The sequence below is a fragment of the Doryrhamphus excisus genome, linkage group LG21 (genome assembly GCF_037039965.1).
Source record: "Doryrhamphus excisus strain RoL-2023G ecotype Guam linkage group LG21, RoL_Dexc_Guam_v1.1, whole genome shotgun sequence".
Taxonomy (NCBI): domain Eukaryota; kingdom Metazoa; phylum Chordata; class Actinopteri; order Syngnathiformes; family Syngnathidae; genus Doryrhamphus; species Doryrhamphus excisus.
In genome coordinates, this window is record NC_136377.1 from 457,475 (window position 1) to 1,305,487 (window position 848,013).

The 848,013-nt window shown below is 44.4% G+C and overlaps 56 protein-coding genes and 3 long non-coding RNA genes across 127 annotated transcripts; 31 read left to right on the forward strand and 28 right to left on the reverse strand.

Annotated features, from left to right (window-relative positions):
- Positions 1–21,744: 21,744 nt before the first annotated feature.
- irf1b (interferon regulatory factor 1b) lies at positions 21,745–25,491 on the reverse strand. Of its 6 annotated transcripts, none has more exons than XM_078787964.1 (10): positions 25,346–25,490; positions 24,875–24,968; positions 24,527–24,626; positions 24,273–24,440; positions 24,159–24,190; positions 23,824–23,953; positions 23,641–23,754; positions 23,514–23,536; positions 23,258–23,378; positions 21,747–22,336 (listed from the first exon to the last, which is right to left on the reverse strand). In XM_078787964.1, the coding sequence occupies exons 2-10, from the start codon at positions 24,959–24,961 to the stop codon at positions 22,194–22,196; spliced, it is 918 nt and encodes a 305-aa protein (XP_078644090.1). In that variant the 5' UTR covers positions 24,962–24,968; positions 25,346–25,490; the 3' UTR covers positions 21,747–22,193. The 6 variants fall into 6 exon arrangements, with proteins under 6 accessions (XP_078644091.1, XP_057943020.2, XP_057943018.2 ...); XM_058087038.2 differs by having other exon boundaries at positions 25,342–25,389; XM_078787965.1 differs by lacking the exon at positions 23,258–23,378 and having other exon boundaries at positions 21,745–22,336; positions 25,346–25,491.
- On the forward strand, positions 24,844–45,430 carry acsl6 (acyl-CoA synthetase long chain family member 6). The gene is made up of 23 exons (XM_058087033.2): positions 24,844–25,024; positions 27,737–27,794; positions 30,298–30,518; positions 34,952–35,172; positions 35,247–35,361; positions 36,704–36,768; positions 36,881–36,982; positions 38,215–38,314; positions 38,393–38,571; positions 38,788–38,820; positions 38,902–38,953; positions 39,551–39,624; positions 39,708–39,785; positions 40,534–40,668; positions 40,746–40,880; positions 40,981–41,076; positions 42,171–42,243; positions 43,484–43,572; positions 43,653–43,769; positions 43,834–43,977; positions 44,051–44,152; positions 44,258–44,329; positions 44,639–45,430. Exons 3-23 carry the CDS (start codon positions 30,473–30,475, stop codon positions 44,777–44,779), a joined length of 2,169 nt encoding a protein of 722 aa, XP_057943016.2. The 5' UTR covers positions 24,844–25,024; positions 27,737–27,794; positions 30,298–30,472; the 3' UTR covers positions 44,780–45,430.
- A 6,687-nt stretch (positions 45,431–52,117) lies between these two features.
- rapgef6 (Rap guanine nucleotide exchange factor (GEF) 6) lies at positions 52,118–96,256 on the reverse strand. Of its 13 annotated transcripts, none has more exons than XM_058086629.2 (33): positions 95,781–96,256; positions 89,468–89,538; positions 88,973–89,029; positions 88,559–88,642; positions 83,350–83,419; positions 81,915–82,055; positions 68,795–68,926; positions 67,864–68,044; positions 67,655–67,791; positions 67,237–67,395; positions 66,237–66,389; positions 64,707–64,871; positions 64,124–64,231; positions 63,478–63,681; positions 63,041–63,149; positions 62,710–62,953; positions 62,027–62,038; positions 61,202–61,359; positions 61,028–61,042; positions 60,475–60,715; positions 60,234–60,401; positions 59,929–60,144; positions 59,346–59,557; positions 59,104–59,227; positions 58,565–58,588; positions 56,989–57,209; positions 56,189–56,362; positions 55,953–56,099; positions 55,764–55,883; positions 55,381–55,624; positions 54,522–55,045; positions 53,958–54,272; positions 52,118–53,796 (listed from the first exon to the last, which is right to left on the reverse strand). In XM_058086629.2, exons 1-33 carry the CDS (start codon positions 95,853–95,855, stop codon positions 53,774–53,776), a joined length of 5,028 nt encoding a protein of 1,675 aa, XP_057942612.2. In that variant the 5' UTR covers positions 95,856–96,256; the 3' UTR covers positions 52,118–53,773. The 13 variants fall into 13 exon arrangements, with proteins under 13 accessions (XP_057942612.2, XP_057942611.2, XP_057942614.2 ...); XM_058086628.2 differs by having other exon boundaries at positions 68,795–68,929; XM_058086631.2 differs by lacking the exon at positions 62,027–62,038.
- A 1,518-nt stretch (positions 96,257–97,774) lies between these two features.
- Positions 97,775–103,246, reverse strand: cct8 (chaperonin containing TCP1, subunit 8 (theta)). 2 transcript variants are annotated; one of them, XM_058086659.2, is made up of 15 exons: positions 103,080–103,246; positions 101,922–102,012; positions 101,762–101,841; positions 101,530–101,679; positions 101,272–101,452; positions 101,129–101,190; positions 100,914–101,051; positions 100,207–100,385; positions 99,957–100,023; positions 99,616–99,703; positions 99,418–99,533; positions 99,273–99,344; positions 99,035–99,199; positions 98,825–98,944; positions 97,775–98,026 (listed from the first exon to the last, which is right to left on the reverse strand). In XM_058086659.2, exons 1-15 carry the CDS (start codon positions 103,137–103,139, stop codon positions 97,955–97,957), a joined length of 1,641 nt encoding a protein of 546 aa, XP_057942642.2. In that variant the 5' UTR covers positions 103,140–103,246; the 3' UTR covers positions 97,775–97,954. The 2 variants fall into 2 exon arrangements, with proteins under 2 accessions (XP_057942642.2, XP_057942641.2); XM_058086658.2 differs by lacking the exon at positions 97,775–98,026 and adding an exon at positions 98,304–98,681 and having other exon boundaries at positions 103,080–103,210.
- Positions 103,247–103,360: 114 nt separating this feature from the next.
- On the reverse strand, positions 103,361–107,455 carry pimreg (PICALM interacting mitotic regulator). The gene is made up of 5 exons (XM_058086696.2): positions 107,311–107,455; positions 106,483–106,808; positions 106,129–106,418; positions 105,950–106,045; positions 103,361–104,589 (listed from the first exon to the last, which is right to left on the reverse strand). The coding sequence occupies exons 2-5, from the start codon at positions 106,801–106,803 to the stop codon at positions 104,436–104,438; spliced, it is 861 nt and encodes a 286-aa protein (XP_057942679.2). The 5' UTR covers positions 106,804–106,808; positions 107,311–107,455; the 3' UTR covers positions 103,361–104,435.
- A 2,167-nt stretch (positions 107,456–109,622) lies between these two features.
- Positions 109,623–113,000, reverse strand: tmigd1 (transmembrane and immunoglobulin domain containing 1). 3 transcript variants are annotated; one of them, XM_078787578.1, is made up of 4 exons: positions 112,346–113,000; positions 111,221–111,523; positions 110,701–111,092; positions 109,623–110,007 (listed from the first exon to the last, which is right to left on the reverse strand). In XM_078787578.1, the coding sequence occupies exons 1-4, from the start codon at positions 112,395–112,397 to the stop codon at positions 109,996–109,998; spliced, it is 759 nt and encodes a 252-aa protein (XP_078643704.1). In that variant the 5' UTR covers positions 112,398–113,000; the 3' UTR covers positions 109,623–109,995. The 3 variants fall into 3 exon arrangements, with proteins under 3 accessions (XP_078643704.1, XP_078643703.1, XP_078643702.1); XM_078787577.1 differs by lacking the exon at positions 109,623–110,007 and having other exon boundaries at positions 110,544–111,092; positions 112,346–112,405; positions 112,504–113,000; XM_078787576.1 differs by lacking the exon at positions 109,623–110,007 and having other exon boundaries at positions 110,544–111,092.
- Positions 113,001–113,797: 797 nt separating this feature from the next.
- slc47a1 (solute carrier family 47 member 1) lies at positions 113,798–119,764 on the forward strand. Its single transcript, XM_078787580.1, has 17 exons — positions 113,798–114,099; positions 114,285–114,386; positions 114,564–114,632; positions 114,692–114,840; positions 115,713–115,755; positions 115,832–115,876; positions 115,954–116,051; positions 116,554–116,651; positions 116,714–116,827; positions 116,910–116,977; positions 117,040–117,148; positions 117,223–117,298; positions 117,359–117,428; positions 117,984–118,116; positions 118,377–118,471; positions 118,772–118,852; positions 118,927–119,764. The coding sequence occupies exons 1-17, from the start codon at positions 113,962–113,964 to the stop codon at positions 119,242–119,244; spliced, it is 1,806 nt and encodes a 601-aa protein (XP_078643706.1). The 5' UTR covers positions 113,798–113,961; the 3' UTR covers positions 119,245–119,764.
- Positions 119,765–120,352: 588 nt separating this feature from the next.
- Positions 120,353–126,078, reverse strand: LOC131138073 (multidrug and toxin extrusion protein 1-like). Its single transcript, XM_078787579.1, has 14 exons — positions 124,902–126,078; positions 124,767–124,835; positions 124,560–124,708; positions 123,619–123,661; positions 123,510–123,554; positions 123,328–123,425; positions 123,072–123,169; positions 122,321–122,502; positions 122,142–122,250; positions 121,938–122,013; positions 121,795–121,864; positions 121,590–121,722; positions 121,256–121,350; positions 120,353–120,745 (listed from the first exon to the last, which is right to left on the reverse strand). The coding sequence occupies exons 1-14, from the start codon at positions 125,052–125,054 to the stop codon at positions 120,425–120,427; spliced, it is 1,641 nt and encodes a 546-aa protein (XP_078643705.1). The 5' UTR covers positions 125,055–126,078; the 3' UTR covers positions 120,353–120,424.
- Positions 126,079–127,132: 1,054 nt separating this feature from the next.
- Positions 127,133–161,625, reverse strand: LOC144894542 (uncharacterized). 3 transcript variants are annotated; one of them, XR_013625147.1, is made up of 9 exons: positions 161,545–161,625; positions 160,862–160,935; positions 160,386–160,616; positions 160,213–160,323; positions 159,190–159,306; positions 148,840–149,043; positions 144,403–144,600; positions 132,242–132,334; positions 127,133–127,895 (listed from the first exon to the last, which is right to left on the reverse strand). It is a non-coding gene; the product is annotated as an uncharacterized LOC144894542 (long non-coding RNA). All 3 variants share the same exon structure in this region.
- Positions 146,538–149,138, forward strand: LOC144894543 (uncharacterized). Its single transcript, XR_013625150.1, has 3 exons — positions 146,538–146,641; positions 146,743–146,888; positions 148,997–149,138. It is a non-coding gene; the product is annotated as an uncharacterized LOC144894543 (long non-coding RNA).
- On the forward strand, positions 149,986–155,111 carry LOC131138065 (uncharacterized). Its single transcript, XM_058086645.2, has 2 exons — positions 149,986–150,211; positions 151,616–155,111. The coding sequence occupies exon 2, from the start codon at positions 151,647–151,649 to the stop codon at positions 153,549–153,551; it is 1,905 nt and encodes a 634-aa protein (XP_057942628.2). The 5' UTR covers positions 149,986–150,211; positions 151,616–151,646; the 3' UTR covers positions 153,552–155,111.
- A 1,034-nt stretch (positions 161,626–162,659) lies between the features above and the next one.
- Positions 162,660–166,906, forward strand: slc25a1a (solute carrier family 25 member 1a). The gene is made up of 9 exons (XM_058086693.2): positions 162,660–162,933; positions 163,201–163,308; positions 163,388–163,487; positions 164,662–164,800; positions 164,863–164,947; positions 165,012–165,116; positions 165,198–165,313; positions 165,380–165,453; positions 165,524–166,906. The coding sequence occupies exons 1-9, from the start codon at positions 162,774–162,776 to the stop codon at positions 165,645–165,647; spliced, it is 1,011 nt and encodes a 336-aa protein (XP_057942676.2). The 5' UTR covers positions 162,660–162,773; the 3' UTR covers positions 165,648–166,906.
- A 337-nt stretch (positions 166,907–167,243) lies between these two features.
- Positions 167,244–170,998, reverse strand: nle1 (notchless homolog 1 (Drosophila)). The gene is made up of 13 exons (XM_058086669.2): positions 170,862–170,998; positions 170,402–170,546; positions 170,085–170,305; positions 169,846–169,925; positions 169,683–169,759; positions 169,500–169,597; positions 169,184–169,376; positions 168,972–169,107; positions 168,637–168,683; positions 168,359–168,561; positions 168,094–168,253; positions 167,410–167,480; positions 167,244–167,319 (listed from the first exon to the last, which is right to left on the reverse strand). The coding sequence occupies exons 2-13, from the start codon at positions 170,534–170,536 to the stop codon at positions 167,307–167,309; spliced, it is 1,434 nt and encodes a 477-aa protein (XP_057942652.2). The 5' UTR covers positions 170,537–170,546; positions 170,862–170,998; the 3' UTR covers positions 167,244–167,306.
- A 366-nt stretch (positions 170,999–171,364) lies between these two features.
- Positions 171,365–181,007, reverse strand: inpp5kb (inositol polyphosphate-5-phosphatase Kb). Of its 3 annotated transcripts, XM_058086664.2 has the most exons (14): positions 180,533–181,007; positions 179,792–179,843; positions 176,962–177,066; positions 176,784–176,892; positions 176,490–176,606; positions 176,232–176,407; positions 175,871–175,982; positions 175,683–175,792; positions 175,571–175,597; positions 173,339–173,552; positions 173,139–173,276; positions 172,691–172,774; positions 172,481–172,585; positions 171,365–172,398 (listed from the first exon to the last, which is right to left on the reverse strand). In XM_058086664.2, the coding sequence occupies exons 2-14, from the start codon at positions 179,833–179,835 to the stop codon at positions 172,333–172,335; spliced, it is 1,407 nt and encodes a 468-aa protein (XP_057942647.2). In that variant the 5' UTR covers positions 179,836–179,843; positions 180,533–181,007; the 3' UTR covers positions 171,365–172,332. The 3 variants fall into 3 exon arrangements, with proteins under 3 accessions (XP_057942647.2, XP_057942645.2, XP_057942646.2); XM_058086662.2 differs by lacking the exons at positions 179,792–179,843; positions 180,533–181,007 and adding an exon at positions 177,910–178,480; XM_058086663.2 differs by lacking the exons at positions 175,571–175,597; positions 179,792–179,843; positions 180,533–181,007 and adding an exon at positions 177,910–178,474.
- Positions 181,008–183,935: 2,928 nt separating this feature from the next.
- On the reverse strand, positions 183,936–195,753 carry LOC131138091 (phosphatidylinositol transfer protein alpha isoform). The gene is made up of 12 exons (XM_078787683.1): positions 195,553–195,753; positions 192,649–192,679; positions 191,162–191,307; positions 190,377–190,468; positions 190,021–190,028; positions 189,043–189,117; positions 187,965–188,048; positions 187,821–187,898; positions 187,622–187,732; positions 187,427–187,549; positions 187,264–187,346; positions 183,936–185,977 (listed from the first exon to the last, which is right to left on the reverse strand). Exons 1-11 carry the CDS (start codon positions 195,567–195,569, stop codon positions 187,299–187,301), a joined length of 813 nt encoding a protein of 270 aa, XP_078643809.1. The 5' UTR covers positions 195,570–195,753; the 3' UTR covers positions 183,936–185,977; positions 187,264–187,298.
- A 7,128-nt stretch (positions 195,754–202,881) lies between these two features.
- On the forward strand, positions 202,882–230,185 carry pdlim4 (PDZ and LIM domain 4). Its single transcript, XM_058086677.2, has 7 exons — positions 202,882–203,057; positions 210,718–210,869; positions 216,586–216,667; positions 224,562–224,842; positions 225,374–225,531; positions 228,400–228,538; positions 229,546–230,185. The coding sequence occupies exons 1-7, from the start codon at positions 202,965–202,967 to the stop codon at positions 229,748–229,750; spliced, it is 1,110 nt and encodes a 369-aa protein (XP_057942660.2). The 5' UTR covers positions 202,882–202,964; the 3' UTR covers positions 229,751–230,185.
- Positions 229,649–238,738, reverse strand: LOC144894557 (uncharacterized). The gene is made up of 6 exons (XR_013625182.1): positions 238,705–238,738; positions 237,545–237,719; positions 236,105–236,234; positions 235,239–235,522; positions 233,753–234,042; positions 229,649–229,857 (listed from the first exon to the last, which is right to left on the reverse strand). It is a non-coding gene; the product is annotated as an uncharacterized LOC144894557 (long non-coding RNA).
- On the forward strand, positions 233,550–241,039 carry LOC131138070 (solute carrier family 22 member 4-like). The gene is made up of 11 exons (XM_058086660.2): positions 233,550–233,947; positions 235,261–235,443; positions 236,128–236,231; positions 236,560–236,714; positions 236,783–236,954; positions 237,030–237,156; positions 237,219–237,319; positions 237,478–237,692; positions 238,535–238,717; positions 238,927–239,062; positions 239,298–241,039. Exons 1-11 carry the CDS (start codon positions 233,741–233,743, stop codon positions 239,368–239,370), a joined length of 1,656 nt encoding a protein of 551 aa, XP_057942643.2. The 5' UTR covers positions 233,550–233,740; the 3' UTR covers positions 239,371–241,039.
- A 1,641-nt stretch (positions 241,040–242,680) lies between these two features.
- On the forward strand, positions 242,681–247,688 carry LOC131138327 (solute carrier family 22 member 4-like). The gene is made up of 9 exons (XM_078787932.1): positions 242,681–242,962; positions 244,706–244,832; positions 245,217–245,428; positions 245,606–245,709; positions 245,856–246,010; positions 246,512–246,683; positions 246,774–246,942; positions 247,228–247,328; positions 247,400–247,688. The coding sequence occupies exons 1-9, from the start codon at positions 242,756–242,758 to the stop codon at positions 247,686–247,688; spliced, it is 1,536 nt and encodes a 511-aa protein (XP_078644058.1). The 5' UTR covers positions 242,681–242,755.
- Positions 247,689–247,833: 145 nt separating this feature from the next.
- Positions 247,834–249,025, forward strand: LOC144894594 (organic cation/carnitine transporter 2-like). The gene is made up of 4 exons (XM_078787933.1): positions 247,834–247,843; positions 248,041–248,223; positions 248,303–248,438; positions 248,889–249,025. Exons 1-4 carry the CDS (start codon positions 247,834–247,836, stop codon positions 248,956–248,958), a joined length of 399 nt encoding a protein of 132 aa, XP_078644059.1. The 3' UTR covers positions 248,959–249,025.
- Positions 249,026–251,138: 2,113 nt separating this feature from the next.
- LOC131138089 (solute carrier family 22 member 4-like) lies at positions 251,139–258,623 on the forward strand. Its single transcript, XM_078787648.1, has 11 exons — positions 251,139–251,530; positions 252,639–252,821; positions 252,999–253,102; positions 253,459–253,613; positions 253,882–254,053; positions 254,144–254,276; positions 256,398–256,498; positions 256,577–256,791; positions 256,876–257,058; positions 257,131–257,266; positions 258,124–258,623. The coding sequence occupies exons 1-11, from the start codon at positions 251,324–251,326 to the stop codon at positions 258,179–258,181; spliced, it is 1,647 nt and encodes a 548-aa protein (XP_078643774.1). The 5' UTR covers positions 251,139–251,323; the 3' UTR covers positions 258,182–258,623.
- On the reverse strand, positions 257,937–264,508 carry LOC131138066 (organic cation/carnitine transporter 2-like). Of its 3 annotated transcripts, XM_078787645.1 has the most exons (11): positions 264,373–264,396; positions 263,442–263,891; positions 263,101–263,204; positions 261,908–262,062; positions 261,666–261,837; positions 261,427–261,583; positions 260,100–260,191; positions 259,755–259,969; positions 259,499–259,681; positions 258,934–259,069; positions 257,941–258,484 (listed from the first exon to the last, which is right to left on the reverse strand). In XM_078787645.1, exons 2-11 carry the CDS (start codon positions 263,889–263,891, stop codon positions 258,400–258,402), a joined length of 1,749 nt encoding a protein of 582 aa, XP_078643771.1. In that variant the 5' UTR covers positions 264,373–264,396; the 3' UTR covers positions 257,941–258,399. The 3 variants fall into 3 exon arrangements, with proteins under 3 accessions (XP_078643772.1, XP_078643771.1, XP_057942634.2); XM_078787646.1 differs by having other exon boundaries at positions 257,937–258,484; positions 259,499–259,652; positions 263,442–264,508; XM_058086651.2 differs by having other exon boundaries at positions 263,442–264,507.
- A 594-nt stretch (positions 264,509–265,102) lies between these two features.
- Positions 265,103–270,387, forward strand: slc22a5 (solute carrier family 22 member 5). 2 transcript variants are annotated; one of them, XM_078787647.1, is made up of 10 exons: positions 265,103–266,000; positions 266,460–266,563; positions 267,590–267,744; positions 267,822–267,993; positions 268,076–268,202; positions 268,280–268,374; positions 268,445–268,659; positions 269,616–269,796; positions 269,870–270,007; positions 270,161–270,387. In XM_078787647.1, the coding sequence occupies exons 1-10, from the start codon at positions 265,611–265,613 to the stop codon at positions 270,285–270,287; spliced, it is 1,704 nt and encodes a 567-aa protein (XP_078643773.1). In that variant the 5' UTR covers positions 265,103–265,610; the 3' UTR covers positions 270,288–270,387. The 2 variants fall into 2 exon arrangements, with proteins under 2 accessions (XP_078643773.1, XP_057942638.2); XM_058086655.2 differs by having other exon boundaries at positions 268,286–268,374.
- Positions 270,388–271,763: 1,376 nt separating this feature from the next.
- On the forward strand, positions 271,764–275,412 carry LOC131138330 (solute carrier family 22 member 4-like). Its single transcript, XM_058087158.2, has 9 exons — positions 271,764–272,187; positions 272,821–272,924; positions 273,011–273,165; positions 273,295–273,466; positions 273,852–273,978; positions 274,057–274,157; positions 274,601–274,815; positions 275,017–275,199; positions 275,273–275,412. Exons 1-9 carry the CDS (start codon positions 271,777–271,779, stop codon positions 275,410–275,412), a joined length of 1,608 nt encoding a protein of 535 aa, XP_057943141.2. The 5' UTR covers positions 271,764–271,776.
- Positions 275,413–277,282: 1,870 nt separating this feature from the next.
- LOC131138081 (uncharacterized) lies at positions 277,283–280,584 on the forward strand. Of its 10 annotated transcripts, none has more exons than XM_078787649.1 (8): positions 277,283–277,471; positions 277,569–277,657; positions 277,791–278,064; positions 278,609–278,746; positions 279,521–279,560; positions 279,629–279,691; positions 279,759–279,904; positions 279,971–280,584. In XM_078787649.1, the coding sequence occupies exons 1-8, from the start codon at positions 277,426–277,428 to the stop codon at positions 280,036–280,038; spliced, it is 864 nt and encodes a 287-aa protein (XP_078643775.1). In that variant the 5' UTR covers positions 277,283–277,425; the 3' UTR covers positions 280,039–280,584. The 10 variants fall into 10 exon arrangements, with proteins under 10 accessions (XP_078643775.1, XP_078643776.1, XP_078643777.1 ...); XM_078787651.1 differs by having other exon boundaries at positions 277,285–277,471; positions 277,818–278,064; XM_078787652.1 differs by having other exon boundaries at positions 277,285–277,471; positions 277,845–278,064.
- A 320-nt stretch (positions 280,585–280,904) lies between these two features.
- Positions 280,905–286,464, reverse strand: pigs (phosphatidylinositol glycan anchor biosynthesis, class S). The gene is made up of 12 exons (XM_058086656.2): positions 286,379–286,464; positions 286,010–286,149; positions 285,823–285,934; positions 285,047–285,136; positions 284,849–284,940; positions 283,793–284,033; positions 283,574–283,716; positions 283,012–283,126; positions 282,787–282,932; positions 282,165–282,265; positions 281,868–282,078; positions 280,905–281,796 (listed from the first exon to the last, which is right to left on the reverse strand). The coding sequence occupies exons 1-12, from the start codon at positions 286,395–286,397 to the stop codon at positions 281,518–281,520; spliced, it is 1,689 nt and encodes a 562-aa protein (XP_057942639.2). The 5' UTR covers positions 286,398–286,464; the 3' UTR covers positions 280,905–281,517.
- Positions 286,465–287,766: 1,302 nt separating this feature from the next.
- Positions 287,767–295,321, reverse strand: aldocb (aldolase C, fructose-bisphosphate, b). Its single transcript, XM_058086678.2, has 9 exons — positions 295,266–295,321; positions 291,166–291,282; positions 290,877–291,088; positions 290,077–290,131; positions 289,829–289,989; positions 289,667–289,750; positions 288,671–288,845; positions 288,393–288,592; positions 287,767–288,294 (listed from the first exon to the last, which is right to left on the reverse strand). Exons 2-9 carry the CDS (start codon positions 291,275–291,277, stop codon positions 288,202–288,204), a joined length of 1,092 nt encoding a protein of 363 aa, XP_057942661.2. The 5' UTR covers positions 291,278–291,282; positions 295,266–295,321; the 3' UTR covers positions 287,767–288,201.
- A 2,121-nt stretch (positions 295,322–297,442) lies between these two features.
- Positions 297,443–305,079, reverse strand: rskrb (ribosomal protein S6 kinase related b). Of its 3 annotated transcripts, XM_078787848.1 has the most exons (14): positions 304,645–305,079; positions 303,603–303,768; positions 302,831–303,121; positions 302,667–302,750; positions 302,248–302,316; positions 301,337–301,406; positions 300,025–300,132; positions 299,855–299,895; positions 298,982–299,009; positions 298,646–298,741; positions 298,487–298,575; positions 298,147–298,257; positions 297,970–298,083; positions 297,443–297,899 (listed from the first exon to the last, which is right to left on the reverse strand). In XM_078787848.1, exons 2-14 carry the CDS (start codon positions 303,624–303,626, stop codon positions 297,684–297,686), a joined length of 1,341 nt encoding a protein of 446 aa, XP_078643974.1. In that variant the 5' UTR covers positions 303,627–303,768; positions 304,645–305,079; the 3' UTR covers positions 297,443–297,683. The 3 variants fall into 3 exon arrangements, with proteins under 3 accessions (XP_078643974.1, XP_057942658.2, XP_057942659.2); XM_058086675.2 differs by lacking the exon at positions 304,645–305,079 and having other exon boundaries at positions 303,603–304,000; XM_058086676.2 differs by lacking the exon at positions 304,645–305,079 and having other exon boundaries at positions 298,652–298,741; positions 303,603–303,995.
- Positions 305,080–306,237: 1,158 nt separating this feature from the next.
- fnip1 (folliculin interacting protein 1) lies at positions 306,238–331,722 on the reverse strand. 3 transcript variants are annotated; one of them, XM_058086641.2, is made up of 17 exons: positions 331,494–331,722; positions 324,481–324,610; positions 321,458–321,696; positions 320,355–320,429; positions 320,188–320,279; positions 319,110–319,193; positions 317,531–317,602; positions 317,068–317,203; positions 315,868–316,069; positions 314,837–314,922; positions 313,473–313,619; positions 312,444–312,613; positions 310,004–311,471; positions 307,537–307,702; positions 307,270–307,470; positions 306,736–306,851; positions 306,238–306,650 (listed from the first exon to the last, which is right to left on the reverse strand). In XM_058086641.2, the coding sequence occupies exons 1-17, from the start codon at positions 331,583–331,585 to the stop codon at positions 306,572–306,574; spliced, it is 3,555 nt and encodes a 1,184-aa protein (XP_057942624.2). In that variant the 5' UTR covers positions 331,586–331,722; the 3' UTR covers positions 306,238–306,571. The 3 variants fall into 3 exon arrangements, with proteins under 3 accessions (XP_057942624.2, XP_057942626.2, XP_078643973.1); XM_058086643.2 differs by lacking the exon at positions 331,494–331,722 and adding an exon at positions 327,309–327,427; XM_078787847.1 differs by lacking the exons at positions 319,110–319,193; positions 331,494–331,722 and adding an exon at positions 327,309–327,427.
- A 752-nt stretch (positions 331,723–332,474) lies between these two features.
- p2rx5 (purinergic receptor P2X, ligand-gated ion channel, 5) lies at positions 332,475–344,691 on the reverse strand. 6 transcript variants are annotated; one of them, XM_058086671.2, is made up of 13 exons: positions 344,084–344,217; positions 340,107–340,317; positions 339,257–339,407; positions 339,015–339,086; positions 338,871–338,946; positions 337,404–337,488; positions 337,225–337,305; positions 335,503–335,644; positions 334,693–334,826; positions 334,530–334,623; positions 334,398–334,463; positions 334,242–334,330; positions 332,475–333,956 (listed from the first exon to the last, which is right to left on the reverse strand). In XM_058086671.2, exons 2-13 carry the CDS (start codon positions 340,235–340,237, stop codon positions 333,686–333,688), a joined length of 1,392 nt encoding a protein of 463 aa, XP_057942654.2. In that variant the 5' UTR covers positions 340,238–340,317; positions 344,084–344,217; the 3' UTR covers positions 332,475–333,685. The 6 variants fall into 6 exon arrangements, with proteins under 6 accessions (XP_057942654.2, XP_078644102.1, XP_078644101.1 ...); XM_078787976.1 differs by lacking the exon at positions 340,107–340,317 and having other exon boundaries at positions 344,084–344,686; XM_078787975.1 differs by having other exon boundaries at positions 334,398–334,623.
- A 267-nt stretch (positions 344,692–344,958) lies between these two features.
- Positions 344,959–347,971, reverse strand: LOC131138071 (polyubiquitin-C). The gene is made up of 2 exons (XM_058086661.2): positions 347,804–347,971; positions 344,959–347,361 (listed from the first exon to the last, which is right to left on the reverse strand). The coding sequence occupies exon 2, from the start codon at positions 347,352–347,354 to the stop codon at positions 345,069–345,071; it is 2,286 nt and encodes a 761-aa protein (XP_057942644.2). The 5' UTR covers positions 347,355–347,361; positions 347,804–347,971; the 3' UTR covers positions 344,959–345,068.
- A 28-nt stretch (positions 347,972–347,999) lies between these two features.
- On the forward strand, positions 348,000–351,625 carry cenpv (centromere protein V). 2 transcript variants are annotated; one of them, XM_078787979.1, is made up of 6 exons: positions 348,000–348,245; positions 349,543–349,664; positions 349,748–349,840; positions 349,928–349,997; positions 350,068–350,182; positions 351,002–351,625. In XM_078787979.1, the coding sequence occupies exons 2-6, from the start codon at positions 349,561–349,563 to the stop codon at positions 351,139–351,141; spliced, it is 522 nt and encodes a 173-aa protein (XP_078644105.1). In that variant the 5' UTR covers positions 348,000–348,245; positions 349,543–349,560; the 3' UTR covers positions 351,142–351,625. The 2 variants fall into 2 exon arrangements, with proteins under 2 accessions (XP_078644105.1, XP_057942689.2); XM_058086706.2 differs by having other exon boundaries at positions 348,000–349,664; positions 351,002–351,622.
- pigl (phosphatidylinositol glycan anchor biosynthesis, class L) lies at positions 350,820–360,228 on the reverse strand. 2 transcript variants are annotated; one of them, XM_058086698.2, is made up of 8 exons: positions 359,945–360,228; positions 359,259–359,358; positions 355,725–355,815; positions 354,357–354,424; positions 352,987–353,018; positions 351,542–351,675; positions 351,406–351,476; positions 350,820–350,889 (listed from the first exon to the last, which is right to left on the reverse strand). In XM_058086698.2, exons 1-8 carry the CDS (start codon positions 360,201–360,203, stop codon positions 350,835–350,837), a joined length of 810 nt encoding a protein of 269 aa, XP_057942681.2. In that variant the 5' UTR covers positions 360,204–360,228; the 3' UTR covers positions 350,820–350,834. The 2 variants fall into 2 exon arrangements, with proteins under 2 accessions (XP_057942681.2, XP_057942680.2); XM_058086697.2 differs by lacking the exon at positions 350,820–350,889 and having other exon boundaries at positions 351,135–351,476.
- Positions 360,229–360,762: 534 nt separating this feature from the next.
- On the forward strand, positions 360,763–399,420 carry ncor1 (nuclear receptor corepressor 1). Of its 6 annotated transcripts, none has more exons than XM_058086626.2 (46): positions 360,763–360,898; positions 364,228–364,412; positions 366,384–366,478; positions 367,225–367,432; positions 367,757–367,939; positions 369,703–369,816; positions 370,352–370,408; positions 370,502–370,554; positions 370,876–370,942; positions 371,608–371,780; positions 372,052–372,142; positions 372,334–372,512; positions 372,596–372,650; positions 373,659–373,760; positions 377,243–377,373; positions 378,719–379,011; positions 380,344–380,409; positions 381,739–381,875; positions 381,949–382,042; positions 383,520–383,958; positions 384,037–384,160; positions 384,721–384,898; positions 385,376–385,522; positions 386,770–386,936; positions 387,066–387,180; positions 387,243–387,328; positions 387,699–387,867; positions 387,957–388,079; positions 388,189–388,272; positions 388,346–388,596; positions 389,496–389,805; positions 389,903–390,118; positions 390,201–390,401; positions 390,760–390,909; positions 391,984–392,151; positions 392,482–392,617; positions 393,000–393,463; positions 393,550–393,663; positions 394,262–394,410; positions 394,501–394,718; positions 394,812–394,955; positions 395,145–395,290; positions 395,826–395,879; positions 396,401–396,586; positions 396,670–396,846; positions 397,721–399,420. In XM_058086626.2, exons 2-46 carry the CDS (start codon positions 364,302–364,304, stop codon positions 397,915–397,917), a joined length of 7,122 nt encoding a protein of 2,373 aa, XP_057942609.2. In that variant the 5' UTR covers positions 360,763–360,898; positions 364,228–364,301; the 3' UTR covers positions 397,918–399,420. The 6 variants fall into 6 exon arrangements, with proteins under 6 accessions (XP_057942609.2, XP_078644096.1, XP_078644097.1 ...); XM_078787970.1 differs by having other exon boundaries at positions 395,145–395,248; XM_078787971.1 differs by having other exon boundaries at positions 390,820–390,909.
- A 549-nt stretch (positions 399,421–399,969) lies between these two features.
- zswim7 (zinc finger, SWIM-type containing 7) lies at positions 399,970–416,585 on the forward strand. Its single transcript, XM_078787484.1, has 6 exons — positions 399,970–400,141; positions 400,619–400,640; positions 401,028–401,130; positions 405,243–405,347; positions 406,047–406,220; positions 416,137–416,585. The coding sequence occupies exons 1-5, from the start codon at positions 400,066–400,068 to the stop codon at positions 406,155–406,157; spliced, it is 417 nt and encodes a 138-aa protein (XP_078643610.1). The 5' UTR covers positions 399,970–400,065; the 3' UTR covers positions 406,158–406,220; positions 416,137–416,585.
- Positions 407,833–418,622, reverse strand: adora2b (adenosine A2b receptor). Its single transcript, XM_058086681.2, has 3 exons — positions 418,450–418,622; positions 417,920–418,364; positions 407,833–409,758 (listed from the first exon to the last, which is right to left on the reverse strand). The coding sequence occupies exons 2-3, from the start codon at positions 418,240–418,242 to the stop codon at positions 409,056–409,058; spliced, it is 1,026 nt and encodes a 341-aa protein (XP_057942664.2). The 5' UTR covers positions 418,243–418,364; positions 418,450–418,622; the 3' UTR covers positions 407,833–409,055.
- Positions 418,623–419,892: 1,270 nt separating this feature from the next.
- On the reverse strand, positions 419,893–463,586 carry specc1 (sperm antigen with calponin homology and coiled-coil domains 1). Its single transcript, XM_058086644.2, has 16 exons — positions 463,482–463,586; positions 453,294–453,472; positions 453,070–453,205; positions 442,426–443,726; positions 441,125–441,313; positions 440,786–440,993; positions 440,501–440,574; positions 439,395–439,570; positions 434,386–434,543; positions 433,808–433,911; positions 433,592–433,667; positions 432,851–432,995; positions 430,522–430,624; positions 423,357–423,473; positions 421,214–421,273; positions 419,893–420,296 (listed from the first exon to the last, which is right to left on the reverse strand). Exons 2-16 carry the CDS (start codon positions 453,447–453,449, stop codon positions 420,207–420,209), a joined length of 3,093 nt encoding a protein of 1,030 aa, XP_057942627.2. The 5' UTR covers positions 453,450–453,472; positions 463,482–463,586; the 3' UTR covers positions 419,893–420,206.
- Positions 463,587–464,007: 421 nt separating this feature from the next.
- timm22 (translocase of inner mitochondrial membrane 22 homolog (yeast)) lies at positions 464,008–468,260 on the forward strand. Its single transcript, XM_058087303.2, has 4 exons — positions 464,008–464,291; positions 464,600–464,796; positions 464,935–465,007; positions 465,085–468,260. The coding sequence occupies exons 1-4, from the start codon at positions 464,033–464,035 to the stop codon at positions 465,159–465,161; spliced, it is 606 nt and encodes a 201-aa protein (XP_057943286.2). The 5' UTR covers positions 464,008–464,032; the 3' UTR covers positions 465,162–468,260.
- Positions 465,739–469,006, reverse strand: bkgd (beta-keto-L-gulonate decarboxylase). Its single transcript, XM_058087301.2, has 8 exons — positions 468,840–469,006; positions 468,664–468,762; positions 467,871–467,944; positions 467,689–467,790; positions 466,588–466,764; positions 466,380–466,529; positions 466,095–466,211; positions 465,739–466,016 (listed from the first exon to the last, which is right to left on the reverse strand). The coding sequence occupies exons 1-8, from the start codon at positions 468,904–468,906 to the stop codon at positions 465,843–465,845; spliced, it is 960 nt and encodes a 319-aa protein (XP_057943284.2). The 5' UTR covers positions 468,907–469,006; the 3' UTR covers positions 465,739–465,842.
- An 880-nt stretch (positions 469,007–469,886) lies between these two features.
- Positions 469,887–474,090, forward strand: LOC131138409 (uncharacterized). 2 transcript variants are annotated; one of them, XM_058087298.2, is made up of 6 exons: positions 469,887–470,251; positions 470,348–470,601; positions 470,670–470,922; positions 471,009–471,124; positions 471,253–471,298; positions 471,834–474,090. In XM_058087298.2, the coding sequence occupies exons 2-6, from the start codon at positions 470,420–470,422 to the stop codon at positions 472,989–472,991; spliced, it is 1,755 nt and encodes a 584-aa protein (XP_057943281.2). In that variant the 5' UTR covers positions 469,887–470,251; positions 470,348–470,419; the 3' UTR covers positions 472,992–474,090. The 2 variants fall into 2 exon arrangements, with proteins under 2 accessions (XP_057943281.2, XP_057943283.2); XM_058087300.2 differs by having other exon boundaries at positions 469,887–470,244.
- A 1,433-nt stretch (positions 474,091–475,523) lies between these two features.
- aspa (aspartoacylase) lies at positions 475,524–482,924 on the forward strand. Its single transcript, XM_058087302.2, has 6 exons — positions 475,524–475,968; positions 478,135–478,330; positions 479,189–479,282; positions 479,361–479,468; positions 481,672–481,781; positions 481,879–482,924. Exons 1-6 carry the CDS (start codon positions 475,724–475,726, stop codon positions 482,068–482,070), a joined length of 945 nt encoding a protein of 314 aa, XP_057943285.2. The 5' UTR covers positions 475,524–475,723; the 3' UTR covers positions 482,071–482,924.
- A 1,119-nt stretch (positions 482,925–484,043) lies between these two features.
- abr (ABR activator of RhoGEF and GTPase) lies at positions 484,044–555,690 on the forward strand. Of its 5 annotated transcripts, none has more exons than XM_058086229.2 (24): positions 484,058–484,966; positions 508,855–509,036; positions 511,689–511,865; positions 514,707–514,805; positions 515,332–515,517; positions 516,282–516,389; positions 516,484–516,544; positions 518,321–518,373; positions 519,432–519,572; positions 519,692–519,813; positions 520,790–520,958; positions 522,200–522,319; positions 522,421–522,496; positions 522,559–522,663; positions 524,023–524,097; positions 527,790–527,887; positions 527,974–528,105; positions 551,301–551,360; positions 551,506–551,615; positions 551,762–551,901; positions 552,147–552,281; positions 552,365–552,470; positions 553,543–553,696; positions 554,421–555,690. In XM_058086229.2, exons 1-24 carry the CDS (start codon positions 484,264–484,266, stop codon positions 554,508–554,510), a joined length of 3,402 nt encoding a protein of 1,133 aa, XP_057942212.2. In that variant the 5' UTR covers positions 484,058–484,263; the 3' UTR covers positions 554,511–555,690. The 5 variants fall into 5 exon arrangements, with proteins under 5 accessions (XP_057942213.2, XP_057942212.2, XP_057942214.2 ...); XM_058086231.2 differs by lacking the exon at positions 484,058–484,966 and adding an exon at positions 496,668–497,025; XM_058086230.2 differs by lacking the exon at positions 511,689–511,865 and having other exon boundaries at positions 484,044–484,966.
- Positions 555,691–556,546: 856 nt separating this feature from the next.
- akap10 (A kinase (PRKA) anchor protein 10) lies at positions 556,547–564,851 on the forward strand. Of its 2 annotated transcripts, none has more exons than XM_058086916.2 (15): positions 556,547–556,801; positions 558,198–558,245; positions 558,746–558,931; positions 559,934–560,407; positions 560,507–560,605; positions 560,717–560,801; positions 561,058–561,181; positions 561,677–561,813; positions 562,357–562,501; positions 562,574–562,741; positions 562,934–563,043; positions 563,567–563,646; positions 563,765–563,817; positions 563,890–563,982; positions 564,043–564,851. In XM_058086916.2, the coding sequence occupies exons 1-15, from the start codon at positions 556,780–556,782 to the stop codon at positions 564,046–564,048; spliced, it is 1,830 nt and encodes a 609-aa protein (XP_057942899.2). In that variant the 5' UTR covers positions 556,547–556,779; the 3' UTR covers positions 564,049–564,851. The 2 variants fall into 2 exon arrangements, with proteins under 2 accessions (XP_057942899.2, XP_057942898.2); XM_058086915.2 differs by having other exon boundaries at positions 556,548–556,801; positions 563,564–563,646.
- Positions 564,852–565,656: 805 nt separating this feature from the next.
- lhfpl7 (LHFPL tetraspan subfamily member 7) lies at positions 565,657–630,564 on the forward strand. The gene is made up of 3 exons (XM_058086421.2): positions 565,657–566,299; positions 580,177–580,315; positions 628,752–630,564. The coding sequence occupies exons 1-3, from the start codon at positions 565,913–565,915 to the stop codon at positions 628,976–628,978; spliced, it is 753 nt and encodes a 250-aa protein (XP_057942404.2). The 5' UTR covers positions 565,657–565,912; the 3' UTR covers positions 628,979–630,564.
- A 452-nt stretch (positions 630,565–631,016) lies between these two features.
- Positions 631,017–632,780, reverse strand: spata22 (spermatogenesis associated 22). Its single transcript, XM_078787614.1, has 3 exons — positions 632,661–632,780; positions 632,486–632,583; positions 631,017–632,025 (listed from the first exon to the last, which is right to left on the reverse strand). The coding sequence occupies exons 1-3, from the start codon at positions 632,713–632,715 to the stop codon at positions 631,834–631,836; spliced, it is 345 nt and encodes a 114-aa protein (XP_078643740.1). The 5' UTR covers positions 632,716–632,780; the 3' UTR covers positions 631,017–631,833.
- Positions 632,781–633,845: 1,065 nt separating this feature from the next.
- On the forward strand, positions 633,846–642,167 carry stip1 (stress-induced phosphoprotein 1). Of its 2 annotated transcripts, none has more exons than XM_058086417.2 (14): positions 633,846–633,884; positions 636,535–636,744; positions 636,835–636,976; positions 637,548–637,689; positions 638,635–638,803; positions 638,875–639,001; positions 639,125–639,227; positions 640,301–640,421; positions 640,674–640,770; positions 640,853–640,977; positions 641,071–641,107; positions 641,223–641,326; positions 641,730–641,902; positions 641,990–642,167. In XM_058086417.2, exons 1-14 carry the CDS (start codon positions 633,861–633,863, stop codon positions 642,060–642,062), a joined length of 1,647 nt encoding a protein of 548 aa, XP_057942400.2. In that variant the 5' UTR covers positions 633,846–633,860; the 3' UTR covers positions 642,063–642,167. The 2 variants fall into 2 exon arrangements, with proteins under 2 accessions (XP_057942400.2, XP_057942401.2); XM_058086418.2 differs by lacking the exon at positions 633,846–633,884 and adding an exon at positions 634,713–634,858.
- Positions 642,168–643,396: 1,229 nt separating this feature from the next.
- rps6ka4 (ribosomal protein S6 kinase, polypeptide 4) lies at positions 643,397–651,401 on the forward strand. 2 transcript variants are annotated; one of them, XM_058086307.2, is made up of 18 exons: positions 643,397–644,264; positions 644,735–644,806; positions 645,027–645,094; positions 646,088–646,238; positions 646,373–646,488; positions 646,602–646,709; positions 646,802–646,879; positions 647,001–647,104; positions 647,302–647,452; positions 647,546–647,707; positions 648,165–648,290; positions 648,408–648,541; positions 648,688–648,781; positions 648,927–649,097; positions 649,207–649,395; positions 649,473–649,635; positions 649,709–649,872; positions 649,937–651,401. In XM_058086307.2, exons 1-18 carry the CDS (start codon positions 644,186–644,188, stop codon positions 650,150–650,152), a joined length of 2,346 nt encoding a protein of 781 aa, XP_057942290.1. In that variant the 5' UTR covers positions 643,397–644,185; the 3' UTR covers positions 650,153–651,401. The 2 variants fall into 2 exon arrangements, with proteins under 2 accessions (XP_057942290.1, XP_057942289.1); XM_058086306.2 differs by having other exon boundaries at positions 643,398–644,264; positions 646,799–646,879.
- A 1,168-nt stretch (positions 651,402–652,569) lies between these two features.
- flrt1a (fibronectin leucine rich transmembrane protein 1a) lies at positions 652,570–725,855 on the forward strand. 6 transcript variants are annotated; one of them, XM_078787913.1, is made up of 3 exons: positions 652,570–652,581; positions 706,097–706,299; positions 720,239–725,855. In XM_078787913.1, exon 3 carries the CDS (start codon positions 720,328–720,330, stop codon positions 722,371–722,373), a length of 2,046 nt encoding a protein of 681 aa, XP_078644039.1. In that variant the 5' UTR covers positions 652,570–652,581; positions 706,097–706,299; positions 720,239–720,327; the 3' UTR covers positions 722,374–725,855. The 6 variants fall into 6 exon arrangements, with proteins under 6 accessions (XP_078644039.1, XP_078644040.1, XP_078644042.1 ...); XM_078787914.1 differs by lacking the exons at positions 652,570–652,581; positions 706,097–706,299 and adding exons at positions 653,652–653,699; positions 669,729–669,844; XM_078787916.1 differs by lacking the exons at positions 652,570–652,581; positions 706,097–706,299 and adding exons at positions 669,316–669,427; positions 669,729–669,844.
- Positions 725,856–742,307: 16,452 nt separating this feature from the next.
- zfpl1 (zinc finger protein-like 1) lies at positions 742,308–747,570 on the forward strand. The gene is made up of 8 exons (XM_078787831.1): positions 742,308–742,496; positions 743,092–743,204; positions 743,887–743,998; positions 744,109–744,302; positions 746,038–746,117; positions 746,453–746,670; positions 746,737–746,854; positions 746,941–747,570. Exons 2-8 carry the CDS (start codon positions 743,103–743,105, stop codon positions 747,125–747,127), a joined length of 1,011 nt encoding a protein of 336 aa, XP_078643957.1. The 5' UTR covers positions 742,308–742,496; positions 743,092–743,102; the 3' UTR covers positions 747,128–747,570.
- Positions 747,571–747,698: 128 nt separating this feature from the next.
- On the forward strand, positions 747,699–754,657 carry LOC131138736 (uncharacterized). 2 transcript variants are annotated; one of them, XM_058087932.2, is made up of 8 exons: positions 747,699–748,660; positions 748,815–748,961; positions 749,040–751,239; positions 752,278–752,306; positions 752,378–752,536; positions 752,629–752,695; positions 752,881–752,985; positions 753,577–754,657. In XM_058087932.2, the coding sequence occupies exons 2-8, from the start codon at positions 748,840–748,842 to the stop codon at positions 754,363–754,365; spliced, it is 3,471 nt and encodes a 1,156-aa protein (XP_057943915.2). In that variant the 5' UTR covers positions 747,699–748,660; positions 748,815–748,839; the 3' UTR covers positions 754,366–754,657. The 2 variants fall into 2 exon arrangements, with proteins under 2 accessions (XP_057943915.2, XP_057943916.2); XM_058087933.2 differs by having other exon boundaries at positions 749,043–751,239.
- A 1,300-nt stretch (positions 754,658–755,957) lies between these two features.
- Positions 755,958–760,150, forward strand: rom1a (retinal outer segment membrane protein 1a). Its single transcript, XM_058087074.2, has 5 exons — positions 755,958–756,126; positions 756,230–756,461; positions 758,224–758,654; positions 758,727–758,973; positions 759,038–760,150. The coding sequence occupies exons 2-5, from the start codon at positions 756,312–756,314 to the stop codon at positions 759,245–759,247; spliced, it is 1,038 nt and encodes a 345-aa protein (XP_057943057.2). The 5' UTR covers positions 755,958–756,126; positions 756,230–756,311; the 3' UTR covers positions 759,248–760,150.
- A 369-nt stretch (positions 760,151–760,519) lies between these two features.
- Positions 760,520–766,357, forward strand: frmd8 (FERM domain containing 8). Its single transcript, XM_058086926.2, has 11 exons — positions 760,520–761,672; positions 762,666–762,763; positions 762,840–763,007; positions 763,358–763,459; positions 763,573–763,631; positions 763,757–763,923; positions 764,445–764,651; positions 764,708–764,831; positions 764,925–765,074; positions 765,226–765,454; positions 765,540–766,357. Exons 2-11 carry the CDS (start codon positions 762,673–762,675, stop codon positions 765,650–765,652), a joined length of 1,410 nt encoding a protein of 469 aa, XP_057942909.2. The 5' UTR covers positions 760,520–761,672; positions 762,666–762,672; the 3' UTR covers positions 765,653–766,357.
- A 2,145-nt stretch (positions 766,358–768,502) lies between these two features.
- On the reverse strand, positions 768,503–771,072 carry LOC131138202 (glucosaminyl-phosphatidylinositol-acyltransferase PIGW). Its single transcript, XM_058086925.2, has 2 exons — positions 770,907–771,072; positions 768,503–770,484 (listed from the first exon to the last, which is right to left on the reverse strand). Exons 1-2 carry the CDS (start codon positions 770,907–770,909, stop codon positions 769,021–769,023), a joined length of 1,467 nt encoding a protein of 488 aa, XP_057942908.2. The 5' UTR covers positions 770,910–771,072; the 3' UTR covers positions 768,503–769,020.
- Positions 771,073–772,169: 1,097 nt separating this feature from the next.
- On the forward strand, positions 772,170–786,591 carry myo19 (myosin XIX). Of its 2 annotated transcripts, XM_078787830.1 has the most exons (24): positions 772,170–772,529; positions 772,631–772,779; positions 772,846–772,959; positions 773,668–773,800; positions 773,874–773,943; positions 774,014–774,116; positions 774,965–775,061; positions 775,136–775,212; positions 776,210–776,300; positions 776,371–776,536; positions 776,671–776,744; positions 776,808–776,929; positions 778,116–778,229; positions 778,319–778,495; positions 778,916–779,053; positions 779,125–779,232; positions 779,301–779,371; positions 779,435–779,514; positions 780,881–781,029; positions 781,102–781,231; positions 782,146–782,231; positions 782,300–782,623; positions 782,708–782,824; positions 786,056–786,591. In XM_078787830.1, the coding sequence occupies exons 1-23, from the start codon at positions 772,445–772,447 to the stop codon at positions 782,819–782,821; spliced, it is 2,772 nt and encodes a 923-aa protein (XP_078643956.1). In that variant the 5' UTR covers positions 772,170–772,444; the 3' UTR covers positions 782,822–782,824; positions 786,056–786,591. The 2 variants fall into 2 exon arrangements, with proteins under 2 accessions (XP_078643956.1, XP_078643955.1); XM_078787829.1 differs by lacking the exon at positions 786,056–786,591 and having other exon boundaries at positions 772,171–772,529; positions 782,708–784,259.
- Positions 783,078–784,811, reverse strand: znhit3 (zinc finger, HIT-type containing 3). The gene is made up of 5 exons (XM_058086928.2): positions 784,666–784,811; positions 784,383–784,414; positions 784,110–784,175; positions 783,820–783,897; positions 783,078–783,727 (listed from the first exon to the last, which is right to left on the reverse strand). The coding sequence occupies exons 1-5, from the start codon at positions 784,731–784,733 to the stop codon at positions 783,525–783,527; spliced, it is 447 nt and encodes a 148-aa protein (XP_057942911.2). The 5' UTR covers positions 784,734–784,811; the 3' UTR covers positions 783,078–783,524.
- A 327-nt stretch (positions 786,592–786,918) lies between the features above and the next one.
- On the forward strand, positions 786,919–793,350 carry vkorc1l1 (vitamin K epoxide reductase complex, subunit 1L1). Its single transcript, XM_058087910.2, has 3 exons — positions 786,919–787,300; positions 791,028–791,137; positions 791,983–793,350. Exons 1-3 carry the CDS (start codon positions 787,110–787,112, stop codon positions 792,207–792,209), a joined length of 528 nt encoding a protein of 175 aa, XP_057943893.2. The 5' UTR covers positions 786,919–787,109; the 3' UTR covers positions 792,210–793,350.
- Positions 793,351–798,994: 5,644 nt separating this feature from the next.
- gusb (glucuronidase, beta) lies at positions 798,995–818,191 on the reverse strand. The gene is made up of 12 exons (XM_058088015.2): positions 817,731–818,191; positions 816,811–816,996; positions 816,555–816,736; positions 816,322–816,464; positions 815,498–815,685; positions 815,205–815,357; positions 814,101–814,279; positions 813,866–814,012; positions 812,296–812,380; positions 810,816–810,992; positions 810,578–810,713; positions 798,995–799,540 (listed from the first exon to the last, which is right to left on the reverse strand). The coding sequence occupies exons 1-12, from the start codon at positions 817,947–817,949 to the stop codon at positions 799,389–799,391; spliced, it is 1,947 nt and encodes a 648-aa protein (XP_057943998.2). The 5' UTR covers positions 817,950–818,191; the 3' UTR covers positions 798,995–799,388.
- Positions 818,192–818,696: 505 nt separating this feature from the next.
- LOC131138822 (enkurin-like) lies at positions 818,697–823,308 on the reverse strand. 2 transcript variants are annotated; one of them, XM_058088087.2, is made up of 5 exons: positions 822,960–823,308; positions 821,299–821,441; positions 821,109–821,224; positions 820,742–820,888; positions 818,697–819,529 (listed from the first exon to the last, which is right to left on the reverse strand). In XM_058088087.2, exons 1-5 carry the CDS (start codon positions 823,034–823,036, stop codon positions 819,359–819,361), a joined length of 654 nt encoding a protein of 217 aa, XP_057944070.2. In that variant the 5' UTR covers positions 823,037–823,308; the 3' UTR covers positions 818,697–819,358. The 2 variants fall into 2 exon arrangements, with proteins under 2 accessions (XP_057944070.2, XP_057944069.2); XM_058088086.2 differs by having other exon boundaries at positions 821,010–821,224.
- Positions 823,309–825,362: 2,054 nt separating this feature from the next.
- Positions 825,363–837,973, reverse strand: LOC131138823 (enkurin-like). Its single transcript, XM_078787768.1, has 7 exons — positions 837,808–837,973; positions 829,158–829,291; positions 828,914–829,073; positions 827,656–827,744; positions 827,362–827,582; positions 827,149–827,292; positions 825,363–825,890 (listed from the first exon to the last, which is right to left on the reverse strand). The coding sequence occupies exons 3-7, from the start codon at positions 828,988–828,990 to the stop codon at positions 825,729–825,731; spliced, it is 693 nt and encodes a 230-aa protein (XP_078643894.1). The 5' UTR covers positions 828,991–829,073; positions 829,158–829,291; positions 837,808–837,973; the 3' UTR covers positions 825,363–825,728.
- Positions 837,974–848,013: the final 10,040 nt, after the last annotated feature.

Sequence of the window (848,013 nt, forward strand, 5' to 3'; positions counted from 1 at the left end):
TATTGGGAGAAACTTATTTTCAAAAAAGTTCCATCCTTTCCTCACCCCCCCCCTCCCCCTCCGTGGTGCGTGAGGTCTTTCCACGGGGGGGTGAAAGACGTTACGCGGCGTTGCCTCATAATTTCCCCCACGCCGCTCCTCATATTTAAAAGAGCCGCCCTCCAATCCTAAAGCTAAATGAGTAATTGATCACAAAAACCATGAGAGGAATTTTTAACAAGGACACCTCCGTCTCGCCCGGCCCCCCCACGGCGCCCCCTCGGCGCACTTGCACCAGGAGGTGATGCAAGGCCTGGCTGGATGATGGGGGCCCATGGCGCCTTTGCCATCCGCCCCGGCGCCGAGCTCCGCTGGCAGGAAATGAGACCGTAATTTGACAGGAAGTGTGGACGCATTTGCCAGGACGCAAGTCGTGACCTTCTTCGGGAAAAGTGTCTTCACGGAATGGCGTTATTCTGCCAAAGACTGATGAGCATTCCCGTCAGCTTACGGCGGTCCTGATAACGTTAATCCCAGCTGTGGACGGGAGACGGATGCTTATGGAATTCTTCATCGGATATCTCCAGTCTTCCAGTTTGGACAAGGAGGGCAAAGGGGGCTGGAAATTGATGAGTCACGTTGGGCCAGTTAACTCCTAATTAATCACCGATGGATATGTTTCTATCTATAATTAGTAAGGGCTGGATAAGGATATCAATTTTGGAAACGTGGGCCATTCTTTTCTTCCAAAAATCATATACGGTTTAGAAATCACAGTTTCTGCACATTTCATGCAAGCGGCCATTTGTCCCACTTTGCGTGGCGTTCCTGGAGCATCTCCAGTCTTCCGGTTTCCACACTGGGGCGTCCACTCCAATAAGGAGTTGCCCGTTGGTCAGCGTGGGCGGGGGCCGGCAGTCCATTCAGACATTTGTTTGTCATTCATCACATTCCGGCCACAGTTAACTGCTAATTAATCAGAGCCAGAAATACGGAGAGCAGGTACCTCATCCTAATCCTAATCCACACATTCCCGTCTGTCTTCCTGGACAATCTCCCAGCCGAGGTGTCATGGCTTCGATCGCGGCATCGACACCACATTAATCACATCGGCTTTTGCTCACGCTCCGCATCTGGGTGCTCTAAATGCGCTGGTTGCAAACGAGCGCATCGGCCGAGGCCAATTAGTGGCTGGGAACTCCACCATGAGGCGTTCAAGGACAGGTCATCAGCTGCAGACTGTTGTGACTTATATATTTTAATGTGATATAAATGCTACGTTTCTACGTTTACACTTCATGGATGTGATCGCCATGACTTCCCTCATGGATGATCCGTACTGGGATCGGCAGCATCGGAACATCCAGTGGACAAACCTTGGGCCCCCCCAGCTTTGCTTTGACCCAACACCCCAACTGTGACCAACTTCCTGTTGTTGATCCTGTTGTTGCTTGGCCTTGGGGGGGGGGGGCTGGTCAGGTGATGAGGGTGGTCTTTAGTTATGAAAGGATATTATACAGGAGGTACACGGCGCGGTGCTTTATGTGCTTTATGTATAATTCATCTGATATGAGCTGATGAGTATGAATAGTCTCCGGGTGGCCGTTGGCTTATCCGTTAGGAACGTATTTGATAGACGCTCAGCGACCATGACATCATCATGAGCGCTGTAGCGAGATATTAGAAATCCATACACACTCCAAACGTGATGTATGGCCGGGCCGGCGTGGAATTGACCGGCGCTTTGGTGCCTTTTCTTCATGAGGAAAAAAAAAAAATCAAGAATAATTTGTGCATTCAGCACGGCGGAAAAGGTCAGACGGCAAAGACGGCTTAAGAATGAGGCGATTACTTTTGATGAGGACGGATGGCGGCGCCTGGCGGCGCCTGGCGGCGCCCGGCGCACGTGGCTCGTTAAGGGAGCTCAGGTGGCCGCCGAGCTAATCGGGCTCCGTTCTCGACACTTGTCACTGCGCTTTCACAGCCGGGAGGAATGTGGCGTCTAAATCATCCCGAGCAGCCGGAGGTTGGCCAGGTGTACCTAATGTTGTGGCCAGGTTCCTTCGCTCGCGCGTGAGCGCCATCATCCCGGTCCTGGTGTGCTCTGAGGGAGGGGCTTGCTAACGAAGCCATGAGGTCACTTGTGAACGCTGCACGGACCATCCAGAAAATGACAACCAGGAATCGGCCATTTTGGAAGATTTTGACATATTTTCCACGGAATAACCATTTTTCTTAAATGCAACATGAATTATTTACATTTTATTCCCTTCAACTGGTGAACTATTCCCATTTTACCGTGTCCACTCAACTTTGACCTTTGAACTCCACATCACTGTCCAGCCCATACAGGAGGCGCATATTCCCATCATTCCCATTTTCCCATCACTCCCATCATTCCCCTCCGGCCTGGAAGGCAAATGGCTCCTATTGGTCAGACGTAGAGGTGGCGTAGGTCGCGGTGTGTGAAAAGGTTAATGGTGGGGGGGGGATCCTTTTTGCTTCGTTAGCATGATGGATATTATTAGGGACTCAAACAAGGGGCTGAGGCGGCGGCGATGGCGACGGCGGTGTTGACAGCTAATAGATCAAAGATGGACCGTAGACAACGCGACGGAGGCGTCACTCTGCTGACGTTTCCTGTCTGGGGTCTTTCTGGGCCTCCCGTCACGGCGCCGTGTTTAATTGACATTAAAAGGCAGTGACCGCCGCGTGCCGTCTATTCCCGCCAGGCTGTCGTTGGCGTGTGCGGCGGCGGCGGCGGAGGCGGTGGCGGTGCCGCACGTGCGTCGCATCCATGCGGCAACCGTGACGGACGGACGTCTCCTTGCTGTCGGGACGGTAGCGTGTCAACGTCACATCTTTAAGGATGTTGGAGCGCTAAATGAAACCTAGCATATGTCGGGAAAACAAAAGTGAAAGAAAAAGCAGAAGAGTTGGAATGAAGACATGGAAAAGCAAAGGATGCTGGGGGGGCGGGGGGCGGGGGGGCTTATCATATCCACGATATAGCTCCAACATCAATACACTTTATTGACATTTGTGTTGGTTCTTGCTTTTCTTGATGTTTTTAAAAGGCAGCTCTTTGTGTCCTGGGACCGTCCCCCCAGGTCTGCACATCAGCAATCGGGGGGGGGGGGCATGGAGACCTCAAGAGACCACTTTGAATAGATAGATTCTTCACAGCGTGGCCCCCACTGGAAATATGTCTCGCTGGTCTACCCACACCCCTACTTTAGACCCGCTCTGCCCGCTTTTTGTTGATGTCAGCATTTCATTGAGTTTGTGTCACTTCTGGCCTCACACACACACACACACGCACACACACACGCACACACACACGCACACACACACACACACGCACACACACACACACACACGCACACACACACACACACACGGATGTGACGGCGGTGCCTCACCTGGAATGGTAATCATCTTTGACCTTGTCAGCTGCTGTTGGCTGGCTGGACGTTTGCCTCGTCAATCAAAGATAATCAAAAGTGCGAAGGTCACGTGTGGGCGGATCTTAACGGTTTCTCTTCCAAACAGGAAGTCCTGTTTATAGTCGCCATCTTCCCACGAGTCACATGCAAACATTCAAATAATGTTTTTTTCAATAAATTGTCTGTTTGGCCTTCAGGCGACTTCACGCCTACCCCCCCCCCCCCCCCCCCATCCCCCACCTACGCACACAACATTATTTTCCCATCATCCTCCCCTCCTGCCATCACGGCCGTGGACCTCCCACTCATCGGCGCCGTCAACACGTCGCCACAGGAGGATGGACTCCTTTTCACCTTTCCTCCTACCGCCTATCATCTGGTGACGGCTTTTATACCCCCCCCCCCCTTTGGGTACCGCTGTCCTTTTTTATTTTTATTTTATTTTTAAAAATTAAAATTATTAAATAGTTACATTAAATTATAATTACAATTATTTTATATTCTTTTATTTATCCTTTTACATTTATTTCATTATTTATAGATGTAATATAATGAATGAATGAATGTATTATTATTGCATTTGCAATTGTTGATTTGATAATGTATAATATTAGATTTATAAGTGACTATTATTTCTTATACATTTACTATGAATTATTATTGATCATAATATTCATATTTTTGAGTACAAATGAATTGATTTGTTGGTTCTTTTCTGTTTGCTTAAAGTAGTGGTCTACTGTGTTTGGGTGTGGTTGTCATGGTGATCCACCAACTGCAGTCCAATGATGTCCGATGAGTTGGTATCAGTATCGGAATTGGCGATACGGGTCCTGTGTGATACTGATAGTTAGCATTGGATAGCATTAGATAGCATTATGTAGCGTTAGCCTCGATGAAGGTTCTGTCCTTGTAGTCTTCCAAACCCTTCTGAGGAACCTGGAAAATGCTTGATGTCAAAAGTGGAAGTAAAAATGAAAAAGTGTCCCCTATGTTTTATTCTTTTAGACGTAAACGGACTCCAAGAACTGACTTGGTGGAGAAAAAGTCCTCCTGCAGGAACAACCCCTCCCCCAGCAGAAAGAGCGTCACCCTCCCACTTTTTCAAAGAAACATTTGATTTCCTGACTGAAGGTTTCATCTGGTATGGCCCCCCCACGGCCACCTTGCAGCTTAGCGGGGGGCGGGGGGCGGGGGGCGGGGGGCGCTCTCAATGCAAGGCTTTTCTAAACCTTCTACCTCCAGTCAGCACCGGCGGGGGGCCCAAGATGGAGGGAAGACAAGGCCCCGGCGGGGTGCCAGAGGAAACTGCTGGCTGTCCTCCTGCCACATCCTGCTTAAAGACCTCCGTCATTCCACGCCGCTTGTCCTTGCAAACGCCAATGTTCTGCTTACCTGAACTCATTCTCTTCAAATTGCCATTTCAGCGGCTAACCCCCCCCCCCCCCCAACCCCCGCCCACCAGGGTGCAGCTTGTGTTGGCACTTAAAAGGTGATGGAGCCACATTAAAAAATAAGCACCATTTCATAAATACCATCAGGAAAATGAAGGACACCACGCTGAAGATCAGGTGAAAGTGATATTGAGGAGACCGGGGAACGAGGGGGGGGGGGGGGCGGCTAGCAGGAACTCTATTAGCACCGATTAAAAAGCCATCATGCTAACAGCTTGAGAGCTCAAACAATCACAAGGTCCTCTTAGCGAATGACTCCCCCCGTTTGCTGATGGGACGGGAGTGCAGGTACTTGGCCACCCTGGTCCAGGAGGTCCGTAATGTCCATGACGAGAGCCAGATCAGGGCACATTCCAGGTCTACCTCAATGCCAGTCCCACCCAGCCTGAGGCCACCCCCGAATAGTAGACTCATTCCTCACAAAGTCCAGCATGTCCCGTTAGAGAGGACAGAGAGGCCAGAAGGAATCTGACAAGGAAAGACCAGCAATGTTGGCGCCCACTACGCCACCGGAGGAAGCCACCGGAGGAAGCCACCGGAGGAAGCCACCGGAGGAAGCCACCAGAGGAAGCCACCGGAGGAAGCCACCGGAGGAAGCCACCGGAGGAAGCCACCGGAGGAAGCCACCGGAGGAAGCCACCGGAGGAAGCCACCGGAGGAAGCCACCGGAGGAAGCCACCGGAGGAAGCCACAAAAAAAGTTATAATGATGAGGATAAATCCAAACCCTCATGGAGATAGTCACGCTCACAAGAAGGACTTTGACAGGAAGGAAGTAGAATTATTCAGAAGTGACTTTGTCCTGGTTCTCCCTATTTCCTGTTTTGTAGTCTTATTTTGCACGCACTTCCTGTCTTGTGTTGTTTTCAGTCGTCTTTCCATCTTTCTGAGATGCTGCCGGTCACAGCTGGTGGTTGGCTTCTTCAGGAGAGAGAGGGCTCGTCGTTTGCTGGCCTCCTGTGGTGGAGCATTCCACGGCTATGTCTATGTCTCTATGTCTATGTCTGTATCTATGTCTGTATGTCTATGTCTGTATGTCTATGTCTGTATCTATGTCTGTATGTCTATGTCTGTATGTCTATGTCTGTATGTCTATGTCTGTATCTATGTCTGTATGTCTATGTCTGTATGTCTATGTCTGTATGTCTATGTCTGTATGTCTATGTCTATGTCTGTATGTCTATGTCTGTATGTCTATGTCTGTATGTCTATGTCTGTATGTCTATGTCTCTATGTCTATGTCTGTATGTCTATGTCTGTATGTCTATGTCTGTATCTATGTCTGTATGTCTATGTCTGTATGTCTATGTCTGTATGTCTATGTCTGTATGTCTATGTCTGTATGTCTATGTCTGTATGTCTATGTCTGTATGTCTATGTCTGTATGTCTATGTCTGTATGTCTATGTCTGTATGTCTATGTCTGTATGTCTATGTCTGTATCTATGTCTGTATGTCTATATCTGTATGTCTATGTCTGTATGTCTATGTCTGTATGTCTATGTCTGTATGTCTATGTCTGTATGTCTATGTCTGTATGTCTATGTCTGTATGTCTATGTCTGTATCTATGTCTGTATGTCTATATCTGTATGTCTATGTCTGTATGTCTATGTCTGTATGTCTATGTCTGTATGTCTATGTCTGTATGTCTATGTCTGTATGCATACATACTACATGCATACATACATACTACATGCATGCATACATATATGCACGCATACATATATGTATACATATGTACATACATACATGCAAGCATACATATGTACATACATGCATTCATGCATGCATACATACATATGTACATACATACATACATACATACATACATACATACATGTATACATACAAATACTGTCTTTCAGTGCATTTTCTGAATTTCTTAGACAGTCGTCCCTCGCAATATCAACATTTTAATATCACCCCAGGCCATGTTGTGTTTTTTTCCCATGAATGAATGAATGAATGAATGAATGAATGAATGAATGAATGAATGAATGAATGAATGAATGAATGAATGAATGAATGAATGAATGACAGCTATTCGGTGGTAGACTATGGTATATTATATATTATTTTTTTGTTGAACGACCAGTCCAGGGTACCACGCCTCTAACCCAAAGTCAGCTGGGATAGGCTCCAGCCTGCCTGCGACCCTGTGTAGGAAATGGATGGATGGGGGTGTGTAGAACATTATTCCTCATCATATTAGTTCCAGATGTGGGATTAAAACGGCCCAGCCAATATCACTGCTGATTATCATTCTCATGTTGATTTAGGCCAAAATGAAAATGAGCTAGAATGAATCCCTCCCAAACAGCCACGAGTAATTCCTTGAAGTATTTAGAAGCCGTGATGGAGCGACGCCTCAGACGTTGAGGTTGGACGATAAAGCCTTTTTATTTCAAGCTCGCCATTTTTCACCGCCATTTAAGCGGCGAGGCCCGAGCGCCGACTCGATGTGATTGGCTTCTTCTCTCCAGGTTTTCAGTCAACGTAGTCGCCTCTCGATTGAGCCAATCTGGCGACGCAGACGTGGCGACGGAGGGAGCTTAATGTGGCGAGCGCCGACAAAAGCTAATGGACGTGCGGGAAGTTAGCGGAGCGGGGCCTCGACATCTTTCATGCTCCCCCAAGCACGGCGCAATTTGAATTTTTCTGATACGCTACTTATACTCGGCACCGTGGCGGGGGCCGAGTCCCAGACGCAGTGGAGGGGGGGGTGAAACGGGGGGGATTTGTCTTCCATGTTGAATTTGCAGGACAAGAGAAGTGAAAAACGATCACAGCCAATCACGGTCAGCCTGACTAATGAGTACTCTTCTCTGAATAAATGATGACGTCATAAAGTTGGTGCATGGAAGTGACACAGAGAAAAAGTGCTGGGGGGGGGGGGGCAGCCGCCCTTCAAGGTCACCAGCAAAGCAATTTCAGCCTGTCAATCAAACGGAAATCACCGAATAAAAGTCTTTCCTTCTCCAAACCGCAGCCATCACCTGGCTGGTGGGAGGCCAGGGTCGGGGGTCAGATGGCATGAGGAGGTAGGGCAGGCTTAGAGCAGGGGTGTCCAAAGTGCGGCCCCGGCGCCATTTGTGGAACACGGCTGTTTTTTTATTGGTCTGGGGCACATTTTGAAAATATAACAAATGAAGATATCGGTTGTGGTTTTACATCGTTATCCTTGGAATAGTCACATCCAAGCATCGGGATCATCGTTTGTTCCTTTGTGTGGGAGAGTCACATGACTGGGTTTGGAAGAAACACGGACAGAATGCACATTAGCAGATTGGCGGTATAGAAAACATCAAATTGGCAAAGTCGCCCTCGCTGGGACACCCATCGGACCCCCGTGCTTGACATGAAGTGGTTTGGGTTCAAGCAGGTTTGGGTTAGAATCCCCCTGGAAGGGACGCTTCCCATGGTACTAAAAACTTCTCTCAACGGAGCGTCCAACTGTTTGACCGAGACGTCCTCCAGCATCCTCTCCTATTCCCGCTTGGCATCGTACCTCGGTGTTGCCACGCCAACAGCAAGATGCCGTCTCTTTCGTATCCCCATCAGATCGCCTGCTCTCAATTTCTGCCTCTCTGAGCATCGATGGCGGCGGGTCGGCTCGTCCTTGACAACCAAGGAAGGACAGTAGAAGATGAGCAGGAGGAGGAGTGGTCTGTGCTTGTATTTGCCAAGCAACCAGCTGGGGGCGTCGTTCCCGACACGCACACACACACACGCACACACGCACACACACACACACACACAAAGTGCAAACACGGAGACAAACACCTTCTGGCCTGCTCATCTGCTCCCCCTTGGCTTTGAGAAAATAAAAGAGTTTGCTGACTTTGCTGTGACTCGTGGACAGTCCTCCAATTTTCCAATTACTGACCCTTCCCTCCTCCGTCTCACTTTCTGATATTTTCAACCCCCCGCCAGACCCCCGTTCATGCAATGGCGGCCATATGCCACCATGGCGGCGTGATGATGCCGTGCCTTTTAGATTACTTTCACCTCATCAGCCTGCATGCACTTGGCAGAAGCCGATGGGACTCGGTCTCCACGGGATAGACGTTTGCATTGCGGTGTGTGTGTGGGGGGGGGGACATGGAGGGGAAGGACATTGGGGTTGAGGTGAGCAGACGCCAGTAAATCATCGCAAAAAAAGCAGCAACACATTAAGTCCTCAGACCTTGGACAGGCTTGCATGCCGTCTCAAAGAAGACTGGCGGAGAGACTTGGAAGTTCCCAACGTTCCCAGTACCCACCTGGTACATTACTTTCAGAAAAGTAGCTTTCCTGATTTATAAGTGGAATATTTTGGTGGTTCAAGCAAGAAAAACTAATGAATGACATTTTAAATACATCATTAGAGCCCTCCAGACATGACATAACACCCCTATAGTCAATGTTTACACTCCTATTACCCAATATAGTAGACATCTTAGGCATAGAAAACATGTTAATGACCTTGTAAATACACGTTTTTAACATCATTAGAGCCCTACAGACATGACATAACACCCCTATAGTCACCTTTACACTTCTATTACCCAATATAGTAGACATCTTAGGCATAGAAAACATGTTAATGACCTTGTAAATACACGTTTTTAACATCATTAGAGCCCTACAGACATGACATAACACCCCTAGAGTCACCTTTACACTTCTATTACCCAATATAGAAGACATCTTAGGCATAGAAAACCTGTTAAAAACTTTCTAAGTACACCTTTTTAACATCATTAGAGCCCTCCAGACATGACCTAACACCCCTATAGTCAATGTTTACACTCCTATTACCCAATATAGTAGACATGTTAGGCATAGAAAACCTGTTAAAGACCTAAATCCACCTTTTTAACGTCATTAGATGTCATGTCCAACCTTACGTGGAGCGTTTCCTGAGGGCTTCTGTGACGGCGGTTCGAGCGCAGATGATTTGTGCCACCTTTTTTTAACAATCATGGACGGCAAAACAGGCTTCGCTGCACATCTTAAAATGAATCAGTAAGTGTTGGCATCTCCTTGTCAGAAGGAAGAAACGGACAGGAAGTGGGTAAGTGTGGGTAGGAAGTTTGCAGAGCAGATGGTGGAAGGTTCCTGGATGCTAAGATGCATTTGCAGATATGTCGCTTTCACTTTGCCCTTTTACACAAACTATTTCTTTTGGCTTCATCCCTGGGCTGATGTATTCATGGAAAACAATAAGCGTTCCTTTCCTCCCCACGTCACCGCAAGGCTTTGCAGTATCTGCACAAACCTAATCTGCGTCCGTATTAAAATTCATGAGGACAGATAAGAAGGGAACTTTCTTTATTATTAGCGGCGGAGTCGGCAACTTGCCGGGAGGTCAAAGGTGGACGGGGAGCTCAGTTTAGTATGTTGCTCTCTTTTTATTTATTGGCCAATAATAATAATAATAACAGAAAAACATTAGAAATTTAAGGTGATTACTGCCAGCGGGAAATATGTTTCATCCCAACTGTAAGATTTCAAAATAATACAAAAATGAAAAATTCAATATCATTTAATTAAGTAATAAAAAAATATTCATATTTAATTATTATCATTGGAATAATATTTGTATTTTTATGATTTATTTTTTATTCCATTTTAATAAAATACCAGAAATCTTTTAAATGAAATAACAATGAATAAATGTATGCTGTATAGAGTATATAATACTTTGCTTGTTTGGAGAGCAAATGTGCTGAGTCATGCTTGATGTGCTGTGAGTGCAAACAACGTTTTGGACGCGTCTTGCTGAGCTGAGCCAGCTTAGCATTCAAGCCCACAAATAAATCCTTGAGTGCGGAGCAACAGGGGCGGGATGGAAGGCCATGTTTGGCACTTTTATGGCACGGCCCTTTTTTCTTTTCTTTTCTTTTCTTTTCTTTATCTTTCACTGTCGCTGCGTGGAATGACGCTTGGCTGCCTCGCGTCTAACGCGTCTTTTTCATAAATGGCGGCTGATTAGCTTGGCTGTCAGGGTATCAGCAGTGGAGTCGTCAACTTGACTGAATCGGGACTTCCGGGTACTTCACCTTGACTCCTTCAGTTTCACTGGTACTTTAGAAATACTTGAGTTCATACAGGAAATACTCTCTCTTGTGAGTCGAGTACCCGATTCACTTCAGTTAGTGATTCATGAGACCCTGAGTTGGTCGAAGGAGTAAAAAAGAAACACTCAATCTCAAGAGTTATAACAAAACAAACAAACAAAGACCAGGATTGGACCCAAATTGTTCATCTTTTTCGGGTTGGATTAGATTTGTTTTCTTTGAATATTTTGTAAAATCGCTGCTGATTTCGGGGGGTTGTTGTTGGGGTTTTTTCCGTTTTTCTTGGTCAAATGTGCCGTGGGCCGCACATGGCCCCCGGGCCGCACTTTGGTCACCCCCACTGTCTTGTCTGGTGTTGGCCATCTGTGCTTCTGTTTTGCTGTTCAATCCTCACATCAGAAGAATAAATCAGCGGCAGGCCGAGGCCTGACTGGCAGCCTCTGCAATCATTTTATTTGACAGGAAAATGGATTTTTTTCTTCCTGCCCCCCCGAGCATCACCATGCAGCCTGTTATTAATAAGAAAAGTGCAAACACACATCGCCATCCTAATCCTAATCCTAATCCTGTTCTTCTCTGCTGCTGTGTCATTGTGCTGTAATGGAAGTGCCAAATGCCGTATGGACAGCATACCAGAGAGGTATTGGGGGGGGGGGGGGTTGTTAGGGTGAGCGTCCCCATGGAAACGACACAAAGAGCTTCCGAAAGCTTCCAAAAAAATCTACTTGCAAATATCCCAAACCATAAACTGTAACTGCTGCTTTTTGGTCAGGACCACGGCCGTCACTTTGCTGGAGGGAATGACCTCATCTTCCGTTAGATTATTGGAGATTATTATTATTATTATTATTCGGAAAAACATGTCAATCATCATGTATGCACGCGTCATGGATTTGGTCATGGCCAAACATTTGGGAAAGAAACGACAGAAATGGAAACACCAGGAAATATGACTTGACTTGACTTTAAGAGAATAAAGTCATAATAGCGTGAGGAAAAAAATATTTTTAGAAGCATAAAGTTGCAATATTCAAGAGAAAATGTTGTGATATTGTGAGAATAAAGTCCAAATATTACGGAATTAAATGTTAACATTACTAGAACATATTGAAATTTTAGGGAAAAACTAATAGCAGAAATGGAAAAAATGAGGAAAATAAGTGTCATTTTGAAAGAAAAAAGTCTTTACTTCAAGTATTATGTTGAAATGTATAAAAAACAATAAAAAAATGATATTTTCTGTAAAGTCAAAAGTCAACAAAAGAGAAAGACAAAGTGGGACAAAGTTAGGATATTACAAGCATTAAGTCCAAATATTACAGCAATAAAGTCATTACAAGAAAATATTTAAAAAACGTTGAAATATTTGGAAGAAAAAACATGTGTTGAAAAAGTGTAACCCAAGAAGAAAAGTTGATATGATCTGTTTTATCACCTACTGATTGTGACAAAGCTGAGACTTTTCTCTTGAAATATGTATATTTATATTTAGGATATGCGTATATGAATATGAATATACTCCTTAGCATGCTTTTCCAGATCCGCGTGTCACCCGTTCATCTGGGCCGTGTGAGTGACGGCCATGATGGTTGTGGATGAGAACGAGAGGCCGGACGAGCTGGAGATGAGATCCGGGATCATCAAGCATCCCGTCTGTCCATCAGACGGTTCCGCACCCCCGTCGCTCATCCCTAACGACCTGCCCGTGCCTCCACATTCCCAGCTCAAGGTCGTGGATTCATTTCCTTCCCCCCCCCCCCCCCCCCCCCGAGCGTTCAATCTTAAAAGGCTGCTTAGAAGGCGGCCAGCCAACCTGGAGACGTTTCTTGGGTCTGGATCAATGCTTATGTTTTGGAAACTCGCTCCAAATTATAGACTTGTTGCAAATGTCACTCACAAAAAGAAAGTATCGATTGTGTGGAAATGTCACAGAGGGGGGGTGGGGGGGGGCCTGCGCTGGTGGAGCAAAGTGGCCATAAGAAAAGCCGCCTTTAAGTCGCGGCCTTGGTTCCTCCCAAGCCAAACGGTGCTGAGATTTCAGCTCATCATCAGCAACCTGAAGACCAAGGGGGGGCAGGTCCCTAGACCTCAGGACCAGGAACCCTGCCTGGACCGTTGACGCTTGGTCCAAGGTTCCGGAGAAACCCGAGAGGCGTCCCTGGACTCCGGGACCACTGAGTCCAGAAACCACTGTCACCAAGAACCACAAGGTCTGGCTGAACGCTGGGCTGTCCAAGCTGCGTCCCGGGGCTGTTTGCTGCCTGCAGCTGTTTTTATTTACAGGAATATTGTTGAAATGCGAATAGACAAGGTTGTCATCTCACAAGAAAAAGTCATCCTGTTAGGAGAATAAGGAATATGATAAGGAAAAAACATTGAAACATTCAAGAAATTACTATTAGAATAAAGTCCAAATATTATGGGAATAAAGTCAGCCTACTGCCATCATGTTTTTGGAAGATGGCCAAGGGTGGAATTGAACCCAGGTCTCCCAGCTGTTAGGCCTGTGCGCTAACCACTCATCCGGTGAGTAGAAGTTGTCCAAAATAAACATCCTCATGAAGCAACCTCCTCTAAAGCATTTTAACCTACACAAGCTAACACCAAATGAACAAAAACACAAACAAGCACGTCTTTCCAGGCCATAATGTTTAGTTATCGGGCAGATTGTAATTCTCAGCTTCTACGTTGAGACCAAGCATCGCTTGGAGAACATTCCCACGCCAACCTGAGCCCTGCAAAGCGGAAGGAGGCATCCCAAGTGCGGCAGTGCCCTCCAGTGGTCATTAGTGCTACTACAGGAAATTAGTAGCACCAATAATTTCACTTTGACTCTTTCACTTGGATTATAATATCTTGTACGAAGTGACGAATGGAACATTGTCAAAAAAATCAATATCACTGCAAGCGTCCACACAATTTGATGTTGCCGGTGTGATGTTGGGCACTTCCTCTCCAACAAGTGGGGCCCGCCCCGGAAGTGAGTGCGCGGTGAACCTGCACACTCGTCAATACCTGTGGAGAAAAGGCTTTTTTCTATGGGTTTGTTTGTTTGTTTGTTTGTTTGTTAGGTGCATACAAATGTGCACTTTTTTCACATGTTAAAGGCCGAGTTGGGACTTTTAGGGATCAAACTTTGCAGAAAGAAAAAGTGAAAGTAAAATTGCAGTGCAGCGGTTCTTTCGTTTTGCTAGCTAGCATGGCTGCATTGTGGAATGTAGTCGTGTTTTTTCCTCTACTAGTGGACTACGGTGCAACATTTAAGGTGAGTTTTCTTCTTTCTTTCTTTCTTTTTTCGCATCTTTTGTGTTTGCATGTGTTTAGTTACAAAGTCACTGCCGGCGACTGAACCTTTAAAAATATGTACAAAGTGTACTTTTCCCCAATGTTCGGCACCGTAGTCAAAATGAAACGTTTTTAAGTCGAAACTACTTCAGTTTTTAGTTCTATTGTTACATTTGTTTGGTTTGGAACGCTTTGTTTACACACATGTTTGCAGGAAAAGTGCTATACAAATAAAGTTTGATTTGATTTGATTTGTTACCGTCGGCCGCTAGGTGTCGCCAAACTCAACATCAGACGAATGGACAATTTGCGAACAAACAGTATTTGGATGATACATCCATCCATCTTCTCATTCGGGTCGCCGGAGTATGCTGGAGCCTATCCCGGCTGGGTGAGAGGCGGGGTCCACCCTGGACTGGTGGCTTGCTAATCACAGGGCCCATATAGACAAACAGCCATTCCCACCCATATTTTGGAGTGGCCAATGAAGCTAACATGTTTTTGGAATGGGGGAGGGAAGCGGAGTACCCGGGGAAAACTCCACACGGAGATGCATGTTGGGATTATTCATCAACAGGTACAATTGCTCACATCCTTTTGGATGGATCCTCTCCAGTTGGAGTGACCTCTAGTGACCACTAGATGGCAGCAAAAGCAAAGCTAGCATTCTGCTTACTGTAAATGGAATGTGGGACAAAGGAAGTGTATCTGTTTCTGTTTCCATCCCCCCCCCCCTCCATGTCTAAACAACATTCCTGCAGTAACGCCTTATGTGCTTTCATCATCCTGTTACAGCCTGGTCTTCATGTACGATAAGCTCTTTGAGACATGAAGCTTTCCTTCTTCCTGTGGAAGTAAACGGCAGCGTGGTAGCTCCCGTAGAAATATGAGCATTCATTTTTGGCACCCCCCTACCCCCCACCAGATGTCTGACGGGGGTGCTGCAGAGTGGCCCGCATGTGTGTCACAATCCTGGCGTGCACACGCGTGGCCTGAGACGTCTTGTTGTTGTGGAGTGGAAAGTTACAAGATGGCATGAAAGGCTTCTCGCTCGAGGCGCTTTATTTTCCGCTTTTTGTTTGGCTGGGAAAAAAGAAACTTGGACCTGGCCGTCATTCCCAATCTTTATGTCAAACATGAACACATATTTCTTTCCCTTTCCTGTGCATAATAACGCCAGGAACCAAGTTACTATGCAGCTATTTAGATGCGCCTATTCCCTCTGTGAACAAAGCTCTACCAAGGTTTGATATCCATGCTGGGATCAGATCATGCATGAACATGACACTGATGATGACATGTCATACTTACACTATCTTCATAGTTCATAATTAACACGCTGCCCCGCCAAGCGCTGGTCTCAGATCAGGACACCTCACCGTGCTGGAAGACACGGACATCGGAAGTGTTGTTGCCACTGTCGTTGTTGACGGAGCTAGCATGAGTCCATGTATCAATGCGCCTAGGAATGATGTTTAGGTAGTCATCATCATCATCATCATCATCATGAGCAAAAGAGTCACAATTTTACCAGAATAAACTTGTGATAGCCTGAGGAAAATATTGACAATATATGTATATTTAAATTACTCTACTATATATATAATATTATAGCTAAAAGTGAAATATTCCATCAACATTCTTCTGCCTTTTGCAGAAGTATTCTTGCACGGTTTGTTTCTGGTTGAAGTTCAGTGCCAAGTGGTCATGGTTGTTGCTCCATAAGTACAAACCCGGGAATAAAGTATGGAGGCATCATTCCATAGGAATTTTAAAGGCTGGCTTTGCATCAGTTTTTTTTTTACAAATATTTGTGTACTTTTTTTATTGTGTGGGTGAAAGTCAAGGAAAGGCCGGTGTGATGGCGGTGGCCAACCAGCAGGGGGCAGATGGAGGCCGAGCAGCCAGGGGAGGGTTTCCAGGCTCAGAGACGGTTTCCTGGAAACCGCCTTCTGTTTGCCGGGAGGCGCCGCCTGCAGGAGAGGGTGGGGAATTGCAGGTCACATGATTTAGCAGAACTCTCAGGGAGACTCAGAAGAGCCTGGACTCTGTTTGTGTTGCGTCATCTCAGCATTGGCAGCGTTACACCATTCATATGACAATGCTTGTCATGTGACACTTCCCTGTTGGTGTGATGATGATGATTATTATTGTTATTTCATCACTGAATGATACAGTGCCCGACCAAAGTCTTGTCCCTTATCCAGGTCGTAGCAACAATAAATAATAACTCCACTTTTAGGTGCTCAGAAAAGATTGTAGCAAAATAAAGTCTCCGGTTATCCATTGACTTATCGTTTTATTGGATCAATAACATTTTGCATCCCAAATTCATGTTATAGTTATGTTTTCCTATGCAAACGAACGAGAGAAGCCAGAAAAAGAAGAGAACATAAAGTCGGGGGGCCTTGGGAAGAAGAAGGAATATTGTGTAGGATCTCAATGACCACCGATACTCCAAAGACCTGTTGGAACCCGCATGAAGCCAAGATGCGGCTAGAAGATGGACCATTCCGGATTTCATCACTTTGTTTTGGGGTCATTGCTGGGATGTGGGGGGGGGATCCTCCAGGCTCCTGGGTGTCCTACACGATATTCATTCTTCTTACCAAGGCACCCTGATGTTCTGATCTTTTCCAGGAGAACATGACTTCTTCCTTACATGAATTTGGTATGCGACCAGACTTTTGCCTGAGCACAATCTGCCCTTTCTGATAAAATATGAAATATCAATGAATACCCGGACCCGGATAAGCGAAGGAAAATGGATGGATGGATGGATGGATGGATATCAATGAATAGCGCAAGACTTTGGTTTGCCAGAAGAAGCGTCATGTAGGGGCTTTGACCTTTCCTAATGAAGACCTACAGTCAGGTCATCATCTCCGCTTCCAGAACCTCGGACAAGCGGCAAGACTTCTGGCACCAGTCAGCCACTGTTAGCATCTCTTTTGGTTCCTTGGGAACTGGTTCTGCAGGCTGCCATCTTTCCGCCTTTCCCGCGTGCCCATGGGCACACCCATGAACGTTTATATTTAGCAAAAAGTTAGCATTTTCTTTCGCCCCTCCGCCCCCCAACCCCCCGCTTCACGGTGAAGCTGCACACCTGGATCGGCCACCCGGGAATGACGTGAGACTGAAGTTCCTAAAAGCAGCAGCATGCTCTTGCTATATAGAGGATCTTTGCTGTCTTTGCATGGATTTCATAACTTGACTCCTTTTCCTGACAAATGGGTGGAATTATTGGGGCCTGGATGCTTTCCTCCACGTGTCCACAAGAATGCATGAATGTGAACGGTGGAAACGTGGCCATCATGTCCGTCATGTCCGTCATGTCCATCATGTCCGTCATGTCCATCATGTCCACGTTGTCTAAGGAAGCTACCAGTTTGGATTGTTGTGTGGTATGCAGGAGGACTGCGTTCCACTTGGTGCCGTTCTACTCATAAATATTACTGTGTGGGAGTGTGTGTGTGTGCGTGCGTGCGTGTGTGTGAACAGTCCACTTCCTGCGCTAACCGCACCGTCACCCAGCCGGCCTGAAGATGTCTGTGAAGGATTCCAGGGCTGCAGAGTCGTTTTCTTTTTTTCTCCTGGGGTCAAAGGTAGCAAGTTTGACTGAGGTGACCACATCCTGCAACGGAGTACTTGGTAGTACCTGTTAGTACCCATTAGTACCTGCTAGTATGCGGTAGTACTTGAGTGCTGTGCCACTGAAGGCATCACATAGCGCCTGTCTGTTGCATCACCGCCGTGATGTAAACGATAGCCGCGCTCCAGCGTACGTGGCAGCCAGCTAGCAGCTCCACGTGTCACACGGGACGCTTTTAGAGACCCGCATCCACGCCCTCTCAGGAAGGAAGACATTGGCGGATGCTGCGTTCGTGCAGCCATTGGTAAATCACACCAACAACACAAATTGTTCACCATTCCTCGAGCGACATCGGACTGGTGTGGGTACTGGTATTTTTTGTTTGTGTTGTTTTGTGTAATAAAACATCATTCATTTTGCTGGCTTCGTTTTTTGGAAGATACCATTAAAGCCAACAACATCCCAGTGAGGCCCGCCTGCTTGCTCTGGGAGCCTTGCCACCCCCGCCTTCCGTCTGTGGGTCCGTGGGTCCGTGTGTCCGTGGGTCTGTGTGTCCGTGTGTCCATTCCAGTGTGGCTTTCTTGATAAGGGCAAACAGAAGAGTGTGTGTGTGTGTGTGTGTGTGTGTGTGTGTGTGTGTGGTTATGTTTTGTGATCCCATGCAGCTCAGCTTTGGACCTTCCAATAAATCACCTGACTTTCTTATCCCTCCTCTGCTTCCTCTTTCTACCCCCCCCCCACACACACACACACTCAATGCTGTCAGGCTTGTACGGAAGACATTTTTGCAAGTGAGGCGCCACCTACCCGGCGGGGCGAAGCGGCGTTGGAGTATGATGTTATGATGTCAGGTGTTGAGAATGAAGTGCAAGGCAAACGCTGATTGTCCTGACACGACCGCCGCTTTGAAAAGCTGTTTTCTTTTTTTTTTTCTAGCAGACGGGTGCTACAAGTCCTGACTTTTGGCCTGAAATGACCACTTTTGTGTTGACGTGGTTGCTAAGGCTTCTCCGTAAAGTCCCCATCATTCATATTTTGTATATACGTATGTATGTATGTATGTATGTATAAAGTATGTATATACATATGTATGTCAATGAAGGCTCTACCTTCAAACTTTTACTTCATCACATCGATCATTGTCATAAATGAACACAGAGTAAGCAAGACTTAGGGTGAAGAAGAATTATGAATATGAGGGAATTACAGTGTGACGTTATACCCATAAATTAAAACACATAAAAAATAGCTCCAATAACGGATCATTGACAAAAATGCTCCAATGAGGCGAGATTGAGCCAATCAAGCGCTCCTTTGTAACGTCCACTGAGCTCACTTGTAAAAAACATTCACCTTCCAAGGAAGACCTTGCACGTGCTACTTGGACCAGGTGCTCCACCACGAGGGGAAGAACGCATCCAGCACAGGAAAAACCTCGTCAGCCATCTGAAACACCTCGCCACGGCATTTCAAGGTGCAAAAGGCCTGCCGGAGACCTCCGTAGCGGCACGCCGGTTGCTCGGAGCATGCGCCCGAGTGCAGTGCACCTTGCTGCGCCACAGCAGGCGGCTCCTCCCCCATACTCTTCTTCTGCTGCTAGTAGCTAGTAGATAGTAGCTAGTAGTAATGTCATGATATTTCATTTGGACAACAATCCTTCTTACCACCAGGTGTGCATACCAGGTCATCGGTACCATATCGGTCTTGTGAAGCATCCAGAGATATGGAGCATCTCTATGTAAGACCTTTACCTCCTGCCAAAAACACCCAAAACGTGAGTCAAAGATGGTTTATATGACAGAAGCACCGGCCTGTTTATTCCCAATCTACTAGCGAATGAAGAGCCAAAGATCCGAGTCGCATCCTTTCATTTTGACTGGGAAAGAAGAATGCGGTGTTTTTGTTTTGTTGGGGTTTGAGCAATAAAGGTTGTTGAAAAATCTTTGGCTTGAATGTCTTGAAGAGGCGAAGCGGCCATAGTTTTCCATCAGTTCAGCTTTGCCATTTCCTGTAAATCAGCTGACTGATCTCCCTGCCCACGCACGCACTCGCCCTCACCGGGACACGCCCACAGAGAGTTGCATGGGCGCCACGGCCTTCGTCCAATCCCATTGGATGCTATTTTGAAGGGTTGCTATGCAAATTGGAAGAACAGGTTGCCTGCAGGTATGCTTCTTTGTGATTGTGACATTTTTGGCGCGGCCCCGCCCTTGTAAATCAGATGGCGGTTGATGTCGTGACTACTGAAGCATCCTGGAAGTCATCCAGGACGCTTTCTCCCAGCGTTGTTGGGATTCTTGTGAGTTGTAGTAATTGAGCCGAATTCAATGAAGAGGAATCGATCTGGATCGACGCCACTTCATTCCGTCATCTCCAATTATGGACGCCCATTGACAAAATAAGGAAGACAAATAATCATCCTGAAATCATTGAGGTCCTGGAATGGTGTCATCAGGACTCAAACCGTCCGCCGTGGTTTTATCTCTGCATGCGCTGTGGCGTCATCAAGGTTATCGGGTTAATGTGCAACCAACACAAACTACCGCCATCGTGTCGGCGTCGTCCTTCCCAGCCAGGGGATTTGTTAGGATCCACGTCATTTGGGGGCTTAGGAGGTCAGATTGGGAAAAGAAAAATGGATGACTTTATTCTCTAATTGTTGTCATTTCAGAAGTTTCTTCCCTGAAATGTACAACTTTACTCCCCTAAAATGACAGCTTTTTTTCCTTGTAAATTTGTAACTTTATCCTGGGAAACGTGTGACTTTTTATCTTCTAGATTTCCTACTTTTTCTCCTAAAGTTCCATCATTATTCTCGTACATTTTCTACTTTTTTCTTCAAAATTTCCTACAATGTTTCCCTCTATGTCCGACTTGATTGTCATGACATCATAGTGATCTATTCTTGTCCTTTGGTAAAAATGCGGCCCTAGTACCGCATGGTGACAAGCCACTAATCCAGGAGATGAGAGTTGGTCTGGCGTGGGATTCCCGATCCCCTCGCTGCGACTTCCTTTTCCGTGAAGACGATGCTCCAGGTTTGTTGTCATCGAACCATTCGGGTGGCATTGGTCATCATTTTTCCCGCTGCGTGGCCTTCACCCACGCTACACGTTGCGAGTGGGACAGGAAGTGTTTATAGTGGATTAGTAGTTTTTCACTCGTCAATCATGATGTGGCAACCTGCAGCCCTTGAGCAACATGCGTATATTTGGCTTCCTGTGAAATTTCAGCCGTGACCGCATTGTTGCGAGAGATCAAGGGACAGAAGAAGCCCCTCCCCCCCCCCCCCGGGGAAGACCGGCGCGCTGACTTGTACTTCTCAAGGTCGTCTGGGGAGGAAGTCACCCGGCATGGCGCTGCCTGTTGCACCAAGGCCGTGGGTGTTTCCACCTCCCTGTGGAAAGCACCAGAGATGCTTCACCAGGTCCCTGAAGGCATCGCTCCCCCTGTGGAAATACCGCCTTCCACAGATACACAGTACTGCAGTACACAACCCACTACTGTTGTCTCAAGTGTAAATATCAACAATACATGTACAGTATTTGCCTAGTTAGTAGTACAGCACTGTATGTAGTACGTTATATGATATTGTATTACAGTACGTACTCCTATGGGGCATGTGTCATCTTCCATTGCTATTGTAGTAGTAATATCAGTAGTATTTCTTTGCACATTTTGCCTGGCTCTCACTGCCTCTGTGGCACCAGATAGCGAGCTAGCTTGAACGTAATAATATTAATAATATTATAGCATAGAGTATACTGCATGCGATACAGTATATGTATAGCAGTATCTATCAAAACATCCTGCTAGTGGTAGTAGTTAGGATTAGAAATATATCATCAAGCCAATCAATCATCAGCGTGGTTGACTTTGGCTTCTCATAACTTTATTGGTAATGCTAACTTAGTCAGGAAATGTAAAATGATGATAAAGTTGTACGTTTTTAGTTTTTATTAAGAAGACACAGATACACAACATCTGACTATATACATGTACATTTACAAACTTTACATGGAGCGTTGGGAAGTGGAGCAAACGTTCCGTGTTTGCTGCAGGGCTGAGCGTGTTGACTGGCTGAGATGTAGCTTGACGAATGGAAGAGAAGATGCTAACAATGGCAGACTTCAACTCGGAGATGAGTTGAAAGCACAAAAGTCCACGCGTGTCCTTTAAGATCCATTCCAGACGGCGAACGCAGCCCATCTGAGGAATTATGGGACCGCCAAGGAGCTTTTCCTGGTCCAAACAGGAATGTGGGCAAAGCTGGATGGACCCAACAGCAGAACCTTGTGGGACCTTCACCACGGCTGATGCTTGCTTTTCCTGAGCTGGTCAAGTCAACAGTCTTCAGAGCGGTCTCACCAGGTCTTCACATGGAGAGCCTCGTGTCCATGTAGTAGGTGGGGCAGAACCCGCCCAGGAGGCTGTCCCCCACGTTCGTGAAGTCCGGGCCCAGCGTGGTGTACTGCAAGTCGTCTACTTCGTCGACTGTTCGGACTGAGTGGGCGCAGTCTAAAGGATCCACAGAAGAAAAGGAAGAAAAGAATTCGTACGTCAAAAGAAATTCATTTGCCAACATTAGCTTGGCCTGACTGTGCGGCCAACATGCTAACCACTCGACCACCATGCAGCCCCTGACAACATGCATGTTAGCTTCATTGCCCCCCCCCCAAATTGTCCATAGGTATCAAAGTGAGTGTGAATGGTTGTTTGTCTATATGTGCCCTGGGATTGGCTGGCCACCAGTCCAGGGTGTACCCCGCCTCTCGCCCGAAGACAGCTGGGATAGGCTCCAGCACCCCCCGCGACCCTCGTGAGGAAAAAGCGGTAGAAAATGAACGAATGAATGAATTACAACTGTTTTTTACAACTACTTCAACTATTTGATATTTATATGATATTTTGACTTTATTTCTTTTTAGTTTTGCTTGATTCCCTTAATATTACAACTGTTAAAAAAATGAATGATTCTTTTTGTTATATTTCAACTTTACACTTCTAAAATGGCATTATGTTTCCTAGTAATATTACAGGTTTATTCTGGCAAAATGATGACCTATTTGTCTTATTTTGACACATTATTCTTGTAAAATTGCCCACGTTTCCCTGGGGTGCCCTAGTTTCTGTTTCCATGCCCTCTTGGAGTCACTTCCTGTGTTTGTTCCCGCCTTTACTTTCTTACGTACGCATACTACCTGCGTCTGTGTTTCTGTTGTGTATTTACTTTACGTTTGTAAAGTCAATTTACAAATTAGTTTAGTTTCCTTTTCGATGTTAACTTCTATTTTAAAATGTGTGTGCTGCACTACGGTCTCCCCCATTCTAGATCATTGGAAGCCCTTCTACGTGTTAGAACTGGCGTGGAGCAGTCATCGTGCACGGCCCCTCCCCAATCTGCTGACCCAGGGGGCGGGGGCGGCACCCTGCCGTTACCTGAGGAAGCGTCGCTCCAGTGGCTCCCCGGGCTGGTCGATGCTTCATTGCTCAGGAGCCCCTTGATGTCTAAACAGTTCCTGGCGAGGCTTTGCGCGTCTCTCTCCAGTTGCTTGCAAATCTGAAGAAGCCACACGGCAGTTTTTAGCGCGTCGTTTGTCTTTTGTCGATGCGACAGATCGTTTAGACCAACACGGGCGTTCCTGTCAATGAGAGACACGCCCGGTGCCAGCCGGAGCGGGGCGGCGATGCTCACCTCCACGATGTCGGGGTCGTACTCTGGAAGGACGCGGGTGGCCGGGAAGGAAAGACACAAAAAGGCAGAATGATTATTAGTTTCGCTCGCCGTTTAGCGTCCTGCCGGGTTTGTGTTGTCTCCTCACCGGGGCTTTGGTCGGGGGAAATTTGGAAATGGTTGAGGAAGTTGTCCTGCGGCCGTCCCGCCGCCGTCTCAGCAGGGAACAAGTCGGGAAAGTCGAAGGACGAGGTGGCGTAATCTGAAAAGATTGGCCAGGAGTTAGAAAGCGGCGACGCTGGTTTTGTCCTTGGTTTGCATCCGCCCTCACCTCGAAGCCCCACGTCCACCGTGCTGTCCACCACGTTCTCCTGAGCGGACGCGGCGTCCACCCGCAGCTGCGACACGGCGGGCGGCGACTGGGTGTCGCTGTAGTCTGTGTCCTCCTCCACCATCTTGACCTGAGGGACGCCACAAATCATGATCAGGCCCGCCCACCCAACATTTGGACTCCTCGTAAGCGTCCATTTCAATCCCAAGGAGCGATGGAGACGCTTTTGGGGGCTACGTGGGCCCTGAGTGGACGAGTTAGCATCAACGCCTCCCGGGCTCGTTTGGACTGAAATGGGACGTAAAGTTTGGCCATGAAAGAGAGAGAGCGTTCACCTGCTTCCTGGACTTGACTCTGCTGCGTTTTTCTACGGAATGACAAAGAATTCCAACATGTCAGACGTCTGCTAAAGACGCTTCGGAGCAACGTGGCGGCGAGCGGGAAATCACCTCTGGACTTTTGCACCACGGGCAGCATGCGGAAGACACGCATGGCCGACTGTCCCTTGTTGACGCTCTTGTCCTTCACCTCCTCGATGTCCGGCAGCGAGTTCATCGCACAGCGGAAGTTGGCTTTCCACGTTTTGGCGTCTCGGGATCCGCTCTCCCCGTATTTCCCTGCCGGGAAGATGAAGATGAGTGAGCCACTGAATGACTGATGCGAGTGAACGAGTGTGTGTGTGTGTGTGTGTGTGTGTGCTAACCCGTGTGAATGGCCCACTGCTTGAAGAGACAAGCGTCCTTGTCCATGTCCCAGCCGTGTCGAGCGGCGTGCTTCCACGGGATGGAGAACATGGTCTTCTCCTGGAACGCCATTTTGCCTTTAGTTTTGGTGCTTTGATGCATGGCCCGCCCCCTCCCTGTCCGTCATTTTGGTGACCAGATACAAGGACTCGCACCTCTGAAGCTCAGGTTATCCCCCCCCCCCCCCCCGCATGGCGGAACATGACATGAGTGAAGGAGATGGTGGCCCTAAAGGCCAAAAAGGTCAACACATTCTCTTTTATGTGCCAAAATCCTAACATCTTCCTCATCCTCTTCCTCAGCCTCACCTTGTCCATCCAGGCCAGACCCGGGATGGTGTTGGAGTTGATCATCCTCTCCAGCCACGGCCTCATCTTCATCCTGGTAACGGGCATGTTGTTCCTGAACAAGCAGAGGAGTGGCATACAGTACGTGAGGAAAACTACAGCCTGGAAAAGGTAAAGGCCCGCAGACTTCCTCCCCACTTGTGGATTTATTGCCGCCACTTGTCGGCGCGGGAGGGCAGAAGGAGGTCACGGCCATGGCGTGCGTGGGAGCGTGGGGGGAGTAACCCCGGAGGAGATAGTTTATTACTTAGCGGGGTCATGGGAGCTCATAAAACACTCATTGATACTTTGTATGGTCTTAAAAAACTCCTTAAAATAGTTATAAAGTTGAACATTTAAGAAGCATTTAATGCATTGTTACATTCAAATACGTGGAATAGTTGAAAGACTTGAACAATCTGCATGCAATAATACCAAGTCAATGCCACCCACTAGCTTGTGATCCTCTCCAGACGAAAGAAATCCAACTGTAGTCCGCAACAGAAGTTTGTCTCGGTGACAGTGCTCCTCAGACTTGTCGTTCTTGTGAGAGCTGCTGCGGTGCAAATCCAGCAAGAAGTGTGTCGGCGGCTGAGAGCTGGCTCCTTTAATAGGCGCCACTGGCTGGGGTTTCCCTGGCGGCCGCTGTAGGAAGTGTCCTTCCTTGTCTGCCGCGCCGCCGTACGAACCTCACGTCTGCCTTTTTTAAAAGCGATTTCACGTAGAAAATCTTGTCAACACCCTAATCCAGGCGTTGCAAGGAGCTTAAAGTGTGACAGGTCACCGTTGTGTAGCAAGTTATTATTCAGCCTGACAAAGAGGCGAGCTGGCGCCGAAAAAGTAGCTTGTTTATGTGTCTTTAGTTGTATTCATTTGCATATGAAACGTTTATAAGCGTATACTTTCCACGCACGTCCATAACAATCGAGTCCACAAGCACGCGGTGGTGTTTTATTTTGTTTTTCTCCTCTTTTGTTTCCTTTTTAGGTCGTTTAAACCCAAAAAGCAAAGGAGCGCGTTGGATATTTTTTACAGCTCGCGCATGCGTAGTGGGCTCTCCACGCAACCTGCAGCCTAGCTGTTTCTGCGAAGTCACGTGGTTTCGCTAGACAAGGAAGTTGCCTGGTGTTGGTATTTACCGAACCTTCTTATGCAGCACCACACGTCCACGTGCAATAAATGCTGGACTAATTACGAAAATTACCTTATTTGTATGCATTCAACGTTACAAAAAACGACTTAAAAGCTCAATTCAATGGGAGAAAAATTGCATATTTCATGTGGATTACATCACATCACAAAATCACATTACACGGTTGAAAAATAACATGATTTATGCACATTAAAGTGTAGAACAATCACATTAGATAGTACAAAAATGGTATTATCTATTTTTTAAACATTATTATTGTGCATGACAAAAATTGAATAAATCAGAATTAAAAATCACATTATGTCCGTTAAGTTGTATAAAAAATGACATTATTCACGTGCATTGAATGTTATAAAACGACGTTAAATAGTATAAACATAAAATATATTTGGTGTGCATTGAAGGAAATACACTTAACGGTATTCATGTGCATATTTGTGCTATAGTTATATAAGTAACATAACTGCATCTATGTAACTTACTGCACATTATACTGAAGTCATGAAATAATAACATGAAATAGTACTCTATTTATTTATAAGAAACCACGCCTACGCCTCCCATCACGCGCCAAAGTTCACCCACAGGATGGCGTCCTCCTCATCGTCATCTTCATCACGCTCTTCAGCGCAGGCCCGCGCCTTCGTGGAAACGCTGCAGTAATTAAAGCGGCCACAGGGGGCGGTGTGCTACCTCGTAAAGTGCAAGCCTCGTGCCGGTGACGTCACCGGCACAGTGTGGGAAAGGAGCTGTGGGTCTGGCACCGTTTATGACGTCACCTTTTACTTTGAGCAGTTTCATGCATGTCTCAGGAATCCACCAGGAAAGTCCAGCCTGGATGTGTGCACGCTCCCGGTCTCCGGGTCCTTCAGGGGCTTCCCGACAGTACGTGGGGGGTGCGGGGGTGTGGTGGGGGGTGCTGGGGTGTGGTGGGCGGTGCTGCAGTGGACTTTCAGAAGCAAGATGAGATTTCTCCTTGGCATGACTCCCATCTTTATCCACTTGTTGTCGGAGGTCCGAGTTGCAAACAGAAAAATAAGTACCGTAGTCGGTATTTTCACCCTTTTCTTTCCAAATGGGGGGCGGTTCCAGTGTGAGGGGACCCAGACCCAGCAGCCGGCTGCTGCAGGACCAGGAGGGAACAGATGTGGTAGCTGCAAGCTAATCGCTGAGTCATGCACTTTTTGGCCAGCATGGCCGTGGTTGACTTTGGATTCTCACAACTTTATTGGTAATGCTAACTTAGTCAGGAAATTAACACCAGAATACTCCATTCGTACTACAGTTATAGGTCACAACACCCCGAATCAATCCGGGGGGAAGACACCCTCTCCCAATTTAAAAGTCAACTCAAAAGTCACCCCCAGAGTGAGTTTTTCCTTGCCTCCGTGGCCAAGCGCTAGCTCAGTGGGCTTTCATTTGGTTCCCCGTGTTCATTTAGAACTGCTGCTGTACACATAAAGTTGAACTGAGTCGAGTTAAATAAAAAAATATGTACATTATTCTAGGGACGCAGTAATTAAAGCGGCCACAGGGGGCGGTGTGCTACCTGCTAATGTGACGTCACAAGAGTCGGTTGAAAAATAAAGCACCATTTATGACGTCACCTTTTACTTTGAGGGAAGTAAACAAGAAAAGAAAACAAGCTTCTACTGCTTTTGTGTTTCATGCACGTCTCAGGAATCCACTAGGAAAGTCCACTCTGGAGGTGTGCACGGTCCTGGTCTCAGTGGCTTCCCCACAGGATATGTGAGTGTGTGGGGGGGGGGGGCAAATGCAAATATTAGATAGTATATATTAGTAATAGTAATATTAAATAGTCATACCAGTCCATAAATACTCCCAAGTTGGACTTCATGGAGGGTGAGTCAGGAAAGAAGAGTAAAATGTGGTGGTGGTAGTGTGATTACCTAAGTCAGCCATCAAACCTATTTTTAACTTCAGAATCCATACATTGGAGGCTAACAAGTTAGCTTGGTAGATTGCTTGGTAAACCTAGCACAATGTAATGTAAACTAAGCTAGCAGTATTGTCAGCATGTACGTCCCGTTCGTCATCGTGAGGATGGATGATATCAATCTTTTTTTAATCCCATGTGATCAGACACATACAGTAGAGGTACTACCATGACTAGGAACCTTTCCAATGCAAAACGATGAGTTATTATCATGTTGACCGGTCCAGGGTGTACCCCGCCTCTCGCCTGAAGCATGCTGGGATATGCTCCAGCATAGAAAATGGATGCTTATGTCTCTATATGAAGTAATATATAGTTTACAGGTGACCATAGGGGTGCTATTTCATGTCTACAGGGTTAAAAACAAACTTTTTAGAAGGCCATACAAAGTTGTTTGATGCTCTAACTCCAAAAATATGGCATTTATTAATATTGACATTACAGCCGCACGGTGGACAAGTGCTTAGCATGCAGGCCACACAGTCAGGAGACGGGAAGACCTGGGTTAGATTCTCCACTTGGGCATCTCTGTGTGGAGTTTGCATGTTCTCCCCCCGTGCGTGGCTTTTCTCCAGGTACTCTGCTTTCCTCCCCCATTCCAAAAACATGCATGTTATCATTATTCTGGCCTTCCCTCCATTCTTGTCCTCCTCGGTCTTAGCACAGCGTCTGATAGCATTTCCACACTGTCCTCTTGGATCGCTTAGCCTCCATTGGGGTCTCTGGCACAGCCCTCCAGTGCTTTTATTCCCACTTGTCCCACCGTTCACATGTTATTCAAGGTCAAAATGCCAAATCCTCTTGCTCACCAATCATTCACGGTGTCCCTCAAGGGTCAGTCCTCGGTCCCCGACTTTTTATTAGTCACCTTCTTCCCGAGGAAACATTTTTTGTTGCCGACTACTTTTGGTCCCCGGGCTTTCAGCTGCTCAGTCCCGAGACTCTGGAACACTCCAGAGTCCACCACACATCCGTTTACTGGACTCGGGCCGCATTTTCCCATCCCAACTTAAGCCGTATAGAAAATGGATGGATGGAATGTTGAATCTACTTTACGGAAGTCTCTCAGGTGATGTAGGCCGTGCACGATGAGGTTTGTGGGTGGAGTTTATTCTTCCGCATTTGGAGGAATTTCACACCTGAGGGGCGTGTTACAGTGCTCCACTTCCGCCTTCCGAGCTCACATCCTGATCACTTAATCCCGACATAAACCTCCTTTCTGATCCTGTCGCGTGAGCGCCCTGCACGGCTAAAAGTGACGGGCTCCCGACTTCCTTCATTTTCTCTCAAGTCATAATCCATCCATCTTCTATGCCGCTTATCCTCACTAGGGTGGGGCGGGGGTATGCTGGAGCCTATCCCAGCTGTCTTGGGACAAGAGGCGACCTCTTCACGACCTTCTAAATATGTTTTTAAACATTATTAGAGTCCTGTAGACATGAAATAACAGCCCTATAGTCACCATTACACTCCTGTAACCTAATATAGTAGTAGACATAATCAGACATCAAAAACCTGTTTATAACCTTGTCATTTTTAGAGCACCTTAGACCTGAAATAGCACCCCTATGGTCAACTTTACACTCCTATTACCCAATATAGTAAACATAATAAGAGAAAATAAGACTCACGCTCATGTGACGCAGACAGGAAGTGACCTTTGGGTTCAGAGTTGAGTTTCAGCTTGGCCTGGGTAAGATGATATCTTTACTGACATCTAGTGGCCAATGTTGTTTGGACATAATAGCAACTTTTTTTCTTGGTAAAATTTTACTTTCATTTCCTATAAAATTACTGCTGTTTTGCCCATTTATTTATATTTTTACAATGTGCCATTAATAAAACAGCTGCAGGCCGCAAAGTGGCTCCAGACCCTGGAGCCACCTTTTGGGCAAAAATATCATATTTTCTTTAATATTCACATTTGTGGAGTAATGACATGGCTGTATTGACGTAGGAAACAGCATGATTGATGGATTCATATTTGAAGACACTGCATTATATGCATTCTTTATTATTGACTTTCCTTTTCAGCTCACTTCCTCTTCCTTCAGAGGGGTTACTTCAGTTCAGGGGGCGTGGCTTACACTGTACCGCGTGACCGTGACGCAATGTAGGCCCATGTCGGCAAGCGTGCATCTCAATGAGTATATTTTTATTAAAGCAAAATGTCATCCTTATCATCTTTGTATTATTATTATTATTATTATTATTATTATGTTGATCATTTGCAACAAATTTCAAGTCACCTTGCCTGACCGTTTTTTTTGTGTGGGGGGGGGGTTGTCCTACCAGAAGTCCCTTCTTCTTCTACTGTCAAAGCAAAGCATCCTCTCCTCCTCCCCCCACCGCCCCACCCCCCGTCCTCCGGCGTTAATCCAGATTGCCGGTGTCTTTGCTGCAGTCCACGCTGCGGTCCTGAGCCTGCACGGGTGTGGGGGGGGCATCGCCGCGTCCACATGAGACAGACATGCTCGCCTTCGTGCTGGTGTCCTGCTCGCTGTGGATCATTTTGGGTGAGTGGCGCATTCCACGCTCGGTCTTCTGCTTTGTTTGTCCCCCTTCCCTCTTTTTGGGCACCTTAACGGACGCACGTTCGCGTGCACGGTGACGCACCTGTCCCCCCCGGCGGCGTGCTAGGCCTCGTCTTGCCGACGTCATTCATTGCCGGCAGGCCGGGTTTCATCGCCTGAACCTGCCGTTGGGTGTCCGCCGTGTGTCGATCGGGGGCGTCGAGTGCACGGTGCGCGTGCGTGTGTGAATAAGGTGCGAAAGGACCGGTATACCGGCCACCGTGGAGCTCTCGGGGCGGGGGGGGGGGGCGCTAGGCTAAATAAGCGCAATTAAAGATGGAGGAAGTGACATTGGGTGCAGGGCACACGTGACTAAAAGGCACATAGCTAATTGTCACCCCCCCCCCAAAAAAAAAATTATGTCTACCTAAATGTCCATTTGGTTTATTAATGCATGGTAACGTATGCCGTTCTTGTCCTCCAACCTCCCCCCCACCGGCCATCCTATGCCGTACATGTCCGCCATGTAGGGGGGGTGGGGGGGTGGGACGAGGAGCGATGATGGAGGTATGACGCGCACGCCAAAGCGGCAGCTGATTGGACGGAGCTGTCCACGACAGAGTGGTGCTGAAATGAGAGCAGCATGGCACCCCGCCCCGGCCCACCCACCCGCAGTGGAGGGGGGGGGTCATTGACCTCAGTCATCTGGCAGGCCACAACATTAGGGACACATGCAGGGATGGATGGATGATGGATGAATGGATGGATGAATACATGAATGAATGAATGAATGTGCTTTCCTGGTTATGATTGCATTAGTCATCTATCAATGGCGTAGCATCATACTGTTCCTAATATATTGTGCAGAAACTACAATAAATTCATATTGTTGAAAAATTCCTTAAAAAAATAATACTAGCTTATTTTTAAGTGAATTTTAATTTATTTTATAACTCTATTTTATATATACAGTATACAGACAGTGTATTAATATGAACTTATTTTCTTATATTCAAATTTTTTAAAATTGAAATTTTGAAAATTGTATTTGCCCCCCCCTCCCCATAATATTCTGATTTATCTGTATTCTTTTTTTCTCTTGGCATTCTGATGTTGAAAAAAAAACGACCCACCATTTCAACTTTATGCTTCTGAAATATGTTTTTCTGCATAACATGAAGACTTTACTCTTGTAAAATAAGGACCTTTTTAAGGACCAAATATATATAATAAAAGTAAAACGTATTCAATTCAAATTAAATTAATACCAATATGAGATATTGTAAATATTCCAGGTATAAATAAATATTAATATTAAAACTATCCATTATTCTTTCAAACAAATACCATATAAGTCCATATAATACTGTAAGGAAAAGACAAAGTGAGCATCATAATATGACAAAAAGGATTTGGTATTGCAGGCGGTTCGAGGACACGTGTCACCTGTCACCTGGCGTGTGCCGTCAATAATTCACGGCGCCTCTCGGCTCCTTCATGTTTCATTGAGGCCGTCCCAGTTGGAGGGGCAGGTGTACCTAATGAAGTGGCTGGCGTGTGTGTTTCAATACGTTGGAGAATGAGCTGGAATCTTCCAGACTCTTAAGTGCTCCGTTGCTGTTTCAGCATCAAACATCTGCATCGCTTTGTTGGCGGAGTGTAATGGCTCCGCCAGAAATGCCGAGTCGGCATCGTGCTCCAGCGTGCTGAGTTCAAGCCCATCGGAAAAGCTTAGATTCATCAGCACCGAAGGCATGATTGCGACTTCCCAGGACAGAATACAACGCTACAAATAATCACAACAGACAGGATTTCTACCAAGGAGACACTAATGACAACACACATTGTTACCAAGTGGATCATGAATGCATCATCATTCTGCAAGGTGGGAACCTGAATGCAGCACAGCAGTGCATGACCAATATAGCCTCATAAATGCAATCACAAACAATATTTCCAAGTTGGTCAAAGATCCTGTATTTAAGGACCTCCTGCACATAATCAAAGATCCTCTATATAACATGAGTGCTCCCTGGTTTTTAAGGACCTCATGCAAAAATACTAGTCAAAGATCCTTTATATGAAAGGAAAGCTTCTGCTGTTAGGAACCAACTGCCCAAAAAGATTCAAAGATTGTCTATGACAGGAATGCTCTGGTGTTTTTAAGAATCAACTGGAAAAATAGCTAGTCAAAGATCCTCTAAATGACGGGTGCGCTCTGCTCTTTTTAAGGGCCTGCTTTGTGAGTCACAGATCCTCTATTTGATAGGAGCGCTCTGCTCGACCACTCTAGTCAAAGATCCTCTACATAGCAGGAAGTTGCTGCTGTTTTTAAGGACCCACTGCCAAAAACACACGTCAAAGATTGTCTCTATGACATGAGCGCTTTGGCATAGCTCGCCAAAGATCCTCGACCGTCTGCGCTATAATGCTAGTCAAAGATCCTCTAAATGGCAGGAGTGCTCCGCTGTTGTTAGGAATTTGTAGCAGTTGAATCCTGACTTCTGAATTTTCCGGCATTTGTTTGTGTGCACGTGTGCGACCTTGCGTGTGTGGGCGTGTGCGGGCGTGTGCGGGCGTGTGCGCGTCACTCAGCCGGGATGATGAGGATGCCACCGGCCACATCTCGCACGCCTCGAGGTCTTAATCTGGCTGTTAGCAAGCACATGCTAATCGCCGCAAAGCGTGGCCTACTTCCTGTTTAGCTATCAGGCTAAATGATACAACCGAGGGAAACGGCGCTTTGGTGTGCTTTTATTTTGAAGCAGGCCACAGGACGTCAGCGGAGACGCAACACGGTGGGGGGTTGATGATGTCACAGGGCGGCTCTAAAGCCAGCATGTGTGCACGGCGAGATAAGCGAGCGAGAGAAAGGGATCCAGGTTAGAGCTGTCCATCCGTCTCAGCGCTAATGAGCTTTGGCGTCTTCAAGCTGGCCCCTAATCACCGGAGACGGCCTCCTCCGTGGCCTGATGGGGCGGGGCTTATCCAGGACCGCCGCCCTTTTTGGTTTGTTGTTTTTTTAGGATCATTATCATTTGTGTTTCAATGGGAGTCCGAGGGACCCAATTGGCCCCGAGGGTAAACCTCCTATTCCTTTGCCTTTGCTACGGAAGGGCGGCGGGAATCAAACACTTCTGGTTCCATCATCAAGGTCCACCTCGAGGCCAGCTGATGGACTCCGAAGCGGTAAACTCAGAGACCCGAGTCGTGTTTTCAACGCTGACTGTGCGTCTCCCCTCCGTCCCGCCAGCTGCAGCAACAATCTTTGTAGGAGGCCACATTCAGGACCTCAAGACTCTTGGAGTCCCTGTGGAGTCCCCGTGGAGTCCCCATGGAGTCCCCATGGAGTCCCCATGGAGTCCCCGTCTGTTCTTCAGCGTTTAAGTTACTACAGGACAGGAACACACGAACACTACATGCACCTTCACACAATACTGCCTGTTGGACCCTGAACGCATCACAATACTACTGCCTTGGACAGTGAACACATCAGGCTCTGACCCGTCGTCTTTGAACGGCTTGCTTGGACATGAACACAACATGATGCTCCACGACAGACATTGAACGCAACACAATGTTGCTGCATGAGACACTGAACGCAACTTGATGCTCAACGACTACTTCCTCAGACACCGAACACAACGCCACTTCCTTAGACATTGAACACAACGCGATGCTCCACAAATGACCCTGAACGCAACACAACACGACTTCCTTAGAGACTGAATTCAATGCGATGCTCTTCGACAGACACCGAATGCAACACAATGCTCTCTCAGACACTGAATGCAACATGATGCTCCATGACAGGCACTGGATGAAACGTAACGTTGACATTGAAGGCAACCTGATGCTCCACAACATTGAATGCAACGTGATGCTTGGCAACAGACACTGAAAGCAACACAATGATACTTTTTTCGAACACTGGACACAGCAGATGCTGACTTTGTCTTTGAACGCAACACAATGCTACTTACTTAGATATTGAAAGCAATTTGATGCTCTACGATAGACACTAAACGCAACACCACTTTTTATAGACCCGGAATGCAATGCAGTGCGCCAAGACAGACATTGAATGCAACACAATGCTACTTCCTTTAGTACAGAATGCAACATGATGCTTCACGATAAGACACTGAACGCATCACGATGGATTTTGTACATAACGCAATGTTGCTTTCTTTAGACATCAAATGTGAACTGATACCGCATGATAGTCACTGAATGCAACACTGAACACAACAGACACTGACCTATAGTCTTTGAACACAACACAATTCTGCTTCCTTCGACGGTGAACACAGCGCGACGTCCCTCATACTGATCGCGATGCTCCAAGATAGACACTGAACGCAGCAGAAAAGCACTACTCGACAGTGAACGCCAAGACAGGAAGTTGATGTGTTTGCTCCCCTCCCCTCATGCAGAGCTGAGTTCCACGCTGGTGGAGAAGATGCAGGCCCAGGAGATGATGAGCGGCCTGAGGGTACCAGAGATGGAGGAGCTGGGCCAGTTCTTCCGCTCGCTGCCCACCTCCACGCTGGTGGGAATCGGCGCTCTGGCCGCCATGCTGGCCTACTGGCTGGCCACCAGGCCCCGCCCCATCAAGCCGCCATGCAGTCTCCTCCACCAGTCTGAGGAGGTGCCGGTAAGACTCTAAGCTTCTCGCGCTGTTAGCGAATGATTCAGTCAAAATGAGCCAGCCGTCTTCTGTGTCGTCAGCACGAAGACGGGGGTCGGCGGTCCATGATGGGCGACCCTTCCAAGCTGCTGACCCACTACCATGACGACGCCAGGACCATGTACGAGGTCTTCCAGCGAGGGCTCCACATATCAGGTGGGCCTAACGTCTGTCACACTGGCCACAACATTAGGTACACCTGCTACCTCCAGGGGCGGCCAGGGGCGGCTCATAATCAACAATGAATAGTTTGCCAAGGAACACATGGAGATATGCTGAGAAGTTAGACTCTAGATCACTGATTCCCAAAGTGTGGGCCGCGCCCCCCTGGTGGGCCGTGGTGGTACTGCAGGTGGGCCATGAGAGGTCATTAAAAATATTTATGATTGGAACGTAGCTCTTTGGTCATCATGCCAGTCTTGGATGCAGTTATGAAAAGTATGAGAATTAATTAGATTAAAAGTCCTGAATCTTAATAATAATCATAATAATAATAATAATAATATTAAGTGCTCTGAGAACACAGCATTTCATCAAGGTGGGCTGTGGACATTCTTTAGATTTTCAAGTGGGCCTGAGTTGGTCAAGTTTTGGAACCCCTGTCATAAGGGGTTAGTATGTCGGTTTTTTTTTGGGGGGGGGGGGGGGGGGGGGTTGCTTCTCATTCACTTTTCTGGTAAAAAAAAACGGAAAGCTCACACACACTCAACAGGGGCCCCAGAAGCACCCAAAAACGGCATAAAATGGCAGGTTTTGAGGGCGGTGATTTTTGACAAAAATCATAAGGGGTTAGTTAGGATGTCGATTTTTGGGGGTTTTTTTCAACTTGCTTCTAATGCACTTTTGTGGACCAAAAAAAAGGTGGAAACTGTCACGATCCTCAAGTTAGTTATTTTCCGCTTCTATGACTTAGTTCCTGTTTTATGCTCTTATTGTGGTAACGTTTCCTGTTTGCCCTGGGTTTTGTCTGCCTGCTTTGCGTTCCCCTTTTCACACGCACCTGCTGCTATTTGTGTTCCCCTTCTATTTAGTCCAGGTGCGTGCACCCTAGCTTGGTGTTGCATTGTTTGTTGTAGCTCCCCACGCTACTCCAACCGTCTTCGCTCGAGTCCTGCTGCTGGATATCAGCCATAATCAATCAAAGTAAACTTGTTATGTGCATACTGGGGTCTCCTACTCACAATGCCGAAGCCAAGATGTAACAGAAACCTCACACTCAAGAGGAGCCCCAGAAGCACCCAAAAACGGCATCAAATGGCTTTTGAGGGCAGTGATTTTTGACCAAAATCATAAGGTAGTATGTCGTTTTTTGTTTTGTTTTTCCAACTTGCTTCTAATGCACTTTTCGGGTCAAAAAAAAACCAAACAACAGGGAAACCTCACACACACTCAACATGTGGATTCTTCAGTAGGTATGGCCACAAATGGCCCCCACGCCACACTTCAGACACCCCCGATCTAGTGAGCTCTGCTAATATTCGTGTTTGTTCCTGTCAAGGTGACGGACCCTGCCTGGGCTCGCGACTCCCCAACCAGCCTTACAAGTGGATGTCCTACAAGGAGGTCAGTGTCGGGCACTCGCAGGAAGTGGCCTGCCTCGCGACCTAGCGACGCCACCGTCTGCTAACATGCAGTTACGTGCTGACTGACCACAGTTGTCCTTCCCGCCTCGCAGGTGACGTCCCGGGCCGAGCATCTGGGCTCGGGCCTCCTGCACCAGGGCTGCCAGCCCAACCCCGACCAGTTCATCGGAGTCTTTGCCCAGAACAGGCCAGAGGTGATTCATGCTCTTTTTTTTTTCATCGGCCGCCATCATTGTGGGCCGTGGAGTCACCTCGTTAAGGCAGCGAATGTAATGCTAGCATTGGATGGAAGTAAGCTAATGGATTGTTAGCATTGGATGGAAGTAAGCTAATGTAATGTTAGCATTGGATGGAAGTAAGCTAATGTAATGTTAGCATTGGATGGAAGTAAGCTAATGTAATGTTAGCATTGGATGGAAGTAAGCTAATGTAATGTTAGCATTGGATGGAAGTAAGCTAATGTAATGTTAGCATTGGATGGAAGTAAGCTAATGTAATGTAAGCATTGGATGGAAGTAAGCTAATGGACTGGATGGAAACAAGCTAAGATAATGTTAGCATTGTCCAGAAGTAAGCTAATGGATTGTTAGCATTGGATGGAAGTAAGCTAATGTATTGGATGGAAATAAGCTAAGATATTGTTAGCATTGTCCAGAAGTAAGCTAATGTATTATTAGCATTGGATGGAAGTAAGCTAATGTATTGGATGGAAATAAGCTAAGATGATGATAGCATTGTCCAGAAGTAAGCTAATGTATTATTAGCATTGGATGGAAGTAAGCTAAGATAATGTTAGCATTGTCCAGAAGTAAGCTAATGGATTGTTAGCATTGGATGGAAGTAAGCTAATGGATTGTTAGCATTGGATGGAAGTAAGCTAATGGGTTGGATGGAAATAAGCTAAGATATTGTTAGCATTGTCCAGAAGTAAGCTAATGTATTATTAGCATTGGATGGAAGTAAGCTAATGTAATGTTAGCATTGGATGGAAGTAAGCTAATGTAATGTTAGCATTGGATGGAAGTAAGCTAATGGATTGGATGGAAACAAGCTAAGATAATGTTAGCATTGTCCAGAAGTAAGCTAATGGATTGTTAGCATTGGATGGAAGTAAGCTAATGGATTGGATGGAAATAAGCTAAGATAATGTTAGCATTGTCCAGAAGTAAGCTAATGGATTGTTAGCATTGGATGGAAGTAAGCTAATGGATTGGATGGAAATAAGCTAAGATATTGTTAGCATTGTCCAGAAGTAAGTTAATGTATTATTAGCATTGGATGGAAGTAAGCTAATGTATTGGATGGAAATAAGCTAAGATGATGATAGCATTGTCCAGAAGTAAGCTAATGTATTATTAGCATTGGATGGAAGTAAGCTAAGATAATGTTAGCATTGTCCAGAAGTAAGCTAATGTCTTCATTGCAGTGGATCATCTCGGAGTTGGCGTGCTACACGTACTCCATGGTGGTGGTGCCGCTGTACGACACGCTGGGTCCTGACGCCATACGCTTCATCATTAACACAGGTAAGGCGTGCTAGCATCCACGCTGATGTCGCAAAGTGAGCATTCCTGCGTTGAAACGGCGTGCTGATGCCCTCGCAGCCGACATCTCCACCGTCATCTGCGACAAGACGGACAAGGCCCAGGTGCTGCTGGCTAACGTGGAGCGTGCCGAGACGCCGGGCCTGCGCCGCATCGTCCTCATGGACGCCTTGGACGCCGCCTTGGTGGAGCGAGGCCGCGACTGCGGCGTCCACGTGCAGGCCCTGCAGGAAGTGGAGGTATGATGTTGTTCTCAACGACGGCTTCCATCAGCAAACACGACAAACCGGTTTGTAGCTTTTTTATTAAGTCACGAAGGTGAAAGCGTTTATACGAGATGGCGTTGAAGCGAGGTCAAGCATTCCGACGGCTGAGTCATTACACGAAAGTGCGGCTCATGCAACACAAGTCTCACGTGTGCTGTTGTTTGTCATGTCTGCCTCTTTGATGGACAGGCGCTGGGCAGGGAGCACCACGCCAAACCCTCCGTAAGCACATGACCTCATTTGCATACCGCACATTTGCATACACAATCTCATCCTGTGCAACTATTTTGTTGTCCTGCTTAGCCGCCATCACCCGACGACCTCTCCATCGTCTGCTTCACCAGTGGAACCACAGGTAACACAATGACCTACAGTCCAGGACCTACAATCTAGGTCCTAGAGTCTACTTCCTGACGGGATTTAGTGATCCATCAGGTGTTTGATCTCGTATCACCTGAAGAAATTCTTAGTGCGTCTTCACCAGGACAACAGTGCTTTTATTTTGTAGTACTCCATTAGTCAGCAATGCAGGAGTTCATGTGAGGACATCTTAGCCATCTTAGCTGCTCCCCCCTGCTGGCTGGAAGCTGGCTTGACAAGACCATTAATACTTCACACACATGCAGAATTATAATACATACACAGTACACGCATATGCACAATTATAGTACATAATAAATACACATAATGCAGAATTATAATTCATACACATATTGTCATGAAGAAGACATATTTCATCTTTATGCAATTAAAATGACATACTACAATACTATATGATAATATGATGACGTTATTGTCATCTTCTCCTAAAACTATCTCTGCTACTACTATGCCACTTTTAATAATCAATAAGAATATTGATGTTTTTGTACCAGCTTCCTCTTTTGTGGGTCTTGGGCCTGAAGGCTGGTGCAGGTGTACCTAATGTTGTGTCTGTGGTGGGCGTCCACAGGAAACCCAAAGGGGGTCATGCTCACCCATGGGAACGTGGTGGCGGACTTCTCGGGCTTCCTCAAAGTGACAGACGTGAGCGACTCCTCCCTCCTGGTTCGCCTGCACTTGACCTTGACCTTGGCTTGATGCTGACTCCTCCCCTTCCTGCTTTGTAGAAAGTCATCTTCCCCAACCAGGACGACTGCCTCATCTCCTTCCTGCCGCTGGCTCACATGTTCGAGCGCCTCATCGAGGTAACGTCTGGGGGGGGGGGCAGGAAGCACGTGTGTGTGTGTGTGTGTGTGTGTGTGTGTGTTGCATGTCCATCTAGCAGTCAAAAGCTGCACCTGACATCATCTTTCATTATTAATTTCTATATAATGGGTGACCCCCCCACCCGCCCCCACCCCCATCCAGCCATGCGGTATGTGCCAGTCAGGTCCTGGCAGGTCCAACCAGCCTGGTTTGTTTGCCTGCAGGCGTCTGTCTGCCAGGTGTGTGTGTGTGTGTGTGTGTGTGACCTGGAAAAACACCTAATATCACGGTAAAGCTGCCCATCAGGTCTCTCACACACACACCGCTCATCATGTCACAACAATGCGAGGAGGCGGAGCCTCTGCCGGGTCGTGTCCTCACGCAACCTCGCAAACAGGAAGCGCTTTGCTTCTAATGCTTTTTTTTTCTTCTTTCCCCTACCAACCTCCACCCGGCAACAGCAGCTGTGATGGAAGTCCATATATGGGCGACGATGTCACATGTCAGCGTGGAAGTGTGTGTGTGATTCTTGGACTGTTGAGTCTTCCTGAGTGAAACATCTTGTCGGCATATCTAAATGTGCTGCTTGACGGAAAAAGTGGCAAATTTGCATCCTTTCATTTTTCATAATGTGCCAGTCAAAAACTTTCTATATGTAAAACATGGGGAGGTCGCCTACAGCCACAGCTGATGTTTTTTGAGTGATCGTGTCCTTCCTGGTTTCCAACTGTGTTGTTGCGCCTCCAGTCGGTGGTGTACTGTCACGGGGGGCGGATAGGCTTCTACCAGGGTGACATCCGCCTCCTCCCCGACGACATGAAGGTCCTGCGGCCCACCATCTTCCCCGTGGTGCCTCGCCTGCTCAACCGCATGTACGACAAGGTGCGTTCAACAGCCTTCAGCGTTTGACTAGGCTGGACGACGCCACGCTGAAGGTGTGGATTTTTTCTTTCCCTCAGATTTTCAGCCAGGCCAACACGCCGTTGAAGCGTTGGCTGCTCAACTTTGCCGCCAAGAGAAAAGGCGCCGAGGTCAGCAGCGGCATCATTCGCAGCGACAGCATCTGGGACAAGATCTTCTTCAGCAAAATCCAGGTGAGATTCCTCAGGGTCTGGGGGGCGTGTCAGAGTCCCAGCGCCTTTCCTGGAAATGAACGAGGCAATCACACCTTTGGTTTCTTCCGTGCCGCCACAGGCCAGCCTGGGCGGGAGACTGAGGATGATCATAACGGGAGCGGCTCCGACATCGCCGACCGTGCTCGGATTCCTCAGAGCAGCTCTAGGATGCCAGGTCGCGCACACACACACACACACACACACACACACGTCTTTCAGTACAGTGGGGGCCATTCCGTACCCCCAGGAGGTGACGTACTGGAGTCACAAATGTCAGCATAGAAAATCATTATTTGATTTTCACTGTCATTCTAATATTAAATTATAGTCATTTATTTCAATTCAAAAGGTACTTAATCTTTATTGATAAATGTATCAGTTCCATGCAACACCTTCACAAACTCCATTAAGGAAATGGTTTTATTGTTATTTTATGATAAAATGATGAAAATATTCTTAAATGTTGCCCATCATTCCCAATCCTGGTGTCAAACATGAACACATTTATTTCCTTTTTCTGTGCATTAGAACATGAAAATGAGTTAATATGATATATCTAACAATGGACGTCATGGGGAATACCAACCATTTATCCGTTTCCATAAGTGACGTGTATATTAACCAAGCTACAGCCATATTGTCATTGTAGCAGCTAACACGGAAAACTATATTTATATATTTATCCGGCAGACGATGGCCTCACCAGCCACTCATGGCAGTTTATGGCCAGACCCGACCGTCATCCAAGCAGGATGACTCTTGTTCCATCTCTAAAGAGATGGAACATTTGGGGACTTGGAGCATAGAAAACCTGTTTACTACCCAAATACGCCTTTTGGCAGTAGAGCCCTCTAGACCTGAAATAACACCCCTATAGTCACCTTAGTGACATCTGGTGACCAGTGTAGAATACTACATACTGTAGTATCTTATGAAGACATCTTCTGAATGCCTTATTTTGAATACTTCATTTCGGTAAAAAAGTAAACATTTGCTTGAATATGCATATCTATTTTTTTTCACTCGGACTGTATTCCACCCAAAACTAGAATTATTTATTACGATATTTTTAGAACCTTCAAGGTGCCACTGTCCTCATCATTTGGATGATTGCTGTTGATTTGATAATTGCAGTACGAGTTAGTAATTAGCGATGCTAATGTCTCCTTTAATGATGTGTTCGGGGATCAAACTCTGGTTTCATGTGTGAAGTAAGAATGGCAATCCTAGCCCGAGAGATCCAGTACTGAGCCACAGTGCCCCCTGCAGGTGTACGAGGCGTACGGGCAGACGGAGTGCACGGCGGGCTGCACCTACACCACACCTGGAGACTGGACGCCAGGTGAGATCCTTGTTACGCAACAGAGTCTTATCGCCGGCCGTCTCGGTTCAAAGGTCTGACAGCAGAACAAGAATAGCAAAAACCAAATGGGGACTGGAGGGGCGGGAATGAGGTCACCACAGCGCCCCCTCCAGCCAAGGCGGCACTACGGGATTCTTTGGGCTGGGTGGGCTTAGGGGGCATTATCTTAGCAGAGGATGTCTCACTTGGTGCTTTTTCATTTGTCTTCATCTTCATGTTGACAGCAAGCACTGGGATTGGCCTCCTCATGTTGTGGTTGCCATGTTAGGCCCCCGCGTATGACCTTTGAACTTTGTTGTGGGAGGAATAAACATAAGGAAGCTCCATGCACGCTGCAGTCCAGGATCGCCCCCAGCTGGTCGCTTCCGGGATTACACTTCACAAACCTCAACCTGTACAAACGCCACTCAAAGATCCTCTCTTTGACAGGAGTGTTTGCCGTTTAAGAACTTGTCAAATATCTTCCTTGTGACGGGCGCATTCTGCTGTCTTTAAGGACCTCGTGCTAGTCAAAGATCCTCTATACAACAGGAGTGTTGTAAGCGAGGTTCTGTGCTTTGCCGTTTTGAAAAAAACGAATGCAAGTCAAAGATCCTCTACGTGGCAGGAGCACTTGGCTGTTTGTAAGGACCTACTGTTGGTGAAACATCCTCTTTGCCATTTTTGGGAATTTACTGCCATTCAAAGATCCTCTATATGACAGGAGCACTCTGCTGGTTTTAAGGACCTACTGCAAAGAAACACGAGTCAAAGATCCTCTCTGTATGACATGAGTACTTTGCCATTGTTGTGGATTTACTGCTAGTCAAAGATCATCAATGACAGGAGCGCTTTTGTAGTTTGTGAGCACCTACTGCTACTCAAAGATCATCAATATGACAGGAGCATTGTGCTGTTTTAAGAACCTACCGTAAAGAAACGGTCGTCAAAGATTTTGCCCTGCAGTGTTCAGGAATTGTCGGCCCGTCTTTTGGGGTTCAGGGCTCTGGAAGTGGACTAGACTTGACTTGAAGCAAACGCAGAGGCTGTTTTAAAGACCCACTAGTCAAAGATCCTCTATTTGCCAGGATGTTTTGGGGCTGTTGGTCTCTGCCGAGGTTTAAGATTTGAGGTGGGCGTGGTTTGGCCCGCGTGCGTCCAGTTGAGGACCCCCTAAAGAAGGCGTGATCGTCCCATGATTGTTTTTTTCTCGTTGTGCTTTTCCCGATGACCACTGAAGGCCACGTGGGGGCGCCGCTGCCTTGCAACCTCATCAAGCTGGTGGACGTCCCCGACAAGAACTACTTTGCCTCCAAAGGGGAGGGGGAGGTGAGCGAGTCCACGTTCGTAGCGCCGCTTTCCCGCCGTGCGTCTCACGTAAGGTCCGCCCCCGCCCCCGCCCCCTGCAGGTGTGCGTGAAGGGACCCAACGTGTTCAAGGGCTACCTCAAAGACCCCGAGAGGACGGCGGAGACGCTGGACGGGGACGGCTGGCTCCACACGGGCGACATCGGCAAATGGCTTCCCGTACGTGTTCCCGGCGCCGCTTCCGTGTGCCGATTCCAACTTGATTGACTTCCTTTGTGGACAGAACGGCACGCTGAAGATCGTGGACAGGAAGAAGCACATCTTCAAGCTGGCGCAGGGCGAGTACATCTCCCCTGAGAAGATCGAGAACATCTACATCAGGAGTCAACCCGTGGCCCAGCTCTACGTGCACGGAGACAGCCTCCAGGTGGGGGTGCCCTCGACCTTTGACCTCTTTGACCTCTTTGACCTTGACCACTAAATCCGCTTCCTCTCTGCAGTCCTGCCTGGTGGGCATCGTGGTGCCCGACCCCGAGGCCATGCCCGAGTGGGCCAAGAAGAGGGGCATCCTGGGCACCTACAAGGACCTCTGTAAAAACACGGTAAGTTCAAGTAGGTCAGGAAACTCTAGGATTATATTACTAGTACTACTACTACTACAAGAGGTACTTGTAGGATATACAATGACAAAACTTTCTGTGTAACAGGAGCTTAAGAAGGCCATCCTGGAGGATTTGGTGCGTTTGGGCAAAGCCGGCTGTCTGCACTCCTTTGAGCAGGTAACGTGGACCAAGTCTTCTATGGTTATCATCATTAATTAGTATTATTACAATTATTATACGGAGCATTGTTAAATTGCCATTTAAATATATATACTATATTTCTACGGCGGTCGAGTGGTTAGCACACAGCCCTCACAGCAAGGTCACGCGGGTTCAATTCCACCCTCGGCCATCTCTGTGTGCAGTTTGCACTTTTTTGCACACGCTTCTTGGTTTTAATAATAATAATAATAATAATAATCAGAGATCCTGCATATGACAAAAGCGTACTACTAAGTCTATTCTTTTTTTCCCCCCAAACAAAAGGTGAAGAACATCTACATCCACAACGAGATGTTCTCCATCGAGAACGGCCTGCTGACGCCCACGCTGAAGGCCAAGCGCCCCGAGCTGAGGGAGTACTTCAAGGAGAAGATTGAGCACCTCTACAGCAGCATCTCCATGTGAACGCCACAACCACGTATCCCCCGTGGCATCTGGACACCAAAAACAAAAAACCAACAAAAAAGCCACTTCCTGCGGGGCTGCTGTAGCGGGCGGTCGCTGATCAGAGCCCGGCAGCAAAAAACAAAACAGTCACGCTCCATTCATGCACATAAACGCCCCCCATCTGCACTTCGTCCATGCTGGCCCCCGGAAGACCGCCCGCCTGATGAGGACGTGGCCCCTGCAGCTCATGCCGCTCTCTGCCATCCCTTTTGCCCCGAGCGTCAGGACCAGGCATGGACAGAAGAAAAGCGGGCGTGTGCTTTGCTAACCGTCAGTCAGCGTTCACCTTGCATCCTTTTCTTTTCACACCAGTCACGTAGAAGCTTCACAGGGCTGATTCCCCCAAAGCGTCACCAGAGGTGGGTGGACGGACGGGCGCCAGGACGGCGACACCTAGACGTTAGCGTGTTTATTACTCCTCAGCGCTCTCAATCACCGCCAGGATTTGGACTTGTACTTTTATCAAGAGTGTCTAGTGACACCGATTGTACTTTCTTGAACTTTTCTTTTTTTTTTTTTTTTTTTTGCAGTCCCAAAGAATCGGCACCATATCCTTGTAATAACCAGCGGGGGTGGGGAGGAGTTGGGGTCATGAAATAAAGACATTCTGGAATGACTTCAAGGTTTGTGCTGTTTTGTCTTCCGTCCATCCTTCCATCTTGTCCGGTTTCCTGTTTTTTTTTCACCAGAAAAGTGCATTGGCAGCAAGTTGAAAAAAATGAAAAAAACGCCATACTAACCCCTTACATTTTTTGTCAAAAATCACCAAATTCCAACACTGCATTTTGTCATTTTTGGGCGCTTCTCAGGCCCCCAATGCGTGTGTGTGAGGTTTCTTGTGTTTTTTCACCAGAAAAGTGCATTGGCAGCAAGTTGAAAAAAATGAAAAAAACGCCATACTAACCCCTTACGTTTTTTGTCAAAAATCACCAAATTCAAACACTGCATTTTATGCCATTTTTGGGTGCTTCTCAGGCCCCCAATGCGTGTGTGTGAGGTTTCTTGTGTTTTTTTCACCAGAAAAGTGCATTGGCAGCAAGTTGAAAAAAATGAAAAAAACGACATACTAACCCCTTACGTTTTTTGTCAAAAATCACCAAATTCAAACACTGCATTTTATGCCATTTTTGGGTGCTTCTCAGGCCCCCAATGCGTGTGTGTGAGGTTTCTTGTGTTTTTTTCACCAGAAAAGTGATTTAGCAGCAAGTTTAAAAAAATGAAAAAAAACGCCATACTAACCCCTTACGTTTTTTGTCAAAAATCACCAAATTCAAACACTGCATTTTATGCCATTTTTGGGTGCTTCTCAGGCCCCCAATGCGTGTGTGTGAGGTTTATTGTGTTTTTTTCACCAGAAAAGTGCATTGGCAGCAAGTTGAAAAAAATGAAAAAAAACGGCATACTAACCCCTTACGTTTTTTGTCAAAAATCACCAAATTCAAACACTGCATTTTATGCCATTTTTGGGTGCTTCTCAGGCCCCCAATGCGTGTGTGTGAGGTTTATTGTGTTTTTTTCACCAGAAAGGTGCATTGGCAGCAAGTTGAAAAAAATGAAAAAAACGCCATACTAACCCCTTACGTTTTTTGTCAAAAATCACCAAATTCAAACACTGCATTTTATGCCATTTTTGTGTGCTTCTCAGGCCCCCAATGCGTGTGTGTGAGGTTTATTGTGTTTTTTTCACCAGAAAAGTGCATTGGCAGCAAGTTGAAAAAAATGAAAAAAAACGGCATACTAACCCCTTACGTTTTTTGTCAAAAATCACCAAATTCAAACACTGCATTTTATGCCATTTTTGGGTGCTTCTCAGGCCCCCAATGCGTGTGTGTGAGGTTTATTGTGTTTTTTTCACCAGAAAAGTGCATTGGCAGCAAGTTGAAAAAAATGAAAAAAAACGCCATACTAACCCCTTACGTTTTTTGTCAAAAATCACCAAATTCAAACACTGCATTTTATGCCATTTTTGGGTGCTTCTCAGGCCCCCAATGCGTGTGTGTGAGGTTTCTTGTGTTTTTTTCACCAGAAAAGTGCATTGGCAGCAAGTTGAAAAAAATGAAAAAAACGACATACTAACCCCTTACGTTTTTTGTCAAAAATCACCAAATTCAAACACTGCATTTTATGCCATTTTTGGGTGCTTCTCAGGCCCCCAATGCGTGTGTGTGAGGTTTCTTGTGTTTTTTTCACCAGAAAAGTGCATTGGCAGCAAGTTGAAAAAAATGAAAAAAACGCCATACTAACCCCTTACGTTTTTTGTCAAAAATCACCAAATTCAAACACTGCATTTTATGCCATTTTTGGGTGCTTCTCAGGCCCCCAATGCGTGTGTGTGAGGTTTCTTGTGTTTTTTTCACCAGAAAAGTGCATTGGCAGCAAGTTGAAAAAAATGAAAAAAACGACATACTAACCCCTTACGTTTTTTGTCAAAAATCACCAAATTCAAACACTGCATTTTATGCCATTTTTGGGTGCTTCTCAGGCCCCCAATGCGTGTGTGTGAGGTTTCTTGTGTTTTTTTCACCAGAAAAGTGATTTAGCAGCAAGTTTAAAAAAATGAAAAAAAACGCCATACTAACCCCTTACGTTTTTTGTCAAAAATCACCAAATTCAAACACTGCATTTTATGCCATTTTTGGGTGCTTCTCAGGCCCCCAATGCGTGTGTGTGAGGTTTATTGTGTTTTTTTCACCAGAAAGGTGCATTGGCAGCAAGTTGAAAAAAATGAAAAAAACGCCATACTAACCCCTTACGTTTTTTGTCAAAAATCACCAAATTCAAACACTGCATTTTATGCCATTTTTGGGTGCTTCTCAGGCCCCCAATGCGTGTGTGTGAGGTTTATTGTGTTTTTTTCACCAGAAAAGTGCATTGGCAGCAAGTTGAAAAAAATGAAAAAAAACGGCATACTAACCCCTTACGTTTTTTGTCAAAAATCACCAAATTCAAACACTGCATTTTATGCCATTTTTGGGTGCTTCTCAGGCCCCCAATGCGTGTGTGTGAGGTTTATTGTGTTTTTTTCACCAGAAAAGTGCATTGGCAGCAAGTTGAAAAAAATGAAAAAAAACGCCATACTAACCCCTTACGTTTTTTGTCAAAAATCACCAAATTCAAACACTGCATTTTATGCCATTTTTGGGTGCTTCTCAGGCCCCCAATGCGTGTGTGTGAGGTTTCTTGTGTTTTTTTCACCAGAAAAGTGCATTGGCAGCAAGTTGAAAAAAATGAAAAAAACGACATACTAACCCCTTACGTTTTTTGTCAAAAATCACCAAATTCAAACACTGCATTTTATGCCATTTTTGGGTGCTTCTCAGGCCCCCAATGCGTGTGTGTGAGGTTTCTTGTGTTTTTTTCACCAGAAAAGTGCATTGGCAGCAAGTTGAAAAAAATGAAAAAAACGCCATACTAACCCCTTACGTTTTTTGTCAAAAATCACCAAATTCAAACACTGCATTTTATGCCATTTTTGGGTGCTTCTCAGGCCCCCAATGCGTGTGTGTGAGGTTTCTTGTGTTTTTTTCACCAGAAAAGTGATTTAGCAGCAAGTTTAAAAAAATGAAAAAAAACGCCATACTAACCCCTTACGTTTTTTGTCAAAAATCACCAAATTCAAACACTGCATTTTATGCCATTTTTGGGTGCTTCTCAGGCCCCCAATGCGTGTGTGTGAGGTTTCTTGTGTTTTTTTCACCAGAAAAGTGCATTGGCAGCAAGTTGAAAAAAATGAAAAAAAACGCCATACTAACCCCTTACGTTTTTTGTCAAAAATCACCAAATTCAAACACTGCATTTTATGCCATTTTTGGGTGCTTCTCAGGCCCCCAATGCGTGTGTGTGAGGTTTATTGTGTTTTTTTCACCAGAAAAGTGCATTGGCAGCAAGTTGAAAAAAATGAAAAAAACGCCATACTAACCCCTTACGTTTTTTGTCAAAAATCACCAAATTCAAACACTGCATTTTATGCCATTTTTGGGTGCTTCTCAGGCCCCCAATGCGTGTGTGTGAGGTTTCTTGTGTTTTTTTCACCAGAAAAGTGCATTGGCAGCAAGTTGAAAAAAATGAAAAAAACGCCATACTAACCCCTTACGTTTTTTGTCAAAAATCACCAAATTCAAACACTGCATTTTATGCCATTTTTGGGTGCTTCTCAGGCCCCCAATGCGTGTGTGTGAGGTTTATTGTGTTTTTTTCACCAGAAAAGTGCATTGGCAGCAAGTTGAAAAAAATGAAAAAAAACGGCATACTAACCCCTTACGTTTTTTGTCAAAAATCACCAAATTCAAACACTGCATTTTATGCCATTTTTGGGTGCTTCTCAGGCCCCCAATGCGTGTGTGTGAGGTTTATTGTGTTTTTTTCACCAGAAAAGTGCATTGGCAGCAAGTTGAAAAAAATGAAAAAAACGCCATACTAACCCCTTACGTTTTTTGTCAAAAATCACCAAATTCAAACACTGCATTTTATGCCATTTTTGGGTGCTTCTCAGGCCCCCAATGCGTGTGTGTGAGGTTTCTTGTGTTTTTTTCACCAGAAAAGTGATTTAGCAGCAAGTTGAAAAAAATGAAAAAAAACGCCATACTAACCCCTTACGTTTTTTGTCAAAAATCACCAAATTCAAACACTGCATTTTATGCCATTTTTGGGTGCTTCTCAGGCCCCCAATGCGTGTGTGTGAGGTTTATTGTGTTTTTTTCACCAGAAAAGTGCATTGGCAGCAAGTTGAAAAAAATGAAAAAAACGCCATACTAACCCCTTACGTTTTTTGTCAAAAATCACCAAATTCAAACACTGCATTTTATGCCATTTTTGGGTGCTTCTCAGGCCCCCAATGCGTGTGTGTGAGGTTTCTTGTGTTTTTTTCACCAGAAAAGTGCATTGGCAGCAAGTTGAAAAAAATGAAAAAAACGCCATACTAACCCCTTACGTTTTTTGTCAAAAATCACCAAATTCAAACACTGCATTTTATGCCATTTTTGGGTGCTTCTCAGGCCCCCAATGCGTGTGTGTGAGGTTTCTTGTGTTTTTTTCACCAGAAAAGTGCATTGGCAGCAAGTTGAAAAAAATGAAAAAAACGCCATACTAACCCCTTACGTTTTTTGTCAAAAATCACCAAATTCAAACACTGCATTTTATGCCATTTTTGGGTGCTTCTCAGGCCCCCAATGCGTGTGTGTGAGGTTTCTTGTGTTTTTTTCACCAGAAAAGTGCATTGGCAGCAAGTTGGAAAAAATGAAAAAAACGCCATACTAACCCCTTACGTTTTTTGTCAAAAATCACCAAATTCAAACACTGCATTTTATGCCATTTTTGGGTGCTTCTCAGGCCCCCAATGCGTGTGTGTGAGGTTTCTTGTGTTTTTTTCACCAGAAAAGTGCATTAGCAGCAAGTTGAAAAAAATGAAAAAAAACGCCATACTAACCCCTTACGTTTTTTGTCAAAAATCACCAAATTCAAACACTGCATTTTATGCCATTTTTGGGTGCTTCTCAGGCCCCCAATGCGTGTGTGTGAGGTTTCTTGTGTTTTTTTCACCAGAAAAGTGCATTGGCAGCAAGTTGAAAAAAATGAAAAAAACGCCATACTAACCCCTTACGTTTTTTGTCAAAAATCACCAAATTCAAACACTGCATTTTATGCCATTTTTGGGTGCTTCTCAGGCCCCCAATGCGTGTGTGTGAGGTTTCTTGTGTTTTTTTCACCAGAAAAGTGCATTGGCAGCAAGTTGAAAAAAATGAAAAAAAACGCCATACTAACCCCTTACGTTTTTTGTCAAAAATCACCAAATTCAAACACTGCATTTTATGCCATTTTTGGGTGCTTCTCAGGCCCCCAATGCGTGTGTGTGAGGTTTCTTGTGTTTTTTTCACCAGAAAAGTGCATTGGCAGCAAGTTGAAAAAAATGAAAAAAACGACATACTAACCCCTTACGTTTTTTGTCAAAAATCACCAAATTCAAACACTGCATTTTATGCCATTTTTGGGTGCTTCTCAGGCCCCCAATGCGTGTGTGTGAGGTTTCTTGTGTTTTTTTCACCAGAAAAGTGCATTGGCAGCAAGTTGAAAAAAATGAAAAAAACGCCATACTAACCCCTTACGTTTTTTGTCAAAAATCACCAAATTCAAACACTGCATTTTATGCCATTTTTGGGTGCTTCTCAGGCCCCCAATGCGTGTGTGTGAGGTTTATTGTGTTTTTTTCACCAGAAAAGTGCATTGGCAGCAAGTTGAAAAAAATGAAAAAAACGCCATACTAACCCCTTACGTTTTTTGTCAAAAATCACCAAATTCAAACACTGCATTTTATGCCATTTTTGGGTGCTTCTCAGGCCCCCAATGCGTGTGTGTGAGGTTTCTTGTGTTTTTTTCACCAGAAAAGTGCATTGGCAGCAAGTTGAAAAAAATGAAAAAAAACGCCATACTAACCCCTTACGTTTTTTGTCAAAAATCACCAAATTCAAACACTGCATTTTATGCCATTTTTGGGTGCTTCTCAGGCCCCCAATGCGTGTGTGTGAGGTTTCTTGTGTTTTTTTCACCAGAAAAGTGCATTGGCAGCAAGTTGAAAAAAATGAAAAAAACGACATACTAACCCCTTACGTTTTTTGTCAAAAATCACCAAATTCAAACACTGCATTTTATGCCATTTTTGGGTGCTTCTCAGGCCCCCAATGCGTGTGTGTGAGGTTTCTTGTGTTTTTTTCACCAGAAAAGTGCATTGGCAGCAAGTTGAAAAAAATGAAAAAAACGCCATACTAACCCCTTACGTTTTTTGTCAAAAATCACCAAATTCAAACACTGCATTTTATGCCATTTTTGGGTGCTTCTCAGGCCCCCAATGCGTGTGTGTGAGGTTTCTTGTGTTTTTTTCACCAGAAAAGTGCATTGGCAGCAAGTTGAAAAAAATGAAAAAAACGCCATACTAACCCCTTACGTTTTTTGTCAAAAATCACCAAATTCAAACACTGCATTTTATGCCATTTTTGGGTGCTTCTCAGGCCCCCAATGCGTGTGTGTGAGGTTTCTTGTGTTTTTTTCACCAGAAAAGTGCATTGGCAGCAAGTTGAAAAAAATGAAAAAAAACGCCATACTAACCCCTTACGTTTTTTGTCAAAAATCACCAAATTCAAACACTGCATTTTATGCCATTTTTGGGTGCTTCCACAAATAAAAAGGCTTTGATTTTGGCGCCCGTGACATGGTGAAGCTGTACCTAATGTTGTGGCCATCAACCAAGACAGGAAGTTGCCTTTAATCCGCCAATCAACAATGAGGAGACAAATAGAACACAGGAAGGGTTGAGGGGTTTTATTCATTCCTAATTCTAATTCATCAATCAGTAGACTTTTTCTCCTTTTTGCTTCCTTTTTTAAACAACGTGTTAAAAACAGCAACTATGTACAATCACTGGTAAAAAAACTAAATACATACAAAGCCTAATGGAGTTTGTCTTTGTAAAAGACATAAAAAAACAGCAACCAGGCGAGCGCCACTTTTAAGTCATGAGAACTTTTGTGGCGCCACATTAAAAATAAGAAAAAGCTTCTTGTGCATTTCTGCCGGCATTCACTCGTCTTATGAAACATCTGACGGGACAACGGAAGGGCAGAAAATGCTTTTTACAAGCTTTGTACAACACTTTCACACCTACACAAGACTCATACTGACATGTCCTTGACGGGGGGCCATAATAGGTGCCATGAGGACCCCTGACAGGCTCAGGACTCCCACTATAGGGGCCAAAAGGAACCACAAGGGGTCTTGGTGGCAGAATGATCTAGGAGACCATGGATGGTTCCAGGACACCCGTAATCAGGGCTCAACGTGGAAGTCCACGACAGGCCTCCGTGACTAAGGAGCTGTCCAGGGTGGCTGACCCACAAGGTCCAGGACACCAAAGACAAGTTGGGAAAAGTCTAAGAGGGAAGATCCACAAGTCTAGGGGTCTAGGGGTCTAGGAGCACCAGGGGGTTGGCGGGTCAATCAACTTTCCTGAAAAAAACAAACCTGTATGCCTTCCCTTTTTTGTTAGACACGCACGCACACACGCGCACACACACACGCGCACACACACACACACACACACACACACACAGCAGCAAGTTGACAGGTAGATGAGGCGCTAGCAAAAATCAAAAACATTTATCTGATTGTTTTATATTTAAAAATATTCATTTTCAGACACCTCCTGTCTGTCATCAATACATGATGATATCATACGCCCTGATATCATAGGCCCTGATATCATAGGCCCTGATATCATAGGCCCTGATATCATACGCCCTGATATCATAGGCCCTGATATCATACGCCCTGATATCATAGGCCCTGATATCATACGCCCTGATATCATACGCCCTGATATCATACGCCCTGATATCATACGCCCTGATATCATAGGCCCTGATATCATAGGCCCTGATATCATACGCCCTGATATCATACGCCCTGATATCATAGGCCCTGATATCATAGGCCCTGATATCATACGCTCTGATATCATAGGCCCTGATATCATACGCCCTGATATCATATTTAAATTAGTGCTTCAAGTCTTGTGAGTGACGCTAAGGAAGCAGACGGACCAACACGTCCGCATCATCCCAAATTGTCCTCTTGGGAATATACAAACATGGAATGACAAACAATGGGGTCAGCCAGGAATGGGCGGGGCTAGCGCTCTCGTCCAATCAACACTGTAAACACAACACCTTTTGGTCTTTTGGTCTAATCTGGGCCAAATAAACGCTTGTTCCAAAAGGTCCGGGAGGTAGGAGGCTAGCTAACGTAGCTAACGTAGCTAACGTAGCTAACGTAGCTAACGTAGCTAGCGTAGCTAGCATCGCATGACCGCCGTTTTGAGGAAAAAAGCAGGTCTTTATTCCTCGACGTGTTTCCTCGTCTTTAAGACGTCTCTCAGGCCGGGCAGGTCACATGATCGCAGGTCGTCTACACAGCCGATACGTGTTCATCTGGAAGATAAAAAAAACAAAGACCTTCAAAATAAAAGCCTTAGTCATGTCTGCAAAGTTCGTTTCGAGCAGGAAATGGTCGGGCCGCAGTCGGACTGTAGACACACAGACAGGATTTCCGATCTTATCAATCATCGCGGGGCGGCGAGCAGGCGACGTACCCTCCTCGCTGTCGGTGGTCTCCTGTGCCGGGAGGTGGTCGGCAGGCGAGCCGGCGCGGTCGCGACCCCCGGGGGTCCCGCCGAGCCTCCGGGCCCCGGCCAGGCCGCCGGCGGCCGAGGGGCTCTGCAGGAGTTTACTCCTCTGCATGGCCACGCTGTAGTCTGGCGGCCTCAGGTGGGGGGGCCTGGGATGTGGCGTGGCCCCCAGCACCACGCAGTCTTTGAGGTCCCCCAGAGCCAGACCCTGGTAGCCTGGAGGGGTGGGAGGAGGGGCTCGGTAACGCTCATCCTTGGCGGGGGACGTGATGCAGTAAACTGGATGGAGGGGGGCGGAGTTTCCCCAAAAAAAGAAAACAGGAGGGGGGGTGGAGGGGGGGACCAGAAGGAAATAATAAATGAAATGAAAAGTGAAAGAACACAAATGATGCTAAACATGAAAGGAACGAATGAATGATGGAGGCTCGATGCTAACACACTAGCTGAAGCTAACCAGGAGGAGGAGCTAACGTTTGGCTATCTAAGGGGAGGGGCCTACTTGCTATCACTCGCCGCCTGAGCCCTCACCTATCAGACCCTTGTCTGTGCTCGACGTCACCGTTTTGTAGGCGGGGTCTGTGCTCTGTCCTCCCTCGTCATTGGTTGCCGAGGACAACGAGGGCTGCTCCGCCGCCGCCCTCCTTTTGACCGTCCCGTAATTCCCCTCGTAGGCGTCCGACAGCGACCCGGACGAGGCCCAGCTCTGCCGCGACAGGCCGGCCAGCTCGTTTGAGCCGGAGTCCAAGTTGGCGCGGACGGTGGCGTCCGCTTCGATGGCGACGGCGGCCGGCTGCGTGGGTTTGAAGCCACCCAGGTGGGGGAGGAAGCCCAGCGGGTGTCCGTGGATGCCGTGGTCCCAGGGGCGGCAGGAAGACGGCAGCAGGCTCTGGAAGGAGTCGTGGGAGTTGGAGGAGCAGGACGTCCAGCTGCCGCGCCCGCTGTCGGCCACCGAGTCCAGGGAGGTGAGGTCGGGGGTCAGCTCCTCCGTGGAGAGAGACGGCGTGAAGGTGGACGCCCGCGTCGCGTAGCCTCGAGACGCCGCGGACGAAGCGCTACGGAGGACGGCACAAAAAATTGGGAAGTTAGGAAGTCAGGAAGTTCGGAAATGCGAGGTCCCAACTTCCTGTTCCTTGTGTATGAAAACGACAGTGTATCAATAAAGCAATAAAGCTGCGGCTGTAGGAAACGTCTGATGTATTTTTATGAGCGCCACCAGATGGCGCCGTGTGCATGTCCTGTGATGTGTTCATGGTAGTCGTGTCACAATCAACTCATCAGCGCTACTGATGGCGTTTGATACAACATCGGTTGCGCTGCTGCGGCGTTGTACGCCATCCTCAACCCAAACATGGTACGCTCGGACAGGAAGCTAGCCCGGTTTTCCTACCTCGTGCTGGGCTGGCTGTAGTCCACATTCAAGTGCATCGCCGCCACGCTCTCGGGGGTCGGGGTGCCGACAGACACGGTGGCGGCGGCGGCGCTCGTTCTGACGCCGAGGCTGTTGCTGCAGCGCTCGTCGTGGCCGGGAGCGGGCACCGAGTCGACGGAGCAGATGCTGGAGCGTGACGAGATCTCGCTGTGGCTGGAGTCGGACAAGTTGTCGGCTTTGCCGGGGGGCAGCACGGCGTAGCCTGCACAGACCAACCAAAATGGGGACTGCAGCATTTGGCGTATGACGCTTGGATACGCTGTCAGCGTCACGCGTGTTACGCTGGCTATTCCAACATTGGTTGTGTCGTAAAGCCGCCATCAAATGGCCGCCCCCCCCACCTATGCCGTAGCTCCGCAGGCTGACGGTGCTGGCCTTGGTGCTGGCCTCGCTGGTCAACGACGACGAGGAACCCGACAGGTTCATCTGGCCGGGGGGCTGTACTTTGGCCACGCCCCCCACTGGGAGGAGCAAAGAGGGAAGGCGTGTCAGTCACGGTCCAGGCGACGCCCGCCACAGATGCAACCGACCTTTGCGGGGCGAGCCCTGCGGTGACGCGGTCGGGCTGGAATGCAGGGAGGAGACGGTGGAGACGGTGTCGTCCGAAGGTCTCTTGGAGCTCCACTCGTCTGCCGAGCTCAGTGGGGGCTTCTTCCCACCCTGGGGGGAACTGGAGTCTGGAACGGGGAAACAACCGGCACCAACGTGGATTAGATTGGCTTTTTTTTTTCAAATAAATGCTGAACTCTTCAAATCCGGCACTCACTGGGGGGGCCCACGTCTTTGGCGGTGCTCTTCTTCCTCAGGGGGTTCAGCGGGACCTGCACCTGGAGGACTTGTGAAACCCTGTTCTGGGTCTTCCCCGAGGGCAGCGCCGACCGCAGGGACACGGGAGACATGTCCGACTTGGCAGACCGCCTGTCGCTCAGGTTCTTGGAAACTGTCAGGAGAAAGGAAGCCATGTTGGACTTCTTCACGCCAGCTTTTAGAAGGTACATGCAGGTAGGATGGTAGCAGGTAGCCATTGGACAAATCCCACGGGAATGTTTTCGTGAACGTGAAGAGTCCACCAAACTGTTGCTGAAGCGCAATATGGCTGCGCTCGGCAAACACGGACCTACAGTACGAGTCTCCAGCCAGTAGCTCAGGAGCTAGAATGCGGGGTTTGGCAGTAGTCTGGAAGTACTTGGGAGTGTGACCAATGACAGCCGAGTGGGCGTGGTCAGAGGAGACCATGTGTGGAAGAAATTAAAACAGTTCTGGAAATCCAAGGAAATCCAGCTGGGATAGGTGCAGATTCTGGAGGATCTAGAATGTTCTCTGTGCGGGTTATTGCGTGTAGCTGCTCTATAGGAGTCCACAACTCAATACTCAATGTCGTGAGCATAATGGCTCCCCTTTAATCTGCTAGCTAAAATTTGTGCGAGGATGCTAGTTACAGGCTAGTTACGTACTACACCGTCGAAAGGGGCCTTTTGGTTCTGGACCCAACTTCAGGACAGAAGAAGTCCATTTTTGGTAGGTACCCCTCCCCGCGGCGGTTGGACCCCAAGCAGGTCAACTCACTGGTGGTGTAGGTGGGCTCGCACTGCAGGGACATGATCTGGTGCTTGTCCTCGTCCGTCTCCACCGCCAGGTTGGACAGGTACTGCTTGACCTTGCGGGCCATCTGGGCGTCCTCGTAGAGCTTCTTGGCGTTAAGCAGCGAGCTGCGGCGGATGCGCTTCTTGTGGGCGCCGCCCTGCACGTCCAGCATGTTGGAGTTGGTGCTGCCTTGGCTCAGAGACCTGGGATGGGGGGGGGGGGGGGGGACAGATGAGGCGCAGAGACAGGTAGTGTCGGACAGGTGATGAGGGAGGAGACCAATGGAGGAGGATGCAGGGGAACAGGAAATGGGCGTACAAAGACAAACTAGTAAGAAATCAATAAACCTCGCACACATTTGGGCAGCCAATTAAAATGCACGAGGGGCGTGTCCTTTTCACAACAATGAAGCGCTGTCGATGCAAACTGAGCAGTATTATATTCCACGTCCATGCAGCTAGCCGCTCACGATGCTAACACACACAAAACAACTAAAACAGCTTAGTGGGACAAAGGATGCTGACGTTTGGGTCGGGGGAATATTATGGGATGTGGATGTGGAGCGACTGGAGTCCACATACCATCTATGAACACTTCTCGTTTTATCGTTATGTGACTATTTCACTCACATATTGTGTGAGCTATTAATAACCTCTCCTTTATGACGGTTCATGGGCTGCAGACACGAGCATCAAAGTACCATTCCTTAGTTAGAAATTGGAATATTTCATAGTTAGAGCGTAGAAACCCCGTTTACGACGCTTTGTAACATTAGAAGAGCCCTGTAGACCTTTTAGGGGTGTCACCAGAAGATGCGGTCCGCGAGATTGGGTCTACGAGAAAGTGCAGAGATTTTAATATACTTTTAAGAAAAGTACAAAGTACTCATTCGTCTCATCAACTACGTTATTTTCCACGGTTTGGCCCATCGTCCACACCAGCCTGTGGATATTTGGTATTAAAAACCAAGGTTTTCAAAACCTCCGGCCAAAGTGTGGATTTGGGGAAAGATCTGATTATGCGTTTGGGTATGGACGCCAATAACCGGAGTTTTACGTTTCGCAGCATTACTACCTGCGACAACGTAACTCCTATCAAGAGACAAGCTTGCAACCTTCTACACACCTTTCAAGGCTATTAGAGCCCTCTGGACATGAAATAACACCCCTATAGGAGACATGATAAGACATGGTATGTTTTCCTGTAGATGCCGTCTGGTGCAAGAGCAGCTGAGTGGAGGGGGGAGGGGGGGGGGTCAGGAAGTGGCGACGGGGGTTCAGAGTTGAGTTTTAGCCCGCGACAGTGGCCTGCGTTAGGGATGATCTGAGTCTAAGACTCACGGATGCACGTTAATGTCATGATGAATGATGAAGAATGATGATGATGATGATGACGGACTGTGTGGGTCAGGTGAATGTATGCAGGATTAATAATCACACACACACACAGGCATGGTGCAGAGGGAGTCTGGGGGGGCGGGGCATGCGGTTCGGGGGATGCACGGTGAGGTTTTTTTGCCACTGCGGCAAAACAAAATGGACACGGGGGACAAACTTACCCTAAACTCTTCCACCTCTTCTTCCTGCAAGCAAGAGGTGCGAAGATTGAAGACAACTTTTTTTTTTTTGGGGGTGGAGGAGGGTCGGGAAGGGGACAGGATGTTCATAATGGAGGACATGCCACCATGAAGAAAAATAATACATGACAGGACATGGGAGGACAGCACACATGGGACATGTCCCGACGTCGTCCTAGCAGGTGTGCATCACGTGACCGGGATTTGATGTCGTTATATTTTGTTGCACCCGCATGGGACACAAGTGTTGGGACACGCTGCTTACATCAACATGGCCGGGCACTGCATCTGTGGCGCCCCCCTCGGGCTGGATGCTGTGTCCCAACACTTCTGCCCACTCTTGTAGCACACAAGGAGGCTCAGCAGGGGGCAGCGGTGCATCACGCGCCCCCACGCCGCATCCCGCACTTCCCTGTTCAGTGCTGGCGTGCTGACGCCCCAGCACAGGAAGTGAACAGAGCAGGAACAGGAAGCATGTCCCGACACAACGACACTGATGGAAAGCAGGGAAAAAAACGTACCTCTGTCGGAACATGAGGGCGGGGTCCATGTTGGCCGACGTCATCCTCACCACGTGTCGGATCTCCTTGGCGATCATCCTCAGCTTCTCGAAGTTGACCAGGCCGTCCACGGTGGAGTCGTTGCCTGGTCGGCACAAACAAATTCAAGAATCTTTTATCATGTTCTTAATTATTATTCACGTATTATGAATGTATTAAATAGCACTTAATGACAAAACAGGAAGTGTTTGAAAGCCACGCACCTTCATGGAGAAAGGTGAGGTCCTTCTTGACCACGGGGAAGAGCGGGATGATGGGCGGCTGCATGCTCTGGCCGCTCAGGACGTTGCGGTACTTGGCCATGTTCCGAGACGGGTCAAAGACGTCCTGCAGGTCGCCAAACAGCTTGTCGTACTTGCTGGGCAGCTTCTCCCACGAGCTCCGCAGCCGCGCCACGGGGGCCAGGTTCAGGCCGCTGTGGACGCAAAGTCTCAGTCTCAGTCCCTTCACACTGGCAGGTGTGGGAAAGGGCAGTACGCGCGCCCCCATTTTACCCTCAGGGGGTCATGGATGGTTAGCTTAGTTTAATGCCGGATGCCCTCCTTGTCCTCCAAAGAAAATTCATCAGTTCATCATTTGTGGCAAACCTTTGGACACCCCCGACGCACTCACTCCCACAGTTGCCGCCAAGCCCCACCCCAATATTTACCTTGGTCTTCTTCCGCCTTGACCACTTTCCACCGCTACAGGCCTGATGTCAAAATGTCAAGTACTGAAGGAGCTAAGTTCTGCCGACTGTCTACATGGCCTTCTGGCGCCCCCTGCTGTCTGGGTGTGCGCACGCACCTGATGATGGCGAACATGGAGTTGAAGTTCTTGCACTCCCGGCAGTGCAGGGCGATCTTGATGAAATGCTTGATGGTCTTCATTCTCTTCAGGGCGTTGGGCTCCTTCAGGATCTCCGTGGCCACCCAGAAGGTCTCCTGGTTGATCACCTCCTCAAACTGCTTGAGATTGCCGCTCCCCGCCGACACGTCCAGCTTGAACAAGTCGTCTACGTACCTGACAGACAGAGAGAGGAGGATGGAGATGCCGGGTCAGGGACACGATGGCCGACGCCGTTAGATGGAATAAAAATGCTGTCTTCTCACTCGGTGGACTCGATGTTCCTGAAGAGCTCAAAGTCCCTCATGGAGAGCTGGGCGGCGACCTCCATGGTGCTGAGCTGCAGCAGAGAGATCTGACTCTCCCGCAGCAGGTCCTGAGCGTCCTCGTCCGAGCACAACGTCTCCGTCTCCATGTTGTTTTTCAGGTAGTACCTGCACGTCACACGTCAGACTTGATCTGCTGCTTTCAAGGTGCTTTGGTGGGCGGGGCGGCTGGTGGGCTCACCTGCCGTTGAGCTGGATGCGGTCGGCCAGTTTGGAGAGCTGGTCGGGAAGGCGGCGCTGCTTGATGACACCCTCAGGGCTGACGGACACCTCGCAAAGGGAGTAGGTGTCGGAGCCCGGCAGGAGGCCGAACTCGTGGACGGTGTGGGCCACCACGTCCTTGGCGGTGGTGTCCTTGCTGATGATGATGTAGCAGCTCTGCTGGTCGGCCTTGAACACGCGGATCACCTGGTCCGGGATGTCTGAGAGGGAAAGACATGGCACTAAGGCGGGGTCTCTGACGTCATTCTAGTCTTGGCATGCTGGCCACGCGGTCGGGAAGATCTGGGTTTGATTCTCTACTGGACTTGATTCCCCGTGCGTGCGTGCGTGCGTGGGCCCCCCCCCCCTCATCAAAAACATTACAATGGTTTTGCATATCCAATGAAAACAAATCCTTGACTTTTGCGTGTATGAGGCCCTCTAGGGAACAAGGAAGGGAAGATGTTTGGACACCCCTTACGGGACCAGTCAGCACAGTCAAGAGTGTCTGTGAGAAGCTTCCTTCTACTCACAGTAGAGTCCCAGCGCTGGAGCAGCAGAGAGAGAGAAGACAAGACAGGAAACCAACATGAGAGAAAAGAAGGAGCGCTGCAGGAAGACAGATGGGAGCTGGACGCTCTCCCTGAGTTGTTTGTGTGCTAACTGGACGTGTACCTAATGTTGTGGCCTGGGAGCGGACCTCCTACCTGCAGGGTTGGAGAAGTCCAGGATGCTGGAGGCCGGCTGGAGAAGGTCTGGGCTGCTGGATGACAGATTTCCAGGGATGGGCATGATGGCCACGCTGTGGCGACACTGCTTGGTACCCACGATGCTGTCGTCCTGGGACTGACCCAAGCCTCCGTCGCTGGGGGTGGGGGGACAGGAGGTTAGTGGTACCCTGCATGTACACCCCCCAACCACGTATTCCTCGTACTGATAGCAAGGTAACGAGAAACATTGTCTGTAATACTGATGAATGGAGACGCTCCCTTACATGCAAACGATGTGCAAATGTGTGAATATTCTTTACAAATATTCGTTTATGATTCCTGCAGGGAAGTATTTCGCTTTTCTTTTTTAATAATCTTCAGAAATTATTCCAGTAACATTATGGAATCTTTTCATAGAAATAACATTTTTACTGTAATATTTCAACTCTGCTACTAAAATGGCATTATTTTCTATCAGAATTTTTTCAGTAACTTTAATCCCAAAACTGTTTTTATTCTGGTAACAATGTAACTTTTTCTGCAACCTAACCTAAAAATACAAATAATAGAATCTCAAATATGAAAATGCATGAAAGTGAAAATGTAATATATAATGATGTACAACTGTAATAATAAGTATTACAGAATCTCAACTTTCAAAGTATATATGAGAGTAAAACTTACTTCCTGACTACGGCTCCATGTGGTATGTAACGTGTGCGTGTGCGTGTGCGTGTGCGTGTGGCTGACACATGCACGTGTGAGGATGGGATGTGATGTGGGTGAGAGCGGGTGAGAGACACACGGATGAGGAGATCTTACCCAAAGAGGCCCCTGAAGCAGCAGAGAGCATATTGCAAAGCGTGGAAATTAAAGAAAAAAAAAAAAGACAACATAAAAGAGAATCCGCTCAAGAGTTCAAAACCGAGCGGCAACGTGTCCCACCACCTCGCCCGTACGGCACACGGGCGTGGGATCCAGCTGGGAATGCCGCTGGCCGCTTTCTATCACATTTAGTTGCGTCGCCTGTTTTTAAATCGGATGCGTTTTACGTGAAGCGTTTGCTGCAACGTCACGGCGTCTACACCAGCGTCGCCCCACTGACTGCTGACGCCCATCGGGGTCTGCATCGTACCGCGGCCAGCAAATAAAAGCGTCCTTGTTCAGTTGGATGCTAACGGGCTAGCTTGAAGGAGTCCTGAATGGACAGGCTGGATGGTTATGATGACCAAGTTGAATCCCATCCTCTTGCTTCCGAGAGCTCAACACGATGACGCTAAATACAATTAGCTTCCACACGTTCCATACTCGTGCTGGACTAGGGCGCCATTCCTCCTCCATCTCCTGGCCTGCATACCGTTACTGTTCCCGGGCCTCTGGGAACGTGCTAAGGGCGGCCGGCCGATACAAGAAGTCTACGGTAAGACGAGTCACGTGTCGTTATCATCATACCTGGCCACAAGAGCCGGGTGGGGGGGGCATCAGACCCCGCCTGAGCGTCTTACCTGAAGGGTTTGGGCGGCAGGATACTGAAGCGCGTCTTCTCCAGCATCTTCCTGATCTTGTTGCGCCCCCCCGACACAGTGTTGGCCTTCATCTTCCTGGTGGCCTTGTGGTCGGTGGGGAACTCCATGTCGCCGGGCAGGTCCGGGATAGAGAAGCGGTTGCCCTTCTTCTCCTGGATTTTGGGAATGTGCGGGCCGCCGTTCTTCTTCTCGTGCACGATCCTGCTGAGGAGCTCCTTGAAGACTGCGCACGCAAAGAGACAGGGAACTCGTCACTTCAGATAAAAGATGGCAGGCCAGCATCCGTTCCCGATGGGGCAGGTGTACTCACCAAAGATGTTGGTCTTCACCGTGAGGGACAAGTGCGTGTTGTTCCTCATGATGTCCACGGCTTTGGAGAAGGAAATGTTCTCAAAGTTCTGCCCGTTGATCTCCATAATCTGAAAGAAGGCCACAATGTGGTCAGGTTTTCCCCGAGTAGGAATCACACCAAAGCTATGTTAGTCTCCACCCGGAGGGAGAGCGTGGAAATGTTTTTTATTTGCTATGAAAGGCAGAGAACGTGGAGATCAACCTTCAGTAGGCCTGAATGGAGAGACGCTCTTTACTCTTTCATCTTTCATGGCACGTGACACCAAAAAAGGAAGTGTGAGGCGCACTGCGCTTGCGGTTTAATGATGCAGCAGAAAAGTTGCACTTTGTGATCATTTTAGAGATGTGGCTGGTCGGGCACCGCCCCACTTGGGCCCTGAATCGAGGAGGTCTCACCTGGTCTCCCCGCTTGAGTCCCGCCTCGGCAGCCTTGCTCCCCTCCTCCACCGACGCCACGAAGATGCCGAAGCCCCGCTCGCTGCCGCCCTGCACGCTGAAGTAGAGCGGCGCGTCCCGGGACGCCTTCTGCAGCGTGATCTGCCGCCACTTGGCCTTGGCCGCGCACGCGATGTTCAGCAGCCTCAAATGGCCTTTCATTTTCTGCCAGGCACATGGCCAAAAGAAGAAAGTATTTTATGTATACACGTATAGTTAGTATATATAGTACACATGTGTAGTTTATACATTATATATATACACGCATATATTCTAATTACATTCCTAAACCTTAAGACTAACCCCAACCATTACCTTTAATCCAACACTAATCCTTAACCCTTAAAGTTGTATGACACCCCCTAAGCAGTGAACCCAGTCCCCACTGGGTGTCCTGAGCCCACTTCTGGTGGGATTTGAGTAAAGTAGTTGTAGCTGGTTTTTGGGGACAGTAAAGGAAAGTTGGCTTCTCACAACAACACGCCTTCAAAAGCATCATTCATGTTCCCCTTCAGGATTGGGAATGATGGCCTTGATAGCTCTTTAACATCGAACCCTAACTCAGAGACGAACCCTTAATAGTCACCCACGGCCGCCACCACCTTACCGTGCTTTCCAGCAGCTTCTCAAAGTCCTCCAGGAAGCGGGTCATGGCCGTGTCGCCCTCGAAGTCGTTGAAGTGGTTGTTGACCCACAGCAGCACGATGCGTGTCACCTGCCGACAGACCAAAGACGTCAACGTGTTGTCCACCGTGACTAGCAGCTGACTGGAGCAGGCTGGGCGGGAGGCGGGGTCCGCATCAGTCAGGGACCTCCGCTGGACACCCTGGTACTGCGCAGCACTTCTTACAGTGGAGCAGACTATTCCCATTTCTACAATTTGTAAGAAACGGATGACCCATCCAAACAAAAGTGTACTAGGTCACTAATGGTTGGGTACGGGATGACAGCAGCACGCAGTGAAGATGATTGACAGCAGCGTGGACCCATAGCAGCCCTAAAGCTTGATGGTCAAAAGGAAGACCGAGGACAGCCCATCCTGCTTAGCGATCCTGCAGCTATCACTACTTGAATTCCAGAAACGGGTGAAATTTAGCCTGGGAAGGGCTGACTGGAGCCAATACATCAGATTTTATTCATCTGATGACACACACACACACACACACACACACACACACACACACACTGACCGTGTCCCTCAGGACGTCCATCTGGAACCATTCCAGCAGCTTCCTGCCCACCTGCATGGGACTGGACAGGAAGGTGCGGTAGGTGAGCAGGAAGTCCTCGATGTAGGTGGGGTCCACCACCGATGGCTCCTCCACCAGGTGCATGATGAGACGCTCGGGGGTTCCCTGGGGTGACACACATGATGAGGTCATCTTCTGAAGCCAGCAGGAATAATAATAATAATAATAATAATAATAATAAGTCAAGTAGTCATAAAAAAGAAAAGAGGGATGTTCCCATCAGGGTTGGATGCTGCTGATGGCGTTCCTGGTAAAAAAGCCTTGTCCTAAAAGGCAGCTGTCATGTATTTATCAGGTAATAAATGTTTCTACTTCCTGTCCTGATATGGATGCAACGTGTTGACATGTCCGCTGGCCTGGGGTCGTTCATGTCATTCCTAAAAAAAGAAGCTTCTTGGAAGGAAACGATTCTTGGGCTTGAGGAAGTGAAAGCAAAAAGCATCCTCTTCTTGTCTGATGGCAAAAACAGCCAAAAGCAGCCTGGGAAATGCGCTGGGATGCACCGCTGCGTCTTCCAGAGGTCCATTAGAGGATCCATGCCGATGGATGAAGGGATCAGAGGTCCTTGGCGGACCAGAGGAGCTTCCAATAAATCACTGGCAAAGAACGCCGAGTGGCTGCATTAATGCTCCAGTGAGGAGCTGCTCCCGTCGATCCCTGACAAGATGCTAACTGCTAATTGCTCTCCTCTGCTCACTGCCGCCCGACCTTACCGGTCCTGGTCCAAGGTCAGGATTGGCGGCGCGGACTTAAACTTTCAACTAGGGATGCTCTGATTGATCGATATCGTCCGATTTCTGTGCATGTGATCGGCATATGCCGATAAATGCCTTTCAATGCCGATCACAAAAGTCGATCACCCGTGGCAAGCACTACTGCAGCCCGTAGCGACCAAGTGGCGTGTCCGCCCCAACCAACCAACCAACCAACCAACCAACCAACCAACGGCAGCGTCATCCGGCAGGCGTTCCAAAACAACAACAAACATGTCTGCCGTGTGGGACTTACCTGCCGACACATGAAAATATCTGGCTAGGCTAACACGTTAAGAAGCTGACATCGAACACGGCTTCATGGACCAAACAGCATCCAACACTCGCCTCTGCCTGTGTCACAGAAGGCCAACCTAACAGCCCCCCCACTTCCTTTAAGGCGCAATATTATGAGAATTGTTGTGTAATCAGGTTATGTGAAAATATAATCCTGTTCCAAGAGTAAATATTACGGAAAGGAAGTAGTAGTTAGAAGAACATTAGCAAGAAAAAAGTATGACTCACAATGAACGAGTAAGTACTAGAAGTACTCCGCTTCGGAGAGCAAAGTCATACCTTGGGGAAAATCGGGATGAGTTAAGCGAGGAAACCGATGGGGAAAAAGTGTGGTCGGGTTAAGCAAGGCCAACAAAGAACACCACAACAACGCCATCAGCATCAACACGAAACCAAGGGGGTTCCTGCCGAGGTCTGGCACCTTGATGACGATGTGTCCCTTCCTGGTGCCGCTGCGGTCCAGCTCGCGGTGCTCCTTCACCATCACGATCTCGCCCTCCTCCTCCACCTTGTGCGTGTTCTTCTCCACGTGGTTGAGGATGCGCCAGTAGTCCTCCTGGGCCACGCACACGAACTGCGAGGAAGTGAGGACATGGGCGGGTCAGCCGGGAGGACTTTCTAAAAGACGGACGGCGGCGGCTTCCCTTCGCTAAACCCTCGCCTTCTGCTTTCTCTCGAGCACGACCTCTCTGACTTTCTGGCGGTCAGGGGACAGGAAGTGACACGCAGGACAGAGGAAGTGAGACGTAGAGATGAGCCTTGCCTTAACATGAACACTACAGGACTTACTAAATGTCAGCCCCTTTCACACAAAACCCCTCCATGTGTTTTTTCTTATTAAAGCCACTGACATGGAAGGGAATGGGTTCAGGTTGTTCTTACGTAAGAATGAGGTCAGGTAAACCAAAACAACTCTACAGCCACTGTACCCCACTCCATAGATAGATTGCAGGCCTGAGGGAAAACCCAATAGAAAACTAATAATAGTAAATATTGGCTCGCTATGAGGGAATTATGACACATTAAAGTAGGCATTAAACATTCAAATAGCTCCAATATGGAGCCGCCATGAGGGGAAAGATCCCATCCAGCACACAAAAACCTCATCAGCCACCTGACACGGTGAAGCATTTTAAAAGTGTAAAAGGTTTGCCGGAGATCTCCGTGGAGTCACACCGGCTGCTCGGAGCGTGTGCCCGAATACAGTGCACCTGGCTGTTCTCTAGTTCGCCTGGTAGTAATGTCCTGATATTGGATTAAGACAAATCTACACTTCAAATCCTAACTTGTTCCAGTCCAAATAAAATTGGAACTGAAATGAAAAGACAACTAATCCAGATGTGCGTGATGATAAGGTGTTTATAGAAGGAGGTAGGACAGCAATGACTTGGGATTCCAACCAAAGGTCTTTGTCGGCGTACCTGGCAGTCGTCCCCTTTGGTGCGGACTTCTCCGTTCATGTGCTGCTTGTCCAGGGAGGGCGAGATGCCAAAGCTGTTGCCCATACAGAGAGTCTCCACTCTGCCTTCGAGGTGGCTGATCTCCACCGCCCCGTTCAAGATGACGTACCAGAGGTCCAGCTGTGGAAACCAACACGACTACTTACAGCTACTTGTTACGTCGTGTATCTGCCTACGACTTTGATAGAAACAAACTGGATGATGTTAACCAAAAAAAACAGATGTTAACTGAGGTACCACTGTGGGATCGAGTGAAGCCACGTAATACACAGCAAAAAAAATGTTCCCTGCTTCATGGAGCATTATGCTAATGACCCCCCCCCCCCCCCCCACCACCACAAGTAGATTAAAGCCCTGAGGGAAACGGCGAGCGTCTGACCTCCTGCTTGTCGTGGAGAATGATGGTGGCGGCCTGCTCCACCACCTCAAACACCATCACGCCGCACAGCTCGCGCCGCACCAACATGGTCATGTTGGCGAAGGCCGGCAGCTGGTGCATGAACTCCAGGAGTTGCTCTGAGGGGCAGAAGATACCAGTCAGGAGAAACGCACAACCTTGCCGATGAGCAGACGTCAAAGCAGACTGACCGATGTCGTCGTCGTTACGGTCGGCCGGGTCTTTCTCCAGGCACTCCCGGACCAGGTCCCGGCTGAGGAGCGCGTCTGAGGCTCTCTCCAGGTCCTCGTCCTCCTCTTCTTCCTCCTCGCTGTCCACGGGGGCCTCGGGAAGACCGGACAGGTCCACGTCACCCAGCTCGCTCTCTGTAGCCTGGAAGGAGAAGAACGTTGAAATAGTTCACCATTACAAAAAGAAAACCCCAGTCCTTACTGGGAATAAGAACAAAGCCAAAGTGTTCAGAGACAAAAGTACTTGAATAGTAGTAATTTTCCAAGAATAATGATGTAGTATCACGAGGACAAAGCATCATTTTAGTAGCACAAGGTTCAAACGTAATTAAACAAGTAAAAAAAAAAAAAAAGACCAACAAAAGTGGAAAAATCTGCAGTCATTTTTCTAATGATAAAATACTCAAGGGGAATCCAGCTCATTGTGACATCACAGGGAGCCGCTGGTAGAACCTCCCTGGAACTGAGCCTTCAGAGCCCTTGACATATATGCAATTATGATTATGATATTAGCGGCTCATTTGCTCCCAAATAATATTGACAATAATACAGTTTAGAGCCGAGTGCTGCCATCACCAGGGAGCTGCGGTTCATTCATTGAGGCGAAACACTCCGATTGTGAAGCGGACTGGTGTTGCACGCCGGACGTGCAACATGGCGTCCGCCCGTCGGCCTTGAAAGGTCAGGTTTATTTCCTGCGTGCGACCTTTACTCCGCCACAGGAAGTAGCGAGGGGGACGCGCCGCTGCGGCGTGATAATTGGCGGCTATTCCGAGCGTAGGCAACCTTGGCAGAGCTCCACACACGAGGAAAGCTTCAGGTGCTGGGAAGGACTCCCCTTGGCTCGCTTTGGTAAGGTAAGGTAAGATAAGATAAGGCTTCACTCCCCCACCTGGTAGATGTCCGACAGGCTGCTGCTCCCCGAGTCGCTGGCGATGCTGCAGCCCGACTGGCTGGGGGGCACGTGCATCACCTGCTGGTGGGCGTGGTCTGTCAGGTGCATCTTATTGAGGTCGGCAGGAAGCTGCTGAGACGAGACAGGAAACCAGCAGAGAGGAGGGGGTGAGAAGCGGCGTGCAGAAACGTAGCGGTCGGTGCTCCCTTTCACGACACAAACGACCTTCTTTTGCTTCGGCTGGCAGGGAATTTCATTTTGCTAAATATGGATATGGAACCTAAGTTAGATGTGCGAATGACCCGTGACCCTAAAGAATAAGAGCACAGACCCTTCCATTAGTGATTTACCTACCAATATCTATGTTTCTATATCTATATTCTACACGTTTGTTGGGATCCTCATGTTTGATCACCTTTGGTCTCCCATAGCGTGCATGAATGTGACGCCCTGACCTCCTTGCGCCCAAACCACAGCCACAGATAGATCGTAGCCCTGAAGGAAACAACAACTTGGACAGGCCATGAAGAAGGAGTCCACTCCTGAAAACACACCAAATCCCTTCCTATGTGCCAGCCCGGTGGCGGGAGGGGTCAGAGTCGCGCCTTACCGGTTTAGACTGCGGCGGCGCGAGGTTGAGGGATGACGTCCTCCTGCGACACGGCGACACCCCGCAACAAGCGTCCTCCATCACCGCACCTCCCACGGCCGCCGTCGCCGTCCGAGCGCACCCGTTCGCTAGCGAAAGCAAACATGAGGCAGCGATGCGAGGGCGCGGCGAGGGAACCTCCACGATGCCAGCATGCAATATTAAAGAAGTCTGGGTGAAGTGCCGCCCTCTCATAGGCCCGTTGTAGAGCGGGACCCCGGCAGTGGGACCTCGTGGGTAGCGAGGGGGTGGAGCTTAGGGAAGGTCAACAGCATGTCCTTAAGGAAGCGCTGCCAGTGTTCAGTGGAGATGCATGGTACCATGTGGGCTCTTTGGCTACCTTGGAAAGGGCGGCTTGGAATCTCATCCGTTATTATTATTTCTAAGGTTGTCCTAACTTCCTTTTGCTCAATTTTCTTCACGTAATTATGACTTTATTCTCATAACATTGCGACTCGAGTCATTGTTTTGAGTATTACTCTTCAATATTTCTACTTTATGCTACTAAAATGACATTGCTGCTCCACATAATATTAGCAGTTTATTCACCAAAAACTAACATTTTCCCATTACAATATCATTTTTCCTCTTAATATTTTGACGTTATTCTTGTAACATTATTGTATTTTCCATAACAGCACGTCTGTTGGAATACTACTTTTTCTCTCAATATTTAGAATGTATTCTAATTAACTAAGCTGTATTTTTCTATTTCTGTTGTTTTTTCCATCAATATTGAAACTTTCACGTAATTATGAGTTCATTCCTATAATAGTTTGACTTTACCCCCATAACATTAGAATTTGTGTACATCTTTCTGCAACTTTAGTCATTTTAAAGAATTCCATCTCTTCATTATTTCAACTTTCTGCTACTAAGATGATGTCATTTATCATGATAACATTCCGACATTCTTCTTGGAACGTTACAACTTTTGTGTCTTTAGATTTGGAATTGGTCAAAGGGGGCCAATCAGAAAGCAGCCGTGGGCTTCATATCTTTACCTTTATCAGCTGCCATCCTCATCCTTCCATCCTTCCGTCCTTCCATCCTTCCATCCTTCCATCCTTCCATCCTTCCATCCTTCCATCCTTCCATCCTTCCATCCTTCCATCCTTCCATCCATGAGGTCATCAACTATTCATGAGCAATAAATGATGCTCGGTGCAAGCTTCCGTCTACTGTCCCTGTTTGTCTTTCCTGTTCAGGTGCCGTCTACCTAGATTTGACACTTTGGTGAACAAACACGCCCCAGTCCTTCCCGTCGATGCCCCCCCCCCAGGGTTGTGAGGCCCCCATGCTTGCTGCAGAAAGAAGCAACAGCACTTTCAGCTGAAAACTGTCAGGAAGGCCCAGGGTGGTCTTCCCAGTCCAGTTCACACCTCGCACTTAATCCCACATTAATCCCCGCCCCCTTCCGAGCAAGAGCGGGTGAGGGGTCTCCGATTCTCCTCATGCATAAAGGATGAGGGCGAGGAGATGAAATATAAATGTGTCATCTTCCTTCAGCTGCACAATTCCATTAAGCCAACACGGAGCACGCTGGGATGCTCCTGGATGGGTCACGGCCTGGACCACCAAACGGACGAGGCTCTCGTAAGAAGTACAATCTGAAATGGCGCCAGTCAAGTACACTAGTCCCTGCTTTTTGCTTTTTTTCATTGGCTCCAGACCCGACGGGTCAATTCCTGCACAGACGGATTCCTGATTCATGAATAGAACTTGCTGATAGAGCATAGACGACCTGCTTACAACCTTTTAACAGAGCCCTCCAGACATGAAATAACACCCCTATAATCGCCTTTGTACTCCTATGACACAATATTGTAGACATAAGACAAACTAAGACATAAACGACCTGCTTACAACCTTCTAAATACGCCTTTTAACAACAGAGCCCTCCAGACATGAAATAACACCCCTATAATCGCCTTTGTACTCCTGACACAATATTGTAGACATAAGACAAACTAAGACATAACCTTCTAAATACGCCTTTTAACAACAGAGCCCTCCAGACATGAAATAACACCCCTATAATCGCCTTTGCACTCCTATTACAAAATATTGTAAACATAACAAGATCAAATAAGACATATTAGGCATGGAAAACCTGTTTGTGAGCGTCTAAATAAAGTTTTGAACATTATTAGCCTTCACCTACAGAGCTTCCTCAGTCTTCCAGCGCTCACTTTTCATTCCACTCTCTCTTGCTTGTGGTTTCCTGCCATTTCTGGCATTCTTTTCCCTTCCCTCCCCCAAAAGGCTTGCATTATGGATGCAGCCTGTCGGCCCCACACGTGCTGTTCCGCATGGAAGTCAGGAAGGTGGAATAAAAAAATCAAACATGAAGAAGCACAGCGAGCCCAGAAGCATCCCAACGTGCACACAAGCGAACGCATCTGGGGCGTCACGGTGGATGTGATGGGCATCAGAAGGATGCCGTAAGGGAGGGGTAGTCAAACTGTGGCCCCCGGCACATCCTAAACACTTGAAAAGAAACCTTAAAGAAATAAAAAATGCCAGAAAAAAACGGAAGCATCAGCAGTAATCTTCCCAGAGAAAAAGGGTGGACTAACTTTTGGAGTCATGAGCCACATTGGGTTCAAACATTGGCCCAGGTGCCGTCTGTATGTACGTACATAGGCGGTCATCATCCACAGCAGATGAAAGCATCACATACACCAAGTAGACGTACAAGTACTACCACCACCATGCGCCAAACAAACGAGTACATCCACCGTACGTTTTCAACAAGTCCAGCCAGCGCCATCATGGCTCCACTGCTGGGAACTTTCCAGAAGAGGAAGGATGCTGAATTAGCCGTACGCCCCCCAACTCCGCTGCGGTGAAGAAGGTAATCAGCCATCTTTGGAGGACGCGAGACGTTACCGTCGGGCTGGAGCGGGATGCCGGGCGGAGCGTTTGTGTGTGGCAGCCATGCGGCGGTTGCTCGGCCCCGTCAGACGGGAATATCCACAGACCCACCGCAGCCTACTCCACTCGGGCGAGGAAGCTTTATTTAGATGTGATGTGTCAGGAGGAGAAAGAGGAGGTCTACCGCTGCGGATCAAGCAACGTTTAGAGACTTGCCAGCCTGTTCCTGCACGTCTATTCACTTTTCTTTTCTACATTTTTGCCTTTTCAGCATTTCCTGCACCTTCCAATCTTCCCGCACCTTTTCCCATATCCTGCCTGGCATCTGACGCTTTTGCGAATGAGGACAAATGGAGCGTTGTGCTCTGGTGAAATGCCATTCGATCTTGAAGGGGAAGTGCACTTTTGTCCACCATTCCCAATCCCTATGTGAAACATGAACACATATTGCTTTCCCTTTTGTTTGCATTCGAACCTGAGAAAATGAGTTAATACGAGCTAGCTAAAATGCACGCCATTGGGTCATCTCAGGGTCACTCACAACGTTGGGTAGGTAGGTGGGTAGGTAGGTGGGTAGGTAGGTAGGTAGATACTTTACTCATCCCCATAGGTGACCATTGGCAGGGGAAGGGGTGAAAAAACCACGGACCGTTCTATTGGTCCGCACCCAAACCCGCCACAGCCGTCTGCTGTAATCAATGCGTCCCATCTCGTATTGATGAACGGCGCTGAAAATGACCCAGTAAGAATCTCTGCTTGGACCAGGATCGATAGCAAGGAGATAATGGGGCTGTGTGACTTGGGGGGGGGGGGGGGGGGGGCTTTTTGTGTAGAAGGTCAACATGTACAAAAGACAAGGGAAGTGTTTTGGTCTAACACGGGGGTGTCCGCAGGATGAAAAGATGCAACTTTGCCACTTGGATATTTTGTAAAGGTTAGTCTGCACTTCTTGGGGAATTTTGCTCATCATTCCCAATCCTCATGTGAAACATCAGCGCATATTTTTTTCCTTTTTCTGTGCATGAGAACAGGAGAAAACAAGTTAATATGAGCTAGCTAACAATGCTGTCATTGTTGGCTAGCTCGTATTAACTTGTATATATAAATAAATGTTCATAAGTGTTCATAAGTGTTGGTTCCCCTTTAAGAAGTTATCCGTTTGAAGAAAATAGTGCATCCCCACTTTGCCATTCCTGTGAAAAAGACTATTTTTCCACTTCGACTTCCTTTTTCGTTTATATTACGGAAAAAAAGACATAACATTACAAAAAGAAAATGTACAACAATTATTTGAGAAGAAAGCTGAAACCTTAGGAAAAAGAAAAAAGCAGCAGATAAATGGGGAAAAAGCAAAAGGTCGATATTAATAGTTTATCAGCTAGACCACAAATATCTTACATAAAAAATATGTACCCCGGCCTGGTGCGAGTGCGGTACTTCCTTCCTCGTTTTTCTAGAAAGCCGTCTAGGATGCGTACATTTCTGGCTGGCGGCAGGCGATGGGACACGCATGGCCCGGTGGTGTCACCTGACCCACATCGATCTTCCTCACCGCTACTTCCTGCGCGTGTGGGCTCCCCGACGTCCCGCCACATGCCTAACATCTCTCAGTGGAGGTGGCGTCGCTTTACTTCCATATTTGGACTTTTGCCCACAAGCTAATGTTCCAAAAAGGTTTGTTTATTATTTCATTAAAAACATATTAAAACATTGCGTCTTTTTAATATTTCAAGTGGATGCTGCTAAAAGAAACTTTTTTCTTCTAATATTATGACTGCCCTTTTGTGTTGATTACCAGTGAGCGCTGCCCAAGCCGCCGTTTGTGGTCTGTGCTCCTTCACGAGGAGTTTCCCGATGTTTTGTGTGGCTGATTGAGCCCGAATCCACTCTCGGCGCCGAGGAGACTCACTTGACTGCCGCGGCCTGACAGCAAGGACCATCACGGCCACGGAAGCCAGGAGGCACTCAAGCCAGACGGGCACAGGAAGCAGTCAGCCATCAAACTCTGGACTAAAACCACAAGAATCCTTCTGACCTCCTCCGTCCTGAATCCACTCAACATTTAGGGAGCGTCAAAAGTGTTGATCCATCACTCATTGCCCTCCCCGCCGCAGACAGAAGCACATGGTAGCTGATGGCGCAGGCGGGTGGACTTCATTAACCTTTCCAAACGGGGGGGCTCATTACTGGCGCCAAGCTGGAGGACACCTCCAGAAGACCAGGGCATGTTGAGGTCTATGTTGGTCTATGTTGGTCTATGTTGGGTTGGATTCCAGCTCTGTCAGCGTGTTGCATTCTACTGTGACTGCATGGAAGACGGGGGTGACCAATGCCCGGCCTGGGGGCCACGTGCAGGCTGCAGCATCCACTACTTGGTGGGTCGCCGATACAGTCGTCTCTTAGCGCTTTGACTTTCACGGCTTCACTCTATCACCATTTCCATATTCATCAATACGTCGTTGTGATTCTCAAATATACGCATATTTAAGCAGGTAAAATAAGTAAGTAAAATAAGTCAAAGACAAATATACAGCATTTAGAGAATGTGTGATGCAGATTTGCACACTGGTCACTAGGTGTCAGCAAAGCGACTGTGATGCTACATGAGACACACAAGCACCAGACTTGATCACCAGAAACGACAGGCTTTTATCACAGCGTTGAACCATCTCACTACGGCATAATCCCTTGAGTTGCAGTTTGGCGTGGATTTTGATGGCAACCGTAGCCCGTGTTAGGGATTACTGTGCCGGGTGTGAGATCATTCAAACCTGCAATAAAAGCCTGTTGTTCCGGCGATCAGGTCAAGTCTGGAGCTTGTGTGTCTCTTCCAGCTTTACTGACACCTAGTGACCAGTGTATGATACTACACAGCATCACATCACATCACACATCTTCTCAAAGTCTGGGAGCATCCCAGAAGGATACCTCCACATGATCCCCAACCATGCTCCATTCAGCAACATTCAGCAGGATGAGGAGAGCACACACACAGCAGTAAAAAGGGATTACGACATCGCTTACTTTGGAGGACCACGGCTGCAAGCAGTTGGCATAGCAACGGACCAGGAAAGCCATCGCTGACAGAAGGGAGGAGGGAAGTTTCCCCCTCGTTCACCAAAAGGTGGAAAAAAGGAAGGAGGAACACTCCCTGCTTAAAAAAGGAGCCAAAAGAGAAGAATCCTCAGCGCATGGACGATGACGCCAGCCAACGCTTGGCAGGTATTCCCACAGAGGAGACTTTTCCAATTTAAGGTCCAAGTTGCCCACTAGAGAGCATCTTCTGCTTTGCAGATGTTCTTCTCCTCACAGGATGAAGCAGCAGCATCTTCACGGTGCTTCCTCACCACCACCACCCCCAGCCAAGGAGCCCACCTCCTCCTCTTTGGCAACTCCTCTAGCGAGCTCCAGGCCAGCGTGCGGCAACCCGCCGGTGAGGCTCCATGGCCGGCGGCATGCGATCCCCGCCCTCCTCCCTTCCTCTCGCCCGCTACGCGAGGCTTGCTCCCGACATTCCTGCCCCCGCCACCTCCTCCTCCTCACACACTTTGGTTCGGATGAGAAAGAGAGGATGCTGCACCTCGGCGGACCGGGACGCTAATGAGGGATGGCGGCGCCGATGGCGAGGGAGGGAGGGGAATCCAGCTGGAAAAGAATGACATCACCTGTACAGCCTGCGAAGGGGGGAGTGGGGAGGATGGGGAGGGGGAGGCAACTGCATTAGATGGATTGGCTGGCGAGGGAGGAAGGGAGCAGGAAGTGAGGAAGGAAAGGAAGGGAGCATCTTTATTGATTTGCTGGTAACATAAAGCCTATTGAGGCAATCCCCCACTGCCCCCTGCCCCCCCAAGACCCCCCACCCCCTTTTGTGACCGGTGCCATAAACTGAAGAATATATCACAGTGACCCCCCCCTCCCCACCCACCCACCCACAGGACAGATGCAGCTGCACAAAGGCAGCTGACTGATGATGAGGACGATGAAGATGGGCTTCCCCCCCCCTCCAATAAACACGGAGCAACATCCTACTTGCGACAACTGCGGGCACCTTCGCCCATTTTTAATATCTAAAAGATCCTGTCATCCCAATATGTCATCATCTATAACATCATTAGAGCCCTCTGGCCATGAAATAACACCCCTACAGTCATCTTTACGCTCCTATTAGTAGTAAGGAATGTTTGGGAAAGTCAAGGAAAGACAGCTGCAAAAGGTGCAGATTCTAAAAAGGTTTCTGTGTGGGTTATTGTGTGTAGCTGCTCTACAGGATTCCAACTCAATACAGACAACCCAAAAGAGCATCACAGGTCCCCTTTCAAAATAAATCCATTTGGAATATTTCATGTTTTAGTGTCATCTTGGACCTGGTGTCTGGGACCCACCCCGCCAGTTTGGACCCACTGATCTAGAAGATCTTTAAAAAAGCAGAGCGCTCCTGCTGTATACAGGATCTTTGGATAGTGGTTTGCAATAGCTTGTTTCAAAAACACACACACGCAACAGAAAGTTCCTGTCATATAGAGGATCTTTGACTGTCACTTTTGCAGCAGATGGTCGCTCGTGTGACGGGCTGACTTTACGTGACGACGACCGGTGCAGCTTCTTTCTGGGCTAGCGTCAATTTATTCTACTAAAATGTTTGTTTTTCAAGAGAGGAGGAAATGCTTTTGCTTTTAGTGAGGTGGTCATCCTCTTCATGGAGGATGCTGGAGTCTCCATTCTCAGTGTGTGTGTGCGTGTGTGTGTGTGTGTGTGTGTGTGTGTGTGTGCGTGAAACAGCCCTCCCCTCCCCACGCAGATGCCAGAGGATGACATCATGGTTTTCGGGGGCAGCCAATGGGAAGCGAGCACATGGAGGCCTGCCTTCGGAGGAGCGTCTGTACACATGAGAGGCGGAGGAGGACGGAGGATGGAAATAGATGAAGGAAAAAAGACAGCAGATCAAAAATAGATTGGGGGTTAAAAAAAAGAGAGAATGAAAAGGGGGCGGGGCTACAGACTGATTTCAATGTTTAAACGAAACACTGGCAGGGTGAAAGGCGAGTGAAAGCCAATGTCAGCCATATTGTTTAGCCATGAAAAGCACGAGGATTCTTGCTCTTTCGTGACGGTACATCGGAACCAGAAACACGACAAAGCTCAGAGAAGGCAGACGTGAATTTCCACCCTTTGAAGTGGATATCAGACAAACTCAACAGCCCAGGAACAGCATCTCCACCTCAATCCAATCCCAATCTCAGCTACCTTCGGCACGTCAGTCAAAATCAACCGTCTGAATGAAATACACAACGAAAACAATGGAAAAAAGTCCAAATATTCCGGGAATTAAGTCATAATTATGAGAGGATCATTTTAGAGGAAAGGTAGTCTGAAAATAAATTTTAAAAACAGAAAAAATTTTACATTTTCTGAAAATAAAGTGAAAATGTGAAGAGAAAAATAATGTCATTTTAAATAAATAAAGTTACTATTTTAGGAAAATTAGATTGAGGGAAAACGTTGACATATTATGGGAATAAATTCTTAACATTCTGAGAAGAAAAATGACAAAAACTGTTTAAGAACAAACCCAAAAATGGGGAAAAAAAACTGTATATAGAACTTCTTTGCATTTGTGTCCTTTCTTTTTTCACCATGTGGCTCTCGCTGGAGAAGGTTGGGACTCCCCTGAATTAGCCTGACAGATGTGATTAGCTGAGTGGGGAGCGGGCGGTTGGCAGTGACAGCAAAAAGACAAAGTTTGTCTTTCAAAGCGCTGGCCCACAAAAACAACACGCAGGCGTGTGTGACAGGAAGTACTTCCTGTGCCGCGCGCATCCTGCTTGAGACGAGACGGCGCAACGTCGCCCTCGGAGGTGTGCAAACGAGTGCGCGTTCTTCCTCTTTCGTTTCCGTGAAAGCGCTGGGGGGTGAACACTTCTACACTCTTTCAAAGTAAAAGTTACCATCGATGTGGGGCTTCTCCAAGACCACTGAGACGCTGAAAAGACACTTCGGCCAATCAGAGAACAGCCGTGTCATGCCGTCTCACCGTCGTGTACCAGTGCCCTAGTGGGCAACGGCAGTGTTTTAGCATCCTTCGCAACATTTGGCAACCCAAACATTTCCCAACCAAACAGAAGGGGGGCGGGGCAATGGTGCAGCATTATTGATGCAAAAACCAGAACAGACCTGCGGGTGAACATAGCCTTACTTTCCGTTTGTTACTTTATTTAACCCATTTCAATCATCAAGTCTGGACCTTTGTGAACAGATTCACAATCGTCCACATCCAAAAATAGGACGTTTCTCGCACTGCATGGTGGGAAGACCAGGCAGGGTAAACAACGTCGGACAATCCAGGATGTGACGTCTCTTGCCGTTTCTCCAAATATTCCATCACTAAGCAGCACCGGGCCATGAAGGACACAAGATACGGAAAGCGTATTCCTTCAGCATCACCACGCCAACAAAGGCTGCATTGGTGTCCGTACACACGTCCAGCCCAGCGCAGGACAGGAATTCCTGCCATTTAAAGCAGCCCCTCCCTTCCTGGAGCCCGCAGAGAACCCCCCCCCCAGCATCCATGTTCCTGTACAGACACGAGGGCAGCTGACCACCGCCCGAACGGGAAGCTGAAGGTGGAACGAGGGAGGCAGGAGGCCTCTTGAGGATGAGAGACGTTGAGAGAAGATGGAAGGAGAGTTCACCGAGGTTGTCATCTCGCTCTCTTCCTCGCTGATGTCATCCCTAAAATTAGCAGCCCAGCGTCCCGTACTGTAACAGGCAGACGCTCAGAGGCGTGATGCCACGGACCTCAATACGTTCCTGATGAGGCTCTCAAACTGATACAATTATGCAATTATGGCTTACAGCCGTAAAACATATATATATTAAAATGACTTTGGCTACTTTGCGCATTTCACTGATTGTGGGCTATTGTGGGTGAAACCCTACCCCCCCCCCCCCAATAAAAGTCCTCATAGCATTTGTAGCAGCTAGCTCCATTCCAAACATTATCGTATCTTAGATCTTATTTAATCCTAACACTTCTCCATGATGGATGGTACCGAGTGATTAAATGGGAAAGCTAAGCTACACCATAGTACAGAACCACTGCAGGAAACTACTACTACTACTACTACTTTTGTTTTTTTTTAATAACCCCCCACTGAATGTTGGAACAAACGGCACCTTCAAACCCTGAAGGTTGACGTGTGATGCAGAGGTTGAGTCACAGGAATGATGCATCATGTCATCGCGTATCCAACCATGACATTTAACCTCAGTCCCGACGCCGCCTGATTGACTTTTAGCAAATGCGATAGCCCGCCTGAGTCAACGTGAGGTCAAGGTGATGCTAATGGGACAAAGATGGGGGGGGGGGTCATCTTAACAACCGTAGGCTCAACATGTGGTGTGTAATGGTGCAAGTGCAGCGGAACCTCTGTTAGCGTGTTTCTCAGTTTTGGTCAGAATTTGGACTTGGTTCCCGGTTAGTGTGCAACAGAAACGTTTTCATGAATCCGCTATGCTAGACCAACTCTGCTCTCAATGGGGATTATTAATGGGCACAACGGAAAGAATCTATTTGGGGTTCAACTTCTTATTCGCCGGCACACTCTGGTCAAGCTGTGGGTTTCTGCAGCCGGCCCAGGAGCTCAGGAGCCGGACTGGAGCTGGCACGGAGCTGCAACGGATTGAGTGTGAGCCCGGGGCCATTCCTACAGAACCGCACTTGCAGGGTCTGGCACTGGGGTTAGACGAGAGCAGTCTCGGAACTCATCCCAAAGGTGTTCAAGTGGCGGTCGGTCGAGTTGAAGCGTTCGACCCTTGGTTTAAGGGCGGGGCCTGGTTTAAGGTCAGACGCATGTAAAATAGGGATGTACATTTCTTTGCGGAAGCCAACTAGGTGGCCCTACAAGTTTGGACGGGCCTGAATTAACTTCCTGTGTGAAATTGTACCGCAGTGCAACAACACGTGGTGGCCTTGATCAATCAAATATCCATCAATATATTGAAAGGTTCGGGGCATCATAGCAGGGATGTTCTTGTGAGGAAACTAGCAAGCATGTAGTGTTGCTATGCCTGTTTTGGCTCATTAGTGGAGGATGCGCTGGCACTCCCCGTACAAAAAAAAATGGAAGGATCGGGTTTCAGAGTCGATGCGGATCGATCCCAAGCAGAGCCATGTGAGAAGATGAATAATGCTAACGAAGCAACACTGGAAAAAGAGCGCATCCTTCTTCCACGAGCCTTTTCATCCACACAGATCCACGCATACTTGGACTCTTAGACCCGGGTCCTTCTTCCTTGGACCGCAAGGTTGGAAAAGACACAGCCATTCACTCATCGAATCAAATCATCTGGCGCCTTCATTTCATTCACAGCACGGCCATGGAGAGACTGAGCCGACAGCGAGGATAATGGATCACTGACGTCGTTATGATGCCTCCTCCGTCAACAACATCCCCCAACGCTCCCCCTACCCAAAACACGGGACAAATCCGAGCTTCGAGGAAAGGCTCCCCAGACGTCTGTCAAATGCTTTGTGGTCCATATGACATGCATCTGTTTCTGCTAAAAATAGCCCCCTTCTTCCCTGCCACCCACGTGCTTTCCCAAAACAACAGGTGCCCCAATTGTCCCAGTTATGGATTGAAATTCAAGTGCTTCAAGTCCAATGGACGGCTTCAAATGCTACAAAGGTAAGCGGTGATGTGCCAGAGGGGAGTGTTATGGTGACAGGCCTAGCGGTAGGACGCTGGAGGTTTCCCTGACCTCCTCAGGCAGGAAAGTGATGTTTACTTTTTCTTTCTATTTGTGGTCACATGCCTCATGACTCATTGGCGGCAAAATGTCCTGTTTGTGACGCATCCCGCCTGTTTGCATGCGTACGTGACACTGCATGGACTTTGCCAACAGCAGCGGTACGGTGTGGGGGGGGGGGGGGGATAAGTAGAGGTGGTGAAGAATCATCCTGAAGAGGTGGCCAGGGACACTTTGAGCTTTATAATCCCCCGTGTAATTCCCCATCGAGTATGTGTGTACGCGTGTGTGTGGCAAGTGTCGATTAGAAAGCCCCCAACTGTCACATGATCCTATCAGGGGCAGGGACACCCTCTCACGGGCGTTTCAAAAAGGACACATTTGCGCAATTTCCTGACAAGAAAAGCTTTTGACGCAAACATACCTGCACCGCCTCATAGCGAGCCAAGGCGGGACAGGCCCGATTGGGTCCGGCTGTCATGGACTGCAGTTCCATTCCATCACCGTAATCCCTCACTTATCACTGTTCATCGTTTGCAGACCCAACGGTGACAAGTCAATGTCAAGCCAGTTCGGCCCCAGTCCAAGTGGACTTGACCTCCCACAGGTGGAAATAAATCCAAACGACAAAGGCTGTTCCCATGGATGCTTATTATAAGCAACTCAAGTCCTAATTGGACGAGAACAACGTTGTAAAAATAACCATTCTAGTACCATGACGTTGAATTATTAAAGAAAAAACTAAACAACCAAAACTGACAAAAACAAACAAAAGTGAAGTTGCCATTTTTGGAAACAAACATGCGGTCACGTGAACAATGAAGAAGCAAGCGTCTGTCCTACCTTGTACCCGGGCGGTTCCTGTCCGTCTGTGATGAGTTCCCGCTCCCCCCTGGGGTTGATCCTTCTGAAGCGGCGGCGGGAGCGCCGCTGCGAACCGTCTCTTAGCAGGGAGCCGTCGTCCCCCTCGCCGCTGTTGTCCACCTGCAACACACAGCGGCCAGCCTCCTCAGAACAGCAACGTCTGACGGACCCGCGTGACCCCGCCTCATCCCGACAGCCCTGCGAGCCAGCTCCACGCAGGAGTTCGGGCTTTTGGATCTCTGGAGCTGAACTCCGACCCGAAGGGTTGCCTTCTGGGCTCTTATGCTCCGCGCTTTGGTTGTTGGGGTTCTGCTCTTCCTCTTCCTGGGCCTCTGGTTCCGGTCTGAGAGCTTCCGAGGTCCGGCCCTGCTGGTCGGCCTCCTCCTGGTTGAATATCCAGCTCCTCCAGAGCACAGAAAGACGATTCCAGTGGAACACACTCATCCGGACTGCAGCACGGGATCACGGTGTGCGGGAAATACCACCAGAGAGGAAGAAAACTCGATCCCAATTTCAGGAAATCCTGCATTTACTGGCCATGCCGCCACAAGCCTTCGGCCTCTGAGTTGTCGACCGCCGTGGAGAGTTCCATCTGCTCAACACGTTGCAAAGCCTCAGAGTGGCTCACATGCTCGAGCACACGCTGACGCCGCCGCTTCCTCCAGGAAGCGACACAAACATCCTCACGAGGCTCGAGAACAAGAAGCAAAGAAAAAAACAAAAACACCAGACTGGGTCTAGACCAGACCACGCATTCCCAGGCTGCTGTTTGTCAGCAGGAATGTGTTTTGTTGCCGTGTGGGATGGTGCTGACTGACAACAGTCGTATTGTGTTCCCGCGGTGCGGCCTGGGAGGAGTCCTACGTACACTTCATGACGTTGCATCACTAGAATCATTCAAAAGCGTAAAACCTCCACTACATTAGGACACTTCCAGTGGGTGACCTCCAGCATCTCCTATGCTGCTTATCCTGGTAATGTACGATCACCATAATACAGTAATAATCTATAATGATTGTTTATAAACTAGTTTCATAATTAGACCTGTTTCTCAATTCATCTCATGCAACTTTCTTTGGCTCCATGGTGGGCTGTTGGCCAGTCTCACGGTTGGGGAGTCATGAACACGTAGGGTGCTCAGTTTGGGATCTGGATTCTGTAGAATGTTACAGTAACGCATGGATGGACCAGTTTGTAACGTGTTGGATGCTATGAAAGCCCAGATCCAATACTGCCGTACGTTTCTGACTGTAACGTCATCTCCAATGATCGCTAATAGATGTGCAACTACATCCTTTATGATAACCAACCATTGCATTTAACCTGAATACAACCGGACATGGGAGCTGACAGCTGATCTGGGACCAGCGGCTCCAGGAGCAGGAGTCTGGAAAGCGGCGACGGCGGCGCTTACCACGATCATTTCTGACGGCTCCAACGTGATGCATTCACAGCCTCGCCGGCCCCCCAGCTGCTTGCCGAAACTGAGGAGAGAGAAACACAAAGGAGTGGGGGTCAAACTTTGGCGATGAATAACATCGTGGGCGTAGTGGCGCAGGCTACACGTAGCTGGGCTGTCACTCTGTAGTGAGCAACAGTCCAGGAGTAGAAGCGTTACGTCGTAAGGAGTCCTGCCTTCTACATGCACACCTTTCCCGACAGCGTAGCGGGACAAAGCGGATCTCAGCTTTGTGATGATATCGTCCGTGATCAACATCAACGTCTTTTCTCCCCATTTTGCTGATGGTTTTTTCTTTCAATACAAACAAAAAATACAAAATAATCTTCTAAAATGCTATTGTGTTTTGGATGCTTTTATTTCATTGTTATTTCCAGCTTAAAGGTTCTGCTTATTTTAGGTCGAAAAATCTTTAACCTGGGATTTGGTTATTATTTCTAGATATAGAAATCTTCATTGTAGATTTCTTACCAAATCAAATCTACTTGCTGCACGGACATTTCACTAGTCTGGAGTGCTTTTTCCACCCAAATCTAGTCTTATTTGGCCAGCCCTTTTTTGCAGTGCAGTGGTATGCAACCACCACACATTAGCAGCAGTTTCACACACACACACACACACAATGCCAGGCTTTGTCTGCTTTGTCTGATAAGAGGGGGCACGGAGGGCGGGGGAGCAGCTGACGGCAAAGGACGAGACCATGCGGGTCCTTTCTGTAGGTCACATGGCCCTACTTGCCGGCCCACGCAGAGTGCACGTGAGGTGATGCGCGGTACACGGTGTTGCCGCGCGCTCAGCTTCCACGCATGCTAACAGAACCCACATGACCTTCCATACATACCACTCTGTACCCGCTAGCCCCCAACGGTGTATCCCACCTGGCATCTTGCCCTGGATGAGGGCGCCGTCTGCTGGGGAAGGTCGTCAGGTACAACTTCATCAGATCACAAGCAATGAAATGATGTCATGTGGGGACCATGAGAGAAATGATGGGTTAGCATTTAGCATGAATTATGTTACATGCTAACCCCAATGGGTTGTGTTGAAAATGCTCTGGAATGCTAGCATGCATGCTAGCATACAAATAATACACACCCCTCAAAGCTCAAAGTAATGCCTCTTTGGGAGCAAATGAGTTAAGTGGCATGAAGGTGAAATATGCAAGAAAATATGTCATTTTGGGGGACATTAGGTTGGAGAATATTATGGGAATAAAGTCAAAATATTATGAGTCATAATATTATAGAAAGAAAATTGGAATTTTACCTAAATAAAGTCAAAATATGGAAGAAAAAAAAGTTGAGAGAATAAGGGTGTAATTTTAAGAAAATTAGGTTGTGGAACACATCGGGAATAAAGTCAATGAGAATAGCTGTGTGAGAAATTGCAAGTCAATTTCTGCTCCTGCATGTGGTGTATTTGTCATCCAAATAACAGCACATGCGACGCAGCGGGGGAGGGGGGTGCACGCGTTGGCGCACTTTCACCCTCGTGTGTCCGACACTGCAGGAGTAGAGGCGTCACTCGGCGGTGTCCAACTCCCGACGCGGCGCCCAGACCGGCCAAGCTAATAATAAACACGGCCAAACGATGTGTGCAGGATTCCCTGCCAACAGATTGCCTTTCTCAGCGTGGCGACTCAGCATTGTTGGAGCAGCCTGGGTGGGGGGGTGGCGGGGGGGCAAGCTAAGCGGCTGCTTTTAATTATGGACGTGTGCTCTGGTGGCGTCTCTGTCCCGATTACAAGCTGACATTCTTCCCTCCTCCCGCCCACTGGATCGTCTCGTCTCTTAAAACGTTGGCCTTCGCCGCGTCACGGACGCCAACTCTAAAGCTGGAGGGACCGATGTTTAAACAAGGACAAGAAAGTCCAGTGCAGACCTGCTGCCAAGGGCCTGGCATCACACGCTACTTAGCACGCTGGTGATTAGCATGCTGATGTGAGGGAATTATGATGCTAGCCAGAAAACGTATGCAAGCTGAGCCAAAAAAATGTTAACGTTAGCCAAAAAAACCCAAACATGAGCGGTCCCGCTAATGCAAAAGTCAAATCCACGGCACGCTTGCTCACCCGCAAGTACATTCATTCACGCCAGCGCTCCTCTGCCAGTAAACGAGGACACCACCATCCTGGGGACGTTCATGGGGTCCCACCCCCGCACGAATCAAGTGGGAATTTTTGGTCATTTTAGTTTCAGGAACGTGAGCACACGGCCTTCAATGCTGCTGCCAGAAAATTGCCAGCTTTTGCAGGCCGACTCAGCAGAAGTTATCGTGGGATGTTGCGTGCCCAAGTAAATATCCGCTTCTTCTCCCCCTCATTGAAGGACGGGAGTTGACTTTATCTACTTTATTTACAGAGGCTCAAATCCGTTAAAGAGCAGAGACAAAACCGCACCATCGTGTTACAAGATCTTTTGGAGGCGCGTTCTCGTCAAATGTGGCGTTTGAGGAATGGCCCTGAAGGCATCATGCGTGAAGAAGAAGCTCCGACGGAATTGGACCTGCTGGGCTCCAAAAAGCCACCAGAATGAAATGAGAGCCAAGCTACGCGGACCACCCAGGAGCAGCGGGAAGTCTTCCCCGGCCACGCTTGCAGTCTGCTGGACTCGGGACTCGGACTTCTCCGCCAGCCCTTAGCCTGGGAGGTGAAGGCGACTGGTGACAGATGTTTCCACACTCCAGCGAGGCCAGACGCTGGGCCCGCTGTCAGCGCTGGCGGCTCGGCTCAGCGTGTGTGTGCGTGACAGATTGGAGTAGGGAGGAAAAAACACAACTTACACCACGGATAAAAAAGCAGGAGCTTAAGTGTTCTTTAAGCGCATCATATTTATCTTTATCATATTCATCATACTGTAACCTCGTGTCACAAAGAACCAACACCACAGCCAATCCGACACTTTGCTCCACGCATACTCTCTGAACCCTCAAGGTTCCATGCTGCCACTCGTCCCTCCACACGCGGTCTATGGGGGCCCAGGGACCCTTTGTGACCCATGGCGGCCCGTTTAGGCGACTAGTTGGATGAACAAGCATCCACTGTCCTAAAAACACCTTCTCCATGTTGGCCAAGAGACTACTGTGGTACTGGGACGGCGCTGCTCATGGCTAGGGGTCCTCACCTCCTGTGGGGGGGGGGCTGGGGGGGTCACTGACAGGTCCAATGACAGCTGCAGTGCCACGGGCAATAAACCGTGGCAGGCAGCATAGACACAAATGCCACACACACACACACACACACACGCCACGGATGCAAACGAGATGAGGACTACCAAAGGAGTCCAGCAGTCAATGAAGTTGGGATCATAACGACGACAAAAACTTATCCTCACATATAAACACCAATAAAATAGTATTTTTAGATAAAAACTTTTTTAGAAGACACCAGCACGCCGTCTGACTTCCTTGTATGTTTGTGGTGGAGCTAAATAGTTGTGGACATGGCGAGTCCGTCTGGTTCAGGGGTGAGGCTTCGCTACCCGTCCTAAAATGTAGCAACTCTCCCTCAGTCAGCCACAGATGTATGTTAGACCATGCTAAGCTAGCCCAGCTAGAACGTAGCTGTAATGTTAGCACGGTAGCGCACGCTTGTGCCCCCAATTGGCAGGGTTCTGCTGCGAGCGAAAAGGAGACCGTACATGGGGGTGGGTGGGGTGGGGTTGACGGGGGTCAGTTTGGCAACCTTGTTTCCGTGGTTACAATGACCAGGCAAAGCACAGCAACGGAAACAAAGACACACACACACAAACCCTTCCTTTTGGTTTCAGTGTTTGGCTGACTGATGCTGACCACACACACACACACACACACACAAACACACACACACACAAACACACACACACACACGTACGCTTTTTACGAGTCATTTTCAAAACAAGAGTGATGAGATGATTCCAAGCTCAGCTGCTGCAAGCCGTCAATGTGGCCGTTTTTTTTACATACCCTGAAATTGCCCCAGCAGTCTTGTTAATGTTTGAATGGGAAGCAGGAAGAACATTCCACCATTTACACCATCAGTGGACATAATAAGCTCAGCTCTGTGTGTGTGTGCGTGTGTGTGTGTTTTATGGCAAAAAGGGGGGAATTCCTGGCTATCCGGGAGTCAAGAATGTCCAGAAGGAGCGATGAGAGAGGGAGCTTTGAAAAATGAAGCACACGCACACACACACACACACACACACACACACACACACGACAAACGCTTAAGTTGTAAAAAAAAAAAAAAAAAAAAAGAGCGCCAAAGGAGGAGAAGTTTGAGGAGCACCAACCAGGAAGAGGATGAGAGGATGTTTAGAGCGGGTCCACTTGCTGGGAGTCCATGGACGTGACGTGAAATCCAGCATAGTGATCCACAATCAAGACAAGTCCAAATGATCTGAACGCTTGGCCAAAGTACTTTCAAAAGAGGGAGGAGTGTGTGTGTGTGTGAGTGTGTGTGAGTGTGTGTGTGTTGCTCATTTCCTGCCTGGGATGTGCTGGTGGGCTCCAGGCGGCCAGGCTGCACAGGAACACATGGCCAGCCGCTGTTCCGCCGGACCCTACACATTCCACACACACACAAATACACACTGACCTGTTTCAACACCCCCTGCTGTGGCCACGACCAACACACCCCTCCCCCACCAGTGTTATCCAGCAGTTAGACGCACGTGAACACACGCTAGCTAAGCTGCCCTGGGGTGATTGAGTTTTGTGGAGGCCAGGGGTGTCCAAACCTTTACGACTCATGAAAACATATTCTACTTTAATATGTCAACATGAAGCTGTTAGAAAGACCTTTTCCTGCTAATATCATCACTTTATTCTCTTAATATGAAGAGACGTTAGTTTTGGTGTGTCCAACTTCCAAAATTTTTTTTATTCCAAAAGTTTATTTCACCATACCATATATATATATATATATATATATATATCATATTATTTCCTCATAATATCACCACTTTTTTCCCCATAGTTGACTTCACACTTCAACTACTAACTACAATTTTGCCAACCTAATTTTCAAATACAGTGAATGTATTGTGAGTTTTGCTTGTGTATCATCTTTAACTTTACTTCAACTTTATGCTGCTGAAATTTCATTTTCTCCCCTCATAATACCATGACTTTATTCACTGACGCAGTTTTTTTTAATTCTGGTGTGTGTGTGCGTGTGGAGACCTACCAACACCTGGCCAGGTACATGTGCTCCTTGACGAAGACGGAGCCGGAGAGCAGGATGTACCAGCAGCTAGCGATGCTGTCCGGGCTGCAGAGGAGGAAGAAGAGAATGTTTCCAAAAATAATAATAATAATCAGGCTTCGCTACACGTCTTAACATGAAACCTGGAGCACTGGCTGGAAAATTGCGTTAGATGGTGTAGACCCAGAGCAGTGATAGCACTGTAGCATCACATCGCTATGCTAACGATGGAGATTTGAAGTTGTTGATTACTCATCTGAGCACTTTTAAAGCCCAAAACAGTAGAGGACGCGACATTGTTGTGTAAAATAACAACAGTGGTCTGTCATGGAGAGGATCTTTGGCCTAGATTGGTCATCGGAGTGCAAAACTGGGAGCGAGCAAGCGAGCACTTACTAGAAGAGGATGCGGTTGGCCTCGTGTCTCTCATACCTGGCCGAGGTGCACATGGACCTGGAGGAGAAACACCAACATATTCACACGCTGGCTCACTGGTGACCACAAGGGGGCGCTCCCCGTGCAAGACAATTGCCCCGCAGAGGAGTTCAGCGTCAAACAAAACATTTCAACGCAGGATGCAACACCAGACTCCCTACATGAGTGGCGCCCGTATATCTCTCAAAGTCACAACTCCGGAATGCTGCTGTGCAAAGCGGGTGAGATCCCAATCTCCTTGAAGAACGTCCGAGCCCTGGTTGGACTGAAATGTTGCCGCTGTGCGGAGCATTCCAGACATGCTGTGCATACTGGAGCAGTTGAAACCTGTTTGGGCGGGTGAGTCACCTTCACGTGAACGTGGGCCTTCCGGCAGGTAGTTAGCATGTTTGACTGGCCGCCCTCGCCACCGTGCTCTTATCTGTTCCGTGAGTGTTTGTGGCTGCTGGGACAAACCTGAGCTGGTGCTCCCTGAGGTGAGAGAGGACGTCCATGTGGTAGAGGTGGCAGTAGATGGTGTGAAGGTCCTGCAAAGACACAAAGCCATCCAATAGTTGATTTCATATGCTTTACAGGCCATCCAAGTCATACCCATCATCTCCATGACTGCACCTAATGCTCATTTTATGGTCAGCTTGTGTATCTGACGGAGCCGTTGCCCTAAAAAATGGCGGCGACCATGGGGTAGTCATCCACACGAGGTGGAAGTATGTTGGGAATGTTAGGAAAACCTAGCGCACGCGTCAACACGCCCGGCTAAACCGTAGTCTCTCGTCAAAAACGGCAGCGTCAACAAGCTGACAGGCGGGGGGGGGGTGAGGGGTGACAGCATCCTAAAATAGCCCTCAATGGGGACCAGCTGTCAAAACGCTAAGAGGTTGACAGAGCGAGGATGCGCCTCGCTGAGGAGGTGGGACGGGTGGAGAAGATGCTCTCGGATCACTGGCCGGCATCTCATAGCCGAGGAACGCCTCTTGGTGATGATGATGATGGAAAACCGGAGCAATATTCATCACCTTAACAAATAAAGGCCTGTAGGGAAACACTACAACAGTGTTGTTGTGCTGTCGTCTTCCGCACCAGGTCACGGGGGGGTCTGGTAGCGGACGCCTCATTGACGCCATCGTCCATCTAACGGGGTTAGTGAAAAATGTAGAAATACGTTCCTGGCCCGCCAAGCCAAAAAGGTTCCCACCCCTGGATTGGATGAAGCGTTCCTGCGTCGGGACCACCAATGAAAACACCACCAGCCTTCCCAATATTCCCAGTATTTTTCCCCACATTGCATCCCTCCAAGTGTCACACTAGCAGTGGATTCCTCGGCCAGTTCCACTCAAAGTCTCCATCCCACCCGCCGCGTTCCTGCCGCTGCGGCTCAAGAGACCCGCCTTCTGTTCCTACAGCATTTCAATTCTGAAAGACAAAGACAACTCTACTTTTGTCAGACCCGCCCACCGGGGGGCGACAGGCTGCTCCCACTGAGACTCATGTGGACACGAGAACAAGCAGAACAAACATCTGGGCCGCATGGCCGACCTCAACATTTACAGGACCCGCAGGTCAACATGGCACGGGGCTAAGGACTACAGGCTCGGCGCTGTCATGGGACGTCACATCATGGGACGTCACATCATGGGACGTCACATCATGGGACGTCACATCATGGGACGTCCATGAAGAAGGAGAGCCAATACACACGTTGTCACTTTCTTATGGGGGGCTGTCATCGGTTCACCTGACCTTTGTTTAGATTCAAGAAACCATAAGAGGGCGCCCTTGGCTCAGGACCAGGCTCTGGGTCCGGGTCTGTCCAAGCTCTATTTTTAGTAACAAAGCTGACACATAAAAAGGCGCTCCAAGCGTGGATGGTGGTGCGATCTAATTGAAGCCACATGGGGGCGATCAGCGGGCAAGTGGCTTGGAGCGGCAGGCTGGAAGGAAACACTGGCTTTTTACATAATAAGGACTAAAAACGTCTCAACCGTCACCTGGAAACTCTTTTTAGCTCTCGCTGGACGAGCGTGAGGCCCAGAAGGCGTCTGGGCCGGCCGCCACCCCCGCCGCCCACTTGCCAAAACCACGCTGCCACCCCATGGAAACTATGAGGCTGCGTGTAATTTCACCTACAGTGAAGGAAGTGGGGGGGGGGGGGGTTGTGAACATTCTGGGGGCCAGCGGAGCGACAGTGTGATCATTTCATCACATCCCAGCTTTGGCTTTTCCGTGTCAGACAATCTCCCCCAAAGCGCCTCTTCAACATGTCAACCTTTCGCCCCCAAAATGACTAATTAATTCATGATTATTATTTACAGAACTAAGGTTTGTGTAATCCTGCTGACTAATGGCTAATAGAAGACGCCAAGAACCCAGCCAAGCATCCCAGCTACAGCAGCAATGAACACCTGAACGCCTCTTGGCAGGTCAGCGAGCTGATTGGCTGAATGGACAAGCAGGAACAATCTGACTTTTGGCTGGAATGTGCTTTGCTTCTGAGGGCGTGGTCGGGCATCATCTATAAAAACGTGCGTGGAATTCTGAGCAGATGTCTGCGTACCACCGAAACCCAAAAGGCGGACAAACATATTCAGTTGTAAAAGGTCGCGTACGCACACACTGACGCAATTTCTGTCCCGTAGATTCCAATTGGAGTAGAAGCGTGCGTACACCACTCCCCCTCAGAGTACACCCTTGCCACCAATGTTGCGAGTCAATAGTCGTTGTCTTAACGTGTTTATTTCTAGCATCTCGCCTCGCTTCACCGCCTAGCATGGCCAGCTACAAAGATGGCGTCCGGCTGCACACATTCTCACGCCGGGCTGTGTTTGCATGGAAAACGGCCTTTGGTCTGGTGCATACGCAGCCTTTGTAGAGGCGGCACCAGAACACGCCAAGACGGTTTCACACCAAGTTCATTGCCGTCATCGTCTACCAACGCTCAAAGACTGGATTTCCACGTCGCGTTAAAGGATTCGGTCTCGTTAGGTCACACGTTCATTTGACTTGGAAATAAAAGTCAAACGAGATTGAAAAGGCGGGTTACCGTAATTGTACAGGATGTCTTCAGGGCAGCACGACAGGAGTGAAGGGCGTAGTGCATTATCTCTGGTCTATGGAGGAGGTTCATTGGCTCCAGACCCCACCCTGACACCCTGACAGTGCCCTTCAGCAAAGGGGGCGGGGGGATGTCCTGATTCATGCAAGGAATCTTTGGGTGGTTAGATGATAGAAAAGCTGTTTACAACCTTGTAACATTGTTAGAGCCCTCGCGGCATGGCATAGCACCCCTATAGTCACCTTTTCACTCCTATTACACAATATAGTACAACACCTGTCCACAGCATTCTAATTATGTTGAAGATTATTAGAGCCCTCTCGACATAGAATAGCACCCCTATAGTCACCTTTTCGCAGCATTCTAAATATGTTGAACATTATTAGAGCCCTCTAGACATGGTATAGCACCCCTATAGTAACCTTTTCACTCCTGCTACCCAATACACGTCAGACAGACTTCAGGCATTAGAGACAGGCTACCGAGCAGACTTCCGCATCCTGTTTCCATGTATTATTATTAATAATAATAAATAAATTAGCACGCTAATAGGATGCTAACAAGAAGGTTTTGTGGTAAAACTAAATACTCCATGTTGTACGCTGTCAGTGTTTCCCTTACATTCATCTATTTGTGGCGGTGCGCCCCCACACTGCAGTCCTGTGGGAAAACCCGTCATACCTGGACGCGCCACAAGGCCGCCATGTTGGGCAAACAAACGAGCGGCCATCTGTGAAAGCACTTAAGTCACATCTTTCACTTCCTGTTTTGTCACACCAGGAAAATGGAACAAAAAACAACTTCCAAAAGTCTTTCTTTTAAGAACCACCGCAGGACGGGAAGCGTACGTGTTTGTCTTCTTTGCGGGGAGTTCCAGGAATCCCGCTGTCACATTCCCAGCATTCCAGATGCGACGGCGGCACATTCCTAAACACAACCTGCTGTCAGAGCGTTTGATGACGGACAGAAGACAAAACCACCCAATGGACGATGACGCTGACATTACGGTTCTTTTGGACTGGCTGGACGTCCAAAACAAAAAGTACACCACCGCTCTCCAAAGTGTGGCGCAGGGGCCATTTGTGGCCCACAACAGTTGTTTTACTGTTCTTAAAACTATACGTTAACAAGGATATTTTTTTAAACTACATTACAAGGAAAAAGTCCAAATATTAAGAGCAAGAACAAATCGGGCGTCAAATTATGAGTAGCGGCATCAGGTTAAAACATGAAAGAAAAAAAGGTTTCGATTCAAAGTCAGAAAAACAAAAACAACAACTAAACTTGTCAGTTTTGGAAAATTAACTTGCGGAAAAATAAAATGCCTCAAAAATAAAGTCCAAATATGAAAGGAATATGGTATATATGCCGGCATTTGGTATTCCCTTAAACGCCCTCTGCCGCGACTACCGAAGGCATCACGTGGTGTCATCCATAGGCCGGCAATAAATGGCCGCAAGAGATACATACACAAACGTTGTTGTCACGGTAACCTGGGCCATGATTGCCTAACTCAATGTTGCAAAGGTGAGTCTACGTCAGCATCGAACACGGTCAGAGCTGACGCTGATGCGTTGTTGGTGCCTGCCGCCCTGCATGGAATGTACTGACACACACACACACACACACACACAGTGCGCACACTCATGTGCTTGCTAGGCTATGAGAGTCACGGCGCCTCCAGCTGGCTGCCCACAGGAAGTGGTTGTGTGTGTGTTTACGTTCAAACAATAGCCAGCAGGCACGGCATCAAGCTTCCTGCTGCAGCACTTGCAACACTTCCAAACAGGTTTTCTTCTTGCGAGGAGGGGAGACCACGGCAAAAAGAAAAGATCAACAAAGCCAAGTAAAAAAAAAAAAAAAGACAGCTTGGAAACTGTCAGCTGCGTAAAAACTATCATTATCAACTCCAAACAATACTAATTTCAGTGTGAAAAAAGTTGGAATTTTGCCAGACAAATCTGTAATCTTATTAGAAGAAAAATAGGGAAATATTGTCACTTCAGTGGCATCAAGTTAAAACCAAGTCATAATGTGCTGAAAACAAAAAAAACTAATTAAAGATGCCATTTTTGAAAAAGTAGGCTGAGGAAAGTTATAGTATTATCCCAATCATGTCAAAATATTACAGGAATAAAGTCAGAATATTACAAGAAGAACATTTACAATAACAAATAGTCAGAGTAAATAATAGCTTATCCACACTAAGGTGGGGCTATGCTGGAGCCTATCCCAGCTGTCTTCGGCAAGAGGCGGGGTCCAGCCAATCCCAGGGCACATATAGACCAACAAGCATGCTTTCCGTGTTTTGTCTCCTCGGGCGTCCATCCAAGTGACGTGACCCATGATGCTAATGTTAAGCAACAAGGTGGCCCCGCATCCCGTTGCCGGCCTCGCGGCCATGTAAACAACTTCCGCCCAGCCTCGTAACCTTGTCAACGGTCAGGCTACGGCGTGATGGTGGAAACGCCCCAATGCGCTCTTTGGGTTACTGGCGGCGCGGGTTCGTGGACGCGTCCACAAAGGGTCTCTGTGGAAGGTGTGAAAGAGGCTCTCTGACCGCCGTGCAGCCGCAAACCAACAAGGGATCAAGAGCCATGAAGTCAGGCCCTTTCAAAACACGATGATGAAAAGACGACAAGGACGCCATCAAAAATAAAACTACAGCAAAAAGCTGGCACGATTTTTGGGAGGAAAAAGCCAAAGGCACGATAACACGCCAACTGTGTTTCCATGGAGGATAAACGTGAAAGCAGCACTCATCCTAACTTATTATTATTATTAATCATTCATTCTCTACCGCTTATCCCCCCAAGGGTCAAGGGGGTGCTGGAGCCTATCCCAGCTGTCATCGAGCGAGAAGCGGGGTACACCCTGGACTGGTGGCCATGCCAATCACAGGGCACATTATTATTATTATTATTAGTAGTAGTAGTAGTAGTAGTAGTAGTAGTAGTAGTATACCCTCAAAACACTCAAAGTAACAACACTGACCCGCCACCTTCAGTCGTGCTAAAAGCCTCCTTTTAGTGCTTCTCAAATAGTGAAGTGGAAGGGGGGGGGGGGCTCTCAATATTGGTGTAAACCTACTGGTCAAAGATCTTCTATACGACAGGACAGCACTGCTGTTTTTAGAACCCCCTGCAAAAAATGACTAGGCAAAGATCCTCCATATGAGGGCCAGTGTGTTGTCTTCAATGATCTAATTCCAAACTGCCAGTCAAGGGGCCTTCATATGACTATGCCGTTTCTAAAGAGGACTGCTCAAAGATCCTCTATACGACAGGAGCGTCCTGTTGTTGATCTGCTCCCAGTCACAAAGCCACCATATGACAGGAGCATGGTGCCGTTTTAAGAAGCATCTGCCAAAACTGCTGAGTCAAAGATTCGCTATATGACAGGAGGTTTCATGTAAAGACTTCAAGTTGCTATATTTGCAGATGACGAGGCGGTATGTTAGACAAGTGTTAGAAACGCAAACACCCTACCTTTCAACTTCAATAAAAGCTAAATAAATGCTATTTGGCAATAGTAGAAGAGACAGTCAAAGTCAAATATAAATAGATGCAGTATTATGTATAATGCTGACTGTGTGGATTTATGTATATATGACAGTTTACTTTAAATTACATCACAGCGAATGTTGTGTTTGGAATGAAATGTTAGCTAACGTTGGAGTAAAGCGATGCTAATTACATGGGCGATGGTTTTACGTACCTCTGCGGTCCGCAGGGAGGGCGGCTTCCTCAGCGCCAGTTTGAAAGAAGTTTCCATCGCTCCGGTCATTTTCATAACGTCAAATTCCACCGGGAGGGATTTTTCCTTCCTCTTGAAACAAACTTTAAGCTTAAGACCACATCACACCCCCGCGGAGTGCCTTTTCCTAGCCCAGGCTTGCATGGATGGTGGAGTTTGGAGCTAACTCCCACAAACCGGGCAGCGCTTGTGGTGAGAACAACCCCCTCCAAAAAACTTCCTTTTTGGCTAAAGCGTGGCAGAAAAACAGCGACAATGTTTTCAAAGTGACACAAACTTGTATCCAAGCGATTGTTTGTCATGGACGCCGTACATCCTCGCTCAAAGAAGAGACGTCCATGTCGACAGCAAGTTGAGATTTTAGTTCCTCCTCCTCGGGACAAGCAGCGAATGTGAAGAGTTGACGACATCTGTTTGCCAGTACGGTGACGCCGTCTTCACGTGAACTGGGACAGGAAGTAAACGGGCAGTGACAAGGAGGGTTTGCCTTGGCACTCACATAATTTCCGCTTTATTTCACGTCTGCGGTAAACTAAAAGATGATAAACAGATCAAAAAAAACAAACCTTACTAGTTTCCATCGAAGTCTGACATAATGCTATTTCATTTCTCAGTGCTCTAATATGGATTGTCCAAAGTACGCACATTTTACGGAGTCTCTGAATGCCTCCCAGACCGTTGACACTTTCAGTAGCACATGAGCTTTTATTATTTTAGTGTTTACCACAAATAATTCTTTTTTTTTTACGTGGCACAGAGTTAGCAACCTACAAAAAGAGATTGTGTCAGGAAAAAATGTTTATGTAGTAAAAGCAGGGCACTCCTTATAATGCATTGCATAACTGGTGGCGACCTGCGCTCGTTTTGGTCTAAATGCTGTGCCGCCGGAGGGCGGCACTGAGGCGATGAACGATCCAGACAGACCGCCACCAATAATAGTAATGACATCAATATTAAATCAATCTTCATTTCATTTAAAATAGCATTTGTACCACTTACCAAAGCTACGTGCCTTTTCAAACCTACTTTACAAATAAAATGTAGTTAATTGATTGCATGCTTTAATACACATTATACATTTCCAAAATAGCTTCAAATATAACAACATTTAACACGACCCTAAAGTCAAAATGCTGAAAAAATGCTTGAAAAATGACAAAATGTACAATACTATGAATTAACGGAACATATTTAAAGTCCCAGTTCCTTCAAATGTGCGTTGGGGCACATGGACAATAATATTCCAATTTGAGTGCGAGCAGCTGCCTTGAGGAGGTTTTCCATTAAGACTTGGCTGCTGTGGTCTGCAGCTCGCTAGAGGAATTGATAACACTTTCTGATCAGGCAGCTCCAGATGAGACATGCTGCACCATCTGATATCATCCACCATGGAGGCAAGAATCAATCAGCTGGGCCGCGCACACACATTCTTGGCACCAAGTATTCGTCAAACATCCCATCTGGCTTGATGAACGGGAATTACAAGCGTCACCTAAAAATAGAATTAACCATAAAACTAAATATGGATAATCGGCAGTAATTTTATAATATAGGTCAGTTTGGTTTGCATTGCCGGAAGTAAATCGGACCCGTGTCGACGTCATTTAGCACAAATTCTATTCATTTCTTTTATGGACAGAATTTGGAGGTGCAACCGAGGCGTTGAGGGGTTTCGGTTTGGTGGCTGCAGGATTGGGTCTCAGATGATGTGGTCCTGCTGACTTCGAGTCACGACCTCCCACTTGATTGGTTAGCAGCCGAATCAGCACCTCCAAACCTCGAGTCCACAGTTCTCATCCTGGAAAGCGTGGAGTGCCATCCTCCTGTTGCTTTACAAAATAGGTTGTCAAAGCCTCACTACTTGGCCCTCACTGAAGAAGCTGTGGACATCCCTGCATAAACCTGCACCAACCTAGCCAAGGCTAACCGGGCTACAAGCCAATAAATAACACAGCTTAACAGCGCAAGTGGCGTTTATTTCAGAGGAAGATAAAAAGCCATCCATACACGTTGTTGTCATCACTGCTGTTGCTGGGAGGACCTTCTGCCAAATAAACCAACCTGCACAACATTAAATAAACATGTAGAAAAAAAACAAAGAAAACAAGAGTAGGGCGTGTGTAAATGCTGAGCGATCAGTCGTCTTCGTCAAAGTCTTTCTTGCCCTGCGGAGGTTTGGGTCCTCCTGCCGGTTTGGCCATGATGATCTGAAAGGAGAGCGAGTGGGGAGTGAGATGGAGTAACCATCCGTGGTCAACACCTCCTCAAACCGGACACTGTGCCATCAATGGGGAGTAAGAAAAAGCCAGAGGAGGTCTTTGAAGCGTCTCGGTGCTGCAAAGGCACACCATGCTGCACATCACCTGACCTTCCTAAAAACCTGCTGATTGCATGCGGTTCAATGAGTGCATGCGGCATGCAGTCACGCATATTATTCACACTTTGTCAAACCTTTTCCAGCAAGGGCAGCATACTAATATGCTAACAGGTTCTATATATTTATAAAGAATTGTCATATTGGTGGAAAAGTACCTAAACCAACTTCTGCAGTGGCAGCAGTATGGACCCCCCCCCCAATGTACTGTAATATTGACTTGTAGTGGTGTTAGTGGTGGCAATCAAGAAAATAAACTTTTCACACGTCAGGATACGGTGAGCGGAGAGTGAGTACACACTGTGTGTATTTTGGGTCCGCCCTCCCCCAGACAAACCACAGGCACATCCCAGGACCTACTGATGGCATGTGTGCGCCCTCTAGTGGTGAGTTTCAAACTTATCAGGCTCCTCGTCCCAATCGTCCTTGTCCCAGTGGCCCCTCTGCTTGGGAGCCTTGGGTCCCCCTGCGGCCTTAGCCATGATGATCTGGATCGCACACGTACACACGCTGACGTTAACTAGCCAAAATAAAACCCGTCGGGATGTTCCCGTCTGGACGCAACCGGCAAGTTTGACAGGACAGTCACATTTCTTGAGCGTACGCATGAAGCTTCGGCTTCGGCACCCACCTGGTCCACTCGTAGCACCGTGATGGCGGCGTTGGTGGCCAGTTTGATGCCCCAGTGCTTGACGAGGTACGGCTCCAGAATGCCGGCCTCGACTACATCCTTCACGGACGGGCCGTCTCCCTAAAAAACAAGTCGGCAGGCGCACTGGTGACGTAAAAGCGGCCATATTGTCTTTGATAATGTGCGGGTATCTGTCGGGGATGCACGCACCTCGATATCAAAGCCGATGTTCTTGTTCCCCTCGTGGTGCGCCGAGTACATTTTGGAGATGAGCTCGTTGGCCTTCACGCCAGAGTTCTCAGCCAGGGCGCGCGGCAACGCCTCAAACGCCTCGGCAAACTTTTTGATGGCGTACTGCTCCAGGCCAGGACAAGTCTGAGGAGATGGATTTACAGATGAGGCAGTGAAGAAGAATCATCTAGACTCGGTTCCAAATAAATGTGCCCACCTCTCCAAACGAGGTGATCTGCTTGGCCAGCTCCATCTCGGTGGCTCCTGCTCCAGGTACCAGACGCTTGTCCTGGGAATAGCCGAGAGGAGATCACATGACAGGCTCCTTCCTTCTTCACATGACAGCACATCGTCCTACTCACCCTGACGAGGACCTTGAAGGTGTTGACTCCATCGTCGATGGCTCGCTCAATGTCGTCCATCAGGTTGTCAGTGGAGCCTCGGATCACCACGGTGGAGATGGCGCCATCTTCCTTTTCTGATGGCACAGCAAATAAGACTTCAGCAGCAGGAACATCCATCCAACGTAGGACAAGGTGGCGGCAGAAGACAAGACGCACCGTGTTTGAAGACCACCACCTGAGTGTCTCCCACCTCTGTCAGGTAAACGCTGTCGCAGTGACCCATCTCCTCAGGGGTGGGGGCGGTCTGCGGTGTGCAATCAAGAGTGGATCAAAGATGCTTGGTATCAAAGAGACCAGGGGTGGCCAAAGTGTGGCTCGGGGTCCATTTCAATTTTGATTTCATGAAAATAAACTCAAACAATTATGAAGAAAACTGTCATTTTAGTAGCAACACGTTGAAATATTAAAGAAAACATGGGGCATATTATATTATATCTATATTATATAAACCTTTGGACACCCCTGAAAGACACAAAAAGCAAACGATGGACGCTCACCAATCTGGGCAGAGCTACAGCTCCCACCGTCTTGCATAACCTCCTCAGGTCCCACTTGGAGTTCAGTCTGAGGGGGCACAAAAGGGGTAAGCATTCAAAAAATGCCTCTACATATTGCCTGATTATCTACATTAATATTATCCATATATTTTTCTTCACATTTGAAAATGTTGACAAAACTACATGAGCTGCAAAACGCTTCTATGCATATTCATAGAAGATGGAGCCCACTAGAGGGCAGCGTTCCTACCTGACCACCATGAGCTTGTACTTGTTGGCGTAGTGCAGCGCCATGTCTGCCACTTTGCCCCCCGTCACCACCACGTTGGCGCCCGCCTCCTTGATGGCTTTCACTTGCGTCTCCATCATGTTCTCCTCTCCCTTGCTGAAGTCCATCAGCTCCTGTGCGTTGTTGATCAGCACCGTGCCCTACGTTGAAATATGAAGAAATATATATATTAAAATAGTGTAGTGACAGCCCTACCCTGGTACACATGACCTCTAGTTCCATCATTTCTGGCAGCTCATTTGCATATCCACTTCACTGTCAGCAGCCGTGTGCGTGGACCACACGTTCACCTTTAATGGGGTGTAACATTTAGTTGGAGTTTGGTCAAAGTATGCTTAGGATGCAGCTTGGTACACTGAGCCTTGAGAGGACCAGAGTTATGCATGCGTTTAATCTTCTATAGTTTGGTGTCACATGGTTCCATCTAGGTGTTCACAGCGCCACATGCAGGTGTGCCGTGTGTATATATTTCATCAAGCATTAAAATTGCGCAGTTTAACGGGCGGGCCTTGAACTCACCGCAGTTCAAGAGTCAAAACCAGGTAGCGCCAGGTCTATGTGTATTTGTGGAGTGTCGCTTCCAGAGAAGGGGAAGCAGGCAAACAACATTACGTGTGGACCCAGGCCCAGTACGCCCTTCCAGGGTCCACATCTCCAGCCTTGCTCACCTTGGTCTCTGTGACCATGCAGTCAAAGGGGCAGGAGAAAACTGCAATCTTGCTGTCTTTAACCGAGGTGATGTCTCCCTCGGCCTCCTTTTTGAACACCATACCATGCAGCACCGAGGATGCCGTCACGCCACAACCCTAAAAACAAAACAACAGTAAAAATGAATTCTGAAGGAGGCAAAACAGCACCGATCCAATCAGTTGAGGATACTCACCAGAATCTTGCACACTCGGACGTTATCAACATTAAAACTGCCAGACTCTGGGAAGATGGACACTAAAGCCCAAAAGGAAGAACATCAGAAGATTGTACAGTACGTCCAAATATCTGATGAGAACTAGGATATATTTCACTCACCACAAGCCTGCGCGATGAGGTTGGAGAGGAAGTCCTCGTTACCGTACTGCTTGCTCATGACGGCCGTGCGGATCAACGCCGTGGCTTCCTTCATGTCGTGAAGGTTCTTGGCCGAGGAACACACGCAGTCGGGAAGGATCTCCAGAGCCTTCTTGCAGGCCTTCTCGTAGCCTTCAATCACCTGTAGCCACACGGCTAGTCATTTCTTTGGAACGTGGAAGACGCTTGGCTTTGCCAGACATGTTTATCATCACGTACCTCTGACACGGAGAGCCCCATCCTGAGTAGCTCCTCCGCCACCTCCAGCAGAGCGCCGGCAAACACCAGCACAAAGTTGGTGCCGTCCCCCACCTCTTGCTCTTGCATGTGGGATGCCATGACGACCATCTTGGCCGCCGGATGCTGCACCTGATATAAGACATGCATGTCAATCAATCAGGAGCAGGTGGACATGAAAGGCAATCATTTATGACACCGCCATGCTGCTCACTTCCAGCTCTCTGAGGATGGTGGCGGCATCATTAGTGACGAACAGTTTCTCCAAGTGGTTGATGACCATTTTATTCATGCCTGAAAATATGACGAAATCACACAAAGTCAGATGGTGATCTTCCTGATATGAGCAAATACAGCATATTGATGAGGACTACCATTGGGACCGTAAGCTGTGCGTGTTGTCTGAGAAAGTTCCTTGCAAGCTCTGATGTTGCGAAAGACTGCCTCTTCAAGACCCGAGTAGTGCTGGAAGAGAAGATGTCAGCATGATTACAAAGGGACCCGTCAAGCTCTTTTTCGGTCCTTTGTATTGAGTTGTGGACTCCCATAGAGCAGCTACACATAACCAGAACAGAAAGGTTTCTCGAGCTTCCAGAATCTGCAACTATTCCAGTTGTATTTCCTTGAATTTCCAAAACGGCCTGTTTTAATTTATTCCACTCACAACCACCTCCAGACACACCCATTCCGCTGTGATTGGCCCCACTCAGCTTGTACAGCAACTGGCTTGTACCCAGGTACGCCCATATAAGGACGCCCGGTCACTGTGGCGTCACAGGGAGCCGGTGATAGAAAAAACTAGCAGAAATCAAGAGTTCAGAGCAATCTCCAACTTCCTTCAGAGCTCACTTCCAAATGCAACAACCTCATCTGAATCTTTGTATAAAACATTCTAACAACATTTATCCGTCGGAATAGTGCTGGAAGAGAATAACATATTATTAATAAACTACTACAGGAGGACAGATGTCCCAATTCCGGCCACAAACACTAGAAGTAGAATAATCTAAACTACTGTTCCAAAAAGGGAGTGTCTACTGAAACAAGTCAGGTGAAATGACAGCTAAACGTGCTAGCTAACAAGTCGTTAGCACGAAAGCTGAAACGTCACATTAGCCTCAGAGTCACAGCACGATTATTGACATCTGCCTTGCCGTTACACTAAGAAATATATTTTCCAAAATGGACAGACAAAGAATGGAGACCATCCCAAGCCGCCCCGGGTGAAGAGTAGTAGCTAGTAGTAGCTAGTAGTAGCTAGTAGTAGCTAGTAGTAGCTAGCAGTAGCTAGCAGTAGCTAGTAGTAGCTAGTAGTAGCTAGTAGTAGCTAGTAGTAGCTAGCAGTAGCTAGCAGTAGCTAGCAGTAGCTAGCAGTAGCTAGTAGTAGCTAGTAGCAGCCATGCTACCTTCCAGAACTCTCTGGCATGTGAATGGACGCGCTAACTCAGCGGCTAAAGCTAGCTAGCACGCTGCTTCACAATTAGTCACAGGCTGCGGAGGAAATACTACGTAACACCAGACTTTATCCTCACCTTGGCGCCATCCTTCAACATCTGGGCAAAGCCCGGGGCTTTGGGAACGTGGAGGGCCATTTTAGGGCGTTTGTCAGCCTCTGTTGTGTAGAGAAAGCCGCCTCGGCGTGGACAGTACAAAGCCGGAGAGACTCAGGAAAGGGCGGGGCCAAATCAATGAGGCCTTTTGACGGAAAGCGAGGAGGGACAAACTGCGAAAGTCGCTTTTCCCGCAACATCAAATAATATAGTAGTATAGTAATATTCTACTATAGTAGTGACGCATAAAGAACGAAAACGAATAGTTTACTGTCTGCTTTATTTCACATTTCCCCCTTTTTCGTAGAAGGGTGGTCGATGGATGTGTACAAATTAGGTGGTAGAAAATTGTATATTGTTAAAATAATAAAGTGAAAATATTATGGAAATAATATCCTAATTAGAAGCGAAAATGTACAAGAAAGTTGGGGGAAAATACAAAAATAAAAACCGTAATTTTACAAAGAAAAGTCAACACATTCACAGAAAATAGCATTTTAAGGAGTAAAAAAGACAAAACTTTGCAAGAATAAACATAAAAAATAACAATGTAATGTTTTTTTTTTTTAAAAAGTGAAAATATGAGAACCAAACTAAGCTACGTAAAAGTTGTAATTAGTATTAGTAAATCCTTTCCAATAATACAAGACTGCGCTGGTGCAGGGGTTGGGTTTGGGGTTGGCTCGCAGGCCGTCAGTCGAACAGCCCCATCACCATTAACCTCTTTGAAACACCAGTACACAATGAGCCATTAAATCCTTTTCACATTACTGAATGCTTTCTGTACATGACAAGACAAATCAAACAAAGGTCACATTGTAAGTGCCCACATTGATCTCAGGGAGATCCAGAATGTAGAAAAAATACATTAAAAAGTGTATAAAAAGGCACATGCATATGGAAGACAAACATAATAAAGTATAAAATAAGTGAATCAAATACTATTGCATCTGTACTACAAAGAGGGAAATACGGAACGTCCCTGTACGTGTTAGTGTTAGCCCTACATATTTCACATTAAAGTGGACCCCAGACACAAAAGTACAAATGAGCTGTAAGCTAAACGAGTGTTCCGAGAAATGTAACGTATGTTTGGTTGTAGCAGCGGTCACAAAGAAGTACACCTTTGGTATAGCTACACTGAGGAGAATTTAGCCAATTTATCGTAAACAAACAATAACGATGCTAAATATACACGAGAAAGGGAAAAGAAGCTGTTGCCGTGTAACAGTGTCCCCCAGCATCACTACTCAATGTTTTCTACGTCTAAACAAGGTGGCGCCTTCGTTTGGCTACAAAGAGGTCCTTTATGTTGCACACAGACGAGCTAAGTTGGGATCATTTGCGTAGGGTGCTCACAGCCACGTGGGCCCATCCGCCCAGGCGCTCCGACATCCGCGAGGCTCGGCGGCTCAGGTTAGAGCAGCTGAGTTTACCGCTGGGGTCCAACTTCCTCATCACCGAGCCGCCATAGTTCTCCTTTGTTTTGGACCTGCGGGGACAGCAGAGTTCATAGCTATGGGACCTTTAAGAGAAATCATAGAGACGGACATTCATTTATTTGGTAAAATACATTTGGATGGCCACCGATGGGTTTGGTGAGGCTGACTGTTAGAAAGCATGGCCTTTGTTAGCGTGTGTTGGCTAACTTGCTGCTAGCACTCTGTGAACCACTCACTGGTTGCCTCGCCTCCAAGTACTGGAGCAGAGAGGCTGAAAAACTAGAGCCAAGCAAAACAAAAACGCATGCATGGGCGCGTCAATTCATTGAGGCGGGCAAAATTATTCAATTTGTTAAAAAAAAAATCATTCCATTAAGCGATGATTGTGACAAGCCTAAACATACAGTAATTAACTGGTTAACTCGTTTTATACTACCTACCTCCAGGTCAAAAATGTGTACTTTGTGTAGTGACGTTTTCATGCGTTGTCAAGTCATGTGAATATAAAGTGCTGCAACAAGCCAAATGTGTCGTCAGGATGAGAAAAGAATGAGAATGTCACGTCAACCCTTACCTTCACAGTACGTAAAGGGTTTATGATGGTGACACTTTGACCCCGAGACAGATTGTTTCTATTTTTGTTGATTTTGGTGCCAAATTCCAAGCTAGTGTCCTGAAATAACATACAAGTACAAATGCGCTGTTTTCACATGCATCGCAATCGCATGCACAACCCGAGCGAGCATTCCGTTGTTTTTAAGCAGGATTCATTAGTTAGCATTTACCTTCTCCCCTACACCATTTGGGAATAGTCGAAGTGCCTGCGGCAGGAGGAAAGCAGAACTTAAGCACCGAGACAGCGAGAACATTCCATGTGACCAAAGTCACAAAGTGTGCCTTGTGTGCCTGACTCCACATTTTGAACGCCACAACAGGAAGTGACGCGAGAGCATGCCAGCAGCCCTCTCAAGGCACATTCTTGGAATCGCATCCGGCCCGGCCCCACCCACCCTTATCCCCCTCCTTCTCCATTCCTCCGCATGCCGTCTCCCCTTCATTGTCTTCATATGCGCATGTTTGAAAGTCTGGCGGGAAGAATGTGTGGGGGAGGGAAATCTGGGGATTGATTGGCTTTCCCAGCAAGGATGCAACTTTGCTGCTTTAATAAAATTATATTATTTTTCATCATAATACTTTATTCGTGTAATATTACAACATGTTTTGTGAATATACTGTATTTTTTAAATATTTTTACCATATTGTCATGAAATATCATCCTTTCATTTCCACAGTTTTTTTCAATTCTCCAACCACAACTTTCTCCTCGAGATTGTCTTCTCAACTTTTTCTGATCACAACTCTCCTGAGCGCCATTCAGTTTGAACTGACCAATAAATGAGAAGGCCTTACTTGTCGTCTCGTCCAATGAGCTCATCGAAGGCCTTGGAGAGGTGCTTGAGCCTCCTGAGTCCACTTGACACCGACTCCAGGTCTCGGTCGAACCTCCTGTCACAGCGAGAAAAGATAAAAGAGAAAATGTCAGACTAAAGCGAGCGTACTGAAGCGTGCGTGCATCCTGGCCGACTCACAGCCGCTGGTTCTGCATGTTGGGGGACGCAAAGGGGCTTCGCAACGCCGCCACACGAACCAGCTGCCTCCTGCCTCCTCCGTGTTTCACTCCACGCACGCCGGCGTCGGGAGTCCTCCTGCCTCTGGAGCCCGGGGTGCGGGCGGGTGTGGCTGCTGACCTGGGGGTGCGTCTCGGGGTCCGGCCAGGCACCTGTGAAGGTGATGAGGCGGGCTCCTCCCCTTCGCAGGAGCGACCTGGCGTAGCCACCAAACACTCCTCACGGGAGAACTGTCTGGTCCTCTGCAACTTCTGGGAGTGGACAGAACCATGTCAGCAAGAGGTGCACTTGTCGGGAATACCTGACTGAATCCACCTGGTACACTCCAGTGATGGAGTTCCGAGCACTTCGGCTCATCTTCCGGACCGTGCTGGCTTTGGGCTGCTCCTTCACAGGCCCGGCGTCTGGGTCGGTGTCTGGGTTCCCGGGAAGGGAGTTGGCCTGGACGGTGCGCAACGGGAGACGCTTCCGCAGGGACATGTGCATGGAATTGAGAGACGACAAGGAGCGGAGCTTGCGGAAACGTTCAGGGGCCTCGGGAGAACTCTCTGCGCCATCCGACTCATCCAGGGTGGTGTGCGCCCGCCAGACTCCAACCATGGCTCGACCCACTCCATCCATCACCGAAGAGGTCATTCAGACTGCATGAACGTTTGAGTGATATTTCATATTTATTTAAAATAAAGCAGCAACAAATGAAAGGAATATGACTACAAACACCGGTAATATGCTCTATGAAACAACCCAGATAAAGAAAGAACATAAAGAGACATTTTTCACGAGCTTGTATGAATGATATAAATGGTACGTTCACTAAAAAGGGACATCCTAAAATCCAGTTCGTGAAGTTATTGCTGCTAAAAATGCTAATGAATGTTACAATGTTGTTAAAAGCCAAAAATAACACGGTCAGTCATCGATCTATCGTTTTTGGGAAAGAGTGCAAACAATGACGGCTAACAATGGGTCGACGTAGTGGGCGAAACGAGTGATTTTCAGACAACAAATAAATCAGGCTAGCGCCCCTGAACGTACCGTTAGCTTAGGGAACCAGTAAGCTAGTAAGAGTTCTCTAAGCAGTGCCATGGAGACCGAATGTAAAAACCAAAACAAACAGCGTTTCCAAATGTGAATAAGCCTTACCTGAAAGAAAGAGTTGATGTGTGAGACGAGGCTGTTCTTCTCACCGGAGTCAGCAGTTTGAATTTGGCGGTGAAGCTCAACACTCCCTTCGAGCTCAGCCCGTTTGTGTGACGTCACAAAGAAGCCCCACCCCCTGTTATCAAACGCTGTCACTGTACTTCCGGTACTGGGGTGAGCTTCTTCCGCTATGCTGTCCAATTTGAATAAAATTCTTACTTCAAATCTAAAATATGAAATATTTGATTCGTTGTGCCGTGACTGTAATAATTAAAAGCATAAAGCATAAAAAAGCGTTTGAAAGCGTTTATAATGACATTCTAGTTTTACGTCATTTGACCGACAGATGTCAGTAGAGTCTGTGTTATGGCGTCCAACCCTTGGCAGCACTTTCCTGTTTTGCAAAGCAACAGATGTAGATATGCTAAGTTTCAAGAATAAAGTATTATTAAGATTCTTAAAGATTATTAGCATCAACTTTGAGCGTGGTCGTGGTTTTTCCCAAAATCTTCACCTTCCTCTTTGTAAATGATTTTTCAAATATTATGACTTTATTCCCCTAATTTTAGAACATTTTCCAAACTTAATTTTCCCCCCAAAAATAGTTTCTCATGATTTTACAAAAATGTACTATTTTTAATATATTTCAATATTTCTACTATATGCTAGAAAAATGACATTATCTGTCCTCATAATATTAAGAGTTTACGCAATTATGATTTTATTCCCATCATATTTTAACTTCATTCTCATCACATTGTATAACTGTTTTGGTAACCTAATTTCCAAAACATGACAACCTTATTCTTTGTTTAATCATGCTTTGTCATATTATTATGACGTGAAACGCCCTTTTTCTTTGATGCTTCAACTTTATGTGACTAAAACAATATTTTTTTTCCTCATAATATTACAACAATATTTTTGGTTTTTATTATTATATTATTATTATTATTATTATGCTGAGTATCCCGTGTTTTTTTCTTCTTAAATGACATTTATAGAATGTCTTGTGGGCCAATAAAAAAAAGAGTCCCAGCCTCCAAATGGCCCCCAGGCCGCACTTTGGACATCCATGGTGTAAAGCCATTGCAAATGGGATGATTATGGGGGTCTACAGTCCTCATCTGCTGTATTAGTCTTAACAAGCGTCATGTTGGAGCACAATGGCGTCAATTCAATGAAATGGTATATGTCGGCATATGTGGTGTATGTAGTATATGTGGTATATGTTGGCATATGTGGTGCATGTAGTATATGTGGTATATGTTGGCATATGTGGTGTATGTAGTATATGTGGTATATGTTGGCATATGTGGTGTATGTAGTATATGTGGTATATGTTGGCATATGTGGTGTATGTAGTATATGTGGTATATGTTGGCATATGTGGTGTATGTAGTATATGTGGTATATGTCGGCATATGTGGTGTATGTAGTATATGTTGGCATATGTGGTGTATGTAGTATATGTGGTATATGTTGGCATATGTGGTGTATGTAGTATATGTGGTATATGGTCATGATCCCACGGAAGAACATTTCAGTCCAGAACATATTGATATGACTACGGTACGTGCATCCACACATGCAAGCAACACAACCTGGACCTGCTGATCATTGAAATGTATCACCATGACAGGAACCTTTTCACCGGCTTCCAGGCGACGTATGATTAACCACCAGAGCATCCTCACAGTCAGGCTGACGCACGTGGCATGCCTGCTTTTTATGTGAAAGTCTGCCGTTATTTGCTTTTATTGGCCAGAAGGCCGAGACCTCGACCTTGAACGTTGACAGTCTTCTTTTGTCTCGTTAAAGGTAAATATATAACGCCATTTTAACGAGCGCCATGCGTATTGTTGAGTCAGGAGTTAAAGTTCAGCGGGAAAAGTGGAAACAATCCCACTCTGTTGTGTGGAGGTAAACTTACATTGGACATCATGTAGTTTTCCTTGCAGTGTAATACAAGGATAATACGAGGAAAATACAAGGATAATATGAGGATAATACAAGGATAATACGAGGAAAATACAAGGATAATATGAGGATAATACAAGGATAATACAGCGAGGGGCACATAGTGAAAAATTACATTTTTTTGTAAACAACACATGTAGAAATGCTGAGAACAGACCTGATCCAAATCTTAAGAGCAGTGTAAAAATAGCTAAAATTGAATTTGGACCTTAATGAGGTTTTCAATATGCAGAGCAAGAAGGGGGAGTGAGACAAAGAGCACTTTGAAAAGTCATTTATTGAAAAGAAGAACCACCTGAAGTTCTGGTGTTCCACTGAATGGAAAAGCACCCCGGATCATGATGGACCCCCCTCCACTGTGCCTGGTAGCAAACATCTCAGGTGGATCTCCTTGTCATGCCAGCGACGTTGGAAGCCATCTGGGCCGTCAAGGTTCCATTTTTTTCTCATCAGAGAATCCAACATGTCCCATGTTTGATGCTCCCTGGCAAAGTCTAAACGGGCAGTTTTGTGGCCCCACCAGCCCAGATGAAGGTGAGACGTATACCACATGTACGTCTGCTCCTGTAGAGCGCTGTTTTTATAAATAACCGACATAATAAATGAGAAAGTACGTAAATGGGGGAAAGAAAATCACAGTGGGTGTCTCCGGCAGGCGTCTTCATGACTCATCATTCCCGCCGCCGCCGCTGAGGACGTGACGTTTAGTCACTTGCAGCACTGTGGGGAGGAGTGGAGTCACGTATTAGGAGGTGCGCCGTGCCGCCGGAAGCGTTCCGTGACGCATGGACGAAAGTATCAGGACATGTCCCGTCTGTGTAAAAAGGCAGGATCTCTGCAGCTAAGACAGCTGGGAAGACTCCGATGTGGGGGGGTCACTGATGTCAGACCCAGTTCAACCAAGACCTCCAGCACCACTGTGGCCATTTTGGAAATCTTAGGAAATATAGCTGGTGCAGGTTCTGGAAGCTCTAGAAAGCCTTCATGCAGGTTATTGTGTGTAGCTGCTCTATAGGAGTCCACAACTCAATACAAAGGGCCAAAAATGAGCACAGTGCCCCCCAGCCCTTTAAAGTAAAGTTAGAAAGGTTAAGAAAGGTTACCCAAGTTAATGGTCCAAATTGTTTTTTATTGAGTTGTGGACTCTGATAGAGCAGGTCCACACAATTACCACCACAGAAGGCTTTCTAGATCTTCCAGAATCTGCACTTCGTCCAGCTGGATTTCCTTGGATTTCCAAAGACGATCTGTTTTACTTGACACCCACGGCACACCCACTCAGCTTGCCCAGCTGGTGTCCGGGTACGCCCATATAAGGAAGTCAAGGTGCCGGGAGCCCTTGAATTCTGGACCCCCCCGTGTGAAGATGAGCATTAAGATTCAGGGGAAGCGAGGAGATGTGTGGCGTGTTACCTTGGTGATGGTGCTCCAGCGTGAGATGATGGCGAAAATCCCCGTGAGGACCACCACCACGGCTCCGGCAATGATGGGCATCAGCGGGAACTTGGTGGTCTTATCTGTGACCGTGACCTGGAAGACCCTGGTCCTGGTTCCGTAGACGGGAGAGTCCGCCGTGCACCGGTACCGGCCTTGGTGCAGGCTTCTCTCCACGCTGCCGACGCTCAGCTGGCTGACGAAGCCGTCGTTGGTCAGCGTGAAGCCGCCTGCCGAGAGGTCCAGCGTGCTTCCGTTGAGGGTCCACAGCGGCGACGTGATGGGCGGGTTGGCGAAGACGTCACAGCGCAGGACGAGCGACGACGCCACCTCCACCGACACCTCCTCGGACCCTGACGCCGTGGGAGGATCTGAGGGGAGAATCATTGGAAAGATTCTATCTTCGTATAAATATTGCTAATAATAATAATAATACTAATATATCCAAACTATTGGAATTGATAAACTAATACTCAAATGTTGCATTTTTGTGACTCACATGTGACGTTCAAGGTGACGGAGGCCTGAATGGAGGCGTTCCTCCTCAGGTGGCAGGTGAAGGTGGCGCCGTTGTCCTGGTGGATGACGGGCGTGACGCACACGCCGCTGCTGCCTTTCTGGTTTCCCGCCGTCAGGCTGACCGCGGCGCCGTTCCTCAGCCACACCAGCTCCTCCTCCCCGCCCTCACTGGGCGGAAGGTCGGGGGCGGCGCTGTGGCGACACACCAGAGACACCGTCCTCTCCAGCTCAGTCTGGATGGTTCCGTGTGGGCCCACGTCCGGCACCGACTCGATGGTGACGCCTGGAGATGAGGCCTCAGTGGGTTAATACATCACGGCATATCATAGCCCCCCCCTGGAGAGCATGCCCAAATGCCCCAAGACTTAACTTCCTAACTCCCTACTTACCTTTATGTACTCCCATATAGTATCAGCACTGGGGGGCAAATATGAGGGGGAAGGAAAAGGCTAAAAATCCACTATAGTGTAGTTGAGATGGTGCATTCAAGGACCACGAAACAATGGGGGACAAGTCGGCGCTCATATTAAACATGCACAAACTGTGGGTTTTCTAGCGTTATATTGTTTATTGGATCATATGAAGATAAGCAATGGAATATATGAATATACAGATTTATTATTATTATTTATTATTTTCACATTTGGAACTGATCACGTATTAAAAGAAACTTTGCAATGAAAGATTGGAGTCTAACCTTTCTTTTTGGAGTATACCATGTCTATATTTGTTTTTTTTATTTGCTTCTCATAATATGATGCGTCATTTCCTCAACATGATGCTACTAAAATGTTATTTTTCCTCATAATATTATGACTTTATTCTTGTAAAAATACAACTTTTATTGGTGTAAAAGTTTTGCTGTCGTTATTTTTAGAACGCACCGCGGGCCAAAAACAGCCATGAACCTCAAACGGCTCCCAGGCCATACTTGAACACCCCTGGTATATTTGAAGGTCAAGTGCACTCGTGGAAACGGAGAAGAGTCAACAAATGCGTACGGATTAGCTGGCTGGTCTCAAGGAGATGAATAACTGAAAGCTAAACAAGCAACAAGATGGACGTATGAGTACACATTCTTACAGTATGTGTACTGCAAACTTACTCATAGTCTGCGCTCCGCTGACGAGCAGCACCAGCAAATACCAGGACTCCATTTGACTCCCTGAGGACGGAAGACCATAGTTGGATGATTGGATATGATTAGAATATGATTTCACTCACCACAAGTCAATCATTCAAAAAGCGTCTGAGCCGACTCACCTGAGGATCGGAGACGTGAGGATGTGGAAGGTAGAAGGTAGAGACTGATCACACCCGAGGATGGGGGGGGGGGGTGTAACGTCCTCCCGGCCACGGGTTCGTGTGTGTGTGCTTTTATTGTTGTGCGCTTTTATGGTTTTTATGGTAAGTCAAATAGTGGACATAAAAAAGGACGGCAGTAGACATTCAGCAACGAGTCATCACGCTCGATGGCAACCGGTACTAGAACTAGAACTAGAACTAGAACTAGAACTAGTTCAAGCAGAATAAGATCTAGAACAGATAGTCTTCTTGCTGTTAGTGACAACTCGTCAACTCTGCACCTTTCTTTGCATTTCATGATTTGAGTTTTTGGAGATATTTATTATTATTATTATTTGTTTACGTTTCTTACACATGAATAATGTTTTTATTTGTTTATGTTTCAACTTAAATTAATTGAATTAAACTGAACAAATGTACAGCACATGCTATTTTATTTATGGATATTTTCCATTTTGAAAATATTGTTGGTATAGTATTTAAAGTGAATAGTGTTTGGAAAAAGCTATAATATAATTGAAAAAAAAGCCAAAATATTATGGGAATAACGTCAGAATATTACGAGAAGAAAATGAAGTAAGATTAAACAATAAAAAAGTTGCTGTGCTGTAGCGTTTTTGTATCCTTGTTAAAACTTATTTCTGCAGTAATCCTGTTGCCGTCGTCCTCCTTCGAATGAAAGATTCATTTACAAGCTAGCAAACAAGCTAGCTAGCGATGACACGTGCAGGAGGCACAGCAGGGCAGCACGAAGGAGATTGATTGACAATGGTCTACAGCCAATCAGGATGAAGAAAACCTGAGATGTAGTTTATCTTGAAATACGGAATACTGCATAACGTCTGCATGTGTTGCTTTGTAAAACATCAAAGTGGCACAGTTGGATCTTCTCCTTGGAACTTCAGGCTGCTGGACCTAACAGTCGGGGGAGTTGGAGCCCCGGCGTGGGACCATCGCTCCGCTGGGACAGTCCAGACCTGATTTTGGACTGTGGGCTTCTCCGGCGTCATCCGTACGTCTACTCATTTAGTCTGGTCACCTGATGAGCTGGTCGATGACAATCTCATCCAGACCGTCAGTCTGGATCCAGCTCATGTTCCTCGGTGTCCTCCTGAGAAGCTGCTTCCAAGAACAAACTCCTGATCTCAACGAGTTAAATCCAATCAAAGCTTGTAGGACTTTCACCGGAATTCCTCATCAGATTACGGCTGAGCCTTTTAAGAGCACGCACACATCATTAAGACCCGAACAACAACCTTCTGATGCATGCGTGGAGCCCAGCTTTGACGTTCACGCAGCACCTCCTCTTCTGCTTAACTCAGTTATCCAATCAATGGACGCCAATTACGTGGTACGTTAAAAGACCAAGATGGACACATCGCTTCACTGACCCCACTCGCCTCTCCCGTGGAGAAGATGCCTCCCAGGCCGGACTCCTCCATGCAGATCCCGACGAGGAGCCTCCAGGAAGGGACCTGCTCAAAACTTTTTGGGTGCTTGCCGCTGGCCTACAGGGAGGAACTCTCCCACGTGTTACACCTCACGGGTCCGCTGGTGAGTAGAACAATGATGAAGGGTGAGAGACCTAATCATGAAAAATGAAATACGAATATTGTGACATACTGGGATCATGTTGGTCTCTCCGTGTGAACTGACCTTGGAACTGACCTTGGACTGACCTTGTGGTTGAGGAGAACTATGACCTTGAGAAGCTTTGGGTGTTTTTGTTGTTTCTTCAGCTGCTGTTTCGGATTCTGAACTTCCTGCTGCCTCTCGTGATCACCATCTTCTGTGGACACATCGGCAACGCGGAACTGGCGGGATACGCTCTGGCATCAGCGGTACTTCTTTCTATGTCAACCTGCATCATGAATATGGAATGTACATACATACATAAATACGTATATATATATATATATACTGCATTAGTCATCCGAGCATCATGAAGCTCTGACAGAATGAAGGTCTTCCAACGGGAAGTGAGAACGTCCAATCACGTGCGTATTGTTTCATCGCAGACCATCAACGTGAGCACCACGGCCACGGCGGAGGGCCTGACGCTGGCCTGCGACACGCTCATCTCTCAGGTGGGAGGACTTCCTACGCTTTTGGTGAGAAGCTCCACTGACCGCCTTGGCCTCCGCAGACGTTCGGCAGCAAGAACCTGAAGCGGGTGGGCGTGATTCTGCAGAGGAGCTTGTTCATCCTGCTGCTCTTCTGCTTGCCCTGCTGGGCCGTGCTCATCAACGCGCACAACATCCTGCTGGTCATGCGCCAGGACCACCACGTCGCCGGGTGACCGACTACCCAAATCCTGATCCTCTTTTTAAACTTAAAACGGATAAAAATGTTGTTTTGGTTGACACTAAATATTCACAAAGTAGAAAAAATGTGTACTTTTACAAGAAGAAAACTGTCATTTTATGATATATATATATGAATAATGTTGGAATATTAATAGCTGCTGAACCGCGAGTAGGCGTGGGTCACTATTTAGTTTTTTTATTTATTCTTCTAAACCAGGGGTCTCAAACTCAATTTACCTGGGGGCCACTGGAGCTAGGGTCTGGGGGAGGCTGGGCCGCATCAGGAAAAATAAAAATAAAAAAATAAAAAAATAATATATATATACATATATATATAAAAAAATAAATATCAATATCAATAAAAATATAATAAAAATATCAAGAAATTTAATTATATTAAATATTAATAAATATATATAATATAATAGTCTTCAATGCTTCTGCTATACCCTCCACTTTTTCAAATTATAATAAATTATTATAAATTAATTTTTATTTATTATGAAATTATTAAATAAATGTTTAATGTTAATTTTTATTTTTCAACACAAAATAAGATGGAAAAATAAACAAGCAAATCAAAAAACAAATGAAACAAATTAAACTTTCATATCAAGACGGGCCGTGAGTTTGAGACCATTGTTCTAAACCGTGTATTATTGTGATACTGCCACCTAGTGGCCTGGCATGCACATTGCAGCCATTTTACTTGGGTCTTGTTCAAATTTCTTAATCATATTTTCTGCTAAAATATCTTTAAAAAAGAAAAGAAAACATGTTTTTTGGCAAACTAACGTGGCCGTCACTGTAGTTATTCCTCAACTAGATACAGGAGATAAAGCTGATTCCACTTTGCTCCAGGATCGCCCACATCTACATGATGGCCTTTCTACCAGCTGTTCCAGTGGGTACACACACGCCGTGTACACCCCCCCCCCAACCCCCGGGTACTTGTTCATAGAACATGTTTGTGTCTCCAGGCCATGTTCCTGCATCAGCTGCTGGTGGCCTACCTGCAGAACCAGGTCATTGAACGTTTGTGGTTTGATTGAACCTTTCCACGGACATCTTGGTCCACGTCTCGCTGCCTTTTGTCCTCCAGGGTATCATCCTTCCTCAGATGTACACGGCGGCAGTGGCCAACGTCTTCAATCTGGGGCTCAACTACGTCCTCATCGTCAGCCTGGACCTGGGCGTCATGTGAGTGTGTGTGTGTGTTTGTGTGCGTGTGTGTGTTCTAGAGCTAGAACACCAGATCAACAATTATCTGGTGTTTATCGGGTTTCCATCTCCCGTGTAGGACTCTAATGTCTGCGTTCTTCATTCCAAACGTTTTCCGATGGCCACCTGGTGAAGCAACTTCCATATTATCAGTGGTAGACGCCGGTCGTTCATTCGTTTTTTCCAGCCCATGATAATTGTGTTTATTAGCTTTATTAGCTCCTGTGACCGGCTGTTGGGGGTGGGGGGGTGAGGGGTGGGGGGCAGTACCATCACTGCCACCTAGCGGCCAGTGTCCAGTACTGTGTACAACTTACTTAAAGAAGGACATTACTGCCTAAGAGCCGGACTTATTCCCATATTTCCAAACCAAGGAGACAGAGTGAGGTGTCTGTCAGATATAAAAGCTACGATGACGATGATGACGCCACCAGGAAGAGAAGCAAATACAAGATGGCCGTGTTGCTTGCTTTGTGTGCAGCGGCTCGGCGGCGGCGAACAGCCTGGCCCACGTGACCATCTGCCTGCTCCTCCTGGCCTACATCCGATGGAAGGACCTCCACCGGCCCACCTGGGGAGGTGAGGCCTTCCCGGCGGTGCCTTCACTGACTTGTGCCTTTGCTGAGCCTGTTTGTCAGCAGGCTGGTCCAGCGAGTGTCTGCAGGACTGGGGGTCCTACATGAAGCTGGCGGTCCCCAGCACCTTCATGGTGTGCTTCGAGTGGTGGATCTGGGAGATCGGGGGCTTCCTGGCGGGTGGGCGATGGTGGGCGTGGGTGGGTGGGTGACGATGGGTGGGTGACTCCCGCCCCTTTTTAAACACGTTTGCGTCACGCAGGCGTCCTGGGAGAGGTGGACCTCGCGGCCCAGCATGTGATGGTGGAGATATCGGCCATCACCTACATGGTACGATCCTCCATCGGCGACTCAAGGTCTGATTCATTCACCAAACCGCGGGGTCCTTGCAGTTTCCTTTGGGCGTCCAAGCGGCTGCCTGCGTGCGTGTGGGCAACGCTCTGGGAGCCGGAGACACCGCCGGCGCCGTCCTTAGCTGCAAGGTGGCCCTGATGCTAACAGGTGTGACCGCGACGCACGCACTTCCTGGACACTTCATTAGGTACACAAGTCCTTGTTTTGTCTCCCGGCTGCAGGACTGCTCGCCGTCTTCCAGGGTGTCGTCATCGTCAGCTCCAAGTCCGTCCTGGGATACGTCTTCACGTCGGACGGGTGAGTTGGCGTCCTTCACAAATTCCACACGTTTCTGACCGGCTTCTCGTCTTCCTGCAGAAACATCGCCGCCATCGTGTCCGACAACCTGAGCATCTACACTTTTCTACAATTCTTCGACTCCATTCTGGTACCTTTCACGGTCCGAGCGTCTTGACTCGGACCGTCGGTCCCAAATTGCTTTTTTTCAACATTTAACATCCAAACTGTATCTGGCAACGCAATAGCAGCGCTTTGGGGCACGACTTAGTCACCAGGCAACCTCACCAGATGTCTACATCAACATCTGCTTACTGCGGGGGGGGGGGGGGGTCGGTACACCATCTACTGTCTTCCCACATGGAAACGACACCAAGAGACTCAACCCTGGACTAAAACTGGGATGCACAAAAATGAGAAATATTTAGCTTAAGGGCCGAACATCCTCAACATCCTACTGGTAGCCCGGATCAAACCATTAAGACCAGTTGAAAAATTGCTACAATATGCATTTTGCACATTTGGACCTTTGAGCAGGTCTTTGTATACGTACGTATATCGCTTATTTACTGGCCGATACAAATATGAAAGATTTAGTATTTAAATATATATAACTCAAAATACCCCCCCCCCCATGCCCCCCAGTGGTTTGACCTGGTATGAACTCTCCTCTCGCTAAGACGTTTCCTCGTCTTCCGTCGCTCAGTGCGTCTGCTCCGGGATCCTGGTCGGCTGCGGCATGCAGAAGATGGCCGCCGTGTCCAACCTGGTGGGCTACTACTGCATCGGGCTGCCAGTGGGGGTCGCCCTCATGTTTGCGGCCCGCCTCAGAATATTCGGTAAGACCGTCCTCCGCTGTCTAGGCCTTCCTAGGAGACAGAGGGAACATGTGAGTGAAAAGGACCTGATGTTTGTAGTAGTACTAGAAGTACACGATTCCATGGAAGAGCTGCACGGTGTCCCAGTGTTGAGGATGTCGTGGCCACGCAGTCGGGATATTAGAAAGATGAATGAACGACCGTCTCCACATGTTTGGAACAGATGAAGTATGAATCATGGCGGATCATTTTGGTGAAATCCATGTTGCCGTGTTTTCCAGGTTTGTGGCTCGGACTTCTGACGTGCGTCTGCCTGGAGGCCGGATTTTTCCTCGTCCTCATCTTCAAACTCAACTGGAAAAAAGTCACACGAGAGGTAGGACTGCCCCGCCCCTGACCCCACCCATTCCTGGAACCCTTACGGGAACATTTGTTCAGGTGGAATGTCATGCAGCATTGGGAAAAAAATTAAAATGTCCATCATTCCCAATCCTTACTGAGACTTGAACGCAGGTCTTTGTCCTTTCTGGGCCTTCTAAAGGTATACAAACAGATACAAACAGATTATCTGGTTGGTGTGTTTAATAATATTGGACACCAGAGATCTGATATCATAAACATATGATAATGTTATTATTTTCATTATTATGATCTTTATTGTGTTTTTCCCTCTGAGGCTGAACTGCGAGCTGGGGCAAATATTCCGGACGCATCAAAGTGCGGCGTGCCGAACGAGGCCATGGTGCGTGACGACCCAGTGAGTGGATGTGCCTCCTGGACGGCGTGATTGACAGCTGCGTGATTGACAGCTGTGTGTTTGCAACATTTCAGGTGGAGGACAAAGAAGCTTCCAGAAGCGGCGAAGGCGGGACGCTGTCGTCGTCAGGCCGTGACGAAGCCCCGGCGCCGCTGTCCGTCACTCAGCTCCTGTTGAGGAGAGGACTCGCCGTCTCTGTCGCTGTGCTCATTTTAGCCGCCGGCGTCGTTATGCGTGTCACCTTTCCGGTTCCGGAAGTTGTAACATCGATGGGGGTTAACTTTACCCAAAGCTGGGCCAACGACTCCACCCCCACGCCAGCCGCTTGGACCCGGCAGACCGCCGACATCGGAACGCCGCTCAACCGCTCAGCGACTTCGTCCTTCAAGTAAACACCAACGTGTCTTTAGAAGTACCTTCAAGTATTTTCAGGAAGTATTCTACTAGGTCGGGGGGGCAAACCCTAACCCTAACCCAAAATATCAAAATAGAAAATCAAAACTAAATTGTAATTTGGGGGGAAATTTACAATTTCATAATTATTAAGAACATTTCCAAGAAGTTGAAAGAGTGTCAAACTATTTAGAGGACAAACTTGTCATCTGACAAGAAAAAGCTGGAATAATAATAATAATAATAATAATAATAATGTAATATTACGGGGGAAAATGACATCATTTTAGTAGCATGAAGTTAAAATATTAAAGAAAATATACATTGGAATATTATAAGAAAAATAAAAGAATGTAAAAAATCAGCTGTAATTTGACGAGAATAAGGACTAAATATTAAGAGAAAAAGTTATGAGGAAAAATAATGTCAGTTGAAATATTGTGCAATTTTTAAAGTAATATTTTGAGAAACAAAAGAAAATAAATGAGCTATTTTTGAGCTATCTTCTGTAGGTTGTTTGGAAATGCAGACAGCACCATCTGCTGGTGTGGGGGGGTGTGGGGGGGGGGGGTCACTAAGCGGCGCCAACATAACCCAAATAGTAATAAAAGATATAGATTTCTATTGAATAGATCAGATTGGAGGGGGGGGGCGGAGACAAATGGAGTATTTCTCAAGTTGCTGTACTCTCGGTCGTCACGCCAACGACTCCGCGATGACACTTAATGGCGGCACGGCGGGACGCTGATTGCGGCCTCCGCAGAGGAAGCTTTCCCGACATGACGGCCTCGGTGATGTCAACCCGTGATGAGCGACGGCGGCAGGCGGCTGATTTCATATGCAGGTTAACAATTAAACAAAAAAAATGGAAAATGTTTATTACCAACATGGCGCACGGGTCAAAGGTCAGCACTCCAACAATATGGATGAGGAGAAATATGATGGAATAGGAGAGATGATGCTCTATTGTACTTGGGATTGGCTGGCCACCAGTGTATTTCAGTAATAATGGTGGTGGCTGTGGTCAACCACAAAGCAGCGCTCATTTATTAAATATGTCCAAAATGACCCCCCCACCCCAACCACTGCTGATTCGCTCCTCGCTAGTTCCTCAAAGTGGAAGCACAGACAGACTAGCGAGCGTGGAAGCGTCCGTTTCGGTTCGCAGTCTCCTGACCGTTACTGGCCTAACTGGAGCTGGACGAGCAGCTCGCTGACGAAGACGCCGGCGAGGAGGAGGCCGATCATGGCGAGCACGGCGAGTCCACGCCGTAGCACCAGCTGCCTGACGGACAAGGCCGAGCCGTCCGACCGCGTCCGCTCTGAACCGGACTCCGCGGGACTGGATGGACTGCGGTCCTGGTCACATGCTGGTGGGCGGGGCGTAGACGTTTTAAACGGGGAGGTTGTTGCTAGGCAGATTTCAGTCAGGTTACCTTTGTTTTCTATGACAAAGACCCTGCTTGGTTCTTGGGGGGGGACACCAGCTCGTACCAGCGCCTGATCCGGGACACATCAGAGCAGAAGAACAGAAGAATGACAAGGTTCCTCCACGGCCGGAAGAGACTCATTGCAAGTTAGCACAGCGGCTTGATTGCAGTTGATTGGCTTCATTTTCACCCTTGATAATATTAATAAAATAATAAAAATAATATTTTGCTGTCTTGGAAATTTACATCCTGTTTGTTTTCACGTTAATAAAAGAAATTAAATTCTCATGTGACGTTAAGGCGGGCACACGGTGGGACTCGCTGTGACATCACAGTGAGCTGGATGTTGGAAAAAACTGAAATCCCAAACTTCTTTCAGGGCTCACTTCCAAATTCCTAGACCTCGTGATCTGAACCTTTGGAATGGTTTAACGGCAGAATACAACATTCCCACTACATTTATTGTGAAAAAGTGGATTTTGTGAGTCGCTGGGATAGGCTCCAGCCCCCCCCCCCCCCCCCGACCCTGGTGAGGATAAGCGGTAGAAAATGAACGAATGAATGATTTTGTGAGTCTAACCTCCACTGTGGCTTTCTTCCAGTTGAGGCGGGACAAGAAGACGGTGTAGAAGAAGGACTGGATCACGATGCAGATGAGGAATCCGGCCCACAGTCCTGCAGTGACAAGGATCCATCAGGACCTGAATCCATCGTAACGGTCCTATCTCGCTAAGTTAGAGAGTTTGAAATTCCTGGATCTAGACGCTAATCTGGATCAACGGAGGCAAAATTGAAAGTAGGGATGGGGGGTACGTGTGTGGGCATCATAGGGGTCTCGTGCAGCCCACCCACGTCCATTCCAGATGTACGCAGTATAAATTGGTAGAAGGTCTACCCCACCACCTCATCCTCACCCATGATGCCCAGGTGGGCGGCGAACATCAGCGACACTCCGATGGGGAAGCCCACCACGTAGTAGCCCACCAAGCTGCACACGGCCCCCACCATTTGCTTGCCGGCCCCCCGGACGATGCCCCCGGTCACGGCCTAAGGGGGGGGGGGCGCACACGGCATCTCAGTGGCGCTTGACCAGCAGCGCTGTCTCGTATCTTTGCTCACCGCGAAGGCGTCGGCCACGTGGATGAAGCCGTACAACTTCAGGATGTCGGCAACCCTCGCCACAATGTCCCTGCATGCCGACGGGAGCAAAGGATTGTGGGTAAGGGTGCTGGATGTCAGGCGTGCTGGCCATGGCTGCTTACCTGTCGGTGGTGAAAATGTAAGCGATGACGTTCCGAGACACGGCGAGGAGAGCCCCGACGAAGCAGGAGATGATGACTGAAAACGAGGTTTGGGAAAACGTTCCAAGATTATGGGAATAAAGTCATCATATTAGTAAAACAAAAAAAGAGCAAAGTAGATGTTCCATGTTGGCATGCAACATGTGACATTCTGGAATATCGTACGTGCGCACGTGAGGGCGACCTTGCCGGACAGCTTGGCCTGCTCCGTGTCTCCAGCGCCGAGAGCGTTTCCCACACGGACGCTGCCGGCAACCGAGAAGCCTAACGGAAACTGAGGGATAGAAGACAACAAGATCAGCGTGCTGATTGGCGGACAGAGCGGCACGTCAAGAACATCTCACCGTGTAGATCATGACGGCCAGCTGGTACACGATGGACTCGGCTCCCAGCTCCACCTCGCTGACCAAACCTGCCAGGAAGCCGGCCACCTCGTAGAGCCACCACTCCAAGCACGTCATCAGCATGCTGGGCAAGGCCAGGCGCAGGAAGGGACCCCATTCCTGAAAACTGTCTGACGACCAGCCTGGGGGAGGACAGGGAAGACCGTTCATCACGTGGATCTACTGTCTTCACCACTCAGAAGGTTCTATGTTATTTTAGGGCCGTCAAAGTGGATCCCGGGATGACGCGGGATTAACGTGTGCAGGTCCTGTTTGACCCTCGGTCTGCACCGTAGGTAGGTGGAGCCACAAGCGGGACCAAAACGTCAGCAGAAATGGAGAAAGGAGAGCGTCGTTTGAACGCTCTCTCCACGAGACCAAAGTTATTTGTGTCTCCTGTCAGTTGAGTCCTGGACAAGGCCCTGGACGCGGTCCTGGACAAGGTCCTGGACGCGGTCCTGGACAAGGCCCTGGACACGGTCCTGGACAAGGCCCTGGACACGGTCCTGGACGCCAGGTATCTTCTCATGGTACCTTGGCACACGAGTGTCAAAGTGCAAACCGCCTCTCTGATGATGTTTGGCTTTGAACTGCGAGGTAAAATGGCGGCTAGGAGCTACGTGACCATGGGTGGGCGGGGTTATATGTTATTGATCACATGACATGGGTCGCTATAAACGATGCGTGATGTTCCGTGCTCGGCGTTACTGACCGTCCCACGTGGCTTTGTGTAGGCCCCTGGCGCTCATGTAGACAAACAGAAACACCGCCAAGGCGTACTGCGAGATGGCGTTAGCCGCAGCCGAGCCACTTTTTGGGGGGAGACAACAATAACAGCAAGATCAATGCAGACGCTCACCATCAGGTTAGAAGGAAGGGAGGGGGCACATTTAAATATAAGGAAATATATTTATGGGCGGGATTTAAAATGGCGTCCCAAAACACGAAGAGGTGAAGTGCGTACTCACGCCACCCCCAGCTCCAACACCCCCAGGAAGATGTAGTTGATGATGGCATTGAAAGCGTTCCCGGCGGCTCCGGTTATCACCTGGGGCCACATGATGCCCTGAGAGCGATAAGCGGGCCTCATTGACGCTCACACAAAAGGCACCGCGCCGGCAGCAGTCAGTCACGGCGTCATTACACGCACCTGATTCTGCAGATAGCGCCCCTGCAGCTGGTACATGAAGGCCGCCTGCCATGACGAGAGTCAATTAGATCAATAATGCGGCACACAAAAAGGCCTTTGTGGAACTCACTGGCAGCGCCGGCATGAAGATCTTCACGTAGAGCTGAGAGAGCCTGAAAAGGACGAGGACAAAAAACGCCATCAGCTCAACCTCGCGGGACGTTTCTGGGAAATGAGCGAGAACGCCAAGAGATGAATGAAAAAAGCCAAAGAAGCAAATGGCTGGAGGATGACAATGCTGCTGGGTACATCACCGCATATCATAGCATCAGTCATAAATAGCCAAAGGAGAGGAACAGTCATGGGGAAATAATAATAATAATAATAATAAAAATACATTTCCAAAGCAGAAAAAAATAAAGAAATCAATAAAAAAATTAATACAAACTTTTCAAAGCAGAAAATAAATAATAAATAAATAAAAACAAAATAAGTCCAAACCATAAAAATCTATCAATCTATAAAAAATGTCAAATAAAAATAATATGAAATCAATTTTTTTTAAAAATTAAATACAGCAGTGTTCGAGTGGTTAGCGCGCATACCTCACAGCTAGGAGGCCAGGGTTCAATTCCACCCTCGGCCATCTCTGTGTGGAGTTTGCATGCGTGGGTTTTCTCCGGGTATTCCGGGTTTCCTCCCACATTCCAAAAACATGCTAGCTTGATTGGCCACTCCAAATTGTGAGTGTGAATGGTTGTTTGTCTATATGTGCCCTGTGATTGGCTGGCCACCAGTCCAGGGTGGACCCCGCCTCTCGCCCAAGGACAGCTGGGATAGGCTCCAGCACCCCCACGATAAGCGGTAGAAAATGAATGAATGAACATTTCCAAAGCAGAAGGAAGTGATAAATAAGTGATGCATAAATAAATAAAAGTATTTTAAAAAGTATAGAAGTACAAAATATGTAAGCAAATAAATGTATGAAAAGACGAACATGGTGGGGAATGACAGCGACGCGTCTCCGCACTTGCATGATACAATTCCTAAATATATTTCCAAAAAGCCCACCTGGCAACTTCTGCATTCTGCCCAACAACCAGCAGGAGGGGCTGAGTGTTGACCAGGACGGCCCAGCAGGGGAAGCAGGCCAGGAGCAGGATCAGAACCCCCCTCTGAAGAATCACGCCCACGCGCTTCAGGTTGCCGCTGCCGTACGTCTGAGAGGAAGTGGAAGCGGTCAACGCAGGAAGCGTGAGGTGCGGCGTCTCGGCCTACCTGAGATATGAGCGTATCGCACGCCGACGCCAGCCCACTGCCGATGGAGATGCCGCACACGTTGATCACCTGAGTGGAAACAAGGTAAGATTCCCGTCAAATCCGAGTTATTCAAAGCGTAAGAATGAGTCTCACCGCTATGGCTAGCGCTACGCCGGCTAGCTCGCTTTTCCCCAAATGACCGCAGAACACCAAACTCACGAAGCCGATCAGGAAGCTCATCAGCTGGGAAATGAACTGGAGACAAACGTGAAGGTCCATGAATGCCTCAAAGACGTCATCAGCCATTGGCTTGCGGTTTTTGGGTTGTTTGGACCAGAACCCTGCGTCTGGGCCGTCATTTGAGATCAGGAAAAATTGAACAATACTGACGGAACAATACGGAAACGGCTGAAACAAGATCAGTAGATCTTAGTAGGAGCAGTGGAAGATGGCGTGGTGACAACCAGAATAAACCTGTAATGGTGGGGACCCGTGTGACCTCTTCGGGGCCCTGTGGGTGTCGACCCGGCCACCTTCAGGCCTGTGACCCACCAAACTAAGTCCATTGTGTCTTATCACTACTGGGGTGGCATCACAACTTCCTTTTTGTATTTCAACCTTATTCTACTAAAACGACCAGTTTTCCATATTTTGACTTTATTCCTAAAGTTATTGATGATTTTTCAATGGCCCCCCGGCCACACTTGGAACACCCCACGGTGATGATTCCGAGTCGTCACAGAAACGCACACGGACACGAGACGGGATCTCACCACGGGTCCGGCCAGCTTCAGCAGGACAAGAACTTCCTTCTTGTGGCTTTCAGGGATCTTCAGCTTGAGGCTGCGGCCTCTGTTGGAGTCTCCACCGAGCCTTTGAGTCGCCGCTGGGTCCTCCATGGCGGAATGAACAGCGGCGCCAGCCCGTCATGTGTCATGGTCGCCAATCCATAACCTATTACCAGCCTGCTAATCAATAACGTGGCTTCCTTGCAGAGGATGCTTCCCTTAAAAGGAATCACGTTTTTCTGGAGCGCTGTAAGACCGCCACTGATTCACCGAGGGGGAGTACGCAAGCGTGACGACCATTAAAGTAAACACGTGTAACACGTGTCTCCCACACACCAGACAGGAAGTCTTGGAGAACTCAGATGACAAAACGTGTTTCTTTCTTTTTCGCTGAATGATTTGGAGAACTTTAGAACTTCAGAACTCAACTATTGTTTAAATACCGCCTGTGACTTATAAAGGAAACGGTAGATCTGTCTTTGGCACGAGCCAATCAGTGCGCTCACAACATGGGGGTCCGCCCGTTCTGACTCACGATGTCATCTGTCAAACAACACTTGACTATGAGCACTAAATTCAGCACACTGCAAGTTATATGCAAATATACAAACATCTCCCAATATGACTTCAAAATAAAGGCAAACACTTTTTCACGACACTATGGGTACGTATGTAGCATGAAGGGTACGTATGTAGCATGAAGGATAGTATGAAGGGTACGTATGTAGCATGAAAGGTACGTATGTAGCACAAAGGGTACGTAGTATGTAGCATGAAGGGTACGTATGTAGCATGAAGGATAGTATGAAGGGTACGTATGTAGCATGAAAGGTACATATGTAGCACAAAGAGTACGTAGTATGTAGCATGAAGGGTACGTATGTAGCATGAAGGGTACGTATGTAGCATGAAAGGTACATATGTAGCACAAAGGGTACGTAGTATGTAGCACAAAGGGTACGTAGTATGTAGCATGAAGGGTACGTATGTAGCATGAAAGGTACATATGTAGCACAAAGGGTACGTAGTATGTAGCACAAAGGGTATGTAGTATGTAGCATGATGGGTACGTATGTAGCATGAAGTGTACGTAGTATGTAGCATGAAGGGTACGTATGTAGCATGAAGGGTACGTATGCAGCATGAAGGATACGTATGTAGCATGAAGGATACGTATGCAGCATGAAGGATACGTATGCAGCATGAAGGATACGTATGCAGCATGAAGGATACGTATGCAGCATGAAGGATACGTATGTAGCATGAAGGATACGTATGCAGCATGAAGGATACGTATGTAGCATGAAGGGTACGTATGTAGCATGAAGGGTACGTATGTAGCATGAAGGTTACATATGTAGCACGAAGGGTACGTAGTATGTAGCACGAAGGCTACGTATGTAGCATGAAGGGTCATATGGGTTTTATCGTCATTTGGTGGAAGTAGACCCAAATGGCCACTTTTCATGCTAAAGTGCCCCCCCCAATCCAAACCTCGACGGGGCTTCCTGACCCGAATCCTAACCCTAATCTTTGGGTGTTTTTGCTAACCCCACCCCCACCCAAACCTGGTCCTGGTTTTAAAGAAGAAGAGCGTTGATGATTTCCTGATTGCTTTGTGAAAGCCAGGTCAAATGTCACGGCGGTCATACGGGATGACCCAGCAGGGCGGCGTTCTTCCAACATTTCACAGACTCCATCTTGGGCTGAGTGTTCTTCTTCTACTGCTTTATTAGCCGCGGCTAATGGGCGACAGGAAGCGAGTGTCACTCATCTCCTCGCTCCAGTGATGCAGCCCACCAGATCCGCCCCTTCGCCAAATTGTGCAGCTCATCCCCCCTCCCGCCTCCACACGATGCTCCACCAACCAGCGGCGCCGTCGTCCGCCATGACGTGTGGCCGCAGTGCTCCCCGCCTCCACCGGGTGGCAGCGGCAGGTCGATGCTGTCAGGGTTTGATTTGAGGTGTGCAGGGTGGGCGTCCTTTGCGCCGGATGGGTAGGTAGCTAGTGCTGGGGTAGCGGGGGTAAAGGAGGGGGTGGTTGATTGGTGGGGGCAGGTGGCGGCGGCGTAGCGGGGGTGGGCAGCCGTTAAAATGGCAGATTTGGTGGAGGGAGATAAGGGCGGATGACGGCGGCGGTGGCGGCGGCGGCGTGATTAGGATGATGATGGCGGTGTTTGGAATGGGCCTTTTTGGGAGGGGGCGGGTGGATGTGAGTGTAGGTGGTGATTTTACCCCCCCTGCCTCCAACGGTGAACCATAGCAGATAATGGCCGCCAGCGAGGGCACGGCGTGTCACGCACCAACGGGAACAAGAGGCGGAGACAAAAGGAGTGATGGAGAGGAGCCAAAATGGAGGCTGGTGGAAGAAAGATGGGGGGGGGGGCACGTTCAAAGATTTCTTCTCGGCTTCGTCGTGGTGGGGGTGGAGATGAGGGGTCGGGGGGGGGGGGGGTCTGTTCCAACTGATAATGACGCCAACGTTATCGTGACGCCAGAGCGTCGTGGCGTTCGGCGTGAAGGTGGTCAAATGCAGCAGGCGAGACACAAAGGGAGGTAGACGCGTGGGGTGGGGGGGCGAGGATGATGATGGTGAGGGAGGGGGGGGGCTGTCACCTGCAAACACTTGACATGAGCGTACATTTGCTGCCATTGGGGGCCACCAATTTTGTGTAATTTGCACGTTTATCAGTGCAGGCGGGGGGACAAAGAGCACGCTCACGAGGTGGGGCGGGGGCGGGGGTGTCGGGGCGATGCTCTTATTTTGGAGCACGTTTAAAAGACCAGGAGCATTAAAGATGAAAGGTAATCCGGCGAGTGAGTCACATGGTGCTGAGTGCCATGTTGGAGAAACACTCCTGATAAGCATCACAACAGCGGCCCATCGAGGCGGCGGCGGCGGCGGCGGCGGCGTAACGCGCTTAGATGTGATTGCGCCTTAATTAAGTCCTTGTCTGACAGCGGCATCATGGGAAAACTTCCTAATTCTGCTGCTCGACAAGCCCCCGCTGACGCCGCCGGCCCCGATTTGTCTGCCCGTGACTCATCCGCCCGACAACGCCGTGGCGTCACACACCGTCCTCCGCCCGGCACCCTCGGGTGGCGTCCGCTCGCCGCCGAGGGTGCCTCAGACGGGCTTTAGAGGACGTCCGGCCGAGTGGGCGGAGCTGAGCTTTGCTGGCTGAAGAGGCTTGTTGACTGCTTGACCTTGCGGAGAGGTCGGCCGTTTGGCTCACTTTCATTCCAGACTCTCCGGGGCCGGGAGGGAGGGGCTTTTGTTCCGGCTTTAGCCTCCCCTGACGCACGTCACTATTTGACCCGTCCTCGCGTGTTAGCCAACAGAAAGCAGGACTTGAACGTGGCACTTTGTTCTGGAAGGTTCGTGACGCAAGCTGAAGCGTTTGCGTCACGAACGAATCGTTCTCAACCGTTGACAAGTTTCATACTGAATCAGGACCCTCGGGGACCCAGTCTCTCATCTTCTTCACTTCCTCCCCCCGCTAGCGCTCGCTGACAAAAGACAGGAAGCCAGCCAACATGTCACGCCGTGATTGCATGCGGCACGAGTCGAGGACCCGATTCACCGATTCGGTGAGTGACTCATAAGATCTTGAGTCAGTAAAAGGAGTCGAGCTTCCCATTTCGACCTTGAAATGTAGAGAAAGAACGACGAGGGCTTGTTTGGCCTTGGGGGAGGTCTGCGCTCCACTGAATGACAACGCAACTTTTAGGGGCGTGTCTTTTCCTATATTCGCCTAAAATAAAAGTCCCAAGAGACAAGCGGTTATTTTTACATCCTGGCGTATATTTCCGTTAGCGGCCTTTGCGGAGGAACTGACGGCGGTGACGTGAACTTTAGAATCCCCGCCGGCCACGATGTAATCGCATCCACTCCGTCACCGTCTGGCAGCAGCCAACAGGTCTGTGTCTCGCCCGCTGCTTGGCTTTTACCCAACGGCTTGGGCGCTTCAGACGTCACGCAGGCCACAGCATTAGGAACACCCGACGAGGGCCATCCATCCAAACGTTCCGCCTCGACTAACAAACGCTTTTCACGACGCTCGGTTTGCGTTTGTTGACGGCCTACAAATGCTGACTTGTTAAGAATCGACATTCAAGAATAGACATCGTGTTCACACGGCGTGGAAACCCGATCCGGATTTGAATCAGAATGTGTCAGAAAATGTGACAGAACGGCTTGTGTTGGGCTCCATTTGGTGGCCCTTGATGGGGGGGCGAAGGGGGGGAGCGCAGTAGAGGATGGGCGGAGGGCGAAATTTGAATAAAAATCAATACATCCTTCATTGATGGTGTTGCTATGGCAACACGATGAGGGGGAGGAAAATAGCTAATAGCTACTTTCACACCTGCAGCCGCCTGAAACTTGCATAAACCTTTTAAATGGAACATCCCGGAGTAAAATGAGATGCTTGTACCCCCCTACCACCCCCCCAAAACCACAACGCAAAAGCATCATCCTCATGGATGCACACACACACGCACACACACACACACACACGCACACACACACGCACACACGCACACGCTAATGGTATGAGTGAGCTTCCAGTGCGAGGAGGAGATGGCTGATAAGACAGATTTTGGGCTTGGGGAGGCAGGGCGCCCGTTCAGGGACGCTGATTGTGCGCCACGGGCGACTGCAAACACAAATGGACTTGGCTTCATTTGATTCTGGTCCAGGGACATAAAAGTGGCGGGAGGCGGTGGGGGCGGGCCAGTTTAACGGCGAGAGAATTAGACCCAATGTTTGCCTCCTTTTTGTGTCTCACACACACACACGCGCACACACACACACACACACACACACACACACACACACAGACACACAACCTGGAATCTAGTATAATAAATACAGTGTAACAGGAAATGTACATTATTATTTCATTCACGATTTACTTAGCTAATGTTTAGCATTGTTATTGTAATACAGCACATACATTCTATTCAAATATGCATCTGTTTTTCTATCATTTTATTCATGCGGCGTTACAGTGCCCTGCTTTACATCCCATAATAATCACCTCTAAGTGCCTTGTCTTCCCCTTTGCACAACATCATCATCATCACATGCATATTTAGCCGTTAGCCGTTAGCTAGTACTTCGGTACGAGGTACATTATTTAAAAAAACAAACAAAAAAAACTTAAACTGTATTATGGAAATCAGGAAGTGAACAAATGTAACAGTTATTGATTGTAAAAGAATAAAAAAAATTAAGTTTAAAAAAAATTATATTAGAAAAGCAGGAAGTGAACAAATGTAACAGTTACTGATTGTAAAAGATTAAAAAAAAAATTTAAGTTTAAAAAAATTATATTAGGAAAGCAGGAAGTGAACAAATGTAAGAGTTAGTGATTGTAAAAGTACCAGATGGAGGGGTAGGATTTAATAAGCTTTGCTTCTTCCTACTCCTTTTGGACATGTGGAACTGGGAACTGATTATGGGATGCATTCAATTGGAATCTGATGCATGTTCAAATGAAATTAAACCATTAGCGTTATTATTATTATTATTATTATTATTTACATATTATTATGTGCAGTGTTGAAGTGTGGAAAAAGTGTTTAATGTCTAAAAGGCAATTTGGGGGTCATTTTTGCTATTTTTCGTTTTGTTTTTCTTCCAACTTACGCATGAGTGCTGCCATTTTTCCTCCCCTCGCCGTCACCATCGAGACACTTTATGATTTGATTTTGCTTTTATTGATGGTTATTATTTGTATCGCTTTTACAAGACGGCCATCACCGTCAATAGAGCTTCCTCTTATTGTCTGCTCTCATGAGTCGGCCATCTTTGTTCCTCCTTCCTATATCTGACCCGTCTCTGCACGTTGACAAGGCACCCCGTCGGGAGAAGGAACGCATCCGCCACGTCGCTAATGTTCCCTCTCATGTTGTTGCTGCGTGACGTCAGCAGCATTTCTCATTGTGCAGGTGTACCTAATGCAGTGGCCGAGGAGCGTGCGGCCTGAAGGCGTTCCGACATGGCATCATATGATTTTCATTGTCCTCTGTTGTCACGCTCGCCTGAGGCTGCCATTGGCTTGGTCCGTCACCCGTGGCAACCGCATCCGGCGCATTCCTCGACGATGCTTTGGCTGCCGTGCCGCCGATTGTGTGGACGACGTGACAAAGCGAAGCGTTTGGCGTTGTCGAGGGAGACAATGTGGCTTTGTTGGCGGATTACAAAGCTGCTAAGCCACCGGGGGGGCGGGGCTTGTCTCTGTGTGTGTGTGTGTTGCCTTCAGGTGACTCATCGTGCTGCCGATGACCACGATGTGCTGCTGCTGTTTGAGCATTCTAAGCTCTCATTTCTCACCCCCCCCTTCTGGCTCGCTTCTTTTTTCTCATCCTTTGGCACCGTGTCTCACACACACACACACACACACAAACACACACACACAGTGTGCAACTTTGCATCTGTGTGGTTGTTGTTCACCCAAGTGAGGTCACAATGAGCCGTAATGTCACGTTGGCACCAACAGTGGCGCAGTGTTACAGGAAGGGGGCGGGGCTAATGGAGGCAAAGAGGCGGGGGGGGGGGGTTAATGATGATGAGGGTCGGTGATGATGAGGCGTACAATGACACACACACACACGCACACACACGCAAAAGGAGGTGAGAATCTCCATTTGTGCATGCCCCCCCTCCCCCCCCCCCCCATCAATCATACATCCACTTACCCCATCACTCTTGCTATTACCGCCTCCTCTTCCTCCTCTTCATCGCCCTCCTCGTCCACGTCAGCGTCCTGTCTCGTCCTCTTTGACTTTGTCCTGTGAAAAGATGGCGGAAAACTTCACATGCTGCCAATGTTTGCTAAACGCTCCTTAGTTACGGCATCAGACGCTAAAGACGTGATTCATATTTACTTTCAAAACAAAAACAATATATTAAATATTCATTTATTTTAAATATGTAACTGAGATTCATCCGTGTGAAAAAGGTTATGAAGCTATTCATGAAGCTTTGGGACTCCAGCCAACCACAGTGAGAGCCATTATCCACAAATGGTGAAAACAGAGAACAGCGGTGAACCTTCCCAGGAGGGGCCAGCCACCCACAATGACTCACCCAAGAGGTCACAAAAGACCCCACAGCAACATCCAAAGAACTGCAGGCCGGAAAGGGGGGGGGCAATTTTGAATACTTTAGTTTTCAATATAGCTTATTTCCATGATTATATCAAAATACTGTGTTGTATTTATTTGTGAAATAATATGGCATACAATCAAATAATATCAATATTAAAATGTCCAATACTTTTCAATAGCTATATATATTATATTTATATTATCATATATAATATTTTTCATTTGTAAAATGATTGATGAATTCAATTATCACTGACTATTGAATGAAGTAATTATGAATACAACTTATATATATATAATGTGAATATAGAACAGTAAAAATATATCTAAAATGTAAATATAGTACAGAAAAAATATATTTATATATAAATATATTTATACATAAATATTTGTGGTTGTCTGTTTGAGGATGAAACGTGCTCGGAGGTAAAGGAAGGCCGCTACGTAAGCGTCAAGGTCACCTTTATTTTGATAGCAGTCAATAAATAATCCTGTTAGGAGGCCATTTCAACTGGAATGAATGAATGAAAGCTACTGAGCACAAATACATGAACCTAATCTCTCTCTCTCTCTCTCTCTCTCTCTCTCTCTCTCTCTCTCTATCTCTCTCACACACACACACACATTTCCATGGTAATCACCCCTGAGTCTCTCAGGGGCCCCGTGGGGCCTGAGGGTGAAGACGGTCTCAGAAGAGTCCCAGTTGTCCCATTGAGAAGATCATTAGCTTGCTTAGACTAATCCACAACAAGACCCCCGCCGTGTGTGTGTGTGCGTGTGTGTGTGTGTGTGTGTGCGTCACTCGTGCAGCATTGCGTTGAGCGGCTGTTCAATTGACTCGGGGGCCCCGTGTGACGTGGACATTAGCTTTATTGCTGGGATCTGAGGAGTTGTTTAGCGGCAGCTGGGATTTGGACCCGGGGGAGCGAGCCTGATGATTCATGATAGCCAACGTGAATGAAACAGGAAATCGGCGTTCAATTGGACGGCCTGAGGGCTGCGCTTAAGCAAAAAATGTCAATTCATTGAAAAAAACAAAAAAAAACCTGCGCTTGAGAAAGGAATTGGACATGTTTCATTTGGTATAAAGCAGGGGTGTGCAGAATGGGGCCTGGGGGCCATTTCTGGCCCACAGCTTGTTTTCTTTGGAGCCTTGACATATTAAAACATGACTTCCACTAAATAAAGACAGTTAGGAGACAAATCAATTGTCAATGACTGCTGGCCCTTCTGACTCTTCCACACCACCAAGTAACGTTGGGAAGGTGGAGGGCTTCAGTTTGGGGGCGGGTCCAGCGGCATAGCGGCCCATGTTCTCTAAACAAACCAGGAAGTCCAACCACACGTCTGACGGTGGCGTCTTTAGGAGTTGGAAACAAATATGGCGTTCCCGTACCAGGCATCGCTAGCAAGTAAACTGTGGAGTAGAGCTTGGGGGGGGGGTTTCTATATGAGGACCTCCACCCCTCTGTGACATCACAAAGGAACAGCTTTACCACGCCTTTTCAGACCGAGCGTTCCCAAGCCTTGTGATGTGAAAAATGGAAATTATAATTTTAATTTAATTAATTTAATTTTAATTTCCAACACATTTCTAACACATTTTAATAGAAAATAAAAAGTAAAATAAATTAAGAGAAAAAATTTAATGAGAAAAAGTTTACGTGAATCAGCTGTAAATATTATAAGGAAAAATGATACCATTTTAGTAGCATAAAGTTGAAATATGAATAAAAAAATGTTAATAATAGAAACAGATTTTTTTAAAACCTGATAAATTCAGAGAGAATGAAAAAAATCACATTCTCGTGAGAGAAAAATTCTAATTCCATAATTTAGTGGCCTAAAGTTGACATATTACTGACAAAATTGGTTTTGCAATGTGACACATGAGAAAAAACCACAACAAAATCAAATTGTTGTTTATGATGGAAATAAAGTCTAAAAATATGATGGCAATGAGGGGATAATATTTCAGAAAGAAAATATCCGATTATTGAAGAAGCAAACGTAACCATTTCATGTAGCAACTAACGACTAGCAACTAACGACTAGCAACTAACGACCAACAACACAACACAACCATTCAGCACAACAATCCTCTTTTGTGTATTTGCTACACAACAGCAATGATAAACCAGGCCAGAACCCACACAAGACATCTAACATAACAGTGGCTGCAAGCTAGCTGCTATAGCTTTGTTTGTATTTTGTGTGCGTGTGTGTTTGTGTGTGTGTTTGTGTGTGTTTGTGTGTGTGCGTGTGTGTGCGTGCGGCCTCTCTGAACCAGCGTGACCTCGTCAATCTCGCTCTTTGAAAAATAACACTCTGCCATTTTCCTGCCACTGTTTGGAAAAGGGAAAAAGTGAAAAGGGGAACGTGGGGGGGCAGGGGTTGTTTAAGGTGGAGAGGGGGGGGCTGGCAGATAAGATGAAGGAAGCGGAGGAAGAGGAGGAAGAGGAGGAGAGGAGGAGGCCGACTGATTGCTGCTATTGTTTCAAGTGAAGCTTGTGAGCTCCGAGGGCATAATTGGCACCGAGGGGGGGGGGGGGGGGGCATGGCAGAAAGTCTGCAGACGCACGCAAAGAACGCCTGAGCTTTGACTAAATAAACATCGTAGTAAAAGACATAAACATCTGTTAAATCTCATGGTCTCTTGCTAAGCTAAGCTAAGCTAAGCTAGTTCATATCGTACAGCACAGCATAGTACAGTAGCGCCCATTCAAGGACGCTAACACGACATCAGAGGTGTCCAGGCTGGTCCACCAAGAGCACAGAGAGTGGAGGATGGAGTGTCTCCATGGCAACCACCAGCCACGCTTGAGCGTAGCTTAAAAGTTTTTAATCCGAATTTCTGGTAGAACAAAATATGTTGCTCATATACACGGCAGATACAAATACAACTGATGCAGTATACTGTACTGTACAGTATACTGTACACTATACTGTAGAGTACTTTAGCGCACATGCTAGCATGCTAACACAAAATATGAGCATGCTAATGAGTTTTAAGCCACAATAACCACGTAGTGTCCCGTTTGGACAGTCCTTTCGGTGCGGACGCAAGCGGCGGGAGTTGGACGTGCCTTGCTAATGGGACCGTGGTGTTTCCATTTCCATCAGGAGATAAATCCCTTTTTATTTATTTCATTAATTTGCTCGCTGGGCTCACCGCTGGCTCAGTTTCATCTCTTTTCCTGGTCTGGTTTTATCGTGGACGCACTTAATGCCCCCCCTCCCATCAGCCCTGCCCCCCCCACCGGCCCTAAAGCGCCAACGACACGCCGTAAACAAGAAACGAGGCCTCGTCAATAAACGCTACAAGCTGGACAAACACGGATGACCTTTTATCCGCGCCGCACGTCACCACCGTCACGGGGCGTTCTGACCCCCCCCCCCCCCGTGTGTGTGTGTGTGTATTTGGTATTTGTGTGTTGAATTATTGAAGAATAAAGACATTATTTCACGTGGACTATGATGACAAACTAGCAAAACAAATAGTTATGATCTTCTACAAAAGGAGGTTGCATATGGATGGTCATGTTACGAGAATGAAGTCATAATTATGGTCATAAACCAAACAGAAAATTAATATCAAATAATTGGAATTTGAAAAAGAAGATTCTAAATGTAGAAAAGCAGCTTTATCCTCATTTTAGGAGGATACAGATATAGCCGAGAAACAAAGATGCTTTCTAAGGATCACTTTTATGAGAATAAATCATTTGAGTAGGAAGGAGTTGGAATATTACAAAAATATTGCCTTCAAAAGTCGTAATAGTAACAAAAGTTATCATCTTGTCAAATGAGGTTGTGTAAATATGACGTGAGATGATGTAAGAGCAAGTTGAAGCAGCAGTTTAAGCAGCCAAAAGCCAAAATCCAAAATCCAAGATCCAAGATGACACCAGCAGCTTTTCCAGCTCACAAAGCGGCCATAAAAGCAAACTAGCATCCTTTTTGTATCCTTTGGCTTTTCACTGCTAAAGGAAATAAACGGTGACCTTTTATTAGCGATGCACGTCACCACTGTTGCACTGTACATTCTGACCAATCACAGCTGGCCTCTGTGTGTGTGTGTGTGTGTGTGTGTGTGTGTGTACAGTATCTCCAAGGCGTTATTCCCAAACAGCATCCATGGCAGCCCAACAATCAGCACATGATGAGAAGGAAGGTTTGGGCCTCACAATGTAGGAAACATCTGGAAGAGCCACTCGTAAGACCGTCATTTGTGATATGATTGCGTGTGTGTGTGTGTGTGTGTGTGTGTGTGTGTGTACAGTGTGTCCAAATTGGAAGGCTGTAATTAAATGCGTAGACCTCTCCACTATCTCCTCCTCCAGCCAGCGCCAGTGACGCACAAACCGCAGCACTGCCATGAGTCATCAGGCCGCCAGCATCAGCACCACTCCCCCCCCCCCCCCACCTCTCCATCCCTCCACCGGCGTCTCAGCACACATTCCCATGTAGACCCCCTCCCGCCCCTCCCGGTACGCCACTTTATCTCCCCGCACATCTGCCGACACCTTTGGTGCCTTTATCCACCACTTTTAACACCCCCACTCCGGCCCCCACCCTCCACGGGCGGCTACGTTGGCCCCGGCGAGGAGGGGACACGAGTGGGAAGCGAGGAGGAGCAGCGGCGGCACAAAAGTGACTGGAATCTTGAGAGAGAAAGGCAGCGAGAGCCGGATTGGCCACCCGGCGGCCTGCATCATCATGTGACTCATGCAGACATCTTATCTGCACGCACGCGCACACACACGCACACACACGCACGCACACACACGCACGCGCACGAGCACACACGCCAGAAAAACAAGCAAAGTGGGAGTGAAAAGAGGAGTCAGCGCAAAGTGAAGGATGAGAGCGGAGGAACTTTTAAACATCTGCCATCATCATAGGAGCAGCCAGGGGGCGCACTCCGCCTGGATGACTCACTAGCACCGCCAACGCCCTGCAGAGAGACTCACACCCACTGCTGCATGGGGGGGAGGGACGGGGGTGGGGGGGGCAGCACGGTGGAGGAGCGCTTCTCCAGTTCGAGTGCCGCCTCGTGCCTTTCCGCGCCGATTTGGGACATCCGGATTGTCCAAAAACACAAAAACACAAAAACACGCCTTACGTGAATGACAGCAAGTACTCCCAGCATGCCTTGCAACACATGCTGGGTTGACCACATGAAACCTGCACAGTTTAGGACAATAGGTTATCTTAGATTGCCTATCGATTAAAATATTTAATCGTGATTAATCACACATCATCCATAGTTAATTGCAGCTTTGAAGACAATAAGTTGTCTTAGATTGCCAATCGATTAAAATATTTCATCGTGATTAATCACATGTTGTACACAGTTAATTGCAGCTTTGAAGACAATAAGTTGTCTTAGATTGCCAATCGATTAAAATATTTAATCGGGATTAATCACACGTTGTCCACAGTTAATTGCAGCTTTGAAGACAATAAGTTGTCTTAGATTGTCAATCGATTAAAATATTAAATCGTGATTAATCACATGTTGTCCACAGTTAATTGCAGATAGAAATAAGTTGTACCTATAATAAGGACGGATGGAAATCTCTTTGTAGTAAACTCTTTGATAAACTATTAGTCAACTATTTGATATAAAAACACGTATGTTGGATTAAGGACAAATAGGAATAGGCTCCGCCCCTCCCACACTGCATCAGCCGTGCAGGAAAAGGATGAAAGTCTATTGGATGATCCAATTAGTCACACTGAACGCCACGCAAGTGTTTCATCGCCGCCAGCCGCCTGATGAAATACGAGGTTTCGGGTGCAAGAGCGCTAATAGGTGGTATGGTAATGGCGAGCGGAAGGATGGACGGCGCCGTCCCGCGAGTCCTTCAAAGCCTTCCTGTTCCTGTCACAGACGTTGCGAGCGGAGCGTTGATTAGCCGCGACAAGGCCGGGCCGGCTAATGTGAATCGTGTTATCTGTTATCTTTTATCCCACACGCGCACATTCATCACGTGCGCATCCTGGACGCCCCTGATAAGGCCCGCCTCCTTTGGAGCGTGCAAATGTCTGTTTGCACGTGGCATTATGAGCTTTATGGGGACGACCTACTTTGCCGGAATAAACAGTCCGATAAATGACCCGCGTGCTGTCCTTTGTCCCAAGTCGGAATGTTGGATTGTTGATTGATCATTGCAATGAATTCTAAACGGCCGTTTTGGTCTTTCACCCGGAAAACATTCCTTATTTTTACTTTAGACCCAAGCTACCTCCCGCATCGAGGATCACATAAGTCCTTACTGGGGTCAGGGCTTTCCACAGTGGGGGGTGGGGGGGGCTTGGCGGTTTTGGCTGTTTTTTCATTGGCCCAGGCACATTCTAAAAATATCAACCAAAAGTGGGTGTGGTTAACCAGAAATGGGCGGGGCTTAAATCAATGAACAAAATGACACAAAAGAAACATTCTTCAGCTGGAACCACAATTTGGCTGCGACACACAAGCACCAGACAAGCTACTGTTCGGTCTTAATCCACTCCAACATAAAACTCAGCTCTGAACCTCTGACGTCACTTCCTGTCCCCCACGTCTGGAACACTTTTATGGTAACATCCATGAGCACCAGTCTTATTTACGTCTTAAATGTCTTGTGTATGTCTTATATTTGCCAGAGGACTGTGAGTGTATGTCTTATATCCGCCAGAGGAGTGTGAGTGTATGTCTTATATCCGCCAGAGGACTGTGAGTGTATGTCTTATATTTGCCAGAGGACTGTGAGTGTATGTCTTATATTTGCCAGAGGACTGTGAGTGTATGTCTTATATCCGCCAGAGGACTGTGAGTGTATGTCTTATATCCGCCAGAGGACTGTGAGTGTATGTCTTATATCCGCCAGAGGACTGTGAGTGTATGTCTTATATTTGCCAGAGGACTGTGAGTGTATGTCTTATATCCGCCAGAGGAGTGTGAGTGTATGTCTTATATTTGCCAGAGGACTGTGAGTGTATGTCTTATATTTGCCAGAGGAGTGTGAGTGTATGTCTTATATTTGCCAGAGGAGTCTAAATGTGACTACCTGGGTCTTATTTCATGTTGAAATGCATATTTACAAGTTTTGAATAACATAATTTTTGAATAACAAATCATACTTGGCGATAATTAAAGACGTATCGTTAGATGTGGACATCCAACATCGTTGAGAACCGGGACCGACATTCCAATTCTCCCAGGAACGTTCATTTTTCTACATTTCGATTCCTACTTTTGGTCAAATGGCCACATAACAGGAAGTGTTTCAGCCATGGACAGGACGTGAAGACATATCTAGAAAGGTGGTGTGCTCCCAAAATATTCCATATTCCCTCTCCTAATATGATGTGTGTCTATGTAGTATATTTCTATATATTTCCTCAGGCTACGTGGTGTTCTTCCTGGCAGACATGCTGAGATAAGAGCCACTAGAAATGGAATATACAGCGGCGTGATAGGCACGAGGAGGAGGAGGAGGATGGCGGGAGGTGATGGGGGGGGGTTGGAGGACTGAACCACAAATGGGAATGAATGCATGCAGCCATAATAGCGGCGGTGTCGCGTGGAAGTGATAGAAGAGACAAGAGGCGTGTTTAGGACGTGCACTTACATATAGGAAACAGCGCCTGGCGCTCCGGTGACTGATAAAGGAAATGAGAAAATTCCGTGCCGGTGCTATCTGTCTGAAAGGATGCTGACTGCTTAGAAGCTCCAATTGTTTCTTTTCTAACTGCCTGAGGACACCTCGGAGGTAGCCGCGTTATTGGCAAGCCGCGTGTCGGCCAATGAAATCACGGATCCATCCGCTCCGTGTCACCTGATCAGGAACAACCATGCGCTCATTTGGTGTTTACCGCAGGGCTGCAATCTATCTGTGGCTGCCATGGTCCGTTTTTGGTGTCCGGCTAGTTGCTTCTCCAAACAATATGCGTTCAAAAGAGCAATACGTTTGCATCACAAAACACAAAAAAGTCTGAAAAGTTTCCTCTGATGAGGTCTGATCAGAGGTTTTGGCGCCGTAGGTGTTGGCGATGAGTCACACGAGCAAATGACGGCGTATCAAATGACGTCCCTTGCAGTCGAGCTGCGGCGCTGATAACCGATAACGCTTTTCATTTTAACAAGGAGCTGAGGAGGACGGGTCCCTCCCTGGGCTGCCCCGCCTCAGGCCCTGGAAGCTATAGAAGATACCTGGACTGGTAAACATGTTCCTGCGAGGCTCTAACACCTTCACACCACGTGGACCCCAAACACCCAACCACGGCCCCGCAGAGTTAATGGAATAACCTGCAGGTAATATTTTTCATCTGAAAAAGCTGATTAGCGAGGATCACCACGGCTCTAATCACTTATCTTTAAATAGGAAAATCCTCCAGTGTTACAGCCCCACCGGAAAGGTGTCACAAAGCATTTTGAAGAATGAAGAAAACGATAACTCGGGGGCTAATCCAGTAGGCGGGACCTCGATAGAGCCTACAGAGGATGGATGCTGAGAGACAAACGTTGGCGTCGATGCTGCCATGGATCCAATCACCGTTCAAGTCATCATTCAATGCTCGATCGATTGATTACCTCTTCTGTACCTTTTTAAGATGTACAGAAACAACTTTCCATATTTGTGCAGATTGTTAAAACTGCTCAGTCGACTTCAGTGCGCCCCCCCTTCCCCTCCTCCCGACCTCCGGGTGAAAATAACAAGCTCTGTGTCACCAATTCATTAATTTAAAATAAACAACAGCATCAATAACAAGCAGAGAATGTTTGCCTCCAGACTTCTTTTTTTATATCTATCATATTATTATTATTATAATTATTATTCCACAGAGCAGGAAAAAAGATGTTGCCTGCCTGGTGCTAAAATAATCAGATGGGCTATGGTGTTATGTATTAATTTCATACAGCTATTCATTTAGTAATCAACAAATGCAAATGAGTTATGATACGTCCAATGCAACCCGTGGCCCTGGGGGGGGGGGGGGGGGGGGGGGGGGGGCAGATGGCAATGCAGGAAGTTACACGCAAACCAAAGCAGGAGGTTGCATGCAAACCAAAGCAGGAGGTAACATGCAAACCAAAGCAGGAAGTTACATGCAAACCAAAGCAGGAGGTTACATGCAAACCAAAGCAGGAGGTTACGTGCAAACCAAAGCAGGAAGTTGCGTGCAAACCAAAGCAGGAGGTTACATGCAAACAAACCAGCGAACAAGGAAGTTGCATTCATACAAAGCAGGAAGTAACATGGCAACAAACCAGAAAGATGCACATAAACAAGCAATGAATGGATCCCATTCGGGTCAGATGAGCGGGTCAGAAGGGGAGGGGGGGGCACACGGCAGCCTCAACATGGCAGCTCAGGCGGAGGGCAAGGTTTGACGTTTGACGGCAGGCTCACTGATGCGTGTGCGCGGTGCGAGGCCGAGAGATTGATGGCGGGCGCTGATGTCGCACGCTACCGATATGAGTCGCCTCATCAACCTCAAATTCGCTGGCTGCTCCGGGCCAATAACCCCCGCCCACCCCCCACCCCCCACCCCTTTCTGGAGGTTGGCGTGTGCCTTCTGCAGCAAGGTTTTTTTTTTTTTTTGGGGGGGGGGGGGGGTAAATAATTTGGACTAATTTGGAGGGCGAGGAGACAATGAGAGCAGCTCAGCGGCCAATCGATGGCTGCTCTCAGCTTTTTATCGCCTTACAGATTGCGATATTGCTCAGCTTATATTCATCACGTTGGTGCTCTTAAAGCGTGATGGATTCTTCATCAAGGGCTCCTCACGGCGGAGCGTTGCCATCTATCACTTGTTAAATTCTTCCCTTGGTTCTTCTGTGTGTCTGTGAAACACGGCACACCAACAGCACACGCTCCCTCTTTTTGTGCACCTTTAAACGCATCCTGGCCCGAGGGCATTAGCAAGCATTAAACCACAAAAGACCAGCACTCTCGTTCCCGGCAGCAGCCCAAATCTGTTGACAATGTCCATAAAGAGATGCGGTAAATGAAGAAAGTGCGGCATCGTGTGACGCAGGATCAGAACCACAAACATGAGAGAGGCCATCTTGACCTGAAGTATTTTTACACAACAACGAAATAATACAGAACCCATTAAGACAAGCTCCAAAAACTCAGTACAGGTACGGGGCGTCGTTTTAACAGGAAATGTAGTAGTCATTGGAGAAGTCCGATAAAGTCCAGACTTTATCACCACCTACACGACACAGCTAACGTCATTTATGCTATTTTACAGCAGTGCCGCTAATTTAGGGCTAAATTATAATCTCGTGGCATCTCTTTTGCTTCAGAACTACTACCCGTTTTAAACTTGTATTGGTACATGTTTGTATATTTTCTGCATAACTTTGAGTGTTAAGTTGCTGTGTGATGACTTTAGTGTTGTTTGTAAGATGACATTTAAGCAAATGCTACACATCTTTTGCATGAATGAATTCAAGCATTAAAATGGCTAAATAAAATACAATTATAAGGCTTAGAGATGATGATGTAATATTCTCCACTGGTCACTAGGGGTCAGTGATGTAACACGCGGACCAGACTCGATTGTGTGGGTTTTTATTGCAGGTACAGGGCCAATAATCCCAAATAAAACTCCTAATAATGCAGACTAAAAGCATGGGCTCCACGGCGGTGAGCCACACAAAGATGAAACTCAACTCTGAGCCTCCGACATCACTTCCTGTATGCCCCAAACTTCAATCCACGAGGGAACACGTTTATGGTAACACACACACAATCATTAGTCTTAAAAGGTGACTATAGGGGTGTTATTCTCTGTCTAGAGGGCTCTAATAATAGGTACTAATAGGTAATTCATTTCTAAATCAGGAATCCCACTTTACGGAATTTCAGCCACGACGGTTAACCGTGATAAACAAGGGATTACTGTAATTGCTCTTTTCCTGGATTTACATTTTCTGCTATTTTGCCTTTTCCAGAAATGACTTTCTCTGGGTTGCTGATTGGCAAACGGACTTAATGTTAAGAACGATATTGTACCTGTTGCCAAGTAACAAAGATCCCAGCACATTCGGCATTCAGCATTCACGGCCCCACAGATTTGAAAGTGAAAGTGATTTTTCTTCCTCTGAAAACCAGTCATTTTCCCCACACATGACACCCCTTCCCTTCAGCCCCGGTTGGGGGCTGAAGGGAATGTACGGTGCCAACGTGGCAGTCCACATGGTAACGATTCTTCTTTCTCCCTCAAGTGTTGGGATTTGAACTCAAACTGAGGTCGTGTGATATCAGTGAGCACAACGCCGGTTGCAAGCACGGCGCCGACCCTCCCGACCCTCCCCAGATGGTGCCCCCACTTGCGAGTACAACGGGTGGTTGGGACCAGGGCTTTATTGCCGCTGCCTGATGGATGATCCCACCCTGCCACCCTGATATCGGCCGACACCCATCAGTGGCCGATTGATCGGACGGACGACCCTCATTTTTTCGAATGGTGTAATATTATGTGAAAAAACTAAACAAATAAAATGAATTTACAAAGATTATTTAAGAAGAAAGTTAAATACTATTTGGTACTACAGCAAAAATTGGAAAGAAAGCAAAGTGGCTTTTTCACCAACGACAAATGTTTTTTTTTAAATATCCATAATTTCTAACTTGTAGAAGCGAAAAAGGCCAAGATGGCAGCAGATTAGAGCGTAGCCACCAAGGTCCCGCACGCATCATGGAGTCCCGGGTGTTCATTGTGTTGTGGGAACGTTACCATGCACTTACTTGTCCTTTTGGCAGAGGGCGGCGGCGTGGGTGGAAAAGCTTCTGCTAATGACCAGCTCCACTTTATCACTTGGAGGTGTTGTGTGCGGCGAAGGCAGCCGCATTAGTGGGAAAAAAAGGAACCATCCGGGGGTTCATCGCTCTCAAAGCATCTTCTCCTAGCGGAGCCCCCCCCGCCGCCCCACCTCCTTCCTCCTCCTGTGACCAGAAAGAAGAGGGAGTTAATTAAATAGAACAAAAGGCCGTTCACGTGTAGCCTCTTAGGGTGCCTTAACACAGCAGGCATCTCGTAAAAACCTCAAAGTTTTCCCTTTGAAAAGCTTCTCTTCTTAAGTTGGACCTTCTGGAAGGAACTGACCATGGTAGAACATAGCTGCACCCTTGCTAGTGGCAATATGACATGAATATAGGCACCAGAAAAGTATACAAAACCAAACTTGACTTTTGGAAGGGAACATAATTTCACTGCTGCAACCTCCAGAGAAGACTTAGGATGTTGAGGATGTGAGAGCACGTTCGAGCAGGACCTTCAGCTAAGTGAGTACCACCGTTGAGACAGGTCGCTCATCTCCTCCCATGAGGAGTAGTCAATAGTCAGGCACATACGGGCGAGTGTTGCCCAGCGTTAGCCGCCGTTTGACCAGTCATCACACGGATCATACGGAGCGTATTAGCAGGTCTGGATGGAATCACCGCCATCTTGGCACCCTTTGCCATGTTTCAACGTCTTGTGGGTGTTGGAAATATCGGTCCCAGAGGCCAATGGTGTCTTTTAGAAATGGGAGGCAGCATACCGTGTCTCCTTGAGTTGCAGCAAAAGGCTTCAACACAACAAGAGGGCATGAGATACAAAATACAGAATAGCAGAACCTGAGGATAACAACTGGCAACGCGGGGGGGATTTCTATGCATTTCACAATGTTTTATGCATGTGCAACTATAACTGTACATTTTGGGTTAAGATATTTGGCATACTGGAACGGATGAATTGGATTTTACATGATTTTTAACGAGAAAAATGGATTGGGTTAGAGCAGTGCTTCATGCATCATTGCTAATTATGCAAATCAGACGTCTTCAAAATCCCCACCCCCACAACCCACCGCCACAAATAGGCCCCAGTCCCGTGTAAAACACCACGGTATGCCAACCAATGGTGCTCAAGGTACTTTTTACTAGGGATGCTGCGATCAATCGGCCGTAATTTCCGATGGCGGACGGCCATCCTGACTCCCCCCCCCAACCAATAGCAGTCATCATAAATACATTGAAAACGTGTTATTAATCATGTTATCGGTATCGGGTACTTTTTACCCAAGATGGCATCGCCAAGTAGTGTTCTGGAATGCACATTCCAGATTCTTCTGTGGTTTGTGAAACATTTCGTAGGAGAAGCTCGCCCCGTTCTGACAAAGGCTGAGGTGTCCCAAGTCGAGGACAACAGAGTGAAGAATGAAAATGGTCATGTTGTGATTTTAGTGCTGGGTCAGGAAGCGTACAATCATCTGTAACGTAATTCCCAGAACATCCCCTAAGAGCTCCAAACGCCTCCCCCTCGACGTAATACCAGAGTGCTGAAGGGGCGGTGAAAGGAAATTAAACATCAAAACAAGCTAGAAAATAGAAAACATTTCCAGGAAAGCATTTTCCATGCAAGCTAACGTGAGGAGAAATGTTTGGACGGGCAGGAAGCGCTACCTCAACGGGATGCCCCGCCCCCAAAAATAGTTTTTTAGTAGCAAATACCTGTGGGCTGATGTGGGGCCAAATAGTGGCAAAATAACTACTTTGATCAGGTAACGTGTGGACAGGGCCTGTGGGCCTACGGGGTAGGTGGGCCTAAGGGGTAGGTGGGCCTAAGGGGTAGGTGGGCCTACGGGGTAGGTGGGCCTAAGGGGTAGGTGGGCCTACGGGGTAGGTGGGCCTAAGGGGTAGGTGGGCCTACGGGGTAGGTGGGCCTACGGGGTAGGTGGGCCTACGGGGTAGGTGGGCCTACGGGGTAGGTGGGCCTACGGGGTAGGTGGGCCTACGGGGTCGGTGGGCCTACGGGGTAGGTGGGCCTACGGGGTAGGTGGGCCTACGGGGTAGGTGGGCCTACGGGGTAGGTGTACCCCGCAGACCCCAAGAGGCGCCATGTGAGCTGCCTTTTGTTCCGTTGAATGAACTTCCTGTCCGTTTTTCCACAGAGGAGAGAATGATGAGCTGGTGATACTTGCCACGTTTACGAGGTCCTTGTGGAGTAAGTGCATCCTTAAACCGTGTGACCTGCTCGACTGTTTGCCTTTTCAGGCCGCAAATCACTTTGGTGGAAGATAAACCGCCATTTTTGTGCGTTCACAGCTAAAAACATGGTGGCAACAACCGCTTCGACGGCGCAGGCGAGCATATGTTTGTCATGTGACGTGACAAAGGAAGCCAACGGCACAGCTTCCTGCACAAAGACACACGCCCACGTGACAGGAGAACCGATGGACGGTGACGGCAAGGTGTGTGTGTGTGTGTGTGTGTTCGTGTGGTGCTTTGTGCTCCACACCGCAGCTCGGCGAGCGTCCGAGTGTGAGTCAGTGGCAGGTTGGGGGTTTGCCGAGAAGGACGGCTAATGCGGAGTGGCAGTTGATAATGCCAGGGCCGTGATATCAGCCTACATCTGCCCTGCGGCTCCGTGCGCACCTCCCTGAGCTTGTCGCTGCCACACACACACACACACACACACAATGATGCCCCCCCCGCATACAATCTAATCAAACAGAGGTTATGTGGCGCCTGCGGCCACGCTGGCAAATTGCGAGTTGGTTTCACGGCGTACACACGCACATTTAAAAACAAATACTCCAAAGATATTTGTGTGACGAGCGAATGCCGCAAGATACTCCCAGCAGTCATGGCGAGCGTGCCACAACATGCTTTAAGTGAGTCATCCCACACTTTGGTGTGTGTGTGTGTGTGTGTGTGTGTGTGTGTGTATGCACGCTATATTTCTGCAGAGGTTGGACGTGGGCTCAACAGCACACATCTGAGGAGTACGCATTGCAGACAAAAACACAACGTGTATTTCAACTGGGGATGTCTGATATCGATGTCGATATTGCGTCTTTAGTCCAGAAGGACGACATTGTGCCAGGAGCACTATGCAAGGATCAAGGTTCTAGAGGATGATATTAAGGTAGTATGGATGATAACGCTGCCTTGCGTGCCACTCATGCCACTCACATGACCAATATTGATGCAGGAATGAACCATGTGATCCTCACAGGACCCAGCCAGGCCAAAACCAGGCCAGTCCAAAATGGAGAACCAGATGAAATTTTCTACACCGCTTATCCTTATCCTTGGATAAGGATAACAGCTCTCACTGTGGTTTGCTGGAGTCCTAAGGCTTTGGAAATAGCTTTAAAACATTTTCCAGACTAGTAGATCTCAATTATTTTCAGTTATTTATGTTTCAACAAGGGAGGGGCAGTGTGATGGTGTGGGCTATTTTGCTGCTTCAGGACTGGGAGGACTAATTATGCTGTCCAGATTACCCCTGAACCCTAATAAGGATTTTGGAAAAACTATGATGATGTGAAGAATTTACACAATTTCTGTAGAACTTTTGTTCTTTAATTTTAATTTCTTGACCCAAACTACGTGAAGTTGTTTCTCCATTTTCCTGGTACACTACCATAAATAATATGCATAGATTTTTCATTGGTTTTGCTCTTGATGTTTTCTGTATGACCTTTTGCTAAGGCGTCACAGCCAATTATGCAAATGGGCTCATTATGTCAAACCAACCACTGCCACAAACAGATTACTAAGTTTCTCAGCAAAAGGGGCTCCGCTGGTTGGCGTCTAATGACCGGTCGATTAATGACTCACGCCAGCGTTTAGCTGATTACTGCACTCCAACAAACAAAGATGACCGACTGCCAATCAGCCTGAACAGGATGCACGTCCCGCAGAAAAAGCCTGCTCTTAAACAGAGCTGCAGCCATTTGTTTAAAAAGGACAAATAGGAAAAGAGCCAGGAGTGAAGTCGATGGGAGTAATATAAATAATATAATAATGATAGGATGCAGTTTTTCCAAAACTACATATAACTTCTTAGCATATCTACGTGTCTTTCTTTACAAAATATCCAAGTGGTATCATCGCTGGACGAACATCTGAGCATCGCAGCTTTACTACTTTACTTTACTTGACCCTCGTGGTGGCTACCAGAAGAAGATAAATGTCCGGGAATCAGACCAGCGAGCAGTAATATCCTGCAGGACTCACCTTTGGTCAGGTCACGGTGGGTGCGACCTGACTGTTGGACGCCGAAAGCATGACACCTATGGACAACTTGGAGTGGCCAATGAAGCTAAAATGTTTTTGGGATGGGGGAGGAACGGGAGTACCAGAAGGAGAGAACATGCAAACTCCAACGTTACTGGCATGACAAGGAGATCCCACCTGACATGTTTTCCACACAGCACCGTGGAGGAAAATGGAGCTTCAGATTGTGCAGGGGCGTCAAACGGAAGCCCGGCTTTGTGGAGATGTCGCGGGGGTCATCCCTCATGACCGAAGGCCCTGGTCTGTGTGGTAATGACTGGCTTTTCTTCACCAGGACAACGCCGCTCCTCACGAAGGACGTCTTCCAGACGAAGAAGACGACTGCAAGGGAAGATAATAAAGATGGACGTCAGTTCCAGACACTGGATGCCCTCTGTGCAGCCATCTTCACCACCTGGAGGAACATTCCCACTGGCATCAAGCATGCTCAAAGCCGTCTTTTAGTTAATTACCAGGAAAGGCATTTGTAGTTTTCTGAGCTAAGATGCTAATGAATGCTTGTTGGCAGTAAATTGATTTGTTTGTGTCTCACTCCCGTTTGTCCTTTTTGCGTCTTGAAGCTGGCCTTAAGATCCAACAGGATCAACATTCCTGCCATTTTCCCAACTGCTCTTTGTATTTGGAACCATAACTGGTATTTGACTCACATCACATAGTATGTCACAAAAGGTGTATTTTAGAAGCTTCGTGTGAAATCCAACAGCGTAAAAATAAGCGTCACATTCCCCCCCCGGCTGACGACATTTAGCCGAGAAGATTTCAGTGAGGTCACGTGACATGTGACGAAAGAGCTCTAAAGGTATATTTCAGGAGCTTGGCATGAAATCTAACACGGTAAAAATAGTCCAATAGAAAAATAAGCTACGTAGTCACAGCAGACATTTTGGCTTGCCCCCCTTTCTTTTCTGGAGCGGAGGAAGGAAGAAGCACAGAAAAAGAAGCAAAATGGCCGCTCCTCTCCACAATCTCTGCCTTCATTGAGGAAAAGTACTATTTCATTCATGCCATTTCCGTTCATTCATCAGCTGGAGCGGAGGGGACGGGGACGGGGGACGGGGGGCGGGGGGCAGGGGTGTGGGTGGCTGGGTGGGTTGGGGGGCAGCAAGGGGGTGTTGCAGCCTCGACTCACGGTACCATCTCCACACCAACCTTATCAATGGACGTGACGTCAGCACTGCCTGCAGCTGACGGGTGGGGTGGAGTGGGGGGAGCAGGGGGGGTTGCAGTCACGTGGTGCCACTGAGGGGTATATACAATAAAGTTGCGCTGGCCGTGGTGCTGAAAACATTCACTAAATGCCACATTAGGTGCCTACATGAAGAAAATTCCCCACTAGAAGTTTTTTTTTATATTCTTAAATGTCGAGCACAGGCTGAGAAGAAAAGGAAGCAGAAGAGAGTGAAATTCTCTCCAAGTCTTGATGAGATTAGAATCTTGGTTTTACTTTGACTTTTTCACCACTTTCCGCCCCCACTAGTGGAACCTCCAGGTAGGTGTTCATGTATTCATTCATTCATCAAGTGTGTGATGATTAAAGCCACTCTCGTTGTCAAGAAGCGCCCATGTGACCATTATTGTGCCGCCTTTGTCGTTCAATATCTTCCAAATATTCATTCAGTGAGTTGTGGAGCGGATTTATCCCCACGAAGGCAGCAATTTAATAATAATAATAATAATAATAATAACTGAGTTGAGAATATGTAATTATATTAATATTAACAATTGTACAACCAAATGTTTAGTCATTTTTCGTTTTGAAGACAGGTGCCAAAACTCGGAGTCCCTCGAACGCACCGATTTGATTGGAGAAAAATAAACCCGCACACGCAAAAATTCGTTTGTCGATAGCGGCAACATTTTTCAAAATGAGCGGTGACCATTTGGAACGGAAGCAAAATCGGCCTAAGATTGCGCATCGTGTGCAGCCTTTGGATGCGATTAGCGAGTCGCAAAGCGGATCCACGGTCCCGGCGTGGATTTGTTTCGTTGCACAAAATACTGGCGCACATTATCAACATGGAAATTGGTGAAAATTGTGCTGCTGTGCGGACAAATTTAGTCTGCATTCCACCGGAGCAGCCGAGCGGGCGGGGAAAAAACGTGGCCACGCAAAAAAAAAGAAGCAGTGTTTTTTTTTCACTGACAGCACCCTTTCTCCTCCGGCACGGGGGCGGGAAATAAGGGTGGAGTGGGGTGGGGGTCCAAATGGGCCATCCAGTTAATTTGCTTTATGGTTGGAGCCGCTCACTGACCGCAGCAGCAGGAGGATGAGGACGATGATTTTTTTTTTTTTGGGGGGGGGGGGGGGGTAACTCAAGCGTGGCTTGCAGCTTTCACGCATGACTTCCACGCGTGTGTGCGTGTTCTGCGTGTCGCTATCGCTTTGACTCACAGAGCACGGATTTCGTTTTTGTTTTTTTTGTGTATATTTTTCTTTGTGGGGAGACACATTTCACAAAACGCGGTACCAAAGACGCCATTTACTTTGCGATCGTCGACGAATTGAGCAGCTGAAAGAATCCGAGTGTTGTCGGCGAGCGAGCCGAGATAAGGAAAATCACGCACACGCAAATTGGCTCCTTTGCGCCAATACCTTGCGCAAAATAATTTCTCCTGCGATCGGGCACATAGAAATATTTGTCCAAAGACGCCAAAGCACTTAGGGGGAAATGAAAGTATGTGTCTCCGTGTGTCCCCGAAGTTCAATAATAAAAAAGATGAAATTAAACATGGCCTCCATTTAGACTTGGGTCACCTAAACAATTGAGAGAGAAACATGTCTTTATTTCTTAGCAATCATTCTGCTGTTGTGGACATGAAGAATGTGTTTTTTAAATATTGTCATAACGACATGGCGTCTAACTGTGCTGCTGCCCCCCCTCCCCTCCTGTAGGTGCTTCACCTCCCTCTTGCCAGTTGTGGTCATGACCCGTCATCACGCCCCTCCTTCAGCCCGACTCTTGCTATTGGTCCTGCTCAGCGTCACTCCGAGGCTGGTCGGCGCCGCCCCCGCATGGGCTGAAGGAGGGGTGGGCGGGGCGGAGGGGCTCACCCAAGCAGACGGCGAAGAGGACCGCCTCGCCCCCTTTCTCCTCGCCCCAGGCCATGCTGGCAACACGTCGCAGGACCGGCAGCGGTCGGGCCAAGAGGCAGACCCGGCGAGGGTGCTCTCCATCCTCCTGCGGGCTCTGGACCAACCGGAGAAGGCACAAGACAGGACAGGAGGCCCGGGGGAGGAGGACAGTCTGAGCCGGGAGGAGTCGCCCTCCAGCGAAGCCTTGAAGGGCGATGAGATAAGGAGCGGGCAGTCGGAGGCGGGGCCAGAAACCGATAACGCCATCAAAGAGCTGATCGCAGGCCGCTCGACAGCTGCTCAGGGTGCCGACTTTCAGGAGGACCGGGACGGAGGCCACCCTGGCGACGACGCTACAGAGGCGCGAGGGGAAGAGGAGGAAAAGGCGGAGGAAAACGAGGCGGAAAGCTTCCCCGACGTGGCCCCATCCGACTCCTCATCCCGGGGGGACGATGATCCTTCCCTGCAGCGCAAAATACGCGGCTACTTCCAGAACATTGACTTGGGCCTCCAAGACAACGAGATCCTGCCTCCCCTGAAGGGCTACAAAGCATACAACACCCAGCTGGCTCGGGCCGGCAAGAAGCTCCACTGGCAGGAGAACGACGCCACCAACAGGCCCGCCAAGGGGGGCAACTTCATGGACGACTTTGAGGACGAGGGCGGGGAGCTGGAGGAGGAAGTGGAGGAGGAGGACGAGAGCCTCACCCGCATGGAGGAGGAGGCCAGGGCACGAGCCGAGAAGCAGGAGGTGCTCCGGCAGCAGGAGGAAGCGGAGCGGGCCCGCGAGGAGGAGCAGCGTCTGGCCGACATCGCCTCCGACATGGTGCTGAGGTACATGGACCGCAAGCAGCAGGCCTTCATGAAGCCGCGGCAGAAGAGCAGCAACACGGCCGAGGACAAGCGATCGGAGGAGGTCCTCCCGGACGAGGACGACCTGGACCAGCAGATGATTGACAGGCTGATCGAGATCAGCAGCAAGCTGCACCTGCCGGCCGACGATGTCATCGAGATCATCAGCGACGTGGAGGAGAAGAAGAAGAAGAGGAAAGAACTGCAACAGCAGCATCCGCCCGTCGTCGCCCAGCCTGTGGTGCCGCGCTTCAGGCCTCTGGCTCCTCCCCCGATGCTGGCGCCGCCCATTTACCACTACACGGCCTCCAAAAACCCCAAGAAAGCCCCGTACAAGTACAGGTCCATGAAGAAGTGGCAGAAGGACAAAGTCAAGTCGCACAAGCAGGACTACTGGTACCAGCCTCGGAAGCAGATGGACTACTGGTACAAACCCCAGAAACAGTTTCTGGCCTTCCCTTCCTACCCGTACTACCAGAAGCCATACCGGGCCTACTACCCCGTTTACTTCCCCTACCCCAAATCGCAGTACTACGGCAAGCCGCCTTCTGCCAGGGACCAGCTCTTCAGCACCCAGGAGCTCGACCTCCAGGGCCCGAGGCGCCGGCACCGAGATGGGGGCAAGAACCGGGGTCAGGGTTGGAGGCAGCAGCAGGCCCCTCGTCCGCCCGTCGCCGCCCCTTACATCTCTAACTATATCCTCCCTCACCCACGGACCTACCAGCCCCTGCCGCCCCCGAAACCGCTGGCCCCGCCCCGGAGAGGCCGGCGGCCCCCGTACTACTACCCGCACGCCACGCCGGGAGACGACTACGAGGAAGACGGCCTGGTGCCTCAGATGGACAGCGAGGAGGAGCTGGAGAACTTTATCGAGAGAATCTACATGAAGCGCAGAATGTACTGAGGGACCCCTTTCTTTACGTGGGACGTTTCACGGACGGATGTGGGAGGGGCCGGCTAGCGAGTGGAGTGGGGGGGTGTGGAAACAAAGAGCCTGTTGGCGTTTAAGGCAAGTCGTGAAGGTCCAGACGTGAGATTGTGTTTGATTCACTCTGTGTTTTTGATTTTCTTGTTGATTAGGTTCGGTCAGGGGTCAGGTGACCCCGCCGCCGCCATGTTTACATTTGGAACCAGAACACACGGCGGCGTACGTCCGCATCCATTCAGGTCAAACTGATACGCACACACACACAATCATGTTTACAGCATCTCTCTGTCACATCGCAGACCTGATTTATGAAGATTATAAAAAATAACAATAAGCCTTTTGTTATATGGGATGTGTGCTGGTGCCTTCCTTATTTGGGATTGGAGGAAAGAGACAAGAAAAAGGAGCAAAAAAGGTGCCACAAACACACATCTTTTTTTTTTCCTGATTTTTCCTGAATTTTGCCTTACGCGCTACAGTCCTCCCTCGTTTATGGCCTGGCCTTCATCAGCGGACTTCTTCTGCTAAAACCTTCTAAATATGGTTTGTAACATCATTAGAGCTCTCTAGACATGAAATAACAACCCTATAGTTACCTTTGCGCTCCGATTAGCCAAAAACAAGCCATTCAAAAGCTAAATATGACACAATATGACTTTGCATTGGCAGAATCACACCAAGGCTTTTGTCTCATCCAGGTAACATTACCCACAGCACGTACATATTTCTATTTTGGTTGATTTAGCATTTCATGCTTGAGAATACTCGGTTTAGGCCAGAAATACCCGATAAAAAAATCAAATGTGTTTGAATATGCATACTTTCGACTAATAAAAGGCCGTAGTCAACCACAACCAGCAGAGACTTACGAGTCAAGCTGAAGTGGCGAGGGACGAGGGGCGACTGTATCCGCTCATCAGCCAACCCTGCGGACCCCCCAAAGCACAAACCTGAACAATAAACACTTCCGACCTGGTGGGCCGAGGGTTCGCGTCAGACCGGACGCATAGCTAGCTGCTCCATCCAAGAAAACAACCACACGACTTTATGTGTTCCCACATCATTTTGCTGTATTGTATTCATCATTTCTTTTGACTTAAAAAAATACTACTTGAAGTCTGCCGCCACTGCATTTTCTGTTCATTTCTTAAATTCATTGAAGAGTGTGCGGCCTGGGTGTCAGGGATTGTGTTTCAAAAAACAAACAAAAAAAAACAACCCACATTAAATGCACGTCTTTTTACTTGCATCTTAAAAAATGAACAAAAAAAAGAACCAAAAAAAGAGAAAAATAAAACCGTGTGGAGAATTCAAGATGGCTGTTTTCTCTGATTAAACCGTCAACATTAAAAAAAACCCATCAGAAGGAGACGACGCCATCTGTCTTTGTCACCAGGAGAGTGTTTGTGGTTGATGTCACCTTTAGATAGTAAGATGTACAGTGTGAAATAAACATGCCCGTGCAATGTGTAAATAACAGCATGATGATTACTAGTTTTGCTATACTATCAAAATAAAAGCTATTATTTTATTAAAGCGGTGCGATGTGCTCTGTACGGGAGGGCATCAGTCAGGACAGGAGGACAATGAAGGGGCGGGTTCACGGTCATGTGAATACACCACCGGCGAGGGAACGGCGTGGAAACACACACAACAAGACACCAGAGAAGGGGGGGGCAGACGGAGGGAAGCGGTAGCTGCAGTGATTGATGAGTCACATGATTGGTGCATGAGTCATCCATCTGTACATTTCGCTGCAGGACCACACACACACACACACACACACACACACACACACACACGACTTTGGAGGACGTTGCACCGGCTTGCGTTCATAACCTGCCCGCCACAAAGTCACCACGTTAAAGATAAACTATGTTCATGACACCGTGCACGTGTCCTCCTCACGTGCACTAGCGCTGCACAAGCCAGCCAAAGATGGAAGATGTCATTTCCTGCTCCTCTATCGACATTGCTGGCCTTTCAACACTGCACGGGGGTGTCCACCTTGCAGCCCGGGGGGCATTTATACAGGACATAAGTACAGGTATATAGAAATACAGGATTAGAATAGGAGGACGGGGTACGGGTCTACCAAATACACCGCAGGAGCAATGAGCAAGCCAAATTAATCAGACCCAAACTCTCCCCCAGTAACAGCCAGTCAAAGCGCTACGGTCCCACATCCTCCACATTTGGTCCATAGTTAACTTTTATTCATCATAATTAATCATTGATAGAAACAAGTTTGATCTACAATAAAGATCATTTGGAAACACCAACAACAAGAGACTATAAGAGAGTATGATGAGTATAAAGGAACAAACACAACATACTACAAGTAGCCTTCGGTAACATAAAGTCTCCATCACTCTATCATTCTAATAAATGACTAATAAATGGCTAAGAAATGGCGAAGAAATTACTAAGAAATGGCTAATAAATGGCTCATAAATAGCTAATAAATGGCTCATAAATAGATAATAAATGGCTAATAAATAACGGCCATCTCTCTGACTCTTTGTCCCTTCATACTAAGGTGACCTAAGCCCTCCAAATAGCCGTCCTGGGCTATGCCTGCCGGCAACTAGCAGCTCTTAAATCAAAGACTTGTTAGTCAGGACACTCGTATGCCAAGGTACCACTGTATACATGATGGATGTGTGCACGTTAATTGTGCGGTTGAATGAACCCTCACCATGTACTTTCTGTCATACGGTATCACCAATGATACCAAAAGTCATGGAACAGCCTATATAACCTCTTAGCATGTCGACAACGTTTCATCCGTTTCAGAGTTTTCAGTCCAAAGAGAGAGAAATGGCCGTGCTTCAATGAGTTCATGTATTTTTATCATAAAATATCCTTGTTAGCATGCTAGTCGCTGGCTAATACGTGGACACAGAAAGTGGAAGTCAGTTCTGTCGCAGAGGCAAAATAAGCTACCATGGGGCCAAAGATGCTTTGATAAAGAAGGTGAGAAACACGATTAGAAATAAGAAACGACTCGCCTTTGCCGTCTTTTGAAAGTTGAAGTTGAAAGAAGCTAAAGGTGCCATAAAAACGTCCTTTTGTCCCCTTCCTGTTTCATTGCATTCCAATTGTTTTCTGCATGTAAAACTAAAGTGTCTGGTTTGGAGTGTCTGGAGCAGATTAATTGGATTTCCAATGGAAAACTGGATTTGGTTAAGAGTTTCAGTTCCAGTCAGACCTTGTGAGGGATTAACCCAGCTAACCGAGGTTCCGCTGCATTTTTAAGTCAGCTTTGTGTTGGCCGGCCTTTGGGCGCACCCGCCGTAAGCTCTTGAGAATCTGCCACATATGGTCTCCGAGTGCGTGTGGTTTGTCCTAAACATCCGCATGGACATGGCGTGTGCATCGCGTGTGCGTGTGCTGCCCTTATTGGGGGGCCCACGACGACAATGACTCCCCCAGCCTTGCTTTTGGTCGGCCTGCATTTGGTCTCCCAAAACAGACCTAAAATCAATTGAACTTGAGACGTCAGCAAGGCGTCAAAAATGATATCTCAATTGTCATAACTCAGGGGTGTCCACAGCCTGGCACGGGGGCCACTGAGGGCAGCCGGCACATTTACAGTGGAACCTTGGTTAGTGTCATTCATTCTTAATCCATTTTCCGATTAAATCAGATAAAAAATCCGATTCTTGACACCATCTGGTGTTTTGAGGTGAGTTATTTCTTCCATTCAGTTGTTTCTCACGTGGAGTGTCTGCTTTTGTTTTGATGGCGGCTGCCAAATGGAGCCAAAGGAAGACAATTCAAGATATTGAATTCAAGATATAACTCACAGCAAAACTCACGGCAGACAGGAAGTAACATGGCTTGAGCTTGGCGTGGGTTACGGCAGCAGAACCGTGTTGTTCCGGCGATCAAGTCTGATGCTTGTGTGTCCCACCCGACACTAGAGTGATATTACTGACACCTGGTGGCAGAGAATACTATCATACTATACTACATTAATGTAGTATTAATCAAGATGTATTAATGCATGTATTTTGGAAAAAGCGTGACGTTGAAATGGGAAGCGTAAGTGGCGAGGGATTATCGTGCAGGTGACCCTAATATTGTGTCCAGCAAGGTGTTAGGCTGGTTCTTCCCAATAAGCTGCTCCACAAAGACATCAGACGGGAAGAAAATAGCCGACATCAAACAGCGGCGTCGTTTTGCCGCTGTGCTCTTTTAGCGCCATATTGCGTCTCATTGAAGCCAGCTCTCAGCAGCCATTACGACGAGGGCCTTTCCCGTCTTTGTTTCCCTGCCATCTTCTCCCTGGTCCCTCCTTTAATTATCCCACGGACTTCCTTAATGCTCCAGAACACCCAGTCCTGTCCCTCCTGCCTTTTCATCCTGTCTGCTTTTCTTGTGTTAGGCGTGAGATGCGGGAAGGCAAACGGGGGAAAAGCACTCTGCTGCACCGCTGTCACAATAGACGGGTGACTCACGGCCACTTATGCTCCTGTCGCCCTCCTCCCACCAAAAACACACACACACCAAAAGAGATGGGGGTGGGGGGAAATCAGTGTAATTACAACCTACCTGCCGTGCACTTAGACACACACACGCACGCACACACACACACATTCCACAGCTCAGCACAATGACCCTGAAAGCAGAAGCGTGGTCGCTGTGTAATTTAGTTGATTGTGCTTTGGAAATGGCTTTCACTGACGGTGGGCGTTGGGAATGGGGGGGGGGGTGTCACTAGGACGGATTTTGGTTTTGACCCTCATGTTGGGTAAAGACGACAAAGCTCTCCCTCCACCTGCTGGAGGAAGCAGAGAGTCGCAGCACAGCGTGAGACAAGATGGCCGCCCTGTCATCACCGCAAGCTGAAGATTGTAGACGGGGGGAGGGGCATAAACAAGCGATGAAATCCTGAATCTTCGTTTTTCTAAAATTCTAAAAAGACAATGCAACAGGAAATCTAAACACTAAAAAGAAATCAATAAAAACCCAGCAGCCATTTTACAAGAACCCCCTACTGACCCCCCGGGTGGCACTTAGGACGGCACTGACCTAGACAAACCTGTGGACCACAGCGTTCATTACAGTGACGTGCACATGCGTCATGGCACACATGATGTCATACGTCACCCTCATGCCCGCCACCACAAATAGATCACAGTCCTGTGACTGCATTATTTATTTTACGCTATTATTATGTTATTTTTTGAAATGTTTATTTGCAACAATGCTGCACTCAATATTTCTATGAAAGTTACTGTGTTGAATTATTGTATTTTTGATTTAAAATGACCTTTGTGTTGGATGGAAGTATTCCACATGCGCGCTCTAATAATGTGATTGTTTACGTCCACAGCAGGTTGTCATGTGATACTCGGTCCCGTCGGTCTTTACATTACGCTGCTTGTGATCCATTCAGACGCATCAAATATTCAAGGGCCACAGTTTCCGTTTCACACAATCAGGTGAAGGGAGGGGGCGGAGCTTGGAGGGCAGACAGCGAGACAGAGCAGCGAGGAGAAGGCATGCAGGGATGCAGGGAGGAAGAGGGGGGTGGCACCCAAAGGTAGCCTAGAACCTTCTAGTGGGACATTTGGAAAAGTAAACATTGTTAATGCGTCTCTCTCACCTCAGTGGGACCACTCCTGGCCGGATCTGTGGTGGAGACCAGGAAGCTGAAAGACGAGACCTGGACGTCACCACGGCCGGTGATGGAGCGACGAGAGCAGCGCAGGTCAGGCTGGGGCTGTCAAAAAAGTTGAAAGACACAATTCACATCTTTGTCGTGTCTAGGTCAGCGACCCAGAACCTTCACAGGAGGAGACCCTGGGAGGGATGGAGACGTGCAGTGATGACCCCCCACCAACACAGGCAGAGACAACCCCCCCTGTGCTGTCACTGCATCCCTCCAACACGCCTGGTAACACACGTGCACACACCGAATACTACAATACTACAATACCATAGACCAGACCTGGTTGTTCTTCTATTACATTCAAAAAATATGACAAGAAAACTAAAAACAAATATCAAAAGTAGTTTTTCACGAGGATAAAACTGTAATCTAACGAGGAAAATGAGTCTTTCACGAGAATACTGTCGCAATATTTATGAAGAAAAAGTGGCATCAAGTTGAAACATTCAAAATTCTGACATTTTTTTTGCAGTTTTTGGGAAAACTAGCAGTGGAACATAAATGTAAACAAGATGGCTACAAAGGGAGACAAGTAGAACACCAAGTGACATGTGACGGTCTTTGGCTCTTTAAGGTGTCATTTTGTACACACAGGGTACTGCCTTTTATTACTTCTTAAGAATGGTTGGGAATGTCCTGCTATTGATACTTTGTTGATCTCCAAGAGAAATTCCAAAATTTCCAGCAGCTCTGCAAAAACATCCTATACAATATTGTTCATATTTTTTAATAAAAACACTTTTTGATAAGGTTGGTAAGACTATTTCCCAAACAGCTCAGTGGGCCGGCTTTGGGTTGGGTTGGGGTTTAAGGGGTGTGGGGTGAGATGGACTAAGGGGTAGAATTGGGATTTGCCCTGATGAGATTTTGGATACTTTTGTGGGTTTAATTATCATTGTGTATCCAGACATGGAGCCTACTGATGCACTATGAGGAAGTCTTCAATAAATTTGGTACCTCATCTGTGGTGGGTGGTGTATGTGTTCTTGCAGATGGTCCATCAGAACCGTGCTGGTACTGCCTCAGATCTCTAGACCAAGACTATCTTCCCCAGGCTCAACAGGTTGTCTGAAAAACACGGATCATTCCAGTGAGACGTTAGTTCGTCAAAGCACAGCCGCTTTGTGCACCTTTGTTCTGCAGGACTCGGATCCTTTGTCGTCGCTGCCCCCTAGCGGTCAAAAGATGAACTACCAGACGGATCCTCGGCCCCACTTCGGCGTGGCCTGGTCCTCCCACTCCACGTGTCGCCCTCTGTGGGGCAGCGAGGGCCCCAGCTGGGGTCAGAGGAGCCCGGATGTAGACGACCAGACCCACACCTGCCCCCACTGCCACCTGGGACTGCCTTCCGACACACTGAGCTGGCATGAGGTGAAACTCAAACGCTTATTGGGTACACTTGCGCAACAAGTTCAGGCACAGTTGCAGTAGCTTCCTGCCACCCCCCCCCCCCCAAAAAAAAATACAATGTAGAATTGTACCAAACAATTGATAGTAAAGTAATAAAAAAAACAATAATTGTTTAATATAATTTTTACATTTTCTGAAAGATGAACTAAAATGAACTTAAATGACCTGAAATGGTGGGGAAAATAGCATGAATTACCTGCACCTGACTCCTTTACCATGAAACCCTTATGGTCCAAATCAGTGGTGCCCAAAGTACAGCCATGGCAAATCCTAAAAATAGAATTTAACAAGGAAACAAAAAAGAAAAACACTTGTAATATGAGGAGAATGACACAAACACAGGGGTCGCATGTATGCTGGAGCCTATCCCAGCTGTCTTCATTCCCACCCACATTCATACCTATGGACAATTTGGAGTGGCCAATGAAGCTAATATGTTTTTTGGAGGAGAACATGCAAACAGAGATGCCCAATTAGATTACAACCCATGTCCATGAATTGACAATCACGTTTCCATCAGACTACCACAGGGCAGCTGTGACTACAGATATAGTTTACCACTGCTAGTGTGTGACTAGTGAGTAGTGAAGGAATAATGAGTTAACGTCATTGTGAAGCACTTTGGGTGAAAAGCGCTATATAAAATCAAATCAATTACTATTATTAGGTGACATTTTTGGAAAGTAAAAAAACTATAAAAATGGTGGAAAAAAAATATAAATACCAAAGAGCAAAGTCCATAGTTATACATTTCTGTGCTAAAAACTCACTCCTGTTACATGAACAGTGATGTCAGTAACGCGTTACTCACAGCCTTTTTTCAGTAACGAGTAATCTTACGCGTTACTATTACAAAACAAGTAATCTGATTGAAGTTACTTATTCAGTCACTCTGCGTTTATCGTAGTCAGGATGGCTGTATTCAGTTGGCCGTTAATTTGGAAAAACAACATAAGGCCCTTGCTGTCCAGTCGGTAGACCTAGCTAACCCTGTAAACACAGTAGTACTTCCTTAGAACTCTTGTTCTACTCCCTTTGCTTCCAAACGCCCGCTCCAACTCGCAAGCTGAACTCTACTGCCCTCCAGTGTCCATACACGAAACAGCAGCTTGGAGCAACACAGCACTCCCAACGCTACACTGTTTTTCAGGAAATAGAAAGCCAATTTTCAACTTCAAGTCCAACTTTAAAAACTGGGAAATAACTAGTAATTTCAAAATAAAGCAACTTGTTTTACTTAATTCGGTAATTGGTAGTCTGTAATGGGATGACTTTCTTAGTAACTGTGACATCCCTGTACATGAATGAGCCATATGGGAAATACAGGAAGTGTCGACAAAATGAACTAAGCTTGCTTGAGAGTAACCAGTACACACATGGAATACTGCAGTTCAATAAGTTTATCTTGATGGAGCTACAATTGGGTGGAAAGGCCCACGTATTTAATGGAGTATTGGTGGCATCAAGCATGTACATTTTGTGTGATTGTGTTTCTCTCCCTGCAGACAAAGTGTCTTCTTTTTGATGGATTCCGAAGCTCAAGCAAATAAAAAGAGCCATGGTATGTAGTAGCAGAGTACCTGGCCGGTTGGGGATGTACTGCATGGTGCTAATAAAAGGTTTGTCGTGCTCCGTGTTCATGTTTGGCCTCTAGACCGGTGTGGACTACTGGAGGAAGAGTAGCAGCCAAAAAGAGGGCTGCACTTTACTGGCATTGTGTCGCTTTAATGCCATTTCTTATCATGTCATGGCACTATAGTGTTAAATACACGGAACGTACAGTAGCTATACATGCAGTTGTTTGTAATATACGGTAGGTATATTACTGTATTAAATACGCTGCATTACAGGAGAATAACAGCAATAAAGTATTCTTCCAGATCGTCATTAAATCAGCATCCTGCTCCTCATTGGTCCACACGGGCACGCCAGGTCACATGACCGAGCCATGCCACTCCAACCAATGGTGTGGTTTGATCAGCTGACCCAGTGCCTTGCTTATTATCCACGCCACCCCCACTCCACATTGTTGGCGCGCCCTCCCGGCCTGTGTTGTTGTTGTCGAGGAGAGACCGCCGCCGCTACCGCTACCGAGCCGCCTCTCCGAGATGTCCACGCCGCTCGACAAGCTCGATGTCCGGCGAGCGTGCCCGGGAGAGCCGCTGTGTCCTCCAGCCGCCTCGAGGCGGTCTTCCGCGGCCAGGAGTCTGGCTGCCGCGGCCATCGGGGGCAGGAAGATCACTCATCCCGGGAAGGCCATCCTAGCAGGTTCGGGCTTTTTTTGATTCTGATCGGATTGCATTTAGGCAGAGCTGCTTTGTGCAGCCCGGTCACAATCTGTTGCTAAGGAGATCCCTGCGGAAGTGGGTCACCCAGGCAGCCAGAAGTGATGCTCCTGGCATGTGGTGCACATGTGTGCTGCTAAGTGATGCTGTGCGTCTCTTATTGGATTTGAGGGCAGTCACTTGGAACTGCAGACATCTTGTTGGGGTTTATACTTCCAACATTCCCTCCTTGTCTTCATCATCACCTTAGGTGGCATAGCAGGCGGCATCGAGATTTGCATCACCTTCCCCACAGAGTACGTGAAGACGCAGCTGCAGCTTGACGAGCGAGCCAACCCTCCACGGTACCGGGGCATCGGTGGGTCACCGCGCACTCACCGAGGACTTCCTGTCTGGGAACGCTGCACGCCCTAATGTGCGTTTGTGCGTGTTGGCAGGTGACTGCGTGAAGCTGACCGTGCAGGACCACGGTCTCCGAGGCTTGTATCGAGGTCTGAGCTCGCTGCTGTATGGATCCATCCCCAAATCGGCAGTGAGGTGACAACACACTAAGATGGCGTCAACATTTCCTCAAAAGCCCAACAACCCTAATGTGGATCACACCTGAATTGTACATTTTTGGCGAGTATGAACGCGCTAAACCATCTCAGAGTCCTCAATGCCAACCAAACTGAGGCCACCTCAGAGGTAATCACAGGTTGGTTTGCGGTTCGATTCCAAGGGATTAGTAGAGCAAGGTGTGTCCTGGACTGCCAACATCCATTATGGACACCTCCCACCCCCTGCATGACACTGGGGGGGTCTCTAGGCAGCTCCTTCAGTGGCAGACTGTTAGACCCACAATGGAAGGAGCAGCGCTACCGCAGGTCTTTCGTCCTAACCGCCATCAGTCCAGAATGTGTTGTAGTTATTCTGTTTTTTTAGCATGCCTTTTATTGAGGTTGCAACCCCCTCACCATACACTCTATACACTTTTTAACATTTTCTCACATTTCTCTCTCGTTTAAAGACTCAAAGTTCCGTTAGAATTGGAATGATCAACCTACTGGGTTGGACACTAGAAATATTACTCCTCCGCATTGTCCTCCATGAACCAAAGATTCATCTACAGTATTCTGCAATACAACAGGAAACACAGCAGTGCTGCACAGTGACTGACAATGACCTACAACCAGTCAGAACGCAGAACACAATGGGCGGGTTCTCCCTTTGCCAATCAGGACTGTTGTGGCTCTATATTTAGCGGCTACACATGCTGAGATGAGGTGGAGGGATGACATCTTAACACCAGGTGGACAGTATAAAAGTCTCAAAACGACGCCCTCTACTGGTAGAAGTAGTAAATACAACACACAAGAGTACCGATAGATTGCTAATACAAGAAAGTAACCTCAGTTGTCCATTAGTGTAGTTCCTTATCACCTCTTATGTGGTTTGTTTGGGAAGGTTAGACACAGGAACCAAGTTGAGGAACCAGTGAGCAGAAAGTGAATGAACATGTGAAGAGGACCCAGTTCTTATTCAGGTTCAGAGTCAACGGTAGACCATGTCAACCTGGAGCACTTTGTGTGTGTACAGATTAAGTAACCCAAAGTGACAATCTTGTGGATTTGATTTGAATCAACTCCAAAACAAAATCAAAACAAGAGCAGCCATAAGCAAGCTTGAATACTCACACGTCCTCACGGCTCCTGGTCTCTCCCCCCTGCAGATTTGGCACCTTTGAGATCCTCAGCAACCCCATGCGGGACGCCACCGGCCGCCTGGACAACACGCAGAGCCTGGTGTGTGGTTTGGGAGCAGGCATCGCGGAAGCCATCATCATCGTGTGCCCCATGGAAACGCTCAAGGTTGGTGGAGTAACAGGTGAGGGTGCAATGCCGGGTCATGTGACCGTTGCGTTGTCCTGCAGGTGAAGATGATCCACGACCAGTGCTCGCTCAGGCCTCGCTACAGAGGCTTCTTTCACGGCGTCAGCCAGATCATCAGGGAACAAGGTAGGACTTGACGAAAGGCCTGGACGTGTTCGTCCATCAACACGGGTCTGGTTTCACGACACAGGTGTCCGGGGGACCTATCAAGGTCTGACGGCAACAGTGCTCAAGCAAGGAACCAATCAGGCCATCCGATTCTACGTGATGAACGTGCTACGCAACTGGTACAAAGGTAAGATGGAAACGCAAGATACTTTTACTTTATGTTGCTTGCTTGACTTTCTTTGTCACGTGTTTGATTTTCTCCTCAAAGGGGACGATCCCAGAAAGGAGATGCACCCTATGGTCACGGCCATGTTTGGAGCCACAGCTGGAGCCGCCAGCGTTTTTGGAAACACGCCACTGGACGTGGTGAAGACCAGGATGCAGGTCTGTGAGAAACTTGTTAGCTGCAAGGGTCATCCATGTGTCAGGATGGATGTTCTGTTTCTCCAGGGTCTGGACGCCCACCGCTACAGGAACACTCTGGACTGCGCCTTCCAGATCCTCAAGCAGGAAGGACCACAAGCGTGAGTGAGCTATGATTCTTCTCCTGGCGCCCCTTGCTGTGGTTCTAGCATCCTCCTGTCTCCACTCAAGGTTCTACAAGGGTACGGTTCCCCGGCTGGGCCGCGTGTGCTTGGACGTGGCCATCGTCTTCGTCATCTACGAGGAGGTCGTCAAACTGCTCAACAACGTGTGGCAGACTCATGAGGCGCACTAGAGGCTGAGGCGAGACCTCAAAAAGGGAAGCACAAAACCAGTGAAGCCTAGCGGAAGCACACACCTTCATATCGACCATTTCCACCTTTGGTGTGAAGAGACATTTCACGGACCTAACACAGTGAGGAGAAGGTGTGGAGGACACTTTTTGGAGTGGCTTTCTTTCATTTTTTTTTAGCAGTGAAGACAAGAGAGAAGACCAAACATTGTTAGAAGCTAGAATCATCAACCAAAGTTTTGAACGAGAGCTGCTGGGCAGAAACTTAACAGCGTTCAATTAGGGACGCACCATATACACCACATGGACCAAACCATTGGGACATGATGTGTCATCTTTACGGCCCTTGCTTAGTGCAGTGGGAGCAGGAAATGGCCTGCAGAGTGACTGGTCATCCCTCCTTTATGGCAGGTATTGGTTCCACAGCCCGCCTTGATAAGTGAATTTCTGCAAAGGATTCCTTATTTCTAAATAAAATACCAGGGTACACGGTCAGACCAGGAACCAATCACCTGTGATAAATGAGGGACTATTGTCATTTTTAAATGTGAGAGTAAAGCTACACATGTGAGAAGTGACAACTGTAAGTGACAAATATAACCAATGGAAGGATTTAGGGCTCTAGCTCACCACATCCCACTTTGGTCCATATAGTGTATGAGGGTTTTTTTTTTTTTTTTTAAATCACATGTAGCCAGCAGGTTAGCTTTAAGTGTTGCACACATTGTTGCTGTCTGGCCGAGACACGCCACTGAATCGTCAAGTTAGCCGACTCGTTAAAAATCGGTTGTGAGCGATGCAATGCTAATGCTAAGCTACTTTATTCGTGTAGTGTGTTCTTTTTGTGTTTTCACAAATCCTTAATGTCCTCGTAAGCTCTTTGTACACTCACGGACGATATGGTGACGCGCCGGTCTCATTCATGTCTGATTTCATGTTTACACGTGCTCATGGTGACGGGGGGAACCTGAGAGGCTCAATGACCAAACTAACATTTTGGAGGTTTGGATCCGAGTGGAAACCGCTCTGCCTTGCACACAAGCCTTCAAGTCCCCTTTTTGCCAAACTGCAAACCTGATCCCATTTTGCATCCTGAGCGACACCACATAGTTCAAACGGTTACTTGGCGTGTGTGCGTGTGCACGTCTGAGTGTGTCGGCGCAAGATGGACCTGTCTGATAGTTGTGACTGTTAAAATAAAAAACTAATATGGAGACGTCATGGTGTGGTATGTTGAAATAAAACATTGCCGGTGTCATGATTAAACCAATGTGTGGTGGAAATGTTTATTTATGAAAGATAGCCGCCGCCGATGACAACTGGCTTCTTCCAAGAAAAGAGAAAACCCAGCAGGCTCAGGCTTTGCTGAGTGAAGGAAGGAGGGATTAAAGTCTCATTGGCACCGCAGGGGAAGAGTGAAGCGAGCAGGGGGCCAGAATTAGCATCCCACCTGTCACCTTCACATTGTTGATAAACGCACATGCTAGCCAATTCCTCGCTTTCAAACCAGTCAAATACATCCACTGAGTAACTGGCTAAGATTTCAGTGTGCACATTGAACCTTTTGACAGACTATAAACCACCTCTACTCCAGATGTCAGCTGCGAGACGGTGGGAGGGGATGCAGACATCAGAAGTGAAGAACAGGGCCAGGGGGTGTGGCTATCTCCTCCATCTGAAAACAAACACCACATACAAGAGGATAATAGTTTTTTTTAAAAAAGGTTGGAAAAAGACAGAAAAGGTCTATTGGTAGTTCACGTACATCCTGAGACATTTATCTTTACCGCCGCTGGCCACACGTTGACCGTCGGGACTCCAGTCCACAGCAAACACCTGCACATTAGAAGAAGGCATGGTAAGTATATATAACATATATAACATGTATCATATGACGATATAACACAATCGTCATACTTTTATAGGAATAATGTGGTGATATGAGGAAAAATGAGGTCATTTTAATAGCATCAAGTTGAAACATTAAAGATAAAACATCAATTTCTGAAAGTTGTAAGATGAGGAATGAAGATGGTACAAACACTCTTTCTACGGGAGTACAAAGATGTTTAATTTTGAAAACTTATTTTGTTAAAATAACAAACCCAAAGCGGTCTTATACAGCAAAATGTATATGTGGTGCTGGAATTCAGTACAGCTGTTGGCATATTGATGTATAAATAAAGTTTAGATAGAGTGCATTCCTCTGTGGAGATGTACAAGACCTTACTTTCACAAGATCTCCTTCAAGTTCTTGTCTGCATTCACTTGGCACTCAAATGAGGCACGGAACAATGTTTTGCCCCGGTCACTACTGTAAATAAATAAATAAAACTACTGTCACCACTGTAAATACTACTGTCACTACCGTTTAGGAAGCCATCAAGACTACGACAGACCTCCAAACCCTGTAAAGTGTCTTTGACAGGGTGGTCTTTTGGCCCCTCACCTCATCCGCATGCCCAGGAAGGTCCATGCTCAACTTCCCGGTCTTGACATCCCAAACTTTGAGGGTGCTGTCGCTGCTGCCGCTCACCAGTAGGCGGCTGTCGGCCGACCACGCCACCTGATACACCGAGCCCACGTGGCCGCGGAGGGACATCAAGTACCTGGCCAGAGCACAAGGCGGTTTCACGGATAGCAGACAGATGCGAGTGTGAGAGCAGCACCGAGTGGGTGAGAGCGGTATTACACCATGGTGGCGCTGGTCTTACTTTCCCGTGCGGCCGTCCCAGATTTTGATGGACTTATCAAAGGAGGCGGAGGCCAGGAGTCTCGTATCCGGGGAGAAGAGGACTTCATTGACCAGGGCGCTGTGGCCCGTCATCCTGGCCAAGGGCTTCTTCTCCTCTGCTGGATTCCACAAGAACAAGGTGAAGTCGTCTGAGCCGGACACCAAGCGCTCGGGGGCGGAGCCCTGTGGAATCCCAACATGATGAAGTGTCGATAAAGAAAGTTTCCCCGAGGACACATACTAACTTAGAATACATACCCGGACTTTATGGTATCTCTGCAAGGCCTTGTCTTTCAGTTCCTCCACTAGAGGGATAGAAGGAGACACTTCCTTAGACTCCAAGAACACTCACATGGAAAAAGTGGAGATTGGCAGGAAAACAAACATGGACTTCCCTACTGAGACTGCTGCTTCTACAACCCGGACTCGGATAAGCGGAGGAAAATGGAATGGTATGCAACTAATTAGCACAGAAACTCATAAAAGTATTTTAGCTTCTCATGGAAAGTTTCCGGAATGATGCCGAAGTGTTCCTCCCATTTGTGATCCCGATGAGAGTGTACAACGTGTACTTCATCTGCAAGTGTTCTTACATGATCCCGTCAGGTCCTGGGGGTTGATGGTGGCAGTTGCCGGTTCAAATGCTCCGGTGCGCAGCACGTAGTCAGTGCTGAGAGCCAGCGTGTTCACCCAGTGGGCGTGGCCTTGCAGCGTCCTGCACTGGACACCCTGGAAAACACACCAACACGTACGGTACAGCACAAATGCAACTCATTTGATCTTCCACGGCTGGAGGCGGAATTACATCTTTGGCTCGCCACACTTTGACCGTCCTGTCCTGTGATGACGTGTAGAGAAGCCCGTCCCCGCCCCACTTGACGCAGGTGACGGACTGGGTGTGGCCCGTCAGGATCTTGTCACAGCGTCCCAACACCGTGTCCCAGATACGCACGGAGCCGTCTTTGGAGCTGCTGGCCAAGTGGCGACACTCTGCGTTGCTGAACACAGGGAAGGAAAGAAACAAAAGTATTGGGACAGTGGGTGGCATTTAGCACGTGATCCGAGCGACTGGCGACTTGATAAGGTGTGGCTAATTCATGTAAATAAGGTAACATGCGCACAGGTGGAGAGGCTCCCAGCAAAGCCAAGTGATCCACTTGGTGTGTCCCGTCAGGGTCTTCCCGACTTGTGTGCCCGTCACTGGATCCCATAGACATATCTAAAAAGAAATAACAATACTAAGACAACAAACGCTTGATATAAAAGCCAGCATTTGAGTTGGTGTGTGCGTGCTGAGGAGTCACCTGACTGTTCTTACATCCCGACGCTAGCTTCTGGCCATCAGGTGACCAGGCGATGCTCAGCACCCAATGTGTGTGCCCTGAAATCATCAAACACGCTTTATCTCCAAAGCTCATATTTGCACGTACCATATATATATATTGGGGGACACATCTCAAAGCGTACCTTTGGCGGTGTGATGCGGCGTCTCTGTCATCAAGTCCCAAAAACGCACCGTAGTGTCACCTGAACCACTGGCCAAATATCTAAAACAACAGCATTATATACAGAAAGACAATGTTATGGTTCTTTTTGTATGGGTTGGAGTTCCAGTTTCTGAAAAACGGGCAGTGAAATCAGCAGACACTTGACCCCACAAAATGTATGGAAAGATCATATAAGAATGATTTGCACGAGTTACTTACTTGCCCGTGGGACTGAAAGAGGTGGAAATGACCGCCTCGGTGTGTCCCTGTAAGGTGCTGGTGCAGCGGGACACGGCTCGGACCCGGAACACAGCTTGGGGCTGGTAGACCACCGGCAGAACCTGCTCCGTTTCCACCCCTAGCTCCTTCACACAGGAGCCCAGACTGGACACAATTTCTGCCTCTCCCCGAGCAAAGAACGCCAATGGCACTGGGTCCTCCTACACAGAATAAACGGGAAATTGAAGGTATAAACAAAATTCAAGCAAAACGGGGAAATGCTTGGGTTACTTTTTACACTTCCCGTCTTGTTTTACCTTCTGCAGCAGCGCATTGCAGACCAGCTGGAGTTTGTCAGGAGTGATGTCAAGGGGCACATCGAAAGGAGAGCCCAGAATCTCGCCATTCTCGTCCTGGAACTGAATCAATAGCCGCTCCACGTCCTCACTCATCTTCAGATGTCTGAGATACGAACATTACGGATCATTTGTTGTTAAATGTGAAAACTGCCGTACACAAACGACATTCAACAAACTCACAAGACCACTTTAAACAGAATCATATATGTCTACAGAACAAAACAAGCCTTCAAAACTAGCAACAGAAGTCATAGCTAGCATCACAAGCGAGCTAGCTTGTGTCCGCCTGTCAAGCTAACTCGTACTGAGGGCTGCTTTGTTTTGTTTAGAGACAATAACATGATCGCCCTTCACTCATACACGTCTGTCTTTCTACATTTACCATCAATTTATCGCTACAAAAATGTGGAAACATTACCTTAGACGGTGAAGCGATGCATTAACTGCCCCACGTGTGGAAGTGTACAAAGATGTTGTCAGGCAAAGATGCCCAACATCGCTGACGCCTCCAGCGCAAATGCATCATGGGGAAGTGGATTGCGGAAACGAGCTCCTTCTCTGTTACTCATCTCTTAAAGTATAGCATCTCTGTAATCTAATGAATTGGCTGTTTTTCCTCTTAGCCTATTAGCCCACACGAGGCCATTCTATAAAGTTGACATGACATTTAAACATACATTAAAACCGACCGCACATGAGAGCTGTGGGAAGTAACGTTATCCATTTGACCAGGCGACTTCCTACAGCTATTAGCATGTAGCATTTTCTTCGTCCACCCACAGAATTAAACCAACTGAAATGAGCACAATCGCCCCCTAGCGTATTGGAGGCACACTGCATTTTGGACATTATTCTTGATTTTCTGTTATGGCCTGCATATTTCTTCATATTGAGTTCAAATACACAACACATAAAGAATACTTTCACAGCCATTTGCCACTTTAATCATGCACCAAATATACATCTAGTTACAAGCTTTCCAGGCACTCACACAGCAGAATCACAAGATTGATTATCAGTCACACAATTTGACTGATGCATGCACACTCAAAGGCAAAATTAACATCATTAACGTTGAAATGACAGTAGGGATGCTAAGATAATTTATTTATGATTCTTTCCACTGTCACGAGGTGAACATTTCATGTCAAATCTCTTCGAAGTTGTCATTAGTCAGAGCTTATTCATTAAAGTCTTCAGACAGGGGTGTCCAAACCTTTTCCAGCCAGGGCCACATTGTGAAAAATGAAAGAAATTTGGCCACTTTCATATTTTGTAAAGCAACACATGTAGATATGCTGATAAGGTCTATATATATCAAGAAAGAAAAAAACTGCATCTCGGCTCTGCCATTTTAATGAAAAACTTTGCTTTGCAATTTTTTTCCCATTTTTACGTATTTTTAACATGTCCAAATGTACAGTATCAAGTATCTTCGTAAATATCTTCGTAAGTTTTCTTCTTGTAATATTGTGATTTTACCCCTTTAATATTACGGGATTATTCTCATAGTGGTGTTTATTTTTAGAGTACAACTTTTTTTCTTAATATTTTGACTTTATTGTCATCAAATTACTGCTGTTATTTTTATTTACCCACAATTTCAACTTTATTGTTGTAAATGTTCTTTCCGTAAGATTTTGACTTTATTCTCATGTCAATTTCCCTCATAATATTATGACTTTGCCTAATTTTTATTCTAATATTTTGAGTTTATTCTTATAAAATTACCACCGATTTTTATGTTTTGGCTGTTGTTTTGGCCCCCTGGCCGCACTTTGGACACCCCTGGTCCGGTCTAGTTTGGCCTTTTTATTTGACTTTTCACATTTTCTGGTCATATGCAAGTGTATCACTTCATGAAATAAGACCCTGGCTTGAGCAGACGCTTAGCTGAGTCCGTTGATGTTCTCTGGAACCAGGCCCTCCATGACGGCACGTTTTGACTCCAAGATCTGCAAAAATCCAGAAAGTAAAATGTTAAATGTGAGCAAAAGCAATGCCATAACAATAAACATGACACGGGGCGGCGTTGACCTGGAAGTTAGCGCTGAGGCCGATGATGCTCTGCATGTTTGTGCTGTAGTAGCCTAACACAAAGTGTCCCCCCAGGAGAGGAATGTGGTCTTTATCCAGCGATATCTGACGGTGGAACACACAGCCGTGCATCAAGCAACTCCTCATATTGTGATTGCATGCAGCTAGCTCAAGCACGTTAGCTTGTCAACATGCTTGCTATGTGCAAACCTGAATGACTTCGTTGGTCTCCGGCAGCTCGTCCTCGCGAACCCAAACAAAGGTCTCGTAGTCGCTTGCGCTCTTGAACCCCACCTGCAGCACAACACCATAGCAAGTTAACCTAGCATGTTTTTGGAATGGGGGAGGAAACCCAAACCTTCTATTTAGGGGCGTGTTGCCCCAGCACCTCGGCCCCCCTCAGCCCCATTGTCGAGCCCCCCTGGTTGGCATCATACTTTCACTGCCAGTTCCCATTCCGTGTGATGTAGTTGCTGGTTCAGATGCTTACATGACATGGAGGTTGCTGGTTGCATTGAAATGTGCCTGACCCTGTAAAAGCTGCCTGTGACGTTTTGGTGACCACACAGATGCAGTAGACGGCAGTGCATCCGGAGTTGAACCTCACATTTGGGAAGGTTTGAGGCTAGTTTTGGCAGTTGTTTCTCGTGGGATGCACCTTGTAGAGGCCGATCCAGTCCCACGTTGAGGACATGAAGTCCTCCTGAATCGTGTAGTTGAGAAGAGCATCATGGTCGGCGCTCCAGACGCCCTCAGGATCCACGTGGACCAGTGCGGTGTGGAAGTGTTTCCTCATCTGTGGAGAGAAGAAAGCATGAGCTCCGGAAGTGAAGACGAAGCTGAGGGGCTATGGCGGACCTCCAGACTGAAGCTGGCCATGACGGGCTTGTGGTCGCTGACGCCGTAGCTCATGTCGCTGGTGTACTTGTCCTGGCTGACCAGGAGGGGGTACTCGTCCAGGCCGGCGTCGGTGGACGCCTTGTCGTCGTCGTTGTCGTCCTCCGACGGCACGTTCTTGGGTTTGATGCGCCACAGGATGCGGTCTGTCCAGGCCGGCTTCCTCTTCTTACCGCTGGGTGGAGCCAAAGAAAGGATGATGGACATCTCCTACAACCTTGTCCCACAAAACACACCTGGACCACATTGGACCTGGTCCACCAAATCTGAAGAGGATCCCACCAGGCCTCAATGAAGCCATCCCTTTTCCATGCGGCCTTAGTCCTAGTAGTCCTACACGTCAAAACAAAAACTGCTGCTTCTGAATGAACGCATGGAACAATATTGGCTAATTAGCATTTCTTGGCTAGGTAAACAAACTCATCTGTTACTAATCCATCCATGTATTGGTGGATACGCTCTTGGTGCATACGGTATACACACTACCGTTTATGTGTTGGTACATACGGTATACACGCTACTGGTTATGTGTTGGTACATACGGTATACATGCTACTGGTTATCTGTTGGTACATACGGTATACACGCTACTGGTTATGTGTTGGTACATACGGGATACATGCTACCGGTTATCTGTCGGTACATACGGTATACACGCTACTGGTTATGTGTTGGTACATACGGTATACACGCTACTGGTTATGTGTTGGTACATACGGTATACATGCTACTGGTTATCTGTTGGTACATACGGTATACACGCTACTGGTTATGTGTTGGTACATACGGGATACATGCTACCGGTTATCTGTCGGTACATACGGTATACACGCTACTGGTTATGTGTTGGTACATACGGTATACACGCTACTGGTTATGTGTTGGTACATACGGTATACATGCTACCAGTTATCTGTTGGTACATACGGTATACACGCTACTGGTTATGTGTTGGTACATACGGTATACACGCTACTGGTTATGTGTTGGTACATACGGTATACATGCTACTGGTTATCTGTTGGTACATACGGTATACATGCTACTGGTTATGTGTTGGTACATACGGTATACACACTACTGGCAATCTGTTGGTACATACGGTATACGCGCTACCGGTTATGTGTTGGTACATACGGTATACACGCTACTGGTTATGTGTTTGTACATACGGTATACACGCTACTGGTTATGTGTTGGTACATACGGTATACACGCTACTGGTCATGTGTTGGTACATACGGTATACACGCTACTGGTTATGTGTTGGTACATACGGGATACATGCTACTGGTCATGTGTTGGTACATACGGGATACATGCTACTGGTTATGTGTTTGTACATATGGTATACACGTTACTGGTTATGTGTTGGTACATACGGTATACACGCTACTGGTTATGTGTTGGTACATACGGTATACACGCTACTGGTCATGTGTTGGTACATACGGGATACATGCTACTGGTTATCTGTTGGTACATACGGTATACACGCTACTGGTTATGTGGTGGTACATACAGTATATACCGTGCTGTATAGCAGGGCTGTCCAGTGAGAGCCACATCGTGAAAAATGAAAGGATGCTAATTGGCCACTCCTAATTGTCCATAGGTATGAATGTGGGGTGAGGTGGGGTGGTGGGGTGGGGGGGGTTGTTTGTCTATATGTGCCCTGTGATTGGCTGGCCACCAGTCCAGGATAAAAATAAAAAAATGTCAAAAATCCTTCCAGAGTAGAGTAAAATAGAAATACAAATAAAAGTAATGATCATCTTCAGTAAGCATTACATTACATATCAAATAATTGATTTTTAATGAGAGCCCCCCCAGGCCAGGTCTTGGACACCCCTGCTGTATCCGTATATGCAGTTTGGTATATGAGGGGCGTGGCTATGTAGACACCCACCTGGGCGGGTCAAGCTCCCTGTGCCAGCCCCCCAGCCAGACAGAGAGCAGCGCCCAGGTGAGGGAGGTGAGGAGGAAGAGGAGGGTGGTGCTGCAGCGCTGCAGGGGTCTGGGCCTATACATGGTTAGGGGCAGCGCCACAGCGCTCACTCTAATGGACACACACACACACACACACACACGCTGTGGGCTCACTACGTCAGGGTAGAGAGGTCATGTGACGGGTGTGAGAGTGGAGGGAATGGGATGTTGGCGTGCGACACCAGAAAACATGAAATGTCTTACTGAAAAGCCCACCATGACTTGGGAGCGCTGTGTGAGAGACAGATGCTGTCAATGAAGATCAGTGTGTGTGTGTGTGTGTGTGTGCGTGTGTGTGCACGTGTGCGTGCGTCACCTGGTGTCGTAGGCCTCAGAGTTACGACCAAACTTGTAGGTGGGCTTGAAGTTCAGCAGACCCTCCTCAAACTCCTGCAGGAACGCCTCCTTCTTCTTCATGCTGATGAGCTGCAGGAACACACACGTTATGCACACGTGTGCGTGCATGAGCGTGCATGAGTGTGCACGTGCGCATGTGTGTGTCACCTGGTCTTTGTCCCACAGCAGGTTGAGACGTCCGCCGTTGATGGACGAGCGCAGGAAGTGCAAGCCGTGATCTGCGATACGGAAGTTGAGGTCTCCAAACCAAAACACTAACCTGTCAGGGGAGGGAGGGGGGGGATCAATACACTGTGATCAATTATTATTAATCATATCTTCATTGCAAAAAGGTCATAGTGGTGAGTTTCCTTCCATGATATATTTGATGGAAGCCTTATTCCTGACCATCATAATCTTTCCCTGCTGATTGGCTGGGAGAAGTCACATGGTCTTCCTGCCTCAGCAGGCCATCCTTGTGGAGTCCCAGGAAATACTACACAAATATTTGTGACAAAATTCCACTAACTTGTGGTCCAGCACTCGTCGGGCGTCGTCGACGTCAAAGTCTTGCGTCTCCAGGATGTGCTCGAACTCGTCGACGCGCTGCAGGGCGTGGTTCATGTGCGCCGCCAGGTGGCAGTTGAGGAAGCACACCTTGTGGCCGTAGAAGGAGAAGCGCACCGACACCGCCCCTTTGTTACCCTGAAAGGGGCAGAAATTCCCGGCATGTGTTCCCTGTTTGGACCACGTGAAGCTCGGGTTCGGGTTCTTTTCCCGGTCCTACCCAGTAGCCGAAGATTCCGGTGCGGGTGTAGGTGGTCTGGAGGTCTCGGATGTAAGGAAGGTGGGCTTGTCTGGCAAACACCAAGAGCAGCAAACCCTGCATCCTCACGGACGCCACCTACACGGGCGCACGGGGGCACGGGGGCATGACCACAACAGTACGACGCATGCGGAGCTAGATCAGGCGGCATGGATGATGGCCGCTCAGCGGCTTATCTGCTTTGGTGGGCCACGCCCCCGGCGGCCGTCACGTGTCATGTACTACATAGCGAGCAAGGGAATCGAATGGAATCACCTTCACGAATCCTCGGGGGGCCAGGGTGTCCATGAAGACGTGGCTCCATGAGTCTTCCACGATCAGGTCTGAGATGAAGCGGACGGGCGTGGCGCACACTTCCTGCAGCCTGACACACACTCCATTCACATGTGTCTGTTTACACCGGGTTTCAAACCAGTTTGACATTACTTCTCACCCGATCACGTAGAGGTCGTTGGGGGGTTGGACGTCCAGTTGGAGCAAGGAGGTGATGTCGTCGGGGGGTTCCGCCGTGGCCACGTTCCAAGTCACCATGTGCAACCTAAGAAAACACGCCGTCACTTTCCGTTATTCCTGCTTTCCCTCGTTTATTGCTGGGGTAGCTTCCAAAAATAGCCTGCAATAAGTGAAGTAGCCAACTTAGTAGTCAACTTTGTTTGTTTCCAATTATGATATTTTTTAAGGTTGGATACACCCTCACCATACACTTTTCTCAGACAGGCATTAACCTTGGTGTAAACACTCCCAAAGTTAGTTTAGTTTGAATTCTGATCATCAACCTACCATGTTGGACACAAGAAATCGTTAAGTACAGTAACTCACGTGTATTTCACTCCTCTGACCATTCTGGCGCTCTCCAGCTGTAGTGTTTTTGTATCCTTGTTAAAATGGGTAATGGCGGGCTAAAGACGGTTAGCTTCTTCTTCTTCTTTTATTGTTTGTTTGTCATTTATGTCTTCATGCTTGGAGGAGACGGGTTGTAAGTTTGGTGTTGAGGGGCGTGGTCACGTGACGTGATCAAAATTCGCTTACGTACGAGCAATAAATGGCGCACTCGCCTGTGCAGGATGAAAAAGGAAAGGCTGGGAAGCCGCAATTTTTTCGATTCTTCTTCTCAAGGAGGCCATATTACTTGCACACTAAATGTTATAAAATATTTTTTTAAACTACAGATTTATTTTGTTTTGTTTGTTTTTCATAACATTATGAATAAAAAAGTTTTTTTTAATTTTACATTAATTTTACAACATCATAACAAATGTTATCTTCTAACATTTTGACTTTATTCTGGCAAAATGAATGATCATTTAAATTTAGTTTCCTGTTAGAATAAAAGAATATGTCCCGATCTTAATTTGTGAAGGATTGTCATCAGCATGTCCACCTGAAGGCGTCGGTGGGACTGAAGCGTCCGCAGAGCTGGAAGGCCTCATCCAGCGTGCGGGACACTTCCTCGCTGGCCTCGTCGTCCGAGCTCATGTCGTCGATGCGGCTCAGCAGCTGAGTCAGGCGCTGGCGGAGCAGCATTTTGGTGCGGGACCCCCGAGAGGACGTACTGCTGCTCACGCTGTCGGAGCGCACGCGGGGGCTGCCAATCAGGAAGTCCATCTCAAAGCGGTCTTCTCCTGGATGTCCTCCAAGATCAGCAAGTCTTTACTTGCTCTTCTGGGGCTTCTCCACGAGGGCCAGGACGTGTGTCCTCGTGTCCATGAGGCGTCCACTCTTAAACGCGGCGGTCCACTGGGAATCGGGGGCTTTGCTTTTGGGTAAGTACGAACGCGGAGGTGGTGACGAGGAGCGTTATTGCAACACCCAAGAAAGCCTTCAGAGCCCTAAGAGGTTTAACGGGGAGGGCTGCATTCCAGCGGAGCCCCCGTGATCGCGGGCTGGCCCGTAATGAGGGGACAATGGCATTAGCTTCTTTTGGACGGGGTCCATTTTCCCCCCATGTGGGTGAAAGGTCATCACGCATGCCAACATTTGGTGCAAACACAAAGTACAAAGCACACGGTACTTTGTTACACGGTTAGCTAGCAAGCACCAACGTTGTGCTTTAAAACACTTCAAGACCAAATAAAAGGTGCTAGCAGTGCCCCCACCTCCATGGATCCCCACCTCCATGGATCCCCACCTCCATGGATCCCCACCTCCATGGATCCCCACCTCCATGGATCCCAGTGTTTGCCCCCTTTCTGATTCACTCAACTTTGCAGGATTGTTGTCATTCAGTCACACTGGAGGCTTTTCCAGCATCAAGCCTTTTGAAGGTCATGCCACAGCATCTCCATAGGATCCAGGTCAGGACTTGGACTAGGCCGCTCCAAGGTCCAGGCTGGTACTGGTGGATGGTGGCTCTGTTTTCATGAAGTAATTTTAATTTGATGTTGTAAATAGGATAAAAACGTAAATAAGATCAGTTTGATGGCTATAATGTACGGATGTTTTACTGGTGTGTTGACGACTAGCTAGTGCGCTGCTAATGCTAGCTAATCTTCAGCCCTGGTCACATCGACAGAAGCCCTCAACTAGCTGTCCTCGGTTTCCAAAACTGCTGGAATTTATTCCACCCAGAGTCCGCCCCCGAGCACGCTGACGCCGCTGTCAATGGTCACATTCCCAAGTACTTCCAGACTACTGCCGAACCCCACTTCCTAATTTTGGGGGTGTAGGAGTTGATAATTTGGAGAGCTACTTGAAAGTGTTTAGGAGCTTGTGGTGGCTCCTGATGTTGAGGCTGGAGACCCCTGACTTACGGCGGATGAACCCAAAGGTTGGCTCTTATGGAGTGCAGACACGCCGTATTGAACATGAATGCAACGTTGGCTGCTTCTGGCTTCAGCAAGATACTTTGTGTCATGTCCGTGATGATGAAACCCTTCATGATTCCCTGCAATGGAACATCTGATTCGGCTAAAGTCAATCATGAAGCAAAGGACGCCAAAGAAGGCTGAAGGTGTGAAATGTGCGCTGCAAGGGGGTCACATGACCACGTACGTACGTGTTGCTAAGTGGATCAAACCCCCGCAAAGAATGCAAGTTTTATTGCGCAAGTAAAGCTCCTTATGTATGACGCTGTTGTTCTCTCATGAACACGAGAAGCAGAAGATCAAGAAGAAGATCGAGAGGATGAAAACCATCAAGAGGAAGATGAAGAAAATCCAGGAGAAGAACACAAAGAAGATCAAGAAAGGGATGGAGGAGAAAAAAGAGGAGAAGAGAAAGAGTAGAAAACGAGGAAGAGAAGGAGAAGAAAGAGAAGAACTCACCTGCACTTGTCTCGATCTTCACTCGGCAACCTTCCAGCGCTCATGTTGTCCCCTACACACACACACACACACACACACACACACATGTTGATGCCATGTTTAAGCTCCATGGAAACGTCAAAGCCGGATAGACTCCATCATCATCATCATCATCATCATCATCTGTGAAATGTATTTTTAATCATGAGGGCATCAAAGCCTGAAGGTCATGTGACGCACAACAAGAAGAATTGGATTTGAAAAGAAAAGAAGAATGATAAATAAAAAGCTAATTAGCATGTCTTCCTTTAATCGCTAATACTAGGATATATACGCTAACCAACACCTTAGGGTGTCCAATATATCATAATAATATCTCTTCCATCCATAATACTACATGGAGGGCCAATAAAAAGCAACCCACGGGCAAAAAATTGCCCCCGAGCTGCACTTTGGACACCCACGTCCGACTCCTTTTCACTCTTTTGAAGTTTTAGGGTGTTATGAAATAGTTAGCATTAGTTTAGTACGATATAAAATACTACATGATACTGTTTGTTTGCTAGCTTGTTTCTCCCAAAGGTCGTCCATCAAATCCTGCATTTAGTCTCCACATTGAAGTGAAACTTAAGGTAATACTGCTAACACATGTAGTACAGGCTACTCTGTACACGCTCACTGCTAGTATTTAGGGCTCTCTTCCACCTAGCTAGTCTCAACCTAGAACCAGGACCAGAAGAACCTAAACAGAACCAGCCGTACCTGGGTCTGTGGTCTCTACCGGGGTCCGGAAGAAGCTGCAGACTCCTTGAGCACAGATGATGAAGATCTCCAAAGGGGAGTCCGGAGTCTGGATCTGCTTTCCCGCTGCGAGCCCCGTCGTTTCCCTGGTTTGGTTTTCTTTTCTTTTCTTTTCTTTTCTTTTCTTTTCTTTTCTTTTGTTTACGTCCTCCTGCTGGTCCTGCACGCGGCAACCGGCGGCTGGCTGATCACGTGGGATGCGGCTCTTATGTTAAGTGCGGAGCGATGACGTCATCCAGGGATTCCGCGTGAGCGCGTGTCCACGTGACGCAAGCGGCCAAGTCCGCCATGGACCCACGGTAGGACTCCATCGCTGGGACTCTTTCAACCTGTTCCACCTCCAAAAACCAAACCAAGAACATCGTGGCAAGCTAGGACGCTAGACCACCATCAGCGCTCTTGTCAAATAGAGGATCTTTGACTAGCAAAATGAACCTGTCCCTTATCGAGGATCACGGTTCTTAAAAACAGTAGAGCGCTCCTGTCAATGTTGCAAGGATCTTTGAAAACAGCACAACACTCCCCTCTTAACAGGATCTTTGACTAGCTTTGTGCTATGATTAGAGGATCTTGGACTAGCTTCTTAGCAGTAGGTCCTTAAAAACAGCAGAGCAATCCTGTCATATGTAGAGGATCTTTGACAAGTGTTTTGGTGGTGTGGGGTTTAAACCATAACACAGCAGTCCTGTCATATATGGAGGATCTTTGACTTGTGTTTTTGCAGTAGATTCTTAAAAAGCAGCGGAGAAGTCCTCCATAATAGAGGATCTTTGACTAGTGTTCGGGCTTCGGCCCTTAGATGCTTTTTGATTAGTGTTTCTCTCGTAGATGCTTAAGAACAACAGATCACTACTATCAAATGTAGAGTTTCTGTCATATAGAGGATCTTTGACTTGTGTTTGTGTAGAAGGTGCACCTGTTACATATAGAGGATCTTTGACTTGTGTTTGTGTAGGAGGTGCACCTGTTACATATAGAGGATCTTTGACTTGTGTTTGTGTAGGAGGTGCACCTGTTACATATAGAGGATCTTTGACTTGTGTTTGTGTAGGAGGTACACCTGTTACATATAGAGGATCTTTGACTTGTGTTTGTGTAGAAGGCGCACCTGTTACATATAGAGGATCTTTGACTTGTGTTTATGTAGGAGGCACACCTGTTACATATAGAGGATCTTTGACTTGTGTTTGTGTAGGAGGTACACCTGTTACATATAGAGGATCTTTGACTTGTGTTTGTGTAGAAGGTGCACCTGTTACATATAGAGGATCTTTGACTTGTGTTTATGTAGGAGGTACACCTGTTACATATAGAGGATCTTTGACTTGTGTTTGTGTAGGAGGTACACCTGTTACATATAGAGGATCTTTGACTTGTGTTTGTGTAGAAGGTGTACCTGTTACATATAGAGGATCTTTGACTTGTGTTTATGTAGGAGGTACACCTGTTACATATAGAGGATCTTTGACTTGTGTTTATGTAGGAGGTACACCTGTTACATATAGAGGATCTTTGACTTGTGTTTGTGTAGAAGGTGCACCTGTTACATATAGAGGATCTTTGACTTGTGTTTTTGTAGAAGGTGCACCTGTTACATATAGAGGATCTTTGACTTGTGTTTGTGTAGAAGGTGCACCTGTTACATATAGAGGATCTTTGATTTGTGTTTGTGTAGGAGGTGCACCTGTTACATATAGAGGATCTTTGACCTGTGTTTGTGTAGAAGGTGCACCTGTTACATATAGAGGATCTTTGACTTGTGTTTGTGTAGAAGGTGCACCTGTTACATATAGAGGATCTTTGACCTGTGTTTGTGTAGAAGGTGCACCTGTTACATATAGAGGATCTTTGATTTGTGTTCGTGTAGGAGGTGCACCTGTTACATATAGAGGATCTTTGACCTGTGTTTGTGTAGAAGGTGCACCTGTTACATATAGAGGATCTTTGTCCAGCATGAAAACATTAAAAACCAACATTTTTAGCCTCTTTAATGTCCCACAGAATGTGTAACATCGGGCCTCGTAATCAGGATTTAAACGTAAGCTTTGCCAACCAAAGCTTGATTAATTCTGCCATTACTGCTCCACCGTGTGTGTGTGTGTGTGTGTGTGTGTGTGAGTGTGTGTGTGTGTGTGAGTGTGTGTGCTGAGTCATTCAAACAGCTTCAAATGATTTGCTCCAATTCCGAGGAATAAAATAGAAAATAGAATACATTTTCTTTGCTTAATTGTTTTTATTCATGTCTCCAATGTACAGTTTGTGTTATTGGAAGATTAAGATGACAAAAAAAAGGCACAAATCCACAATATAAGAACAAAAAGCAAGGGGGGCGGGGGGGCACGCTAATGAGAGTGAGAGAGGAAAAAGTCCAAGACGGAGCTAAAAAGCTTCCCGTATTTGCTCTGTTTGGTGTCATCGTGGCCTTGAACGTTTTGCTATCTTCCACTTGATCGATTAGACGTCCCCTGCCGAGTTCAGACGGACAACATCGCTAACACAACATTTACAACAAAAATACTGATTGCGTCAAAATGTGGTGTCCCGCCCTGGGCGCACCGCAGCGCCCCGTGTGGTGACAAGCGGAAAAACATCCCCAAGAGCAGAATCATCTTTTCGTGAGCGGCAGGACATTGACTTCTACGACGGAGTATAGGACCACTTGGAGAGAAAACGTTTTGAGAACAAAGTCGCCAATTTACGGGAAAAAACTTGTATTATTACGAGAATAAAGTCAGACATTGAAAAAGCATGAGAATCAAACTGTAAATTTACAAGAAAAAAGTCGGAATATTACGAGAATAAAGTCGCAAGTTTCCGAGAATACATTTGTAAATTTATGACCATAAAGTCCTAAATTAACGAGAAAAAAGACGTAAATTAACAGGAAAAAAAATTACGATTTTATTCCAGTGACATTATGATTTTATTCACCTGAACTTTATTCATTTATCAAATATATTTACGACTTTATTCTTCTAATATTACGAGATTTTTCTCATACATTTACAACTTTATTCACATGAATTTACAACTTTATTCTCATAAGATTACAAGTTATTTCAAATGAATTTACAACTTTATTCTTGTAATATTATTTCATTTATATTATATTTCCCCCCCAAAATGTACATTACTGTTGAAATATTACAAGATTTTTCTCATAAATTTCAGACATTCTCCTCAATTTACACATTTCTTCATGTAATATTAAAATTTCTTGTCTCATAAATTTACATTATTCTTGTAAAGATTACAAGATTTTTCTCATAAATTTCCAACTTTATTATCAATATTTCAGATAATATGACCATCTGTTGTGGTAGATTTCCATATCTGTGTGTCCATACACACACGTGTTTATATATATACATATATGTACATATATACGTATATATATATATATATATATATATGAATGTGTGTGTGTGGTCACCTACATGTCATGACGCATTGAATATATACATATATAATATCCAGTCAGCATTAAATGATCCATATGGATGAATCCTTGAAGTGACCTTTTTGGCTGTCATGTGAATGATTGACATCGACTGTGACAACGCAGGGAACAAAGGGAAAACGAAACAAACAATAATAAAACAAAAGAAACTAAAACCGAGGTTTCAAGATCATCATCCCTCCCCGGAAGTGGTCAACACGTCACGCCATGAAACGCCACGCATGCACGTAGCGTATACGCTCATGCACCACACCGACCACCACGGCAAACATGAGCAGCATCAAGACCAGCAACACGTGAGCTCTGGAAAGGATCATGGCAGTTATTGCTATCGCTGGATAAGAGCGTTTATCCACTGGAGAGATGCCGCGTTTCCACCCAGAGGTCCAGTCTGGAACACTGATACTGACATAGTATCCACGGATACACCGGGTGTCCAAAGTGCGGCCCCGGAGGGCATTTACGATTTGCTTTTCAGTGTAAAAGTACTACAGTACACAAATAAGCAACAGCAAACATTGAAAATATACCATTTAACATCATTAGAGCCCTCTAGACATGAAATAACAGCCCCATAGTCACCTTTACACTCCTATTAGCCAACGTAATAAACATGGTAAGAGAAAATAAGACATAAATAAGACTCGTGCTCGTGTGCTGCTGTATACGTGTTCCAACGCTAGGTGACAGGAAGTGACGTTGGGGTTGAGAGTTGAACTGTGGCTTGGCGTTGGCTACGGCTGCAAAAGTAGCCCGTGCTATGATATTGATTATGATGATTATGAGGTCATTGTGACTTTATTCACACAATATTGACTTTATTTTGGTATTATTATAACCTCCTCCAGTTGTTATTTATTATTTATTATACCCCCTTCCTCTAATATGGCAACTTTATGCCACTAAAATGACATTATATTTTGTCATCAGATCACCATTTTTCTCTTAATATCTTTATTCTTTAACTTTATTCCTGTTCAATGATTAAGATTTTTCCATTTTTGCTGTTGTTGTATATTTATTTGCTGTTCCTCCTTAAATTATAGTTTTACAATTTGTGGGCCGCAAATGGCTTCTGGGCCACACTTTGGACACCCCTGGCCCGACGCCAGCAGGGCAGCAAAAGCTGCTTTTTCCTGGTTCCTTCAACTCCTCAGTGAGTGGAAAGCAGGCTGGAGATGTGAAGTTTGTGGTGCCACCTTTTAATGACCGAGTGTGGACAGGCACGCCACAGCACGCCACAGCACGCCACAGCACGCCACAGCACGCCACAGCACGCCACAGCACGCCACAGCACGCCACAGCACGCCACAGCAGCAGAATAGGAGCCAATGCCTGCCCTCGGAAGTGACGCCAGGGGATGAAAACGAAGAGACGTGCGTTTGTACGACACAAAAGGAAGTAAAGCTACCACGTAATGAAATAAAAAAGGCGGGTTGTGTGTGGGGGGGAGGGGGGGGGATAAAAAGTCCACAGATAAACTCACTGACAAAATCATCTTAAAAACCCTGTTAATATACTATATATGTATATATATATTATATATATTTATATGTACAGTATATAAATACTGCATTATTCAATACAATGACTCCCCCCCCGCCTTACGGTGTTTCTGTATGTACAACATTGGAATATTTTTTAAATCCTACATTTCTGACAGATGAATAACACGGCTCTCTGTGGTGATGATTCCATGGATGGATGGATGATGGATGGATGAAAGAATGGATGATGGATGGATGGATCTACCGGACGCCTCAGTGCGGCCAAAGGAGGCGAGAGACTAGGAGTCTAGCGGGTCCACGTCCCTGAAAACCAGACAGTACCGAGGGATGGGGTGGGAAAGGGCTGGGAAAGGGTCGGCGTTGGGACCGGCTGGCCGGTTGTAGCGTCAGGTCGGAATGAGAGGAGGATGTGAATCCGCTGGTGTCTCCGTGTACCGTCTGAAAGACATCAGCGAGGGAAACATTACAGGGGCTGTAATTACTGACCTGCCCCTAGCATTGCTAGCATGGTAGGTGTCATGTTAGCACGTTAGCATCACGTAGCTATACTAGTGTGCCTAACGTTTGTGTCCTCCTGTCCCACTCGTGAATGTTACAACCTAGCATGGTAGGTGTCATGTTAGCACGTTAGCATCACATAGCTATACTAGTGTGGCTAACGTTTGTGTCCTCCTGTCCCACTCGTGAATGTTACAACCTAGCATGGTAGGTGTCATGTTAGCATGTTAGCATCACGTAGCTATACTAGTGTGGCTAACGTTTGTGTCCTCCTGTCCCACTCGTGAATGTTACAACCTAGCATGGTAGGTGTCATGTTAGCATGTTAGCATCACGTAGCTATGCTAGCCTTGCTAACGTTTGTGTCCTCCTGTCCCACTCCTGAATGTTACGATGGCAGGTGTCATGTTAGCATGTTAGCATCACATAGCTATGCTAGTGTTGCTAACATTTGTGTCCTCCTGTCCCACTCCTGAATGTTAGGACCTAGCATGGTGGGTGTCATGTTAGCACATTAGCATCACATAGCTATGCTAGCCTTGCTAAAGTTTGTGTCCTCCTGTCCCACACCTGAATGTTAGGACCTAGCATGGAAGGTGTCATGTTAGCACGTTAGCATCACGTAGCTATGCTAGTGTTGCTAACATTTGTGTCCTCCTGTCCCCCTCCTGAATGTTAGAACCTAGCATGGTGGGTGTCATGTTAGCATGTTAGCATCACATAGCTATGCTAGTGTTGCTAACGTTTGTGTCCTCCTGTCCCACTCCTGAATGTTATGACCTAGCATGGTGGGTGTCATGTTAGCACGTTAGCATCACGTAGCAATGCTAGTGTTGCTAACGTCTGTGTCCTTCTGTCCCACTTATGAATGTTAGGAGCTAGCATGGTGGGTGTCATGTTAGCACGCTAGCATCACGTAACTATGCTAGTGTTGCTAACGTGTGTGTCCTCCTGTCCCACTTATGAATGTGAGGACCTAGCATGGCGGGTGTCATGTTAGCATGTTAGCATCACGTAACTATGCTAGTGTTGCTAACATGTATGTCCTCCTGTCCCACTTATGAATGTGAGGACCTAGCATGCGATATATGGTCTCTATTAGTTGGACATGTGTGTTAGTACACGTGTACATGTGAAAAGTACACAAACACAGCTCGTTAGCATTAAAGCTACACACACATAAAGCATCACTTTGGGCCTGACCGCTGACCCGCCTGGGCCCTCACCTGATGAGCAGCAGCATTCACAGTCTGGACGGCCCTCAGTCCTCCAGCGCCACCATGCCCTTGACCGGGTCCTTCACTCTCATCTACGCCAAGGAGACACAAGACTCACAACGGTGCTGCAACGGGATGACAAGCTCCACCTTAAGAAGTCGCAATCTTTGACCTCGTCCAGCTCCTTGCGCGTCTCCTCCTCCATGCGGCGGATGTCCTCCATGTTCAAGTCGATCCACTTGTCGATCCAGCAGAAGAGCTGACGATGGAAGTTGGTGAACAAACGCTTCTCTTGCTGCCGGCACAAAAGAAAGTCACAGGATGCGTGACCGCATTCATCCACCGGGAGGCGCTGGAGTCCACAAACCTTTTGTATGAAGTTCTCCACTTTGTTCTGCAGGCCCCACCACTTGAACTTGACCGTGACCAGCTTGTAGGCACACATGTGTGGGCAGTCCTTCTTGTTGGGGAGCTCCTTCTGCAGGAACATGGACGTGCCAATGTATGGATATATGAGATATAATCCATAAAGAAACATGAGGCCGTGTCTTAGGGACGGTCCGTACCCTCCAGTCTGGTCCTAGAGGGCCTCGCCCTGTCTTCATGGACTTAAACCTGCAGGGATCCTCCTCGGACTTGTAGTCCTGCACGGAGACAAGAAGGTAGCATGATCCCGAGGCTCTGCGTGTGATGTTCTCTGTGCTCCTCACCTTGGGCTCCACTTGGCTTCTGTCCGCAATGTCGATGTAGACCACGTCCACCTTCTTCCAGGTTTCTGCATCCAAGCCGTGCACCTGGAACATCCGGAGAAGGGATGGTCTAGCGTAAATGTTTCATTCGGTTGATCACAGAGTCTCCAGTGGTCTACAAAGCCCAAATATCCGCTGGGGTCTGGCTCTGTATGCGCTTTAAAATGTTCCTCACCATCCGGCTCTGTATGCGCTTTAAAATCTTGCTCCTAATCCGGCTCTGTATACGCTTTAAAATGTTCCTCCCCATCTGGCTCTGTATGCGCTTTAAAATGTTGGTCCCCATCCAGCTCTGTATGCGCTTTAAAATGTTCCTCCTTATCTGGCTATGTATGCGCTATAAAATGTTGCTCCCCATCCGGCTCTGTATATGCTTTAAAATGTTCCTCCTTATCCGGCTCTGTATGCGCTATAAAATGTTGCTCCCCATCCGGCTGTGTATACGCTTTAAAATGTGCCTCCTTATCCGGCTCTGTATGCGCTTTAAAATGTTGCTTCCCATCCGGCTCTGTATGCGCTTTAAAATGTTCCTCCTTATCTGGCTATGTATGCGCTATAAAATGTTGCTCCCCATCCGGCTCTGTATATGCTTTAAAATGTTCCTCCTTATCCGGCTCTGTATGCGCTATAAAATGTTGCTCCCCATCCGGCTGTGTATACGCTTTAAAATGTGCCTCCTTATCCGGCTCTGTATGCGCTTTAAAATGTTGCTTCCCATCCGGCTCTGTATGCGCTTTGAAATCTTGCTCCACATCCAGCTCTGTATGCGCTATAAAATGTTGCTCCCCAGCTGCCGGTGTGAAAGTCCTGCATGTTAGCCTCCCTTGTCCTACTGTAGTTTACCAGAAACCCAACAGTGCTTTAAAAACAGTTAGCGCCTTGGTGCGAGTCCAACATCGGTTCTGTTGCTGCTGTGTTGTGCAATACACTCGGTGATCAACTTTTGAAAGTTTGAAGGAAACATATCAGGCAGCATAAAGAAACATGGTTTCTGCCAACGAGCAACGAGGAAGAGGCGGAATCTTTGACAGATTATTACGTTTTCCAGGTGTCCCATGTCGGGTTTGTGCCATGTCTCGATCTTGATCAGGAAGTTGTCCTTCATGTATTCATTCTGCACAGACAACAACACAAACCGTTAAGTTGACACACAAATACCCAAACACCCAAATACACTTCCTGGTACTGCTCTTGGGGGGTATGGGGGGAGGGGCACGGGGGTGCTCCAACACCTCCTGCAAGCTTGGAGTTGATGTTCTCCATTTTGGATCGACATTTTGAATAAAAGTGAAGATTAGATAAGATTGGTCTCTCTTCATTTGCCATTGTTCTCTCACCACATAATCGAGGTTTAAGGCCTAAATGGGAATACAATGAATTGGATTTCATTTCAGGATTCATCTGTTAAAATTACAGCAGTTTTTTGCCCATTTTTGCTGCTGCTGTTGTTTTTTTAGTTTTCAAATTATTTCCACTTTCTTCTTTGAAATTGATTCTCATAATGAAGATGATATTCCCATATTTGGACTTTATTCTCATAACATTCGAACTTTTGCAGCAACCTAATTTCCAAAGAATTGCAACTTTATTTGATGTTTTGTTTCTCACAACTTTAAAAAATAACATAACAAAATGTTTCCTCGTATTATTACGACGTTATTTGCAAAGTTGCAACTTTTTTCTCGAACTTTTTTTTTTTTTACTTTATTTTTGTAAAAATGTATTTCCATTTCTGCTGTTTTTTAAATCTTCTTTTGAAATCCTAGTTTTAGAATATGCAGCGGGCCAATACGGGCCGTATGCTAATTGGGGCGGGGCTAGCCAGTAAAGTGTGTTGATTGGTGGACAGACAAGCCTCTGTGGTGACCTGGAGCGTATACTTATATACTTGTATACTTGTATACTTATACTTATACATATACGGTGACGGTATCCGACTCCGGGAGTTCATATTTCCACCCCAGCGCCAGTCAGAGGCGTGTGGTGTGTACGTTGTTGAGGAGAGCGTTGTACTTACAGTGATGACTTTGTTTCCCGATGAAAGAACGCAGGGAGGCAGGCAGACGTGGAAAAACAAAGAAAAACACGAATGAGAAACATTTGGAGGGATCCAAGTGTGTGTATTTGTGTGTGTGTATTTGTGTGTGTGTGATCTCAGCTTGAGAGGGAGTATCAGGTGACGCCCCCCCACCCCGCATGAGTAAATAATTCATCCCTCCACGAAGGCGCCACAGAGAGCAAACAGACCCAAGAAGTTGTAGATGACGTGGCCATTAGTGTCGGCAGCCATCTTTGGGGTTCATACGCGTGTTTGCTACGTTTGCTGGTCAAAATCTCCCTGGGAAAAATGATGCTCGCTTGTGTGTGCGTTACCTGTGCGACAGTATGGGTATGCATTCCAGGCTTTCTCGTGGATGTTGAGGGCCGAGGCGGGGGCCAGCATTCTGACGAATGATGGAACTTTACTGCAGAACGAGAGCCACAAAAAACATTTGGAACTTGATAATAAATAATATAAAAGTGAAATAGGTTGTTTTTTACCTGGTCAAAAATGTAAGACCATAGACTATAAAAGCCAAAGTATGTAAAATTCTCATTTTCTGTCAGGCATTGACACGGTCAGCCCTCATGATGGCTAAAGCTAAGAAGTGTTCTGTCCCCATGCTAATTTTCTTTTAATGTAATTTTAATTTTTTATCTAATTTTACAAACTTTATTTTGTTTTGTTACTTTCTTTTTATATTATGACTTCAAAAATTATTTCCTTAATATTTAAACTTTATGCTACTAAAATGACATAATTTTTTCCACATCATATAACAATTTCATACAATATTTTCTGCAACCTAATTTTAATTTTTTAGAATATTTTCTTGAATATTTCAACTTTCTGCTCCTAAAGTGATATTTATGTTATAAATATTATTTATAATATTATATTAGAAATATTATATTGCAATATTAGAGTCCAACATTTTGACTTTGTATAAAAATAATAACGTTTTCCTTGCTCTACTACGGAGGGGAGGGCGGCTTATGAATAGCATCTGTGTTGGGGTCCCTGGGGTCCTCCCAGGTCAACCGGGGGTCCCTTCCGTACACGTGCGGTATGGGTTGGAGGGTGTGCGTAGGGCTCAGCCAATAGCGCGCGTTCTTACCTCTGCAGGTGGTAGATTTTGTGCGTGTACTGTCCCTTCTCGCCATCTTTCTCATAGGGCTCATTTTTTAGCACCTCCACGCCTTCGCCGCCGCCCGTCTCGTTCTTGCTGGCCTCGGCCACGGAATACAGCTGGCCCACTTGGTACTGGTTAGGAGGATTGCAACAAATGACAAAGACAATGTTTTATTCATGCGGCCAGCGAAGGCCACGTTGCAAAAAGGAAAGGATGCAACCCTACGCTCATATTTTCTATTATTTGTCATGTTGTGGAAAGCATATTGTTCATACTGACTTTTACTGTGTTTTTGACATATATTAATAATATTTATACTTCCTTCTGGTAAATTTTCTTCTTATAATATTAGAATTATCATTGCCATCATGTTAGAACTTCTTCACCGTGATCATTTTTTGTTTCTCTTATTAATATGAATGAAAAATGAACGTATTTTGTCTTCAGTATTTCAGCTCTACGCTGCTAAAATGACATTATTTTTTACCTGTGATTGTGATGTTTTTCTAACTATTTCGACTTTCTACCCTAAATTTTCTTCTGGTAATATTATCAGTTTATTCTCATAATATTTGGACTTTTACTTAATATTCCAACTTCTTCCCCAACCTCATCATAAAACATCTTTGTTCTATTTCAACTAAAATGTTGTTATTTTTCCTCATGTGGTAAAAGTCAATATTTAGACTTTATTCCCAAACATGAGTCCAGATGTGTTGCTGCTGTTCCTTCGACTGTGCGGCGGTCTTAGACGATCTTCATTCCTTCTCCATCTTTGTGATCCTTGAGTGCACGTGGAGCAACGCGAGCTGCTCTTAATCGCATCTAATCCACGTCTAACCTCTCCTGCAAAGCCGCCTGCACCCTTTGGCAACGCCCGGATGCTGATTTGCTCTTCCGCAAGGCGGCGAGGCAAGAGTGGAGGTGCGTTCACTGACACCTCCTGATGACACATCATGCATGTTGGTAGTGTGCACGAGTGGCGCTTTGACTGTCATAAAAACCGTCAATGCGGTCCACTTTGGGGGGTCGGGGGGGTGTTGATGCACTGCTTCACAGTTTCACACGCAGTGAACCACAGCTCCAAAGTGCCGGCAGCACTCGTGCACACTCCAACCCCCCCCCCAAATTGTGGCGAGAGATCCAGATGCCCGCGCATCCAAAGTCGTGGCCTCCGTAGTGGAAGTGATGCGTTTGGATGGGAAGAAGATTGAAGGTCAAAGGAGTAGATGCGGCTCAGACGCCTTCAGGCCGTGACCTCAAATGTGTCATCATCTGCGGCGGCGCGGTGCCTCGTCATTGAGAGGAACACTGTGAGACTTAGTCCTCTTGGAGGAATGATATGCTCATGGAACGTCGCTTCATGCCAAAAATGTAACACGGCTTTGTCCTTGAAATATCTTCTAGAAAATGCTAACGCTAATGCTAATAGAGACCTCCATAGAAAGCAAGCAAGTCAAAATAAAACTTACCTCTTCCACTGAGATCGGAAGAATCACGCGGCTGGAAGACAAAAAGTGTAGAAAAAAGACATGAATATGAAAATAATAAACAAAGCATCCCTCCATCCATTTTCTATGCTGCTTATCCTCAAGTTTATGATGGAAGTTTATGAAGTGCCCGAGTGGGACTTGAAACCAGGTCTTTCCCACCATGGCATGATGTGGTGCCCGACTGGGACTTGAAACCAGGTCTTTCCCACCATGGCATGATGTGGTGCCCGCTGGGCAAGCTAGCTAACGTGTAGCCATTATACACACATAGTATATAGTATAGTAGTATATAGTGGATACATATATACGTATATATATATATATATATATAGTATATATATATATATAGTGGATGCTAACGTGCTAACGTTACACTTTAGCATCATGCTAGGTTAGCGTCTTGGCTGCAAACCTTCCAGCTCCCACGTCTGAAGCTGATTGAAAGATTGGCAGCAAAGCTCCGGCCTTGATTTGAAGATGTGTAGCGAAGCCTACTTGGTATCGTTTTATACATTCTTCTTAAATAAGTCGCACAAAACGTTGACGTTCCAATCACGCTAAACTTCACCTAAGTAACAATGCTTCACTTCAGCGAGCTTCAAAGCTACCAAATGTTGCTAGCTCGTTAAAAAATATGCACTTGGAGATCAAACATCAAACTAACATCAAACACTACTGACATTTGGAATTCAGGCAAAATTTGTGGATATCTGCACCTTGAAGATGGATCCTAATTTCAAATCCCCAAATGTTAGCGACACCAGCTTAGTTACAGTATATGATGCTAAAGCGCTAATGGTATTTAACAGTAACATAACGCTAAGCTAGCACCTTCACTGAAGAAAACTAGAACGATCAAACGTACAAGTCTGATAGTTGGCAGGACAAAGCCTGCTTCAAAAAGTACATAGTGTACATAGTTACATACACAGTGTTAGCCAAGCTTTTAAGATATGTAGCGAAGCCTAATCGGAACCCAGAACCTCAAAAGCGAACACTGGACGGCTCTTCTCAAGAAGAGATGATGGATTTGGATTAGGCAGTAGGTCCACGTACTAGTACCATTACTACAGTCTTCGTACGTACGCGGCCCAACTAACTCCCTCCCTGTGGTGGTCCTACAAGTCCTACCAAAAAGAGGACCATCTCATTGAGAAGGTCCCAAACATGATGGCCGCCACGCTGCGAAATATGCAGCTTTGTTTTTTTTTGTACCGCGGTGCTCTATGCCCAGTTTCACATAATCCCACGTCCCGCTCGCCACACGCTCCCGTAATCTGTGTCCCAATCCCAAACAGACAATGGACGGACGGAAGGCCAGCTGCTGCTCGGAGGAGCGGCACAAACGTGGACACGTCCCGGTGGAGGACTGCCATATGCGGGAATGTATGTGCTGCAAACCGGGGGTGTCCAAAGAGATGCCTGCTCTTTTGTTGTCCGGTGGGACGTTCTAGTAATAGCATTACTTTAATAACATTTCACAAGAAAAATAACAAAAAGCAGCAAAAACGGAGAACTCAGACGTCATTTTACGAGATTGAAGTCAAAATATGAAGAGAAAAAAACATCGGAATATTGGGATGACAAATGGCCCCATTTTAATAGCTGTCTCAGCCAATGCCTGTATAATATTTTCATCCAATCCACTTTATTTATATAACACATTTTATAAACAGTTTCCAAAGTGCTGCACAAACTCGTAAAAAAAAAATTTAAAGTAAAAATAAAATACAATAAATAAAGGTACAAATTGAATTTAATCCAAAATTAAAAGATAATTGATAAAATAGATATTAAAATATTCATAAATATTATGGCTTTATTCTCGTAATATTATGTGTTTTTCCTCATAAATTTCTGACTTTATTGACATGATTCACATCTTTCAAAATCTCAGTTTATTTTAATATGGGATCGTAACGGGCATCGCCTGAGACAGCTATGAAACGGGGGCCTTGGGTAAAGCTAATATTAAATCTCAGATCTGCTTTTTCAATGTGACCCTCATACTTTGGCCAAGGTTATCATACCATCAGAATCTGATCCAGGTCCCGGCCTGGACCCTCTTGACTTGAGACCCCATGTCTTGACTTAAGACTCAAGACCTGCCCCCCACCTCCGGTACCCACTGGAAGCTGTTCTTCACCTCCATCCGGGCCAGCGTTTCATTCCTTCATTCATTCCTTCATTGATTCCTTCATTGATTCATTAGCAGGCCAGACGCTCCCTAATGGCTCCGGGCCATCCCGGCTGATCCGTGTCTGCCATTTATTGATGAATTCCCAAGCAGGCTGTTTATGGAAATATTTGTCCAGCTTCCAGACATTAAGAGCATTAAAGCCGGCTGACGTGCCGCATGATGAATTCCATGATGAATTCCATGATGAATTCTGTGATGAATTCCATGATGTGCCGGCCTTGCCCTTGCTGGGAGCACCAGCTGCTTGGCGCTAAGCGGGCCTGGCTCCATCCTCTCCTGCGGCAGGTGCTAAACCCCCCCCCCCCCATCTTAGCGGCACCCACCCACGGCCGAGAGGGGGGGGGGGCTTTAATAAGAGGCGCATTCCTCCGGAGTCGCCCTGTGTCAGCGCTTTCACCTTCACCATCAAGCATCAAGACCGCGGGGACGAGCATGGAGGGGGGTGTACGCGCGCACACGCACGGCCATCAGGCATCGGGCACCCATAGCGTACGACCGCATGCTAGCATACGTTGCGTCCGCTCACGATGCTAAAGATGAAGGGCACCGCCGGCTGCCGCGAGTGAGGAGGATGAGGGTGATGATGCAACAGCCCTCGTCTCCCGCGCTGCATGTGCAGGTGGGAATACGGCGGGAATTCGGCGGGAATTCGGCGGGAATCCATGGTCAATCAGCATACTTACAATTCCTTGATGAGCATCGTGGCCGCGCTGTGGGTGTCCAATGGCGGGGAAATTAATGAAGGTCCGGAAGCGCGTCGTCGATGCCTGCTCGCCCTCTTTCTTCTTCTTTTTCTTCTTCTTCTTCTTCTTCTTGCGTCCCTGCAGCTCACATCGCCCCCACCCACCCTCTATGTCATTCTAGAACCGCAAGCCGCCGACTGGCTGAACAGCACCCGGCCCAGAGGAAGAGGAGGAGGAGGAAGAGGAGGAGGAGGGGGGGGTTCCAATAAAAGAAGAGCAGACATCGATAGAACTCAAACAGTCATAATCATAACAGTGATAAAACACCTCATATATATGTACAATATATATATATATATACTGTATATTACTGTATATTTACATACATAAACGTCACGTGCTGCTTCCCGCTGCCCTTTGCGTCATCGCAGCCAACGCTGACGTCACACGCAGGCGCGCGCACACGGCGTGTCACCACGCAGCCCAGCCTATCCGGCTGCGGCACAGTGTGACGTCACGTCATGACGCGTCGAGTCTCCGTGAGAGAGACGAGGATGGTTTGGGGGGGGGGGGTAGGATTTGTGACTATGTAATTATTAGTATAGTATAGTAATATTTGTATATAGCAGTACATATTTGCTATGGCTGCTGTTTATACTGATATCGGGTATCGGAAATATCTAATTAGAACTTTTTCCAAAACTTTATTTTTCATGTTGGTTTTCCTTTCATAATTATGATGTTATTTAATATTAATAACATTTTATTAATATTTATTAGATATTCATATTTTGACTTTATTCTCCAAAACATTGGAACTTTTTCCATTTTCATAAAACAACAACCATTAATACTTCAATTACGACTAATATGATAGTCTTTCGTGTTATTAATAATAGTCTGCGAGTATACATATTATCATTGCCAAAGCAGAATGGCGTACTCTGTCTATGTGTACCTAATGTTGTGGCCAGAGAAGTGACCTCGATCATCTCAGAGACCTCCAGATGTCCCACATGGTCCCACATGGTCCCACATGGTCCCACATGGTCCCACCCGCCAGTCCAGGCTGGAGATGGTGACCAAGTGTCTCGGGCCCTTTAATAATCTACACCGACGTCCCAGAGTTCAGCGGATGTGTGTGTGTGTGTGTGTGTGTTATGTAACAGTGAGCTGCTGTATTTATAGCACATCTGCATCCGACTGCCAGCATCCGCTTGTCAGCATCAGCATCATCATCATCCTCATCATCACGCTTACGTTGCGTTAAAAGTCCCCAGTTATACAAAAGTGTCTTTTTAATGTCAATCAAAGTCATCTGACTGCAGTGTTCTCTACTTTTGAGAGAAAAAGGCACCCAAACGCATCATGAATGAAAAAGTCCTCAAGGACATGACGCCACGTCTGACCCCGCCCCCTGGAGACGCCCATCGCTCTGTAAAAAGGCAGGCTTCGCTACGCGTCTGAGGACTGGCTGGAGCTGTAAGTTAACATCGGCTAACCTAGCATGATGCTAAAGTATGACATCACTTAGCCATGCTAGTGTTGTGTCCTCAGTGTTACCTTGGTGTGTGTGTGTGTGTGTGTGTGTGTGTGTGTGATGTATGAATCCATCAATGACACAATAGGCCACACACGGCTTCTTCAAAAATAACTCATGCTGTCAAATGATCACACATTAATCAGATTAATCATCATTTGCCATTGTGTGTAAAATATGGCCATTTTTGTTGTTGATGTAATCAGAGAGAGAAATATGACTGACAGGACACATGACAAACGGTATATGAACATCACCAATGGAATAAAAAATATCCACTTACTGTTTTCCTTGTTGTGTTCCGAGTGTCAGTGAATGCATCTCGTGGTGGTCTGCTGACAAAGGCGCCAATTGTCTGCCTTGGCTAGCCGCGATGTGCCTGAATTAATGACGGTAAAATGTTGATGTCATTCATAAAATATTTGAAATCAGTACAGTACAGTACAGTCATTAGCAGTAAAGCTACACAAACACACTATCTAATACTATAAAAAGATAATATTATCAATCACACTACTGCATACAAGGGGAGCCAAGCTACCAGTGTGCTAGAAGAACATGCATGGTGGGCGTCGCACCAGCAGGTGTCGCTGTGTAACAACACTTCCATTCACTTAGCTGGCCGCTCAATGGAAGCCTTTAGCAAACCTGAAAAACACAAAAGTACACATTCGACACTTGAACGCAGCCGTGGACATTGATGAGCAGATAGGGCGTACGTACAAAAGTATCTGGACACTTCACAGCTTCCACTCCACTTGAGGGACGCTCAAGCGTGAAGTCAAAAGGCCCCCACGTTGGATCCAGGAGATGATGACAGCGTTCCGGGTCATCCAGAAGCTGTTCTTCCACACCAAGCGCACCCAAGCGTTCATCTATGAAGCCTGCTTCGGATGCTGGGAACAGAGAAGATTGTCCAAAACAGTCAATCATGGAAGAAGGCGTGACGGGACACCATAGGTTGAAGAAGAACGCTGTCAACACCGTGTTTGGTGGAGATGTGTGCTGCTGACCTCGACTCCAGATGGAGGCAACACTTTGACTTCTGATGAGGAAGCAGTCTGGAGACCCCAAGGTGGGACCCCACAGTGGGCTCTCCTGGATCTGGGGTTGAGGTTGGCAAGGTGCTCAAGAAGATGAGATCCTCAGAGTTCCTGGACAATGAAACGATATGGGGGGTGGTTCCTCTGGATTGGCGGACCGGGACGGTGGTCACTCTTTTTAAGAAGGGGGGAGGAGGGTGGGATGCTGGAAGGTGAGAAGCATCCTAACTTTTACAAAATATACAACTTGTTTAGTTTTTCTCGTAGTATTTTGGCATTTTTGTTGACTATTTATGCGACTAAGACGTGTTTTTCCTTTAGTATTCCGTTCTGCTTTCATTTATGACTTTTCCAATAAAGTCAACTTCCGTCATGGAATATTTGGACTTTCTTCTTGTAAAATGGCTGTGATTTTTGTGTCGTTTTTTTGGGAATGTGCCGTGGAACCCCCCCATGGTCTTCATGGTCTCCCAGAAGACGTCCATCCCAAAAGCAAAGGATTTCCAGATGTTTCCAGCCGGTTTGGGGCTGCGGGGTCCCGCTGGTACGCTGTAGCGGTCTGACCTTCTGCCGGCGTGATTGAGGGCGAACACACGCCTCGCCAGTTTTGGGTTCCGCTGAAGCGGAGGCCTGGACGGGGGCTCCAGCTTTCCGAGCCCGGTGGGCCTTTCAAACCAAAGCTCTATTTTTAGTTTGGCTTGGCGGTTAGGGTTCTTCTACGTTCCCGGGCAATTAAAATCGTTTGACGTGACCCCATAAAAGGTGGGCATGGAAGGAGACAGGCGTGGAAGAGTCTACTACTGCAGTTTGGGGCTGAAAGGGCATAAAGACCCTCACTGAGAGGCTGAGACTGACATGGATGCAGATGGTCCATCACGGAGATGTAGAAGCATGTTAACACCAAAGAATGAGGAAAAACCAACCAACTCCGATGGTGAAAACCCCAGAGTGACCAGAGTGCAGACTCATCTTCTTAGTCTTGGTAGCTAGCTAGCTAGCTAGCCACTCTTCCCTCTGGGAATGACGCCATTTTCTTTTTTAATCGTATTTCTAGAAATATTTCAGGAAAGATGAAAAGTGAAACCAAACCTGACCTGACCTGACAGGAGGCCCTGCAGAACCCACCATCGCAAGGACACGTGGGCCTGCCAGGTCCATGCAGGACATTTCACTTCCAAGAACATCTGATACTACTGATATGGAACCCCCGAAGGACACAACAGAAGAGGTGGAAGTTCATGGTGTCTCCACCACCAAGAGGAGGTGCAGGATCAGTGAAAAGTGGCCCTCCAACTACCCGTCATGGCTGCCAGCCAACACCTTCCCAGCTCCCAGGCGAGCCAAAATAGGAGCATCCTGTTTGTCTGTCAGAAGACCACTTCCTTGTCTCCAAGAGCACTGCGGTGGCTTTGATGGCCACAAGCGGAAGTGGAACCTCCCTGGGTTCTCACAGGAGTAAAAGTTGCAGACGAGAAAAGCAGATTTGAGGACGCCGGCGGCGGGCCAAGTACTTCACGCACTTTTTGGGCCTGGTCGCCACTGGAGGATGATTCCACTGGACTACAAGAACCAGGCTGGGATGGCTGGGCCATCAAAGCATGGGACAGTTGATTGCAAATGTGTCACTCCTGTCTCCGCCAGCAGGGGCCGCTGCTGCTCAGTAAAGTAAATCCTTAAAGAAAGTAAATCCTTTTAGAGCAAAATATCTAAATATTAGTTAACAAGAAAACAAAACAGAAAAAATGGAAAAGTTCACTGTAATTTTACAATAAAAATTTAACTGTGATTTTCTATGTAATTTTATGAGAATAAAGTAAAAATATTACAAACAGCCGTAATTTCACAAGTAAAAAGCCAGTTTTCCAAAAATAAACCTGTAATATTATGAGAAAAAGTGTCATAACTTTTACAAAAAAATACAACTTGCTTAGTTTTTCTCATAGTATTATTTTGTTGACTATTTATGCGACTAAAATGACGTGCTTTTTCCTTTAGTATTCCGTTTTGCTTTTATTTATGACTTTTCCCCTCAGACTTTCTTCTTGTAATGTAAAATAAAGTCAAAATATTACAAACAGACGTATAATTTCACAAGTAAAAAGCCAGTTTTACAAAAATAAACCTGTAATGTGAGAAAAAGTGTCATAACTTTTACAACAAATACAACTTGTTTAGTTTTTTTTGCATTTTCGCATTTTTGTTGACTAATTATGCGACTAAAATGACGTGCTTTTCCCTTTAGTATTCCGTTCTGCTTTTATTTATGACTTTTTCCCCATTTCTTCTCGTAATGTAAAATAAAGTCAAAATATTACAGATGTATAATTTCACAAGTAAAAAGCCAGTTTTCCAAAAATAAACCTGTAATATTATGAGAAAAAGTGTAACATAATATAATATAATATAAGTCAGAATTGTAAATTCCGAGCCCACCAAACACACCACAACATACTTCCTGATGAACGTCCACGGACGCCCAGAGCACTTAGCAGCAAAAGCGGCAGTGACGTGCTGATGTAATCAAGGACCCGAGGAGCATGGCGGCCTTTCAAGGGAGAGCTTATGATGGAGAAAGAGAAAGTGCAGACCCCCCCATCACAATAAAACGCGTCTTGATGGCTTCAGGCCCAAAATGTGGCTTCCTGGGAGAATTAGAGGAGCAGGGCCGTGCCAGTCAGAGATGCTTTGATGGATTCTACATGCCTTGGTTATAATTCATTTTAAAGAGATTGTTAAAAGTTAAACATTTCCAGACTAGACATGATGTCACAGTTTCAGGTAGCTACGACCCCCCCACCCCCTCGCCCCCTTGGTAAATATAATTGAATTGCTTTCAGGGTAGCAGGGATTGAATGACATGATGACTCCCCAGTGGAAACGTGGTGAACATGCAAGGCCACAAAGGTCTGATTGTCGTCTGACGTCTACGTGGACATTTTGGTTTCCATTTCTAACAGCGAGGACCCTGCTGATGAAACGAGCCGGGCAAAAAGGGGGCTTGACGGGAGTTGACCCAAATTTGAGAAAGCTCTGGTCCGCCGGGGACCGACGTCATGACGGCATGTTGTTACTCTTGGCAGGTGGGGGGGATCCGCCGCAAAACCCCAAACTCAGCTGACCCATTTTAGCTTCTGACCGCCACTGTCCAAAAGACGTACATTTGATTGAAAAACAAACAGCGGTGAGCATGAAACTCCACGTTTCCAATCCCAGGCTTCCCTGCTGCCTTTCAGCTTGGAAATCAGCGCTCGAACACGACAACAATCCCTCGGCTAGCATGGCTAATTGGTTCCAGACCCGACCGTGTTAAGAGAACGTCCTGATTTATGATCTAGAAATGGAATATTTTGGTACTTAGAGCAAATGTCTTTTTTAATACATTATTAGAGAAGAGCAGACATGAAATAACACCCCTATAGTTACCTTTGCGCTCCTATTATCCAATTTAGTAAACCTAATTAGAGAACCGTGTAGCATTCTCCTGCGTGCAAGGGGACATTGCAGGAAGTTGATATTCTTGGTGTATGGGACCTATAAAAACAGGACATGGGAACATGCGCACCGCTACCCACGTAGCCCATTAGCATTGACCATTTATGGCCATTAAAAAAGCCTTTATCAAATCATATTGTAATTATTTTTAGATCATATTCCATATTCCAGCTGCGATATGACAAGGACTTTAGAGGTGCGTGTTGGACTTCAAGAACAGTTTTTGACCGAAAAATGTCTTATTTTATGATTTTATGTTCCTAACACTCGACTTTCCACTTGGCACCGTGACTTCTGATTCCAATGTAAGTACACCGTGTCGATGAGTCATGGAAGTACTGGATAGAGTAAAACGTGTAATTGTATCCCGAGGTGCCGATACGACCATAAGTGCGATGTGGCCCGCAGGGAGAAGGAGTACGACGCCCCTGCGGTAGCGGCCCAGGTTGACTCAGACCTTGAGACGGTGTGAAACATGCGGCGGAATGTCTGAGCTCATCTCTGCAGCGACAACCTCGGTGACTCACGGACGAGCGGATGAGAACGTCCAAGTGGGCCAGCCAGGATGTCATGCAAGTGAAAGAGTCTGGTATTTGTAGCACATTTGCTCATTTTTGCTTTTGTTTTTATCTTTTTTTCATTTCCCAGCTATTTCAACTTTTTCACATTTGAATTCTGACTTTGTTCCCTTTGGGGTACGCGGACCGCTTGAGAGTGCTTTGGGGTGGGGCGGACCTCTCAGCAGAAAAGAAACTACAGAACAACAAGTGCTTTCACTTTTAAGTCCCAAATGCCAGACAGTTCCCCAGCAAAGCCAAAGAAAGGTAGATTTGTCGCTAGCTAGCTGCTTTTGAAAACATACGCCCTGTAAAGGGTTTGGAATGTCGGCTGGTTTCGTGCCAAAGTTGCCAAGCTGCCAACACGAGTTATTAAATGTGGGAGAGCTCTAATAATGTCAGATGGAAGGCAAGTCGTGGAAATTCACTCATCACTGGAAGTAATAAACCGCAGTAGGCGAGGGACTAGAGTTAGTCTTAGTTAGTCCACTAAACAAAAACATTAGGAACATTTACCAGGGAAGAAAAGTGAAAAGGAATGAATGGAGGAGGAGGAGCAGCATGAAGGCTACCGACGCCCCCTCCCACCCCTCCTCCCAGTGGGCCGGGGTGGGCGGGCCGGACTGCCCATCACGGAGCGTCACAGGCAGCTCTTATTTAAACTTGACTCACCGCCGGGGGAGAGTTTCATCAGGCGGGAGCGCTTTGCTCGGCAGCTCGGAACAGGACTTCCCTCCCCCCGGTCTCTCCGTGGATAGATTGCTTTTTCCAGGCGGCACAATGCCCTACAGCGTGACTCTCAAGGGACCCTCCCCGTGGGGGTTTCGCCTGGTGGGGGGACGGGACTTCAGCACGCCACTGACCATCTCCAGGGTAGGTTCCGAGCGGCTGCGTCTTTCCCACCTATGGTCGTTAGGATGGATGGGGTTTGATTCCGACTGGCCAACATTTCACTTTCATTAGTTGCAGTGTTAGCCAACAGCGCAGGTGGGATTGACATCTTGTCAAATGTCCATTATTATTATTATATTAGAAATATTGTTTCTTTATCCGCTCTGCCGCTTCAAGTAGGGGTGTCCAAGTTCATTTAAAAAATATTACAGGAATAAAGTCATAATTATGGAAAGGAAAAAAAAGTGAAAAAAGTCAAATTCTAACACAAAAAAGGCCCAATTTTACAATAATAATATTACAACATTATTATTATTATTGTTAGTATTATTGGGAAGCAAAGAGTTCAAAGTTGTAATTTTTGGAAAATGAATTGGGAAAAGTTATATGAGAAGAAAGTCATATTTTGACATTTTATATATATATTATTTATGAAGAAAGTGAAAATATTTGGAAAAAAAAATGAAGAAAGTGAAGTTGATGCTTTTTTCACCTACTGGATGCAGTTTTTTTTTTTACTTTATATAAAACTTTGCTTTAAAAAAAGCGGCTAAGTTGCATCCTGTCATTTTTCCCGACGTGGCCGTCGCTGGGAAAACCTTTGGATGCCCCCGCCTTAGCGCTTCCAAAGATACTTGCTTCAATTGCTCATACTTCATCCAAGACTTCATGTCAGATGGCCGCGTTGTTTGACTGAAGATCCGCTTTGCACATCAAGTTCAAATCCCATGTTGCCAGTCATACCAGTTCCACTAAACTAGAAACTAGAAACCAGAAACCAGAAACCAGAAGCCAGACCAGCTCACCTCTTCTTTCTTTTGTTTAAAGTTTGGGTGATGATGATGTTTATGTACGAGAAGGCGGAGCTACAGCCGGTGCGGAACCCCGGTGAACTTTCCCGACCCTCGGTATATGGGTCAGGCGTCGGAGCGCTGGCAGTAGCCACTCGCTCATGCCGGGCCAGAGTAAACACACGGCACTCCCACTGCAGGGCTTGTGGAAAGGCGGGGATGGGGGCGGGGGTGAGGGGGGGCCTGGCCGTGGTGGCCCCGAGGGGGAGGCGCCGACATTTGTTTTTCTTCAGTGCTTATTGGCGCTGCTGACGGATTCCAGGTGTTCCCCCCCCAAAAGTCCAAGCGATGAGATTGATGGCGTGCCCCCACAGCAGGGGGAGTAGATCCACGGCAGGACGCTAGGCGCCCAATTGGAGCCGGGATGAGAGGTTAGTTTAGTCTGGAGTCCTGACTTGGAGCTTCAGGCCGTGTCGATACTTGACTAGACTAGAGGTTCAACACGTCTGCTCTGGACTTTTAATCCGTGTGGATTCACGAGACGGGGAGATCAATAATTTCACCCTCGTCTCATTTTCTGGAAAAGCGGTCAGCAGATTTCCAGGTTTTCCATGAGAGAGGGTGACGCCGCCCGAGCCAGGGATTGGTGTGTCTGTGCTTTTTGCTATCTTGGAGAGGTCCAGGTGGCTGGTGCTGGTCCAAAGGTTGCACCGGAGTCCAATGGCGTCAACAAGACCAAAGTCCTCCATAAGGTTGCTGATGTTTCCTTTGGCTTTAAACACGGCCAGAGGCTTGAATGATTGACATCGACCGCCACTTCCTGTCTGGCTTTAAACGCCAATACTTGAAAACTATGATGAATGACGGCAGCTGGTTCTTATGTGAGCGCCCCCCCCCCCCCCCCCCCCCCACGGTTGGCATGGAGGCTTGCAGGCCATGGTGTCTGGGAAGTACACATTCTGTGGCTGATGTTACTGCGTAGACATTTGGAGAGGACGCGTTAAAAACGTCAGCCAGGTGATTGGCGGTCTGCTGCCGGGACGCGCTGGCTCAAACACAGCATCACAAAGCTCAACCAGACTCAACCAGACTCAACCAGACCCCCCCAGATCCCACACAAGACCACAATACCACTGTTGCCACACAATTGTTGTTATTGTCACCACAATACCACATACTACGACACATACTGCAATACATACTGCCACACATACAACACATACTGCAACACATACTGCAACACAACACTGCGACATATACTACGACACATACTGCAATACATACAGCGACACATACTGCAATACATACTGCGACACATACTACGACACATACTGCAACGCATAATACGACACATACTGCAATACATACTGCGACACATACTACAACACATACTGCAATACAACACTGCAACACATACTACGACATACTGCAATACAACACTGCAACACATACTACGACACATACTGCAATACATACTGCAACGCATACCACAACACATACTGCAATACATACTGCAACGCATACTACAACACATACTGCAATACATACTGCAACGCAAACTGCAATACATACTGTGACACAAACTGCAATACATACTGCATGAGACATCAATAAGAAGTACTTTTCCATAATAGGGAACCTTAAAGGGACCTTGAAGGGACCTTGAAGGGACCTTGAAGGGACCCCACGTCCAGGTCTGTCCGTCACATACCAGAGGAGGACCATGTGACCTAGAGCTGCTGGTGGTTGTTTTGCTGACGACGCCACTTAATCCTCGACCTCACGGCGCTCCGTGGCAGCGACTTTTTTCTTTTCAGGGTTCCGATCACAGATGGTCGTGACCCGTGTCAGGTCCACAAGCTAAGCAAAAGAACTTCCTGGAGCCGAGCGGTGGGAGAACAATGCGAGGACATTGGTGGATGTCTGCCACTTCCTGGTCATGGAGTACTACGTGATTCATTGGCCGCCCGAGGACGTGCCATCAAAGTGGATCCCAAAGTGGATCCCATGAAATGTTAGCGTCTTTAACGTCCAAGATCGATGCCAATATTTTGTCTTGGTTGGCGTACAATATCTTGTAACTTTATTAATATGCCGTGTGTACAGCCATGTTCTTACGTAATGTATTTTTTAAATGACAAAACGTCCTTGTTTGCACTCAATTAGCTTGCTAACAGTAGATTGATAGTAGATTGATCATGTCACCACATGCATCCAGATATACATGTACAATGTACTGCTATGTACTCATACTTATAAAGAGTAAATATATGTAGGAGGTAGATCTTTGGGACTTGGCCATGGTAGGCTGGAAAAGCGAGACATCTTGGATGTAAACACCCGAGGGCAGGAATGGGCGCCCAACACCTGGTTGGTTTAACGACTTGACTTGATCGTGTTATCATGACTCATCAGTGATATTCACCATTCCAGACATTAGCAAACGCACACTCATGTTCCCGATGACTCCCCTTTCTGTTTGTGGTTCTGGTGTCCCCCCCCCCCGCATCGAGTCATCACTTGCAGCCTGTTTGGTCAAAAAGAGCCACAAGTCTGGATTGCTGATGTGTCCACTGTAAACACCAGCGTACTTCACGCTTGGCCAAAGGGAAGATTTGCACCTGGCACACCACCTAGCACACCACCTAGCACACCAGCGCACCTAGCACATCACCTAGCACACCATCACACCTAGGACACCACCTAGCACACCATCACACCTAGCACACCACCTAGCACACCAGCGGACCTAGCACATCACCTAGCGCACCATCGCAACTAGCACATCACCTAGCGCACCATCGCAACTAGCACATCACCTAGCACACCATCACACCTAGCACATCACCTAGCACACCATCAGACCTAGCACATCACCTAGCACACCATCACAACTAGCACATCACCTAGCACACCACCTAGCACACCACCTAGCACACCAGCGGACCTAGCACATCACCTAGCACACCATCACACCTAGCACACCACCTAGCACACCATCACACCTAGCACACCAGCGGACCTAGCACATCACCTAGCGCACCATCGCAACTAGCACATCACCTAGCGCACCATCGCAACTAGCACATCACCTAGCACACCATCAGACCTAGCACACCACCTAGCATACCATCGCACCTAGCACACCACCTAGCACACCATCAGACCTAGCACACCACCTAGCATACCACCTAGCACACCATCGCACCTAGCACACCACCTAGCACACCATCGCAACTAGCACATCACCTAGCGCACCATCGCAACTAGCACATCACCTAGCACACCATCAGACCTAGCACACCACCTAGCATACCATCGCACCTAGCACACCACCTAGCACACCATCAGACCTAGCACACCATCAGTCAGCCCAAAAATGGCCTTCATGCATCCCGCAGTAACTGGACTGGAATAACGTCCCCTGAAGAAATCCACCTGAAGAAAGTCATAAAGATGGAGAGTAGATGTCTCATGAAGATATACGATATATTTTTAATAGCGACAATAAAGCGTCCTAGGGTCTAGTGCGTCAAATTAGAAGGCGATGGCGGCCACGGCGGAGACACCCGCTTATGCAAAGTTGGTTTGTGCACTTGCCAAAATGTCCTGCAGTTCACCCAAACGTGATGTCATCAAACACGAGCCGCATTGGACTTCAGTCTGGATGATCTGTAATTGGATCAAATACAAACACGTCTGGATGATGTCATGGCGGCCATGTAGCATTTTCACAAACTAGCATGTCTCTTTCGTTCCCAGCCAAAGCCTTCCTTCAGCATATGTATATGCATATGTAGTCATATTTCAGCATATGTATATGCATATGTAGTCATATTTCAGCATATGTATATGCATATGTAGTCATATTTCAGCATATGTATATGCATATGTAGTCATATTTCAGCATATGTATATGCATATGTAGTCATATTTCAGCATATGTATATGCATATGTAGTCATATTTCAGCATACGTATATGCATATGCAGTCATATTTCAGACGTTGCCGCTGTTAGCGATTAGTGGCGATTGAGGCTGTTGGCGCCCCCTATGGTTGCTCGTGGGGAAGTCATGATAATATCCAAAGTCCTTTAATTGATATATTGTGTTATATCATATCATATATGATATTTTTAACAATATTTGTATTATTGTAAGACAATAAGAAGAAAGTGGTGAGATTGGAAGAAAGTGGATCCAATTTTTATTATTGTAAGACTCGAACTGCAAGCTAACATTTGGGTATGAGCTGCTAGCGTTGATGCGCTCAGCATAGGGCCGTGTGTGTGTGTGTGTGTGTGTGTGTGTGTGTGATTCATTCTCCACTTTATCAGTGTCCTGACCCCGAGGTAATGTTTTGTGTAATGTTTTGTGTGTGCGTCTGCACTTTGGTCCACGGTGACACAACACGGGCCCAAGAATAAAAACACCCAAACACGGCGGGCGGAGGTGGGCGGAGGTGGTGCTAAATGGCGTGGGTAAAGCTTGACCTCCTGTCGCAGGTCGTCAGCTCATGCGAGACTGAGCCGGTTTTCCTCGGACTTGGGAAGTGTCATTCATGCTTTACTGCTTTGCGGGACTTGTGCGCGTACAATTATCGTTGAGGCAGGTTGGCTTCACACACACAGACACACACTTCTCACAATGACCTCTCAGTTTACTGGAAGTGAGTCATGGGCAAAAAGAGGGGTGCTCGGGGGACTGGGGGGGGCGGGGTGCGCAGCAGTCAGAGGCTGTAAATTCGGAATTCCACAAGTGAAGCACACGACTCAGCTATTAGCACTTGATGGAGCGTGAACTTCAGTTCCTTTGCTCTTAAAATGCTTGCTAGTTAACGGGCGTAGTGCAAGCGCCTCGTAAAGAGTCGCCGCGTGGAGCCAATTGGACCCAATCACGTTAATGCCGCCATTTTTGCCTTGGAACGCATTGCTAACATCACTCCACTGTGACACCATAATGCGCCCCCCCCCCGCGGTAGGACATTATCTGTACAGGCGGCCATCTTGCCGGGATGAAGATGACGGAGGCGTCGGCTTCAAAACACATGATGACAGGAGGAAGGCGACTGGCGCGGCGCTCCACAAGCAAGGCACTCATTAACTGCAACCTCGTCCCGACTAATCTGCTGCGGGTGCAATTCCGCAGGCAGGTGGTAATTTCAAGCTCCGCTAAACGTTAGATCCAGTCGGACGGCGTTGGGAATGGCTTCTAATTTGCTGGCTTGAGGATGCGGGGAAAAGTATCACAGTCAGGAAAAGAAAATGAAGCGCAGGTTCAGGCTGCGCCGTTTTTAAATGAGTTCATTAGTGAGAATTTTTTTAAAAACGTCCTGTCCTGAGATGGAAACGTGACCACATTTGTCATTCACAGGAAAAGCTCAATCAGACTGGGAGCTACGGCATGACAGGATAATACTTGTAGCGTGGACGCCGACATCCGTCAGGCAGGATTGGCACCACCAACACAGTGGTGTCCAACAGCTGGCACGGTGCTCATGTCCCAGCAGAAGCTGCAGTAATTCCACATTTAATCAACGTTAATAAGGACTAGTCATGTGGCATAAATAAGACTTTTATCTATTTCATCTATTTTGGAAATTCCCAGCTTCCTGGTTCATGGAGTGGGGCTTCCCACAATAGGGAATGCCAGAATAATTCAGGGAGTTTTTTCAAATGCGTACCTAACCTACTTCCAACGTAGCACGTGATTGCTTAAGGACTCTGATGTAATAGCGCTAATTAAGTTTACTAAGATGCTGTGACAGTCCGGAGCAGCCCAGAAAAATAGCGTCGGAGTAAGAAGAGGAAATGATTGTCACATGTTCTCTGTCCGTATGGATGGACGGAGACCACTAGGACACCCACCTCACTCCTCAGCCGCCCCAGAGGGGCTGGGATGTCGCCATGGAATGATGGATCGCAGGGCAGCAGCTCACCGAGGAAAACCGGTCCAAGTAGGATGCGGTCGATCCGTGGTTCCCAAACCTTTCAGTGGCATTCCCCTTCAGACATGCACCCCCTTCTCCTGCACGGTAACACAGTAGTTGGGATAGCAGTGACAATTGGGAAGTAGTAAAACTCAAGTGGGATTATTTCATTTGAGGTATTTTTTCTCTCACATACTTTTATTTTTCAATCTGACTGAAACAATACCATAACATTGATGTTTTTATATCCATGTTAGCCTGTGATGACTGGTTGGGGACTGTTTAGTTGGACTGGTTTCTTTCCTTCTTCTGTACTGGACTATGTAGGGTAGGATGATGATATTGAACTGGTTGCTCTTGGCACGTAGTTGGGTGCCTCAAGCTGGGTGGGGGTGCTTGGATGTGGGGTTTTTATTCTGGTAGACAAGGAATAATATATGTTTTGTTGGGATGAGGTTGGAATCTGGGTGGTTAGGAGGGTGGGACTAGATAACATGTGTACGTTTATATGTACATAGGTATTTTTATTTGTATTGATTTTGGTTGGTTGTGTTTTGGATGTTTTTCACGTTTGAAATAAAGAAGAAAAAAAAAATCATCAAAGGTACTTATTTGTTCATCTAACGCACACCCAACAATATACTTCTACTTTCTTCTGCCCTGTAGTACCTGTGTACTACTACTGTGTACTACCAGCTGTGGTTGTTGACACGAGGCGTTCCAGTGTTGGGCGCTAATGTGGTTAAGCCATTTTTTTTCACCTCCCCCTACGGAAACCCAGCGTTGGGAACCTTGGCGGTCAATGAAGGGATTACCCAGCATGAACCCCCCCAACCCCCGATAGATAGCAGCTAATGCTAACGGAACATTCCGTAGTGCTGACAATGCTTTCCATCCTCCTTACGTCATTTCTTCTCTCCAGGTAACAGAAGGCAGCAAGGCGGCCCAAGGCGACCTCTGCCCCGGCGACACCATCCTGGCCATTAACGGAGACGCGACCGAGCACATGACCCACATGGAGGCGCAGAACCGGATCAAGAACTGCACCCAGCAGCTCGCGCTCGTCATCAGCAGGTATTTCCCACCAGTAGATCCATGGGAAGCTTTCTCAAGTGCTGAGTTCATCTGGCCAGGCCAACGTCGCCAAAGTAGTCATCCTGACTTGAAGGACGCTGTGTGGTTTTGGGCTTCCTTTGCCAACTGGCGGACAGCGAGGACTGGAAGTTGGCTGTGGTCAATGAAAGTCAGACAAAGTCCCGAGTCAGGAACTTTTCTCTTTTGGACTTCTAAGTCGGTCCAGCGTGACTGGTCCACCGGTCCACAGGTCTGGTCCACAGGTCCACCGGAGGAGCTTCTGTGCAGCTGCAGCAGCAGAGTAGCGCCACGCCCACACTTCAGCAGCTATTTTTACAACCGCTAACCACTTTTATTTCTGCTTATGCGACAGGAAGTTGACGTACACATCACGCGGTGATGACGTGATTGGGTGTCATAAAACCAAACGGGCATCAGGGCTGACGAGCTTATTCCATTTGGTTGTGATCTTGGTCCAAAATATTACCGAGCCGCTGTCGATGTCGTTGTTCTTTCCTTGGATTTCTTGTGCCTTAGCGTCCATCCAGTTGGAGTTCTTCTCTGCCGTTGGAATAACTGTGGCACAAACGCAAGAAGTAATCTGAATCATGAAGTGACGTCTAGCGGTTTTCCGTCTATTAGGAGACAGTCAGTAGTATTTGGCTCGTCTTTTTTGGTGGTCTTCGGCCAAACGGCTTCTTCTCTGCCGTCACGTTCCGCCTCCTCTGTTCTCTGTTTCACTCACAGCATTAGTTCTCTTATTCTTCTACTTTCTGATGTTGCCAGTCGTAGAACCAATGGAGGCGGGGCCTTTCCTGGCTGGGCCTTCGGTGGGGACTTACCCATCAAATCCGCTTGGTAATACCACCACTTTACCACTAGACCGCTATTGTATCAACCATCAATAATGAACTTGTGATTTTTGTTTTGACGGTGGGTTGACAACCTGTTGCAGTGACTAGCTAGCGCTAGCACGCTACGACTATCAATCGCTGTGGCCTTGTTTTAGCCGTTTGCTTGTCACGCTATACGCTGCATGTTTCTCCAACTGGTCAATCTAAGGATTTACGGCAGATTCTTGTCGATCGAGAAGGGCTGCCTCCGACGCTATCGTATCTCTCACTTGTCAAAGTGGATATCTGGTTTATCGTTCCAAAAATTGAACACCCAAGGAAGGAAGTAGACTTCCTGGACGACATTCATCCAGTGCTCTCGTGTGCTTAGGCCAGCAGGGAAGGCATTGCTGGCCGTGAGCAAAGTGTTCCTGCCCTACGCTTTGGTCACCGAGGTTCCAAATTCCTCCTCCAAAGTAACTCCAAGTAAATAACGTTGATGAATCACCCTTCATCTTGCATCGGGGCTGACTAGAATCTAACAAGGTGTCATGGAGCGGCACCGCAGAGGCCGTTGGTATGCGACCTGGCGGGCCATATATTGGCTGGACGGAGGGAGGAGGGGCGAGGTGTGCACATCTGGGATACTTTTACAGAGAGCCGGGGAAGGGGGCGGGCTTTGGAGAAATACTGCCTGTGAATGGTTTGGTAGCGATAGCAAAGCATCAGATGCTAAATTCCTGCCACGGCGAGTACAAACCAAAAAAGATGCAGTAGTTGCATCACGTTGCTGGAAATAAAAAAAAAAAGCCGACAGAGATTCCACGTTCAATAGCCACAATAGGAATAAAAGTTGATTAGTAACTTTATTCGTATATTTGAAGAAAGTCTGCAACAGTCGGCTCCTCCTGAAGCCATTTTTATACTTAATGGAGGATATTAGCCAGCTGCCACATGAAATATTTCATATGTAATTGCAAGCATGGCTCCCAGTGCTGACTCACTAGAACTTAATCCCCACAGAGGACAACAGTTCTTGGCCTCCATGAAGGGACCGGGCCATAAACCACTCCACGCCGTCAAAGCAGAAAGCAGGAGAAACAGGAGACCTGTAATTTGGTTGCTGCTGCCCATGGACAAATATACGAGTCTGCACGTCTGCATGAGAAGCTAAATTACAGTGCACTCTGCATCTGAGGTCTGCTGTGATGCAGGAATGTTTCCTTGGATGATTCCACGTCCATTACTGTCGCAGACCACATTTTTCATCATTCCAATTACGGAGCGTTTGAAGGAAGGCCGGGATCACGGGAGAATGGGCTCAGAGGCTTGTTGACCGGACATTCAACCTTGACAGTGGTTAGGTAGTGCATGGGGGGGGTCACGTTCCACTGTACATATTCCGCCCTTTTCCTGCACCCATGTTGCCAGCCCCACCCTACGTAACACGTGGTGTTCTTATATCCAGACGTCACTCTCTCACCGTATTTCACACACGTATTCATGAATAAACGCCCACATTAGTCCAAAATATTGGAATAAAGGCCATATGTAATATTCTGGTCACTGATCATGGCGTCGCAGTGGTACAGTCATAACGTCTTCATCCGTGCATGGAAGGACTATGGAATACTCGGATTTTTTTCAAGATGCTAAAGTTTACTCTTTTGAACGCATATTGTTTTGAGTACCCAAATTCTTAAGCGGCCGCTCCAACTAACCAGAACTCCGTTCCTCATCGCCAAAGTCTGACCAGAAGTCTGAACCGTTAATGCTAAAATCCCAACTGTCAACTATGATGCAATGCATGACAAATGTTCCCTCTCACCAAGAAGACAGTACTTCACGTTACAGTGTCCGCCATATTCAGCATTTAACAGTCCATTTAACGTTTCAGTTCTGCAGTTTGGTTCCTGTCTGACTCATCTTTGTAGAACCAACTTCTGAAAAACTGAACAGAATATTTCTTTCAACCTCTAATCCTCGCCCAGTCACCAAACTCCACCCCCAACCCCCAAACCACTAATCCTTGCCCCGAAAACTCACTTTCTCAGGATTATCCACCCATCGGGTCAGAAGAACCCACAAGAAGGGCTCTCCACGTGAAGGAGAAGGTTCCCGATGTTACATCTGCTGATGTCCACACAAATGAAACCAATCCGTGAATGCATGGACCAGCTGTAGAGGAAAACCTTTTCTCCCTGGAGATGGACTATTTGGTCGGTTTGATGCCTTGCTTCCCTCCACTGCTCCACTGTACCTGGTGGCGCCTAAACCCCGAACCGTTCTTCTTCTTCTGTTACCATTCCATTCCGTCTCTGTGCCGCCTCCAGTTCCACTTCTGCGGGGGCTGGCTGGAGAAAGCCGTGCGGTTCCAGAGGCCTCCAGAGGCAGATGGCGGTTGGGAAGCGTGCCAGGCGGCCGGGAAGGAGTCCCGCTGATGGATGTGCTGAAAAGAGAGTCGTGAAGAGCCTGTCTGGCTTGTTCTTCATTAACAGGACATCCTCGCCATGCAGGCATCCATTTCACTTGCATTCCACAAGAAAAAGTGCGGGATTAAGTCCAGACTGGGTTGCAATCCGTGGACCTCTCCGGGACAACCAGAATGGAACCCGGAGAAAAAAAGATTTGGGAATGATTCTTTGAGAAATTGAAGGAAACAAAAGTGGCTGGCAGCCCAAACGGCCACAAAGCTTGGTGCAAATCCTTCAAGTAGTTTTTGCCTAATCCTGTGACGCGGACTGGTCAGCATGTTTTATACTGGCAGAGAAAAGACAGGACTCTAGAGTGGATTTGCCCCCATTGGATTTGCCCCCGCTGTGTGACCTGTGAGTCACTGCTGAGGAATTAATGCTGCACAGGACCGAAGGAACGCAGGACTCCAGCAGGTGGGGGTGGGGACCAAAACCCAAACCAACACCCCACCCTTCAGCATGCTGGAGTGAGGTGTCTTTTGTGGTTGGTAAAAAATGGCCGTGCGGCAGGAAGTGGAGCAGACCTCCATGCACCATTCCCTGACGTCAGGCACCTCCATGAGGAATGGTCCCCTCAGGTGAGACGCTGATAATCACCTCCACTTGCCCTCTAAAATCCAAACAAGGCTGGTGCCACCTCCAGACGAATGATCGTGTCTCCTGCAGGACAGGCAACAGGAAGATCTACATTCTAAATTTGGAGATGATTGGTTTTCATGTTCCTCGTTGGGCTGGCAGCCAAAGCAAAGTGCAGCAGCTCCATCTTCCCATCAGGAGATGACACCTAGCCAAGGGAAGGACCAAGTAGTGTAGGTCATTAGCCTTGATGGCTGCCCGTGTCCTTCCACTCCTCATGTTGGTGTGGGATTCAGCATGGAAGATAAAGTCTGGAAAACCAGGGTGCACCCCCCCCCTCCCTCCTACACAACAAATCTGCTGTGGCCATCAGAAGGAGCAAAAGGAGGTAGGAATAACAGGATGGTTTCTGGCAGCCGGCAGCTGGAAACTGATGCTAAAGATCTTGTTTCCATCAGCCTGGAAGATAGCGCTTACTGCTCCATAAATCAGCAAAAGAAGCTTTTTATTTCCTTGGAAGGGCTTCACTCCTGAGAGCGCTTTCATGGGGGGGGGGGTCAGACAGAGCCGGGTTGGGAAGATGAAGTGAGTGGGTGATGAATAGAAGCCGGTCAGAAGGACCTTGCACTTCATCTTCTGGACTTCTTCCATCTGCCAGGCAGTAAGTTGTGTTCAATCCCCTTAGAGATGCTTTCCACAGTTTCCACTCTGGAAGAAAGCCCAAGTTGGGAAGAAGACGCGGACGTAGTAACTCATCCATGACGGACATCAACAGGAATTCTTCAAGTGAATCCTGGGACTGGTCTGATTATCCAAAGCGCCCCCGCCTCCATCTTCACCTCACAACAAAATGTCAAGTCAAGTGGCAACAAAAGGCGCTTCTTTTCTTGAGGTTGTTTGTGCCGTCGCCATGGAAACCAAACGACGCAAACAAGACAGCAGACAGAGGCATCTTCCAAAGACCCTCACTGGAGCGTTCTCCATCCCGCCACCTCCGTGTGTCCCCATCTCCCAGCCCATGACCTCAACTTTCCCAACTGATAAATCCATCATGGTTGCCGGGCAACCATGACCGCCGTCCTCTCCTCGCGCCCTGTGGTGTATCCTTCCCTCTTAGCAACCAAACAGCATGGCGATGACATCGTAGCCAGGCCATGGCGCTAGAAATAGTTTGCGGCGTGACACGTGATGATGACACCAGAGAGAAATGAGTAAGGCCTGTCAGTGATGCACGTTGCCATGGCAGCCGGTCGGTGAGTCACGGTCTTTCTTGTTAAGTCGGCGCAACTGGAGTTAATTACAGGCAACATCCAGATATACTCGTTATCTTGCTATCAGACGTTAGCACGCTTCTGGAAAGTTCTGGCGTGTTGACGACTTTATCTGATACCGAGGTGAAAATGTGCAGAGCGACATGCGAGTGGGCCGTAAAGAGGGGGCATGCATCACTTTTATTGGACATGCGATGGGAGGGGGTTCTAAAGGGGGTTTCACTGAACGACCACACGGGATTTGGCTCCGGTTCACTGAGTCCACATTGGTCAGGGGTCTCCACATTTGGGGAAAATTAGGTTGGGGAAAAAATTGTGGTAGAAGACGGATGGATGGCTGGAAGGGCCCTCGCTGGGAAATTGGGGTCACCCCTGACATGGGGACCACCGGCTTACAACAATACTGAAGTGACTTTGGCATTCTCAGGTCTGACCTAACACAGGAAGAATGAATTTGCGACATTTTCTTTGGAGGGTTTCCTCTAAGAATTCAACCTGTGGAGCCGACGTCTCGCTCCGAGATTTGATCTCATAAGAAACTCTTGTGGATCTTGTCTTTCAGGTCGGAATCGGGAAAAAGAATGTGGTCGCCGACAGTTGGCGAGGATGGCAAGACGAGCCCCTACATGGACCCCGATTCACAGGTAGATACCCTTTTTCATGGTCTCCAACACTCGGTTGGCGCACATTTCACCCATCAGATGCCTCAGTCCATGAGGACCATGCGTAGGGAGGGCCGGGCGGGGCCGGGCGGCGTCCATACAGTATCTGTAAGGAAATCTGGGAATGACTGCCTCTCCAAGCACGTACAGCCAAACCTTGGTCTTTGCATGCCCCCCCCCGTGTGAATGATTTCATCTTTTTACAACCCGAACCCCCAGCAGACGGAGGCGCCATCGCTGCACAAATTCCAAGACGTCCTTGGCCATCTTGGTGGGACACTACGCTGACGGTGCTTATTCCGTCATCCCAATCCGCCAATGTTTAGCATTTGACTTTCACTGTAACCAGCTCCACTCCACGAGAGCAAACAGCGGGAATGGCTTCTTTGAGTTTTAGGAACTTTTTCGGCCGTCATGATGGCCCATCTGAGTAGTAGCGTTTTCCGTAAAACGTATCTCAATGATTAGTGGTAGTTGTGAAGTATTGGAGATGTAAAGGCATCAGAACATGCCCGCACCAAGCATCATGGGAAATGATGTAGAAGGTTCATCTGCAGACCTCACTGGTCCAAGGATCTGGTCTCTGCAGGATCTGGGAGCTTCAGACGGCAAAGTGACGACAAGTTGAATTTTCTGCAAAGCTTTTGTTGTTTTAAATCTGACGTTCTTTTGTTCGTTCATGTTCGGGGAAATATCTCTCCAACTGCTCCGCGAGTTCCCAGCACGCAGCTTTGATCTGGATTCTAAAGTCCATTAAAACTTGATCCGAGTCTTTTGAAATCGGCCTGTTCGGATGAAGATGGTTTGCTCCAGACCACAACTTGCCATCTGGGGCAGTAAATAAGCATGACACTTTCCTCTCGCTCTGTTTATCATAAACACAATCCATAGAAACAAGCCTCGCTCCAGGAATAGCGTGGCCCGGGATCACGTATTCAAAAGGAGAACGCATCCCAATGTGGTCCACAACTGTCTCCCAAGACTGTGGATTGTTCTCCGTTGGTCTATTCCAGGCACAATGAAGTCTTTTTGAAGTCTGGAAAGCTTGCAGGTTTGGGAGCTCTTGGCGAGGAATGGGAGGCGTGTGCGGAAGTGTACACGTGCGAGTATGGAGGCTTTGAAAGAGACAATGAAGATATTGTCATGTGTCTGGGACCTTAGTCTTGTGAGGCACAAGATGGACTTCTAAATGAACAAAACCAGGGTGGGGAAACCACACAAAGAACTGAGGTAGCATCTATCCATCACCACATCAATAGAAGCTTGACATCTTTCCAGAGGAGTATTGTTCGCAGCTTGGAGACACAATGAAAGCGGCGTTATTGTCTCAGTGTGTCATTCATCGGCCTTTCTGCTGGAGGGGGGTAGAAGGGTTTGGTCTTTAGCTTCAGGTTGGAAACTCCAGCTTCACTCTTTAAATCTTGACGGAAAGCACATCCAAAGCACGAAAAGGCCAAACCGAAATGACTCACTCCAAAAATAGACGACGTCTTGCATCAGAGCGGCCGTGTAGCAACTAGTCAGCAAGCTGATGGATCAGATGATGTCATCACTACCACAACCAGGCGACAAGGTGCTGACTGGTTAACGGTTTAATACTGTGTAACTTGCATAGATACACACGGTTCCTACTGTTCACACCGAGGGGGGTCCAAGTCGGGGTGTCCAAGTCGGGGTGTCCAAAGGGTGGCCTTGTATCGGTTTGTGGTACATTTGAAAATATCATTTAAGAAGAAAGAAAAATCAGCCGTGATTTTGCTGAATCTTTCAAGTCAAAATATTATGGTAATGAAGTCATAATTACAGGAAGAACATTTACAAGACTAAAGCTAAAGTAGTTGAACAATTAAACTGCTGTAATTTGTGTGGAATCAAGTCAAAATATTATGGGAATAAAGTCATAATTCCGGGAAGAACATTTACAAGACTAAAGCTAAAATAGTTGAACAATTAAACTGCTGTAATTTCTGTGGAATAAAGTCAAAATATTATGGGAATAAAGTCATAATTACAGGAAAAATATTTACAAGACTAAAGCTAAAATAGCTGAACAATTAAACTGCTGTAATTTGTGTGGAATAAAGTGACAATATTATGGGAATAAAGTCATAATTACAGGAAGAACATTTACAAGACTAAAGCTAAAATAGTTGAACAATTAAACTTCTGTAATTTCTGTGGAATAAAGTCAAAATATTATGGGAATAAAGTCATAATTACAGGAAGAACATTTCCAAGACTAACGCTAAAATAGTTGAACAATTAAACTGCTGTAATTTGTGTGGAATAAAGTGACAATATTATGGGAATAAAGTCATAATTCCAGGAAGAACATTTACAAGACTAAAGCAAAAATAGTTGAACAATTAAACTGCTGTAATTTGTGTGGAATAAAGTGACAATATTATGGGAATAAAGTCATAATTACAGGAAGAACATTTACAAGACTAAAGCTAAAATAGTTGAACAATTAAACTGCTGTAATTTGTGTGGAATAAAGTGACAATATTATGGGAATAAAGTCATAATTACAGGAAGAACATTTACAAGACTAAAGCTAAAATAGTTGAACAATTAAACTGCTGTAATTTGTGTGGAATAAAGTGACAATATTATGGGAATAAAGTCATAATTACAGGAAGAACATTTACAAGACTAAAGCTAAAATAGTTGAACAATTAAACTTCTGTAATTTCTGTGGAATAAAGTCAAAATATTATGGGAATAAAGTCATAATTACAGGAAGAACATTTCCAAGACTAACGCTAAAATAGTTGAACAATTAAACTGCTGTAATTTGTGTGGAATAAAGTGACAATATTATGGGAATAAAGTCATAATTACAGGAAGAACATTTACAAGACTAAAGCTAAAATAGTTGAACAATTAAACTGCTGTAATTTGTGTGGAATAAAGTGAAAATATTAAGAGAATAAAGTCGTTAGTCGCAGAATCAAGCTGTGATATTTTGAGAAAAGAATGTCATGATGCTGAAACAGTAAAGACCAGTAAGACCAGTAAAGACCAGTAACGTATCAGTGTCAAAAGCAGCGTTTGTAGCCAATATTCTATAGTTATGGTTTTATAGAAAAATAGTGTAGACAAGGACGTCGCTTCTACAAATAAAACTAACTTGCTGTGGATTCGGAAAGTATGACGGGTTCCCTGCCCCCCCCCCAACATGGATCACTTCCGGTCAGCAAGGCCGTTTTGATTTGCTGGAATTATGAAACGCTCTATTCCTCCAACCTTGCCAATGAGCGGCGTTTCCATGGCAATAAAATGACTTCATGGTTTGAGGTCATTGCATGGCTGATTGAAGGAACAATGGCCGTGCTGTTTTCCAGTGACAAAGCATTTTTAAAGGGAAAGTTCTCGGTCATCTTCAATGTTTTTCCCTCCATCTCCCGTCTGTAATTGACGGTTTTAATGCTGACGTGCTCTCAGAAAGATTTTCCAAGCAAAGCGTCATTTAAGTTCAACTTAACTCATTTAGGTTCAACTTCAGCTTAGGAAGCGCTTAAAGCCCTTGGTGCAGCCCAGGGGTGTCCTGACCTTTTCCACCCAGGAAAGTCAAAGGATGTGAGGACCACGTTGATATTTTGTATGCGGTTGGTGGGAAAATATTTCAACTTTCTTCTAGTACGTTTTCTTCTTGTAATGATGACTTTATTCCATCATATTAGGACTTTTTCCCCAACCTCATTTTCATTGTTCTTGTTCTTTGTTTGTTTCTCATAATATTATGACTTACTTTTTTTCTGTTTTGTTTCAACTTTTCAGACATGACTTTTACTCAAAACAATACTAATTAATTTTTCTGGTTAGCATATGACTTCATATTTTGACTTTATTGTCGTAAAATGGTTTTTCAATTTTCAATTTCTGCTGTTTTTTTCCACGAACTATTTGAATTTTCTTATTATGACTCTTAAAAAATATATTTTTTCTTCAGTATTTCAGCATTATGCTACTAAAAATATAGGATTGTTCCCCATAATATTTGACTTTTTCTGATTACATTTTTTCCTCTTAATATTTGGACTCTAAAATCACTGGAATTTTTGGGCACCCCTGGTGAATCCTGTTGGTCAGCGTTCAACAGATTCCCGCTGTTAAATGTGGGAATGCGGTCCAGAAGGGATGCGGAAGCTGGCGTGCGGCCGGGAGGCCCGAGAACCGGCAGCTGAGGACAAACCCTCTCCGTGGATTTAATAGGAGCTGGCAGATGAAGCCCTCGCAGGAATTTCCGACCTTCCCTAGCTTGGAAGTGTGGTCCATTTAAAATGAAGAAGGAAAAAAGGACAAAGCGCTTGTTTCATGGATGCAACCAAGCTGCTTCCTTCCAGGATTTGTGAAAGGTTGCAGCTTCCAGCAATATGGATCTCCTCGGTGTCATGTGTTGCCAAAATGTGTTTACAGGGAACTTTGCTTCTTCATCCCATGCCAGGGAATCCAATCAAGCGACGTCTGCATTCATAGCAGAGTTTCTTCTTGGGGTTCGATTCTTGATGGGGTCGCTCATGGAGCCACAAGATTCATATTAGCTTTTTGTTTTCAAGGATTAAAACCAGATTCTTGTTTTGGACCTCCACTTTGTGCTGGCTGGGTGCATGGTGGCTTAGGGTGAAGCGCAGCAGAACAACTAAGGTTTCTGTTGGGTTGCACCGATGCTCATGGAGACCGGTGGTTCCAAAACTTTTTACAGTGGTGTACCCTTCAGACATCTCACCTGGAGGGGCCACTTGAGGGGGCTCGGGCATCTCATCCGGGCGTGCCCAGACCTTGGTCAGGCTGGAGGGGTTACGTCTCACGAATGCGAATGCCTGGGTGTCCTCCTGGTGGAGCTGGAGGAGGTGGCCGGGGGCTGGGGGCCCGGAAGTCTAGGAAATCAAAAACAACAGGAAGAATGGGTCAATATATTCATCGTAGACTTTTTCACCTGAGATGCAGTTTTTACTCCAAAAAAGCCCCCCCGCTCAAGAACTGTAACAGGATCAAGGACCCCAGCATCAAATAAGAATTATAGTGAAGGGTGAATACCCCCCACCCCCACCCCCCTTTTTAGCTTTCTGGAAATGTGGCCCCCACACCAATGTAGCCCAAGAGATCCCGGTCTGAGTGAAGTAACATTCCAGACCTGCAAGCCCTCCATTAAAAAGATGGATCCAGCTTTTATCCAAGACTATAAATGTTTAATCCCGAGACATCTTATCAGCGCATTCCCGCCATGGTAACCTTATCTTGTTTAGCCGCTCTTAGCACAACATGTCCGCCTGCTGCCACATAATCCCCACTGGGTCATCTGGGATCTTGGGGAACAAGGAGAGTTTGGGAGCAGAAAGACATGTCAAACGTTCTCATAGTACCTGTACTATGGTTACTATAAACATACTCATAGTACCTGTACTATGGTTACTATAAACATACTCATAGTACCCGTGCTATGCTTACTATAAACGTTCTCATAGTACCTGTACTATGGTTACTATAAACATACTCATAGTACCCGTGCTATGCTTACTATAAACGTTCTCATAGTACCTGTACTATGGTTACTATAAACATACTCATAGTACCCGTGCTATGCTTACTATAAACGTTCTCATAGTACCTGTACTATGGTTACTATAAACATACTCATAGTACCCGTGCTATGCTTACTATAAACATACTCATAGTACCTGTGCTATGCTTAATATAAACTTACTCATAGTACCTGTGCTATGCGTACTATAAACGTTCTCATAGTACCTGTGCTATGCTTAATATAAACGTTCTCATAGTACCTGTGCTATGCTTAATATAAACTTACTCATAGTACCTGTGCTATGCTTACTATAAACGTTCTCATAGTAGCTGTCCTATGGTTACTATAAACGTTCTCATAGTACCTGTACTATGCTTACTATAAACATAATCATAGTACCTGTGCTATGCTTACTATAAACATAATCATAGTACCTGTGCTATGGTTACTATAAACGTTCTCATAGTACCTGTGCTATGGTTAATATAAACTTACTCATAGTACCTGTGCTATGCTTACTATAGACATAATCATAGTACCTGTGCTATGCTTACTATAGACATAATCATAGTACCTGTGCTATGCTTACTATAAACGTTCTCATAGTAGCTGTCCTATGGTTACTATAAACGTGTGTACGAGTGCTCCTGTCATATAGAGGATCTTTGTTTATCATGAATACGGTGCATCTGTTTCAACTTGTGATTTCCTACGTTAAAGATGTAAAGCATATAGATTGTATACTAAAGGAAATATGTGAGCGTTCATGGATTGTAACCCAGCCTGCAGCCCCGAGGGGTCAAAGAGATGAAGGGCGCAACATGAAGGGTAGGGGGGGAACCTTAATTGAACTCATACGTCTTTAAAAGAGACCGTACACACTTATGGCAAAACACACACATACACACACACACAAACACACATGAACACACACACCCCCCCGCCCCTCCTCTACCTCCTGCGAGGGGTTTAATCCCTCTGGACCTTGGAAATGAAGCTTTGCTCCACTAAGCAAACACAAACCAGCCCTTCATGGCTCCCTGGGTCGGACCCTGGGGAGCCTGGCTGGGATGAGAGACAGATGAGCTGGGGGGGGTGCATGGGGGCAGAAAGGGAAAACAAGATGGGATCTGGCCAACAACCAGCCCGACCTTGGTGGAGGTCAGAGGTCATAGGGTCTCCCATTCTGGCATATCTGGTGGGTGCTAATTTTGGTGGAACGGCCTCGGTGACGGCCCCCAGGGGGGAGACGTACAAAGACCCTTTCAGTGTAAAAGTCCAGCTCTCTCGTGTCATAAAAGAGTCGATGAAACGTGATGACGACATCCACTTGGGAGGAGAAATGCTGAGCTTCACTCTGACTTTTGTTTGTTTTTGGTGCAGGTACCCTTTAAGGGGTGGGTGGGTGGGGGCGTCTAACGTCCAAAGATATGAGGAAGAGCAGACCTAGTTAGTTTAGGTCTGGACCACACCAGGCGATAACACCAGGCAGAGAAGCTCCAAGATGTAAACTTACTGGCGTGGAGCAGAGGAGGCTTCCAGAAAAGGCCTGATTATGGAGGATCTTCTTCATCTGTCTGGCTGCACGTGTGTGTGTGTGTGTGTTGCTGTGTGTGTGTGTGTGTGTGTGTGTGTGTGTGTGTGCGTGTGTGTGGTCCCAGCTAGCCAGCGCTGTGGACAGGACGTGATAACATCCAGCATTTCCATCTGCTGAGATGCTCCAGCTGGAAACTGTGGAATTAAAGTCTACGGTCACCAGGGTGGGCATTGGGTCTGGAGCATGGATGGGAACCAGGACTAACATCACCAGTCCCCGTCGTTGAAATGTTTTATCATGCAACATTAGCAACACGTTGGTATCATGCAGAGGAGGAAGTCAAGCAACAAATGACGTCCGTCTGATGCTAACGTTTGGATGCTAGCGGAAGTTTGGTGTAAATAAAGGACAGGAGCGACGGCTACAGACCTCGATCAAATTTGATTTCAATCAAACTTTATTTTGAGCTAATAAGTCCGATCAGCGGATGCCCAAAGAGGTCAACGACCTCAGCCGAAAGACAGAAAGTGTGTGTGTGTGTGTGTGTGTGTGTGTGTGCATCTGTGCTGCATTAGTGCGCCACATTCCTCCAAAGAGCTCCCGCAGAGCGAGAATGTCTAAAGGTTTGTTCCAGCACTTGGCGGACGTCATCGCCGAACGTGCTGTGTGATATAAAGGTACTCCGGCGGCACAGAAAACCAACACGAGGTGTTGTTGGCGAAGGTCTGGACGGAACGAGACGCAATTCCGGTTTTAAAGGCAAGGATGAGAAACATCAAGGTTTCATGGCTTCCCGTCTCTCCTCACAGAACTTCAGGCCCATTACCAGCGGCTACGCGAACTACAACCGCAAGCCCTCATACACCCCCGAGCCTCAGACCCCGCCGCCCCCGCACGTGCACAACGGCTACTCCAAGACCGCCGCCGGCAACCACAACAACAACGGCCACGGCTATCCGTACGGCAACGGGACCGGGACGCACGCCGCCGCGTTCAACAGCCCGGCCGGACTCTACGCATCCAACGGGAGCAACGGGGACAGGTCCCTGCCGGGGAAACTGGGGGGCCTCAGCCTGAGCTCCTCTCACAGGTGAGGAGCTTCCACAATGTATCCCACCAGGCATCCTTAGGTTGTTTATGACGCCGCGTCTGCCAGCGTTTCTGCTCAAAATAAAGCGTTGGGACAACTCTTGGTTGCGTCTGGGCTTAACAGGACGAGGGGGAGACTGGCCGCCCCCGTGGGCCGATCCTTTGTTTTTATTTAGCGCTGAGCTTTAACCAACTGGAAATAATTTCAATACAAAGAGTTGAAAAAGTACGGGAAAAATGTTACCTTGTGAAAACAATTTAAGTTGTCTTTTTGGATAAATTAGATTTTGTTTGCGAATGCTAGGATGCATGGAGTGACACACACACACACACACACACAAGTACACACGCACACACACACACACTTTCTCTGGCAGGCTGGTTTGTCTTTCATGTTTTGGCTAATAGGTCGGCTGGCCCTTGATCTGCTTTCATCTTGTGGCCCCCCAAGCCAACACGTCCCAACTGTGAGACAACATGGAGGACTATTACTCAACAAAATCACTCACGTCATCTTTTCCGTCTCGTCAAGCCCCGAACCCCCCACGCACTCCCCTGCGGGCCGCAATGGCGTGGACATGCAGTCGCACGTCTACAAGATGCTGACCGACTACGAGGAACCCTCCTCGGAGCCCAAACAGTCCGGGTCGTTCAAATACCTTCAGGGAATCCTGGAAGCCGAGGATGGAGGTGAGTCAGTCATCACGTTGTTTGTTCCTAATGCTTTCCAAGATCCGGATTGCTTCCACAAGCTTTGGATTGGGAAGGTGAGCTGGGATTAGACCGTCGTGAGATAAGAGTTGGATTGGGAAGGTGAGCTGGGATTAGACCGTCGTGAGATAAGCGTTGGATTAGGAAGGTGAGCTGGGATTAGACCATTGTGAGATAAGCATTGGATTGGGAAGGTGAGCTGGGATTACACCGCTGTGAGATAAATGTTGGATTGGGAAGGTGAGCTGGGATTAGACCGTCCTAAATAAACGTTGGATAGGGAAGGTGAGCTGGGATTAGACCGCCATGAGATAAGCGTTGGATTGGGAAGGTGAGCTGGGATTAGACCGTTGTGAGATAAGCGTTGGATTGGGAAGGTGAGCTGGAATTACACCGCCGTGAGATAAATGTTGGATTGGCTAGGTGAGCTGGGATTAGACCGTCGTGAGATTAGAGTTGGATTGGGAAGGTGAGCTGGGATTAAACGGTTGTGAGATAAGCGTTGGATAGGGAAGGTGAGCTGGGATTAGACCGTCGTGAGATGCTGTGATGATGATGATGATGATGATGATGTGTCGCTGCTATTGTAATCTAACAAGCTAGCAAGTTATCAGTCTAGTTTCTGTTTTTTGACTCCAAATGTGACATTTTTTTCAAACAGGCAATGCGTTTAGTTTGGAGCTCCCTTTTGTCCCATGGGGAAATGGTTGCCCATTCCTGGGGTCGGTGTGGTCAGATGACATAACAGTCTTGGTAAACAGTCAACAGTGGTCACTAGTTGGATGTACGTGCTTTCATCCGATCCATTTCATCACAAAGCGTTAACGGTGACCGCTAGCGCCACTCCACCACCACGCACGCTTTTCCGAGTAACCCCCTCCCAATTCCGAGCCATCTTCCCACAGCAGGGCTTCGCCGGTGGTGCGAGCAGCTGCTGGTGATACGTAAGAAAAGGAAACGAGCACCTGGGAAACCCTTGGCGTGTCTTCCAGCGTTTGTCACGGAACGACATCAAGCATTCCTGCTCCCACTGACATAGCTTTCCTTTTATAGCCGGACACAGACGGGAGACTTAAAAGGCGGAGATGGGGGGGGGGCGCAGAGGCTTTTCACATAGCTGGTGAATGCATGAGGACTGGAAGTCACGTTTCGCTCGGGCGATTTACAGTCAACAACAAGTTCACAATGGGACAATAAAAGGAGAAAAATGGCTGTCCTGTCTGCCTTTTGACCTTTTGGAAGCGGAGTTGCTGGGAGTCATGCGCATGGAATGTTTACTCTCTTCTGGTAAAAGCTGTCTTCAAAGATGCAAAGCATTCATTAAAACTGCAACCGCAGTAATAAACGCGTTGTTGAGTGAAGACCTCAATGACAAGTCAGCATTATTGTCTTTGGAATTGTACAATCTTCCCGGATTCTGGCAGCACTCGTGCAGTCACAGATCATGACACCACCACCGCCATGCTTGACTGTAGCCAAAACACAACTATGTTGCTACTCACATCTCGGTGTCATCAACTGCAGAGTCCAAGAGCCAGCAGCACTCATACACATTGCCACATTGTCTCGCTACTCACTTGTGCTGGATTGTATTCCTCTCAGTCAACTGCACAATCCCAGTATGAGCAGCACTCGTGCACACTGGAGGCAAAACACAATTATTTTGCTACTCATTTGTGTTGAGTTGTATTTCCCTAAATGAACCACAGCATCCCTGTGCCGGCAGCATTCGTGCACACTGTCACCACCTTGGTACTCACAACTATGTGTTGAGTTGTATTTACCTAAATGAACCACAGCATCCCTGTACCGGCAGCATTCATGCACACTGTCACCACTTTGCTACTCACAACTATGTGTTGAGTTGTATTTACCTCAATGAACCACAGCATCCCTGTACCGGCAGCATTCATGCACACTGTCACCACTTTGCTACTCACAACTATGTGTTGAGTTGTATTTACCTCAATGAACCACAGCATCCCTCTATTGGCAGCATTCGTGCACACAGTCACCACCTTGTTACTCACGTTCACTGGCTGCTGTCGCCTAAGTAAGCCTCGGTGGGAACATCCCTGCATGTTTCCCAGACGGACAAACGGGATTTTCCATCAACGTGTCTCGTATCTCCCAGAAGCCTCCAGCTAGACAAAGTACTAACTGGATGCTGACAGCGGAGATACAGTATGGCTTCTGTTATCATCAGATATCACTCCTACAGAGCAGACATCAGCGAGTGGCGTTGCCAAGGAGCGTCGCGGCGGGAGACACGCTGCGTGTACTGTGGTTAGCATCTCCTGGCGAGCCGAGGTGAATGACTGATGGTCCGTTTCACATGGCGTGCCGTGTGGTTTGGATGTCATGGCGTCGCTGGCATCGTGCCACTACCGTTGCGTGGGAAGGCGTCAGGCTAAGGAAGGTGGAGGCTGGTGGCCAACATTTTTATACACAATATACATATTGATTTTTTTGATTTAAGTGGATTTTGTGTACACTGATATTTATGGTGCATCTTAGTTGAAATAATTACAAGAAGAACATTTGCAATAAGAAAGTTGAAATTGGGGGAAAATGGGGGGAAGGAAAGAGCGCCAGGGAACGTCTGGGAAGTTGACTACAAGTTTTGCTTTACAAAATGCTTTCATTTTTGGCGCCCTCAGTGGAACCAGTGAGCTTGTCAGGGGACCCTTTCATCATCAGGGTTGATTTGATCACAAAACACACATAGAACGATGAACGACTCAGTGTCTATCTCCTTCCTTCCTCCCGTTTCGCATTTGCTTTGTCAGCTCCAACACGGATGTAAACAATAACATGGCCTCACCGTGGATCCGTTTTCTCCTGTAGGCGTGTCCCCCACCGAGAGGATGAGAAACCTCAAGTCTCCGGTCCGATCGCCCATTCCAAAGCTGGGGAGCCCCATCCCCGGCTCCATGTCTGGGCTGCAGAAGCTGCCCCAGTGCACGCGCTGCTGTAACGGCATTGTGTAAGTATCATGTTATTGTTAGTAGTGTTAGTAGGACAAAGTTCAGCCAAGCGGTAAAGGTACAAGTTAACAGGAAGTACCACCACCTTCACCTTTAAAAGCCCAAAGTGTCCCCTATTCAGGCGTCAGGGAGTGAGGTTTACCGACGCACTTTACCCGCCCACACAGTGTGGGGCGGCCATTTGCCTCAAGCGGACAGTGTGAAAGTCAATCAGTTTGGAATTTGATCCTAAAAGCTCTCGAGCAAAAACATGCACGTCGACATGCACCGGCAGGCCGAGACGCCGGAGAGTTGAATGATGAAAGCGCACCGTCCAACACACACACACACACACACACACACACACACACAGCTGTGTCTTTTTAAAGCGGGCCCAGGTAAGCGCCGATGTCATTCATCACGAACAAGAAGCGTTGGAGGACACAAGGAGAGGCCAGCGCCTTCCTAAACCAATACCAACACAAAGCAGGCAGCACACCACGGAAAAGGAAAACGCGAGTCAAAGCCTCAGCAAGCACCGGCTGATTAGCCTGGACAATAAAGTATATTTATTGTATTCATCCGAGGTCTACTTCCTCCCGTTTGCAGTACTGTTTACTGTTTTTCTTACTCTTAAGAATACAAACGCAACTCCTGAACACAGGGAGTGGGTCACTCCACCCGCGGGAAGACCGAACCATTCATCCATCACATGGTCAAAAGTATGGAGACACCTTGCCATTCAATAACATGGGGAAGTGTCTGCATATTTATGACTGCTATATGTTTTTATCAATGTTCCACGGCTGGTCCGTATGTGAAGGAAACAGAAAGCTTGTTGCTATCCGACATCTCCTTGTTCATTAACGGTGGTGCTGTCGTTTTACAGTATATTTACACTCCTGACGCTTAGAGCCGAAAGACCATAAAACCGTTCCTTCCTGCTCGTGTAACATCCTAAAAAAACAGATAAGACTCCCTCATTTGTGGTCGCCCATCTTTCATCCCGTGTTTTTTATTTTGGCAGGGGCACCATCGTGAAGGCCCGGGACAAACTCTACCACCCCGAGTGCTTCGTGTGCGACGACTGCGGCACCAACCTCAAGCAGAGGGGGTACTTCTTCATCGAGGACAATCTGTACTGCGAGACCCACGCCAAGGCCCGCGTGCAGCCCCCGGAGGGCTACGACGTGGTGGCCGTCTACCCCAACTCCAAGGTGGAGATCGTCTGAGGTGGAAGGCAGGCAGAAGCATCTAAAGAAGGTTCTACTGAGCGTCGTCCTCGCTGGGCGCCGTCATGCAGGAATGCTCATCTTGGACCACTGGGATCTCTGTGGGACTGGGGGGTGAGGGGGTCCGTGATTAGCATTCCTGTAGTGAAGCGGCATCAGGCCATGACGCTCTTTCTGCTGCACGCTAACACTTCCTAGCTTCTTCTTGTCCTGTTGGTCGGCGCCGAAGCATCACTGGGAGCGGCGGTGGAATGTCAGCCCAGCTTGGCTGAACTTTAACCCGAGCTAAAGGGCTCCATATGCAACTATGCAACTATGCTAGCTCCACCTGGGCAAATGTAAACAAAACACTGCATTCCGCCGCATTTACCTTCTCTCTTTTTCCCTTCCATGTGAAAAGCTAGTCTGAATCATGCAGCTTAAAATCAGTCATTGAAGCGTACATAATATCCACACTTCCACTCCCACTGAAACACCCAGGCCCAACTTCCTCATCCGGTGGCCCGGAGAGCGGTTATTTTATTTACGAAGGCTTGCAACTTCGGAAGAAATGTTCTGTAATGATCAAATAACGTTATGTATTGTATTGAAATCACTATTAGAAGTATAAATACATTTTAGAACAATAAATATTCTACACTTTTTTAAATTAAAATAGAAAATATTTTTTTTTTAGAGATAACACTCAAATCTTTATTTGTCATATAAATTCTATAGCAATAAATTAGTTTTATATGAGTTACTTACAAATAAAATAAAATAATTATTATGAGGGAAATGCATAGAATCCGCAACATGAAATCATAGCAAATCTGTATTTTTAATCATTTTATTCATTAATTTATTTTTTATTTCACAAATAAAATGATTGTTATTGAGGAAATGCATCAAATGTGCAACAATTTTGGCCGGCTAATAAGTATTAATAATACCAGTAAATAATAAAAGCCTTATTTTCGGATAAATAAAAAAAAAACTGCAAGAGCGGTCCCTCCATAGGTGCTGCTGTTTTGGCTAGCAACAGATGTGCTTTTTGATGTGGGAGTTTATTTAGACACGGCATCTATTGGAGCGGAGGCCGCTATTTGAGGAAATACAGGACTGGCATTGTAAATAAGGAGATCTTCCATCTGGACCTTCACGTCCGGACTAGCGTCCATGCAAGCAAAAGGCCCAAGTGACATCATCACCGCTGCATGATGTCACCACCCTCGACAAAGGCTGATGACTTTCAACAACTTTATTTCTCCGTGTGTGCAATCGGTAATCTTGTAAATTGTAAATGTTGAACATATATATCGATATCGTCGCCACACCTGGCCGTCGCTGTTGTACAGAAACGTGTTGGCGAGGCGAATCGTGTGCGCCTTCTCTTTTTCCTCGTTCTTCCACATTAACTTATTGCTCTGCCAACGCTCTAGGCTTGGGTTGAGGATGTTGGGATTTGCTGACCCATAAAAGGAACAAGGTGCCTGACAGCGAGCGCACGGGCGGGTATTAAGTGCCGTGTGACCGCGGATTCTTCCCGGCGATGTTGTGCTCGTGTAAAGTGTTTGTGACAATCCTACACTCCATCAATCCAGCGTTTCCAGGTTTGGATAAGTTGTGATATCGTCTTTACAATGTGAATACTAACAATGCTTGGTGAACGCGGTGTCCCTCAGGGCTCCATCTTAGGTCCGCCTTTCATTTGCTGGTTGATGCGCTTACACTCTGAATGTTTTGAATTCTAGAAATGATTGTTTGCCAAATAAAATCAATATTTTCATTGAATGTGTGATTAATTTTTCAACTATTTTCATTATCCTATTTTAAATTTACCATATTTGAACATATGGTAAATATGCGGTGAGGGTACCTGCACTGGGATTTCAGTACGGGAAGGTAATCCCGTATTGAAAATCTGGAAGCTGGAACCTGGAATTCTTTTCGTGGGGTTAATCGAGGGCATCTCATCACACAGAAACACTTTTCCTTTTCCTTATGTTTGCAGCAGGCCCAGGTGTTTGGGGGGGTGGGGTGGGGGGGGGGCATGTTCATGGCACATGGCAACAATCGAAGCGTTCCTGTAACGAGAAGCAGGCGTCCGGAGGCGACCCGGCGCCTCATTAGGCCGTGTCGTGCGCTCAATGGCCGTTTGTTGCACAGCCCCGTTTGGGAAGGTTGCCAGATTTAAACGAGAGATTAAAAAACCCAAACAAGCTCCGACAAGTGGGAACGTGAGCTGATGATTTACTGGAAAAGTCACATGACTTGATGTGATCCTTTCATTTTGAAGACACTTGGGAGGAGACGGGTGGGCAAAGTGCAGGCCGTGGGCCACAGCTTGCTTTGCGGTCGCTCTGCTGCACGTTCTAAGAAATAATCAAATGAGCTAATTCTGCCATATTTATCGTGATGCTTTTGAGATTCCGTGATATTAGATCACGTCAGATTCATAGTAATATGCCTGAGCACATGGGTATCCAAAAGGTGGCTTGCAGCCCTTTACTGGCACATGGCACATTCTAAAAAGAGAAGTTCAGAAATAACAAAAGAGCAAAAATCATATTTCAAAAAAGAGAATAAAGTCAAAATACTAAGAGAAAAAGTTCTAACATGGTTATTTCTCAATAACCACATGATATTATTACTATTTTAATCACTTTGATTATACATATTTCAATGTAAATATACTTGCGACTATTTCCCACAATATTAATGACATTATGGGGACGCCCTGTCATGTGATACAATGAGAAAGTGTCTCCAAACTTTTTTGTGGTGCCGAACATGCAAACTGACTTTCAAATAACAGCTGGTGGAATAGAATGAACATTTAGTATTATGCATGTACAAATACTTGGTTGCCCGCTTAATCACCTGAGCTGATTGGTTAGACACAAGGAGAAGGGGCGGGGCTATTGGGGCCTATCCCACCTAAAGACGAAGTATTTGAATATGTTAAAGGTGTTCATATCCAGTAAATGTGAACGCAAACATCGACTCACGAGAACATGTGAAATTCACAAAATGCAGCTTTGGCACCACCGTGTGGTCAACAAGGGTCAGTGCAACATAGGGCGTCTCACCTTTTGTGGTAATTGCAGTTAAATAATCCAAAACCGCTCTTAAATCCTTCAATTTGCATTGTAAACAATCTCGTCTGCTTTCTGTGTTTTAACTCTTCTGGTGTGGTTTTTGTCATTAAGAACAACGATGTCGACACGTTCAAATATTAGGGGCTCAATTTAAAAATACCAGTTTTACAGTAAAACTAAAAAGAATATATGATTTCAGCCAAGAACACCGTACATAGTGAACAGTCCTCGTATCCATCCCTCTCATTGGACGTCCACTCGGACGCTATCGATCCATCGATCGTCCTCTCGTGGTGGACTGGACACGATGCCGGAAGCTGCCACTCAAACAACCTACACTTGCGAGTGTAAGCGAACGCCTCACAGTGTCCTATACATATATATATATATATCTGTGCCGCCCTCTAGTGGTGGCTTCCGCCGAGTGATCGTATAGGATGATGAAATGAGCGACCCTCCTGTGCGTACCTGAACGCCTCCCAGACGCGCCTGAGGCTGCTAGTGTGACGGACCTGAAGAACCAGCTCCCTTCCGACCTCCCCCCCCCCCCCCTTCCTCTTCTGCTCTCTATCGACCAGACCGACCGACTTGCGAGGACGGGCCGCCCCGCCGACTCTTTTGATGAGTCAGCACTTCCAACTGACAAAGGGAAACTCCCTCACACGCCAACTTGTTTTCTCGCTTCTACGTCCTCTCTCCCGGGGTCCTTGTCGCCCCCCCCCACCCTTACCCCCCACGGCTGACACGCACATGGACCTCAGGTGAACTCCGGCAGGTTTTGGGCCATGCTGGTGGGCAACAGGGCGTTTTTACGCACATTGACTTCCAAAGCCGTTTGCTTAAAGATGGTCTTTTGGGGAGGGGGGGCATGACAAGCTTTGTTTCTAGAGGAGGACGGTAAAGGACAAGCATGCAGACTTACCCGGAAAGCATCGCCTTTCTGGGGCAGTTTGGCCGCTTCCAGCAGATGGTCTTCTTCCTGCTGTGCATCAGCATCGTCCCCAACGGCTTCGGCGCCTTCACGCTGGTCTTCTTGGCGGACACGCCGAGTCACCGCTGCCGGGTTCCGGACGTCAACCTCACCGACGACTGGCTCGACGCCGTCATCCCGGTCCGGGTGAGTCGAGACGCAGCATTGAACCCGTAAAGCGACTTCCGGGAACTACATCCATCACCCCGACTGATGCGTCCCTTCCCCAAAAGTCCGGATGACTGTATAGACGCCAAAACACAGCCGAATTAAGTGAAACAGGGGACATTTACAAAACAACCACCCGATCGGCGTGTTTGAACACATTTGCATGGAAAGAGCGTAATGTTTGCGTTTTTAAACGGAATTTGGCAGAGAGTTAGCGCTCCGGGCCACTTTGTGAAACAAATAACAAGCAGGGGGATTCTTTGGAGCCTCGTTAGGCAGGGTAAGACATAAGGCCAAAACATGTTTGGATCTGCTTCACAAGTACATGACAGTGCCGGAATAGTGGCAGAACAGCGCCCCCTGGATGCACAAAAAAGAAACAAATCCAAAGAGGCATATGGAATTGATTTCCTGCCTGTTTTTGATTCAAGAACAAACCGAGATGACCTTCCCGGGCCGATGTGAGGAGAAGTTAAGAAGTTAAGAAGTTAAACTGTAATACAAAGTGAATAAAGCCATTTGGATTCATGCTTGGCGTTAGCAGCGCTTCACAGCATGGTGGTGCTGGGGGTCCAAACAAACGCTTCCAGGCCAGGCCCGCATGGTCAAATAGGATGCGACTTACACACCAGCTGAAACTATTATTATTCATATCAACTTCACAGTTTTAACTTTTTCATTTTTGATTAAATTCTAGTAGAATCATTTCAGATTTTGTCATTTTTGATACAAGTGTTTTTGTTTTTTTTCAAATGTGCTGCAGGCCAATAAAAAAAACGAAAAAAGACTCCACGTCATGTAGCTCAATAACAAGCGTTAGGCTCCATTTTAAGGCTGTAAAACCCATAACAATAGACTTTATATTATTTTCTCAGACAGGCAATAAGATTTTCTTTGATTTTAAACACTCAGAGTTCACATTTTGTTTGAATTTTAATGATCTGCTAGCTTGAAGTTAGAAGTTATGAAGCGACTCAAGGCGAGGTGGCGCTGCACGCGTCTTCAACATGACTATACAACACCCTCTACTGGTAGCAGTAGTAAATACAACAACAGAACACTGATGGATCTCTCAAATACACCACAAGGAGGCAGAACACAATGTACTCTATAATAAGCTGTTAAAAGTACATTCAAATTGCAGTCTAAAAGCCCTGAAACAGCCAATCCATGAAAGGTGAACCACAATGTAGCGAGGGAACACGATACATCGAAAGGTGAACCACAATGTAGCGAGGGAACACGATACATTGTTGCCATGCGTGCTAACCTTGTCTCCGTGTGGCATGGAGGTGGTCAACGGCAACCCGGTGCGCAGCAGCTGCACCAGGTACCGCCTGGATGTGGTCCGGAACCTGTCGGATCAGGGGTACAGTCCGGATCAGGATGTGAACCTCACCGCCCTGGAGGAGGAGACGTGCAAGGACGGCTGGATCTACAGCAAGGACATCTACCAGTCCACCATTGTCACCGAGGTAAGAATGGCTTCGCAACATAGAATTGGGTGGGTGTGTCCGTTGGGGCAGATGCAGACCAAAGTCTGGAGAACCCATTCTGTCAAACCAAAAGAGGTAATTGGGCGGTGTGTTGCCGTTTTAGGAATATTGCCTATTTGGAACGGGTCCCATGTTTCATTCCTTTGCTACCAAATCCAAATTGCACATACGAGACCAGGGGTGTCCAAAGCCTGCAGTTGTTGGTATTTTATTGGCCCACGGCAGCGATTATGGAAATGACAGTAGAGTAAAGTGGTCAAGTTGTAATAAAAAAAGGACTTTTTCGTTGGAATGTTATGACAAATCAAACCAAACAACAAGTAAAGCTGTAAAAGTTCTAGTCTTATGATAATAAAGTCAAAATATTATGGGATCATCTGTTTTTAAAAAGCAGCAGAACAAGAAAAAACAGCTGTCAATTTTTTTTTAGTTCAGAATGAACTTGCAATATCATGAGGAAAATAATGTTATTTTATTGGCATAAAGATGAAATACTAGCAATACTAGCAATACTAGCAATACTAGTCACCGTCACAGCCCCAGCGCCAGGCTTTGATGGATGAGTGTGATGAGTCGCCAGCAGTGTTACTTTCTTTTGTCGTTATTTTGAAGACACATCACAAACAGCAACGAGACTTACCCTGGTTTACGTCCGTCTTTCAGTTCGACCTGGTGTGCGGCGACAAGTGGAAGAAACCGTTCACCACCACCATCTTTTTCGTGGGGATTCTGGTCGGATCCTTCTTCGCTGGACAGCTCTCAGACAAGTACTGCAAAAATAAACAAATACATACCATAAACCATTATAATAATCAATAATGATATAGTGTCACTACTCTAGAATTACTTTGATAATGATATAGGTACTAGGGAGTACCTCAGGGCTCTATCCTGAGTCCAGTTCTATTGTTGTTCCTCCTGCTCCAGTTTATGCAAGGATGGTTTGGAGGATACGACATGGTTTTTCAGATGTCGTAGCGCAACAGAAAGTGGTTCTAAAGAGTTAAGTCAGGGAATATGCTTTCCATACTTCTATGTTTACACATTGACATATTTCTATGTAAGCTGTTAAGTACACAAGCATTTGTCCTACAGGTGCGGCAGGAAACCCATCCTCTTCGCCACACTGGCTCTCCAGACCATCTTCACCTTCATTCAGGTCTTCTCCGTGTCCTGGTCGATGTTCACCGTCCTCCTGGTCATCAACGGCCTGGGACAGATGTCCAACTACATGGCTGCTCTGGTGCTAGGTAGCCTGCCTCTGGCGTCCTACTCTGGCCGACGTTTCCCCACGCCTGCGCTTGATGTTTGTGTGCAGGAGCAGAGATCCTGACGGGCAACGTCCGCCTGCTGTATTCGTCCCTGGGTACTTGTTTTGGTTTTGCCGCAGGCTACATGCTGCTGCCTCTGTGTGCGTACTTTGTGAGGGACTGGAAGTCGCTCTTGCTGGTGTTGTCCGTGCCCTGCGTGGCCTTCTTGCCCTTCTGGTGGTGAGTGAATCTTTGATGAGTTTCTGGGCGATCCGAGGTCGGCCCGAGCTTCTGTTTCCCTCCGTGCGGATGCAGGTTCATCCCAGAGTCTCCCCGGTGGCTTCTCTGCCAGGACCGAGTGGAGGAGGCGGAGGACATCATGAGGAAGGCGGCCAAGATAAATAAAGTCCAGGCTCCTGGTGCCATCTTTCAGGGCTACAATGTAAGAGGACGCCCATCTATGCTGGAATGCAGGAAGTGGTCACACCCGCTTCCATTTTGCAGGGGGCAAGGGCCAAGACGGACCCTAAGGAACCCCACAGCATCTTGGACCTGGTGAGGAATGTCAACATCGCTGCCATGACTGTCGTTCTCTGCTACGTGGCGTGAGTACACAAACTTTAAAGTCATGTATTTGCAAGGGTATTTTGAGTGGTTGTTGATTTCTGGGAATGGTTGTTTGTCTATATGTGCCATGGGATTGGATAAGCGGCATAGAAAATGGATGACGTCACATGACTACGTTCCCACTTCCCTGTCCTAGTTTCACCATGTCGGCGGGATACTACGGCATCTCCTTCAACACGACGCAGCTCCACGACAACACCTACGTCAGCTGCTTCATCTCGGCCGTGGTGGAGCTGCCGGCGTACGTCTCCAGCTGGCTGGCGCTGCGTTACATCCCGCGGAGGCTGTCGGTCATCGGCACCTTGGTGTTCGCCGCCATTCCGCTGTACCTCATGCAGCTGGTGCCCGAAGGTAAAGCAAGAGTTGGGCGTTGGGAAACTGGGGGGAAATTTGGACAGATAAATAAATCACGTGGCCCGGCACAAAAGCATCATTTAAGGAGAAAAAGTTGTCATTTTAGGACCAAAATAAATGATTTTTGTATGAGGAAGTTGAAATATCCAAGAAAAAAGGCATGTTTGAGGTTTGCAATACTGTATTACAAGAAACAACAAATAAAGTTGACTTTTTTCAGGAAATTAGAAAAAGAATAAAAATCCAAAAGTACTTATTTGCCCCCCCCCACTGCTACCCCAATTGTGGTCAATTAGTAAATGTTCTAGCACCGTGGCGAGAGTGCTTGTTCAATTCCTCTTTTCAGCTCAAACCACCAATTTCATCTTTCATTTTACGTTTTCAAATCCAAATTAGATTTTCAAAGCGTTTTGTTTTTATTTATTTACTCATCTAATTATGAGAAGAAAGTGTACAAGCAAAAAGCTGAAATCGTTGATCATTGACTAGAGTCCCAAATATCAACTGGGATAAAGAAAAACTATTTTTTTTGTCAAGAAAAACTAATATTTGACTACATTTTTGGACAATTTTGTGGCAATATTCAAAATAACTACAGCTCTGGATGGAAGCCATTGTGTGGTCATAGATATGGTCATACCTTTTTAATAGTTAGCCTATTTTGATATATGTACACTCCATAGGAATATACTACATGTATGCTAATGTCAGCAGCTATGAAACGTTTACCGTGTAGCTTCCACAGAGAGCGCCCCCCCCCCAACTCCATGGTCATAAGCTACGGGGACGAGGACAGCGTTCATATTGCGACACATTGAGTCATCCTGTTCTTTTTGCAGGTTACTTCGGCCTCTCTCTCTTGTTGGAGATGGTGGGCAAATACGCCATCACCATGGGTTTCGGCCTGATGTTCGCCTACACCACCGAGCTCTACCCGACGGCGCTGCGGAACACGGCGGCCGGGATCTGCAACACTGTGGCACGGCTGGGAAGCTGCATCACACCTTACCTGCTGGAGCTGGGTTGAGTCCAGGGGCTTTTTTGCTTTCCAAGCAGAGGAAATAGAGAGAAAGAAATTAAAACATATTCAATATGAAGAGAAAAAAGTAACATTATGCAGAAAAAACAATGTCAATTTAGTTGCATCGAGTTGAACTATTCAAGAAAAGTTTACCCCCCCACCCCCCTACATAAAATGGTCTGTGTCAACTGTCACCTGTGGTCCACACAGGGTCCTACTCCAGGTTCCTGCCGTACATCATCTTGGGGAGTCTGGCCATTTTAGCTGCCTTTGCCACAATTTTCCTCCCAGAGAGTTTCGGGCGCCCTCTGCCCGACACCATGCAGGACATGCGCAGGAGAGAGCGGTGCGTCACCTTGAAAGGAGAAGTGCACTCTTTAAAAACATTCTCCCCATCGGCTATTAAAACGCTTCACATAGCAACACAGCACAGAAAAGAGAACGACATCCAGCACGTCTTCATGGCGTCAACATCCCACAAAGTGCACTTTTCCCTGAAGTCTTCTATATGTAAAAAGTCCTTTGCATTTATTTGCACATTGAAATCCATGATAATGATCACGACCGTGTCTTCCTTGCAGCATCAACTGTCCCTGCCTTCCAAAAGCCGAGACTCCTGTGACTGTGGTACTCATGGACAACCCCAAAGCATAACGTATACTGCATGGAACTACTCTACTCAGGGTGTCACTAATGGTGCCACGTAATCATGGTCCGGTACGTACATGTGCCTTGCTTTTAGGGTCAAGTGGGGTCCTTTTTGGGTATAGTAAGAGAACAAAACAGCAAAACATGAAACCATAGTTTACATTTGTAAACATGCTTCTATGAATGAAAGCCAACCCGGGAAAACATTACAGAACCGTTCAGTTCAATACTTGAGCCTTTTTAATAAAAAGGAATGAATGCGCTGCAGCCATACCTGCTGTGCATTCATACAACACTTTTTACAGCACTTTTGGAAGTGGCAATAAAGATAATTAATCATCATCATCAAATGTTCAACAGCATTTCGGTTTCACCACCACACGTGTTGTTGTGGTGAAGTTCATAGTTGTCATGTTCGCACGGGATGAATATGAACATGTCACCATTTCAATTTTCAACTTGTTCAAAGTTGAATGATAGAGAGAATGAAAGATTGACCTTGTTTTTAACCACAACTATGACATCCGTCACCACAATATTGCAAGTGGTTTTCTTTATTTATGCTTTTTAGCAGTGCATGTTTATTTCTTCACACCCTGCAAAGAACAAACAACAAATTATTATATTGCTATTTTAGCAAAAAACAAACCAATCCTAAGTAAGTGTAGAAAAACAGCCGCTACAAATGCACTGAGGACTTCTATCGTATGAATCACATTGTCCCATATTGGATGCACTTCGCTCTATCATAGCGTTTCAATACATATTACCTCATAAGTCCTTTGAAATTTGGATAATAATGTTTAAAACTAAAGTCGAGCCCCAACAATGAGAGCGATACCGCATGTCTATATACGTATATAGCCTGTAGATGTAGACTATACTATATAGACTATAGAATGACTTTTGGGTTAGAGTGTCTGTCCATTCATGGCCCTGTATGGAACGGTTCAGATGCGTCTATTGTTGCACCCCTAACCACATGACTATAGCCCTTGGGTCTCGCCCGCTTTCTCTCCACTGGGCGAACCCCAGCCAACGAACGAGTGAAAGGAAGGTTACAAGTAAACTATCGTTTTACGCCAATCCATCAGGAATGCACAACCACGCCACTACAGCATGCTGAAATAATCACGATTAGCCCGATTAGCCTATATAGTCGGGCTAAGGCTGGTCGCCCGGCTGGTGCCCGACCAGCAGCACTACACACCTCCCATGTTTACAAATGTTTTCCCGTCTTCTGACATTCCATGCAGGTAAAGCTGTATTATATGTACGTAGTATGTGCTGAAGGTCCTTTTTCAGGTGATTTATGGCTTCATGCGCACAAAGACAATGTTGATGAAATATTATGGATGCTCATCATAATGGTCATGGTTTGGTTCAATGGTTTTTTTTTGCAACTCTCAGTGTTTATGTGGGCTTTTCATACCAAGTGTACTATGTATGTATGTATGCAGTATATATTTTTTACAGGTTCAAAACGCAAGACAATCTCTCAACGGACAACGTCTTTACTACATTTTGTTCAGGTGCTGAAAGCCTTAAGCAATCAATCATCAGGGTAATAGAAAGTAAATATAGTATATAGCGTATACTGTGTGCATCAAAGATGCGTGTAAGCTTCCTCTTTCCCAATTACATTGGAAATGAAAATTAAAAAGAAACATTGTGTTCGCCATTGTGGCTTCTCTTTTATTATTTTACATTTTTGGTGGGACATAGGGAGGACCCAAGGATCAGGGCAGGACAATGTGTAATAAAGGTGGGACATACGTAGGACCCAAGGATCAGGGCAAGACGAGGGTGTAATAGTGGTGGGACATAGGTAGGACCCAAGGATCAGGGCAGGACAATGTGTAATAAAGGTGGGACATACGTAGGACCCAAGGATCAGGGCAAGACGAGGGTGTAATAGTGGTGGGACATAGGTAGGACCCAAGGATCAGGGCAGGACAATGTGTAATAGTGGTGGGACATAGGTAGGACCCAAGGATCAGGGCAGGACAATGTGTAATAGTGGTGGGACATAGGTAGGACCCAAGGATCAGGGCAGGACAATGTGTAATAGTGGTGGGACATAGGTAGGACCCAAGGATCAGGGCAGGACAATGTGTAATAGTGGTGGGACATAGGTAGGACCCAAGGATCAGGGCAAGACGAGGGTGTAGTAGTAGTGGGACATAGGTAGGCCCAAGGATCACAGCTGACACTAAAACCAAACCACATGGTGGGCGGAGGGGTGTTTTGAGGATTCACTGACCGGTTATAAAAAGGCTGCTTGTCTTCATTTGCCGGCAACAAAGAAGCCACATGAACTAGATGAGGTGTGCAGAGACAGAAAGGAGAAAAACAAACCTCCTGATAAGCTGAGCAGAGAGGAGGGTTGGACCGGGTTGCACCATGAGGGACTAGGATACCAGCGTGGCCTTCCTAGGACATGTCATGCAACGCAGGTGTAAGCAAGTCATTTTGCCACTACAGCCCTCACAATAAAACACCAAAAAAACGCCAACAGCGTTCCATTAACATACCTGACTTGTATATTCACCAATCTACAACCAGATTATTATTCTAGCAGCTAATACGGAAAACTATTTTTATCTGGCGGACTAACACGATGCGTCGCTGAGCATCACTAAGCGTAACATCGCTAAACGTCGTTAAGCGTAACGTCGCTAAGCGTCACTAAGTGTAACGTCGCTAAGTGTAACGTCGCTAAGCATCGCTAAGCATCGCTAAGTGTCGCTAAGCGTAACGTCGCTAAGCGTAACGTCGCTAAGCGTCGCTAAGCGTCCATAGCGCTCCATTTAGCTATCAAGACTCAACAAGATGCTGGTTCGCCATCAGCATTTTTTACCTGAGGACTGGAGCACGCACTCCGCTGCATTAAAAATGTTTCTGTTAATTTTTTTTTCTTTTTGCAAAATTGCTACTGATTTTTACATTTCTGCCTTTGTTGTTTGTTTTCTTCGTTTGGTTACATTATATTGCTGCCAGCCAAAGGAAAAACAGCCATGGGCCACAAATGGCCGTGGAGCCACACTTTGGACATCCTGTTTTATGTTGTGTTTATGGTGTGGTGTGTTTTTGGTAGTGCACGGAAAAAAAAACAAAAACATAGAAGAAGGAGCACATGCAAGGCGAAGATGAGGACAGACAAGGAAGCACCTGAAGAAAGCAGGAGTGGAAGGACAGATGTGAATTGCCAATCCGAAGACACATGGTGGGTGGAGGAAGGTTTTGATCACTGACTGGTTATAAAAAGGCGGAGCCAAGCACCGCCCATCTATACTTGCTGACAACTTAGAATCCACATGAACTAGATGAGGAGCGCAGAGACAGAGAGGAGAAAAGCTGAGCAGAGAAGAAGGTTGGCCCAGGTTGCAACATGAGCGACTACGATACCAGCGTGGCCTTCCTGGGACAGTGGGGGCGCTTCCAGCTGATGGTCTTCTTCATGCTCTGTTCCACCATCCTGCCCAACGGACTGAGCGCCTTCTCCCTGGTCTTTGTGGTGGACACGCCCAGACACCACTGCCTGGTCCCTGATGTCAACCTCAGCCAAGACTGGAGGGAAGCTGTGATCCCAATGGAGGTATTCCACTTGGTCTTCTACCAATACACAATGCAGAGTGTTCAACATTCTCACCGCTGCAGCAAAAACTGTTTGCAACCTTTGAACGCCACACTACACTAGATGTCTTTACTGGGTCAAATTGGATACTCCATGAGCTGCTCGCAAAACTACAAGTGAAAACTTGTGACACCCAAAACAAAAGTATTCGGCATGAAAAACAATAGAACGCAGTCGAGTCCAGCAACATCAGCAAGCAGTTGAGCGGTGGTCTCCATGCCTTGTTTGCCTTGAGTTCAATCTGATGAAGTGTTGCTTCAGAGCACGACCAGATAACAGCAGTAATGCATGATTGTAGAACTTGTCATAAAAAAGCACATGTTGGAATGACACAAACAGCCCTACCCATTGTCAAGATCCTCATGTGACAAGACCAGTTCTTCAGAAATAGCGGGGCGGGCCCAAATGGAGGTGCAGGTTTCCGAGGGTTTGTTCAGATATTCTTTGGTTATGTAAGCAATTGTCTCATTGTGGCCGAGGTCCTACACAATCATGGAGGTGAACCTGCCGGATGCCTCAAAAGATGCAACATCTGTGGAATTGTGCTGCGATAAAACTGCCCATTCAGAGTGGTCTCTTATCAACCTGTCATCCTGTTGAATCAGCACAACGCCAGAGGTGCTCTCCGACACACATTTAGACTGATTTTCCAGATACGTCTTTTGCGTGAATACTAGATGTTTGACAAATGGGAGCAAAAACAAGTGTTGCATTTCGATTTTTCTTGGCTTGTACAGATAAAACAGACCCGCCAACCTTGGAGACATTTTATGATACGCAGTATTCCCATAAAGATAAACTTTGTAGATGCACAGAATACTTTTATTAGTATAAAAGTGTATCGCTTTCATGTTTATATGTTATGTTAAAGCCCAATTAGCCAGGGGGTGCAAGACCAGTAACAATACTGAGGACGCTTTTATATCAAAGAAGGCTCAAGAGTGACAAGTGTCTTTATATTTTTAAAAGACAAGGATTTCATAGAAGATTACAAGAAATTATAAGCAGAAATAAGATCATAAAAAGGATAAAAATCATATACTAATTAGAGATGTCCAAATACAAATTTTTTGGCTTCCGATCCGATCCAATTTTTTTCATCGTCTTGCCAATCAACAATGACCAACAATATTTTGAGGTATTTGAACAAACCTTTGTGAGTCAGGTCCCTAATCCCTAATCCAATAAAAGGCCATCTAATAAAAGACAATGTGCGTGCAAAACACTTATTTGACGTGGTTGTAGATCAACTTGTGGTGTGATTTACAATATCCATCCATCCATCTTCTATGTCGCTTGCGTACAAGACTACAGTCCACGGCCAATAAGGGCAGATAAAGTGCAAAAACAGGGCCATACAAATACAAATCAGAAAAGGGAACGCACCACCAATACCACATATTTCCTGTAGAAACCCCCCGCCCCACATGATTCCCCAAGGGACACGGTGTGAAAGGTAATGGGATCTGGTCATTTCTTGTGACCACAACTTCTATTTCAAGGTCTTTTCACTAATAACAGGCCACAGTCAACCAGGAAACAGCCGCCATTATTTTAGTGTTTTCTGAAAAAACACAATCTAGCAAGGGTGTGATACTCCAACTGCAAGGGACGACGTGAGTTGGTGAATGGTGGTCGAGAATCTGTTCACAGTCGTCCAGAAGTCATTTTCTATGAGTCCTGTGAACTCCTCCCAAATCCAAGTTTTGGACAACCAAAGCTGTGCACGCCAACGGGTTCTGGAAGTACCGCCATGACAGACACAACCGCCTCATGGTCAGAGCTCCAATAGAGGTTGGTTGGTCGGCCTCCTCATTGGAGTGTCTAACACGTACGTTACGACTGCAGGTCTGAGGGGCCCAACCGCACACTGCGGCCCAGGGTGTCTTGGTACAAAGTGCACACCATCCTTCTTGAAGGTGGTGTTCTTTATAGGCAAGATGTGACAGGACCAAAGTCCAACAGACACACGCAGGCATATAATGTATATTGTTCTGTATATTGTTACCACTCAACCGTATGATATGAATACTTATCTCTCTGCGTGAACACAACATAAAACTTTGCATCATAGGCGTGAGGTGCACATGTTTTGATAATTACATCTCTGACACACACTTAGTGGCAACAGCCGAGTATGAATATTGATGTATTGATGTAACATGACATTAGTAAGGTATACACTGTTTGGAAAAACATGCAAATGCTAGCTAAGTTTGTGTACCTTGTGGTTTGCCTTTGGAGGAGGTCAACGGGGAGCTGGAGAGGAGCCAATGCCGAAGGTACAGGCTGGATGTGGTCCGCAACCTCTCCGACACGGGTGCTGTTCCCGGGCGGGACGTCAACCTGAGCAGCCTGGAGCAGGAGGACTGCGTGGACGGCTGGAGCTACAGCAACGAACGCTACCAGTCCACCATAGTCTCTGAGGTCACTGTGCCGCTCATCATGCTTCTGCACTCAGTCAAGTCGTCAGGCGTGTGATTCATGTTCAAATGCAAAGTGAAGTGATGCAGATTCGGACCAGATTGATGTTTGACTTTGCCCAAGTCTGTTTAGCCAGCCTAATGGTGCCAAACGCCGCCCTCGCTCTGCTTGCACTTCCAGTTTGACCTGGTTTGCAGCGACAGCTGGAAGAAGCCGTTCACCTCCACCATTTTCTTCCTGGGGGTTCTTGTGGGATCCTTCTTCTCGGGAGTGCTCTCAGACAGGTAGGATGCTGAAGAGAGAGGCATCGTCATCAGTCATGGCTAGCATGAAATGATAGCACATAAACCTGAAATATCAGTCAAAATGAAGTATTCTGTACAACAGAATAAATGCAAGGTGACGCTTTGTTGCTTCCATCCTTTTTCAGGTTTGGCCGGAAGCCGATTCTGTTTACAAACTTGGCGGTTCAGGCCGTGTTCAGCCTGGCGATGATCGCCTCGCCGTCCTGGGAGGTGCTGTGTGTTATTTTTTTCTGTAGCAGCTTGGGAGCCATCGCCAATTACCTCTCCTGCTTTGTGCTGGGTAAACACGCACACATGATGCTGAGCTCAAACACTAGACCGGTGGGTCACAAACTTTTCTGCAAGCCCTCCCCCTTTTTGGAGATTCAATTATTTTCACACACCTCCCCAGTATAAGAAGTTAAAAAGAAAAAACAAACAACCAATGATAAAACCTAATTTTCTGGGAAATCCCCGCTCACAGTGCCAGGAGAGAAGTGGTTGTCTACTTCCTGTCAAAATGTGATTGATGTCTGCGTCAAATTAGTCAGTCCCTGATGCAAGATGCTGCTCTTCTCTATATTCAACATTGTGATGATAATGGCCACCAGTCCAGAGTGTACCCCGCCTCTTGCGCATGACAGCTGGGATAGGCTCCAGCATACCCCCACCGTAGTTAAGGATAAGCAGCATAGAAAAATATAGAAAATGGGATGGGTCTCTCGGTGTAGTTACATTGTAGCCTTGGACTGTTTCCTGTGTGACAGGACTGACATCACTTGTTGTTTTCTCTACTGCGCAGGGACAGAAATCTTAACGGGCAACGCCCGGGTGGTGTTCGCATCCATGGGCATATGCATTGCCTGGGCCTTGGGCTACATGACGCTGCCCCTCATAGCTTACTTCCTCAGGAGCTGGAAGGACCTGACGGTGGCAATCACTGTGCCTGCCCTGTTCTACATCCCCCTCTGGTGGTGGGCTGTGTTCATTACTAGGAAAGACTCACCTGATGGTTCTTACCTGCTGGCCTTTTGAGCTTCCATATGGTTGTGTGTGTGTGACAGGTTCCTCCCAGAGTCTCCCATGTGGTTGTTGTCTCAGGGACGAGTGGCGGAGGCCGAGAGCATCCTGAGGAGAGCTGCAAAAATGAACAGAGTGGAAGCTCCGGAGAAAATCTTTGCTGATTACATGATATACGCAAGTCAACTTCATGTTCCTACAACTTCCTACACTTTTTAGGTACACCTGAAAAGATGTTACTGGAAAAAACAGGTGAAAATAAAACTGCAGGTCTCGAACATAAAGTATGCTACTTCAGAGGCCAACACGCTAGCTCACATACAAAACGGTACAAAACGTAGAGTAGCTCCAGTAAAAAGGATGCACAGATTTCTGTCTGTTGTTACATGAACACTTTCCGGCAGCGTCAGTCATGTGCATGTGTACCTAATGCTGTGGCCAGCGAGTGGAGAGCGACACACATGGTGACTGACAGCACTCACACTTGTTGCATCATAGGCAGACACATCAGAGACAACGTCTGTGCAGCGCTACACTTTCCTGGACCTGCTGAGGGGAGGAAACATCGCAGCAACAACAATCAGTCTGTCCTTTCTGTGGTGCGTAACACACACACACACACACACACACACTATGTCATCTGGAGTAAAACCATTGGCCGTCTTACCAGGTTCACTTTGAGTATGTGCTACTACGGCCTGTCCCTGAACACATCACAACTTCACTCGGACCCGTACATCAGCTGCTTCCTGTCGGCCGTGGTGGAGGTGCCGGCGTACAGCGGCGCTTTCTTGGCGTTGCGCTTCATCCCTCGACGCGTGGCCGTCATCCTGGTCTTCCTGGTCGTGGCCTTGTCGCTCTTCTTCATTCAGCTGGTGCCTCAAAGTGAGTGGGAGCAGCAGAGTGTCAGTAAAATGGCGACCAGTGCACGACTTTCAAAGCATATGGGTCATCGCTGACCCACCTACAATCTAAATAGGACAGGTGTGAACAGTCAAAGACCAGATCCAGAAGATGGTGACATAAGCTTGCAATACCACCACCTAACAACGAAGTGCAACCAACGTGATTTTCCAATCAAATAAGTCAGGCCCACATCCGAGGATGAGCCTTGGTGGACGTTTCTGAGCACGGATTCAGTGCGAGCCCAGGGTTAAGGAAATTCTTATCTTGTCGGTAGCACGCCTGTTTTATGATGTTTTAAGACAAAAACACATTTCTAGGGTCAGTCTACCCCAATTGAGTTGTGCATGATATGGAACTTTGGATGAACGGACGAAACACGTGTCATATTTGGTCCCTCCCCCTCAGATGTATTGGAGGTGGCCGTAGCTTTGGAGATGCTGGGTAAATTCACTGTGACCGTCGGCACGTCGCTGATTTACACCTTCACCGCCGAGCTCTACCCGACCGGTCTGAGAAACACGGCGTCGGGGACGTGCGTCATGGTTTCCAGGACGGGAAGCTGCATCGCACCGTTTCTGATACAACTGAGTGAGAGCAATTGGGGCACGGCCATTTTGTTGTCACTTACCACTTGCTTTATTTAAAAACACAATATTTCTTTGTACAGACGTCTACTTCAAGTATCTGTCGTACGTCACCTTCGGGTCTCTGGCCATGGCGTCCGCCTTTGTCACTCTCTTCCTACCAGAGAGCTTTAGGCGGCCTCTACCTGAGACCATTGAGCAAATGCACAAGAGACCAAGGTAGGATCTCATCTCCTGATCAGAACCACATCATGGGGGGGTGGTTTGCAGCTAAGTGTGAAGTTTCCTGGATGAGACTCAGCACCTCTTAATCTGAGGTCCTGGTTCTCAGCCGGACAAGGGTGGCTTGCAGCCTTTGGGTTAGCAGCTAAGTCTTGCCCCGAGCTTTGCGTTTGGTTTAGCTTTGTCTTCACCACGGCGGGTAATTTACTGCAGATGCTGCACCGATCTGCCCGTCAACTTCACACTGCAACCTTCCTTCACTGGTGAACAAGACCTGAGATACTTGATGGTTGCAAGTTCATGTATTATTATCCCTGCTAGCAAAGTGGCGCTACCCGTCCACAATGCATTGCATGACCTCCACCTCATTGGTGTGTTACTTTTGGGAGCCAACGCGATTATCGTGTAACTAATTCCCAATGTTCGTGTTCTTACTCTGCCTTACAGCATGACGTTTCCATGCATCACAAGAAGAAAAAACTCCAAATGCGTGACAGTCTTGGAGAGCCAACTGTGATCATTTCATATGCAACAGCCTGCAGGGCGCGCCATCATTTCAATCATTACCATTGTATTTGCCATCTAAATTATTCACAATCAATAAAGAATTGTAAAAGTGAGTCATTGGATTTTTTTGTATTTCTATCAATGATCCCCAACTGATGGGTCGTGACCCAAAAGCGAAGGAAGAACATTAGGCTCCATTGTACTTTGTCCCTCATTATGTGCACATTTCATTGATGAAATAGGTGCAAGAATACCTTCATCTTTGGGGGTCTATGGGGCGGTGCTTCTGCATGATGACGACATGATCTGTCTGAGGCAGAATCCATTTCTAACTGACAGTGAAAGGAGCCAATCAGCAAAGTATAAACCTCCACAGGAGCATTTCACATGTTTTTCATTCCGTTGTTCTGAACTGTTCGGAGACTTTGTTGAAAACGATTAGCACTCTGCGTTTTGAGAAGAAGTAACGAGAAGTACCCTGTACCACTGCCTTCCCTGATGAGGAAATTCTGCCTCTTTCAGGGATCAAGCAGAAAAAGAAGCCCATCCGTATAAACATACATGTAATCGGTTGAATGCCGCATCTTTTGTTATTGTGTTCACAGACACCCCCTCGATTTTTTGTTTTCTATTGAACTACTCTGTTCGTATGTTGAGGGTGTTACACTCTTTCGCCAGTAGGTGGCGATCTGGGTCCATTGTGGATCAATTGCAGACCATGCCCGTACGCTCAGGTCAGCAATAAAGGCGCCATTGGCACGAGAAGGATGCTAAGTGGTCCTCTCCGGTAATATTAGTTTGCTAGTTTTGTCCTCGTACTTAGTGATGGCGAGATGAAGCCCCGTGAGCCTTTCAACCATTTCAGTCAACTGTTTAGAGAATGGATGCAATTCTTGAAGCTTCATGAGCACACGAAACCACCACAATTACAGGCGGATGTATCTTCATGTGTGATGCATTGAATGCTGATCTGTTTTGGCTCTTGGGAATAATTATGTACTACAATTTTTTTTATAACCAAATGATTAATCTACAAAGTGTAAGATAAAATATACAGTATATATAAAATACTGAATGTTTTCTTGTCCATAAATGCCATGCACCATGTGACATGGCTAGCTTCATGGTTTTACGTCACCTAGCTGGAATGGGCTCAGGCAAAGTGCTTGTGTAACTAGGAAGATGTATGCTTGTGTAATTAGGACAGAACCTGGCAGATTTAATTGATGTTTATTCAATAATCATTTTTGGTTTGAGGCGATTCCTCTTTTGTGATACAACATCTCCACTATGCTTTAGGGTTGTGTATCTTTGACAACCATGTCACCAAGGGCCTCGTCTCTCTTGTTTTCTTGTGGCTGATTCATTTGCACAATGATCATAAGTTGTGTTGGTAATATCGTAATATATTAATATTATAATTTTTATAATATTAATATTATAATTATAATTAATTAATATTATAAAGTAGTATTAACCTTACCGTGGATGGGTGAAGGTCCAGTTTCATCTTTATGTTCGTGAAAGGCACGTTAATGCCTGAACATGGATGAGGTGTTATTATTGTATCCCAACTCTTTGAAACCCAATAAGCACTTCACCTCTGAGTATCAATGACAAACAGTGAAAATACAGGTTATGAAATGCAAACATAGCATCTCTTAATAGTGTTGATTTGGCTTACTGATCAAGTCAAAATGTTTCCACACAGGAGAAATGTTGGCTCTATCTTCTCTCTCTGAACTCCAAACTAACATCACCGTAGTAACCAAAGCCTCCAAACCATGGACAAACACTATCCACACGCTCAACCGACTGACTCTCACCACAAAAGCCCACATTTTAATGTTTAAGCCTGAGGGGTTTATATCGCTGAGTGTCAGGCAAACATCACAGCAAATTCTGAACCTTTTCCCGAATCCGTCACATGGTACAGCCGGGCAGCGAGACTTCGGATGTCATCAATTCCGGCCCCTCCCCCCAATGAGTACTGTATGAAATGTTAGTACAATGTTGAGTGTTTTTGTCATTGACTAATATTTTCATTTTTTGATGATAGGAAACATTTAAGTGTGCCAACAAATAAGAAATCAATAATATATATATACAAAGTTTCCCACTACTCCATGTCTCTCACATTAAGACTGCGGATAACAGGCAAAAATAATAACAGGCAGTTTTCTTTGAAATTGGCCACACCCATTGACTGGTTGTTAAAAAGTCTTCCCAGCTGTGATAGGCGGAGCCAAGTGCTGCTGGTTTCACTTTGTTGACAACTTAGGAGCCACATGAACTAGATGAGTGCGGCGACAGAAAGGAGAAAAACAAACCTCCTGATAAGCTGAGCAGAGAAGAAGGTTGGACCAAGTTGCAACATGAGGGACTACGATACCAACGTGGCCTTCCTGGGACAGTGGGGGCGTTTCCAGCTGATGGTCTTCTTCATGCTCTGTTCCACCATCCTGCCCAACGGGATGAACTCCTTCTCCCTGGTCTTTGTGGTGGACACGCCCAGACACCACTGCCTGGTCCCTGATGTCAACCTCAGCCAAGACTGGAGGGAAGCTGTGATCCCAATGGAGGTATTCCACTTGGTCTTCTACCAATACAGAATGCAGAGTGTTCAACATTCTCTGTTTGCAACCTTTGAACGCTACACTGTAAAGTCAGTGACTAGTCTGGAGCAGAATTGTGTGAGGAAAGATTAGACCGCAAAGTACGGCAGAAAGACATCCCTCTATGCTCATATGTCAGCATGCAACTGCACTGCAGGACGAAGGAGTGGTAGGGTACTGCAATGGGGGCGCTCGTCTTCGAGCATATATGTAGACCATATATACGTATACGTACTTTCCTTGAACAGGTGTACATGTGTAAGACAGACTGTAGAAACATACGTATGTCAAGGAATGTGTGTTCTACTGGAAAGCTAGCTGTACTTTTACTCAGATTTCAGTATGCAGAGAACGTTCTGTGTATAGCTTCCCTGGTACAGAGAGTCATATTATCAAAAATGGATTTAACTCCAAAAACACCATTTCCACTGCATTTCAGCCTTGCCGCAAAAGGACCAGCAGAAATCACGCTAATAGCTAGCCGGGTGGTGTGGAAAAATATCAACACGCTAGTAGCGTAGTTCAAGCGGCATAACAATGTTAATAATAACAATGTCACTGTAGCTGGGTTGATACGCACACCACTTTAGATGTAAATGGAGCTTTTTCAGAAGGCTTATGGGTGGAATAAATGTTTGGACTTGGTGAAATTTTCTCTCTTCATATTTTGACTTTATTCTCATCAAATTACAGCTGTTCAACATTTTCCACTACTTCCTCTTTCCTCTTGTACGCTTTCTTCTTGTAACATTATGACTACAGTGGTGTGAAAAAGTGTTGGGACGCTTCATTTATTTTTGTATGTTTGCCATGCAATAATGTTTCAGCTCATTAATCCAATGAACATTTTAGTCAGTGACAACCCAAGTGAATCCAAAATGCAGTTTTAAAATAAAAGCCCTAAAAAAACAGCCCAAGGCTGCATGGCGTACGTGTGGAAAAGCTTGATGACACCAGTTTGGTTTGAATTTTGCCAGGAGGGAAGGAGGGACTTCTAGGTGACATATTGTTTGACAAACGTGCAAATGCTAACAGTGAGCTAACAGCTTGTGTACCTTGTGGTTTGCCTTTGGAGGAGGTCAACGGGGAGCTGGAGAGGAGCCAATGCCGAAGGTACAGGCTGGATGTGGTCCGCAACCTCTCCGACACGGGTGCTGTTCCCGGGCGGGACGTCAACCTGAGCAGCCTGGAGCAGGAGGACTGCGTGGACGGCTGGAGCTACAGCAGCGAACGCTACCAGTCCACCATAGTCTCTGAGGTCACTGTGCCGCTCATCATGCTTCTGCACTCAGTCAAGTCGTCAGGCGTGTGATTCATGTTCAAATGCAAAGTGAAGTGATGCAGATTTGCACCAGATTGATGTTTGACTTTGCCCAAGTCTGTTTAGCCAGCCTAATGGTGCCAAACGCCGCCCTCGCTCTGCTTGCACTTCCAGTTTGACCTGGTTTGCAGTGACAGCTGGAAGCAGCCGCTCACCTCCACCATTTTCTTCCTGGGGGTTCTTGTGGGATCCTTCTTCTCGGGAGTGCTCTCAGACAGGTAGGATGCTGCAAGGAGAGGGGTGTCATCAGCCATTGCAATAGTCACATGATGACATATAAAGAGCTTTCAGAGGAACAAAGAAATCACTTTCAACCTGCAATGTCAATCAAAATGAGCCCGTGGGCAATGAAGGGCTTGCAGCAACACACAGAAGATAAAATCTGATTGGACGAAAAACGTAACGTACACGACTGACAGCAATGCAGCCAAGAACCACACTACTGAATGAACATGATAGAATACATTCATACTAAATGTACAAGGTTTCATGGAAGAAATACTACAATTTGAGTAGTAAATTCTTGATTGGCCTGTTGACAAGGTTACTCTTTGCTCTTTTCAACTCCTTTCAGGTTCGGCCGTAAGCCGGTTCTGTTTGCCACCATGGCGGTTCAGGCCGTGTTCAACCTGGCCCAGATCGCTTCGCCCTCCTGGGGGGTGCTGTGTGCGCTTTTCTTTTGCAGCGGCTTGGGAAACATCTCCAATTACATCTCCTGCTACGTGCTGGGTAAACACACATGAATATGAATTAAGTTCCATTAGATACTACACAAATAATGATTTTCAAAAACACAAAGTTAAGGTTGGGGAAGGTTTTAATCAGATTTTACATTTTCCAACTTACATCGGATTGATTTTGAAATTTCAATGTGGCCCCCCCCACATCCTTCCATATTTTAGGTATGCAGCCCTGGGTGGAGAAATGTTTAGAATAGGGTCTCCACCCAGGGCTAAAGTTTAGATCGGACTGATATCACTTCGTCTTTACTCCGCAGGGACAGAAATCTTAACGGGCAACGCTCGGGTGGTGTACGCATCCATGGGCGTGTGCTTTGGCTTCGCCTTGGGCTACATGACGCTGCCCCTCATAGCTTACTTCCTCAGGAGCTGGAAGGACCTGACGGTGGCAATCACTGTGCCTGCCCTGTTCTACATCCCCCTCTGGTGGTGGGCTGTGTTCATTACTAGGAAAGACTCACCTGATGGTTCTTACCTGCTGGCCTTTTGAGCTTCCATATGGTTGTGTGTCTGTGACAGGTTCCTCCCAGAGTCTCCCATGTGGTTGTTGTCTCAGGGACGAGTGGCGGAGGCCGAGAGCATCCTGAGGAGAGCTGCAAAGATGAACAGAGTGGACGCTCCGGAGAAAATCTTTGCTGATTACATGATATACGCAAGTCAACTTCACGTGTACACTGAAAACTACTTACAAATTCATATAAATATAGTGACTTTTCAGAATTGTTTAACTAGTTTTCCCTTACTTCATTTGGAGCAATTTATAAGTAATATTTACATGAGATTTAAGCTACCACATACACCACTTTTCTAATATGAATGTGTATTTATTTTAAGATGGCCGTTGAATTAAATGAAATTATTATTATTGAAATGGAATTATCTTAACACATCGACAAATATGAAATGAAAACATTCTTTCAAAAAAATTATTTTCAGTACAAAATCGAAAATCATCACAATAGTTTGATTGCGTGCACATTCGTCTAAACTACAAAGCTGCTTGACAGCATTCAAAATCAACTCAGTTTTCAATACAAATATTTATTCATCTGTGTCTTCAGACCTAACCTAAATGAAACTACACCTTTCAAAATAACTTATGGGTATTTTATTTCTATCTTTATTCTTTACTGTTTTCAGGCTAAAGAGATCTTGTTGAGGAAATAACACTGATGACAAAGTTCTCGTACAATATTTTTGACATTAAAATGACCACAGATGCGGTGACCTAACCTTGCTCCAAAATTTCTAATCCTTCCAGGCAGGTTTCAGTCATTATTGCTATATTTTCAGGGCCTGAATAAGCTCTGCTTGTTGCTGTAATTTGGCAATTCGGTTCCTATATTTCCACTTTTTGGTCAATGGCATACTTGTCACATACAAAAACTCCCGCTCCCCGACAGCATCCACAAGACTCAGGTCATAGCATACTTCAACAAATGTTTAAGCTACACGCGGTTCCCATGGCTTCTAGGGCACTGCTGCTGCGCGCCCGCCAAAATAAACAAATAACATATATGAAGAATGAATCCTTACAGGTTTAATAAACATAACCTTCTGTTGTGCAACCGAAAACACCTTCACAAAGTTCGCAGTTGCTAGCTAGCTAGCTAGCTAGCTAGCTGGCAGGCTAAAGGTAAACTTATGCTAACGTCTAGTGTTTTATATTATAACACTGACTTAAACAAATGAGGAAAGGTGGCAGGAAAAAAAGTCAGATAAGGATATGACCTACCCATATGGCTCCGCATCGATAAATTTCCTTGTTAAACGACTGTCCATGTCGTTTTCCTCGTCTTCCCGTGAAAACATGGCGCCCTCAAACTTTGCCTTCGGGGTCTGAGTGCAAACGACCCTCTGACGCATGCGCAAAATGGCCACAAGGTGGCCAGGTTCACTGCTATTACCCAAAGTACATTTTACTATCCTGGTATCAGGTTGTAAAATCAATACATTAGTTATGTAAATATTACTTGGTGTCAATGGTCAATTTTATATATAAATGTGATGATACAAAGTTACACACAATCATCAAGTAAGGCATTAAATAAAGAGTGAGATTTTAGAGTAAAAGAAGTTAAATAATAAATCCTCGTAATATTTAAATATTTGAAGTGATAATTACAGGGTAAAAAAATCATTTCAACATACATGTCTGACTTGCTTGACTTCAAAATGATAAAAGTGATAAGAATTGTGAAAATATGGGCCAATATCTCGTTCCAAAATAATATACAGTAACAGTAGCAATCCCACAGTTTTTGCATGTGTGTTGCGAGCAGCAACCCGGTCCCACTTTGTTGGACAGTCCTTGAACGCACCCTCTAACATTCTCCCACGCTGCACAGATAGACCACTTTACAGCGTTTGTACACTTTGGTTCTCGGTGCTGACATGCTGCGAGGCATTGGGATGCTGCGACTGATCTCACTTGTGAAACATCGTTTTATCATCCATAAGCCTAATTAATAATCAGCACAGTGAGCACATTTACACAAATAAGGCAGTAACATCTCATCTCGTTCTCGTGGGCCAAATTGTGTGCATAGTTTCGTGTCTTGGGTGTCTCCTGACACCCCTAAACAGTATGGTGGGGGTTCTACTGAGAGCTTGTGGAAGTTGTGACAGGCAAACAGAATATTTCTTAGTAGAGTGCAGAAAGCAAACATTGTGGCGGTGTCAACCACGTGCATGTGTACCTAATGTTGTGGCCAGAGAGTGTAGAACGACATGCATGGTGACTGACAGCACTCGCACTTGTTGCATCTTGTAGGCTGACCCGCAGGAGGCACAATCTGTCCAGCGCTACACCTTCCTTGACCTGCTGAGGGGAAGAAGCATCGCGGCAACAACAATCATTCTGTGCTTCGTGTGGTGGGGAACACACACACACACACACACACACACACACACTCTTGTCATCTGGAGTAAAACCACTGGGTGTCTTACCAGGTTCACATTGAGTAGCTGCTACTACGGCCTGTCCCTGAACACATCACGACTCCACTCGGACCCGTACATCAGCTGCTTCCTGTCGGCCGTGGTGGAGTTGCCGGCGTACAGCAGCACCTGCTTGGCCGTGCGCTTCGTCCCTCGACGCGTGGCCGTCATCCTGGTCTTCCTGGTCGTGGCCTTGTCGCTCTTCTTCATTCAGCTGGTGCCTCAAAGTGAGCGGGAGCAGCAGATTCTTCTTGGTGTTAAGGCGAGTTGGTTCCCAAACGGACTCAAAACATTTGCTCCCTCCCCCTCAGGTGTACTAGGGGTGGCCGTAGCCTTGGAGATGCTGGGTAAATTTGCAGCGACCGCCGGCACGTCGCTGCTCTTTGCCTTCACCGCTGAGCTCTACCCGACCGGCCTGAGGAACACGGCGTCGGGGACGTGCGCCATGGTGTCCAGAACGGGAAGCTGCATCGCACCGTTTCTGCTGCAGCTGAGTGAGAGCATTTGGGCATCTGGTTGAAAATTACTTTGTTGCTTCATTTCAAAACACGGCCTTGTTTGCACAGACGTCTACTTCAAGTACCTGTCCTACGTCACCTTGGGGTCTCTGGCCATGGCGTCCGCCTTTGTCACTCTCTTCCTTCCAGAGAGCTTTAGGAAGCCTCTACCGCAGACCATTCAGCAAATGCACAAGAGACCAAGGTAGGACGGCTTGGGGAAGTCAACACTAACCCCCCACCATCATACATGTTGTTCCATATCTCCAAAAAGCTGAAGCGAACAACCAACATCGATGGTCACTCAAGAGTTGTATATTACCCACAATGCATTGCTGTGGAGTAAGGTGTAGACTCTGTATTGGTACCGAGTTGTGGACTCCTACAGCTACCAGCAGAGAAAGCCTTCTAGATCTTCCAGAATCTGCACCAATTCCAGCTGTACTGGATTTCATGCTTCCCACAAAACGGTCTGTTTTAATCAATTCCACACTGGCCCGCCTCTAGGCACCCCCACTCCGCTGTGGTTGGTCACACTCCCTAGTGCTCAGGAGGACTAGCTGCCGAACGCAACTTTGTAGGAGTTGATAATAAACAGGCATTTATCTTTTTCAAAGGTCCACCTTTGACATCCAATGTGTTGGATCCCCAATCCCATCCCAGACGTCTCTCAATGCTAAGTAGCTTTAGCATTTTAGCATTAGCTTTCTACAACATCGGTAACATCGAATGTGTTTTTCGGGACCAGAGCCACTAATGGTGGTGGGAAAGGGCTATTAGCAACCCCGCTACCTCAATGCTATAATGCTACACAGACCAGCCTTTTGCTCCATGACTTCCACTAAATGAAGACAGTTGGACACTGGTAAACTGGTACTCAGCGCTGGCCCTTCTGACTCTTCCACACCACCAAGTCACGTTGGAAAGGCGTAGGGCTTCAGCAGCTTTGTAGCTTTATAGGTCAGAAAGGTGGAAAAAACATCATAGGTGCCATTTAATAGAACTTCCCAAGCCCATTGCATAACTGAGTCCTAATGTTGTTGCGCCTCCTCTGTCTTACAGCGGGACATGTCCGTGCATCACAAGGAGAAACCCCCCCAAATGCATGACAGTCTTGTAGCCGGCTGTGAAGGACTGAGGTGCTACAATCCGTCTGCAGGGCACGGCATGGTGAAAGGTTTTGTCTTCTACATTATTCATAGAAAGTAAAGAATTTTAAAAGAATAACATAGTAGACTACATCATGTCATTAGGCCTTCCTAGGACGATATTTACTAATAGTACTCATTTTAGTGATTGCTTATATAAATGCTCCCGTTTCTTCTGTCTGCTTCCCATTCACTGGATATCATGGCACTTCCTGTCAGCCGCATTGGCCTCTGCTCTGGTGTGCGTGACTTTGTAGACGTTCTTCTGACAGCATCTACAAGAAAAGAAAGAGTCATTTTGGCTACATTCACACTGCAGGGTGTGATGCCCAATTCTGATCATGAGCCTTTAACCGAGCCTTGGTGAGCACGCCCTCGGATGACGTTTAGGTCGCATGTATGCAAACTGACCGTTCAGACGGCAGTAGCACGAACGAGGGCCGAGTTGCGTTTGAAAGAAATATGAATAATGCTGTTCTCTCTGACATGAAAAATATCAGATTCAGGTCACATGCGTTCAGAAAATGTGAATTGACCTGCAGTGTGAATATCATGCGGGCCCGCCTTCAGATCAACGGCACACACCGACACGCATAAATGTGACATTTAAATCAATTGATGGAATCTACACAATCCACATTCCAGGCGCTGGAATATAAAACTTACAACGTAAAGCCCAAAGTGCACATGGTCACAGTACCCCGGTCTCCGAGCAACGACTCACCCAGGAAAGGGCTGCATGTTGGCGATGGTTTCTGGAAGAGGCATTCCGTAGCTCTCGGGCAGCAGGAGGCTCAGCAACGCCGCCGTGGTGGTCAAGCTTCCCATCAGGATGTAAGGCAGCGAGGCAGAGTAGCTTCCTGTTGTTGGGAATCAAGACAGTGAGAAACAATCCTGCGTAAAAAAAAACACACACACAACTAAATATGAGGAGTTAATTCATCTGCTTGTAGTTCGCAAGCGTTGGATGATATTGTTCAGTGGCACCACACGAGGGCGCCAAAAACAGTCCATCTTTTTCTGCACATCAACTACAACACACCTCATTCATCCTGGGGGATAAAGGGTTGGAAAGATGTGAATTCCCGGGACAAAGTACAGCACACACATATGTATCTTTATGCTTCACTGATCACGTTTTTCCTTTTTTGGTCTTTGAATGCACCGTAGTTGTGTGCGGAGTCGGAAAAACATTTTTGTTCTCTTTGTTCAGCAGTGGTTTTGGTCTCATGTACATCTGCACATCTACATGAACATCTGTACATGTGGCACACACATGCAAGCCTTACTCAAGTAGATGAAGTACGGAGCAATGATGCTGCCTATCCTGGAGGCCATGGAGCCAGCCCCCAAGGCCGTGTTCCTCACTACGGTCGGGTAGAGTTCCATGGAGTACGCATACACGAGTGCGAGCGCCAAAGTCACGGCAAACTTTCCCATCATCTCCAGCGCGATGGCGAGGGAGATCAGATCTGTGGTGAAGATTTAAGGGCTGAGATGGGAGAGGGAGGACGTTCATGTTTCAGAACATTGCAAGGTTTTTACCGTCTGGGATGAGCTGGATGACCAGAAGGAAGAGTCCCGCAGCAAAGAGACTGGCAGAGAGGCTCAGTCGCCTGGAGCAGCAGTGGAACATGAGCCACGATATCATGTAGGCGGGGACCTCCGCCATGGCGGACAGGAAACAGTTCAAGTAGGCGTCACCGTAAAGGTTGGACGTGTTGAGGGAGAGGGCCAAGTAGCTAATGGCCAACATGTTCCTGTGGGGAGGGGGGGCGTTTAGTGGCCATTTCTTTCCACAGAGTGTGATGTCATACAAGTCATGCTCATTCCAATGTACTTGGTAAGACAGGGACTGACGTGAGGCTTTTTGGGTGTGTGTACGCTCACCAGACCAGCCACAGCATGACCGAAATCCAGCGGATGTTCCGAGAACGAAGCATGTCACAGATGTTGTAGGCCTTGGTCTTCTTCGACTCTTGCTGTGGAACAATAAACACCCGCCGTCAGCGTGGAAGTCTTAACTAGAGGGCAGCTCGTGCGGACCATGTCACCCGGCCCCACTGGCCCCACTGACCCCAGCGTCCCCAATGGCCCCCAGCGGCCCCACTGGACCCCAGCGTCCCCAATGGCCCCCAGCGGCCCCACTGGCCACAGCGTCCCCAGCGGCCCCACTGGACCCCAGCGGCCCCAGCATCCCCACTGGACCCCAGCGGCCCCACTGGACCCAAGCGTCTCCACTGGCCCCACTGGCCATAAGAAACAGCTCTCAGCGTCCTTCCATTTTAGTTCAGGCTGGCTTCTGGATGCTGCTCTTGGACAATGTTGACACTGCAGGTCACATATGATCTCCTATGTGACCTGTGACCAGATATTTTCATATCCGTGTCAACAGTACGATTCACATTTTTTTAAAGAAATCAGGGAGGGGGCAAACACTTCTTCACACGGCTGTATAACAAAACAGACCATGTCGGGTTCTAAAGCTTCTAAAGAGTTTTTTATACCTTGTTCTCTTTTTGAGTAATATCACTTGATCAAGCATTTTATAATATTCCATGCTGCAAAATAAGTCATGGAAATATGCCTGATTCCTGCTGATGCCGGATGGATATCGGCGTCATATTGCAAGTATTGAGAATATTGAAAAAGCTGTGAGGAGACATCCCTAGTATTTACACATTCTTAGACATCCCAGGCAGACACTGAAATCAGCCTTCGGGGTCAGAGAGTCTAAAGGTCGCCAGACATTCCAGGTCCCGCGGAGTCCTATGCCCCCCCCCGCCGACTTCCACATTAGTGCTCACGCACGTGCACGACGGTCAATTATTGTCAGGAGTTTGAACATCGAGCGGTGACCCGAAGAGCTTTGTCGAAAAGGAGGGAAGAAAAGTGAGAAAACATCTACCGACACGCTGGATAATGTTTGACTGTTGCTGGCGTACTGCTCCACTGTTCCGACACTTCACAAGTGACTTATTGTATTCCTCAGTCTGAACAATGAATATGATATTCCTCCAATAAACAATCAGTAGAATAGTTAGTCGGGCTGTGCAGGAATTACAATTTTACATCACGAACAAACAGCGCTGTCAATGGCACGACGGCTGGCACTTCCTGTTTGCTCTGCTCGGGCCCCAGCAAGCAGGGATGTGAATACACCCCCTCACCCCCCAACCCCAACCATCGGTAAAGACCGCTGACAGGGTGCGACTACCTCTGAAAAATATGTCAAACTGCCGCTGACGTTCAGAGATGTGAAGATTTTTGCAGGCGGATCCTTTTTGTTCATCTTGGAGGCATTTTTCACGATGGCCTCCGCCTCCACGATCCTTCCCTGAGAGAGCAGCCAGCGCGTAGACTCCGGGATGAACCTGCATCGTCACATGACTTCAGTGGGTGAAGAGGCTGCATCAGCAAACACAGCACCAAAAAAAGCCGAACACACAAACACACCACCAGAGAGGCAGGAGGAGGAACCCGGGCGCAGTGAGGCCCAGCAGCAGCCGCCTCCAGTCCCGCAGGAAGTAGGCGTGGAGCGGCAGCATCATGTAGCCCACCGTGAAGAAGAGACACGAGCCCGCCGTGCAGAAGAATTCACGTACACGTGGACCTAAGATCTCCGTTCCTACGTGCAAGACACATTGAGAACGTCACGCAACGATACACGAAGGACTCGCCGTCAATGAGACATGTACCGAGCACGAATGCAGACAGGTAGTTGGATATGTGCGACATTCCGGTGAGGAAGAAAAGGATGCAGAACACCATCCAGGATGGAGAGAAGACCTGGATGAACGCCAACGTGGTCTGGCTGGCAAGTGTGAAAAACAGCACTCTCTTCCTCCCAAACCTTCAATAGAAAGGCATTTTCAAAAATCAATGAATCAGACAGCGGTCCGAAAGCAGCTAAAAGTACTGCAAGTACTGGATTACTGTGTACCGGCCGATACAATCGGCGATACAGGCAGCCAATTACTGACTCCGCCCTAGCACTTCTATCCAGCAACACCTGCAGGTGCAGACCACCGGGGACGTTTAATTGGACCATCCTCATCACCGGTCTCACTTTACAATCAAGTACACAAAAATACAGCAGTTACCGACGACCTAATAAACAACTCATGAGTAACTAATGGGTAGAGTAGTTACAGAGGAACACATGAAAGAATAAATAGGAACTACCGAGTAGAGCAGTTACTGAGGAACTAAGGCACATACATTTAGAGTAGTTACTGAGGAACTAAGGCACATGCATTTAGAGTAGTTACTGAGGAACTAAGGCACATACATTTAGAGTAGTTACTGAGGAACTAAGGCACATGCATTTAGAGTAGTTACTGAGGAACTAATCAACTGAACTGATCATGGAACTAATGAGTAGAGTAGTTACTGAGGAACTAAGGCACATGCATTTAGAGTAGTTACTGAGGAACTAATCAACTGAACTGATCATGGAACTAATGAGTAGAGCAGTTACTGGGGAACTAAGGCACATGCATTCAGAGTAGTCACTGAGGAACTAATCAACTGAACTGATCATGGAACCAATGAGTAGAGTAGTTACTGAAGAACTAAGGCACATACATTTAGAGTAGTTATTGAGGAACTAAGGCACATACATTTGGAGTAGTTACTGAGGAAGTAATAAAGAAGTGATCAGGAACTAATGAGTAGTTACCAAGGAACCAAGACAACAAGGAAATGAAATGCAACTCAACATTGAGAGAAAACAAACTTTACACCCGAGGTTCCCAAAGTGGGGCACGTACACCCCTAGGGGAACACCATTGTGTTTGCTTCCTGTAAAATTAATGAGGGGGGGGGGGGGGGGGGGGCAAAACAAAGGTTTCATGAATTGACATTGAGTTGGAAGTGTGTGTATGTTAACCTGTCAGAGAGCTGCCCTGATAGGAAGGAGCCGACAAGGACGCCACAGAAGAAGAGCGAGGAGGTCAGCGGATTCTTCCACTGGTCCTCACACACCAGATCCCACTGACACACACACACACACACACACACACACACACAAAGAATAGAGAATGAAAACATAGCCCCAAAAATAGTCAATGCAATTCAAAACATACAGGCAATGTGAGCATACTTTAAAAATGATCAATGTTTCTGATCAATAGAATGAGATGTTTTTGTTTTGGTTCTATAGCTACAAGAGTACCTCTACCGGCAGGTGTACCTAACGAAGCGACCGTATGACAAATGAATGAAACTGACGTCAGACACGATGGTGGAGGCGTAGACGCTGCGGTCGTACTCCCAGCCGTCCAGGCAGCCCTCTTGAGGCACGCTGCTCAGGTTGACCTCGGAGGGCAGCACGCCTTCCTCCGAGAAAGCCAGGAGAGCTGCCAGCCGGTATCTGGAGCACTTGGCCGGCTGCTGGTCCTCCTGGAGCGGGATGCTGACGTTCCTCCACGCCGCCGTCAAGTTGAGTCCGTGCTCGGGCACCCGGCAGCGGTGGGCCGGCGTGCCGGCCACGAAGATGATGGAAAGGCCGCAGTAGCCGTTGGGGATCATGGTGATGCAGAGCAGCAGCACCAGTCGCAGCTGGAAGCCCCCCCACTCCCCCAGGAACGCCGTGTCGGCGTCGTAGTCGTTCATCCTCACCGGTGCCGCTCTGGAGGATTGGCTGCTTGTGTCTGGGCTGATCCACTCAAGTGAAACCATCTCACCACACACACACACACACCAACACTACACACTTTGTGCACACTCACATGCGCAGCATGAAGCCAACAAGTGGATTGTGTACAAAACCAAAAGTTAGAAATAAGTGTCAGAGATAACCCAGAGTGCTGGAATGTAGACAGTTGAAGGGGCTTTAGCCCAACTGTGTAGCTTTAATGCTAACAAGACGTGTTTGGCCAGTTTGTGTGTCCCACAGTGATGGAAGTTAAAAATGACTAACAGCGTTAGTTATATATTTATAGTTATATTTTTCCAGAAAGTAGTCATAGAATTGGCTGTTTTACAATAGGAATATACCCAGAAGTCTGTTTTTAAAATCACACCTCCCTAAAAGATGCCTAAAGACACTTTTGAAGGGGGATCCGTTAATTATCAAATACATACACAAGCGTGACGATAATGTTGGCGCAAATCCAGGCACAGGTGAATATACATATGGCTCAAATGGAAGAATGCTCACCTCATGGAAGGGAAGACTTCATCTTGTCACAATTGGGGGACTTTGTGACTCCCCCTGATGCACATCATGGTTGATCAATGTCATTTAGACATGAGACTTTGGGTAACATGTTACATCAAGACCTAGGCCAGAGGAAACAGACAATACATCATTGTGTCTTCATGCTATTGCATTGTTTTCGTGCTACATCATTGTGTTTTCGTGCTACATCATTGTGTCTTCATGCTATTCCATTGTGTTTTCGTGCTACATCAGTGTTTTCGTGCTACATCATTGTGTCTTCATGCTATTGCATTGTTTTCGTGCTACATCATTGTGTTTTCGTGCTACATCATTGTGTCTTCATGCTATTCCATTGTGTTTTCGTGCTACATCATTGTTTTCGTGCTACATCATTGTGTTTTCGTGCTACATCATTGTGTTTTCGTGCTACATCATTGTATTTTCGTGCTACATCATTGTGTTTTCGTGCTACATCATTGTATTTTCGTGCTACATCATTGTGTTTTCGTGCTACATCATTGTGTTTTCGTGCTACATCATTGTGTTTTCATGCTATTATATTGTGTTTTCGTACTACTTCATTGTGTTTACATGCTACATCATTGTGTTTACATGCTACATCAGTGTTTTCATGCTACACCATTGTGTTTTCATGCTATACAGACCATTAGTGTCATGCACACCATTAGTGTTCTAGGGTCCTCAGACTTTTGCAACGAAGCACAAACTCTGCTGAACTTTGACATTAGGGCCAGCTGGGCGTGGCCTTCAAACACAGTCCTTTTGGGAACCTTAATGCTACTTAGCAACATTTAGAGTACAAGCACGTGCACTTCTTGGGGGTATTTAAACGTGTGGAATGTTGTTTGGAGCAAATAGTCGGCCACTGCTGTGCTGGCGGTGGTCATGGGGTGGGGGCAGGGCATATGAGAGGGACACTTTCAACGCTTTTGATCAGCAGTATATCACATCAAGCAGTCGAGGGGATGTGTCCGGATAAATCACTTCCTCATCTGGTCTCATGAGCTGGGACTGTGTTCTGGCTACCCCGGGATGAGAGCGCTTTCGCCAGGAAAGGGGGGTTTAATGCTCTGCTGGGGCTGCTGAGTTTTACTGGCCCACCGAGGGTGCCGCTCAGTTTCGGCCCACACAGAGCAAGAGTTCATCAGAGTTCAGTTTAGACCTCAAGACGGATGCCAGCCTCCCAAGATCCCCAGGAGAAGCACCACTGAAACATGGGAGACTATGATGAAGACACAGCCTTCCTGGGGCAGACTGGCCCTTACTTCTGGACCACATTCTGCCTCCTCAACACCATTTTTCTCTCGACCGGATTCAACGGGCTCTACATCCTCTTTGTCGGGGCGGCCCCCGAGCACCGCTGCCTCATCCCGGAGGTCAACCTCACGCCGGCGTGGCAGGAGGCCATCATCCCGGTCACACAGGTGAATGGCCAAGAGGCACGGAGCCGGTGCAGCCGCTACAAGCTGGAAGCGGTGAGGAACCTCTCGGACAAGGGTTTCGCTCCAGGGAGGGACGTCAACCTCACCGGGCTGGAGCAGGAGGGCTGCTTGGACGGATGGAGCTACAGCAAAGACATTTACCAGGCCACCATCGTCACTGAGGTCAGCGTGAGCGTCCGCGTTCCAGGCGTCGTGACTGATCGTTTGAAGGGTCCCTGACATGAGTCATCAACTTAGCTTGAATATATGATTTATTCTTTGTAATTATGCATTACATTTAATTACATTTACAGGTCATGGTCCCGGCCATCCGCTCAGGCATCTCTGTGAGGAGTTTGCATGTTCTCCCCTTTCCTCCCCCATTCCAAAAACATGTTTGGCATGACTACTATTTTGATGAAAAATACACTAAACCAAGCTCATGATCTACCTGATCTACCTTTAGCTGAGAGGTGTCACCCCGATGATGTCATAGCTCGTCATGGCTGGCGCCATCAACTGGAAGATGAAAAAATCTAAATACAAATGGAACAATCCAGAACACAATTACAAACAAGTTGATGAATCATACCAAGGACCCTGACCCAAAGTTGGTTTAAGTTTGTTCTTGTCCCTTTGCAGTGGGACCTGGTCTGTGACGACCAGTGGAAGGTTCCCTTTGCCTCCTCCACCATGTTCGTGGGATATCTCCTGGGCTCGCTCATCTCCGGCCAGCTCTCTGACAGGTCAATAATAACGCTTAATCAATGCTCTTGTTAGCAAGCATGAGAGAAAATGCTGTCAGGCATAAGAAACTAAATCCACATCTAGTGAGCGTTGAATGCCTGGACATGTTGCACCAACATGACACATTAGCTCCATCTACCGTCTGATGAGATCATTTCTTTCCGAAATGCTGGACGCGCTCTGCAAAAAGGGATGCCTGGAGTCGTTCGCGTTTGATCACAACCGACTCCTTTTCATCTGTAAAGCCCCCCAACAGTGCACACCCCCCAACATGTGAGGCAAAAGCAACAAGCCAGGATTGTGTCCAGCTGCAGGGTCACAATGTGGGGGCATGCAACCTTGCATCATGCAGCGTCCTAAATCCCATTCTTCATACAATCATGTGGGAATGACCTCCTCTACCCCCAAATTGCTGCACACAAAAGGGTGACCAGAAGTCCAAACATGCTCCCCATACTGTGTTGCCTGTGCTATTATTTTGATGAAAAAATGACCACATGGTGGCACCATTGATCTAAGATCAATCTTTTGGACACAAGAAATGAAGTGACTGGCTGTATTCACTCCTCTTATGTGCCTCGCCCGGTGCCGTTCGACTGTAGCGTTTTAATGTCCTTGTTAAACATGTTGCTCCTGTTGTAGTGTTTTACTTCTCCTCCTCGTCCTCTGTGAACCCAGGATTCATTACGGTATTCCATAATGTTGCTCTAGCGACCATACAAATATGATCGAGGAAACACGCAAGCATGATTGCCAACTTTTCAGTAGTTATGAGTCATAGTAGAAGTCGTCAGATGATGTCATCTAATTTGCATATCATTTCCATAGGGTATGAAATGCTCTAGACCAAGACCAACCGTCACATGACTATACATATACAATAACAACAACAGACCGATTAGGTCTCTCTCACGAACCACAAGGACGTAGAAAACATTGTACCTTCATACGCCGTTCTAAAAATAGCATGGGAACACTAGCGAGGGAACACCAACCTTATTTACCATTTTTTTCTCCACTTTCAGGTTCGGAAGGAAGAAGATTGTCTTCATCTCTCTTGCAGCTCAGTGCCTCTCAGTCCTTTTGCAGTCCTTCTCCCAGTCGTGGAGGATGTTCTGCATTATGTTCCTCTTTGTGGGAGCCTCACAGATCTCCATCTACGTTTCCGCATTCGTTTTAGGTGGGGATCTTCTGGTCCGGTCAGCTCTTCAGCGCTTCTCTGTTTCTTGTTTGTGTGTTCTTTCCCAACGTGTACAGGAACGGAGGTGTTCAGCAAGACGCTACGTGTGATATTCACAACTATGGGAGCGTTCCTCTTCTACTGCATCGGCTACATGATGCTGCCATGGATTGCGTACGGGATCAGAGAGTGGAGAACCTTTCTGGCTGTTCTGTCCGCCACTGGTGTGGTCTACTTCCCTCTCTGGTGGTAGGCCACGCTCATTTCTTGTTTCAGTTAAGGGTCCTCTCTTCTCCATCCGATCACTGAACTTTCAAATTGTTGTCTTCAGGTTCATCCCAGAGTCCCCTCGGTGGCTCATCACCCAGGGGCGAGTGGCGGAGGCCGAGGCCATCATAAGAGACGCCGCGCGGAAGAACAAAAATGAGGCGCCGCTTGTCATCTTCAGAGGGTCTGAGGTGGAGTCGCCATGTTGTAGCTCATGCTGAGTGAGTCAGTGTTGGTTGAAGTTGCACGGTCTCGTTTTCCCTCCCAGCTGCAGTCACTACCTCCAGGCAGAGTGTACACCATGCTGGACGTTCTGAGGTCCAAGAACCTACGATGCATCACACTTATGTGCCTGGTTTTGTGGTGAGTCGTATTAAAGCAGACGACAAAGGAAGGGGAATCAGGGTGAGCCGAGTCTCTCTTCTCCCACCAGGATGGCAATAAACGTTGGTTATTTCGGTTTATCGCTGAACACCTCCAACCTCAGTGGAAACCCCTTCGTAAACTGCTTTTTATCGGCGACTGCAGAGGTGCCCGCTTACATCGTCTCCACGTGGCTGCTGAGGAAATGTCCCAGGAGAGCCCTTCTATCCACCTTCCTGTTCATCGGAGGAGGAGTTCTGCTTCTTATCCAGTTCATTCCCACAAGTAGGTCCCCTCACAGCAAGTGTTATGACCCCATGCATGCCCTACACCAGGAGTCACCAACTCTGTGCCCCCGCGGACACCGGGTCACCCCTTCGGACCACACGAGTCGCCCGCCAGCCTGTTCTAAGAATAGCTCAAATAGCGCCCGTTACCAGTGAGCTGCATGAAAACACTTTTGGGTTCCTATTCTTGCTCTACAAACATCATCTTCCAGTCTCCCCACATCTTCTGCAGTGTTTCCTGGGGATTCCTGCCTCCCGCCCAATCGTTCTGTTTAATTTACCCCGCCCCTCCAGGCACGCCTCTCGCCGAGCCCACTTGGTCATGCTACCAAACGCTTCCGGACGTCCATTTTGCCGCTACAGGAGTCGATAGTAAACATCAGTTATCTTTTTAAAATGTCCGCTTTCAACATTGACCTTGGAAAGGTGTACACCTTTGGTGTATCGTCCAGCTGTGTGAGGCACCTTTGACGCTTGCTGGGCACACAAGGGAGTCTGGGTTGTGTTGACGTCAGTGGAACTGGGTGCTAAAAAAGGTCTGCAGAGCCATCCAAAACTGATTCAGGGCTCACACTGTAAGAACATTTATGGGTCGGGGAAGAGGAAAAGCATAATGGTCCCCTTTATAATGGGTCCCTCAGCAAATTGGCCGTTTCAGAAGTGTGCATCTAACGGGTGTCCCCTTGCATTAATCAGCACCCAAGAAGTAGCTCTTGGTTTCAATAAGGCTGGTGACCCCGCCCTACAATATACATTGTACTGATGTTGGCTTCCACTGTCATTATTTGGTCCAGTTTGGTTTCGTTGGTACTGTTGTGTTAACCGTACATCCGGTCTGTCTCCTCTGTTGGGGCCCTTGGGCCGAGTCGTAACAGCGAGCACATTACTGGTCAAAGAGTCCAAACCAAGAAGAACCACGGTCATGCTAATATTGCCCTCCCCCTGTCTCCCCAGCCCTGGAATATGTGGCCTTAGCTCTGGAAATGACTGGCAAGTTTGGCTTCACCATGGCCTTCAGCATCGTCTACATCTACACGGCGGAGCTCTACCCCACCGTGCTCAGGAACGTCGGCATGGGGATGTGTTCCTCGGCCGCACGCATTGGCAGCATCACCGCTCCCTATGTCATTTATTTAGGAAGGTGTCCTTTTTGTGCCTCGGCTTGCGGGCCGATCGTGGTCACCAACCGTTGCTTTTGTGTCCCTTACAGGCTCTTACAACAAGGCTCTTCCATACATTCTCATGGGAAGCCTCACGATCGCCTCCTCCGTGGTCAACTTCTTTCTTCCAGAGACCCACAACAGAGACCTTCCGGAAACTTTAGACCAGATGCAGGAATGTCAGGGGTATGTGGCCGCGGTTCGTCTCTTCAGAGCACAGCGGAGAAAATGTGTCCTTTTCTGTCCGTTAGCCTCCCTTGTATAAATAAAAAGCTTACAGCTAACATGAGCAAGGAAAAGGACGTTGTGATGGCCATCCTAACCACGCTTTGTCTCCAGGTTGTGCAGCAGACCCAAAAGGAAGACATTCATTGAAAACGGGGGACGTGGACACCCACCAAATCAACACGAAGCCAAATGTGATACTGTACAGACGCTGCAGTCTGATTTCCAAGGGCTAGCTTGATGCTACAATGATGCCTGATTGTTCCATTTGTGTTTGCGGTTGGAACACATGGATACCTCATTGGTCTTTGATTACCATAAATAAAACGGATAAAGCCTCACGATTGATATGCTAGCTCAATTTGTCACGATGGCAGCGAGTTCAACGTTACGTAGTTACGGTACGTCTTGGATTGACTTGTGTTTCTCACTTGAACAAACCAAAATCGCGCAACAGAAAGTTGGCAGCATTTTGGTTAGGGCAATGGTTACATTTTATTTTGAAAGGTCCATCCATGCTACAGTGGAATAGATCACATATTATATGTCCAAGGAGTAGAAAGAATAAAAAAACCTGGAGTGGTGGCCAGCCAATCCCAGGGCACATATAGACAAACAACCATTCCCACCCACATTCATGCCTATGGACAACTTGGGGGAGGGGGGGGCAATTAAGCTAATATTTAATTGAATGAACCTTTTTAAAACTTGTTTACCAATTCTGAAGTAAAAAACTACATTGAAATACCAAAACAAAATGGTAAGGTAGTTTAAGTGTTGTTCTGTATTGATTAATTATACTTGGATTGTATTATTTATTAGTCAACTCCTTGAGACTTTATTCTTTCACTATTTTTAATGAGCTGTGTAAAGTTGCTGACTGACACAAACAGGGAAATAACCCGTCAACCTGTTTTTTTCTCAAAAGCACCGCATAATGGCAAAACGCATTCACATTTTATTTGAATCAAGTGCAAACGATGCTTGGGTTTGAATTAACAATTAACAATGAATGAAAGACCAGGTTGACTAAAATCAAATCTGTGATCTGATTAAGGTCACGTAACCTTAATTTGCTATCTGATTCCCGCCTCTGCCCCAAGTATCCAGCCTCTTGGCCACCATAAAGTCGGTGTTCTATCACGACGCTGAGTCAGCTGTGTGCTGAATGAGCCGCTCAGCTGTTTAGGTCGTCCTATCTTCCAGGGAGATAAAAAAAGACATGGACCCGCAGTTTGATTGTTGAGTATCGCGTGTCCAGTATTACTGGAATAATTCCATGGTGTCCCAATTCTAAAACAACATTTCCCCCTCCTTAATTTTGAGGGGTTTATAGTCTAATCAGATGTGGCCTATGATGTGCATTATTAGCTCCCTCATGCTAACCTTTTCTCTCTTTAGAGCACAGAAAAGAGAAGGATGCGTGCTCAGGCTTCAAATAAGGACTGTGGATGATGCAATTTTTTTAAAGTACAGTCTCACTTTAAATTCTGCTAGGAGAAAGAAAATATTCCAGTTTTACAACATCTTGTCAAATATTAAGCTACTTTCTAAGGATTCTGCAAGGCCAATTCCCTGTGGAGCGTGTTTTCTTATTGCATAAGTGCGTGCAGGTTTGACTGTAACTGTGTAACCAGTCTGATGACGCGGGTTTATGGTCATCATCGCAGGTCCATAATCTTCCGTTGCTCTAACAGCACACAGGCAGTAACGCAGAAACAAAGTCAGGCATGATGGTCGACATGAAAATTCGAGACTATGACAGCATCACGTCTTTTCTGGGCTCCTGGGGGGCCTTTCAGCGTCGGGTGTTCCTGGCGCTGGCCATCAGCATCTATCCCAATGGCTTCAGTGGCATCTACATTGTGTTTGTCGCCGACACGCCGCCTCACCAGTGCTACATCCCCGAAAGCGCCAACCTCAGCGAGGCGTGGAGGAACGTTACCATCCCCATGGAGACGGTGGGCGGCGACGAGAGGCCCAGCTCCTGCTCGAGACTCAACCTGGAGAGGGTCAAGAACTACTCGGACAACGGCATCGTCCCAAACGTGGACGTCAACGTGGCAGAGATTCCTTTGGAGGCCTGCAGAGACGGGTGGACGTACAGCAAAAGTGTTTACGAGTCGACTATTGTCACCGAGGTAAGCCGGAGAGCTTGGGTCAATGTTTTTAAGATAATCTTAGATGAATCTCTGATGAAACTCTGACATCAATGGAAGGGGGGGGGGGACTGAGGCGTTCAAAGGCCAGGTGTGAGACATTAATTCCATTAGTCCTGGGAGCCCAATCCAGACTGTCGACCAGGCATGCCCAGAACACCTCACTAGGGGGGCATCCACCTCAGATGGGCTCCTCTCCAGGCAGCCCCTCCCAGATGACTGAGATCTCACCATCTCTTAGGGTCAGTCCAGCGACCCGGCTGCTTGCGTCCGCCATGTTGCTCTCTCCATCACAACCAGAAGCTCATGAGCGTAGAACAGAGATTGACGGGTAAATCGACAGCTTTGCCTTCTGCTCAGCTCTGTTGTCACCATTTTGACCGCATGATTGGTCTGCCTGGCAGCCTCGAACATGAAGTTTGTTTCAAAATTTTGTTAGTGAGCAGCAGGAAATCTTAGGAGAGCTACTTAGCTAGACCCCGAGACATTTTGGTGTATCTTTGGATGGCTGGTGCAACAGGACCAGGGTGGGGCGGTGCCCCAATGCGTACTACTGTGTGTTGTATTAACTCCAACTCCTTCATAGCAAATAATTGACATGCATACATTGTTTAGTGGAACCTGGTTTGTGAGGACTCGCACAAAATCCCGCTGACCTCCTCCATCCATTACTGTGGCGTGCTCATGGGAGCGTTCCTCTCGGGCCAGATGTCGGACAGGTGGTGCATCGGCGACGCTATCCAAAAGTCACCATGTTGCTGTTGGAGATGCGGTCAGACGGATTCCTTTGCCTTTCTAACAACAGATACGGGAGAAAGCCCGCCCTGTTTACCATGATGGTCCTTCAGACGGTGGCTGTGACGGCGCAGATATTCTCCCCCAGTTGGGAGATCTTTACGTTCACCTTCTTCCTCGCGGGTGCTGGGGGGTTCTCCAATTACATCATTGCGTTTGTGCTGGGTACGTTATCACCTTTTTGGAATTGATTAAAACCAGGCCTGTGGTGGCTAACGCTAACGCTAGCTATGAGAAGAGATGATTATATTAGGACCGCTATTGAAAAAGTGACGGTGAATGTTTTGCTCTTAGGAACAGAAATCCTCAACTCCAAAGCTCGGGTGGTCTTCTGCTCCCTCGGTGTTTTCATGAGCTCAGCCATAGGATACATGCTCATGCCGGCCGTGGCGTACGCCCTGCGCTCATGGAGGATGCTGCTGATCCCCATGGCTGCATCGGGACTGATATACATACCGCTGTGGTGGTGAGGCTGTGGAAACGTGACCATTTACAGACAGATAACACATTGGGAGGTCAGCTTTTACCGAGTCAAGAGGACGAGTATGTGAGCAGTGCGGACTCAGCGCTGTGTCGCCATCAAAAACCAGAGCGAAAATCTAAAATAAAATGGTCTTCTAAAAATGACAGCAATTGAATAAAAACAACTTTGGATAAGAATGACGGGTTAGAAGCAGGTCTAAAACCGATGGATCAAGACTACACTGGTTTAAGTGGTCACGCCAAAGTTTTATCCCTCCCACAACTTTAGTCCTCTCAGCGCCCATAAATGCATCACGGACAATTACGCAGACTAGACAATGTACAGTCATGCCCTACCAATCAAGCATCAGCACACTATTGTCTTGCAGGTTCATACCCGAGTCCCCTCGCTGGCTGCTCTCTCAGGGCCGCGTGGACGAGGCGGAGGCCATACTGAAAGACGCTGCCAGGAGAAATAAGGTTGCCACCCCAGAGGCCATTTTTACAGAAGCTGAGGTACGTCAGCTTGAGGGCATTTTAGGTTTGAAAGTTCAGGGAGTTACTGATACAAGTCTTTTTTTTTTGGTGCTCCAGATTGAAGATGCACTGACGATGAAGGACAGGAAATACAACATTCGAGACATCATTGGGAGCTGCAACGTATTCACCGTCAACGTGCTGTGTTCAATTCTATGGTACGTGCATTATTATTATGATTATTATTATTATTTCTCACAAGGGATCAACCGGTAAGAGCATTTATCTAATGATCGTCCAGCTCCATGCAGTGGAACAACCCACTCTACGCCTCCCCATCCAAGTCAGTAGACGCTCAGTGGAGGTACTTTGGAAGTACTTTTAGTTAACCCTACTGTGTGTGCAGCTGTAATGCTAATGAGATGATGCTAATGAGATGCGTTGGTCTCTAACAAAGGCTACAAACTGGAGCCACATTGATGACCTATACGCTGTAACTCTTCACTTCCAATGTACTATGTGCTATACATCACATACATAACAGACCTGGGTTTTAAGATGTGTAGAGAAGCCTGCTTTCTTACAAAGCTGTCCTCCATGGAGATGCTTGCGCCTATATTGTTCCATGCCAGCATTCTCACATGATGAATTTCCCCCACAGGTTTGTCATCACCATCAGTTACTACGCTTTGATCCTCAACACCTCCAACCTGCACGGCGACCCCTACTTCAACTGCTTCCTGTCTGCGGTGACGGAGGTGCCGGCTTACCTGATCGCTCTGCTGCTGCTGCACTTCTGCTACCGCCGCGTGTGCCAGTCGTCCACGCTGCTGATGGGCGGAGTCATGATCCTGTGCGTTCACCTCAGTCCCATAGGTAATGACACCCAACTTCCTGTCAAGGAGGAAGCAGCTGGTTTAGCGGTGAGCCAGGCGTCCAGCCTTACTGGCTTCCTGTTTATTTCCATTTCTTGACATCTTTTTCTTGACATCATTTAACTTGACAGGTTAAAATGAATGTATGAATGTAACTTGACCTCCTGATGCCACAAATGTGACCCTTTCATGCCCCACCCAGACCTACACTGGGTGGCCGTGCTGCTGGAGATGCTGGGCAAATTCGGCGTGACGTCGGCGTTCTGCGTGGTGTACACCGTGACGTCAGAGCTCTTCCCCACTGTTATCCGAAACACGGCCATGGGGTGCTGCTCCATGGCCGCTCGTGTCGGAACCATCATCTCCCCCTTCATCATCTACCTCGGTGAGTACGTTAAGACTTCCATGGCGTTCACTTTGAGGCCTTTTCAGGTGTGCTAACCGTACTTTCTTCCTAGGCCAATATAATAAAGCCCTTCCATACATCCTCATGGGATCATTGGCTGTGGTTGGAGCTCTCCTTTGTCTCCTTCTGCCAGAGACGTTTGGGAAGCCTCTACCAGAGACCATGACGCAAATGCAAACCATGTGCGGGTGAGTTTACATCCAAGGTACACCCCTGGACCAATTCTTTAGGTACACCTGCACAGTCTAACTTGAGAAAATATTTCAATATTTCCACAGGCAAAAAGCCAAAGAGGAAAAGGAGCATGGAGTGAGCGTGACGAGTTTTCAGAATAATGAATCCAAGTTTTAAATAACAGTACTTTACGCCTAAAAAGAATGTTTGCGGTTTTCTGTGTATGCATTTAACTTATTGTAAAGCGTCATTAAAAATTTACTTTAAGTATAGCCAATCAGGTCTTTTCTCTTTAATTGGCAATGACTGCTGGCACAAGAGCAAGAGTTAATCAAAGCAAACGTACATCGAAAGTTCTAGAATCTGGCTTATACTGCCATCTAGCGGTGGGACGGGTAAATAGCGGCATGACTTGTTTGTTTCTTTCGGCTTTTTCCTGATTTCGGAGTCGCCACTTGAACTCTTCTAAATAATCTTCTAACGGACGCCTAGCCGTCAAATAAATTGACGCTAATAATCATAGGTACTCCCAAATATAACATATACACGTCTACAGCCTATACCACATCCACCATTGAATTGGAAACACACTTCGTTGTACACGAACACGACAAATGGCGATGTACAATACCCTCTGTAAGAAGACACCCGGTCCAATTACTGGTACAATATATGATGGGGGTCCCATGTGTAATTACCCATACCTCCCCACCCGGACTCTGACTCACATTTTCGACGGACTCACACCATAAATCCGCCAACAATTTGGAGTTAGCGTCCACTTTTCTGGATAGCCACTGTGAACTGTGCTGTGAGGGGCGGAGCTTAACGTCAACCACTTCAGTTTTCTTTAAGTACTGGCCCTTTTTACGCCTTTTTACGACGACCCGAGTATACTTTCTTAAAGCAGGAGGACTGCAACGAGTACTAACACTCAGTCAAGGTGACAACAGTAATACTCCACCAAAGCAAGGAGGGCACCAGTACTAAATACTATTTAGTAAACGGAAGCCTGACTCTAATTAGCAGCAGGTGCGCGTGGAGAAGAAAGTAAAGTAGGCAAACACAGAACAGGGCAAAACAGGAAATACTACAAAATAAAGGCACAAAGCAGGAACTAAGGCATAAAAGTGAACAGAAACCAGTAAAATGTGCCATAAAGACCCGTGACAGGTCCAGGAGACCTACGATAGGGGCCAAAAAGACTTGTAAGAGGTCCAGGAGATCCACAAGGGGTCTGGTGACAAAATGAAGCACCTCTGCATGGGTGACCCACCAGGAGACCAGGAGACCATCAAGCAAGGTCGTTCATTGTTTGCATCTTCAGACCTGCTGGTAATATTCTCCAATATCATGGACTCTATTGGTTCTAAATAACATTCCAAACCATGTTGGACATTCTTACAATATCCGTATCACAGCATTTTGGGCAATTTCGTAATTCAACCAGGTGCCAGGCTGAGTGGGTAGAGTGCAGATAAAGATCCCACTCATCAATCAAATTGGCCCAATTTATTGTCTCTTCTTGTTGGTCATTGGCTGGGAAATTGCAAACATTTATGGATTAAGAATACAATGCATGGTCACAAATTCATCATTGCTCCTGATGGCCCCTATAAAGTCATGTTTGTACATCTTCACTGCAAATATGCAGACTCCCTCGAGATTGAAACCCAGTAACAACAACAAAACTAATAATAATAATAATAATTGGTATTTTTGTTGTTGCTGTTGATAACTAGTTGCTTTCCGTGTAATAATAAAAAAGTAGATGGGGTGTACCGGAAGTTGTCCCCTCCACACTTCCGCCATGGGCTTCAAAATAGAAGTTGGAGCGAGCGAGACCATTTCTTCAATTTTCTATAGCGCTGCTGCAGACAACCTCAATATTTATGTATTGACATTGAAGTGAAATGTGATCATACCTGGCAGCTGAGTCATGATTCGTTTCCTTAGCCTGAAGTTCAGTTTGGTTCAACGTTTGTGACGCTAATCACTTCGTTCATTAACGTGCACTTCCGGGTGTTAACAATGAGGGGTGACACCCCGGTCAAAGCCCCTCGAACTCGGCTACACGGTAAGAAACCCTGAGTCAATATCAATAATAGCAACGATCATACAGACGAGTGACGCCTGTCAATACAACGGAATTTACTCCAAGTTACTTTTCGCAGCTAGGAAGAGACGCCAAACAGGCCGAGTTTATGAAACACTTCCTGAAGAGGAGGACCCGGATGTGAGGAACACGAGAGTTGCTGGTCAAGTGAGTAAACAGACTCCATCAAGTGAATTTCTAGTCTTGCCGATCTGATGCTATCATGTACCCATTTTTTTCATAATAAGCTTTTGTTACAAACATCCATTTCTGGAATTGAATATAGTTATAGAGAATATAGACATTTTCTTTTCATGTGATCTCCGAGCCCTGGCCATGTCCTCCATCGCTGCAGTCGTCCAGCCAAAACATCAGAAAAGTTCAGCAAAATCTGTTCCTGGCAGCGACACCAGAGGGCGCCACAACTCAGAACATGGACTCAAGTTTCAGCTCAGATGACGATGACGATGACGACGATGATGATGATGATGAGGACGATGACGACGACGACGACTACTACTCCTCAACCTCCAGCAGTGTTCCCTCTCCAGAGATCTTCAGACAGGAACACTACGGTGGGTCCACCACTGACCGGGTGTCCGGTTAGACAAGCCATGATCCTTAGATGGATGGATGGTAGAGACAAGCACCAGGTTTTGGCCCTTTGTATTGAGCTACACACCATAACCCACACAGAAAGCTTTCTAGATCTTCCAGAATCTGCACCCATTCCAGCTGTATTTCCTTGGATTTCCAAAACGGTCCGTTTGTATTCATTACATCCCCTCTGGGCACACCCACTCCGCTGTGATTGGTCCCGCTCAGCTTGTACCCGGGCATGCCCATATAAGGAAGTCACCGCCTGTGATGTCACATTGAGCCAGTGTTAGAAAAAACACTCTGAAGCTGAGCATTCAGAGCCCAAACTTCTCTCAGGGCCCATATTTCCAAAATGGATGTCCATTTACATAATATTTGATGTAGTTATTTAGAAAAGTTGTGGGGGAAAGTTGCAAATTACAACCAGCCGGTTTGATAAGCGACTGGGAATCGTTTCGGTCTTAAAGGAGTCGTTCAAATGACTGGTTTGTTGACGTAATCCCCATCTCTCCACTGCAGCGGCAGGCGCCTTTCATTTCCCCATCGAGGACGATGTGGTGGATCTCTACGAGCAGGTGAAGAACTCCACCTTGCTGAGCGCCGCCCACGCCGCCAGCATCCACAGACACCGCCCCCCCAACCTGTCCACCATCCTGGGTAGGAAGAAAACACTGTCAGAGAAAGCACCGCCACGTCAGGTGGCGAGTGACATTTGTAGACATGTTCTTCCTGTGGATCCAAAACGGATGCTTCTTCGGGCGTGGTAACTCAGCACGCTGCTGTTTTTGAGGATCTATTACAACGCCATCCAAAGATCACCGAAACCTGCTGCAAAAATATTAGTCAAAGATCCTCTATTTGACAGGAGCTCTCAGCCCTTTTTAGACCCTGCTGCAAACCTACAGCTAAACTAAGCTAACCCCGCTAGCTTCGATTCCCCCTCTGAGGTTCTGCCAACCTTCCGTGTTTATCGCCATGTCAACCAGTTTAGTTTGGGAGGAGGCGGCTTAGTGTTTATGGTGAGAATTCCCCTGCGGCAACCGCATGGAGTAGAACCAGGTCCCTCCAGGATGAGGGCGTCTTGAGGGTGTCCCGGGTCTGGGTGAGGTGTGGTCCCTCCTCTTGTCTCCTGAATCACTCCTTGTCTTGCCCGTCACCGAGGACCTCTTTGCCTTGGGAGACTAAAACCTGGTAAAAATGCTAGTCAAAGATCCTGACAGCAGCACCCTGCAGTTTTTGAGAAACTATCGTAAGAACTAGACTTGGCAGGTTTGAAGGATGTACCGTAAAAACAATAGATCTTTATCTGGCAGGACTTGCATGTTTTGAGGTGACCTGGCGGGACGTTCTTATGTCATTGCTGGGTTAGATTTGGCTGGAAGGTTTGAGTATTGCCTTGCTCTCACCTGTTTTTGTTTTTTCTGTCTGCAGATGATTCCAAAGGGCTGTTTGACACAAACTGCCAGATCAGGTTTGGATGAATTCACTCCCACCCAACCAACGTATCCACCCATTTTCTATAGCACTTGTCCTCATTAGGGTCCCAGCTGACTTGGGACAGCAGCTGGGGTACGGACTCGACTGGTCGCCTTCCAATCACAGGTAGGACTGAACAAAATAACATTTGGCTTGTCACTTGTTTTACATTTTTGTCCTCTGATTCTTCCAGAGATGGTGGAGGGACTGTGGAGGCACCCTTGGGTAAATCCTACTTAGAGGGCTGGATTATTTTGAAATGGGAATCGAGATGGACTTTTGTGTCTTATTTCAGGCGTCCAATCTGCCGACAAGTCTTCGAAGAGGAAGTCACTCGATGTAAGCTACAAACATGGAATCGTGTCTCCATTAAAACGACACACTGATCAAGCGTTATCTCCTCAGTCGTCATCCATCAGGAGGAACATCAAGTGCAGGAAGGTGGTACGCTTCAAAAGCCCCATGGTGGCTGAGAGAAGCAGCCCGAGGCCGGCAGAGGAACATCCCGGGCCGGAGTCAGCCAGGTTCTTTGACTTGCCCAGCCATTCCGACATGGAGGAGTTCTTCCGCAGAGCCGAGGAGCGATGTGCTCAACTCGCAGGGGTGCCTTTGCTACCTCTCACGGTTGCACCCAAGCAGAAGTAGGCAAAGAAGTGACTGCATAATATCCTGTCGCACGCCTTGCATGGAAACAGGGTGTTTGGAAACAGCCATCAGTGCAACAGACCACAGGCCAGTGGTCCTGTCATGAAAAGGGGACACACACACTGATCAATGTTACAATACACTTCAGTCAAACAAACGCCTTACGTTGCATGGCTTGGAACGAAGGTGCGTGCTGCTGAATGACCACTAGATGTCAGACTTTTCCCATTTCTCGACCAGACTTCTTTTCAAACTGTATGTGTATATAGTTTAAGTTGCATTCAGTAGAACCGTAATGTAAAATGTCGTCTTTGTGTTATAAAAGTATCTTGTCTCTGCCAAAAATGTGTCAAATAAATGTTTTGTTATATGCATTGCTGACTGTCACAAGCCTCTGAGATATGTCGCAAGTAAAAGACACGCAGTTTTACGACAAAAACATCAACACAGGCTCCCCCCGCCCCCATTGACCACGTGATACAAGGCTAAAGCTACGAGCCAATCATATAATTCTTCACTGCACTCATGCCGTGTCAGCCAATGAGAAAAAAGGGTAGCCGGGTTACCAAGTGGCTCCCGTGACTAATGGCTGTCATATGACTATGACGCCGATGGAGACGGTGGCAAGGAGCGAGACTTGCTGGTGGATTTGAAGAAAAGAGAGCTTCTCCCCATGAATTTTTATTTGTATTTTTTTTTATTTTGATAGAAAATGCCTCTGACGCTCTTTCAGAAACTTCAGAAAAGGAATGAAAATGATGACAGAAGAAATATGATGGCAAAACAGGAAGGTGGTGTCCCAGTTGATGTGGCTGCCATGCTGCGTCTTTGGCAACCATCATGTCTTAGTAATCCAAGTTTCTCAGAATGTGACTTCTACCTGAATTGACTTTGCTGCATGCTTTGGAGAAATCGGGATACTTGGGGAACCTGAAGCGGTGTCCTCTACCTCACATTATTTTATGTGGACATAAAACGGGAGTCCCAAAGGGGTCATTTCTCCGAAAGCCTGCTTATGTCGACACGTGTGGTGGTGTTGTTAACTTCCTTATTGTGGTGAAGATGCATGAAACAACAGCAACGTAACGTCCGCCTTGTTACACAGCATTAAAAGCTTTTATTTGTCAATAAGTTAGAAGAGAAATTCCTATGTAAAAACCATCACTAACCATCCTCCAAAGGCTCCCGGTTCTTCTTCTCCAGCTTTTGTTTTTTTTCCCATTTCCAAACTCATTTCTGGTGTTTTTGGCTTCGGAGGTCCATGTTTTCATCGTCCACGAGCTTGTCTTCATGCGTTCATCAGTCGCTCAGTCCTTCTTGGCCTGCTTGTCCCTGCGCTTCCGCCTCATGTCGGACATGATTCCGAGCAGGGACATCAGGATGGGCAAACATATGGGCAGGAAGAGCGGGATGTAGATGGCAAACTTCTGGTCGTCCGGGAAGTAGAGGAGGTGGAGCAGCGACGGGTCAAAGAAGGCCCTCTCGGACGCCAAGATGGCCTCCTTGCTGTACTGCAGTGCGAAACCCAGGTTCCCGGCCTCCAGCTCGGCCAGGGCCAGCTGCAGCGACGAGACGGCGCTGGACACCTGCGGGGACCACCGGCATTCCCACATGAGTCCGTGTGCCTTTCGTTCTGCCACGCCTCCGTTGCACTGACCTGCCGGGCGATGTTGTCGTTGATCACGATGTTGCCGATCTGGTCCAGCAGCTGCGCCAGCGATGTGATGGTGGTGGTCGCCGTGGCGATGTTTTCCACGCTACGACTCCACATGAGGCGGTCCAGCTCCCAGTCGGCGAGCCCCGTGATGCCGGGAGGAGACACCAGGAAGCCTGGGGGGGGCGTGGACGGCTGCACGCCTAGCAACAGACTGGGGGGGGGGGGGTGCATGTTCAAAGATGCTGTCCCACACACACACGCAAGGCCAAAGAAGCGTGGCGGAAAGGAAGGTGTTACCGCAGCTGTGCCAGGAAGACGCCCATGACTTCGGCCATGTTTATGTCGATGTCAACGGGGAGCGGCGTCTCTTTCCCATAGAAGCCATCCACATTGTAAACCTACCAGGACAGACACATCACTGGAAAGTTCCTCGCATCAAGTGTGACCTCTGACCCCAGGGACCTTTGAAAAATACAACTGAGCAGGAAAACTAAAAAAAAAAGTCAAAATAAAGCAGCAGTAACTTAAAAATAAAGTCCAAATATTTACAGAACGATTTAGGTTTTGCGCTGCAGTCGCTACTCAAAAGCAAGACTAGCAACCCAAATATAGACCGCCCATATATGGGCACGTACTGCCAACATGGTCCTGGTCTGGTCCATGACCTTCAAACATCAGAAGGCGGCATGCTAACCAACATGGGGGACAGTGGGCGTGGTCAACCAGAATGATCCTACTATTGGATGACATCACAAAAACATCATCGCTTTTTCTCCTTTTTATAACCAAAATAATATATTAATATTATTAATTATATTCTATTAATTATATTATAATTATTATTATTATTATGAGAAACAAAGAAAAGAATGAAGTTATAAACTAAAACTCATCCAACTCGGAGCTCGGATTCCCTCACCATGATTCCTCCCCAGCGTGGAGAGTGGAATGCGTTCGATGCCACCGCTCTCTTCTTGCGGTCAAGGATGTGAAGCGGGGAGTGTTGGCTGTCGGGGACGTACAGCAGGAAGTTGAGCACAGGATCGGACGAGGCGGCGTTGGAGCCTGGAGACCAGCGGCCATGCCAGGAAAAACACGCTCAGGCAAATGTTAGCCGTATCCAAAACGCCAGTGGCAAGCTTACCCAGGCGAGCCTCCACGGGGTTGATGACGTGCGCCAGGCTGTCGGCGGCCAGCGTGTAGGCGCCGCGGTCGCTGTCGAAGCGAGCGTTGACACCCAGCATGCTGTAATGCAAGGTCTGTGAACAGAGTACAGAAATGATGGGGGGGGTCGGGGGCATGATGACCCCATCTCATTTGCATAATTGGCAACACCACGTGACCATGGGAGAGACAAAGTCACCAAAAACACAAAAAGCAAAGCAAATAGCCTTAGAAACCCTTTTTGAAGCAAGATGGGTGTGAGGTTGGGGGGGGGGCACAGTGATTATTCCCTCGCCACTTTGCTATTCCAAATTTGAATACATTTTTGTGGTGGAATACGGCCAATTAAGGTTAAGCTAAAGTCCCATATTTTCCCTAAGTGAAGCTTTTCCAAGCATCCAATATGGCTGCATGGAGTCACATACAAACGGAAGGCATTCAGACGATGCATTCAAAGGCATGTGATATGTAGTATTCTACACCGATCACCAGGTGTCAGTACGCATGCCGGTGCAAATGCATCCATAAACCAAATATGGCACCTGAGAGTCCACGCTGAAGTTGGCCACGGGCCCCAGTTTGGAGAGCAACGGTTGAATGTAGCTTTGCACAGCGCCCTCTATGTCCCAGTAGAGTTGGTGCGACTTGGGGTCGGGATTCAGCAGACTGAAGATTATCTCATAACCTAAGAAGATAAATAGATGATGCGTGAAGGACAAACAGAGACGTTAAAAGGTGAGCGAGCCGGCCGCTCCACCGACCCGGGCTGGACTTGAAGGCTCTCATGCTGTCAGCTTCGCTCTGTCGGCTTCCGGGGCCGAGATGCACTCTGTCACCGAGGGCGGCCATGATGTCGCCGTGGCTGAAGGACATGACCCGCAGCACCCGCTTGACCTGCGGCTCCAGGCCGGCCAACACCTCGGCCAGCGTCCTGACCCCACTCGTCTGGGCGGCGCCACGCAGCAAAGCCGTGCGTCGCTGGCCGACGTACACGTCCACGTCCTGATGGTGGCAGAAAACAGAGCCGACAACCCCATGGCACATTTGAAAAAATATCCTTGAAGGAGAAAACGGTAAAACCCTTTTAAAGCGGCTCATGAGGAAGGAACCTACCCAACCCTGACCTCTACTCACTAGTCCCTCAGCTACTACTGCTTTTAGTTTGGGCTCTTAGTCCAACATCACACAGAGGAAAATAACGCTTCTTTCTTTTTCTTTCTTTCTGCTTTTCCTGATTACGGAGTCGCCACAATTCATTCTAAATATGAAGAGAAAAAAGTGACTTTAATCACATAGAGTTAAAAATATTATGATTAAAGTCCCAAAACAAAAAAATTATTTTCCGATTTTAGAAAAGTGGGAAGATGGATAAGATAACTCACAAGACAAAAGTTGAAATAGTTGACAAATAAAAAAAAGGCATAAGAAAAAAAGCTGTAATTTTTCAAGAATCCATTTTCTAAAAATTACAGAAAATGTCACTCTTTTTACGAGAATAAATTGTAATACTATGAGTTGAAATATGACAGAAGAAATATGTCTTTATATAGGCGAAACAAAAAGTGCTGCACAAGAAGAATTTTAAAAGATATTCATAAAGAAAGTTGAAATATCTTTTTAAATATTCTTTTTAATACTGCAAAAAAAGTTTATAGTTTTTTTCAGCGACTGCCAAAGCTGAGGTTAAATCCAGTGTATACAACTTGTTAGCATATGTACACGTGTTGCTTCACTCAGGCTATTTTGTCCTGGCTGCAATAAAAGTCTGCACCATTTCAGTCTACATGTGCACTATTGGCCAAAGTGAGATTTTCAACCTGAGGCAGCAGCAAGGAGGACTCTGGGATCACGTAGACCACCAAAGAACCGCATGGACTCTCACTCAGCGTGTGCAGGGAAAGATCAGTCTCTGAAAGGACACACGGACACCAATGACCAAAAACAAAAACCAAAAACCAACCTTGTGTTGGTGGGAAGACAGCGCTATGCTAGCAAGTGAACGTCTAGAGACTGACCAGCAGCGTTGAGCGTGTTCAGAGCGTCCTCCTCCATGACGGTAGCTGTGCGGTAACGTGTCTCATACCGGTAAGTCAACGAGGTTTTCCCTTGGGAAGATAAAAGGCAAAACCTTCAATCAATGTGAGACGGCAGTGGGACTCCTGGCTGTCGTATTAAGAGGACAAATAACATTTGTGGGAACATAAAGTTGAAATATTAACGATCCACCCATATGCCGCTTATCCTTACTCAAAACCCACCTGTTTAAATCCGTTTTTAATGTCTAACTTTATATACCTGACTGCTGCGCCCCGCCCCCCTTTAGCCTTGTTTTCAGCTCTGAATGAATGTATGGATATTGTATTTTAATGCATCAGTTACTGTTTTTTACTCAACTCTATTTTTTATTTCTTTTTTTTCTCTACTGTAAAGTGCCTTTGAGTACTCTGAAAAGCACTATACAAATAAAATGTATTATTATTTATTGTTATTTGGGTCATGGGGTTAGGCTGGAGCCTATCCCAGCGACTTCAGGTGGTAAAAAAAAAGTTTCATATGAGAAAAAAAAGGTGTCATTTTAAGTGAAAAGTGGAGGAAATAAAGTCAAAATATGATGGGAATTAGGTGAAAACTACCACACGAAACAAGAAAGTTGAAAAGCAAAACAAAAATAAAAGCAGAAATTGGAAAAAAAAATTCAGAATTTACAAGAATAAAGTGAAAATATGATGCCATCCGCTACCTGTTTGTGTGGTTATGGTGTGTGTTTATACTGCGTGTGCCATGAACTCACCATCCACGGCGTGTTCCTCATCATGCGTCCGTGTCAGCGGGATCTTCTTCTGCTGCTCCGCCGTCAACGTTCCCCGTGCGAACACAACCTCCACCTCAGCGCTCAGAAGGAGCTGAGAGAAGTTGAAAGGAGAAGAACATAACAATAACAGGTTATTGTGAAAGAGAGGAGGACCACCATGGCGCACCTTCAGCTTAGCCAGCTCCTGAATCTGACTGACAGGTAACCAGGCGCGGTACGTTGTGGTTGTCCGCCACCACAGAGGGATCCCCAGGAAGATGACCACAGCGGCGAACGACAGGGCAGCGAGCTTGCTCCGCCGACGCTCTAAGAAAGGAAAAATATTCATAGAATATTTCATACAACCACATTTCTATGCTGTACAAGTGATGCTGCGGCTAGCTAGCTAATGTTAGCCTCCTCACAGCGTGATTCCACACTGTGTCAAACTCGCTAACAAAACTTCCTCATGAAAACGTTTTTATTAATCCATTAAACAAATGAGTGATAATGTTAACTGAACGAATAATATTTACAGAAACAAAGCGCGACTCACCCACTTCCGCTGTCGCCATTTTTTTGGCCGGGAGTGGAAACGTCACAGATCACGTGGTAATATTTGTGACGACAGCCTCAACGGAGTGACTGGCCGCCCATTTCCATTTACGGCAGAAAGATTTTAGAACATAACATAACATAAAAATATAGTAATTTGTGCATGTTATTCTCCCTTGTTGTCATAAAGAAAGTTACAATACTACAATAGCTAATACATACATGATTGAACCGATGCAGCTAGTTAAACGTTGTACGGATGGTTATTTACGACAGAAATTGTAGTTTACGTCAGTTGACGAATTTAAAACCAAAACATGACAAAATTCCTGGATAATCTTAAAAGAAAATAATGGCGTTTGCCCCCATTCCCGATTTATTTTTTTTTTGCAAGTTTGTCACACTTAAATGTTTCAGCTCATCAAACATATTTAAATATGAATCAATTGAACACAAAAATGGCCCCCTAAAGCTAAGTGGTTGGACCGCCTGTAGCAACAACTGCAATCAAGCATTTGTGATAACTTGCAATGAGTCTCTTTCAGCGCCGCGGAGGAATGTTGTCATTTAAGGCCATGCCACAGCATCTCCATAGGATCCAGGTCAAGACTTGGACTAGGCCACTCCAAGGTCTTCATTTGGTTTTTCTTCAGCCATTCAGAGGTGGACTTGCTGGTGTCTTTTGGATCATTGTCCTGCTGCAGAACCCAAGTTGCTTTCAGCTTGAGGTCACCAACAGATGGCCGGACATTATCCTTCAGGATTTTTGCGAGACAGCAGAATTCATGCTTCCATTCATCACAGCAAGGCTTCCGGGTCCCAGACCATCACACTACCACCACCATATTTTGCTGTTGCTGTGATGTTCTTTTTCTGAAATGTGGTTTTACTTTTACGCCAGATGTGATGAGACACATCTTCCAAAAAGTTCTGTCAAAGATTCAAAGGTCAGCACTTGTTTGGAGGAAATCAGGTGGTGAAGGAGATGAAGTATGTAAGACAGGACCCCAATCTGTGTTTATAGTTTAATATAGTTTATTTGTTTTCACTATTTGACAGAGTGCTTCAAGAACAATATTAACACCACAAACATCACATTTTTCCAATACAGCAGTTGGAGTGTTTCCTGACGACACGGCCCACACGCTGGTCCGGGAGCGTCACTTCACTCATCTTGGATTCGCTCTGACTGTGGTGGGCCGGCGCAAGGATGCGGGGGGGGGGGGGGATGACACACAACATCGACAGCTTCAGACAACCGCATACACTTAGCTGTGCGATGTAAAGCTAACGGTACACTCAAGATTGGACACACAAGTGGATTGCTTGGTGAGAGTAAGGAATGGTTGCGGGGGGGTTGAGTCCCTGGGTGTCTTGGGGTCCCTTCTGTCTGGACGTACAACTAGCACTCTCGTGTTTTTAGACGTACAACTTCAACTGGAAATGTCTTTTTGATGCCTTGTTGGTCCCACTGGGAGGATTGTAGCCTTTGAAAGCACAAACGGGTTGAGTAAAACACAAACAAACATGCTGGCCAAGATGAGAGCGAATGGAGATGCCTCAGGTGCTGACGCCGCTCCACATACACGATGCCGCTCCACATACACGGCAGTCAAACCAGTTTTGAAGTTGTTCGGTCAGATGAGGGAAAAATACAGCAGCTCCGTTTGAAATAGTTTGACAATTTGATATCTAACGCAGTCATTTTAATAATCATAATAACACTCTTAAGATCAGTAGACAGTGCAGAGCGGTGGTGGGGGGGGGTTAATAGCAGAGCAGATATACAGTAAGTCTAACTAGGCCGCGGTCACGTGTGCTGCTTTAATAGGCGTGGTTGGCCACGTAGAGGGATTGTCCCGCAGCGCCGCATGTGCCGGAGGACTCGTACTTGCCGAGGGCGGCCATGCCGTTTGCCTGGAGCAGAGCGGGGAGGGGGGGGGGAGAGACAGCGTTAACAAACACGATATTATTTGTACGCTACGTATGCGAGAGGACGCGTGCAGGGGTCTGACCTCTGCGCGCTTTATGAATTCCTCTGTGGCGGCCTTCTCGTTGCTGAGGTCTCCTCTCCACGCCTGCAGGGCGGAGGCCTGCAGGGCGCGGCCGTAGGAGAAGGTGAGCGCCCAGGGCTTGGCGAGCGGGCAGTTGTTGATGGCGTTGAGGTTGACGCTGGCCTCTTCTTCAGACTGGCCGCCTGACAGGAAGGTCACTCCTGGAAGGAAGGAAGGAAGGAGTCAGTGAGATGAAAATGCCGCATGAGAAGACATAAAAGCGACGGAGTGGGTCTCACCTGTGACCGCGGGAGGCACAGTGCGACGCAGGGCGGTGACTGTAGCCATGGCGATTTCCTCGCCACTGTACTTGTTGGGGCAGGAGTGTCCGGCGGTGACCATGTTGGGCTTCAGCAGCGTCCCCTCCAGGTAGACGTGGTGGTCTGACAGAGCCTTGTACACGGCAGCTAGAACCTAGCAGCAGCAGAGGTGTCTCTTAGTGACTCATATTTGAGGGTCTTCACAACTTTATTTTCTTTTCTTTCTCAAAACATTACAAAAAGTATATCTTTCATATTTCAGCTTTATGCGACTAGAAATGTTATTTTTCTTTTTTTTGCATTTTTCTCTTTTTTTCCATTTTTCTTAATTATTATTATTATTTACAGCATTTACTTTAATCATAATTTCTTCTTGATAATCTTCATAAATTTTCTTTTCTGCATATTGTAACCTTTTTCTCCAACCTTATTTTTTGTTTCTCATATTAAAACTTTTTCAAAATACATATATCGTATTTTTTCTTTAATATTTCAGCTGTATAAAACCAAAATGACAATTTTTCATTACAATATTACGAGTTTATTCTTTTTATTCCCTTTTTTCCCCTCGTAAGAACACGACTTGCTATTCCCCATTATTCTTGTCAACTTTCTTCTCATAGTTATATATCAACACCATTGTCTATTATTATATATTCATATAATATTATAAATACAAATTGTATTCCCATATTTTGACTTTACGCTTCTAACATAACTTTCCCTGCAACTTAATTTTCCAGAAAATACAATTGTATGTGTTGTTTAGTTTTTCATAACATTTTGGCATTTTTTCTGTAATATTTCATATTTTCTTTGTAATATATTATTTGTAATATAAATTTGTAATATGTTTTATGCAATTTGTAAAGGCTTTTCTTTCATCAAATTTCTCCTCAAAATTTTGACTTGTAAAAAAAAAAATAAAAAGTTTGAACACCCCAGCAGTAAAGTAGGCTCCGTTTGGGAAATCACCTTCTCGGTGACGTACTGGCAGCGTTTGAGGTCATGTTCTCCGTCGGGGAGGATCTCCGGCTCCACAATGGGTACGATGCCATTCTGGAAGATGAAAGAAATGCCTCACCTTGTCAGAAGTGAGGTCCAACTTTGGAATATCGGAATAACAACGCCACCAACCTGCTGGCAAATGCTAGCATAGCGTGCTAGGACGTTAGCATTCTCAAAGATGGCCAGCTCTGACGGAGTGGTGTCGCTGATCTTCAGCACGCAGCGCCACTTGGCGAAGTCGGCGCCGTCCTTCTTGTACTGGGCGCAGCGCTCGGACAGCCCGTCCAGACCTGCGCGGCGGCAAACACGGGAGCATTCGTGAGTCAGAACGACCTCGCCGTATACCATTTCCAGCGCTTGATGCTGCTCGCCAGTACCTTGAGTGGTGGTCTCCCCGTTGGTTCCGGCGAGGGGCACTACGCCTTTGTCCACCTGCAAGGACGGAAGTTGATTGTTACGGTCTGGACTGGACACGAGGGAACATGGCTGAACGCCCTCAATGCTCTTGAGGAGCGTTTGTGTTGACATCAACACGGTGGGAGGGTTTGTGTGTCCCTAAACATGGCGACTCGTGTGTTTGCCTTTTCATGACTGGTGACTGGAGCAGGCATGTACTCGACGCTCCAACATTCATGGCTCATTCCCACAACAAAAGGACACTTGGTCCCTCATTCCCACAACAAAAGGACACTTGGTCCCTCATTCCCACAGCATTCATGAAGGCGCTTTTTTTATTTACTACTTTTCACTTTCTTTCTTCTTTCAGTTTCACCACCATAAATATGTTATAACTAAAATGAAAGTCATTGTTATTGTTACTTTTCCCCCACTTGTACTACAGTACAGGTACTACACAGAATTACAGTACTACAGTACCGCTGTTAACAAAACTAAACTAAACTTCATGTGTCTGTACAATTTATACTTCAGTGCATTTAAATAATTTGTGAGGCATATTGAAAAGGGAAGAGGAGCATTTTAGCACTCAATGCTCTTATTGCAAATGTTGATCCAAAATCAGACAATGTCAATGTGGAGCCAGTAGGAGCGTTTGACCCCCTGGGAAGACAGAGACCCTCAGCTTTCTGTTGGCTTTTTCTAACCATCCCTGGTTTTGCCCTCATTGGGCGACACCCCATCCGGTGTTTTGCTACGTCCAGGCAGTGAACGTGCGTACCTTGATGCCGACGACGATGCCGCGGTCCTTGATGAGCTTGGAGAAGGGAGTGCCGTCGTCTGTGGTCTGGTAGAGCGTCTCGTGGAAGAAGATGACGCCGCCGATGCAGCTGTCGATGCGCGCGTCGGCCGTGAAGAGGAGCTGGCGGTAGCGGCGTCGGTTCTCCTCCGTGTTCTCCACGCCGATGGGCGTGAAGCGTTTGGCCATGCTGCCTGTAAAGGTCACACATGTAAGTCGCCTTGACCCATTTCACGTAACGTGGCGTTTAGCGTGGGAAACTGGAGCGTACCGGTGGACTCATCGGCGGCGAGGATGCCCTTCCCAGGGGCCACGATCCTCTCGGCGATGTCCTGCAACTCCTTCTTCTGCTCGGGACTCAGAGCGGGAAACTGGTGAGTCATGGCGGCTGGAAGCGAGCACACAGACACGTTCATCTGACGGGTGCGTCTACTGCAGCCAACATGGCCGCCCCCTTGCTGGAGATCTGCGCAACTGCCAGCAGGAGGCGTGCTTGTTGGATTCGGTGCTGGCCATCCTGACGCGTCACATCCTCACGACGTGCGAGTGAGCACGCTTGCCATCCCTTCGGCATCAAACCATCAAACCCCTCCCCTCCCGACGGCTTTCTTCACTCCGCTGTAAATAAGCAGTTACGCAACCTCTCTCTGCTCCACGGCAGACAGAGGTGGAGCCATTATGTAACGGGGTGCTGACGGGCTCGCCATGCTCTCCTCGGCAACGCTCCATACAGACTCCTTTTTCCATTCACCCCCCCCCTTTTTCCCGGCCATTAGCTTATTCTCTCACAGTGGAAATCTAAAATGTTGTTTTTTTCATCCTCGTGTCTCGCTCCCACGCATGCAGAACACGCCAGGGAACACGGCAGGGAACACGGCAGGGAACACGGCAGGGAACACGGCAGGGAACACGGCAGGGAACACGGCAGGGAACACGGCAGGGAAGACGCCAGGGAACACGCTGTGACTTTTCGCTCCCTCCACCGTCGCCAAGCCCCTCCCACTACACACCACCAACACGTTTCATGCATGGATGCAGAAATATTGTACTGTTTTTATTTAATTCTACCCATGGCCCGCCTCCAGGCCCGCCCACTCCGCTCTGTACGCCCACACTACAACGACCAAGTAACCATGGGAAGTCGCCTGGTTTCAGCAGGCTTGTGGGCTAGTCCAGCTGCACAGTGGCCCATGTCCACTAAACAGTCCAGTGGGAAAAGCCCTTGACAGATGAAAATCCATTTATTTTGCTGGTAGGGAATCAGGAACTCCAACCACTTGTGCCTGATGCTTTCCTTGTTAGAAACTGGAAAGAAATGTAGCTTTCCCTTCCACCCTTACACTCCTACTTCCCGGGAGGGCTCAGTTCCAAACACGCAAAACCTCATGATCTGCAACTGTGGCATAGTTTAACATGAGAATACCACATTTTAACGACATTTATAGGTCAAAAAAGTGGAAAAGCATAGTAGGTCCCCTTTAAGACATTTTTAGAGTACAGTGACGTGTACATTAACCGAGGTTAAGCGATGTTGTTATTGTAGCAGCTAACGTGGAGTACTATATTTGTATCCCAACGTCTCATCTCCTCCCTAGTAACGCCACCTAATGATGCTGGTATTGTGTTGTTAAGGCGAGGGTATACATCATGACAACAGGACAGATTGACGCAGTGGACACACCGGCTCTCAACTTAGACCAGACCACATCGCTATGCAGACTCGGCAAGAGGCTTGTTTGTACTGAGCGGTGTAAAGATTGAAGAAGAGCGGTATAAAGGTGACTATAGGGGTGTTATTTCCTGACTACAGGGCTCTGATGATGCTAAAAAAGTTATTTAGAAAGTCATAAACATGTTTGCAATGCTCGAATAACATATATAATATCAAAGTGGACCGTCCAGTCTTTGCTTTTTCAGGATGTGACCCTCCATGGAAACCAGTGCTCAGGTTCCAGACAGCGAGGCACATTCATGCAACAACAATGAGTCGTAGCACACAAAGGACGGCATCCGCCAATGAAGTGACAAAGTGAGGCCGGGTTTGGGAGGCTGTCCGGCAGGCCCGTGTGTGTCCTTTGTGCTAATCCTCAGCTTAGCGTGATGAGATAACAGTCTCTGCACGCTGCACGCTCTTAAGAACTATACCCACACAAAAAAAGTGCACAGTCACCACATCGCAAATGTCAGTGGCTCCATGCAGGTCAGCGGAGGTCGCACCTTGCAGAAAGGTGAGGGTGTATACAAAAATGTAGATGCTTTCACCAAAACTGCAGCCGACGCAAGTGACAACACAATCTAGCTAATATTACTAATACTAATGAGTATGTTTTGCTAGGCTAACAACACAATGCTAAGCTAGCTCTTGCTCCTGGTGAGAAATAACTTCCAGTAAACACGTCACCTTCAGATGCTGGAACGGCGTTAAAGAGCGGGTGGGGGCTAACACAGTGACAGAAGTGGGTTGGGGTGGGGGGGGGGGTGCTCGTTCCAGCCTGTTGCTCAGCGCCTGCACGCCATTTCTGCACTGCGGCATCAGCAGGCAACAGTCCCCTCCCCCTCTGTGACATCAGCGTTTTATTAACCAGCACGTCTCTCATGTCAATCATCGTCATGAAGCTCAAAAAGATGAATAAATGAAAGAATGCCACTTTCTATATAGTTCTATATATTTACATAAAAAACACTGCCTCTCAGCTCCTATGGGTGAAAAAGCCTATTGGTATCAACTCTCTTTTTAGCGCCCCAAAATAGTTCAACTAATTTTCATACATTTTTCTTTTCGTAATATTGCATTGTGTAATATTATGTTCCTAGGAAATTAGAATGTTTTCCCCAACAATGACAACTTTGAGTTTTTTTCTTGTTTCTCAGAATATTATGACTTACCTATGCTACAATACTATACATTGTTTCTCCTCATCAAATTGCCAGGTTTTTGTGACTTTTTTCTCATGAGAAGTATAGATCATCAAAATATTTGAATATACTATAACTATTACATCAGTGTACGTGTTAATGTACGATCAGAGCGTGTATATCAAACGGTGCAACATTGTTAGAGGTTTTTTTAGAGGGATTCATAGTGGATATAGGTGTATCCCAATGACAGCATTGTAAGCTAGCTGAAATTAACTTGTTTCCTTGTGTTAGAATACACAGCAAATAGTAAGAAATGTGTTCGTGTTTCACATAAGGATTGGGAATGATGGGCACCTTCTCTACTTTGGAAGCATGGTGGGCATTTAAGATGGGGGGGGGGCGCTAGTGTGGAGGAGGTGGCATTTAATGGCTCTCGTAGGGCAGCTCTAGTGCCAAAAGCCTCGCTGGCTGTGCTGCATCGTGTTAGCAGCTGGGCTGTGTGTCTTTGCATTGAGGTATATGACAAAACAAACATAATAAAAAACATAATCATTCGTTTCAGCCAGAGCTTGCCCCTAGAGGGCAGGGGTCCCTATTAATATTTTAAAATGCAGCAATAATAACATTAAAATGTATAGAATCTAAATATATTTAAATAAATAAATGCAATATTAAATCAATGAATAATAATACAAATAAAAAATGTAGTGATCATAATAAAAATTGTATACAAATATTTGTAATAATTTATATTAATTTAGTAAGCATTCAGTTGGTATGTTTTGGTGTGTTAACTTGCATTTCTTTGCTGTATACATGACAATCACGTGATTACCATGAGATCTGGGGTGTACTTGCACTCTCACCATATCCTGTATTACTATTATATTAAATATATATATTATTAAATATATCTCCTTTGGGTTGGGGACCTCTGCTTTAAAAGAAGTGAAAGTCATTTGAAGGAATCCAACTGGGATTTATACCGAATTAAATATATAGAGAAGGAAATCCAGGATCCAACACTGGCCCCGCCCCTTTCACGATGCTGTGTACGTGCTTCAGAACAGATACTCACCCGCACGCGCGCACTCGCCTTCACCATCGGTTATTGTCGTCACGCGCACACGCGCGTGCTTGTGCGTGTACACACACACACACACACAATGCTAGTTGCTTAAAAACAACGCAACAGGGCACCATCCATGAAGGTCATCTCATTTTTGTCCTTCCCGTTTTTTCTTTCCTCCGACGGTGCCTCGACTCCTCCCACACTCCGTCGACATCTTTAAACGTCAATTTAAACCACCCACCGTGCAATATTTTGTCAAAACGAAGGAGGACAAGGTAGCAGGTAGCTAATGATGCTAATGACACGCTATTGCGTTATCTATCCGTCAAATGCTAGCTAGTAGCTAATCGGGAGACGAAGGGAAGGCGTGGCCCCAGCATCACACCACATCAGCCAGAAAAAAGGGAGGAAAGTGTTGTCAAGCTGAAGTCATTTCTCACCTGTAAGACGACGTGAGAGCTTCAAGGGTAGAAGTGTGGAAGATGTCGAGCTGAGAGGAGAGACTGCTGCAGAGCAACGTGACGCTTTACTAAACCCTCGGTGGGAGAAGGGGCGGGGCTTAAGGCGCTGCGTCACGGTGAGACGATGTGTGCTGGTGCGCATGCGCGGGGTAGCATCAGTCAATCAATTGGGCGGCCGTCGCGTTTGTTTATAGGCTTTTCAAAATGTCTAAATATACCGTATTTGACCAGATGTGTTATTTATCTGATCATTCATACTCGACATATTTTGTCTTCACAAGCACACACAAGCATTACTCCTCATTGCATCATTTTTGCAAGTATGTTAAAAGCTAAACATATTTTTCTATCTGTGCTATTGCACTATGAGACATTTGCCAATATGAAATAGTAGAAAAAGCAGCCAATAGTGTTGTAAATAAAACACTTAAAGGGGCCATTTAATACAAGAATATTTCAACATGTCAACATTTACATTTGAAAATGATGTGATGTGCTTTTACCATTGAAGGCCGTGTCCACAATAATGCCAATATGCAAGGACTCCAACATCTGTATGAATAAACGCTGCACATAATGTAATCTTGTGTCCCACCTTCCAAGCGTTAAGCAACAACCCGCGTCCTGTTTACTCAGTCAACCAACATGTTGAAATGTTCCACAAAGTGGAGTCACGTAAGAAATCCCAAAAGCAGTACAGCAAGATTTCAGCTTTAATGTTCCATGGGTGCTACGGGAAGATACAAAAATACAACATGACATGTGACATCACACAGCATCCAAAACACTCATAGAAATTGTATAAAGAGGACTTTTGTCTTCAATAAAGCAGCATTCTGGTAACACAATAAAAGTCAGGATCACTGGTGAGGCATTCGGGCACATCGGGACATGTTCTCTGACGACCAGGTAAGTGCATTAGAAAAAGCCCTGTGTGTATATCTATGGTGTGTATGTCTATGGTGTGTATATCTATCTGCTGAATGGTCCCCTGAGTGATACAAGATGGACAAATAAAGCAGGATGTTGAAGATGTACACAACACGTAATTATTCATACACAGAAAGGGACGTAGTGGGTGCCTTTATAAATATTATATAAAATTACGATGTAAACCAGTCAGCAAAAAAGGGTTATTGCAAAAAATGAAGTACTGTATTGTCTTCGGCAAGAGTGACCTTTCTTTGTGTTTACAAGTTGATAATGTTGCCATTGTCATTGAAAAGACGAACAATAGCGTTATCATCTTTCTTCCTCTTGCACAAGCCGGCAAACACATGAGGTATGGAAAGGTGCTCTTTTGGGGTGAAAAGGCAAAAAAAAAGGTTGTGCTCAGTACAAAACGTGACAAAAATAGCTTTGTCATAAATAAAGTCGTCCCTTTTCCACAACACGTCCTGTCTTGGCTTCGACAAACATCTTACAAAGTACTTCAACCCTTCTCACCTTGAAATGTTCAGCAAAACCTGTGATGCTGAACAACAAACACAGCAAAAATGCAGCCAACAAATGTAACTTTTTGTCATGAGCGCTATGCGCCAGCAATGCTTAGTGGGCAGCCACATCCTGAGGTTATGGGGGCCGACTGGGGCGAACATGCAGCAAATGTTCCAAATACTAAAATCACATGCAACGAGGTAATGCTGCAAAATAAAAATGATGCAATCTGCTGGTGGCCGGGCTACCAGGAAGTTGGCCACACTACCAGGAAGATGGCCACACTACAAGGAAGTTGACCAGGCTATCAAATAATGGGTCAGGCTACCAAGGGAGCCCGACCTGAGGGACATCCATCTTTGAATACATCAGCTGGATGTCAAGATATAAGTTGTGGAATGAAAAGGAACATTTTTCTTAGATATTATTATTTGTAATAAACTATAGTCATTTTTAAATGATATCAATGTTTGTAGCTTTTGGACGTTGTCGGTACCGTACAAGATATCTTGTGCATATTTTAGTCCTAAAAAACACTTGAATGTGGCAGCACATAGCAGAAAGAAGGAACGTGGGATGTTAGCAATGCTAACATGTAGCCAGCAAGCACGGATCCATTTAACAAGGGTGGTGAGGCCAGGTCCTCCAGAAGGGGTTTGGACCCTGAACCGAGACAGAAGCCACAGACGCGGTACGGTTCTGTACGGTACGGTTCGGTACGGTTTGGAAGTCATCCTGATGCGTCTTGTGTGTTGAGGCCTGAAGTAGCGACACTGAGAGGCGCCAACAAAGAAAAGGAAGGCTACATGGTACGACAATGGCGGCCATGTTTGTTGTTGACATGTGGCTTTAGCCCCGCCCTACCATCATAGTTAGAGTAGCAATGGTAGCAGCGGTGGCGTTGTGGCCCCTATTCAATAAGAGTACCGTACCAAAGTGAGCTGATGGGTCCTGCTTCCGTCACACAAACACCTCCCTGCGTGGACCTTGTTGCCGAGCACAGTGCAGCGGTAACGCCGCTTGTATCTGCGTGTCCCGGTCCGGATGCGTGTCGGGCGTGCACGGCGGGCTGAGCAGCGAGTCGTAGTCGAAGCCTTTGAGCGGCTGCAGAGACAGAGTCAGGCCTCTGCGGGCTTTGGCCGCACGATCCGGTCGCTCCCTCAGCTCCAGGATCACCTGCACGGACGGAGAGGGAGCTTTGACGCGGGAAAATGATTGGCCAAAACACGTGCTCACGCTCAGTTACCTCCACAGGGTGGCGCTGCAGCAGGCTGTGGTCAAAACTCAGCCCGCGGAAGAAGGTTTGGCGTTGGAAGCGATCCAGGGTCCGAAGTCGGCGGGCGGGCGTTTTGCACAGCAGCTAGAAGCAGAAAGTCGTGCTATCAATGTGAGGCGCTATGACAACATGTTGTGTGTAAAGCACCTCGGTGATGAGCACGGCCAGGGGCGGGGTCAGGCTGAGGGGCATCTCGTAGGGGAAGGACCTCACCCTCCTCAGCATGCCACAGTGGTCTGGTTCTGGAGGCACGGGGAACTGAGGAGAGCATGGGTTCATCATCCAGACGTGAACATTAGCTTCCCGCGAGTAGAAATATTTGGGAAATGAAAAAAGCAACCATCACTTTTATGACAACTGTTGATGGGAAATCGAACTGGCAGCCGTGTGTTACTGTATTTGCACGGTAACTGAGGGTAACAGCGCTACATTATCACTCTTGGTTGTCGTGAGCCGGGACCTGCTGTCATATGCAACAGGGCGTCACCTTGCCGGTAGCCAATGAGAAGAGGAGGATTCCCAGGGACCACCAATCAGCCGCGTGGTTGTAAGGGCCGCCGCTCAGCACCTCGGGGGCTGCGGAGTGGACACAGCATTCTCAAGGCCACGTAATCATCTTACATCGGCATCAAGTCAACACTCATACCCTCACCCATGTATTGGATGGTGCCGCAAATGGTAAAAGCTCGTCCGCCTCGCTCTAGACGACGGGACAGACCGAAGTCAGCCAAGCGGAGGTGACCTGGAACGCACCAGGATACTATTATTATTATTATTATTATTATTATTGATTCACATAATCAGATTACATTCTCCTTCAAATCTGCATTATTTATGTGTTCTCTTCTCCATCGCCACCATTTGCACTCGTGAGTGCTGACTGGAATGATGTGCACTGTTGCCAGGAGGTCTTCTGGAAGGTTCTGGACCTTCTCAAAGCAGTGCTATGCTGCCCTCTGCTGGGAAAAATGAGTTGACTCACCATCATCTGTCAGCAGGATATTCTCCATCTGGAAGAAGGACCACAACGTCAGACTTGCTCACATGACAAATGGCCTTAAAGGGCACCTATGATGCTTTTTATGCCTTTCTGACCTACAACTGTAGTACCAATGTAGTATTCTGGTGTTAAACCATTCTGACCTGGTATATATGTAATTAGCATGTAGTATTCTGGTGTTAAACCATTCTGACCTCGAACTGTAGTACCAATGTAGTATTCTGGTGTTAAACCATTCTGACCTGGTATATATGTAATTAGCATGTAGTATTCTGGTGGTAAACCATTCTGACCTCGAACTGTAGTACCAATGTAGTATTCTGGTGTTAAACCATTCTGACCTAGAACTGTAGTACCAATGTAGTATTCTGGTGTTAAACCATTCTGACCTATAACTGTAGTACCAATGTAGTATTCTGGTGTGAAACCATTCTGACCTACAACTGTAGTACGAATGTAGTATTCTGGTGTTAAACCATTCTGACCTATACTTGTAGTACCAATGTAGTATTCTGGTGTTAAACCATTCTGACCTATACTTGTAGTACCAATGTAGTAATCTGGTGTTAAACCATTCTGACCTATACTTGTAGTACCAATGTAGTAATCTGGTGTTAAACCATTCTGACCTATAACTGTAGTTGGAATGTAGTATTTTGGTGTTAAACCATCCACACCTTTAAAATGATGCTGATTGTAGTATTTATCGTTTAATACTTGTGCTCAGGGTATTTACATGATAGTTATTTTTTGTGTTTATAGTCATTTCCCCACCATGTAATAGAGTATTTTACAAACGAATACCAATGGTATATAAACAATGCTGCACGAATCACGAGAATGTTGTCTTCCTACCTTCACATCTCTGTGGATGATTCCAAAGTCGTGAAGAAACCCTGAAAAAAACAAAACAAAAAACAAACAAACATAAGTCGGATCCACCGTGTCTCTGCCGCTGTGGGACCTCCCCCTTGCGCGTCATACAGCGGACCCCCAGAGGAGGCGCCGGCGAATGCGTTGCTCACCTAGCGCACAGCCCAGCTCGGCCGCAAACACTCGCACCGTGTCCTCTGCAAAGTGTCCGATCATCTGCCAGTAGGTGTACAGGTCCCCGGTGCCGCAGTAGTCGCACACTGAGGGGGAGACCAGAGGAAAAGGATGCTACTCTGCTGTGGGGACGCATGGTTCATGTCACGTGATTGCCTCAGTTCAGCACAACGGTGGAGGGAAAGAGGCGGGGGAGCGCTCGCTTTGTGACGTCCCACGGGGGCCAGTGTGCGGTGTTTCCATTGAGAGGAGGGGTGGGGGTGGGGGTGGGGGGCAAAACAAAGTAGGTCACACTTTGTGAGTCACCGGATGATTTGGGGTGAGGAAGAGGAGGAGTGTTGAAGCAGTGAAAAAAGGAACGTTTCGAGGTTTGGAAGCGGGAGCATGTACAGTTGTCCCTCGCCACTTCACGCATTTTGAAAAATATACTACGGTCAATTCCGTGTTGTAAACTGATACTTTTTTCTTCAACTTTGACCCCTGCTGCTTATACAGCGGTGTGCTTCATTTACGGCAAAATTCTAAACTCATGGCATCGTCTCTACTTCAGAACTTTACTAATTACTAATTGTGTTGCGAATCCGTGAGGAAACTTTCTTTGGCAGGAGCCAATCACTCATCACACAGCAACTTAACACTCAAAAAGTAACCACAGGGGCGCTGGCTCCTGTCAAAGAGCTGCCTGGTCCTCACACACTTGGGCGTCATTTATCTACGATATGTCATTTTTTGGATGTGGGTACGTCCGGCGTATTCAACAGTGCAGATTGGATGTGAACAAACCTGTTTTTTTACTCAAAATTTAGTGGGCGTGGCTTATACACCCAGATTTAGTGTAATCGATTCATTCAAAATGACCTATTATTGGTCAATGAATGCATACCTAAGCAATTCTAACGCATGTTTTGCCTAAATTAATCATTTTCAAGCATAAAAATGGTTTAATCAGGGGTGTCCAAAGTGCGGCCCACATTTTTTTTTTTAGGCAGCAAGTTCTAAAAATATCATTGAACAAGAAATCTATACAGACAAGTGTATGAGTCTCTATGTTATATTCTTTTCTCTCATCATGTCTACGACATCAGGTAATAGGAGTATAAAGGTGACTATAGGTGTGTCCAGAGGGCTCTAATAATGTTAAAAACCGTATTTAGAAGGTCTTAAACGGGTTTTCTATGCTCTAACTACCAAAATAGGACTCTGACTACGTTATTCGCCGCCATCAACGAGGGATTACTGTATAGCAGGGGGTGGGGCAGCGGGTGGGGTGGGGGTGTCCATCTGACTCACTAATGTAGAGGTGGCGTTGTGTCTGCCAACAGTCCTGGAGGTCATGGACAAATGGGTGATGAACCTGACGCTGCGGGCAAATTCAATTCATTCCATTAAAAAAAAAAAAAACAAGTCCAATCAACACCTCTGTTGGATTAACCGCTGAGCCTCCTATAGTCGCCGGGCGCAGATAAAAAAAAGCTGGCATTAACACCTGTGGCTGTAGGCAACCTGCTGATGTAGCTTCTAGATGGCAGCTGCTGCATTTGAAGTGTTACCAGTGGTCAGCATCCAGCAGCTTTAATTAATGCACTCTAATTAACTCTTTCAATCCCAGCCATTTTTCAAAACCCAACCCCATTTTCGATTTTTTCATGTCACACAGATTATGGTGTTCTACGGCTAATAAACATGGAACCTACCAAAAGAACCAGCAAAGAAAGTTTGTTTCTACATTCTTCCTTCTTTGGAAATGAATAGATCATAGGTAGGTTTCAGGAAAATATCAGTTCCCAACTAAAAGTGGGAAAAGCATCTTTTTGTGAAAAGATACAACACCATGAATTATTGACAATATTCACATTTGAACTACATTTCCCTACATTGCGTAACCTTCTGCACGCTACTTCTGCCACCTTGTGGCTGTTTTATTGCTTCAAAATGCTCCAAAAGGTGTGCTGTTGCGTCATTTCCTCTTTTAGCCTCTGGCGCAAAAATAAGTCTATGAAAAAAAGAAAAACGACAAAATGCATCTTTGGTATTGAAGGAGTTAATGACCAACTAAGAGAGCTGCGGTTTTCCTTTCTCATGCACTCCCAATCATGACTCATGTTAAATGCCGTACAGAGGTCACATTTAGGGAACATGGTCTACATCTGAATAGAGTACGCAGGTGTAGCTAATGCTAATGCTAGTGGAGGCCAACACACCTGAACTATGACCTCTTCTTTGGACTGCTCCAAGACGCCCAGCCTGAGGATCTCAGATTTGGGTATCACCTGTGAAGTGAAGAAAAGGTTCAAGGGGACCTGTTGTGTTTTTTTCCATGTTCTGACCCATAAATGTGGTTAGAATGTTCTATTCTCGTTTTAAATTATAACATTATAATAATAATTTATAATAATAACGTTTCAGATCATGAGGTTGGCGCATTCGGATGGGAGCCATGAAAATCTTTTGGGATGGCTCTGAATGCTTAGTTTCAGAGAGTTTTATTCTACAGTGAGCCAGACCTCCTTATATGGGCATGCCCAGGTACAGGCTGTAGGAACTTGCCCATGGGTGGAATCTATTTAAAGTTTATTCTTGTAAATGACGATGAAAATGAGAACAGTGGTATGAGACCCACCTTGACAGCATACATCTTGTGTTTGGTTTTGTCCTTCACCTTCAGGATGGGCCCAAAAGAACCTTTGGCGATGTAACCCAACACCTGGCAGAGTGAGGAAGCGTGAGGAAGCGTGAGGAGGAGGAACATCAGCCCAGAAGGTGAGGAGAGCGGTACCCGCATACCTGAAAGTGTTCCTGTCCAGGCACGGCCCTGTGGGGGAACTCGGGCAGGAACATGGCGATGAAGCCCGGCAGGCTCCATTCGGCCCGCAGTTTGTCCGGGCCGACCCCGGCCAACCTCAGCACGTGCTCGGGGATGTCGGGCACCTTGGCTTGAAGCATTCGCCGCCGACCCAGGCGCAGGGCCGGCGGGGCCAGGCGGCAGATGGTGGCGGGGAGCGACAGGCCCACGCTGGACAGGAAGCCACGCCATCCCGATGCCAAGTTCTCATCCTCCCGCGAGTCAACGGGCCTCTGGTGGAGATTCATTTTTAGTCATTTCATTCAGTGTGAGAGCTTCATCAAACCTCGTTTGGAATGAGGTATCACTCTGTTTAATATTGTTATTGTTAGCGGCTCACAGTATAGAGCACACTACTGTACCCAATAAGGGTCACTTCATATAAACAATATTATGTATTAATATTAATATTATATTACATGCCTGGAGGCCACACGGCAGATGTGCTGCAACAACATGTGTGTAACAGACCGTGGATGATGACGTCATTACCCCTACAGCCACATAGCACAAACTACGGCTAGTGAAGGCACTTCCTTGTATAAGAGGGGCAGATTCTGATTGGCTGATCGACGCCAGTACCGGAAACGTACCGTCAAAGTAGCAGGGAGTGCTTTGCTACCAAGATGGAGCAGGTTACCGGCTGCTTATGTTGATTAAAAACGTGATACACACCCGTGAAGACCCTTCCCGAGTGTCCCCTCCGTAAGTTACCTTCTTGCTGCCGTCGGCCCCCATCTCCGTGACAGGACAGGCGCCTCATCCGGACACCGCGTCGAGCTCTTCCAGAACCTTCTCCGGGCGACGTAAAGTTACGTAAGGATCGCCGAGGTCCAAACGTCACTTCATGGCGATAATCCACCCCCGACAACGCGATCGGCTACAATATAGGATGGATGAGGCGACATAAAAACAGGTTAATCCCGGGCGAGCGTGACGTCACTAAACATCCGCCCACATAGTCGCCAACCAATGGGAGTGCAGATGTTGGGGGGTCCTGTCTAGGCCCCGCCTTCCGCTGTTCCAAATTAGAGCAGCGGATGTGAACGCTTCACAGCTCAGGTGTCGATTTCTATTAACTCTGCAACGATTTCTAATCCTAAAGGGACCAGAAAGATGCAAATAATGCATGATTTCGGAAAGGAAGCCATGGCAGTGTTACGTCACGCTACGAAGGATTTCTCTGCGTCTAAAAATAAACCAATACATGAATAATTCCTGCTGCCTCGGTGGGAAGTGGACAGAAAAAGGCCGAAGACGCTAAACAAATGGCCGGGGGGGGGGGGGGGGGGGGCATTTGTTTTATTGGTCCGCTGCACGGTCTAAAAATAGAATTTAACCAGTCATTTTATAGGTCAGTTTGGTTTGCATTGCCGGAAGTAAATCGGACCCGTGTCCTGTGAGGATTGCACGACGTCATTTGCCACAAATTCTGTTCATTCTGATCTTTTATGGACAGAATTTGGAGGTGCAACCGAGGCGTTGAGGGGTTTCGGTTTGATGGCTGAAATGAACAAGTTCACCAACACACTACCTTCAATAAAAGCTAAATAAATGCTATTTGGCAATGGTAGAAGAGACAGTCAAAGTCAAATATAAATAGATGCAGTATTATGGCTAATGCTGACTGTGTGGATTTATATATTTATGACTGTTTACTTTAAAATACGATCCAGCGAATGTTGTGTTTGGAATGAAATGTTAGCTAACGTTGGAGTAAAGCGATGCTAATTACATGGGCGATGGTTTTATGTACCTCTGCGGTCCGCAGGGAGGGCGGCTTCCTCAGCGCCAGTTTGAAAGAAGTTTCCATCGCTCCAGTCATTTTCAGAACGTCAAATTCCACCGGGAGGGATTTTTCCTTCCTCTTGAAACAAACTTTAAGCTTAAGACCACATCACACCCCAGCGGAGTGCCTTTTCCTAGCCCAGGCTTGCATGGATGGTGGAGTTTGGAGATAACTCCCACAAACCGGGCAGCGCTTGTGAGAAGAACAAGCCCCTCCAAAAACTTCCTTTTTGGCTAAAGCGTGGCAAAAAAAACAGCGACAATGTTTTCAAAGTGACACAAACTTGTATCCAATCGATTGTTTGTCATGGACGCCGTACATCCTCGCTCAAAGAAGAGACGTCCATGTCGACAGCAAGTTGAGATTTTAGTTCCTCCTCCTCGGGACAAGCAGCGAATGTGAAGAGTTGACATCTGTTTGCTAGTACGGTGACGTCGTCTTCACGTGAACACGCTCGTTTTGGTCTAAAGGCTGTGCCGCCGGAGGGCGCCACTGAGGCGGTGAACGATCCAGACAAATCCTCAGCAATAATAGTAATGATATCAATATAAATAAATCAATCTACATTTCATTTAAAATAGCATTTGAGCATTTTTACCACTTACCAAAGCTACGTGCCTTTTCAAAACTACCTTACAAATAAAATGTAATTAATTGATTGCATGCTTTAATACTCATTTTACGTTTCCAAAATAGCTTCAAATATAACAAACATCTAACACGACCCTAAAGTCAAAATGCTATTAAAAAATGACAAAATGTACAATACTATGATTTAACAGAACATATGCTAAAAGAATACAAGCTATCAATAGAAAATAATGACTCCAATCTAAAGTCACAGTTCCTTCAAATTGTAAAGAAAATGTGCTTCAGTGTTTGAAAAGACAACGTGTGCAAATGTCTGATCTTTATTGCACAACATTCCCATAAAATTGGGAAAAACATCATTCCCAGGAGACATGTTCTTGAAAAGAGCTTGTGTATAAATACATGGAAAATAAAGCGTAGTGGATACGAGTCAAATACACAGACTGAGGGCGACTGAATGACGTATCCGTCTACAAAGGAGGGATGAGCTCGCCGGGACAAAAACGAGGCTTCTGAAAAGGAAAAAGATGTGGTAGAAAAGAGGGGGAGGTGCACTTGGACAATAATATTCCAATTTGAGTGCGAGCAGCTGCCTTGAGGAGGTTTTCCATTAAGACTTGGCTGCTGTGGTCTGCAGCTCGCTAGAGGAATTGATAACACTTTCTGATCAGGCAGCTCCAGATGAGACATGCTGCACCATCTGATATCATCCACCATGGAGGCAAGAATCAATCAGCTGGGCCGCGCACACACATTCTTGGCACCAAGTATTCGTCAAACATCCCATCGGGCTTGATGAACAGGAATTAAAAGTGTCACTTTGGCACCGCTGCAGCAAAATATACGCAATGATTTATCTGCTCTCCACAGTGGACTCTTCCCAGGCAAGAAAAAAAAGTAAATGTTAAATGAACAGTAGCCCTCCCTTGAAAACAGCATGCGTTGAGACAACTTACTCTTTTGTTTAAAAAAAAAAAAAAAAAGCCTTTTTGAGTGAGTTGATCTCAGGTTGTGTTCCACTACAAATTTCTGGGAAAAAAAATGGCCAACGTGTTCGTTGAGTAAGAAATGTGTTCAAATTCTAAATGAGCTTCTCTTTAAAACACTCTGACTGGGTTTGAGATTGTACAAAATACACACTCACACTCCAATCATCCAGAAAATACATCATCAAGTCCATGGAGTCTTTGGCTTGGTGTCCCGACACATTCAAACTGTGCTCACTGGCACCCTCCTGTGGCGCAACGTGAGCACTGCACCGGTTAGCAGCAGCATGGGAGGTCCTTGAAAACGCGGTGGGGGTTCACAGTAGGATCTGGGCCACGTAGGGAGAGTGCGTGCTGGCGACGGCGGCCAGCAGAGGGAGGTCACTGGATTCGATCCTGACGGCCAGAGAGCAGAATATTAGGAATATTCGGAATATTAGGAACAGAGCCAAATGCCACAGACCGTTGTGCGAGCCCTCACCCTAAGATCATGCCCAGTTCTTTGACGTGGACTCTCTTCTGGCCCTTCAAGTACTCGGCCAGCATCCTGCTCTTGAAGTAGATCTCCTGCAGGCGGTCCTCCAGGTGCATGATGCACTGGAGATGGCAAAAGTCAGAAGACAAGTTAGTTAGGATGCGGTGGAAAGCCGGTTCATCTGTTCCAGAGTCAAACTGTGGCCCTCGGTAATCGAGGTCAACTGTCATGCCACCGTAAAATACAGGAAAACACATCTGACATCCGACCGGTTGCGTTTCTGAAGCTGGTCTCCAAAAACAGCAGAGCACTCCTGTCTTCGACTAATATGATCACTCCCGTCATATAGAGGATCTTTGACTAGCGCGTTTGGAATAAGTCCTTAAAAACTGCATCCAGCTCCTGTCATAGAGAGGATCTTTGAGCAGTGTCGAGCTATTTGATTTGGCGGTGAAGGTCTGACAGTCTGGCACCGCCAAGCGATACGGTTTTTGAGCGATGGGTGGGGTGGAGGTGAGGCGGAGGCGGAGGCGGACGTACAAAGTTGGGCGACATGTTGAGTTTGAAGAGCTGCTGAGTGGACTGCAGTAAGCCGGACACCAGGCTGGACACCAGCACCTCCTTCCCCAGCTTCCCGGCTTCCGTGGATCTTCTCTGGCTGCTGGCCACCTGCACCGTCCACTTGTCCGTGTCGGCCACGATGCACACGGCCTCGGCGATGGGCTCGTCCAACACGGGATGCTGCGGGAGACCAGAGCGTGTCAGGAAGCCGTATCACGGAAGCGACCGACAGCGGCGCGTCCTCACCTGGACGGCGTGGCCGAGTTCCGCCGTGAGGCTCTGCCGGAGCTTGTCGTCGCTCGGCATGCCGTGGAGTACGAAGTCCGGCACGTAGGTGGGGCAGTAGCCCCCGAAGAGAGAGCGACCGAAGTTGGCCACGGTCGGCTTGGAGTAGTTCTCCACCAGCTTGGAACTGCCGGAGACAAAAAAAATTATGTTACCTTATGGAAACGTTTCATATGACCACGCATTAAAAATCATTATTTCAACAAGTATGTTCAAATAAATATTCATATACTCATCATTAGTGTTTAGGAATCATTATTTCAACAAGTATGTTCAAATAAATATTCATATACTCATCATTATTATTACATATATAAGAGTGTTTAGGAATCATTATTTCAACAAAGGAAAAAAAAACACACACATACATATATACATATATATATATGTACATATATATACACACACACATACATACGTATATACACATTATATATGTACATATATACACACACACACATACGTATATACACATTATATATGTACATATATACACACACACACACACACTATATATGTATATATATTATATATACACACACATTATATGTTTATATATTATAAACACACACACATTATATGTATATATATATTATAAACACACACACACACAATATATGTATATATGTATATATATTATATATACACACACACACATTATATATGTATATATATACGTATATATATATATACTATATATATATATATAATATACACACACACATATACAGTGAAGAAAATAAGTATTTGAACACCCTGCTATTTTGCTATTTCTCCCACTTAGAAATCATGGAGGGGTCTGAAATTTTCATCGTAGGTGCATGTCCACTGTGAGAGAGATAAACTAAAAAGAAAAATCCAGAAATCACAATGCATGATTTTTTAACAATTTATTTGTGTGATACAGCTGCAAATAAGTATTTGAACACCTGTGTATCATCTAGAATTCTGACCCTGAAAGACCTGTTAGTCTGCCCATTAGAAGTCCACCTGCACTCCATGTATCATCCTGAATCAGATGCACCTGTTTGAGGTCGTTAGCTGCATAAAGACACCTGTCCACCCCATACAATCAGTAAGACTTTAACTTGTAACATGGCGAAGACCAAAGAGCTGTCCAAAGACACCAGAGACAAAATTGTACACCTCCACAAGGCTGGAAAGGGCTACGGAGCAATTACCAAGCAGCTTGGTGAAAAAAGGTCCACTGTTGGAGCTATCATTAGAAAATGGAAGAAGCTAAACATGACGGTCAATCTCAATCGGAGTGGAGCCCCATGCAAGATATCACCTCGTGGGGTCTCAATGATTCTAAGAAAGGTGAGGAATCAGTCCAGAACTACACGACAGGACTTGGTCAATGACCTGAAAAGAGCTGGGACCACCGTTTCCAAGGTTACTGTAGGTAATACACTAAGACGTCATGATGTGAAATCATGCATGGCACGAAAGGTTCCCCTGCTTAAACCAGCACATGTCAAGGCCCGTCTTAAGTTTGCATATGACCATTTGGATGATACAGAGGAGTCATGGGAGAAAGTTTTATGGTCAGATGAGACCAAAATAGAACTTTTTGGTCATAATTCCAATAAGCGTGTTTGGAGGAAGAAGAATGAAGAGTACAATCCGAAGAACACCATCCCTACTGTGAAGCATGGGGGTGGTAGCATCATGCTTTGGGGGTGTTTTTCTGCACATGGGACAGGACGAGTGCACTGCATTAAAGAGAGGATGACTGGGGCCGTGTATTGTGAGATTTTGGGGAACAACCTCCTTCCCTCTGTCAGAGCATTGAAGATGGGTCGTGGCTGGGTCTTCCAACACGACAACGACCCGAAGCACACAGCCAGGAAAACCAAGGAGTGGCTCCGTAAGAAGCATATCAAGGTTCTAGCATGGCCCAGCCAGTCTCCAGACCTGAACCCAATCGAAAATCTTTGGAGGGAGCTCAAACTCCGTGTTTCTCAGCGACAGCCCAGAAACCTGACTGATCTAGAGAAGATCTGTGTGGAGGAGTGGGCCAAGATCCCTCCTGCAGTGTGTGCAAACCTGGTGAAAAACTACAGGAAACGTTTGACCTCTGTAATAGCAAACAAAGGCTACTGTACCAAATATTAACATTCATTTTCTCAGGTGTTCAAATACTTATTAGCAGCTGTATCACACAAATAAATTGTTAAAAAAATCATGCATTGTGATTTCTGGATTTTTCTTTTTAGTTTATCTCTCTCACAGTGGACATGCACCTACGATGAAAATTTCAGACCCCTCCATGATTTCTAAGTGGGAGAAATAGCAAAATAGCAGGGTGTTCAAATACTTATTTTCTTCACTGTATACAGTATATTATATATACACATATACATATATACACACTCATGATCATCGCCATCACCATCACCAAAAGACCTCCAAGACGTGTTCTCACCCCGGGAACGGCACCAGGACCTCCTCCTGCCAGTCCTCCGTCTCCTCGCTCTCGCTGTCCCCCAGAGCGCTGTCCGAGCTCTCGTTGCGCGGTATCTCCCAGTCGCCGAGCGGCACGTCCTTGCGCTTTTGGTCCTCTTTGCCGTCCCCCTCCCGCAGATGGGCGGGGACGGACAGGACGAGGCCCTGGTCCCGCTCAGCGGGACAGCCCCGACAGTCGCACGAGTCCGTGGAGGCGCACCTGCACCTCCTTTGGGCATCCGAGGCGTCGCATACTTTCCGGTTGGCCCCCGCCTCGCTGCCCATTCCGCGAGCCCCACCCTGAATGCGGCACCCCCCCGAGGGGTCCAGCAAGTCTATGTGCATATGTGCGGGCTGGGCCACGTGGTCTATTGTTCTGGTCTCCACCGGGTTCTCCGGGCTGAAGTACTCGTCAAAGTGACTAAAGTCCGTACAGTTCGTGTTCCACTGGGGCATCTTGCTGGACACCCGCTGAAGGACTGGAACCGCCTTGGTCTGGCTGCTTTGGTCCTCTGCCGTGCCACAACGGGGTGGACTTTGCTGTCCCGGCTGACGCAGCGGCAGCTTCCTGTGCTTCTTCATGTGCTCCTCCACCTTCCTCCTGCGGCTCTCCGTGTCCGACTCTGGACTCATGGAGTCCCCGATGAGGAAGGTGACTTTTGTTGCTGGCTCGTCCTCCTCGGTTAGGATGAGGGACATGGGTCCAGACATGGTGGTCCCGTTCTTATCTGGAGGCTTCTTCTCCAGAGGGAACACCTTGCCCGCCTGGTTCTTGATCCGAGCATCTCCAGCGGGGTTCTCCGTGGAGACGAGATGTCTGGACGGGACACAGAGTTTCAGGCAGTCCTCGTTCTCCGCATCCGGTCCGCAGACTTGCTCCCTTGGGGAACAGGAGCTGACCCGTAAGACCGTCTCCAGTCTGGGCTCTGTGGTCAGCGGGCTGCTGGATTCTCTGTGAGGCCCCTCGGGTTTGGAACCAGGATCCGGGCAGCGTCGCATCTGGAGAACCGAGCTCCTGGACACCTGGCTCTCACCGCTGTCGTCTCCCTCCTCGTCCTCCTCTCTGGGGGCGTCCTCGGTGGGGCGCTCCGTGTCGCCGTCCGTGTCGGCGGCGCTCTGCAAGCTGTGGTCCGAAGGGTAGCTGCCTGGGTTCTCCTCCTCTTGCTGCGCCCCCTGAGCCAGGTAGTCCCCGCTGGGTTTGTGAACGGTCACAAGGACGTAGTCCGACTCCTCCACCTCGCCTTTCCTCAGGGAGGTGGTGATGAGGGAGCCGGGCATGACGATGGCCTCGTCCTCGGCGCTGTCCAGCATGTGCGTCTCCAGCAGCTCCGAGCAGCGGATGAAGTAGGTGAGGACGTAGAGGAGTCTCTGGACCAGGTCCTGTCTGCGGCCCACCACCACCGTCCTCGACAGGCGCACTGGCGAGCCGATGGCGCCGTAGAGGTCGCCTACGAGCGGAGAAACCAAAACATCAGCGTCTTGATACGGATATCCAAAAGAATTAGTCCCACCCCCCCAAAAAGGTTCCCGGTGTTCCGGTCAAGTCCTGTAAATAAATAAATAAATAAATAAAACAAATCAAATAAAACAAATAAAATAAAAATAAATAAAACAAATAAAATAAAAATAAATAAAACAAATCAAATAAAAGTAAATAAAACAAATCAAATAAAAATAAATAAAACAAATAAAATAAAAATAAATAAAACAAATAAAATAAAAATAAATAAAACAAATAAAATAAAATAAAAATAAATAAAACAAATAAAATAAAAATAAATAAACGGCACCATTTCAATGCAAACAAATGCACTGGCGTCAATGAACAGCATTTCCTACTTTTGAACACTAGGTGTCCTCATTCCCCCACTTGGTGAAGGTGCACAACTTCCAAACTGTCATTTGTGTGGCAAATTTTAAACATAGCATATTATACCGGGGGTGTCCAAAGTAGGGCCCGAGGGCCATTTGCGGCCTGTGGCAGTTTTGTATTGGGACCTGGCACATTCTAAAAACAATTTCATACAAAAACAAACAATAAAACAGCAAAAACATCTGCCGTAACCTCAGCCTCACACCGAATCCGTCACAGCCGTGTGGCAAGAATCCGTTTGGGGTCCAAATTGTTTTTCAGAGTGAGCCCGGGTCATTTTACAAGAATGAAAGTTGAAATATTAAGAGGAAAAAAGCATAAATGTAACAAGGTAGAGTCTGAATTCGACTACAATGTTGGAATAATAGAAATAAAGTTGTCTTTTTTGGAACATTAGCTAGAGGGCTATGAAACTCCCCTCTCAATATGATGGGAATAAAGTCATAATTATAAAAAGAGCGATACAATGCTAATGTACCTATTGTTATGACCAATGAGTGTTCCTATGCATATATACGAGTGGAGCATTTGTGTCGGTGACCCTCACCAAGCTGCGCCCACAGGGGGTTGTAGGGGTGCGTCTTGGCCAGCATGTCCACGCTCTGTGACGAGTGCTTCTCCAGGAAGATCTTGATGGGGGGCTGGCCATTGGGCATGACGGTGGGCACCCAGGCCAGGTGATTGGTCAGGATGGCGGTCAGCAATGCCGGGAGGAACCTGGACCGACGGGGAGGAAGGAGGATCAGCGAGTGTGGGGGGGTTGGAGTGCGGGGCGCCCGCCGGGCTTTTATCAGGAGTTGAAAAGGTCAGATGCGCCAAGAGTAACAAGCGGGCGCACACGCACACACATTCTTGCGGCATGATTCGCTTGTCATTTCTAAATCCATGAGCGTCTAGTTCCCTTCCCGTCTCATGACCCCACCCCTCATGGTGGTCAGGTCCCAATCTGGCGGCCATAGTGGCCCAACAACAAACAGGAAGTATTATCTGTATGGCTGTATGAGGACTAAAAGGGCCCATAGGACACTAAACGCATCACAGGTGCTGATGCTGTCACTTAGACAAGTGTTAGCGTGTGTGTAGCTTTAATGCTAACGAGCATAACGAGCCGTGTTTGCTGTCGACAGAGCGCTTCTCCAAGCAGCGCTACATGCTTTTTGCACGCTGACGTTTACACTGTAACGCATGTCCACGAGGAAGGAGGTGTGACCTTCATGGCGTAGTCCTTCATGAAGAGACCAAACCGACAATTCTTAGGCTACCATCTTTCAAAAGTCGTGCCTTGGAGGAGGTAAACACACTGCAGCATGGCCTACGCTTGCGGTTCCATGCACTGCGCTGAATACGGGTGCTTGTGTTCAATACCAGGCCTTGCCACCAATTCATTCATGCATACAATCGGCAGCCATCTTTGTGACTGGCAGGGATGAGCGCGCTGGCAGCTCATTCAGCCTGAGACGCGGCGTGTCTTGGCCACAACTTGTGCGGAGGCGAGAGAGGAGGGGCTGGGGGGGGGGGGGGGGGGGGGTGTTAGACTGAGATCCAACCAGTCTAACCTGCAGGACAAACACTCAACTGGTTCTTGGAGGCCTGCTCCATCAGCAGAGAGAACTCCCGCATGAAGAGACTGCACAGGTGGTTCTTCTCCGACGCTCCCGACATCATGGTCAGCCAGACGGGCTCGGCCACCCGGGGCATGCTGTAGAGGTCGCAGATGGTCATCCTGTACGGGGGGAAGGGGGGCGGGTGGACAGAGAACAGACACGTTATTGTCCCAAAGGGTAAACAAGACGTTTTAGTTCACAGAGCCTCGCTGTGGAGACCCGCGCACAAACAACGTGCGAGGAGGGCCGAGGAGGCCTGGAGTTTCCACGGTGGGGAGGGGGTAGGGCGTGCACGACTCAGCCGGAGGCCAAGCGCCAACACGGGAGGGGGGGATCTCCGCAGGCTGAAACATGGCAGGCAGCGTTGGGAGTGACAATAACAGCGTTGCCGACTTCGCATGTGGCGCATTGATAACGCCTCTTATCTGCTCGCTCGTTGAGACGTAACCTTCGCCAACGAGCCAGGAATTCATTCTATCCGTTCGTAGCATCAGCTGAAGGCTTTTGGCTACCGGGTTTATCTCCCAGAATCACAGCGTGACCGAGCCGAGTGTTGCTCCGGAATAGCGTGCCCAAAGCTCCCATTCATTGACTTTATGTGCTGGGAATATCGAGGGAAAATAACCATGGCGCCTAAAAAAAAGTGAAGACAATTTTTTCAAGTAGAAAATAAAACCTTTCCAAACTTCAAATGATCACCGCCAAATAATTTCAGCGAACGGACATTTTATCGGGGTGGCCAAGGTGATACCATTACTCAGGTAGGGGTGCCTGAAATGTGGAGATGGCCACCGCTAACGGATTTGACACGCCACTAGACTGGTAGTCACATGCTCGCTGGCAGCGCACCCACCTGAGCGGCAACCCGACCCACTGGAGACCCCGCCGAGGGAACAAACCAAATACCTGCAAAATCTCACCTTCAGTCTAAATTTAAGCACATCGGCCTCTTTGCCTTTGACTTCATGGAACATTACAAAAGCAAGATGGCGCCTCACGCCCCGCCTTCCCTCGCACGCACACGCCGCTCTGGCGGGGGTTTGCTGGGATGGAGGGGGCACAGCATGCCCACGCATGCCGACTAAGATAAGCTACCGGCTTGGCCAAAGCACGCTCACAGAAAAGTCACTGGCGTCTATATCGGGATCCCAAAGCCATCTTACAGTACGTGCTTGGAAAACTGCACTCGCAAATACCGGATGTGTACTACATCTCATCATACTGATACTTATATCACGCCTATCATGAAAGAACCAGTTTCCACGTTCCTCCGAGGTGTATGCTTGGGTGGGAGAGAGGAGATGAGAAGAACAACCTGATGATCATCTGAGCCCACCTGAACTCGTTGAGGCCGTCCACCATGCGGCTGTAAGCCAAGGCCCTCTGGCTGGCGTCAGCTGATCTCCGGCTCAGCTTCATGGCCTGCAGGGTGACATAACAGGCTTTTAGGACGGCGAGGAGGAGTGAGGGGGAATGCGTTACGGAGAAGCCACATGGGACGGTGCTGAGTCGCTGCGGAAACACGACACCGGCAAGGACTCGAGTAAACAACATTTGCGAGTTACGGCCGAGCTTCAGTCAACGATGTCAATGACAGTCAACTTCATTCACTGAAATATGGCAGCTTACTATAATTATGATTTATTAAGAATATTTACAAAATGAAATCAATGATGAAAAAAACATATGCTGATTGCAAATGTTTTTGTGTTAGCACATTTAGCGGTTAAACTCGCTAACATTACATCAGATGGAGGACAGAACAAAACATGCGCCCCCACAAAAAAGAAAGGCGACGGTGCCAAACCTATTTTAGGGCCTAAGGAGAAGACTGTTTTTTTTTTTTAAATATCAATATATTGCCGGGCTGCACGGCGGTTGAGTGGTTAGCGCACAGACCTCACAACTAGGAGTCCTGAGTTCAATCCCTGTGCATGCATGGCTTTTCTCCGGGTACTCCGGTTTCCTCCCACATTCCAAAAACATGCTAGGTTAATCGGCCACTCCAAATTGTCCATAGGTATGAATGTGAGTGTGAATGGTTGTTTGTCTATATGTGCCCTGGGATTGGGTGCACCCCCCCTCTTGCCTGAAGACAGCTAGGATAGGCTCCAGCACCCCCCGCGACCCTCGTGAGGATAAGCGGTAGAAAATGAATGAATGAACGAACGATATATTGCCCAGACTTAGCAGTTACACACATAAAGCTTTCTAGACCTTCCAGATTCTGTACCTCTCCCCGCAGTATTTCAATTGACTTCCTGCTTCCGAATGTGAACTATCAACGTGAACTATTCCGGCATCAGAAGCGGCAGCATAAAACCCAGACGGGAGCGTCCCTCATGAGAATAGCTGAACGTCACTCGCCTGTTCGATGGCGCTCTTCAGTTTGTTTATGTGGCTCTCAAAGAGCGGGAAGTGGGAGAAGAAGAAGTCCTGGAAGCGGTTGTTCTCCTCGGGGTTGGGGGAGAGCATGAAGATGACCCCGATGGCGATCTTCTTCTTGCGCGCCACGCCCAGGCTCTGCCCCCCGCTCTCGTCAGACATGTTGAAGCTCTCCTCCACCGACCTGCTCGGACGGCAGACAGACACAGAGACATTGGGTCTGATGTCCTTTTGTCTTCCTCTCGTTCTAACCACAATCTTTTGTTTGCGGTTCCGCCTGTTAGGTACCCTGCCTCTGCACAAGGGTGCCACAAAAACACCACACACCACTTAAGTGGGCCGCTGGTGTATACCTGCCTGCTGCTGCTGTGTGTAAAAAACATTTATGATGATGGAAAATAATGTTCTTTTAATAGTGGAAGGTTAAAATATCTAAGAAAAAATATATGCTAAAAAGTCATACAAAAGAACAAAAAATTAGCGCAAAATTAGAGTGCAAACAAGCTATGATGTGACAAAAATAAAGTCAAAATATTGTGGAAATACAACAGTTAAAATTTTAAAAACAGCATGGATAAAAAAAAAAACACATTACTAGAAAATATTGAGTGTAAAGTTGAGTTATAGTGAAAATATTGAGGGGATCTACTGGTGAAAAAAGTCACAATTTAAGAAGAATTTCACTCGAATATTAAGAGCAAAAATGTCATTTTAGTAGCCCAGAGTTGAAATATTAAAGAAAACAAAAGTTGTAATTTTTCGAAAAATAGGTGAAGGAAAAAAAATCATAATATTATGGGACTGAGTTCAACATATTATAGCAATAAAAGTCACAATATAACAAAAAATATTAGAAAGTTGATTTAGTTGGACAATGTATGTTAAAGAAACAGTAAAAATGGAAAGTTATTAATAAAATATATGACCAAGCTGACATGCAGTTTTCTCTTAAATATATGTACTGTAACTTCTTAGTGTATCTACACTATAGAAAATATCAAAGTGGCATCCTTTCATATTTCAGTATGAAAACGTTTGTTCATCCGTGTGCTAACAAGGATCGGTAATTGTTGGCATGGAGGGGTTTCCCGCCATGTTGCAAACGCATGATGTACTTCAGCGCCGTTGTGTTAAGAATGTGCTGAAACCAACCGACCGACCACGACTGAGCGTGCGCCTCACCATCGGGGGAAGACGCCGTTCTCCAGGCTGGTGGTCTGGCTGCGCAGCCATCGGCGCTGGTAGCTGGATGCGCAGCTGCTGGTCAGCGAGGAGCCGGGTGACGGGAAAGGGGTGATCAGGAGGCTGCTGAGGGACGCTGACGGGACACATGATGCTCAGGTTAATCCTCAGCCCTTAACGCTGAGCGCCTTGTGCAGCTGCGTACTCTTGCCACATAAAGGATCTTTGACCAGTGTCAACCCGTTGCTTGTGTTTCAGTGTACGGCTACAGTATTATCCAGTAGTTTGAAGCATTGACATTACAGTTGATCCCTGATCAAGAGGGAGACGGAGGCAGACCAGCAGACGGGTGTAGCGCTAGCCTGACAACCAGGCTAAAGGCTACCCCGGCACTTTACGGTCTATATAGAATAAAAATCATCTGTCTCCACAACAATTTAGTTGTCCGTGTCAATGGACCTACCTGACCTGGCGATTCCGCTGTCCCTCTCGTCATACGGGCTTCGCCCCGGCATGTCCATTGGGTGACTGTGGCCTAGGAAAAAGGAAGGAACAAGGCTCAACATCGGAGCGTCGGCGCTTGTACTACGATGCATCGTGCAACACGTCACAAAATACATGCAAGAATAAATAAACATGATCGTCTGCTGTCTTGTCAACCTCGCAAGGACAACAAGCAGGCTCAGTCAATGATTGTGATATGACGCCAACATAACGCCCGGGCGTCCGCCCAATGGACGTGGAATCAGTGCAGCGCTCGTGTTTGCGGTTCGATGACAGTACCTGCTGCTCAGGTATCGCCATGCGCCGTGAAAGACTACTGTAACCATCCATCCATTTTGGGTACCAAGGCCAGTAAAGAACGCGTAGTATGTACATGTGTTAAACATGCCTAATAAATACTAATAGAAATGGTATTAATGATTCATCTCTTCCATGCCACGTTCCAACAAGTATCCCGTAGTGTTTATGTGCAGACAGAGGATGCAGAACACACTCAAAAGTGGAGGATTACAAAAAGTCATTCCTGGCCAATAGAGGTGTCACGAGATCGCGCAAGATTTTCATCTTTTTCCTGACAAAACATGATGGTATTTAGTCTTGAAATGTACACACAGTAGTACCAGCTTCCACTCGTGCTTAAAATGAAGCAAAACTGTAAGTACGACATGTTATCATGGATGTACCTGTTACGTTCTTGGAGCTTTTTAGAGCTGTTTTAATAATGGGCTAGGTGCGCCCCATTACATGCATGAACAAGCTCCCTCATTTTAGCTGTTTTTATATCTTTACAATGCACAGAAAATAGAAAGTGCTGAAATGAACGTCGTGAGCTGTCAGTCATTCAGTCTGTCTCATTGCGTGGAGGCAAGGCTGTTAGAGTGCAGAAGAGGGTCACGTGGTAGAAATGGGTAAATTGCAATATACAGTATATTGTCTTTTCGTTGGAGTGTTTTCCATTGTACATTTTCCAACGCTTATGTTAAAATCTGGTCTCGTTCTCGTAGACCCGACCTGGTGTATCTCCCCGTCTTGTGACACCCCTACTGGCCACAAATCACAAACATCGGGTTAGTCAAATTGTGTTAGTAAAGACTACTAAGACTAGTAAAGCCACTGGCCCCTGTCCAGCACCAACCACACAACGTACTGCTGCGGCTAGAAACGTGCAGGTCTGAATCACACAGAAGTAGCAGGGAGCACCCGATGGAAGACGAGTATTTAGCTCAGGGCGTGTGCTTCCCCTTGGTGAAAATGTGCCCCAACACTTTTGTCTGTGCGGTTCTGTTTTTGATCCATTACAAGATGAACGCTCTCACCTGTCCGATGTGGTCAAATGGAAAAAGGTGGCATAATGACAAAAAAGTGTGCTCTGTGCTGTCTGACTCGGGACACTGCACTGCTGAGACCCTTGCAACCAGAAGGAAAGGCATGCAGCGGTGCGATACTACACAGGTACACAATCATGCAAGTGGTATACAAAGTACACCGACTGTGCTGACAGACTGCTGGTGTTTTGTTTTTGCTCTAAAAGCGCCAACCTGAAAAGAAAGATGCGCTTTTGATGAGACGCAGAGGGCCTTGCTCTGAGAAGGCCCGTCGAGGGCTGCAGAGCTGAGAAAATCCTGCGCAGCACAAACACAAAGATGGGAGAGGAAAATGGAAAGAGAGGGATGGAGGGGGTGGGAGGACAGACGAGACAAAAAGACAAGAAAAATGAATGCTTGTTAGTGAATGACTAGGAAGGAAAGATGGCTGCCTCCTGTCATCATTGCAGACCTTAGTACACGACAAGAAGTTTTTTTGGGTTTGTTTTGTTTTAGTTTGACAAGGTGGGGAAAAAGAATCTGGAGGAAGGATGCCGTCTCACAGAACACTATTAATCCTATTTCCTCGTATAGCAGCTGCGAGAAGCAGGCACCGGCTACTCGCGTAGCGTATCTGACATTAAGAAAACTCCCGGTTCTCCCGGTCACCACACACTACCGCTCAAAAGTTTGGGATCACTTGTACATTTCTTTGTTTTCCAAAGAAAAACACATTTTCATGCATTTCACAAACTATTAAAATTAATCAGGTGATTTTCAAAAGAAGGATGTACATTTTTGCATAGAGGCCTACTATCAACAACTGTCAGTCCTCTGCATCAATCTCCTGGTATGGCTGCTAATCCAAGTTCATCATTTTATAAGGCTAATAGATGATTAGAAAAGCCATCTAAAAAATCTAAACTAAAATCTCTTACCATGCTGTTAATTACTCCCTTCAGACAGCAGCACAAACTGGGTCTAACAAGGACAGAAAAACGCTGCATATCTGAGAGTGTGTAGTTTAAGACAAAGACCTGGCAGCTTCACTAAATAGTAGCCCTCAAACACCAGTGTCAGTATCAACATTGAAGCGCCGACTTCAGGATGCTAGACTTCATGCCAAGAAAAAGCCCAAAACATTTCCAAGTGATCCCAAACTTTTCAGCTTTAGTGTAGGTGCCGAATTAGCATTTAGACACAGCTAGGTTAGCAGGAGACGGACAAACAAACGTTCAAACAACTTAACACAAATTCAAATGCTCGCCGTGGAGCTCTTCTCCACTCTCGGGTGCGGTGTTGCTATGGTTACCTATGTTCCCGAGGAGATTGTTGGTGCCGGTGTTCTGATCGGGCCTGAGGGTGTTGCTGTCCTGCCCAATGAACTCCAGACTGTCCTGTAACCTGCGTGACACGCACAAAAAAGATGAGCACTTCCTGACTCTCACACGCCACAGCGGAGAGACACACTGCGCTTACGTGTTGAGACTGCCGTACACGCTGCCTCCTGTCCTGGCGGTAAACACCTTACTCAGCATGAGCTGGGGGGGCGACCTGACATGGCGATAGAGGAGAGGACCGGGGTCAGCAGCGTAATGATAACGTTTCATGTTGGACGTCCTCCTCCCACGTTCCTTCACAGTATGCAGGCGTGCCAAAACAAAAACAACCACCCCCACTAATGCTACCAAAGATATATTTAGATGTTTTTCCAACCCGAACGCCCAATCCCAAAGACCTATTCATAAACGTTTTACATTTTTTTGTGCAAGAGGCAAAAAGAGGTGATGATGTAACTGCACAATAAAAGAGACCATGTTTAGTGCAGCTTTAAATGGCCATTAGGTGGCGGGAGTGATTTTATATCCACATGAATATACTTCCACACAGCAACCAAGAAGTTTAAAAGCATTGAGCACTGTCGCATGCACCAGCTTATGCATTGAAGAAAAAATGTATTGCGTGCAAACATGTGCAAATGCATGCAAACGCATCCAAACGTGTGCAAACACGTGCAAACGCATGCAAGCCCACAGTTCAGTTCCAAATGTGAAAATTGTAAATAGTTGGTGTCATATTTATAATTAAATTGTTATTTTTATGCAAAACAACCAATGTTTGTGTTTACAGTACTAGGTACTACTAGGACTAGTACTATGTGACAAGCTCAAAAGTACAACATTTCCTACTATCAACACAAACCTAATTTATTTTATGTAATAAGACGACACAGGGATGACTTGTTCAATAATATATTTAGTTCAAAATAACACCATTAACAAAATAATAAGTGAAATATTTTGGTTCTAGAAATCCATCCTGGGTTATGAGCTACTGTATATCCAACTTGCAGTACTACGAAATCACTATTAAATGTTCTTGCTCAAGCATCACAGCACTGGTTACCCGAACATGGAAATACCCGAGAGCAGTGAAGCACACACGTGTACAAAAAAAGTGCATACGTGTTCATTCATGTAACAGTATGTACTGTAATGTGGTAGTGGTATCCTATCACAAAAAACAACAGAGCCACACTAAAAGGGAACAATAAACCAAAAAGACCAAAAGTTTCTCCTGACCTGATCTGGTGGATTTTCAGGGTGGAGCCTTTGTAGCTCATGGCCACAGATCCAAACATCATCTCTCCCAGCATCACCACGTCGGACGAACACCTGGAACCTTGGAAGCGGAGGCCCGGCTCTTTGCTTTCCCGGGTTTCGGAGGCGCAGGATGAAGAGCTGTCCAAAGAGCTGCTGCTGCCCCCTGTTGGCCGGAGCTGGCAGCATTTGCCAAACATCTTCACGTGCGCCTCGGTGCCCTGTAAAGCGGAGGCGAGGACCACTTCAGATTGTGAATGACGGCCCTTTTGGCTCCGTCCTGAACTTGATGGCGTAGCGTTGTGTAAATAACACTATGCAGCCCAATGTGATGGTCGGGGAAACACGATATTGTTGACATCAACGATAGCTGAACTTTTTCCAGCAATGACATTTTATAAAGCATATGCTAAGAAGTGACCTCAACTTCAACAAAAAAGTGCATCTCAGCTTTGTCATATAGGAGAAAAAAGCTATTATTATCATTATTATCAGATAATGACGTTTGTGCAATTGGAAGCGAGCCTTGAAAGCAGTTTTGAATGACTTCCACAGACATCAACACAGCCCGGACCTCCTAATGTGGGCATGCCCGGATATGCTCAGGGCAACGTTCACTGGAAACTGGAAACCAGGCTCCTGCTCGACTGGCACGTAGTAGCGCGGCACCAATCCCGTAGTCCCGGAGCCCCCCCCACAGGACACGGTGGAATGCCTTATCCAAGAGGACAAAGCACATGCGGCCCGGTTGGGCAAACTCCCTCGTAGGCTCCAGTACATGGATTAGATGGCGGGGAAGAATAGCGGACAGACCAGGGAGACCCAAACGTGTAGTGAGGGCGTGCCCAGAATGCCTGGCAGAGTTTCGCCTGCATCCCCAGGGGGAGGATGAGGATATCGAGCCCAGATGGGCCGTATTCTGTGCCTCCATGGCAGCAATGTTTTGTGAACAAGAGGCAACACAAAGTCAGAAAAGTACGTAACTATTTATACTAAATTAGGAAGTGGGGTTCGGGAACTGTCCGGAAGTCCTGGGCTCTGCGGGAGGCATGCATGGAGGAGGGCTGGGGGTGGAGCTCAAGTTCAAAAATTGCACTCTATCATTTCTCTCTTGTTAAAACACTCGCAAAGTTCAAATGTAGACTGGCCTGGTTGAAACACAAGAACAATAAATCCAAAAGATGGATGCAGACCGCCCCGCTGAAAGCAGCCTGAGTCATGTGATTCTTGACTTGGCAGCTTGTTGGAGAGGAATGCATTTGGGTGTGTGTAGTGTGATTTGTGTACAGAGGCCAGCAGCATGTGACTGCCAGTCATATGACTCTTTCGGGAACTCGTGAGCGAGTAAAACCAAAATCATGGCCCACCCCGCTTGTCTGCCTGCATGCACGGGATTACTTATGATTATTTAGCTTTGACCCCAAACTGCTTGTGGGAAAATGTGCACCCATGAGGTCAAACGCTGCTGTTTGCGGTGTCAGGGTGACATTCGCCAGCATTCGATCCTGTGACTGCAGAAAGCGAGGGCAGGTGAAAGAGAGGGAAAGAGCGAGTGGGCAGGGCTTCAGCAGAAAGCAACCAGACCAACAACTTCATGTTTCAAAATTGAAACAAAGAGGAGGCAAACTACTCAGTCGCGGTCATGTGACGGCAAAGCAAGGCTACGTGCACGCCGCAGGCTGTCAGCTGACGTTATTATCGTTATTGGTGTTGTTAGAGCAGATAAGATAAGGGAGGCGGAACATGCGTACGAGCCAGGAGGCGTGTTTGGTTACACGGTGTTATCACGGTGCCCACACCGTCCTACTTCCTGCAACAAACTGTGCTAAGAGCGATAACACAGCCCTGCTTTTTCACACACATCTTTAACTTTGATGCTTAACTGTAAGGTGAACTGATTTCATCTTTTGTCTAAATTTCCCTCTGCCACTTTGTCCGCTTTCACACGGCCGATCACGCGGTATCAGTGAAAAAGCATGGTATCAATATCAGCCGATCCTCTCTGCCGATCAGCTCCACCTCCGCTGCAGCATCCACAACAAGCATGTCTGCCGTGTGTGGGACTTCCTGTCTTTGTGAGAGTGGTATAAGTTCTGCACCCTGCAAAATGTACTTTAGATTGGTGTGGCATTAGGGGGGAGCGCTTGGCGGGGTGTGCCCAGTTTCACAAATTGGGGATGATTACCCCCTCAGTGTGGATTTGGGAGCATGCAGACACTATGTTGTACTTGCAGTGCAGGAGGAACTTTTGTTGTGTGCGTGGCTGCGTTTGGTTACGGATGATACGCATACCCTCTGCACCCACGTCTGAATAATTGACTGATAAACCCGTTATTGAATTATCGTGAGTTGCAGCCCTAAAATACATAAATAAACGACAGGCATTGCCAGGACAAATTGCTGGACAACGCGGAGGCAAAATGCATGCAAACATAAACGCCGCTTTACTCCACACTCCACCAGTCGCCTCTCCCCACCGGGCCAAAGAGACTGAATGACTGATGAGAGGGTTCCCTCACTCTGTTCATTCTGCACTAGAACCAACATGCCCGGGTTTTGCGACACATGCAGTGTGAGCCCTCATGTCATCCAGCCATATATTGATATAGCAAGAGGATGAAAACAAACACACTTCAACAAGGACACAAAAACACTACAGCCGAACGGCAAAGAGTCACAGTCAGTGTCCAAACAAGCAGGTTGTTCATGAAAATTACAAAGAAATTTGAATTTTGAGAGTGTTTAAACAAGAGAGAAATGTGAGGACATGTTAATGCATGTTTTACATCCATAAAACACATGGAATCACAGTTGGCGACTTCGCAGGTTTCACTTATCAGGGCCCATTTTGGGACCCTATCCCACGCAATAAATGCGGGAAAACCATATAACCTTTATTGAATGTTATTTTTGCTCCTTTTTTCTGTCTTTGTTATGATAAACCTACCATAAACATTTGGACAATTCATACACACGAGACCGAGTGATGAAATACTGTAACTCACAGTGAGATGGGCGTCCTCGGCGCCTCTCTTTTTGGCATTGGAGTCGAAGAGGACGTTCCGGCCGCGCCTCTCGCAGTCCTGGTAGACAATCAGCCTGATGTGACCGGGCTCAAGCTGGGGGATGGGCCAGCTGCACGGAGGGAAAGCCAGCGGTTAGCAACACCAGAGCCCAGTGACGTCTCACGCATTCACGCATTCCCAAGAGTGTTGGCGTCATGAACGAGGCCCCGCTACCACCACGGTTATCTGATTTTGACTGACACGTCCCCATAAATGAAGAAAACCTTGCAATGCACTCCAACCTGGTAAAATGATACAAATACATAACTGATAATGAGTGATGTTCGCTTGTTTGTTCAGACAGTAAACATGGCTGATGTTGCTAGGTAACCAGTGGCTTTATTGGGCCGCCTGAGGTGACGGCACAGTGAAGGATGTTGCTGCATATTTGGGAGACAAACATTGCAATCATGTGGCTACTGGCCAGCCTTCACTCGGCTGGGATAATCCCTGAACGCTTTTGAGGAAACGGTGCTGTCCAGGTGCGATGTCCAGGTACTCTGGGGACTGGGGGAGTAGCATTAGGAGCGAGAGCTCCACCCGCATGACAACAATCTGCCCGTGTTTGTGAGAAGGGTCTACATTGGTCTGACACATTTTCAGCTCAGGTGAGTAGCTGGGATTTTGCAGGCAAGCATTCAGTGAGGAATACTGTCTGATCATTCCCATCCCATCCCATCAATGTGCTTCAAATGTCCTGGTTTCTCCTCCTGTGTTAATCCCCGAGTGCTAAGTTGGTGACATAATGCCTGCTTGGCCTCCATCGGCGGCTCAAATAACACATTGGTCGATATCCACCCCGTAGCTTTGTCTGGGTGTTTACGTCACGCAGTCATTTGAGTCAACTTTGTCACCAGACGCCATAGTGCGTCAATGTAAACGTACAAAGTGTTGACACTCTTCTTACATTCTCACATAAGGGACAGGCTTCAACAAATAATTGGAGTACCTCAATTCCCAAAAAATAATCATCTGCCTGAAGAGTGCAATATTTCCAACTAAACATGTCCAACGGCGGCTCTCTCACGGAGCGTGAATGGGAGCTAGTGGGGTTAGCCTAGTTTAGCAGAGCATGCTGGTGGTGTTGCGATGTGTGTGTTTACCGCTTCACTGTATTATAATACAATGCCCGCTAACGACATCTACAGTCACGATTCCCACAGTTACATTGCTAGTCAAAGATCCTCTATATCAGGGGTCTCAAACTCAATTTACTCGGGGGCCACTGGAACTAGGGTCTAGATGAGACTGGGCCGCATCAGGTTTTCAACAAAAAAAAACAACGCATTTATTAAAAACAGAAAAATGAATAAAATTTAATAATAATAAATAATAATATAAAATAAATAAAATAAATAAATAATAATAAAATCAAATAAAAATAAACAAATCAAGAATAAAGAAAATCAATCAATCAGTAATAAATAAATAAAATAATAATAATAATAATAATAATAATAATAATAAAATGGCAAATAATAAAAACTTAAGAAAGCACATATAGTTGGTGGGTAGACAAATGATTTTTTTCAGATTAAAATGAACAAAGCATTATTAGAGCCCTGTAGACATGACAAAACACGACTATAGTCACATTTATACTCTTTTTATTTACAACATATTGCGCAACTGCAGGGTCTTGAGACACATGCTAACTCGCAAACTAGAGAGCTAGCAACCTAAACGGTAGCCTTCAAGTTATTTCCTTTCAACTTAAATAGCCAAAAAACTTACCACTTCCACATGGATAGGGAGGATAACTATTAACACTTATTTAAGCTTTAACATGAACATGAATCAAACGTAATAATTTTTTCTGGGTACATGATACCATACAGCATCCATATCAAACTTGCGCAGGCCATTCATATCATTAAACAAAAAAAAATATCATGAGGCTGGGGCCTCAAACTAGTGTCCTGCGGGCCACATTTGGCCCACGGGCCGCGTGTTTGAGACCCCTGCTCTATATGACAGGAGCACTCTGCTGTTTCCAACGTCTACCAAGCCAGTCAAAGATGCATGTTTGGTATAACAAGAGATTCCGTATGAAGACATAAAGAAGCAGAACACGGTCCTATTCTATCAGGACTATATTTACTATATTTAGGCCTGGGTGAAATAACGGATTCATTATCATGGATAGGAACTCTTACTTTTCCTGAAAGCGTTTGAACTTTTTGGAAGATTCCCTACTAAATCCTGGCGGGTGCACTGCTTGTGTTCAGATACGGTCAATGGACAATGAGGAGACGGCGATATGACTGCTGCCTTTGTTTGCAAGATGACAAGAGAGAGACGACGGCCAAAGAAAGAGACAAAGGCATTCTGTAAGTGCCTGCAAAAAACACACAAACACACACACACACACAATGCGAGTTGCAGAAGCATGCAGCAAGAAGCTGAAGAGCTGATGGAGTAAGAACAGCAAAAGAAGTGGAAGCTGAAGAGTCGGGATCATGTGAAAGTGAGGAAGTGAGCTGGCACAGAGCTTGTGACAGTCAGTCATTGACAAAAGAAGCGCACCCCTTCATGAGCATCACGTTGTTGACCTGCCGCTGCGCCGCGTCATCACAAACGCCCGTAAACGTGATTTTCGTTCCGGTGCAAAGTGCGTAAGAAGTCCTGGGTTAAATAAACTCTGCTTCTTCCGACTCCCTTTCACATGTGTTGAAGTGTGCAAGTACACCAGACCAAACCCGTCCAACCCGGCGCCGCTGGTTTCCACAAGCACTCACCGTACAGAAACACACACTGCCAGCTCCTACCTGGGCATCCTCGCGACTGTGCCAGTCCTTCCCCAGCACTCACTCTCGCTCGCCGCTCGCCGCTCCCTCTCTTCACTTCCAGCCTCTAAGAATAGCGGCGGACTCAATTCACACAACATGAGGCTGTCAGGTGATTTGTGGCGCCACGTTTGTGTGCCGCACGGCGCAAGGCTGCACAGGCAGCACACTGATCGTAAAAAAAAAGGAAGCCTTTAGTCCTCTTTCCCATCAACACTTGTGGCGTCTGCCTGGAAATGGGCATTACCAAAACCTGGCCAAACGTGTACAGATGCTAACAAATAAACACATCCTGCGTGGATGTCCACATTTGCCTGTGAAAAATCATCTGAAAGTGAAACCTCAGTTAGCATCATGAATCCCTGGTTTTAACCAAAGTGTACTTAAATTGGATATAGTTTTCCCCATCAGGAACAATGCAAATCCAATTCATCCCCTTGCAGATATATTAACTACAACTACAATGACAGTGTTACACGTAGAAAACTATTTGAAATGTATATTAATGATGGAAAAGGGATAATTGAACATTTAACATCAATTTTAGCTTCACAGAAGACATGATTGTTGACAAAGACTTTGTGTTTAATAATAATAATACATTTAATTTGTTTAGCGCTTTTCAGAGTACTCAAAGACGCTTTACAGCAGGGGTCTCAAACACGTGGCCCGCAGGACACTAGTTTGAGGCCCCCGCCTTGATATGAAAGTTTAATGTTAGTGCGGCCCGCGCAAGTTTGATATGGATGCTGTATGGTATCATGTACCTCACAGAACCCTGCCCTGCCGCGTTTTGTGCGTGTGTGCGCACTCGTGTTTGTCGGCCGGTTACATAAATATCTCCTGCGTCCCGGCGCCGTGACATTCCTCCAAGACGAGCGTGACAGAGGTTCCAGTTGGCAGCCCTAAAAGACGTCTTCAAGTTAAAACCATCCGTGTATGACAGCGTGCACAGTTCATAAGGACGGGTGAAAAATTGGAAGATTGATTCAAAGGTGCTGAAATGCTGCTCTGAGATTGCAATGTGAATTTGCAGGGTGACCTGAAGTGGCCTTCGTGGGGGGGGGGGTGAACTCTGTCCTATTGGCCTGGGTGGCCCAACACCTACATACGTATCTCTCGTCACAGCAACGCTACACAGCACCTGACTACCTGCATGTCTGCTGGCTGGGCTGCTGTTGGGGATGATATTTTCCCATGAAGCACTTCTGCATTCCAGTAATCACATGAGCGAGCGAGTGAGTGAGTGGGTTAGTGAGTGAGTGAGTGACGTTGCTGCGACGCTTAAAGGTCACTGCACTCGCAGATGCGCTGCATTCACAGGCACGCCATGGCTGGAATGACTCTCTGCAGGCCGGCCATAAATAACATTAACAAGCGTCCAAAGTTCCAGCAAGTTATGAGTGTTTTGTGGATGGGCCGTTTGTCATGGTCCACTTTGCATAATTGCAAACAAATGTCAGTGTTTGTGTGATATGCTTTGATCATTTTTATTTTATCTTATTTATTTATAACAACAGATTTTATTGACTTTTAGCTGTTGGTGGCCTTTGGTTTTACAGATAATGTACACGTCGTTGTACAGCTAATATCTCCTGCTGGAGTGCCCAGCATGCCTTGTGGGCACTTTGTCAAGAACGGTTGAAGTTACTTGTTTGCCGTTAGCTGGACGGAGTTGGATAGACAAGTCACTCAGAAATATGGCTGCCCCAATTTTTGCTCTCAAAAATGAAGAAACCAAGCTGGTTGGTGGTTGAATATGGCCTGTTATTAGTAAAAAAAAATTATATTTACGCAAATGTTACATATTTTCTAGCATTTAAGCATACAAATTCTGCCTAAAGTAAAACACAAATATAAGGCATTGAAAAAAGACGATGATATAGTGACATGTAATATTGTACCATGGCCACTAGGTGTCAGTAATGTTACTGTAATGTCAGGTGAGACACACAAGCACCTGACTGGATTGCCAAAACAACAAGCTTTTTTTGCAGGCACAACAACCCTAAATAAAAGTCCCTCATAAAAACACAGACTACTGTTGCGGCTGTAACACACACCAAGCCCCTGACCTCACTTCCTGTCCGCTCCTCGAGGGAACATATTTATGGCAACACACAAGAGTTGTGTTTTGGTGTTAAACAGCTTATTACAGTATGTCTACTATATTGGGTAATATGAGCATAAATGTGACTATAGGGGTGTTATTTCATGTCTAGAGGGCTCTAATAATGTAAGCAACTGTATTTATAGTAAAGAGGTTTTCTATGCTCCAAGTATAAAACTGTTACATTTATAAATAAGAAATCCCACTTTGCAAAACTCCATTTATGCCCCAAATCATCCAAAAAATCTATTAAAAATGATCCAGAATTAAAATGAATCACTTGAAAAATGAGACCTTGCACGCTCATCCTGGTTGAAAATAGCGAAAATAGAATAAAAATGACTCTTTGACGTTTCATTGAAACCAAATGGGAACTTTAAAAAAAGAGGATTTTCCGCTAAAACTGCCATCTGAGTATGACTATGTGTGTGTCTCATGTGGTTGCTCGCATGTAAAAACTATATCTTTATCATGACCCTGCACTTCTGAGAAGCCACTTTAAATAGCCCTGACAGCAACGTGATGGCGGCCCTCAACTTCGCCTTGTGTGACGCACACACACGCGCTTTATAGTAAAAACTTAGACATATATTATGCACAATAAAGGACGAGTCTGGAGGGTGACCCACTCTGACCCCCCACACACAGCTTATTAAAGCTGCTGACTGAGAATGCAACCATGTGATGGCACACAAACACGACAGGCTGAGACCGATGAAAGCCTCACATGATGCACGGAGTTATGAAAGTATGTGCTGGAGGAAGGACGCTTCAGCACTCGGAAACCCGAGACGCCGCTTCTACCGCGAAAAAAAAACAGCTTGACTATCATTATATCATCAACTACTTTGATTACCTGTAAACCTTGACAATGTGAATGTCAATGGCCATCATTCATTTAAAATAGTATTCCATAGTTCTATAGTTAGATTTTACATAGCTTATATATTTTATAGAAAGAGATAGATCATTTTGACCTGCAACTTGGATGCTGAATCCTTTGGAGGCATCAGGTTCTTTGCATTCGATGGCCTCGGTTTCATGAGCAAGCATCACGCACGTGAAGCATCCTCATCACATTACACATTGCAACCACCACAGGAGATTGTGTGATTGTGTGTGTGTATCTAATAAACTCAATGCCCACAACATTTAGTACATGTGCACACTTCACAAAAATGGATGACAGAACATCAAAACAAGTCTTTTTCACAGAACCAGTAAACAGAGATCCTCTACATAATAGAGGTGCTCTACTGTTATTTTATTCAGAAACAATAGTCAAAGATCCTGTATACACAAGGACCATTCCATGCATTTGTGGCCCCTACTGGGGAAAAAGCACAAGCCAAAGATCCTCTAAGAGACAGGAGTGCTAAGCTACTGCAAAAACACCAATCAAAGATGTTTAATTTTGTTTGAACAGTTGATTTTTTTGATGCATGTAAACTTACTGACATGATTGTCATGAATCGTAGACCCCTCCCTCACCCACCGGACGCTGATGGTCTGTCTTACCCCCCCCCCCCCCCCCCCCCCCACGCCCGTTGGGACTTGATGAGATCACGTGTGCAGCAATATGGGCCACAGCATGGACTGCACGTCGACACTAACAGCTAGCAAGCTAGGCTAAGCTAAGCTAAGGCAGACACGGGAGGGAGATGCTGCACTTTGCGCCCAACTTATCGTCACTAATGGCAGCAGACAGGAGGCGAGTGCGTCCAGTCGGGCTAAACAAAGGTCACATCGTGTTGCGGTAAAGGCGGCAAGGCTGCCATAAAGGGTCAAAAACAGACGCCGGATGAATATACGTATGAAAATGTGTAAATAAACAACAACATGCGAGCTTGTGGCTGCCATGCGTGGCTAGTAGCTATAGCGTCTGACTGGCCATCGTTAGCATGCTAGCTAAACACGTCGCGCACCTGTTTCCACCGTCGTGTGCCAGACATGTCCATGAAACAGTCATGAAAGCAAGAGTGGGTGTGAAACGAGGAACAAGCAAGGCTTGGTTCGATTGCCAAAGTAAGTCATAACAACAGGCGTACACACGCTACCTGAAGGCTGGCTCCTCTTTGTTGCATCTCTGCGGCGGCGGCGAAAAGGCACTTCTCTTGTTGAAAAGTTTCTGAAAGAGCGTCGGAGGCATTTTCTATCAAAATAAAAAAAATACAAATAAAAATTCATGTGGAGAAGCTCTCTTTTCTTCAAATCCACCAGCAAGACTCGCTCCTTGCCACCGTCTCCATCGGCGTCATAGTCATATGACAGCCATTAGTCACGGGAGCCACTTGGTAACCCGGCTACCCTTTTTTCTCATTGGCTGACACGGCATGAGTGCAGTGAAGAATTATATGATTGGCTCCTATATTTAGCCTTGTATCACGTGGTCAATGGGGGCGGGGAGCGCCTGTGTTGATGTTTTTGTCGTAAAAATGCGTGTCTTTTACTGACGGAAACCCTACTTGCGACATATCTCAGATGCTTGTGACAAAGTCAGTTATGCATATAACAAAACATTTATTTGACACATTTTTGGCAGAGACAAGAGACTTGTATAACACAAAGACGACATTTTACATTACAGTTCTACTGAATGACTAATGTGCCAGGAGTACTGAATGCAACTTAAACTATATACACGTACAACACGCATGTGTGAAAGAAACAAAAGAACAGACAGTTTGAAAAGAAGTCTGGTCGAGAATTGGGAAATTGCAAGTCTGACATCTAGTGGTCATGAAGCATCACGCACCTTGGCCCTCGGAAGCCGAGAGAAGCCCAGAGTGCATTTCGGCCTCAGAAGCCGACAGAGCGAAGCTGACAGCAGAGGCTCCCTCACCTTTTAATGTCTTTGTTTGTCCTTCACGCATCATCTATTTATCTTCTTAGGTCATGAGATAACCTTCAGTCTGCTGAATCCTGACCCTGACCCCACCCCACCTTGGATACATTTGCACCGCTACACTACTGACACCTGGTGATCGGTGTAGAATACTACTTATCACATGTCTTTGAATGCATCATCTGAATGCCTCCATGCAGCCATATTGGATGCTTGGAAAAGCTTCACTTAGGGAAAATATGGGACATTAGCTTAACCAGCGCCGTCTCATCGCTGCAGCTGGCCCTGGCCGTGCTGGAGGCCGGGAACCTCGGCCATCTTGGCGTCCGAGAGGGCCTTCTTTGACCCGTCGCTGCTCCACCTCCTCTACTTCCCGGACGACCAGAGTTTTGCCATCTACATCCCGCTCTTCCTGCCCATATGTTTGCCCATCCTGATGTCCCTGCTCGGAATCATGTCCGACATGAGGCAGAAGCGCAGGGACAAGCAGGCCAAGAAGGACTGAGCGACTGATGGCTTTGGAACGCATGAAGAAAAGCTCGTGGACGATGAAAACATGGACCTCCGAAGCCAAAAACACCAGAAATGAGTTGGAAATGGAAAAAAACAAAAGCTGGAGAAGATGCTTTTTATTGGCCGGCGAAGAACCGGGAGCCTTTGGAGGATGGTTAGTGATGGTTTTTACATTGGAATTTCTCTTCTAACTTATTGACAAATAAAAGCTTTTAATGCTGTGTAACAAGGCGGACGTTACGTTGCTGTTGTTTCATGCATCTTCACCACAATAAGGAAGTTAACAACACCAACACACGTGTCGACATAAGCAGGCTTTCGGAGAAATGACCCCTTTGGGACTCCCGTTTTATGTCCACATAAAATAATGTGAGGTAGAGGACACCGCTTCAGGTTCCCCAAGTATCCCGATTTCTCCAAAGCATGCAGCAAAGTCAATTCAGGTAGAAGTCACATTCTGAGAAACTTGGATTACTAAGACATGATGGTTGCCAAAGACGCAGCATGGCAGCCACATCAACTGGGACACCACCTTCCTGTTTTGCCATCATTTTTCTTTTGTCATTTTCATTCTTTTTCCTTTGACATGCTTTGTTTTGCGTTGACGTTAACTGAAAAACACGCTGACCCACGCGTATGCCAACGCAGGTTCCACTGGAGTTAAAATAGCCTTTAATGGGACAGGTGGGTCCTAAGATGTGGGGGCCCCCCCCCCCGTTCTTGAGTCAGTCACAAAAGAAAGTTATGGCAGTTATGAACTTGGCGTCATTTCCTGCGTGCGAGTGCATCGCCGTCCTGCCCACGTGCATCTGTGCGGACCGACCGCTCTTCAGTCCGGGCAAATCCACTTTTGCAAGCCAACTGAGCGAGACCCCCGCTGTGGCTCGCTTGTCAGTTGTGTGAAGAGAATGTGATGTGATGCTTTGGTTCGACTCCCTGGGCCGAGAGGACGGACGTGTAGCGCTGGCCTGTGTTCCGTGGAATGGTGGGACCCCGCTTGTCCTCAGGGGATTTCTTCTCCACGTTGCCGGACGATCCCACGATGCCTTCAATATCCTCGGGCTTCTTGTTGGAGTTGGCGCCGCCTTCCTCTGCTGCTGATTTCCTGGACTTCCTCTCCCGGTGTCCCGGCTTCCCCACCTTGTCTTTGGTCCGTTCTTTCCTGTTGGGTGAAACAGAGACCCGGTAGTAGATGAAACGATGCAACCTCCAACTCCATCTTTAAATCCACATTCAATACGCCAAGTCGGCGATGACCCAACCTTTTCCAGCACGGGCCACATGGGGTGAAAAATGATGCAAGATATGCCGAAACCTTTTATAAATATTACCTTCTCTCCCGTCCTATCACTGTGTGACGCCTCTCAGAGCAATTATTTTCTTGACAAATAACAACGTAACTTTTTCCGTTACAGTTACAAGAAGAAGACAAGCGCTTGTGTCCTACTTGAAGTTGATGATTTCAAACTTCCTTTCCCGATAGAAGGAGCTGGTGTTCATCATGTACAGGAGTATCATATCGCAGACGAAGGCCCCCTGCAAGGACAAATAGCTTGATTTTCAAACATCAATTGTGGTGCAATGGGATACTTCAATGACTCACGATTCCCAGCAGAGCAACGCCAGAGCCGATGGCGATGATGGTGGGAACAATATTGAATTTCCCAGCCTGCAAAGCAAAGCGACTAAGACTGGAATCCTGTGCCCGACACGGTCCCCAAACGGGGGCTGTTACCTGGCCGTTGATCATGATGTCAAAGCGAATCCCGTACACTTTGTACAGAGTACGAAAGGTCTCCCCGTTTTCATCCTTGAAGTACCTGGCGTACCTGCGAGGCGGGAATGTGACACGGTTGATCGAGAACCAACACGGAAAAAGCCGTAGTGGGAGGACGCACCTGAAGTTGTACCCCGATGTAACAGAGTTGTTGAGGTTCATGTCCAGACGGGTGAAGCTGTACTCCGGGTTACACCTGGACGAGTCCTTATCCAAGTCACAGTACCACTCAATCAGAATGCCCACGGAGCCGCCCTGAAAGAAACCAGTCTCCAGTCACTCATCTCATGTCTCCAGCCAAGTCCGAAGTACAGAGGGGCAAGTCCGAGTCGTCATGTCCGAGTCATAGCTTGGACAATTTGGGGTCCTCATAAGTCACGTAGGGATGGAGTCGGTGTTCCGGTGCTCTGGAAGTCATTCGTCTCAAGTCAGGAGTCAGGAGTCCAAGTCAGGAGTCCAAGTCCAAGTCACGTCTCAAGACCGGTCGAGTCTTCACATGTTTGAGTCCTCACGAGTAAGTATGTCCAATTATTGGCCCGATATGAGTCTAAAATGTGATATCAGTGGATATCACAATTCAGATTTACATTGGTTACATGTCAGTATCAGTATCGGCTGATATCGGAGGTTTTAAGTTGGCGAGTATCATGAAAGAAGCCAATATCAGCCATCCCTACTTGCACGTAAAATACTCTAAAATACTCCGAAGTGTTCTTTTGTGTTCTGGTGTTTGCTCTTAAACCTGATTGGACGGGAAATGTGTTGTCCTGACACATTTTCATCCAGAATGACGGAAGCGCTCACGTATTTTCAAGGCATCAGACTGGACTTTCCAGCACTTGAACTGCCAATGTGGCTGGGTTGGAGAACATCTGATAGAACGTTGAAACAGACTGGTCATGACCTTGACAAAAGGCCAAAGAAGCTCTACCTTGGCAGCCATGTCCTGGAAGTCATGTCCGCTCCATCTGACCAGATCTCCCAGGCGGAAGATGGGACAGTAAGGATGGGTGACGGGATCGTAGGAGCATGTCTTCAAGTAACTGTCATCAGTGCTGTCAAGAACGTTGGACCTGGTGAGGTGAAGACAAGCAGAACCAAATATTATAGAACAAAACATAACGGCATAAAATATCACAACACGCCACAAATGTAACGTTACAGTATTGATCCATTTTCTATACCGCTTATCCTCACTAAGGTGGGAGGATGCTGGAGCCTATCCCAGCTGACTTGGGTCCACGCTGGACTGGTGGCCAGCCAATCACAGGCCACATATAGACCCACATTCATACCTATGGACAATTTGGAGTCGCCAATGAAGCTAACATGTTTTTGGAATGTGGGAGGGAAGGGAAGTACCCGGAGAAAAGCCACGCAGAATCCAACCCAGGTCTACCTGATCTCCTGACTGTGAGGCCTACGTGCTAACCACTTGTCCACCGTGCGGCCATGATACAACATAACATGACATAAAGAGATAACATATTATGTGATAATATAATAGCACAAGAGATGACATACTATAATATAACACAACATACTCCAAATGAAGACAGCTGGGATAGGCTCCAGCACCCCCGTGACCCTTGTGAGGATAAGCGGTTGAAAATGAATGAATGAATAACATAACATAAAATAAAATACTATAACATAACATACTATTATATAAGACAACGTACTATAACATAAAATACTATAATATAACATACTATTATATAAGACAACATACTATAACATGACATACTATAACATAACATAACATACTATAACACAACATACTATAACATAACATACAATAACAAAATACTGTAATATAACATACTATAATATAACATAACATAACTATAACAGGGTATACCCCGCCTCTTGCCCGAAGACAGCTGGGATAGGCTCCAGCACCCCCGTGACCCTTGTGAGGATAAGCGGTAGAAAATGAATGAATGAATGAATATACTATAACATAACATACTATAATATAACATAACATACTATAATATAACATAACATGATAACAGAGAAAGGCCTACAATAATAACACAACACATGCTAAAAGAGTTACTATTACTATGTAGTCTATACGTATGTACAGTTTGGACCTAAATGCTGTGTGGCTGGAAAAAGCTTTTTACGACACACACACACACACACACACACACACACACACACAGGCGTGTAAAGTCCAGGGTGTCATTGAGCTGCAGCCATTCCATTAGCGTCGCTGCTCTCGTTTTAAACACACGAGAAGAGTATTGAATTTCCAGCACCAATTAGATCCCTGACTTTAAAAACCAGAGCCCATGGAGGCAACGGACACAAGATGTCTGCTTCATGCAACAGACACAAGATGTCTGCCTGATTCCACCGCCACGATGCGGTCGATGCCGTCCGGTATCCGGACGGAGCCACCCATCTTTCAGCACTTGAAAGAGACCCGGGGATCCCGTCTCATGTGCCACCTGTCAGGCTGTCAAGGACATCTGAGACGACCTGTTTCATCTGTTTCTACGTCTCGCTGAGCCCAGTCCAACGCACACACGCAGGCCGTATTAATAGAAAGCTTTCTCCGGGCTACGGCTATTTCCAGGGTGTCCGTCTCAGCTCAGCGGCTCATCTGTGGAATGAAGGTCCGTCAGCACCCACTGATACTTACTTGGAGAATTCAAACTTTGGGAACCTGATGAAATTCTTGATGTAAATGGTGAAGTTTTCAGCTTCGCTGAGTAAAGGCTCTCTGGGGAGAAGAACAGAAGGTGACACCAGGCACATTCTTCCGGGACAAAAAAGCAGGGAAGCAGGGAATGGGAAGGCCCCCACGCTACTGGTACTCACGCGGGTCTCTTGCCGTACTCCACGGGACACCAGGCGTGAATCTGGCAGGTCCCAGTGCTGTTTACACACAAACCAGTTTGAATTCCTGACAACAGAGAAGACATGCTAAGTCATGGAGTACGAAGATGGAACTTTTGATTTTTAAAAATAAATATATGAAATATATACTAAGATGAAAATGGAGAACACCATGGAAGATGTTTCGTTAGCTATAGTTGGAGGGCCCTCGCTAACATAACGTATGGAAGAAAGCTAACATGACGTATAGCTAACATGACGTATGGAAGAAAGCTAACATGAAGTATGGACGAAAGCTAACATGATGTATAGCTAACATGACGTATGGAAGAAAGCTAACATGACGTATAGCTAACATGACGTATGGAAGAAAGCTAACATGAAGTATGGACGAAAGCTAACATGACGTATAGCTAACATGACGTATGGAAGAAAGCTAACATGAAGTATGGACGAAAGCTAACATGACGTATAGCTAACATGACGTATGGAAGAAAGCTAACATGAAGTATGGACGAAAGCTAACATGACGTATAGCTAACATGACGTATGGAAGAAAGCTAACATTAAGTATGGAAGAAAGCTAACATGACGTATAGCTAACATGACGTATGGAAGAAAGCTAACATGAAGTATGGACGAAAGCTAACATGACGTATAGCTAACATGACGTATGGAAGAAAGCTAACATTAAGTATGGAAGAAAGCTAACATGACGTATAGCTAACATGACGTATGGAAGAAAGCTAACATGAAGTATGGACGAAAGCTAACATGACGTATAGCTAACATGACGTATGGAAGAAAGCTAACATGAAGTAAAAACTAACATGAAGTATGGAAGAAAGCTAACATAAAGTAAAAGCTAAAATGAAGTAAAAGCTAACATGAAGTATGGAAGAAAGCTAACATAAAGTAAAAGCTAACATGAAGTAAAAGCTAACATAAATTATGGAAGAAAGTTAACATGAAGTAAAAGCTAACATGAAGTATGGAAGAAAGCTAACATGAAGTAAAACCTAACATGAAGTAAAAACTAACATGAAGTATGGAAGAAAGCTAAGAAAGTAAAAGCTAACATGAAGTAAAAGCTAACATAAATTATGGAAGAAAATTAACATGAAGTAAAAGCTAAAATGAAGTATGGAAGAAAGCTAACATGAAGTAAAAGCTAACATGAAGTATGGAAGAAAGCGAACATGAGGTAAAAGCTAACCGGAAGTATGGAAGAAAGCTAAGATGAAGTATGGAAGAAAGCTAACATGAAGTAAAAGCTAACCTAAAGTATGGAAGAAAGCTAAGATGAAGTATGGAAGAAAGCTAACATGACGTAAAAGCTAACATGAAGTAAAAGCTAACATGAAGTATGGAAGAAAGCTAACATGAAGTAAAAACTAACATGACGTAAAAACTAACATGAAGCATGGGAGAAAGCTAAACGCTAATCACCATGGCCGGCTGTAACAGTCTCCCCCTCCATGCAGTCATCATCGGCGAGACATCGGCCGTGCGGCACCTTGACACTCTACCAGAAACCAAGGGAAAAGTGAACTCATCTATTTTCCAAGATGGATACCACGTGACCTCACTCACCTCGGCACAGAAGCCCAGCCTCTGATGGGGGGTCTCAATGTAATTTGTGACCACGAAAAAAACCTGCTCGCCCTGCACAATAAAATTAGCATTTACAAGTAAAAGGTTAAATTAATGACACTGTGGAGACAATCGATACCAGCCAGGCCGCTGCTAATGACCTCCGCCAAGGCACAATAGCTCTTGACAGGGTCCAATGGGGGGGGGGGGGGGGGGTGATGCAAGGGAAGGCTTTGACGTACACTTGGCGGAATGACGTAGTCCTCCGCACTCCACAGGTGAACGCCACTCTCTGAGCTGTTGGTCAGCGTGACGCCTTTGAGCTTGGTGATGACGGATGACTGGATGGCCTCCTCTCTCTCCTGGTAGCCCTTCTTCATCACAAACACCCACCTGACACAAGACACGAGATGTCATCGGTACACATGGGGGCCTGACGCCACGTTACTCCGATGCTGCCCCAGCCGCTGAGCCATGAGGTGATGGACAAATTGTCCATGGATATTGTCATTTAGTGTGTGATTCATGAACGACCTGAGTATTTGGATTATTATCATGATCGACAAATTAATGGCAAAATCACAAATTAATTCAATTATTTCACTCTATTTATTGGATTGATATAAATTAAAATTTAATACATAGGGATGTCCCATAATGTCCAACTCTCAATTTTGCACATTAAAGGTGCTAAACCCACTCCAGCCAAGGTCCATATATATTCTAATCTAATAACAAATCTCATCAATAATGAATTGATTATATTTCTACAAAGCCCCGGGGGCCAACAAAAAACAAGCTGCGGCGGTCAAATGGCCCCGAGCCGCCCTTTGGACACCACTGCCTTAACGTGTGTCACCTGCTACAATTTCATCATGGCTCCGGTGTGACGTCACACAGCATGGGGTCTTACCGGTGTCGCTAGATATCTCCGTTTGAGAAGTTGACATAAAGTCACAAAGAAAGGACAAGAGGTTCTGTCGCTTTAACCGAGTAAAGCCACGGGAGCGGACCTCTATTTTTAACTTAATGAATCACTTTGGACAAGGTTACTTTCTGCAAAGTGCTACAACAACACGCACAGCTCCTCACCCGATGATGTAGCCCAGGACGGCCAGCTGGTAGATTCGAAACAATATTCCGATTCTCCGGTTCTCTGCGATCACATACTTCTCCGTCTTGTAGTTGAGGAGAGAAACGAAGAAGGTGCCCCAGCCGGCCATGTTGTCAGCGGAGTGTCCCCGTCCCCTCAGCTGGTCCACTCGTCAGGACCGCTCACACCCCGCATGCTCCTCCGACATGCCTGAAGGCGACGTCAACATCGATAACATCGATTCGTTTTCCTCTCCGCTCCTCCTCAGCCGGATTGGACTCAACTTTACCCTTCGCTTCAATACGGTCTTTAAAGGACCCTTCACTTCAATACTGTATTTAAAGGGCCCTTCACTTCAATACTGTATTTAAAGGGTCCTTCACTTCAATACTGTCTTTAAAGGGCCCTTCACTTCAATACTGTCTTTAAAGGGCCCTTCACTTCAATACTGTATTTAAAGGACCCTTCACTTCAATACCGTCTTTAAAGGAAGACACCAGCAGGGCCGTGTCTAAGGGGTGGCTACTCTGGCAGGGTAATTTGTTAAATAGCACAATGACATCATATTTATCGTGCATATCTATTTGTTAAATACATATATTAAGCGGTAAAAAATGAATGAATGAATGAACAAATACAGTGAAGAAAATAAGTATTTGAACACCCTGCTATTTTGCTATTTCTCCCACTTAGAAATCATGGAGGGGTCTGAAATTTTCATCGTAGGTGCATGTCCACTGTGAGAGAGATAAACTAAAAAGAAAAATCCAGAAATCACAATGCATGATTTTTTAACAATTTATTTGTGTGATACAGCTGCAAATAAGTATTTGAACACCTGAGAAAATGAATGTTAATATTTGGTACAGTAGCCTTTGTTTGCTATTACAGAGGTCAAACGTTTCCTGTAGTTTTTCACCAGGTTTGCACACACTGCAGGAGGGATCTTGGCCCACTCCTCCACACAGATCTTCTCTAGATCAGTCAGGTTTCTGGGCTGTCGCTGAGAAACACGGAGTTTGAGCTCCCTCCAAAGATTTTCGATTGGGTTCAGGTCTGGAGACTGGCTGGGCCATGCTAGAACCTTGATATGCTTCTTACGGAGCCACTCCTTGGTTTTCCTGGCTGTGTGCTTCGGGTCGTTGTCGTGTTGGAAGACCCAGCCACGACCCATCTTCAATGCTCTGACAGAGGGAAGGAGGTTGTTCCCCAAAATCTCACAATACACGGCCCCAGTCATCCTCTCTTTAATGCAGTGCACTCGTCCTGTCCCATGTGCAGAAAAACACCCCCAAAGCATGATGCTACCACCCCCATGCTTCACAGTAGGGATGGTGTTCTTCGGATTGTACTCTTCATTCTTCTTCCTCCAAACACGCTTATTGGAATTATGACCAAAAAGTTCTATTTTGGTCTCATCTGACCATAAAACTTTCTCCCATGACTCCTCTGTATCATCCAAATGGTCATATGCAAACTTAAGACGGGCCTTGACATGTGCTGGTTTAAGCAGGGGAACCTTTCGTGCCATGCATGATTTCACATCATGACGTCTTAGTGTATTACCTACAGTAACCTTGGAAACGGTGGTCCCAGCTCTTTTCAGGTCATTGACCAAGTCCTGTCGTGTAGTTCTGGGCTGATTCCTCACCTTTCTTAGAATCATTGAGACCCCACGAGGTGATATCTTGCATGGGGCTCCACTCCGATTGAGATTGACCGTCATGTTTAGCTTCTTCCATTTTCTAATGATAGCTCCAACAGTGGACCTTTTTTCACCAAGCTGCTTGGTAATTGCTCCGTAGCCCTTTCCAGCCTTGTGGAGGTGTACAATTTTGTCTCTGGTGTCTTTGGACAGCTCTTTGGTCTTCGCCATGTTACAAGTTAAAGTCTTACTGATTGTATGGGGTGGACAGGTGTCTTTATGCAGCTAACGACCTCAAACAGGTGCATCTGATTCAGGATGATACATGGAGTGCAGGTGGACTTCTAATGGGCAGACTAACAGGTCTTTCAGGGTCAGAATTCTAGATGATACACAGGTGTTCAAATACTTATTTGCAGCTGTATCACACAAATAAATTGTTAAAAAATCATGCATTGTGATTTCTGGATTTTTCTTTTTAGTTTATCTCTCTCACAGTGGACATGCACCTACGATGAAAATTTCAGACCCCTCCATGATTTCTAAGTGGGAGAAATAGCAAAATAGCAGGGTGTTCAAATACTTATTTTCTTCACTGTATATTTAAAAAGAATTGTGCTCCATGTATTACCAAAATACATTAAAAATACATTCATGGAATTTAAATACATTAACATAATATTAAATAAATACATTATATTTATGTGTAGTATTTGTGAAACGACACTATTTGTTAATTTTAGAAAGGGCTCTTTCAATGTTGACAATGACGTTTGGTGAAACTATGTATTTTCCTCCAATGTATTCTATATTTGGTGACATTGCCACAAATCTACAGTTTAATAATTCTAATTGAAATAATAATTTTAAGTCAAATCACCACATAAATAAAACATGACACAATAAAAAAATCATGATCATTAAAAAAACATTTTAAAAAAATCCTGTGACTGTGAACATATCATACATACATACAATCACCATCTAAGTCAATTTAGGATGCTGACATTTTTTTTTTTCATTCATGCAACTGCTGCCATAGCAACAAGGGGAAACATGTATGGGAATTGATCATATATGCAGTGCATACTTTATATACTCTATATACTTTATAGACAGAGTACATAGTCTATATCCTCTATATACGTAAAGTATATACAGACTATATTATATTATAGTCTGTATTTAAGATTAAGATTAAGATTAAGATATGCCTTTATTCGTCCCTCAGTGGGGAAATTTGTATTGCACAGCAGCAAGAGTACAGAGTCAGTTAAGCAGTACAAAATACACAATATAGAAAAATAAACAATATAAACAACCCAAGTATTAACAAAATCAACAGTTTTTCCCAGTTATATACCAATACAGTATGTAGATAATATGAAACAAGATGAGATATATGACCAGTCTATACACTGAGATCTTGTTAGAGAGTTAATATGAGGCATTATGGAAAATACTTCACATAGAACTTAGTATATTGCATTAGAGCCCATAATATTGCACATGGAGGTTTATCAGATATTGTACAGTGAATGGGGTCTGGAGTAACTATACTGACTAAAAGCAAGTATTACACAGATGTACATAGCAGTGTAGAAGTCTATTGTGAGCGGTGCTGGTTGTACAGCCTGACAGCTGCAGGAAGAAAAGACCTGCGATATCGCTCCTTCACACACTTGGGGTGAAGCAGTCTATCGCTGAAGGAGCTCTCAAGTGCTGTCAAAGTGTCCTGCAGGGGGTGGGAGTCGTTCTCCAACATGGATGATAGCTTAGCCAACATCCTCCTCTCTCCCACCACCTCCACTGGGTCAAGAGGGCAACCCAGTGCAGAGCTGGCCTTCCTGATGATCTTATCCAGTCTCTTCCTATCCGCAGCCGAAATGCTGCTGCCCCAGCAGACCACTCCCTGGAAAATGGCTGAAGCCACAACAGAGTCATAGAACGTCTTGAGGAGTGCCCCTTGCACTCCAAAAGACCTCAGTCTCCTGAGCAGATAGAGTCTGCTCATGCCCTTCCTGTAAAGTGCTTCCGTGTGATGAGTCCAGTCCAGTCTATTGTTGAGATGAACACCCAGGTACTTGTAAGATGTCACCATCTCAATGTCGATTCCCTGAATGTTCACTGGTGTTGGAGGAGAGTGGATGCGCCTGCGGAAATCCACCACCAGCTCTCTGGTTTTCCCCGTGTTGATCTGGAGGCAGTTCCGCTGGCACCAATCCACAAAGTCCCGTGTCAGTCCTCTGTACTCCAAGTCGTCCCCATTTAGACTATATAGTCTATATACACAGTACATACTCTATATCCATACAGTACATACTAACATACCTAATATAGCCTCTGCTGCCGTTGTGGATGCTGTAATCAGAGAGGGTCCAGCCATCTTCCAGCTGCTTCCCAGCAAAGATCAGCCTCTGCAGGTGGGCCTTCTTTGGATTTTGACCTTGAAGTTCCCCATGGCGTTTACATACGCAGGGCAAGATGGAGCACCGTGCACTACGCTTCATCATTGTCTCTAGGGGGCGGTCAGACACGTACCCCTGTGGAATTAAAGTTCAAAACTATTCTCCAGCAACTTTTACAAGTTTTACCTTTCCGCATCTTACATATGGGACGAGGAAGTATGTTTCATGCTAATACAAAAGCTCTCAGTATTGATGCTAACACGGAAGCTATGTTAAATGTGTTTTCAATCTATGCTAAAACACATTTCACTTTATAAAAGCGCGTGCACGAAATGAAAACACCAAGACCCTAGTTAAATTTTCTATAGTATAAAACAGAAGAGACTGTTTTGACTGCTTTTGTTTTGAGCTGAGCATGTCGCGGACTGATGGCGTCACCTGAAACAAAATAACTTTTGGCGAGTTGAACATGTCGACAACTAATGACGTCACCACAACTAAATCTTTCAAAATACGAAAGGCATCGTACCACTATCATTTCAATGGCCCAATTTCCAACACTATACTGTTAGACTCGATCCATATTTGACCACAACAGGCAGTTACTCAGAATGCAGCATTTACATTTGGAAAAAAAAATTCAATGCACTTACTAACATTGAGATGTGTGTTTGGTTGTAAATTAAGATACATGACGATAACAAGATGAAGCACTGAAAAATATCCTGTGTTTTTGTAGAAAAGACTGTTGTATTCATGTTAACACTGCAATAGTTTATAATGACAAGACACCAGATGTTTAGTTTAATCATTTATTCCAACAACGTGCACTAACTTTTGGTCATAATGGCAAATGCCTTTTCAAATAAATTGCACAATACTTTACTTATGGTTAAGAACATTATGGTTTACTGGCCACCCCTCAGACGCAGGACAAGATGGAGGGTGGACTCCTTCTGGATATTGTAGTCGGAGAGGGTGCGGCCATCTTCAAGCTGCTTTCCAGCAAAGATCAGCCTCTGCTGGTCTGGAGGAATGCCTTCCTTGTCCTGGATCTTGGCCTTGACGTTCTCAATGGTGTCGCTGGGCTCAACCTCGAGGGTGATGGTCTTGCCAGTGAGGGTCTTGACGAAGATCTGCATGCCACCCCTGAGACGGAGGACAAGATGGAGGGTGGACTCCTTCTGGATATTGTAGTCTGACAGGGTGCGGCCATCTTCCAGCTGCTTGCCAGCAAAGATCAGCCTCTGCTGGTCTGGGGGAATGCCTTCCTTGTCCTGGATCTTGGCCTTGACATTCTCGATTGTGTCACTGGGCTCAACCTCGAGGGTGATGGTCTTGCCAGTGAGGGTCTTGACGAAGATCTGCATGCCACCCCTCAGACGCAGGACAAGATGGAGGGTGGACTCCTTCTGGATATTGTAGTCGGAGAGGGTGCGGCCATCTTCCAGCTGCTTGCCAGCAAAGATCAGCCTCTGCTGGTCTGGGGGAATGCCTTCCTTGTCCTGGATCTTGGCCTTGACGTTCTCGATTGTGTCACTGGGCTCAACCTCGAGGGTGATGGTCTTGCCAGTGAGGGTCTTGACGAAGATCTGCATGCCACCCCTCAGACGCAGGACAAGATGGAGGGTGGACTCCTTCTGGATATTGTAGTCTGAAAGGGTGCGGCCATCTTCAAGCTGCTTGCCAGCAAAGATCAGCCTCTGCTGATCTGGGGGAATGCCTTCCTTGTCCTGGATCTTGGCCTTGACGTTCTCGATTGTGTCACTGGGCTCAACCTCGAGGGTGATGGTCTTGCCAGTGAGGGTCTTGACGAAGATCTGCATGCCACCCCTCAGACGCAGGACAAGATGGAGGGTGGACTCCTTCTGGATATTGTAGTCGGAGAGGGTGCGGCCATCTTCAAGCTGCTTGCCAGCAAAGATCAGCCTCTGCTGGTCTGGGGGAATGCCTTCCTTGTCCTGGATCTTGGCCTTGACGTTCTCGATTGTGTCACTGGGCTCAACCTCGAGGGTGATGGTCTTGCCAGTGAGGGTCTTGACGAAGATCTGCATGCCACCCCTCAGACGCAGGACAAGATGGAGGGTGGACTCCTTCTGGATGTTGTAGTCGGAGAGGGTGCGGCCATCTTCCAGCTGCTTGCCAGCAAAGATCAGCCTCTGCTGGTCTGGGGGAATGCCTTCCTTGTCCTGGATCTTGGCCTTGACATTCTCGATTGTGTCACTGGGCTCAACCTCGAGGGTGATGGTCTTGCCAGTGAGGGTCTTGACGAAGATCTGCATGCCACCCCTGAGACGGAGGACAAGATGGAGGGTGGACTCCTTCTGGATATTGTAGTCTGAAAGGGTGCGGCCATCTTCCAGCTGCTTGCCAGCAAAGATCAGCCTCTGCTGGTCTGGGGGAATGCCTTCCTTGTCCTGGATCTTGGCCTTGACATTCTCGATTGTGTCACTGGGCTCAACCTCGAGGGTGATGGTCTTGCCAGTGAGGGTCTTGACGAAGATCTGCATGCCACCCCTCAGACGGAGGACAAGATGGAGGGTGGACTCCTTCTGGATATTGTAGTCGGAGAGGGTGCGGCCATCTTCAAGCTGCTTGCCAGCAAAGATCAGCCTCTGCTGGTCTGGGGGAATGCCTTCCTTGTCCTGGATCTTGGCCTTGACGTTCTCGATTGTGTCACTGGGCTCAACCTCGAGGGTGATGGTCTTGCCAGTGAGGGTCTTGACGAAGATCTGCATGCCACCCCTGAGACGGAGGACAAGATGGAGGGTGGACTCCTTTTGGATATTGTAGTCTGACAGGGTGCGGCCATCTTCCAGCTGCTTGCCAGCAAAGATCAGCCTCTGCTGGTCTGGGGGAATGCCTTCCTTGTCCTGGATCTTGGCCTTGACGTTCTCGATTGTGTCACTGGGCTCAACCTCGAGGGTGATGGTCTTGCCAGTGAGGGTCTTGACGAAGATCTGCATGCCACCCCTCAGACGGAGGACAAGATGGAGGGTGGACTCCTTTTGGATATTGTAGTCTGACAGGGTGCGGCCATCTTCCAGCTGCTTTCCGGCAAAGATCAGCCTCTGCTGGTCTGGGGGAATGCCTTCCTTGTCCTGGATCTTAGCCTTGACATTCTCAATGGTGTCACTAGGCTCAACCTCAAGGGTGATGGTCTTGCCAGTGAGGGTCTTCACAAAAATCTGCATGTTCAGACTGAAGAAGAAAATAATTAAACAATGAAAATAATGTAATAAAATTAAAGCTAGTTTTAATCACAGCGTTGAATACAATGAAAATTATATAGTAAATGGTTGCGTTTTCAGTCATGTCAGCCTTTGAGAGGTTAAATTTCAGTCGACAGCGCCATTTTGAGATGGCTGTCGACTCCCTTTTGTTCAGCTGCCTTCCCCCCTAATGGAGGCTAAAAATGTCGAGTCATTGCCAACAGCTAACCACTACCCACATACGCTATGCCAACGACGACATAGCTAGCTATACCAGTCAAAGTTACTAAAAATACATTTATTCAAAATGCGCACTATTCAAACCAGACAGTCGCCAATGCTTACGTAGCCAGGGTACATTTACAACCTCAAACGATAAAGCTTATTTGAGTCAACGTATTAAATAACCTAAAGTAAATGATGTTACTTACGATTAGGAGTGGCGATATTGAAGAATTCAACCGCTATTGTCGTCTTCCTATATGACTTCTGCTGTCGTCGGCGGACGGTACTATGTTTTTTACCGCAACGGCTGCAGATCTTATATATACCAAAGGCTGCTACGTCATCTGACTTTATCCATCCGCACTCAAAATAGTCCCGACCTTTCCCGGACGCAGAATTTCAAGCTGTAATTTGTATTATAGCGACAGTCGTCGACTTACAATGCGTTCTCATTCGTGTATATTTGTATGTTTCGATAACAGAGTTATTAGAAAACTATATTTTACCACGAGTAGCCCTGCGGAAGAATATATCATTGCACAACGGCTCTTCTCTCCGGAATTTTCCAGAAGGATCTCAGCAACAACAATGTCCGCGATGTTTGATTGGATGGCAGGATTGTTCCGGTCTGCCATTGGTTGTTGAGCGGTAAGTAACCTACATGTTGACGACAAAATATGAAATAAAGCGTTACAAACACGAACCGGACCCATTTAAACATTGTATAGACAAGATTTTGTCTATGTGTCACTTTCAGTCTAATCTTGCTACTGGGTATTTTTATTGTACACAGGTATACAAGTATAAATACATTGAAATGGCGTCGGGGTGACATCCTTTGAAACAGAAGGAGATCTAGTCGAGCTCAATTAGACTTTGTCAACAGATGGAAAACGTGCTTGGCAAACACATGCTACCAGCTGTTTCCAGATTAGCTTACAGTACAAGGCAGGGGGTAAACCGACCGATGTTGGTCTCATTTATATATTTCGACATCATGTAATTATACCAATTACATATATAGTATATATAATATACTAATTACACTACAATACTGTAGAAAAGCTCAGTCATCTTACAGCAGGGGTGTCCAAAGTGCAGGTCAGGGGCCAATTGGGGTACAGATGTTGTTTTTTCTTGTCCTGGGGGCATACGTTAACCACGGTACCAGTGTATTGTTGTTATCACATTGTTGTATTGTAAGCGAAACAGGGAATACGTGCTCGGACAAAAGAGGGCTTTGGGGGCAAAAAGGCAGAGCATTTAAATGAATACTTTAAGTATGATATTGTAATTGTAGGTGTGTTTGTTTTGTGTAAATGTTTTATTCTGTTCATAATCATGATCAACAAATTGAAGGCAAAAATCACAAAATCATTCAAGGATGATGAAAAATGTACAGTAAAAGGTATCTGTGATAATGACATTTGCAGTATGGCCCAACTCTTAATAGGTACAGTACTCCAGAATGAGTCTAGTCCAGACTAGAGTAGACCGGAACAGACCTCTGCTTTGTGTCGAAAGACACAAGAAGTCCTCCACAAACATGTTTGTGCTGATATGGTACAGCTCATACTTGTGTATTTGGGTCAGGCTATTTCCTCCAGCAGCATGTCATAGGACACCCATCCACCCATCCACCCATCCACCCATCCACCCATCCACCCATCCCGTGATGTACCACGTCACCCAGAGCCGCGTGTGTCAGGGTGAACTAGTTCAGCCCTGCTGGAATGTGTTTGTGCAGGTCTGCTGTACTTTGCCCTGCCCTGTGCTTGGAAGTAATGAGTGTGCCTCCTAAGTGTTCCAGGAAAAGGCCTACCAGCTTTGTGCTGTTAAAAGTTGCCATATTTTCATGTGAAAAGAGGGAATTGCGTTTGACAAAAGATGGCGGGAGGCTTCACATTTGAATGAAACTGAGATCTCATCTGTTGCTGTGAATGAGGACGCCTTACTTATGTAAATGCTAACCGTGATGGACTTTGACTCGTTCCGGGCGGGGGTGTCTGACTCCACAAGAGGTTTCGCAACACACAGTCCAGACCGGTTTTGCTCGAACTTTCTGAGGTCAGGTAAATACAATCACATTTATCTTGTAACTGCTGGGCTTTACACGTGTGAAGTAACGACTTTGGTCTTTCGTCCCACAGAATGTCCCTTGTCCAGCATACTGGCGGCTGCCATTGCGGAGCTGTGAGGTTCCAAGTGTGGAGCTCGCCAGACCTCCACGTTTTCCATTGCAAGTATGAACATTCAGTTACATCGATATGTAGTAGTTAGTAGTTAGGAAAATCCTTTCCATACATTTTAAACGATGCTTCTTTTTCCAGCTGCAGTATTTGTACAAAGAAACAAAACCATCATTTCATTGTCCCCAAAAGCAACTTCACACTTTTGCAGGTAGTAACGCAGCTTCCATTTTAACAAGGACAATGTTTTCAAGTTACATTTTCTCCCCCCCCCCATCCAGGGAAGAGATGACCTGACCACATATACCTTTAACACTCACAACGCCAAGCACACCTTCTGTAAAAACTGCGGCGTTCAGAGTTTCTACACACCGCGCTCCAACCCTGATGGATATGGTACGAGCAAAAACCGCTGACACGCCACATCATGCTGTTTATGCACACTGATAAGAGGGGTCTCCAAAGTGTGGCCAAGGGGCCATTTTCTTCCTGTAGCTGCATATTCACATAATACAAAGGAATTTGTGTATCAATAAGATAAGACGATTCCATACGATTCGGTTTTTGTACACGCTCTCAGTTTTCGTACATAACTAGTCAATTTGCACATGTATCATTTCATGGAATTGAGCACCTAAACCAGGGGTGTCCAAACTTTTTCCAGCATGGGCTGCATAGTAACAAATGAAATGCTTTATGATGTAGCTTATTATTAGTTACTATTATTATTAAATAAGCTAATAATCTTGTAATATGCTTTTGTTCTCATAATATTTTGACTTTATTTCCATATAACTTTGTCTCAAAGCCAATTTTCCATTATTTAATTAATTTAGTTCCTTATGTTATCTTTAAATATTTCAACTCTATGCTATGTATTATTTTTCCTCATAATCAAGTCATCCGCTGATGACATCACGGAAGGGCGAGGGAGCTGACTTTTGCTTCCTGTTGCCATGTGTGAGCAAGCCAACAAGGATGTTATGTGATAAAAACATGTTAAGATAATGTTGGCGTACGTTTTAAACATAAAACGCTAACTGAGTTTTCAGTGTGTAAATGGTCTCAAAGTGGCCGCCCCGCGTCCTTGAGTTGGGACACGTCTGGTGCAGAGCGGAGACATAAGCATATCATTACGCTGGTTGTTGCAGAGTTGCTATTAAATATAGCAAGCCAGCAATATCGGTCATTTATTCGCTATTGTCTCCTTCCCAGGTATCGCTCCACACTGTCTTGATCCAGGTACCGTGCAAAGCGTCACGGTAGAAACCTTTTCAGGAGACAATTGGGAAGAAAGCATGCAAGCCCACAAGACCATCAGAGACATGTCCAAGCCAACGAAAGAAGCTAAATGATTCCACTGTCCTTTTTAATCAGTGCTGTGCAAAAGTAAAACAGTGCAACGTCTCAACAGGGGGTCAACCTTTCATTTCATCCAGCTTCAGGACTGAAAACAATACGGTTGTTGATGTGGGAAACCTGGCGGTCACAAGGTTGACCTAAAAACACCTTATCAGATTTATAACTAACAAACCCAAGTGTAAAAAAAACAGTGCATCCTCTAAAACGATTTGTGAGCTGTTGGTGCTTGTGGAATGACTTGGAATGTGTTGACGTACATGTATCTTGAGAAGGCGACATAGAGATAACGAAACCACACCAGTTGAGTGCGATGACACAGCATGGCAGCCTGTTTAAAGTAAAAAAAATCCGGTGAGTAGCGGTCAAACGTGAAGTGGGGTTGATTGGTCTTACTTTGCACTGGCTGTAGCCTTCCGAGCCGACGATACAGCAGAGGGACGAGGGAAGGAGCCAGCTGAGAGGGAGTTCCAAGAAGGAAGCGTACTTCCTGAGCAGGCCAACGGTCACCAGGGAGAGAAAACGGCAGTCTGGGGAACAGGAAGAGACCTCCTTGATTAGTAGGAAGAAGAGCTCATGCGATAATCAAATAAAATGGAAATGGGTATTTTAAAAATAGCAACAAAAAAAGCGCATAAATACCTAAAAACATAATTGTATAAATATGCGCTGTAAAAAATGAGGGCTGTCACAAATAGCATAGCACGTCAACAGCAGCAACTCATTTATTTCATAATAATAATATATTTTATTTGTATAGCGCTTTTCAGCATACTCAAAATGCTGAAAAAAAAAACAGTAGAAAAACACATTAAAAATTTTCTTGTGGACACAGTAAAAGGCCACTCCAAAATGTGAAGATTTACCGTTTTGTAAAAGGCCTGTGGAGACGGCTTATGGTAGAGAATTGAACATTCAATTATTTGCAGCAGCTCTGCATATATGGACTGGCCTTTTATTGTGGCCACCCTAAGGCAAACCTGTGCAAGAATCATGCAAGAATCTGTGAGGTGCTTCGCCTATCTCGGCAAAGGAGAAATGCTGCCTAAGATTTCGATATTTGAGAGTAATAAGCCTTTCGTGTACGTAGAAAATGGGAGCAAAAACCAAAGTGCTGCATTTCTATTTTCCCATTCATCCATTTTGTTCTTATCATCTAGAGGACTTCATGATTGGTTTATCAACACATTAAAACAGAAAAACAAACTGAAAAAAAGTAAAAAAAATCTTGAATAATTTTTGTAAACTGGATTTCAGATTGAATGTTAGTAGATTGAATGCTTAGTTTTGTGTTTGTGTGTACGGAAAACACCGGCTTGCTGCACGGCCAAGCAAAGAGGCTTAAGGGTCACATCAGGGCTAATTCGCCACCGCCGCCGCCCTTCCAGGCTCATGCCAGGTCCATGACACAGGTTATGTGTCGTTGCTGTGCAACCTTGGAGAGCACGATTGACGACTCAATGTTATGAATGATATCCTGTCACCTCTGCTAACGCACGTCACCAACTGGTCCTGCAGGCTTTCTTGGTTTCTGTGCAAACAATGGATGTCCTTGACCTTACGGGTTTGGATGTGCAGCTCTCAGCCTGTTGGCACGTCTCCTCGTTTGGCCTTCCACGTGCTCTTTGACATGTCACAAAGACACTTTGAGCAAGTACCAGCCACCGTGAGGAGAAACAAAGATTCCTCCAAGGATAGAAAGTGGCCGCATGCGTACACAAGAGGGCGCTATATATAACGGAAAAGACCAGCCAGTGCTTCTATCCCTTTAGAATGTTTAGGCCAGCATAACCAGTGTATTTTGGTGACTTTTGGCATGGTCAGCAAAAAAGAAAACATACCAGTGGGTGCTTGGTCAGTGGCGGCAAGGTGCCTGAGGGCGGAGAAAAAGAAAGCTTTGGTTAAAGTCCCCTAGGATGCAAACATGATGAAAACAATTGGATCTCTTAAGGGGGCCGTTCTTTTGGCTCCTCTCCTAAAACAGGCAACTCTTTGATCTCTATGTTTTTAATGATTATGTCATTTTATTTGAAACCCAAATATTATTGAAATATACAAATCAAATATAGCATTTCTTTGTGTGCTCAGCATGGAACAGACTGCTACAACAAAAGAGTTGTAGAACAAAGACAAAGATGAGACGATACACAAGAATGAGCCAAGATAGATCACGTTGAGGACAAATCACATGACAGGAAGGAGGACGTGAAAGCACGTGGAGGAGTGTAGCGTACAGAAGGTTGCACATTGTAGGCAGATAATTAACGCGCACACACAAGTATTCAGTTCCGTATGTGAAAATAGTAATTGTAGCATTAGAATTATACTAATATACTACTAATTATACCAATAGTTCATGGCGTTGTGTTTTTCAACCAATTGTTATTTTTGACTTGGTTATGTTGGTGTAGTTGTTTAGATGGTCACGAAGGCGACATCTATTTGTGTCCAAGTGAACGTTATGCTTGAAGTGTATATTTTTCTCCCGTTTCTAGTCGAGAACTGATATTTTCCTGAAACATACCTCCAGAACGTTCTACTGCCGATTACTAAAGACCGGAAAGGGGTAGAAACAGACGTTTATTTCGGATGAAAGCAGTTGTTTTGGTAGGTGCCTATATGGCCATAGAACACAATATTGTGTGGGGCCGCGACTGGAGTCTTTTGAAAAACGGGTGGGATTGAATGACTTAAAATGTGCAAAGATGAAAGAAAATTTCCAGTTGACCAACCATGTGTAGGTTTTAACACAAAAAAAACACCAGCACATGACCTAGCATGTTGGCAGCGTGGACGCCAACCGGCATCGTGTACTTGCCAGGATTGAGATGAGAGATTTGCTCGCTTTGATTACAACACAAATGCAATCGATGCCCTCCAAATAAGCTTGAGCAGTGCAGTTGCATTAAACATTGGAAGCCACCTATGGGCTTTCATGCGGAGATGTTATTTCAGAGGTCACATTCTATCAATACGACGTCCGCAGCCACATGAAGGTGAGGTTAGGAGAGCAAGAATGTCCTGGGACCAGTCTGGTTGGAAGACAACAAGGTCCTCTTTTCCAAGGGAGAAGCAGCATCAAGCCTCCCCAAACCGGAGCTGTCCTCCCACGTCACCCACTTTGGTGTCAGGATTTATCGCTGCTCTCCGGGTGCCCTTGAGCGACCTCTATGCCATGTATCAAAACACCAGCTATTCCAATGTAGCCTACCTCACAGCTTTATAGACGGATATGTGGTTGGCATGGCCGCTCACTCCGCTCCCATCGAAGGTCAGCACCTGAAACAACAAGACGCTGCGGGTGAAAGGCCAGAATCTGGGTGTACATAGACCGAGCTATTTTTCGGGTTCCTGTCTGAGCCTGTTCTTGGAGGTGGTAGTTGGCGGCCACCAACTGATATTTAAGACTTTTTTCCTCTGAGCGTGCTCGCACCCTGGAAGACGTACTTAAAAAAGCAGGTCTGAGGCAACAACATAAAATGTATTTTCTACGATGCCGCCAACGATGCCTTTGCATCTAAAGCCATAAGTCAATGTAAACTAGCCGTGTCCTGAATTAAAAATTAAAGGATGGAAGGAATTTCAACTTCCCTTTCTGCTGTTTTTTTTTTTGATGATGACAGAGGCTTGATAACGTACCGGTGTATGGACCGCTGACAGGCCATATATAACCATTACTAATACCAGCCACTAGGTGGCAGTGTCACTTTGCTTCACTTCACTCTCTACTGTCAATCAAGCAGCATTGCTTGATGTCACTTTGATGTGCATTCAGTGGTCGTTTACATTCATACGCTGATGTTTTGACAGTCCACCAACTTGGAAGTCAACCAGAGGTGATGGAATGCTTGTCTGGTTTGATGACAAAAAAGAGCAGAGTAAAAAAATAGCACCTCCTGTGAAGTCATTCATCATTCTGCTCTTTTCTACTGCTGTGCTCACTACCACATTCACTTCTTGTTGAAAAACATTGCTTGTTTTTATAAAGGCTAATTTAAATAAATAATAAAACCTACAAATAAAAAGTGCAAAATCAAATAAAAGCCAATCTTTTCAATTATAATTTCTTCACCACTTTGAAAACTATTTCTTACATTTTGTCTTTATTTTTCAAAGAAATAATAACAAATAAAGTAATAAATAATAATAAAACAGAAAAATAAATGGAATAAATTGTAATTTAAATAATAGAAAAAAAACTAAAAATAGAGTGCTAAATTAAAAACAACCAAAAACAAAAGACAAAAAAATGAAAAAAAACAACTAATTTTGCTCCTTCTTATCAGCTAATGGCACACAGTAAGTGCACCAGGGTTGATAGGAATCTCTCTGCAACACAGAGTCAAGTCTAAAAAGGCCCCCTCCAAAACTTGAGAGTCACGTCTGAGCAGAAATAACGGGCGGCCTGCAGGATTTTTATAGAAACCACGAGTGAAAGTGGGATGCTGGGCGAGGGCCACAGACTTGTCAAAACATAAGCTTAAGAAAAGAAGATGCAGATTCCATTGGCTGAACGCTAAGTGTAAGTTATCAGAGACGAGGGTCTGGTCGGGGAAGGCGAGAACACGGCGGTGCATACCACGTTAAAGGAGTGAGCTTCCAAGTGTTTGGCAATTACAGAGGCGGCCAAGGAAATGCTCCATTCTGCTTTGGGATCGTCTGGAAGTTTCCTGGAAGGCAAAGGCATGCACTCTGTTATCCGCTCGCTTGCAGCCATGTTACATCAGTGTTTGACTGGGGTACATCATGTCCGAGTGCACACTTCACGGTAGCGAGGGCAGATAAGGTCACGTGTACAAGTGACTTGTTTTAGGCATTAAAAGTTTGAGCGTCTATATATTGCTCTATTTGCCCGTGTGGCTTTTGAGGATAAGTTTCGATGTACTTGCATAAAAATGGGGGTAGCTGCAGGGCCGTGTCCTCTGTCGTACCCCCTTCCTTTTGTTGCCAACAATGACGCAGGACATTTGCGCCAGCAAAGGGAATTGATGGATTAGGTCACAAATCTATGAGCTGCCAGCGAAGGGTCAGGCCATGGTGGAAAAGGTGGTGTGCGGGGGTTGCAGTGTCAGGGGTGGAATCCAGGATTGTGCACTGCCGGGATTTCAAGGGGCCAACTAATATGTAACGCTAATGTGTTCAGGCTATTCAGCACAAAGACAAGCCTGGCTGCAATGATCAAGTTATTTGAAGTGGGGGTTTGTCTGCATGTCTTTGCCAAAGACAATGTCAAAGAAATGTGTTTGTGTGTTTTCCACTGTTAAACGAATCTGGCTCACCATTTTATAGTTTCTTTCCTGGACCAGGCTACACCTCTCCACCAAGTTCTGGGAAAACCGAACCCGACATTTTTGTTGTTTCTTCTTGTCTTTATGTTACATTGCAGCATGTTTTCACGCTTACATTTATTTATTTTTTTTGCTCCAGTGTGAGAAAAATACAAAAGTTTTCCCAAGCAGACAGTGTCAGCTTCACCATGGCAACACGGCCAAATGTCCTAAAATAACCCCCCCATCCACCACGTGTAGCCGTGCATGTGGATGCCTAATTGCTTGCAGGCTTTTGTGAGCGGTGGTTGAACTTTCGCCCACTAAGGGGATTCAGTGTGTGTATGTGTGTCACAGTGGGCTTGTTTAGTCTGCTCACATGGCCCGTGGGCCTGTGGAAGTGCCAGACTTCTGCACACACACGTTTACATTATAGTGTAGGTCAGGGGTGTCCGAAGGGCGGCTCATGGGCTGCTTGTGGTTGTTGTTTTTAAAATCGGCCCTCTACGTATATAGAAAACAAAGTAAAATAATTATTAAGGATATAATACCAGGTGGCTGCATGGTGGATGAGTGGTTAGCATGCAGGCCTCACAGCTAGGAGATGCAGGTGTGTCTTGAAATGTTTATTGTCCTCCAAACGATATATTTTACCAAATAAAGCACTGCTGTTAAATATTTTCCCTGTCTATAGTCCTGGAAGTGGCATTTGTGACATGTATTTTCTCACAGACAATTTGTACCGTCTGTCAGACGTTTGCAGCATTTCTTGAAATGCTGGCTTTTCAAGGATATTACAGAGCAGCATTTCTTTTGCTGTGACTTTGTCAACACACACCGTTTTGCGCTGTTGTCCGCCAAGCGTTGGGATTTTGCACTTTTTAAGCGGTCCTTCAAACGCACCATAAAATTGCTGGGAGTGAAGTGAAACTTATATAGTTATAAATAACTCTTTTATCGTGGTTAATCGATTCCAGATCCAATCATAAGTGAATTTCCGTGAAGTAGGATTCCTAACTTGGAAATGGAATAGTTTATAGTTAGAGCACGGAAAAGCTGATTTCAAACTTTTAGATTTGTATTTTTTACATTATTAGCATCACAATGGCCTTTGTGTTGTATTTTAGTTTATTTGGCCATGGAAAATACCTCAATTTAGGCCCCAAACACAACAAGTTTGCTTGAATATGCGTATTTGTGACTACTAATAGGCCGTAGTCCACCCCGACAAGACATGACACTCATACGGCACGGTTAGATTTGTACGGCGAACGGCTGTAGTCCATGACTGGGACCGGGCGGAGGTCAAGTCAGTGCAAGTGGAGAGGCAGCAGAGCGTGTTCCGATCGAGCTTGATGACAAAGGCCCCAAAATGCACCGGGGCCGAAGATTCTGTCCACACAGCTGTCCTATTCATCGGCAATAATGGGAAAATCCTATTTTGAAACGGGAGTCATCTGATATCCTGTCTTCTCAGAGCGCTTAGCTGCAGTACAACTGGAGGAGAGAGTTGCCACCATGAAATACACCCAACTCCCTCACCGGCGTCTATAACCAGGTTGCATGAATACGGGACATATTGAGAGTGACTTTTTTGCTTGTGCGCCCAGTTGAAAGTACACGTCCTGTACATGCCAATCACTGTCTTGTGTGTGTGAATATTTCTTTTTGCCTAAACCCCAACAATAACAGGTCTGCTTTCACGGATGACTAAGGAAATCCAAAATATATTCACATTTGAGAAACTGCCTCTAAACACCGCCGATAGATTGCAGTCCTGTGTGAAACATTGGATAAATAAATAATAAATAACCTTCATCAGAGAATGGTGCTATTTTTCTACCTTCATACAAATGTTTTTCTAGTTCAGTAAAAGGTGAGAGCATGTTATCTTTTATTTTGATTCTAGAAAAGTTCGACCTGGACAGAGTCGGCCAATAGCAGACTGCACACAATATTCATTCAAAGACGGTCTAAGAAGCAGAAAGACTCGCACACACAAAGGCAAACAATGTGGAATGACCTACATTAGCAGTGCTCGGAGCTTTGCCAAAATATAACCCACGGTACTCTGCGGTTGGCTGAAGAAGACAGTGGCCTGGAGGGGATGGGGACTGGGGCGGAGGGGTGTTGTGTGGGGGTTAGGAAAGCAGTGAGAGATTGGAGGGTGGTGTCAAGAGTGAGCAGGGTTGGCTTTCGCAAAGTGCTGATTAGATGTGTGTTCAAACACCAGAATACACAGAAGAGGAAACCGGGCTCCGCTCCAAGTGCAGACAGTTCTGGGGTCAAAGTTCATCCACAGTTGAGCAGACAAATCCATAGGGATTCATATTCAGGCAGCCTGGAGCTTCTTTGAAAACCATTTCCAAAAAAACATTTCCTCAATGTATATGGAAGCTACACCCCAAGAAATAACAAATCACCTTCTCGCAACATCAAGCATGTGCTCGTTGATGCCAATTCAATAATTAGTTCATTAATTTAGTGCGTCAATCTAATTTTTAATCCTTCCAATTTCCATATGCAAGTTGATTTATAAAAATCAAGTTTTACGCCTCGTGCTTACGGTGCTTGGTTGTTTTCGGGGTGGAAACCAATGGTCAATCACACCCTGAAGTGGCCACTGATTGGCTGTCATTGTGTGTGAGCTCCCATTGTAGCACTGTTGTTTACGTCAACGCTAACGATGACAAACTCTAATTTCAAGGCTGAAAACAAGACGGTGACGAGATAAACATGGCGAAAACGTGATGGGTGGAGAGTTTTCGTTGAGGAGACGAGACTGGACAATAACGTTAGATGGTGGTCTATCAGACGTTGAAAAAGTGAGTATGAGGGCCGCTTACCTGTGGTTTATTATACTGATCCTGGAGGATGGTATGCCCAGTTTGGCACAGCTGTCGAAAAGTTCTTGTTTACGCTGAGCACCTTGATGGTAGTAGTCTCCTGTAGACAAATTGGTGAACACATAAGGCTCCAGAAGCTTTGCAATAACAGTGAATGAAAGACATCAGTAACAATTTGAAATGATTTACAGCAGAGAAGTCCAAACCTTTTCCAGCCAGGGCCACATAGCCACAATAAAAACACCACATATTTTGTAAGATGTGCTAAAAAGTTATAAACGGTAATAATATATAGGTCAGATTTTATTTTATTTTTTTGTTTAACAAATTTCCAAGTATTGGAGAGTGACATTATTTTAAAAGTGCATCAAGAAAGCCAAATACTGTATTCCAAACCTTTTCCAACAACATTTAAACGATGCAATTAGATCTACTGTATCAACAACAGCGTGCTCATCAATGATTAGGCACAAAAATATCACAATTCAAACGTCAAAAAACGGAAATAAATTGCTAGACACTTTTGATAATTAATAATGATAATTTTAATTCCCAAAAAGTAAATAACAAGGGTCTCATTGTGACTGTAGTGGTTATTATTCGGTCTAATTCAGCGACCACAAAGTAAAACGTCGGCAAACGACCTTAGTGTGTTATTAAAAAACAGACATGTAAAGATACTGTACCTTCTGATAAGCACAACAAATGCACACTAACTTTAAACTCGACAAGTCGTATGATCGTTGGTCCAAAAAACATGCATTCATCGTCTGGGTGCGCAGTTACAATGAGAGCTTTAACTTCACCCCCATTTGTTTGCCGGGATGGTAGAGCATTCAGGACATATTCGAACGGCTTCCCTAAAGATCGACGATATCGATAATAAATGCATTTCAAACAAACCACATAGGCTACAATGGCGGCTAGGATCAGCCAACCGCTCATTATTTTAACCCGTAATCATAAACAAACCGTGTGAAACCAGGTACCGTACAAATGGTTCCGCATGTAAAACTAGAGTACAAGCGGAAATTACTTGTACAACAATAGTCAGATTAAACAAAACTTGCATTCCAAAAAGAATCATTGTCCTTTAATTATTTTATCTTTAGGGTTTCATCCTGTTTGTATTGAGAATTTACGTATTTGTGAACATTACAAGGAAAATGAAAGCGATTATTGTTTTTTTAATCATTTGAATGAGAAATGCGTTGTGTATAACGAATAAATAAATTACATTCTAGTTTTACATTCGCGTTAAGACAAATACCATTTATAAACATTACCGTGTTTAAGGGGAAGATTTAGCGAGCACACAAAACTATCCTGGCAGGTACATAAAAACCCACGTATAAATATTTTTTTATTTTCACACAAAAAGGTGACTAAATTCAATAGTTTATTACAAAATACAATAAACGAGGTGTATATTCAGGTACATATGTTAACTGACACCAAAACTGTGAATTTTACTAAACGGAGACCATTTACCTTTCAGGACATGGACCGACAAATGCGGCGCAGCCTTTTAGTCTGCCCAGTCGTCCACAGCCCTTTACCCGCGGATTTCCACCAAACAATTGCATACGATCTGCTTAGAGATACAATCCTCTCTCTTCCGTTGTCTCTCTAAATATGAGGTGGGTGCAAATTCAACAAGAATACATGCGTGGTGCTTTGCTATTCATGTGATCTGTTGTGCGCCGAGAATCTGCCTTGCAAGATGGCGACGTGGTTGCGAATTCAAAGGTGAAATACGGGCTGAGTTAGCTGGCTAGCGACAACAACAACATCTTCGATGTGGCCCCACACCGCAGTTATATAGATTAACGTTCTTTATTATTGTGCGTGTTTATATTGTATCATGTGTTGAGCTTCCCAAGCAATGCTTCTGTTGTAGCAAATAGGCGACTAAACATATTGCCCATTAATGACGAGTATTCTTGTACAACAACAACAACAACAAACAATTGCAGCAGATATAAAATATTTGTCCATTTGCTTTGGAATCGCTCATCAAAAACGTCAATGTGAAGCGATGACTAATCTATTATCATTAGAATGCTCCATTAATGCTGAAACGGAACTTTTGTTATATAAGTGATTGTTTGATCGTCGCCACCACTTCCACGAACACGACAGAACCGAAGTGGAAGTGGGAAACAGCTGATTGCATGTTCACATTTATGTTGTAGCTTTGTGCGTGGCCTCATGGAAGCCAGGCAGAGCAAATCATGTGCGTTGCATGAGGCCAAAATGTGGAGGAGTTGCAAGGATAGTTCTTAATCGAGCTGCATCACTGCAACAATTTGTTTCCTGTTTCCACGCACTCTATTACATACACAATTCCACAGAATTGGAAGGATTCCCACGACTCTATGTGATACAAATCTATCAATGCAAATGAACATAGACCAACCGTGGATGACAAAATAATTGCAAAATGCTTGAAAGAGCAAAAACACACTAAAGAGAAAATACATGTAAAAGTAAAGTGGCTTTATAGGAAGTAATACACAGTCACTACGTCCGTGTTTTGTTATGAGTCATTTCTTGAACTCAGTGGTGTCCCGCGCCTTCTTACAACTTTCTTTGGCTGCATTTTGGGTTATTTTGCAGCCGTGATTAAAAGAAAATTTGTGCCGTAACTGTCGTAGTTAGCCCAGTCCACCGCTGATGACATCAGAGATGGGCCATGGAGCTGACCTCTCAACGCGTTCTCCATTTGCTAACGTGGACTTTAGTGATATAAAATACATTCAGAACACAGTCGGACTCCGGCAATGTGTTTTTTGAGGACTAAATATTGATTATTGAACGCTTGACTTCAGTTGAATGCATGTGTTCTTGTGCTTTTTTCAATTCATGCCAATGCCATAGCAACTTTTGAAGGAATTACACGCACAGAATATAAAACTGCATCAGATTGAGCCGATAGTAATCTGTTGATAATCCTTGGCTTGCATACGTGACATTTCAAGATGCGGATTGACAGCCTTGATCGCTCCGCAGCGTTCTTTATGGTAGCACGCTGGAATTGTTTCTCTCAGCGATTCAATTTCTTCTATTAAAACTCGCAGCACAGACGCCTGCAGAATGAAGAGATCATACTACAACTTGCTTGCTGACCGCAGTAATGTCCCGTAGAGTCTTGAGATGGTGATTTAGTCACCACAGACCTCACATCAGCAGACTTGCGTGTGGAAGTGCCAGCTCTAGATAGTCTGCCACAAGCACCAGATCAGTGGTAAACAACAAGTCAAAGGAAGCTGGTGTGCATGGCGTCGCTGTTTGCCTGCGTTGGATTCAATACGCCAAGGTGGATGTGTCGTAGCGCTTGTGAATTAGCATTTTAGCCATGTAAAACAGGCTTGACGCCAGTGGTCCGATGGTGCTCTCAACAGGGTGGTCTGTGTTTGCATGGGGAGACATATCTTTTTTTATATACCGGTATAAATTCTTCCTATAATTCAAAAGTGATTTATACTGGTATAAATGACACATACAGATATGAATGATAAACAGAAACACTGTATGGACACATTGGCGCCTGTTATGTACATATGTAGGGCCCTATGATTTCTGTGTTTGTCAAAACCCATATATACTGCTGCTGCGCTCTTTCCTCGGTAATCTCAATCAGTGCCATGCTAATTTTGAATACATTTTAAACTTTTCTACGATTTTTGAAAATTGTGGTAATAAGGAAACTAGTGAGTAAATTGATTTTTTAAAGAGAACTGGAACTACTTGAGCTATTTTCATTGACTGGGGTAAATAAATGCATGTTATGTTTTGCGTCTCTGCACAGTCTGATGCTGCCAGTGTCCTAGTTTCTATTGTCTGACATTGAGTGACATGTCTGGCACTGACACGGAATGATGCGAGACGTCAGCGTGACACACAGGGCAATATCCTGATCGCAGTCAACAACACGGCAAAGGAAGAGGCACTGGTTGGTTGGGTTTCGGTTAGGGCTGTCAAAAGTAGCGTGTTAATGGAGTTGGCTTGTTAATTTCATTTTGTAAACAAGCCACACCTCCCTGTCATGACGGCAGACGGAAGCATAGTGTAGTCACCATAACAAATATTGCTTGTCCTACAAAGATATTATTTTGAGACCATTTTTTCATGACTGTAATGATAATGTGAGTACACCATATGGACAACTTAAATTGAAAGGGGACCTATTATGTTTATATTTGTATTGTGGGCTCCTATAGAGCAGCTACATAGGGAAACCCGATTTCTCGTTAATAAATATTTTGTGGGCACTTGGCCTGGGACGATAATAAATAAACAAATGAATGGGAATGAAGTGGATGATTTTGCCAGCCTTAATAGCCGTGTACATGCGTGTCTGTTGTCCTCTCTTGCATCCAAATAAACGGGGAGAGGGTTCACTCTGTGCATTGGTTTCAGCACTTTGCTTGATAAACAACATCCTGAAGGGATTGAGCCCCTTTTCTTTGTCTTGGTGGATGGAGGTGGGGCTGGTATCATACACACAGGGCGAGGCAGTGCTGGTAACTCAGTAGAAATGACTTTACGAGATTGCAGTATAGTCATATATTTTATCATTGTACTTTTTCTCAAAGGTCATTTTAAAGTCTTGTCTTGTTTTCGTAGACAGAACCTTGTGTATTGCCCCCCCCCCATAGCCTGTGATTACTTTCTATGTGCTGAGTAGCCGTAGCGCCATGACCACCATAATAAACCACAAGTGAGAGCTGCAGGAAGCCATGTTATTTATCTGACCAGCAGGCTTTTACCACTAACAGATGCATGTAGCATTCTCCTCCTCATCGACGAGAAACCCCACCCAGCCTAGCGAGGCGACATGGTCAGCGTTGGGCCAACAATCAGATTAGAGCGAGCGCATGTACATGCAGAACAAAGAATTTTAAGAATCAGACTATTTTAAAATAAAGGATCTTAAGTGTAAAGTCTGTCCAATGTCTTCCTACAGGTGGTTTGTGTCCTGAAACATGGTGGAGCTGAAGCGTCAGTGAAGCAGCCTCAGCCCTCTTGCACCGAGCCAGGATGTCCAGCAGCTCCGGCTACCCCCCCGGCCAGGGGAGCTTCAGCAGTGAGCAGAGCCGGTACCCATCCCATTCTGTACAGTACACGTTCAGCAGCACGCGGCACCACCAGGTGAGGTTTACTTCCATCGCTTTGCACTGTACCACCTTTGATGAATGGGACGTGAGCTACAGTCTAATGGGGTTCATCACTGCTGTGGAGTGTAGTACCACAGTGGAGCACCACAGGGTAGTACCACAGGGTAGTACCACAGTGGAGCACCACAGTGCTCATCCATGTAGACCAGGGTTATTATTGGAACATGGCACATTCCAAAAATATTATTTAACAAGAAACTAAAACAGAGTTGTAATCTAATGAGCAAAAATAACCTCATTTTAGTAGCATAAAGTTTAAATATTATAGAAAAACATGCTTTTTAAAGTTGAAATATGACAAACAAAAAGTTGTATTTATCCTAATAAGTCCATTGGAAAAAAAAAAAAAAACAGTAAAATTTTTGCACCCCGAAAGGGGGGCGGCTTGTTATCTCTTTGGACTATGCCGGGATGCTCGCCATCGTTTCCCTGAGGCCCCTGTGCCCTGCGTCCGGGGCGAGGGAAATCGAAAAAAGAACGTTTTCTGCCACTCGCTGGTTTGATCATGGAGGTTGTTGGCCCTTCTTGAAGCTTCCACAAAGTACGTGGTGGCCTGGAGGAACTTTAACAGCCGCTAGAGGAACTTTTTTACTTCACTGTTGTTTATTTATACAGCACCAAATGACAAAGCAGTCATCTCATTGCACTTTCAACTTGAAGGTCAAAACTGAAGAAGCATGAAAGCTGTTCCAATTAAAAGGGCATCAGTGTTCTCTTCTTTATTTCAGAAGCACTGCTTAGGTTTTATATGTTAGAGCCCAAACGATTATTTGAGATTTAAGATGCATTTTCTCAGTGAAAGGAGTGATTGCTATCTTAAATATTTGGAATCCAGCCCTCTGCAGTTGTTTTGGTTGAAATAGGGCGTGTTAGAGGCCACATTTCCTAGAAGCCTATTTACACAGAACCTTTCGCTGGTTTGTTTCTGGGCATTTGCATTGTTTGCTTAGATCTGGAACCAAACTGGAGTTAGGAAATATTTCCTGTAATTCCAGGTGCTTGGTCAGGGTTTTGTGCAGGCCATTGATAACATTTATATGCTTTTCAGTCTTTTTTTTTTTTTCATGGTGGAAATAGGTGGGTCCCAATGAGGTGCATTGCATTGCATGCATTGTTAGCTAGCTCATATTACCTTGTTTTTGCGTGTTTCAATGCACAGCAAAGGGAAAGAAATACGTGTTCATGTTTACATAACGATTGGGAATGATGGGCAAAATTCCCAAAAAGTGCTGTTCCCCTTTTAAGGCCGAGGTTGAATAGAAACCAATGATTGTTTCATCTTCCATGTTGTCTGAACTTTTTTCCTTGTAATACCAAGATATAGATCCTGTATCGCCATTCAGCCAAAAATCCTGACATTCGTGTCATATCGCCTCGCCCCATGTCATTCCATAATGTTGTCCAAGTGCAGAAGCCCGGAATGTATTTACACCCAAAGATGATTCACGATATATCAAAAATGCTTCCAACTCTTTTGGTGATGTGGTTTTTGAAGTGCTGCCCTGGCTGTACTCGTTTGATTTCCTCTTTTGTAATTGTCCTCACCACAAAATGATGGGACCGGTTTGCATTTGGTCCAGGTTTCTTCTGTGACCGCATCCCGTCTGGAGATTGTGCAGCCCGAGGAATAACCCCATCAGGTTGAAGACCCAGTTTAGTATCTCAGAAAGCAATAAGCTTGGCGTGATGTCCTAGGTGGGCATTGTTTAGCGATAATAAGAACCCAGTGATGAGGTGGTCGACATAAGCAGCAAGGACTTAGGCGCGTAGTCTCACGTGTCATTTAATCAACATTTGATGTCATAAAAGGAGGACGCCTTCGTCGGTAGTTCCAAAAAGTGGTCTTAGGTGTTAGGCCTAAGACCACTTTACAAGACCACAATACACGCTAATACATGTTCAGATTGGTTTAAAATGTGTTGTGATGTGCACATCTTTTGTTCAGGATTTCACCATCCAGGATTATCGGACTCACATGCAGGATCCGCAGGGGCGAAGACGACCGTCTTTACTGTCTGAATTCCACCCTGGGACTGAAAGGTATGGTGTTTCATCCAATAGCCAAACTCTTGGGTCATGGCGGAATTCATGCTTAAAAGGAAGCACATTAAATGTGCCTCCTTAGCCTCCTTAGGTACTGCAGGGGGCGCTAACCCTCTACTGTATGTTTTAGCCACTTCCTGATATGTTAATATGAATGTGATAATAACATATGCGATATGTTAATATGAACATAAAGTGACGTATATGTGCAAAAGCACGACATTGTTCATATTTCCGTGTGTTCACGGAAGTAAACATTGCCGCAGTTTGAGTGCTAGTGATGTGCGATATTTAATTTCCAAGCCGATACTGGGTAAAAGGTTAGGCTGGTATCGGCGATCCCGTCTGATTCGATATGCAAATTCACCTGATGTAGCATAAAGAATACATCATAAGACATCAGTCATTTATTGATGTAATTTAGACACATTAATATATTCAGGTGTGGTATTATGAATTTATAAGTATAAGAATAAAGTATAAAGTATTAGAATACAAGTTTTTTTGTGAATATGTTCCCTTTATTTTTTGCTGCTAATTAAAAAAAAATATATATTTTAACAATCCACCGCGGTCCACAAATGACCCCCGAACCGCACTTTGGACACCACCGCCCTCCTGTTTGCAGTGTGATGCTCCACGTCCAAACTGGTTCCAATCCACCAGTGGAAGTGTGAATACTCCCTTTTTGTCCTAACATTTTATTCTGCAGCGTATTTGTCGGGGTTATTTCTGTTCTTCAGGCCTCCAGAGAGACGCCATGGTTATGAGCAGCAGTTCAACTCCATCTCAACTCAGCCTGAACACGAGGCACTGGAGGCTAAGCGCCCACGCATGGAGTCCATCGCCGAGGCTCACATCACCCGCACCCCTCCTTCCTCCGGGGGTATTCTGCTGCCTTTGCACCACACCATACAGGACAGCCTCCGAGCCACCGTGGAGGTCAAGAAGGTAGGTTCTCTATCCCACGTGAGGAGCCGTGTCCCTGATGTTCATTTTATGGCTTTTTTTCTCTCTCCGCTGAATGCTTTTGCAGCTGCAAGGAGTTTTGCAACAGCATTCTTTATTTTGGTCGTTTTGAGGATGTTCAGTCACTGCGTATGAATTGCCAAAGCAGTTAAGCAAGGACACGTCCAATTGTCTTTCGCCCGTTTATGTCGGCACATAATTGAAATGAAAACCAAAACCAGCCATTTTTTGCACACACGCTTGCACAGGTGTGACTAGCAAAATCCACCCAACTCACCGATCTAATTTGCATGTGTGTGTTTTTAGGAGTCGCCATTCACTGTGAAAGTGGAATGTCCTTCGCCAGGAGGACCGACGCTACATATTGGGGAAGAGCACGACACCTCCCCTTCCAAGCTGTCCAAGGAGGAGCTGATTCAGAGTATGGACCGCGTGGACAGAGAGATTGCTAAAGTGGAGCAGCAGATTTCCAAGCTGAAGAAGAAGCAAGTTAGTCATCCAGTTGACTTCATTGTCACCTAGCATTGTCGCTAGCATGATGTCTGCACGGGTGGGGCCGCGGTTTACGAACATGGTCCTCGCTGTCATGTACGGGGAATTTTATTGTGGTACTTCATACTCAAGTACAGTACAATACAAATGTTGACTCCAAGATAGGGCTGGACGATATGGCGATATATATTCCGATATTTTTCCAAAAACTGAGTTTAGGCAAAAGTCAAAGCCAAATATGAACAATCTTAAAGGAAAAATAGAATCGTCATTCATTAATTCATTCATTCATTCATTTTCTACCGCTTATCCTCACGAGGGTCGCAGGGGTGCTGGAGCCTATCCCAACTGTCTTCGGGCAAGAGGCGGGGTACACCCTGGACTGGTGGCCAGCCATCCCAGGGCACATATAGACAAACAACCATTCACACTCACATTCATACCTATGGACAATTTGGAGTGGCCAATTAACCTAGCATGTTTTTTTTTGGAATGGGGGAGGAAACCGGAGTACCCGGAGAAAACCCACGCATGCACGGGGAGGCCGAGGATGGAATCGAACTAGAGTCTTAATAGAATATTCACTTTTGAAATAAATACAGAAAAAGTAAAATGGTGCTAGTCTCGGTTAGCACCGTTAGCTCTTCCATCTCACGTTCCCATGACGACAGACGGTAAACATGGTTGATACTGTGCTTTTATACCGCCGTCCTCACCGCTCACTCCCGCTGTGCAGCCTCTCCTCCGTATCTCTGCAGGGATCTCGGTGTCGCGAAGGGGTGCTCAAAGCTAACATCTGCTCCCGAGTGTAAACAAAGGAGCAAAGCGGTACGCTACGAACATAACAAGATGAACACCCATAGCTACACACTTGCTAAGGAGTCGGTATGGCACAGAAAGCAGTAAAGTACAAAATGAAGCGCTGTTGAATACTAAAAAGAGCACAAAAGATGCTGAGCCGCAATAACTTGCTTGGACTTAGGCGGCGCCATCTTGAAACACGAGACCTCGCCATCAAAGCCAGTCTATTTTGGTATTGACACGACATGACAATTATTGTCATGACGACGCAGGCGCAATTATTGAAAGTGAACGGTAAAGTAGCAAACACGGAATGTGGTGATCCGAGGACCGCCACAGGAGTCCTGGAAAAACCTGGGTTCAAATCTCCGCTTGGAGTTCTCCTTGTTGTTCTCCGGGTACTCCGCTCCCCCGAAGACTGACCCTGTTGATGATCAGTCAATCTTCCTCTTTGTTTTTAATTCCATTTGTCTGTTTTTAGTCCTGCTATCTGCTGTGGAATTCTGCCTCATTAGATTGGAATGTCAGCTCAGCTTTGCTGTGAGAGAATACTTTTGTATTTATTTTGTCCCCATATTTTCAGGGATTTATTTATTTGTTTGAGGCATTTCATGAACTGCTAATCTGATCTGTGTAACCTGGTAGTTGACATAACCTTGCGTTTGTCCACATTGGTGGAGCAAACATTCGGCGGTCCAGCTTGTCTGGAGTCATCAGCATGACCCCGGGGCCGCAGCTCCCCAGTTCGCTGCCGTTTTATACTGGAACCGGCGTGTCGACAATGATCTGATGATGCCATGTTTGCCATCAGAAGTGGAGATCAGATAACCACGAGGACGCATGGAAAACCAAATCGGATTAGGTGCTGAATAGACAAAAGGCGGTTGGCTTGTGTTAGTGACGCGTCTTATTCGGTGCACTTTCCTTAACTTGATTTTATTGTTGGGCTTGTCTCCTAGCAACAACTGGAGGAGGAAGCGGCAAAGCCAGTGGAGCCAGAAAAGCCAGTGACCCCTCCCCCGGTGGAGCACAAGCATCGCAGCATAGTCCAAATCATCTATGATGAGAACAGGGTGAGTCCGCTCTGAGTGCTTCATGTGTTGTATCTTCAGGCTCGGCGTGTTGGAAGCCCTGGCTAACCGAGTGCAGGATATCAACCCGGGGGCGAGGTTACTAGAGTTCATGTCTGGCAGATGATGACATGGAGGCACGCCTTCCTTCCCCTCAGGCTGCTCGCGTCTGTGCCCAGCATTCTGTTTGGCTTTATTCTTGGAACGTAACTTTTCCTCACTACATTTTCAGAATATTAGGACTTAAAAACAAAACATATTTTTGTTTACTATTTCCACCTTATGCTACTAAAATGGCTACTAAAACCTATAAAACGTTTTTCTTCCTATTATGTTATTCTCAAACCATGATGGCTTTTTCTTATTAAGATTACAACTTTTATTCTTGTAAATTCCTTTTTTTTCTTGTTTTTGTTTTACTTTTTTAGACTATCCTGTGGGCCAATTAAAAAAACAAAACGGGTCACAAACGGCTGTGCGATTATTTCCTTTGGCTTCTTCAGTCTTTTTAAATCAATTATTATATTTTTTTTTCCAGAAAAAAGCAGAAGAGGCCCATAAAATCCTAGAAGGTCTTGGTCCCAAGGTGGAGCTGGTATGTTCTTGAATGACTGTTGAAAATGAAGATATCAACCAATTACCACTGACGTTCTCTGACCCCCATCCCCCTTTTGTTTCCTTTTCTTAGCCACTCTACAATCAGCCATCAGACACCAAAGTTTACCATGACAACATTAAAACGTGAGTATTCAGATTTATTATAGTAATAGTAGCATATTGCAAAAGCGATGTAGAACCTGATAAACCCACCAAGAGAAGGAGCCATCTGATTCCGCCTTTTATCAGGACCCCGACCAGCTCTGCGCCCTTCCCAACAGCAGCCATCTTTAATGTGTACACAGAGTGTGTAGTCAGTAGTTTGTACTTGCCACTGCAAATAAACGGTGTCTGAACCTGAGAATTCCAGGGAGAATTTGTGTAAGCACGGTTGCTGAGGAAAGTTGACGTTTGACTAGAAATGCTGCTGTCAAACTTCACATTGACTCTTTGTTGTCCTCGTAGCAATCAAGTCATGAGGAAGAAGCTGATTCTGTTTTTTAAGAGGAGGAACCATGCCCGGAAACAAAGGGTAAGTCCGCCTGCTTTAGGACTGACATCTGAGGAAGAACCCGGGAAGCCTGGGAATAATGTGTGGCAATAACCATTTTGACATAACAATTCTCTTCTAAACCAGGGGTGTCCAAGATGCGGCCCAGTGACTGGATTTGTACTGGCACTTTCTAAAATTCTAATTGAATAAAACTTTAACTTTGATCTTGATGGTGCTGGGTCAGAACACTTAATGGGGTGATATCAAAGTGAAGACCAAACTGGATGCTCCGGAATGCCATCCATCCATCGATTTGCATAATAGTGTAACTTTTCCCCTCTAACAAATTTTCCACCAGCTTTGTTGTTTTGTGTTCCTCATTACATTGAAACATAAAGTCTATTTTCTTGAATATTACAACTTTATTCAACTTAAATGATGTAATTGATCCTCGTAATATCATGTTATTTTTGTAAAATGACAACTTTTTTCTCCTAATATTTTGACTCTTTGCAAGTTTTCTTGTTTCAGTTTGGAGACACCTGCCCTACAGCTTACTTGATCAATAAAACAATATGTCGCCTAATGGTGCATATTTAGAAGCCTTATCTTATTCACAACGTACAAAAAATGTGATTTGTGGAATTTGCCTCAGGAAATTGTTGTGACCCTCGGTGTGTTTTTTTTTCATGCCGTGCATTCAGGAACAGAAGATCTGCCAGCGCTACGACCAACTGATGGAAGCTTGGGAGAAGAAGGTGGAGCGCATGGAGAACAACCCCAGGCGCAAAGCCAAGGAGAGCAGAACACGGGAATACTATGAAAGGCAATTCCCTGAGATCCGAAAGCAGAGAGAACAGCAGGAGCGCTTTCAGAGGTGACAACCTTGACAGACGCTGTAACCTTTTGATCCGCGGCGCATTATTCCTGCGTGTGCTCATAGTTTATTGTTCTCAGACATGGTTGCATTTACACTATTCATCGTAATACAAAATAGTTGCTTGCAATATACTGTCATGTTTTTACATTGTACTAAATGAAATATTGAAGTGAGTTGTATTTATTAGGATTAGTGGGTTTTGCTTCTCGGGACCAGGATCTCAAGAACCACGCCTTTTTGTCACAGAGACGTGCCTCTCTTTTGACAGGGTCGGCCAGAGAGGAACAGGCCTCTCCGCCACAATTGCCAGAAGCGAGCACGAGATTTCTGAAATCATAGATGGCCTTTCCGAGCAGGAGGTGGGTGACGTCGGCGTTTCCTTCCTCAGTACATTTAGCATTGAACGACTGAAAATGGCCTCACAAATTTCACACGGCGTGACCGTGTGCAGGGAACAGCGGAATGACTTTGTCAACTAACGTGGCGCTTTAGCAAAGGAAGAGGTTTGCATTGACGCTACATGTCTGTGTGACGTTTCCCTGGTTGGTAGAACAATGAAAAGCAGATGAGACAGCTGTCTGTCATCCCCCCCATGATGTACGACTCGGAGCAGAGGCGAGTGAAGTTCATCAACATGAACGGCTTGATGGACGACCCCATGAAGGTGTACAAAGCACGGCAGTTCATGAACGTTTGGACGGAGCATGAGAAGGAGATCTTTAAAGAGAAGTTCGTTTTTTTTTTATCTTTCAAGAACGTAAACGTTGAGCTCATGTTCTGGACTGAATGTTCACAATGTTCCGTCTTGGCAGGTTTGTCCAGCACCCCAAGAACTTTGGCCTGATTGCCTCCTATCTAGAGAGGAAGGTGAACATCAGACTCTTTATTTCATGGGATACTTCAAGGAAAAGTGCACTTTTGTGGGGAATCCTTATCTTAAAACACCACCAAGGTTGTATAGGTTTCTCCTTGTATGCACATTCATTTTAATATGCAATACTTACTGTATTTTTCACTTATTTTGGTCATTTGAAGCATGAGAGGAACTTCCAGGGCGCATTGATTGGGTTAACGTTTCCAAACTCCAAAACAGCAGTGGCAGCAGCTCCAAAATGTAGCCTCACCTTTCGCTAGTGGCTTGAGGCGTTGTGAGCCGGGTGCCGACGCATGCTCGAATGTGTGGTGGAGCTAGCCGGCTAGTAGCTAGATGATGGTGTGGGTCAGGTGTCACTACACCAGTAAGTGACAATTCTTTGGCGTAATAATGTCAAATGGGACCTATGACGCTCATGTTGGGCCTTTGTATTGAGTTGTGGACTCCTGTAGAGCAGCTACACACCATAACCCGCACAGAAGGCTTTCTAGATCTTCCACAATCTGCACCTATTCCAGCTGGATTTCCTTGTATTTCCAAAACAGTCTGTTTCAATTTATCTTGCCCGCCTCCTCCGGGCACGCCCATTCTGCTGTGATTGGTCCTACTCGGCTTCTGCCCGGGCATGCCCATATAAGGAAGTCTTCTCACAAGGCTCACTGTGAAGTCATAGTGAGCCAATTTCTGAAACCGAGCGTTCAGATCCATCCCAAACTTCTTCCAGGACTTCCTTCCAAATGTGAAAACCTTATTATCTGAAACTTTTCAGAAGGCTTTATCTAATGCGTCCCATTAGATGCATTCTTCGCTGCCTCTTTTTAGCTGTTTATATATCTTTAGAACTCCGAGAAAAGAGACATATGTGTTCGCATTACTATGATAGGTAAAATTCCCCCCAAGTGCAGTTTTCCTTTTAAAGGGAGCACACGCCCTAGCTTGAGTAATCAAACCACCGGTCTCAGGATCATGTCTTCATGTGTACCGGCTGTCCTTTGTTTCAGTGTGTAGCCGACTGTGTACTGTACTACTACTTGACCAAGAAAAACCACAACTACAAGACGCTGGTGAGACGCAACTACGGTAGACGGAGGGGAAGGAACCAGGTAATTCCGATCACGTCATTCCCTGTGCTTGTGATTAAATGATGTGACGGTAAAGGCAAACGCTGTGGAATATAGGACGTGCGTGTGGACCGCAGGGGGTAAATGGAGTTGGTGCCGGCAACCGAAGCCACAAAGTTTTCCATTTCCACTTCCTCCTCTGTCGTTATTACGAGAGAGAGGAAGCCCTCCCCTACCACGCTATGTGAACCGGCTCACTTGGTACGTCCCAGCCACCTGACTGGTCCCAAACTCGCTGTACTGCTGTGAGTGCCAATCAAAGAGTGCGCGGCAGGGATTACCTCGAATGACCCTGCATGGATTAGTGCGTGCATGTGAGATGGACAATTCTTTGGGCGGCTTAAGCGGCCTGATGACACGCTTTCCCGGAATATGTGCGCCAGTGCCTTGGCCCGGCCGCCCTTCTAAGGAGCTCCGCTATGGCGCTGTCCTGCCCCTCTACCGCTGCCGTTACCACAGCTATGGGAGCACTGGAGGTTAGATGCACAGTAAGCTGTTGCTCACAGAAAGAGATTTTTAAGGTCCGCAAATGAGCTTGCAGGTATGTGTGCTAGCTTTGGAGCCACCTTAACACGTTCTCCATGTCCTGAGATATCTCGTTTTGTCTGATGCTGTTTTATTTAGCTGTGGCAATTTGTTTTATAGCCTACATATTATTTTTAGACATGTGGGGAGGCCAACCTTGCTATCTTAGGGCAGCTTTTCTAGGACATGTGCAGACAAGGTCCTTGATTTTCAATTAGAGTTATGCAAAATGTTGTTATGCGTACACATTCTATGCTCCTAGCTTGGAAAATCGACCTGGGACAGATAAACAAGTCAGCTTGCCCTCGTTTCACAATTATGTTTAAGATGTAGTCCTCTTGTACGTGACCTGGAAGTGCCAAATCACGGAATTGGTGTTTTTGTCCCCGCTTTCAGTTTTATGCCACGCCTAAATCTCAGCCTTGATTAGAATTTCACAGAAATTTGGCATGTCGCAACTTGGAAAGTCCATAGTCCAACCAGAAAGACGTTTTGGCCTGTAAGAATTGTGTATCTACACCTGAGAAGGCAGCAGTGGGAAGGTGTCCAAAGTGTGGCCCAGGGGCAATCTGTGCAACATGGATCATTGTGTGATATCACATAAACAGAAACGGCGGAAACGATTCTTTACATCTTGTAATGAATGAATGTTTGAAGACACCAAGACAATGGCATTAGCCAGTCAATGTTTATGCGTACATTGTAAACATCCTGTTGTGGTCATTTTGGTGGAGGCTGCAGATGCAAGAAGGAGGAATTCCTCTTCTCGTTAGGAAAGGGAAGACAGGCTTGACTTTTTTTTTGCAAGGAAAACGGAGCAGTGACTCAGCGAAACTGCAAATAATTCAGCGTAGCTCGGAAAGGTCGTCATTTAAAAATACTGCGCAACCACAGCGCCACAGAGTCTCATTGACTTTTGGAGAACATCTGTGTAGAAGCCCTTTACAGAGTTGGGGAGAAAGAGCAGGAAAGCCGCAGCGCCAATGGCCTCCAAAGCAAACACACATGAGCACCCCACGGGCCAACAAAGCCAAAACAGCGTCCCACCGAAGAACACGTATTGTGAGAAGCGCTCGGTCCGTACAGACGGCACCGGATTTCGGAATTGTCACGTGACCAAATGTACATGCTGCCGTTAACAGGAAGTGATTTATGAGGTCATTGTCACTTCATGGCATCAGTCATGACAAAACGAGCTCGCAGCTCAACCTCATTTTCGGAAGTGATATTATCGGGGTGGCACATCTCAGCTAAAGCAAAAAAAATTAAATCTGAAATTTCCCTTTGTTCTCTATTTCACGTCCAAATATTTCTTCCTCCTCAAACTACTGATACTACTGATCCTTTGTTTACCGTAGTGATGGTACTCCGGTGGTCTCACTTCCAGAAATGAGGCTGAACTGTGGGAGCTAACACTTAAACTAAGTTGATGAATGACATGGGAGACCCTGTAAGTCAATACACTAAGGCTGGAGCCATAATGGTGGTCTCGAGGACGGCGATTTCAACTGTATGAGCGTTTATCATATGGCGGTGCCGGCCTGTGAAAAACCATACTGCTTTAAAACCAGACCACGACAAACCACTTTACCCCCAAATTGCATCCTTGTTTATTGTTCTCGTTTAATGGTTCTGGTCCTGCACCATAACCATCTGGTATTGGCACAGGACGTCTGGCCGGGAATAACCAGATGTGTTCCAGCGCAGCTCTTTTGTGGAGCAGGCTTGAGGAAGTTTTTTTGTTTTTTTTTTTTTAATTCTGTGGTGTACCGTAGCAGATGTGATGCATGATTTTGTTAAGTTGGGTTGGCCTCATTCTAGTGGAGATGGTGGAGAAACTAAAGCTTGGCAAAACAGCAGAGAGCGAGAGTACAGGTGGTCGACCTTTATACAGCGTTCTCACTTCCGTCGTGATGAGACTCGCGAGGATGATGGAGCCGTCATCCCAACAGTATTTTTACATCTAATCTCATTTTTGTATCCACAAGTGAATTTAAATATTGAAAATCCTACATGTATATGAAGTTAGTCAGTGGCTGACACAGCAGCTATAATCTCCAAAGTAGACATAATTGGCGTCCTAATTAAACAATCCGCCCAGGTATCACATTACTTAGACACAAAATACTCATTGAACGATTGGGGCCACTAGGTGTCGCCAAAAACTAATCAAACTTAAAGGCATCACATGTTAAAATATCAATATATCTTTTCATGTATAAGTCCCAGGACCAGCCACAGTGCAATTTATAGTCCAGAAAATATGACATAGTTACAGCACGGTGCGCCACAGAAGAATCTACCAAGTATCATCACGTTCGTATTGTAATGACTTCCCTGACGTTGAAAGGATGACAAGTAGGTGGTTGATAAGAAGTCAAGTCAGGAAAATCCTTTTTCAATTAGTACTTGATGCTTAATCCTTGAGCATGCAGAAAGACTGGTCTAGAAACTAGACCTTCTCCCAAACGAGTTCTCTCCGTGTTGGCTTTGTTTTGTTTTTTTTTTATTTTTTGCTCTTTTGGATGAAAAATAAATAATATTCCTTCTGTCACTTGCTGCCATCACATCCACGGTTAACCACACTACTTTTGAAGCACAAGCCCATCAATTGTTAAAGGCGCAGCTTTGAAGGGAGTAGCCCTGTTGTGACGGAAACACAAATCCCTGCTGTGCCTGTCTGACGCACGGAGCTAAACAACTAAGCTACCAGTATGTCGCTATTGGAAAAACACTATTTTTTTAAATAATACAAGCAGTACAATACATATACAAGCAGCAGCAAACAGAGAGAATAACACATCTTAAACCTTTTTAGTAATGCATGACGCTTGCCATCGAGTGCATGCAGGCACGGATGGAACAAAAGTGCTGGTCAACGTCTGGCAATGCAATCAGCAAATGATCATTATCATATGAACATTGCTCTTGTTTTGCAGCAAATAACACGTCCCTCACAAGAAGACAAGTCAGACGACAAAAACGAAGACGACAAATCTGAGAAGTCTGAGAAGAAAGAGGAAGAGGAAAAGAAGGACGAGGAAGAGAAAGATGAAAAGGAGGAGTCAAGGTGAGTTGGTGCTGATTTAGACCTGCGGGTGATGGCACTGCAGCTACATTTCGCAGGAAATTTTTTTTCTCAAATCATAAAAAAGTAAAAATATATATATATAAAAGTGAAAAATACACATGGTTTCACTCATTAGGTCTACAGAGCACATGGCTTACTGCAGCGTTAGCTAGCACTTAATGGAGGCGGAATGTTGAGCTCAAATATCAACGGGTATACCCAGCGCTATCAATAACATGGCCTCCAATTGTTTCCTACTTTTTAACGGGGACCTATTATGCTCATCTTCCGCCCCTTGTTATTGAGTTGTGGACTCCTACAGAGCAGCTACACACAATAACCCGCACAAGAAACGTTTTAGATTTTGTAGAATCTGCACCTTTTCCAGATGTACTATATTCTTGGATTTGTGCTTTCTTGCAAAATGGTCTGTTTTAATTTCACTCACTTCCAAATGCGAAAACTTCTTTAATTTTTTTATTTATTTTACCTTTATTTACCCAGGCAAGCAATTTAAGAACAAATTCTTATTTACAATTCAGCCTGAACATAGAGCTAACCTCCTAATCTGAAACTTTGCCATAGTTTAACACGAGAATACAACATTCTAACTACAGAAAAGTGTAGAAGCAGAACAGGTCCCCTTTAATAAAAACAATAAGTGCAGAACAGAATTCTAAACAAACATACTTTCAAGCCAAATGCTTTTTTTTAAAAAAAAGTTGTTCCTTCGAAGAAGAACAGAACTCTCTGCACTTGCTTCATCCATTGTTATTTTAAACCTTCATCTTTTGTACGAGAAAACAGACTTAGCGTACCAATCGGATACTGTGAACATCCAGCAGCAACACGACACGTTGATGAAAAATACACTGAGCCAAATCCTCAGTCTGACTGGTGGTGGCACCCCCGATGACGTCACTTCTGGAAGTGAGACTGAATAGCGAGAGCTAGCTGGTCATGTCCGGCGCCATCAACTATAAATGCCATTGCGTGGAACAATGTAGAACATAATTCCAAACACCATAAATCATGAATGAAAGTTGAGGAATCAACAGGTTAAGTGTTCTGAACTCTATCTATAGTTCTATAGTAGAGTATAAATAACGGACTTGTGTTGACAGTAAATATTTCACACTCTGTCGATGGCTTTATTGTTATGTCAAAACATGACCGCCCTCCCCCGTTCCTCGTCGGAGTGATACTGCTACTTATGTTCCAGATAATTAAGCTCTAATATTTAGTGTTGTGGATTCGAGGGAGACAGTGCAAGGCCTGTATTTGCTGAGTCAACTTTCCTTCCAAGAAGCCTCTAAAGCTGTTTTTTCCTCCTTGAAAACCACAGGGACATTGGCAAGGACAAAGACAAGTGTGACGGCGGGGAGGACGAGGACGGAAAGGAGCAAAACACGCCGCGTGGCAGGAAGACGGCCAACAGCCAGGGCCGACGTAAGGGAAGGATCACCACACGCTCCATGGCCAGTGAGGCTGCCACTGTGGCGGCGGAGGAGGCCCCTCCCCCAGCTTCAGAGGCTGCCGCCGCAGATCCTCCACTCCTCCCTAAATCTGACACGGCTCAGAAGTCCATGAAAGAGCCAGCCAAACCGCCCACCCCGGTCACTTCGGTGGACGCTAAAGGTGAATGCGCTTATGTAAACTCTGTTGTGGTATGATGCTCCTGACGAAAAGGTGCTCTCTTATCCCGCCGCCATCGCACTATTTCACCCGTGCAAGCCAACGGTTAGGTTCTCAGGTATAATCTTGTTTTGGCGCTAATCTGTGTCATCGGCCCTCATCTCTGACACTGCCCCCCTCCAGCTCTGCCTGAAGTTATGCAAGGCCTGCCCTATAATAGGATTAATTACCCTACGAGAGTGCCCTGCCGCCCTCCCAACCCTGTGACCTCTGGCCCTGTTCCGTCTGCATCATGGTTTACATGAGACTGTATCAACCCAATGAGTCTTTGGTGTGCGGCTTGCTGCTATAAGCGTCCGCTGCTAAAGTTTAGCTACGGGCCACTTGAAACCGTGCCAGACAGGCTTAAGAAACAATTCAGCGGGGGCACACGGGTTCATATCTTTTTTTGAAGGCATAGCAGGGCACATGGGCCGTGGGCCGTCGGCTCTCGTCATGAGGCAAGATGATATGTTTTAGGCAGACACACAATCTGTTCTTATCGCTCCGACCCGCCGCCCCACCCGGCAAGGCTTGTCACGGGGCGAACATGTGAGGTTTGCCACATTTGATTAATGCGCTCAAGTGCACGGTTGGGGGACCTTTTGAAGGAGCCATCCAAGCACTGATAATTGATACGACTATCTCCAAGGCGGTGACGTGAAGTCAAATGCCAGGGTGCATCTGCTTCTATATTGGTCCCAATGTTGACACAGTCTCGGTCGCTGCTGCAGAGGAGACCGACTTCCTGACAGGTCACTTCTGTGAATTGTATGTGTGTTTTGGTTGTGTGTGCGTGGGGGGCATGGGGGGGGCGAGCGAGGCAGCCGTGTGTCAAGGCAAGGGGTAGTGTCTATCTGTGTGTGCGTGTGTTTGTTTGACATTCAAAAAGGGTTGGGACAGCATGGCTGTTCTGTCGTTTTGTCTCCATCCAAGGCTATTTCCCAAAGCCGGAGGCACGGCTCTCACCTCCTCAGCTGTCTGGCGCTAGATCAGCTGACTAAGGCCCTCCCCTTGTGGATTATAGAGGAGGAAAGCTCTTTTTCCCCTGTGCTGTGGGCCGAGGAGAGCGAGGAGCGAGAGAGTATGCGAGTGTGAGAGGAGGGGAGTGACCTAGAGCAAGAGTGGGAGTGAGGAGTAGTTCTCAGCCCCGCTCGTAAATGTAAACAGATTATTAGATTAGTGGCCATGAGAAGCCGGCTGGAAAGAGGGCAGCCTCTCCGTCTGTCTGCTTCTCTCTCTCTCCTTCTTGTCCATGATGATGATGAGACTGGCTTTCTTTGCTTTTTGATTTAGCGGCTGCCGGTGAAACTGGAGAAACTTCTCGCTGGACCGAGGAGGAGATGGAGGTTGCCAAAAAAGGTATTTTGATTCATTTGTCGTTTCTAAGACTCCACCAATAAAGTAGCCGACACTCATCCACACAAGAACGAATGTGCATGTGTTTCGACACAAATGGAGACTTGTAGAAGTGCTTCAGGGCTCCCAGGGATTCATTTATTTATGAATATCATTCAGCTGGTCTGCTCTGCTGGCTTCTCTGAAGTGGTCTATTCAGGCTATCGTTGGCGCAACCGAGCGTGACAGTTGCAGCTTTCTGGTCACTTTTCAATGTATTGGTGTTTGAAATGAGACCTTTTCCCTTCTTCTGTTTCTCCTATGCCTCCATTGTGCAGATCGGACCTCTACCCATCCAAAAGTGTTTCCCTTCCTCTTTTTTTTCTTTCCTCAATGGCGATGCGAGCCTCCTGGTTAAACAGGAGATGTTCCAGCTGTTATCTCTGCTATCCCGGCATGGAAAGTGGTGTCGGTTTTACTGAGACCTGCTAAGCTTTGCTGTTTGCGTGATTAAGACGTGGTCCTGCTGCGCTCGTCATGCTCTCGTTCCCCTCTGCAAGTCAAAGTGGTGACTACTGTGAAGTCGTGAATATTTTCCTGGGAGGAAATAAATGCTTCTTGGGTAATTGTAGCTATCAAATGAAGTGCTAATGTACATGCTAACATACATGTAATTGCTAACACGCAGACGAGTGAGCAATGATTCATATGTCTTTTATATTTGTGTCTGGAATATGTCACACAACATTTGAATCTCACTTTTACCTTGTTATATTAAGCAATGGGGGTTGCGTTCAAGGACACCACCTCATTTAATTTGAGTGTATTTTCTGGGATTTTCTAGCATTGATTATGAGCCCCAAAGTGAGTGTTTAGTATACTAGCTTGTTTAGGTATACCACAAATACACGGATAATAAGGATGCTGTTGTGATTTTTGGACTGTGAATGCACCTTGTGGTACAGACTGAGGAAGGGTTTTTTCTTCGGAGGTAACGTGTTGAGTTAACATGTGTTCATGTTAGCTCTAGTTTTCACGTGGACAGTCAGTCAGGACCTTGCAAAGAGGTCATTGTTGCAAGGTAGCAGAGCAAAAAAAACTTTTTCAGGTGAGTAAATAACGCAATATTTGCAAATGAATCATTCATCATTCTTCCCAGGAGCGGTAATCCGCCAGTCCAGTAATACTGGGTTGAAGGTAGGCCGCAGGCAGTATAACACAGAATAAGTTTAATGCTAAAAACCCACCTTTTGCTTTGCACGTGCAACTATCACTGAGCCTTCTTGCTAGGTACGAGTCATTATCGTGACCAAAGTCGGGCTAATTCCGAGTGCCTCTTTTGTCTTTCACCAGGCTTAGTTGAGCACGGGCGCAACTGGCCGGCCATCGCCAAAATGGTTGGCACCAAAAGTGAGGCACAGTGCAAGAACTTCTATTTCAACTACAAAAGACGCCACAATCTGGACAACCTTCTCCAGCAGCATAAGCAGGTAAGCCGCCGTGTCGACGGGCCGTCTCGGGTGCAACAAGCTACTTTGTGTCTGATGTGTTTCTGATGTGCAGGACACCCGGCGGGCTCGGGCTGACGGAGCTCAAGGTGAAGGTCTGACCACAGCCTCACCTGACGACGACGAGGACAATGCAGATGACAGTGAAGGTTCGAGCCACACGTGCTCCGTCTTTCCTACTCGTTATCTCAAGTTCAAGGGCTAACTGGGCGAAGGACACCGGTGCTGATTTGGTTTTTGTTATACTTGCTGATTGCTCAGGGTTGAATAGGGGGTCAGAATTTAGGAGACGTGAGAAGACCAGCTGGTCCTCACGAGTAAGAACAAGGACGCGTCCGATGGTAAGAGTGAGGGAAGTGAAAGAAACGCAATGATGCCGTTATGTAACAGCTCTTGGCCGGAAAGAATCACGAAAGCCTGCTACTTGAGCACAATGTGCCCATCCACATCTTGATCCAGCAGGTCTGGCCATCTTTCCTCCTCTTTGTCTTCCCGTCACGCTCATTACTCACTGACGACAGACATTGTGCACGCCGCTGTTCTCCCACAAATAATTATCATGCCGTTGATGTTGGTCTGTAAAAATGATTAGAAGGGGCAATTCTCCAGATAGCCGTGACGACATCAGGAGGTCAGGGTGGCTCCTCACATGCTGATTCCCTCTCGCATGGAATCCCAGACTGTCCTGGTGAACTTCATGTCATCTTGTCCATGTTGTATGAGTAGTCATAACCTTATTTCCTTGCTAAATATGTCAGTGAGCTCTCACTTTTTCTTCCTCGTTGTCAAATTAGAATGAGGATTAGGTAAGGAATTGGTGTGCGTCACATTTTTGGCTTTCTGCTAGGATTTATTTGGATTTACGCAATTAGTTGGGGCTAGAAAAGTGGATTCAGTTCAACTGTATCGGTTAGTCGGACCTTGTAGAACGGATTAATGACTCTAACTAAGGTTCCGCTGTATGGTCGAAATCGCGGCTCTTCTTCCTCATTGTCGGTAGCACAGAAAAAAACCAGGCCAAAACTATACCTCCACTCCAAATACTTCAAGGACAGTTTGTCATTTCCTTTGAGTAGGAATCTGTTGGTGTAGAATGAAAGGTCCCAGGTGGATGCATCCGTATTGCTATTATGTCTCTGGGGCCTTGAACCTAGCATTGGCAAATAGTGATGTGACCAACAAAAAAGAGATAAGATACTGTTGTAACATGTGGACTTCTAGGAAACAAATGTCGTTTATTTTATTTGGTGATTGCATTTCTCGTAATGGGACCTGGGATGTGAGAGTGTGTTGTCATATTTGATGAAATTAAATTATTATGTGTATTCAATGTAATGAAAGCTTTTAGCGTGTACCCCTGCAAGATAGTTTTGGTGCCATGTGTTGACAGTTAAGTTCCACACGGCAGACATGATTGTTTTTGTTTTGGCATGCCTGCCCTGTGAAGGAAAGTAGGAGGGAATACTGCCTGAGACCTGAGTGAGGGCAAGGGACTCTATGACTAGTACGAGTCACAGACCGGTGTTGAAATACTGATGGGTGGCTCATGGGTCCGAGCACCCCTCATCAATATATTACTGTGTGTTTATTCTGCATTCATGCTACTTTTTCTGTTCATTTCCTCAGGAGGTGACAATAGCTCTGATACAGAGAGCGCTCCCTCCCCCTCCCAAACCGACTCGACAAAGTCTGGAGACTCCAAGAAAGCAGACGGCACCGCAGGAGATGCTCAGAGCTCAGACGCTCAGGTCAGCAATGCCAAGTCTGACCCTTCCTCATACGGGAATCTCTGCGTCAAGGAGGAGAAAAGCCCAGAGGGCGAGGCTGGCTCTCAAGAGGAGAAGACCAGAGTGGCTTCCTACTCCGGTGTGGTCCATCCAAAAACGGAACCTCAAGATGTGGACTTGAAATCGGGAGAGATTCAGGTGAAAATGGAACCTGAGATCAAGGAGAAAGGAGACAAAGGAGATCACGGTGAAAGGCAGAGGGAGCTCCACTCCGATAATGACTCCAGCGCCACCTGCAGTGCGGATGAAGATGTCGAAGCGGAGCCTGAAAGGCAGCGGTAGGGTTTTTCCCCCAGAGTACGTCTTCTCAATGAACGCTCCCCTTTTTCATGTTATGGTGACTGTTGCTTCTACAGAATACTTTCTATGGAGAAGCCATCTTTGCTCAACCCTGCAGGTACAGTCCTGGTGTCTTCACCCAAGCAAGCTCCTCTCAACATCCAGCAGATGCACCAGCGGGCTGCTGCCATCCCACCAATGGTTAGTTCACGTTCAAATGGAAATCGCAATGTTACATCGCTAGTTACAGTAAATAAGCACTTGAATTCATACTCGGATAACTCACTTATTTTAGCTTCGGCTAGTAGTTAGTGTTAGTGCAGACCTGCCAACATGTACTAATGTATGTTACTCGACACCTTTGACTGGTGAATGTGCTTGGATGCTGCACAGCCCACATGGAAAAGAATTCATAACCCCTGATTTAAGCCCAGGTCACAACCTGATGTACGATTTGTGGCGTTACACGTGTGGTGCAACGTAAAAAAAAAATACATTTTGCCTAAACCTGACACCAGCAAACATGTTGACTGTATGGGGTTTGACATGTAGGGCTGGTCTACGGCTCATAAATCAGTACATCACGTTTCTGTCAGTTTTTGCATGTAAACATGGAGAGTTTACCTGCTGTGTATTTTGTATCCTATTTCAGCCCTTCCAGTGCAATCATACACAGTGCCTGTGTTATTGTACTTCCTCCATAAGGCCGCTGTTGCCAGACATTTTATCCCTCGCTATGCTGACTCCTCCTCCATGTCCAGGTACCTGGTCCATACGGCTCCAGTCCGGTGCCCATCAGCGGCTTTGCCATGTTGCAGCACCAAATCAAAGCCGTGCATGCGTCAGCACATCAGGATGAGAAGCAGAGGCAGGATCAGGGCGACGTGGAGCGTCGACCGCCCTTCAACACTCGCAGCCCAAGTGTACTGGACAGAGACGGTAAAAGAAGAAAAAGCACCCTCTTGTTCATCGCTTTTGTTTTCCGTGAACTATTTCTTGCGGCTGCACGAAACCTTGAAAGAAAGCTTAGGGTTGCTGTTGCTTGGTGCCATGCCGCTCCGCCTCAGCCCACACAAGACGTTAGCCTGTATTGTTGTTGCTGTACTTGAGACGTACTCACAAATATAGACAGCTGTCTGGGTTTTTTTTTGCCGTTGCATGACTTGAAAGGCCACCAGTAAGGCAAGCCGCCATGTTGCATGCTGCAAAGCTTTTAGCACCCTTTAGCGGGTGCCGTGCAAGCAGAGCAGCTGTCAGCAAACTGCTGGGCTGGAAGACCAACGCGTCCGTTTCAAAAGGCCGCGGTGTGCGTGTGTCCAAGTGGCCTCGTGCGGTCTGGCTCACGCTCGATGCTCAGCGGCATTGAGTTGGAAAAAGTGGTCATCTTGCCTTTGTCTTTATACCTGTGTACTGCAGGTAAGCCCCCTCCCTACATGCCTTATGAAATGATGTTGGCTCTGGACCAGGAGGCCCTCTCTGGTCGGTCAGGCTCCCCCCACAGACTGTCCTCACCCCAGCCTGACCCCAACATCCCCAATGCTTCCCGCTACAGTGTGCCGCCAGGTAAAAGCACACATCTTGGCTTCCCTCTCTTCCTACTCCTGTCTGCTCTGACCCAGACGCCTCCGTAGCGTTCTGCTTTCCCTGTTGGTACCGTGAAGCCTTTGTAGACTACAGACGCGGTGAACAAGCAAGTCAAGTCTTTATCCTCATTTCTGGGCTTGCGGCGCTTGCTAGTTGGAATATAAGGAGAAACTACCATTCAATACGATCATTGCCACATTGGGCTCATATCTAGTCGGGTGGCTGTGTGAAATGTGTGCTACTTGGACTCCAGACACCAACGTGAACTTATTTACTCGCTTCTTCTGAGTTGCCACTTTAGGTTGCCTTGGCTTGGGTATTGTTGGGCTGAGTGGGAGGTTTGTTTATTGCTTGGACAGCAGGCTAGGTTGTTGCATTGGCTGTCAAAAATAAACATGCAGTATTAACTAACAGAGCATACCTTGCCCAGTCGGGGCGCCGCAATACATGTCCATTCGATACCTGTCAATCAAATGACACTGGAAACCAAGCCACAATCGCCATCAGTCAGCTGACTGCGTTGATGGAAACATTCGATGGCTGCTACGCTGGCCGTGCAAAACATGGATGCCTGCATTTTTTATCTTTATTATCCAAATTTTGGATCAAATTAAGTCAGCGGTAAGATGCAATAAAGGTCCTCATTGCATTTGGAACAACCAGTTCCATGCAAGACCTTTTAAGAAGACATTTGCACCGTAGGAACCCTGAACTCCGTTGTGGAAATCTGTTTTTCTATGGTAACTTATTGTTGCCATTATTTTAGCATGAATTGACAACATCTTTTTATGTTAAGTTTGACCCTCGCTGTGATGTCATTTAATAATTGTTTTGATTTTATAATTGAAATGTTTAATAGCAAACTGGATGTGTACATGAACGGTGGAAATGTGTGATGCTGACGAAAGTACTCAATCTATGAAGAGAATTATTCATGTGTTATCATCTTTATTCCTTGTTTATTATTTTTATTATTTATTTCAAAGTGCTGTTTTTGTCTTTTATGATTCTAACTTATGCACAGCAGAAAATGAGGCGGTTTTGGCTGCACCAGATACGGCTAATTTAAAAACTGTACTCTTTTGGGATTGAAAAGATATGGAATCCAATGGACTCAAACCTTTTCCAGTGTTGCATGAGCTGGCCGTCGTAGATAATAAATGAAATAAGACACGTGTTTTTCCTGATGATTTACTGCCCTTATGTTTCTTTTTTCCCCTTCCCAGTGCTCCACCCAGCCCCCAACCAGCTGATCCAGAGTCTGCCAGATGGAGTCCGGATGACTTTCAGCAGGCCCAGTCGACCTCCCAACATTCCCTCTCCTCCTCCTCTCATTCCAACCACCAAACCGACAGACAAGCCGTCCTTCATTCACGGGGGCTCTATATCTCAGGTAGGCACATTGGGATTCACGCCATTACAATAAGGATTCCTTATTTTTTTAACTTTGAAGCCATTATTGCATCCGATACCATCTTTGATTTGAACTAATCCAGGCATGTGTTCTGTTTCCACCATCTAGGGAACCCCTGGCACCTACCTGCCCTCTCACTCCGTTTATGGGCCCGAGGGGAGTAAAAGCACTGTGGGCTCCATCTCTCTGGGCCTGCCTCGGCACCAGGACCCCAACAAGTCTGGTAGGTCATGACATTGACGCCTTGATGTGACCTTTTGATGTGAACTCTTCACTTGTTTCCAGGAGCAGCAGTTCCATCGATGCTTGACGGTCGAGGCAACCTGGCAAAAATGGGCGAGAGCCTGGCTTTCAGAGGCTCGATCACTCAGGTACGTCCGTGATGGCAAATATTTGGAGACAATGTGTGCGAATGCTTAAGCAGAATGAGAAACCATGAGATGAGCAGGAAAGGCGTGGGTGTGGAAATGCAGAATTAGGGCACAGAGGAAAAAAAACAACCCAAAAAAGTAGAGCACGCCATTCCAAAGCATTATTGAATAGCTTGGTAGCACTAAGTGTTCGCATATGTAAATACTTTACTCTTTTTGGGTGGCTTGGAAAATGAAGAGGCGTTCGATGACAAAGAAAACGGCGGAGTACGACCGATCAAAGCACCTGGTTAAAATGTCAAAGTGACACAATGAAAAGTAGAAAAGCTTTCATGCGTGTTGCGTCATGTCTTGGTTCTTTCCCCCTCAGGGCACTCCAGCCCTCCCCCAGGCCACGGTTGCTGCTGACCTGCTGAAGGGCACCATCACAAAACTGGCCACGGAGGACCTGAGCGGCTCTGACAAGTCCAGGGGAGACCAACTGACTAAAGGTCATGTGATCTATGAAGGCAAGAGTGGTCATATCCTCTCGTACGATGGTACGTACGCGCTTCGGCTAGTTTGTTTACACTCTTTTCTACAATCTTCTGTGTGTATTTCTACAAAATTTGACATCTGTGTTCAAAAGCTATCAAGAACCCAAGGGAGAACACCCGTAGCCCCAGGACTGGCCATGAGTTGAAACGCGCTTACGACATGGAGGCATCCATTGGCAGAGGCCATACTGGCAGAGAAGGGGCTCCATTTGAAGGTAGCGCTTTCATTAGCGGGCCGCAGATTGATCCTGATATTGATGGTATCGATGTATTAGCAGTTTTTCTTCAGTTTTCTTTTCAGTGTCTTTGTCTTGTTGTGCTCAGGTTTGATTAGCAGAGCCATGCCCAGAGAAGGTCTCCATGGAGATACCAAAGAAAGACCACTAATCACTGGATCCATCATGCAAGGTAACGACCTGTTAAGAAGTGTACTGCCTGTGTGATGCACTACAGTAAAGATAATATATGTTTATCTTTTCAGGGACACCGAGAACGTCTGCAGAGACATGCGAAGACACTCTGAAATATGGAAAACGGATTAAACGAGAGAGCCCACCCATCCGCTCTTTTGATGGGGGAATTGGCAAAGGAAAGCCCTATGAAGGAGTAAACACCATTAAAGAGACGGGGCGATCCATTCATGAAATCCCTCGACAAGACCAGCCTGGCCAGGACGTCAGAAAGACCCCTGACCTGTCAGACAGGAGGGTCATTGAGGGATCCATGCCTCAGGTGAGACCGGGAGATTAACGTGGGATTCAGATGTTCTGCTACTAGCGTTAGGCAAATCTTTTTTAGCTTCATTCAAATGTTCACTTCATTTGGAGCTGTTAATAAATAGCGGCATATGAGGATTAATCATGATTAGTTCATTTGAAAGGCGGAAAAACAAATTTTATTCGTTTTCCACTTTTCTGAGCTATAAAGTTAGAATGTAGTACTCTGGTGGTAAACCATGTCAAAGTTTCAGATGATGAGGTTTGCACATTTGGAACAGAAAAAAGACTTCCTTATATGGGCATGCCATGGTACGCCCGCCCTCCTCCCCCCCGCTCTGCTGCTGCATTCTTGTGGAAGATTTCACGGTATTAGCACCGTGTTTATTTAGTGTGAGTAAGTGTTGTCTGCGTAGTATTACAGTGTGCCTGCACGGAGCATCCATATTACTAGCTCACGGATGTCCGGAACACCCACATTGGTGTAGTCTCACAAAAAACAATGTTGTGCCAATGTTGTGCACTTTGTAAACGCACCGCGCTCGTGTCCGACTTCTTAGCTCCACGGCACCAGTGTTGCCTATGACAAAGTGTGTCCGACAATGAGTGCAGGGGAGGTGGATGCAGCACCCTTGCATCCGGTTTCTACTGAGTTAATTCATTTATTATCAACTCTCAGACCCACAAGACCCACATTAGAAAAAGGGTTTTGGCAGCAGTCCGGAGCGTTTGGGAGTGTAACCAGTAACAGCGGAGTGGGTGTTCTCAGAGCCGGGCAGTGGGTGGAATAAATTAAAACAGAAAATCCAAGACAGCTGCAATAGGGGCTTGATATAAAGGGCCGAAAATAATAATAGGGCCCCTTTTATAGCCCTAATATTCTTCAAAATATTGAGTGTCCTGTGTTTCTACCAGATTCACTCCCTGAACCAGCCTACCATCAAGCACAACGTCAAGTCCCTGATCACCAGCCCCAGCAAGCTTCCCCACAGCATACCCCAGCTGGAGGCCATGGAACGAGCCAAATACGAGGAGAGCAAGGCGGTGCGCCACACCTCTGTGGTGAACTCCACCACGTCTGTGCTGCGGTCCACGCACCAGGAAGCTGTCAAATCCCAGCTCAGCCCCGGCTTGTACGAGGATGCCAACGCTCGCAGGACCCCTGTGAGCTACAGCTCCAACTCCGTGAGCAGAGGTTCACCCATGCTGGGACGCTCATCAGACGGTATGGACCTTTGTCTCAGACCGACCTACATTCGATATAACATGAATAACAAATATCGTGTTTGTAATACCTGTGACACGTCCTTCCCATCACAAAGGATCCAAGTCTTCAGCACATGACAGAAAGAACGCCATGACACCCACGCAGAGGGAAAGCGTCCCAGCCAAGTCGCCGGTGTCTGGTGGTGACCCCGGATCTTCTCACAGCCCTTTCGACCCTCACCACAGGCCGGTCGTACCCGGGGAAGTGTACCGAGGCCACCTGCCCCCGCATCTCGACCCCAGTATTGCCTTCCACAGAGTGATTGATCCCGGTGTGTGCCTTGTCATAAGTTAGCTACACGATCAGAGCATACAAATGGCTGAACTTAATGTTTTTTCGTCCTCTTCCTGCAGCCTTCATGTTTCCTCGGCAGCCATCCCCAACCGGCTACCACAACACATACCAGCTATACACCATGGAGAACACCAGGCAGACCATCCTCAACGATTACATCACTTCCCAGCAGATGCAGGTCATCCCCCGGCCCGATATGGCTCGAGGGTTGTCACCGCGGGAACAGCCCGTTGCCATTCCTTACCCAGCTGGAGCCAGAGGTACGGCCCCCCCCCTTGCTGGCCCTCTCTTACCTGCTCGTAGGAGAGGCCCAGGGTCTGTGCGGTTGTGAAAGAGTAGCTACCTTTTGCAGATGCCCAGAAGCAAATGACCTACATACAATTTGCTGATTGTTTATGAAAGTGGCTGCGATTTATTTGGCTCCAGTTAACAATCGGAAGTCTCAATTCGCCGAGTGGTGGCCTCATCCGGGTTCACCACCGTTCCACTCTTTGCAGCCCGACTTTGACCAATTTGTATTTGGGAGCGCAGCAGATGAAGGAGAAGGGTGTATATGGTGTAAATCAATGAATCCGTTTTTATTGTTCACCATTGGCCCTTTGCTTCTGTCTGTAAAAGGGATTATTGATCTAGCCCAGATGCCTCCAACTATCCTGTTGCCTCATCCTGGGGGAACAGGTACTCCCACTTTGGAACGCATCGCCTACCTCCCTGGAGCTCAGCCCCCTTTCCCTACTAGGGCTTTCAACCCAACTTCCATATCGCCAGGTGAGGATTCCCTCTCCAATTCCCTTAACTTCCTCGCCACAATCTTGTCTGCCTTCACGCCTTAAGAGTGCAGACCTGTGCTGCACTGGCCGGGGGTGTCAGAGGTCAGCTGACGGTGTGAAGCGACGTCCTGAGTGGTCCGCTCACAAGTGGACGGCGTGTTAGCTAGACCTGGTCTAAACGAGCATCTCCGCCAACCACTTCCTGGCGTTTCAACACCAAGAGAAGAAAAGGAGGGAAACCTGCTGTTTATTCCAGGGGTGTCCAAACCTTTCCCACGGGGGGGGGGGTGTGTTGCATACTGAGAAATCAAAGGATGTGGGGGCTACTTTGACATTTTAAAGCAACTCATATAGATATGCAAATATGTTTTTATATTAAAAACACAATGCATTGATGCATGATATTAGTATGAAAGAAATGTGGCGCATTTTTTATTTTATTTTGGAAAAATAAAAAAACTTTCCTCTTACATTATTTTCACTCAATATTATGTCTTAATTCTCATAATATTTTGACTTTATTATTGTAATATTTTAACTACCCAACATAACTTTATTTTTATTTTTTTGTTTCTCATGGGATTAAAAATACCTTTTTAGTCTTTAATATTTCAACTTTGTGCTATTTTTTTACTCCTATTATGATTTTTTTTTTAAAATCCCCCTCATTTTTTGCCGTTTTTCTTGATTAATTGTACTTAGAGAATGCGCCAAGGGCCAATAAATAAATAAATAAGTAGTGCTGGCTGTAAATGGCGGCACTTTGGACACTCCTGGTTCAGTCCTTGCACGCATTTGCTAAATATATCTGCTTTAAAATGGATATAAGAGCTTTGCCTGTGTAGCATTTAGCCGACTGTGCATGGCCATGACCTCCTTTGTGTGTATATTGAAAGCAGGTGCATGGGATTGCAAGATATGAAACACGAGCAGCCTCCCGTATGCGTCAACATTAGAAATTGTCAATCTTGCTTTCTGCAGGAAGCTCCATGACGAGGCCTTCAGTAATATGCAATTAGCGTGCAAATGTGAGTGGTAATGATTAATGCTCGGCTGTCATTGTTGACCTCAGGCCATCCTGCCCACCTTGCTGCCGCGGCTAGTGTGGAGAGGGAACGCGAGCGCGACCGTGAACAGCAGGAGAAGGAGAGGGAAAAGGAACGGGAGCAAAGGGAGCGGGACAGAGAGATTCGAGAACGGGAGCGGGACAGAGAGCGGACGAGTGATTACATCCGTGCAAGTGAGTTATCGTGAATTATCCTGCTGACATGAACTTACTCATTTTGGTCCTGGTGGTGCCTGCCCTTTGCCTCACTTGTGTTATGGTCTGTGCTGGTCTCATCATAATCCAGAGGGAGAAATTATTAAGTATTATTACTATATTCTAACTACATTATTGGTTGGAAAAGCATCATAGGCCTGCTTTAATCTTTTTTCTGGAATTGTGCTGATCCATTATCTCTGTGTTAAAATGAACCTAATATACTAATCGGGAACTCTGCTCCGGGCACGGGATCAAATCATGATATCCCCACTATATCATATATGTCATATATTTATGTTTGCTCAGGCGGAGCAGAGCAGCCAGGCCGACCAGGAAGTCGAGGTTACCTCCACTCTCCATCGCCCTCACTCAGGACGCAGGAAGTGGTTGTTCAGCAGAGGCCGAGCATCTTTCAGGGCAAAAGTGTCATCACTTCTCTCATGTAAGTTGACGTAGCTCCATTGTTTGCACACGTGAAGGAACAACAACATGAAAAACATTTCTCCCAAAATGGTGACTTCTTCAAACTGCATTTGGAAATTCCAAGTCATACTTTGCGCATTATTCTTATGAAAAAATACTTTTTTTTTCATAAGAAGTTCCTAGACGTCTTCAGGCTCTGCTAAGCTCTGCATGGTTTGATTCCTTCATATAATAATAAACATAAAGGGTAGAACAGAGCCTTGCACCGACGAGGTCTCTGCTCAGGCCCTAACAATAACAAACGCAAGGACACGATAGGGCCCTGGCACCTGGGGGTCGTTGTGCTGGGGCCCAAATAAAAACATGATAAGTCTGATGCAGTAAAATTGTTTGTTTTTTAGGCCTCATTCAGCAGCAGCGACATCAGCGGCCCAGAGTAATTCTCGTTACAGCACCGCCGCTGATGCACTGGCCGCTCTGGTGGATATCGCCGCCTCCGCCCCGCCCGTGGACGTCGCCAAAGTCAAGGAGAGCAAACGGGATGACCGTGACGATGAAATATCTTCAACGTCTCGCCGCGCGGCGAGCTTCTCGGAACAGCAGCAAGAGTCAGAGCGGAGATCGGTAGCCTACGGGGCCATGACGCTGCCGGGGGGCAAGCCCCACCCGGCGTACCCGGAGGGTGCTGGAACTAAAGATAAGGGACCTCAAACCTCAAAGTCGCGTATCGAGGAAGAGCTTCGAACCCGTGGAAAAACCACAATTACGGCCGCCAACTTCATCGACGTCATCATTACGCGACAGATCGCCTCGGAGAAAGACTCGAGGGAGCGAGGCTCTCAGAGCTCCGACTCCTCTAGCAGCCGTGAGTACATTATTATATATTTCATAACAGCAAATCAGCTGATCTTATCAACTTTTTGTCCATTTTTTCTTTAAATGTATGCACAGTGTCATCAAGTCGATATGACAACCCGGCCGGGGGAGCCATTGAAGTAATAAGTCCTGCTAGTTCTCCAGCCCAATCCCAGCAGGACAAGCTTGACGAGGGCCAACAGACGGCAGGTAAAGACACAGCCGGTCCTTTTTTGCCCTCTACTAGGACCATGAAGGTGGCATTTGGTGACGTTAGCTTAAGTTGCTAGTCAAATAGAATGGAGATATCATGACATTAAGCTCTAAAATTGCCTTTTGAGTCAGACTCGTCATATTACTTGCAAGCGTCTAAACCAGGGGCCATCAAAAGCCCACCCAGGGGCCATTTTGTTGGCTCGCAGCATATTATTTTACAATGAAAAAAAAAATTACGCAGGACGGTTGGGGCCACACCTAAAATAAAGAATTTTAAAAAGTTGTTTGTTAAAAGAAAAAAGTGCCTCAATTGAATAAAATTGAATTAATTTTAGGAATTAATTTTTGTCATTTGTAGAGTAAACAATTTCAATGAGGTAATCTGTCCCCCCCCAAAAAAAAGCAAAATGTGAATTATTTATATGGAGTGGTGCCTACCAGAAGAAATGTTCCCATTGAAAATGAAGTCAATCCAATGAATCTGTTATTATTATTATTATTATTATTGATTTATTAAGAAAAGCAGTAGATCCTCTTTGTCTCCTCTCCCTGACTTTTCCCTCTAATTCTAATTCTTGGTTAACTTGATCAGCTGGTATGCGGTCCTACGATATGGGTCGATACCGACCTTCAGGGGAGCCCCCACAGGCCAGCTGCCAGCAGCCCCCCTCCTCCCAAGCTGACAGTTACTCCCAAATCCCCAAGACACATCGGGTCATGACCTTGGCAGACCACATCTCGGTAGGATGAACTTATTGACGAGTAAAGTAACCCCATAATGGATAATAATGGATGAACAATGGAAATGACGCCTTGCGTTCTGTCATGCAGCATATCATAACTCAAGACTTTGCCCGGAACCAAGACGCTCCCTCGGTTTCGTCTTCAGCCTCTGCTACATTCCAGAGCACGGTGCCACCCGTGTCGTCTTCAGGTCGGGCTAAGTTGCCCAGTCGCTACAGTCCTGAGACTCAAGTCCATGCCCCGCATCACCATCGGCCTCCCAGCAGGGTTTCGCCGGAAAACAGCACAGACAAGCCCAGATCCAGGTACAGGTGGATGCGCTACACATGACGCCATCAAGGATCATGGTCGGCAAGCCACCATCCATGATCCCAACACTCTAACCTCTCCCTGTCCAGACCTGGAAAGTCTCCGGAGAGAGGCGGGAGGCAGATGGACAACTATGAACCAATCTCACCGCCGCAGAGCTACCAAAGCATGGACAAGCAGGAGGCTGCTGGGCCTGCGGTCCAAAGGCGAGAGGCAGATAACTCTGAGATCAGGTACGCATGCGGACTCCATGCACACGTCTTACAGTAGGCCACGCCCCCTCCTTCCACTCTGGTTCCTTATGTTGTCCATCAAGCAGGATAGAACATGCCTCCTTATGCCTCAATGTATTTTTTACTAACGCTTACACAGCAGCTGGCTTCCCATTGACGTTTTTTCCCCTTGTCATCTGTTGGTTCCAGGAGCGACTCCCGATCTCCTGGCAGTGTCAGTTATCTGCCCTCCTTCTTCACCAAACTGGAGAACACCTCCCCTATGGTGAAATCCAAAAAGCAGGAGATCTTTCGTAAGTTGAACTCCACCTCTGGTGTCGGTGATTCTGATGTTGGTAAGTGGGGCTCCTGTCTTCCTCTTTGCTTCACCTAAAGCGCATGCCTCCAAAGACCATGCTGGATGTGCTGCCGCAGCTTCTCGTTTTTGTTCTCGCCAACGTGTAGTTATGGACGACCGGTTCCGCCGTTGAAAAAAACTAAATATATATCCCAGTGGTACATCTGAATTATGAGGTAGGGATAAAATGACCTAATGAGATAGGAAAGTCATATCTCGTAGGTTTGACTTTTTATCTCAGATTTTGGACTCTTCTTACCTCATAATTCAGACTTTTAGGACTTTTTGTCTTATAATTTCCATTTTCATCTCATAATTATGACTCTTGGTTTCATAATTTAATGACTTTTTATCTCCTAATTATGAATTTTGTCTTGTAATTTAGATTTCAATTTCCATTTTGTCATTTTGAGATTTACCGTTGGGATATCATTTATCTTTCCGTGGCGGAATAGGCTTCCATATGTCGTTCCGTACTGTACCTACCAGTCTGGCATTTGGTTTATCCAACATCTAATATCTCCGTCTTACAGGAAATGCCCAACCAGGCACGGAGATTTTCAACTTGCCTGCGGTCACCAGCTCCAGTGAGTTAGCAAAATCCTTTTGTGTTGGGAAATGGATCTTTTTGACTCTATGATCTCTGTAAAAAGGGTCTGGCTGAGGTGAAAGTTGCTCAGGGACATTTGACCAAGTATTAGTGGTGACGTATTGTGTGTGTGAATATTTGAACCTGAAACTCGAGCACCCAGTTCTTGTTTAAAAATCATTAAAGATGTGACACATGATGTTATCTTATGACGGGAACTTTATATTGTGTATGTCATCATGGTAGCGCATAATTTGCTAATAATTCGATTGACATGCTCCTGCTTTCACTGTAAGAGTTGCATCATATTTGGGTGGATTATGAAGTTTAAAGCAGCTGTAACGTGTTTATTGTTCAAATATTCCATTGTTAAAACATGGACAAAAGACCTTTTTTTTTTTTTTTTTCGCGGTTTTGGAAGAAATTCTGACAAACTGAAAATAGACCTAAGAAAAGGGCCTTAACGTGGTCCGGTCCTCCACTCTCTGATGGTGCGCTTCTTTGCTCCATCCTTCATAGGCAGCATCAACCCCAGGAACCACTCTTTCAGCGACCCTGCCAGTAACCTGGGCCTGGAGGACATCATCCGTAAAGCCTTGATGGGCAACCTGGAGGACAGGCAGGAGGAGCACCAGGGGGCGGTAGGTGCCATCAGCAGCATGAGCAGCGACGCCCGCCAGGAGGCCAATCCGTCACCCAGCATCGGTACGTGACCATCCCATACTTGGTCCACACGTCAAGTTTCCGGTGGAGAATAAGACACTGAATGTTTTTCCACGCCTTCGCAGGAAAACAGAAGCAGAGTAAAGCCAACAGTCGTAAATCCAAGTCTCCTAATCTGGGTCAGGCCTACTCGGGAGGGGATCGTCCCTCCTCGGTGTCCTCCGTCCACTCCGATGGAGACTACCACAGACAATCACAAGCCCAGTCCCAGTGGAGCTGGGACGACCGACCCTCGTCTGCGGGTAAGAGTTGAGCCCATTCCAAAAATGGTCCTAGAAATAAGACTACCTTAGTACCCCTATTTGCCAAGACCCTCGTTTATCGCGGTTCCAGACCTGACTGTGATAAGTGAATGTTCCTTTTAGTTAGAGCATAAAAAACCCTTTATGACCTTCTAAATATGTTTTTTTTTACATTGGTTCAATATAGTAGTTACGTTATAGTCACATTCCTATCATCCATCCATCCATTTTCTATCCCACTTATCCTCATCAGGGTCACGTGGGTATGCTGGAGCCCATCCCAGCTGACTTGGGGCGAGAGGCGGGGGGGCCTATGACCCAACATAGTAAATATAATGAGAGAAAATAACACATAATATGGACTCACACATGTTGACATGTTAAATATTAATATTTTTGAGGAATAGCATGCCACAGTCAACCACCAAACAGCACAATTTATTAATATTTTTTGAAAAACCATAATACAGTGAAGTGAAATTCAAAGCACGACGTGGGAGGGAGAACTGTGTATGGATCCAAAGACAAATATGATTTTTTAAATCGTGTTTTCAATATCGGTCAACTCATATTTCATCCATTGGAACCAACATTTCTTAGCTACTGGAGAGTTACGTTTGTTTGGTTATCTTTAAGTTAGCATCACAAGTCCTACCCGGTATTGGTGTGGCAGCCACTCAAGAGGTAGAGCAGGTCGTCCAGAAATGGGAAGGTTGGTGGTTTGATCCTCGCTCCCTCCACCCAGTCACTGCCGTTGTGTCCCTGGGCAAGACACTTACCTGTATGGATGTGAACGAATGCCTTGTGGATTGGCAGCCATGTTTTCTGTTTGGGTTCATGAACATGTTTAGTAACATTCTCTTTCCTGTTTCAGGGTCCATGCAGTTCCCCTACAACCCGCTGACCATGCGCATAATGAGCAGCACGCCACCCACCTCCATATCATCCCCTTCCATACAGAGCCAGCAGCAGCCGCAGCCCCCTCCCGCCGGCGCTCAGGGGGGCCAGCAGCGCGTGTGGCAGTCCCTGCTGTCAGAGCAATACGAGGCCCTGTCAGACAGCGACGACTGAGCTCGGTCCGCTCGCTCGCCCTGCAGCCAAGAAGGGAGGAAAAGCGGCCGAGCCGGGTTCCGAGTCCGTCTGCTCTCCCCACACCTCTTCAAGACAGCGGTGGAGTCAAGTCCACGGGGTGGTGTCCAATTTTTTTCTGGTGCTATGGCGCCCCCTGGCTGTTAGCTGAGTGTACAAGCGGCGGCTCGTGACGGACTGGGCTCTCCGGGACAGGACTCTTTTGCTTTGGGAGAGCTGGCCCGGTCTGTTGGGGGAATAAAACTCGACTGAGTGGATGACTTGAGATACAGTGAAGTAGATATGTAAATTTGACAATTTTCTTTGATTTCTGTAAAGCTATAAATCAACCTACCAGAAAATCGTATGTAAATAGGATAACCTTTTTTGCAGTGTGTTTCTTAACTTGATTATTTCTTATTTTAATGTCGCTTTGAAATGAATCCACTCTAAATGCTAAGTGAAGATGTGTAATCTTTAATGCCGTCACTTTAATATGTGATTTACCCCCCCCAACCCCCCCAACTTGGACAACAAGTTATGAAGGCTGGTGTTAGACAGAGGCGTGATGAATGAATGAATGAATGAATCCTGGACCCTGTCCAACAAGCCAGCCAATGTGTTTTACCCCTGATAAAGTTACATCTGCAGTTTCCAAGCTTGTCCAGAAGGGTGAGCTCCAAAATCTTTGGAATTTTCTGTATGCTTCCACCCCACTTCCCATTTTTGGATGTTTTGTCATGCCTTGTGACTTGAGAAAGAAGGCAGCTTTAACTCGTTTTCTCAGAGATATGTTTGTGTTGGATGATTGTCTTTGTTTATTTAGTACATTTAAAAAAAAAAAATCCTTACCTGAAACAAAAAATCTGTAGAATGTCTTTCCAATTCAAGACACGATTTTGCACTTTTGACTTATTGGTAGGAAAATCCATCCTACCTGCTGTTTGTGAGTAATTGATAATGTTCTTCTGGGTTTCCAAACCACTCACAGCTACAAGTGATTCCAATCCATGGCCTTTCTGTTTCTGGTATTTCAAATATAAACTAAACTACACAGGCACCATAGATGGCTGTAATGTGACTTGCAAATCTTTTCCAGTATATATGGAAAAATGCTCAAAATCTTTACTGTTAGCAGTCCCCTGTGCTTCAATGTCTCCTTTTTATATACACTTTCAATCTTTTGGCACAGCACATGTTCAGATGTTTTTCTGACAATTTCCACACGTTTGTTTTGTGTCCTGTTTATGGGATAGTAGTTGTTTACAAAGGCAATGACAAAAACGTTTACAAACTTGACTTGGAAAAGAAATATCGACTTGAAGCCGAAAAAGAATTACAACATCTTTTCAAGATAGAAAACCCGCAGTTGGCTGTTTTTTTTTTTTTTAATCCCGACTTGAAAACGCTTGTATCATTTGACGTTGAAATGCAATGAATCGTATGGCACAATGTCTTTTAGTTGGTAACTACAAAACTTCAGACCAATAAAGTGGATCAGTTCTGCGCCACTGTACGATGTTATTCCTTGTAGCTGCACTTTTTGACTAATGTGTATATTTTGATTTATGCCTACTAGTGCATACGAGAGCCAAATCACACATCACAAAGGTATGGTTTGGCTTAAAAGAATCAGACAGAGTAAACGAAACTAATTTATTTTCAAATTTTGTGAATTAACATTCTATTCACAGCTAAAAAAACAGCATTGTGTTTACTTTTGACTGCTTTCGTGTACTTCCGTTTTGGGCGCCCACGTCCAACAGTTCTTGTTCGTGATTGGTCAAATGCTGGAAGATTTGCTCCGCTGATTGGTCGCAACATGTTAAAGAGAACGATAGCGACAGCATTGCTAACTCTGCTACTGGAAGTTTAGCAGTACAAACACACGTGGTTGTAAAACAAGATTAATTAAATTCAAAGTGCTTTGTGGCGTATTCGTTTTCTTTTAGACAACATTGCCTCTTTGACCGGAAGTAATGTTATAGAAGACGTACTCAATGGACGCATGACGACTTCCGCTGTGAAGCCTTTATTTTGGAGGGGTGCGCCTCTCCAACCAGAAGTGATGTTGTTGAAGACGTACTCAAATGGCTAATGGACGCATGGCAACTTCCGTGAAAACAAAGTTGGAGAGTGAATAAATGCGAAATGCGCGCTGTGTTACCTGCTGCAGCGGAGCAGCTTTTACAAGATATCCATAAAACTTACCAGGAAACATCACAGAGTAAGACGAGATGGGTTGTTGTATTAATCATGCTTAATTATGTTTAAAGGATGTTAGCACAAGTGGCTAACCGCTTAGGTCTACTTAACGCCCGTTTAATGGGGAAGTTAACACCACACTGATAATACACCTGTTCTTCTTATATTTATCTATATATTGTCCTTAACGTCGTGGCCACTCTTTTACAACTAAATGTTGTTTGACATTGTGTCGCTAGGTGGTGCTGTTGTTTCGCATGGCGTCGAGAGCTCGGGTAGAATACATTTAAGTGCAACTATTTCTAATTACCTTTGTCAGAAAGGTGAACAATGTTCACCACCAACAGTAGGGCCGATTTAGAAGAAAAAATAAGCTAAACTACTTATTGTTATGTTTTATACATATCTTGCCCTCAGTTGGTCTAGTATCAAATTGCATGCTAAATAACTGGAAATAAGAATTGCTCATGAATGCATTGTTTTTATTCTTTTTTTGCAGTTCCAGATGACTTACTTATTGCGTAAGTAATATACTTTTGATTTCTTTTTGTATGCTAATGTTTCATTGGCAGTATATTGTGCAATACGTAGCTTCAGTTTATTTATAGTGTTATGTTCATCCACCCCTGTTGGAAAGTGATTTGCTTATTCCTCGTAGGCGTGACATGTAGAGACCACATTAAGGAAGACACATGAGACATGAGACATTTTCCAGCAGTTAGCCAGTTACCCAGTTTTGTCTGGGTAAGCAACCACATCCTGTCTTTGTCATTGTGGTGAATGACACAAACATCACGACTGTTTATGAAAATGTCTTGTCTAAAGAAAGATGTATGATGACAGATGGATGGATAGGTGTCCATGCATGTTGCCTGTCTCTCTTGAAAGAGCTTTTTAATGTATTTCAGGCTAAGGTTCGTTTTCGGGCCCTGTGCCGTACAAGCTTTGGATCTGGTGGAGCAGCACTCAATCACCTGTCTGTCATCTCCCAGCGGACGGAAGGCCTTCCAGGTCTGTCATGCACCCCCTCGCATCTCTCTGATGACGGTCCACAACGTGTGCTACTCATATTGACCCAACTTTTCTTCATGGTTCATAACCCCATTAACACATCAATGCGATGAACAATCATTTTCTTAGTTGATGAATTATGCGCCGCATGCAGTCATCCCTCGTTTATTGCGGTCCATTGGTCTCAGACCCGTGCCTTCTGTGTGACATCGTTTTCATCCGGTCATCCGGAAGAGTGTGGACGCAAACCTGTTGTAGCCCGTGATGGTTTTGAACCCCATTCCTCAACTCCCTGGTGTTGTTCTCCTCCAGCTTCTGCTCCACCTTTTTCCTGTAGGAGTCTTTGTCTTCCTTCGGACAGCGCTTCACCTCCCTCCTGCTGGGCTGTTATTTACTGCCTCTCCGTCCTGTTCCTAAAAGCCACCTATTTCCTGTTGGGGACGGCCTTGACTTCTCGTGTCCCCCAAGGTTTGTTCTTAGGGTAGAAGTTGAGGTCATTCATCAGGCAGTGTGACAACCATTGAAGCAGTCTCTGGGTGCATTTAAGATGATTATTATTAATATGCACTTTACTACACACTGCTAGTGCTCCCCCCAAAGAATTATAGAATATATAATATAACAATGCACAGTCAGCAGTGATGGTGACGAACAAAAGAGGCGATCTGCTGAGGTTGAGGTCATTGTCACCCAAAGTTCCTGTAAAGTCCTTCCGGTTTTGAAAATAACCAGCTAAATGGGAGGAACTGTAAAATACAATGCGGCTAAATAAAGAAGTCCACTTTGGTCTTTTTGGAGTCGTTCAATGGAGCTTTTTTTTTTTTTTTTTGCCTTGTCATGTTGGTTCTGTCGGACTGGGACACTCAGACGTTCCACCATGACGTAGCCATCCTACAGGCTTTTTCATGCTAACCGAGACGGTGAACACAAACCAAGGACATCATTTTAGCAAAAAAAAAAAATAAATCAGAGGAGCAGATGACGCTTGTCCTCGTAAGTGCCCCCCCCTCAACTTGAGACCTCTTCAGAAGTTTAAAAATATGTTGCTCTTACTGGAAGCATTTCTCACTTGGCAGGACGGCATGTTGAAATAGAAGTTGAGAACTTCCTCTTCATCCAGCTGTGGCAGCAAATACTTTTCAGGTTACGCTGATAATGCGGCTGCTCGTCTCCTTCGCAGGAGAAGGTCTGACATTCTCCTGCGGGGATTTTTCACCTCCTCTGTTGCAAAGTAACATTGGTTGACCTTTTCATCGGGACGGTTAAGCCGCAGCCTGGTTGGGGCGGCGGAGACACTGATCAATATATTGGAGAGTATTAAGGTTGTCGCCGTGGAAATGGGAACGGATCATCAGGTTTGCTGGATCCGTACTGGATCATTGGACAAACACAGACACTCCGGATTGACACGCATGAAGTTCGTTGACTTGCTGTTCAATTCCACCCTCGGCCATCTCTGTGTGGAGTTTGCATGTTCTCCCCGTGCATGTGTGGGTTTTCTCCGGGTACTCCGGTTTCCTCCCACATTCCAAAAACATGCTAGGTTAATTGGCCACTCCAAATTGTCCGTAGGTATGAATGTGAGTGTGAATGGTTGTTTGTCTATATGTGCCCTGTGATTGGCTGGCCACCAGTCCAGGGTGTACCCCGCCTCTCGCCCCAAGACAGCTGGGATAGGCTCCAGCACCCCCCGCGACCCTTGTGGTAGAAAATGAATGAATGAATGTCTACTATATTGTATAATAGGAGTGTAAAAGTGACTATAGGGGTGTTATTTCACACCTAGAGAGCTCCAATACTGTTAAGAAGCACATTTATGAGTTTGTAAATCGACAAAAATATTCCATTTATAAATCAGGAATCCTACTTAGTGAAAATTCACTTATCACGGTCATGTCTGGAACCAATTCACCTGGATAAACGAGGGATGACCGTATTCGTATGCTGTGCCGTTTCGTAGAACCGCCGCTATGGTCCAGTCCTCCCGTTTGCTGACTGAGAAAACGGCGAGTGCTTGTCTTGGTCGAAGCACGTTCACGTGATGCAAAAGGATGTTGACGCACACACAGGGCCTGTGTTTATCACCGTGACTCCCCAAGAGCTTTAAACTTCCTTCAAGGCCTGTTTGTGTTGTGTGGATCCTGCGTCCAGAGGTCCGACCTCCTGGCCCTTGGACTCACGGCGGCTTCACAGGAAGTATTCCCGTGAGAGCCGGATTTTCAGGCAAGAACAAAGCCGGGGGCTTCAGTGAGGCTCCGAGGCCCGGGTCCCTCTGCAGCAGCTGAATGGCAGCCCTTGCTGCGGCGTTCCCAAGGAGGCCTGGACTTGTGCCAAGCAGTGGACTTGCAGGAATTTGCTTTCGAGCTTTTCTGCGTGAGGGCTAGCTAGCAAAGCCACATGAAGAAGCACAACCCTGCATCTGAGGTGGCTTCCACTTTCAACCACCGCAGGTCTTTTTCTAGCACTTCCTGGCTTGGTTTCACACTTTTATTGCTGGTGGCTGCATCCTGCTCTCGTCATAGATAGCCAGGTCTCGTAAGTCCACGTCATTGTTTTATCTCTGCCTCACTGGGAATGCGGTGTCATGTTGGACAAACGAGGTGTTTATGCCTGTGTAGGTCACCAGGGAAGGTAATTCATGAAAGCCCTGGAGAATAATGGAGCCTGCTTCAGCTTCTCATTAGAGTGTCAAGCTAATCCACAGGCTTAATGTCCCCTTGGCCGCGTGAACAAGAGCGGGATTTCAATCACTGTCCGCAGCAGACATTTGGGAGAGTCCGCTGACAGGTGGCGCTTAGGCAAGTACCTGCAGGTACTCCATCTTTAATCATCTCCATCGTCCCTCATCTCCTCCTCATAACCAAAAAGGTGATGATAGTGCAATTTAAAGATAGAATTGAAGAAGAAAAGAGCAGTCAAAATAGAAGAATCAGTCGGAGTTAACAAGAATAAAGTCTCAATATTTGGAGGAAAAAGGCTTCATTTGACAAGAATAACATAATATGTAACATAAGGAGAAATAACATCATTTCAGTTGCATGAGGTTCAAATATTCAAGAATTTTTTTTTTGTAATGAAATAAGTAAAATAATTTGGTTGGAGGAAAAGTTATATTATTATGGGAATAAAAATAAAATATTATAATTTATAATATTCCAAAAAGAAAATGTATTTTTTCAGAAGACATTTGGAAAATTAAAAAAATAATAATTAAAATAATTAAATTATAATTTAATGTTTAATTTAATTTAATTATAATTAAATAATAATAAATGAAAAAAAAGTTGTAATATTATGAAAATTAGGTTGGGGGAAAAGTTGTATTATTATGGGAATAAAAATAAAATATTATAAATTATAATATTCCAAAAAGAAAATGTATTTTTTCAGAAAATAGAAAGAAAATAGTAAAAGTAGGGAGGAAAAATGGCAAAGACCCAAGTTGATACTAATAATAGGCTTTACTACTTTACTCTGCTGTAACTTCTATGACGTGAAGGGCAGATCTCGGTCTACTGCTAAGTCCTAAATCCTACATCTATGTACGTATTTACCATATGAGGTCATAGGAGTGTAGTAGCAGTAGTAGCAGTAGTAGCAGTAGTAGCAGTAGTAGCAGTAGTAGCAGTAGTAGCAGTAGTAGTAGCAGTAGTAGCAGTAGTAGCAGTGGCTTGCCGACGAAGCAACAAGTAATCCACAAGCTCAACATGAATAAATAAATACTATACTATACTATACTATACTATACTATACTATACTATACTATACTATACTATACTATACTATACTATTGATACACAATATAGTATGTAAAGAGTAACTCATGGATTATTGTTTTTACTGTGTTGAGTTCAGTGTAAGCCTGCAGGAACACGCTCTTCAAAAGCTTCAAGATCTTCCTGAGATCATGTTTAAGATCTCCATTCAGACATTCTTGGACATTCTCTGACTTTGGGGGGGGGCCACTGGGAAGCAATAAAATGTGTTTATCTTCCTGTGTTTCCACGCCGACCGTGTTTACTGATCCTCAACTCCTCTATGCGACACGGCCAACCACTCCAAGCATGTGTAGCGTAGCGTTTCATTCATTCTATTCTGTTTCATCGTTGCAGGTCAGCGGAGGCTCGGGACGCCGGTATACCTGCTTCACGTCCTGCCACTACTGCCCCTGCCCAGCCTTCGCCTACACGGTGCTGCGGAGGAACCAAGGCCTGCTGGTCAGTCTCGCAATCAAACACGACCACGTTCCATGTTGCACGTTTCAATATTGTGTGGCAGCTTCTAGACTCGCATCGCTGTCTTAAGGTACAAAAAAGGTACAAAAAAGGCAATATCATAACCGCAATATTAGCAATAACCCGCTGGTGTGGTGAAATGTCCCGGCTCAAAGAAGTGGAAATGACGCACATTGCATCATGACCTTGTCCGTGCGTCGCTGTTTGGATGGGGATGTCCCACTTGTTTACAATCACCACGTATACAGGAATATCCCTGTTTGCTCAGGCATGTAAACGGGTTCAGAAACCGGAATATTGGCCTTCACCGGAATACTGACTGCATGTAAATGTAGTATTCTGTATTCCTTATTCCTTAATTGTTCAATTAGCTGTGCAGTTTTTTTTGTCCAGGACTCTCCCACTGATACTTTGGTTCATTTGTCATTGCTGTTTTGTTTTGTAGTTAATTTATTAATATGTAATATTAATATTGCGGTGGGGTCTGGAACAAAGCGTGATAGGATGGATGACTGCGAGGGAAACGTACAGCGTCACGACTGTTTTGAGTGATACCAATTCTGTCGTTCGCACGGCGGAGGAGCTCTTCCGCAAGGTCAAAGCTGATCATTGTGATGATTGACATGAGCGGATTTTACTGGAGGTCCTGCGCCCTGACGGCTGCTGTGTCTTTGGTTGCAGTGCAAACACATTCTGGCTGTGTACCTGTCGGAGGCCATGGGTGTGACTCCCGTGCACGGTGTGTCTGACCAGCAGATGAGCACGCTGCTCGGCGGCACTTCATCACTGTGACGCTCACTTTGTCCCCCCCAGGGATGATGCAGACATTGGTGGATGATGGTGCTGATGCTGCAGGTCAGTGTTGAGGACACGGCTTCTTTACTTGATTCCTCTCTTGAAGACGCCAAATGTTGCTTTATTTTGTCTGTCAAAGACGTCTTAATGTGGGAAACATCTGTTCACCGAGGTGGCACCGCTTTATTTTTAGCTTCCTTGTTGGGAAGCTATATGGCAAGCTATATGGAAATGATAATTAGAGAATTCAGGCATCAAATGCGTCCTTTCACACCATGGCTTTTATTCACACACATACACATTGCACCTCTTTCTGAAGACTGAAATGTTGACACGAGTAAAATAAATAGCTGGTAACACGGTACTACAGTACTACAGTACTTCTATGTTATTTACAGTCAGTCAACTAAGACAACACAGGTTTACAGTGCATTTACAGTATAGATGTCTCCATTGGAATGTTAGCACACTCCTGTTTGTTAGCCCTTGATATCAACCAGGTAGGAGCGGGAGGGGGGTTAGGGGAAGGGGGTGGAGGGAGGGGGGCGTCACAATTCAAGACTTGAACCGCCACCAATGAGGCACAGGAAAGGCCATAAAACCACACGCCTGAAATGTGTTTCCTGTACTTTGCTTTAAACACCAGTGACGTTCCTGTCACGTAACCCACGTTGCCCCATCGTCAAAAGGCCCGACGCCAACAAACATGGCTGCTTGAACACACGCCACACGGGAGCGTTCATCTTTAGTCCAGTTACATTGATTGCGGAGAATAACAATTTGACACGTGTGGATATGCTTAGAGGTTATATATTCCAGATATTTATAATAATCATAAAACAAATCATACAGGTGAAAAGGTTTATTGTGACCTTTGACCCCCCCCGGCTCAAACTGAAGTCCTTGTACAGGATACACAAATACATTTTCCTTGCATGTGGTCAAAGGAAGCAGATCGCTGATACCTTCAGAGTCCGCTTTCAAGGCCCAACTATTAACTTCAATACAGTGCAACCCGTTTAAGTCGACAACCCGTCCACCGTGCGCCCGCTTAAGTTGACAACCCGTCCACCATACGCCCACTTAAGTCGACAACCTGTCCACTATGTGCCTGCTTAATTCGACAACCCGTCCACTATGCGCCCGCTTAGGTCAACAACCTGTCCACCTTGCGCCCGCTTAGGTTGACAACCCGTCCACTATGCGTCTGCTTAAGTCGACAACCTGTCCACTATGTGCCCGCTTAGGTCGACAACCCGTCCACTATGCGTCTGCTTAAGTCGACAACCTGTCCACTATGTGCCCGCTTAGGTCGACAACCCATCCACTATGCGTCTGCTTAAGTCGACAACCTGTCCACTATGTGCCCGCTTAGGTCGACAACCTGTCCACTATGCGCCCGCTTAGGTCGACAACCCGTCCACCATGTATGTGCCCGCTTAAGTCGACAACCCATCCACTATGTGCCCGCTTAAGTCGACAATCTGTCCACTATGTGCCCGCTGAGGTCGACAACCCGCCCACCATGCACCCGTTTAAGTCGACAACCCGTCCACCATGCACCCGCTTAAGTCAACAATCCGTTGACTATGTGCCCGCTTAGGTCGACAACCCGTCCACCATGCACCCGCTTAAGTCAACAATCCGTTGACTATGTGCCCGCTTAGTCCACCGCGCACCCGCTTAGGTCGACAACCCATCCACCGTGCGCCCGTTTAGGTCGGCAACCCGTCCACCGTGCGCCCGCTTAGGTCGACAACCCGTCCACCATGCACCCGCTTAGGTCGACAACCTGTCCGCCATGCGCCCACTTAAGTCGACAACCCGTCCACCATGCGCCCGCTTATGTCGACAACCCGTCCACCATGCGCCCGCTTAGGTCGACAACCCGTCCACCATGCGCCCGCTTAGGTCGCCAACCCGTCCACCATGCGCCCGCTTAGGTCGCCAACCCGTCCACCATGCGCCCGCTTAGGTCGACAACCTGTCCGCCATGCGCCCACTTAAGTCGCCAACCCGTCCACCATGCGCCCGCCTACGTCGACAAACATGGTCTGTCCACATAAAATGTGCGGACCAAAGAGGTAACTTCTATCAAAAAGGGTCCATCCACGCTAACATCGAGCTACACAGCATTACAACGCACAGTGACTTCCTGTTCAGTGCAAAGTAAGCTTCAATATAAAAGCATGGCAGTATTATCCTGGATTCTAGCACATGAGCTAACAAAATGCACCTTTTTTTGTTTTACATTGTTAGCCACCAGAAGAGAAACCTGCACATGTACAAAACTTGGATGTCATCGTAGTCGAGACGTGCTTAAGTAAAAGTATCAAATATCATATAAAAACAGAATGATCCAAACAAAAATAGACAGAAATGGAGGAAAAGCCATAAAAATACTTTCTATTCCATCCTCCAAGTAAATGTGCAAGCAAAGGCTAGTTTCACTTTTGGTTATGCCGACTTAAAACAGGTTCCACTGTCGTACACAAAAGGAAACACGGGGGCGGGCTGGGGTGGGGGGTGGGGGGTGGGGGGGGTGTGGGGCAGTCATCAAAACTAACCACACCAGCACTTGTGTACTTGTACTGCCACAAGTAGTACAGGTCCAAACTCCCCAAGACGTTTGATGTCGACATTCACAAAAGGTACATCGTTGTAATAAATAAGAGGAAGAAGCCACGCCCACTGGGCGGGGTTAAAAGGCGGAGTCTTGCAGTCGGAGCAGGGCTGATTGACATGGATGAATAGCGTTTTAGGACGTGGCAAAGGTTCACCGTCACATCCGGTTAGCGTTACGTAAGAGCGACGACAGGAGCGTAGTCCTCGGCAGCAGGAAAGCGACGCCGTCCCCCGCTGCTGTAAACACGACGAAGTGGAAAACACCGGACTCTACAGCAGGGGGTCCACGGTCATGTGGACCCGGTCTCTGTTGCGCCCGCTGCCGTTGGAGCTGAGGTACTGCTCCTCTCTGCGACACAGGATGTGCCGGGACAAGATCTTGCGGAAGGTGTTCCTGAAGTCCTGGATGCGGTAGGCGTAGATGATGGGGTTGACGGCCGAGTTGGCGTGGGACAGAATGATGGCCACGTACATGACCAGCTCGGGCTTGTGCAGCTCCCGGTAGAAGAGCGTCAGGCAGTTGAGGATGTGGACGGGCAGCCAGCAGACGGCGAAGAGCCCCACGATGATGGACAGCGACTTGGCGGCCCGGATCTCCCGCTGCAGCAGGCCGTGGTGGTGGCTGTCCCCGTTGGCCACGCACTTGAGCTCGATCTGCCGCAGCTGCATCCTGGCCACCGTGAAGATCTTCATGTAGATGCCCAGCATGATGAGGAGCGGCAGGAGCACGCACACGAAGAAGTTAAAGTAGACCATGTACTCCATGTCCACCACGCTCTCAAAGTAGCACCGCAGCTTGCAGCTCCGCGGCACGTCTCCGCCTGTTTGGTTGTCCGCTGTGGAGTTCCCGTTCCCGCAGCTCGAGTGCTTGAAGTTCCAACCGAAGAAAGGGACGAGTCCGATGACAAAGGACAGGATCCACAAGATGGCGATGATCTCTCTGGCCGTCTTTCCCGTCATCAGCTCTTTGTACCTGCAACACCGACCACAGTACGCCGCTTTAACGACAGCCATGCTTCCTGTTGGCTTCCTGTTTTCACCTGGACGCCACGACATCAACAACGATCTGACATCCGACCAAAATGTACACGCCGGTTCAGATCCTTACATGAAATATTGGCTGCGTTTTTTTACTGCATTGAAATGTGCCTAACTCCGACAAACCTGCCTGTGAGGTTTTGGTGACCTGTCAGCCTATTTATCTGCACTGGGTGCGCTTCGCCTGCGCCAACAATAGACCCGGTCGGAGTTGGCAAGCTTTCACCGCAACTTTTGTTTCCGAAATGATCACTACACCGAGCTGAAAATGTGGACGCCTCACCTGGTGCGCTGCCACGCCCCTCTTGGCGCAGTCCAGTCTACCAAATGTAGGTTTATTTTCTCCCTTAATAAGAAATCCTCCATTTGCCATAGCAGATCATTTCCCTAATATAATATGCACCAGCAGCACCTTGTGTGCACTCCAGCGTGTTGTGACTGCACTTAAGTTAAGCAAAGTCAAGCAAACGATCATTTGAATGATTCAATACGAGATGTCTTGGCCGGTTCTGCACCTCAGTGGGAACGCGAGCCTCTTATTCAAGTACGATGCTAACTTGCTAATGTTCATGTTAAAGGTTGAATATCTGTTAGAATAATATAATAATTAAATATATCATATAATAATTAAAAAATAATTATATAATATGTTCATTTGAATCTTAAAAAAATAATTTCTCTATTTTTCTTCTTTGCCGTTGTATTATTATTATTGTATTTATTTATTTCTGATTGATTTATTTTCTTTATTGTTGATTAGTTTATTTATTTTTTCATTTTATTTTGTGTAGAAAAATTTAAATTAAGATATTTGAGAACAGTGGAATGTTTTATCAGAGGGTATAGCAGAAGCATTAAAGACAGTTTTTTTTATTTATTTTTACTGTTTTTAATAAATGTGTTTTTTTTTTTAAACTGATGTGGCGCAGTCTCACCCAGACCCTAGCTCCGTGTATGTGAGCTGGTTAGCTCAACTGGTAGCACTGCAGTTTCATGGTGCAAGGGACCGAGGTTCAATACCTGATGCTGACTGTACTTGTTGCTCGTTTTAACATTTGTCCAGGTCCAGCGCCTATCGTAATCATCACCTCGTTTAAAGTTGCTTGTGAGCTGGTTAGCTCAACTGGTAGCACCACAGATTATGGTGCAGGAGCTCTTGGTTCAACTCCCGGCCGGGATCAAAGAAAAGAAAAAAATTTATTATAATTTTTTTAAAAAAAACGCCAGCTGCTAATCCATCCCTTTATCCGTCGGCCCCTTTTTTCACCGCCACCCCCTCCGCCATCACCCCTCCTAGTCCTACTACTTCTTTTATGTTGACCTTTTCCAGCGAGACAGATCTCTGAGGCACATTCTTTCCCTAGCACTGTTATTATGGGGGCGGAGTCTTTCGTCGTCGGCTCCTCCTCTTCGTCATCTTCGGCACCTCCTCGTGGCATAAATTGAAGTCGTCCAGGCATCCTCCAGGTCTAGCTCTTATGTCCTATTTTTAAGTGCCTCATTGATCTCCAACTGGGAAGGCAACGCCCTATTATTTGTGCGTAACCTTGACCGGGATTTGAACCCCGGTCGCCTGCACCACAAACCCTCGGTGCTACCAGTGGAGTTAGCCAGCTGGCAAACGCTTGTGATGTTATAGCGGAGGTGATGACTACGATGACTGCTGGAGAAATAGCAAAATGACCAACAATACTTTCCCACACCGGGTATTGAACCCCAATTCCCTGCACTGTGAATCTGTGGTGCTACCACTTGAGCTAACCCAAAGGCAACCATGCATGATGTTATAGCGGAGGTGATGACTACGATGACTGCTGGAGAAATAGCAAAATGACCAACAATACTTTCCCACACCGGGTATTGAACCCCAATTCCCTGCACCATGAATCTGTGGTGCTACCACTTGAGCTAACCCAAAGGCAACCATGCATGATGTTATAACGGAGGTGATGATTGTGATCCATGCTCGACCAGGAGTGTATGTATATGTGGACATATGTATGTATAGTAAGTCCATATTTTGGACATGATGTATAGTAAGTCCATCTTTTGGACATGATGTATAGTAAGTCCATCTTTTGGACATGATGCATAGTAAGTCCATCTTTTGGACATGATGTATAGTAAGTCCTTTTGGACATGATGTATAGTAAGTCCATCTTTTGGACATGATGTATAGTAATTCCTTTTGGACATGATGTATAGTAAGTCCTTCTTTTGGACATGATGTATAGTAAGTCCTTCTTTTGGACATGATGCATAGTAAGTCCTTTTGGACATGATGTATAGTAAGTCCTTCTTTTGGACATGATGTATAGTAAGTCCTTCTTTTGGACATGATGTATAGTAAGTCCTTTTGGACATGATGTATAGTAAGTCCTTTTCTCGGACATGATGTATACTAAGTCCTTTTCTCGGACATGATGTATACTAAGTCCTTTTGGACATGATGTATAGTAAGTCCCTTTAGACATGATGTATAGTAAGTCCCTTTAGACATGATGTATAGTAAGTCCTTTTAGACATGATGTATACTAAGTCCTTTTCTTGGACATGATGTATAGTAAGTCCTTTTGGACATGATGTATCATAAGTCCATCTTTTGGACATGATGTATAGTAAGTCCTTTTCTCGGACATGATGTATAGTAAGTCCATCTTTTGGACATGATGTATAGTAAGTCCTTTTCTCGGACATGATGTATAGTAAGTCCTTTTCTCGGACATGATGTATAGTAAGTCCTTTGCATTGAAAGCATTGAAGACACTTTTTTTTATTCTGTTTTTAATAATAAATGTGTGGGTTTTTTTTAAACCTGATGCGGCCCACCCTCACCCAGACCCTAGCTCCAGCGGCCCCCAGGGAAAATTGAGTTTGAGACCCCTGCTCTAAGTGAACTGGAGAAGGTTGAATCGTTATCGTTTATTGGTTCCAAAAGATTGGACCTTTGAAGCCCAACGACAGATAATCAATAACGTGGATGAATTGGCAAGCACCCGACGGTCTAATCGGGCGGCGCCATTGTCATCCTGATGCTAAAGATAGTCCCCGGGGGCGTATTTGCATGCCTCTGGGAATTCTATACAGTAGATCTGTGACCGGGACCGCCAGCCACTGGCGAATGAATGCAAGTAAATGAGACCACCATGTCAATAGTAATAGTAATAGTAATAGTACTACACTCGTTGCAGTTATTACTCTCACTTTTAGAGGATAAGACACCTGGCATTGATCTTTACTGATTTGTGACATGAGTCCTTCCTCCGTCTTTGGTGGACACTTAAGGCTCTCCAGTTGGACCTTGGAGGAGGTCTGGGTCCACTGGGTGGCATCCTATGGACCAGCTGAATGTTGGCTGAGACTTTAGCGCGGCGTGGCATAAGAACCTCAGACCAAGTAAAGGTGTGATCAGAGTGAGTGGAAGGAAATGGAAGTTTGACTTTTAGACAAGCTGTCAATCATTGACCCACTTTATCCCCACGTCAGCGTTGTGCTTTTTCTAAATGAGACCAGCGGGGACCTCTGGGGCCTGTGTGGCGTGTGAGCTTTGCCCTGTGGCCATCGGCCCCCCCGTCCTCCCCCCACCTCACCACCTCAGGGCCCATAAATTATCCAGCACATCAGCTTCACAAGCTTCCACGCTCATTTGGAGCCACACACCTGTTCTTCTTCTTCTTCCCCGGCTTTGCTAACTTGGTAAAGCTTCCATGCGTCAGCCCCCACCCGACATCACCCCCGCACACACGCCCCGGCTGTCCTCAGAGTCAGGGGGTGGCCGGCCAGTGGGGTCGGTGACCAGATTAGCTGTGGCATGACGACAGCACGCTGGCATCTGTCTTTGTTGTCCTTTTTCTACTAAAGATACAACACACATCTCCACCCTGAGGCCCCACAGACCCACTCAGTTTTTATTTGATTCCACTTTCTGCTGCTTAGCCTTCCAGTGGAGGAGAACAACGGATCAGCTGAATGCGGAGGGAAGGAAACGCGGAATAATCGGCATTCTTACTGCTTTACTTGACGTGACTCCCGTTCAGAGTCACACATCATCCTCCGATGACACGGAGCAATCAGTGACAGTGACAAATTTATCCCAAAGGGAAAAGCAAAGGGGGGGGGGGTGTTGGACAATTCCACGTGAACCACAAAATGAGTCAGAAAGTGGAAATAACTCCTGGCTTTGTCCCATAGAACTGGGACAGAACACCTCATCTTCTGTCTAGTTCCACATCAAGCTAGGACAGTCTGAGATAAAAAGTCCAGATGAAGAGCTAGGACAGTCCTAACTATGAGATGAAAAGTCCAGATGAAGAGCTAGGACAGTCCTAAGTATAAGATGAAATACCGGATGAAGAGCTAGGACAGTCCTAAGTATGAGATGAAATACCGGATGAAGAGCTAGGACAGTCCTAACTATGAGATGAAAAGTCCAGATGAAGAGCTAGGACAGTCCTAAGTATAAGATGAAATACCGGATGAAGAGCTAGGACAGTCCTAAGTATGAGATGAAATACCGGATGAAGAGCTAGGACAGTCCTAACTATGAGATGAAAAGTCCAGATGAAGAGCTAGGACAGTCCTAAGTATGAGATGAAATACCAGATGAAGAGCTAGGACAGTCCTAAGTATGAGATGAAATACCAGATGAAGAGCTAGGACAGTCCTAAGTATGAGATGAAATACCGGATGAAGATCTAGGACAGTCCTAAGTATGAGATGAAAAGTCCAGATGAAGATCTAGGACAGTCCTAAGTATGAGATGACAGTCCAGATGAAGAGCTAGGACAGTCCTAAGTATGAGATGAAAGTCCAGATGAAGAGCTAGGACAGTCCAAACTATGAGATGAAAAGTCCAGATGAAGAGCTAGGACAGTCCTAAGTATGAGATGACAGTCCAGATGAAGAGCTAGGACAGTCCTAAGTATGAGATGAAAGTCCAGATGAAGAGCTAGGACAGTCCTAAGTATGAGATGAAAAGTCCAGATGAAGAGCTAGGACAGTCCTAAGTATGAGATGAAAGTCCAGATGAAGAGCTAGGACAGTCCTAAGTATGAGATGAAAAGTCCAGATGAAGAGCTAGGACAGTCCTAAGTATGAGATGACAGTCCAGATGAAGAGCTAGGACAGTCCTAAGTATGAGATGACAGTCCAGATGAAGAGCTAGGACAGTCCTAAGTATGAGATGACAGTCCAGATGAAGAGCTAGGACAGTCCTAAGTATGAGATGAAAGTCCAGATGAAGAACTAGGACAGTCCTAAGTATGAGATGAAAAGTCCAGATGAAGAGCTAGGACAGTCCAAACTATGAGATTAAAGTCCAGATGAAGAGCTAGGACAGTCCTAACTATGATATGAAAAGTAGAAATGAGGAGATGAAAAGTCATTGGTTCGCTTTCTAAACTTTTCCAATAAATGACTTGACAACGAGGGCATCATCGTCAACTGGAGAAGTTGTCGCTTCAGCAGCTACGACGTCTGCCTCAGCAGCAGAGAAAGGACAGGGACAGTCGGTCACTCGGTACTGTATACTGTATATACATGTGTATGAAGTACTGTATACTGCATATACGTGTGTGTGAAGTACTGTATACTGCATATACATGTACGTAAGTAGCTATTTGGGGCCTGGATCCGCTGTTAGATAAAAGTGTTTTCACAGATGGTTTTAGTGGAAGTGAAAGACCAGAGCCAGATGTTTTAAACCCCCTGGGATGGCGACACACACACACACACACACATATACACACATACACACACATACTTCCCGTTTTGTCTCGGACTCCAAGCTGTTAAGTTAGTGGAGATGTTAGCCATAAATAATTGTCACAGTAATCCCAGTATGGGGCACGTGGGGGCAGTGCCCCACCACATCCAGCACAGGCGGCTAAACTAGCTTCTTACTTTGTGGAAAGGAGAAAAATAGATGTCTCATTGAGGCACTGAAGTCTTGTAAGCGTTTGTCGGTCACCCCCCCCCCCCCATCCTTTAGTTTTCAGCATGCGGCCCACGGGGGCCCACGTTTGGCCAGCCTGCCTTAGCTAGCTCCAATGGACAAATAAATCAAATATGCTCCAACGGTGGAAGAAAACATCCAATTTGACTGACATTGTTGTTGTTTTACATATTTTTAGTTTTATTGTGTTTACTTTGGCTTTTCCGACTTCTGTGCAATGCCTTGCCAAGCGGTCAGTGGTCATACGGCAAAAGGGAAACGGTCACGGCCGTGCGTCTATCTTTATGCGTGTCCCGCAGTTTGTCTTACGTCTGCTTTATTTTCAAACGTGCGTCCAAGATGTACATCCTATATTTACAGTTCTGCTCGGGAGTCGGAGTCGGAAGGACGGATTGATCCACACCACAATGATGCTTCACTTCCTGGAAGTCAACAAGACCGGGGGACGTCCGCCCACAGACCAAACCCCGGGATGAAGCCACGGCGCACCACGACCTCCACAATCAAAGCTGACCACCCCTCCCCGATCCCTGGTTACACACGTCCACCCCCCACCCCCCAACACAACCTGCCGCCCTCCAACTAGGACGAGAGACTTACTAATCCGTTTAAGACAAAAATAAGTCCTGTGTTCGTATGTGTTGCGATAAATGTCTTCCCCAGGGGGGCGGAATGGCAGGCGGACAGGAAGAGATGTCGGGGGTTCGGAGTTGAGTTTCATTTTGGCGTGAATTTCGGCCACAACAGTCACCCGTGTTAAGGATCTGCGTCTGTTGTGACATTCAGAGCTGCAATAAAAGCCTGTTGTTCCGGTGGTCGGGTCTGGTGCTTGTGTGTCTCACCCAAACATTCATGCATTCATTTTCTACCGCTTATCCTCACTCAGTTAGAGTGCGTACCAGTGAAGAAGGACAATAACCTTGCGTATTAGCTAGCTAACTTTTACACTTCATTATGTTTCCAGAGCAGCGGTGCGCCAAAGAAAAGGAAAGTCGTTGCCACACAATATTGGCTGCTTTTTTGGTTTCGTTTTGCACTTCCATGACCGCTATGCTCTAATGTATTGAAATGTTGTTCCACTGATGATGAACACGTGCTAAGACGTGTCGGACTCCACCCCCCAAGCGCCCCCCCACCCACCCTGAAGCGGATTGTGTGCAGTTGCTGCTCCATGACTTTCCTCCCGACAAGAGTCAAAACGTCCTTCCTGGCCAATGTCTGAGGCTAATGGGAATGACAGCACATCCCGGCTGAATGCGGCCCGCAGCGTGCAACAATTCACTGGCAACGAGGAGGAAGAGGAGGAAGAGGAACGGGGGCACGCTCCGACCAATGTGACCATCAGTGTGACCATCCCTTCCTGGGAACGTCAGCGGTGGACAAGTGGAGCATCATTCGGAGCAAATAGTGTCTGCTTAGTCGGTGCATGCAGATTTCTACCCGGAAAGTCAACAGTGAGCAGGTTCGACTCCTTGTGGTCAGCAAACAGAGAGAGAGAGAGAGATCTCATCTAAAAATGATCTGTGGAACTTGATATACTGGATGCGGGACAGCGTACTACACAAATCCTGCCTGTGGTTGATATTGCATACTGTGTGTATTCACCCTGACCACACCCATCTTGATTTGTCGCCTTCACTGAACCTCAGGTTCAACGACCCTTCCACGGAAACACAAGATGTCTCTGACAGGAGACGCTATTCATCTTGCATCCAGACTGGGAAAAACAAGTTACTCCACTAAGATACTTTATTAATCATTAGATGTATATATAACAAGTATTATTACATTTCATTAATTAATGTTATGTCCTTTTAAGATGATATATTTTACATTTACTAATGAATATTAGAGCTGTCACTTTAAAAAACTTACACTGAGAAAAGCGTCTGTTTGTTGAAACGGCACTGTTGCGTTTACGCTCCGGTGGGAATTTGGAGTGACTAGCTAAACTCTACACCTATTCTCGTAACATTACAACCCAAGTCCGATGGGTTCTTGCGGTTTTACTCCCCGACCCCCATTGACGGCCGGCTGTCAATTAGGAGAAGAACGAGGATGGAGCAAAGGTCAGCTTTGATTCAATTACGGAGACAATGCCTCTCCGGGCTGTTAAACGATCTCTGAGAGGATGACAACTCACCTCAGAGGGATTTTGACCGCCAGGTATCGGTCGATGGCGATGGCCAGGAGGCTGAAGATGGAGCTCTGGGTCAGGACCAGGACGAAGCAGGCCAGGAAGAGGCAGCCGTAGAAGTCCAGTCGGATCCCGATGCTCATGGTGATGGCGAAGGGGATGGCGAGACACCCCACCAGGATGTCAGCCACGGCCAAAGACACCAGGAAATAGTTGGTGGCGTTCTTCAGGGTGGTGTTGATGGCCACGGCCCAGCACACCAGCACGTTACCGGATATGGAGAGAAGAGCGATGATCACTTCTATGACGATGTAGAAGATCGTCTTCATCTCAGCGGGATGTGTGGCGCCACCGAACACGCGCGGAGCTCCTAAAAGTGCCGAAAGGAGGAGGAAGTCTTTTGGCTGAGGTCCAACAATATTCCACAAGTGGGAGCTTCCGAACGAGCCATCTGCAGGAAAGGGAGAACGGAAGGAAAACATCTCGTTAAAGCGTGGCGGTGTGGCGTTCACGCACGCACTCGGTGTCTTCCTTACCTTTGCAAAGCTGCGCATCGTCTGTGGAGGAGGGGAGGGAGGGAGGGGGGCACTGAAGACTTTCTGCGCAACTTTCCCGCCCTTGACTGCACTTTTCAAGTAGAGGAGGAACGCGAGAGAAAACTACACTTTCATAGAAACCACGCCCACACACACACACTCTCTCTCTCTTTCTCTCTCTCTCCCTCACTCCTCCCCACCCACAGGCACACACGCGCTGTGTCACGAAAAGAGGAATCCCAAGCGGGCGTCACCGTGCGTAATTACGCACAGCTCAAACCACATCCATATGCTAGCCTAACACGCACCGGCAAAGGGAAATGAGGAACACGACCGTTATACCTGAGCCAGGTAAAGACTGAGACATGCAGGTGCTTCTTCTCCTGAGGTGCAACCAAACGTGATGCTCTTATTTTGGTAGGATTCAGGATGTGGCGAGCCGGCCAGGAATAAAACATCCTGCATTTTATGTGAAGTGACGTGTTGGTTTGGGTCAGGAATGATGAAGAAAAAAAACATAAGAGTCCTTTATTCTTCCTCAACATCTGACATCATGAAATAAAAAAGTACTTCCACAACCTCAGGATGCATGGTAATAAATAAATACTCGTAGTACTGCCTGGAAGGAAGTTGCCATACGCAGTTTGAACGAATGGAGAAAGGTCGGCTTACAGCTTTTGGAGAACCAGTTTAAGGACGCTCCGGCGTCCAAAGTCCATGAAGGCACGTTGGATGACTTGGCTGGGACCAAAGTCCCAAATAGTCCCAAATAGTCCCAAATAGTCCCAAATGGTCCCAAATAGTCCCAAATAGTGGAGGCCGCAAAGGGAGGGGCTACTACATTTCCCTCCATTTTCACATCGATCATCACCCAGCACAACAAAATACTTGAACGACATACAACACATCTAGAACAAGGTAACGCTTCACATAACTACTACTACTACTACTATGGGGCTGATAAACAACTAAGTAACATAAAACTCTTACTTCCAAATGCCGCAAGGCATGCTGGGTAGTAATATATCACACCAATATGAACTACAAAGAGTATTTGATTTTCCCCTTGTTTACTTCTCTGATGACCTCCTCGACAAACACGGCTAAATATTCAATATCGAGATGAGAGTACAACAAGCTACCCAGCATGCCTTGCGGCGGTCTTTTTTTTTTGGCATGGGTATTGTGCGTCTTTACAGTCAACACAAGTGGATGCTACTTCAAGGGCGTACTCACAGCCACGTCACACCGACAGACAAGCGAGGAGGAGCGATATCGGCAGTCTGAAAAAGACGTCGCAGCCGAGTGCAAAACCCGTCATGCACACGTTTCCTGTGGTGTCACATGACCAGGGAAGCTTCAAACCAACGACCTCATTTGCCGTAGCATCGCTAAAAAAAAATAAAATGAGGATTTTCACTCTGGCAAAATAAAGGAACCCCGTCTCCCACGCCGTTTGAAATATTTGCAAGGTTGTGACAAACTCCCCCCGGATGGCAGAGAGAAGCCGTGGGTATGCCCTTATTTATTGTATTTTTTATGTATGCCCTTAAAGCCACACAGAATGCGGACACTTCATGCATGGACCAGACTTGGAGCTACGTTGGCTTTTGGTACAAAGACTCGGACGAGGACGCCGCCCTCAGCTGCCCAACGTCCCCGCGGAGGTGCTGGTGTCCGACACCGTGAAGGTGGATGGTCTGAAGGTTGTGAACGTAGTGCAGACGTATCAACGTCTTCTCCAAAGCAAACATTCCTCAGGTCTCAAAGTAGGTGTAGATCTGAGAGACGTACTGCATGACGTTCTGCCAGTCGGGCCTGTCCGTCTTCATCAGCTCCTCAATCTTCTGCTTCCAACAAAGACACAGGAGAACATGACACCAGATTAATGACGTTGCACCTACACTACATCTCCAAGCTCAGTTTTTTGTGGAAGTAGAAAAGATCCAAGATCCTGGGGGGTCCTGCTCGAGCGTCACGTGACTCCATGGCGGGCCGCCAAACAGCACGAGACCCCACAAGCCAAGCCAACATCTCGACTCCGTACGTGTGTGAGACCCCATGTGTGGGTTTAAGGTCTTAAAGGGGCCCCCTTTGTATGGACTTGGGGGCGCCTACAGAGCAGTAGTCAGGAGCAGGTAGCCCACTAGAGGTGTGAGGAACATGAAGCAGAACCTCCTGGAGGTCCTTCTGCCTCTTGTAGATAAACACAATGACGCATTGATGTATTTCAATGACTAGCATCACAGCTAACGACATTCCGTGGAAAAAAGCTGGAAAATCATCCATTGATGCCACCGTCCTTGGAAGTGGTTTTCCCCACTCCCAGGGGGAGGGGGGCAGATCTGGGTGGGATGACTCGTCCACTGTCAGATGACAGCAGATGAGCTCGTGTGTGACGAGAAGACTAATTTGTGGAGGAGACGTGATGCTAACCATCGACAATAACAACCTTGGATCTTTTCCTCGGTCATTTCAGGATAAACCGGATCAACTAGACTAGCACGGATAAGGTTGATGCTAAACCTGCAGAAGGGAACACACGTCAGAACCCGTGAGCAGACCAAGAACAGACCTGAGGCCATCCGGCACAAACAGAAGCGACTATGATGAAGACTCCAGGCCATCACAAGGTCTGCCGAGCATGTGCTCACATGGTGCTTCTTAAAGGTCTTCTTAAAGGCACGTTCTCCTGGCTGTCATTCGCCAAGCACAACGGGCTCCTCTGTGAGGTCACCTCGCGGGTTCACGTAGTTCTACTCACCAGGGAAGCCTTGATGCCAACACTCTCAGCCGCCTGAAAAGCCAGAGTCAGATTCCGGAACTGAAAGAAAAACAAATCATGATTGGAACTTCATTCCCTGCACGGTAGGAAGCTCGGAAGCCAATGAATATCCCTCACTGGCGATGAAGTCATTGAATTCATATGCTGTCGGCCAATAAAACGCGAGGTGCCGACCCAAAATGGCCGCACAAGGGGGACGTCGGTTTGCGACTAATGCGCTCCCATGAATTCATTAAAAACGGAATTTTGATCCATGAGACTTGTGGATGAATAAATAACCGTTTGTGCTTCATTATCTCTCCCATGCTTGGAGCTAGCGCTCATTTAGGATGAAGATGCTAACGGATGCTAGAGGGGTCATGGAGTCCGTGCGCTGCTACAAGAGGAGGTTATCCTTCCCGACTAGCCTGGGGCGATACAAAGGTAGGACAACCACAGCGGAAAGGAAGGAGGTTCCATATTACTGGATATTATACTTCTTTATTTGGGTCCGGGGTATCTAATGTGTGGGTCTGGGGCCATTTGTGGTCCACAGTTTATTTCTTATTGGCCCTTGGCACATTCTAAAAGTAAAAAAAGTGGCCATTGTTACTTTTATTTTTCACTATGTGGGCCCTGGTGGTAAAAGTATGCCCCCCCCTGCCCCCACCCCACGGATTGAAGTACAAGTTCCGACTTGCAGTAGAACTCCACTTACATGACAGTCTAGGAAAAGAAGGGGAACACCAAGGAAAACTGTCAGAGCTTCTTCACACGTGGAATAAGATCCGGTTGTTGAAACGTTGAAATGAATAAAATGGAAATAAAATGGACTCCGGTTCGAATCCCCCACAGGCCACGTTTCCCTTCAAAGTGGCCAGCCATTGTCAGATGATGAATTACTCCACCATCAATGCGGTTATTGAATCAGTTGAGATGCAGTCGGACCAGAAAAGAGCATGTTTGCCCCCTTTTCCTGCCTAAAAAGCCAGTCCATCAATTCCAGTCTCGGGTAAAAACATCTATGATAAAGGGCGAGGGGGCAGTAATGGGATTAGTGGGAGGACAGATTATACTGGGAAGAGCTGCTCGGCTGTTTGGGCCCCGGGGGTGAAGTCACTCAGCAAGAGTTATTAAAGCCAACTGCCGTCTCTTGAATTATTCAATGAGACGGGCAGCGCCGCGTCTCCGTCATCACCTCCGTGGGATTCGTACTCGTTTGTCACGTGGGATGAGGCCATGCAGGTATGAGGCGCTTGTCCATTCTTTTAATACGCCAGCGTGGAAAAGCAACACCGACTTATAGCTCAACTTCACGAAGGAGAAGGAGGTCTGTCCTGCGGTCCGCTAGGAGCACCGAAGCCTCAAAGACATCCTCTGAGTTTATTTGGAAATTTGGAATTCCTTCCAAAACATCCATAGATAAAGAGCTGCTGTTAGCTGCTGTTAGCTGCCGTTAGCTATGTGCAGCAAACGTTGTGCTATGGTTGGAGGCGCTCACGATAACCAATGACGAGCCACTGGAAATAGCCCAAGGTCATGACCCATATAATCTTACAAACGACACACAGCAACTTATACCTCAGAAATATACAAACATGTACAAATACAGCTTTAATGTTTTCCCATGATGCATTTAATTTGAGAAAACCATTTCATTGAAGGGGAGAGAGAGAAAGAATTGAAAATGGTGGAGCCTCTGTCCAGCAGAGGGACCCAGATCCCAAAACCCAGAGGGAGGCTGACGTCATTGCAGTGCCCCGATGAATGTGTTCCTTTGATGCAATGTTTAAAGTCACGTTGGTATATGTTTGTACATTTGTCAATGTCAATTTGTCACCTTTTAGGGTGTTAAGTTGATGTGTGATGAATATAGTAGAGCGTAACATGTTGGTTGAAAGACGATGTTATGTCAGTGTTTTACCGAATGACCTCCTGCCACTCCCGGCGGGTTGACAAGCTCGTTGTGAGTGCGCTGATAGCTCGTGATTGGCTTGTGCCAAAGAAAGAGCCGTCTGACTGCTGAGCGGGACAATATTTAAACAAGTAGTAGTAGTAGTAGTAGTAGTAGTAGTAGTTCTGAAGCAAAGGAGATGTCACCATGTGTGTGTGTGTGTGTGTGTGTCGGCCTGGAGTTGTGTACCTTATCTTGACTGATGAGTTCCTGGTAGGGGATGTGGGCGGGCAGATAAGTGTGCAGGAGGGCACAGAAAGCCAAGCCATCGCTCCAACTGCTACTGAAGTTGGTCACATCGATATTCTGTCATCAGACCAAAAGAATAGAAAATGGAAGTTAAACAAAGCCAAAAATAATATATTGTTTAAAACAATAAATTGATATATTTTCCTTCAAAATGGTGTTATTTTCCCTCCTAATACTACAACATAACAACATAAATATATACTGTATAGAATGATAAATGTACAAAGCTAGAGAACTCGGTGTGCATCTTTGTGTCAGCGCTACACACGTTACCCGAAGTGACAAATTAGACCCGCGTGCACGCGTTTGTTTACTGACACTTCAAGCCGTCCATCCCCAGTCTGTGCCCCCGGGGACCAGAGTCCAGCTGATTTTCATTCCAAATATCTAATCACACAATTGATCCCAAGCAGTGACTGCAGGCAAACGCAATTAAGCCGCCTGATTGGACAGAAATGTGAGCAACTCCCGAGGTCTTGAGGAAAAACCGAATGTGAGGAGAGCCCGGTGGTGGTGTGTTTGGGTCCAGGTTGTGTGTGGGGGGGGTAAGAGCTTGTGGAGATTAGGAGGAGAGGCATGCATGCTAAAACAGCAGCAGACAAGAGCAGCTGGCTGGGGGCCGACTCGCAAAGCAAACACGGCATCAAGCGACAGGAAGCGTCTCGCTTGGCACAAAAGGCAGCGCCGCAGCTCTTTAGCTCGTCTTTTTAGGCGCACAGAAAAAGAGAAGCAGGGGTTTGTTCACGGAGAGAGAGAAGCGGAACACATTGAGGTTGGGCCAATAAGGAATGTCGACAGAGTGAGGAAATATCACCTTGGGGGCGTGGAACTGGACTAATTGGGATAATGTCAAGCGTTCGTATATACGACATCACGACACTCAAATGCAACACGCCTCTCCCTGCCAACAATGTAAAAAAGAAAGCGAGCATCCAACCGGCGGCGGACAAAGATGCTTTGTGACACGGCTCTGCTTTGGATGCCGCGGCCCGAAGGCTTGAACACAGAAGACGAAAGCCTGAGAGGCCGATTTGACCGATGAGCTCAGCATATTTCACGTCGGAGAATCTCGTTATCTCACCGACGCTGGCAGGGCGAAGCAAGAATGACAAAAGGAGGACACCGAAAATCCAAAAATGACAGCATGAAGAAAGTCAAAGCTAGCATTAGCAATGAATCACGGGGGTTGGGGGGGGGGACAAGTGGCGCAACGGGGAAGGTCAGTTCGACAGTTTGACTCCCTGCTAGCACTTTAATATCACTTTCATATCCCACAAAAGGCGGCATGGAGCGTGTGGTCGTACTCCCGTATTGTATGTACGACCTCCAAGCTGACAAGGTCAATACAGCAAACTGACAGCGGATATGGAGGCCTTTAAGCGCGTCCTGCTCGGCCGCTCCATCCGTGCGGGGATCTACTCGGGGAGATCCTGGACCTCTCGTTACGAGACACCGAGCGTCTCATCAGGAAATATTTGAAATAACTCAATTTGTCCTGGAATTAGACAGCACAGCACTTCCTGCTATTGTTGTAATCGGGTTATTTGGCTGCGCCTGGAGTGATTTAAATAACGACTCAGCACATCCACACGCCAAGTGTCTCCAAGACCTGTACATGTAAACATGTTTGGACCGCTACGCACCACAAATTCTATTACAAATCAATGAATGCTACATTATTTTCCTCCCTCGTTCACTGCGGTTAATTGGTGCCAGACCCGACCGCAAAGTAGGATTCAATATGTTTATGTCCTTTTAAATACATTATTAGAGCCCTGCAGACATGATATAACACCCCTATAGTCACCTTTACACTTGCATTACACAATATAATAGCGATAATAGTAGAAAATAAACCATCCTGGAGTTTAACTCAGATGTTAGTATTGGTGGCGTACTTCCTGGTGGCTACTGTCTCGATACAGCTAATACTACAACTATTATGTTATTATGAGTATACGTGCTAATGTATGATCACATATGATCAACATTTCATAGTGGAAATCATGAGTGTAATGGGTGTATCCCAATGACGGCATTGTGAGCTAGCTGAAATTAACTTGTTTTCCCTTGTTAGAATGCACAGAAAAGGGAAGGGAATTGGATTGGGAATGATGGAAAAAGTTCCAAAAAAAGTGCAGTTCCCCTTTAAAGGTGCAAAGTCACAGATTACAGATTACACGATATTTGGATTTTCCTGCATTTTGCCATTTGATGCTTCAAAATGGCCAAATTATGGCAATAATATATATTTTATCATTATTAAACCATTTAACAACAACAAAACGATGGAGTGAGGGAGTGAGGGAGCGAGGGAGTGAGGGAGTGAGGGAGCGTAGTAGGGTTCATTCCAGCATTACAAGAATTTACACCCACGTTTGAAGTTTTTTCCTCCCACTCCTGGGGGGTCCATTCCTGCCTTTTCCGTGTGTGTGTGTGTGAGAGAGAGCCAGAGTTTCCCCAGACAAGGCCGGATGAGCGGCGGTCCGTCAGGCCCAGCCGAGTCTACGCTTCCAGCCTTGGCTCATTGTTCCCATGTCAAACAAATAGGACCTTTATTTTTGTTTAGCTTGGATGGTTCATGAAAATGTCTTAAAAGCCTCCACAGATGGCCCAAATTGGGACATCAAAGTGCCGGATAAATATACAGTAGGAGACTAGAGTGCTTTTCCAGTAAGCACCAGTAAGTACCAGTAAGCACCAGTAAGTACCAGTAAGTACCAGTAAGTACCAGTAAGCACCAGTAAGTACCAGTAAGTACCAGTAAGTACCCCCATACCCTGTACTACAGCCAAAGTGGATTTCCCTGGAGATTACTGACAATGAAGTCAGTTGAAACCCCAATCTTTACCCCTGGATGATGACAGGGTGACAGGGTGACAGGGTGACAGGGTGACCGGGTGACAGGGTGACAGGGTGACAGGGTGACAGGGTGACAGGGTGACAGGGTGACAGGGTGACAGGGTGACCGGGTGACAGGATGATAACGATGACCGGATGACAGGGTGACAGGATGACCAGGTGACAGGATGACAGGATGACAGGATGATAACGATGACAGGATGACTGGGTGACCGGGTGACAGGGTGACTGGATGACCGGGTGACAGGGTGACTGGATGACCGGGTGACAGGGTGACAGGGTGACAGGGTGACAGGATGACCAGGTGACAGGGTGACAGGGTGACAGGATGACAGGATGATAACGATGACAGGATGACTGGGTGACAGGATGACCAGGTGACAGGATGACAGGATGATAACGATGACAGGATGACTGGGTGACCGGGTGACAGGGTGACTGGATGACCGGGTGACAGGGTGACAGGATGACCAGGTGACAGGGTGACAGGATGATAACGATGACAGGATGACTGGGTGACAGGGTGACTGGATGACCGGGTGACAGGGTGACAGGGTGACAGGATGACCAGGTGACAGGATGACAGGATGACAGGGTGACAGGGGTGACAGGGTGACAGGGTGACATGAAATATGGACGCAAATAACCGGAGTTAAGGTTCCACGCCTGCGACAAAGTATGCTGTGACATCACACATGCGACCTGTGTTTCCATCAGAAACAACATGGACGCCCCCCAACTGTTTCTCTTATGAAGACCATCTGGAGGAAAGTATTTGGAGTTGTGACTTTCAAGTCTACTTAAGTTCTATTTCAGAGTTGAGGAGCAAATCTTCTCCTGTGATTGGAACCCGGTCAGGCTGCACGGTGGTCTAGTGGTTAGCGTTGTGGGTTTTCTCCGGGTACTCCGGTTTCCTCCCACATTAAAAAAAAAACATGCTAGGTTAATTAGCCACTCCAAATTGTCCATAGGTATGAATGTGAGTGTGAATGGTTGTTTGTCTATATGTGCCCTGTGATTGGCTGGCCACCAGTCCAGGGTGTACAAGACAGCTGGGATAGGCTCCAGCACCCCCCTGCGACCCTCGTGAGGATAAGCGGTAGAAAATGAATGACTGAATAGAACCTGGTCTACTGTAGGGCAGCGTTAATCAGAGCCAGATGAAGATCCTCACTCATCAATCACCCGCCCCCCCCCCCATGTGAGCCCACCTGGGGCTTCCACCAGCGCATGATTTAAGGCACGTAGGCCACCGTCCCTCCTTTCATCACAGCGTTCTCACCCTCAAAGCCTCCAGTAAATAAGCAGCGTGTTTGCACAGCATGGAGGCTGATAGGACACAATCAGTTCACACGCTCCACTGCTCCACTGCGCGCTCTGGTCCCCTCGAGACCATGACGGCCCCCCGCTCGTCTCTGGACTCCGACACTGATTAGGCGACGTGTGACATACGATGGCAATGATTGGCTATGTACATTTACCTGCACACAGCAGCTCACCTGTTGGACCTTCTCATTAGGATGGCGGGAATCAAACAGCAAGTCGCACAGAGGTGACATTCTCATTGCTCCCCCACCCCCACCCCCACCTCTGTCGTAGCGGCTTTGCTGACAGATGCACACGTCCCAATCCGGTTAGACTTCCCTTCTGATCAAAGTCCGCAGACAAGACGGGTCGTGTGGATCAACCGATAAGAACGCTGACCTTATCACGTCCAACCTGGCGGTGACAGACCGCCGCCGCCGCCATCATGATGATGATGATGATGATGATCCAAAGCCATACAGGCGCTATGAAGGATCCGTCACGCTCTTAAAGAGACGGTAATTGGTGTCCTCATGACGCGCTAACAACCTGACCTTTACACAGGCCTTCCAGGCCCGACATGGCGTCTGACAGCGACCTTTACCCCGTGTATGCCCGACATGGCACTCGGGTCGTCACCCGCCAAGCCGTCACGCGTGTCCAGGCGCCGCCCCTCCACCCGACTCCGTGCCACGCTAGTACGCATGCAACAATGGCTAAATGATACCAGACCCGACTAACCCGGGCTGGACCCAGACTTCCGGGTAAGTATTAGAATCCTTGTGTACACGAGGAAGCGGCGGATGCGTTCGTGTTTGTTTTGAGTACGTCGCCCGCCCGTACGGACGATTTAAACCGATTTGGCTTCTTCTTCTTCTTCTATCTCCAAATCTGATTCCATTTTCCACTTAGGAGCCGTCTCGGGTTTCATGGGATTGGATCACAGCCACCACATTAGCGCCGACCTCCGTCTGATGCTCTACCGTGGTGTTGCGACGCCATGCGTGTGTGCCGGCTGGCATCGTTATCTTGGATATTGCCGCCACAAAGGATTTGCATCGTGTTGACTCAACACGCATGCGACTATTAAACTTTATAATCACGACTTATTACCGACAGTTATGGTTATCAACTAAGTCATTCCCGATCCGGATTAAGTCATGTGCTTTGCAGTGACTTACCAGTGTCCAACACCAGAGGACCACAACGTTAGCAAGAGCTAGTTGGCACGCTGGCAAGATACCCAAGATTACACGGACGAATGACGTAATGGACTTCTTAACCGGGTGTCAGAGGGCAACTGGGCGCCATGGATACCAGGAACACAAAACAACAACAACAATCCTGATTGCGTCTCCCGGCGTGCCCTTGAGCAACCAGGTTTACCAAATCCCAGGCAACTTCAACTAAGCCGTACATGTAACAACAAAAGGTACTGGAGGTCCTAGAAACCACCCCGGCCGGGAATCCAACCTTGGATATGACTTTATTCCATATTATAACCTTTTTATTATTTTTGTTGGCTTCTCATATTCTGATTTATTAAAATAAAAATTTTAAAAATATTAATTAATTAATTAAAAAATATAGACTTATTTTTTATTTAATATTTCAACACTATGCTACCAACATGACAATATTTTTCCTGATAAAATGTATTATTTTTATTTATTTAATACATTTAAAGTTTATTCTGGTAAAACTGTGATTATTTTTCTTCTTAGAATGCAACCAACATGACAATATTTTTCCTTATAAAATTTTTAAATATTATTATATTATAAATTATTATAAAATATTATTATTAAAAATAAAACAAATATGATAAATATAAAATAAAATACAAGTTTATTCTGGTAAAACTGATTATTTTTCTTGTTAGAATACAACTATATTCTCCTGAAATTACAACAATTTTTTCCATTTCTGCCGTTCTTCCAACTACTTGTAAATTCTTTCACATTTATGACTTCATTTTGTCATAACAAAATTTTAATTTTACAAAATTACAACTTTGGTTTTTTTCATAATAATATTTTTAAATTCAACTTTATGCTACTAAAATGATCATCTTGCGTCATATTACAGTATTCTAATAAAATGGACATTTTCCCTTGTTAGATTGCAATTTTTTTCTTTTACTGTGTCACTTCATTCTACGAAAATGTTTTTCTTCATTTTGGTTACATCGATGGATAAATCCAGGGTGACTTCAACACGGCTTCAAACGGGAGTTTTATTAACATCTTAAATGGCTCGTTTACTCTAACGATGTCTACTATTACGAGTATAAAGCCATCATTGACAGTATTATGTTCTCTGATTGTGTATATATGTATATATAGAAATGTAATGGTGACTATAGGGATGTTATTTCATGTCTAGAGGGCTCTAATCATGTTAAAACTATATTTAGAAGGTAAACAGGCTTTGTATGTCATAACTACTAAGATATTCCATTTATTAATATTGAGGCCCACTTTGTGAAAATTCACTCATCATGGTTAAGACTGGAGCCAAAGAAGTGATAAGTGAGGGACCTTTCCCACTCCCGTCCAGAGCTACGGCCAATTAGAGTCTCCAAGTAGCCGAACAAGCACCCAAACGCATCACAACAGTCAGTTTTCCTCCTGAATGCTACGTTTGCTAACCGACGTCGTCGAGCCGTTGAAGCCTGCGGCGTTTGTTTTCCACTCCAACTGGGCAAATATCTGTTACACACTACTCGAGCCGCTCAACTTTTTCACACTCTTGTCAACTTGTGTCCACTAAGTTGTCTTTCGAGTGAATTAGTTTGGTAAGTCAGTAATTCTATTTCAGTTTTGTATTCCATTTTTTGAAAGGAACCGTGGAAGAACCGTGGAAGACAAGAATCCTGACGTGAAAACGTGAAGAACTTGCCGAGGACGTGAGCAAGGTCAGTGGCCTGGGATCCTACCGGATAGCCTTGTGTTTTCTTCTGGCACCACTTCAGTAACGCGTTCCTCTTGGATCCGCCGTACTCCTGCGCCAGGCCGGCCAAGGGGTCCTTTCCTTCCATGCTGTCACCATGGAAACAAGACACAGGCCACAGTGAGAGAGGGCCACACACTCATACCATGTTCTAGTACAGGGGTGTACTAAGCAGCAAAAATGGAGGGAAATATGAAGAAAAAAGATAAAGAAAATTGCATTTAGATGAGATAATAACGAATGTGAATATTTAGAAATATGGGATCCATTTTAAATAAACTTAAAAAAATGTTTTTCTTCCTTTTGTAAATAAGGAAGAACATTCTTTTGCTGTTTTATTTGTGTGTCTTTTCTGTTGTGATGATTGTTTTGAGTGGACCCCCCCCCCCCCCCCCCACGGGTGCTGTGGGGGTGGGAGTTGTGGCTGGGGCGGAGTTGGGGTTGTTTCTTTTTCATTTCCTTTGTTACTTAAACAAATTACTTAAAAAAAGTCCTAATATCCTGAGGAAAAAATGTGCAATTAGGCTGAGAATAATGTAACAAGATTACCATGAAATAAAGTCAAAATATTTTGGGATAAAGTCAGAATATTACAAGAAAAAATAAGAATAAGGCTGAATTATTTGTAGTTTTTTGTACAGTAATGTAAAGTTCTTAATAATAGGCTTTGTCACCCATAAAAGCTCCGATGGAGGCTCTTTTTTTCTTGCTGAGAACTCCAACATGTGTAAGTTTACAAAATGTAAAATACTAAAAGTGGCCCCCACATCCTCGGTGGCAAAGGTTCGGGCCCCCCTGCACTCGTAGTATTCTAGTAAAAGTGCAAATATTTCCATATTCTGTCACCTGTGTGTTGGTTCGGTACTGTGAGTGTCGGACAAAGGAATAAATATGCTTATGTATTTTTGGATTGTATTTCACTAAACTGTAAGTTGGGCCAAATACTTAAAGTATGGAGTACTGGGACATACCGTATATTCCGTTTTTTTTTTTCACTTTTTTTCATAGGTTGGCTGTTCCTGCAACTTTTATTGCAGCGCGACTTATAAATGAAAATATATATAATTTCACAGACCGCCACAAGAGGGCACTGTGGACTTTCATACCGATATCTCCTACTTTTAACAATTGAATATTTAAACAGTAGACGTTAGCTTACAAAGACAACTTAGAACGACAGAACACAAATGCCGAAGTCATCTTGCCTTCCAAAATGACATAATGTCTGTTTTGGTCAAGTAGTTAAAAATTACAATAATATAAAATAAAATAAAAAATTACCCACCAAAAATGCGACTTCTACTCCAGTGCCACTTATGTATGTTTTTTATACCTAATTATGCATTTTTGGCCTTGTGCGACTTATAGTCCAGAAAATACGGTAATTGTACAGTAGGTCATCCAGATCTTTCTATCAAAACCTTCCAGATGTAAAACCAAAACCATCCCTGAGCCGTTCAGTTATATAAACCTTCTACACGCAGGTTAGTACGTCGCTTTCTTACACCGTGGTTGACAAGGTCACCATGGTTGACAAGGTCATCATGGCTGACAAGGTCATCATGGCTGACAAGGTCATCATGGTGGTGTTTGTGTTGCAGCAGAGGCCATGGGAAGACCAAAAGGCCCGGTCGTTGCTCCCAACACGGCCCCTCTGCTGCTAAATTCATTACACTTCTCTCTTTGAGGCAACGCAAAGCAGAAAGCAGCGACATCCTGTCAGTTTTTGTGTCCCCCCTCCCTCCCTTCCTCCCTCCCTCCCCCTCTTTAAAGGGCCAATACAGAAAGATGCTCAGCTGACAATCACTGGCAAAAAAAGACGTAATGAACAATAAGCGTCACTGGTCGGACGGGTTTATCAATGTCAACAGCGTCAGGGTGTGTCGAGGGGGGGTGGGGTGTGGGGGGGTGGACGTCTTTGGTCGGCGTCACTCTTACAACACGGCGGCTTGTTTTCAAAAGTCAAACAGCGTGCAATGCAGACAGTATACGCATACACAAAGTCCTCACGGCGTCCTGTAGCATAGACGCTAGCAGGTGAGATTGTTAGGGCCGTCCTAAACACAGCGAGAGCCCAGATGGACGCGAATGTCATATATTTGGTATGATTTTTAATATAACATTCACAAAGAGTGAAGTTGATGCAGTGTAACTTAACGGTGGAAAAGCTTTATGCTAGGCTACTTTTGAAAACATACCCGACATATTAGATGTATTTGTGTGAAAGTATTGCTATCAAATCGGAATCGGCGATACCAGCCGGAATTTTGGGACCGACAATCTTGGAGCGACACTGGAATGCCGATTAGACCCACCCGAGGTTGTTGTTGTCCTGGTTGTAGCTAAAGGATGCCGTGCGGCTTCGTAGGGAGGCGGGGCTTTTGAATATGGACTCCAGTGACGGACTCTTCCTCATCAGGATGCTGGATTTCAGGTCTTCCCCGCAGCCGGAATAAACACCTGGGGATGGAAAAGGATGAGATCTGGCCTGAAGACACAAAGAAGGTCATCATTCGTATTATCTTATGTTTGTATACTTGGAAAATCATCTTTCAATTTCTGATGTTGTTGTTCTTTTTTAGTTTTTTTTTCAGTTCTATTTTTTGAAAGTGGCGATAGATGGGCCGATAAAAAAGCAAATGGCCCCCAACTGCACTTTGTTGCCCCACCCTGCTCCAACTGGTGCGTCCGATCCAGATGTAAACATCTGGAAAAAAAAGCTGACATCTCGGCTCATATTCGTCTTTTGATGTCAAACCCAAATGTTTTCGGTCCAAAGCCAAAATAAAAATGACCTCATCATGACCTTGCAACAGTTGTGGAGGTCACGGTATGTCCTCTTATATTTGACAGAAATTAAGGAAAAACATTACGTTACGTCGGAAGAAGCAGGAAGCTGCCCACGGAAGGATGGGACATCCTTTGACTTGGGCAGCGCTAATCTACCTCTGACCTTTCCGTCTCGCCAAAGGCACCGACTTGTGTTGCCAGGTTACCAAAATCACTCCTAAAGTGGGATACGGATGCTGTGAACGAGGAGCATCTGCGTTACGTACGCCGAGGATGAACAAAGTCTCCGTGACCGATTGGCGTTTCCAGCAACTTGGACAAGGGTTTGATGTACGTCTGCCGCTGGAAGAAATAAAAACACGGAAGATCTCATAACCGACGCCGAGGAAGCAGCCAATACAAATGATGGACGTTGTGTTGAGTGACAGAAAAGTACAAACGCCAGTCATCATCATTTTTCAGCAAAGCTGGTCGGTACTAACCTGGATGGGTGAGACGGCCGCCGCGGGCGCCGTACGCAAAGTCGGTATCCCGCTCAGCGGACTTCTAGGTGAGCTGTGGATTTGTCGGGCGTGGCCTGGTCCATCTGGAAAGCATAACCACATCTGTATATTACAATACAACACAATATCGAGATATTATCACATTTCATTTGTGGTTAAGTTAGTGTGGATTTTGACGCTGATGCACGATTCCAACATAATCATACTCACACATCCATCCCAATATCGCCAGTAGCGGCTGTACAATACTGGATCCGATACTACAATACTAAGATACTTTTCACTTCTCGTCTAGGTTTATTTTTACAAATACATATTTATGACACGGGCCGCACGGTGCAGAAGTGGTTATTCTTTTAACTTTACATTTTGGAGAGGATCCAGGAAGAGTAGAAAAACAGTATGCATGACCTTACATGACCTTCCATGTATGCGGCTGGGATAACGCCATCTGTTTCCTGACCGAGACCAGCTGAGACCACATGAAACGACACTTTGCAAAGAACCCACATTTTGGGAATTTTGGTACGTATGTACGTGTGTGTTGCAGCGCTCACTTTGCCCAACGGTATCAAACGACTGGATGAGGGACTGGACTGTCGCTCCAGGGTCCGTGTCGGCATCCCCACTGGCGTCCACGGGTGGGCTCGGCATCACACCGCACCAGGGACGGCGGCCGTCTCGTTCCGACAGCTTTGAGTCTTCGCCTGGAGACCTAAGAGACCAGGATATAGGATGATGTACAACCGGAACATTCTCTAAAACTGGTTCTAACTTTTAAATGATACACGGAATACTTCCTGGAAGCTGGGACGTCCAAACCTTTTCCACCGTGGGGCAACTATTTTCATAATATTATGATAACTTTTATTATTACACACAATCATACTTTCTTCATAATAATCTTTCTACATTTTTTTCCTGTAATATTTTGACTTTATTCCATATTATAACCTTTTTATTAGTTTTGTTAGCTTCTCATATTCTGACTTTAAAAAATATATACTTATTTTTTCTTTAATATTTTAACTCCATGCTACCAACATGACAATATTTTTCCTTATAAAATTTTAAAATATTATTATATTATAAATTATTATTATAAAATATTATTATTAAAAATAAAACAAATATAATAAATATAAAATAAAATACAAGTTTATTCTGGTAAAACTAATTATTTTTCTTGTTAGAATACAACTATATTCTCCTGAAATTACAAAAATCTTTTCCATTTCTGCTGTTTTTCCAACTACTTATAAATTATTTCATATTTATGACTTCATTTCCATAGTTTGTCGTAACAAAATTTTAATTTTACAAAATTACAACTTTGTTTTTTTTCATAATAATATTTTTAAATTCAACTTTATGCTACTAAAATGATCATCTTGCGTCATATTACAGTATTCTAATAAATTGACATTTTCCCTTGTTAGATTGCAAGTTTTTTCTTTTACCGTTTTCACTTCATTCTCCTAAAATGATTTTTGCCTTTAAAAAATATATATACTGCGGGCCAATAAAAAAGAGCAAATAGCCAGGGGCCAGACTTTGGACCCCCCCAGTCTTAAAGTGCCTCCCATGATAAACAGGGGATGGCGAAGGGCTTCAACTCACCTTCCAAAACGCAGGCTGACAGAGACACAACCCCCCCTCAAGTACTTCCTGGTGTCATTTCATTGATTTGACAAAACCAATTTAGCATTCTTACAGTCTGTTGTGGTTTTCCTTATTTATTATACTCTTATTTACTGTACATACAGACAAAGTCAGCACTACTGCTTTTACCTTTTTTTTTACTTTCTTTTGGTAAAATCCAGATGTTGACACTTTGAGCACCAAGTAGCACAGCATGGCTTGTTTGGGAAAAACACACAAAAGGACTCCAAGTACTACCTGAGATCCTGCAAGTATGTGCCCTTGGAAGTATTCAACACTTGGCTCATTGAAGAAAGGTCAAATAAGTCACATGACCAGCTGTGAGTGAGCATCATACACAGGTAAGTAGGTTGCAGCACAATGGTATGGTCTTGTGTTGGTATGGACCATCAGCACGGTAACTTTAAATACAATACAAGGGAAATAATGAAAATGCATATATTATAAAAGAAGAGCATATGCTGTATACACAGAGCAGAAGTGTCCCCAAAGATATGACCGGTTCACGTAATGGTGTTACAGTGACATCTATTGGCGGAATATAATACTGCACAAATACAATCTATACAATGAATGTCATATGAGCAATTCTCCTTCCTTGGAAATACAAATAGAAATACAAAGCGTGTGATAAGAAGTATTTCAAAAGAAAACTGCTCTTTTTTTTTGAATCCCCCCCCCCCCCATGTGAGACCATTTGAATGATGTGATCTATTCCATTGGAACCTGTACGTATGTTCAAAGTAAAGCAAACCAGACCATCACCATCACATCGTGACCATCACCATCATAGTCGATGGGCAACATTAAAAGGTGCAGGTTCCTCCAACTGGTAGGCCAGTAGGTTAGGGACCGAAATTTGGGCAGCAATTTGAAATATTACTTTTTAAAAACACGTTCCACCCCCCCACCCCACAATGCTTCATTGTTTTGTAACAGATGCCTTAATTTAGCTTTAAAAAGGCACAAATGACTTTGCACGGTAGAGGAACATATGAAGTATATTTGATCACATCACAAACACAAGGAATAATAATAACCAGACGATACAATCAATAGGTTATACAGGCGTAGAAAACAGAGTGTGATGTTTATGCAGGAAAAGAGAGTGGCTTAGAACGAGATCCACGTCTCCACGGCGGACATGACTAGTGACCTTCCACCGCTGTCTTGGTATCAAAGGATGCAGAGGGGCCCATTCTAAAAAAGGAAAGAAGAACTATATAAGCAAATGTAAACATTCTCAGCCATTGGGATAATTTTGCACTAAATATTTAGACCTTAGAGATCTAATGTCTATTTTTAAAGAAGACGCAACCAGAAGTCCACCCCATGCACGAGTCGAAAATGGTGTCCATTTTTAAAGAAGACGCAACCAGAAGTGGACCCATGCACCGATGAAGATGTTATGCATCTTCATCTGAGGCAGATGTCATGACCTTGGAGTCCAGTCATGCCGTGCACGCCTGCAGAGGGCCAGGGCGTCCCTACAAAGACCAGCAGGTGGCAGCACCTCCGGCTTGTGTCAAACCAGGCCAAGCAAAGCAGATGATGGGCTAGTCCTGCAGGGGCCTCCTGCCTAGCGAGGACATGGATGTGAACTCAGGCTGAAATGGCAACACCGGGTCAAAGACGGGAGGTGAGAGGAGAGCAGCAGCACAGAGGCCAGGAGAGGCCAGGAGAGACAGGCTAGCAGGCTAGCGGGCTAGCAGGGAACTCACCTGGGCTTCGTCTTTGGGAGGTGTCACAGGGAGGTGCTGAGGTGCTGGAGGTGGGGCTAAAGTCTTGGCTAAAGTCGGACCATCTATTGGTTATCCTTAAATCCAATTTTTTATGTGGTCGTCCACACCATCAAAAATGTGAGCGTCTGGGAAGGACGCCGCCGCCCACATGGTCATGTGGTCACGGAAGTAAAGGTTGCGTTTGTGGCAATTTCAAGGATTTAGTGAAGCGTGAGTGAATATTTTCTTGGGAAGCACATGAAGAAGAAGAGGGTGAGAATTCGGGCGGAGGCAGGTTGTTGCTACGTCGGTTCCAAGGAGCGTCGGTGCTGGGACACGGCCGGGATCCGCCACCCTGACACTTGGGAGATTCATTTTAGGATGACAGGAAGAGCTTTTGCCCACATCAGTGAGTGTGTTTATCCGAGTCTCCGTAAGCACGGCAAAACACGAGACCTGACCCTTCGGACAGTATGATGAGGAGGGGCCCCAGAAGCACCCAAAAACGGCAGAAAATGTCAATGTTTGAGGACGGTGATTTTTGACAAAAAACATAAGGGGTTAGTATGTTTTTTTTTTTTGTTTGTTTTTTTCAACTTGCTTCTAATGCACTTTTCTGGTCAAAAAACCAAGGGAGACCTCAGGCGCACTCAACAGGGGCCCCAGAAGCACCCCAAAACGGCAGAAAATGCCGGTGTTTGAGGGTGGTGATTTTTGACAAAAATCATAAGGGGATAGTATGTTGTTTATTTTTTTTTCAACTTGCTTCTAATGCACTTTTCTAGTTAAAAAAACAAGGGAGACCTCACACATGCTCAACAGGGGCCCCAGAAGCACCCAAAAACAGCAGAAAATTGAGGGTGGTGATTTTTGACAAAAATCATAAGGGGTTAGTATGTCGTTTATTTTTTTTTCCAACTTGCTGCTAATGCACTTTTCTAGTCAAAAAAACACTGGAAACCTCACACACACACTCAACAGGGGCCCCAGAGGCACCCAAAAGCGGCAGAAAATGCCAGAATTTGAGGGCAGTGATTTTTGACAAAAAAATGTAAGTTTTTTCAACTTGCTGCTATGCACTTTTCTGGTCAAAAAAACACAGGAAAACTCACAAACACGCATCAGGGACCTGAGAAGCACCCAAAAACGGCAGAAAATGCCAGTGTTTGAATTTGGTGATTTTTGACAAAAAAACAAATTTTTTTCAACTTGCTGCTATGCACTTTTCTGGTAAAAAAAAAAAAAAAACACGAGAAACCTCACACACACAGGGGCCTGAGAAGCACCCAAAAACGGCAGAAAATGCCAGAATTTGAGGGCGGTGATTTTTGACAAAAAAAACATAAGTTAGTATGTCGTTTTTTCCATTTTTTTTTCAACTTGCTTGTAATACACTTTTGTGGCCAGATGGTGGCGAGTGGAAAGGCTCTGTCCCATATTGCTTCCTAGATACTTCCATCAGTCTCCTATGGAGGCATATGACATTCTTTAGGGCCATGGACCAACCATCATTAACATTAACACTGATACTGAATTTTTGAATAGGAAGCCAGACCTTCCCAATCTCCTGACTGTGCCATCAGCGTACGGCCCTTCCTTGGATCCGACAGAAGAAATGTGGGAAATCGACTGGTTAAGCAGGCAGTGGGACAGAGCCTTAAAGGGGAAGCAGCTAAAAGTAGTAACACACAGCGTGAGCTAAGGAACTAAATCATGTCTGCACTAAAACAATGAAAAGAGAAGCTAAAATAGCAGCAATAGAAATATTTCTTACGTCATAAATAGATGATTAAGGACATTAATGGAGACGACTATTCATCTGGGAAAAGGTCAATGGTCTGGCCTTAAGACAAAAGAATGGCAGCCCAAAGCAGGGGTGTTCAAGGGGTGACCTGGGGGCCAGTTGCAACATTTGCGCACTACAGCACACTGTACAAATAAAATTCAACAAAAAAAAAACCTGCAAAGACTGTCAAAACGGAGGGAATGGTAAAATATAAAAAGGTTGATATTGAAAAGTTGACATTAATAACTAATAATAACAACAAAGATTTGTTTACCAGATAAAAAATGTACACATGAATATCAAAGTGCGTATGTGGCGCTCGGTGGAAGAAGGTTGGACCCCCTGGCTTACGGGACTTGGAGGAGGGGGCTCGGCGCAGGAAGCGCAGCCATCATACCTGACATCTTGTAGCGCCTCCAAGTCGGCGGAAATCTTGGCACTGCGAGCCTGCTCCTCCTGCAGCTGCCTCCTGAGCGTACGCAGCTCCTGTTGAGCCTCCACCTTGATGTCGTTGGCGACCACCACCGCCGTCTGGAGATCGGCCTGGAACCGACGCCACTCATCTTTTTCCTCCTGGTTTGGATGGAGAGAAATGTGTTGGTTTTAAGGCCGGTTATATTCCTTTCCTGTTACGAGGCATGGATCATGGAAGAAGTAAAAGTACACAGTACACATAGTCATGTTTTGAACATTTATGTATTAAAGGGGAGCTGCACGGTGGTTGAGTGGTTAGCATGTAGGCCTCACAGCTAGGAGACCCGAGTTCAATTCCACCCTCGGCCATCTATGTGTGGAGTTTGCATGTTGTCCCCGTGCATGAGTTCGTTTTCCCCGGGTACTCCGGTTTTCCAAAATTCCAAAAACATGCTAGGTTAATTGGCCACTCCAAATTGTCCATAGGTATGAATGTGAGTGAGTGTGAATGGTTGTTTGTCTATATGTGCCCTGTGATAAGCAGTAGAAAATGAATGAATGAATTAATTAATGTATTAAACGGTATCCATTATGCTAATTTTTCCACTCTTTGTATTGAGTTATCTCCTATAGAGCAGCTACACACAATAACCCGTCCAGAACACTATTTAGATCTTCCAGAATCTGCACCTAATCCATCTGGATTATCCTTTGATTTGTGCTTCCTGCCAAAATGTCGTTTTCATTTATTCCACCCACGGCCCGCCTGTGGGCATGCCCACTCCGCTGTGATTGGTCACACGTCCACACAGTCCGCCCCTCTGTGACATCACAAAGGAACAGCTTGACCACACCTTTTGAAACGGAGTGTTTTGAGCAATCCCAAACTTCTTCCAGGGCTCACTTCCAAATGATTATGTGAAATTGGGTATCATTTAACAGGAGAATACAACACTATACAAGTACTATAGGTCCCCTTGAATACTTTGAATACTGTGTCATACTTAATAAAGTATACATCCAATAAAAAGAACAGACCAAGTCACAAAGGGTTGGGTATCCCCTCCTTACTCCTTACGCCTCGCTTACCTCCATCTGTCGACTCAAAACTTTCAGTTTTCGGTCTGCGTCTGCTTTCTGCACCGTTAGCTTCTTGACAAGATCTGCAACGACATTGGAAAAGTCCTTTGACTCCAACCTACAGTGGACTAAATACTGACTGTAGTAGAGTCAACTAAACAAAGTACAATCTATTACAAAGAGTATGGAATGGAATAAGATCATTAACAAAGACTATGCAGTTTACACAAGACAGTATACAGTATACAGCCAAGACGTGATACATAAAATAATAATAAACATAAATCAACATACTCTCCAAGTCCAGGACCGTTTGATTGGTGTGAAGGTTGACGGCCCGCTGCTGCTCGACCTGGTCCTCCAGTTCGAAGATGGTCTCCTTCATCTCCTTCACTTGTTTGTCCGCCTGGAAGCCCGCCTCCTCCAAAGCACTCACTCGACTGCTGAGCTCCTGCTCCCTTAACTCGGCTCTCTCCTGGACCTGCTGGCCTTTGGCCTCCACCTGTGTGGGCATTCCCGAGGTTAGGATCGGGACATCAGTATCGGAATACAATACAACATTCCAACTCCAGTTAAAGGTCAGAAAAGTAGACAATCAGGGCATATAAAATAACAAAACGCCCCCAACCCTACCTTGGACACGCTGGCTTGGGCGTGCTCGGTCTCAGCTCGGGCTTGCAGCAGTTCCTGCTTCAGCTCCGTCACTTCCTGCTCCAGCCTGTCTCGCTCGCCTTGGGCCGTCTTCAGCAGGTTCTGCAGCTCCGCGCAATCACGGCCGCTCTGCAGGGGCTTGACTTCGCCCACCGCCAGGTTTTGACCTGTCTGGAAATATGCAGTTAAATGCTAAACATGACGCAAATCTTTCATCATCTTGATATTAATCAGATGAGAACGACGCAGCTGATTTCATACAATTAGTATAAAAATGGAAGCATGCAAACCGGAGTTTTAGTATTTGATGAATCGGGCAGTTTATAAAATGTCAAAATCACACTCTTTATTGCTCTCTGGTTCTACCATATCTTACTTATTGTGTGGAAATATGGGCTAAATGTACTGCAAAAAAGGTCAGTAAGGATAATTCATAATGCCGCCTACAGAGGACATACTAACTCCTTATTTATAAAATCACAAATACTCAAACTTGCTGATGTAGTTCATCTTCAAACAGCTAAAATAATAAATAAAAAATAATTTAAAAAAAGAAAAGAAATATAAAATAAATAAAATAAATAAAATAAATAAAAATAACCAATTAGCTAAAAATGTCATCCAATACTTCTCTACAAGAGAGGAGAAATATGATTTCAGGGAAGAAGTACATTTGAAACACTTCTATGCTAGGACTACGTTATGCTAGCCATAGCATTTCAGTATGTGGAATCAAACTATGGGATGGATTGAGTAAGGACCTCAAACAATGCACAACGATGAGCCAATTCAAGAAACAATACGAACAAATTATCTGCTATATATATCACTATATTGACACTTACTACGGTACCCATTATGGCATTTTTATAAAAATAAAAAAAAAATTTTAAAAATAAAATTAAAAAATTAAATTAAATTAAATTAAATTAAATTAAATTAAATTAAATTAAATTAAATTAAATTAAATATATTAGAGAGGCAGGAAGTGAACAAGTGTAACAGATGGAGGGGTAGGATTTAATAAGCTTTGCTTCTTCCTACTCCTTTTGGACATGTGGAACTGTGAACTGATTATGGGATGCATTCAATTGTAATCTGATGCATGTTCAAATGAAATTAAACCATTACCATTGCCAAAATCCTCTGATTTCAACCTTTCAAATGTGAATATTTTTCATTTCCTTTGTCAGCCACGACATAAAACTCACGAGAGCGGGTACTGGAGCTGATAAAGCATCCTGTCCAACATTCCCAGCGTTCCCAAGCTCATGGACACCCACCTTTTGCCTCTCGATGTCCAACTGGGCCTTCAGCCTGCTGTTGTCCAGCCGGAGACAATCTGCCGTGGCCCTGTGCTCCTCTGCCGACTGCGCCGCCTCACCTCTGGCCTCCAGCTCCCGGTTCAGCTGGGAGCGCAGCCTGTCCATCTCTTCTCGGAAGCAGCGCACCTGGCCCTGCGCCTCCTGGTTCTCCTCCTCAAGAGCCCGCAGTCCGCTCGTCAGCTGCTGCTGAATGTTCACCAGCTTCTCTCGTTCGAAGCGCGAGCTCTCGACCAGTTCGGCGTACCTTTGCTCCAGTTCGACAAGTCGCGGCCCTTCGCTCCTGAACTCATCCTCCCTCTGGGCCTGCTCTTGAAGTCGGCTCGCCAGCGCCTCGTTCTTCTGGGCCAGCAACTCCAAATGTTCTCTTTGCTGCTGGAGTGAAGTTTGCAGGACGCGCTTCTCGTCAGCCAGACGTTCGTTCTCGGCAGTCAGCTCCTGGACCACCTGCTGCTGGTCGGTCAGCTCGTGGAGGGTGGCCTGCAGCTCCTCGGCGGTGCTGTGGTGGCTTTCCTCCATCTTGTGGATCTTTTCTGTTAGACTTTGCACGGACACATCCCCGCTGAGGCTGCTGCTTATGGATTCCGAACGTGGGATCTTCTCAAACTCTGACAGATCAGGTGAAGGCGAGTCTTTCGCAGAGTTGGAGGAGACCGATACTTTAATAAGGCCGGGAGACGCCAGATCCAGTAGTGGACCAGAAGAGCTGGATTCTGAAGGCAGGCCGTTCTGCAGACGTTTAGGAGGACTAGACGAGGTCTCAAAACTCAGGAGCCTTCCCTTGAGGACTTGGTTCTCCTCCCTGAGGTTGGCCAGCTCTCTTTGAAACTTTGCGTTCTTTTCTCTCAGCTCTCCAACGAGTACCAGAGCTTCTGCAACCTCTTCAGCTTGATCTGCCGACTGTTCCTGAGGTGATACGGAGGCAGGCGAAGGTAATGGAGAAGTGGAGGCTTTACTTCTGCAGCGCTGCAACTCCATGCGGAGATTGCCGATCTCCAGGTCTTTAGCCTTGGCTTCAGCTAGCAGTTCTTTAACCTGGCAGTCCAGGAGGCCCTTCTCCTGGCCCTCGGCATCTCCACGACACTTTGCTAAACTACGTGTTTGTTTGGCCAAGGTAGATAGGCTGGAAGTGCTGGCACTGGAAACCATCCTCCTGGAGGTAGAGTTCCTCAACTGGTCCCTCGGGCAGATGCGGTCCCTTGACATGCAAGAAGGGACTTCTCGAGGGGTCGGGATACCGGACTTCTTGGCTGCTTGACAACCTGCGACACGCCGAAATAGAGATGCACGTGAATCTGATGGAGAAGACTTGTGGGCACCTCATTGGCGGCTTCCTAGTTCGCTCAAATTCTTTGACGTTACGATAATAACCGATAAAAGAAGCAATGAATTAGAAATAACGTCATCATCTGGTCGCACGGTGGTTAGCATGTTGACCCCACCTCCTTTTCTGGGGGCTTCCATGGACTGGAAAAGCTAAATAATCCCAAGAAACCAGCATGAGAGAACCAAGGACGTTTGTAGGACTCCTGGATGCTTCAAGCACCGCTTGATATTGTATTTTAATGCATCGTTTACTCTGTTTACTGTTTTTAAGTAATTAATTAATATCAATTAATTATTAAAATTAATTAAAATTAATTAAAATTAATTAAAATTAATTAAAATTAATTAAAATTAATTAAAATTAATTAAAATTAATTAAAATTAATTACAATTAATTAACTAATAATAATAATAATAATAATATAATAATAATTCGTTCATTCATTCATTTTCTACCGCTTTTTCCTCATGAGGGTCGCGGGGGGGTGCTGGAGCCTATCCCAGCTGTCTTCGGGGGCGAGAGGCGGGGTACACCCTGGACTGGTGGCCAGCCAATCACAGGGCACATATAGACAAACAACCATTCACACTCACATTCATACCTATGGACAATTTGGAGTCGCTAATTAACCTAGCATGTTTTTTTTTTGGAATGTGGGAGGAAACCGGAGTACCCGGAGAAAAACCCACGCATGCACGGGGAGAACATGCAAACTCCACACAGAGATAGCCGAGGGTAGAATAATAATAATAATAATACATTTTATTTATATTGAACTTTACATTGCAGAAATCTCAAAGTGCTACAAAGAAAGCATAACATTATTTACTTGTTGACATCGTGTATATGGCACGGATTGAGTTATTTGGAAGTTTGTGTAGCAGCGTACGATGCCCCATTCAGACGCCGTTTGCTGTTTTGACAAGAGCGTGTCCGCCTGGCAGCGTCTCGCTGTTCCTCTTTGTGTTTATTCATCATTCCAGCACAGCCAACCGCGGCCTTTCAATGGGCGTTAATGTAGATCACTGGAACAGACCGTTTCCAGACACTCAATTATGATGCCCGGCATGAACAGGGAGATGCTGGATACTGTATATGACGTTTGTACCTTTTTTTAAGAATGGGCTTTGTTCTTATGTAGCTGTACGTGCCGTAGCTCATTCCCGGCATTAGGACCGACCATGTGACCTAGTTCAGGGAGGGAATATTTACCTTGTTACATTTTGAAAGTGTTGACTACGCCAGCTGTAGCAGACGATGCCAACGCTGGCACACTTTCTGGTGTTCCAAAGTGTTTAACATTCCCTCTGCGTACTGCTGGGTTTGACAGCGAGAGAGAGAAGACACTTCTTTTGGGAGGCTCGAAAAGACATTACGGCTATGGCGACATAAAAATAGAACTGTTTGAACGTGTCAGAACAACAACATGCATGAGTAGTAAGTCACAAAAAAGTCACTGAATCCTAAGAAAACCATTTAGCAGCTGAACGGGTTATAGCGGAAATAAACAGCGTTGATGTTTCAGCACAATAAATCTGTGATCAAAAGTCTCCGTGACGGACAGAATGAGGACAAGTTGCATATCATACCGTGGATGAGTGGTTTGAATATGTAGTGTGCTTTTAGAAATGGCACGTGCCTCGTTTCAAATGTGGAAACAGATGCGTGATGGAGTCTGTTGCCGCTACACAACAATCATTCAAGCTACGGAAGACAGAACTGAATGCATCCATTTATGGTCTTCATAGACGCATTCAATACGACAGAAGCAGTGAAACGGGCAGTTAAAAGAGGAGATATCCCCTCCAGATGTGAATGAATACAAACAAGACCGAGTCTTGCAGAACTGCACTGAGGTTTAAACTGGCTGGGTTAACTTATTCACTGACCTGAGGTCAGTTTTGAATTACTGGGTTTTAAAAAGTCATAGCATCTGTTGCTTGGTCCGTGTAAGGCAGGGGTCGGCAACCTTTACTATCAAAAGAGACATTTTACCCAATCGCTCACAAAATAAAAACGACAGATCGGCCATCGATCAGTATCGGCTGATTTCTGTAAAGAAGTGAATAATCGCCATATGGCGATAAATCCCTTTCAACGACCGTCACACGTGGCTGCTACTAATATAGCATACAACCCGTAGCGAGCGTCGCCCACTCGCTTTCCTTTGCTTGGCACTACACAGGCGTGCCAAACCCAAAACAATCATGTCATATACATTCCCACCCTGCAAAACATGCTAGGAAATATATATCACCAGCTTTTATTTAATACGGCATCGAACAACAGAACAAACATTTGACCGAGTGAAGCTCATTGGTCAAACGGCAGCACATCATTGAAATCATGGGACTATATGACCAGCTGTGGAAGACACCAAGTGTTCTCTCATGTGGAGCCCCAGCTGCTAACGACCCCGGGGCCGTACTTTGGTCACCCATGACATAGATAATCATATTAGCAAAAATAAAACGGCCTATCATAATCAAAAGGGATCCATTCTTCAGCAAACATATGACAGTAATGCATCGTGTTCACTTCCTGCCAGCCAGCCAGCCAGCCAATCAGCCGAGAGGTGACAGGCTGGCCAAGATGTTCACAGTCAAGGTAATCCCCAGAAGTCAAGGCCCACGAGTGAAAAGTCACAAAAAAAAAAAGTCATGGCTGGATGGACTTGGGTACCAGTTGGTAGTTCATAGAAAGTCCAAGTGGAAGACCGCATCTCCATCGTCTCTCCCGCTTCGGTTTAAGGAAGTACAGTGGCCAGCTGACAAGACCATGAAGTGGGTCAACACCAGGACCCAGAGACAGGAAAGGACCGCCACACTGACTGATGACACATTAGTCAGAATTAGACTAATTACAACGGCCAAATGGGCAAAGCATGACAAATATATTTACCAACGTCTATGAAGTCTTTCACTACCAGAGGAGTATTCATCCGTTGGATGAGTCATGTTAATTGGACAATAACACGATTATTGAGACGTTATGCCGGGTGAAAGGTTGCTTTCACTAATTAGGCTGGAAGAATGATGACAAATACCAACCACAGCAAAGCAGCTTCACACAAACATTTTTAAAGTGTCTTGTGATGCAACTTCCTCAGTGTCCAAGCCCCCATCCCCCCCCCCCAGCACCCCACCCCACAATATGTTCTTCTGCAATTTTGGGATGTGGTTCTCTGTGGTAAGAAAATGGATTGTGTAACAAGTCATAAAGGCAAGACCTTCATGAGTGTTTTGTTTATTTTTATGTCTACTTCAAAGACAGTTAGCGTCAATGTCATCATTATTATGGTTAGCATAATATTTTCAGGATTACTAATAAGTTGAACTGTCTGAATACAGTATTATAACTGTGGCTGTTGATATTATTTTATTTCTATTATGGACCTCATGGCTGCCATAGACATTTATAATGTGCTAATGTAGTCCTGTTACTTCCTGTTGCGTCTCACAGTATTTTCCCCCATGAGATAGTCAAGTCAGAACAATCTCATTTACCTCACTAGAAAAAAATGTTGCAACTTTTCTTTTTTTTTTTGCGAAAATAGCAGTCCTGAAAATAGATGCACTGTTAATGGACTATAATTTAGTGTCAATCCATCAACAGCTGACAGCGTGCTGACCACAGTCTGCTAGGCTAGTGAGGTCACTGCAGCGTGGTCGTGATGATGACTTATCAGTGCAGCCCTCAGCTTATACAATCGCTATCCATCATACAGGATGGGAAAGGCTCTCTATGCGAGACATTCTATGCTGTATTTTCACTTAACGTTAAAACTTTGTTTTGGTTAGCGTACAATATGGCACGAGGCGTATTTGTTGTGTTGTTGTGCATCATCTTTTTGTTCTATCTGCAAAAACAAATGTTACAGCACCCATCACTGTGATCTGTGTGTGTGTGTGTGTGTGTGTGTGTGTGCGCGCCACTATCTTTACTTCTAGTGGAGTTTGTAGGCGTTTGCTGTTCTTTGCACGAGAGGAACAACAAGGCACATTCTGACTAAATTGGAGGAGCTGTGTACTCGGTTCAGGACAGAGCACATCGAATTTGGCGTAGATCATTTTAGCACAGTCGACATGAGTCCGGACACTGAAGGGCGACAGAATTTTGTTTTAAAAAATCCTTGTGATGAGCAGTAAGATGTAGTTGAGTTTTCACAAAAAATGTGTAGTGGTCGCTACGCCTGGGATAATAACACGTAGAAGAACTCATCACACCATAAATGCCTCCAAACAGGCAGGAACAGGGTTTCATAGAACAACGGCATGAACGGAGTGAGCCATTGTGTCAGTCATATAGTCACGGTGAGTGGAGGCGGGGCTGGCAGCATACACACAGAGTGCACAAGAGTGTACTATAGTAGAAATTATATTAATAGATTGCATATTTTATGAAATATTTCCTCATTGTACGTTTCTTAAAAAATTTTAAAACCCCGCCTCGTCTCGTGACTGGAGGATGCAAGACCGAGACTGATGACCATCTTCTGCTTATCTCCAGACAAATGTCCCTCGTACTGCTACCCAAAAACCTGTACTGCATAGAGATGTAGAAACGGGGTGATAATTGGGGTCACATAATTGGGGTCACAAGAAAAGACCTTCCAAACATTGATTGGTTTCCTTAACTCCAGGGCATTTCCACGGGTCGAGTCAGAACTTGCCCGACAGACACGTGCCGACACATGACATGTTCGTCAGCCGTCTCCAACCTAAGCAAACGACATCAACACACAAACGTACAAGCAGACCTGGCTCGGTTTCCTCCTGTCGCCCCGCTTGGTTCCCCATTTTGGTCCGATCCGTGACTCCCACAGAAGACTAATCCAACAATCCCTGGCTGCGGGGGAGTGATGTGTGTTTGGGGGGGGTGTCAGCGGGGCTGCATTTGTTCATCCACAATGACCGCCACTCAGTCACAGCGAGGGAGAAAGAGAAGGAATATCCAAGTCTTCCTATTCTTCTTTCCCACTACAGGTCTTCTTTTATGCAGTCCTTCCCGGGACTCGACCTCTACCTCTACCTCTACCTCTATCTCTACCTCTGTCTGTGTGTGTTGCTGACGCAGAGCGCGTGTCCCGTCGGTCGGTGGGTGGCTGCCAGAGTGTGCATGTCCTCCGCAAGGGTGACGGTACGGCATAACGACGGGCGGGTGAGCAGGCAGCATCATATGCACATCATTACGGCTGGGAATCTGGAGGCGTGGCTTCCCGGGCTGCATCGCATATGAGCATGACTCCTCCGCCAGTACGGGCGGAACAATGATGGCAACCCTCACATCTTGGAGGCTGACTGAAGAGCTAGAGCCGGAGCTCCAGCGAGCTTGTATAACCGGTTATTTTCTTACATAAGCCTCTCTTTTTGGAAAGAATTTTTTGTTTTATGAAAGCATGGCGGTTTCACACCACCGTGGTTTTTCAAAAATAGAGTATCTTAACTAATGAATCCATTAGTTTGATGGTTGAATATGGATGGACATTTAAACACTTAAATGTGTTTAAACACCAAAAATAAACATAAACAGGTCTTGAGAATGTAACATAAACTCTTTTATTTTGCTTTTGTTTATATGTACATGTATATGCTGTATAACATCTCTTTGCACAACAGCACGAAATGGAGGTTTTTGCATTATTTTGCTTGTTTTGCTATTATATTTTAGATATTTTTGCTCTTTAATGTATTTGCTATTTGGACCTTATTTTATTTTAAGCACGAGATGGAGGTTTTTGCATTATATTTTGCTTGTTTTGCTATTATATTGCTCTTTACTGTATTTGCTATTTGGACCTTATTTTATTTTATTATACTACCATTCCCTTATTTTCTTAAACCCTGCATGCCCCCATGTTTTCCCAAATCTGTAAGCTGATGGATCTGTCAATTTGTCTTGGAGATGAATAAAGTAAAATCTATCTATCTATCTATCTATCTATCTATCTATCTATCTATCTATCTATCTATCTTTTCCCTCCACTTGCATCTGCACATCCACCTTGGTAAACAAACATGTCCCTAATCCCGCTAAGAATGTTCTCCTCACCACAGGACCTCCATCTCTGTGGGCACAACAGGCCTCTTTCAAGATGTGTCAGTGCCCATCTTCCATGCATTTGTATGGACTGGATGGTCACGGGGGTGGGGGGCACTTTTGGGGGAATTTTGCCATCAACATCCACAATCTTTGTGTGAGACTCCAACACTCTTTCTTTCCTCTGCAGTCTAAAGATATACAAACAGCTAAAAGAGGCAGCTAAGAATGCACGTAATGGGAAGCAAATAAATAATGTGACCTGCATATGAACCCAGCTGCAGAAACATGCTTGTTATTATTCTTCTTTACTGGAGGTGTGACACCTCACCAAACCACACCACAACGGCGAGCTACTAGCTACACGGCGGGAAGCTACTTGCGGCCGCTGATGCTGTGTTTCTGTTTCAGAGTTTGGAAACGTTTTATGTTGCTGTCTGAAATCAATGCGCCCAGGAAGGAAGTTCCAGGAACGCTTAAAACGACCCAAGTACGGCAAAATACTATTACTACATGTAATACTACCAAAAAGTCATCTTCATGTGCAAGCACGTCTTGTCCCTGCTTGAGTCCAACGGAGGCGTCCCAGTGGACTGAGGCCAACGTGACTAATTCATCTGACATATGCGAGGTCCCAGGCCCCATACATTTCCCTCTTACAGCCTCGGAACACAGACGGATGGGGTCTGGGGGGGGGGGGGGGGTCTGGTACCTCATATGTGTTTCATAAAACCCAAATACACTCCTGGTCAGTTATCTGGTGCGGGAAATACATGATGGAAAATATACCAGATAGAGAAATAATGGCTAATAAAGTTTATAACATGGCGTGATGGCGTGATGCCACCAGCGAAAGCAACCGACCAGGATGTATTAAAGTGTCGGCCATTTGTACCCTCACCAGGCTTGTATTTATAGAGCGGGGCAGTCTATGTCCTTATACGTCTCCATCCCTCGCACGCCCCCACGGGGACTCCTCGTCCTATGAAAGCTCAGCTGAATTATGGATGAGGTATTTTAAATAAGTCATCAGGACGAGGCTGGGCTTGAACCCGTCGTCTGACAGCAGCAGAAGTGCTTCAGTGCCACGTCAGAAGCCATTAACACGGATAACAATGTTGACTGGCGAGTGCATCGCGCCCGTGAGCCAGCGGGTGTCCTTAGAAGCACACGGTGCCCCCCCTTTTGTTGAGCGAACCCCCTCTGCGGCAAAGCGATGCCAGTGTTTAAATGGACTGTGACCGGGGCAGAAGTGACGGTCAGTGAACGCACCGATTACTAATTTCACACAGTTTTAAGTAATAGTGAATTTGGTCAATTTAAAAGCTAATTTTTACTCACTGGAGACTTTTTTGTTGGAGAAGATGGAGATGATGCGTGGATCCCATATGCAAATATTGTTTATGTATATGACACAAATTCATATTAGGTGAGAATGTCCTAGTAGAATCTACTATGAAGATTCCAACAAATCATAATAGTGCAGTATGCAGCAATATGGCTATTTGACTTCCTGTTTTATACTCTATGCAACCAAATCCAGGAACTGCGTCTCAACACCTCGCCACTCAAGATAGACAATTTTAGAAATGATCCTGTATCCGTATTCAGATTCAGACACCCCCCCTGTGTAAATACCACAGTAGCCCGTCAAGCCGGTCCCTCGTTAGTGTTGAGTGAAGCAGGTTAAATGACGATTGCCACTGCCTGCACGGATGGATGCATCGCAGCTTTCACGTCAGCTTCCATTTTCCACTCGATGACTGACCACTTGGCTGACTTCTCAGGCTGGTGGACGTGTTGATGTGCACTGATGTGCATCAACGCAGCAGGCCTGATGAAGAGGTCATCCAGAACAAAAGATGACCTGATCTAACACCAGCCAAACGACAACGTAATTGGCCGTGGGAGTTTTTTTTGGGTTTGTAGCGATGCAAAGCCAGAAAATCAATTCTGGTCCTGATGCGGTCCGGCTTGCCGTATGGTGCCGCTCACACCCACGAGGGCAGATGTTCATACCTTGCATACAGGAAGTAAAACGCGAAACAAAGCCCGGGGTCCGAGTGATGATGCAACAACCGAAATATGAGCTCTGAATGCAACAGCAAAACAATCTGAAATGAACCTGCCATGTTATTTTTCTTCCACAGTAACAAAAAGCCATGTTAATAAGAAACAAGCACATCAAACAGATGAGCAGCTGCAATATTCCCTTATGTTACACATTTAAAGAGGCACTAGGAATTATTTATCAAGACTCCTTCCCTTGATGATGATTGGTTAGGAGAAAGTGGTTGCCAAAAGTAGGCCAACGCGAGCATCTAAGAAGGGAAGAATTCACCATGCGTGCACATCCCTTCCTGCTCGGCAGCCCAAAACAAGCTTTTGTTAATTACAGCCAATCTTGTGAGAGCCTGGCTCGGCCGTGGCTTCTCAGAATCGTTTCAAGTCTCAACCCAATTATCTCGACTTCCGCACAACAGCCCTTGGAGGGAGAAGTGCTGCTCGGCATACAAACACTGACGGGGTGAGCCCATCTCAGCACAAACACATTTGCTCGCTCTCAGAAATTTATGCTGTGGAGAAATAAAAGTAAAAATGGAAAAAGTATCATTTTCGACCACACATTAGCATCATATGTATAAAATGGAAAGTGGATTTAGGGGGAATGCTGTGGGGAACTTTAATGTAGCAACTGTGGATACAAGTGATACAAGTATAATTAAATATGTATATGTAGGGTGGGAGATATGGACCTTAGCATATATCACTATATTTTTTAAGGTGTATTAGGTGTATTATGACTAACCCTAACCCTAACCCAAAAAGTGTAGTTTTATTTTAATAAATAGAATATTTTCATAGTTAAATCTTAGAAAACCTGTTTATGGAGTCAATAGTCATATTTACACTCCTGTTATTCATTGTTTACACCGTTTTGGAACTCTAATGCTGGAACTCAAGAGCAGAAATAATGTGAAATAAGTCTCTTAGTCTCATCAGAAAATAAATAAATCATAAATCCCGTGAGAACCAAACCATTCTGGCACATTCTAACCCCAAAAGATAAAGTATTACTTTATTACTGTATTACTGAAGTGTTGTCGCCCTCTAGTGGCCTTTTGGGGTTACTGCCACTATTTACATTTAGCCTGACAAAAACATTCCATGAATTTTTCTTCCATCATACAGAAACAATTCAGAACTTATCAGATGAGATCTGAGATGCGGTCCCCTACCAGACAGACTACGGGGGCGGGCCTCAGCAAGATCTGAGATGGCTCCAGTGGTCACAGTCTTCTTCATGCGAGAGCCGGAGGCAGCGGCTCCCAGTGTAGGCTTGGTCAGAGCATCATCACTGTTGGCTCGTTTTAGCTAGAAACATAACTGCTGTTAGAACCAGGAAAGTCATGTTGGGGGGGGGGGGGGTAATGACATTTTAAGTCATGTTCGGGGGTCTCACCCTGCTGAGACGCTGATCTGAGGCCAGCGTGTTGGATGATCTGGACATCCTCATGTTTGTGGAGGAGGAGGAGCAAGTGAGCGAAGAGGCCTGCTTTGCCCGCTCCTGGAGCCCCGCCTTGGGCAGCCCCAACTTGGTGGCGCCCGTTTTCATCATAGCTGGGATACAGTTGAAGACACCTGTAAAAAAAAAAACAACATAAATCTCATTCATATTTTTCCAGCATTTCAGTTGGCATGCATTATGTTTTATGTAATTAACGTATGGGCACCACGTGAAGCCCCCCCCGATGCTCTTTCATAACTTTGCGACCTGAACCCACCAACAGCAGTGCAATATAGCATTTCTCCAACACCAAAGATGTATCTCCACCTCATAAGCACGTCTCCGGCCCTCCTCATAGTGACTTGACCTCGGCATGGTGCATTCAGAGACACTCCCAACATCCCAACAATTATTTAAGCTACATATAAGCGATAACTTTCATCTTGAGTATCCTGATTAAGGATGAACTAACTCGGCATTAAGATGTCTATATCTACAGCTGTAACCAAAGCCACCTGTTCACTGTAGAAAATCAGGGAATTGTTTGACGGCTTCGCTTCACGTCCTGAACTCCACAGTAGAAATGGCCGTTTTCTACACTTCTGCCTGTTAAACTGGTATTTTATGTTTTATTGAACATGTGGCCATGATTGGAACCTTTTATACGCTGCCTTGACTTCAGCCGTATCGTCTTTGGCGTGGTCATTCCCATCTCTTGTATGTCGGCAATGCTGGATAGCAAAATGCCAAGTGGACATAATCCATGAAGTGTCCATCTTATGAACATTATGTTGCTATTTTGACTGGCATACTACTGAGAAATTAATTGGAATCAAATTTATTGCCATATTGAATTGAATTGTGAATTATTGAATGACATCCACTACTTTGAATGTGAAATACTAATCATTAGTACTTAGGAAGATAGTAGTTTATGTTTTATAGTAAGAGATGGATCATGTCAACATGTAACTTGCAGGCTGAAAACATGTACTACAGAAATACTCTGCTTTATAAATATAGTAGGAGGTAGATCTTTGTAGCTTCCAGGCTGAAAAAGCGTCAGCAACCCTGATGAAGGTCTAACCGTACTAATGTATGAGTAATGGAAGGAACAAGCGAACAGTCGTTAGGTGCGGCCCTGTTGCGTATTGCAACTTTATTGCAACAATCATCACAGGATTCAGGGAGGGGACTCCCATGAATTAGTCACTTAAGGTTGCAACAATGTCAGAAAAGGCCTGGGCGGACGGTAGGGGGTCTCCGAGGAAACACCGAGCTGGGAAGAGCAGCTGTGGGAAATGGAAGGAAGTGGAGTGTGAGTGTGGATGATAGCCGTGGGCGTCCCTGAGGAATGGCTGAGTCATTGATCAAGGATACTACTAGCAGCTGATAAATACTGACCTTGAATTGGGGCTAAGCCTTCCGAGGAATAAGAACTAGTTACCGTGACAGCGGACCGCCACCATAAATAACCTATTTCTCTTCTCTATTTTAAGCCTCATATTTCATTCAGTGTAAATTGCACAACGGTTGAGGGTAAAGAGAAATGGAATCGGCAACCTTTCACCAACAGGGTATATTTACCACATTTGTGTGCTTGTGCTAGTACTTGGCTGATGTGATTAGTACACCGTTTACTGTCATGAGAGCCTTGTAAGCGCATCATATGACTCCAGGTTTTCTGCAGGCAGCATCCTGTGACTACCCCCTTCCCGGGTTTGGTATAGTCCAACACGGATCAGGCCACTAGTACTACAGCGCTCAGTGGCTCAAGGACAGTTTTTCTGCAGACATGTACGCTCTGTACCAGACAAACATGGAAAATCCTGGCAGAATAACTGCAAGCAGATGTCTGCAACGTGTTATGAAAAATGACTAAGCTATTCGTCGCTCAGATTTTCATGTCGGAATGTTGGAACGGTTGGCAATCCGGTGGTTCACCCCAAATAAACCTCATTATCCCTTTTCAGCTTTAAACCACAAGAAATGAATAATCAATCAATTGATTTCAATGTGCTGAAGGGATTAGTAATATGAATGTCAGCGACAGCTCGGTCACTTATTTAGCACTGAACGATGTCCAAAAGTTGTTGTTTGCATGGCGCGCCCTCAAAACTAAACACGGCGGAACCTCGGGCGCCGTAATCACTCTATGACCCAAAAATGGTAACGCAAAAAACACTTATGATTTCACGTGGAGCAGCACGGTGGGAAAAGTGGTTAGCGCGCAGACCTTACAGCTAGGAGACCAGGGTTCAATTCCACCCTCGGCCATCTCTGTGTGGAGTTTGCATGTTCTCCCCGTACATGCGTGGGTTTTCTCCGGGTACTCCGGTTTCCTCCCACATTCCAAAAACATGCTAGGTTAATTAGCCACTCCAAATTGTCCATAGGTATGAATGTGAGTGTGAATGGTTCTTTGTCTATATGTGCCCTGTGATTGGCTGGCCACCAGTCCAGGGCGTACAAGACAGCTGGGATAGGCTCCAGCACCCCCTGCGACCCTTGTGAGGATAAGCGGTTGAAAATGAATGAATGAATGATTTCACGTGGAGAAAACGTAAGATGACAAATGATGCTGACAAAGACGGCTGTGAGGCTGCAAGATCTACACAGACACCCCCACTTTACCACCTTTGTGGTTTTCAACGAAATACTTCTTGAATTCAAGTTTTGGGATTGAACTTCCTTTGGCGCCATTGAGGCTTATTTTGCAGCCACAATGCTGACGAGGCGTACGCTCATCGGGCCTCATTTAGAAAGTATGTCCCACGATACACTGGGATTTATAAAACCGGTTTAACATCCAAATCAATCTGTCAGATGTTTGAGGTGTTTACCATCGCCGACACATTTCCTTTGATATGAGGGTGGGTCACGTTGGAGGAGTCGGAATTTTATGTTCTTCTATTATGGTAATGGAGATCCCACATCCTACGGCATGCCAAGGCTGTAGCATGTGGGTAGCAAGAAGACGGCGCTCTGGCCTGGAATGAAACAGGCCTTAGATTGTGGCGAGAGGCTATATTTGTTCTGACCACACCCCTATTCCGCTACAAATCTCTTCTTTAAAACTGAGCTGCACAAAGTTGACAGGATGTGAGAAGTTGTTGACTTCAGTAAGTTTAAAAAAAAAAAAAAAGACTACGTCATTGACTGATTTTAGGATTGTTAAGAAACATCACAAGACCTCATCACCCTCGCCTGAATGAAGAACTTTATGTATTCCTTATTATGTATCAACTGGGACTACTACCATGCTAGCCTCCGTCTAGATAAGGGAGTCAAATAGAACCAGTTGATACGCTTTAGTGCAGGGGTCTCAAACTCAATTTACTTGGGGGCCACTGAAGCTCGGGTCTGTGTGAGACTGGGCCACATCAGGTTTTCCAAAAAAAAAACAAATTTATTAAAAACAAAAAAAAATTTTAAACTTTGCTTTGGTTCCAATTTTCTACAATAAAAGCTCTGATAAAACATTCCAGTGTTCTCAAATATCTTACTTTTTATTTTTCTACACAAAATAAGATGAAAAATAAATAAACAAATCAAGAATAAAGAAAATCAATCAATCAGTAATAAATAAATATAATAATAATAATAAAAAGTTAAGAAAGCACATATAGTTGGTGGGTAGACAAATGATTTTTTTCAGATTAAAATGAACAAAGCATTATTAGAGCCCTGTAGACATGACAAAACACGACTATAGTCACATTTATACTCTTTTTATTTACAACATATTGCGCAACTGCAGGGTCTCGAGACACATGACAACTTGCAAACTAGAGAGTTAGAAAGTTATTTCCTTTCAACTTAAATAGCCAAAAACTTACCACTTCCACACGGATAGGGAGGATAACTATTAACAGTTATTTAACCTTTAACATGAACATGAATCAAACGTAATAATTTTTTCTGGGTACATGATACCATACAGCATCCATATCAAACTTGCGCGGGCTGCACTGACATTAAACTTTCATATCAAGGTGGGGGCTTCAAACTAGTGTCCTGCGGGCCACATATGCGTGTTTGAGACCCCTGCTTTAGTGCAACAGGCTTGGCAAAACTCTTTGTTCAATATTGACCTTGTACTTATGCAGGAGTCCGATGCATACAGGAAGTGGACTACTGTCAAAAACAACATACAGCTCCTGTATAGAGGGCTCCAGGCAGTCATTAAATGTTAGACGTACGGATATCTTAAGTCTTGCAACCATGGAAAAACCCAAGAACCTCTGCGACTGGTCTACAACTCCAAAATCAGCACATCAAAGCCACACTCTCCGGGCCGTAGGAGCGAGTACGACCGGTCGTGACCTCGGTTTTAGCCCATCGATGCCAGCGTGTGTGATGGCTCACCTTTCAATCTCCGAAACAAGCACCACGGCAGTTTTACACGGCTGAGAAGCTCTTGGTTATTTTCCCAAGCCATCGCCCAGCCCTACCAAAGAACATTTACTCCAACTCTTACAAGTACACACCAGTACACACACCAGCCTGAATTTATTGGCAGAGCTATTAGCACGAGTACTGGGGGGAAAAACGCTACTGTCTGAGTTGCTCCCACATTTCTTCTCTCCAGGAAAAGACCTGAGTCAGACTCTCCTCTTGCACAGCTCGGCTCCATGGGTGTGAAAAGCAAAGTACAATGCAAGCACAACGATGCTGATTCAGCCCAGTGGGTGGTGTTACTTGACTTTTTCCATCATGGTTGTAACCACAAACTAACAAACACCATTCTAACACCGTATTTACTAAGTACAGAGTACATTACTACGTCAATTTGCTGCTGTGAAGCTAATATGTTGTCTTATTTGAATGGTGATACAATAACAGTACTAGTAATCAAAGCATGATATGTCATATACAGTATGTTTATGTATATTTTTACCATATTTATACATAGAGTATGCCTAACCAAGGTAGCATCTGCACAGCACTTGGGTCTCAGGAGGTGGTCTCCTCCATGAGCCTAGTGTGCTGCCAGACCAGTTTCAGCTCCGTTTACACGCTCTTTAATCTGGGGGGACAGGGGATGTGAAACTGATGTTTCACTTGACACAAAACTCCTTCCCAAAATCATAACCACGGAAGCTGCAGCGTTCAACCGTTTATGAGCGCTGCGTGCAGAAAATAGCATCCCAGCCGCTGCAGTGCAGCTTCGGTTGCTTTGCATGGAGAGACGTTACCGCAGCGCGTTCTATCTGACGTTTGCATGCTCTTCCTCCTGTCATGTGTGCTCTCGCTGGGTGTTCCACTTCCTCCCACGCACCCAAATGGTTCAGACGGTGGCCTGTCGCAGCCTGGGTGTCCCGTGACGAGTGGCAACCCGCTTCGTGCTCCCAGTAATCACCACATTTAAGCATAATTAAATTACAAATTTTATACAAAATACAAATTTCCCCTCTGAGGGACGAATAAAAGCATATCTTATCTTAATTAATAATAATAATAATAATAATAATAATAATAATTGGTACCCATTCACCCATTCCTGTATATACCAAAATGTTAGGATTAGTCGGATATATATTGATCGTGGATATCAAAACGATATTAGCAAAAAAGGAGTATTGGATTATTGCGGTTGAGTGCAAAACTTGTCACGCACGAGTTTCCCGTGTTGGTGCAGAACCGGGGAAGTTTAATACGACCAAACTGGTGGTGTATTTGAAGCAGCACATGCTTAGTTAGCATTAGCTGAACATACTTTAAAATGAAACTCAGTTGGCCGTGACATTAGCTCCGCCATGTTTTGGACTTTTCATCATAGTCATAGTCATAAGCATTCATGGGGTCCCCAATTCGTAATAGAATACACAATAGCAGCCAAGATGGAGGGAGCCCAGGTCATCAGTTTTGTGTTTCAAGTTTCCGAGGGCCAAACTCTTTTGCGGGGTGAAACTTCCTGTCTTCTCATCTGATCGACGGCTTGAGCCATGTTGCAGAACCTTCAGCTGTGTGCACGGAGAGTGAGGGGGCGGATTCCATAGAAACACTTGCAAGGCATCTCTGGGAAGCAGTGAACACAACTCAAAGATTTTCCATGGATGGAGCGCCATAACTTGCAGCTTTGGAGACCAAAACAGAACGTTTGTACTGAATGATCTCCTCAGTCGTTACTCATGTGATCAACTCTCGCCCGACTCGTGCTCACATTTTGTAAACTTGCTCGTCCTGTTCCCCGGGAAGAGACAACTCTTCAAGGCATTCTTCGTGTATTCAAGCAGGAGCTAGTGTGAAGAGAAATGTCAAGTGTGGTCCCGGTGACCGGTTTACATTTATGGAACAACCTTCCTCTCTGATATAAAGTATGGAGCACACGGAGCCTGGCAGGAAATCTGCTGTAGAATACGCACATCTTGGAAATAGTCTGTTTATTTAATCAAATGTCACCAAGACTCAATCCTCGGGCCATCTCAATGAAAGCTTCCTCCCAGTCAGAAAAGGACGTGCCAGCGTCCTGCGTAGCGCTACGCAGGCAAATGTGTGTAAAAACAACACCATTTTCCTTGTGAAGCCATTAGGGTTCTACACAAATGATCAACATCCAGCAGGACGGAACTACTGTTCTTTTCTGTATTTGCTTTAGCTGAAGGGCAACGCCTGAACAAGCCCATTTGTAATATGATTAATTACCGCATTGATGCTATCCCATTTCAGTAAGGCAAGTCCACCCTCGGTCGCACATCACAAGGTCACCAGAAATGCCTACATCTTAGATTAAGGACTCTAATTTCCCACTCGGTCCCTTAGCGTGCTGGTAATAGAAGAACCCAAGTAGAGGCGTTCTTACGGAGGCCTTGAATTCCCTTTAGAGGATTAAGACAACCAGAGCAGAGCAGATTACCGAGCTTCGGGCCCCTGCTTTATACCGCCTATGAGCAACCGAACACGGCTCCTCGCCAGACAACCCCTTAGCTATAAATAGCAGGAAATGGCAGGAACTGCCTGGGTAATGATTCAAACAGAGGACGACAGAAAACAAACACTCAGCTTCACTACTTTAGTTTCCATAAGAACCACTCGTGGAACGGTACGCCGTTTAAGGTCACAGCTACGTTCACTTTCGCTACAGTAAGCGTGACTCTATCGTTTCAAGTGGAATCTCGTGGAAATGGACCGATGAAATCGTGAGGACAAGGAACTTTTGTGTTGTCCTCAAACCCAAAGCAGCACCCTCCTGAACTAAACACTCGTACTTGTCACCGTACGGCAGTGGCCTGTTTATGATGGCTGGGTGAGCTAGTTTAGCAGAGCATGCTAGTGAGGAGGGGTGTATGAGGACAACATACATACGACGGCTGCACTCCGGTTTCCTCCCACATTCCAAAAACATGCTAGGTTAATTAGCCACTCCCAATTGTCCATAGGTATGAATGTGAGTGTGAATGGTTGTTTGTCTATATGTGCCCTGGGATTGGCTGGCCACCAGTCCAGGGCCTTACAAGACAGCTGGGATAGGCTCCAGCATACCCCCATGACCCTAATGAGGATAAGCAGCATAAATATTACAACTTTGTTCCCAAAATTACATTATTTTTGTGAAAATGCAAACTTTCTTTTAAACTTTTGACTTTATTCTTGTACATTTTTTTCCCATTTTTGCTGTTTTTTTTTTGGTTTAGTTTTCTTGTGAAATTATATATTTAGAATGTGGTCTCGGGCCACACTTTGGACACCCCTGTTCTAGTGTCCTACTCCCTTAATGGAAACAACAAACTTCAGATGAATCGACTAAAAAAATTATTGTTAGTTACACTCCGACTTGAACACATCTTTGGAAGAAGGCGCACCAAGATGGAGTTCCATTTCTATATTCAGTAACTATATCTAATCAGTAACTAATCTTCCTCATGACACCCATTATTGTCAAAAGAAATATTCCATTCATAACTAAGGTCTAACAATCCATACTATTACTTAAGATAAAGAAGAACACAAGCAGACTGACAACTTTTTTCTACTCTGGTATGGAGAAAAGAGGCTTAATTTAGCTCCAAACAGCATTTACATTGCCCACACTGCAATGCCCCCCCCCCCCCCAACATAAAGTGAAAGCTCTCATTTGTTGTTCGCTTTAAAGATGCCTGCAGTTTCCACTCCATGGCTAGCCTGACCATAAACAAGACTGCAGTGCAGATCGTACACAGATAGTTCCACTTCCTGTTAACTGGACTGTTCAGGATGTCCACTTGCGATCGATTCGGAGGAACGAGAATATTCACAGACAAATGTTGTCCACCATGACGGCGGTCTGGTCGTGGTTCATACAGCACTTAGCAACACCAGCGTGGTCACGTCCAGTTGCTTGTTGAGTGAAAGAAAATGGGCCTTTAAAGATGTAAACAGCAAGCTTTCACTGACAAAGCACAAACACAACACAGCCTTGTTGGCTGCTTCGCTAATGAGGAACAAATGGCTCGACAATCACGGGAAGACAAAGGGAATTCTAACATTGCAGAATACGTTCAAGAGTGGCGTTCAAGAGTGGCGTTCAAGGGTGGCGTTCAAGGGTGGCGTTCAAGGGTGGCGTTCACACTCTATTACAGACAAAAACATACTTGGTGGTCACGTTCGTGCGGTCAAAATGACACCCTCACTTAAATAAAGTTACACCTCCATTGGAGGACGTACGTGACGTTTACATTGCCAAAGAATGCCCAACATGATTTACGCTTTAACAAAATTGTGGACGGAATCGCAAAATTTGTGTGGGGAAGTATTTCGCCCGGCGGACCGCTCAATCGTGACAGAATCTCACACACACTAGCCCGGTTAGCTTGGCTATGTGTGCGCCACTTAGGCTGTATGAGTGTGTTTACACCATGTTGTTTTTTAACGCTTGTTAATGCAACTTCTGACGTTTGTCAAGTTGTGTTTGTTGAGGATTTCATCAGTTTCAGAAATTCTGGGCAAAATTGGCCAATGGTGTATTAAATGGTTAAAATAATGTAAGGATTTTTGCATTTAATCAACAGACATTTTATTTACTGTCACAAAAGTACACATGCTACTCTGGTGAAGTAAGTGTAAAAGTGTAAAAGGTATAAAAACTAAAATGGAAAAAAATGAATTTAGTAAAAACTTAAAGGGACCTCATAGGATCCTATATATTTAACTCTCCTATTGGTTGTTGCTATGCATCACATTTAGTGACATCATATCCAGTGTGTTGGTCTACTGGTGGGGTCTACTCATTCAAGACTAGACAGTCCACTCGGAGGTGGACCAAAACCCCCATCTGGAGGGGTCTCCCAGTTCTTTTTGTGCTGGACTCTAGTCTATTCTAGTGTCGTCGGTTTAAACCCGGCTAGGTGTACACACCCTAATGATGACTCATTAGCAAACACCAGGAGCCTGACAGTCCATTTTGGAGGGGTCGTAGGTGGAAAGCAGGGGTGTCAAACTCGAGACACTGCAGGTTTTCCTTCGAGTCGGCCACCAACGCAGGTGATTTTGATGATCCACACCTCCTTCAATTAAATCACCTGCTGGAGAAACTGGTTGGAAGAACCTCCAATGTCTCGGCCCTCCATCGACACGTGGGGGTGTAAAGTGTCAGTCAATACCAAGTCCGCTCTGGCTTACTCTATATTACTAAAAGTATATTATGTACATTACATTCATATTACTATCATTGCTTTTAAACAAAAATAGCAATAATACTAACATTTTACTGTTAAATTAATATAACTATAATACATTTCAACGACTATTTAAAGTGTGCGTCTGGCATAAATGCCAGAAACTACAGTCTGTAATTTACTCCCTCATTTACATGTCCATGCTGACAATCTGTCATAATTAGGCACAGACAGTCTGTTGCCTTTGCAACCAGAGATGGAGATATTGATTAGATACAACACAGCCAAGAAAATGAAGACTTGTGACGTTAAAGCCATATTTCCTGTCCTATGCCCCGTCTTATGACGTCCAAACATCATCACGGTCATTGGAACGCCTCCCGTGAGGAAGCCAGCTCTCATCCGAGCCAATGTAACGTTGCTTCTCAATTACCCGGATAGGAACACACGGAAGGCAAAGTTTTGTCAGCAGACAAGCCGTACGGGAAAACTCCCAGTCCAATGTCAGACACATTGGTGTAAATATGTATTTAATGCTTCTTCTCACCTGTTCAGTAATGCGGCGGTGCTGCTGTTGTTGATCCAGGATGCAAACGGCCACCTCTACCGCCTCCTGCGAGCGAGTGTGTCACAGCTGGCTGGTGCTCTCCACTGAAAAGGAGGAGCGGGTGGCGCAGTGCCCGACGTGCATTGTGGGAAATGTAGTGCGAGTGTTTCAAAGTGTCGTGACTAGTTTTCATGTCGTTGTCGAAAGTTTCAGTTATTGCATTTGTTAAAATGTATAGTGTACCCTAAATAAAAAAGGTTCATAGCACAACATTCGACACAGGCTGCTAAAATGTAATAGAATACTGTATTATTTAAGATACCCCTATCGTATTTGCGCGAATGTGCTGAGAGCAATTCGTTTTACAAACAATTAAATTATTTTGCCTCAAAAACATGAAATTATATTTTCATTAATGTTATATTGTAGTTCTGATTATGTTTATATGAATGAATTATTTTTTATTAGAACGCAACTCATTACAAATGTGACGAATCTGTCTCCGCTCTTCAAATGTCTAATTTACTTAAGAACATGTCACATTGGCAAATATGGCGGCGCCCACTGTTGCAGCAGAGGCTATTGCCTCCGACTCGAAAAGTTCTGCTTCAGCTGGTCCTAGCATGGAAAACACACCGATTCAGTACAGTGTGATTCTAGATCATCTTATTGGGGACAAGAGGACGGTGAAAGACATGAACCCCGGCATCATGGGGGGACTCCCGGTGCCTCCCAAAAGCGAGGAGCAGAAGAGGATAGAGAGAGCAATGGAGAGCTGCGCTTTCAAATCTCTTTTGGCCTGCGTAGGAGGTAAACAAATGAATTAACATTATTCATATGTAGGTTATTGTCACTATATGAGTGTCATACCGTAGTTGAAGTGGAAGGCAGGCAGACATTGGTTTGCTGTGCTGGTTTTACATAGCAGATGTGTCGAAAGTGCGGCCCGAGTGAGGACAATTTATTATATTGTAATAATATATTATAATATCTATTATTATAATATAAACAAATTTACATTAGTAACAATTAAAATTGTTACCTACAATACCAGTGTCTTCGTTACCGATTTTTCCATTATATACAGTCTGTGTTTACATCCTGTTTGTTTTGCACAGGGTTTGTCCTCGGTGGAGCGTTTGGTGTTTTCACAGCAGGCATCGACACCAATGTGGGTTTCGACCCCAAAGACCCGCTGAGAACGCCGACAGCACGGGAGGTCCTCAAAGACATGGGGCAGAGGGGCATGTCCTACGCTAAGAATTTTGCCATCGTGGGTGCCATGTTCTCCTGTACGGAGTGCATCATAGAATCGGTAACACCACAACTCTTCATTGCATGCATGTGTGCATCTCTCAAAACACTCACAGGCTCCATCTTGTTTGTGACATGAAGGAGCGACAGAAGGTTAATTTGTAGTTTACTCATTTTACGTAATGTTTTTTATTTGCAGCACAGAGGAAAATCAGACTGGAAGAATGCAGTGTACAGCGGCTGTATAACGGGTGGAGCAATTGGGTTCCGTGGTACGTAAGCTATAATATATAATAAGTGGTGTATCATATTATTTTTTCATGTCCACTCTTTTCCCCGGCGTCTGTAGCTGGTCTTAAGGCTGGCGTCCTAGGATGTGGAGGCTTTGCTGCTTTTTCTGCAGCCATTGAGTATTACCTGCGGTGAAACCCTGAAGCGACACCACGGACAAGAGTTTGTATGTATTACTGATATCATCCCACAGTCCAACGGGAAATACAGTACAATGTTACGTGAGGTGCTTTTATTTTCAAAATGTGGACAATGTGGACGCGGGGGGTATGCTGGAGCCTACCCCGAGTGACTTTGGGCAAGAGGCGGGGTCCACCCTGGACTGGTGGCCAGCCAATCCCGGGGCACATATAGACAAACAACCATTCCCACCCACATTCATACCTATGGACAATTTGGAGTGGCCAATGAAGCTAACATGTTTTTTTTTTGAGGGGGGGGGGGTAGCAGCATATGAAAAAAGGCCTCTAATCTTGTTGGCACAGACGGTAAGAAAGCAGTAAGTTTAGTCACCGGTAGGTGGCAGCAAAGCACCGACTACCTGGTAAAGGAGAGGTTGTATGCAAAGCTTTAAATACCGAATTGCCAATATCGATGCATTTTAATTGAAATGATTAACGATACGATTTTCATCAACCTGGAATAGGTTTAAGACCCATACAGAGACCGTTCAATAAATTAATTGTAAAACACACAAAGTCACAAGTTAATATTGTGGTAGACAATTTATTTGAATGTAATATCTGCTATTTGTGTGTTACTGTATTTCCTAACAAAATGATTGAACACTAAGTGGGAGCATGGTTTATATTTTCATCAATCTCTTCCCACCGAATGAGTCTCTTTGGGTCTGTCAATGCGGTAGATGAACTCTGCGGGCATGAAGTAGCCCAGGTACTCCACGCTGTCAGGTGTGGTGTCGATGTAGTAGTGGCCACCCTCTCCATGGTGGCTGAAGAAGTGAGTGTGCTCCACACGCAGGTCCAGTCCCTTCATATAAAACACACACAAATCTAAGACTCGGCATGGATAAAGTTAGAAGGAGCCGCCATGTTTGTATTTACTCACAGGATCTTTGGATACAAGCACAGACTGGCAGATGAGTGGGGCGTTCACCTCAAAGTGTTTCAGCCAGTTGTTGACGTCTTCGTCGGTGTCCAGCGGACAGACGGAGAACTCTCTCGGCTGACAGCATGCCATGATTACGTACGACAGCCATACATCTACAGTTGGAACTTATTGAGTCACATGGTTGCCAGGAAGTACAAAACAGGTACGCTCTGCATCGTTCCATTTGTGTGTTTTGTACTTCTCGGCCACCATAGAGTCATGCTCCCGACATCCAATGCTCACCATGATGTGGATTTTTGCTTTTCCCTTCTGCATGATAAAGCTGCCCCCCATTGCAAGGCTTTTATCGGGGTACTCGGCTTCCAGAGTCTTTCTCAAGGCCGTCACAATACTGTCCTGTCCTGTTCTCTTCTTGGCACGTACCTCAATAACCTGCCATGGAGGAAAATGGCCAAAAAGTGCGCTGGTAGTTTGAAATCAGTCTCATTACCTTTCCCGGCCTTCCCTCACACGCGTACAGATTCCCCAGCATCCCAAAGTTACAGTCGGAGAATTTCTGGCTGTATTTTTCTTGCAGACACTGGCCATCCACTGGGTTGATGGAGGCGAGGTAGCTGCTGTTCACCGCAGGCCTTCCCTCGGCTTCAGTTCGAACCAGCGGAATCAGCTGTGGAAATATTCCTTACGTCAGCACCTGCTGGATTTAACACCTACAGTACGCCATTGCCACCTCGCCCTGCGACTTTCCCGGCTTCGGTTTATTGTGGACTGTATTTTATGAACAGATAAAACGTATACCATTGCTTTCGGAAAAGGTCATTCGGAAAGAGAAAAACTCCTCAGGACATGAAATGCGGTGTAGAAATGCGCTGTTGAACAAGGACGCACGTTGATCAGTAAGAGCAAGTATTGCAGTTCAATTGCCGGAGGACACAACATTTTTCACATTAAAACACCACTCTAGATTGCCCGCCATTCGTTTACTGCTGGGATAGGCTCCGGTTTCCGTGGAAACAGGATAAAATACCTGTCCACATTTGCATTTGAAAAGTAGGCAAACACACAAAACATGTTTTGTACACACGCCCAGCGACTGCCAAACAAACGCAGTGTGGTTTGCAAATACAAAACATTATTCACAGATGAATTTAATGGTTTTGCAAATATTAAATGTACATATCCTGCTTCAGGAACAAATACAGCATGAACTTCATTTATACAAAAACTATTGTACAACTACGAAAAACCATGCACAAATGCAAACTGTTTAACAGGACAAGTGAAAACACGCCTTCAGTTGGTCACAATAAATACTTTGAGATACAAAACTTCCACTTGTGACCTTAAAGAGGAGGAGAGTGCATGAATTTGTGAATGATGTTTTGTATTTGCATACCACTCTGAATTTGTTCGTGAATGGAGTATAAAACATGTCTGGCGTGTTTGTGAGGTTTTGGCATGAAACCCGAACCTGGATAAAAATGTTGCTGCGGTTTTAACTTACCAAAACAATCAAAATGCCCCCAGAGCGGAATGATTGACGATGCAGGTTGTATAACCATTTGACGGGTGTTGTTTAACGTGCATATACCTCTGCGTTCATCCCCACAACCCGAGAGGAAACAGCTCCTGCACCGAGCATGAACGCTCCGGGAAGCTCCAGCTCCTTCGCTATGGCATTCATGTCATATTCCTTGGAAGAGGATAAGACAGAACGTCATGGTAATACGAAGGAGGAGCATCGGGTGTGGTATACTGCGTTGCAAAAAATACCTTGTGTTTTTGAACCACAGGTACCAGGTAAGGTACTCCTCCCACATCTGTGACTCGAGGACTTCCACACAAACCTAAAGAACACATGTGGAGGAATGCCTCTTTTGGTTTTCTAATTGCTCTCTTATACATTTGCACACTGCAATTGACAGGAAGTGTTACAGCACATTCATGATGGCCGACAGGGGCACCGTGCAGCACCCTTTGGAAGCCTGGCTTATCTCCGTTTCGGTCTGTGAACTTGTAGCATTTCTCTCATGCTTGTCTTTTGGGGGGTTGTGGGCATATTTTGCATTTGTTTTTGATCCAACAGCGCTTCTGTGATTGCAACATTTTGCCGTTGTTGTGTGTGTGTGTGTCATTAGGCCTGTTTTAGGGCATCTTAAGCCCCCCGAAATAATTTGATAATTTGATAATTTATCTTCTTCTGATTATTACTACTACTAGTAGTAGTAGTAATAATCAGAAGAAGAAGAATGATGATAGTAATAATAATAATAATAATAGGCTAATTAATAATGGACTTGTGTACATTTAATGGTGGCCTAAAACAAATGAGTATCTCTATTAAATCTGTCCAAAAGTGGGAAAATTATATCCCGGTTCTTGTTCCTTATTTGTTTTTTCATTTCCTGTGCATCTCCAGGGGGCTAAGCCCCCCCTCGTCCTCAGAACCTAGTGACGCCCCTGGTGTGTGTGTGTGTGTGTGTGTGTGTGTGTGCGTGTGTATGTGAGTTTGGTTTTGGGTCATTTCTTTGGACGTTGCCCCCGTCGGCTACCATTATTGTCTTACCTTTAACAGGAAAGTAGAACGGCTTCTCTGTGAGATCGGGACATTCCACAACACTCACCTGAACTTCAGCAAAGTTATCATCCAGCCCCTTTTTTAACACTGCAAACATTTGACGCTCCGGTCACATGACATGGTTATCACCTCTTTACTGTGTTCTTTACAGTTTAGCTTCTTACCAGCACGCAGTTCCTCCAAGTCTGGGACGTGGAGCTGGACCTTTTCGGTTTTTCTGATATCGGACATGATTGTGACGAGTGGCTGCGAGACGGGAAAGTGGGGATGTTGCTGTTAGTGCAATCAAAGTCCAAGTACAACCAAAGATTAAACCAGGTTCAGAGCGTTCCCCGTCTAGTCAATGTTTCGTCATCTGCGTAGGAAGGCTATGCTAACATTTTAATATATACGAATCTGAATATATATATGAATAAGATGTTGATCACAGTATAAAGTGTTCAATGGCGAGTGCATTAAAAATGTATAGGAGGAAAACGATTGCTAATATATAGATAGCAGTGGTCGAGCTTGATTTTTTTCTCTGTTTTGGTGATTGGTCATGTTATCACGTGAGTGAACTTTCGTCACTTCCGGGTTTATCCGGAACCACTCGTGTAGCCATAGCATTTGCAGGAACTGTCCAGAATATGAAGAAGAGATTAACAGATGATGTGCAACATGTATTGATGGACAATTTGTGCAATATAGGTAGGGGCTGGAATTTAAAGGGAATCTTAGGAAAGAGAGAAACATCGAATAATGTAGCCGTAGGCGCTAATGGGTTCACTTCAGGGAATAGGGTTAAAAGTTGTAAGGCACTTTATTTGTTTATTAACTTTTTTCCCCATTTCTCACAACTTGTTATGAATATACATATACAGACTTGGAAAAAAATTATTAGACCACTTTGTTTATTCAGTTTCTTGTTCATTTTAATGCCTGGTTCAACTAAAGGTGCAGTCGTTTGAACAAATAGAACGATGACAACAAAAATAGCTCATATAAGTGTTTTTTTGGACATATCATGTTATAATTATTCATGTTAGAATATAAGTGATGTAGGCAAAATCAAGAAAACCATAGAAATTCCTAGATATCATCTCTTCAATGAAACTAACTCAATGAGCTATGTATGTTAGCATACATAGCATGTATGTTAGCAATATCTAAACAAATGTACCTTTAGTTGTATCGGGCATTAAAGTAAACAAATAAAGTGAAGAAGCAAGGCTGGTGTATTTTTCCATGACTGTGTATGTTTGGGTCTGTGTGTGTATGTACAGTACATACAATGTGAAGGCTACCCACTCCGGAACAGTAGGTGGCGGTATGCACCTAAAACGTTGGTTGCGACCCGCCATAAACAGGAAGAAGGGGAGGAAAAAAATTGAGTTGCGTTTAAATGGAATAGTGGGCTTCACCAGCAACAAACACGTTTTGGATTATAACAAAGAAAGGAAAATAATCACGAAATACTTCGAAGAAAGTGGACTATGGTCGAGAATGTAGTGGTGTGGAAGCATCGCCGGGACTGGTAATGCATTACAAAGGCTGCTAACTGCCGTTAGAACACAAGACGCACCACATGTGAGTAGTAAGTTATATTTACATGTTTTGCAACTACACGTTCACTATTTTATTCACAGAAACTTAGTGTTTTGTGTTCTTAATTGTATGGCTTTTCTTTCAGCGGACCATCACGTTTGTATGTCCCACTTCATGTCCCAGGACCTGTGATTATCACCCAAATTGTACAAGCAGCATGTCCCAGGTACCAAATAATCTCAGTTGGATTCAACCGGACATCCTTGCTGACGCCATTTCAGCGGAGTCGTGCCACATTGTTCTGGAAAAGTCCCCTCCTGACTATGTGAAGAAAATATCAGACTATCTGGATTGCAGCCACAATCCAGTTTCTGATGATGGTCCTACTGAACGAGACAGGTATATTTATCAACCCAAACATTACAGTACATACAGCAGGCAATGATGGCGTGTTTGTGTGTTTGCAGTGATTCCGGAGACAGCCTGTTTTTAACGCAGAAGCCAGTGCCCAAGCCTGTGAGGACCGTCAGGCGCCCGAAATCATCACGGTCCGTATTTTGCACCGAGCTAGAAGACAGCGACTCTTCCTCCTCTCACGGTGATGATGCCCAAAAGACCAGCAAGAAGAAAAAGAAGTTCAAGTCAGAGCTGCCAAAATACAACTTTCCTTTTCTCCAAGAGAGAAAAAGGAAGTCCACCCTAAAGAATATCAAACTTAATGTAAGCCTTGTTCAATGTGCATCCTTGTCTGTTAACATGTTTACAAATTACAAATTTGTTGATGTGTTTTTTTTTCCCCTTTGCAGAATTATGTCACGGGGGGCTTCTTTAAATGTGTACAACTCTGGCAGGATGCAAGTAATTCCCACGCAGCTTTACCAACAGTTGACCAAGATGGAGAAGACATATTGCCACTCACAGAGTAAGTTTCTGTCACGTATTGTACTTTAAAACATTATTATTATTACTATTTGTAGAAGACTGGCCACAGTAAAAGGCTGTCCACCTCATAAATAAGCGTAATTAAGAAAATATGTGGTTCTCTTACAGGGATGAGGAAGATGAGAAATCTGGAGACGAGGACATCAAAGTGGTGGTAAGCAAGTAGGCACCAGAGAGGAATATTGCATCACACACTATGGGGAAATTACCTCCGGAGATGATAAAATTATAAGTTTTGGAGGAAATTATGCCTTAAAGGATGCACTTGCACATGTTTTTTCCACTTTGACTTGCTGTTATTTCAACATTCGATAATGTTTGATTTTGACTTTTTTATTTAGCGTTATTGGAATAACACCCCATATTCACTTTTACACTTGTAAACATCACTTCCTGTCCTTCCACATGTCTGAAATGGCTTAGTTTTGTTATTATGTTTACTATATTGGGTAATACGGGTCTAAATCGACTATAGGAGTCTTATTTCTTGTCAGGACGGCTCTATTGTTAAAGCTGCATTTAGAAGGAAGTAAATAGGTTTTCCATGCTCTAACTATGAAAATATTCCATTGAGAAATAAGGACTCCTACTTTGGTTACCCTGGAACCGATAAACCGCGTGATAAACGAGGGATTGCTGTATCGTAAAAAATGAACGTGATCGTGATTGTTTACGTTGTTGTGTTGCAGGAAAGGAAGTGTTTTCTGGTCAAATCCAAAACTAAGTGCCCGCTACTTTGGTACACACCAAGGCCGTGTACCCAGAAGGGGCAACATCAGCAAGAGAACGGAGCTGCTTTTAAACCAAGCCAGAGCAGTGAGGAAATGTCAGCCAGGCTGTCTTTGACTAAAGAGGAAACCAGCGCTGGGACTTCCTCTATCGGGAATAATGACCTCAAGCAAACCCAAACAGCCAAGGAAAGTGGATGTCTAAGCAGAATAAGTAAGAGGATTCTTTTCCCAGACAAATCCGAACTTTGTGATGCCACAAACTTTGCTGGAAATGAGCCAGTCCGTCAAGAGGAAAGCCAAGTGGACACTTTGTCTAATGAGCAAGCGTTACGGGAGAGACAACATCCCCTCAGTGAAATGAATGATGTAAACAACGCAGGGGATGAAGAAGAAGGAGCTGATTTACTGTCCAGACTAGGAGAGGGTGGGCATGTAAATACATCTGCACTGCCAGCCCGTCATAAAGCAGCGCTTCATGAAAACAACGAGATGGAGAAGCTGTCAGAAGATGCTGGTGACTTCACCTCAATAAAACAAAAGAGAAAGAAGAGAAGGAAGAAGATTGAGGAAGACCAGGACGAAAACTCGCATGACCTCAGCTTGAAAGACGCTTCGGTGTTTGCTGTCGAGGTGGAGAGCGGCGAACACAAAAGCAAGAAACGGAAAAAAAGCAAAAGAGAAGCGGAGGAGAAGGATGGCGTTGAAGACTTCTCCTCCTGCACGGCCAGCGAAACTCAGAGCAGCGAGAGGCCGAGAAAAAAGAAGAAAAAGCAATCGCATGAAACGTCAGCGGAGAGTTTAGACGTGACCGCAGCGTCTGCCAAGAGAAAAAAGAAAAAGCGCCGCCGTGATTCAACTCAAGAAGATGATACAAGTGAGAAACCCTGCAGCGATGACGCACCTTTCACTGGAGGTGTGAAGAAGAAGAAGAAGAAGAAGAAGGAAGTCTCTCCCTGTGCATCTGATGAGGCATGTCTCCTTAACTCTCCAGACCAGACTCAAAATGTTGCTGACAAAACACTCGAGATGACCCAACACAAAGATGCTGAACCGCTAACCAAGAAAAAGAAGAAGAAGAAAAAATCGAGTAGACATATCTCGGAAGACTGTGACTGAAGGTGATGACCCCTTCCCTCCTTCCTTCCTTCCCACCTTCCTTGTTGCTGATGCCAAGGAAACCACAGATTTCAAGGCAGACTCTCTCCATAGCATAACGGAGAAGAAAGGTCAGCTGACCACCAGGATGCAGATGGTGGTGATGTGCGATACCACTGATTTACGGGCTGGTATCCATGATACCGATACTTAATGTAGTTATTCATTTCATGTCATTAATTACTGTATTACATTAATGCAACTATTAATTACTTTCAATAATTCAAGTAAATTACTAAGTAATGGATTGATTTATTTTAAACCCTGAAGCATATTGAGGGCGCAGGGTAATTTTAAATATAGCCTAGCTAATACACAACAGAAAAAAACAGGACAAATGATATATTGTAAAATCTTAATTATTATTAAGAACCACTATAATAATTGACACATGGCTCTGTTGACAATCAGCCACCGTTGCAACAAACATGACCTCAGATGACTGGAGCATCGATATTTTCATATGAGAATCAATGCTAGCGCATTAAGGGCCGGCATCGGATGTATCTATTTCAGTATCGATCCGCACATCGCTAGTTGAGGGGAAGCATGGTGTCTTGAGTGCTTTGCCTGAAAGAGTTGCCGCTTGTTTGGAACGCTGGCAGCCTGACGAGGCCGTGCTGAGAATGAAAACGAAGACCAATCATGAACATCCACGAGGAAAGCCAAGCTGTTTGACAGCTCACATCATCCCGGAATGAAAATCCCAATGCTGAAAGCTCTCATGGTGGCCGCGCGTCTTATCGGGGAAAAACCAAGCGGGTCTGAAGAGCAGACGCAGCCGTTAAGTGATTGAACACTTGAGGACAAGCAAAGAAAAAAACAGTACGTGATGGACACCGCACTTAACGGTGAGATGAGGTCAGCTGAGGCTGATAAACACACATTTGTAACCTTTCAGTCAGGGCCAGCAAAGCCTTCTCTGCTGGCCTAAACACGATCAGAAGCACTGACGCACATTTACAACTCCAATTTTAGGAGTTCCATTATTTCAGCTTCTGCCATGTCAAATCTAATCCCAGGGCCTTCAGAGTGGGTATTGCTGGCCCATGTCACTTGAACAATACTGGCACAGTTGAGCTCGCTGGTTGGATTTGCACCCAGTAATGCCTGCGGATAGGCTCCAGCACCCCCCACAACCCTCGTGAGGATAAGCGGTAGAAAATGAATGATAAGAGGAGGAGTTGACTTGGTGTCAGGCGTTCTTAAAAATCCATTTTAAAGGCAGACTTTTCCAGACAAAAATCCTTAGTGAGAGGTCGGCCAACCCTGAAGCTAGCTGGCTAGCTGGTCTCAGCCCGCCAAAGAGTTTGATTGCCACTTTCAGAATCAGTGCCTTCGAGAAGACTCTCATGAATGTTGATGTTTTTGTCATGTGATGATGTGTTGTAGAGGTTTTTTGGGGGTTTTGGGACCCCCACAAGGGGAGTGGGGATTGCAGAATGAATGAACATGCTAATATGCATTTGTGTATTTCTTTTTTGTGCTTTAAATACAGGGGGAATGATTGTATCACAAGTCAGTTCACTCAGCATTTTCCAGCAGGAAGATAGTTTGACAAGACGTGATAACGGCACATTCTGTAAGTTTAATACTGTATACTACATGCCTGTCATTTCTTCTTGGTGAGTAAAACTCAATTTAAAATATGTTTAATAACTGTGAGAGGCATATTTTTTTAGGTTAAAGTTTTCCAAAAAATCGGCCTTTAAGGGTGTAATGGGTGCGTGACCCCCCAAATAGGGTTCTGCTGTACTATAGAAGACCTTATTCGGTCGATCGGTCTTATTTCAGTGTACAGTTCCATAGGACCCAAAGCTATTAACTTTTGTTCCTTTTTAATATTGTATTATCAATTAAGATAGCTGACTGAATTAATCATGAAGACATAGTTGTGGTTTCCTGCAATGGAAAAGCGAGGCCGCGCCATGCCGTGTGCAACCCGCGTACTTTCACGCAGAATAAAGCTGCCTGAAGCGAAGCAGAGCTTGAAACCCATTCCCACAGTTAATGGGTAACACTGTTGTCCTGCTTGAGGTCACAAAGTATGCACACTACTACAGCCTTAAAAACACACGCAAAGATTCCGAGTGCAGCAGTGATGGCTGGTCGGGATTGAGGTTGTCGGGGAAATTCATTGGTTCAGTAGTATTTTGCAGGGATGTCCAAACTTTCCCCAAACTGGGATGCATATGGTAAAATCAAAGGATAAGAGGGCACTGTTGATAGTTTACAAAGAAAAAGCAGCCAGCACCTCAGCATTTTTATTAATACTTTTAGTGGAAAAATACAATCTGAAGTTTTGTATTTTACTTATATATATTTTACTTTGCAATATTTATTGTCAGGTTAAGTATGGTACATAATAGTTGGGACGCCAATCACCGGAAGTAAGGTGGTAGTTTAATTTGAAAGGATCGCCGGAAGTGAACGCCGAGTATGATTGTTTAGTGTAGTACAGTATTCGTCTGACAGTGGGCGGTGCTAGGTTAACAGCAACAGTAGTGCAGGTAGACATGTGCTCTGTGACCGCTTCCACTGAGCCCGCGGCCACGCCACGCAAGCGCAGAAGCACGAGAGGAGGCGTTTAAAACCCGACACACCGCCGAGCTCCGGCCGGAAACTTTTTTAGTTTTCTTTTTGTCGTCTTGAGCGCTCGAAGCCCCGAACACCTCCGACTCGTCCCGCCCGCCATGTCTTCGTCCCACAGCCACAGCGCCCGCTTCAGCGAGGCCAGGAGGGTGGCTATCTTCGGGGGGACTCACGGCAACGAGATGTCCGGCGTGACGCTGGTCAACCTGTGGATGAAGAACGGCGCCGAGATCCAACGGAAGACGGTGGAGACCAAGCCTTTCATCACCAACCCGAGGGCTGTGGAGAAATGCACCAGATACGTGGACACCGACCTGAACCGGGCTTTCACCCCGGAGAACCTCAGGTAATGTCACGGAACGTCTCTCCATTGGCGAATATCGGCTTATTGGCGTGCCGTTAACGAGATCACGTGGCCAGAGTGTTTAGTGTTTACATGTTCCAGCAACAAGCCCCTCCCCCTGGTCGTCAGCTGACTGGCAGCCAGCACAGAAACGTGAGCCGAACGTGACCGAGCTGCAAATCCCGCTTCTGTGCGCTCCTTTTCGTGTGCGCTAAAGCGGAAATGAAGTCTTATGCAAAGCCCGGCTGTCTCACGCGGTCGGCGGCGCGTGCAATTGCGGCCTAATGCGATTCGATGGAGACGTCCAAACCGAGCCGAAAGCGTAGTGACGTCACAGCACCCGTGTTGTTGTTTTCATCAGAGCTGATGCTGTCGCACGTCCGACAATGGGGCACCAAGTCCTGACAGGAGGTCCTCGGAGTACCAAACTCCTTGAGTCCATTCTTGTCTGGTTGAGCATGTAACATGGAATTCCCTGCTAGTCCACCATAACTCATAACCCATAACTGTTTGATCAGTAGCTTGTTGGCTTCCTTCATGGCGAGCAAAGTCAGTTTTTTTTAGAAATATAACTTATATATAACTTACAAGCATGTCTATATTTGTTGCTTTATGGAGTGGACCTTGCATCCTGTCATTTTTCAGTGTGTGGACACCCTCGCCGTATGGTGACGATGTAACAACACAAACCCCAAAAAGCCATCTGGACCCGCCTCCCATGGAGTACAGTATGTTCCTGCTGTAGTGCACAAAGTAAAGAGCAGTGCACTTAACAGTAATGCTGCGTAGTAGCGTAGTATCGCGTCCAGGCCCAGATATCGTCAGGAAGTTATGCTGACGGTGTGATCTTTAAATATCTTCTCCGCCATCGCTCCAGCTTCCAAGCCTTTTTTCCTGAAGGCGACTTAAGAAGCTTCAAGGCCTGCTAAAAACAGCCCACGGTGCGCGTCTCTTCAACTTCAATAGACTGACAGCTCTTCTCCCGCTCATTGTTAGTCTTCACCAGTGGGCCCGTCATGTCCACGGGACATCACAGCTCATCAACACGCACCGTGCTGGCCACACAATGGCAGATATTCAGTGAAAATGGGGTCTAAAGTGCAGATGTGTGCACGGAGAGACAATATGGGCAGCAGAGGTGCCGCTGTACAGTCATTTGGAGAAGGTCCTGGATGTGGTGGGATTTTGAAATGCTAAAAGAGATCACGGACAAAAAGAGAAGCGCTTGTTTGGGCTGTAAAGGGCAGGACTGGCGAGGGGGGGGGGCAAAACGCACTTCTCAAGGATCATCTGAAGGGGTAGATGAATGCAATAGGCTACCGAGGGCACATACGTAATACATTGGATGGGTTGCAACATGAACACTAGCCCTTGTATTGTATCGTGTATTACCGCGATTGTCAGTTGTTGATGTTTTCCAAGGTCAACTTGAAAGGACGGCAGCATTCAATAACGCTCAAAAGTGATTTTATGCAGTCTTCAATCACTCTCTGGAAGTCGTGCAGCTCAAAGCGCATAGCTAGTGATGGTTATGAAGGGTTAAAGATTCCCTGGCCGGAGTCTGTCTATAATGTCCCAACTCGAAAAGAACCACTAACCATCCTTCACAGAGTGTGTAAATTGGTATAGTGTTTGCTGTTCTGGTTCTGGTTGGCTTCCATAATCTTAAGGGTTGTATTCCATTGTATTGTATCTCAGATTATTTTTGTTTAGATTTAGTTTTATTTAATTGTAATGACTGTTTGAAATGTAATTTTTTGGACCCCAAGAACAATGGTCTTCACTGCAGCGACGACTAATGGGGATCTGTAATAAACAATAATAAACAATAAACAGAGGCTGAATCGACAGCATGTAGATACTCTGCTGGGACGCTCGATTCCGCTGACAAGTTTGCTCGGTGCCCTGCTTGGCTGTACCAATATTAGGTATTTTTGTCAAAAGAAGAATCGTACAAAAACTGAGCCACACTGGTTCGATCCTCAGCCTTCCTCTAATTGTGTTGACGTACCCTTGGGCAAGCTAGTGAACCCATTTCCTCCTGCCGCTGTGTCCTCAGTAGGTACACGTGATAGCCATTTTCATGGACGCCACATCTAAAAGCATCTTCCTGCAGCGGCCAGTTAGCGTAGTGTCATGTTGTGTGTGTGTGTGTGTGTGTGTGCACAGTGCTGCGGGGGGCAAGGAGTTGCCCTACGAGGTGCAGAGAGCCCAGGAGATCAACAGAATATTCGGACCCAAAGGAAGCCCGGAGGCCTACGATGTCATCTTCGACCTCCACAACACCACGTCCAACATGGGCTCCACTCTCATTCTGGAGAACTCCAAAGACCACTTCAACCTGCAGATGATGAACTACATCAAGGTTGTTTTTTCCGTACGAGCGCCGATGAAAGAAACGCAACATCGTGTCTTTGGTGTCTCTGGAGAGGTTCAGGGGGCCGTTTTTGCACCCTGGTGACCCGTGACATTCATTTACCTGCGGCCAAATGTGGTTGAGTAGGTCTTTACTGATTACCAGCAGTTAAAGCAACCAGTTGGTTAGTCTGTCAATATAATGTGGGTAGTGGGATTATACACGCCAAATGCACTTCTGCCACCCTGTGACCGTTTTTTATGGTCGTTTTAACTGCAGTGACACCTTTTAGTGTGTCACCTCTTTTTGCCTCTAGTGCAAAAAGGGCGTTTGGGTTTATAAATTTTTTTTTTTTAACAATCAAATACGTATTCAATCCCACCATCGGCCATCTCTGTGTGGAGTTTGCATGTTCTCCCCGTGCATGCGTGGGTTTTCTCCGGGTACTCCGGTTTCCTCCCACATTCCAAAAACATGCTAGGTTAATTGGTAACTCCAAATTGTCCATAGGTATGAATGTGAGTGTGAATGGTTGTTTGTCTATATGTGCCCTGGGATTGGCTGGCCACCAGTCCAGGGTGTACCCCGCCTCTCACCTGAAGACAGCTGGGATAGGCTCCAGCACCCCCGCAACCCTCGTGAGGATAAGCGGTAGAAAATGAATGTTAAATAATTAACACATGATGTAAAGCCACACCTCCCTGCTGTGACGGCAGACGTAGGCACCGTCACAGAGTCTGACGCGTTCCTAAAATGAGTTAAAAGAAAGTACGCTCGTTTGGGACGTATTGTTTGTTGTGCTAAAATGCCCACGTGGTCATCTCCCCCAACTTGGTGGCCATGTTGTTTATCCACGCTGTGTTGCAGAAAGCCATGGCGCCCGCCAGTTGCCTTGTGCTGCTGAACGAGCATCCGCTTCTCAAGTACTCCACTTCCCGCTCCGTAGCCAAACATCCCGTGGGTGAGTCCCCTGAAAGCAAATCCTTGCAAGGCGGGTGGAACATCTGCATCTTTTTTCATTGTTGTTTTTTTTTTTTAGGCCTGGAGGTGGGTCCTCAGCCTCAAGGGGTTTTGAGGAGTAACATATTTGAAGCCATGAGGGTCATACTCAGACACGCCCTGGACTTCATCGCTCTGTTTAACCAAGGTAAGACACAAACGACCCCAGCAGAGGCTAAAGCGTACGGATGTACTTCCTGCGGAATTATCGATGAATTGATCAGTTGGTCGGAATGGAGTGCACCGCTTGGTTGCAACCAGCAGAGGTGCTGTTGTTTGGGTCAGAAGTGCTTTGGCGCATTAGCATGGGCGTTGGGCGTTGTACGTAGCAGCTGTCATCACTTCAGTTGGATTTCTTGAATTTCTCCCATCCATCCATCCCAAAAAAATATCACAAAAAAGTTTGTATGCCCCTCACATTTCTGCAATTTTTTTATTATATTTTCATTTAGATAGACTTCATTGACTTTATTGTCATAGCACAAAAACACAGAGGTGAAATTGCCAACGAATTGTCATTGCCTGGCTCCTGTATAATACCAGAGACAAAAGAAATAATAATAAAAGTAAATTGCACAAATAATTAAAATAAATTTAAATAAATCAATTATTAGTGGTTATTTTGTCGAGATACGTTTTCACAGAGATCTACTGTCTCTACTAAACGATACAAAGTTGAAGTCCGGGTCCCCTGGTCCTTAGCTTTCAGACAATGTGGCCCTCGTATCAATTTAGTTGAATAGCCCCCCGAGTACAGCTTGTACTGCATAACAGCAGGACATGCAGTCCAATGCCCGTCCCTCAAGTCCACTTGTTCTGGTTCAGCTTGCATTTTTGTGATATAATTCCTAAAGTGTTATGTAATAGAACGATGCACATGCCGGAGTCTAATTGGTCCCGCTCAGCCTAACAAGACGCAGAATGAGAGATGACAAGTCGCCCGCGAGCGCGCCACCAACTCACTCGCACGTACCTGCACTCAGAAACTCTGAATAGATTTAGTCCAGCCCCCCCCCACAGCATGGTGCAGCATGTCCAATGTTTACATGCACGAGGCGACCGTTTCCTTCCTTTTCATGCCCAGCATGACTTGCAGTCTGTTGCTTTGCACTAAACTGGGCAGTTGCTGAATAGTCCTGCTTGTTAGGATCTGGTCGGCTTCCATGTCTTTGGCGCCAGTGGTGCCGTAATCTTCTGTCTCCGGGCCACCCCGGCGGTGCCGATGAATGCCGCGACATGTGACATGATGATGAATCCGTGTTCCCGCTCTCGGAAGCCAACTTGCAAGAAGAAAAAAACGTAACAATAACAATCACGAACACTGGGAAGCATTGGGAAAGTATTAACTATTTCCATTTTTTTTCAGCCTTATTCCAAAATGGAATTAATTCATTTTTTCCCACAAAATTCCACATGCGACATCCCATAAAGGTGACATGAAAAATTATTTTTTTAAATGTATGCAAATTAAAAATAAAAATCAAATGTGCATAATTATTCAAAGCCTTTGCTTAAAACATTGTAAGGTTGTTTTAGGCCAGCTTTATTCCTACAGTAGATTCAGTTTGACCTTTTACCCTCATGCCAGGATGTTTACCATTTTGATGGAGGTCTTGGAGTGCACAGCAGGACCCGCTGCTCGTTGAGAAGAGCCATACATTCTTTCATGTTAGTCTCCAAATGTGTCGGGTAAAACCGGAAAGTTTTGTCGAAAAAATGACCTTGTGTGGACATAAAAGTGAATTTGCATAGCAGCTAACATGCTGTATTAGTGTTATTATAATGGCCGTGTTATTGTAAAGTCAATATTCTGTAATGGGTATTGAAATAGGTCAAACATTTCCTCAAGAACTCGGGGGTGAAGCTCTATTTTCACCGTCCACTTTTGTCCCCAGGAGGAGCATGTGTATTTATTTGTTGGTTGACTCCCTGCCGGCCCCCGTTCCCCCCTACCCCGGCGCAAGTCTTTGAGTTCTTATGTTGTAAAGTGTGCTTATTTGTGCCGAGGTGTTTTTTTTTTGCCAGTCCCATACTGTACTCCCCCACAGGACCAGTTTGGCTTTTTTTCTCCTGCTCTCTCCTTTTGTTCTCCCCCCCCCCCCCCCCCATGTACTGAATGGTATGTTGTTGTACAGACTGTGTATGTACACAATTTTGCTTGTACCTCAGTGACAAGTAAAGGCCATTCTTTCTCTCTCACTCATCCTTTCTCCACCATGGCGGGTGGCAGAGGGCAAGCGTGACGGCGGGCCATGTCTCTCTTCTTTCGCCGTCCGCCATCAACAGGACGCCATCTGGGTCCAGACTTTTGCAATGTTAGGAACGCGGTGTGTTTGCTGTGTGTCCTTCAGGCATGGAGTTCCCTTCGTGCACAGTGGAAGTTTTCCGCGTTTCAGAGCGGGTTGACTACCCCAGGGACGCCAACGGAAACATCATCGCCATGGTGCACCCCAATCTGCAGGTGAAAAAACAACGTGAAAACACTCGCACGGCGTAATATCACCACCGGCAACGCACTGGAGTCACCCTTGGGCCGGCTGTGGCTGTTTTTGTTTCAGGACTGCGACTGGGAGCCGCTGAACCCCGGTGACCCTATGTTCCAAACGTTTGACGGGAAGACCATCCCCTACCAAGGCTCCGGCACCGTGTATCCCACGTTTATTAACGAGGCAGCCTATTATGAAAAACAACAGGCGTTTGTCACCACCAGACGGGAAACCCTGGTGGCGAGCGCCATTAGAAAAGCGTAAAAAAAAAAAAGAGTGGCGAGAACACGCGAGCCACCAGAACCATTTGTATATACATATCTTTTTGCACTTTCCTTACATAACGATAGGCGCCATCTTCTGCTCGGTGATTTCTTTTGTGCATTTACTCACAGCAATTAACTATGCAAAGAGGCGGAATCTTTGCTGCATCGGAAGGCCGACGCAACATTGTGGTTATTTATGATACTGTTATTTAAAGATCTACTTTTATTAAATCAACCCCTTTTATGAGATTAAACCTCCAGCTTAATCCTTTACCACTTGAGTAGGTGCGTAAACTGTGGTGACTAGTCGCTGTGGACTTTCCTTTTCCACGCTCAGGAAGCCGTTCGAGGAGCATAACCCGCAACCTGTGACCCCCAAGCCGTAGTGGTTTGTCTTCCACTTGGAAAAATCTATATTTGTAACATCCTGGGAGGGTATTTGTGGCCTTTGACACTACCTGCCTGTGACTCCCGTGGTTGCATCTGTGGTGCTCTCCTATTGTTGCCTTAAAAGAGACTGAATTGCACTGCCAAATTCAAGTGTAGACGTGTTGGATAACAGCATATTTTAATAATAATAATAGCATTATGTTCCTTTCCTCGCTACACAAAAGAGTAATATATGTGTCTATTTTGATATTCTTGTATTGTACGTGGGACGTGTCGCTTTAGCTGTGTGTTTTGGGTGTTGTCATAAAGGATATCCCTGTGGTCTTAGTCATTCCTTGTCATAATGTTTAACGACTATGTGTGTTACTACCATTTATGTGATAAAACGAGGCTCATTGTCGTTTCAATCATGTGGAAATCATCCAACCAATAAATACAGGGAAAAAAAATGTATCGATGCTGCGATCTCCATGTCAAGTTGTTTACAGTTGTCTTGCGGTGCAGTTGGCACCAACGGCCACAAGAGGGCGCCAGACATCGACACATCCCCGGCTGGAGACGATCCAATCATATTGCAGTTATATCTTAGTATTTGTTATGTTTCTTATACACAACGTCAGCGAAGAAACGAGTCTAAATGATGAAATCATCAGTTTATAGAAGCATGTTAACAGTAAAAGTTTCAATCAGATATCATAGATGAGATATACTCTGCTGCGGAACTTACATACACACTTCCTGCTTCATAGCAACAGATTTGTGATTCATATCTGCAGGGTCATATCAGCCTTGGGGGGGGGGGGTGCTTGATGATTTCTAATGGCAGCTTTATTCTCCGATTATTCTTTGTTTACACCACATTGCACAACTCTTATTGATGTCCTCAAACCTCTAAGAAGCTGTTATGTATGTAATGTTATGTAAGATAACGTCTAAGTGGGTTGTGTCGTTACTGCTGCCGAGTTACCACAATACTACATATCACTTGTATTTCAGTTTTGACTAGTAATACACTGTAGTCTACTACAAAACAGCAATAATTTATGAATACATTTCTGGAAAAAAAACGATATTGTGAGGGAACAATAATCATTTTAAAAAAATCAAAAACGAAACATACGTCACTTCCTTTCAGCAATTTAGTGGCTGTTTGAAACAAAGGTGAAAAAAAGTCATGGAAGAATAAAGGCAGCAAAGTTGCCTTCAATGACAGCTGGGATTTTTGAAAACTAAACATAAATTATGACTCAATGCACAATTATTTTTTTAGTTTATGATTATTTTATGCATTATAATACAAAAGCACTACCCTTTATTTGCTCTTCCATTGGAAATATTTACGTCCAAAGTGTTTAAAAGGTTGAAGTTTACCCGATGACCTCTAAGTATGTTTTATTATTTTCACTTATATATTCCACAAAACACGAAGCACTACTTCAGGGAGGTACTTTGACATTTTAAAACGATAATACTGCTTGTAAACACCTGCTTATCGACGCCAATAATTCGCTTTGAACACGGCGACACTAGAATGCACGGGCACTCAAGGAGGTCGTGAAGGCAACACGGCTGATACAGGAAGTGTTGCAAGTTTGCGAGCGGTCTCGCCAAAAAGTTGGTTTCCGTCCACACACGGCGCACGCCTGCCCACGAAGACAGGAGATGTTCACCGAGTGCTCCGTTTAACGGCGACAGACCGGAACCGGTACCGAAAGAGGAGGACGTTGACGCCGCCAACGCTCGGCGAGGACACGGAGCAATTCCAAGGTTTGCGCCGGGAGTTGCCGCACTCAACGCCGCGATGTGGGAGCAGGAGGAATTCGCCAAACACTGGAGGAACGAATTCCCCGACGGCGAAGTCCCACACATGGACCTGAATTCGGTGGAGGACATCGAGTCGGAGCTGGAGGCGTCCAAAGCCAACCTGAAGCGGCTCCAGAAGGCTCTGGCGGAGGAGAAATTCAAGGTGATCTACCTGCAGACCACCATGGCGCGGCGGAGGACGGGCGAGCCGGAAAGTTCTCAAAGCAGAGACGTCAACTTCAACGCGGACGCCTTCGCGACGTTCAAGACGCCGAACGTGAGGATGTCACGTGACCTGCTCGACGCGGGACGATCGGCCTCGGGTTCGTCCGGCCGGGAGCGGAGCAGGTTCAGCGGCAAGGTGGGCAAGCCGGTGCCCATCCCGGTCCCGCCGCGGAAGCTCAGCAACCCCAGACCGGAGACGACGAGGATCCGAGACGATAACAGCGACCGGGAGTATGAGGATTTGGAGATGAATGAGAATTTTGTCAGGAATAACTTATTGGCACCCAAGGGGACGCCCGGCGTCCATCAGCCGCACCCCGGACGGCCTTTCCGCCACAGCAGAGACTTGGACTCCGGGGACGAGTGTCGGGTGTCCCCGCCCCTGCTGCAGATTGGGCGCCGTTCTGGCTGCAGCACCCCGGACAGGAGGAGCGATGGCTACCTCAGCTCTGAGCACGACGACTCCTCCTCTGCAGGTACTTCCGACACGGCGATGTCTTGTTATTATGACGTCATCAGGGGGCCAACTCTACTCAAAAAATCCAAACTTTTCATACAAAAATAGTGTCAATCAAAATGCCCCCACACCATAAAGTAATGAGACGCCCATTCAAATGGGCCTCCTCCTCCTCCTGACTTTGCCCTTCTCCTCCACAACATTTGCAATAAAATTGCAATAATTTGATTACATTCAGCTCCGTAACTCCATAATGTCTGAACTATCCCTTTAAGAAGGTGTGGGGAAGAAGGGACAAACACGCCCAAAACTTACCACTTCCACATGGAATGAGAGGAGAACATGTTTTATTCACCTGATCTCAGCCACGGCATGTCGACTGGGCTCTGCTGGCTCAGTGGATTTAATTTTTTGAATATTTATTTAAAAAAAAATTAATATTAATGTAATTTAGTATAAAAAAAGCATTCTTAAATTAAATTCAATGTTATTTATGGAGCAGGTGTATAACCACGCTCCCTATGCGTACATACAGTAGGAATAACCCCTAAGCCGGACTTCGGCTATGATTATTTATTATTAATTATGATGACATGAGGCACAATAATCTTGGTCCTCACAGTAATAGTCATGGTTGTGTGTGAGTGGGTGTAAATCTGTAGAGTACTGCAATACAGGCAAGTAGTCTAGTAGTGGCTGCTGAAATGTGAGGGTTCTACTCAATGATGTGAAGTACTGTACATACATGTACTGTACATGTAAATCAGTGCTATTATTCATTCCAACAAGCATCAGTCATGGTTTTAGCTTGTGAAATGTCAGCCAAGTACATACAGTGCTTGAAGATGAAGGATGATGTTGGACATGGGAATCAAACGGTTGCTTCAGCTCCAGCGTTTACTTCCCCAGATTGTCTTGCATGTCATCGGCAAAGTGCTGATGACGAGCATGAAAAGCATGAGAATAGATTTGAGGAAGGCGTTCAGGAGCAGACACAATCATTTTTTTTGTCACTCGTCCTCGTGCTTTTGTTGGTTCCTCTTTATAATTTAGGATCACACTTTGGGTCATAGTTTTGTCATCGAAAATATTTCTCCATTCCCCCATTTTAGCTTCACATCCACATGCAGCGTTGAAATAACATCATCTTGTTCGATACGATAAGATCTGCATGTAATGTGGAGCCCAGTCACAATCATAGTTCATACGTGTGGACTGTTCCGTATCATGGATCTCGAACATCATTTGGATTCACTTATCCCTGAAGCGGTGTGTTCAAATCTTCATTTAATGTCGTCTAGTGTTTATCTAGTTCATTGTTTAGCTCCTTGCTAATTACAGAGCCGTCTTCCTGTCATTCAAAGTCACCATCATGTCCCGTAGTCGACCTCGACCAGGTCCTTGGTGGTTTGGTCCTGGATGTTCAAAGTGGATGATTAACATTTTCACTGATTTGAGTGCATTCCAAATATTAGGACCATTCTTCTTCTTCTTCTTCAAAAAAAAAAAAACTTTTGAGGTGGAGTCAAAGTGGAAAAATATCACGACACGTCACCTTATTCACATGACTTCATACGCCAAAGGAAATAGTTGGAAATTAAATTAAAGTTCAATAATGGGAATAAATATAATTATATATTGACCAAAAATATTTAAGAAATAGTACTGTATTTTCTGGACTATAAGTTTTTTCTTATTTTTTTATATTCATTTATAAGTCACTCTGGAGTATAAGTCGCAGGAATAGCCAACCTAGGAAAAAAAGTGTGACTTATATTCCGGAAAATACGGTATTAGGAAAATAAAAAAAACTAAATTATTTATACATATTTAACATTTATTTTAACATTTATATGTCACATTTGTCCTTAGTTTTAACATTTATTTTGTTATTTTTTTATATTCATTTATAAGTCACTCTGGAGTACAAGTCGCAGGAACAGCCAACCTAGGAAAAAAAGTGCCACTTATAGTCCGGAAAATAAAACAAACTAAACCAGCAATTTAATTGCTCATTGATGAAGTGTTGCAGGTGTAGTTGAGAGAAATGGATCATTGTGAGACGGCGGTTGCCATGGCCACGCCCTGTGACTGCTTTGAATAATCAACAAAGGTCGCCTGAACAGAGTTGAAGTGGGTAAAAAGGCGCTGTCATGCCATTATTCCTTCTCGTATGAGTGATTCCGGCGGCTGTATTTACTCATCCCAGGGAAGTGTTGGCTGCTCCGTACTGTGGGAAGACTCATTTTATGGTGCGTCCGCTCGGCTGTGGTGGCAACAGTAGATGTCTGGCTCACGGTCACCGAGCAACAGCAGTGAGCTCATTGGTGCTGCCTTTGTGGGTAGCGTGGATGTACGGGGGGGTCATGGGGGCTCTAATCTATAAGTCTGTCCTTTCCGCAGCGTCCATGATTCACAGTGTAGCGTTGGTTTAAGGATAGAGTCATCATCCAGCGTCACTACAATCATTGTTGATTGGCTAGCTATGTAGCCGTGACTTCTTCTGTCTTTGGATTCCTTTGGGCGATGATGGTGGGGCCTGCCGAGTCATAAAAGCGTCCCATATTGATCATATCAAATGTAGACCGTTGAATCCAACATTGTGTCACATGGGATTTGAGTAGAGGATAATATACCCGAAGAGACCAAACCTGTTTTTTGTGTCTCCTGAGCCCGGAGCGCTCGCTGCTGCACGTGTCACACATACTTTTATTCCCTGGCTCGACTCTTCCGCTTCCTTCACTTCGGCAAAAACATGTTCAGGCTCGTCTTGGATTGCAAGTCCAACCGGGGAACGGAGAAATGCAACAGCTCGTGTTGACAGTGCAGATTATGTTGGCCGCTGGTGGGTCTTCATTTCATTTTGTGTTCCTTTGAATCTGGATGGTTCGGATCTGTTCAGGTCTTGCTGACAATGTGCACATTTTTGGAAATTTCATTTCTTTTTTTTTTTTTTTTTTTAAAAAAAGGACAATTTTTCTGCAGAAAATCACATCAGAATCAGAAATGGTTTTATTGCCAGGTACGATCAAACACATACTAGGAATTAGTTTTGGTGAAGTAGGTGCAGACACATCTATTAAAAAATGAAAATACAAAATATACAGAATACAGTATAGATATATGTACACAGTCTGGTTTTGTTTGTTATTCCGGAAGTGCAGTCTGATTGTTTTTGCTAAGAGACCTTAAGCTAGCAGCAACCTCCTAGTAGTAGTTTTAAGTTTGGGGATGGGTACCTTTGACCTTTAACCCTTCACTTTGCCAGAATTCTTTTCTGATGGTGTCTTGGAAAATATGGTAATATTTCTGGTGTCATAAGTGTGCATGTTTGGTGTAAAATCAGTTGTATTTTTGTAACGCTTCCGTCTGTCTAGCGTTTACTCCCAAAGGCCATTGAGGAGAAAGCGTCCATTGAACGTTGTGGCGTGTGTGACTTGTGCGCGGGTGATGAATGCTAATGTAGGCGGCGAGGCTGTGCAGGAAAGCAGACAGGAAGTAGGCGGTAAAGCAGAGACGAGGCTTTTGCAGCATCTTTGCTTGCCCATAAAATGGATGCCATCCCTGCTTGATTCTCTTCTTTCAACTCCTAATCGCATTATTGATATGATTGTCATACTGTATGTATCCAAGCCAAGTACTGCGTTGGCCTGTCAGAGGCCAGGCTGGAGTGACAGCCCGGCGCCGGCTGACGTCAGCAGCCATTGCGGGAACCGTGACAAGCTGTGAAAGTGGCTGACGTGCAGCGTGCATAAAATTAGGTACCACACGGCGTCTAAAAAGGAATTCATGCGGCCCTCAGATGAACTTAAGCTTTAATCCACCGCTATGTAACGTCATTTCCAAATGCTAACGCTAACCACCGATTGGCTTCTGCTGCAGATTATTGCTGGGAAGTCGAGGAACTGCAAAGTACTTTGGGCGAGGGAAGGGGCCGTGGGCGTCTTCCTGTTGCTTAACTGATTCACTCTTCCAAAGGACCCAACCCTTTTGGGTCACCGCATCATGACTATGACATAACACGAGGAAGGGACCTCCGCCCGAATACACAGGAAGTAAAGTTCACCCACCCCAAGGGTCTGGCCAACATTTTAACATGTTCTTGTCTCTGTATTGGCTGCTCAGTACAATATGGCTGAAGCGACATCAGTGGCGTGCATATTCCATTTCCTGTTACCACCGGGTGGCGCTGAGACAAATTCAGGAAATGACGTGCGTATAGCTTTAAGAGGTCTCAGAGGGCCTGTTTCACCTTCTGCAGATGTATTTCATTTCAACTAATAAGTTTGGGCACATTTTGCTCCTCTGCTGCCACCTGGTGGTCTGGAGAAAGAAAACACTTCACCAAACCAGCGAGAACTTGTTCTTTTTCCACAATTTACCTCCCCAAAGGTGATTTAACGATAAAGTACGCGTGTTGCAGTGTGCTTATTGGACCAAGTCAATGTCTGTGCAGCAGAAAGGAAAGACGTATCGACGAGTCGGGTGACAGGACCTCCCCCCACCCCAACCCCCTAGTGTGGGTATCAAGTGTCTGCAGGATCCCCTGGTGAAATATTAGCTACTCAGCATCGGTTGTGTTGGCTCCACTGTAAACAAGTGTTTATCTTGCACACCGATTGAGAGGATTGAACCCCAAGGTTTCTAGTCAAGTCAAGCATCGAACCATCGACCACGCAGGATGATCCAGGAGTTCCGGTGAAGGATTGCCAAAAAGCGATCTAGAATATGTAGGACCCTGTAATCATTAGATTGTGTTTGTGATGGTTCCTGTTAAGGGCTGCGCGGTGTCCTAGTGGTTTGCATGTTGGCTACACAGTCGGGAGAGCTGGAAGATGCTTGAAGACGCTCGTGCATGCTAGGCTAATTGGCGGCTCTGAATGTAGTGTGAATGCGTGTTTGTCTGTAGTGTATGCGCCCTGCCATTGGCTGGCCACCAGTTGAGGGGGACCCCGCCTTTTAGTCCAGGTCAGCAGGGATGGACGGAGTCGGGCTTCGTGAACCTGTGTTGGCAGGCGGTGGACACTAGGGTGCAGTAACACGCTGTGTTCTGCTTGTGGGCAAGGTCGGCTTCAGATTTGGACTCCACTGGCAGACCTCAGACACCCACTGGGTGTCACAAACAGGGGCGTCACTAGGGTCTGGGGACAGGGGGGGCTTAGCCCCCTGGAGATGCACAGGATATGAATGAATGTAGTAGACAATATAATAATAAAATAATCCAAAAAACAAATAAGGAACAAGAAGCGGGATATAAGTTTCCCACTTTTGGACAGACTTAGTAGAGATACTCAATAGTTTTAGTCCACCATTAAATGTACACAAGTACTACACACAATGTACACCTCAAAACCGCTGCTCAAGCTCTGCAACCATTCTGTCCAGTGGACAGTCATCAATTATATAATAATAATCATTATATTATTAATCAGCCTATTATTATTACTATCATCATTATTCTTCTTCTGATTATTAATACTACTACTACTAGTAGTAGTAGGCTAGTATTAGCCTGCTTTTGCCCTATTATATGAAATATGTCAGAGATTTTTTGTAAAAATTATATTATTAATCAGCCTATTATTATTACTATGATAATTCTTCTTTTTCTGATTATTACTACTATTACTACTAGTAGTAGTAGGCTAGTATTAGCCTGCTTTTGCCCTGTTATATGAGATATGTCCGATTTTTTTTGTAAAAATTACATTATTAATTAACCTATTATTATTACTATGATAATTCTTCTTCTTCTGATTATTACTACTATTACTACTAGTAGTAGTAGGCTAGTATTAGCCTCTTTTGAAGGCTATGAAGGCTATGAAATATGTCAGAGATTTTTTTGTAAAAAAAAAAATAAATTTTAAAAAATCAATAAAAAATATACAATTTTTTAGGTGGGCTTAAGAAAATTATAGAAAAAAAAATTATTATTAAAAAAATGACGCCACTGGTCATAAACATTCACAAACATCATATTTAGCACAGGTTGTCTCTGGGAAACATACCCAACACATCAGGTTTATGTTTGATTGGCGTCTGAGCGTCGATGAGCTTTCTGCTGCTCACCCAATCACAGCATGATTCAGATGATACCAAAATGGTTCTGCTGGCATGGCATGAATTATCACATAATCTCAAACTGCTTGACTCAGTCGGCACGATACAATAAACCATATAAGACGACACACGTGAAGTCCAAGTGCAGCATACGGTCAAATTGACATTTTGCTCAAACCTGACACCAGCAATGTACGAAAGACACAAGATGGCCGTACGACCGATGCATGCAGACATACGAAGTACGTAAATTCGTCGTAAGCCCCCTTAGAGTTTGTTTGACCTCTAGGGCCCGTCTGAGGTCAGTCTACGGTCTTTCTTGCGACCTAGACATCAGTGGTGGTGGTGATGGTGAAAACGGCACAGAAGGAAGACAAATGGCTTATTTGTGCAGTTAACTTCAAAATCCTCCCACGGGTCTTTTTGCAATATTCCACTTATGGAAAAAAAAAAAAAAGGCAGGGACCACAGAGTATATAAAAAAAATCGTCCAGATGATTGCAGGACGTCCCATTTAACAAGCCGACATTCATCAGTGGTGCACTCAGAGCTTTTTAATAATATATGGTCATGGCTGGTCCCTGCTGCCACGCCCACCCTTTGCACTACTAAATACTAAAACAAAGGGATGGGGGACAAAGCATACACACGCTGTAGTAGAAGTACTGGCTAGCCAATATTGTAGTAATCCAGTATTCTACTGGAAACGTTGTCGATGAATCGAGTCATTAGGAAAACATCATTTTGCTCGGTTCAAGAGCAATAAAAATAAAACACACATTTCACTCTTATGTACGTATAATAAGCTTCAAAATGTGCAATACGGGATTTATGTGTTATAGATTTATTTATTCAAGTGAAATTCACGTAATTCTTAATAAGGCAATTCTACATTTTGTTTACAGTATAGGTTATTGTTTTTGATGTGCATATATTTACATTTATTCTGAACAGCACCTGCCACTTTTTATATTTATAGCCTCTCCAAAGGCGTGTAGCCTCTCCCAAGGCAGTCTCCCCGAAGGCGTGTAGCCTCTCCCAAGGCAGTCTCCCCCAAGGCGTGTAGCCTCCCCCAAGGCGTGTAGCCTCTCCAAAGGCGTGTTAGCCTCTCCCAAGGCGTGTTAGCCTCTCCCAAGGCGTGTTAGCCTCTCCCAAGGCGTGTTAGCCTCTCCCAAGGCGTGTTAGCCTCTCCCAAGGCGTGTTAGCCTCTCCCAAGGCGTGTTAGCCTCTCCCAAGGCGTGTTAGCCTCTCCCAAGGCGTGTAGCCTCTCCCAAGGCGTGTAGCCTCTCCCAAGGCGTGTTAGCCTCTCCCAAGGCGTGTTAGCCTCTCCCAAGGCGTGTTAGCCTCTCCCAAGGCGTGTTAGCCTCTCCCAAGGCAGTCTCCCCTAAGGCGTGTAGCCTCTCCCAAGGCGTGTTAGCCTCTCCCAAGGCGTGTTAGCCTCTCCCAAGGCGTGTTAGCCTCTCCCAAGGCGTGTTAGCCTCTCCCAAGGCGTGTTAGCCTCTCCCAAGGCAGTCTCCCCTAAGGCGTGTATCCTCTCCCAAGGCGTGTTAGCCTCTCCCAAGGCGTGTTAGCCTCTCCCAAGGCGTGTTAGCCTCTCCCAAGGCAGTCTCCCCTAAGGCGTGTAGCCTCTCCCAAGGCGTGTTAGCCTCTCCCAAGGCGTGTTAGCCTCTCCCAAGGCGTGTTAGCCTCTCCCAAGGCGTGTTAGCCTCTCCCAAGGCAGTCTCCCCTAAGGCGTGTTAGCCTCTCCCAAGGCGTGTTAGCCTCTCCCAAGGCGTGTTAGCCTCTCCCAAGGCGTGTTAGCCTCTCCCAAGGCGTGTTAGCCTCTCCCAAGGCGTGTTAGCCTCTCCCAAGGCAGTCTCCCTTAAGGCGTGTATCCTCTCCCAAGGCGTGTTAGCCTCTCCCAAGGCGTGTTAGCCTCTCCCAAGGCGTGTTAGCCTCTCCCAAGGCGTGTTAGCCTCTCCTAAGGGATTATATTTGTACATCCCTAGTAGCTTTTATTCTCATTTCCTGGTCAGTATTCGTGTGAGAAGCTGAGGGGAGCAGGCGGGGGGGGGGGGGGGGGCAAATGTAGACACCCGCTCTCCCCCCCCAGGGGAAGACTGAATATATTGGGGAAGCATCGGCGGGGGTGGATGTGCAGCGGGGTGCGGGGTATCTGACGGCATCAGGGAATATGTAGGTGGGAGGATGGTGGATGGCGCTTTGATTGGCTGGTGAGTGCCTTTGTGTCCTAATTACTCACACACACACACACACTTATCCCCCCCCCCCCACATGACAGAAAGTGGTTATCTATTGAAATGTCATGTTAAACAAACAGCAGCAGTTTTAGTCTGCTTTAATGACACCCCATTGATAAAATGAATAGTGGTTGTTTTCCGGTATCCAAGCGCCATTGTTGTTTTGGTTATGGTTACTGTAAATGCTGGCATCGATCTGATTCCAAGTAAATATAGGCCATACGTACAATGTAGGACATTACATACAGTTGTATGTGCAAAATGATGTCAATAGTCACTATTGGCTTCCATGTTGGCCCAAAGCCCTCCTGTGTTTAAGACTTGGTTTGCAGACACTAAGAATATGTAAATACAATGGAACCTTGCTTAGTGTACGCCCTGGATAATGTACTTAAAGCTTACAGGATGCTGCAGGTTTTGTCGGTGCAACTCTGTCCTTAACTCACCTGCTCGCTCCCAAAGATGTATTCCGTGTCTTTTTACATATTTTTGCACGAGAAGCACAAAGAGGTGATGATGCAACTTGACAACAGATGAGAGAATATCCGGTGTGGTTTTAAGCGGGAAAAAAATCATTTGTAACAAAAATGGTATTTTCATGTGAACCAGGTTAATAGGTTTGTGTTAAATATCATATTGATATTTGGTTGTATAGTATATTCTATATTATTATTATGTATTAAATATACAGTATATTAAGGCATGGGTCACATTGTTTACGGTTGGGAATCAACATGTCACACGCGTGTTCTCCGTGTGTTTCTTAGGTTGTTTTTTTTTGCATGCAGACCGGCCGTAGGAGCCTATGGGACTATTGCATGTACCCTGGTGGGGGCGCGTGAAAGAGCCCGCTGCCCCAGATTAAAGACAAAGGGGGGGGGGGGGGGGTACAGTAGATACAGTGAAGAAAATAAGTATTTGAACACCCTGCTATTTTGCTATTTCTCCCACTTAGAAATCATGGAGGGGTCTGAAATTTTCATCGTAGGTGCATGTCCACTGTGAGAGAGATAAACTAAAAAGAAAAATCCAGAAATCACAATGCATGATTTTTTAACAATTTATTTGTGTGATACAGCTGCAAATAAGTATTTGAACACCTGTGTATCATCTAGAATTCTGACCCTGAAAGACCTGTTAGTCTGCCCATTAGAAGTCCACCTGCACTCCATGTATCATCCTGAATCAGATGCACCTGTTTGAGGTCGTTAGCTGCATAAAGACACCTGTCCACCCCATACAATCAGTAAGACTTTAACTTGTAACATGGCGAAGACCAAAGAGCTGTCCAAAGACACCAGAGACAAAATTGTACACCTCCACAAGGCTGGAAAGGGCTACGGAGCAATTACCAAGCAGCTTGGTGAAAAAAGGTCCACTGTTGGAGCTATCATTAGAAAATGGAAGAAGCTAAACATGACGGTCAATCTCAATCGGAGTGGAGCCCCATGCAAGATATCACCTCGTGGGGTCTCAATGATTCTAAGAAAGGTGAGGAATCAGCCCAGAACTACACGACAGGACTTGGTCAATGACCTGAAAAGAGCTGGGACCACCGTTTCCAAGGTTACTGTAGGTAATACACTAAGACGTCATGATGTGAAATCATGCATGGCACGAAAGGTTCCCCTGCTTAAACCAGCACATGTCAAGGCCCGTCTTAAGTTTGCATATGACCATTTGGATGATACAGAGGAGTCATGGGAGAAAGTTTTATGGTCAGATGAGACCAAAATAGAACTTTTTGGTCATAATTCCAATAAGCGTGTTTGGAGGAAGAAGAATGAAGAGTACAATCCGAAGAACACCATCCCTACTGTGAAGCATGGGGGTGGTAGCATCATGCTTTGGGGGTGTTTTTCTGCACATGGGACAGGACGAGTGCACTGCATTAAAGAGAGGATGACTGGGGCCGTGTATTGTGAGATTTTGGGGAACAACCTCCTTCCCTCTGTCAGAGCATTGAAGATGGGTCGTGGCTGGGTCTTCCAACACGACAACGACCCGAAGCACACAGCCAGGAAAACCAAGGAGTGGCTCCGTAAGAAGCATATCAAGGTTCTAGCATGGCCCAGCCAGTCTCCAGACCTGAACCCAATCGAAAATCTTTGGAGGGAGCTCAAACTCCGTGTTTCTCAGCGACAGCCCAGAAACCTGACTGATCTAGAGAAGATCTGTGTGGAGGAGTGGGCCAAGATCCCTCCTGCAGTGTGTGCAAACCTGGTGAAAAACTACAGGAAACGTTTGACCTCTGTAATAGCAAACAAAGGCTACTGTACCAAATATTAACATTCATTTTCTCAGGTGTTCAAATACTTATTTGCAGCTGTATCACACAAATAAATTGTTAAAAAATCATGCATTGTGATTTCTGGATTTTTCTTTTTAGTTTATCTCTCTCACAGTGGACATGCACCTACGATGAAAATTTCAGACCCCTCCATGATTTCTAAGTGGGAGAAATAGCAAAATAGCAGGGTGTTCAAATACTTATTTTCTTCACTGTAGATTTTTGATGAAGTGTTTTTTTGTCTACGCCTGGGTGACTCTTCCCTTCATATAAACCTCTGGGTGTGTTTTCTTGCTTCATAAAACATGCAGGTCCCCCCCCCCCCCCATTATACATGAATATGGATTCCAAATGCTTTGACTTTGATACAGGAACACACGGAGCTGTGTATGTTTTCTCCAGCTGGCCCATAAGAGCAGACAAAGAGGGATGCTCCAGGCCGGTTTGGTTAGGGAGGGGGGCGGAGGGGCGGGGGGGTGGGGGTCCTCTTGTCAGCCTTTGTGTCCTAATTGAAGTTTTTAGAGGAGGTTGAAGGGGGGGAGGACGGCTGTATGTGGGACTTGTGGGGGGTTTGAAGCCAGGCTTTCATATTTGCTTTGTTGCTGGTGGTGATGCTTGTCAAATAATGGCTGTACACACAGTATACGATGGAGTAGTACTATGTAGTACGGGTCATTCTCTAGCAAGTCCACGTTGTAGTGATGATACTTCATCATGTGTACAGTTACCTTGATGATTTTATTGCATTTGTGTTATGAGTATCACTCTTTGGGCTTTGGATTCTACACACAAAACTGCAGTTTTATCAAAATAAAACAAATACCAAATACTTATTTGGGCCATCTCCGCAAGGTGTGCAGGCATCACTTACGGTAAACCGTTTTCGTCAAGTAGGGGTCCACAAAAGTTTGGTCCCCCTCCCCATCGTAGAGATTTAATTGCATTTTGACTTGTCAGTGTTGGTGTTCGAATCCACTTCATTTATCGTTTGTGAATGTCGCCTCTGCTCAAAGACGATTGGCAGAGACCACAAAGTGAGAGAGGAGGGGTGGATGAGAGCGAGCAAGTCGGAGAGAGAGAGAGAGTGCTTCTCCCTTTCCCTAGCAACGCTCGGCTGTGGTCGTCTCCAGCCTGTTTCTCCCTCACTCTCCGCACACACACACACACACACTCGCACACACACACACACACTCCTTTGGCTCTCTCGCTTGTCAGCCTGTTGGACCTCGGGGGTCTCCTGACATTTTGTCCGCATGATTCTTTGTGCTCCCTCCCGTGAGATGAAAGCTTTTTTCCCGCAAGGATAAAATCAGGGCGAAAGGCACGGCGAGTAGCGGCAACTTAAAGCGGACAGAAGAAGAAAAGCGCTGAGACCGACCGGACTCGGGGGGTGGGGGGCACGGAGGAAGGCAGAGATTCGGAGCATGGAGCCCCTCAGCGCTCACGGCCTGCCTCGGCTCTCCTGGATCGACACCCTGTACAGCAGTACGTATGGTCTGTTTACGCCACACATGACTTTCCGTTCGCCTCCATCTCCTCGACGCTCCACAGTGGGAGTGGAGCACTTTTCTTTGGACTTCCAATTAGCGTGCATTACTGTAGTTGTCCATAACAACGCTGTCGAACCCCCCCCCGCTCCACCACACTCACCCACAACCTCTTTATTTCGCTGCCATTCCCGGCTATTAGCAGCGTCTCATCCTTGCCGGCATTCTCCTGTCCAGTAGAGAAGTAAAGAACATATGTGGATGTAGAAGTTCATGTTCCAGCCATGGAGGACCCTGGTGGTCTTATGTTGAATATTCCATCTGGTCCTCGTTGCCTTTTTCCGCTGAGCTGTGTGACACGTTTAGTACGCTTGGGCAGGGAACGAGCAGCAATGGCTGATGATTCTCCCACTTTTCTTCCACCTTTACTCCGATATTGAAGGAATATCGTGATTGGGATATTGTGATATGTCTTAAACACGAGGGTCAGTCGGTCAGTTCAGCTTGTTTGGCCATGTGGACTTCTCAACGAAGAAGATGCAGGTGGTTGAAGGTGGATTAGATATATTCTGATGTTGTGACTGAGTTATTTTTTTTAATACTTTTGTGGATTAATTGATGTTGTTCAAGTGGATAGTTCAGATTTTTGTCATGAAGTTGCATGACATCCCCATCAACGGTGACACCCACCACTTGGGCCCCCAAGTCTGGTCAGATTTGGTAGTTCCAGGTAGTTTCTCAAGTGAGGAGTTTGGCGATTTTTTTGGCTTTAGGCATTTTTGTGATGCAAATGCGTTACTCTTTTGAACGCATATTGTCTTGACAAGCCAAACTCTTTACTTGTGAACCTCAGTGACTACCTGGAACTACGTTCTTCATCACCAAAGTCCGACCAGATGTTGAGGCAGCAGTGGTGTCCAAGATCCCGCTGTAAATGATAATGATGATGGCGGGGTTTGCTTGAGAGATGAGGAAGAATCTCACAAGCGGATCTGAAAAATGTTGCTGAGCCGGTATCGTGAGCCTGCAGACGTCATAATATGCATATTGACTTTGGGTCATACTGATGATTGTTCTAATGTACAGTATGCCGTTATCCCTAAGTCCGTAGATATTCAGATATGGGTCACATTGCATGTGAAGTATGTCACAACACTGAAAGTATAATTCCTTAGTGCAGCAGTATTGCGTAACGTGACTTGACTAATCATCTTACGGTCAATTTAATTCCTTCCTTCAGGTTATGGTGTTTTAATAATGTCCGTATTAAGCAAAGTTCCTGCAAAACACTTTAAAAATATCGCCTTATGTCAGCTTCCTTAGCATGGATTTACCTCCTTGTTGGTGACGCCCTCTTCCCCCCCTGCTTCCCCCCGCTTTGCCTTCTCCCCATGTGAATTTAATGTTATTAAAATAACATTATTGCATAGGGGAATTTCTCTGTGAATGCTTTGATCCCCGTGTTGTACTGAGCTAATTAAAGCAGCCTTGAGGAGGTGCCGTGTTCTTGTACCGCAAACTCCTTGAGAGTTGTTCGACAGCGCCCCTGCTGGCCACGGCGATTTTTGACTCAGTGATTAGTCAGAAACAATCATTTGCACGCAATTCCTAGTGATGAATTCATGGAATACCCCTCCACCCCCCTCGTCCCTAGAGACAAAACGTTATGATAAGAAGGGGGTTGTGCAGATTGCATGATATTTCATAGCTGCAGTCGGGGCTCTCTGCTGCCGGGCTTTATGCTAAAATATGCTAATGTTTAGCAGGATCTGCATATTTATTCTCATGGCAATGCTATGGAAATAAATATAAATATTTTTTCCATGCATCCCAAGCTTTGTCTGCGTCCGATGTTGATGAAAACGTCCACCATTTGGTAAAAAAAATAGAGCAGGTTAGGGTAACAATCGTGAATTTTGATAATTAGGAGAATTAAGACTTGTAACGACGTTACTCTTTTGTACAAGCTAATGTGCTAATTGTCGACTTAAATTCCGCGTCAGGCTGCATGTGTACAACTGGCAACCCGTTATCGACATCCCAAACAGCCTCTTTCCAGGCTCACCGTGCTTTTGTTTATGCACCTTTTGCCATGCATCCACACCTCCTCCATCACGTTCATCTGCCTCTTGGCTCCTCCGCTGCCCAGAATGATAAAAATACCCTTCTGGCTCTTAGCTTCTCAAGGCAACGGCTAAGTAGGATTCCTCAGTTTGGTTATGCTGACCATGAATCACCCTGTGGAATATGACTCCGGTGTGGTTGCGAATGCACCGCTAATACACTTCCTGAAACGCAACACAGGGTTTAAAGATGCTATGTTGGTTTCCTGACATGTGGATGTAATTGCATCGTAAGCGTAAACAAACGATCAAGTCATGAAATGTCATTTAGCCCTCAACTCAGTTTGTGTACCCCAGGGGGGACTGTAGCGTAGCCCCCATAATGACACATTGGTCTGAGTTGGTGAGGGCGAGACTTCCTGGGAATAAGACGCTCATTCTAATTGATGGGAGAGCAGCAAAAGAGTTTTCCTCGTGTGTTCCGTCATTCGTCAGACACCGACCCCGAAACGCAACAACGCCAATATTTATCCAAGGCTGTCAAACCTTTCTTCCTTTTCAGCATCCCATCATCTGTGATGGATGACGCCAACGTCTCGCTGCTGCTGGCTGACTTTGACCCAGTCCTGGTTCTGTCTGCAAGTGTTTAATGTTTGCACGTATTTGGCTGTCATGCGGCCTGCAAACTGCCAACAGTGCCAGGGAAGGGCTTCGCTTCTTCAGAATAAATACAGCCAGACTGAATCACATTTGTCTCCCCCCCCATGAAATCAATTTGGACCGAACCACCCACGTCTGCCACTCAATTTCTTTCACAATTTGTTTGAACAGCCCGTGGCTTGATCCTCAACGCCAACACCAATCAGTGAGATCAATGGGGTCTGATAGCGGAACCAAACATACCGTTTGGGACTTCACCATAAAAGCGCTTCAGATGTTTTTATTGATTTCAAATATAATATATGATAATATATGATACTTACTTAATATAGTACGTTATAAAATAGCATTTTATGCATTTGTGAAATGACTCGCAGTGTTACTGATGTTGGCTCCTTTCTGTTGACAAAGTGCAGGAACTTTGGAAATCCAACCTTTCGTGTCCACTGCATCACGCGTGTTATGAGTGTGGAAATCCCCTTGAACGGCTTCTGGCTGCCGTATTGTATATGTTAGGTATTTGTTAAGCTGTTAAGCATGTTCAAGCGTGACGTCACTTCCTGTCTGTCACTCACTCTGCTTCCCAGGGTATAGTATATTGCATAATATGAGTGTAAAGATGACCATAGGGGTGTTATTTCATGTCTAGAGGGCTCTAACAATCTTAAAAAGCGTTTTTAGTAGCTCGTAAAGATCGTAACTATGAAAATATTCCATTGACAAATAAGGACTCCTACTTGTACTTTGAAATAATAATGTGATAAATGAGGGATTATTGTTTTTTTTAATACTTTTGTGGATTAATTGATGTTGTTCAAGTGGATAGTTCAGATTTTTGTCATGAAGTTGCATGACATCCCCATCAACGGTGACACCCACCACTTGGACCCCCAAGTCTGGTCGGACTTGGTAGTTCCAGGTAGTTTCTCAAGTGAGGAGTTTAGCTTTTTTGGTGATTTTTGACTTTGGGCATTTTTGTGATACACTTTTGAACGCATATCGTCTTGACAAGCCAAACTCCTTACTTGTGAACCCCAGTGACTACCTGGAACTACGTTCTTCATCACCAAAGTCTGACCAGACGTTGAGGCAGCAGTGGTGTTCAAGATCCTGCTCCTTCTTGTACTATGAAATAATAATGTGATAAACGAGGGATTATTGTATTGACATTAAAAATGATCATGATTATCACTGCCATCTATTTCAGTGATGCAACAATTTTTTATGTACTTTTCAGTTTCATTGGTCAGCAGATTTGGAGAATTTGTGGAGCGTAGAGTTGGAACTTTATTGTGCATGATGTCATTTAATGCATGTTAGTCTTTGCGGAACCTTCTTTTCACCGTGTAAGTGTCTCCATTATCCTGATCAGAAGATGACGCAATGCCGGCATGGTGGCTATAGAAACCGATATTCAAAGATGTCCTCGCGCACGCACACACACACACACACACGCACGCACACACACTGCGAGGCAGAAAGTCTTTTTGCCAGCCCAAAGCAGAGTTGTTACGTAATCCCGTCATCTGGGCCGCCTCTACCAGGCAAGGCTTTTTCTGCTTTGTCTTGCAGCATCTTCCTCCCTCTCATTGGACCTGGTACCAAGCCCCTGCTTACATAATCCACTTCATGATTCATTTTCTCACATCTGTCACAGAACGCTTTACATGATTTGACCTCAGAAATGCTCATAAATGACTTCCTCCAGTATAAGTTCCATTTTTCCCACTGAACAGATATCAAATCTTAACGTTTGGTTGATAAGCGCAAACGGGCTGCAGTAGAGGAAGGCTTCCAATTTGCACTTAGACCCAGGTGAGCCTCAGGGATCGTTTCACCCCAAAGAGTGATAACGGAAACACTTATTTCTCCCTGCAACGCCCTTTCATAAGCTGACACTGTAATTACTTGGTGCCAGGGTCTGATCTGGGGTTTGGGTTACTGGTCCCTGCTGAATGGTTCGAGTGTTGTTTTTTGAGGTAAAGTCTATGATAATATAAACTGTAAGAGCTGCACATATTTTGTCAGTTTATCCATCGACAAATACACGAACAGTCCAGGTTTGTTTGGTAGATTCCTTTTATCAAAACAAAAAAAGGCCTACACGCCCACACCAAAATTATTAAAACCAACATTTTCATGGATGAGGAAGCCTAAGAAGGTAACCAAGACATGAGAAGCAAATTTGATGGTAGCTTATTGTTTTTAGCGTATTTTATAGCTGATTTAATACACTTATTAACATAAGAGATGATACCAGAAATCTAACACAAGAGGAAGGTTAACCAAACGACACGGAATATCAATTAAAATCTCTTGTCATTCAGAATTAGTAGAATGCTGGTTGGTAGAGGATCAGATCTTAAATAGACATCATGACTGGACTGTTGGGGTTGGGGGTCGTGACTAAAAATCCTACCAAATTGAAAGCATCTTCCTTGTATAGAACCTCATTACGTAGTGCAGGGTTGGTTGCCAAATACGTGCACACGGTGCTTGTATGGCTGGATAGTCGAGGTAGACTCAACTGCTGTGGTTCACCCATGTAAGAGAGTCCATTTGAAAAGATTGGTGGGGGGGGGGTGTCGACCAGTCACAACACTCATTTGGCTGCTCCCTCAACCGGACTCCCTGCCAAGATGATCCTCCTCTGAACCAAGGCGGTCGGCGTTCATTCGGTGACGAGCTTATGAATAATAGATGTTTTTTTTGGGCTCAGCTGGTTATGTTGGTAGCGCTTCTTTTAGAAGATGCTTCGTTGCTTTTGGTGAACTATTCAAAGCAACATTTTTTATGTTTTTTTTGTTTGCCAGCTTGGATTTGACACAAGGATCATCTATTCTGTGTATATTTTATAGTAGTTAGTTCATTGTTTATTGTTAATTCCACGGTTCTAGGTGTTACATTATTGAGGTATAGTGATGATCAACAATTTATCTTGGAAAATGTTTGGTTTTTTCTAGATTGATGATTTCATCCTGGATATTGGGAAGAAAAAGGACCCCAAAACCTGAAATAAATATTATGGATTTATGGTAATTGCATTCAGTTAAATTATTGATGTGCTGTTTGCGTGCAAAATACACTCAAAATTTCTGCTCCACAGATTATATTGAGGCAGTACAGGAAGTTTGGAATGACAATAACATTAGTTACCTTTTGTGTCTTCCGCTATCCCATTCATTGGAGTACACTTAGTATCGGTATCGGTGTTCAGAAGCAAGAAGTTATTAAAAAAAAATATGTTGATCTCTATAGCTATGTATTGATATGTAAAAATCATGTGGTGTCCAAATCATCACCATTGTTATTACTGACATATATATTTGCCACTATGTTTCATGAACTCTTACGAACTTTTTGACAATGTGATGACAATTAAATACTGCAAAAAAAACATGTTTTGAATAAAAATTTAAATGGGTATTATTAATTAAATTAAATTAATTAAATTTATTAAAATTAAAATTTGGACTCTCTTGTCAGGTTGGTAATCAGCAAGTTTTTTTTTACTTGCATTAATACCAATTTGTATAAAATCCTTCTGTTGTTGGTTGGGTTTTCTCCTACTTAGTAAACAAACCTGTTGACTAAGTTCTAAGTTCTAAGTAATGGCTGCAGCTGCATTAAGAAGGCAGTAATGACGTAACTGCAATACTGCCGACATCAGCATAACCGTCGTCAGGCCCTCGATGTTGTTGCGAGCGTGTTTCCATTTCCACGTGTGACCCTCTGAAATCCTTTGTTGTGCGTGATGTTAGCGGCTGTGTCATGTGTCTGTGTGTGTTTGTGCTTTTGTGAATCTGTGGGGACCACCGCTATGCCCCCGGGGGCTGGGGCACACTGTGTGTGTGTGTGTGTGTGTGTTGTCTAGTATGTTACCATGGATGGCAGCCGTCCATGCCACGTCCCCTTCAGCCAATGGGCTCATAGGAGCACCCCCGTCCCGACCAATGGCGCTGCCAACGTGTTTACGTGCTCCCGGAAGGCAGGGGCCTTGATTAAGCATTCAGGGTAGTCGAGCGGAATGAAGAAGATGAGAAAAACAGAGCAGTGAAGATGGAGAGCTAGACAGAGATGGGGCCATGATGGGTTGGGAGGCCTGATGGCGTCACTGGTTCACAACCAGGTGAGCCACCACGTATAGGTTGATTATTACATCAGGTATTCTGACAATGAAACCAAAGTTTCCAAAGTGCTGCACAGACTAGTAAAATAAAACGTAAAAATAAAATACAATAAATAAAGGTGCGGTCGAGTGGTTAGCACGCAGACCTCACAGCTAGGAGACCAGGGTTCGATTCCACCCTCGGCCATCTCTGTGTGGAGTTTGCATGTTCTCCCTGTGCATGCGTGGGTTTTTTTTGGGTACTCCGGTTTCCTCCCACATTCCAAAAACATGCTAGGTTAATTGTCCATAGGTATGAATGTGAGTGTGAATGGTTGTTTGTCTACATGTCCAAATTTGGCCAAATTATGAGATGAAAAGTAATAATTATGCAACAAATAGTCAAAAATATGAGATAAAAAGTGAGATATATGAGACAAAAAGTCCAAATTATGACATCAAAAGTCATATTGATGAGACATAAAGTCAAAAGTATGAGAAAGTCGTAATTATGAGATTAAAAAGTCATGCTGATGAGACAAAAAGTCAAAATTATTAGATAAAAGGTATAATTATGCAACAAATAGTCAAAATATGAGCAAAAAAGTCATATTGTTGAGACAAAAAGTCCAAATTATGAGATGAAAAGTCATAATTATGCAACAAATAGTCAAAAATATGAGATAAAAAGTCATATTGATGAGACATAAAGTCAAAAGTATGAGAAAGTCATAATTATTAGATTAAAAAGTCATACTGATGAGACAAAAAGTCAAAATTAATAGACAAAAGGTATAATTATGCAACAAATAGTCAAAATATGAGCAAAAAAAAAATCAGAATTATGAGACAAAAAAGTCATATTGATGAGACAAAAAGTCCAAATTATGTGTTGAATGATTTCAACCAACTAAGTGGAGATATGCATACCTCATGTTTTTCCTCCTAAAGCTTCTTGTATCCCATTTTATATCTGCTATGTTATTATAACAATATTTGGAATATGTGTGTGTGAGAAAGTTGTATCCCAGAAATAGTGTTAATTTGCAGTAGTGCAGTACATATGATTTTAATAAATGTAGTATAATCTAAAAAAAAAAAAGAATAGTCGTTTATTGAATGAATGCTTTTATGGTAACGTATTTTTCCTGGGTCCTGGCAATAGTCCGCACGGTACTGACTCCCTGCTCGGGGTGTCATCTTACGTCTGAAACATCTCCATGGTTTTAAGCTTCCATCCTCTAACTGAGCAAGAGAGTGCAATAAGCAGAACGTGCAATCATCAGGGTCGCCCGCGGGGCTGTCGTCAGATGCTTTAATTTTAATAGCGTGGCTCTTTGTAGTTTTCCACTGCGTGGTTTAATACCCGTCCCGTTAGCACGGGAACCGACGTAACACCCTGAGATCTCGGTGCCCACACTGCAAAGCTGCTGAACGGCACACGCTGTCCTCGACGTGGGTGTTTTGTTGTTGCTGTGGCTCGTAATACCTCAACATGCAATCCCAAACACGACCGTGCGGCCTGGATGCGACTGCTCGTGCATGAGTGCCTGCACCTATGATGCTTGTCTCTAATTACGATGTATAGGGACTGGCTGACACGGGGTTTGGGGTGTGCATGGATGGATGGGGGTGGGGGGGTACTAGCCACTCAAGCATGGAACAGACGGTCCTTATCTCCGACAGACATATGGCACATAAAGATATCCAGCTGTAGCAGTGATTTTATATGTAAACAAACTATTCACCTTGCCTCCCCCAGTGGGGTATCTGGGAGAGTGTGTGCACAGGTTGCGGACTCCATAATGGGTGCCCACTGCAGATAGTGTCTTCGTTAATCTCATTTGGAGTAGACGGTAATCTCATGTGTTTATATCAGACGTTTTATTTTGTTGGCAGTATTTCTCATCTTGCATGAAGCTATGAAAAGCCTTCTGGAAGGACTGAAATCATAAAAAACAGGTTTTTTGACACTTTTTGTCCCAGCGGGTGGAGGCGGGGCCGCCGGCGAGTGCACACACATTTTGCCTCCACGCTGTCCCGCAATTTTCCGCAGCAATGCGTGACATTTCCTTCTGAGAAGCGTGAAGATGACTTTGCACCCTTTTTGTGTTCTGTTGACTCACAAATGATGCAATTTGTGACCCAAAATGGTACGAATTGGCACCAACTGACTGTTTACATCAGGGGTCTCAAACTCAATTTACCTGGGGGCCACTGGAGCTAGGGTCTGGGCCGCATCAGGTTCCCCCCCCCAAAAAACGCATTTATTAAAAACAGAAAAATGAATAAACTTTGCTTTGGTTCCGATTTTCTACAAGAAAAGCTCTGATAAAACATTCCACTGTTCTCAAATATCTTTATTTTTATTTTTCTACACAAAATAATTTCAAGAATAAAGAAAGTAAATCAATCAGTATTAAATAAATATAATACTAATAAAACGGCAAATAATAAAAACTTAAGAAAGCACATATAGTTGGTGGGTAGACAAATGATTTTTTTCCGATTAAAATGAACAAAGCATTATTAGAGCCCTGTAGACATGACAAAACACGACTATAGTCACATTTATACTCTTTTTATTTACAACATATTGCGCAACTGCAGGGTCTTGAGACACATGCTAACTCGCAAACTAGAGAGCTAGCCACCTAAACGGTAGCCTCCAAGTTATTTCCTTTAAACTTAAATAGCCAAAAACTTACCACTTCCACATGGATAGGGAGGATAACTATTAAGTTATTTAACCTTTAACATGAACATGAATCAAACGTAATAATTTTTTCTGGGTACATGATACCATACAGCATCCATATCAAACTTGCGCGGGCCGCACTAACATTAAACTTTCATATCAAGGCGGGGGCCTCAAACTAGTGTCAAATGTGGCCCGCGGGCCGCATGTTTGAGACCCCTGGTTTACATCTTTTGCCGTCGTGGGTGATCGGTATTGGAATCTGCAGATAAAACCCAGATGGACGCATCCCTAACATATTGTTCCTGATCACTGCTCTTTGAGTTGTAAGTGCAAAACTGCAAGTCGATGGTGAAATAAAAAAGCACCAAGGGATTTGTGAATGGAGCCAAGGTTGGTGTGTCTACACGACACTACATATTGATCCCGGTCTTGGTTGGATTGATCACCGTGGAGGTGTCCCTCAGGGCTAAGGGGCATACAATCTGCTGCCCTTTTTGTTGGCCCGCCTCCAGCTTGTGAGTGTGTGTGTTTTCCTGACCCGACAGATGTTTGGACACCCGGTGATTCACGAGTCTGCTTCAGAGGACATAAAATGCAGGAAAAAGCTGAATAAAGCAGCAAAGTCGGTGTTAGAGCTTTATTTGTACTTCCCTCAAGCCTCATTAGGAGGAGCTGAAGCTGCACTTTGCAGATGAGGTTTTTTTTTTTTTTTTTTACTTCAAGCTCTGAATCTCCCCGTTTCTCCTTCCAAAGTTTTTATTTTTTATTTTTTTTTTATTCAGCTCCAAAATGGTGCAACATTGCCTCAGAGTCTCATATCATATTACAGCTGTTGAAATACTGAACCATGGTGATTGGAGTTCCAACTTCATAAAGGCTTTTCATTTCCTCGGTGCCGCCTCGTGATTGATGGCCTTGTGACGGCGACGCCACATTCAGCACACACACAGCCGCATAGAAAAACATCACACTATGCCACTAGTGGGCTCAGCTCCAGACGAGTCGAGGCTACTTGAAGCTTTTACCTGTTTTGTTTGACTTTGGCGCGATGAACTCGTGCATGACAAGTTTTGCACTCAGCTGCAACAACTTTTTACCGCCACACGGCTGACATCACTCCCACTCCTTGCTAAGCACGTCAACACACGCTGCCGTGATCACGTGGACTAAGTCCGTCGGATAATGAGGTGCGTACATTTGGAAGTGAGGCCTGAAAGAAGTTTTCGATTAAAATTCAAATTAAAAAAATTAAAATTAAAATTAAAATTAAAATTAAAATTAAAATTAAAATTAAAATTAAAATTAAAATTAAAATTAAAATTAAAATTAAAATTAAAATTAACAAATTAAAAAAATAAGACATTTAAAAAAATAAATAACTTAAAATACATTAGGAAAGCAGGAAGTGAACAAATGTAACAGTTACTGATTGTAAAAGTACCAGATGGAGGGGTAGGATTTAATAAGCTTTGCTTCTTCCTACTCCTTTTGGACATGTGGAACTGGGAACTGATTATGGGATGCATTCAATTGCATGAAATGAAATGATACCATTACCATTACATATCTATCCGGACGTCCTCGGGAGCGCTTGGGAGTATGGCCAATCACAGCGGAGTGGGCGTACCTAGCGGAGGGCCGTGGGTGGAGTAAAGTAAACAAGACCGTTTGGGTCAGAAGCAGTAAGTCCGTGGAAACGCTGCAGGAAGAGGTGCAGATTCTGGCAGATCTAGAAAGCTGTCTGTGGTGTGTAGCTGCTCTGTAGGAGTCCACGCTTCAATACAAAACACAGAAAACAAATATATCTTTTATGAAAGTGTATTCATAGATGTTATGAATTATTATTCTCATCAGTTGAGAATCAGTGCTGTGAAATGAGAAGGTTCGACCCCCAGAACCAAGAATGGTGTTGCACGGAACACTTGCAACACGACCACAGAGCCCCTTCCGCTGAGATTTTCACAGCAGCTGAAGCCGCGTTGGCAGGCTGCAGGGTATGATGTAATCTTTGTCCTCCTTAGAGAAGATGCTGAGCAAGGCAGTGCAGCTCAGTCAGTATATGGATGTGGGATAGAGAGGCTTGATCCAATATTTGTTTTAATGCAGTACCCCCCCTTTTCAAAAGTATCACCACTTAATTTGCTCCAGGCTTGGTTTTAAGATGTGTAGCAAAGCCTGTTTTGTCCCGAGTGATTGTGCGAGAACACGGTGATTGATCTGATACACTTTACTTCCTGTTCTGTTTCTTTCCTTCATTGTGAGAAACTAACCGTGCTACTCTGTCCTCTCCGCCAGATTTTAACTACAACACAGATGGCTACGAGGGGGACGGGCCGGAGGACGGCAAGTGTCAAGATGGCTCGGAGACGCTGCCCTATATAGACGAATCCCCGACCATGTCGCCCCAGCTGTGCACGCCTCAAGGACCACACGGAGAAATGGTCTCCCCCACGCCACCAGAAGGCCTCCCCCCCGGGGTAGGAGAGCACACGCATGCACGCCCGATACGTACCGCCATCACAGTCAGGGAAGTGGGATGACCGGGTATCTGTCGGCGAGCTGGTTGCTTCTTCCTGTAAACGTTAGCCACCAGCTACATTAGCTTAGCGCCTGCAGCGCATTGCAGGTGGCTCATTCAGAGGGGGCCGTAAATCACCTGTCATCCAGATGGGTGGGGGGGTCAAGTATACACAGCAGGGGTGTCCAAAGTCTGGCCCGGAGGACGTTTGTGGCCTGCAAATCTTAGTTTATTGGGCCACAGTACATTCTAAAAGTTGAAAAAAATATATATGGAGTTGAAATATTAAAGAAAAATACATTAGTGTTAAAAGTCCAAACAAACAAATCAAAATAAATTAATTTTGGATGGGGGGAGTTATAACATTATGGCAATTAAGTCATAATATTACAAAAATATTCAGAGGAAAGTTTAAATATTTGGAAAAAAACTGCAAAAAACAAACCAAACAAACAAAACAGAGCAAAGAGCATTTCATACTAATATTTGTTTTTCATCGATATGATAAAGCAAAGATGCAGCTTTTTTTCTTGAGATTTCTTGAACTTCTTAGCATATTTGCATGTGTTGCGCTACAAAATATCAAAGGGGCAAAGTTGCATCCTTTCTTTTTCAGTACACATTTGAAGGCCATCTCCATGCTCTTATTCTACTTTGACATGCCAGGGATTTTTAAAACTGACAATCTATGAAGAAAAAGTAGAATTTTGGAAAGTCATGCGGTCACACTCTAATTAGCTAATTAAACTGAAAGGTTTCAGTCAGGCTCAGTTGGCCACACAATGACGGGGGAAGACTTGACTTCACCTCCAGAAGACAGTGCCTGACATATCAGCAGCCTTAGGGGGTTTGATTCCAATATTCCTGGGTGAATGTGAAGATAATGAACAGATGGCCTCTTCCATTGGTGCTGTATATGCCTGGTAATGACTTTGTCTCCATCTGCTGGCGAATTGGGGTAGGACACTTTTCACTTCCAATCTCTTTTTTGAACCTTGGAGCACAGTAGTTTTATGATCTGGCACAGAGCCTGCCCCCGACCCCAAGTGGTGGCATAGGCGACATTTTATATGGCGTACGGTGAACAGATAACACATAAATACAAAATCATTTCCACAGTGGGTGTCCAAAGTGCGGCCCTGTGGCCATTTCCAGTCTGCAGCTGTTTTTTATAGGGCCTTGTCACATTCTACAAATACGAGTCAGCTGGGATAGGCTCCAGCATACTCGCGACCCCAGTGAGGATAAGCGGCATAGAAGATTGACTAATGGATGATATTAGAATATGAATGTACAAGAACAAAGCAGCAATATTATGCACAAAATGGAAAAATAAAAAGTACAAAAAAAGTTAATTCATCCTCATAATATTAATTACATAATTTTGCCTAAATTAAGCACTTCAAGCATAAACAACGCTAAATAAACAAAAACACAAAAATACCGGACATTGAGAAGATGCATTGTAGTATTGTACACTGGCCACTAGGTGTCAGTAATGTAACATTGAGACATTAGCCAACACAGGAAGTACTGTACAGAAACTGGAAGTAAAACTATAACGCTCGTTAATTTATGTGTGAGCCTACCTTATATGTCTTATATGTCTTATTTTCCCATAAATATATATATAGTCTCCTATATTGGGTAATACAAGTGTAAAGAGGAGCGCTAGTTCTAATCTAGAGGGGTCCAATAATGTTTAGAGTTTAAAAGGTTCTAAACAAGTATTGTATTCTCTAAGGATGAAAATATTTGATTTATAGATAAGAAATTCAGTAATCCCGATGTAGAGCCGATGAGCTGCATTAAACGAGGGATGACTGTCGCCTAAAGCGCCAGCCGGGTCCGATGTGGTCCACAGAGAACCATAAGCACAGCAAAGGGGAAGTGCTTCTCGCTGATCCAGCAGGAAGCTGTCATTCGAAATGATGTCGTTGCAGTGGCAGCCGCGGACGTACGCCAGTAAACAACCGCACACGTAACTTTCCGTGTCCGACCTAAACACGCGTGGGAGCAGAACTGGCCTCCAGCTTTTGCAACATCTCAACGTGTGACGTAAACATTGTAGACCGGCGTGGAGCAGAACTGGCCTCCAGCTTTTGCAACATTAGATTGCACAAATGATCTGCAAACGAGGTTTGGGACCCACCGAAGAACGAGAGGGGGTGGGGGGTTAATCTATAGGGGGGTGGGCAGAGCAATAAGTGGATGTCGCTTCCTGTAAAAGGGTGAAGTGCCGCGTGAGGACGTGTGGTAAATGAGCACAATCCAAAGCTGTATGCTAGCATGATGAGGGGGAGACTTTTTGCACGAAGGCACTAAAGAACAGCAGAATAGCTCCCTGACTGACCCCCCCCCCCTCCCCTGCTGCTGCCTTCAAGGAAGTGAGGGGGGGTGGATGTGGAAGGAGGGCAGTTTTCATCGACCAAAGTGAAGCAGTCGCACACACACACACACACACACACACACACACATAGAAAATACACTGACACACACCAGGAAGCCCAGCAGAGGAAGGGGGCGGGGCTAAGTAGGCGGGGCGGTTTGTCTTTCACTCTCGGCGTCCAGACGACTTGCTCGGAGTGAAAACGCTGATGTGTCCGGGCAGGCCCCGTTGAAGGCAAACACAGGCAGGAACAGAGGAGGCGTAGGCGAGGAGGACAGGGACATGGAGGAGGACGAGGAGGAGGTGCTGTGCTATCTGGACAGGGTGCTGGAGGAGGAGGTGTTTGACTATGAAGATGGGGAAGTGGAGCCCATCACTCCGGTACACAGGCAGTTCAAGGTGAGACGGCCCGGATGCGGGAACACATGAACACACGCGCGCGCACACACACGTGTGACGTTTACGTGCGCTTACCGATGACGGCTGACGTGTAGCGGCGTGGACTCGCGTGGCTGCAGCGTGGGCCTCGGAGAGGGCTCCCGCGTGTGACGTGTGGCCTTTTGAAGAGGCCGGAGGAGCCGGTTGTCCTGGAAAAGCGCTGATGGATCCATCTGCTCCTCGGCACACACTGCCTCTCTTTGTGCGGCCGAGGGAACGTTCTCGCACCGTTGGCTGGAAAAAGGAAACATTTCCTGCTTTTTCTCATCCTGCCACCACAGGCTGGTCTCTTTTGGTGGGAGATGTTAGTTTGTGATGGCAGTTTGTAACAAGTCCTGGTCTAGTTCTTTCCCTCGTCTGGACAACATGTTCCTGCAGGAGTGCAGTTTGGGTCCCAGGCCAGTAGTTGAGGAGAAGGTGATAAGATTAGAAGTGGAATGACATCACCGGTGCGAGTGACAGAACTCAGTCCTGGTTCTTCTGATCTTTGCAGTCAGCGACCGCAACAAGAGTGGTTGCACTTTTAGTTGCTGACTCACGACTTTCCGCTTCTCCACTGAGCAGACGTTCATGCTCAAAGACTAGATGAGCGTCCTAAGCTACTATAGGTAGACTGGAGCTCTCCTATCTAGTTATTTTCAGTCATGTTGTTTTCACTTCCTGTGTGTACGGTCTTGCGGCCGCCGCTAACCAATTGGCAGACGAGAGAAAGTGACGTCAACGTGGCTGTGGTGGAGCGCTCAATTCCATTTTGTTTCACGGCATTTCAGCTCTGGTGACGCTTTAGAGCAGGGGTCTCAAACACGCGGCCCGCGGGCCAAATGTGGCCCGCAGGACACTAGTTTGAGGCCCCCGCCTTGATATGAAAGTTTGTTTGATATGGATGCTGTATGGTATCATGTACCCAGAAAAAATTATTAAGTTTGATTCATGTTCATGTTAAAGGTTAAATAACTGTTAATAGTTATCCTCCCTATCCGTGTGGAAGTGGTAAGTTTTTGGCTATTTAAGTTTAAAGGAAATAAGTTGAAGGCTACCGTTTAGGTGGCTAGCTCTCTAGTTTGCGAGTTAGCATGTGTCTCAAGACCCTGCAGTTGCGCAATATGTTGTAAATAAAAAGAGTATAAATGTGACTATAGTCGTGTTTTGTCATGTCTACAGGGCTCTAATAATGCTTTGTTCATTTTAATCTGAAAAAAATCATTTGTCTAAGTTTTTATTATTTGCCCTTTTATTATTATTATTATATTTATTTATTACTGATTGATTGATTTTCTTTATTCTTGATTTGTTTATTTATTTTAATCTTATTTTGTGCAGAAAAATAAAAAGTAAGATATTTGAGAGCAGTGGAATGTTTTATCAGAGCTTTTCTTGTAGAAAATCAGAACCAAAGCACTGAAAAAGTTTGTATCGCACCTCAAACCTTCAACATGAGGAGAATATTGGCAGGGTTGTTTATAAATGGATGATAACGCCTCCACATCACAGCTCATTCGTTTTACGATGGCCGGTCCACCGTACCATGGTCAGGATTGGACTTTGTTAATGATTCATCTGCTCTTTGACCCCTGATAAGTCGTACGTGTGCAGCACCGCGCCGACATTTGCTTTATCGGGTTTAACTGTGAGAGAGCGAGCCGTGATTCATCATATTTCTTCACAAGTCATTTTCTTTTAAAACTATGTACATGACTCTTGTGGTATATTTATATTTGAACTGCACCTCTTTCCCTGTTCTGTACGTTCTAGAGAGCTGTTCTAGAACAGCTAGCTTGCGGGAGCCCACCATGCACGTAATGGGTGACACCTATTTCCACCTCCAAAAAATGTCAATCACAAAACTGACTCCTCAGGCCACTAGCCACTAAACAATGTGGTGGGACACCAACCGAAACAGGAAGTAGCTCATGAATAGTGTTGTGACGTTCAAGAACGAACCGGTTCTTTTGAACGGCTCATTAACATGAACCATGGGAACCGTTCGTCCCCATTCACATGGGGAGGAGCGCAGCTCAGTGGGCGGTGCTTATTAGATTAGCAAATAGCATGACGCCACGTGGTGCACGGTGCGTTCATGTGAGTGCGCCAGTAAAAAAAAAAAAAAAAATCCCAACAACACAAATAATAAATAATAATAAATATAAAAATGAGCCAGTTTTGTTGAACGGCTCTTTGAAAGGACCGTCTCACCAAGATCCGGCTCCCCTCAAAGAGCCAAAAATCTCTACTTATGAACGACTACGAACAAACAACCAAATGATCTGTTAAATGTTAGCCCCCGTTCCACGTTTGGTTTACCACAGCTAGGTGGACCACCCACACCAAGTGCTCCATCCATCAGGGTCATATCGTGGTGGTACGGTCCACGGACCGTCTGGTCTCGCTGGCTAAGACTGCCATTTCCACTTCTTCACCACTGGAGGGTTTGTTAGCGCTAACGGTTGTGATGCGGTGTCTTGTCGCAGACATCACGGCGTGCAGGAGAAACATCTACGCCACCATGGCGTCATGCCATGATTAGTAAACAGACGCTCACTTCCTGGATGCTGCTGCTATTGACGGAATGCTATGAAAAGAAGTGGGAATGTTTGAAATGACCAAAATGTGACAAATTGCATTCATATGCACGATACAATGTTGATGGAGGTTTTTTTTATAAGGCTTTGTTGTCAAAGTAGGCGTGTCCCATTACATGCATTCTTAGCTCCCTCATGCTAACTGAACCAAAACAGTAAACGTACCATATTGTATGGCGTATCCATGTAGTATTCCATTCTTACTGGACTCTTTGTTGTACAGGGAGACATTGAAAAAGGACTGGAGATGAAGAAACTTGTGCTTTCTGGTTTCTTGGCCAGTGAGGAGATTTACATCAACCAGCTGGAGGCTCTGCTGCTGGTAAGACACACCAAGCCTTTCTCCTTTCAAGTAGAACATCAAGTAAGGTTCTTCATCAAATTTGGGAAGAATAATTATTACGGCTGGTAAATTATTACATTTCTAGTCACATTAATCAGGTTTCCAGTTCATGACACATCATGACAAAAGTGGTATTTTTGTATTAAAAATAATATTTTTACCATTATAACACCATAAACTATTTACAATTTTCATCCATTTCTTTCTGGCCATCTCTGTGGAGTTTGCACAAGCATCCGTCATGTTCTGTATCCTGCCATTTGTGCCACAAGATCAATTCAATTATTTTTTGTGGCCACTAGGTGTCGCCAAAACACCCGCATAAAGGCAGCACATGTTGAATTCGACATGGATTTTCATATCTAATAATATTATATATACATTTATATAATATGTATTATAATAATATACATAATATTATATTATTATATAATAAAATAATATAATATAATAATAAGTAGTTGCAGGAGCAGCCAATCACCGTGTATCTTTGGAACGTGTGCAGCCCATGCGTCCCCTGAAGGCCACAGCCACCACCTCCCAGCCCGTCCTGACCATCCAGCAGATCGAGACCATCTTCTACAAAATCCAGGACATCTTCGAGATCCACAAAGAATTCTACGACGCTCTCTTACCCAACATCAGACAGTGGGATGAGAAGGTCACGGTGGGACACCTCTTCCAGAAACTGGTGAGTGCCATTTCTCGTATGACTAGCGTTTCATTTCCTGTGTGTCAGCTGCTACAGCAAGGCGGCTGATTCGTGGTCATGTTCTAATCCTTTACTTCTGAACCATCAGTTATCGTTTAAATACTATGTCGCTCGGAATTGGTAGCGCTTTCTTTAGCAGAAGCCGATCACAAAGCAAATAAGGGAACTCATGATGAACTTGTCAATCCATTGGAAATCCCAGGCGGCCATTATTACTCACAGTCTCACTGTGAAAATAATTGTATCTCCAAAGGTTTGGGAACCACTGTCTTTAGAAAGAAGGCTAAAATCATCACACAGTAACTGAACACTCAAATGCATATAATATTCATTCATTCATTTTCTATCGCTTATCCTCACGGGAGTCGCCTGGGTGCTGGAGCCTATCCCAGCTGTCTTGGGGCGAGAGGCAGGGTCCACCCTGGACTGGTGGCCAGCCAATCACAGGGCACATATAGACACTCACATTCATACCTATGGACAATTTGGAGTTGCTAATTAACCTAGCATGTTTTTGGAATGGGGGAGGAAACCGGAGTACCCGGAGAAAACCCACGCATGCACGGGGAGAACATGCAAACTCCCCGTGCCACTCCAAATTGTCCATAGGAGTTGCATAGAGTTGCATCATCGCCTCTTTTTTCTAACGATCCTCAAGCTCATTCCTTTTTCCGTGATCCAATAGAGACCAAATGTCCCATTCCCGGGGGGGCCTCATGTTTGATTTATGTGAATTGTCCCAGGCCAGCCAGTTGGGGGTGTACAAGGCCTTTGTGGACAACTACAAGGTGGCGCTGGAGACCGCCGAGAAATGCAACCAGGCCAACAGCCAGTTCCAGAAGATATCGGAGGTATCTCTTTGCTCCTTCCGAGGAGCGTTAAGAAGCTCATTAGTATTCCATTGACATTCATTCTAATGTCTTATTCGTCCTTTTGTTCTTCCAGAACCTGAAGGTGAAAGGTCCCAAAGACTCCAAAGACTGTACCACAACCGTCTCAATGGAGGGTAAGTCATGCCTGGGAATGTGTTTTTCCCGTTTCAAGACTCCGCTCCCCGGCTCCCTGCTGCTTGTGCATGCAGCGGCGGCTTTGGAAAGCAAGATGGTGTATGTGTGAACGTGCACACACACACACACACACACACACACACACACACGCCGGCTCCGAGGCTGCAAAAGTAGGCAGTATGCAGGAGGACATGGTGACGAGAGGAGACCAGGGAGATGGAGGTGCTTCTGGTCCTCAGACTGTGTTGTAACTGCACATACGGTAATACGGGAATACGGGAATACGGGAATGTCCGGATTTACATTTTCAATGTTGTTTTTTTGTTTTTGTGCATGAAGATTGATCATTGATTGATTGGATGATTGATTGGATTTGCTTTCCTCAGCGTCTCTCTCCTCGTTGGATGGGAGATTTTCCGTAGGGATGCTGGAGTTTCGGATGTTATTCTGCCTTTTTTGTGGAAGTGGACCACATGGTCTTCATCTTGCCGTCATGTGCTCGTCATCCTGTATGGTTGCCATTCAAAGAATTAGGGAATGTATGCTGTGGCGGAGATGGACGTAATCCTGCATCTTATTCTGCAGTATTAATTATTATTATACAGTATTAATGCAGTATATAATCTGCAGTATTATTACTGCAGTATTATGCAGTATTATGTCACGTTCTACCAACTGTGAAGTACTGTGCAAAGTGCCTGCGCCACCGTTTGATTGGTTTGAGCCGTGCATTCATGATCATGTTAGGTTGAGCCACAATCAGGCCAGGCTGTGGTCCGCTCCTCGCCGGAAGTCAGCTGGGATAGGCTCCGGCATACACCCCTCGTTCTGACCCAGTGAGGATACGCGGTATCGGGAATGAGATGCGTCTCAGCTTTGTGTTGTTGGTGGCCAGCGTGTTATTCGTGGGATTGAACCTTTTCTCCTCAAGTTAAGCCTCTTTTGCTGTTTTATTCTGTTTTGTTATGAATAGTTTGACTTTTCTCCATTATGTTTTTGTCTCTTAATATTATGTTTTTATTCTCATGGTATTTTGCCTTCGTTATCATAATAGTGTAACTTTTTTAAACCAATGCATATCGATATACTAATATCGATTTGGAAAAAAACAGCCTGCATCTCAGCTTTTTTGTTATGAGTTTTATATAATTTTTTAAATATTATTTTTTCCAATATTATTTTTTAATATTATATTTTTCTAATATTATTTTTAATATTATTTTTTAATATTATTTTTTACTATTATATTATTTTTTAATATTATAGTATGACATCTTTATCCTTACATCACACACATGGCACGGACCTGTGAAGGAGGCTTCCTCGGACTTGTTGTATGGAGCGTGTTGGATCTCCCAGAGAATTCCAAGAGCCAAGTTTAGTGGTCTTGATGGGCGTGTCTGACCCCATGCCCCGCCCTGCATACTGAAACCTCACTACTTCTGTGTTGTACCCAGTTAACCTCTCCGGTGCCTCTTTTGGAAAGTACTATTGAAGTATTGAAAGGCTGACATTCAGGGAGAATCTGTATCTTCATCTCCTCTTATCTCCTCTTTCCGTCTTTCTGTGGGAGGTTCTCACCTAAACCTGTGATGCTTGACAAAACGGCTGTGCTTCATCCTACCCGCATCCTGCACCATCATCATCATCATCATCATCATCTGTCCATCCCGTCATCAATCTTTCACATTGCTTTCTTTGAAAAGTCGCCATCAACTGTACGTCCCGCTGGTCGAGGATTTGGGTGTGATGTTCAACTTCTTGTCTCCACACAGCTCTCCTGTATAAACCCATCGACCGTGTGACCAGAAGCACCCTCGTTCTTCATGTGAGTATTTGCTGTGGACAAGCCGCACCTCATTGTTGCACATTACTTACAGACGCATACGCTACGTCCTTACTGCACACAAATATGCTAATTGACCTTCAGGGTGAACATGGCCGTAGTCTCCAATTAGAAGGTATTAGAAGGTAGCAAAAAGCATCCGGCATCTTCTGTATCCTGCCATTTGTGTGCCAAATTGTGCCACAAGATCAACTCGATGAATTTTTGTGGCCACTAGGTGTCGCCAAAAAACACCCGCTACCCCGCATAAAGGCAGCGCATGTTGAATTTGACATGGATTTTCATATCTAATAATAAGTAGTTGCAGGACCAGCCAAGCCATTAAAACAAGTGTCAACTATAATTAATACAGCAATTCACCAAAAACTCCAAATAAAATCTGAATAATAAATAATAAATAATAATATAATAATTATTATTATAGAATCACAATAACAATAATAATAATAACAATAATTATAATAATAAGTATTATTATAATTAGAATAATAATAATAATAATTAATTGGCCACTCCAAATTGTCCATAGGTATGAATGTGAGTGTGAATGGTTGTTTGTCTATATGTGCCCTGTGATTGGCTGGCCACCAGTCCAGGGTGTACCCCGCCTCTCGCCCCAAGACAGCTGGGATAGGCTCCAGCACCCCCCGCGACACTCATGAGGATAAGCGGTAGAAAATGAATGAATAATAATAATAATAATAATAATAAAAGCTTCCGTTTGCATCCATCCGTTGGAGCAAGAGCCTACCCCACACTCTCCCATCAGGAGTGTTTCTTTAAACGGCGAGCGAGGAGACGCGTTGGCAGGGCTCACTTTGGAAGGAGACGGCTGATCAGTATTCCGTGGGCAGCTGCTTTCACCTTCATGTAGTGATGAAGTCGGCTGGAACAACAAGAAGGAAATGGCTTTCCCTCAGATGACTCCACCAGTCAATAAAAAATGGCGCATCTTGTGTTTTGGGGGCAATGCAGACTGAAGGTCAAAAAGACAACATGAACTCATTTTTACTTTGTGTGTGTAACCTTTTGTGCCGCAGGATTTGCTCAAACACACGCCAAAGGACCATCCCGACTTCCCCCTCCTGCAGGACGCTCTGCGGATATCTCAGAACTTCCTGTCCTCCATCAACGAGGAGATCGACCCCCGCAGGACCGCCGTCACCACGCCCAAAGGAGAGGTGTGTATGCGTGTGAGGAGGATTTGCAGATTGTGTCCAAATAATGATATGGAGGTCATGAAAAAGCTCCCGCCCACGCCGTGTTTTGGCACACGTAAGATGCTTGTTATTTTTCGTAGGCTCGTCAGCTGGTGAAGGACGGCTTCCTGGTGGAGGTGTCGGAGAGTTCCAGGAAGCTACGACATGTCTTCCTCTTCACCGACCTGCTCCTCTGTGCCAAAATGAAGAAGACATCTGTTGGGTGAGCCATCTACGTGCGACTAGAACTGACGCCATCATCGATTGCGGAGACCGCGGCTGTGTTGGAAACCGCATACTGACTACTACATACGTACTTCCATACTGCATACCCAACTCATTACACAGTATGCAAAGCGTGTACACTACAGCGTACTACATGATAACCCACAATGCATTGCGCTCCTACCTGAGCCGAAATGGACAGGCTGAAGCTGATTTCACTCTAGCTCTAAACTCTTTAAATACATAACTTTATTGAGATTTTGTTAAAAATCAGGTGAGAAAGTGGTCGTTTAGATCCCGAGTGTGCCGTTTATTTGTCCAAATACCAACCCTTTACAATTTCGTTTGGACGAATCCGGCAAAATTTAAGCTAGCAAAACTTTTCTCATACAAAAAAATCATAGTGATAAATCATGCTTTTACTTTGAAAAACAAGAAGCAAACCAACTCGTGATATATCCTGCTTGACACCGCCATTTGGTCCATCCTCCTGCTCGGTTGGTGTTCAGCTAACGTTTTTTTTCCCCACGATGACGTCACGTCGCGTTGCATCCTGGGTAATTTGAGTGTGAGTAGTAATCTGATGATACATACTCAACATTTCTGGCCAATGCAGTACTCATCCGAGAACTTCTCGCATACTCAAAAATGGGTTAGTATGAGTAGTAGCCAAGTGTACGCTTTCCAACACAGCCCAGGTGTCCATTCTTGTCATGAGGTGTAATTCACATTTGAACCACTAGATGGTCCTCAAGTCTAGTACGTGTACTTGACACAGAAGATGTCTGTATGAATGTTTTTACGATGTGTCCAGCGACGCTGTCTGTGAGCGTGCGCCATTTTTACACTGTTGTGTTTATAGTTAGCAACTGAAAAGGAGCAGGAAGAAGCAGCATGTATTATTATACTACTTATAATACTCATATTATTATATTGACTTGTCATTGATAATGACCTCTGCCTTCCGTCCGCAGTCGTCACCAGCAGTACGAGTGCAAGTGGTACATCCCTCTTGCCGACTTGACTTTCCAGACGCTAGAAGAGTCGGACTCGTGCCACAGCATCCAAGTCCTCCCCGAGCACGAGATTGAGGAGATGAAGATCAAGATCTCGCTCTTAAAGAGCGACATCCAGAAAGAGAAGGTACGCTAGTCGCTGCGGGGCGGCCATACATTTATCTTTTTAGGATGAAACTTCTTGCAATTTCTTTGTGAAGCCCTCATATGATGCGTTAAAGTGATCATCAGCTGATCAAAACCGAGGACACAAAGGCGTTCCCAGACCTCCAGCGTGTTCCAGGTCTGCCGCCGGGGCCTTCTCCTGTCTGGGCATGCCTGGAACACGTCCCCACGGAGTTGTCCTCGTTCTCCATCGGCTTTAGATCAGGGGAGCACACAGGATGTTCCAAAAGAGTGTGGTTATTCCTCAGGAAGATGTCCGTAGACAGGGCCTTCAGTTATGAGGGACACCCCCAGCACCTTCTCCATATAGACAGCTGCTATAAGCCATGCTAATAACAGGATGTACTTTAGCCCTGGACAGGATGTTGGTCCTTGAACATGAACGTAAGCTCTTTATCTGCGGCTGAGGACGTTATGAGCAAAGATGGAGATACCAAATAAAACATACTGTAGGTGAGTCACAGGAACGTTTGTCCTATCTAGTCCCTTACGTGTTCTTTGACGTGTTTCCGTGTTTATGTGCTACACACAGAGAAGACGTGCCAGAAGGGCTATTTATATTAGTGACGGAAACGTGACGTCAGCGGCGCTTTGGAAAAACGATGTTATTACCACGTGTGACGGGGAGCAGAGAGTTCCTGTCATCCCACTTGCATGGTGCTACAGCCTCCCACTCAGGGCGGCTATTTCTAGTCAGGGTGGCTCCATCGGATAGCACACGGACTCTGACTCACAGTTCCCAGTCAGGATGTGTGTGTTTGGGGTCCTTTAAGGATGAATAACGTACAATTAACCACCGAAGAAAAGGCCAATATGGCGTCATCAACAGGAGGCCACTTCAGTCATGTGTTATTTATCGCGACTTGGTGTCCTTCAGTGCCCACCTGTGAATAAAATGTATTATTATTATTTTTAATATAATATAATAATAATAATAAGATATTATATGTATTATTATATATTATATTATAATTAATATAATAATAATAATATAATATATAATATATATAATAAAAATAATACATTATATATTACATTAATTATATATTATTATATTAATAATTATAAAATAATACATAATATATATAATATTATAATAATATTATTATATGTTATATATAATAATATATAATTAATATATATTATTATTATTATTATATTCTAATTATATTATTTTATTATTATTAATTTGCTGTCCCGTAGAAAGCACCGAGGGGTCAGAACCGTGTGGAGCGTCTGAGGAAGAAGATGAACGAGCAGGAGTCTTGGCTGCTGCTCCATTCCCCCACCATCCCTTTCCGCATTCACAACAAACACGGGAAGGTAATAACTACTCGGATGCAGCGCTCGCGTCTCACCGCTAGATGGCGACAAAACGTCAATATGAACTAAAAATGAAATGTGTTACATCTTGTTTGGTGCAGAGTTACCTGTTCCTGCTCTCTTCCGATTATGAGAGGTCAGAATGGCGGGAAAGCATCCAGAAGCTCCAGAAGAAAGGTGTAAAAGTGCAAAATGTCGGCAAAAAGTGCACATCCAACCGTGTCTGCTTTCTTTTCCAGACCTCCAGACTTGTGTGCTGAGCTCGGTCGAGCTGCAAGTCCTGACTAGCTCGTGTTTAAAGCTCCGAACCGTCCACAACATTCCTGTCACCAGTAATAAAGATGGTAAGCCACCAGCCCCCCCCCCATTGACGCTTATGGAGGTTCCACTTGGCTTTTCATCCATCTGCTGGCCGTCACAGTGGAGGGCTGCACTCAGCTGACAGCCCATGTTTGTTTTTTCTCCACATTGATGTAAAGTATGTTTCTTTATGTAGTTTATAAATAGTTTGAGCATAGGAAACGTTTTTTAATATTTTTATTAGAGACCTCTAGACATGAACTAACTCCCCTATAGTCACTGTTACACTTCTATTAGCCACTGCAGTAGATATAATAAAAGAAAATAAGACATATAAGACATCACACATGTTAACGACCTGAAGCCCGCCGTGGCGAGGGTACTTTTATTTACTGAAACTGAGTTTGGGTACGCATCCCTACCACTCCCGATGACGGGAATGTTGAGTCGGCTCTTATTGTTTTGGTGTCTGGATACTCTGAACCACAATTGTGTTGAAACACTGCAGGCCCCACATTCTGCCTCTTAGCGTGTGACATAATCGTCGTTGTAAATCTTCCAGCCGCACACACGCACCTCCATGACACGGGTCGCACGGAGCGGCACAGTCGGGGTTTGGAATTGAGACCAGCTGGCAGAGGAATGTTGTCATAATTAAGCGGATGGATGACATTGCAGAGACCCGCTTCTAAGTGGACTCCTAAGTGGGCTTTACTGCTGAAACATTTGTAGTTAGGGTTTTTTTTTGTCATGTTGGATTTGTGGCCTGCAGCTGGTTTTTTGGGGCACAGGCCACATTTGGAAAATGACAAAAAAAATATATATAAAATGAAGAAAAGTTGAATGCTGGAATGCATTGAAATCTATCAACGGTCTGAGGATCGAACCAGCAACCTCCAGGTTCCTCACTCTGTGACATGGGGGAGGGGGCAATGAACTTAAAAATATTGAATGATGGAAAATATGGGAATAATTAGAACATGACATCTGAAATGCTGCCATGTAAAACTAGAGAATGAATCGTTTTCGAAGGAAGCGAACCAGCGACCATGTCGCCGTGTAGAATAAGAGGAATTTCAGAGTAATGTAAAATTATCTTTCACTGCCATTTCATTTTTCTATTGATTTTTAGCAGATTGATAACAGTGTAATTTCAAATATATAAGTTGAATGAACGACTGAGAATCGAACCAGCAACCGTAGAATGGGGAAAAACAACCCCGCTACCTCCTGAGCCATGTCACCCTGTAAAATGGAAAAATAATTTTCACCAATAGGAGGCGCCAAATAAATTGGCCATTCGTTTTTATTGGAAAGATTGTCTCAGAAAATATGAAATGACAATAAATCTGCAGACAAAAAGTGAAGTGCGTCGCATTAAAGGGACTTCCTGTCGTTCCCAGATGAAGAAGCTCCGGGCTTGTACGGCTTCCTCCACGTGATCGTCCACTCCGCCAAAGGATTCAAGGAGTCAGCCAGTAAGTCGGCCGGCGACACAACTTTTTTTTTTTTTTCCTTTTCCACACGTCTCCACATTCCAGCTGTGCATACTTGGTACACACACAGTACACACACAGCTGCTGTGTTCAGGCACACATGACTCCCATCAATCACTTGCATTGTGCATGTAGGGTACCCATCAGGCAGCCCCCACCAAATAGCGGTGGGGGCCGAAATTACGTTTTATTTTTATAATGGCACAGCAAACCCTTTAGGCATAATACTTTTTGGATTTCCTGGATTGTTTTGCATCCTGTTGTCTCAGACACGGTCGTGTGTGTGTGTGTGTGTGTGTGTGTGTGTGAGTGTGTGTCACACTCAAGCCATCGGATCTTCGGAGGACCTCACAGAGGCTTATTTGAGATGTGCCAGGAATGGACAGCTGGCATTTGGGAGCACATTGTAGCCGGTCACACACAGTTTAAATATCAAATATCTAGAAACTAGACAGAGAATGATGATTTCCTCCGTTACCATGACAGCTGTGAGGATGTGAAAGCCGTCTCCTGGAATGTTCCGGGTAAAAGATTGGATCTCAATCTCCTCAGGAGGCTTGTTTGGTTCGTACAGGAGACCAAACGATGAAGAACATGTCCATGATGGAGCCCAACTACAGAGTAAAATCAAGTGAAAACGTAAAAGACGTATAAATATTGTAATGGTAATGATTTTATTTCATTTCAACATGCATCAGATTACAATTGAATGCATCCCATAATCAGTTCCCAGTTCCACATGTCCAAAAGGAGTAGGAAGAAGCAAAGCTTATTAAATCCTACCCCTCCATCTGGTACAATCAGTAACTGTTACATTTGTTCACTTCCTGCTTTCTCAATATAATTAAATTTTTTATTTAAATAATTTTTTTAATTTATTTAATTTTACTTAATTCTGCTTAATTTTACTTAATTTTACGTAATTTTATGTAATTTAATTTAATTTAATTTTTATTAGTAGTATTTTTTTTTGTCACATACCAAAGTAGGTGGTGATATGAGCATCCAATGACATAATGGGTACCATAGTAACTGTCCTTACTCAATCCATCCCATAGTTTGATTCCACATACTGAAATGCTATGGCTTTTTAACGTAGTCCTAGCATAGAAGTGGGGGGGGGGTTCTGCTGTTGCTTCATTTTGTCTACTTCAGACATTATTGGTGTTGGAAAAGCTCACTTCCTGAACCAGGCAACAGCGATTAATCGTCATATGCATATGGTAATTAATGTCAGAGTTCTGATTCATGTAGAGTCGAAATCCCTTCACTCGGAATTCTGCCTCATGTTTTTCTGATTGGGAATTTGCACATGCACGTTCCAAAACGTTGCATCTTATTTTGTAATGTGTCTTTCCCGTGGGAATTGGCTTTTAATTCCTCCTAAGGCAGTCGTCAAACTAGGTCACAGAAGCAGGAACCGGGATTGAAATCTCCAACCATGACCCAGTAAAGTGACTTTATTATCTTCTGTTTATGAGTACTAAATAAAATATATCCAAGATCCAAACTCTGCACACATTTCCACTTTTCCGATACGCTTGGACACATTTCTACTCCAGGTACACCTTTTTGTTGGCTTCAGTTTGGAGTGTATACTTCACTGGCCCCTTGTAAAAATGACCTTCAAGGCTGTGACTGGTCAGCTCTTTAGCTCATTTCCTGTGTGCGGTAATCTTAAAATTATCGTAGTAGTTTGGTCCAAACACCACAGTCGGTTTCCGCAAAGTAGGATTCCTTATTTAGAAATGGAATAATTTTGTACACGTGACTCTCTAAATACGGGGTTAATATTATTAGAGACCTCCAGACATAAAATAACACCCCTATAGTCATATCGTACATATATATTTGTATGTATTAATAGCGCCTTCATTTCGACCACACATACGCGCAAAATAAAGAGGTTGTTGTGATGTTCGGGGTGTCAGTGAATGCATCTCAGGGTTGACGAGTTGGAGATACATATATAGTATATATTACACTGCTGTAATGTTAACATAGTCAATGAAATAAATGCTGTTTTTATGTTTTATTGATGTTTTTATTAGTTTTCCAACAATCCGGTTCCAGCTGATCGCTACCGGTTTTCTGTTTCCCGCATTTAAGCATCCAAACGCCAACGATAGTCCCTCGTTTTTAGACCTTAGAGGACGCTGATCAGTTTAACCGGCTGTTGCTTGCTACCTGATTCTGTGAGGCCTTCATTTGACCTTGTGTCCAGCGCACCCCCAGGCCAAGATTAGCATCCCGTATTCGAAGACAAAGCCACGCTGAGACGGAAAAGGATGGTGGCCATTAACCCTTGCATTAAGGGTTCAGAGACCCCATGCGGACTAATCCACCCCCCTCATGGTCACCCTGATGGTGACCTGCCGAGGAAATAGAAATTGATGGCGTTGCAGTTGGGTCATCCTATTCCTCTGAGCTCTTCTGCAGGACCAGAAAGATCTATGATGTGTGGGATGCTTTTTAAGAGTCCATCAAGACGTGACAGGCATCCACCGTCATCAGTCAGACCACATCCAATCAAATGTCCAATAACGGCTCAACAACTATGCAATTTATTTGGTATCTCCCATGCGGTCCTCTCCACCTCCTCCTCCGTGGGAGTCATTGGACCCGAGCTTTCCAGCATGCGGGTCCAAGCTCTAGACAGATGTCAGACATGCAGCAGTGCGGTCTCCAAGAAGTGCTACAACAGCATTTAAAGAAACATAATTGCCCCGTGTACGAGCCAGGCGGGACCCCGTCCCAGGAGAGGGACTGTCGCCGTACGAGGACGTACACCGGACGGAGATTGATGGCTTCCAGTCCTCAAAATACAACATGTCCACTCCTCAAGGACTAGTCCATGTTGATGGAGGAAACCGGTGATGTCATGTGATGTGGATGTTCTTCTTCTGTGATACCGCAGTGTTCAGGCGTGCGACTCCAAGTGCACATACTAGAAAAAAACACGACTAATATCACAGTTCTCACTTGTTTTTCAGCTAAGTACTCACAAGAATTGGATATTATGGGATGGATGGATGGACGACAAGATAGAATGCGTTTGCCGACTTCCTGATTTCTTATTTTTGATGTTCTGATTATTGTCCTGCTGCAGAACCCAAGTTGCTTTCAGCTCGAGGTCCTCCAAGGTTTTTAGGAATGCATTGTACAAGTCTCCCAGGTCTTGTAGCAGCAAAGCAGCCCCAGACCGTCATACTACCACCACCATATTTTACTGCTGAAATGATCTTTTTTGTGGAAATGCAGTTTGACTGGTTTGGGTCTTGGAACTCTGCCCTGCTTTCTTACAGTGGATTCATGGAAACTGACCTTAACTAAGTCAAGCGTTATTGTTTGCGTGCTTTTTTTATAATCAGGTTTGTGGTTATGTCAAAATGACTAAAAACAAAGAAAGACAGGACCACAAATCCTTTCTTTTTTGGCAGTAGACATCTCAGCTGTTTCTTCATCTCCCTTTCCATAAGTAAGAAAATGCACCCATTTAAAGCTGCCATATGGTTCCAATATCCTTTATTATCGCCCCCCTTTTCTCCTTATGTTTCTTTCACAAGGGAATGTCCAAGCGATGGCTATTTGTGGTTACTGTATGTGACGACATAATTGGTTTTACGCTTCATGACTACTTTAAGTTGACAGTCCTTATTTGTGTTTCTTCCTAGATCTCTACTGTACCCTTGAAGTGGACTCGTACGGATACTTTGTGAGCAAAGCGAAGACCCGAGTCTTCAGAGACACGACAGAGCCTCAATGGAACGAGGTCGGTAAATAACACAACAAGTCAACTCCTCTTGGGTGGTTTCATTTCACCGACTTCCCCCGACTTCCCCTCGTGTCGTCTGACAGGAGTTTGAGATCGAGCTGGAGGGTTCCCAGTACCTGCGGATCCTGTGCTATGAAAAGTGTTACGATAAGAGCATGCTCAACAAGGATGACAACGAGATTGTGGACAAGATCATGGGCAAAGGCCAGGTCCAGGTAAAAAAAAAACAAAAACACCTTTTATATCTTGGATGCAGGTCCATAACAAAAACAGCTGTGGGCTGCAAGTGGCCCACGGACCACATTTTGGACACACCAGATCTATACTATAAATGAGAGGAGTGACTCATTTTGATTAGCCGTCTGTCCTACCAGCACAATGGTGTGGTTTTGTCGCGGTTAGCCCCTAATTGATCCAATCGGAATACTGGTCACATTTCCCACTTTCGTCAAACGGGACTTCCCGTGTCTCGTTGTGAGAAATAACTCATAAAAATCCCTTTTCGGAGACGTGTGGAACCACACGCCGCCCCCGCCACGGCGTGTGTGGTGACTTGATGGATGAAAGATGCAACTTTCACAGCATCGATGCTGGAGTTCTACGGCGCCACCTACAGATCCCGCCGTGAGTGATATTTCCACAGAGGATACGGGAAATGCGGTCAGTCGAGTGAAGCTCGACTCCTGTCATTTTCCTCTCAGTCGTAGCAAATTGCAGCTGTTGCCGCCATATTTGATCAAGCCTCCTCCGCAGGTTTTAATAGCACTTATCAAGTTACTGCCTCATCTTCTTCTCCAGGACGGCGGAACGTAGCAATCGGTTGAACTCATGCAAGGCATGTTTGGTGCTGCAGGTATATAATATACGTATATATAATATACGTATATATAATATACGTCATTAAAGGCATCATTTGTTCATATTCCAATAATATACAAATACATAATATGCAGTTATAAATCCCGCCTCCTCTGGTGTGGCTGCCAGTTAGAGAGACAAATGTTACTGGGAACATCCACTTCTCGCCAATAACACGGGAAAAAAACATAAATACGTCACGTGTTTGTTGGTTGGCTTTGAGAGGCAGAAGACGGAGATGGCGAGCGAGCGAGCGAGCGAGTGAGCGAGAGAGAGAGAGGTCCCAGACCCTTGAGAGGGTGGGAACAGGAACAGTGTGTGTTTGATTACGTGAGTGGGAATGTTTTAAAGCAGGGTTGGTCCGGGGGCCGTTTTCGTCCTCGGTTGTTTTTTTATTATTTTTTTATTGGCCTACACCACATTCTAAAAATATTATAAAAAACCAACAACAAACAATAAAAAAGCAAAAGTTTACAATAATAGTTTAATATTGAGGAAAATTGCATGAAGTTGAAATATTAAATAATATTTATTAAAAATGAATAAAAGTAAATACATCTTCTTTAAGTAAATAAATAAATTAAAAATAATAAAAAAATTAAAACAACTTAATTTTAATTTTAAAAAATTAATTAAAAAAAATAAATGAATAAATAAATTACGAAAGGAAAAAAAACATTCTTAAGCCATAATAAATAATCATAATAATATCACAGAAACAAAATTTAGGCAGATTATTTAAAACAAAATTTGAAAATATGACGAGGAAGAAGTCATAGTTTTAATTTTAAGTGAATAAACTCATAAAATAATGTAATTTATATCATTAATATTATATTATTTATTTTAGTATTGTATAATAAATAATAATTTAAATAAAGAATGTGATTTCAGTTGCAGGGAGTTGAAATATTACATTTATAATATTTAACACCCCTGTTTTTAAAGAAACAATACCATTCACATAGAGATGTGATATGATTTCAAATATGATTTCACACTGGAAAATCCATCAACATGTCAGCTTTTTCCACCCATTGTCGTCGTGGTCACGTCCAACCAACCAATGAAATCGTCCAACTGCAGCCTTTTCCCTACAATAAAACCCCAACAATCGCTGACTGGTGAAAGCGAATGCTGAGACCGAAGTGGAGCTATTTGCTTTCTTGGTGAGGCCAAGCTGAGAAGGGGCCTTCAGTGCTTTGCTTTCCTCTCTGGAGACCTTGACGAGCTTGTGGATTAGGGACTGACCCTAGATGGGCATATTGGGATGGAAGCTTTCTCTTTTTTTCTCCAGTCCCCCCCCCCCACCACTGCTCTCTCTTCCCTTGATGAGAAACGCCATGTTGTTAGAATATGTTGGAATTCATGCTGCGTTGTTAGATAGTTCCTATTTCTTCAGATGTTTTCTGGCCCGCGGCACATTCTGAAAATACAATACAAAAAAAACAGCAAAAATGTACAAATAATGCCATGACAATAACCTTGTTATATAATGAGGGAAAGTGTCATTTTAATTCATAATTCATCATGAATATGATTTTAAGTCATTTCCATAGCATAAAGAAAATATATATAATAATAACAATTAAAAAAAAAATTGGTGGTGTTCTTTTTTGGCCCGCTGCACATTCTGAAAATACAATACAAAAAAAACAGCAAAAATTTAAAAATAATACCATCACAATAACCTTGTCATATAATGAGGGAAAGTGTCATTTTAATTCATAATTCATCATGAATATGATTTTAAGTCATTTCCATAGCATAAAGAAAAAATATATAATAATAATAATAATAATAATAAAAAAAAAATTGGTGGTGTTGTTTTTTGGCCCGCTGCACATTCTGAAAATACAATACAAAAAAAACAGCAAAAATGTAAAAATAATACCATCACAATAACCTTGTCATATAATGAGGGAAAGTGCCATTTTAATTCATAATAATTAATCATAAATATGATTTAAGTCATTTCCATAGCATAAAGAAAAAATATATAATAATAATAATAATAAAATAAATAATTAATAATATTTTTTTTATGAGAAACATAATTAAATATCAATTCAATTTGTGCGTGGGAGGGGTCCTGTAGGATCCTGTGAGCGGCGTGGGTTATTTGCTGATCGCGATATAAATAAAGTCATATCAGTGACAACAATCATGATGATTGGAAGCCACAGGATTTTTAGCCATTTTTACCAGAACATTTTGTTCATAACTTTATTGTTCCTTGCCTTGCATCTGTAGTCTATTAGAAGACAAACGAAATGCGTTCGAGGCGTTCCTGTACTTTGTTTTTGGACTTTCTGTGTAGCAGAAATTGTGTGCCTACTTTCCAAACATCCTTCGTGCAAACCATCTCCACGCCCCTCAAACGCTCCCAGTTCTCCCAGTTGGCGCAGACGTCGGATGTAACGTCCCGTGCTCTTCTTCTTCAGTTGCATCACTCACTGTTTTGGTTCCCGGTTCCAGCTTTGTGTAGCGGAGGTCCAACTTCATCACTCAGGTTCGCCATTGCTTTCATCTGGTAACCCGACCCCCAACACGCACCCTCCCTGGCCTCCCTTCTTCAGGGTTTTCACGTGCTGAGGACATCTCCCGTAATGTCCTCGACCAACCTCCACCGCCTCAACAACCCCTGGGACTCTGCTGGGGGTTGTTTTTATTGGCTTATATTAGGGTTGAGCGCATGTCAGTACCCCCCCCCCCCCTCCTCCTCCCGACATCTCCGCAGCCTTAACGGGCCCCAATAAACCGTAACCTGACCGGCTTCCCGGAGATAATGGGAGCCAGATAAGTCGGACATCGCACCAAGCGATGAAGACGTCTGCCCCGGGCCGCTCCGAGGCTCCTCTTAGAAGCATGCGATGTGCACATTAGTCGGCGTTACTGTAAAAGTACGGGTGCAAAGGGGCTGTAAAGTTTGCGGCGAGCGTCTGTCTGCACTCTCGTTCCCACTTAAGCGCCGTCGTCTTCCCTCGTCGTTAAACATTCCATGCGAAGCCTGACATTTATATGCTTGCCCATGCTTTTATTGGTGAAAGGGCCGGCGTTTTGGCTAATTGCATATTGTCTTGTGGAACTTGGAAACAGGTGCGTCATGTACGAGGTTCAAACTTTGTCTCTTAGTCGGATGTAAAGACTTAAAAACACACAATTAGAACAAATTCTAGTTTTAAACCTTTAAGGCTTTAAGGCTGTATGGGCGTATAAATGTTATTTATTTAGTTTATACCCGCTGTCATTTCAAGCTGTGATACGTCATGTTTCTACCCAACACATTGCCCACGGCGACACACACACACTCACACACACTCACACACACACACACACACACACACACACAGAGCTGTCAGCAACACTAACAGATGGGACTGAGCGTGTCGAGCGCTCCACAGCCTGCGCTTCATTGTAGATATGAATAACATCAGCCGATATATTACCTCGTGTTTATTAACATGAGTCTGTATTTATTCCTTTGAGTATTTATGAATTTAATAACAAAAAGGTGTTATATGATCACCATATTTTTTCCCACAGTGTTTTTTAATGAGGCCAAACCCCCACAACTCTTGTCTCTGAGAGTATGGAGGTTTTTTTTTTTTTTATATCGGAGAATCCCAATTAAAAGCATCCTCCCTGGAGTTGACACAGCTCAGAGGTTTTTTCCTTCTCTGTCACGGGCCCTCACTTAGACGTCCATCTTGGAATGAGCAGTATCTGCCACGAGGGATTTAGATGCCTTAAATAACGACATGCTCTGCTGCAAACGTTCTTCACTCTTGTGGGGGGGGGGGGTCCTCTTGTCTATCAGGATGAGTTCTGATGTATGAAATTTTATTTTTAGGCCAAAAGTAACAATAATAATAACAGCGATGATGTATTTGAAAAAACGACTGCAGTTTTACATGCAGAAATAAATGATGGATGGATGGATGGATGGATGGATGGATGGATTCATTCATTGCCCATGGATGGATGGATGGATGGATGGGTGGATTCATTCATTGCCCATGGATGGATGGATGGATGGATGGATGGATGGATGGATGGATGGATTCATTCATTGCCCATGGATGGATGGATGGAAGGAAGGAAGGAAGGTGCGTGTGATTCGGTGTGGGAAGGATGGATGGAAGGAAGGAAGGTAGGTGCATGTGAGTTGGTTCAGGAAGGAGTGAAGGAAGGAAGGAGTGAAGGAAGGAAGGAACAAAGGAGTGAAGGAAGGAAGGAAGGAAGGTGCGTGTGAGTCGGTGTAGGAAGGATGGATGGATGGAAGGAAGGAGTGAAGGAAGGAAGGATAGAAGGAACGAAGGTAGGTGCATGTGAGTCGGTGCAGGAAGGAAGGAAGGAGTGAAGGAAGGAGTGAAGGAAGGAGTGAAGGAAGGAGTGAAGGAAGGAGTGAAGGAAGGAGTGAAGGAAGGAGTGAAGGAAGGAGTGAAGGAAGGAAGGAAGGAGTGAAGGAAGGAAGGAAGGAGTGAAGGAAGGAAGGTACGTGTGAGTCGGTGTAGGAAGGAAGGAAGGAAGGATGAATGGATGGAAGGAAGGAAGGAAGGAGTGAAGGAAGGATAGAAAGAAGGAAGGTAGGTGCATGTGAGTCGGTGCAGGAAGGAAGAATGGAAGGAAGGAAGGAGTGAAGGAAGGAAAGAGGGAAGAAAGGAAGGTAGGTGCGTGTGAGTCGGTGTAGGAAGGAAGGAAGGTAGGAAGGATCGAAGGTAGGTAGGTAGGTGTGTGTGAGTCGTGTGGGAAGGAAGGAAGGAAGGATGGATGGATGGAAGGAAATGAGAGGCGTGTATTCTTGTATATGTGTGTATATTTGTACTGTACTGTACTGTACAGGAAGGAAGGAAGGAAGGAAGGAAGGAATTGTCACCTTCTTTATGGAGTCGCTGGCATTTGTTGGGTTATTTAAATAATAATGATGGCGATGCCTTACGGGGCAAACTGACTATCTTGCTAATTTCAATATTGTCCCAAATATGAAGCTTATGAAAAGCGAGTGCATAAAAAGGGAGGTTTAACTGCTTGTGAAAAGTTGTACAAATATGACTGTAAATAATCCATCCATCCATATTGTTTCTGTCCTCCTGTTTTCATTGGGCCATGCAGGGCAGTCAATGACTTTGTAACGCTTCCTCATTAGAACGTTGCATACGTTTTTATGGGACTCGCCTGGCAGTTGTACAAATATGACTGTAAATAATCCATCCATCCATATTGTTTCTGTCCTCCTGTTTTCATTGGGCCATGCAGGGCAGTCAGTGTTAGCGTCAGCTGACTTTGTAACGCTTCCTCATTAGAACGTTGCATAATGTAATAATAACAAGGATTGGCTGCAGATGTCGGGCCTGCACGCGTGCAACACGCATGCAGAAGGCAGTTAGACCAACGGCCAATTGCAACGAGAGCCCCAGATGGGGGGCAATTATGGGATGCCGAGGGTTAAAGTGGGAACAAAGGAGCCCATCAGAGATGGAAGAATGAAATACTCTCCAGAGACTCGGCGACTCCTCACGTTTGCTAGCGACCTTTTGTCTCACCGAGTCTTTGTGCAAAAGGTAATTGGAAGCAGTCTGGGGGGGGGGGGGCTTATAGGATGATGGTCATATTGGAGTCTGTCAAATTCAGATAAAAGTGTCAAAGAGTGGCCGTATAATAGGTTTTCCCGTTTGACAATCCGAAACCCGGACTGTTTCTTCCATTTCCCTTCTCTGCTCTTATTATGAGCGCTGTTAAGAAGCCCTACGGAGATGAATGGTGCGGTCGGAAAAAGGATCCGCTGGCGCTTACGTATATCATCCTTTTGTAATGGCAAAATCTTAGTGGTAGCAAAGTACTTCAATCATTCTCGCATTGCGTGTTTCGTTGTACTCGCGCTGTACAAAGAGTATTCCCAGTTCTGCTGTCATGTTTCCAATTGAATTCAAAGTGTCGCTTGATTGGTCTTCTTCTCTTTTTACAAAAACACAACAAAGCCGCCGGTCCCAAGGCTCCTCTCCGGTCGGTCGAAATCTGCGGTTTTATCGGCAACAGATGACACCGGGGGAGGAAATTCACCTCTTTTCCCATCCCGGCACCGTTCTGGCTCTTGGAGCAATAAAGCTCATCCTGCCAGCTTTTCCCGCCGGGCTCGGCTCGTGGGTTCATCTCAGCTGTGTCCTCCGTGTGAGTCCTCCATGTTTCCTTCACGCTCATGCGGTCAATCGTGGTATTCGCCGTTTAGGCTTGTGATTGGCCAGTTCATCTCTTCTTTTAACGCATGAACTGGGAATTTACGAGTCCTTATTTATAAATGGAATACTGTTATTTGCTCTAAGCGCTTCCACAGAAGGTCTTGTGGCTGGGATAGTACTTCAGTGACTCACTGGGAACAAGCAGTCCAAGTCATGAAATCTTGTACCAGTAGAAGTACTATCTGATAGCTGTATTATTTCAAGGTGTAGTGGTGATAGCATGAATGTTTTGTCTTGCTTATATCACTAATCAGAACACGCAAAAACTGGTAATATGGCCGATTCGTTGCCATGACGCCAATCACTTTGACATTTGCAAGGACACTTTGAGGGATTAGGACAAAAATATGAACTGGCTTGTCCTTGGGAGGCCAAGTGGGTTATTGTAGAATTATGTATCTTCATTAATAAATTGCCAAAATGATAAATCCAATGGTGGACGTTAGGCATTAAAATTATGATGACGCCCCCCCCCATATCCTCCCATCTTATTATCGGCATGTCACCATAATATGAGCTAATGGTTTGATCTAATGCGTCGTTGGCCATGTGATACACTGCAGGCAGAACAGGAAGGTGTTTCAGTTTTTCTACTTGTGTTTGACAGTTGGACATAATAAGCAGTTACATTTATCTTTCACCCCCCCACCCCCACCCGCCTAAAATAACTTTATGAATCCTGAATGAATTGCAGCTGTTCTGAAGAAGAAACATATTTTGCACGGATTTGAACCTTTGGCCAAGACAACACTTTTCAGTATCAGATGGCCTTGGCGATAAGTTTATGGTTTTTAAGAATATTTTTTCATATACATATTTTACTGCAATATTTATATATATTTTTGAAAGCATATTTTTAAAGTGACACACACAAACTGACAGGGAGCCAAAATTGAAAGTTGCATATTTGTTTTGTTTTTCTCGGGTCGTCACTTGGTGTCGCTCAGTCCAACAATCCTCCCAATTACCCGTGGGAATGTTGTCACATTGTCAGCTGTTTAAAGGATGAGGTCGCTGCCATTGCGCGGCGGCGTGCAGGGTCACACCAAATCCAGCAAACCGACACCGCGTGTAACATTTCAGGAATTCTTGAACATTGCCGTCGATGAATCACTCGGAGGAGCTTCTAATTCACCGCCAGGCGGCATCCAGACGGACCAGCCGTGTTGGCGTGTTGACATCGGCTCGGTAATAAAGCCTTTTAAATGGCGTCGGCGACCATCACAACACGCTTATCTCAAGTGGCCTGTTGCATAACCACTGTGGCGTGATGAATTCATCTCGGCGCTAATCTTTTCCAAAACGTCCCCCCCCCCCCAAACGCGTGGACGCTATCTCCAGCGTGTACCTGTTCATCTCTCCGCTTGTCCCGCTTCCAGCGTGCCGAGTGGGCGTTCTTGAGGGAGGCCGGTCTCACATCGGTGGAATTATGTAACGGGTGTTGTGTAACCGGCGGGTAGAAGGAAGTGTTCTGTGTTGCGTTCCACGGCCTGCAGAGGAGGTGTCTCCTCCGCTCAGTCCAGTCGTAACCTGATCGTGTTTGACGAAACCAAGTGATGCGAGCTGGTTCTCGTCTTTGGTTCCGTCTTCAGAGCGAGCTAACTCGGAGACAAAGAAAGGACAGCAATCATGGACTTTTTTGATAAGATCTTACTGTCGTCATGATGTCATTTCTATCTGATGAGGTTTTGATCCATACTGACTTATTTTTTATGGGTTATCAGTAACAAGAAGTGATCTGTGGTAGGCGACAAATTATTGACCTGGAAGTGATCGGCAAGAAACCAATTGGAGCTTCCAATGCTGATATTAATGAGAAGCTACAGTGGCTCACAACATCGGGGGCATGCACTGGGGCACCGGGTTAGAACAACCACTAATCGCTGATTCGTCAACTTTTGATTTCAAAATGTAAATAACTTCTGATCACAGCCTCTAAAACAGGGGTCTCAAACTCAATTTACCTGGGGGCCACTGGAGCTAGGGTCTGGGCAAGGCTGGGCCGCATCAGGTTTTAAAAAAAAAAAACAAACGCATTTATTAAAAACAGAAAAATATACAAACTTTTTCAGTGCTTTGGTTCCGATTTTCTACAAGAAAAGCTCTGATAAAACATTCCACTGTTCTCAAATATCTTACTTTTTATTTTTCTACACAAAATAAGATGAAAAATAAATAAACAAATCAAGAATAAAGAAAATCAATCAGTAATAAATAAATATAATAATAAAAACTTAAGAAAGCACATATAGTTGGTGGGTAGACAAATGATTTTTTTCCGATTAAAATGAACAAAGCATTATTAGAGCCCTGTAGACATGACAAAACACAACTATAGTCACATTTATACTCTTTTTATTTACAACATATTGCGCAACTGCAGGGTCTTGAGACACATGCTAACTCGCAAACTAGAGAGCTAGCCACCTAAACGGTAGCCTTCAAGTTATTTCCTTTAAACTTAAATAGCCAAAAACTTACCACTTCCACACGGATAGGGAGGATAACTATTAACAGTTATTTAACCTTTAACATGAACATGAATCAAACGTAATAATTTTTTCTGGGTACATGATACCATACAGCATCCATATCAAACTTGCGCGGGCCGCACTAACATTAAACTTTCATATCAAGGCGGGGGCCTCAAACTAGTGTTTGAGACCCCTGCTCTAAAATGTCCATCTATCCATCCATCCATGCTCTTCTGCTTACCTAAGTCGGTCCACTGGGGCAGCAGCCTAAGCAGGGAAGCATCAACGTTCCTCTCCCCGACTACTTGGTCCACCTCCTCCCACCTAGGTCTTCCCCTCCCTTTTGAGAGACATGGTCTTGCCAATGTGTCCTCGGTCTTCCCCCGTCTATGCTTAGTTTCTCCCGGACACAGTTTTCACTGATTGTACCTGCTATAGTGTCCATTGGGTCACTCTCAAACGGGAATATTTTTGCCTTTTTTCTGATTGTTGTTGTTGTGGACCAGACCGGATTTAGTTTGTTTTTGGTTCATGTTGATTCCAATCGACTAAGAAAACAATAGTTTTTTTCGGTCGGACACCAAATTATACTGCATGAATTCCAACTGCAACAACACATCATAAACATTCATACTGTATTCCGTGAAGTTGATGTCTAACATTGAAAAGAACGACCAGTGACTTGATGCAAACCACTTTGGTCCTGCTTGTTCTTGTTCCGAAACAGTTTTTCTATAAGCACTTGTTCCGGCCTCTGTTGTGTAATCCGGTCACCTCTCGTGGCCTCCTCCTCATCCTCCTCCTCCTCCTCCTCCTGCTCATGTAATCTTCCAGGTGGCTGTATGCAGCCAGTTGTAGTTTTACTCACCAGAGTAAATAATTCAAGCAGGTCAGTGGCGTGCCGTCCCGTCCCGTCAATCTGCCCTGACTTCATCACTGGAAGTGGGTCACGCTACAGATGGGCTTCTACCTATCGGTCGTAGATAGAACACGAAGACACAGACACAATGTCTAGGGAGGGAAGCCTTGTTTGGATACCTGACGATTCCTGATCCGCACTGTGGCGTATCGGGAGGATGAAGGCGTAGCAGTATTGGTCGTTTAAACGTGTAAATATATCTTTGGTAGCAAATAAAAATAGTTATTCATGTCTTCAAACCAGAATTAGTTTATGCAGCACCACCGTTTTTGTAGCCGCACCACACCCTGCCACTAGCAGCATGCTAATGAAAGCTTTTTATTGGCTCCCTCTTCTTCTTCTCCTTCGCCTCCACTACCTTTCCTACAAAGTCTTTAATAAGTGATGGAGCGCTTAATCTGCTCAAGATGGCCCCCCAAGACCCAGATGAAAGGGAATCAGAATAATCTGTACGTTGGCCTAAGGCTGTGATCCCCCCCCCCACCCGCTTCGGACTCCCTTAGCACCTTGGAGGATGCTCCCTCGGAAGCCCCCTCACTCACAAACTGGCACATATTCTCGTTAAAGAGGCGGAGAGGGTCATCTCTTCCTGAATGTTTCCATGGAATGTTAGAAGCACGGCCCCACATATCAACCATGCGGTATTTAAAACCATCCATTAAGTATCGCAGACATTTTTCGATAGTTTGTCAAACAAAATGAAAGCCGCATCGCCCAGAGTTGGCACTTTATTGCATTATCTTGTTTACATCATGTATGCAGCCAATAAATGTTCAACTGATGTATTCCAATCTAATTAAAACCTGCAAATGTGGTATAATTACCAACTGAAAGTGGAAAAGCTTCCTTTCATCTCCACCATAATAGACGGGGGGAGGGCTTGGTCTGCTCCATATTAATAATGTGGTTAATGTGACCACTAATTTGTCTTTGCTGAGGGGGGTGTAATTGAGCCGGTCCTGCAGGGGTCTCAAACACGCGGCCTGCGGGCGACACTAGTTTGAGGCCCCCGCCTTGATATGAAAGTTTAATGTTAGTGCGGCCCGCACAAGTTTGATATGGATGCTGTATGGTATCATGTACCCAGAAAAAATTATTACGTTTGATTCATGTTCATGTTAAATAACTGTTAATAGTTATCCTCCCTATCCGTGTGGAAGTGGTAAGTTTTTGGCTATTTAAGTTTAAAGGAAATAACTTGGAGGCTACCGTTTAGGTCGCTAGCTCTCTAGTTTGCGAGTTAGCATGTGTCTCAAGACCCTGCAGTTGCGCAATATGTTGTAAATAAAAAGAGTATAAATGTGACTATAGTCGTGTTTTGTCATGTCTACAGGGCTCTAATAATGCTTTATATAAATAATTTGTCTACCCACCAACTATATGTGGTTTCTTAGGTGTTTATTATTTGCTGTTTTATTATTATTATTATATTTATTTATTTATTACTGATTGATTTTCTTTATTCTTGATTTATTTTTCATCCAATTTTGTGTAGAAAAATAAAAAGTAAGATATTTGAGAACAGTGGAATGTTTTATCAGAACTTTTCTTGTAGAAAATTGGAACCAAGGTGAAGTTTTTTAAATTTTTTTGTTTTTAATAAATGCATTTTTTTTTTTTTTGGAAAACCTGATGCGGCCCAGTCTCACCCAGACCCGATCTCCAGTGGCGCCCAAGTAAATTAAGTTTGAGACCCCTGCGGTACTGGGTCGAGGATTTGGACTTATTGAGGAACCGAGAAGAATACGATGCTTGGCAGGGCAGCGTCTCCAAGGTCCCAGATGGACTTGATGGGGGGGGCAAACCGGTTCAAACCCCCTCCCTCCACATGCCTGCTTTCCGAGGACCCGTGCCACACGGCCCATCTATTATTAAGAAGGAAGGCTGGTCCTGATGTCACAGAATTCAGGGCGCTCCAGAAGGAGCCATCTGCTCTTCCGTATCTTGGTGATTCCGTATGAAGAAATGCAATGAATGGAATTCCGGTCATAAATAAGTACAGCTGGTGCATCGGGTTCGATTTCTAGACCGTGATGGAAGTCGGGTTGAACTCCTTCACACTGCACACGGAAGCCATTAAGGACATTTAAGAGCCTTGGTGACATATATACGCCTTTGTGAGCGGTGGAAGACACCCGCTTTGCAGACCGGAAGTCCTGTTAGATCTCCGCCAATGTACTCCATCTCGCTTCCAAAGGCCCCTTGAAGAAGGTGTCATCCTCTGTGAGTGATATTAGTACCTATTTTTGGTTCTCCCGGCAGTAAAACATGTGTAATTAATCCATCTTATCATATCAGAGCATCACGACTTGCAAGTCGACTTGACTTTATTTACGACTTGACTGATGACTTATTGTATTGGACTAACATGATCGATGTTATTATTCCCAGCATTATTTGCTAAATGCTAATTAGTGCTTATCACTTGGAAGGACTGGAATTTCCAAGCCTGTGACTTGGGACTTGACTTGACTTGAGATGACCAACTTCAGACCTGGAGACACTGTCTTTCTCCCATTACCAATGTACAATATATCGGTCCTTTATGAAATGATGCTAAAATAGTACGGTCATGTCGAGTCCGACATGTGTGAGGTCACACTGAACCCACAGTGGGGAGCGCTCAGAGTCCCACGCGGCACCAGAAAGCATCACACAGACCACACTTACCAGCAATCCCGTCTTTATACGCTTATTCCCACAGGATCTCTCTTATCTCTGCATTCAAGCCATCTTCCCTCAGCTTTTATCTTCTATCGTTGTGATGTTCACCATCACCCCCCCCCCCCCCCGTATCATCTCTACTCTGCACTTTTATGTGTGAAGGAACACTCGTAAGAACATAAGAGTCAGCTCGACACACCCGAGCCACCACCAAGACCAGTAGCATGAAATAGTCGGGTTCAGACTGATATTATCCTGCAATTAAATGTCTTGTAGGGAGGAACTGTGGCTTTTTGGGGGAGGGGGGGGGCAGGCTTTCCTCGTCAGTGCGGCGGTCTGAACCCGAGTGTTGCGGGTCGACATGTCTGACGGTTTTAACGGCGTAAATAAGGCATGAGCGAACACCAGGCCGCGAGGAGCACGAGATGGTATGGGAATGTGTGTTCACGCCGTGATGTTGATGTGATGGAGCATGATGGACTCTGGGTGACCCGGTCTCCAGACGACTCAAGGAGTGAAGACTGGGACGCGGGGTGACCTTGACAAGTGACCCAAAATGGAGGTCTGCACATTTGGCGCAGGGAAACACAGTCACGTATCCGAGAATTACGCAGCAAGCGGCTCATTCCGTTTCTTTAAGGTTGCCAATTTCAGATAGCACATAAATAAGTAAGAGTTTCTAGTTCTAGCTTTACAGAACTTATTTAAGTCTTAAAGGCTTATTTTGTCTGAATATGTTCACCGTATTGGTCAATATGAGTATAAAGGTGACCATAGGGGTGTTATTTCATGTGGAGAGGGCTCTAATATTCCATTTATAAATCCTTGTAATGAACTTGTAATATTATGAGGAAAAATACTTAGTACAGCAGAGTTTAAATATTATTTTGAGATGTTATTTAAGGAATAATATGAGAAACAAAGGTTTTACTTTTTTTTTAATTAAATTTTTGTTTAATTTAAAATCTGTTTGGGGAAAAATAATAATAATAATAAATATATATATGTATATACACACACACACACACTTACATGATGTACTATTTGGATTTTATTCCTATAATATTTTGAGTTTTCCCCCAAACAGATTAAAAAAAAATTTTAATAAACAAAAAAATTAAACTTATTTCATATATATATATATATATATATATATATATATATATATATATATATATATATATACACCCTTACATGATGTACTATTTGGATTTTAATCCTATAATATTTTGAGTTTTTCCCCCAAACCGATAAAAAAAACAATTTAGTTCATTTTTAAAAATATATTATTAAAAAAAATTATATATATATATATATATATATATACGTTTTTTAAATAATATATTTTTTAAAATGAATGTATTTTTCTTGAAATATATATAACTGGTTAGCATATCTACATGTGCCGTGTTACAGTGTATGGATATATATATATATACTGTATACCATGTTTATATACTGTAGTACGGTATAGTAGTAGTATTATAGTATAGTACATATAGTGTGTAGCCTAGCCAAGTCCTACATAATGATACACATACCGTGTATTTGATTCCTGTTTCTCTTCCAAAAATATCTCATGTCTCCTTGGGGATTTTCTTCCCTCTCATTCCCCCCACCATCCCCAAAAAATGTTTTCCCAGACATTCTTTCCAAAAGTGACGCATGGAGCGTGTGTGTGTGTGTGTGTGTGTGTGTGTGTGTGTGTGTGTGTGTGTGTGTGTGTCCTGCGTCCAAACCTTGGGGTTAAAAACACAAAGCAACCCCACACACACGGTCCCGCTCTCTCTGCTCCGATCCCAGTTGTTTATCTTCTGGGGAAGACTGCCGTTGTTTGACGCCGTGGCAACAAGCTGTCGGCTGCAGTGTACGACGCCGCGACGCATTCACTTTATTTGCTTTGTCATGTTTGGAGCCCGTGTGGGCCGGCGCCGTTCTTACTTCACGTTTGGGATGCTTTGAAATCGGATAATAAATGAATTCGTCGCACAATAAATGAAAATGACCTGAACCTGAACTAGCTAGTTTCCCTCCTGTCTCACCACCTTCTCTCTGGGCATTGGCATTTGCTCCGTAGAACAATGGCATGAATGGAGTGAGCCCTCTGGTCAGTCATACAGTCTCTGTCTCATTGTACTTTTCTAAATGTAATGTTCAAATTTCGTTGTGGCGTGCCACCCCCGGTAATGGGGCACGGTGGATGCAGATGGCGTTTTCTTCCTGTCAGAGTCCCTTTCTAAATGAAGATGGCGATTCCCACAGGATGCGGGCCGGCGTGTGCGGCGTCTTTGGTTATTTGACTTTTCAATCTCATCAGACAGGCGTAGCATGAAAAGGGTTGAATCCCACTGGTGCATTGGCGGTGATTGACTGTCGGAGCGTGGCGAGGACACACCATCCGCCACAAAAGCTTGGAGGGAAGGACAGAGGAAGATGGCGTCGGATGTCTAACTTTTTCTTCAACAACATTCCCCTACTGGACAAGTCAATCTTCTACCTACCTTGGTACTTTGGTACTTTGGTACTTGGTACTTGGTACTTGGTACTTGGGTACTTGGGTACTTGGGTACTTGGGTACTTGGTACTTTGTTACTTGGTACTTTGTTACTTGGTACTTTGTTACTTGGTACTTTGGTACTTGGGTACTTTGGTACTTGGGTATTTTGGTACTTGATACTTTGGTACTTGATACTTTGGTACTTGATACTTTGGTACTTTGGTTCTTGGTACTTGGGTACTCAGTACTTGGGTACTCAGTACTTGGGTACTCGGTACTTGGGTACTCGGTACTTGGGTACTCGGTACTTGGTACTTTGTTACTTGATACTTTGGTACTTTGGTACTTTGGTTCTTGGTACTTTGGTACTTGGCTATTTGCTACTGGGTTCTTTGGTACTTTGTTACTTGGGTATTTTGGTACTTTGGTACTTGGGTATTTTGGTACTTTGGTACTTGGGTACCTTGGTTACTTGGTACTTGGGTACTTTGGCACTTGGGTACTTGGGTACTTGGGTACTTTGGTACTTTGTTACTTGGTACTTTGTTACTTGGTAGTTTGGTTACTTGGTAGTTTGGTTACTTGGTAGTTTGGTACTTGGGTATTTTGGTACTGGGTATTTTGGTACTTGGTACTTAGGTACTCACTACTCTGTACTTGGTACTTTGTTACTTGGTACTTTGGTACTTTGTTACTTGGTACTTGGGTACTTTGGTACTTGATACTTTGGTACTTTGGTTTTTGGTACTTTGGTTTTTGGTACTTTGGTACTTTGGTACTTAAAACGTTGGTACTTTGGTTTTTGGTTATTTGCTACTTTGGTACTTGGGTACTTGGGTGCTTGGGTGCTTGGGTACTTGGGTACTTGGGTACTTGGGTGCTTGGGTACTTGGTACTTTGGTATTGGGGTACTTTGGTTATTTGACTTTTCAATCTCATCAGACAGGCGTAGCATGAAAAGGGTTAAATCCCACACACCATCCGCCACAAACGTTCATTCCCAATCCGAGGGCAGGACAGAGGAAGATGGCGTCGGATGTCTAACTTTTTCTTCAACAACATTCCCCTACTGGACAAGTCAATCTTCTTTTTGCGTCACGCTGCTGACTTCCTGGCTGTTGTGACCGAGGCTGGGAAAGGTCGAGGCGAGGTCAAATGGCTCCACAACAACACATTACAGCGCTGCGTTGCCGTCACCCTCCTCCCTCTCTTTTTTGGAGGTGTGTCCACATACATCTGGAGAAGCGGAGCTCATTCACTCCCCTCCTCTCTCTCTCTCTCTCTCTCTCTCTCTCTCACGCTGTGGTGGTGGTAGTCCAACTGCACACGGCGAGATGTCGTCAGCGGCAGACTGTGGCTCAAGCTTCTCCGTGGAATCGTAAGAATATTAGTAACCATGGCGACATCTTGTCTTTCTGACCTTTCCCTTTTTAACACGCTTGAAGAGAAATCTAACTGAATCTACCGGATAGTTTTTTTTTTTTTTTTTTGCATCTTCAAGTGAGGTTACGAGGGCGTCGTACCCTCCTCCTCTTGGCAGTCCCACCTCCTCCACCTGAACCTGGTAGAAGAGGGAATCTGAGGCTCCGGGATGACGGAGGTCCTGGTGTCGGATGTAAACTTGAACTCGGTATGCGAGCATCTGGAGCAGCAATGCTGCCTGGAGCAGAATCAGCACAACCTGTCCGGCCAGCCGCAGACCCCCGTGCTGAAGAGGCACACCAACACGGGGGCCAAGCTGTGGGGTCGCGTCCGGAGCAAGCTGCTCAGACAAAAGGTTTCTGGGCGCCGCACACACACACTGTCTCCTTTCTTTACTACGTGTACCTCCTATTCATCACTTTGTCACCTCCATCTGTCTGCCCCGGTGGAGTGGGGACCCTCCTCATGGTGTCGGCCATTCAGCACAGAATGGACTATTGTTATGTCATATGGTTTTTCATCTGCTGCCGTTTCCTGGCACTTGTTGCTTCCTGATTTCAACCATGAACGATATTCACACGTCTGGTAGAATACATACGTACAATTAAGCCAATTTATTCCTGCCGGACATTAGCGCCCCCTTGGGTTCAGTTTGAGGACTGCCATCCCTTCATCTCAGCTCATCCGATGCTCCTTTGGCGCTTCGTTAAGTATCACACATATGATTAATATCTTTATATACAGTACAGTTGTCCCAGTTCATACTGATATCAGATGATTTTTTCATCTTTTCATATTTCACGATGTGGCCCTCTGTGGAAAAGTTAGGACACCCCTGCTATCATTGGTGTTGCATATTGGATGTTAGTATGATTTTTCACTCTTTGGATCTCAAATGCTTCCATTGGCATCGCAGCAGAACCACAGTGGCATGTGAGGAAGGAACTTTGGTACTTGGTTATTTGGTACTTGGTTATTTGGTACTTGGTTCTTTGGTACTGGGTTATTTGGTACTGGGTTATTTGGTTATTGGGACTTGGTTATTTGGTACTTGGTTATTTGGTACTTGGTTATTTGGTACTTGGTTATTTGGTACTTGGTTATTTGGTACTGGGTTATTTGGTACTGGGTTATTTGGTACTTGGTTATTTGGTACTGGGTTATTTGGTACTGGGTTATTTGGTACTGGGTTATTTGGTACTGGGTTATTTGGTACTGGGTTATTTGGTACTTGGTTATTTGGTACTGGGTTATTTGGTACTGGGTTATTTGGTACTGGGTTATTTGGTACTGGGTTATTTGGTACTTGGTTATTTGGTACTTGGTTATTTGGTACTTGGTTATTTGGTACTTGGTTATTTGGTACTTGGTTATTTGGAACTTGGTTATTTGGAACTTTGGTACTTTGGTACTTTGGTACTTGATACTTGGTTATTTGGTACTTGATACTTGGTACTTTTGACAGGAGTGGCATGTGAGGAAGGATCACAGTACTTTGGTACTTGGTTATTTGGTACTTGGTACTCGGTACTTTGGTACTTGGAACTTTGGTACTTGGAACTTTGGTACTGGGTACTTTGGTACTTGGTTATTTGGTATTTTGGTACTTGGTTATTTGGTGCTTTGGTACTTAAAACTTTGGGACTTGGAACTTTGGTACTTGGTTATTTGGTACTTGGTACTTTTGACAGGAGTGGCATGTGAGGAAGGATCATGGTACTTTGGTACTTGGTTATTTGGTACTTGGTCCTTTGGTACATTGGTACTTGGTACTTTGGTAGATTGGTACTTGGTACTTTGATACTCTGATACTTTGATACTTGGTTACTTGGTTATTTGGTATTTGGATACTTGGGTACTTTGGTAATAGGTACTTGGTAATAGGTACTTGGTAATAGGTACTTGGTAATAGGTACTTGGTACCTAGGTACTTGGTACCTAGGTACTTGGTACCTAGGTACTTGGTACCTAGGTACTTGGTACCTAGGTACTTGGTACCTAGGTACTTGGGTACTTGGGTACTTGGTACTTTGGTTTGGTGGTAAAAGCGGCCTTCTGACCCTAACCCTGACCTGGTACTTGGTACTTTGGTACATGATACTTTGGTTTGGTGGTGAAAGTGGTCTCCTGACCCTGACCTGGTACTTGGTACTTTGGTACGTGGTACTTTGGTTTGGTGGTGAAAGTGGTCTCCTGACCCTGACCTGGTACTTGGTACTTTGGTTACGTGGTACTTTGGTTTGGTGGTAAAAGCGGTCTCCTGACCCTGACCTGGTACTTGGTACTTTGGTACGTGGTACTTTGGTTTGGTGGTGAAAGCAGCCTCCTGACCCTGACCCACAGGTATTGCATTGATTCTTCCATCCACCAGACCCCCCCCCCCTCATCTAAATGTTAGCAGACGGCATTAGCCAGGTTGCATTTGTTTATTTCATGGCAGTCCAAGTGCGTCTGCGACCACCCCCCCACCCCCCCCACTCCCCCACCGTGCACACGGTGCACTGAACCCCCATTCATGCACTGGCTGGTGTTCAAAGAGGCTTCTGAAAGCCACTTTCTATGAGGAGACTCAGCTCGACTCCCTTTTGATCCTATCGCCAACAATTCTTCCTTTCTTTCCGCCCACCCCCCCCAACCCCCTCCCACGGTTCTGCCTTGGCTTGATGGTGATTGCCGTGTGTCAGGGAATCACGTACCTCCTCTGGCTTTTTTGGGGATGAATCCTAGGTTTAGGTATGCTTATATTACGTATGAAAGTGCTTCATTTAGGGAAAAGAGTCAATATGTATATTTATCCTACATAATCATCCATGTAAGCGATGATTTATTGATTCATATATTCTACGTGTTCTTTGCCTGATGACCTGTTTACCGGATTTGTTTTTGTTTTCTTTGCGCCGTTTCAGCCAGCTTAGCGTCGCAGAACAATGGGACGGTTGTTGCAGCTTACCCGGCGGGAAAGGCTGGATTCCACCATTATCATCTGCAGTCATCCCACTTCCTGTCCCAAATACCTTTGAGTACTTTGATTAGTGCTGATGAGATATGAGGGTCGGAAGCCCTGCTGCTGGCTTCCGATGCCTACCAGCATCCTAATGTACTCGTAGTATGTTCCGTAGGTCGCATATGGAAGACGATACTCCCGTGATCCCGGGACATGTACTGCATGTACAGTATCTGGGAATACTAGGAATATATAATAAGATGGATAAATCAACTGAATGCGGTGTACGCCCCCCCTCAGCCACTTTGTCAAGTCCACCAAGAAAAGCCCCCTCGGGATGACCTAATAGCTTCCAAATGGTGCGTGGCGTTATGCTCCAACAGTCGGGTCACACAATGTTCTTGGCAGGGTTGAAGCGAGAAGAAGCAGCCAAGGCAGGCTGGAAGACGCATCAGGAGAAGAAACTGCAGTCCTGATGTTAGCAATAATAATAATAATAATAATATTGCTACTGTGCTAGAATAAATCACACATTCTGTGGTTTTTGCTGCAAGTAGCAGATCTAATCTGGGTTTGCATCTTCATCATGTCGATGCAGTAACATCAGAACGTTGGAATATGCGTGGACTGTATTGGTCCGCCAATGTTGTTCATAAATATACTGTATTAAAAATATGTCTCATGGTTGATTACATTACATTATTAATCAAAATATGAAATACATTTCTAACCAAATGTTAAAAATAAGTAAATGTACGGAATACCAATGTAAGGCATTCAGAAGATGCATTCAAAGAAGTGATGATATGTAGTATTCTACACTGCTCAGTAGGTGTCATTAATGTTACTGTAATATTTGGTGGGACACACAAGCACCAGACTTGATTGCAAGGCTAGTCTTGACAGGCTTAAGCTCAACTCCGACAGCCCCCCCCCCCCCCCCCCCCCCCCCCCGACGTCAACATAACACTTTTATTTATGCCTTAAATGACTAATTTTCTCTTATTTTCTCTTAACACGAGCTTAAAGGTGACTATAGGGGTGCTATTTCATGTCCAGTGATCTCTAATTGCTTCCCTGCTCTCCTGGTTTGCATTTTCTTACGTGCACAGTTACATAGTGTGCTTGAACGCATCATCACTGGGGCTCTACAGAGTTTAATGGTTATGTTGTACACAAAGAACATTTCTTCGATACTCGGTGCTAAATGAGAGCCGGTCTTTGACCAATGAGTGCTTCCTGTTTGACTCCAAACTCTTAAGAGTTGGCAGGTTGTCGGTGACCGGAAAAAAGGATTTGAAAAACCCCTTGATGTTGGGTATATCCCGTGCACTGGTGTGGGTGGATACTTGGTGTGCATTTAAGTGTGATTGGCCCCATGATTTGTGTCATGGGGCCAATCCGGGAGACTCGCATTTGCAGGAAGGTTGTGTTGCGTAAGTTGTGGTACGCTCCGTGTTTGTATGTTGTTGTCGTGCAACCGTGTTTGCTGAGATACCGGTCCACGAATCGTAAGCCTTGGTCGTCTCAAAGCCGTCACGGATTGGCTGAGACGGCAACATGGTAAAGCAAGTTGAAAGAGGTCACATGGTGTGACATCAGCTGGGGGGGGTGAAGCATACTGAAGCATACTGTGTATACATGCTGATGTGGTTCATGGCTCTAAAAATAGCTCTGTTGCTATTTTTCCACAACATTTACAAAAAAATTATAAAATATATTATTATTATATAAAAAATATATATTATATTATATTATTATTATATTATAAAATAATAATAATAATGCATTCAATTTATAATGCACTTTCCATTCTTGAGAATCACAAATTGCTTCACAGGAAAAATAAATAAAAAAAAGTATTAAAAACTTGAGGGCAAGATACAACAAGAAAAAATAGAAATATATATAAAATATATCATATTAAAAATGTATATTAAAAAATGTATATAAAAATGCAGTTTGAGCAAGTCTCACATGTCATTGTGGAAAAAACACAACCGAACAATGAATATTGTTATTGTTATGATATTATATATCAATATTTTCCAAAGACTGGGTACCTTGGTACCTTGAGTAGCGGCCATTTTGACAGATTTTTCAAGGCACACAGGATATTGTGCACTATGGTTATATTCAAACCAAAGATGGAGTAAAAAGATATGAATTAAAGACAAAAAGAGAAATGTTTTAGTGTTGATTACAAATAAATAATTGGTCTAAGAAGCGTTTTTTTCCCATGGGGGGGTTGTAACATGACCGCCGCAAACAGCAGGGATGTCCTACAGCGGTTTTTGTGTCCTTTACTCAGAGCTGTCCTCTCGTCAATCGCGTATTCTCATATTCTACCTCTCGGGCCACAAAGAGCCGATTGTCAGTGAAATAATGGCATCCTTATGTGAAGCCCATCTATTTAAGGGAAGCATAAGCTGTATGGGTAATTATGTCACGTATGTAGCATGTACATTCTCATGTGCTAGTAATAAGCATAATCCACTTAGGGCATTTTTGGAGATATGATGAAATACAAACATATTTACACCAATGTATATCAGATATAAAAAATCATTGCTGTTTTGGGGTTGAATATACCCGTTATTAGTCCAAAAAATATTTAAAAAAATAACTAAAATACAAATATAAGGCATTGAGGAGTCTAGGAAGGATGTACGATATTGGCTTTTTTTGCTGATACTGATACCGATATCAGATGATACCGACATGTGTGCCATGACATATATTTTAAGACGGAATGAACACATCGTGTTTCACACAGCATTTTTTTTATATCGGTTTTCATGAGACAATAGCCACTGTAGGAAGTACTGTATTGTACAAAACAGGAAGTAATTAAAAAAAAAACCTCCCAACATATTAGCTTATATTATGTTTTCTTTTCTTTTACTATGTCTATTATATTGGGTAGTACAAGAGTAAAGCTGACTATAGGGGTGCTATTTCCCGTACAGAGGGCTCTAATAATGTCAAAAAGCACATATAGAAGGTCGTAAACAGTTTTTCTATGCTCTAGCTATGAAAATATTCCATTTAGAAATGAAATCTAAAATATCCTTTTGTATGGAAATTCACTTATCACGGTCGGGTCTGGAACCAGTGAACCGTGATAAACGAGGGACTTTTGTAGCGTTTTCGACATGCATGAAAACCGACTACTGTGAAAGACTGTTGCAGGTTTGCGTTCAAAACAAGTCGTCTTTCTTGGAACTGGACTCACGTGGATCTAGTTTTTTTGATGAAACCTTGAAACCTGATCCCAAACACACACGGAGCTTGCCGATAATGAGACGTTTCTATCTGATGATGCGTTGGAGTAACGTGTTTATCTGACCACTGGCGCGATTCTTATCCCGGTGTCTCTGTTGTGTCTTTCAGCTGGATCCTCAGACGGTGCAGTCCAAGAACTGGCACATGGACGTCATCGAGATGAACGGGGTAAGATAACACGGGTCGTGACATTTGAGGGATTTAACGTCAACTTTGTTGACAATCAGACCGAAAAGCTGAAATATTAGATGATGTCCCACTGGAGCCCAGAAGGGGGCGCTGCTTTGTGACGCTGCTGGTTTTTTGTCTTCAGATTAAGGTGGAATTCTCCATGAAGTTTACAAGTCGGGACCTGAGTCTGAAGAGGACGCCATCCAAAAAGCAGAGCGGCGTGTTTGGAGTCAAAATCAACGTGGTGACAAAGTAAGTCTCTTTCTTCAAAATAAAATACCCCCACCAGGGGTGCCCCCCATATGACTTTTTATGAGTATACCCAAACCTACATCATGTGGTCATTGGACTGCGCCCCCTGGTGGTAGAAGGTGTAATAATCTGGAAATGTTTGTCAGGAGGGAGCGCTCCAAGGTGCCTTACATCGTCCGCCAGTGCATTGAGGAAGTGGAGAAGAGGGGCATCGACGAGGTGGGAATCTACAGGATCTCGGGGGTGGCCACTGACATCCAGGCCCTCAAAACGGCGTTCGATACCAGTAAGGAAGTCACTTACTCAAAATAAACGGCAAAGTCAATTGTCATTCCACACGTCATTCCATCGTGACGCTCCACCGCTCATCCCTATTGTTCCGGCATGACAATACTGACACCTAGTGACCGCTATAGAGTACTACAAGTCTACTTTGAATGTCGTATTTCACTCCATTTAGCTTGTCTGCTCGAGTCGTGTATGAAAAGATGATATCCTTCCTCTTTCTAACTGGGATCGGTTGGCCCGCAGATACCAAAGACATCCTGGTGATGTTGAGCGACATGGACATCAACGCCATCGCCGGGACGCTGAAGCTGTACTTCAGGGAGCTGCCGGAGCCTCTGCTCACCGACCGTCTGTACCCGGCCTTCATGGAGGGAATAGGTGAGGCCGACATTCCCACCCGTGCAGGAAGTGCCCACAGGTCCCAACCGGATGTGACATCGTTTTTGACTTCCTCTTCACAGCACTGTCGGACCCCGCGGCCAAGGAGAACTGCATGATGCACCTCCTGCGGTCCTTGCCGGACCCGAACCTCATGACCTTCCTCACTCTGCTGGAGCACCTGAAACGGTACGTTGACTCCAGCTTTATACGTCTACGTGTTGATTGATTGGACCCCATTATTAGCTCAGACAGCACCGTGGGCGGATGTGTGGATTTCTCTTCATATTTCTCTTAATACCATATTTTGTGGACTATAAGTCGCAAGGCAAAAAATGTATAATTCTTTGGAAAAAACATACACAAGGTGCATTTTTTTGCAGGTAATTTATTTTATAAACTACTTGACCAAAACAGACATTACGTCCTTTTGGAAGGCAAGTTCTAACAATAAAAGAATAAAGAACTGAGGCTGAATAGGAGGATATATTAACATATAATAGGATATACATATATATTATGGCATTATTATATTATATAATATAATATATATTATTATATATTATATTATATATATTTTTATTATAATACAATTTTATTTATTTATTTAATTTTATTATATATTATAATTTATTATTATAATATATATTATCCTATTATATAGCATATCCTAATATAACATATAATAGGATATGCTAACACAATGGTTATTCAGCTACACAAAAATTAAACATGAACAGAAAAGGTGTCCAGTGTTTATGGAACATAAACTGTTTTTTCATGTATAAGTCACTCTGGAGTATAAGTCACAGGAATAGCCAACCTAGGAAAAAAAGTGCCACTAGTCCGGAAAATACGGTACTTCATTCTTGTAAAATCAGGCCTGATTTTTCAATTTTTTATATTTTAGTGTTTCTTTTTAGTCTTCTTGTTATGCTTTTAGAATGTGCCACTGACCAAAAAAAAACCACCCGCATGTTGCACTTTGGAGACCCCTGGTGTAAAGTAAAGGAATAATGACCAAAAAACACCAGTCAATGAAGACGCCGTGCCATCATGCCATTTCACGGTCATTTGCTGCCATCTAGTGACTGTATGATGGTACTACATGGAGTTCTGTCAGGCAGTAATGCCATATACTGTACCATACAGGTTTCCCTTACTTAAAATACATATTGCAGTATTTATAAAGGACAATATTTGTGTTCATGTTCCCGTGTGCTCGTTTTGGTGAGCTTTGGTGTGGTTTGACTCCCGACAGGGTGGCGGAGAAGGAGCCCCTCAACAAGATGTCCCTCCATAACCTGGCCACAGTGTTTGGCCCCACTTTGCTCAGACCGTCTGAGTCGGAGAGCGCCAAGGGACAGCACATCACATCCGCCTCTGACATCTGGTCACATGATGTCATGGCTCAGGTACCGTTTTGGGGTCAACATCCGCCGGGTTTGCCGTACCTCTCAGTGGGAGTGGAGACGCGGCCCGCTACCGTGCGGTGATTACGTTTCCTCACCGACCACAGGACTTGGTAGCGCCCATCTGGTGTATTTAATAAAAGCCCCGTCAGTGAGATTTTCCTAGCGGCGTCCACGCAACTGGCCATCAAGTCGTCTCCTGGGGCAGGCGTTTCCTGTTCCCAACCGTCTTATTATGGGAGAAAGGAAAGTAACGCCAGAGTAAATAACCATAAATAGTACCGTGTGCACTCAGAGGACCTGGTGTGTTTTTAAGTGTTTATCTTGGATATCATTTTAAGTCTGAATGTGTTTTCGTAGAAGCGCATAAAACATCAAAGCAGCCTGCAGAGGTCAGATTTATGACGCTTTACTGTGAAAGTGTTTAGGGAAGCACACGGCCGTTCCAAGAGTAACAAAAAGACATGCTGACTTTATAGTATTACACAACTGAAAATGATGATTCATCTTGCAGTATTTGGAAATAACTATTTTTTATTATTTATCTGAACAGCTTAGTATTTTAGTCGACTAAAACCAAATTATTTAGATGACTAAAATGCTACAAACAAACCACCAATGAATGCAACAGTTATTAATTATCGATAATAAATGTTTTTATTTGTGGATTATGGTGTTTAAAAAGTGGTGGTAACAGACCTGTGTGTGTGTGTGTGTGTGTGTTCAGGTCCAGGTGCTGCTCTACTACCTGCAGCATCCTCCCATCTCCTTTGCCGAACTCAAACGCAACACGCTCTACTTCTCCACTGACGTTTAAGCCCCTCCCACCTCCCTCATGGGCGACCAGAGAGTGAGAGATGAGCACAGATCCTCCTACCTCGCCTCTTCTGCAAGCGGGCAGCTCCTCTGGACTGTACAGCCCAGCCCCGCCCCCCACCCACCACCGGAAAAACACGTTTGTGGTCTTAAAGGCACTGATCAATTTCAGCGAGCGAGGGAGGGAGAGGGGATTTTTAGAGGCCGCAGCCCGGCGCCGTGGCTCAGGAGCAAGCCTGGGGGTGCGGCGTCATCTGGAGACGCTGGTTTGATACCGAACCTCCAGCTCCATGCTGTGTCCCCGAGAGGCATTCCATCCATTCCATCAGCTGCATTTATGTTTAGGGACAATTAGTTCCTTTTTCTGGAGGCGTGAAAAGACTGAATGGCTGGCATAGTCGCTTTTTTTTCTTCTTCTCTTTTTTTTTTTTTTTTTTTTTTTTTACCAAGCGTTGTTCCCTCCCCACTGATTATTGGCAAGATTATCCTAATTTATTTAAAATTTATATATATATATATATATATGTGTGTGTGTGTGTGTGCTTGTACAGTTCTGTGCGACTAGAGAAATGTTCTAAGGAGTCTCGTTTTCTGAAGTTTATTCAGGTAGTGATGTTATTTTTTCCTATTATTTTCCTCACTTCACTGACCGTCGTCTTGGCTGGTTAACAGTACTGAAAGCATCACGGCAGAATCTGCCACTTTGTTAGCAATCACTTTGTAGAGGGAAAGGATGCTGTGTGACGCAATAGGGGATCAAACACGATGGCTTTCTTTTCTTATTGTTGCATTGCAAGCCTGCTCCGAGTGTCCCACTGCACCGATATAATCTATAGGAGGGTGTGTTTAGTTGCCATCGTTGCATGTTCAGCTTGTTATTCCAACCAGGCCAAGTGACACACAGGTAGGTTGTGAGTGTGTGTGTGTGTGTGTGTGTGTGTGTGCGTGTGTGTAACTCTGCTCTGTACAAAGCCAACCTCTTTGCTATCACATCTGCAACATGTTGAAAAATGCGACAAAAACTGCTCAGTGAGTACTATTTGGTATTTTTATTAATAAGAATAAAATAAAAATAAAAATTGTTGTTCTACTTTCTTTGACAAGGATTTCAGTATACTGTAATTTTGAGGCTAAATGTTAATGTTCTCATTTTTTTTAGTGAAATAAAAGACAAGAACTCACTCTGTTTGTGGTTGTGATGAAAAATAATTTATTGTCCTAACACATTTCTACCAAAAATGCAGATGTTTCTCCAAAAGACACCTTACATAACATTTAAAGATTATTATATAAAATTTGACACATTTAATTTGCAACACAAATTTCCTACACTGTCCTACCTCTCAAATAAACAGTTTTGGTCTCCTGCAGCCTCTGAAAATCGTGTTACGGTATATTAGAATGAGTCGTCAAGCACTAGGACCATGGGGAAAACGACTGCTCAAGATGAGATACTGCTCACGAGCTCATCGATTGGCTCCGCTGTGCCACGCTAATTTATGATTGGCCGTCGCCGCTGTCACTCCAGCGACTGCTCATGTTTGCCACTGTGAAGGCTGATTATACAGCGCCGCCTCCTGGCGGCTTCTTGATTCATTCATTCATGAAACGCACATAAAATCTTGATTCATTTTTATCTCTTCGATACGGTGTCGAGAGTCTGACATGCAGTTCACCACCTTAACGCTAGAGGTCAATGTTTTCCCGAGAATGAGCAACCACAACTCCCCTTACTTCAAATATTTATCCAAAAACACCACTGGCTCAACCCCCCAGCCTCATAAATATTTATTTTTTTACAACATTCGAACATCGGTTGAAATTGCGTGTCAGAATTATTTAATATTTTTATTTAAAATTAACTGTGTTGTATCTTCAATTAATCTTGCATTCCCGTGGACACTAAAACGATTCGTGTCACTTCTTTCAATAAATGTAATAATTTCATTTATTTATTCGCTTTTGTGGGTGTCACTTTATTAATAAAAAAACTACATTGCCAAGCTTGTGCCAAACGCTGCCCTCTTGTGACCACATTTCCCACAATGCAGCTCTCCTTGCATCCCGGAAGTCGGACGTTTATTGACAATATGGCGGCTGAACTGGCTGTAGACTTGGACAAAATTGGAATTTGACAGCGCTCGCCGGGTGTACGCTGATACACCATTTCCACCTCAGGAGTGTACACACTAGATATATTTGAATGAATGGACCTGGCAAACTGCGGGATGGTGTCAGCGAGCTGAAGAAACGTTCAGACTAAACCCGTCATGTCGTTTTTCAAGCGGAAAGGTGAGGAAGCTCCCTCTCTCAGCCGCGACGCCAAATGTAGCTAGCTTATAGGAAACACCCATTAAGATGGTTCTTTGGTCAGGACATCTTTATGTCTTATTTTGTCAGAAATGCTTGATTCATGGTGGCCTTTCAATGGTTAGCTCAGTGGAGCCTGGCATCATTCTCCCCTGATCGAATGCAGCAAGGACGATCAGAAAATACAACCGAGCAAACTGCAACATTGCTTATTCATTAAAAATGTTCTGTAACAGCTATCTTAGTTTATATGCCGTCATATTTAATATCAAATACTTTATTTACAGTCGTATTGACGGGACCGGTAAAGGTAGAAAGCGAGTTTAAAGTTAAGGAGTTCCCCACAGCAAGTATCAAACAAGGCTACATTAAAACTCCACGTTTGGAACTAAAATTACTTTTAGTAGTCCTGAAAAGTGAATTAATTGGACAAGAAATCTAGTATCACCGTATACGTACTTGGAAATAGTTATGGTTTCCTTTATTTCCAGCATACATGTCACCATGTGTGAAAAGCAGTCGAAAGAAGCAGAATTTATTTCATCCTTCTGCTTCCATTTCCGTGTCATCATAGATAAGACTGAAATTCATTGAAACTGGAATCCCTGTAGGTTTATTCAGCAAGTCACTATGGACACTGGTGGTCTTTAACTGCTAATATTCAAGCGGAAAATGATTTATTTTCCCAAAGAGCAACCGCAGTAAAAGCAGCTGACTCTGCATGAGGAAGTGTGAAGAAAGACCTCCGTGTCATGCAGCATAGTGACCACTGAGGCTTTTTAGGAAGTGTGTTTTTAGGGCGCGATAATGGAATGTTTTTGCAAAGTGTTTGAACTCATTGTGTGCTTCAACAGTGCAGAGAAGAATGGCATTGTTTAGCTGTCTGCTTATGTACATTAATTGTTATTTGCTTTCTATGACATTAGTCTGTGAGAAAGTGAACCAAATTTGGACTTCATGGCGCCACAGTGGGGTACCAGTAAGCCATGGAACTTATTTTGATGTAGAGTAGAACCAGATACCGTGCACATGTCTCTATAATTTCCTCCCTTGCATCATACCCACTGTGATAAGTTGTTTTGTCAGATATGAACGCAGACTCCAACATGTCTGCCACTTTGCTTTCCTCCTAACACCTCTCAATGTTGACGCGTGAGAGGCACTGAGAGGCCTTTTCATGTCCCAAGTACAGCCTCTCTTTATTTGCATTGCTTCCTGTTTTTGCGCATTTCTTGATGGCGTGAGGTAACAGGACATTATTTGTAGTCTTCCTGAATGGCGACTTTTTACCCTCCGTCCCCAACTCCCTGTCTCGGCTATTGTTGTGAATGAAAGTGCTTCTCCCGTTACAGCAATGTTCTCGTCTGTCTCCCTGCAGCCAAAAGCAAAGAAGCCGAGAGAGTGACCGATGCAAAAGTCAACAGAGGTGAGTTCATCCTTGAGCTCATCCGTGAGCTCCACGAGCCCAGAGAGTGAAAGTTTGTATTCGTGCATTTGCAAACACATGGTTTATTGGTAGGGGAGTCCTGAGTGGGAGGGTAAGGACATTGAGTGGGGACTTAAGGTGCTTAAGGTCTATCTGACAGAGAGCTACACATATCCACTGGAGAAGAACGACTCGCAAACACTCCCTTTAAATAGAAGAAATTTGAGAAGTTTGACTTGGGGAAAAAAAAAAAAATCAGCAATTTGGGTCGTCGCTTGTCACCGAGGAGAGCCACTGTTTCAAAATGTCTGACTGCACACCAGTTGACCTTTTGCAATCAAAGAACAGTCTGTCCTCTCAAACACGCACACTTTCCTTCCTAAGCCTATTAATTCTCCAGGAACTCGTTCATATTTCCATCACCTTCACATCAAGCCACACGCATTTTTTGACTATTTCTATGTCTTCCCCATGTCGTGTTGTCTGTTCACCGTCGGCAGGCCAAGTCAGCCCCCACTCGCCGTCGCTGGCACTGAAGAACAACCATGCCGTCCAGGAGGCCGCGGGGCCCAGCCATGTGGCCATCAACGTCATCTCTGCCAACATGGACTCCTTCGCTCGCGGCCGCACGGCCATCCTCAAGAAGCAGCCCAGCCACATGGAAGCTGCGCACTTTGGCGATCTCGGTATGGAGCCGGAATTATTTTACTGTCCGCACCTTTAAATATGAAATATGTCACATGATCTTGCAAGATTAAAATGTAAAGGCAAAGTTTCTTGTTGAGAAAAAAAAAACTGGTCACTACGCCCGGGATGATAATTATTGAATTAATTAATCTCACAATAAAAAAAAAAAGAATGAATTGCCGGCGCTAATATATTGCTACTATGGGCACGCCTGTCTGTTTTCCTCGTCTTCCGCCTCCAAACAGGCAGGAAGAGGGTTTGCTGTGTGCGTTGGTTTCAGCACCTTGGCGTGGTTGACACGTAGAACAACAGCATGAAGAGAGTGAACCCTCTCTCTGTCTGGGTGGGTGGAGGCGGGGGCTGCTAGCATGCACACAGAGTGTTATGTTGTATCGAGTGTATTATCGTCTTGCAGTTATTTTACAATCCTCGCTGGCAAGCAGGTGAACTGGAGCGGTTTCTCCAAGGACGAACATTATCGTCCATAAACATAATCGATCCGTTATTTTTTTTATTTTTAGTCCAGTGATTGAGTCCCCTGTCAGTCATTTATCTAGATAGCATATTTAGCTGAGGTATGGCAGGTATGGCATGCTGGATGACGGGTTGTCCGGAGAGAAGCAACACATGCTGTAGGTGGAAGAACCTGCACCACCTGTTGACCGAGCACCTTCCCTCAAACCAAAGGAGGGTCAGTCTTTAAAATCACCTGCATTAGTGACCAACTGGAAAGAAAACCTGCAGTGTCTCGTCCCTCCATTGGTATGCTCCATTTTGATGGCGTCCCAGCAGCCTGGCACTGATCTGGGTAGCACAACCGAGTTTTTAAAGCGCATGCAGAGGTAGATAAAGCTGCTGAATGCCGATGGAATGCATGTTCATCATTGCTTTTACTATGTCAAGCGTCTTTGAGTTTTTGCACCCTATAAAAAATGTATTATTATTATTATTATTATTATATATTTTAGTTTTTATTATTGACTGTGTTCGTTGTGTTCTAGGTCATTCCAGTGTGAATTATCAGCCAACCCAGGAGACCCGCTCTCGACTCTCCAAGACCGTGGACCAAGTGCTCCGGGACAACGTGGCCATCCCCCACTTCCTGCGCTTCATGGAGCGGCAGGGCGCCGAGCACCTGGTTCGCTTCTGGCTGGAGGCGGAGAGTTTCCGGTCCAGCAGCTGGGCGCGGGTCCGAGCACACAGCCTCAACTCCGTCAAACACAGCTCCCTGGCTGAGCCCGTGCCCGCCTCCGGCGGCGGTTCCGAGGTCACGGAGCTCCCCCGACACAATGACCTCGCCCCGGAACGGAACAGCCCCCCCGAGCAGCAGAACCCCTCCACCACGGAAGCAGGCCTGAGACCCGGCACCCCTTGTGCACAAACTCCAAGCGGGCAGGCTTCCTCCAGGGCTGGGACCCCCTCCAAAGTGCAGTCAAACAACACCCTGCGAGACCTCTCGGACAAACTCATGAAAAGTTAGTCAGATATGGCCTCCACAAGCTGGTCATCAGCTTGCTAACGCTCTCGTGGTAACTAGCAGTAGACGTGTACTGAAAGGTGATGTTTCATTTCAGGTATAGAGAAGGATGCGGTGACCATCTTCACCAAGTACGTCTCTCCGGATGCGGTCCGGCCCATCCCCATCACCGAGCAGACCCGAAACGATATCGTGGGTAAGGTAGACCTCCTCGGTTTTCTATTGTGACACGCAAGGGATGTAAGAACCATGTAAGAACGTAAGAACCATGACCACGTCTTCACTTGGTGTGGTTTCTGTTTCTCAGCTAAAATTTGCGGGGAGGATGGCATGGTGGACCCAAACTGCTTCGTCATCGCACAGTCGGTTGTCTTCACCATCTTAGAGGAACAGTGAGTTGCATTCTATCTTCTTCTAGTCCCTCGTTAATCGACTTTCATTGGTTCCAGGCCCGACCGTGAGAAGGGAATTCCATTTATTCATGGAATATTTTTGTAGTTTGAGCATCGAAAACCCTGTTAACGATCTTCTCAATACAGTTTTTAAGCAGCATCCCAGCCTGAGTAGATTGTGATGTGTGCATTTAAAGTGGAACCGATGTCCTTTTTACGTGTTTCCTTTGTCCCTCTTCTCGTTTCATTCCCAAAGGTTCCTGAGTGAATTCCTACGGAGTCACCATTTCTGTAAATACCAAATTGAAGTATTGACGAGCGGCTCGGTGTTCCTGGCGGACATCTTGTTCTGTGAGTCGGCTCTCTTCTACTTCTCTGAGGTGAGTCCGGCCTGGTCGTTCCCAAACACACGCAGGCTGCAAATCCCGATCACGTTTCTAGACATGTCCTAGTAAGTACTTTACCACGTACTTGAGTCATATTCGTATATAGCACCTAAATAGAAGGCATGTTTTCAAATACACCGCCGTCAGCCGACTGCAGTAAAACTGTGCTAACTTTGAATTTCTTGTTTTGCTATCATTCATGTTTGAAACCGGTCTTGCAATGCATTGCATCACTTCCTGGGTTGCATGCGCTTTGTTGTCTTAACAAAAAAAGCCCACAAGATCTGTCACTCATGCTGGGCATATTTCTCAGCAAGTTATTTAGTGTGGACCTCGCAGCAATCCGTCACGTCAAATGTTCCTGCTTGTATGTAGGGCATCGGGTGTACGACAAGGAATCCATAGCCGTGCCGCCATATTCGTTTAGAAGGCCACATGTCTTGTACGATGAAGCAAATGTTTACCGATATGATTGTGTGCTGTGTGCAGTACATGGAAAAGGAGGAGGCGATGAACGTGCTGCAGTTCTGGCTGGCGGCGGACAACTTCCAGAACCAGCTGGCGGCCAAGAGGGGCCAGTACGATGGCCAGGAGGCCCAAAACGATGCCATGATTCTTTACGACAAGTACGTGATTTTCTTGGACCGGAGATGCCGTCACTTTTATGCTAATGCTAATATTGCAACCATCTCTCAGTGTGATGCACTGCAGTTTTACACCATGGAAAACTTTATTACAATTTCAAATGAAGGTTTTATTTGATTTATTTTTATTATATTTATATATAAATTATACTAATTTTTATTATATTATTATTTATTTATTTTTATTTTTATTATAAAAATTATTATTTATGATATTCTTTACATATATCTTGTGTCATGTGCATGTATTTATTTTAAATTGTATTACATATGGTTTTATTTTTTATATTTTATTCTTTTTTTATTATATTTTATTTCATTTTTTTATTGAACTTGTGGTGGGGTGTTACTTTTTAAATCATTCATACAATTTATTAACGACCAAGACAAATAATGAATTAAAAAATAGAAATTTAAATGAAAAAAGAAACCTAAAAATAAAAAAAGAATAAAAATCTGATCTGAAATTTCTGAATTTAAGGGATTAAATTATGTAAAAAATGAAATAATTCCTTCCTCCACCAGGTATTTCTCACTCCAAGCAACAAACCCTTTGGGCTTTGGCGACTCGGTCCGCATGGAGATAGAGTCCAACATCTGCCGGGAGGGGGGGCCACTCCCCGAATGTTTTACCACTCCACTTCGACAGGCCTGGACCACCATGGAGAAGGTACAGAGCCAATTCCCGGCAAACATCGTGAAGCGTTTCCTCAAACGGCGGCCATGTTTGCCGTGTGTCCAGGTCTACATGCCGGGCTTCCTGTCGAGTAACCTTTACTACAAATACCTGAGCGACCTCCTCAATTCCGTGCGCGCCGACGAGTTTGTGAATGTCAGCACGCCAGGGCAGGGCGGGCCGGCGGACAACGAGCGTTCAAGTTCAAACGCCAACGAGTGCTCCCAGTCTCAGGTGACCCCGACATTCCCTTTCTTCCTTCCTTCCTTCCATCCTTCTTCCCTTCAGGCACGATGCTCTGCTGACATTTCCAGTTGTTTGTTCTTGTTAGCGTCTTTACTAATGCCCAAGAGTCATGATGTGGCAAAGGGGGGGTGGGGTATTCCGGTGTTACACCGTATTCATCAACCGCCGTCTCCTCTGCAGTCTGGCGCCAAAAAGGCGGCCATAAAGATCCTGAAAAACTTTGACGAGGCCATCACGGTAGACGTCGCCAGCCTGGATCCTGAATCCTTGTACCAGAGGCCATATGCTGGGTGAGTGATGCATGAATTGTTATTGTTCAGTTTTTAACATTATTAGAGCCCTCCAGACATGAAATAGCACCCCTATAGCCAAATATAGTAGACATAATGAGATAAAATAAGCCATTGAAGATGTGTTCCGGACGTGTGGATGAAGGACGTGACATCTGAGTGGATTACGGCTGCAGCACTAGCCTGTGTTGTTATTATGATTATGTTGTTATTATTGTACGTGTTGCGAGACCATTGAAAACAACAACAAGAGCCTGTTGTTCCCGCCAATCAAGTCCGCTGCTTGTGTGTCTGACCGACCATGACTGACACCTAGCGACCAGTATAGAATACCACATCCTGGAATTGGTCTTTGAAGGACCTTCTACTTCTATTCCATTGTCTTCCCTCATCTGGCTCATGTGGGGGCAGCAGCCTCCGGCCCCCTCCTCCAGTTCCACCGGGAACCACAAAGTTTTAACAACTTATTGGACTCACACGCATGAATTCCACTGATTGGACTTATTTTTGTTGTTCTCAGAAGAATGACATTCGGGAGGGTGAATGAACTGGGTCAGTTCATCCGAGAGGCGGAACCAGAGCCAGATATGAAGAAATCCAAAGGTACCACACATCGTTTTTCCTCCCATCAAAGCATCTTTGCGTGTATACTTGTTTCATGTAGTTTGTAACGCCGTGGGGTTTGTGTTTACCGCTATATTCCACCTCTCCTGCCACGCAGGCTCCATGTTCTCCCAAGCCATGAAGAAATGGGTCCAGGGCAACTCCAACGAGGTGAGGCAACGTTCAAAACGCCACCTACGGTGAATATTAGCGAGTGTTGTTGAACGATTTACCGCGTTCAAGGCTCAAGAGGAAATGGCCTGGCAGATCGCTAAGATGATCGTCAACGATGTTGTTCAGCAGCCAAACCAAGACAGTCCCGGCAAGTCCACCAAGGTAACGAAACCTTGCCATGTTCCTTGACATGTGAAAAAACGATATGTGCGTATTTTGTAGTTATGACCCCGCCCAGGACATGACAGCACACGCGGTTCAGCCCACAACCAAGCACCTACTCGCTCCAACTCCACAACACTACCGAGGTGTACGTGAGCTCGACTGAAGTGCTGGCATCACGTGACCGCAAGTCGGCGGCCTCTTCTAGAGACCTTGCACGCAGAAGGAGCATGCCAGTCTAGACTAGACTCCCATCTAGGACCTCCAGAGGATGTCACAGACTGAATTATCCCTCGCTTCATCACGAGACATCTCTTCACACTTTTTTTTTTTAAAAAACATTCCTTGTTTTTAGAAGAACTTCTCTCTTAAAAGATAGCCAAATCAACAGCGTGGGGGCGGGGCCGCTTCCTGGGTTTCCTTTGGCAACTGTTGACCAATGGGAGGCTACCTTTATCTGACAATGACAAAAGGGGGGCGCCGACGCCTCCTGTATTAAACTTTGCACCTTCACTGAGCGAAGAATAAAAACTCCCAAATGACTTCAAACGCTCCACTCGTGATGGAAAAATCCAAGCTATAAATATACCCATACAGTACATATGTATAATGTAGACTCCCGCTTTATCCCCTATTAAATGTTACTACTTTTTTTAATGGTCTCTCTGTATGCATCTCAGAAAGAACTGGAACTGGAAGTGTTCTCAACTAAGTCACCTTTTTTCCTCTTCTTTTGAGCTTTACTGAGGTGTGGAGAAGAGACAGAAAAGAATCTTGGTACTATGTACCTCTAATGTTTTGCGATATGTATGTGTACCTAATCTAAGTATATTTAAATTGTGTATGATTTAAATACATCCAATATAAAAGGCTTTGCCTCCTGTCTTGTTTTTTTTTTATTATTATTATCAATGACAAAATATATTTGCAGCCGTGTCCAGGTGGGGGCAGTGTTTCTCCCAATCCAAGTTATCATGCATCCCGAGGACGATTCCTGACTACTTTTATCCTCCCAAATATGAACAAACAACAATAAAATACCAAGTTAATAAAATAGAATACATTATACGTAGTCAATTAGTCAATATTTATTTTTAATTAATTGAAAACACGTATGTATATTACCTATGGAAAGTAACTATGTAATTAGAGCTGTGTCCAGGTGAGGGCAGTGTTTCCCATAATTGAAGTTATAATGCAACTCATTGATGATTCCCGACTGTATCCTATCATGGACATAAACAAACTCTAAGCTACACTTTAGCAGTGTATGGTGTACCTTCAAAATATTTATTGAATTCGGCCATGTCATTTAATAATAACAGTAATATATTAACTTAGCAAAAAGGTTGCATTACATTTTTTCATGTATTAATCCTAGAGCTCGAACGTGCTGCTTTAAATAAAGTCAATTGTCCTTAATAACTCATTAATAGACAAGGGATTTGCTAAATTGATTAACTAGTTGTAAACACGTGTGAATACGTAGTAAATATCGATAAATACTGATAAATCGATTCCCTTCACAACACAAGGGTTGTCGCCTGACTGGGATTTTATTTTGGAAATTCCGGAAGTTTGCTCAATGGTGTAATTGGCGTGCTGCACGTGCGCAGAGGCTGCGTGATTGGCTCCAATGAGAGCGCCCATCCACCTGCGCGCACACATGTGGGTGTGACAAGCGTTTCGTGGACGCCTGTGCCACATTTGGGTCCTTTCGCTACCCGAGTTAGGACACTACCTGACTTGGGCGGAAGTACCAGCCCACCCGCCTAGCCGCCGCTGGTGCATGTTTTTTTGGGTTTGTTTCATCACTCCAAGAAGCAGTGGGAGCACGCACGCTGTGCGGGGACTTCCACGGCGGACTCGCACCGTGGAGATGGAGTGCTGCTAAGGGGCGCAAGTAGACTTTGGTATCCATGAGATCCAAATGCATTGGCTTCTAGGACGGGAGAAGAAAGAAAAAGGGGAAGAAGAAGAAGAAGAAGAAGCGGGGCGTGGGAGCGGTCTGTGTACGGGCTTTCCGCCCCACGCTGCCAACATGTTCAGCTGCGTGGGCTGCTTCTGGGTGCTCCTTTCCTCCGCCCTGGTCGCCGTGTGCAGTTTCAGCTTCATCTCCCCTGCCTGGATTGTGAAGGAGCAGCTGAGGAACAACCAGCACCACCAGCACCAGCATCACCACCACCAGCAGCCCAGCAAGGACTCGGTGAGCTTCGGCTTGCTGTGGCACTGCTCCGAGTCTCTGGATCACATGTACCGGTGCTACACCTTTGGAGGGCTGGGCAGATTTGCGGAGATCCCGTCCAGTTCGTGGCAGGTACCGCATCTTGCACACCCGTCCCTCGCTCTTGGGCGATACTCAATATTTGCATATCGAACCGATATCAAGTTGATACTTTTTAACTTTATGTCGAGATCATTGAATGATTTAGGGATTTTATATTATATGTTTATATTATATATTTTAATGTCAAATTTCATTTTATTTCATACAATTGAGCAAAATTACACAGGACCGCAATCTATCTGTGGTGGTTGGTTGTGGGTCCGGGGGGAGGAGCTACATGACTCCTGGTCTCCCGTTTTTTTTTTTAAATGTCACAAGCAAGACGGAGCTGCCTGTGAGTGCTTTTATTTTTTTTTGGGGGGGGGGGGGCAATTTTCGTTTCCAAAAGTGTCCAAGAAAAGCATAAAAAGTTGCTCCACTTGTCAGCAGTTCCTTTATCGAAACATTGGGCTGCAAATAACGGTTATTTCCTCGATTAATTAATTAATTAATTAATTAATTCAGCTCACCGTTTGGATTAATCCAGTAATTAATTGGGCCCTAGACCCCGACGAAGGAAATTAAACAATACTCACATGTGAGAGGCCGAGGCTATTTTCATGTTTACATTTAGAAAACATGATTATTACCAAAACAGTTGGCCATTAATTGGATTATCGATTAATCATTGAGGCATGGATTAATTATTGCAGCTCTATTAAATATCACAAAATATCACCAGCAGGGGGGTGGGGGGGGGGCAACCCAAATAAAACCCAAACACATTATACCCTGACTTGCACCAAAGTTGAGTGTGACGGCCTTGACTTAGCTTTCCCAGATTTAGCCGCTGGTTGGGAAAAAGTCTTTCCAAAAACGGAAGCGCTAAGCAAGTCACCTCCAGAGTGATGATTTATGTATGAGAGGGAATTAGCATATGAAAGGGAGATATGAATAAGTTTGGCAGCAAACAACGCTACACGCTTTTCTCGACAACGTCAATAAGGACTTCAGAAATACATTTACACTTTAGGAACTGGTTTTTTAACATCACATTATGATTTTGGAATAAATATTCCTAAGTAAAATGCTTATAATTTCATGTCAGGGTTGTCCAAACTTTTTTCAATGAGGGCTACATATGAAAGTAGTATTCTATACTGGTCACTAGGTGTACCAGTACTGCTAAGTACTTAAATCTATGTCTTATTATGTTGACTATATTCAGTAATTGGAGTCTAAAGTTGACCATAGGGGTATTATTTCATCCTGGAGGGCTCTAATATTAAAAAAGCCTGCTTAGAAAGAAGTAAACAGCTTTAGAATATTCCAACTATAAAAATATTCCATTTATAAAGAAGGAATTCTACTTTCCATTGGAAAATCATGCTTCCACCTGTAGCACTGCGTCCAGCGGTGCAACTTCCTGAAGTGAACACAGTACTGGGAAAACTCATGACTACCCGATTTACTATAAGAGGGATATGTACTACATACAGTACTGCGAAACTCATGGCTACCCCGTTTACCATTACAGAGCGATATGTACTACATACAGTACTGTGTGTAGTACGCTTTGAGGCACGCTGGTTTTAATTGCGGCGCTAGATAATGAATGAGGGATGGCGTTTGACCGTGCCGGTAGCGAACACCTCCTGGTGCAGGAACACCTCCTGGTGCAGGAACACCTCCTGGTGCAGGAACACCTCCTGGTGCAGGAACACCTCCTGGTGCAGGAACACGGCCAGATGCTGGGAAAGTCATTTCACCTCTCAGTGAAGCAGAACAAGTTGTACGAGCGGAGAGAAGCCGTTTCTCCGTTTCATGAATTTCATTTGGGATTGCTTTGTTTTTAGCCGTCTGCGTTTGTTTCAGCCCTCCTTTGCGGCTGTGACATCATGGCCGCCGTCGGAAAAGAAATGAAAAGGTGTGGTTGTGTTGGTCCGCTGTAACTGTTGATTCGGTTCACGTGGAAATCATGTTATTTCCTCTATAAAAATACAAATATATGCTACTGAGACATGCAGTAGTTTCCATTGGCCGCTAGGTGTCAGTAATTTTCCAGTGAGACGAAAACCAAAGTTGACTTTTATTGCAGGTTTAAATTGACTCACATTAATAATAACAACCATAATCAAAACGATAACACGGGTTATTGTGTTGGAGCCGTAAATCACAACAACAGGAAACTCAACTCTGAACCCCTGACATCACTTCCTGTCCATCACATTTACTTTCTTCTATTTAATATGTTGGGTAATAGGAATGTTATTATTATTATTTATTATTTTCATGATTTTATTTCTTGTATTCCATTTTTTAAAAATATCACAGTCAGGTCTGGAATCAATTAAGTGTGATAAACGAGGGATTACATTATTGATGGATGGAATGAGTGCTGTCGGTATCACTTATTCCGATGAATAATTCATGAATGAAATTTAGGGTAATGTGTTCATCAGCACTGATGGATCGGATGGGAGTGGACTGAAAGTTGTGGGGGTGGAAGGGGGGGGGGGGGGGGGGGGTCAGCCACAAAGAATTGACTGATGGCGTTCAGACGTGGAATGTTTATCATTCATCTTGTGGCCCATCCGTCACCAACATGAAGCCACGGTGAGATGCAGAAGCTCTGATCAGCAGTTACCTGGCGGGCTCCGCACGTCGTCGTCGTCGTCTCCTGGGGGTTGGGGGGTGAGGGCGGGGGGGGGGGTTAAGGATGGTGCGACGGCGCTTCCCTGGTGAAAAGATGCTGAGTCAGCAGACTCGGGCGGGCCGCCTTCCATTTGTTAAGCAGCCTGTCACTTCCGCTGCCTTCTCCGTGGATCCTACGGCTAGTTTATGTATCGATTCAACCGGGAGCCGTGCTCCATTTTCCAAGATAAATGATTCCTCACTCTCGCAGCCCTTTATGGCTCTCTCTCTCTCTCTCTCTCTGTGTGTGTGTGTGTACACGCCCAGGTAAAACATCCCCTGTTGACTGGGTAAACAATTTACAACTTTCATTTAGAAAATCTGAAATCACTTTCCATCACCGTGCTGACACTGCAGGAGGAGATGCTCCTCCCGATGCTCCTCCCGATGCTCCTCCCGATGACTATAGTGCAGGGAGTCTGGTTAATATGCTCCGCTTTCGTTTCCTCGCCGAAGATCAAACTGTAAAGCTCCTGGGATGCTGCCAAGCATAACTCCCAGCTTGAATCCTTCGCTGAGCGGAGTGGCTTCAGACAAAGTACACAAATCCCGTGTCTTTTGTTGTTATTTGTCAAGAAAGGTAGAGGTTGGGTCGGACAATTTTTGGTCATGGTAATGGTTTAATTTCATTTGAACATGCATCAGATTACAATTGAGTGCATCCCATAATCAGTTCCCAGTTCCACATGTCCAAAAGGAGTAGGAAGAAGCAAAGCTTATTAAATCCTACCCCTCCATCTGGTACTTTTACAGTCACTAACTGTTACATTTGTTCACTTCCTGCTTTCCTAATGTATTGTATGGAGTTTGCATGTTCTCGTGGGTTTTCTCCGGGTACTCCCACATTCCAAAAACATGCTAGGTTAATTAGCCAACTCCAAATTGTCCATAGGTATGAATGTGAGTGTGAATGGTTGTTTGTCTATATGTGCCCTGTGATTGGCTGGCGACCAGCCTCACGCCCGAAGACAGCTGGGATAGGCTCCAGCAACCCCCCCGCGACCCTCGTGAGGAAAAAGTGGTAGAAAATGAATGAATGAGTGTGCGCTAAGCACCCGCCCACCCAAGTTCTCTGATTGGCTGAAGACGCCATCTTACTAAACCATAGCCAATCGTAACATAACAGAACGTTTATTTCAACGCCGTTATTCCCGTCACTGGTAGGTGAACAACGGCAACAGAAAAGAGAAGGCGGGGGGGTGAATCTTCTAATTACAACAGTTGCTTTTCTTGCAAATGTTGATCAGAAATCTGAGGGGAAGGTCAATGTCAAGCTAGCAGCAAGCTGCCCACCCTGGCAAAAGTTAGGACGCCCCTGATGTAGCTCCACCCTCACGTTTAAAAAAAACGGACGACCTTGAACTTTTCCCAGCATTGGTCATTGGTCAAACTCCAGTGCGGCCATATGTATTTTACACTTCACACCCCTTACACAAATGAATTTGAGTATTTTTCATAAGGTTATGTTCCTTTCATCCGATTCCAACACAAGTTGGAATCGGCCGCCATCTTATGGATTCCAAGCGCTGATTATTATGATCATGTTGGCGACCTGCTGCAGGACGACACGGCGTCGTCACGTAAGATGAAAGAGCGGATGTTTAGGCCGCCTTGCATCATCGTACCCTCGGGCTTTGTTGGCCAGACTCCTCAACATGCGGCTCCTCCCTCCAGGAAGGGAAGTGGTACTTCATCAAAGTGATGCAACCACCAGCCAGAAGCCGGTAACGCAGGTGGCGTGCTAGCGTCTCCTCGTCTCCTCCTCAGCTGAATTTGGGGAGAAGATGTGCATCGCAGAGAGGCGTTGGCGTTGTGTTTGTCATGTGACCTGACATGCGCGTGCCGCAGGGTCGGGGAGTTTGCCGCGTTCTCCGCTGATGAGATGGAGCAGAGTAGGAGGAAGCACGAGTAGCGTTTCCACTTCATGTGCATGAATTATGAAACGTGCACTCCGGCGCAGCGCTGGTGCGCATCGTGCATGCATTAGCGGCCAACTTAGCCGTATGAGGTGGAGGAGGCGGGGCCACTTGAGAGGAGATATGATTGGTTCCAAAACAGACGAGAGACGAGACAAGTTCTTTGAAAATAACGAGAGGTACGCTTCCATAAAATTGAGACAATGATGGGCAGACTCACATGCCAGGACACCCAAAGTTTGTGACCCAGGGGATAAGCACGTGGGGGTCTTAGCACGTCGGTGTGACCTGAATGTGTATCTTAGCAGAAGTACCTCCAGGATGTATACTGACAGCCAACAGAAACTTTGTAGGAGGGTTGGGGTTCGAACTTGCGGGTTTATAGTTGAGATAATGAATTGTCATGGTTTATTGCACATGGTTGGTCTCTGTGCAGAAGTGGACCAAGTACTCGGTACTCGGTGGGTGTCTGCATCATTTCAAGATAGGTTTAGGAGGCCAATATAGAAGCCCAAAAAAGGCCAGCATTGTTAGTCCAGTGAGCGGCATCATGCTACACTGCCTTCATGTTTCTATTATCGATGTTCTCTAATAAATAGATAATATTCAATAATCAACAATATGGACCAGACGTGTCCAAGGAGTAGAACCAAGGGCTGGAGGAATGACTGAAGAGCAGTGATTCCCAAAGTGTGGATCGTGGGCCGTGGGCGGTACTGCAGGTGGGCCATAAGAGGTCATTCATTTTTGCAAATATTATTTTTAAGATGATTTTTATTGTAAAATATTTATTGGACAATATAATAATGATAACGTATTATTATTGTTTATTATTGTTAATAACAATTTATTAATATTATCATAATTGTTAATTATTATTATTAATAATAAAAGCTTAATAAAAACTATAATAAAAAAAAACTATAATATTATTGTTTATTATTATAATAATATTTATATAATATAATAATATTATAAAAATTATTATAATATTATTATTATAATAAATAACAATGACGAGTTATTAATATTATCATTGATTATTAATTATTATTATTAATAATAATACAAATTAATAACAATAAGAATGTATTAATATTATTGTTTATTATATCATTAATAATAATAACATATTAATATTATCATTAATTACTCATTATAATAATAATTATTATTAATAATGATAATAATAATAACTTACTGTACTGTATAGAACGTCTTAGCGTAGCATTGCTTGACAAAATGTCAAAGTGTCCCTGGCATCCCTTCCGGTTTTCAGCATGTGGCCCCGAGTGGACAAGGTCTGGACCCGGGGCCCTCTTGTGTGGGTTCCCTGGAGGTACCCCAGGTCCAGGAGGACCATGCTAGGCTAGGTTGTGTTGAGCGGTCCGTGTGTAAGAATGCGATTGACCCCAGGTTGTCAGTATGCGTGCGTCTATAAAATGGCCGCTTGCGAACGGGACTAAGTGCACGGAAGCATCAATCAGCGGCTGCGAGACGCGAGACGCATGTGGGCTGTCGTGTTGTTATGACAACACCAGGCGGGACAAAGGAAAGGCCAAGTGCGCCTCCACGCCTCTCCCTCACATCTCCACTGCGTTTCCGTGACTCTTTCATCTCATCTCGTACTTCCCGCCCGTCTGATGCGAGGCGATGGCGATGATGCCGGGCCGCACGTTCCCTCCTTTTCTTTGTCTTGTCGCCGCCATCGGATTTTGGATGATTTTTATAATCACCACTTGCTTTGAAAGCCGGGAAGAAGGAGAAGGAGAAGGAGGACATGAAAGTATCAGTTGTGCAATAATTCAATTGCAGAGACGGGCCACAGAAACCTTGCCTGAGGTTCCTCTGCCTTTGACGACCCGGCAGCCGCCTAGCATCCTAGCATCCTAGCATCCTAGCATCCTAGCAGCCTATTATGAGATGTGAATAAATGTGCGGACGGGTTCCCTCCCAGGGCGTCGTCATTAAACCGGGCCGTGAGGGATCCCGCACGTTTCAAACCGGCTATGTGATCCTCTCTTCTGGTCTGATCCACCTTTGTGATCTATAATAAAGGAGGTGAGGGGGAGAAGAAGCGGCGTGAGCAAGTTTGGGGGGCTGATTGTTCTCCCCCCCCTCCCTCGGCGGGAAGATAAAGAGGAAAAAAACATGAGAAATGTTGTTGTTGTTCTCGCCTCTTTTAGTATTCAGCCTTTCAGATGCTGATGCTTGATCTAAAGCCGGGGTGTCCGAACCTTTTTAGGGCTGAGGGCCCAGGGGGGGGGGTATCTTCCACATTTTAACCGGTACAGTACCAATCAGATGCAGTACTCAAAGGTACTGATTTTCCGTAATATTGTGTGTGTTGATGTAAATAAATAAATTGACTATACTTACTATAGTTACTATTTACTATAAATAGATACTACTGAATAAATGTACTATAATTACTATTTACTATCTGGGAGGGGGCTGAGATTTGATCACCGATTTAATACGTTTACCACCTCAACACTAAAAATCATAATATGTTTATGCTAACTGATAGACAGAATGTAAATAAACAAAAGGCCACATCCCAATTATCATACAAAACCATGACAGATTAGCATTAGCATTAGCAGTAATCCCTCGTTTTGGCTGGTTAAAGGGTTCCAGACCTGTCGGCAAAGTAAGAATATTTTCATCGTTATAACATAGAAAACCTGTTTACAATCTTTCAACAAAATTAGAGCTCTCTAGACATGAACTAACACCCCTATAGTCACCTTTACAGTTGTATTACCTAAAATAGTTGACATAACCAGAGAAAACGAGCCGTTTGAGATAAAGAATGAAACGTAGTAAATGTGTTTTGAGTGTGTGGCGGACAGGAAGTGGAGTCGAGGGTTAAGGCCACATCAGTCGGCCATCTTATTCGTATATAGTAATGAATCATAACAGATTAATTTTCACCTGCAATAAAATCTTGCTGTTGCGGTGGTCAAGTGTGATGCTTGTCTCACCGAACAATTACTGACCTCTAGTGGCCAATGTAGAGTACTACATCTACAATTTCAATGCATCTTCCTAATGTGTTGTTTCATTTAGTCATTTTTATATTTGAAAATGATTAATTTGGGCAAAAATATGTCTAGAATGTGCTAAAATCTGCATTTTAAAATATTGATTAGGCAATATTCAACCACCAAACAGCATAATTTTTCAATGAATATGTTTGATAAGTTCATGCAGTGCTTTGCTTTTTCTCCTTTACTGGCCAAAAATGATTTTATTGTGGGTATGCTTCACTATAAAAAAGCTTAAGAACGTATATAGTAATGAATAATAATGGAATAATTTTCACCTGCAATAAAATCTTGCTGTTCCGGTGGTCAAGTGTGATGCTTGTCTCACCGAACAATTACTGACCAATGTAGAATACTACATATTGTTGTTTTTAATATTCGTCAGTGTACACGTTGACAAAATCCGGCATGAATGCAGCATCCCCTCATATTGTCCATATTTGTAGAGAATATGGCGCGCGGGGGTCCTAATGAAACAACTCATAACCATTAACTTTTACCATACGCCATACCTTTCTGCAGCGGCTCTGGCATGCCCCCGAGCGAGTCAAATTGGGTGCAAATGCCCCCTAAATGGGTTGTAATTATGTGTGGATAACTGGGACTGCCCCCCCCCCCCCCCACCACCACCACCGCAACAGCTGCAGCTCGGGTGCAAGGCAAATGGGATTTGAACACGCAGGCTAATCTTCATCCTGTCAGACAATAACGGGTGGCTTTGACCCGTGAGCGCCACGGAATCGTGCACGGGCGGCGACAACCTCTCACGGCAACATAAACATAAAAAGAACAGATAAAAGTAAAGACGACACGCTCCTTCATGGAGGAACATAATTGCTTTCCCGCCATAAACACACGGCGGAGCTTGTTGGAGGCTAATAACGCCGCACAAAAACTCGTGCAGCTGCTTTTGGGTCGTAAAGGAACGCTCACGTTTCTGATTGCATAAAGGAACACAGGAATTCCACCATGCGGTGCAATAACATTTTAATTGTGTCCTCAATTGGGACTGACGAGGTGGAGATCTCATTAAAGAGGATTGGAGGGAAAGCAAAATCGGGGGGGCAAGAGACGCCATGGAAACTTAACTGCATTGGATCAACGCTTTTGTTGTGTCCGTCACGCAGTAGTCCGGCCTTCCCTGAACTGGGTGATATTGTATTATTTGACACGCTATAAACCTTGCAATGCCACCTCCACTCTGTGCTGTCAATCATGAGATGCTGCTTTCACAGTGGAAGCACAAGTTGTACTAATTGCACACTTGATCAAAACCCGATTGATGCCCAAGTCCAAACATGATATTAGCATCCACTTCACTACTTCCTGAAACGACACTCTAAGCATCATGGGAACTGTAGTTCTTTTAAAAGCCATAAATTAGCACGAGTGTATAAGCTGCAGGGTTCAAAGCCTGCTTGTCATGCCGGTTCCTCTCACACCAGCGAGTGTATTAGAACAAAAAGCAGCGCCCTGAATAATGTATGTGTCGCCTTATTGATCTTCACCTGAGTTGGCGCTCAACTTATGAGCGCGTGCGTCTGCGTGTGTGTGTGACTCGCCTGCAAACGTCTCACTCGCCGACTGGAATACGGGATGGCGAGGATATGAGGGAGAGCCAGGAGTGGAGATTAATCACCTGACAAGTGGATGGAGTGTCCATTTGGGCCTCAGGGACAGACTGCAGATAGGATGTGACATTCAGGAGCACTTATGCCACACACACACACACACACACACACACACAGCGCCACTCAGTCTCGCCGTACGTCCAAAGAAGGAGGGTTGCATGTGGCAGCGTTGGAGAATATTTGATCATCAACATGGTGGCCTCTACACAGGAAGTAGCTGTTGGTGCTAAACTCATTTGGGTGCTAAATGAAAGTGAAAGTGCTTTAAGGTGATCTTTGAGGTGATACTGGGCAGGTAACATCTCAGTCATGTTCGTCCTGAAAGAGGTACATAGAGGGCGACGCCCTTTTTAGACTTTATTGCCCACCTTAACGCTCCAACAGCAGTGCTCAGTCCCAACTTTGCGGCTTAAACGTTGATGTGGCTCACTTTTGCTAAAAGAACTACAACTCCCACGATGCTCAGAGTGCACATTCAGGAAGTAGTGAGGTGGAAGCCGGAGAAGACCCTCGCACAAGGAGAACATGCAAACTCCTACATGCCCACCACTCGGACACCGTGCGGCCACAATCTATTATATTATATATTATCCGATTTTGAGGCGTGCGTTAACTGAGGCGTACATTAAGTAAGGCATACACCAACTGAGGCGTACACTAACTAAGGCATACACCAACTGAGGCGTACATTAAGTAAGGCATACACCAACTGAGGCGTACATTAAGTAAGGCATACACCAACTGAGGCGTACATTAAGTAAGGCATACACCAACTGAGGCGTACACTAACTAAGGCATACACCAACTGAGGCGTACATTAAGTAAGGCATACACCAACTGAGGTGTACACCAACTGAGGCGTACATTAAGTAAGGCATACACCAACTGAGGCGTACACCAACTAAGGCATACACCAACTAAGGCGTACACCAACTAAGGCGTACACCAACTGAGGCGTACACCAACTGAGGCGTACACCAACTGAGGCGTACACCAACTGAGGCGTACACCAACTGAGGCGTACACCAACGGAGGCGTACACTAACGGGGGTGTACACTAACGGAGGCGTGCACTAACGGAGGCGTGCACTAACTGCGGTGTACACTAACAGAGGTGTACACTAACAGAGGTGTACACTAACTGAGGCGTACACCAACTGAGGCGTACACCAACTGAGGCGTACACCAACTGAGGCGTACACTAACGGAGGCGTACACTAACGGAGGCGTACACTAACGGAGGCGTACACTAACGGAGGCGTACACCAACTGAGGTGTACACCAACTGCGGTGTACACCAACTGCGGTGTACACCAACTGCGGTGTACACTAACAGAGGTGTACACTAACAGAGGTGTACACTAACAGAGGTGTACACTAACAGAGGTGTACACTAACAGAGGTGTACACTAACAGAGGTGTACACTAACTGAGGGGTACACTAACTGAGGGGTACACTAACTGAGGGGTACACCAACTGAGGGGTACACCAACTGAGGGGTACACCAACTGAGGGGTACACCAACTGAAGCGTGCATTAACTGAGGCGTACACCAACTGAGGCATGCATTAACTGAGGCATGCATTAACTGAGGCATGCATTAACTGAGGCATGCATTAACTGAGAAGAAACTGTATAAAAAAAACAATGAAGATATGTATTAGTGGAACATATTCATATTAAAAGACGTGGGAATGGGAAGAGGTTAAATATATGGAAAATTCGATTCCCAAAGCGAACCATCCCATGAAACCTTCAGGTAGGCCTGCTCCAACAAAAGTATTGGGCCACAGCAGGTTAATAAGAGAAACCGAGGTGTGTGAAACGGAAGACTGGAAGCGTGGCTTCCTTTCATGGATTGAGTCAGTGGCTAAAGTCACATGACTGACTGGAGTGGGAGAAGACGTTAGAGCATCGGCGTCAAGGGACAAAGTGGAGGCTGCACGCGGCGCTGACTCAGTAATTACAGACTTCTAAAGTTCGTCTGGAATAAATACGAGCAACAAAGTGACTTTGAGAGTTTCCACGGCGAAGCTTCCACGGCTGGGTGGCGGAGTGCAAGTCTTGCATCATCAAGGCCGAGTGTGAAGGTGGCGATGTCGAGCATTGCTTCTCAGGCTCAAGCTTTTTTAGAGAGAAAATCATTTTGGGCCAGAAAAGGAGAAAAAGCAAAGCACAGCATGAACGTATCAAACATATTCATTGATAAATTATGCTGTTTGGGGGTTGAATATTACCTAATCAATATTTTAAAATGCAGATTTTAGCACATTTGACATATTTTTGCCTAAATTATTAATTTTCAAGCATAAAAATGGATAAATGAACTGAAACATCACATTATGAAGATGCATTGAAATTGTAGGTGTAGTACTCTACATTGGCCACTAGAGGTCAGTAATTGTTCAGTGAGACAAGCATCACACTTGACCACCGCAACAGCAAGATTTTTTTGCAGGTGAAAATTATTCTATTATAATTCATTACTATATACAAATAAGATGGCCGACTGATGTGGCCTTAACCCCTGATGCCACTTCCTGTCCTCCACACACTCAAAACACATTGACTATGTTTCATTCTTTATCTCAAATGGCTTGTTTTCCCTGGTTATGTCAACTATTTTAGGTAATACAACTGTAAATGTGACTATAGGGGTGTTATTTCATGTCTTGAGAGCTCTAATAATGTTGAAAGATTGTAAACAGGTTTTCCATGTCATAACGATGAAAATATTCCATTTTTAAATAAAGAATGTTACTTTGCCGACAGGTCTGGAACCCTTTAACCACCCAAAACGAGGGATTACTGCTAATGCTAATGCTAATGCTAATCTGTCATGGTTTTCAATATTTTATTATGATGGTATTTGTATTATTTCATTTACTTGTTGCATCACTGCACATGTTTATGTCTTTATGCTTATTATGTTATATTCCACTGAGTTGTTGGGATGTCACAATTTGTTTGGTGGTCCTTGAACGCATCATAGTTGCTGCAAAGTGAACCTTGTACAGAACATCTTGACTCTGATCCCATCTGATCCCATCACTTCCTGCATGATTATCATTCATTGGTGACGACGACCACAAAAATACCTTTACCGAGCGTATGAGGTAGAGAGTGAAATTGCTACAAGGGTGACCAAAGTGCGGCCCGGGGGCAGTTTACGGTCCATGGATGTATTTTTTTTTATTGGCCCGCTACGCATTCCCAAAACAAAATTCAACAAGGAAACAAACATTTTATGATAATAAAGACAATTTTTTTTCCATTTGCAGGCTTGGAACGAAGCCCCCGATATTAACGAGAATGTCCTGTGTGATGTACATGTTGATTGGTTCCTATTGTTTTTATTCATAAAGTACATAAAAATTGCATATGTCGTTTAATGGCAGCACGGCGCTTCTAATGAGGGGCCCACGTGTTCCCCCCCACTCGGGCTCCACTTGCTGATATGAGACATGATGGAGTCTTAATGTGCATTGAGAGAAGTGGGGGGGGGCACGTTCCTCAGCTTTCATGAGTAACGTTGTAGCGAGAAAAGGCAGCAGAACAAAGAGCAGAGACGTTAATGGATTTTTTTTTTTTTAATAAGTGTGCTGTTTTATCAAGTTGTATCTTCATGCAGTTTGGAGTGAGCAGGCTACTTATGGTATTATAGCATATTATATTATTTTATAGCATATTATAGCACTTATAGCATATACGTATTTAGCTTCGACTTCTTCTTGATAGAAGCATTTAGGAGAAGCCGAATGACGCAATTTTTCAAACGGCAACTTTTCCACATTCTCCGAAGGTATTACCATTCTGCTCATGTTCTCTCCTGGCTGAACTGCAAGGTGCCCTTGTGCAACACGCTTAGCGCCCACTCGCCCGCTCGCTGCTGTGGAACCCAGATGGGAACATTGCTCCGTAAGGCGTGAGGTGGAGGTGTAAATCTAACACATGTTCCGCTCGCTACCACAAATAAAGGTCAAAAGAATCATCGGCATGACTGCCGCCGATGTCACGGCCCTTTGCTAACACCCCCCACCACCCCATCCCCCCTCGTCTTCCACGTGCCAGACACACGGAACCAAGTAATGAAATTGTCTTTCAAACCAGGAAGTCACTTCTTCTCCTTCTGCTCATGTCCAGCACATTGCTAGCATACCGACTTATACGACTTATACGACTTATACGACTTATACGACTTATACGACTTATACGACTTATACGACTTATACGACTTAAACGACTTAAACGACTTAAACGACTTATAGTTATGTTGTAGTCATTTTTTTTGCATGTTTTGAGACAAAGCTAATTTCATTCTGTTAGGCCTTATTTTGCACTGAACACAAAGTGTATTTTGGTTGCGGCGACGCACTTCCCAAACGTAGACGTGCTTCCTTCGTCTGTTTCCCTCCTCGTGACGAAGCACATGTGCAACGAGTGTTGACGGCAGCCCGTTGTTCGATCCCGCTGAGCCGGCCGTTAACCCGCCACGTTACACCGTGCGCCTCAACCTAAAAACACACATCATTGATCCCGGGAATGACATTTTATTAACGTGTCCGCAAATGTCTCCGACAATGAAACTGATACGACTGTGTGTGTGTGTGTGTGTGTGTGTGTGTTTGTACTTCAGACCAGCGCAGTGCTGTGCTCGGGAGGGTGCGCTCTACTCGCCGTCAGCTCCCTGTTGGCCATCATCACCATCTTCCTGCCCAGCGGAGGATGCGAGAGGAGGATCTGCACCCTGGCGGGATACATGCAGATGGCTTCAGGTCAGCACACACAAATACGGCGTACAAGGATAATCAATAACTGCAATATGAAGTAAAAACATGGTCATTTTGGCGGACATGTTGACATGCCAGGGAGGGTACACACACGGTGTACTGTATGCGTGTTAAAGGAATACTCCCGTAGTGGAAAGACCACAATGACGGGCCCTTAAATGTTCACCTCAACTCTCACAGTGTCGCTTTATGGGGGGCCGGAATAAGCCATGGACTTGCCCCCCCCCCCCCACTTTAGCATGACGCTGCTCTCCGGTGGTTCCACTGCTGCGCCATGCCATCAATGTTTCAGCAGGCGGGATATTTGTGTGTGCTAAAGGGGGCAGCTTTTCTCTTTTCATGCATTTTTCATAGGCATGCTCTTTTTAGTGGTCAGGAACCATTGCACTGGCCGCTCCAGTGTGTGTGTGTGTGTGTGTGTGTGTGTCTTTGCAAAGCAACGTGGGTATTTAACAGCGGTACCGAGAACATTCATCATAGTGTGGTCTTGCTAATTAAGACCCGCTTTTAAGATGAAGGTTCTAATTAGGTTTCGATGGAGGCTTTAATTCAAGTGTTGTGGTTGGCTGCTTTTGTTGTAATGGGAAAAGTAATGGGAGGACTGGAACGTTTTATGGCGTATGGTGTATGTTCTCGCAAAGAAACTTGCACATCACTTTGTCTTCTGGCTGGGATTTTTCTCATGGGACCAAAGCCCCAAAGCAAAAACGTTCCGTGATGTAAGTCAAATATTCCAAACCATGATGCCGTCCGCTGGTTTGAAGATGTTGGTAATTCTGCTATATTTACCAGTTTAGAATTCATAAAAAGCACCTAAAATATACTTCAACAACACTTCCAACGCATTTTCTTTTCCATGTTTGTCATTTCTGCACGGTTGTCGTTGTCATTTTAACACTTTTACATATTAGAGTCCACTTTGGAGTTCACTAACGCGGACCAAGACCCGTCTCTCATGCAGTCTTGGTCCGCTTGTGCAGCACAGATCTGGGTTTGGTGACCTTCTCCACGCTGCAGATGTCCCTCGTTTATCGTTTATTATTATTTGGGTGTAAATCTGACCAATTTCACCTTATTCATTTGATATATTTCTATCACCTTCGAGAGACTGTTGAACATTAGAGCCCTCTAGACAAGAAGTAACACCCCTACAGTCGCAGTTTCACAGAAAATAAGACCAAAAAGTTCCGTGTTCCTTTTATACTTCTTGTTTCTGTACAGTATTACCTGCTACTGTCTAATGTAACTAATTAATGTAACATTAGTGACACCAAGTGACCAGTGTAGAGTACTACATATCTACATATAACCACAAAGTCCTCAAATGCACCTTATATTTTCTCTTAGTACTTCATTTTGCCATTTTTCATTCATTCATTCATTTTTTTACCGCTTCTATTCACAAGGGTCGTGGGGGTGCTGGAGCCTATCCCAGCTGTCTTGGGGGAGAGGCGGGGTACACTCTGGACTGGTGGGATTGAACTCGGGTCTCATGGCTGTGAGGGCTGCGCGCTAACCACTCGACCGCCATGGTCCTGATGGAACTCCATCGATGTACTCTGATCTCCGAAGTCTAATCCTGGTCTGATGAAACAATCGTCTCCAGTACTACTAGTAACAGTCTCCAGTACTACTAGTAACAGTCTCCAGTACTACTAGTAACAGTCTCCAGTACTACTAGTAACAGTCTCCAGTACTACTAGTAACAGTCTCCAGTACTACAGTATTGTTCTTTTAAACTTTTAAAATCCTAGCCAATTGTCTTCTCAACAATTGTCTTCTTGGTGCCTCCTTGGCTTGCTGTTTATTCTTGCTGGGGGGGGGGGGGGCTTCTATAAAATAAGAAATATTTTACAGTGAACATGCTTCTTTGGGACTTTCAAGGTCTTGGCTTAAAAAGGAAAATGCCTGAAGCAGCGTTTTTTGTTTTGGTTTGTTTTTCTGCTGGTGAAGAAAGCCCCGTCGCACATCTATGATGTCATCAGGGGTTGACTGTGTAGTTGTTTGCCAACTAACACAGCTACGCCACAAGTCTCAAAACTGTTCACGCAAAACTGTTTTGCCTAGTTTTGCAATTGACACGCAGATCATAAGAAAAGCAGAGACTTGTGGTCTTGCGGTGTTAGCGAGATCGTTAACGAGACCGTTAACGAGGAACTACAAAGTTGGATGTACGCAGCGTATTACCGTGAAAGATGTGTACCAATCGGCTAATCTGAAAATATACGCAAACCGAGGCAAAATGTTTGCATACATTTTGGACGTTAACTGAAAAAACGCTAACCAAGGTTCCATTGTATTTTGATTTGGCATTAGACTTGATCAAACTTCCAAATGACCATTAAAGGGACCGTTTGTGTAGGACTGATTCCAAATTAAAGTTGACACGTTGTCTGGTCCTCGGCTTTGAAGACATTTGCACACTTTGGAGTTGCAGCTTTGGGAATGGGAATGTGAAGGAATTTCCCACCAGACTTCATTGTAGTACTTCCCACTCCAAATACAACTTCCGAATATTTACTCATGCACGTTCCCTCCATGCAGGACTCGCTCAAAGTGTCTCACATCTCGGCGCCCATCAGAGAGAGTTATTTTGGCTTTTTCATTCTTATGCCTGAAAGAGTTGATATTGTGTGTGTGTGCGTGTGTGTGTGTGCGTTTCCAACTTGTGTTGCTTAGCTGGGCCTGCTGTGTCAGCGCTCCCTTGAGCAAAGCGGCTATGCAGATGTCCTCCGAAGCGTGGTGATGAAAATAGGAAGTCGCTTTGATCAAAGCACCTGCTGTGGTATTTCAGCGCCGGTTGTCGCCGCCTGAGCCCATATGGTACCACGCCAGCTGTCAATCATTTCCCCCGATACAGATGAGCGCGTTTTCCATATCAGGCGGATGAAAGCTGCAGAGTCTATTAGCACAACATGTCCCTTCAACAACTAAATTACATTTACTTTTTTTCTTTCGTCACTCTCTGGAAATGTATGACAGGCCATTACTCATGTCAAAATGACTTTTGGGCTTATTTTACTCTTCTTAAAGTGCAAACATCACTGAAACTTTACTTAATGGATCCTTCAAGGTCGTCCATGTGCAGTTTTTCCATATTCTGACGTGATGTCGGCGCTGGTGGAGGGTTGGTTGCCAGTGCCGGGACGAGGCAAATATCGACTAATCCTGATATGCCAAGCAGGGGCGTCACTAGGTTCTGAGGACGGGGGGGGGGGGGGCTTAGCCCCCTGGAGATGCACAGGATATATATTATATTTATATGAAATTTGTCAGATTTTTTTGGGTAAAAAATCAATAAAAATAACCATTTTTATTATTAAATATAATTATTATATGAATATAATTATTATATAAATTATTTATAATTATTATGAAATTATTAGTAGCCTACTTATTAGCTTGCTTATTAGCCTGCTTTTGCCCTACTATATGACATTTGTCAGAGATTTTTTTGTAAAAAAAATCAATAAAAAATAACCATTATTATTATTAAATATTATTATTATATTAATATAATTATTATATAAATTATTTATAATCATCAAATTATTAGTAGTATTAGCCTACTTATTAGCTTGCTTATTAGCCTGCTTTTGCCCTACTATATGACATTTGTCAGAGATTTTTTTGTAAAAAAAATCAATAAAAAATAACCATTATTATTATTAAATATTATTATATTAATATAATTATTATATAAATTATTTATAATTATCAAATTATTAGTAGTATTAGCCTGCTTATTGGCTTGCTTATTAGCCTGCTTATTAGCCTGCTTTTGCCCCTATTATATGACATTTGTCATAGATTTTTTTTGTAAAAAAATCTATTAAAAATTATTATGTTAATACAATAATTTATTATCAAATAAATAAAAATAAACAAATAAATAAATAATAAAAATAAATTCAGAAAATACCAGAGAAGCTCGATTTTGGCTTTTTTTTTTTTTACCAATATCAGAAATACCACTAGCAATGCTAACTTTTAGTATGCTAACACATGACAGCACTAAGTGTCGGAAATGAAAATTTATGGGTATGAAAATGGAAAAAAATGTTAATTATTTTTGCCAGCATGATAACTGTTTGCATGCTAGCACATGCAAGAGTAATTTTTGACTAATTATTAATATATTTCTGAAAAGTCTTGCTACTTAGTTGATGGTTAAGCTCTTTAATTGGTTAATTTTGTTTATTGTTTATTGCAATCTCCCCACAAACTATGCATTTTTGGTATTTGTTCCATCAAGTAGTTTGATCACGACGCTGCCGCAAGAACGTAAGAGCAGCCTGGGCACGGCCGTGACAGGCCAACTTTCTTTCATTTTGGATTTTCATTTGTGGTCCAAAACCCCGAAGGCTGCCTCCTCCTCATTTAATATGCTTTGTGTGGCAGCAGAGTTGTTTTAAGTCCTGACCTGACAATCCTCCATCTGCTTTTTTCTCTCTTTTATTCCCCGTCTGCCCGTCTTTTTCTTCCAATTTCACATTTTTCATTCTATTTCATCAGGAGTCAGTCGGCTCAAGGCTCTTGATGCCGCCGTGGATGTTTTCGTACGGGCTTCGTTCATCATCAAATTGTGTTTATTTTCCGCTCTCGCCATCCGAGGCGTATCATAAGCATGTTAGGTTGACTCGCTGCTCCTCAAGTCTTTACTGTCATGCCTAAATTAGCCCTTTCCCATCATAAAAAACGACTACATGAACTAATAAAGAAATCTACAGCATTGGAAAGATGCGTTCAAAGACATGTCGTATTCTACACTGGTCACTAGGTGCCAATAATGTGACTTGATTGACGGAACAACAGGCTTTTGTTGAAGGTTTGGAATGATCCCAAGTCAGACACAAAGCCTGGACTACTACAAAGCTAAAAAACATGTCTGAACCCCTGAGGTCACTTCCTGTTCGGCCACTACTCACCTAACACATTAATGGCAACACAAACAAGCATGAGTTCAGTTACTATGGCAACTATATTGGGTAATAGGAGTGTAATGGTGACTATAGGGGTGTTATGTCAGGGTGTCTGTGCTCTAAGAAAATATATAGTCTCTCAAGTCTTTCAGTCTAGATTGGAGCGAGTAGTTTGGTGAGCCTTTTGTTTTCCTGGGATGGTATTTGTGCTCCTATTTGTGCTCCTATTTGTGCTCCTATTTGTGCGCCTCTTGTTTTGTAGCTCATTAAATTGTGGCGGTCTATTTAATGAAGTGCCTGGCGAGTATAAGGAAAACAGAACCGCATGCACATGGTAAAATCACTGGTCCTGTGATTAATGATGATTAAATTGTGATTAATTACGATTAAACATGATTAATCACGTTTTAATCTCGTGAGACCCCTACTCCAAACACTTTTATGGGTATTTGGTTTGCAGCACGGCATCCGATCCGTCCACCAGACACGTTTGTAGATGGTAAATGGTTTGTCTGCAGATGAAGTGTTTTGCCGCTAAATATTAATGATTTCTGTGGCAATCTCTTTTTCTCTTTAATTAATGAGCTTTGCAAAAGCTTGGAAGCGTCCGCTCGTGCTCTCTCTCTCCGAGCGGTCGGTCCTATATCTTAGATGACAGAAAAAGTAGAACCCGTCGACAACGTTATGTGCCAAAAAAAGATGAAGGCCCATTCGAGTTTTTTTTTTTTTTTTTGTCCCGTCGTTCCAAGGTCCAAATCATCCCCGCTTGTTCCTCATCCGTCCATGAAAGCCCTGGTGGACACGCTCGTCATACACTCACAAACAAGAGAAGCCATACATATTGCATGAGTGCTGCACCTCTGAAGGTCTCGGCGCCCCCCCCCACTCTTCTTTTTGCAACAATCATGGACAATCATGCTCTCGTTGTGAACAGGAACGCCATTAAAATGTCTGTGTTCTTTAACGCTGGACGCCTTTCTTACCTTTTCAGGTTGTTTTCCTGCTCTTCTGTAGGATCTCATGAGGCTCTGCAGTGACGCTAATGTAGTGAGCTGAGAGCGTATAATGTCTAATCTGTCTGGAAAAGCCCACGTGTGAACGTTGGGTGGGAGGAGCCGCCTGGATGAGTCATTGTTGGGACTGCGCTTGCAGGCCTGCTTTGGTTCTCCACTGCGGGGTCCTCGGCCATCAACACACTCCCGCTTTAGGAAATGCGTGTGCTTCCTTACTTGCATCCGTCATCTCTTCCTCCTGATTGACGCTCGGCTTGAAGTCCTCTCTGGCGTGTGCGCTGATGAGCTTGCGGGTTTTTTGGAGAATTTTTGTTGTGCGGCCTCTGAGTCGGGATCGTGGCGTCTGCCAGGCATCGCACTCATTCTCGATGTAGCAATGCTTTAAATGGAGACGGGTGCAAGAATGGTCCCTGTGTTCCCAGTCGGGGGGGGGGGGGGGGGGTGTTTAATTTTTGACCAAAAAGAAAAAAACATTTTCTTTAGAATTCCAGAGAATCATTTTGGAGTCGTGCAAAAACTACATCCCTTTGTAGTGGAACCTCGGTTAGCATCATTAATCCGTTCCTGAAGGTTGGACTCAAACCAAAACATGCAATAACCGAATGAAGGTTTATTATTTTAAAAAAAAACAATTAAAAGTAAATTTTTATAGTAGAAAACGCAAAAAAACTTTATAAATGAGTCTAAATACCGAATGAGAAGGACGTCACTTTGAACTAAATTGAAGACTTGGAATTTGTTGTGTTCTGGTGTTGGTACGCTGGTTCTACCAGCCTCCAGACCAGTGTAGACCAGCTACTAGCTTCCAGACCAGTGTAGACCAGCTACCAGCATGTGTTGTGTTCTGGTGTTGGTACGCTGGTTCTACCAGCCTCCAGACCAGTATAGACCAGCTACTAGCTTCCAGACCAGTGTAGACCAGCTACCAGCATGTGTTGTGTTCTGGTGCTGGTGCGCTGGTTCTACCAGCCTCCAGACCAGTGTAGACCAGCTTCCATCATGACCAGCATATGTTGTGTTCTGGTGCTGGTACGCTGGTTCTACCAGCCTCCAGACCAGTGTAGACCAGCTACCAGCATGACCAGCATATGTTGTTTTGGTGCTGGTTCTACCAGTGTAGACCAGCTACCAGCATATGTTGTTTTTTGGTGCTGGTACGCTGGTTCTACCAGCCTCCAGACCAGTGTAGACCAGCTACCAGCCTCCAGACCAGTGTAGACCAGCTACCAGCATGACCAGCATGTGTTGTGTTCTGGTGCTGGTACGCTGGTTCTACCAGCCTCCAGACCAGTGTAGACCAGCTACCAGCCTCCAGACCAATGTAGAGCAGCTACCAGCCTTCTTCATCCAGACCAGTGTAGACCAGCTACCAGCCTCCAGACCAGTGTAGACCAGTTCCCAGCATGACCAGCATGTGTTGTTTTGGTGCTGGTTCTACCAGCCTCCAGACCAGTGTAGACCAGTTCCCAGCATGACCAGCATACCAGCACCAAAACAAAACCCCATCAGGGTTCTTTGCCTCCATTGTGAGTTATTTTGCAACCGTGATCACCCACAGGGTCATGGTACAATCTGGACAAAAGTACCTGGACACCCATCCATTGGTTCCTGTCTTGGCCCCACATGTAGACGCCATGACACCTAATATTTCTTCCCCCCCTCCCATCCTGGGAAGATGCCATAAAGAAAGCGTGGAGGTATATCACACGGATCCCCTGAAGATGCGTATCACTGTGTCCTCACTGGAGGTTGTTGGTTAGCATGCTATCATATCTCACCGTGCTCAGACGGTGGCACACACACACACACACACACACACACACGCACACACACACCGTCGTTATTCTGGACCAACCCCCCCCCATGTGCGTACACTGCCAGGTTTTCAATGTATGGACTCTCCAACATCTCCACCAACATCTATCATATAGGTGACATCTATACGATGCCAGTCGTTCCTCGTGGCGAGACAAACGATGTGACGTAAACTAGGAGGACTCCTTACCAGAGGACTTATGGGCATGCCTTCCTTAGAGGGCAGCTTCAGCAGCCCCCGTCCTTGTGTTACGTTATTCTCATTATGATTCAAATGAATACAGTTATTCACATAAAGCTTACGTAGGAAGTAGAAGATGATTCCATAATGAACGTATGAAGAACATATCGGAAAGAAGAGGAAACAAAAGAGACTGAAAGTAGGGAATCTGCATTTTAGGAAAATGAAAAGATAGTTTAAATGTTTAGAGAATAAAGTACCAAGAAATACATACATTTCACTTAAATATGCATATTTTGGATATTCATATGGAGGAGGCTGCTGGGTGGTCCAAGATGCGGTGGGCAGGCTTCCCAGACGGACGTCAGGGAATGTTGGGCTGTTGTGCTTTCTGTGATAACATGGCGGCGGCGGAACCGGCGGTTCGGTAACGCTACTTCCTCTCGTTGTGCAAGGGAGCGCTGCTGGGACACTGCTGGATCGGCCCAGGATGGGGTTGGGGGGGTGATGTGATGCCAGTTTTTTACCGTAAAATTTATTTTACAGAATTTTACTGTAAAAGGAAAAACAGCAACACAGTTATTTTTACGGTAAAATTCTGGCAACCCAGCTGCCAGTTTTTTTACCGTAAAATGTACAGTTGTTGTTTATACAGTGTATTCCTGTAAATGGAAAAGCGGTACCACAGCTTTTTTTTTACGGTAAAATTCTGGCAACCCAGCTGCCATTTTTTTTACCGTAAAATTTATTTTACAGAATTTTACTGTAAAAGGAAAAACAGCAACACCGTTATTTTACGGTGGTTTTCTGGCAACCCAGCTGCCAGTTTTTTTTTCCGTAAAATGTATTTTATGGAATTTTACCGTAAAAGGAAAAACAGCAACACCGTTATTTTTACGGTGGTTTTCTGGCAACCCAGCTGCCATTTTTTTTTACCGTAAAATTTGCAGTTGTTGTTTTTACAGTGTATTCCTGTAAATGGAAAAACGGTACTACCACTTTTTTTTACGGTAAAATTCTGGCAACCCAGCTGCCATTTTTTTACCATAAAATCTACATTTTTTTTTTTTTATAGTGTGGATTGGAATTGGACGTGGTACAAATGATGAAACTACGCCCGTTTTTCTGGAAGTGTCAGTACTCAGTACTCCTGTATTTGAATCGATGTATTCAATGTTGACAATGTTTACTTCTCTTGCCTGGTTAGTTGGGAATAGTCCAAGAATCGGGAATGCCATCCCTGCCAAGTAGTAGCTAATCCAGGCTGGTGATTCCTGCTTGGTTGGATTAAATCTTTGTATGACAAAGATGATATTCCGTTCCAGTGACTCCACACCATTATTTGTCTTCTTTTACGGCCCTCCTTTCCTTCGGATATTCCTTCTTCTTGTAGCGTTCCTGCTTTATGGGTACAGGCAATCGGCTTTGCGAGGTGATAATATCTGGGAAGTGTCATCTTGTTGGCGGCCATTTGTTTTATTGGCCTCACTGCGACCTTGACTGCACTTCTTTGCCACAACATGTTGAGATGTTCGGCCCGGCAGGTGTGGAAGTCGCTTTTCCGTTTGTGAACAGGAAGTTCTTGATGTCATCTCTGCAAGCGCACACACACACACACACACACACACACACACACACACACACACACACGGAGTGATGGCTTCTTTTTCTCATGCAGAGATGGTCTCAGATCGTCGGGAGCAAAGGAGGAATAATCATATCTCGTTATGTGCTGCATCACATCCTTGGGAGGTGTGTGTGTATGTGTGTGTGTGTATGTGTGTGTGTGTGTGTGTTGCAGACAAAAGAGCTGTGGAACATCTGGGTTGTGGTGATAGCTCTGCTCTCACGCGTTACGAGCCAAATTAATCAAACCTGTTGGGTTTTGTGTGTGTGTGTGTGTGTACGTGTGTGTGTGTGTGTGTGCGTGCGTGGCATCCATTAAGAGCGGTTTCACATCCTGGTCAAGCGTGTGCTGACACAGTCATCCAGGAAAGGGATGAAGGCTTCGGAGAGCGTGACCGTATAAGTCCATGTGTACATCTTGTTTGGCACCAGTTAGCATGCTTGGCTAGTCGGGACAGACAAGGATGTGCGTTGACCTTGCAGATGGCCGACTGTGCACACATACTGTACGTACAGTATGACACCTGTACAGTATGTTGTATTTACAGTCGGCCCTCGTTTATCACTGTCAGTTGGTTCCGGACTTAACTGGGATAAGTGAATTTCTGCCAAGCAGGATTCAGCATTTATAAATGGAATATTTCCATACTTATTGCAGAGAAAACCTGTTTTATATATTTTTTACATAATTAAAGCCCTCTATACATGAAATAACACCCCTATAGTCACCCAAAATAGTAGACATAATAAGATATATGATGTAGATATATGTCTGACATGCCATGGCTGAACTGGAGTGGAATAAAAAGTTCTCCTCTCATTCAGTGTGGAAGTGGTAAGTTATCATCTTCCTCCTGCACTCCATTTGAAACAATTTGAGCTCAGAAGAAGTAAATTGGAAAAGCTAACTAGTTAGTAGTTTGTTATGCTAGCGACGGGCGTCTTATGTGCAGTGATGCCGTCGCTTCAGGAATATGATGTAAAAAAATAATGATGGTGTTATTTCATGTAAACCTCTAATAATGTTAGGACCAGTATTTGGAAAGTCCTGAGCAGGTTTTCTATGCTCCAACTACAAAAATGTTCCATTTATTAATGTTGATTCATATAGCGTGGAAATTCATTTATCACAGGAAGTGACATCGTAGCTTTTAGTCGTATATTATGATCCCACCAGTATCTTTTCTTATTATAATTATGTTTTTCTTATTGTTATTCTGACTTCTGACGGACGCATCGCCCAGCTCGTCTTTGAATGCATCACATGAAGCGTGGAGGCCCACCAGGTCAGCCAGTTTATGCCATATTCAATACATCATCAGCAGCATATTATATAGTACACATACACACATAATATCGTATTGCTCAAGGCTGCTGGGAAAATCATATTTCTAATGCGTGTTTACTTCACTGTTGCACGCTTGGCAGGCCGCCGGAACGCAACCCAAACACGTCGACTTTCTTATTCCGTGTCCGTCGTCGGCATCGAGGACGGTGAACTTGGATTAAACCTTCCAACAACCTCTTCCTCTCTCCGGCCGTGAAAAGGAGTTTTGTTTAATGATTGTGGGACTGGGAAGCGTTCCAAATGGCACAGACTTCATTGAGAAAAATGAAAGAGGCGATTCATTTCATCTAAATAGACGACCAAGCACGGCTGCGGCCGGGCGACGCATCTTCGCTTTCTCATCCACGCCCATTTCGCCGCTTTGCTTGGAGAGAATGGGGGGGAAATTTCATTTAGCGGCCAACGGGATAAATCAACATGATGAATCTCCTCGCTGTCCTTAATTGTGTTGCACAGCAGAGAGGGGGAGGGGGGGGTGGGGGGCAAACTTGTTCCACCCCCGGACCACACGGCGACAAAATGATAGGATGCATCTTTGCCTCTTTGGTTGGTTATTTCTTTATTTATATTATTAATATTTTGTAATATAATTTGAATAATATAATTATATATAATATATATATATAATTTATATAATATATTTAATTTTTCTCATAATATTTTGACTTTATTATTATTATTATTTTGTAATATAATTTTAATATAATATAATTATATATATAATTATATATTTTATATATATACAATATATATAATTTATGTAATATATATGATTTTTCCCATAATATTTTGACTTTATTATTATTATTATATTATACTTTCCCCATTTACTTTTTTAAATACTTTTTTTATTATTACAACTGTTGATTTTCATATGAAAACTTTTTAAAATAAATCTATATTTGAACTATGCGCTAGTCAAATGACATAATTTTTTCTCGTAATATTAGTGGTGTGTTCTGATAAAACTGCGCCTTTTTTCTGGTTAGAATACAATTTTTTTATCTTCATATTTTGACTTTATGCTTGTAAAATTACAGCTGTTTTTTTGCTAATTTTTAATTTTTTTTTGCAACTTTTAAATATTCTTAGCTGGGATAGGCTCCAGCACGCCAACGACCCTGAATGAATGAATGAATAATATTATGGCTTTATTCCCATCATAAGTTCATTCCCATAATTAGGACTTTTTCATTAAATTACAAGTTTTTCATTTTAATATTTATTCTAACAATACAACTGATTTTTTATTTTTTGTTGTTTTTTTCTTAAATGATATTTTTAGATTTTGTGCAGCGGCCCAATAAAAAGTAGAGAATGAAAGGATGGCGCCACTAAACGCTGGCGTTGAACCGGGACGCGTTAAAAACCTTTTATGGAAGGCGTAAAGTTGACTGGGCCGAAGAGTGATGAGTAACCACGGCGAAGGGCCGACCCGGTAGTCAACCTCTCGTTAGTGACATCATTAGCCGTGCTTGAAATCACACCTGTGGGAGGGGCCTCAATCACCGCGGCGTTCCCATTCCCGCCTCCTCCTTCGACTTCACGTTCCTCAGCTGGCCAGAGGTTAATGCGGATCCTCCGCCGGCCGCCGCCGTGCCCTAATCTGCGATTACGTGTCAAGCAGGAGGACATTTATTCCAGATGGATTTATTCTGCGGGGGAGGGGTGGCGCTCTATCTCTGAAGGAAAACGTTCCTGCTCTCCTTCCGTCTTTTGACAGACAGTTTAAGAAAAGTGTTAAGGAGGCTCTTCATTTGAGTTTTAATGATGCCTCGCAGGTGGAAACTCGGGAGAACGTCCAGGATGTGTCCATCAATCCCAAACCTCCCGCCCCCCCATCCCCATCCCCATCCCCCACCTTCCTAATGAAGACGTACGCTAACGCCTCTGGAAGCCACGCCTTTGATCAACTGCGTGTTCAAGTATTGATGGGCGCTTCACCTCGGTCTTCTGATTTCCTATTCACTGTGAAGGTGGCGCCTACCCACGCTGTGGAGCAGAGTTGTTCATTTTTCATTTCAGATAGAGAACATAGATAAAGAACATACTTAGAGAACATAGATAAAGAACATAGATAAAGAACATAGATAGAGAACGTGGATAAAGAACGTAGATAGAGAACGTAGATAGAGAACGTAGATAGAGAACGTAGATAGAGAACGTAGATAGAGAACGTAGATAGAGAACGTAGATAGAGAACGTAGATAGAGAACGTAGATAGAGAACATAGATAAAGAACATAGATAAAGAACATAGATAGAGAACGTAGATAGAGAACGTAGATAGAGAACGTAGATAGAGAACGTAGATAAAGAACATAGATAAAGAACATAGATAGAGAACATAGATAAAGAACGTAGATAGAGAACGTAGATAGAGAACATAGATAAAGAACATAGATAAAGAACATAGATAGAGAACGTAGATAGAGAACGTAGATAGAGAACGTAGATAGAGAACGTAGATAAAGAACATAGATAAAGAACATAGATAGAGAACATAGATAAAGAACGTAGATAGAGAACATAGATAAAGAACGTAGATAGAGAACATAGATAAAGAACATAGATAGAGAACATAGATAAAGAACGTAGATAGAGAACATAGATAAAGAACATAGATAAAGAACATAGATAGAGAACATAGATAAAGAACGTAGATAGAGAACATAGATAAAGAACATAGATAGAGAACATAGATAAAGAACATAGATAGAGAACGTAGATAAAGAACGTAGATAGAGAACATAGATAAAGAACATAGAGAACATAGATAAAGAACATAGATAAAGAACATAGATAAAGAACATAGATAAAGAACATACTTAAAGAACATACTTAAAGAACATAGATAGAGAACGTGGATAAAGAACGTAGATAGAGATTGCTTTTGTGTACTGGGGCCGTGATGCTGGAACAAAAACTCATCTAAAAGAACCACCATGCTGCACTGTGTCCCAAGACTTTTGTCATAAAAGTCTAGGTTGTTTATGTTTTTTTTTATCCACCATCTTGTGTCTGAGATGGGGGGGGGGCAGAATGCAAGCAATGCTGAGGTGAATACTGAGCATTTGTTTCCAGCCTATAAAGAGATGCATTCATTCATCATGGTGCTGATGAAGCGCATCAGGAGGCCATATGCTGGGCTCGGAGGCTCTCTGGAGAGCAATCGCTGAAGGCTTCTCTCGCCTGCGCTCATCTAGTCTGTCTCGTTGTCGCCATCGTAGGTCTTCTGGGTTTTGTTGTGTCAAGGTGGGGTGGATTAAATGAGGATCTCATCCTGACAGGTCCTCCAAATCCTGTCTTAGTTGGCCAAAAGATGCTCGTGTGGACGCCAACACATTCAGACAGGAAGCTCGCTCCTCTTGGCTTGAGGGCTGCAGACCTTCCAGACCTTTATAGTGTTCTTGGTTTTAATATACGCCGATATTTCTTTAAAAAAGACAATGTACTATTTTAATTTGTTTACATTTTAATGGCCTTGACTTTGTGGAAAACATCTCGGGATAAATATCGTCTACTATTCCTACTTCTACCTCGTCCCAACAGGAACAACCAAGCCTTTTTTATTTCCATGGACAATGTCTCCCTTTTGCCACATTTCCCTTCACGCCGCTCCGTAAAAATGCTCGTATTTTCACACCAACGTTTCTGTTTTCCTCGCAACGACATCCCATCCAAGCGCTCGGCATCGTCGAGGAAATATGGCTTCTTCCAGCCTGTTGAGTTTTATGGCCTCTTTTGCATCCCAAGCATTGAATTTCATAGCGGGATAAACGTCTTAGCAAAGCATCTCCGTTTCATGAAGATGCAAGTCTGCAATTTTCCACCTGGTTAGGGATGAAGATCGTTGAGCACGGTCAAACCTCTCAAATATTCCTACAAATAATTCCCGTTTTTCAACCATCCTCCGCATAGCAAATAGCTTGTTGACTAGCTGTTTAGCTTCCTGTCTAACGGTATAATGGTGTAGTCACGAGGGCCGTTGGGCCGATATGAGGAATTATGGTAATGGTTTTATTTCATTTGAACATGCATCAGATTACATCCCATAATCAGTTCCCAGTTCCACATGTCCAAAAGGAGTAGGAAGAAGCAATCAGTAACTGTTATATTTGTTCACTTCCTGCTTTCCTAATATAGTTTTTTTTTGTTTTTATCACATACCGAAGGTCAAGGTGATATGACCATACAATGACATGATGGGTACTGTCAATACGTATAGTGATAAAAAAAAGCACATCATGAGAAAAAAAAATTAAAAATTAATATAATTAATATGAATTAAATTAAATTTAATTATAATTAATAATAATTAAATTTAAAAATTAAAAATTAAAAATTAAAAATTAAAAATTAAAAATTAAAAAAATTGCATTGATACCCCCCCCCCCAAAAAAAATGACCCAGGACAACAGAAAACGTACAAAAAAAACATGGTGGCCATACACACGACTCACTAAGACATCTTGAGACTTGAAAATAAGAGCTTGAAAATCTTCGGGGGGGGGAGGGGTTTAACACATAGTCACATAGTCGGCAACCTTTACTATCAAAAGAACCATTTTACCCCCACGCTCACACAACTAGCATCTCGCGGGCCGCGAGTTTGAGACCCCTGCTCTAACCCAACAAATTCTTGTGTGTCCCATCACACTGGCTTGGAGCCACTCCACCCCCCCCCCCCCCACACCGCTCTTATAAATTCCACAGCTGCCGTGCCCATTAATGTGCATCATCATGATGCGTACGCAACCCGAATGGCCGTCCTGTACTGCGTATGTGCTGTTACTCCTCATTCCCAGTACAACACCAGTAGCGATGGTGTGAGGACACGTGGGCAGCACATTTACACATTCACCGAGGTGACACACACACACACACACACACACACACACACCAGCATCAGTGCTCCTCTCCTGTGAACTCCAGATGAAGTCAACTTGAAAACATGACATCCAGCGGAGCTAATGCATTTGGAAATTCATGCCGCATACACATTTATATTTAATATGTTTACTTAGCGGCGCTGCGGCGTTTTCTTGTAATTGTGACCTGCTGGTTCCATTCAAAGGGTTTTTTTCCCTGCACTCATTCCAGCCTGCAGGAAGCGTTCACCTGATTTGCCGAAATGTCATTTTGCACTTTTGCATACTTCCTGTCTTCGCTCTTCATTCAGTGTGGCATCCCTATTAACGACGGTTAATTGGAACGCGGAGCCCGCTAATTGAAGGTCACACCTTTTGTGGATAAAAGACTCCTTGATGGGGAACGCTTCGCAAGCAGGAGGGGATTTACTGGAATATTTAAAATACCGCAGCGGCAACCAGGATACATGTTTTGCTGCTACGTTGCTAATGGCTACCATTGCTGGCGTATCTCGTGCATGATGCTGACGACATGTTTGCAGTGATGGATTACCTCTTTGCCTTGGGAATACCCATGCACACACACACACACACACACACACACAAACATGCATGGGCGGACCAAACAAAGTGACTCAAAAAAGACTCGGAACCAGCGGCCCGGTCCTGTTGCTCCGAGATAACAGAATTCCTGCAAATAGAACTTCTGGAAGTGTTGATGTGAAAGCTTTGTTTACCATTTCTGATAAGAGAGTAGTCAAAAATGGCCGCTGCCTTGTCAAACGTGATCGATACAAGACTTGAGTTAGTCTGCCGTTGCAAAGATGGTTGACGTCGGTGAGTAACGAGGATTTTAAACATATGTAAACGACATATTGTTACATACTAACAAGTAGCAATAACCAACACCGAGCTCATCTGTACCGACTTTACCTGCATTGATCCCGTAGCCTGTGCAATGTAAACGTCAACAAAAAAATAGCAGTGTAACAGTGACTGTAGGGGTGTTATGTCATGTATACAGGTCTCTAATAATCTTAAAACCCACATTCGGTAAGTCATAACCAGGTTTTTTATTCTATTAACTATGAAAATATTTTGTTTATTGATATTGAATCCTTTATCCATGATAAACGAGGGACAACTGACGTAGGATTTGTGACCCCGGCAACCAAAAAAGTCCAAAAAAGGACATCAACAAAAAATAGCAGTGTAACAGTAACTGTAGGGGTGTTATGTCATGTATACAGGTCTCTAATAATCTTAAAACCCACATTTGGTCAGTCATAACCAGGTTTTTTATTCTCTAACTATGAAAATATTCTGTTTATTAATATTGAATCCTTTAACCATGATAAACGAGGGACAACTGTCGTAGGACCGACTTTACCTGCATTGATCCCGTAGCCTGTGCAATGTGACGTCAACAAAAAATAGCAGTGTAACAGTGACTGTAGGGGTGTTATGTCATGTATACAGGTCTCTAATAATCTTAAAACCCATATTCGGTAAGTCATAACCAGGTTTTTTATTCTATTAACTATGAAAATATTTTGTTTATTAATATTGAATCCTTTAACCATGATAAACGAGGGACAACTGACGTAGGATTTGTGACCCCGGCAACCAAAAAAGTCCAAAAAAGGACATCAACAAAAAATAGCAGTGTAACAGTAACTGTAGGGGTGTTATGTCATGTATACAGGTCTCTAATAATCTTAAAACCCACATTCGGTAAGTCATAACCAGGTTTTTTATTCTATTAACTATGAAAATATTTTGTTTATTGATATTGAATCCTTTATCCATGATAAACGAGGGACAACTGACGTAGGATTTGTGACCCCGGCAACCAAAAAAGTCCAAAAAAGGACATCAACAAAAAATAGCAGTGTAACAGTGACTGTAGGGGTGTTATGTCATGTATACAGGTCTCTAATAATCTTAAAACCCACATTCGGTAAGTCATAACCAGGTTTTTTATTCTATTAACTATGAAAATATTTTGTTTATTGATATTGAATCCTTTATCCATGATAAACGAGGGACAACTGACGTAGGATTTGTGACCCCGGCAACAAAAAAGTCCAAAAAAGGACATCAACAAAAAATAGCAGTGTAACAGTGACTGTAGGGGTGTTATGTCATGTATACAGGTCTCTAATAATCTTAAAACCCACATTCGGTAAGTCATAACCAGGTTTTTTATTCTATTAACTATGAAAATATTTTGTTTATTGATATTGAATCCTTTATCCATGATAAACGAGGGACAACTGACGTAGGATTTGTGACCCCGGCAACCAAAAAAGTCCAAAAAAGGACATCAACAAAAAATAGCAGTGTAACAGTGACTGTAGGGGTGTTATGTCATGTATACAGGTCTCTAATAATCTTAAAACCCACATTTGGTCAGTCATAACCAGGTTTTTATTCTCTAACTATGAAAATATTCTGTTTATTAATATTGAATCCTTTAACCGTGATAAACGAGGGACAACTGTCGTAGGACCGACTTTACCTGCATTGATCCCGTAGCCTGTGCAATGTGACGTCAACAAAAAAATAGCAGTGTAACAGTGACTGTAGGGGTGTTATGTCATGTATACAGGTCTCTAATAATCTTAAAACCCATATTCGGTAAGTCATAACCAGGATTTTTTTATTCTCCAACTATGAAAATATTCCAGGTAAATTGAGTTTTACCCCTGAACTGAAGTGATGTGGTCTTTCTGCGTCGTATTATTCCGCCAAAGTATTCAACGTAACTAGTTCTTTACTCGCTCTTTAAGTAGTTACGGCGTTGCGTTTGTAACCACCAATCATCCTAAACAGGAACGTCGGCAGATAAAAGCACTCCAGGGAAAGCTCTTGATGAATTGGTGAACACCAAGAGAAGTTGAGGTGGAAGCAGGAGAGAACGGTTGCATGGGCGGCGTCTTGAACTCAGCAGGTTGGCCATCAGGCAAGTGAAGAAGTGCTGAAAAAGAAGATCCTCAGGCTACGATTTGCACAATGGAATTTGTACGGAATGCTTCTGCATTATTAAAGACGGCCATTAAAGTCGGAAAGATGAGAGTAGCGTGCTTATTAGCATAAAGGTGAATGGAGAGCCTGCAGGGGGACTGGTCTGCACCCGGGTAGGAAGCATCACATGAAAAACCTTCACCAAGAAGGCGAGATCATGTCTTGCATGGCGGGGGGGGGGGGGGGGGGCGGCGGGGAGGACAACAAAGGCGTTCATGTTCATTATTGATTATTCTACATCCCTGAAATGAAGTACTTTAATTATCCATTCTAGTCGCAGTCATTTCCATAAAAATGGAAAAGTATAATTGGCTGCCGCGTTCCCTGCCAACAGGGAATCTTGGAGATTGCTTCGTTGTCCGAAGATACATCGAATTATAAACACAATCTATTTCAAAATAAATAAATACAAACAAGTAAATCTGTTTCAGTACATCACATCTTTATTAACAGTACAGGCAATCTACTTCAGTATTCTACTGTGTAGTATGCAGTACTCCCTCGTTTATCACAGTTGGATGGTTTATTGTTTATTGTTTATTACGGATCCCAATTGGTCTTCACTGCAGTGAAGAATATTCTTCCTGGGGTCCAAAAAAATTACTTTTCAAACTTCAAACATAATACAATAAAATTAATTACAAAATGCATTACAATTAAATAAAACTAAATCTAAGCAAAAATAATCTGAGATGTAATGGAATACAACCCTTAAAATTATTGAAGCCAACCGGAACCAGAACAAAATTTATTCCAATTTACATACTCTGGTTCCACACCCAACCGTGATAAGTGACAGGAAGTGAGGTCACAAATATACATACTGGTGTGAAAAAGTGTCTGCCCACTTCCTGACTTTGTCAAACTAATTAAAATATTATTCAATGACAACACAACTGATCACAAAATACATATAAAGCCATTTCTAAGGTTTTGGGACTCCAGCAAACCACATTGAGAGCCATTATCCACAAATGGACAAAACATGGAACATCTTGTGAGCTCAGTTTCTCTCCATAGTAAAAGTTTGTTTTGAAGTAATCATTGACACGTCTTTGCGTATTCGCTGTTGTCAATGTTTCCGATAAACACTCAGCGTTTCCCTTCCTTGTCTTTCACTTCCTGCTCGGATGTGATAAATAAATATAATAATAATAATAATAAAAACTTAAGAAACCACATATAGTTGGTGGGTAGACAAATGATTTTTTTCAGATTAAAATGAACAAAGCATTATTAGAGCCCTGTAGACATGACAAAACACGACTATAGTCACATTTATACTCTTTTTATTTACAACATATTGCGCAACTGCAGGGTCTTGAGACACATGCTAACTCGCAAACTAGAGAGCTAGCCACCTAAACGGTAGCCTTCAAGTTATTTCCTTTCAACTTAAATAGCCAAAAAAGTACCACTTCCACACGGATAGGGAGGATAACTATTAACAGTTATTTAACCTTTAACATGAACATGAATCAAACGTAATAATTTTTTCTGGGTACATGATACCATACAGCATCCGTATCAAACTAACATTAAACTTTCATATCAAGGTGGGGGCCTCAAACTAGTGTCATGCGGGCCACATTTGGCCCGCAGGCCGCATATTTGAGACCGCTGTCCTAAAGTCATTCCCACTTTTCCCACTATAGCCCCAGTCCTATAATGGCTCCATATACATGGAGGTGTGTGTGCACCAGCCTGCATGCGTCTCACGCATAAAAATGACACGCATTAGCGGCCACGGGACAAAGCAGGGATCAAGATGGCGACCTCCTTTATGCCGCCCTGTAAGGTGGTCCCGGCCCGTAGAAGAAGCAGCAGTTTTGCATGCAAAGGGGGGTCAGGGTTTTCTATGCACGGAGCTCCTGAGACTTGCTGGCAATCAAACAGAACCTGAATGTGAAAGAGGCCGGGTCTGGACGCTCCATGGATAATTGTGTTATCCGGGGAAAGCCCGGGCCGGCCTGTTTATAGAATTCTGTCCGCTCGCTGAATGGACTTTTCCTGATTTGCAGAAAAAGCTGAAAGACAAACAAAGGAGGAGGAATGTGATGATTGGATTGGACGCTTGGTTGGCAAACAGGCGGTGGAGTTCTCAGGGTGTCACGGCTGGAAGGGAATGAAACTGTTTTGAACTAACAATTGTTGATTACAAACACTCCAGGCCCTTAGCTTGCTAGCTTAGCGGCAATAACCAACACTGAGCTTATCTGTCCCGACTTTACCTGCATTGATCCCGTAGCCTGTGCAATGTAAACGTCAACTAAAAAATAGCAGTGTAACAGTGACTGTAGGGGTGTTATGTCATGTTTACAGGTCTCTAATAATCTTAAAACCCCTATTTGGTAAGTCATAACCAGGTTTTTTATTCTATTAACTATGAAAATATTCTGTTTATTAATATTGAATCCTTTATCCATGATAAACGAGGGACAACTGTTGTAGGATTTGTGACCCCGGCAACCAAAAAACAAAAAATAGCAGTGTAACAGTGACTGTAGGGGTGTTATGTCATGTATACAGGTCTCTAATAATCTTAAAACCCATATTTGGTCAGTCATAACTAGGTTTTTTATTCTCTAACTATGAAAATATTTTGTTTATTAATATTGAATCCTTTATCCATGATAAACAAGGGACAACTGTCGTAGGATTTGTGACCCCGGCAACCAAAAAACAAAAAGTAGCAGTGTAACCGTGACTGTAGGGGTGTTATGTCATGTATACAGGTCTCTAATAATCTTAAAACCCATATTTGGTCAGTCATAACCAGGTTTTTTATTCTATTAACTATGAAAATATTCTGTTTATTAATATTGAATCCTTTATCCATGATAAACGAGGGACAACTGTCGTAGGATTTGCAACCAAAAAAGACCAAAAGACCCAAAAACACGACAAGATGTACACCAAATTGTACCTTAACTGGAACATGTACGCAAACCAAGGCAAAATGCGAAAAACACGCTAACCAGGGCGTACCCTAAATTGAGGTTCCACCGTATGAGCTCCGACTTCCGCCAAAAGTCGCCTTTTCTTGACATTCCGTCCCCGTCGCTCACATTTCTCTCGGCACGTTGATTATTTCTCGGAAATCCGAAGCTCAGATGTCAAGTCAAATGGTGGCGTGCTAAGATGAAGCGGCGTTTACCTTCCTGGCACGTACGTCATGTGTTCATCGCCCCCCCCCCCCCCCCCCCCCCGCTCGTTACTGTGGTGACCTTGGGTGCTGACAGCCCAGCCGTTTTTATATCCTCGCTAACCTTTTCCAAAATGCCCAAACGGAGTCGTGCCTTCGTTTATCATCTCCATCCATCTCAGTCGGGCGGGCAAATGCAAGCCCGGAAAGACATAATCGGATTGCGGCGGCATTAAGCGGCGAACGGGAGCGCTTGTTGGACAAACCTGCGAGTAACCAGGTTTGGGTGGGGGGGGGCGCATTTGTCAAGTGTCAGCACTGAGACCTGAAAAGCCGATATGGGCACGCCTGGTGGACTCGCTCCCTCATCTGGGGAATTGACACAAGTGGCTTAAGATGAGTTGGGGGGGGGGGGTGGACTGTACCATTTCATTGCTGTCAAGCAGGCTGGATGAGTTAATAGGTTTCTTAAGCCGTGATGATCTTTCAAATCCAAACCCACTCAGGAACACAAGTAGACTGGGACTGTTCTTGTGGTCCCGAATGGTTCTTATTGACGCGTACGTTCCTGTCCAGATGTTTGCATTGTTTGTTCTTCAAAAGTTCTTCAAAAGTTCTTCAAAACGGTCTCATCGCCGTGTCGGTACAAAAGACGGATATACCTCCATGTTGCTTGTGGCGGTGGCGCTCGTCACTGAACGCCAGCACATCTCCCGGTTGGACTAAGCCGTCTGTAATTGTCTTCTTGGTCGTATCTGATGATGCGGGTAACGAGGGGTCCTACAATACGATGCCTTCAAGTGTCGCGTACACGCCTGTTTGTGTGTCTGAGCGCACGAGGACGAGCAAAGTGATCAGTAATCATTTGGAAGTGGGAAGCGGCGCTCCTCATCAATCACAGCGTGTTCATTAAAGGTTACGTCGTCGCCGCCGCCGCCGAGTAGACGTATTCGGCCACGGCAAGAGGAATATAAAAAAAACGTAATTATCCTTTATCATCAGCCGCAGGAGACGTAAACATAATTAGGGTGGGTTTTTTTTGTGTGAAGTTGATTTGTGCTTCATGTCTTTGGGGATTAAACGTATCAGCAGAACGTTCAAGTGTTCATTAGCCATCAGGCCGTAAAGCCACTGGTCCCATTACAGCAGCACCGCTTGTTATTATATTCGGGGGTGCTGGAGCCTATCCCAGCTGTCTTGTACACCCTGGACTGGTGGCCAGCCAATCACAGGGCACATATAGACAAACAACCATTCACACTCACATTCATACCTATGGACAATTTGGAGTGGCTAATTAACCTAGCATGTTTTTGGAATGTGGGAGGAAACCGGAGTACCCGGAGAAAAACCACGCATGCATGGGGAGAACATGCAAACTCTACACAGAGATGGCCGAGGGTGGGATTGAACCCTGGTCTCCTAGCTGTGAGGTCTGCGTGCTAACCACTAGACCACCATGCAGCCCTTATTATTATTATAATTTAATTATTTTGTATATTATTTTTTATATATTATTATATAATTAGTTATATTATTTATAATTTAAATTTTATAAATTATATTTTTTATAATTTTATTATTATAATTTTATTATTTTTTTAAGCCCACAGCTTAAAATTTTAATGCTTCTGACCTCTGTCATTTGAATTTGATGTTCACTGCGTTCCAGCACATGCCCATATGTTGAGTGACAGGCCGGCCTTTGGTAGACTTCCCGCCCTGGTTGTAAAAATGCAACAAAATATATATATATATATATAATATATATTATTATTATTTAATTATATAATATATATTATTATAATATATATTATATTAATTATATATTTATATATTAAATATAATTATTTTATATTAATTTTTATATATCATTATATAATTATTATTATTATTTATAATTAAATTTTTTATAAATTATAATTTTTATAATTTTATTATTATAATGTTATTATTTTTTTTAAGCCCACTGCTTAAAGGTTAATGCTTCTGACTTCTGTCATTTGAATCCGATGTTCACTGCGTTCCAGCACAGACGTGCTGACCCGGTCCTGATGTTGAGTGACAGGCGGGCCTTTGGTTCTTGGACTTCCCGCCCTGGCTGTAAAAATGCAACAAAAACAGAAAGAGCCAGTGAGGAGGGAATTATGGAAAGGGCTCCCGAATAAAGGGATGGGGGTTGAGACTGCAAGCGAGAGAATGAAAGCCAAGTGAAAATCCATATACATGATTTATACGAGTGCGACTGTGCGCAGCAGGCAGAAGTTATCTTTTATTTATGAGGGCATCAGCGGCAAAGCGCCCAGATGTTAAGCTGTGTGGGGATCTCATCTAGCCGCTTGCTCTGTGCCAGTAAAACTAGAAGGTGTGTGCTGCCGGGGAGGGCTGCGTGAGCACCAGTCTTGGTCTTTGTTAGGTGTGTGTGTGTGTGTGTGTGTGTGTGTGTGTGTGATGGACAAGGCTTTGTCCTCTCCGACAGTAATAGCCAGGATCCTTCAAACTTCTGCTCCAGTTGCTACAATTTGTTGCCGTGGCAAAACGGTAGAGATGAAAAAAAAGATGGAACACAAGTGATGGAGTCATTTCAGGAATGGGCTCATTTTCCACTCTTCCATCGCTCATCCGTGGGAGACACTTGTTGTTTTCTCCTCTGTCAACAGCTCATCAAAGACGCTCTGAGGATCCATTATGGAAATGAGGACCTCGTTGTCAGCCTGCACCAGACATCATCATCATCAGTCTAACCTCACATTAACACCGCCTGCGATAAAGAGCACGCCGTGCGTGCTAATCGCGTTTATACCAGCTTGCAAACAGTGCAGCTCTGGTGGACTGTACCATTCTGACGACATGCGGGGGTTTTGTTATGAATAGCATTTTTTTATACATAAACAACAATCATTCATTCATTTTTTTTACCACTTATCCTAATGAGGGTGGCAGGGGATGCTGGAGCCTATCCCAGCTGTCTTGTACACCCTGGACTGGTGGCCAGCCAATCACAGGGCACATATAGACAAACAACCATTCACACTCACATTCATACCTATGGACAATTTGGAGTGGCTAATTAACCTAGCATGTTTTTGGAATGTGGGAGGAAACCGGAGTACCCGGAGAAAACATGCAAACTCCACACAGGGATGGCCGAGGGTGGAATTGAACTCGGGTCTCCTAGCTGTGAGGCCATAAATAACTTTATTTATATATAAATAACAGCCATAAAGAACTGAAAATGACGTGTTTAACAGTCTTAATACTTAATCGAATCCCCCACTTCAGCGGCCCGGAAGGAAGAGGCTAGGAAGATCGTTGGTATTTGGTCACCGTGGCGACTAAAAGAAATCATCAGAATCATTTTGAAAAGCTTAAAGATGACTCAAAGTGAAGTGTAGAATACGTCAACAGCTTCTTACAATACCAGATACTTTTTATAATGGAATACTTTCTGCCTTGTGGGCTGTCTGTAAGTAATGTGCAACTGTCTTAGCTTGGGGATTGTAGCTGAAGTCTGGATGGATGGATGGATGGATGGATGGATGGACTTCCTTTATTGTCATTGCACAATAACACAGCAGTGAAATTGCCAACGAAATGTCGTTGCCTGGCTCCTCCCGTATAATAATAATAATAATAATAATAATGTGGTGAATAAATAGACTAGTTAAAGTGGATTTTACGTTGTTTCCACACATGGAGGCTTCATGTCACGGATTAAAAGTGTCTTCTTGGAGAGTATTCTGACATTTACGTATCAAACAGGTACTTTTTTTCAATGTACTTTATGAGTTATTTCAGGTTCCGTAGCTTTAGTTTTGTCTGTTTTCGTGAAATTGACTCCTAATAAAAAAACAAAATAGATGATAGCTCCATGTGTTCGTCTTTATGATGCATTTTTTGACCGATGTGACTCGGTATTTCCCACAACTGTCGCCTCTCCGGATCTAAGATCCGATGTATTCAAGTCCCAAACTCCCAATATTAAGACTTTGGCCAAGAGTTTTTCATCTTGCGTAATTGCTGAAATAGGAAGTGAGCTACTAAGAAACTGCAGCTCAGCACTAAAAGCGTTCCAAGCAGAGGGAGGTGAACGTCATCGTATATTTATAGCTAGCACGCCGGCTAAGAAACGGCAACAATTGTTGGAATGGCGAATGAACAGCTGGAATATTTCCCACCACGGTCCGGGACCCCCGAGTTGTTTTGGCAGGCGTGTTTATGTCCGACTGAGGACACGTTCCGTCGATGATGTTGCATCACAGGCTTCAAAGAGGATTTCTTCCATATCCTGCGATAATGGGAGGCTCTTGCTGAGTTCAATCCAACGTCAGGAGAGGCGACAGTTGTGGGAATACCGTAATACCGTAAAAAAATGCATCATAAAGACGAACACATGGAGCTATCATCTATTTAATCTAACAGGGAAGGGAAGGATTCCCAAACATTCCCAATTTACTTTCCCACGCCGTGAGATGCTTGATGACAGCACTGTGTGTGAGCCTACACCAGAACGCCACAGACAAAGAGCCCCCCCCCCCACTTGTTGTTGAGCCCCACTGTTATATGGATGCTCATAAAAGACAGGCTTTATCTCTCCTCCCGCGGTGTTGCATTCAATGTACTTCATGGTGGCGTTCACATGGCTCTTATAAAATATCCGCATCCGTCCTCGCTTAACAAGGACATATCTCTCACCGAATTATGATTCCATTTCATATTAATGAAGGCCGTGCTTTCACGTTTTACAACTTTAAAGAGCAGAGGATTGTTTGTTAGCCGTCATACTTAAACATATTCATGTCAAAGGTCTACTTGGAGTTCTACAGTTTGATTCCGCTACTCGAGTCATTCAAAGTTTCACTCAATTGGCTTGAAAATGATTCCTTTTTTTTTTACTCTAAATGGTTTTGTTCCTGGACTGTAATGCTAGCACAGGAACACCCGGGAAGAAGATTCAAGGGTGGCACGGCGGTCGAGTGGTTAGCGCGCAGACGTCACAGCTAGGAGACCAGGGTTTTTCATTCAATTTCAATTCCACCCTCGGCCATCTCTGTGTGGAGTTTGCATGCTCTCCGGTTTCTAGTACTCCGGTTTCTAGTACTCCGGTTTCTAGTACTCCGGTTTCCTCCCCCATTCCAAAAACATGCTAGGCTAATTAGCGACTCCAAATTGTCCATAGGTATGAATGTGAGTGTGAATGGTTGGAACATATGTAAGTTTCAGGTAAATACCAGTTCCCCACTAAAAAAGGGAGATAAATTTCAAGCATAAATATTGTTTCCTGGCTGCACGGCGGTCTAGTGGTTAGCGCACAGACCTCACAGCTAGGAGACCAGGGTTCGATTCCACCCTCGGCCATCTCTGTGTAGACTTTGCATGTTCTCCCCGTGCATGCGTGGGTTTTCTCCGGGTACTCCGGTTTCCTCCCACATTCCAAAAACATGCTAGGTTAATTAGCGACTCCAAATTGTCCATAGGTATGAATGTGAGTGTGAATGGTTGTTTGTCTATATGTGCCCTGTGATTGGCTGGCCACCAGTCCAGGGTGTACCCCGCCTCTCGCCCAAAGACAGCTGGGATAGGCTCCAGCACCCCACCCGCGACCCTCGTGAGGAAAAGCGGTAGAAAATAAAAATGAATGGAAAAATTCAATACACATCTCGATACAGAAGTAAAAAAAACCGATATATTTTAAAAACCAAATGATGACAAACACCCGATCAAGCACCCAAAACCCCCTCACGCACCGCCTGAAACACCAGTGACACGGCGTTTGAAAAATGCACACATTTTGCCAGAGACCTCCATGATGGCATGCCAGCTGCTCGGAGCGTGTGCCCGAATACAGTGCACCTTTCTGGGGCACGGGAGGTGGCTTTTCCCAGTCTATACTCTGGTTCTCCATGTCATCATATTGGATGAGGACGAATCAACAATCGTTATCGGTTCCACATCGGTCTTGAGAAGCAGAATGTTATCGGTATCGATTTTTAATTTAGTGAGATATGTTTAGTTAGCGGTTAATCAGTACCACTACCTACTTAGAAGCGGCATTACCCATCATAGGCGCCCCCATTTATTATTAAATAATGAAACATAATTAAATGAATGGCAATCACTGCTGTTGTAATTGTCGAATTAAAATTTAATTCATTCATTCATCCGTTAATTCAGCGTAAGCCGCCCCGACTCAAATGGGGTACGCTTCCTTCCTCGTTGCAAAAACAAAGCGTGAGAAGCAAATAAGGAGCAGTTGACACGGAATTGCGTGGACATGCGGTACATCATGCTATCGTGTCGCGTCGGCAGCCCGTGTGACATTTATGAGCCATAGAGCCGCCATCATCATCATCATCATCGTGTTCCCCGCTTGGCACCCCATCCTAAGGGCCAACGGGGTCGCCGTTTCAGCTGGCTCATAATGGAAAGTGCCTGAAAGCCCAAACCCCCCCCGCCCCGGACCTCTCGGTCTCGCCTTTGTGGAACGCCATTAGGAATATGATAAGGACGTGCCGTACATGTGTGATTTCATTGTGTATTTGTGTGGACAATATTCAAGTGGAAACAAATTAGTGTGTGCTTTTTTTGTGCGTGTCGGTGTTAAAAATAAAAGGGAGCACACAAACGCCTCACAGAAGCTCCTACCGACCAATGAAAATGTTTGTCTGGCTTGACTGAATTCGACTTGAATCCGCACGCATTTTAAAGGCAAAGTAAAAGGTTGGGAATGGCTGCTTATAACAAGGTCGGACCAACATGTCCGCCTACAAGAGAAAAGCACTCCTGAGTAACAGGAAGCCTTAATTTAATTTGCCAATGTTTGCTCCGAGACGAGACAAGGTCATTTGCATTCTCTTTCTCCGGATTTTGAAACGAAGGCCCGGTCCATCAGTGAGGCGCACAAAAAAAAAGACACAAAAAGGGTTTCATAAACGTGTCCTGTTTTGTCCGTGGGCCCCCATTAGGGGGTTATATCAGCCGCATACAAGGTGCCGCCACGTCTTTTAATAAGAACTTGTCAGAACTTATGCAATGTTGCATCTTAAGGACGTCGAGTAGTCGCCATTTTATATTGGAACGTGACACATTCTAAAAATATCCTTGAAGAAAGGTAAAAATATTAAAAATCAGATCTGATTAACATCAATATATTTAGGGAAGTAGAAATCTTATGTGAAAGTCAGAATTTTACAAAAATAATGTTGTCATATGAGAAAAAATAATGTCATTTATGTAGCAAAATGTTGAAATATTATAATAAAAAGTCTTTTTAATGGAAGTTCTTTGCCAACTGTATTGTTGTTCTGTTGAAAAAAAACAGTCATGACCACATAGACTAAGGCCATCAGTCATGAGCCGTTTGACGCCCCTGCACAAACTGAATCTCCATTCTTCTATTAAAGGACCATGATGGCGTCCTCTCCATTGTGCCGTATGGAAAACATCTCAAGTGGGATCTCCTTGTCATGCCGGTAATGTTGGAAGCCATCAGGACCATCAAGACTCTCTTCCGCCTCTCAATGTCCCGTGTTTGGTGCTCTCCGAAATTCCAAACAGGCAATTTTGTGGCCGGTTCAAGGGAGACAAGGACTTTGGAGATGCTTTTTGTTCTTTAAACTCGTGTCTTCTATTGGACAGCACTCGGATCATTTGGACCCAGGATGGTCCCGTGGCTTGACAGCTAATCAGGACCATCAAGACTCTCTCCGCCTTTCAATGTCGCATGTTTGGTGCTCTCCAAAATTCCAAACGGACAATTTTGTTCAAAGGAGACAAGGCCTTTGGAGATGCTTTTTGTTCTTTAAACCCTTCTCTTCTATCGGACATCACTTGGATCATTTGGGCCCAGGATGGTCCCGTGTCTTGATGGCCAATCAGGACCATCAGGACCATCTTCCACCTTTCAATGTCCCGTGTTTGGTGCTCTCCAAAATTCCAAACGGGTAATTTTGTGGCCCGTTCGAGGGAGACAAGGACTTTGGAGATGCTTTTTGTTCTTTAAACTCGTGTCTTCTATCGGACAGCACTTGGATCATTTGGGCCCAAGATGGTCCCGTGTCTTGACAGCCAATGGGATCGTCCGCTGGTGATACCTGGCAGAAAATGATTGCTAATATTTTGGTTTTTAAAGACTGCGGTCTTCAACATCTCACAGACCAATGTCCTTCCAAACAGATGGTCTGAGAAAATGTTAGTAAAATGGCGGGATACACATGCGGGTCTAAATGGCCCCCCACTGTTGAAGACACCACGACTGGGTTAGTCATGGTGTGGCATTTGGACTTAAAGCCTGCATGGTTAATGGGCTTGGCAGACGCCCTACGGATCGCGGGACCACAAGCCAAGGAACAGGCAGAAGGAAGCTCATTAATCTCGTTGCCCAGACAGCCAGCAGGCCACATCTGGATGGGGGGGGGGCATGTGTTGCGTCCCGCCTCATGGCCGGTCTCCCCATCTTCTTCAGGGCACTGGTGGGGCCTGGTCTTGGAGCGCCTTACTGCCAAAGCAGATGGTCAGCACAGACCGGGCTTAAGACGAGCGGGATGTGGCTGATGGGAGGGAATACACCGGGAATAAAAAAACACCAAAAGATCGGAATGACAGCAGTCATTTTGCAGAAAATAAAGAGAATAAAAATAAAGAATAAAGTTGCAATTTTACCCAAATCAGGCTGGGTAAAATTTATAATATTGTTATAAAAACAACATCATGTTAGGAGAAACAAATTGAACATGAAAGTAAAAGTATAATAAAAAAAAGTATTAAAAAAAGTATAATAAAAAGTCATGAAAAATAAGGAAAAATGTCCCAAAAAGTGTAAAGTAAGGGAATACATCGGGAATAAAAAAAACACCAAAAGATCGGAATGACAGCAGTCATTTTGCAGAAAATAAAGAGAATAAAAATAAAGAATAAAGTTGCAATTTTACCCAAATCAGGCTGGGTAAAATTTATAATATTGTTATAAAAACAACATCATGTTAGGAGAAACAAATTGAACATGAAAGTTAAAGTATAATAAAAAAAAGTATTAAAAAGTATAATAAAAAGTCATTAAAAATAAGGAAAAACAACCAAAAAAGTGTAAAGTAAGGTAAGGGTGTCAGATTTTTACAATCTTATGAAATTAAAACCAGAGCCTTGGACCATAATTAATCTATGAATTAATTATGTGAATGAATTAATCGCACAATAAATGAAGATGAACCGGATCATTTTGCGCGTCTGTTTTCCTCATCTCTCGCTTCTAAACAGGCGGGAAGAAGGTTCACGTGTGCTCCATAGAACAAGGGCATGAACGGAGTGAGCCCTTTTGTCAGTCATACAGTTAGCAGTTAGCATAGCAGTGTTGGAAGGTTGTACTATTGTACTTTTTCTAAAAGTAATGTTAAAATGTAATCAAAGAAAAGCGTCATAACTATAATATATATCCGCCATTTTGTCGCACTTAAATGTACACAGTAGCGTCCTCGTCGGTTACGTCTCTTCGAGAAAGTGCTTGCTCTCCCAAAGTGGAGCCAACCACAGCAGAACATCAAGCGGGCGCCTGGTAGATGTTTCTATGGTGACACTGAGGCGCCACACGTGTGTTGTCGCTGTTCAGTCAGCGATGGCGTTGACGTTCCCTTCCTTCACCTCTGACACATCAGTCTCGCAGCGCCGCTCTCTGGTTCCGCTCCCGCGGCGCTCATCAATAAATGAATCTTACAATACGGCTCATCGGAATCGCCGACCTTAATGGATGGGAGAGTCTTTTACCCGCCACCGAGGGGGGAGGCCAAGAAGACGGAGCGGCGAGCGGCGAGCGGCGAGCGGCGAGCGGCGAGCGGAGAGGCACCCGTCCATCACATGATGCTGATTATGTATGACACTCGCTGCTAATGTATCCTCTCCGGCCTTCACGTCGGGGTGGGGCACCAATAAAAGCTTTTTAGCAAATAAGGCTGAGTTTTGACGTAACTGCAGATTAGCATCATCTTTTGTAATTATAGGGATTATTTTCTGCATGTAGCGACTTGGCAAGTCGTTATGTATTAGTCAGGATGGGCGCGCTTAATTATGCCCAAACAGAGGGGGGAGAAAAATGACTAATGACTGCTACTTACTGCCTGTTGTTTATTATACAAATATTCATTCATTCATCTCATTCATTCATTCAGCTGTCTTCGGGCGAGAGGCGGGTAAACCCTGGACTGAAACAACTACAGTTCCCATGATGCTTTCGGAAGACAGACCCTTGTATTAGTATCACACGTTTTAATACACGTCATATGCCATTTTGATCTGACAAATCTAAAGTACGTTTGATCAAGTGTGGTATTATGATAGCTTGCAGGGGGGATGGAGCCTATCCCAGCTGTCTTCGTGGGCGAGAGGCGGGTAAACCCTGGACTGAAACAACTACAGTTCCCATGATGCTTTCGGAAGACAGACCCTTGTATTAGTATCACACGTTTTAATACACGTCCTATGCCGCATGTTTTGATCTGACAAATCTAAAGTACGTTTGATCAAGTGTGGTATTATGATAGCTTGCAGGGGTGATGGAGCCTATCCCAGCTGTCTTCGTGGGCGAGAGGCGGGTAAACCCTGGACTGAAACAACTACAGTTCCCATGATTCGGAAGACAGACCCTTGTATTAGTTTTAATAGACGTCCTATGCCGCATGTTTTGATCTGACAAATCTTAAGTACGTTTGATCAAGTGTGGTATTACCATAGCTTGCAGGGGTGCTGGAGCCTATCCCGGCTGTCTTCGGTCGAGAGGCGGGGTACATCCTGGACTGGTGGCCAGCCAATCACAGGGCACATATAGACAAACAACCATTCACACTCACATTCATACCTATGGACAATTTGGAGTCGATAATTAACCTAGCATGTTTTTGGAATGTGGGAGGAAACCGGAGTACCCGGAGAAAACCCACGCAAACTCCACACAGAGATGGCCGAGGGTGGAATTGAACCCTGGTCTCCTAGCTGTGAGGTCTGCGCACTAGACTGCCGTGCTGCCCATTATACAAATATTGATTATGGAAACCCCAACACCAGGGTGGAACCCCATTTTATGGTGACATGCCTTACGTGGGGGGGGATGAGGTGTTCCGGGCATGCCCAGCCGGGAAAAAGGCCCCGGGGCAGATTATGTCTCACAGCTGGCCTGGGAACACCTTGGTGTCCTCCCGGTGGAGCTGGAAGAGGTGGTCAGGGAACGGGAAGTCTGGGATTCCCTACTGAGACTGCTGCCCCCGCGACCCGGACCCGGATAAGCGGAGGAAAATGGATGGATGGATGGATGGATGGATGGATGGATGCCTTACGTGGGCTTACATAAAAATGTTTTTACTGTTGTGATTCATTTGTAAGGCTAAAAAGTGAATAAATAATAGTAATTCAAGTACTATTATCATAAACATCAGACAATGTTGTTGTGTCTGGTTAAGCTAGCAATTTGGCAGCACGTCTATGGAGGCATGGAGGCGGGACCAGAGCCATTTGGAGTCACATTGCCGCAGCGGGAGACCTTGATAGGCTGACGGCTCCATGAGGGTCTTTTTGAGTCGGATTGCAGAAGAGGGAGCGTGATGTTCTGATGGCAGCTTTTTCCGAGCACGCTGATGGCTAATTAGATATTTTGTGACTAAAGTGGTTATTCTCGTTATGTGCTACTCAGTCCTGCAGCGCCGTAATACTTTATGGGGATGCGGTGAACAGTTGGCATTGTCTCACTGACAGGCCTTTTATTTCATGTTTCTTTAATCTGCACACTAAGCGCCTTGGCTGTTTATTCATAGCTGCAGTAATTAGCGGTTGCATAAGAGGAGCGCCCCCATTGTGACTCGTCCATCTCCATGACATCTTATCATCTCAGGTCGTCACCCGAGGCTGCAGGTCATTAAAGAAGCGTCCAGGTTAAACAAAGCTTGTGCGCATTTATCGCCCTCGATGTGTTAAAAGTGAATAGAAGCAAAGTATGATGGTTCTAGCGTTGCTAGGTGACCAAGTTTTTTTTTTCAACCGGGTTGTTTTTGTGATGTGAGCATGTTTTCACACCGTGGAGAAGAAAGGTGCTGATTTAAGGGCTTGACGGTGCGCTTCGTGCCTTGTTATTACAGCATGAGACGTCATCTTGGCACCTGGCTCGGCCTCGTGATGCCGCAATGATGTGGCCACGCCCCCAACTTTGGTCAGTCGAGTAACGCCGTTTGTGAGTCAATAATATGCTTGTATAAAAATGGCTAAATGAACTTTAATGCAAATATAAGGCATTCAGAAGATGCATTCAAATACCTAATATGTATTATTATGTAACACTGATCACTAGGTGTCGATTGCCGGAACAACAGGCTTTTATTGCAGGTTTGAATGATGTCACCCCCTACTAAGCTCCCCTGTCACAGGAATGTGTCTTAAGTGGATTATTTTCTCTTATTATGTATTGGGTAATACGAGTGTTTTCTATACTCTAACTTCATGGAAATTCACTTATCACAGTTGAGTCAGGATGCAATTAATCACAATAAACGTCGTTTGTGAGTCAATAATATTCAAGTATAAAAATGTCTAAATGACCTGTAATGCAAATATAAGGCATTCAGAAGATGCATTCAAAGACCTAATATGTACTATTATGTAACACCGATCACTAGGTGTCGATTGCCGGAACAACAGGCTTTTATTGCAGGTTTGAATGCGTGTGACATCACTTCCTGTCCGCCCACTACTAAGCTCCCCAGGCACGGGAATGTGTCTTAAGTGGATTATTTTCTCTTATTATGTGTACTATATTGGGTAATATGAGTCTTTTCTATACTCTAACTTCATGGAAATTCACTTATCACAGTTGAGTCAGGATGCAATTAACCACAATTAACGTCGTTTGTGAGTCAATAATATTCAAGTATAAAAATGTCTAAATGACCTGTAATGCAAATATAAGGCATTCAGAAGATGCATTCAAAGACCTAATATGTATTATTATGTAACACTGATCACTAGGTGTCGATTGCCGGAACAACAGGCTTTTATTGCAGGTTTGAATGGGTATGACATCACTTCCTGTCCGGCCCCTGGCACGGGAATGTGTCTTAAGTGGATTATTTTCTCTTATTATGTGTACTATATTGGGTAATATGAGTGTTTTCTATACTCTAACTTTGTGGAAATTCACTTATCACAGTTGAGTCAGGATGCAATTAACCCCGATAAACGAGGGATTCCTGCCGACTGCAATTTCCATGACTTGGTGTATTATTTCCAGTCATTCTGGTTATTTCGTTTGTGCTAAGATGCAGCTGTTAATTACTTGCAAGAGTCAAATCCCGATCGTGCCCAAGGAGGGGAATCTTGCCGTGCTCATGGCGCGGATCGGTGCGCTCACGTGATGACGTGTAGATAATGCCACCAGATATTGATGTGCCGAACATCGGAGACAGAGGGTTAAACGTCAGGCGGTTTTATTCCCGCAGCTTCGCACCTCCACGGTTCAGGCCCTCTGGCCTCTCACATCTCCGAGTCTTGTTGATGACAAATTGTTTTCCTGACTGGCTGCAATTTGACAAAATAGTGTTAACCTTCAACAATTGCAAGCCGCTATAATCCCACCGTGGTAGCTTTAATGGCGCAATCCCGGAAAAGCATCAGGATACGAGGAAAATAGGAAATCAAATTGTTGTTCAGTCCAACAAAACACACACATCCAGCAGACTCCCGGGGGTGTCGTTACTACCTGTCATGATGTCACATGTGCAGCCTCCCCAAGAAGACTGGATGCATGGCGACATTTCCCGGCATTTATCGTTGCCGCGGTTGCCCAACATGAAGCACCGGTGACATACAGGAAACACCCGAGTGTACAATTTGGGAACGCTGAAGTCATTGAACACACCAACCATTTGCGAATGTGAGATGTTTGCAGTTAACTTGACGCGGTGTGCGCTATTAAAGATTCATGACACCATTAAGTCGTCCAAAATGGCTGACAAAGTCAAGCAAAATAGTACATCATCATAATGGAGCTTTTTTTTTTTAACATGGACTTGGAAAAAAAAAACACTAGAAATTGTTAGCATGCCAACAGCAAGCATATTAGCATTGCTTGCTATGACATAAAATCACTAATAACCATTGTACTCGACCATAGTAGGAAAGCTAGTACTATTGCAGTTATAAAGGCATTATTTGGAAGCGGATCCAAGTACTAAACAAATGTATTTTTTTCAATGATGTGTTTATTTGCTTTACTTCACTAAAACTCTTTAATTATTAGTTTGTTTGGACGTTGTCACTTTCAGACCCCAACACCTACAAATCCTTTGCAGCCTCCCCGAGCAGAACACAATTAAATTAGCGTGTGTGTGTGTGTGTGTGTGTGTGTGTGTGTGTGTGTGTGTGCTTTCCTAATGAAGTCTGCTGTAACCAAGGAAGTGCTTTCACCACATTAGCGCTCGTCTCCCTCGTGTCTCCGTGGTCGTCTTTATTACGCCACTTGGGTCATCTTTGTGTCTTGGTCACCTAAGCCTTCATTGGAAGCGCTGAAAGCACGTGATCGATTGAAAGAGAGATGGAGAGCCGTTTGTCTGCTGGGAAGGGATGGCGTTAGATTTGTTTACTGACGATATACTGTATGCTATTTGTGATTACAGAGGAAGATGAATTATGTTGCAGCGAGACTGAGATGTCTGATTATAAGATATTAGGTTTAGGGTTTAGGGAAAAGATGTGTTCATTTCTGAAGCGTGGTCATGGCTTAACACAGGGGTCTCAAACTCAATTTACTTGAGGGCCAGTGGAGCTCGGGTGTGGGTGAGACTGGGCCGCATCAGGTTTTCCCCAAAAAAAAAAAAAAACGCATTTATTAAAAACTTTGGTTCCAATTTTCTACAAGAAAAGCTCTGATAAAACATTCCACTGTTCTCAAATATCTTAATTTTAATTTTTCTACACAAAATAAGATGAAAAATAAATAAACAAATCAAGAATAAAGAAAATCAATCAATCAGTAATAAATAAATAACTATAATAATAATAATAATAAAACGGCAAATAATAAAAACTTAAGAAACCACATATAGTTGGTAGGTAGACAAATGATTTTTTCCGATTAAAATGAACAAAGTATTATTAGAGCCCTGTAGACATGACAAAACACGACTATAGTCACATTTATACTTTTTATTTACAACATATTGCGCAACTGCAGGGTCTTGAGACACATGCTAACTCGCAAACTAGAGAGCTAGCCACCTAAACGGTAGCCTTCAAGTTATTTCCTTTAAACTTAAATAGCCAAAAACGTACCACTTCCACACGGATAGGGAGGATAACTATTAACAGTTATTTAACCTTTAACATGAACATGAATCAAACGTAATAATTTTTTCTGGGTACATGATACCATACAGCATCCATATCAAACTTGCGCGGGCCGCACTAACATTAAACTTTCATATCAAGGCGGGGGCCTCAAACTAGTGTCCTGCGGGACGCATGTTTGGGACCCCTGGCTTAACAAGTTCCAATAAGAATACATCGTATCCAAATACATGTTGCTTATGTTCCTGTCACCTGATGTTCCTGGTACACTGAGCCGGTAGGAAGAAATGATGCAAATAGCGCACGCTCCCGCAACATTAAAGTATGTCAATTACTTCCCGGTGTGCAATTAGGATCAATAAATGTCTCCCTGACTCTCTTTGAAACAATAAAGGCCGCTGGAAGTTAATTTGATCTTGCCAGTTGATCCATGCTACACCCCCGTGGTGCGCCTTCCGTCGTAGCGAAGTTGATCAAATGAGCCAGCCTGCAGCCATCCCCAATCAGACGCCGGCCAAGAGTGCAAGATGAATACGCAACTAATGCACTGCCTCTGCAATTTGGACTGCAAAATAACAAGAGGCCCCCACTTTCGTTCTACGCCCCTCATGGAAATATCCTGGATGTAAAGTAGAAACGATGGGAGATCTGCTTTTCTGCATGAAAATGAGAAAATCGTTGTAAAAATATAAACTATAAAAAGTGTTTTGTGTTAACATTTCGGTCTTTCACAACGGATGAATCGGTTTTACATAATTTCTTAGGGGAAAAATTGATTGGGGTCACAACCGTTTTGGTTTGAGTTGGATGAATGACTGTAACCAAGGTTCCACGGTATAGTGTTGATGTAAAGTACAAATAATCAAATCAAATCAACTTTATTTGTAGAGCACTTTTCCTGCAAAGACATGCAACACAAAGTGCTTTACAGAATTAAAAACAATTACCGCAATTAAAAGGAAAAACAATTACTAAGAAAGCCCCTCCCTCTCACCCTCCATACTAGACACACACACACAATCACACCGTGCCATCGGGGCACCAGCACCCGGGCCCCCCGACTCCGACAGACGGGCGGACCCCCAACATCAAAGGGAGGAACCCCCAGCCGGCCGGGTCGAAGGGACCCAAGGATGGCACCGCCTCAGCGGACCTGACACAGCCCCCAGTGTGGAGGACCCCCCCTGAGGAAATAATGGAGTTAAAGGCTAAAGACTAAGAGCTAAAAATAGGACTAAAAAGATGAAAAATGTAAGAAAAGTTTAAAAATATTAGTTAAAATCTTGATTAAAAAGGTGCGTTTTTAATCTTTTTAAAAAATATCAACAGTGTTAAGCTACAACGAGTTAGCATTTTCCACAGGAACGAATGACTGAACGGCCTCTGAGGCACTCGGATGCGAACCTGGATCCATCTGCCGCTGGTCACAGTTGACATTTCAGGTTGGGTGTGAGACAGCGACTGCACCCGGGAGACGTCTAGTTTGAGGGTGCTTCGCCTCCGGGCCAGAGGCTGTCAGCACAATCACTCGCTTGACGTCGCTTCCACGGCAGCCCGGCACAGACGTGCACACAAACCCACCCAAAAGGAAGAACGCTTTCGGCGTGGATTGTTTGCTTTCACTTTTGGCATGGATTGTTTGCTTTTATAACTCAGCATCGTCACAGCGGCGTCAATTCCACCCCCCCCCCGCCCCCCGTCACCCCCCACCTAATTGATGTCTTCGATGTAATTGCCACTTTCTCTCAAGTATCACGATTATTTATTTTGCCATCCATGCATGTGAAGTAGCCTGTCTCCCGTGTTAATTCAATATGTTGGGAGGGGGGCGGGGGGGTAGATGGATTGAGCAACAGATTAGGTTTAGTTAGGTTGCGCATCGACACCGACGCCTGTGCGCCGTGGGTTGCCTCATAAGGGATAAGGAAGTCAAGGACAAGCAATTTGTCTGAGCTATGAATTAATTTGCAGTATAGAAAATATGTGGATATGGAAATGGAAGTAATTAAGTTGATAGATTAGATGCAGCGTGTGAGATTCATGTGTCATCATCGCTACAGTGCTCCCAGGATGGAGATTCGCCGTCATAAAAAGACTTCGAATGGCTCCACGTGCAATAAGGACTTGACTTTCTTTTTCCCAGTGGCGGTTATAGCTTCAGTAGCCATGATTATATGAGCAAGTTTTCTTTTTCCGAATGGAATCTTTCCGAAAACAATGCACTTCGTGCCTTGCTTCGTGCCGTCATCGTGGCACCTGGTTTGGCCTTGTGATGCCGCAATGATGTGGCCACGCCCCCAACTTTGGTCAGTCATCCCTCATCGCGGTTTTGCTGTTTGAAGGTCGAGTACGCCGTTTGTGAGTCAATAATATGCATGTATAAAAATGTCTAAATGACCTGTAATGCAAATATAAGGCATTCAGAAGATGCATTCAAAGACCTAATTTGCATTATTATGTAACACTGATCACTAGGTGTCGATTGCCGGAACAACAGGCTTTTATTGCAGGTTTGAATGGGCATGACATCACTTCCTGTCCGCCCGCTACTAAGCTCCCCTGGCACGGAATGTGTCTTAAGTGGATTATGTTCTTTTATTATGTTTACTATATTGGGTAATACGAGTCTTTTCTATACTCTAACTTTATGGAAATTCACTTATCACAGTTGAGTCAGGATGCAATTAACCACAATTAACGCCGTTTGTGCGTCAATAATATGCATGTATAAAAATGGTTAAATGAACTTTAATGCAAATATAAGGCATTCAGAAGATGCATTCAAAGACCTAATATGTATTATTATGTAACACTGATCACTAGGTGTCGATTTCCGGAACAACAGGCTTTTATTGCAGGTTTGAATGATGTCACAACGGGCATGACATCACTTCCTGTCTGCCCCCTACTAAGTTCCCCTGGCACGGGAATGTGTCTTAAGTGGCTTATTTTCTCTTATTATGTATTGGGTATTGGGTAATACGAGTCTTTTCTATACTCTAACTTTGTGGAAATTCACTTATCACAGTTGGGTCAGGATGCAATTAAGTTTTTTTTCACTTGTTGGAATAACTTGAAATTGAATTTGGAACAAAAACAAACTTTGCGCAGCAGTCCAGTGCCAATTGCTGGCCTCCATTTTTAAAACTGAAGAACATCTGGATCTGCGTGTTACGTCATATCTGAGCATGCGCTGAAAGAACGCACCCGGGATAAATTTAAACAGGAAAAGATCAAATTCAATCTTGCTAATATTTTGTAATTAAACTGGGGACATTTGGGGGCAATTGGGGGCAACTGTAATATTTGGGTCCATGTATATGTGGTTTCCACTTAACAAAGACTCAAAATAATCCAGAAGTCAAAACCCATAGCACGCTTGCCTGATCCGTGATGATGACATTTATTTCATGCATCCAATGAAAATGGAAAAAATGAACCTTGCACAACACATGATCAGAATGACTCCAAATAAGAAATTTCAGTACTCCAACATACGTACCAAACATTAGCTTACCCAAATGCAGTCTCCCTTGACCCACGTGCCCCCCCCCAGTGCCTCCAGTCTGCCGTCTGAGTGACAGTCGGTGATAAACAGACCAATTACGGAGCTCTGATTGAGCAGACCACAGGCAGACCTGCTCGTTCTAAAGATAGCAGAAGGCCTTTTATTGCCCTGCTAATCTCTCCTATCGCTCGCTATTTTATTTCCTCATCGTCTTTCACTTTCGCCATCCTTCTCTTTTACCCTCACTGCATGTACAGAGCTCAAGGTCGATTCCTTTTTTACCCCTTCCACCGTCACCAGTTGCTACTGGCTGTGCAAACACACTTGGATGTTTCTACTCTATTTATATACTTTATTATCTATTTTATGGGATTGAATAGCAAGATAATTGTCTTATAGTGGGTGCTATAGCATCATGCGCTATAGCATCACGGTCAGAGGCCGCATGAGTGCTGCTGGCACCGGGGTTCATTGATGGGAAATCCGGAATTCCAACATGTACTGTCTTCGGAATGAAATATGTTCCACTCTGACATAACACACTCACAATACCTTTCCCCCGGAATACCAGGAATTTCGAGAAATGCCTCCTTTTTAGTCTCAGCGGTCAACGGTCCGAAAACCTGTGACGTTGTAAAGCGGAGCATGAGCCCCTCTCTTGGGAAATTGGGTAGCATGGCAGTTTTCCAATGTTTACAAGATGACGAATGCCTTGCTGAGAAGGTGAAGGTCATGGAGCCACCATGTACAGTTTCGTATAGTCTCCTCCAGACCTAATAATAATTCATAATAATAAACCCTATTGAGCACCTGTGAAGTATCACCAAGTGGTCTGTACAAGTCTGTACACGCAGTTCTGTTGAATGCCATGCCCAAGAGTACTAAGGCAGTGCTCAGTAACAATGGTGCTCCCACTAGATGTTCAATCCAACATCCAACCATCATGTTATCATTTTCAAGTATCGCCTTAGTCAGGTTTACATGCATCGAGGTCAAATGTAAGCAGAAAGAAAGCAGGAAACAGGGCTAGCCTATTTTGCGCTAACGTTGTTACTCTGCCAATTTTCTTCTGCGTCTTTATTTATCTTCATGTCTACTTGACCACCTTGAGTCCAACGTTCGAGGGAACACGTGGGTACTTGCGCAATTGTCATTAGCCTCATTTCCCCGAGGCTGGCTGAGCTTAATTATCACGGCTGTGTGCAGACTAGAGCACGCCACATTAGCATGGCGTCCCTGCTGCCTGTGCCCATGCTCTACCGGGCCCCACGTGACTACACTCCTGACAACTTCCAAACTTTGTTCTGCCGTTCCTCACCTTCGACCAACATTGAGGGTGATGAACCCCTGAAGTACATTTAGATACAGAAGTTGTCTGTGTAGGTTCTTCATGTCATCATGTCAAGCCAGCGCTATACTTCCTGCGCTAGCTTGTCATACTGCACATTAAGGAGAAATATGTGCAGTGTGGCTGTGGTCGACACAAACCATCTCTTTCAATCTCCATTCCTTCTAGATTGATATGGAAATGCTGGTGTGTGTGAGGCCAGTGAAAAGGCAATTTCCTGCAGACACGCCACTGAAGAACCGCCCTTTGTTATCATCTCCATTTGGAACTGAGTCATCTGTAAACACACGGGGCTCAAACCATGCACTTTAGACTGTCGTCTTTTATATTTAACTTGGAAGAATTGAGTTTGAGTGCCCAAACAATGCATCCACACATTGGTGACTCCGTGTGAAAATGGATGGTGGATTATTTTAAGTTGGGACACTACAGACAGATTTCAGCCAGGGAATTGTTAATCCAACTATCGATGTTGGAGAGACAGCATTTTTTTTGGCGGGTCAAAGTCAGTCCTGGCCGTGTAACCAAATATACTGCAGTACAACCTCGGTTGTCGCATACTTTTGTAGGATTATTGCCACAAATACTGTATGTCTCGGTTTTCATACGGCCAAACAGTGTGCCTAGAAAATAGTTTGAGTGCCCAAACAATGCATTGGTGACTCCGTGTGAAAATGGATAGTGGATCATTTCAAGTTGGGACACTACAGACAGATTTCAGCCAGGGAATCGTTAATCCATCTATTGATGTTGGAGAGGCCGCATTTTTTTTGGCGGGTCAAACTCAGTCCTGGCCGTGTAACCAAATATACTGCAGTACAACCTCGGTTGTCACATACTTTTGTAGGATTATTGCCACAAATACTGTATGTCTCGGTTTTCATACGGCCAAACAGTGTGCCTAGAAAATAGTTTGAGTGCCCAAACAATGCATTGGTGACTCCGTGCGAAAATGGATAGTGGATCATTTCAAGTTGGGACACTACAGACAGATTTCAGCCAGGGAATCGTTAATCCATCTATTGATGTTGGAGAGGCCGCATTTTTTTTGGCGGGTCAAACTCAGTCCTGGCCGTGTAACCGAATATACTGCAGTACAACCTCGGTTGTCACATACTTTTGTAGGATTATTGCCACAAATACTGTATGTCTCGGTTTTCATACAGCCAAACAGTGTGCCTAGGAAATAGTTTGAGTGCCCAAACAATGCATTGGTGACTCCGTGCGAAAATGGATAGTGGATCATTTCAAGTTGGGACACTACAGACAGATTTCAGCCAGGGAATCGTTAATCCATCTTTCAATCTTATCCACCTATCCAAGGTTGTGTCGTGGAGGCAGCGGACTAAGCAGGGAAGCCTAGATTGACTACTTGCTCCGGCTCCTCCTTGTGGATCCGGAGGCATTCCCAAGCCACTTATACCCATGATTTGTGTTTTCGATCCCTACCCAAAGCTCCGGTAGGAACATAGCTGGACCGGTCAATTGAGAGCTAAGCTCGGAGTCGACATCACTACACGCCGCACCAATCCACCTGTCAAACGCACGTTCCATCCTTCCCTTCAGTCGTCTGTATTGTGTGTGGGTGTGTAGTTTATTTAGTCCGAACACACACAGAATGATCCGTCTCCTTCCTTCCTTCCTTACTTCCTCAAGCCCTGCGTTGATGAGGCGGTCAAGCTCACCACATATGTCTGAGTGTACCTTGTACCTGATTTAGCTGAGATAAATGTACAATTATTGAGATATTAACATTATTATTCATACATATCATAGAGAAATACACTTTATATAAATTCCTGACAATGTGCAACTTTGAATATTGCCGGATGTTGCAACCTGACTTGTGATTAATGAACGTGTCATTTGTCAGTGTGGTGTATTTACGTATGTGGGTCACATTTGGCTGACGGCCTCAGGCTGTTACCGTAAATCAGCACCTAATTTACATCAGCTTTCCGCATCTCACAATATCATCTACACGGAGATCAAATCACCTGTGTTATTTATGCTTGCTGCTCGCTGGTGGAACAAAGAACGGGAAGAACGGGGATGCGATGACGATGACGCCGTGGTGCAAAACCAGCGGCTCTAATGCTAAGCCTTGAGGATCCTGTACGTAATTAAGCCATTGTTGTCAGTCATTGACTGCATGTTTCATCAGTGACTAACAAATGAGTTCTGAGTTCTGAGTTCTCAACACCACAACACTCCAAACGGCACCTGTTTCTGCGCCGTGATTGGCTCCTGCGTCGTTGCGGCCATCTACAACTCATTGATGACCACGTCGGGTATCCACAGCAGCTTTCTGGGGACGAAGATGTGCTCGGTCCGGCACTCGCTCGGCTCCCAGCTCACAAACTCGTTCCTCCACGTCTGCAATGCCATCAAAATTCCCGTCAATTCCCACGTGTAAGCCGCTACTTTTCTCCTTAGTTTACAGCGGCGTGGCAAAGTTCTGGCCAAATCCAAATCTTTACTTCAAAACGACTTCCAATTGTTTCAACGCTCACAAAGTCAACGAAAGAATGACATGTCTTTCTTTGGCATGAACCAATCAGGAGCTACGCTGCACACACAAGGAGCTTGTCAAGCCTTTGGACACCACAGGAAGTCATGCTATAAAACACTCAATTCATCACACAGAAGCTTAACACTGTAACTAAAAAATATGCAAACATGTACCAATATGAGTTTGACATGGAAAAATACCCAACTGTCGCCATAAAAGGTTTGCCATAATGCATTCATTGGGGTGCTGCAATGACGTCAGCCCATCCAGCCAAATCCGTACACCGTGACTTTGTACATTTCCAAGTCGGTATATTATTTATATATGTAGGCCACCTTGAGTATGACATGGAGGCAATCCAACATTGATGTGGGTGTACTTGCTTCATCCTGAAGGGGTGGAAGTATTGTAAAATGAGGAATTCCCCCCTTTTGGGGGTACCAAACCCCCAAAAGAAGTTGCTTGGTTGTGATTTTTTTTTTGACTGCAGCAAGATACATGCATTGTATTATCATGCTCTGCTGAATGAATGAGTGAATTTGACTGCCAGGATGGATGACCGCATGTCAAAGCTCATCAGAAGGTGATCAGACCTTCACGTGAAGTATCAGAACCCTTCTTGAAGAAGGACACAGTTTGAGCATTTAGCTTTCTTTTAAATCTTGACGTTAAGCAAAGTACCTGCACACAAACAAGAAAGTAGAGCCGCCCCGGTTGAGGTCATCCTGTCTTCCAAGTACTGCCTCTGTGAAGTACACACTGTCATGTTCATTCCACTGACGTAGACGTTGTTTTCCTGGGAGACTGCAGCCACTGTTCCTGGCAGCAAGAGAGCATGAATGTTTTTTTGTTTTGTTTGCATGTCGCGACATGATAATGTGTTTGGATGTACCGTGACATCAAACAGGTTTGCGGTTCCATCAGGCATCCATCTTGCGTGGGCGTATTGTTAGGATTCCTTGAAGGGGACAAAAGCGGCAGGTAATGTTTTGCTTGGAACGCAAAATGGGCAGGAATAACCAGAGTTCTAGCACCATTCACCTTTTTGGTAGTCGTTGAAAGCAGACCTATTATCTTGGAGGGGGGGGGGTCAAAAGTGGACATTCACACATCAGCTTTGACTTTGGGAAAACAGTGATGGACATTTTTGCCTGTATTCCGATATGGACTAAATGACTAATTGTGTGTTTGGTTGATATTGATTTGGACCGAACTGAACACTCGATTAACTGAAACGACCAGCTTGAGATTAATCGGCTCAGAAAGTAATGGTTAGTAGCAGCCCTGGTGTTTACACATCCATACACATCTAATATACTATATTTTTACCCACTAGCTGTCTTATTTTTCAATGTCCTAAAATGCTTCACAGTGCACGTTGGCTAATGAAGAGGACACCCAAGGCAGCGTGTTGGTTAATTAGCCTGCCGATCAAAGATTGCTATTGTTCCAACACTGTATAACATTTGGAAAGTACTGCATAGTCGTAGTAGTAGTATTAGTCTAGACAGGAATATGTGACACATATGTCAGAGGGGACGAATAAGATTGGATGCGAGCGCTCTCACTTTAATGAAAGCAGCCAGAACAGGAGCGTTATGAGGAATATGGCGCACACGGAGATATGAAGCAATATCAGGACTTCTGATGTAACAGCTTTCTATAGGCGGCCTCGGCTTGTATAATGTCTATTGTTCGGGTGTGTTGAGATCTTGGGAAGAATCAGTTAGCGTGTCAGAGGTGTGTGACAAAATTGATTCGGAGTCACGCATGGTTGCCAGGTTATCACCCATCTTCCTGCTCCGCAAAGGCATTCCATCTCCATCGCGCTGCCGTCAACGTGGTGGACCGGCCTGCACGGCGGAGAGAAGAGTCAGGGTTCATTTAGTCGTCTTGACTGACGGAATGTAGCGAGCGGTGCGAGGTTATATAGATATTTTATTGACATTTTGATTACCTAAAGAAGTCATACATGCAAACCCTTTTGTGGGAATGAAGAACCAACAATAAGATGGAGTGACAGCTGGCACGGCTTAATATTCTCACAATATATATTTCGGCTCAACTGTTGTTGATCAAAGGTCACCGACCAAAGGAACCTACTACAACCTTGTGATGATGCAAAGTATAACAGTCTGATTTTCTGTGAGGTCTGCGATCTAACCACTCGACCGCCGTGCAGCCTTGCTTGGAATGAATAGGAAAAAAACCCAATTATGTTAGCTTAGCGGGTCTGAAAAACATCCGCCCATCAAGCTGGGGCCTATCCCAGCTGACTTTGGGCAAGAGGTGGGGTACACTGGTTGCCAGCCAATCACAGGGCACATATATAGACAAACAACCATTCACACTCACATTCATACCTATGGACAATTTGGAGTGGCTAATTAACCAAGCATGTTTTTGGAATGTGGGAGGAAACCGGAGTACCCGGAGAAAACCCACGGGGGGAACAAGCAATCTCCACACAGAGATGTCCGAGGGTGGAATTGAACCCTGGTCTTTTAGCTGTGAGGTCTGCGCGCTAACCACTCATCCACCGTGCCGCCAGAAGTTATACGTATATATTTCAAAAAAATATTTTAGAAATAGATTTCTATTATTAGTATCAACATCACTAACATCTTTTCCACATTTTGCTTTTTGTAATTGTTTTTATAATATTATGACTGGATGCCGACAATATTTTGACTTTATTCCATGATGTTATAACTGCCTCCCCAATTAAATTTTCCAGAAATTACAAATATTTTTTTTGCTAGTTAAGAAGATAACAAGAAAAAGAAGAGTAGAATTCACATTGTTTTCCGAAAAGGTATTGCTTGGATATGTAAACCCTCCACCTTGGCGGTCAGATTCATTCATTCATTTAATTTCATTCATTATTGCCTTTGACTTGTTGCTGACTCTAGCTCTCGCTGGCACTGCTGTTCAGGTATTTCAATAAAGTACCAAAGAATGCTGACATTTCCTCTCTATGGAAGGACGGCACTGACATTTCTCCAAAACAAAGTTCTATGAAAATGATCCAAAAGTGCCACGAAGCTCCACCTCCGTTCTACTTCATTCTGAGCTGGGAAGGTCGGCATTGAGACATGAGAGAAACCACTCTGACGAAATTACCCATTCCCCCTCTTTCTATGTGCCCATTATTCCATTATTGTGCTTTTCTCCTGCTGCGGATTCCCAAGAAGGCCACAGGAGCAGCCACTTTCATTGTCAGGCTGTCACGTGCATTGTGTTCTGCTACGTTCCCTTCAGGTTCCACAACCTTAAAATCAGGTCAGATACACGAAAGCAGCACTCCCCGTCTCTACGTTGTGTTAAGCATCGAGACACCTGACATTGACCGGAACGCCAGCCAGCACTCAGGATGACGAAGAGCTGCAATGATAGCTTGCAGCTCAGTCGATAACCGCCGGGTGCTTTGGGCCATGAAACATGAGTCAATTTGTTGGGAGTCAAATGCTCTCCGGCTGCCTGTAGAGGGCACGGGGAAAAGGATGTATAGTTTGGAGTTTTTCTTCTTTTACAAGCCCCTGAAGTGAGGGGAACCATGTGTATTCTCCAATTTCATTCTAAATAATGTAGCACCATCATAAACCATTGCAAGCGGATGGATTCAAACTGCTGTTGGATGAGTAGAATTTATTATAAAACCTCTACTGCCCCTATGTGGCTGTGGCGGTCATTACACATAGTTGACGTTTTCTCTCCATGTTGTATAAGCATCCTCACACCACAGTATAATGTGCGTTTTTTTTTTAAAGCATCCTGTGTCTCCTTTGCAGTTTTCATCATGGCTGCGGGACTGCTGGTCTACCCATTCGGCCTCAACTCTTCCCTGGTCAGATCATTCTGCGGAGACTCTGACATCTACAATGCTGGCGAGTGCCAAATGGGCTGGGGGTACATGTTGGCCATTGTCGGGGTGATGCTCACCGTCTTTTTGCCCTTTTTTGCCAAATATGCACCAAAGGAGCAGCTATCTCCCACCCCTTTGCCCACGCTCTTATAGTTTGGATTTTGACCGCCGTTACACTTTCTCTGAGCTGGATTTCATGGAAAAGCAACCGGGATTTTCCAACGGTGATGCTGTCTGGGAAGCCTGTGGTCATCGCCATCCTACAGTACATGTTTGGAGTGAAAATAGGTCCCTTGTGCTTCGTCTAATAAACTAATAAATGAACCATCTTCCTGGCTATGCTGTGGAAAAATGGAAGGACTTTTGATGTGATGATTTATTGCAGCATTTGTGTGTGTGTTTTGTATTCCCTTCTTCTGTTGAACTATTCCGAGACTGGAAAATTGTGTGCACAATGAAGCCGCTTCAGTTTTTTCACTGACGCAATCAATTATTCAGCAAAGCGCTTCAACTGTAAATATGAACGAACTGACTTCTAAAAACGGTGAACTCAAAAAGAGGCTACTTTTTGTTGGATTTTGGTGTGTCTCCTTCAAGGACATCAGTAAAAACATGAAGTGGTGTTGTCCAAAATGTCATCCTTTCCCCTTTGAATTATTTGTGTACGTATATCGCTTGTTCAATGTAAGTCGTTCCCTCTTGTCTACAGAAATAATACTTCAGGAAAAACAGATGATGAAGGGATTTTGTCAAATTGCATGAGAACTTTGTAAATGGTAGAACTGCTCTAGATTTTAACGTGACGTGACCAACTTGTGCCTTTCAATATAACAAAGACAAAGTTAAGTACAAATATCAGGTTGTCATCTCAGACATTTTGGCATTTCTGCTGGAAAAAAGGGAGTCCTGTTCTGTGAACTTTTATGTTTGTTTGTTTTTTGCTTTCCATTTATGATGCAGTATGATTTCATCAACATGGGAAAACAATCTTTGAACAAAAAACACTTCATAGGAACGTTTTATAATCCTTGGAACCACAAGAAGCAAAACAAATGCTGTATTTTTCCCATTCGTTATGTCACAAAACATTCCATCTAAGCATCGGGATGCCAGTCGCAAGTAGAAGGAAGTTTTACAAATGAAAAAAACATTTCTTATTGTTAAGCAAATATGTCGTCATCCGTTTGACGCGATGCTACTTCACTGTCCTTGCACACTGCCAACTCATCTAACTCCATTTATTCGTGTTAAACGCAGCACTTTTAGGGGGAATTTTACACATCATTCACAATCTCTGTGAGACCAGAACACGTCTTTCCCTTTTTATTGTGTTTTCACTATGAATGCAAGTCATTGGGATTCACCTATTTCGCCAAAAACACCCTCAAAAAACCGATGCTCCATGCTGTGATCTGTATATTAATCCGGTATACAGTGATATTGTTACCAGTATGTACCAGTATGTACTGTAGCTATGTGCTCCGTGGATCAGAATCAATATCATGGTGACTTAAGCGTCTTTTCCACTTGATTCTGGGTACGTTGGGGAAACATGTTTCTACCACTGCAGGTTTAGTTCACGGTACCGATTCTTCATTGTGACGCAATCTCTTGGAGCATTGTCCTCCTCGCCAGATACGCCAAGCCTTCCCATACATGGCTAACACCGTGTGCCACTCTGTGCTGCAGAAACGCGGCCCTTTCTGTCGGCGTGGCCTGGCAAGCTCCACATTTACACCAAGCCCGACTCTCTCGGCCCACGTCTGCGCCAACGTTTCACCCTCTCTTTTTCCCTGTTCAGGCTACTCAGGATAAGAAAGATAAGGTTGTCCTCATATGTCCCAAAGTAGTCATCGTTGGCTCTCGTAGAGTCTGCCATGTTGGATCGTAAACAGAATGTGTTCTCTATGCTGGTGGTATTGACAGAAGTAGCATTAGTTAGGAGCTATGTGCTCCGTGAAATCAATCTGGTAATGCTGACCAAAAGTACTGTAAGTATTATTTATCTAAAATGTTGTTAGAGGCTTATGGATTTTTTTAGAGGGTTTCACGGGTAAAGAAGGTGAATCCAAGTTCCCTCGTTATTATTAGAAAAGCTGCCAGCACAAGGCAGCTATGTACAACACGGGTCGCAATTGAGAACATTTGCAATGCCAACCTGGCCAAAAGGTCTTATAATAAAAAACGCTGCTCTAGACCGCAAAGTGAAAGACGTGTTCTTGTCTCACACAGGGATTGTGATGATGATGGACACTTTCCTTAAACTTCCAACATGTGTGTAGATTCTCAGTCGTCGCTCCCCCAAAGATGAGTGCCCACTAATGAGCTGCAACCACAACTCTATTGTACCACAGACATAAATACCGAAGAAGCATTTTGGACTGGAACGTCCAATTCTCCATTCAACCATTGCGGTTTAACTATGCCCTACCCTGACATCAACAAATGACTGCCATGTAAGGCTGCCATATTTGGAAAAAAAAGGTTGTGAAAGATACCAGTTTGGACCTCATACTGGGACAGATTGGTGTTATCGCACTGGTCTTTTTCCCCTTTCTTGTTTGAACCACTGTGTGTAAAGTCTCAGCACTGGTGTTTTTGGTAGATACTTTGCTTTTTATCCCCCCCTTCCCATTGTGATGTTTGACTGTACATAAAATGACTGTACTTTATATATCATGTCAGTCTTAACTGCCTGTTTTTGAAAGTTGTATTTTGAGAGATTACCTCATTGTGGTTGCTTTATCGGAATTCATCTCTTAACATTGTTTGATGGTCTGTGATTTTCTTTGTAATAAAAAACAATTCTAAAGAGGGACACTTTCCTTTTTTTTTTTAATTAACTCAAAAACCAACACGAGTTCCAACTGTGTTTTTTTTATCCCCACAACACCGCAAACCAATTTGAACCTTTCATGAACACTAAATGTTGTGTATATATTACCGTATAGGAATTAGAACCCTACAACGACACCGATATGTCTTACTTGGCATAACATTTTAACTGGTCACACTTCGCAAAGCAATCTGACCAGTTTCCTCATGTGAGCATCGCAGGCTTTGACGGCCTCTTGACTGTTCCTGACCTCGGAGGGCTGGGCGGACCTGACCGACACACACACCAGGACATCTCCATGGCGATCATAGTTACCCACACAGCGGTGAACTTGACCCCGGATGAGACGAGGTAGTTCTTGCTCCTGCAGTGCAAACGAGAGAAAAATTGTTGCTGAAAGTATTCAGAAATTAAATGCATAGTCTTGGTTGACCACAATGTATTCAACCTGATGTATTTTGGATGTTGTTTTGCACAAATTATCCAATTTTACTTAGTTGCACCAAAAACGGTTACCGCATTTTCACAACTATAAGTCTATAGATACCACGCAGGTATCATGTAATTATAGTTGCAGACCATGTTAAATTACTATATATATTGATTTTGTAATCTCTTCATTCAGTCTACTGTAAACTATATTGCAGTATCAAAGCGGTTTCATTGTGCCTGACATCTGAAACTCATGTAAGCCTAGCCTTAAAATGCATACTATAAAAACCTAAGGCACACCAGTGACTATAAAACCAAGGTATCCTTGTGGGATATCAATAATAATGACTTCTAATTGACTCAGTGCTATTTGATGTATTTACCCTACTCACATTTTCATAGAAGATACACTGCACAACCTCCTTGCCGTCTCTTAAGAGGAAGTTCTTGGATCCGTGGCGACCGAGGGTGACGGCAGAGTCGAGAGTGGCTGAGAGGAGCACACGCTATCATGTTCAACGTGTTCATGAAGTTGACAGTAGACTCACTAAGCAGTGATCCACTAACCAAATATCTCGAAAAAGTACGGCACTTTGTCTTTATACCGACTCCAGTGTCTCATGCCGTCTATAACTACAGTCAAGATCCGCAGTGAGTTGTCAAAAGGTGTTTTTTTCGGTTTATTTTCACCCTGGAGAAAAGAAAAATTAGGACACAATGATTGCATACACACAAAAATATTACTCAGGAACATGTAGTACCTTTGGAGTTTGAGTCTGCAGGTAGTTTGAGCTCTTTTTTCCCACTAAAGTGGAATTCTGTGGTCCAAAACTGTTTGTAAAATTCCATTTGTTTGATGGTTGTTTTGTTTGAGCAGCAAACCCGCTGGGTGGCTGGACAGGAGGAGGCAGAGGTCTGACCTGAGAGTGAGCGGACTGCCGGCTCGTCTGAGAGAACCCCAAATGAGGTCTCCGCTCACTGTTGGTGGAAGTTTGACATTGTCTCTGCCTGGATGTGACAGCAGATCCAGAATCATCCTGTCTCGCTGGGTTGCTGAAAGATCACATTTGTGTTTGTTGTCTTGTCATTTTTGGTGATTTGCTGTTGCTGTTGGCAACCGTGTGATGTTGTCCTGTCTTTTTAGTTTTGCTTTATCAGGTCCTATAGCAGCATAACAACTCACCTGCTTTGTCCAAATTTGTATGGATGTGCTATAGGTGTGTAGGATCTCATAGTTGGGGCAGGTCTATAACTGCCATGTTGTTGGGGCTGCGTAGATGGTGGTTGGTCCCGTTTGTTCCACTGGTGACTTGGATAAGCATCAGAAGAGGAACCGGAGGCCCGGTAGGCACCTAGAATTTAAAAAAAAATGCATGGCATAACTCTCTGCAGCTGCAAATGATTGTCCTATTTGCTCCTAATTCTATTTTGTGACTGAGCAGACAGCTGAACACACAGTTTAATTCCCTCAATACGTCGCATTGCTGAGTTTTAAGAGGCTCTTAAGCTTAAGGGTACTTTCTTAATTCATGGTGCAGTCATTTCACTCAATGGAAATCCGCACACTATTGTAATAAAGGTTAAACAAGCCTGAAAGACTACTTCACCTGAAGCACCGTGGGCTGCTGAGCTGCTACTCGGCATGAACTCGGTGTGAGAAAAGAATTTATTCTCAGACGGAGTCGACGTCAAGGGAATTCGGTTTCTTTTTTTCTGATTGAAGAGCGGCAAGGAGACGCAGCCTGATGGACACAAAACGTTAGAGGAATGTTCACCAATACTCTTGGCCAGGTAAATCTATGCATTGACAATGAGTATACTTGCAAAAACTACATTGATAGTGCCTAGGTGTGCTTAGTACATTAATCATTGATTGTCAATTAGCTCTCTCTACAAACCTGCTGTTGGTCTGCTTGACAGATTTTCATTCCTTCTCATCATAGTTGTAAAATGCTAACTGCAAATAAACAGAATAATAGAATAATTGTGCCGAATGAACGTTTTATAAACAGTCCTGATAGCAGGCTAACAACAAGTAACTATGCTAGTTAGCAGTTTGACAATCAGCGTTAATCAGGTTTGTCAAGGGGCTAACGTTAAAAGGCCACGTTAAATCACACTTATCGAAATTTTAGCTGGAAATAAGCTTCGATTTTTCCATTATTAGTACGAGTATTTAGAAGAGAATTTAGAAGAAAAAAATCCGGTAGTCACTCGGCGCCAAGAGTATCTGCAGCCATTGAGTCATGGATACTTCACTGTCAAGCCATAAAATCCGAAGTTCTACTACAATTTAAAATCACGTTTTTATCGAAAACATGTTTTGTTTCTGAGTCACCGAAGATAATCCAAATAGTTTAAAATATTAGGTGACATATACATACAGATGCAAGTTTTGTGTAATCATATTCCTAATTTTTCATTCATTTAACTGCGCCAACATCCTGTTCTTACGTCATGGTTTGACAGTATGTTGCCACGCCTCCGTCCATAATTTTAACATTTTTACTGGTTAAATAGAAACACGTGACTACTTCTCTAAAACTTGAGTGCTTTATCTTGGCGTACACTTTTTGTCAACTTTTATAACGCGTCTAGGCGTTTCCAGCGCCTTGTAGAATTTTCCAGAATTCCAGCGATTATATTTATTGCCCTCGACTGTGGGTTTTCGCCATTCACAGCTGGCAACCTGTGCCCTGCTGAGGGGGCGGAGCTAAATCCACAGTAGTTTCTGGAAGGAACCTCATGCTTGCACCATGGAGAAAGTGAGTTCCGTACAAATCAGGTCTCCTTCTGTTTTCCAAAACTTTACATGTGAATATATCGAGCAGTTTATGTTCCGATTCTCCTCGGCTTCGAGTCTTTTAAAAGAACCATCCAGATGCTAGCGTAGATATGGCAATACATGGGCACACTGAAACCAGTCAGCTAACTTAGCTTGATTGTCCACTGCATGTAAGGTTAGCATCAATCCGCTCCTAACACGTTGTAGCTGCTTGGCTATTTAGGCTTTGATGTTCTACGTAGTATGTGTAACATCAACGATTTCTTCGATATGTGCTCATGTCGGTTTATTGTATGCTGTTATAGTTGGCCACGGTTGATGATTGTCCACTGCAATGTTGGACAGCTGTGCAACCTATCATTGTATGAATTGACATCGTCCATATTATGATCTAATAACACGGCGTAGTTTACCTGCCAATCTGGTCCTTGCATTGATCATATCTGGGTCAATCTGCCACTGCTAGCATGATCACAGTGACTCTTCCAAACTAAGTTAGCCTAGCTAGGCGAACGTGAGTGCTACAAGCTTTAAGACGAGGGTTAGCCTCCATGAATGACACGGTTGTCGCTTCACTTAAAATGTTTATGCGTACAGTCTGCCATGCAGAATCGTTAATTCATTCTGCTTTGCACACTGCAGGAGTATTTCGGTTACTTTAGCTAGCCTGCCACCAAGATATATGTTTATGGATGCAGACGGTGCTGCAGAAATGGCTTCCCTGGATTTTATTTTCATTTTATTATTGTTGACATTGAGACATGTATGAACTGATGAACACCACATTGCTTGGCGCTTCATTGTATTTTTTAAGGGCGTCTCTATTATAAAAGGTTGCGAACAGCCGTTCAATATCGGAAGGCCTGCAGAGGGCGCTACATCATCATACTGCGGTAGTTCTCACTTAATTAACTTAAACCACACAATGAACCATATTTGATATATTATGAAGTGGTTAATGCTCCTTTGCTGTGCTTTGGTCTGCAACAACAAATGTGTAATATGCACTTGAACATGTACCGTGCAACTACAACAAAGACACGTACTATGCAGAAATCAATAAGGCAATTGGTTATATTACTTTGCTAATTAATCAGCCAAATGGACATATGAGCGCATATGACATGAGCTTATGCACAAAGCAAAAATGCACAGCAGCACAGAGCTAGCATGATTAAATCTCACCTCGACGAGGTGAAAGGAAAAATAGAAAATACACGGCCGTCTTTGCAGTGTCTGAGAAAGTCACACACATACTGTAAGTGTCAATCTGCCTTTCACTTGGTGCGTTCAAGGACCACTAAACAAAGTGGACTCAACGTCGGAAGAAGATATTCGTGAAAGCTTAAATTGGCTTACACTTGCAAAAATGGGGGCGTGCAGTGGCAACAAAGCTCAGAAAGCGCAACGTCTTCATCAAACGTACTTATTTGATTATCTAACGCACACACAACAATGAACAACTTTCAAAATTCAAATGGCGTCAGTAGCTCCTGCACGTGTCTGACATGAACGGCTGTCTGTTGCTTCCATCGCTTGTCACCAGCAGCTGTGCAAGCGCATTCTCCAAGTCGGGATGGTCTACGGTGTATTTAAGAAAGTGAAGATGCACATGTTTGATTGTTTGTATTTAATTGTCTCCTCATGGGGTCGCAGGTGTCTGCATTAAAAGACCAGGGCAACAAAGCACTGAGTGCAGGAAATATCGACGAGGCGGTCCGCTGCTACACTGAAGCCCTGAACCTCGATCCCAAAAACCATGTCCTGTTCAGTAACCGCTCGGCCGCCTATGCCAAAAAAGGCAACTACGAAAAGGCTCTGGAGGATGCTTGTGAGACCATCAAGATAAAGCCAGACTGGGGAAAGGTGAGGTGACTCGTTTTGGCCTTTTCACAATAAATGCTCGGCGGTAATTGAAATTAATGGCCAATTCTCCCGCCCGTCTCGCTCAACAAGGGATACTCCCGTAAAGCCGCAGCGCAGGAGTTCCTCGGTCGGCTTGAGGATGCAAAGATGACGTACCAAGAGGGACTCCGGCAAGAGTCGACCAATCAGCAGCTAAAGGAGGGGCTACAGAACATTGAGGCTCGGCTTGCAGGTAGGTTTAAAAAAAAAAAAGTTTTTAAATAAACATGGTAAATACCCACTGTATTTTGATGGTAAAGCCCTTAAAAATAAACTAAAAAAACATCTGCATTTTCACGTCTTGTGCTGGAAGACACAGCCACCCCAAGGAGAACTGTTCCCCCTCCTTCATACTGTCAGTTTTTTATGCTTTAATATAGCCTATAATTACTATTAGTCGGAAATATACACATTCTAGCAAATTGTATGTATCTAAATTAAGGTTTTTAAAGTATAAAAATACGTAAATGAAGTAAAACACCAATGCAAGCCATTCATGTTTTAAGTAATTGTGAATGTCGTATTCTACATTGGCAATTGGCAAACCCCTGGAGGCTTCCACAATGGAAAGCCTGCAAAACCTGATCAGGGAACTGAACTGTACTGCGGCCAGTGGAACTAAACTGAACAGTACCGCTTGGAGGAAGTGTCACACTGTGAGCGGTGGAAGCTTTTCAGCTTGGCACCGCGTTCAGCCGGTCCAGCCCGAGAGGACTACACTAATGAGCATCCGTGTTTTTTTTTTGTTTTTTTTCCTTCTTCAGAGAAATCCAAGATGAATCCTTTCGCCATGCCCAATTTGTATCAGAAGCTGGAGACTGATCCTCGAACTCGGGAGCTCTTGGCGGATCCGAGCTACAGAGAACTCCTGGAGCAGCTCAGGAACAACCCGTCGGTGCTTGGCACGTATGTATCCGTGTCTCTTCTTCCGGCTCAGAAGCCATCGTAAACACACACGGCCAGCATGGAAAGCTTGGGTGACGTAGAAAGGTCAAAGTCCCAGGCGAAAATTTGTACTGCTTTCAACTTGCAACTTTTTGTTGTTGTGGTGGTTTGGGTGGAATCGCTGTCATTCCAGCCAAAGTTGGCCGAGAGTCAGAATTGGAGATGGGCGGCGGAAGCAGCTTCATGAAGCTTTGAGGCTTTCCTTCAAATTGTGCCCAAACAGATTGAGAGCTTTGGTGCTTGGGTTGAAAAGCTACATTAGCGACATCTAGTGGAAGAGTGACATCAGAGCAATCTTTGTCACTACAGCAGTGCTTCTCAAATTGGACGGGCGTGAACTGTGAACTGTGAACTGTTGGTGGGGGCGTGGGAGGCAGGGAGGACATGTATCATTTCTGTCCCCCAGTGGGGGCATGTCAGAAAATCATTGAGAACCACTGCTTTATGGCCGGGATTACCCTGAATCTGGGCTCTGGTCCTGATCCAGTGCGGCTTGGCACTGAGTGCTACTCACGATTTTTGTGAGGGATTTTGGTGCCTTTTGACATTATACAATAAATAAGTACACAAACCTAGCTTTTTTCATGTTTATTATTATTAAATATAAATAATAATAGACCCCGAATGGATTCAGTACAGTATTGGAGAGGTTTGAGGAATGTTGCAATATTGAAGGAGCACATTTTGAGCAAGATAGTTTCATAACTGTAATTGTAATAAGTGTAACAAAATGAAAAAAACGAATTGTTTATTAGGGGTAAATAGTGTTTTTATTCTGTAGTCAATGTCGCTGTCGTCATGTTCTCCAATAGTGAGAGTGAATTGGACGGAAGGCTTTTTGGAGCTTGAACTTGCCAAGATGAGCGCTAAGAGAGACTTGCGTTGGTGCTATATTTGTATTTGCAGGAAGCTGCAGGATGCGAGAGTGATGACCACCCTCTCTGTGCTGCTGGGACTTAACTTGTCGGGGATGGACGACGACGACGAGCCCACTCCTCCTCCTCCTCCGTCCAAGCCCAAAGAAACAAAGCCCCCACCTCCGTCGGACGAAGACCTTCCCGAGAACAAGAGAAACGTAAGTCCGAAAATCATTCAGTTTCCCAGCCACTGCTGAGTGTGTCATTTGGAGCGTTTACTTCCCTGCAGGCCTTGAAAGAAAAAGAACTCGGGAATGCCGCATATAAGAACAAGGACTTTGAGAAAGCACTGAAGCACTACGAGGCAGCAATCAACCACGATCCTACCAACATGACTTATATCTCCAATCAAGCCGGTAAATAGTCTGGTTCATCGTGTTAAGCAAAGCATTCTGACATTTGAGGATCTTTGGGACAGATGTGCGTTTTGCGAAATGTCAGCTAATTCTCCCTGTCCTCCTTTTCCATGATCCTTCTAGCTGTTCACTTCGAGAAGGGAGACTTTGACAAGTGCAGGGAGCTCTGCGAGAAGGCCATCGAGGTCGGCAGAGAGAACCGTGAAGACTACAGACAAATTGCAAAGTGAGTTTTAGTTCCTGACTCTGATGCAGTCTGGATCTTAAAATAACTTTTTTTTTCAATCTTTTGAAAGTTCTTGTGTTGTTTTGATGCGGCAAACTGCACTCTTAGCTACGACGACGACATTATTGTTGATTTAAAAAAAACGTGTGTGGTAATTGACTTTCTGTTCAGTCCCTCGCCACTTTGTGGTTACACTCTTCCAAATGCATTCATTTAAGAAAAAATCATGTCGCAGTTCCTTGCTGTTTCACGGTTGACTACGGTCTATTAGACAAAAGTGGAGCATATTTGACGTGGTTATGGCCTAAATTAAGCATTTCAAGCACAAAAAGCCATATGGACTAAAACTTCAAATGTAAGAATACATCCTGCACTGCAGTCAAAGACAAAGGCCAGGGTACTCCGATGTAACATGCACGGCGTCTAACAAGTTGCAGTATTTTCACACGTTAGCGGTTGTGTGTGTGTGTGAGAGATATACTGCATGTGTGTCAGTGTGAAAATGGTGTGAAGTCAGTGTGGAAAAAAACAAGTCCAAACAGCAGGGAGCTTGGGAACGTATACGAGCAACTTCACAATAAACAAGCCCCAAAGTTGCTATTAATAATTGGACCTGGCAACACAGAGAGAGCGTCTCTGTCAAGTATATTGAGTAATGGAGCGTAAAGAGGACCTATAGGGGTGTTATTCCATGTCTAGAGGGCTCTAATAATGTGGAGAAGCGTATTCATAAGGTAGTAAACAGGTTTTCTATGCAAATATTCCTTTAATACATAAGGAAGGAAATTGATCTATTGTGCTGGGATCTGGAACCAATTAACCACGATCAAGGAGAGGCCACAGCAATGGGATAATAGCGGGATGTTTGTTAAAAAGCATTGTGAAAGATGAAGTGTCAGAGCTTCAAACTTGTCAATTATTCTGTCATAATACATGTTGACAGGTCTGCACTAACATTGAAAGTCCTCCTTGACTCTCAGGGTCCCCCAAGAGAAGCACTGACATAGAGGAAGGGTCCTTCCATCAAATAAGGTGCTTATGAATGTATTTTCTCCTCCCCCCCCCATGTTAAGGGCACTCGCCAGGATCGGCAACTCGTACTTCAAACAGGAAAAGTACAAAGAAGCCATCCAGTATTTCAACAAGAGTTTAACAGAGCATCGCACTCCCGACGTCTTGAAAAAGTGTCAACAGGTACATAATATCTTTTTTAAGAAGAGTTGGGAACTTGCCCGTTAGTCTAAAATATGTATTCATGGCCTCAATAAAAACGTGGATGGACGAACTACACAGTAGAAGTGATTTTTCAGTATGCTCAGTACTAATTGGCTCCACTCGCTTGTCTCTCACATGTGCTTCCTGCAGTGTCGTTCCACAACAAAATATATTTTGCTAAATTTCTTTAGCGCGGTTGTTTACCACGTATATTTTAACTGGCTTGTGCAGGCGGAGAAGATTCTGAAAGAGCTGGAGAAACAAGCCTACATCAATCCTGACCTAGCCCTGGAAGAGAAGAACAAAGGCAACGAGGCCTTCCTTAAAGGTTCGCACAACAGTTTTAAAGCCCCTGTCGCTGTACATTCTCGTTGCACGGAGGCAATAAAGTCATATTTTGCTCCCTGCAGGAGACTACCCCTTGGCCATGAAACATTACAGCGAGGCCATCAAAAGGAACCCGAGTGACGCCAAGCTCTTCAGCAACAGAGCCGCTTGCTACACAAAGCTGTTGGAGTTTCAGCTGGCTCTGAAGGTGCACTTCGGCGCCGCCCAAACACCCCGTGTGTCTGCTCATTTAATCGCATTTAAATAACGTGTCTTTGTTTATTTGTGCGTGTCTGGGCAGGACTGCGAGGAGTGCATCAAACTTGAGCCCACCTTCAGTGAGTTGGATTTTCCTTTTCATCAGCGAAACATGATTTGTCATATTCCAATTGAAGTGCAGTTCTTGCCAAGATGGCCACGTTTAAGAGCTAATTTGAGAAACTGTGTCCACAGTTAAAGGGTACACTCGTAAAGGAGCTGCTTTGGAGGCCATGAAAGATTATTCCAAAGCGATGGACGTGTACCAGAAGGCTATGGAGCTTGATTCTTCCTCAAAGGTATCTTAAAGGGCGCCCACACTGGGCCAGTTACCCCGTAAAGTAAAAAGGGGCTGTTAATTCTACATTTCCTCCCAACTGCCCTGCTCCTTTTTTTCCATCGTTTTCCCTGTTTGGTGGTCACCACATCAAATCAGTCGCATTCCTGGTTTTGGCTTGGTTTTGGTCTGAACCCATGCTCTCTGAAGTGTATAACACAAGGGATCCCTTTCACTATTCTGTACCCCATAATTTCTTAACTACCTCTGAGAGGATTGTTGTGTTGGGGTTTCAACATTTACATCCCAGCGACCTGCCCCGTATTGTCAACAAAGCAAAGATTCAACCAGATTGATTGTCGCAAAGTGAAAAAAATGGAGATCGCTGCAGTTGCTGACATTTGCCTTCTGCCGACGCCACTCAGGAAGCCACAGAGGGCTTACAGCGCTGTATGGTGAGCCAGACCATGAGGAACGACAGTCCCGAGGAAGTCAAGAAAAGAGCCATGGCCGATCCCGAGGTGCAGCAGATAATGTCCGACCCGGCCATGCGCATGATCCTCGAGCAAATGCAGAAGGATCCCCAGGCGCTTAGCGAGTACGTTTCGCAACTTTTAGTGTCGTTTCCTGTCATCTGCCATTTGGAGAGGACTAATTCAAAGCTCTTGTCTTCTTGTGCCCTCAGCCACTTAAAGAACCCGGTTATTGCTAAGAAGATTCAGAAACTCCTGGATGTTGGACTGATAGCCATTCATTGATGCGACACCAGAGCCGAGGCGTGAAGGGGAACAAAATGCAAATCTCTAAATACGACATTCTTTTTGTTGCCTTGGAAAATTATACTCTTCATGTTATAACTGAGACCTTGTGTATTTTCTTTGTCTTCTTAAAAGAATGCAATTTCCTAAGTCATCTTACAAGTTGTCGTTCTCTCGTGTCCACAGGCAGTGAAATTCCCACAAACACAGTTGTCAGTGTTGGAATTGGAATTGTTGGTTTTCCCTCTGAAAGGTTTGACTAAACACAGTGCGGTTGAGTTGTTTGCCCCCCCCCCCCCCCTCCCCCCCCCCAAAAGCTGTGGTGCGCACGAGGGCAGGTTGGGTGTCACTTTTGCACACATCAACGATGTGAATCATTTTAAAATAATTAAAATGCATACAGCAGCATAACGGGAGTGTGGTGGTACTGGCTTATGCAACAAACTGGGACTTGCCTTGCAGCTCAGAAACACTTTCTTTGCTTTCTTCCAGTTACTGCCTTTGGCGAACAGGAAGTTTTCGAGTGTGTGTGTGTGTGTGCGTGTACATGTATATGAGTAATGTGCATGTAAGTCTACTGACCTTTAATGCAACACACGTCTCACTTCCTCAAAGTTACCACATCGTCATAGTTAAGTTGGTTTCCACATTTTGACCAACGGTAGAGTTAATCCATGGAAATTAATGGTTATGAATATTACATGTTCATGTAGTTTCATCATAACCTTGTCAGAGGTGCTCAAAGTGTGACTCTGGGGTCATTTGTGTCCCGCGGCTTGTATACTGGATTTTTATTTAATTTTTTTATCTGTGGCATCCTTGACTATTGCCGTATTTAAATGTGTATAGTTTTTCTCTGAGTGCAGCATCCTCCCACATCCCAATTAAAAACATGTACTTATATGCCCTGTGATTGACTGACAGCCAATCCAGGGTCTAGCTAGACCCGAGCCTGAGGTCAGCTGGGATAGGCGCAAGTGATAAAGATGGATGCTTTCAACATCTGGGCGTGTCCAAACTTTTTCTACCAAGGGCCACATACTGAAAGTCAGAAGCTTTGGGACACTCTGTGTTTTTATTTTGTAAAAAGGCTTTAAAACGTGTTTTTACATAGTTTTATTATTTACTATTATAAACATTTCAGGTTCTGATCTTTACATTTTGACTTTTTGTGCTATTTAATTTACCCCAGACGGCGGGCCTGTACTTTGCAAACCCCTGATGGTGGAACATATGAATATATTACGGCACAAGCAACAAACAAGTACTCGTTAAATTAATACATAGCTGATTTCTGATCTGACAAGGCCGCCGTGGCCCCGCCCACATTCTAGTAGTCACGTGACGAGCGTCGCCCAGGTTGTGTCGAAAGCATCCTGCTATTAGCCGTTAGCTAGCAGTTGACCAAATATCCAGTGGTGTGTTTTTTTTTCTGACATGGAGGAAACATGAGCGTTGCTCTAGCGGAGGCAGAAAGAAGAAAAGAAGCCACCAATATTGCCCCCGCCAACATGGCCTTTATCGCTGAAACCCGAGGAGGTTCTTTATTAACCAGACATTAGCCCCGGCTAACGCTACAAAGTTTGACGGACAACAACAGCATTAAGCTAGCTGTAGATGTCAGCTTGTTTTGTTTACGACTTGTTACAATAACGTCGTGTCTGTCAGTGTCCTCTCACATCTTTAAGATTAACATAACCACCCGGCTGTACGTGCCGATGGATTCATATTCATATTTTGGCCAATCTCAGTCGGCGCTAACGTGACGGCGAGTGAAAATATATTGACAACTTTTTTTTAGCAACTGATGCTAACGCTGTTAACGTGTAGTCCAATGTAACGCATACGTTGCGACTGGGAAAACTAGGCGAGTCCTATTTTTCCTCAACTGTCAACCGACATTGTACCTCACGCAGGATGTCCAACACTGGGATTAATATCGAGGCATCGGCATTGTTTATACACATCTGTCTGATCATTTCCCTAATCCCTGCGCTCCACACAATACAGCTACAGTAGTTGTTACAAAACCGGGTGGACTGCAATATCTTGTATATCCCACGAACAACTGGCGCTGAATTCACCTCTCGGATAGTTTTGTTCGAGGAGCGACTCTTGAAGTTATGTCGGGGGATAGTAGCGATGACTCCGACGCACAAACAAACGAGAGCGCCTGTACCGTTAAACATCAAATCACCAATGGTAAGTCATCTTGTTGCTAATCAATCACTGTGTTTTCACTTTGGTCAGAGACCTGGGTCGGCGTCCCAAGTCTGCCCTGTGGATTCAAAAAACAATCCATGCTTAAGTCGTCTTATTCTTTAGGCAAGAGCCACTGCAGTCATGTGATGGCATTTCAGGGTCTAACTTTAGGAGCTTGTTGACTGGGGATTGGTGCATTGCCTTCACATATCAGGGGAGTATTTAGTCATTTGGTCAACCCAGTCCACATTCTGGTCCTGCATGACAAAGGTTTTATTCTCACCTCAACACCAGGTCTTCAATGTGGGCAGCAGATATAGTTACTAAGCCATGTTTACTGTATATACCCACCCAAAAATCTACTAAGTTTATAAACCTCGTAGACTTTTATATATATTTAGTAAGTATTTTCATACAAGTACTAAACTACAACTGACTGCATTTGCTCCTTGCTCCCCTGTTGCCACCAGCTAACCTTACCGGGCACACTGAAAAGGTCGGCATGGAGAACTTTGAGCTCCTTAAAGTGTTGGGCACTGGAGGTAGGTTCATTCCATATGACAGTTTACATTTCATCTAGAGACTGTTCCTCCTTGTCCGTGATTCTCACACACACACACACACTGATACACACTGATAGTATTTCACTGCTTTCAAGGAGAAAGGGACACTGCTTTGTCTTTAAAATTGAAAAAAAAAAATCTTATTTTCTTTTTGGAAGTACTAACCAGATACCGGACATGTGTGCTCATCTTTCTCTAGCATATGGAAAAGTCTTTTTGGTGAGGAAGAACAGCGGCCATGATGCAGGCCAACTATACGCAATGAAGGTAAGCCTAAATATCATTATGAAACTTTATTACCTAGCGATAGTCAAAATTGGATGGTTCATTACTTGCCAGATTAAAGGGGAAAATATTTCAATGTGATTAATCGCACTCCCCATAGTTAACTCATTTAATTACAATTAATTGTGGCTAGAAATAAGTTTTTATAATTAAAAAAAACACACAAAAATGAAAAATCATTTGTAAATACATAAATTTTTTTGTAAAAATATATTATTTAGGAAACATGGGACATTATTTTATTGAAAAAAATAATATGTAGTCAGAAACCCTCCAGTTTTTCACATTTCACACACATTTGCATCGTCTCCCATGCCACGCCGGTAAACTACTATACTGTGTTTTTCTCTTTTTTCTTTCACCTCATATTTGCTCCCAAATGCTGACCCTATGTGGGAATGCGTGAAGGTAAGATTTGATGACTTTATAGAGTGCCGATGTGTAACGGAGAGGCCATGTACTTTGTGACAGCTCAACTCACGGTGACACAAATAACTTTGGTCTTGTGGAGAGAGCCATCCGCTCGGGCTTTGCATTCAAATGACCCTTTTCTTTGTCCATTTCTGCTCAATATTTGTTCCCGTTGTGGCTCCACATTAACTGCCACATCCTGAAAATACAGTGTGGGCCGAGAGCCAAACTGGACGGGTGCTCGTTAACTGTGTGACAAAAAAAAATTGTGGTGTTAAAAATATATCGGCATCCTTGTTCACACTGCCAGCAACACCTCTCTTCTTCTCGTAAGTTTCATTCATCTCGCTGTCCGCTTTGTCCATATCTATTAATCATTTGTGTCTTCTTTCCTAGTATGGCTCATGATTTATGTTGTTTGTTTAATAAGAGGACAAGGTACTCAAATGATTTCTGCTGTGGTCTGGCGCTAAGGAACCTCACCTTGGCCAACACTGCTTTCAGAACATCGTGATTAATGAAGACACTCCTGGTAAGGGGCCTAACTTGATGATGATCCTACAGGTGCTAAAGAAAGCGGCCATCGTTCAGAAGGCAAAGACCACCGAGCACACTCGCACCGAGAGGCAGGTGCTGGAGCACATCCGCCAGTCGCCTTTCCTGGTCACGCTCCACTACGCCTTTCAGACTCAGAGCAAGCTGCACCTCATCCTGGGTGAGTGGCGGTCGCTCAAGCTCATTTGCTGTAGTTTGAGTGGTGGACAAAATATTCTCTTACATGTTTGTTCATGCTCTGGCCATCACTTTGCTAAGTGACTGTTGTGTTTTGGCCTGTGTGCGCGCGTGCAGACTATGTGAGCGGAGGGGAGATGTTCACTCACCTGTATCAACGGGATCACTTTTCCGAGGAAGCAGTACGACTTTATATCTCTGAAATAATCCTGGCCCTGGAACATTTGCACAAGGTTTGTATTGCTCTTTGAATCCCTGACATGAAAACACTTGACATTTAGACGTCCCTCACGGTGAACTTACTGATGAACCCTACAACGGGATTGCTCGTGTTCTGTGTGTGCAGCTCGGGATTGTGTACCGCGACATTAAATTGGAAAATATTCTCCTGGACAGTGACGGTCATGTGGTATTGACAGATTTTGGACTCAGTAAAGAATTTCTACAAGAAGAGGTAGAGAGCACAACGAGGAGAAGGAGATGAGCATTCCAGGAGTATGTTCTGTTGTTGTTTTTTCATTTTTTCGTTCTCTTTTCCCCCAGAAGGAAAGGACCTATTCTTTCTGTGGCACTATTGAGTACATGGCACCCGAAATCATTCGAGGGAAAACGGGCCATGGAAAGGTAAGAACCACACACAGCTGTCCACTATAGACACTATTTTATATTCATTTAATAAACATAGATATGTTTATCTTGTTCATTTATTTTGCATGGTCCACATCCATTTTGTTGCTCTTTACAGTCGGTGGATTGGTGGAGCCTTGGAATCCTGATGTTTGAGTTGTTGACGGGTGCATCTCCATTTACTTTGGAGGGAGAGAGGAACTCCCAGAGCGAGGTGTCCAGGTGACCGCTCCATCAACTAAAGTCTAAATTTTCCTCAAAATTTAAGAAATGCGGCCGATTCCATGTGCAGCCAATTACAGTGCATTAGCTGTTGTAGTTAAATAATGACTCTTTAACACTGAGTATTTATTATGCCATAGTGTTTCATTCATTCATTCATTCGTTGTATTAATATCCATCCATTGAAATGTTCTTAGACGTATTCTGCGCTGCGATCCACCTTTCCCCTCCATGATCGGACCCACTGCTCAGGACCTGCTGAAGAAGCTGTTGGTCAAGGATCCTCACAAGAGGCTCGGCTCTGGGCCGCGGGGGGCTGCGGACATCAAGGCACATATTTTCTTCAAGGTCCCAACTTCTTACATCAGCACCCTTTTGAGATGATGCGCCGTTTTTTTTTTCTTTTGTGCACAATTCCCGGAATGTTATTTTCCCTCGCAGGGACTGAACTGGGAAGATCTCGCCCAAAAGAAGATTCCCAGCCCATTTAAACCCGAGGTGAAGAGCGAACTTGACGTGGGGAACTTTGCAGAGGAGTTCACTGGGATGGATCCAGTCTACTCTCCAGCAAGCACCCCCCCAAGCACCGACCGTCTCTTCAAGGTCAGTGCTTGCCTGACTTGGACATCGTTTGTACAGTAAAGCTTCGTTTAGCCTTCGTTTAATTGATTCCAGACCCAGTTTTGATTAGTGAACTTACGGAAACTGAATATTTTCATTGTTGGAGCATATAAAACTTGTTTATGACCCTCTAAATACATTTCTTGAACATTATTAGAGCCCTCTAGACATGAAATAACATCCCTACAGTCACTGTTGTAGACATAACAGAAAATAAGACACATTAGACAGAGGGATGTCAAAGTACAGCCTCAAAGGGTGGAAGATTTGGCCTGGGTCTGGTTGATCTAGGAACTAATTTTAAATTAGAATTTTGTGATTTGTCATGAAAAAAAATCATACCATATGGAGAAACAACAATGTTATGAGCAAAAAACTACGAATTTTTTTTTCCTCCCATGTGACATGTTTCCACCCATGTCCCATCGTGTTATTCTAGGGCTACTCCTTCATTGCTCCCTCCATCCTATTCAACAAAAATGCTGTCATGGGAGACTTTCTGGAGTCCCAGGTTCATGCTGACCGTCCAGGCTCGGCCACTGTCCAGCGCAGTGCAATGTTAGCGGTAAGGACATGTACAAATTGAATCGCTCCATTATACCAAACAAGCAAGCTCGACTTAATAAGTCCTGTATATGCTAAATGAATGTGGCACGCTACTTCTTTCTTTTCTTTTTTGTAGGAATCCCAGTTTTTTCAGAACTACGAGCTTTGTCTCCAGGGGCCACCTTTAGGAGAGGGGAGTTTCTCTGTGTGCAGACAATGCACACACAAGCAGAGTGGCCTTGAGTATGCCGTCAAGATAGTCAGCCGCAGGTGAATTTTGCTTCTTCGATAACGTCTGCTTGCTTATGATTTTCTTGTTAAAAGTATTGATCCCAAGTGGCTGATGGATGACCACTGCCCAGCTACTTCCAGCTGGCTTTTTAGCCTCATCATTTAAAACTGTTTTTCTTTCTTAGAATGGAAGTCAACACCCAGAGGGAGATTGCTGCCTTGAGGCAATGTGAGGCTCACCCAAACATTGTCAAGCTGCATGACGTCCATACTGATCAGGTACATCGGGAACTGCAGTGAATAGTACAATAGTACAAACCATACACAATGGGCTTTTGTGGGCGGCCTTGAGGGGCATTTATCGCCATATGCAGACGATCGGTGGGATCATCTCTAGTACCGAATATTCATCTCTGTCTGTCAGTACCACACCTACTTGGTGATGGAGCTCCTTCGCGGTGGCGAGCTGCTCGAAAGGATCAAGAAGAAGAAACTCTTTGGCGAAGCGGAGGCCAGCCAGCTGCTGCAGAGCCTGGTCTCAGCTGTCAGCTTCATGCACGAAGCCGGTGTTGTGCACAGGGACCTGAAACCCGAGGTGGGCATTAGCAGTGGAGTAAAGAAAAGCATGTGATCTGTGGGAAGTTGACCACAAAATCACAGAATTCTTCGACACAACATTTTTAAAATGTTATTTTACCTTGCAGAATGTGCTGTTCACGGACGAGGGAGAGGACTCGGTGCTGAAAGTGATAGATTTTGGATTTGCCCGCCTGTGTCCTGCAGGCAGCGCCCCCCTGCAGACTCCCTGCTTCACGCTGCAATACGCGGCACCGGAACTCTTTGAGAGCGCCGGCTACGACAAAGCCTGCGACCTCTGGAGCCTCGGGGTCATTCTGGCAAGTCGAAAATTGCTCATCGTGGAACATCTGTCATGACAGCCAAGCTCCTAATGTCCATCTGTGCGTTCCACCAGTACACCATGCTGTCAGGCCAGGTGCCCTTCCAGTGCGAGCAGGTGGGGATGACGTCCTCATATGCTGCCGACATCATGCAGAAGATCAAAGAAGGAGATTTTTCCTTGGATGGGGAGCCATGGAAGGGCGTGTCGGAGGACGCAAAAGAGCTGGTAAAAGGTAATCAATGAAGCAATACGATACAACTTTTTCTCTCCGGATTCGACGTCTTTATGTTTTATTACGCTTGAAGGGCTACTGACCGTGGATCCGGAGCGGCGACTCAAGCTCTCTGATCTGAAAGAGAACAGCTGGCTGCAGGGCGGGGCGTCCATGTCCACTACCCCACTGTGCACTCCAGACGTGCTGGAGTCCAGCGGGCCCACCGTGCGCACCTTTGTGAACGCTACCTACAAGGTAAGAAGAGCAAGGAGAGAAAAGTCCTTTTGCACCATTGTTGTTGTTGTTGTCATCTTCCCAGGCCTTCAACCGCGGCAAGAGAGAGGGCTTCTTTCTGAAAAGCGTTGACAACGCCCCGCTGGCGAAACGGCGAAAACTGAAAATGACGAGCACCGGCGTGGAGACCCGATGGAGTTCGTCTTCGTCGTCGTCGACCTCTTCTTCCTCTTCCTCCTCCGCCTCTGCAAAAGCATCGAAAGCCCAGCCAAAGCAAAGTGTGAGCCCAAAGCAGAGCTAGTCATGCTACACGATGTATTGAATAATTGCGCTTTATTTAAAATGTACACGTGTACATGTGGCCTCGAGGAAATCCAACATTTTGTCACCATCACACACTAAAAGCTGTTTTTAAAACGCAGACCTTTACCTTTTTTCACTGCGGATAAGAAACATTGGCAGGGCTTTGTAGGGTGAAAAGGGAAAAAAAGAGCCTTTTAAGAGTTGAAGCCATATGCCAACCAATCAGTCAAAATTGAGCCGAGTGAATACACACAAGTTTGCACAAGGCGGATGGATAGTATTTGCATATTTAATTTTTTACATATTTGAGGGTGAATGTTTGGCTATTGCTCCTAGTGTGTTTCTGTCCTCTCTTCTTTGGACTGGTCAATAGTAGTTTGCACTTTTCAGAATGAACAGTTGTGCACAGAGCTGTGCGCTTCCTGGCTCAGGCGGAACAGGCGGTCTTTGCAACGTACCGTAGTCGCAGCTCAAACACGGCACGGAAGCGTGCCGGACGGAGTCATCGTTCGGTGTCACAGCGGCGCTCGTACTTGCTGTAAATGGCTCGCCGCCGTACGTCGGGGTCGGTGTCGAGCATGGATGTCTGTTGTCGTGAAAGCGCTTTCTTCCGTTCAGCCGTGATATGAAATGTGTTTTTAAAAGTGCATTTCGTGCGAGCTTATCCTTTAGCAGCAGTCACTGGGTGGAAGACTTGACTTGAAATGTTTTTTTATCGCTCTGATTTGAAATGATCACACACTTGGAGATGAATTTAGTTTGGATGCAAGCACTCTGCCAGATCTGCTATGTACATATTTTGATTTTCAGAGAAAATGGGTCTGTATTAATTGAAACTGTTTTAATGGTGTGTTAGTGTCCTATGTTTTTTTATTTTTATTTTGTACGTGTTGCATGTCCTTTTATCAATAAAATCCATTTGCGCTTTAAAGGTTCTTTCACGGATATTTATGTCTTTAAGAAAATGAATGAATGGATGCCGTGGTAAAGGGTGGGTGTATTTGTGTTGTTTTTAGTTGTGTATCACATGAAGCATTGTTGTGGGTTTAATGTTCTTCCCCCACCTCCCAAACTTAAAACTGTGCTGTTAAACGTCTTGTTGATCCGTTGATGATATTTTGCCTCCTGTTTTCATCTGTTTTACTTTTTTAAGCCTTACTTTTGTATTGAGATGCACTGCCACTGTTGTAACTGGGATTTATTTGTACCAATATCATTTCTTTTGGTGCAAAATAAATATTACTTTTGGACAACGGCGTCAATGTTTTTAATGCTACTAACCCTCATCAAGGAACTGGACAAATACTGAAGACGAAGGAGGAAATTAAAGACAACAATCATAAATAATTCAACAATATTAGGAAACATTGAATTTGCTTATCACTAATAAGCTATTTATTTTTAAGAATGTTTCCGCCACTGAAAGAAAAAGTGCCCAAATGGTAAGTCATAAGCGTTGCTCAATTTATATGCAGAAATAACTTAAATTGTATGATTCAGACAATTTTTTTTATTATTCATACATTTATTCAGAGTATTTGTTTTATTTAATATAACCACTGACTCATATTTATAATTAAGTCACTCCTATTTTATCACGTTTATTAAGTTTTAATATTATTTTATCCTTTTTTTCCCCACACTTGTTTTTTTCCTTTAACACTGCACAGGCTTTATAGGCAGTGACACCTCTGAACAGTAGGGGGAGCCCAAGAGCAAAACAAAAACCCTATTACGTCGTCGATGCAGCGTTGCATTGGCGTCAGATCAATGTGTATCACATCAATGATGTACTTTAACTGGGGGTGGCGGTTGGAATGGGCGAATGGAACGCTATTTATTATGCGTTGTATAGCAAACCAAGTCAAGTACGATGCACTCCAATGAACTCCGGAGACACTTTGATAGCTCACAGACCAACAACACACTTCCTACCTTCACAATAAGAGCCCTGCATATTGCATCCTGTCCAACAAAACAAGGGTCTCAAAAAAGTAGCTTCCAACTCCGGAAAATTAAAAGCACAAAATGAGTACAAACTCACGACTGGTTTGTTTCGGGGTTTGTTGAAGATGATCATGTCCGTTGTTCGACGTGTGTAACAGGAAGTGCACGAAGTTGCATGAAATCGCTTGATAACCAACAAATTAGCGACACTCCCGTTCAACAGACATACCAACGTCATCAAAGCTCGCCGTTTTGCGTTCACACGTCGCATCTGCATAATTGAACAACGTTTGAACGGGAAAGTATAATTCTATTAAACTAGTGGCTGGCTGTTTGTTTGTTTGTTTTGGTCACTGTTTGCACGACCGCCATATTGGGTGTGGTAAAAGAGAACCCGGAGGACGCCTAATCATGGTTTGCATGGAGTTATACCAACTGGTTTACGGTCCAAACGAGATTTCACGGGAGCACCTTTCACAGGTAAGACTGAAAAAATACTTTTGATTGTATTTGGTCATTATACCACCATTTTAAGGAGCTTTGTTAAGTTTGGTCAATTTTCTTATCATTAGGCAAACTCATTAGGTGATTTCCTACCTCCCTGAGATTTTCAGATAACCCCAAATGTCTCATAACAACTTTTTTGGTTTGATTTAAAGCACTTACTCATTTATTTGTGTTAATTAACTACCTATCACGATAAAGAAAAATACATTCAAATAAAATTAAACCATTACCGTGATCTGCTCTCCCTTCTCATGCAATGGACTATTCCATGCCACTGCGCATGTGCAGATTGATTCCATGTTACTGCGCATGTGCAAATTGATTACAAAGTTGATGTCACGGTTTGGGGGAAGATGAAGGGGAGATACCCGAGAACTTTATCTTGTTCAGAAAATATGATCATTTTTTTCATATCCAATATGAATAATATCTTAAATATTAATTTAATGAAAATATTACTTTTGTAATCTACTTACTTTGTAGCTAGCTAGGGAAGTCAACGAAGGCAGCTCAAACGTCCTGGAATGTAGCCACAACTATGGTGCATTCAAGGGTCGCTGGGAATACACAAAACATCATGAAACAACGACATAAACATGCAAAAATATGGTCTTTTAACAGTTTATTTTTACAACAAAATAATAGCTCGCATTTCCTAAATTGGAAATCATTTTTGATCAATTTATTTCCAAAACGTTTTCCTATTTCTTTATTATTGCTTGTGAACGTTTTTAATACATATTTAATGCATATTTCCCTGGATAAATCAATGTGCATTTGCTATTTTACATTGCATTGTTGTGAATGCAAGGCTGTTCTGTTTTTTGAGCATGATTATATTTCTTAAGGCGGAATGTTTTCAACTCACCTCCTGCACTGGATGTCATAAGGGCCCATATGGATGGGTGAGGTTGCAGCTCTAATGGGGAAGGAGGAAAAAGCAATTATATTTAAGTAAGTGTAAATGAACGAGCAGTCTCTCTTTTGTGCCTTCCAGCAGCTGGCTCCATTCTAATGAGGAATCACTGGAGAAGAAAGTGGCCGTAGTGATCTTTGAACAGATGCCGATGAACTCATTACTGCTCTTAATGGTACATTAATGTTCTTAAGTGACGGAAGACTGTCTTCCATGTGGTCCCGAGTGCTTGCTGTGGAGTCAAACATGAGTTTTTTTGGGTCACATAGCTTGAAAATAATGCCAAATCACTTTTGTCATTTTCCGTGGGCATGCCGGTACCTGCAGAAACCTCAAATGTGACGTTGTAATACACGTCGGTGCAATTGATTGCCATGCTTTGCAGCATGACATGGATTGTTGGCTGCGAACGAATTCCCGGCTGCGCCTCTGAGGTGAATGACAACATCTTCAAAGGCCAGCAGTGCTGTTACTTCTTGTTATTGCTGTTACGGTGATGTGTTTTGAAGGCCTAGTCTTTGCAAGAAGAAGCACTATTTACCCTCTAAACTTGCAGCTGGTTCCCATGTGTTCATGTGGCGCTGTCCGTGGTACTGAGCCCCATCAACTCCACTCCACCGGGGGTCGGCAGCAGGCTTCTTGGCAGCCACGTCCCAAAAGCAGAGCAGCTGTGAAGCGATATACCGTCCTGCATGATATAACGTGTCACGCGGTCTTTAATGAAATTAATTTCCGAGTGGGTAATTAATAATATATTGAGTGGATAATAAAGCAGTATATTGAGCATGAAGATCTGGACGGATCATCTGATGGAACATCGTCAGCAGGATCCCCATGCCATTAAGTCGCTCGCTGGCACATTTTCAGAGCTTGTGTGTGTGCGTAGAAGCGTACGCGTGGGCCTTTAACAGGCACGACCATATTTAATGACGGGGATGTTCAGAAAGGACCTCAATCTGAGGTTGGTAATAATAAATAAATATAGACGGTATGTTGAAATCTTGGGTCAGATCTTTGCATTGGTGAATAGTGTATGTATGGTAATAAAAACAACAATATCCATATTGATAAGATACTGTATTATGATGACGACAATCCCTCGTTTATCACATCAGTGAAGTAGGTTGCTTTATTTAGAAATGGAATATTTTCATAGAGCAAAAAAAAAGTGTACGGCCTTCTCGACACTATTAGAGCCCTCTAGACATGAAATAACACCCCTATAGTCACCTTTACGCTCTTATTTCCCTCGTTTATCACATTACACCAGTGAAGTAGGTTGCTTTATTTAAAAATGGAATATTTTCATAGAGCAGAGAAAAAGTGTGTACGGCCTTCTCAACACTATTAGAGCCCTCTAGACATGAAATAACACCCCTATAGTCACCTTTACGCTCTTATTTCCCTCGTTTATCACATTACATCAGTGAAGTAGGTTACTTTATTTAGAAATGGGATAATTTCCTAGAGCATAGAAAAAGTGTGTACAGCCTTCTTGACACTATTAGAGCCCTCTAGACATGAAATAACACCCCTATAGTCACCTTTAAGCTCTTATTAGCCTATATAGTTGATGTTGTAAGACAAAATAAGACTCGGGCTCATGTGTGTTGCTGTAAAATGTGTTCCGGACAGGAAATGACATCAGAGGTTGAGTTTTAGCTAGCTGGCTTTTCATTTTTGTGGAAGGACGGCAGCGACGAGCACCTTCCAGCTCAGGCCTGCTAAACCCGTCCACACCTGAAATGAAAGAAAATATATTTATAATACAATTCAAAGGACAAATATTAATAATTATTATGTTTCATTTCTTATTTGTCTTCATGACTGACTGATGATGACGTGTTTATAAGTTTTTATCATAAACTACACAAATTTATGAATTCTTTGGCAATATTCTTCTCCTGTCTGGCCCCCTCCCTCCCTCTCGAAATTAGACTTTGTGCAACCCTATGTTCCACGTTCATCCATTCATCACCCGGGGGCCGGAGTGCAGTCAGTGCTTCCGTTAATTAATATGTCTGAGGGGTACAGGGTTCAATTCCCCCTATGAGGCTTGAGGCTATCTGTCTGTCTGAGCACCGTGGCTGAGGGGTAAAGTGGCCGCCTGGCGCTCTAAAGAGTGCGGGCTTGACTCCCAACCCCCCCATTCACCGTCAAACCAGTAAAATTAACCTTGAGGATAGACACCGACCCCCCACTCCCACCCCCCTTGGCCTTGATGCCGTGTCGTCATTGTGAAAGGGATCACGTTGTTAAGTCCAGGAGTGACAATGAAGTAGCGTCGTCGCACGAGGGCATCACCTTATGGAAGTAACTCCCACCCTTGCCCTCCTCTGACTCGGTGGCATTTCCACAAGCCGCTCATGTAGCAGCCGCTAACCTCAGAGAGGAAATAGCAGACAGGAAGTCGACACGGCGGCACTGGTCACACAGTCTGCCTTTGCAAGAATCAGAATGCTTTTGATTGACAAGTCAGACATGCGTTCATTGGTCGATTTCTATGATTTTTGCAATGCTCCGCCATTGGAGGAAACTACTGTGTTTTGGTGCAGATCTGGGTAAAAGGTGCATGTTTGACGCCCTGATGGCCGGACATTCTACTTCAGGATTCATGCTTCCAGTCTTTCATTGACTAATACTTACATTTCTTTGATGATCTGACCCATTATGGACGACACAACCTGCACAGAAAGCTTTCTAGAGCTTCCAGAATCTGCACCTATTCCAGCTGTGTTTCCTTGGATCTCCAAAACGGTCTGTTTTCATTCATTCATTCATTTTCTACCGTTTTTTCCTCACGAGGGTCGCGGGTGTGCTGGAGCCTATCCCAGCTGTCTTCGGGCAAGAGGCGGGGTACACCCTGGACTGGTGGCCAGCCAGCCAGACAAACAACCATTCACACTCACATTCATACCTATGGACAATTTGGAGTCGCTAATTAACCTAGCATGTTTTTGGAATGTGGGAGGAAACCGGAGTACCCGGAGAAAACCCACGCATGCACGGGGAGAACATGCAAACTCCACACAGAGATGGCCAAGAGTGGAATTGAACCCCGGTCTCCTTGCTGTGAGGTCTGCGCGCTAACCACTCGACCGCCGTGCCGCCCTCGGTCTGTTTTAATGTATTAGATTTATTATTATTTATCCCACTCACCTGGTACAGCTAACAGCTTGTACCCAGGCATGCCCATATAAGGAAGTCTGGCTCATCGTGACGCTGGCGTTGGAAAAAACTATGTGAAACTTTGGCGTGGTTTAAGAGGAGAATCCAACATGAGTACATGAGTTGGCCCCCGCATACTGTGATCTTTTTAGCATGCGGCTAAGTTTGGACGCCCCTGGGTTCGATATCCGTCACTTGTGTGGCCGGCGAGTACGTACATATTTCCTCCCCTTCCTCAAAGCGTCGTTGTTTTGCTGCCTCTGCAATCTCTTCCTTCATGAAAATTGCATGGATATGTCGCACGACTGCATCAGCGTGTCATGGACGAGTGAAATGAAATCCTGCAGTGGAGAAACATCAGCGTTGGACTTTGATAACAAACCTCCAACATGACCGCACGCAGACAGTGAATCAAATGCGCACAGGAAGACAGAAAGGTCTTGTTTTCCATTTGTTTTTATCCCGGCCATGTCGGCCTTTGCAGTCAAAGCGCCAAAGAGCCATCACTAAGTGATTCTCGGAGAAAAGCGCGTATTGATTCAGCGGCTTAAAAGGTTTTTCCAACTCTCATACAATTTAAAAACAGGCTCCCATACACCTTTTTACCCTCAATTCTATTAACCTCACCCCCCCTCGCTGACTTTTTTTTTTTAATCATCTCATTGCTTGTGGTTGAGATGAGATTTTGTCATTACCTTCCCAGGAAGGAGCAGGCGTCCATCTTCAGGCATCACGGTGCCGCGATGCTAATGCCGCCGTGATCTTCTTCTTCTTTGCCGTGACAGCAGCAGGACACTTTCTCTGCCAGTGATTCACTTTAACAAGCGTCTATCCCCCCCACCCCCCCACCCCCCGGAATGTTATACTTTCATTTGGCAGGTGGGATGCCGTGTGCCAAGCCAGTTCAAATAAAAAACCCTGATCCTGATCGCTGTACTTTATTGAAAGCAGGAGCGCCGAAAAGAACCATGAAGCTTCTATTCCAAGAAAAAACACATTTTTAATTGGATTAAAAACACATTTAGAAATTCATGGAAAAACCGACTGTGAGACTCCGGGTGGGAACGTAGAACGACAGTCTGGTACAGCGACCACCGCTTCTCTCGAAGTTGGCGTTTGATGGTTGTTGGATCACACTCGGCACCAAGCTTCATTTGGGCCGAGGAAAGTCCCGTGTCTTAACGTTTAGGTCAATGGCATCATGGACCAGCTCAGGAAGGGTGACACATTTTGGTGTCTACCACTTTAACTTTTGGCTCCATAACCCTCAAAGACAGAAAGCTCTTTTGCCTTTGCCATCAAGAGATTGATGACAGACTTTAAAAAAGGTCGCAAAATAAATAAATAAATACATAAATAAACAAAGGTCGCAGGGGGTGCTGGAGCCTATCCCAGCTGTCTTCGGGCAAGAGGCGGGGTACGGGGGACTGGTGGCCAGCCAATCACAGGGCACATATAGACAAACAACCATTCACACTCACATTCATACCTATAGACAATTTGGAGTCACCAATTAACCTAGCAAAAAAAAAAAAACAACGCATTTATTAAAAACAGAAAAATATACAAACTTTTTCAGTGCTTTGGTTCCGATTTTCTACAATAAAAGCTCTGATAAAACATCCCACTGTTCTCAAATATCTTCATTTTTATTTTTCTACACAAAATAAGATGAAAAATAAATAAACAAATCAAGAATAAAGAAAATCAATCAATCAGTAATAAATAAATATAATAATAATAATAATAAAAACTTAAGAAACCACATATAGTTGGTGGGTAGACAAATGATTTTTTTCAGATTAAAATGAACAAAGCATTATTAGAGCCCTGTAGACATGACAAAACACGACTATAGTCACATTTATACTCTTTTTATTTACAACATATTGCGCAACTGCAGGGTCTTGAGACACATGCTAACTCGCAAACTAGAGAGCTAGCGACCTAAACGGTAGCCTTCAAGTTATTTCCTTTAAACTTAAATAGCCAAAAACTTACCACTTCCACACGGATAGGGAGGATAACTATTAAGTTATTTAACCTTTAACATGAACATGAATCAAACGTAATAATTTTTTCTGGGTACATGATACCATACAGCATCCATATCAAACTTGCGCGGGCCGCACTAACATCAAACTTTCATATCAAGGTGGGGGCCTCAAATGAGTGTCCTGCGGGCCACATTTGGCCTGCGGGCCACGTGTTTGAGACCCCTGCTCTAATGTATGGAGTGTATGGCGGACGAGGTTAAATGCTTCAGAAAGTAGTGAGAAGAGACCAGATCACGGAGGGAGATGAGTACAGCTAGCTATCATCCACCAGCGAGGAATCCGTAAGAACGGACACCGATGTAGATTCCTTAAAGGGGGCACGCGGCTGAAGGAAACATCCGTCACCATGATGGCAAAGCATATCAATTATAGATACTTTACAGCTCTTCTTTTCATCATTCCACTCATTATATCGTCTCCATCCCAAGCGGCCGATGCCCTGCGGGCCCGCCGTTGCCGCCACTCAACCGTCCTGGTCGCCATGGCCGCTGATTAAACGAGCGGGAAAGAATACGGTATATCATGCCACGCTCCGGCCAGCGCGTGCCGCCCTCTTGGCGTGTCCTTCACATGACACCGCTCAGGATGCATTCAGCCCCATTAGCTTGGAAAAACTCCCAAGCAGTGGAATTTGCGGGAACAGCGTGCAGTGTCACAACATGACACGGCGTGAATAAAACATGATCTTTGTTTGCGCTGGAGTACCGCTAAAGTCTTTGGGATTAGCTGTTTGTGTGAATATTTAATGGCGTGCTGACACGGTCCCATGTATTATGAATATATATCATCCGGGGAGGCTAGCCCATGCTACGAAAACACTGTTTGATTTGACGTAGAGTGAAAGGATATATTTAGAACTCCGTGTTGAAGTAAGAGCTGAGGGCCCACGTCAATATTGTATATATATTGTACTGGGAACGTCGTTGGGAGTAATGGAAAGGAACCTTTAGGAGCCATGAATGAATTTAGATTAATTTTGTAGGTGCATGATAGTTTAAATTTCAATAGTGGTGTTATTGTTTATGATATTATTTCGGTTTGTTGTGATCACGTGGATACGGGAAGTAGGTCACCTGCTCACCTGCGTGACCGTATTTTTTGTTGACCGCTAATTCCTTTAATCTCTATTATTACTTTGATTATGAGTTTGTGCACGGTACCATAAGTTGATTATTATTATCATTATTTTTCTTTAATAAAAGGTTAAACTTATTTTTCGTATTTTTTTTTTATGAGCGACGCGTCAGACAAAGGAAAGCCTCTCAGCGACTCTTTTGCATGAAGTCGCTACAGAACCATTAAAAGGAACGGCGACAATGACGATTGGCCAATCGGTGCTAGATTGGCCAAGTTCAGGTCAACGTTCCAAATTCCACAGTTCCAAGACCTGTACGAAGACCACATTGGTCCACCTGCACCCTTTTCTGAGAGGTATTGTACAGAGGCTAGTATTGAGCTGTTAACTTTAAATCAGGGGTCTCAAACTCGCGGCCCATGGGCCAGATGCAGCCCCCCACCTTGATACCAAATTTTAATGTTGAAATGACAGCTTAAAGCCGTGTGCACACCGGACACAATTAAACATGATTTTGCCCCCGCCCATACTGTTACCCTACCCTGTTACCCCGCCCTGTTTTGCTTTGGATTAGCAATGAAGCTAAAGGCTTATATGACGCTGGGTTACAAATAAATGCAGGAAATGATTTGGAATCAAACGGGAAAATCCACGTCAAGATAAAGCATCTCATCAAACATGTTGTTAAAGTTACCACGCTGCTCCCAGATGGAACTGATGCTAACATGCTAATTGGGTCAAATTATGAAGTTTCATTAATGTTCATGTTAAAGGTTAAATAACTGTTAATACTGAAAAATAATTTCTCTACCAACTGTATGTGGTTTCTTACGTTTTTCTTATTTGCTGTTTTATTATTATTTTACTTATTTATTCCTGATTTATTGTCTTTATTCTTAATTTGTTTATTTATTTGTATAATGGACTTGAGCAGCCATAAAAAGTCTCTCTACGGAGTTTGAATATCTTACTCACAGAGAGCGCTCTAATGAATATCGGGACGAGCGCTAAGTGACTCGGAAGCGGAAGTTTTGCGGGAGTATCTCCTTCACGCATCAGGATATCGGCCATGGAGGCAGGGAATGGCCAGTCGGCCTTTTAGGATGGAGGGCTTTCAAAAGGACAACCTGTCATCTGTTATTATGTCTCTCCGTGATCTGGGTCAAGCCCTTGAAATGCATGAGTGCCTTTAGAGGCGCACGCTAGGCCAACGCGCGGCACACACCGCCAACACAATCGCTCTGTTGTGGAGTCGCCCGCTGCTCTTATTACGAGTCTCTAAACTGCTCTTAGCGGCCCGCTAATGTACACAGACGCTACGCAGCGCCTGCAGCCATCGGGCAGGCCCGTCCGCCCGCCCGCCCGCACGTGGACGAGGACGAGGACGAGCGTGTGCCGGAGATGACGGAGACGAGCATAAACAGCTGAAGGAGACCTGAAATGCTTTCTTGCCCTGGTGCAAAACTAATGGGGGAGGGGGGCTGCGGGGGTGCGCTATGTGTGAATATGGAGATGTGTCGGTGGGCATTGTTTGTACGTGTGCATGCTAAGGAGGGATTGACGCCGGGAGGTAGAGCTGAATGGTTTAAACTGGGGGGGGGTCGGTGTTGTGATGGCTTCATGACTAATTTAGTTATATGTTCTTATTGCTTCACCCATATTTTCACGTTCCAATACGGCTGGAAAAAACACTTCGTTTAAAGCCCCCCCACCCCCCTTCCTAAAAGGATGCAATGGCGCTTCTAGAACAGGCTGACCCAACCTTTTCCAGCGAGGGTCACAATATGAAATATGATATTTTGAAAAGATATGCTCAAATGTTTTTGTGTACATACATATGTTTAGATTTTATTTATAAGTATGTCAATTTTCTTCTTAGATAATCCTGGTAAATTTGATTCCCGCAATATTGACTTTATCCCCATATGATTTGTAATTTAATTTAATTTAATTTAATTTAATTTAATTTAATTTAATTTAATTTAATTTAATTTAATTTAATTTAATTTAATTTAATTTATATATTAATATTCAATATTAATTAATATTAATTATTATTGGTTTAATAATAATATTTCCCCTGCCTAATTTCCCAAAAATGATACATTTTTGTTTTTCAGATTATGAATTAAAAAAATTATTTTTAATTTAATATTTGACCACTATGCTACCAACATGGCGTTACGTTTCTTGTTAATATTACATATTTATTTTTGTAAAATTATTTCATCAGAATCTTTTTTCCTAATATTTTGACTTTATTCATTCATTTTCTACCGCTCATCCTCACGAGGGTCGCAGGGGGGTGCTGGAGCCTATCCCAGCTGTCTTCTCCACCCCGGACTGGTGGCCAGCCAATCACAGGGCACATATAGACAAACAACCATTCACACTCACATTCATACCTATGGACAATTTGGAGTGGCTAATTAACCTAGCATGTTTTTGGAATGTGGGAGGAAACCGGAGTACCCGGAGAAAACCCGCGCATGCACGGGGAGAACATGCAAACCGAGTGTGGAATTGAACCCTGGTCTTTTAGCTGTGAGGTGTGCGTGCTAACCACTCTACCTCTGTGCAGATATTTTGACTTTATATTTTTAAATTTACTGCTGATTTGGTAGTTTTCTTGAACAAACAATTAACACAAAACACATTTATATTGTTATACATGCATGAATACATATAAATACTACACAAAAGGTGTAATTAAGGGTACTTTTACCTGGAGGAAGGAAGTGGTTGGTGCAGCCATTTCGTGTTGCATTCGTTGTCTTTTGAGGACACGTGGCTGATCTATGAGGAGCTTTGTGTTTTGCACCACGACTGCCAATATGTGCTGATTTAGCCCCCCCACCCCAACCCCCCCTGCGCTGCCTCCTATAACATTAGCGTGCCGTATGCTGTGGGACCAAGCAAGTCAGCTCAGCCGTGTGGAAAATCACACCCTTAATTGGAAGTCATCAACAAGGACTCTTTTATAAGCAGTGAACACATCTTCAGCAGCGGTGGGGGGGAGGGGGGGGGATGGAATGACTCACCTTTTCTATTTTACATATTTGTTATTATCAGCATATCGATTCGCATCTTTTTGCATTATGATATTATATATTATATATGTGCTTGCGGCATTTCCTGGTCTGTTTTATGGCGTTTGTATCATTTCTGTGTTTGCGGAGTTTGACCCTCTTGGTGCCTGTCAGTCAACCATAAGTCATTTTGACCTTGATTGACAGCTCTTCCGGCGACCATAACACTGCTGTATATGGATTTATTCATCTCTAAATCCAGCTTTTTCGGGGGCCTGGTGACAGATGTTCAAGTGCCGCTGATACAGTACGATTTGTGTACGCCAAAGAATGGACGCACGCGCACGGAATTGATAAACACGACGACGCAACGACTCACAAGGACAAACAAAATGTGCTGAGCAGAACTTATTGGCAACATCGAGCCATTCCCGATGAATCTGACAGCTGCTTCGGCTTTAGTCGAGCGCTCCGCCTCTGTTCAATGTAGTGTGGATGAATGGGATGAATGCTATCACGCGCTAATGGACCGCTAGCCGTTGAGCCTGGCTGAAATGCTTTGTTGGGTCCGTGAATAGGCAACAGGGAGGATGGGGGGGCATTTCCTCACCTTTGAAATAATACCCTTCAAGAAGTGGATGAATGACATGCCGGTTTGTTACACGCCACAATCTGTCGCTAGCGTATATGCTTTTATGCTACTGTTCTATATTTAGCGCTTTATTCATGAGGATTGTGGTTCATTGGTTCCAGATTACACCACTATAATAAATGAATTGGAGTGGGATTCCGTATTTCATTCATTTATTTTCTACCGCTTTTTCCTCACGGGGGTCACAGGGGTGCTGGAGTCTATCCCAGCTGTCTTACAGTACACCCTGGACTGGTGGCCAGCCAATCACAGGACACATATAGACAAACAACCATTCACACTCACATTCACACCTATGGACAATTTGGAGTGGCTAATTAACCTAGCATGTTTTTGGAATGTGGGAGGAAACCGGAGTACCCGGAGAAAACCTGTGCATGCACGGGGAAAACATGTAAACCGAGGGTGGAATTGAACCCTGGTCTCCTAGCTGTGAGGTCTGCGTGCTAACCACTCGACCGCTGTGCAGATATTTTGACTTTATATTTATAAATTTACTGCTGATTTGGCAGGGGTCTCAAACACGCGGCACGCGGGCCAGATGTGGCCCGCAGGACACTAGTTTGAGGCCCCCGCCTTGATGGTAGTGCGGCCCGCGCAAGTTTGATATGGATGCTGTATGGTATCATGTACCCAGAAAAAATTATTACGTTTGATTCATGTTCATGTTAAAGGTTAAATAACTGTTAATAGTTATCCTCCCTATCCGTGTGGAAGTGGTAAGTTTTTGGCTATTTAAGTTGAAAGGAAATAACTTGAAGGCTACCGTTTAGGTCGCTAGCTCTCGAGTTTGCGAGTTAGCATGTGTCTCAAGACCCTGCAGTTGCGCAATATGTTGTAAATAAAAAGAGTATAAATGTGACTATAGTCGTGTTTTGTCATGTCTACAGGGCTCTAATAATGCTTTGTTCATTTTAATCGGAAAAAAATAATGTCTACCCACCAACTATATGTGGTTTCTTAAGTTTTTATTATTATTATTATTATATTTATTTATTACTGATTGATTGATTTTCATTACTCTTGATTTGTTTATTTATTTTTCATCTTATTTTGTGTAGAAAAATAAAAAGTAAGATATTTGAGAACAGTGGAATGTTTTATCAGAGCTTTTATTGTAGAAAATTGGAACCAAAGTTTTTTTAATTTTTTTGTTTTTGATAAATGCGGTTTTTTTGGGTTTTTTTGAAAACCTGATGCAGCCCAGTCTCTCCCAGACCCGAGCTCCAGTCGCCCCCAAGTAAATAGAGTTTGAGACCCCTGCCTCACGGAATGAATCGGGTGCCGGAGTCATAGAAACTAGCCCAGCCGGGTGCCACGTGTGAGTCGGTGAAAGGCGAGTCTTCGTCTGCCGTCATCTGGGAAACCCGAGTCTTGGTGGAACGAGTCAGTGAAGCTGGAATCTTGAAACCTGCGGGCTGAGCGAGTGAATCTTTGAGGGGAGATTTGGAGATTTCTTTCTTTTTCCACGGGAGTAATACATTTAGGGAAACTTTGGATGCGCCTGTGTGGTGGCGCCTGTCTTGTCATCGATACTCGTCACCCTGAAGTGAAAAAGCAGTACAATAGGAATGAAAATGATAGGTTTCATGTCTAAAATGGTATTGGGTAATTGCGGCGGCGTCTCTCCCGCCATCGTTCGATTGCGTACCGCTTCCTCAAATGGACACACGAAAAGCTCCACCAAGGAATTGTTGGCGATGCACCAACCTCCCTTACACGTCGACTCATCAAAGCTTTTCATTACCGTTGACGGTCAACACGGCCATCAGTGTCACGTCTGCGTCTGAAAGCTAATTGTGTGCATGCTGATGGAGTCGGCGAGATGCTGTTAGTGTCAGCCTTTATGGATCCTTGGAGCTGAACAGCAAAATGTTACCTGCCAAAACAACTGCTTGGCTTGCAGGCCTCGCTACCTTCCTAAAATATTGTCCCACACTGTAAAAAAAAATCTAAACTAAACTTTAAAAAACTTTAAAAAAAATTGTAACCTCGGTGCCTTAAAATTTTGATTAAATCTAGCAAATTATTTCAGGTCATTTCAACTCACAACTAAGTTTCTCCAACTTAAAAGATCAAGTTCACGTGACTTATTGATTTGTTTTGGGAACTTTCTTTATTAGCTCAAATATTTTTGTTGTATCAACAATAGAACTCAAGTCATTTCAACTAATTAGCTCAAGTAAATTCAACTCACAATTAAATTAAAAATTAATTGAAATAATTTGTTAACCTGATTTGAAAATGAGGTGAGATTACTTGTTGATACAACCAAAATATTTGGTTATTTGGCCTAAAAAATCAAGTTCAAACAACAAATAAGTCACGTGAACTTGGTCTTTTGAGTTGGAAAAACTTAAGTTGTGTGTTGAAATGATGTGAAATAATTTGCTAGATTTAATCAAAATTTTAAGGCGGCGAGGTTACAAATTTTTTTTTTTTACGTTGAGTCAACTTGGAATTTTTTACATAACGTATCAGCTTCTTGAATGCAGTAGTCGGGGTTGAAATCTGGCACAAATCATAACAACGAGAAATGCCATGTTATATCAACTGTTTTGTTACAAAACAGAAATTTGGATTAAAGTAAAAAAAATAGTGTGGAATAATTTATTTCGAAAACATAACAAAAAACAAAAAAAAAACCTTAAACTGTATTATGGAAAGCAGGAAGTGAACAAATGTGACAGTTACTGATTGTAAAAGTACCAGATGGAGGGGTAGGATTTAATAAGCTTTGCTTCTTCCTACTCCTTTTGGACATGTGGAACTGGGAACTGATTATGGGATGCACTCAGTTGTAATCTGATGCATGTTCAAATGAAATTAAACCATTAGCATTAGCATTAAAAATGTAATGTTTTGTCTTTAAAACATATGTTTAAAACATTAGCATAACTGTTTCTTACCATCTGTCACTCTTGTGCAAGTTGGCCACACCCACATTTCAAAGAAGACTGAACTATTTGATTAGTTGGGAGGATCAAAACGTTTTTAGTTGTCTCAACTTTTTAGCAAAATTTAGTTGACCTGATGCACAAAAATAAGTTGCCGGAACTAAAAGCTAAAAAAAAAATTTTCTGGAAGTGTGACCTGCTTTATGTGAAGTATTCCAGATTAACCCGATTGGACCATTCCCAAGGTCACACTGCGCTTTTCAACCTGCGTTACCAAGTTAGTGGTTAATTAATTAATAATCCATTAATCACGTGTGTGTCATAAACAGGCTCATTTTTGTGCGTGAAATGCTCAGCAGGGGTTCCCCTTTCAAATATCAATGGCGTGTTTTCACGCTGTGTTAAGGCCGGCGTTCCGGCCTGGAAGCTCAATGGCTTCGTTCTGTTAGCATTCTAGACGTAAGTGTTTTGGCCCGCTCATTAAGGTATTGTGTCCCACCGCCGGTGCGCTTTCCAAAATGTCAATAAGAAGCATTGTAGCGTTTGTGAAGGTTATTGACGGCGCCGTTCTCGCCAGGGTAAACGATTTAAAGGGGCCTTAAAGATAAAGAAAGACCAGAAATGTAACATTTATTTGCAGGCCTGTGATGCATTGGCGGTGAATGGTGGTCCAAGTGGTGGCTTGAAGTGTTGATGAGATGACAGTCATGACGCAGCGTCGGTTCCTGGTTTCATTCTGCAGGCCAAAAATGTCCGAGTAGGACATCATCGTTAAAGTGACAGCAAATCACTAATTATTATAAAAATATCAATAAGACACGACGATAAAGAAGTGTTGATGTGTGTTGCAGTGGAGTGTATTCCGTAAATAACATCCATATACTTTTTCTCCCACCGCTTTCCGCGTCTCATTTTCCCAACGGGAGGACCAGCTATAAATTAAAGCGGGAAATTACTGCTAACAGATGGAATAAGTGACGGCACTTTTGCGTCTGTAAACACTGTCTGACTGCATAATTACACACCCACTCCCACTGAGACAGCACGGAAGGGGGGGGGGGCATATAAGGAGGGAAATGGAGACGGAGAACGGTGACAGTGGGGGAGACAATAATGAACTAAATGTCACGCGGGCGGTCAACATCCACTCCTTTTCCAGGTCCCGCATGACGAGTGTTCCTCCAGATTGAGGGGGGGGGGTCACTGACATGTCACTAGCATGTCACTGACATGCTTCTGCGGTCCCTTTCAGACCAATTCTAAGCTTAAAATCAGACAAAACATTCCAAATCAATCCAACGTCAACAAGTTCAGGTCAGGAATTTTTCCAAAAATTCCAACATTTACTCCATTTATTACATTTAAAATTTTCCGTGACATTTTCCCATTGGAAATGAATGGGCAATTTATTTGGCGCCCACTACTGGTGGACGATCTTCTGTAACATTTCACTTAAAAGTCATATTTACAAGAAAAAAGTTGCAATTTTATGACAATAAAGTTATAGATTTCAGAGGAAATTTTTTTTTAAATTATTATTATTTTATTTATATAAAATTTTACCACTTTATTGTCGTAAAATTACAAGATTTTGAGAATTAATTTATAAATTTACAATAAATAAATTCCGTAAATATACAACTATTTTTGTAATATTAATTTTAACCCTTGTATTATGTTGAAAAAAAATTACATTGATTATGTTGCAGGTCATTGTGACCCATACTCTGTAAATCCACTCAAAACAGTCAAAAAAATCAGGATAACCAATAACAACTTTATTTTAGATCATAGAAGCATTTAGAAAAGAGACATACAATACATTTTTAATATCAACACTATGTTTAAGAACTATTTAGTTAAAGTTTTTCCCTCTTCACAAACATTTTCCATTCAACAAATCATGCTAGTTAACCTTGTATTATATTACAAATCATGCTAGTTAACCTTGTATTATGTTACGGGTCAATTAGACCCGTTTCAGTTTTTGTGTTAATGACCCTAGATGAGGAAAAGTCACAAAATTTAATGAAGAAAAAGAAAGGATAACCAGTACTTTGGTCAACACAAAAACTGAAACGGGTCTAATTGACCCGTAACATTTGACCCGTTTCAGTTTCTGTGTTAATGACCCTAGATGAGGAAAAGTCACAAAATTTCATGAAGAAAAAGAAAGGATAACCAGTACTTTGGTCAACACAAAAACTGAAACGGGTCTAATTGACCCGTAACATTTGACCCGTTTCAGTTTCTGTGTTAATGACCCTAGATGAGGAAAAGTCACAAAATTTCATGAAGAAAAAGAAAGGATAACCAGTACTTTGGTCAACACAAAAACTGAAACGGGTCTAATTGACCCGTAACATTTGACCCGTTTCAGTTTCTGTGTTAATCACCCTAGATGAGGAAAAGTCACAAAATTTCATGAAGAAAAAGAAAGGATAACCAGTACTTTGGTCAACACAAAAACTGAAACGGGTCTAATTGACCCGTAACATAATACAAGGGTTAAATGATTTTGAGCGATCCATACATTTATTTGTAATTATTTTTCTGCATGTAACATTATAATTATTGTACATAAATGTAATATATTTTATATTGTCTGTAAAATGTGCTTTGGGTTAAAATTGCTGGGTGTCTGGAATTATTTTTATGGGAAAATTTGCTTTTTTGGGAGTCCATTTTGGTTTAAGGGATTAATGACTTTAACCAAGACACCACCGTATTAGTAATTAATCATGTGTTGACGATGAATGATATAGCGAATAGCAGCACACTGGCCCATATACTGACGGCCGGTCAATTTGCATGCGGGTCAAGGCAAGGAGCAAGAAGGAACACGCGGTGCACATAGGACCCCCCCCATTTCTCATCCATGGGGGGGGGCCCATTTTGTGCAAAGGACGCACATGGCTGCCGTGAGGCATAGAGCGCCAAGTCAGCCTGAGGCAGGAGAGGAAAAAAGGAGACGAGTAATCTCATAGCACGCTTGTTGCCACAGTGATTGACAGCATGCAGCAGAGTAAGAGAATAAAATGGCAGAATTATGCTAACATTAGCATGTTGCTTTTTTCATGTTTTCAAAGGTGTCAACCGGTGTTAGCATGATAACGTTAGCATTTTAGCCATTTTTTTTTTAACTGGTCCTCATGAGCGTCACTGGGGAGCTGGACACCCCAAACTGGTTGCCAGTCACTTTCATTTGTCCTAATATGTTATTATATTAGTTAAAATAAATAACAGCATATTGTGATATTAATATTTCTGACAATTCTTGCTGTTTTTTAGTATTTTCCCTCCTGTTTTTATCGTCTCTGTCGCAGGGCACGCCATCAGCCCGATGTTTGCCCTTCCAACTGGCGACTAGACGTGGCTGACATTTTGACTTTCCCTAAGGGGACGCTCTGGTTGGAGCCCTGTGAACTCTGCCCGGCAACAGGTGTCATCATGGGCTGCGGCTAAGCATTATTTTTTAGTTTGTTAATCTGAAGCTCGTTGTTTCGATTTGAGTAATCGGTTGGTCCTTAACCAAATCAATAAGAATCCAACACAAACGGCTTGTGGTTTGGTCCCAAAAACACATTCCAACTCGGTACAGTAGATAGCTGGCTAGATCTGCTTCTTGGAATAAGAAGACGTTGCAGGAGGGATCATCCTTACATCTGTTTTCATCCTATCCCAGGTGACTTCGGGCCAGAGGCAGGGTACACACCGGATTGGTTGGCAGGAGGGATCAGTGTAGCTAATTCTAGATTGTGTTGTCAAAAAGGACAAATCTTATTGGCTGCTTTTGGAGACTTGAAAAAAACCATTTTGTATGTCTAAACATATTTTGTTTTGCTTTTCATGTTGTTTTTGCTCACTTTCGGTCTCCCACGGCATCCATACCGTTATACAAATTAGACATTGGCGCCACCCCCCCCCACCCACGCATTGCCACAAATAGATTGCAGCCCTGTGGGGAACACCGAGTCCTATCATTTTCCTGGCATGTACTCCACTTCCAAGTCATTATGTCAAATAGCTTCCAAGTATTTGCAGCCACACATGTCCACCACGTTTGCACAACAACACACACACACACACACACACACACACAGACACACACACACACACAAACGCCAATGAGTCAGCAAATGAAACACAAGTACGACATCCTAAGCGATTGACGACGGCGGTGATGATGATGATGCTTGGGTCACAGGTTTGTGCATCCTCCATCTCCCATCAGTCCGCAAACTCACTTGATGCTCACGTGGCTAACGTTATCGTTATCGTCATTGTCACGCCGTGACACTCTCTCGTCCCGCCGCCACGCCATCTCCCTCGCAAACAGACGTACAAACTCCTCATGCGCACCGCCGGCGCCAGAGTGGCTCCATTTTCATTTTTCAGTCCTGCTGAATCATTGATGTCATGTGCGGCGCTCCGCATTGTGATTCCAAATGAGCTTTCCCCTCGCAGTACCTCCTTTCGTGTGCCTCCTCCTTCGTGTGCCGTGTTCTTATCAGCACAAATAAAGAAGCTTTCTTTTTTGAGTCGTCGGTTTCGAGCCACACGAGAAGATTCATAACGACTTCTCCGGCTGACACGTCTTTTCGCTTTTGCTTGGCTCCTTCAGTGACGTTGGGTGAGACACACAAGCACCAGACTTGACCACCGGAACAATACGCTTTTATTGCAGGTTTGAGTGATGCAGGCAAAAATCCCTAATAAAGAAAACCTGGGCTACTTTTGCAGCCGTAAGATGAAACTCGACTCTGGGGCGGGGATTCTCGACCGCTGTGCCGTGAGAGATCTTCAGGGAAATGATCCAATTTCCCTGAAAAATATACAAATACAATGGAAATATAATATCTATCTAAGCACATGAGCAGGAGCTTATTTTTTAAATGCCTTATTTACTTTTAATGTTTTACTATATTGGGCAATTTGAGTGTACAGATGACTGTAGGGGTGTTAGCTCATGTCTAGAGGGCTCTAATAATGTTAGAAAATAATTTCTAACATGCTTTAACTAGATCAGGGGTCTCAATCTCAATTTACCTGGGGGCCACTGGAGCTAGGGTCTGGGCAAGGCTGGGCCGCATCAGGTTTTCAAAAAAAAACAAAAACGCATTTATTAAAAACAGAAAAATATACAAACTTTTCAGTACTTTGGTTCCGATTTGCTACAAGAAAAGCTCTGATAAAACATTCCACTGTTCTCAAATATCTTAATTTTTATTTTTCTACACAAAATAAGATGAAAAATAAATAAAGAAATCAAGAATAAAGAAAATCAATCAGTCATAAATAAATATAATAATAATAATAAAACGTCAAATAATAAAAAACACATATAGTTGGTGGGTAGACACATTTTTTTTCCGATTAAAATGAACAAAGCATTATTAGAGCCCTGTAGACATGACAAAACACGACTATAGTCACATTTATACTCTTTTTATTTACAACATATTGCACAACTGCAGGGTCTTGAGACACATGCTAACTCGCAAACTAGCGAGCTAGCGACCTAAACAGTAGCCTCCGAGTTATTTCCTTTAAACTTAAATAGCCAAAAACTTACCACTTCCACACGGATAGGGAGGATAACTATTAACAGTTATTTAACCTTTAACATGAACATGAATCAAACGTAATAATTTTTTCTGGGTACATGATACCATACAGCATCCATATCAAACTTGCGCGGGCCGCACTAACATTAAACTTTCATATCAAGGCGGGGGCCTCAAACTCGTGTCCTGCGGGCCACATTTGGCCCGTGGACCGCGTGTTTGAGACCCCTGCCGTGAGGGATTTGGCTCAGGAATCACTGATTCACTGTTTGAGACCCCTGAACTAGATATTCAATGAAAAAATTTGCATGTGGAAGCAGTTAGCTGCGATGAGTGAGGGATTAGATATCAGTTTGGTTTGTACCTGCCGGCAGGGGTGTCAAACCCATGCCACGGAGGGCCGAGACAGGACAGGTTTTCTTTCCAGCCGGTCCCTAAAGCAGGTGATTGTCAAGGAAGGAGCCGGTCAATGAAATCACCTGCTGGAGAAAGAAAAGCTGCAGCGCTCGGGCCCTCTATGGACACATGAGGGACTCTAGGGACCGTGGGGCGGATTTGGCAACAATCTGGTAAAAATGTGCAAAGACCGGACGAAGAGCATCGATACCATGACTTTTTTTATGTGAGCTCAAACGTAAAGAAATTCATTCATAAAATTGCATTTGTTTGCAGGCATAAAAAATATAGGTGGGGGGGTCGGTGAGGGGGGGGGTCGTGGCAGAGTGAGCTTCCAGCGAATCCTCTCCATCCTTTACGTTCCAGTCTGTCCGTCCTCGCTTCGAAAGAAATAAAGCATCTCTCCGGAGCCCCCCTACTCCGCCCCCCCTCCCCCGCTTTGTGCAGACATAGACAGCCGTCATCTTTTCGCTATCCCGCAAAGGCGCACGCATGGGCGAGCGCTGCCGCTCCTACGACTAATTGCCGTAATCAGGCGCGCAAGTTGGATCGTCGGCGTGCGGGTTTTTACGAGCGGGTCTTCAAGTCCTGTGTGCCGCATCGAGGAGGCTTTCAGGGGCGGAGGAGGGAGCTTCGCATCCACGCAGGAGACGCTGGCGGCTCATCATCACACGGACTATCCAGTCGCCGATGCACCGGAGCATTCCTAATCCAACATATGGGAATACAACAAGGAGCCTTGTGGAAGCACCTGGCTCGGGAAGCACCGGGAGGGACCGAGCAGAGATCCTCCTCGCATCCGAGACGGAGACGGCGTCCTCGCCTCCATCCCTCCGGTAGGCGATGCTTGATTGATGCTTGATGCTTGATGTGAGTACGCTGCCAATATTCTGTTCGTCATGCCGTCAAATGTGCGTATTTTGTGCATTGCTACGGATAGAATTGCGCATTTTTGGCATATTTTGTCTTCTAAAAAAAAACCCACAATGGTCTCTTTTTGCTTGTGCCAGACCACTTGACTGAGGGTGCGGGGTTTTACCTGGTTTTGGATTCTGGCCCGGTCTTGTATGCATACATTCAAAGAAAAAAAATCAGGAATGATGCGTTCACGTGTCACTGGTTCATTAATATGCAACTTTAAATGCCTGAGTGGGGCTCCAACTGCATCCGTGATATGTGAACCCTTCCACCACCACCCCCCCCCCCCCTCCTTAACATGCCACCCTGTAGACATCAATGGCAGCTCAGTCAGTCAGTCACATGAGTTCTGGTTAAGCGGCTCCCCCTTAGGCCACGCCCCCAACACCAGGTACCCATTGATTGCCGTGGGGGGGGCGTGCTGTGGACGGAAAGACGGCCATAAATCACCTCCGGCGCCCGCCATCAAATTGTCATTAAGATGGTAAAAGTGTCTGATTTTATGACGCGGGCGGATGAAATCAACAAAGATTGTCAGTCACATGAAGTGGGAGGGGCTTGCTGAATCAGCAAATCACGGAAGCCATAGGTAAAGTGTGCGTATTGCTTTGTCTTCAGCGTATAGACGTTGGATCTGACGGAGAAGCGAACGGGAATCGTGGCCGCTTAAGAGAAATAATGAGACGCTCTGACTGCGGTCGCCTTTACCTTCGCGGACGTGGCAAACGGGTGCGAGACAAACAGATGGCATCTCCGGGGGAATCCATCTTGGAAAAGTTGGACGGGCTGCCCTCGGATGTAGCGCAGCTGAGGAGGCCGACGCCTGGCCTCCTGGCCGCCTGGCCGCCTGGCCTGGCTGATTAGAGGGCATCTTCATCCAAAATAAAACATAAAATCCTGAATTAATGAAGCTGAGTTGATTAGTATGCCTTATTCATACACGGATGGATATGGATATGGATATGGATAAATATGCAGGCAAGGGAGATTTGCAAGCGCAGGACGGGCTCCGACACAAAGACGCCTGGTCATTAGTCAGTCGTGTGTGTTTGCATCCCGTAACGCTCTGCCAAGGTTGAAAAGTCTCCTCCTCCACGTGGATTTAGGGGGGCCCTGATTATGCAATTATGATGATTTAATAACAAATAGTAATATGTGTTGCAAAAAAAATCATCCGCTGCCCCGTTGAGAGAAGAGACGGTTGCGTTTGAGGTTCCGGGACTGTCTGACATTGTGAATGAATAATGGAGGATTACTTGTGTATGCAGTATTACTGCTTCCCGGGGGACAGCTTTGTAAATATCAGGCTTCGCTACACATCTTAAAATACAACCAGGAGCCCTGCCTATTATGCATCCTTCAGCTGTTTTTTATCATCAAATATGCTAAGCTAGCACGATGGCAGCTCATATACTTCATACATTATGTGTTGTAGTAGTAGTAGTAGTAGTAGTGTACAGTACTCCCTCACCCATGATTAGTCCAAGAATACGCATATAGTATCCAAGCAAATATGTTTTAACATTTTCAAGCATAAAAACGTCTTAATGATGTCCAAGATGCATTCAAAGACCTTGTGACGGTATGTAGTATTCTACACTGGTCACTAGGTGTCACTAATGTCACTGTCATGTTTGGTGAGACTTGATCGCCACAACAACAGGCTTTTATTTCAGGTTTGATTGATCAAACCGAACAGACGCAATAATCCCGAACGCGAGCTACCGTGTGTCTTTGCATCCTGTAGCGCTCTGCCAAGGTTGAATAGTCTCCTCCATGTGGATCCTCCATGTGGATTTAGCCCCCCCCGCCCCCCCCCGATTATGCAATTCTGATGATTTAATAACAAATATTAATATGTGCCACAAAAAATCATCCGCTTCGTTGAGAGAAGAGACGGTTGCGTTTGAGGTTTCCGGGATTTTCTGACATTGTGAATGAAAAATGGAGGATACCTTGTGTATGCAGTATCAGTATCAGCTTTGTAAATATCAGGCTTCGCTACACATCTTAAAATACAACCAGGAGCCCTGCCTATTATGCATCCTTCAGCTGTTGATTTTTATCATCAAATATGCTAAGCTAGCACGATGTTGCTGTTAATGGTAATGGCAGCTCATATACTTCATACAGTATGTGTTGTAGTAGTAGTAGTAGTAGTAGTCCAAGAATACGCATACAGTATCCAAGCAAATAACATTTTCAAGCATAAAAACATCTGAATGAACGTCCAAGATGCATTCAAAGACCTTGTGACGGTATGTAGTATTCTACACTGGTCACTAGGTGTCACTAATGTCACTGTCATGTTTGGTGAGACTTGATCGCCACAACAACAGGCTTTTATTTCAGGTTTGATTGATCTCACAACAGATGCAATAATCCCTAGCACGAGCTAACGTTGGCTACTGAATCCCCAAACGTCACTCCTGATCACCCCCCCATCGCCCCCAGCACGGCAATGCATTTATTGGCTAATAGTAGTGTAAAGGTGACTATAGGGGTGTTACTTCATGCCTTGAGGGCTCATTTTTTCCATGACTGTATGTGTCTAACACTCCCTCGTTCTGGAGTTGCGTTCACGGACACCCTGAATAACACGTCCTGCTATTTATATTTCTGTGAATAAAACACAATCAGATATTTTTCATGATTCGTTCATTAGAAAACCGTGATTAATCTGATTAAAAGTGCAATGATTTGACGGCTCTAATTAAAATAACATTGAAATCAGTATACCGGATGAGATGATTGATTGACTTGGTAGGCCGCCACGCAATAAGCCAGGTTCTATATTGGGAGCAATTAAGCCATAAATTGGGGCTTACTTTCCGTAATGACCGGCTTGCAAGGATGTTCCTTGGCATCTGCCCGTAGTGGATTACAGTCCGTTGTTACAAGGGAAGCGCTTCATCCAAAATCATTCCAGTTGGGTGTGAACGCAACACAAGTCCAGTCAGACACTTGACTTATTGACGCTATTGACTTTTGACTGATGTCCAGATCACTTTGTCTTGATCTTTGACTCGTTCATTTCCCACAAGCCGTTTGTCAACCAAACAGACGTACCGAGCTGCTTAAGTGTTTTCAAAGGAACAAGGTTACGCTTGTGGTGCGCCGTACCTTTTTATACTTTGGTCATTTCTTCGTGTCAAAATAACATTAGAACGTTAGCTTGAACAACTTGAGACCTGTCAGACTAGCTCCTTCACGCGGGGAACATGTCAACGTTCCGTCACATATTAAGCACACGGAGCTGGAGCCTATCCCAGCTGACTGGACACCCCAATGGATTGGTTGGCCGTCAATCACAGTAGCTAGATAAAGAAATGTAAATACAAGATGGAACCAGCAACCATTGGGTTGGGAGTGGAACGCCGAGTCTCCCGCTCCATGCACCGCCAGGTTGCTAGACCGGAGTAGATGTGTGTGTACCACAGCCGATGACTGTGCCACTTCCGTCGCCTTTACATACCTCTGAAATGACCACGGTTTTCTCTTTCAGCTGTAAAATTCTGAGATCTAAGGATGTATCGGCCGGCCGATGTATTGGGCCGATATAGCGTTCTTTACTTGAATCGGTATCGGCCGTTACGCTCGAGGGTTTCTCCGATATATTTTTACAGATAGGCATCATAGTCGTCACATCGATGCTAGATAAAACTTAAATATCGGCTAAGGGTGATGGAAAAAAAATCGGCATCGGCTGGAAAAAAAACATATCGGTCGATCCCTAGTCTCGCACGTCTGTCTTGGTACGGTCCATCGCCCTTTGTTTATCCGCTCCGTGTGTTTGTTCTGTGGTCTATCTCTCTCTTGCACAGCAAATCTCATATAAACAAACAACGGTGCCTTAAAATGGCGCCCGCGGTCCGCAATGCATTCATTCAATCATCGATTGCGAGATCCAAGATGGCGGTGTAAACAACCCGGACGTTATACAATCAGGTGAATGAAATCCAAGTCAAAATTTGAGCAAAAATGTTGGATGTTAACCAAAAAGCGTGCTAACCGGGGCGCACGTTAACCGAGGTACAACTGAAAAATATGAAAAATAGTATCGAAACAAATCCTGTGAACCAAAACTGAAGCTACGGATATTTAGATTGCTTGTTATCGCGCATGGATTCTCCAGGGTGCATCTCGCCCTTCTTTTATCCGCTTTGTGTGTTTGTTCTGTGGCGTATCTCTCTCTTGCACAGCAAATCTCATATAAACAAACAATGGTGCCTCAAAATGGCGCCCGTGGTCCGCAATGCATTCATTCAATCATCGATTGTGAGATCCAAGATGGCGGTGTAAACAACCCGGACGTTATACAATCAGGTGAATTAAATCCAAGTCAAAATTTGAGCAAAAATTTTGGATGTTAACCAAAAAGCGTGCTAACCGGGGCGCACGGAGGTACAACTGCAGATGAAAAATAGTGTCGAAACAAATCCTGTGAACCGAAACTGAAGCTACGGATATTTAGATTGCTTGTTATCGCGCAAAAAAAATGTTGGATGTTAACCAAAAAGCGTGCTAACCGGGGCGCACGTTAACCGAGGCACAACTGCAGATGAAAAATAGTGTCGAAACAAATCCTGTGAACCGAAACTGAAGCTACGGATATTTAGATTGCTTGTTATCGCGCAAAAAAAATGTTGGATGTTAACCAAAAAGCGTGCTAACCGGGGCGCATGTTAACCGAGGTACAACTGCAGATGAAAAATAGTGTCGAAACAAATCCTGTGAACCGAAACTGAAGCTACGGATATTTAGATTGCTTGTTATCGCGCAAAAAAAATGTTGGATGTTAACCAAAAAGCGTGCTAACCGGGGCGCACGTTAACCGAGGTACAACTGCAGATGAAAAATAGTGTCGAAACAAATCCTGTGAACCGAAACTGAAGCTACGGATATTTAGATTGCTTGTTATCGCGCAAAAAAAAATGTTGGATGTTAACCAAAAAGCGTGCTAACCGGGGCGCACGTTAACCGAGGTACAACTGCAGATGAAAAATAGTGTCGAAACAAATCCTGTGAACCGAAACTGAAACTACGGATATTTAGATTGCTTGTTATCGCGCAAAAAAAAATGTTGGATGTTAACCAAAAAGCGTGCTAACTGGGGCGCACGTTAACCGAGGTACAACTGAAAAATATGAAAAATAGTGTCGAAACAAATCCTGTGAACCGAAACTGAAGCTACAGATATTTAGATTGCTTGTTATCGCGCATGGATTCTCCAGGGTTTGCAGCAGTTTGCACGCATCGGTTGAACATCTTCCAATGAACGTCGTTCCTGGGTAATATGCAGCAGCAGCAGAAACACCACCGCTCTCTTCTGCTCTGCTTTAAAGTCTTGGGGAGATAGATGAGGATGAGAAGCGAGGGGGGGGGGCAGCCAGGCCTTTCGTGTCGCTACCCTTGCTACAGGCGTCTGCATGGACAGCCTCCACATTAGGCCTCGGTGACAAATTCATCTGCTGCACATTTGCAGGGTAAACAGCTTATTGAACTACAAAGCAGAGGTTCAGCGAGACCTCCAAACCAAAAGAGCACCGTCTCCTTTCACAAAATCCCTCTCTTTCACATCATGAATTCTGTCTTCCTGATGATAAATACCTAATAGCGTGGTTTCTATGCAAGCCCAAGCATCACATCCTCTTCCACATGTGGCATTTTGTGCCACTATTAGTCGATTTCAATGCAGAGGACTTGGCAAGGCTGCCTTTCATAGATTTATATAGATGTATTGCAAACCTGCCGCCATCATGTGCAGCAGACGCGCCGCTTTTACGAGTGCTATTTATTTGCCACATTGGGAGTGTCTTTATCGGCAAAGCTAAATCCTTCACAAGCAAATAAATTGCTAAATTGATCAAGAATGGTGAGAAAAGTTGACACGCTTAGTTTCCTGATTGTAAATTAACACAGCGTTTTTTTTACAGCCACAAAGCTCTAGTTACAGGAGTAAAGCATCTAAAAAAAGTGGTGCTGTCATATTTTGCAGTGCTGCAGAATCACCAGAAATTCTGGTGTAGTCACGATGTCATCTAACTGAGAACACAAAATTCATCACACACCAACTTAACAGTCCAAAAGTATGCCTCCAAATTATACAAACAAGTAACAATACGCATTTAAAGACATTGCTTCTGAGAAACGCATTCATTGGGGCGCTGCAATGACGTCAGCCTCCCTCTGAAAATTGCTAAATTGATCAAGAATGGTGAGAAAATTTGACGCGCTTAGATTCCTGATAGCGTAAGCTCTAGTTCCAGGACTAAAGCATGTCAAAATCTAAAAAAGTGATATTATGTCATATTTTGCAGTGCTGCAGAATCACCAGAAATTCTGGTGTATATGCCACTACAGCATGAGCCAATCACAGGCGATCAGTGTGCTCGTAACAAGTCAGTCAACTCACTAGAAATTGCCCAAGTTCATAAAATTTAACAGTATAACAGTCTGACTCACAATGTCTAACTGAGAACACTAAATTCATCACACACCAACTTAACAATCCAAAAATATGCCTCCAAATTATACAAACAAGTAACAATACGCATTTAAAAGCATTGCTTCTGAGCAACGCATTCATTGGGGTGCTGCAATGACATCAGCCTCCCTCTACTCTGGCTCCCTCTGGTGGACAGAGGCAGCATTACAGACATCCATTGGACACCATAGACGGGGTGCGTGAAAAGATGATGATATTTCTGTTTATAGACTTCCTGTTCAGTGCTAAAAAGGAATTTGTCACATTTGCTGCAATATGCACAAAACCGAGCTGATTTATTCATTTATTTAGAAAAACAGAATCCAAAGCGCAAAGCTTCGAGTGCTGACTGTAAATGCAAAACGTTTGACGCCGCCGCTAATGGATCCTGTTAGCTAGTGTCCCATGATGTGTTCACTTGCACCTCGCCAATTGGCTGCACATGCAAATGAAAGACCAGAGGTGATGTGTAACCTCACCAAATGACCAGAAACTGAATGTCTGTCCAAATTGGGACGGCGTATCTTCAGACTAAATTTTTCCGCTCCGCCTCATTGACCACCGTTGATGCAGAAAGCCACATCGCATTTTATCCGAGAGAAATGCAGACTCATCCATGCACGGCAAATACAGAGGGATGTCTGACAAAGATGGACAAGGACTGCTGGGATACATCGTATCCGCTGTTGTACGTGCTGTTCCGGCCTGTCCAACAACACATCAACTCCCTAAGCCCACCGTTGGATAGATTGTAAGGTGGAATTGCACAAAGATGAGAGATTTCAGGAAGAGGAAAAAAAAAAAAACGGCCAGAGCGACTTTCCCTCCCTGCTCTCTTCCACTCTGGCATTACGCTCACGTCCTTCCCTGAACACATCAGCTGCAATGCTGATATAGTCGCTTACTGTGCGTATAGGCGTCAACATGATGGACATTTTCAGAAATTAGGAAGACCGGATCTTCGTATTTTCCGATGTATTATTCATTGTATTTGAATGGGTTTTTACAAAGGCGAATTCTGCTTGGTTTTGACCGTGCACGCACAGTGACCCGCCTGTCCGAGGATGAGAGGTTCTGATGAAAGTCGTGTGATGTGATGTCATCATCATTGCCACTGATGCTGTCCAGTAGCGTTGTGGAAATGCCATAAGATCCGCAACAGAGAAGCCAAAGTTAGCCTACTCACCCAGTTAGCGTGTTTTTTGCTTGATGTCGAAAATGTACGGCCCAATTTTTCCTCGGTTTGAGTCAACGACTTTTTACACCAGAACCTTGGTTAGCGTCATTGGTCTGACTCTAACCAGATCAATTATTTCCATAAAAAATAATATAAATCAGATGAATCAGCGACAGAGGAGCCAAAGTTAGCCTACTCACCCAGTTAGTGTGTTTTTTGCTTGATGTCGAAAATGTACGGCCCAATTTTTCCTCGGTTTGAGTCAACGACTTTTTACACCAGAACCTTGGTTAGCGTCATTGGTCTGACTCTAACCAGATCAATTATTTCCATAAAAAATAATATAAATCAGATGAATCAGCGACAGAGGAGCCAAAGTTTGCCTACTCACCCAATTAGCGTGTTTTTTGCTTGATGTCAAAAATGTACGGCCAAATTTTTCCTCGGTTTGAGTACTATTCCTGGTTAGCGTACAACATGGGCCGTGTTTTTAATGAATACTGCGTGAGGCTAACTGTGTCCCAACAATCCAAGAGTGATTAATCCACCGAGACACCATCTTCCAGCTTCCAACGGCGCACACAAATTTTGTATTGGTGACTTCACGACTTTTGACACCAGAACCTTGGTTAGCGTCATTGGTCTGACTCTAACCAGATCAATTATTTCCATAAAAAATAATATCAATCAGGTGAATCAGCGACAAGGGAGCCAAAGTTAGCCTACTTACCCAGTTAGCGTGTTTTTTGCTTGATGTCGAAAATGTACGGCCAAATTTTTCCTCGGTTTGAGTACTTTTCCTGGTTAGCGTACAACGTGGGCCGTGTTTTTAATGAATACTGCGCGAGGCTAACTGTGTCCCAACAATCCAAGAGTGATTAATCCACTGAGACACCATCTTCCTTTTTTACTACGGCTATTTTTTTTTATTCAATAGTGCGTGGGTGTCAAACTCGGAGTCCGCTTCCTGTTCCCATGTATCAACAAACTAATAGGCTGCTAACGAGGACATTATTAGAGCCCTGTAAATGTGAAATAAGACCTCTTTGGTCACCTTTACAATCCTATTTTTCATTGTTTACATTTTATTATGCGACTCTTATGCTGCAGGCACTCAGGACTAGCAAGCTAGCGAGCTAGCTTTTAAACATACCCCATAAAAAAATGACCACTTCCACACGAAGTGAGAGGATTTTTTTCATGCTGTCATTTCAGATGTACCATGTGCTAATTACTGCCACCTAGTGTCCGGAATATTACACATCACTTGTATTTCAATATGTTTTGACTAATAATAGACCATAGTCAAGTATCTATTTTAGCTGAATCTAATCTATTCGTTGCAGCAGTCACTTTTATCAAAAATGTTCCAAAATTAGCGGAGAAGGCAACCTCCAGCTAGCAGCAGGGTCTTCTCCTCAAATGTGACAGACATTGGAAAAATAAACACCTTTGGGTGAAAGAGGCCCAGACGATGTTATTTCTCGAGTGACGAAGCAACCTGTGTCCTGCCTCTTTTCATTTGTCCTTCCTTGGAGGGAGAAACGTTTGCTAGGGCAAGAGCGAGGGTGGCGTTCAATGCAGCAAGAAAAACCACAAGGTGCTCTGCACATTACTATTTATGATCTGTGAAGCGCTTTTTACGATTTCCATGAAAGAGGTAGAGCGACAGCTGATGTTTAATTACTAAATTCACATCATTTACACCAGATCCTCCCCGGAATGCCGAATTCAGCTGCGGTGTAAAGTATTCAACGAGAATGCTTGTTAAATAGGAATATACCCCGAGAGGTGAAAAGTGAGCAAATCATATCAGTATGCCTTGACTTCTAACCCAAAGATGATAAAAGCTCCGGGCGCCTGAAAATACTCGGCTTCAAAGCGCCTGTGTGGTCAAATATTCACAATGTGTCAAAATATAAAGTTTGCAGATAAACTTCCACTAAAACGAAGCTGAAATCGTGTTTCCTCATGGCAACGGTGCCAGCCTAAACGGTAGCAATCGAATCGAAAAATGCAAAGCGAATGCCAAATCATCCACCTGCAACAAGTGAAGGTGAATATTATGATATTATATATTGAAGGTGATATTGTGCAAGTAACGTCTTGTAAGTATTGCAGCATCCTGACAGACGCACAAAGAGTCTTTTTAAACTTTATTTCCAACCCAAACAGCAGTCCTCGCTTCCAACGCCGCACACACATTTTGTATTGGTGACTTCACGACTTTTTACACCAGAACCTTGGTTAGCGTCATTGGTCTGACTCTAACCAAATCACTTATTTCCATAAAAAAATAATATCAATCAGATGAATCTGTTTCACGTTAACACAAAACATCCTTTTACAATGATAATTTTACATGCAGAAAAACATGTGGAAATGCATATAAATACATAAAAACAAAATGGAAAAATGAGCATATTACATTTACGACTTTTTACACCAGAACCTTGGTTAGCGTCATTGGTCTGACTCTAACCAAATCAATTATTTCCATAAAAAAATAATATCAATCAGATGAATCTGTTTCACATTAACACAAAACATCCTTTTACAATGATAGTTTTACATGTGGAAATGCATATAAATACATAAAAACTAAATGGAAAAATGATCATATTACATTTACTTTCATTGAAGACTCACGCAGTGTGTTAATAACACCACGAGATGCACGCCAAATTGTACGAAAACTGAAAAACGTACGCATACCGAGGCTAAATTTGGCTGGAAATTTTCTCTGTTTGCTAACCAAGGCGTACGCTAACCGAGGTTCCACTGTACTGCATAATAAAACTACATCAAAATGAAATGACTCAGTGTGTAAACACCATTTAACGTTTCTTTAACAAATTAAATAATTTTTTAATTTAATTTAATTTAATTTAATTTAATTTAATTTAATTTAATTTAATTTAATTTAATTTAATTTAATTTAAAATATAAACATTCACGGAAGTACCAAAAATGTGTATCCCTGAGTACCAGTACCGATTCCCAGGTACCGTATGGGTCCAAATGTGAAAGGCACCCATCCCTAATTTTCTGGGATTTCAGGTAACTCCAAGTAGAGATGCTCCATATGGGTTTTCCGGTTTACTGATATCCGAGGCACCAATCATGTCCCACACTCATTACCGATGCAGATATCGGCAGCATCTCTTCCCTCAAATTAATGTTGTCGAACTGGTGGCAGGAAAAAAAACCACACCGTGATGAACCGAAATATGTCATTTTTATGCCAATATCGTCATTTGAATTCATGCATTTGAATAAGGGTTGTGTGACCTGCATAGTTAGCGTTCCCATCTGCCATTAACATGAAAAATGCTTCCATTTACTTGGAACTCGCTCTCCCTTTTTTCCTTCTGCATTGTTTCCTCCTTTCTCCCCTCCGAAGTCGACCTCTCTCCTTCCAGCTGCCATGTTTTTCTTATCAGCGGAGACAAATGAGAAAGCAGAGAGAAAGAAATCGAGAGGGAGGGAGGACGCCCGAGGGCCTTGTGTCCTTGCATCCTCACCCCTCTCTTCATCTTCCCATCCCTCCCTTGTTCTTTATCCTCCGTACATGAATGAGTGACAGCTGGCAGCCGCTCGGGTACAGTAGTCATGCCAACCCATTTTTGCCAAGCGACTTGAGAAAATGCACACTTGAGAGCCGCACGCGTGCCGTAGCCGTGAACCCCCCCCCCCCCCCCCCTCAGTGCACTTTATTGGATCGCTCCGACACGCGGACACCCTGCCCCTCACGTACTTTATTATCATTCAATTTTGTTCATGGAAGGCTTGTAAACGGATTCATTGTGATGGCTGCCTGCTACAATATCAACTTTTAAAGCACACACAGAAATTTATTCCAAGAATTACACCACCTAGTAAATCCAGGCACGAGACGCTAAAATGACGGGATGTCCGAAATGCACCAGCTAGTTAAAACGTTATCACTTCCTGTCCAGTCTAATGTCATCCAGCGCCCCAAGTCAGGAACGCTCACTTCTAATTGGCGCGGTCCAAGACGCACTCATTTAGCGAATATCATCATAATTGGGCTGGGTTATTACATAAGCATTACATCAAGGGTGTCCAAAGTGCAACCGGGGGGCCATTAGTGGCCCGCAGGAAGGGGTTCCAATGTTTTTGTATTTGGTTCAATATTTTTTCTTTAAATTGTTGACACAAAAATTACGTTTTTATGCTTTTTGACCACATGACCGACAATTATGAAATACTTTAAATAATAAAGATAATTACAATTCATCAAGGGGCTGCACGGTGGTCGAGTGGTTAGCGCACAGACCTCACAGCTAGGAGACCAGGGTTCAATTCCACCCTCGAGTTTGTATGTTCTCCCCGTGCATGCGTGGGGTTTTTTCCGGGTACTCGGGTTTCCTCCCACATTCCAAAAACATGCTAGGTTAATTAGCCACCCCAAATTGTCCATAGGTATCGATGTGAGTGTGAATGGTTGTTTGTCTATATGTGCCCTGTGATTGGCTGGACACCAGTCCAGGGTGTACCCCTGCCTCTCGCCCCGAAGACTGCTGGGATAGGCTCCAGCAAAAGCGGTAGAAAATGAATGAATGAAGAATTCATCGATAGTATTCAATAGTATTCATAATTTCCATCGTCCATCTAGTTTGCTATTATTAAACAATGGAAATGACAATACAGCCGATGTCAAGGACACGCATAAAAAAGCTAAACCATGTGGAAATTTTTTCAAAATATCATAAAATAATAATAACAATAACAGGTCAACGTAGAAAAACCCATTTCTTTAATGGAGTTCAGTGCACGGAAGTCGGAGTTGACATTTTTTTTAAAGGTTATGCATAAAACTGACAAATATCTTATTCTATTCGGAATTTGGATAAAAACGATGAGAAACGCCGACTGCTGATGGCTTCTGTCTGTTTGCTCCACTTTAAAGCCGAATGCGTCTGAGGTCTGCCACCTCGGTAACTCGTGTTTTTCGGTCTGCGTTTCCCTCACGCGTGTGTTTTTTTTTTTCCTGGCGTGCTGTTTTATGATCATTCCCGTGTTTGTAGCTCCTGGACTGGATCTCATTAGATTGTGCAAATGCTAATAATGTTGTGGGTAGCTTATTCCCTTCAGGTTATGATTTCATAAAGTTGTCATTGTTTTTTTTGGGGGGGGGGGGGGGATAGAATGAGTAATTTTGCAGCATCATGACTGCTTCCTGGCTCTGCCTTCTTCTGTTCTGGTCTATTAAAGACTTCTGCTTGGGGGGTTTATAGCACGCAGTAAAAGCAGGGCTCTTGTAATGATCCTGCAATATGCAAACAGCACCTTCTATTACACAAGCTGCCTACACCCCCCCCCCCCATGCCCCCCCCACTCCACTCCGCCATGCAAAAGCACTCAATCGTTACACAAGATGAACGTCTTCAACATGTGAAAATAGAACGTGCAGATTGCGTTGCCGCGATGACTCCTTCTCAATTTTCACTTTTCTCCAAGAATTCCCGGTTGAATAACGCTCGTGTTTTCATCGTGTCACCCTCCATGAGATGTGATCCGGGTCAGGATCTCCGGCTCATGTTGACTGAACAGCAACCGGGGAAAATCCAACATCTTATTACGCGTTTGCCGAGGCGAGATTGCTGAATTTCACAACAATTTACGGAAAAGTGTAGAGGTCAGCCATTGCAAAGAAAATGGACACCAGATTAGAAGGAACACAAGAGGGACGAGTGACACGCACACACTCCATATCCGAGTGTAATCTAGGATTATTCCGCTGCAGAAACCAGGCCATGTCCACTAAAAATGCAGGAAAAAAAAAAAAAGGGCAAGGACACAAAAAAGCGGGGCTGCGGACTTGAACCTTGTGGGATGAAGCGACACGAGCGCTAATGAAAAAACGGCCATGCGGGGATTTGTTCTTTCGCCTTGATGGCGGCACACACACATGCATCAACGCTACTAGCCTTCCACCGGAAGCCGATACTCACACGTTGATGTGATTAGACATCGCCCTAACGAGCCTGCAGACGAAGGCCGCCTCAAGATGTGCGACGACGTTTGGCTGGTAAACATAAAATGTTCTTTGACACGTGCGGAGACTGGTGATAGTCGGAGATGGGGGGGGCGCTCACAGGGCTGCAATTATGGCTCCCTTATCTCGGAGCGGCGACAATGAACCTATTAAGTCTTTGTCAGAGGTCTGATTGGTAAAAAAAAATGGCGCTGGCTTGAAGCTGGGGATGTAAATCTTTTAAATCACACGTGGTTAAATGAGACGGGTTACAATACCATTCAAAAACAATATATCTTAAAGGGGAACTGCACCTTTGGGGGAATTTTACCCATCATTCCCAATCCTTATGGGAAACATGGACGCATATTTTGTTCCCTTTTCTGTGCATTAGCACATAAGAAAAAAATCCCTCTACCAACATTGCATGGTTTGCTATCCATGCTGTGATCATGCATTAGCAGTACACTGATGATGATGTAGTACTTATAATACTATCTTGCCCTATTTAGGTGATTTAAACTTCTACTCGCATTGATACATATGCTAGTTCCGTCAACAACAACAGCAGAAGTGACAACACCGACACATACTTACTTTAATCCGCTCTCCTTGCGATGGCTGTATCTTCCAGCACATGACGTGTTCTACAGTCCTCGGGTCAAAAATGCTGACTGCAAACAAGAATCTTGTTGCGTTTTTGTAGCCAAATGGAGAGCTAGCTATGCACTTTTCCGTCTGGGAATGATGGAAGACTTTGGTCGAAACTTAATCTCTGGAAAAATACATTAGGATATATATTGTATAGAGACAGTGGCATCATCAGGCCTATTTTATTTTATTTTATTTTATTTTAGGCCTATTAAAATGTTCTTTTGGTTATTTTTTATTTTTTATTGATTTTATTATTTTTTTTTTACAAAAGAAATCTCAGACAAATTTCATATAACAGGGCAAAAGCAGGCTAATAAGAAAGCCTATTTAAAAAAAAATGGCCTAAAATGTTCTTAAGGCCCCTAAATAATTTGATATTTTTTATTGATTTTATTTTTAATTTTATTGATTTTATTTATTTATTTATTTATTTACAAACGAAATCTCAGACAAATTTCATATAATAGGGCAAAAGCAGGCTAATAAGCAAGCCTATTTTTAAAAAAAAATGACCTAAAATGCTCTTAAGCCCCCCTAAATAATTTGATATTTTTTATTGATTTTATTTTTTATTGATTTTATTTTTATTTTTTATTGATTTTATTTTATTACTTTTTTTTACAAAACAAATTTCAGACAAATTTCATATAATAGGCCAAAAGCAGGCTAATAAGCAAGCCAATAAGCACTAGTAGTAGTAGTAGTAGTAATAATCAGAAGAAGAATAATGATTATAGTAATAATAATAGGCTAATGAATAATATAATAATGATTATTATATCACTGATCCATGTTTACTTCCCAATCAAGCAAAACAACATCACAACACAAGCAGTAAAAAATAGACATAAAATATAAAACCTTCTTTTTCTGCATTTTTCAAAGACCGCTTTGGGTCTGGAGTCCACACGGACTGGAGCGGCTTCCCGGAGCTGCTGGGACGTAGCCTCTATGATGACCATTAGGACCTTTTAAATCACTAGAAAGTGCAATCAGAGCTCCGTGAGAGTCGGGCTGCCTCCGACTGTTCGCGTCCATCACGTCTGAGGCGGGTTACTTAAAAAGTAACTCCGGCGGTTGGAAATGTTTGCTCCGGCTTCTGCCGACCAGGAAGGATGTCTGCTTAGAAGAAAATATTTTACTCCCTCAGTCACTTTTGTCCCTTTTTGCAGAAGTTTCCATGCATAATTATTTGTGATGAACATCTGTCTAAGGTCACCAGGGACAGGCTGGGGTAGGCTTAGTCGTTGGTAGGCTTAGACGTTGTTTCTTGCCGGAAGCTCCAACTCTGATGCACTGTCTGCAGACGGAAAGCATATGAAAAGAATATGAAACACCCAAATCTGTAAAGTCTGTGGATAACCTCCACTAAGACGCTCCTCGTGTTGTGACTGCTGCAGTGAACTGTGCAGGCAAGTACTCTCTTCCCAGTCAACATTTTCAGTATGTGGAATCAAACTATGGGATGGATTGAGTAAGGAAATCAAACAATGCACAACGATGAGCCAATTCAAGAAACAATACAAGCAGTTGATGTTTGCTAAATACAAGGATGAAGAGTCTTGAACCAGTCATGATGTGCTATATATATCACTATATTGACACTTACTATGGTACCCATTATGGCATTGGATGCTCATATCACCGAGTACGTCGGTATGGGACAAAAAAATACTACTAATAAAAATTAAATAAAATTACATAAAATTAAATAAAATTACATAAAATTAAATAAAATTAAATTAAATTACATAAAGTTAAGCAAAATTAAATAAAATTTAATAAAATTAAATTTAAAAAAATTAAATTATATTGAGAAAGCAGGAAGTGATCAAATGTAACAGTTACTGATTGTAAAAGTACCAGATGGAGGGGTAGGATTTAATAAGCTTTGCTTCTTCCTACTCCTTTTGACATGTGGAACTGTGAACTGATTATGTGATGCATTCAAGTGTAATCTGATGCATGTTCAAATTAAATAAAGCCATTACCATTACCATTACCTTTTCCTCTAAAACCTTCTACCCAGAAGCCAGGATCACAGCTGCGGTGTGCCAGAACCGGTCTCAGGTCATTTCAGTGGTCGCCGGGATTGGTTTTTACGAACCCAGCGATCAATCCGTCAGTCAATCATCTTTGAAATGAATCATTCACAGCCCATCAAAGAAGCTCGGCGACATGCTTCACGAGCGAGGCGCTACTCCAAACGTCGGCGGACATTGTGCGCTAACGTTCCCATTTGCACGTGGCTGTGCTGAGTCGGTACATTCCGTGATACGTGATGAACATGTTACAGGAAATCACTTGATGCGGATGACTTGGAAAAGCCGGCAACGACGGGCAAGCGGCCAAAGTCATTTGCATGGTCTTGTTGTTTTGTCCATACCAGATCAGGTTGTACAAAAATGGATGCTGAGCATCATCACTAACAAAAACCCAGATACAAGATGTTTGCCAGGAAGGAACTCGAACCCGCGTACCTCTGCATGATCGCTCAATGTGTCTTCAGGATGAGGAGAGTACTGCTGTACTGCCTATGACATTTCTATATATATTAGAATAGAAATGATTATTATTATTATTATCATCGGGCGGAACGGCAGTCGAGTGGTTAGCGCGCAGACCTCACAGATGGGAGACCAGGGTTCAATTCCACCCTGCATGTTCTCCCCGTGCATGCGTGGGTTTTCTCCGGGTACTCCGGTTTCCTCCCACATTCCAAAAACATGCTAGGTTAATTATCGACTCCAAATTGTCCATAGGTATGAATGTGAGTGTGAATGGTTGTTTGTCTATATGTGCCCTGTGATTGGCTGGCCACCAGTCCAGGGTGGACCCCGCCTCTCGCCCGAAGACAGCTGGGATAGGCTCCAGCAACCCCCCCCCCGTGACCCTTGTAAGAATAAGTGGTAGAAAATGAATGAATTACCGTTTTGTGGTTGACTACGGCCACAAAATATATTAATAGTCCAAAAATTATGATACCATATCATGATATAGTAAAAGAAATATTGCAATATCATCGTTGTGGAATTGCCGTTTGTGACACATATTTTCTTGTAGGCCATTCATGCTGTCTGTCAAACATTTGCAGCATTTCTTGAAATGAATTCTTTATTTTTAGACTATTAGCCACTGGTTAATTGTCCATAGGTATGAATGTGAGTGTGAATGGTTGTTTGTCTATATGTGCCCTGTGATTGGCTGGCCACCAGTCCAGGGTGTACCCCGCCTCTTGCTTGAAGACAGCTGGGATAGGCTCCAGCACCCCCTGCGACCCTCGTGAGGAAAAGCGGTAGAAAATGAATGAATGAATGAATTATTATCGTCACGTTTACCTTAAAGACTCCACAGGCTACACAGGAAGTCGTGGCGTATAATAAATGTTTCTGCAACATATCGTCGAAAATACATTTTTATTCGTCGACATTTTTCATCATGACAGCCTCCCGGAATTCACGCCTCGCATACGATGAATGAAGAAGAAGTCCAATCCCATTCAAGCTAATTAGTTTCAACCCCGAAGCGCCAACCTTTGCCGCCATAAGAGCCTGTTGCACCACCCACACTAGATCACATTACAGCGACACGTCTCGCCGCGTGGATGCTGATATGGAGCTGGAACCAGGAGCCCAGATGGACGGGTTCACCAACACCCCACCCTGCCGCCCCCACGTCTTGCCCCTTGAACAACCTCTTTCTCTTTCTCGCTTTTTTTCTTTGAGTCGAATGAAGCGATGAGGTGTGTTGCTTTTTAAAGGATTAATGGGCTTTTGAGAAAATTGCAATAATCCTGTTTATTTATGGCGGGTCAATAATAAATAGGAAGCGAGGAATACATGTGAAGTAACCGTTTACACGTACAACATCATATGTGCTGACATTGAGGTTATTGGTGACCGTAGAGATGATTTAAAGCTGCGAGCTGCACAAAGACTACCAGGAGACATATAATGCTGAAATCTGCTATATGGCTAATGGACTATTGCGCAATAGTCAATGAGGTAGAAGCACTGCGGTGTAAAGATTGGCGGGCGTGGGGGGCGGGCATGGGGGGGGGGGGGGGGGGCAGAGTGGTCCTGGAGAGAGTCCTGTAAAAATCCTCACATTTCCGTATCATTATATGTTTAGACATAATCAGCCTGGAATAATGACCATTTTGGTTCATTAGGGCGCCTGACCAACACGGACGCCATTTTGGATGTCCAGTGCTGGAGATGCAGTTCATAATTAAGACCGTGTTCCGTTTAGGTGGAACAAATTTTGCTATCATGCAGGCTGGCTCGCTGACATTTCTGTGAAATGAAATAAAGCTGGAACACGGACAGTTCTAATGACTACATCCATGTGACATGGACCTAAAAATAGTCTGGATGGAAATTAAAACATCTTCGTAGGAGTAGTCACTGTAGGTCTTCAACCTGACTGCATACAAACGACATCATTAAAGCTTGGTTAGCATATGCCTTGGTTTGCGTACGCCTTGGTTTGCGTACGCCTTGGTTCGCATACACCTTGGTTCGCATACACCTTGGTTTGCATACGCTTTGGTTAGCGGATGCTTTGGTTTGCATACGCCTTAGTTAGTGGACACTTTGGTTCTCATACGTATTGGTTTGTGTACGCCTTGGTTAGCGGATGCCTTGGTTCGCATACGCCTTGGTTTGCATACACCTTGGTTCGCATACGCCTTGGTTCTCATGCGTCTTGGTTTGTGTACGCCTTGGTTAGCGGATGCCTTGGTTTGCATACGCCTTGGTTCTCGTACGTCTTGGTTTGTGTACGCCTTGGTTAGCGGATGCCTTGGTTCGCATACGCCTTGGTTTGCATACGCTTTGGTTAGCGGATGCCTTGGTTCACATACGCCTTGGTTAGTGGACACCTTGGTTCTAGTACGTCTTGGTTTGTGTACGCCTTGGTTCGCGGATGCCTTGGTTAGCGGATGCCTTGTTTAGCAGAGGCCTTGGTTTGCATACGCCTTGGTTAGCGGACACCTTGGTTAGCATATTTTGGGGGTTTTCCTCAAAAGTGTTCCTCAGTAATGTTAAATTGGTGAGACAACCATAGGAGGAAGTACGGTGCTAATGCTAACATGTGCGTCTGTGTTTTCATTTCAAATGTGGAAGTGCTTCCATGCAAATCCTCTAATATTTTTGCTTTTTGCCGTTTTAATGCTTCCCGTCCGCCTTAAGTGTAACATCCTGTCAGAGCTTCTGCTGCTATGGCAGAAAACGCTTTCCACATGGAGGTCGGATCAACAACAGCAACGGCGTATTGGTCGCAAGGATGCTGGTGCAACGCTGCAGTTATTCTGTCAGCCTTTTCCAGTTTTTGGAAGTCACCTTGTTTAAATTTGATCTTTCTGGGGGCGGGGGGTTCATAAAACTGAACTCTGGAGACAAAGGATAATCTGCGGCCATCCGAGGATACCTTTCCCGCACAATGGAGGTCACCGCGGGAAAGTAATGTTTCTCCTTGCTGTCTTTGTCTCCGCTGCTCTCCATTTGTCAATTCCCGCTTTTTCCTTATTACCACATGCGGCGACTGCAAGGGAAGCCCTTGGGATATGTCAGCATGTACATCCATTAAATTATTAGACCTCCTTTATTATTAACTGTGTTGCATACACAACTGGCCGCCGGCTTTTAATATTCATGGCGGATGACTGTTCCCAACAGATGCTAACAGGACCAAGTGGGATCGGATTAATGCATTCAAGTGCAGAACACGGCGGGGCAAAGCGCTCATTTTGACAGCAAGCGTTTTAATAATTAGCGCTGTTACGGGTCAGCATAAACACACACGCGCATTGTTTAGTGGAGCGTTGTGAATGCATTTGAGATAATCAATGCTCGGAACGGTCAAATAACGGTCAAAAGCCTCCTGGTAGATCAGCTTGTTTCACATTTTGCTCCGAGGGCGGCCGGGTGAAGGTTGGAACCCCGACGAGCGGACAACTCTTTCAAATGAGGGTTGGGGTAAGCAATAGGCGTCGGCACGACACCAAAGAGCATGTTTTGATGTGAAGCAGGACTCCACAGAAATGGCGCTAGCGTCATCTGTCGTGTTGTCGTGAGGCTGTAAATGTGTCATCAAACAGGCCGTCCAGTGAGTCAGCTGCAGGCTCGTTTCTTCTTCCTTCTTTCCGAGCCTCTGCTTAATTTCCTCTCTCTTTGTCCCCCCCTGCATGCCGACCTTGTCCCTTATTCCACCCGCTTCCATTGTGAGCTTGTCCACAATGTATGTGACAACGTGTGTGTGTTTGTGTGAGAGAGCGAAAGCGAGAGCGAGCGAGACAAAGGGAAGGAGAGCAGCGAGGTGTCCAGCACTTAAATTGCCTGTTTATTTCCAGTCATTGCATCAATTACGGCCTGGTAGCTTTGCAAGGAGCAACGTGTGTTTGTGAAATGTGGGTGGAATGGGAGAATAATTAAGGAAGCATAGATTAGGGATGTTTGTGCTGGGGCATGCATTCCACAAACCCACCAAGCATAAGACCAATGCTTGACGTGTGAATTCATGCATCTGGAAGTGAAGCAGCGGGGTCGCATGTAAAGATCAACAACGTGATGGCTCTCCGGGGGGGGGGGCATGTCTGTGACAGGCTGCCGTGATTAGACCGGCAATTCGTCAAACGAATCCAAGGCCACAAACCGTTTGGAGCTGCGACACTGCAGTTTGTCTCTTTTTTTTTTTTTTTGTGGGGGGGGGGCGTCCACGGTGAGATGGGGAACATCCAGTATCGCTAGCGGCGACATTCCCGATACCTCCTGCACAGATTTGTGATCCAACCAATGTGTGTATCGGCTGAAATGACTCCCCGGGCGGCTTGGCTCAGGTGATGGAGTGGTTGCTGGTAACTGTGGTAAATGTAGTAATAGTGGGAAAGTACACACACAGAAGTACTTCGAAGACATAAAAAGCCAACCTATATGTTACACATAAAACATTACATTCATTACCTGACCTTAACTTATACCGGACCATGGATGCAAACCGACATGACACCATGGAATAATGTTCTCCTCTCATTCTGTGTGGAAGTGGTACTTTCCCGAGTTCTTAATTTGTCCTTCCTCCATGCTACAAATCGTTACAAATGCATTCTTAGGTGTAGTTGGGGAGCTTGCTACTGTCTTCTGTCCCCTCCGAGATCAAATGTGTCATTTCATGTCTACACAGCTGTAGTATTGGTTCAAGAAACATATGTTATATATTGTCATATGTCATATTACACATATACAACATAAGGTGGCCACTCCACACTCTTTATTGCTCTCTGCTTCTACCATATCTTACTTATTGTGTGGAAATATGGGCTAATGACTATAAAAGCAATCTTCACTCGCTAAATGTACTGCAAAAAAGGTCAGTAAGGATAATTCATAATGCCGCCTGCAGAGGACATACTAACTCCTTATTTCTAAAATCACAAATACTTCAACTTGCTGATATAGTTCATCTTCAAACAGCTAAAATAATAATGCATAAGGCTAAAAATAACCAATTAGCTAAAAATGTCATCCAATACTTCTCTACACGAGAGGAGAAATATGATCTCAGGGAAGAAGTACATTTGAAACACTTCTATGCTAGGACTACGTTATGCTAGCCATAGCATTTCAGTATGTGGAATCAAACTATGGGATGGATTGAGTAAGGGAATCAAACAATGCACAACGATGAGCCAATTCAAGAAACAATACAAGCAGTTGATGTTTGCTAAATACAAGGATGAAGAGTCTTGAACCAGTCATGATGTGCTATATATATCACTATATTGACACTTACTATGGTACACATTATGTCATTGTATCGTCATATTAACTTGTACTTCAGTACGAGGTACATTATTAAAAAAAAAAAAAAAAAAACCGTAAAACCGTATTATGGAAAGCAGGAAGTGAACAAATGTAACAGTCACTGATCGTAAAAGCCTACTTTGGTATGTGACAAAAAACACTAATAATAAAAATTAAAAAATTAAATTACATAAAATTAAATAAAATTAAATTACATAAAGTTAAGTAAAATTAAATAAAATTAAATTAAAAAAATTAAATTATATTGAGAAAGCAGGAAGTGAACAAATGTAACAGTTACTGATTGTAAAAGTACCAGATGGAGGGGTAGGATTTAATAAGCTTTGCTTCTTCCTACTCCTTTTGGACATGTGGAACTGTGAACTGATTATGGGATGCATTCAATTGTAATCTGATGTATGTTGAAATGAAATAAAACCATTACCATTACCATATGTAGACATCACGCCCGGGTATGGAACCAATTAAGTGATAAATGAGGGACGACTGTAGCACTGAACATGCATGGATTCGCAAAGTTCGCAGCCAGCTGAGCACCGAGCGCCACCGCAACACGGCGAGGACAACACAGTGTTTGCTAAGCCGTTGTCCCGAGAGGCGGACGCTCCGAAAAAAAAGCATCACTTTAAAGAGCACCAGGATGTTTATTGACATAACACAAAAGGGAGTCATTTTGTTGACGGTGCCACTGTTTACGCTTATTGCAGCTTTTCTTTAATTTGAAATATGTGACATTTGAAAGGTTTGTTGTCGCTACAACGCCAGCATATTTAATTTGTAGCGTTCAGAGGAAGCGGCCCTTTTCTATTCTATTTAGAGACGGGGTAGCGGATTGTCTTGGATTTAATAAAGCTCCATATTCAATTTGAACACCTTACAGTTGCATGTTTGCTTTCAGGATGCTTTTTTTTTCCTGTCAATGGCATTTTCGGATTTTCTTTTATGACCTTGTACAGTACTTCCCTGCGGTTTCCTTTTACATGTTCATAGGAAATCCAAAATAATGATAATAAATAGGCTTGAAAAAATTTTTTATGAATACTTTTTTGGTACTTTTTTTTTTCTGGACTCTTATTTTGTGTATGTGTTTCCTGTTTGGTGATGTTTTGAGTTGTGCATGGCTCCAGTGTGTGAGCTGCGGGGCGTTCCTTGGACTACGCTGGTTCGTTTGTTGGGTTTTTTCATGTCATTCATGTCACACGGTCATGTATTGTTTTTTTTTTCTCCTTTTGTTACTTCCTGTTTGGACGCCGTCTTCCTGCTGCCGCCATTCCGACGCCTGTGATTGCTTGCATCCGCCTCTGCGACATAAAAGACTTTTCTCACCTGCTTCTTTACGCCGATTTGTGACAAAATGTAAAAATGTGCATATTTCAGACATAGCAGCAAATATTGATTAATCATGATTAATTAATTTGAAAACTGCAATTAATCTGACTACAAATTACATTCATTTGGACAGTCGTGGTAAAGACGTGATTTGAAAAAAAATTATTATTTCAGCTCACACTGATGAGCCCTTTTATATCTTATGTATAGAAAACGTCAACGTAAATCCATGAATACGGAGGAACTACTTTTAATCCGCCGCTGAAAAGCCAATCAAAGTCGCCTGGCTCATTACTGTCAAGAGCAGAGGGCTTGAAAAACACGGATGACAGATTTAGTGGCGTCCATCCCTCCGGGGCCGCATGCACGCTTTTTATGGTAAGGGAAACAATTCATCACAGCGCAATTCATCTGTGGTTAACTTTTAATTAATGTTCCACAGCGGCGACTGTTCAAATGGTGAGCTGCGCTCGACGAGCTCGACGAGCTCGCTGCACTCCGCTTCTCCTTCGAGGCCTCCGCGCGTTTCCTCCTCGTCTCTGAAGGAACAGCAGAAGGAATCGTTGTTATCCTCCACCGACATGACCCGTCTCTGTCATGCCTCCAAATACTGCCGACAAAACCACAGATTGGCTCTCTTTGGGTTAGACCCGATTACACGATTAATCGAGACAACAAGCTTGAGATTAATTAATTAGTTGCCGCCCTAGTATAAGTATTCCAGTATAAAAGTATCAACAAACTAAGAAAACTATTCTCTTTTAGTACATGCGATAAATGAAACGGTACAATGTTGTACATGCGTGTCACTTCCTGGACTTCCTGTCACGTTCTTTGGGTTATGTGAACAACTACATTAGAAATCTGATTATTAAGCAGAAATATTATGCTTTTTATTTTTTTCTGGCGTAGAAAAATGGATGGATGGTATTATAAATGTCTACGTACTTGACAATTACTACTGTGCAGTGGCGTCATTGGGCCTATTTTAGGGGGGATTCAGACCCCCTAAAATGTTCTTAAGCCCCCCTAAATAATTTTATACTTTTATTTATTTTTTATAAAAAAAATTTTTACAAAAAAAAATTTTTGTACAAAAAAAAATCTCTGACAAATTTTATATAACAGGGCAAAATGTTCTTAAGACCCCCTAAATAATTTGATATTTTTATACATTTTTTTTTTTTTTACAAAAAAATCTCAAATTTTAATAGAAAGTTTAATGTTAGTGCGGCCCGCGCAAGTTTGATATGGATGCTGTATGGTATCATGTACCCAGAAAAAATTATTACGTTTGATTCATGTTCATGTTAAAGGTTAAATAACTGTTAATAGTTATCCTCCCTATCCGTGTGGAAGTGGTAAGTATGTAATTATAGTAATTATTAGTAGTAATAGTAGTAGTAGTAGTAATTATATTTATTTATTACTGATTGATTGATTTTCTTTATTCTTGATTTATTTATTTATTTTTCATCTTATTTTGTGCAGAAAAATAAAAAGTAAGATATTTGAGAACAGTGGAATGTTTTATCAGAGCTTTTATTGTAGAAAATCGAAACCAAAGCACTGAAAAAGTTTGTATATTTTTCTGTTTTTAATAAATGCGTTTTTTTGGAAAACCTGACGCGGCCCAGCCTCGCCCAGACCCTAGCTCCAGTGGCCCCCATGTAAATTGAGTTTGAGACCCCTGATCTAAGGGTTAAAAAAAATGTAAAAAAAAAAATCAAATGTACGACATCGAAATGTCTTCTACCTATCTAGCAGAGCATAAACTAGCAAGATCCAAATCTGCTCATGTGTTTTTCCACTTCATTCCAACAACTTCTCTCTTAGCCTCCACTCTATATTCCTTTCATGTTTACATTAGATTCACTGGCCAGCTCCCGAGGCTCAGTCTGTGCCAATATTTGTGTTTGGTTGAAAGCTGCACCCTATTCCTTGCATTTTATCATCTTCTTGTAGCAGCTCATTTGCTGCCCTCTTATATCCTTCTTCAGCTCCTCGGTTTGGCTCCTCTGCTCTTGTCTAGCCTGAATTAACAACATCAAGGCCGAGAGTTAAAAGAAGGAGTGCGCTGGTGGAGGAGCCGATTGCGGAGGCTCCAAAGCAACAAATTGGACGGCGAAGCGGGGGCCTTGATGTAGAAGAGCGGAGCGGACCCAAGGACGGCTGCCTGAATGGAATTAAAAAGGACGGATGAGTCAAACGAGCGGGACACCGCATCTCCGTGTCTCTTAATTAAACGGGTAAAAGCTTCCTCGGTCCGAGTTGTGCACTTGCGCACGGCGGATGCTTTTTCGCTTGTCATCGAGTCGAGAGCCGCAAAGGAAAAAGTCAAACAGCCAATCTTGAAGAAGAAGGCGTTGGAACACGTCAGGCCGGTGACTAAGACACGTTGGAGCCGACTGCTCATGCGAGAACAACACATTTCACCTCCATAATGCGTCGTCTTTGTCACGGCGGACAACGGCGCTCTCTGCCACCTCGCCGTCACTGAATAGACATTATGTGGCGCCGCATTAAAAGTCCGAGCACATCGCAGGCGCTCCGTGTGTGAGAGGATTGTGCGAGCGAATGTGTGTGTGTGTGTGTGTGAAATGATCTGAGCTTGGCTTTCTGCACATCTATCACTGTAAAATCCCAGTGAGATACAAACCCAGCACTTACAGCAGGCGTCAACCTTTGAATCTTTGATGAGGATGCTCCGTACTGTAATAACAAACCTGTGGAACACTACCCTCCGTTCACACAGCAGGCCCTTTCGGATGGACCCTCCTGATTTCAAGTTGAAAAATTGCAAGAATTTACATTTTGCATTATTAGATCCTAAGGAGGTTCGAAGTAGAGCTTCAAAATGCAAAAAGAAGAAATGGAATGAGACGGAAATAACAGTCTGACCCAAAGACCGCAGCCTTTAAATGCCTGAGATCTTGGCAAAAAGTCGGACCATCCAGACACGGGACCCTCGTCGGCCTAAATCAAGTGGAGTCCATCAGACGGCGTCTGTGAAAGAAGGTTTTCATTCATTCATTCATTTTCTACCACTTTTCCTCCGTCCATCCATGCGTCCATCCATCCATCCATTAATCCATCCATCCATCCATCCGTCCACCGGTCCATTCATCCATCGGTCCATCCATCTATCCATCCATCCATACGTCCATCCAACCATTAATCCATCCGTCCACCCGTCCATCCATCCATCCATCCGTCCATCCATTTTCTATTCCACTTATCCTCACTAGAGTCGTGGGGCTATGCTGGAGCCTATCCCAGCTGTCTTCATGCGAGAGGCGGGGTCCACCCTGGACTGGTGGCCAGCCAATCACAGGGCACATATAGACAAACAACCATTCACACTCACATTCATACCTGTGGCTAATTAACCTAGCATGTTTTTGGAATGTGGGAGTACCCGGAGAAAACCCACACATGCACGGGGAGAACATGCAAACTCCACACAGAGATGGCCGAGGGTGGAATTGAACCCTGGTCTCCTAGCTGTGAGGTCTGCGCGCTAACCACTCGACCGCCGTGCCGCCAAAGAAGAAAAAACACCTTCCAAGGTTTTGTCTGTACGGGATAATGTAACCTTGGCGGTCCTGATGGCTTCCAACGATCCCACCTGAGATGTAGGACCATTCCACTGTCCCGTGTGGAAGGTCTCATTAGCGTCACTGAGGCCTATCTCAGCTGACTTTGGGCGAAAGGCGGGGTACACCCTGGACTGGTGGCCAGCCAATCACAGGGCACATATAGACAAACAACCATTCACACTCACATTCATACCTATGGAAATATACAATATATATATAAATACAGTATATTACACTCATTTGCTTTGTCGCCTTGAACACAAAGCTAAGATATTTTGTGGGAGCCACTGGACTTCTACGTTGGCTTGTTTGCTTCCTTCCACTGGTGATGGATGCTCTTGTACATAATTTACGAGTAACAAGCATCCTTCCGAGCCTTCATTAATGGCGCCTTTAGAGTTCATCCTCTTGAGGGGGAAATCTTATAGCATTCTTAGTTGGCAAGACATTTATCATTTACATTCGTCTCAAACGCTCCTGAAACCCTTCCGGTCGTATTAAAAGCCTGATTTCATAATAGAATAGCTTTCCGTTTGCTGGCCATCAGTCCAGGGCGCACCCCGCCTCTCGTCCAAAGTCAGCTGGGATAGGCTCCAGCATACCTCTGTGACGCTAATGAAGACAAGCGGTGTAGAAAATGGATGGATGCCATTATAAATGTCTATGAATTTACCTGGGGGCCACTGAAGCTAGGGTTTGGGTGCCGCTGTGCCGCATCAAGTAAAAAAAAAACATATTTATTAAAAACAGAAACATAAATAAATAAACCTTCTTCAATGCTTGTACTGCTATAACCTTCACTTTTTCAGTGCTTTGGTTTCGGTTTTCTACAAGAAAAGCTCTGATAAAACATTCCACTGTTCTCAAATATCTTCATTAGTATTTTTCTACACAAAATAAGATGAAAAAATAAATAAACAATTTAAGCTGTAATTTCTGGGGTACATGATACCATACAGCATCCATAGCAAACTCACACATTAAACTTTCATATCAAGGCGGGGGCCTCAAAATAGCATCCCGCGTGCCCCATTTGGCCCGCGGGCCGCAAGTTTGAGACCCCTGGTCTATGTACTTGACCATTACTACTGTGCAGTGGCGTCATTAGGTCTATTTTAGGGGGATTCAGCCCCCCTAAGATGTTTTTGAGCCCCCCTAAATAATTTGATATTTTTTATAGATTTTTTTTTATTTTTTATAATTTTTTTTTTTACACAAAAAATTTTTTTTACTTTTTTTTTTTTACAAAAAAAATCTCTGACAAATTGTATATAACAGGGCAAGAATAGGAGTTAAAATAAATATTCACATTACCTACTAGTACCTACCTTTGCAGCACACAAAGCCAACTATTGACAAGAACAGTAGAAGAATTGATATACGAAGGTTTTTCCAAAAAGTAAGTATTCATCACTGCTGGTAGCAATTAGTTAGCTCCAGCCCAAAGCTAACATCAGATGAACCAAGCATTTTACGAAAAAAGAACAAATATAAATAAATTAAATGAAAAAAAAATCCCCAAAATAAACCCCACCCCAGTAGGGACAGTCGTAGCGGAATGCGAAGCACTTCTAATCGTGGAGAAGGCAGTTACTGATTTTTTTTTCTCGTTTCCAGCGTGCCTTTACCTCTAACCGTTTTTAAGAAAAAAAACGAAAGTGTTCACTCAGATTGCTACATTAAAGTACGCTGGAAATACATTTACCTTAAATGACCTAAATTACGTGCCTGGGAGGGCCACGTCATTCTCGATGTTGGGCACCTGTCGCCACGAGCAGCCAACGTAGCGGATGAATTTGCTAATCGGGGTTATGGAAAGAGCCGAAGACACAACACAACAACAATGCTTCGCCGCTTGGCCGCTTGGCCGCTCCGCCGCTTGGCCGCTTCCAGCGCCAACAACGTCCCCAAGCTTGTTGGGCAAACAGAGCGGCATCACGGCAGGAACACGTACTTAAACACACACGTGTACGCCGCGGCTGAAACACGCTTCCATGTTTTGTAGCCTGGAGGACACGCCTCACGCTGTCTTTACTCACTCGCCGCTCTTTTGGCAGCTTTTTGAAACATGCTGGAGGGAAGGATCCTCGGAGATTTTTCAAGTAATTACTATTCCTCCTCACCGAGACGCCTGGGATCTCGCCGTTTTTGGAGCGTTCCCCTCATACGATTGGAACTTATACTGAGTCATATTTGCTGATTGTAGTTGATATATGAATGATGTTTTTATGTTGTGAAGAGCTTTATGACGTTGTCTGTGAAAAGCGCAGTAAAACGGTAAATAACAGGATGGACACAAAAATGGCAAAGTACGACCCAATTCCATTTATACAACGTTTCAGTCATTGGCTCCTGACCTGACCGTGGTACGTGAATTTACACTACGTAGGGTTCCATCCATCCTTTTTTTATGTCTCATTAGGGTCGGGGGGTGCAGGGAGGGCTGGAGTCTATCCCAGCTGACTTCAGGCGGGGATACAACCCGCACTGGTAAAGTAGGATTAATCACTTATAAATGAAAACATTTGTTTATAACCTTCTAAATATGTTTTTAGCATTATTAGGGCCTCCCTAGCCCCCCCAGTGGTTTGCATGTTCTCCCCGTGCATGTGTGGGTTTTTTCCGGGTACTCCGGTTTGCTCCCACATTCCAAAAACATGCTAGGTTAATTAGCCACTCCAAATTGTCCATAGGTATGAATGTGAGTGTGAATGGTTGTTTGTCTATATGTGCCCTGGGATTGGCTGGCCACCAGTCCAGGGTGTACCCCGCCTCTCAGCCAAAAGACAGCTGGGATAGGCTCCAGCACCCCCCGTGACCCTTGTGAGGATAAGTGGAATAGAAAATGGATGGATGGATGGACGGACGGACGGACGGGTTGGTTGGATGGATGGATGGATGGGTGGGTGGGTTGGATGGATGGATGGATGGATGGCTGGATGGATGGATGGGCAGGTGGGTGGATGAATGCATGGATGGGTGGACGGACGGATTGATGGGTGGATGGGTTTTGTGGGAAGGTGGGTGGGTGGATGGGTTAGTGGATGGATGGTTGGATGGACGGGTGGGTGGTTGGATGGATGGGTGGGTGGGTTGGATGGACGAATAGAAGGACAGATGGACGGATGGGTGGATGGGTTGGGTGGGTGGATGGACGGATGGATGGGCAGATGGATGGATGGATGGATGGATTGGGTGGGTGGATGGATGTACAGATGGATGGATAGGTGGGTGGGTGGGTTGGATGGACGGATGGAAGGATGGACTGATGGATGGGCCGGTGGGTGGATGGATGCATAGATGGGTGGACGGACGGACGGACAGACGGACAGATGGATGGTTTAGTGGATGGACGGATGGACGTATGGATGGATGGATTGGGTGGATGGATAGGTGGGTGGGTGGGTTGGATGGATGGACGGATGGACAGATAGAATCCCCTCTACATGATACCGTATAACACCCCTACTATCTCCACACATGTCAGAATAAGCAGATGATAATGAAAGATGATAAAGCAGATGTGGACTATCCAAGTCCATTAGCATGTATTATGTATGTATGTACGTACATATGTACGTACGTATGTACGTATGTATGCTGTATGCAGGAGGCGTCCTTCATACAGCATACAGGCGTCCGCTGCAGTGACGGACGGAGAGCAAGTTGCTTTTTAGCATGTCTAATAGCATCAATCCTGTTGTTTATCAGCGAGATCGGATCTGCAGGAGTCCAGATGGCAGACAAAAGTCGGTCTGAGTCAGCACGTTTTCCACACGGCACATCTGCGGTCGCAGCCGTGGCTACCTGCGTGTGATTGACGGCCCTTGTTAATGGTAGGATTTCTGGGAGGAGAACAGCGGGTTAGTGTCAAGGTCAATCGGGGGGCGTTTGGCAGAAATCCAATTGGAGATTTCAGATAGAAAATTGGAAATAGGCGACCAGGACTGTGAGTCAGAGCGGCGAATCAAAAGGTCAATTCGGGTGCAACCATCTGGGTGTCATACGGGGTGCAGAAGCACTTGTACTGATAAATACACATAAAGTACAAATAATTCATTATTATTTCACATCAGTACTCATGTCAACGTCGTCAGTGTATGGCGCTCCTAACGTTTATTGGAGTGTTCAAAGCAGGGGTCTCAAACTCAATTTACCTGGGGGCCACTGGAGCTAGGGTCTGGGTGAGACTGGGCCGCGTCAAATTCCCCCCCCCCCAAAAAAAACACATTTATTAAAAACAGAAAAATGAATAAACTTTGCTTTGGTTCCGATTTTCTACAATAAAAGCTCTGATAAAACATTCCACTGTTCTCAAATATCTTAATTTTTATTTTTCTACACAAAATAAGATGAAAAATAAATAAACAAATCAAGAATAAAGAAAATCAATCAGTAATAAATAAATATAATAATAATAATAATAAAAACTTAAGAAACCACATATAGTTGGTGGGTAGACAAATGATTTTTTTCATATTAAAATGAACAAAGCATTATTAGAGCCCTGTAGACATGACAAAACACGACTATAGTCACATTTATACTCTTTTTATTTACAACATATTGCGCAACTGCAGGGTCTTGAGACCCATGCTAACTCGCAAACTAGAGAGCTAGCGACCTAAACGGTAGCCTTCAAGTTATTTCCTTTAAACTTAAAAAGTCCAAAACTTACCACTTCCACACGGATAGGGAGGATAACTATTAACAGTTATTTAACCTTTAACATGAACATGAATCAAACGTAATAATTTTTTCTGGGTACATGATACCATACAGCATCCATATCAAACTTGCGCGGGCCGCACTAACATTAAACTAGTGTCCTGCGGGCCACATTTGGCCCGCGGGCCGCGTGTTTGAGACCCCTGGTTTAAAGGCACCACATGGCCTCCACATATGGCACATATACACCTGTACCATGTACCATGTATACGGGATGCTACTTCGTTCTGCCTTGGAGACTGTGTCTGTAAGTAATGTGCAACTGCTGTTTTAGACAGCAGTGTTGCTTAATTAGGATACTGAATTATGTCGAGCTCGGAGATTTTAGCTTGTAGCTGTTAAAAGGGGGACGCCGCTCCAGTATTTGAGAAGCACTGCTGTAAATGAATACGCTGTAAATCACAAAGTGTGAAATATTATTTTTGTAAATGCTGAATTTGGTATTTCTCACTCTGTCATTAGTTTGTAAAGGTGCTGAGAAACCGAGACGGACGCTTGATTTGGACAAAAGCGTCTTTTGAGGCCAAAGGCGAAGTCTTTGAGCGAGGCCACGTTGATGAAAGACTTTGATATACGCTACTTCTGCCGCAATGTACGTCTTGGAAGTGCCTGTTTGAACTTCCTTTGAGGGATTTAATGAAGAGGCTTTCATCAACTGAGCAGAGATGAAAACGGCGTACATTTGCCGCAAAATCAAATGAATTTTAAAGTGGTTGACAGTTTATTTCTGTAATTGGTGTTAAGACGCACACAAACTCAATCGGAATTATGAGCGTTTTTGATTGCGTGTTGGATTTATTTCAAGTGACTGTAATGAAAGTTTAAGAATCAATCACGTAATCCCGCCCCTCCCAAAAAAAGTCGTCGGCTCAAAACGACACAGTGAAGTCGACAGCCGGCATCCTGCCGAGAGATCAGTGATGGCGTTCCAGTTTCATCCCACAATGTGACATCTTGACACTTGATTTCCGTTGACGGTCAGCTGTGATTTCATCTGCCATCACTTTCTCCGCAGAGAGCCCGTGTGACAACGGCGCCGGCGTCTCATTGACGGCGAAAAACGCAAAATAAAAAGTCTCCGGAGAGCTTCTGCGGCTGATAGTGGCAACGCACGCTTTATGGACGACGCGTCGATGGGAGCTGGAGAAGATACAGCTGGCACGCTTTAAAGAACTGCGTCGGGGGGGGGAGAGCGGGGCCCATGGCACTGGCAAAAAGGTGGGATGACTTTTTATCTTCTCATTAATATGAATTGTTGTAAATTTCAAATGATATCTACTTCTGCATTATCAAATGTCAACATTAGACCCTCTTGAGATATTATCATATACACATTATATAATCATAATCATAGCAATGTGACAGATGTCAGTTTCATGTCAATGTGGTCACATCATAACTATTAACAGTTATTTAACATGAACATGAATCAAACGTAATCATTTTTTCTGGGTACATGATACCATACAGCATCCATATCAAACATTAAACTTTCATATCAAGGCGGGGGCCTCAAATTAGTGTCCTGCGGGCCACATTTGGCCCGCGGGCCGCGTGTTTGAGACCCCTGCTCTAACAACATGTTTGATGAGATGCTTTATCTTGACGTGTATTTTCCGTTTTTATTCCAAATCATTTCCTGCATTTATTTGTAACCCAGCGTCATATAAGCCTTTAGCTTCATTGCTAATCCAAAGCAAAACAGGGCGGGGTAACAGGGTAGGGTAACAGTATGGGCGGGGGCAAAATCATGTTTAATTGTGTCCGGTGTGCACACGGCTTTAAGCTGTCATTTCAACATTAAGCTTTGGTATCAAGGTGGGGGCCTCAAAGTTGCATCTCGCGGGCCGCATTTGGCCCGCGGGCCGCATGTTTGAGATCCCTGTGCTAAATTTTGCAGCTTGTGCAAAATCAGCCCGAATTTTGTTTTAACTCGCCCCGGGCCATCGGTACATCGTTATTGTCGAGTTCTGATGTGGTTATTTTTCCTCCCTCCATGAGTCTAACCTCCTGTACATCTTCCGATACCGGTCCAACATTTTCATTGGGTTCATTATTCATTCCAGTTCTACCAAACTGGTTCATGAATCCGGTGTTTTCCAGTTTTGAATCCAATTAACCAAGATAACGGGGTTAAAGTGCATAATGCCGACGCTAGGGAAGCCCCCACGCTGTGACGAGCGCACTTATGTGTTTACGAATCCACCGCTGTCTCAATCACAGCGTGCCCAATCATCTCCAGCATTGTGTGAAGATAATATTTATCCCAGCATTAACATAAGCCGCGTGCATACAGCGGTTATCTGGAAACAACAACAACATTGAACCCGCCACGCAGGAAAAAAAAATAGCTTTCTGCAAATGTACTTGCATTAGTTTTATTGATTTAATGACCACGCCATTAATTCTCCATGTCACATTACTGCTGTCGCTTCCATTTGGATCACATTTGATTAGACAGAAGGGGATTGGAACCGGCTGCGATTTGCCAGCATTTATGGTTTCGGCCTCTCCAGAGACGCCATTTGTTCTCCTTAAGAATTTCGCTCGGAAGATATACAGACTGTTTAAAATGGGATCAAGTCAATGTTGCGTTTACACACGCTTGACGTAAAGACAGAAGATCTCTTTGTGGACTCGAAAGAAATGAAGAAATGATGCCGGGAAATGAACCAAAAAAACATTTTGTGATATTTCCCAAATGAAATACAAGTGACAAACAGATTGAAGTACAAGAGGACGCTTTGTGAATTTATGTAAGAAGCGGAGAGAGAGGTTGCGTCTTATCCGATGCGTCATCACTCCCACCAGCTGGGATAGAAAGAATCCGGTGAAGCGCCGAAGAACTGGAGTCTGAGGCGGAGTGTCGAATTTGGGAGAAAACTTTATTTTTGCTGCCTCACCGTGGGTTTTTGTTCTGGGTTTTGGTATTGTTAAAAGGCCAGTCCCAGAGGACCGCAGGGTCCACCCGCGGGGGTTGATATGGTAAAAGCAGATCAGATAAATAAGAAGGTGCAAAGCCGTTAAGACATTTAAAAAACAATAAGATTGTTTCTCAAAAAGATGTTTCTCACACATAAAAAGGCTTGCATGCTAATGTTTGCATTTTTGTCCGTTTTCATAGGTTGACACCTATATGGACATGCTGGTGTTAGCATGCTAATATTAACAGAGTAGCATTTCTAGCCATTTTCATAGTTGGACACTATTATGCTAGGTGTTAGCATGCTAATGTTTGCATTTTTATCAATTTTCATGGGTAGACACCTATATGAACATGCTGGTGTTAGCATGCTAATATTAACAGAGTAGCATTTCTAGCCATTTTCATAGTTGGACACTATTATGCTAGGTGTTAACATGCTAATGTTTGCATTTTTATCAATTTTCATGGGTAGACACCTATATGAACATGCTGGTGTTAGCATGCTAATATTAACAGAGTAGCATTTCTAGCCATTTTCATAGTTGGACACTATTATGCTAGGTGTTAGCATGCTAATGTTTGCATTTTTATCAATTTTCATGGGTAGACACCTATACGAACATGCTGGTGTTAGCATGCTAATATTAACAGAGTAGCATTTCTAGCCATTTTCATAGGTGGACACTATTATGCTAGGTGTTATCATGCTAATGTTTGCATTTTTATCAATTTTCATGGGTAGACACCTATATGAACATGCTGGTGTTAGCATGCTAATATTAACAGAGTAGCATTTCTAGCCATTTTCATAGTTGGACACTATTATGCTAGGTGTTAGCATGCTAATGTTTGCATTTTTATCAATTTTCATGGGTAGACACCTATATGAACATGCTGGTGTTAGCATGCTAATATTAACAGAGTAGCATTTCTAGCCATTTTCATAGTTGGACACTATTATGCTAGATGTTAGCATGCTAATGTTTGCATTTTTATCAATTTTCATGGGTAGACACCTATATGAACATGCTGGTGTTAGCATGCTAATATTAACAGAGTAGCATTTCTAGCCACTTTCATAGTTGGACACTATTATGCTAGGTGTTAGCATGCTAATGTTTGCATTTTTGTCAATTTTCATGGGTAGACACCTATATGGACATGCTGGTGTTAGCATGCTAATATTAACAGAGTAGCATTTCTAGCCATTTTCATAGTTGGACACTATTATGCTAGGTGTTATCATGCTAATGTTTGCATTTTTATGAATTTTCATGGGTAGACACCTATATGAACATGCTGGTGTTAGCATGTTAATGTTAGCAGAGTAGCGTTTCTAGCCATTATCAAAGTTCGACACTATTATACTAAGCGTTAGCATGCTAATGTTTGCATTTTTAGTCGGTTTCATGGGCAGACACCTATATCAACATTTAGCACTACCATGCTGCTGTTAGCATGCTAATGTCAGCAGAGTAGTGTTTCTAGCCATTATCAAAGTTTGACACTATTATACTAAGCGTTAGCATGCTAATGTTTGCATTTTTAGTCGGTTTCATGGGCAGACACCTGTATCAACATTTAGCACTACCATGCTGGTGTTAGCATGCTCATGTCAGCAGAGTAGTGTTTCTAGCCATTATCAAAGTTCGACACTATTATGCTAGGTGTTTGCATGCTAATGTTTGCATTTTTATTTGGTTTCCTGGGCAGACACCTATATCAACATTTAGCACTACCATGCTGCTGTTAGCATGCTAATGTTAGCAGAGTAGCGTTTTTATCCATTATCAAAGTTTGACACTATTATGCTAGGTGTTAGTATGCTAATGTTTGCATTTTTATTCGGTTTCATGGGCAGACACCTACATATATCAACATTTAGCACTACCATGCTGCTGTTAGCATGCTAATGTTAGCAGAGTAGCGATTCTAGCCATTATCAAAGTTCGACACTATTATGCTAGGTGTTAGCATGCTAATGTTTGCATTTTTATTCGGTTTCCTGGGCAGACACCTATATCAACATTTAGCACTACGATGCTGCTGTTAGCATGCTAATGTTAGCAGAGTAGCATTTCTAGCCATTATCAAAGTTCGACACTATTATGCTAGGTGTTAGCATGCTAATGTATGCATTTTTATTCGGTCTCATGTGTAGACACCTTTATGAACATTTAGCACTACCGTGCTTGTGTTAGCATGCTAATGTTTGCATTTGTATGTGTTTTCATGGGTAGACACTGATATGAACATTTAGCACTACCATGCTGCTGTTAGTATATTTATATAGTTTAGCTTTTAACAATGCAGCTTGTAGCCTAATTAAAAGTAGCATCCGCATGCCCTCCTTTCCCTCCAAATAATAATTGAAGAAAAAAAAGAATCCCAGCTGAAGCGTGACAACCGCAGCCTTGGCTTGACAGCAGAAGATAGATTCGCCGTAGCAGCGTAATCAAGCATTTTCTCAAAATGGAAGAAGTTATTTCTGTCTGGAGAATAAACAATTTCCAAACAGCCGCATTAAATGTTAGACACCAAATGATGAAAGACGAGCGGAATTGATCACCGACAAGAGTGACAGATGTAAAGTTTATTTGCCAGTTTGTCTGCCAAGCGCAAGCGTACGCTGGAGTTGCTAACGCTAATATGCTATTCATATTTCAAGCATCAATACCGAGTCATTTTCACCGGGAAATGTCATCGCTGTGGCAACCGCAGATCACCTACAATAAAACTGGCGGAGCGGCTTGGACAGCCCTCGTGTCGTAAAGACGCATTAAGCGCCAGACAGGAAACAGATGTAACCAAGTAATAGCCCAGAACGGGACATAATGGCATCAGCCGCACATTACATTGGAGTTGCACATTACTTACAGACACAAGGCAAAGCACATATGTAAGTACCCAGGTTCCACTTTGCATATCATGATGCCCATTCTTCCCTCTGGAGCAGGGGTCTCAAACATGCGGCCCGCGGGCCAAATGTGGCCCGCAGGACACTAGTTTGAGGCCCCCGCCTTGACATGAAAGTTTAATGTTAGTGCGGCCCGCGCAAGTTTGATATGGATGCTGTATGGTATCATGTACCCAGAAAAAATTATTACGTTTGATTCATGTTCATGTTAAAGGTTAAATAACTGTTAATAGTTATCCTCCCTATCCGTGTGGAAGTGGTAAGTTTTTGGCTATTTAAGTTTAAAGGAAATAACTTGAAGGCTACCGTTTAGGTGGCTAGCTCTCTAGTTTGCGAGTTAGCATGTGTCTCAAGACCCTGCAGTTGCGCAATATGTTGTAAATAAAAAGAGTATAAATGTGACTATAGTCGTGTTTTGTCATGTCTACAGGGCTCTAATAATGCTTTGTTCATTTTAATATGAAAAAAATCATTTGTCTACCCACCAACTATATGTGCTTTCTTAAGTTTTTTTTATTATTATTATTATATTTATTTATTACTGATTGATTGATTTTCTTTATTCTTGATTTGTTTATTTATTTTTCATCTTATTTTGTGCAGAAAAATAAAAATGAAGATATTTGAGAACAGTGGAATGTTTTATCAGAGCTTTTATTGTAGAAAATCGAAACCAAAGCAAAGTTTATTCATTTTTCTGTTTTTAATAAATGCGTTTTTTTTTGGGGGGGGGGGGACCTTGCATCAGGTTTCAGGCCCAAAGTGTTCTTGAGCTGAATACCAAGTCACTTAAGGGTTCTCTGCAAGCTGCATGCCCACAGGGAAGCTGCCCCCCCCCCACCACCGCCGCCCCTCCCCAAACACGAAACACCACTCTATATTTCTCTTTCCGTCATCTTTGCTCCCAGCATTGAAAGCATTATCTGAGCCCGTGTGGTGTAAATTGTACATTTCTGGTGCAGTAGTTCCATTTATATTTCATATTAACATTTTAATAATGGCTGATGATTATCATAAGGCTGACTGTACAGTTTAAATGTATTTAACTAATCCCTGTTAAATGCAGCATGACGCGTGCTTTATGCAAATTGGCATATTCTCCAGCATCCTATTACATCACCGTTCATCTTAACGGCAATGGAAAAGTGTGAAGCGTCGGGATGGGAATCATTCCGTGATTCTCAGAAAAGGGTGGAGTGCCGTCTCCGGGTCGGATGTGAGATGCCGCCCCAAGTAGAGGAGTTTAAGGACCATGGAACGTGAGATCAAGAGGAGGTCCGTTGTGGGGAAGAGGGAGAAATAGATCTAGCAATAGAGCGATAGATAGATCGATAGTACAGCGTAAACTACAAATTTCTACAAATAATTTAAATAATTTAGAATAAATTATAAATAAATAAAAATTAAAAATGTAAATAAATAAATGTAGAATAAATCATAATAATAATATATTAATGATTTAAATAATTTAGAATAAATTATAAATACATTTAAAAAATGTAAATAGATAAATTTAGAATAAATAATAATAATAATAATCTATTAATAATTTTAATAATTTAGAATAAATTATAAATACATTTAAAAAAATGTAAATAAATAAATTTAGAATAAATAATAATAATAATAATCTATTACTAATTTAAATAATTTAGAATACATTATAAATAAATAAATACAAAAATAAAAATGTTGAATAAATAATAATAATAATCTATTAATAATTTAAATAATTTAGAATAAATTATAAATAAATAAAAAATAAAAATTTAAATAACCCCGCCTCTCGCCTAAAGACAGCTGGGATAGGCTCCAGCGGTAGAAAATTAATGAATGAATGAAACATTTAAATAAATAAATTTAGAATAAATAATAATAATCTATTAATAATTTAAATCATTTAGAATACATTATAAATAAAAAAGTAAATAAATAAATTTTGAATAAATAATAATCTATGAATTTTAATAATTTAGAATAAATTATAAATAAATAAATAAATAAATACAAATTTAAATAACTAAATTTAGAATAAATCATAATAATAATCTATTAATAATTTATTCTAAATTATAAATAAATAAATAAATAAAAATGTAAATCTAAATAAATAAATTTAGAATAAATAATAATAATCTATTAATAATTTAAATAATTTAGAACTAATAATAATCTACTCCATGTTTCTCCTGGAGGGCAGTGCTTCTCATCTTATCTCGAAGGGAAAGCACGGCCACCCCACGGCGAAAACTGATATCGTCCGCTTGTACCCTCGATCTTGTCCTTTCAGTCACCCCCCCCAGCTCATGAGCAGAGGTTGACCAAGGTTAGGAACGTTAGAACGTGGATCGGCCGTTAAACTGAGAGCTTTTCCCGTCGGCTCATGTCCGTCCGCACCACCACGGACCGAAGCCGAGTCGGGATATTTGAACATAATGAGTAGAAAATGAAGACTTTGATGATGTTTATGTGGAGGATGTGAGCTCGGGCTTATTTAAGGCCATTTTCTACCCTCCGAATACAGTCCACGATTGCACAACAGCTAGGCTATTATCCAAAATAACACACGCGCAAAGAGAAACACGCAGGCCAACGCTTCACTGGCTTTTGATGTTTTCCATCTCAGATCCCTTGATTTATTTCCGTCACCACCATGACTGTCGTGTTTTCTGTCCTCCTTTCCTCGTGTCCAATCTCTCCATCTACAACAAGATACATAAACATGCTATGTAAGATAAGCTGCAGGCTCGCTATTATCTTTTCCCTGCTGTCAGTAAAGTGGATCTGCTGCTACATCTGCCGCCCCCCCAGTCATCCAAAATCCCAGTCCCTCCGTTGCCCCTTGCTATCTCTCTACGGGGGTCTTAATGGAGAGATGGAAGCTCCGAAGTGCTCACTCAAAGCTTCTTTGTGTCATTCTCTCTCCATCCTTGCCTTTTTTTTCTCATTTGTAAATTGATCCAGTCTTGGGTTCCAGTATTAGATTGGGAGGGGGGGGGGGGGTCGTCGCGTGTCCTGTATTCTCCCCGAGGCGACTGTCTGTCTGCTAAGCACATTACCCCACATCCCAGGATGCTTTGCTCCCCGCGTGAACAGAGCATAACCTTCCACATTGTCCACATATGGGTCAATGTCCGCAGCTTGGTTTACGCACAGCCGCTCGTCCACGCCGTGCGTTTGAGTCCTAAACAACCACGGACTCGAATGTGACGCAGGTGGGCTGACCTGACCGTCAAGAGTCAGTAAAAGTACAATTTGGAGCAGGGGTCTCAAACTCAATTTACCTGGGGGCCACTGGAGCTAGGGTCTGGGCGAGGCTGGGGTGCATCAGGTTTTTTTAAAACAAAAAAAAAAACGCATTTATTAAAAACAGAAAAATGAATAAACTTTGCTTTGGTTCCGATTTTCTACAAGAAAAGCTCTGATAAAACATCCCACTGTTCTCATATATCTTCATTTTTATTTTTCTACACAAAATAAGATGAAAAATAAATAAACAAATCAAGAATAAAGAAAATCAATCAGTAATAAATAAATATAATAATAATAATAATAAAAAGTTAAGAAAGCACATATAGTTGGTGGGTAGACAAATGATTTTTTTCAGATTAAAATTACCAAAGCATTATTAGAGCCCTGTAGACATGACAAAACACGACTATAGTCACATTTATACTCTTTTTATTTACAACATATTGCGCAACTGCAGGGTCTTGAGACACATGCTAACTCGCAAACTGGAGCGCTAGCCACCTAAACGGTAGCCTTCAAGTTATTTCCTTTCAACTTAAATAGCCAAAAACTTACCACTTCCACACGGATAGGGAGGATAACTATTAACAGTTATTTAACCTTTAACATGAACATGAATCAAACGTAATAATTTTTTCTGGGTACATGATACCATACAGCATCCATATCAAACTAACATTAAACTTTCATATCAAGGCGGGGGCCTCAAACTAGTGTCTTGCGGGCCACATTTGGCCCGCGGGCCACGTGTTTGAGACCCCTGATTTAGACGATATCTATGTGTATTCTACACTGACCACTAGGTGTCAGTAATGTTACTGTAATGTTCAGAGAGACGCACAAGCACCAGACTTGACCAGGCTTTTATTGCACGTTTTAATAATCCCACAGGAACAGGAACAATAAACCAGAATAAAAACACTTTAATAGCATCCTACACACGCATGTATGACTTAAATGGCTTATACACACTTATAACTTGTACTGTATTGGATAATATGAGCGTTAAGGTGACTATGGGGATGTTAGTTCAGGTCGACAGCGCTTTAACAATATTATAAAAATGAATTTAGGTGGTTGTAAACAAGTCGCGTATGCTCTAAATCCAGAAATATTCCATTGATAAATAATCTGACTGTGTTAAATTTGTAATTGTTTTATTTGTTACGTCTCGTTTAATTGGTGCGTCTCTTGTATTTGATTACATTAGATTCCTAAAGATCTACATAAGATAGAAATATGTATCAAATACATGCAACTGCATACTCAAACCCAGGTCTTCCTGATCTGGACTGTGTGGCCGACATGTTAACCATTCAACAACCGTGCAGCTGAGTACGGGAATAAATAAGGAAATGAATTAAATGTCTCTTTTCTTCTTCAGACGAGGCGTTCAGGCGCTTTACGTAACACTCCCTGTTAAGCGCTAATGTTCAATATTTACGCTAAATTTAAAGTATAAATGTTACAGGAATGAAATAGCGGTCTAAGTCAATGCCACCTCAGTCGCTCCATAAGGCACTAATGCAATTCAACAGTCCAAGCAATGATTTTTAATTTTCCCTTCACCCGCTCCTCGTAGACTACTGCAGTACAATGCTAGCAAATCCTGCGAGAAGTGCTTTTACCACTACTTGACATGTGGAGTAGCGTGTAGGCCGCGCATGCTGTATCTAATGACCTGAGCCCTCTGCATAACAATACGTTATGCAGATATGCGGGCGAGAGATGTCATAAATATAAATTTCAATGCAGCGATACCGCGCCGATGACAACTGGAGTACTCGGGATCGTCAGTAGCCATTACTCAAAGCTTTATGGCCCGCACAGCATCAGACACAGTCAGGTTGTAGTATTGATTTCCTCACAAATCCTAGCGATCTGATGGAGCCCGGCCGGGGCTCATGCAGATTACAGTATTCTCTCGGGTGTAAATAGAACAGTATGGTAATTAACCGCAAGGATGCCAACCCTGCCGGGAATTGATATTGTTATTTATAACTCAAAATACTCGCCGTTAAAGAACATCTTTATTATCAAGTGTGAGAAAGGACTCGAGGGAAAATCGCATTCATTCATTTTCTACCGCTTTTTCCTCACGAGGGTTGCGGGGGTGCTGGAGCCTATCCCAGCTGTCTTTGGGCGACCCTGGACTGGTCGCCAGCCAATCCCAGGGCACATATAGACAAACAACCATTCACACTCGCATTCATACCTATGGACAATTTGGAGTTAGCCAATTAACCTAGCATGTTTTTGGAATGTGGGAGGAAACCGGAGTACCCTGAGAAAACTCCACACGGAGATCCGAAAAAGGTTAAGTAATCAGCAAAATAACATAGCTAAGTTTCAGGAAAATATCCGTTCCTGACTAAAAAAATTAGAAAAATATACAAAAAAATACATGACATTACAATTACATTTCAAGCATTAGAGCCCTCTCAATTTGAAATAACACCCCAAAAGTCACTTTACCAACGACCATTCACACTCACATTCATACCTATGGACAATTTGGAGTTAGCTAATTAACCTAGCATGTTTTTGGAATGTGGGAAAAAAACGGAGTACCCGGAGAAAACTCCACACAGAGATGATCGTGGAATTGAACCCTGGTCTCCTAGGTGTGAGGTCTGCACGTTAACCACTAGTCCGCCGTGCAGCCCCTCGTCTTTCATCCGAAAAAAAAAAAAAAGTATAGTAATCAGCAAAATAACATAGCTAAGTTTCAGGAAAATATCCGTTCCTGACTAAAAAAAATTAGAAAAATACATTACATTTCAAGCATTAGAGCCCTCTAAATTTGAAATAACACCCCAAAAGTCACTTTACCAACGACCATTCACACTCACATTCATACCTATGGACAATTTGGAGTGGCTAATTAACCTAGCATGTTTTTGGAATGTGGGAGGAAACCGGAGTACCCGGAGAAAACTCCACACAGAGATGATCGTGGAATTGAACCCTGGTCTCCTAGGTGTGAGGTCTGCACGTTAACCACTAGACCGCCGTGCAGCCCCTCGTCTTTCATCCGAAAAAAAAAGGTTTAGTAATCAGCAAAATAACATAGCTAAGTTTCAGGAAAATATCCGTTCCTGACTAAAAAATTTTGAAAAATGATCATGACTAAAAGCAAACTGTTTGAGCGCCGACGGAACACGAGACAAAAATGACCATATCATATTGTTTTTTTTTTTTTTTTAGCATTTTTTTTTCTCACTAAAAATATAAAAATATTCAGAGTACCCACGTAGTCACGCAATTAGAATTAGATTCCAGAGCTGGTACGCAAGTCCGCCTCAAGTTAAGCCCTTTCCCTCCATGACGCCCCCCCTACCCCCCCGCCTCGCCACAGAATCTCAATGCAAAGTGACTCATGAATGCGGTGTCCATATTTAAAGAGCCTTGATTGCATTGTTAGCATGGCCGCTGTCATCCTCCATCCTCAATCACAGCTGGTGGGAAGACAAAGAGGACAAAGAAGCGGACTTGGAGGTGGAACTATTGGTAAAAGTACATCTGGGTGACACGGTGGCGCCATAACAAATACAACAACGACTGCCGATGTCATCGTAGCCGTGAATGGAGCCTTGCAAAACCTGGTTTGGCTGCGGGACAAACCATCACCTCAGCGGGAGGTGGTGACCCATACTGCTGGAATTAATAAGGGACTGTTTTCTTCTTCAGCAGATATCTGCGACTGTGTGTCGGATGACGGCTACCCATAGAAAACGCACACAGCTATATATATAGCATCCACCACAAAGTCCGTGTGGGCACATCAACACAGTTCGAGTGACATCAACTCCCGAAGCTAGCGGCGCGGCTACCGCGGCGCGTTCGGGTACCCGACCAGCGCAGTACTTCCGAGTCACGCCCGCACACATGTCAGCCTAATTAAACCAGAACAGGGTATAGATTCAAACCCAGGTCTTCCTGATCTGAACTGTGTGGCCAACATGTTAACCATTCAACCACCGTGCAGCTGAGTACGGGAATAAATAAGGAAATGAACTAAATGTCTCCTTTCTTCTTCAGACGAGGCGTTCAGGTGCATTATGTAACGCTCCCTGTTAAGCGCTAATGTTATTCACGTCCACCCGACACTCGGCACACCCCACTGTGGGTGGGAATGCTTCTATTGGATATTCATTCATTCCTTTCACTGGTATGCTGGAGCCTATCCCAGCTGATGAAGAATGGATTTTTGTCCCTGGAGGGATTTAGTGGTCTTTTTTGGTCAAAGAGGAGATGAGTGGGGATGAAGTGATGCAAAGGGAAATTGGGATTAACACGGCAGATTGAAGCGGGATTCTCTGATTATGCGTCGCAATCAAACGACATCTCAACTTCCTCTAAATCAAGGGTCTCAAACACACGGCCCGCATTTAGTACGTTGAGAAAATGCTTAATTCAGGCAAAAAAGACGCAACATTATCTTTGACTTATAATGGGACCGTATTCAACTACCACACAGAATGGTTTATTAATTAACATATTTTTGAAAAGCAAGTGAAATTTCAACTTTGAAGTGGCGAAGGACAACTGAATGATGTGTTTATGTGTAGCTGTTGGAAACACCTGATGGTGTCTTCAAAAGACAGAGATGTTCTACACTCCACCCCCAATCCAAGATTGAATGATAGCGTACACAAGTTCATCATGCAGATTTCTTATTCAATCAGAAATAGCCCTCGGCTCACCGAAATGATGAAATTAGACGCTTGCGTATTGTCTTTCCTCTTGATAATGAAAAGTGCCTTTAGCTCCGTCTCGCTAATGGAGCCATCTGCTAGCAACTTCTGGAGCCTCTCAAGATGTCATAAATATTTGACGGTATTCTTACGTCCTCGTATCTATGAACGCGCTGTAATTCTAAATGTAGAACTGAATTTTCAAATCAAGGGTGGCTGAAAATTCAATGTTCATGCCTCGCTGTGATGATGCAGTAGAACCTCGGTTTTTGTCATTTTGTCACTCAAAAATGTATTCATTAATACATGATCGCTGCTTGGTGGTGGACTATAGCCTATTATTGGTCCAAAATATTGAGCATTTTGATCACTAGGACTCAGTAATGTTACATTGAGGAGACATTACCTTAGATTATATTCTACCATATCTATATTCTACCATATGGTTCTACCATATCTTACTTATTGTGTGGAAATATGGGCTAATAACTATAAAAGCAATCTTCACTTGCTAAATGTACTGCAAAAAAGGTCAGTAAGGATAATTCATAATGCCGCCCTACACAGAACATACTAACTCCTTATTTCTAAAATCACAAATACTTCAACTTGCTGATATAGTTCATCTTCAAACAGATAAAATAATAATGCATAAGGCTAAAAATAAACAATTAGCTAAAAATGTCATCCAGTAACACTGGAAGAAACACTTCTATGCTAGGACTACGTTATGCTAGCCATAGCATTTCAGTATGTGGAATCAAACTATGGAATGGATTGAGTAAGGAAATCAATCATTGGATGCTCATATATACCTCCTACTTTGGTACGGGACAAAAAATTTAAAAATGTTAAAAATAAAAAAAATTTATAAAATAAATTAATAAATAAAATAAATTTGCTAAATACAAGGATGAAGAGTCTTGAACCAATCATGATGTGCTATATATATCACTATATTGACACTTACTATGGTACACATTATGGCATTGGATGCTCATATCACAGAGTACTTTGGTATGTGACAAAAAAATACTACTAATAAAAATTTTATAAAATTAAATGACATACAATTAAATAAAATTCAATTACATAAAATTAAGTAAAATTAAATCAAATTAAATTAAATTAAAAATATTAAATTATATTCAGAAAGCAGGAAGTGAACAAATGTAACAGTTAGTTAGCTTTGCTTCTTCCTACTCCTTTTGGACATGTGGAACTGGGAACTGATTATGGGATGCATTCAATTGTAATCTGATGCATGTTCAAATGAAATTAAACCATTACCATTACCATTACCATTACCATTACCATTACCAACCCGTTTGATGTCGCTGACTGTAATTTCTCTTTGTCTCTTAGGGTGGAGGTCAGAGGAGTCCACATCGCCGCGGCAATTTGAGGCTTGAGAAAAAGATCAGATAAAGAAAAAGAATCCAAAGCCCGCCATAATGGCACCTTCTGGTGTTGCTAAATTGGGGGCCAGGCTCCCGTTGCTTTTCTTGTGCTTGACACTGTGCGTCGGCTTGCTGGAGTTCTCCGCAGCCACAATCCAGGGATACATGGGGGAAAAGGACACGGTCTGCCCGTCTGTGTGTCGATGCGATGAAGACTTTATCTACTGTAATGACCGCGGCCTGAGCTCCATCCCCTCGCTGCCCGCCTCCGCGTCAGTCCTCTACTTTCAAAACAACCAGATAAACAACCCGGGTCTTCCCACTTCCTTGGAGCGTCAGCTGACCGTCCGTGTGGTCTACCTTTATGATAATGACCTGGATGAATTCCCCATGCACTTGCCGCCATCGGTCCGTGAGCTTCATTTACAAGACAATAACATCCGCACTATTCCACGGAGCGCCCTGGCTCGGATGCCGCTACTGGAGAAGCTCCACTTGGACGACAACTCCATTTCCACCGTCAGCATCGAGGATCAAGCTTTTGCAGACAATCCCCGCTTGCGCCTGCTTTTCCTTTCCCGTAACCATCTGTCCAGTATTCCCTCAGGATTGCCTGCCTCTTTGGAAGAACTCCGTCTGGATGACAACCGGATCTCCACTATCCCGACCCACGCCTTCCGTGGCCTGACCTCACTTCGATGTCTGGTCTTGGACGGGAACCTCTTGGCAAATCAACGCATCGCTGATGACACGTTCTCACGTCTTTCCAACTTGACGGAGTTGTCCTTAGTTCGGAATTCCCTTCAGACCCCGCCGGTCAACCTCCCCAGCGCCCATCTCCAGCGCTTGTCTCTGCAGGAGAACGCTCTGATTCACATGCCGCGAGGTTCTTTGGACGGCATGCACAGGTTGCAGAGGCTGGACCTTTCTGGGAATAACCTGACCACGCTTCCGCGGGGATTGTTCAAGGATCTGGACAACTTGGGTCAGCTCCTGGTACGCGGTAACCCTTGGCACTGCGGATGTAACCTGCGCTGGTTGTACGACTGGCTGCACGCCCGAGGTAACTCCATCACTGTTCGGGGTCTCACCTGCCACGGTCCTGACAGAGTACGAGACCTGGCCTTGAAGGACCTCACCAGTGAGATGGAAGAATGTGAGCTGGTGAAGACCGCAGGGACTAAAGATAGAGCCGGTGTTCCAGGGGTGGACAGTTCCACCACCAACACACCTCCGCAAGGCTCACTCTTCACCCTCCGTTCAAAGCGACCCGGTCTTGGGCTGCCGGACTCGGGCTTGGACTACACTCTCAGCAGCAGTGGTGTTGGGAAGAGTCTGGCTCTAAATGTAAAACCGCTCTCTCACAGCAGTGTCCGCGTTACCTGGAGCGTAGCACAGCCGAGCTCTTCCTTCCGGCTCAGTTGGCTCCGACTGGGCAACGGGAACGCCATGGGATCCATTACGGAGACGCTGGTCCGAGGTGATCGTAGAGAATATCTGCTCACTTCCCTGCAACCGCGTTCCAGCTACATCATCTGCATGGTGCCCATGCCTGCCAGCTCAGAGAGCAAAGGAGGAATTTCTGGAGAATCCGACGCCGATGAAGCTCTTGTGTGTGCAAAAGCCGAAACTTCCGATCCCAGCCCGTTGGAGGAAGAGGAAGGCGGCGATTCACAGCCGATGGCGGTGTTGCCCTTGGCAGGGATCATCGGTGGCGCCACCGCAATTGTATCACTAGCTCTTCTTTTTGCCATCTTCTGTTGGTACGGACATCGGAGCGGGCACCTGTGCTCCCGAGACCACTACACTCGCAACAGCTCCCGCAAAAGCAAGAATTACGACGACTACATCGAGTCGGGCACCAAGAAAGACAATACCATCTTAGAGATCCGGGGACCGGGCTTTCAGATGACGCCGATGCCCGCTTGCCAGCCAATACAACCCAAACCGCTACAAGAGGATTACATCATCCATACCATATTCCCATCTAACGGCACCGGCCTGTACAAAGGTGCCAACCATCTTTCTAACGCCCGGCAAAGCACCAACCGGGGTTATAGAGAAGGGGGGATCCCGGATATAGACTACTGTTACACATGATGTACTGTAACCGGATCTTCGCCACAGGATCGTTCTTAAACTGTATAGATGCACAATTCCCCTTCGCATGGACATTTCTGAAGCACCCTTCTGTGCCTTCGACTTCTGGTCTCCCATTCCATAACCCTGTGGTTTTCTGCACTAAAAGTACAGTACCTGATGATCTGGACCTAAAACTGTGGGAGAACTATCCGTGGCAGGAAACGGACAAGAAAATACACATGGGACCGTTTATTCACCATCTTAGTAATGGCCTGTGTACGTTATTTTAATCTCTGCTCCGTCTCTTTAACATGTAAGCAAAGAATGTATACTTTGGGAAAGCCGAGTTCTTCGCTCTCGAAGAATCGATACAAGAAATTGTGACGACGAACAGACGTTTTAGGTTCTCCCTCTCACTCATCAGTTCCAGTCTGAAATCCCATCAAAGTCATTGATCCGAACGCCTCAATTCTATCGTCGTGCCCTACCGTCTATCCGAGGAAAGGGCTTTGTAAAGCTGTGAATTGTTTGAATTCAAAAACAAAATAACCACGTGTCTTAAAGTGAGCTTGTTCTGACTTTATTACGTTTTTTTTTTTTTGGGGGGTGGGGGGGCAGGTCCGAGATTTTTTTTTTTTTTTTTTTTTGTGTCTGCTCAGCCTTGGTCATACCTCAGATCATTCACCTGAGTTGGGTATTGTTGTGTTGCAGTGACGGGGATGTAACACAAGTGTGTAGATAATTAAATTTGGCACCAACTGATTTGCTGTCGTTATCTGTGATTTTTAGATCGCCGTCCTGCACAGCTTTTTATGTATTTAAGTCGTTCCACGTGTGCTTTTTTTTGTGCTATGTTTTATTTGTCGATGCTGAAAACTGTTCACCTCCATATTTGAAAAAATATGACATATATTCTTTAAAACAGACCCTACCCCAAATGTTGGGTGTCGTCGACTCGGTGACACTCAAGGCAACAACGTTAACGTTTCCTTGTTTGGGGTCGGTTGTTGACTTTTTTGCGACATGACTTCCATATTCCGAAACAAAACAAACAGACAAAATACTCTTTGGGTTCTGTGCTATGAGACGGAAAAATAAATCCAGCCCAGTCGTGGTGGACAAGAGTTGACAGATGGCTAGGGTCGTTAAAAGATGGGGTGACACCGATTCAATGAGTGGGGGTTTATTAGTGTTTGCTTTTGTGACGGTAAAACACTTCCCGCTCCATATTTGACATGAATGATGACACACAAAAAAATATGACATATATTCTTTAAAACAGACCCGACCCCAAATGTTGAGTGTTGTTGGCTCGTTGAAACTCAAGGCAACAACGTTAACGTTTCCTTGTTTGGGGTCGGTTGTTGACTTTTTTGCGACATGACTTCCATATTCCGAAACAAAACAAACGGACAAAATACTATTTGGGTTCTGTGCTATGAGACGGAAAAATAAATCCAGCCCAGTCGTGGTTGACAAGAGGACGGATGGCTAGGGGTCGTTAAAAGATGGGGTGACGCCGATTCAATGAGTGGGGGTTTATTAGTGTTTGCTTTTGTGACACACAAAAAAAATGACATATATTCTTTAAAACAGACCTGACCCCAAATGTTGGGTGTTGTTGACTCGTTGAAACTCAAGGCAACAACCTTAACGTTTTCCCGGTTGGTTGTTGACTTTTTGGCGACATGACTTCCATATTCCGAAACAAAACAAACTGACAAAATACTCTTTGGGTTCTGTGCTATGAGACGGAAAAATAAATCCAACCCAGTCGTGGACAAGAGGACAGACGGCTGGGGTCGTTAAAAGATGGGGTGACGAGTGGGGGTTTATTAGTGTTTGCTTTTGTGACGGTAAAACACTTCGACTCCCAATGTTTTTATTACCTAGCGGCACTGAAAATGTATTAGCACTTAGCCGAGAAGAGGAATAAATCTAACGAGAGTTGCCACATCTCCGGGCGCCGACAAACACGCAGAATTGATAGCTTTGTCACCGTGAAGCTCACCCGTGCGTTGATATGTTTGTTATTCGCAACTTCCCCCCCCCCCCCCCCCTCGGGCTTAATGTTGTTTACTGTCGCTGTTGCTTCAAAAAAAGGGGAACCCGGTTGTTCTTCCTCCGCTGTTTGTCATGTCAAACTTTTACAGCCGTCTCTATGACGACACGTCAGAAAGATTGATACGGTATCTCCCATCATGATGCGGTCATAATACATATTCCATATGGATATGCATACCGATTGATTGAGTTTTGGGAGACTTTTACGCTGATGGTGATGGAATCCCGTTTGGCTGCAACCAGCAGAGATGCTGTTGAGTTGATTTTGGACAACTCTGGATCCGCCCAGGCAAGACGTTAGGGCGTTAAGAAAGTGATTGTCCCATTCGTCAAATATAACACAAAATGCTAATTACGTTTCCGCATTGTTCAAAGCATTGACTTTATTTAAATGGTCACCCCTAAGACACATTCTCCTTTGTACAAATGAATTGTGGCCACAATGGGATGAATATTTTACCTGTGAGTTGATAGAAGGTGAAGAGTGCCATACATTTTTGCGTACAATGTTTATGTGGAATTCAGATGTGTGCTCTATAAATCAGTCATAGGATGGAATCAATAAAGGTTTTATAATCTTGTTATTACTGTAAACTGTCCTTTCACATAATTCTTCTTCTCCAAGCCCGACATGACCTCCGGAATGGGAAACAGCACCAAGCGGAGGTGTTTTACGAACCAACAACAGCAACAACAAGCCGGTGACCAAAACCTGGAACCAGGTGGGATTGTTGGATGTTGAAGAGCACATTTTGCACATGAAGTCTGGCAATGTTGTCTCCAAACTTGAGGACTTGAATGCATAAATTCTAATGCATACAGAAGACTGTGGACGTTGTTCAGATATGCTCATACCTCATATTCATTTTGGACCTTTTATGATTTCAATGACATTTTTTTCAATATAAAGATAAGAATAGTTTTTTTTGGTTTTTTTATTTTATTTGGGCAAATATATGAAACATTACAATGCATTTCTTACATCAATCAAAATATAACTTTATATTATTTACATTTGTATTCAACTATCGGATCACAAGCCCAAAAGGAGTAGGCCAGGGGTCTCAAACTCAATTTACTTGTTTACTTGGGGGCCACTGGAGCTCGGGTCTGGGTGAGACTGGGCCGCATCAGGTTTTCAAAAAAAAAAAAAAAAAATGCAATTTTAAAAACTTTGCTTTGGTTCCAATTTTGTACAATAAAAGCTCTGATAAAACGTTCCACTGTTCTCAAATATCTTAATTTTTATTTTTCTACACAAAATAAGATGAAAAATAAATAGACAAATCAAGAATAAAGAAAATCAATCAGTAATAAATAAATATAATAATAATAATAAAAGGGCAAATAATAAAAAGTTAAGAAACCACATATAGTTGGTGGGTAGACAAATGATTTTTTTCAGATTAAAATGAACAAAGCATTATTAGAGCCCTGTAGACATGACAAAACACGACTATAGTCACATTTATACTCTTTTTATTTACAACATATTGCGCAACTGCAGCGTCTTGTGACACATGCTAACTCGCAAACTAGAGAGCTAGCCACCTAAACGGTAGCCTTCAAGTTATTTCCTTTCAACTTAAATAGCCAAAAACTTACCACTTCCACACGGATAGGGAGGATAACTATTAACAGTTCTTTAACCTTTAACATGAACATGAATCAAACGTAATAATTTTTTCTGGGTACATGATACCATACAGCAGGCGGGGGCCTCAAACTAGTGTCCTGCGGGCCACATTTGGCCCGCGGGCCACATGTTTGAGACCCCTGGAGTAGGCTGAAGCAAAAGTTTAAAAATGCCTACCCCTTTCTGCAGGATATAATCATGTTCATGCTACAGTCTTGTTTTCCCCTATTATTATTATCATTATTATCATTATTATTATCACCATTATTATAATCATCATTGATATTACCATTTTCATCATTATAGTTGTAACAATTTTTGGATTTTTTTAAATTATTTAATTTTACAGACTTCATTTCTTCTTGTAGAGTGTTGTATCATCTGTTGTTGAAATTTGTGCTTTTATTGTCAATTTAGGGGTTGAGTTGGGTTAAGTTTGAATTTATGTTGGAATTGATCTCATTTCTACAGAATCCAAACTATCCTTAGAGGTTCATCCTAAACTGAAACCTCAGTTTGCATGTTTTTTGGTTAAAGTCGATAATTTTGCCTTGGTTTGCGTACATTGTTATTGTTAAATTGTCAATACAAAACACCGTAACAGTTTTAGATGCAATTCTAAGTCTGTATAAATGAGGAATGAAAGTGATAAATGGACATTTAAGGTTACCGTTACCTCCATTGAGATGAGTGTTCCCAAAGAAGATGTGGCACCAAGACACACCACTGACTCCATCTTCCCGTTTTGTAAAGAGTTATTTCTTGAATTCAGTTCAATTCAATACTTTTTCACCTTCTTTATCAAAACGCCGGTACTCCAAACTTTCTTTGGCGCCTTTTGGGGTTATTGAGGTGAGAAACACGATTCGCATTCCATTCAGATGGTCATGGAGCCCCTGAAACCAAGGAGGATGTGCGTTGTTTATTTCTTCCAGGCTGAATGGTTGAATTTTTTAGGAAGGACTGAAGGGAAGGATCGTACGTGGGAGAAAGGTGGTGTCGGACGTGGCTTCCGAACCTTCACATGCATGGCTTCCTTCACTCTTTCAAAGCATCTGTCTTTTCTGTCAAGAATGTCTTGGTTTTTCTCCTCAATGAGGCGCAGGTAGACCATTTGCAACCTGAGATGCTGGTTGAGACAAGCGGTTGCTCAACGGCTGCTTGGTTTCCCCAAAGTAGAAACGGGTGCATTTGGACTGATCTTGGTTTACACCCGATTGTCTTTGTGGGTACGGGGGGGGTCCTGTCTTTGGGGTGTACTGAAGTGAAGTACACTTGGATGTTGTAAGTTTCTCGGAATCTATAAAAAAAATATGTTTGCGAAGGATATATTTGAACCTGTATGTGTAATTTTGACTTTCGGTAAATTCGAGATAATCCGTCTGTACCCTTGGATGTTGTAAGTTTCTCGGAATCTATAAAAAAAAAATATATATGTCCGCGAAGGATATATTTGAACCTGTACGCATAATTTTGACTTTCGATAAATTTGAGACAATCCGTCTGTACACTTGGATTTTGTAAGTTTCTCGGAATCTATTAAAAAAATATGTCCGCGAAGAATATATTTGAACCTGTACGCGTAATTTTGACTTTGGGTAAATTCGAGACAATCCGTCTGTACACTTGGATTTTGTAATTCTCTCGGAACCTATTGAAAAAATATATGTTTGCGAAGGATATATTTGAACCTGTATGCGTAATTTTTTCTTTCGATAAATTCGAGACAATCTGTCTGTACCCTTGGATTTTGTAAGTTTCTCGGAATCTATTAAAAAAATATGTCCGCAAAGGATATATTTGAACCTGTACGCATAATTTTGACTTTGGGAAAATTCGGGACAATCCGTCTGTACACTTGGATTTTGTAAGTTTCTTGGAATCTATAAAAAAAATATGTCCGCGAAGGATATATTTGAACCTGTATGCGTAATTTTGACTTTGGGAAAATTCGAGACAATCCGTCTGTACACTTGGATTTTGTAAGTTTCTCGGAATCTTTAAAAAAAAAAGTATGTCCGAAAGGATATATTTGAACCTGTATGCATAATTTTGACTTTGGGTAAATTCGAGACAATCCGTCTGTACACTTGGATTTTGTAAGTTTCTCGGAATCTATTAAAAAATATGTCCGCAAAGGATGCGTATTTGAACCTGAACGCGTAATTTTGACTTTGGGTAAATTCGAGACAATCTGTCTGTACACTTGGATTTTGTAAGTTTCTTGGAATCTATAAAAAAAAATATGTCCGCAAAGGATATATTTGAACCTGTATGCGTAATTTTGACTTTCGGTAAATTCGAGACAATCCGTCTATACACTTGGATTTTGTAATTCTCTCGGAACCTATTGAAAAAATATATGTTTGCGAAGGATATATTTGAACCTGTATGCGTAATTTTTTCTTTCGATAAATTCGAGACAATATGTCTGTACCCTTGGATTTTGTAAGTTTCTCGGAATCTATTAAAAAAATATGTCCGCAAAGGATATATTTGAATCTGTACGCATAATTTTGACTTTGGGAAAATTCGAGACAATCCGTCTGTACACTTGGATTTTGTAAGTTTCTTGGAATCTATAAAAAAAAATATGTCCGCGAAGGATATATTTGAACCTGTATGCGTAATTTTGACTTTGGGAAAATTCGAGACAATCCGTCCGTACACTTGGATGTTGTAAGTTTCTCGGAATCTTTAAAAAAAAAAGTATGTCCGAAAGGATATATTTGAACCTGTATGCATAATTTTGACTTTGGGAAAATTCGAGACAATCCGTCTGTACCCTTGGATGTTGTAAGTTTCTTGGAATCTATTAAAAAAAACATTGTCCGCGAAGGATATATTTGAACCTGTACGCGTAATTTTGACTTTGGGAAAATTCGAGACAATCCGTCTGCAGCCAGTTGTTCACAGAATGATTTTTCCCGATGATTCTGTCTTGGACCAATGAATAAAACCCAAAACGGATATGACATTGAAGACTGTAAACTTCTGACCGCAACCGTGTCAACGGATACGCGGTGAAGTTATGTGTTCCTGCTCGAATAGAAACCATCGTCCATTCGATCATTAGACGCTGGAAGCAACAGTGACTCAAATTTCCTCCTCTGCGTGTCCACCCTACGCATCGATCGGGGCGGTAACGATGAATCCAGAGCATTAGTGTCATGTCCGTTTGTGTCGTCAAGTGTATTCCTAGTGTATTCCTTGTGGTGGTTGGCGTCTGATTGCTGGACCGCAACATTGTATCGGCACGCTACCGTAGTTGGCTTCGTTTTTCTTGGTTATCAGGAATTTCATAATTTTGTTGCCGCACCTTGCCGGCATTCCTTTGCGTCAGGCTGCCGGTAGGTCTGAGAGAGAACCGAGCAAGTTAATCCCGCTGCAGAGCATCATGAACAGTTTGTAACGGCAGCTAAAGTCCCCCCAGGCAGAGCGCCACGAGATAATTGGATTTGCAGCCCTTCAACATTCTGGTGTGCGACTCAGCAAAACACAAATTAATTAAAGCGCAATAGAGAAAGATTATGTTTACCAATAGTTGCTCCCATGGAAAAGCAGTGGGATTATCGTAATATTAGTATTGGGGTGAGGAATCGCAGACTGGACCACAGCGTTCGTCGGAGTGCTAAGAACGGGAAGCTTACGGAGAACCGGCTGTCATGACACCGAATTCTCAAACTCCATTAATAATCTCACGGAGGCTGCTGAAGAAACCTCTAGATTGGTGCTTCTCAATTATATTTTTGGCATGACATTTTTTTTTTATCGCAATTTGAAACAGTACTGAGACCTTATAGTATTATATTTATTCATCTGTACCAACCACTCTGGGGGTAGCTGCCAGCAACGTCTTTAGGACCTGCCAACACCCTCCCGAGGGGATATAAAATTGTTATAAAAATGTTTGGGTTTGAATGACAAAAGACTAAGTTACTATATTATATTACGTTTCAATTGCTGATGGTACGGCCGTCCCTCCTTTATAGAGGCTAATTGGTTCCAAAATGGTCTAAACCAGGGGTCTCAAACTCAATTTACTTGGGGGCCACTGGAGCTCGGGTCTGGGTGAGACTGGGCCGCATCAGGTTTTCCAAAAAAAAAAAAAAACGCATTTATTAAAAACAAAATTTTTTTAAAAAACTTCGCTTTGGTTCCAATTTTCTGCAAGAAAAGTTCTGATAAAACATTCCACTGTTCTCAAATATCTTACTTTTTATTTTTCTACACAAAATAAGATGAAAAATAAATAAACAAATCAAGAATAAAGAAAATCAATCAATCAGTAATAAATAAATAAATATAATAATAATAATAATGAAACGGCAAATAATAAAAACTTAAGAAAGCACATATAGTTGGTGGGTAGACAAATGATTTTTTTCAGATTAAAATGAACAAAGCATTATTAGAGCCCTGTAGACATGACAAAACACGACTATAGTCACATTTATACTCTTTTTATTTACAACATATTGCGCAACTGCAGGGTCTTGAGACACATGCTAACTCGCAAACTAGAGAGCTAGCCACCTAAACGGTAGCCTTCAAGTTATTTCCTTTCAACTTAAATAGCCAAAAACTTACCACTTCCACACGGATAGTGAGGATAACTATTAACAGTTATTTAACCTTTAACATGAACATGAATCAAACGTAATAATTTTTTCTGGGTACATGATACCATACAGCATCCATATCAAACTTGCGCGGGGCCGCACTAACATTAAACTTTCATATCAAGGCGGGGGCCTCAAACTAGTGTCCTGCGGGCCACATTTGGCCCGCGGGCCACATTTGGCCCGCGGGCCACATTTGGCCCGCGGGCCGCGTGTTTGAGACCCCTGCTCTAAACATATTCTCATTCTTAAAATCCATTGAAAATGTGCCCAGGTTTGATCCGGCGGCGGGCTGGCCGGGTGTCCCGCTGTGCATGCCCATATGGTGTATTCTGTGTATTTTGGTGCTCTCTTAAATGGAAGAATACTCTCTTGCCACAGTCGAGCACATCACGGCTTGGTGAAGAATTAAATTCTCGCCTCACGAATGTCTGCTTTAAGATGCTCCCCATATAAATCCTATTGAGAGAAATTAAAAATGAGAACTTTGACAGTTGAAATGAGGCCAACAGGGGATATTTGCCCAGAAAGGAATAATGGAGATGTTGGCAACGGGAGCGTTGAAGAGCCGTGAGGATGGTCTGTTGAGATTTCAGCAGTTATGGATTAATAACTTACCAAAACAAACAATTAGATGGAAATGGGTACTTAAACATACGCCTGCCAAAGGAAGTAGACAAAGCTAATACACGCTAACGCAGGGGTGTCCAAACTTTTTCCACTGAGGGCCAGATAGTGAAAAATGAAACAGATATGCTAAGATATCCCAACTTAATTTTCCAAAAACTTTGTTTTATTTTCTTTGTTTCTGATAATATTGTGTCATTATTTTCCCTGCCTTACAAGTCATTCTTGTGAAATTGTGACTCTTTTCTCATTTGGAATATGAGTTTTTCTTTAATATTTTGACTTTATTTATGTTTTTTTTTTCAATTTCTGTTATTGTTTTTGCATTTTCCAAATATTTCAGCTTTCTTCTTGTAAATGTTTTTCTCATAATTGGGATCTCCAACGTTGGAAGTCATTTTTTTTTTTAATAATTTGAGAATAAAACTTTCTTCCACCTCTCAATGTCCCCATGTTTGGTGCTGTCCTGCAAATTCCAAACGGACGCTTTTGTGGTGTTGAAGGCCTTTTTTCCTTCATGAAATTCTTTTCTGGCAGATGCCGTCTGATGTCATTACTGAAATAACTTTTTTGCCTTTGCCATCGAGAGATCATGACAAAAAAAAAAAACGTGGCATTTCATCATCAATCAATTTTTAACAATACATTTTTTCTCGTTCTCCAAAAGAAAAAAAAAGCTTATGTGTGCCGAGCTGTTAGCAAGTAATCCTAATTAGTAATTTTGTCGCAGCTTTTGCTTTATGTATTTGTGAACGATGCGTTTGAGTGATTCCAGTATTTATTGGCCACGGCGTGCATCACTTTGAGCGAACATCAAATATTTAGTCAGAAAAATGAGTCACTGCTGTGTGAATTAATGCAAGTTGTGGGATGAAGTAGGATGAGTTTTTGGCGAGATGCGTCGGCGCTAAGCCCATTCGCTAACCACTTTTTCATTTTGGCAAAGCTGTCGTCTGTTATGCGTTTTGGCAATCATGATTAGGCAAAAGTCAGTCCGTGTACGGCGGCGGCGTCAAACTGTTTTTTTTTACGGCGGGCCACATGGCGGTTCTGGCCACCCGTGAAACCTTATTAGCGGATATATCATTGTCTCGTTATGTAACCGTGAATTTTATGACGTACTTACATGATTGATTTCCTTACTCGCATCCAAATCGGAAGTCGAGGTGCTAAGTTGAAATGCAAATGGACAACTATGGTCAAATTTCCTTTAAATGGCTTTTGACTACAAGACCAGTAAGTGTTCTTTAGATTTTTTTGTGATATAAATATATATATAAAAATTGAAAAAAAACAAAAAAAATTAAAAATGTAAAAAAAAAATTCTTTGGTTTTGTTTTTCATAATATAACAACTTAAAAATTCCTTAATATTTCAAATCTATGCAACTAAAAATAAATTGATAAATGATTTACTCTATTGCATCTTTTACCCTTAGTCTGATATATTTTTGGGGCGGCACGGTGGTCGAGTGGTTAGTGCGCAGACCTTACAGCTAAGAGACCAGGGTTCAATTCCACCCTCTGCCATCTCTGTGTGGAGTTTGCATGTTCTCCCCGTGCATGCGTGGGTTTTCTCCGGGTACTCCGGTTTCCTCCCACATTCCAAAAAACATGCTAGGTTAATTAGCCACTCCAAATTGTCCATAGGTATGAATGTGAGTGTGAATGGTTGTTTGTCTATATGTGCCCTGTGTTTGGCTGGCCACCAGTCCAGGGTGGACCCCGCCTCTCGCCTGAAGACAGCTGGGATAGGCTCCAGCACCCCCCGCGACCCTCGTGAGGAAAAGCGATAGAAAATGAATCAATGAATGAATGCATCAGATTCCAATTGAGTGCATCCCATAATCAGTTCCCAGTTCCACATGTCCAAAAGGAGTAGGAAGAAGCAAAGCTTATTAAATCCTACCCCTCCATCTGGTACTTTTACAATCAGTAACTGTTACATTTGTTCACTTCCTGCTTTCCTAATATAATTATTTTTTTTAATTTAATTTTATTTTATTTTATTTTATTTAGTTTTATGTCATTTAATTTTATGTAATTTAATTTTATGTAATTTAATTTTTGTAATTTAAGTTTGGGTATTATTTTATTTTAATAATGGGTAAGTGTCAATTTAATTTTTGTAATTTAATTTTGGGTATTATTTTATTTTAATAATGGGTAAGTGTCAATATAGTGATATAGTATATAGCACATCATGAGGAAAAAGCGGTAGGAAATGAATGAATGAATTATATATTTTTGCTGAAAACCGTCATGAACACATATTGCGTTGTACACAACATTTTTTAAATATCGGTTTTCATGATCGGCGAAAAATGGCAATCCAAGTCATGCGGCCGGCTACACTTTTCCATGTTAAATGTTTAAAAAAGGGAAGTGAAAATGCCCAGCGGGCCGGATAAAGATGCTTAGCGGGCTCTGTGTTGCCCGCGGGACGCACTTTGCCCACCCCTGTTTAACAGCAATGTATTGATATCACCCTGCACCCGACATCTGTTACTGCCTTTGTGCCTCCCGTAATCTCTCCAGCACCTTGTCCCCTGCACAGGTATAAATGCCCATTGTCTCCAACATCTGCCTCATTCCATACTACGTTACGTGATGTAAACAAAGCGTTTGGTTGGTGTAAACGCCAGCTGCATTCACGCACAATGACTATCATGAAACGGCACCAGCGCACCAGCACAGCGTAGGAAAAAAAATGGAGGCACGCTTGTGGTTTGTGGGGAAGAATGAACGATGGCCTCATTAACAATCTGCTGAAGTGAGCTTTTCTCCCCAAAGTTTAAAAACGGGCACTATTGGATCTCGGAAAGAGGTTTTTTTCCCCTGTGATTCAGTAAACGCGGTGACTCCCAACGGAACGTTCAAAAGAATCTCAGGCAAGCGCCGAAGCTGCATCACATGACATAAACACAAGAAAACAACACAAGGAAATATGAAGTCATGTTTCACGTAAGGATCGTAGATGATGGGCAAAATACCACAAAAAGTACAGTTCCCCTTTTAAAAAAAAGCAGGGCCCGAGGCACGTTTGGTGGAGGTGGTTCGGGAATGTCGCTCGGATATGCTCGTCAGGAAAAAGCTAAACATCAAAGGTAAAAACAAAAAACAAAAAAAACGCATTTATTAAAAACAAAAAAAATTAAAAAAATTCGCTTTGGTTCTGATTTTCTACAATAAAAGCTCTGATAAAACATTCCACTGTTCTCAAATATCTTACTTTTTATTTTTCTGCACAAAATAAGATGAAAAATAAATAAACAAATCAAGAATAAAGAAAATCAATCAGTAATAAATAAATATAATAATAATAAAAGGGCAAATAATAAAAAGTTAAGAAACCACATATAGTTGGTGGGTAGACAAATGATTTTTTTCAGATTAAAATGAACAAAGCATTATTAGAGCCCTGTAGACATGACAAAACACGACTATAGTCACATTTATACTCTTTTTATTTACAACATATTGCGCAACTGCAGGGTCTTGAGACACATGCTAACTCGCAAACTAGAGAGCTAGCGACCTAAACGGTAGCCTCCAAGTTATTTCCTTTCAACTTAAATAGCCAAAAACTTACCACTTCCACACGGATAGGGAGGATAACTATTAACAGTTATTTAACCTTTAACATGAACATGAATCAAACGTAATAATTTTTTCTGGGTACATGATACCATACAGCATCCATATCAAACTAGCGCGGGCCGCACTAACATTAAACTTTCATATCAAGGCGGGGGCCTCAAACTAGTGTCCTGCGGGCCACATTTGGCCCGCGCGCCACATGTTTGAGTCCCCTGAATTAAAGTTTCCAAGGCACTGGGAGCGCCTCTACAGCAGATGTATGAGGAAGAGGAACTCAGTTTCGCTTTAGAGACCGCTTGGACCTCACTAGACCCTTGGCTAGGGGGGCTGACCGTTCTCTCCAGCAAGGCATTGCAGCTGCTTGTATCTACTCCTTTTGATACGATATTGTACAGGACTTGAGACTCTTAGTTCAGAACTGGTAGAAGACAAAAGTCCTAATGGTGATGATGTCAAAAAGCCAAAGACAAAGCAATAGAAACCATCGATAAAACACAAGGTGGGCAAAGTGTCCTGCCCAAGGATGGTAGAACCTGGGTTCCAACATTCAACCGAGGCTTTGACTCCCTCAACCTCACGACAATCATCAGCCTATAAGGCCAAGACGCTATTGCTCCTCCCCCTTCCTGTTAATGCCACCTTCAAAGTCTGAATGACAAATAACTGTCCTTGTCGTCTTTCCGCCGCGTCTGTTTTATGTTTCATTATTTTAGCAATCAATTACAGGCGGGGTGGCTACTGTCCTGGTCAAGGTTTCCAATATTTCTTGGTCCATCATGACATTGTCACAGACGGGTTTGGATGTTCTCAAGGAGGAGCCCGGCGTGGGCAGCGTTGATTGAATGTGGAGATTCCTTGTCTCATAAATTGGGGCCTCTTGAGACTTCAACGGTGATTACATGCAATCCGGAGAGGCAATAACAGCTGAGAGCAGGGATGGGGGGGGGGGGTGCCTTCACCCCCCATGAAGCACTTAATCCATCAGTACCATCTCAAGCGTCATGGATGGAGCACGTCACGGTTTACGGTGGCATTGTTAATTTCTCTTCTTATGGTCATGGTAATGGTTTAATTTCATTTGAACATGCATCAGATTACAATTGAATGCATCCCATAATCAGTTCCCAGTTCCACATGTCCAAAAGGAGTAGGAAGAAGCAAAGCTTATTAAATCCTACCCCTCCATCTGGTACTTTTACAATCAGTAACTGTTACATTTGTTCACTTCCTGCTTTCCATAATACAGTTTAAGGTTTTTATTTATTTATTTTTTAATAATGTACCTTGTACCGACGTATGAGGTGATATGAGCATCCAATGACATAATGGGTACCATAGTAAGTGTCAATATAGTGATATTATAGTATAGTGTTATTATAATTATTTTTTAATGTTTCTAAATTTAAAAAAAATATTTTTTGTTAAAAAAAAATTTATTACATTTTTTTAATGTATTATTTATTTATGTATTTCATTTTTGTCACGTATGATATGACCATACAATGACATAATGGGTACCATAGTAGCTGTCAATATAGTGATTTTATAGTAAAGTATAGTGTTATTATTTTTTATATTTTTAAATTTTTATTTTTTTTTATTTAAAAAATTGTATTCATTTTTTTAATTCATTTATTTATTTATTTTTTGTCACGTATGATATGACCATACAATGACATAATGGGTACCATAGTAACTGTCAATATAGTGATATTATAGTAAAGTATAGTGTTATTATTATTATTATTATTATTATTTTTCTGTTTTTAAATTTTGATTTTTTTTTATTAAAATTTTTTTTTAGCTAATTGGTTATTTTTAGCCTTATGCATTATTTTAGCTGTTTGAAGATGAACTATATCAGCAAGTTGAAGTATTTGTGATTTTAGAAATAAGGAGTTAGTATGTTCTCTGTAGGCGCCATTATGAATTATCCTTACTGGCCTTTTTTGCAGTACATTTATCGAGTGAAGATTGCTTTTATAGTTATTATCCCATATTTCCACACAATAAGTAAGATATGGTAGAACCAGAGAGCAATAAAGAGTGTGGAGTGATTTCTGATTGAGAACAAATTTTGCTTTGTTCAATATTGAAATATTTCTGGCCACCTTATGTTGTATATTTGTAATATAATATTTGTTTCTCATATTTTCATCTATTGTGAGCCCAAGAAATTTATTTTGGTTCACCCTTTCAATGTCCTTTCTATGTTAGCAAACAGCATGATTTTAGTTTTATTTAGGTTCAAGGACAATCTATTATCATCAATGCATCTTTTTAGTGTTGACTTTTTCTTATTGACTGCCGTCCATGTGTTTGGCGAATAATATGGGAGGTTTTTTTTCCATGAAAAAAATGTCAACTGTTGCTCCAAACAGGGACCGCCGTCGTTCCATCGGAGCACAAATGTCAGCCTGTGCAGCCCGTGATGTTTTATCTGCCACTTTCGGCATCGAGCGCAGCGACGAGGACGGTCTAAGTGCATCAGACCTCCCCGTCTTTTACAAGATTAGCGTCTGCGGAATTAAATAGAAGCATGTGCAAAGGTTGGGAGGTTGGGGAAGGCGGCGCTGAGGTAATGTCACGGTTTGGGATCCTTAGTGGGGGGGACACGCACGCTCGCATGCGATTGCCTCTATTGATTAGTTGTCTCAAAAAAACAGTCGAGGTCAGCAAGCACATGTCTGAATTCCTTTCTCTCTGTCTCTCACACTCCATTTGTCTCTGTCTGATTCAATACTGTCCTTCCCAGATCGGTGGAGGGGGGGGTAGCAGGGGCGCTTCATCCACATACTGGTCGAGAGTCTCCTCCCCGGGCCTGCTCTTCACTCTGCGGTTTCCTTTTGTCTTTCTCGTTGCCCTTCATCGGCACACAGCGATCAATTAGTCAATCCCAGCAAAGCTTGATGGTTTTGCTTCTGGTCCTGGTGAAGTTTCACCATCCACTGCGGATTATGTTGCAGGTTCCAAGTTGTGGGTTCTGGTTTTGGTTGATTTTCCATCACTGTGTGAAGATTCAATGAGAAACTGCTATCCATCTATCTGTCGTCTCATTCGCATCGCAAGCATATGCTGGAGTCTATCCCAGCTACACCCTGGACTGGTCGCCAGCCAATCGCAGGGCAAATTTTTGCTCCTATGGACAATTTAGAGGCACCAATTATCAAAGTACCATGCACCCATGAGGAGAACACCAGCACGTTTCTCCCATACCCTTCCTTGAAGATTCAGTCTTTTACCCTCTAAGAAATAAACTGGCCTACTTAGCTTCAGGCGGCGCCATGATCATCAGTACATCTGAATGCCAACCCCAGCAGAACCACCCCAACGGACATCATTAGCGAGGAGCGGTACCGAACACAATTGGGATCAGATCGTTGGGGTTTTTAAAAACAAAACTTTGGTATTGAATGAGTTAAGAAACTTGGACTTGAATACATACTAAATATCATCAGTTTCTCCAGTATTTATAATTGGTAATGGTAATGGTAATGGTAATGGTTTAATTTCATTTGAACATGCATCAGATTACAATTGAATGCATCCCATAATCAGTTCACAGTTCCACATGTCCAAAAGGAGTAGGAAGAAGCAAAGCTTATTAAATCCTACCCCTCCATCTGGTACTTTTACAATCAGTAACAGTTACATTTGTTCACTTCCTGCTTTCCCAATATGATTTTTTTTATTTTATTTTATTTTATTTAGTTTTATGTAATTTAATTTTATTGAATTTCATGTAATTTAATTTTATTTAATTTTATTTTTTACATTTGTTCACTTCCTGCTTTCTCAATATAATTTAATTTTGTAAATTTAATTTTATTTAATTTTACATAATTTTATGTAATTTAATTTTATTTAAGTTTATGTAATTTAATTTTATTTAATTTTATTACATTTTTATTAGTAGTATTTTTTGTCCCATACCAAAGTAGGAGGGGATATGACCATACAATGACATAATGGGTACCATAGTAACTGTCAATATAGTGATATTAAGTAAAGTATAGTGTTATTATTATTATTATTCTGTTTTTACATTTTTTTTTTTAAATTGTATTAATTTTTGTAATTAATTAATTTATTTATTTATTTATTGTCACGTATGATATGACCGTCCAATGCCATAATGGGTACCATAGTGCGTGTCAATATAGTGATATATATAGCACATCATGACTGGTTCAAGACTCTTCATCCTTGTATTTAGCAAACATCAACTGCTTGTATTGTTTCTTGAATTGGCTCATCGTTGTGCATTGTTTGATTTCCTTACTCAATCCATCCCATAGTTTGATTCCATATACTGAAATGCTATGGCTAGCATAACGTAGTCCTAGCATAGAAGTGTTTCAAATGTACTTCTTCCCTGAGATCATATTTCTCCTCTCTTGTAGAGAAGTATTGGATGACATTTTTAGCTAATTGGTTATTTTTAGCCTTATGCATTATTATTTTTGCTGTTTGAAGATGAACTATATCAGCAAGTTGAAGTATTTGTGATTTTAGAAATTCGGGGGGTGGAAAAAATGTTTGACATAAAAATAATGGAGAAGCCCGGACTTTGCAAACAAACAAACAAAGTCTCCTCTGCAGCTTTCTGACCTGCAGAAAGGAGGCTTCCAGTTTAGTATTTTCGACTAAACATCCCGAAAACAACACAAGTCTCTTATCCATCACCGTGTCACGCCGCCCGTGGGGGTTTATTTGTATTGTCAACACCACTTTTGATTGAAAGCCTGCTCCAAACAAGCTTGAATCTGAACCTGGCAGATAGAGCTGATAGCTGATCAATAACAGGCGCACCAATCAGTCACTGTCCCCCCCCACCCCGGCCCGACCCGACAACCTCTCTGATGGCCGCTTCACTCCTGACCGCCACTGCTGCGGGGCCCATTTGTCCTCCAGCGCCGCCGTCATTTGTCTTGGTGCTCGCCTTCCATCTGATAGTGGCGGTGCTTTCCCGATGCCCTTTGCGTTGTCTCTTTAGCCCACGCTCTGATTTATGCGTCCTTGACAACGCCACTAATTCACGCTCATCTTCACATTTGGACTCTATTTCAATTAGTGAGCCCTTTAATGATGTCGGACAGCTTTCCGATGCGGGTGAGATTGCCCCCCGAATATGCTGTCACAGTGGAATGTCACCCAGAAGATGGGGGTCGGGCTGTCACTAATTCATTGTTAAATGTAAATATGTGGGTCCCACTCGGGGACGGTGGGAATTCCGTCCCAAGCCGTGAATGAATTCAATTGGAGTAGGCTCGTTATCTGCCCCTCGGTTGAAGTCGGCAACAATCAACGACGGTACAATCAGAACATAAACCATGCCAGAAGTATTATAGATAGATTACAATTAGTATTATGGATAGATAGATAGATAGATAGATAGATAGATAGATAGATAGATAGATAGATAGATAGATAGATAGATAGATAGATAGATAGATAGATAGATAGATAGATAGATAGATAGATAGATAGATAGATAGATAGATAGATAGATAGATAGATAGATAGATAATCTATTAAAAATTAAAATAATTTAGAAAAAATTATAAATAAATAAATAAAAACATTTAAATAAATACATTTAGAATAAATAATAATAATAACAGTCTATTAATGATTTAAATAATTTGGAATAAATTATAAATAAATTAAAAAATATTTTTTTATAAATAAATTTAGAATAAATAATAATAATCTATTAATAATTTAAATAATTTAGAATAAATTATAAATAAATTAAATAAATACAAATTTAAATAAATTTTGAATAAATAATAATAATCTATTAATAATTTAAATAATTCAGAATGAATAAATAAATAAATAAATTTAGAAAAAAATAATAATCTAAGAATAATTTTAATAATTTAGAAATAAAAATAATAATAATCCACTCCATGACTTCCTTTATTGTCATTGCACAATAACACAGCAGTTAAATTGCCAACAAATAAAATACAAATATCAGGCATTCATAAGATGCATTCAAAGATGACATGTAGTATTCCACACTGGTCACCAGGTGTCAGTATTGTTAGCGTAATGTTCAGTGAGCACGAGACAATGCAGGGGTAGGATTAAATAAGCTCTGCTTCTTTCTACTCCTTTTCAGACACCGCGTTTTACTGAGTGGTGTCTTTTTGTCCCTGGAAATGAGAAAAAAGATACCGATTGATAATGGCTGCCATTGTGCAAGCCGCCTTTTAGAGTGGCGGCTTTTAATTATTTCACCTCCCGAGGTGTCTATCAGGACTGGCCAGTGTTTTTATGACCATCATTGGCTGTACTGACAATCTTTTACTATCTCATTTCCCTCATTTGCATTTACATTTATGACATTTGGCAGGCCCGGGTCTCCGGAGTGACTGGAAATGTTGCTCATTAACACAAAACCATTGCATGAAACGAGCACACACGTTTAGCAAAGATCAATTCATTTGTGTGATCAGCTGACCACAAGGAGGTGAAATGTTGCATCCCACTAATTACATTTGCTCATCCATCTAAAGTCTCGCCTGCATTCATTCAATCGCAGATGGACGGTTTAAAAAGGTCGAAATATCAGCGCAGATAATCACTAATGAGTGTTTGTGATGACACAAAGTGTGTGACATGGATGCATAATTCTTCCCTATAGTTGTCGTTCTAATAGTTGTTGCCAAGCTGTACGCCACCTGCTGACTGAACACCCTAAATGCAAACATAACAAAAAAAATAAACAACCCACACTTCCTGAATGGCTGGAGCCTCCACCAAGATCTTAAATATGGACCTTCTTTTATTTATATTTTTATTTTATTTATATAATGGCTCCATTTTTACTACTGTACTACAGTAATTATCATAATTTTAAATTCTCACAAACCAAAATATATTTGTCGTGGCAATGAAGTGCCTCATAAATGATTGATTCTGTTGAAAAACTCAAAGTAAACATTCCTACATAATTGTTATTGGAAATTAAAAGTGAATATAGAATATAGTCTTCGTTTTAATACATTTCCCACAACACTCTTCATTATTTTTACTGAGTGTTAATGTCTGTAAAATATAATAATTATAATAACAATAATAATAATTATATTTTATTTATATGTTGTATTATTATTCGTATATTTTATTATATACTATTTTAAATTGCATTATAGTTGAAATAATGTATAATCTGTACTTTTTTATGTGCAATGTATTCATTATTTATTATATATATACTTATAGTTATATTATATAGTTATATATTATTTTATTTATTTTTTTGATGATCATCACTGTATTTGTGTTATATATCACTTTACGTCATTTACATTTGACGTTATGTGTACTCCACGTCAATAGGTGGCGCCCGCCCCAAGGTGAGGCGAAATACAAAGCAGTCGACAAAGCGGAAGAGAGCGGAAGAGACGTGGCAACATAAACAGAGACAGGAAGACAGGAAGAAGACCTGCTACCGACAAGTTTACTCATGACAGCTCCCGGAGCTTCCAGTCATGTGATTTTCTCCCACAGATAGCGTGAATGTTAGCCGTACGACATTCCCTCAGGCCGCCGGGACTTTATTGAAGTCTGTTTTCCCAGGTAACGTTGGATTTATCAAGCAGCTAGCGTAGTTAGCATGCTAAGTGCACACTGTGTGACGTGCTAAGGGTTTGCAAATGTCAAGATGGCTGTTAAATTTGATCAAATTAACGTGTTCAGGTTGGCGAAGCTGAGAGACGTTAAAACGAGGTTTGGAAACGGGCGCATTCTTGGTGAAAAAAGATTTAATTTCAGCAGTAGTCGTCTGATTGTACCGGAAGTTGTCAATCTGAGGGGAGGCGAACGCAAAGTGTGATGGCTGATAAAAGCACAGCAAATGATACACTTATTCAGACACGTATCGACTATAAAATTATATGAAAACGCTAGACGTGGCTTTAAAACGGTATGAAAGTTATTGAGAGATAATAGATTGTGTGTGACTGATACGGGTCATTTTGTGTCTAAAATAAAATAAAATCTAAAATAAGCCAATTGTGAGACACATCTCTGTTTAATGACCTGTATATCCTCAATATTGTATTAATATATATTAGGTTGTGCTGGTCTTAAATATGTTGTGGCTGATGGGTCTCTAATTTTCTTTCTAATTTCTTAAAAGCTGCTCTATTATATCCTGCATGTTGTTTTCTAGCACAGGAGGCCATGGGTCTCTGCAAGTGTCCAAAGAGGAAGGTGACCAATCTGTTCTGCTTTGAGCATCGCGTCAACGTGTGTGAGCATTGCTTGGTCTCCAACCACAACAAGGTAAGTTCAAGGTGTCCCTTTGGGTTTCTTTTAAAAGGAATGTCGCCATCACTTGTCAGATGTGTTTACCTTTACTATCCCAGGAGTAAACAGGTGATGTAATGTACACGACAGCGCGCAGTGATACGAAGGGAGAGAAAATAAAGTTTTGTGATACTCTTTTGAACGCATATTGTTTTGAGAAGCTAAACGTGTACATAACAATACAGACCAGAACTTGACTTATGGGACGAGAAAAAAAAACTATCCCTTTTAATTTAGACCCAAAACTATGTAACATGTGGTGAGTAAGCTACACACGAGAACACGCACACAAAGCTTTCTAGGTTTTCCAGAATCTGCACCTATTCCAGCTGTATTTCCTTCCGCCTCCGGGCACGCCCACTCTGCTGTGTTGGGTCACATTCGGCCTACACTTTGTACCAGGGCACGCCCTTATAAGAAAAAAAAGAGGGGTAGGATTAAATCAGCTTTGCTTCTTCCTACTCCTTTTTGGAGATGCAGACATGTAACTTATGTTTGTGAACTCTTTAAGTGTAAATTGTGTGCATGTTCAAAATGAATGAAACCAAACCTCATTATCTGAAACTTTAACAAACGAATACAACATTCAGAAAAGTGGAAAAAAACATAATAATAATAAATAATAATGAAATGATTATTTCTCTTTTGCCCTTTACAGTGTATTGTGCAATCGTATCTGCAATGGCTTCAGGACAGTGACTATAACCCAAACTGTTGTCTGTGCAATAATCCACTGAACTCCGAAGACACGGTCAGGCTCGTCTGTTATGGTGAGATGTCTACGTATCCACAGTACAGTACAGTACAGTAGCAACACGTTGTGATGCGTCGCCTTGGAGTTCACCCTATGAGCGCTCATCGCTGCTTCTCCTATTCACAGATGTATTTCACTGGGCCTGTCTGAACGACTTGGCATCCCGCCTGCCTCTCCATACGGCTCCAGCGGGATACCAGTGTCCCAGCTGTCAGGGTCCAGTGTTCCCCCCCTCCAATTTGGCCAGCCCGGTTGCCGATGTGCTTAAAGAGCAGCTGTCATCTGTTAACTGGGCTCGGGCAGGTTTAGGGCTGCCCCTGGTAAGGGCCTCTGATTGTTACATCCACTTGTAAATATCCAGTCAGAGCAGTGAAGTCGATAAGTGGGTGTACAGTGAAGAAAATAAGTATTTGAACACCCTGCTATTTTGCTATTTCTCCCACTTAGAAATCATGGAGGGGTCTGAAATTTTCATCGTAGGTGCATGTCCACTGTGAGAGAGATAAACTAAAAAGAAAAATCCAGAAATCACAATGCATGATTTTTTAACAATTTATTTGTGTGATACAGCTGCAAATAAGTATTTGAACACCTGAGAAAATGAATGTTAATATTTGGTACAGTAGCCTTTGTTTGCTATTACAGAGGTCAAACGTTTCCTGTAGTTTTTCACCAGGTTTGCACACACTGCAGGAGGGATCTTGGCCCACTCCTCCACACAGATCTTCTCTAGATCAGTCAGGTTTCTGGGCTGTCGCTGAGAAACACGGAGTTTGAGCTCCCTCCAAAGATTTTCGATTGGGTTCAGGTCTGGAGACTGGCTGGGCCATGCTAGAACCTTGATATGCTTCTTACGGAGCCACTCCTTGGTTTTCCTGGCTGTGTGCTTCGGGTCGTTGTCGTGTTGGAAGACCCAGCCACGACCCATCTTCAATGCTCTGACAGAGGGAAGGAGGTTGTTCCCCAAAATCTCACAATACACGGCCCCAGTCATCCTCTCTTTAATGCAGTGCACTCGTCCTGTCCCATGTGCAGAAAAACACCCCCAAAGCATGATGCTACCACCCCCATGCTTCACAGTAGGGATGGTGTTCTTCGGATTGTACTCTTCATTCTTCTTCCTCCAAACACGCTTATTGGAATTATGACCAAAAAGTTCTATTTTGGTCTCATCTGACCATAAAACTTTCTCCCATGACTCCTCTGTATCATCCAAATGGTCATATGCAAACTTAAGACGGGCCTTGACATGTGCTGGTTTAAGCAGGGGAACCTTTCGTGCCATGCATGATTTCACATCATGACGTCTTAGTGTATTACCTACAGTAACCTTGGAAACGGTGGTCCCAGCTCTTTTCAGGTCATTGACCAAGTCCTGTCGTGTAGTTCTGGGCTGATTCCTCACCTTTCTTAGAATCATTGAGACCCCACGAGGTGATATCTTGCATGGGGCTCCACTCCGATTGAGATTGACCGTCATGTTTAGCTTCTTCCATTTTCTAATGATAGCTCCAACAGTGGACCTTTTTTCACCAAGCTGCTTGGTAATTGCTCCGTAGCCCTTTCCAGCCTTGTGGAGGTGTACAATTTTGTCTCTGGTGTCTTTGGACAGCTCTTTGGTCTTCGCCATGTTACAAGTTAAAGTCTTACTGATTGTATGGGGTGGACAGGTGTCTTTATGCAGCTAACGACCTCAAACAGGTGCATCTGATTCAGGATGATACATGGAGTGCAGGTGGACTTCTAATGGGCAGACTAACAGGTCTTTCAGGGTCAGAATTCTAGATGATACACAGGTGTTCAAATACTTATTTGCAGCTGTATCACACAAATAAATTGTTAAAAAATCATGCATTGTGATTTCTGGATTTTTCTTTTTAGTTTATCTCTCTCACAGTGGACATGCACCTACGATGAAAATTTCAGACCCCTCCATGATTTCTAAGTGGGAGAAATAGCAAAATAGCAGGGTGTTCAAATACTTATTTTCTTCACTGTACCTAATGGAACGTCCATAAAGTGTATACATTTTCATGAAACATCTCTGACTGACAGATCGAAGAGCCAGTGGACGTCCTTCATGAGGTCACAGCTAACGATGTTACAGACGACACTGACTGGTCGTCATTTGGTGAGTCTATGTGGTCGCTCCTCTCTTTTGAATACAATAATCCCTCGCCAGTTCACGGTTTTTCCAAAACTATAATCCCGTTGTTTCATGGCTGATTACGGCTTATTTTTAGTTCAAGAATGTGTGCGTTTAACGTAATATGATGTATTTTTTGGGCTAAATTAAGCATTTTCAAACATAAAATTGGCAGATTGAACTGAAATACAAACATAAGGCATTCAGAAGACTCATTCAAAGACACTCTATTCACTTATCACAGTCGGGTATGGAGTCACAACCGCGATAAATGAGGGATTACAACACAGTTTGGGTTCAGTCGTTCAATCAAAGACGATACAGTTCTTGGTCCTGCATCTCTTCTGTTACAGGACAAGAACAAAGCCACATTTACCACAGCCACTCTTACAATGCCGGCCTGGGCCAAGCACCCAGTGCGTCACCCCCGGCAGAAGGCGACATCGGGCCTCCTCGTAAGAATGGGGATCCAAACATCCAGGACCACACAGTGGTCAACTTCCCCGCGACCGCGACGTGCGACACCATCACTATTCACGCAGGTGAAGAGACGGAAGCTGAGAATAAAGCCACGCGCGGATGTCATCTTCTAACATGATCTCTCCCAGGATCGTCACCAAGAAAGGTCTACGACACACGAGACAGCAGCTCCGTCACGCAGATAGACTTTGACGATGACAAGTACAGACGACGACCGGCATTGAGCTGGTTTGCTCAAATCCTCAAGTTCGTCTCAGGACACATTCTGTTGTGATTTGATTCAAGTAGAAATATAATAAACTCATCATGTATTTTTTTTTTGATCTTCTTAGGAACCGCACAGGCGCAAAGCGGACATCTCTGTCCTGGAAGCAGCGAGTCTTCATGCTTCTCTTGGTCGGAGTGCTGGGATTCTTTACATTGATTATCATCATGGCCAAACTGGGCCGTGCCTCAGCTGGTTCTGACCCAAATTTAGATCCTCTATTAAACCCGCATATCCGTGTGGGCAAAAACTGAAATCAAATATTACTTATATTTCCCTCACCCCAATCTGTTACACAGCTTTCGCATGTGTATGTGTACGGGGCGCTGTAGTACCCGATGTGGCCACCAGAGGGCGACATTTCACCACCTGGAATTGTAAAACGGAGTCAATTGATTTAATTTCTAGTCAGCTCAAACAAATCTGTATTGCAGTCTAATGGGAACAATATTTATTTTATCCAACCTAAACCTTCACTATGGTGTATATTTTGACATGGAAAGGAAATATCTCCAATCGTGAACTAATTGCGTAGTGCAGTGCATCAGAACTGAAGTTGAAAGAAAATAACATAACCTAATTATTATTAATTGACATGTATATTGAGTGCTTTTAAATACTTTATCTGTGTACATTTTCCTGCTGTTGGGGGATTGGTTTTTGATGCATTAAACGGGAATACTACAGAACGTAATAATTGCATCATTACTCCAGAGCTGTACATGAATCCACCATTTATTGAATTCAGTCAGTTCTATCATCCAATGACCCGTTGCCTTTTGAGTATTCTGCACAATAAATAACCCGTGGGGGGGCGAGAGATCATTTTGCATTCATTTTGTGCTATCGATGTGTCCAGTGGGATCTTTATGGGCTCGGTGGAAATATTCACTGATACACCGATCACGTGTTTGGCTGCATGTGCTCGTTGGCCTCACCAACTTTTCCATTGCGTTAGCCAAACTGTCAGGAGGTTCAGGCATTGATGGCTAGTGGATCTGAGCCATAATCCATCGATGCGGGGGAAAGGCGCCGGTGGCTGTGCTTGTTCATGTACTTCCTGCAAAGGAAGATGTGTCATATGTGCAGCAACAAATACGTTGTTGGGGTTGGGGGGGTGTCGCTGCGTTGTCTCAACACTTCAATTTGGGTTGCCAGTTCAATGCGTTTCTCACCACCTTTTGAAGTATTAGATTGCCCATTGCACTGACATAATAGGGACATCCCGATCAATATTGCAGCTTAACATGCATACTGTAAGCGTGACTGTTGGTCAGCCGCAACGCCGTTCGCTAGTGACAAACTCATTAGCACTGCTTCATTCCGCCTTGATCTTGATCTTTCATCATTAGGAACTTCCAAATCAAAAAATGGATACAACCAAAACATACACTGTAGTAGGTTCAGGATGACTATCGCAACAACAACTAAGCAGTCTTAGGTACTCTGTAGTATTTTTTTATTTAGAGACGGATGTTCTGCAACGGATTAATGACGCTAACCAACTGATTTTTCCATAGATTCCGGCCAGTGAATGTGTTTCTAATGTGTTTCATGGATGTGATGCACAGTTTGTATCTGCCAAAGTTGACACCCAACAACTGACCCCTCTGTCATTGGTTGACACGGGAGTCAATTGAATTGTGTGTGTGTGTGTGTGTTTCTCACACGCTTCAGTGTTCATTTAGAAAGTGCATCACAGCGAGAACCTCATTTGGCTTCTGGGACAACGCATCAGTGAACATCAGTGAACATCTCTTCCGCCTGCTGCAGCTGCTTTGGAGACTGTAAGTAAATAAGTCAGTTATGTCATATGTCATAAGAATTCATTGTATGGGCATCAATGTATGAATATACCAAAGAAGAATTTGTATAAATCTTTCAAATTTCAACATTTTTGAGTCAAAACATGAACGATCCGCATTAACCTTTTTACATCAGGGCAGCTGAAGGTCCAAAATCCGAAATGTGTGACCATCAAGAAAAAACCAAGAGCAGAAAAAACATGGATGCCAAACCTCACGTAACGAAGCAGCACCGCCCCAAACAGAAGAAGGTCCAGCCGTCAGAAGATGACGACACCCTGGAGTGAGTCGTTCATTTAGCCTCCAGTTAACGCTCTTCTTTTGAAAATCATTCATTTTCAGCCATGTTTTATTTTGAAAGCAGCACCCACTCCACAGCGGAGGACAGCCTGCTCAGCGATCACCGCCCCGACCATCGGAATCGATCTCACCTTTATCACCGCAAGCAAATCCACGGCCGCCTCTCTCTTTCTGAGACGTCTTTGACTTCTTCATTCGGTTCCTCTTCGTTCTCTTCGTTTTCTTCATCAACATCCGCCTCATGTTCTTCCTCGCCGTCTCGCTCCTCCACCACTTCGGAGTCTTCCTCCAGTGTCTCGTCCGAGAGCAGCAGCGGCTGTTCGGGCAGATTCCTCCTCAGGAGACCTCAGCATTCCCTGTCTTGCACCGACATTTCCAGGAAACACAAGTACGGCGAAGATGCAGAAGAAACGGCGCCTTTGATTGACAACAGAGATCATCTACCCAAGCAGAAACAAGGAGCCCAGAAGAAGATGCAGAAGGCCGCAAGAGCATCAGCCAATGATGGAAGTTTCCGCAAAGCCAAATCGATGGAGGCGCTCACTTGCTCCACGGAAAGAGAAGGTCATGCCACCGAGGACCAAAAAGAACAGGAGAAAAGAAAAAACGAGCTCCGCCAGAATGTAATGAAGGAGAAGATGAAGTTCTCCGCCTTCCTCAATGAGATCACTCGGCAGGTTCTCAGCCCCATGAGGCTCACCACTCTTGGGGTGACAGATGCGCAAACGCAAAGCAGCCCGGGGTCCGCCTCCCCTAGATCCAGGAAGTTAGAGAGCGACCATCAGCAGACGAGTCGACCCGTGAGCGCCGACCCTGTTGGGAAGCGTTCCCACGCTCAGCTTTCCAAGTCGTCCCGCCACCGTCGCCGCCACTGCTCTCCAGATTCCAGCCAGACCATGCAGGCCAGGCCCAGGAGCTGCACCGATATAAGCTGCTCGGAAAGACGTCCATCGCGATCTTCTCAGCTCTGTGATGACTCACCATCTTGTAAACGCCGCCACAGGTACAACGGAAGCCGTATACGTCATCGGCACCATCACCGTGGCGACTGCAACGCCCCGAATTATCATCACCGCAGCATAAGTCCTCACCATAACCTCAGATACTACAGTCCTGTCTTTTCTGATCATGGAGACCTCGATGGTTCCTCTTATCATCATCACAACAAACATCCTCGTCGCCAAGACAACCATGATGGAGATCACTACAGCCCAGATGATCACCATCATCGCAGGGACTACCATGACTCTGCTAGCCAACACCGCCACGACCAGCATTTCCATTATCATCATGGACACCATCATGGTCAGGTTCCTCGCCATGGAGATCATCACTTTATGAGGCATTACCATGAAGAGCACAGCCACCCAACCCACCTTCCTCACCAGATTCACGACAGTTCATCACAGGACCACAAACACCATCCAAGTCCAGGTCATCACCACTGCAGCCACCCGGATACAAAACAGCCCGTGACGCCACGCCGTGGAAACCACGGCCACAGCTACGACTACAGAGACCCAAAACATCACCGCCGTGGAGAACACCATGGCCTTCCTCGGCACCACACCTCCAAGGAGCAGCCTTACTACGGGGTTTCTGACAGCGACCCTCAGCAAGGGACGCCACAAGCTGGGGTCCAGCAGCTCTACGGCGGAGGCCACCATCCACACCAGCGAGATCAGGGTAACCGTGGAGACCGCCACAGTTCAGGTCATCAGCATCATCACGGAAACCACCATAGCCCAAACCGTAAGCATCACCACGGAGATGACCTCAGCGAGGCACCGCAACCTGACGGCGATAACAGTTTATGTCATAAACACCGACATGGAGATGATCGTCAGCATCACCATGGAAACCATCAGCAACAACGTGGAAACCAACGCAGTCACGGAGAACGGCAAAGTTCAGGGCATCACCATCGGGACCATCATCGTCCCAACGACCAGCATCACAATCGAGACCACCGTCAGCATCACCATGGAGACCACCAAAATCAGAACAGCCATCATCACTACGACGACCACCACAGCCGCGTCCATCAAAACCACCACGGGGATCAACGCCATCATCTCGAGTCCCACCAAAACCAAACCCGCACCAAAAATGACCTCGAACTCGAACAGAAGGACGCCCGCGCTGATATCAGTCGGCATCCTCTGGACGGTCTGCCTCCACACCAGAAGAACCAGACCATCAGCGGCCTCTGCGGTCAAGAAGAGGAACAGACTGACTTCAGTGGCCCGTCTTTACCGCAAGTATGGCACGAATACACAGAAATACACAGGAATACACAGGAATACTCAGTCTTACTGCAGGAACTCTTTACTGTATGCTGTCAGGGGTGAGTGTTTAAGAACCTTCAAGAACCTTCAAGAACCAAATGATCAGGAAACTTATTAGGGCTGTCAAAAATAATGCGTTAACATTTTTAGCATAATTTAGCATAATAATAACCAAATATTAACATTTTATCATATGATGCAGCCTATTGAATATCGTTGCTAACGCACAAATTTTGATTTGAAAATTTTGATTTTCATGAAAATGTCATTTTTAGCCACACAGCTAGGAGACCCGAGTTCGATTCCACCCACTGGCGTCTCTGTGTGGAGTTTGCATGTTCTCCCGCTGCGGGGAGAACATGTGGGGGTTTTCTCCCGGTTTTCTCCCCCATTCCAAAAAAAACATGCTAGGTTAAATTAGCCACTCCGAATTGTCCATAGGTACTCATGTTCATTTCCTGTTTTTATTAGTTATTGTCTGTTTTTTTTTTGTTTTTTTTTTTTTTTTTAGGGAAAGAAGTTGTTGACAGAAAGTATTCGCCAAAAACAAAACGAACAGTAGCCAATTAAAAATGGCACCTGGCCTCTGCTCCTCATTAATAATTGCCAAGTCGATAATTTCCAGTTGAGCATGCTTCGTTAGGCGGTTATGCAACGGTTTCCATCATTTGCACCTATGGATTTTTCCCGCTGCTCGTTACTGCTGTTGCTAGTTGTTAGCCAACAAGTTGTTCCCCAAAAAGGCTGTCAGATGTAGCGTGCTAACAGAGTTAACTCATTGATTTAATTCTCTTCATTTGGAGCTGTTAATACAAAAAGATATGTATTTATATATGTCGATATAGTCACATGTCATACTTTGAATAAAATACAGTCATAGACATAGGTGCAAATGGTGATTAATCAAAACGTGATTAATCTGGCAACCCTGATGATCTAACACAGCAACCTTCTGCATGTTCACCTCCTTCCTTCTTTCTTCTTTCTTCTTCTACTTGTCGCTCAATACAGGAAACGACACACGAAATGGGCAAGCTTATGTAAGTGTGCTCCAATATCGATGTCATCAAACCTCCATTATGGTGCTCACGTGTTTCATTTTTCCTCGCAGGGTCCTACAGAAGGACAGCGAAGGCCTCCAACAGAGTGTGTTGAAGTCAGCAGTCCGGATGGAATGTTTAGGAGAATTCCTAAGCAGCCAAAAGCTGCTGGAAGAGGAGCTCCAGAGGACGCGCGCGGAACTCAGCAACCTGACGGAGAATTTTAAAATGTGAGAAGCCAAAAATGACACGAAAATGTCTTTTTTTCTGTTGTCTTGTGACTTTGATGACTTTTATTTGTCCTTTTGTGCTTTGTGTTCAGCCTGCATGAGAACTGCTCATCCACACAGCAGACCAATAACCTGCTGGAGCAAAAGCTTAACTCTGTGGTAAGATCTCGTTGTGTATACAGTGGTCCTTGAACACACCACAGCTGTTACACCGTGACTCCCATTCCATCACTATACTTTATTTACAGTTTTATGGCTGTATCAGACCCGGAACGTATGGGGATACTACCTGTGGGTTTAAATCCTCCACTTACTGGGTTTTTTGTTTACTTCCTCTTTGGCAGACTCAAAGTATGGAAGGAGAGCGTGAGAGGTTGAGCCGACGTATTTCGGCTTTGACGGAACAACTGGCTGGTGCCAGGTTTTCCAACAACGTGGACACAATGAACGTAAGACCGGCGCTTCCTTCAAAGTCCAGGCATTGAAAACATTCTGCTCATCCCTAATTGGACACTTTTCCCCTCATTTTTGGTCACATCTGGACCTAATTGACGGTTACTACGGTACCCGTTATGTCATTGTATGGTCATATCACCTCATACTTTGGTATGTAACAAAATAAATAAATGAATAAAAATACAAAATAATTTAAAAAAAATTATTAGAAAGCAGGAAGTGAACAAATGTAACAGTTACTGATTGTAAAAGTACCAGATGGAGGGGTAGGATTTAATAAGCTTTGCTTCTTCCTACTACTTTTGGACATGTGGAACTGGGAACTGATTATGGGATGCATTCAATTGTCATCTGATGCATGTTCAAATGAAATTCAACCATTTCCATTACCAATTAACTGTGATAAACGAGGGATGAATGAACACCTTTCAATGTAATATAGAGGCATCATGGATTTTAAACGTATTGATCAATGAATACCTTGAATCAAGTTGTCATTATTGTCTGACCTTAAATGCATCTCATCTCCGAGTACTAACCATTTCCAAAATGTTTCCTCTTTGTAAATGTAATGTCGTTTCCAGGTGAAGCCCGTGTTAAACAAAAGCAACAACCATTTCCATCCAGATGATGCCATCAACCAGGGGATCCTCCCCATCACGCCTCCTCCTATCCAGTTCATGGACAGCCAGACCTACGAAAAAGTCAAAGCAGCCGGACAGGAGCAAAGTCTGGGTTCGGTTCCAGAGGAGGAGGAGTCAGACTGGTCGGAAATGGGGGAGGAGATCCCGCGATTCATACTGACGGGATCAAACAGAAGCCAAGCCTGGCGGCACCGGGACGGAGACGCGGACAAGGATAGCGAGTCGGGAAGTGAGGAAGTGGTCCGACGTCACTCCCCCCGACCTCTGCAGATACCTCATCTCCAGTTCACCATCCACAACGAAATTTTACCCGTCACGCAAAGCAACGCTTGCCCCTCTGGCATGGCAGGCGAGAGCACATTCCGGATCACCACCAGTCAAAACCTCGGTTCCACCATTCTGATCCGGTCAGCCAGCCTGGAGGAAATCCCTCTCTCGTGCCACCAGATGCCAAAGGAGCTGAGAGGCACAGAGGCCATGATGGACCTGCACCACCCGAGGGACCAATCTATCGAGGATTTGGACAACGAGATTATTCATCACTGGAGAACAATCAACGAAAGGGGCGGGGGGGCAACCGAGGCGGATAGCGCTCCGTCCAGTCTCCAGTCAGTGGAGCGGATGCTCAACCAGTTCATGTGCGAGCCGCAGCCTGGCGAGGGGAGGTGCCAGGGCTGGACCGGGGGGATGGCAGAGGAGGTGTTCGGAGGGGAGCAAACCCAGCTGTGATGCAGCATATGATGATAATGTTGCAGTGGGGTAAAAGAGCTGATAATTCAGGACCACTGACAGCTCCAATGGTGACTCACTGCACATTCGCCATCTTATACAGTCAAAATATATTCATTTTTATTCATTTTTCTCCAAAAGTAAAAAAAAAAAATCCTGAGAATGCAGGTGTAATGTACAACATAAATGTACCAGTCTTTGAAGGTAGCATCTTTAGCGCATGCGCATTATGACCACACCTTCCGTCATGGCACATAACGTCTCCTCCACGCAGTCACGGAGTCAAAATATATTAATTTTTCTCCAAAAAATATTCTAACGTTCTTTTAAAACTTCATTCTGAGCTCAACAGCGGTCCAATGCCCTCATCTTGTTCTTCTCTAACCCTCAAACATCTTCAAACCTCCACGGAACGATACTTCCGCATTCAATTCAATACACAACCGCGAGCTGCATTCAGGGACACTCCAAAAATCACTATAGCGTGTTTTTTACGTGTGTATTATGAGGGATAAAACCTGAATTTGTTCAGCCGTCCGTGAAGGCACTTTGTGTGCGGTTAGCTAAAGTTGGCTAAAGTTTGTTTGGCTAGGAAACTGTTAGCTTCAGTCACTGCTCATTTAATTGTCATTCTTTACTGGTGAGTACTTATACTGGACTTATCTTCTGTACTGTAAAATTACTTCTGAATATGTGATAGTTAGTCTGCTGTTATGCGCTAGTATAGTTAAACCCGACGAGTGTAGAAAAAAAACCATTAAAAGTAAAAGTAGCCTGTTTTGTGACGTATGTATGTAGCAGTAGTCTCTTATAGATCAGTATAATTGCAATATGAATGCAAACGCTTGTGTGCTAAAACTCCTCTGTAATAAAATTGTCCTGCTAAGAGAATATACTACTAATAACTCAAATAAAGACATATTAAACACCATAGTGGTTCGTATTTCTTGATATGACGCTCTGTGTATATTGTAGCTAGACGACGAAAGCTGTGGTTGCTCACTCTCTGGGAAACACTGCCCCCTAGCGTTTTGGAGGATTTGAGTTGGAAGCACGAATCAATGCATTCCAATTAAAGGTGAAAAATATTTCATCGAAACGCTTCAGAATGTTCTGACTTTATTCTCGTAAAATTATGACTTATTTTGCATTAGAATATGACTTTTTTTTCTCTTACTTGGTCTTTATTCTCATAACAAAATTAATTACTGTTTTATTTTTATTGTTTCACAATTCTGACTTTATTGTCATTATATTCCAACTTTTCCACAGCGTAGTTTTCCAAAAATGACAACTTTATTTTTGTTTGTTTCTCATAATATGACAACTGTAATGTAGATTTTTCCATGTTTGCTGTAGTTTTTAAAAAAGTTTTCTTGTTAAATGATATTTTAGAACGTGTCTGTGAAATACAAATACAAAAAATAAAGCTGTAAACATGCCGGGAAGCGCATGGCGTCCATTTTGTCTTCCGTTGCTTCAGAAAGTGCCTTTAAGTTTTGTTTTCGGAATCTGCGTTACTCAGTTAACGGCTTATCTCGGGCTCGGCCCCTCTCGCTGAAATCCACTTTGTCATCTGTGTCCTCCCTCCGTATGAGTGATGGGTGCTGATGGAGACGTTTAATAGGATAGCGGGCATTAGCGCTAAGACGCTCCCGGCATCCAGGTTTGCCAAATCCACTGTGTGGCACTCTGGGAGGTTCACAGTGGTCGGTGGAATTTTGTGGCCTTTTTTCAGCACCTTTTTGGAAGCCGAATAAGGTGAACTTTGATGCCTGTTAAGTCAACCTTCTCAGGATTCCACATTTGTGTCTAGCGTTGCTGCTTTTGCGATTGTCCTCATTGTTTCTTTTTCTCCCGTCAGATAAGAACATCCTCGTCTTTCCGTCAGCTCGCCGCTTTCCTTCCCCTACTCCCCCGGTAAAGACTCGGAACCCGCTGCAACCATGGTGGTGATGAAGGTGAAGTTCCCCTTTCAGAAAAGGGTGAAGCTCGCCCAGGGACTGTGGCTCCTCTCCTGGTGTGCCACGGTGGCTGGGGCCATCACCTTCACCCTGGGGTGCATCCTCAAGACAGAACTCCGCAGGAGGGCAGAGGTACACCCATATCATTTCTATATATGAATATGAATAATATGATACAACAAAAACACACCATGTAGAGGGCCCATTATGTGTAAGGGGCGCATTCTTGGCAAATGCGTAAAGGATGTAAAACAGATAAAACAGACGAGTATTCTGATACCGCACAATCTGGTGTAATGGTACAGCTGCTGCCTTTTAGGTTGTCGTTTTTCATGGTATTACGAGTGGCCCAGTGTGGTTCTTTTTCCCATTGGGCCCAGAATCCCTGATGATTGGTGATACAGTCATTTTGTAACGCTAGTTCAAGTGTTGTTTGAGTGTAACATGCGTATGTTTACACTGATTGTATCGTCAATGTTCGGATACAACCGCATTCCCAGTGTCGGAAGAGCTTTTTGAATGGATAATAATAATAATGGTTAAAACGTCAGACGGGTTTCATGTCCTTGCAAGGTGGACCTAATACACCCCTGACCCACTTTGAATCCTGACTCATCATTTGATAAACCACTTCGATAATCATCAGTCCTAATCTCATTAATCTTACATTTTAGCAGCATAGCGCCACAATCCCCTATTAGCAAAGTACACGTAAAGTTCTTATATGTACTCGCATATGTGTACAAATTTGTGCAGTCAATAAAAGCCATTCCAAAGCTTTTCCCGAGTATTACATGAACATGGAAGGGAGTATCTATTGTTCCAACCCACCTGACGGGCAGGTGCGTCCTGTCACGGTCCGTAGTAGCACAGTTTTGTAAGAAGACGGAAAATGAAAGATTCCCAGCCAGTATAGACATTTGGAACACGAAGAGGGAGAAGAAACGCTGGTGTACTTTTCGTATTGTTGTTGTTTTTTTTTTGCATTTTCCAAATATTTCACATTTCTTATTCCCATAATATTTTGACTTTATTCCAGTAATATTATGAGTTTTTTGACCAACTTAATTTTCCCCCAAATTCAAATTTATTCTTAGTTTTGTTTCTCATACTATTTAAAAAAACACAAAATATTTTATATTGTATGCTATAAAAATTAATTACATTAAATTAAATTAATTAATTTAATTAAAAACTATTTTTCCAATTTATTCTCTGAAAATTCTGGCTTTTTCTGGTTAGAATATGACTTTTTCACTTCAAATTATTTACTTTATTTTGGTAAAATTAGAGCTGTTTTTCCCCCAAATTCAAATTTATTCTTAGTTTTGTTTCTCATACTATTTTAAAAAACACAAAATATTTTATATTCTATGCTATAAAAATTAATTACATTACATTAAATTAATTAATTAAATTAGAAACTATTTTTCCAATTTATTCTCAGAAAATTCTGCCTTTTTCTGGTTAGAATATGACTTTTTCACCTCAAATTATTTACTTTGTTTTGGTAAAATTAGAGCTGTTTTTGCATTGTTTTTCTAAAAATTTCCACCCGTTTCCGCTTTCTTCTTGTAATTTAATTATCACTTTCTTCCTATAATATTTTGACTTGATTTTTGTAACATTATAACTTTTAGAACTAAATTAAAACGTTGTTTCTCATACTATTCCAACTTTTTTTCCTTATAATATAATAATGTTATTCTGGAAAAAATTCCGACTTTGATGCCAACTTTTTGTTCTTAATATTTTGACATTATTCTTGAGTGTGAAAGGTTGTTTATATGTGCCCTGTGATTGGCTGGCGACCATTCCAGCCTGGGATAGGCTCCAGCATACCCCCCCAGTACAATAAAAAACATCACGGCTGCCCTATCTACTCCCCTTCCAGGTAATGGACAATGCAGACATCCACATCGTGCCCAACACCCTCATGATCGTCGGTCTGGCCTCGTTGGGGATCAACTACTTTGCGTCAAAGATCTGTCAAGACGCTCTGGACGCTGGGCGGTTTCCTCGCTGGAAGAACTTGCTGAAGCCCTACTTTGCCGTGTCTTGTTTCTTCACCGTCCTCATGCTGCTGGGGGTCATCATGAGCTACGCCATGAAGGGCAGTCTGGAGTCTTCTCTGAAGGTCGGCCTGAGGAACGGCATCCGCTTCTACAAAGACACAGACACTCCGGGCCGCTGCTTCCAGAAGCAGAACATCGATCGGCTGCAGATGGAGTTCCAGTGCTGCGGGAACAACGACCACAGGGACTGGTTTGAAGTGCAGTGGATCAGCAATCGTTATCTGGATTTCAGTTCCAAGGAAGTCAAAGAGTAAGTCCCACGAAAGCGGGAAGTGCCGGAATGGATCCCGGTGTGCAATCCTAACATCGTTTATTCCCTCAGTCGCGTCAAGAGCAACGTGGATGGACGCTACCTGGTCGATGGCGTCCCATTCAGTTGCTGCAACCCCAGTTCTCCTCGCCCGTGCATCCAGTATCATCTCACCAACAATTCGGCTCACTATAACTATGAGTACCAGACGGAGGAGCTCAACATCTACCTGCGGGGCTGCAGGGAGGCTCTGGTCAACTATTACATGGGCCTGATGAACACCATCGGGGCCGGGGTGCTGTCGGTCTTCCTACTGCAGGTATGATTTTTGATGATGATCATGCACACGAAACTTGAATAAAAACACCCGACTTCCTCGCCAGGGTTCGGTGCTGGTGAGCTTGCGCTTCCTGCAGACCTCCATGGAAGCGGTGGCCGGAAAGGAGAACACGGAAATCGAGACGGAGGGATACTTGCTGGAGAAAGGCGTGAAAGAGACCTTCATGGAGTACTTTGACCCAGTGCTCAAGTTCCTGCTGCTTAAAAACCAGGTGCAGGAGGGCACGAGCGCCGACGCTGCGGCTGCCACTTAAACACCGCGGAAGTGTGGATGACATCTTCTCCCTACCGGAAGACATCTTTACCAGGACCTTCTATTCTATGTATGTTTTTAAATCGTTAGCTTAAATGGAAATCCCACGGTTGTAATGAATAGAATGCAATCAATACGATTAGATAAGATTTGGTCTTTTCTTCATTGACGATTTCATCCTGGATATCGGAGGGGAAAAAAATGCTGTTTGCACTTTGGTGTCCTCCGCCATCACACGCGTTAATTGGCTTCGGAAGCACCGCACGAAACCACCGGGCCAAATGACTCCCCGTGAATAAAACGTCACGATGTTCTGATTTCTAAACGTCACGCGGTGTCCAATCATCACAACCGTTATCGCTGACATGAAACTCCAATAATAAGCATCAACTTTGGTGTCCTCCGCCATCACACGCGTTAATTGGCTTCGGAAGCACCGCACGAAACCACCGGGCCAAATGACTCCCCGTGAATAAAACGTCACGATGTTCTGATTTCTAAACGTCACGCGGTGTCCAATCATCACAACCGTTATCGCTGACATGAAACTCCAATAATAAGCATCAACTTTGGTGTCCTCCGCCATCACACGCGTTAATTGGCTTCGGAAGCACCGCACGAAACCACCGGGCCAAATGACTCCCCGTGAATAAAACGTCACGATGTTCTGATTTCTAAACGTCACGCGGTGTCCAATCATCACAACCGTTATCACTGACATGAAACTCCAATAATAAGCATCAACTTTGGTGTCCTCCGCCATCACACGCGTTAATTGGCTTCGGAAGCACCGCATGAAACCACAGGGCCAAATGACTCCCCGTGAATAAAACGTCACGATGTTCTGATTTCTAAACGTGACGCGGTGTCCAATCATCACAACCGTTATCACTGACATGAATGTTTTCATAGTGCAAGGTTTTAATTGCCACTGTTTTTCATGAATTTATTTATTTTGCATGTTTTTTTTTCTTTATGATGTGGTGATTGAACACTGAAAAAAAAAAGTCTGGTTTTTAGTCAGCAGGTTCGGAGAATGTGTCGTATATTTTCACACAGAGTGCGCAAATGAGCAAAATTCTAATTTAAAAAAAATTCTTAATCAATTGTCATCATTACTCACATCCCTCGGATTTATTTGCCGTGATACAAAAACATAAAAAACTATTAGTTTATTAGAGTGTTCTTGTGTTAATATTTGAAGGTTCTAATTGCCTTATGTAGTGGACTCACTTAGTGCTGTTTTGTTCTTCAATAAACGTAATACTCAAACATGTCACCCATCATTGCAGTTGCTCATCTTAATCCCCGCCAGTCTAACTCCGACTCAGATTAAGACGGACATCAGTAATACACTGAAATCCATTAACAGTGTCCTCCATTGGGACACCTTTGTTAAAGCTGTTAAGCTCAGGTGTTAATACGCAACCTGCTGGAGCTGCAGTCTCCTGGGGAAGGTGTATGGATGGAAGGAGCAGGGCTTCCCACGGGTGTTCGTCTCGTAGAGTCCTCTTTATTTTCTTATGAAGAGAAACAAAACATTTGTTTTCGTGGGATATGCAGACATTGAACACAAGCTGCATTGTACAGTGTAACGCATTAAAAATGGCAATTGAGTGAAATTTTATTAAAAATTATTTTTAAAAACATATTTGAGTCCCAACTGGATGCTTTTATTATTCCCCAAAAAGGACACTTGAAAAATCTGCCTTATCACCTTACCACTACTTATACTCCATTGCAGCAAGTTGGTAATTATGGTGCAATATTTTTAGTAATTTGTCAATTCTATTAATTTTATTTCAATAAAATCAAATAAATTATTAAATTCAATTAAAATACATAAATAATAATATAAGACAATTTAAAAATAGGATAAAATATGATGACTTTGTAGCAACAAAAGTGTTTACCGTAATAACTACACTGTCATGGATTATGTGTCCGCATAATTATAGCTGCGCTGACGTTCTGATCAAGTAACGGAATGACGTCACACCATTTGACGTCGGTTAACACTTCCACTCATTTTTTGGGATCCACTCCTCTTGAACCAATTCAGTTTTCCTACGCGTAAACAAATGAATACGGTACTTCTATCACGTATTTTCAGAATATGCCGTGAAATGTTTCTTTTCCACCAATTTGCTTCTAGGAAGTATCTTTATTAGTTTGTGAACGTATAATATTCTAGTGTTGGAACGAAGCTGTCACGCCCAGTGGAGAACTGTTCAAAATAAACGATTCGTTCATCACTCGCACACTTCCGAACGCCTGTCGCTGTTGTCCGGAAAGCTAGTTTTAGACAGGCAGTTAGCTAGGAAGTGACAAAAACGCTCTTTGTTAACTAATGTCGCTAATAAATTAAACGGAATTGGTTGCTGTTGATACGAGAATTGGAGCGAGGAATCCATCTGAACTGACAGGTAGGTGGACAATTACAGAAGTGTTCTTCTTCCTCCTCTTGCTATCACCAGACTATAGAACTACACATGCTAACGCCAAAGTAACTCATCGGGACAATAATAAATATTTTCCTGTCCGCCTGACAGCTACATGTTATATAGATTGCGGAAACAAACATGGCTTGTTTGTACCCGTCTCGACTATGTGTACAAAATTAGATGTGGTGCGTGTGATTACCTCCGACTATCCTTCAAGCATTGTTTGGGATTGTTTGGGCATCATTAGCACAAATTGTTTAGCTACGGAATACATTGCTAACACAAATTAGCAAACAAGTCCCTTGGGCTCCCTTGTTGATGGCCAGACGAAGATAATAGCGACTGCTTAACATCATTGCTAACTTCCTCTCATAAATAACCCGCAATACAGTAATTCCTAGTGTGTCGTTTTTTGTGGAAAACCTGTTTACGACTTTCTGAATACGAGTTTTAACGTTATTAGAGCCGTTTGAGACAAAAGGAAGACTCTGTGTTCCCCAGGGGAGCATAGTGAGTGGCGGACAGGAAGTTACGTCAGGGGTTCACAGCGTTAAGTTTCTTCTTGTGTTTTTATTAGCGTTTATGTGCCTCATTGAACATTACAGTAGCATTACTGACACCTAGCGGTCAGTGTAGAATACTGCGTCAGCATCTTTGAATGTGTATTTTCAATGCCTTATATTTGTATTTTACTTCATTTAGTCATTAATATGCTTAATTCCGGAAAACAAAATGTAAAAATTTGCTTCAATATGCAATTATTTAAAATAATTGGCTGTATTCAAACATGAAATTACATGATTTATTCATTGATATATTTTTGGACAACCGTGATAGTTAACTTAGTGTTGAATTAATACCTAATCTGACATTGTGATTAAAACTCAGCATTATTGTCTTAGTTCTTGCAGTTGATCGTGTTATGTTTACTGTCATGCTAGTGTAGTGAATTCCACATTTCTGTTGGTCTTGCAGATTTGAGATGGAAGGAGATGAGTGCAGCTTCCCCCCAGACTCATCAGATGACCACTCGCAAAGAGGAAGTGTTGCTTCTTCTGCCCTGCTCTCCCACTGTATGTGCAGAATTTGAAATATGTTCATATTTATCGCCTGCTTGTTTACGTTTGAATGCTGTTTTTCCCATTCCAGCTCAAGATGTGCTTGTCTACCTATTTGGCGACAGCGTGGTGCACTTATCCGTGGAAGGGCTGGGCAGCGTCACTGTGCAGGAGTTGGGCCGCTCTGTCCGAGAAGCCCTTCAGGCTCCAGAGTGTGCTCAGGATGCTTTTGCTCTCTGGTTGTCTTCCCCTTTGCTTGGTAAATACATTTTTCGGTCTGTGAACCTCATGGCTTTATCGCTACTGGGACTCTGTTTCATCTTTTAGAGTTCCAGAGTTAAATTGTCACCTTTCTAAAAGCTTTATTAACCGTACAGGAAGTATATTACGATCATCCCTTTGTTTATCGCAGTTCCACACCCAGTCTTTTACAATGTTTATGACCTTGTAAATATATATTTTAGATGTTTAATGTGATTTTAGTGACATATTTTCCAACCAAATTTTGAAAAATAAAGCCCAATCTGTGACGATACATTTAGGCTGGGTCCCTCGCCTGCTACTCCAAATAAACCGCATCACGCCAACCTCCTTTTTCCATTCTCGCAGAGCTACAGTTAAAAACACGGCATCAGCCGTACAAGCTGTGTCGCCAGTGGCAAGACCTGCTGTATCGCTTCACCGAAGCCTCAGAAGAAGACATCTCACAAGGTGAAAAATATCGCTGGTGTCCACGCTGTTCATTTAGACGAGATAGGAGAATATTAGCCTCATATTGATAGCAATGATAACATGTCCTCATTGTTTTTCTTTTCTTTCTTCAGATGAGCCATGCCTCCAATATCGTCGCAATGTCTTTTATCCTAAATCTAAAGAGCTGCAGGTATTTGTGAGATTTACGCATACACAAGCATTTTTGGTTACATTTTGTGTGGGGGGGGGGCACAGTCCACGGTTTTGGGTCTTTACTCGCATGATTTGTAATCATTCCTTAACTTTGCTTTGCAGATAGAAGACGAGGGAGTGCTGCGTCTCCTCTATGAGGAGGCCAAGGGCAACATCCTGACGGGAAGATACCCCTGCGATCCCGAACACTGGGCCGCTCTCGGAGCCTTGTCGCTTGCCGTTGATGAGGGAACGGGCCTGGATGGCCAGACGGTGACGGCCACTATACGGTATGGGTGTAAAGAAACATAAAATTGGTGGAGATGCTGTATCAGCATCGGCTTTCTTACGTGCTGGTATCTTTAGGACAGTTTCTGGCAAAAATCGAAAAAGTATTATGAATTAAGTTGAAATCTCCGCTTGGGCATCTCTGTGTGGAGTTTGCATGTCCTCCCGATTCATGCGTGGCTCTGCTCCGGGTATTCGACTTTCTTCCCCCATTCCAAAAACATGCTAGCTTCTTTTAGACTCTAAATTGTCCACAGGTATGAATGTGGGTGGGAATAATGTTTGTGTGTCCTGCCATTGGCTGGCCACCAGTCCAGGCTGTACCCCGCCTCTCGTCCAAAGACAGCTGGGATAGGCTCCAGCATAACCAGCACCCTAACGAGGATAAGCGGTATAGAAAAATGAATGAATGGATGGATTATGAATGAAACCTCCATAGGTAGCGCTGTGTAGTAGAATGTATGGGGGAAATACTAGTTGTGTTATATACTGTCTGTATTTTTATATGTTCCTCGATCCGCAGAGAGAAGAAGCTGTCTTCTTTTGTACCGGCGCACGTGGCCATGGGGGGTGGGGGTTTATTCTCCACGCTGAGAGGGAAGCTGAGCCGCCAGGCAGGGCTGGAACAGAACCTGCTGGAGGAATACGGAAAGATCAACACGTCTGCTGGAGACCCTCAGCAGCTTCTGCAGCGCTACCTCAGCACGTGTCACATGCTGCCTTACTACGGGTAAGAGATTTGAAGTATGAAAAAAAAAATGTGACCAACTTTGAGTGTGCCAACAGATGCGCTTTCTTTGACGGCGAGATCGACAAACCCGTCCAAGGCATCCTCAAGAGGGGGAAACGCAAAGCTGTCAACGTTGGAATCTGCCTGGAGGGAGTTTATGTGATGGATGTTAAAGAGAAGGTGGAAGGGGGGGGGCGCTTGATTTTGTCTGCCGTGTCTGCCCCACCCGGCCCCTGAAATGACAGATTACCCTCTCTTGAACGCACGTTGCAGCACGTGTTGCTCGGCCTGCGCTTCAGCGAGCTCTCCTGGGACCACAGCTACCCCGAGGAGGAGGGCGACTCGCACATTCTGTGGCTGGAGTTTGATGGCGATGAAGACGGCACCCCGGTCAACAAGTTGCTGAAGATTTACTCCAAACAAGTGAGGAAAAATGTTTCATCGCAGACACAAAAACGTTGAAATATGATTCATCAACTTTGCTTAAGTTATTTCATGTCTAGAGGGCTCATAAGTCCTAAACATGGCGATGCGTTCACTGACCGCCCTAAATGAAAGTTTGTCTGCTGGACAGGCAGAGCTCATGAGCGGCTTCATCGAGTTCTGCGTGGAGCTGAGGTCGGCGTCTGAGGAAGGAGGCGCCACGCAAACGGACGGCGAGGCGGGCGTCTCCCAACAAGCGTCCGCCCAAGAAGGCGGCAGCAAGAACGGACGCGGGGGACGGCGAGGGATGCTGCGTCGGCAGAACAGCGTGGTGTGCAGCCGGGTCCATTCCCTTCATACCATCAACTACGTGGACAACGGTGAGTGATCCCGCTTTCCGACGCAGACGCACGTCATTGTCGCGGTTAGACGACGTCAGAAACCTTGTGTGTTCGTTCCTTCCAGGAAAAGAAATCAAATGCTTAAAGCCAAAAAGAGCCGCATCCTTTTTCACCCGCCAAGTGTCCGCACCCATGTACTCTTCTGTGCAAGTGACAGAAAGTCTGGAGCAAGGTTAGACTCGTACGTCAGCACTGCCCTCCCGCTCCAAGACCAAAACTCCACTGAAATTTATGGGAGGAATTTCACTGATATGAACGTACAAAGGACCAAGCAAGGAAATCTTAGTGTGACCATATTTATCTTCAAGCTGTGTATATTTTGTGGATATAGTATTGTGGGGGGGTGGGGTCTAACATACGTGTTTATAAGGTGACAAGCAAAACAAAGAAAAATCTAAATCCATGCCAGACCAGCCGTAGAGAAACTGTCAAAAGCAGGAGTGTCTAAAGTGTGACCCGTGGCACTGTCCTAAAAATACAATGACGCAAGAAATCTAAAAAAATACATGACTAAACAACAGCAAAAATGGAAAAACATAAAGTAAAAATATTTAGAGAAAATCTAAATAGAAAGTCACAATTTTATGGGAATAACGCCATATGAAAATAAAATTGTAATTTTAATTTAAACTAAAATAATAAAGTCACAATATTATGAAAAGAACATTTACAGGAAGACATAGTTGGACAATAAAAAAATGCAATTTTACAAAAATAGTCAAAATATGAAGAGAATAAACGTGTAATATAATGAGGAAGAATAATGTCATTTTAGTAGCATAGAGTTGAAATATTACAATTTTTTGACGTCGTAATTTTCTACCGCTTATCCGGGTATGCTGGAGCCTATCCCAGCTGACTTTGGGCGACCGGTAGACCATTCATACCTATGGCCAATGAAGCTAACATGTTTTTGGAATGTGGGGTGCGGGAACCGGAGTACCTGCAGAACATGCAGGTGCCCAAACCCAGGTCTTCCCGATCTCCTGACTGTGTGGCCTACATGCTAACCATGTGCGGCCCACAAATACGGCAAAATTTAAGGTTAGTGGAAAAATGTTATAAAAGTCAAAATATCACAAAAATTAAATGTATTATTTGTAAAAAGAAAGCAAAAATTCCTCAATTCCCCAATTCTCCAAAAGTGGCAAAGTTCATACTAGTACTTACACTTTTTCACGTATCCCAAATATCAAAGTGGCCCTGCGGTGAAAACCATTTGGACACCCCTGCTCAAGATCTTTTTGACATTTCTGTCTATGTTGAAAACATCATAAGAGTGGACCTCCAATCAGAAAGATCAGGGACACCCCATGGTGGACTCATTTGGTTTTTGCACATTTTTGTTGAAAATGTCTGGCGCCCCCTATGGGTTGTACTCAGCATGCTGCCAAATGGTCAATGGTCTACGCACATGCCTCTGCAAAATCCTTTTGCAACCGACACGCTTGTCAGGCCCATAAAAGGTGCGTGTCAGATTCCGTGGTGATTCCTGACATTTCAAGCCAACATGACTTAGGGGTCAAAGCCGTGTTTTGCCTAATTTTCACAACGGTGCAACTCTTCCTTTGCGACTCTTGCTCGGCTCACTTTGCAGTTGAACCCACGATAGGACAACTCACCGTCAGGAAGCGCAGGAACCAAGGCTTCCATGTCCGTATTCTGCTTCCTCGACTCGTGCCTTCCGCATACAGCGAACGCGTGCTGGCGGCGTCCAGTCAGGCGGGTGGCAAAATGTCTTTTATAAACAACATGAGATATTCACGCAATCATTTCATCCACGTAAGTCGGTTTGGAAACTGACTTTTTTGAGTATATTATTGAAAACCTTTTATGCTGCAAGTCATATTTCATTTTTATGCTAATTTGCCGCAGGTGTTGTTGCTAGCTAACCCGATGCATGACACATTGTAGAGTAGGCATTCCAACACGTCATGTGATCATTTACTCTTAATGCTGCACTCGTCCTCTGTTTCCTTCAAATCTTATCAGCTTTTATTATGAATATACATAAAAAATAGTTTTGTTTGCATATTTCCCCATCAATGGTTATGCAGAAGCGTCAAGTGCCTTTTGCCTTACGTCTTGTGTTCCGTTTTGTATCCAGATGGCTGTTTATAGCGCTCGGAAACCATAAATGGACATGTTTTTGTTTCACAAGTGAGCTGCGCTTTCATGGTTAGCACTGTCCGAGAGGGATTGGGTTGTTTCGGAGGAAAGGGTGCGGCGTCGCTTGTCGAAATACGTCCTTCTGCTGAGCCTATGTCTCTGCATTGTATGTATGTACGTATGTATGTATGTATCGGCGCGTGTGGAGTTGCTTCGTTCCATTAGAAATGCTGCTCAGCGTGTGTGGATGTGTGACGTCACCGGGACAGCATGACAAAAGAAATTGCTCTGTTTTTACATTTAGCTTACTGTATATACGTATCTTCTAGCGCATATGACTGTTGGACATACTTCAACTTACCTACAGCTAACTGACCCCTGGATGTATCAACGCCACGGAATGGCATTTTATCCTTACAAACTCATTTGAAAATGCTTTTGTAGGGCTTTGTTACATTCTTGCAATATTGTCCCAGATACAGTATTAAAATCTGTTGTCTGAGTTTCAATCTTTGACCAATAAAAGTTGCTTTATTTTTTTTGCTCATTATGTCTTTCCATATCATATCTCGCTGCAAAGCACAGCCCATCTTAATAGTCCTGACTTATTATTATGGGCCTGCAAGCGAAGTGCAGCCCGTCTCAATAGTCCTTGTACTTGTGATGGTTATTACGGGCCTGCAAGCAAAGCACAGTCCATCTTAATAGTCCCCGTACTTATGATTATTGTTATGGGCCTGCCAGCAAAGCACAGTCCATCTTAATAGTCCCCGTACTTATTATTGTTATGGGCCTGCAAGCAAAGCACAGTCCATCTTAATGGTCCCCGTACTTGTGATTATTGTTATGGGCCTGCAAGCAAAGTCCATCTTAATAGTCCCCGTACTTAAGTTTATTGTTATGGGCCTGCAGGCAAAGTCCATCTTAATAGTCCCCGTACTTATGATTATTGTTATGGGCCTGCAAGCAAAGCACAGTCCATCTTAATAGTCCCCGTACTTATGATTATTGTTATGGGCCTGCAAGCAAAGCACAGTCCATCTTAATAGTGCTCATAGTTATTACTACGTGCTTGCTAGCAAAGCACTACTAATACTTGTAGCGAGATCTTGCCACTTCATCCAGCTTCAACAGTCACATCAGGCCCCCTTTTTTATAGCCGCCTCAGGCAATGCCTGTATCAAAAAAATTACAACTTTATTCTTGTAAATTTATGACTGTATTCTCAAAATTTCAGATTATTATAATACTCTAACAGGCATTGTCTAAGACAGCTTTTTTTTTTTTTTTAGATTTGTTGTAAATTGACAACTTTATTCTATATATCTCAGATAATTTTTTCAATGTAGCCCCAATACTCCGCCGTACTAAATGAGAAATTGCCCACAGTACTGCCGGTGTGGTCCTTTTAGTCCTGGCCTTTTATTTTTTTTTTTCTACCAGCATTTTATAGTCATTCCACAAAGATGTAAAACATACACAGCAGCGGAATTGATGAACATGTAGGTCAGCAGCACACACACGGAAAAGGAACCGCCGCAACTAAGTGTGCTGACCAGCGAGTTGGTCAAGCCCGTCAACACGTTTGAGAGCAGGAAAAATAACAACTGATTCCTGCTGACGGCTTGAAGAAGACACAACCTTTCCATCTCATCTCTCTTTTTCCTGCCGTCTGACTTTGAACTCCACGCCGACGGTACAAAGCTGCAGCCAGAGGCGGCCTGGGAAAAGAGAACAATCAAGTCAACTAAAGCGATGCAGGATAGAAAAAGCAGCGATTGAGCGACGCTCCAGAGGCAGAAGGGCAAATTAGCCAAGCGGCGAGACACCGGCTCCACAAAAGTCTGACATGTGCACAAAGCAGCAAATAAGAGCAGAGTAGCCATAAGGAGGTTGAAGACGGCTCTGAGCCAGTCTCGAACGCGGGATCTGGGCTGCATCACGTAGCACCCGATCTGCACTCCTGCCATGTAGATGGCAACGTAACCCGCGATGGAGAATAGCCCCTCCTTGTTAGCATGCAGGAAGTCCTTTCCTCGGTCTTCGTTGTGCATGATGAAAGCCTTCAGGCCCGTTGTCTCCAAAGTGTACTGATAAACGCCACAGATGAGAAGACACAAAAGCCACGACTTTCTTGCCGGAACTACAACCAAAAGCATGGAGGTCAGAACTCTGACAATGGCCAGCGTGAAGAAAAAGTTCCAGTGGACGCCATATTCAGTCACATGTTCTTGGTAGCTGCTGGTTTTGACAAAGACAAGTCGTGCCGCACCGAGGACGACCAGGGGCCACACGGACAGGAGCTGCTTGGAGATGTGTTTCATCTTGGATGCGGGCACGTTCCTCCCACGTGCTTCTGGGCAGACCAGACCGTTGGCCAGGACAAACGCTCCAACCCCAAAGTCCATCACGCCAGTTCCGTACATTTCCGTTTTAGCGTATCTCCTCGGGAAGACTCTAAAGTCCACGGCGAGAATACTGATGGCCGTTTGCACGTTCACCATCACTCGGAAGACGGTCACAAAGGGAACCTGTTTGAAGTGAACGGTCCTGTCGAGGAAGGCGCTGAGAGTGGTCCTCCGGCACGCTGGGCGGCAGATGCGGCAAAGCGCACATGACAGCACAAAGGTGAAGCTCAAGACCACCTGAAGAAGAACATCGCTCAGGACGGTGCACGACAGCACCAGGGGGAGGACCAGCGCTGAGAAATCCAGAAGCAGATGAGAAATGCGCGGGAACGGCAGAGGGAGACGACCCTTGGCTCGATGGTGCAGGATCAGGATGAGCGCTCGATTGAGGATGCACAGCGGGGTGAGAAATGAGCCCACTGCCACTTCCTGTAAAGTTGTCCCGTTGAGATTACTGACAAAAGCTTCTTTCAGCTCCTTCTCAGACAGGTCCTGCAAACACGAAAATAACAAATTCATCATAAAAAGCACTCTACAACATGGAGGCTACAAGCCACGCCCCACACACTTACTCACATGAGCCAAGTTTGTTGTCAGTTAAGATAGTGATTTGGCAAAGTTTAGCTACTAATGTTACATAGCCTGTGGTAAGCACAAAACAATGCACGTGCCTCATATTTATAGTTCAATCTGTTCTTTTAAACAACTATATCGGTAACATTAACACTGGCGTTCTTATAATGTTTGGTTGGAGGCGAAAATGTGTAGTTTGGAGATTTCAGGTGGTTGTGTTTACTTTCGCTTTCGCTTATCGATTAGGAACTTGCCACGTCTAAAGCCTGGAAACGCCTCCTGATAAATGAAGGATCACTAGCTAGCTAACATAACCTTTATGTATTACCCAAAGCACTTACCATTATGTTGCCAAAAATCCAGGGCTCATGTATGTTCTTGCATGACAAGTAGGAGTGCTACACGCCTGTTTCCGTGTTCTCAAGCGGCGCGTTTCAGGCGCCTCGGATATCTGGATACTTCCGGTTCACGGTACCGGTACAGTTCTTGGGATTCGACATGCAGTTATTCGCTGCATAATTGGCTTTTTAAGTTATTTTCTAATTAGTAACAATCATTTCAAAAGAGCGACATGTGTTAACTGTTCATAGTGTAAAGATACAGCTTAACAAAAGCTTACAGTACAATACATTTAAACAATACAGTTTAAATTATAAAACTATACGGTGATATATATTTGCGAGAAGTGATTAACAGCTATCGGCCATCATAAAACGATCGCTCTCTACTTACTACGAGCACGCTGGTAGAATAAAATGTGTTTGACAACATCCGCCATTTTGGTGACGCTTGTGTAACGTCATCAATAAGGGCGGGAATGAGCGTGTGTACTTCAGGAGCTCAGGAGGCATTCCGGCAGGCCAACCGAGCGGTTGTCCTTGAGGGGTGTTTTAGGTAGCAATGGCAAAAGTAGTGATTGGTTATTATTTTGATTTGGTTAATGTTACGAGAACTTAAGTATATTTCACAGTTCCTCGGCTGACTAGACGCTAAACCCATGAGTTCTGCGAGCGGCCGACGTCATATTGGTGCGGGACACAGCAATGGAGGGGGGACGGTAAGTTTGGTCAATGGAAAGAAAAAAAATGTCTGTTTAAACTTTGAAGCATTTACTTACATGAAGTTACCGCCCAAAATGTCTTGTTCGCTCCTCGCACTGTTTTGTATTGAAGACTGTCAATATAGACACAACAATAGCGGCCATTTACGTAAAGATGCACGTCTGTGTACAGTATGTACCACAACACAAGGTACACAAACTACTGGGATGTGTAATTATACTCTTTTAGGTTGTAACATATTTTGTTTTATGTACTTAGAGTACTTTCGAACTGCAATGCGCAAAGCACTGCCACAATAGTAAATATATTGTCAGTGGCAGATCAACAGGGTGGCTGTGGCCACCCATGGTCACTTCCGGGTACCACCTCGACATTTCAGTTATCAACTTATTGCCACCCTCATGTGAGTAATGGTCCCACCACCCCAATGAAAAATGTGTGACTATGGTTACGTTAAATTTCTCTTGACAGTCTCAGCCAAACTAGCATTCTCAATGTAGCTCCCCCATTGGATTTGATAGGAATCACTGATTTCAGTGATCGGTATCGGAATCGGCTGCATAAAACCCCGATCGGAGCATGCCTACATAAGACGGTGGACAATGAAAGCTTGCCTTGGTTATTGGATTACGTGTGTTCATGCACTTCCAATCCACTCGGAGGGATTATGAAGTTGTCAGACTTTCAAGTGAAAGTGATTGACCAGCTCATGTCGTGATTTGTCGGATTGGCTGGGTGGCTCCGTAAAAGGTGCATGTGGATGTGTCCGGAAGGTTGATTCCTCTGATGGGCGCCTTAATGAATCGCTGGAGGATGAAATGATTGCCTTCCTCGCCGATGATGAAGACCAACTGCACACGTATGACGACCTCACCAAAGTCAACCCGGTGACACCAACAACAGGTGACGTCTCTCACTTATTTAGCTTTTTCTTTAGCCTTTTCATCCACTGCTGCAGTACATGGAGAACATGCTAAATGAGACCAAATATTTCTCTTTGGCAGTTCTGAGATGCCTCCAGGCCAGGTACGACATGAAGGTGTTTTACACCCACGCTGGCTGTACCTTGGTGGCTCTTAACCCCTTCCGGCCCGTTCCTGACCTCTACTCCCTGGATATGATGACGGGCTATCACTGCACTCCCAAGCTGAAGGTATCATCATCTGCAAAGATGGTAGAAGTTGTGGTCCAGTCAGTAAAACAGCACGTCTCCCTGCAGGAGTCCAAACCACACATCTTTATCGTGGCAGAGGAAGCCTACAGGAATGTCAAGGGTCAGTTGGCGCCCGTGGACCAGTCCTTGGTGGTCAGTGGGGAGAGCGGGGCTGGAAAGGTAAATCGGTAAAGAATGCACTAACTGAAGGTGGTGCACAGTGGCGATAGGAAGTCAACCCCCCCAATCTTACTTTCAACATTTCACCTGGTCACTTAAGACCAGTATACAGTGCTGTGGGAAAAGGGTCTGCCCATAACATAACATACTGAGATCTGTCAGTCTGGAAAAAGTTATAAAGCCATTTCTAAAGCTTAGGGACTCCAGCAAACCACAGTGAGAGCCATTATTGTGGAATCTTTCCAGGAGTGGCCAGCCAACCAAAAACGGCCTGCATGGCAGAGTTCCAAGACCAAAAGCCCTGCTGAACAAAATAAACATTAAGAATGTCAAAAAAAGAACATCATAGCAACAGCAAAATGTGGTGGTGGTAGTGTGACGGTCCGGGGCTGTTTTGCTGCTTCAGGACCTGGAACACTTGCTCTGATAAATGGAACCATGAATTCGGGTGTCTACCATTTGTTGGTGACCTCAAGCCTAAACCAACTTGGGTTCTGCAGCCGGACAATGATCCAAAACACACCAGCAAGTCCACCTCTGAATGGCTGAAAAACCAAATCAAGACTTTGGAGTGGCCTGGTCAAAGTCCTGACCTGAATCCCATGGAGATGCTGTGGCATGACCTTAAAAAGACGCTTGATGGTGGAAAAGCCTCCAGTGTGGCTGAATGACAACAATTCTGCAAAGATGGGTGTTTCCCTTTTACAGACCTGGACCTCACGCTGCCTGATGAAGTACTACGCCACGGTAGCAGCCTCCCCCTCGGTGCTGGAGAGCCAGGGCACGGTGGAGAGGATAGAGAGGAGAGTTCTGGACTCCAACCCCATTATGGAAGCTTTCGGTAAGGCGGTGGTCTTTCTTATAAAAAAACACTGCAATCCCGCGGATGTGCTGCCACTTTAACCTCCGTGCAGGCAATGCGTGCACACTCCGGAACAACAATAGCAGCCGCTTTGGAAAGTACATCCAGCTCCAGCTTGACAGGTAAATTACCACTCATGAGATATTGGTCATGAAGGTGAGTAAACGATTGGTCTTCTGCTTTTGTATGAAGGTGTCAGCTGCTGGTGGGGGCGTCTGTGCAGACGTATTTACTGGAGAAGACCAGAGTGGCCTGCCAGCCTCCTGATGAAAGGAACTTCCACATCTTTTACCAGGTAGCGGTCTACAATAAACCTTGGAAGACTTCTCTTCCGTATTTTGTGATGTTTACCCTTTTCCGTGTGGGTAAGTTTCAGGGAAATATCATGGTTTGATTTTATTTGCTCACAGCTAGGAGACCAGGGTTCAATTCCACCCTAGGCCATCTCTGTGTGGAGTTTGCATGTTCTCCCCGTTTTTTTCCGGGTACTCCGATTTCCTCCCACATTCCAAAAACATGCTAGGTTAATTAGCGACTCCAAATTGTCCATAGGTATGAATGTGAGTGTGAATGGTTGTTTGTCTATATGTGCCCTGTGATTGGCTGGCCACCAGTCCAGGGTGTACCCCGCCTCTCGCCTGAAGACAGCTGGGATAGGCTCCAGCACCCCCGCGACCCTCGTGAAGAAAAAGCGGTAGAAAATTAATGAATGATTTTATTTGAACATGCATCATGTCAATCAATTCAGTTCCACATTTCCAAAAGGAGTAGGAAGAAGCAAAGCTTATTCAATCCTACCCCCCCATTTGTTACTTTGTTCACTTCCTGTATTCCAGTTCTGATATTGGTTTACACGTACCGAAGTGTAAGGTAATATAACCATATAATGGTGATGTCTTTACAACCATAACAATAATAATAAGATATAAACATCAAAATGATCTATTTAAAAACGCACTACTGCCACCTTGTGGCCGTTTTTATGGCTTTAAATTGCTCTGAAGTGAAATCCACTAGTTGGGAGTTGCGTCATCACCACCGTATAAATACAGTACATTATTGGGATCGTGCGTTCAGGTTGATAGAAACGTATAACTACGTCTTTGCCATTGGATGACTTACCAATCGTTGGTTGTTTTTCAGATGATAAAAGAAGCCTCGGAGGCACAGAGAAAGGAGTGGCATGTCCCGCCCGGTCACCGCTTTGTGTGGCTGCCAAACGCTGACAAAAGCATCCAGGGTCGGTTCTTAACTTTTCTGTTTGTTTCAGATTTTGACAGCAAAAGTGACAGAAGTGCATTGAATGTCTTGTAGAGGATTCCTTCCACGAGACCGTCGACGCCATGGTCCACATGGGTATCGACAATGGGAGGCGGGGGCAGATATTTAGGGTAAGGTATCATCCACTCATGGTCTACTTGTTTAAATCCCGATGATGGCTACGGTGTATTTGTTTCGGACGTGCTTCACATGGTGAACATACAACAAAACATGAAGTTATTGACTTAGTTGCATTTAATGTAGCTGTAAACGTTCGCCTTATAGCACACATGGGCGATTTTAAAATAAAAACATTTATTGAAACATACATGAGCGTGTATGTGTGTGTATATGTATATATATATATATATATGTATATATATATATATATATATATATATATACACACTATATTGGGTAGTATGACTGACTATAGGGGTGTTATTTCATTTCTACAGGGCTCTAATAATGGTAAAAAATAATTTTTTTCTACTTTTTCTCAACTTTTTGTGAAAATTCACTTATCACTGTTGTAGCGGGGGGTGATTTTAGGGCTATCTGACTAAATAACGCAGAAGAATAGTTCTTGGGAGTCTGAACTGGTGTTCCCGTGTCTCATTTACAGGTTCTTTGCAGTGAAATCATATATTGTAAATGAGGGAACAAAATGACAAAAGTAAATTTTCACAAAACAGAGGATTCCAAGTGGCTGATTATAACAGTTCGATGAGTCTCTGGGGTAATGGTTCTCGATCCGTTAGTCCACAATCCAGAGTCATAAGGAAAGACAGTCCTACCCGTTCGCTTCCTGTGCTTGGGGTCGGACCAAAGCAGTCTAAAAAAAAAACTGACTTGCACCGACCAGAAACAAACAGGTATTAACATGTCAGTCAACTTTAATGATAAAAATTCATATAAATAATATGTTTTGCCACCCATATCACAAAGCTGAGATGCAGGCTGTGTTTTTTTTTTCTTTCAATATAAAAAAAAAAACACCTGTGGAGCTACACAGGAAACAAATACAAACATGGCCAGCGTTTTTTTTTTTACCTTTTTGGGATGCTAGCTTATGCAGTGATTAAAGTAAACATAACATCATGTTTCCTCTGTTGTCGTTTCTTGCAGGTGTTAGCTGGCATTCTTCATCTGGGAAATGTGGAATTCTGCGTTTCAGCGGATGAATCACAGCCGTGCACCGTTAAGGAACAGTCCAAAGGTAATCTGATGTGATCAAATAAGAGAAAAGTTGGCTATCGACGCCACAGAAGAGTCTGTGTGTGTTTTAGACTCCTTGCAGAAGGCTGCACAACTACTGCAAATGGCCGCAGAGGAGCTTCAGACGTGTCTAAGCGTGAGGACGCTCAAAGCAGGGAAGCATAGCGTACACAAGCCGTGTTCCCAGGCGGAGTGCTGCGTGAGGAGGGACTGCCTGGCCAAAGTCATCTATGCCCGGTAAGAATGAAATTATTTGACGAGCAAATAATGTTGCGTGTCGTTTGCAGTTCAAGACATTTTGTCACCAAACACTCAAACGTCTTTTTGTTGACAGTATACAGCCAAGGTGATGTTCTTTCTTTCCCCTCCAGATTGTTCGAATGGCTGGTGACATTTATCAACAACAGCATTTGTGCTCACGAATCCGCTTGGTGCAACTTCATAGGTAGACCATGGTCTTCATCTGGCAAAATATTCTCAGTAACGCCACCTTTTCTTTCCCATCCAGGTGTTCTAGATGTTTATGGCTTTGAATGTTTCCAAATCAACAACTTGGAGCAATTGTGCATCAACTATGCCAACGAGAAACTCCAGCAGCACTTTGTAACCCATTATCTACGAGCTCAGCAGGTAGCATCTACAGCCTTTTATTATTTCCATATTGGCTGCCAGTCGGCCTCGTAGTCAAGCCATGGGGGGTTCAAATCTAGTTCTACGTTTTTGTTTTTTTTTAAATCACCGAACATCGTTAGCTTCTGACAAACTAGCTCGCTTGCTGCAGAAGTTAGCTACGTAGCTCGTCTATCTGCAGTTGGCTCAAAAAAAAAACACGTGTCTTTGGGAACGCTCACAACATCAAGAATCAGGTCTTCTTCGGTGCAGGTAAAAGTAGCCTTGAATGCATCGCTTTTATTCAGCATTTATGTGTTTATACATTGGGATTGTTAAAATAAATCATAAGTAATAAAATAAATTAAGTAATAAATAAGTTACCTGCAAAAAATGTCACTTAGCAATAAATAAATTAGTAATGAATAAATTGTTATAAAATAAATAATAAAATAAATAAATTACCTGCAAAAAATGCAACTTAGTAATAAATTAATTAGTGATAAATAAATTGTTCTAAAATAAATAAAGTAATAAATAAATTACCTGCAAAAATGTGACTTAGAATAAATAGTTATGAAATAAATAATAAAATAAATAAATTACCTGCAAAAAATGCGACTTAGTAATAAATAAATTAGTGATAAATAAATTGTTATAAAATAAAGTAATAAATAATTACCTGCAAAAAATGTGACTTAGTAATAAATTAATTAGTGATAAATAAATTGTTATAAAATAAATAAAGTAATAAATAAATTACCTGCAAAAATGTGACTTAGTAATAAATAGTTATAAAATAAATAAATAAATTGTTATAAAATAAATAATAACATAAATAAATTACCTGCAAAAAATACAACTTAGTAATAAATAAGTGATAAATAAATTGTTATAAAATAAAGTAATAAATAAATTACCTGCAAAAAATTTGATTTAGTAATAAATAAATTAGTAATAAATAAATTGTTATAAAATATATAATAAAATAAATAAAGCAATAAATAAATTACCTGCAAAAAATGTGACTTAGTAATGAATAAATTAGTGATAAATAAATTGTTATAAAATAAATAAAGTAATAAATAATTTACCTGCAAAAAATGTGACTTAGTGTGACTCATGAGGAGGCATGCAAGGTAACGTTCCAGCTTGTACAGAGGTTCCGTTCTGGTCTTGTCAGTGTACTTTTACTTTCTCTTTCCAGGAGGAATATGTATCGGAGGGATTGCAGTGGTCCTTTGTCAAATACCAGGACAACCAGAGCTGTCTGGATCTTCTGGAAGGAAGTCCCATCAGTGTGTTTTCCCTTCTCGATGAGGTCATTATTTGCCTTCTTTGTCGCCCATCATTCTTTTCAAGCACAGGAAATGGTGATGGCGTGTTGTTTCCCCTGCTTATGCGCCACAGGAGAGCCGCCTTAATCGAGCCTCCGATGCCAAGGTGCTCAGCGTCCGCTTGGAGAAGGAGCTTAGTGATAACGGCAGCATCGGCTGGGATAAATTCAGCACAGTGCCGCACTTCACCGTGGGCCATTATGCTGGCAAGGTCACCTACAGGATACAAGGCATGGTGGAGAAGAACAAGGTTTGTATGAGGAGCATCCGGTTTGTCCACTATTCCTTTCATTCATTCATTTATCCATTCATTTTCGACCACTTTTCCTCACGAGGGTTGCGGGGGTGCTGGAGCCTATCCCAGCTGTCTTTGGGAGAGAGGCGGGGTACACCTTGGACTGGTGGCCAGCCAATCACAGGGCACATATAGACAACAACCATTCACACTGGGCGGCACGGCGGTCGAGTGGTTTGCACGCAGACCACACAGAGATGGCAGAGGGTGGAATTGAACCCTGGTTTCCTAGCTGTGAGGTCTGCGCGCTAACCTCGACTATTCCAATTGTATGAAATCAAGGAAAAGGATTTCTCATAGCACACTAACGTTCCATTTCTGTCGGCGTAACGTCCATTTAACGACCCGTTTCAGAACCTGACCTTTGTCTTCCAGGACCCGGTGGCACCTGAGATCATCGGCATCCTCCAGAGGTCTGACAATCCCCTGCTTCGGCGTATTTTCGCATCCAAGGAAGCCGAGACGTCGCAGAGCAAGGGGCTCAGCAAAGTCACCGTCGTCTCCAAGTTCAAGGCGAGATCTCCGGGTTAGCGCGTCACCGTGGCGAGGAGCCGCCTTCACGCCGATGTTTTATGTGATTCCAGAACTCCCTGGAGAGCCTCATGAGCATCCTCCACGCCACCACTCCTCATTACACGCGCTGCATTAAACCCAATTCCGACTGTAAGCCGTCCATCTTCAAAAAAGAGGAGGTACCGTCTATCGTCAGATGATCGTTTTTGTGTGGAGGAGTGACGCTACTGTTGTTTCCCGCCCACAGGTGATTACACAGTTGGAGGCCTGTGGGATAGTGGAGACCATTCATATAAGTGCTGCTGGCTTCCCTATAAGGTAGAATGTTGTTTTTTGTTGTCGCTGTGTGGGTTCGGTCATTTGATGATCTCTTTTACGCAGAATTCCTTTCAAGTGCTTCATGCAACGCTATGGCGTCATTTTGAAATACTTCAATTTCCACTCACAAACCCCTCATCACGGTAAGTCCAACTCGAGGTCAATCAGATAAAAAATAATAATTATTATTTGGCATGTTTACTACGGGCCAACAGTGATTTTATTTCCTCTCTTTAGGTCTTCTGGTTTATTTTCATTTCCCTTCACTAGCTCTGTTAGTCTGGTTCTCTCCTTGGGACATTTCCCCTTTGGTGTAAATAACTAAATATGCAACTTTTCAACCTTCCAGGTAAATGCATGCATGCATGTCTTGTCACATGTTCATTCTGTGCTTCACTTCGTATTCATGACCCAGCCTCAGCTGCCGTTTGTGTTCACGTTCAAGGAAACGCACTAATGCCGACTGATGCTAATGGCTGCACTCTTTTCAATTCCACTTGCATGTCCGCGTGTGCGTGCGTTCCTTTGCTCTAAAACTTGCTTTTATACAGTCATGACCAGGGGTCTCAAACTCAATTTACCTGGGGGCCACTGGAGCTAGGGTCTGGGCGGGTCTGGGCCGCATCAGGTTTTCCAAAAGAAAAAAAAATGCATTTATTAAACAGAAAAATATACAAACTTTTTCAGTGCTTTGGTTCCGATTTTCTACAAGAAAAGCTCTGATAAAACATTCCACTGTTCTCAAATATCTTCATTTTTATTTTTCTGCACAAAATAAGATGAAAAATAAACAAATCAAGAATAAAGAAAATCAATCAATCAGTAATAAATAAATATAATAATAAAACGGCAAATAATAAAAACTTAAGAAAGCACATATAGTTGGTGGGTAGACAAATGATTTTTTCCAGATTAAAATGAACAAAGCATTATTAGAGCCCTGTAGACATGACAAAACACGACTATAGTCACATTTATACTCTTTTTATTTACAACATATTGCGCAACTGCAGGGTCTTGAGACACATGCTAACTCGCAAACTAGAAAGCTAGCGGTAGCCTTCAAGTTATTTCCTTTCAACTTAAATAGCCAAAAACATACCACTTCCACACGGATAGGGAGGATAACTATTAACAGTTATTTAACCTTTAACATGAACATGAATCAAACGTAATAATTTTTTCTGGGTACATGATACCATACAGCATCCATATCAAACTTGCGCGGGCCGCACTAACATTAAACTTTCATATCAAGGCGGGGGCCTCAAACTAGTGTCCTGTGGGCCACATTTGGCCCGCGGGCCGCATGTTTGAGACCACTGGTCATGACCAAACATTTTGAGAATGTTTTGTCACAAATATTAATTTCAACTGTCTTCTGCCTTGGTTTTTATGAAAAAAGTCATAACAAAGTGACTTGTCTCATTCTCCAAACTTTAGGCCATGACAGTAGACGTTTTGTGTGTGACACAGATTCACTTGAATGACTTCTCTGTGTTTTTGAAGCCCAGGCTGCCAGCGACAATGACGTTCTTCTGCAGGAGGTGCAGAAGGTCCTGGACCTGGTGTTGCAACACCAAGCACACGAGATGAAAAGTGAGGCCAAGTCTTTGGTGCATCTTGGAAGGACCAAAGTGTTTCTCACTCATTCCATGGTAAGGCTGTCCAGTCTTTGTGTCATGACGTGCCTTGACATTTTGTCTCTACGTTCCTCTGCTGTCCCACAGCTGGATTTACTGGAAGATGACAGGAAGAAGATCCTCTCAAAGTGTGCCTTCTCCATTCAGTGCTGCTGGAGGCGGTACCAGCGCCGCAGACGCCGCCAGCGACGACATTCTGCTACCCTGATCCAAGCAGGTAAACTCCCAACTGTTGGCTCGCCGCCTTCGTGTGGCCGACGCAAACCAGCAGGAAGTGTCTGATCCCGCCGATTATCCCTTCAGAGGCAGCTAACACATTATATAAACGTTTTTCTTTTGCTCCGGAATAAACCAGTTATGTAGTTATATTGATATTTGAGGTCCCACTTTTATTTGGAATAAAATGGCATATCTTATGTGCAACATGTACGGGTTCCCCAGCTGCTTAGAAGGAAGGAACAGGAATAGAAGGTGTAAATAGTCCAAGAAAAAACTGCATCTCAGCTTTGTGATATACAGTAGGTGGAAAAAGGCTACTATTACCATAACTCTGGTCTTTAGCCAGTTTTATTTATAGATATTTTAATTTATATTTTTTATTTATTAAATATTTATTTATTCTTCTGAAATAATCTTTGACTTTCCAAAAATTACTTTTGATATTTTTTCCTATTACAGCTTTTAAAAATGTTTTAATATTTCAACTCTAATATTTCTCTTTTTCATAATAATAATAATTAATAATAACAATTAATTTAATTAATGATTAATAAATAATTTCTCATATTAGAACTGTCTTCTTGTAAATTTGTGCCTTTTTTATCAGCACAATGCAACTTTTGTCTTAATATTTGGATTTTATTCTTGTAAAGTTATTTTTCCCCCCCACAACTATTTCAACTTTCTTGTAAATTTTATTCTTCCTAATCTTCCAAAAATTTTCCTCATAATTTTCTAATACTTTTTACAGTAATATGCCAACTTTCTTCTATTAATGTTGTTATTCCTCATAATATTTTGACGTTATTCTTGTACTGTTTGTCGTTAATTTTTTTCTTAAATATTTTGACTTTGATACATTGTGGACGTCTGCAACCATGCGTTTGGTGTTTATTTGTATGCTTCTTGCAGCGGTGAGATCTTGGCTGGTCAGGAGGCGGATCCAGAGATGGGATAGAGCAGCATCACTGATCCAGATATCCTGGAGGAAGTGGAGGGTGAGATTATGATGGACGGAAAAGGAACCGTGTGATTTGTACGCTTGACTGTTGCCTTCTTGTGTCAGGCACTCTTGAAATCTCTGGCTGAGGCGGAGCTTGATAATGCAGAGGACCTCACGCCGGAGGCCGGGCCAGAACCGAAGCCAGTAATTGGGGAGCTGGGCTCCGTGCGGCTTTCAACCCTCCAGGAACCCGTCACGGTGCGAGGCTGGCCCTTGGGGCTGGCAATGGCGTCTGCGCCGTGCGTCACCGTGTCTTTGACCGCCACGGGCTTCCAGAAGATGAAGTCGGTGGTGGCTTCTCTTAAACTGCCCTCAAGGAGAGGAGAATACAAGGTGGAGACCAACCAAAATATGCAGGGGGTCGCCTCCATTAGGGCTCAACCAAAGGTGAGGGCTCATTCACATTCACACAACCTCTTTAATGAAAGTCTCCTTTCAAATGAATTCAAAGTGTATTTGCACAAATGTCAGGGATCCGTAAAGCTGCACTGCCAGCGGTCGCCCCTCCTCTACGCAGACAGGCACCCTGAGCTGAGGAATGGTGTGACGGGCTTCAATGAAATCCTGCTTGAGAAGACCCTCTAGCAGGTGTGTCCACACTTTCTCCGCCAGAATGGAATCTATTAATGATGTAAATCATTAATATCTTTACAATATGCCAAAGGTCTATAAAAATGGGCTGAAAGTGGCTCTCGATTCACATTTTGGACACCCCTGCTCGATGGTTTATAACACTAGATGATGTCACTGCTGCCTTCAAATGAGACTTGTATGGCTCTGATTTGTGCCCTTGTTAAAATCTACACATATTACTGTTAATGATGGACACACACACACACACACACACAGTGTGTCTGTAGATGTCAACATAGTATTTTGCTTTAATATACCAGGGCCAAAGTACAGTGGGTGTGCATGCATTGCACGTCCAAAGCACATATTGCACAAACCACACACACCTGCTCACCTTCTGCAACGTGCATGTCAATCAGGGAAATAATGAATTTTGGTTTAGTCCATCTGCTGCTTTAAAATATGCAAAGTATTATTGCACACTAGTGTTATATAAGGGAAAAAATTTTCTGGTAATTCATTTTTATAATTTTAAATATACTGCAGTATATTTTTACTAAATATTTATATATGTATACGGTATGCATCATTGTAAGGGTTATAATGTCTAACTGTTTGGAGAGTGTAAAGATATAATGTCAAAGAAATTGAGTTATTTAATTGGCTTTGTAAAAAAAAAAGTACATATACTGGACACAAAAAAAATCAGATAAATCTACCAGTCCATGTCCTCACTGACCGCCTCTGACTGAGCTTTGTTTTCTACAACCTTCAAACATTGATCTGAAAACTCCACAAATAGGGGCTCCTGCATGGCCGCCTTCATTGCCTCCTCTTTGCTGTCTGCGCCGTCAACGGCCCGTAATAGCTGTCTTAGGTGGGGGTTGCGAAGCAGATCCTTCAGCTCTTCTGACTGACCTGTGGAAAAACACAGCCCAGCGCCTTACTCACATCTATTAAAAAAAAAAAACAAAAGTAGAAGAGAGAGACATGGAGTTTTGAACTCATACCCAACAGCTGCAACCTCTCTGGGGGTACTATATCAGGGATGTCGTCTTCCTGCAGAAGATCCTCCACACTTTGCGTGTCTGCACAGAATGTCATTTTTAAAGTAGTGCACCGTTTTCTATAAATACACTATCTTTTAGGAAATCATCCTTTTAGCTTGTCAGTGCAAAGTTTGCTGACACTTAAATCTATGTAGGACTAATGCTGACAGAATTATGTCTCTACCCTTTAGTCGGTTTGTTTACTTGCTTGACATGGCTTGGATCATGTATGCAGGATTAAGTAAACATACCAGTCCCGTTAGCATCCTTTGCTTCAGGAACGGAGGGTTCAGGCTGCTTCAGGGGAAGACAAGAGTCTAGGGACACACAATGGATGGGTATGGTAATGGTATTGGTTTTATTACATTTGAACATGCATCAGATTACAATTGAATGCATCACATAATAAGTTCACAGTTCCACATGTCCAAAAGGGGTAGAAAGAAGGAAAGCTTACTAAATCCTAATGTGTATTATCTAATATTGAAACTACTGTTAAACCAAACTAGATGCCCGTAACGTACCTTTATGTCTCTTGTAACAGGAAACCGAACAACTGAAAAAGAAAATGCACTCATTTCATGTATAAAATCGTGTAATAATACATACTGTAAGACGTTTCAAACATGTAAGGTGACGCGCAGTAGCTGCAAACAACAAATTCATGTTAAAGTACATTATTGAATTGACCAGCAACTTAAATATGTTTGTTTTCTTTTACATTGCACTGTTCAAACACCAACCAAACAAGTGTAGCACACGTGATTAAGCTAGCATCGAGGATAAACAACGGTTTCGGTGACTTACTATCTTATTGTGCAGCATGGGCATCTGTATTTTGGCGTCTGATCACTACACACGCTGCACACTTGCATCGTGATACAATATAAAGGGTTTTATCTAAAAAATAATGTATAGCCGTTTACACCAGGAAGCGGTATTGCTGGTAACCCGGAAACATTCAAATGTATTTCCGCTTTGCCTTACCTTCAAAATATAAGCACTTAAACGCACTTGGGGATACCTTACGTTGTCGAGTTTGTGGTCATGTAGATACGATTTAAAAAAACGGATGAGTATTTTCATAGTTTTGTCTTTTCAACACACCTAGGTAATTACGATAATTACACGGCCATCCGCCTCTTCCGATATGGCAAGCTACGCCCCACGTAAACACACGCACGCGCAGTAGTTATTTGACAGCTAATGTTAGCTATGGCTAAAGTTTAGCTACTATAGCTTTCTTTGAATGTTAAGCCTACCATAACAATGACCCCCAAAGAAATTGTTTCGAATTGTGACAAATAAAATATGTTCTTTAATATCTCAATTGGTAAGATGCTAGCCAGTGGTGGGCTCATTTTGAAAATATTTTTTTTTGGTACAAAAAGTGTAGTGTGGGGAGCAAATGCCTTTAATTTGGTATTTTTAAGAGGTTAGCCTACACTGGATGTACACTGTGTACATAGTATGCATACTGTATTTACTGTAAATGTAAGGATGGAAGTGTACAAACTGAAACAAAAGTAATTGCGCTGTTGCCTTATAGTGGATGTGCTAAAATACACTGGAGAATGGTGAACAACATTTCATAGTGAAACAAAACAAACAGAAATAAATTGGCTAACGCCCATTTTATTCCATGAATATACAGTAAAATATCTTTAAGGAATACAGAGACAGTATCTTTTAAATATAGACAGAGCACAAATCACTGACCTACTTAGCTAAAAACAAAACTATTCTTGCACAGGCGTAACCTGAGAACATCAGGTTTTGTTACAAGTATGAAGACAGCCATCATGTGACATGTTCTTGGGCAGGTTCCTCCAGCCGTCACACTCCAGTCACTTGGTCAGGAAAGGAACTCTAGTTGGCCACGGTCAACATCGGGAATCCAGCGTGGGGTCCAGATCTAGTGTCAAAGAAGGAGAAATGGTCAAAATATACTATTATGTATCGGTATAATATATCATTTAATGTGCAATACGAGTTTATTTATATCATTGTTATAACATTTTATTTCTTCCTTTTCCTAAACACTACGCAACAAAAGTGAAATGGCCAAAATCAAGCAAAGGAAATATTGCCAGTGTCAAAAATGTAAAATATATGGGGTGAACGAATTATCAGCAATCAACATGGAGAGGTATGAATAAAAACACATTAAAATTTGCTTCCCTCTACTCCTTTTCAGGCATGCTGAATTGTGCCAATGTCATCACGTGATGTTGTCTGAAACAACCCATACCATCCCATAATAACCACAAGAAAACGTCCGTGTTACCTGTAAACAGGCGAAGGGGAAGAGTAAACACATCAAGATGACGAGCTTTTGGTTCTCCTCCGTTTCAGCTCGCTGTTGTAAAGTTTACCCGCAATCTTCCTTTCGTGTCCGGCGGGGCAATGGCGGTTGGTGTTGAGCTCGGTCTCTTTCTTGGACCTTCCTTTGCCACCGACGTGACATGAGTATTCCACCAGGTTGTAATAGTCATATTGGTCGTAATAGGCCTCTTCAAATGACATTAATCCCTCCATGTCGGGTTCCATTCGGGTTTGAAAGGTTTAAAATCAAGCAGCACCGTTCCAGAAGGCTCGCTCTTACTCGAAGTAAACAAATGATGTCACGCTGGCATTATATATATGCACAGTCACGTGATTGTAATTTGACCAATGGAACGGCAGGAGATACGTCACTGCTGTCATGTTTTTATAACTTTATTTACAATCGAAATGGGGATGGAAAATGGTATATAATAAAAAGGAAATATTTTTTCCCCCAACAAATCTGTTCACTTGTTATTGTTCGTGTATCATTTGCAAATTATAATTATTGTCTACCAAATGTGTTTTGAGTTAACATTTTGAGGGTCTGGAACGGATTAATTCGATTTAATAATTTTACAATTAGTTTTGGTTATAGTCCGTTGTGCTTTGAGTAAGACCTTCTGGAACGGATTAATGACTTTAACCATGTCGTTAACGAGATTTAGTGTAAGTTATTCGATAATGCTATTCGAATTGCGCTATAAAGGCAATAAAGCGGACGATGACGTATTTCCTGGTGTGCTACGAGTTTCCGCATAGCTGGGCTAGCATGTTGGAGTGTTTTTGTTCTGGGTTCGGGCGGCCCCGCCCCTCTGGTTGTGGCGCGTACTGACGCCCGTGACGCCTTTCCACGTCGCAGTCGAGTCCAACAGACGAGGGAGCTGCGTATGTCTGCGTGTCTCCAGCTAGGCTAGTAGGGAGTGATGGCGGCGCCCGTCCTGAGAGTGTCCACCCCGCGGTGGGAGAGAATAGCCCGGCTTGTAGTTTGCTTGCTGGGTGTACTATTGTCTCTTTATGCTTTTCACGTCGAGAGGGAAAAGGCCCGGGATCCGAGTTATCGGGCTATGTGCGACGTCAGCAGCTCCATCAGCTGTTCCAAAGTGTTCAGCTCAAGGTAATTTCAATTCAGCCGAGAGCGCCCACGGTGGCGCTCAATGAATCTGGCTGCTATTGTAGCAATCCGGGTTGGGCTCCGCGCTTTCTGTCTTGTCAAATCCCCTCCGCTCACACTTGCTGTGGTTAGCTAATGCATGCTCTTTGTTTGCTTTACAGCTTTCTTTTCCTTAACACATCTCAAATAAATCCACTTTGTGAGCTAATCGTCCCGTGAGCTACATCACGAGCTATGTAGCACCGTGAAGCTAGCGCTGTTGTAAGCTAACAGCCCGGTGTGTTTTAAAAAAATAATTGCTGTCAACATACACTAAATGTCTTCAAATGTATATTTCTAATGTAAAAACGCACATTTTGTGCGCAGGTGGCCCGAGTAACTCGTTTCAAATTGAAGCTTTTGCACAAAAGTTTCCTTTAGCGTGTGTTGGTTAGTTTTAATACAATCATTTGGCCAAACTTTTTAAGCCGGGTGCTTCCGGTCATGTTAGCTGTCATTAGCTGCCGAGCTAGCTAATGTCACCACAGCAACGTGTCATAGCACAGGGCTTGTCCTGAGGTCATCGCAGAAGAATATATCATTTCTTGTTTAGCATATCCACATTCCTGCTGATTATGGTGTGAATATATATATTTTTTGCCGTTAAAACGACTCACATGACTAGCTAGCACAGTGGTGTAGCAGGAAATGAATGAATGAAGTATTTATTGCAATGCAGTGTAGGTCAAAATATGCTATGTCGTTTCATATTTTGAACAGAAGGTGACGTCATTTACAGTAACTCCTCGTTCATTGCGGCTACTCGGTTCCAGACACGACAGCGATCAGTGAATTTTAACAAACCTGTTTAAATATGGGTTTTAACATTATTAGAGCCCTCTACGCATGAGATAGCACCCCTATAGTTGCCATTACAGACATATTTACCCAATATAGTAGATATCAGACAGAGAAGTAAGCCAGTTGAGACATAAATGCAGTAAATGTGTTCCGGATCTGAGTTATAACTGGCTACAATTGTAGCTTGTTTTTATTATGTTGTTGTTCTTGGACTTGTTGTGACATAAATCACGGCGAGGTGTGTGTGCCTCACTGAACATTGCTAGTGACACCTAGTGACCAGTGTAGAATACTACATTTTATCATTGTCTTGCGTCTTTTGAATGCTTTATATTTATGTTTGGCCATTTTAAACTACAAAAAAAATCTTAAATATGCATATGCGTATTCATCAAACAATATATTTATATATATTTTTGAAATCCATGATAGAGTGAAGCAACAAAATTGTATTCTGAATGTATTCGTTTATTACCCAATGAACAGTCTCTGATATAATTTATCCTGAATTCATGTATCACTGTTTAATAAGGGACCATCTATCACATAGCCTCTAGTTATTGAGCTATCGCTGTTCCTGTCAACTGCTAGTTAGTGTATTACTTGTATATTTCCGCCTTATACATTTTTTTAGTCATGCTTAATGTATTCCTTGCTGTGATTTAATCAAGAGATGACTTATCTTATTTGCAATTAAACTGTCTTCCTGTCAGGGTTTGTGGTCTTGACTAAACAAACATTGCTGGAATGTAACCTGTCAAGACTTTGCAGCATAATTGTAGCTCAAGTGCTTGAATGCTGTTGTCTGACAGCAGACAGTCCCCTGATTGTTGCCTGGCAAGGGAACTGTGTGCATTTGGAGTATAATCTCGACAGATGCTTCATTAGGTACGGCCGCACAATACAATATTGTTGCCTAATTCAAGTGCGTTGATAACAATGTTCAGTTTTGGTGCAGAAATGAAAACTACTGTATGATTGTCATAGTCTACATAGTAGCATCTCAGGGGCCGTGTCAATCAAAGCTGAGCATGATCATTGCAACTCATTAAATGCGCTGTCATGGCTTGTGAATCAAGGGTCAAACCACCACAAATACATTTGGCGCTGCTATACATTATAATGGGACTGTCTTGGAATGATCTTGATATCTTGACGTTCCAACGCCATACAGTAGGTGGCATTATATCTGCAATATTCACATTGTGTGCCAGAGAAGAAGAAGACGTTGCAGGAGGGATCAATGTTGCCGCCTTAGCGATATATGTATATAACAAGTTTTTTTCGAAAAAGTGACTAGTGATAAATGTAGTGACTTTTTCTGGTTTTATTGGACACTTTTGGAGACTCTAACATGAAAGCACGTATCGCTTATCTGAACAGCCGTTTCTGCGTGAATGAAAAGCTGAAACCATAAAATACTGTTTTGACTTGAAAACGTTTGTTTGAACAGCCCCTAACATTCGTGGATTTTACATTGTTCTCTTGAAAGAGCTGTTCAAAAGATTCGACTCGTTTGCGAATGTCACATCTCTATGAGCAAAGCGGCAGGCGGGAATAAACTGCAGTCACAATTTTGATGACTTTGGATTGACTTCATTGTCATCAAAGACTTGTAACTGGACATGGAGAAGGGTACATGTTGAATACAGGAAGTAAACAAATGAAATAAGCTTTGCGTCTACTTTTTGGGCTTGTGGAATTGTGGATTGCAGTATGTGATGTATTCCAATGTAACATGTATGCATGTTGAAAACAAAGCAAACCATTATCAGTGATTGGGGACTTGAATCGGACTTTAGTCTGATGACATGAAAACACTTGAGATTTTCAGTGAGTGGCTCATTGAATGCATCTATTGACGTCCTATCAGGTTTAAGAACAAACAAAGAGGGTGTGGATGACATTTCTGTGCACTGACTAAATCCTGAATACTACTGTAGTATGTGTATCAGCACTTGACCAAGTCTAGTCACACTGGTTTTATCTTAAAATGTAGAAATATTCAAAATGCATTTGTTGTATTTGTCATATTTAAGATTGTCACATTGTTTACCTAAAGTTTTATTTGGTGAACGATGTGTTAGGACTCAAATTTCCAACCTTTGACTCGACTCGAAAACTAACAGCGTTACTCCCAACACTTTTTGTTTAGAACAAATTACTACAAGTAGATTTTAGTCCCGTGGAAAACACTGAATAATTAGATGTTGCACTGATCTGTTGTGTCGTGGGTATGTTGATCTTCCGTGGTTTTAGTTTGCCCAGCGGCCTTCAATTTTATGGTATGCGGCCCTAAGTCTGGAAACACCCGTGATGTCATCTTCAACACAGTCCGTTACAGATTTGGAACCTGGCTTATCACAATGTGGTGATGTGGCTCGGGGAGAACAACCTACGTGTTTGAAGAGCGATTGAATCATAGATTTCATTCATTAGGGGTAAACTTTGGGGCGGCGACTGTCACTGACCGTCGAAACAATGAATTGACTTTTGAATGGAAACAATTATCTGATTTAGCTATGGGGATTTCAATTAAGTGATGTCTTTTTAGCTTGTGCTAATAAGGACATCTGTTTTCTATACTGCTTGTCTTCTTTAAGGTTGGAGGCGAGCTGGAGCCTATCCCTGAATCATGTACACAAACAACCATTCACACCTACGGATCCTTTAGTTTAGAGCCTGGAGACCAGGGGAGAACCCATGCATGTATCTCCTGACTATGAGGCAGACCGACTTAACACTACTGGACTATATATAACAATATATTATCGTATTATAGTAGTTTTCTGTGCTTTATATTTTCTGAACTGTTTATAATCACAGAAAAAAGGAACGGATATAGGACATCGATGGATGTAAACAGTTTTTTGTGTTGTTTCGTTGACAGGTGGGGTCGAGGATTCGGACTCCTGGGCTCAATTTTTGGAAACGATAGTGCCCTGAACCAACCAAACAGTGTCTATGGAATTGGCTTTTATGCTTTTCAACTCCTATTAGGTAAGTCCACGTTCAACGTTGTGCTGAGGAGTGTCCCGTATAGCCGCCATGGCACAATGTGTTGACCTTGTGTGTGTGTGTGTGTGTGTGTGGGGGCGGCTATATTTGATCACTTGACTTTTAACGCTCAAATCAACTTTAGTGCATGTAATACGTTTAAATGTCAAGGTCATTAGCCCCAAACAGTAATAAATATCTTGTCATGTATGTTGGAAAGCTCTGCAGAGTTACAGTAAGTCACTACTCCACTACGTAGTTTTATTGTGTGTGTGTGTGTGTGTGTGTAAACATCACAAAGAATCCCAATCTTTTTCAGAATGGTGCACCCCCCCCCCCCCCCCTTGTCTTCTTAGTATCCTGATACTGATGCTGAGTCAGCCACGCTGCTGTGGCGTGTTTATCTGGCCACCTGGCACCGAAACAGAACAAGAGGTTCTTTTAGCCACAGCAGATATCACTCGCTGGACTCGGACAATAGACAGACCACAGCTCGCTGCTGCTTCATGCAATTTCAAGAAACTGTTGCTCTCAAATCAGTGCACCAATATCATCACATATTCAAATATTAGATTTGCATGCAGAACAGGATCTGTATTTCTATGTTTGAGACTTTATTTTTATTTTGAAGTGAGTAAAGAGATGAGTATGTATGTAAGAAAATAGGCAAAAATTTTAAACAGTGAAGAAAATACATTGCACATTATATAAAAACTAACTTATTTAAAGTAGTCCAAATGGAGAAACAGATAATCTTCCAAAACAATGTTAAAACAATACTATAATGCTAATAATACTAGCCAATGGCTTGCTTGATTCGTCCAACTCACGCCTGTTTCTTCCCACAGGAATGACTGTGAGTGCAATGGCCGCCCTCATTCTCATGATGACGTCCATCCTGTCGGTGGTGGGCTCGCTCTACCTGGGCTACATCCTCTACTTCGTCCTTAAGGACTTGTGCGTCATCTGCATCACCACATACGCGCTGAACTTCATTCTCTTTATCCTCAACTACAAACGACTGGTTTACTTGAACGAGGCCTGGAAGCAGCAGCTCCAGACCAAGCAGGACTAAAAAAAAGCTGCCCCATTGTGACACAAACAAATAGAAATGTGACTGACTGAACATTTGACTTGCCACCAGGAGACCTTGCTTTCAAACCATGTTTATTCTGCTGTGTGTTCCAAAAGAAAACAACAACAAAAAAAAGAAGAAACCTAACCTGAAGCTCACTGTCGATTGGAAACGCGGAAGGATTTGTTTTATTTTCAATTCCTCATCAATTGTTGAATATTGGAGTCACTGGAGGAAGGGGCCATGATGCAGAGCAGCAATACGCTAAGGATGGAGGACCGCTAAGGATCTCAGCGGAGACCATGGCGCCACATCAAAGCAGTAAGATGGCGGATTCCAAAAGTTTGGAGGGAACAAAACAACACAGAATTGTTTTTTTTCCTTCATGTTTACACTTTGTAGTATGCTTTTTTTTTTGTATTTTCTTAGGAGGACCACTAAAAATGAAGGTGAGATATTGCGTGTAGATTGGTCAGGTCGTTTTGTTTTCCAATTCTGTAAATAGCTGCTGAGCAATATTTCAGGCTAGATCAATTGACATTTGAAAAAAAACAAAAAAAAATGGAACAAAAAGGCGATGAAGGTGACAATTGGTGGATGTTTGTGTTTGCCGGTGAAGATTTATTCTTTCATCCGAAGCCACAGACACAAAAACTAAACAAGCTTGCGGCGAACACCATCACTTCTGTTCAGTGTGCGTTTGCATCATAAAGACTTATGTGCCTAAAGCATTGTTCATTGGATTATACTTTACCCGCTTATTTTTTAGATCACTTTTTGTATTGTAAAATACCAGTTGAGTGTTTTCCCCCACCCCACCCCACTCCACCCACCCACCGGTCTCACACGGTAGCAAAGGCTGCTACACTGTGATGGTCTGCTTCTGTGTACTCTTACACTCCACCGACACCGAACCGTAACGGTGATGCCGCCGAGCGGAGTTACGGTTCATTTACCCGTCGAGCCATAGGTTGTTCACTTCGCTTTTGCTCATACTTTAGGGGCGAACATTCCGACATGGAAGTTGATCCCAGTTAAAGGAATCTTTGGACAGATGAGGACGGAGTATTAGGGCCACACTGATTAGAACCACCCCCACCCCGATGTTAATAACGTTGAAATATTACAACATAAATGGGAGGGAATTTTGCCCATCATTCCTAATCCTTATGTGAAACATGAACACATGTCTTTCCCTTTTAAGTTAATATGAGCTAGCTTACAATGCTGTCATTGGGATACACCTATTTGGACTATGAAGCCCTCTAAGAAACCTCTACCGACATCACATGGTTTGATGGACATGTGATCATGCATGTATGTAACGGTTGCAGTATCTTGCTGTACTCTGATGATTTAAAACACTACCCAAATGTCTTTTCTAGGCGCATTGATACACATACTTCTGCTAGTCCTGTCAACAACAACAACAACAACAGCGTAGATACAGCGACAACACTTAACGATGTCCGAGCTCCTCGGGGACGGCTGTGTCTTCCAGCACAAGACGTGCGCTCCAGTCCTCAGGTAAAAAATGCTGACAGCAAAAGCGCCATCTTGTTGAGTCTCGGTAGCCATGACTCGTGACGCTGAGCGAGATGGCGTGTTCGTCCGCCAGATAAAAATAGTTTTTTCGTGAGGATAAGCGGCATAGAAAATGGAAGGATGGACGTTAGCTGCTACAATAATATTATATGACTGTAGCTTGGATAATATATAAGTCAGTATATGTATGTAACTGATGTCTGTTGTTAGCTAGCTTATATTACCTAATTTACTCGTGCCAGAATGCACAGAAAAGGGAAATAAATATGTTCATGTTTCATATAAGGATTGTGATTGATGGCCAAAATTCCGCTTTAATACTATGATGATACCCACCCATGTGGCTTGTGTAGGTTCTCGGTATTCCCTCGGTACGGTATTCCCTTTAGGAGGGATGTCTCGCTCCATTACAATGTGACAAGATTTCTCTTTCAGAAAACAAACTGTCACAGTTTGGGTGATGATGATTAATTAATTAATCGCACAATTAACAAAAATGTACTTGGATACTCTGGATGCGGGTTCACTCTGTGCATTGGTCTCCCAGACACACAGTGTAGAAGAGTGTAACGTATATTAATGGGTGTTTTTAGGCCTGTGACTAAATTATTTTTCTTGATTAATCGTGTAATCGGTTGTGCCGTAGACAAACCAGAATGAAGCAAACAAAAGAATCATACATTTTTATGTGTGTGAACATCTTGCTTTAATAATACAAAGAAATTATTTTTCAATTTCCCAGGCTGAAATCAGGATATTTACTATTTTTAATTTACAAAAAAAACTATTAATTGAAGACCAAAACAGTTTAATCGTCGATTAATTGTTGCAGCTGTAATTCCCCTCATGTTTCTTGCAATATTCAGTCTTTTTTTTTCTAGAAAAAGTATGATATGACTTCATTCTCCAAACGTCACACATTATAATGCTGCTGTTTTCCTTTTAATGTGACTTAACTGCAATATTAACCCTCCAAGGGTCCCTACAGGACCTTTTGGTCTCTAATTCAAAAGACGTTTAAGGCACATTTCTGCTATTATTGTTGTAATATTTGAATGAATGAATGAATTTTCCATGATTTTCCTTCCCGGTATGCCCCTAATACTCCATGGCACATTTCCACGGACGTAGATCACTCATACTGTGAGTCACAGGACAATCTCAGTACACTACTGTGTTGATTTAATACATCTATACGGTCGACGACCCCAGCCCCCTACCACCCTCCCCCCAGCCCCAAACAGATCTATAAGGTCAGCGCCCCCAGCCCCCGATAGAATCTAAGCGTGCTCTCAGCAGTGTTTGGTAAAGGGATGGATCTGTTTTGTCAATAGCAAGTGAGGAAAAGAATCATTTGAGTGATGTGCTTCCTGTAATAACTTCCTGTTTTTTGTACAAAAGCTTTTCCTACGTTGTTGTCTAAAAGTCTTCTTGTTTGTCTGATTCCGTTAATCACTCATCATCATCATCATCATCCATACATCAACCGCTTCCCGTCTCCTCCCAGCCGAATGTGATCACGTATGAAACAAAAAAGTTCTACCTCAAAGGTAGATGATCATGTGACGGACCGGATCCGATATCTCCTCCCAAAAAAAATATAAACACTGTGGAATGTTTTGGAGATGATTTGGTGATTGAGTTGATGTTGATGTCACTATACCCCCCGCCCAACCCCCCACCCCCACGCGCAGTACAGCGGAACCCGCTTATGTCGTCCCTTCTCGTTTTTACTAAAAAGCGTTTTGTTGACATTAAATTCGACCCATCCATCCATTTTTCAGCTATGCCGGAGTCTATCCCAGCCGTCGGGGCACACACGCTAACCACCAGGCCACCGTGCTATGAAAAGTGAATGCGTTTATGTCAACATATGTGTCAGTGTTTCTAACTTCAGTATCTCCAAGCTGCGTGAAATGACAATACCATGTGTGCGCACAGTCGGTGACTTCCTGTTCAGTGCAAAATAAGCTTCAAAATAATTTATTTTTTAAGTTAGTCACCAGAATTAGATTAGCATATTGGGTAGAATGTTGTTGTCATGGGTAGTTGAGGCAAACAACAAAATGTCCGCAGTTGCACTCTTTATAAGGGTGACCAGATGCCCTGTTTTTCCAGTCAGTGGCTTCCTGTTCAGTGCAAAATAAGCTTCAAAATAAATTTTTTTCAAGTTAGTCACCAGAATTAGATTAGCACATTTGGTAGAATGTTGTTGTCATGGGTAGTCAAGGCAAACAACACAATGTTTGCAGCAGCACTCTTTAAAAAGGGTGACCAGATGCCCTGTTTTTCCAGTCGGTGACTTCCTGTTCAGTGCAAAATAAGCTTCAAAATAATTTATTTTTTAAGTTAGTCACCAGAATTAGATTAGCATATTGGGTAGAATGTTGTTGTCATGGGTAGTTGAGGCAAACAACAAAATGTCCGCAGTTGCACTCTTTATAAGGGTGACCAGATGCCCTGTTTTTCCAGTCAGTGGCTTCCTGTTCAGTGCAAAATAAGCTTCAAAATAAATTTTTTTCAAGTTAGTCACCAGAATTAGATTAGCACATTTGGTAGAATGTTGTTGTCATGGGTAGTCAAGGCAAACAAGAAAATGTCTGCAGTTGCACTCTTTAAAAAGGGTGACCAGATGCCCTGTTTTTCCAGGACAAGTCTCCTGCTTTAGAAAGTGATGAAAATATCCTGTTTTTAAAAATTCTCTTTACAAACAAAAATACTAGTTGCTGGGCCGGATGGTCTGGATTTTTCAGTCCTCAAATAAGTTAGCTAAACGTGGGGGGCGTGGACATAAACGGGTTCCACTGCGTTATTATTTATCTATTGCGGGCGTCCTACTAGCACATCGGGTGTCGTATCGGGTCAACTTGCTACATTTCAAGCAACTGTGAGTACTGATCATATAAATGGTTACTGTAGCGAGAATGAACAATTGAGGACGCTAAGCTATTTGGCTTTAAAGGGATCGATGTGCAACAAGAGGTTAAAAGGTTAAAGCTTTTGAGTAAACGTTGAGTCGAGCCCCGAGTAAGACGTTGGTAGCACGGCCACCGATGCCAACTTAAGTGCCTTCTGTTTAATCGCTAGGCCTCGAGCCAAAGACAGGCAGCAGTGATAGCCTTTTTAAAAATGTAACAGGCACTGGCAAATTGGAAAAATCCCCCCCCCCCCCCCCCAAAACAAAAGCCCTGACCATTCTTTACACCCTCCCACATGTTACTTTGTCATGTTTTCATCCAAAGGATTGTACTTGTTCATCATGGATTCTGCCCTTTAGCTGCATGGACTGTTAACATTCTGGGTTATTTTTCGTAAAAAAAAACAAACAAAACAAACAAAAAAAAAAAACAGGAAAGGGTGGGATGCCGGGAATTCACGTGTCAGCACATTTTCATTTCAATTTGTTTGTGGATAAAAAATCTGGGTTTGCTTCTGTATTGCCAAAAGTGTTTTAAAACGCTGTATTTTCTTACTTGGAAAAAGTGTTACAAGGATTGCAGCTGGGAGCATCTTGGGGGCGGGGGCGGGGTGGGGGTGGGGGGGCTGCAATGGAGGCTCAAATGAAGGGAAAAACTGTGGAAGACACATGTGAGAACTTTTGAAATTGTGGCACTGTCGTGTGGAAACGATCAACCATTAAAACATTCCCTCTCAGACGACCTCTCGATGGAAGTTTTTTCAACCGATGACTCGGACAACCAAACTTTTTACAAGGTCAAGGTCAAATCTATTTCTACATTTCCAACAATCAAGTGCCCAAAGAGCTGTACAGCAGCCAATAGAACACAAAACACGCATGCATAATAATAATAAGTCTTACAGCTAAAAGTCAAAGTAAAATAATGACACTAAAAACAGTCAAACAATAAACGAATAATAAAAATAAGAATAAAAATGCCCAAGTTGACCCGTGTTAAACGTCAGACCATAAAAGTCAGATTTCAATAACTTTCTAAGTAAATAAAGTATCCATTTTCATTGACGACTTCTTATGTAAGACTTTATTTTTATTTAAGACTTTATTCTCATAAATGGACAACTTCCTTTTTCTTGTAAATGTCAAAGTTTTTTGTCTTACGTATGTAAGACTTTCTTTTAGTTAATTCACGACATCTCGTAACTTGACAACTTTAACATTAACGTACGACTTTCTCGTATATTTTTTTGTAAATCGTAAATGTAAGACTATAGTCTTGTTTATTTACGACTTTTTCTTGTAAATGTAAGACTATAGTCTTGTTAATTTACAACTTTTTCTCGTAAATGTAAGACTTTCTTCTTGCTAATTTGAGACATTTTCTTGTAAATGTAAGACTTTCTTCTTGTAAATGTAAGACTATAGTCTTGTTAATTTACAACTTTTTCTCGTAAATGTAAGACTTTCTTTTTGCTAATTAGAGACTTTTTCTTGTAAATGTAAGACTTTCTTCTCATAAATGTAAGACTATAGTCCTGTTCATTTACTGTTTTCTTGTAAATGTAAGACTTTCTTCTTGCTAATTAGCGACTATCTTCTTGTAAATGTAAGACTATCTTCTTGTAGATGTAAGACTATAGTCTTGTTAATTTACAACTTTTTCTCGTAAATGTAAGACTTTCTTTTTGCTAATTAGCAAGTTTTTCTTGTAAATGTAAGACTTTCTTCTCGTAAATGTAAGACTTTCTTCTCGTAAATGTAAGACTTTCTTCTTGTAAATGTAAGACTTTCTTCTCGTAAATGTAAGACTTTCTTCTCGTAAATGTAAGACTTTCTTCTCGTAAATGTAAGACTTTCTTCTTGCTAATTAGCGACTTTTTCTTGTAAATGTAAGACTATAGTCTTGTTAACTACTCTCTTCTTGTGAATGCAAGACTTTCTTGTTAATTTACAACTTTTTTGGTAAATTTAAGAGATTATTCTCGTAAATGTAAGACTTTATTCCCTTTCATTAACGACTTTTTCTTGTTAATGTAAGACTTAATTTTTTTAAAAAGATTTTTTCTTTTAAATGTAAGTCTTCTTTATGAATGTAAGTCTTGTTAGTTAACGACTTTCTTAATTTATGACTTTTTTGTAAATGTAAGACTTTATCCCTTTCATTAACGACTTTTTCTTGTAAATGTAAGACTTCTCATAAATGTAAGACTATAGTCTTGTTCATTTATGCGTTTCTTCTCATAACTTTTTTGTAAATGGATCCATTTCTAGTCATCCAAATGTGACATTTGAATTTAAATAAGAAATCCCATCCCATCCTAAATGAATACAATACTGACCAACTTTATTTCCTCTTGAAATTGTGCAATCATTCATTTAAAAATACATTCAACTGCTGACAAAATTACGACTGATCACACTTGCTTGAGGAAAAAAAAACCCCATGGTTCCGCTATGATTTGGCGTCTGGGAGAAGCTTTGCCGTTGTGGTGGCGCCTCGGACTCAGCAGGATTGTTGCATGACTAATATTCGGAAGCACTTTAGTGTCGCCAATTTTCAATTGCGTTTTAAACTTGCATTCATTCATCGTCATCATCAAGCACATCCATCATTAATAAGGCACTCAGAAACACAGCTGGTGATTGGACGTCGATTGATCCAGTCTGATGAGTGCAAATGATGATGTAACCAGTTGGCCGTGCGCATGACTCGAGCCTCAGAGCGTGCAGGGGTATTTGGTCCAAGGCGGAATCTTGCCCGTTTCATTGGCTAGCCTCCAGTATCTTTGCCTCAGGGTGAAGGCCGCTGCTTTGGGCTGCCTCTGCCTGGTGAAAATACCCTTCTTGTTGCCCTCCACACGAATGAGGGCTGCAAACACAGGGGGGGGGGGTCCACAAGAAGCTTGTCAATAATTTGTCATGGAAATCAGCAAACTCATCAATTTGTAAATGACAATAATGTCATAAAGTAACAAAAAATGCATTTTCTCATAAATGTACAAGAAAAGTTTTTATTCTTGTTCATTCACGACTTTCTTCTTCTGCATTAGAAGCAAGTTGAACCCCCCCCCCGAAAAAACGACACGTTTTTTGTCAAAATGAGGACCCCGATGCGTGTGTGTGAGGTTTCCAGTGTCTTTTTCACCAGAAAAGTGCATTACCAGCACTTTGAAAAAACTGAAAAAAACGCCATACTAACCCCTTACGTTTTTTGTCAAAATGACCAAATTCAAACATTGACTTTTTATGCCATTTTTGGGTGCTTCTCAGGCCCCTGATGCGTGTGTGTGAGGTTTCCAGTGTCTTTTTCACCAGAAAAGTGCATTACCAGCACTTTGAAAAAACTGAAAAAAACGCCATACTAACCCCTTACGTTTTTTGTCAAAATGACCAAATTCAAACATTGACTTTTTATGCCATTTTTGGGTGGTTCTCAGGCCCCTGATGCGTGTGTGTGAGTTTTTTTGTGTCTTTTTCACCAGAAAAGTGCATTACCAGCACTTTGAAAAAACTGAAAAAAAAACGCCATACTAACCCCTTACGTTTTTTGTCAAAATGACCAAATTCAAACATTGACTTTTTATGCCATTTTTGGGTGCTTCTCAGGCCCCTGATGCGTGTGTGTGAGTTTTTTTGTGTCTTTTTCACCAGAAAAGTGCATTACCAGCACTTTGAAAAAACTGAAAAAAACGCCATACTAACCCCTTACGTTTTTTGTCAAAATGACCAAATTCAAACATTGACTTTTTATGCCATTTTTGGGTGCTTCTCAGGCCCCTGATGCGTGTGTGTGAGGTTTCCAGTGTCTTTTTCACCAGAAAAGTGCATTACCAGCACTTTGAAAAAACTGAAAAAAACGCCATACCCTTACGTTTTTTGTCAAAATGACCAAATTCAAACATTGACTTTTTATGCCATTTTTGGGTGCTTCTCAGGCCCCTGATGCGTGTGTGTGAGGTTTTTTGTGTCTTTTTCACCAGAAAAGTGCATTACCAGCACTTTGAAAAAACTGAAAAAAAACGCCATACTAACCCCTTACGTTTTTTGTCAAAATGACCAAATTCAAACATTGACTTTTTATGCCATTTTTGGGTGCTTCTCAGGCCCCTGATGCGTGTGTGTGAGTTTTTTTGTGTCTTTTTCACCAGAAAAGTGCATTACCAGCACTTCGAAAAAACTGAAAAAAACGCCATACTAACCCCTTACGTTTTTTGTCAAAATGACCAAATTCAAACATTGACTTTTTATGCCATTTTTGGGTGCTTCTCAGGCCCCTGATGCGTGTGTGTGAGTTTTTTTTGTGTCTTTTTCACCAGAAAAGTGCATTACCAGCACTTTGAAAAAACTGAAAAAAAACGCCATACTAACCCCTTACGTTTTTTGTCAAAATGACCAAATTCAAACATTGACTTTTTATGCCATTTTTGGGTGCTTCTCATGCCCCTGATGCGTGTGTGTGAGTTTTTTTGTGTCTTTTTCACCAGAAAAGTGCATTACCAGCACTTTGAAAAAACTGAAAAAAACGCCATACTAACCCCTTACGTTTTTTGTCAAAATGACCAAATTCAAACATTGACTTTTTATGCCTTTTTTGGGTGCTTCTCAGGCCCCTGATGCGTGTGTGTGTTTTTTTTGTGTCTTTTTCACCAGAAAAGTGCATTACCAGCACTTTGAAAAAACTGAAAAAAACGCCATACTAACCCCTTACGTTTTTTGTCAAAATGACCAAATTCAAACATTGACTTTTTATGCCATTTTTGGGTGCTTCTCAGGCCCCTGATGCGTGTGTGTGAGGTTTCCAGTGTCTTTTTCACCAGAAAAGTGCATTACCAGCACTTTGAAAAAACTGAAAAAAACGCCATACTAACCCCTTACGTTTTTTGTCAAAATGACCAAATTCAAACATTGACTTTTTATGCCATTTTTGGGTGCTTCTCAGGCCCCTGATGCGTGTGTGTGAGTTTTTTTGTGTCTTTTTCACCAGAAAAGTGCATTACCAGCACTTTGAAAAAACTGAAAAAAACGCCATACTAACCCCTTACGTTTTTTGTCAAAATGACCAAATTCAAACATTGACTTTTTATGCCATTTTTGGGTGCTTCTCAAGCCCCTGATGCATGTGTGTGAGGTTTCCAGTGTTTTTTTCACCAGAAAAGTGCATTACCAGCACTTTGAAAAAACTGAAAAAAACGCCATACTAACCCCTTACGTTTTTTGTCAAAATGACCAAATTCAAACATTGACTTTTTATGCCATTTTTGGGTGCTTCTCAGGCCCCTGATGCGTGTGTGTGAGGTTTCCAGTGTCTTTTTCACCAGAAAAGTGCATTACCAGCACTTTGAAAAAACTGAAAAAAACGCCATACTAACCCCTTACGTTTTTTGTCAAAATGACCAAATTCAAACATTGACTTTTTATGCCATTTTTGGGTGGTTCTCAGGCCCCTAATGCGTGTGTGTGAGTTTTTTTGTGTCTTTTTCACCAGAAAAGTGCATTACCAGCACTTTGAAAAAACTGAAAAAAAAACGCCATACTAACCCCTTACGTTTTTTGTAAAAATGACCAAATTCAAACATTGACTTTTTATGCCATTTTTGGGTGCTTCTCAGGCCCCTGATGCGTGTGTGTGAGGTTTCCAGTGTCTTTTTCACCAGAAAAGTGCATTACCAGCACTTTGAAAAAACTGAAAAAAACGCCATACTAACCCCTTACGTTTTTTGTCAAAATGACCAAATTCAAACATTGACTTTTTATGCCTTTTTTGGGTGCTTCTCAGGCCCCTGATGCGTGTGTGTGAGTTTTTTTGTGTCTTTTTCACCAGAAAAGTGCATTACCAGCACTTTGAAAAAACTGAAAAAAACGCCATACTAACCCCTTACGTTTTTTGTCAAAATGACCAAATTCAAACATTGACTTTTTATGCCATTTTTGGGTGCTTCTCATGCCCCTGATGCGTGTGTGTGAGTTTTTTTGTGTCTTTTTCACCAGAAAAGTGCATTACCAGCACTTTGAAAAAACTGAAAAAAACGCCATACTAACCCCTTACGTTTTTTGTCAAAATGACCAAATTCAAACATTGACTTTTTATGCCATTTTTGGGTGCTTCTCAGGCCCCTGATGCGTGTGTGTGAGGTTTCCAGTGTCTTTTTCACCAGAAAAGTGCATTACCAGCACTTTGAAAAAACTGAAAAAAACGCCATACTAACCCCTTACGTTTTTTGTCAAAATGACCAAATTCAAACATTGACTTTTTATGCCATTTTTGGGTGCTTCTCAGGCCCCTGATGCGTGTGTGTGAGTTTTTTTGTGTCTTTTTCACCAGAAAAGTGCATTACCAGCACTTTGAAAAAACTGAAAAAAAACGCCATACTAACCCCTTACGTTTTTTGTCAAAATGACCAAATTCAAACATTGACTTTTTATGCCATTTTTGGGTGCTTCTCAGGCCCCTGATGCGTGTGTGTGAGGTTTCCAGTGTCTTTTTCACCAGAAAAGTGCATTACCAGCACTTTGAAAAAACTGAAAAAAAACGCCATACTAACCCCTTACGTTTTTTGTCAAAATGACCAAATTCAAACATTGACTTTTTATGCCATTTTTGGGTGCTTCTCAGGCCCCTGATGCGTGTGTGTGAGTTTTTTTGTGTCTTTTTCACCAGAAAAGTGCATTACCAGCACTTTGAAAAAACTGAAAAAAAACGCCATACTAACCCCTTACGTTTTTTGTCAAAATGACCAAATTCAAACATTGACTTTTTATGCCTTTTTTGGGTGCTTCTCAGGCCCCTGATGCGTGTGTGTGTTTTTTTTGTGTCTTTTTCACCAGAAAAGTGCATTACCAGCACTTTGAAAAAACTGAAAAAAACGCCATACTAACCCCTTACGTTTTTTGTCAAAATGACCAAATTCAAACATTGACTTTTTATGCCATTTTTGGGTGCTTCTCAGGCCCCTGATGCGTGTGTGTGAGGTTTCCAGTGTCTTTTTCACCAGAAAAGTGCATTACCAGCACTTTGAAAAAACTGAAAAAAACGCCATACTAACCCCTTACGTTTTTTGTCAAAATGACCAAATTCAAACATTGACTTTTTATGCCATTTTTGGGTGCTTCTCAGGCCCCTGATGCGTGTGTGTGAGTTTTTTTGTGTCTTTTTCACCAGAAAAGTGCATTACCAGCACTTCGAAAAAACTGAAAAAAACGCCATACTAACCCCTTACGTTTTTTGTCAAAATGACCAAATTCAAACATTGACTTTTTATGCCATTTTTGGGTGCTTCTCAGGCCCCTGATGCGTGTGTGTGAGTTTTTTTTGTGTCTTTTTCACCAGAAAAGTGCATTACCAGCACTTTGAAAAAACTGAAAAAAACGCCATACTAACCCCTTACGTTTTTTGTCAAAATGACCAAATTCAAACATTGACTTTTTATGCCATTTTTGGGTGCTTCTCAGGCCCCTGATGCGTGTGTGTGAGTTTTTTTGTGTCTTTTTCACCAGAAAAGTGCATTACCAGCACTTTGAAAAAACTGAAAAAAAACGCCATACTAACCCCTTACGTTTTTTGTCAAAATGACCAAATTCAAACATTGACTTTTTATGCCATTTTTGGGTGCTTCTCATGCCCCTGATGCGTGTGTGTGAGTTTTTTTGTGTCTTTTTCACCAGAAAAGTGCATTACCAGCACTTTGAAAAAACTGAAAAAAACGCCATACTAACCCCTTACGTTTTTTGTCAAAATGACCAAATTCAAACATTGACTTTTTATGCCTTTTTTGGGTGCTTCTCAGGCCCCTGATGCGTGTGTGTGTTTTTTTTGTGTCTTTTTCACCAGAAAAGTGCATTACCAGCACTTTGAAAAAACTGAAAAAAACGCCATACTAACCCCTTACGTTTTTTGTCAAAATGACCAAATTCAAACATTGACTTTTTATGCCATTTTTGGGTGCTTCTCAGGCCCCTGATGCGTGTGTGTGAGGTTTCCAGTGTCTTTTTCACCAGAAAAGTGCATTACCAGCACTTTGAAAAAACTGAAAAAAACGCCATACTAACCCCTTACGTTTTTTGTCAAAATGACCAAATTCAAACATTGACTTTTTATGCCATTTTTGGGTGCTTCTCAGGCCCCTGATGCGTGTGTGTGAGTTTTTTTGTGTCTTTTTCACCAGAAAAGTGCATTACCAGCACTTTGAAAAAACTGAAAAAAACGCCATACTAACCCCTTACGTTTTTTGTCAAAATGACCAAATTCAAACATTGACTTTTTATGCCATTTTTGGGTGCTTCTCAAGCCCCTGATGCATGTGTGTGAGGTTTCCAGTGTTTTTTTCACCAGAAAAGTGCATTACCAGCACTTTGAAAAAACTGAAAAAAACGCCATACTAACCCCTTACGTTTTTTGTCAAAATGACCAAATTCAAACATTGACTTTTTATGCCATTTTTGGGTGCTTCTCAGGCCCCTGATGCGTGTGTGTGAGGTTTCCAGTGTCTTTTTCACCAGAAAAGTGCATTACCAGCACTTTGAAAAAACTGAAAAAAACGCCATACTAACCCCTTACGTTTTTTGTCAAAATGACCAAATTCAAACATTGACTTTTTATGCCATTTTTGGGTGGTTCTCAGGCCCCTAATGCGTGTGTGTGAGTTTTTTTGTGTCTTTTTCACCAGAAAAGTGCATTACCAGCACTTTGAAAAAACTGAAAAAAAAACGCCATACTAACCCCTTACGTTTTTTGTAAAAATGACCAAATTCAAACATTGACTTTTTATGCCATTTTTGGGTGCTTCTCAGGCCCCTGATGCGTGTGTGTGAGGTTTCCAGTGTCTTTTTCACCAGAAAAGTGCATTACCAGCACTTTGAAAAAACTGAAAAAAACGCCATACTAACCCCTTACGTTTTTTGTCAAAATGACCAAATTCAAACATTGACTTTTTATGCCTTTTTTGGGTGCTTCTCAGGCCCCTGATGCGTGTGTGTGAGTTTTTTTGTGTCTTTTTCACCAGAAAAGTGCATTACCAGCACTTTGAAAAAACTGAAAAAAACGCCATACTAACCCCTTACGTTTTTTGTCAAAATGACCAAATTCAAACATTGACTTTTTATGCCATTTTTGGGTGCTTCTCATGCCCCTGATGCGTGTGTGTGAGTTTTTTTGTGTCTTTTTCACCAGAAAAGTGCATTACCAGCACTTTGAAAAAACTGAAAAAAACGCCATACTAACCCCTTACGTTTTTTGTCAAAATGACCAAATTCAAACATTGACTTTTTATGCCATTTTTGGGTGCTTCTCAGGCCCCTGATGCGTGTGTGTGAGGTTTCCAGTGTCTTTTTCACCAGAAAAGTGCATTACCAGCACTTTGAAAAAACTGAAAAAAACGCCATACTAACCCCTTACGTTTTTTGTCAAAATGACCAAATTCAAACATTGACTTTTTATGCCATTTTTGGGTGCTTCTCAGGCCCCTGATGCGTGTGTGTGAGTTTTTTTGTGTCTTTTTCACCAGAAAAGTGCATTACCAGCACTTTGAAAAAACTGAAAAAAAACGCCATACTAACCCCTTACGTTTTTTGTCAAAATGACCAAATTCAAACATTGACTTTTTATGCCATTTTTGGGTGCTTCTCAGGCCCCTGATGCGTGTGTGTGAGGTTTCCAGTGTCTTTTTCACCAGAAAAGTGCATTACCAGCACTTTGAAAAAACTGAAAAAAAACGCCATACTAACCCCTTACGTTTTTTGTCAAAATGACCAAATTCAAACATTGACTTTTTATGCCATTTTTGGGTGCTTCTCAGGCCCCTGATGCGTGTGTGTGAGTTTTTTTGTGTCTTTTTCACCAGAAAAGTGCATTACCAGCACTTTGAAAAAACTGAAAAAAAACGCCATACTAACCCCTTACGTTTTTTGTCAAAATGACCAAATTCAAACATTGACTTTTTATGCCTTTTTTGGGTGCTTCTCAGGCCCCTGATGCGTGTGTGTGTTTTTTTTGTGTCTTTTTCACCAGAAAAGTGCATTACCAGCACTTTGAAAAAACTGAAAAAAACGCCATACTAACCCCTTACGTTTTTTGTCAAAATGACCAAATTCAAACATTGACTTTTTATGCCATTTTTGGGTGCTTCTCAGGCCCCTGATGCGTGTGTGTGAGGTTTCCAGTGTCTTTTTCACCAGAAAAGTGCATTACCAGCACTTTGAAAAAACTGAAAAAAACGCCATACTAACCCCTTACGTTTTTTGTCAAAATGACCAAATTCAAACATTGACTTTTTATGCCATTTTTGGGTGCTTCTCAGGCCCCTGATGCGTGTGTGTGAGTTTTTTTGTGTCTTTTTCACCAGAAAAGTGCATTACCAGCACTTCGAAAAAACTGAAAAAAACGCCATACTAACCCCTTACGTTTTTTGTCAAAATGACCAAATTCAAACATTGACTTTTTATGCCATTTTTGGGTGCTTCTCAGGCCCCTGATGCGTGTGTGTGAGTTTTTTTTGTGTCTTTTTCACCAGAAAAGTGCATTACCAGCACTTTGAAAAAACTGAAAAAAACGCCATACTAACCCCTTACGTTTTTTGTCAAAATGACCAAATTCAAACATTGACTTTTTATGCCATTTTTGGGTGCTTCTCAGGCCCCTGATGCGTGTGTGTGAGTTTTTTTGTGTCTTTTTCACCAGAAAAGTGCATTACCAGCACTTTGAAAAAACTGAAAAAAAACGCCATACTAACCCCTTACGTTTTTTGTCAAAATGACCAAATTCAAACATTGACTTTTTATGCCATTTTTGGGTGCTTCTCATGCCCCTGATGCGTGTGTGTGAGTTTTTTTGTGTCTTTTTCACCAGAAAAGTGCATTACCAGCACTTTGAAAAAACTGAAAAAAACGCCATACTAACCCCTTACGTTTTTTGTCAAAATGACCAAATTCAAACATTGACTTTTTATGCCTTTTTTGGGTGCTTCTCAGGCCCCTGATGCGTGTGTGTGTTTTTTTTGTGTCTTTTTCACCAGAAAAGTGCATTACCAGCACTTTGAAAAAACTGAAAAAAACGCCATACTAACCCCTTACGTTTTTTGTCAAAATGACCAAATTCAAACATTGACTTTTTATGCCATTTTTGGGTGCTTCTCAGGCCCCTGATGCGTGTGTGTGAGGTTTCCAGTGTCTTTTTCACCAGAAAAGTGCATTACCAGCACTTTGAAAAAACTGAAAAAAACGCCATACTAACCCCTTACGTTTTTTGTCAAAATGACCAAATTCAAACATTGACTTTTTATGCCATTTTTGGGTGCTTCTCAGGCCCCTGATGCGTGTGTGTGAGTTTTTTTGTGTCTTTTTCACCAGAAAAGTGCATTACCAGCACTTTGAAAAAACTGAAAAAAACGCCATACTAACCCCTTACGTTTTTTGTCAAAATGACCAAATTCAAACATTGACTTTTTATGCCATTTTTGGGTGCTTCTCAAGCCCCTGATGCATGTGTGTGAGGTTTCCAGTGTTTTTTTCACCAGAAAAGTGCATTACCAGCACTTTGAAAAAACTGAAAAAAACGCCATACTAACCCCTTACGTTTTTTGTCAAAATGACCAAATTCAAACATTGACTTTTTATGCCATTTTTGGGTGCTTCTCAGGCCCCTGATGCGTGTGTGTGAGGTTTCCAGTGTCTTTTTCACCAGAAAAGTGCATTACCAGCACTTTGAAAAAACTGAAAAAAACGCCATACTAACCCCTTACGTTTTTTGTCAAAATGACCAAATTCAAACATTGACTTTTTATGCCATTTTTGGGTGGTTCTCAGGCCCCTAATGCGTGTGTGTGAGTTTTTTTGTGTCTTTTTCACCAGAAAAGTGCATTACCAGCACTTTGAAAAAACTGAAAAAAAAACGCCATACTAACCCCTTACGTTTTTTGTAAAAATGACCAAATTCAAACATTGACTTTTTATGCCATTTTTGGGTGCTTCTCAGGCCCCTGATGCGTGTGTGTGAGGTTTCCAGTGTCTTTTTCACCAGAAAAGTGCATTACCAGCACTTTGAAAAAACTGAAAAAAACGCCATACTAACCCCTTACGTTTTTTGTCAAAATGACCAAATTCAAACATTGACTTTTTATGCCTTTTTTGGGTGCTTCTCAGGCCCCTGATGCGTGTGTGTGAGTTTTTTTGTGTCTTTTTCACCAGAAAAGTGCATTACCAGCACTTTGAAAAAACTGAAAAAAACGCCATACTAACCCCTTACGTTTTTTGTCAAAATGACCAAATTCAAACATTGACTTTTTATGCCATTTTTGGGTGCTTCTCATGCCCCTGATGCGTGTGTGTGAGTTTTTTTGTGTCTTTTTCACCAGAAAAGTGCATTACCAGCACTTTGAAAAAACTGAAAAAAACGCCATACTAACCCCTTACGTTTTTTGTCAAAATGACCAAACTCAAACATTGACTTTTTATGCCATTTTTGGGTGCTTCTCAGGCCCCTGATGCGTGTGTGTGAGATTTCCAGTGTCTTTTTCACCAGAAAAGTGCATTACCAGCACTTTGAAAAAACTGAAAAAAACGCCATACTAACCCCTTACGTTTTTTGTCAAAATGACCAAATTCAAACATTGACTTTTTATGCCATTTTTGGGTGCTTCTCAGGCCCCTGATGCGTGTGTGTGAGGTTTCCAGTGTTTTTTTCACCAGAAAAGTGCATTACCAGCACTTTGAAAAAACTGAAAAAAACGCCATACTAACCCCTTACGTTTTTTGTCAAAATGACCAAATTCAAACATTGACTTTTTATGCCATTTTTGGGTGCTTCTCAGGCCCCTGATGCGTGTGTGTGAGGTTTCCAGTGTCTTTTTCACCAGAAAAGTGCATTACCAGCACTTTGAAAAAACTGAAAAAAACGCCATACTAACCCCTTACGTTTTTTGTCAAAATGACCAAATTCAAACATTGACTTTTTATGCCATTTTTGGGTGCTTCTCAGGCCCCTGATGCGTGTGTGTGAGGTTTCCAGTGTTTTTTTCACCAGAAAAGTGCATTACCAGCACTTTGAAAAAACTGAAAAAAACGCCATACTAACCCCTTACGTTTTTTGTCAAAATGACCAAATTCAAACATTGACTTTTTATGCCATTTTTGGGTGCTTCTCAGGCCCCTGATGCGTGTGTGTGAGGTTTCCAGTGTCTTTTTCACCAGAAAAGTGCATTACCAGCACTTTGAAAAAACTGAAAAAAACGCCATACTAACCCCTTACGTTTTTTGTCAAAATGACCAAATTCAAACATTGACTTTTTATGCCATTTTTGGGTGCTTCTCAGGCCCCTGATGCGTGTGTGTGAGGTTTCCAGTGTCTTTTTCACCAGAAAAGTGCATTACCAGCACTTTGAAAAAACTGAAAAAAAACGCCATACTAACCCCTTACGTTTTTTGTCAAAATGACCAAATTCAAACACTGGCATTTTTTTTCTTCTAAATTCACAACTTTCTTCTCATGAATGTAAGACTTTATTGTTGTTACATTTATGACAAAAAGTCATAAAATAACACTTTTTCTCGTTAATTTACAACTTTCTTTTCTTTACTTTTCTCTAGACTTTATTGTGGCTTTATTCTCATAAATGAACAACTTTTTTTTTCTTCTAAAAGTCCAACTTTTTGTCTTACAAATATCAGACTTCCTTCTCATGAATTCACTACTTTTTGTACCTTGACAACTTTATTATCATTAATGTTAGATTTGCTTGTACATTTTTTTTTCTTGTAAATGTAAAACTTTCTTGTTGTTAAGCTATAGTCTTCTATACCACTTTCTTTTTGTAACTTTATGACTTTTCTTGTAAATGTACAACTTTTTATCTAGTAAATTAAAACTAAGGCCGTCCAAGAGCGGGTGGGGTGTGTGGTGCTGTGCAGAAAGCAGTACCTTGTGCAGTCATGAAGTCGGCAAAGTTCCAGATGAGTTCACCGATGACATACTTCTTCCTCTTCTGGTCGAACACGTTGTGGTAGCTCTGCAAGACTACCTTCTGGTACTCCTCCGTAAACATCACGGGCGGATCCTGGAGCGAGAAAAGAAAACAAAGCAGGGCGTCAACGTGCTTCGCCGCCCGGTGCAGCAGGGGAGTGGATTGCTTGGCTGTGGACGGGAAACGCGTCCTCACGCTGTGAAGACCCGGCACCGCATCTGCTCCGTATTCGGTCTGGATGATGGGCTTCTCGTACTTTCCGTACCAGTTCTCGAACTGCGTGTTGAGCTGGATGGGGATGACCTCCAAGTGGCCTGGATCGTGGTACCAGGAGTAGTAGCTGTTGACGCAAACCACGTCCACATAGCTGGCCTTGGCACAGGAGATGAGAGGAGATGGAGATGATTAAAGCTGCATTCCCAGTAGAGCTGGGATATCACCGGAAATATGCAGCTTTTTCCTCATTCAAGGGACGTCAGCCATCTCACTAAGACGGGATTTGACTCCAAATACAAAACATCAGGGCAGAGGAATGTGAATGTGAATTTTGTAAATTTTTCTCCAAGTCATTTTTTATTTTTAAATACATATTTTCTACATTTTAATATTTGTCATTTCTATATTTGTATAGAATTTTTACTTTTTGTTTTATTTACAGTATAGTTTACAGTCATTTATAATTACATAGTAAACTTCTACTTAAACCATTATATTTTATTTCATTTTTTTCTACATTTTTATTTGTCAAAATATATTTTTGGATATATTCTCACATTGATGTATTTATTTATTTACGGCCTACTTTATTGTAAATGATCTTTACTTGAAGTTTTTTTTTAATTTATTTTGTACATTTTTCTACGAGTCATTTTTTATTTTTAATTACATATTTTCTACATTTTAATATTTGTCATTTTTATATTTTGATAGAATTTGTACTTTTTGATTTCTTATTTACAGTATAGTTTAAAGTCCTTTTTAATGACATTGTACACTTTATATTTTATTTCATTTTTTTCTACATTTTTATTTGTCATTTAAAATATATTTTTGGATATATGCTCTCATTGATTTCGTATTTATTTCAACTCTTACAAATAATGCATACATTGTTATTTAGTTAAGACCCACTTTATTGTAAATGATCTTTTTTGAAGTTTTTTTAAATATTTTTTATTTTGTAATTGTCATTTTTTTAATTTTTAAATACATATTTTCTACATTTTATTATTTTTGATATTTGTAATTTCTATATTTTGATAGAATTTTTACTTTTTGATTTTTTTATTTACAGTATAGTTTACAGTCATTTTAAATTACTTTGTACACTTCTACTTAAACCATTACATTTTATTTCATTTTTTTTCTACATTTTTATTTGTCATTTAAAATATATTTTTGGATATATGCTCTCATTGATGTATTTATTTCAACTCTTACAAATAATGCATACACGAATATAAAATGTTAATCTTGCACTAAATAACACGACAAAATGACATATTCCATAACGATCAATTAATACAAACCAAACATAAATGACTACATATAACTAAGTTATTGCTTAATTAAAGTTTCCAAAAAAGTCAGTGTCATCTTTTTCAAGATTCGGTAGGAACATTTAGATAAACTAAGACTGTATTGACTCAATGAAGACAAAATGAAGATAACTCACCCCTCTGTCTCTGGCATAGTAACTGTTTGTGATATAAGTCACAGGTCGGGTGGGATCCAGGGTCTTTGTATGTCCAATTAAACTCCTGAGGGACACACAAAAAACACATGACAGGAACAAGTGGCTACTGGTTACTTACACTCGCCTTTTAATCTCATGAGATCTTGTTAGCATAGAAAACCTGTTTATGAACATTATTAGAGCCCTCTAGATATGAAATAGCACCCTTTACACTGGCATAAGCCATCATAGAATTACTATTATTAGTCCACATAAAGATTTCAATGAAATTCATATTTTTTTTCACAAAACAGCAGATGAAACACGGCCTGCCAGGACATTGCTGTCCTCCTCCTCTTCCTGGGAACTAAACCCACAAAAGTCGTCTTCTCTCCCTCACTTTTTTTTTTACTTCCTGTTCTGTCCAGTACTTCCTGCAGTGGCTATTGTCTCATCTTAACACTTCTAATTAAACCATTTTATTTTATTTTATTTTTTTCTACATTTTTATTTGTCAAAATATATTTTTGGATATATTCTCTCATTGATGTATTTATTTATTTACGGACCACTTTATTGTAAATTATCTTTATTTGAAATTTAAAAAAAATATATTGTGTACATTTTTCTACAAGTCATTTTTTTTATTTTTAAAAACACATTTTCTACATTTTAATATTTTCAATATTTGTAATTTCTATATTTTGATAGAATTTTTACTTTTTGATGGATGGATGGATGTTAATATTTTCAATATTTGTAATTTCTATATTTTGATATAATTTTTACTTTTTGATGGATGATGGATGGATGGATGGATGGATGGATGGGTGGGGTTTGGATGGATGGATGTTAATATTTTCAATATTTGTAATTTCTATATTTTGATATAATTTTTACTTTTTGATGGATGGATGGATGAGTGGGTGGGGTTTGGATGGATGGATGTTAATATTTTCAATATTTGTAATTTCTATATTTTGATAGAATTTTTACTGATGATGGATGGATGGATGGATGGATGGGTGGGTGGGGTTTGGATGGATGGATGGATAGATAGATAGGAGCACTTTATTGTAAATTATCTTTATTTGAAGTTTAAAAAAAATATATTGTGTACATTTTTCTACAAGTCATTTTTTTATTTTTAAAAACATATTTGCTACATTTTAATATTTTCAATATTTGTAATTTCTATATTTTGATAGAATTTTTACTTTTTGATGGATGGATGGATGGATGGATGGGTGGGGTTTGGATGGATGTTAATATTTTCAATATTTGTAATTTCTATATTTTGATAGAATTTTTACTGATGATGGATGGATGGATGGATGGGAGTAGAGCGACGGGCTCTTGTTACGCAGCGGCTGTTTGCTATGTCCTGAATGGGGGGGGGGGGGTCCCACTGATCTTGATTAGGATTAACATAACATTTGCTTAAATATGCTATTTTTGGACTAATTATTACTAATTACAGGCCGTATTCAACCATGAAACAACAATGATTTCTTCCTTTCATATATTTTTGAAATCCCGTAATGGCCCCCAATGCAGGGAAAGAACTCACTTGAAGTAAAAATCAGCAGGAGCCATCTCCGATGCCGGCTCGTTGGCCACTGACCACATGACCACAGAAGGATGGTTCTTGTCCCGACGCACCAGCTCATCCATGACATCCAGATGATGGGCCAGGGAGGCGTTGCCGAAACTACGACTGCGCAGACAGACAGACAGTATGACACGATGACGCTTCGTCGCAGGCATTTTCTTGCCACGCCACGTCACCAATAATTTGCACTTACATGTCTTTGATGCCCACCCCCGGGCATTCATCTATGACCACAATGCCGTGGCGGTCACACATCTGCAGGATCTCCTCCGCGTACGGGTAGTGGCTGGTGCGGAACGAGTTGGCTCCCAACCACTTCAGCAAGTTGAAGTCCTTGACGATCAGAGGCCAGTCCAAGCCTTTACCTCGAATCTATGACATCAGACAAACAACAATAGAACCAAGGAACACTAGAACCAAGGAACACTAGAACGCCTCCATGTTGCAGCCATGATTCTATTCAATATTATGTACTATTACTTCAATATTATGTACTATTACTTCCTTTATTCATTTTCTACCGCTTATCCTCATGAGGGTCGCCGGCTGTCTTCGGGCGAGAGGCGGGGTACACCCTGAACTGATGGCCAGCCAATCACAGGGCAGACAAACAACCATTCACACTCACATTCATACCTATGGCTAATGGAGTGGCTAATTAACCTAGCATGTTTTTGGAATGTGGGAGGAAACCGGAGTACCCGGAGAAAACCCACGCATGCACTGGGAGAACATGCAGAGATGGCCGAGGGTGGAATTGAACTCGGGTCTCCTAGCTGTGAGGTCTACGCGCTAACCACTCAACCGCCGTGCAGCCTATTATGTACTATTGATTTTTAAATGTACAATGTACACATATACTACGGTACACATATAGTCATTGTATGGTCATATCACTTCGTACTTCGGTACGGGGCAAAAAAAAAAAAATTTAAATAAATAAATAAATAAATACCTTAAACTGTATTATGGAAAGCAGGAAGTGAACAAATGTAACAGTTAGTGATTGTAAAAGTACCAGATGGAGGGGTAGGATTTAATAAGCTTTGCTTCTTCCTACTCCTTTTGGACATGTGGAACTGGGAACTGATTATGGGATGCATTCAATTGTAATCTGATGCATGTTCAAATGAAATTAAACCATTACCATTACAAATAAATACTCATTTTTAGACCAACAAAGTGTAAGAGGATGGTTATGGCGGTCATACTAAAATAGTGTTGGGGACCACTGGTGAAGTTCATGCCGCCTCCAAAGACATAAGTAAGTTGTGTGCCTCCATCTAGTAGTACTCACATCTGCGTCCTCGTGCTTATTGACTCCGTGGAAATAGAAGGGCTTGCCGTTGATGAGGAACTGGGTGCTGGTGACGGCGACGGTGCGGATGCCGACTGGTAGCATGTACACATCCTCATATGCCGAGCTTCCATCCGCTGCCATCAAGCGAACCTTCACGTCAAGTGAGGATAAGAACAGTGGGGAATTTTTAGCTGCATTTTGCTTCCCAGTTATCCCGTTTCAGTAGTTCTTATACGATAGTGACAAAGTCAAAAATGTGTAAGAGGCGTCCTGACTTAAAGTGCGCTCACCTCCAAAGAGTAGAGATAAGCGGGATTCTCATGCATCAAGTACGGCCACCAGAGTTTGACGTCAGGGACTTTGAGCACTCCAGATGGCCCACTGGAGGACGCCACCGTGTGGGCATCTTTATCTGTCAGTAGGACCTTCAGGGTGGCTCCAGCAGCATTTTGGACGGATACTTTGTATCGGACTAAACCTGAAACACAAAATTGAAAATTAAAATGAACAAAGCATCATTAGAGCCCTGTAGACATGACAAAACACGACTATAGTCACATTTATACTCTTTTTATTTACAACATATTGCGCAACTGCAGGGTCTTGAGACACATGCTAACTCGCAAACTAGAGAGCTAGCCACCTAAACGGTAGCATTCAAGTTATTTCCTTTAAACTTAAATAGCCAAAAACTTACCACTTCCACACGGAGAGGGAGGATAACTATTAACAGTTATTTAACCTTTAACATGAACATGAATCAAACGTAATAATTTTTTCTGGGTACATGATACCATACAGCATCCATATCAAACTTGCGCAGGCCGCACTAACATTAAACTTTCATATCAAGGCGGGGGCCTCAAACTAGTGTCCTGCGGGCCACATTTGGCCCGCGGGACACATGTTTGTGACCCTTGCTCTATTGTGATGATATGTAGTATGCTCCACTGACCACCGCCAAGCTTAAATGACTGATTTCCACTTATTACATCTAATATATTGGGTAAAATGAGTGTAAAAGTGACTATAGGGGTGCTATTTTACGTGTTGAGGGCTCATAATTTGTGTCAGTTGATTTCATAAACTGGAAGGTGTGTTTTTTTTAATGTACCTGTGCTATCCAAGAAGTCCGTCACCACTGTGATGTCGTCCACATAAGCCTTGGGAGTCGTGTACAGCAATACAGGACGGTGAATCCCGGCATAGTTAAAGAAATCAAAGTTGATGTTTTGCACAAAAAAACCTTCAGGATACCTGTTGCATAAATAAGAAAAAAAAACAATGAGCTTCCCACTGATCTCCTGGAAAGTGTTTGAACTGGGTAGACAAAATGAATGACGTTACATGGTGGAGTCATTAAGGTACTGGATGGTTCCTGGAGGAAGAGTCTCCAGGGTGAGAGTGTTGTTGACTGCAATGGTGATCCTGCTGGGCGACGTCGGGTCATCTCGGAGTACACCGCTGATGTCTGCTTCAAAGGGAAGGTGGCCGCCTACGTGCTCGGTCACTTTCACCCCATTCACCCACTGAAAATGATAACAGAGACTCCGTTGGGACATCTCAAAAAGCTACACATTTTTATTGTGTCCATGATGCTTACCACCACTGAATAATAATGTGCACTTCCCACCCGGAGAACAATCCTTATTCCTTCGTCTGCGAGCCAGCGGGCAGGCACCACCACCTCTTTCTCATACCACACCCAGCCAATGAAATCTCTCAATTTGGGGTCCTGGGTAATGTCGTTGAAGCTGGCCGGAACAGGCATGTCGATCACTGGACCGGTCTATATCAGAAGGCATGAAATCAAGTCATACTTTGATAATGTTTGTTTTAGTGGGTGCAATTTCAGGTTGCATGAATGACTGCATGACATTATACCGGGAAGTACATCAAACATTTTAGCTATGAATGAACTATATTAGAAAAAAGTGAATCTACGCAAGTGTCAAAGTTCACTCCATTGTAAAAGGGCCATCAGTGTGCCGCCACAGGTGACAGTGCACTGATCACTTAAAAGTCCTCAAATACCGGAAAACTATTCAAGAATGACAGAAAAAGTAACTACATTTGTCTCTAGTTGCTTTTGAGAAAATGTGTCACCAGATTTTGCGACAAAACGCACAGTTTTCAACACTGGAGTGGTGTGTCAGTCATGAACGAATCCGCACTACGAGCACCACTGCATGTTTAACTCCGCCCCTTCTTCTATTCAGTGTAAACACAAAGACGTCGCGACTTTGAGACCAATGATATTCGCATTGAAAAGAAAAAACAAATAAAAAACTAATCGGCTCCCAGATATCTCCTGTAATTCATTTCAAAGAGCCGGCTCGTTCACGAACGACACATGACACATAATGGCTGCATTCAGGCTCCCTCGTGCCATATGGAAACATACTTCCTTCCCGGATGTGTTTAAGCTCATTGCAAGTTCCGTCTGCAATGCCATTATACATTTATGAAAATGGCCGAAAAGTGTGACACCACGTAACAAGTTAATTCTGCAGTGCTGCTCACCTCAGTAAGACGACGTTTGTACCAAGCCCTCTCAAATCCTTGGTTCCGGTTTGGGGACATGTCGGCCCTGAAGCTCCATAGCCCGCTCAAGTCCTTCACTTCCCTGGAAGAAGACTCGCGAGGAAATAGCATTCCTGAATTCAGAATGCACATGGCGTCCCGCACCACCACACTAAAAAATATAAACCCGAACACGGACCGTCTTCCCTGCGTCAACATGTTCCCACTGCTTAGTCCGCTAACCGGATGTGGCGTTCCTCTTCGTATAATTGTGTTGTTTTAGTGAAATAGCTCCGTCAATTTCCTGCTTTCGTTGTCTTTAGTGTAGTTAACACAAACATTGTATCTACAACTTCGCTATAAGCATGACAAATTATATTCTACCTCTGTATTTTTTTCAGCTCGTAGATATACAACATTTGTGGAAAGCGAACCCGGAAGTTTGCTCTGCTGTCTGATTTCGCGCACTTCCACGCTTTGCATTGATTGGGCAAAGCCGTCAGTACCCGGATGTTTCACTCACCACTCGGGGCGGGCGGATCGATCCAGATGTCGATATAATCGATAACAAGGGCCGGCTAAGTATACTACTGCAGTTTAAGCATACTACATCAATATTTTCACAAATGTTGTGTTGTTCACATTGTTAATATCAATAAAATAATTGTTTTAAAGTTATTTTTCAATATTAACATTATTGTTGCTGAATTACATGTATTACATTGTATTTGTTGTGACATTTTTTCACAAAAAATATTTTTTTATGCCTAAAATTTTTCAGCATCGCCATCGACTTTGTATGTAGCGGAATTTCCAGTGACGGGAAACTGTCAAAATGTGTGCCCTGGGTACATAAGTATGCAGTGTGTGTAGCGTACTTGTTGAAGTGTACTTGCAGCCTTGTATCACCTCACCTTTTGCTTCATTTTCCTGCATTCCTGCAAAAACTCTGAAAGACTGAATAAATACAATCCACTCACTGCTACTGTATGGTCCTGTGCTTTATCCAGGTTTGCAATAAAAGTGAGCAAAAGTCTTGTTTATTGCTTCTTTGCTATCAAAACATAAGAGCATTTTGTTACATATTGTTACATAAGTTATACTCATAATACCTCCAGTGCATTATAGCTCATCTCTTTACAAATGGCAAAAATATAACCAAACGATAATGATAAAAAAATACAACTGGCTTACTCAACCGTGTCATTTTGTTGAGGTCAATCCCCCCAAAATGACCTGTGGAGCCAGTTTGAAGTAGGAGGCCTTTAGACAATAGCTACTGGTGCATTTCAGCTTCTCGGACTGAATTGTATAACAACCCCATGACATCTTCCTAAAAAAAGAGGAATAGTTAAAATAGTGTGCAAAGCCCACTTCTAGCAGAATGTAAAAAACACATTTTTAACCAGAACCAACAATGCCGGAGCTGCCCGGGACAAGGTACGCTCCGTTTTTCTGCTGGGGAGAAGGACAACATTAAGCGATGGAACAAACTCCGACACAAGAACAAACAGCAATTTCCTGTCATGGATCGTTTTCGTATCCACGTGCCACGACGTTTGAAGTGTCCACAAGTTGAGTTCAGTAGATGACATGGATGGTCGACACCTTCCTGGGACATCCACGCGCTACTTGTTTTTGCAGATGGTCTCCAACCTGTCGAGGAGTTTAATGTCATCCTCCAGCTGCTTCATTTCCACCTCCAGGCGCATTTTGCGGGTTTTCATTGATGGGGTGTCGATTATAAACGGGAGGCGCTGGTACTCTGTGTTCAGCTCATTGTATTTGATCTTCAGGTCCTGGACGGAGAGCCGGTGAAATCACATGAGCGTTGACATGTGACTCAACATTTGCCTATCATCGTATTAGGCAGGCGTCCTATTGCACTGCTTAAATCACACCTCTTTATTTTGACTTTGGAGCAATCGAGGAGCGATCACATTTAGTAAATGATACATCTTTATTTTGACTGGATGATTTTAGGGTCTCTCTGAGGCTTTCTATTATGAAAGGCGGTGGTTAGCATATGTAACTGTCGAGGAGCAATCGCTTTACTCAAAAGACGCATCTTTATTTTGACTTTGTGGATTATTTTGGGGACTGTCGAAAGCATTCTATTATGAAAGGCGGTGGTTAGCATATGCAACTGTCGAGGAGCAATGACGTTACTTAAAAGATACGTCTGTATTTTGACTTTGTGGATTATTTTGGGGTCAGTCTAAAGCATTCTATTATGAAAGGCGGTGGTTAGCATATGCAACTGTCGAGGAGCAATCACATTACTTAAAAGATACGTCTGTATTTTGACTTAGCGGATTATTTTGGGGTCAGTCTAAAGCATTCTATTATGAAAGGCGGTGGTTAGCATATGCAACTGTCGAGGAGCAATCGCGTTACTCAAAAGACGCATCTTTATTTTGACTTTGTGGATTACTTTGGAGTCTGTCTAAGGTATTCTATTATGAAAGGCGGTGGTTAGCATATGCAACTGTCGAGGAGCGATCGCGTTACTTAAAAGATGCATCTTTATTTTGACTTTGTGGATTATTTTGGGGTCTGTCTAAAGAAATTCTATTATGAAAGGCGGTGGTTAGCATATGCAACTGTCGAGGAGTGATCCCGTTACTTAAAAGATACATCTGTAATTTGACTTTGTGGATTATTTTGGAGTTGATTTAACGCTTTCAATTATGAAAGGCAGTGGTTAGCATACGTAACTGTCGAGGAGCGATCGCGTTACTTAAAAGATACATCTGTATTTTGACTTTGTGGATTATTTTGGGGTCAGTCTAAAGCCTTCTATTATGAAAGGCGGTGGTTAGCATATGCAACTGTCGAGGAGTGATCCCGTTACTTAAAAGATACATCTGTATTTTGACTTTGTGGATTATTTTGGAGTTGATTTAATGTTTGCTATTATGAAAGGTGGTGGTTATCAAATGCATCTGCGGGGGAGCAACCGCATTCATTCAGTGATGGACTTTACAGAGTCAGAGTCGTTCATTTTGTACCTGAATGATGGCTTGACACTCCTTGTCCGAGAGGTATTTCATGGTTTGGTGTTCTTCCTGCTTCTTCAAATTAATGTTGTACTCCTCCAGAGCTTTTTGATGCTTTGCTTTACGTCGCATCAAATAGTTGGGCACCTCTCCATAATCCTGCAGGAGCAAATACTCATGAATGGGCTGCAAAAGTGGATGACGTCATCAGTACAAGGAATCACAAACTACTCATCTTTATCTCTTGCATTCAAAGTTGTTTCGAATCTCAGGAAAATACCTTTTTTCTTATGTACGCAGGGACTAGTCCTGAGTTTCTATTATGGACCTCCTTGTATCCCTTGCTTGAGTCAACAACGCAGGGAGGTTGTTTGGGCACCTTGGGTGTGGTTGTCTTCCTCTTTGTAGGGACGCCAACGGGCGGCAGAAAGGGCCCGGAAGGGACGGCAGGTTTCTTGGTTGTGCAGGTGCAGTGACTCCTGACGTGCTGTTTGACTGGAAAAAAACGGTCAGGGGATACGCTCGCTTCAGATACGCGACACTTGACAGCCATAAGCCGACTGACTCACTCTCAGGTAGTTTGGGTTCTTTGGAGTGCTTTTTCAGGAAATTGGCCGGGACTGGCATTTCCACCCTGCTTGGGCCCATGGTTTTCATGTTGTTTGTTGACCTGGCCTCTTCCAGAATGATTGGCCGGAACTTGGACACGTACCTTGGGGGGCGGCACACATTGTTAGTCATGGCCAGAAAAGTGCATTAGAAGCAAGTTGAAAAAAAATGAAAAAAACGACATACTAACCCTTACGTTTTTTGTCAAAAATCACCACTCTCGAACATTGGCATTTTATGGAATTCTGGGTCCTCCTGGGGCCCCTGTTGAGTGTGTGTGATGTTTCCAGTGTTTTTTAAGCAGAAAAGTGCATTAGCAGCAAGTTGAAAAAAACTGAAAAAAACGACATACTAACCCCTTACGTTTTTTGTCAAAAATGACCAAATTCAAACACTGGCATTTTATGCCGTTTTTGGGTGCTTCTTGGGCCCCTGTTGAGTGTGTGTGACGTTTCCCGTGGTTTTTTTTGTTTTTTTTTTACCAGAAAAGTGCATTAGCAGCAAGTTGAAAAAAAAGCGACATACTAACCCCTTACGTTTTTTGTCAAAAATCACCGCACTGGAACATTGGCATTTTATGCCCTTTTTGGGTCCTCCTGGGGCCCCTGTTGAGTGTGTGTGAGGTTTCCTGTGTTTTTTTTACCAGAAAAGTGCATTAGCAGCAAGTTGAAAAAAACTGAAAAAAACGACATACTAACTACGTTTTTTGTCAAAAATGACCAAATTCAAACATTGGCATTTTATGCAGTTTTTGGGTGCTTCTCATGCCCCTGATGCGTGTGTGTGAGGTTTCCAGTGTTTTTTTCACCAGAAAAGTGCATTAGCAGCAAAGTTGAAAAAACTGAAAAAAACGACATACGTTTTTTGTCAAAAATGACCAAATTCAAACACTGGCATTTTATGCCGTTTTTGGGTGCTTCTGGGGCCCCTGTTGAGTGTGCGTGACGTTTCCCGTGTTTTTTTTTTTTTTTTTTTTTTACCAGAAAAGTGCATTAGAAGCAAGTTGAAAAAACTGAAAAAAACGACATACTAACCCCTAACGTTTTTTGTCAAAAATCACCGCCCTCAAACATTGCCATTTTATGCCGTTTTTGGGTGCTTCTGGGGCCCCTGTTGAGCATGTGCTCCCTTGTTTTTTTGTTTTTTTTTTACCAGAATCAAATCAACAACATGGGAGTCCAAACATAATCATCAACTTCGACAGATGCGAAAAATGCCCTCACAATTATTCATCGTCTTATTTTCAAAAATAGCAAAAAATGTGTTTTGGTTTGATATGGTTCAAACCTAAAAAAAATTCAACATCATACAAGTTAAAGACATGAGCATTTTTTTTTACATGAAGAAAAAATATCAAAACATGACGCTAAAGTACCGAACTGAACCGTAACAAGACCGTAAATCATACTTTTTAAAAAATAAAAATAGTTTTGTGCAAAAAGTTTTTTTCTACACTTTTTCTTGCACTTCAAATAATTGTTCAAACGTCTGTGCAGTTAAAGCAAATAAATACTTCATAAATACTTAAATAAATACAACCTGCAACAAAAGAGTTAAATTCCAAGGGGTAATATTATATATTATATATTACTGTATATATATATTATATTATTCCTGTTACCTTTGAGGCTTCTCGATGATGACATTCTTCTCAATGAAATTATGAATGGACTCTTGTGGGTACAGTTCTCCCGCCATCTCTGTCGACTAATTAACTAATTGACTAATCGATCATTGAACAGCCGATCGGGGTGTCTCAGGGTCGCCGGCCGGGTTCCGATCCAAACGCGTTGGAGCCATGCGTGATCGGGCGTTGCGAGTGCAAAGCTGTGTGTTAAACCGACGGGGGGGTGTTGCCGCCGCCGACGTACTTCCTGTGTTTGGCTGTGTATTAAAGGTCGTATCCGCTCTGCTCGTGCACGTCAACGCGCCGGACGTCGATATCCTCCTCTGTATGAAAGTTACGGCACATTCTCTTGCACGGCGGCGTCACGCCGTTATTTCAGGTGTGCATGGAAGAACCCGGGGATGGGGCGATACTGCACACTCTAGTGCCGATATCATAGCAACCGATATCATAGCGAGTCAATACATGGTCAGTATCGCCCATACCGATACCCTTGGCTTGAAGCTCCTTCACTTGTTGATCATGGTGATAAAACACATGCTTATAGGTAGTGTCATATAATGTCACAATATTAACAAAATATCACATTATTTTGATTTCTCTTAAAGGGGAACTGCACTTTTTTGGGGGGGGGATTTTGCCCATCATTTTTTTCCTTTCCCCTTTTGTGTGCATTATAATATGAGTTAAAATGAGGTAGCTAACAACAGACATCACAGGATGCTAAAGCCCTCACAAAAAATGGAAATACCTGACTTGTATATTAACCAAGATAGTTATATTATTATTGTAGCAGCTAACATGACTTACACGACACCTCGCTAATTGCTAATATCAGCGTTATTCCCAGATGGAGGAGTGGCTAGCTAGCTCTCATTTGGCTACCAAGACTCAACAAGATGCTTTGTTTGCTGTCGGTATTTTTTACCTGAGGACTGGAACGCACGTGTTGTGCTGGAAGATACAGCCATGCCGAGGAGAGTCGACGTCGTAAGTGTTGTCGATGCCGCTGTTGACAAAACTAGCATAAGTACGCGTATATGAATGCGTCTTGGGAAGTGTTTTAAATCAAAATACGGCATAGTCGAAATAAGTGTGTCCCAATGACAGCATTGTAAGCTAGCTCATATTAACTTGTTTTCTTGTGTTATAATGCACACAAAAGGGAAAGAAATATGTGTTTATTCTTGTGAATGATGGGCAAAATAAAATAAAAAACTGCAGTTCCTTTACGTCACATGGAGGACTGCAGGAACCCACAACTTGAACCTAGTGTGAACCTACCACAGGGATTTCAATCTTGCCGAATGCTTTAGTGTGAGTCCTGTGTTAAGGAATAACATAGCATAATGCAGTGATTTCCAAAGAGTGGGCCGCAGCCCCTTAGTGGGCCATGGTTGTACTGCAGATGGGCCATGAGAGGTCATTCAAAATGATAAATTTTTGTAAATATTTTAAAATTATTTTTATTGCAAAATATTTATAGGCCTAAGTAATAACCTATTGAGTGTTATTGATCTGTTTTAGGAATATTTGGAGCGGTGGCTTAGGGGTGTAAAAAGAAAAAGAAAAAACACCAAATGAATCAAAACGAATCTCTGAAAACAAAAAGACGTGTCATCGGGAATATTCCAGTGAGTCCATATGGTTTGGTTTTATGTTTGGCCAGAGGACAACGTACAACCTGTCCGCCTGTTGTGGTCCGAGGTGCTGTCTAATGAAGCTCTGAAAACTCGTAAGCTGCGTTGCCATCTGGAAACTAAACATGAACATTTTTTTTAAGAATTTTTTGAAAATAAACTAAAAGAATATCAGCCAATGAAAACCAATTGAAATAACGTGTGTCACCAGAAGTGACAACAAGAAAGTGGTGCAGGCATCATACATACTAATAGCAAAAAATAGGAATAATAATAATGGAATAATAATTATGCTGAGAATGCAGCATTTCGTCTCTGTACTGTTTAAAGTTGGTCCTCAAAAAATGTCTTTTTGTTTTGGGTGGTGAGGGTATGCTGGAGCCTATCCCAGCTGACTTTGGGCAAGAGGCGGGGTACAGACTGTTTTCTGTAAAAAGGCTCTCATTTGAGATGGGTTAGCCTACCGGGGGAGGGGGGGCCTGCAGGTAAACTTTAATTTTTTATTTTGTTGTGAGGCATATGATCATACGGGGGCCTACCATTGGCCTAACTGAAATACTGTATATGTCAGCGATAACAGTCATGATTGGACACAGGATGATTTTGATATTTAACTCCTGTGTGATGGTGGAGGACACAAAAGGTCATGATTGTTACTGGATTCTCATCAATAATGACCTCCACCTCCACTGCAAATCATTTTACAGGATGTAATTACACTTCATATCGAAGACGTTTCTGTCAAGGAAAGACCAAATGTTCTCCAAGATTCCTTTTATCATCACGATACCTCAATAATGTAACAATTACAGTCATGGAATGTCCATTTTACCTGCGACTAACCATTTGAAAATATCCGTAGACTAGAAATCCCTGCAAAGATCTCTGCGTCATATCCTAGGACGTCAGATCCGTCAAACCAGATGTGGATGGTTCATAGGTCCAGCTACAAAGTCAAGGTGCACATTTGAAGTGAGGTGACGTCATATCAAACAATGTGTTTCGTAACATCAGGCGTTCATCATGTTGACACGGGATCCCAGCGGGGGAGGATGATGACCCGCCCGTGAGCGACTTTTGATGTGCCCGTTTTGGAGACGCGAGCCCCCGCCGGCACATCTTGCTACTTGTTGGACACCAACGTTTCAAGGAGTTTGAGGTCGTTCTCCAGCTGCTGCAAATCGGCCTCCAGTCGCGTCTTGCGCATCTTCATCGACGGGGTGTCGATGACAAACGGGAGGCGCTGGTAGGTCAGGTTCAGCCTGGTGCACTTCTTTTTCAGGTCCTTGTTGGGGGAGAAAAATCATGATTATAATTATATCATGAAAATAATGATGGTGCATTCTTCATTTTAGAGTTCCAACAGTTCCAAGGGTGGCTTTGCTACGTTTGTGGTAGTTTCATGAACTTCAGTCATCCCTCCTTCATTCCAGACCCGGACGCAATAAATGAATTTCCACAATGTAGGCCAGCCGTCTCAAACCCGCGGCCCGCGGGCCAAATGTGGCCCGCAGGACACTAGTTTGAGGCCCCCGCCTTGATATGAAAGTTTAATGTTAGTTTGATATGGATGCTGTATGGTATCATGTACCCAGAAAAAATTATTACGTTTGATTCATGTTCATGTTAAAGGTTAAATGACTGTTAATAGTTATCCTCCCTATCCGTGTGGAAGTGGTAAGTTTTTGGCTATTTAAGTTTAAAGGAAAGATATTTTAATTAAGATATTTGAGAACAGTGAAATGTTTTACCAGAGCTTTTATTGTAGAAAATCGGAACCAAAGCACTGAAAAAGTTTGGATATTTTTCTGTTTTTAATAAATGCGTTTATTTTGTTTTTTTTGGGAAAACCTGATGTGGCCCAGCCTTGCCCAGACCCTAGCTCCAGTGGCCCCCAGGTAAATTAAGTTTGAGACCCCTAGGCGTACTAGAGTCCTGTAGAGAGGGCAGGTAACACCCCTATAGTCACATGTAAAACCCTGTTATTCTTTGTTTACACCACATTGCTCAACTGTAATACCCGTGATCACTCCAGGGACACACTAAGCTAACTCATTAGCCTCGGAATCCGATGCGGTCACCGGAAGCATTCCGCAAGATTGAAATCTCTTATTCTGAAGGGACTTGAGATGGATGCTAGCTAGGGAGCTAACCAGTGACCAAATGTATTTCTATTAAACCTAAGCCAAAAACTTAGGAGAACTTCTCGCTCTGACTTCCTGCAGTGTTAAGGTAACGACATGTAAGGTAATGTCATGATGTTTTGTGTAATTATTGCCACATTGTGACTCACACTAGCGGTGCAACAGTACTTGTTCCGGTATTTGAGGTGTCACAAAAGCAAAGCTGGTAGTCGGGAACTGATACTTTCCTGAAACGTACCTGTGTTCTTCTGCTGTTTACCGAAGGGAAAGCGGTAGAAACAAAGTGACGACAGAAGGGAGTCTAATGTGTCTTTTGATAGGTACCGTGTTTATATCGCCATTGAACAAAAGACCAGTCAAAATGGCCGACTGTCTTTTGAAAAATGAATTGAGTCTTACCTCAATGATTTCACGACACTCCTCGTCTGTGAGGTTTTCTATTTGTATTTCGATCTCCGACTCCTCCAGTTTCTTGTCATTGCCGGCCTCCTTCGGCAGCTTTCCTTTGCGCCGCAGCAGATAAGCGGGTATCTCGCCGTAATCCTGCAGTGGGTCAAAAACCGTTTGTAGTTCCACGCCGTCTGGATCTAAACGTTGTTCTGAAGTGAATACCTTTTTCTTCACATACACGGGGACCAGTCCCGAGAATTTATTAGGATACTCCTTGTGTCCCTTGTTGGTGTCAACAATACACAGCGGCGGTTTGGACACCTTCGGGACGGCTGAAAACATCTTCTTGGCGGGGAGGCCGGCGGGCAGCAGAAAAGCCCCCGCCGAGATCATGGGTTTCTTGTTGGCGCAGGTGCAGTAAACGTTCCTCACGTGCTGTTTGACTGCGGAACAAGGCGACAGTGAACGCGACAGGAAGTGCTGGACAAGAAGTGCTCGGCGCCGGCTTGGGCTCACTCTCGGGTAGCTTGGGCTCTTTGGCTGAATTGGGCACTTCGACCACCGTCGGCCCCGTCGTCTTCATCACCAGAGCGTTGGAGCCATACCTGAAGGTCGGCACAATGACGATGCACAAGGTCCATGAAGGGCACACAATTTGGAGCAAGGCACGGAATTCCTGAAACCGGATACTTTTGTCCCTCGCAATATCATGACTTGATTTTCCATGAATTAATAAATAAACGCGGTTTCATGGTAGACTAGGCCGGTAGACTAGGCCGGTAGACTAGGCCGGTGTTGAAATCTACTTTATTTAAATAACAAACTAAAACATTGTAATGTGCCGAGTTGAATTATAAAATATTAGCAAGACTGAATTTGATCCTGTCCTGGTTAAATTTATCATATCGCATGCTCAGATATGACGTAACACGCAGATCCAGATGTTCAACAGTTTTAAAAATGGAGGCCAGCAATCGGCACCGGACTGATACGGAAAGTTTGTTTTTGATTCAAACTAAATTTCAAGACTGAACAAACGAAAAACTGGCAATACGGAGTTATTCCAACAAGTGAAAGAAAAACACATGGAAGTCGGTATCACGTGATGTTGATGTTTACGTTTTACTGGGCATGCCCCATTGACTATTCTGTTGGATTATAGCGACGCATGTAGACAAGAGATTGGAATATTCCTTTCCATGGATACCATTGTTTCCGGAAAAGTCATTCGAAAAGAGAAAAACTCCTCATGTAAACATGGCTACTGTCGAGTATCCGTGGTGTAAAGACTGGCAGAGCAATGTAATATGGTAGCAACACCTAGCTCGTTCCGTCTATAGACTTAGTGATGTTTTTCCAATGTAAAAAAAACATGCCGTGGCTCAAAAAAGGTTAAAAAACACTGGACTAACTAATCTAGATGTCTCCTTCCCTTGAATACATTCACGTTAGAGGAACTGCAAGTCACGAGCTCAGCCCTCATCTTACTAAACACCTCTCACACTACAACGCTACATCGAAATTCTTTTACATATTTCCAAGTTGTTCAAAAACAGTCACTGGTAACTAATTACGCTGATAAAATGAGTAATTCCGTTACTAATGTGGTTATTTTAGGGAAAAATAGCCAGTAATTAACCGAAAATGATTAGCTCACGCACGTGCAGCACAAACACTGCACACTGTACTTAAAATGGCTACTTTGGCTAGCAAACGTTAAAGAACCAAAGACCCAATAACGAGGAGCTAAGCTGGACAAATGAGCGTGTTTTACCTTTGAGGCCTCTCGATGACAACACTCTTTCGAATGAAATTGGGAACGGTCTCCTCGGGGTACATCTTCGAGGACATCTCACCGACATGACCCGACTCCAGTTAGCAAGCGATCGAAGGAGCTCCTCGGTTCCGATCCAAATCTCGTCAAGCGATGAACGCTTGGGGAGAAAAAAAAGCTTCAAATAACAATGCGGGGAGTCCCATTGACGACGCATGGTCATATGTCTGTGTATGAAAGCGACCTGCTCTGTATACGTTCAAATCTCCCAGTAGCCAATCACGTGACGTGGTCCCGTTCCAAGGTGACAATTCATGTCTGAGTTGGTAATGACGTCACTCCAGCTGATCGCGCAACAAAGTCACGTAGTTAAATTGTCTGTGTTGGCAAAAAAATACTCATTTATCATATAAACACAACATTGATGAATATTGTAATATTAATATTTGTTCGGGAACAACATTGAATTTGAATGGGGTGCTGTATTGTGTGGGTTTCCAAGCTGTGATTCAGGAAATGGGCGGTAGAGGGCAGCAACGCAGCAATGCCGGGTTGGATCCAGCCCGAGAGTGAAGAATTATAGAAGAAATATATATTGCATATATATTAAAATTGACATTAAATTTGTCACGCAAGTAGAAAGTTTGGATATTCGCACAATACTGTTTTTAATGTGGCTGCTCTAAGTGGAGATTTTTTTACCCCGCGAAGGATCAATCTGTTGCAATGACGCTATTTCGACACTAGATGGTGTGAAAGACCAAGGTCATGCAGCCCTCACTAAAGGCGTTGCGTTTGGTGGTACCCAGTTCTTGGTCAGGGCTCCTGAATTGTTTCAAATCTTATCTAACTGTTCATTAAAATCAGACCCATTTTGCTCTTATTACATTTTCTTTTATTTCATGTCACTCCCCTCCAAAAAGTATCAGTTTCATTGTGTGATGTAAACAGATGTTTACAAACTTCTTGAATGTGATTATACCAACATTTTCCAAGTGTTTGCTTCCTAATCTTGGAGCGATACAACATTTACTTTCGGAGCTTCTGCTTACTTTATTTTCAGATTGATGTCAGACATTTTATTTGCTACTTCCTCCTTCAAGAGCGTGTTTTCCCACTGAATCAACCTAATTGCTTTATAACGTGACCTGGAATGCTATGCACGGATATTGGGAACAGGCTTTCCCAACATAATCAAACTCGCTGACCCCGACATTTATTCAAGTTCCAGTTAGTATGTCTGCCTTTAGACAGTGGAGTTCAATTTATAGTGCTTCTAAATCACCACCAAGTTACATTTGTGCATCACACAGGGACAGTCTCATCCAAACAATCCAACAGTGCTGTCCTCCAGCTGGAATTAATGCAAGGTTAATGGTCGGTTCACTTTTAATTTCCTGTGCGAAAAGACAGCCAAGTCCTTTTCCCACCAATTAATGTCCCAAAATAAAATAACGGAGGTATTTTTAATTACAGCTCTCGGAGTTCAACATATACTTGGTGAAGATGACATCATTAAGAAATCACCATTGCAGATTGAAACACGGTGAAAAATGTCATATCATCATTCACCCTTAATCGGTAAGAATTGATAAATAATGTCAAAATATTGTCATAATATTACAAAAAGAACATTTATGATGATTATTTAAGATGCAATAAAAACTCTTTATACTAATAATAGGCTAATGTATGGAATAGTGTGCTGGGGGAGCAGCTTCAAGAAGAGGAGGCTCCTTTCCATCATGGACAACTTGCATCATCTCCCAACAGAAGAGCAGTTTCAGTGGCAGATTACTATCACCGCCCTTTGTTGGCACTGAGCTGGACAGCCTGACATCTGTGGCAAAGGCAAAGGACACCTAGGAGACTCCTTTCCATCATGGACAACGAGCATCATCGCCGAACAGAAAAGCAGTTTCAGTGGCAGATTACTATCACCGCCCTTCGTTGGCACTGAGCTGGACAGCCTTACATCTGTGGCAAAGCAAGGGACACCTAGAAGACGCCTTTCAATCATGGACAACCCGCATCATCGCCAAATAGAAAAGCAGTTTCAGTGGCAGATTACTATCACCGCCCTTTGTTGGCACTGAGCCTGACATCTGGGGCAAAGCAAAGGACACAGAGGAGGCTCCTTTCCATCATGGACAACCAGCGTCATTGCCTAACAGAAAAGCAGTTTCAGTGGCAGATTACTATCACCGCCCTTCGTTGGCACTGAGCCTGACAGCCTGACATCTGTGGCAAAGCAAAGGACACCTAGGAGGCTCCTTTCCATCATGGACAACCAGTCTCATCCCACTCAAGAAACAATGACAAAGAACCGGCAGATTTTAAATATGCTTCATACCACCAAAAGCAGGAGAAAATGGACAAAAACTCCAATCAAAGAAGGCCAAAACCTAAAATTGCGACTTTTGTGGGGTTCTGCGGGAAAAACAACACGTCACTTTCATTTGAACTGGTTTTCATCTTTTAGGAGCGACTTTGTTGCAGTTAAACTTGATACTTTCTTTTGGTCAAGGCCAACCAAAAAGCACTCTGGGTGTTTGTCGATGCATAATTGATAAGTGAGGAGGAAGGGGGGCCAAAAAAGGGGAGACGGCCACAGCTATGCTAGCTGTTACTGTATGTCTGGACAGTGATTAGTGGTAAAAACATTCACATTTATCTCTCAAGAGGTTTTGGGGGTGAGGTTCTTTCTGTGATTATGTAAATGACCAAACTATGAGGCTCGGTTGAAAAAGCAGCTATAGGAGCCAACCAGCACCTCACATTCTCTGTTTCTTAAAATAATGCGTAATTGAGCTCATCCTGTTGGCAGACAAGCTAATGAGGTGTCTAATATTAGCCGGGATTAGATTAGGCAGTGAGTTGAACATTAATAAAATACGGATATGTAAATGTGTCACTAGGCTAGGAATGCAGGAAGCACTTTGTCATCTAACAGGACAAAGAGGCTTTATGACAGAAACGCAATCGTCCTCCTAATACTGCAATATTAGACTGTAGTCTATTATTAGTCAAACATACGTATACTACAAATACGAGTAGTATTCTGGCCACAATGTGGCAATAACTACACAAAACATCGAGACATTACCTTACATGTCATTACCTTAACACCGCAGGAAGTCAGAGTGAAAAGTTCTCCTATTCAGTGTGGAAGTGGTAAGTTTTTAGCTTACTAGAAATACATTTGAATGTCACTGGTTAGCTCCCTAGCAGGCATCCATCTCAAGTCCCTTCAGAATAAGAGTTGAGAAATGTGACGTAAACAAATATTCATATATGTTCGATTGGAGACGGGAAATGAGGAAAACGGGTTTTGAGTGTTTCTGGGATTTCTGAGCGTACTTAAATGCAGCAGATTGTACTTCCATAGTACGAGTTATGTTAGTTTCTCTTTCTTTTTATTTAGTACACATAATAAATATGTTGCTATGATGTTTGGGAGTGTCCCTGAATGCATCTCGCGTCGCTCCGTGGCTGAACAAACGTGATGTTTGTGAGTAGAAGATACGGTACATATACGGCGTGTTGCATTCGGATTTATAAAAGAGTGTCGGACTCTGGACGGGTGTCGCTATGGTGAGGTGCAACAGCGATTAGTAGCATCGCTCTACAGTCTGATTGCGTGGGCGTATGAACCACACAGACGGGAAGACACTGGTGATGTCCCACTGTGCCAATATGTCACCGCCAAAAACTCCCACTGTGATCCAGGGCCTGCTTTTTCGCTACTGATCTATATTTCATCCCACTTTTGACAATGGATATTAATGTTGCAGCACAGAGCGATCGTCTATAAGAAAGTGTTTCCCGTGTGCCAACAGCTCTGTATATCTGCATGTTGTATTTATTTGTGGTATTACTTAGCGGTGGTGTACAAGCAGATGGAGGGCGGTTCCTAAAATGAGCATCCCATCCAAAGTTACGTTACAAAACCACTCATGAACGGCAAAAAACGGGAATTTTGAATGAGGCATGGGTTCCCTCCTCCCCTTTCATACCATCCTGCTAGCTTGAGGTTGATTTCTCCTCTTATTTCAGCTCAACATTTGCCATAAAAGTGACTACAAAGACTCCACTACCGTTTATTGTCATTGTTTGCTCGCAACGACAAAATCCGTGCTTAATCCATGTAGAAATATAAAACAACAGAAAGAAAAATATTTGCTGCAATTTTATCAGAATAAAGTCAAAATATTACAAGGAGAAAAAAAGGTATTTTAAAGAAGGACATTTTTTTTTAATGAAAACATTTTTTGGCTTCTTATTTTGTCTTCAGTGATCCCATAGCCCGTGTGATAGCAATGTGGTGTCAACAAAGAATAATAGGAGTGTAAAGGCGATTATAGGGGTGTTATCTTGTGTCTGCACAGCTCTATTTATGATTTTAAAAAGTATTTAGAAAAAGCATAAACACGTTTCCTATGCTCCAACTACAAAAAAATTCCATTTATTAATATTGAATCGTAGTTTGCGGAAATTCACCTAGCACTGTCGGGTCTGGAACCAAAAAAGGAAGGACGACTGTACCTCAGTTTCCATCATTAATCTGTTCTTAAACTGAAACGCACGTAAACCGAGGCTTCTTTTCTTTCCGATGTGACGTGAGTCATATCGTAGCACTTTAGCGTCTTTGCAAATAGCATGTTTGCATTCTAAAGACGTTCCAAAGCGAGAACAAAACAAGCTGGAAAGCTTGAACTTACGCCAATATCATTATTCACGGAAAAGGCAATACTGATGTGAAGCAATATGTCATTTTTATGCCAACATCGTCTGATAATGTCGTGTTGAACATCCCTACTTTTAGTGCACGGAGATACAATATAACAATGGAAATCTGTATAAAAACATAAAAATAACCATTTTTCTCCCCGCCCAGACTCCCCGAAGAGAGAACATTCACACTGATCATTTCTGCCAATTTGTTCTCAATGTGCCGTGGTGAAAATGCTGCATGAAAGTGGGTGGGTGGGTGGGGTGTGGATCTCAGCCTGAGGGAGAGAGGAATATTCAGACGAGCGGCATCCCTCATATCTTCTCTCACTGTGAAAAAATACGAGCGTTGAATAATTCATTGCCCGTGGGAGGTGAATAATGAATATGTGCCGGCAATTAACGCACGCATGCTGATGAGCCGGAAGGATGAGGATGAGGAGGAGAGGGTTCCCCCTCCTTCGCTGAGCGAGCTCTCACCTGCATCCAACAGAAGATAAAAGAACACGTGAAAATGCTCCAAATGGGGAGGGGGAACAACAACGGTGCACTCAGTGTACATCCACGTGTCTATTGGTCTCCCGGCCCACCATTAGACCGTGTTAAAAGGAGTACAGTGAAAGGGAGAATCTGTTTTAACAAGGTGAATAATGCATGAATGCAGCATCACGCAGAGTTGTGTCTGCATGCTGGGGTTTCCTCTGCAGGGAGGGAGGGAGGGGATAGAGCATCTAAGGTTTACCTCACTAGTCCTGTGTGTGTGTGAGTGTTTTTGTGTAAAACATGGGTCAGTGCTTCCAGTGTTAAAAGTAAGTCTCATCCTCCCACGCGAGCCCCCTTTGCTATGCACAGCTATTCTAAATATACACCTCACATGTACAGTATGTGAAGACGCTGCAGCCCTCGGGCGAGACAAAGGAGCTCGCTGCACATTTGGAACGACGCAGGAGGCGTGTGTCATTAAAGCTGCAAAACAAAAACCATCAGGGAGCAGTTAGTGCGCACCGTCAGGTCTTTAAAGTCAAGTACAGGTGTGTGTGTGTAACGGTACCTACTAAATACAGGGCCAGTATTGCCAATACTTTTTAATTTAATTATTTTAAGCTCATTAATTGAATAATTTTGTGATTTTTGCCTTAATTTTTAAAATTATTTTAAGCTCATTAATTGAATAATTTTGTGATTTTTGCCTTTTTTTAATTATTTTAAGATCATTAATTGAATAATTTTGTGATTTTTGCCTTAATTTTTTTATTTATTTTAAGCTCATTAGTTTAATAATTTTGTGATTTTTGCCTTAATTTGTTTTATTTTAAGCTCATTAATTTAATAAATTTGTGATTTTTGCCTTAACATTTTTCTATTTAATTATTCTAAGCTCATTAATTGAATAATTTTGTCATTTTTGCCTTAATTTTTTTATTATTTAATTATTTTAAGCTCATTAATTGAATAATTTTGTGATTTTTGCCTTAATTTTTTTATTTATTTCAAGGTCATTAATTGAATAATTTTGTGATTTTTGCCTTAATTTGTTTTATTATTTTAAGCTCATTAATGTAATAATTTTGTGATTTTTGTTATGTTACATATTAATGTGTATATTTTATGTATATATTTTGTAAATACACACACTGTTGTTAAACAAATAAAGTAATAGTATTTATTTTGTTAGGGTTTTTTTTTCAGCAAAATAGTCAATTCGTCAAAATAAGTCAACAAAAGCAAAAACTACTATTGGCTCTCATGTCTGAGGAATTTTCCCGGAGTTTCTAAATAAATAACTACTCTTGGTATTGATGATGATGATGATGATGATGAATATACTTTGTGACTTGCAGTGTCAGGTAAGCATGGAACCCGGAAGCAAAGTACGGTGAATCAGCGTTAAACTTCTCAGTCAACAATGATGACTGCAGATGAAGACAAGCACACCCAGATGCAAATACTGGCAGAAGCACGGCCTAAAGTTGGCCTAAATAAGATAAGATGGGAAGGAGTTGGTTTCATCCATTCATTCATTTTCTGCAGTAACTTCCTGCTACAGAGCGAGGGTACACCCTGGCTTGGCCACCAAACCAGATCCCCCTCAACACCCTGGCCGTGCCTGGAACTTGAACAAAATCCAAGACCAAAGGGCAGAACCTGGCTGAATCCAACCTCACCGATAACCGGTCCGACTTATTATCGGCAATGCGGACCAAGCTCCGACAGTGGACCTACATGGTCGTAACAGAAGATACAGCATTGATCTGCGACCCTTTTTCACGAGGAACCCATTGAGACGCTTTCACGTAACCAAAATTCAGACATCAGCCAACGTCTGTAATAGAGCAGACAGATGCGACAAGAAATGAGGTTGTGTGGTTCATTCCCAAAAAACCTGCCACATACGGAATGTTCTGTTTATCGGGGGATACAATCTGTTCCCAGCGTTGATAGGAGGTCCGTTCTCCTGGTGTGCGTTAGCGCTCTCCGGAGCGGAGCGGCGCTTTGGGATCTTCAGCTGACAAAATAAAGCGGCGTTCCCGCTCTTGATGTCGTCAGAAGCAGGCCAACACATCTCCTCCCTGGACACATTCCCAAACATGACCCAATTACGATCCAGGGACAAAACCAGACATGAAAGTCCTTAAGGTTGTATTGTTTTTAAGGACACGTTTCCCCATCCTCGTCCGACCTATTCAAATTGTCCCATGACGTTGCGTCAGGAGCGGTAATTGGGAGGAGTTGTGATCAGTGACTGCTGCACACAATCGAACACGGAGCTTCCTCTTCCTGCTCCTGAGTGAGCAGGCAGGCAGGCAGGCAGAGTCGGAGGCGGCATTGCGGGAGAAAGTTCGTAAGCGGCACAAACACAGAGGATGTCTACAGGATCTTTTCTCATTGTGCTGCTGCTTAGACACACATACAAACACGCATTCTTTGGCTGGGAAAGAGTACCAGTCACAGACTTAAGGTCTCTTCCCTCAGATGACAGGATATGTCCGATACAACTACCCTAAAAAGATCCAAGTTCCAAGATCCCGCTGGCTTTTCCAGGACAATGTGCCCTTTTGGGGCAAGGAACCACCAAAGTACAAATGAACATCACAAACCAGACTATAAGGAACCAGAACACTGATTTTTTTCAGAATTGCGCATTAGCTTATGGAGAGAGCTAGACCGCTTACACGAGTCAGTCGCCTTCACTCTGGAGCTCCAGGAAAGATCTCACCTCGTGGGACAAGGAGAAAGCTGATGAAATGTATGTGATAAATTTATGTAATTTATTGCAAATAAAGTGAAATCATCAGCTGATCAAACATTTAAGATCATATTTGAGGGGTGTCTCAGAGGTTAATATGAGCAAAATTATGTCATTTTGGTAGCAGATGGAAATAAATAATAAAGAAAAAATGAACCAAAAATAAAGATGCAATTTTTGGAAAAGTTTTAATATTATTACATTATATAAATAATATATATTATATAATAATATAATATTATATATTAATATATCATATATATTATATTAAATTAGATTATTTTATTTGTATGTATTATATATATATATATATAAAATATATAATACTTGTGTTATTTATATAAATATATTAAAAATATTCTATATATCAATATATATTTTTATATGATATTATATTAATATAATACATTATAATGGGAATAAAGTCAAAATATTTTTGTCAAGTCAAAGTATATTCCAAAAAGGCCTTACATTTTTCAGTATGTGGCCCTTGCTGGAAAATGTTTGGACACCAATGCCCCCCAAAAATAATATATATAATATATAATAACATAATATAATAATAATATATTATTATATTATATTAAATTATATTATTTTATAATTTTTTATTTATTATATATATATATATAATATAATACTTATATAATATAATATATATAAATATAATATAAAAATATAATATATATTTATATGATATTATTATATTAATATAATACATTATAATGGGAATAAAGTCAAAATATTTTTGTAAAGTCATAAAGTATATTCCAAAAAGACCTTACATTTTTCAGTATGTGGCCCTTGCTGGAAAATGTTTGGACACCCATGCCATAGCACCCCCCCCCCCCCCCCCAAAAAAAAACAACAACCCTAAAACAGAAAGAAAACGGGATGCACCATTCTTGTTGGTTACCTCAGAAATGGCTTTGGGCGGCAGTAACAGCCTTCATCTGAGCCGAGGATGGTCTTGACAGCCAGCCAATCGGGTCCCCCGGTCCGGGCTGGTGACGTATCTTGGGTCTGGTGCCGTGTCTTGGGTCTGCCACTTTTGTGTGCCATAACCTTTAGGATCTTAGAGGTTGAAATGACTGTCTTACTGCGTCCCGCCTCAGCAGGCTTTGAACACTCCCACTGCGTTCAAAGAGGAAGTTCTTTTGCCTTTGCCATCGTGTGAATACCTGATAGAAGACAGAATATTCACGTTTATGACAGGATTGTGGCTTCTGCCCAGCTCATGAACAGCCTATTTGATTTTAATACTTGCAATAAATTGCTTACTCAACATTTTTTTGTGTCCATCAAATTTCTTCTTCTTGCATTTTCAAGGTCCTCAAGGCCCAACCATTCATTCATTCATTCATTACCGCTTTTTCCTCACGAGGGTCGCGGGGGGTGCTGGAGCCGTCCCAGCCGTCTTTGGGCGAGAGGCGGGGTACACCCTGGACTGGTGGCCAGCCAATCACAGGGCACATATAGACAAACAACCATTCACACTCACATTCATACCTATGGACAATTTGGAGTGGCCAATTAACCTAGCATGTTTTTGGAATGTGGGAGGAAACCGGAGTACCCGGAGAAAACCCACGCATGCACGGGGAGAACATGCAAACTCCACACAGAGATGGCCGAGGGTAGAATTGAACCCTGGTCTCCTAGCTGTGAGGTCTGCATGCTAAACGTAAATTCTTGCCATTTATCAACTGGACCTAGAAGATGAATATTTAATATCTTTCTATATATATTTTGGGGTGAATATTCCATGTCTAGCCGTGGGTGTTGCGGTGAGAGTCCCGACCATTCATAGAAGCGTTTGAATGGTAGATGACACGAAAAGTAAAGCCACAGATGACTTGTCAAGATGTCTGTATATTTAATAATACTGATGCTATCTTCCACATATGATGCAGATAGGGCTTCCGTTATGGCAAGCTACTCATTTGTTGTTGCTGGCCCCAGTTCAGGTCTTTTCCTTGTTCATTGCCTGAGCGAGCGACACCCTACGAGGGACTTAATCAGTGGTTTGATCATATCAGCGGAGCCAGAGTTGTGGTGCCAGCGCTCTGCGGGCCCGGGGCTTGCGCTCCGAGTTGAAGCGGGTTGCGGGGCCTTTGCAAAGAAAGTTTCACCTCGCGGATGACCTGTATTTAACGGACTCGACCTTTATCCTCCAAATACCAGCCTGCTATGAATGGCTGTGCCATGACGTGACGCAGGTTTGTTTGCTATTGTCCCAGGGTGGACACGACGTCTCGAGCTTTTCCTTTTGGTAGGTTTAAATAAGGCAATGCCTTGCAAGCTTTCCTGTGTTTTCAGACAGGCATTCCTCCGCTTTACAACATCACATCACAAAAATCACTTATAGGATGAGTCACCTGAGGACTCTCTGGGAAAGTCTCTAGGTGAGGTTCACACTATTTTTAAATCAAATGGCGGCCATCCCTGCTGGCGCCCTGCCCGTCCGTTACATCAGGAGCGCTTCAACTTTTTACAGTGTGGAATATTTTTGAAAGAAAAGCATTTTTGGTTGAGGAAAAAAAGCAGTAAAACAGCGCCGTCGTACCACTATATCAATTATTTACCCCCCCCCCCGTACCAGACTGCTAGTGAACCATTCCATTCTCTGAATGAGTGTTGTACTTTTTTACTCAACTATTTTTTATTTCTTTTTTCTTCACTCTAAAGCGTCTTTGAGTACTCTGAAAAGTGCTATACAAATAAAATGTATTATTATTATTAAAAATGTAATATTTTAGTTGGTGTATATCAAGCTTTTTCCAGTGAGGGCCACACAGGATGAAAGGATGCGGGGGCCACGTTCACATAAAATATGTTAAGAAGAAAAATCTGCATCTCAGCTTTGTAATGTTCCTATAATATTTTAATTTCATCCCCATAATATTATAGTGTTTTTCTCCCGACCTAATTTACCAAAAATGACAACTTTGTTCTGTTTTTCAAATTATGACTTAAAGAACAAAACTAATAATTTCATTTATTTTTGCAAAATTGCAGCTTTTTTCCTGTAAGAATATATTTTTCTCTTAATATTTTGAATTTATTCTTATATAATTTTTTTATGATTTTAGTGTTTTTCATGTAAATGTTCTTCTCATAGTTAGGACTTTTTTTTATAATATTTTGTTTTTTTGTTTTTTTTTTCCAAAACTATATTTGTTGTTTTGTTCCTTGCCGGCCATAACTTTATGATTTTTTTAAAAATAAGGTGTTCTTTTGTTTAGGACTTTTTTCTCTGAAGATGTCGACCCATCAAATAAAAGCGTTTTTTTGTGATTAAAAGAATAAAAGAAATGAAACCATTACCAGCTTTTTTTCTTCTTAATATTTGACTTCTAAGAATAGATTTTTCTCTTAATATTTGGAATTTATTCTCAGAATTTTTTCAGAACGATTTCAGCTTTTTTCATGAAAATATTCTTCTCATAGTTAGGGCTTTATTCATAAGATTTTGATTTTATTGCAATAACAACAAGCTAATTTTCCAAAACTATACGTATTTGTTGTTTTGTTCCTTGCTCCTCCTTTCCTTATTAAAATCCCTTCATAAATGCCCCTTTTGATATGAAATGATGTGCCTTTTCCTTGGGTCCCAGGCTGAGAGCATTCACGAACCTTTCTTTTGGATAACGCAGGAAGACGATAACTAAATCATATCCAGTCAACTAAAAAAAAAAAAAGCTGACCTCTTGTTTGCCTTTTGTATGTCGGACAAACAGTATTAATAGAGAGAACATTTGACCCGAGATATGACACAATGTTGTTTGTGTTCGCTGAACCGGACCTTCTCTCACCCAACCCCCCCCTCAGTTAGATAAACTCCGCCAGACGGTCGTGCTTTTATCTGACAAGACCGAAATGCTTCTCATTGTTCATCTTCACCTTGAACGCGGCACCAGATGTACCGTCCACGCACACACAATCGGATCAGACGAGTCGAGTCAAAACGTCTAGCGAGATAAGTGAGCGACACGGTGAGCGAGGCGTCCATTCAACAACGCAAACATATTAATTATGATTTAGCCATATCAGAAAGTCATTATTATATTGGTTTGTACTCTGGATAAAACTGGCTGGGAACCGATACTCCCCTGTGGGGCTGCAACTGAAGATTATTTGTAATAATTGATTAATCGCTCAATTATTTGTAAACAATTTCCAAAGTATTAATAAATATTAATTATGTTAAATATTAATAAATATATATATATAATAGTCTTCAATGCTTCTGCTATACCCTCCACTTTTTCAGTGCTTTGGTTCTTTGCAAAAGCTCTGATAAAACATTAAATTATAATAAATTACTATAAATTTATTTTTATTTATTATTAAATAAATGTTTAATGTTAATTTTTATTTTTTGACACATAATAAGATGGAAAAATAAATAAGCAAATCAAAAAACAAATGAAACAAGTGAAACAAATGAACAAATTAATTTGTATTTATTATTAAATTAATGTTCAATGTTAATTTTTATTTTTTGACACAAAATAAGATGGAAAAATAAACAAGCAAATCAAAAAACAAATGAACAAATTAATTTTTATTTATTATTAAATTATTAAATAAATGTTTAATGTTAATTTTTATTTTTTGACACAAAATAAGATGGAAAAATAAATAAGCAAATCAAAAAAATGAACAAATTTATTTTTATTTATTATTAAAGAAATGTTTAATGTTAATTTTTATTTTTCAACACAAAATAAGATGGAAAAATAAATAAGCAAATTGAAAAACAAATTCATTCATTCATTCATTTTCTACCGCTTAACCTCATGGGTCACAAATTAAACTTTCATATCAAGGCAGGGGCCTCAAACTAGCGTCCCACGGGCCATGAGTTTGAGACCCCTGCCATAGACGGACCAAATTAATAGCAAGCACACACCCAAAGTTAGCGGTTGGGTCCACAACATCGCTCTTCACCAAAGACGATGCGTGCGAGTATCTTCTTTGGACCGAAAGACGAAAATAACGGGTCTGCTTTCAGAACATTTAAAAGGATTCACATTTAAAGAGGCTAAAATCAGAGGATATTTACAATGACCAAACATAGTTCGATGCCCACCGCAAACCCTTCTGTTGGCTTCAGTTTTGGATCAACATTTGCAATAAAAGTGTGGTTAGTTAGTTAAAAGTGGTTAGCATGCTGGCCACACAGTCAGGACATCGGGAAACCTTAAAACTGAGGTTCGTACCGGACCTCGACTACGGCGTCCCACTAATAACGCTGGCGTTTGTGGAGCCTTTCTCAAGCTCGAATGCGAACGTTCAACTTACGGACGGTGGATGTCCCCACTGGTTTTTGGCAGGGGGGTCTGGTGGAGGACAGCCCCCGTGAGAACAACAGACCACCCGTAATAAACATGACTTTTTAATGAGACCTCTGTCTGTCAGGTGTCAGTTTTCCATATTGGTGGCGATGCTGAATAATAATAATAATATAATAATAATAAAATCATCGCATGATGTATTGTTTTCCTTATCTCCAGTTCTCCAACACGTCAACTTCCTCCTAATTGAAAACAAACAAGATTGCGGGCGTCTATCTCACATCCTCCCCGTGGGGGCGAGTGTAAGTGATGTCACCGTGCCTCCGCCCTGCCTCCTATAGAGGCTCATCACCTATGTCATCCTGTCGGCCCGTGGGGGTCACCTGCCGAGCGCTCGCACAATGGGGTCGACAGTTCAGGACCGCTCTCTCGGCGGTGCGGCAAAACAAACGTGCATAATCTTGGGGTGAGCACAAATGTGGTCAATTTGGGAATCTAACCCTGCGAAACGGCAAACGGCATGAATGGTGCTTTGTCTTCGAATAGCAGAACATCAACATTTCACTTCCACCGCTTCGTTTGCACGCACTGCAGATCTAATATGACACATGGAATCGAACAATCCCAGTGGGAAGTGGGAATTGATGACATAAAAAGGTCTTAATTATGAAATAAAAAGTCAATTATGACATCATAAAGTCATAACTATGAGATTAAAAAGTCTAAATCAGGAGTTAAAAACACAATTACAGGATAAAAAGTCATAATTACAAGATAGGCGGCACAGCGGTCGAGACCAGGGTTCAATTCCACCCTCGGCCATCTCTGTGTGGAGTTTGCATGTTCTCCCCGTGCCTGCGTGGGTTTATCCCTATGGAGTACTTTCCACGGTACTCCTACGGAGTACTTTTCACAGTACCCCTACGGGGTACTTTCCACGGTACATTTAGGACAAAGTGTTTGAAGACTCGGCTGCACGGCGGTCGTGTGGTTAGCGCACAGACCTCACAGCTAGGAGACCCGGGTTCAATTCCACCCTCGGCCATCTCTGTGTGGAGTTTGCATGTTCTCCCCGTGCATGCGTGGGTTTTTTCCGAGTACTCCGGTTTTCCTCCCACATTCAAAAAAAAAAAACATGCTAGGTTAATTAGCGACTCCAAATTGTCCATAGGTATGAATGTGAGTGTGAATGGTTGTTTGTCTATATGTGCCCTGTGATTGGCTGGCCACCAGTCCAGGGTGTACCCCGCCTCTCGTCCCAAAGACAGCTGGGATAGGCTCCAGCACCCCCGCAACCCTCATGAGGATAAGCGGTAGAAAATGAATAAAAATAAAAATAAAAATAAAAATAAAAATAAAAATAAAAATAAAAATAAAAATAAAAATAAAAATAAAAATAAAAATAAAAATAAAAATAAAAATAAAAATAAAAATAAAACCAAAATCAACTATGCTAAATTGTCAACAGCAATGGTACAATTTTAAAAAATGAATGAATGAATTAGAAGACAAAAAGTCAAAATTATGTGACAAAAAGTAAATTATGACATACAAAGTCATAATTATGACACAAAAGTTATTAAACGTGTAAAATATGAGTCATAATTACGAGCCTTTCTTCCTCAATACATTGCAAAATTTTTTTATTGTAATTTTTCTCATGTAAAGCTTGTTTTTTCTGAGTAATATTGAGACAATTTCCTCATATTACAAGTTTGTAAAATAATATAATTTTCTTTCTGGCCGGCACCTTCCCTGCCGTGTCTCGGCCACGGAAGCTTGATCCCATTAGGAATCCAATCTACTGGGACAATAAAAGCTAATGAGATGTCCGCCTACGTGATGCCTTTCACATGGCGCTGAGGCAAAGTGGAGTGGTCGGAGGTGCCATCAAGGTGGTGTGAATTAAAGGTCATGGCACTGTACATACAACATCTGAGTCAATCGTAACAAAAACTGCTTTGTTGAGGTCCAAATAAGGCCCTCCTTCAGTGGCGCCCCGTTTTTCCAAATAAACAGCGTCCCATTTATTCAGCCAGAGACAAAATCTCATCCCGTTGTGTAGAATAATTGAGGGCAGGATGTGTGAATGATAAATATTAATAATCCACATGGCTGATGTTTTGAGAGGCACTCATCTGATGGGGGGGAAAGAACCCAAACACGCTTCCAAAAATGCAGACAAGGCCGTGGGAATGGCGAAATTGTCCAAATGCCTTTCCTATGGGCCGCACGGATATTGGAATTTCTCACAGAAAATTCCACATCAATTGATGAATCCGTGATACGGAATATGATAGACAGATAGAACGACAATAGAGTGAAGACTCTGCCTTGGCCGGTTAGGAAGGCGTCTAAGGATGGACACGCTTGGCTACAAGATTTCACGGTACCCCTACGGAGTACTTTCCTACGGAGTACTTTCCTACGGAGTACTTTCCTACGGAGTACTTTCCTACGGAGTACTTTTCACCGTACCCCTACGGACTACTTGTAACGGTACCCCTACGGGGTACTTTTCACGGTACCCCTACGGAGTACTTTCCACAGTATCCCTATGGAGTACTTTCCTACGGAGTACTTTTCACAGTACCCCTACGGAGTACTTTTCACGGTATCCCTATGGAGTACTTTCTGACAGAGTACTTTTCACGGTATCCCTATGGAGTACTTTCCTACGGGGTACTTTTCACGGTATCCCTATGGAGTACTTTCCTACGGGGTACTTTTCACGGTACCCCTACGGAGTACTATTCACGGTACCCCTACGGAGTACTATTCACGGGACCCCTATGGAGTACTTTTCACGGTACCCCTACAGAGTACTTTCCTACGGGGTACTTTTCACGGTATCCCTATGGAGTACTTTCCTACGGGGTACTTTTCACAGTACCCCTACGGAGTACTTTTCACAGTACCCCTACAGAGTACTTTCCTACGGGGTACTTTTCACAGTACCCGTACGGAGTACTTTCCTACGGGGTACTTTTCACGGTACCCCTACGGAGTACTTTCCTACGGGGTACTTTTCACAGTACCCCTACGGAGTACTTTTCACAGTACCCCTACAGAGTACTTTTCACGATACATTTAGGACAAAGTGTTTGAAGACTTGGCTGCACGGCGATCGTGTGGTTAGCGCACAGACCTCACAGCTAGGAGACCCGGGTTCAATTCCACCCTCGGCCATCTCTGTGTGGAGTTTGCATGTTCTCCCCGTGCATGCGTGGGTTTTCTCCGGGTACTCCGGTTTCCTCCCACATTCCAAAAAAAACATGCTAGGTTAATTAGCCACTCCAAATTGTCCATAGGTATGAATGTGAGTGTGAATGGTTGTTTGTCTATATGTGCCCCGTGATTGGCTGGCCACCAGTCCAGGGTGTATGCTTCGTATATCTAACTGGAAGAGAACTGTATATTTCAATGCTGTACTTCTCCACATGTACTAGGGTTAGGTATTTATATCACCGTCCTACAGGTCAAAAGGTGCAACAACAACACATATTATTCCTTCCCGTTGCCTTAAAGAGACAAGCAAGCCATTTTGTGTTGTTGAAAATCAGCACAAATCCAACAGAAGCAAGCAAGGTATTAAACCCCCCCGGTGTAGAAAAACAGCTGAATGAAGCTAAAGCGGGAATTTGAGAGGATGACTGCGTCCACGCGTCCAATTCCACGGTGGAGGAATTGTGCGCTGCTTCAAATGGCACGCAGCGGGCTGGTTTAGCGAAGCCGTCAAAGGGTGCTGATGCGTCCCGTTTCAACGTGCTCGCCTCGCTCAGCGCTAGTGAACTGGATGCGTACCTGGGAACGTCTAACCAACGTCTAACGGGTCGCCTGCCGCCGGCCTGCCGAGATGCCATGAACAGAAAAGGTGGAAGCCATTACTTCTTTTCAGAGGTGAGGTTTTTGCCGTGTGCAACTTTAGCCGCCCTCTCGGGAAAGGTGGTGTAATAATATATGGAGGACCTTTCACAAAGGTCACAGCTCTTTTTGCCACTGGGAGGGGGGGGGGGGGCATCACTGACCCGATGACATTGCTCCAAAATATACCAGGAAGGTCAGCTAATGTAATTCCCACCGTATAGAATTCATTGTTAATAAATGTAATAATAAACCTGTTAATGACTTTAGATTTTAACATTATCAGAGCCCCGCGGACATGAAATAACACCCCTATAGTCACCTTTACACTATAAATATTGATCGTTTACACCACATTGCTCAACTCTTATGCTGCAGGCACTTCACACAGCTAACAACAAGCTAGCCTTGAATTTGTTTCTTCTAAACTTACCGTCTAAAACTTACCACTTCCACACTGAATGAGAGAACTTTTCACTCTGACTTCCTGGCGGAATTGCCATGTCGGATGTAATGTAACGTTAGCTAATTTCTCATCAATGTTTTGGGTCATTACTGCCACCTAGTGGCCAGAATACTACATATGACTTGGATTTTAATATGTTTGGATTAATAATATAGACTAAAGTCTACCGCAAAACAGGCATAATTTATTCATGAATGTCTGACAAAACATGATATAGCGAGAGAGTAATGATGGAAGTGCGATGTTCCGAGGGAGGACTGGATTGGAAAACTGGAGAAGTAGAGATGATCGTGTTGATATTTAAATATAATCACTGGAAAACAAGTCAACATGCTACTACAAACTTGGGGCAAAACACTTCCATAAGAACCTGGACGAGTATGCACCCCCGTGGGTAGTGTGTGTGTGTTTTGTCACTGGACTAATACGTTTATGATTATGGGAGCTCTTACTTACATTTTTAATTTATAAATTAATGAGCAAGGAAACTGGATATGATAAATACCAGGGATGCACTAACCAAATTTTCCTTAAATCGTGTATTCCAAACTTAATTTTGGTCCCTTCCGTGTACCGGCATAAAAACGACTATGCGCCACGCGCAGCAGGAGAATGCCGTGTGGGCGTCACGCTGGGTAGGAAGAATACGCCGTGTGCCTGGGCAGCCACACCAAGGAAGAATAACATTATTTTATATTTCATACTTCATTACTCCGCTTCCCAAGCGGCAGTGCGCCAAAGAAAAGGAAACATGAACGTTCTAAAAAGCCAAGCGAGAGGAGACACGCCCACTAATATTGGCGCCAACTCCTTGGACCCGGTAGTGTAGCGGTAACAGGAAGCTAACAAATGCGAGGAGTTGGGATTGTCTTTGACTAAGGATTTTCATCGTTAAATCAATACCTAATAATCAATTATTACCTGGTACACATCTCTTGTTCAACATACGCGTCATTGTCAATTCTTTATTGACACAAATGAGGCCGACTTTCTATTGGCTCAGGCTATTTATAAACACAAACAAAGGCAGTCTATGTAAAAATGTAGTATCCATGGGCACCCCCATGTAGGCAGAATGGTACAACCATCACGATTCGACTACAAGATTGATAATTGATATGGTTTGACCAACAAGTATGTTATATTTGTAGTAATAAGATACATTTATATTAATCAAACAGTAAGCATTACGTTACATGGATGTATATTCTTACAATAGAGTACCAAGTATGATAAATATTTCCAATGTTTTTTCCTTAATGTGAAAGTTATAGTCGCACGTTTTAGTGCATTTAAATGAAGATGTTTGATTTATATAAATTTGTGTATTCTGATACCTCTGCTGCGTAGCAAGACGTCCATCCAAGTTGGTGCAGGGATTTCAGCCATCAAGTCAACAAAACCAGGCCACGGTTGTCTTCAATGAATGTCTAACTATATTACAGTGTACACACAATAGTCATGAAATACTAAATGCTTAATGTTTATATGA

Coding starts and splice junctions, on each gene's coding strand:
- irf1b (XM_058087037.2), bottom strand. CDS start 24,961: ATGCCCGTTACCAGGATGAAGATGAGGCCGTGGCTGGAGAGGATGATC. Junction 24,441..24,526: donor GCAGTGGGCCATTCACACGG/GTTAGCACACAC, acceptor TCTTCCCGGCAG/GGAAATACGGGGAGAGCGGA. Junction 22,337..23,257: donor CTGGAGCGACGCTTCCTCAG/GTAACGGCAGGG, acceptor TGGATCCTTTAG/ACTGCGCCCACTCAGTCCGA.
- acsl6 (XM_058087033.2), top strand. CDS start 30,473: ATGCTCGCCTTCGTGCTGGTGTCCTGCTCGCTGTGGATCATTTTGG. Junction 38,821..38,901: donor AGCACCACGCCAAACCCTCC/GTAAGCACATGA, acceptor TGTCCTGCTTAG/CCGCCATCACCCGACGACCT. Junction 43,573..43,652: donor CCTCCAAAGGGGAGGGGGAG/GTGAGCGAGTCC, acceptor CGCCCCCTGCAG/GTGTGCGTGAAGGGACCCAA.
- rapgef6 (XM_058086628.2), bottom strand. CDS start 95,855: ATGAAAATGACCGGAGCGATGGAAACTTCTTTCAAACTGGCGCTGAGG. Junction 89,539..95,780: donor CCTCCCTGCGGACCGCAGAG/GTACGTAAAACC, acceptor GTGTCTTTGCAG/GACCTTCACACCATCTACTG. Junction 67,792..67,863: donor CCGTAACGACGACGACATCG/GTCAGTCTGCTT, acceptor TCTGCCCCTCAG/AGCAACTCCTGGAGTTCATG.
- cct8 (XM_058086658.2), bottom strand. CDS start 103,139: ATGGCCCTCCACGTTCCCAAAGCCCCGGGCTTTGCCCAGATGTTGAAG. Junction 101,842..101,921: donor CACAGCTTACGGTCCCAATG/GTAGTCCTCATC, acceptor TCATATTTTCAG/GCATGAATAAAATGGTCATC. Junction 98,682..98,824: donor CGGTGCTACGAGTGGACCAG/GTGGGTGCCGAA, acceptor TGTGCGATCCAG/ATCATCATGGCTAAGGCCGC.
- pimreg (XM_058086696.2), bottom strand. CDS start 106,803: ATGACCTCTTCGGTGATGGATGGAGTGGGTCGAGCCATGGTTGGAGTC. Junction 106,419..106,482: donor CCATCACTGGAGTGTACCAG/GTGGATTCAGTC, acceptor GTCCACTCCCAG/AAGTTGCAGAGGACCAGACA. Junction 104,590..105,949: donor CTCATTGGACGAGACGACAA/GTAAGGCCTTCT, acceptor CTGTCCCCGCAG/GTCCAAAACAAAGGAGAACT.
- tmigd1 (XM_078787577.1), bottom strand. CDS start 112,397: ATGGAGTCCTGGTATTTGCTGGTGCTGCTCGTCAGCGGAGCGCAGACT. Junction 111,524..112,345: donor CAGCGGAGCGCAGACTATGA/GTAAGTTTGCAG, acceptor CCTCATCTCCAG/GCGTCACCATCGAGTCGGTG. Junction 111,093..111,220: donor CGTCACCTTGAACGTCACAT/GTGAGTCACAAA, acceptor TTCTCCCCTCAG/ATCCTCCCACGGCGTCAGGG.
- slc47a1 (XM_078787580.1), top strand. CDS start 113,962: ATGCCTCCCAGGCCGGACTCCTCCATGCAGATCCCGACGAGGAGCCTC. Junction 114,387..114,563: donor GATACGCTCTGGCATCAGCG/GTACTTCTTTCT, acceptor GTTTCATCGCAG/ACCATCAACGTGAGCACCAC. Junction 115,756..115,831: donor CCTTTCTACCAGCTGTTCCA/GTGGGTACACAC, acceptor TTGTGTCTCCAG/GCCATGTTCCTGCATCAGCT.
- LOC131138073 (XM_078787579.1), bottom strand. CDS start 125,054: ATGGCTGATGACGTCTTTGAGGCATTCATGGACCTTCACGTTTGTCTC. Junction 124,836..124,901: donor GCGTAGCGCTAGCCATAGCG/GTGAGACTCATT, acceptor GTTTCCACTCAG/GTGATCAACGTGTGCGGCAT. Junction 123,426..123,509: donor GGCGCTATCTGCAGAATCAG/GTGCGTGTAATG, acceptor TATCGCTCTCAG/GGCATCATGTGGCCCCAGGT.
- LOC131138065 (XM_058086645.2), top strand. CDS start 151,647: ATGACCCGTCATCACGCCCCTCCTTCAGCCCGACTCTTGCTATTGGTC.
- slc25a1a (XM_058086693.2), top strand. CDS start 162,774: ATGTCCACGCCGCTCGACAAGCTCGATGTCCGGCGAGCGTGCCCGGGA. Junction 162,934..163,200: donor CGGGAAGGCCATCCTAGCAG/GTTCGGGCTTTT, acceptor TCATCACCTTAG/GTGGCATAGCAGGCGGCATC. Junction 165,454..165,523: donor AAGCAGGAAGGACCACAAGC/GTGAGTGAGCTA, acceptor TCTCCACTCAAG/GTTCTACAAGGGTACGGTTC.
- nle1 (XM_058086669.2), bottom strand. CDS start 170,536: ATGAGTGAGGACGTGGAGCGGCTATTGATTCAGTTCCAGGACGAGAAT. Junction 169,760..169,845: donor GCCGCATCACACCGCCAAAG/GTACGCTTTGAG, acceptor TGATGATTTCAG/GGCACACACATTGGGTGCTG. Junction 168,254..168,358: donor TGGGACGGCCGCACGGGAAA/GTAAGACCAGCG, acceptor TGCTCTGGCCAG/GTACTTGATGTCCCTCCGCG.
- inpp5kb (XM_058086662.2), bottom strand. CDS start 178,133: ATGGACTTCCTGATTGGCAGCCCCCGCGTGCGCTCCGACAGCGTGAGC. Junction 176,607..176,783: donor CCCCCCGAGGATTCGTGAAG/GTGATTCCATTC, acceptor GCGCCCGTGTAG/GTGGCGTCCGTGAGGATGCA. Junction 172,775..173,138: donor ACTGGATCGGCCTCTACAAG/GTGCATCCCACG, acceptor GTTGTGCTGCAG/GTGGGGTTCAAGAGCGCAAG.
- LOC131138091 (XM_078787683.1), bottom strand. Junction 187,899..187,964: donor GAAGCCAAGTGGAGCCCAAG/GTGAGGAGCACA, acceptor GTCTCCGTGCAG/GACTACAAGTCCGAGGAGGA. Junction 187,347..187,426: donor CGCGCAAGGAGCTGGACGAG/GTCAAAGATTGC, acceptor TCCTTGGCGTAG/ATGAGAGTGAAGGACCCGGT.
- pdlim4 (XM_058086677.2), top strand. CDS start 202,965: ATGCCCTACAGCGTGACTCTCAAGGGACCCTCCCCGTGGGGGTTTCGC. Junction 225,532..228,399: donor CCTGGAAGCCGAGGATGGAG/GTGAGTCAGTCA, acceptor TTTCTCCTGTAG/GCGTGTCCCCCACCGAGAGG. Junction 228,539..229,545: donor CGCTGCTGTAACGGCATTGT/GTAAGTATCATG, acceptor TTATTTTGGCAG/GGGCACCATCGTGAAGGCCC.
- LOC131138070 (XM_058086660.2), top strand. CDS start 233,741: ATGCAGACTTACCCGGAAAGCATCGCCTTTCTGGGGCAGTTTGGCCGC. Junction 236,232..236,559: donor GCTGGACAGCTCTCAGACAA/GTACTGCAAAAA, acceptor TTTGTCCTACAG/GTGCGGCAGGAAACCCATCC. Junction 236,715..236,782: donor CATGGCTGCTCTGGTGCTAG/GTAGCCTGCCTC, acceptor GTTTGTGTGCAG/GAGCAGAGATCCTGACGGGC.
- LOC131138327 (XM_078787932.1), top strand. CDS start 242,756: ATGAGCGACTACGATACCAGCGTGGCCTTCCTGGGACAGTGGGGGCGC. Junction 245,429..245,605: donor AGTCCACCATAGTCTCTGAG/GTCACTGTGCCG, acceptor TTGCACTTCCAG/TTTGACCTGGTTTGCAGCGA. Junction 246,684..246,773: donor TTCTACATCCCCCTCTGGTG/GTGGGCTGTGTT, acceptor TGTGTGTGACAG/GTTCCTCCCAGAGTCTCCCA.
- LOC144894594 (XM_078787933.1), top strand. Junction 248,224..248,302: donor ACCGTTTCTGATACAACTGA/GTGAGAGCAATT, acceptor TTCTTTGTACAG/ACGTCTACTTCAAGTATCTG. Junction 248,439..248,888: donor CAAATGCACAAGAGACCAAG/GTAGGATCTCAT, acceptor TCTGCCTTACAG/CATGACGTTTCCATGCATCA.
- LOC131138089 (XM_078787648.1), top strand. CDS start 251,324: ATGAGGGACTACGATACCAACGTGGCCTTCCTGGGACAGTGGGGGCGT. Junction 254,054..254,143: donor TTCTACATCCCCCTCTGGTG/GTGGGCTGTGTT, acceptor TGTCTGTGACAG/GTTCCTCCCAGAGTCTCCCA. Junction 256,792..256,875: donor CATTCAGCTGGTGCCTCAAA/GTGAGCGGGAGC, acceptor CCTCCCCCTCAG/GTGTACTAGGGGTGGCCGTA.
- LOC131138066 (XM_058086651.2), bottom strand. CDS start 263,891: ATGGTTTCACTTGAGTGGATCAGCCCAGACACAAGCAGCCAATCCTCC. Junction 259,070..259,498: donor TCCGTACTTCATCTACTTGA/GTAAGGCTTGCA, acceptor TCCCAACAACAG/GAAGCTACTCTGCCTCGCTG. Junction 258,485..258,933: donor AACATGCAGCCCTTTCCTGG/GTGAGTCGTTGC, acceptor CTTTTCTTGTAG/ATGCTGTCAGAAGAACGTCT.
- slc22a5 (XM_078787647.1), top strand. CDS start 265,611: ATGGGAGACTATGATGAAGACACAGCCTTCCTGGGGCAGACTGGCCCT. Junction 266,001..266,459: donor AGGCCACCATCGTCACTGAG/GTCAGCGTGAGC, acceptor GTCCCTTTGCAG/TGGGACCTGGTCTGTGACGA. Junction 268,660..269,615: donor TATCCAGTTCATTCCCACAA/GTAGGTCCCCTC, acceptor CTGTCTCCCCAG/CCCTGGAATATGTGGCCTTA.
- LOC131138330 (XM_058087158.2), top strand. CDS start 271,777: ATGATGGTCGACATGAAAATTCGAGACTATGACAGCATCACGTCTTTT. Junction 273,166..273,294: donor CATCATTGCGTTTGTGCTGG/GTACGTTATCAC, acceptor TTTTGCTCTTAG/GAACAGAAATCCTCAACTCC. Junction 274,158..274,600: donor GTGCTGTGTTCAATTCTATG/GTACGTGCATTA, acceptor TTTCCCCCACAG/GTTTGTCATCACCATCAGTT.
- LOC131138081 (XM_078787649.1), top strand. CDS start 277,426: ATGAGGGGTGACACCCCGGTCAAAGCCCCTCGAACTCGGCTACACG. Junction 277,472..277,568: donor CCCTCGAACTCGGCTACACG/GTAAGAAACCCT, acceptor TACTTTTCGCAG/CTAGGAAGAGACGCCAAACA. Junction 277,658..277,790: donor ACACGAGAGTTGCTGGTCAA/GTGAGTAAACAG, acceptor TAGAGAATATAG/ACATTTTCTTTTCATGTGAT.
- pigs (XM_058086656.2), bottom strand. Junction 285,137..285,822: donor TGAGGAACACGCCGTGGATG/GTGAGTTCATGG, acceptor TATCTTCCCAAG/GGAAAACCTCGTTGACTTAC. Junction 284,941..285,046: donor GAACACGCTCAACGCTGCTG/GTCAGTCTCTAG, acceptor GTGTCCTTTCAG/AGACTGATCTTTCCCTGCAC.
- aldocb (XM_058086678.2), bottom strand. CDS start 291,277: ATGACTCACCAGTTTCCCGCTCTGAGTCCCGAGCAGAAGAAGGAGTTG. Junction 289,751..289,828: donor ATGCTAGCATTTGCCAGCAG/GTTGGTGGCGTT, acceptor TTCATCTTCCAG/AATGGCATCGTACCCATTGT. Junction 288,593..288,670: donor TGTGCCTCCCGCGGTCACAG/GTGAGACCCACT, acceptor CCTTCCTTCCAG/GAGTGACCTTCCTGTCAGGC.
- rskrb (XM_078787848.1), bottom strand. CDS start 303,626: ATGGGGGCCGACGGCAGCAAGAAG. Junction 299,010..299,854: donor TCATCCACAGAGATGTGAAG/GTAGGAAGACAA, acceptor TCCTTCTTCCAG/ATGGAGAATATCCTGCTGAC. Junction 298,258..298,486: donor TCTCATTGGCTACCGGCAAG/GTGACGCCCTGT, acceptor TGCTCTCCTCAG/TTCCCCGTGCCTCCAGAACC.
- fnip1 (XM_058086643.2), bottom strand. CDS start 327,427: ATGTTGTGTGAATTGAGTCCGCCGCTATTCTTAGAGGCTGGAAGTGAA. Junction 314,923..315,867: donor TGAAGAGCGCCATCGAACAG/GCGAGTGACGTT, acceptor GTCACCCTGCAG/GCCATGAAGCTGAGCCGGAG. Junction 306,651..306,735: donor GAACTGGGCATGATCTTAGG/GTGAGGGCTCGC, acceptor TCTGGCCGTCAG/GATCGAATCCAGTGACCTCC.
- p2rx5 (XM_078787974.1), bottom strand. CDS start 344,265: ATGATGAAGCGTAGTGCACGGTGCTCCATCTTGCCCTGCGTATGTAAA. Junction 338,947..339,014: donor GGCTGGGCTTCTGTGCCGAG/GTGAGTGAGGTC, acceptor GGTTTCTGGTAG/AGTGTCAAGGTGCCGCACGG. Junction 335,645..337,224: donor CCAAAGTTTGAATTCTCCAA/GTAAGTATCAGT, acceptor TCACCTCACCAG/GTCCAACGTTCTTGACAGCA.
- LOC131138071 (XM_058086661.2), bottom strand. CDS start 347,354: ATGCAGATTTTTGTGAAGACCCTCACTGGCAAGACCATCACCCTTGAG.
- cenpv (XM_078787979.1), top strand. CDS start 349,561: ATGCTAACCGTGATGGACTTTGACTCGTTCCGGGCGGGGGTGTCTGAC. Junction 349,665..349,747: donor TTTTGCTCGAACTTTCTGAG/GTCAGGTAAATA, acceptor TTCGTCCCACAG/AATGTCCCTTGTCCAGCATA. Junction 349,841..349,927: donor CTCCACGTTTTCCATTGCAA/GTATGAACATTC, acceptor TTCTTTTTCCAG/CTGCAGTATTTGTACAAAGA.
- pigl (XM_058086697.2), bottom strand. CDS start 360,203: ATGAGCGGTTGGCTGATCCTAGCCGCCATTGTAGCCTATGTGGTTTGT. Junction 353,019..354,356: donor TCCGTCTATAAAGCTGTGAG/GTAGGCTACATT, acceptor CTCCGCCCTCAG/GCACCTTGCCGCCACTGACC. Junction 351,477..351,541: donor AAGGCTACAGCCAGTGCAAA/GTAAGACCAATC, acceptor TACTTTAAACAG/GCTGCCATGCTGTGTCATCG.
- ncor1 (XM_058086626.2), top strand. CDS start 364,302: ATGTCCAGCAGCTCCGGCTACCCCCCCGGCCAGGGGAGCTTCAGCAGT. Junction 377,374..378,718: donor GATGAAAAGGAGGAGTCAAG/GTGAGTTGGTGC, acceptor TGAAAACCACAG/GGACATTGGCAAGGACAAAG. Junction 396,847..397,720: donor CGACCGACCCTCGTCTGCGG/GTAAGAGTTGAG, acceptor TTCCTGTTTCAG/GGTCCATGCAGTTCCCCTAC.
- zswim7 (XM_078787484.1), top strand. CDS start 400,066: ATGCGCGCTGTGTTACCTGCTGCAGCGGAGCAGCTTTTACAAGATATC. Junction 400,641..401,027: donor CCAGATGACTTACTTATTGC/GTAAGTAATATA, acceptor AATGTATTTCAG/GCTAAGGTTCGTTTTCGGGC. Junction 401,131..405,242: donor GCGGACGGAAGGCCTTCCAG/GTCTGTCATGCA, acceptor TCATCGTTGCAG/GTCAGCGGAGGCTCGGGACG.
- adora2b (XM_058086681.2), bottom strand. CDS start 418,242: ATGAAGACGATCTTCTACATCGTCATAGAAGTGATCATCGCTCTTCTC. Junction 409,759..417,919: donor GCGGTCAAAATCCCTCTGAG/GTGAGTTGTCAT, acceptor TCGGTGTTGCAG/GTACAAAGAGCTGATGACGG.
- specc1 (XM_058086644.2), bottom strand. CDS start 453,449: ATGATGAAAACGGGCGCCACCAAGTTGGGGCTGCCCAAGGCGGGGCTC. Junction 439,571..440,500: donor TTTTGAGTCGACAGATGGAG/GTAAGCGAGGCG, acceptor CATCCAAACCAG/GAGGAAAAAGATGAGTGGCG. Junction 420,297..421,213: donor TTGGCATCAAGGCTTCCCTG/GTGAGTAGAACT, acceptor TGTTGGAAGCAG/AAGATTGAGGAGCTGATGAA.
- timm22 (XM_058087303.2), top strand. CDS start 464,033: ATGGCGGCGCCCACTGTTGCAGCAGAGGCTATTGCCTCCGACTCGAAA. Junction 464,292..464,599: donor TCTTTTGGCCTGCGTAGGAG/GTAAACAAATGA, acceptor TGTTTTGCACAG/GGTTTGTCCTCGGTGGAGCG. Junction 465,008..465,084: donor TGGAGCAATTGGGTTCCGTG/GTACGTAAGCTA, acceptor CGGCGTCTGTAG/CTGGTCTTAAGGCTGGCGTC.
- bkgd (XM_058087301.2), bottom strand. CDS start 468,906: ATGTCCGATATCAGAAAAACCGAAAAGGTCCAGCTCCACGTCCCAGAC. Junction 467,791..467,870: donor CTGTGGTTCAAAAACACAAG/GTATTTTTTGCA, acceptor TCCTCTTCCAAG/GAATATGACATGAATGCCAT. Junction 466,212..466,379: donor AAGCAAAAATCCACATCATG/GTGAGCATTGGA, acceptor GCATGCTGTCAG/CCGAGAGAGTTCTCCGTCTG.
- LOC131138409 (XM_058087298.2), top strand. CDS start 470,420: ATGTCCCAGGTACCAAATAATCTCAGTTGGATTCAACCGGACATCCTT. Junction 470,602..470,669: donor GGTCCTACTGAACGAGACAG/GTATATTTATCA, acceptor GTGTGTTTGCAG/TGATTCCGGAGACAGCCTGT. Junction 470,923..471,008: donor TAAAGAATATCAAACTTAAT/GTAAGCCTTGTT, acceptor TCCCCTTTGCAG/AATTATGTCACGGGGGGCTT.
- aspa (XM_058087302.2), top strand. CDS start 475,724: ATGTCTTCGTCCCACAGCCACAGCGCCCGCTTCAGCGAGGCCAGGAGG. Junction 475,969..478,134: donor TTCACCCCGGAGAACCTCAG/GTAATGTCACGG, acceptor GTGTGTGCACAG/TGCTGCGGGGGGCAAGGAGT. Junction 481,782..481,878: donor TGGTGCACCCCAATCTGCAG/GTGAAAAAACAA, acceptor TTTTTGTTTCAG/GACTGCGACTGGGAGCCGCT.
- abr (XM_058086229.2), top strand. CDS start 484,264: ATGTGGGAGCAGGAGGAATTCGCCAAACACTGGAGGAACGAATTCCCC. Junction 522,320..522,420: donor TTCACAACAAACACGGGAAG/GTAATAACTACT, acceptor TGTTTGGTGCAG/AGTTACCTGTTCCTGCTCTC. Junction 524,098..527,789: donor AGGATTCAAGGAGTCAGCCA/GTAAGTCGGCCG, acceptor GTTTCTTCCTAG/ATCTCTACTGTACCCTTGAA.
- akap10 (XM_058086915.2), top strand. CDS start 556,780: ATGTCGTTTTTCAAGCGGAAAG. Junction 560,408..560,506: donor CTCGGACAAACTCATGAAAA/GTTAGTCAGATA, acceptor GTTTCATTTCAG/GTATAGAGAAGGATGCGGTG. Junction 562,742..562,933: donor ACGAGTGCTCCCAGTCTCAG/GTGACCCCGACA, acceptor TCTCCTCTGCAG/TCTGGCGCCAAAAAGGCGGC.
- lhfpl7 (XM_058086421.2), top strand. CDS start 565,913: ATGCATTGGCTTCTAGGACGGGAGAAGAAAGAAAAAGGGGAAGAAGAA. Junction 566,300..580,176: donor TCCCGTCCAGTTCGTGGCAG/GTACCGCATCTT, acceptor TTTGTACTTCAG/ACCAGCGCAGTGCTGTGCTC. Junction 580,316..628,751: donor ATACATGCAGATGGCTTCAG/GTCAGCACACAC, acceptor TCTCCTTTGCAG/TTTTCATCATGGCTGCGGGA.
- spata22 (XM_078787614.1), bottom strand. CDS start 632,715: ATGAGACACTGGAGTCGGTATAAAGACAAAGTGCCGTACTTTTTCGAG. Junction 632,584..632,660: donor GTACTTTTTCGAGATATTTG/GTTAGTGGATCA, acceptor TGCTCCTCTCAG/CCACTCTCGACTCTGCCGTC. Junction 632,026..632,485: donor AGTGTATCTTCTATGAAAAT/GTGAGTAGGGTA, acceptor TTTGCACTGCAG/GAGCAAGAACTACCTCGTCT.
- stip1 (XM_058086417.2), top strand. CDS start 633,861: ATGTTCACCAATACTCTTGGCCAG. Junction 639,002..639,124: donor TTATATCTCCAATCAAGCCG/GTAAATAGTCTG, acceptor TGATCCTTCTAG/CTGTTCACTTCGAGAAGGGA. Junction 640,771..640,852: donor CAACGAGGCCTTCCTTAAAG/GTTCGCACAACA, acceptor TGCTCCCTGCAG/GAGACTACCCCTTGGCCATG.
- rps6ka4 (XM_058086306.2), top strand. CDS start 644,186: ATGTCGGGGGATAGTAGCGATGACTCCGACGCACAAACAAACGAGAGC. Junction 646,489..646,601: donor CCCTGGAACATTTGCACAAG/GTTTGTATTGCT, acceptor CTGTGTGTGCAG/CTCGGGATTGTGTACCGCGA. Junction 649,098..649,206: donor ACAGGGACCTGAAACCCGAG/GTGGGCATTAGC, acceptor TTTACCTTGCAG/AATGTGCTGTTCACGGACGA.
- flrt1a (XM_078787913.1), top strand. CDS start 720,328: ATGGCACCTTCTGGTGTTGCTAAATTGGGGGCCAGGCTCCCGTTGCTT.
- zfpl1 (XM_078787831.1), top strand. CDS start 743,103: ATGGGTCTCTGCAAGTGTCCAAAGAGGAAGGTGACCAATCTGTTCTGC. Junction 744,303..746,037: donor CAGGTTTAGGGCTGCCCCTG/GTAAGGGCCTCT, acceptor TCTGACTGACAG/ATCGAAGAGCCAGTGGACGT. Junction 746,118..746,452: donor GACTGGTCGTCATTTGGTGA/GTCTATGTGGTC, acceptor AAGACGATACAG/TTCTTGGTCCTGCATCTCTT.
- LOC131138736 (XM_058087932.2), top strand. CDS start 748,840: ATGTGTGACCATCAAGAAAAAACCAAGAGCAGAAAAAACATGGATGCC. Junction 748,962..749,039: donor GAAGATGACGACACCCTGGA/GTGAGTCGTTCA, acceptor TTATTTTGAAAG/CAGCACCCACTCCACAGCGG. Junction 751,240..752,277: donor GTGGCCCGTCTTTACCGCAA/GTATGGCACGAA, acceptor CGCTCAATACAG/GAAACGACACACGAAATGGG.
- rom1a (XM_058087074.2), top strand. CDS start 756,312: ATGGTGGTGATGAAGGTGAAGTTCCCCTTTCAGAAAAGGGTGAAGCTC. Junction 756,462..758,223: donor AACTCCGCAGGAGGGCAGAG/GTACACCCATAT, acceptor CTCCCCTTCCAG/GTAATGGACAATGCAGACAT. Junction 758,974..759,037: donor TGTCGGTCTTCCTACTGCAG/GTATGATTTTTG, acceptor CTTCCTCGCCAG/GGTTCGGTGCTGGTGAGCTT.
- frmd8 (XM_058086926.2), top strand. CDS start 762,673: ATGGAAGGAGATGAGTGCAGCTTCCCCCCAGACTCATCAGATGACCAC. Junction 763,008..763,357: donor GTTGTCTTCCCCTTTGCTTG/GTAAATACATTT, acceptor CCATTCTCGCAG/AGCTACAGTTAAAAACACGG. Junction 763,460..763,572: donor AGAAGAAGACATCTCACAAG/GTGAAAAATATC, acceptor TTCTTTCTTCAG/ATGAGCCATGCCTCCAATAT.
- myo19 (XM_078787830.1), top strand. CDS start 772,445: ATGATTGCCTTCCTCGCCGATGATGAAGACCAACTGCACACGTATGAC. Junction 776,301..776,370: donor CGTTAAGGAACAGTCCAAAG/GTAATCTGATGT, acceptor TGTGTGTTTTAG/ACTCCTTGCAGAAGGCTGCA. Junction 779,054..779,124: donor CCGTCGTCTCCAAGTTCAAG/GCGAGATCTCCG, acceptor ATGTGATTCCAG/AACTCCCTGGAGAGCCTCAT.
- znhit3 (XM_058086928.2), bottom strand. CDS start 784,733: ATGCAAGTGTGCAGCGTGTGTAGTGATCAGACGCCAAAATACAGATGC. Junction 784,415..784,665: donor CCATGCTGCACAATAAGATA/GTAAGTCACCGA, acceptor TTTCTTTTTCAG/TTGTTCGGTTTCCTGTTACA. Junction 784,176..784,382: donor CTGTTACAAGAGACATAAAG/GTACGTTACGGG, acceptor GTGTGTCCCTAG/ACTCTTGTCTTCCCCTGAAG.
- vkorc1l1 (XM_058087910.2), top strand. CDS start 787,110: ATGGCGGCGCCCGTCCTGAGAGTGTCCACCCCGCGGTGGGAGAGAATA. Junction 787,301..791,027: donor TCCAAAGTGTTCAGCTCAAG/GTAATTTCAATT, acceptor TTTCGTTGACAG/GTGGGGTCGAGGATTCGGAC. Junction 791,138..791,982: donor TGCTTTTCAACTCCTATTAG/GTAAGTCCACGT, acceptor TTCTTCCCACAG/GAATGACTGTGAGTGCAATG.
- gusb (XM_058088015.2), bottom strand. CDS start 817,949: ATGTTGACGCAGGGAAGACGGTCCGTGTTCGGGTTTATATTTTTTAGT. Junction 815,358..815,497: donor CTTATCTCTACTCTTTGGAG/GTGAGCGCACTT, acceptor CTTGACGTGAAG/GTTCGCTTGATGGCAGCGGA. Junction 814,013..814,100: donor GGGGTGGGCATCAAAGACAT/GTAAGTGCAAAT, acceptor CTGTCTGCGCAG/TCGTAGTTTCGGCAACGCCT.
- LOC131138822 (XM_058088086.2), bottom strand. CDS start 823,036: ATGGCGGGAGAACTGTACCCACAAGAGTCCATTCATAATTTCATTGAG. Junction 821,442..822,959: donor ATCATCGAGAAGCCTCAAAG/GTAACAGGAATA, acceptor CCGCCCCCCAAG/GTACGTGTCCAAGTTCCGGC. Junction 820,889..821,009: donor CTGCGTACATAAGAAAAAAG/GTATTTTCCTGA, acceptor TTGCTCCTGCAG/GATTATGGAGAGGTGCCCAA.
- LOC131138823 (XM_078787768.1), bottom strand. CDS start 828,990: ATGTCCTCGAAGATGTACCCCGAGGAGACCGTTCCCAATTTCATTCGA. Junction 827,293..827,361: donor CCGTGTATGTGAAGAAAAAG/GTATTCACTTCA, acceptor GACCCACTGCAG/GATTACGGCGAGATACCCGC. Junction 825,891..827,148: donor AGTGTCGTGAAATCATTGAG/GTAAGACTCAAT, acceptor TCCCCCAACAAG/GACCTGAAAAAGAAGTGCAC.